This window comes from Pinus tabuliformis, chromosome 1_2 (genome assembly GCF_031772625.1).
Source record: "Pinus tabuliformis cultivar Carrire ecotype Pingquan chromosome 1_2, CPIR1, whole genome shotgun sequence".
Classification (NCBI taxonomy): Eukaryota; Viridiplantae; Streptophyta; class Pinopsida; order Pinales; family Pinaceae; genus Pinus; species Pinus tabuliformis.
This window is the reverse complement of record NC_142298.1, coordinates 1,308,777,719-1,309,817,056: the sequence shown is the minus strand read 5'-3', so window position 1 is coordinate 1,309,817,056 and position 1,039,338 is coordinate 1,308,777,719. Positions and strand designations below refer to the sequence as shown.

Sequence of the window (1,039,338 nt, the reverse complement as noted above, 5' to 3'; positions counted from 1 at the left end):
TCAACCCACTTTGGATCAACATTGGAAAAAACAATGCAAAGAAACTTCTCATCAATACATTGCTAGATGTGGTAATGATTCACATATCCCATTTAATGCTGCTCGCTCACCTTATTACCAAGCTATGTGGGACTTTGTTATAGCTGCAGAAAGGGCTTCAAAGGCCCTAGTATGCATGACTTGAGGGGAGCTCTTTTGTAAAAAGAGATATCTTCCATTGATGAGTATTTGGTTGAGTTTAAAGATTCATGGCTCAAAACAGGTGTTCCATCATGTCAGATGGATGGACCAATGGAAAGAACCGCACTATCATTAATTTCCTTTTTTCTTGCCCTCAAGGAACCATGTTTTTTTAGATCAGTTGATGCATCTAATAAGGTGAAGGATGTGCCCTTCTATTTGAGCTTTTGGATGACATTATTCAGGAAGTTGGGGAGCAGAATGTTGTGCGGGTCATCACCGATAATGCCTCAAACTATGTTCTTGCTGGAAAGATGCTTGAGTCCAAATATAGGACCATATTTTGGACTCCATGTGTTGCACATTGCATAGACCTCATGCTTGAGGACATAGGCAAAGTGGAGTGGGTAAAAAACATTTTAGAGCATGCCAAGTGCATGCCAAGTGCATTACAAAATACATTTACAACCACTCATGGGTATTTAACCTAATGAGGAAAAACATTGGGGACAAAGAGCTTGTTAGGCCTGCAATTACAAGATTTGAAAAACTTGAAGAAAATGTTTTCTTCTGAAGAATGGTCTAAACTCGGCGGGCTCGTAGACAAGATGGAAAAGATACCAAAAAGAAAGTGTTTGACAATTATTTTTGGAAGAGGTCTGTAGAGCTTTTGAAAATTACTGAGCCCCTTGTTAAGGTGCTAAGGATGGTGGATGTGGAAAAATTGGCCATGGGCTACATTTATGAGGCTATGGATCAGGCAAAGGAGCAGATACGAGCAACTTACAAGGACAGGTTAGCTAAATGTGGCCGTATATGGGAGATCATTGATAACAGATGGAACAATCAACTCCATCATCCTATACATGCAGCTGGGTTTTTTTTGAACCCAAAGTATCATTATAAAGATCGGCTAGGAGATCTGCATGATGGGGAGGTCAGCACTGGATTGATTGATTGCTTGGAGCGCATGGTCCCTACCCATGAAGACCCATTGGAAATACATAGAAAACTTATTGTTTTCACTATGGCAGGTGGTACCTTTGGCAAAAACTTGGCAAATATGGCAAGGGATGTGGATCAACTAGGTAAGCAATTCCAATTTCCAATTTGTTTTTTTTCTTTTCAAGTTAAAATTGTTTATGTTCTTTACAATTCAAATTATAAACTAAGTTACTAATTAATATATCTTTCTTTGCAGCACATTGGTGGGAGTCATTTGGTGGCCAGTGTCATCAATTGCAAAGGTTTGCAATTAGAGTCCTCAGCTAACTTGCAGTGCTTCAGGTTGTGAGCGCAATTGGTCTGTTTTTGAGCGCATACACGCGAAGAAGAGAAACCGTTTGGAACAAAAATAGTTAAATGATCTTGTTAACGTGCAATACAACCTTCGACTGAGGAGGAACCAAATGATGAACAAAACACCTGATCTAGATCCCATTGTGTTGGACGATATTGATCCAACATCAGAATGGGTGGAGGAGACTAAAGATCCTGTGTTTGAGGCTGATTTTGATATCGACATGGCTTTAGCAGGGGATGAAGCAGATTTTGTGGCGGCATCAGAACCAGGATCAGTAGCGGCATCAAGGAAGGGCAAAGAACCAATGGAAGGCACTAGTCGTGCAGGTCGACAAACTCGTGCTTCCATTAGGTCCACTTCTATTGTTATTGGTGGCATTGCTACTGAGGTTGCAGATTAGGCTGAGGCATCCTTAGACTCTGAACTAGATGATGTCTATGTAGCTCCTGATGATGATCCTGTGTCTAGTAGTGATGATGAACTTGATGATTGATCATGTGTACACTGTAGACTTGTAGTAGGCCGATGGCCTCATAGCTTGCAGCATTGTTTTTGGACTTTATAGGCCATTTAGAGCCTCATTGCTTATGTATTTTGCTATTTTGTCAATGATATGTATTGCACTCGATGCCATTTTGATATATTCACCTTTACATGGTATATAAATGAGCAAACTTTGCATATTTTGTCTCTATTGGTTTGGAATCATGGTTTTAAATCTTAAAAATAGTTTTGTTTCATTAAAAATTAATTATTTAATGTATTTTTCTAAAACTGGTTCATTTAGACCAAACCAGTTCCGGTTCGACCAGTTCCAGTCGGTAAATCGGTTCATTAGGTGGACCAGTCCGGTCACCAGTTCCAGTTTTAAAAACATTGATTTGGAATTGGCAACGAGTGAAGTTTTGGTTGTTTCGGCTTCTAAGAAAAGTTGTTTGACCATGGATCACTAAAATTTAGTATTTCAAGTGTATTTTTGTTGATCTAGATTGTCATTGATGTCAATATGGCAATATTCTGGGATACTAAATGATGATATGATGAGATAGGATTGAATACAGACATAATAGAAGCGGTGAACCCGAGGAGGAAAGATATCGGAAGCCATCGGAAGAGAAAGAGAAAGAGCAAAGAGGAACACATCAGCGGAGAAAGAGTTAAAGGGAAGAACAATGATATCGGAGGAGCTAAGAATCCAATTCGAGCAACAAACCGTGGAAACCTTTTAACAAAAGTCCACAATGCATCAGAGAAATTATATCTGCGGCTTTATTATGTGTCATGTTGAAATCCCCGATCCGATATGAGCATTACGGACCCGATAGGACTATCGACACATGTTTATTGTAATATCGTGTTCGCTGCGTCAGAATTTATGTACCACAAGTCTTGAAGGAATGTCACTCTAAAACTGCGATTGCAATATAAGGTGCGGACCCGATCACTCCAATAAAGCACTCCCTAATGTAATATCGCATCCACCTTAATATAACAGTGATATCGAGAAGTATTGTGGACCCAATGGTTCCATTACAATATGTCGTAATACAACATCACATCTGCCATATCACAAGTCTTGAAGGGATGTCACGATTAAAACTTTCGATTGGGATAATATTGTGGACCCGATGGATTCATTAAAAGCAGTTTATTGAATATCGCATCCACTCCATCGGAAGACAGAGCATGTGCACACTTGTAAAACCTTTGATTTTCATGAAGTTGCAATTGCGGGATTAAAGGAATGACTCTTATTCTCATGAAGTTGTTATTGCGGGATTAAAGGAATGACTTCGATTCTCATGAATTTACGATTGCAGGATTAAAGGTGATGGCGTGGCATGTGGGACCTCCATGTGGGTATTGCCTCACCTATGTGGTTTCTGTGAATAAACAAGTCTATGATATAATTGGATGAAAGGACCTCCGATATATATTTTAATATACAAGTGGCCTCCCTCTAATAAACATGTCTTTTGGGTATTGGTGAAACCTGTATAAATACAGGTCAAATGCTTCACCTCAAATAAGAATCTCAGGTATGAATTATAGAGAAGGAGGAACCATTCACAACTCGTGAACTTGAAGAAACCGAGGAAGTCGAAGGTCGAGCAATTTTGTTGATTGGGTTAATCTTTGAGAGGTTCGGACCTGTGATGAATTAATCTATGGAAGAAGTACATAATGCAACCTGAAGAACAATTTTGTGAAGCGAAATAAGGTTTCATCTATCATCACTTGAAGGCAGCAGTAGACAACACCAGCATTGAAGTATTTGTGAGTTTGTTTCTTGGAAGTAAGATATCGTGACAGTAAGAACAGTAAGAAGCAGCCACTCCTGAAACAGTGACCTTATATTTTGATTGCAATATAAGGTGCGGACCAGATCGCTCCAATAAAGCAGCACACCCTAACGTAATATCGCATCCACCTTAATATAACAGCGATATCAGAGAATTATTGTGGACCCGATGGTTCCATTACAATATGTCGTAATACAACACCACATCTGCCATATCGCAAGTCTTGAAGGGATGTCACGATTAAAACTTTCGATTGCGATAATATTGTGGACCCGATGGATTCATTAAAAACAGTTTATTGAATATCGCATCCGCTCCATCGGAAGACAGAGCATGTGCACACTTGTAAAACCTTTGATTTTCATGAAGTTGTGATTGCGGGATTAAAGGAATGACTTTGATTCTCATGAAGTTGTTGTTGCGGGATTAAAGGAATGACTTCGATTCTCATGAAGTTACGATTGCAGGATTAAAGGTGATGGTGTGGCATGTGGGACCTCCATGTGGGTATTGCCTCACCTATGTGGTTTCTGTGAATAAACAAGTCTATGATATAATTGGATGAAAGGACCTCCGATATATATTTTAATATACAAGTCGGCCTTCCTCCAATAAACGTGTCTTTTGGGTATTGGTGAAACCTATATAAATACAGGGCAAATGCTTCACCTCAAATAAGAATCTCGGGTATGAATTATAGAGAAGAAGGAACCGTTCACAACTCGTGAACTTGAAGAAACCGAGGAAGCTAAAGGTCGAGCAATTTTGTTGATTGGGTTAATCTTTGAAAGGCTCGGACTTGTGATGAATTAATCTACGGAAGAAGTACATAACGCAACCTGAAGAACAATTTTGTGAAGCAAAATAAGGTTTCATCTATCATCATTTGAAGGGAGTAGTAGACAATACCAGCATTGAAGTATTTGTGAGTTTGTTTCTTGGAAGTAAGATATCGTGACAGTAAGAACAGTAAGAAGCAGTCACTCCTGAAACAGTTACCGCAACAGTAAGAACAAAAGGTTGAAAACATAGAATTGTTTTTGTACTGACATTGAGGCTTAACGCAATCTATTAAAGATATCTTGTTGAAAAGCTTCAACAAATCTTGGAGACAGTATTGAAGATCATAATGCATTGTTGAAAACATCATGAGGTAACTTTGCAGACTTTGTTTGGGTAAATATGAAGAGCAATGGTGACACCTTCTATGAGACAAGGTTGTCATTGATGATGTAACATGGAGACTCCAGTGAAGCTGTAGATTGACAGAACACAGTCAAGAAGATTTTGAGAGCAGTCTATTACAATCAAAGCATTTCTTGACAAAGCAAAACTATAGGGTCGAAGCCCTTGGGGTTGGTGCCTCAGAATTGGAAGAATTGGTGTCCTTGGAGTTGGTGCTCCTAAATCCAAGGTTAGTGCCTTGACAAGATAGGGTCGGAGCCCTTGGGGTTGGTGCCTCAGAATTGGAAGGATTGGTGGGTGTCCTTGGAGTTGGTGCTCCTAAATCCAAGGTTGGTGTCTTGACAAGACAGGGTCGGAGCTCTAGCGATTGGAGCCTAACAAAAGACCAAGTTGGTGCTTGGCAACAGGTGGGAGCCTGGGGAATTGAAGACCAGTGGCTTCATCAAGGGTTGGAGCCTGGGGAATTGAAGACCAGTGTCTTCATCAAGGGTTGGAACCCTATATATTGTACTTGATTCATTATAAAGATTATATTAATAAAACATTTATTCCTATTGGTTATTTTGTGTTCTAAATGTAATTGATTTAACTGGTATAAGTAACAATTGAAAAGAAATATTGATTCACCCCCCTCTTAGTATTTCAAAAAATTGGTATCAAAGTCAGTACCTTCACACAAAGCCTAACAGCTTGAAGGTCGATCAATTAGAACACAAATGGTGAAGCCAAGGAAGAAAGTCTCCAATCCTCCTAAAGATGTGTCTCCCTCAACCACCGAAGTTGAAATCAATCAATTTGTGAAGGCTCCATTGTTCAATGGAAACTTTGATATATGGGAAGCAAGAATGAGGAATTTCTTAAAGACTCGAGGCATTGAAGTCTGGAAATTAGTAATTGTTGATAACATGATGGATGAAGAATCCAAGGAGTACAATGCAAAAGTAAGGTAATCTTGAATGGGCTACTAGATTCTATAAAGGACAATTTAGAAAAGTGTTCGTTAGCAAAGGGTATATGGGACAAACATCATGACCTTCACTCAAAAGGAGCATTGACCATGACCACTAGTCAAGAAGATGATGGAAAGCAAGAAGGAAATCTAGAACTCATCTTGGAAGCTGAAGATAAGAGTGATAACATCAAGGCTAAAGAACACCTAGAAGATGAAGAGAATGAAAAATATTTTGAAGAAGATCTCTTCACTAAACTTATGGCTGCGTTTGAAAAAGGAAAACAAGGAACTTAAGAAGAAAACACTAGCTGGTGACCAAGACCAAACAAGGAAGGAAGTTGACCTTGTCAAGCTTCAAGTACAAAAAGGGATGAAGAGCTTGCCAAACTATAGGAGGAATTTTATCAAAACAAAAGAAAGCATCATGAAGAAGTCATATCCATGACAAATCAATTGGATAAGGCAAAGAAACGGGAAGATAACTTGTCAAGCCACCTTGAACAAAGGCACAAGAGCTTGAAAAACTTGAAGCAGAGATTGGTCAATACAAGGAAGAGGTCTCGTCCCTTAGATCACAACTAGAAGAAGCAAGGAAACAAGTACAAGGAACTGAGAAGACAATGGAAGCATTGGTAATCATAGAAGGACAGGTTGATGAAGCAGAAAATGAGAGAAACACCATGATATGCCAACTAAAAGCAAGGGATGAAGATATATTTGAACTAAAATCTGACCTCAACCTTCTCAAGGCCGAAACATGTAAAGCTACAAGGATCATGGAAGAAATGGAGAGCAGTCTAGCTAAGGAAAATGGAGAAATCCTCAGAATGAAATCAGATATCATCTCCCTTAAAATAGAAGCAAATGAAGCAATATGTATCAAGGAAGAGTTGAAGAAACAACTTGCTAAGAAGAATAATGATTGCAAAAGATTGGAAGAAGAGATTGTCTCCCTCAGGAAAAAGGTAGAAGGGATGGACAAATTTTTTAAGAGCTCCCAAGCCTTGGATGACATGCCCAACCATCAAAGATCCCCATTTGATAAATCAGGTTTTGGCTATGAAGGAGAATCCTCAAACAAAAATGATAATGCTTCAAACAACAAGGATGTGAGGAAGCCAGAAAGAAATATTGATGCCAAAGGCAAGGATAAGAGTCAAGGCGACAATGAAGGAAGTCTTGTTCCAAGAAGAAATGTAGATGATATCAAGGATGCAATAAGAAATGGTTATAATCAAAGGATATCAAGGCAGAAAAACTTTAGAAGTACATCAAGGAAACCTTCTTCTCCCAGGTACAAAAGTATATTTCTTGATTATTGCTATTCTTGTACAAACTTTGGACACATGGTAAGAGATTGTAGGGCATATCACAAAGATAGACATTATGGTCCCTGACAATCTCTGAGAAGCAATTTTGCAAGAAATCATGAATTCTTATTCATGAACAACATAGAGTGCTTCAAGTGTCATAACATTGGGCATATGGCACATGATTGTAACTTGACTTGGGCACCTACTCAAGCTAGAACTATGCCAGAGAAGAAAGTTACACAAGTATGTAGAAGAAAGCAAATACAATCCGAAAGTCTCCTGAACTCTCCAGCCAACAACACATGTTGCTGACCTGATGAAGATGTCCTTGATATTCCGAGTGTTTGATGATGGGATTCTACCAAAAAGAAAGATCATGCATACAATTAGGGGGAGCTTGTTATTCTTGATCATTATTGCAGAAGCTATCTGTGAAAGGGTCCTTATGAAATCCTTGTTGAGCTATATTGACAATCATTATTTGATAGATCATTCCTCACACTCCATTGAAGAACATGATGTCTTATCTATCCAATGGACTGTTGTTGAATATGTCCTTCCACTTGATTACTAAGTAGAAATTGGAGCAATAGAGAAGGCCATCTAATACTAGAGAAAGAGGGAAAATAACTATGTTGTTGTTATTAAAGAAGTTGAATGTCTCAACTCAGGGATTTAATGTGGGAAGGGGTAAATTATGGATACAAATAGAGACAACCTTCAAACAAACAGATACATCTAGGAATGAAGCTTGAAGCAAGAGAAGTTGGCAGCATCAAATATAATTGAAGTTTTACAAAAATTTGTCAATCAGTAGGAAGAATTTAAAAGGTAGTCACAGATTGGATATCAAAATCTGCTAGTAGAGATAACTTGCAAAAATTTTTGCTAGAACACAAGGAAAAATGTCTCATCAAAAGGACTATAGAAAGAAGAATGTTGCACAGTCGAATATAAGCTCAGTTTGATGTTGGTCACTTTGAAAAATAGCAACAGTGAGGCACAACCTCTCACCATTTCATCCAAATGCAATGATGTTAAAATATTTGATGGCAGTGACTTAAGGAGAAGCACAGAAATACAAAGGAACTCAGATTTGAAGAAAGATAGCGAGAAAGACAATTTCGGTGGCATTTTCTCTTGTTTCAGACTATGAAGACCTCTTAAATATGACTATGGAGACAACAAAATACGGGAAACAATCCTTCTATCTTGAGCAAAAATAAGAGCACCATGACAGGGGGAGTAACATACCTATGAAATCTATTATTCACAAAGAAGAGAAGCACCTTGACAGGTGGAGCAGTTCGACAAGGGGAGTCCATGCACTCCTTTGCCATTGATGTCAAAGGGGGAGAGAAGAAGAATATTGTCATCAATGACAAAGGGGGAGATTGTTGATCTAGATTGTCATTGATATCAATATGGCAATATTCTGGGATACTAAATGATGATATGATGAGATAGGGTTGAATACAGACATAATAGAAGCATTGGACCCGAGGAGGAAAGATATTGGAAGCCATCAAAAGAGAAAGAGAAAGAGAAAAGAGGAACACATAAGTGGAGAAAGAGTTAAATGGAAGAACAACGATATTGGAGGAGCTAAGAATCCAATTCGAGAAACAAACCGTGGAAACCTTTTAACAAAAGTCCACAACACTTTGGAGAAATTATATCAGCGGTTTTATTATGTGTCACGTTGAAATCCCTGATGCAATATGAGCATTACGGACCTGATAGGACTATCAACACATGTTTATTGTAATATCGTGTCCACCGCATTGGAAGTTATGTACCGCAAGTCTTGAAGGAATGTCACACTAAAACTGCGATTGCAATATAAGGTGCGGAGCCGATTGCTCCAATAAAACACGCCCTAATGTAATATCATATCTGCCTTAATATAATATGCCTTAATATAACAACGATATCTGAGAAGTATTGTGGACCCGATGGTTCCATTACAATATGTCGTAATACAACATCGCATCCGCCATATCGCAAGCGTTAAAGGGATGTCACGATTAAAACCTCCAATTGTGGTAATATTGTGGACCCGATGGATTCAATAAAAATAGTTTATTGAATATCGTATCGCTCCATCGGAAGTCAGAGCATGTGCACACTTGTAAAACCTTTGATTTTCATGAAGTTGCAATTGCGGGATTAAAGGAATGACTCTGATTCTCATGAAGTTGTGGTTGCGGGATTAAAGGAATGACTCTGATTCTCATGAAGTTGCGATTGCGAGATTAAAGGTGATGATGTGGCATGTGGGACCTCCATGTGGGTATAGCCTCTCCTATGTGGTTTCCATGAATAAACAAGTCTATGATATAATTGGATGAAAGGACCTCCGATATATATTTTAATATACAAGTCGGCCTCCCTCCAATAAACGTGTCTTCTGGGTATTGGTGAAACTCGTATAATTACAAGTCAAATGCTTCACCTCAAGTAAGAATCTCGGGTATGAATTATAGAGAAGAAGGGACCATTCACAAATCATGAATTTGAAGAAACCGAGGATGCTGAAGATCGAGCGGGAAGGAAGGAAGCTGAAGGTCTAGAAGGAAAGAAGGAAGCTGAAGGTCGAGCAATTCTGTTGATTGGGTTAATCTTTGAAAGGCTTGGACCTGTGATGAACTAATCTATGGAAGAAGTACATAATGCAACCTGAAGAACAATTTTGTGAAGCGAAATAAGGTTTCATTTGTCATCGTTTGAAGGGAGCGGTAGACAACACCATCATTGAAGTATTTGTGAGTTTGTTTCTTGGAAGTAAGTTATCGCGGTAGTAAGAACAGTAAGAAGCAATCACATCTGAAACAGTTACCGCAACAGTAAGAACAGAGGGTTGAAAACAAAGAATTGATTTTGTACAAACATTGAGGCTTAGCGCAGTCTATTAAAGATGTCTTGTTGAAAAGCTTCAGCAGATCTTGGAGACAGTATTGAAGATCATGATGCATTGTTGAAATCATCACGAGGTAACTTTGCAGGCTTTGTTTGGGTAAATATTAAGAGCAATGGTGACACCTTCTATGAGACAAGGTTGTCATTGATGATGTAGCATGGAGACTACAGTGAAGCTGTAGATTGACAAAACACAATGAAGACAATTTTGAGAGCAGTGCAATACAATCAAAACATTTTTTGACAAAGCAAAACTATAGGGTCAGAGCCCTTGGGGTTGGTTCCTCAAAATTGGAAAGGTTTGTGTCCTTGGAGTTGGTGCTCCTAAATCCAAGGTTGGTGCCTTGACAAGATAAGGTCGGAGCCCTTGGGGTTGGTGCCTCAAAATTGGAAGGATTGGTGTCCTTGGAGTTGGTGCTCCTAAATCCATGGTTGGTGCCTTGACAAGATAGGGTCGGAGCCCTAGAGGTTGGAGCCTCACAAAAGACCAAGTTGGTGCTTGGCAACAAGTTGGAACCTGGGGAATTGAAGATTGTTGTGTTCATTAAGGGTTGGAGCCCTATATATTGTACTTGATTCATTATAAAGATTATATTAATAAAAGAATTTATTCCTATTTCTTATTTTGTGTTCTAAATATAATTGATTTAACTAGTATAAGTAACAATTGAAAAGGAATACTTGATTCACTTCCCCTCTCTGTATTTCCAACAATTGGTATCAGAGCCAGTACCTTCACACAAAGCCTAACAGCTTGAAGGTTGATCAATTAGAACACAAATGGTGAAGCCAAGGAAGAAAGTCTCCAATCCTCCTAAAGATGGGTCTCCCTCAACCACCGAAGTTGAAATCAATCAATTTGTGAAGGCTCCATTGTTCAATGGAAACTTTGATATATGGGAAGCAAGAATGAAGAATTGTTGAAAGACTCAAGGCATTGAAGTCTGGAAATCAGTAATTGTTGATAACATGATGGGTGAAGAATCCAAGGAGTACAATGCAAAAGCAAGGAAGGCAATCTTGAATGGGTTACCAGATCCTATAAAGGACAATTTAAAAAAGTGTTCGTCAGCAAAGGGTATATAGAACAAACTTCATGACCTTCACTCAAAAGGAGCATTGACCATGACCACTAGTCAAGAAGATGATGGAAAGCAAGAAGGAAATCCAGAACCCATCTTGGAAGCTGAAGATAAGAGTGATAACATCAAGGCTAAAGAAGACCTAGAAGATGAAGAGAATGAAAAAGACTTTGAAGAAGATCTCTTCACTAAACTTATGGCTGCATTTGAAAAAGGAAAACAAAGAACTTAAGAAGAAAACACTAGCTGGTGAGCAAGACCAAGCAAGGAAGGAAGTTGACCTTGTCAAGCTTCAAGTACAAGAAAGAGATGAAGAGTTTGTCGAGCTAAAGGAGGAATTTCATCGAAACAAAAGAAAGCATCATGAAGAAGTCATATCCATGACAAATCAATTGGATAAGGCAAATAAATGGGAAGATAACTTGTCAAGCCACCTTGAAAAAAGGCACAAGAGCTTGAAAAAACTTGAAGCAGAGGTTGGTCAATACAAGGAAGAGGTCTGGTCCCTTAGATCACAACTACTAGAAGCAAGGAAACAAGTACAAGGAACTGAGAAGACAATGGAAGCATTGGTAATCATAGAAGGACAGGTTGATGAAGCAAAAATGAGAGAAACACCATGATATGCCAACTAAAAGAAAAGGATGAAGATATATTCGAACTAAAATCTGACCTCAACCTTCTCAAGGCCGAAACATGTAAAGCTACAAGGATCATGGAAGAAATGGAGAGCTATCTAGCTAAGGAAAATGGAGAAATCCTAAGAATGAAATCAGATATCATCTCCCTTAAAATAAAAGCAAATGAAGCAATATGTATCAAGGAAGAGTTGGAGAAACAACTTGCTAAGAAGAATAATGATTGTGGAAGATTGGAAGAAGAGATTGTCTCCCTCAGGAAAAAGGTAGAAGGGATGGACATATTTTTTAAGAGCTCCCAAGCCTTGGATGACATGCCCAACCATCAAAGATCCCCATTTGATAAATCAGGTCTTGGCTATGAAGGAAAATGCTCAAGCAAAAATGATAATGCTTCAAAGAACAAGGATGTGAGGAAGCTAGAAAGAAATATTGAGGCCAAAGGCAAGGATAAGAGTCACGGCAACAATGAAGGAAGTCTCATTCCAAGAAGAAATGTAGATGATGTCAAGGATGCAAGAAGCAATGGTTATAATCAAAGGATCTCAAGGCAAAAAGACTTCAGAAGTACATCAAGGGAATCCTCTTCTCCCAGGTACAAAAGTATATTTCTTGCTTATTGATATTCTTGTACAAACTTTGGACACATGGCAAAAGATTGTAGGGCATATCACAAAGATAGACATTATGGTCCCCGACAATCTCCGAGAAGCAATTTTGCAAGAAATCATGAATTCTTATTCATGAACAACATAGAGTGCTTCAAGTGTCATAACATTGGGCATATGGCACGTGATTGTAACTTGACTTGGGCACCTACTCAATCTAGAACTATGCCAGAGAAGAAAGTTACACAAGTATGGAGAAGAAAGCAAATACAATCTAAAAATCTCCTGAACTCTCCTGCCAACAACACATGTTGTTGACCTGATGAAGATGTCCTTGATATTCCGAGTGTTTGATGATGGGATTCTACCAAAAAGAAAGATCATGCATACAATTACGGGGAGCTTGTTACTCTTGATCATTATTGCAGAAGCTATCCGTGAAAGGGTCCTTATGAAATGATTGTTGAGCTATATTGACAATCATTATTTGATAGATCATTCCTCACACTCCATTGAAGAACATGATCTCTTATCTATCCAATGGATTGTTGTTGAAGATGTCCTTCCACTTGATTACTAAGTAGAAATTGGAGCAGCAGAGAAGGCCATCTAATACTAGAGAAATAGGGCAAATAACTATGTTGTTGTTATTACAGAAGTTGAATGTCTCAACTCATGGATTTAGTGTGAGAACAGGTAAGTTATGGATACAAATAGAGACAACCTTCAAACAAACAAATACATTGGGAATGAATCTTGAAGCAAGAGCAATTGGCAGCATCAAACATAATTGAAGTTTTGCAAAAATTTGTCAATCAGTAGGAAGAATTTAAAAGGCAATCGATCTGCTAGTAGAGATAACTTGCAAAAACTTTTACTAGAACACAAGGAAAAATGACTCATCAAAAGGACTATAGAAAGAAGAATGTTGCACAGTCGAATATAAGCTCAGTTTGATGTTGGTCACTTCGAAAAATAGCAACAGTGAGGCACAACCTCTCACCATTTCATCCAAATGCAATGATGTTAAAATATTGGATGGCAATGACTTAAGAAGAAGCATAGAAATACAGAGGAACTCAGATTTGAAGAAAGATAGCGAGAAAGACAATTTCAGTGGCATTTTCTCTTGTTTCAGACTATGAAGACCTCTTAAATATGACTATGGAGACAACTGAATATGGGCAACAATCCTTCTATCTTGAGAAAAAAGAAGAGCACCATGACAGGGGGAGTAACATACCCATGAAATCTATTATTCATAAATAAGAGAAGAACCTTGATAGGGGGAGCAGTTCGACAGGGGGAGTCTGTGCACTCCTTTGCCATTGATGTCAAAGGGAGAGAGAAGAATAATATTGTCATCAATGAAAAAGGGGGAGATTTTTGATCTAGATTTTCATTAATGTCAATATAGCAATATTCTGGGATACTAAATGATGATATGATGAGATAGGGTTGAATATAGACATAATAGAAGCATTGCACCCGAGGAGGAAAGATATTGAAAGCCATCGAAAGAGAAAGAGAAAGAGAAAAGAGGAACACATAAGTGGAGAAAGAGTTAAAGGGAAGAACAACGATATCAGAGGAGCTAAGAATCTAATTCGAGAAACAAACCGTGGAAACCTTTTAACAAAAGTCCACAACGCATCGGAGAAATTATATCAGCAGCTTTATTATGTGTCATGTTGAAATCCCCAATGAAATATGAGCATTATGGACTTGATAGGACTATCGACACATGTTTATTGTAATATTGTGTCCACCGCATTGGAAGTTATGTACCGCAAGTCTTGAACGTGTGTCACACTAAAATTGCGATTGCAATATAAGGTGCAAACCTGATTGCTCCAATAAAACACGCCCTAATGTAATATCGCATCCGCCTTAATATAACAACGATATCTGAGAAGTATTGTGGACCCGATGGTTCCATTACAATATGTCATAATACAACATCGCATCCGCCATATCGCAAGTGTTGAAGGAATGTCACAATTAAAACCTCTAATTGCGATAATATTGTGGACCCGATGGATTCATTAAAAATACTTTATTGAATATCGTATCACTCCATCGGAAGTCAGAGCATGTGCACACATGTAAAAAGTTCAATTTTCATGAAGTTACGATTGCTGGATTAAACAAATGACTATGATTCTCATGAAGTTGTGGTTGCAGGATTAAAGGAATGACTTTGATTCTCATGAAGTTGCGATTGCGAGATTAAAGGTGATGATGTGGCATGTGGGACCTCCATCTGGGTATAGCCTCTCCTATGAGGTTTCCATGAATAAACAAGTCTATGATATAATTTGATCAAAGGACCTCCGATATATATTTTAATATACAAGTTGGCCTCCCTCTAATAAACGTGTCTTTTGGGTATTGGTGAAACTCGTATAAATACAAGTCAAATGCTTCACCTCAAGTAAGAATATCGGGTATGAATTATAGAGAAGAAGGGACCATTCACAAATTGTGAATTTGAAGAAACCGAGGAATCCAAAGATCGAGGGGGAAGGAAGGAAGCCGAAGGTCTAGAAGGAAAGAAGGAAGCCAAAGGTCGATAAATTCTGTTGATTGGGTTAATCTTTGAAAGGCTCGAACCTATGATGAATTAATCTATGGAAGAAGTACATAATGCAACCTGAAGAACATTTTTGTGAAGCAAAATAAGGTTTCATCTATCATTATTTGAAGGGAGCAGTAGACAACACCATCATTGAAGTATTTGTGAGTTTGTTTCTTGGAAGTAAGTTATCACGACAGTAAGAACAGTAAGAAGCAATCACTCCTAAAACAATTACTACAACAGTAAGAACAGAGGGTTGAAAACAAAGAATTGTTTTTGTACAGACATTGAGGCTTAGCGCAATCTATTAAACATGTCTTGCTGAAAAGCTTCATCAGATCTTGGAGACAGTGTTGAAGATCATGATGCATTGTTGAAATCATCATGAGGTAACTTTGCAAGCTTTGTTTGGGTAAATATTAAGAACAATGGTGACACCTTCTATGAGACAAGGTTGTCATTGATGATGTAGCATGGAGACTAAAGTGAAGTTGTAGATTGACATAACACATTGAAGAAGATTTTGAGAGCAGTTCAATACAATCAAAACATTTCTTGACAAAGAAAAACTATAGGGTCGGAGCCCTTGGCGTTAGTGCCTCAAAATTGGAAGGATTGGTGTCCTTGGAGTTGGTACTCCTAAATCCAATGTTGGTGCCTTGACAAGATAGGGTCGGATCCCTTGGGGTTGGTGCCTCAAAATTGGAAGGATTGGAGTCCTTGGAGTTGGTGCTCCTAAATCCATGGTTGGTTCCTTGACAAGATAGGGTTGGAGCCCTAGAGGTTGGAGCCTCACAAAATACCAAGTTAGTGCTTGGCAACAGGTTGGAGCCTGGGGAATTGAAGATTGTTGTGTTCATCAAGGGTTGGAGCCCTATATATTGTACTTGATTCATTATAAATATTATATTAATAAAAGCATTTATTCCTATTTCTTATTTTGTGTTCTAAATATAATTGATTTAACTGGTATAAGTAAAAATTAAAAAGGAATATTGATTCACCTCCCCTCTTTGCATTTCCAACCATTGGTATCAGAGCCAATAACTTCACACGAAGCCTAACAGCTTGAAGGTTGATCAATTAGAACACAAATTGTGAAGCCAAGGAAGAAAGTCTCCAATCCTCCTAAAGATGGGTCTCTCTCAACCACCGAAGTTGAAATCAATCAATTTGTGAAGGCTCCATTGTTCAATGGAAACTTTGATATATGGGAAGCATGAATGAGGAATTTTTGAAAGACTCAAGGCATTGAATTATGGAAATCAGTAATTGTTGATAACATGATGGGTGAAGAATCCAAGGAGTACAATGCAAAATCAAGGAAGGCAATCTTGAATGGGCTACCGGATTCTATAAAGGACAATTTAGAAAAGTGTTCGTCAGCAAAGGGTATATGGAACAAACTTCATGACCTTCACTCAAAAGGAGCATTGACCATGACCACTAGTCAAGAAGATGATGGAAAGCAAGAAGGAAATCTAGAACCCATCGTGGAAGCTGAAGATAAGAGTGATAACATCAAGGCTAAAGAAGACCCAGAAGCTGAAGAGAATGAAAAATATTTTGAAGAAGATCTCTTCCCTAAAATTATGGCTGCATTTGAAAAAGGAAAACAAAGAACTTAAGAAGAAAACACTAGCTGGTGAGCAAGACCAACCAAGGAAGGAAGTTGACCTTTTCAAGCTTCAAGTACAAGAAAGAGATGAAGAGATTGCCAAGCTAAAGGCGGAATTTCATCAAAACAAAAGAAAACATCATGAAGAATTCATATCCATGACAAGTCAATTGGATAAGGCAAAGAAATAGGAAGATAACTTGTCAAGCCACCTTGAACAAAGGCACAAGAGCTTGAACAAACTTGAAGTAGAGATTGGCCAATACAAGGAAGAGGTCTGGTCCCTTAGATCACAACTACTAGAAGCAAGGAAACAAGTACAAGGAACTGAGAAGACAATGGAAGCATTGGTAATCATAGAAGGATAGGTTGATGAAGCAGAAAATGGGAGAAACACCATGATATGCCAGCTAAAAGCAAAGGATGAAGATATATTCGAACTAAAATCTAACCTCAACCTTCTCAAGGCCGAAACATGCAAAGCTACAAGGATCCTGGAAGAAATGGAGAGCAGTCTAGCTAAGGAAAATGGAGAAATCCTCATAATGAAATCAGATATCATCTCCCTTAAAATAGAAGAAAATGAAGCAATACGTATCAAGGAAGAGTTGGAGAAACAACTTGCTAAGAAGAATAATGATTGCGAAAGATTGGAAGAAGAGATTGTCTCCCTCAGGAAAACGGTAGAAGGGATGGACAAATTTTTGAAGAGCTCCCAAGCCTTGGATGACATGCCCAGCCATCAAAGATCCCCACTTGATAAGCCAGGTCTTGGCTATGAAGGAAAATTCTCAAGAAAAAATGATAATGCTTCAAACAACAAGGATGTGAGGAAGCCAGAAAGAAATATTGATGCCAAAGGCAAGGATAAGAGTCAAGGCAACAATGAAGGAAGTCTTGTTCCAAGAAGAAATTGTAGATGATGTCAAGGATGCAAGAAGCAATGGTTATAATCAAAGGATCTCATTGCAGAGAGACGTTAGAAGTACATCAAGGGAACCTTCTTCTCCCAGGTACAAAATTATATTTCTTGCTTATTGCTATTATTGTACAAACTTTGGACACATGGCAAAATATTGTAGGGCATATCACAAAGATAGACATTATGGTCCCAACAATCTTCGAGAAGCAATTTTGCAAGAAATCATGAATTCTTATTCATGAACAACATAGAGTGCTTCAAGTGTCATAACATTGGGCATATGGCACGTGATTGTAAACTGACTTGGGCACCTACTTGAGACTTGGCCACCTACTCAAGCTATAACTATGCTAGAGAAGAAAGTTACACAAGTATGGAGAAGAAAGCAAATACAATCTAAAAATCTCTTGAACTCTCCAGCCAACAACACATGTTGTTGACCTAATGAAGATGTCCTTGATATTTCGAGTGTTTGATGATGGGATTCTACCAAAAAGAAAGATCATGCATATAGTTAGGGGGAGCTTGTTATTCTTGATCATTATTGCAGAAGCTATCCGTGAAAGGGTCCTTATGAAATCGTTGTTGAGCTATATTGACAATCATTATTTGATAGATCATTCCTCACACTCCATTGAAGAACATGATCTCTTATCTATCTAATGGATTGTTGTTGAAGATGTCCTTCCACTTGATTACTAAGTAGAAATTGGAGCAGCATAGAAGGCCATCTAATACTAGAGAAATAGGGCAAATAACTATGGTGTTGTTATTATAAAAGTTGAATGTCTCAACTGAGGGATTTAATGTGAGAATGGGTAAATTATGGATACAAATAGAGACAACCTTCAAACAAACAGATACATCTGGGAATGAAGATTGAAGCAAGAGCAGTTGGCAGCATCAAACATAATTGAAGTTTTACAAAAAGTTGTCAATCAGTAGGAAGAATTTAAAAGGCAGTCATGGATTGGATATCAAAATCTGCTAGTAGAGATAACTTGCAAAAGCTTTTACTAGAACACAAGGAAAAATGGCTCATCAAAAGGACTATAGAAAGAAGAATGTTGCACAGTCGAATATAAGCTCAGTTTGTTGTTGGTCAATTTGAAAAATAGCAACAGTGAGGCACAACCTCTCACCATTTCATCCAAATGCAATGATGTTAAAATATTGGATGGAAGTGACTTAAGGAGAAGCATAGAAATATAGAGGAACTCATATTTGAAGAAAGATAGCAAAGAAGACAATTTCAGTGGCATTTTCTCTTGTTTCAGACTATGAAGACCTCTTAAATCTAACTATGGAGACAATAGAATATGGGCAACAATCCTTCTATCTTGAGCAAAAAGAAGAGCACCATGACAGAGGGAGTGACATACCCATGAAATCTATTATTCATAAAGAAGAGAAGCACCTTGACAGGCGAAGCAGTTCGACAGGGGAAGTCCTTGTGCACTCCTCTGCCATTGATGTCAAAGGGGGAGAGAAGAAGAATATTGTTATGAATGACAAAGTGGGAGATTGTTGATCTAGATTTCCATTGATGAAAATATGGCAATATTCTGGGATACTAAATTATGATATGATGAGATAGGGTTGAATATAGACATAATAGAAGCATTGGACCCGAGGAGGAAAGATATCGAAAGCCACCGAAAGAGAAAGATAAAGAGAAAAGAGGAACATATCAGTGGAGAAAGAGTTAAAGGGAAGAACAATGATATCGAAGGAGCTAAGAATCCAATTCAAGAAACAAACCATGGAAACTTTTTAATAAGAGTCAAGGCAACAATGAAGGAAGTCTCGTTCCAAGAGTAAATGTAGATGATGTCAAGGATGCAAGAAGCAATGGTTATAATCAAAGGATCTCAAGGCAGAAACACTTTAGAAGTACATAAAGGAAACCTTCTTCTCCCAGGTACAAAAGTATATTTCTTGGTTATTGATATTCTTGTACAAACTTTGGACACATGGCAAAAGATTGTAGGGCATATCAAAAAGATAGACATTATGGTCCCTGACAATCTCTGAGAAGCAATTTTGCAAGAAATCCTGAATTCTTATTCATGAACAACATAGATTGCTTCAAGTGTCATAACATTGGGCATATGGCACGTGATTGTAACTTGACTTGGGCACCTACTCTAGCTAGAACTATGCCAAAGAATAAAGTTACACAAGTATGGAGAAGAAGGAAAATACAATTCGAAAATCTCCTGACTCTCCAGCCAACAACACATGTTGTTGACCTGATGAAGACGTCCCTGATATTCCAAATGTTTGATGATGGGATTCTACCAAAAAAAAAGATCATGCATACAATTAGGGGGAGCTTGTTATTCTTGATCATTATTGTAGAAGTTATTCGTGAAAGGATCCTTATGAAATCGTTGTTGAGCTATATTGACAATCATTCTTTGATAGATTATTCCTTAGGAACACTCCATTTAAGAACATGATCTCTTATCTATCCAATGGATTGTTGTTGAAGTTATCCTTCCACTTGATTACTAAGTATAAATTGGAGTAGCAAAGAAGGCCATCTAATACTAGAGAAATAGGGAAAATAACTATGTTATTTTTATTACAAAAGTTGAATGTCTTGACTCGAGGAATGAATCTGAGAACAGGTAAATTATGGACACAAAGAGAGACAACCTTCAAACAAACAGATACATCTGGGAATGAAGCTTAAAGTAAGAGTATCTAGCAGCATCAAACATAATTGAAGCTTTGCAAAAAGTTGTCAATCAGGAGGAAGAATTTAGAAGACAGTCACAGATTGGATATCAAAATCTACTGGTAAAGGTAACTTGCAGAAACTTTACTGGAACACAAGGAAAAATGGCTCATCAAAAGGACTGTAGAAAGAAGAATGTTTCATAGTCGAATATAAGCTCAGTTTGATGTTGGTCACTTTGAAAAATAGCAACAGTGAGGCACAACCTCTCACCATTTCATCTTAATGCAATGATGTTAAAATATTGGATGATAGTGACTTAAGGAGAAGCACATAAATACAAAGGAACTCAGATTTGAAGAAAGATAACGATAAATACAATTTCGGTGGCATTTTCTCTTGTTTCGGACAATGAAGACCTCTTAAATCTAACTATGGAGACAACAGAATACAGGCAACAATCCTTCTACCTTGAGAAAAAAGAAGAGCACCATGACAGGGGCAGTAACATACCCATGAAAATCTATTATTCATAATGAAGAGAACCACCTTGACAGGGGGAGCAGTTCTATAGGGGGAGTCCTTGTGCACTCTTTTTTTATTGATGTCAAAGGGGGAGAGAAGAATAATATTGTCATGAATGACAAAGGGGAAGATTGTTGATCTAGATTGTCATTGATGTCAATATGGCAATATTCTGGGATACTAAATGATGATATGATGAGATAAGATTGAATAAGGACATAATAGAAGCAGTGGATGCGAGGAGGAAAGATATCGGAAACCATCAGAAGAGAGAGAGAATGAGCAAAGAGGAACACACCAGCAAAGAAAGAGTTACAGGGAAGAACAACGATATTGGAGGAGCTAAAAATCCAATTCGAGAAACAAACTGTGGAAACCTTTTAACAAAAGTCCACAACACATCTGAGAAGTTATATTGGCTGCTTTACTATGTCACGTTGAAATCCCCAATTGCGATATGATCATTATGGACCCGATAGGACTATCGACATAGGTTTATTGTAATATCACGCCCGCTGCGTCAGTAGTTATGTACCACAAGTCTTGAAGGAATGTCACACTAAAACTGTGATTGCGATATAAGGTGTGGACCAGATCGCTCCAATAATGCACGCCCTAATGTAATATCACATCCGCCTTAATATAACAACAATATCAGAGAATTATTCTGAACCCGATGGTTCCATTACAATATGTCATAATACAACATCACATTCGCCATATCGCAAGTCTTGAAGGGATGTCATGATTAAAACCTTTGATTCTGATAATATTTTGGACTCGATGGATTCATTAAAAACAATTTATTAAATATTGCATCCACTCCATCAGAAGACAAAGCATGTGCACACTTGTAAAACCTCTGATTTTCATGAATTTGCGATTGTGGGATTAAAGGAATGACACTAATTCTCATGAAGTTGGGTTGCGGGATTAAAGGAATGACTCTTATTCTCATGAAGTTGTGATTGCGGGATTAAAGGTGATGACGTGGCATGTGGGACCTCCATGTGGGTATAGCCTCTCCTATGTGGTTTCCATGAATAAACAATTTTATGATATAATTGGATGAAAGGAACACCGATATATATTTTAATATACAAGTCGACCTCCCTCCAATAAACGTGTCTTTTGGGTATTGTTTGAACCCGTATAAATACAATTCAAATGCTTCACCTCAAGTAAGAATCTCGGGTATGAATTATAGAGAAGAAGGAACAGTTCACAACTTGTGAACTTGAAGAAACAGAGGAAGCTGAAGGTCAAGCGGGAAGGAAGGAAGCTGAAGGTCCAAAAGGAAAGAAGGAAGCCGAAGGTCGAGCAATTTTTTTGATTGTGTTAATATTTGAAAGGCTCAGACCTGTGATGAATTAATCTATGGAAGAAGTACATAACGCAACCTGAAGAACAGCTTTGTGAAGCGAAACAAGGTTTCATCTATCATCGTTTGAAGGGAGCAGTAGACAACGCCAACACTGAAGTATTTGTCAGTTTGTTTCTTGGAAGTAATATATCGCAACAGTAAGAACAATAAGAATCAGTCACTCCTAAAACAGCTACCGCAACAGTAAGAACAGAGGGTTGAAAATAGAGAATTGTTTTGTACAGACATTGAGGCTTAGTGCAATCCATTAAAAGATATCTTGTTGAAAAGCTTCAACAGATCATGGAGATAGTATTGAAGATCATGATGCATTGTCGAAATCTTCATGAGGTAACTTTACAAACTTTGTTTGGGTAAATATGAAGAGCAATGTTGACACCTTCTATGAGACAAGGTTGTCATTGATGATGTAGCATGGAGACTATAGTGAAGTTGTAGATTGACTGAACATAGTGAAGAAGATTTTGAGAGTAGTGTAATACAATCAAAACATTTCTTGACAAAGAAAAACTATAAGGTCGGATCCCTTGGGGTTGGTGCCTCAGAACTGGAAGGATTGTTGTCCTTTGAGTTGGTGCTCCTAAATCCACGGCTGGTGCCTTGACAAGATAGGGTTGGAGCCCTTAGGGTTGGTGCCTTAGAATTGGAAGGATTGGTGTCCTTGGAGTTGGTGCTCTTAGATCCAAGGTTGGTGCCTTGACAAGATAGGGTCGGAGCCCTAGAGGTTGGAGCCTCACAAAAGACCAAATTGGTGCTTGGAAATAGGTTGGAACCTGGGGAGTTGAAGATCGGTGTCTTCATCAAGGGTTGGAGCCCTATATATTGTACTTGACTCATTATAAAGATTATATTAATGAAAGCATTTATTCCTATTGCTTATTTTATGTTCTAAATATAATTGATTTAACTAGTATAAGTAACAATTGAAAAGGAATATTGATTCACCCCCCCCCTAGTAATGTCGACATTTTATTGTGTCGAAGTCTGTTTATGGGAGAAAGATGGTGACACCAATTGGACCTATTTTCTTTAAGATTGTTTAACTGTTTAGTTGCGATGGTGACACCAAATGGATTTTTTTTCTTTAACAATGTTTAACTGTTTAGTTGCATCTATATTTTTTTCATGGGTGCTCTACAATTTCAAGATAATGAAATGCCAAAAGATATTTAAGAAACTTTTCATAACTACCTTTGCTGTAAATATTTTAACAGTTTTCAAACAAGTTTGATCTGTGTATGCTATGGAAGTTTAAAGTGGCATGGTAGTAGAGGCCTAATTAAGTAAAGAAGCTATGTTTGGGGATGAGGGACCATGTTTGTGGAACTATTAGATATAAAATTGTAAGCAACAAGTTGTCTTATTTATATAATTTTAGGGATCATCCAGTTTGAACAAGGTCCAAAACCACTAATAACACACTATGTAAAGGGAATATTTGGCCTGTAAAAGTGTCATATGGCTTATATAATGAGCTTTTGTGCGCTAGAAATGGTTCTTGTCCTTAGACATGGTCTAGGGATAAAAGTCAATGTAGTAGGCACAATGCTTCCTTCTCAGGTTCATATACAATGCAAAATGTCAAAAAAGACCACACAAGCCCCATATAGGGAATATTTGGCTTATAGCTAGTATGTGTTTTTACAAGGTTTTATTACAGTGGATAGTCCTTAGGGCATTAGCCATGGTCTGACTTGTCTGGGGAGGAATGCCAATGTTATTGGGCCTAAAGATGCTTTAAATAGTTTTCAACCATGCACAATACTTAAAACCTCCACACAAGATTTGTAAAGGGAATATGTAGCTTTCTTGTATCAAATGGGTGTGATTATGACATTTTAGATGAGAAATATGGTTCATTGGGGGCTTGAATATGGCTTGAGGTGGAATATTAATGTATTAGGGTTTAAAGGTTGTTTTTGGGGTTGATGGACATGTTCAATAGTTAGTGGTTGGATTCTCTATTAGCATAGGTATATTGCCCTAGGTATTGGGCTAGAGTAAACACACTAAAGTTGGTAGATCTAGCAGGTATCTCTAGATCTCCATTCCATTTGTGTGAATCGAACCCCTATGTAACTAATAATTTATCTATTGTGTAGAGATCTTCGGGTATTCAGCCCTTGGGCATTACCCAACTACATGGACTTTGAGGTGATTACACCTTGTTTGGACTCTAAGCTTCTCTAACGATTTTTGGGTGCAGGGTTTTGGCCAATACATTGAAATAAAAAATTCTTCTACCAATTATTGTCATATCTACTTGGGTTATAAATGAATTTTTTTTCTAGTTAGAGCTTGTAAAAAAAATTCGTAAATAGTGTAAATAATTTGTAAATTAAATTGTGAATTAGTAAATTATTCCTACTAAGCCTTGTATTTTAACTTTTTCAATTTGTAAATAATTGTTTCGGGGTTTTTATTTTACAATTTTCTAGGTCGTGGGTTTGGCTATATATATTCATCTTGCAAGTTCCATTAGCTCAATAAGTTGAAGGCAATTTCAAATTTTGAGGGGTTATACCCCCACCTAGTCTAGACGACTAGGGTTTGACCATTCATTCACTCAAGGAAGAGTTTCCCAACCAATAAGGGAAGTGCGTTCAAGTTTTGAAGGTGGATTTAGGCCTTTGAAGCTAAGATTTGGCATACCCATATCTCTATTTTTACAACGCCAAGTCACCTTGTGGGAGTCGCAAGTCCGATGGCTAATTCACTACAAAGTATCAAGTATTCTCCAAGGGTTTCTCATTTGAAGTTTGGAAAGAAATCATTTGTGACTAAAATAATTTCTTTGTGGCTCATTGCTAGCATTTGAGCTGGATTTGAGGCAATTGAAGGCATAAGAAGGCCAAACTAGCATGGCTTCAAATCCTTATAAGTATTGATCTCATTGCATTCAAGGATTTTGTTGAGGAAACTTGCTTGCAAAATAGCCCTAGTATCAGTCTAACATATTTATGTTTACAAAGGTTAGATTTTGGGATTGTTTGAGTAGGCCGTAGAGGTTTGAGGGCTTCATGCCCTAGCAGCAAACCTTTCCTTGCCTAAATACCTTTGTTGCAATACATTGGAAGGGTCATAGTCTTGTTACACTCCAATTCCAAGCTAATTTGACTCTATTGCAAACATAAGATGCTCATAAATTTGTTTGAGGGCTAATGTTATTTTGGTTGCAGGAAGAGGTTGAAGCATTACTTTTCCAAAGGACAAACGTTGTTATATCATTTGTTGGAACAAGGTTGTAATGCCTTGAGGGTTTGTTCCTCTTGCCTAATCATCCATTGCTAATTTATTTCTCATTAGCTAAGTTGCAACTCATATAACTCATTGTATGATTGTCATAATCATATACAAATCTGAAGCATATTATTACAGTGGCTTAATAACACCATAAGACACCAATAAGAAGTCTAATAACTTAAAACACCACACATTTAAGCACTTTTCTCTTATGGTTTGGGCAATTTTCTTGATTGATATATAGTTGCAATAGTTTGGTCTGACATTGTAGTGGTATCTCCACTACTACATATTGTTCCTAGTGTCAATATTTGTATGTTGGGTATTGATTTTTGTCCCTTGCATTTTGATTTTGACCTTGATCTCATCATAATAAGTGGAAAAAGAAGTCCCAATACCTAATATGAACTGATATAACAATTACAAAAGGGCAACAAGCATCTAAGTTCTCACTACAACATCTTTTCTAAACGGATATCATTAATTGGCAGTGGACTAATCTCTCTTGACAATAATATATTTCAGGGTCTGGTGCATTTTTGGGGCATTTTCTTCAAGTCTAACTATTTTGTTTGCAGGCATTGGGTGGTAGACTTCATTGGTTTCTCTTGTTGTCTTTGCTTATTTGAGCATTACATGTTTGCATCTCTTATCATTGCAAAAAATTGCTTCAACATTTTGAGTTGCATTTTGCATATTGCATAACCTATTTTAGCTACTCTTTGAGCATACTAACTCTTGCATTTGCATCCTTGCGTTTGTCACCATATCTCTTTGCATTCTTGGCATCTCATTTTGGTAATAAAAATGTAAATTTTGAAACTGAAACTGATACTATTACCTGTTTTGTAGAGATAGTAAAAAAGTGACCCGATTTTGAAAAGGGGTGACGCAGAACAAATATTTTTTTAGAGCATAGTTTTTTGCACTTTAAATTTTTTATGTATGTTACGGTTTAGAATGTTAATGATTTGCACACTGATTTAAAAAAGTGGTGATTCTATATCAGGCCATTTTTTTAAAAGACCTATTTTTTGACTTTAAATTTTCTATGTATGAAATGTAAATAATTATTTTTTAAATTTAACAATTTTTGAAGTGTTTTTTTTTCATATTTTCTTGTTTTTATTTTTATTTATTTTTTGTAGTGAGGTTTTTATTGTTTTGCATATTTAAAGAAGAAGATCGATATTTTGAAGTTTTGATATTCTACATATTTATGCATTGTTAGTTAAATTTTCAATGCACATGAAATAATTGTGTCTAAAAAACAATAATTTTTAACAATTGACATAAAAATAACCATTTTCAACATAAATATAACTAAAAAATTACACATTTTGATAATTTTCTGTAATTTTTTGCTCGAAATAACATGTCAAAATCACAATTTTTATAGGAAAAATTTAACTAAAAATGGTTAAATAGTAGTTTTTTTATAAATTTCATGTCAAAAAAATAATAATAATCACAGTTCTTTTCAAAAAATAATGATTAACATAAAAATTAATGCGAAGATCACATAATACAAATATTGAACACATAACAACATGAATTGAATGTTTATTCTTCTCATAAAATGTCAAAGTCAAAACATTACAAGTATAACTAATTAATAGTTGCAAGAAATGAGCTTGATTTCCAAGCATAACTTAAATTTAATCAACAATATCACGTAATCCAAACTCTTCATCGTCTAGAGTTTCATCATTGTTTTCTTCCACAATATTTTCTGTTTCATTTTGCTCATTTTCCTCTTCTAATGGATCTTTATGTTTCAAAACTTCCCAATGTATGCCTTTCCAATCATACCATGTAATGGTGGCTAGGGTTCCTTTGCCTTTTTGTCACACGTGATTCACAAAAGTCCCATTTTTTCCACCCAATTTCTTGCATTGCACCTGGAAGAAATTGAAGAGCATTAATTCTTTGCTGAATAAAATTGCACTGTATTGGATCTTTTTCAATGACAATGCAATTTCTTCATTTTTTAAGGCGACATGGTAGTGTTGTACCTAATTATCAAGCACAAAAGAAATAATGAAGTAAATTAATACAATGACATATAAATTAAGAAATAAGATATTGAAATTCAATTCCATATAATAAAACTTACCTGAGCCAAAAAATAAATCCAGAACCCAATCTCCTTCATTTGAACATATGTCTATAAGATAGTTAATCAATAATTGTAGTTTTTGATAAATGTTAACTATCTCTCATTTTGTTTTTTTGTCTTCATATGTTATTTTTCTCACAACAAAATCATAAACTAGTACTTGGCTATGACTCTTTCCATCTACCCGATTAAAAATCATAGACATATAGCTATCATCTTTTGCCCAACTATCAATATGGATGAACTCACAATTATTTATAAATGGTTAATCTTCATGGTTAAGAAGATTTGACTTTTGCCTGTAACATGAAATAGTAAAAGTTCAATTAACTTGTACATAAATGAATTTTTTAACATTAATCAAATCTACATTTTCAACGTCTTACCATGTAAGCTACATCCTTGAATTTCTTTTCCCCTTGAAGCTTGACAATAACATTGCTAATTGTGTGTTTGAATGAAATGTCACAAATCTCCATGATGGTGATGATGTGACTTCTAGAAATCCCGCAACCAATTTACTAAGAGCTTGATAAGTATAAAGATCACTATCATAGTTAATGTTTGGAATATTGAAACCATGGGGAATATCTGCAATAACTAGGGCATAATCCTTTTTAGGTATGAGTTTAGCAATGTCTTCACAGTTGCCTGGTATTACTTGATATTGAATAGTGTCAAGCTCATTCCAAATGAAATGAGTAAGGGTTGGATCAAGTTCACCATTCTTAAGACGTTGCTTCTTTAATTTTTCGATTTTAATTTTTTCAATAAATGTTCTGAAACTATCTGGTGCTCCATTTGCATCCTTCCTCATCTTTAATAAAATAAACAAATATATGTGTAAGTTATAAAATAAAAATAGTATACAGATAAATAAAAAAGAATGTATAAATCAACATACCTTTTTAAATGCAAGACAAAAGAAAAGTTAATGTTGATGTAGAACTTGAATCTAGATAGTTGCGTACAACATCATCCCAACTATCTTCATTCAACAATTTAACCATTTGTTCTTGTATTTTCATGTAAACTTTGTGACTACATATATAAAGTAAAAAAAATTAATATAATGATATGTATAACAAATACTACCAAGAACAATATGTTATATTTAAAAGAAAATTATAATCTAGAAATAAGTAAAAATAATTGAACAAACTTACTTTTGAAATTCCTTAGACATGTCCTCCAATGATAATTCCCTTGACCTCACACAAGATAATATTGTTTTGACAAGTTTTTTATCCTTCACTCCTTGCAATGCTCTCCAAGGTGTGATAGTCATATTTTCTGGATGCTGCTTCATTTCAGGATCTGATTTACTGTTACTACATATCAATGGTTTAGACCTTTTGACCTTCTGGTTTTTAATGTCAATGTTCTCCCACATGCTAAAAATATCATTAACCAATTCCCATATCTCTCTGTTCTAAATGCCAACTGGAAAATGTTATCAATACCTCTGAATAAATCAGTATTTACTCTGCTGCATTTTGAATTGATTTTCTCCTCAATTTGATAGCCTATTTCCATACAACATTCCTTTCGGAAATCTACAGTAACATTTATCTTATCCCCACGACATTTTTCTTCAAATTCACTATGAATAAATCTAACCCTTTGGATGAAAGTCATAGACATCCTATATTCATTATCTGAATTATGATATCATGCCACTAACTTTGCTTTTGTATCTGATAAACCAGCGTAAATGATACATTTCATTGTTTCAAAACGTGGGTTATTGGGACATTCCTCCGTCAATTGTCTTTGAGCTTCTACAAAATGGTTCCCCGCAAGCACATAATAATTGTATTCAAAATATTTTGGCTTATCAAATGCCTCTTTGTTGGAAACTTGAACTGAATCAACAAGAAGCACATAATTAACCACATGAGCATATGGATTGTACCTCATCAATGTCTTCAAGTTGTGAACATGCAGGTGGTGTGGCTTTCTGATTTGATATTTACATTGTCCTTCACTTTGCTTATAGATTTGTCTCACATTAAGTTGAAATGTACGACCACCCTCAATTAAGTTTCTCTTTGTCAAGTTCTGTCGAATAACATTTTGTTTTGTTTTAATAATGCCATCTTCTAAATCAGCTCCTGGTGTAATGATTTCTTTGCTTTCTTTTGAAATTTCACTAGGATCTTGACTGTTGGTAATGACTACTTCAGAATGTTTAACTTTACTTTTCTTCCTCATAACATTCTCATCATTAACTATAATAGATTTATTCTTGGGCATTGTTAGTTTTGGTCTTTTACGGCTCTTCTCCTTTCTAACATCAATTCCAATTTCATCCTCAGTGACAACAACATATTCTTTAGCGTTAGTTTCAACTTCCTCATCTTCAAAGGTAACTTGTCTACCTTTTCTAAATTTATCCACTAGAGGCATTTTTTTCTTATCCCTTGGATGTAGTTTTGTAGCATCTTGAATTACTACATTTTTCTTGTTTGCCATATCTTCTTCTGACACTGAGTAGAAATTGCTGACAACTTTCATAATATCATGCTCTATGAAATGAATGCCTCTCAATGTAATTGAACAACTTTCAACAAAATTCTGCCAAACAAAATATCATATGTCAATAAAAACAAAGTTATAAAAATATAATGAGACAATTACAAGAACACAAAACACAAATATAAATAACAATACTTACAATATTTTGTGTCATCTCATTTACGATTTGTTTACACAATTTTGTAGATACCTCTCTCATGTCATACAATGAATATAATAACTGGTATTTAATCATTTTATGTGATTTAGGCGGTTTTCTAAGTATGTAAACAACTTCACTGTCCGGTACCGAACACATGTCTATGACCTTTCCCAGCACCTCATAGATTCCATTATCGTTGGGTATATCAACATATAGATACATCTGCACTTCTTGGTTTTTTCTTTCTTTCACATACCAGACATTTGTTGGAAGTTTCACCTTTTTTTATTTCTTCTAGTATGAAATCATCTTCTTATTGTTTGAGGCACTTGAAAGATTTGTAGCTATCAGCTCAGGTTTGGTTTGTTCAACAATGTTTTTTGAAGATCCACCTTTAACAATCTTTGGTCCATAAAGATTCACAGAAATCTTCTTTGATGCCATTTTCCTGGAAAAAACAAATATAAATCAGTAAATTACAAAAAAATAATAACTTAAATTAACAAATAAAACGATAAATGATAATTAATTTTGTAAAACATAACAATTTAAAAAAAAAAAATAAGAAATTTAAAAAATATAGCACCCGGCCGCCCCACCCCAGAAATCGGGCCGACAGTTGGGCCCATCCCCCCTACACCACCCTAGCGGCCCAACAACCGAACCCCCTCTCCACCCCCGGCCCCGGAGGCCCAACGACCTGCCACCCCCAGCCCCCGACGACCCAACGGCCCGCTGCCTGGGTCGGTCATTGGGCCCCTGGGTGGGGCGAGGTGTTGGGCAGCCAGGCTCCCCTGCCCCTCACCCACAGGCCCGTTGAGCCGTCGGGAGCATGATCAGGCCTACCACGCCCACTGCGGACGTAGTGGGTAAATCTGTCCCACAAAAAAAATTAATTTCTAAAAAAAAAAATCATTAAAATTATTTAATTTTAAAATTTGCACAGCAGAGAAATTAACTAACCTTTCAAATACAATAATCCTTCGTTGAATATGTTGTTGATCGTAATATCGCTGCTTCATAAATTCGCTCCAAGTCTTTAACGAACCTTGGAAAACCTTGATGTGATGTAAGGAATAGTGATAATGAAATTTACTATATAGGAAAAATTACGGAATTGTTTTACCGTACGGTTTTTTTTTTTTTTTTTCTCGGCAATACTAACTACTTTGTATTAATATGTACAGGTAAACTTTTACATCAAACAGACTAGCTGCCCAGGGCCAACTGTGGCTCCTTGGGTGGCGATATCAAACTTATATTTTTTGCCTCGTAGGGCACTAGTTCCAGATAGCTTGAAAAACATGACTCTGATATTTTCCAGAATGACTTCAAAACAGCCCATGCAGGGGCATTCCAAAAAGACGCATAGCCCAAACAAACTATAGAGACCGATAACATTACCGAGAACCGACAAGAAACAGGCAAATACATAAAGCTTAGACTAGACATTAGACTCCGGACCCAGTGCAACTGTGGAAGCCGCGAGCCAGACTTAAGGACATAAAGGAAATAGACTATGATGCAGAACGAAAACTTGAAATTAGCCAGCACCCTGACCCCAACCTGAGAGAAGGAAGCAAAAACGAAGGAGTGCCGCTGGGAACTACTCCTCTGGTTCTTCTTCCACGATTCTGCTCCAACCTTGTCCCTCTGGAACCCCTTCCCACATAGCCATGGGATTCTGCGCGGGAGCTGGCAGCTCGGGTTCTTGAAGTTGGGAGGGGGGTTGAGGCAACTCTCTTCCTGAATTGCTCGCTGCATTGGAGGGCTCCCCCATTGGGCGCTTTCCCCTCTCGCTTGCTGAACTATCCTCCGCAGGAACCAGTGACGAACTTTCTTCATTTTCCTCAGGGATTTTGGTAAAAAGCACAGAGATGTGGGCATTAACACCTGCATTGTCTCTGGAGCTACCCAGCGTAAAGGTGACTGAGCCAAATGCTGGGAGTATGGGCTCACCCTCAATAGAGCTACCCACTTCCAGAAATTGACCAGCTGAGAGTGGGGTGACTCCCGCCCTTCGATAATAGCAGCAACAGCAACAATGATGATGAACGTCAGCTGCAGGAGGACGAGAGGATTCTCCACGTCCCGGGCCTCTTCTGCTAGGCATCCTCTCACGCAGCCGCACCATGGTATCCTCCAATTCCTTTTCCTGAACCAGAGCAGTGGAGGGCCGACAGTGGCTATGGTCCCTTCCCGTAGCTTGCTGCATCCAAAATGGGTATGAACCGAATTTAACTGAGCGAAGACAGAGCCCAGAAAACACAAGAATGGCGCAGACCTCACCCAATCTTTCAATAACCAGATCGTGGTATTGGCACTCAGAATTCTGAGAATTCTTCCTGTCGCTCTGAGCTCTCTTACCCACCGATTCAGCATATTTAAGCTCCTGAACATTCCCTCTGAAATGCCCTTCATTAAATGCGTCTTGCAGGATTGCCATCACCTCTCGCAGCTCCATTAAGATCGCTCTTATGCCTCTCGCGTCTTGAAGGATCGGCGGATTGAGGCAATAAAGGCTCATGCTCATCACGTGTCAGCCCATGCCAGGCATGTGGCCTCCCGTGGACAGGCTCGATGACACCCGCATCCGGGGTGTTTTACTGTACAGTTAATGTGGGATTAATTTGTTTTTATAAATTTTAACATGTTAATTTTGTTATGGCGATATAGGAAACTATGATAAAATGAATATTACGGAATTGTTTTATAGCACGGTGAATGTGGGATTAATTTGTTTTAGAAGGTATAATAAAAAATAAAATAAAACATTCAATTGTCTAGTAAATATTATATAGTTTAAGTAATAAATTAATTTAGGTAAAAGATTTAGTTTACAATTTTAATTTTAAAGATTTATTTCATTTAAAAAAAAAGGTTAAAATTTTTCAATAAATTGTAGAAGAAAATAATGGAGGGAAATACATGAAACGAAATTTTTGGAAGGAAAGATTTTGGCGAAAAAAATTGGAGGGAAATTTTAATTATTTAAGTTATATATTATTATTAGGAGAGTCTGCATTTGTATCATTCAACTTCTTCTATTTGAAAGGCATGGATTCTTCTGATAGTGAAGTTTTGCTTTGTGAAGCATCAACATCTTCGTCGCATAACAACTATATTCATATTGATGAATATAACATAAATTCTTCCACTATGAATAGAGAATCAATTCTTCCACTTAGTCCTAATCCTAAGAACTATGAGAGTAGCACTGATGAAAAATGGGATGAAGAATTTCAAATAAATAAAGAGTCATGGTTTCCACTTAGTCCTAATCCAATGGATTATGAGAGTAACAGTGATGAAGAACATGATGAAAAATTTCAAAAGAATGGAGTGTCATGGTGTCCACTTAGTCATAATCCTATGGACTATGAGAGCAGCAGTGATGAAGAGCATGATGAAGCATTTCAAAAGAATGGAGTGTCGCGTTGTCCACTTAGTCCTAATCCTATGGACTATGAGAGCAACAATGATGAGGAGCGTGATGAAGAATTTCAACTGAATAGAGGGTCACAATGTCCACTTATTCCTAATCCTATGGATTATGAAAGCAGCAATGATGAAGAATTTCAAAAGAATGAAGTGTCACGGTGTCCACTTAGTCCTAGTCCTATGGAGTTTGAGAACAACAGTGATGAAGAGCATAATGAAGAATTTCAACTGAATAAAGTGTCACAGTGTCCACTTAGTCCTAATCCTATGGACTATGAAAGCAGCAGTGATGAAAAACATGATGAAGAATTTAAAAAGAATGAAGTGTCACGGTGTCCACTTAGTCCTAATCCTATGGACTATGAGAGCAGAAGTGATGAAGAGCATGATGAAGAATTTCAACTGAATAGGGTGTCAGAGTGTCCACTTAGTCATAATCCTATGGACTATGAAAGCAGCAGTGATGAAGAACATGATGAAAAATTTCAAAAGAATGAAGTGTCACGGTGTCCACTTAGTCCTAATCCTATGGACTATGAGAGCAGCAGTGATGAAGAGCATGATGAAGAATTTCAAATGAATAGAGTGTCACCATGTCCACTTAGTCCTATTCCTAAGGACTATGAGAGCAGTAGTGACAAAGGACAGGATGAAGCACTTAGTCCTAATCCTAAGGACTATGAGAGTAGTAGTGACAAAGGATAGGATGTAGAATTTTCAGTAAGTAAATAGTCACATTTTCGGCGTAGTCCTAATTCTATGGACTATGAGAGCAGCATTGACAATGCACATGAGGAAGAATATCCAATAAGCATCGAGTCAAATTTTCCATTTAGTTTTCATTCTAAGGACTATGATAGTATCACTGAAGAAGGGAAAGATGAAGAATATCCTCCAAGTCAGTATTTCAAAAGCATAGCTAATCATAGTGAGGATAACATTTCTCAGAATGATGATGAAAATTCTTATACGAATGATGATCCAATGATGGAGATGTTGCCAGGAAATATTGTATCGAGGAGTAGGAGCAGACCTTTTTGTATCAATCCAAGATGTTCTAGTTATACAAGGGGTAGAGCAGAATATCTGACGAGAAGAAGTTCTATCAGCACTCTCATTTCAAGTGAATGTTGTCAAAAATATTGCTTGAAACATATGGATTTCAAATTTGCACTAGAGAAAAGGAAGATATATTTGTCAATGAATAAAAGCATGCAAAATTCATATTTAGTTGGGTGCATGCAATCTACATTTTCAGGTTATGATTATCATATTGGGTCTTTATTATTTGTAGAAAGGGTTTCAAAATGTTTCATTCGATGGGTAATTTTCGTCTCTCAAGAATCCAAGAAAATTTGGAAAAGGATCCCACATTTTATTCAGAAGTGCGTCATAAACGACAGTTTGGTCCATTATCAAATATTGCAATGTCATGGATGAAAGATTTATTTTCAAAGCATGGAGAGTGTATGCCAAATAGAGAGACAATACATATTCTAGATAATTTTTCAAGACGAGAAATATACAACTTATACAAAGAATATGCAGAAGGTTCTGAGGGACATGGTCGTTTATTACATATCAATATTTTGTGAAGGTATGGAAGAAAGAATTCAACACTGTTTATATTCTTAAGAAGACAAAGATGGGGATTTGCAGTACATGTGCTTCTCTTAAATCAAAAAGGGATAAATGTGAAGGGTGAGAAAGAGGTAAGAATTCATAACTTTAACTTTTAAAATTGTAGTCATCAACTATGAAACCGTATTTTTTAATGACTTTCTTTTATGTTGCATAGATTCCATTGTTAAAGAACTTCAGGAGCATCACGAACAACAAACAAGTGAAAGGAAAAAGTTATATTAACATCGAAAGAAGTGTTATGATAATCCGAATAAATATTTGGGTTTGATAATTGATGGTATGGAACAGAAGAAAACACTTTTACCACATTTTATTCGCACACCCAAAAATTTACATGAGGAAAATTTTATTCAGTATCACTTGTGTTGGACACCTAATCCTAATGGGTTAGTGTGGAAGTCGAATGGACAAAAGCAGTCCAAGAGACCTTGGGATCTGAAACCCAAGAGTCACAACATTGTGTTATAAATGTACATCTCCTGTTAATAAAAATATACTCACTGATTTATCTTTCCTATTCTATGTTTCCCATGTGTGTCTAACATGGTATCAAATTCCTGCTCTGTTTTCCTGTTCTGCACGCTCAAATTCAAAAGAACGACAGAGAAAGATTAAAAAAAAAAATAGTAAAGCATTTGATTTTCAAGATACGGAGGGGAATCTCTTCTTTTATCCATTCCAAATCTGTCCAGAGATTGAAACGCGAAGCGACACTGATTTCTGAGGCCCACTTTCATAGAAAAAGCCCCTCCGGCTGCCGCTCACAGTGCACCGTCTTATTGTCCATCCACGTCAGGAAAATCTCAGAGAGCAGATTCTCCTGGACTTTAAATCATCACGCCTACGATACAGTACATGCTTTGCTTAACAAATTAAGAATCCGACGTATACAAAGCACAACAGGCAATCAATCAGATCCTCCATTCCACTTGCCCACTTGCAAATTTCTCAATTCATTGTACTTCCCAGAGCGCTCCTAAATCAAAGCTCCGTGCTAGAGTGTGCTGGCTTCTCATTTTTATTGATTATTGACTTGAGAACTATGCAGGCTGCTCATTACTGCAAGGCGGGCAGCTGACTAAATAAATTTTTAGATGCCTTATTCTGGGTAAAGTTAAAGAAGCTATCACTGTGCAGGATCGTGGAGAATATGAGATTTATGGTGCATCGTAGTATATCATGAAACTTTTCTTCGTGGCTTGATGCAATAATATGTAGTATATTGCTTGTGGTTGTTTCAGTTGAGCAGAAGCATAAAGAATGATCTAGCCCCAAGGCTACAAACTTGTATTTTCTGTGGTTGTTTCAGTTGAGCAGCATATCACTGTACCTGTGCTTGAAATCTTAATGAGTATAGACTATTGGAAGTGATGCTTGGTGATGTACCTCTGCTATAGAGGGTCTCAAACTTCCTCATCTCATTGGCTGTGAATATATTGAAGACACTCCATATTTATTTCTGTCTTGGAGCTGAATACGTTGCATATATTATCACTGTGGTGTTTTCTCTGTAATGACCGAGCTTCTTTGATGTTATAACACTTATCTACAGCCACTGTTCTTCCTAACATTTGCTGGTATATTCTACTTCAGATCTCTGTTATTATTAGAGTTGATATATCAGAGGTATATGTAATCCATTCATGTAGTTGAAGTTCGAATTTCAAAGAAGGAAGAAGTCATCCATACAAAGCGTATCTTGGTATACCTGAGCATTTTAAGGGTGAAACATATCTATTGTATCTGTGTTGGAAGGACTTTGAGCCTCTCATTCTTGCTGGACACAAATCTGTTAGTGATTGGTTAAATTCTTAGCTGGAATTAGTTGAGTGCCTTTTTCAAACTGATATTCTTAATTTTTTGAAATCTTCAATAGCTAGGGTTTGTCTAGACTTGCTGAGTGTTCATTTCTTTGTTGAGACAATGGCTAGATTTGATGATGTATTAGAATTACTGAATACACTAATACACTCCACTATTGGTGGGAAGGTAAATGTTAGCAAAGACACTCTTTGTGACATTCAGACCTGCCTGCATGATGCACAAGAAAAGATCGATTTTTTGCAGCTTGAATCACAGCTACAGCAAGAAGAGCTACATCAAAATAGACACCATTCTGAACCTGTTTCTGTTCAGAACATTGAGACAACTACCCATCAGAAGCATGTTAATAATGGTACAGTTCATTCAAATAAAGCAGCAGTTGTATATGCAGATGCAGAAACTCAGTCTGCACTTCCCAAGCCCATCATCAGACCTTGGGAACAGCTTGTCCACAACAAGCACAGAACTGGTCTTGGATATGACAAGGACTTGTCCTTTCATATTCCAGACTATGCCAAGCCCATTCAGTTTCAGAGTGCTGGATTCATTCATGACAGTTCACTTGCTCCTCATGATAGTTCACCTGCTCCTTATGATAGTTCAGTTTCAACTGTTCCAGATTCTACTCCTCTTCCATAGCAGCAGCAGCAACAACAACAACAACAGATCATGAAATGCCAACACTGTGACCGAGTTGGCCATCTGAAAGATCACTGTTTTGATCTTCATTCATGTAAGCACTGTCATAAAACCAGTCATTCTTCACACAGATGCTTCAGAAATAAACATCCTGCAAGAACAAAGATTCATCTTGGATGGATCGCTTCTTGGCAATGGGCATCAACAGCCACGAAGATATTCCAATCACATGTCAGAACTTGTTCCAGAGTATTGAACAGTCTTGCAGTTGAGTTTTCTCCATCTTCTCACCTTGTATCTGACAGGGGGGGAAATGATGGTCATCTACAAGCTTCAAGGCCACATCAAGCGAGCCTGAGCCACAACCTGCCACACTAGTTTCAGAGTTGTAGCCAGAGACAAAGATGCCCCTAAACATGCCTTCAGTTGGCAATCTGGGACACTTCCTCTAGCAGAAGACTCCAGCTTCTTGCCAGTTTTGGAAGAGTTCCAGGAATCGGAGAGTTGTTGGTCATCCTTAAACCATCACAGATTAAGAACACTTTGTTATGAAACCAGCTCACAAAAAGATAGAAAAGAGAGATCCACACCTTAGAATTCAGCCTCTTCGAGGGGGCAACCTCCTTTACATTACATAAATGAACAATTCTTGGATGATACAAATGAAAAGACCTCCTTTCTATATATAGGAGTCTAAGGGGTTATAACATAATCAGAGCCGACATAACAATAATAATGTAAGGGCATAATAATAACAATAGTGGGCTTCTATGGGGCACAATAGTAACAATATGGGCACTACATGGGTACATCAATATAATAAGTGGGTTATACTAATAACAATAAGGGGTTACACTAGTAGTATAGGGACCTAACATGCCCCTCTCCTTCAAAAAGCGTTGTCCTCAATGCTTGAGTAGTTCTTGATGCTTCTATATAAAATTCTTGTCCTCCCATGTGGAATATTCAGCGGGTAAGTTCTTCCACTTGATGAGATACTCTGAAATTGATCAATTTCGTAGCTGTCGGGTTCTTGTTTCTGTGACTGCTCCAGGTTCCAATATGATTTTTCCTTCCTCTTCAATTTCTGGCAATATTGCTTGAATTGGGATCTTTTGCAACTTTTGAATAAGTGGCCATACTTCTTCATTCTTCTTCCATTCATCCGTTGCTTCGTTTATCCAATTTGGTTGGATAATATAAATAGCACAAAACAATGCTTCCACATCCTCATCCTTGAAGCGTATTCCCATTCGGTAAGGTCGCCATCTTTTAAGTGCATGTAGTATATTGCCAACATTCCCTTCTCATTAATAGCTTGCTTGAGATGTAGCAGTAAAAATACCCAATCACTTACATCAAAACATTTTTCACTACGATGTTGATCTACCTATTGTTTCATTTGATTTTGCACCGAAGTGGCGTTATCCTTTAAAAGCTGGAGAACTTGTTGTTGATGCTAGATATGATCTTTCTCTGCTTGAACCTTTTTCTTCTTGATATGTCCTTCTATCTTTTGAGGAGTGGTAATTTCTTCCAGTCCTTTACAAGATATGGTCGGATTCATTTCTTGATGCTCGATGTGATCTTTCACTTCTTGAACATTTTTCTTCTTGATGTGTCCTTCTATCTTGATAGTTTGAGGAGTGGTAATTTCATCCATTGAATTACAATATATGGTTGGATTCATTTCTTCTTTCTCGATGTGATCTTTCACTTCTTGCACCTTTTTCTTCTTGATATGTCCTTCTATCTTGAGAGTTTGAGGAGTGGTAATTCTTGCCAATGCTTTACAAGATATGGTCTGATTCATTTCTTCTTTCTCTGGGGTGGTGTCCTGACGTATATCCTCTTCTTTTGATGTTTCTTGATCCTTTTCTTCCTCCTCTTCATATTCTATGTAAAATAATTTCTTCTCAGCACACCTATGACCTTTAGTGCATTTTCTATCACAATTGTAACAAAGCCCTTTTTCTCTTTTTTCTTCCAATTGTTGTGGTGTAACCCTTGTAGGTTGTGGAACGCTGGAAGAAACAACACTTCCATCTTTATAGTTGTGAGGGGTATGCTTCCTGGTTTCCATAATTTTGCTTTCCATTATGTCACAAAGCCCTTTTACTCTTTCCAATTGTTGTGGTGTTGCTCTAAAGAAGGTGTTGCTCTTTGTATCCTCATAATGTGCTATCATTTCCTCCGTGAAAATTGACCACGTAACAAGTTTTTTACGAGAACAAAGCCCTTTGTACCATAAAAATTGATCTGGTTCTAAATATAAAGATGAAATACATACCTTTTGTAACAGTTGTACACCATGTATATCAAAATATTGCTCCATCTGAAGCATCCAATTTACCGGATCCTTGCCATCAAACTTCCTCATCTTGCTTTTTCTTAATTTTAGGAGCTTTACCTTGAAACGATTGTAACTCTGTACTTTCGGATCTTTAAGTTCTAAAATTGTGACCTGTAGTAGCCCTCTGTGTCCTCTTTCCAATGCCACAAGTCTGATCCAAATTGGATTCTCCAAGAAAGAGTTATGCACAATCTCCCGCAGTGACCTGATTATAGACTAGTTCAGTAGAGCGAACTTGTATGAAGTGCCACGTGTCACTGTTTCAACCTTTGACTCTGAAAAATATATAAACATAAACTATAGTCCGTCCTCTTTCTGTACCTTCTTACGAAATTTCAATCTGATGCTCAGAAATAAAGTTATGACGATTTTCCCCAGGTCACCTGTTTTGAGTGTAATTCATGAGTCTGCAAAAAGACCAACTTCCTCAGATCATATCTCCGAAAATATTGCGTAAAAATCTCTGAAATTTGGACCCAAGATTCAGCGTCAATTCTTCTCAAATGGGTTTTTTTTTTTGACTTCTGAAACGTCACAGAAAAAACGTTATAGCGAAAATGCCACGATGACTTGTTTGGAGCAGCGAAACCCTAGAATCCAAAGCTCTGATACCAAATGTTATGAAACCAGCTCACAAAAAGATAGAAAAGAGAGATCCACGCCTTAGAATTCAGCCTCTTCGAGGGGGCAACCTCCTTTACATTACATAAATGAACAATTCTTGGATGATATAAATGAAAAGACCTCCTTTCTATATATAGGAGTCTAAGGGGTTATAACATAATCAGAGCCGACATAACAATAATAATGTAAGGGCATAATAATAACAATAGTGGGCTTCTATGGGGCACAATAGTAACAATATGGGAACTACATGGGTACATCAATATAATAAGTGGGTTATACTAATAACAATAAGGGGTTACACTAGTAGTATAGGGACCTAACACACTTCCTCTAGCAGAAGACTCCAGCTTCTTGCCAGTTTTGGAAGAGTTCCAGGAATTGCATTAAGCATTCCAGAGTTGTTGGTTATCCTTAAACCATCACAGGTTGAGACTTCTCTTTTCAGGTTGAAGTTTTACCTTTTATGTGGGGTGAGACCTCCCTTTTATGGTTGAAGGTTTCCCTCTTTAAAAGAATAGGATCACTTCCTCTAGCAGAAAACTTCAGTTTCTTGCCAGTTTTGGAAGAGTTCCGGGAACTGCACTAAGCGTTCCAGTGTTGGTGGTCATCCTTAAACCACCGCCCTTTATACCAACATTTCAGAGAGCACATTCAGCCTATTGCTTCCATGCATTTTTGCACATTTTGTATTACACCTCTCTTCTTGGACTCATACATAACCCTTCGGATTAAGGGGGGGAATGTTGGACACCTAATCCTAATGGGTTAGTGTGGAAGTCGAATGGACAAAAGCAGTCCAAGAGACCTTGGGATCTGAAACCCAAGAGTCACAACATTGTGTTATAAATGTACATCTCCTGTTAATAAAAATATACTCACTGATTTATCTTTCCTATTCTATGTTTCCCATGTGTGTCTAACAACTTGGTCGGTTGTATGGTCCTCAATGGGAAAATGTTGCCAATGGTGTACTTCACAGCTCCAAATATTCATAATGATGCAAATCTGACAATAACCATAATTCATGACATTCTTTCTCATTGGTTTGGTAATCTTCCTGAAGTTTTGTATCTACAATTGGAAAACACTTGTCGTGAAAACAAAAATTAGGTTGTTTTTGGATATCTAAACATGCTTGTTGAATTGAGAATTTTTCAGATGGTAAAGGTCGGTTTCCGTCTTTTTGGGCACACTCATGACCATACTGATCAGATGTTCAGTCGTTTTTCAGTCACATTGAGGAGGAAGGAAGTTGGGAGCTTGCCATCATTAATTGAATGTATTAAGAAATCATACATGCTAGAGCCTACTTTTGATGTGTTGGAAGAAACTATTGACATGTGAAGGTTTATTCTGGGATCGCATGGTGAGGAGAAATGCATTGAACAACTTAATGACATTAACTTCCAAAATCAATTTCGTATCAAAAGAATTGATGGGAAAACACTAATATGGGGCAAGAAGTATTCAACTACTACAGAATGGGCACCATCATCAGGTTTGGAATTTTGAAGTTCATTCCAAATCATCCAATATTTGCATCAAAAATATTGTTATTACAATCAGTTGGTGAAGTTCATAATGCATGCAGACAGAATAGAGATATAAATTAAAAAATTAAAAAATGTATTAGATATACATATGAGTACTTTGACATTGCTGATTCAGTTTGGTGGGAGTCATTTTTCAATAATCAAAGTGATATCATTTCAAGAATAACAAATAAACATATACCTTTTAAAAATCCATTTATTTGGCCACAAAATGTGTCAAATGAACATGAGGAAAGAAACATTGTTGAACAACAACAATCTCAAGGTATTATTAATTCTTCACAGGCAGAGGAAAGAGAGATGTATATTGGTTCTAGAAGGTCTCGTGCACAATGTGAAGCCATGGAAGAGTTTTACAGGGGTTCAATATAGAATATTAAGGAGGGATGCATGATCGTAGTGCTAGCAGATGGAGATCCCAATGGCTATCCATTATGAGTTGCTAAGGTTATAAAGGTCTTTACAGAAAATGAAGATGTTATAGGTGTTGAAGTACATTGGCATGCCACAAATACACACCCATTCAATGGTGTGTATAATCTAGAGATGACAGTTGATAAAAAAAATTGGCAGAAAGAGAAAAAGAAATGGTACAAATATAAATCGTCGCCGCACAGACCTCTTAAAATTGGAGGATGTTGACATACTTGTTTATGACTTCAATTTAACAAAGAGAGGAACTTTTAGCTTCAAGACGATAGAGATTTTGAAAATGTTGTTACTAGAAGGAACAATGTTGAGATGGGAGTCTACTGAAACCAGTCGTAGATCTAGAAAAAATTTGAAACCTGAAATGGTGGGCATGCATGTGGACTCAGATGGGGCACTAGTTGATGAAAGAGAAGAATATGGAACATCTTCGTCTGCATCTAGACATTCATCTGAAGATGTGGATTCTGATGGTGTGCAAGAAAATATGAGTGATTTTGAATAATTATCGAAGACAGTTGATATAATTGATGTTTGCATCGTATCTTGAAATAAAAATTTTGATTTCCATATGTTGTTAAATCAGAAGTTATGAGTCATTTTTATGTTGTTGGATTATATGTTTTAATTATGATGACTTTTATTGTTTAGAATATCTACAATGCAACAATAAATTGGAGATATAATGTATGTTTCACTCAATCTACAAATAATAACATTTTGATTAATTTAGTCATGTAATTTGTTCATAATGTCATGGTTTTTTAATTTTATGATTGAAAATTTTCCAAATTTTTTTGTATCTTTAATGTTATGGTTGAAAACAATTAGAATTTTAGTGATCTTTAGTGTGATGTTATTACATGTTTAACAACATGGATGAAAACTAATAGAATTTTAATGTGTTTCAGATCCCATTATTTTATCTTTATCGTCATTACTAAAATATGTTCAATTTATACTTAGGAAAGAAAAATGTTATTCTATCAAAAACATTAGTGTGTTTTTTCCTCAAAAACAGTGGTTTTTTACACAAAAATTCGGTTTTACTGGCATTTTTTAAAAAATGTTGAAAATTGACCCTAAAAAAAAACCATCATTCCAGTATCAACATTTTTCATTTTCAGAGTGTTTTTTGCACAATTTTTGCACAAAAAATTCGTTTTCACTACCATTTTTAAAACATGTTCAAAATTGACCCTAAAAAAACACCATTCCAGTATACACACTTTTCGTTTTTAGCACTGTTTTTGATGTTTTTTCGGGGTTTTTTGGCCAGAGTTCCAGTTTTGAGTTTTTAGTTCCCGTTTCAAAGTTTACATTGTTTAATTAGGTCATTGTTAGCAATCTCATATTTTCTTGAGATTATTTTTAATCATGCTTAAGTGAAATTGCATCTAGGTTCATCACATAGGTAATGAGAAGATATTATCTCTAATTGTTAAGCGACATAAGAATATATTGCTCTCATTATTGTGCTCTAATGCTTATCTTACAAGAATAATTTAATAAGTATCTTGGATAAGTGGAATTGCTAATTTTGCTTCATTGAGATAAAATTGCTCTCTAAGTGCTTCATTTACTTGTTCTTGTTATCTATTGTTGAATATCATTTTGGATCTCAAATAATATGTCTTGTTGAGGTACTTAATTCACTTAATAATCTCGTTGAAGCGTTCACTCATATCTTGCATCTTCAATCTAGGACTAGAAGTGCACTTGTAAAATCTACCTACGACCACCTTTTTCAAGCAATTTTAGGACTCTAGACCCTCATCTGCAATTAACATAGGTGGCTTTGTAGTTCTCTTACGGGCAATCTCTTATAGGAACAGAGGCACCTAGGTGGTTAGAACTCCATGGGAGGTATTGTTAATGAGGCCTTAGCCTCCTTCCTTTGGCCTTCTCTCTACAACTTGCGTTCGATACTAGTTCCAAAATAATTGAGAAAAAAAGATAAATTTAGACTAAGCATATAACTAAAAAGTAACCAAGAGTTTGGATCTCACATAGATATAGGTCATGCACTTCATATAAGATAGAATTTGCATACTACAGCGACTATTCGTCTGGTTACTTGGTAATCTAATTCAATTTGTGCAAGCAATTAATCTCACAGGCACTGGTCTCTAATTTGTATCCTTAATAAATCTTATCAGTGTTAGAAAATTATATATTACGGAGCAATGGAACACATAAAATATTGCAGAAATATAAACACAGAAAACGCATAAAACAAGAGAGACACAGATATACGTGGTTCACCCAGTTTGGGCTACGTCCACCCCGAACAGCCAGTCCTTCCTTTCTATTATCCAGAAAAATGAAGAGACATAGCCTACAGCAAATCCGTTGTAATATCCTCTATTTTCTCTCACAGTCTCACCTCTCTGTTTCTTGCTCACTGAATACACATCTATATCATAGCCTCAAATACAATACCCTCATACAAAGAGAGGGGTTGCCTTCTAGGGCAAAAAACCCTAAACTAAACATAAGTTCTATCGTTAGATCATCCGCCTAATGAACGGCCCAGATTGACTCGAAATTACTATACTTTTACAAGGCAATTTTACATTTGCTTTTAGCTTCGGGAGCGCTGCCCCCGAGCCCCCGCCGGGGGACCGCTGGCCCCCGGACCCCCCAGCCGGGGGGGATCAACCCCCCCGGACCCCCGCGGGGGGGACAAGTCCCCCCCGCACCCCCCCCCGCGTGGAGGGGTGTACAAAATTCCTGGGGTATACATCCGGCTGAAACAAAGACCTCTGAACAATCATGCTCCACACACAACAATCTCCCACTCGGAGAATGATTGTAGAAACTCCACCGCTGCTTCATTTGCTGGACAATGACTCCTCTTTGGACCTGGTTGTTTCTCATCTTCATCGTGATCCTTGAAGACCAATTGAAACTGAGCATATTCTCAGTTTCTCCCTGGTTACAACTTTTGTTAGCATATCTGCAGGATTCTGGTTAGTGTGTATCTTTTCCAGCTTCAACTCTCCATCTTCCAACACTGATCGTATGAAATGGTACTTGAGCTGTATGTGTTTAGTCCTGGAATGAAATGCTGAGTTCTTTGCAAGATGAATGGCACTTTGACTATCACTGTATAACGTGCCCATATCATGCTCCTTACCCAATTCACCCATAAACCTTTGTAACCAAATCATTTCTTTACTAGCCTCTGTAGCAGCAACATACTCTGCTTCTGTTGTTGAAAGTGCAACAACACTTTGGATTTTTGAAACCCAGCTGACAGCTGTTCCTCCAACAGTAAATACATATCCTGTAGTGCTCCCCTTGTTATCTCTGTCACCTGCCATATCTGCATCAACATATCCTTGTAGGGAGATGTTTGAACCACCAAAGCATAATGCTTTATTTGTGGTACCTTTCAAATATCTGAGAATCCATTTCACTGCCATCCAATGTTCCTTTCCTAGATTGTTCATGTACCTGCTTACAACTCCCACTACATGTGCAATATCAAGCCTTGTGCAAACCATTGCATACATCAAGCTTCCAACTGCTGATGCATATGGAACTTTAGACATATAATCCATGTCTTCTTGGGTCTTTGGGCACATTTCCTTGCAAGTTTGAAATGGCTAGCAAAAGGTGTACTAACTGGTTTTGCATTTTGCATATTAAATCTTTTCAACACCTTTTGTATGTACTCATTCTGAGACAATGTTAATTTGCGATTTTTCCTGTCTCTAGTTATTCTCATACCAAGGATTTGTTTTGCAGCTCCCAAATCCTTCATTGCAAATGAATTTGCCAATTTTCTTGTGAGTACATTTATTTCCTGCATGTTAGATCCTGCAACAAGCATGTCATCTACATACAATAACAATATAATATAGCTGCCATCATTTTGCTTTTTCAAATAAACACAATGATCAGAGTGACATCTAGTATAACCTTGTTCAGACATAAACTTGTCAAATTTTAGATACCACTGCCTTGGAGCCTATTTTAAGCCATACAAGCTCTTCTTCAACCTGCACACTAGTTTCTCCTTCCCTTTCACCTCATATCCTTGTGGCTGCAGCATATATATCTCTTCCTCCAAATCCCCATGGAGAAAGGTTGTCTTTACATCTAACTGCTCAAGATGCAAATCTTCAGCTGCTACAAGACTTAAAATGGTTCTGATTGAAGTCATTTTAACAACAGGAGAAAATATTTCATCAAAATCAATACCTTTCTTCTGTGCAAACCCCTTCACCACAAGTCTAGCTTTATACCTCTGTTTTCTTCCATCTTCTTCCTTCAGCCTGTAAACCCATTTATTCTTCAATGTAGTTTTTCCTACAGGCAACCTAACTAAATCCCAAGTCTGGTTATGCATTAAGGAGTCCATCTCTTCTTCCATGGCTACCTCCCACTTCTTCCTGCTTTCAACCTGCATTGCTTCTTCATAACATTCAGGTTCACCGGAATCAGTCAACAATAAATAATATAATGAAGGAGAGTATCATTCAGGGGGTCTACTTATCCTGGTAGATCTTCTAACACCACTTTCAGGTGTTTGGGGTGCCTGTTGCTGTTGTGGTGGTTGCTGTTGTTGATTATTATTATTTTCAGGCACCTTTACCTTTTCACTGATTTCATAAAGAAATGCGTATTCCTTGTTTTCTTTTTCCTGTTTCTTTTCCTGCAACTGATTCTTATACAAGACCTTTTCATTGAATATTACATCTCTGCTCCTAATGATTTTGTGATTTTCGTAATCATATAAGCGATAACCAAAATCATTAACACCATATCCAATAAAGGTACATTTCTTTGACTTTGCCTCAAGCTTTGTTCTATTTTCTTTATCAATATGGACAAAGGCCTCACAACCAAAAGGCTTTAAAAAAGAGTAGTTTACCTTTTTACCTGTCCATGCTTCCTCCAGAACACCACCATCCAAGGAACTTGAAGGCCCTCTGTTTATTGGATAAACAACAGTATCTACAGCATCTGCCAAAAACTGTAAAGGCAATCCTGCATGCAATCTCATGCACCTTGCACGCTCCATGATTGTTCTGTCCATCCTTTCTGACACACCATTTTCTTGTGGTGTTCTTGGAACTGTCTTCTCTCTACAAATTCCATGTTCTGAACAGTACCTATCAAACTCTTTGCTACAATATTCACCTCCATTGTCTGATCTAAGACACTTCAATTTCTTTTCTGTCTCAATCTCAACCAAAGCTTTCCGTTTCTTGAAAGTATCAAATACATCAGATTTATTCTTAATACAATAAATCCAAGTTTTTCTAGTTGCATCATCAATAAAAGTAACATAATAACGAGAGCCACCAAGAGATGATACCTGAGCAGGTCCCCATACATCTGTATGCACAAGCTCTAATTTTTCATTCTTCTTTTCTTTCCCAACTCTGAGAAATCTGACTCTCTTCTGTTTTCCATAAATGCAATTCTCACAGAAGTCCAAATCAACATTCTTCAAACCTGGCAACAAATTCCTTGAGTGAAGAATCTTCATCCCCTTTTCACTCATGTGTCCGAGCCTATGATGCCATAATGCTGCATCTGCTCCTTTGGAAGTTAAAGCATTAACAGAGTTAGAAATACCATTGCATAAATACAATGTACCAACCTTTTCACCTTTTGCTATTACCAGGGCTCCTTTGGTGACCTTCCAAGCTTTATCTGTGAAAGTTGTCACACACCCTTCACCGCCTAACTGCCCTGTTGAAATCAGATTTTTATTTAGATCTGGAACATGCCTTACCTCCTTTAATAGCCATTGGTTTCCATTCTGCTGTTTTACAAGAACCTTACCCATTCCAACGATTTTACAGGGTTTATCATCACCCAGACGAACTTGTCCAAAATCTCCTTGAACATAGTCATGAAAGTATTTCTTATCAGGTGTGGCATGGAATGAAGCCCCTGAATCTACCACCCAGGAATCAGTAATATTTTCGAAAGAAAGAATCAAAGCATCTTGTAACACCTCACCTGTCACATTTGCTTCATGATTGTTTTCTTGTTGTGCATCTCCTTCTTTTCCCTTTCGAGATCTACAGTCTTTCTTTAGGTGTCCTTTCTTTCCACATTTCTAGCACACTATCCCCGATTTGGAATTGGATCTGCCTTTCCTTGATTTACTGCGATATGCTGAGCTCTTTCCTCTTTCCATTTTTCTTCCTCTAGACTCTACACTCAAAGCATTTCCCGATGTCTCACCGGAGCTTTTCCGTCGCATTTCCTCGCTAAGGATAGCACCGACAACATCATCAAACTTTAAAGTACTAGATCCAGAAACGGAGTTACTAATGGCCATTACCAAACCATTCCAACTTTCTGGTAATGAGCACAAGATTAACAGAGGTCTAACTTCATCATCAAAGTTTACCCCTACAAAACTTAACTGACTTGTAACTGTATTAAAATCATTTAAATGGTTTGCAACAGATCCACCTTCTGACATATTCATATTAAATAACGGTTTCATAAGAAATACCTTGTTTGAGGCTGAGGGTTTTTCATATAGTTTCGACAACGTCTGCATCAAACCCTCTGTCGTGGTTTCCTTTGAAATGTTGAAGGCGACTGACACAGCAAGGCACAACCGTATTGTTCCAAGTGCCTTTCTATCGAGAAGGTTCCATTCTTCGTCTTTCATACCCGTCGGCATCTTTGTTTTTCCGCCCAATGGTAGGTATAGATCTTTCTGATACAGATAATCTTCCATCTACATCTTCCACAGCGAGAAGTTTTGGCCGTTAAATTTCTCAACCCTAAACTTACCATCTTCCGCCATTGCTCCCACTTGAACCAGGAACCCTTCTTTCCTGCGAGTTTATCAGCCAAATAGACCTTCGGCTCTGATACCAGTTGTTAGAAAATTATATATTACGGAGCAATGGAACACATAAAATATTGCAGAAATATAAACACAGAAAACGCATAAAACAAGAGAGACACAGATATACGTGGTTCACCCAGTTTGGGCTACGTCCACCCCGAATAGCCAGTCCTTCCTTTCTATTATCCAGCAAAATGAAGAGACACAACCTACAGCAAATCCACTGTAATATCCTCTATTTTCTCTCACAGTCTCACCTCTCTGTTTCTTGCTCACTGAATACACATCTATATCACAGCCTCAAATACAATACCCTCATACAAAGAGAGGGGTTTCCTTCTAGGGCAAAAAACCCTAAACTAAACATAAGTTCTACCGTCAGATCATCCGCCTAATGAACGGCTCAGATTGACTAGAAATTACTATACTTTTACAAGGCAATTTTACATTTGTTTTTAGCTTCAGGGGCACTGCCCCCGAGCCCCTGCCGGGGGACCGCTGGCCCCCAGACCCCCCAGCTGAGGGGGATCGGCCCCCCCGGATCCCCGCGGGGGGGGGGACAAGTCCCCCCCGCACCACCCCCCCCCACGCGTGGAGGGGTGTACAAACTTCCTGGGGTATACATCCGGCTGAAACAAAGACCTCTGAACAATCATGCTCCACACACAACAATCAGGTGGTGCTTAGTAATCACACTTGCCTAATAATTTCAACCAATTTTCTAGGCCATTCATTTGGTCTCCTTAACTTGTTGGTTCCCAACAAGTTGTTCATCATGTCATCCATAGGGAATACCCCCCTTAGTCTATAGTTAAGAGGCAACTAAAATAGAGAGGGCGAAGATCAAAGTGACAACCAGCACCCTAAGCATTGTTGCAATCTTGTCTGCAGTCTGAGCGAAAACATTTTTTGGTGCCATTATCGAGGATAGATTTTTTTGTTCCTGAGCTTTATGACATTCTGTCCTCACCTCTTCCTTTATCCCTTTGACCCGTCAAGCGACACACATTATGGCATCGTTGTCGAGGAGAAACTTTTTGGTCCTTGGCTTTCACAACATCTTTTTATCTCATCATTGTTTTTCCATTAAACTGGATGTTGTAACATAAATAGTTTTGATAAGTCAGATATTTATAAACTATGGTATAAAAAAATGAAAAACAGAAAATAGAATAAAAGAATGAAAATATGAAAATTTGTGAAAAAAATAAGAAAAGAAACCCCATCAAAAAAAAAACAAATGAACAAGTGTGCAAGCTCAAATGCCATTTGAAATAAACCTTGTTTGAATCATATAGTATAATCATGATCAAACATGTTTAAATTTATGTTTTAGGATTAGAAATTAATTCAACCAAATTGTTTAATCTTGGTTGAAATTATAAGATAAGATAGATTAGAGGAAAAAATTACCAAAGCATTTAATCTTGGTCAATTGTATTTTTGTACTAGAATAGGGTTAGGAGATACTTTAGGAAATAAAAAGGGTATGCTTGATCAAATGCGCCTTTAGAATTATAAATCATGCTTTGTTAGATTTATTTTATTTAATAATAAACTAATCATGTCATTTAAACATGATTAGCACCATGTAATAAGCTTTAAACTTGAGTTTTATTTTACGTTGGGAGATGATTTGATGTCTTGCCGTTTTGCAATATCCAAAGTGCACTTTTCAATGGCTATGATTTTCCCTGCCCAGATCAACAATGGGGAAACCATTTCACACCCCCTCGTCCCATTTCACGTTAACACCAGGGGGGGCGGAGGGGGTCCAAAAAGTGGTATTGTTTTTCTCAGGCCCTAGCACTCTCTTATCAATTCGCACCCCCCTTGTCCTAAAGCGCTTACCATCGCCCTTCCCCCCCCCCCCCCCCCCCCCCCTTCTGAAATCCACTATCGCTCCTCTGCTCTCGCCAACGGTTAGTACATCACCTCCCACGCATTTCCCTCCCCTAATTATCTTACACCACTTGTCCATCTATTATCTGTTACCACATTCCCATTATCATTTGCCTATTAATCTCGCTTATTGTTAATTTTAGGTATGTTCTATGCTAGAGAAATTTATTTCAATTTTCATAGTTAGCTCAATATCTTTTCCAGATTAGCAATCACATCAGCATTAAAGTAAACTGCAGATAGAACATAAATATAAATCGCAGAAGACAAGCCAAGACAAGAGGACACAAGATGTGGCGCCAGCCAGGGACAAACCCTAATGTGGGGAAACCCTTGATCAATTCTTCTTTTATGTTCTTCAATAATTCAACAGAGAGAGAGAGATAGTACATATACAACAGAATTCAACACTTTGACTTATCTAGATATGAGCATGGATCATCTCCTATCATGATGATACATGAGATCAGTTGAAGACATTCTGCTTCAACTGATTCTCTAAGGTGACGACTTCACCTAACTTAGTGTTGCAGCTTGTACTCATGATGTTGTGCTGCACCTAGTCACTGAGTTGCTCCCATCTGCTCCTATCATCATGCTACCCCTTACTAACATGCCCATCATGCTGCATCTTTCATCATCATGATCTCATTCATCATCATGCTGCCCTTTACTAACATGCCCATGATCTCATTCATCATCATGCTGCCCTTTACTATATAATTGTGGCTTATCAAAAAGTCCTTAAGGCATATGAAAAATACCTTCTTTTATCACAGCAAACTAGTTTTCCCAACACATACAAGATACACTTTAGAATGTGTGCATTAGCTCACTGTTGGAGGGTAATTAGGCCGCAGCAATTTTGGACTGGTTAGGGCACCCAACCATAGTCCCTAACAACCCTTAAACTAACCCAGAATTGCTTCTTCTTACTGTGGTTGTCCTCCAATAGAGTGTTGCCCTCCACGCTACTCTTTAAGGGTAGTTTCAAGCCCAATGCATAAACCTTTCACCCAAAAACCGATTGCGGCATTCTCTTAACAGAACTGTACACCCTTCAGCAATGCTCTGAGACAGTCCTTTCATTCTCGGCCTTCAAGATCAAGACTGCAACCCGCAAGGCAACACCTCAGCCTACCTGAAACAGCGTTCCATTCTTCATTGTCCTATCCTTTACTTGTTGTGTGTATTAGGGTCTATTTGTTGTGGAATTAGGGCCTCCCTCTGGCTATGGATGAGAGCCTCTGAGATCTGCGGTTAGGTCTTCTTTTGTTGTCTCCTTAGCTGTGTCTTTAGGGCTCTTCTAGAATTGCGGCTAGGGCTTCTTTTGCTGCGTATTAGGGTCTCCTCAATGTCTTTGGATCTAACCTTATCCAAGCCTTCCTTTGTTGCGGATAGGGCCTTCCCTTTAGCTATGTATGAGGCTTCCTTTACTACGGCCAGATCTCCTTCAACTACGACTAGAGCAACGTACTGCAGTTAGGGCATTATACACTTAGCCCAACATATCTTCTTAGTGTCTCTCCTTCACCAAAAACCCAAAGACGTGGAGAGGAGGAGATCACATGAAGAGTGTTTCAAAATGACTTCAAGTCCTCTTCTATTTATACTAAAATGTAGATGATGAATAGACATGACTATTGGGCTTCTGGGCCTACACAAGTTGTTGGCCGACTTGATAATTTGTCTTATAACACAAATAAATTCATAACTCCATGAATACTTATCAAAATTGGATGATTTTAGATCAATCCTACACCTCTCGATGAGAGGGATCCAATAAAAATATTAGCTGCCATAAATAAGATGACCCACATGGAGTTTGGCCCTAGTTTCCAATTTTAACACTCCCTCTCAACTAGGGAGAACTCCATCCGCTGATCCATATATCTGACTGTACTATCTCTGCCATTAGTGCCCTGCACTGCTCTACTCTACCTTATCCAGCTCTGCTCAGCTCTGCTACCTCTACTAAACTCTGCTCATCTCTGCTCAGTTATGCTAACTCTGCTCAGCTTTGCTCAGTTCTGCTATGCTCTTCTAGCTCTACTCAGCCATGAGGAAGAAGAATTAATCGATAATGTCTCATACCATTCTCCACTAACCCGAAGTCAATCTCAAAGTGTGTACCACTGGTCCCAGACCAGTCCTCTACCGACCCGAAGTCAGTGTCATAGTGGGTACCACTCTCACTGGTCCCAGACCAGTATCATTGATCCCAGATCAATAAAGGTCACCTAGCATAGGGAGTACGGTAGATACAACGATGCGTCCATCGGTACTACTATGGTCGCTATCCTCATTTCCCTACTCATTGATCATATGAGAGGTACTTCCCATGAGTCCCAGACTACATGGGTAGGATGCCTCGACAAGGGAACTAATCATCATGTCCATAGGAGAGCGAATCATCCTGTCCCACAAGAGAGTGAATCATCCTGTCCACAGGAGAGTGAATCATCCTGTCCCACAAGAGAGTGAATCATCTTGTCCACAAGAGAGCGAATCATCCTATCCACAGGAGAGTGAATCATCCTGTCCATAGGAGAACGAATCATCCTATCCACAATCGCCACGGAGAACACATCATCTAGGCTCACAGGAGAACTAATCATCCTGTTCCATAGTCGCCATGAAGAACGAATCATCCTAGCCCATAGGAGAACTAATCATCCTGTTCATAGTGCACCACCAGGGGAGGGTGAGTCACCCTTGTCGTCATATGTTGCTCCAGTAAGTACCCCCAAGCCCCCCAGAGCTCCCAGAGCTCAATGCATGCAACATGTAGGACCCCTATAAGAAGGTCTTTCAACAACTCCAAGTTGTTCGAGAAAGTCACAAATTTGACCTTTCCCTAGGGCTTTGAAAAAATGTCTGCGATCTGTACATCATCTCAGTGTGATAGAGCCTCCTTGTTCATCGACTTACCATATCCCAGATAAGTCAGTATCTGATGTTTATCTGTTGGAGCAACTATCAAATATGGAATTCCTCAATAATTGAATCCCACCTCTGGTTATCACAGTGGTATTCATCATGTGTAAAAACAACTCACTTAATAGCTTCTGCAATCATGCAACTGTGTATTCTGTCTTGGAGGTGCTTATAGCAACCGACTTCTGCTTCCTGCTCATCCATGATATTGACACAGAATCCAAAGAGAACCAACACTGAGAAGTGCTCTAGCGTTCCTCCACACTGCCTGCCCAGTCAGCATTCGAATAATCATGCAATTTCATATTTCTGACAATGTATCTCAATCCATGAGAGATTGTGCCCCAAAGATATCTCAAAAGATTCTTGGCACCAATCCAGTGAGGCTCAACCAAATACGAGCTCACCATGCTAACTGCAAAACATATGTCTGGACGGAAGTTCACCAAGAACATCAACGTGAATGAGTTTATGAAACTCAGAGGAATTTCCCAATCCGGTCCAACATTACTACCATATAACTTTTGAAAGTTAAGATCCTCGAGGTAGTCGCAGGCTTGCAGTTCATCATTCCACATCCGGAATCCAACTCCCTCTTACATTTGCAAATGAGAGGGCCTACTAGTGTCAGAAATAGATCGTCCTCATAAGGTGCTGGTATGAGAGGTCTATCATCCACAACCTTTGAGTAATGGTTTGTATCAGTTTCACTCCTAGTGAATCTCAGCTTCATTGGATAGATATCAATCCTCTCATACTATGCTCAAGGTGTTTTTCTTCAAGCCATAAAGTGCTATCTTCCACCTATATACATGAGATTCCCGATCATGAATCTCAAACCCCTCGGGTTGCTCCAAACCTATGGACCTTTCCATCGATGAGTGCCACCCTGAAACCTTTGACTTCCATTGCTGAAATGGACACCAGTTTCATCTTGCGATCAATTACATAAAAGAGATTATGTAAATGAATCGATTTACCCTTATTTAATTGAGAAATAACATTCCCTACACCCTTTTCGAGATATGTGGCATCAGCTCCAAGTATAATCCCACGATTGTTTCCATCTCTACCAAATTAGAAAGTGCACCCATCTATCCGATGAAGTGCCTTGAAGCACTACAATCAATAAGCCAGATTCTTAAAGAATCTGAAGGAGAGGGCCAATGCAAGATAACGTTTCTTTATCTTATCAGAAACAACATTTGATTCTTCATACCTGGGGTTCCTTTCTTTCTCTAAAGAGTCGGTCATTTCCTTGATGACATTCATTACTTGTCATTCATTTAATCATTGAATATGTCCCTGGAATGATTGTTATCATCATCAAGTGATGTGTCCCTAACTCAGACATTCCATCGCATAATGGCCAAACTTATTACAACCAAGGCATTTTCCTTTCCTTCCACCTTTAGATTCGGACTTCCCAATGAAGTGATCTTAAGGTAGGTCATCAGAAACTTCCACTGTGCCATTATGATAATATTCTCTGCTTCAGCTTCACCCTCGGCGAATTTGAAGGAGGATGAGGAATCAACTAATCCTTTTGTCCTTTCCCAACTGCCTTCGGTGATTTCTCTTTCGCTCTTGCTTGGGAATTGTCTTCACCTCAGCTCTGATACCATGTTAATTTTAGGTATGTTCTATGCTAGAGCAATTTATTTCAATTTTCATAGTTAGTGTTATTGCCTAGATTTGCCTCAGGCTGAAGGAAGGCCATTTCCAGGGTAACCACAAACCACTTAACCTTGTAGCTAGCCCTACAAGGTCAGGAGAGGGCTCTCTCCTTTAGGATCTCAGTCAAGGTGACTGGATCAGATAGGGATTTTAGGCTAGGTATACTAGCTCAGAATATTTTGATTGATTTTGTTGGTGTTTTTGGTGTTAGTGTCAGTCTTTCCAACCTTCCTCCAGTGATCAAATATGCTCTTACAAAGTGGTCTCAGAGTGTCCAGGTCAAATTTTGTCATTTCAAAGAGTTTTCAAGCAAAATTTGGTCACTAGGCATTAGGTCTAGGGTTTGCTTTCACTCCTTCTAAAGTTGTCCAAATGTCATTCCATGTCATCATTCAGTTGAGTCTATCATCATTCATAGGGTTGTCATTATCATCTCAGTGTCTAATGAGTCATTGTACACCTTGTTCATGCTTCAGTTGCGCCTAGGTAAGGTCATTTTGCTCTCCTAGGGTTTTGAAGGCAATTTCTCTTGGATGGTCAAATCATCGAAAAAACTTGTATCCAGATGTTCATACACCTTCCCCTATCCTTCAAGTACCTTATCAAATGCTTCCCATCACTGAGATCCCCCAAAATCCTCATTTTCCCACAAACCCTAGTTTCTAGCCACAACTTGGCAATTTTCTAGGTTGGACCTGTGTTTTGCCCTTTTGGACCCCTTCCCTTCACTCAATCTCTGAGATTCCACTTTCCCCTGCTTCCTAACATCCCTCCCTACTTCCAAAAATTTCCCCAAGAATTTAGAAGCCCCTTATCCCCTTCATTTCGCTTCATTTCGGCAAAATCCCTTGTTTCACACATCGGGACAAGTCGCACTCAAATGATGTTCCAGAGCAATAAAAGATGAATTTTGGAAAACTGAGAGAGGTTTTTGTCCACAACAGGCCAAGGAAGAAAAACATCCTTCACTTTTTGCACAGGTGTCATGGTTTTAGAGAAATGTCAAAATTACAATCGTCGGATCCAAGGAGGTTGGCCAAGGCACTAAACGACGGAAAAGGCCCGATCCTCTCCAAATTTTGGCCAAAGCATCTTTCACTGAGAATGGTACTTTATTGGGGACTCCCAGCCCAAATTTCAAGAAATTTGGAGAAAATTTTGTCAATTGTGAATTTTTTGTGCCAAACACAGGTTTTCTCCACCAATGGCGCGCGACCCTTTCGTTGGGCAACTCCATTTTGGGAAAACTCAGAATTTCTGGATTTTTCATGGAAAGTTACACTTGCTCAGCCATTTCCAAGAAATTTCACCAAGTTTTGGGCCTCCAGAAAGTCAAAAAACAAGCAAAAAATGACTTTCTGCCACATTTTTGACACACAGGAAGCAGTCTTGGGAGATTGAAATTTTTGAGGGGCAAATGACCACCAAATTCAGAAATTCCACTTGGGTTGGAAAGTAGACATCTAGACCTTTCCAACAAGCCCACTTTTGCCTCATTTGGACACCGGTAAGTACCTCAAAATCAGCTGCAAAGTAGCGCGACCCGTTCAGGAAGAGGGCGTGACCCGTTGGGCAGTTTTCACAGGATTTCATCTACAACTCAGGAATTCGCCCAGTTTTGACTTGTGAGGGGATTTTTCACCCTCTTTGATGTAATTAATGTATTTTCATGATTGACATGACACTTATTTACCTATTCTAGAAGATTCATTCATGAAATAGCAAACACTTAATGAATGAATTGGTTTCCTAGCTTATAGAGGCAAGTTGTTTTGACTGCCTAGATTTTAGTGCTCAATTTAGAATTGGTTGAAACAGGTCCTAGAAGGATGAGCTATACCCCTAGAGGCAAGGGAAGAGGTTGGCTTGCATATATTATGTATTTTCTCAATCATTTTCAGAGGTTGGAGAGGTTGGACTCTTGAGGGAGAAAGCTTCTATTGTATTACTCATTGTATCTCTACAATTTTGGCAAAGGAAGAAAGACCAGGGTTTTGCAGTCCTTTTTGGGATTCCTGTGGTTACATGTATTGATGGTGTGTTTCTCTTTGTACTTGTAAGTTTGTTATGTGAATCATCTTCTTACCTTTCCTTCTGCAAATTAGGCAAATGAAGTGTTAAAGTAGAATCCATGATTGTCATGCTCTGCTTTTAAGTTTGCTTAATATTTATGTTTTCATCTGTCTAAAGAGAACTCTTGAAGGTTTCTTGCTCTCTTTAGCTCCTCACCGGTCACTCCTATCCATCCATTTAATTTAAAGGCATCAGTATAGTCTCCTACCTTGCCCCAAAGAACCCCCTGCAAAAACTGTGTCCAATCCCCGCACCCAAAATTGCCTTTCCCCAACTTTCAACCGAAACCCTAAAAATCCCAAATTAAACCTTTTGATCAGTTTACTAGCCTAAAATCAGTGTTTCCTCATTAGCTATCTCGCCCGTTGAAGATCTTTACCGAGATAGACCGGAGAGAGCCCTCTCCTGCCCCGTAGGGCTAGCTACGAGGCTAAGTGGTTTGATGTTGCCTTGGAGTTTACCTTTTTCAGCCTGAGGAGAAATTTCAAGCGCTAACATGTGGATCAGATGGAGCTAAGCAGTTTTAGGTCTGGGAAATTAGGTCAGAATGCAGGGTGTTCTATGGGGCAAGGTAGGTATAGGCTTTAGCACTTTGAAATTTAGTGAGGTGAGATGTCTAAGACTGGTGAGGAGCTAATAAGGGCTTGAGCAAGTCAAGAATCCTTCCTAAACAGAAGAAAACATAGAATACTAAATGATTTCCCAAGGTAGAGCACTGCAAACAATGGATTCTACCTATCTATCATGATATCATTCAATTAGAAGCAGTGAAATAGATGATGACATACATAACACATGTAAACAACTGATAACAAAAGAAGAAACTATGCAAAAGCACCATACCACAGGTATCCCATAAAAATAGCTGCAATTCCTATTAATTTCCTTGCCAAACTGCTTACAATGGTGTACAATCAAGCTCAAAGCATCCAAGTGAGTCCAACCCTTGCAAATGAGAAATAAAATACATGATATAGACATTACAATCCCTCATCCTAACCATCAGGGGTCGAAACCATGAGAAGAGGAGTTGTTTCAACCATTTCCAAACATGGACCAGGAATATAGGCAATCAAACAATCTACCTCTAAAAGAAAGGAAACTGATTCATTTGCCTCCAAACCACCTCCAACTAATGAATCTACCCTCTAACACTATTTTACCATTACATTTACATGCCATGTCATCAATTACATCAATGAAATCATCCATGAGGAGAGAGAAATCAAATTCACAGTCAAAACAGGCGAATTTTAGTTTCCTGAGCAAAATTTTCCTAAGCGCAATGCCACTTTCCATCTGATTTTGGAGGCCTTCCCCTTATCCAAATTGAGCCCAGGATAGCTCATTGGGAAGGCCTTCAAGTCTATTTTCTGGAACACCTAGAAATTTTGAATTTGGAGGTCATTTGCCACCTCAAAACTTGAATCTCCCAAGACTACTTCTGTGTGTCCAAAAAGAGGCAGAGAAGTCATTTTTTGGTAGTTTTTGGACCTTTTGGTGACCCATATCTGCTCCAAAACTTCTAAAAATTTCTAGGGTGCATATCCTCATCATCCTAAATCCAAAAATGTCAACCTTTTCTCCAATGGATGCCCCAGGAAAAAGCGTAGCGCCAGTGGCGTTGTGCTTCTGGGCAAAATTTATGTGTTGTGCATTTCAAAATTTTCAAAAATGCAAAAACTTCTCAAAATTTGCCCAAATTTGGCATGGAAAACCACCATCAGCTTCTTTGATGGGCTAGGGAGGCTTCAGCCAACATCTTCAATCTATCTTGCTCCTTTTTGCCTTTCAAAGCTCTCCTTAGCCTAGCCTTTAACTTTCTAATTCTCATATTACAAATTGTGTTGCGGCTCATGTAATGGTAAGCCATGTGTCGGAGCATTTTCTTATCCCTATTGGCCTTCTCAATTAGTCCTTCAAGATGTATGTTGACCCTCTCAAGCCAAGTTTTCCTATCATTTTCAATCTCTTTCTCAATAGGAGTCAATGTGACATGAGCCTCTTTGGCCATTTGCATGTTTTCTTTGATCATTTCCAGCTCCATGAGGACTTGTTTGTCACTCAACTATTTGTTTTCTTGTTCCAAGTATTTGATGATGAACTTGGCTCTCTGTAAGTTGTCTGCCAAAACTTGTATTTGAGCCTCCCTTTCTTGAATGATGATGTCTTTGATGGTTTTTCCATCCTGAGCCTCCAAGTCGATGATATCAACTCCATGATAAGTATGATGTTGTTGCAAGTCCTCATGCTCAATCAAGTCAAAATCTCTTTCCTCCTCATCACCAAGATCTTCATCCTGCATTGTTTCCTTGCCTTTGCTCAACTGCTCAACCTGTACCTATTTTATCGATGTAGAAGGCAAAGCCCCTTCCACACCATGTGGAGATAACATTTGCCTGTGGACTAGTGAAGAAGTCAAGTTCCTTCCACACCTTGTGGAGCAAACACTTGCCTAGCAGCTACAAAAATTCTCCTTGTGCCTCTCTGATATGTCAAGTACACTCGCATCTCAGCAGTTTTGGTTTCCTTGACCTCTTTCCTTGTTTCCCCATTGCTAGAAGGCCCACCTTCTTCTTGATGCACTAGTGAAGGGATCTGTGGACCTTTGAACATTTCATGAGCAATAAAAGTCTCCCAAGGAATGTTAAGAAGACTGAGATGGTGAAGAACAATGATTTCGATCAAGGAGTAATAATAGATGTTGTTCAACTGCTAAGGGTATGGATTCTTCTGCACAAGGTAAGCTATTTTGTCAATATTTCTAACCAAGAAATATGGGAGATTCATCATCTTGACCCTGGTGAAGTGCATGAGGAGTCTAATATGGTAAGCATACAACCGGGAGAATTTGCCTTCATAAGTGAAATACTTGATGATAATCCTCATCAAAGGAACATACCTCCTCTCCAAAAATTTAAAAGGGAAAAGCCTCTTCACCTAGTTTTTGTATTGAGGCTTGATGTAAGGCTCGTAATAATCCTCATCAAGGTCCTGACCCTTGTACCATTTCTCACCAACATTAGGGATTCTAGTGGCCTCTGAAATGACATTTGGTGATATTGTGAAGGTTACTCCAGCAAGTGTCACCTCATTGTTATGTAAATGAGCCACAAAAAGTTTGGCCAACTCATGGTGAAACTGAACTCTTTCCACTAGTTCATAGAATTCAAAACATCCTTGGTGTCTGAAACAAGAAACTGCAAGTGGGCAAGCATGTAATTCTCTTAGACTGGTAGGCTCTTCCCTTATGATTTTTCCTCCCATGTGAGGCTTTCTCTGCCTATGTCTTTCTACATAACTGTAACTAGCTGTCTCCTCCTCATACTCAAAATCACTACCTCTGTCCATGATTTAGCTGACTCTCTTAGTTTGCACAGTTTTTACAATGGTAAGGGATGAGTGGTATGTGAAATGGCTTGGAGGAATGGATGTAAGAGAAACTATGGATAAAACATGAGAGGGAGAGGGTTTAGGGAGTAATAAATGGGTAGTAGGAGGTGATGATAGTGGAAGAGATAAGGGTTGAGTTTATGAGGTGAGTGATAGGAAGAATAAAAAACTAGGGTTTTATAGTGGAGATTAGGGTTTTATATTTGAGAAAGAAAAACCATGTAATTCTTCACATATGAAGACTAAAAAACAAGAGGAGAAATGCTACTTACTTGCCAAGTGTTAAATAGGAGGAAATTTGGCATAAATCAGAGGCTGGGATCGTTTTTGGGCTTGGCTGGCCTAAGTGCAGCGCCACCACCCAGGAGCGTAGCACCGCTCTATAAGCGCAGCGCCCATTGTAATTTGAACGGTGAGAAAATTCCAGGAGCACAACGTCAGGTTCTAAGCGCAGTGCCACTTCCCAGGAGCGCAGCGTCGGGCCAAATTTCTAGAAGCGCATCGCTTTTCTCCCTAAGTGCAGCGCCACCCCTGTTTTGCTCAAGAACCCTTAAAAAATGATTTTTCTTCTCTCCTTGGCTCCATTGATTTGAAAAATGACACAATGGCATGAAATTAGAAGAGAATGGGTTTATATATGAACTCCCTTTTAATTTTTGCTTTTGAAAAACCTATTTTTGTAATGTCTCTTTGTCCTTTTAAATACTCTATTTTTCAAGCTTATTCTTTTTTTTCTCTTGCAGGTAGATTGATGCTCAAGATGACTTGATTGTTTGTTTGCAGTGGCATGTACTTGGCAACATCATAAGATGCTTAGGAGCAGCGGGGAACAAATATTACATATGAGAAGATAAAATTACATAATAAATGAAGATGAAAACAAAATACTTTGTTTTCACCTCAAAACAAGTTTTGAGGTGAGAACTACATTAGACTTTCAAAATAATAGATTATGGCTTTACCAATCATTATTGGCCTCCTCATGTCCTTGCTGATCATTATTGGCATATAATTACTGAATTTGACCATGATGGGACCTTAAAACCTAATGAGACCAAACCTTAATACCTAATGAAATAAACTGCAGAGTGTGTTAGGTTCCTATACCAATAGGTTTCATTTTTCATGATTGACACTGGAAGTGCCAAATATGTTCATCTTTGATGCTGCAAAGGTTCCATATTTTGTGAAAAGAAAAAAGAAAGTTAAAAAATGTAAAGAGGGTATGCCCTAAAAGAATAATCAGAGGGCAAAAAGAGTAAATTGGTCAGGAAAAATAATAAAAATGAACCCCAAATCAGAAGACCAGGAAAGTGGCCAGCCAAAATGCCACTGCTATCTCATTGGCAGCCTCACAATGTGCAAATACTGCTGCTGATCATACTTGATGGGTGATCCAACAGTTCAATCTGGATCATTCCATGTTTAAATTGCTTGTTATAGAATAGAGAAAGAGTATATGTCCAAATAGTGCAAGCTTGGCAGATGAGTAGCTAGATAGAGAAAGTAAAGGAGCCCAACTGCTTAATCTGGGCCCTTGGAAGAGATAAGGGTAGATTTAGATAGGAGGGCAGTCAAAAGAAAAAGGGATAATCATGGTTTGCAAGTCTAAGTGCACCCATTCAAAAGGAAGAAAAAATGTTAGGTGTATTAGGCTGGGTAAGTAGTTTGAGGTTGCAGAAGCAGGGTTTTGAGCTCTTTTTGTATGGTTAAACAAAACTTGTCTCATCAATGACAGAAGTGTCAAAGCAGTTGTTTGGTTGTAGAACTATGGAAGCATGTCTAACTCCCTTTCCCCCCCCTTTAAAGTTTCTTACTAACACCCCCTTGAGGACCTTGGCTTCTGCCCAACAAGTCCTGCTTTCAGTTCATTTTTGCAAAATATCAAGTCAAGTTTTAACTTTCTTCAATGAAAAGAAGCCACATTTCTTGTGTAAAATCACTCCTCCACATTCCATTCACTTCTTATGTCTAAGTTTCAGTTCATAAACTTAGCCTCTCCCCTACTCTTTCACCTCACAAACTCATTGTTACACTAAAAAATGTCACCTTGACTACTTACAGTTAGTATGGCTCAAATCAACAGTCATGCTACCCTCTTAGGCAAGTCTCATGCCTCTGTTATCCATCTCAAACTCAAAGAAGAGAGAAAGTCTTGTAAAAACTATGTTTATCTCTGGGGTCGCAGGTTCTCTCTAGCCTTACCTGCGGGGACGCTGACCATGTTCACAAAATCTGCGTCCATGGACGCTCTGTATGTTAAGGGACAGGTGCGTCCCTCTGTAAAAGGCAAAATGCGCGAGTTTTATCTTAAAAAAGTTACTTGTGGTTACTTCTAGAACATTCTAGAGGTCGGTTTGATGAAATGGATGCGCCTCCAGTTGGTTCATGTATCTCTATTAAGGGGGAACTTATCCCATCAATAAGGGAGCTATCCCACCCATAGAGGGGGATGATCCCATTGATAGTGGACCTGAATAACCTCTTTACAGCACTATAAATAAAGACATTGAGCCAGAGGGAGAAGAGGTTGGAGCTATACATTTTCTTTGGGTAAATGCTGCAGGATTTAGGTCTTCCATTAGAGCCTTTGTGAGGAGAGATTGTCTTTACTTGATTCTATTTGGAAGAGGGTGAGCTTTGTCAAAGTAGAGGAAAACCCTTGATGGACCCTAGGAGGAACTTGCACAACACCAAGGCCAGGTTGTAAGAGTTTCTTTGTTTCGTTATTAATACAAACTGGTTTATTTTTCTCAATAGCTTGTGTTAATGAGTTATTTCATGTGTTCCTTGGTCTGCATGTTGAATATATGTTTTATTATATGAAATGCAAGTGCTTGGTAATTGTTTGATTGTTTGTGGTTGCAGGAATTGACTTGAAGGAGGAGCTCATCCGGATCGTCAAGAACGGACTTCAACAACAGCGTTCTGGAATAAGGTAAGCCTAAACACTTGTAGTTTTCATGTTGTAAAAGGTGTATTTAGAGAAAGATCACTCCATTTTGTCTTGTTTGTCATTAGAACGTCTTAGACTTCTAGGAAGGTCAGTCGTGTCCGCACCCTTGACAAATTCCGTGTGACAAATTGGCGACTCTACTGGGGATAGATTCCATTGATGAGAAAAGTCTTTTCCTTTATGTGAACTTTGCTTTGAGAAAATTGGTTTATTTTTCTGGTTTTGGCTCTGTGATTCTGTCTCTGGGTGGGTTAGCTTAGGATTAGTTTTATTTTGGTTTTTCTTGAGTTTTTCAGACAGACGCACCCTCTGAGTGCTGCACAGTGCGTCCCTGGACGCACTTTTGCTGTGTGCACAGAGCGGGCCCGCACCTGTGCTAACGGATTGCCTGCGTCCCCTGCCAAAATTTGAGAAAATTCCATTTTTTTGCCTTTTTTGCTCTTAGATTTTGTTTTTTCTTAGTTTTTTCTGCCCAGATTCATTAGTCCCTTGTCCAGAATCTTCACCTAAGCTTGTTCCTGCTCTTAGCTTTCATCAATTGGGTGTTTTGAGTCTCTTTCTTGAGAAATTCTTGATTTGATTTCCTTTGATCATTACTTGGAGGTTTGTCTCAGTCTTTTCACAATTTTGCATCTTTTTGCTTTTGTTTTTGCAAAAAAATTTCCCCCTCATTCGCCGGGGGGGGCTAAATTGTGTATGAGTGTTAATCGCCTTTGAGTGTTTTTATTTTTGATCTTTGGAACTCTCACCCAATTTTCTCGACTTGCACTAGATTGGTTCTTAGATCATATTAGAATCGTCTTGTGTTTGAGAATTCTTTTGCATAGATCACATTTGCACAATTAGAATTCTCATTTTCAGAATATTATTGAAAAATGTGCATAGATTACATTTGCATACTTTTCGAGTGAATTGTGCTTAGATTACAATTGCATAGTTTACATTCTGAAAAATCTATTGTAGATTTAGATCAGCTTTGATTTGAATTTACACAAAAAATAAAAATAAAAAAAATGGTTTGGAATTGATTTGCATTAGTTTTTCTTGATAAAATTAGTGCATCAATTTTTTGCATTGTCGGAAGTGAATGGAAACTCTCTCCTTACTTTAGTTAGGATTCATCGAATTGAAAAGATTACATTATCATATTCGATTGCATTCAGTTGAGTCGGGTCATAACACCATTGGTTTCATCTCCATTTACCCATTTGAGTAATAACAGCCTTAATAACACAGCGCTTAATTAAAATTCATCTAGTAATTTTTACATTTCTAGGGCTCTGAAACACCAACATAGCTTAGGCTAGGGTCTTGGAGTAGGTAAGTACTTAACTCTCCAAGACTACAAAACCAAACAGATAGTTTATCTTGAGTAGAATAAATCCAATTGTTTCAATTGCACTCTGGGAAAGCTCCTCTTAAAGGAGAAGCACGAGCTCGTGTCCGAACCAGTGAGGGGATCATTCCCCCCTCGTTGGGAACGACGCCAGACAGTACGTATTACAAACGGTAAACCTCGGATTAACCATTGTCGAGGAGCCAGGGGTCACTTATCGGTAAACCTTGGATTGTTGTCAAGGAGCCGGTAAAGGGATTGAGCTTGCTACTCTGCCCTTGCGTGCTGTCGGAGTTTAGACTGTTCCCCCAGGTGTATTTGTTACTGTTGGTGACCTTAGTGACCATAATCTTTAGGGTTCTACCGAGGTGACGGTGGAGGGAAGGTCCCACTGTACCTGGAGCAGACGTCGGTTATACTCACTTGGATTTTCCGGGGGGTTCACTTCACTTCGAGACGGTTAAAGTGGAGGAACTTGGTCCGGTCTATTCATTAAGCAGGTTGCCGGGGTAACTGTTCCACCCACCATTTCTGTACTGAATTCTGCGAGGTTGGGCTTCATCACCAACTAGTGTTTTCGGTCCGGAGAGCTTACTGTTTGTGTGTGGTTTGACTCCTAGATTTGATAGCGCATGTTAATTTGTTTGTTTTTACTTTTAGAGACCATAAGTGTGAATTGTGAATTTTAAGTTGTTAAGTGTGAATTGTTAATTTTAGTTTTAAATTGTTAATAAAATTCACTGAAGTTGAATATAATGGCAAATGTTCCGGAATTTATCAACCTAGGAACCCCTCCTAATGAGAATCCTAGTACTTTTCCTTACTTTGGAAATGTTGGTCCTCCTTATATGGCTACTTTTTCATTACCTGGATTTACAATAGGTTTACCGATATGGTTATTTTCAACTTCGTTGGCCCAAAATACTCCAATTGTTCCATCTCAACCGGATGCTTCACCTCAACAGAGTCCACCATCTCAACATCACCAACCTTCTGTTGACCCTTTACCTTCTTCGCCTAATTTTTCTTCCTCCATTTCTTCCTCTTCGCCTGGTAAAAGCCTTGATGTTAGTAACCAGGAGGCTAAGAAGAAGAAGAAAGGGAAGAAGAAGAAGAAGAAGAAGAAGCAAGATAAGAAAGAAGTCAACCAACCAACCATGGTTGTAAGTGTTAGTTGTGTTGAGGAAAATTCCGACATGCACCGTAAACCCAAATACCCTTGCAGGCTTTGTAAGGGTGACCACTTCCTTGTCAATTGTCCTGGTATTCCAAAGGTCTTGGAAGTATGGTCAAAAAAATCTCATCAACTTTCTGTTGATCCATCAACCAGTGATAGTCAGGTTCCTGGGGAAAAGGGTAAAGTTAGGTTTCCTTGTAAGTTATGCAAAGGGAGTCATCAAACTCACATTTGCCCTCACATGGATGAAGCCTCAACGTTGTTGGAAAACCTTACTGTTCCACAGCAAGAATTTCCGACTGGTTACCGTAAACTTTCTCCCAACCTACCGTCATCTAACGGAGTGATTGATTTAAATTCAAGTATAGTCGATCACACTCTCCCATTGGAGAGTGAAACTCATGTCACTCAAGTTGATGATCCATTAGTTGATCAAGTGGTCGATTCAATTTCACATTCGGTCGATCCCACTTTCCATTTAGAGAGTGAACTTCATACTGCTCAGGTTCTTCTTGTTACATCAGATTCTTCTATGCCGGGGGGCATTTCACCTGTTTCTATAGAACCCCCTCCAAGTAGTGAGGTCTTTTCCTTTGATTGGAATAGACTGACAGAACCTCGTCTTCCTTCCTCCATCCCTTTCCAAATCATTGTTAAGGCTGGTAGTAGGCACATACATCGTACTCAGGTAGATGAAGGTGCTTCTGTTAGTATTTTATCCTCAACTGTTTGGAAAGCTTTGGGTTCCCCTCAGCTTGCGCCTATTACGCAGAATCTGAAAGCTTTTAACAGAACCATTAGTGAACCTTTAGGGATCCTTCCTAAGTTTTCTCTTACCTTGGAAGGTAAAACTGTCTGTATTGATCTTATGGTAGTTCGAGGTCCCTTGGATTTCAATTTACTCCTTGGGCGAGACTATGTTTATGCAATGAAAGCTGTCGTATCGACACTCTTTCGCGTGATGTCTTTCCCTCACAATGGCAGTATTGTGACTGTAGACCAGCTTTCGTTCCCTAGTCTTTTTTCAACTACCAATAATATGACACCCCTAAATGTTCCTGATTCTAAAGTGGTATCTACCCTGCCACGGGTTAATTATGTGGCAATCGGTCCCATGATTTCAGTTACCGATGTAAGTGAACCTCTCACTGTTGATTTAGATCCGGTAATTGACATGGAAAACTCTATGGGATTACTTGAACATGATGTTCTTATCCCTTTTGAGTCCCTTGACATGTGTTCTTTCCAGAGAACTGTTCTTCCTTCTGATGAAGATCTCTTGGAAGCCATGATCAAGGTGTGTCCATTGACATGTCTTTCTTCCAGTTAGAAGCCATGCTCAGTGTGTACGAGGATAGTTTGTTCCTCTCTCAACCTCGTTAAAAAATGAAACTGGATGGTACGAGGAAAGTTCCTTTTACTGTGTCGACCTCGCTAAAAAATGAATCAGTGAGTTTGAGGATAGTTCCTGTTACTGAGTCAACCTCGTTAAAAAATGAATCAGGTATGAGGATAGTTCTTTTACTGAGTCAACCTCATTAAAAAATGAATCAGCTAGATTTTAGGATATGTAGGTAGATTGTAGAAAGTAGGGTTTTGAGGACAGTTCCTGTTACTGAGTCAACCTCATTAAAAAATGAATCAGGTTTGAGGACAGTTCCTGTTACTGAGTCAACCTCATTAAAAAATGAATCAGGATTGAGGACAGTTCCTGTTACTGAGTCAACCTCATTAAAAAATGAATCAGGTTTGAGGACAGTTCCTGTTACTGAGTCAACCTCATTAAAAAATGAATCAGGTTTGAGGATAGTTCCTGTTACTGAGTCAACCTCGTTAAAAAATGAATCAGGTTGGAGGATAGTTCTTTTCTTGTGTCAACCTCCTTAAAAATGAAACAACTCCCTTTTCAAGTTAAATATTGAAAGTGAACCTTCATTCCTTTCATCCATCTGGTTGAATGCAATGAAGCCTGGGGGGCATGTACCTCATTTTTCATCATTATACTGGGGGCATGCGAACTTTTTGAGCATAGTTCCTTGTCTTGTGTCAAGCTCGTTAAAAAATGAAACAAGGGTAGGTTAAGTAGGTAGATTGTAGAGCGTAGTCATGAGCATAGTTCCTTGTCTTGTGTCAAGCTCATTAAAAAATGAATCAAGGTTTTTAGAGCACAGTTCCTTGTCTTGTGTCAAGCTCGTTAAAAAATGAATCAAGGTTTTTTAGAATATAAGTTTTTGTTAGGTAGATTGTAGAATAGTTATGAGCATAGTTCCTTATCTTGTGTCAAGCTCGTTTAAAAAATGAAACAAGGGTTTGAGGATAGTTCTTTTCCTGTGTCAACCTCACTAAAAAATGAAACAACTCCTTCGAGTCTTTCCAAGATCTTGAAAGTAAAGCTTCATTCCATCCACCTCATTGAACGCAATGAAGCTTGGGGGGCATGTACCTCGTTTTGCGTCATTATGCTGGGGGCATGTGAACTTATAACAAGCATAGTTTTTCGTTTCAAGCTTGCGTAAACATGAAACCGAATCCGAGCATAGTTCTTTTCCTGTGTCAAGCTCGTTAAAAAATGAAACAAATCCTCCTCTACTTGAGTCGAGAGATTGACGAGATCTTATAAATGTTAAGTTTTTAGGTTAGTTATTTCTGTTTTTTGCATAATTTTCTTATAGTTTTAAGTCGAGTCTTTCAAACGATCTCGTTCATAAACCTTCATTCCATCCAGCTTGTATTTAGTTGAATGAAATGAAGCTGGGGGGCATGCACTCTAGCAATTATGCTTAGGGGGCATCAAGCATAGTTTTCTCTCTGTTTCAAGCTTGTGTAAAAATGAAACTACTTTGAAGCATAGTTTTTATCTGTTTCAAGCTTTTGTAAAAATGAAACCTATTTCGAGTCAATTTCAGTTATTTTCTAGACTCGTTAAACTCATGAAAATGCCGAGTTCTTTCCGTCTTGTCCTGCTCGTAAATTAAATTGAAAGTCGGCCATATGAGTACATTTTTATCCCTTTTTCGAACTCGTTAAAACTTACGAAAAAGTGAAACCTTGGAGTTCTCTTTTAAGCCCTTTTCAGACTCTTAAAACATGAAAAGATTGCCGAGCTTTTCTTTTTCACTCGTTAAAACGGAATTAAAAGACGGTCCCCTTTTAGCTCTTTTCTGACCGCAAAATCAGGAAAAGATTGCCGGGTTTTTGTCGTTTCAAACTCGATAAGGAAATAAAACGACGTGTCCTTGATCGCTTTTTACTTTTCAGGTCAACGACACTATTATGAAAGTACTCCTTGGTCGCAAGATCAAGCGGTTCCCCCAGGTATTATTTTATACTTTTTCGGGCTTGAGGGACACAAATATACGAAAAAGTTCAACGTGGAGTCTCCTTTAGTTTTTTTTCAGACTCTCTAAAATTGAAAAACGCCGAGTTTCTCCTATACTGGGCTCGTTAAACTTTTACAGTAGAGGACCTGTTCAATTACAAACAGGAACGAACCACTCCTTCCTAGGGTTCGAATTTAAACTAGGTTGGACTCGTCCGAAGGATGAGCTTATAATCAAGCATATGTTATCCTCCTCAAGCTTGTTAAAAATAAAGAGGTACTTGCCAGAAATGGTGGGGGAAAAAAGAGAAGAATGAACCTATTTGTCACCTTTTGTCTCAGAAGAAACTTTATTACCGCTCTTGAACACGACACTTTTTATTCACCTGGATTGGGAAATCTTTTACCTCACAGTTGACCAAACCACTTTGAAAGTCTTTAACCGGGTTCCGGGGATTAACTTTGAATTATTCGTCACCAAGCCATCTGTTGTGTCGTTATGTGTTCAAGAGGTCTGCAAGCAAAACTTTCATCTGCAAAATACTTGTCATCCATTTGACCATCCCTGAGTCAGTCCTTACAGCAACATTTCTTCAACTTGAACAATGATTTCGTGTTGTGGGCTTGCCTGCAATGGGTCGCTTTCTATCGACATCGACACATTATCTAGAAAGATGACTTAGGAATCGACAGTACCTTGAAGTCTGCATGCATCAATGGCAGGTTTCTCGCCTTTGACGTCAGTTTACATCATTGACTTTCGATCAAAGGATTCCGTGAAGTGTTCGACATCAAAACATCTATTCACATTTCACGGGTTGTGCTTGGTACTTTGAGAACCATTGACATTACTGGTGGTCTCTCTCATGCTTGTTAACAGTTTACATCATTGACTGGTAATCAAGTGGTTTCTAACATGTTCGACATCGAATCATTTAATCACATGGCTAGAATCGTACCAATTCGGGAAGTAGAAGTGAAGACCCTGGATCTAGTTTCTACCATCCAGGCTGCGAGGAGTTTTGTATTCATTATCTATGTAGACTAATCATAAACAGATGGCTGCGTCCATACTGTGTCTACAAAAGTCTATAAAAATGATGTACTGCAAGATCATTCCTGTATCAGAATAGTTAGTCCATTAGTTAAAGTTTTGAATCTGAGTATGGGAATGCCTACCTCAGTGATGATATAATCTTATCCATGTATTTTGTGTTGAAAATTGCAGGTTCCAACCAGGCCATCCACAAGACAATCCTTGAAATGATAAAGCGCTTCACCCTTCCTAGAATTACAAAACCCTACTCTATTCCAGGCTTCGCACTTTAGGGGGCAATCTGTTACACTAAAAAATGTCACCTTGACTACTTACAGTTAGTATGGCTCAAATCAACAGTCATGCTACCCTCTTAGGCAAGTCTCATGCCTCTGTTATCCATCTCAAACTCAAAGAAGAGAGAAAGTCTTGTAAAAACTATGTTTATCTCTGGGGTCGCAGGTTCTCTCTAGCCTTACCTGCGGGGACGCTGACCATGTTCACAAAATCTGCGTCCATGGACGCTCTGTATGTTAAGGGACAGGTGCGTCCCTCTGTAAAAGGCAAAATGCGCGAGTTTTATCTTAAAAAAGTTACTTGTGGTTACTTCTAGAACATTCTAGAGGTCGGTTTGATGAAATGGATGCGCCTCCAGTTGGTTCATGTATCTCTATTAAGGGGGAACTTATCCCATCAATAAGGGAGCTATCCCACCCATAGAGGGGGATGATCCCATTGATAGTGGACCTGAATAACCTCTTTACAGCACTATAAATAAAGACATTGAGCCAGAGGGAGAAGAGGTTGGAGCTATACATTTTCTTTGGGTAAATGCTGCAGGATTTAGGTCTTCCATTAGAGCCTTTGTGAGGAGAGATTGTCTTTACTTGATTCTATTTGGAAGAGGGTGAGCTTTGTCAAAGTAGAGGAAAACCCTTGATGGACCCTGGGAGGAACTTGCACAACACCAAGGCCAGGTTGTAAGAGTTTCTTTGTTTCGTTATTAATACAAACTGGTTTATTTTTCTCAATAGCTTGTGTTAATGAGTTATTTCATGTGTTCCTTGGTCTGCATGTTGAATATATGTTTTATTATATGAAATGCAAGTGCTTGGTAATTGTTTGATTGTTAGTGGTTGCAGGAATTGACTTGAAGGAGGAGCTCATCCGGATCGTCAAGAACGGACTTCAACAACAGCGTTCTGGAATAAGGTAAGCCTAAACACTTGTAGTTTTCATGTTGTAAAAGGTGTATTTAGAGAAAGATCACTCCATTTTGTCTTGTTTGTCATTAGAACGTCTTAGACTTCTAGGAAGGTCAGTCGTGTCCGCACCCTTGACAAATTCCGTGTGACACTCATATTAACTTCTAATTCTATTATTTAGCTCCCTAACTACTTTCCCATCCCTATTGCTACAAAAACTATATAAAATTCCAAAAAATATTACATATCCTACCCTATAGCATTATAGCTATGTAAATATAGTTTTGGGAAATAATAGTCCATCTGGGACTATTATGAACCCTTCCGCGTCCTAAACCCGGAGTTACTTTAACCTCTGGTTAAAGTAATAACCATGGTCCCCCTCCTTTGCATACAAACCTAACCCTTCTCCTATTCGCGCTCATTATTAAGGTTTGGGGGTTTAAATCTTTTTATTTAACATTAAACTACGTTTCCCCGCATTAACCCATAAACCCATAAACCCGCTTTAAACCAAAGTTTGCGCCCCACCATGGCATATTATTATTTAAATACTCGGGCGGGTCCCGCACCTAACCCCCTGCTGCCTCGCCTACCCCGTCCTCCGTCCAATCTCCCAAGCCATAGATCAATGGTGGGCGGTTATTTTCACGCCCCGATCCGCCGGAGGTTAGCGTCCGGGGGATGGGCGGTTTCCCTGCCATACCCCCGCCACGCGTCATCCTCCCGGCGTGTTCGGAGGCCCCTCCCCCAATACCACTCAGGCCGAAAGGTGGTGCGGGAGAAAACCAGAAACCACTCTCCACCCCTGACGTCAGCACCACGTCGCCGCTCACGTCACCTTCGCGTCGACCCGCTGCAGCCCCGTGTCATTGCCACCTCATCCGCATGCATCCCCACCCTGCCACCGTGTCCTGTGCCACGTCGTCGCTTAGTCAGCTGCCACATCACCCTGCCATACCTGGGACCCGCCAACGACGTCATGCTGACATCATTGCAGAAAAGTGCCAAAAGCGCTAAAATTCCAAATTTTTATAAAAAAGCACGTGTTTCAACTGTTTTTAGTCATTTTCATTGGTCGTGTTAGAGAGCTGCGTGTGCCGTTTTGCATCCGTTTGCTTCCAGAATTTGAATTCAACCAAGCGTGCCCCTGCCATCTCCAAATTCACCACCATTGTTCTCCATTGCGCCAGCTCAGTTACCCTTGACGCCATTATAACCAGGTATTTGCCCAATTTCACCTGTTTGCCTTGTTCTTGCCATTCTCTCCGTTTTACATACTTAAAAAACCTGCAAATTCCTAAATTGAAATCACTCACACGCCTAAATACTGCCTAAATTCACTCATTACTCTTCCCCGTCAAAAGAAAACCCTGCCAACCCCCGTCCATTCACAATTTCACCATGGAAAACCATTTTTAAGTTCGGGTCCCCGAGAAAATTCCACAACAGTTGGGCATTATCCTTTTCTACCACATTCCACTCAAAAACTACAGTAAATTGAGCTGTGATAATCCTCATTTATTTTTCAAGTTGCCCTTACAGTCTGTTAATCCAGAGAGTTTATCAGAAAGAGAAAAGCCCTTCCAAACTCTGCAAATTGTCCTCTTTCTGATATCCACAAATAGTGGAGGTTATTGTCTCATTTGAACTCATTGTGCAACCCCTTTGCAAAATCCTCAGAAAGAAGTTAGTCTCAGTCTGTTACGACTCTAGACTTCACTTCAAATATAAGCTCAGAAAATTTCAGAATGGCCACTCCAACAGCTCTAAACATCACTCCTATGAATCCACCGAACAAAGAGCTTGAAGCAATGCCCCTAGCTAATAAAGATTACCTCATTCAAGATTTGGTTGGGGATAGGAATCACTTGAAAACCTTCTGCCAATTGAGAAATAGTTTTTTAGGCAACTGTGACATGTATGGCATATGGGAGTCTAATTTTCCTTTTTACTTCCTTCCTTCTGTTAATATTTTTCCTGAGATTATCCATCTGTGTGCTGAGAACTATGAGCCAACTCAGAGAGCTGTCAAGTCTCCATCTGGGAGCATACTCTTTCATATTACTCCTGACTCTATCAACCAGATGTTAAACTTCAAACAGACTCAGCTACTGGTTCCTTTTTCTATGAAATATTTGCTGGATGAAGGCTCCAAGCTCTCCAGCTCTGAGATTGCAAGAATTTCCAAGACATTCATGAGGGCAGACCGCCAACCTACAGAGCCCCCTCCTTTCCTATATGTCAATTTCAATGAGGTGGGCAAGCTGCTTGTAGATATGATCTCCTATGTGTTAGGTTTTAAAACAAGTGAGCACATTGATGAAACAGTGTTGGTTTTATTGTCTGCATACAGCCCAGGACAGCCCCCTGCTGTCAAGTATAACTATGCCAAGTTCATAGCCAATAAAATGCATGACCAACTAGTGAAGCTGGATAGAGAGGGAGTCTTTAAATATTCATCATATATCTATCATTTATTCATGTATTTGTTGGAAATAATACTGAGAGGGGGGGGGGGGGGGGGGGGGGGGTGAATCAGTATTATCAGATCAATAAAACTTTTCCAATTTCATGCTCAAAAACATACACGCTACTTTCGTTAAGTGAACCCGCGTGTACACGCGACTGTATCTAATGCAACAAGCGTATACCCAGAGATCTTATAATTCAGTTAGCTTTAATCTTCTGTAAATGCATCAGAACATTATTAAGTATATTAACAGTAAACAGGTGCAGCATAACAGAACAGAACATCACACAAGAGCCACACACATGAACACCATGATATAAGGTGGAAACCCAATGTGGGTGAAAACCACCTGCTGCAATTCGTCTCTTTCTTCTTTAATGAGAAACTTCTTTTACAATGTACTGGTGCAGTCCTTTACCAGTACGCAGGCTACAACCTGCAGAGGGCTACAACCCTCTCTCGTTTTCCAACTACTTTTGGAAGGGAGCTACAACCCCCTCAGCTATTGTACTAGCTGATCCATTTACTAGTACATAGGTGCTGACCCTACAACCTTTAGGGACCACGTTTCATCAATTTTCAGACTGGATCCAAGAGTACAAAACAAACATTACTGTAATACAATCATCAACTTATACTTGCATCATAATTCATTAAACAACCCAATACTGAATCACTGAAACCCTGTCATCAAGAACACAGAACCCAAACCAGAGCCCAGAACTCTGCAACAACCACCAGAATCAGCAGCAACCTGAAATATCAAATCTTATTATGCATACGCTACTTCACTGTACCAAAACCGCGTGTATACGCGCTTTCACCAAAGGCAACCCGCGTGCAGATCTAGAAATAGATTCTTATGCCTTCGCTGTCAGATCCGACCCTTGCCAAAACGTCCCGAACAGATAAACAACAATACCAGATCCTCTCACTGTGTCAGACACACAATCCATATCTTTGCCTAATGATCTTATCCTTATATAGCCATAGGCCTTGTTCAATACCAAGAGCCAAAACCATAGTAACACAATACCATCAACTTCAAAACTAGGGATCGACATGCCCGTCGAGACACAATGGTCCGAAACCATAGGCACAACTTCCAAGGACTAACCGCCATGGACCAAAGGTACTTTTCCACATACACGCGCTTTTGCTGAAGCCAACCTGCGTGTACACGCGACTTGGGCTTAACGAACCTGCGTGTATGAACTTTCTTGCCATGTTGTACTAAGATCTGTCCTCTGATTAAGTTGCCATTACCTGTACCAACCTCTGAGCACCTGTACCAACCTCTGAGTGAGTTGCCATCAAGGACAACACTTGAAACATAATGCCAACAATCTCCCCCTTTGGACTTGATGGCAACCACCACACCAAGTCACTCTCCCCCTTTGACATCAAGGGCAAAGGGCGTACCAAGATATTCTCTTCTTTGGTATACCTTCTACTGTCCATACTGCTGTCCATACTCCCCCTAAGTACATGCTGAAGATTCTGATTTGGCTCCCCCTTTGTATATGCCAAAGTGTACCAATCTATCCATGCTCCCCCTGAGCAGATGCAGGATCTAAGACCAGCCATTCAGATCTGTACCATAAGCATCAACCTGCAATACTATTCCTTTGATCAACCAACAAGATGTATCATTTAGTTTCATCAGCAATCCATAATGCCAACAATGAATTATTTGAAGATATGCTCCCCCTGTGTGTGAGCCAACCATGACTGAACCATTTCTTGAGTCTGTTCTGCTGCCCCCTGAGCCTGAGCCAACCATGACTGAACCTGGGTTTGTTCTGCTGCCCTTTCTCCATATACGCGACTTTGCAGCCTGTAACTCGCGTATATACGCGACTTGTCTTCATTATATCAGCGTATGCAGGATGGAATACTGAATTTCATCACTTTCAGATTCCCCTATGTCTGTTATGTCAGCTGACTGAGTTATGCCACACCTTTCTGTCTCTGTCTTCTTCAATTCCTGCAACTGTGATGATGTATGGTCCTCTTGTCTTGAATTTTGAAATCTGCTCCTGCATTCCCTTGCTTTATGCCCATAGTTGTTGCATGTATAACACCTTATATTTTTCATGTTCCTTCTATTACAATCAATTGCTTTGTGTCCATATGCATTGCAGGCAAAGCAATACCCTCTGAAATACCTGGGATGCGATGATCTTTCTTGAACCATTCTAGTTCTACATCTGGCTGCAACATGTCCAAGATTATGACATACATAACATTCAACATTCTTCAGCGGAGGAAATAATCGTCTATCACGTCCATAGTTAGGAGTAAAGGATCTTCCTTGAGGAATTTCTCTCCTTGGTTGTTCCTTGAGCATTTCAGATTTCTCATTAGAGTTTCTTGCCTCACCTTGTGAACTAGATTCACCTTCAACATATTCATGAAAACCAAGACCAGTCTTGATAGCAGGAGATCTTTGACTATTAAGAATATCATCCAAGACTTTAGAACTATCTTGAAATCGTAAAAGCTTATCCTTTTCCTCTAGTTTACCTTTCAAGATATTTACCTCAACTTGATGTTGTTCTTCCTTTTTCAGATACTGCTTCCTTAGGTCTTCTTCAACTTTTCTCCCTTCTTCCACTTGTCGCTTTAGTTTGATCACTTCATGTTCTTGATCTTCAAGATCTTCTTTTAGAGAGAGGACCTTTGATTCAAGTCTCTGAATAGTTGTGCTCTGATCTTTTGCTATATCCTGCAATTTCTCCCTTACCCTGGTTTCTGTCTCCAATTGTTCTTTTAATTTGGCAACTTCTTCAGTTTCTGCATTCTTCTTTTCATGTGCCATGAAACTTTTAATATCTTCGCTATTATTGGATGAAGAATTCTTCTTTTCATGTGCCATGAGACTTCTAATATCTTCAATATCATTGAATGAACTTTTAATATGGGTATAATAGCTTCTACCATCTTCTTCAGATATCTTTCCTTTGTTATGAGGACATCTAGCAGCATAGTGACCAACTCTACCACATAGAAAACATTTGAAAGGTAGCTTACCTTTGAACCGTCCAGTTCCCCGTTCAAGATTCTTGACAAAATTTACCTCATCTTCTTCCTCTGACACTTCGAATGCAGCCTCTGGTGGTACCTCTTGTCGCATTTCAAAAGCAGTTAAGATCCCGTGAAGCTGTGACATGGTAATTTTCTGCACATTCTCCTTTTCTTCTATGGCAGATACTTTAGAATCAAATTTAGTAGACAGAGATCTCAAAACCTTTTCAACTAAGACAACTTCCTCAAATTCTTCACCCAGATCCCTCATACAATTCACAATCTCATCCATACGCAGGAAATAATTAGCTACGCTTTCATTACTTCGCATCTTAAGAGTTTCATACCGGATTCTGAGAGTTTGAAGCTTTGCTCTTTTTACCTGATCATCTCCTTCGTAGCTTGTAACGATTTTGTCCCATATTTCCTTAGCTGATTTGAAATGCATGATCTTCATAAATTCTGATTGAGTCAAAGTACTCAATAGGACAGTAACTGCTTTGGCATTGAGCTCATATTGCTTTTTCTCTGCTGGATCTGTAGGAGTTGCTGATGGGAATTTGTATCCTCCTTCTACGATTCCCCAAACTTCTGCTCCAAGAGACTGTAGATATGCAGTGGTTCTTATCTTCCAGTGAGTAAAATTGTTCCCGTCAAAGACTGGTGGCCTGATGTGTGCCTCTCTTTCTGGATTTGCCATTCTGATGGATCTTTTCCTTCAAGCGATCAAGCTTCCTCTGAAGGACCTGCTCTGATACCAATTGTTGGAAATAATACTGAGAGGGGGGGGGGTGAATCAGTATTATCAGATCAATAAAACTTTTCCAATTTCATGCTCAGAAACATACACGCTACTTTCGTTAAGTGAACTCGCGTGTACACGCGACTGTATCTAATGCAACAAGCGTATACCCAGAGATCTTATAATTCAGTTAGCTTTAATCTTCTGTAAATGCATCAGAACATTATTAAGTATATTAACAGTAAACAGGTGCAGTATAACAGAACAGAACATCACACAAGAGCCACACACATGAACACCATGATATAAGGTGGAAACCCAATGTGGCTGAAAACCACCTGCTGCAATTCGTCTCTTTCTTCTTTAATGAGAAACTTCTTTTACAATGTACTGGTGCAGTCCTTTACCAGTACGCAGGCTACAACCTGCAGAGGGCTACAACCCTCTCTCGTTTTCCAACTACTTTTGGAAGGGAGCTACAACCCCCTCAGCTCTTGTACTAGCTGATCCATTTACTAGTACGTAGGTGCTGACCCTACAACCTTCAGGGACCACGTTTCATCAATTTTCAGACTGGATCCAAGAGTACAAAACAAACATTACTGTAATACAATCATCAACTTATACTTGCATCATAATTCATTAAACAACCCAATACTGAATCACTGAAACCCTGTCATCAAGAACACAGAACCCAAACCAGAGCCCAGAACTCTGCAACAACCACCAGAATCAGCAGCAACCTGAAATATCAAATCTTATTATGCATACGCTACTTCACTGTACCAAAACCGCGTGTATACGCGCTTTCACCAAAGGCAACCCGCGTGCAGATCTAGAAATAGATTCTTATGCCTTCGCTGTCAGATCCGACCCTTGCCAAAACGTCCCGAACAGATAAACAACAATACCAGATCCTCTCACTGTGTCAGACACACAATCCATATCTTTGCCTAATGATCTTCTCCTTATATAGCCTTAGGCCTTATTCAATACCAAGAGCCAAAACCATAGTAACACAATACCATCAACTTCAAAACTAGGGATCGACACGCCCGTCGAGACACAATGGTCCGAAACCATAGGCACAACTTCCAAGGACTAACCGCCATGGACCAAAGGTACTTTTCCACATACACGCGCTTTTGCTGAAGCCAACCTGCGTGTACACGCGACTTGGGCTTAACGAACCTGCGTGTATGAACTTTCTTGCCATGCTGTACTAAGATCTGTCATCTGATTAAGTTGCCATTACCTGTACCAACCTCTGAGCACCTGTACCAACCTCTGAGTGAGTTTCCATCAAGGACAACACTTGAAACATAATGCCAACAGTATTACCAGTCTGAGTGCTTCCAATGCCCCATCAAAAAGTTGGATTCAAAGGGTGAAAGAAGGTCTGTTGTCTTTTGGTCATCAATTTTTCATGAGGTCCAAAACTCCCCATATTCTTACTATGAGTTCATAGACCAATTTGTTTATCCAGTCTCTTGTCTCCTAATGAGAACTCCTCCTCCTAGGTTGTCATATGACATGCAGAAGATCTTACAGCTGTCCAAGAATTACAAAATCGGTGATTGGTATCTCTACCAAAATCACACTGTCATTAGAATCTATGGCTGTGAGCTCTGTCCTTACAGGCTCCCAAGATATGTACCAATGAGACTTTTTGCCTTAGAATATTACAGGCAACTCATCAATTCAGATCTCACTCATTTTCATAGTGCCAAGAAGAAAGCTCGCCTGAAATTCAAAGACCATCTAGGCCCCTTTATTATGAACAAGAAAGAAGGTTGGCAAGATGCTGACCAAATATTGAAGGAAAAACTCAAGTTGAAAAGGAGTTTCTGGTGGGTTCCTTATGACCCAGAGGGCTTTATCAGTGCCAGAAGAGTTAAATATAGGTTGACAGCATATGAGCATTGTAAATTTCCACAAATTGAACAATATGCCAACCAAGATGAGTGGGTGGCAGGGACATTAGTTGAAGAACTCACTCAGGAAGAAATAATGGAACAAAATGTCAAAGATTTGGAAAAAACTCTTGACTTGGATTCTTTTGACCAGGTGACTTTCAAACTGCCACACCAAGTTGGAGAGGGCACATCCACCGCTGCAACTTCACAAGCTGCCCAAGAACCATCTACATCAGCAACAGGTACAACAAAAGGAAAAGAAGTGATGGAGGCAGAGCAAGAAGTGGTTACAGAACAGCCTACCACCTCAAGCGAGCAAACTCAAGGGCAGGTTCCTCCACAACAAACAGAGGCACTGCAAGTGCCAGCTTTACAAACTCCTGCCAATGAGGAAAGAGGAAAGAAACGAGACCGAGAAGACTCCACACCTGCTAGTGGGTCTACACAGCAGCCTGAAGCCAAGAGGCAAAGAGTTGATTCCCCAATTGAGGAAGAAATTAGTGAAGAGGTCCTAGAAAGTCCAAGGAGAGAGAGGGAAGCAAGCCAGCAAACACCTACTAGCTCTTTCCAGCAAGAGCAAGAGAGGCAGCAGGGCATGGAGATATCCTCTTCAACACAACAAAGCAAGCGACCACCTGGTATCAAAACTACTTTCATGGAAATCAAGGCTCAAAATGAGTTGTTAAGAGTACAGTTATATGATCAGTTTCTTAAGGCAACCCCTGTCAAACAGCAAATATTGATGGCAACATATGACTTCAAAGAAGAAAAAATGATTCCCAGCCATTTCAAGCCCAAGATACAGTAGCCACAGTCAACTGCAGATTATGTGAAGACAAATTTAGAGGTCCTTGCCAAGGACATTCACCCCATGGATCAAATAGAGTTGCACAAGCAAACAGGTGAGATGGTCTATGCCACTCTAGCAGATAAGGCCATGCTGGCCCATGAATTGAAGGAATCTTTGAAGAACACAAATACTCAGCTAGATTTGGAAAGAATGTCCTCCTCAGCCAAAGATAACAGAATAAAAACATTGGAGGACATTATTGTGGACCTAGGACATGATCCTAAGGATCCTAAGGGTGTCAGAGCCCTTATGAAGAAAAAAGAAGATGATATTGCTGCCCTTAGAAAACAATTGGGGTTGTCCTCTACTTTGCACCCTCAAACTGCAGAACTGGTACAAGAAAAAGATGTTGAGGATACAATGGATCTATTGATGAGAATGAATCAAAGAATTATTCAGATGGAGAAAGAATTGGAAAGAACAGTCCAAGGCAAGCAGGGAGAGTCGACCTCCCAGCCACCTCAAACAATTCCAACTGATGTCCCTGTTCCTCCTGCACAAGCAGCAGCAATCCCTCCGGTCATCCCAACAACTACAGCAGCAGCAACTACAACAACACCTGAATCTAGCATGAGCATGGAAGAAATGATGAAAGCTGTCAAGGAGCTAGAACTTCAGGCAACAGAGGTGAAAGAGGCCAAGGAAAAGTTGGCCAAACTAGAGGCAAACTATGACAAATCAAAAATGACAGTAGCTGAGAAACAAAGAGAAATAAAAGCTTTGGACAACAAGGTAAAGGCCTTAGAGAAAGAGCTGGCTCTAGACAAAACTCTAGCAGAAATAAAGAAGATTTTGTGGGCCAAAATCAATCAGTCAATCACTGACCAATGGCGGTCAATACAAGCTATATATGAGCAGATCGACTTAATAGGCCTGGCCCAATTTGAAAATCAAAGAGCTAGAGCAGCCTTAGGGAATATGCCTGAGCAGGCCAATAAGATGATCAACTTTTTGAACAAACATACCAAAGAGGAGCTTGCAGCCATGCAAATCATGAGTAGAACAGATACCATATTGACAGCAAAGAGGGTGCTGACTTTAAGAAGTTTTGTACAAACTCTGGAAAGGAGATGTCATGAAATGCAAGTAGATGTAGACAATTTCAAGCTGAAGCTTGCAGCATTACAGAGCAGAGGATTGCCCAGCTTGTTGACCAGCGCTGGAAGACTGCTGACCCGAGAACAATATGCCACCAGGGTGAACAATTATGTTACAAATCAGATTACTGCATCTTCAAGTTCCCCAACAGAAACAGGGCCTCCCTCTGGACAGGCTCTCTATGACAAATTAGAGAACTTATTTTACATTGAGCATGAAATCAATCATTTGTTTCAGACTCCACCCAATTTTTATAAGTATACAGAAGCTGATGAGACACTCATAAAGATACAAAAACATCAGCGACCTCCTGAGGATTGGTGGCAGGCAATGCTGGAAATTTTGCCTAGGTAATTTCGGTCTTTTTCCTCTTCTGTTCAGCTGCAGATTTTGGTTATCCACAGGTCATCTACAGGTCAGCATAATTGAGTATGTAGGCACCGGACAAAGCATAAAGACAACAGGCAGAGCAGGTCAACACAGTGACTCAGCAAAGCACTGAGACAGCAAGCCCAAAAAATGCAAATTTGAGAGCGCAGCCCCAGCCGACTCAGTTGGTCTCAAAAGTCAAAATTCTCTGACAGAATGGACAGCTAATACACTAATATTTACTGCAGCATTTACTTTCTTCATTTACTTCCTTGGAAGAGTTGGTGATGTAATTTATTACATGAAGACTCATCATCCAGATATTTTGTATCTTATTTTTGTATATATACCTCCCCAAAGAATGTATTTGGGGTTGGTTGGTGATTTTCTCTCAAGGAGCTGCGCTGTAAATTTTCAGACTTTATAATACAACTGGCTGGTGAAGTTCATGGTTCCTGTACTGTCTGGATGTGAAAGTAATACGCTGCGTTCTGCTACAGAATTCCTGTGATGTTTAATGGAACAATAAGTTTTCCTAAACCATGTTTTGTCTTTTCTGTGTTTGCAAAATTCACATATATGTTTCATGATCTTAGAAATAGAGAAGAAGAATAGCTCAGGACTTGTTTGAATGCACCCTCTGCTCAATCTCTGTTTCTAATTGTGTTTTCTTCAGAATTGGTCATAAATATGAATTCTTAGTTGCTCATGTTTTCACTGATTCTTTCATTATGAATGTTGTTTAGGAATTCTTAATTGCTCCTAGATAATATTCTTACACTTTCCCTCTATCAGCATAGTGAAAGATCCTTGACTGCCTTTCACTCCCTGATTACATGCCATCAGTTCCCAGATTCGAAGAATTGTTCCATAGATGCCTGTCTGGCTCTGTAGCATTACCTTTTCCCAAGAAATACTTTCAGCAATACACCATAATTGACTCCATTGCCCAATAGTCCAGACTGTTCTGAGACTGCATACCAGTTCTGCCTGAAATCATCACCCAACCAAATTTAAAACAAAATCCTGTACATCATAACTAGCCTAAAATTATTCCAAAACAAAGCTAAATCATAAAGAGAGAGCCCTCTCTGGTTGCGGGTAGGCTAGGACCTGCAGCTAAAAGATTGGTTAGTGGTTACCTCGGCCGTATTCCCTTAGGAGGCGGGAACAACCTGAGTGATAACAGAGTGAACATGAGCCATGACTGAGATATATGAAAGAGGACTAGCAAGTATAGATCATGAGGGAAAAATTGGAGTAAACCCCACCATCAGTGAATCCATGACCTAATGGAATGCAAACTCATCAGTATGGGACTCCTACTATGAAATGCAAAAGAGCAGATTTTGATCACTGATGGCAGTGTGAAGACACTGACACTAACATTGGCTCCAATGGGGATGGTAGCTCCTTGGAGGTTCCAAGAACACCGTAGACCTAGTAGCCTTATCCATTGGGAAACGGAGTCAAAACTCTTCAAAAACTGACAACTGGCACTATGGAAACTGAAGCTGACTCACGACTCAAACTGTGACTAGAACTAAACTAGAACCAGCAAACCTTACACATATCGTTCAAACTTTATAGCCTTCACCTAGGGCCCCAAGCTGAAATGACTGTGTACTGTGAAATCTTGCAATGAAAGGGAAAATGGTATGTACAATGATCATATCATGATTTCAGAAATCACCTCAGAAGTAGTAATGTTTCAGGAGCCTACCATTAACTGGCCCTCCTGAACAATCCTGACCATCCATCTCCTTGAGAAAAAAGGCATTCTGTCCTCTGTATGCTGCAATCTTATAGGGTCCTTTCCATAAGTTTTCAAACTTACCGTGCTTTCCTTTGTCCTCATTCTGAGCATCCCACTGCAACACTACATCCTCTAGCTGAAATTTGTCTGCTTTAGTTTTCTGATCATAGATTTTCTTGATCTTTTCCTGCAATTTGAAAGTGTTTTGGAAAACTTCATCCCTTGTTTGCTACAGATGAATCATCTAATTGATTCTTCATTGAAATTCATCCTCTTCACTGCCAACCTCCTGTAACAGTCTCATAACCGGAACTGCAAGAGATGTTGGAAAAATAGTGTCAATGCCATAAACTAATTCAAATGGAGACATACCTATGGATTTCTTGTGGCTCACTCGGTCAGCCCACAAGGCATTAAGCAACTTCCTGTGCCAAATTTTTTATTTGTTTCCAGCATCTTCTTGATGATGTTCATTTGACTTATTTGATTATTCAGCCAAACCATTTCCCTGCGGGTAATATGCTGTAGAATGACCCAAAGTAATGTTATACTTGCTGCTGGAATTTTTACTGTGTATTTCAGTTTCTCTGTAAAAGCATTTTCAGAAATAAAGAAGAACTCTCAAACTGGTTTTCCCCAAGATTTGTAAGGGGTTTTTCCAAGGTCACATTGACCAAAGAATCACTGTGTTATTTTTCTATGTGTGGCTGTCATAATTTTGCTGTGTTTTATTTCTGCAATTTCAGCAGTTGTGAAATCTCTAAGTTTGTGTTTTCAGAAAATTATTGTCATTTCCATATTTTAGAATTTTTATCATGCTTAGATTTAAAACTAAATGCATGGAGTGATAAGGAAAATTGATAACCGAAGTGGGGGTTGAAATTTCTTCATCAATCTCCTCCACAAAGACACCATTCGGCTTCACACAAGAAAGACATTTTTTGGGCATTCAAGCAAAGGAAAAGAAGGACGAAGATCTCTCTCTCTCTAACTCGCATTTCTCTCTCTCTAGACCTCACACGTGTGACTTTCTGGGCTGTAGTTTTTGGACAGGATGAAATTCTGGGCAGTTTCTAGATAGTTCGAAATTCTGGGCTGTTTTTTTGGGCAACATATTTTGGGTAATCCGAAATTTTGGGCAAATCTGAGAAGGTCGAAGTTTGACTTGACTTGACATGAATAGAGGGTTGCTTGACCATGTTTGACCATAGCTTGTTGGATGTCATAGTTGAATAGCTGCATTAGAAGTATCTCTTGTTGAACTGAAGAATTTCTTTAAGAAAAAAGGTTGTTGGGTTTTTCCCCCAAGTGGGTTTTCCTAGGGTAAATCTTGTGTTCTCTTTTTGTGTAGTGATCTCTACTATATTTATGATTTTATGGTTGAATATTTGAAGTGTAATTGGTTAAATATAAACTCGAATTGTTAAAAGAAGATCTATATCAAATTTCACCCATAAAATCTCTTGCCCTAGGTGTTGCTCTAAGAGGGAAACCCTAGTTTCTTCTCCCTCAACTTGAGGACTTTCTTGAGGGTTTATGAACCTTGGAATAACTTATTATCTTTGCAAGAAACCCTTTCTCTTTGGTTTTAACCTTGTGAATACCTATTAGTATCAAAAACCTTCAAACCTTAGGTCTTAAACCTTGATTTCTAGGGCTTTTCTTAGAGAGCGTTTTGCTTCCTTGAAGCTTTGAAATATTATGGAGCCTCTCTCTTGAATGAGCTCTACCTTGATCACTTTGTGCCTTATACCTAGCATATCTATTTTAAGTGATCTCCCTCCTACCGGGACTCCTCCCATCAGTGAAAATCAGTAAAGACTCAGGAGCAGGGAAGTTTGGTTGAGGTGACATTGGGCCTCTAGCCCATTGTTAGAACTTTGTCTAGCTCTTGTCTTGTAGGGTTTCCCTCTACAAGACCTGTTAGATTTTGTGGTAATAGACCTATCATAAAATTGGTCCTTGATTTGTTAGAGGAGGTAGCAGCCACTTGGGAGAGAAAGTTAGAGGAGGACGAGGAGCAATAGGAGGAGGAGCTGACACCACCTAGCATGGTCACCAATAGAGGGCATCAAAGGCTACCTCCTTTTTCGTCTTCTAGAGGATGTTACGAGTCCAAGTCTAGCCCTAGGGTCTTCTTTCTCTAGAGGAAAATCCATTACCTTTTTCCATAAAAGGGGCAGAGGAACTCACTAGTTCATGTACATGATTTGGTTGTAGACAACTCATGATTATGAGATACATTTATTATATTTTTTGTTGATATTTTGACTCTTAAGGTTGAGCCAGGACTCGGGATTAAGGACATGATTCATTGATGATATGTGGTGTATCACTAGATTTCTTATACATCTTTTCATATTTATGTGGGAATGCTTTATCTGATGTTGCAGATAATTTAGATGCTAAATTTTTTGAAAAAAAAAAATATTTTTGCTGATTTTTACCAATTTTATATTGACTTTTGCATTTTATGTTTTTTCAGACCCTTGCCTATTTATTCTCAATGCCAAATTTTTCAACATTGGTCCTCACATAAGGTCTCTTTGATCCTCTAGGAACTGTGATTAGTTTGAGGAGGGACCACAACTTCATTGATGGATGTAAAGCCTATCAACTTATTTTTTGAAGTAATGGTTTGAACTTAAATTTCATGAAGACTTAATGGAATTCTTCTGTTTTGCAAATAGATTTATCTTAATTCTGATTATTGAAATTGAATTTGGAGGTATTCTAGTAATGTAGGTTGAGAGCTCTCATTCTATTATTTTTGTAACATTAATGTAGGTACATCTTTGAGAGCTCTCATTCTATTATTTTTGTAACATTCTCCAATATTTAGGATTCTATTGAGAGAGTTAGAAACAAACATTAGTGAATTTCTTGTTATCACTATTACCTTTAAACCATTACTTCTTGAGATTAAGTCATAAAGCTTAAGTGAGGCCTGGGAGGAACTAAGAGGGATGCTAATGTGTAATGTTCCTAAGTGAAAAATAACAGTGAATACCAAAGACATGCACTAAGTACAACTATTAAAAATAAAAAATCACACACATAAATCAGCACACGAAGAAATTGGGCGAAAATACTGAGCCATTTTATTAATCATAGGTGCGTGAGTATATCAAATGATAGAAAGATGGAACCTAGGCTTCCTGAGCAAGCTATGCAACCCCAGGTGAAATTTTGCTGACCCAAGCACTGGAAAGTACTGAATTGGATTCCCAAATTACCTCACTAGCAAGACACTCAAAGTTCTCCGAAATGAGGGTGGAAATTCTGCTTGGAACTCCTGTGCTAAACAACACTGCTCTTCCTATGCTCAACAATTACAAGAGCTTTTGATTTTTGAGTTATATTTAAAAAAGATCCCAAATGAAGGCCTCCTTATCTTATTTATAATTGTTGGCTGTGTCGCTGTCTATCCCTCGTGGACCCCAACTTCCACTAACTCGCACCTCCTTTTTCTCTCTCCTTACCTCACAAGTGCGAGTTGCCTTTTGGGGCCGAATTTCCTCCTTGTGGCCCCCACATTCCACTAAGGTTACAATTTCTCCTTTTCTCCTAAGTCCAATGTCAAAATTGCCTCCAATGCCAAAATTGTCAAAATTGGGTAATTCCTAGCAAAATCTATTTAGTTGGGGATATGACACAATGTCACCACACAAACACACACACTATAGGCCAAGTTTCCTTTGGCTCAAGGGGTGGCTTCCCTAGATAACTAGAACTTATGCAATAAAGTCCAAGGTGAAATGAAGATAAAGTTCTAGCAAAACAGGTTCATAAAGTTTTAAGAAATAATATGGATGAATGAACCAAAAACTAGTGTTTTTCTGTTGGGCATATGGGGTCAAATCAAGGTTCATTGGAGGCTATCCTATTAAGGAAAATATGTCAATGGAAGCTAGAAGTATCAAGCTACAAAGGCCCTTTCTTCGCCATTCCAATTTACAGAAAAGTAGCTAGAGAGATTACAAAAGTAGATATACTCTGACACTTACGAAAATGAATATTACTTGGAATGAGAGGTATGCACATTTAGCCAAGCATAAAGAAATAATGCATTCAGTAAACATCATGAGGATAACATAAAAGAAGAGGAACTAGTGTTACCTAATTCTACATGAACATATGTCAAGATAATTCGAGCAAGAAGGAGATTGTTAAGATCTACAAGTCATTCTTATCCACAAAGCATTTCATTAATAGATATTCAACAAGGCTTCATGAGATTTCTCTCCAAATCCACCATATGTCAAATAGAAAGAGTAAACCCTTATTTAGGTTTCGACTCTATCTCCTCAACTATAAAGAAGTATTTGTTTTCTTAGATCCCTTAGTTCTCTTAAGGAACGATAAATTACCTTTCTCAACAACTTGTTTTCTAAGAGTAGCAATGAGTTGTTGATATTCACTTTATTGTCCGATAAGAAACCATAAAATATCCAAGGGAAGCATTGCAAAAATGATCTCATCTAACCAACTCCATGAGACAAGACAACAATATAAAAATAATGTTGGCTATGCTAAATTGCTTCTCCAAAATGGTTTCCCATGTCAACAAGATACAAGGTGTGCTTGCAAACTCCTCCAAGGTAGGTCGTGTTGTTAATTTTAGGGCAAGATTGTTCTTTGTTGTAGATAATTAGATTTATAAATTTTTTCATCATTTGCATATTACATTCACCCCATGGCATCATAGAATCATTAGCAATTATGTAGAAAGAACAATAACATCAACAATGCAGTGGAACAATAAAAAATAGTAGAAGAAAAGCATACACAAGAGAGACACCGAGATTTAGGCCAGAGACCAGGGCAAAACCCCACAAGGGGGAAAACCCAACCAAATTCTTCTTCTATCGGATATTCATCAATTGTTCAATTGAGATACAAAGTACATCCATAATGAGATACATTAATCACATCAGGCCTCCTAGGGCCAATCCAAGTTAGTTCACAACTTCGTTTGTCAAGGTTGCTATAATAAGGTCACTATCAATATCATCGTCATATAGGGTTATTGTCAAAGTCATCAATACTGGGTCACTGCCATGTTGAAGTCAAAGCCATCTCTCTAAGTCACTGTCACTGACAAACACTATTGTTCTTAGATTAGGTCGTTGCCTTTAGATCATCGTCTTACTGCCATATCATTGATATTAGAACACTGGCATATCATATCATATCTTGTTGTCATCCACATCATTGTATCCTGTCATAAATCCTTAGGTTATTCACATAAAACAAGATTACTCTAATACAGATTGCAGTCATGCCTTATGGGCACAATAACGAACCATAGATGGCAAGCCATGATCTACAAAGATTAACTAATGCAAAACCCAGAAATGTAAGAGTGAGCCACTGTATAATAGATGCGAATCAATCTGGATTACTGTGATGCATGAAAGTGCGGGTCCGAGCCAATGGTAGCGAGCCACAAGAAGGTACCTTGACTTGCGAGTTGCCTGAGAGTTATGCCATACAAACTAAAGAAGATCCCATACGTACCTCAGAAAAATACAATGCCATACGAACCTCTATGCGATACGAGCATCTGTGCCAGAGTATATACTATCCATTGTAGTGTGTAGAGTATATATGGTCCATTGTAGCTTGAAGAATATATACGATCCACTGTAGCTTACAAAATATATACGATCCACTGTAGTGTGCCAAATTATATTCGATTCACTGTATTATACGATGTCACGAATCGAGCCTTAGATCTTTCTAATGCGATGTTGCAGGTGTAATTTATCTGATCCACAGAGGATTGTGTATCACTGTAATAAAATTTGAGCCTTAGGAGATTAATGTTGACCCTCATAGACAAAGACAATAGCTAGCCCCTATTGTGAGTCATTATAATGATGTCCTAGAAATTTAACGATGTTATACAAAGAGATTCTCGATGCCATTGTTCATATAGATGTGCGTGTTGGTCATTGTGATACCACACTGTAATGTTGTCGCTACAAAGTCAAGCCACTAAGAATCCAATAGACCGATGTCGTGCCATAGAGCATTGCGATCCCACTTCTGAGAATTACGAGTCACTGCTAGACAATGTGATGCTTTGATGCGAGCCAATATTGGATGCGAGTCACCAAAATGTTATCTAAACAAAGCAAGTCAACATGCCACAGAGAAACATGAGGCACACAAATTTATATAAGACGGCCACAAAAAACATAAAGCGAACCATAACAATACGAACCACAAATTGTTGCGAGCTTTAGTAACCTTGTACGAACCACAAAGGTCTTTCCCAAATTGATCTGAGTTATACAAACGAATGGGAGTGCCAATACATAAATGATATGATATGTGAGAAGGTGCCTCCTTGAGGCAAGCCAACTTGTGAGATGGAGGGAAACCATAATTTAAATTTTGCTCATTTTAATACTTAAATATATTAAAATTCAAATTTTGCTTGTAAAAATATTAAATATATCGAGCAATTATTTGCCCTTGTTTGTGCCACATTAATAATAATTTCTCTATCAATTTTGGATTAAGCTTTGGGGCATGATGGGTTTTTGGGTTTTCTCTTTGGGGAAATTCATCTCAAAGCTGCCCAAATTTCAACACTCCCTCTTAGCTAGGGAGGAATTTCCATCCTTGATACGTTTCATCTCGGATGTCTCATCATGTTTCATTTCGACTCATCTCATCTCGTCTCATTGAAAAAGAATAATCCACAACCAATGGTAGGGGAGATCGATTAAATCCTCCAAACCCTACGGGTCTCTAGGTCAAGTTCTATGACCTTTATCTCAACTACATCAACAAGATATCCATCTCATCATATCTCGTCTCAACTTGTCTATCCTTTGATCACCAACTGAACAATGTTGTCTCTATCTAAAGAAGAAGAATCATCATAGGGGAGCTCCAACTACCACCCTATATCGAAGGGCAATAGGTGAGATCCACTTACCACAAGGGTAAGGATCTCACTCTATCCTATTGACTTGTGACAATATGCGAGATCTACTTACTATGAGAGGTAAGGGTTACACTCTATCCTATTTTCTGTTGATACTCCTCACCCGGACCTTCAAGAGTCAAGTGGTAGAACACCTGCATCCTTTCCAACTTGGGGGAGATACACACTTACCATAAATGGTAAGGATAACACACATGCCCAAGTCTCCTCACCCATTGGCCAAATGGGGAGGGGCAATCCCAACAAGCCCAACTTGTGGGTAAGATGCCAACTGGGGTATACTCTGCCAAGTTCCAGACTTGATGATAGGGGAGATGCCCACTTGTCATAAATGACAAGGATCACATACAAGCCCTACAATGACAATAGCTGAGATGAACTTACCGCAAGGGATAAGGATCACACCCTATCCTATTGTCCACGGTTCCCTCAACCCTAGGAGCTCTACGACTCAATTCCTCTCCTTGTGAGCTCAGACAAGGGGGAAGATCATAGCTTAGTATCCTTAATCAACCGGGACCCCTTCCTCTCATTAGTGCATTCACTACGCATACGACTGTTAGTCCTAGCCATAGTGCATGACACATAGAGAATATCGAGTCACCACAAATTCACATGCTGCAACTTAAGGATCCAATTGTGTTATAATTGGAAACTAGGGCCAAATTCCACCTTGGGACAACGCATTTGATGGAGATGATGATTGCATTAAATTCCTCTTTTCGAGTGGACCAAAATTGATATAAATATCATCCAATTTGGATAAGCAGAAGTGTGTTTTTAAATTTATGCCCACATGTGCAAATTGTTCAGGTCGGCCACATCATCATTTAGGTTCATGAAGCCCAATGGACATGACTCTTCACCCTCAACGACTTGTATAAATACAAGTGCCCTCTCACCTCATTTGGCATCATCATCACACACATTTCTTCTCTCTCCTTCTCTCATTGGTTCGTACAACTATTGGGCAGATCTCTCTCTCACACATGTGGTAGAAGGATAAATTTTCTGGGCAAATTGCAGGGCTGAATTTCAGGACTGTTGCAGGAGTTTGACCAACGTTGATTGAGCAATTTGACTCATCCTTTGAGTGCAATTTTCATGGGAAAAATTTGTTTTTTACACATTGTACAGTTTGGCATAGGAACCAAGAATTTTTGGGCACTTTGACTACAGACCTGACCGCAAAGTTGACCAAGTTTGACCGTAGTTTTTAGGACTGTTTTGGGCTGACTTTGACCAACAAGGAAGTTCGAATTTGGCTGGGTTTGACCGAGCTTTAAGTGGACTATTTGACTGCTGCGTTGACATTATGTGATTTTTGGTTAGGGCTGAAGTTTGACTGCAGATTTTGACAGGGCTATTTTGACATGAATTTGGCAAGTCAATTTTGACTATTGTACTCTCTCTCTCTGTTGAACATTTTGATATAATAATAAGAAGAATTGATGAAAGGGTTTTCCCCACATTGGGTTTCTTTCCTAGCATCTACCAAATCTGGTGTCCTCTTGTCTTGTCTTCTGCATTTTGTTTCATGTTCTATCTACTTTTATTGTTAATGTGATTAATAGTTTTTTGTGATTGCTACTGGAAATTTAAATTGGAAATTGTCATTGGGCTTCTAAAGGAACATTGAAGTAATTGTGCTAAGCATAGAACATACCATTGTTGACTAAAATTAACATGGTATCAGAGCCTGGGTGAAGAAAAAGCCCAAGCAAGAGAGAGAAAAACAATCACCAAGAAAGGTTTATTGGACAAGTTTCAATGGCTTCTTCATGTTACTTCAAGACTGAGGATAAGCTCAATGACAAATCTGACTACCATGCATGGAAAATGACTTTGGACCTAACTTTGGAGGAGCATGAAGAATTGGACTATGTGCAGGGAAAATGGAGCCTCCTTCAAATGCACATGCTCCTACAAAGACAAAGTACAAGAAAGGTGAGGTCAAAGCTAAAAGAATTATCATTGATTCCATTCAAAAGCATTTGGTTGCCTATATTTCTGATTTGGGAACATCTAAAGAGATGTATGATAAGTTGATTGGGATGTTCAAAGTAAACAGAGGAAATCAAATCCTTTATCTCAAGAACAAGTTGAAGGACATCAAGATGGATAGAGGGGAGTCTATCCAATCCTACTTCATGAGATTACAGAAATCAAGAATCATATACTATCTATTGGAGAAGTTGTTGCTGACAGGGAGCTCACTCTAATCGCTCTTTGGAGGTCTCACAAGAGCATGGGATGTGTTTAACACCACCATTCTTAACAATGATAGGATTCCTAGTTTCGATGAATTATTGGCTAGATGCACTCAAGAAAAGACGAGGATGATGAATAGAAACAAGACTTAAATGGAAATGAACCTACTACTTTCTCTGCTCATGCAAAAGAGGAAGAACAATGCTAGTTCAAAAAGACAAGGTCAAGGATTCAAGTTGGGATTCAAAGAAGGAAGAAAAGGAAGGTGCTACAATTGCAACAGGTTTGGCCACTATGGTAGAGAGTGTCCTCACAAGAACGATACTCCACGAGGTGACAACAACAACAACAACAACCACAAGAATTTCAAAGGCAATGGCAATCAAAGGAACAACAAGTTCAACAATAAAGGAAAGAGAAATGCTCTTGCTGCCCGATTTGGTAATGGTCGACCTCCCAAAAGGATGAGAAACTCCAGGTATGAGGGAAGTAATGTCGTAGAAAAACAAAAGGAACTTTATCTTATTTCTGCCCTCACTACTGCCTCTCTTCCAGTTACTTTGGATCTTTGGTTGATTGATATTGGTGCCTCAAGGCACTTCACTGGGTACAAGGAGGCCCTCTCAAATCTGATTGAAAAGAAGACTAATTTGCAGATCATACTTGTAGACAATGCCATCTACCCCGTGAAAGGGATAGGGACTGCCACTCTTCACTTAAATCAAGGTCAAACCCTTCATCTACAAGAAGTATTTTATGTACTCGATTTAAAGAAAAACCTGGTGTCTATTTCTGTGATGGAAGATAAAGGCTTCAAGGTAGCATTCATTGATGGAAAGGTACATATTTGGCAGAGAAACCCAAAAGATTCATTTGCACATGGATTTAGGGTTGACGGTCTCTATCAAGTTGGAGGAAGTCCTTTGGGAGCTTTGACTTGTGATACTTCTCTTCAATCTGAATTATGGTACCGAAGATTTGCCCACCTTCATTACAAAGCGTTACTCAAGGTAAGAAAGATGGTCACAGGTATGCCTGAGTTTAACATAAATCATGAAGGTGTTTGTTAGGGTTGTGCACTTGGAAAGCTTACAAGGGAATCATTCCCTTCAACTAAAATTCAAACTACCGACATTCTTCAATTGTCCATTCTAGTTAATCTGGTATGTTGCCCATAACATCACTAGGAGGATACTTATACTATGTAATTTTTGTGGATGACTTCTCTCGCAAAACGTGGATCTATTTCTTGAAGAAGAAGGACAAAGGGTTCATATGGTTCCGTTCTTTCAAAGCCTTGGTTGAAAATCAAACAGGGAAGAAGATCAAAATATTGAGGACTAATAATGGAGCCAAATATGAATCAAATGAATTCAATGACTATTGTAGAGAGGCTGGCATTAAGAGGGAGACCACCACTCCATATACCCTTGAGCAAAATGGAGTTGCTGAAAGGAAGAACCGAATAATCATGGAAGCCACCCGTCCCATGCTCCATGATCAAGGTCTACCAAAGTTCTTATGGGGCGAAGTTGCCAACACCGTCGTGTATGTTCAAAATAGAAGCCCACATCAAGCACTGGATTTCAAGACACCCGAAGAAGTTTTCACTGGTAAGAAACCTGATGTTTCTCATTTTAGAATATTTGGTTGTCCTTCTTGAGGCTCTGCGCTGCCTCTGCGCAACTTCTTGGAGAAAAATCTTGGCCTCCTCTTTTTGATTCTCTAGAACTGGAAAACTTCCTCCAAACTCACTCTCTGCCCCTCTCTGTCTTTGCTTCCCTTCTCTGGCTCGAACTCTTCCTACAAACTGTTGTTGCTCTTTGGAAAATAGAACTGTCCAAGGAAATCTATCTCAAATGTCACAAGTGTGTTCCTCCATCTACCCATCAACTTCTTATAATCTCACTGTGGGACTCCAATGGCCAAGATTAAATCTTATTCAATGGTTGAGATTTTTTCCTAGTTGATCCGTGTGAGTTTCTAGATAATTCTCACCTTTCTCAATTAGTACTGATTAATTAACCAATTTTCCTAAGTTTAGACTTAGGAAATATTTAAAAATTGGTTCATAATCTAATTGAGCCAATTCTAGGTGGAATTTCTAGAAACGATTTCCGGGTTATGGGAACTCATGTGTTTTTGCCTCTCCACAAAGTTTCGAGACTAAAACACCTCTGATCCTACAAAAACTAACTCTCCCTCTTAGCGAGGAAGTTGTTCTAGTGTTGAACTGCTCCAACACCCTGTTTCTGCATCACCCTTTGTACACGCTGCTGGTGTCTGGCCATTGTGATTGCTTGCCACTTCCCACCAACCACTACGCAACTCTGCATCTTTGTTGCTGCTGACACTGCTTTGTACATCCTGTACTGCTGCCAACTCTGCATCTGCATTGAAACTCCCTCCCATTTGTTGTTACTGCTACTGCAACTATTGTAATTGAGAAGAATTTGAAACATTGAATCAATAGTCTCTGTGTTGCATCTGTCTCCTGAGTATCTGACTATTATTAGCCTCTGCACTGTCCACTGAAGAATCTGCGTTGTTGCTGACTTTTCTACTGAACCTCATGCTCTATTGTCAACATTGTTCTGCGCTCCTTAGCAACTGACTACTACTAGTCTGCAATTGTCACTCGGGAATCTGTTTGCATCAACTGACACTAATCCATCTTGCTACTGAATACTGTGGGCCCCCGTAGCAAGGTAATGATCCATGAGGAGGACATCTTAGTGGACCTTTCCCATCTCCGCGCTGCCCTATGACTGTAGCTCCATATCGCCCCACCTCACTCTTGGAGGTATAGCTGCAAACATGGTGAAGTCTTCCTCCAACCTGGACGACAATTTGTCTCTCTCTACGGACGATGTTGCCTGATCCTGCTTCTCCCACTTGTCCTTCTTCTTGAGCATACTATTCAAAACCAGAACCGGTGACCGGAACGGTTCACCTATCAATCCGGGTTTCAAACCGACACTGGTCAGATCTCAATGAACCGGTCTTTAAAAAAATACATGGAATAATTAATTTTTAATGAAAAAACTATTTTTAAGATTTAAAACCATGTTTCCCAACCAATAGAGACAAAATATGCAAAGTTTGCTCATCTATATAACCATGTAAAGGTGAACATATCAAAATGGCACGGAGTGCAATACATATCAACAACAAAAATACATAATCAATGAGTCTCTAAATGGCCTCTAAAGTCCAAAACAATGCTACAAGTTATGGGGCCGCTAGCCTTCTACAAGTCTACATATCAGTATCAACATGATCACTCCTCATCATGATCAAACTCATCACCACTAGTAGACATTGGATGATCAACATGAGTTACATAAATAATTTGGCTTAGAGTTTGAGGACTCCTAAAACTCCTCTGCAACCTTAGTAGTAGTGGTAGTAGTAGCAACAAAACTAGACATCAAAACTACAAATCACTGATCAACATGATCACTCATGAAACTCATCATTGATTCAACACTACTAGAAATGGAATCATCAACAAGAGATACATAAACATCATATAGGTCAAAGTCTTCAAACTTGGATTGCTCAATCTTATAATATGATAGAAATTGAAATTTTTTAACATGCCTAACCAGTGATTTTGGTTTGAGTGAAGGGCTTATATCCTCAACCTTATAATGATGTAGAAAAGCTTAGCATGCCTAACTAATTATTTTCCTTTTAGTGAAAGGTTCATTTTGTTAAGGCCATGGTAGAGGAGTTCAACAATCAATACCACCAGCGTCAACAAAGTTCAACAATCAATGCCACGATGCCACCAACATCAAGGTTCTTAAAGGGCTTCATGCTCTTGATCAAATGCCAGTCTAATACCCTCACGAGTGATAGAATCAAATAGAAACGTTGCAAAATCCCAAACCTTGAAATCTTAAAAACCATCAGGTCCGCTGAATCTTGAGTGAAATCTAAAATTCTAGTTTCTATGACATCCAATGAGGTCGAAACCACTCTCAAACATCCTAAGTCATTTCATGGTAATGTTAAGAATTTAAGTAAAAGGATGTGTTGACCACTCCATGTCAACTACCCCATAGCTATGCATCTTTTCTTGTAGGGATTTACATCATGTCCAAGCACTCAGATGATCCATAGATTCATCATTATTATTTATATGTACACTGGAGTTTTGTAAACCCATTATGCATTTTGTAATGTAAATGATCCTAGTAAGACAAATGTATGTAACAATCTAGTAAATTTATTTTTCCAATGATGATTTCTATCCTAGGAGGTTTTTAGTCTCACCGATTCATGTGTGTTTCTAAACACGGATGATCGACAAAGTTTTTCCCTCCAGCCTCACTCCAAAGCTAGGGTGGATTTTGTCGTCAGGATTTTAAATGAGTCCTAGTGTTATTTATCGAGTCTCTGTAAAAGTGATTTGGGAATAATTCTAAGTATTTGGTTAGATTATTTTATGACAAGTCACTTAGTCTACTAGATCATATTTTGTGTCGTAGTAATGGGTAATTATTGAGGGTCTATAACGAATAGGTGTTTCCCCTTCATGGGTTAGAAATGTAGTATTTCATGTAAAAAATATTTAGTGCATGGTTCCACATAGTTAGACACCATGGCTAAATATTAGAGGGTTGGAAAAATTAAAAATCCCCTCATGAGTCAGTTAATTAAAATTTCTGGCTAAAATAAATTAAAATGCTAAAGCCAAAAATTTAGTTAATTAAGGTCCTAGGAAAAATTAAATTCTCCAGCATTTAAAATTCGTGGGTTTTAAAGTTCTTAATTTTTAGAGGTCCCTGACCAAGGGAATATTGAAAATTTCAAGATATTTTGAACCCTTGGGCCATAGTAGTTAAGTCAAAGTCAACTTTTTGCGCCAATTAACTCAAAATAATCATTTTTGAGTTAGTTAAAAGGAAATTAAAAGTGAAATTCGAATTTCCTCAAAAAGTAACTTTATTTCAACAATGATGATTGAAAGATTATTTGATCTTCATCAACGGTTGAGATTGTTTTAACGGGGATCAAACCAACTAGCCGTTGGAGAATTTTTCTATAAATGAGAGGCCTCTCTCCATTATTTGGATCCGATTTTTGAATCATGTACTTGCTCTAAGAAAACTCTTGTAACTTTTTTCTGGTTAATAAAACGCAAAGACTTTGGGGTTTCAAATCGTGGTGTTCCTTTTTCAGATTTATGTGGTAATATTGTTCTTTATACTTTGTTGCTTTTATTTGCATTTGTTGGTTAATAGCCTTTGAGGATTGATCTGTGTACATGTATCTTGCACAAATTTCTGGGTTTTCTAGAATATCATTTTAATTTGATAGAAGTAACAGGTATCTCTATTTCTTGATAATTTTATGATAATTTTTTAAATCTCTATTAATCTAACAAGCAGATTTAAGTGTGCAGAAGTTATCAATCAGAATTTGGGCATTTGGGGAAGTCCTCAGCTGGATCAATTGACTCTCAGTTTACAGAATCTAAAAGAGCCCACTATCTTTCTAATTTCTAAAGTCATTTTATAGAATATTTTACTTGCAGGGTTTTCTTGGGCTTGTGCCTCTTTAAAATTTCAAATTTATTTCTAAATATTGTGCAAAAATTTGTTTAAATCTGTCTAATAGAGGGCTTTGATCTGTAGATCTGTTAGATCTGTAGAATATTATTGTAGATTTGTAAATATCAAATTTTTTAATTCATTGGGGTTTTGGGTATTTCATATTTTTGTATATACATGCTTTGGGGTTTTTTCTATCTTTCGTTTGTGCAGGAACAGATCTGAAAATTGCAGGTGATTTTTGTGGATTTCGGAGAGAGATCTAAGCCTCGGAGGGCATCTCTATTTTGTTTGCAGGTTGAAGATAAATTTCAAGAAGATTGTGGGAAAAAAAAATTTAGGGCCTTGAGGCCCTGTGTTGGCCATCTCCAACCTCTTTATTGGCCTCCCTTTCAGCCTTACAACCTCCCCTCTTTCACTAAAATTCTCTCACTAATTTTTCCTAAAAATTTCCCAATTTTTTTTTAACAAAGTTTTTCACAAAAAAAATTTGAGTTGAGGATTTTCAGTGATTCAGGCAGCATATCTTCAGGTGTCTTCAAGCCCCTAAGGCTACAAAAGGCTACAACCTTCTCTCTTCCTCCAGGGACCACGTTTCATAAATTTTCAGACTGGATGCTCCTGGTACACAAAAATACACATGAAGGCCTCGTTTCATCCAATTTTCATACTGGACTCATCAACAACATTGAAGCTCAAAATCAATCACCACTGTAATAAATACATTTGCATCAAGCAATCACTGAAACTCAATCATCACTCTCTGAATCAACCACAGCTGAATCAATCACTGACAACCTCTGAACCTCTGACACAACTGAATCAACTATTCATACTTAATCAACTTCAACAAATCAACTGGAACAGAGAGATCACTATAACCAGTACACAGAACTGAACCTAGAACACTGCATCATTATTCAGAACCAACTGTGACCTCAAAACCATGCATCAGAGTGTATACGCAACTTGGAAGAGCCTAACCAGCGTGTATATGCAACTTCATCAAAGCGAACCAACGTTTAGATCTGCAAATACTTACTTACAACTTCGCTGCACTTCCCGACTTCAGACATAATCAAATCATCACATATAAAGGATAATACATGTGTTAGCAATCAGATCTAGCCCATCAGATCACATAATGATATGTAATTATGATCTTGATCCATTATTAGATCTCATCCATCAACGCTGAAACAAATCACAATCAATCAATCTAACCACTGTTACCAGAATGCAGTCACCAAAACATAAAGCAAAACCCAGAACTCTGCATCAACAATCAAAATCAACTGTAACTTCAAACATCATAGTTTATAAGGTATACGCTACTTCGATGTGTCGAACCAGCGTGTATACGCGCTTTTACCAAGGCCAACTAGCGTATTTGTCTGTAAATATTAATTCATAATTTTGCAGCTATTCCAGATTTCAGCCATACCCAGATCACAACATTTACATAACAACACATGCGTTAGTATTCAGATCTAGAATAAATATGATCAAACCATATAAAGATAATTCATTTCAAGCCTTAAGATCCTGATCCGTCATTAGATCTTATCTTCCATTAAACACTAAGGTTAATCCCTGGTTCAGATCAAGCACAACACCATAAGCCAATAACCTGCATACTAGATCACACACTTCATCAGATATTCAATACTTCCACACCTCGGCCTAATGGTCTTCTCCTCCTTTTATAGTCTTAGGCCTTACTCAATACCATGGACCAAAACCACTTAGGACCAATACCTTGGCCCAAATACCTAGGGTCAATACCTCGGACCAGATACCTTGGATCAATACCATGGATCACAATACCATGGACCAAATACTTCGGACCAAGAACCTAGTTTTCCAAGGTATACGCGCTTTTCCTTCTGTGAAAGTGCGTGTGTACGTATACGCGACTTGTATACAGTGAATCTGCGTGTATACGCAGCTTGGTCAATGGTGAACCTGCGTATACCTCTCTTTTCTTCATTCTGTGAAGATTGATCTGTAATTCTTTGTTGTTTACCTGCTATACTGTGATCTTTCATTTGAGTGAGTGATTCCTTGAAAACTTCCCTGCATTTCATCACATCTGTAAACACAACTGTGATGCATTCTGTCACATCTGATATCTCTTCTGTAGATTCATCTAGTTACCATATACAAGTGAGTTGTTCTGCTATAAGTGGGTTTCCATCAAGTACAACACATGCATCATAATGCCAACATTAACAACAGATTTAATTTACATTTTTATTGCTGTATAATTGCAGAAATATAAGTTAGCTTCAGTAACTTTTTGCAAACAAATTTCTGAAAATTGTTTTACTGTTGTTCAGTAGTTTATTTCTGAGTTTTTTAGATCAAATACATCAATAGATCATAAATAATTAAACTCAGAAATTTTCTGAATATAGCAGCAGTTTTATTTTACATTTTTACTATTGTATAATTGCAGAAATAGAAGTTAGCTTCAGTAACTTTTGCAAACAAATTTCTGAAAATTGTTTTACTATTGTTCGGTAGTTTATTTTTGAGTTTTTAGATCAAATACATCTATAGATCAGAAACAATTAATCTTGGAAATTTTTTGAATTGTAGTTACCAATTTGACATTTAAAATTTTCTACTATTATACATAGAAATTTCTGAATATTGCATGGTAGAGGACTGTTGTTTTAGAATATGTCGCTAGTTTTAACATTTGATGTAAGAGCATATTACTAGATTGATATTTCATTACTGTGATATGAGTTTAAAACATTTAGTTTAATTTCTAAAGTTTATTTGTTTTTTTACATGCTTATGCAAATAGGACTTATGCAAGATAGTTGACTCCACAAGGTACTGGTATCACTTTCTTCAAATCATTTTGAATCCTTAAAATCTTGTGCAATGTAAGACAAGTATTGGTTGCTTAGCTGTGTCTCCCAGGTTGGTTGGTTCCCAACTAATCTTTCATTTTTCCATTTCCATAAGGTCTACCCCCCTTAGTTTGCTATTGGGAGACAACTCAAACGAAGTGATTGGGGATCAATGTGACACCCCCCGATCTGAGCCATTGTCGCAGTGCCTAGACATTCTCTGCGACAACAGGATGAAAACGTAAGATAAAGGAAATGTCACTTTTACTTTAAGAATTCAACATTACCATGAATTGCTAGCATTGCTCGGGTTGAGATGTGTGAGGAAAATGAGATCGAAGACATGTTTTTCTTAGAGGGGTTGTTTTTGGAGGGAAAAATGCCCAAGTTTCCCTCAAAACCGTTTCAAAATTCACAAAACCACTTTTTGGTGGGTCCGCAACTGGCCTAGCAGTGAACCGACCAGTTTTTGGGTAAACTGACAGTTTATGGTTTGACAAAAAACTGGCGAGGAGGGCTGTCTAACTGGGTTTTTCTACCGTTCCGGTGGAGTTTGCTAATGAACTGACTGGATTGACTGGTTTCCGGTTTGAATTGATCGGTTTTGAATACCATGTTCTTCAGAAGACACTGAGTACTATAGTGGCCAAACCCGCCACACTTGAAGCTCTTCAGTTTTGACCTTAGATAGGTCCTTCTTTTTCTTCTTCTCCCCCTGTCCTTGACTGGAACCCTTTGATGCAAGGGCCACATTCTCTTCCTCTTCACCCTTCAAACCCTTACTGTTGCTTTCACTGATGGAGCTCTTTATTAAGGCTCGCCTCATCTCCTCTTGCTATAGGCCTGATGATCCGGATCTTGGGAGGAGGCCCCCAAGATCTAAAAGATTGAAATGGATCTTGGGGTAGAGAGACCCCCAAGATCTGAAAACTTGAAATTCTAGAAGAAAAAGAAGAGAATGCCCAATAAACAAAACCACAGAGAAACTTTTATTTAAAATAGTAATGAAAACAAACCAGCTAGGGCAATGGTAGCTTATCTCTGAGAAGAAATGTGGTGGCTACATGCCTCTGAACTGTAAAGGCTACATTGTGGAGGACAATCTGTCCTTTTACAATTTGTAACTTGTTACTTATAGTATTTTTTAGTTATAATACCACGGGTCAATTCCATGGGTGAATGAATACCATGGGTGGATTTTACAATACCATGGGCAGATGCCATTTACAATACCATGGGTAAATTCCATGGGTCGATGAATAATATGGGTGGATGAGTACCATGGTTTGATGCCATTTTCCATTCGGATCATTCCTCCCTCCTTAAGAAGCAATGGTCCCCATTGTGTAAATTTCCCTCCTGCGAAGCCTTTGTTGAATATGAAGAGCCACTGAAGATATGGGTTTTATGTGGTTAACCCAAAACCCTAATAAACGAAGATCCGAGGATAGAGATACCCTGTAACGCTTGTGACCAACTGTGATTCTGACAGTGTGTGGCCTAGCAAATGGACTTCGATGACAAGGATTTTATGCGGTTGACCCATAACCATGATGTTGGTTGCTGATGAAGTAGTAGGTGCCTACATAGCCTAGGGTGGGAGGGCATGTCTCCAAATAACCCAAGCCGAATGCTGCTATGCTGAAACTGATGAATGTGAAGTAGGTGCCTACTAAAGTGGGGTGGGAGGGCACGTGCAAGGCCTCCGAGCGATGGTGCAACGAGCGCCAAGCAAAGTCGTCGTGCACAAGGGCGCAGGTGGGCGCGCGGGCGCACGACGGGCGCGTGCTGAACGGGCGTGCGACGGTGCTGCGGAGAAAATGCGACGTTTGTACGAGTTTAGTGCGACGAAACCGTGAGCGACTTGTTAGTGTCAGTCTTCCCAGCCTTCCTCCAGTGATCAAATATGCTCTTGCAAAGTGGTCTCACAGTGTCAAGGTCAAATTTTGTCATTTCAGTGAGTCTTCAAGCAAAATTTGGTCACTAGGCATTAGGTCTAAGGTTTGCTTTAACTCCTTCTAAAGTTGTCCAAATGTTGGTCCATGTCACCATTCAGCTGAGTTTATCATCATTCATAGGGTTATCATTATCATGTCAGTGTCTAATGAGTCATTTTACACCTTGTCCATGCTTCAGTTGCGCCTAGGCAAGGTCATTCCCCTCTCCTAGGGTTTTGAAGGCAATATCTCTTGGACGGTCAAATCATCGGCAAAACTTGTATCCAGATGTTCATACACCTTCCCCTATCCTTCATATACCTTATCAAATGCTTCCCATCATTGAGATCCCCCAAAATCCTCATTTTCGCACAAACCCTAGTTTCTAGCTACAACCTGGCAATTTTCTAGGTTTGGCCTGTGTTTTGCCCTTTTGGACCCCTTCCCCTCACTCAATCTCTGAGATTCCACTTTCCCCTGCTTCCTAACATCCCTCCCTACTTCCAAAAATTTCCCCAAGAATTTAAAAGCCCCTTATCCCCTTCATTTCGCTTCATTTCGGCAAAATCCCTTGTTCCACACATCAGGATACATTGCACTCAAATGATGTTTCAGAGCAATAGAAGATGAATTTTGGAAAACTAAGAGATTTTTTTTGTCCACAACAAGCCAAGGAAGAAAAACCTCCTTCACTTTTTTCACAGGTGTCATGGTTTTAGAGAAATATCAAAATTACAATCGCTGGATCCAAGGCGGTTGGCCAAGGCACTAAAACGACGGAGAAGGCCCGATCCCCTCCACATCTTGGCTGAGGCTTCCTTGAAGGAGAACGATATTAAATGACCTCACTACAACACAAATTTCAAAAAAAATTGAGCATTTTTGGTCACTTATGAATTTTTGGGCAAAAAACAGGTTTTTCTCCTTGATAGGTCGCGCGCCGCGCGCGACCCATTCGATGGGCAACTTCATTTTGGGAAAACTCAGCATTTCTGGATTTTTCATGCAAAGATACACCTGCTCAGAAATTACCAAGAGATTTCATCAAGTTTTAAGCCTCCAGAAGGTCAAAAAACATGCAAAAATTGACTTTCTGCCACCTTTTTGACAAACAGGGAGCAGTCTTGGGCGATTGCAATTTTGGAGGGGAAAATGGCCACCAAATTCAGAAATTCTAGTTGGGTTGGAAAGTAGACATCCAAACCTTTCCAAAAAGCCCACTTTTCCCTCATTTGGACACCTGGACGTGCCTCAAATGGAGCTCCAAAGAAGCGCGACCTATCAGGATTAGGGCGCGACCTATCAGGCAATTTTCATAATTTTCATCTACAGCTCAGGAATTCGCCCAGCTTTGACCAGTTTTGACTTGTGATGGGATTTTTCACCCTATTTGATTTAATTAATGTATTTTCATGTTGACATGAAACTTATTTACCTATTCTAGAAGATTCATTCATGAAATAGCAAACACTTAATGAATGAATTGGTTTCCTAGCTTATAGAGGCAAGTTGTTTTGACTGCCTAGATTTTAGTGCTCAGTTTAGAATTGGTTGAAACAGCTCCTAGAAGGATGAGCTCGACCCCTAGAGGCAAATAAAGGTGTTAGCTTGCCTATATTATGTATTTTCTTAGTCATTTTCAGGGGTTGGAGATGTTGGACTCTTGAGGGAGAAGCTCTTATTGCATTACTCACTGTATCTCTGCAATTTTTGGCAAAGGAAGACCAGGGTTTTGCAGTCCTTTTTGGGATTCTTGTGGTCACATGTATTGATGGTGTGTTTCTCTTTGTACTTTTAAGTGTGTTATGTGAATCATTTCCTTTTTTTTCTTTCTGCAAATTAGGCAAATGAAGTGTTAAAGTAGAATTCATGACTGTCATGCTCTGCTTTTAAGTTTGCTTAATATCAATGTTTTCAACTGTTTAAGGGGAATTCAAGGTTATTGCTTGCTCGCATTAACTCCTCACCGGTCATTCTCATCCATCCACCTCTATAAAAGGCATCAATACTGTCTCCTACCTTGCCCCAAAGAACCCCCTGCAAAAACTGTGTCCAATCCCCGCACCCAAAATTGCCTTTCCCCAACTTTCCACCAAAATCTTAAAACTTCCAATTCAAACCTTTTTATCAGTTTACTAGCTTAAAATCAGTGTTTCCTTATTGGTTATCTCACCCGTTTGAAAATCCTTACCCAGATATACCGGAGAGAGCCCTCTCCTGCCCCATAGGGCTAGCTATGAAGCTAAGTGGTTTGATGTTACCTTGAAGTTTACCTTTCTCAGCGTGAGGTGAAATTTCAAGCGCTAACATATTGGCGACCATACTGGGGAGAACAAACTTGTTTGTGGGTTGATGTGTTTGTCTCATAAGTCTTAGACGGAGCCTGAAGTTATGCCAGGTAGCCTTCGAAACGCTTTTGCTTTGCATAAGCGTAAGTAGATAAACGCTGCTTCAGTCCATCTCCGTGAGCTTGTGAATACAACACTTCATTTGCATTTTACCCCAGTACATGTATCAAGTTCAGATCTGATTGTTGATAGTGGACAACGATCAGACACTTGAAAGGCTGAAATCATTCACTTGGCGACTCTAAATCAGTTTCGAGATCAGATCCAAAGACTCCACTGGAGGATGATCCCGACCAGCAAAAACATGAAAGGACAATATGGACATATCAGGTATTCAAGTTGGAATTTCATTCAAGACATTTTGTTCTTTGTTCTAAATTATTTCTTCTCTTTTCCCAAGAATGTCAAGACTGTGTTGCAAAGTATCCCATGCTTGAGAAAAGATCCCAGGCTTGCAGTTGATTCTTTCCCTTTGAAGATTGTGAATACCAAAGATTTGCATACCTTTGAGCTTGATCAAGACCTTTCTTCTAAATTTTGTGACGACCATCTTCAAATTGATGAGTCTCAAGCAACCAGGACTGATTCTATACCTGCTGTACATACCCATACACCTTGTAAAATTCCAGATCAGTATAAACCTCTTGTTTTACCTGTTGTTCTCCATGCTTTCCCCAAAAACTATGATCTATACTTGCCGAGGTTCGATGGTGAATGTAAGAATGTCAACGCTGAGCAACATGTACAGAGTTTTGAGAATTTTCTAGATCTTTTTGAAGTTGATAGCGAAGATGTTAGTATTAGGCTTTTTGCTCTTTCTTTGCAAGCCAAAGTGAAGAGTTGGTTCAAAGCCCTGCCTGATGCGAGCATCTCAGATTTCCAGCAGTTTGTCAAAGTTTTTCTCGACAGGTGGATGATCGGGCAGAACCTTTTCTTGATTGTAGAAGAATATAACCAGCTGAAAAGATTGCCAGGGGAGACAGTACAACAGTTCTCGGCCAGATTTAACCAAGTTTATTATTCGATGCCAGTTGATATAAGGCCTACTCCTAGATCTGCTCTCTTGCACTATCCGGGTGCCTTTGATCCGGAAATGGAGTTTCAGCTGAGAGAAAGGAATATTGCAACGCTTCATGAGATGCAAAACAGCGCAGTAAATGTAGAGGCGCATTTGCTGATCCGACGGGCAAGGTTGAAGGAAGAAGAGATGAAAAACATAGATCCGGAAAAATCAACATCTCTAGAGGTAAAGCTTGACATTTTGGTAAGTGCAGTAGAAAGGATGATGGAGAAGGTCACTGTAAGAAATGCTTATGATGCTCAAGCTCATGGCTCGCTGATTGAAGAAGAACAAGTTGCTGATCCCAAACATTTTGTTTCTTATCCCAATTGTCATAGATCTAATAATGATTGTCTTATAGATCATCTTGGAGAAGAGAGATCTGTTGATATGATGTGTATGTTTGATGATGATTTGCCTCAGTTTTATCAGTATGACGATAATTATGTTCTCCAAACAGAAGCTAATCTTGCAGACAAATCGGTAGCTAGTTTGTGGGAGGAAAAAGTTCATTTTCAGCAACTTGAATACAATGTTCAGCCATAACATATCAGTTATGACATTGATGAGGAAAGTACATCAAAGTTTGAAGTAAGTGAAGGATGTTTGCCTTTTTGTTTTGATTCGTTTCAGTTCATCAGAGATAACTACCATGCAATCAGAAATAAAATGTCAACAAGTCTTGATTTGAATCATCTTGAGAGCAATGAAAATTTTGTTCAAGACTTCTCATATTCAGATTTGCAACCCCCAAAAGCCATTGATTGTCAAGTTGCAACTGAAGACTTGGAAGTGGACACACATGATTTAATGATTCAAGGTGACTTCGTACCATTCTGTTTCGAATCATTTCAGTTTTTGAAGGGTAGATTGCATAGTAAATCTTCAAATGAACAGCCTATAAAAAATCAGCAATCTCTCAGTGTTAATGTTGAGGATGAGACAGATAACAAAATTCTTGAGCAACCTGTAGCATCAGATTTGCAGCCACCAAATGAAATTGAAGGGCAGATTACAGATGAAGCTGTGGAAGACGAAATACATGATTCGATGATGCAGGAAGATTCTATACCCTTTTGTTTCGAAGCAGTTCAGTTTATAAGGCAGAATCTTTGTAAAATCTCTCAAGAAAAAGATGAATAGCTAGAAGGATGTCATACATTTTCAATGGATACATTACAACAGTCTTTTCAAGTCTTTTATGATCCAATAGCTGATGTTTTGGATTAGGTTTGCAGTCAAAGTCTTTCTCCATTCACTACATGTGAGTTTGAAACCTGTGCTGATATGAACTTGATCCGGCAGCCGGTTTCTTTGTCATTTTCAGCAGAGGTCTCGCCACAAGGCTCAGATCAAAATTTGCATTCATGGTATGAGGAAACGAGAAGTAATCCATTGGATGAGTTAAGTTCTAGTGTGCTTGAATTTCAAGATCCTTATGCAGTGTTTTTGGAGGTGGATAGAGAAAACATATCATTCAACGGATCTGTTTCTAAGTTATCATGGGAGTTGCCTTTCAGTAGTTCTCTCTTGTTGTTCATAAGCGAGCACTTGTGGAGAATTCAACCAGTAGACGGGATACTTACTTGGTTGCATTGGTTGTTTCATTTCAGTTCATCAGGTGATGAATGAAACTGTTAGAGTAGGTTTTGATGAATAAGCTCCACTTTGAGCATCATTTCTAGTTTGTTGGTTGTGTTTAAGTATTGAGTTAGTTTTTAGTTAAGTGAGAGTCAATTTGTGTTGTCACGTCATCAGTTTTCAGTCATGCATTGCAGCTTGAGTTTTTGACTCCATTGCCCAATGGATGAAGGCACTGTCTAGCTCTTACAGAGATCTGTGGTTCTTGGCACCTCCAAGGAGCTACCATCCCCATTGGAGCCAATGTTAGTGTCAGTCTTCCCAGCCTTCCTCCAATGATCAAATATGCTCTTACAAAGTGGTCTCACAGTGTCAAGGTCAAATTTTGTCATTTCAGTGAGTCTTCAAGCAAAATTTGGTCACTAGGCATTAGGTCTAGGGTTTGCTTTAACTCCTTCTAAAGTTGTCCAAATGTTGGTCCATGTCACCATTCAGCTGAGTTTATCATCATTCATAGGGTTATCATTATCATGTCAGTGTCTAATGAGTCATTTTACACCTTGTCCATGCTTCAGTTGCACCCAGGCAAGGTCATTCCCCTCTCCTAGGGTTTTGAAGGCAATATCTCTTGGACGGTCAAATCATCGGCAAAACTTGTATCCAGATGTTCATACACCTTCCCCTATCCTTCATATACCTTATCAAATGCTTCCCATCACTGAAATCCCCCAAAATCTTCATTTTCGCACAAACCCTAGTTTCTAGCTACAACCTGGCAATTTTCTAGGTTTGGCCTGTGTTTTGCCCTTTTGGACCCCTTCCCCTCACTCAATCTCTAAGATTCCACATTCCCCTACTTCCTAACATCCCTCCCTACTTCCAAAAATTTCCCCAAGAATTTAGAAGCCCCTTATCCCCTTCATTTCGCTTCATTTCGGCAAAATCCCTTGTTCCACACATCGGGATACGTTGCACTCAAATGATGTTTCAGAGCAATAGAAGATGAATTTTGGAAAACTGAGAGAGGTTTTTTTCCACAACAGGCCAAGGAAGAAAAACCTCCTTCACTTTTTGCACAGGTGTCATGGTTTTAGAGAAATGTCAAAATTACAATCGCCGGATCCAAGGCGGTTGGCCAAGGCACTAAAACGACGGAGAAGGCCCGATCCCCTCCACATCTTGGCTGAGGCTTCCTTGAAGGAGCACGATATTAAATGACCTCACTACAGCACAAATTTCAAAAAAAATTGAGCATTTTTGGTCACTTATGAATTTTTGGGCAAAAAACAGGTTTTTCTCCTTGATAGGTCACGCGCCGCGCGCGACCTATTCGATGGGAAACTTCATTTTGGGAAAAATCAGCATTTCTGGATTTTTCATGCAAAGATACACCTGTTCAGCAATTACCAAGAGATTTCATCAAGCTTTGAGCCTCTAGAAGGTCAAAAAACATGCAAAAATTGACTTTCTGCCACCTTTTTGACAAACAGGGAGCAGTCTTGGGATATTGCACTTTTGGAGGGGCAAATGGCCACCAAATTCAGAAATTCCAGCTGGGTTGGAAAGTAGACATCCAGAACTTTCCAACAAGCCCTCTTTTGCCTCATTTGGACACCTGGAAGTGCCTCAAACGGAGCTCCAACGAAGCGCGACCTATCAGGCAATTTTCATAATTTTCATCTACAGCTCAGGAATTCGCCCAGCTTTGACCAGTTTTGACTTGTGATGGGATTTTTCACCCTCTTTGATGTAATTAATGTATTTTCATGTTGACATGACACTTATTTACCTATTCTAGAAAATTCATTCATGAAATAGAAAACATTTAATGAATGAATTGGTTTCCTAGCTTATAGAGGCAAGTTGTTTTGACTGCCTAGATTTTAGTGCTCAGTTTAGAATTGGTTGAAACATCTCCTAGAAGGATGAGCTCGACCCCTAGAGGCAAGGAAATGTGTTATCTTGCCTATATTATGTATTTTCTTAGTCATTTTCAGGGGTTGGAGATGTTGGACTCTTGAGGGAGAAGCTCTTATTGCATTACTCACTGTATCTCTGCAATTTTTGGCAAAGGAAGACCAGGGTTTTGCAGTCCTTTTTGGGATTCTTGTGGTCACATGTATTGATGGTGTGTTTCTCTTTGTACTTGTAAGTGTGTTATGTGAATCATTTCCTTACTTTTCTTTCTGCAAATTAGGCAAATGAAGTGTTAAAGTAGAATTCATGACTGTCATGCTCTGCTTTTAAGTTTGCTTAATATCAATGTTTTCAACTGTTTAAGGGGAATTCAAGGTTATTGCTTGCTCGCCTTAACTCCTCACCGGTCATTCTCATCCATCCACCTCTATCAAAGGCATCAATACTGTCTCCTACCTTGCCCCAAAGAACCCCCTGCAAAAACTGTGTCCAATCCCCGCACCCAAAATTGCCTTTCCCCAACTTTCCACCAAAATCTTAAAACTTCCAATTCAAACCTTTTTATCAGTTTACTAGCCTAAAATCAGTGTTTCCTTATTGGTTATCTCGCCCGTTTGAAAATCCTTACCGAGATATACCGGAGAGAGCCCTCTCCTGCCCCGTAGGGCTAGCTACGAGGCTAAGTGGTTTGATGTTGCCTTGAAGTTTACCTTTCTCAGCCTGAGGTGAAATTTCAAGCGCTAACATATTGGCGACCATACTGGGGAGAACAAACTTGTTTGTGGGTTGATGTGTTTGTCTCATAAGTCTTAGACAGAGCCTGAAGTTATGCCAGGTAGCCTTCGAAACGCTTTTGCTTTGCATAAGCGGAAGTAGATAAACGTTGCTTCAGTCCATCTCTGTGAGCTTGTGAATACAGCACTTCATTTGCATTTTACCCCAGTACATGTATCAAGTTCAGATCTGATTGTTGATAGTGGACAACGATCAGACACTTGAAAGGCTGAAATCATTCACTTGGCGACTCTAAATCAGTTTCGAGATCAAATCCAAAGACTCCACTGGAGGATGATCCCGACCAGCAAAAACATGAAAGGACAATATGGACATATCAGGTATTCAAGTTGGAATTTCATCCAAGACATTTTGTTCTTTGTTCTAAATTATTTCTTCTCTTTTCCCAAGAATGTCAAGACTGTGTTGCAAAGTTTACTATGCTTGAGAAAAGATCCCAGGCTTGCAGTTGATTCTTTCCCTTTGAAGATTGTGAATACCAAAGATTTGCATACCTTTGAGCTTGATCAAGACCTTTCTTCTAAATTTTGTGACGACCATCTTCAAATTGATGAGTCTCAAGCAACCAGGACTGATTCTATACCTGTTGTACATACCCATACACCTTGTAAAATTCCAGATCGGTATAAACCTCTTGTTTTACCTTCTGTTCTCCATGCTTTCCCCAAAAACTATGATCTATACTTGCCGAGGTTCGATGGTGAATGTAAGAATGTCAACGCTGAGCAACATGTACAGAGTTTTGAGAATTTTCTAGATCTTTTGAAGTTGATAGCGAAGATGTTAGTATTAGGCTTTTTGCTCTTTCTTTGCAAGCCAAAGTGAAGAGTTGGTTCAAAGCCCTGCCTGATGCGAGCATCTCAGATTTCCAGCAGTTTGTCAAAGTTTTTCTCGACAGGTGGATGATCGGGCAGAACCTTTTCTTGATTGTAGAAGAATATAACCAGCTGAAAAGATTGCCAGGGGAGACAGTACAACAGTTTTCGGCCAGATTTAACCAAGTTTATTATTCGATGCTAGTTGATATAAGGCCTACTCCTAGATCTGCTCTCTTGCACTATCCGGGTGCCTTTGATCCGGAAATGGAGTTTCAGCTGAGAGGAAGGAATATTGCAATGCTTCATGAGATGCAAAACAGTGCAGTAAATGTAGAGGCGCATCTGCTGATCCGACGGGCAAGGTTGAAGGAAGAAGAGATGAAAAACATAGATCCGGAAAAATCAACATCTCTAGAGGTAAAGCTTGACATTTTGGTAAGTGCAGTAGAAAGGATGATGGAGAAGGTCACTGTAAGAAATGCTTATGATGCTCAAGCTCATGGCTCGCTGATTGAAGAAGAACAAGTTGCTGATCCCAAACATTTTGTTTCTTATCCCAGTTGTCATAGATCTAATAATGATTGTCTTATAGATCATCTTGGAGAAGAGAGATCTGTTGATATGATGTGTATGTTTGATGATGATTTGCCTCAGTTTGATCAGTATGACGATAATTATGTTCTCCAAACAGAAGCTAATCTTGCAGACAAATCGGTAGCTAGTTTGTGGGAGGAAAAAGTTCATTTTCAGCAGCTTGAATATAATGTTCAGCCATCACATATCAGCTATGACATTGATGAGGAAAGTACATCAAAGTTTGAAGTAATTGAAGGATGTTTGCCTTTTTGTTTTGATTCGTTTCAGTTCATCAGAGATAACTACCATGCAATCAGAAATCAAATGTCAACAAGTCTTGATTTGAATCATCTTGAGAGCAATGAAAATTTTGTTCAAGACTTCTCATATTCAGATTTGTAACCCCCAAAAGCCATTGATTGTCAAGTTGCAGCTGAAGACTTGGAAGTGGACACACATGATTTAATGATTCAAGGTGACTCCGTACCATTCTGTTTCGAATCATTTCAGTTTTTGAAGGGTAGATTGCATAGTAAATCTTCAAATGAACAACCTATAATAAATCAGCAATCTCTCAGTGTTAATGTTGAGGATGAGACAGATAACAAAATTCTTGAGTAGCCTGTAGCATCAGATTTGAAGCCACCAAATGAAATTGAAGGGCAGATTACAGATGAAGTTGTGGAAGACGAAATACATGATTCGATGCTGCAGGAAGATTCTATACCCTTTTGTTTCGAAGCAGTTCAGTTTATAAGGCAGAATCTTTGTAAAAGCTCTCAAGAAAAAGATGAACAGCTAGAAGGATGTCATACATTTTCAATGGATACATTACAGCAGTCTTTTCAAGTTTTTTATGATCCAATAGCTGATGTTTTGGATGAGGTTTGCAGTCAAAGTCTTTCTCCATTAACTACATGTGAGTTTGAAACATGTGCTGATATGAACTTGATCCAGCAGCCGGTTTCTTTGTCATTTTCAGCAGAGGTCTTGTCACAAGGCTCAGATCAAAATTTGCATTCATGGTATGAGGAAACGAGAAGTAATCCATTGGATGAGTTAAGTTCTAGTGTGCTTGAATTTCAAGATCCTTATGCAGTATTTTTGGAGGTGGATAGAGAAAACATATCATTCAATGGATCTGTTTCTAAGTTATCATGGGAGTTGCCTTTCAGTAGTTCTCTCTTGTTGTTCATAAGCGAGCACTTGTGGAGAATTGAACCAGCAGACGGGATACTTACTTGGTTGCATTGGTTGTTTCATTTCACTTGATCAGATGATGAATGAAACTGTTAGAGTAGGTTTTGATGAATAAGCTCCACTTTGAGCATCATTTCTAGTTTTTCGGTTGTGTTTAAGTATTGAGTCAGTTTTTAGTTGAGTGAGAGTCAATTTGTGTTGTCACGTCATCAGTTTTCAGTCATGCACTGCAGCTTGAGTTTTTGACTCCATTGCCCAATGGATGAAGGCACTATCTAGCTCTTACAGAGATCTGCGGTTCTTGACACCTCCAAGGAGCTACCATCCCCATTGGAGCCAATGTTAGTGTCAGTCTTCCCAGTCTTCCTCCAATGATCAAATATTCTCTTACAAAGTGGTCTCACAGTGTCAAGGTCAAATTTTGTCATTTCAGTGAGTCTTCAAGCAAAATTTGGTCACTAGGCATTAGGTCTAGGGTTTGTTTTAACTCCTTCTAAAGTTGTCCAAATGTTGGTCCATATCACCATTCAGCTGAGTTTATCATCATTCATAGGGTTATCATTATCATGTCAATGTCTAATGAGTCATTTTACACCTTGTCCATGCTTCAGTTGTGCCCAGGCAAGGTCATTCCCCTCTCCTAGGGTTTTGAAGGCAATATCTCTTGGACGGTCAAATCATCGGCAAAACTTGTATCCAGATGTTCATACACCTTCCCCAATCCTTCATATACCTTATCAAATGCTTCCCATCACTGAGATCCCCCAAAATCCTCATTTTCGCACAAACCCTAGTTTCTAGCTACAACCTGGCAATTTTCTAGGTTTGGCCTGTGTTTTGCCCTTTTGGACCCCTTCCCCTCACTCAATCTCTGAGATTCCACTTTCCCCTGCTTCCTAACATCCCTCCCTACTTCCAAAAGTTTCCCCAAGAATTTAGAAGCCCCTTATCCCCTTCATTTCGCTTCATTTCGGCAAAATCCCTTGTTCCACACATCGGGATACGTTGCACTCAAATGATGTTTCAGAGCAATAGAAGATGAATTTTGGAAAACTGAGAGAGTTTTTTCTCCACAACAGGCCAAGGAAGAAAAACCTCCTTCACTTTTTGCACAGGTGTCATGGTTTTAGAGAAATGTCAAAATTACAATCGCTGGATCCAAGGTGGTTGGCCAAGGCACTAAAACGACGGAGAAGGCCCGATCCCCTCCACATCTTGGCTGAGGCTTCCTTGAAGGAGCATGATATTAAATGACCTCACTACAGCACAAATTTCAAAAAAAATTGAGCATTTTTTGTCAGTTATGAATTTTTGGGCAAAAAACAGGTTTTTCTCCTTGATAGGTCGCACGCCGCGCGCGAACTATTCGATGGGCAACTTCATTTTGGGAAAACTCAGCATTTCTGGATTTTTCATGCAACGATACACCTGCTCAGCAATTACCAAGAGATTTCATCAAGTTTTGAGCCTCCAGAAGGTCAAAAAACATGCAAAAATTGACTTTCTGCCACCTTTTTGACAAACAGGGAGCAGTCTTGGGAGATTGCAATTTTGGAGGGGCAAATGGCCACCAAATTCAGAAGTTCTAGTTGGGTTGGAAAGTAGACATTCAGACCTTTCCAACAAGCCCACTTTTTCCTAATTTGGCCTCAAACGGAGCTCCAAAGAAGCACGACCTATCAGGATTAGGGCGCGACCTATGAGGCAATTTTCATAATTTTCATCTACAGCTCAGGAATTCGCCCAGCTTTGACCAGTTTTTACTTGTCATGGGATTTTTCACCCTCTTTGATGTAATTAATGTATTTTCATGTTGAAATGACACTTATTTACCTATTCTAGAAGATTCATTCATGAAATAACAAACATTTAATGAATGAATTGGTTTCCTAGCTTATAGAGGCAAGTTGTTTTGACTGCCTAGATTTTAGTGCTCAGTTTAGAATTGGTTGAAACAGCTGCTAGAAGGATGAGCTCGACCCCTAGAGGCAAGGAAAGGTGTTAGCTTGCCTATATTATGTATTTTCTTAGTCATTTTCGGGGGTTGGAGATGTTGGACTCTTGAGGGAGAAGCTCTTATTGCATTACTCACTGTATCTCTGCAATTTTTGGCAAAGGAAGACCAGGGTTTTGCAGTCATTTTTGGGATTCTTGTGGTCACATGTATTGATGGTGTGTTTCTCTTTGTACTTGTAAGTGTGTTATGTGAATCATTTCCTTACTTTTCTTTCTGCAAATTAGGCAAATGAAGTGTTAAAGTAGAATTCATGACTGTCATGCTCTGCTTTTAAGTTTGCTTAATATCAATGTTTTCAACTGTTTAAGGGGAATTCAAGGTTATTGCTTGCTCGCCTTAACTCCTCACCGGTCATTCTCATCCATCCACCTCTATCAAAGGCATCAATACTGTCTCCTACCTTGCCCCAAAGAACCCCCTGCAAAAACTGTGTCCAATCCCCGCACCCAAAATTGCCTTTCCCCAACTTTCCACCAAAATCTTAAAACTTCCAATTCAAACCTTTTTATCAGTTTACTAGCCTAAAATCAGTGTTTCCTTATTGGTTATCTCGCCCGTTTGAAAATCCTTACCGAGATATACCGGAGAGAGCCCTCTCCTGCCCCGTAGGGCTAGCTACGAGGCTAAGTGGTTTGATGTTGCCTTGAAGTTTACCTTTCTCAGCCTGAGGTGAAATTTCAAGCGCTAACATATTGGCGACCATACTGGGGAGAACAAACTTGTTTGTGGGTTGATGTGTTTGTCTCATAAGTCTTAGACAGAGCCTGAAGTTATGCCAGGTAGCCTTCGAAACGCTTTTGCTTTGCATAAGCGGAAGTAGATAAATGCTGCTTCAGTCCATCTCCGTGAGCTTGTGAATACAGCACTTCATTTGCATTTTACCCCAGTACATGTATCAAGTTCAGATCTGATTGTTGATAGTGGACAACGATCAGACACTTGAAAGGCTGAAATCATTCACTTGGCGACTCTAAATCAGTTTCGAGATCAGATCCAAAGACTCCACTGGAGGATGATCCCGACCAGCAAAAACATGAAAGGACAATATGGACATATCAGGTATTCAAGTTGGAATTTCATCCAAGACTTTTTGTTCTTTGTTCTAAATTATTTCTTCTCTTTTCCCAAGAATGTCAAGACTGTGTTGCAAAGTATCCTATGCTTGAGAAAAGATCCCAGGCTTGCAGTTGATTCTTTCCCTTTGAAGATTGTGAATACCAAAGATTTACATACCTTTGAGCTTGATCAAGACCTTTCTTCTAAATTTTGTGACGACCATCTTCAAATTGATGAGTCTCAAGCAACCAGGACTGATTCTATACCTGATGTACATACCCATACACCTTGTAAAATTCCAGATCGGTATAAACCTCTTGTTTTACCTTTTGTTCTCCATGCTTTCCCAAAAAACTATGATCTATACTTGCCGAGGTTCGATGGTGAATGTAAGAATGTCAACGTTGAACAACATGTACAGAGTTTTGAGAATTTTCTAGATCTTTTTGAAGTTGATAGAGAAGATGTTAGTATTAGGCTTTTTGCTCTTTCTTTGCAAGCCAAAGTGAAGAGTTGGTTCAAAGCCCTACCTGATGCGAGCATCTCAGATTTCCAGCAGTTTGTCAAAGTTTTTCTCGACAGGTGGATGATCGGGCAGAACCTTTTCTTGATTGTAGAAGAATATAACCAGCTGAAAAGATTGCCAGGGGAGACAGTACAACAGTTCTCGGCTAGATTTAACCAAGTTTATTATTCGATGCCAGTTGATATAAGGCCTACTCCTAGATCTGCTCTCTTGCACTATCCGGGTGCCTTTGATCCGGAAATGGAGTTTCAGCTGAGAGAAAGGAATATTTCAATGCTTCATGAGATGCAAAACAGTGCAGTAAATGTAGAGGCGCATCTGCTGATCCGACGGGCAAGGTTGAAGGAAGAAGAGATGAAAAACATAGATCCGGAAAAATCAACATCTCTAGAGGTAAAGCTTACATTTTGGTAAGCGCAGTAGAAAGGATGATGGAGAAGGTCGCTGTAAGAAATGCTTATGATGCTCAAGCTCATGGCTCGCTGATTGAAGAAGAACAAGTTGCTGATCCCAAACATTTTGTTTCTTATCCCAGTTGTCATAGATCTAATAATGATTGTCTTATAGATCATCTTGGAGAAGAGAGATATGTTGATATGATGTGTATGTTTGATGATGATTTGCCTCAGTTTGATTAGTATGACGATAATTATGTTCTCCAAACAGAAGCTAATCTTGCAGACAAATCGGTAGCTAGTTTGTGGGAGGAAAAAGTTCATTTTCAGCAACATGAATACAATGTTCAGCCATCACATATCAGTTATGACATTGATGAGGAAAGTACATCAAAGTTTGAAGTAAGTGAAGGATCTTTGCCTTTTTGTTTTGATTCATTTTAGTTCATCAGAGATAACTACCATGCAATTAGAAATCAAATGTCAACAAGTCTTGATTTGAATCATCTTGAGAGCAATGAAAATTTTGTTCAAGACTTCTCATATTCAGATTTGCAACCCCCAAAAGCCATGGATTGTCAAGTTGCAGCTGAATACTTGGAAGTGGACACACATGATTTAATGATTCAAGGTGACTTCGTACCATTCTGTTTCGAATCATTTCAGTTTTTGAAGGGTAGATTGCATAGTAAATCTTCAAATGAACAGCCTATAATAAATCAGCAATCTCTCAGTGTTAATGTTGAGGATGAGACAGATAACAAAATTCTTGAGCAGCCTGTAGCATCAGATTTGCAGCCACCAAATGAAATTGAAGGGCAGATTACAGATGAAGCTGTGGAAGACGAAATACATGATTCGATGATGCAGGAAGATTCTATACCCTTTTGTTTCGAAGCAGTTCAGTTTATAAGGCAGAATCTTTGTAAAATCTCTCAAGAAAAAGATGAACAGCTAGAAGGATGTCATACATTTTCAATGGATACATTACAACAGTCTTTTCAAGTTTTTTATGATCCAATAGCTGATGTTTTGGATGAGGTTTGCAGTCAAAGTCTTTCTCCATTAACTACATGTGAGTTTGAAACATGTGCTGATATGAACTTGATCCGGCAGTCTGTTTCTTTGTCATTTTCAGCAGAGGTCTCACCACAAGGCTCAGATCAAAATTTGCATTCATGGTATGAGGAAACGAGAAGTAATCCATTGGATGAGTTAAGTTCTAGTGTGATTGAATTTTAGGATCCTTATGCAGTGTTTTTGGAGGTGGATAGAGAAAACATATCATTCAACGGATATGTTTCTAAGTTATCATGGGAGTTGCCTTTCAGTAGTTCTCTCTTGTTGTTCATAATCGAGCACTTGTGGAGAATTCAACCAGCAGATGGGATACTTACTTGGTTGCATTGGTTGTATCATTTCACTTCATCAGGTGATGAATGAAACTGTTAGAGTAGGTTTTGATGAATAAGCTCCACTTTGAGCATCATTTCTAGTTTGTCGGTTGTGTTTAAGTATTGAGTCAGTTTTTAGTTAAGTGAGAGTCAATTTGTGTTGTCACGTCATCAGTTTTCAGTCATGCATTGCAGCTTGAGTTTTTGACTCCATTGCCCAATGGATGAAGGCACTGTCTAGCTCTTACAGAGATCTGTGGTTCTTGGCACCTCCAAGGAGCTACCATCCCCATTGGAGCCAATGTTAGTGTCAGTCTTCCCAGCCTTCCTCCAATGATCAAATATGCTCTTACAAAGTGGTCTCACAGTGTCAAGGTCAAATTTTGTCATTTCAGTGAGTCTTCAAGCAAAATTTGGTCACTAGGCATTAGGTCTAGGGTTTGCTTTAACTCCTTCTAAAGTTGTCCAAATGTTGGTCCATGTCACCATTCAGCTAAGTTTATCATCATTCATAGGGTTATCATTATCATGTCAGTGTCTAATGAGTCATTTTACACCTTGTCCATGCTTCAGTTGTGCCCAGGCAAGGTCATTCCCCTCTCCTAGGGTTTTGAAGGCAATATCTCTTGGATGGTCAAATCATCGACAAAACTTGTATCCAGATGTTCATACACCTTCCCCTATCCTTCATATACCTTATCAAATGCTTCCCATCACTGAGATCCCCCAAAATCTTCATTTTCGCACAAACCCTAGTTTCTAGCTACAACCTGACAATTTTCTAGGTTTGGCCTGTGTTTTGCCCTTTTGGACCCCTTCCCCTCACTCAATCTCTAAGATTCCACATTCCCCTGCTTCCTAACATCCCTTCCTACTTCCAAAAATTTCCCCAAGAATTGAGAAGCCCCTTATCCCCTTCATTTCGCTTCATTTCGGCAAAATCCCTTGTTCCACACATCGGGATACGTTGCACTCAAATGATGTTTCAGAGCAATAGAAGATTAATTTTGGAAAACTGAGAGATTTTTTTGTCCACAACAGGCCAAGGAAGAAAAACCTCCTTCACTTTTTGCACAGGTGTCATGGTTTTAGAGAAGTGTCAAAATTACAATCGCCGGATCCAAGGCGGTTGGCCAAGGCACTAAAACGACGGAGAAGGCCCGATCCCCTGCACATCTTGGCTGAGGCTTCCTTGAAGGAGCACGATATTAAATGACCTCACTACAGCACAAATTTCAAAAAAAATTGAGCATTTTTGGTCACTTATGAATTTTTGGGCAAAAAACAGGTTTTTCTCCTTGATAGGTCGCACGCCGCGCGTGACCTATTCGATGGGCAACTTCATTTTGGGAAAACTCAGCATTTATGGATTTTTCATGCAAAGATACACCTTTTCAGCAATTACCAAGAGATTTCATCAAGTTTTGAGCCTCCAGAAGGTCGAAAAACATGCAAAAATTAACTTTCTGCCACCTTTTTGACAAACAGGGAGAAGTCTTGGGAGATTGCAATTTTGGAGGGGCAAATGGCCACCAAATTCAAAAATTCCAGCTGGGTTGGAAAGTAGACATCCAGAGATTTCCAACAAGCCCTCTTTTGCCTCATTTGGACACCTGGAAGTGCCTCAAACGGAGCTCCAAAGAACCGCGACCTATCAGGATTAGGGCGCGACCTATGAGGCAATTTTCATAATTTTCATCTACAGCTCAGGAATTCGCCCAGCTTTGACCAGTTTTGACTTGTGATGGGATTTTTCACCCTCTTTGATGTAATTAATGTATTTTCATGTTGACATGACACTTATTTACCTATTCTAGAAGATTCATTCATGAAATAGCAAACATTTAATGAATGAATTGGTTTCCTAGCTTATAGAGGCAAGTTGTTTTGACTGCCTAGATTTTAGTGCTCAGTTTAGAATTGGTTGAAACAACTCCTAGAAGGATGAGCTCGACCCCTAGAGGCAAGGAAATGTGTTATCTTGCCTATATTATGTATTTTCTTAGTCATTTTCAGGGGTTGGAGATGTTGGACTCTTGAGGGAGAAGCTCTTATTGCATTACTCACTGTATCTCTGCAATTTTTGGCAAAGGAAGAACAGGGTTTTGCAGTCCTTTTTGGGATTCTTGTGGTCACATGTATTGATGGTGTGTTTCTCTTTGTACTTGTAAGTGTGTTATGTGAATCATTTCCTTACTTTTCTTTCTGCAAATTAGGCAAATGAAGTGTTAAAGTAGAATTCATGACTGTCATGCTCTGCTTTTAAGTTTGCTTAATATCAATGTTTTCAACTGTTTAAGGGGAATTCAAGGTTATTGCTTGCTCGCCTTAACTCCTCACCGGTCATTCTCATCCATCCACCTCTATCAAAGGCATTAATACTGTCTCCTACCTTGCCCCAAAGAACCCCCTGCAAAAACTGTGTCCAATCCCCGCACCCAAAATTGCCTTTCCCCAACTTTCCACCAAAATCTTAAAACTTCCAATTCAAACCTTTTTATCAGTTTAATAGCCTAAAATCAGTGTTTCCTTATTGGTTATCTCGCCCGTTTGAAAATCCTTACCGAGATATACCGGAGAGAGCCCTCTCCTGCCCCGTAGGGCTAGCTACGAGGCTAAGTGGTTTGATGTTGCCTTGAAGTTTACCTTTCTCAGCCTGAGGTGAAATTTCAAGCGCTAACATATTGGCGACCATACTGGGGAGAACAAACTTGTTTTTGGGTTGATGTGTTTGTCTCATAAGTCTTAGACACAGCCTGATGTTATGCCAGGTAGCCTTCGAAACGCTTTTGCTTTGCATAAGCGGAAGTAGATAAACGCTGCTTCAGTCCATCTCCGTGAGCTTGTGAATACAGCATTTCATTTACATTTTACCACAGTACATGTATCAAGTTCAGATCTGATTGTTGATAGTGGACAACGATCAGACACTTGAAAGGTTGAAATCATTCACTTGGCGACTCTAAATCAGTTTCGAGATCAGATCCAAAGACTCCACTGGAGGATGATCCCGACCAGCAAAAACATGAAAGGACAATATGGACATATCAGGTATTCAAGTTGGAATTTCATCCAAGATATTTTGTTCTTTGTTCTAAATTATTTCTTCTCTTTTCCCAAGAATGTCAAGACTGTGTTGCAAAGTATACTATGCTTGAGAAAAGATCCCAGGCTTGCAGTTGATTCTTTCCCTTTGAAGATTGTGAATACCAAAGATTTGCATACCTTTGAGCTTGATCAAGACCTTTCTTCTAAATTTTGTGACGACCATCTTCAAATTGATGAGTCTCAAGCAACCAGGACTGATTCTATACCTGTTGTACATACCCATACACCTTGTAAAATTCCAGATCGGTATAAACCTCTTGTTTTACCTTCTGTTCTCCATGCTTTCCCCAAAAACTATGATCTATACTTGCCGAGGTTCGATGGTGAATGTAAGAATGTCAACGCTGAGCAACATGTACAGAGTTTTGAGAATTTTCTAGATCTTTTTGAAGTTGATAGGGAAGATGTTAGTATTAGGCTTTTTGCTCTTTCTTTGCAAGCCAAAGTGAAGAGTTGGTTCAAAGCTCTGCCTGATGCGAGCATCTCAGATTTCCAGCAGTTTGTCAAAGTTTTTCTCGATAGGTGGATGATCAGTTAAAACCTTTTCTTGATTGTAGAAGAATATAACCAGCTGAAAAGATTGCCAGGGGAGACAGTACAACAGTTTTCGGCCAGATTTAACCAAGTTTATTATTCGATGCCAGTTGATATAAGGCCTACTCCTAGATCTGCTCTCTTGCACTATCTGGGTGCCTTTGATCCGGAAATGGAGTTTCAGCTGAGAGAAAGGAATATTGCAATGCTTCATGAGATGCAAAACGGTGCAGTAAATGTAGAGGCGCATCTGCTGATCCGACGGGCAAGGTTGAAGGAAGAAGAGATGAAAAACATAGATCCGGAAAAATCAACATCTCTAGAGGTAAAGCTTGACATTTTGGTAAGTGCAGTAGAAAGGATGATGGAGAAGGTCACTGTAAGAAATGCTTATGATGCTCAAGCTCATGGCTCGCTGATTGAAGAAGAACAAGTTGCTGATCCCAAACATTTTGTTTCTTATCCCAGTTGTCATAGATCTAATAATGATTGTCTTATAGATCATCTTGGAGAATAGAGATCTGTTGATATGATGTGTATGTTTGATGATGATTTGCCTCAGTTTGATCAGTATGACGATAATTATGTTCTCCAAACAGAAGCTAATCTTGCAGACAAATCGGTAGCTAGTTTGTGGGAGGAAAATGTTCATTTTCAGCAGCTTGAATACAATGTTCAGCCATCACATTTCAGCTATGACATTGATGAGGAAAGTACATCAAAGTTTGAAGTAATTGAAGAATCTTTGCATTTTTGTTTTGATTCGTTTCAGTTCATCAGAGATAACTACCATGCAATCAGAAATCAAATGTCAACAAGTCTTGATTTGAATCATCTTGAGAGCAATGAAAATTTTGTTCAAGACTTCTCATATTCATATTTGCAACCCCCAAAAGCCATTGATTGTCAAGTTGCAGCTGAAGACTTGGAAGTGGACACACATGATTTAATGATTCAAGGTGACTTCGTACCATTCTGTTTCGAATCATTTCAGTTTTTGAAGAGTAGATTGCATAGTAAATCTTCAAATGAACAACCTATAATAAATCAACAATCTCTCAGTGTTAATGTTGAGGATGAGACAGATAACAAAATTTTTGAGTAGCCTGTAGCATCAGATTTGCAGCCACCAAATGAAATTGAAGGGCAGATTACAGATGGAGCTGTGGAAGATGAAATACATGATTCGATGCTGCAGGAAGATTCTATACCCTTTTGTTTCGAAGCAGTTCAGTTTATAAGGCAGAATCTTTGTAAAATCTCTCAAGAAAAAGATGAACAGCTAGAAGGATGTCATACATTTTCAATGGATACATTACAGCAGTCTTTTCAAGTTTTTTATGATCCAATAGCTGATGTTTTGGATGAGGTTTGCAGTCAAAGTCTTTCTCCATTAACTACATGTGAGTTTGAAACATGTGCTGATATGAACTTGATCCGGCAGCCGGTTTCTTTGTCATTTTCAGCAGAGGTCTCGTCACAAGGCTCAGATCAAAATTTTCATTCATGGTATGAGGAAATGAGAAGTAATCCATTGGATGAGTTAAGTTCTAGTGTGCTTGAATTTCAAGATCCTTATGCCGTGTTTTTGGAGGCAGATAGAGAAAACATATCATTAAATGGATCTGTTTCTAAGTTATCATGGGAGTTGCCTTTCAGTAGTTCTCTCTTGTTGTTCATAAGCGAGCACTTGTGGAGAATTCAACCAGCAGACGGGATACTTACTTGGTTGCATTGGTTGTTTCATTTCACTTCATCAGGTGATGAATGAAACTGTTAGAGTAGGTTTTGATGAATAAGCTCCACTTTGAGCATCATTTCTAGTTTTTCGGTAGTGTTTAAGTATTGAGTCAGTTTTTAGTTGAGTGAGAGTCAATTTGTGTTGTCACGTCATCAGTTTTCAGTCATGCATTGCAGCTTGAGTTTTTGACTCCATTGCCAAATGGATGAAGGCACTGTCTAGCTCTTACAGAGATCTGCGGTTCTTGGCACCTCCAAGGAGCTACCATCCCCATTGGAGCCAATGTTAGTGTCAGTCTTCCCAGTCTTCCTCCAGCGATCAAATATTCTCTTACAAAGTGGTCTCACAGTGTCAAGGTCAAATTTTGTCATTTCAGTGAGTCTTCAAGCAAAATTTGGTCACTGGGCATTAGGTCTAGGGTTTGTTTAACTCCTTCTAAAGTTGTCCAAATGTTGGTCCATGTCACCATTCAGCTGCGTTTATCATCATTCATAGGGTTATCATTATCACGTCAGTGTCTAATGAGTCATTTTACACCTTGTCCATGCTTCAGTTGTGCCCAGGCAAGGTCATTCCCCTCTCCTAGGGTTTTGAAGGCAATATCTCTTGGACGGTCAAATCATCGGCAAAACTTGTATCCAGATGTTCATACACCTTCCCCTATCCTTCATATACCTTATCAAATGCTTCCCATCACTGAGATCCCCCAAAATCCTCATTTTCGCACAAACCCTAGTTTCTAGCTACAACCTGGCAATTTTCTAGGTTTGGCCTGTGTTTTGCCCTTTTGGACCCCTTCCCCTCACTCAATCTCTGAGATTCCACTTTCCCCTGCTTCCTAACATCCCTCCCTACTTCCAAAAATTTCCCCAAGAATTTAGAAGCCCCTTATCCCCTTCATTTCGCTTCATTTCGGCAAAATCCCTTGTTCCACACATCGGGATACGTTGCACTCAAATGATGTTTCAGAGCAATAGAGGATGAATTTTGGAAAACTGAGAGAGGTTTTTGTCCACAACAGGCCAAGGAAGAAAAACCTCCTTCACTTTTTGCACAGGTGTCATGGTTTTAGAGAAATGTCAAAATTACAATCGCCGGATCCAAGGCAGTTGGCCAAGGCACTAAAACGACGGAGAAGGCCCGATCCCCTCCACATCTTGGCTGAGGCTTCCTTGAAGGAGCACGATATTAAATGACCTCACTAAAACACAAATTTCAAAAAAAATTGAGCAGTTTTGGTCACTTATGAATTTTTGGGCAAAAAACAGGTTTTTCTCCTTGATAGGTCGCGCGCCGCGCGCGACCTATTCGATGGGCAACTTCATTTTGGGAAAACTCAGCATTTCTGGATTTTTCATGCAAAGATACACCTGCTCAGCAATTACCAAGAGATTTCATCAAGTTTTGAGCCTCCAGAAGGTCAAAAAACATGCAAAAATTGACTTTCTGCCACCTTTTTGACAAACAGGGAGCAGTCTTGGTAGGTTGCAATTTTGGAGGGGCAAATGGCCACCAAATGCAGAAGTTCTAGTTGGGTTGGAAAGTAGACATCCAGCCCTTTCCAGCAAGCTCACTTTTGCCTCATTTGGACACCTCGAAGTGCCTCAAACGGAGCTCCAAAGAAGCGCGACCTATCAGGATTAGGGCGCGACCTATCAGACAATTTTCATAATTTTCATCTACAGCTCAGGAATTCGCCCAGCTTTGACCATTTTTTACTTGTCATGGGATTTTTCACCCTCTTTGATGTAATTAATGTATTTTCATGTTGAAATGACACTTATTTACCTATTCTAGAAGATTCAATCATGAAATAACAAACATTTAATGAATGAATTGGTTTCCTAGCTTATAGAGGCAAGTTGTTTTGACTACCTAGATTTTAGTGCTCAGTTTAGAATTGGTTGAAACAGCTCCTAGAAGGATGAGCTCGACCCCTAGAGGCAAGGAAAGGTGTTAGCTTGCCTATATTATGTATTTTCTTAGTCATTTTCAGGGGTTGGAGATGTTGGACTCTTGAGGGAGAAGCTCTTATTGCATTACTCACTGTATCTCTGCAATTTTTGGCAAAGGAAGACCAGGGTTTTGTAGTCCTTTTTGGGATTCTTGTGGTCACATGTATTGATGGTGTGTTTCTCTTTGTACTTGAATCATTTCCTTACTTTTCTTTCTGCAAATTAGGCAAATGAAGTGTTAAAGTAGAATTCATGACTGTCATGCTCTGCTTTTAAGTTTGCTTAATATCAATGTTTTCAACTGTTTAAGGGGAATTCAAGGTTATTGCTTGCTCGCCTTAACTCCTCACCGGTCATTCTCATCCATCCACCTCTATCAAAGGCATCAATACTGTCTCCTACCTTGCCCCAAAGAACCCCCCTGCAAAAACTGTGTCCAATCCCCGCACCCAAAATTGCCTTTCCCCAACTTTCCACCAAAATCTTAAAACTTCCAATTCAAAACTTTTTATCAGTTTACTAGCCTAAAATCAGTGTTTCCTTATAAGTTATCTCACCCGTTTGAAAATCCTTACCGAGATATACCGGAGAGAGCCCTCTCCTGCCCCGTAGGGCTAGCTACGAGGCTAAGTGGTTTGATGTTGCCTTGAAGTTTACCTTTCTCAGCCTGAGGTGAAATTTCAAGCGCTAACATATTGGCGACCATACTGGGGAGAACAAACTTGTTTGTGGGTTGATGTGTTTATCTCATAAGTCTTAGACAGAGCCTGAAGTTATGCCAGGTAGCCTCCGAAACGCTTTTGCTTTGCATAAGCGGAAGTAGATAAACGCTGCTTCAGTCCATCTCCGTGAGCTTGTGAATACAACACTTCATTTTCATTTTACCCCAATACATGTATCAAGTTCAGATCTGATTGTTGATAGTGGACAACGATCAGACACTTGAAAGGCTGAAATCATTCACTTGGTGACTCTAAATTAGTTTCAAGATCAGATCCAAAGACTCCACTGGAGGATGATCCCGACCAGCAAAAACATGAAAGGACAATATGGACATATCAGGTATTCAAGTTGGAATTTCATCCAAGACATTTTGTTCTTTGTTCTAAATTATTTCTTCTCTTTTCCCAAGAATGTCAAGACTGTGTTGCAAAGTATCCTATGCTTGAGAAAAGATCCCAGGCTTGCAGTTGATTCTTTCCCTTTGAAGATTGTGAATACCAAAGATTTGCATACCTTTGAGCTTGATCAAGACCTTTCTTCTAAATTTTGTGATGACCATCTTCAAATTGATGAGTCTCAAGCAACCAGGACTGATTCTATACCTGCTGTACATACCCATACACCTTGTAAAATTCTAGATCGGTATAAACCTTTTGTTTTACCTTCTGTTCTCCATGCTTTCCCCAAAAACTATGATCTATACTTGCCGAGGTTCGATGGTGAATGTAAGAATGTCAACGCTGAGCAACATGTACAGAGTTTTGAGAATTTTCTAGATCTTTTTGAAGTTGACAGCGAAGATGTTAGTATTAGGCTTTTTGCTCTTTCTTTGCAAGCCAAAGTGAAGAGTTGGTTCAAAGCCCTGCCTGATGCGAACATCTCAGATTTCCAGCAGTTTGTCAAATTTTTTGTCGACAGGGGGATGATACGGCAGAACCTTTTCTTGATTGTAGAAGAATATAACCAGCTGAAAAGATTGCTAGGGGAGACAATACAACAGTTCTCGGCCAGATTTAACCAAGTTTATTATTCGATGCTAGTTGATATAAGGCCTACTCCTAGATCTGCTCTCTTGCACTATCCGGGTGCCTTTGATCCGGAAATGGAGTTTCAGCTGAGAGAAAGGAATATTGCAACGCTTCATGAGATGCAAAACAGTGCAGTAAATGTAGAGGCGCATCTGCTGATCCGACGGGCAAGGTTGAAGGAAGAAGAGATGAAAAACATAGATCCGGAAAGATCAACATCTCTAGAGGTAAAGCTTGACATTTTGGTAAGTGCAGTAGAAAGGATGATGGAGAAGGTCACTGTAAGAAATGCTTATGATGCTCAAGCTCATGGCTCGCTGATTGAAGAAGAACAAGTTGTTGATCCCAAACATTTTGTTTCTTATGCCAGTTGTCATAGATCTAATAATGATTGTCTTATAGATCATTTTGGAGAAGAGAGATCTGTTGATATGATGTGTATGTTTGATGATGATTTGCCTCAATTTGATCAGTATGATGATAATTATGTTCTCCAAATAGAAGCTAATCTTGCAGACAAATCGGTAGCTAGTTTGAGGGAGGAAAAAGTTCATTTTCAGCAGCTTGAATACAATGTTCAGCCATCACATATCAGCTATGACATTGATGAGGAAAGTACATCAAAGTTTAAAGTAAGTGAAGGATCTTTGCCTTTTTGTTTTGATTCGTTTCAGTTCATCAGAGATAACTACCATGCAATCAGAAATCAAATGTCAACAAGTCTTGATTTGAATCATCTTGAGAGCAATGAAAATTTTGTTCAAGACTTCTCATATTCAGATTTGCAACCCCCAAAAGCCATTGATTGTCAAGTTGCAGATGAAGACTTGGAAGTGGACACACATGATTTAATGATTCAAGGTGACTCCGTACCATTCTGTTTCGAATCATTTCAGTTTTTGAAGGGTATATTGCATAGTAAATCTTCAAATGAACAACCTATAATAAATCAGCAATCTCTCTATGTTAATGTTGAGGATGAGACAGATAACAAAATTCTTGAGCAGCCTGTAGCATCAGATTTGCAGCCAGCAAATGAAATTGAAGGGCAGATTACAGATGAAGCTATGGAAGACGAAATACATGATTCGATGATGCAGGAAGATTCTATACCCTTTTGTTTCGAAGCAGTTCAGTTTATAAGGCAGAATCTTTGTAAAATCTCTCAAGAAAAAGATGAACAGCTAGAAGGATGTCATACATTTTCAATGGATACATTACAGTAGTCTTTTCAAGTTTTTTATGATCCAATAGCTGATGTTTTGGATGGGGTTTGCAGTCAAAGTCTTTCTCCATTAACTACATGTGAGTTTGAAACATGTGCTGATATGAACTTGATCCGGCAGCTGGTTTCTTTGTCATTTTCAGCAGAGGTATCGTCACAAGGCTCAGATCAAAATTTGCATTCATGGTATGAGGAAACGAGAAGTAATCCATTGGATGAGTTAAGTTCTAGTGTGCTTGAATCTCAAGATCCTTATGCAGTGTTTTTGGAGGCGGATAGAGAAAACATATCATTCAACGGATCTGTTTCTAAGTTATCATGGGAGTTGCCTTTCAGTAGTTCTCTCTTGTTGTTCATAAGCGAGCACTTGTGGAGAATTCAACCGGCAGACGGGATACTTACTTGGTTGCATTGGTTGTTTCATTTCACTTCATCAGGTGATGAATGAAACTGTTAGAGTAGGTTTTGATGAATAAGCTCCACTTTGAGCATCATTTCTAGTTTGTCGGTTGTGTTTAAGTATTGAGTCAGTTTTTAGTTGAGTGAGAGTCAATTTGTGTTGTCACGTCATCAGTTTTCAGTCATGCATTGCAGCTTGAGTTTTTGACTCCATTGCCCAATGGATGAAGGCATTGTCTAGCTCTTACAGAGATCTGCGGTTCTTGGCACCTCCAAGGAGCTACCATCCCCATTGGAGCCAATGTTAGTGTCAGTCTTCCCAGCCTTCCTCCAGTGATCAAATATGCTCTTACAAAGTGGTCTCACAGTGTCAAGGTCAAATTTTGTCATTTCAGTGAGTCTTCAAGCAAAATTTGGTCACTAGGCATTAGGTCTAGGGTTTGCTTTAACTCCTTCTAAAGTTGTCCAAATGTTGGTCCATGTCACCATTCAGCTGAGTTTATCATCATTCATAGCGTTATCATTATCATGTTAGTGTCTAATGAGTCATTTTACACCTTGTTCATGCTTCAGTTGCGCCCAGGCAAGGTCATTCCCCTCTCCTAGGGTTTTGAAGGCAATATCTCTTGGACGGTCAAATCATCGGCAAAACTTGTATCCAGATGTTCATACACCTTCCCCTATCCTTCATATACCTTATCAAATGCTTCCCATCACTGAGATCCCCCAAAATCCTCATTTTCGCACAAACCCTAGTTTCTAGCTACAACCTGGCAATTTTCTAGGTTTGGCCTGTGTTTTGCCCTTTTGGACCCCTTCCCGTCACTCAATCTCTGATATTCCACTTTCCCCTGCTTCCTAACATCCCTCCCTACTTCCAAAAATTTCCCCAAGAATTTAGAAGCCCCTTATCCCCTTCATTTCGCTTCATTTCGGCAAAATCCCTTGTTCCACACATCGGGATACGTTGCACTCAAATGATTTTTCAGAGCAATAGGAGATGAATTTTGGAAAATGGAGAGAGGTTTTTGTCCACAACCGGCCAAGGAAGAAAACCCTCCTTCACTTTTTGCACAGATGTCATGGTTTTAGAGAAATGTCAAAATTACAATCGCCGGATCCAAGGCGGTTGGCCAAGGCACTAAAACGACGGAGAAGGCCCGATCCCCTCCACATCTTGGCTGAGGCTTCCTTGAAGGAGCACGATATTAAATGACCTCACTACAACACAAATTTCAAAAAAATTTGAGCATTTTTTGTCACTTATGAATTTTTGGGCAAAAAACAGGTTTTTCTCCTTGATAGCGCGACCTATTCGATGGGCAACTTCATTTTGGGAAAACTCAGCATTTCTAGATTTTTCATGCAAAGATACACCTGCTCAGCAATTAACAAGAGATTTCATCAAGTTTTGAGCCTTCAGAAGGTCAAAAAACATGCAAAAATTGACTTTCTGCCACCTTTTTGACAAACAGGGAGCAGTCTTGGGAGATTGCAATTTTGGAGGGGCAAATGGCCACCAAATTCAGAAATTCCAGTTGAGTTGGAAAGTAGACATCCAGACCCTTCCAACAAGCCCACTTTGGCCTCATTTGGACACCTGGAAGTGCCTCCAACGGAGCTCCAAAGAAGTGCAACCTATCAGGATTAGGGCGCGACCTATCAAGCAATTTTCATAATTTTCATCTACAGCTCAGGAATTCGCCCAGCTTTAACCAGTTTTGACTTGTGATGGGATTTTTCACCCTCTTTGATGTAATTAATGTATTTTCATTTTGACATGACACTTATTTACCTATTCTAGAAGATTCATTCATGAAATAGCAAACATTTAATGAATGAATTGGTTTCCTAGCTTATAGAGGCAAGTTGTTTTGACTGCCTAGATTTTAGTGCTCAGTTTAGAATTGGTTGAAACAGCTCCTAGAAAGATGAGATCGACCCCTAGAGGCAAGGAAAGGTGTTAGCTTGCCTATATTATGTATTTTTTTAGTCATTTTCAGGGGTTGGAGATGTTGGACTCTTGAGGGAGAAGCTCTTATTGCATTACTCACTGTATCTCTGCAATTTTTGGCAAAGGAAGACCAGGGTTTTGCAGTCCTTTTTGGGATTCTTGTGGTCACATGTATTGATGGTGTGTTTCTCTTTGTACTTGTAAGTGTGTTATGTGAATCATTTCCTTACTTTTCTTTCTGAAAATTAGGCAAATGAAGTGTTAAAGTAGAATTCATGACTGTCATGCTCTGCTTTTAAGTTTGCTTAATATCAATGTTTTCAACTGTTTAAGGGGAATTCAAGGTTATTGCTTGCTCGCCTTAACTCCTCACCGGTCATTGTCATCCATCCACCTCTATCAAAGGCATCAATACTGTCTCCTACCTTGCCCCAAAGAACACCCCTGCAAAAACTGTGTCCAATCCCTGCACCCAAAATTGCCTTTCCCCAACTTTCCACCAAAATCTTAAAACTTCCAATTCAAACCTTTTTATCAGTTTACTAGCCTAAAATCAGTGTTTCCTTATTGGTTATCTCGCCCGTTTGAAAATCCTTACCGAGATATATCGGATAGAGCCCTCTCCTGCCCCGTAGGGCTAGCTACGAGGCTAAGTGGTTTGATGTTGCCTTGAAGTTTACCTTTCTCAGCCTGAGGTGAAATTTGAAGCGCTAACACGACTTACGACACTTGGGAAATGCGTGGAACAAGTGGAGCTTTTATACTACGATTTGGAGAGGACTTGCATGAGGGCAAGGCCGACACATGGAGGGCGTCTTAGGGGTGCGTTATGATTGTTTTGGGGGTCGGCCAAGGGGCTACCACCCACATGTAACCCACACTAAAATGCATATAAGTGTATGAGCGTTGGAGCTCATAAGACATCAAGGCATTCACTCACACATCTTCGCAAGGTACAAGAACAAGTGCGCATAAAAGGTAGGGAGATGCGCATAGCTCATGCGCTCTACCCTTAAGAGGTTGTACGCTTGGGTTATAGTCTTGGAATCAAGTCGAAGGTTGGGCAAGTGTGTCTGGGGTGGATTCTAAAGTACGGTTTTGGTGTAAGACTTGGCTTGGGATTTTAGGTGGCTCGGGTGAGCACCGTCCTTTGTGCAAGAGGTGCACAAGACTGTTGTAAAAGGCAGGTTTGCCTCTCTTTGTAATATTTGGTTAAGTGTGAGACTTGGTTTGGCCAAGACACACTTGTGTTGTAAACTGATATTCTTAATATATTATCGGGCAGACTCACATTACGGGGAGTTGCCCCTCCCCTTTATACTTGTTGCAATTGTTGATGTTCTTGTTATAATTGCTATGGATAATGAATGAGTATGGGCTTCATTAAGTATAAAGGATAATTGCATGTTTACTTGGTTGCGAAACACAAGCTAAGTAATGTTAATGTGAAAGTAGGCGTAGTCCACAAATGTTAGTATTGGTGAAAAGAAAGCGTTCGATGGTGCCGCACCTTGCTACAAGCGGTTGGAAGACTACCGCAGGTGTAGGGGCGTGACAGTTGGTATCAGAGCTCAGTTGGAGCTAGTGAGCATGTCTGAAGACTTGGAGAAGTCTTGCAGGAAGCTGGGTGAAGCAAGTGTGCATGCACTTGGAAACTTGACAGGTGATATTGAGACTTGAACAAGGTTCAGGTGTTGAAGCATTTGAAGGTAGTTTCAAGACTCGGTTTGAGCAGGGTTGCTCGTGACAGTGGAAGCAGGTTTAGCAGAGGTGAAGCCTAGTGCTTGGACCAAGTTGAACAGCAAGGCATGGAAAGTTTGGGAGAAGGTGAAAGGGAGCTCCTGCTTACCTTATACAGGTTGAAGAGGTTGAGGGAAGAGAAGCCCTGGATCCGAAAGGAACTTGAAGTCTTGGAAAAGAATGTTGAAGACAAACTTCTTCAACTTGGTTGGACAATGGAGCAAGACGAAGTTGCAGATTGTGCCATCAAGGAAGATGAAGCTGTGATGATTGAAGATGTTGCAGAGGTGACAACGATGGAGGATGAACTTGAGGATGATCAAGTTGGACCAGGATCATGTAGTTTGCAGACATGGATGAATGAGGAAGAGCCTCATGACGATGAAATAAGTATTGATACTTGTGTTTCATTTGGGCATTTGGTGGATGGACTGTATGCAAGGAAGGCGAAGCCAGTTTGCCAATGCTAGGGAGGATCTTACCATGGATGACTAGGATGAGACCTTGTATGGAGAAGCAAGGATTGTTGATTGTTGCAGGACTTGTTGGGGCTGCTTGTGACCTTATGGTAGAAGGTACAAAGGCCCTTGACAAGGGAGGAACATGATGATCGTTGTGGAGGATTGGGTCATGCTTTAGCCACATGGAGAATTGGCTAAGTGCCTGGCATGACTCATGGACAGATAGAAGGAGGGCACACTCTTGGGTTTGATGATGCTTGGGTGGACTTCTCATGGCCGAGACCAAGAGATAGTCTTGGTGGACACTTTGGTGGAGGAGCTATGATGAAGGGACTCATGACATGATGATATGGTTGGGTGACCGAGTTCACTAAACCAAAGATTGAAGACTTGGATGAGGATGACCGATGGTTGTGATGAGTCTACTTGGTTGGACTACATGGGCAACTTAGTCATGGACATCAGGTTGGAGGCATGGAGCATGGTAGTCTTATGCAGGGACATTATGTGGGAGCACTTGTAGAGGTGTCATGGACATCCAATGAGGAGTGCCAAGGCAAGGATGTTGTGCAGATGGATTTGCTAGTGTGACATGGAGACTTATTACTTATGAGCCTATGGAGAGGTTGTACACTCTTGTACAACAAGGCCATGGACTTGGATGGATTTGTGAGCAGATTATGGAGCTCATGATGACATGAGATTGTTGTGACTTTTAGGGACTTCATATATGGTGGACTTAGAGGATCTGATGCATTGGGGAGCTGAGGTCAAGAGACTTTGATGTAGTATGGGATGCATACTTTCAAAGTACATGTATGGGCATGGCTTGGAAGAGTGACTTGATGTGGAGGATCGATATGAGACACTTTGGAGTGATGGAGTTACAATGATGATGATGATGCCTTGGTGGCTACACTTGGGCATGAGTTGAGCCGAGACTCAACTACTTTTGGCACATGGGAACTGATTGATCTATGATCACGGGCAGCACATGGATAGATGAGATAGGTATATACTTATTTCTATGGTAGACTTTGAGGGATGGCACATTGTAGATATGGTGAAGGGTTGCTTCATGGACTTAGATGTGGCACATCGAGAGTCGGTTTGATGAGATGATCTCTTCACTTTGAAGAGGCACACACATATGGATGATGATGCAAGGATGGCTTGGCATCAAGCATCATGGCATGTTGCAGATGAGATGGATGGAGTTCCATGGACCTAAGCATGGATTGTGGAGATAGATTCTTGATGAGTCGAGAATGTGGCAGGATGTTTTGAGAAATGATTGATGATGGCATGAGGATGTGCATTCTCATGGTTTGAGCGTGACAGTTGGATTAGCTACCCAACTAGTTCAGACATGGGGACCAGCATGTACGGAGATGTGTTAGCATTATGTTGGAGTATCATGGCAGCAGTTCACATGAGGACACATGATGAAGACAGGAGGTCAGTAATCATGGATCGAGATGACATCTGATGGAGAGCATACCGTTGAGGTGCATACCTTGGTATGGTGAGCTTGGTGGCAGTTGGTCACTAAGTCGAAGCATGATGGAGATGAGGCTCTACATATGTTGCAAGGATGTTTTCTTTGTGTGGAGTCAACATCATGGATGATGATGATCTTGGTGGATGGCTACTGGGATGGTATGTTGTCGAGGACGACAACGATTTCAGGTGGAGGAGGATGTAAGGCCTCCGAGCGATGGTGCGACGGGCGAAGTCGCCATGCACGAGGGCGCGGGCGGGCGCGCGGGCGCACGACGGGCACGTGTTGAACGGGCGTGCGACGGTGCTGTAGAGAAAATGCGATGTTTGTACGAGTTTAGTGCGTCGAAACCATGAGCGACTTACGACACTTGGGAAATGCGTGGAACAAGTGGAGCTTTTATACTACGATTTTGGGGGTCGGCCAAGGGGCTACCACCCACATATAACCCACACTAAAATGCATATAAGTGTATGAGCGTTGGAGCTCATAAGACATCAAGGCATTCACTCACACATCTTCACAAGGGACAAGAACAAGTGCGCAGAAAAGGTAGGGAGATGCGCATAGCTCATGCGCTCTACCCTTAAGAGGTTGTACGCTTGGGTTATAGTCTTGGAATCAAGTTGAAGGTTGGGCAAGTGTGTCCGGGGTGGATTCTGAAGTACGGTTTTGGTGTAAGACTTGGATTGGGATTTTAGGTGGCTCAGGTGAGCACCATCCTTTGTGCAAGAGGTGCACAAGACTGTTGTAAAAGGCAGGTTTGCCTCTCTTTGTAATATTTGGTTAAGTGTGAGACTTGGTTTGGCAAGACACACTTGTATGTTGTAAACTGATATTCTTAATATATTATCAGGTAGAATCACATTACGGGGAGTTGCCCCTCCCCTTTATACTTGTTGCAATTGTTGACGTTCTTGTTATAATTGCTATGGATAATGAATGAGTATGGGCTTCATTAAGTATAAAGGATAATTGCATTTTTACTTGGTTGCGAAACACAAGCTAAGTAATGTTAATGTGAAAGTAAGCGTAGTCCACGAATGTTAGTATTGGTGAAAAGAAAGCGTTCGGTGGTGCTACACCTTGCTACAAGCGGTTGGAAGACTACCGCAGGTGTAGGGGCGTGACAGCACGTCTCCAATAGGAACCCACTCCGAATGCTGCTCCAGAATTAAAATGGGCATAAATCAGTCAATATAACTTAGAATATTTATTATACCCTGTTTTTGGAAGCAAAAGGATCATTTTGCATCTTCCCATGAGTTGGAAATCCATATCTGGACACTCTAAGATCTTAGATTTGTGCTGCAACAGTTCCGCCGTTACAAAAATTCTGATAAAATCGCTGATTCTAAATCAGCGATATCTCCCACATCCGAACTCCGATTCGACCCTTTTTTTTTTGAAATTGGGTGATTTTTCGAGAGGAATCCAGATCTGGTATTTTTTTTTTGTAAATTTTGAACCAAATGTTTCAGATCTGATCTGCAAAGTCACCGCCCAAAAAAAAATCCCTGCAAAAAAATGAAAAAATAAAAATTCTTCCTGCTTGACCCAAGAAAGTGCTCTATGGAGGTTGTAGCACATGCCTAAAGTTTGTTGATTATTGCTGCAAAATTTGAAACTGAAATATGCATCAAACCCTCATTCCCATGGAATCATAACCTGCTCTAATACCACTGATCCGGATCTTGGGAGGAGGCCCCCAAGATCTAAAAGATTGAAATGGATCTTGGGGTAGAGAGACCCCCAAGATTTGAAAACTTGAAATTATAGAAGAAAAAGAAGAGAATTCCCAATAAACAAAACCACAAAGAAACTTTTATTTAAAATAGTAATGAAAATAAACCAGCTAGGGCGATGGTAGCTTATCTCTGAGAAGAAATGTGGTGGCTACATGCCTCTGAACTGTAAAGGCTACATTGTGGCGGACAATCTGTCCTTTTACAAATTGTGACTTGTTACTTATAGTATTTTTCAGTTATAATACCACGGGTCAATTCCATGGGTGAATGAATACCATGGGTGGATTTTACAATACCACGGGCAGATGCCATTTACAATACCATGGGTAAATTCCATGGGTCGATGAATAATATGGGTGGATGAGTACCATGGTTTGATGCCATTTTCCATTCAGATCACCTAACCACATCTTATCCCCACCTTGGTAAGGTGTCTCGTCCAAAGATACTTTGGACAAAGACTTGCCATTCCTCTGAGACACTAATCAGGGCCAAACGCATGAGCTCTATAGCTTGAGGTGCTTCCCCAACCACTGCAAGTTGATCTTGGATCTCCTCAATTCTGGTGAGGAAGGGATATATGCCTTCACACTTCTACATCTTGATGTTTCTCAGGTTCTCCTGCAGGAAAATCTTCCGTTGCTCGGAAGGATTCTGATATAGCTGAGCGAGAGTATCCCCATCTCCTTAGTCGTTCCCTTGGCTCATATATGTGAGACTATATGGTCTTGGACACCATCCAAGATCATTCGCTTCACCTTCGCCATCTCTTTCCTGTACTCCTTCAACTGATCTGCATCATTCGGTATTGCCACAACATTTTCTGAATAGGTCTTCAAGCCAAATTCATCTCGCAGGAAGGACATCCTAGCCTTAAAGATGACATAGTTGGAGGCTCCCTCCAACCTATCTTGATCTCTAAGCCCAATTGTGGCCATCTCTGAAAATGAAATGGAAACTCCCTCTTTCACCTGCTCGGCTGTTGACTCTACTATTGTTAAAATTGGCAACTAGGGCCAAACTCCACATGGGTCATCTTATTTATAACAACTGCTATTTTTCTTGGATTCCTCTCTCTGGGAGGTGCATGATTGATCTAAAGATCATCCGATTTTGACATGTACAAACAAAGTTATGAATTTATTTTGATTATGGTCAAATTGTCAAGGTCAGCCAACAAACTTATGTAGGCTCAAAAGCCCAACAGTGACGTCTATTCATCCTCAACGTTGCATATAAATAGAAGGTGACTTAGCCTCATTTGGACACACTCATCTTCACACTTCTCTCTCTCTCTCCTCATTGATTGGGTACGGATTTTTGGGCTTCTCTCTCTCCACATGTCTGAAATTTCAGGAGAGTGAAATTTCAGGGGGCCAAAATTTCAGGAGACCGAAATTTCAGGAGGTCGAAATTTTAGGAGAGCGAAATTTCAAGAGGTCGAAATTTCAGGTGGCCGAAATTTCAGGAGACTGAATTTCTGGACAGTTTGACCAAGCGTTGTCCAGCATGTGTTGACCTCCTTTGACTGTGTTTTTGTGAGGGCTATCTCTGTTTGGGTAGATCACATTTATGGGCATAGAAATCAAGGCTAAATGTTGAGTTTGGACCAGCGTTGACTGCAGCTAGGGCTAATGGCAGGTGGGTTGTTTGAACAAACTTTGATTGGGCTGAATTTCACTGTTTTGAGGGCTATTTTATCTTGTTGTTTGGAGGCTGAAGTTGATTGAAGTTGATCGATTTGCTAAGGGTCAAATATGCCCTCTTGACCAATGTTGACTTTTCTCGTTAGGGCTCTTTGGCTACTATTATAAATTATCAGATTTGTGAATTGTGCTCTCAGATTTGTAAATTGTACTCTTCCACCCAACGCTGATTCTGCACTAGCAACTGCTGCAAAACCCTTCTGCGCCCAAACAAGGAATCTGCTCAGTGGAAATTACTGAGCTACTGCCGCCCCTACCTGCTAGAATCACTTAATCTAGCAAGCCAAGTCTTTCTGCCAACTTGCATTGAAAAAATGAACTGCCCAACAATTTTGCACTACTTGGCTTAGGCTTCTTCTTCTGAGCTCCCTCGTCTGATCAAAATCGCTCTGATACCATGTGAAAATTTCACTACAAAAATCCTATTCCAACAACTAGAATTAATTCTTCTAACTGTGATTTAAATTAGCAGTTTATTGCTATGACAACACCGAATTAATCACACTGCAACCTTCACAAATAAAAATACTGTGGAAGAGAAACTGGAAACTGAGAAAATACTAGCACACACACACATGAGATATGACACAGTTATTGTTGGACAAAAGTCCCTGGAAAAACCCAACTTGGGAAAACCAGTGCAACAACTGAGGGATCTTGATATTAAGCAACAATGAGAAAAATTCGAGTACAATAAATATTGCTAAACTGGCGAATCTATCCAAGAGAAATACTGGCAAAAATTATTTGAGGGAAATCACCCTCTCTTTGAGCAATCCTGACATTGTCTGATCTCTGAAAAGTTAGTTGTCCAACCAGCGTTGCGCAGGCCCCGCATCACCCTAGCATAGTCCACACGCTCTGCCTGAATCAACCGACAATCTAGCCGTCTTGCTTGTTGCTGACTGAGAAACTCTCTTCGGTACTCTGGGAAATATTTTCGACCTCTGGAATTGAGAATGAGCTCCTCATCAGCTGGATCGAATTTCCCTCTTGAGGCTCTGCGTTGCCTCTTGGAGAAAAATCTCGGCCTCCTCTTTCTGACTCTTCGAAATTGGAAAACTTCCTCCAGACTCACTGTCTTTGCCCCTCTTTGTCTCTGCTTCCCTTCTCTGGCTCAAACTCTTTAGGCAAACTGTTGCTACTCTCTGGAAAATCGAACTTCCCAAGGAAATCAATCTCAATTTTCACAAGTGTGTTCCTCCATCTACCCATCGACTTCTTCTTATAATCTCACTGTGGGACTCCAACAACCAAGATTAAATCTTGATCAATGGCTGAGATTGTTTCCTAGTTGACCTGTGTGAGTTTCTAGATAATTCTTACTTTTCTCAATTAATATTGATTACTTAACCTGTTTTCCTAAGTTAGACTTAGGAAATATTTAAAAATTGGTTAATAATCTAATTGATCCATTTCTAAGTGGAATTTCCATAAACGATTTATGAGTTATGGAGAACTCGTGTTTTAGCCTCCACAAAATTTTGAGACTAGAACACCTCCGATGCTACAAAAACTAAGAAAGATTTGGATCGAAAATACTCTTAGAGAAACCAAGTCTCATCAAATATCCATCAATTCTTGAATACCAAGCTCTTAGAGCTTGCTTGAGTCCATACAAGGTCTTCCTTAGTCTGCACACATGAGATTCTCTATCATGAACCTCAAAATCTTAAGGTTGCTCTAGGTACACTTCTTCCTCAACCACACCATTGAGGAAAGCGGTCTTCACATCTATCTGATGTAACTTCCATCCCATAAATGAAGCAAGAGAAATAAGAGATCTAATCATGGTGTACCTGACAACGGGGGTAAAGACTTCATCATAGTCTTCTCCCTCTTTCTAGAAGAACCCTCTAGCCAGGAATCTTGCCTTGTATTTGTCAATGCTCCCATCAACTACATGCTTGATCTTATATATCCAATTTGAGGTTACCACAAACTTTTCTTCAGGTCTTGAAACAATTCCCTAGACATCGTTCTTTATGATAGATTGGTATTCTTCCATCATCACATCTTTCTACAGTTGAGTAGCTGCTTCCTCAAAGTTGGAAAGTTCGACATCAATCAACTCAGTCATTAAAGCTACATAGTCAAAATTCCTCTTAGGTATCTTAGATTCCTTGAAGGCACTTCGTGGAGCTACATGTCGTTCTTCATCCTTCAAATTAGATTTGAGCCAAGCTGGTTATTTTTTGGAGCAATTCATAGGATCCATTGATTCACAAGGTCCTTCTAGCATTTCTTCATGGTCTTCAGAATGACTTGGTGATGATGGAGGACTTGTAACCTCTTCTTTGGAAGCCACATGCTTCTTTTCTTGATCTTCATTGTCTGAGTGCTTTTCTCTGGATTTCCAATAAGAAACATCTTCATCAAAAGTTACATCCCTGCTTCAACTTGTCACTCCTTGGAACATAGATTCTATAGGCTTTTGATGAATCACTATACCCAACAAATATCCCTTTCTTTTCGGAAGGCTCTAACTTATTTCTTTTATCCTTGGGTACATGTATAAACATTGGGCAACCAAACATTCTCATATGATCAACCTGTGGTTTTTGACTGGTGAACACTTCTTCAGGGGTTTTATCTTCCAGAGTTCGATGTGGACTTGTATTCAGAATGTAAACAACTATCCTGACTACTTCTCCCCACAAGAACATTGGTACGTCCTAATCATGTATCATTGCCTTCATAGACTCTTCAATAAATCTGCTCTTTCTTTCATCCACTCCATTTTGTTGAGGATTACAAGGAACTATCAACCCCCTCTTATTCGTAGCTTCCTAACAGAAAGTAACGAGTTCCTTGGAGGTGTACTCTCCTCCATTATCTGATCTTAGAATCTTGATTTTCTTCCTTGTTTGGTTCTCCACTTCAGCTTTGAATTCTTGGAACATTATGAAAATTTCATCCTTTGACTTCAAAATATAGATCCAAGTCTTATGAGAGAAGTCATTGATAAAGGATACATAGTCTAGAGCGTCTCCAAGAGATTTCATCAGCATAGGATCACACACATCATAGTGGACTAGATCCAAAATCTCTTTGGACCTATGTTCACTGCTTTGAAAGGGTTTCTTAACATTCTTTTCAAGAGCACATCCCTCACACACACCTTTATGATCCATTTTCAAATATGGTACACTTGAAACAATCTGCGTCAAGGCTGGCAAAGCTATATAATGGAGGTGTTCATATCTCCTATGCCATAGCTCACTAGGATTAATATCATTATGTACTAAAGCTTTAGAAGATTTCCCCAGGAGTTTATACAATCTTCACAAATCCCAGTAACCCTAGCAAAACTTATACTAGAGCCCTTGACCCATACAAGGAATTTCTCATCAATGAAGGCTGCTTTATCTCCTCTATCTTCTAAACATGAAATGGAAACCAAATTATTTTTCAATGCTGGAACATAGAGTATGTTGCTCAAGTGAATGCTTTCACCTATTTCTAGCTCAACGGATGTTGTGCCAATTTTTGTTGTCACCAAGCTCCACCTTTTGTGCCAATATTCTTTCCATCAAACTTGTAAGATGATCACGATCTCCCATCATGTCTTGTTACTCCACTGCCAATTTGCAAGAGATCCTGCAAGTGCTGAATAGTAGAAGTGGTCTTTATCTCATTCACCTTTGGGTCTCTTTGGGTCTCCTTCATCGCAATTTCCTCTTTTCTTCCTATCATTGAATCTTTCAGGACATTGGGCTTTGAAATGACCATACTTGTTGCAATGGAAACATTGAATTTGTGACATCTTTCTTCCTTTGAGGATTAGGTCTTCTATCAAAACCCTTTTTCTTCTTCTGAAAACCAGACTTCTTACTTCCTCCAACTTTCTTAGAACGAGTTGCATAGGCTTGAGAGTCCTCTTCTTCCTTTTTCTTTCTCTTTCTAGGAAAAAGTATTGATTCTTCTTGAGCACAAGATGCCCATAGTTCTTCCAAACCTGGAGCTTCCTTTCCACTGCTTAGGCATGTTGCAAACAAATCCCATGAACGTGGTAGTCCATTAAGTGTTGAAGTCACAAGTTATTTGTCAAAGACAATTTCATTAATAGCTTGTAGTTGATCTCTCAGTTAAGAAATCCTCGCAAAGTATGAAGCTACTATATCATTCTTTGTCAGTGTTCTATCACGAAGCTCATTTCTCAAACTCATGACTTGGCCAATATTATTGATAGTATACAAGTCATTTAGGGCATCATACATCATCTTTGAGGTGTAAAGTTTTGAGATGTATGGAAAATGATGATCCTTGATGGAGTCCACAATAATGCTCATGGTAGTGATTTCGTCTTTCTTGTACTTCTTCTTTCCTTCTTCATTTGTACGTTTAGTCACCTTGCCTTGCACAATTTCCAAAACATCTTCCCTAGCAAGAATTAGATCGATTCTTGTCTTCCAAACCCTAAAGTCAGGAGCCTCCTCTAGCTTGTTCTTTGATTTCATAGTAGAAGCCATAGATGCAACATGAATATAGATCTAGTGTTTCTTTAACTTGATCTCAAAGTAGGGTTTCTTGAAAAGTGATATTTGTGCTCTTTATTTTACCAAAGATCTAAAACCATGTTGATTTTTCAGTACAATAGATGCAGGTACTTATTTCTGAAACTTGATAATTACTTCCAATGATGCAAATGATTATTTACTCTATCAAGATATCATTAAGTATTACATATTAAAAAATTCAACCATAGACAACGCTAGAGAAATAGAGATCACAATGCACAAAGAGACAAGAAGATTTTACCCTGGGCCAACCCATAATGGGGAAAAGACCCAACCAACCTTTTCCTTAGAGAATCTGTTGATGGTGTTGGACTCGCCAACATGTCAAGGGATCTCCCCGGTAAGAAGTCCCAATTAGACCTCAGACCATTTAGCGTAGGAGTCCCAGCAGTGGGTTGTATGGTAATGCCTTGACCGCGATTTCGCATAGAGGCAAGTAAGATAACTCTGTTGGTAGCAAGGGTGTGATAGCTACAGTGAGTTAAGGAAGGTGCATGAGAGGTTCTAACACATGGGGGTTGAGATGAGTGCGCCCCTTGGAAACCTGTGATAGCACGCAATTAAGAAGGGAACACACGAGCGAAGGTGCATCACAACATGGAAGGCAAGTTGGCAAGTAATCCAAAGTGATGGTTAAACCAACAAGACATTTCAGAAAGATTCATACATACACACGCAGATAGCTATACATGCATGCGTAAGCAAACCAATACATATATCATTTAGAGTAAACCAGATAGCATAGAATACAATACAACATATGCATGAAACGTGCTGGCTCTTGTTATATTAAGAAGTGTAAGTTCCAGTCATACAATACATCCATGTCCAACCACTAGTTCCAATAGTGGAACATTACAGCCACAACTGCCTGCTCCTCCAAAGAGATATACTAGCTCTGTGCAGTGGAGAAGCCAAGGCTCATTGCAATATTGTCCAAGCTCTCTTGAAGATAGTCTTATTGGAAGCTTGGCTGACCAAAAGCTTATACAATGAGTTATGAGGGACTATTTATAGCAAAGTGTGGGGTGACCCTTGACATTTCCCTTTGTGACAGTTCAACTACCCTCATGGCTCTTCATCTACTCTATAACTGTTACATCCAACTATCGACACTTGACTTACACTTGACATGATGTTACATTACAATGCACATGTACCCATGTGAGACAAAATGGCTTGAGCAAGCCATGCTAGACATCACTCTGACTTAGACAACCATGGAAGTCCAACTCCTCAACATCCTTATGATGATCAAGAGTAACATACTAATGCCAAGATTGGTAGTCCTTGATGGTGTCCGTGTGCTCCAAGGTGACATCTTTCTGGAACCTGACTCTTGCCTCCATAGCATTCGGGTATACTGCTCAGGCTGCTCTGTCCAACTCGTTTGTAAGCATGCGCATCATTGTCTTCAATGCGGTCGGACCAACAACATACTTGTGCATGATGTCTGCACTGATGGGCAAGTCTGGGCTAGTGGTAATGCGCATTAACTCTTCGAAGTATGAGTCAAGCTCTAGTCGGACCTGTGCCTTTGTCTTCACCTAGGTGAGAGTCCCAATAGATCGGATCGCATGTGTATGCACCACAACATCCACACTCTTGAATACACGTGCATGGGAAGCCTGTATACTAGTGATGAGTTGCGGGAGCTCTTCATAGTTCCAGATTGGACTCCAGATACGTGCCTTCAGCTTGACCGCATTGACCTTCATCATCTTAGGCAAGTGAAGCGAGGCTCCCTTGTATCTCATCATCCATGTTTGCATGTAATCAACAATAGCATGCAAGTTTGTCAAGATATGTGCTCTTCTAGCACATCATTGCTGCCATCCATTGAGATGGACAACTTCCTTATGCACAGTGCCGAACTTGGAGTACAACGCTCCCATAACTGTGTCAAAGGACAATACTTCATCTAGTATTGCCTTCTTTAGTTCAGCTCGGGTGGACACTGTCACCAACTCTCCTCCTTGCTTGGCCATCTGTAGTTCCTTAGCCATTCGCTCATTCTCAGCTATCAGAAAGTGAACACTTGAGCTAGTGGCTTCGGCATACACTCTGGTTGCATCGGCCAAGGCTGCTGAATGTCTGCACACATCAGACACGATCACTCGTTCCTCAACTTGCAGGAGATGTATGATCATCTGAAGTCGACACTCTGTGAGACTGCACGACTCTATGTTGAGACTCGTCGAATGAGATGTTGTGCATCTCTCCTTCCAGCTGATCTCCAAGGATCTCAGTGCCTCCTTGGTCACTTGAGACTTGCACATCATCTAGATGCGGTGAAGCAGGTAAGTCGACCTCTTGGTGGTGAGGCATGAGGTCAATGTCCTATTCCAATTCCCGTTGATCCATATCTGTATCCAACTTTTGAAGTGCTTGCTCTATCTCATGAGCGAAGTCCTGCTCCTTCGTTGGTTCACCCTGTCTGCCTGATGCCAATTGTTCTGATGAATCTACTACCTGTATGGCGTTGTTTCATTCGATTGCACAAGTTGCGCCCCTTGCTATACCTGTTGCTGCTTCACTTCCCTCTCCTATTTGCGCAGCTCTTGTTCCTTTCGGAGTTGCTCCTTCAACTCATGCAACTCCTTCTTTGTTTCTTCCATCCTTCTCTTCTCCCTCTGCCTTTGCGCGATTCGCTTGTTGTGCTATTGCCTTTTTGCCTCTATAGCCAAAGCTGCTTTCTCCACAAGTGGATCTGCTCAGAACTTGTAGCTTTGCTCTTCCTCCATGCTGTCAACAATCTTCCTCTTGCCCTTGTCGCGCACTGGTATGCTTGCCTCTACTGTTGCTGGTGCTCTCTGGGATGCTGCTTCATGTTGCTTCACTAACCACTCCACAGCGAAGCCGACCTATTCATTGGGTTTGGAGGAACTATAGCAATATCTCCATGGGTCCTCCTCGGCCCAATGAAATGCCTTGTGGATCCAGTTGAACTGTACTCTCATGGATCTTTCACAATACAATGTGGGTCATACATATTGTAACTTTGGAGGTCGTATGGATACTTCTTCATCTATTCTGCTTCGACATCTACTTGCTTGAAACTCCAGATCTCATATAACCCAATCCACAATGGAAGAGCGGGCCAAGGTGCCTTCTTCTTCTGGTGCAATCTAGCTGTCAATCCTGCCGAGATGTGATATGCTACTTCCTGCATGACGAGTATGTCCAAGGAAAACTTCAGTAGAACATGCGGAGGCTTCTTCGCGCTGAACATTCATATGAAGGTGCCGGACGGTGAGGCATACCAATCAGCAATGTCTATTAGTGCCTCCATTGCTGCCTTCGACATGCCTTGTGGATCCTGTTCGAATATCATCTTGTAAACTGGGGTGAATAAATGGTCAGACAACTGTGTGATAACTCCTCTGAAGTTGCATTCGGACAACAACTTACAATATGTGTTCACAACAGTCTCTACCAGTGACCATGCCCACTCCAAGCTCGGGAACTCCTATCGGGCACATATTGCATCTAAAATGTAGGCGGACATGTAGATCTCTACTTGCATACCTCTGGGTGACTGTCGAGCCCTCATTGCTTGTTCTCTCTGTTGATGAGAAAACATGCCAGATCAATTGCATGGTTTACATGGTTTTCTTTCACTGGCCAGTTGGTCCAACACGATCACCCAACTTTGTGGGAAGGTTTTCGTGCTTTCTTGGCCATACAGTCGACATGCAAATATGACTAAGTATTGATACGCCTTTCGCAGTGTCTTCGTCTTGTAGATTTGGTTGGGTGTCATCCTGAATCTAGTCGGCTCCTTTACCTAGTTCTTAAGAATGTCTCTGGAGTTGGCACTGCTACTGGGTAAGCTAAAGGGAGTCTCCATGGTAGTCACGGGCTTTGACATTTGATACATCTCATCATAATCTTGTGCCTAGAAGGTGGCAAGCTTCATCCTGCTGACATTGCTCAGAGTCATCGTCTTAGGATCAGTGTGTGAGACGATCCATTGTATCATGTTTGCGCATGGGAACGCAAGGTATCTGCATGCAATCCGGTACAAGCCGGACTTGTGAATGTTCACATACACTTGGCGGTCTTCGAGGTCCTCCCCAAAAGTGCCTGCAAATGCTTCATTGACCTCTTGCCATTTCAACTTGATGTCCTTGTCTAGAAACAACTTGGTATCTTCATAGATCGGTAGACATGCGGACACCTGCTCAACTGCTGCTCCAGTTGCACTCCCATCAGTGCCCTTTGATCCTGCTCTCTTGGAGGCCATTGATCCTATACTGCTAAGAGGCAGATGAACACCTGAAAGATCTAGAGGCAAAGTGACATGCATGGCAAGCAATCTGTCAGCGAAAACCAAAGCAAATTCGGGGAATGACATAACACAAACCTGGGGAATGATAGGCAAAGATTGCGCAATTTCTTTGGGAGGCTAGTGACTAGCTGCCAGAACTGCGCAAAAGGTAGTCTGGGTTGTCTGGGAGGCAAGACTGGTTGCTAGATTTGCGCAATGCGCAATCCAGACTAGCTGCTGACTGCTAGGATTGCACAATGCGCAATTCCAGCTGGCAATGACTATAGGCTCAGGGACTGCATTGCGCAATTTTCTGGGCCAACAGTCACTATCCCTTAGAAATGTGCAAAGCAGTTGTGGAGGACAGTGCCTTGGCAAAAATGCGCATTTTTGGAGAGGAAGACAGAGCCTTCCTTCCCTGGATTGCGCAATGTTGTCTCAGTGAAAGCAGAGTCCGTGCCAAGGTTGGCCAGACTCGCCGACGGGCAACTTAAAGCAAATGTGAAAGTGAATGCATGGTGACAGTGAGTGAAAGAAGAAGTGATTGATCGTGCATGCAAACATTGAATGAAAGATTCAGTAAATAGATCAACATGCATGTGGGTGAAGCGAGTCGCTGAATCAACGGTTGTTCGTGAAAAACAGTTTCATGCATGCGACAATAGTGAGATAGCAACGAAAACTGAAATGGTGTTAGTACAAGCTAGTATGCATGTAAACGACAATAATTGTTCAAATAAATCAAGCAAACAACACTCACACAAGCGAAAACACAAAAAGTGACAGAAATGATGAAAAAGACAAGTTGAGATCACTTACCCGTGAATAACTGAGCCAGATGTGTCAAAGAGTCCTAGATGTGCTGTGGGATGTCATAGCTCCTGAATCATGGGATGCTTTTGCATGTTTCCTTTTACTATTACTGGAAAAGAAAGCCATGCATGCAATTTAAGTTTCCTTTTGCTATTACGGGAAAAGCAAGCTATGCACGCAAGTTAAGTTTCCTTGGTCCTGGGAGGAACTGGTCAACCCAACTGCTCATGCATGAGGCTGCTCAACCACTGGGAGAAAATGCGCATTTCTGGATGGGAGCTGGGTTGGCTGCCTAGAGGATTTGCGCAATTTCTGGGAAAAGTAGCTAACTGTTGCCCAAGATTGCGCAAATTATGGGCTGAGCAGCCTTGATGGGGAAAATTGCGCAATTTTCATTGTGAGGGTTGAATGGCAGAATTGTGCAATTCTAGAGCCCAACAAGCTGCCAGATAGAATTGCGCAATTTCTGGAGGGAAGGTTGGTTGCCCTCCAAAATTACGCAATTTCTGGAGGGAAGTGTTAGCACTCGAATTTGGCCTCAAGCTGAAAAAGACAAAATCCAAGGCAACATCAAACCACTTAGCCTCGTAGCTAGCCCTACGAGGACAGGAGAGGGCTCTCTCCAGGTATATCTCGGCAAAATGTTTTCAAAGGGCTGAGATAACCAATAAAGAAAACTGATTTTAGGATAGTAAACTGATAGGGAAAGTTTGATTTCAAATTTTTAGGGTTTTGTTGGAAAACTGAGCACGGCAATTTTGGGTGCGGGGATGAGACACAGTTTTTGCAGAGGTCTTTTGGGGCAAGGTAGGAGATTGTCTTGATGCCTTTGAAGGAAATTAATGGATAGATATGACTGGTGAGGAGCTAAGGAGAGCAAGAAACCATCAGGAGTTCTCCTTAAACAGATGAAAACATAGATATTAAGCAAACTTAAAGGCAGAGCATAGAAACCATGAATTCTACCTTAACACTTCATTTACTTAATTTGCAGAAGAGAAGAGTAGGAAAACAATACACATAACAAACTTACAAGTACATGAGAGAAACACACCATCAACACAAATCACCACAGGAATCCCAAATAGTGCTGCAAAACCCTGGTCTTTCCTTTGCCAAAATTGCAGAGATACAAAGAGTAATACAGTCTAAGATTATCCCTCAAGAGTCCAACCATGAAAATGACTAAGAAAGTACATAATATAGGCAAGCTAACACATTTCCTTGCCTCTAGGGGTCGAGCTCATCATCCTAGGAGCTGTTTCAACCAATTCTAAACTGAGCACTACAATCTAGGCAATCAAAACAACTTGCCTCTATAAGCTAGGAAACCAATTCATTCATTAATTTTTTGCTATTTTATGAATGAACCTTCTAGAATAGGTAAATAAGTGTCATGTAAACATAAAATTACATTAATTACATCAAGGAGGGTGAAAAATCCCACCAAAAGTCAAAACTGGTCAAATGCTGCGTTTTCCTGAGCTGAAGATGAAAAAATGAGAAAATGTCCTGATGCGTAGCGCACCATTTCTCAACGCGTAGCGCGCCTTTGAGCCCACTTTTGGGGCACTTCCCGGCATCCAAATGAGGCTCAAATGGGATTGTTGGAAAGGTATGGATGTCTACTTTCCAACACAAGTGGAATTTCTCAATTTGGTGCCCATTTGCCCCTCCAAAAATGAATTCTCCCAAGACTGCTTCCTGTGTGTCCAAAAAGGGGCAGAAGGTCATTTTTTGCATGTTTTTTGACCTTTTGGGGGCCCAAAACTTGATGAAATGTCTTGGAAGTGGCTGAGTAGGTGTATTTTATCATGAAAAATCCAAAAATGCAAACCTTTCTTGAATTTGGCCTCCCCATCTTCAGGGTAGCGCGCGGCGCGCTACGCGTTGAGGGAAAAAACCTGTTTTCAATACAAAAATTTCAAAATTGACCAAAACTTCTCCAAATTTTTTGAGATTTGATCTAGGGGTGTATCATCAAGTACCATGCTCCTTCAAGGAGGCTTTGGCCAAAATTTTGGAGTGGATCGGGCCTTTTTCGCCATTTTAATGCCTTGCTCAATCGCCTCTTAAGGATCTTCATTTTCGCTTTGCAAACATGCATGCGGGCCCAGTAATGATTCTTCATATGGCGGAGCATATCTTTGTTTCTGTTTGCCTTGGTTAACAATTTCTCTAAATGAGTGTTCACCCGGATGAGCATAGACCCTTGCTCAATAGGTGTCAAATCACCGGGTCTCTTGCGGGCCAAGTTTCGGTCTTCTCGGATTCGCCGCAACTCATCAAGAGTGTGTTCATCTTCTAGCTGCTTGTTACGCTGCTCCAAGTAGTTGATTGTCCAATTGGCCGTTTCCAATTTCTGTTGCAACAAGCAATTTTCAGCCCTCTGTTGCTGAATGATCTCCTTTAGCTCCGCGCTAGGAGAGCTGATATCAAGGTCGATAATATCTATGTCCGGATCTCCTGATGGTCCCTCATCAAACATGGGTTGCTTGCCTCTATCCTGTACCTGTACCTGTGCTGCTGTCGAAAGCGAGGCCCCTTCTACACGAAGTGGAGATAACACTCGCTGTGCTGATGAAGAAGGCGAGACCCCTTCCACCTGATGTGGAGATAATACTCGCCGTGCAGATGCAAATAAGGCCCTGTGGCTAATATGTAATACATGCTGGAGTGCTGACATGCTTGGGCTCTGGAATGTCAAACTGATGTGAAAGCCCTCCCTCATCATGGACAATCTCAGGAGGTGGCCTTGGTACCGTGAAAAAGTCGCGAGAAATGAAATCCTCCCAAGCAATACCCTGCTGTGCCAACTGATGCATCACTATGATTTGAATTAGTGCATAATGATAAATACTCTTGTGCTGCTGTATTGGGCTCTTCCTTTGTACCAAGGGCACCATCCTTTCTATATTGCGACACATGAAAAAAGGATTGTTCATCATTTGTACCCTTGTGAAATGCATCAACAAACGAATATGGTACGAATAGAGACATGAAAATCTGCCCTCACAAGTGAAATAGCAAATAATGAGTCTCATCAACGGTGCATACTCATCCCTTAGGAATCTAAAAGGAAAAATAGCAGTTAAGTGTCTCATACACCCGGGTTTGATATATGGCTAATAGTGAAATCTGTCTAACTGCTGGCATTTATTCCATTCCTCCCCTACATTTGGTATCCCGGTGGCTTGAGCAACAATCTCAGGTGATAGGGTGAAGTCCACTCCTGCAAGGTTCACATGACCATTCTGCAAATGTAGGACAAACAAGCGAGCTAGTTCTCTGTGATGTTGAATTTGTGAGATCCGCTCACAATATCCAAAACATGATTGGTACTGAAAACAGTTCATTGCAAGTGGACAAGCTTGCAAATGAGCCAAAGAAGTGGGCTCCTCCCTGACATGCCGACCACCTTTACCGCCCTTGTGATGCCTCCTTGGCACTTCTATCTCTGGTGTTGAATCACTGTCATAACTCTGCTCATAATTTGATTCGGTTTCTGACATAGTTTTGAAGACAGGATGGCTGAAATGTATATGCTGATTGTGCACACAATTGATTGATGTTTGACTTTTTCAAATGTTGTATTTTTCTTGAGTTAAGAGAGAATTTGAGAGCTTGCTGGCAAGTCACTGGGCGAAAAACCCAACGTGTAGCGCACCTTGCCCAACGCATAGCGCCCCTCTGACGCATAGCGCACGAGCAATTTTGTCCTGAGAAAGGCAGCCTGATGCGTAGCGCGCCCCTGACGGATAGTGCGCCCTCCCTGATGCGTAGCGTGCCTCTGAAACTACCCAATTTTCTCAATGACTCTTAAAATCGCCTTTGCAAGGATTCACTTAGCTTGTGAGAGGAAAATGAGTTGCTAATGAAGAGTGATGTGCTTTTATAGGCTCCCTTTAGATTTTTATTTGCCCAAAACCCACTTTATTAATGTTTGAGTGTTAACACTTTCTGAATTAATTGGCTCTGACTTCTGGTTTCCTTTCTTTGAAAAAAAAATGGTTGAAATGATGATTTCTTCTGAAAATTTTTGCAGGGATAGCTTCTAAGATGCTTTGGCAAAGGAGACCAAGGTTGCGCTTCAACATTTGGAGAATTTGAAATTTTTACAATTTTTACAAAAACGAGATAATGACCTTTGTTTTTCAAAAACAGAGTTTTGAAAACAAGGTGAAAATTAAGTTGTACAATAGTGAGAATTATTGAAATGATGTTTTATGAAGGACATCCCTCTGGCCTGCTGGTCCTTTATGACCTCTCAAGACAAAAATTGACTCAACCCTAGACCTAAGGCTTCGAAATTTAAAACAAGATGAATGACCTTTTGAAGATTTTATTTACTTAAACAAACCTGAACCAGCAATGCCAAACAAGAGGGGAATAAAAAACACAAACTCCCTCCACAGGGTTTGGCATTCCTAACGGAATGCAACATGATCACACTGATGGGGCACCTAATCATGAAATGCAAAGAGCTTTGATCTCTGGTGGAGGGCTACTAGACCGACTCTAACAGGAAGGATGGTTTCCCTCCAGAATTGCGCAATTTCTTGAGGGAGCTGCTCAGCCTGTAGTTGGACCAAGTCTGGGTGATTAGCCTGTGAGGGGAATGCATCAAGATTTAATCGACGAGCTATCTTTGGACAAGAAAAACACTGAAGCTTGTGTACTTGACGAAGCAAGACAAGGTGTTGTGAAAAGGTTGGTAGGGAGGCTCCAAAACGAAGTTAAGGCAAAATTTTGGAGGGTGGTTGTAGCCGCTACAATAGAATCAATGCAACAAGAGATACATCAAATTCAACTAACCAACAAGATGACCAACCACCAAGGACCAAGTCAACCATCCACAATTCTTTCCACAAAGATCTCTGCAACAAGGTCTCCAAGAGAGTCCAGAAACATCCTTCATGTCTACCTTAGAATTCCCACTATCCCATAGAGATATATCACAGAGATAAGGTCTCCAAGAGGGATGAAGTACGTCCTCTATCTCAACTTCAAAATTTGGGTGATGTCATAGAATTGGAGCCTTAGATCTGCACACAAAAACCACAAAACCTTTGCATTGTACCATAGAGAAAATATTTCGCAGATATACGTCCAAATCTCTGCCTCCTTTGTATGCTAGAGAGAGGGCAGATGGGATGTGTCTCTTCCTTCTGTTCTCGGCCTTATTCTCGTTATCTTCTTCGCTCAAAAACAAAGATATGTGATGTCATCGAAGTTTGTCCTTGGAGGAGGACACATAGGTTTATTTATAGTCTTTCTCTTATGCAAATGGGTGTCTCATGGGCAAGACGACTTGTCTCATGGAGGGCCGACTTGGTCTCTTGTGGGGGAAAATGTACAAAATTAAAAAATCAAAATTTTCTTTTGCAAGGGTCACAAAGAACATGCCCTTCATGATTTTTCTTTCGAATATAAAATCAAATAAATAATTTTCTTTTACAAATATAATATGTATTACATCATTACAAGCACAAATGATACATTATGAAGACCGACCATAGCTACAAAATTCAACATATATAACCTAACATGGGTTTCATGCTCAAGGAAAATTTATTCTTAGGTCAAGCATCCATTGAGTGCTTCTAGGGCTTGTCATTTAGTCTACAAGTCAATTAAGTCATTGTCATGTATGGAAGACCCATTTGGGCATGTTACATATTGTAAAGGAAAATTTATTTGAATAAAAAATAGAGTCAAAGACCCTCCAAAACCTTGTCAATGTACAAGCAACAAGTTAGCCTGGTGACAATGACCAGTCGGCCTACAAGATGTGACAAGAAGCCTATATAGAGGACTTGACCTCATTTGCAAGTACCATCCAAGCAACTCACATCAAGTTCGATCAAGCGAAGGAGAAGGAAACCTAAATCAATGAAGAAGGAGATTCTAATAAAGAAGAATTCTGTTTTTGGGATCTGTTTTGGGCCATCATTCTCACACATGCGAAGGAGAACTAGGGCACATTAAGGTGCAACAAGTTCAGATTGCAGTTGTCAAAGAGAGCCGAGTTTTGGGTCAAAAGGAAGTCTCCCTTGCAAGCCAAATTGATAAGGAGAAGAAGTCATCTCAAGTGAAGGAGAGAGCAGGAAAAATCACCATAATTCTCTCACATGTGCCACCTAGGGTTTCTGTTGCAGGGGCCAAAAACTGCAGGTCGAAATTGCAGTCTAAGATTTCAAGTCTGAAGTTGAGATCGAAGAAGGAATTACTTGGATTGACTTGACAAGAAGTAGAAAGGTTTGACTTGGTCCTGGAGGGGTTTTTGGTCAAGGGTCAAAGGTCTTGGAATTCATTAATTGAAGTTCTATAAGAAGAGAAGAGTTCTTGCGGGTTTTCCTCTCAAGTGGAAAGGTTTTGGCCCTGGTTGATCGCCTATATCTTGTGCCCTCTTGTCTCATTGTTCTTTATTTTTTGGTAGTTGTTTGATGATAAGAACACTAATTATAATCAAGTGAAAGAAGAAGCTAATTACGTTAGGTAAAATACATCACAAGCAGTTATCAAAGTAAGAGAAATCACCTAATCTAGTTGCCCCTAGATTTCTCAACACCTTTGTTGAAAGAGGGCTAATAGGATCAACAAAGTCCTAGTGCAGCTTCCAAATGCTATTGAGATTGTTTGACTATGAAACTTGAGCATTTGCTCCACAAACATCATTATTCCATAAGGAAGTCTTATCCATATGGATAGCATTTTGGATTGGATAACAGATAGGAACTTTCCACAAAGACTTCCTTGCTCTTAAAACACATTTGATCACCAACAATGTCACTTGAGTTTGCAAATCAATCAAACTAAATCCACCAACTTCTCTTTATTTTTTTTTCTTCCAGAAGAACTGTTGAAAGAGAGTTTCCAATTTCCAAAATCCCATTGTAGAAAGAAAATGATAGGAGGAATACTAAATATGATCTATTGCTAAGATTCTATGGTGGTCCTCTCTGCATGCAATATGTCATTGCTGAACCATCCTTAAGCTATTTTTCAAACCTGCTGTTACACTAAAATTTGTCACCATGACTATCTACAGTTAGTATGGCTCTATCAACTGTCATACTATCCTCCTTGGCAAGTCTCATACCTCTGCTCATCATGTCAAACTCCAAGAAAGAGAGAAAGTCCTTTAAAAGTCAATTAACTCTGGTTACACAGTTTCTCTTAGCCTTACCTGCGTGTACGCACCTCCAGTTCATAAAACCTGCGTACTTGTACGCTCTGTATGTAAAGGGTTGGGTGCGTACTCCTGTAAAGGTCAAAAGGCACAAGTTTCACTTCAAAAAAGTTACTTGTGGTCATTTCTAGAGAATTCTAGAAGATGGTTTGACGTGGATTGAGCGCCTCCAGATGGTTCATGCATCCCTATGTAAGAGGAACTTATCCCATGAAGAGGGGAGCTATCCCATTGAAAGAGGGGTTTATCCCATTCATGGTGGACCTGATTAACTTCCTCCAAAGCACTATAAATACAGGCATTGGGCCAGAGGGAGAGGAGGTTGAAAGCTGAACATTCCTAAGGGTAGATGCTACTGAGATTAGGACTCCCTTATAGAGCTTGAGAAGAGAGATTCCCATCCTTTCTTAGCTTCATTTGGAAGTGGGTGAGCTGATCAAAGTAAAGGAAAACTCTTGCTGGACCCTGGGAGGGACCTGCACAACACCAAGGCTCAGGTTGTAATGGTTTCTTTTGTTTCCACTTAATGCAAATAAACTCATTTTTCTCAACAAGTTGTTATACATGATTTCTTTCATATACTCCTTGGTCTGTATGATGAATATGTATTATTTTATAAGTTATTCAGGTGCTATGTAATCTTTTGGCTTGTTAGTGAATGCAGGTTTCGAAGAGAAGGAGGAGCTCATCCGGATCGGCGAGGCTGGACTACTACAAAACGTTGGATTAAAGGTATGTTATAAACACCTGATTACTTGTATTCTAAATGCATATTTAGAGAAAGGTAGTGTTTACTTGTCTTGTTTGTCACTAGAAAGCCTTAGCTTCTAGGGAGGTCGGTTTTGTCTGCAAAATTGACTCTTTCCGCATGACAAAATGGCGACTCTGCTGGGGACTCTTTGATGGGGACTCTTTGGGTAAACCCAGAAATGGACTTTACCTAAAGAGGTATTATGCTTAAATGATGGGTGTGGAGATTTTTAGTTAGGTTATTTAGGTTAATTTTTCTTTCTAGATGGTGTGTTTGTTAGTTTAGACAGTGTGCTTAGCTTAGAAAGTGTGTTTTTCGTTGTTATTCTGCTTATCTTGGTTTTACCCTTGATGTTTGTAGATGTCTTGGAATGTGAATTTGATTACATTGAATATCAACATATTCCAAGGTCTTTAAATACATTAGCAGATGCGATTGCTTCTCGAATGTTAGACAGTCATTTGCAATAATCATACATGTAAATTTAATGGAGACGTCGAAGGCGATTAGTGAAAGTTTTTATCCCGGACCAAATCTTAGCTGAATGGTTTGTTAAATCATTATTACCGAAGATTACTGAAGACGTAGCTAAGGCCGGAGTAGTTGCTGAGGAGAAAGTGATTGCTCAAGCGCAGTACCTTGACTTAGTTTATACTCAGTCGGGTACGTTACACGAAAAGATCCCAGATCTTCCAAATGAGCTGGTTGACTTTGATGGGGACTCTTTGGGTAAACCCAGAAATGAACTTTACCTAGAGAGGTATTATGCTTAAATGATGGGCGTGGAGATTTTTAGTTAGGTTAATTTTTCTTTCTAGCTGGTGTGTTTGTTAGTTTAGACAGTGTGCTTAGCTTAGAAAGTGTGTTTTTCGTCGTTATTCTGCTTATCTTGGTTTTACCCTTGATGTTTGCAGATGTCTTGGAACGTGAATTTGATTACATTGAATATCAACATATTCCAAGGTCTTTAAATACATTAGCAGATGCGATTGCTTCTCGAATGTTAGACAGACATTTGCAATAATCATACATGTAAATTTAATGGAGACGTCGAAGGCGATTATTGAAAGTTTTTATCCCGGACCAAATCTTAGCTGAATGGTTTGTTAAATCATTATTACCGAAGATTACTGAAGACGTAGCTAAGGCCGGAGTAGTTACTGAGGAGCAAGTGATTTCTCAAGCGCAGTACCTTGACTTAGTTTATACTCAGTCGGGTACATTGGTGGGCTCCAGTATTGTAGCAATAATGCTACAACTCCTGGGGCTTCCTATCTCTAATTTTATCAACCCGGTAGTTCGTACAAACTTGGAAGCGACGGTGCTGTATGCACAAGTACTAGCTCTTGTCGCAGCTGTCACTTGGTCAGCTGGCACAAGTCTGCTAGGGCTCAAGCCAACTTCTATATGCTCTCAGAAGAAGCTTGCTAAATGATGGACGAAGGCTATCTCAAAGGAAATTAATCTACTTTGCAAAAATGAACTGAAAGCCAACCAAAACATGGAAACCCTAGTAAACCCTAATCTGACTAGCTTAATCTCTATGATGCCATGGTGGGAGTGCAAATGTCTAAGAATGATGCCATTACCTCTAGTAATATGAAATGCATGAACTTAAACTACTTCTATTGAAAAGAACAATGTTTTTGTATTTTTGCTTAAGTGGTTGGAGTGATTATGATTTTGTTTCTTATTAGGGTTTGGCTGTGCAGAGGTGGTGCGAAGGGAAGGAAAGCTTGGGAAAGGTCAGGGGGGCTAGGAGAGGTCCCAGGGGATCCCTAGCATCAGTCCACAGAAGTCCACAACGTTCAGGTGCTCGGCAACCGAGTTTGCAGGCTTCTACAGGATGTCTGCAGGGGATCCTACAGGAAACTCAGGAATTCTACAGGGAGTCTACTAACTTCTACAGGATGTTCTACCGTGGGAGTTTTGGGTGATGGTGAAGTGATGGAGCGGTATGGGTGGATAGATAAGATGGAGATGGAGCTTGTGATGGCTCAGGGGCAGAGAAATAAGATGGAGAAAGAATGCATGAAGTTGGTTGGTGGATAGAAGGATGGAAGCAACGAAAGGTCAAAAAAGGGAGCTACGTGACAATGGAAGAGTTGGAAGGTAAACGAGCTGAACAGAGGTCCAGTAGGTGGCTTTAGGCGTGGTTAAGAAGAAGAAGAAGGAAATGGAAGGATGCTGAGCAGTGTAAATACAACAAATTGCTTATGTCTTGCACCAAAAACGAGAATTCATTAACCTGTGCTATTAAACAAATGAACAGCAATGTAAATCGTGAAGAGAAGTCGTGCATGGAGTTGGAATGAAGAAGTATGGTTCAAGATCAAAGTGCATGGATGGATCTACAATTAAAATGACTGTGTTGCAGCTTGCATGAAAGTAAAAAGACTGCGTTTTTTTTGGTGGTTGGTACAGACTGCACCCCAATCTCTAAACAGAGATGGCAATGAAGGCACTATCAACCTTTTCTTGGAGCTCCAATGAATTACAATCCTCATATTCTAATCTAAGCAACTAAAAGCGTTTTAACCATAAGCTAATCCTACTCAATCTCATTAAAGAAACCAAATCAGCAGACTGTAAATTCTAAATGCATGTCAAACAGAGGAAATAAAGTGCTGCAAAGAAAGGCAAATAACACTACAAAGAAGAGGAGGTCTATTGCTCTCAGGTTGGGCCCTAACCTGAGAGCTATATCTCCCTTAAAAACTCAGAATTAGATCCAAATCTGCTTTCCTTTATTCATAATCAAGAGTCTAATGTCATGCCAAAATTGGCTTACAAAAACAAACACCGAGCGGTAACTTGTGCTCAGAAATTACAATAGTAATCCAAAAGTTCAAAAAGCTCCTATCAAAGGCTACGGCCTTCATATTTATACACAATGGAGATCAAGCTGGCTTCCTCCATTCGTGGAGCTTGGCTGTCCAACTGAAATTTAAACTGTTGATCCTGTAGAATCTGTTGGCTGCCTTTATGCTCGGTGGGGAGAGCTGTTGGAGCTCGGAGTTAAGGTGAAAATCACGAGGGAAGTCATTTAAGGCTGTAGACAACCTCCCTATAAACCTACAATGCCACCTTTGCTGTCTCCTTCTGCATGGTCTTTTGCTCTCTTTAATGCCAAAAACCTGAAATCATCATGTATTAGCCACATAGATATAATGCCTGCCCTTCTTCCTACAAATAACACAAATATACTAAGAAATGAATGCATAAGTGATAAAAGATGAATGGTTGAGCAAGGTAAGTAGGCCCAATGAGCCCAAATTGTACCAAAAATTGGGGCTCATCATCACCCCCCAGCTAAAATATTTGCTCATCCTTGAGCAACTTTGCTCCAGCTCCTTGTCCTTGGCCGAGAACTAGGGCCCGGTACATGCTCTTCCTTTCCTGTTCTTGGTGGCCCTGCCTCTTCTACCCCTGGTGGTGACGAGGGTGGCGCTTCTTCCCTCTTTTCTGTTTCCTTGAGCCGGGCTTCGGAAGCCGATTGGCCTATCCTTCGTGTCCAGGTAGTTATTTTTGGGCTTCCGCTCTCGGGGGTGGCCGATGTTTTAGAGGGGGATCTCTCACTCGGTGAAGTAGGGATGCCCCCTGAAATGGTTTGGCTGCTGGGTGGAGGTTGCGGCTTGCCCGTTTTTATTCTCTTACTTCTCTTAGCTTCAAAAGGGAGAGGGATCTCCCTCTCTCTCTTCTCCTTTGGCTTTGGTGGTGTACTGAGGGCGGCCAGCGTAGCTGCTGCCTCCTTTTCGAGAATGCCAGCCTTCTCTTCCTTGCGTTTTTCTTTCCCAGGGCTCCCTGTAGAGGGCCCCTTCCTTTCTGATTTCGGGCTTCCTGTAGAAGACCTTGCTTTAACCACTTTCGGGCCTCCTGTAGAAGACCCTTCCTTTACCAATTTTGGGCTTCCTGTAGAAGACCCTGCTTTAACCACTTTCGGGCCTCCTGTAGAAGACCCTTCCTTTACCAATTTTGGGCTTCCTGTAGAAGACCCTGTTTTGACCAATTTCGAGCTTCCTGTAGGAGACCCTTTCTCTGTTTTCGGGCTTCCTGTAGAAGCCTGTTTCTGCTTTCCTGTAGACACAGGTGTGGCCACCTTGGCTTGCTTTGCTGCATGGGTTTTGCTTTTTGGTTTGGTTGCGGGTGCTGATGAGGTACTTGGGCTGATGTGGACCATCTCAGCTTTGTCCGTTCTGCTCTGCAACCTCTTCTCTCTTGCTGACAAGATGGGTGTGTCACCTTTTTCTTGGTCATCCTTTTTCTCATGCTTCTTCTTTTGTTCTTTCTTCTGGCCTGTTTCTCTCTTTCCCTCGGCCACTGATTCTTTTTCCTCACTGTTGGAGGAACCACTTTCTTCAGTCAGCATCCTTATGTCTCCATCTTTTGTTAAATTCCTGAATGATTCCCATGAGAGGGGAACCTTATATGAATGAAGTGCATCCTCCACAAGAATTTTGATCAACCCATGGTGGGCTACCTGATCTGGTATGCCTTCTTTTAGCTTTGTGGCACACTCAATTAAAGACTGTAGCAGGAAATAAGGAATGCTCAGTTTCTTTTCTACAGGAAGATCAATCCGGTGCCTCAATTCAGTGAGCAACCGAAAGTGATACCCGTACACGATGCTATAACGGCCTTCACAGGTTATATACTTCATGATTTGCAGGCTAACTTCGTTCCATGGTGGCAACAAACTTGTTCTTCGCACCCCATTTTTGTCCTCCGAGAATTCCTCCTCAGGTGGAAAGAATTCTTTCTTGGCCTGCTGGCTCAACTTCCTTTCTTCCTTATCCCACGGCAGACCCATTAGAAATTCAGTAATTCGACTAATATATTGCGGGGTGAGCTTGAGGCTTAGGCCCCTGAAGTTTACTGTGGCCAGTGTTTTGGATTTCGGCCTCAGAGCCTGCAAGAATTCTTCTGCCACTTCATCGTCGTAACCCTGCAGCTTTTCACAAAAGGATATCCATTGTGCTCGTGTGAAGAGCTCCACCACCTCCTGATTTTCCCTTAACTTGGTTGAATCAGTGGGTTCTCGTCTAATAAACCCACCCGGCATGATAAAATAGTTTCCTTAACCAGAGGTGGTGATTGTGGAAGAAATTTGGTCTACTGAGGCAGAGCGTAGAATTACGCTTCTGTCATGCACATAATCCACAAAACTTATCCCTGAGGAACTTAACACAGTTTAATTACCCTGACATCCTGTAGAATGACAGTATAGGCACAGCAGACAATAATTTCACCAATTTTCTATGACCAGACTGTGGACGACGATTCTGCCACCTTTAAAAACCAATTGCATGAGGAGTTCAGGGTTACCTTTTAATTTGCCACCTTTTTACGTGAGGCACCCGCCTTCCTGTAGAAACTGCGTTCCTGTAGGAGCAGCTTTCCTGTAGAAGCAGCGCGTGATTCCTGGGGAAGACTGCAGTTGGTCTGCGCTCTCGGTGGTGCTTCTCAGCCGTTCTGATAGCCAAAGGCTCGGAGTTTCGAACTGCAGAGGGATCTGAATGTTCACTCGAGGTTCAAACGGCGAATGATAAATGCATGCGGTCAATCTAGCCGATTAGATTTGAACCGGCGGAATCCGTGGCGCGGAGGTGAGCTGTCCCCGCCGGACCGTTGGATGACGTCGTCCCATCATTTGTCTGCGAGTTCACTTACTACCGCATCATCCCTTCAGCAGATCCGCCGCCGTTTCTTCTGCTAAATCCGTTTTTTCCGACGGGGATTGTTCTCACGTGTGTGCTGATCATTCCTTTTGTCACGGCCGCCACCCAAACATCTGACTGGACCATTAACCGGTCGACGTGGCCAGTCAACTGGCCATACAGCCGCTCAACCCATTCACCTTTACACTTTGCAATCAATTCAAAGTAAAATTCATGCGATCTGATGGAAGGAAGGGTCGAGACACTTACCTGCGCGGCTGCACACGATGTTTCGGTTTTTGGACGATGATGAGTGGATCTACCTGCTGCTGGCGAACTTACACAGGCCCGGAGGTTCACGGTTACAGGCTGCCGACGATGGATTTGATGCTTGGCTGCATGCGTCCGCGTTCACTGCATATGGCCAGCGCTGTGAAGAGTATACACTCTAGCGGGCTCAACTGTTACAGGACTCCCGCGGGATGTCTGGTAACAGTTCTTCCTCCTTGGGTGCATGCTGCACGACGAAGGATCTGGCCTCCCGATCACGCTCTCAGGGCTTCTGGATGACTGAGATGGATATGGTATGAGATCTCCAGCGTTTTTTCATTTAAAACTTGCTTTTTCTTGAGAACTCATCGATCTGCTTTGCTGGTGCAGGTAACTTCGTTGCATGTCGACAAGGATGGCAGGACGAGGTGACAACAATGTGCAAGGGAGATAACAATAGCTTGCATGCGTCCAAACCGATCCTTAGTCGTTAGATCTCCTCATAAAATGGATTCTGGGCCGTTCTGAGCTTCTACAGGAAGTTTCCTGTAGAAATACAGAGCTTCCTGTAGAAAGGTTGCGTTTCCTGTAGAGAGTCTGCACCTTCCTGTAGAAAATTTGCATCTTCCTGTAGAAAATCTGCGTCTTCCTGTAGAAAATCTGCGTCTTCCTGTAGAAGACTCAAGCTGTAATAAAATTGCACATACCTTGGAGAAAATGAGTATTCCTGGAGGAGGTGCTGGTGAGGTGTCTTGACAGCATGATGAGGACCTTTGGCTTTGAGTTGAGAGGCTTCCTCTCCTCCATAGACACCTGCAACCTGCATGCAATTTTACAATATGAACTTGCTAACCTTGTTTTTTCTTCTTTTCTCTTTTTCTTTTTTTTTTTTTTTTTTTTTTGAAAGATAACAGGGGCGCCTCAATGAGGTTTTCACCCTTGCCATCTGCCCTGAGCGCCTCAGAGAGGTTTTCACTCAAGGATCTTTTCAAATCTTTATCTTTTTTTTTTTTTTTTTTGAAAGACAATAGGGGCGCCTCAATGAGGTTTTCACCCCTACCACCTGCCTTGGGCGCCTCAGAAAGGTTTTCACCCAAGGATATTTATTATTTATTATTTTTTTTTCTTTTTTTTTTTTAGATTCTTCAGGGTATGCCCAAAGCAGAGGCAGAACCCTTCTCTATGACCAACACTGACTTCTCCATAGTTTTGATGAACTCTTGTCTTGAGAGAGGCTTCCTGTAGATCTTCAATCGATGCCCATTGACAAGCATTGGGATGGCTTCCTCATCAATGGTCCGAATAAGAATAGATCCATTGTCATGACATTTTTCCACTGCATATGGCCCTAGCCATCTGGTTCTCAGCTTCCCCTTGAAATATTTGTATCTGGAGTCATACAACAAGGCCCAATCTCCCGGCTGGAATTGCTTGTCATGGAGATGTTGGTCATGCCACACCTTTCTCTGAAGTTGAACCACTTCCGAGTGAAGGAGGGCCTACATCCGGTGCTCATCCAGTCCATTCAGCTGCAATAACCTCTCTTGTTGTGCATGGCTGAGATCTAGGTCCAGCTGAGCTGCCATCCTCAAAGTGTTGTATTCAAATTCAATGGACAGCAAAGCTTTCTTCCCATAGACCAGCTCATAAGGTGTGAAGCCGGTTGTGGTCTTCCAAGTGGTGTTGTAAGCCCATGTGGCTTCAACCAGGCGATCTGCCCAGTCCTTTCTGCTGCTGCTCACCACCTTAGTCAAGATCCCTTCTAATGCTCGATTGGTGACTTCCACCTGCCCATTTTCTTGAGGGTGATAGGGGGTGGAAGTCCTATGCTTGATCTTGTGATGAGCTAGTAGATCTTCAACCAGGTTGGATGTGAACTGGCTCCCTTGATCGGTGACCAGCTCTCTTGGATAGCCAAACTTATAGAAGATGTTTTCTCTTAGGAACTCGGCCACCTTTTCTTCTGTTACTACTTTGATTGCTTTAGTCTCTGCCTACTTTGTCAAGTAGTCAGTACACACAATGATGTAAGACCTTTGCCTCGAAGGAGGGTTGATTGGGCCCACAAAGTCCATACCCCACTTCTCAAATGGCTCAAGAGTCACCTGAGGTTGGAGAGGCATCTCATCCCTTTGGGTCTGTTTCCCCATTCTTTGGCATTGGTCACACTGGCTGACATATCTTCTGACATCTTGATGAAGTGTGGGCCAATAGTAGCCTGCCTGCAGGATTTTGAAGGCAGTTCTCTTTGCTGCAAAATGTCCTCCACAAGGCCCATCATGACAGGTGAGGAGGATATCAAAGACTTCCTCCTCCCTTACACAACGCCTTAAGATCTGATCGAGGCCAAGCTTGAACAGATTTCCCCCGATCCAAGTAAATGAGGCACTTTTTCTGATGATTCTGCTCTTCTCTCTTGAAGATAGGTGCGGAGGGAACTGTGCTGAAACAAGGTAGTTTGCTATATCAGCAAACCATGGAGAGAGTACTGAAATAGCAAACAGATGTTCATCGAGCATCTGGACATCCACTGTTCCATCCTCATCTGCAGACAAATCCAATCTAGATAAAAAGTCAGCAACAACATTTTCTCTACCTGGTTTGTCAACAATGGTCAAATCAAACTGTTGCAATAAAAGTAACCATCTAATAATACGAGCATTCGCATCTGGTTTATTCATTAAATATCTGATTGCAGCATGGTCAGTATGTACAAATGTTTGATAGCCAGTGATATAATGTCGGAACTTGTTCAGTGCATGGACCACAGCCAAGAATTTTTTCTCAGTTACAGTGTAATTCAGCTCAGCTTTGGACAAGTTTTTGCTGACAAAGTAAATGGCATACGGAAGTTTTTGCTCAACTTGTCCTAAAGCTGCACCTTGGCTTTGTTCGAGGCATCAGTGTGGATGTGGAAAGGTAGGGCCCAGTTTTGACCTCTCAGGATTGGGGCTGACACCAACTTGTCCTTTAATTCATTCAAACTCTTCTGACAATCATCAGTCCATTTAAACTCCACATCTTTTGCCAACAGGCCAAACAATGGCGAGGCTAGCTTGCTGAAGTCTTTAATGAATCTCCAGTAATATCCTGCTAATCCCAAGAAACTCCGAACATCCCTTACCTTTTGAGGAGGTGGAACCTTCTTGATGAGAGCAATTTTGTTAGGATCCACCTGTAACCCTTGGCAAGAAATGGTATGGCCTAGCACGGTCCCTTCAGTCATTAGGAATTCACATTTTTCAGGACTAAGGGACAAGTTCATCTCAATGCATTTGGTTAGGACTTTTCCTAGATTGGACAATGCTTCCTGGAAGTTGGCCCCATAAGGAGTAAAGTCATCCATATAGATTTCCACTGCATCATGGACCAGCTCTGAGAAGATGCTCAAGACAGCTCTCTGGAAGGTAGCAGGAGCATTGCATAGCCCAAAGGGAAGAACTCGATAGGAAAAGGTACCCCAAGGACAAGTGAAGGTGGTCTTATCTTGGTCTTCTAGGCTGATTTGGATCTGGTTGTACCCGCTAAACCCATCCAGGAAAGAGAAGAACTTCTTTCCTGCCAGTCCATCCAACACTTGATCTATGAAAGGTAGAGGGAAATGGTCTTTCTTGGTAGCTTTGTTCAGTTCTCGGTAGTCCACACAGATTCTCCATTTCCCATTTTTCTTGGGAACCAAGACTAGAGGGGACACCCACTCACTATCTGAGATGGGGTAGATGAATCCGGCATCCAACAGTTTTTGCAATTCTTCCTTGACAATGTCCTTAAGGGCTGGATTCATTCTCCTCTAAGGTTGCCTAACTGGTTTACAATCCTCTTTGATGTATATATGATGGGTACAGACCGAAGGATGGACTCCTTTCATCTCCTTATAGCTCCAAGCAAAAGCATCTAGATGGCTGGCCAACAGGCTACACAGCTCCTTTTCCTGGGAAGGAGATAGGGAGGAGCTGATCTTTAATGCTCTCTCAGGGCCGAACTCCACATTCTTGACTCTGGGAGTAACAGGGTTGGTTGTACAAAGATCCACTAAGGTGCTAGCTTGGGCATCCTCCACCAATTTCTCTAAGGATAGTGCACTGGAAGGTGGATTCTGGATCAAGGTCTCGATCAAGTCATCCTCGGTTGGGGGGTCTCTTCTAGTGGTATCTAGGGTGCACAGAGGTGCTGAGTACACCTCGTCTTCCTCTCCTTCCTCCAACCAGAGTGGTAAGTCATGCTCTAAGGAGGGTTGGGCAGGAGGGTATAGGACTAGCTGCTTGGACATGGGACCATTTTTGATGGTCATGTTTCCTGCACGACAACTTATGTAAGCATCTGCAGTAGCTAACCAAGGCCTTCCCAAAATGAGAGGATATCCAGTAAGCTTTGCCTTTGGTTGCAGAACCAGGAAATCTGCAGGGTATTCCCAAGAGTCAATAGAGACCAAGACATCCTCCACAATCCCTTCGGGAGTCACGGTGGAGCGATCTGGTAGTTGCAGTACTGTCGAGGTCTTCCTCAAGGAACCCTGAAGATTGAGTTTGAGCATGGTATCCCTGGTCATCACATTAATGGCAGCCCCCAGATCAATCAAGGTGTGAGGTATGATGGTGCCATTGATGTGGACATCTACTACAGGACTTCCAGGATCTAGGTACTTTGGGCAGATGACTTGTCCTAACATAAGGTCAGACAGTTGTCCAATGACATTGATGGTTGAAGCATCTTTCTTCCGCCTGCCTGGGTGTTTGAAACACTTTTCCTTAACCAGTTTGTTGTATATTGGCACATCCTTGATGGCTTGGAGAAGTGGTATTTTCACACACAACTGCTTGAGCTCACCCAGAAGCTCATCCTCCTCTGGGTTGGGTTGTGTGGTGGCTGTTAGTTTCTCAGGAAAGGGTGGAATAGCCTTTGGTTCACTTTCCTGTTTATCTTCCTCATCCTCTGGGGGAGGAGGTTGGAGATCTGGAAGAGTCTTTCCAGATCGAAGATTGATCTCCTGGATCTCCACAGCATAGGTAGGGCATGAGGTTTCCCCAGTGTATACCTGCTGGGCCTGTCCATTGTTGGGGTTCGGGTTCGGTTGAGCAGGCATTTGAGGTTGCCTTGGAGGAGCAGGAGGTAAAGGCTGAGGTTGAACTGGTGGTGGAGGCAAAATGGCAGGAGGAGTGTTGTATTGGGGCCTCCACCCCGACTGAGGTGCATTCCACTGAGGCTGTGGCTGGGCATGTGAATGATATGAATGAGAAGTAGGTTTAGTAGGGTACTGAGGTGGATAAGACCATGGAGGAGGCATGGACCAGGAAGGATGAGCAGGGGGACCCCAGGAAGGCATAGGAGTCCATTGGTTGGGGTTGTAATAAGCTTGAGGTGCCCCTTGCATTCCCTGCTGATAAGGTCTAGATCCTTGTGGCCTCCTTTTGGTTGATGAAATAGAGAGGTTCAGTGGGGGCTTCTGTCCCTTGGTACATGGCTTTAAACCCAGGTAAGGTTGGACACTGATTTGTGGGATGGTCCTCCTCACAAACGAAACACACTTCAACCGAATGCAATGGGCATTCGTTCCTAGGGTGTCTCCTTGTGCACCTAGGGCAGAAGACAGCCAAGGCTCTCTCAGCTTCTTCTTTCTTCTACTGGATCCTAAATGTGTCCAGCTGCATGGCAATGGTCTGTCTCACCTCACTCTTAAGATCTTCTAATTGATTTGCAAGCTCATGTTTGGAGAAAGGGACACTAGCTGAGAGGAGGTTTCCTCTACCTCGTTTCCGTGCTGCCCTGTAGTGGTTTCTAAACACAGTCTTAATGTCCTCATAGGGCAGTTGGTAAATGTCCCCCCCAGCTAACATGTGAAGGGTATCTAAGAGGTCTTCAGGGACTCCTCGGAGCAGAACCAACTTGAGGGATTCAGGGTCAAGTGTGCACCTGGCCCGCTTATAGCTAAGTTGGAACCTCTCCTCATAATCCTCTAAGGACTCATCATTTCCCATGGTCATCCGAAAGATTTCTCCCTTGGTTTCCTTGGACCTACAGTAATCCCGGTACTTGGTATTGAAATCTTGCTGCATCTGAGCCCAAGTAGTGATACTATTCCCAGGTAAGCCCATGAACCAGCATAATGCTGCATCCTTAAGAGTTGAAGGGAAGAGTTTAAGCTTTTGCTCATCTTCAATATAGTCATAGGTTCTACAAAGGACAAAAAACTCAAACAGGAAGGTATCAGGATCTTCAGTGGTCAGTCCATGGAAGTGAGGTAAAGCAGAGGGGCTAATGTTCTTCATTTTCATCTCTCCATTGGTCTCTCGGATGGGGAAGGCACCCTCTATTCTCTCATCTTCTCCTCTATTGTCAGCCATAGCTTCAGATGGAGTGGTCTCTAACTCTTCTTCTTCTATAGGATCTTTGTATATCTCAGGATGTTCACCTATAGGTTCTTCTGGGTCACTGTCACCAAAGAAGAGAGAAGGGTGACTCAGTGATGTGGTGGGGGTGTTGGGTAGGAATTTGCCTGATTTATCTCGGTTCCTACGAGGCATGAAATGGAAAAAACTTCTTTTTGATTGCTTTTGCTTTTTTCTTGGTACCTGCAAAACTGAAACAGATTGATCTACAACTAACTATCTTACTGAAATAAAGATGCAGAATTGAATTGAAAGCAGGAAAGAACTAGTCTACTTTTCTCAAATGAAATTGCAGGAATGGAAATGCTAATCTACGCTTGCAGAATTGAAATTACGGAATTGAAATGCTAATCTATGAAAGCAGGAAATGCTAATCTATGAAAGCAGGAAATGCTAATCTATGAAAGCAAGAAATGCTAATCTATGAAAGCAGGAAATGTCTATGCTACTTTTGCAGAATGGAAATGAAGTAAACTACTGAGCAGAAGGTAAGAGTAAGAAAATAGAAGAAAAGCAACAATTACTAATACTCTGACGCTTCCCCGGCAACGGCGCCAAAAATATGGTGGGCTCCAGTATTGTAGCAATAATGCTACAACTCCTGGGGCTTCCTATCTCTAATTTTATCAACCCGGTAATTCGTACAAACTTGGAAGCGATGGTGCTGTATGCACAAGTACTAGCTCTTGTCGCAGCTGTCACTTGGTCAGCTGGCACAAGTCCACTAGGGCTCAAGCCAACTTCTATATGCTCTCAGAAGAATCTTGCTAAATGATGGACGAAGGCTATCTCAAAGGAAATTAATCTACTTTGCAAAAATGAACTGAAAGCCAACCAAAACATGGAAACCCTAGTAAACCCTAATCTGACTAGCTTAATCTCTATGATGCCATGGTGGGAGTGCAAATGTCTAAGAATGATGCCATTACCTCTAGTAATATGAAATGCATGAACTTAAACTACTTCTATTGAAAAGAACATTGTTTTTGTATTTTTGCTTAAGTGGTTGGAGTGATTATGATTTTGTTTCTTATTAGGGTTTGGCTGTGCAGAGGTGGTGCGAAGGGAAGGAAAGCTTGGGAAAGGTCAGGGGGACTAGGAGAGGTCCCAGGGGATCCCTAGCATCAGTCCACAGAAGTCCACAATGTTCAGGTGCTCGGCAACCGAGTTTGCAGGCTTCTACAGGATGTCTACAGGGGATCCTACAGGAAACTCAGGAATTCTACAGGGAGTCTGCTAACTTCTACAGGATGTTCTACCGTGGGAGTTTTGGGTGATGGTGAAGTGATGGAGCGGTATGGGTGGATAGGTAAGATGGAGATGGAGCTTGTGATGGCTCAGGGGCAGAGAAATAAGATGGAGAAAGAATGCATGAAGTTGGTTGGTGGATAAAAGGATGGAAGCAACGAAAGGTCAAAAAAGGGAGCTACGTGACAATGGAAGAGTTGGAAGGTAAACGAGCTGAACAGAGGTCGAGTAGGTGGCTTTAGGCGTGGTTAAGAAGAAGAAGAAGGAAATGGAAGGATGCTGAGCAGTGTAAATACAACAAATTGCTTATGTCTTGCACCAAAAACGAGAATTCATTAACCTGTGCTATTAAACAAATGAACATCAATGTAAATCGTGAAGAGAAGTCGTGCATGGAGTTGGAATGAAGAAGTATGGTTCAGGATCAAAGTGCATGGATGGATCTACAATTAGAATGACTGTGTTGCAGCTTGCATGAAAGTAAAAAGACTGTGTTTTTTTTGGTGGTTGGTACAGACTGCACCCCAATCTCTAAACAGAGATGGCAGTGAAGGCACTATCAACCTTTTCTTGGAGCTCCAATGAATTACAATCCTCCTATTCTAATCTAAGCAACTGAAAGCGTTTTAACCATAAGCTAATCCTACTCAATCTCATTAAAGAAACCAAATCAGCAGACTGTAAATTCTAAATGCATGTCAAACAGAGGAAATAAAGTGCTGCAAAGAAAGGCAAATAACACTACAAAGAAGAGGAGGTCTATTGCTCTCAGGTTGGGCCCTAACCTGAGAGCTATAGCTCCCTTAAAAACTCAGAATTAGATCCAAATCTGCTTGCCTTTATTCATAATCAAGAGTCTAATGTCATGCCAAAACTGGCTTACAAAAACAAACACCGAGCTGTAACTCGTGCTCAGAAATTACAATAGTAATTCAAAAGTTCAAAAAGCTCCTATCAAAGGCTACGGCCTTCATATTTATACACAATGGAGATCAAGCTGGCTTCCTCCATTCGTGGAGCTTGGCTGTCCAACTGAAAGTTAAACTGCTGATCCTGTAGAATCTGTTGGCTGCCTTTAAGCTCGGTGGGGAGAGCTGTTGGAGCTCGGAGTTAAGGTGAAAATCACGAGGGAAGTCATTTAAGGCTGTAGACAACCTCCCTATAAACCTGCAATGCCACCTTTGCTGTCTCCTTGTCTCCTTCTGCGTGGTCTTTTGCTCTCTTTAATGCCAAAAACCTGAAATCATCATGTATTAGCCACATAGATATAATGCCTGCCCTTCTTCCTACAAATAACACAAATATACTAAGAAATGAATGCATAAGTGATAAAAGATGAATGGTTGAGCAAGGTAAGTAGGCCCAATGAGCCCAAATTGTACCAAAAATTGGGGCTCATCATACGTTACACGAAAAGATCCCAGATCTTCCAAAGTCAAATCAAATCGCTACTGCTCCTTCGGGATCTCATGCTGCTGATGGCATGATTGGTACGGTAAATACTAAAAGCAAGAAGAAGTCTTCAAAGAATTCTTCGCCCATTATCACCTTACCAGACTCTCCGACAAGAGATTCTTCTGCTGAAGTTTCCGCTGACATTCACGCTGTAGAGTCATCTACGGCTAAATCAAAAAACGGTGGGAAAAGAAAGGCAAGAAGAAGAGTAAAGCAGACAATCCAAAGGAGAAAACAGAAAAGTCAGAAGCCAATGACGAAAAGCGCAAGCCCCGTTATCCTTGTCTTATTTGTGAAGAAGATCATTTTACAAGAGATTGCCCTCATCGAGCCGAGGTTGTGAAAATCGTCAAGGGTTCCCAAATTCCTGCTGTCTTGAAGGACCCATTTCCGAAAGATATAAAAATGATAGGTTCTTCCTCGAGTGCCACTGAAGAACCCATATTGATGATGTCTCATGTAAGGATTGCGACTCGGTCACACGATTATGGTAGTAAAAGTCCTGTTGATGGATCGAAAGAAGCAGAAACTTCTCAGTCAAATCCATCAACCTCAGCTCCCAGTTCTGATCCACTACAGATCGAGAAGCCTAACCCTGACTTAGTGATTAAACCACCCGCCAAGGGTGTACTTCGAAGGTCTGCTTTCAATCCACATGCGAGAGCGGCCCAGAATTACAACATTGTTGAGGACTTAGATGTTTCACCCTCAGCAATGTCGGCTTTAGAAGTGCTGCAATCATGCCCAACACAACGAAAATTACTTTTGTCGGCTATAGGAGCTGTTGATGTTCAGGACCCAAACCTAATAATCTTTGATCTAGAAAATAGTACACCGCGTTTACCTCATCAGATGGCTTTCCAGATCCCAGTGATAGTAAAAAACAGGCCTATTCATCAGACTGTAATTGATGAGGGAGCTTCCACGTGTATTATGTCGATATAGTGCTGGAGATCGCTTGGTTCTCCTTCACTAAATCAATCCCCGACAATTCTTAAGGCCTTTGATGGCCGTGGGTTCCATCCGTTTGGCATTCTACAGGATTTGCCTATAGGGGTTGAAGGAAAAACCGTTAGTCTGGATGTGGAGGTGGTTGATGCCCCTCTAGACTACAACCTTCTCTTGGGTCGAAGTTGGTCTTACGCTATGACAACGGTCGTCTCATCGGTCTTCAGAGTAATAAAATTTCCACATAATGGCAAGATCGTGACCATAGACCAGCTAGCTTACTTTTCATCCGACCCAGCCTCTTCAGAGAGTATCCAGCATGTCGGTAAAATGACTATCCCTTATAAGGATGTTAGTGTAGGATTAGTTAAAGATGTCGGTTTACTGGGAACTTTTCCTTTTCCTCCAATCAACACTGTGTCTTCATTCGCATCCATTCATATGATTACATCAGATACCATTGTTTACGACGATCCTTGGATCGTTCCTTCTGAATCTGATATAGACTCATTTAGTGATGCTATGCCTTTGAGTCCATATGAAATTTCTTACGAAGCCATGTAGTCTTTTACCGACTCGCGTTCAACCAAAATCGACCAAATGAATGTGGTCCGTGAGGAATCACTTTTCATGTCAACCTCGGAGTTAATAACGTTTCCTGAAGTTGTGTCATCTGACGAACAACTTTGCGAAGTCCTGTGTGTAGACGATTTACCATGGGAAGATCTCCATCATAGATCTTCGTTTTTACCTGAGGATGATCATTTTGAAAACGATTTCTCATCAATCTTTACAGCTGAATATGTCAAGGAAGCTCAGAGTCCAATGAAACATCCTGATTCAGAGCTGAATTTGGGAAACATCTATCGCACTGTTCCCATTGACATTTCAGTCAAGCCCGGAATTGTTGAGCACATTCATATAGGTGCCTCGTGTTCAAATAACGAAATTCAGATATACAAGGCCCTATTTCAAGAATTCCGCGACGTGTTTGCCTGGTCCTATGAGGAAATGCTAGGAATTGATCCCGCAATTGTTGTCCATGAGATTAAGACTTACCCGGACGCTAAACCAGTCCGGCAACGTTTGCATCAGATTCACCCACGAAAAGCGGCTGCAATTAAAGCAGAAGTTGAGAAGCTGTTGAAAGCAGGTTTCATTTATCCGATCCCGTTAACGGATTGGGTATCAAATATTGTTCCGGTTAACAAAAAACAGGGAACAATAAGAATATGCATCGACTATAGGGATATCAATCGTGCTTGTCCCAAAGACAACTATCCAACACCCTATATCGATCAAATAATTGATGATTGTGCCGACAGTGAAATATTTTCCTTTATGGATGGTTTTTCCGGTTACAATCAAATCAATATTCTACCTGCCGATCAACCAAAAATGGCTTTCATTTGTCCATGGGGGACATTTGCTTATTGCAAACTACCTTTTGGGCTTAAGAATGCTGGAGCCACTTTTCAAAGGGTGATGTCTTATGCGTTTCATGACATCAAACACATTGTGCAACCGTATCTCGATGATTTGCCCGCTCATTCATTACACCGAGCTGATCACCTTGTCCATTTACGAGCAATCTTCATGAGGTGTAGGCATTATCGTATACGTTTGAACCCACACAAATGTGTCTTCTGTATAGAAGTGGGACGATTGCTGGGATTTGTAGTTTCAAAAGCTAACATTCGCGTTGATCCCTCGAAGGTAGAAGCTATCATCAAATTGCCTCCTCCTTCGAGTCTTCGCCAACTCCAAAGTTTGCAGGGGAAAGCAAACTTTTTATGCCGATTCATTCCTAACTACGCCGAGGTTACAAAAGGTTTTACACAGTTGTTGAAACAGAACGCTCAATTCTCTTGGGATGAGATAGCTCAGCAATCTTTTGATGCACTTAAACACGCGTTGACCCATGCACCGTTGTTGCATCCTCCCAACTACAACCAAGATTAATTTTTGTACCTCACCGCCTCTCATTCCACTATTGGAATGGTGTTAGTTCAGGAAGACGAATTCGCAACGGAACATGTGATATATTATCTTAGTAGGACGTTAAATCCCACTGAGCTAAAATATTCGCATGTGGAGAAATTGGCCCTGGCAGCCGTTCAGGCTATCCAACGTTTTCGTCATTACATTCTTCTCCGTAAAACTACAGTCATTTCGGATTGCAACCCTATGATCTACATTTTGACTAAACAATTGCTAGGGGGCAAGTACTCTAAATGGATCGTTATCCTGCAAGAGTTCGACTTGGAATTTGAAAAATCTAAGTCTAAGAAATCTTTAGTTTTTGCAGAGTTGATGTGTGATTTCCCGCGTGCTGACACGGAAACTGTGGCAGAGGAACCCATTGCGGACGAATCTTTGTTTCTCATCAGCACTTTAGATCTGTGGTATGGGGATATAATCGTCTATCTCCAAACCCAATCCTTTCGGCCCGAAGCTTCAAAGTCGGAACGTCGGAAAATTCGATTCCAGTCCCAACAGTACAAAATTATTGGAGATACTCTTTATCGCCGTGGGGCAGACTTGGTTTTCCGACGTTGCTTAACTCACGAAGAGGCGGAAAGGGTTTTGAATGACTGTCACTCTGGAGCGTGTGGCAGACATATGTCTGGGTATGCCACAGCTCAGAAGGTGTTGCGTGCTGGCAACTTCTGGCCGTCCATGTTTAAAGACTGTATTACTGCGGTCCGAAAATGCCACAACTGTCAAGTGTTTGATCGTAAGATGCGTGCACCACCTGCTCCTCTCCACCCTATAATTGTCGTTGGTCCTTTTGCCAAATGGGGTATCAATTTTATTACATGTAACCCTCACTCAGCCGGGGGGCATGCGTATATCATCCTTGCGGTTGATTATTTTACTAAGTGGGTCGAGGCGATGCCTACATTCGAGGCTGACGGCAAGACAGCTGCAATTTTCGTATTCAATCACATTATTGCTAGGTTTGGTGTCCCACAAGCGATAATCACTGACCATGGGCGCCATTTTCGAAACATTATGATGACAGAACTTACAGGCCAGCTTGGTTTGCGTCACGATAGCTCAACTCCTTATTATCCACAAGCCAACGGTCTGGTTGAGTCCATCAACAAAGTTTTAGTTATCATGATCCGACGAATCATTGGTATTCATCGGTCAAATTGGCACAACATGTTATTTTCCACGCTTTGGGCATACCGAACCTCAGTGAAAACATCAACAGGGTTCACTCCTTTCCAACTAGTCTATGGTTTGGAAGCTGTGCTGCCCATTGAATGCGAAATCCCGTCACTTCAAATGGTTGTCGAATTACTTCCAGCTACTTCCGAAGAGGAGAAGCGTTTATTATACTTAGCACAATTAGATGAGACTCGACGTGATGCTGCATTAGCAATCGAGACTCATGCAAAACAAATGAAAGCTCAGTATGATCGAAATGTGACCCCTCGAAATTTTTCGGAAGGAGACCTAGTACTGTTATATGATCAAGCTAACGATAAATTAGGTGCTGGAAAATTCATTCCTATGTGGCATGGGCCCTACATTGTTAAGCGAAAGCTAGCAAAAGGGGCCTATGAGCTGGTTGACTTTGATGGGGACTCTTTGGGTAAACCCAGAAATGGACTTTACCTAAAGAGGTATTATGCTTAAATGATGGGTGTGGAGATTTTTAGTTAGGTTAGTTAGATTAATTTTTCTTTCTAGCTGGTGTGTTTGTTAGTTTAGACAGTGTGCTTAGCTTAGAAAGTGTGTTTTTCGTCGTTATTCTGCTCATCTTGGTTTTACCCTTGATGTTTGCAGATATCTTGGAACGTGAATTTGATTACATTGAATATCAACATATTCCAAGGTCTTTAAATACATTAGCAGATGCGATTGCTTCTCGAATGTTAGACAGACATTTGCAATAATCATACATGTAAATTTAAAAACATCACACATGTTTAACAAGATAAGCCGGTAATAATGATATATATAAATAGGAGTGTGTCAAAAATACATCATCTTCGATCATAGGTTGCAAAACACCTTATGATCGGCAAAAATGATAAGTACAAAAAACCAAAATGTCACATGTGTCTACAAAAACGATCATCCAATCACTGGTGATGATCTCTATACGACACCACTGCACGGGCTACCCTACACAAGAACCTCCTAAAAGGTCCTGGAACTCCGACTACATAGCGCTGAAGCCTGATAGGAATATCATCTATAGTAGTCTCTGGTATATCTGCCGTCAGACGCTCTAGGTCTTGTTCCAACTCAGCTAAGGTCTCTGTAGCCTCGTTCTGTGGGACCGGTGCCGGTGCAACTGGTTGTCTCCTCTCGAAAGGCCGAAGATTGGCTGGACGCCGTGGGCCTACATCTGCATTTTGAAAATTGTCACTGTCAGTTTTGAGACGATATAAAAACAAAAAAAAAGTAGATAATTTAAAAAACTTGTGAAAAATAAAGTACCTGTGTCATCCCACTGTTCTCCCGGTGGAAGAATCATGTCCGGATCGCCACAAAAATCGACTCTGGCATAAGGAAAATCCTGTATCGAGAAGACCTAGTCCTCTAACCAGTGAAAGTACTCCGGTCTAAATCGGACAACCTCCATGCCCTCGTCAAGATGACGGGCCATCACCGCAACCCATCGCATCAACTTAGGCTCTCGAGGAAGCCCAGCCTCAACAGTGAGCTGCTGCGGGATCAACATCGGAACCCTCTCTAGAGCAAAACTCACAACTAAAGGCCCATAACCAAAAGTCTTCAGTTGCCCGTTTTTTGCCCTAGTCAGTTGGCCCTTTAAATTGGCCAACACAGCATCACACCAGTTGAAAATGATGCCCTGATAGCAGTCAATTGCCATCCGCATTTGGGACCCGGTGGCAATGTGCAAAGCGGCTGCGCCGCAAAGTCTGGTAACTATAAAGGCAATTACCATAAGTTCAGGTCAGGATATCTTTTTAATTTCTATCCCCCTCTCCTGGTTTTGATTATTGCACCACTCTAGACGGAGACTAGCGATGGACTGGCCACCCGGCCTAGTCCCGGACACAGTCAATTGTTCGCCCCTCTTGGGCAAACCAGTGAGAAAATAAATGTCTGAGGGCTCTATCTCGAGCTGGTGCCCTCCAATGTAAAAGCACTGATCCTGGACATTCCACCTTTCGACCAGCCACTCTAGAAATCTTACCTGGGCCCTCATGCCAGGTATGGCCCAGTATTTGTAAAGACTGCATGCCTTTAAAGCATCAATGGAAGGTTGGTGATTAATCGCAGCCAAATCAACATCTTCGTGTTCTCTTTCGTGCCAATCAAGCATGGTGGGAAATCTACACACCATAAAACATCTGTTAGAGTCCATTAAATTGAAAGTTTTTGGTTCATTTTGGAGAAATTGGAGTTTAAAAACCCACTCCGCGGTGTACGCAGCCCGCCTTTAGAGACAGAGCGTGTGTACGCAAGCTCTCTTAAGGCAAGCTACGTACGCCCGGCATTTTCCCAACTAAGAAAATGTCGGGGTACGCAGGTGACCTATGGAGCACCTGCGTACCCCAAAAAGCGGCCTTTGAAACCCCAAGGCCTCCAAAAAATGAAACTAAAGCTTAAAAACAAATTCTAAACAGATGGAAATGCAAGGGAGGATGTTGTAGAATACCTGATGAGACGGCATTCGGTTTCGACAGTCGGATTCTCTGCAACGACCACGGGAAGTTTCTTGCCAAAAGCCCTTTTTCTCTCCTCAAGAGTAAAATGGTAAAACCCCTTTTTATAGGTTTTTTGAGTAAATGAATGTTAAATTTGTTTATTTTCCACCATGAAAAGGTATTTTTCAAAGTATTTTTATCTATATTAAACAGGTATGAGTAATGTGTTGGTTTTTGTGCAGGATAAAGGATTTTCAGGGAAATTGTCATTTTTCACAAACAAAAACATCAGAGTCATCTTTTAAGCCCTTTTCTGACTCCTAAAACATGAAAAGATTGCCGAGCGTTTCTTTTACACTCGTTAAAACGGAATTAAAAGACGGTCCCCTTATAGCCCTTTTCTGACCGTAAAAACAGGAAAAGATTGCCGGGTTTTTGTCGTTTCAAACTCGATACTGGAAATAAAACGACGTGTCCTTGATCGCTTTTTACTTTTTAGGTCAAAGACACTAACTATGAAAGTACTCCTTGGTCGTAAAAAACCAAGCAGTTCTCTCAAGTATTATTTTATACTTTTTCGGGCTTGGGAGACACAAATTTACGAAAAAGTTCAACCCTGGAGTCTTCTTAAGTTTTTCAGACTCTCTAAAATTGAAAAACGTCGAGTTTCTCCTATACTGGACTCGTTAAAATTTTACAGTAAAGGACCTGTTCGATTACAAACAGGAACGGACCACTCCTTCTTAGGGTTCGAATCTAAACTAAGTTGGACTCGTCCGAAGGATGAGCTTATAATCAAGCATATGTTATCCTCCTCAAGCTTGTAAAAAATAAAGAGGTACTTGCCAGAAATGGTGGGGGAAAAGAGAGAAAAATGAACCTATTTGTTATCCTTTGTCTCAGAAGAAACCTTATCACCACTCTTGAACACGACACTTTTCATTCACTTGGGTTGGGAAATTCTTTGCCTCACAGTTGATTGAACCACATTGAAAGTCTTCAGCCGGGTATTAACTTTGGGTCAAATGTCACCAAGCCATCTGTTGTGTCGTTATGTGTTCAAGAGGTCACTACAAATAAACCATTCATCTACAAAATACCTGTCATCCATCTTGACCATCCCTGAGTCAGTCCTTACAGCTACATTTCTTCAACTTGATTTATGATTTCGTGTTGTGGGCTTGCCTACGACGGATCGCTTTCTATCGTCATCAGCACATTATCTAGAAAGATGATCTAGAAATCGTTAGTACCTTGATATCCGCATGCATCAATGGCGGATTTCTCGCCTTCGACGACAGTTTACATCATTGACTTTCGATCAAAGGACTCCGTGACATGTTCGACATCAACACATTCATTCACATCTCATGGGTTGTACTGGGTACTTTGAGAACCATTGACATCACTGGTGGTCTCTCTCACACTTGTTAACAGTTTACATCATTGACTGGTAATCAAGTGGTTTCTACCATGCTCGACATCAACTCATTTATTCGCATGGATAGAATCGTACTATTTCGGGAAGTAGAAATGAAGACCCTGGATCTAGTTTCCACCATCCAGGCTGCGAGGAGTTTTGTATTCATTGTATAGTAGACTAACTATAAACAGATGGCTGCGTCCATACTGTGTCTACATGAGTCTATGATTATGATGTACTGCGAAATCATTCCTGTATCAGAGCAGTAGTTAGTTTGCTAGTTAAAGTTTTTGATCTGAGTATGGGAATGCCTACCTCAGCGATGATATGATCTCATACATGTATTTTGTGTTGAATACTTGTAGGTTCCAACCAGGCTCTGCACAAGATAATCCTTGAAATGATAAAGTACTTCACCCTTCCTAGATGATATGAAACCCTAAATCTACTACAGGATTTGCACTTTAGGGGGCAATCTGTTACACTAAAATTTGTCACCATGACTATCTACAGTTAGTATGGCTCTATCAACTATCATACTATCCTCCTTGGCAAGTCTCATACCTCTGCTCATCATGTCAAACTCCAAGAAAGAGAGAAAGTCCTTTAAAAGTCAATTAACTCTGGTTACACAGTTTCTCTTAGCCTTACCTGCGTGTACGCACCTCCAGTTCATAAAACCTGCGTACTTGTACACTCTGTATGTAAAGGGCTGGGTGCGTACTCCTGTAAAGGTCAAAAGGCGCAAGTTTCACTTCAAAAAAGTTACTTGTGGTCATTTCTAGAGCATTCTAGAAGATGGTTTGATGTGGATTGAGCGCCTCCAGATGGTTCATGCATCCCTATGTAAGAGGAACTTATCCCATGAAGAGGGGAGCTATCCCATTGAAAGAGGGGCTTATCCCATTCATGGTGGACCTGATTAACTTCCTCCAAAGCACTATAAATATAGGCATTGGGCCAGAGGGAGAGGAGGTTGAAAGCTGAACATTCCTAAGGGTAGATGCTGCTAAGATTAGGACTCCCTTATAGAGCTTGAGAGGAGATATTCCCATCCTTTCTTAGCTTCATTTGGAAGTGGGTGAGCTGATCAAAGTAAAGGAAAACTCTTGTTGGACCCTGGGAGGGACCTGCACAACACCAAGGCTCAGGTTGTAATGGTTTCTTTTGTTTCCACTTAATGCAAATAAACTCATTTTTCTCAACAAGTTGTTATACAAGATTTGTTTCATATACTCCTTGGTCTGTATGATGAATATGTATTATTTTATAAGTTATTCAGGTGCTATGTAATCTTTTGGCTTGTTAGTGAATGCAGGTTTCGAAGAGAAGGAGGAGCTCATCCGGATCGGCGAGGCTGGACTACTACAAAGCATTGGATTAAAGGTATGTTATAAACACCTGATTACTTGTATTCTAAATGCATATTTAGAGAAAGGTAGTGTTTACTTGTCTTGTTTGTCACTAGAAAGCCTTAGCTTATAGGGAGGTCGGTTTTGTCCGCAAAATTGACTCTTTCCGCATGACACCTACTCCACATTTAGTTCCATAGGTCTATTAAATATAAACCAATTCAAAAGAAAATGCCCAAGTGCCTTTGATATGTCTTGGTGAAATAAGTTTCCATTTTTTAACAAGCTTGTTAAGAAAGTCACCTCACCCTAAAATAAGAGACCCTTTCATTTTCGCACTGCTCTAGCAATGATGTCCAGAGACTCTAGACATTCATTCCCTCTACAGAAAGTGGCTACCATCGACAAGGGAGGAGAATACATCGAAGCCATGCTTGCAATTAGGCTGCTTCAAGGAAGTATCCTAAAGCATCCATTGCAATACATACAAATAGAAGGCTATTGGACATCATTGACTAATAGTTTTTCGAAGTAGAATGACCTATGATAACTTCCTATTAGAACAAACTTCAATTGATGCATCAGACGAAAGTGTTCCTACCCCTTGAGTAAAAATCCTCTCAAGTCTGAGTCAAGATAACATATCCAAAATAAATTCCGTATCATAAGCTTTATCAATGTCAATCTTCAAGAAGGGATCCCTTATCAAACCTTGTTTGTTCATGTCAGACAATCAATCCAGCAATGGAATTATTCATGTTCCTAGCACTTTAGTTAACAACTTATAGGAAAAGTTAAGCAAAGAAACTAGTCTTTATTTTTGGAAAATGTAACTAGGTTCGGTCTTCATAATATCATTGTACTTATATTATTGCAAAAAGCAAAAGAAGAAAAAGAAAATTATTTTTTAAGCATGGATTTCATGCTCAAGTCAAATTGTTATTTAGGTCAAGCATGTTCTTCATGCTTGTAGGGTTCTTTGAGTCAAAAGAATATTTGTCATAAGTCAAATGATTGTACTCGAGTCTAGTCCTAATTGTACTTTTGAAAGAAAATGGAAAAATAATTTTGACTCAAAATTGTCAATTTTGAACCCACAAGACCAAGTCAACCCTGGAGGGGACCCATTTTACCTCCTAGATGTGTATAAATAGAGGATAGTTCGACCTCATTTGGAGACAAGCAAGCAAGTTCGATTCTTGTGCCAAAAAGAGAGAGAAAGCCAAGAAAGAAAGCCTAGAAGAAGAGCTAAAGTCAAAGGAGGAGGAATTTCTATCACATGTGTGAAAATATGCCCTAATTTCTGTCACACGTGTGAAGTTGTAAGGGCCAAAGTTCTGTTTCAGGGGCTGAAAATCAGAGATTTGACCAAATTTGGAAGGCTTTGACTTGAGTTGACTTTGACTTGTTGGAAGAGCTTGGAAGGAGGGTTGACTTGGGCCTTGTGGGAGGTCTTGGTCTTGGATTTCTCACTTTGATCTGATTCTATAAGAAGAGAAGATTTGACTGGGTTTTCCCCTTGGAGGGGTTTTGCCTTGGCTTGGAGCCTACATCTTGTGTTCATTATCTTTTGTGATCTTCATGGTTTGTGGTTTTGGTAATTGTTTGATGAAAATAACATAATAAAAGTAATAATAAGCCAACAGAGCCTCATAAGCAATTATCAAGTTAAAGAGAAATCACCTAATTGTTGCCCTACTGATTTCTCAACATGGTATCAGAGCCAAGGTGGGGAGAAGGCAGCTTGAAGATCACTCTTGTTGGCATTGTTACCGCTCAAACTAGTAGGGGTCCTAAAAGGGGATCCTTGAAGGGATACTACCAGGTTAAGGGCAACAATGGAGCAATAGTCCACTGTCACCTCGACTAAGGCTCCCTACTCTTTACGAACTTTCACCGATGGGAGGAGACTCATTATGATAAGGATCACGATATGGATGGATCAATGATAAGGTGAGGGGTGATCCCAGAAGCCTATTCACAAGAGAGGCTCAAATATGTGGCTTGCTTGCTTCAGAGTGCAAGTTTGAAAGGCTCTCAAGGAATGACTTAAGAAGAATTTCAAGGCTTAGGCTCAAGGTACGTATCTTATAATGGAGGTTCCTAAGCCCTAAATTTTCTATAAAGACTTGGATTCCAAGTGATTCTTAAAGGATTGTCCTTAATGGTATATGGGACCACACGGGACCAAGTGGACCCGGGGTCAGGTCAAGGCGATAGGTTTTAGCAACTAATGATATGCTTGACCTATTCCGAAGGGAGAAACAGACCAAAGAAAGTTGTTTTTTTTTTTTTTTTGGTGCAAGGCAATATGAGGGTCCCAATAATGTTTCTAGCCTAATGAAACTAAGGGCAAGATTCAATCTCGAGCTTAGGGTCTAAAATATCTCAAAATCCCACCATCGGAATTTCTTCAAAATTGGAGGGCACCTAGGAGACACACCAGTGCAGAGGATACCAAGAGATTGAATTTTTTGAGTGAATGGTTTGTGAGATAAAATGATGCCCTAGGAGACCTAATGGGATAGGCCTAGAAAAGGAGAGTGGGGGGAGGAAGAAATAAGGTTTAAGGTGATCACCTTTATGGTGGACCAATGCCTAATCCTTTGGGGATATTTGGAATCAAGAGTATTTATGACTATGGATATTGAATTTATGATGTCAAGGAGGCCTCAAAGTCAACTTCGCATGGCATTAGGGCAGCAACAAAAGCAGCTTCAAGAACTTTATACTTCATTTTGCAAATAGATGGCTTATCAAGATGAATTTCAATGAAGAAGCATCTCTAGGAACATTCATTCATAATACATGGCCCATACATGAAGCATCACTATCTAGAAACCAAATTTCCACAACTTTGCATAAATGGGTGCAGTAAATTAGCCCTAGTATAGCGAAATCCCAACAATAATGTATGTGACAAAAATAGAAAGAGAAAATAGTATTAAATTGCACTTACATGTATTAAGAGTATATCCAACCATTAAGACTTTGCCAATCAAGAAGCTCCAAGACAAACATCAAAATTCATTCCATGCTCCAAAATTTCGTCCTTCAAGAAGGATAGCGAAGTTGTCTAGAGAGATACAAGTCCAATCCAAGTGATGATGCTAAAATGAATTCACATCACTTGTATTTATACACTTCTAATGAGTTCGATTTAACTAATTAGGCCTACATTAGCCCCTAGAATAAAATAATGTGCAAAATAACTAACTTTTGGTGACAAGCCCACCAAACTAGCTCGTAAACAAAAGTATAAGCCTCTCAAGAGGTTGAATAATGAATAGTACATGTTGTTGGGCCTTCTAAGAAGCCTTATGAAGTCCATAAATGCCATAATGAGAAATAGGACTCCTAAAAGTAGTGGACAAGGGGTTGGTCCCTTGTTCACCAAATAATAAACCCGTGGTGCTCCCAATGCGTGTAGGAGCACACAAGTAACCTCATGAGTCTCCAAGTAGATCGAAGATGCCTGTAGATCATTTGCAATGGGCTTGGATGATGATGTAAGTGATGCGACATCATCATATAGGTCTTGGGTCATTTTCCAAGTGCATGGTACAACTGGGGGGCTGACTGGGCATGGTGAACCAGGTGCATCTTCCTCGTCCAATAGGTGGATCTCTAGCAATCTCTGGGCATCTCTAGGGATCCATGGAGTGTTGTCTACTATTGTGGAGGCCCATGGCTCTCTACACACACCCTACATGTGCCAATGTAGCCCTCTGGAGGGTTAGGACCCTGTATAGGGAGACCAAACCCAAAATGGAGACCATCTGCAATCTTGCATAAGATCTAATGCGCCCCCTAGCCTTCCAGTACAACAAGTAATTTAAAGAAATCAAGTTATAGAGCTTACAAACCATGGATAACAGGTGGGCACTTCATAATGGCATGCCCTTCCATTGTGGGCTCTGACATGTGCTAATGTCTCCAAGCTCCAAAGGGGTTAACCAAGTACCCTATTAGGTGGTTTTTAGAAGGGATAGTATGTCCAAGGTACATCCTTCATATGGTGGTGACATGTGATAAAGAGATGAATGGAGTAGGGAATGAAAGGGGAAATCCTAGGCAACATGTCGGGGTACAAGGGTAGCTAATAAAGGGAAGCCCACACTTGGGTATATAATGTATAGGAAGGAGCAATCGTCGTGCATGAGATACCCTGGCCTTGATTTTTCCACCCTTCTTTTTATGCCTTTTTCATTTTATGATTTTTTTTGGTTCACTGCTTGGGGCTCAAAAGAATGAGAGCATGATGTGTAAAGTATAGCAGTGGATACCCCCTTTAAGGTGGGGCAATTCATCGCCCACCAGGGGTTGGGACAATCATGGGTTCTTGCTTGATAAAGGAGGTTCATCTAGGGCCTATAGGAACCAGGGTGATGGCCATGGGAAAGGGGTAGAGCTCATGCATTGGCTTTTGCCCACATGCTAAATGTGTCTGTCCCGACCATCTTTTGCATTTTGTGGTGCATTTTCTTGTTGAATGTGGCCAATTATGCTTTTACTTTTCTATTTAGTTGCATCAACCTCCGGGGCATCGTTCCATGCCTGACCCAAGGTGTGGGCAAGGGGAAGGAGATGCTAACCCTATATGGACCCAGTAAAGGAATGTGGACCTAGGTGGGAAGAATGATGAAATGGGGTTATAATGAATGGAGGGGGAGTGATATATGTGGATGAGGGAGCGAGATCACGCAACCAAAATCAAGTTTTCCCATGAAGTACCATCCCTAGAACCCAAAGGTTAGTAAAAGAGGTCCCACATGACTAAGGTCCAAGGGTAACATCCAAAAGAGGTCTAGGGGGTAGGAGCACAAACCTAGCCCACTCTTTCTGTCGAATCCCCCCATCAATTCATGCCCAAAAGTTTCCATGATAAGTAAACTACAATACTCAATCACTAAATGACAAGGCATACCTTTAGGTTGGGGAGGCCCACCTTCAAACATATGATCATGACAGATGGGTGAGGGACCACATGGTTGGCTTAGGTGGCGGAGAAATGGCACAATGAGCTAGTTGGTGGCTGCAAGGGGCTGCTGGTTGCCGGTTGAGGACCGTCTTGGAGAAAATTTTCTCCTATGGATATCACCCACAAAATGGTGGGTAATAGGCATAAGGGGAAGACATTCATCCAAGCTACTTTGAAAGGACATATTTTGTATAGAAAAGAAAGGGCTTAAAGAAGAAGACTCAAAAGGAAGACTACTACATCAAGTATCTATCTCTCTCTATCAATGAAGGATATTGGTTACTCATGTAGGTTTTAACCCTGTACAGAAATTACCTGCATACGAATTCTAAAACACTGAAAATAAACAATGCGAGAGCATAACACATAAAACACATATACACAGAGATTTTTCCCCTGGATCTCAAAACCTGGACTACCAGCTTGATTTTTCATTATATTCCTTTCAATGTTACAATACATATTTTTACATGCCGAAGCATCCAATACCATGGACCGAAAACCATTACGGCCAAAACCATGGATCAAAAACCATCGCGTCCAAAAACATGTGGGAAAATCATGCACAAAACCATAGGTGGGTCCGCCCAACCTAACATAGGGTCCAAAACCAAAATTTTCTTGGGCGCTACCCCGGACCCCATAGAGTGGGGTTACCTGCACCCCTCAAACCCCCTGTGACTCCCCCCGCTACACAATCGGTGCAACAAGGGGGGGCTCCGCCGCCCTCCTAACCTCCCAGTTAACTACGTGGGCTAGTCGTGGAAAGAATATAACACAACCCAACATTCTCCCACTTGTTTTTTTCTTTCCACAAGGGGCCACAAGAGAGCTTAGTCATTTATCCAGCCTTGCAACACCCATTGTTTCTCTACACCAAGAGAACTTCTCAGAACTCACAAATTTTGTCAATGCATCTGCAGTATTCTTCAAAGTGTCCACCTTTACCAACAACACCTTTTTGTCTTCTATCATATCCCTCACAAAGTGATACTGAACATCGATTTTCTTTGTTTTTGAATGATATGCAGGGTTCTTTGCCAAGAAAATTGCACTTTGGCTGTCACAGTCTATCCTTATAGATTCCTGTACTAATCCCATACTTGAACACAATCTCTGCAACCAAATTGCTTCCTTGCTTGCATGAGTGGCTGCCATGTATTCTGCCTCTGTAGTTGATAGTGCCACTACAGATTGTTTCTTACTCATCCAACTGACTGTACCTCCAAATAGGTTAAACACATACCCACTTTTAGATCTTCTCTGATCCAGATCTCCAGCCCAGTCTACGTCAACAAAGCCACGAATATCCAACACTCTGTCCAATCTTGGTCTTCCTTGGTAGCACAAACCATAATCACTAGTGTTGCACAAATACCTGAAAACCCGCTTCACTGCTGTCCAATGCTCCTTTCCTAGTTTTGACATAAACCTGCTCAATACTCCCATTGCATGTGCAATGTCTAGTCTAGTACTGACCATTGCATACATCAGACTACCGACTGCACTTGCATATGGAACACGTGACATGTACTCTTCCTCTTCTTGTGTCTTGGGACACTATTTAACAGATAAATTTACACCAGGGAAAATTTTAAGAACCCCCCCTAAATTTATAAATATAATAAATGGGCGAATCTCCATGGTATATAGGAAAAATGGAAGGCGATTTTATCAATAATATAATATGTATATATAATTTTTTGGCGAATCTCTCACCAAGCATGGCGAATATTTTACTCAATTATAAAATCTTGTAAGATCTTGGCGAGTCTTTCACTAAATAATAAAACTTTGTAAAGTCCTAGTGAATCTTAGCATAGGCTACATGATGGTTTAATTCCCCCATTTAAATAGGCTACATTCCAGGTGAATACCATGGGTCAATACCATGTGCCATTTTGGTGAATACCATGGGTCAATACCATGTGCCATTTTTATTTTTATTAATTCTAATATTAGGGTTAATAATGGTTTTTTGCATGGTATTAATAACAATCTAGTCCATGGTATTTGTCCCATAGTATTTTGTCCATAGGTTTCACCTAAATATAACCCATTTTTTGAGTGTTCGTAAATATAAGGTGACTTATGGAGTAAATATAAAAAAAATGTTTTATTTGTTTACCATACCTCTCGTTTATTTATATTTTTATTAATTTACCATACCTCTTTTACAAATATGGTATTTGGCCCATAGGATTCACTTAAATAAAACCTCTTTCTTGAGCCTTCATAAATAGAACGAGGGTTATGGACTAAATATAAAAAGAGGTTTTATTTATTTACGATACGTCTAGTTTATTTATATTTTTATTTATTTACCATACCTTTTGAGTAAGTATAAAAAGACGTTTTATTTATTTACCATACCTCCACTTTACTTATATTTTTATTTGTTTACACCCTTACATGTATATAAGGTGACTTATAGAGTAAATATAAAAAATGTTTTATTTATTTACCATACCTCTCATTTATTTATATTTTTATTAATTTACCATACCTCTTTTATAAATATGGTATTTGGCCCATAAGATTCACTTAAATAAAACCTATTCTTGAAAATGGCGAATGGATTCACTTAAATAAAACCTATTCTTGAAAATGGGTGAATGGAAGGTTGTAAGTCCTAATTTCAAGGGCTAAATTTACCTTTTTTACCCTCTCCCTTAAAATAAGGTGGGCTATTTGAGGTGATTTGTAAAAATGTACTATGATACAAAATATTCGCCCACTAAAAATTTAAAACCCCTTAATTTCGCCAAAGGGCGAACATTCGCCCCTAAAATTATCCTTGATTTACACCTACAGGAATAGGAACCTTCACGGGTTTACTATCCTGCATATTAAATCTCTGCAATATTATCTCGACATACTTCCTCTGGTTTAACCAGAGCTTCCTCTTTGCCCGATCTCTTTTAATTTCCATGCCCAAAATATAGTTTGCAACACCAAGATCTTTCATGTTGAATTTGGAGGACAATTGGGTCTTCAAATCCTAGATAATTTCTTTGTCATTTCCAACTAGCAACATATCATCCACATACAAGACCAAATAAATAAAACGGTCACCAATTAATTTAAAATACAGACAGTGATCTGCTTTGGTTCTAGTGAAGCCAAGTCTTCGTATAAATGTATCAAATTTCTGATACCACATCCTTGGTGACTGTTTTAACCCATACAGAGACTTCTTTAACTTGCATACCAATTCTTTCTTACCCTTCTAGATCCCAGTGAAGAAATGTTGTCTTCACATCCATCTGTTCTATCTCAAATTCAAAAGCAGCAGCAACAGATAAAAGTAATCTAATAGAAGTTACCTTGGCAACAGGAGAAAAAATATCACCAAAATCAATTCTGGGCACCTGGGAATAACCTTTTGCTACCAACTGAGCTTTGTATTTCTCCACCTTTCGTTCTGTATTTGTCTTCTTCTTGAACACCCATTTGCTACCAATGGGTTTCCTTCTAGCCGGCAACTCCACCAGATCCTAAGCCTCATTTTTGTGCAAAGATTCCATTTCATCAACCATGGCCTATTTTTAGAGTTTTCCATCCTCTGAATCTACTGCTTCCTTCAGAGTTCTGGGATCATCATCAGTAATAGATAAAGAAAAATTTGAACAGAAAGCACATGGACTATACCTTTCTGGTTGCCTTCTTTCTCGAACTGATCTTCTCATACCCGGAGTTTGTGGCTCTTCATCTTTTGATTCCTCCTCTGCTGTAGAGTTTGATTCTTCCTCCTTTAGCTCAAACTCTATCTTCTCAGGTTCCTTTGGTTTGACTTCATGTTTAATAACATCTTTCATCTCTCTGAACACCACATCTTGGTTGTACACAACCTTCCTTGTTATTGGGTTCCAAAACTTATAACCCTTTAAACCATCCTTATACCCAATAAAGATGTACTTTTCAAATTTACTATCCAACTTGGTTCTTTTCTCCTTTGGAACATGTACATATGCATCACATCCAAATACCCTCAGATGTGAAAAAGAGGGTTTCTTACCAGTACATACCTCTTGTGGAGTCTTATCCTCCAATGTTGATGAAGGTGATTTGTTGACCAGGTAACATGTTGCCTCCACCACCTCTGCCCAGAATTCATGTCCTAACCTGACACCACTGAGCATGCTTCTTGCCCTTTCCATCAACATCTTGTTCGTTCTTTCTGCAACTCCATTTTGCTGAGGTGTATATGGAGTAGTCTTCTGCCGTGCTATACCACACTTCTTACAGAATTCTTCAAATTCCTTACTGCAAAACTCTCCACCGTTATCTGTCCTCAGCACCTTTATCTTCTTCTCTGTCTGGTTTTCCACCAAAGCCTTGAATTCTTTAAACCTGTCAAAGACTTCAGATTTCTTCTTAAGGAAATATATCCATGTATTCCTTGAGAAGTCATCTATAAATGATACATAGTACATAGACTTACCCAGTGATGGAACCTTCACAGGTCCAAACACATCACTATGCACAAGTTCTAATATATGTTTCGCCCTCTTACCACTAGAGGGGAAACTCACCCGATTCTACTTCCCATATACACAATTTTCACAGAAATAAAAATCTAGAGAGCTATTGCTCATACCTTCTACCATACCTTTACCATGAAGTATTCGAAAGCCCTTCTCTCCAATATGTCCAAACCTTTGATGCCATAACATGGTCTTCTCTCCAGAGACCACTAGATTTTCTGCTCCACTTTCAGGAACCACAGAACTGTTGCATCCATCAACAACCGTGCTACTTTGCAGCTTGTACAAAGTTCCAATCCGAACTCCCCACATCAATACCAATGCTTCCTGAACCATCTTACAGGTATCCTTCTCGAACACTGTTTTTACACCTGCATCATCCAACTTGCTTACAGAAATCAGATTTTTGTCCAATGTAGGAATATGCAGAACACCCGGAAGTGTTCTAACTCTTCCACCTTGCAACTTCAACTTTACTTTTCCGCGACCAATGATTCTAGCCTTCCTATCATCCCCTAAGAATACATCACCACCGTCGTACTTCTCATACTTGCAGAACCACTCTCTATGGGGAGTGAAGTGAAAGGATGCACTTGAGTCAATCAACCATGCCTCATGATCTACATGTGTACTTGAAGAAACCAAGTACACATCCCCACCTTCATCTAAGGTGGTTTTTGCCTCTGCAGAAGGAGCATCATCAAATCCCTTTCCTTTATCAAGAGCTTTAGATTTATAGTCTCTTTTGTAGTGCCCTTCCTTTCCGCATTTCCAGCACACCACCTTTATATGTTTTCCTGAAGATTTAGATCTCCCTCTAGATTTAGATCTCCCACTGGATGACTTATTTTTGTTTCTGTTCTCGGACCATCCTCGTACAAACAAGGCATCACCATTCTGACTCTCCATATTTTTCCATCTCATCTCCTCCGTCAGCAAGGATGAGACTATTTCATCAAATTGCAAGGCAGTTGCATTGCTACCTATTGCAATAACCAGACTATCCCACGAATCTGGTAGAGAACACAACAAACTGATGCACTTATCTTCATCTGAAATTTTAATATCAACAGATGCTAACTAACTTATCACAGTATTAAATGCGTTCAGATACTCTGTCACCAAGTCTCCATCTTTCATCCTCAGGCTATACAGCTTTTTCCGCAGGAACAGTTTATTCACCAGAGACTTAGATTGGTACAAAGTCCCTAACTTGTCCCACAAAGCCTTCGCCGTAGCTTCCCCTGATACATTCAACAATACTGAATCTGAGACACACAATAGTATTGTGCTCTTTCCCTTCTGATCCAACTTCTTCCATTCTTCATCGGACACTCCCGTTGGCTTAATACCCAGATCTACTGCGATCCACTGATCTTTATCCACCAATAGATCCTCCATCTTGAGTTTTGACAACTCAAAACTCTGACCATTAAATTTCTCGATCTCTATCTTTCCACTGCTTGCCATCTTCTTTCACCACCAGAATCGATCTCACAGATCTCCCACTGAACAGGGTCTACCACAAGCCTAAGCGAAACCTCTCAACAACAAAGGCGTCCCCTTGAAGCCAAAATTGCTCCGATACCAAATGTAGGTTTTAACCCCATATATAAATTACCTGCATACGAATTCTAAAATACAGAAAATAAACAATGCGAGAGCATAACACATAAAACACATATAAAAAGAGATTTCCCCCTGGATCCCAAAACCGGGACTACCAGCTTGATTTTTCATTATATTCCTTTCAATGTTACAATACATATTTATACATGCCAAAGCATCCAATACCATGGATCGAAAACCATCGCGTCCAAAACCATGGACCGAAAACCATCGCATCCAAAAACATGTGCGGAAATCATGCACAAAACCATAGGTGGGTCCGCCCAACCTAACATAGGGTCCAAAACCAAAATTTTCTGGGGCGCTGCTCCAGACCCCACAGAGTGGGGTTACTTGCACCCCTCAAACCCCCTGTGACTCCCCCTGCTACGCAATCGGTGCAATAAGGCGGGGCTCCGCCGCCCTCCTAACCCCCCAGTTAACTACGTGGGCTAGTCATGGAAAGAATATAACACAACCCAACAACTCATCATCATTTTGAGGAAGATCAATCTCTCTCTCTTGGAAGCTCTTTGATAATTATTGATTTTGGAAGGCATCTCTATAGAAGTCATTACTCAAGAAGCATCAAGAATCCTAGGAACATTGTCTACACTCTTGAATGCATCATTATTCATCTTTGAAGCAACTTGAAGATACCATTGTGACATCCATCCTAGAAGTCATCTTCAAGGACATCTTTAAAGTCTCTTGGAAATCTTGGGAGCATCAACATACTTGAAGACATTATCATCAAGCAGGTCACTCTTTTGACAAGTAAGTACTGCATTTCTCTCTATGTCTCGATCCTTAAATCAAATGACTTCATTTTGTAAGGAAGGAAATAAGCTCAATGGGTCAACAAACTTTCAAGCATGGAAAAAGAGAATATATTTGGTGCTCATAGAAAATGAAGTCATTGACTAGGTTTTAGGAAAAGGTGTAGAACCTGAGAAGGATAAGACTCAAGAATGGGCCAAGTACACTAAAGGAGAAGTTAGGGCCCAAAGGATTCTCATTGAATCCATCAAGGATCATCTCATTCCCTTTGTTGCAGATTTGGGCACATCTAAAGCAATCTATGACAAATTGGTGAAACAATATTTTGTTAGTACGATAGGTTTGAAAATATCTTGTAGGAATCGACTTTACAAAACAAGGTTATCAAGGGATGAAGACTTGGCATCATATCTTATAAAGGTTTCACAATTGAATTATCAACTACAAGGGCTTGGAGAAGTTGTTCATGATTCTGAATTAACTACTTGTATACTCAATGCTTTACCTTTAGAATGGAGTAGTTTTATGACAAACATCTACTCAAGAAAGGACAATCCAAACTTCGATGAGCTGTGGTCCTTGTGTATTCTAGAAGATGTTGTATGAATAACTGAAATAATGAAGAAAACAAGAAAGCTCAACAGAATAACCAAGACAAGAAACTGAATGGATTGGAATTTGTTATTCAATAATGATTCTCCGCACATTACATTTCATGGGCATTTGTTAGTTTTATATCATCGACCGTCGTTACATAACTAATATTTTGGTATAAAACTGTCTAGTTACATTTTACCCAGAGTTACTAATTCGTTTTCAAACTAACAAACTCCACCTTGACAACAATTTCCTAATCCCTTGCCCATGCCCATTCATCATCTTTTCTACAAGCCAAGAGAAGCTAAACACCACTGCAGCTTCTCTACTGTAACTGGCTTTGTGAACATGTCTGCACAATTCTCTCGCGTATGGACCTTTTGAAGAGCTACTTTTCTGCCATCGATCACATGTCTCAGAAAATGATACCTTACATCAATGTGCTTGGTTCTGCTGTGATAAGCAGGATTTGTAGCCAAGTGAATAGCACTTTGACTGTCACAAAGTACATTCACTTTCTCCTACGTCCTTCCAATCTCATCGAGCAAACCCTTTAACCAGATTGCTTCTTTACTGGCATCTGAAGCAGCTATATATTCAGCTTCGGTAGTGGACAACACAACTGTTTCTTGAAGCTTTGACATCCAACTAATTGCTCCACCTGCAAGAGTAAAGACATAACCTATAGTAGATCTTCTTTTGTCCAAATCACCTGCATAGTCAGCATCTACATATCCGCAGACTGATCCTTCACTACCATTAAAGACGATGCAATGGTCACTTGTGCCTCTTAGATATCGAAGCACCCATTTCACTGCTTGCCAATGTTCTTTACCTGGATTTGCCATGAACCTACTGACAACTCCAACTGCATGTGAAATGTCAGGTCTTGTAGATACCATCGCATACATTAAGTTGCCTACAACATTTGCATATGGTACATGAGACATATACTGCTTTTCTTCATCAGCTCTAGGACTCAAAACTGAAGAAAGCTTAAAATGGGAAGCTAGTGGAACATTAACAGGTTTCACATTGTTCATAGAGAACTTTTCAAGTACTTTCTCCACATACTTCTACTGTGATAACCAAAGCTTACCATTTTTCCTGTCTCTGTGTATCTCCATGCCCAAGATATGTTTTGCTGCTCCAAGATCCTTCATATCAAACGTCCTAGAGAGTTGAGCCTTTAACCTGTTGATCTCTTCCATGCTTTTGCTTGCAATAAGCATATCGTCAACATACAAAGCTAAGATAATGAATATGCCATTGAAAATGTTGAAGTACACACAATGATCATACTCACTTCTTATAAAGTTCTGGCTCACCATGAAGGAATCAAACTTCTTGTACCATTGTCTGGGAGACTGCCTCAGACCATACAATGATTTCCTGAGCTTGTAAACTAATCTTCTGTTGCGACCTCGTACAAAACCTTCTGGTTGTTCCATATATATCTCTTCGTTCAAATCACCATGTAGAAAAGTTGTTTTAACATCTAACTGTTCTAACTCAAGATTAAGCAACGCAGTTAGTGCCAACACAGTACGTATAGAAACAAGTTTTACAACTGGAGAAAAAATCTCATGAAAGTCTATACCTTCAACCTGAGAATACCCTTTTGCTACCAGTCGCGCCTTATACCTTTCGATACTTCCATCAATTTGCCGTTTCAGCTTGAAGAACTATTTACATCCAACAACACTTCTCCCTTCAGGAAGCTCTACAAGATCCCAGGTATTGTTCTTGGCTAAGGAGTCCATTTCTTCTTCCATAGCCATTTTCCATTTCTCGCTATCTGTATCATCTACTGCTTCCTGATAACAAGAAGGTTCCCCATCTTCAGTAATCAAAGAAAAAGATGAAGCAGAATCTTCATACCTTTTGGGAGTTTTCCTTTCCCTTGTAGACCTTCTTAGAGCGACTGGTCGCTGAACTGGTTCAGAAACTTGCACTGGTTCAAAAGCTTCAACGACTTCCTTTGTGTCGTCAACACCTTTTTCTCTAGAAGTCTCTCCTTCCTTTCAACTGTCACTGAAAGGTCTAGCCCCCAACTGAATTCGTTGATTCGGCGATACCTGTTCCTGTTCAATTCTTTCAACATTTGATTTTAATAGAGAGGATTCATCAAATGTTACATCTCTACTAATGACTATCTTCCGCAATGTAGGATCCCACAACCTATATCCTTTCACTGCATAGTCATACCCAACAAAGACATAACATTTCGACTCTGGATCTAATTTTGAACGCTGATTTTTGGAATGAGAGAATAAGCATCACAGCCAAATATCCTCAAATGTTAATAGTCACAAGATTAACCTGTCAAAACTTCTTCAGGAATTTTACAATCAATTGCTACTGAAGGTGATCTGTTAACTAAATAACAAGTAGTAGATATTGCTTCTGCCCACAACTCCTTTTGCAGGTTAGCATTGCTGATCATGCTCCTAGCTCTTTCCATAAGAGTCCGATTCATACGCTCAGCAACACCATTTTGCTGAGGAGTATAAACAACGGTTTTGTGTCTAATAATTCCCTCATCCTTACAGTATTGTTCAAATTCAACTGAAGTGAACTCACCACCATTGTCAGTTCTTAGACATTTAATAGATTTGCCTGTTCTTTTCTCTACCATTACTTTAAATTGTTTAAAGACATTTAATACATCAGCTTTCCTTTTTAGCATATAGACCCAAACTTTACGAGAGTAATCATCAATAAACGTTAAAAAATACAATGCACCTTCATATGACACAACAGGGGATGGACCCCACAGATCAGAGTGAATATAGTCTAAAACATCTTTACTATTATGAATTCCAACTTTAAATCTTTGTTTACACTGTTTTCCATACACACAATGTTTACAGAAATCTAACTTCAATGATTTCAAATCGGGAAGAGATTTACGTTTCATCAGTATTTGAAGACCTCTCTCGCTCATATGACCCAATTGCTGATGCCACAGACGAGTACCTGCTTCTTCCTTTTCTGACGCAACCACTGCTTCACTGACCTGAGTACTTCCTTTTAACCTGTAAAGATTTCCGACCTTTTCTGCCTTCATAACCACAAGGGCTCCTTTAAAGACTTTCAAGACGCCATCCTGACCTGTAAACTTATAACCATCTGAATCCAACACTCCCAAAGAAATCAAATTTTTCTTCAAATCAGGTACATGTCTAACACTAGTTAATGTCCTAACTGTGTTATCATACATCTTAATCTTGATATCTCCCATCCCAACAGTCTGACATGACACATTGTTACCCATAAACACAGAACTACCGTTTACATTTTTATATGAAGTAAACCAATTTCTATGTGGGCACATGTGATGCGAAGCACCAGAGTCTAACAGCCAGCTATCAAAACCCTGAGAGACATTACATTCAAGTGAAGTTTCATCTATCATACATAATTCTTCAGCAGATAAAACTTCGTCTATCATACCTGAATTGACCTGATTCGCTTCGTTCTTCGGGTTTTCGGATTCCTTTCGTTTCCAACAGTCCTTCTTCAAGTGTCCAACTTTACCGCAGTTCCAACATTTTTCCTTACACTTCTTTCCCTTCGATTTCGATCTGGAAGACCCCCTTGGTTTTTCTCCTCTTTCCTTTGAGCGTCCTCTAGCGACCATGGCTTCTGATGCAGCTGTTTCAGTGCTGGATTTCCTTCGTACTTCTTCAGACAGGAGAGCTCCCACGACTGATTCAAACTTCAAAGAATCAGCAGTGCTGAAGCTGATTGAAGTTACGAAGTGATCCCATGATTCAGGCAGAGAACACAACAAGGTTATGGCTTTATCTTCTTCCTGTATTTTGACTTCCATATCTGTTAATTGACATATTAGTGTATTAAAAACATTTAAATGTTCTACAATGTTTGAACCTTCTTTCATTCGAAGACTGTATAACTGCCTTTTCAGATAAATTATGTTGGTTAATGAATTTGTCATATAGAGATTTTCAATTTTTTCCCACAATCCTGACGCCGTAGTCTGTTCAACAATATTGAAGAGAACTTCATCCGCTAGGCATAACCGGATGGTACTGAGAGCTCGGGCATCCAAGTCCTCCCAGTCTGAAGTAGTCATGGTTGCAGGTTTCTTAGTTGCCCCATCCAATGCCTTGTGCAACCCTTGTTGCACAAGCAAATCCCTAACCTTCAGTTTCCAAAGAGAAAAATTTCTCTTTCCGGTGAATTTCTCCACCTCGAATTTTGCATTCGACATCTTGGCCATTTTTCCCTTTCCTAGGGTTTCAGTCTTTCTAGGGTTTATATATATATATATATATATATATATATATATATATATATATATATATATATATATATATATATATTTGTTTGTCTTTCTTAAAAAAAATAATTCCCCAATTCAATTATTTCAAACCCTTTGTTTGTTTTTCTTCAAACTACATGAAATCTTTCCTTCAATTCACATAAAAAACCACCTTTTACAAATTTCTGGAAAAATTTACCCGTAATACTTCAGCATCCTTGCAGCAGATGGCTAATGGCAGATAACTCTACACGCAGGCAACAGGTCCACGGCTTCTTCCTCGGGCTGCAGTCAATGCTTCACGCTCTGCTCATGCAGTGGCCTTCCTCCTGCAGTCAACACCCGACTCCGCCGGACTCTTCACGCTCTGACCTCTGCGTGCAGATGGCTCCTCCTCACGCAGTCACCGCATAGAAGAAAGAACAACAATCTGCGTGTTGTCCCTCTGTCATGCTCACGCTCTGACCCAGCCCTTTATTTTTTTTTCTCAGGCAGATTCACGCTCTGATCCAACACAGGTTACGCTCTGACCCAACGCAGGGATTCACGCTCAGGCAGAGGCAGATTCACGCTCTGATCAACACAGTTTACGCTCTGATCCAACGCAGGGATTCACGCTTAGGCAGAGGAAAATTCACGCTCTGATCAACGCAGGTTGCCTCCTTTTCACGCTCTGAGGGATTCACGCTCAGCTTGCAGGTCTCAACCTCACGCGCCTTACACCAATCACTGATACAAACAGCCTTTCACGCCTCGCTGGTCTTCACACAGCAAAGAAAAAATCTTGGACTCACGCCTTCAACGCACAACCGCCCTTTCACGCCTTGCTGGTCTTCACACAACAAAGAAAAAAAAACTTGGACTCACGCCTTCAATGCACAACCGCTTTCTTTCACGCCCAGGCTCACCGCCCTCGGAGCTCTGATACCACTTGTTGTATGAATAACTGAAATAATGAAGAAAACAAGAAAGCTCAACAGAATAACCAAGACAAGAAACTGAATGGATTGGAATTTGTTATTCAACAATGATTCTCCGCACATTACATTTCATGGGCATTTGTTAGTTTTATATGATCGACCATCGTTACATAACTAATATTTCGGTATAAAACTGTCTAGTTACATTTTACCCAAAGTTACTAATTCATTGTCAAACTAACAGAAGAGACAATAGTGAAGGCAAAAGATGACACGAATCCCAATGAAAAGTCTCAAGGTTTCGTTGCTATATCAAAGAAGAAGAATGGGAAGTTTGGAAAGTTTGAACCTCGTCAAAAGAACAACAATAACAACAAAAATCAACGTTGAGGAAGACAAGATATGTCCAAAGTACAATGCTTTGGATGCAATGAATATGGGAATTTTAAAAGAGATTGTCTTAAGGACCCTCAAAACAAGAAAAACAATAAAAAGAAGGAAAGGAGTGGAGCTCATATAGTTGAAGAAAATGAAGAACTTGGGAGGAAGCTGAAGAATGAAGATCCCAAGGATTTCTATTATTGAAGAATTCCACCACTACTAGGTATACTAGCAACTTGTTTTCTTTTGTTAGAAAATAGCAATTAGAGTAGCATAAGCAGTTGCATTTGTAAAATGTCTTTGGTTTTGCGAATAATGGCATCATGGAAAGAAAAAGCATTAAAGGATTAGAGTCTACACAGTCAGTTGCGTCTCATTGATAGTAGCCATTGAGCAAGGCAAAGATAGAGGGATTTGAACTATCTAGTACTCCATAGTTCATGCAAGCTATTTGGCATCATGTTGTTAGAGGGGTCGTCTTTTAACAAGAAAGGATCACAAGAATCCTCAACAATGATAGAACTATTATTATAAGAAGGTTCATTCATATATGGAAGAATCATTACAAGAGTATATTTCTACTAGAAGATTATGGAAGCAAGCATCGAAGAAGCTTGTAGGTATGAAGATAGTCGAGTTGCGACATAAAGATATAATTGAAGCTCATCTCATCTTAGACATCGTCTTAAAGGAAAGAAGCAATTCATTAGAAGGAAGTTGACTGGATGGATGCATGAAGGAAGAGGTATGCATGTCTTTAGAGCTCTTCATTAGAAAGTAGAATTCATGTCTTCAGAAATATTGTAGGAAGAGCTGGTTGCAAAAATGTGATTGGTAGCATGAGCATGATATGTCTTGGATAAAATTGGATAAGACAAAACTCTTCCATTTGGTTACTCGATACATAGAAGCATGATAGATGAACATGATATTGATCAACATTCGATATGTTCTCTTGAAGAATGAAAGACAGATAATTTTAGAGGAAGTTGTAAAGACTCTAATGGATATGATATTGAAGCTTGTTGATTGGTTCATTCCATGAACACATTGATTGTTAATTGAAAGGAAAATGACATGAAGGACTCTAGTATGAAGATAGACCATGCAAAGGGATGTTGTCCTCAGAAAGAACAAGTATCAAAACTTGACATCTTGACAAGAGGCTATCATGACTTGGTAACTCTAATATTGATGATTTGTTTGAGATATGATTTGGCTACCTATAAGAACATCTTGCAGATGTACAAACTGGAAAGATAACAATTGAGATAATATATCTACAACTGTTTGGCTTAAACTCAATTCAAGAACACATGGATTGAGTGGACAACACTAGTAGTGGCTTAGAAGTATATATGGCAGAAATGTGTACACCATGAAGGCAGAAAAGGTAGCATGTCACGAGATAACCTATTGGTCATATGTTGGATCTAATGATATTCACTTTCCTAGATGGACAAGAGGGAGCTATGATTAGCTCTACATTGATTGGTTTGACAAGATACCTTTGATGACAAAGATACTATAAATAATGGTTGATGGAAAGTGATATAAAAAGCTAATGGCAAGAACCCTGTTAGGAAGATAGATGGAGAAAGAGTTTGGCTCCATAACATCTAGGAAGGTTGAAGCTCAAGTAAGATGTGATGATGCGAGAAAAGGAGCCCTTGGAGCTACTACTAAGATCTCCATGGAAGAACAAGTAGTTGATGAATGGAACAAAGATGAAGCTTATGGTTGTGTCTCCCTAGTTGAGAGGGAGCTAGGATCTACTCCTTGTTTGAAAAGGAATGAGGATTACCTCCTTCATTGAGAGGGACTGATGTGGAACACCATATTCTCCATGTGTGATGCACTAGATCAGGACTAACCGCCATAAGTTTAATGAAGGCACTGGGAGGGAGAATGGAGGATTGGATAAGCATCTAGGACTGGTACTCCTTGAGGTGGGAATCCAAGATAGGAAGTAGTCCTGTGGATCGATACTCTTTGAGGATTCGACAGGGTATCCAAGATAAGAGTAGTCGAAGAGGACCAGTATTCTTTGAGGATTGGGAATGCAAGATAGGAATAGTCCTGGAAGGACATACCTGGTGAACATTCAGATGGGGTATGTGCCTTGAGAGGCTGTGGTGTGGGTGTCCATATGTATGCCTCCCAACATTGTGCTCTACTCTTGTGGAGAGTTAGAGCTTGTCAAATCAAGGCCTTTCTATATTGCAATTTGACAATGCTGGTTATGATATTGATGCTTAAAGATGGCTTATCAATCTGACTCTTCTTATGAGAATATTTCAATTTGAGAGTATCCTTGTACCGGTTGTGTAATTATGAGTACCTCCCTAGTTAAGAGGGAGTGTTGGAAAATGTAACTAGGTTCGGTCTTCATAGTTATCATTGTACTTATATTATTGTAAAAAGCAAAAGAAGAAAAATAAAATTATTTTTTAAGCATGGGTTTCATGCTCAAGTCAAATTGTTATTTAGGTCAAGCATGTTCTTCATGCTTCTAGGGTTCTTTGAGTCAAAATAATATTTGTCATAAGTCAAATTATTGTACTTAAGTCTAGTCCTAATTAGACATTTGAAAGAAAATAGAAAAATAATTTTATTTGAGTCAAAAATGTCAATTTTGTCCCCACAAGACCAAGTTGGCCCTGTCTTGGAAGAGACCCATTTGACCTCCTAGATGTATATAAATAGAGGATAGTTCAACCTCATTTGGAGACAAGCAAGCAAGTTCGATTCTTGAGCCAAGAAAGAGAAGGAAAACCAACAAAGAAAGCCTAGAAGAAGAGTTAAGGTCAAAAGAGAGAGAGAGAGAGAGAGTGAGAGTCAAAGGAAAAGGAATTTTTGTCAAATGTGCGAAGTTGTGGGAGTTACAGGGGCCAAAAGTTGTAGACCTAGTTGCAAGGGCCGAAAATCAGAGATTTAACCAGATTTGGAAGGCTTTGACTTGAGTTGACTTTGACTTGTTGGAAGAGATTGGAAGGAGGGCTGACTTGGGTCTTGTGGGAGGTCTTGGTCCTAGATTTTGGGTCTTGGATTTCTCACTTTGATCTGATTCTATAAGGAGAAGATTTGACTGGGTTTTCCCCTTGGAGGGTTTTTTCCCTGGCTTGGAGCCTACATCTTATGTTCATTGTCATTTGTGATCCTCATGGTTTATGGTTTTGGTAATTGTTTGATGAAAATAACATAATAAAAGTAATAATAAGCCAACATATCTTCACAAGCAATTACCAAGTTAAAGAGAAATCACCCTAATTGCTGCCCTACTGATTTCTCAACATTTATCTTCCCACCATGTCTCTTTTGTTCCTTTAGGAATAAGCTTGATCAAGCCTGCATTCACCTGCTCTCCCATATATTCTACTTCGAATGTTTCTTAACACATCATTGTGAACCATGGTTCTCGTAGAATTCACAAGGGGGCCTTTCGAAGCTTAGAAACTTATCCTCTAACATAGCCTATATCGGAAATAATTTATAGATAATCTCAAGTTTGGAACATTGGAAGGAGCATGCTTGATATCTTGCTTGGATTCATTTCTATCGACATCACATCCTTAGAGGTGAATATCCTTTTGAAGCGATTTTGAAGAAAATGGTTCATTCTTTTGCTATGTTACTAGAAACAAGAAACATTACTAAAGGAAGCTCATCGTTACCCTGAGAGTTGCCATAATTCATGTCCCAATTGGTCCAACAAGGTAGTTTGCGTATTGTTGTGAGATAAGAAGAAGATTTGAGTGAACACCTATATCAAGTCTGAAGTCTTTTGCAAGATTAGGTGTGTCATCTTCACAGAATGGATGAAGTAATTCTCATTCCAATTTTGCTCACACGCTGATGAGCTAGTTACACACATGGTGAAATGGAGGTGGTGTAATTAAAATTACCTGGTATATAGTAGAAAGAAACATTTCCATAATTCTCCTAACATTGATGAGATGAGAAACATATACATTAATAAGACATTTATTAATGTCCACTGTCTTTGATGTCCAACCTGTTACTGCTCAAACTAGCAAAGGGGCCAATGGGGGATCCCTAAACGACAAATGCTAGGCAAAGGGCAACAAATGGAGACTTGGCCCACTGTCACCTCAGCTAAGGCTCCCTTCTATTTACGGACTTTCATCGATGGGAGGAGACCCGATATATTATGGAGTCACCGATGAAGGATAAGTCAATGAAAGGATTTGGAGTGACCCAAATAATCCCTTTCCTTGAAGAGTTAGATGTATAGAGCTTGCTTGCTTTCTAAGCAAGGTACGATGTCTTCTTAGGGAAAGGAAGGGAAGATTTAAGGGTTAGGTTTATGGGATATGACTCATGAAAGAATTTCCCAATCCCTAAATACTTGTTAAAGTTGGTAACCCGGGTGGTTCTTGAAGAATGGTCCTTTGAAGGAGTGGGACCACACCGGGCCAAGTGGACCTGACCTAGGGTATGAGGAAGGTATGAAATAATCAATGATTACCCTAGAAAAGGTGGGAAGGATCAAAGAAAGCATTTCACTCAATGATGTTGCTTTGACCCTGGGAAGTACTAGCCTTGGGGATGGTTGGGCAAGATTTGGTCTCGGAGCTAGGGCTTGGCTTTTCTCCCAACTCCACTATCGGAATGTCTTCAAATTTGGAGGAGGGCTAGAAGAGAGGCAGTGCAAGAGACCCTTGGAGATCGAACTTTTTTAGTGGCTAATTCGTTGGGAAATTGATGCCCTAGGCACCCCAATGTGGCTAGACTTGGGAGAAGGTGAAAGAATAGGAGTTTTGGCGACCACCCTTGGTAGGTCACTGCCTTAGTACTTGGCAGAATGGAGTCTGTTGATTATGTGTAAGTTCTTGGTTTCCAGTCAAGGAGGCCTCAAAATTACTTCACAAACCCTCTAGGTGAAGTGAAAGTAATCTTGCAACTTTTATACTTCAAATGTACAAGATGAATGGCTTGTCGAGGTCGAATTTTACCTCTAGGAGATTTTTCTCATACTACAAGGGCTAATGCATGGAGAGAACGTTATAATAGAGACAATCCCACACTATTAAGCAATAATTTGCATGCAACAATTAGCCTTAAAACAACGAAAATCCCATCCAGCATATATGACAAAAGTAACAAAGAATATCATCAAAATTTCATACTTACATGCAGTAGATTATATCCAACCATTCACAAATGAAAATAAAGAAGCTCCAAGAGAAGATAAATCGATAACCATACATCAAAATTCATCCACAAATGCTCCAATTCATCCCCCAACAAAAAGTGCGAAATTCTCTAAAGTGTTGATTTGGGGTAGCATCGGATGTACTCTAGCCACGAAATTTGGTGGAGAGGCTAAGGCACATGAGATCTCCAATACTTAGAAAGGGTTTGGGCAGATTCTAAACAGTTTGGGAGATATTAAAATAATTAATATTTTTAATGGAGTCCCTAAGTCTAGACTTAAGGAAAATAAAATATTAATGTGAATTAATATAAAACTGTGTTAGAATGATCCAAAAGTCATGGATCAAGCCAAATCTAATCTTAGCCATTGATTAGGGACTTAATCTCGGTCGTTGATTTGTCAACGAGAAAAGTATAAGAGGAGGCTTGAGGGTCACTTGGAGAACACATTGAGTTGATCAAGATTTCGACTTTCTGGGGTAGGGTTTGCTAAGGAAGTTGAGAGAGTGATCAGAGTTGCAGTTGAGGGGCAGTGAATACAAAAGCAGAGAGGAAGAGATAGTGCCGAGAGGATCAGCGCAATAGCCGGGAAAGCTGACGCAGAGGGCAGAAGCCGGAACTACCAAGAACAATTGGAACTGTTGGGAACTGCCGAAACAGCAGGGAAAGTTGATGCGGAGGGCAGAAGCCAAAACTGTCAGGAACAACTGGAACTGCCGGGAAAGCTGACGCAGAGGGCAGAAGCCGGAACTACTGGGAACAACCGGAATTGCTAGGAACTACTGTAATAGCTAGGAAAGCCAATGCAGAGGATAGAAGTCGGAACTGACGGGAACAACCTGAACTGTCGGGAACTACTAGGAAAGCTGACGCAATGGGCAGAAGAGGCTGACGCAGTCCCTAGAGGCTGACGCTGGGGTTTTTCGTGGGGCAGATTGGAGCTGAGGAGCTGCCGAATTGTTTATCCGGGGTTTCAGCTAGAGCATATGTCTTCGAAGGAGAGGTACTACTGCAAAGATTATTTTATGTTGGGTGAACCAATTTTGGCACCCAGATTGTATTTAGAGACTACATAATAATAAAACCCTCGGATAGCTACACTAGTTTTCTCGCATTGGGTTTTTCTAGGGACATTGGTCCAAAAACAATGGTGTCACTTGTGTGCTTGTTTTGTTTCCTTCAGTTGATGATCTATAATGTGTTGAGCATGTACTTGTATTTATTTCCAGTATTTACATGGTAAATAACTTGTTAATTAATAGAGCAAGTAGGTAGGAATAAATCAGTAAGTACATGAAGGGTTTCTAATGGGTTAGACTTAGAAATTCCAACATAAAGAAGAGAGAGATCCAATCCAAAGTGATGATGAGAAATGATCTCACCTCACTTGTATTTATACACATCTAAGGAGTTCGAATTAGCCTCCTTGGCCTACATAAGCCCCAAAAATAAAATAATGTGCTAATAATACAACCTTTTGGTGACAAGCCCACCAAACTAGCTCACAAATGAAAAAGTAAGCCTCTCAAGAGGTCAAATAATAATCTATGCATGTCGTAGGGCCCTCTAAGAGGCCTAATGAGGTCCATGGGTGCCACAATGAAGAATAGGACCCTCAAAAGCAGTGGACAAGGGGTTGGCCCCTTGTAATAACCTGTGGTGCTCCAAATGACTGTGGGGGCACACAAGTGTCCTCATGGGTCTCCAAACAAATCGAAGATGCCTGTAGGTTGCCCTCAAGGGCTAGGATGATAATGTAGGAGATGCCACATCATCATAGAAGTCCTGGATCATTTGCCAAGTGTATGATGTAGATCTAGGCATGATGGATCAGGTGCATCCTCCTCGTCCAATAAGTGAACCACGAGCAATCTCTGAATAGATGTGGGGATCCATGGAGTGTACTTTGCTGCTGTGGAGGTCCATGGCTCTCAACGCTCACCCTACATGTGCCAATGTAGCCCTCTGGAGGGTTAGGACCCCGTATAGGGAGAACAAATCCCAAATGGAAACCATCTGCAATCCTACATAAGATCCAATGCGTCCCTTAGGCTTCCAGTACAACAAGTCATTAGAGATATCGAGCAAATGAGCTTACCTAATCATCAATCACAGGTGGGGACTTCAGAATGGCCTGCCCTTCTATAATGGGCTTCGAGATGTGCCAATGTCTCCTAAACTCTCAATGGGGTTAACGAAGTACCCTATTAGGTGGTTTCTGCTTCCAAAGGGGATAATATAGTCAAGGTACATCCGTGAAAAGGTTGTGGCATGTGGCAGATAGGTGAATGAGGTAGGGAATGAGAGGGGGCAACCCTGGGTCACACATTGGGGCACAAGGGTAGCTAATAAGAGGGAATCCCATCCTTGGGTTTATAAGGTGTAGGAGGGAGCAATCATGGTACATGAGGTGCCCCAGCCTTGATTTTCTACCCTTATTTATATGCCTCTTGCCTTTTTCTGATTTTCTTTGATTAACTGCTCAGGCTCAAGGGGTTAGAGCATGATGTATAAGATATAGTAGTGAATTCCCCCTTTTAAGGTGGGGCGGTTCATCGCCCACCAGGGGTTGGGACAATCATGGGTTCCTATATGATGAAGAGGCTCATAAAACCTGTTGGAAGCAGGGTGATGGCAATGATGCTGGGGTGGAGCTCATGTATTGGATTTTGCCCATGTGATAAATGTTTTTGTCCCGACCATCTTTTGCATTTTGTGGTACTTTTCATGTTGAATGTGGCCATATAGGCTTTTAACTTTCTTTTTAGCTGCATCAACCTCCAGGCTTCATTCCAGGCCATGACCCAAGGTGTGGGCAAGGGAAAGGGGTGAGCTGAACCTATGTGGACCCAGGTGGGAGAAATGATGGATGGAGTAATAATGAATGGAAAAGGGGGTAATATGAGCAGATAAGGGAGTGGGACCACAGAATCATAATCGGGGTTTCCTGTGAAATACCATTCTTTAAACCAAATGGTCAGTAAAAGAGATCCCATGGGGCTAGAATCGAAGGTTAATTCCTAAAAGGGGTCTGTTAGCACTCGAATTTGGCCTCAGGCTGAGGAAGGCAAAATCCAAGGCAACATCAAACCACTTAGCCTCGTAGCTAGCCCTACGAGGACAGGAGAGGGCTCTCTCCGGGTCTATCTCGGCAAAAGGTCTTCAAAGGGCTGAGATGACCAATAAAGAATGCTGATTTTAGGCTAGTAAATTGATAGAAAAAGGGGTTTTAATGGATGATGGGGTTTTCTGGGCTGCATGGGGCAAAGAAACAGCTTGAACAGAGAAATATAATCAAAAACACAGGTTATCTCCTGAGGCAAGGTAGGCAAGAAATTTTAACATCAAATTGAGATTAAATGGAACGGCAAGACTGCTGAGGAGTTGACAAGGGCATAGAAAATGAATCCTTGTCAAACAGAAGAAAACATTGAATATGAACAAACTTAAAGGCAGAGCATACAAAATATGAATTCTACCTTAACACTTCATTTGTTCAATTGGAAATGATCATGAAATGAAATGAACACATAACAGGCTATACATGAAACAAAGGAGGACACAAATGTCAAATCTCATACCACAGGAATCTCAGAAACCAGAGCTGTGTATTTTCATTAAAATCTCTGTCAAAAACTGTACAATGGAAGCTCTTTGTTCTCCACCAGCTCTCAGAATTCTCTCTCCCCCTCGATTTACAAAATATAACTCAGAGATGGGGAAAACAAATCGATGAAAGATAGGGGGCAGTTTCACTTAAAATCTTAAAAATAGGAAAAAGTCTGCTCTAAAGGAACAACGTTACAATTTGTTCGTTGATAACAAATGAATTGGCAGAACCTGTAGCTGAATTTTCTGAACTGCAACTGAAGACCCAAAATAGACCAACCAATTCGGTTTCTGTGCTGGGATAGTTATCTGTATTTAAATTTGGCTTTTGACTTTACTTTGCATTTGAATGAGAACTAAAACAAAAGTAGCGTAATATCTTCTCCAAAAACTTTTCCCTACAGGTCGATAAAAAATAATGAGTTGTTCAACTATAATTGCCAGAATAAAAAGAATCATCCATTTTTTCCTAAAACAGAGCATCGTTTCCCTTGAATTCCTCTGATGGCCGACAAACTGGAGCGCAGATCCCGTTGAATCGTTAACTGAAGTCATTAATAGGAGATCGTTTCCTATTTTTTCTGCTGTGATGGATATCTTCGTTTTGTTTTAGGCGTATTTTGACTTGGCCATGATCTTCCTCTTCAACATGGTCCTCATGAAATCAAATGTTTCCTTTCCCTCCTGTCTGCACTGTGAAGAATTGTTGATCCATATTTCTCACAGTTAATCCATGATTTTGCAATCATGTTAGCCACTGATTTATCCATGACGTGCCTCACCAACCATAAAACAACCCGTACAGGACTCACATCCATAAGGGAAACATCTTCGAAGTGGAGGTGTACAAGCGGTTCCAAGTATGTTACGCCTGCATCTGTCCACTCGATTTTTTTTTACCTTTTTTCCGAATTGGATCACCCCGGCCAGCAAAATGCTGGCCAAAGACTTCAACACAATCGAATACCCTTTAGCAATTGTAATATTCTCCCCTGGAAACTTCCGATATTCTTTCTCGGCTTCACAGTCGAAGTCCAACAATGAATCTGTGGACGTGTAAGTCCGTTCAATGCTTTCATGGATAGAAAACATGTCTTCTTCCGGAAGCTTCTGGTTAGCAGTGAATTCATTCCTATTGCTTGAATATGTAGGTTCAAGATCATTTTCTTGATCAACACAAAAATATTTCAATCCCCGACGCCACGAAAATCAGGCACTAAACAGAGCAGCCATTATTTAATTATAGGAGGGCAACAAACTAGACTCAAACACATTACATAACGCAACACATACAATTTTAAGATTGTGAATAACGAAACGAAATCCAACCACTTATTCTAAACACAGCATCTTCTAGGCCTTAATTCAACCAAAACCATGACATCTGGCACGGACCAACTTTCAATCATTATGAAGTGATATGCTGAATGAGCCATTTTCAAGAAGGACTAACAAGGTAAGCTCCAGATTCGGCTCTTTATAAACTAAAAAACAAGGTTAAAACCGCCTCTTCTTCTTCGTACTCGGCCTCATCATCAGCAGTTGCATCTTGATACTGCTGATACTCTGACACCAAATCATTCATGTTACTCTCTGCCTCTGTGAATTCCATCTCATCCATGCCCTCACCAGTGTACCAGTGCAAAAATGCTTTTCTCCTAAACACGGCAGTGAATTGTTCGCTGACTTGCCTGAACATTTCTTGAATTGAAGTAGAGTTTCCAATGAAGGTGGATGCCATCTTAAGACCTTTTGGAGGAATGTCACAAACACTGGACTTCACATTGTTTGGTATCCACTCCACAAAATAAGAGGAATTTTTGTTTTGAACATTCAACATTTGTTCATCTACTTCTTTTGTGCTCATACGTCCACGGAACATAGCAGAGGCTGTCAGGTAACGCCCATGTCGAGGGTCAACTGCACACATCATATTCTTGGCATCCCACATTTGCTGTGTAAATTCAGGCACGAGTCATCGTTTTGAAGCAAATACTTGAACAACATTTTGGAATTGTAGCTTGGTTTTTTCAAAAAATATTGTTAATATCCTGGGCTATTGTGTTAACAGCTCTATGTTTATTGAATATCTGCGCATTTTACTTTATATGGTGATCAAATTATGTCTTTCTGACAGCACATGAACCAGTGCTTACCAGTGTAAAATAATCTGAAAAGCCTATAATGGAAGAATTATAATGCTTATATGTTGCGTTCGTGATCACAGGTCCACCAGTGGAAGTAATTGATGCAACAAAACATAAAAGTTTTCATTTCCTGGATAGATATTTATCTATCGGCATTTTGTATTATGGTGTTTTTTAGCAATTCGAAATGAAAATGAACAATGTGATATATGGTGACATTTTTGAATTTAAGAAACTAAGCAATCATTATAATTTGTCGAGGCCAATATTTGTCATCCTTTATTTCAGATGTTGATTCTGTTTCCTCCGTTTTAGTTGTGTTTCTCGGGGGAGGTACCTAATATTGCCTCAACTGTTTGACAAAGTAGGTATGGACTAATAAGACACTGTATGATTTCGTTTTCAGAAAAAAAGAACTTTTATTTTTGGAATTTGCAACTTTGTATATGTGGTGAGTTTTTTTTGTTGTTTTTATTTTTGGAATTTGCAATTTTGTATATGTGATGATGTATGGACTAATAAGACACTGTGTGATTTGGTTTTCAGGAAAAAAAAACTTTTATTTTTGGAATTTGCAATTTTGTATATGTGGTGAGTTTTTTTTGTTGTTTTTACTTTTGGAATTTGCAATTTTGTATATGTGATGAGTTTTTGTTGTTGTTGTTGTTGTTGGCTTGACCCACACGGAATCCAATTGAGCTTCCTCTGTGGGCAATCCATTATGTCATTTGCAGAAATTGAACTTGGGTGTGGAGAATTCCATTTTTTCCTCTCAACCACCCTAGATAATCCCTATTGACTATTTACCATAAGCAGTATCTCTTGGAAGAAGTTGTTATTGATGTTAAAGAATGAATGATCATCATTGATATCATCTCTAGAATTGATATCATTTCTAGAAGAAGCCGCTCTCTTGTTAAGACAAATACATGTTTGTTAAGACAAATACATGTGAAGGACAGTGAATTTGTTAGCAACGCCGTCATCATTTGATTGTGCTCATCATGTTTTTCCAACTATAGGTGACCCTACACGCCATGTAGGTCTTCTTGGTTACAAAAATATTCATGTTTGAATTGTGCTACCCCAAATTTGAATGGGGTTCACCCCCCCTAAAATGCATGATGAAACAACCTTAATAACTCATTCATGAAATCTTAAAAATGGTGCAAATTCATGGCCTAAGCTGAAGTCTTTACCACAGCCACAGGTGGCTTTGATTTAAACTTAAAATGAATATTTTTATTGTGAAAAATCTCAAGTTGGCTCCACCAATTTTTTTTGAAGCAAGTTACTAAGGTTTTGTGGGCAGGTCGGCCCAACAATTAAAGCCCTTCTGATCTCCTATAAGTAGCTTCCCTAAATATGAATCCACGTAGATTGCATGAGTATTTTTGAGATCCAATTTCATTGTCAAGCTTGGTGACAAATTGTAAAATTGATTTGTTAGCTGGATCCATTTGGTAAAAGTTAAAAAATGAAACCCTTTGCAAAGGGGTTTTGAAAACAATAAACATGAGTATGATATTGTGATGTATGAATGTCATTTGCTTAATGAACCAACATTAATTACTAAATTTAAAATTAGTATTACTTATTAAGTTGGAACTTGGTACATGCAAAATGTCAAAGACTCAGGTAAATGCAGGGCCCTCTAAACACTCAGGTAGTTTCCTTGGGCACAGTCAAAAACTACTATGCATATAAATCAATTTCTTTGCTCTCTTAGAGGTAAGCCTATACCTCTTAACATAGTGAATGAAACTATAAGTGGACCAATTCCTTTCAGTTGTTGATGAACTAGAAACCTGAGATAGCAAGTGTGAGGCAAGATTTCAAAGCTCTTGGGCTTTCCACTCATACATTTTCCACCATCTAATGAGATTCTTTTGTGCATACATGTCGATGTCCACGCTTGCATATTGAGGAATCTAGAAGGGTTTAAGGCACCAAAATCAATAAACTGTTCCCGCATTACATTTGCTTCATTAGGTATATAGGTTTTGCTTATGGCATCAAGAAAGCCTTGTTTTACTTCTTCATCATCAATGGGCAGAGCTTTGTTTGGTCTATCCATATTCCACTTTGGATTAAGGGCATAAGCAGCAATATGAAGAGATGTATTGGGTTTGCTTCATCTCTTCTGTATTAACTTGTGATTTTCATTGAAGTACTCCAAAGAGGGGTTTCTGTCTCGAATTATGTGCCTTATCTTGCCTACCATGATATCATACATCCATAGATTTCCCCAAGGGTGGGTGAATCAAAATTTGCATACCTAATCAACTCCACAATTGGGGTTGTGAAAGAAACCATATATTTAAAATCAGACCACCGATCATCATTGAGAAGTTGCTCTCTTATCTTCTTCTCCCGCACTGATTTATATTCCAACCATGCATTCCACTTTTGAGAAACAACAGTGGCTTGTAAGGATGCATGCACCTCAACCACACGTTGAAGAATATTAAAGAATGTAACATATCTTGTTTATGCAAGTTTTAAAAACCTCTTCCTTGAATACATCTTATAGATTGCTAAAGAGACACGGTGGTTGCAAATGTACATTTGTGCATCTCTTGTATTTGAAATGAGTTTTGCAATCCAAGATTTTTTGCCAATGTCTTTGAGGACATTATTCAAGGCATTTACACAACAAGGAGTCTGTTGTAACTTACATTGTATTTTACATTTACTTGTTGAAAAAATGAAAGAAAGATAAAAAATATATATAAGATATAAAGAAAAAAAATTAAAAAAAATGAAAATGGATAAAAAAAGAGAAAATAGAAAAATGGAAAAAAGAAAAATATTGGAAAAAGTGAATAATCCCAAGAAATATTGGGTGCTAGTTTAAATGCCGCACATTATGGTTAATTTGTTGTTTAATTAGTTTAAGCTTAATTAAGAAATTAATCATATTTTGTAATAAAGTTGATTTGATTTGATATTTTGTCATATATGCAATAAGGGCGCATCAATCAATCGTCGAGATCCCACTCCTGCCCAGATCAATGGTAGGGAAGCACTTCAAAACCCCTCCACCCCTCTGACATTTAACCGGGGGGTCCGAAAAGTTGTTTTAAAAACTCCTCTAGCGCTACATGTCCACTCCCAATCCATTTCGGACCCCCCCTCCATATACCACTTACCATCCACCACCCCCCCCAAAAACCACCATCGCTCACTCCCGCTCTCGTCAAAAAGCTAACAACCATTCCGCCTCTGCCAACTGTCCATCGCTCATTCGACAATCATTTTACCTTTATCCACTCATTTGATTCATCGACCGTTGCCATAATAAATGCCCCCTCCCATAAACAGGTATTTTGAAATGGTAAATCCTCCCATTTTATAAATAAATACATATTTTGTTGTTGTTTCCTTTTACACATTCCGTTCTTGTAAAACTACATATCCAAGCTCAGTATACTCAGACAATCATACCAACATCAAAGCACTTCTTCAACACTACATCAACTTGCAAATTAGCTGGTAATCATTACTCTTAGCTTGTATACCTTTAGTATGTTTTCAAAGGGAAAAGCTAAGATGATAGAGGAAAACCCAATGATCCCCCCTGTCATAGATTTAGACAAACTAGCCCTTGTTGACCAGGGATATAAATTGCCAAAACCCAATGTGAGTTCGACTTATATTGGGATGAACAGAAATTCCTTGATGATAGCGACGAATTGAGCATGTGGGAGTCCTTGCCTCAATTCATCATTCCTCAGACTCATTTCTTCCCTGAATTTGTAACCTGGTGCCATCTTAGATACATCGTAAGCCAAAGAGCCATTATTGCTCAAAATAATGATGTATTGTTTACCATATCCCCAGAGTCGATTTACCAAATGCTTCAAGTAAAACCTTCAACCCCTCTGCACCCCTTCTCTGTGGATTCCCTCATGGAAATCTATAAGAAGCTCACCTTTCCTCAAGAGCTAATTTTTTTGAAATATTCCTGCCTGAAATGCAAAATTACCTAGGACAAATCCTCCATACCCCTCTTTCATGTTCCCAGAAATGACTAGACAGTTATCTCAATAGTTTCTTGTTTATTAGGTTATCCCACTGATCAATGGGTAGATGAGATTATTCTAAAATTTCTATCAGTGTTTTCAACAGGTGAAAAACATTTTATGATCTTCAATTATAATGAGTTTTTGTCCAAAGAAATACATGATCAGTTCTTAAAGTTTTCAACAAAAGGATCTTTCAAGTATCAGTCAGTTCTTGTATATCTGTTTTTATTCCATCAAGCAGATAAATTTTAGTTTCAATTACAAAAATTAGATGCACAGGGTAATACTCAATCTGTGATTCATTGAACTTCCTTGGTAAGGAAGAATACCAATGAATTTGCCTTTAGTGACTACACCAATTAGTTTTGATACATGGTCTCATGCCTATTTAACAATGATGTTGTTCCTAGGATTTCCCCTGAAATCAAGAGAATTAGCCATCTCAACGAGCAAACAAAGATTGGAGATTGGTACTTGTACAAAAACTACACAGAGATCAACGTATATGGATGTGAGATTTCTCCATATAAACTTCCTAAGTTTGTACCAATTAGGATTTTTTCACATGAATATATTAGGCAGATGATGAACATGGATGAGCTACACTTTGTGTCAGCTAAGAAGAAATATCAATTTAAATTAAAATCTCAGATTGGACCCTTTATTTGTAATACTAGAGCAACAACAAAAGAAGCAGACCTCCTTTTAAAACAAATGAAATTTAAACTAAGTTTTACATGCTCTTATGATCCCTTGGGGATTATTTCTAAGCTAAGGGTAGAACAAAAAATTACTCCTTATGCACACACTCCTAGACCAGAGATTGAACAACACATGAACCAAGAGGAATGGCAGGAGAACACATTGCAGGAAGTAGAGGAGTAGGTTTTTATTTCTACATCAACATAGACTCCAACACCATAGGAAAAACATGCTAAAAGGACAAGGGAAAGTATTTCCCCTTTTGTTTCAAAATTTCAACAGTCAGAATACATAATGTATAAAAAGAAGAAAAATAACCCTCTTGAAGAGCCATCTCAAGAAGAGAGTTCACAGGAACAAACCACATTAATTTTATTAGGTCCTTATGCTGCAACATTCCCAAGAGTTGAAGAAAGTTTCTCTAGCTCTCTTGTATCTTCAATCACTCATGATCCATTAGAATCACTTCAGACAGGAGAGCTAGCCCAGACCACTACAAAACAAAGTATCTTTGATAGGTATAGAGAAATTAAGAAGAAAAATGAGGCACTCAAGGGCACTACTTATTCATAATTCTGGAAGCAAACTTAAGCTTCCCAACACAGGCTTCTCTCAGCATTAGATACTCAAAAGGGATAGTTTAGATGGCACTTTTAGAGCCTAAAGTTCATTTTCTGAAAACTGCAACAGATTACAAAGAATCTGTTTTTTCCTTTGACACTAAACATATCCATCCTATTGACCAAATTTATCTGCAAAACAAGCTGGAGAAATGATTTACTCCACCTTAACCAGTTCAACCATGGTAACATCCAGGTTGCAGGTTTCAGTGAATAATGTTCAATCCCAATTAAAGCTAGAAAATATGTCATCACTTGCCAAATATACTAAAATAAAATCTTCAGAAGAACTGGTAATTAAACTAGGATATGATCCCAATAATGTAAAAGTTGTCGAGGAAATGATTAAGAGGGAAAATGTTGATATTCAAGCATTGAAAAAACAATTGAAACTCCCTACTACTGAAGATCCTCAGACCAACGAAGTTAGTGAGTTAGAAAAGGAAAAGGAAAACATGTTCAAAATTGTTGTTGAACAAAATTTGCAGATTTAGAGGATGGAGATTGCCTAGAAAGTCTTTTGAAGGAAAAAGAACAAGAAGAAGATGTGGCAACAACTATTCCTATAGAAACAACTTCTATTGCAGGTACTTCAACAACTCCTATTGCAGCAGCTATAACAGTGGAAGCACAGTCCACAAAGTCAACCACTGATTTAGCTAAAGCAATGGGATATTTGTCCATAAAAGATCAAGAGATTGAAAATCTGAAGGCTCAACTCAACAATCTCCAAGAGCATAAGTTAAAAATTGATAACGTTTACTTAGCAGAGCTTCAAAAAACTCATAGGCTAACTCAAAGAATAGTCTCTAGAAAATGAGTCTGCTATTTCTTAGACCATTGCACAGGCCAAGGAAAACATATGGGTAGATATTAATGAGTCTATGACCAAATTGTGGCCTTCTATTGAAATTATTTTTGAATAGGAGGAGCTATTGGAAAGATCGAAGGAAGTGATTGCAGAAGTAAAGAAAGTCATGGGTCAAAAACCAAGAGAGGCTACAACATTAATTAGAATTCTGAATTCAAAAACAAGGGAAGAACTGGAAGAATTTGAAATAGAGGACAGAACTGAAACAATCTTAGAAGTGAGAAGGATTCTCACTAAAAGAAATCTAATGCTACAATTGGAAAATAAATGTCATAATCTAGAAGCCAACATTCAGAAATTTCACAAGAAGTTCAACATTCTACATCAAAAAGGACTTCCAAGTTTAAGAGGAATGGCAGATAGACTCATTCCCCTTGAAGAATACCAACGCAGGCTGCATGCTATAGATACAGACAAATCCAAATTTTCCAAGATTAGAGGAACTATTACAGGAAAAACCTTTATTGAAGGTTTACATTTTGATTTATTGATTAAGCATGAGATCAATCATTTGTTTGTAACTAATCCTACTTTTCGGAAATACATTAAAGTGGATGGAACATACAAAAAGTTAATTAAATATTCCACTCCAGATGAAGAAAGATGGGACAAGATATGCCAACTTCTCGAGTAAACAGACACAAATTTCTAGCAATAGACAAGAAGTTTTTAGCAACATGATGCATATTTTTGGGGGCAACAAAACATCAGCCTTTTCAGCCCAGTCATCACCAGAAGCCTTGAATTCAGTGCGAAGAGGCCTAAGCAGTTTTATTTTCCTATATTATAGATCTATTTTTGTAAACAATTTTTAGATATTTCTAGATAAATCTTGATATTTAAATCAAGATACTTTTTTAGGAAAGTTGTATAAATACTTTGTACATCAATGTAGAAAGGGTTGAACCATTGTGATAGACTTTTGAGCAGACTTGTAATCATCTGAAATTATTTGCTGAAACTAATAGAAAGATTCTGGATTCATCTTGAAACAACTTGTGCCCCTATGAGTACCTCTATGTTATTATATTTTCACTTTGTTTAAATCTGCATATATTTGAGTTTAATGGGAATTCTGGGTATGATAACATTGACTTTCAATTTATCTGAAATTAGACTATCTGTTTTAATTAACTCCTCTACATCTTTAAATTGTTACTTCCCCTTAAGTTTTAAATATATTTTGTTAGCTGTAAAAGCATTTTACACGCATTATCTGTATATGACTAAGTTAAATAATCTATTTGAATATTTAATCAATCATGTAGTTTCTTAAAGTTCAACCTTACATATCTCTTCAAAAGCTAAATTCTATTAGAGCTTAAGAGTTAGCCCTTCTAATACATCATAAGTAATTAAGACACTGCACATGTTTAAACAATTTAGAACATTGGTCATCCAAAAAATCAAAACAAATAAATATTTTAGATACTCTAGCATAATTCCTTAACCTATAATTATCTACAAAGGTACAACATAGTCCAAAAGATATGCCTATATTGACTTTGAACCATTAAACCCACTGCTTTACAAATAAGTGTTGCATTTGTGATTATATGTACTACATTTGAAGGACCAATCTCATCAATTTCTTCTTTCAATACTTCAAACATGAAGGTAACATCTTTTAGTTTTCCACTACAATCAAATTCTCTTAAAAAATAGGGCCCAGTTGGAGATGTAACAATAATATTCAACAATGGTATTTGTTGAATGTCTGCCCAACCATCCATGACTATTGAACATAATGCATAAATCCGAGATTGTTTACGGGGGTCCATAAGTGTTGTAGAATGTAACTAGGTTCGGTCTTCATAATGAATTGTAATTATGAATTTATGAAGAAGACAAAGATAATAAAATGTTTTTGGTAATACTTGCATCATGGGTTTTGTTAGCGCTCGAATTTGCCTCAGGCTGGGAAGGCCAAACTCAAGGCAACATCAAACCAAGCTCAGCCTCATAGCTAGACCTACGAGGACAGGAGAGGGCTCTCTCCGGATCTATCTCGGAAAAAGGTCTTCAAAGGGGCTGAGATGACCGATATGAATTCTGATTTTAGGCTAGTAAATTGATAAAGATAGTTTGATTTAAGATTTTTAGGGTTTTGTTGGAAAACAGGGAAAGGCAATTTTGGGTGCGGGGATGTGACACAGTTTTTGCAGAGGTCTTTTTGGGGCAAGGTAGGAAATCGTCCTGATGTCTTTAAAGGAATTGAATGGATAGATATGACTGGTGAGGAGCTAAGGAGAGCGAGAAAATTTCAGGAGTTCTCCTTAAACAGATGAAAACATAGATATTAAACAAACTTAAAGGCAGAGCATACAAGATTATGAATTCTACCTCAACACTTCATTTGTTTAATTTGCAGAAGAGAATAGTAGGAAAATGATACACATAAAAAACTTACAAATACATGAGAGAAACACACCATCAACACAAATAACCACAAGAATCCCAAATAGTGCTGCAAAACCCTGGTCTTTCCTTTGCCAAAATTGTAGAGATACAATGTGTAATATAGTCTAAGCTTATCCTTCAAGAGTCCAACCATGAAAATGACTAAGAAGATACATAATATAGGCAATCTAACACATTTCCTTGCCTTTAGGAGTCGAGCTCATCATCCTAGGAGCTGTTTCAACCAATTCTAAACAAAGCACTACAATCTAGGCAATCAAAACAACTTGCCTCTATAAGCTAGGAAACCAATTCATTCATTAATTTTTTGCTATTTTATGAATGAATCTTCTAGAATAGGTAAATAAGTGTCATGTCAACATGAAAATACATTAATTACATCAAAGAGGGTGAAAAATCCCATCAAAAGTCAAAACTGGTCAAATAGCTGCGTTTTCTTGTGCTGAAGATGAAAAACTTAGAAAATACCCTGATGCGTAGCACGCCAAAACCCTACGCGTAGCGCGCCTTTCAGCTCACTTTTGGGGCACTTCCCGGCATCCAAATTGAGCTCAAGTGGGCTTGTTGGAAAGGTTTGGATGTCAAGTTTCCAACCCAAGTGGAATTTTTCAATTTGGTGCCCATTTGCACCTCCAAAAATACATTCTCCCAAGACTGCTTCCTGTGTGTCCAAAAAGGGGCAGTAAGGTCATTTTTTGCATGTTTTTTGACCTTTTGGGGGCCCAAAACTTGATGAAATGTCTTGGCAGTGGTTGAGAAGGTGTATTTCATCATGAAAAATCCAAAAATGCAGACCTTTTGTGAATTGGACCTCCCCATCTTCAGGGTAGCGCCCAGCGCGCTACGCATTGAGGGCAAAAACCTGTTTTTAACACACAAATTTCAAAATTGACCAAAAGTTCTCCAAATTTTCTGAATTTTGAGCTGGGGGTGTATCATCAAGTACCATGCTCCTTCAAGGAGGCTTCGGCCAAAATTTGGAGTGGATCGGGCCTTTTTCGCCGTTTTAATGCCTTGCTCAATCGCCCTTTAAGAACCTTCATTCTCGCTTTGCAAACATGCATGCGGGCCCAGTAATGATTCTTCATATGGTGGAGCATATCTTTGTCTCTGTTTGTCTTGGCTAACAATTTCTCTAAATGAGTGTTCACCCAAATAAGCATAGACTCTCGCTCAATAGGTGTCAAATCACCGGGTCTCTTGCGGACCAAGTTTCGGTCTTCTCGGATTCGCCGCAACTCATAAAGAGTGTGTTCATCTTCTAGCTACTTGTTGCGCTGCTCCAAGTAGTTGATTGTCCAATTGGTCATTTCCAACTTCTGTTGCAACAAGCGATTCTCAGCCTTTTGTTGTTGAATGGTCTCCTTTAGCTCCGAGCTAGGAGCACTGATATCAAGATCAATAATATCTGTGTCCGGATATCCTGAAGGTCCCTCATCAAATATGGGTTGCTTGCCTCTGTCCTGTACCTGTACCTGTGCTACAGAAGGCGAGACCCTTTCCACCTAATGTGGAGATAATACTTGCTGTGCCGATGAAGAAGGCGAGATCCCTTCCACCCTAGGTGGAGATAATACTCGCCGTGCAGATGCAAATAAGGCCCTGTGGCCTCTCTGATATGTAACATATGAAGGAGCGCTGACATGCTCGAGCTCAGGAATGTCAAACTGATGTGAAGGCCCTCCCTCATCATGGACAATCTCGGGAGGTGGCTGTGGCACCATGAAAAATTCACGAGAAATGAAATCCTCCCAAGCAATACTCTGTTGTGCCAATTGATGCATCACTATGATCTTAATCAGTGCATAATGATAGATGCTCTTATGCTGCTGTGCTGGGCTCTTCCTTTGTACTATAGGCACCATCCTCTCTATGTTGCGACACATGAAAAATGGAATGTTCATCATTCGTACCCTTGTGAAATGCATCAACAAACGGATATGGTACGAATATAGACGTGAAAATCTGCCCTCACAAGTGAAATACCGAATAATAAGTCTCATCAACGGTGCATATTCATCCCTTAGGAATCTGAAAGGAAAAACAGCAGTTAAGTGCCTCATACACCCGGGTTTGATATATGGCTCATAGTGAAATATGTCTAACTGTTGGTGCTTATTCCACTCCTCCCCTACATTTGGTATCCCGGTGGCCTGAGCAATAATCTTAGGTGACAAGGTGAAATCCACTCCAGCAAGGTTTACATGACCATTCTGCAAATGTAGGACAAATAAGCAAACTAGTTCTCGGTGATGTTGGATTTGTGAGATCCGCTCACAATATTCAAAACATGATTGGTACTGAAAACAGTTCATTGCAAGTGGACAAGCTTGCAAATGAGCCAAAGAAGTGGGCTCCTCCCTGACATGCCGACCACCTTTGCCACCCTTGTGATACCTCCTTGGCACCTCTATTTCTGGTGTTGAATCACTGTCATAACTCTGCTCATAAGCTGATTCGGTTTCTGACATAGTTTTGAAGACAAGATGGCTGAAATGTATATGCTGACTGTGCACACAATTGACTGTTGTTTGACTTTTTCCTTTTTCAAAATGTTGTTACCAAGGGGACATAAATACAAGGGAATTGTTAGGGAAAGGGAAACATGAGGGAATTAGGGGCAATGAAAATAAACAAGGAATTTAGGGAAGGGAAAGGGCATAGAAATTATGATATTGTAGGGTTTGGGGTAAAGTAGGGTTTGGGATTTTGTGGAGGGATAGTGTAGAATTTTATGGGGAATTTTAAGGGAAATGCTGGTGAATATGGGGGGAAAAAGAAGCACTAAAATGGGAAAACCTTGGGCAGCATATAACTTTGAAACCCTAGCAAACTAGGCCTTTAAATCCACACAGCAACTTAGGGTTTTTACATTTAATTTTCATGGCATACTTATCATAATTCTTTCACATTAATCTTGCAAAACCAAAACCAGCCATGGAAATGAAGCCTACCTGTAGTTTGCTTGAGTTAAGAAAGGATTTGAATGCTTGCTGGCAAGTTTCTGGGCGAAAAACCCAACGCGTAGCGCGCCTTGCCCAACGCGTAGTGTACCTCTGGTGCATAGCGCATGAACAAATTAACACAGGAAAAATCGTGTTGATGCGTAGCGCGCCCTGGATGCGTAGCGCGCCTCAGCTGATGCGTAGCGCGCCCTCAGCTACATAGTGCATTTTGCAAGAGGATTTTGGAGGCCTTCCCAGTGTCTAAATCGGGCACAGGATAGCTCGTTGGAAAGGTCTTTGAGTCTACTTTCCAACCCAACTAGAATTTTTTAATTTAGAGTTCATTTTCCCTATCAAAAATCAAATCTCCCAAGACTGGTCAAAATGTGCCAAATGAGGCTGCCTCAAGGAAGAGTGTTGTTGCAGTCAACTTTTGGATGCCTTCCTCAACTCCAAATTGAGCTCATGATAGCTCATTGGAAATATCTTTGTGTCTAGTTATCATTTGACTCATCACGAAAGTCATTTGACCAACCAAGATAGGAGAAAACCTGATTTTCCCAAGGTCACTTCAGAGGTGCATCAATTCTCCCGATGCGATTGTATTTTTGACATTTCTCTAAAACCATGACACCTGTGTAAAATGTGAAGGAGGTTTTTCTTCTTTGGTATGTTTTGGACACAAACCTCTCTCAGTTTTTCAAAATTCATCTTTTATTGCTCTAAAACATCTTTTGAGTGAAACTTATCCCGATGTGTGAAACAAGGGAATTGTCGAAATGAAGCGAAATGAAAGGGATAGGGGGATTATAAATTCTTGAGGAAATTTTGGGGAGTAGGAAGGGATGTTAGGAAGTAGGGGAAAGTGGAATCTCAGATATTGAGTGAGGAGAAGGGGTCCAAAAGGGCAAAACACAGGCCCAACCTAGAAAATTGCCAAGTTGTAGCAAGAAACTAGGGTTTGCGCGAAAATGAGGAATTTGGGGGATCTTAGTGATGGGAAGCATTTGATAAGGTACTTTAAGGATAGGGGAAGGTGTATGAACATCAGGATACAAGTTTTGCCGATGATTTGACCGTCCAAGAGAAATTGCCTTCAAAACCCTAGGAGAGGGAAATGACCTTACCTAGGCGCAACTGAAGCATGAACAAGGTGTAAAATGACTCATTAGACACTGACATGATAATGAAAACCCTATGAATGATGATAGACTCAGCTGAATAGTGACATAGATTGGCATTTGGGCAATTTTGAAAAGAGTGAAAGCAAACCCTAGACCTAATGCCTAGTGACCAAATTTTGCTTGAAGACTCACTGAAATGACAAAATTTTACCTTGACACTCTGAGACCACTTTGTAAGAGCATATTTGATCACTGGAGGAAGGCTGGAAAGACTGACACTAACAGGTTTCATGAGCAAGAAGTTTTTATTATAGGTCAAAGACTTCTTGATGTCTCTAAGGGTTTGTCATCTTATCATAAATGTATAATTTAGAGGCATGTATATGAAGTGTTGTTACACTTGTAAAGAAGTCAATGTAAAATCTCTCCTAGAAGACAAGCACAATCATCCATAAGTTGGCCTCAACATATGCAGAAAGAAGCTTCATGTCGGCTCCAATGAATATATATATATATATATATATATATATATATATATATATATATATATATATATATATATATATATATGTTTGAGACATGTTGGTTCATCTATGTTATGTCGGCTCAAATAAATAGACATGACTATTTGTTGGTACATGTCGGACCAAATATAGATACCTAACTACTATATATAGGCGTATACCCTCGTTGTCCAGAGATAGCTCACATAGCTCACATATCCTTTGAGATTTTCGGGTCAACTATAGGAAGGTTTTAGATTGTATCTCAAGTACAGGAGCTCAGGCGTCAACACAGAGATTCAGATCTCTCCTAAGTAGTTCGGATCTCTCCTCAACAACTCGGAAGTCCTCCACAGTAGCTCGATGATGACAATCATGCTCAGTTTACTCAGTGATGCTATTCGACGCCTGCTCTACATGATGTCAAGGTTGGTAATACATGGTGTTACACAATGATGATAGAAGAACCAATGAAGGATTGTGTCTTGATCTAGGAGAGGCTTTATAGGTCAAATGTAACTGTCAAAATTAGTGTACTCATCTAGTGAAGAATCTATAAGAAGAAGTGTTACACAGTAATTTGTCACCATTTGTCACCGTCCTTGTCACCCCTCTCCCGCACTTTGGAGGACTCATTCCGGGACCTGTGAGAAGTGACATAACTTGAAAACACTTTCATTATATTCCTCTAAGTATGGACTTCATATGCCCCGAAGACATCTCCTGCAGAATATCCTTAAAAAGTTCCCTTTTTCCATTAGCGCGGATCCACAGTGCACTACTCGTGCCAATAGGGGAAATCCTCCAAAGAGGACGTGCCAGTTGGCGCTCTGTCTCAGAGATATACTCGCGCCAACCGAGTTTGGGAAAGCTTTTTAACAAACGCACACGCAAAGGTTCTTTCCTTTCGACTCATGAAGCTTTTTAAGGATAATGCCAATCCCATGGATGTTGTGATTAATCTTATCTCCCTTTCCTCTATCCATAATAGCTTTTTGAGGATAAACCCAATCCCATAGATGGGGTGATTGATCTTATCTCCTTCTCCTCCATCTGTAAAAGCTTGTTCCGTTGCCTTTGACAAGCTAGTTCGAGCATAGGGAGAATTATACTTTCAGAAGTCTAAGAGATTGTTGTAAGAGTCTTCTTTGCATTCATAATCAAAGAGAGAGAGGCTTGTTCCCAATCCCAACAAGCTTTGCAAGGCATATGTAGCTGATCACCCAGCGAAAGGAGGATTTGACGTCAGAACTATGGTTGTATTCTTCTTTGTTGTTTATCAATAATAGATGACTATCATTATGGTTCCACTCTTGTTGTTCATTGTAATGATGTTTGAGTTATATATTTTCTGACCGATATATAATTGCATCTATTGGATTTTATGCTTGTATTTGTGTCATTCTTTGCATGTGCAGGTGTCCATTGACGAAGATCGTGAGGATCGTGACCGGCCGGAGCAAAGGAACGGGAGTGTCGACTCTTCTACAACGCTAGCATTGGAATCCAAGTAGGCTCTCATCATTTACCTTTAATTTGTAATTAGGAACCTGTGTGTTAGCATTGTTTGATTGTTGCTAGACCCATTATGGGCTAGTGGGGATCGCCTCTGTCCACAGAGGGGATTTACCTCGCCAACAATTTGGCGACTCCACTGTGGATACTATTTGTTGTTTGGTTTGTAAACTTTGGATGGAGCCTGAAGTACGGCCAGATAGCCTTTGAAACGTTATTGCTCTGCATTAGCGAAGTAGATCAACGCCACTTCAGTCAATCTCTGGTTTGGTTTACGAACCGAACAACTTGGAGTTTTTCTTTCCCTTTGGTTTTCTCTTGTTTTGCTTGCTTAGATAAGCTTTTTGGGTTGAATTTTTAGTTGTCTCTTGCTGCCTGGTCTGTCTGGATACTGTTGATCAAGCCTTGGACTACTTGTTTTTATTTTTAAGCTAGCAAACTTGATTAGCGCGATTTTTTGCCTGACAGTCGCGCCAGTGGGCGCATGTTGCACAAAAACAACTCGCACCAATCCCTTAAAAGTGCGAGTTACAGCCTGACAGTCGTGCCAGGCCTGTGAACTTTTCCAGTTTTCTTGTTTGGAAGCCTTCTGAGCTTCGATTTCTATCTTGTCACATCTTTTTCAACTACTAGAGTGTGTCAGAGCTTTGTTTGACTGGTTTTGACCTTCATCCTTCGGGTGTTTGCCTCTTTCCATCGATTTCACATTCCAGCCCTAGGGCATCTAGTGGCTTTGTGCATCGAGCCTTCCGTAGGAGTTTTTGGTTCTTTGATTGTCCAGTCGACTTCTTGGCTACTTTTTGCACTTGTCTAGTGGTTGTCAAAACTTTTTATTGTGTTCTTCGAGCAATTTACCTCTTTTTCATTTGGATTTCGCTTGGCTTCGTTTGGGCTTAGATTACATAGCTCATTGAGGTCTTTGTGATTTTTCTTGGTTTGAAAGATTGTCTTGGTGTTTCAGGGACTTGATTGTGTTTTCATTGAGTGAAATTTGTTTCTTTTACTCTTTGTTATTATCTCTCAAGATTTGTTTAGTGCATTTTGCCATCAAAAAGAAAACGAACAATCTCTTTTGCGTTGCAGTAGTTAATGGAAATTAGAGCTTTTCATTGTTATTAGCGATTAGTGACTTTAAAGAAAAGTTTCGTTTATTGCCATTAGCTGCATTAGAGTCATTGTTGATTGTTTTATGATCATTTTGTTTGATTAAAAGATCTCAACTCTCTTGTAGCTAGCGTTCATCAAATGAAATGATATATTTTGGCATATAGCTTGCATTTAGGAAATTGTGAGAGATTACATACGGTAGGACCTGGAAACTGAAACCTAATCAAAGATCAACCGTAAAATGAACTGAATGAATCTAAAAACGCATTGGAACTTAACACATACATCTAAAGGTCTAGGCTAGAGACGTGTTCCGGCGTCGTTAAACCTAGTCACTGTTGTTTCACATTAAGGTTGGGTGATTCCTCCTTTTGTGACTCAATAGTGTTCTAGCACGGATTTATGCTCCCACATACCGTTGAGTATATGGGGAGACCCCACTAGGTTATCATCCTTTATCCACAGGAAGCTGTGTCTGCCGCCTTACAAGCCGTAACGCACTGAACACAGCATTCGGGAAGATTGACTGCCGTACGGAAAGTCCTTGGTTTTCATATGATTGCCAAGGTGTATATGCAGTTTTACGGATTTGTTTGGTAAACCCTTTGCCTAGTTTCTCCAGAGTAGTCACTTTTGATCCTTTTCGGACTCCCTAAAAGAAAAGGCTCACCTGAGCATTTGTCACTTCGGGCTCACTAAACATTCGAAGGCGACTAGAGTCACCTTTTCGTCCTTTTCTCGACTCTTAAAACATGAAAAGGTCAAGTTCAGTTCCTTTGTCTTAAAATTTATTCGGCCGCGATTCACATTTACCCGGTTAGATCTTGTTTGCGTTAGTTTGAGTAGGGTCCTTTCTCGTTAGCTTCCCTAGGATTTTGTGAAGTTTTCATCCTGGCGGAATTACCAATTTCGTCCCCTATTCCAAGTGACCAAGGGTCTCCATCCTTTGCTGCTCCCGAGATACCAGTTGCGAGTGATACTCTTCCTGTTATTCCGAGTATCCAACCGATTAACTCTCGTGCTCCAGGCGACGAGACTTACGAATTTCATTGGAACCCCATTTGGGAACCTTCTGAAGATGGTATCCCTTTTTGGGAATACACTTCCCCTCGTGTTTTGGCCCCACTATTTTCTTCCGATATGGAGGAAGTATCCCCTATTCCGACTGAAGAATCCGTTGCGACGAGCGGTGAAATTCCCACCGCAACGGAACCTATACCTGTTAGTAGCACCCCTACTACTGGGAGACTACCTACAGGCTATAAAGCATTAAAGGATGTTACGTCTTCTAGGACTCCCTCCACGAGTTCTATTTGGTCACAACTCTTTACTCCCACCATGGAGCCTTTTACTCCACAAGGTCACAGTACGTCTGTTACCTCAATCCCAACCATTCCGACGGTATGTGTAGCTTCTTCGGCCCCCGTTTTCAGTGGCCCATCGGCCTCTATATTCGGAGTCGTTGATCCTACGTCAAACGTCCCACTTTCTTCTGGTTCTATTCCAGCAGAGGGGCCATACGACCAGTATTTACGACATCTTGGTAGGCCTTTGTCGTCTCAACCGACTGTTGAGATTTCGGTCCCGTTGTCAATTGATTGGGGCGCCACCTATTATCATGGTGGCCAAGTATTGCCTGTGCAACCCCAAGGGCCACCTAATCAAGACCAACAGTCTTACACAGGGCAACATGGGAGCCAACAAGGACAACACTTCCAGGGACAACCTTTGGCCTTTGGTGGTCCGTCTTTCACCTCTTATGCTCAACCTTCTGGTAACCCAGGTCAATCTTCTGTTCAACAAGGCCAGCCTGGTATCCAGCAAGGTTACCCTACTGGACAAATTGGTCAATCGTATGTTCACCCAAACCAACCTAATGTCCAGTATGGTTCAACATCTAGACAAGCTGGTCAACATTATGGTCAACCCACCATCCAGTATAGCCAAGCACCTGGGCAAGTTGGCCAGCCTCAAATCCAATCAGGCCAACCAACTGCCCAGCTCACTCGGCCATCCGGCCCATCAGGACAGCCCTCAGTTGTGCAAAGACAACTCCACCCCCAGCAAGTACAACCTTCTGGGCAGGTGGGCCAACCTCAATATCAACTAGGTCAACCTTCCGGCCAGATGGCCCAACCTACAGGACATCCTTCTAGCGCTGCTCAACCGGGCACTCAAATGGTTGTTGTCTCACAAGCTCAACTCGGTTTTAGGCCCCAGGCTGGACCCCAGGCCCCATCCGGTCTTCAAATGCAAGCTGGAATTCAATCCCAACCAGTCTATCAAACTCAGCCTGTTTCTCAAACTCAGTTTGGAGTCCAGCCGCCTTATGGTTACCAACAACCCCAAGGGAAACCTTCGTTTGCCCCATATCAAAATTATCAACAGCTGCAGGCAAATCCTTATCAGAATTACCCACAACCGTATGGTTCTCCTGAAGGACAGTTTGGTAATCAATGGAACGCTAGGGGGCAGAACCAAAATCCCTACAGACAAAACCCTATGGGGCCCAGTCCGTCCGAACAAAACCCATGGGGGCAACCACCAGTTGGTTGGAACCCTGGTGCTCCATCCTACCCGCAGCCCCAGATGTCCTTCAACCCTCAGTTACCCTTCTTAGAAACCTTAGAATTACCGGATGTGTCCAAACTGACCAATGATCCCATTCTCCATAATCCGTATTGGCCTCCGGTTCCGACAAAAATTCCCGGTGATTGTCCCAAATTCGATGGTAAAGCTAATGAATATCCTCAAGCTCACGTCATGACCTATCACTTGTGGTGTTCATTGAATTCGTGGCTTGATGATTCGATTCGGCTTCGCCTTTTTCAAAGGACTCTCACTGGCTCTGCAGCTAAGTGGTATATTGAGCTCACTCGCGGATCCTTTCAGGATTTTAACTCGTTGGCTATGGCATTTCTAACTCATTTTCAGTTGCCCATTCGATATGAAATGGGTACACACCTCCTGACATCCTTAAGACAGACAACGGCTACGCATATCTTTGATCATATCCATGAATGGAGACGGCGTCGACGTATGATCAAGTTTTGGATTCCCGACCAACTTCTTACCGACTGGTTTACGACTTTGTTCGTTGGTCCAATAGCACGGGACATTGCGATGGGGGCATGTGTCACTGAAGAGCAAGCTATCGTGCGCGCTCAGTACCTTGACTTGGTTTACTCCCAGTCTGGTACATTGTATGATTATTTGCTTGGTGCCCCGAGACCAGGAACATCCAAAGCCCCGCCAACACCATCTGTTGACGGTATTATTGGTTCTGTTAACTCATCCTCGAAGAAGAATTCCACGAACCCTAGGAAGCAAAAATCAAATGCTTCGAATGAACACACTTCTTAGGCTACACCCAATTCGAATATTACTTCCGAGGTCAATGTCGTCCAGTCCACCACGACAGACAAAGCCTCAAAAGGAAAGAAGAAAGGAAAAGGGAAGAATAAGCCAGATCAACCTAAACAGGACTCCCCTAAACCTCCACCCGAGGAAGGTTCCAAGCGCAAACCCAAGTATCCTTGTATTATCTGTGATGAAGATCACTATACCAAAGACTGCCCCAGATGGTCCGAAGTTAGTCGTTTGTTGAAAGGCGCTCCTGGGACTCCTGCGGTTCTCAAAGAACCCTTTCCCTCGCAACAAACTCAAATGGTGGCTGACCCCTCTCAACCTCCATCTTCCTTCGGTTCTCAAGTATTTATGGCTAGAACGATCCCTGTCCACATCAGTACTCAGACAAAAGAATATCTGTCATCTGTCGGGAAAGAGCCTGAGGTCCCCTCTAGTGCTCCTTCGTCCAGTTCAGGCTCGCTCCACATCGAGAGACCTAGCACTGAGACGCCTATTCGACCCCCTCCAAAAGGAGTACTCCGGAAATCTTCTTACAACCCAAATGCTCGTGTTGCACAACACTACAGTATTGTTGAGGACTTAGCTCAGGCTTCGTCGGCTATGTCCACTTTAGAAGTCCTCTAGAGATGCCCCTCTCAGAGGAAGTCCTTATTATCGGCCATCGGTGGCATAGACCCGGCCGACTCGGACCTTATTACTTTTGACTTAGAAAGCCATACGCCGAGACTGCCTCACCAAATCGCATTCCTCATACAGGTTATTATTAATTCCAAAATGATTCATCGTATAGTCATTGATGAAGGTGCTTCAACTTGCATCATGTCTGTTGCCTGTTGGAAAGCTATTGGTTCTCCGACATTGAGCCAGTCTCCCACAACCTTGGAAGCTTTTGATGGAAGAGCATCCCATCCCTATGGTATACTCCAACGTTTGCCCATCTCTTTGGAAGGGAAGACGGTCGAGATGGAAGTTGAAGTTGTTGATGCTAATCTTACCTACAACCTCCTTCTCGGACGTAGCTGGACATACGCGATGCGATCTGTAGCTTCGTCTTTGTTTCATATCATCTGTTTCCCTTATCAAGGGAAGATTGTTACCGTAGACCAGCTTTCATTCTTCGCTTCCTCTTCCGAAGGCAACATCCCTTTTGTGGAGCATACCTCCAAATCATATGGGAGTCTGGGAGCCGGGCTTTTTAAAGATCCCGTCCTCATGGGTGTTTTTCTGCTCCCACCTCCTAATGTCGCTTCCGTCAATATGATTATTGTTCATTCTGATCCGTGGATCCTCCCTCCCACTGATCAAGTAGAATCTTGGGGCGATGAGATGTCGTTGAGTCCTGCCGAGCTCAACTACGTTGAAATCATTGCTGCATCGGCTCCCTCTCCTGAACCTGCTCCTTCGAGCAAGGTTCCCAACTCGTTCGCTCCATCCTCATGGCTTGGAGATGACACTTCTTCAGACCATTTAAAAAAAATATTCCCTTATGACGAAGCCATTATTGAGACTATGTCTCCCAAGGAATCTCCTTGGCATGATTATCACCATCGTTCCTCGTTTCTCCCTGCCCATCAGGATATGCTTACTTATCTCGAACGGTTTGCTCCTTGTCTCCCATTTCAAACCCTTCAAACACCTATCCAAGTTTATCAAGTGTCCTCTGAAGGAAATATGGGGAACATCACGCAAACCCAGCCTATCGACATCTCTACGAAACCAGGGATTGTCGAACATCTTCACATTGGAGTCACTTGTACTCCGAAGGAGATTCGACTCTATACCAATCTTTTTCACGAATTTCGTGACGTCTTTGCATGGTCCTACGAAGAAATGCCCAGCATTGATCCTAGCATAGTGGTGCATGAGATACTCACGTATCCAGGTGCTAAGCCTGTTCGTCAACGTTTACGTCCCGTACACCCCCGCAAGGCTGCAGCTATTAAGGCGGAAGTGGAAAAGCTTCTTAAAGCTGGTTTTATTTACCCTATCCCACTCACAGATTGGGTCTCCAACATCGTTCTTGTGAATAAAAAATAGGGTACCATCCGTGTTTGTGTCAATTATCGTGATATCAATCGGGCCTGTCCTAAATATAATTTCCCCACACCATTCATTGATCAACTTATTGACGAGTGTGCCGGAAGTGAAATGTACTCCTTTATGGACGGTTTTTCTGGGTATAACCAGATCAATATTTCCCCCGCTGATCAACACAAGACCGATTTTATCTGTCCATGGGGCACTTTTGCTTATAAGAAGCCCCCTTTCGGTCTCAAAAATGCTGGTGCTACCTTCCAACGTGCAATGTCTTACGCTTTTCATGACATTCGCCACATTGTACAACCATACCTGGATGATCTACCAGCTCATTCAGCCAAACGCCAGGACCACCCTACTCACCTTCGCGATATATTTCTTCACTGCCGACACTACCGTATCAGACTCAATCCTCACAAATGTGTCTTCTGCGTTGAATCCGGCTGACTTCTCGGGTTCATCGTCTCCAGAGAAGGTATTTGTTTGGATCCCCTTAAAGTCGAGGCTATTTTGAATCTCCCTCCCCCTGCTTCTTTACAGCAATTGCAAAGCTTGCAGGGTAAAGCAAACTTTCTAAGACGATTCGTTCCAAACTATGCCGAGGTGGCTAAAGGTTTCACACGATTGCTAAAGCGAGACGTCCCTTTTGGTTGGGATACTGTCGCTCAAGAATCTTTTGAGCGTCTCAAGGGTCTCCTTGTTTCCACTCCATTGTTGCATCCTCTGAACTATCATCGCGACTATACTATGTATTTGGCCGCCGCCGACACCACTATCGGCATGGTTATCATTCAAAGTGACGATGATGACACTGAGCATGTTATATATTATCTCAGCCGCAACCTTTTAGACACGGAAACTCGATATTCTTATGTCGAGAAGTTGGCTTTGGCCGTTGTTTGTGCCGTCCAACGCTTCCGTCACTACATCCTGCTGCGCACTACCACCGTGGTTTCTAATTGCAACCCCATGACGTACATTTTGTCACACCAGTTGCTGGGGGGCAAGTACTCAAAGTGGATTGTCATCCTCCAAGAGTTCGACTTGGAATTTACCACTGCCAAGTCCAAGAAATCCCTTGTATTCGCTGAGTTACTTTGCTCTTTGCCATCTTCTTCCACGCCCTCTCACTCAGAGGATCATATTCCGGATGAGACCTTGTTTCTCATTAGCACCCTCGATCCCTGGTACGGGGATATCATCGTATATCTGCAAACGTCCTCCTTTCGCCCCGCCATGTCCAAAGATGCTCGGCGAAGGATCCGTCATCAGTCTCAACCATACCGTATCGTTGGGGATACACTATACCGCCTCGGCGCCGACTCTGTTCTCCGCCGATGTCTAACTCTCGAGGAAGCTGAGCGTGTTTTGAATGACTACCACTCTGGCGCCTGTGGTGGTCACATGTCCGGATATGCCACTGCCCAAAAAATCCTCCGTGCTGGCTACTTTTGGCCCTCTATCTTTAAGGATTGCATTCTTGTCGTCTGCTCTTGTCATGAGTGCCAGATATACCAGCAGAAGATGCGTGCGCCTCCCACTCCATTGCACCCTGTTGTCACCGTCGGCCCTTTTGCAAAATGGGGCATTGATTATACGACCTGTAACCCTCGCTGGGCCAGGGGGCATGGGTATATTATCGTTGCCATCGATTACTTCACTAGATGGGCTGAGGCGATGCCTACATTAACTGAAGACGGTCACACAGTGGCGCAATTCTTGTTCAACCATGTTATCTCGCGATTTGACATCCCTCAAGCCATCGTCACTGATCACGGGAAGCATTTTCGTAATCATATGATGACAGAACTAACAACCCAGCTGGGCTTACGGCACGATAGTTCGACTCCATACTATCCTCAGGCCAATGGCCAAGTTGAAGCTATCAACAAGATTTTGGTTACAATGCTTCAATGTACTGTTGGCATGCATAAGTATAACTGGCACTTGATGATGTTCCCTGCCTTGTGGGCCTACCGAACCTCCGTGAAGGATGCCACCGGTTTCACTCCATTTCAACTAGTTTATGGACTGGAGGCTACCCTTCCAATAAAGTGCGAAATCCCTTCATTGAAATTGGCCATCGAACTACTTCCCAACAGTACTCCGGTAGAATAACGTCTTCTTTACCTGGAACGGCTGGACGAGACCCGTCGCCTAGCCTCTCTAGCTATCGAAGCACAAAAGAAGAGAGTGAAAACTCACTTCGATCACACTGTCCATCCACGTTCTTTCGTTGAGGGAGATTTAGTCCTGCTATACAATTAGGCAAACGATAAGCTGGGGGCAGGAAAACTCGAGCCTATGTGGCTAGGTCCTTATATTGTCAAGAAAGTTTTGCAAAAAGGGGCCTATGAGCTAGTTGACTATGAAGGGAACCCCCTCGAGAAGCCCCGAAATGGGTTGTACTTGAAAAAGTACTATGCGTGATGCTTATACATTTTGTTTTTTACATACATGTACTTTAGCAGGTGTGTTGTGTGTGTGTGCATTTTTGTTTTGAAGGCGTGATTTCCGCTTATTGTGTCTTTCGCTTCTTGTGCAGATGTCTGATACACCTTATGTTGGTTTCGCTGATGGTGCCTGCCGCAGTACTTGCAACTTGTCCTCTGCGGCGTGGGTGATCTATGATCCTCATGGCGAGTTGATAGATCTTCAAGGTGTGTGTTTGGGCTGTACCACTAACAATGTCGCCGAATATTGTGCTATAATTGAACTACTTGCTGAAGCAATTAATCTCGGCATTCGTGCATTGGTAGTGAACCTAGACTCTCAACTTGTCGTCCACCAGCTCAACGGGCAATATTCCGTCAGAGACCATCGCATTCTAAGGTTGTATTTACGTGTGAGATTGTTAGAAAGGAACTTTGATTTCATTACATATCAGCATATTCCAAGACAATTGAACATATTAACTGACACATTGGCTAACCATGTATTAGATAGACATTTGCGTAATAGATAAAACATCATACAAGAAAGCATATAAAGCACAATAATAAAACAATAGAAATAGGCATATGTATATATATGTGTGTGTGTCGCAATGTTTGCACCACGTGCATCATATAGTTCAAAAAAAAATAATACATATTCATCTCAAATACATCCGGAGACGACATGTCTCTAAAAAAATATGCATGAAAAAGAAACCTAGGAGTCTAATCCCGGTGGTGCTCATGATAGCACAACACCGCACGCACCAAGCGTCTCAATAGACGATGGACACGGTTAGGCACCCCCATTGTGTGCCTCTGGTATGCTAGTGGCATATCTGCCAGTCTAACGTAATCAGGAATCCCTCAGGCGAGTCCCTCAAAATTCTGAATCAGTTCCTCCCCCTCGGCACCCTCTTCCTGAGGGTCGACAGCGAGCTGGTTCCTCCGAGCGATGGAAGACATGCCAACTGGTCGCTCTAGGCCAACATCTGCATATATATACAATTAAGACAAACATGTATTAACAAAAAAAACATATAAAACATCAAAAACAAAAAGAGATCTTACCCAGCTCCTCATCCCACTCCTCTCCCTCGGGCTGTGGGAGATCTGGGTCTCCGGTGAAGTCAGTCCCTGCATATGGCCAATCCTCCACCACAATCAGCTGACGGCGGAGCCATATAAAGAACTCGGGCCTCCAGGACATCTGTTGGCCCCCTCCTCCCCTGGGCATCAATGCTGCCCAGCGAGCCATCCTAGGCTCCCTTGGCAAAGGATCATCCACTATAGCTCCCTGTCCCTGAAAAATTGGTAATCGTTCCAAGAAAAACGATACCACGATTGAGCCGTACCCAAACTGCTTTACTCCTCCTCGCTTACACTTTGTAAGCTGCCTCTTGATGTTAGCGGTCACTACTGTCGCCCAATCAAAGATGGTAGGATTTAGGCATTCTGTGGCTAACAGAAGTTGGTTTTTGCTTGCCTCATGGGGCGCCTGCACCCCTGCAGCTCGAGTAATGGTGAACAATATCACCCTGAGAGTCAAGTCCGGAACGGTGGGAATATCCACCTTTGCACTGTTCCTTCCAAATTGTGCCCCTGGGCACACTCGGTCTTTCACTTCGGTCATCTTCTCCCCAGAAGGTCTACTCCCGGTCAAAATGGGCCTCACCCCTCTCCGTGACAACCCCGTGATGAAGTAGACATCGGACACATCAAGCTCCAGCACTTGGTCCCGTAAACGGAACACTTGGTCATTAACATCCCACAGATCAACTATGAATTGCAGTAGCTCAGGATGAGCACGCAAGTAAGGCGTAAGAAAGAATTTCTTAAGCCCGCAGTCCCTTAGGGAATTCATGCACCCTTCATCCTCAAGGGTCAAAGCATCCACGATATCATGTTCTCATTCCTTCCATTCTACTACCATTTTGCCTGCTTTCCTGCACCCACAAGAACACATAAATCACAATTAAGATCATTGGTAAGCTTGCAATCCAATTAGATTCAAAATGCATTGGGAAATTTTAAGCGGAAAATTGAGTTGCGCGGTTGGCGCGACTGTTTCTAAAACAGTCGCGCCAATGGGTGCAACCCTTTTGGAAAAATCACCCCATTAGCGTGGGTCCGTGCCGGATACCCGCGCCAATGGGCGAAGCCCTAAATTTTCCAATACCCTCTTGTTAAGGCTCAATCAGGAAGCAGATGGCATAAAAAATGTATGGAAATGAAGTACGAGAAGAGGCCTCTTACCTGTCATTAACGGTGCTCCGATTGGTCACCTGGATTTGTGGCAATCATCACCTAAAGATCGCACACCAAAAGCCCCAATGTCACTCTCAAGAGGTAAAAGTGAAACGTAATTTCTTGTTTTTACCATTTTCACCATATTTATAACTTTTTAACTTATACTCAGGTTTGAAAAGTTACTTTTTGAATATTTTAATATATCTTTGGTCGAAAATGGATTTTACACTTGCTCTTTGTGCAGCGACAGGTCTTTTACGTAACTTCGATGGTGAAACGAGTTGTATTTTATACTTTTTCGGACTCGGTAAATACATGAAAAAGTCACTGTGGAGTCATCTTTCAGCTCTTTTTTCACTCTCTAAAACATGAAAAGATCGCCGCGTTATCCCTCTTGACTCGTTAAACGTAAATAAGAGGTGGTCGTCTTTAAACTCTTTTCCAACCGTGTAAAAACGAAAAGATCATCGGACCCTTGTCGTTTCAGGTTCGTTAACAGTCACGAAGCGACGTGATTTCGATCGCTTTTTTACTTTTTTAGGTCGAAATCACTACTCATGAAAATTACTCCTCAATCGTAATGGTCGGGCGGTTCTTTCGAGCATTGTTTTATACTTTTTCGGGCTCGAGAGACACAACTTTACGAAAAATGACACACTTGGAGTTTTCTTTTCTGCTGTCTTTTCAAACTCTCTAAACATGAAAAGACGCCGAGTTCTTCCTCTGTCAAACTCATTAAAACCTGATGACATTGGATTTCGTCGAAATGACGCCTCACAAGCATATGCTATCCCCATCAAGCTTGTTAATAAAAATAACTGGGGTACTCGCCAGAAATGGTGGGGGAAAATGGAACCATAATTATTGTCATGTCGGCAGTATGTCACTCTTGAACATGGCACTTTATTTGCATTCGTGTCTGGGTGGGGACATCTCATCTCGTTTTTCACTTGCCTCCGTGGGTTTGGGTGATCCTGTTTGACCTCTCATCTGCTCATTGCCTCGTCACCATGACCTTTGATCCATTGCTGTCAAATACTACCAAGTCCACTGTCGTGCTGCCAATATGTTCAAGAGAAGTTGACCTCTGCAGAATAACAACCTCCCTCTGATAGCTCACATAATTCTGATTCACCACAACATTCTTCCTCTGTCTCGTGTCGATGATGTGGGAAACACTATGGCCCACCTTCGATCAAGGTCACTTCCTGTCGACTTCAGCTCATTATCCAGGAAGCTGATCTAGAGACTCCCTTCCGGTGCCTTGGAGCCTGCATGCCTCAATGGCAGGTTCTTCGTGTTCGATGTGAGGTTTTCATCATTGGCCTCCGATCGAATGATTCTACGAGTGTTCGACGCCAGCTCACTGATTTGTACGCCGTAGATTGTACCTATAGTACCTTGAGGGCCATTGTCATTATTGGTGGTACCTCTCGCGTCTGTTAACAGTTTTCACTTTGACTGGTAATCAGACGATGTTCATGCATGTTCGACTTCAACTCATGTATTCGCATGCTTGGACTTGTACTTTTGTTCGGGTCGAGATGGAGCGCAAGACCCTGGATTTTTTCTGTTGGAATCCAAGCTGCGATTTTGTGGATTATTGTGATTATTACATGACTCATTCACTGGATGGCTGCGACCATGCCTGAGTCTATTCATCGATCCTCACCGGATGGCTGCGCCCATACCTTGGATCTAGATTATTATGTACTCTGTTATGGATGGCTGCGCCCATACCACATATATCATGTACTTGAGATATCAGTTGTACCTCTCTATGCAGATTCTCCGACGGCAGCATTTTCAGTTGCATGTGTTCTTGTAAAGCATTTCACCCCTCTCTCTCTCGGGCCTCATGCTTTAGGGGGCATCTGTTACACAGTAATTTGTCACCATTTGTCACCGTCCCTGTCACCCCTCTCCTGCACTTTGGAGGACTCATTCCAGGACCTGTGAGAAGTGACATAACTTGAAAACACTTGCATTATATTCCTCTAAGTATGGACTTCATATGCCCTGAAGACAACTCCTGCAAAATATCCTTAAAAAGTTCCCTTTTTCCATTAGCGCTGATCCACAGTGCACTAATCGCGCCAATAGGGGAAATCCTCCAAAGAGGACGCGCCAGTTGGCGCTCTGTCTCAGAGATATACTCACGCCAACTGAGTTTGGGAAAGCTTTTTAACAAACGCATGCACGAAGGTTCTTTCCTTTCGATTCATGAAGCTTTTTAAGGATAATGCCAATCCCATGGATGTCGTGATTAATCTTATCTCCCTTTCCTCTATCCATAATAGCTTTTTGAGGATAAACCCAATCCCATAGATGGTGTGATTGATCTTATCTCCTTCTCCTCCATCTATAAAAGCTTGTTCCGTTGCCTTTGACAAGCTAGTTCGAGCATAGGGAGAATTATACTTTCAGAAGTCTAAGAGATTGCTGTAAGAGTCTTCTTTGCATTCATAATCAAAGAGAGAGAGGCTTGTTCCCAATCCCGACAAGCTTTGCAAGGCATATGTAGTTGATCACCCAGCGAAAGGAGGATTTGACGTCAGAACTCTGGTTGTATTCTTCTTTGTTGTTTATCAATAATAGATGACTATCATTATGGTTCCACTCTTGTTGTTCATTGTAATGATGTTTGAGTTATATCTTTTCTGACCGATATATAATTGCATCTATTGGATTTTATGCTTGTATTTGTGTCGTTCTTTGCATGTGCAGGTGTCCATTCATGAAGATCGTGAGGATCGTGACCGGCTGGAGCAAAGGAACAGGAGTGTCGACTCTTCTACAACACTAGCGTTGGAATCCAAGTAGGCTCTCATCATTTACCTTTAATTTGTAATTAGGAACCTGCGTGTTAGCATTGTTTGATTGTTGCTAGACCCATTTTGGGCTAGTGGGGATCGCCTCTGTCTGCAGAGGGGATTTACCTCGCCAACAAGAAGAGTTGCGGGTTTTCGCCTCAAGAGGAGGGGTTTTAGCCCTGGCTTGGAGCCTAATTATTGTGTCACTGTTTTATTGGTTTGATTTCTATTTGATGTATTGTACATGAACAATAATAAGGAACACAGATAATGTAAGAAGAAATACACAAGTAGTAATCAAGTAAAGAGAATTTGAATTCAAACTCTGCCCTACCTCATTTCTCAACAATAAGCCCCTGCATTCTTGTCACCCCCTTATCTAACAACGAAGTCCTCATTTTGTTGTAATTTGGGGGTGCACATCCTAACCCAACAACTATGATTTTTTGCACCATTTATTTGCAATGTGGAGAATGGGTAGCATTAGATGAAATTCCATTTGCCATAAAAAATCATTAATAACATTATCAACCTCATCCCTATGTAATGCATTGTAGATTTTATAAATTTGTTCATTAGCAAAATTAGCAGGCCTCTTACTCCTCCCAGAAGTAGACCCCCCCATAGACTCAAATTGGTTTGATGAATCTTGATTCACCGAATTTTCCATATCATGGGAAGAAGATCTAGGTATTTTAAAAGTACAATTATTGTCCAAGTTCATTACATTGGATCCTAGGAAAACCATGTGAATCTTTGTCAACTCCATCCTTTTCTCAATAGTACATGTACAACCCTTTACCCCATCACAAGATAGGGATAGAAGATGACGCCACAACCTAGTGTAGCTTCATTTAAACACCTAGTTACACAATGTGCACATCCATTCTTCACAACTACCACTATTCTTTTTCTTGTTTTTAGTAATTTTCTTCACAAACTTTAACAAGGGCTTCTTGGGGTTTGTATTTTTTTGCACTTGACCACTTAAAATTGGAGAAAGAGAAGTATTTTCATATCCACTAGTTGATATTGAACTACCACCATCCATGATTTCCCTGATTAATACAAGGGACAAATTAAAAACTTAAAAATAACATGTTAAAAAAAATTATTTCCCCGATTAATATGAGGGACAAATAAAAAACTTAAAAATTAAAAGTATTGAAAATGCACATTTAATATGTTATTTTTATGTTTTTGAATGCACATTTAATTTCATGTTCAAAATAAGGAAGAATTTTTAATAAGTGAAAATTTCATGTTGAAAATTATGAATTCTCAATTATTATGAAATTAAGTGAAATTATGAAATGTTCAAATTTTTTAACAATGCACATTTGACATGTTAAAAGTATGACAATTTCTATCCATCATAATATTACGTAAGTTACATCAAATTATGTAACTATGACATGGAAAGAACTGAGGTGTTCCATAACGTTACATACGTGAGACATGGAAAGAAGTTACATAAAATTACAGAATTGTGACAAAGAAAGAATTGAAGTGTTACATAAAATTATGTACGTGTGACAAGAAAATAATTCATATTGAAAATGAAAATGAAATCAATGTTACAAAAATATGACTGGGTAGTCCAACTGAAAATGAAAACATGACTATTATCCAATTTTCCTTGTAAATACATAACTAGCTCTTAAACCAAAAATGAGAATTTTGAACACCAAATTGTGTTTTAAATTTTGATTAGTATCGTTTGCAATCAAGGAATGAATTTTCTTTTTATTAGGGAAAAGTATGATGATAACTAATAAGTTTAAACAATTAACTCATAATTCAACAAACTACTATCAATCCAGTACATGGTTGGTGTATATATTATTTGTTAATATGTGAAAGATATATAGATATCTGATAAAGTCTAATTGGCAGTACTTCCCATTATTTTGCATCCAGGAACACAAGTAGTAGTGCAATCATGAAAAGAAACTTTAAAAAAAAAGTATAGTTAATATGTTCATATGACATCATTGTTTATTGAAGGCAAGCAATTAGGGGAACTAATTTTACACATAATCAAGAGTTCATCTATGCCTAATATCGTCAAATGCTAATATGGCAAAAGTATTTAGAAAATTCAGTCAATAAAGACATTGCTAAGTAAGGTAGCATGGGATTAGGTCCTGGCAGTAGCTAGGTCCTATAGACATCAACTCTCATGTGAGAGATTTCCAAATCAAAACAAAAGAAAATTTAGATACATCTATTTTACTTGTAAATCCCAATCCAAAAAACTAACAATATAGATAATCGTTGAAACACGACAATGACATACACAATGTATGAAGCATGTTAGGAAACTATTGAAGTGTCAAAGTTAAAATTTAAGCAAATAACACAATATTGCAAAGGATTTCCATGGGAATGATTGGTTCGAGAAACTAGCATTTCTTGAGTGGTTCTCAAATCAAAACTCACGAAAAATTTGATGCATTTGTTTTACCTATAAATCCCTATCCAAAAATGAAATAGATAATCATTGAAATAATACAATTACATACACAGTTTATGAAGTATGTTAGGAAATTGTTGAAGTACCAAAGTTAAAATTTAACCAAATATCACAATATTTCAAAGCATTCACCAGAAATGATTAGCTTGAGAAACTAGCTTTGTGTGAGGGGTTCTCCAATCAAAACTCGTGAAAAATTCAGATACACTATTTTACATATAAATCCCAATACACAAAATTTAATGATATAAATAATCATTGAAATACTACATTTACATACTCAGTTTATAAAGCATGTTAGGAAAACATTGAAGTGCCGAAGTTAAAATTTAACTAAATAGTACAATATTGCAAAGCATTGGCATGGAAATGATGCGTTTGAGAAACTAGCTTTTCCCAAGGGTTCCCAAATTAAAACTTAAGAAAATTTAAATACATTTGTTTTACCTTTAAATCCCATTCCAAAAACAAAGTAATGATACCGATAATCATTGATAAGGAATTTAGGAAGCTATTGAAGTGCCAAATAACGCCTCTCCTCCGTAGTTGTAGCTCGCCGCTCAACCTACTGTCCATTGTTCGACCATTCGCTAGGGTGAGCTCTCAACAATATACATATCACTCTCCTTTGATAAATACACAGTGCAAAGACAATCATAATGCTCTCATTCGCCTTACACCTCAGTGATTGAATGAATGATGAGGCCTGATCAAGCAAAATTTATGGAGGTTTGGGAGCAGAGGAAAGTCGATTTCGCACCAATTCAATTGCGTTGGGCCCTCAAATAACGCCTCTCCTCCGTAGTTGTAGATCGCTGCTCAAACCACTGTCCATTGTTCGACCATTCACTAGGTTGAGCTCTCAACAATACACAAATCACTCTCCTTTGATCAATACATAGTGCACAGACAGTCATAATTCTCTCACACGCCTCACACCCTCAGTGATTGAATGAGTGATGAGGCTCGATCAAGAAAAAATTATGGACATTTGGGAGCAGAGGAAAGTCGATTTCGCCCCCATTCAAGAGAATTGAGGGAAAATTTTGGCGCCAAAGAGGAGAATTCATGCCAACGCCATTTTCTGATATTTCAGAATTCCCAACTGTGGGAATGACAACGTGTTCCACACGCTTCTCAATAGGGAGGGAACACATGGCCAAATTCCGTGTGACCATGTTATGGGTTTAAAATATGAAATTGGAGTTTAAAGTCTAAATACCAATGAACATGGGTTTGACTATAGCAAAGTGATAGATAGGCCGAAGGGCTATTGTAATAATGACTAAGAATAATGGTAGATCTGAAGTGCCATTAACCCATTAACTGTGCATGAGTATTGAAAGATTTGAACGATGAATTAAGAACATATTTTAGGAGATTTTGAAGGTAGATGTGAAGATAGTTTTGAACAATATTTGGAGATAGAGTTAAGTGAAGATTTGAAGGAAGTTTGGGACAAGATTTGAAAGGAAAATCTCTAAGTGTTTATTATACTTTTGAAACAGACTACTTTGTACTTTTGAAGCAGACTACTTTGCACCAGACCTCGCACAAGTTGAAGCTTGTGTTATAGGGATTGTATCCTACCTCTTGTTGGCGCAAGAAAACCCAAGGGAGTTGGTGCTCCCCGTCAGTTGCAACTGAAAAAAGGGGTTGTAGCCTCCCTTGAGTTGGTGCTCTTAAATCTTGGAGATTGTCATCTCTTGTACATGTATGAAATTATGGTTTTATTAATATATTCTCGTTATTGAGTTTCCATTGATCTCTTATTGATGATCTCTTTCCTATTGGTTTGTTGACAAATGCATAATCTATAGATATCGTTTATGGAATGCTAGTGAACCGATTTTCTTTTAAAAGAGTTCAATATTGATTCACCTCTTCCATTTGCAGTATTTGTGATATTTCCAACAATTGGAATTAGAGCCGGCTACCCTCAAAACAATCTAGTCACTGGAGGGAAGATCATGAATAAATATGGATCAAATGGAAAGCGTCTCTTCAAGAACAATTTAGGTATCTGATGGAAATAACTATGCATTATGGAGCAATAACATGGAAATCTACTTGAAGGCTTTGGGAGTGGTTGTTTGGCTCACCATTGTTAATGGATACCAAAATCCAAAATATCCTCCAACTAACCCCGATGATAAGAAATTGTTTAGCTGTATTCCAAGGGCTCATCATGCCATCACAAGTGGATTTTCAAGAATTGTCAAGATGAAGGTGATGACATGCACCACAACTAAATATGTTTGGGATAAACTGAAAATTATTTATGAAGGTGATGATAAAGTCAAACAAGTTAAACTTCAAAGACGTAGAGCACAATTTGAAAATCTAAAAATGGATGAAACATAAGATATTGCAACCTATTTACTCAGAGTAGATGAAGTTGTCAATGCCATCAAAGGATTAGGAGTAGAAGTTGTTAATTTTTCTTAGGGCCATATTGTTCTTTGCTTTGACAATTGGATTTTATCATTTCCATATTAATTTCACCCCATGAAATCATAACATTATTCAGATTTAAATCATTATCCAACAACATATGAACCTATATAGAAAGAACAATATCATCATCAATGCAACGGAATATAAAGGAAAAATAGAAGAGAAGCATTCACACATAGAGACACTAGGATTGGTCGGAGACCAGGGCAAAACCCCCTATGGGGAAAACCCTTACAATTTATTCTTATTAGATTGTCATTGAATGATTCAGTAAAGAGAGAGTACAATGATCCATATCTTCAATCATAATCCTATTTAGTAAAATCAACTAAACAACATCCATGAAATGAACGCAACAACGCTCATACTTAAAACCGTGATTTAGAAGCTTGTAATGAACTGTCACTGTCTGCGATCAACTGCCGAACACTATGGTCAACAAGAAAACCTTTGGACAACTGGAAAACCAAACCCTAGTTTCCAGTCGTATAGAGGACATGTTTTGCATGTGACTAAAAGGCTTCAGTCGCCCTGATGAACTGGCCAGCGTGCGACTGTAGTCGATATTTTTTTGTGACATGCTTGCGCCTCAAGCCCAAAACCCTAAAACAAAGATGTGAGCTTTAGACCCTGTAATTTCACCTTCATGCGAACCCATTCCTTTGTGGACCTGCCTCAAACCTGTGCGAGCCAAAAACAATAAAGAGAAAATGATCCAAGATGATGTCCAAATGAGGTTGAGGTCACTTGTATTTATAGCCTTCCTAGGGTGTCCAATTTTCTTTAGGGTCGACTTGATCAAATATGCACATGTGAAATTTAATTCAAAAATACACTTTCCCTTGTCCAAATTGAGCGCTTCAATAGTCAAAATTGGTCCTCTTGAAAAGAGGAATCTCATCCCATGGTTGGAATTTTTCATTGATCTGCCAAATTAACACCCTCTCAGCTAGGGAGAAATTCCAACTGCATCATGTAATCATCGCAAATATCATGTCATCAAATTATATCCAATCTCAAGTATCAAATGTTGTCATTGCTCGTCTCTTGCTTATTTATGCGTATCTCTTGATTGTCCCTACTCTTATGTTGAACATTCTTGAATCTAAAAGAATAAGAATTTGATATCGAAAGGGAGCTCAATCTCCAACCCTCTATTCATTGGGAGCGACTGCTACCACCTGGAATCACTACCAGCAGGGAGCCCAATGCTACTACCTGAGAAACATCAGCGGGGAGCCAATTCTATGACCTACATCAACATCAGAGAGCTTATCGCCAGGAAGCATATCTCAACTTAGAACCACATTGAGGAGCTTAGTCTCAACCCAGAATCTCATGGGGGATCTAAACATCTACAACCCCATATCGAGCAATAGGTGATATAGGGGAGCACATCTCAACCCATACTATTCCCTACCGATCTTCCCAACAATGACCCTCAAGAGTCATGTGGTTGAACACTTGCATCATAATCCAAGCTTGTGCGAGATACCTGACTTGCTAAAAGGTAAGGATCACATGCCCCTAAGCCTCCTCAACCCATTGGCCATACGGAGAGGGACAATCCCAACAAGCCCAACTTATGGGTATGATGCCAACTGGGGTATACCATGCAAAGACCAAGATAGGGGAGAAACATATCCAACCATATGGGTAACTAATAGAGGTTATACCATATTTTCCAAAGATCCCTCAACCCCAGGAGATGCCCATCTCAATTCCACACCCTGGTAGCTCAGACAGGGGGGAAGAGATGGCTCAATGTCCTCGACTAGTGACGCTCTTTGTAGATCAAAAACATATCATCATGCTCACATCTGTTATCAGCTTAATCATCACTGTTGGCATTATGACTAATGTGTTTTCCTTGATGGAAACCTACTTGATGAGTTGTCTCTTGATAGAAACCTACTTAATAAACATGTCAACATGATGGTAGCAGTATGAGTCTTCAGGCCAATACAAATGTGAAAGAAAGATTAGACAAAGGAATATTAGTTCAGAGACAAATGAATGATAAAGATGAAGTTTGAAGAAGTATATGCAGGTTCTATGAAGCAAAGTCGTGTACATACACAGGTTTTGTGAAGCAAAGTCGTGTACATGCAGGTTCTATGAAGCAAATTCGTGTACATACATGGGTTTTGTGAAGCAAAGTTGTGTATACGCAGGTTCTATGAAGAAAAGCCACGTAAACACATGAGTATGAAGAAGAAAAGACACGTATAGTTTTTGCAACATGGTATTCTAAATACCAAGGGTATTTACCATGGTATTGACCCATAGTATTGAGCCCAACAACGAATATTTGATCCTGCCAAAGAATACCATCGACATTAGTGTGGTTTTGACCTATGGTATTGGATAAGGGCTAAGCTATATAAGCATATGAAGATCAAAGCATTTGTGCATGCAAGTGATGAATATTTCATGAATAGTTAGATTTGAAACAAGTATGCATGTAATGGCCTATTAATGATTTGCTTGATCTAAAGCTAAGTTTGCACTCAAGAATTTGATGATGGATCAAGATCCAATAGATTTGAAATGGCTATATTGATAATGGATTGGTTTGATCTATGATATTATGTTCGACGCATGATTATTCTGTGTATGCCGAGATATGGGTATGTCTGAAGTTTTGTTGTGCAACTAAGGTTTGCGTTAATAATTACAGGTTTGTCTGCGAGTTTTATAACTTGAAAGGAGCGTACATACGCGAGTGTAATTCTGGTAAGTCACGTATCTATTATGATCTGTATGCGGGTTTGATTCTTGAAAATAACATATACACACGAAAATGTTTTGTGGAAAGCACATATATAAGTTAGGGTTTTGCTGAAGATGTCTGATCAGTCTAATCAGTCTTATTGTGTTTCTGTCGTCTTTCAATGAAGTCTTACTTGATGATTTGGGCTTAATAGTGATGTTTGAAGATTAATTGATTGAGGATTGATATGTTGAAGAATGATGATGCTACTAGTTGTATGTGATTGAAGATCAAAGATGGTTCTGTGATTATTTCAGAATGATTCAGTGGTTCTATGTGTGACTCATATTTTATTTCAAAACGAAAGTGATTCAGTTTCAGGGTTCAGTGTTTTGAGATCTGTACGCGGGTATGCTTCAAGGAAGTCGCATATATACACAGATTTTCTAAAGTAAAGTAGCATATATATTCTGATATTTTATTGATCAAGGTTTTCAGTTGGTTCAGTGAGTTGATGCAGTGTTTTGGTACATATTGGTATTCTAGTTACAATGATCTAACTCCTTTGATTGTTTGAGAATAAGTTGATTGATTTGTGTCTTAGTTGCTTCAATGATTGGTTGATTGAGTTGGTTCAACGATTGAGTGATTTTTTGCAATGATCAGTTTCAGGTTTTGATATTTGGTATTAGGCTTAAATGATGGTAGTGGGTCTAGTCTGGAAATTTGATGAAACGTGGCCTACAAGTTGTGATGTTTTGATTTAGGTGGATCCAGTGTGAAAATTTATGAAACGTGGTCCAAGGTGGTGCTGAGGGTTAGAGCTTTCAGTGAGGAAGTCGAAGCTTCCTTCCAGTGGTAGCTCATAAATCAGATAAGGGGGTTAGAGCTCCCTTTCAGTGGGTGCTGGAGAATGAGAGAAGGTTGTAGCCTTCTATAGATGGGTGCCTACGTGTTGGTATGTGTCTGCTCCAGTACAAGATTGTAAGAAGTTTTTGTTAATAATAAAATAAGACAAAGATGACAACAACGGTGGTTTTTTCGCACATTGGGTTTTTATCTAAAAATCCTGGTGTTCATGTGTGTTTCTTATGTGTAATGGTTATTTTGTTCTTACTGCACATGGTTACTATTTTATTAATGCTTAATGAGGTACTAATACACTGGTTCAAGTTAAACAGATGTTGAGTTAATTGAAAAGTAAGTTTACTCGATATACGCTAGTTGTCTGCATGACAATCATGTACATACGCATGTTTCTTTCAATAAAGTTGTGTACATAAATATAAATAAGAAAATCAAAGTTTAAGTGAGTTTTAAAATACTAATTCACCCCGTCCCCTCTCAGATTTTTTTCCCAACAATTGGTATCAAAGCAGGTCCTTCAGAAGAAGCTTGATCGCTTGAAGGAGATCCGTCAAGATGATGAGAAAGAAGCAAAAGAAGAAAGAAACTCAAAGGAAGAAGACAACTCAAGGAAACTATGATAGTGAATATTTTATATAATATGCACTAATAGATGGAAGCAAATATTCAGATTCAGAAGTACCCTGCTTTGTACTGATAAAAAATGAAGATGATAAATAATTATCAGGTATTGGTTTTTGTTCCACTTGTGATCCATTTTCTTGTTCATGTATTATTGAAGATAGTGAATATGAAAGTGAATCGACTGAATTTTCTCTTATGGATAAAAGTGAAAGTAATCTATTAGCCCTAGAAGCAGAGGTTAAAAAGCTCATAGATAAAATTAGAGATCAACAAAGTCTATTTGATGAAAGGGAGTGTACCTACAAAGAAGAGATTACTAGGTTAAAGACTCAGTTGCAAGAGGGAAACAAAATAAGGAAGATGTACAAGGAAAAGGAAGATCAATGTCAAAGGCTATAGGATGAAGTAACATCATTAAGAAATAAAGTGAATGAAAAAGATACAACAACCAAGGAACTTAAAGAAAGAACTTATTACTGTGAAGGACTTGAAGCATAAATCATCTCTCTCAAATCCAATCTTGAAAAGTCAAATAAACGATATGAGGAGACTCTTCAAGTATTCAAAGAACAAGAAAACAGGTTCAAGAAGGAAATCATTGAGTTAAGAACTCAAATGGAAAAAACTAGAGGTGAAAAAGTGGTTGAAACAATGTAAACTTTGAAATGGGAACTATAAACTCAAAATGGGAACTCTGGCCAAAAACCCCGTAAAAACATCAAAAACAGTGCTAAAAACGAAAAGTGTTGGTGCTGGAATAACACCTCCTTCTTTTTTTTTAGGGTAAATTTTCAACATGTTTTATAAATGGCAGTGAAAACCAGTTTTTTGTGCAAAAATTGTCCAGAAAACACCCTCAAAATGAAGTGTTGATGTTCGAATAACATTTTTTTTTTCAATGGTAAATTTTGTGCAAAAAACACCATCAAAACAAAAAATGTTGACGTTGGGATAACAAAAAAAAATTCAAGGGTAAAATTTCAACATTTTGAAATAATGGCGTAAAATATTTTATCACAACCCGGAAAAACATTAAAATTTCAAAAAAATAATGAAAAAATAAAATTAAAATTAAAACAATGAAACAACACAAAAAAAATTAAAAAAAAAAATAGCAAAACATAAATTAAAATATATACTAAAAACAAAACATAAAATAAAAATAAAAAACAAAAAAAAATCATACATAAAATAAATAAATAAATCATAAAAATGTAAAAAAATAAAAAATAAAAAAAAATTACAAATTATAAACAAATAAATAGTAAAAAATACATATTTGAAAAAAAAAAAAATGTAAACCGTAAAAAAATTTGGAAAAAAATAAATAAATAGATAAAATAATATATATATATATATATATATATATAAAGTTAAGTAATTAAAAAAAAACAGAAAATTTAAAAAAATAGGAAAAAAATAAAATTTAAAAACAAACTAGATTAAACAAAAATAGAGAATTAACCCCAAAAAATTTAAAAACTAGTAAAATTAATAGTAAAAACATTTAAAAATAAATAAATAAAAGGAAAAATAAAATAAAAATATATGAAAATTTTAAAAATATATGTCTTTTTAAATTAAAAATAAACAAAAAAATAATAATTATAAAACATTATAAACGTATAAAAAATGTGTTTATGATTAAAAAATAAATAAATTGTTTTTTTAATAAAATTTTCATTGTTAATTTAAAAACAAACAAATAAAAACATTAAATTATTATTATTACTATTTTTTTTTTTAATGCACCCTCACTAGGCGGTGGGCGGGCAGCTGGTCGATTCGCGCTCGCCGCCTAGTGGGGGCGCGGCCATGGGCGGAGGGTTGCGTGGGTTGCACGCAGCCCCGCCGCCCACGGCCGTGCCCCCACCGGGCGGTGGGCGGGCGATTGGCCGATTCCGGGAAACGTCCAGCCGCCCGCCCGCCACCCTGTCAGGGCACGTTAATTTTATTTTTTATTTTTATTTTATTTGTTTATTTTTTTTCTCTCTAATATAAAAGCAAAATTTAAAAAAAAAATATTATTGGAAAAAAAAATAAAATAAAAAATAAATAAAAATTTGAAATTTTTTTAATATATACATATATATATATATACATATAAAAAAATTAAATTTTATGTTTTTATTTGTTTGTTTTTAAATTAATAATGAAAATTTTATAATAGATATATATATATATATATATATATATATATATATATATATTTATTTATTTATTTATTTTAAGTAATTTCAGTTTTTTTTTTGTTTTTTTAGTTTTTTTTTAATGTTTTTTTTAATTTTTAGTTACTTAACTTTATATATATATATATATATATATATATATTAGCTAATCAATATTAAACAAAAAAAAAAAAAAACAACTTGAAAATTCGTTAAGTAATCATAATTTAAAAAAAATTGGAGATAATAAATTTTAAAGTGTGAAAAATAAGTCCTTTAAAAAAAAAGTACACTGCATCAACATGTTGCATCTACACATTTCAAAATCAGCATGAAAATTACTAATATTTAAAAACAAATATTTATATTTGATACATAAGAAAATTTAAAATGTCAAAAATATGCTCCCAACAAAAAGAAGTGTATTCTGTGTAACCACTTTTGAAAATCGGGTCACGTTTTTACTACCCCTACGAAACGAGTAATCGTATCGGTTATTTAAAGTGCCAAAAACTATGCTCTAAAAAAATATGTGTGTTCTGCATCGCCCCTTTTCAAAATCGGGTCAATTTTTTGCTATCTCTACGAAACGAGTAACAGTATCATTTCCCGTTTCAAAGTTTACGTTGTTTTGAGGTAAGTATTCTAGAAGGTAAGTTATCAGAAAATAATAAGCAATTGAGATTTCAAGATAGCTCAAATATTTTGGATAATATCCTTAGCAATCAAAGGTCTCCCTCCATTAAATCGGGTCTTGGATTTCTTGAAAATGAAAAAGAAGAATCTAGCTCACATGCTTGTGCAAGCAATCATAAAGATATCAAAGCAAGAAAAGAAATGACTAGTCAACCAATCCAACAACCAAAGAAAGTAAATCTTCAAAAAAAATCATTTTCTCCTAACTATAGAAGTAACAATTAATTCTATTCTCTACACAAGAATTTTGAATGTTTTATCTGTCATAACTTTGGACATGTTGTAGCCAACTGAAAAAGCATATTGTTTCGATCTCAAGAAAATAGCCACTTCACAACACGATTATCTCCTAGGCATAAATGGTAGCTTTATGGATATTTCTTTTCTTGTAAATCATTTTGGCATAAGGCCACTGATTGCAGGTCTAGTATGTAGAACAAAACCAAGAGATGGGATAAGTTCCAACACGTGGGTAGAAAGTGCAATCAGATTTGGAGGAAGAAGGAACATCAGTCAGGAACGTAGGGAAGATTGACCCTACTGCAGTCCGTTGTTTTAAAAGCTTACTTCTCATAGTGATTGCAAAAGTGATGAGAGGTACATTGCCTCATAGGAGCATAAGATGATTATCAAGTCCTCAGGATTAGTGATGTATAATCTCAGGGGGAGAAATACATGTCTTGCCTTGATGATGATTCCCGTGATTGTTTTGATATTCATGTTGCTTATATTACTGACAATGCATGTGGTGCAGTAACAATGAACATGTACATACAATACAAGTTCAGGGGGAGTATTTGTTATGAAACCAGCTCAAGAAAAAGATAGAAAAGATAGATCAACACCTTAGAATTCAGCCTCTTCGAGGGGGCAACCTCCTTTACATTACATAAATGAACAATTCTTGGATGATTCAAATGACAAAACCTCCTTTCTATATATAGGAGTCTAAGGGGCACAGTAATAACAATATGGGGACAATAGGGGCACAACAATATTAATAAAGGATACAACTACAATAGTAATGGGGTAATCACTAGTATTATAGGGACCCAACATGCCCCTCTCCTTCAAAAAAGTGTTGTCCTCAACGCTTGAGTAGTTTTGGATGCTTCTGTATAAAATTCTCATCCTCCCATGTGGAATCTTCAATGGATAAGTTCTTCCACTTGATAAGATACTCCGAAATTGATCGATTTCGTAGCTGTCGAGTTCTTGTTTCTGTGACTGCTTCTGGTTCCAATATAATTTTTTCTTCCTCGTCAAGTTCTGGCAATATTGTTTGAACTGGGAGCTTGTCGCCTATAACCTTCTTTAAACATGAAACATGGAAAACTGGGTGTAATCGAGAAGCTGCAGGAAGCTCCAATTTGTATGCCATAGTACCAATCTTTTGCAACACCTTGTACGAACCATAATACTTTGGTGATAATTTATTATCCTTCTTAGCTTGCTTGAGGGACATTTGCTTATATGGTTGTAGCCGTAGGAATACCCAATCACCTACATCAAAACTTCTTTCGCTGCGATGTTGATCTGCCTGTTGTTTCATTCTATTTTGTGCCAACACGAGGTTATCCTTTAAGAGTTGGAGGACTTGTTGTTGATGTTCGATGTGATGTTCCACTGCTTGAACCTTAGAATTTTCTCTTAAATATGATGTGATGGATGGTGGTTGATATCCATAAAGTGTCATAAATGGGGTCATTTTTGTTGTTGTATGGAAGGAAGTGTTATACCACCATTCAGCCAGAGGCAACCATTTGACCCATTGTGTCTGTTTATCAGATACAAAGCAACGAAGATATCCTTCCAAACATTTGTTTACTATCTCAGTTTGCCCATCAGATTGAGGATGATAAGATGAGCTATGAGCTAACTGAGTACCAAGACAAGAAAATAATTCTGTCCAAAAATTTCCAGTGAAAATGGGATCTCTGTCACTTACAATAATCTTTGGGTTTCCATGTAGCTTTTGAATTGTTTCCATAAATGCAGAAGAAACTGTACTGGCTTTAAATGGATGTGATAATGCACAAAAGTGTGCATACTTGGTAAGTCTGTCAACTACCACCATGATGACACTCTTTCCCTCAGACTTGGGTAAACCTGTGATAAAATCCATTGAAACCTCCTCCCAACGTTGGCTTGGAATGGATAAAGGTTGTAATAGACCCGGTGTCTTAATTGTTTCAACTTTATTTTGTTGGCAAACCAAACATTCCGCCACAAACTTTTGAATATCTGATTTAAGGCCATCCCAAAAAAATTCCTTCTTAACCCTGTGGTAAGTTTTTAAAAATCCTGAGTGCCCTCCTAAGGGAGAAGTGTGCAATTCCATAAGAATCTTTTGTTTTAGCTGGGAATTCTTACAGAGGTATAAGCGATTTTTGTACCATAACGAATCATTTTGCTAGCTAAATGTATCAGACGTACTGGAATCTTGTTGTAACTTTCGAATAAGTGCCCACACTTCTTCGTCATTCTTCCATTCCTCCCTTGCTTCGTTTATCCAATCTGGTTGGATAATAGAAATGGCGCACAACAATGCTTCCACATCCTCATCCTTTCTTGAGAGTGCATCTGCCACCACATTTTGCTTCCCTTTTTTGTAGATGATTTCAAAGTCATAACCCAACATCTTTGTGACCCACTTTTGTTGCTCTTCAGAGGATAATCTTTGTTCTAAAAAGTATTTAAGGTTATCATGATCCGTTTTTACCTTGAAGTGTCTTCCCATTAGGTAGGGTCGCCATTTCTTAAGTGCATGGAGTATTGCCAACATTTCCTTCTCATAAATAGCTTTGTGTAAAAACTTTCCCTTGATTGGACGACTTTCAAAAGCAATGGGTCTTTCATCTTGCATTAAAATAGCACCAATTCCATTTCCTGAAGCATCACATTCCACAATAAAGGTTTTTGTGAAGTCCGGTGTAGCTAAGACCGGTGCTTGGCACATTGCCTCTTTAAGATGTTCGAAGGCCTTTGTTGTTGCTGGAGTCCATGAAAATGCATCTTTCTTCAATAATGTTGTTAGAGGTGCTGCTATTCTCCCATAATTCTTAACAAACTTGCGATAATACCCTGTCAACCTGAGAAATCCTCGCAGATGCTTTATGGATGTGGGGATTTTCCATTCCTTAATGGCTTTAATTTTGCTAGGGTCTACCTTAACTCCTTCATGAGATACAATATGACCCAGATATTCCACCTCTTGTACTCCAAAGAAACATTTGGATCTTTTTGCATATAATTGTTTCTCCTCCAATAGTTGTAGCACCCTGTCAACATGTTCAACATGATCCTTCCAAGACTTGTTGTAGATTAGTATATCATCAAAAAATACTAACACAAATTTTCTAAGGAATGGTTTGAAAATGGAATTCATCAAACCTTGAAATGTTGAAGGTGCATTGGTAAGGCCAAAAGGCATGACCAAAAATTCATAATGACCCTCATGAGTTCTAAATGTTGTTTTTGGAATGTCTTCAGTCTTCATTCTGATTTGATGATATCCTGAACGAAGATCCAACTTGGTGAAGTAAATTGATCCATGCAATTCATCCAGTAATTCATCAATGACAGGAATGGGAAACTTATCTTTAATAGTGAGCTTGTTGAGCTCCCTATAATCCGGACACATGCGCCATGATCCATCCTTCTTGTGCACCAATACTACTGGAGCAGAGAAAGAACTTTGACTCGGTTGAATTATACCAGCCTCTAGCATTTCTGCAACCATACGTTCAATTTCACTCTTTTGGGCATAGGGATATCTGTACGGCCTGATGTTTGGAGGAACACTTCCTGGAATCAGATGAATAGCATGATCATGATCACGAATAGGTGGGAGACCTTTGGGAGTCTCAAATACCTTGGAATGATTGTCCAAGACTTTTTGGAGATCTGGAGAAATAGATGATTCCAATGTGGAAACATCTAGCGAACATAATTGTGCAATTACACCTGTTTGTTCCTTTTTTAGAAGCTTTGTCATACCGTTAGAGCTGATTATCTTTCCCGGTTTCCCTGCAATACCCCTTAATTCAACTTCCTTTCCTTCCACAGAAAATTTCATGAAAAGTTCTTGAAAATTAAAAGCTATTGTACCCAAGGATTGTAGCCATTGGACTCCTAGTACAACATCAGCACCTCCCATTGGAATGGAAAGCATTGGGCTAGTCAATACATATTCTCCCATGGATAGCTTGATATTATGGCACTTTCCTGAGCAATTTATTGTTCCTCCATTTGCAACCATCACTTGACACTCTGGTGCTGGATATAAAAAGCAATTCAATTCTTTTGCTACCTTACAATGAATAAAATTGTGGGTACTTCCTGAATCAATCAACACTATTACCTTTTTCTTCTTGATTTGTCCTTCTATCTTGATGGTTTGAGGAGTGGTAATTCCCGCCAATGCATTACAAGATATGATCGGATTCATTTCTTCTTTATCTAGGCTTTGTTCCTGGAGTATATCCTCTTCTTTTGACCTTTCTTGCTCCTTTTCTTCTTCCTCTTCACAATCTATGTAGAATAATTTCTTCTCAGCACACTTATGACCTTTAGTGTATTTGCTATCACAACTGTAACAAAGCCCTTTTGCTCTTTTTTCTTCCAATTGTTGTGGTGTCAACCTTATAGGTTGTGGAAGACTAGGGGCAACAACACTTCCATCTTTATAGTTGTGAGTGGTATGCTTCCTGGTTGCCATAATTTTGCTTTCCATTTTTCTTGCTAACCTAAATGCCTTCTCTAATGAATCAGGTTCCAAAAGGCGAACATCATGTTGGATATTATCCTTTAAAGTCCCTATGAACACATCAATCCTATGCTCCTCTAAAATATTTTTTACCCTTATGTTCAATTTTTGGAACTCCTCAATGTGCTCCATTATTGAACCCTTTTGTTTGAGACTTATCAATTGGCTAAAAAAAGTGTTGCTTTTTGTATCCTCATAATGTGCTATCAATTCTTCCGTAAAAATTGCCCAAGTGATAATTTTTTACGAGAGCAAAGCCATTGATACCATACAAACTGATTTGGTTCCAAATATAAAGTTGCAATACGTACCTTTTGTGTGTTTTGCACATTATTGAGATCGAAAAATTGCTCCATCTGTAATATCCATGTTGCGCGGATCCTTGCCATCAAACTTCCTCATATCGATTTTTGGAATATGGTGAGTCTTCGATCCCACATTAGAGTCTATGAAATCATGATTAACATTTCTTTTGTTCGCATCATGAGTTTCCTTTACTACCTTTTCACCATTAGTAAGTATTTCTTGTAGAAAATTTGTCAAGTCTGTCTTCAAATCTGCCATGTCTCTCTTCAAATCTGTCTTCAAATCATCAATCTTAGCTTCCACGCCCTTTATCTTAGATTCTACGCCATTTATCTTAGCTTCTGTTAGCTTTTGTGAGAGTGAAATTTGTTGCACTTGGTCTTGTAATTTTGATATATCATGTAGCATTTCTTCCTCTTCTTCATGAGTCATGCTAGAGCTTTCAGGTTGCTTACTAGGTGTTTGCATTTTCTTTCCTCGGGGCATCAGTTACCGATAACAATGTTCTACTATGCCCTTTGAATTCCTTCAAAATAATTTTTCAAACCAGCTTAAGCAAAAATTTAAAAAAAAATCTACACACCTTTTTTCACTTTGTAGGAGCTCGATATTGCCTCTGATGTATCTCTGTAATTTCGGATCATCCAGTTCTGAAATTGTGACCTGTAGTAGCCCTCTGTGTCCTCTTTCCAATTCCACCAGTCTGATCCCAATTGGATTCTCCAAGGAAGAGTTATGTCAAATCTCCCACAGTGACCTGATTATAGACTAGTTCAGTAGAGCGAACTTGTACGACGTGCCACGTGTCCCTGTTTCAACCTTTGGCTCTGAAAAAGATATACAAGAAACTACAGTCCGTCCTCTTTCTATACCTTCTTACGAAATTTCAATCCGATGCTCAGAGAGAAAGTTATGACGATTTTCCCAGGTCACCTGTTTGGAATGTAATTCAGGAGTCTGCAAAAAGACCAACTTCCTCAGATCATATCTCCACAAATATAGCGTGAAAAGATCTGAAATTCAGATCTGAGATTCAGCACGATTTCTTCTCAAATGGGTTTTTTTTTGCTTCTGAAACATCGTAGAAAAAAAGTTATAGCAAAACTTCCACGATGACCTGTTTGGAGCAGCGAAACCCTAGAATCCAAAGCTCTGATACCAAATGTTATGAAACCAGCTCAAGAAAAAGATAGAAGAGATAGATCAACGCCTTAGAATTCAGCCTCTTCGAGGGGGCAACCTCCTTTACATTACATAAATGAACAATTCTTGGAAGATTCAAATGACAAAACCTCCTTTCTATATATAGGAGTCTAAGGAGTCACAATATAACCCAACCGACCTAACAATAATAATATAAAGCCACAAAAATAACAATAGAGGGATTCTATGGGGCACAGTAATAACAATATGGGGATAATAGGGGCACAACAATATTAATAAGGGATACAACTACAATAGTAATGGGGTAATCACTAGTATTATAGGGACCCAACAATATTTGCTATGCTTCAATAATGCATTGTTAGCATTATGTTTGCTTTAGAATTCTTTGGTACATAATAATGATTATTAATAGTGATGCTACTTATGTTGTTGATTTTTTTGAATGATGCATCATGCTATGCTATGGTTATGGGTTTCCTATGATGAAATCATGAATGATACTTATATATTGCTTGAGCCACATAGTTGTTATGATGCTACTGATCATACTTATGATGATGGAAGATTCTTTTGATGATGCATATGGTACATATGTTATGAGTTCAAGAAGATAAACAAAGCTTGAGTATACAACCTCATTATTTGATGATGATAAGTGTCACTCATTATTTTTATGTTGCTCTCATTATGCCTTCAAAGATGCATAAGTTGCATATGGTGCAGTTATGGATGTTGATTCCTATAGTGCTTGGCTCTCACATGGTATATTGTTTAAGGATTGTTTCTCTTGATGATATCAAGGAGATGAGTTACTAACAAAGGTTGATAAATGATGGTGAGCTTATGGTTCTTCTATTGATGACTTTTCTCATTGATAAGAAACTAGATACATATTACTATCTCTATGTCATGGGATATCATTGATGGGTGAATTATAGATAAGGATTTTATGGATGATTACTTAAGTTGTATGTTTATGAAGTGGCGTTGGTGTGATAGTTCTTCTTGCATGAAGAAAATGGGCCAAGATAATGATGTTACTGCAGGTCTCATGAAGACATGGTTATTAATTCTACTTCTACATCTGCTAAATGATACTTGGGGACATGGCATACTTAGTCACATATTGATGATGTTAAGAAATGATGCTACTTTGACCTATCTTACTTTATAATGATATGATTAGTTCTCACATATGTTGATTGATGAATATATTTCTATGCTACAAAAGATCCATATGCCCTTGATGGACATGGATTAAGGTTATTCTTACTAAGGGAAAGAGCAAGTTGACCTTGATGAGGTCAAACGGATGAGTTAATGATAGCGGATCTCTACGGAAAAATCTTATGATGTTGATGTTGCATACTTGGTCACAAGTTGATGATATTAAAGCTACATTCTCTTATCTTGCAAATTTATGATGAAAATGTGCATGTTGTTATTCATATTGCTGCTGACAGACGCTCATGATGTAGATCATATATGGCGTATGATAGTTTCTGATGACTATCATGGTCTTATTGAGGTATTTGGTCTTAGTTCTAAATGTCATATATGTAATTTGATGTAAAGGTCATGTACAGACCTAAGACATAATTATTGTAAAATTCAGTCATGTGTGGACTATTATGGTCAAGTCATGTAATCCCATCTTTTTGGGCATGTGATGTAATAATGAAGTCAAATATGTAGCCCCATTGTGATTGGGTGATTGATGCAAGTTTGAGGCCTTGGTGATAAGAAAATTCATATTCAGTTGAGTCATAGAGTCATCTACTTCACTTTAAATCTTTCAGAACATTCAACATGTGCTCAGGGGGAGCATGGTCATTACTCAGAATTCATTCTCAGCAAATCAGATCTACAACTCTCATGTAAACAAAGGGAGAGAAGCCTTCATTCAACGTTGGTCAACCACTTTCACTTGATGTCAAAGGGAGATAGTAACTTGGTGTTTGAAAAGCTTGGTGCTTAGCTTGATGTGTTTTACAGGTATTTACGGGTTATGGTGACCAAACACCAAAGTGGTTTCCATCAAGTCCAAAGGGGGAGATTGTTGGCATTATGAATAATGTGTTGTCCTTGATGGAAACCTACTTGATGAGTTTTCTATTTATGGAAACCTACTTAATAAACATGTCAACATGATGGTAGCAAGATGAGTCTTTAGGTCAGTACAAATGCGAAAGAAAGATTGGGCAAAGGAATATTAGTTCAGAGACAAAGGAATGATAAAGATGAAGTTTGAAGAAGTATACACAGGTTATATGAAGCAAATTTGTGTACATATGCAGGTTTTGTGAAGCAAAGGCGTGTATACTTAGGTTCTATGAAGCAAAGCCATGTACATACACAAGTTTTGTGAAGCAAAGTCGTGTATACGCAGGTTCTATGAAGCAAAGTCACGTACACATGCATGTATGAGGAAGAAAAGGCACAGTATAGTTCCCGTACCATGGTATTCTAAATACCAAGGGTCTTTACCATGGTATTGACCCATAGTATTGAGCCCAACAATGAATATTTGATCCCGTCAAAGAATATCATCGACATTAGTGTGGTTTTGACCTGTGGTATTGGATAAGGGCTAAGCTATATAAGGAGATGAAGATCAAAGTGTTTATGCATGCAAGTGATGAATATTTCATGAATAGTCAGATTTGAAGCAAGTATGCATGTAATAGGCTATTAATGATTTGCTTGATCTAAAACTACGTTTGCACCCGAGAATTTGATGATGGATCAAAGATCCAATAGATCTGAGATGACTATATTTAGAATGGATTGGTTTGATATGTGATATTATGTCTGATGCATGATTATTCTGTGTATGCAGAGATATGGGTATGTTTGAAGTTCTGTTGTGCGGTGAAGGTTTGTGTCAATAATTACGGATTTGTACGCGGGTTTTATAACCTGAAAGGCACGTACATATGCAGGTGTAATTATGGTAAGTCGCGTATCTATTTGATTTGTACACGGGTTTGATTCCTGAAAAGAGCGTATACACACATAAATGTTTTGTGGAAAGCGCATATGTAAGTTAGGGTTTTTCTTAAGAAGATGTCTGATCAATCTAATTAGTCTTACTGTGTTTCTGTTGCCTGTCAATGAAGTCTTACTTGATGATCTGGGCTTAATAGTGATGTTTAAAGATGAATTGATTGAGGATTGATATGTTGAAGAATGATGATGCTACTAGTTGTATGTGATTGAATATCAGTGATGGTTCTGTGATTATTTTAGAATTATTCAGTGGTTCTATGTGTGACTCATAGTTTATTTCAGAATGACAGTGATTTAGTTTCAGGGTTCAATGTTTTGATATCTGTATGTGGGTATGCTTTAAGGAAGTTGTGTATATACGCGTATTTTCTAAAGTAAAGTAACATATATATTTTGATATTTTATTGATCAAGGCTTTCTGTTGGTTCAATGAGTTGATCCAGTGTTTTGGTACAATATTGGTATTTTGGTTACAATGATCTAACTGCTTTGATTGTTTGAGAATAAGTTGATTGATTTGGGTCTCAGTTGGTTCAATGATTGGTTGATTGAGTTGGTTAAATAATAGAGTGATTTTCTACAGTGATCAGGTTCAATTTTGATATTTTGTATTGGGATTAAATGATGGTAGTGGGTCCAGTCTAAAAAATTAGATGAAACATGGCCTACAAGTTGTGATGTTTTGATTCAGGTGGATCCAGTGTGAAAATTTATGAAACATGGTTCGAGGTGGTGCTTAGGGTTGGAACCTTCAGTGAGGAAGTTGAAGCTTCCTTCCAGTGGTAGTTGGTAAATCAGATCAGAGGGTTGGAGCTCCCTTCCAGTTGGTGCTAGAGAACGAGAGAAGGTTGTATCCTTCTGCAGGTGGGTTCCTGCGTGCTGGTATGAGTCTGTGCCTGTTAGGTCCCTATAATACTAGTGTAACCCCTTATTGTTATTAGTAAAACCCCCTTATTATATTGTTGTGCCCATGTAGTCCCCATATTGTGTCCCATAGAAGCCCACTATTGTTATTGTTGTGCCCTTACATTATTATTGTTATGTCGGCTCTGATTATATTATGACCCCTTAGACTCCTATATATAGAAAGGAGGTCTTGTCATTTGTATCATTCAAGAATTGTTCATTTGTGTAATGTAAAGGAGGTTTCCCCCTCAAAGAGGATTATTTCTAAGGCGTTGATATTTCTTTTCTATCTTTTTGTGAGCTGGTTTCATAACATTTGGTATCAGAGCTTTGGATTCTAGGGTTTCGTTGCTCCAAACAGGTCATCGTGGAATTTTCACAATAACTATTTTGATATGAAGTTTCAGAAGCTAAAAAAAAACCCATTTGAGAAGAAATCCGTCTGAACCTCGGGTCCAAATTTCAGATCTTTTCTCGCTATATTTTTCGGAATATGATCTGAGGACGTTAGGGTTTTTGTAAGCTCCAGAATTTCATCTCAAACAGGTCATCGTGGAATTTTCGCTATAAATTTTTTTCTACAAATCTTTAGACTTTGAAATTAAAACCCATTTGAGCCACAATCTTGGTGAATCTCAGGACCAAATTCCAGATTTTTCTTCACTATATTTTTGAGGATACGGTGCAAGACATTTAGGGTTTCTGCAAGCCCCCTAATTACATCCCAAATAGGTGACCTTGGGAAAATCATCATAACTTTCTCTTTGAGAATCAGATTGAAAGTTCGTAAGAAGTTACAGAAAGAGGATGAATTTTAGTTTTCTGTGTATTGGTTTCAAGTCCTAAGGTTGAAACAATGACACATGACACTTCGTACAAGTTCGCTCTATTGAACTAGTCTATAATCAAGTCATCGTGGAAGATTTGACATAACTCTTCGTTGCAGAATACTATCTTGATCAGACTTGCAGGGTTAGAAAGAGGACTCAGAGGGCTATTGTAGGTCATAATTTCAGAATGTGGAGATATGAAATTACAGATTTATAGTCATTTCGAGATCGAGCTCCTAAAATCAAGAAAAAATGATATGAGGAAGTTTGATGGCAAGGATCCGATAAATTGGATACTACAGATGGAGCAATATTTTGATCTACATGAGGTGAAATTGTTACAAAAGGTACATATTGCATCTTCATATTTAGAACCAGATCAATTTTTATGGTATAAAGGGATTTGTTCTCATAAACCACTTGTTACATGGTCAATTTTAACGGAGGAAATGATATCACATTATGAGGATACAAAGAGAAACACCCTCTTTAGCCAATTGATAAATCTCAAACAAAAGTGGTCAATGGTAGAGCACATTGAGGACTTCCATAAGGGAAAATGATATTCTAAAGAAGCAGAGGATTGATGTCTCCATAGGGACTTTAAAGGATAACATTCAACATGAGGTTCGTCTTTGGGAACCTGATTCATTGGAGAAGGCATTCAGGTGGGAAAGAAAAGTGGAAAGCAAAATTATGGCAACAAGGATGTCTACCCATCACAAATATAAAGATGGAAGTGTTGTTTCTCCTAGCCTTCCATAACCTATAAGGTTGACACCACAAAAATTAGAAGAAAAAATAGCAAAAGGGCTTTGTTACAATTGTGATTAAAAAATATATTAAAGGTCATAAGTGTGCTGAGAAGAAATTATTTTACATTGATTGTGAAGAGGAGGGAGAAAAGGATCCAAAAACATCAAAAGAAGATGATATACACTAGGAACCAACTCTAGAGAAATAAGAAATGAATCCGACCATATCTTGTAAAGCATTGGCAAGAATTACCACTCCTCAAACTCTCAAGATAGAAGGACATATCAAGAAGACAAATGTTCAAGAAGTGAAAGATCACATCGAGCATCAAGAAATGAACCTGACCATATCTTGTAATGCATTTGTAGAAATTACCACTCCTCAAACTCTCAATATAGAAGGACATATCAAGAAGAAAAAGGTTAAAGAAATGAAATATCACATTGAGCATCAACAAGAAGTTCTCCAACTTTTAAAGGATAATGCCACTTTGGTACAGAATCGAATGAAACAACATGTAGATCAACATCACAGTGAAAGAAGTTTTGATGTAGGCGTTTGGGTATTTTTACGGCTACATCCATACAAACGAATGTCCCTCATGAAAGTTATTTATGAGAGGGAAATGTTGACAATGCTACACGCACTTAAGAAATGGCGACCTTACCTAATGAGAAGACACTTCAAGGTAAAAATGGATCATGATAGCCTTAAATACTTTTTAGAACAAAGATTATCTTCAGAAGAACAAAAAAAGGGGTTCACAAATATGTTGGGTTATGACTTTGAAATCATCTACAAAAAAGGGAAGCAAAATGTTGTTGCAGATGCACTCTCAAGAAAGGATGAGGATGTGGAAGCATTGTTTTGTGCTATTTCTATTATCCAACTAGATTAGATAAGTGAAGCAAGGGATGAATGGAAGAATGATGAATAAGTGTGGCCACTCATTCAAAAGTTGTAGAAGATTCAAGTTCAAATAATATTGCTAGAACTTGACGAGGAAGGAAAAATCATATTGGAACCTGAAGTAGTCACAGAAACAAGAAATCGACAGCTACGACATCGATCGATTTCAGAGTATCTCATCAAGTGGAAGAACTTACCCGCTAAAGATTCCACATGGGAGGATGAGAATTTTATACAGAATCATCTAGAACTACTCAAGCATTGAGGACAACACTTTTTGAAGGAGAGGGGCATGTTAGGTCCCTATACTACTAGTGTAACCCCTTATTGTTATTAGTAAAACCCCCTTATTATATTGTTGTGCCCATGTAGTCCCCATATTGTGCCCCATAGAAGCCCACTATTGTTATTGTTGTGCCCTTACATTATTATTGTTATGTCAGCTCTGATTATATTATGACCCCTTAGACTCATATATATAGAAAGGAGATCTTGTCATTTGTATCATCCAAGAATTGTTCATTTGTGTAATGTAAAGGAGGTTTCCCCCTCGAAGAGGCTTATTTCTAAGGCGTTGATATTTCTTTTCTATCTTTTTGTGAGCTGGTTTCATAATAGCGCCAGTACAATATTGTAAGAAGTTTTTATTAATAATAAAAGAAGACAAAGATGACAACAACGGTGGTTTTTTCCCACATTGGGTTTCCACCTAAAAATCCTAGTGTTCATGTGTGTTGCTTATGTGTAATTGTTTATTTTGTTCTTACTACACATGGTTATTGTTTTATTACTGCTTAATGAGGTACTGATACACTGGTTCAAGTTAAAAAAATGTTGAATTAATAGAACTGCATGATAGTCACGTACATACGCGGGTTTCTTTCAATAAAGTCGCATACAGAAATATAAATAAGAAAATAAAAGTTTAAGTGAGTTTTAAAATACTAATTCACCCCCCCTTTCATTGTTTTTTTCGCAAATGTCGCAATAGCAGCAGTCTCCTGTTCATGCAGGTCATCAAATCAAATGTCACATTAGAACAAAACTGTATATATCACAAAAAGGATACCATATTCATCCTCCCTCTCACGGAGGTGCCGACCACAAGCCTAAGCTTGTTTCATATAACAACATTGTTTCAATATATGAAGGCATCTCAGTTTCAGCAATAAACGATATTCTCTACAAATAAGATCCCACTCATTATTATCACAATGTATCTCTGTCATATCCAAAAAAAATCAAAATAACTTCAACCTGCCTCACAGTTAGCCATGCGAAAAACATCATACTCAACTTCTATTGTGATTACAACTACAAACTTCCCATTCAAAAATATCATGGAAAATATCATATTGACGTAGCACCCAGATGCACACATCAATATATCCATGCGATCACATATCATAGGAAGAATATCTCAGACCAAAAAATGATCATTTCATGCAAATATCTCGAAGGGTGCTTGGAACAAACTCAATGTGTATGAAGCGGCTCAATCATGAATTGACTCAAAATGTTCACTACATAGCATATGTCTGGATGAGTGTTCACTAAGAACATCAGAGCCCTAATTAGTTGTCGGTTTCCAAGTCAGGTTCAACTATATTTCTTCATAACTTCTTGAAATTCAATCGGAGTGTCTAAGGATTTGCATTTCCACTTCCCACAAACTCTTCAATAGCTTCATGACATATATTTTCTTTTCCAAACTTCAAAAAGTAATTCATCATGTTATGATTCTTCATTTCGAACTTCAAAGGCCATCTCCCTCTTACTTTGATCATCAGAGGCTCATTATCTGTCAATAATAGATCATCAACATATAAACCAAAAATCAAAGTCATAACTTGGACCAATTTTGAAGTAGAGGTTTAGATCAACACATCATCCTAGATTCACTAGATAACTGTCAATGCAGACATATCAGGCTCGTGGAGCTTGCCTCATACAATGCTTTATGCAAACATAACACTTGACCAAAGAAATATGATTAGCCTTACATAAATAAATATTGTGCAACCAAATCAACCAAGTCAACTTATCAAGCCTTAGATGCCAGATCAAAACTGATGTCAAAATCATCAATATCACTGTAACAAATTATTTGGACCAGGTGACAGGTAGAGCTCACATCCAAATATCAAGTTAAAACAACCTTGTATTTACCAAGCACTATCTAATCAAACTTTATCAAGCCATCCTCATGATTATATCATGAATCATTTATACTACTAAATATGAATGGATACATCAAGGACAAGTCACATAAGTTTCATGTGTATGCCAAGAATGAGTCATACAAGTTTCATCCATTCATAGTGAGATTGTTTTATGCTTCAACCAATGTGTCAAGGCTAATGATTCCAATACAGAATATCAATATAAGTCACTGAAAGTCACTATGCGCATATAGCATTGTCATCAAGGCAAATCATCAGTTATCAAATCAAATCATTAGTCATAATGTCAAAACCCAAATTTATTATCACAGTGAGTTCAATCAATCCATAACATATCTCAACATCAAGTCAAAGTTCTAAATCATTATCAAGCATGATGTCAAAACTCCAAACATTGCTTATCTATATCAATCAACCAAATCTAGTCAAACCCTTGTAATTGTTATCAAATGTTGTCATACACTAGCCTCAATGGTTAAATCATAATGACATATTGATATGCATATTTCGGTCACCTACAAACACAAGTTTAGCCAATATATTCACATTATAGTAAGTCAAACATTCAAACTTCCCTGGTCATAGGACATTCTATTTTCTGCTCCATGTTTATAAGACAATCATCCTTCAAGTGTACTTCTGGTGTCATCAAAGCTTCACTTTTGTGTCCTACAGGCATAACCGCACCCATAGGACTTCTTCCATGTTGTTAAGAGGCTACAATCACACCATAAATATTTCTTCTATGTAGTTAAGAGACTATAGTCACACCCTTAAGCTTGCTTCCGTGCAGCTAAGGCTTAGAGTAAGGAAAACTCTATCTTCTCAGGCCAGAACTTTGCTGCTGACTAACAATATCAGATATTTTTCTATTCATGTCCATAAGTCTTACTTCAACAACTAATAATCTTCTATATAAATGATAATTGATGTAGGGATCTTATGGATAGATTCTCCCTCTAAATGAGCTGCCCCTTCAACCATTATTATTCAAGCCATCAGCCTGTCTCTAATATTTTCATGCTTCAACATAACTGTTAGATTATAAAATAAAACTATATCATGTCTTAAAACATATATCCATCATGGTCATAATCATGTCAGCATCAACTACAATCTACTTCATCATCATATATGAACATGGAATCAAACTTTCATCAAGAGTTAGAGTCTTATGATTAGGGCAGTAGATAGGTGTAACATCATACTTCAAATATCATGAACAAAACATCACTTAGCTTAATCCATCAAGTCAGGTCATCCAGATTTACTATAAGACATAATTGCTAACTCACCAAGGTCAACAAGAATATCATGAATATCAATCTCATTTTTACATTTTTATCATTATGGTTGCCATGTTTATCATACTAATTAATAATTGAATCAAGCTACCACATGAAAAAAGTAATGAGATAGCCTTCTATATGAAATCCATCATGTCTATAATGAAAGATGCATGCCAAATATCAAGTATACCAATATATCAAAAAAATAAATGTAGCTTTACCATGACTATAATGTAAGATACTTGTTCAATACCAAGTGTACCATCTTATCATAAGTACAATGAATAAAACTTACTCTCATATGCATGCATGAGCCAGTTGTGAATGTGATATCCTCATCATCCTTAGGTCTTACCTTGCCGTCCAATATTACATTTGAAACAATATACCATACCTTGTAGTATCCATATACCTATGCACCATCTTATTCAACATTGATAGCGAGAGCACTTTGTCAACTTCCTTGTTATGGGAAACTATAGTTCTTCTCTTTATGCACCAACCATATTTTCCTAAATCTAAAATGATCCTCAAGAAGGATCCACTTATCTCATCTCATCAAGAAGTTATAGGTATTCAAATACTTACATATACACATAGGAGGTAAGAATAATAATCAATAAATAATTAGATCCATAAGTCTAAACAAAAGTAAAGACATGAAGGAGCACCATAAATCGATAAATACTTATCTTTAATGAGAGGTGATCATCTCCCTTTTGAACTAGTATTCAAGAGACATCATTGTCCATTGTCCATATGAAAATGTTTATTTCAATATTTCAACCAACTTCATCAACAACTAGGCCTAATAGAGACTTTCCCATCTAGGGCTTCATCAAATTCATCACAAGTGCTCGTATATATTCACTTCAATCATACTAGGGTTTCTATATTGCATATCTCAATTCTTTCTCATAAACGAGGGTTTCTTTCCAAACCCTAACCTCATAGTATCCATCAAAGCCATATTTCCTAGAGTTTCCTTCAAACCCTAGTATTATCTTAGGTCTCCTCCATAGGGGTTATCTCGATGACTTTCCTTCATCCCAACTCTGATACCAGGTTAATTTTTCTTAGGGCTATATTGTTCTCTGCTTTGATAATTGAATTTTGTCATTTCCATATTAATTTCACCCCATGACATCATAACATTATACATATTTACATCATTATCCAACAACAAATGCAACTATATAGAAAGAAAATTATCATCATCAATGCAATGAAACATAAAGGAACAATAGAAGAAATGCATAAATATAGAAAGACACCATGATTGGTTGGAGACCATGGCAAAACCCACTATGGAGAAAACCCTTTCAAATTCTTATTCTTGTTATATTGTCATAGAATGATTCAATAAAGAGAGAATACAATGATCCATATATTCAACCATAAATCTATTCAGTAAAATCAACTAAACAACATCCATGAATGAACACAACCATGCTCATACTCAAAACCATGATTCAGAAGCCTGTAATGAACTGTCACTATCTGCGGTGAACTACTGAACATTGCGGTCAATGAGCGAAAACTTTAGACATTGGAAAAGTAATCCCTAGTTTCTAGTCACATGGAGGACATGTTGTGCGTGCGACTGGAAGGCTTTAGTCGCACATATGAGCTGGTCAACGTGAAAATGTAGTCAATATTTCTCTGTGACATGCATGTGGATGAGGCCCAAAACCCTAAAATAGAGATGCAAACTTCAAACCTTGTAAATTCACCTTTGTGCAGACCCATTCCTCTGCGAACCTACCTCAGACCTGTGCAAGCCAAAAACAAGAAAGAGAAAATGATCCAAGATGATGTCCGAATGAGGTTGAGGTCACTTGTATTTATATCGTTCTAAGGGTGTCCAATTTTCTTTAGGGACGACTTGATCAAATATGCACACGTGGGTTTTAATTTAAAATCACACTTTCCCTTGTCCAAATTGAGCGCTTCAATAGTCAAAATTGGTTGTCTTGAAAAGAGGAATTTCATCCCATGGTTGGATTTTTTCACTCAACTGTCAAATTAACAGAAGTGAAAGAATCCTTGATTGTAAATAAAGTGCTAAGATCACTTCCTTTGGGATACGATGCCTAGGTATCTGCAATAGAAGATACTAGGTATTTGACCAAAATGATAATGGATGAATTACATGGGATCTTTGAAGCATACAAAATGAGAACATATACAAAATCTAGATAGTCAAACATAGAAGAAACTTTTAAATCCATAAAGAAGATAAGGAATAGTAGATGATGAATCAAATGAAAAAGAAGTGAATTTCATCAAGAAGCTCAAGAGGTGAACCAGAAAACGCAAAGGTAAGTTTTCCTTTAAATGTTTCAGTTGTGGCAGAATAGGTCATTATTCTAAGAGATGTCCTTCTGGGGAAAATAAAATATTCCACAAGGAAAATATTTATTATAAAGAAGACAACAATTCTTCAGATGAGAGTGATACATAAGAAAGGAATTAAGAGAAGTTCTCTTCATAATTCAAGAAACCCAAAATAATGATCATGATGTCAATTTTGACGAAGAGGTCATCGATTCAGATGATGAAATAGAAGAACAAAACACAAAAATATATTATTTTTGGGGACTCATAAATGATACATACACTAAACAAGAAGATGAATAGCTTAAAGAAAAATTGAAGAATAATAAAAACGAAAATGGCAAGCTTAGAAACAAAAATAGAGAATTGAATGTTAGGTTCTGTAGCATCATATGGTGTTCTAGTCTTGACAGTTGTCAGAGAGGATAAGAAAAACTAGGACTCCATAACCCAGAAAAGGTTTCAGGAAAATCCACCTAGAGATGCCTTAATTAAGTTAAATAATCAGTAATTAAAATTTTCCCATTTCTAACTTAGGGAAAATGATTAATTAATAGTAATTAATTAAGGAAGGTGAGATTTCTCTAGAAAATCACATGGATTGACTAGGAAATAATATCAGCCACTGATTAAGTTTAATCATGGTCGTTGGAGTCCCACGGTGAGATTATAAGAAGAATTCTATGGGTAGATGGAGAAACACACTTAAGATCGATTTCCTTGGGCACTTTGATTTTCCAGAGAGAAACAACATTCTACCGGAAGTGTTCGAGCCAGAGGAGGGAAGTAAAGACAGAGAGGGGCAAAGACAGTGAGTTCAGGGGAAGTCTTCTATTCCAGAGAATCAACAACAGAAAGGTCTTATTTCCCAGAGAATCTGCGCAGACAACTTTAGGGGGAGATAGATTTTGCTGAAGGGAAGTGTGATTCATTTGTAGTTTGTTTGTAAATGCTACAGGAGTCCAAGAAAATTTCTTCCAGAGGCAGAGACAACCAGGACATCATTTTTCTAGTAGTTCTAGGGCTTAGCAATTTAGAGCATGCGCATAGGCTCATGCAGAGGTTGTACAACTAGTTAGTTTTGTCAGTTTTCAGAGCTGGATTAGGTGTGGTGTTGAGATATTTGCCTCACAGATATTTTGGCTAGTTTATTTTTCTTATTGGATTGCCAATTGGGCCTCTATAGATTGTACTCATAATTTCTCACTACTTCTTAATAACAAAAACCCTCAACTACTACAATTTTTTTCCCAAGTTGGGTTTTTCTAGGGACTTTAGTCCAAAATAATGGTGTTATAATTTTGTGTGTGCCATTGTTTTCTTAGTTTCCAGTTTATCTTTCTTAGTATTTTTATCTTTGAAGATTGAAGTGTGATTAATTCATTGTTGTTATAGCAATAAATTGCTAAATTAATTTACAGGTAGAAGAATTAATTCCAGTTTCTACAATAGAATTTTAGTAGTGAAATTCTCATGTGGTATTAGAGAAAATTTGATCAGACGAGGAAGCTCAGAAGATGAAGAGAAAAATTCTCTATTCAGAGGGAGCAACAGGACAAATTTTCTGAGGGCTAGGTAGTGCCTAACCAGGTAGTGTGAATCACTAGAAAATTCAAATTTTCAGTGCAGGATTGCAAAAAAATTCGGCTTGCTAGATTGACTGATTCCATCAGGCAGAGGGAGCAGTAGTAGCTCAGATTTTCACTGAGCAGATTCCTTGTTTGGGAGTAGGAGGGTTTTCTAACATTTTCTATAGCAGAATCAATGCCAAATGGAAGAGGAGGTGCAGACATAGAGGGAATTTCTCTCATATGGTTTCTAGCTTCAGAAATCTGAATTCCTCGTTGCAGTCGACAATAGCTGTAAGCATATTTTCTCACTTCGGAAGGGAGTGCGAATAGCATATTCAACAACCGAGCAGGTGAAAGAGGGATTTTTTTTATTCCAGTTTCATAGATGGCCACAACTAGCCTTAGGGATCAATATTGGTTGGAGGAGCCTCCAACTATGTAATCTGGAAGGCCAGGATGTTCTTCCTGTTAGATGAACACGACTTGAAGACCTTTGCATAGAACATTGTGGAAATACCAACCAATGTAGATCAAATGAAAGAGTACAGGAAAGAGATGGCTAAGGCAACAAAGATGATCCTGGATGGAGTATGGGACCATATAATCTCACACATATCTGACAAGTATACTGCCAAGGAAATTCAAGATGCTCTCGCTCAACTATATCAAAATCCTTCCAAGCAGTGAAAGATGTTCATGAAGGAGAAGCTAAGAAACCTAAGGATGCATAATGGTGAAGGCATTGATCCCTTTCTCACTAGAATTAAAGAAATAAGGTGATATATACTTATGAAATAACACACAAAAATACAGATATACACATAAACATAGAGATGCAACAAAAATAAAAATTCATTTCATTAATATCAAAGAACTAAAATATGCTTACATACATAAATGTAAATAAATTAGCTCATGCGATGGTAGCTTATATCTGAGAAGAGATGTGGCGACTACATGCCTTTGAACTATGTTACAATGAGGCTCAAGGGAAATTTTATTATTAAGTAGCAAGGGAAAACCATAAACAACCAAAACCCTAACCCTAGGAGATGGAATGCCAAGAGTTTGTGGGCCCTGTTGGGGTTAGTTCGGAAACCAACTTCCCAGTGTCATAACTTGGTCACATTATCTCTGTTTGGCACGTAAAATACAACTTTGGAAATATCTCTCCGAGAACTAAAGTATTTTCTGCAAGCTCTTGCCTATGGCCATAGGCCTGCCACAAACCTCAAAAAAACATCTTTTAGGGGATCAAAACCTCTATGGAAGTTCAGAGGCCGAAAAGCTCCTAAAAATAGCAAATGATGCTATAAACAAGGAAACTGATGAAATAAACTAGAGTTCTAGGTGGAATAGGTGGGTGGCCACCAATATCCGCCTGGATCAGTCCTCCCTCCTGTTGTGGCCAGCAACAACCCCCCTTTTTATTCAGTATTAGTAATAACACTAAATAAATGGGGACCCTTCTAAAAAATAAAAAACTAGCACTTAGAATTCCCTTTTAATAAAACACACTATCATAAACTTAGGAAAAACATCTGCAAATGCAAAGTCTTAAGTATTATGAAAAGTCTCAAATAAATTCGTTCTCTTAATAATGAACATCGCATCGCAAAAGGGTAATGGAGGACATCATATATAAAGAAATTGTCGGAATTGCAAAAACACAATGATGCGAGATCGCGAGCCACACAAATTCATCGCATATCGCAGATCCCATATATTGCAGCATCACCTAAGATAAAATGTCCCAATATTGCGAAATGTGATAAAGCATCTCGCAATTGCATAATGAAGCAAAAGATTGTTAACGAAAAAGGATTAGCGATATTGCGATCTGTGATATTGCAAAGCAAATCACAAAATCGCTTTATCGCAGATCAAAAGGGCTCACAGTTCAATGAAATATTTCTCTTCATCCGATACTGAGTTATGGGCATTAATGTCAACTTAGTGGTTTATTGATGGTTATTTATGAGAAATGATTTAGATCTGAGTGAAAGGGTTATTTCATGCAAGGTGATATATTTGATGTGATTTTGAAATTAAGAGCTTTCCCGTCACCTTATTATTTACCATCATTCATTATCTTTCTTATTGTGTCTTAGTTCTCTACTTGTGAACTTACAGGAGCGGTACACAGAACAATACATAGAGCAGTGCACAAAACATGATGGGGAAGAAAGGAAAAGCTCTGGTATTTGAAAAACCAAAGATGAATCCATTATTTACGGACACCACCTATACCAGAGAAGTAGGGATATCCACTTGGGAAGGCATGTATAGTTTGCTGGAGGAAGAAAACCCGAGAGTCATGGAAATTACAGCTACGACAGATGGATGCGGGTCATCCGAAGCATCACTTACAGAGCTTGCATGCTCATTCTTGCACCGTATCGCAGCAAGGCCAAAAATACTTCCCTATACAGATATGGTCAAGTGGGTGATAGACCATGCTGAGATAACAGACAGGCAATTCAAGACGCAGAACCAGGAAGTTATAGGATCATTTACCCCACAGGATTTAAGACGCATGTATCATTTTCCAGAGCCACAGGCTAGCTATAACAAGCAGTTCGTGGAGAAATTCGCCAAGGAGAACGAAGATTTGGTGGAATGCTCCAAAAGTTGGTCAGCAAAGGAAGAGTTGTTAAAGAAGGAAAAATATGGTATGTACAACACTGGTTCCCTCTCTTCTCTGTATTGTTTCATTGTTGCAATGTTATGTAGGCTATTCGGAAAACCTGATATCAATAAGTTTTCATCCAAGTGGCTACCCCTACTGGATGTGGCCACCAACACCACTATAATGGACTGGGCCCAAATATTATCTGATAATATAGCCTCTACTATTTGGAATTATCGGACTAAAAGGAGTCCTTCTTAGAGGATTTATCCTCCCTTCTTTCTAGCTACCTATGTCATGGATGCTATCTGTTTTGTTTCTAAATTTCCTCTCATGGGTTGGAAATGGATGGTACAGAATCCCTTACCCATTCAAATCTACCATAAGGAACTATGGGATTCTAAGTTCACCCCATATTTTTATAAAATCTGCCATGGAGTTATAAATCCCTTTTGGTACGGCCATGGGAGAAGATACGGGGAAGCAGCCAGAGGAAGGTACATGGGTTCGCAAGGCTCTTGCAAAGCAACCCGAGTTTGACATAGAATGTGCAAAGGAGACATTCATGGAAGCTAAGAAGAGCTTCGCGGAGGCCTCCACTTCAAATCTAGATTTTGTTGTTGCTAGTTGTTGCCATCCCTCTGGCATGGTTAAGTACAGGCTAAGGCCTCAGTGTATGATATCCTTTTTTCATTAATAGAATTAGTATAACTTAGAAAAAAAAAATTACGATGAAGCAATTGTGATATCGGCATATTGGGACATTGGGAAATAGTCATGTCGGAAATACCAATATTATTCTGCGACTGTGGGGATGCGATGGATGACGTGGAAAATTGGTGGGACCGGTTTTGGATATCAAAAGAAATTGTTGATCAGCAGATTTACGTATATGATGTAACATTGTTGATACACCTACGTGCGATGAATAACAGACCCGATAAATTTATTATGTGAATTTAATATCGTATCAAATCCAGAACATCGGGACTTTTAAACCTATGCCCCTACCATTATTGTGATTGAATGGACGCGATATTTTTAATGAACTTGATTTAAATTTTATATCGGGTCTGGAATTGTGTGAACATAGCAATATTGGCAAGGTCAACTATCAGATATGCGAAATGCGATATACGATATGATAATTGTGGAATTTTGCGAGAGAGGCGTGTAAAAGAACATCATAGGTCTTGTATCAGCAATTTTTTATCAGTAAACACTAAGAGTCGCTTCCGATGGAATATTGTGATACAAATAGTTGTGATATGGATGATGTAATATTGAAAGGAAAGAATTGATGAAGATGAGCGGGAAGGGAATATCACAAATGTATATTCATCGTAGTATCAGTGATATAAAAGTCAAGTTGAAATATTCTGATATGAATTTTGTGATAATGTTTTAAAGGCCTATTTTTTTGTTTTTTTTTTTAATGAAGGAAAGCAAAATTAAAGAATGCTCAAATTCTAATGAACAACAAATAAAATTTCCCTGAACCTTTTGCGGATTTGAAATGGGTTTGCTACTTACTTCAAGTTTTTGAAAATGAATGAAAACCTGCAAATGAAACAAAACAAGAATAAGAAATAAACTAAGGAAAAGGAAAAACCAACAATATATGAGAATGAACTGATGAATGCGTACCTGGAAGAAAATTGTTTGTAAATTTTATCTAATGAATCTTTAATTTCTTCCATGGATTTCTCAAAATTCGAATTTTGTTCAAAATCATCTCTATATTAGAGTGTGCAATCAGCTTAAAGAAAATAAGTTATTCATATTCAGGAAATCTGAAATTCATAGAATTCACCAGAAATGTAAATGAAAATATGCTCCCCTTTGAATTGCAACAATAATTATTACCTTTGCTCATTTTGAATTAATTTAACCGAAGTCTGTATTGTTAAGGTGGTTGTTCAATAATTTCTTTACTAAATAAATATGGTGCATATTACAACATCAAATAATAAACTAAAGATCAGAATAGAATAAAGCCACTGGTTATGAAAGAATATCAACACAGATTCAAATGTGTGCTCACAGCGAAATGGACACCCATAAGGTCAATTTAACAAATTACGAGGAAGATAACATGAACTTCATGTGTTTACAACAAAAAGTAATACTGATTAATAATAATCGAATTGGCATTCAAAATGATGAGCTTCGGCATAATGGCATGGTATGAACCTTGGCTGAGATCGTGAATAACTACAGAATCCCTGTTATAATGATACTTTGTCATAATATCCCTGTTATGAAACTATCCATTGATCCTTGTTATGATGACACTTTGTCATATCATCCCTTAATACCCTTTTCAATCAAAACGTTTCATCATAACATATGCATTTCATAAAAAAAATTCGGTTAAAAACCATAAAAATAAATAAAATAAAATAAAATAAATAAATAAATAAAAATAAAAATAAAAAATAAAAAATTTGCATTGTTATTTAAATCTTTGAACCTATACCGCGTACCTCAAAAATGTCTTATTTGTGACTGTGTTTAACCAGATATGACTAGGTTTGTTTTAGTGGATCTGTTGGCAAATTTGACTGACGTATTGGAGTATAGGCTTATGTATCGAAGTGTTATGTACAGGATAAAGAAATAGGATATATAGGTTAGGATGGATAGTTTTTAAGAGTAGGAATAAATCCTACAAGAATAGAATACTGAGTATAGGTTTAGGGATCAGGCTATCCCGTTGATTGAAGGATAGGCTAATTGAATATGATATAGGATAAGTTGAATGATTGAGAAACTGAAATCAATAAATATCATGAACCATTATTTAAAAATTGAAATTAATAAAAGAAATTCAAGTATTTAAAATGAAAATTTCTTACAGCCTTCAGATGTTTCCTTGTTGAAATTTAACCCTGCTTGACTTATTTGATGTGTACAAGACATGACATAATCTGATGATGCAGTCTTCTTCTCCTTAACTGGTCCCTTCTAAAAGATTATCAAGCAACAGGTCCCTTTGCTGATGTGTTCTAAATTTAGATTGAACAAATCCTTCTTGAGAAACAATGAACACCAATCCTCTGTTGAAAAATCCACTAAAGAATGAAAATAAAACAAATTCCTTCCTCCGCTATAATGAAATTCTGAAAATAAGGAGATGAAAAAGTTCAAACTTTTCTCCTCCCTTGCTGATCATATGACTTGTCCTCAAGTCATCAATTTGAAATTCAAATAGGCAAAGGTTTTTTATTCTGAAATACAAATGAAAACGACTGAATTCTTACTGGCCAATTCCTTGGTTTTCTTGAAAGAATTCGAGTTTGAAGTGTGCCAGAGTCTGGTTTTCACATCTAAACTGTTATTTATTTTTATTTTTTTATTTTTTTAACTTTAAAGTAGAAAAATGACTAAGGCATAAATATCACAGTAGAGTGTTGTACTATCTAAACCTCATTTTGTTGTGTCACTGTTTTCATGAAATCTTCTTTGCTGACAGGCTTATGGTAGATCTTCAGCCTGTGTCCATTTACTATAAATGTTCGGTCTTCTTGGTCAATGGTTCTGAGTTTGACTGATCCATTCTGGAAAACTTCAAGTATTTCATATGGGCCCTTCCAGTGTGTTGTAAATTTGGCTTTATAATATTTAAATTTGGAGTCAAATAATAGAGCCCAATCACCAACTTTAAACTCCTTCTTCTTGATTTGTTTATCGTGCCACTGTCGTCTTTGTTGTTGGATCAGTGTTGTCCTTTCTACTTCTTGTTGTCTCATCTCATCCAACTGATTCAGTTGGATAATTCTTTCTTGTTGTGCTTCAGAGAGTTCAATGCCTAAGTCTGCTGCCAATTTGTAAGTATGTATTTGAAATTCTATTGACAACATGACTTCTTTGCCATATACCAGCTGATAAAGTGTAAACCCGGTTGTGTTTTTCCAAGTGATTCTATATGCCCAGAGTGCCTCATTGAGCTTATCTGCCCAATCTTTTATGTTTCTTACCACTGTTTTAGTCATGATCCCTTCCAGTGTCTTGTTTGTAGATTCCACTTGGCCATTGGCCTATGGATGGTAGGGTGTACTCCTTTTGTGTTTGATTTTGTACTTGTCAATGATGTCTTGAACCAATCTAGAAGTGAATTGAGTCCCCTGGTCTATTACTATCTCTTTGGGCATTCCATATTTAACAAATATTTCTTCAAAAAGGAAATTAACTATTGTTTTCTCAGTTGCCCTTACAAGTGCCTTTGCTTCTGCCCATTTAGTCACATAATTCGTACATACCAAGATGTACATTTTCCCTTTAGAAGGTGGATTAATGGGTCCAACAAAGTCCAAAGCCCATTTTTCAAATGGCTCTAGATGTACCTATGGCTGTAGTGGCATCTCATCTGAGGTAGTTGGTCTACCCATGCGCTGGTAGCTGTCACAACTTCTCACATACTTCTTTGAATCTTTGAAAATTGATGGCCAATAGTAGCCAAGGATAAGGATTTTGTGTGTTGTCCTCTTGGCTGCAAAATGGCCACCACAAGGTTCATCATGACAAGATTTTAGTATGTCAATAATTTCATCCTCTTTGATACATATTCTAATAATTAAATCATAACCAGTATAAAACAATTCTCCATTAACCCATGAATATATTGCACTTTGCTTAATCAGTCTTTTCTTCTCCTTTGAGCTGAATGATGGAGGTATCTTCCCTCTGGACAAGTAATTAGCTAAATCAACATACCATGGTGTTAATATTGAAATTGCAAATAAATGTTCATCGGGAAATGAATCTTCTATTGGAAGAGCTTCACCTGGATTTTGTAGTCTAGAAAAGTAATCTGCTACCTGGTTCTCTTTCCTTGGTCTGTCCAACACTATGAGATTAAATTCCTGCAGTAATAATAACCATCTTGTGATCTTGCCATTAGTTATAGGTTTTTTCATTAAGTATCTAATGGCAAAGTGGTCAGTGTGAACAAATACTTCATAACCAATTATGCAGTGACGAAATTTGTTCACAGCATGTATGATTGCAAGCATTTCCTTCTCAGTTACTGTGTAGTTGAGTTCAATAGGAGTCAAATTTTTACTAATGAAGTAAATGGCATAAGTTAAACCATCGTCAATCTGTCCTAATGAAGCCCCTACTATTGTATCGGATGCATCAGTGGAGATGTGAAAAGGTGAAGTCCAATTGGGTCCCCTCAAAACTGGAGATGTGGACAATTTCTCTTTAAGTTTCTCAAAAGCATTTTGACAGGCATCATTCCCATTGAAAGATACATCTTTTGCAATAAGCTTAAACAAAGGCAAAGCTCTTAGTAAAGTTTTCAATAAATCTCCTATAATAGCTTGCATAACCAAGAAAGATTCTTACATCTTTTTGATTTGTTGGAATTAGAAATTTGACAATAATTTGAATTTTGGTTTGATCTACCTTGATTCCCTTCGAAAAAACATGATGTCCTAAGACTATTCCCTCATTCAACATCATATAAAAATTTTCATTGCTTAAAGACTGGTGGGCTCCAGTATTGCAGCAATAATGCTGCAACTCCTGGGACTCCCTTCTTTACTTTTATCAACCCAGTAGTTCGTAACAAACTTGGAAGCGACGGTGCTATATGCACAAGTACTAGCTCTTGCCGCAGGCTGTCACTTGATCAGCTGGCACAAGTCCACTAGGAGCTTAAGCCAACTTCTATGAGCTCTTAGAAGAAGCTTTTAACTGTGATGGATGAAAGCTAACTCAACAAAGGCTAATCTACTTGCAGAAAGAAGCTGAAAGCTGAAAAGAAATGCAAACCCTAGTTTTACCGACTAACCCTACCGGTGCAAGAAAAGAGATGAAAGCAGTGGAAATGGATGCCATTGACTTTTAGAAAGGTAAAATGCATGTGACTAAGCTACTTCTGCAGTAAAATCTGGAAAAAACATCTTTTTGTATTTTTGAGTAAGTTGGCAGAATTGTTATGCATGTGCTTTAACTGTTTTTGACTGTGCAGAGGTTGATTGGCGAAAGGAAATGGAGTAGGCACTTGCAAGAGGTTGGGAAGGTGAGAAGAGGGCCTAAGGGGTCCCTATCACCCTTCCAGAGAGTTTCACAGCAATCAGATCTTGAAAAATTGCTCTCGTGGTCTTCTACAGGAAGTCTGCAGGGGTTCTACAAGATGTTCTACAGGAAGAGCCGAGAGAGGATTTTGGAGGGTTAATGGTGGAAAAACGGTGGGAAAGTGGAAATGGAGGATGGATGAGGATGTGAAGGGGTCTAAGACCTGGTAAATGAAGCTAAGAAGTGATGAAGGTGGTTGGATTTTGTTCAAGGATGGAGGGAGCAAGGTTGCACAAAGATATGGGAATTAGGTCAAGTTGGAAAAGGGTGGCGAATGAAGGGAAGGAATCTGGAATTAGGGGTTGGAGCAGGTGGTATGATGGAGGAAGGATAGATAGGGAGGTATTACAGATGCTCTGCACACTATTTCTCAAAACTGATCGAAGAAAGACTAGAAAAACCAGAGATCTAGCTATTTTGACCTACTTTGACCTACAAACCAGAAATATGATGAACAGAAGTTTATTGGCAGAAAATCATGCAAGATAACTATGGAAACTAAGCAAGAACAGATCCTAAACATGCAAGTACAACTGGTATCAACTTTTCCAACTAAAAATCTAACACTAGCAATTGCATGGAAAGGCAAAAACAGTGTTTTTGTGGCAGCAAGTATGCCTTGGTCTCAGCTCATGGTCCCAAGGAGGGAGAGATGAGATCAAGGATTGCTTGATGGCCTTTTTTCAGATCTTTTCCTTTACCAAACTGTCAAATCAACCTGAAGTATGAAAAGCTATTTTAATCATCAAAAACAACCTAAGTAACAAAGCAAGATTTTAACCTAAATAACAGAAATTATTCTATGAATGCAGCAAAGACACATAAAAGTACACAAAGGAGGTACTGGCACTTGGGTTGGGCCCAACCCCAAGAGCTACAGCCTCCTAAGAAATATTAGAGCTGGTGCAAAGCTGGATTCATCTTTATTGATCAAAAAAATAATAGTTACATCCCAAAAACTGTCTATAAGAAAAAGCTCGAAAATGTGTTGATACAGAGCTGCACTAAAGTGCGAAAATAGACTAACAAAATGACTAACCTACTGACTAAAATCTAACTACAATCTAACTAACATCTGACTAAAAACTGACTAACTGAACTGAGGCCCTAAGCCTTCTTATTTATACAAATTGAGGACCCCAACAGCCCTCCTAAACTTTAGGAACTCAGCTGCCAAAACTTGCAGTTAACAGCAGTCCTACTTGACTTGCTTGGCTGCCCCTTGTGCTCTGAGTTTTTGATGGAGAATTCGAGGTAAGGGCTCATAAATGAAGGGGACACCTTCCTACAAATCCTCTCCCTTGTTCTTCCACGAATTTGGCTGCCAAGTGCTCATTAAACCTTTGATTTTGTCTCAAAATTGACCAAAAATCTGCATAAAGCACACATTAGACTTTTTGGCATAATGACTAACCCAATTCACTCTATTAGCATAAATATAATCAAAAACATGCAATAAACTAATGAGAATGGTGGATTAAGTCGAATTAGGAGGTTGAATGAGCCCATATAATTACCCATTTCTGGGGCTCATCAAAGACAAGTTGGTTTCTATACATCGTTTTAAAACTTTCTCAACATTTTGCAAAGAATGGTCAAAGGAATCACCATATACTGAAAAATCATCCATATATACTTCAACACATTCATGAACCAGATCAGCAAATATTGCTAATACTGCTCTCTGAAATGTTGTTGGAGCATTGCACAAGCCAAATGGTAAAACTTTGTAGGCATATGTTCCCCAGGGACAGGTAAATGTTGTTTTGTCTTGGTATTCTAAGGCTATGTTGATCTTATTGTAACCGCTAAAACCATCCAAGAAGGAAAATGACATTTTTCTAGCCAATGTATCCAAAACTTGGTCAATAAATGGCAATGGAAAATAGTATTTAAGGGTGGCTTTATTCAGTTCTTTGTAGTCAACACAAACTCGCCACTTACCATTTTTCTTGGGGACTATCACTAGTGGAGATACCCATTGGCTGTCAAAGATGGGGTAAATGAAATTTACTTTCAGTAGCTTCTGCAATTCATCTCTTACAATCTCTTTAAGCATGGGGTTCATCCTTCTCTGTGGATGCCTCCCTGGTTGAATACTAGTGTCTGTATAGATATGGTGAGTGCAAGTTTCCGAGTGAATTCCCTGCATGTCAGTGTAGCCCCAAGCAAATGCCTTTTGGTATTTTGTCAGCAAATCAAGCAATTTCTATTCCTGAGATGAATCTAAAAATGCTTTGATGTTCAGTGTTTTTCCTGGGCTAATTTCTACAGCCTTGTTTTGTGTGTTTGTAATGGATTTGATTGTAGATATCTTCAAATAATGTTTTCAGTGAATATATGGTACAAGTTTCCTTAAATCTCTATGCCAATATTTGATCTGCAGCTATGTATTGTTCATTTATTAATTCTTTTGAAACATCAGGTTGAGAGACAAACATTTCCACCAAATCTTCATTATTGCCTTCCCTGAAATCATAAATTTGATTGATGCTTAAAACATATTCTATTTCTTCCCTATCATTGTATTTATCATCAAGCCATAGGTTATGTGTTACTGCTAGAGCTTGGGCTAATGGGTATAAGGTAAGTTTTTTTCTCTCTGTTCCTATGGAAATGATCATATTACCCAATCTACACCTAATAAATGCATCAGCAGTTGCCAACCATGGTCTTCCAAGTATGAGAGGGTGTCGTCCTAAATTGACTTTGGTTGGGGAACTAGGAAATCAACTGGATACTCCCAAGAGTCCAGTGAAACAGCTATATCTTCCAATATCCCTTCAGGAATGACTTTAGAGCGATCTGCTAATTCCAAAACAATTGGTGTTGACTGTAAATTTGTCAGTTGTAAGGTTTTCATTGTGTCCAATGTCATGACATTTATTGCAGCTCCCAAATCAATGAGAGTATTTGGAATGGAGATTTTGTTGATGATTGTTGTAACTCTAGGTATACCAAGGTCAACATATTTCTCCATAGAAATGACATTTGACACAAGGCTAGCTAAATTGCCAATAACGTGAATGATCTGTGGATTAAATCTTTTCTTTGCAGGCTTTTTAAGGAAGAGTTCTTTGATGGTTTTGGTATAGATTGGAATATCCTTAATTTCCTGTAGCAATGGCATTTTTACATACACATTTCTCAGCTCATCTAGAACATCGAATTGTGGCAGAGGTGTGGTTAATTTTGGTTGAAGTAACCACTCAGGATAAGGAGGTGACTGCACTGTCCTAATTTGTTTACCTTGTTCTAAATCATCTTGTTTACTGTGTATTGGCAATTCGTGTTCATCAGTTTTATTTGAACTCTCTTTCGTTGAAACAGGTGGAGGTGAAGGTTCTATGTGAAGAGTTCGACCGAATCTAAGTTCTATGTTTTGCAGAGGTGGAATTGGGTACAATGGTCCCTCATCCACACTGTACGCTAGTCTATCCAGTCGATTATCTAGATTAGCTATTGGTTGAGCAGGTAGCTTCGTAGGTTTAGGAGGTTGATTAGATGGTAATTGTAGCTGTGGTTGATTCATCGGTGGAGGAGCAGGTAAGGTTTGTTGAGGATTTTGTTGTCGATAAGCAATTGGTTGCTGAGGGTATTGATGTGTGTACTGTGGTGGATATGGCTAAGAGTATTGTTGCTGATATTGTTGAGGATATGGGTTTGGAAATGACTGTTGATATTGTTGAGGTGGTTGTTGAGGAAATTGTTGAGGATATGAATATCCTCTCCATCCCTGTTGTGGATAATATTGTTGCTACTGATTAAACCAATTTTTCCATGGCATAGGTACATTCCAAGAATTCTGAATAGACATTTGATAATTTGCTGGATTTGGATTTTGAAACATACCTTGAGGTCTTGGCCGCCATGGTTTCCAAGCTCCCACAAAATATAAGTTATCCATCTCTGCATTAGCTTCCAAATTATAACTCTGCAAAACTTTCATCTTAGAGTAGTCATTAGTGTCATGATTTTCTATACAAAACCCACAGATCTGAACATTATCTAATGGACATTCTTTCAAAGCATGGTTTTTTTCAGCATTTAGGACAAAATATAGACAACACTTGTTCTTGTCCATCTTGTCTTTTCTTTGCTTTCAGAGTATCTATTTGATTTCCCAAAGTGCTTAAGAGGTCTGTTTTAAAATCTTTAAATAGATTGCCTACTTCAGCTCTAGTAATATTTCCTGTGGCAGATTTAGTGATTCTAGATGTCGTAGTTCTTCTTCCATTTCTTGCTCTACTTCTGGAGTACTTCTGACACAAGTCAGCAATCTCATCAAAAGGTAAATTAGAAATTCCCCCTTTACCCATGAGATTGAGGTCATCTAAATATTCGTCCCAGATGCCCTTAAGAAATATTGTTCAAATAAGATCAGCAGACATGGCTCTATGTTTTGATTTTTGCAAATTGTGTGAAAATATTTCCAAGTATTTTTCTAAGGTCTCATCTTCTTGTTGATTCATTCTAAAGATGTCATATTTAAAGTCTTTTGATCGACAGTAAGGTTGATACTTTTTCAAAAATATTTTTCTCATGTTATCCCAATCAGTGACTGTGTGTTCACCTAATCCCATGAACCACCTAAGTGTTGTTGCTTTTAATGTGGCAGGAAAATGTCAAATTCTGTGTGCATCATCGATATATCCATAGGTTCGGCATACTATATCAAATTCAAACAAAAATGAATCAGGTCTTCAGATGCCATAACATAAAATTTTGGTAATACAAAAGGTGGGATATTTTTCATTTTAATTTCCTCATCCATGTATTCTCCTCTATCTTGAATTGGAACTTTAAATGTTGATTCCTCTTCTTCTGGTGGATTTTGATTCCCTCCAAATAGAGTATCATTTCCTTGTTTTTCTTCAAGCTCTCTTTATCTTCTCCTTTCTTCCACTTGTCTCTCATACTCTCTGAGTTTTTCTACAATAGGTCCTCTGGATCCTTCATCTTCAGCCATTGTGATATGTGACTTGTCTAAGGTTTCTATCTCTTCTTCCTGTTTTGATTCTTAAGGAATAATTTGTTCAAGGATAGGTTGTTGGATTCTTGTACTACTCTCTTTTAGTTTCCCTGTTGTAGAAGGCTCAAGTATATGTCTTTTCTTTGCCTCATAAGCTAGTAGGATTTGTCTTTCAATGAGAGTAAGTCTCTGGCCTGATCTTTTTTTTTCCTCAAGTTCTCCCACGGTAACTTTTCCAGTTGGTGTTGTGTACTCAATCCTCTCTAAAGTTTCTTCTCCCAATGGAGGGTTAGTTGTTAGGTGGGGGGGTTTGTGAATCTTCCTTTTTCATCCCTAGGTCTATACATAAAGAATCATGGCTTAAAGAATTAAAACTAAATCTGTGTTTTTGTTGTTTTGTTTATTTAAGATTTTTTTTATTTTTTTTAAATCTTCCTAGTTGCACCTCCCCGGCAACGGCGCCAAAATGTTAGGCCTTACTTACTGATGTAAATCAGGCTTCAATTTCTCTGTCAACCCGAGTAGGTACACTTAGAGGCACTATCTAATATATATAGATCTAGAAGGATTTAGTTTCTAAATTATAGCTTAATGTGGAAAAATCAATAATGCTCTTTTACAAGAGGTTTTCTCTTTGTCTTTTTAACACTTAAGCATTTACTTAAATGAAACAAATCTAATTGTCTATATGGAAAACAGAGTCCTAAATACTTATCACACAAAACAGTGAATGAAATATGTAGCTTTTGAGATCAACAATAGTGGAACCTCTTACAAGGTCCAGTCAACAAACTACCAATTGAGCTCTGCAACTACAAATCATAACCAATGAACAACAAACTATAGATCAAGCTATGAGATAAAAACCATGAAATAGAAAGCACAACTGTCAATTTCGAGATGAATATCAATTGAGGTTTTCTTACAAAACTCTTTCACAACAGATGTGGATCTTTTCAATTAACAATTTCCAATTTTATAAACTTGCAGCATATAAATTGAATGGAAATTCTAAGTATCAAATCTATCTATGTAATTGTAAAAGAGAATTCAAGGAAAAGTATACCAGCTCTATAGTGGGGGCCCTCCACACTTTGCAAGAACACCTTAAACTAATTCAAATGAAGACAACTACTGGATCTGAAACATAAATATGGACTCCAACACTGTATCTCTGTATTCAAGTCTGGAAATCAAAAATACATAAACTGTGTTCCCAAGTTTTTCATGTATCAACAACTACTAAACTACATAATTCTCCTTTTGCATTATTTATCATAAATCTTCACAACAAGAGGAAGCTATTTGTACTCCTCATAATCCTAACGAAATCCTAACAATTACATCAAAGGAGGTCGAATTAGTTCAGATCCTCAATTTGAGAAAAATCCCAAAAATAGCAAAATTTGTTCACAAAATCTGGAATTTCTGCTAAAATGGCTGGGTTTGACCAGCGTTGATTGACCACCTTGTTATCAGGAAAACTAGTGTCCATTCAGAGTTGCTAGTCCCACTAAGATGGGTATCTATCTTAGAAACAAACAAACGAAAGTTACTTGTGTTTTCCTTTATGAGAGATAGATGAGAAAGAAGCAGAGAGTACCAACCTCAGTCTTTCGCTTGGCTCCTTGCTAGTTTCCTTTCCCCTTTGACAGAACTTTGCCATTGCTTCCTCACTTGTCCTGGTTCAAAGAACACCTGTAGAGTCAAAGTAGCATGATACCATCAAAGCATAGAGATCTATAACCATAAACAATATAGGATCAGATGTATATTAACCATACAAATGCATATATCAATACAAGATTCAGAAATACACAAGAATATGGAAGAAAACTCAAATAGCTTTATTGATAGAAGTAGTAGAAGAGAGGATTACAACCCATTGGTCTGACCCAGAGCCATCCTCCCAGCATGAAAGCCCTCTTCACCTCATGAAAATCTTAGATCACCCAACAATACAATGTTGCACAAAGAAACCAACAGCACTTCCTTACAAAATACAAAATTCCAGCCCCTGGATCTCTAGGATGAGGGATCCATATATAGATGTTTGCAGGTGGGTGAGTCAACTTCTGGGATTTTGATTAGTGTCAATTCTCTGATAGTTCTTGGTTCCACTTGGATATTTCATGATCTCTTACTCATCCCTGGGCGAATTCAGAGAGGCAAGTGTCAAACGAGCAGCTTCTAGAAGATTCTCTGAGTTTCCACCTAGCCAACTGCCTCTGCCATTTGTCTGCTCTTGCTCATTGCACCCTACAGAAGGGCTTTCCAGTATGCATCACACTTTTTTCATGTGGCAGGTGAGATGCATCGCACCCTTAACACTGAGCAGTCTGTATGGTCCAGTTTTGACCAGTTCTGAGTAGTTTTTCATGGAGAACTTCTGGGAGATGATGTAATCAGCTGACCTTGCTCCTTTAGGGTATGAAACAACACTTTTAGGGACTTAGAAGCCCTTGGTTTTATGGACATATGTGATTGGGGTTGCAGTGCCTAAATATGTCTATAACAGTTGCCCCCTAAAGCATGAGGTCGTAAATCTTTTTGATGTCGAGTGAAATGCTTTATCATGAGGATCCGAGGTTTTTCGAACTGGAAGGTGACCTGTAATAAGATACAATACAATACATTATCTTCATAATATTTTCATGATCTAGCTGAGGCGGGCATTCCCATGCTCAGCTTTATAAATTCATTTTCATGTACATAGGACAGAAAACCATCCGTGTGGCAGAGTGATGATTCTGGTAGAGCCATCATCCTTTGGCTTGGATGATTATCTGTGCAGCAATGATATACATTTGATGTCTTTATTTTTCCTGAATATATCGCAACCCGGATGGATGAAAATAGATCCGGGGTCTTCAAAACTCGTTCAATTTTCGCCCGAAGTACAAGTCAGTCCATGTGAAAAGATGTTCTGGTGTCGAACATAAAAAGACATCGCCTAATTACCAGCCAATGATGTAAGCTATTAACAGGCGCGAGAGGAATCACCAATAATGATAATGACCCTCAAGGTACTGCAGTACAATTCACATGGTGTGAATACATGAGTCGATGTCGAACACCACGCAAAATATTTCAGTCGAAGGCCATTAATGTAAACCTGTTACCAAAAGTGAGAAACTTGCCATTGAGGCATGCAAACTTCAAAGTACTGAAAAGGTTGTTCCTAGGTCGACTTCTTGGATGATGAGCTGATGTCGACAAGAAGTGACCCGTCGTAGGAGGGCCTTAATGAATCCCACATCTACGACACGAAATGGAGCAAATGAATTTGTGGAGGTGAAAATGATCTGATGATACAAGGTTCAGGGTGGCGATCATGAAAGAATGAAGTGTGAAGGTATTGCAGCAGATGAGACACAAGCTAGGTTGGTGAATTCTCTGAGCGACTTCTCTTGAACATATCGGTGACACTGAAATGGATTGGTAGCATTAACCCCAAAAATGGATTGTACGGTGGACCAATGGCGATATGACCGGTGAACGAAATAACCCAACCCAACTCAATCATGGTGACGGAGTGAAAGTGTCATGTTCAAGAGCGACCTGCTACCAATAAAGTTTCTTCAAGTTTTCTTCCCAATTTTTCCCCAGTCATTGCTGACCAGTACCTCTTTATTTTTTGTCAAGCTTGAGGAGGATAACATATGCTTGTTCTATAATTTTCCCTTCGAGCAAACCCGTCGCTATGTTTTAACGAGCCTAGTGACAGTGAAACTCGCTCTTGTCTGCATGGACAAGTTTGTCGCTATTATTTTAACGAGTTTAATGACAAAGATAACTCGGTTCTTTTCAATTTTAGAGAGTCTGAAAAGAGACAGAAAGGAAACTCCACTGTTCCTTTTTCGTAATATAATCCCTTAAGTCCGAAAAAGTGTAAAATAATACAAAAGGGATGAATTTTTGATAGTTTTAACGAGCCGAACAAGACAAGCACTCAATATTTTTGTGTAATGATCCCTCAGGTTCAAAAAGATTAAAATCTAGAGGAGAGATAGCACTTTCGATTGCTTTAACGAGCTAGAGAGGCCAATTTCTCGGCAATCTTTTCATATTTTACGAGTCAGATGAAAAGAGCTTAAGGGAGACTCGTCTTTGAGGAACGAGTGATATTTTCAGGTAGCAGCTGGTTCCAAGTTAGGCTTGGAACTTTTCAATCACGAAAGTGTAAAGAGGATGGCTAACAAAATCACTCATCGCAGTTGTTCCTCAAAAGGGGTAAACAATCAAATGGAGGCATATGATCGGCTAAAAAAGAGTGGAGGTGATGGTAAGAACACGACCAAGGCTCAAAAGCTGATAATTATGCGAGCACAATGGTTATTTACCGAAGGTGGGTTCATTTTTTAATGAGCTTAAACTCTGGTGGAACATATGCTCATTGCTAGGTTTATTTTTTAACAAGCTTGAACTTCACGTAAAACTGCTCGTGCCAGTCATATAATAAGGATGTCTCATCGATAGGTTCATTTTTTAGGGAGCTTGCCCCATTCGAAACTTTGCTCCGGAGCCTTTTGTTATGCAAGCTAGGAATGACCAACCTATGAGTTTAAAGGGTTAAGAGCCTACAAACTAAGAAAATAAATGGTCTCTCTTCACTTGCATGCAAAAAGGTTTGCATGCCCCCAAGTATAGAGAAGTAGAGTTTCCAGGTTACCATACAAAAGTTCTTGCATCCACAAGATGGTTCCATCTGCGGAGTAGACGGAAACACTTCTTGGGCTTTTTCCATCGAAATGGACGAAGGTGATTCAAGTTCCAATCACCTAACCTTGAAGAGGGAATCTTATTCCAGTCTAATCCCATTTTCCTAAACGGATGGGTGTGTCAGACTAGTCATATATCCTCCGTGGAAACCTACCCTATACCTAAAGTTTTCCTGCCGAAGCAGACCAGGGCGCATGCCCCCTGGGTTTCAGTCACAATCACCGAATCACTCGCGCTCATCAGGTGGACGGACTGGAGATTGATGAGACATTCCTTGCGTAAAAAGACCAGTTAGGGATGGCATTTGACTAGTAGCTATGTGTGAACCGAGGAATGAAAGCTGGTCTACAAGCTGGACCACTCTGCCTTCATGCGGAAAACACATCACTCGAAAGAGTGAGGAAACAATAGCTCCCATGCTATAAATGTAGTCATGCCCAAGGAGTAGATTGTAATCTAAAGGTCCTTGGACTACCATCACGTTTAGATGAATGGTTTTCCTTCTCAAAGTTATAGGCAAATTTGGAAGGATCCCTAACGGTCGACTGGTTCCTTTGTTAAAGCTTGTCAGATTTCGAATCTCAGGCAGAAGCGATGGCGAACCAAGCGCTTTCAAAGTAGTTGAGGAAAGGATACTCATAGAAGCCCCTTCATCTATGATAGTACCAACCATGATCATTCTGTAATCTTGTACTATGATTCAGAATGGTACATTAGATGGTAAGCGGGGTCTGCCTAGTAGATTCCAGTCAAAGGAAATGACTAGGTTGCTTGGAGGTGGGACCGAATAAACGGCTGGATGAATCTCTGATGAACTTCCTTCCTGTGGTAAAGGAATGGGTAGATTGCCCCCATGTTCATCGATTCTGTGTTAATGAAGAGAATTTGAACGGTGTCGTCCTCATCCTCTTTGGTGACAGTATCAACTGAAGGTGGACCTTCTGAAGACAAGATCGGGTCGACTGCCATCTCGACCTATTGACTTTGGTCTGGGGTGGACTCAGAGGGTTTATCTTCAATGATAGGTGCTTCGACCGACAACAAAGGTGTGTCAGTCAGATTTTCAACTAGTGATGGACACGGCAAGAGTTTCTTGTATCCAGGAGGAAGTCGCTGCAGTGAAGCAGGACGGTTGTCCAAGACTCTTTTAGCTTCATCCAGGAAGGGACAACGGTGGAGGGCATGATCACCTTCACACAGTCTACAAGGAAATTTAGATCTTCCTTTCTATCCATTGACTTCGTTTTCACTAGTTGACGGTGTACTCTCAACATGATCGTCAGAGGTTGACGACACCAGATTGTGCAAGCGGGGAGACCAGTCCCTTAAGATCCATGGGATGCAAGGACAATCTCGATGATAGTGGTCCCCTTTGCAAATGACACATGGAGATTTAGGTTTGGACGGTGCAGTGTGTGGATTTTCGCTAGACGATGCTTGGTTGCCCCCTTTTGTCGTTGGCTTCTTCTTCTTCTTCTCCTTCCCTTTCTTCTTCTTCTCAGTTACTTGGTTTTTAGTTTTACTAGCTTCACCAAGCAAAGAGGAAGAAGGGGAGGGAGAAACAAATGAAGTATAAGGTTGGGGGGTAACTCTAGAATCATCTGGCTGCTGATTCGATTGCTCAGGAAACACGGTGTTTTGAACGACAGAGGTCGAGAAGAGCCATACTGACAGGCCAATTGTCAATCCTGGAAGGGACAATGCGGCGATATGAGGTGCACCAACATCTCCCCAAGAGGAGAAAGGACTAGGATTTCCCCCAAGGGGAAATCCTTGATTGGTGGACTCCATCTTCTCAACCTAAGACCAACGAGGGAACAGTGGCGTTATTCCAATTAAAATAAATTTTATGACGCTTTGACACAACTTGATTTTTCAATTTTTAAGAGTCGAGAAAAAGCTAAAGATGACTCTAGTTGCCTTCGATTTTTAATGAGCTTGAAGTGACAAGTGCTCAAATGGACCTTTTCTTTTAAGGAGTCTGAAAAGGAACGAAAGTGACTACTCTGGAAATCTAGACAGAGGAATTACCAAACCAACTGCAAAACTGCAGAATACTTTTTACGGTACGGCAGTCAATCTTCTCGAATGTTGTGTTCAGTGCATTGCGATCGATAGGGCGGCAGACATGGCTTCCTAAGGATAAAGGATATAGCCTATTGTGGTCTCCCAATATATACTCGACGGTACGTGGCAGCACAAGTCCGTACTGGCACTTGTTGTCTCAAAGAGGAGGAATCACCCAACCTACGATGAAAGTGACAGTTACCAGGCTTTATGACGCCAGAATACGTCTCTAGCCTAGACTTCTAAATGTTGTGCGTTAGGTTCCAAAGCGTTTTTATGTTCATTGAATTTATTTTACAGTTGATCTTTCTTAAGAAGTTTGCCTTTAAGGTTCACCACGTGATGTAGATATACAAATCCTAAATATGCAATCTAAGATGATAAACAGTTGTTTACTTTCTTTTTGCAATGAAAATCCTAGCTACTAAGGAAAGAGAAGCGAAATTCTTTCAACATAGAGCAGAGAGCACACACTAAGATGCACTGTCCTAAATCAATCTCCAAAGCAGTCTAAATGCAAATGCACATGCATGTATTTGCTTTTCCGCTTTCTTAATGTGTGAATGACAAAAATAATGCTAAGTACAGATCTGAACTATTTTTCTTTCAAAGCAACAGTACTAACAATTTTCTTTTCAAAAACGAAAGGAAGACGAATACGACACTTTGCGATTCCAAATCCAAAAAATGAAAGGAAGACTAAGACGACACTTTGTGATTTCGAATTCAAAAAATGAAAGGAAGACTACTTTGCGATTTCAAATTCAAAAAATGAAAGGAAGGCTAAGATGACACTTTGCAATTTCGAACTTGAAAAAAGAAAGGGAGACTAAGAGCTACACTTTCAATTTCAATTTGAAAACTGCTTTCAACACTTCAAAAAAATGATGATTCAAACCAAAAATAATGGAAAAAGTGTAATCAACTATCAGAAAGAGGAAGACTCTTTTCTTTGACTGAAAATGACACTTGCGACACTTTCAAATCGAAAGACGACAGTTCGATTAAGCTACTGTTTGCAAAAGAGAACTGTAAATGGCGAAAAATACATAAAAACATTCACAATTCTTTGTACAATGGAGGCTGAATAATGCAAAGGAAGGGGGTTTCAACAGTGGTATACTGATCACAGATAGCAAAACTCATTAATAAAGCTGAAGACAATGAAGAAAAACCAAAATCTGGAGGTAGAAACAGCCTTATCTGATCATTGCACCTGTAACACAGGGAAACAGGGATGCATCCCACCTATTGCACACGGGAGGTGCGATGCATCTAGACTGTCAAAAGGAGACAGTGCGATGGTCCAGGGACGAGACTTTAACTTGGTCTTTGGTCACAGTTTGCAGCTTAGTTCAGGGATTTAGGTTGAGCTAATGATAGTCAGTAAATACAAAGTACAGGGGCTGATCTAATGAGGTTACTTGAGCTACCACCAGGGCACTTAGGATGTTTGCAAGTCAGTTGTTCTGTTTATAAACAAAACCCGGAGATAGACTGAAGCAGCGTTGATCTACTTTGCACTTGCATAGAAAATGCAGTTCGAAGGCTAGCTGGCTTAACTTCAGGCTCCGTCTGTAGTTTATAAAGCAAACAAACATAAACAAGCAAACAAGCTATTCACTCCACAGCGAAGTCGCCATTTTGTTATCGGGAAAACTAGTGTCCATTCAGAGCTGCTAGTCCCACTAAGACGGGTAGCTATCTTAGAAAAAAACAAACTAAAGTTACTTGTGTTTTCCTTTATGAGAGATAGATGAGAAAGAAGCAGAGAGTACCAACCTCAGTCTTTCGCTTGGCTCCTTGCTTGTTTCCTTTCCCCTTTGACAGAACTTTGCCACTGCTTCCTCACTTGTCCTGCTTCAAAGAACACCTGTAGAGTCAAAGCAGCATGATACCATCAAAGCATAGAGATCTATAACCATAAACAATATAGGATCAGATGTATATTAACCATAAAAATGCATATATCAATACAAGATTCAGAAATACACAAGAATATGGAAGAAAACTCAAATAGCTTTATTGATAGAAGTAGTAGAAGAGAGGATTACAACCCATTGATCTGACCCAGTGCCATCCTCCCAGCATGAAAGCCCTCTTCACCTCATGAAAATCTTAGATCACCCAACAATACAATGTTGCACAGAGAAACCAACAACACTTCCTTACAAAATACAAAATTCCAGCCCCTAGATCTCTAGGATGAGGGAGCCATATATAGATGTTTGCAGGTGGGTGAGTCAACTTCTGGGATTTTGATTAGTGTCATTTCTCTGATAGTTCTTGGTTCCACTTGGATATTTCATGATCTCTTACTCATCCCTGGGCAAATTCAGAGAGGCAAGTGTCAAACGAGTAGCTTCTAGAAGATTCTATGGGTTTCCACCTAGCCAACTGCCTCTGCCATTTGTCTACTCTCGCTCATCGCACCGTACAAAAGGGCTTTCCAGTATGCATCACACTTTTTGCATGTGGCAAGTGAGATGCATCGCACCCTTAGCACTGAGCAGTCTATATGGTCCAATTCTGACAAGTTCTGAGTAGTTTTTCATGGAGAACTTCTGGGAGATGATGTAATCAGCTGACCTTGCTCCATTAGGGTATGAAACAACACTTTTAGGGACTTAGAAGCCCTTGTTTTTATGGATATATGTGATTGGGGTTGTAGTGCCCAAATATGTCTATAACACACCTATAATCTTCAAATTCGAGAGTGGATAGGTATTCCACCATCCTTGTACATTTAGGATCAAACCCCCGGTCTTTGAATTTTCCAACCTATCCTGCAACATGTCAAACCATGGAGCCATTACAGGAAGTTACAACAACTTGTAATTTTCTGGAAATTTTCAATTTTAACACAAAAATTCCTAAGATTAATTCCAAGATAAAAATAATGGAAATAACATTATATCAATCAGTTTCTAAGGAATATGGAGGAAATTTAAAGGTTAAATAAGGGAAAATGATGAATAAAAGAGGGTTTTTACATAAAATAATCAATCATAAATTGGTACCAACAAGTGTCATAAACACATTTATGATTGGAATCATGAACCAATGCTTGTAGTGGTCTTCCATTGACTCTACAAAGTCCTTCAATTCTAGATCCCAAGGTGAAATCATATCTCATACAAGATTCCATCGGCTAGGTGAGGACCTTTCCTTTTATGAAGGCAACTCTCATCCCTTTGTTTTCCAAGGTAGATATAGATACCAAGTTCTTCTTTAATCTTGGAACATACATTACTTCATGAAGAAGAACAAATTCACTAGAGTCCAAATGAAATTTAGTAGAATCAAAGCCCTTCACAGGATATGTAGAGTTGTCCCCAAGGACGATCTTTAGATTTGTCTCCCTCTCAACTAGATTTGAGAGGACTTCGTGATACCCAGATAAATGTCTAGAAGCCCCACTATCTACCAACTATTTATCGTAATAATTTGGAGGAGAGGAACTAGAAAGAGCATAAATAAGAGTATATTTAGGTCGTGAAGCAATAATATTTTTTTCATACCTAGAGTTCCTTTACCTCTTTTGAGGATGATGGCATTCTTCATAATTTTTAGGAGCATCTCTTCTTCTTCTACCATCTCTTCTTCTTCGTTCATCTCCTCTTATTTTAACATTGAACCTATTGTTGTTGGAGCCATGATTGTTGTTGTAATTGGACCTTGGAGCATCTTTTTTCTTCGGGCAGCCTTGGGGCATAGTGACCATACTTGTGGCAATTGAAGCTTTCAATATTCCTTAACCTTCTATTTCAGTCCTTTGATTCATGGTTTGGATTTCTTGAACCAGATGGTCTCCCTCTTCCTTTTCTCTTATTGTCTTGGATAGCAAATACAAATGGTTCTCCTTCTTCATGTTTTTGAATACTCCCTTTACATATCATCTTGGTTTCTTCTTGAGTACACTTGCCAAAAATCTCATCAAATGTTGGGAACTTGTCATTATTGCTAATAGTAGTAATGAAGGTTTCCCAAATAGGAGGGAGACCTTGAAGAGTGACCAACACTAACTCTCAATCAGATATAGGCTCACCAACAACTTTCACTTGATCCCTTAATTGGGATACTCTCATGACATAGGATTGCACAGATTCCCCCTTGTTCATCTTCAATTCCTTGAGTTTATCTTTCAAGGAGAGGATATGATTCAAGTTGTTGACCTCATACATCCCAAACAACTTGTAACGCCCTCCTCCACATTTACCCAAGTTAACCAGTCCATTGGGGTAAACATGTGACGAGAGGCTACTACAATCTAATTCGACTCCCCATGTAAAGTTAAGGAAGTGGAACCAAAACAACATAAACAATCTAACATTTTGCACATGTCACAGAACCTACAGGAGCCAACCAACCCTTCCCGGTGATCAACCCCTAAGATAACTTGACACTGCACTGCCCTGTAGCCTCAGTCGCTCCCATGACATGGGCATGAATGTGACTGGGACCCTCCAGTTTCTCTCACAGCATTGGCATGCAAGCAACTGGGGTCCTTTTCAAATAGTTCTAAGTCTACAACCCTAGATTTTGTGCCACCTTTTCAGGGCCAGGACTCAGATCACAGCCCAGAACTCCATGAAACCTTCAAGAATGCAAAATAACATTGAGACATTGATACAAATTCAAATATTTGAATAAAGACTTGACTAGACCCCTACTAGACATGATAGGCATTTTGTTAAACATGTCACGAATATGTAATCTACATGTCATAACAACATATCTGAGCATAGGGGTCTCATACTTATCTAAGAATCTCTTAGAAGCATCGATGCCTTATCACATTAGTTGCATTGTCATATATTATGTAATATAGTCATTGTTCATTAATTTACAAATCAAAACATGATGAGAGCCATACCTCATCATTGTCATAAAAATACTCATAACAAACATATAAACAACAAAAGTAATAAAGACACATCAGCCATAAATGCCACATATGAATCAATACATTTGCTCATAAAATACCAAGGAAATGAACTCTTATTAATGAATGCAAAAGTCAACCATGTATGGGACTTCCACGAACCACCCGACTGTAAATTGGCTAAACCAAATCTTTCTTTCAGCCAATCACCCCCGTGCCATATTCCAAGCATGAATGTGGGACTCATAACCAAAACTGTACCTAGGCTTCCTGAGGCTACATCACCTCACCCTCATCAATAGAATAAACTTTCCCGCAGTCCTCATCGGATCATTAGGCCAAAACAATAAACATACAATGTCGATATTTACCGTAATCCCCACCAGATCACTAGGCCATAAACAAGTATGGATGCCACCGGATTTCTACACCTACACCGTGAGGAATTTGCCTATCTCCTAGTCTCTAGGATTTACCATAATCCGCAGTCTAGTTCAGGGATCTCTAGGCCATAACCGAGACATCAATCTTTGGGCATTACTGCAATCCACATCAGATCACTAGGCCCTAACCGAGACTCCACTCTACAAGCTTTACCGTATATCCCATCCCGAGATTCCTAGGCTTGATGGAGAGCACCTACCTCTAGGATTTACCGTATTTCCCGAAATTCATCGGTAGAGGATTCCTAGGCCCACCGAGACAACACAAAATCCAAATTTATCGCAACCCACCATCCGGTTTAGGGGTTACTAGGCCATGTGTTCTTTCTTACATAGTTCCACCTCACTCAATTTCGAATCCATCCAGAAACCCAACTCAACCAAAACATGAGAACCCATCACACCATAGTTATCCGGAAATGGCAAGGCAAGGATGAAGAACATTGTCACGCCTGGAAGAACCCATGCCCATGACAACAAGAGAACCAAGAACACACATGCATAACCAAGCATGCCAAAACTAACAAGGAAATCACACATGCAAATCGATACTTGAAAGTAATCTCGATGTAATTGATTGATCCTACTCTTCCTTGCTTGATCCTTTCCTTCCTTTGCCTACTTTTCTTTTTGTTAATATGATGCTGAAGTGATCCAAGAAAACTCTAAGTGTCCAAGAGTGTGAGAGAGAGAATAGAGAGAGATCCAAAACTAAACCTACAAAAGGTACCACCGGATTTCTCCACCTACACCGTGAGGAATTTTCCTATCTCCTAGTCTCTAGGCTTTACCATAACCCGTAGTCTGGTTTAGGGATCTATAGGCCATAACTGAGACACCAGTCTTTGAGCTTTATCACATTCCACATCGGATCACTATGCCCTAAACGAGACTCCACTCTACAAGCTTTACCGTATATCCCATCTCGAGATTCCTAGGCTTGATGGAAAGCACCTACCTCTAGGATTTACCTTATTTCCAGAAATTCATTGGTAGAGGATTCCTAGGCCCACCGAGACAACACAAAATCTAGCTTTACCGCAACCCACTGTCCGGTTTAGGGATTACTGGACCATGTGTTCTTTCTTTCATAGATCCACCTCACTCAATTTCAAATCCATCTGGAAATCCAACTCAACCAAAACATGAGAACCCATCACACCATAGTTATCCGGAAATGGAAAGGCAAGGTTGAAGAACATTGTCACGCCTGGAAAAACCCAAACCCATGAGAACAAAAGAACCAAGAACACACATGCATAACCACACATGCCAAAAATAACAACGAAATCACACATGCAAATCGATACCTGAAAATAATCTCGATGTAATTGATTGATCCTACTCTTCCATGCTTGATCCTTTCTTTCCTTTGCCTACTTTAATTTTTATCAATCCAATTCTGAAGTGATCCAAGAAAACTCTATGTGTCCAAGAGTGAGAGAGAGAAAGAAAATAGAAAGCTCCAAAACTAAACCAACAAAAGGTACCAATTGATCCCCACCATATCACTAGGCCATAAACAAGTATGGATTTTGTTATCACTGTAAAACTTCCTTAAAAAATTTGGACAACTTACATGGTTTCTCAATTCTTGTATCAGTCATGGTCAAGTCATGGTGAAGTCATTTTTATGTTTTAGAGTCTAAGTCATAGGGTTAGAGTCTCATGTCCATCTTAAAATAAAGTTTGACAGCCTCATTCCATGTCCTAGAAGCCTCACCATGTGTTTAGAAGTCATATCTCACACCATTTTGGAGAAATTTTAAAACTAGCTATAAATCCACGTTTTCGTAGCGCGCTACGAAACCCCTGTAGCAGCCTGTTTTAGCAGAAAAACTGTTTTTACTAGTTAACTTCCAAAAGCTTTCCTGAGCAGCCGAGAACTTAATTTTTCAAACTGAAAGAGGCTTTTCTTCCTAACATGCTTCACTACATAAGCCTCTTTCAGTTTCTTCAATTCCATTCTGAGGTGGGAGAAATTTATGGTTAAACTTGCGCTACGAAACTGCTGAAAGTCAAGCTTTGTCTTCTGTTTTAGCAGTCTTTTTCAAGATCCGTTTCTGGTTACAAGAATATGTATTTTGGCATTCTGAGGGAGGTTTCTCTTCATAAACTCTCCAGATACAATAACCTATCTCACTTTATTCATAAGTGTTTTCAGTTGGGAGATATTAAGCTTTCATTGAGACCCTACTTTCAGAAAACGGATTTTTCCTGTTTGCCACGTGTTTTTCAAGGACAGTTTCTGGACAGCTGGAGAAATGTTTTAAAAACCAAGGAGAGGTTTTTGTTCTGGAAAACATGGGCTACAAAAACCTCCTTCAGTTTCGTAAAATGTGTCATGGATGAAGAGATAAAGGCTCTGTCCCACGTGCCAATTTTCAAGGATTTAAACCTAAAAACAGGGAAACATGTTCCCTAATTTCTAGGGTTTGTCATCAGCAATTGGGTGACCACGTGGGAGGCTTCATCAAATTAGACTTCATGAGGTTGCAGCTGTCAAAGAATGCTTTAAATTCTTAGATAAGGTTGTTGTAATCATAATAATGAGTTACACTCCTAGTTGTATTAGGTCACTAGCACTCCTAGTTAACAGCTAGTTCTAATTAATGGTTTGTTTTATGGTTAGAATAGGTGTCACTGATGGAAAATTCGAATTCTCTTGATGAGGGATGATGGAATCCTAATTTTAAATGCTTTATATAGAGCAAGAGGTCGAATTAGCAAAGGGTTGGAAAATGTTAGAGAAAAAGACTACTTTTGTAAATGATATGCAGGGATTGAAATATACAGAAGCAGTTGGACTTTTCTGAAGCTGAGATTCTTAGTGTACTTCAGTGAGCTTCATCTTTTATCTTTGAAATGCTTTACTTCCATAGTCTTAATGCTTACTTCTCAGGATTCATGAAGGATTTTTTATGTTCAGAACATGTGATGTTGTCCTTTCCTTAATTCTTACAGTGGTATGGATGTATAATCACTCAGAATTCACTGAATGTGCTCTGACTTCCTGTATACATTCATAAACTGTGTGGTCCCATATGAGTTTATGTTCTGAATGTTTAAATGCTGAATGCCCTGACTTCCATGTAGGTATTAAACTCTGATCTATCACTTTAAATTCTTTCCTTTTGAATACCTTGATGTATCATTACTCAGAATTCATGCCCACATGCTCTGACTCCTATGAACTTCAAGTTATTGAGACTTTCTTGAATGTGTCACTCTTTCATTGAAGTATATACAAGCCTCAGTTTTATAAGAAGAGCTATTTGTTATCCTTATCTCTGTCACTGACTCCATAGCCCAATGGTAGCAAGTCTCCATCTTCCAATCTACAAACATATAAAATCACAAACCATAGAGTTAGCCATCTATCCATATCTTTAATCAATATCATTAACCCTTTGAGAGAGCCCTCTCAGGCTAAGGAGGCTAAGCCTTAGCTAAAAGATTGGTTTGAAATAGTTACACTGAGATAGTCTGATCAGCAGCCTATCAGGGTCCTATTTTGGTGATAACAGATGCCACTGGATTTCTCCACCTACACCGTGAGGAATTTTCCTATCTCCTAGTCTCTAGGCTTTACCGTAATCCATAGTCTGGTTCAAGGATATCTAGGCCATAACCAAGACACCAGTCTTTAGGCTTTACCACAATCCACACCAGATCACTAGGCCCTAACCGAGACTCCACTCTATAAGCTTTACTGTATATCCCATCCCGAGATTTCTAGGCTTGATGGAGAGCACCTACCTCTAGGATTTACCGTATTTCCTTAAATTCATCAGCAGAGGATTCCTAGGCCCACCGAGACAACAGAAAATCCATCTTTACTGCAAATCACGTCTGTTTAGGGGTTACTGGGCCATGTGTTCTTTCTTTCATAGATCCACCTCACGCAATTTCAAATCCATCCGGAAATCCAACACAACCAAAACATGAGAACCCATCACACCATAGTTATCCAAAAATGGAAAGGCAAGGCTGAAGAACATTGTCACACCTGGAAAAACCCATGCCCATAACAATAAGAGAACCAAGAACACACATGCATAACCATGCATGCCAAAACTAACAAGGAAATCACACATGCAAATCGATACCTGAAAATAATCTCGATGTAACTGATTGATCCTAATCTTCCATGCTTGATCCTTTCTTTCCTTTGCCTACTTTTCTTTTGATTAATCCAATGCTGAAGTGATCCGAGAAAACTCTAAGTGTCCAAGAGTGTGAGAGAGAAAGAATAGAAAGAGAGCTCCAAAACTAAACCGACAAAAGGTACCAACTAATCCTCGAAAGCATTTTCATTAATAAGGCCTCTATTTTCTTCAAATTTCCATTATTTTCCTTCATTTTCCTCCTCACATGCAACCTGTGACCTTTCACCTTCCCTTTCTCCTAATTTCCATTATTTTCATAAATAATTGCCAAAAATGTCATTTGCCTTTCCAAAACCTTTGACATTGCCTTTGTCAATTTCCTAAGCCATAATAAACCAAATAAACACCCACACTAGGATGTTTTTCCCAACATTCAACTTGGAATTAGTGTCTTATAACCATAATTATTATTTTGCCTTTATTAACTTTATTTACATGGAATTTTCATGAGGGCTATTACAGAACCCTCCCCCTTGGGGGAACACCATCCTCAATGTTCAATGACACCTACAACCAGCAAAATGGATGTAAGCAAAACATACACTCATGGATCTTTATAACTTAGCTCGATGCAATATTTACATATTTCAACCTGTTGAAAAGCAAACCAACATGACAACATAACAACATGAAAACCATAATGACATGACACCCATACTACTTATTGGAGCTTTATAACACAACTCATGGCGGTATTTACATCCATATACATATATAGATAAACCAAAACATATATCAAAAGATCTACTCAACCAGTGAATAAGGAAGGATACATAACCCGCATTTGATCTCCCATCTCCCATGTAGCTTCATCGGGCCCAAAGTGCTTCCATTGCACTTTAACCTGCTCGATTGCTTGGTTTCGAAGCATGAGCATTTTTCTCTGCAATATACACCGAGGTTTTGTCTTGAATTCTCCATTTGGCTCCACTTGCAATACACACCAATCAATCACATGATCAACATCTTTAACATATTTCTTAAGCAATGACACATGGAAAACATCATGGAATTTCACTATTGGAGGCAGTCCAAGTCGATAGGCTACTGGCCCAATCCTTTCAAGAATATTGGAAGTTCCACAAAACCAAGGTGCCACCTTGGAACATGATCCAATCCACAAGGAGCTCTTCTTGTGCTTGATATGCAAGTACACCTATTCCCCAACTTGAAATTCCTTAAAAAACCTATTCTGATTTACATAAATTTTATGTCTACCCTGTGTTGTCTTCACACTCTTCTTTATTATGTGCATTTCCTATTCCATTTTCGCCAACATGTTTGGTCCAATAAACATGTTGGTAACTGGATCAGTCCAATTGATGGGAGTATTACAACTCCACCCATACAATGCCTCAAACAGACTCATCCTCAGAGACTCCTGATACTTGTTGTTGTAAGCGAACTGAACCAGTGGAAGATACTCTTCCCACTTGTGCTATTGATGCATCACATACATCCTCAACAAATCTTCCAATATCCTATTGACCCTCTCTGTATGTCCATTTGTTTGTGGATGATAAGCTATATTGGATGCAAACTTTGTCCCCAGACATGCAAATAAATCTTTCCAGAATCTAGAAGTAAACTTAGCATCCCTATCTGACATAATATTCTTCACAACACCATGCAGTCTCACTACATCTCTGATGAAAACATGTGCTACATCACTAGTTGAATAAGTAGACTTCACTACAATGAAGTGCGTTACCTTTGTCAACTTGTCCACCATAACCATGATGGAATCATGTTGTCTAGATGTCCTCAAAAAACCTGTGATGAAATCCATGGAAATGACCTCCCATTTCCACTCTACAATCGCAATCGAATGTAGTAGTAACCTAGATGCTTACATTTGGCCTTCACCTGCTGAAAGTCCAAGCATATAGTCACAAACTCAACCACGTCCTTCTTCAAATTTGGTCAATAATAAAACTTCTTCACTGTTGTCAATCCCTTTTGATATCTCGGTGACCTAAATATGGCTTAGCATGAAATTCCCTCAAGTTGAGCTTCTCACCCAGTTGCATAACTTCTCAGCAGTCAGAGTGAACCCAGGATTAGTACAGAAATTAAAAGGATTCTGCATCTCAGTGATCAAGTTAGAACAGGAGACTGGTATCTTTACCAGAAATACACAGAGATTAGAGTATATGGTTGCGAATTAGCTCCATATAAGTTGCCCAAATATGTTCTAATGATAATTTCCTCTCTGGAATATATTAGGCAAATGGTGAATACAGATGAGCTTCATTTTATTTCAAGGAAGAGGAGATCACAGTTCAAGATAAAGGCACAGGTAGGATCATTCATTTGTAATACTATATGGGCAGTTTTAGAAGCAGATGCCATACTAAAACAAATGGGTTTTCAACCAAGCTTCACCTGGTCTTATGATCCATTCAATATTATCTTAGACTTAAGGGTGGGACTCAAAATCACACCTTACAATCATACACCAAGACCAGAGATTGAGAAGTTCATAAATAAAGAACAATGGGAGGAGAATACTCTTCAAGAAGCAGAAGAACAGGTTTTACCTCCTTCTACTCTTCAGACTCCTACTTCTCAAACCAAGCATGACAAGAGGCCTAGAGAAGGATCTTCATCATCAACAGTTGGAGAAAAGGAATTCATTCATTATCACAAGAAATCGAGGAATGACCCCAAAGGCACTATTACTACTCAAGGTCAGAAGGAGCCTATCATCATCAATTTGGATGATTCACGGGTTTCCATAGGGACAGAAGAATCTGTAATCACTACTCCATGTTCTTCTTCTGCTTCACATATTTTTTTAGAGATCACTCAATATACAGGAGCAAGTGAAACAAAGGAGTCAAATGTCTTCATTAATTTCCTTGAAATCAAGCAGAAGAATGAAGATTTAAAGGCAAATGTTTATGCACAATTTTGGAAGCAGACTTCTATTTCACATCACAGGTTGTTGAAAACTTTCAACAGTGAAAGGGGAAGAATGCAAATGGCTTTTATGCAGGCTCAAGTGCCTTTTCCCAAGGCTTCTTTTGATTACAAGAAGATTGTACTTCCTTTTGATGCTAATCAGATACACCCAATTGATCAAATGGACACGCATAGGCAATCTAGTGAGATGATTTTCTCAACCATGACCAATACTGCTATGGCAGTGTCAAAACACAAAACTGCTCTGTCAAATGTGCAGTCACATTTGAAGATTGAGAAAATATCATCTTTAGCAAAGGATAACAGGGTCAAGTCATTAGAAGACTTAGTGATGAAAATTGGATATGACCCTACTAACGTTAAAGTTGCTGAAGATATTATCAAAAAGAAAAGCACAGATATTGCAGCATTGAGGAAGCAACTTAAATTTCCTTCTACAGAGGACCCTCAGACCAAGGAGATAGCAAAAAGTGAACAACACAAGGAAGAAATGCTCAAGCTGATCATTGAGCATAATGTACAGATAAAGACCATGGAGGAGAAATTGAGAATTTGCTTAAGGAAAAAGATAAATTTACTCAGTTACCCATAGCTCCCTTCACAGTTATTCCTATTACAGTGTCCATAACAACAGGGGAATCTACATTAGCCACAACATAATCTACATCGACAGCAGGGTATTTAAACAAACTCTTACAGGAGCTAACTCACCAGAAACAAGAAAATGAAAGGTGTCATAAGAAATTTAAGAATCTGGAAGCTCAGAAGATAAAAGAGAAGAATAAAAGAGTTTCACAATGAGTCATTAATGGCTCAAGCCTTGGCCCAAGCCAAGGAAATCATTCGGGTAGATATTAGTCAGGCCATAACTAAAGTATGGCCCTCCATTTAGATCATTTTTGAGCAAGAGGAACTTATAAACAAAAGTTAGGTATCCATTGATGAAGTGAAGCAACTTCTTAAAGACAAACCAAGTGAGGCTACTGACATGATTAGAGTTCTTAATTCAAAAACCAAGCCCAAATTGGAGCAGATTGAGATTCTAGACAGAACATAAACCATTTTGGAGATCAATAAGGTTTTGTAGAAAAATAACCTTATGATTCAATTAGAAACTAAGTGCCAAACCTTGAAGATTTATGTCCAAAGGTTTCATTTTAAGCTTAATTTACTTAATCAGAGAGGACTACCAAGATTAGTGGCCCCAAGTGATAGGTTAATCAGTTTGGAGGATTATTTTCAAAAGCTTTATACTATAGCAACAGATCAAGCAAGTTTTGCAGGCATAAAGGGTCGTATTACAGGGAAACAAATGTTAGAAGCTCTAGATTTTGACTTGACTCTTAAGCATGAGATTAAACATCTTTTTGTAAATAATCCCACTTTTGAGAAGTACACCAAGGTTGATGAAGTTTATAGGAAATTGGTAAATCTTTCTATACCAAGTGAAGACCGATGGGATCACTTGTGTGAAGTTACCGAGTAACTTTCATCAACAACTGACAGACAGCTAGGCAACACTTTTTGGGGACCACATCATCAACAAATTCCTAAAGAATAGTGCCAACACTTAGCAATTTTGAAATTCCTATAGTTTTGTACTATTTTTGTATTTTTGTTTTGAAAATATCTAGAAGATTTTGTATAAATAACTCCTCCTTCGAGTTACTAAGGGTTGAACCTTTGGATGAGATTTGAGAACAGAAATGTAACCAAGCTGGAGATTTGCCAAGTTAGTGAAAGGATTCGGAATTTGCCTTCTATAGTTTTGTCTCCTAGTAAGTTTTTCATATGTACTTATTTCATTATGTATTTCTTCATATATTTAAGTCTTTATGCATAGATCTGGGTAAGATGATATTGAGTATCAGTCAGTCTTAAATCCCCTGTGAAGTTATCAACAATAACTAGGGACTAGCTTATAAGACTATCTGTTATTATAAACTCCTCTATACTAATTAATTGTCACACAAATCAACATTCGTTTAAATATATTTTGTTCTACATGAAACGTTGTTTGCCTGTATTCTTTGCTTATAACCAATCAAATATTCTGTCTAAATATTTAGCAAGTTATATTTCATCAATATTCTACTATTCACACATTTTAAATCAATTAACTATAGCTAGACAAATAACAACCCTTTCATCTAATTTAGTAATTGTTAAGGCTTAAGCACCTGTTTTCAATAATTCATATCATTGGTCATCCAAAAACCTTAAAAACAAACAAAACATGTTAGATGCTCTGGAATGACTAACTGACTTAGAGTCATCTCAAAGGACAACAAAATCTTTGTTTTAAGATTGTACAAGATGATTATGTTTTTGTAGGCAAAGCCAATTACGTCATTGAATTTTTGCAGAAGTGTACTTTTGTGTACAATCTTAGTTTGAGGATGGTAAAACAAGTTTATTTTGCTTCTGATTTCCAAGATGGCGTCAAGTTTGTCTTCAACAATTGAACTTCAAGATGAAGTTGTTTTGAACCATGAAAAGATGAGATTAAAGAGAATGTTCATATTCCACTCATCATTGTTTTGTTCCTGCATCAGCGATAAGAATTTTTGGCTCAATTCTTAATAGGGCAACAGTTCTTCATGAAGAAGATAGGTGAAGTGCCTTGATTGGGGCTTGAAGGGCACTGATTGAAAAGTAAGCATTTTGGATTGAGTTTTTGGGTGATTTTGAGTTTCAATCTCATTTTATTTACTAGGAGAAGTAAACTTTTGGAGTCCAAAAGTTCCAAGTGGGGAGGTGTGATCAGGTGATCAAATTTTAGCTCAAAAATGAAAGTGCCCAGAAAGTATTGAAATCGGTGTCAAGTCGAAGTGCTCATCGTTCTGAATCAAAAGATGTTCGTTTCACCTTAATTCAACATCATATGATCAAGTTATCACATTATGATCGTTTGACCCAACAACTAAAAAATGAGCTGGTTGTTGATGGGGCAACTAACTGGGCTTTCGTACCACTAACATCAGCTAGGGTGACTGTGTAGGTACAGACCAATTGGGTGCTGACAAGTGTTAGTTTTTGATTCGTCAATTTTGGTCAATTTTGATTGGTTTTGTGTGGACCAATAGGATGGTGCCACATGGCAACCCCAAGGCGCAATAAAATTTGGTATGGTCAGCCAGAGGCTCAAGAGGATTCGAACCCTTGACCTCCTAGTTAACAATGCAACGAATTACCACTAGGCCTCACGGTGGTTCTTATATTACTATGGAAAAAACCTAAATTTAAGTTTTATTTGACGCAAGTTTGGGGGAAAGGAGATGGGCTGCCAGCCCCAGGCCCTGGTCGTATCCGACATCATATGACCACAACACGAAGGGATGGGGCCCGAGGACCAGGCCTATCCCATGGTCATAACCACCCACAATACAACAAGCGTTAACGTGGAAAGCACCAACGAAGAGGGTCTTAACCCCATCCCTAGCCCTGGCCATATGAATGTGCACATGACCATGGTGAAAGCGCTCGACGAAGGGCACTTGTAAGGGGGCTATCCCTAGGCCATATGGCCTTACACAGGACCATGACGGACCGTGATGGGAGCTTCGGTAGAAAGGACAGCCCGTTGGTCTGACCCTTGGACCTATGGGCACTACATGACCACAACCCCGAAAGTTAAGGTTCTAAGTGGCGGGTGCGAGCGTTAAGGCCCATCTCGCAGCCACATGGCCTGAATTTCTGTGCATAGAGGTTATTGGAAAATTTAATTGTCCAACAAATTGCACCGTCAAAGGGCGAAATTTTTCGCCTCCGTAGCGGAAAATAGGGCGGATTTGTAGGACAATTAGTCTATTAGTCCGATTTGTAGGAGAAATAACAACAAAACTACATGGAGAGTTGGTAGAGTTATATCTTTGGGAGTTTTTTCCCAATTTGAGCTCAAGAAGAGTTTAGATAGGGGTTTTTGGACATTTTGGATCTAATGGTGACCTCTATTTACTGATTTGAGCACATATAAAGAGACTTTTTACAGGTTCAAGTCCAAGGGTGTATGGATCAATAAGTGTTTTGGAGTAGTTCTTGAAGGTGTTTGAGCATGGAGGCACCAAATCTGGCAAAGAGAAGATGCTCTGGGCTTGATTTGAAGAAATACTATGAAGCCTATTTGAAGGGATGTCCACTGAGACTTTTTCGGAAGTTGAATGGATGAAGGAAAAAGCATTGTGAGAAGGCAAATGGAGTTGAAAGAAATGATGAAGATTTCAAGAAGAGGGAGACACACTGATAAAATGACTCAAAGGAATGGAGACACATGGCAGAATGCTATGTCGATTCAAGGGAGGGATACACCGGGAGTTATTGGGAGTGGTATGCTTGTTGGAGGAAATGAGAATGCTCTTGTTGTTACAGTGTTTGGAGATGGCTGAGAGAATAACGAAGAGCTCACAGAGGGACGACGGGTGACCCAAATATATGAAAATGCCTGACTGAGATATTGCTTTACTGATGGCTTGACATAGAAAACTGAAAACAAATAACTGAGAACTTTTGTTATTCACTGAAGAGTTACATAAGCTTGCATTGAGTTTACTAAGCTTGTTAATGAACGCAAGGATACATGTCCTGTTGCAGTGTTTGAATATGGTCATTCGATTGCAATTTATGAACACATTTGTTTCTTGAAACTTGACAATGATATGACAAATATCAGCTCGATTCAGGCAGAGAATATTTATGTCTTCCTTGGCCTGCGGGCTTTGGATAGCGTTAGATTTTATTTGGATTTGTTGATTATACTCCTGTAGGTACCAATTGAGTGCCTCTGTTAACAAATCTACCTTTTGATCTTCTGGTGTACTCTCACTGATGTTTTGAATTTCCTCATGCTTTTTTCCATTTTTTTGCTCTTTCATCATTAGGGATGTCGTAAACTATGGGATGGAAATGCAATAAATTTCGTTGTTTTCCTCGATGCTTCCTGCTTCTCTTTCTGTAGACTTATTGGCGAGGTTATCAGCCTCTTTATTATGTTCTCTCAGGACATGTTTGAAGCTGACCCTTCCTAATCCTTTTAGATTCAGTCTTATCCTCTTATATATTTTGTTCATTGCCGAATTATTGGGGTTTTTACTATTGATCATTGCTTCAATAACAATTGCAGAGTCTCTTATTATCATAGGATCTCGAATTGCTTTTTTAGTATCCTTGAGCCTAATAAAATACTATAGACTTCTGCTTTGTTATTTATGGTTTCTCCTAGGCCCCATTCGTAGGTGACAATCTCTTTCCCATCTAGATCACTTATCACTCTTCCTGCTCCTGCTTTCCCTAGATTGTTTTTCGATGCCCCATCGAAAAAAGACTGAATCTATTTTGTTTTTTCTCCACTCTTCAAGTTATTTTTCACTTATCCTTAGTTTCGAATTTCTTGTTGTAGGAGCTTTCTTTGGTCCTACTTTCCCTGTGTTTTCCAATATAGCTTTTCTAGTCCAATCTCTCTCCTCTTGCTGAAGATTGTTGTGATCCACTAATGACATCCCTTTAGTGTTTAAAATTTCTGAGACTAAACCCCATGTTTTTTATAAGATTTTACTTGTTCTTGGATTTTGATCTTTGAAGATACTTTTATTTCTAGTTAGCCAAATCTGCCAACACAGTATTGCTAGAAGGCATTTCTAGAGCCTGGTTATTGTAGCCTTGTTTTTTGTAGAGTAAGGGTAATTCTTCTCCCATGTTTTATAAAACTCTAAGAAAGTGTTTGTGAAGTTTAAATTGATTTCCATCGGGCTTGTAATCTACTTCCAACATTCTCTGTCTATCCTGCATTCCAAGAAGAGATGTTGGATGGAATCTTCCTCTATCAAGCACATGGAGCACCTAGATAGACCCTGAATTCCTTTTTTTTAAGTTTTCAGTAGTTAGTATTTTTCCTTTGAGAAGAGTCCATATAAATGCTTTGATTTTAGGGAGACATTCAGTTTTCCAAACCACTTTCCAAAGGCTCCACTCCTAATGGTTTTGTTGTTCTTGAAGTGCTTTGTACCCTGTTTTAACCGTGTATCCTCCTCCATTTGGATCCCAAACATAATCGTCCTCTTCCTCGATGCTTATGGGCGCTACCCCTTTGAGGTGATGCTTTAATTTCTCCCATTGTCCTTTTAAGTTTAAGGGGATTGTTTGGATTTTCCACTCATGCCAAGTTTGTTGATCCCATGCTGAAATTGAATGAAGAGTGTTCAGCCCTCTTTCTGCCATCCATTTTTGTATGCCAAGGAGGTCCCGTTGAAGATTTAGGGGCTCTTTTCCCATTATTCGGTCATCGCAGATTGACACCGATTTTTCATTTCCCGGAGTTTTAGATATATGATTCCTGACTAAGGGGATTATTTTCTTTACAAGTTTCCAAAATTGCATGCAAGGCCTCACAGGAATGATGTCTGTCAATAACTTTGTTCTGGTTTGATTCAAGTATTTTGTGGTGAGGGATTTTTTTCCACCAACTTTCCCTTCCGGTTATCATTCTCCATATTATTTTCATCCCTAGTGTAGTGTTCATAAAGCCTGGTAAACGTACGGATAGACCTCCCTGTTCATATGGTAGTGTGAATTGATCCCACTTTACCAGACTGAACTTTTTGTTCTCTTGCTTTCCTCCCTGCCAGAGAAAACTTCTTATGATTATTTCCATTTGCTTATGAGCACTTGCCGGAGCCAAAATAATCGCATACTGATATAATGGGAGAGTTGAAAGTAGTGCCTTAATCATAATCACCCTGCCTGCCATATTGAGCCACATCATACCCCATTTTTGTATTTTGTCCTTCATTTTTTCGACGTGTTTTCTCTTGTTGAAGCCTCGAAATTCGCTGCAACAACATGGGGGGTGACCACCCGGTCCAGACCTTAAAGCAACTCCTTTTCTGTTTGGAATGGTGGTTCCGACTCGTTCAACTAGGTCCAGTTACCTTCTCTCAAACTCCAATGGCTTTAAAATATGACTTTCATTCACCAATGGAGAAGAGACATCAGATCAACCATCTTGCTGATCAAGGAAGAAAGTGATCCTTAAGCTGATTTGGGGCTCAGCCAAGCGACTACTAAAGTTTTCCTCTTTGGGAAGAGGACTTAAAAGAATGTAGAAATTAATCTAAATGCAAACTTATTCTAAGATGCAAGCAAAAGGAACTATCTTAATCCTATCTCAATTATGCAGATATAGATCTAACCCAATTAAGAGAAAGATAATTTTGAATAATTGGGACTTAAATATGTCTGGTTTATAATTAATATCAAGATAATGAAGTAGTTCAATTAACTGACATTATGAATACCAAAACACATCCTATTGAGACCTCTTAACTGAAATAATCAATCAACAACACTCCAGAAGAAGTTCACAAAATGATATTGATCATTTAATCAGTGATTTGAATAATTAAATAATAATATGCTGAAGAAGTTCACAACATATCACCAATAAATCAGTTTTACAAGACAGATTTCTGAGTAAATAGTTACTCAGAAATCAGAATTTAATCCATAAGTGTAGAGATACATAATAACATAAAATTGAGACAAATTACCCATATCGACAAAAGTGCACAAATATGGAAGTAACTTGACACATTCTTGTCATCATAAAATGAAATAAGTATTTAAAATAATAGTATTCGAAATACCAATTTTATTGAATCCATTCTCTAGCTCCAGTCTCCAATAGTCTTTTACAGTGCCTGAGTTTCTGCTTTCAAAACCAAAGCTACAATAGTGCAAACTTTGTTCATTATACATAACTCGGAATGTAAAATAAAAACCTCAATAATATCCAGATCTGAAATTCCTCTCCTCCCACCTACAACTCTAAATCCCTATTATAAAAATGCTTTTAGAATTCCATAATTACAGAGGAGAGAAGTCATGATTACATTTTGCAATCCGCTATTTATAATATTTGCAAATGAATTCTTAACAAGAAAGTTTGTTGAAAAAGAGATTTTCTCAATCAATTTTCATTTGCTTAAAATTCCATTATTTAATTTCTAGAGCATTCTCATTGATTAAGATCTTGTTCTCCTCATATTTTCAACTGTTTTCCTGCAAAAACAAATCAAAACAAAATTAAAATGCTAAATCTGAAATTAAAACAAATCTAATTGATTTCAATTAAATAAGTGTGAAGATAAAATTATTTGAAAACAAAAAAAACCTTCATTGAAGGGCGGAACCGAAACCCTAGCTCGGGACCTGCAACTCCTGTGACGATGACGCGCTAACCGACACCGGATCCGACACTGGGGGCCCTCCTGGGTTACATAGATGGGGCCACTGCCATAGGGCAGGGCCGACTGTCAGGCTTTACACTACACGTTGAGCTCGGGGTTCGCGGCGACGGTTTTGGGGCTGCTACTTTCTCACCTGGGGTTTTCCCTCTATGCTTTGTTTTTACCCCTGCGGTCGCCATCCATTCGGTTGCTGCCAACCCGTTAACGCTCACCATCTGCCGTCTTCCGTTTTCCGCATCTGCCGGACTCGACCACGGGTCCTCAAAAGCTCCCACCGACAGACAAGATGCTAGAAGAGGACCTGTTAGACTATGGGGAGGACCCCATGCCCAACCAAGAAATATGGGCTCACACCTCTAGACCGTTGATGCTCCCGCGAAGTGTGGCACTTGGGGCAACGGCTGGCACTTCAACTCGACCTCAGCATCAGGCGCCTACTGGAAAAAACAAGGAAACGGTTTATCCCCCTCTGGAAGGCGCTCTCGACTGCCCTCCTCTTTCGCCGGCGACGCTACAGCTTTTGGGTCCTCATTTCCTCGCTTCGCCATCCCTCGATGCTCCTCTTCATCATCCCATTCAACCTCCCCTCCCTTCTCCCCTGACCCCCCCTCCTCCATCCAGCTCCCACTCCCTATCGGTTTCTTTTATGCCGCTGAATCAGCGTTTGCCTACTTCTTCTGGCCCGAATCCTCTGGGTATTGGCACCTCGGCTCCTCGATCCCCTATACGCTCTGGTTGCTTCACTACGCCCACCCCTGCACAATCGATTCACTCCGCCCAACAAAGTACCTCGGACCCATGCCGCAGGTTACTTCGAGAGACTCTTGCAGGAAAACGTTCGGAGAAGTTTACCAAAGGAAGATGCCTCAAAGCTAATAATTCTGGTTTTAAGGTAAACCTGGGACCTGAAGCTCCGCTCCCGGACATTATGGATGCTGCGCGAAAGGTACTTGTGGGACGTGTACGTGGTCGTAACTACACGGCGGAGAGGCTAAAATCGTGGGTGGAGGAGATTTGGGGTCCGCTGCTTAAAGAATTACCGGAGGTGATGGTCCTGTCAAAAGGTTGGTTTGCATTACATTTCTGCCACCAACAATTCGCCGAATGGATTCTGGGCAAATACTGGCACATTGAGCTTATGCCTGTTCTTCTGAAACGATGGGACCCCTTATTCGACCCTGATCGCGAACAACTTGGAGCTGGACCTGTCTGGGTACGCTTACCAGGTCTGCCTTGGCAATTTTGGAGCCCCTATGTCTTTAAAAGGATCGGTGACACCCTGGGCACTTACCTGGAACATGACCGCACATATGAGAAGTCGGGTAAGCGCTCCATGGCTCGTATTTTGGTTCACATGGACACCAGGCCGGGTCTGGAGGAGGTTATCGAAATCTATCATAATCATGTCACCAGGAAGCAGTTATTGGACTACGAAGGAGTCCCCTTTCGATGCCACAGATGTCACAAGACTGGACATCTCTATAAGGATTGCCCTTTGAACACAGGAGGGGGTAAGGAGAGTTCGCATGGTCCCAGGAATCAATCTTCTGCCATCCCAAAGGTAGATGCCAATGCAATGGAGAACGACCCGGTGCAAAAGGATCAGCATTCTAAGGGACAGGGCGACGGTGGGAAAAAGAGATCATCCAGGAAATTTGCGGTGCCTTCTACTGAACCGCCGCGTACTAGATCCAGGACAGCTGAAGCCGCAGCAAAGACGATGGAGCCGGCATCATCACATTCAGGTGCTAACTCCTCTCCTCTTTGTCATTCTTCTTATTTGAATGATTTGCATTCCAACATGCATTCGGCTCTCAGAACCTCCCTCTCTGATTGTGTTTCCTTACCCTCCATCCATTGTCCCATTGAACCTCCCCTCCACACTTTCTCCACTACCCCCCCATCCTTTATCCCGGAGAGTGGAGATCCGGCTACCCCGACCTCCTTGAAGGCATCTGGAGGACACCATTACCTCTTGAGGTCCAGAACCAAGCCTAAAATACTTGGGCTGGGCTCCTCCCCAGGTCGGCATCGTAAACATAAGAGAGGCCGGCCTTCCCAAATCTCTTCTGCGAAACTATCTGCGGTGGCAGATGTGGCATCGGGTCGACAGAAAACTATTGAGCGGGCACTTAGAGCGAATGAGCCCCGTTTCAGAGTGATACCATGATTTGTCTCTCTTTTAACTGTCGGGGACTTGCCAGCCCTAAAAAACGTCTGGCTCTCAAGAGACTGATCCTTGGGTCTAAATGTGATATAATTTTTCTTCAAGAGACCCTCTGTCCCTCCGATTATGCGATCAGATGTCTTCTCTCCTATCTCCCTGGATGGCTCCTACATGGGATGGACGCCTGTGGTCGATCTGGTGGACTTCTCATTGGTATTAATCCTAAAATGCACAGACCCCTCTCGGTTTGGGGAGGAAGAGGATTCCTCGGCATGGACATCACTATGGGTGAATTAGGCCTTCCCATCAGAATCCTCAACATCTATGGACCCAATCAGAACAGGATTGAATTTTGGCAAAAGCTCCTCGCCGCTGGACATATTACTCAGAACACTATTATTGGGGGTGATTTTAATTTCTCCTTGGGTGCTGGGGAGACCTGGGGGCCATCATCTCTTGGGGATCCTATCGCGGATCAAATGACTATGCTACTTGAAGGTCATCAGCTTGTGGACATTCCTATGAATAAAAAACTACCTACTTGGCACAACCAGCGGACTGGAGAGGCAGCTTTAGGTAGGAGGCTGGACAGATACATGATGCACGAGGCGCTCATCCAGAAATTCCCCTTATACAGACAGTGGGTTAGCAATGGGGGCTTGTCCGACCATCACCCCATCCTCCTACAAATCAGTGGCAACATACCGAAACCGCGATCCCCCTACAAATTTTTTGCCGGTCATCTACAGGACCCTGCATACATCAAGATGGCTACGGATTTCTGGACTACTCAGTCACAGTTGAGGGAAGGGAGGAAAGCTTCGGACTTCTGTGACAGACTTAAGAAGCTCAACAAATTGTCTGATACCTGGGCTAAACAGAAGCGGAATAGAGAGGAACAGAACCTGAAGGATCTGGAAGACAGAATAGGTCTATTAACTGATGAAAGGGGAATAGGTTATCAATCGGATGGATCTAAAGCAGAACTCTGTCATCTGATTGAGGAAAAATCGAAAATCCTTAAGGAAAGAGAAGAACTCTGGCGTCTAAAGAGTCGCGCCATATGGCTCTCAGCAGGGGACAACAACACCAAATTTTTTCACAATCTTGCCAACGGCAGAAAGGCAGCCAACACTATCTGGCAACTTCCAATGGAGCCTGAAGGTTGGGCAACCACCCATCAACAATTGGCCAGGCTGGGAATCGCTCACTTTAAAGGTCTCTTCTCGGCACCAAATACAGTAAATCTCCCAGAGATCATCAGGCTCGCTGGCAACTTTCCAAGATTTGTGTCACAGGAGGATGCAGAGGATCTTTGTCAACCGGTCAGCGAACAAGAGCTTGAAAGCACGCTTAAGTGGTTTAAAAAGGACAAGAGCCCAGGACCAGACGGATGGCCAGTGGAATTCTATCTGGCTTTCTATGAAATGATGAAGGCCGACCTATTGGCAGTGGTGGAGGAAAGCAGAATCTCGGGCCATATACATCCACCCCTAAACCAGACCTTCATAGCCTTGATCCCCAAATCAGACGAGCCTTCCTCTTTCAATGACTTCCGGCCTATTTCCCTCTGTAACTGTCTCTATAAAATTATAGCCAAAATCATCGCCAATCGAATTAAGCCAATCCTATCCACACATATATCTGCTGAACAATTTGCATTCCTTAAGAACCGCCATATATATGAGGCCATTGGCACCGCTCAAGAAGCCTTACACTCCATCAAGCACAAGAACCTGAAAGGCATCTCATTGAAAATTGACCTTGCCAAGGCCTTTGACAAAGTTAACTGGCTATACTTGAAGATGTTACTCACTCACTTAGGGTTTCCTCATAATCTCATTAATTGGATCATGGGCTGCGTTACTTCAGTATCCTTTGCTATACTTATCAATGGTGCGGCCACAGCACGCTTTCACACTTCCAGGGGGATCAGACAAGGATGTCCGCTCTCACCATTACTTTTCCTCATTGTAATGGAAGGGCTGAGCAGGCTCATTGCGGAAGCCAAAAGAACAGGAGACATAAGTGGCCTTAAAATCACAGAGCAGTTTGCCCTCACTCACCTATTGTTCGTGGATGACATCTTAATTTTTCTGAATGGTAGTATCAGGGACAGCACTGCCCTCAATGATATCCTACTTCTCTTTTGTAAAGCTACGGGTATGGAAATTAACGAACTGAAATCCACCAGGTCCATGATGAACTGCTCACAGCAGGAAGCCTTACTTGCTGGCCAATTCTTCCCATTCTCAGAATGCCAGATGATAGATGGCTTTAAATATCTGGGATTTAGATTGAAGCCGGATGGATACAAAAATTCTCACTGGTTATGGCTCATTAATAAAATTGAAAGAAGGATAATGGGCTGGCAACACCGTCTATTGTCAAAAGCTGGCAGACTTCTTCTGATCAAGACGGTCCTCGAGGCCACCCCTGTTTATTGGATGTCTCTGACCTGGATCCCTAAAGGCATTATGAACAGGATTCAACAAATTTGTACCCGTTTTCTCTGGAATGGAAACAAAAAAGGAAGGGTATTTGCCTGGACCAAATGGACCACTGTGGCATTGCCAAAGCAATGGGGCGGCTGGGGATTAAAATCTCTACAGGAATTTGCACTTGCCCTTACAGCCAAACAGGGCTGGTCACTCACCAAGATGGATAGTCTTTGGGCTAAAGTTATCCATCACAAATACATTTGGCCTTCCTGCTTCTCGGAATGGCTCCGCAGACCTACTTGGAATCAACAGGGCATATCTGTGGTCTGGCGTGCCACCCTCAAGGCGATGCCCCTCATCCGAGATAATCTACTCTGGAGGGTGGGAGATGGAGCACAGGTACGTATTGGACTCGACCCCTGGCCTGGCTCAGGCAATGCACACATATTACCCAGAGAGTTGATTCAACACCTAAATAACAGAGGCATCAAATTCTTAGCTCAGATTGGAGATCGTGAGCGCTCCACCATTTTGTCCCAAGCTTGGATTAATGACGGGTTTGGTCTGATCCCGGTGGAATGGACGGATCAGTGGAATGGATATATTCGTGCGCTAATTGAATCCCACATCAAACTGCGGGAGACGGATGATCAACTTATTTGGGCCCCTGCCAAATCAGGGATATACTCTCCCAAGCTGGGATATATCTGTCTAATGGAAGCCAGAAAACCTGCTAACTTGCTTGGCTGGTGGAAAATCGTGTGGTCGCTACAGGCGATGCCCAGGAACAGACTTCTCTTATGGAACATACTAGCAAACAAACTGCCTACAGGGGATACCCTCAAGAAACGGGCCATTGCAGGACCTTCATGGTGCATACTCTGTCACTCCAATGAAGAATCCTCGAACCATCTCTTCTTACACTGTGAGACTACTAAAGGTATCTGGCAACAAGTCACACAGATTCTGAACATCAGAATGATATGGCATGGCGAGGACACTCAGTCTGCTTGGGCAAATTGGTGGGCTGCGTTTGCCTCTGAAAAGGCCCAAAATCTCCCAGCTGTGATATCAAGTTTCATCTGGCAGAGCAGGAATGTCTGTATATTTGAGAACCGTAGAGTCGACCTTCAATTTCTCTCGACTTCTATATGTGCTGCATATAACGAAATTCCATTTGAAAGCTCACCCATCCGTACTAGAATTATTCAGCCTGAAATCATTAATATGGATATGCCTTGGGCATATTTTGACGGGGCAGCGCCGCCACATGGGTGTGGAGGAGGGATTGTTTTTTATCTTACTGGGACACATTATTTTCATTTGAGACTGGGTCTGGGACCGGGATCGAATAATTTTGCGGAGCTTATCACTTTGAGACACCTCCTATATTTTGCCCTTTCTAAACACTGCAGACAAATTCAAATTTTTGGGGATTCTAAGATAGTGATTGATTGGATAAACAATAAAACTATCTGTCATGCATATACTTTGGAACATATCTTGGAAGAAATTGTTTTTCTAAAAACACATTTTGACCAGATCACTGTTTCTCATATCTACAGGGAAAGAAATGCGACTGCTGACCAGCTTTCGAAAGAGGCGGCGGATCGGCCTATAGGTGACTGGCAGATTGATGAACATACAGCAGATGGGGTTCACAGGTTCTATCATCGTCCCTACATTGACGGTCTCTGGATAGGGGGTTTTCCCCCTCACTAGTTCCCTTATCTTCTTGGGAGCTACTTTTTGTATAGCAGAATATGTATTTTTGGTTTTTATTGTATGGACATATAGTTGTATATACTATATGGACTTGGACATACTATATTATATTTTGTATATTGGGGACTTAGTATAGGGAAATTCTACTTAAGCATTTCCCCGACACTTTTGGATGATATATCCAGTTTACTACATTGTAACGTGGCTCATGCCACCCTACAGCATATGCCTCGGCATCTACAACATGTAATTACTATTAACATCTTCTTAATAGAAATTACGAACTCTATTTTCCACGGAAAAAATTAAATAAATAATTGAAAATGAAATTTTAGTTTTTTATTGATGCCTGTAATGATTTAATTGGCCAAGGATATTATTGACGAATGGATCTGCATTCAGAAGAGGCTTGAGCAAATGAAAATGCAGAGAATGAAACTCAAAAAATTCATTTTGTTTAAAAATTCGGAGCTTGATATTCTATCTATTTTTAGACCCAATAAATGATCAAAACTATTAGTGAAACCTCTTCATAAATGTTATCCTTGATTTTATCTTTCCAATGAGCCGTCCTGGGCCTCATTTCGCCAAGTAAAACTCAATTTGTGAGTCTCCAAAGTTGATGAGTCAAAACTGCCAGAATTCTAGAATTTCTGTTGTTGGGCTAAAAAATCAAAAAAAATTAATTAAATTCTAATCTTAAATTAAATTTTAATTATCTAATAATTAATACTTAATATAATTAACATGCAATTAATTTTAATTTAATTAAATTATATATATATATATATATATATATATATATATATATATATATATATATATAGATATATGCTAACTTATGTTATAAAATGTGAATTAATTTTAATATATATAACTTATGTTATAAAATGTAAATTATTAAAATTAATTTACATTTTATAACATAAGAACATAGACCATTTACTAAAAACCAATTCAATTCAAAACAAATGAATGTGACAATGACTTTAAAATGAAAGTCATGGTTTAACTTTGATCGCATCGCATGAAACTTTCATATCGCAATCGCATGAAACTTTCGATCGGGGGTTTGTAAAATATTTTCTTTGTAAATTTGTGATGCGATGAACCTGATAGATTTTATAAAATTTTATATATTTTTTAATTGGGGTCCAGGATTGTTGTGAATTGGTGGAATTATGGAGATGAAACAAAGTGGGGTCTACTTAAAGTGGGATTCTCCTATTATAAACTAGAGTCACTTTGGTAATAAAAAGGAATGAACTTCAGTCATTTTGATATTTTGAGATTTCAAGATTGGTAATTTGTTTTAAAATAGGAAATTAGAATAAATTACCGAGATTCTGAAAAACGCGTTTTTAAGTATTCTACAATTTGGCTAGGTCATTTAGCAAGATCATTAGAAAAAAAATAAAAATTCAACTAAAGATTAATATTTGCAATAAATGTATTTTTGAATTAAATTAATTATAAAAATGTTATTTTGTACATTTGATGCTTTTTTTAACCCAGACGACACAAATGATCAAACTTCAAAGGTATACCATTTATAAACCAGTTGACCAAATGAGGCAAAATAATTATCAATTGAAAGCTTGCCAAATGTCGGATTCAATGATAAAATCAAAATAGAAATCTGATGCAAACTAAAAAAATAAAAATGTAAGACAATTAAAAATTAAAAAATGATAAAAAAATGCTTCGCCAAAAATTAATGGAAAGGGTCCCTATTATTTGAGACAATAAATAAAAAAAAGGGGGTTGTGTTTTACCACAACAATGGCGACACACGGGAGAAGAACCAGTGATCTCTATTTTATATGAATGATATTTTCCTAAAATTAAAGTAAAAATAATTAAAGAAGAGAGAATTATTTTTGAAATGTTTGACTAGGTTCATTAATCTGAATAAAAACAAGAATCATCTAACTGTAATTTTTCTTAAAATTCCTCATAAATCAAAATATCTCATAACTCTATATCAGTCTTTAATTAGCTGTAGAGATAAAGCATAGATCACTTTACAGCTTAGCTTTTAAAATATACTCATTTGTCACAGGTAGAGCCACTGTTGCCAGCAAACATCTATAGTCTCGACAGGGTTACCTTTTAAACATCAACGATCCAGAATCCCATCTATTTAAGAATTATTGACCTGGAGATAAATCCATTTATATATGTTTATTTTCTTTGTATTTGTTTTTATTTTTTAGTTCTCAAAAGCCATTGCCCTAGTTTGGTAGCCAGATAGTTGACAATGCCATTCACTGATTATAATTGGATTGAACAAGCTCGCTCGTGTGAGACCCTTTGTCTTATAATTGTTTGCAATCATAAGCCATTACCCTGGTTTGTTTCGCAGTGTTGGTAATGTCAACTTATTTTTCCTCTATGATCATGGTAAGCAGGCTCATGATGAGACCTCTTATATTTTAAGTTTAAATATATTTTTGGATTACACTCTAGAAAAACAAGACTTTTTGGACAAGGAGAATTATTGACTCCTTAAGATTTAAGAATGACAATTTCAGAGTTAAGGGTGTTTCGCTGTAAAGTGTCTTTACTTCGTTAAAAATAACTCTTCTTGACTAATAATAGAATTTTGAAAGATCTTAATAAAATATTGAAATCTCAAAATAACTATAATTTTGATGAAAAAGAAATTTCTCAGATTTTATGATACTTTGTCAACTTCTCCTGTTTTGTAATCTCTTTCCTAAGTATGTCTACCTTTATAATAAGAAAAACAAACCTCTTTTGAGAAAAAGCCAATAGTAGACTATTAACATTCTTTTTCTATGTATGTCGATCATTGTTAGGTAACAAAAAGGCCTTTCGTATAAATTATGGCAGAGTCACCAAAATCAAAAATGAAAAATAAAAGGAAAAGCATTCCTAACCTCAATTAATAAAAGAAATTAACAAACAAAAATAAAAATAAAAAGATGAGAACAGAAAGGAAAATCAAAGTTTTTAAAAGATAAACTCCAACAAGAATTTTTATACCAATCTCTCAACAAAATGAAGTAAAAGAAAATAATCATGTAACCATTCCTTCTTATGTCGAGATTCAGAAAAAATTTACCTTGCAAGGTTATAAGCATTTTAGGTTTCAGATAGCAGTGATGATAAAATTCAGCCACAATGAAAAAATTTATGTCTAGTGTCAATCTTCTTGTTTCAAAGCATCATCTTAATCATTTTCTAACAAAAGAAATGCTTAAATAAACAAACTAAAGGTTTAGAAACTTCCTAGTATAGTTGTTTTGACAAAGATTATCGCTGCTTCTTGAAAGAAAACTAGGAAAAAAGTATAGGGCTTCAAAATCTGATATGGTGGAGGATTGAAAGCTTTTATGAAGAGCGGCAAAACAGATTTTTATATTAGTAGAATTTAAAAACAAAAATTGAAACTAAAGTAAAGTAATGAAAATAATTGAAAGTGGGTATATGAAACTTACCATTGGAGAATTGCATTTAATCTTACATGTGAGGTATCATCTTCTCCAATGCTATCTAACTTCTTCTTTTAATTAAAATTAAAAGCATGAAGAAGTTGAACTAATCGTAATCTTATAACTCAAAAATATTATTTGTTTTATTTAAACCAAAGCAAACGGTAAACTATAAAGAGATAATGCTTTGTGTTCAGGGAATTGAAAGCAAAAAAAAATCCATCAGAAATGAGAAAGAAATTATGCTTCTTGCAATGATGAATGTTCTCATAACATTATAAGTTTCATATCAACTCCATTTCCATAAATTGTCCAGAATTAAGACCAAATACAAGATAATGAAATTTATATGTATAGATGGGAAGGTCTTAAATTTCATATTAAATATGGAGTGGTATATCTAAAACTGAAATATAAGAGAAATTGAAATGATCTAACTTTGTTGCAAATTTCCTATCAATTGCTTTAATACCATAGTGATTACCCAAGATTGCCAAAAAATATTTTATACAACACAATGCCTCAACGGATGTTTCGCATTGCAAGTTTCTTCGTCATACTTAAATTTCAATCCGTGATTTTTACCTTTGCCGATATGGGATATAACGATTGAATGTTAATGGAAAAGGGGCATGTATCAGATTCTATCTTATCAGAAAATCTTAAGATAAGGCTTCATTTGATTTTTGCGATGCGATATATTTTTTGCGGTGGCAACTTTGTGATATGGACATATGCTATGAAAATATGTGATGCGATGGGGCGATGGCAATATCGAATAATCATTATATCGGGGAATAGTCACATCGTACATCGCACTTCGTACATCACACATTGCAGATTCAGAATTGTGATATGAGCATATATAATAAAAATTACGATGAAGCAATTGCGATATCGGCATATTGGGAAATTGGGAAATAGTCATGTCAGAAATACCAATATTATTCTGCGACTGCAGGGATGCGATGGATGACGTGGTAAATTGGTGGGACCAGTTTTGGATATCAAAAGAAATCGGCGATTGGCAAGTTTACGTATATGATGTAACATTGTTGATATGCCTATGTGCGATGAATAACGGACCCGATAAATTTATTATGTTAATTTAATATCGTATCGGATCCAGAACATTGGGACTTTTAAACCTATGCCCCTACCATTATTGCGATTCAATGGATGCGATATTTTTAATGAACTTGATTTAAATTTTATATCGGGTCTGAAATTGTGTGAACATAGCAATATTGGCAAGGTCAACTATCGGATATGCGAAATGCGATATACGATATGATAATTGTGGAATTTTGCGAGAGAGACGTGTAAAAGAACATCATAGGTCTTGTATCAACAATTTTTTATCAGTAAACGCTAAGAGTCGCTTTCGATGGAATATTGTGATACAAATAGTTGTGATATGGATGATGTAATATTGAAAGGAAAGAATTGATGAAGATGAGCGGGAAGGGAATATCACAAATGTATATTCATCGTAGTATCAGTGATATAAAAGTCAAGTTGAAATATTCCGATATGAATTTTGTGATAATGTTTTAAAGGCCTATTTTTTTTTTAATGAATGAAAGCAAAATTAAAGAATGTTCAAATTCTAATGACCAACAAATAAAATTTCCCTGAACCTTTTGCGGATTTGAAATGGGTTTGCTACTTACTTCAAGTTTTTGAAAATGAATGAAAACCTGCAAATGAAACAGAACAAGAATAAGAAATAAACTAAGGAAAAGGAAAAACCAACAATATATGAGAATGAATTGATGAATGCGTACCTGGAAGAAAATTGTCTGTGAATTTTATCTAATGAATCTTTAATTTCTTCCATGGATTTCTCAAAATTCGGATTTTGTTCAAAATTATCTCTAAATTAGAGTGTGCAATCAGCTTAAAGAAAATAAGTTATTCATGTTCGGGAAATCTGAAATTCATGGAATTCACCCGAAATGTAAATGAAAATATGCTCCCCTTTGACTTACAACAATAATTATTACCTTTGCTCATTCCGAATTAACTTAACCGAAATCTGTATTGTTAAGGTGGTTGTTCAATAATGTCTTTAGTAAATAAATATGGTGCATATTACAACATCAAATAATAAACTAAAGATCAGAATAGAATAAAGCCATTGGTTATGAAAGAATATCAACACAAATTCAAATGTGTGCTCACAACAAAATAGACACCCATAAGGTCACTTTAACAAATTACGAGGAAGATAACATGAACTTCATGTGTTTACAACAAAAAGTAACACTGATTAATAATAATTGAATTGGCATTAAGCTTGCGAGCTTAGATAGTCATATATTTTATGGGACAATGATATCAAGAAGATTTTGCATCATCGAAATTTTCAACATAGCAATCTAAGAAAAAAACTTAGAAGGAAATGTTGAAACAGAGAAAAGTGGCTTTCAAGTGATGTGTGGCAAGTGCATACTCAATTAAGTTTAGCCAAAACATTATTCGAAATAAGCAGAGATGTAGTCATGGGTAGAGGTATTGTTGCAAGAAATTTTTTATTTAAAGATCGGAAGCAAAAATCAAAAAGTTTCCGATGAGAGGAAAATATTTCTCTGAACATGTATATGACATGAGAAGGGTTGATTGCTTGCTTTATTTTTATCTGTAGAATTGTTAAAAATAAATTAACTATATAAGCAAACTAACTACATTAATTCTACTCCTATCATGACTATATACTTGAAAATGACTAGGTATAGTCATATTTCCAATGTAACCACTCTCTCATTTTAATTCCTGCATATATGCACAGTTCAAACATTAGTAATAGAAATACAAATCTAGTTAAAGTAAGAAAGCTAAATATGAAAGCAGAATGTACAGTTATTGTTAGCAACTTAATTAAAATCTCCTTCTTTTGAAATTCCCTTTCCAACTGGATTTCAATTGGATCATAGAAATCTGAATGGATTTCCATTAATGATTGGAAAAGATTAAAAAGAGAAGATAACAAGCCAGATTGTGGATATGAGTTTTTAGATTCACAGGCCTGAAAAAAATTGTTAGTGTTATGTGTAAGTGTTAAACTATTAACAGTCTTCCATGAAGGAAAACTTTCCAAATATTTTTCAAATGAGTTAATAAAAAATGGATGGAAATCTGTTAGATACAATGGAAGATTATTAATTGAATTAGATTGTTGGTTAGATTGTAAAAATACATTGTCTTGTTGATACTGCCTTTGAGAAGATAGAAGCTTTTGATAAAAAATTAGCATCGATTGAAATTGAAATATTGATAGCTTTTGATGTTCAAGATTATAATATGAAACTTCAATTTCCCAATAGGGCAATGCATCAATGGAGTGTTTGATAGTGCAATGTTTAATATGCTAGCGTGAAGTAAAAATAAAATCATAAGTTAAATCTGATTTTAAACAAAATAAGTGAGAAAACAAAAATAAAATAAAATCACTATTGGTACAACTAATGTTACAACACAATTAGGATTGTTTTGAAGTAATTTGTTTCTCACAAGGATTGACCAGAATAATGGAATTTGAATTATTGCCAATTCCAACTTGTGCACTAGAAAGAAAATTATGACCATTAATAGGAATGAGAGCTTGATCATGATATGAATCATAAATTGGAATGATTTTTCGGATGTCGAAATCATGAAGATAATTTGCTGCTTGAGAATGAAGATTAGTTGGAATAATTTCTGAATCAAAGCGTTCTTCATCCTCATATGTGTTTTGAATTTTCTCATGAGAATTGATTTGAGAAGAGTACAAATCAACATCTTCATTCTCAGAGTAATTATCATAAATGACTTCACGATATTTTTAGAATTCCCTTCGATCTCATCCAATGTATCAAAACAAGAAGGAATATAAATTACATGTTTATTAATGCTAAAAGAATGATCAATTATTGTTTCTCTATCTTGATAAGAACTAATTGGCATTTCATTTAGATCAGCCTCTGTATTTTCTAAAATATCATTAATACCAAGAGGGGAAAAATCACCATCAGTAAAAATATCAAGATAAAGGGAAAAATGAGAATCAGAAATAATGAACCTAAAAGTTTCTCTGTTTGAGAACTCTTATGCATTATGTTCATTATAAATTTCAGATTCTAGATCATTCCTTTATGTACTCATTATTTCTTGAAGAAGATTGATTTGTTGCTCTGATTTTGGCATTTTCTCATCATGAAAGAATTCAGAAATTTGTACAACAGTTTGTGTGTTATTGGTTATTTTGATTGCTTCTTGTACTTGCTGATTTGCGATCTGATTTTCTGAATTCAATGAAGAGTCATTTTCAGATTTCAAAGCAGCGCTTTCTCCAAAATTGTTGTTGTTGTCTTTTTGCATTTGGATAGAAATATTTTCCAAGCTTTGTGAGACCACTTCATCATAATTGATTTGCACATCCATATTGGAATTCTCATTTATGTTGGAAGGGGATGGAACAAAGCTTGAACTAATTTTATATGAATTATGAATGGGAGGAAGAGAACAAATATGTTCAAACCAATCTAATGATTCTTCTTCTGGAGGTTTATCTTCGACTTTAAATTTTAAACAATTCAAACGAAATCGAATATTAAAATCAATAACGGACTCATTTTCAAACCTTCGTAGATATTCAATTTCATCACATACATGTTCATAATCATAGCTGTCAAATTTACAAATGAAAATTCTAACAATTGATCCCAGCTATGAATTGAGACAACTGGAAGAGTTCGACACCAGTTTTTGGATTTTGCTGAGAATGTGACAGTAAAAATTCTACATAAAATGTCTTCATCAATTCCTTGAAAATCAAAATTAGAAACATTTTAAATAAATTGAAAGGTATGATTAAAATCAGAAGAATTTCTCTTACCATTAAACTTTAACTGAGACAAGAGTCTTACCACTTCAGGTGGAGTATTGGAAGATGCACATCCATGGATACAACTCCAAATTGGAAGTCTAAGAGGATCCATCGTTATTAAATAAATGTTAAAATTCAAAAGACTCCAATAGACAAGAAGTTTCAAGCCCTCCTTCTAGCACCACAATGTTGAAGCCTCGAAATTCGCTGCAACAACATGGGGGATGACCACCTGGTCCGGACCTTAAAGCAACTCCTTTTCCATTTGGAATGGTGGTTCTGACTGGTTCAACTAGGTCCAATTACCTTCTCTCAATCTCCAATGACTTTAAATATGACTTTCATTCACCAATGGAGAAAAGACATCATATCAACCCTCTTGTTGATCAGGGAAGAAAGTGATCCTTAAACAGATTTGGTGCTCGGCCAAGCACTACTAAAGTTTGCCTCTTTGGGAAGAGGATTTAAAAGAATGTAGAAATTAATCTAAATGCAAACTTATTCTAAGATGCAAGCAAAAGGAACTATTCTAATCCTATCTCAATTAGATAGATATAGCTCTAACCCAATTAAGAGCAAGATAATTTTGAATAATTGAGACTTAAATATGTCTGATTTATAATGAATATCAAGTTAATTAAGTAGTTCAATTAACCGACATTATGAATACCGAAACACATCCTATTGAGACCTCTTAACTGAAATAATCAATCAACAACACTCAGGAAGAAGTTCACAAAATGATATTGATCATTTAATCAGTAACTTGAATAATTAAATAATAATATGTGGAAGAAGTTCACAACATATCACTATTCAATAAATCAGTTTTACAAGACAGATTTCTGAGTAAATAGTTACTCAGAAATCAGAATTTAATCCATAAGAGTAGAGATACATAATAATATAAAATTGAGACAAATTACCCATATCGACAAAAGTGCACAAATATGAAAGTAACTTGACACATTCTTGTCATCTTAAAATGAAACAAGTATTTAAAATAATAGTATTCGAAATACCAATTTTATTGAATCCATTCTCTAGCTCCGGTCTCCAACAGTCTTTTACAATGCCTGAGCTTCTGCTTACAAAACCAGAGCTACAATAGTGCAAACTTTGTTTATTATACATAACTCAAAATGTAAAAGAAAAACCTCAATAATCTCAAGATCTGAGATTCCTCTCCTCCCACCTACAACTCTAAATCTCTATTACAAAAGTGCTTTTAGAATTTCAGAATTATAGAGGAGAGAAGCCGTGATTACATTTTGCAATCTGCTATTTCTAATATTTGCAAATGAATTCTTAAAAAGAAAGTTTGTTGAAGAAGATATTTTCTCAATCAATTTTCATTTGCTGAAAATTCCATTCTTTAATTGCTAGAGCATTCTCATTGATTGAGATCTTGTTTTCCTCATCTTTTCAACTGTTTTCCTGCAAAAATAAATTAAAACAAAACTAAAATGCTAAATCTGAAATTAAAACAAATCTAATTGATTTCAATTAAATCAATAATTGAAAAAGAAATTTTAGCTTTTTATTGATGTCTGTAATGATTTAATTGGCCAAGGATATTATTGACGAATGGATCTGCATTCAGAAGAGGCTTGGAAAAATGAAGATGTAGAGAATAAAACTCGGAAAATTGATTTTGTTTAAAAATTCAGAGCTTGATATTATATCTATTTTTAGACCCAACAAATGATCAAATATGTTAGTGAAACCTCTTCAAAAATTTTCTCCTTGATTTTATCTTTTCAATGAACCATCCTAAGCCTCATTTGGCCAAGTAAAACTCAATTTGTGAGTCTCCAAAGTTGATGAGTCAAAATTGCCAGAATTCTGGAATTTTTGTTGTTAGGCAAAAAAATCAGAATTTTTTAATTAAATTCTAATCTTAAATTAAATTTTAATTATCTAATAATTAATACTTAATATAATTAACATGCAATTAATTTTAATTTAATTAAATTAATTATATATATTATATATTAATTTATTTATTTATATTAAAATTAATTTACATTTTATAACATAAGTTAACGTAACATTACATAGACCATTTACTAAAAACGAATTCAATTCACAACAAATGAATGTGAGAATGACTTTAAAATGAAAGTCATGGTTTAACTTTGATCGCATCGCATGAAACTTTCGTATCGCAATCGCATGAAACTTTTGATCGAGGGTTTGTAAAATATTTTCTTTGTAAATTTGCGATGCGATGGATCCGATAGATTTTATAAAATTTTATATATTTTTTAAGTGGCGTTGAGGATTGTCATGAATTGGTGGAATTATGGAGATGAAACAAAGTGGGGTCTACTTAAAGTGGGATTCTCCTATTATAAACTATAGCCACTTTGGTAATAAAAAAGAATGAACTTCAACCACTTTGATATTTTGAGATTTCGGGATTGGTAATTTGTTTTACAATAGGAAATTAGAATAAATTACCGAGATTCTGAAAAACATGTTTTTAAGTGTTCTACAATTTCGCTGGGTCATTTAGCAAGATCGTTAGAGAAAAATTAAAAATTAATAAAAATTCAACTAAAGATTAATATTTACAATAAATGTATTTTTGAACTAAATTAATTATAAAAACGTTATTTTGTACATTTGATGCATTTTTTAACCCAGGCGACACAAATGATCAAACTTCAAAATTATACCATTTATAAAACTGTTGACCAAATGAGGCAAAACAAGTATCGATGGAAAGCTTGCCAAATGTCGGATTCAATGATAAAATCAAAATAGAAATCCGATGCAAACTAAAAAATAAAAATGTAAGACAATTAAAAAATAAAAAATCATAAAATATGCTTAGCCAAAAATTAATGGAAAGGGTCCCCATTATTTGAGTCAATAAATAAAAAAATGGGGGGATTGTGTTTTACCACACAGCTCCATATTTCAGCTTTCACATTCTCCTTGGCTATTGGAAGCCCTAGGTAGGTGAAGTGCGTCCATCTTGCTTGTGTTGGAATCTCAAGGATTTGTGAGATATTCTGCATTATTCTTGGAGGAGTGTTCCAACCATATATTCTACATTTTGAATTATTTAATAGCCCTTTGGATACCTGAAGAAAGTCATCCAGGACTTTTTAAAATCTTCTTGTTATTATACTTGATGCCCCTCCCAATAAAAGAGTGTCATCAGCAAAAAGAGAATGATTGATATTTTTTACTCCTTTTGCAATTTGGATACTTGTGATTTTTTTTCTTTCCTTTGATTTTCCAAAGCTGCACTTAGCGTTTTAGCCATTATAATATATAGAAATGGAGATATAAGACATCCTTGTCTTAACCCTCTTGAGCTCTGAAAGAAGTTGTTGGGTCTTCCATTTATTAGAGGCGCTATCCAAGGGGTTGAGATGCAAGCCTGTATGGTCTCGATTATGTCTTGAGAGAACCCAAATTTTTTAAGAACTGTTGTTAGATATGTGTGGCTGACTCTATCAAAAACATTTGCCATGTCTAGCTTTATAATAATTCCTTTCTCTTTCCTTTGAATGCTAGTATGAATTACTTCCTCGACAATAATCACATTGTCAATTATTTGTTGGTTAGGAACAAAGCCGCCCTAATTTTCAGAGATTACTTCATGGAGAACTCTCTTGATTCTATTGGGTATAATTTTTGTGATAATTTTGTAGGAGGAGTTGCAGAGATATATTGGTCTATATCTGTTGAAAGTTGTTGGATTGGAGTCCTTGGGAATTAGAGCCAGATATGAGGATTTGGTATTTCCTCCCTTTTTTTTTTTAATACATTTTTTGTCATTCTCATGAAGTCTTTTTTTATGACATTCTAGTGTTGCCTATAAAAGGCAATTGTGAACCCATCTGGCCCCGGAGCCTTGTCTGGATGAAGACTCCATATTGCTGCGAGCACTTCTTCAGAGATTTCTTTGTTTATTTCTGAATTTTGTTCATCACTTTTTTTTGGATGTGTTGTAGAAAATCCTCATGATCTGTTGGCTGCTCATTTGTTGTTAATAGATACTTGAAGTGGTTACGGGCTGCTTTTTTTAATTCCTCCACTCCCTTTATTTCTTGTCCATCCACTTTAATTTGGTCTATCTGATTTTTGACTCTTCTAATTTTCATTGTGTTATGAAAGAAGGCAATATTTTTTTCCCCTGCTTTCAGCCAAAGGCATATGGATTTCAATCTGAGCTCTTCTTCTTCCTTTCTATTTTGCCTGTACATTTCCCAAAATAATTCATTTTCTTTCAAGTAATCTTGCTTATCCTCCTCTTTGTTTTCCTTTTCTTCTTGCATGCTGTCGATTTTTTTTTTGCAACTCTATTTTCCTTTCTTTTTTTTTATTTCATTCTCTCTTGCCCATATTTTTAGCTTTATTCTTAGATTTTTTTAATTTTGTTTCCCATACATAATGGGGAGATCCTGTAATGTTTTGTGCCCATCCCTCTTTGATTTGAGTTTTGAAATCTTCATTGTTGTCCCAGATTGAGTTGTATCTAAAAGGAAGAGGACCTTGATTGCTCGTTATGCCCAAAATAAGTGCTACAGGTTTATGATCCAAAGTTGTTGTATGAATAATTTTGGATTTGAAAGAGGTGTATTCAACTGTTATGTTTTCTTGAACTAAAATTCTGTCCAACCTCTCCTTTATATTATTCTTACCCACTCTCTTGTTGTTCCATGTGTATTTCTCATTACTTGGTGAGATATCAATTAGATTGTGTTGCTCCAATATTTCTTCCAAGGCTTCTCTTGACAGATCTGCATGATAAGTCCCTCCAAATTTTTCTTCTATCTTTCTAACCAAATTTAGATCACCTCCAAAAATTATTTTCCCATTTTAACTTTCTATTAGTACCTTTTTTTATCGAGTTCCAACTTTGTTCTTTTTCTTTATAATGATTTGGAGCATATATGTTAATGAGGTTGTAATTTTCCTTTGTTCTGAGATCCTTTAAATCTATTTTGATCCAATGCTTGCCGATTTTTTGATTTGTCATTTCCCATTTCCCTTTTTTCCAAAGGGTGCAAATTCCTCCTGAGGCTCCTGCTGCCTCAAGCGCTACTCCTTCATAATTTTTTAATTTTTGTATCATTTTTCCAGTTTCTTGACTGTTTGTTTTGGTCTCCTTGATCATGAAAATGTTTGGCACTTCTTTCGTTAGAATGTCTCTTGCTACATTTGCTTTGTAGGTTGTGCCCAGACCGTGACAATTCCAAGAGACCACTATCATTATTTATTGGTTTGTTGATGCACGATGCCCTTCCCTCTCTACTAATTTTTCTCACTGTTTCCTGTATTTTTCCCAAGGAAGGAGTCCATTGGTTGCTAAGTACCTAGAGCCATCTCTTTGGCAGCTCCTTCATCCCTTATTTCCTTGTTGGATTTTCTGCCTACTTTTTTTGGGTGTTCATTGATTTGTAGGGTCTCTTTGGATTGGTTTCTAGTTAAGATACGGTCCACTGATGGGGGTGGGAAGGGGGAACGAGGGTTTGAAGGGATGGTGGACAAAATAAGGGGATTATGGGAATGTGATGGGGATCTGGGTGAGGGAGGATCTGTATTGTCTTCCAGTGGCCCAAAGGGGTTCGAGTTTGTGAGGTGCGACAGTGGAAGGAGATGGTGAGGAGGTTTCATTTGATACCTGGGGCTGCGAAGATGGGGGGGGGATTGCTTTTTGGTGGGTTTGTTCCTTTTTACTTGCTCCCATTTATTTTCTTGTTCCTCAACATTTTCACTTTCCTTTTTTAGAACATCTATTTGCAAAATGACCATATTCGTGACATACCTTGCATTTGAATGGGATTTGTTCGTAGTCCAACTACTGTATATGCATCCATTGGTCGACCTTGATCTTTATCGCTTCTGGGAGTTCTTTTCCTAAATCCACTTCCACGCATATTCTGGCACATGCATGCATATTGTCCTTTGGTTCACATCTATCTATATATTTTCCTACTGCATTTCCTATGGCCTTTACTGACTCATCTCCCTAGCAATGTAGAGGGAGATGGGGTAACCTGACCCATACTGGCACTGCACTTGGCACATCCATTTCAGGATCGAAGTCTGGGGTCCATCGATTTAGGTATAGTCCTTTGGTATCCATGAAATATGGGCCATTTTTGAAGATTAGATCTCTATCTTCCTTTGTTTCAAAATGAAAGGTGTAGTATCCCCTTCCACATAATCTTATTGTGATTTTCCCATTGATGGTTGAGCTCCAGTTTCTTTCGACCCATCTTTGGACCGATTTGGGGGACGGCCATAGCCCAGTGAACTATCCAACTAGTCCATGTTCAGCGAGAGACAATGTTGCTCTGTGAGAAAGAGAAGGAGGAAGGGACATTTCTGGAATATCATCGAGCTTTTTAACAAACTTGTTTACTGTTGGATTGATTCTTGGAGGTCCTGTCACAGCTATAAGGGAGGAAAACGCATCAGCTACTTCTTCATTTCCTTGGAGTCGATCTGTTAGTGGGTCACCCTCCTCTGGGGGATCCATTGGCTCTGAGATCTCACCAGCAGGAGGCTACTGAGTGGCAACTGCATGCAGAGAGGGAACCCGCTAGGTCACAGCAGTAGGCTCGCATGCGCAGCCCAACAATCACACTTCTTATAAGTTGGTTATGTATAGACAACATTGTAGTAAGAATGATGTGGTGGAGTTTTAAAAGGACCTTAATTATAACCTATAAGAAAACACTAGATGAATAATGATTGCATTTATCAAAAAAAAATTGGCAAGGTCACATTGGAGAAACCTTTATTTAAGCAAGTATGATTTCAAAAGTTGACCTGAAACCCTAAAATCAATTTTTATATCATACTTTATTAGCTAAGAGCTAACGAAAATCCTTTAAAATTTAAAAGAGGTGCATGTCTTATAAGTTATGATATTCATAGACGACAAATTTTTATTATATAATTTGGAGATAGTTGGATTTTTTTAATAAACTAATTTATCTACCACAAGGATTATGGCTAATAAATCCATTAAAAATTGTTTTGGATATTGAGAATAAGATTAATATGCTAGCCATTTTTTTATTTTTATTGTTTTGAATCATAAATGGAGGATTTTCAATAACAAAAGTTGTAGCATATCTAACAACAAAACTATATCGAAAAGAGGTTTTGATCATCATTTCACAATCCAAAAATAAAAATATATCTAGTATATAATTAAATGCTTGAAAAATCCTTGGATACGTGATGTGTCTGTTTCTTCTTCTTTTTTGTAGTAGAACACCCCATCCCAATATGACTTCCACCTAAGAGTTAGAATTGGTTCACTATTCCATCAATTTCTCTTGAATTGTAAATTAAATTATCATGCTTGTCAATTGTCTCTTCATGAAATTTGAGAGCCTTCTAGGTCTCTGAAAGTTCCTCATGATCTATCATTGCATGCCTAATCATGAAATGGGTAGAGACAAATACTTATACAAATGATAGAAGAGCCTAATATGACCAAGGATAGAATTGAAATAGAAACAAGGCCATCAACCAAGAATAAAACCTATAAGCCAAATATCATAGACACTTCATAACCCACCAATTCATAATTCTAACCTTGATGCAAGAAACAAAGTGAAGCAAATCAATGATTTGGAATAGTAGGAACCAAAAAATAGAAATAACTAAGATTTCAATACTAGACTTAGCAAAATACTCTAAGAGTTATGAACATGTTATATTGGAGAGGAACTCTTGAATTGTAAGTATATTGAATTTCAATATCACATGGAAGTTAAGGCCAAGAGAAAGGGTTACCACCCAGAAAACCATATGTGTTGGTGCCCAGTATAGCCAGGGATCTTTGCACCTGAACCCATGAAATTTTAAGTCCTTATCTATTAAATTTCTATGAGGACTATACCAAGCTCAATCAAATGATTCAAATGCATGCACAAGGAAGGTTACTTGCATGTGGAAAGAGGTGGATAACCTTATTGAGCCCTCCCTTGCTTAAAATAAACCTCTATCCATAGGATTAAACACATGCCCAATCAAATGCATGATTAGTGACAAGAAATCTATAATCATTGAATGGGTTGGTACAACTCTTTTTTATTGAGGATTATGATCCCCTCCTTTTTTGGAGTAGATAAATTTGTATAATGATATACTACCATATTATTTCCTTGCAAAATGTGGAAATATCTTGTAATATTCCTAATGGAAATTTTACAATGATAACAAAGACATGCAAATACAATAACACAGAAATTTTCAGAAACAAATACACATGAACTAGAAATTTCTACAAATCCCCCAACTGGCCAAGATTTTACTAGTAATATCAACTTGTGCTACGAAGATATGGAGTAAGTGCACCTGGGCTTGCACAAGGCAAGATACAAGCACAAAGTGATGAGTACAAGTACGCCCAATGGCTGCAATATTCAGTTCCTCCAGAAAATTGTGCTACTGCTCCAAAACTACGTTGTTGCTTAACTTCGACCCCTGATTTTCCCACTCTAGAGTGCCTAGAAAATCTAATAATTTGGGAGTGCGGTCATTTCCAAAGACCCAGAAAAACCCAGAAAGGGTTTCCCTTGTTTCCAACCCTCAAAAATTGACCCTTCATAGCTTGACCCTCCTCCAATTTCGAATTTTGTTGTTGTGACTGATCATGTCAATCTCTTATCTCCCAACTCCAACAATCCTCCTCAAATGGACCTCCAAATGATCTCCTGACACCCCAGCTCCAAACTCCCTCGGATGGTGCTGCCCCAAAGAGTCTCACTCCAATCACTGCGCAGTCATGGAGGAGATGACGCAGTTCTGCGTGTGATGAAATGAGAACTATGTGTAGGATGGCCCTCTTATCTGTAGCTTCCCTCTATACCCTTGAAAATGATGAAAGGATGCTCCTAACTCCCCAACTTCCCAAAGTGCCTCACGTTATGATTGTGCAATCCATGTGTTGTTGTTACTCCCCCTATTGTTGGTACTCGACTTACAGTTGTTGTAACTTGACTCCTTACTGCTTCTACGAACTGATATGAAGTAGAATCCCTCCTAGGGTTGGCACTCAAAGTCCACCAAAGCAAGGGTGAGCTTCATTCCTTGGGAAGCTCTTATGCTAAACAACACAATATTGGCTCAACTGAATAGCTAAGGAAAATTTGATTTTCAAATAGACAAAAGACCATTATTTCTCCCTCATTCCTTCATTTTATAATTGTTGGCTATGCATCCCTTGTGGGTCCCTCCACCAATTCGATTTTCCTCAAGGAATTTGAATTCCTTCTTCCCCAAGTGCGTACTTCATGTGGGCCCCATATTCCACTACCAATTTAATTTTCTTTTTCTCTAATTTGGTGGCCTCCATTTCTCCCAAAAATTAAGTGGGGACTCCTTCAACCCACTTTTCCTAAGTTTTCATGCCAAAACATTCCCAACGCCCAAATTGCAAAAATGGGAATTCTTATGAACAAAATTAATTTAATTGGGGATATTACAGTCCTCCCCACAAAAAATTGCTTGTCCTCAAGCAATGCCAGAACAAGCACCCTCTCGATCAGCTAACACAAACAATCACTACACATTATACCGGGGTCCCAAATGTACCACCGGGTCACCCTAAATTCGTGCACCATCCTGTCATAAATGAATCCCTCGATACTAGGGTCCCATGCTAATCTCAAAAAGATGCCACCATGCTGACACTGCACTACTTTAATTACGACTGACTGCCCATCATGTCCATGTCGTATCCTCTTCTCTTGGAACCAGATGGGGAAATATGGATAAAGGAAAAATACATCTTGCTCGGGTATCTTCATGATGCCAAAGCCCACCCATCTAAAGCTAACCCTGAACCTTTGCAACAACAGGGAAATCCTGCCTCGCCATGTGATGAAGGCCTATGAGAACCCCCATGTGTTGGCCCAAGAGTGAACTAGATCACCCTCTATCATGACTCCGCTCATCATGAGACAAAGTGATCTATCAACCAACTGAACCCCTAGATCCCATAGCCAGACCTGTTGCAACATAGCTCTAACAACTGTTGGAATCAATTTGTGCCTCGTCTCTAGCCCCTGCATGCAATCAATATATAAGCTCCAAATATCATGAACTAATATGATGTGTGTTAAATGGACTTGTGCCTGCCACTGTGTAGTACGGGTGACCGTTGGAAACCACATGTGCTAAATAGCTACCCCCTGAATGCAACTAATAGACAGATGTTTGATGCTTGCGATCGTCTCAATGTATGTAGATTTTTTCTGCTCCATCCAATCATCACCACCAAGTATGCCATCTACACCCTCGGTAAAGTTCCAATACAGTGTATGAAGCCCGGATACCCACTGGAAAACTTCCTTAGCTATACACGATATCCCCTGCTCATGCATGGTCTCAACATGCCCTGAGAAAAGAGTGACATATGTCTCCCTCGTGACTAGCGCCCCAGACATAGGCTCAATGATGAACGATATGCCACCCCTGCAAATGATCACCTCATCCAGCAAACTGTGGTTGTCAACTGACAGACCAACCCAATGCCACTGCTGAGAAGTGTCTTCCCTAGTGCGTTGAGTGTCTTCCAAATATCTCCAATGAGGTCCTCGTCCCCCACTTCTCATGCCCCGAGTGCGAAAAGTCAACAGCAAAATCGATTGCACCAATGACGGATGTAGAAGAGGGTCAAGTGTGTGAGTCCCCATGGATATTATCAACTATCACTCATCAGTGTCCCCATCGATCCTGGGTGAACTACACCCCAAGGTATGCTCGATGTCTCTATTCACGAGCCTCGTTGTGCAGCGTCATACGCCCTTGTATACCACTGATCATCCCAGTACTCCTGGACATGCCACTGTACACCACGGCCTACCCTTGTACACCATTGGATACCCTCAACTAAGGCTATGCCATCCTGTATCGACCTGTGTCTCCCTTGTGTCAAGTGTACCTGTCACTCCCCCATGTAAACCAGAAAGTTGTGGTATACCCCCATGCATCTCCATGCTCCTCTGCATGCCACTGCTCCTCGTTGCATAGCCCTGCACACCACTGGGTGTTATGGTCTAGAATTGCATCTGTATGCATCAGGTCGCACCTCCTCATCCATCCTAGTAGATCTGAGCGCCCTAAGTCTGCTCCTACTAGAGGGGATGACTTTGTTGTGTCGATCCTCGGTGACCCCTGAGTCCTAAACCTCAAAGGGAGAACATTGTCCCCATACAATGCCTGGTCTGGTAGCCTACCCATGCCACCTCCTCCAACCATCCCCTGCCAGAGAGAGCTAATCATCCTGTGACCCCATGCGCAACCAACATGCCAATTCAACCCATGGACTATGCTCATAAATTGTCGAGCCACTAGTGTCGACTGAAACTCCCCTAAGGAACGCATGCACTCAGGCACTGGGTTGACTACAATTCCATAGCCATCTCGTATGGCTGATGTTGGATAGAAAGCCTCGCGTGGATCCCAGTGCTAATCTCGACCTCCAGTACCCTCCAATTCTTGTACCCATTTTCTGGTAGAACTCCTAGATGAACCATCAAAGTGGGTGAGGGTCATTTTTCCCTCAATGATACTCACTCTCCCTTGAGCCATGGGTTTGTCTATAGTTCACGCATCACAGTGCATACATGGCCAAATCTTCCATGATCTTGTTGGCTACTCCACAACTAGCCAAGATCATGCTCTGATACTACTATAATATTCCTAATGGAAATTTTACAATGATAATAAAGACATGCAAATACAATAACATAGAAATTTTCAGAAACAAATACACATGAGCCAGAAATTTCTGCAAATCCCCAAACTAGCCAAGATTTTATTAATAATATTAGCTTGTGTTACAAAGAGTTGGAGTAAGTGCACTTGGGCTTGCACAAGGCAAGCTACAAGCACCAGATGACGAGTACAAGTACGCCCAACAGCTGCAATATCCAGTTCCTCCATAATACTATGCTACTACTCCAAACCTATATTGTTGCCTGACTTCAACCCCTAATTTTCCAACTCTAGAGTGCCCAGAAAATTCTAAGAATTTGGGAGTGTGGTCCTTACCCAAAACCCAGAAAAAGCCAAAAAGGGTTTCCCTTGGTTCCAACATTCAAAAATTGACCCTTCACAGCTTGGCCCTCCTCTAATTTCGAATTTTGTTGTTGTGATTGATCTTGTCAATCTCTGCTCTCCCAACTCCAGCAATCCTCCTCAAATGGCCTTCCAAATTATCTCCTAGTACCCCAACTCCAAACTCCCATGGATGGTGTTGCCCCAAAGAGTCTCACTCCAATGACTACGCAGTCATGGAGGAGATGACACAGTCCTGTGTGTGATGAAATGAGAGCTACATGTAGGATGGCCCTCTTGTCTGTAGTTGCCCTCTATACTCCTGAAAATGATGAAAGGATGCTCCTGTCTCCCCAACTTCCTGGAGTGCCTCACGTTGTGACTGTAGAATCCTTGCACTGTTGTTACTCCCCCTGCTGCAGGTACTTGACTTATAGTTTTTGTAACTTGACTCCCTGTTGCTGCTACGAACTGAGATGAAGTAGAATCCCTCCTAGGGCTAGCACTCGATGTCCATCAAAGCAAGGGTGAGCTTCACTCCTTGGGAAGCTCTTGTGCTAAGCAACACAATATTGGCTCAATTGAACATCTAAGGGAAGTTTGTTTTTCAAATAGACTAAAGATCACTATTGCTCCCTCGTTCCTTCCTTTTATAATCGTTGGCCATTAATCCCTTGTGTATCCCTCCACGAATTTGATTTGCCTCAATGAATTTGAATTCCTTCTTCCCCAAGTGCATACTTCACGTGGGCCCCATATTCCACTACCAATTTAATTTTCTTTTTATCTAATGTTGGTGGCCTCCATTTCTCCCAAAAATTAAGTGGGGACTCCCTCAACCCACTTTTCCTGAGTTTTCATGCCAAAAAATTCCCAACGCCCAAATTGCAAAAATGGGAATTCTTCTTAACAAAATTAATTTAATTGGGGACATTACGTATCTCCCTCTTATAATTGAATATTGAACGTATGTAACCCTTCTAATCATCAATGTTAGTATAGCATCTTTGGAGTTAGATTCCAAGGCCATAAGTCTAATAATGATTGAAGAATTCCCTACCACAATCAATTCCTACATGCACAAAGTTTTGGTGAGATTCATGCCTTGCAAAATTTCATAGGCCTTGGCCAAATTGTTGGAGGTGATACCAAGACTCCATGCATACGTATAAATAGTTGCTCCTCCGGGATTGATGATAAACCCTTTTGCATCTACCACCCCTTAGCTCATTTTTCAATAGTTGCAATACATAATATAGTTTATTAAAGGTGATAATGATATGTTAACACACGTTTTATTAATAATATGAATTATATTTTAACCCTCTATAGAATTGAGGGATCGTGAAATCCTAGATTGGTTTTTACTTCTGCTCAACTTGCCACTCTAGATAGATTTAGCATTGTTATAGGCCATTGTACATCAGACTGTAACATTTCTTTGGTTGATGGGGTGTTTCGTGGAGCCTCTATTAGAGATGGAAATGCATGGATAGACAAGTAAAAAAGAAATATGATATTTTCATTCCTATAATATTTTTGATCTCTAAGACAATATGGCTCAACTTCAATTGCAACATTGTTAATTGGAAACCTAATGGTTCTCTACAATGGATATTTTAATAGGATAGAGGCATCAACTCTAAAATATAGATGATGAAATCAACCCTCTTAGGGATTAAATCGAGGAACTAAAGCTAACTAGTTTGCAAGGCACTCAAGTTCATTCATCTTCTACAAATTTTCTATGCTCTCCCTCTCTTTCGCTCCCTTCCCTAAATGAAGAAGCTCCTTTTTCAGAGCTTGTTTCTCTTACAAGTCTAGGAAAAATATTCTATTTTGGGCACATATTACAAGATATTCACCACTAAGACTTTTGTATATGTAATAATTTTCTTGTAATACTTCACAAAGGATTGGCTTTTTGTTTTGTCAGGTGACTTTAAATAGCAAGTAATCTTATATGTAATTATGGATCTTTGTTGTGCCTCTATACATACAATTAAATTAATATAAAATCCATAGTTATGGTTACCAATGTGTGTGTGTGTGAATTAGATGGAGCATTATTTTGAATTGTGGGTTTTCACTTACCACAATATTCACATGTGCTCACACTAGATTGATGTATATGGATTATTTTGTTTTTGGCACATTTTCATTTTTTTCAATCGAGATATTGCTATATAGATATTTAATTTTTGGGTGTCAAGTACATTGTTGTAAATCAGTTTAACTAGAACTTGAATACATCTTGATGAAGCTAGTTGGAACTAGAATCAAAATGGAAATATATTTAAAGGATTTTCAACTTAGATAAGGAAATATGGGAAGCATGTGAAATATCTATATATGCCTACTCAACTCTTAAGTTGTCATTGAACCAACAATGAGAAGTTCCTTCTAATCCAAGGGAAAGGTGAATGGTACTAGTCTTTTATCTTTTGGGATGAATTTTTTTCTCCCACTTCCCACCAACAAATATACAGACCTTCCATTTTAGTTATGTGGATAAGATAGTAGTTTTAACATAGTTATAATTTCTCTCAAAAAAAGGTGATATATTGTATATATTCCTCGTACCCTAATTAAGTTTAAATGATCAAGGCAATTTCCTCAAATTTTAGGGAGATATATTGTTAGGGTATGTGTTACCCAATGGCCCATTGCCTCCAACACACCAACTTCTCCCTATTTTTATCAACTTTATAAAGGGAATGATGAAAAAATAATATTAATCCATCAAACATTCAATAATTCATCATTTAGTCTCTCCCTCACTCATTAAACAAAATGAATGCCCAAAAATCTTCCGTCGTTAGTGAAATGTGATTTCCCTTTTTGAGTTGGTAGAAATTGGTGCCACTTTCATCTTATTCTCGCCCTCATTAGAAAATCAACAATTGTAGGTTCATATTCCTTAAAAAATTTGGTCCTTCTTATTCTGTGTAACAAATAAAAAAATTCCCTTTCCATAGAGATTATTCCTAGGGCGACGAACAAACAAATAAAATGTGTTGAAAACGTAGAAAGGTTCTAATAGCTCGTGTGTATGAGTGAAAATACATCCTCAAATAGTGTCTTTTGAAACAAGAAATTTTTCATCAAATTGGAATAAATTGTAAGAGTTTCTTTGTTAAGTCTTTATAATACTAGTGATTACCCCATTACTATTGTAGTTGTATCCCTTATTAATATTGTTGTGCCCCTATTGCCCCCATATTGTTATTGATGTGCCCCATTGAATCCCTCTATTGTTATTTTTGTGGCTTTATATTATTATTGTTAGGTCGGTTGGGTTATATTGTGACTCCTTAGACTCCTATATATAGAAAGGATGTTTTGTCATTTGAATCATCCAAGAATTGTTCATTTGTGTAATGTAAAGGAGGTTGCCCCCTCAAACAGGCTGAATCCTAAGGCGTTCAACTATCTTTTCTATCCATAGAAAATTTTAGGGGCGAATGTTCGCCCTTTGGCGAAATTAAGGGGTTTTAAATTTTTAGTGGGCGAATATTTTGTATCATAGTACATTTTTACAAATCACCTCAAATAGTCCACCTTATTTTAAGGGAGAGGGTAAAAAAGGTAAATTTAGCCTTTGAAATTAGGAGTTACAACCTTCCATTCGCCCATTTTCAAGAATAGGTTTTATTTAAGTGAATCCATTCGCCCATTTTCAAGAATAAGTTTTATTTAAGTGAATCCTATGGGCCAAAGGCCCAAATACCATATTTATAAAAGAGGTATGGTAAATTAATAAAAATATAAATAAATGAGAGGTATGGTAAATAAATTAAACAATTTTTATATTTACTCCATAAGTCACCTTATATACATGCAAGGGTGTAAACAAATAAAAATATAAGTAAAGTGGAGGTATGGTAAATAAATAAAACGTCTTTTTATACTTACTCAAAAGGTATGGTAAATAAATAAAAATATAAATAAACTAGACGCATAGTAAATAAATAAAACCTCTTTTTATATTTAGTCCATAACCCTCCTTCTATTTATGAAGGCTCAAGAAAGAGGTTTTATTTAAGTGAATCCTATGGGCCAAATACCATATTTGTAAAAGAGGTATGGTAAATTAATAAAAATATAAATAAACGAGAGGTATGGTAAACAAATAAAACATTTTTTTATATTTACTCCATAAGTCACCTTATATTTAAGGACACTCAAAAAATGTGTTATATTTAGGTGAAACCTATGGGCAAAATACTATGGGACAAATACCATGGACTAGATTGTTATTAATACCATGCAAAAAAAACATTATTAACCCTAATATTATTATTAATAAAAATAAAAATGGCACATGGTATTGACCCATGGTATTCACCATCTTTACTCTAGATCTACTAACCCGTATCAAATATCGTGATATGAAAACTAGCATAGAGTGAAAAAATATTTGATCCGATCAAGAGTAAAAATGGATGTTGTAATTTAATGTATGTTAAACATTTTAGTTTGGTTAAAATAAAAAATAAAATAAAAATCAACTATTAATTTTATTAATTTTTATAAATCACTAATAGTAATTTTTAAGTTCCAGGTTTATGATAACCCATGGTATTCATGTGAGCATAGACTATTTAAAGGGGAAATTCTATCATCTTAGATCCATCTTAATTCTGGGTCTACCAAGTGCTCAGAGGGATAAATAGATTTCATCCCCCTAAGAGTGGTAGATGTGGAGTTAAGATGGATATAGGTTGGTTTTTATGATAATGAAGATATTAAATAGACTTAGGAAATTATATTGTAAAAACATCTTAAGGTGAATGGTTAAAGCATAGACATTGGACAAGTATATTTGTATACTTCTGCTTTAAACTGAAACAAATCCAGGGCTAAAAGGAATGGATTGATTGCACTAGTCATCCTTCTATAACTTTCCAACATATGCTGGAGTAAACAGATTGTAATTTGGGTAATTTTTCTAATTGCAAACAGGAACATACTTGTGTATTCGTAGGGTGATTACGAGGTCCCCAGAATTGATGAATTTGAATTTTTTTGGTTTTATATATAGTATTAGGGTTTTTATCATGCTTTCTGTGAATGGCACGGGTGAATTTTATCCTACACCCACTAGGTTATCGATATGTAATTTCGGTAATTTTGATTTCAAAAGATATTTTAAAGAAATGCAATGATTTCATTTGTGTATTCAATAAACACAAGATGTTATAATTGAGTAAAATATTCGCCATGCCTGGTGAGAGATTCGCCAAAAAGTTATATATACATATCATATTATTGATAAAATCGTCTTCCATTTTTCCTATATACCATGAAGATTCGCCCATTTATTATACATGTAAATTTAGGGGGGTTCTTAAAATTTTCCCTGTTGCTATCTTTTTGTGAGCTGGTTTCATAACATTTGGTATCAGAGCATTAGATTCTAGGGTTTCGCTATTCCAAATAGGTCATTGTGGAATTTTCGCTATAACTTTTTTTCTGCGACGTTTCAGAAGCTAAAAAAAAAACCCATTTGATAAGACATCGCACTAAACCCTGGGTACAAATTTCAGAGCTTTTCGCACTATATTTGCGGAGATATGATCTGAGGAAGTTGGTGCTTTTGCAGACTCCTGAATTACATTCCAAACAGGTGACTTGGGGAAAATCGTCATAACTTTCTCTTTGAGCATTGGATTGAAATTTTGTAAGAAGGTATAGAAAGAGGACGAACTGTAGTTTCTTGTATATATTTTTCAGAGCCAAAGGTCAAAATAATGACTCGTGGCACGTCATACAAGTTCGCTCTACTGAACTAGTCCATAATCAGGTCACTGTGGGAGATTTGGCATAACTCTTCCCTGGAGAATCCAATTTGGATCAAACTGGTGGCATTGGAAATAGGACGCGGAGGGCTACCGCAGGTCACAATTTCAGAAATGGATGATCTGAAATTACAAAGATACATTAGATTCAATATCAAGCTCCTACAAAGTGAAAAAAGGTGTGTAGTTTTTTTTTAATTTTTGCATAAACTTGGTTTGAAAAATTAGTTTGAACGAATTTAAAGGGCATAGTAAAGCATTATTATCAATAATTGATGCCTCGAGGAAAGAAAATGCAAACACCTAGTAAGCAACCTGAAAGCTCTAGCATGACTCATGAAGAAGAGGAAGAAATGCAACATGATATATCAAAATTACGAGACCAAGTGCAAAAAGTGTCACTTGCACAAAAAGGAACAGAATCTAAGATGGATGGTTTAAAGAAAGATGTAGAAGCTAAGATGGATGGTTTAAAGAAAGGTCTAGAAGCTAAGATGGATTGTTTAAAGAAAAACTCGTAGAAGCTAAGATGAATGACATGGAAGCTAAGATGGACAATTTGAAGATAGATTTGAAGACAGATTTAACAAAGTTTCTACAAGAAATGCTTACTAATGGTGAAAGGGTAGTAAAGGAAACTCACGATGAGAACAAAAGAAATTTTAATCATGATTTCATAGACTCTAATGTTAGATCAAAGACCCACCATATTCCAAAAATCGATATGAGGAAGTTTGATGGCAAGGATCCCGCAACATAGATATTACAAATGGAGCAATTTTTCGATCTCAATAATGTGCAAAACACACAAAAGGTACGTATTGCAACTTTATATTTGGAACCAAATCAGTTTGTATGGTATCAATGGCTTTACTCTCGTAAACAAATTATCACTTGGGCAATTTTTACAGAAGAATTGACAGCACATTATGAGGATACAAAAAGCAACACTTTTTTTAGCCAATTGATAAGTCTCAAACAAAAGGGTTCAATAATGGAGCACATTGAGGAGTTCCAAAAATTGAACATAAGGGTAAAAAATATTCCAGAGGAGCATAGGATTGATGTGTTCATAGGGACTTTAAAGGATAATATCCAACATGATGTTCGCCTTTGGGAACCTGATTCATTAGAGAAGGCATTCAGGTTAGCAAGAAAAATGGAAAGCAAAATTATGGCAACCAGGAAGCATACCACTTACAACTATAAAGATGGAAGTGTAGTTGCCCCTAGTCTTCCACAACCTATAAAGTTGACACCACAACAATTGGAAGAAAAAAGAGCAAAAGGGCTTTGTTACAATTATGATAGCAAATACACTAAAGGTCATAAGTGTGCTGAGAAGAAATTATTCTACATAGATTGTGAAGAGGAAGAAGAAAAGGAGCAAAAAAGGTCAAAAGAAGAGGAGATACTCCAGGAACAAAGCCTAGATAAAGAAGAAATGAATCCGACCATATCTTGTAATGCATTGGCTGGAATTACCACTCCTCAAACCATCAAGATAGAAGGACAAATCAAGAACAAAAAGGTAATAGTGTTGATTGATTCAGGAAGTACCCACAATTTTATTCATTGTAAGATAGCAAAAGAATTGAATTGCTTCCTATATCCAGCACCAGAGTGTCAAGTGATGATTGCAAATGGAGGAACGATAAATTGCTCTGGAAAGTGCCATAATATCAAGCTATCCATGGGAAAATATGTATTGACTAGCCCAATGCTTTCCATTCCAATGGGAGGTGTTGATGTTGTACTAGGAGTCCAATGGCTACAATCCTTGGGTACAATAGCTTTTAATTTTCATGAAATTTTCATGAAATTTTCTGCAGAAGGAAAGGAAGTTGAATTAAGGGGTATTGCAGGGAAACCGGGAAAGATAATCAGCTCTAACGGTATGACAAAGCTTTTGAAAAGCAACAAAGAGGTGTAATTGCATGATTATGTTCGCTAGATGTTTCCAGATCGGAATCATCTATTTCTCTAGATCTCCAAAAAGTCTTGGAAAATCATTCCAAGGTATTTGAGACTCCCAAAAGTCTCCCACCTATTCGTGACCATGATCATTCTATTCATCTAATTCCAGGAAGTGTTCCTCCAAATATCAGGCCGTACAGATATCCCTATTCCCAAAAGAGTGAAATTGAACATATGGTTGTAGAAATGCTAGAGGCGAGTATAATTCAACCTAGTCAAAGTTCTTTCTCTGCTCCAGTAGTATTGGTGCACAAGAAGGATGGATCATGGCGCATGTGTCTGGATTATAGGGAGCTCAACAAGCTCACTATTAAAGATAAGTTTCCCATCCCTGTCATTGATGAATTACTAGATGAATTGCATGGATCAATTTACTTCACCAAGTTGGATCTTCATTCAGGATATCATCAAATCAAAATGAAGACTGAAGACATTCCGAAAATAGCATTTAGAACTAATGAGGGTCATTATGAATCTTTGGTCATGCCTTTTGGGCTTACCAATGCACCTTCTACATTTCAATGTTTGATGAATTCCATTTTCAAACCCTTCCTTAGAAAATTTGTGTTAGTATTTTTTGATGATATACTAATCTACAACAAGTCTTGGAAGGATCATGTTGAACATGTTGACAGGGTGCTACAACTATTGGAGGAGAAACAATTATATGCAAAAATATCCAAATGTATCTTTGAAGTACAAGAGGTGGAATATCTGGGTCATATTGTATCTCATGAAGGAGTTAAGGTAGACCCTAGCAAAATTAAAGCCATTAAGGAATGGAAAATCCCCACATCCATAAAGCATCTGCGAGGATTTCTCGGATTGACAGGGTATTATTGCAAGTTTGTTAAGAATTATGGGAGAATAGCAACACGTCTAACAACATTATTGAAGAAAGATGCATTTTCATGGACTCCAGAAGCAAAAAAGGCCTTCGAACATCTTAAAGAGGCAATGTGCTAAGCATCGGTCTTAGCTACACTAGACTTCACAAAAACCTTTATTGTGGAATGTGATGCTTCAGGAAATGGAATTGGTGTTGTTTTAATGCAAGATGAAAGACCCATTGCTTTTGTAAGTTGTCCAATCAAGGGAAATTTTTTACACAAAGCTATTTATGAGAAGGAAATGTTGGCAATACTACATGCACTTAAGAAATGGCGACCCTACCTAATGGGAAGACACTTCAAGGTAAAAACGGATCATGATAACCTTAAATACTTTTTAGAACAAATATTATCCTCTAAAGAGCAACAAAAGCAGGTCACAAAGATGTTGGGTTATGACTTTGAAATCATCTACAAAAAAGGGAAGCAAAATGTGGTGGCAGATGCACTCTCAAGAAAGGATGAGGATGTGGAAGCATTGTTGTGCGCCATTTCTATTATCCAACCAGATTGGATAAACGAAGTGAGGAATGGAAGAATGATGAAGAAGTGTGGGCACTTATTCGAAAGTTACAACAAGATTCCAGTACATCTGATACATTTAGTTGGCAAAATGATTTGTTATGGTACAAATATCGCTTATACCTTTGTAAGAATTCCCAACTCAAACAAAAGATTCTTATGGAATTGCACACTTCTCCCTTATGAGGGCACTCAGGATTTTTAAAAACTTACCACATGGTTAAGAAGGAATTTTTTTGGGATGGCCTTAAATAGGATATTCAAAATTTTGTGGCAGAATGTTTCGTTTTCCAACAAAATAAAGTGGAAACAATTAAGACCTCGGGTCTATTACAACCTTTATCCATTCCAAGCCAACGTTGGGAGGAGGTTTCAAATGGATTTTATCACAGGTTTACCCAAGTCTGAGGGAAAGAGTGTCACCATGGTGGTAGTTGACAGACTTACCAAGTATGCACACTTTTGTGCATTATCACATCCATTTAAAGCCAGTATAGTGTCTATTGCATTTATGGAAACAATTCAAAAGCTACATGGAAATCCAAAGATTATTGTAAGTGACAGAGATCCCATTTTCACTGGAAATTTTTGGACAATATTATTTTCTTGTCTTGGTACTCAGTTAGCTCATAGCTCATCTTATCATCCTCAATCTGATGGGAAAACTGAGATAGTAAACAAATGTTTGGAAGGATATCTTCGTTGCTTTGTATCTAATAAACAGACACAATGGGTCAAATGGTTGCCTCTGGCTGAATGGTGGTATAACACTTCCTTCCATACAACAACAAAAATGACCCCATTTATGGCACATTATGGATATCAGCCACCATCCATCACATCATATTTAAGAGAAAATTCTAAGGTTCAAGTAGTGGAACATCACATCGAACATCAACAACAAGTCCTCCAACTCTTAAAGGATAACCTCATGTTGGCACAGAATAGAATGAAACAACAGGCATATCAACATCATAGCAAAAGAAGTTTTGATGTAGGTGATTGGGTATTCCTATGGCTACAACCATATAAACAAATGTCTCTCAAGCAAGCTAAGAAGGATCATAAATTATCACCAAAGTATTATGGTCTGTACAAGGTGTTGCAAAAGATTGGTACGATGGCATACAAATTGGAGCTTCCTGCAGCTTCTCGAGTGCACCCAGTTTTCCATGTTTCATGTTTAAAGAAGGTTATAGGCGACAAGCTCCCAGTTCAAACAATATTGCCAGAACTTGACGAGGAAGGAAAAATTATATTGGAACCGGAAGCATCACAGAAACAAGAACTCGATAGCTACGAAATCGATCAATTTCGGAGTATCTCATCAAGTGGAAGAACTTATCCGCTAAAGATTCCACATGGGAGGATGAGACTTTTATACAGAAGCATCCAGAACTACTCAAGCGTTGAGGACAACATTTTTTGAAGGAGAGGGCATGTTAGGTCCCTATAATACTAGTGATTACCCCATTACTATTGTAGTTGTATCCCTTATTAATATTGTTGTGCCCCTATTGCCCCCATATTGTTATTACTGTGCCCCATAGAATCCCTCTATTGTTATTTTTGTGGCTTTATATTATTATTGTTAGGTCGGCTGGGTTATATTGTGACTCCTTAGACTCCTATATATAGAAAGGAGGTTTTGTCATTTGAATCATCCAAGAATTGTTCATTTGTGTAATGTAAAGGAGGTTGCCCCCTTGAAGAGGCTGAATTCTAAGGCATTCAACTATCTTTTCTATCTTTTTGTGAGTTGGTTTCATAACATTCTTAGTTGATAATCATTGAAGATTTTTTTCAAATATTGTATTTGAGTATTAAAATATGATTTCCTTACCTTAAATGGATGCTTAATTTATGGTTTATATTCTTTATGTGTAAGTTTCTAAATTTTATTTTTTTATTTTGAATACTAGAAGCTTTTGTGGAGTATTACAAGTATTTTACATATTTTCTATATTAAAAAATACGAGAGATATTTTGTGAATGAAAGAATCCCACATCATTAAAGGAACAAGGGGTTTAGTTTTATAAGTATGATCACTTTCTTCCGAGTCGCCAAAAGGGTTGGGCATATTAAATAAACCAACTTACCTACATTTCATGAAAATGGCTTACAAAATTGGAATCCAACATTGATTGATTGCATATGTTAAAAAATTAATTATTGAAATGACTAAAAGGAATATTTTTGCACAAACCCCTATGGCATGTTATAATGTAAGTTGTTTACTTTGGATGGCATACAAGATCACATCTTGTGGATGGAAAGAAATTAAAATGCACCTTGAGTGTGGAGACATTTCATTTTAGGTAATGTTATACAATTTTGATTTTTCTTGTTCTTTGATTTTCACAATGTTTGACATCATTTTTAATTAAATTTTCAATCCCATTACCTTGTAGATACTCAACACCAAGATTAAATTTCTATACTTCTTTTAAGTTTCGATGATTTAGGTGGATAAAGGATAGCATGGATTGTATTTGGATGCCAATAAAGCAAGGAAATAGTCGTTCATCTAACATTGATATTTTTAAGGATGGTGCACATTTCAAAACATTTTCCATGAAGAACACTAGATTTTTTTTGAAGTTAGAAGACACCTTGAATCTGAAGAGCAATCAAGCTGCAAGGAAGACTTCTATTTTATTTACAACTAAGGGGGTGAGAAAATTTTATAATTTATGTATATTTATTCCTTTTTTTTAACAAGAACGGGTAGTGTATTTATTGCCAAAAGTGGAGCATGCTCCTATTACAATCGACACTAACTTACAAAAAATGAGCAATGAGAATGAGCTGGGGGCGTAGTCCCTTCTTATGCTTATATTCAAAAATTTATTGAGTTATTTGGCTATTCTTGATTTCTATCTTACATATTGTCTCTGTTAACACCCAGGTTGTTCCCTATGACTCCCAAGGGAATACGGCCGGGGTAACCACTAACCAATCTTTGGATCACAGTTTCTAGCCAAACTGTAATCAGAGAGGGCTCTCTCTTTATGATTTGTCTCTGTTATGATGGTGTTTTAGGCTAGCTATTATGCTCAGGTTTTGGTTTATGTTTTGGTTGAAGGATTTCTTTCAGGTCTTATGATATAGTGTTTAGAGAGTAAAATACCATTGGGCAATGGAGTCTGGAGTTGTGAAATGCTTAGAAATGAAGGATTGGTGGTGCTCAAACTGCAGGGCCAATTTTGTATTTCAGACAAACAAATTTAGTTTAAATGATGATGTATTTCAACCAATAGAAAGCAATTAAGAATTTTCTATTAAGTTGGTGAGGTGAAAGTGTAGCACGTTGCACAGAAGCAAAACTTGAATTCCTGTGACAAAGGTCACTGTGAAAGATGTATTCTGAAAGTGCAGCAATTAAGAATTACACTTATCAAGATTGCATCTGAAGAAAACATTTATTAACAACACAGATTGAACTCAGGGTATTCATTGAATAAATCCTGAAAGTTATTCTTTTTCCTTGTTGCTAAATTTTTAAAATTAGATAACATATGGATTTTATCAAACGAAATACAGAACAGAGAGAGTTACAGAGACTTATTGTATGATGAAATACACAGGAATCCAGCAGTTTCCAACAGACACCAGGACGCATTTAGCACTTCAGAAATCCGAGAAATTCCATCACTTTCTTTATTAACTTCTGAAAGGATTACAGCATAAGAACTTCTTCAGGAGAAATCAACAACAACCCTTGCAAACTCATGCGAAGGGGACTTTATAGGAATGTTTATACAAAATATCTCAGGCATTGAGTCATCTGAGAGAGAAAATATCTTCATAAATTCATACAGAAAGTAGAAAAGAAGTTATTACAACTTTGAATGCAGCATAAATGCTCTTTATGTCTGTCAGAGGATAATTTGACCTTTGGAGGTCATTGAGTCGGTTGAGCCGCTTTGCTTTAATGCTGAATAATGTGTCTTTATTTCTTGCTGCGCTGTATTTTCTCGGCCCTGCCACCTGTAGTTTTCGATTTCTGCTTTGTTGGCCGATACATCTGCTGAGTTGGCTCAGCTTTAATCCACCATGCATGCTGATTTTGTTTAATTGTGCTCTGCATGACAACTGATATTTTTTAAGAAACAAAATTGGTGAGTGGCTCCCTGTCTACAAAATCTTCTGTATTGCATTTGTCCACCAGTCTTGCGTAGGGAGTTGATGCCTGAGAATGGCATCCATTGTCTCCTCTGCCTCTGTATACTTGAAGAAATTGGGAGCCACCCCAAACAGGTGATTGATCTCATTCATTATAAAAAATAGATTCTCTACTCTGTTATAGAGAGTCTGTCCTGTGGCTGGCCCTGTTTCCTCTGAGGTGTTGGGCTTCTCATTGATCTGACTAGTGGCAAATGTGTTGACCCTTTTGGCATACTGGTCATGTGTGAACAATCTCCCTGCGCTGTTCAGTAAGCCAGGGAGACCTCTGCTTTCTAACACCTGAAACTTTTCCAAAAACCTGTTCACCTCAGTCTGCATATCCTGGGTTCTTCTTTCCAATGTCTGCACTAAGTTTCTCAGTGTGAGAACCCTTTTGACCATTTGGATAGTCTCAGTTCTGTTTGTAATTCCCATGGTGGCTAACTGAGAACTTGTTTTATGGTTAAGTATATTGATCATTCTGGTGGCCACTTCAGGCATATTGCTTAATAAAGCTCTTGATCTGTGAACCTCCCTCTGTGCCTTTGGGATGAGCTCTAGTTGCTCATGGATAGTTTCAATATATTGCCATTGCTCATTGATAGATTTACCAATGTTAGCCCACAATACTATTTTAAGTTCAGCCACCACTTTATCTAACTTGAGCTCATTCTCTAGCTCTTTGATCTTGTCTTTAAGGGCTTTGATTTCCCTGCTCTTTTCTGCCACTTCTCTCTTTGATTTATCATGCCTGTCATTGATTTTGGCTAACTTTTCCCTGGTCTCATTTAACTCTGTCATTTGAGCTTCCAGGATTTGGATTTCATTCTTCAGCTTTTGCATATCCAGGCTTTGGGCCTGCTCTGTAGTTGTTGGCGCTGCTGAAGTAGATGTTGCTATCTGTTCAGTCTGTTGAGGAGGAGGAGCAGTGATAGGAGCAGTTTCCTCAAGATTTATGATCTGAGGAGGAGGCTGAGAGGTCTGACCCTCTTCTCTTTGTTTCAATGCTGCTTGCAGGGCCGCTTGTGTAGCCTCAGATTCTCCCAATTTCTCTTGTGCCTGAACAAGTTGTTTATAAATGGAGATCAACAAATCTGTGGTGTCCTGCTCATGCCTTTGTTGGGCTACCTCATCTGTCTGAGGGTGAATGGTAGCTGGGAGTTTGATTTTCTTCCTCAAGGCAGCCATGTCAGCATCCCTCAACTTCAAGATTTCCTGTATTCCTGAAATATCTTTGGGATCATGCCCAATTTCAATGATTATGTCCTCCAAGGACCTTATTCTGTTGTCCTTCGCCTGGGATGATGCCTTCTCCAATTCCAGTTGAGAGGCTGTGGCATTAAGGCTGCTCTTTAGTTTGTAATTTTCTAATGTTTCATCTGCCAAGGAGGCATACACCATCTCACCAGTCTGTTTGTGCAGTTCAATTTTGTCCATTGGGTGTATGTCTTTGGCCAGGACCTCCAGGTTGGTCCTGAGGTAATCTGAGGTAGATTGGGGATGCAGTGCTATGGGCATAAAGTGACTCATGATCATTTTGCCTTCACTTACATCAAAGGCAGACATGAGTCTTTGCTGATTGGTGGGAGCCATATTTAACAGATGATTGTACAGTTGTATTTTGATAGGATCACTCCTCCTTTTGATGTCTATAAATTGTTGTTTGATGCTTACTTGTCCTTCTTTTTGCTGGCTGGAGGAGCTGACCTCCCCTCCCATAGTCCTGTCCTGTTCCTGCTGGAAGGAACTTGCTGAAGCTTCTCTGCTGGGTGGGCCCATGCCCAATGCTTGTCTTATTGCTATGTCATCCTCTGAAAAGTCATTCAATCTTTGTCTTTTCTCTCCCTGGTTGATAGATGAAGTCAGAGGAGTCTCTCTATCCCTTTTTCTGCTTAAGTCCTCCTTCTGTGGAGTTTGGAGGACCGAGGCATCAGTGGTGACTTCTGGCCTAGGAGGTACTATGTTCTGAGCCTGTTGCTCAGTGGAAGTTGGAGTATCAATTACTCTTTCCTGCTGTAAGGGCTGTTGTCTGTCATGTTGCCCTTCTTCTTGCTGCAATCCTTGTTGCTGTTGTTGCTCTGCCTGCTGTTGCCTTTCTTTATCTGCCTGCTCTTGAGTTACTGGAGGTGACTGCTCCTTTTCTTGATGTGGTTGCTCTGTCTCCATTTCCTTTTCTTTGCCTTTGCTGGATATATTTTCAGTGGCCTTGGTAGTTTGCTGTTTGGCAGTTGAGGAGGATGCAGTTGCTCCCGTTTGTGTGCTTGGAAGTGTGAATACCTGTGAACAAAGTTCAAGGTCAGCCATCTTCCTTAGATTCCTTAGTGCCCTCTTGTTTAGCTCTTCTTGTGACATGGGCTCTTCTAAGGTCCCTCTCCTCCATTTGTCTTGGTTTGCATATTTTTCAATGTGAGGGATAGTATGGTGATCATAGGCAGATAACTTATATTTGAGCCTCCTCATAGATATGAAATGATTAGGGTCATAGGGTTCCCATAGGAAACTGGTTTGCAGGCCAAGGGCCTCAAGCATTCTCTCTGCTTCCCTCCATCCTTGCTCCCTCTCGTTATAGATAAAATGGCCAAGTTGGCTTTTCACCTTCAACTGTGCTTTTTTGCCTTTTCCTGAAAAGTGAAGCACATCAACTCTGCCAAATTGCCTAAAGTACTCTAGGGCAAATAGCCTCATAGGCACATACTTAGGTAATTTGAATGGAGGTAGATCACACCCATATATCCTGATGACAGTGTGGTTTTGGTAGAAGTACCAATCCCCAATGCTGTAAGCTTTGGACAGCTGAAGAATTCTCTGCATGTCATCAGTGAGTCTCGGAGGAGGTGAGCTCATTAGCATTGCCATAGCTGGATGGATGAACAAATCCATGAATTCACAGTAAGTGTATGGAGACTCAGGTCTAATGTGGAAGACAGAAGACCAATAGACCACTGATCTGGGATTGCCTTGGGCATCCATTCTTTTGATTGAAAAATAAAATTTCTCATGTTGATGGTACAAGATCAAATGGTAAATGTAGGAGGTGTATCTGAACATCCTATCTCTCCTCAAATTCATCAATTGCTCATGAATCTTGTCTGATATGTAGGTGGCATAGTCATAGCAGATTGGTGACTTGCCAGGAGCAAACATAAGCATCATTACCAGCACAGTTGCATCAATATGCTCAATTGAACTATATCCCAAGATGGGAGAAATCATATCTGCAAGGTCTCTGCCCAGCTCATTGAGATGTACATGAACAATTGGAGGGTACATCACAATGTCAGTTTTAATGTATAATTTATTAAATTTGATAATTTGAGCATCTGTCAGTTTATCCCCTTGTTTTATCAGGTTCACTAGTGACAGAGGGACCAACTTCTTCTGAGGGTTGAAGCAAAGCATGTCTCTGATAGCTTGATGGGTAACATAAAAAAGTACTGAACCAGATGGGTCAACAACAGCCCTCTGAGAAACATCATATTGTTCAGCACACAGGTGGATTAGTTCAGGGAACTGGTTGACCTGAGGGAGCTTGAAAATAGGGAGGAAAGAGTCCCATAAGCCCAATATATCTGTCCCATTTTCATGCTTGGCTTTCAACTCATTCAACAGATGAATGTGGAATTTGCTGCTCATAAGCTTTTCTTCTGTAATTTGGTAATCCATATCTGCCAAGGTTTGCCATTTCAAGTTCTTTTGAGGGGCATTCAGAGGCTGAACATTTAGTACTACAGGTGTCTCCATTGCACAAGAGGATTTTGAATTAAGTGCAAAGTGGTTTTAATTGAGCAGGACAGTACAGAGGAATGTCTCTTTTCCCGGGAGGTGAATTTATCAGGAACAGAGAGTGGTTCTAGTAAATAGCAATTGAAATACTATTTGCAATGCAAAATAGGACAAATGTTTGGCCTCACTCTGTCTCTCTCAGTAGTTAAATTCGGTTTGAATGAGTCTGCCGCGATTGCGCAGACAGAGCTTGGTTTTTCAATGAAAATGCAGGTAAACAAGGCTCGGCTAGTAGTGTTCGAGTTCACAACTGTCAAAGGGGCAGGTGCAGGGATTTCTGCCGGTGAATTCAAGAGTTTTCTCTGTTCTAAGCTCTTTCGAGGGACATAACAGATAAAGCAGGTACGTGAAGGATTTATAGCGGAAAATACCTGGTGAGGAGTAGGCAATGGTCACGGATGACTGTGGAAATGGCGCGCCTCCGGTCTCCTGGTCGGGTTCTGCAGGTTGGTGGACTTTGGACGTGAAAATCGCATGCAGGAGCAACAAAGTCTTTTGTGAGAAAAATGTGAAAAAACACGAAATTCCACCATATTATTGGTTTTTTGGACTTTTGGCGCGTTTTTCTGCTGACGTCAGCATGATGTCATAGGTGGGGTCAGGGCCGGCTGACGTCATAGGTGAGGTGGCGGGCTCTGATTGGTCCACGGGGATGGTGAAGTGGCAGGACAGGTCGGCAGACGGTCGGGCGCAAGGGTTGACGTGACGGCATGGTGGCAGTGACGTGGGATGATGTGGAGGTGACGTAGTATAAGCGGAATAACCGAAACCGGAAACAGCCAGCGGTTTCATATCGCACCGCTTATGGTACGGGGGGGAATCTGTCAGACGTACCTCCGACGAGCTGTGGCGAGGACGCGTGGCTGCCGAGTGACGTAACCTTTTTACGGACATCGGACGATATCCGTCGGATGTGAGACCCGCTCCGATATCAACGATGACCGTCGGATCTGGAGGGCTCGATCCAACGGCTGTCGGGGGAGTGATGTGATCGGTAGATATGGCGGGTAAACGGCGGACGTCGGAGCCACTCCGATGTGATAAGAGCCGTTGGATGCTCAAGATCCGATCGGACGGCTGTCGGGTCGATGACATGCACTGTGGATATGGCAAAAGGCGCGGCATTATTTAATAGTTATTTTTGGGATGCGCGCTTAGGCGGAGGGTCATCGGGGTATAGTGCTTTAGTAAGGTTTTCAATGTATTTCAAAAAAACAAATATATGCGCCGAGACTTTGGTTAAGCGGCAGAAGTGGGTTTTTTGGATCTTTTTATGATTTCAAAGGGGTTTATGGGTAAAAAGGGGCTTGTATAGGGTTTTTCTTTGCAAATAATGGTTTAATGAGTGGAATGACTTGAAGCAAGGGGGGAAGATGAGGTATAGGTTCATCCAAGTGGCCAGATGTCACTTTGATCCCTGACATAGGACTTATTGGCTATAATGCCAAGGGGAGGGGTATTTATACAAAATTTGGGGTTTATACACCATGGTGTTTAATATTAGTAGGGGAAAGGTGATATAGGGGATTTATATAGTAAAGTTAGAGTTAATATGGATGGGGGGGGAATGAAGGGGGAAAACACTAGGTTTGTTTGTGAAACACTTGGTTTAAAGAGTAGATCAAAATGAAAAGATTTTTACACAAGAAATGTGGCTTTAGAATGAACAAGAACCACCATGAAACCATAATCTTCTTCCATGTATCTCAGCTGATGAGGGGATGTTAGTAATGAAATGGAAGGGGGAAGGAGGGAGGTTAGTCATGCTTCCTGCTGCAACTTGATGAAGAAGAACCCCTTGTCAATTGATTGACTTTGCTTTGGTAAACACAGTTAACACATCTGCAATGGTAAAGATAATCTTTCTGCAACCCCAACTACTTACCCAGCTACTTGCCTAGCATTTTTTATTTCTTCTTGGAGGGTGCATTTGGACTTGCAGACCCTTACTTGCCTTTTCTTTTCTTTGGCTTTTTCTTTTGTTTTTTCTATCTACTTCTACCCTTATTTCTTCCAAGGTCCCAGATTAAGCTGTTGGGAGCCTTTTCTTCTCTACCTGGACTACTTGTCTGCCAAGATTAAACAGTTTGGACAGACTTTGTTCTCTAATCTACAACTGCAAATTTAAACCATGGAATGATCCAGATTAGACTGTTGGACCATCCATCAAAATTTTAAGCCCATAGCAAGCTATAAGCATAGATTGGATTCTCTTGGAAATATGTGATCTTTGAGTCATCAAAGCAGAGCATATTTGGTCCTTTCATAGCCAATCATGAAATATGAAACCTATTGGTATAGGTAGCTAACAGTCTCTCTGGAAGAGCAAAATCTGTGGCCTGTTCCTTGTGTTTTTCCTTTTGCTATTCCTTAAGTTTGTTGTTCCTTCTGTTGTTGTTCATTCTGCTTGTTGTTCCTTTTGCTTATTGTTCCTTCTGCTTGTCGTTCCTTCTACTTGTTGTTCCTTTTTCTTAATGTTCCTTATGCTTGTCGTTCCTTCTGCTTGTTGTTCCTTCTGCTGTTGTTCCTTCATCTGTTTGTTGTTCCTTTGGCCTGTTGTTCCTTCTGCTGATGTTCCTTCTACAGTTGTTCCTTCTACCATCTGTTGTTGTTCCTTCTTGTGTTGTTCCTTTTGCTTGATATTCCTTTTGCTTGTTGTTCCTTCTACTTGCTGCTTAGCGTTCCTGGATTTGACTTTCAAAGTTCCAAATACCACTCTCAATCTGAATTTTGGGGCCAGTGAGTGCAGATCTGCCTACTGTAGATTGGTTAGGGAAAAGGATGAATCGAGCAAGGTCCTCCATTAAGGCTAAGTTTTCCTTGAGGTAGCAGACAACCTTTATTTGCCAGCGAGTTTGCTTGCTTGTTTAAATCCCGTAGAATATGGTATGAGTCAACTGTGTCAAAGTATTTCAATGTGTTTCGAATTCTCTGCAAGGTTTTGTTTAAATCTGGGTTACAAAAATAATCTTCGGAGTTTAAGAGATTAATCAGAAGCTCCGAACTTCTGAATATTTTTATTATTTTATAACCTAGCTCCTTCGCAATCTAGCAAGCTTTTAAGAGACTGTAACTCTCTGCTTGATTGTTCGAACTTATGCCTAGGCCCCAACTGAAGTTGGTTTTATTCGATCTATCTGGGGAAAGAATCAATCCTCTTGCGCCTGCAGTTCCTGGATTCCCCTTGGATGCTCCATCAAAGAAGATAGTGGCTTTTGAGGTCCCCTGCCACCACGTAAGAAAGTCACCTTCAATGAGATGCAAGCGCCAAGTAGGATCTTTCATCGGTTTGCTGGTTGAATCTTTCCTTTCTCCTGTCACGCAGGGTCCTAGCCACGCAGAGGCTTCTGTAGATAAAGAAGAGGCAAAAACTGATTTATCTACGATTTCCAACAAGAGGGCTTTCACTTTGGCAGCCACTTCCACTGATTTCGGGAGCCTATTGTTGAAAACACCCTTGTTTCTAGCCAACCACACTTTCCACCAAAGGCATTTTGGAATAGCTTGCCAAATGTTTTTCCAGCCTGCGTTTTTAGTTTTTTTCTCAGGGTTTTGATCTGCCCAAGAGGTGTAGAGAGAAACGACTGATATCTGGGAGGGGGTGGGAACGCTAAGTCCGTGGAGGACCATCTTCCAGACTGCTTGTGTGAAATCGCAGTCAACCAGTAAGTGGTCAGAGGTTTCGATAGCAGAAGTGCATAGGCGGCATCTAAAGGGGCCATGGAACCCTCTTTTGTTCAGATTTTCTCCTGTTAGTTCCTTTTTATGCGTGAGTAACCAAGTGAAGAAATTCACCTTTGGAAGGTTAAAGGGGGACCACACGGATTTCCATAGCTTCGGTGTCAGCAATGGTGCGTGTGTAAGTTGTAAAGAGGAGAATCCTTGAGCTGTTGTATAAAATCTGGTTCTTCTCCACCCCCATTTATCTTTGGATGAGTGATGGACAAGGGCGAGGCCAGAGAGAGCTACACACAACAAGTTTTTTTGTGGTTCCAGAGGGTCAGGAACCCCTGGAAAAGTCCATCCTGCCCAATTCCCTTTGCTGTCCCAAGAACATATGTCTGCAAGTTGAAGGAGACCTTTGTTCACTCGCCAGATCTTTAAATCGTTACAGGAATTTAGGGTGGCCAATGGGGCATTCCCTTGAATGGTATCCTCCCACAGTAATGTTCTTTGTCCATTGCCTAGAATTCTATATAATTGCTGCTGTAAATGGTCGATGCTTCTTCTGACTAAATTCCATATTGTTGTTCCTATTGGAGTAGAAGTTGTTGTGAGGTTTCTCAGGGAGCCTCCCTTTAGGTATTTCTTCCAGAGGATCTTGCTGACAGGATGATTTTTATCTGCATACAGTTTCCATATGATTTTTCCACCGAAAGCCAAATTTGCCAGGCCTGGATCCCGAATCTGTAACCCACCTTGCTCGAGTGGTCTTTTAAGGATATCCCATCTTACGAGATGTAACTTGCTCTGGTTGCCCTTGCCCCCATTCCAAAGAAAGTCCCGAAGGAGTTTGGAAATTTGTTCCATGGTAGACTTAGGTGCTAGCAGGAGGGAAGATTGGAAGATGGGAAAGGCGGAGAGGACTGCCTTTATCAAAACCATCTTCCCATCCTTTGTTAGCCATTGGCCTCCCCAATATGCTATTTTTGCTTTTATCTTGATAATTACTTCAGTCCAAAGGGAGGGAGGGCTTGGTCCCAAGGTTAAGGGAAGGCCTAGGTATTTGATCTTTTCCCATTTATCATACCCAGGGAATCCTAATGTGCAGGCAATTCGAAGGATAGTAGGATGATCTACATTCTAGCCGTAGACAACGCTTTTTCTTTTATTGATCAAGGCTCCTGTGATTAAGCAAAAGTGTTGAATAATTTCTTTGAAAACCTTTGCTATCTTAATCAAGGCCCCTCCCAAGAGGAGAGATTCATCCGCAAAGAGTGCATGATTTATAGGATCCACTCCTCTTGCTGCCTTGATACCTGGGATAGAGCCTACTTCCATTTCTGTTGTAAGCTTTCTGCTTAGGATTCTACCAAGAAGATATAAAGAAAGGGTGACAATGGTAATCCTTGGTGGAGCCCTCTTGAAGCTTGGAAGAAGTCATAAGGTCTGCCATTGACCAGGGGCGCTATCTAAGGTCTGTGTGTGCAGGCTTTTATCAAGTTGACAAATTCAGCACTAAAACTGAAGGAGAGAAGGATTTTATAGAGAAATGAAAGTTTAACCCGGTCAAAAGCATTTGACATATCCAACTTGATGAGCATGCCTTTTTCCTTCCGAGTGTGGCTAGAGTGGAGGGCTTCTTGCACTTGGATCACATTGTCTATGAGGTGCCTTCCTTTGACGAAACTGCCCTACAAAGGGGAGATCAGGTTCCCTAACAGAGGCTTAAGTCTATTGGCTAAGAGTTTGGCAAGGATCTTGTTGGAGGCATTGCAAAGAGAGATAGGCCGGAACCTATCGAAAGTCTCAGGGTTAACTTCTTTCAGGATTAGGGTGAGGAAGGTGGAGGTGGTGCACCCTCCCACTTTGGCTTTCTTTTGGAAGGCTTTTACCATTCTGAGGAGATCGAGTTTTATTACATTCCAGCAAGCTCTGTAAAAATGGATGGTGAAGCCATCCGGCCCAGGAGCTTTATCCGGCTGCATTGACCATATGACTTCCACTATCTCTTTTTCATAAAAAAGGCTTCAATAACCCAGCGTTTACATCTGTAGTGACAAGAGAGGGGACTTTTGACAAAAATTTGGCAGCCAGGTCTTCATCAGAAGAACCATCTTCCTGGAACAGATGCTGAAAATGGGATGAGGCTGCCTGTTTTATGAGAGGTTGTCCTTTGATGACTTCTCCCTCACTGGTGGATATTTTGGAAATGTGATTCCAAGAGAGACGAGCTCTACATTGTCTATGAAAGAAAGCTATGTTTCTGTCTCCAGCTTGTAGCCAGAGGCTACGAGACTTAAGGCACCAATATTCCTCTTCCTGTTGAAATGAAAGAAAAGAGTTGAACTGAGCGTTCTGTTTGATGATCAGCTGAGCTTTGGTGATTTCAGATCCTTCCATGCCTAACTGAATCTCAGCTAGAGCCTGAACAGTCTTTTGTCGATGGAGTGGAAAGGGGTTTTTTTTTTCCCAAGATTTTAATGCAAACTTATTGTATTTGAGTTTCTGTTCCCACACAAAGCTGGAGGATCCTTCGACTAGTTGCGACCAAACGTGAGCCACTATGTCCATAAAGCCCTCTCTCGATACCTAAAGAGGGTTGAATCTAAAGGGAATAGGGCCCAAGTCCTCTTTTTTTTCAGCAGTGAGATGGGGTTATGATCAGATGTTATTTTGGGCAGTATTTTTGAAGAGATTAAATGCTTCCCCTCCATCAAAGTACTTTGAACTAGAAATTGGTCTAGACGGGCATCAATATTGGTATTACCAACTCTATTGTTGGTCCAAGTATAATGACCTTTCTTAGGTTTGAGTTCAAGAAGGTTCCATGCAAGAATCAGAGACTCCACCGAGGCATGGAAGGGATCTTTATCCCATACTCTGCCTTTTTTCTCATTTGGGTCTAGTGTGATGTTAAGATCCCCCGCCAGAATGATGTTTTGGGGGGAATAGATTTCTAGGAAGTCTGAGAGAGAATTCCAGTAGTCCTTCTTTTCCAGGAAGTTGACAGGAACATAAAGATTGAAGAGAGCTAAAGAAATCTTACTTGGGAGGTGTAGAAGATCTGTATATATCCAGTGTTGGGTTGCGAAGGAGCTTTTCAGCTGAAACATATCCTCTGACCATAAGGTTGCAAGGCCCCCTGAAGTACCTCAGGCGCTGACCGCTTTTCCTGAGTTCTTTTTCCACTTGGTTTGAATTAAAGACAGAAGAGCATCTTCTTCTATCTTTGTCTCTTGGAGCAGGAGAATATCTGAGGTTTCCATTCTTGATAGATCTTTTATTGCTTCAGATTTTAGAGGGTTCCCCAAACCCCTGCAATTCCAAGAGACAATCTGCATTATTTACTAGAGAGGGGAGGAGTAGGCCCTCCCTTTGGGGGTCGGGTCCTTATGTTTCTGCCTAGTGACATTTCGATTGTGGACTAATTGCCCTGCATCTTTAGTCACTCTGCCTCTTCTTCTCTGATCTCCTTACAAGACTTCCTTCCTACCTTTTTGTTGGATTGCTCAAAAGGTTCATCTTCAGAAGAACCAGGGCTGTCTATTAGCTTTTTCTTTTTGGTCATTTTTGCATAAGAGGGTGGGGATATGGCGCCTACTGGAGGGCCCTGATTTTCCTGCTGGATTGCTTCTACACAAGGGATTTCTAAAGTGGCTTCTCCAGTTTGTTCCTGAGATCCTGAGTTTATTTCTGTGTCTGCTATTTGTTCCATATATTGTTGCACCTCTCCCTCTTCAAGTTCTGGTTGGTCTTTTGGAGGGTTTAGAGTAGCAAAAGGATTTGTTGAGATGGTGGCATTCGTTGTGGCTTGATCTTCGGGTAAACTCTTCCCAACAGAGGGTCCTCCGGTCTCTGGATTCCCTCCTTTCCTTTTCACTTTGTTGGTCTGTTTGGAAGTGCCTGCTTTTCGGGCTTGTGTCCAATGTTCGCCCTTTTCTTTTTTAGATTCTTCCTCAGTTTTCTTCTTGCAGTTTCGAGCGAAATGACCATAGCTGTGACAAGGTTGGCACTTGAAGGGGAGTTTTTCATAATCAAGTTCTTGTATGTGAGACCAGCCAGCTATGGTAAGCTTGATCGCCTCAAGCAACCCTATCTCCAGATCGACTTCAACACATATTCTGGAACATGAATATTGTTCTCTCCTTTTAGCCCTATCAATGTATTTACCTAGTGTGTTCCCGATTGTTTCCATAGATTCTGAGTTCCAGCAATGAAGAGGTAGATGGGGTAACCTTACCCAAACAGGGACGGCTGAAGGAGTGTCCTGGGAAGGATCAAAGTCTGGCGTCCATTTATTCAGATAGAGCCCTCAGGGGCCCATGAAATATGGACCGTTTCGGAAAATAAGATCTTGATCTTCTGCTGATTCGAAAACAAAAACATAATAACCTCTGCCTACCAGGTGATTTCGGATTCCTTCAGAGACAAGGGGCCTCCAGTTTCACTGGACCCATCCATCAATAGCTTTGGGAGAGGGCCAGAAGCCCATAAATTGTCCAATGAGCCCTCGTTCTGCAAGGTTCAATGCAGTCTGGGGCAGTTCTACAGAGGGGATGGATTCGGCTTTCTTAACAAACTTCCGCTGGTTCAAGTTTGCTTTCCTCTTGCCACAGGAGGCTACCAATCGTTTGAAGGCATCGATCTCAAGAGGGGGGGGAGGGCGAGGGCCCCCTCCAGCATCCATGCTTGTTGAACTCGAATTTTTTATGAAGACGCTCACCACGCAGAGCTTTCTCCACTCTCTTTCTGGTTGGCCTCAGCAACAGGAGGCTGCTGAGAGAGAGATCAATAGGAGCAACGGTGGCTAGGTCAGAGGAGGGCTATTGAGCGTGCTCCAGAGCGTATTTTTTTTCCTTGAGGCTAGAATCTTAGTGGGTATTGCAATCTATGCTCTATCTCCACAGCCCTCAAGCCAGGAAGCCCTGGACAGTCCCCACACTGAGTGAACTGCGCCTAGATCAGTCCCCTGATGGTCATTGAAACATGTGTATATTTATTCTTTTATAAACACAACTCCATACATATTAATGATTTCCTCGTGGTAGATTGGTAAAAGAAAAGATAATATCATCACATGCAAAAGTTGCATTAATCTTCATCTATTAGAAATTTGGAAACATGACAAAAGATGAAACTTCTCTAACTATATGTTAAGAAACCCTTTTAAACTTAGATATGATCTCTATATTTTAGAATTAATTTTGAAATTTCCAAATAAAAATGCATGTGATGTTGTTCACTAAGCCTAAATCATTTGTATTATTTTTAATTTATTACGTATTCCCTTGGATATTTTACTAAAACTATACTCATATTAAACATTGATAGTTTTGATTTTCTATGCTAATATCAAACATTCACAGTTTTGATTTTCTAATGATGCTTTATGTTTTTTAATAATGTTTATGATTTAATTAGCTTAATCCTAAATGAAGATTATTTTAAATTGATATACATGGTAATATTATCCAATATTTGTTGACAACTCATCATTTGATTAATCAAACTTAAGAAATTTTAAGCATCGCGCAAATTTTTCTACACATGACAGTGAAGTAACATGTATTATGATATGCCAATAGTCGATTATATTCAGATGTTCAAAACAATTTTTAATCAATCTTTGTTCATCACATCAAGAGGGAAATAAATGGACCCAATGGAATTTTAAAGGTTGATGCGCAATAGGAGAATAGCCAAATGGCATATTCAAGAGCTCAAGTGTGGTCAATGCTTTGAATATTTTCATCCCTCTTTTTGCTAAGTTTATTCTATATCGAATATGTTATAGTTTTGTTGATTATGAAGAATATAGAAGGGTTACCTAGTTATTTGGATTATTTAGAAAATTGCCACACCTTTTTTACAAACTTATGTTTAGAAATCTAAGAGTTCTTCAAAAGAGATTTTTGCTCCTTTGCGGAACTCAACATTCGTAATATTCTACGTTGTATTTTTTTGTAATATATGATCATTGATTTCTATTAATATCCAAAATAAAATAAAATTATTTTTCTTGTTCTTTGGAGCACAATGTTGATATGGTCAAAAGTTCGATCACTTACTGACAATAGAACAAAAGAGAACCCACCCAATTGTGAACAGTTTGACGTGGTGGTTATCCGACCATGCAAAAAAACCATTGATGCTAACAAAGAGTGTTTTACCCACTAGCAACAAGTACCATATAAGGATAAAGATGACAAAACAGGGACATAAGAACAACCACTGATTATGAAACCATAACAACTTAAGAGCAGCTCCTAACAGAACATAATCAGAGATGGATTCACTCATCCAAAATTATCACCAGGGATGAATTTTCACTGACCATATTGATTGGTGGAGCATTTATAATTGCTTCCCCATTCTAAGGTGCAATTGAGTCAATGTCTGAATCTGAGATTAATAACGTTCCATTTTGTTCAAAGAAACCACAATGTCATCCATGTGATAACGGATATCCCTCAAAATCCTCTTTAATTCCTCCTGGCCAACGAAGAGTTTATGGTTATTTACATGTTTGTCTCGGAGCACTATATGAAGAAGTAATATTCTACAATGTCAATCAAATGCTATAAGGGAAGTTATATTTTCTCTCTCTTTTTTAAGATAATATAAATGCTTAAGTGCATACATGAAATGCAATTTTATCTTACTATGCATAAAATTATGTTTAAAAAAATATATATTCTACTGAAGTTATTTATATGTTTCCCTTAATTATATATTGTCATTCAAGTCAATTAGTAAGTCTATGTCTATAACATAATGAATTTATATTAAGCATTGTAATTAAAATAGTTTTTAGAATATTAGTAGGTACTTATTTGGACTAATAGTTTTTTGAAACTTTAAAATGATCTTTGCTCTTCACTACTCTTTCCATGTTCTCGGCGTAACTTTTTTCCCTCGAAGAAAGAAATCAGCCTCCTTCTTAGTGTGAGGGATAGAGTGAGGTTGTTGCTACCAGGCTAGGCCATCCCATAGGTATACTCATTTAAGAGTTCACAAGGCTTAAAGCCAATACAACACTATTTATCAATGCATTATACCTCATCATGTCACTAGCGGGTATTTGAACCTTGGTGGGGAAGATAATAACCATTTTTCCCAAATACCCAGGATAACCCCAACTGACCATTCTCGTCGTAATTATTAGAACATAGTTCTTTTTAGGGATACAATATAGTCCAATATGACAAACATATTCAGATAGTTTTCAAAAGTTAAAATTCTTTCATTTTCAATCTTGATCTTTGATCAACGGGGAGAAAAAATCTAAGACCTTCTCACTATAACATTTCATGTTATTATTAATATTTAGGTGACTTGTTGCACATTCCACATGCCATAACTTCCTCCTAGTACTTTTATGTATATGTAAGAGATTGAGAACACATTATTATTAAACTCATAACTTAATGATGGTAAATCTAGAATGTAATGCATGTGGTACGAAATATATTAATTGATGCAAAAGAGGTCAACATAGTAGAAAAATATCATGCACTATAATTTGCATAAGGAGGCCTAAAAGTAGATACTTGGGTGTTTGGTTGCAAAGGTATTTACCGCGCATCTCAACTAAGCTCCATGTATCCATTCTTAGGATATAAATGAAAGAAAAAAACACATGTTGATGTTGTTTAAACTACCACCTTAATATTTAACTTTTTTATTGATTTATACAAAGTGACTAACAACGATAAATTAGAAAATTGTAAGTTTCTTATAATGATTGCACATTGAATTTTTTTATGTAGGAGCTTTGTGTTCCATGCTCCTTATCATATACATCACTCAAATGATATATAATGACTTGAATTTAGATAAGTATAGTTTAAATCCCCTCCCCCATCCTAAAAAATGAGTCTAAGCCTTTGTACCATAACCCATAGTGTATATTTTACTTCTATCATCTATTCATCATTACCAACAAATTTGTTAGAAATGACTATTGTTAGAAAGTGTAGCAGGAAAGGCTCAATTTGACTTTAGCCTTAGTCAAATTAAGTAAATCGAATTTCCACATCAGCAAGACAATTTGGAGGCAGATAAATAATGTGGAATGGCTCTTTCACTCAGTTAGATCAACAAATTAGAGTTAGTGGGCTTGGAGTTCAATCATGCATGTGTTGATTGCTAATTTTTTGCAATCTAGTTTAGTTACTTTCAGTTATACTCAACTAACTGGCCTCTAACAATTAATAGAGTCAGTTGAAGGTTAGTTGAGCAGTGAGACAGGAGTATAACACAGAGATATGTCAGTTAACTGATCAATCAACAAAAATAGCTGATGCATGCATGGAATTCGAATTCCTTAGCTGGAGTGGAGGAATTAAGGCTAATGTAAGATTATTTGTATACTAGTGGAGTGTGTAGAAATTTGCATGCAGGAAATTGATCGATCCTTGGGAATTGTGCAAGGAAATAAGGATCTTTCCTATTGTTTAGGAGCTTGAATTAGCTCATATTTGCGCAAGGAAATAGGATGTTGGAGGAGGCAAATTTTAGCTAAGTGTTGGCCAGAGGTTCTCATTCAGCAGAGAGTACAATTTTGCTTTTGTAGGTTGTGCTCATAGCTGAAGCAAGCGATTGTAATAATTTATTTATTCAACTGATTAATGAAAAGAGGCTTGAGGGGCAGAAGTAGGAGTTAAAGAGGAGGTCATTACTAAACGGATAATTTGACCGCGCTGCGTTCTAGGGTTGGCGACTGCTGATCCACCGCCTCGGCCCTCTGCGCGCAGTCCCCTTCCTTCCTTTGGTGATCCGGATCCATCCTTGTCCGATCTGAGCTGCTCTGGGGGCTATGCCCGCTGCTCAAGGTTGAGCTCGGTTGGTTCGAGCAAAATTTTGATCCAATGGAGCCCCCTGCGGCCCCCTCTGAAGCCGAGGCTTTTTTCAACCTGCTGAGATCTCTTCCCAAAAAGAAAACGACTGAGGCAGCGAAATTTGTCAAACGCTTGGATGACATCACTGAGATCTCGCTTCCTCCCGAGAAACCGATCCAGGTTGCCCTCTATCTTGCTGAGCGTGCATTAGTTGGACAGTTCACTGGGCTCTGGCCCTCCCCCAAATCCACATAGAGTTGGGTCGCAAGGAACTGGGCACCACTCATCGAGAGTAGAGTTACCTCGTATTTCCTAGGGAAGGGTTTCTTCCTGTTTGAATTCGCTGAAAAAGAAGACAAGGAGTTGATATTCCGCAATGGCCCTTACTTCATGGGCCCTCAAGGGCTGTATCTGAACAAATGGACGCCTGATTTCGACCCAACAGTGGACGTTCCCTCAGCCTTCGCCGTGTGGGTTTGTTTGCCTAATCTGCCAATGCATTGCTGGAACTGGGAATCCCTCATGCACATCAGAAATACCCTAGGTAAATTCATTGACCGCGCCAACAGCAAAGATCAATTTGACTGCGCTAGAATCTGTGTTGAAGTTGATCTGGAGATCGGTCTGCCGGAGGCGATAAAGATTAAAGTGGGCAGTTGGTCGCATGTCCAAAAACTAGACTATGAGCAGCTCCCGTTTAAGTGCAGGAAATGCCATGTCTACGGCCACTTTGTTAGAGACTGTCTGAAGAACAGTGATGCAGAGAAGGGTAAGGAGGAAGGATGGACTCAGGTTAAAAGAGCCAAAAACAAAGCTCCAAGATCCGGCAATAACAATACCAAAGCCCCACAGGCCGGCTCAGGGCTTCAAACCCCTCACATGGAGGATCAAGGAAACAAATTTATTCAGTTAAGTTCAGCAATAGAAAACTCCCAAGGAACAGAGACACAAAATGAAGGACCATCTCACAATGAGCCCCAGCCGGAGTCAAAGCAAGCCGATAAAAACACAGTCATAACGGAAGAGATAACCTCAGAAAAGACTGAGGATGGGCAAAGCTCAGAGGATTCAGAAGAGGAAGGAGAAACAGCAAGTGCACAGGCTTCGCCCAGACGGTCAATGAGAGGCCGAAAATCCGCCTGAGAAAAGAGAGAGCAGGAGACATACAAAGACAAAGTGAAAGGAAGTCAGCCCACCCTTGAGAAACTCCTGGCTAAGACTCCGAAGATGACTACAAACCAGATCTAGAGCTCCAAAGGAGCTCTCCACTCCAAAAGCAAATAATGAAGATCATCTCTTGGAACTGCAGGGGTATGGGGAGCAAAATAAAAGAAGAAGCCATTAAAAGTCTGATAAGATCCGATTCTCCTGACATACTCCTCATCCAGGAGACTAAAGTGGAGGATAAGGCCTTCCTCCACATAGGCAAAAATCTATGGAAAAGAAGTGAAGGGCAAGCAGTCTCAGCCCGGGGTGTCTCAGGAGGCCTGGGAACTCTATGGAACACAAACAAATTCATGAAGGTTCAAGAAATCGCCAACTCTCACTGGTTGTTCACAAAGCTGAAGCATGTGGGCTCAGATGAGACCCTTTGCCTTATTAACGTGTATGCTCCAGTCAACGCTGGAGAGAAAAAGGTATGCTGGGAATCCATTAGAGGATTGGCAGATTCTGAAATTCTGGAAAACATCATCATTGCCGGAGATCTAAACCTCACCTTATCCTTGGCCGAAAAATGCGGAAGAATCATAGTAAGGGATCCGGCGCGCGAATGGGTGGAGGACTTGATTCAGGATTGGGACATGATCGACATCAAACCCTCATCAGGCAAATATACCTGGTCCAACAGAAGACTCGGCCCAGGTCACATTGCTGCAAGGTTAGATAGATTTTTTGTTCAAAGTTCTTTTCTTCTTCTTGGTTTAGAATCTAGAATGCACATTCTTCCATGCAATGTGTCTGATCACAGACCCATCAAGCTAGATCTCGTGGCCCATATGGACCAAGGCCCCATTCCTTTTAAATTCAGCCCCCTGTGGGTCAAGGAGCAGACCTTCATGCAGTTAGTAAAAAATACATGGAAGCAGCCTGTCAACGGCTCAACCTTCTACGTTTGGGAAGAAAAGCTCAGGAGAGTGAAGGCTGCTCTGAAAACATGGGCTAAACTCCTACCCAATCCAGCAATGGAAAGGAAAAAGATCCAAAAATTCCTAGAGATCCATCAGTTGAAGGCGGAAAATGAAGTGATCACAAAGGAAGTCTTGGATAAGGAAGCTGAGCTTCAACAAAAGCTTCCAAAAGCAAGCTTGGCCGAGGAAGAGTATTGGAGGGTCAACTCTCGTAGACTCTGGCTCAAGGCAGGAGATAGGAATTCTGCTTTCTTTCACAAGCAATCCCAGGCTCGGAAAAACTTTAACTCCATCTCTGAAATTAAGGAAGGGAATAACACCCATAGAGACATCCAAAGCATAAAAAATGCTACCTTCTGTCACTTCAAAAGCCTGTATAGTGAAAAAGAGGACCAGGGACAGATGTCATCCTTAGTGGATGAGGTTCCAGTTCTGATTTCGGCCAGAAAAAATCAATTATTGGAAGCAGATGTCACTAATGAGGAAATTAAAGCCGCCCTCTTCGCCATGGAGCCCGACAAGGCTCCGGGCCCAGATGGTTTCACCGCCAGATTCTTGCAAACTTGCTGGCAGATAGTGGAAAAAGATTTAGGCAGAATGGTTCGAAAATCTCAAGCTTGCCAGAAAATAGGAGGAGGTACCAACTCGGCTTTCTTAGCCCTTATCCCTAAGGAAAAAGGAGCCAACACTTTCTCCAGATTTCGCCCTATCTCCCTTTGTAACATAGGTTACAAGCTGATAACAAAAGTGATCGCCAATAGGTTGAAAGCTATCCTTCCATCCATCATTCCAGAGAACCAGGGAGGCTTCATCCAGGGAAGACAGATTGTGGACAACTTTATCCTGGTCCAGGAGGCGATACACTCAAGCTTGACCCGAAAAGAGAAAGGCATGGTGGTCAAATTAGACCTTGAAAGTGCATTTGATAGAGTAAGGCACAGGTTTCTGTTGGATGTCATGCACAAATTTGGGTTTAGTCCCAGGTTCATCAACTGGATCAAGGCTTGTATCAGTGAACCTTGGATCGCCCCTTTGGTGAATGGAAGGGCCACAGACTTTTTCAAGGCCTCCAGAGGGCTGAGGCAAGGGTGCCCTTTATCACCCTTGCTCTTCGTGATCCAAGCCTCCGTCCTTAGTTTCCTCTTGAACAAAAAGCAGGATGATCAAGAAATAATGGGAATAAACATTGCAAGAGGCGTCAAAAGTATAAATCATGCCCTGTTCGCAGATGATACTCTTCTCCTGGGCGCTGCCTCCCTTCCTTCAGCAAAAAATTTCAAGGAAGTGTTGGATGACTTTTGTGAGGACTCAGGAAGTAATCTCAACAAAGGAAAATGCCACATATACTGCTGGAATATAAAGGCCAGAACGATTCAAGCTATTTCTAACTGTTTTGGTTTTGCAGCCTCCTTTGCCTGGTCATCCTTCAAGTACCTGGGACTCCCTATCTTCCAAAAAAGAGCCCTCAGTAAAGACTGGTTGCCTTTGCTGGATAAAATCAAGTCAAAAATCTGTTCCTGGGGATACAACTGGCTCAACCTAGCAGGTAAAACAGTGCTAATAAAAGTTGTACTAAATAGTCTTCCTATCTATCAGGCTGCAGTGATGATGGCTCCTCTTGGCATCACAAGGAAAATTGAGGAGTATATCAGGAATTTTTTCTGGAAAGGAGGGAAAGCCAATGAGAAGAGAATACCCTTAATAAACTGGGATACAATCTCCCTGCCCAGAATGGAAGGGGGTCTGTAGTTCAAGAACATTAACAATCAAAATATTGCCTTGGGTGCAAAGCTGCTATGGAGGATAATCGCGTCAAAGCCGGGTTGGGCTCAACTTTTGTTGTGGAAAAAGTAATTCCGTGGGCAGAGAACCCGCTGTCTTGACAATCCTATCACCACCTCTGGAACTATGATCCATAAACTGTGTGACAGAGCCTCTGATTTAATCAAACAGCACTTGCATTGGATCCCTGGGAACGGGAAACGTATTAAAATATGGGAAGACCGCATTATGGGCAGCGACCCCATTGTGGATGACTGCTCTCTGTCCCTGCTAAAAGACTGGATGGACAGCACTGGAGTCAAAACACTGTGGGATTTATCACAGTGGGAAAATAACAATTGGCAGCGCTGGAGAAACATTGAGGTGCCTTCGCACCTGACTAAAGACTACTCCAATCTCCTTAATCATCTAAATGGCAAAGCTCCTCTAAATATCAGCAAGGCAGATACACGAGGTTGGTGATCGATTCCAGGCAAGTATACTGTCTCAAAGGGATATAAGCAGCTCATTCAGAAACCATACGCGCCGCCTGACCCGAGACCCTGGCAGGGGATTTGGTCTCATCCTACGATCCCCAAGATTGATGTTTTCTGTTGGCTTCTTGGTCACCATCGGATCCTGACGGAAGACAGATTGCACAAAAGAGGATTCAATGGCCCCTCGCGCTGCTCTCTATGTGGAAACTCTGAGGAATCAGCCGCCCATCTGATGCTGTCATGCAATTTCGCATTTGTTCTCTGGGAAGAGGCGCTAAGTCCACTGAACGCTGAATTCATCATGCCCAACCACTGCTCATATCTGTTTGCTAACTGGTTATACAGGTATCCTGGTGGCACTCAAAACCAGCAGATTAAAACGGCCTGGATCGCTCTGCCAAAAATCATCTGTTGGCACATTTGGTTGGAACGAAACAACAGGATATTTAAAGACAAAAAGAGTGACCCTGCAATGATCTGGATCAAAATCAAAAGTCATCTGAAGGACTGTATGGGAGATCAGTTGGACAGATAAGGCCTCAGTGATCAAGACGCAGCTTGGGGAAATTCTCAAGGCCTTCAATTCATTGACAAAATCAGGCCCCCCTCTCCCCTAAAGCAATGGCAAATCCGCCTCAATACTGAAGATCTAGATGAATTATGCAAAATAAAGGCAAGAAAAACTATGTTCTTTGACGGAGCCGCAAAGGGCAATCCCGGCAATTCTGGAGCTGGTGGGGTCATTAAAAATGCAGATGGCAGAATCGAATCTAGATATGCCTGGGGAGTGGGCTTCAACTCCAGCATTCAAGCTGAAGCCTTGGCTCTCCTTCAGGGACTCAAGATGCTCACCTATCTGGGCATCAAAGATGCAATCATCTTTGGAGACTCTCAGTCCATAATTAAGCTCATGGTGGATAAAACCACTCCATCAGATGTAAGACTAGCAAGACTCCTCAACAGAATTAGAGTTCTAATTAACACTTTCCAGAAACTGGAGTTCCTGCATGTTAAGAGAGAAAACAATAAAGAAGTCGATGCAGAAGCCAACAAAGCAGTGGTTCTCCCTCCTGGAACGCTCCTAAGAGATGGAGAGGAAAGTTGGGACCCCATACCTTAAATCAGTCTGTTTAAAATGTTTTATTGTCTTTTAATGAAGCAGTTTGTCTGTATTAGCAGTCTAGGAAAGACAGACAAAGTTGTATGAACTGCAGCTAGTAAAAAATGCAAGCTCAATGGAGGGGAAATCAAATGGATTCGGATAGAAGAGAAACCTGATCATTGTGCATCTCTATGTAAACCGAATTACGGCTTTCCAGCCAAGAATTAATACAACAACCTACTCGTTTCTGTCAAAAAAAAAGAAAAGAGGCTTGAGAGGTTTTTCCTAGTTGGTTTCCCCTAGAAATCAATTTGTACTTGTGGTTTTGCTTGTTGCATGTCTATGCATGTTGTTCTAAATTGTGATTTCCATTCCGTAGATTAGTAGATTAGAATTTTTGTCTCTTGTTTTATGTTCGAAATATTGAGCAGTGGAAACTTCTATCAAATTTATACATGGTATCAAAGCCCTGAAATCACGTTAGAACCAATATTTCAAATTTTTCCCTCATGAATTTCGAATTTGCAGCTTTAGTGTAGCAATTTTTCTTCAAATTCAAGAGAATGTCTTTCAAAGCACTGAGATTGGGGTATGCTCTAGAGGGTAGCTCAAATTTTATAGCCTCAAAGGATCAAATGGAAGCAGTTCTTGATGATAATGGTGTGTTGGAATATATTAAAAATGATATTGCAAAACCTCCAAAGTCAGATGCACAGCGGTTAACCCATTGGAAGAAGGATGTTGCAAGAGCCAGGAGGATCATCCTGGAGGGTCTGAGAGATCACATAGTATCGAAATTACATGGAAAGGATACTCCCTTTGCTATAACAAAGACCCTTACTGAGCTATTCGAAAATTTTAGTGTTATCAGAAAACTTGGTCTGATGAACAAATTGAGGATTGAAGACAAAGGGTATGAGGTAGTCCTAAACAATGGAAAGGCCTACCTCAATCATTTTGCTTCAGGTCAGGTCAAGCATATTGGGGTCAGGATTAAGAGCCTATAAAAATTGAAGGAAGATGCATGTGCAGCCTTGAGGAGCAAGGCATATATTTCTAAGAGTAGAGATGTGGTGGTTGAGAGGGAGCATGATAGAGCTCTCAAGATGGAGCCTCATCCAGTATCTTAGCTTCAGTCTAAGCTAGTTGGCAATTGGGTTGACCAGCAAAATGATGAGGATGAGGACCAGTCAAAGACCTCCAGTAGAAGGAGAGTTCGAGATAAGTGGGAAGAGGGATCAATTGTATATATACCTCCAAGAGTAAGGTGGGACGATGTAGAGCCTTAGTCTTGGAGTTGTAGATATTTGGGAAGAGTCCATTGAGGTGTCATCCTCATGGATCATTACCTTGCTACATGAGCCCACATTATTCAGTAGCATAAGGATCAATGTGAGTTGGTGCAGTCGGATGCTCAGGAGAACATAACAGTGTTGATAGCAGTGCAAGAGGCACAATGCAAAATCAACATCAGTGCAATTTTCCCAGTAGATAGTTGCAGAGATACAATTGATTCAGTATTTTTTTTTTGGATGCTTCTCAATTGTAGCTTGCTAAGAGGGAGTGTTAGAAAGTGTAGCAAGAAAGGATCAATTAGACTTTAGCCTTAGTCAAATTGAGTAAATTGAATTTCCACATCGGCAGGACAACTTGGAGGTTGTTAATTGGTGTGAAATGGCTCTTTTCACTTAGTTAGATCAAAAAATTTGAGTTAGCGGGCTTGGAGTTCAATCATGCATGTGTTGATTGCTAAATTTTATCAATCTAGTTCAGTTATTTTTAGTTGTACTCAGTTAATTGACCTCTAACAATTAATAGAGTCAATTAAAGGTCATTTGAGCAGTGAGACAATAGTCTAACTCGGAGATTTTTCAGTTAACTAATCAATCAGGCCAAAATAGCTCATCCATGCATGGGATTTTAACTCTTCAGCTAGAGTGGAGGAACTAAGGCTAATGTAAAATTATTTGTGTACTAGTAGAGTGTGCAGAATTTTGCATGCACGCAATTGATAAATCCTTTGGAATTGCGCAAGGAAATAGGGACCTTTCCTATTGTTTAGGAGCTTGAATTAGCTTAGATTTTTGCAAGGAAATAGGAGGTTGGAGGAGGCAGAAATTGGCTAAGTGTTGGCCAGAGGTTCTCATTCAGTAGAGATAACAGTTTTGCTTTTGCAGATTGTGCTCAGAGTTGAAGCAAGCAATTGTAGTAGTTTCTTTATTTTATTGATTAATGCAAAGAGGCTTGACGTTTTTTCCTAGTTGGGTTCCCCTAGAAATCAATGTTTACTTTTGGTTTTGCTTGTTTCATGTTTATGCATGTTGTTCTAAATTGTGATTTATGTTCCGCATATTAGTAGAGTAGAATTTGTATCTCTTGTTTTCAGTTTGAAATCTTGAGCAGTTGCAATTTCTATAAAATTTCTACAACTACATAGAGGTTTCTTGTAATACATAAGCCTAAATAATTATTTATACCTACTCGTAGTTTGAGCACAATTTTAGACCTTCTTATACATCAATTCACTAGATTTAAAAGTGTTGTAAATTTGATGTCAATTTCATAGTGCAACGTTCTTTTTCCATGAGAAATATATTTATATTTCAGATGAGGAATGCGCATTAGTAGTCCTCAAGGGACTATTTAGACAACAAATCTCAAATTCATTACAAGAAATACTCATTATGAGCACAACGTGTCATATGCAAGAATTGAAATCAGATGGGGAGGATAACAACATTTCTTCCAACCACCTGAACTAAACCCAATTTACTTCATAATGTAACATACCCAAATCGATAAGTGTCATTAAGGAGGCAGGGTATTCCAAAAAATTCCTTGAAACCATGATTTTAAAGCCACTCTTGAGTTTGCAAAGTATTCTACTCATCGAGAGCTTTCCAACAATTATACTCTTGTTAAATTCCTAAGCTCTAAGCACCAAGTTATTTCACTTTGAATTTTCTTGATGATATTTTTGTCTCTCTCCATATCATCATCCATACAAGTTATGTTGGAAACATACCTACATGGCACTCATATGGCACCACATCATGCCATATACATAAACCCCCTACTCTTCATGCTTACTGATCCAAAAGGCTCCTTTTTGGATTCTCATACCTTAGAAAACTTCCTTGATGCACAATATTGCATCCCCAAAAAACTTATTTTTCCACCTCAAAATTTTGTGACTTCTGATGTGTCGCATCTTGATAGTTTTATCTTGGTAGCAAAGGTATTTCTACTCTTTATCGCATTTTTGAAATGTTTCTCTGATGCATCATTTCACACTCAAATATTTTACCCATGTGACGTATCACATTAGGGAAATCCTTTTTCCATACGATGACTTGAAAATTTACTTCATCCCAACATGTTCTACCCCCATTAATCTTCCTAATTTACTCAAAAGTTGTAAAAATTATGACATGATGCACCTTGAATAACTTAATTCATTTGACAAGGCCTTAGTTCCTTCATATTTTCTCTACACCCATTTCCTTCTCTTTCTGTCTCCTTCCTTCTTCACTTTTACTCCTTCCCCTCTCCCTCTTTCCTTTCCTCCTATCATATGCCTCTTGCATTGAAAACCTCAATATTTGAGATTCACTACACGTCATGCCAGAGAAAATTTGGATGTGATGTATCATACTTGGGAAACTCTTTACACTTGTGGCATCGGCATCCTCCTCTTTGCTATCATGACCACAAAAAAATTGGGTTTGCAATGTATCATTACTAAGATCGGTAATTGGAGACATTTTTGCTTCCATCCCACCCCCTTTTGCCCCTTTAACCTTTCATTTTTCAATTTCACAACTCCTTTTTGCACACATCGTTGAGTTACTGGGTTGTTGTAGACAAATTTTCAAGGTTATGAGGTAAACTCTTAAATAACACCATTAATCTTATGTTTGATTGCATTAGTGAAGCCTAATTATTATGTCGAAAAGATATTAATGAAATTTTAAGTCTTGCATCCAAGACTAGTGAGTTGTACAACTATTTCGAATAGATATGTAGCAAATGGGCCCATGGAGCGCATTATTGGACACTCTCGTAATTTGTGAATATACTCGGGGTCAAATGATTGGCACGCTGCATGGTGCCTTCCATTTGGTTGTTAGATGATTGAGACCGAGATTCGTAGATGTATTCTTAGAGTATTTCTACCGAGTAATTCGAGCTTATTCCAGTTCTCAGAAACAGAATGTTACCAGATAAACTCAAATAGAAGACTATTTTGATCTCTATATTTTATGTTTTCTAACCATCATGGTTTGTTTTAGCCTCTTTATGTATCACGATCATTATATAAGTCTAGATCTGGCCTCAGGACAAGCTAGGGGTCTTTGTATATTACTATGCTAGCATTTTAAGCATGTGAACCACTCTAGAGGCCACTAGGTCATATTATATTGTTTTGCTTCATGTAAAAGTACCATAGATCTCTTAAGACAAAGTTGATGCGAGGTTATTTTACTTATTTTTTGTGACTTTGTTGGACACCCTTTCATTTATTCTTTTAGAGGCAAAGCGCTAGTTGGCATGGGCCCACCAATCCATATTGTTTCTCTCTTATTATCCTCTATTTAAATGCATAGATATAAGCATTAATATTTTAGATTTGAAGATGTGGCTTGTATATCAAGTGAAATTGTTGTTTATTTCTCAGATCTGAGGTCTGGCATATTATAATAGTATATGGGTTGTTATTTCATCTTGTTTAGAATGATTCCTTGAATGCAAGAATGAATGTGCACAAATACAGAAGCTTATGATGTTTGAGATTACAATTTGAGTCAATTTATGATACCTAGAGTTGTGATTCGAATTGGATTAACAGTTGTTATTTACCTCTTGAAGTTTCCTTCTTATACAAACGATATTCTATTTCTTATGCATAGGACTGTGGGGATATTTTATGTGTTGAGTATTTTCAATACAGTAAGAAGCTTTTTAATGTTCTGGAGTTACTGATCTTGATCAAATGACTGTGATATAAAAAATATGATTTGTAAATGAGATGATAACAAACGAAATCATTCTTTTACCCTAAGCAGGAATACCCAAACTATAATATCATTTCTTAGTAGGTTTGTAAGGGATTCTTTATTATTTGTGTTTGCACTTATGTATGAGTTTGTGGTACTAAAATATATGCATCGACCACATTCATAGCTTGTATATGAGTTTTATAACCACAGGTGTGAGTTTTTATTACAAGGTTTACATTCATATAAAATTTTAGAATAGAATAAGCTTTGGATCTCAGCCTTTGAATGTTGTATTTCTATATTCATTTATGTTATGTTTTGATTCTTATAAAAATACATCTTTATAATATTGTCTATTGAGTTGAAGTGGGTTATTTGTTGAAGCAAATAAATGATTACAAGTTGCATCTTCCAGTTTATATTCAAATCAGTAAGAATGAAAATAGTGAGGTAACCTTGAGGAGATTTAAGACTAGCCATTGCTATCTTTCAGCAGAAGTGTAGCACTACTTAGCGGTTGACTGTGATCAAGCCTGATTCTTTTCTTTTTATGCATGTAGAAGAGATCTCATGTCCCTTTGTTCATTGGATACCTTAGTAAGTCATTAGGTCTTCCAGCCTAGGAGGAGATAGGATCAAGAGCTTTGTTTCTACTGGTCTTGTATCCATGTAAACCACAAAGAGTTCTTGACTTCCCTTGTCCACTAGAAAATTGAGTAAGACCTTAAGTCTCTCAGCCTAGGAAGAGCCAAAATCAAAGAACTCAGTGATCCCTCTAGTTAGGATTTTCTTGTGTTTTGCTAGAATAATGCCACTAGGAGCCTTTTGGTGATGTGAGTATAGGAGACTGAACTTTAACAAAGATTTTGAAGTGTTAATAGGCTTTGGTACTAATTTTGTAAAGTTACCTTAGATAGACAAAGTTCGGTTAGCAGGTCCCTGAGGGTTTTTTCCTTGCATATATTGTGTTGTGCCTCAAATTTTATGATGCTCAGATTCAAAAATAAAGGGTTGAGACATTGTGTTGATGGTGCTGGAAATTTGTCAACCAAGGGGTCTCACCAATGTGAAGTCCCAATTAGACCTCACACCATTTGGAGTAGGAACCCCATCCGAAATATCGGCCTGGTTTCCATGTATTCTTATGAATATGCCTTGGCTCTAACTGTCAGCAAGGGAGAGGAGTGCGCATGCACCTTTGAAAAGCAAGGGGTGTGCCTAGTGAGTGTTCGATCATATGTGTATCAAAGTTCTTTCACTGTGGAGGGGACAAGAAGTGAGACTCTAAGAGAGAGGTAGTAGTACCACCCTAGTAGAGACACACATGAACAAGAAGGGTTTGTGCAACATCAAGCGGAATAGTCCACAGAGATGCAACGGTCATTGAAACCAATATGATGAGGAAGATTTTTCAAATATCCTGTGGAATAGCCCACGAGGATGTGATAACGATAATAGCAATTACAACACATTCTTAATATGATAAGTACCAAAATAACCAAAATAGTTCAACTACTTTAGCACAGATGAAAGCAAACATGAATTACAAACATTCACATAATAGTCCTACAAATATTCATAATCCCTGCATGAAGAATGTGTTGGCCATGAAGGCTTATGTTATTAAGTAAAATTTCCAAGACACGTGTATATAATGAACATCACTAGCTCCAATAATGAAGCATTGGAGCCACTCCTTGCTCCTTAAAAGAATTGATATGTCACTCTAATGCCTTGTAGGAGGAGCCAAGGTGAAAATCCCTTTGCTCATACAATGAGGGTGTATATATAACCAAGGGGTGATGATTCACCCTCCTTGTGACTCTTTGGCTACCCTCATGATTGTTTGACTTTCTATGACCTTTCAACTTACATGACTCTTCATATTCCATGTGTGTCCCTTGGACTTCCACTTTACAAAAACTTTTGAATACACATGATCCACAATGATGATGTGGCCTATGAAAACTAATGACATGACATGCCATGATGTTGCTGACATGGACTACTTGATGATGTGGCAGTGTCACACCACTACTATTATTATGTCTCTGATATATTCTTGAAAATGCTTTTGTCTTCCACTTCCTCATGCCTTAGTGATAAGGAGTCTTCAATGATCTCATGTCTTGGGTTGTGGTCACAAATTGGTGTCCCTTTTCTTTGCCTCGATTGATCAACTTGCATGTCTAGTTGCAAAGATGTATTCCAACAGGATTCCCTTTTGCATCTCCTTCTTCATCATCCTGTCATGGTGTGAGAGAGTACCTCCATCTGCAATTCACTCATGGCAAGATGACATCAGTCTGAAAATCCCCTAGTCTAATATAGTTCATTTGGATCCATTAACTGAGCTGGGACCAGGTGACAGGTCAGGAGGGAGGCCCCAATGACTACGCAATTGTGCAGTTCAAACAACCAGGGGTGAGGCTTGATCATTGAGATTGCGCAGTTCAGGTTAGACTGAGGGAAAAAACTACACAGTTTTGGGTGACAGTGAGGCAGGTTGAGGGGACGGACATTGGGAGGACACATTGCGTAGTTTCAGGAGGAAAAAAAGACTGAGCTACTATGCAAATGCACATTTTAGAGTCTCAGGGAAAGAGCTTGAGCCTTGTGCTTGTGTAGTGCGTAGTTAGGACCAGGTTGGGAGCAATGATTGTGCAATCCTAGAGGTCAATGCTCGGACTTGGGCACAGAAATTGTGCAGTGCAATAGTCCTGGGATGCAGGAATTGCGCATTACATAGTGCCAAGGGGGAAGGAGGTGTTAGCTACCTATACCAATAGGTTTCATATTTCATGATTGGCTATGAAAGGACCAAATATGCTCTGCTTTGATGACTCAAAGATCACATATTTCCAAGAGAATTCAATCTATGCTTATAGCTTGGTATGGGCTTAAAATTTTGATGGATGGTCCAACAGTCTAATCTGGATCATTCCATGGTTTAAATTTACAGTTGTAGATTAGAGAACAGAGTCTGTCCAAACTGTTTAATCTTGGCAGACAAGTAGTCCAGGTAGAGAAGAAAAGGCTCCCAACAGCTTAATCTGGGACCTTGGAAGAAATAAGGGCAGAAGTAGATAGAAAAAACAAAAGAAAAAGCCAAAGAAAAGAAAAGGCAAGTAAGGGTCTGCAAGTCCAAATGCACCCTCCAAGAAGAAATAAAAAATGCTAGGCAAGTAGCTGGGTAAGTAGTTGGGGTTGCAGAAAGATTATCTTTGCCATTGCATATGTGTTAACTATGTTTACCAAAGCAAAGTCAATCAATTGACAAGGGGTTCTTCTTCATCAAGTTGCAGTAGGAAGCATGACTAACCTCCCTCCTTCCCCCTTCCATTTCATTACTAACATCCCCTCATCAGCTGAGATACATGGAAGAAGATTATGGTTTCATGGTGGTTCTTGTTCATTCTAAAGCCTCATTTCTTGTCTAAAAATTCTTTTCATTTTGATCTACTCCCTAAACTAAGTTAGTCTCAAACTAACTTAGTGTTTTCTCCCTTCATTCACTCCCCTCATCCATATTAACTCTAACTTTACTATATAAATCCCCTATATCACTTTTCCCCTACTAGTATTAACACCATGGTGTATAAACCCCAAATTTTGTATAAATATCCCTCCCCTTGGTATTATAGCCAATAAAGTTCTGTGTCAGGGATCAAATGGCATCTGGTCATTTTGATGAACCTAAGTCCAACCCCATCCCCTCTTCTGAAATCACTTGGCCCCTTAGAAAGCTTCATTTGCTAAAAGAAGTCTCATAAATAACCTTGTTTTGCCTATACTCGCTTCATTTGCAAAAATAACCAAAAATACCCACTTTGTTCGCTTATCCAAAGTATCGGGCCTGCATTATTGCGCATTGAAAACCATATAAAAAAAAAAACCTTTTACCCATAAACCCCTTTGCAATTATCAAAAAATCCAAAAAACCCACCTTTTGGCACTTATCCAAGGTTTCAGCGCGCATATGTGATTTTTCAAAATACATTGAAAAACCTTGCAAACCACCATACCCCGATGGTCTTCCGCCTGGCGCACTTTTCAAAGAATATAATTTTATATTCTCCCGCCCATCCATATCCACCAAGCACCTCATCCGCCCGTCCACCGTCGGATCGGACCCATGAGATCCGACGGTCCTTATCGATATCGGGTTGGGCCCGACGTACACCCTTTACCACCCGAGAAAGTGACGAAGGGGTACGTCAGGCCTGTGCCACGCGTCCCCTTCTCACTCTCTCGGGTCAGACTCTGACACGAGCCGCTCCGTACCCTAACCGCCCCGAGAGACCGTAGCGGTTTACAGCACTTAACCGTAACCGCTACGGCTCTAGCCGCCCGGTCACTGACCCCACGTCATGACCACGTCACCTCCACCCTGTCGTCGCCTCAGTCCATTGTCCGCCCCTCCGCCAACGTGGCTGCCACCGCATCGTCCCCCATGGACCAATGGCAGCTCGCCACGTCACCCGATGACGTCAGCATGACGTCATCCGACCTTGACCCCACCAATGACGTCATGCTGACGTCATCACAAAAAGGCGCCAAATTGCCAAAAAGTCTATATTATGGCCAAAAATCACATTTTTACGTTCTTTTCGTTCATTTTCATTCTCTCTGCTGCATGCTGCTCACGTCCAAAATTACCGCCAACCTGCTAAAATCGACCAGGAGACCTCCAGAGCACCAGTCCCGCCTGCATATACGACCTCTGCTCGCTGTTTTACCAGGTATTCTTCATCATTTATCCTCCGTACGCCTGCAATTCTCTATAAATCACTCCGAAAGCTTAAAGGACACTTAAACTTACAATTTCGCCGGCAAACTCCCTCTGCAGAGCCTCTATTTTCAACTACCACTCCGAAAAACACTAGCAGAGCCTTAATTCCCGAGTTCCTATCAAAAAACTGTAAACTGCTCGCGCAATCGTGAGACAGTGAGGTAATCCATTAAAAACCTGCCACAGGAGTCATAGTGAGACTTGACAGTAGTCCTATTCCTAAATTCAAACAGTATTTCAATTGCTGTTGAATTAATTCCTCTCTGGCACCTGAAACTCACTTTCATTGTGATAAATCACCCCTGAATTGGTCTGCTTACTTTAAACAGTTCAATTACAGTTCAGAACACTTAAAAGATCATGGAGACACCTATTGCACTCAACATCAAGCCTCTCAATGCCCCTCAAAGAGAGATAGAATGGAAAGCTCTGGGAGATGTGGATTATCAGATGTTAGACTACTTCCCATTAGGCTCTAAATACAATATTCAGATGCTAAAGGAGTTGAAAGCCCAGCACCTTAGTGGAGCTGACATCCTAGGAATTTGGGACTCAAATTTGCCCATGTACAATCTTCCCCAGGCCATCCCTATGCCTGAGTTGATTTACAGATGCCAAGATTGCTATGATCCTTGCCAAAGAGCTGTTCTGAGCCCCACAGGCTCAATCCTGTTCCACATCACTCCTGAGAGCATAAATGAGATGCTACATTTCAACACTGCAAAGCCATTAACCCCTCTCTACATGGAGAACTTGATAAAGAAGGGGACTAAACTGTCTAGTGATCAGATTATCAAAATCAATCAGCTGTTCATCACACCAAGCTCTGAAGCCATCAGAACTCCTCCCATTGGCTATGTATATTTAAATGATTTGGGCAAAATGCTGGTAGATTTAATCAGCTATGTCCTAGGGTTCAGAGGAGTAGAGGATGTGGATGAGAGTATAATGGCAATGCTGTCCATATTTTCTCCTGGAAGGGCTCCAGCCATACATTATGACTATGCCACATATATTGCAGACAAGATCCATGAGCAGCTAATGAATCTGCAAAGGGAAAGATTATTCAGATACTCTTCATACATCTACCATCTATTTTTGTTCTATCAACCAGATAGCTTCCCTGTTCCCTTGAAGAAAGTCAATGCCCAGGGAAATCCAAGGTCAGTTGTATTCTGGACCCCAGTTTTTCACTGCAGCTCGGTGTCACCATACACATACTGTGAATTTGTAGACTTGTTCATACATCCAGCTATGACAATACTATATGGTGTTCCTCCTCCAAGGTTGACTGATGACATGAGGAGAGTTCTCCATCTCTCTAAAAAATACAGCATTGGTGATTGGTACTTCTACCAACACCACACAGTGATCAGGGTATATGGCTGTGAGTTGAAGCCATATAGATTGCCCAGGTACGTCCCAATGAGACTGTTTGCCTTAGAATATTTCAGGCAATTCGGAAATGCTGACTGCCACCACTTCCAAAGCAAGAACAAGAAAACGCAGCTAAAGGTAAGGAGCCAGCTGGGCCCTTTCCTTTATAACAAGAGAGAGGAGGGATGGATAGAGGCAGACAGAATCCTAGAGGGCCTCAGACTACAAACCAGTTTTCATTGGGCACCCTATGACCCCAATCATTTTATTTCACTCAGAAGAATAAAATATAAACTAGGAACATATGCACATATGAGACTGCCAGAGATTGAGCAGTATGCTAACACTTTGAGATGGGCAGAGGGCACCTTAGAAGAGGAATTTACTGAGGAAGAGCTGTTAGAAAAGGAAGCTAGAAATACTCAAAAGAATGCTGACTTGGAAACTTGTGCACAGGTTCCCCTATCATACAGAAGGCCCCTAGGAGCAGCTACTTCATCATCAACAAATCACCAGCAAGCTGCCGAGAATATTGCACACAGCAAGGGCAAAGAAAAGCAGGTGGAACAGCCACCTCCTTTGACAGAAGAGCAAGTAGAAACACTGCTGCAAGAACAACAAGAAGAGATGGAGCAGCAAGCAGAAGGGCTGCAGCAAGGGCAGCAAGAACAGTCAGAACAGCAAGAGCAGCAACATCAAGAAGAACAAAGGCAGGAGCAGCCTGCCCAGCAAAAAGAAACAGTGGAAACTCCTAAGACCACTGAACAAACGGTGCCTCCAAGGCAAGACACTACAGCTGAGGCATCAATCCTCCAGACTCCTCAGAAGGAGGATACATTTATTTTTAGAAAAAGGGACAGGGAGACTCCCCCCACAGCATCAACAACTTATGGGGAGAAAAGACAAAGAATAAACCCCTTCTCTGAAGAAGAAATGCCAATGGGGCAGCCCTTTGGCATGGTCCCACCCAGCAGGGAAGCATCAGCAAGCTCCTTTCAACAGGAACAAGACAGAGCATTGGGGGGAGAGGTCAGCTCCTCCAGCCAGCAAAGGGAAGGAGCAAAGAGCATCAAACAGCAGTTCATCGACATTAAAAGGAGAAATGAGCCCATCAGGATACAGCTGTACAACCATCTGTTGAGCATGGCTCCCACCAATCAACAAAGGCTCATGTCTGCCTATGATGTACAAGAAGGCAAAATGATCATGAGTCATCTTATGCCAACAGCATTGCAGCCATCCTCTGCTTCTGACTACCTAAGGACTAACCTGGAAGTCCTTGCCAAAGACATCCACCCGATGGACAAGATAGAACTGCACAAACAAACGGGTGAGATGGTCTATGCCTCCTTGGCAGACCAAACCTTGGACAACTACAGGCTACAGAACAGCCTTAGTAATACAGCTGCCCAGCTAGAATTGGAGAAGGCATCATCCCAGGCAAAAGACAACAGAATAAGGTCCTTAGAGGACATTATCATAGAGATTGGGCATGATCCCAAAGATATTAAAGGCATACAAGAAATACTAAAACTGAGGGATGCTGACTTGGCAGCTTTGAGGAGGAAGATCAAACTCCCAGCCACAATTCACCCTCAAACAGATGATGTTGCCCAGCAAAGACATGATCAACAGGTAACTACTTTGCTGGTATCCCTGTACAAGCAGCTGATCCAAACTCAGGAGAAACTGGGAGAAGCAGAGGCTGCGCAGGCAGCATTACAGGCAGCCTTGAAACAAAGAGAAGAAGGGCAGACTTCCCAACCTCCTCCTGAAGTAATCAATCTTGAGGAAACTGCCCCTACTACTGCTCCTCCTCCTCAACAAACAGAGACCACAGCACCAACTACATCAACAGCTGCACCAACAACAGATCAGACTCATAGTCTGGACATGCAGAAGCTGCAGAATGAAATTCAAGTCCTTGAAGCTCAAATGCTAGAGCTCAATCAAGCCAAAGAATCTTTGGCTAGTGTAAATGATAAATATGACAAGAGCAAAAGGAATGTAGCTGAGAAAGAAAGAGACATAAAGGCTCTAAAGAAAAGGATATCAGAGCTAGAAAAAGAGCTCACACTTGACAAAGTGACTGCAGAGCTGAAAACTGTGTTGTGGGCTAACATTGGCCAGTCTATTACTGACCAATGGCAGTACATAGAGACAATTCATGAGCAGTTAGAGCTCATTCCAAAAGCACGAGCTGAGATTCATAGGGCAAGGGCTACTCTAGGCAACATGCCTGAAATAGCAAACAGAATGATTAATGTGCTTAACTACAAAACAAGCAATCAGTTGGCTGCCATGGGTATTGCAAACAGAACTGAGCACATTCAGTTAATCAAGAGGGTTACCACACTGAAAAACCTAGTGCAGACATTGGACAGAAGAACCCAGGACATGCAGACCGAGGTAAACAGGTTTATGGAGAAATTTCAGGTATTGGAAAGTAGAGGGCTCCCTGGTTTACTGAACAACGCAGGGAGACTATACACCCATGACCAATATGCTAAAAGAGTCAACAAGCCAAATCAATGAAAGGCCCAGCAGCTCAGAGGAAACAGGGCCAGCCACGGGACAGACTCTCTACAACAAAGTAGAAAGTCTATTTTTTGTAATGAATGAGATCAAGCACCTTTTTGATACAGCTCCCAACTTTTTCAAGTATACAGAAGCAGAAGAGACTATGGGTGCAATCCTAAGGCATCAGCTACCTACTCAAGAATGGTGGACCCAGGCTATACAAACTATTTTATGAACAGGGTGCCACCCAGAAAATTTTGCTCGTTTGAAATATAAACTGCCGTGCACAGACAGCTTTAAAGGATCAGCTTACAGTCAAGATTGAAGCTGAGCCAACTCAGCAGGGCTATTCGGTCACTACAGCAGCAAGCGCAAGTCACAGGTGGCAAAACCGAAAGCTACAGCACAACAGTCGTTAAAGACAAATCTGCCAGTATTTAATCAAAGCATTCCAACCGACTCAGTGGCCTTCAAAGGCCAAAATATCTTCTGACAAAGCATAAAGATGCTTTTGCTTTGTATTCAATGTTGTAATAACTTTCTAATCCAAATATCTTAGAAGTTGGTGAGAGTATTAAATCTGAGATAACTTATAACTCAGATATTTTGTAAATGATCGAGAGGATATATTTGCCCCTCGCATAAGCTTGAGGGGTTGTTGTTGATTTCTCCTGAAGAAGTTCTTATGCTATAATCCTTTCAGAAGTTAATAAAGAAAGTGATGGAATTTCTCGGATTTCTGAAGTGCTAAATGCGTCCTGGTGTCTGTTGGAAACTGCTGGATTCCTGTGTATTTCATCATACAATAAGTCTCTGTAACTCTCTCTGTTATGTATTTCGTTTGTTAAAATCCATATGTTATCTAATTTTAAATATTTAGCAACAAGGAAAAAGAATAACTTTCAGGATTTATTCAATGAATACCCTGAGTTCAATCTGTGTTGTTAATAAATGTTTTCTTCAGATGCAATCTTGATAAGTGTAATTCTTAATTGCTGCACTTTCAGAATACATCTTTCACAGTGACCTTTGTCACAGGAATTCAAGTTTTGCTTCTGTGCAACGTGCTACACTTTCACCTCACCAACTTAATAGAAAATTCTTAATTGCTTTCTATTGGTTGAAATACATCATCATTTAAACTAAATTTGTTTGTCTGAAACACAAAATTGGCCCTGCAGTTTGAGCACCACCAATCCTTCATTTCTAAGCATTTCACAACTCCAGACTCCTTTGCCCAATGGTATTTTACTCTCTAAACACTATATCATAAGACCTGAAAGAAATCCTTCAACCAAAACATAAACCAAAACCTGAGCATAACAGCTAGCCTAAAACACCATCATAACAGAGACAAATCATAAAGAGAGAGCCCTCTCTGATTACAGTTTGGCTAGAAACTGTGATCCAAAGATTGGTTAGTGGTTACCCCGGCCGTATTCCCTTGGGAGTCATAGGGAACAACCTGGGTGTTAACAGGAGGCATGGAACTGCGCAATGCACGGTCCACACAAGAGGGGTGGAGCCAAGTTGCTTGGTCGGGAATCCTCTTTGGAAATGGTTGTGTGAGACCGGTGAGATGGATGTGAATAGTGATAAGACTTCAACTGTAATCTCACACTTAAAATACTTGATGACGCAATAACATAGATCACCCATGACACATTAACAACACATTTACCTCCATGTGACCACTTTATGACCAGTTACGACAAGTACGACACTTAAGATACACTTTGTGATGGCCGTGAGGACACGTGTGCGACAGTGCTCAAAACATTGTGAATGAGTGTGACTGGTATTTACATGGTTAGGACAACTCATATACACAAAGGTAGACCATTCAAACCATCATAATAGGATTTTACATGTTGTGCAACATCCAATATGCGAAAAGATGACACTTTTCCTATGTTGTAAACGGGATCAAGACACTTAAAGAAAATACATGAAATGAGTTTTAATGTTTGCGACAATACATGACATTGAAGACATAATGATGTGGCAATGATAAGTTGTCCTTATTACTTCAACTTCATGAGGGATGCGGTTTATTTTTCATATCTATTCTCCAAAATGTTGTAAATTAGATGGAGTCTTCATGCGGTCCTGATCATATTCCAGTTCCTTTGTACTCTTGCCTGATGATCATCCTTTATCCTCAACTCCTTAGGTGTCATCTAACATGTCTTCCTTCTCCATCTCCTTCTTTATCATCTTGCCATAGTAGAGTTCTTGTCTATGAAATCAACTCATGACAATACGACATCATTATGATAAACCCTATCTAAGATGTTGCATGATGATTAATTGATTGAGCTGGAACCAGTCGTGGGCCATGGGAAAGCCCCTGTGACTGTGAATTTTTGCAGTTTAGACAGTTAGGGGTGTAGCTTGGGCTCTAAGACTATGCAATGCGTAGTTCAGGCTGGGATGAGGAAGAAGATTATGCAGTTTGAGAGCTCAATGAGCTAGGCTGAGGGGTTGGGAATTGGCTCAGCCAACTGCATAGTTCTAGAAGATAGAGGGGACAGGGTGATTGTGTGGTTCTGGGAGTCAAGGCTTGGGCTTCATCACTGAGGTTGTGAAATGTGCAGTTCTGGGAGGTAGAGACTGCGCAGTGCTAAGAGACAAGATTGTTTCTTAAGGGCTGAGATTGTGCAATACCCAGTTCAGGAGGGTTGGATGAGGCTAGGTTTCTAGGAACTTTCCAAAATTTGGCTAAGTGCGGGATCAGTGAAACTAATGTGAACAGTGATAGAACTTGGATGTGATCACACACTTAAACACTTGGTAACACAACATATATCATCCAGAACATATGAACACATACTTCGCTTAGTGTTACAACCTTTGTGGTAACTTACGACAAGTTCTTGTGCGACAGTGCATGAAAATTTGGAAATGAGTGCGAAACATGCCTACATCACACGAACAACTCACTATAAACAAACCAAAACTCCACTTTGCATGATAAGCAGCAATTCCCATGCCAGAAGACGAAATTTTCTATATGAAGATAAAAATGTGAACGACACTTGCAATACATTAACGACATTGAAAACAACACATGCCAGAGCAAAGATAACATGAAAATGACACTAGTTAGAGTGTAAGAAAGTGAAAGCGACAACCGAAAACGTGAAAATGACACTCGCAGAAATAAAGATGCACAAAAGGGATAGTTTGCAAAACTCGCTGAAATGCAAGTACGAACGCAACTAGAATGTGAGAAACTATCATTGTCAGTTTGCACTGACTATCGACATGGATTGGACATCGCACATGCATAGTCCTGATGGAACGTGTTATGCTTGTTCGAGCTTGTGTAGGAGAATGTGCTCATGAACTTATTGTGGACTGAGCATGTGTGTGCAAGTGCCTTCAACACTTCCAATCCAAGAGGGAGCTCAAAAAGCATCAGCTAACCAAGAAGTGACTATGGAAATACCAATCACAAGATCCATGGTAGGCTCCTAAATTCGAGTATGATAAAAATTTTGGAGGTTGTTATCGCAACAACAACACATTGGTTTGTCAAAATATTACACTACACATTTTGGCATTGTTTTCCACGAGGTGCTAGACCATTAGACCCTGGTAACCTAAATTTTTTATTGGATTCCAAAGTATTTAAGACTTGAAGAAGGAGGGGAGGTAACACGAGAGGTAAGAACCTGCACTAACACCTCAGGTGTGCCCCACAGATCCTTGTCATGTTGGTTTCACATTAAGGCTTGTTTCTTTTACTCTTTTTTTTCAAGTAATTTTCTTTTTAAGTCTGGTGAGATTTCTAACTAAAAATGCAACATTGTTGACACTACTGTGTCAATATAGTCAGAAGACAATAGGTTGGTTTGCCTCTTTAGTTTAACTTTTTCTACGATATTTTTTTCTTTTAAATATGTACGAATGCGGGAAAGGGTAAAAACCTAAAAATAGGGGTAAGACTAAATCTGATATTTTTGAAATCCCTTTCTCTAACGTTAGGTTGGTTGCAAATATATTGTCCAAGTTGACTCAAACCAACGAGGACATGAATTTACACTTGGATTCTAAAGAGAGAATTTTTTAAGTCAACTTTTACAATTGAATCTCCCTCTATGATTGAGTTTGTAGGAAGAACAAATCCAAGAACGAGATAGCCTCAGTTGCCACCACTAGAGGATGAATATAGTATGCTTGTAAATAATGAAAAATTGGAAAATAATGAGGATCCTAATCATGGAACTAGTGAAGGGCATGGAGAGAACAATGTAGAAGAGGAAAACACTTTTAGGTTCCCATTTGTGGACCCTAACTCCATATTACAGAGGAAGAAAATTCCTCCATCGGTTCTCTCGCAGTTTCATGGTAAGACTCATGAGTACCCTTATGCATTTCTCTTTGAGTTTGATATTTTGTGCAAGAGTTATGGATATTCATTTGATTCCCAAAATCTTAATCTCTTCCTTTCTACCCTTAAGGATGTGGTTGTGCATTGGTTCATGGGGTTAGGAGGAAATACCATTCGGACATGGGATGGGATGAGGAGACTTAGAAAATATCAAGAATAGTACAAAGCCCGTGACCTAAGAGAGGAAGTTTTCAAAATGACACAATAAGAGGAAGGGAGCCTCGAGGATTACCATGAGAGGTTTTTATACAATCTCTAGTGGTCTAAATAGCATAAATTAGATCTTGAAACCATCAAAACTATCTATTTAAGAGGTATTTTAGATGGATCCATTAAAATACTAAATTTGTTAGGACATGGAGATGTTTCTCACATATTGTTTAATCAAATTTGTGAATTGTGTAGGAATTAATCTTGCAACTAGGTAAGGTATGGTAGAGGAGTTAAGGACATTCTCCTAAAAAATACCAAATTTGTAACTTGTGGTGTTACCAAGAATGAACTCGGACATCTATTTGACAACTTTAAAAGTGAATTTCTTGAAAATGGATTTTACAACTAGATGTATTACAGTTTAAAAATAAGTAAGAGGATGAGTGTGTTGCACTTTATATTTCTTGTCCTAGGTGTAGACAAAATCACCCTTTGTGTGAGTGTCCTGTAAATGTTGTTGACTGATCAGGTGCTTAGTATTTAGCTCAAAATCAAAGTTCTTAGATTGGCTCGAAACCTAAACGACTGCGTCCGTCTCGTCAATACGATCTCAATGCAATTCGTTTCACTAAAAACCGAGTTCAGATGAGGGAGAAAAGGCCTGTTGTTTGTTTTCCTAAACAACTAAAAAAATTGCAGAACATGACAGAATGATGACATGGTAGTACAGTCAGCATGATGGGAATCTTCTTCAGTTTTTGCCCAATGAGGTTGTGACAAGTGTCACTTCAGGATTCGCCAGTTTGGTTGTGTGAAGATGAAATTGTCCAATGTCCTCCAAGGTGGAATTATGGATTCATGATGAATATTATGTGGAAAATATATATATATATATATATATAGAGAGAGAGAGAGAGAGAGAGAGAGAGAGAGAGAGAGATAGATATATATATATATATATATATATATATATATATATATATATATATATATATATATATATCTCTCTCTCTCTCTCTCTCTCTATATATATATATATATATATATATATATATATATATATATATCCGAACTATACCAAAGGCATCGAAATATTTGAATGGCGCAAAGATTATTTGGGTGGAAAAATGTATGAAGGGACGGACGGAGGGTCGATCGAACCATGACCTCCCCCTCCCAACTTCGTTGCATAACCATTGAACCAAGCGGCGGACTTGTTAAATGGTGGCCACAATATGCTATTTAAGCCTACATTGAATGTCGACGGCGGAGCGGAGGGAGCCAACCCCGCGAGCCAGCTCCCTCACCATACGACCACAAAGTATAAACCATGGGAAAGCGTGCTTATAGTGCCACTAATACAGGTTTAAACTTAATTAATCGTCTTTGAAGTTGGAGGTAATTTTGGAGGCACGCCAATTTCGACAAAATTGCCAATTTTGGAGGTGCTAACTAGAGTCTTCTCTAGTTTTAGCGGGGTTTCCTAGGGAAACATTGAATGAAGCATATCTTGAGCAATTTTCAACCAAATGGAGCTCAGAAACAGGTGTTCTTGGCTAATTTGGACATTCTTAACACATTAGTGCAGGTATCAGGAGCCATATTTAAATAGCATTTTTTCCACATTGAGCTAATACAGAGGCCCAAGCCATGGAAGCTGGACCAAGGAGATGTGGCCTAGGAGGGGTGAACTCCTTCATCAAAACATTGTGTTAATGTGTCTCTTTGATGGTTGTTGCATTGTACATGTTTGTTGTTCAATATTTGTTTCTGAAGCTATTTTTCTCATGAATGTCTTCTTAAACTTAAGGAAATTTACTTGACTTTATTTACAAACAACAAATGAAACCTTAGCAAAAGAAGCAATAAGCATGCACATATTTATAAATCTGTAATTTTTATTAGCACAACAAAACTAATCATACAAAAATAGATCAAGTTGGTATGAGAGTAAAGGTTGAATTGCTTGATTGCTTGAGTTTGTGCAATTAGGGTTTTAATGGTTGCAAAATTGTGATGCTTACAAGGTTAAAGTTGCAGAAAGGAGAAGGGAATTTATTGGTTGCAATTCCTAAGGTAATGCCCAGAAAAAGGAGAGCCATAAGGCCACAATCTCCACCACCCAAAGTTACAATTCCAGCTGCACTTGAAACTCCTCAAGTTTTTCCTTCAATTGAGATTGAAGAGGTACAAGCAGTACCAATTTCTGAGCCTGAATCCACAGTCATTATGTCTGGAGAAAGAGAGCCTGAAGGTCCCTCTTCATAAGAGGCAGAATTCAAGAAATATTTATATACTTTGACTGAGATGGTTAAAGTTATCTATGAGTAGAGGAACACTAGAATGGTTAGAGAGAGTTCTAAACCTCCACATGGAGAAGGAAGCTCAGAGGACAAAAAAGATGAGAAGAAGGATTCCAAAGGGAATGGTGGAAAGCCACCTCCATCTCCACCATCCTCATCATATTCCTCATCATCTCCACCATCTCACACAACATCATCTTCCACTACCACCACTGAAACTACCCATACTCATTCAAAAACCCCAAAAGGAAATACTCCATTACTGAAATTGGACATAAAATTTGAACTTCCCATGTATAATGGAGAGGTGAATGCAGAAAAGTTGGACAATTGGATTCGATAGTTGGAGGTATGCTGCAGAATTAAGAACCTTCAAGAAGACGACATAAAGATCCAGTTGGCTTCATTGAGGCTAGAAAGAGCTGCATTAGTTTGGTGGGAAGCAAAGACTCAAGAAGAAATGAGAATCCAAGGTAAGATATCCATCACTTGGGTTGAATTTGTTTCTGCAGTTAAAAGACAGTTTTATCCCTTAGCCTACATGCAAAAGGCCATTATCAGTTGGCATAATTTTAGGCAGCTTAAAGGCCAAACAATCCAAGATTATACACAGGAGTTTAGGAAAAGGGCTTTGTTATTAGGAATGAATTTGAATTCCCAAGATACACTACTGAAATATATTGGGAGTTTACATTCCTGTCTGAAACATACTATCCTTACGTTTAATCCAAATAACTTAGACGAGGTATGTGTGCAAGCCACGCACCTTGAATCTAGAGGAAAGAACATTCAGGAAGAGGGTACTAAGAGGAATCCATTCAAGGGCAAGGAGAAAGAAGAGGGTGGAAAATGGAAGGGAAAGAAGAATGCAAGTATGAATAAAGAAGGGGAGAAAATCACATGAAAACATCATTCTAAAGAGGGGCATGATGAAGCCCGCTGCTGGAAATTGCATCCTGAATTAAGGCCTAAGAAACAAAACAATAAGGGAAAGCAAAAGACGATCGCTACCACACAACATGACCTTGGTTCATATTCTAGTGATGAGACCAAGATTTCAGCCATGGTTACAAAAGGAAAAGAAACTATTGCAAGCACTAGTTCATCACATAGTCAAAATAACACTCCAAATGAAGAGTCAAGAACAGATTTGTTTCATGTTAGAATGATTTCAAATCATACAAAGATTGATGCATTATTTAATAGTGGGTCACAATCAAACTTGATTTCAGAATACTTGGTTAAAAAACTAAACCTTGAAACTGTACCTCATCATAAGCCATATCCATTGGGTTGGATAGTAAACAATGCAAACTTATAGGTTACAATGAAGTGTTTATTCAAGTTCGCCATTACTGAAAAGTTCATTGATGAAGTTGAGTTAGATGTATTTCCACTTGACATATCAGGAATCATTTTGGGTAGTCCTTATTTGTATGATAATATAGCAGTATTTTATCACCATGAAAACAAATACATATTGCTCAAGAATGGGGTGGAGTACATAGTGAGAGCCCATCGCAAAAAGCTAAACATTTCTTTGGTTAATGCAGGGCAGGTGAAGAGACTAGTAAATGCAAGTAAAAATTTTGTGCTTCTCGTGATCAAGAAAAAAATGATATTAATTATGAATATTTTGAAGGTTTTGATGATAAATTGAAATCTGATTTGTTTGATGTGGTAAGCAAGCATGGCAAGATGTTTCAGGAACCAAAGGGGTTACCTCCCAAGAGGGGAATTCAACATGAGATTCAGTTGCAACAGGATGTTCCACTTCCGAACATTGGCATGTATCGCATGTCTATTATGGAGAGTTTGGAAATCAAAAACCAAATTCAAGAATTGATGAGAAAAGGTATAATACGCCCATCTAATTCACCATGTGGTTCGCCCATTGTCTTGGTGCCAAAGAAGGATGGAACTTGGTGCATGTGTGTGGATTTTCGTGCACTGAATAAAATCACGATAAAGAATTGTTATCCACTCCCAATAATTGATGATTTTCTTGATCAATTGAGGTATGCAAAGTATTTCATTAAGTTAGACTTACGAAGTGGTTATCATCAAGTTAGGATAGCTAAAGTAGACATTTGGAAAACTGCATTTAAAACTAGACAAGGATTGTTTGAGTGGCTTGTTATGCCTTTTGGTCTTACAAATGCTCCAGCTACTTTCATGAGGGTAATGAATGATGTATTTGTTGAAAATGCAACAAGATGATGGAGCTTAGTGGAAAGGAGTCGCCTTCACTAAGTGGGCCCGCAGGCTATTTTTGGCGCAAAGTCTATTTTTAGACATATGGATCATGGTCTATGAGTTGCAGGATGCTATTTATGGATGATTGGTCATGTTGGTAAAAATAGATGGACTTCTATTTTTAGACATATGGGCGGAGTCTATTTTTAGACTGCCAGGCAAAAAATAGAACAGTCGAATATTATTAGCTCTTAATAATATTTGGACTATAAACATTATCTTATCCTCTTGGAGCACTTCAGTTCGAGCTACGGATGTGGCACATGCAACTGCCAGAAGGAAATACGCTTTTCTTATGGGTCAATTGAGCTATTGCATGATGGACTTCAGTTAGAACTCAAGTGATTGAGTTTGGTGGAGTTGATTGAGGAGTTGATGGAGTTGTGTTCAGTTTGACTTAGTTGAACTAGTTGTATTTAGTCTAACTGCCTAATACACTAGTGATCAGTGATGTGAATTAATTATTAATTAATTCACTAATTATTAACTCATAAATCAACTAAAGAATACATCAGTTAACTCAGTGCATGGACATTTCAGTGGAGACAAGTGTTAGAGGTGGGTGAAAGAGTGAGATTGCTATCAGTTGTGACTATAGCTGTGCATGAGATTTGCACAATCATTGATGGAGATTGCCAATGAGGATTGCGTAGTACAACAAAAGGGAATTCGAACTTGGATCATTCCTATTCTCACATTGGATTGCGCAGTAGAGGCAGGCAGACAGCGGAGGAGATTTGAACCTATGACTTGATTCAGATCTGAGCTAGTTTGTGTGTAACAGGTGGAGATAGTACTGAGTACTTGTGAGGAGTATTGTACTATGTATTGTTACATGTTCTCTATCATTATAATATACAGATAGTTGGGGGTTTTCAGCTGTATGCTTTTCCCAGTACATACTGTGTTAATGTGCGCATGCGATTTATGTTTCATTGTTTTTAATTCCGCAAAATTGATGATCAACATAGAGGAGGTTCTGTATTATGCATGCATTCCGCAAATAGTGTATAATCAGGATAATCTCTGTGAATAAGTGTTATATTATTCAAAATTTCTACAGTATTGAGACCACTTCTAGATAATTTTGTCATTGTCTACTTATATTATATCCTCATATTCAGCAAATCAAGATATGAACATGTCATGCATATAAACAAAGTACTTGATGTCTTGAGAAAAGAACAGTTGTTTTTAAAGATGTCGAATGTGAATTTGGCAAGACTTCTTTGGTGTATTTGGGACACATTGTTGGAGTAAGTGAACTGAAGATAGACCCCTGTAAGGTTGAGGTCATTCTGAATTGGCCCTGTTATCACCCCAAGAAACTCTCCTAGGTTGTATCTCAGAGATGCTCGGGAACATTAAAAACTCAACAAATTGTTGGAGATGGATGAATGGCAGGATTGATGTATATTCAAGCCAGATAACCACTTCTACTATGCTTAACCCCGGACATGGGCGAACACCCCCAGACTACAAGGCTTTAGACCACCAATCACTCACAATTTAAGGAATAGGTGAACATGGAGAATACTGACCACACCAGCAGATGCACAGGACCCTATGATGGCCGGCTGCAACCAGTAAAAAGATCTGCAAATCTACTTTTTAATGCACAGACAAGATGACAGCTCTCTAGCATTAAAATAACAGAAACCTGTATAACACATTCAATAATACATACAAGATTCTAACATAGAGGTGGGATGACAGCCCCTCTAATGCTAAATATCAAGAGCACATGAAAAATGCATACAGGCACAGCCTAGAACAAAGAAGAAGTGGAAAAGTGAGCAATTAACAGCAAAAGAAGCTTGTATTAGCTGAAAATGAAGACCAGACGTTGCAGGTATCACAGTAGTTACAGTCTCTAGAAGTTGAATCTTACATCAAAAACCAAAACCATCAACATCAACCTCCTAACATCTTGCTTCTGGGTATAAATGGAGGTTGATTACAAAAATATCTACTAACCTATGCGTGGAGGGGTCATAATGGACCACCAACCACCTTAACTATCTGATATGGGTCTCTGATACAATCTGCTGGATTTTAATGAACAAATTGACTTTTTCCGATACTTTGTTGTCCTTCCTGAGCAGATAGAATGTCCTATGAAAGAATGATCCATAACTGATAATTGTTGTGCTCTGCTCCAGGAATGTCCTTTGTTCTTCGGCCATAATGCTCTTTGAATGCAGTCGTTGGAAAAATAACTGCGCCGGGTACAGGTAGTTGATCGCTTCATCCTTCGGGTGAATGATACAGGTTGGAGGCACGAAAACAACATGGAGGATGCATGGGCAGGACGAGAATAAACAATAGCTGTCGGATCCTGCAGATGGACGGCGGAGATTGAATCGGAGGGATCTATCGGGGCAAGCGGGCGGAGACAAATGTGGGCCGTCGGATCGCAGTCAGGTAGATCCGACGGTCCTTGAGAGCGGAAGCTGCATGAATATTAACGAGCGGGGGACGTATAGGTAGGCGGTTAGCGGTTTCCCCGCACCGCTTACGGGAGGCGAGTGGTTTTCGTACGCGAGGGCGCGACGCAATGGAACTGTGACGCGTGGTGGATGTGACAGCGGGGAACCCACTTTCCCCGCGGGCTAACGGGTGTGCAGGTCTCGGCAACGAGGAAAGCGAACAACGTCAGATCTTGTAGAAAATGATCAGACGGCTTAGGCAAAAGCATGTGCTTTTGATTGATATGACGGGGGAAAAGACCCCGCAGGTAGCGCTTTTTGCAAGGCACGCAACTATATGGGTTCAACACCATTAGCACCCGAGGCTAAACTGAAATGGGGCTCCGATGGATTGCTGGGGTTTATGGAGAAATTTAGAGGAAAACAGGGGTGGCGAGAGTTATAAGGGTATAAATCAAATGAAGCGGGAAGGGTAAAATGAACTGTTGCAAGCTCCTTTCTTGCAAAAAAACACAGCCACAGTAGTAATTTGGTTCTCCAAATGCATAATTGCATAGCAGAGCTAACACTAGCTCCTTCTGGGGATGAGATCCTCCCTGTGAGGTCTCAAGAACCTGCAGATCAATGCCTTTCCAGCTGAAAACAAATTAGCCAAAATTCCTAGTGTTCCATTGGGCATGGAGTCTATTGCACCTATACTAAAACTAATTAAAACATAATATTTACAACCTTTAAGGCCATAGACCTTAAACCACATAATTTTTTAGAAAGCACCCATTAACTAGGCCATCAAAAACTGCCTCTCCTCCCATACTTTTCAGTATGAAGGTGTTGTTCCCTTGAATCTATTAGATGATGAAAGGTCCTGTCTAGAAAGCATCAAACTTCCCATGATTGCCCTTCTTTTCTTTTAATGCATCCCACTTCAAAACCAAGTCACCAACCTGAAAATTATCTGCCTTTTTCTTCTTGTCAAAAGCTTCCTTGATCTTTCTCTGATGTGCTGCAGCCTTTTCAACCAGTTGTTCTCTAATCTGATGTACCTCTGCTAAATCAGTGATCCTCTTTGCCATTTCTTCTTCTTCATTCTGTTTTGTTTGAAGGAATTTTTCCACAGGGAGAGTTAACTGAATTGGAAACACTGCTTCTGTGCCATACACCAGCTTGAATGGAGAATTCCCTATGGATTTCTTAATGGTCACTCTGTCAGCCCACAGTGCATACTTGAGCTTGGAATCCCAATTCTTTTTGTTGTCCTCCAACAGTTTCTTAATTATCCTTATTAAACTCTTGTTGGACGATTCTGCTAGACCATTTCCTTGAGGGTAATATGAGGTGGAATGAACCAGTTTAATGCCCATTGAATTGCACATTTCCACCAATTATTTTGCTCTGAAGGCTGCTGCATTGTCTCTGACTAATTTATGTGGACAACCAAACCTGGTAAAGATGTTCTCTGTCAAAAACTTTATGATCACATTATGATCAGCCTTTCTGGTAGGGATTGCTTCAATCCACTTAGTGAAATAATCAGTGGCTACTAGTATCCATCTGTGCTGGCCACTAGAATGTGGATTGATTTCTCCAATGAAATCCAAGCCCCACTTCTAAAAAGGTCCTTTTGCACGTATTGGTTTTAAGGGCAGGGAATTCAACTGTTATTTTCCTTCAAATCTTTGGCACCTGTCACAAGATTTAACAAATGAAAATACATCAGAAAATAAGGAGGGCCAATAATATCCATCTCTGAGAATTTTACGGGCTATAGTCTTCCAATAATGGTTCCCTCCACACATGCTGGAATGAAATTGCTGCATGACTTCTATTGATTGTTCTTTGTCCAAACACCTCAACAACACACCAGATGGATCCCTCCAATAGAGTAGAATTTCATTGATGCAATATTTTGCTGCTCTAAGCTTAATAGTTCTAGCTTGACTTTGAGTAAAGCTGGGAGGGATTTCTAGCTTCAGCAAGAAATTAATTATTGCAGAATACCAATTACAAGAAGCTAGATTCTCGACCACTGACTGATTTCTGTCCGGTTCAACTGTTTTCTCTTCTTCTGTTTGACCATTTTCTGCATCTGTGCACATGAGATTTATATCCAGTGCTCTGCAATTTTCTTCAGCTAACAACCTGGCAAGACCCTGACCTCTGACAAGTTTAGTGGGTTTCAGTTCTATATTAAATTCAATTAATTTTGCAATCCATTTGGCCCTTCTCCCATCAGCATCAGGCTGGGTTAGGACATCTTTTATTGCAGCAGAGGGTACATATGCGATTATCTTCGAATGTAGAATGTAAACTCTGAATGCTTTCAATGACTTGATAAGAGAATATGCATGTTTTTCAACAATATCACACTTCAGCTCAGCATCCCTTAATGTTTTGCTGAAAAATGCCACCGGATGCTCTGAGCCTTCTTCATCTGCCTGCAATAAAACAGCTGCAAGGGTGTCATTAGAGGCAAAAGAAAATATGTGGAACTCCTTACTGTAATCTGGATTGATTAAAGTGGGAGCTTCCATAATAGCCTTGTTAATGGAATCAAAATATTTTCTTGTTGTTTCAGTCCATTTGATCTCTGCCCCTTTCTTCAACATGGAGGTAATATACTTGACCTGCTCTGCAAAATTCGGGATAAACCTCCTCACAAAGTTTATTTTGCCCAGAAATGACTGGATATCCTTCTTTGATCTTAGGACAGACAAAGTCTGTATTGCCCTGACTCTTTCTGGGTCAATTCGGACACCTGCAGCAGAAACAATATGTCCTAACAGCTTGCCTTCTTCTAAAGAAAATTGTGACTTTTTCGGATTGACTGAGATTCCAAACCTTCTGCACTTCAAAAACACTTTTTTCAAATGCTGCAAGTGGTCATGATGGCTGCTGGAGTAAATTGTTATGTCATCAAGGTAGATAAGGACAAATTTATCCTTCTCTCCTACAAATGCTATATCCATAGCTCTCTAAAAGGTTGCTCCAGCATTCATCAATCCAAAAGGAATATTGGAATACATAAAAGTGCCCCAAGGAGTGGTGAATGCAATCTTCTCTTGGTCATCTGGATGTACAGCAATCTGATTAAAGCCTGAAAATCCATCTATGAAATACATCATTTTGGCCCCTAAGACTTTCTGCAACAAATGCTCCATTTTTGGTATAGGATAGTTGTCTTTCTTTGAGAATTTGTTCAAGTTTCTGAAATCAACACAAAGTCTGATTTCTCCACTTTTCTTCCTCGCTACTACCAAATTGGCTACCCATTTTGAATATCTGAGAGGGACTATGATTTTGGTAGCCAGCAACTTTTTATTTCTTTTTCAATCAATGGAAGGAGCATAGGATTTATTGGTCTTAGCTTCTGTTTGAAGGGTATAGTGTCTTTCTCTAAAGGAATTCTATGCTAGATGATCTTCTTATCATACGTTTTCAGATCACTATATTCCCAGGCAAAAACATCAGCGAATTGCTTCATTAAATTGTAGTACTCAGCACTTTGGTTAGCAGACAAATGAGTAGACAAATTTATGTATCTAGGCTGACCTGGACTTCCTATATCATGCTTACAAACTACAGATTGGTCTTCTTTTTGGGCAACCTTATAAGGCACATCATTCTGGTCAAACAGCTTTTCTAAAGGAACTAAACCCTTAGGTATGTGATTGCTGGGAAGTTGGACAATGCTATCTTTGCCAATTTTATTTCTAAGCTCGGACTTTGGGCTTTCATGCAAGGCTTCAATCTCTTGGTCAATTTTCATTTCGGAAAACTCATCAATGACTTGTAGGAATCTATTTATTTCATCATCATCTTCAAAAAAATTCCAATGCTGGACATTATTAGGCAAGGATGGTCTATATTTCATCTGAACTTCATACACTAGTCTGGGAGGCATGGGAGGGATAAACATGCTGGTAGACACAGCAAGGGAATCAGCAAGCTGATTTTTGGCTCTAGGAATGTATGAGATACAAAAACTATCAAAAGAATCTTTGAGTCTCCATACCTCATCTCTGTATGCTTTCAGCCTTGGGTGCTTCGCTTGAAATGTTTTATTTACCTGTTGGATGATTAAATCAGCATCTCCAAATACCTTTATGTTCTTGATTCCTGTGTCTTTAGCTGCGTTCAGTCCCAATATCAGCGCTTCATATTCTACTATATTATTTGTGACTTGGAAGGCCAGCTTAAAAGACAGCTTCGTGCTTTCTTGCTTTGGAGATATCAGCACCACCCCTGCTCCTACAGTCTCCTTGGAACATGCTCCATCAAAGAACATCTCCCAAACCTAACTTCCTTGCTCTTCCACGGCCTGAATTGTCTGTTTCCTGAGTTGCATTGAGGCCTTCTGAGATTCTTCTATTTGGAGGATACATGCTCCAAAATCGGTGTCCACAGCATAAATGGGATGATTTGCTAGATTCCTCTCATCACTAATGATGTATGCCAGTTGTGCTTCTCTGTACAGTCTCCTGCTTTCTCCTCCAAAGACTGGGACAGTGGCATAAGATAGATCGTTTTGCAATGTCCCACCTAATCTCTTAATCCATCCTCTGGACAACAGCATGCCAAACTTAGGAGGGACATCTGCTACCACAATGTCCATCACCATGCTCTTCATGGGCAGCTGAGTTAGGGTAATGGCTAAATCTTTAATCAATCCTAGACACTTTACTTTCCTTGAATCAAAAGAGAATAAATCATGATATGATCTGGTGATATCAAGGCCTAACTCTTCCATGACAGCTTTAGGCATCAGATTGTGGCTAGCCCCTGTGTTTAGCAGGCAATTATGGAGGATTTTGTCATGAATGGTCAAGGAGACATAAAAGGATGGACAATTATTATCAGCAGGTTCAATCATTGGGCTCAGCACAACTGCGGGTTTATCATCTTGCAAATTGACGGAGTCGGTGTGGGATTGTTTGGCTTGCAGCTAAAGAGCTTCAAGGATAGGCTTTCTAAACACTTCACTCTTTACAAGTTCTAATAGAGGAATAGATATTTTTAACTTCTAGACTTCTACTTCAAAGATGAAAGGGGAAGGGGACTTGTCAGGACCTCTTACCTCTTGAGTTGGTGCTTTGAGGATGACTGGTTCAGCTGCTCGTCTCTTCTGTCTGGTATTTTGTGACTCTGTTTAGACAGCAGCTCTTTGGGCAGGATTCTCCTTGACACGGTTTGCTTGTGACCTCAAATGATATCTTTGTTGTTCACCAATCTACATAATAGCTTCTTTGTCCCACTCGTGACTAGTTTGGTCCTGCAGCAATGCTTCTTCGTATTCAGCCAATGTCAAAAAGGCAGCACTGCCTTTATCTTCCATGCAGTGAATTTCATCCTCACCTTCAACTTATTCCTCCTCGATGACTACATTTTGGAAATGAGCTTTAACTTTCTGTTCTTCTTTTGGTTCTTCATCCCTTTGAATGACTTGTAATTGCTCATTTGCTCTTCTAAAAGGATTTGAGTTTCTTGGAGCAAATGTGTTCTGTTGCCTTGTCTTTCCTGAGTTCTACTCAACCTTCAGCTTAGATACCTCTGCCACTAATGACTCTATCATTCTAGCCATTTTATGAAATTTAAGATCTGAAGATGATGCAGAGGAAGTAGAAGCCTGACCTCTCTGCCTCCTTCTGTCAGCTTGACTTTTGAGTTTTTTTGTAGCATTTATATTAGACTCTACTTCTAGAGTTGCGTCCTGCATGTCTGCCAAAGTAGCACATCTCCTTTCTCTAAACAATAAGCAAAATTCAGAGTCAAAAGCATTGGCATAAGTGAGTTTGGCTGATGTAGGGGTTGGCCTTACCTCAGCTGGTATCTTACTATACATATGGTTGAATCTTTTATTAAAATCTAGCAAAGATTCCCCATTTTCTTTCTTCAAGTTTCCAAACTCAGTATGATAGTATAGCAAATCCTTTTTATCTCCCCAGTGCTTCAAAAATGCATCATCTAAGGCTTCAATATTGGAAATAGATCTAGGGGCTAGTTCTCTGAACCATTTTCTAGCCTCTCCATCAAGGCTCTGGACAAAAACTCTCATCCACACATGATTTTCACTTCTGTCTAAATTATCAGCATAACTATAGAAAGCTTCAAGGTGTTCTTCAGTTGTAACTCCCTCTGTACCAGTAAACTTTGGCATATATTTATGATATTCTCCCACAAGCATGGGATTCAAAGGAACAGGCAAGACCAAAGGTCCGTATCTAGCAGCAACAATTCTTTCTATCCTTGTAGGTGCTTGTTACCCTACCATGACTGGGGTAGGAGGAAAGAGACTGGCATATTGAATAGTGGGAAACAACAAAATGGATGGCAGAGACAAAGGGATATTATGGATTGTATGGGAGGCTTTCTTTGGACTAAGATCCAAAGGGGAACTAACTGAGCAAGGAGCTGTATGAATCTCTGCAGCTGATTCTTCGTTAACAGTACTAGGTATTAGATCTTCAAACTGTATACTTTCAACAATATCCTTTTCTTGCAGAGACACGTGAGATTTCTTAGGCTTACCTGATCCTGATGCTCCTTTCTGTGAAGTTTTCTTCGGCTTGATAATCTTCTCAGGGGTAGGCACTGGGTCAACTGGTGATTTCTGAGGATTCCTTCGAGTATGCCTCACAAACTGCACCAGAACTTCAATGTGGAGTCGCCAAAGGTTGGTCTTCCTCCAATGGAGTTTCCAGATAGATGATTACAACCAGAATATGTGTCCAGACCTTGTCTATCATCAAAATCTGGAACTTTGTCATTTTCCCAGGGAAGCAAAGCTTCAAACTTTTGATCCCCGGCAACGGCGCCAATTAATGTTATCACCCCAAGAAACTCTCCTACGTTGTATCGCGGAGATGCTCGGGAACATTACAAACTCAACAAATTGTTGGAGATGGATGAATGGCAGGATTGATGTATATTCAAGCCAGATAACCACTTCTACTATGCTTAACCCCAGACATGGGTGAACACCCCCAGACTACAAGGCTTTAGACCACCAATCACTCACAGTTTAAGGAATAGGTGAACATGGAGAATACTGACCACACCAGCAGATGCACAGGACCCTGTGATGGCCGACTACAACCAGTAAAAAGGTCTGCAAATCTACTTTTTAATGCACAGACAGGATGACAGCGCTTTGGCATTAAAATAACAGAAACCTGTATAACACATTCAATAATACATACAAGATTCTAACACAGAGGTGGGATGACAACCCCTCTAATGCTAAATATCAAGAGCACATGAAAAATGCATACAGGCACAGCCTAGAACAAAGAAGAAGTGGAAAAGTGAGCAATTTTGTATTAGCTGAAAATGAAGACCAGACGCTGCAGGTATCACGGTAGTTACAGTCTCCAGAAGTTGAATCTTACATCAAAAACCAAAACCATCAACATCAACCTCCTAACATCTTGCTTCTAGGTATATATGGAGGTTGATTACAAAAATATCTGCTAACCTATGCATGGAGGGGTCATAATGGACCACCAACCACCTTAACTCTCTGATACGGTTCTTTGATACAATTTGTTGGCTTTTAATGAACAAATTGACTTTTTCCGATACTTTGTTGTCCTTCCTGAGCAGATAGAATGTCCTATGAAAGAATGATCCATAACTGATAAATGTTTTGCTCTGCTCTAGGAATGTTCTTTGTTCTTCGGCCATAATGCTCTTTGAATGCAGTCGTTAGAAAAATAACTGTTCCAGGTACAGGTAATTGATCGCTTCATCCTTCGGGTGAATGATACAGGTTGGAGGCACGAAAGCAACATGGAGGATGCATGGGCGGGATGAGAATAAACAATAGCCGTTGGATCCTACAGATGGACGGTGGAGATTGAATCGGAGGGATCTATTGGGGCAAGCGGGTGGAGACAAATGTGGGCCGTCGGATCGCGGTCGGGTAGATCTGACGGTCCTCGGGAGTGAGAGCTGTGCGAATATTAACGAGCGAGGGACGTACAGCTAGGCGGTTAGCGGTTTCCCCGCACCGCTTACGAGAGGCGAGTGGTTTTTGTACGCGAGGGCGCGACGCAATGGAACTTTGAAGTGTCGCGGATGTGATGGCGGGGAACCCACTTTCCCCGTGGGCTAACAGGTGTGCAGGTCTCGGCAGCGGGGAAAGCAAACAACGTCAAATCTTGTGGAAAATGATTGGACAGCTCAGGCAAAAGCATGTGCTTTTGATTGATATGACGAGGGAAAAGACCCCGCGGGTAGCGCTTTTTGCAAGGCACGTGGCTATATGGGTTCAACACCATTAGCACTCGAAGCTAAACTGAAATGGGGCTCCAATGGATTTCTGGGGTTTATGGAGAAATTTAGAGGAAAACAGAGGAAAACAGGGGTGGTGAGAGTTATAAGGGTATAAATCAAATGAAGGGGGAAGGGTAAAATGAACTGTTGCGAGCTCCTTTCTTGCAAAAACACACAGCCACAGTAGTAATTTGGTTCTCCAAATGCATAATTGCATAGCAAAGCTAACAGGCCCAAGCCCAATATAGTTACAGAGGTAAGAAGCTTTTTAAGGGCAGCACAATATTGGAGAAATTTTATTGCTAATTTTTCTTCCATTGCAACTCCATTACATGCATTGACAAGTGTCAAGAAAGTCTTCCATTGGGGAGATGTACAGCAGAAAGCATTTGATGCTTTGAAGCAAAAGATAAGTTCAACACTGGTATTAGCACTTCTATATCTTAGACAGACATTCGAGATTCAAACAGATGCAAGCGATTATGCCATGGGAGCAGTTCTATTGCAGCATGGTAAGCCCATTTCATTTCATTCTGAAATATTTAATGGAGTTGTAACTAACTATCCCACATATGACAAAGAACTTTATGCATTGGTACAAAGTGTTAAGAAATGGAAGCACTATTTTATGGGGAAGGAGACCATCATCCATACCGACCATCAACCATTGCAGTATTTATAGTCACAATCAAAGTTGCAGTAGTCACGACATTTCAGATGGATGGGTTTTCTACAACAATTTCATTTGGTTATCAGGTATAAAAATGGAATCTACAATAAGGTAGTTGATATGCTTTCAAGGCCTATTGTAAATTCATCTGTTATACTCGAGCATAATTATGTTTTGCATGAAAGTTACATAGAACAATATGCAAATGATGGTGACTTTCAAGAAGTATATGCAAGTTTGAGTTAAGGAAACCAAATTGAAGAGTTGGATTATCATGTACATAACAGTTTGTTGTATCGCTTGGGAAAGTTGTGTATTCCACAAGGAGAAAGAAACAGTATCATAAGGGAGGTGCACACTTCATTGATTTCGGACACTTTAGTGTAGGCAAGACAGTAGCGAATCTTCAAAGGTATTGTTATTGGCCACGCATGTTGGATAATTTTTCTCGTTTCATATGAGGATGTTATTTATGTGATACAAGTAAGCCTAGCAATAGGAAACTTGGTTTATACAGTCCACTTCCGGTACCTGCATGTCCATGGGAGTGTATCTTAATGGATTTTGTAGGAGATCTTCCATTCTCAAGGAAAGGTCATGATTACTCGTATGTAGTTGTAGACAGGCTCAGCAAAATGTGCATACTAACACCATGTAAAAAGAAAAATACAACTCAACAAATAGCTCATCTTTTCTTCCAAAACATTTGGGTTCAATTTGGTCTTCCTACTTCTATTGTACGCGATCGAGATTCTCGATTTGTTGGGAATTTTTGGTCAAATTTGTGGGACATTATGGACACAAAGTTGAAGAAGAGCAGAGCCTTTCATCAACAAATAGATGGACAAACCGAAGTGGTCAATAGAACAGTTATCATCTTCGTAGAGGATATTGTAACAAACATCCCAAGTTGTGGGATGAACAATTGGACTTCATCTTTCAGAAATATGTTACCATCGAAGGTCACAGTGACATCAATAAGGCAAGGAAGTTCATAGAGAAAATTTAGTTGATACATCATACAGTACAGGAACATCTTGAGAAAAGTCAAAGAAGCTACAAGGCAAGGCATGACAAACACCAGGTTGATCACAAATTTCAATTTGGTGACGAAGTTTGGTTATATATTAGCAAAGAGAGACTTCAAGGGGAAGGTAAAAAGCTTAAACCAATCCGTGATGGTCCTTTTAAAAGTCTGGAAAAGATTGGTAACAGTGCATTTAAGCTTGATTTGCCTCCTTATATGCAAATATACTCTGTTATTAATGTTGAGAATTTGAGATTGCTTGAGCCTCCTTTGACTGATGATCAAGGAGAGCATGTTCAGCTGCCATCAATAGATTATTTCTTTCCAGAATATCTAGATGAGCTTCAGCAAGATCTCATACTTGACAAAAGAACCAAAACTTCAAAGAGAGGGGATGTTGAATACCTTAGAGTGGGACTCAAGGGACAAAAGCCTTCTCAAGCCAAATGATTGCAGACCGAGAAGGTGAGGGAGATGTACCCTCACCTACTGAACAATTGATAGTATCTTTTGGGGTCCAAAAGGCTTCTAGTGGGGAGGAATGGTCAGGTGCTCAGTATTTAGCTCAAAACTCAAAGTTATCAGATTGTCTTGAAACATGAATGATTGTGTCTGTCTCGTCAAGACAATCTCAACGCAATTTGTTTCACTAAAAACCGAGTTCAAATGAGGGAGAAAAGGCCTATTGTTCGTTTTCCTAAACAGCTAAAAAAATTGCAGAACAGTACAGAATGATGACATGGCATTACAGTCAGCATGATGGGAATCTTCTTCAATTTTTGCCTAATGAGGTTGTGACAAGTGTCACTTCAAGATTCGCCAATTTGGTTGTGTGAAGGTGAAATTGCCCATTGTCCTCCAAGGTGGAATTATGGATTCATGATGAATATTATGTGGAAATTATTTTTTTAGAAATATATATATATTTATTATATTATTTTATATGACTGCAATATCATATATTATATTATTATTACTATTATTATTATTATGATTATTATATATAATTCCAAACTACACCAAAGGCATCGAAATATTTGAATGGCGCAAAGATTATATATTTTATTATTATTATTATTATATATAATTCCAAACTCTACCAAAGGCATCGAAATATTTGAATGGCGCAAAGATTATTTGGGTGGCAAAGTGTATGAAGGGACGGGCAGAGAGCAGGTCGAACCCGTGACCTCCCTCTCCCAACTCTGTTGCATAACTGTTGAACCAAGCAACGGACTTGTTAAATGGTGGCCACAATACGTTATTTAAGCCTACAGTGAATGTCGACGGTGGAGCGGAGGGAGCCAGCCCCACGGGCCAACTCCCTCACCATACGACCACACAGTATAAACCATGCGTCAACGCTAAAGGATAAGTGCACTTAGACGCCACTAATCTAGGTTTAAACTTAATTAATCCATCTTTTAAGTTGGCGGCAGTTTTGGAGGCATGCCAATTTTGACAGAATTGCCAATTTGGCAGTGCTAACTGGAGTCTTCTCCAGTTTTAGCAGGGTTTCCTAGGGAAACATTGAATGAAGCATATCTTAAGCAATTTTCGACCAAATGGAGCTTAGAAAGAGGTGTTCTTGGCTAATTTTGACATTATGAACATATTGGTGCAGGTATCAGGAGCCATAGAGCTTTGTAAATAGCATTTTTCCCACATTGAGCTAATACAAAGGCCCAAGCCGTGGAAGCTAGACCAAGGAGATATAGCCGAGGAGGGGTGAACTCCTTCATCAAAACACTTTGTTAATGTGTCTCTTTGATGGTTTGCTACACTGTACATGTTTGTTGTTAAGTATTTATTTCTGAAGCTATTTTTCTCATGAATGTTTTTTAAACTTAAGGAAATTTACCTGATTGTATGCACAAACAACTAATGAAACCTCAGCACAAGAAGCAATAAGCATGCACATATTTATAAATCTGTAATTTTTATTAGCACAGCAAAACTAATCATACAAAAACAAATCATTGACACATGTGTCATTTGTGTAGGGGACCATTCTATGGAGCATTTTCCATCGTTATGTAACTTAAAGAAAATTTACCAAGGGGGAAATCAAGCATCCAAATAATTGCATGCATTAGGAGAAAATAAACCTTGGCAATAAGTAAATTCTGGTATACAATTTGATCCCATATAGTAAGCTCCGAATTTTCATGGGAAACAATATTTTTTATAGAATTGGAATTAACTAGTGTCGTGGCAATGATATCCTCAACAATTTTTCCAAAATCATCCTTGGCAGCAAGGGTGGAGAGGACCTCCATATCGGAGCACGCCAACTTTACCTTACCCAATGCCACCATAATAGCCATGCCCTATGCCATATCAAATGTATCCTCAAACTTAGCCACGCCAACCTATTGTTTTGCCTCGGCAAATGCAGCCTCCGTTGTCTCAAGTGCCACATGCTCAACACCCTAGACCCACACAGTTACCTACTCAATGAGTGCCCAACTCCAACAATAAATAATTCAACATATTTTTAATGTTGAGTTTCCACCCTTTCCTACATATCAAATCATGTTGGTTGGGTTCTAAGACCTTCAACTGAGATTGGGAAAGGTTTTATAAAAACAAAAATAATCTTTTGTCATCAATGAAAAAAAATGAGAAGGAAACTCTTGATCGTTAAAACAATGATGTTGCAATAAGGCCTGCCCCAAAAATTCATTGCCCTTACAATCTTCACACTCACCTCTCTACCTGATAAATCAAACCCAAGCCCTAAACATGACTTGGTTTCTAAACTCAAGGACATTTGCATTAAGGTTCCTCTATTGAAGGCCATTAAAGATATTCTTATTTATGAAGACTATCCGGGAAATTTGTATAAAGAAACCAAGTAAGAAAAGAATAGAACCACACACCATCCAAATTCTTGGAAATACAACCGACTTGATGACAGGTTGAGCTTTAGTTTAAAAATCCATGGATCCTGGAAACCTAGTTGTCTTTGTCCATATTAATGGTGTTCTTGTCCCTAATGTCTTGATTTACCTTAGAGCTACAATCAACGTTATGACCAGGAAAACCATGGAGCAACTACGGTTATTTCACCTTCATCCCATGCTCATTGTCTTGGAGATTTTAGAAAAATCAAAAATAAAACCAAAGGTTGTACTAGATGATGTGATAGTCGCCCTGGACTCTTGGGAATACCCCGCAGACTTCGTAGTCTTACAACCTAAAATTCCTATAGGGGGCATCCCTTCATTCATAAATAACTATGGCTTTCCATTCTTGATGCTTATATTGTTTTCTAATTTGATGACATGTTTATTACACACGTGGAATTAAGAAAGAAAGTTACTTTATACCCTCCTGCTAGATCTACTTAGGAACACTTAAATACCCCATGGCTTGATGAAGGTGGTAGTGATGAACCTACTCAGTCCATTTCTGCCATTGATCATATTTTTCAATTTACAAAGTATACTGAAGATAGTGAAACCCGTGACTTTCTCATTAATCTAGATTCTTTACAAATTTTGATTTATTTGATCTTATTTTAAGTTAATATTTCCAAGAATGTTGTGATCCTCAAACCTCATAACCACTACAAAATTTAGTAACAACCAATGATACTCATGAATCTTATGTTACACTTGTTGAGGCGATTCTGCACAAATCATTATATATAAATTCCCAACTCGAACAATCCCATAAATATCAGCAAGTCAAAATGCTACAAAATCATATTGGTGTGTTTTCCTGGAGTTATAAGGACATGAGAGGAATTCCTCATGAATCTTGTACTCATCATATATATATATATATATATATATATATATATATATATGAGGGAGTCAAACTTGTTCAACAACCCTAGAGGTGAATGAACCCCATGCTCAAGGAAATTTTAAAAGAGGAACTTTAAAAGCTCCTGGATGTGGGATTCATCTACCCCATTTTGGATAGTCGATGGGTCTCTCCGCTTGTCGTAGTGCCAAAAAAGGAAAATGAGTGGTGGATTTATGTAGATTACCGAGAACTCAACAAACCCACCCTTAAATATTGCTTCCCCCTCTCGTTCATAGATCAGGTATTGCATGCTTTAGTTGGTAAAATGTACTTTTCCTTCCTTTATGGCTTCAATGGTAATAACCAAATACAAATCACACCTAAGGATCAAGATAAAACTACCATTACCTTCTCTTGGGGAACGTTCGGTTATAGGGTGCTTCCTTTTGGGCTGTGTAACGTCCCCATTACTTTTCAATGGGTGTTCTTAGCCATTTTTGTTGATCTTGAGTGTGTCAAAGTGTATATGGATGATTTTTCTATTTATGGTAACACTTTTCAAGAAGCCCTCGAGAATTTGGAAAAAGTGTTGGTAAGATTTTAGGAGGCTAATATTGCCTTTAGTAATGTGAAATGTCGAATTATGTTTAACGTAGGAATATTCCTCAATCACCTTGTCTTTAATGAAGGCATACAAGTTGACCCTGCCAAGGTTGAAGTTACTGTACACCTGCCAATACCCAATTCTCAAAAGGAGGTTAGGAGTTGTCTAGGTCACGTGGGCTAATATAATAGATTCATTGAGCACTTTTCTAGGATTGTTGATCCTCTATTTTGTTTACTTTTAAAGGATACTAGATTTTCTTGGACTAGTGCTTGCCAATGTGCTTTTGAGGAATTGAAGGAGAAATTGACTCAGGCACCTATCTTGAGGTGACCTAATTGGTCTATTCCATTTCAAATCTCCACAGATGTTTGAGAGACAACTATTGGTGCAACCTTGGGACAACACAAAGGGAAGTCTTCCTAGGCCATCTACTATGCTAGTAAAAACCTTACGCTTTCCGAATTAAACCACACAGTGACAAAGAAATAGTTTTTAGTTGTGATTTATGCCATGGATAAGTTTAGACACTACATAATAGGGTACGAGTTTTTTTGTACATATAGACCATTCTGTTGTAAACTATTTTATGAATAAATCATTGACTAACGGACGAGTTACGAAGTGGTTGTTATTGTTACAGGATTTTAATTTTATTGTTTTGGATAGGCCTCGTAAAGCTAATGTACTAGTTGATTTTGTTTCTATAATAGACAATCAAGGCCAAATAGTTCCTATTAATGATATTTTTCTTACTCAACATATGTTGGTTGCTTTCACTAACTCATCATTGTTTGCAGACATAGGCAATTACTTGGTCACATGAAAAACACCACTACATATTTCCATTAGAGAAAAGCATAAATCATTAAAGTTAATGCCTCATATTCCTAGGTTCAAGGAGAAATCTTATTCATCTAATTATTCGAATATGTTCGTGAGAGGAATTGTTTGACATATTAAAGGTTTCCCATGATGAGCCATGTAGGGGCCATATTGTTGATAAAAGGAATGCATACAAGGTCCTTCATTCGATTTATTATTGGCCTTACCTTTTCCGGGATGCCAAGGAATATGTCTGTCGGTACGACAACTACTAGAAAATAGGTCGCCTAGTGCAATTTTATGAAATGTCTTTGTGTCCTCAAGTAATGGTAGAGCCCTTTGAAAAATGGGTCCTTTATTTTATGGGCCCAAATACTTCAACATCACAAAAGCAAAGATATATTTTAGTTTGCATTGACTATGTGACCAAATGGGTAGAAGCTAAAGTGCTTTCTTTGCTATTAAAAAATATGTTGTAGACTTTTTATTTGAAGATATTTTTACAAGATTTGGTGTACCTCAAGAAATTATAACTGACAAGGGTATGCAGTTCACCTCAAGACTTGTGAAGGCCATCACTGCACAATATAAAATCATACACTTTAAGTCCTCATTGTATCATCCACAAGCCAATGGCTAGGTGGAGTCCACTAATAAGGTTCTTGAAGCCATTTTGATGAAGATTGTGCATATACATCACAATGATTAGGCAGCTCGACTTCTGGAGGCTTTGTGGGCATATCGAACTACTTGGGGGAACACTACCATACATACTCCTTATGAACTAATGCATGGAAAGAAGGCCCTTTTACCTATTGAATTCCAAATAAACAATTTTATAACTATTTACAATAACCATTTGAGGTCGAGACATATGCCTCTGACTATGCTATTGGGGCAGTCCTTACTCAACATGGGCATCCAGTGGCATATCACAGTGAAACACTTTCAGACACAGTCTGAAAGTATCCCACTTATGATAAAGAGATGTATTCCATTGTGCAGGCCTGCCGACAATGGAAGCATTACATTTTGGGGAAGGAAACGGTCATCCACAAAGACCACCGACCCCTGCAGTTCATACAGACCCAAGGGAAATTGCAGAATGATAGCCATCAGAAGTGGTCTACATACCTGCAATAGTTCCACTTGAATATCAAGTATAAGAAGGGCAGCACCAATAATGTTGCAAATTGCCTTAATCGACCACCGATCATGGCGTTAACCACCATGCTCAATTCTTGTGGGCACGAGACTTTTGATTGGCCACTTCTCTACAAAAGCGACCCAGAATTTAGCCACACATACCAGAAACTCTTGGACGGTCGGCATGTTCCAGATTTTCACCTCCAGGATGCCCTGTTATGCCACCTGGGTCACCTTTGTGTTCCTTCAAGTGAGCGTGCCAAGATGATTTGGGAAGAACACTACAGTTGGGCTGCTAGGCATTTCGGAGTCGAGAAAATGGTGGCAGTACTGCAAAAGTATTTCTATTGGCTGAATCTTTGACAGGATGTTGGGAAGTACATCAGATCATGTAATGCCTGTGCCATTGCCAAACCGACCATCAAGAAGCAAGGCCTCTATGCCCCGCTGCCTACCCCTAGTCAACCTTGGGAATCTATCTCCATGGATTACATGTCAGGCCTTCCTTCCACTAAGCATGGAAATGACTGTGTTTTTGTGGTCGTCGACAAGTTCTCGAAGATGGCCATTATGGTGACCTGCAAGAAGAATATCACAGCAGAAGCCGCTACTAAACTCTTCTTTTAATGAGTGTGGGTGCACTTTGGGATCCCACGGTCTATCATCTCAGATCAGGACAGTCGGTTCCTCAGTACATTTTGGTCCAGTCTCTGGTCAATGCTGGACACCAAACTCACTAAGTCCACAGCCTTCCATCCTCAAATTGATGGCCAGACAGAGGTTTTCAATAGGATGATTGTGCACATTCTGTGCATGTACAACTCAAAGCATCCACACACATGGGCCAAGAGCCTCCCCTATGTTCAGCATAGCGACAACCGAGCTCTTCACAGCTCGACTGGCCACAGCCCTTTTCAGGTGGGCTTGGGATTCCAGCCACTATGCCCCATTGATGTGGCCATGCCACTTGCAGCTACTCACATAGATTCGGCTCATGTCCAGTCCGAAACAGACAAGGCAACCAGCTTCATTGAGCACATCCAACATATTCGCCAGCAGGTCCATGACATTCTGGAGAAATCAAATGCCAAGTACAAGCATCGACATGATCAACATCGGGTGCCACACAAGTTTCAGGTGGGCGAAAAATTTTGGTTGCATTTGCAAAAGGAATGCCTTACAGGAGCCTATCGGAAATTGAGACCACTCTGATACGGTCCTTACACCATTACTAAGGCTATGGGAGACAATGCATTTGAGCTCAACATTCCCCCATTCCTTGGCCTGCACCCAGTGTTCAATGTGGACCGCCTTCAACCATACTTTCCACCATTACTAGACACATCTGACATTGCAGAAAAGCTCACACCCACATAATTAAATCCAGATTGCATGGAACAAGCTGCAACTAATCGGATCATGGACACACAGATCAAGAACATTCGCCAATAGAATATCCAACTGTATCGAGTTTTCAAAGCAGGCCAACTCCTTCACTAGGGCAAGTGGCTCACCAAGGACCAAGTTCAGCAAAAGTTTCCTCATTTCATGGAGGAACTCAACGCAATGGGGACCATTACTTCCTAAGGGGGGAGGAATGATCCAGGTGGATCTTGGTGGCCACCTGCCAAGTCCACCTGGACCCCCACCATTGTTTCTCTCAGCATTTTTAGTTTCCTTAATTGTAGCACAACTTACTATTTTTAGCAGTTTTTCGGGTCTTGAACTTTCGAAACTGTTTTGAGGCCCTAAACGACGTTTTTTACCGATGTTGCCCTTCCCAAAGTGGTAGTGCTCGAATAGGTCTTTCTAACAAGCTATTGTACACATCAAATGGAGATCGCATGCCAAAGTTACGACCCCGAGAAGTTGATGTACCAATTTACCCAAACGGGGCCCACAGTTTGGCGTTTCATCTTCTAGGGTTAGGTTTTGGAATGTTAAGGGTTTTCCATTGTTTCTCAAAAATAAATAGGCCTTCGAGCCTCATTGTAACACAGTTCAGAGGCATGTAGCCACCACATCTCTTCTTAGAGATAAGCTACCATCGCCCTAGTTGGTTTATTTCCATTACTGTTTGTAAGCATATTTTAGTACTTTACATTAATGAAATGAAGTATTATTTCTGCTACATATCTGTGTTTGTGGTTATCTCTGTAATTTGTTGCGTTCCTGTTTAAGTCTGGATCATTAGTCATGCCATTCGACCTGTGCAATGCACCAACTACATTTATGAGCTTAATGAATGATATACTACACCCTCTTATAGATTCATTTTTTATTGTCTATTTGGATGCTATGTTGGTATATAATGCTACATGGGAGGAGCACATCTCATATTTGACATAGGTGCTAGAAACATTAAAGAAGCACCAACTACTAGCAAATCTCAAAAAGTGTGAGTTTGCACAACAATATTTGGTGTATTTGGCATATGTGATAGGTGGAGAAGTGTTTAAGATAGATCCTGCCAAAATGGAGGCCATCTTGAAATGGGTGGTGCCTACTCATGTTTCTAAGGTTGAGTTTCATTGGGGAAACATAGTACCTGAGGAAATTCATAACCTTGTTTTTAGTGGTAGCAACACCACTCTGTGCCAAAACAACAAATGGCAAGATTTTCCAATGAGGAAAGGGTCAACAAAGGGTTTTTGAGGAGCTAAAGAAGAATATTAGTGAAGCACCATTTCTAGCATAACCAAACTTGCAGCCACCCTTTGAAGTGAAGATAGATCTGAGTGGGTATGTTATGGGAGAAATCTTGATGTGAGGTGGAAGGCCTGTGTACCATCATTCTAAAGTATTTCATGGGGAAGTTCTCAACTACCCCACCTACGACAAGGAGTTTTATGCCCTAGTGCAAGCTGTGAAGAAGTGGAAGCACTGTCTAATGGGAAAGGAGATACTAATCCACATATATCACTAACCACTATAATGCCTACATGCCTAGAGTAAGCTACGTCAAACCAGGCATTGCAAGTGGATGGGGTTTATATAATACTTACATTTAGTGATCAAGTACAAGAATGGAAACACAAACAAGTTGACTGGCATGCTTTCAAGGCCACCCACATCAAAAATCACAACGTTAGGAATGATGCATAAGGAGGCATTCACCCATGATGCATATAGACAAACATATTCAGAGGATGAGGACTTTAGGGAGGTTTTTCAACATTTGTAGAGTCAAAGTTATGTGCACCATGGCGATAGCACCATTGACTACCATCTCTAGGATGTGTTACTCTATAGGCTAGAGTAAGATATGTATTTCTAAAGGTAAGTGATTGCAGTTGATTACAGAGGCTCACATCTCCAAGGTTGTATTGCACTTTGTTGTAGGGAAGATAATGGCCAACTTGCATAGGTATATGTATTGGCCCAAGGTGCAAGAATAGGTAAGTAGGTTTATAAGAGGATGCATGCTTTGTTGTACCATCAATCCTAGTAACATGAAACAGGGTATGTCATCCCTTACCTGTACCCACTTGTCCTTGGGAAAGCATTTCCATGGACTATGTGGGAGGTTTACCAACAACCAGGAAGGGATTTGACTCCCTATTCATGGTAGTTGATAGGTTCAACAAGATGTTTGTTTTGATGCCATGTAAAAAAGACCATCAGTGGGAAAGAAGCAACAAAGTTGTTCTTTGGCTAGATCTGTGTGCACTTTGGGAATCCAAGGAGCATCATTTCAAATAGGAACAAGTGATTTTTGGAATATGCTATGGGAGAATATGGACATGAAGTTGAAGAGCTTTACAACATTCCATCCTCATACAAATGGACAAATAGAAGTATTCAATAGGACTTTGGTGCAACTTTTGAGGGGCTACAATCAAAAGCATCCAAAGACCTTTGATGAAAATCTGGTATACATACAACATTCTTATAACAGAGCAGACCACACTTCTATTGGTAAGTCCCCATTTGAAACTTGTTTTGGATATTTTCCACCTTCACCTTTGGATATTGCATATTGACAACACGAAGGAGTAAGGGAAGATCTTACAAGAGATGCCTTAAGGATTGAAAAAATCATTGGGAAGATTAGATAGATCCAATACAGGAAAAATACAAGGCCAAGCATGATCAACACAAAACAGAGAAGTGATTCAAGGTGGGAGACAAAGTATGACTACAATTGACAAGGAGAGGATACAAGGTCCTGGTAAGAAAATAAAGGCTTTGCGGTATGATCCATTTAAAATACTAGAAAAGGTGGGTGATAATGCCTATCGACTCAATCTACCACTATACATGCACATTTACTTAATTGTGACTGTAGATAATATGAAACTGTATGAGCCTTCAATGCTAGATCAGGAAGTGGAACATGTCCTACTTTCTATGGAGGATTTGGCACTAGATTCTCAAGTATAGTTAGCAGAAGATACAATTTTGTAGAAGAGGTTTAGAACTACGAGAAAGGGGCAACATGACCTTTAGCAGATTAGGTAGAAAGGACAATTTCCAGGCAAAGCTAAATGGCACACCTGTGAGAAGGTGGAAGAAAAATTTCCTCACCTCATTCAATAGAAGCTTTTGGGGACCAAATTCTTCCCAAAATGGGGAGGTGTGATTCAAATTGGATCATTATATTGTTTTTCATCCATATCAATTCTTTTAGAGTGGATAAAGTGGAGGAATCAACACACGGACCACTTTTACCAACAACACCTAGTTTGGCAAACTTGGGTCTGAAACCTTCCGGGAGCATTTTGAAGCATTAATTGATGTTTTTTGGGGGTGAAACTTTGTTGCTTTAGGGTTACACCTTTTAATCATATTATACACACAAAGACCTTTCTAATGATCCAATAATTGACTCAATTGGAGTATGTATGCAAAAGTTATGCCACTCAAAGGTTAACATTTCTATTTTCACCACCATAATTCAAGAGGATGCCAGGTCAGCCCCGATAACTCATGGAAAAGGGACTAGCCACATTATGATGAAGAAGAATCTATAAGAGTCTATATTGTAACTCTAGTTAAGAGTTGAGGTAGTCAAACCTAACCACTAATACACTATCGAGCGGTGTTATAACCAGACCACTAGGAGGAAAAAGGGTTCCATTCTTTCGAGTGCATTTTTTCCATAGATGAAGAAAAATAGCTGAGGGGGGTAGGGGATAGGGTACACAGAGAATATTTGTGCATTGTAGTAGCCCATGGGCCACATGCCATACTTCTTTGTACTCCCAACCATTTTCTATTCAGAGAAGGAGAGCATAACAACCCCACCTTCCACCTGGGTTTTCTCTTGAAAATGTTTTCCAAGTTATATCTTGTGTCAAATCTTGGTTTGTGAGTTTTTATTTCGTTGTTCTCTATTTTCTATATGATTTTAATTTGCATGCATACCTGATTAAATATAATCTACAAATCCATAAATATAAATATAAATAAAATCATAATATTGTAGATTTTGGAATATTTAAATACAATTTTATCATATCTGTTGTGATGAAATGTTCAATGGAATATCCACGGTATTTTACATATCATATTTCTTTATTTTCTTGAAGGAATTCTTGTTAATTTTCCATTGTTCTATGTTGTTACAATCACTCAAGCCCAAATCATTTCTTCAATTAGCAATCACTTTCAAATCAATTTTAATCTTCGAGTAACAAATAGAAATTATAGATAGAACAATAAATGCAATGAACAATAGAAGAAAATAAAGGGCAATAAGAGACACAAGATTTCGTCAAAGACCAAGGAAAAACCCCACAAGGGGGAAAAACCTTTCAAATTCTTCTTCTTATTAAATTGTCAATAAAATGTTCAACAAAGAGATACAATGATTCCATTCATCAATAAAAGAGTCAAAGTCAATTCTTTAACTATCCAAAAGATCAACCAACCAATATCCAATAGATGAGCTTCAAAGTCAAATATGGTCAATAGGTCACATTATGCAATTATGTCAAAGTCAAGAATAGTCAAAGATTCCCTGACAAGCCCACAAGTCAACGGTCAAACTCCTCCAAAAGAGATCGGTCAACACTCAAAATATTCGATTTTCCAAGTTGATCAAAACTCAGTCAAAATAGTCCTAAACAACTCAGTGAAACTTGGTCAAGGGGGAGAGAAAGGTCCACAGTCAAAATGCAAACAAAGCTTATGGTCAACAGAAGTCAAACTACCTAAAAAATCTCGATATTTGTGCCAAAGAATGTGGCCTCCAAAAACATATCCAAAATTGAAGTCAATTCAAGTCAAAGTATGCCCAAACACCAAAAAGTCAACACTGATCAAAGACAAATTTCGCCCTCCTAAAATTTTATCTCTCCTGCTCACACATGTCAAAGAAGACCTATAATTTTAGACTTGTATGAACCTCCAAGAGAAGATATGTGTGTGATGTGTGTCCAAATGAGGTTGAATTTACTTGTATTTATATGCTTCTTTAGAGACCCAATTTGTCCTTTAGGTCGACCTATACTTTTGTGCACATGTGGGTTTTCACATTAAAAATATATTTTTCCTTGACGAAAATAAATTCTTCCGAGGGAAAAAAGGGTATTCTTCGGATGAGGAAGGTTGTATAAAGAAGGGAATTTTCCCCTAAGCTGCAAAATTCACACTCCCTCTCAGCTCGGGAGAAATTTCCAACTGCAACATATGTCCCATCTCAAATGTCTCATCATCATTAAGTCAAATGTCTTCTCTATCCATCTCTACTCATCTAATGAACACTCTCGAATCTAAAAGAAGAAGAATTTGACATCATAGGGTAGCTCAAGCTACCACCCTCTATCCAAGGACAATAGCCATGATACCACTTATTGTGAGGTAAGGTGTTGTGTGTGGAGCATGATTGTTCAGAGGTCTTTGTTTCAGCCGGATCTATACCCCACGAAGTTTGTACACCCCTCCACGCGGGGGAGTGCGGGGGGGACGATCCCCCCTAGTTGGGGGGTTCGGGGGCCAGCGGTCCCCTAGCGGGGGCTCGGGGGCAACGCCCCCGAAGCTAAAAACAGATGTAAAATTGCCTTGTAAAAGTATAGTAATTTCTAGTCAATCTAGGCCGTTCATTAGGCAAATGATCTGACGGTAGAACTTATGTTTAGTTTAGGGTTTTTTGCCCTAGAAGGCAACCCCTCTCTTTGTATGAGGGCATTGTATTTGACGCTGTGTAATATATGTGTATTCTGTGAGCGAGAAACAGAGAGGTTAGACTGTGAGAGAAAACAGAGGATATTACTGCGGATCTGCTATAGGTTGTGTCTCTTCATTTTGCTGGATAATAGAAAGGAAGGACTGGCTGTTCGGGGTGGACGTAGCCCAAACTGGGTGAACCACGTATATCTGTGTCTCTCTTGTTTTATGTGTTTTATGTGTTTACATTTCTGCAATATTTTATGTGTTCCATTGCTCCGTAATATATAATTTTCTAACATAAGGGTCACACTCTATCCTATTAACCTATGACAATAGGTAGGATACCACTTACCGTGAGGCAAGGATCATAAACTATCCTATTTTTTACTGATTTTCCAAACTTGACCCTCAATGATCAGCGGTAGAACACTCGTATCTCATAACTTGAGCGAGATACTACTTACCATAAATGTTAAGGATCACGCCTAACTCAAGTAGTCAACACCCATTTTCCAAATGGGTGGGAAACAATACCAAGAAGCCCAACTTGTGGGTAGGATGCAAACTAGGTTATACTCTGTCAAGACCAAAGAGAGACAATAGGAAAGATATGACTTACCATAGAAGGTAAGGATCATAGACTTCTTATTGCTCGACAATAGGCAAGAAACAACTTACAGTGGAAGGTAAGGATCACAAACTATCTTATTGTCAAGAGTTCCCTCAACCCTAGGATCTCTTTGGCTCAATTCCTCTACCTGTGAGCTCAAACAGGGGAGGAGAGCGTAGCTCAGTGTCCTTGATTAGCCGAGACCCTTACCCAAAAGGGTCACATCCATCAGTCCATGTTGCTCTCTGAAGACCAAGAACTTCCCTTTCGGCAAAGCCTTAGTGAGCATATTCATTATCTAATCATGAGTCGAAAAGTGATGAAGTCTCACTTCTCCTCTTTGCACCATATATCGAATATAGTGATACTTGATCTCAATATCCTTGGACTTGTCATGGAACACAAGATTTTCTTCTAATCAGATCCCACTCTTATTGTCACAATATAGGACCTACTCAAACCACTCTCCAAAGAGCTTCCTCAACTAAACTGCCTCTTAGCTATCCGTGCTAGAAACAATATCCTCTACCTTTGTCATACTCAAGCTATGAACTTCTGCTCCTTTCTCATCGAAGATATCATGGAAAAACCCAAACTATAGCAGCACCCAAATGTGCTCTTCATGTCAATAACATTTTCAGCCCAGTTAGCATCAGTGTATCCATGTAGCCTCACATCTTCGATAATATATCTTAGACCAATATTGATTGCCACCCTATTTTGAACATAGCCCATTGTATTCATGGATTTTCTCTAAAGGAACTTTGACAACTTTTGATCATGAAACATGTCTCAGGCAACTTTCATGATGTACTTGTTCTTTCTTTCAGCCACGACATTCTACTCAAGATTGTATGGTACAATAGTCTCTTTCTTGATTCCAACCTCCTAGCAAAAGACAACAAACTCATTTGAGGTATATTCTCCACCATTGTTGGACCTGAAAACTTTTATTATCTTCCCTATTAGATTCTCTATTAGCGCCTTGAAGTCTTTGACCATATAAAATGCCTCATCTTTATGCTTCAAATAGAATATCCATGTTTTCTTGGAGAATTCATCAATAAAGATTATGTAGTAGAGATGGCCACCAAGAGAGTGCATTGGCATGGTCCACATAAGTCAGAATGGATGAGTTGTAGATTATCATTAGTCCTATTTTTTGTTGGAGGGGAATGGTCCTCTAATCTTCTTTCCACTAGCACATCCTGAACATACTCCACCATAACTAACTTGAACATCAGACATCCTAGAAACCAACTTTCTTACTTTAGGTAAGGCTTCATAATATAGGTGTGCCAGTCTTTAGTGTTGTTAGGCCTTACTTATTGATGTAAATCAGCTTCAATTTGTCTGTCAACCCCAGTAGGTACACTTAGAGGCACTATCTAATATATATATAGATCTAGAAGGATTCAGTTTCTAAATGATAGCTTAATGTGGAAAAATCAACAATGCTCTTTTACAAGAGTTTTTCTTTTTGTCTTTTTAACACTAAAGCATTTACTTAAATGAAACAAATCTAATTGTCTATATGGAAAATAGAGTCCTAATTACTTATCACACAAAACAGTGAATGAAATATGTAGCTTTGGAGATCAACAATAGTGGAAACTCTTACAAGGTTCAGTCAACAAACTACCAATTGAGCTCTGCAACTACAAATCATAACCAATGAATAGCAAACTATAGATCAAGCTATGAGATAAAAACCATGAAATAGCAAGCCACAATTGTCAATTTCGAGGCGAATATCAATAGAGGTTTTCTTACAAAACTCTTTCACAACAGATGTGGATCTCTTCAATTAAAAATTTCCAATTTTATAAACTTGCAGCATATAAATTGAATGACAATTCTAAGTATCAGATCTATCTATGTAATTGTAAAAGAGAATTCAAGGAAAAGTGTACCAGCTCTGTACTGGCGGCCCTCCACACTTTGCAAGCACACCTTAAACTAATTCAAATGAAGACAACTACTGGATCTGAAAAATAAATATGGACTCCAACACTGTATCTCTGTATTCAAGTATGGAAATCAAAAATTCATAAACTGCATTCCCAAGTTTTTCATGTATCGACAACCATTAAACTGCATAATTCTCCTTTTGAGTTATTCATCATAAATCTTCACAACAAGAGGAAGTTATTCGTACTCCTCATAATCCTAATGAAATCCTAACAATTACATCAAAGGAGGTCGAATTAGTTCAGATCCTTGTTCACAAAATCTAAAATTTCTACTAAAATGGTTGTGTTTGACCAGCGTTGACCGACCACCTATAATCTTCAAATCCAAAAGTGGATAGGTATTCCACCATCCTTGTACATTTAGGATCAAACTCCAGGTTTTCGAATTTGCCAACTTGTCCTGAAACATGTCAAACCATGGAGCCATTACAGGAAGTTACAACAACTTGTAATTTTTTGGAAATTTTCAATTTTAACACAAAAATTCCTAAGATTAATTCCAAGATAAAAATAATGGAAATAACATTATATCAATCAGTTTCTAAGGAATATGGAGGAAATTTAAAGGCTAAATAAGGGAAAATGATGAATAAAAGAGGGTTTTTACATAAAATAATCAGTCATAAATTGGTACCAACATCTCCCCCAAACACAAGACTTTGCATGTCCTCATGTAAATGAATTCTAACCTTTCAAACCCTTCCCTTTGATTCTACTTCTACCTCTGCCTCTACAGCCTAGAGTAAAGCATCGATGTTCATCTGGGCCTTGTATTCAGTTTTCAAAATTTGGTATTTAGTTTTGATGGCCTTCTTCTATTTGTATAATTTATAGGCCCTCTTACCAATCTGAACCTTATATGCTTGGAGTCTCCTGACCTTCTTCTTCAACTTCTCATTTTCATCCCGAAACTTTTTACTTTGTGTTCTAAGGGTTTCATTTTCTTTCTTCACAACTCTTTCCAGAATTTCAGACTCCATAAGTTGTTGCTACAATTTTTCAGTTTTCCTTTCCAATTTCCTTTTCTTTTTGCCTGAAAATTTTTGTTCCTGTGGTTCTGCCTCCTTGCCCTTTGTTTCCAATTCTTGTATATAATCATACTAAGCCTGTTGTAAGATGTTATCTTCTTCCAATGTTTTCCTTTTTTGTCCAAATTTAGTCTTCCTAGACCTCCTTTCATAGGTGGTAAAAAACTTATCCTTCTCAGCTTTCTTAGTTTCTTCCCTTACCATTTTTTTGGTTTTTACACTGCTACTAGATGGAGCAGAGGTATTAGGTATGTGCTCTGAAAATTCCTCTTCTACATCATCCACACCAACCAATAATTCTGGATCTTGCTGCTTTTTTTATTCTTCTTCATCTACTATAAATTCATTAGCAACTAGAAATCTTTTCCAGGATAATCCTATCTTCTGCAATTCAAACTCAATTAAAATTTTCACCAAGCCAAAATGATATAAGCTCCTATCCATGTTACTTCTCTGTTTTTGTATAGTTTTGGACATCTTAGTTAAACTCTGCAGAAGAAAATAAGGTAAACTTATAACACAATCTCCCCTCAGATGCATCAGCAATTTAATATGATAAAGAAATACTATATTGTATCTGCCCTCACATGTTATGAATTTTTGAATCACATAGACTATTTCATCCCAAGGATGAACAAGAAAACTCCTAGGAATTCATTTCTTCCAATTAACTGTTGATACTCTTGATTTAGATACAAAATGTGTCCAAGATTTCTCCTTAAACTGCTTAGTTTTGAAATATTTCTCTCCCTCTGGACTTATGCCTATAGCTTGGGCAATTGTATCCTCTGAAACTCTAAAGGATAGGTTCCCTACCGTGGCTCTCTCTCCAGTGAAAGAAGAAGCAAATTCCCTGGTTGTTAACTCATTGTGGCCGTTAATTTTTTCCAGAAAAACTAACCATTGTTTTGCTCTAAGGATGTCTACACAGTCTTGATGCAATTTAGAAATATCAATTTTTTCCGGTTCGGTTCTATTTTCCATGAGAATTATTTTACTTTTACCCTGCTCTGTAAGAAAATTTGACCAAGGTTTTTTGAAAAAAACTACCTGGTCCTACATTGACCTGAATGTCGTTCTTTTTCCTTAAATTTCTCGTCTCTGTTGGAGTGAAAACGGCTGTTGTCCTCAAATGGAATCTCCTTCTTAGTTCTTAGCTGGTCCTGTGTAATTTTTCCCTTAAGACTCGTATGTTGATATTTCCATTGTTAACATACTCGTAGCTCTCGTTATTATGCTTCACACATTCCCCAAGGAGGGTTTCTCAGGCGTTTGGGGTTCCAGAAATAGAGCAAATGCTTGTCTATGTGTTCAGCTTGCTCTCCTTATTACAATTCATGCATGCCTCAAGGAGGATTTCTCAGGCGTTCAGGGTTTCTAAAAACAAAGCAATGCTTTTCGACGCATTCGGGCTTTATCAAACATTAATGAACACATCGTTCAACACTAATGAACCTTTCCTACAGCACAATACTTAGTAATGATAAGTCTGATGGTTATGTGGAACAGTCACATTCAAAATGATGAGCTTTGGCATAATGGCATGGTATGAACCCTGGCTGAGATCGTGAATAACTACAGAATCCCTGTTATAATGATACTTTGTCATAATATCCCTGTTATGAAACTATCCATTGATCCTTGTTATGATGACACTTTGTCATATCATCCCTTAATACCCTTTTCAATCAAAACGTTTCATCATAACATATGCATTTCATAAAAAAAAATCGATTAAAAACCATAAAAAAAATTGCATTGCTATTTAAATCTTTGAACCTGTACCGCGTACCTCAGAAATGTCTGATTTGTGACTGTGTTTGACCAGATATGACTAGGTTTGTTTTAGTGGATCTCTTGGCAAATTTGACTGATGTATTGGAGTATAGGCTTATGTATCGAAGTGTTATGTACAGGATAAAGAAATAGGATATATAGGTTAGGATGGATAGTTTTTAATAGTAGGAATAAATCCTACAGGAATAGAATACTGAGTATAGGTTTAGGGATCAGGCTATTCCGCTGATTGAAGGATAGGCTAAGTGAATATGATATAGGATAGGCTAAATGATTGAGAAACTGAAATCAATACATATCATTAACCACTATTTAAAAATTGAAATTAATAAAAGAAATTCAAGTATTTAAAATGAAAATTTCTTACAGCCTTCAGATGTTTCCTTGTTGAAATTTAACACTGCTTGACTTATTTGATGTGTACAAGACATGACATAATCTGATGATGCAGTCTTCTTCTCCTTAACTGGTCCCTTCTGAAATATTATCAAGCAACAGGTCCCTTTGCTAATGTGTTCTAAATTTAGATTGAACAAATCCTTCTTGAGAAACAATGAACACCAATCCTCTGTTGAAAATTCCACTAAAGAATGAAAATAAAACAAATTCCTTCCTCCGCTGTAATGAAATTCTGAAAATAAGGAGATGAAAAAGCATGAAAAAGTTCAAACTTTTCTCCTCCCCTGTTGATCATATGACTTGTCCTCAAGTCATCAATTTGAAATTCAAATAGGCAAAGGTTTTTTATTTTGAAATACAAATGAAAACGACTGAATTCTTACTGGCCAATTCCTTGGTTTCCTTGGTAGAATTCGAGTTTAGAGTGTGTCAAAGTCTGGTTTTCACATCTAAACTGTAATTTTTTTTTTCATTTTTTTATTTTTTTTAAACTTTAAAGTAGAAAAATGACTAAGACATAGATATCACAGTAGAGTGTTGTACTATCTGAACCTCATTTTGTTGTGTCACTGTTTTCATGAAATCTTCTTTGCTGACAGGCTTATGGTAGATCTTCAACCTGTGTCCATTTACTATAAATGTTCAATCTTCTTGGTCAATGGTTCCAAGTTTGACTAATCCAATCTGGAAAACTTCAAGTATTTCATATGGGCTCTTCCAGTGTGTTGTAAATTTGGCTTTATAATATTTAAATTTGGAGTCAAATAATAGAGCCCAATCACCAACTTTAAACTCTTTCTTCTTGATTTGTTTATCGTGCCACTGTCGTCTTTGTTGTTGGATCAGTGTTGTCCTTTCTACTGCTTGTTGTCTCATCTCATCCAACTGATTCAATTGGATAATTCTTTCTTGTTGTGCTTCAGAGAGTTCAATGCCTAAGTCCGCTGCCAATTTGTAAGTATGTATTTGAAATTCTATTGGCAGCATGACTTCTTTGCCATACACCAGCTGATAAGGTGTAAACCCTGTTGTGTTTTTCCAGGTGATTCTATATGCCCAGAGTGCCTCATTGAGCTTATCTTCCCAATCTTTTATGTTTCTTGCCACTGTTTTAGTCATGATCCCTTCCAATGTCTTGTTTGTAGATTCCACTTGGCCATTGGCCTATGGATGGTAGGGTGTACTCCTTCTGTGTTTGATTTTGTACTTGTCAGTGATGTCTTGAACCAATCTAGAAGTGAATTGAGTCCCCTGGTCTGTTACTATCTCTTTGGGCTTTCCATATCTAAAAAATATTTCTTCAAAAAGGAAATTAACTACTGTTTGATCAGTTGCCCTTACAAGTGCCTTTGCTTCTGCCCATTTAGTCACATAATTCATACATACCAAGATGTACTTTTTCCCTTTATAAGGTGGATTAATGGGTCCAACAAAGTCCAAAGCCCATTTTTCAAATGGCTCTAGATGTACCTGTGGCTGTAGTGTCATCTCATCTGAGGTAGTTGGTCTACCCATGCGTTGACAACTTTCACAACTTCTCACATACTTCTTTGAATCTTTGAAAATTGATGGCCAATAGTAGCCAAGGTTAAGGATTTTGTGTGTTGTCCTCTTGGTTGCAAAATGGCCACCACAAGGTTCATCATGACAAGATTTTAGTATGTCAATAATTTCATCCTCTTTGATACGTCTTCTAATAATTAAATCATAACCAGTATAAAACAATTCTCCATTAACCCATGAATATATTTCACTTTTCTTAATCAATCTTTTCTTCTCCTTTGAGCTGAATGATGGAGGTATCTTCCCTTTGGACAAGTAATTAGCTAAATCAGCATACCATGGTGTTAATATTGAAATTTCAAATAAATGTTCATCGGGAAATGAATCTTCAATTGGAAGAGCTTCACTTGGATTTTGTAGTCTAGAAAAGTAATCTGCTACCTGGTTCTCTTTCCCTGGTCTGTCCAACACTGTGAGATTAAATTCCTGCAGTAATAATAACCATCTTGTGATCCTGCCATTAGTTATAGGTTTTTTCATTAAGTATCTAATGACGACTAGTCAGTGTCAACAAAGACTTCATAACCATGTATGTAGTGACGAAATTGGTTCACAGCATGTAAGGTTGCAAGCATTTCCTTCTCAGTCACTGTGTAGTTGAGTTCAACAGGAGTCAAACTTTTACTAATGAAGTAAATGGCATAAGTTAAACCATCGTCAATCTTCCCTAATGAAGCCCCTACTATTGTATCGGATGCATCAGTGGAGATGTGAAAAGGTGAAGTCCAATTGGGTCCCCTCAAAACTGGAGTTGTGGACAATTTCTCTTTAAGTTTCTCAAAAGCATTTTGACAAGCATCATTCATATTGAAAGATACATCTTTTGCTATAAGCTTAAACAAAGGCAAAGCTATCTTACTAAAGTTTTCAATAAATCTCCTATAATAGCTTGTATAACCAAGAAAGATTCTTACATCTTTTTGATTTGTTGGAATTGGCAATTTGACAATATTTTGAATTTTGGTTTGATCTACCTTGATTCCCTCCGAAGAAACATGATGTCCTAAGACTATTCCCTAATTCAATATCATATAGCAATTTTCATTGCTTAAAGACAAGTTGCTTTCTATACATCATTTTAAAACTTTCTCAACATTTTGCAAAGAATGGTCAAAGGAATCACCATATACTGAAAAATCATCCATATATACTTCAACCCATTCATGAACCAGATCAGCAAATATTACTAATACGATTCTCTGAAATGTTGCTGGAGCATTACACAAGCCAAATGGTAAGACTTTGTAGGTATATGTTCCCCAGGGATAGGTAAATGTTGTTTTGTCTTGGTATTCTAAGGCTATGTTGATCTGATTGTAACCGCTAAAACCATCCATGAAGGAAAATGACATTTTTCCAGCTAATGTATCCAAAACTTGGTCAATAAATGGCAATGGAAAATAGTCTTTAAGGGTGGCTTTATCTAGTTCTCTGTAGTCAACACAAACTCACCACTTACCATTTTTCCTGGGGACTATCACTAGTGGAGATACCAACTAGGTGTCAGAGATGAGGTAAATGAAATTTACTTTCAGTAGCTTCTGCAATTCATCTCTTACAATCTCTTTAAGCATGGGGTTCATCCTTCTCTGTGGTTTCCTCACTGGTTGAATACTAGTGTCTGTATAGATATGGTGAGTGCAAGTTTCCGGGTGAATTCCCTGCATGTCAGTGTAGTCCCAAGCAAATGCCTTTTGGTATTTTGTCAACAAATCAAGAAATTTCTGTTTCTGAGACGAATCTAAAAATGCTCTGATGTTCAGTGTTTTCCCTGGGCTGATTTATACAGCCTTGCTTTGTGTGTTTGTAATGGAGTTGATTGGAAAGATATCTTCAAATAATGTTTTCAGTGAATATATGGTACAAGTTTCCTTAAAGCTCTATGCCAATATTTGATCTACATCTATGTATTGTTCATTTCTTAATTCTTCTGAAACATCAGGTTGAGAGATAAACATTTCCACCAAATCTTCATTATTTCCTTCCCTGAAATCATAAATTTGATTGATGCTTAAAACAGATTCTATTTCTTCCCTATCATTGTATTTATCATCAAGCCATAGGTTATGTGTTACTGCTGGAGCTTGGGCTGATGGGTATAAGGTAAGTTATTTTCTCTTTGTTCCTATGGAAATGATCATATTACCCGATCTACACCCAATAAATGCATCAGCAGTTGCCAACCATGGTCTTCCAAGTATGAGAGGGTGTCGTCCTAAATTTGACTTTGGCTGGAGGACTAGGAAATCAACTGGATACTCCCAAGAGTCCAGTGAAACAGTTATATCTTCTAAAGTCCCTTCAGGAATTACTTTAGAGCGATCTGCTAATTCCAAAACAATTGGTGTTGACTGTAAATTTGTCAGTTTTAAGGTTTTCATTGTGTCCAATGTCATGACATTTATTGCAACTCCCAAATCAATGAGAGTATTTGGAATGGAGATTTTGTTGATGATTGTTGTAACTCTAGGTATACCAGGGTCAACATATTTCTCCATAGAAATGACATTTGACATAAGGCCAGCTAAATTGCCAATAACGTGAATGGTCTGTGGATTAAATCTTTTCTTTGCAGGCTTTTTAAGGCAGAGTTCTTTGATGGCTTTGGTATAGATTGGAATATCCTTAATTTCCTGTAGCAATGGCATTTTTACATACACATTTCTCAGCTCATCCAGAACATCGAATTGTGGCAGAGGTGTGGTTAATTTTGGTTGAAGTAACGGCTCAGGATAAGGAGGTGACTGCACTGTCCTAATTTGTTTATCTTGTTCTAAATCATCTTGTTTACTTTGTATTGGCAATTCGTGTTCATCAGTTTTATTTGAACTCTCTTTCGTTGAAACAGGTGGAGATGAAGGTTATGTGTGAAGAGTTCGACCGGATCTAAGTTCTATGTTTTATAGAGGTGGAATTGGGTACGATGGTCCCTCGTCCACACTGTACGCTGGTATGTCCAATCGATTATTTGGATTAGCTATTGGTTGAGCAGGAAACTTCATAGGTTTAGGAGGTTGATTAGATGGTAATTATAGTTGTGGTTGATTCATCGGTGGAGGAGCAGGTAAGGTTTGTTGAGGATTTTTTTGTTGATAAGCAATTGGTTGCTAAGGGTATTGATGTGTGTACTGTGGTCGATATGGCTGAGAGTATTGTTGTTGATATTGTTGAGGATATGGGTTTGGAAATGACTGCTGATATTGCTGAGGTGGTTGTTGAGGAAATTGCTGAGGATATGAATATCCTCTCCATCCCTGTTGTGGATAAGATTGCTACTACTGATTAAACCAATTTTTCCATGGCATAGGTACATTCCAAGAATTTTGAACAGGCATTTGATAATTCGTTGGATTTGGATTTTGAAACATACCTTGAGGTCTTGGCTGCCATGGTCTCTGAGCTCCCACAAAATATAAGTTATCCATCTCTGCATTAGCTTCCAAATTATAACTCTACAAAACTTTCATCTTAGAGCAGTCATTAGTGTCATGATTTTCTATACAAAACCCACAAATCTGAACATTATCTAATGGACATTCTTTCAAAGCATGGTTTTTTTCAGCATTTAGGACAAAATATAGACAACACTTGTTCTTGTTCATCTTGTCTTTTCTTTGCTTTCAGAGTATCTATTTGATTTTCCAAAGTGCTTAAGAGGTCTGTTTTAAAATCTTTCAATAGATTGCCTAGTTCAACTCTAGTAATATTTCGTGTGGCAGATTTAGTGATTCTATATGTCGTAGTTCTTCTTCCATTTCTTGCTCTACTTCTGGAGTACTTCTGACACAAGTCAACAATCTCATCAAAAGGTAAATTATAAATGTCCCCTTTACCCATGAGATTGAGGTCATCTAGATATTCGTCCCGGATGCCCTTAAGAAATATTGTTCAAATAAGATCAACAGACATGGCTCTATGTTTTGATTTTTGCAGATTGTATGAAAATATTTCCAAGTATTCTTCTAAGGTCTCATCTTCTTGTTGATTCATTCTAAAAATGTCGTCTTTAAAGTCTTTCGATCGACAGTAAGGTTGATACTTTTTCAAAAAGATTTTTCTCATGTTATCCCAATCAGTGACTGTGTGTTCACCTAATCCCATGAACCACCTAAGTGTTGCTACTTTTAATGTGGCAGGAAAATGTCGAAGTCTATGTGCATCATCGATATATCCATAGGTTCGGCATACTATATCAAATTCAAACAAAAATGAATTAGGGTCTTCAAATGCTATACCATAAAATTTTGGTAATACAGAAGGTGGGATATTTTTCATTTTAATTTCCTCATCCATGTATTCTCCTCTATCTTGAATTGGAACTTTAAATGTTGATTCCTCTTCTTCTGGTGGATTTTGATTCCCTCCAAATAGAGTATCATTTCCTTGTTTTTCTTCAAGCTCTCTTTGTCTTCTCCTTTCTTCCACTTGTCTCTCATACTCTCTGAGTTGTTCTGCAATAGGTCCTCTAGATCCTTCGTCTTTAGCCATTGTGATATGTGACTTGTCTAAGGTTTCTATCTCTTCTTCCTATTTTGATTCTTAAAGAATAAATTGTTCAAGGATAGGTTGTTGGATTCTTGTACTACTCTCTTTTAGTTTCCCTACTGTAGAAGGCTCAGGTATATGTCTTTTCTTTGCCTCATAAGCTAGTAGGATTTGTCTTTCAATGAGAGTAAGTCTCTGGCCTGATCTTTGTTTTTCCTCAAGTTCTCCCACAGTAACTTTTCTAGTTGGTGTTGTGTACTCAATCCTCTCTAAAGTTTCTTCTCCCAATGGAGGGTTAGTTGTTAGGTGGGGGGTTTTTGTGAATCTTCCTTTTTCATCCCTAGGTCTATACATAAAGAATCATGGCTTAAAGAATTAAAACTAAATCTATGTTTTTGTTGTTTTGTTTATTTAAGATTTTTTAGATTTTTTTTTTAAATCTTCCTAGTTGCACCTCCCCGGAAACAACGCCAAAATGTTAGGCCTTACTTACTGATGTAAATCAGACTTCAATTTCTCTGTCAACCCAAGTAGGTACACTTAGAGGTGTTATCTAATATATATAGATCTAGAAGGATTTAGTTTCTAAATTATAGCTTAATGTGGAAAAATCAACAATGCTCTTTTACAAGAGGTTTTCTCTTTGTCTTTTTAACACTTAAGCATTTACTTAAATGAAACAAATCTAATTGTCTATATGGAAAACAGAGTCCTAATTACTTATAACACAAAACAGTGAATGAAATATGTAGCTTTTGAGATCAACAATAGTGGAACATCTTACAAGTTTTAGTGAACAAACTACCAATTGAGCTCTGCAACTACAAATAACCAAAGAACAACAAACTATACGTCAAGCTATGAGATAAAAACCATGAAATATCAAGCACAATTGTCAATTTTGAGATGAATATCAATTGAGGTTTTCTTACAAAACTCTTTCACAACATATGTGGATCTCTTCAATTAACAATTTCCAATTTTATAAACTTGCAACATATAAATTGAATGGCAATTCTAAGTATCAGATCTATCTATGTAATTGTAAAAGAGAATTCAAGGAAAAGTATACCAGCTCTGTAGTGGGGGCCCTCCACACTTTGCAAGAACACCTTAAACTAATTCAAATGAAGACAACCACTGGATTTGAAACATAAATATGGACTCCAACACTGTATCTATGTATTCAAGTCTGGAAATCAAAAATACTTAAACTGTGTTCCCAAGTTTTTCATGTATCAACAACTACTAAACTACATAATTCTCCTTTTGAGTTATCTATCATAAATCTTCACAACAAGAGAAAGTTATTCATACTCCTCATAATCCTAATGAAATCCTAACAATTACATCAGAGTAGGTCGAATTAGTTTAGATCCTCAATTTGAGCAAAATCCCAAAAATAGCAAAATTTGTTCACAAAATCTAGAATTTCTACTAAAATTGTTGGGTTTGACCAGCTGAAGAGCCCCAAATTTGGTAACATTTTGGGCTCATTTGGCCTACTTACCCTTGCTCAACCCTTCATTTTTTATCACTTATGCATCATTTCTTAGTATATTCATGTTATTTGTAGGAAGGAGGGCAGTCACTATTCCTAGGTGGCTAATACATGTTTATTTCAGGTTTTTTTTTACATTAAATGGAGCAAAACCACGCAGATGGAGGCAAGGAGACAGCCAAGGTGGCATTGCGGTTTTGTAGGAAGGTTGTCCACAGCCTTGAATGGCCTTCCTCGTGATCTCCACCTCAACTCCGAGCTCCAACAGCTATCACCACCGAGCTAGAAGGCAGCCAACGGATTCTAAGGGAACAGCAGTTTACTTTTAGTTGGTCAGCCAAGCCCCACTAATTTAGGAGGCCATCTTGGCCCTCATAATGTATAAATATTGAGGCTGTAGCCTTCGATGGAAACTTTTGAAACTTTGTTGTTCATTCTAGCCCACGAGCTGATAGCTCTGTTTTGCTTTTTGTAAGCCATTTTTGGCATGTTATCAGACTTTTGACTATTATCTCTTAATGAATAAGCATACAGATTTGAGGCAGCTCTAAGTTCTTAAAGGAGCTTAAGCTCTCAGGGTTGGGCCCAACCTGAGAGCCTAAGGCTTCCTTCGTTGTATTGTTACTTGTCTTTCTTCCAGCATTTCATTTCTTTTCCTTTACATGCACTTGGAAACACAGTTTGCTGATTCGAATTTCTTGATGTGATTAAGTAGGTTAGTCTTATGGATAAAATGCTTTCAGTAGTTTAGATTAGAGTAAGGGGATTAGGGTTCATCAGAGTTCCAAGAAAAGGTTGATTGTACACTCACTTCCACCTCTGTTTAGAGATTGGGAGTGCAGACCGTGCCAACCACCAAAAAAACACAGTTTTACATGTTCATGCAAGCTCTAACGTAGTATTTCCATTTGTAGAAGTGTCCATGCATTTATAACTTGAGCAATAATTCGTTGTTTCAACACCTTGCACGATTTTCCCTTAAAAACGACATTGTTGTTCTATGGTTTTATAAAAACAGTTAGAATAGGGTGATGAATTCTCGGTTTTGTACAAGACACGGGTGATTTGTTTCATTTACACTGCGCAACACCACTCTATCATTTCCTTATCCTTCTGAGCCGAGCCTGAGCCATCTCCTTATCTCCCAGTTAGATCATTTGCCTCCCAACTCTTCTATCATCCACGTTCTTTATCTTTTCGGCCTTCCATTGCCTCTACCCTCCTCTAGATCCACCAGCTTTACACACCCCCTCTCCATCTCATCTCTCTGTCCATAAGCCATCACAAGCTCCCCTCCTACATCTCTATCCACCCACACAGCTCATTCACTCATCCATCACCCAAAAATCCTATTCCAGAACATCCTGTAGAAGTTAGCAGACTTCCTGTAGAAATCCTGAACTTCCTGTAGAATCCCCTGCAAACATCCTGTAGAAGCTTGCAAACACGGTTGCCAGGCATCTGAACTTTGTGAACTTCTGTGGAATGATGCTAGGGATCCCTTAGACCCTCTCTGAGCCTTCCTGACCTTTTCCAAGCCTTCCTCCCCTTTATCTACCCCTGCACAGTCAAGACCCAGTAAGAAGCACAGTCATAATAACTCCAACAACTTGAGCAAAAATACAAAAACATGTTCTCTTCAGATGAAAGTAGTTTAAACACATGCATCTCATCCCAATAGAAGTAATGGCATCACTTTTAGAAGTTGCATTCCCACCATTGCATCATAAGGATTAAGCTGGTAAAATTAGGGTTTACTAGGGTTTCCATGTTTTGTTGGCTTTCAGTTCATTCTTGCAAAGTAGGTTAATTCCCTCTGAGATAGTTTTCGTTCATCACTTAAAAAGCTTCTTCTGAGAACATATAGAAGTTGGCTTGAGCCCTAGCGGACTTGTGCCAGCTGACCAATTGACAGCTGCGACAAGAGCAAGTACTTGTGCATACACCACCGTCGCTTCCAAGTTTGTTACGAACTACCGGGTTGATAAAATTAGAGAAGGAAGCTCCAGGAGTTGTAGCATTATTGCTACAATACTGGAGCCCACCATCTTTTTGGCGTCGTTGCCGGGGAAGCGTCAGAGTATTAGTAATTGTTGCTTTTCTTCTATTTTCCTACTCTTGCCTTCTGCCAAGTAGTTTATTTCATTTCCATTCGGCAAAAGTAGCATAGACATTTCCTGCTTTCATAGATTAACATTTCAATTACGCAATTTCAATTTTGCAAGCATAGATTAGCATTTCAATTCTACAAGCGTAGACTAGCATTTCCATTCCTGCAATTTCATTTAAGCAAAGTAGATTAGTTCTTTCCTGCTTTCATTTCAATTCTGCATTTTCATTTCAGCAAGATAGTTAGTTGTAGATCAATCTGTTTCAGTTTTTGCAGGTACCAGAGAAAAGAAAAACAAAAGCAATCAAAAGTCTTTCCATTTCATGCCTCGTAGGAATTGAGATAAAACAGGCAAATTCTTACCCAACACCCCCACCACATCACTAAGTCACCCTTCTCTCTTCTTTGGTGATAGTGATCCAAAAGAACCTATAGGTGAACCTCCTGAGATATACGAAGATCCTATAGCAGAAGAAGAACTAGAGACCATTCCATCTGAAGCTATGGCTGACAATAGAGGAGAAGATGAGAGAATAGAAGGTGCCTTCCCCATCCGAGAGACCAATGGAGACATGAAAATGAAGAACATTAGCCCCTTCGCTTTACCTCACTTCCATGGACTGACTACTGAAGATCCTGATACCTTCCTGTTTGAGTTTGTTGTCCTTTGTCGAACCTATGACTACACTGAAGATGAGCAGAAGCTGAAACTCTTCCCTTCAACTCTTAAGGATGTAGCATTACGCTGGTTCATGGGCTTACCTGGGAACAGTATCACCACTTGGGCTCAGATGCAGCAAGATTTCAACACTAAATACCGGGACTATTGTAGGTCCAAGGAAACCAAGGGAGAAATCTTTCGGATGACTATGGGAAATGATGAGTCCTTAGAGGATTATGAGGAAAGGTTCCAACTTAGCTATAAACGGGCCAGGTGCACACTTGACCCTGAATCCCTCAAGTTGGTCCTGCTCCGAGGAGTCCCTGAAGACCTCTTAGATACCCTTCATATGTTAGCTGGGGGAGATATTTACCAACCGCCTTATGAGGACATAAAGACTGTGTTTAGAAACCACTCTAGGGCAGCCCGGAAACGAGGTAGAGGAAACCTCCTCTCAGCTGGTATTCCTTTCTCCAAACATGAGTTTGCAAATCAATTAGAGGATCTCAAAAGTGAGGTGAGACAGACCATTGCCATGCAACTGGATACATTAAGGATCCAGCAGAAGAAGGAAGAAGCTGAGAGGGCCTTGGCTATCTTCTGCCCTAGGTGTACAAGGAGACACCCTAAGAACGAATGCCCATTGCATTCGGTTGAAGTATGTTTCGTTTGTGAGGAGGACCACCCCACAAATCAATGTCCAACCTTACCTGGGCTTAAAGCCATGTATCAAGGGACAGAAGCCCCCACCGAACCTCTCCATTTACTCAACCAAAGGAGGCCACAAGGAGCTAGACCTTACCAACAGGGGATGCAAGGGGCACCCCAAGCTTATTACAGCCCCAACCAATCTACTCCTATGCCTTCCTGGGGTCCCCCTGCTCATCCTTCCTGGTCTGTGCCCCCTCCATGGTCTTATCCACCTCAGTACCATACTCAACCCACTACTCATTCATATCACTCACATGCCCAGCCACAGCCTCAGTGGAATGCACCTCAGTCGGGGTGGAGGCCCCAGTACAACACTCCTCCCGCCATTTTGCCTCCACCACCAGTTCAACCTCAACCATTACCTCCTGCTCCTCCAAGGCAACCTCAAATGCCTGCTCAACCGAACCCAAAGCCCAACAATAGACAGGCCCAGCAGGTATACACTGGGGAAACATCATGCCCTACCTATGCTGTGGAGATCCAGGAGATCAATCTGCGATCTGGAAAGACTCTTCCGGATCGCCAACCTCCTCCCCCAGAAGACGAGGAAGACAAACAGGAAAGTGAACCAAAGGCTATTCCACCCTTTCCTGAGAGACTAACAGCCACCACACAACCCAACCCAGAGGAGGATGAGCCTCTGGAAGAGCTCAAGCAGTTGTGTGTGAAAATACCACTTCTCCAAGCCATCAAAGATGTACCGATATACAACAAATTGGTTAAGGAAAAGTGTTTCAGACACCCAGGCAGGCGAAAGAGAGATGCTTCAACCATCAATGTCTTAGGACAGTTGTCTGACCTTATGTTAGGACAAGTCATCTGCCCAAAGTACCTAGATCCTGGGAGTCCTGTAGTAGATGTCCACATCAATGGCACCATCATACCTCACACCTTGATTGATCTGGGGGCTGCCATTAATGTAATGACCAGGGATACCATGCTCAAACTCAACCTTCAGGGTTCCTTGAGGAAGACCTCGACAGTACTACAACTAGCAGATCGCTCCACCGTGACTCCCGAAGGGATTGTGGAGGATGTCTTGGTCTCTGTTGACTCTTGGGAATATCCTGCAGATTTCTTGGTGCTGCAACCAAAGGCAAAGCTCACGGGATATCCTCTTATTTTGGGAAGGCCTTGGTTAGCCACTGCAGATGCTTACATAAGTTGCCGTGCAGGAAACATGACCATCAAAAATGGTCCTATGTCCAAGCAGCTAGTCCTATACCCTCCTGCCCAACCCTCATTAGAGCATGACTTACCACTTTGGTTAGAGGAAGGAGAAGAGGATGAGGTGTACTCAGCACCTTTGTGCACCCTAGACACCACTAGGGGGGACCCCCCAACCGAGGATGATTTGATTGAGACCTTGATCCAGAATCCACCTCCCAACGCACTGACCTTAGAGGAATTGGTGGAGGATGCCCAAGCCAGCACCTTAGTGGACCTTTGTGCAACCAACCCTGTCACTCCCAGAGTTAAGAATGTGGAGTTCGGCCCTGAGAGAACGTTAAAGATCAGCTCCTCCATGTCTCCTTCTCAGGAAAAGGAGCTGTGTAGTCTGTTGGCCAGTCATCTAGATGCTTTTGCTTGGAGCTATAAGGAGATGAAAGGAGTCCATCCTTCGGTCTGTACCCATCACATTTACATCAAGGAGGATTGTAAACCGGTTAGGCAACCCCAGAGGAGAATGAATCCAGCCCTTAAGGACATTGTCAAGGAAGAATTGCAAAAACTGTTGGATGCCGGATTCATTTACCCCATCTCATATAGCGAATGGGTGTCCCCTCTGGTGTTGGTTCCCAAGAAAAATGGGAAGTGGAGAATCTGTGTGGACTACCGAGAACTGAACAAAGCTACCAAGAAAGACCATTTTCCTCTACCTTTCATAGATCAAGTGTTGGATGGACTGGCAGGAAAGAAGTTTTTCTCTTTCCTGGATGGGTTTAGCGGGTACAACCAAATCCAAATCAGCCCGGAAGACCAAGATAAAACCACCTTCACTTGTCCTTGGGGTACCTTTGCCTACCGAGTTCTTCCCTTTGGGCTATGCAATGCTCCTGCTACCTTCCAGAGAGCCGTCTTGAGCATCTTTTCTGAGCTGGTCCATGATGCGGTGGAAATCTATATGGATGACTTCACTCCTTATGGGTCCAATTTCAAGGAAGCATTGTCCAATCTGGGAAAAGTCCTAACCAAATGCATTGAGATGAACCTGTCCCTTAGTCCTGAAAAATGTGAATTCCTGATGACTGAAGGGACCGTGCTAGGCCACACCATTTCTTGCCAAGGGTTACAGGTGGATCCTAACAAAATTGCTCTCATCAAGAAGGTTCCACCTCCCCAAAAGGTAAGGGATGTTCGGAGTTTCTTAGGATTAGCGGGGTATTACAGGAGATTCATTAAAGACTTCAGCAAGCTAGCCTCACCATTGTTTGGTTTGTTGGCAAAAGATGTGGAGTTTAAATGGACTGACGATTGTCAGAGGGCTTTGAATGAATTAAAGGACAAGTTGGTGTCTGCCCCAATCTTGAGAGGTCCAACTGGGCCCTACCTTTCCACATCCACACTGATGCCTCGAACAAAGCCATAGGGGCAGCCTTAGGACAAGTGGAACAAAAACTTCCGTATGCCATTTACTTTGTCAGCAAAAACTTGTCCAAAGCAGAACTGAATTACACTGTAACCGAGAAAGAATTCTTGGCTGTGGTCCATGCACTGAACAAGTTCCGACATTATATCACTGGCTATCAAACATTTGTACATACTGATCATGCTGCAATTAGATATTTAATGAATAAACCAGATGTGAATGCTCGTATTATTAGATGGTTACTTTTGTTGCAGCAGTTTGATTTGACCATTGTTGACAAACCAGGTAAAGAAAATGTTGTTGCTGACTTTTTATCTAGATTGGATCTATCTGCAGATGAGGATGGAACAGTGGATGACCAGATGCCCGATGAACATCTGTTTGCTATCTCAGTACTCTCTCCATGGTTTGCTGATATAGCAAACTACCTTGTTTCAGCACAGTTCCTTCCGCACCTATCTTCAAGAGAGAAGAGCAGAATCATCAGAAAAAGTGCCTCCTTCACTTGGATCGGGGGCAACCTGTTCAAGCTTGGCCCTGATCAGATCTTAAGGCGTTGTGTAAGGGAGGAGGAAGTCTTTGATATCCTCCTCACCTGTCATGATGGGCCTTGTGGAGGACATTTTGCAGCAAAGAGGACTGCCTTCAAAATCCTGCAGGCAGGCTACTATTGGCCCACACTTCATCAAGATGTCAGAAGGTATATCAGCCAATGTGACCGATGCCAAAGAATGGGGAAACCGACTCAAAGGGATGAGATGCCTCTCCAACCTCAAGTGACTCTTGAGCCATTTGAGAAGTGGGGTATGGACTTTGTGGGTCCAATCAACCCTCCTTCGAGGCAAAGGTCTTACATCATTGTGTGCACCGACTACCTGACAAAGTGGGCAGAAACCAAGGCAATCAAAGCAGCAACAGAAGAAAAGGTGGCCGAGTTCTTAAGAGAAAACATCTTCTACAAGTTTGGCTACCCAAGAGAGTTAGTCACCGATCAAGGAAGCCAGTTCACATCCAACTTAATTGAAGACCTACTAGCTCATCACAAAATCAAGCATAGGACTTCCACCCCCTATCATCCACAGGAAAATGGGCAAGTGGAAGTCACCAACAGAGCATTGGAAGGGATTTTGACTAAGGTGGTGAGCAGCAGTAGGAAAGATTGGGCAGATCGCCTGGTTGAGGCCACATGGGCTTACAACACCACCTGGAAGACCACAACCGGCTTCACACCTTATGAGCTGGTCTATGGGAAGAAAGCTTTACTGTCCATTGAATTTGAATACAACACTTTGAGGATGGCAACTCAGCTGGACCTAGATCTCAGCCATGCACAACAAGAAAGGTTATTGCAGCTGAATGGATTGGACGAGCACCGAATGCAGGTCCTCCTTCACTCAGAAGTGGTTCAACTTCAGAGAAAGGTGTGGCATGACCAACACCTCAATGACAAGCAATTCCAGCCAGGAGATTGGGCATTGTTGTATGACTCCAGGCACAAAGATTTCAAGGGGAAGCTGAGAACTAGATGGCTGGGACCATATGCAGTGGAAAAATGTCATGACAATGGATCTGTTCTTATTCGGACCATTGATGAGGAGTCCATACCCATGCTTGTCAATGGGCATCGACTGAAGATCTACAGGAAACCTCTCTCAAGACAAGAGTTCATCAAAACTATGGAGAAATCAGTGTTGGCCATAGAGAAGGGTTCTGCCTCTGCTTTGGGCATACCCTGAAAGATCTAAAATATATATATATATATAAAAAAATAAAAAAATAAAAATAAAAATAAAGATCCTTGGGTGAAAACCTTTCTGAGGCTCCCAAGGCAGGTGGTAGGGGTGAAAACCTCATTGAGGCACCCCTACTATCTTTCAAAAAAAAAAAAAGGAATTTGAAAAAGATCCTTGAGTGAAAACCTCTCTGAGGCGCTTAAGGCAGATGGCAAGGGTGAAAACCTCATTGAGGCGCCCCTGCCATCTTTCAAAAAAAAAAAAGAAGAAAAGAGAAAAAAAACAATAAGCAAAAAAGACAGAGACAGCAAGTTTATAATGTGGAAATGCATGCAAGTTGCAGGTATTCTATGAAGGAGAGGAGGTCTCTCAACTCAAAGTCAAGGATCCTTATCATGCTGCTGGGAGACCTCACCAGCACCTCCTCCAAGAATACTCCTCTTCTCCAAGGTATGGGCACGATTTCATCACTGCTTAAGTCTTCTACAGGAAGGTGCAGACTTTCTACAGGAAGGTGCAGACTTTCTACAGGAAGACGCAGACTTTCTACAGGAAGTTTTGTATTTCTACAGGAAACTTCCTGTAGAAGTTTGGGACGGCCCAGAATTCATTATGGGGGGAGTTCTAACGACCAAGGTTCGGTTTGGACGCATGCAAGCTACCATTTTCTCCCTCACACACTGTTGTCACCTCCTTCTACCACCCCTGTCGACATGCAATGAAGATACCTGCACAATCAAAGCAGATCATTGAGTTATCGAGAGAAAGCAATTTTTAAATAAAAAAGACACTGAGATGCCATGCCATACCCATCCCAGCTATCCAAGAGCCCTGCGAACGTGATCGTGAGGCCACCGTCTTCATCGTGCAGCATGCACCCGAGGAGGAAAAACTGCTACAAGACATCCTGCAGGAGTCCCGTAGCAGTTAAGCCAACTAGAGTGCACACCATTCCATCGCCTGCAACATGCAAGGATAACGCAGGCACATGCAGCCGAATCATAAGATTCATTGTCAGCGGCCTGTGAAGAGGAACCTCCGGACCTGTGCAATCAAGCAGCAGCAAACAAATCTACTCATCGTCGTCTAAAAGCCTGAAGAATCGTGTCGCGGCCGCACAGGTAAGTGCCTCGCCCTTTCTTCCGTCGAATTGCATGAATTTTACTTTGAAATGTTTGCGAAGTGTAAGGTGAATGGGTTGAGCGGTCGTATGGCCATTCGACTGGCCACGTCGACCAGTCAGTGGTCTAGTCGGATGTTTGAACGGTGGTCGTGGCAAAAGGAACGGGCAGTGCACACGTGAGAGCCATCCAGTCGGGGAAAAACAAGTTTTAACAGAAATGACGGCGGCGGATCTGCGGGGAATGATGCGGCAGTAAGGGAACTCGCAGACGAATGATGGAGTGACGTCGTCCAACGGTCCGGCAGGGACAACTCACCGCCGCGCCACGGATTCCGCCGGATTCAAATCTAATTGGCTAGATTGCCACCCCACGCATTTATCATTCACCGTTTGAAAGTCGAGTGAGCATCCGGATCCCTCTGCAGCTCGACAATCCAAGTCTTTGGCCGTTTGAACGCCTGTTAAGCAGCACAGAGAGCGCAGACCCACTGCAGTATCCTCCAGAATTCGTGCGCTGCTTCTACAGGAAATTGGGTTCCTCACGTCAAAAGGTGGCGGATTAAAAAGGTAAGCCTGAACCTTCCATGCAATTGGTTTCGAGGGTGGCAGAGTCGACGTTCTACAGTCTGGTCGTAAAAAATTTGCAAGTATTGTCTTCAGTTGCATGAATTGTCGTCCTACAGGATGTGAGTTATAATTAAGCCGTGTTAAGGTCGTCGGGATATAAGTTTTCGTGAATTGTATGCGTGGCAGAGGCGTAATTCTACGCTCTGTCCCAGTAGGCCAATTTTCTTCCGCACCCGCCACCTCCAGTTAACGCAGCAGTTTTTCACCATGCCGGGTGGGTTCATTAGAAGGGAACCAACTGACTCAACAAAGCTAAGAGAAAATCCTGAGGTGGTGGAGCTGTTCACGCAAGCGCAATGGATGTCATTCTGTGACAAATTGCAGGGCTATGACGATGAGGTGGCAGAGGAGTTTTTGCAAGCTCTGAAGCCGAAATCCAAAACATTGGCCACCGTCAACTTCAGGGGTTTGAGTCTCAGACTCACCCCACAATTTATCAGCCGAGTTACTGAGCTCCCAATGGGATTACCATGGGATAAAGAAGAAAGGAAATTGGGCCAACAGGCTAAGAAAGAATTCTTTCCACCAGAGGAGGAATTCTCAGAAGATAAAAACGGGGTTCGTAGAACCAGCTTACTGCCACCGTGGAGCGAAGTTAGCCTGCATATTATGAAGTACATCACCTGCGAAGGTCGGTTTAGCATTGTATATGGGTACCATTTTCTGTTACTCACGGAATTAAGGCATCAGATGGACCTACCTGTAGAAAACAAACTAAGTATCCCCTACTTTCTACTACAGTCTCTGATTGAATTTGCCACCAAGTTGAAAGAAGGCACACCAGACCAGGTAGTCCACCATGGACTCATTAAACTCCTTGTGGAGGATGTGCTCCACACATACAAGGTTCCTCTCTCATGGGAAGCTTTCAGAAATTTGACCAAGGATGGTGATATAAGGATGCTGACCGAAGAGCTCGGTTCATCTAGCAGTGAGGAAAAGGAGTCAGTGCCCGCAGGGAAGAAAGAAAAAGGCCAGAAGACCACGACCACGGAGCAGAAGAAAGAGAAAAAGAAGAAACAAGAGAAAAAGGGTGCCAAAGAGAAGGATGACACACCCATGTTGACGGCCAGAGAGAAAAGATTGCAAAGCAGAGTGGACAAGGCTGAGAAGGTCCACATCAGCAAAAGTGCCTCGACAGCAGCCGCAACCAAGTCAAAAAGTAAAACACATGCAGCAAAACAAACTAAAGCGGTGACACCTGTTTCTACAGGAAAACCGAAACCGGCTTCTACAGGAAGCCCGAAATCAACTGAAAAAGGGTCTTCTACAGGAAGCCCGAAATCAACTGAAAAAGGGTCTTCTACAGGAAGCCCTGAGAAAAGAAAACCCAAGGAGAAGAAAGCTGACATTCTTGAAAGGGAGGCAGCAGCTGTGCTGGCCGCCCTCAGTACACCTCCTAAGCCAAAGGAGAAGAGAAAGAGGGAGACCCCTCTATATTTTAAAGCTAGAAGAAGTGTGAGAATAAAGACGGGCAAGCCACAGCCTCCGTCTAGCAGCCCAATCATTATCGAAGATGCCCCTACTTCGCCCAAGGAGAGGTCCCCCTCGAAGATATCAGTCACCTATGAGAGGGGGAGCCCGAAGAAAACTACTTGGAAGGATAGGTTGGACCAATTGGCCTCGAAAGCCCGGCTACAGGATGCTGAAGATGCTCTACAGGAAACCTTAGCCTGGCTTAAGGAAATAGAGAGAATGGAAGGGGAAGCACCCTCATCACCACCGAGGGAGGGCGAAGTAGAGCCACCAAAAGAAGTGGAGAAAGAGCATATTCCAGAGCCTAGCCCTCAGCCAAGTCTGAGTTCATATTACAACTTTTTAGAGGCTGGCAAAATTATACCTCAGAAATTCACTGTGCCACTGTTTTTTGCATTGGAGGAAGAGAGAGTACGTACACACACGTGGATGAAAATAGCCAAGTCAAAGGGTGTGGCGGACATAGGTCCCTTGCAGGAGCAGCTCAAGGAGGCCAGAAGTGAATTGGCCATGGCTAAACACGTGGCAAATTGCCAACGAGTGTTCCTACAGGAAGAAAATGAAAAGCTTAGATTGCAGCTACAGGAGCTGAGGACAGGAACAGGTACATCCTCCAGGGACACCACAGCAGAACAACAAGACAAAAAGGAACTGCACACCGGTCTTGGGGAGCCAACCTCGCATCTACAGGAAGCAGAACAGCAAGCACAAATTGAGGTGCAAGCTCTTAGACAACAGTTGCAGCAGAAAGAGGCACAATTGGCCTGCATGGCCAGTTGGGCCATGGATGCTATCCAATGCAGACAGCCGGCCAAATCCTATGGCCTGTACCTGAAAGACCAATGGTTGCAATTTCAAATCAATACCTTGGCGGAAAGGGGTATCTCTCAGCTCCAAGACCCGCAACAATTCACTGAAGTATGCAGTACCAGCTCATCAGAGGATAAGGCCAAATTAGCGGAGTTCTACCTCCATAATTTGGCCCTGCCTAATGTAATTTCATGGGATCCCAACACGGCCTTGGGAGATATGCAATTAATGGCATTTGCCTCATGGTTAAACCATGAGGACAAAAGAGCAGCAGAAGCCAAAGCGGTCATGAACCGAGAGCTGAATGAGCCATTGCTAATCAGACCAGAACCAGGGGATCCAGTTGCACTAATCTCGGCACACCAACACTTGTCCACTGACCCTCAAGCTTCACTGAGATATATGGACCAGCAGGCCCAAGCCATAGCTCATTTTGAGGACATGGAGAGACTGTTAGGAGACAACGTTGTCCAAGCTTGCACCCGCAGATGGAATACATTGGCCCACAGTCTGAAAATCCGAGAGTATCATACCCCAACTCGGATGAGGGAAGCTCTAGTACGGGTGGCCCTCTATAAGAAATCCATGCAAAACCTCCAGGCCAGCTGGATTGGCCTCAAACTAAGCCCACCACTGTTGCTAGGATTGATGGAAGGCAGCACAGAGAAAGATGATAATGAACAGTGGGAAGAGGTGAACAGAAAGGCTGGGTTCCATATCAGCAAGGAGGACACTACTACAGAGGCTTGGGATGTAAGGGTGGCAGTAAAGGCAATGAAGGATGAGGAGCTGGACTAGTTGCTCAAGGATGAGCAAATATTTTAGCTGGGGGGTGATGATGAGCCCCAAATTTGGTAACATTTTGGGCTCATTTGGCCTACTTACCCTTTCTCAACCCTTCATTTTTTATCACTTATGCATCATTTCTTAGTATATTCATGTTATTTGTAGGAAGGAGGGCAGTCACTATTCCTAGGTGGCTAATACATGTTTATTTCAGGTTTTTTTTACACTAAATGGAGCAAAACCACGCAGATGGAGGCAAGGAGACAGCCAAGGTGGCATTGCGGTTTTGTAGGAAGGTTGTCCACAGCCTTGAATGGCCTTCCTCGTGATCTCCACCTCAACTCCGAGCTCCAACAGCTATCACCACCGAGCTAGAAGGCAGACAACGGATTCTAAGGGAACAATAGTTTACTTTTAGTTGGTCAGCCAAGCCCCACTAATTTAGGAGGCCAGCTTGGCCCTCATAATGTATAAATATTGAGGTTGTAGCCTTCGATGGAAACTTTTGAAACTTTGTTGTTCATTCTAGCCCACGAGCTGATAGCTCTGTTTTGCTTTTTTTAAGCCATTTTTGGCATGTTATCAGACTTTTGACTATTATCTCTTAATGAATAAGCAGACAGATTTGAGGCAGCTCTGAGTTCTTAAAGGAGCTTAAGCTCTCAGGGTTGGGCCCAACCTGAGAGCCTAAGGCTTCCTTCATTGTATTGTTACTTGTCTTTCTTCCAGCATTTCATTTCTTTTCCTTTACATGCACTTGGAAACACAGTTTGCTGATTCGAATTTCTTGATGTGATTAAGTAGGTTAGTCTTATGGATAAAATGCTTTCAGTAGTTTAGATTAGAGTAAGGGGATTAGATTTCATCAGAGTTCCAAGAAAAGGTTGATTGTACACTCACTTCCACCTCTGTTTAGAGATTGGGAGTGCAGACCGTGCCAACCACCAAAAAAACATAGTTTTACATGTTCATGCAAGCTCTAACGTAGTATCTCCATTTGTAGAAGTGTCCATGCATTTAGAACTTGAGCAATAATTCGTTGTTTCAGCACCTTGCACGATTTTCCCTTAAAAACGACATTGATGTTCTATGGTTTTATAAAAACAGTTAGAATAGGGTGATGAATTCTCGGTTTTGTGCAAGACACGGGTGATTTGTTTCATTTACATTGCGCAGCACCACTCTATCATTTCCTTATCCTTCTGAGCCGAGCCTGAGCCATCTCCTTATCTCCCAGTTAGATCATTTGCCTCCCAACTCTTCTATCATCCACGTTCTTTATCTTTTCGGCCTTCCATTGCCTCTACCCTCCTCTAGATCCACCAGCTTTACACACCCCCTCTCCATCTCATCTCTCTGTCCATAAGCCATCACAAGCTCCCCTCCTACATCTCTATCCACCCACATAGCTCATTCACTCATCCATCACCCAAAAATCCTATTGCAGAACATCCTGTAGAAGTTAGCAGACTTCCTGTAGAAATCCTGAACTTCCTGTAGAATCCCCTGCAGACATCCTGTAGAAGCTTGCAAACACGGTTGCCAGGCATCTGAACTTTGTGAACTTCTGTGGAATGATGCTAGGGATCCCTTAGACCCTCTCTGAGCCTTCCTGACCTTTTCCAAGCCTTCCTCCCCTTTATCTACCCCTGCACAGTCAAGACCCAGTAAGAAGCACAGTCATAATAACTCCAACAACTTGAGCAAAAATACAAAAGCATGTTCTCTTTAGATGAAAGTAGTTTAAACACATGCATATCATCCCAATAGAAGTAATGGCATCACTTTTAGAAGTTGCATTCCCACCATTGCATCATCAGGATTAAGCTGGTAAAATTAGGGTTTACTAGGGTTTCCATGTTTTGTTGGCTTTCAGTTCATTCTTGCAAAGTAGGTTAATTCCCTCTGAGATAGTTTTCGTTCATCACTTAAAAAGCTTCTTCTGAGAACATATAGAAGTTGGCTTGAGCCCTAGCGGACTTGTGCCAGCTGCGACAAGAGCTAGTACTTGTGCATACAGCACCGTCGCTTCCAAGTTTGTTACGAACTACCGGGTTGATAAAATTAGAGAAGGAAGCTCCAGGAGTTGTAGCATTATTGCTACAATACTGGAGCCCACCATCAGCATTGAATGACCACCTATAATCTTCAAATTCAAGAATGGATAGGTATTCCACCATCCTTGTACATTTAGGATCAAACCCCAGGTCTTCGAATTTGCAAACCTTTCCTGCAACATGTCAAACCATGGAGCCACTACAGGAAGTTACAACAACTTGTAATTTTCTGGAAATTTTGAATTTTAACACAAAAAGTCCTAAGATTAATTCCAAGATAAAAATAATGGAAATAACATTATATCAATTAGTTTCTAAGGAATATGGAAGAAATTTAAAGGTTAAATAAGGGAAACTGATGAATAAAATAGGGTTTTTACATCAAATAATCAATCATAAACTGGTACCAACAAGTGTCATAAACACATTTATGATTGGAATCATGAACCAATGCTTGTAGTGGTCTTCCATTGACTCTACAAAGTCCTTCAATTCTAGATCCCAAGGTGAAATCATCTCTCATACAAGATTCCATTGGCTAGGTGAGGACCTTTCCTTTTATGAAGGCAACTCTCATCCTTTTGTTTTCCAAGGCAGATATAGATACCAAGTTCTTCTTTATTCTCGGAACATACATTACTTCATGAAGAAGAACAAATTCCCCATAGTCCAAATGAAATTTAGTAGAATCAAAGCCCTTCACAGGATATGTAGAGTTGTCCCCAAGGACAATCTTTAGATTTGTCTCCCTCTCAACCAAATTTGAGAGGACTTCATGATACCCAGAGAAATGTCTAGAAGCACCACTATCTACCAACTATTTATCGTAATAATTTGGAGGAGAGAAACTAGAAAGAGCATAAATAAGAGTATATTTAGGTCATGAAGCAATAATATTTTTTTCATACCTGGAGTTCCTTTACCTCTTTTGAGGATGATGGTATTCTTCATAATTTTTAGGAGCATCTCTTCTTCTTCTACCATCTCTCCTTCTTCGTTCATCTCCTCTTCTTTTAACATTGAACCTATTGTTGTTGGAGCCATGATTGTTGTTGTAATTGGACCTTAGAGCATCTTTTTTCTTCGGGCAACCTTGGGGCATAGTGACCATACTTGTGGCAATTGAAGCATTCAATATTCCTTAACCTTCTATTTCAGCCCTTTGATTCATGGTTTTGATTTCTTGAACCAGATGGTCTCCCTCTTCCTTTTCTCTTATTGTCTTGAATAGAAAATACATATGGTTCTCCTGCTTCATGTTTTTTAATCCTCCCCTTATATATCATCTTGGTTTCTTCTTGAGTACACTTGCCAACAATCTCATCAAATGTTGGGAACTTGTCATTATTGCTAATAGTAGTAATGAAGGTTTCCCAAATAGGAGGGAGACCTTGAAGAGTGACCGACACTAACTCTCAATCAGATATAGGCTCACCAACAACTTTCATTTGATCCCTTAATTAGGATACTCTCATGACATAGGATTGCACAGATTCCCCCTTGTTCATCTTCAATTCCTTGAGTTTATCTTTCAAGGAGAGGATATGATTCAAGTTGTTGACCTCATACATCCCAAACAACTTGTAATGCCTTCCTCCACATTTACCCAAGTTAATCGGTCCATTGGGTAAACATGTGACGAGAGGCTACTACAATCTAATTCAACTCCCCATGTACAGTTAAGGAAGTGGAACCAAAACAACATAAACAATCTAACATTTTGCACATGTCATAGAACCTACAGGAGCCAACCAACCCTTCCAAGTGATCAACCCCTGAGATAACTTGACATTGCACTGCCTTATAGCCTCAGTCACTCCTATGACATGGGCATGCATGCAACTGGGACCCTCTAGTTTCTCTCACAGCATTGGCATGCAAGCAACTGGGGTCCTTTTCAAATAGTTCTGACTCTACAACCCTAGATTTTGTGCCACCTTTTCAGGGCCAGGACTCAGACCACTGTTCAGAACTCCATGAAACCTTCAAGAATGAAAAATAACATTGAGACATTGATACAAATTCAAATATTTCAATAAAGACTTGACTGGACCCCTATTAGACATGATAGGCATTTTGTTAAACATGTCACGAATATGTAATCTACAGGTCATAACAACATATCTAAGCATAGGGGTCTCATACTTATCTAAGAATCTCTTAGAAGCATCGATGCCTTATCACATTAGTTGCATTATCATATATTATGTAATATATTCATTGTTCATTCATTTACAAATCAAAACATGATGAGAGACATACCTCATCACTGTCATAAAAATACTCATAACCAACATATAAACAACAAAAATAATAAAGACCCATCAGCCATAAATGCCACATATGAACCAATACATTTGTTCATAAAATACCAGGGAAATGATCTCTTATTAATGAATGCAAAAGTCAACCAGGTATGGGATTTCTACGAACCACCCGACCGTAGATTGGCTAAACCAAATCTTTCTTTCAGCCAATCACCCCCGTGCCATATTCCAAGCATGAATGTGGGACTCATAACCAAAACCCTACCTAGGCTTCCTGAGGCAACATCACCTCACCCTCATCAATAGAATCAGGCTTTCCCGCAGTCCTCGTCGGATCATTAGGCCAAAACAATAAACATACAATGTCGAGATTTACCGTAATCCCCACCGGATCACTAGGCCATAAATAAGTATGGATGCCACCGATTTCTCCACCTACACCGTGAGGAATTTGCCTATCTCCTAGTCTCTAGGATTTACCGTAATCCGCAGTCTGGTTCACGGATCTCTAGGCCATAACCGAGACATCAATCTTTGGGCTTTACCGCAATCCACACCAGATCACTAGGCCCTAACCGAGACACCACTCTACAAGCTTTACCATATATCCCATCCTGAGATTCCTAGGCTTGATGGAGAGCACCTACCTCTAGGATTTATCGTACTTCCCGAAATTCATCGGTAGAGGATTCCTAGGCCCACCGAGACAACACAAAATCCAACTTTACCGCAACCCACCATCCAATTTAGGGGTTACTAGGCCATGTGTTCTTTCTTACATAGGTCCACCTCACTCAATTTCAAATCCATATAGAAACCCAACTCAACCAAAACATGAGAACCCATCACACCATAGTTATCCGAAAATGGCAAGGCAAGGATGAAGAACATTGTCACGCCTAGAAAAACCCATGCCCATGACAACAAGAGAACCAAGAACACACATGCATAACCATGCATGCCAAAACTAACAAGGAAATCACACATGCAAATCAATACCTGAAAATAATCTCGATGTAATTGATTAATCCTACTCTTCCTTGCTTGATCCTTTCTTTCCTTTGCCTACTTTTCTTTTTATTAATCCAATGCTGAAGTGATCCAAGAAAACTCTAAGTTTCCAAGAGTGTAAGAGAGAGAGAATAGAGAGAGAGATCCAAAACTAAACCGATAAAAGGTACCAACTTATCCCCCCCAGATCACTAGGCCATAAACAAGTATGGATACCACCGGATTTCTCCACCTACACCGTGAGGAATTTTCCTATCTCCTAGTCTCTAGGCTTTACCGTAATCCACAGTCTGGTTTAGGGATCTATAGGCCATAACTGAGACACCAGTCTTTGAGCTTTATCATAATCCACACTGGATCACTATGCCCTAAACGAGACTCCACTCTACAAGCTTTACCGTATATCCCATCCCGAGATTCCTAGGCTTGATGGAAAGCACCTACCTCTAGGATTTACCTTATTTCCCGAAATTCATTAGTAGAGGATTCCTAGGCCCACATAGACAACACAAAATCTAGCTTTACCACAACCCACCGTCCGGTTTAGGCGTTACTGGACCATGTGTTTTTCTTTCATAGATCCACCTCACTCAATTTCAAATCCATCTAGAAATCCAATTCAACCAAAACATGAGAACCCATCACACCATAGTTATCCGGAAATGGAAGGCTGAAGAACATTGTCACACCTGGAAAATCCCATGTCCATGAGAAAAAAAGAACTAAGAACACACATGCATAACCACACATGCCAAAAATAACAAGGAAATCACACATGCAAATCGATACCTGAAAATAATCTCAATGTAATTGATTGATCCTACTCTTCCATGCTTGATCCTTTCTTTCCTTTGCCTACTTTACTTTTTATCAATCCAATGCTGAAGTGATCCAAGAAAACTCTAAGTGTCCAAGAGTGAGAGAGAGAGAGAGAATAGAGAAAGCTCCAAAACTAAACCAACAAAAGGTACCAATTGATCCCCACCGGATCACTAGGCCATAAACAAGTATGGATGCCACTGGATTTCTCCACCTACACCGTGAGGAATTTTCCTATCTCCTAGTCTCTAGGCTTTACCGTAATCCATAGTCTGGTTCAAGGATCTCTAGGCCATAACCGAGACACCAGTCTTTGGGCTTTACCACAATCCACACCGGATCACTAGGCCCTAACAGAGACTCCACTCTACAAGCTTTACTGTACATCCCATCCCGAGATTCCTAGGCTTGATGGAGAGCACCTACCTCTAGGATTTACCGTATTTCCCGAAATTCATCAGTAGAGGATTCCTAGGCCCACCGAGAAAACAAAAAATCCATCTTTACCGCAACTCATGTCTATTTAGGGGTTTCTGGGCCATGTGTTCTTTCTTTCATAGATCCAACTCACTCAATTTCGAATCCATCCGAAAATCCAACACAATCAAAACATGAAAACCCATCACACCATAGTTATCTGGAAATGGCAAGACAAGGCTGAAGAACATTGTCACGCCTGGAAAAACCCATGCCCATAACAATAAGAGAACTAAAAACACACATGCATAACCATGCATGCCAAAACTAACAAGGAAATCACACATGCAAATCGATACCTGAAAATAATCTCGATGTAACTGATTGATCCTACTCTTCCATGCTTGATGATTTCTTTCCTTTGCCTACTTTGCTTTGTATTAATCCAATGCTGAAGTGATACGAGAAAACTCTAAGTGTCCAAGAGTGTGAGAGAGAGAGAATGGAGAGAGAGCTCCAAAACTAAACCGACAAAAGGTACCAACTATGTTGGGTCCCTATAATACTAGTGATTACCCCATTACTATTGTAGTTGTACCCCTTATTAATATTGTTGTGCCCCTATTGTCCCCATATTGTTATTACTGTGCCCCATAGAATCCCTCTATTGTTATTTTTGTGGCTTTATATTATTATTGTTAGGTCGGTTGGGTTATATAGTGACTCCTTAGACTCCTATATATAGAAAGGAAGTTTTTTCATTTGAATTGTTCATTTATGTAATGTAAAGGACGTTGCCCCCTCGAAGAGGCTGAATTTTAAGGCGTTGATCTATCTTTTATATATTTTTCTTGAGCTGGTTTTATAACATTTGGTTTTAGAGCTTTGGATTGTAGGGTTTCGCTGCTCCAAACAGGTCATCGTGGAATTTTCGCTATAACTTTTTTTCTGCGATGTTTCAGAAGCTAAAAAAGAAACCCATTTGAGAAGACATCGTGCTAAAGCTCGGGTCCGAATTTCAGAGTTTTTTGCACTATATTTGTGGAGATATGATCTGAGGAAGTTGGTCTTTTTGCAGATTCCTGAATTAAATTCCAAACAGATGACCTGGGGAAAATCATCATAACTTTCTCTCTGAGCATCGAATTGAAATTTTGTAAGAAGGGACAGAAAGAGGACGGACTATAGTTTCTTATATATATTTTTCAGAGCCAAAGGTCAAAACAAGGACACGTGGCAAGTCGTATAAGTTCGCTCTATTGAATTAGTCTATAATCAGGTCACTGTGGGAGATTTGGCATAACTCTTCATTGGAGAATCCAATTGGGGTCAGACTGGTGGCATTGGAAAGAGGACACAGAGGGCTGCCACCGGTCGCAATTTCAGAATTGGATGATCCGAAATTACAAAGAGCTCCTACAAAGTGAAAAAAGGTGTGTAGATTTTTTAAATTTTTGCTTAAGCTTGGTTTGAAAAATTATTTTGAAGGAATTCAAAGGGCATAGTAGAGCATTAGTATCAGTAACTGATGCCCCGAGGAAAGAAAATGCAAACACCTAGTAAGCAATTTGAAAGCTCTAGCATGACTCATGAAGAAGAGGAAGAAATGCTACAAGATATATCAAAATTACAAGACCAAGTGCAACAAATTTCACTCTCACAAAAGCTAAGATAAATGGAGTGGAATCTAAGATAAAGGGCGTGGAAGCCAAGATTGACGATTTGAAGATAGATTTGAAGGCAGATTTGAAAAATTTTCTACAAGAAATACTTACTAATGGTGAAAGGGGAGGAAAGGAAACTCATGATGCAAACAAAGGAAATGTTAATCATGATTTCATAGACTCTAATGTTGGATCGAACACGCACCATATTCCAAAAATCGATATGAGGAAGTTTGATGGCAAGGATCCCGCAACATGGATATTACAGATGGAGCAATTTTTTGATCTCAATAATGTGCAAAACACACAAAAGGTACGTATTGCAATTTTATATTTGGAACCAAATCAGTTTGTATGGTATCAATGGCTTTGCTCTCGTAAACAATTTATCACTTGGGCAATTTTAAGGAAGAATTGATAGCACATTATGAGGATACAAAAAGCAACAATTTTTTTAGCCAATTGATAAGTCTCAAACAAAAGGGTTCAATAATGGAGCACATTGAGGAGTTCCAAAAATTGAACATAAGGGTAAAAAATATTCCAGAGGAGCATAGGATTGATGTGTTCATAGGGTCTTTAAAGGATAATATCCAACATGATGTTTGCCTTTGGGAACCTGATTCATTAGAGAAGGCATTCAGGTTAGCAAGAAAAATGGAAAGCAAAATTATGGCAACCAGGAAGCATACCACTCACAACTATAAAGACGGAAGTGTTGTTATCGCTAGTCTTCCACAACCTATAAGGTTGACACCACAACAATTGGAAGAAAAAAGAGCAAAAGGGCTTTGTTACAGTTGTGATAGCAAATACACTAAAGGTCATAAGTGTGCTGAGAAGAAATTATTCTACATAGATTGTGAAGAGGAAGAAGAAAAGGAGCAAGAAAGGTCAAAAGAAGAGGATATACTCCAGGAACAAAGCCTAGATTAAGAACAAATTAATCCAACCATATCTTGTAATGCATTGGCGGGAATTACCACTCCTCAAACCATCAAGATAGAAGGACAAATCAAGAAGAAAAAGGTAATAGTGTTGATTGATTCAGGAAGTACCCACAATTTTATTCATTGTAAGGTAGCAAAAGAATTGAATTGCTTCTTATATCCAGCACTAGAGTGTCAAGTGATGGTTGCAAATGGAGGAACAATAAATTGCTCTGGAAAGTGCCATAATATCAAGCTATCCATGGGAGAATATGTATTGACTAGCCCAATGCTTTCCATTCCAATGGGAGGTGTTGATGTTGTATTAGGAGTCCAATGGCTACAATCCTTGGGTACAATAGCTTTTAATTTTCAAGAACTTTTCATGAAATTTTCTGTGGAAGGAAAGGAAGTTGAATTAAGGGGTATTGCAGGGAAACCGGGAAAGATAATAAGCTCTAAGGGTATGACAAAGCTTCTAAAAAAAGAACGAACAGGTGTAATTGCACAATTATGTTCGCTAGATGTTTCCACATTGGAATCATCTATTTCTCCAGATCTCCAAAAAGTCTTGGACAATCATTCCAAGGTATTTGAGACTCCCAAAGGTCTCCCACCTATTCGTGATCATGATCATTCTATTCATCTGATTCCAAGAAGTGTTCCTCCAAACATCAGGCCGTACAGATATCCCTATGCCCAAAAGAGTGAAATTGAACGTATGGTTGCAGAAATGCTAGAGGCTGGTATAATTCAACCGAGTCAAAGTTCTTTCTTTGCTCCAGTAGTATTGGTGCACAAGAAGGATGGATCATGGCGCATGTGTCCGGATTATAGGGAGCTCAACAAGCTCACTATTAAAGATAAGTTTCTCATTCCTGTCATTGATGAATTACTGGATGAATTGCATGGATCAATTTACTTCACCAAGTTGGATCTTCGTTTAGGATATCATCAAATCAGAATGAAGACTGAAGACATTCCGAAAACATCATTTAGAACTCATGAGGGTCATTATGAATTTTTGGTCATGCCTTTTGGCCTTACCAATGCACCTTCAACATTTCAAGGTTTGATGAATTCAATTTTCAAACCATTCCTTAGAAAATTTGTGTTAGTATTTTTTGATGATATACTAATCTACAGCAAGTCTTGGAAGGATCATGTCGAACATGTTGACAGGGTGCTACAACTATTAGAGGAGAAACAATTATATGCAAAAAGATCCAAATGTTTCTTTGGAGTACAAGAGGTGGAATATCTGGGTCATATTGTATCTCATGAAGGAGTTAAGGTAGACCCTAGCAAAATTAAAGCCATTAAGGAATGGAAAATCCCTACATCCATAAAGCATCTGCGAGGATTTCTCGGGTTGACAGGGTATTATCGCAAGTTTGTTAAGAATTATGGGAGAATAGCAGCACCTCTAACAACACTATTGAAAAAAGATGCATTTTCATGGACTCCAGAAGCAACAAAGGCCTTCGAACATCTTAAAGAGGCAATGTGCCAAGCACCTGTCTTAGCTACACCGGACTTCACAAAAACCTTTATTGTGGAATGTGATGCTTCAGGAAATGGAATTGGTGTTGTTTTAATGCAAGATGAAAGACCCATTGCTTTTGAAAGTCGTCCAATCAAGGGAAAGTTTTTACGCAAAGCTATTTATGAGAACAAAATGTTGGCAATACTCCATGCACTTAAGAAATGGTGACCCTACCTAATGGGAAGACATTTCAAGGTAAAAACAGATCATGATAGCCTTAAATACTTTTTAGAACAAAGATTATCCTTTGAAGAGCAACAAAAGTGGGTCACAAAGATGTTGGGTTATGACTTTGAAATCATCTACAAAAAAGGTAAGCAAAATGTGGTGGCAGATGCACTCTCAAGAAAGGATGAGGATGTGGAAGCATTGTTGTGCGCCATTTCTATTATCCAACCAGATTGGATAAACGAAGCAAGGGAGGAATGAAAGAATGACGAAGAAGTGTGGGCACTTATTCAAAAATTACAACAAGATTCCAGTACGTTGAATACATTTAGCTGGAAAAATGATTCGTTATGGTACAAAGATCGCTTATACCTCTGTAAGAATTCCCAGCTAAAACAAAAGATTCTTATGGAATTGCACACTTCTCCCTTAGGAGGGCACTCGAGATTTTTCAAAACTTACCACAGGGTTAAGAAGGATTTTTTTTGGGATGGCCTTAAATCAGATATTCAAAAGTTTGTGGCAGAATGTTTGGTTTTCCAACAAAATAAAGTTGAAACAATTAAGACACTGGGTCTATTACAACCTTTATCCATTCCAAGCCAACGTTGGGAGGAGGTTTCAATGGATTTTATCACAGGTTTACCCAAGTTTGAGGGAAAGAGTGTCATCATGGTGGTAGTTGACAGACTTACCAAGTATGCACACTTTTGTGCATTATCACATCCATTTAAAGCCAGTACAGTTTCTATTGCATTTATGGAAACAATTCAAAAGCTACATGGAAACCCAAAGATTATTGTAAGTGACAGAGATCCATTTTCACTGGAAATTTTTGGACAGAATTATTTTCTTGTCTTGGTACTCAGTTAGCTCATAGATCATCTTATCATCCTCAATCTGATGGGCAAACTGAGATAGTAAACAAATGTTTGGAAGGATATCTTCGTTGCTTTGTATCTGATAAACAGACACAATGGGTCAAATGGTTGCCTCTGGCTGAATGGTGGTATAACACTTCCTTCCATACAGCAACAAAAATGACCCCATTTATGGCACTTTATGGGTATCAGCCACCATCCATCACATCATATTTAAGAGAAAATTCTAAGGTTCAAGCAGTGGAACATCACATCGAACATCAACAACAAGTCCTCCAACTCTTAAAGGATAACCTCGTGTTGGCACAGAATAGAATGAAACAACAGGCAGATCAACATCGCAGCGAAAGAAGTTTTGATGTAGGTGATTGGGTATTCCTACAGCTACAACCATATAAGCAAATGTCCCTCAAGCAAGCTAAGAAGGATAATAAATTATCACCAAAGTATTATGGTCAGTACAAGGTGTTGCAAAAGATTGGTACTATGGCATACAAATTGGAGCTTCCTGCAGCTTCTCGATTGCACCCGGTTTTCCATGTTTCATGTTTAAAGAAGGTTATAGGCGATAAGCTCCCAGTTCAAACAATATTGCTAGAACTTGACGAGGAAGGAAAAATTATATTGGAACCAGAAGCAGTCACAGAAACAAGAACTCGACAGCTACGAAATCGATCAATTTCAGAGTATCTTATCAAGTGGAAGAACTTATCTGCTGAAGATTCCACATCGGAGGATGAGAATTTTATACAGAAGCATCCAGAACTACTCAAGCGTTGAGGATAACACTTTTTTGAAGGAGAGGGGCATGTTGGGTCCCTATAATACTAGTGATTGCCCCATTACTATTGTAGTTGTACCCCTTATTAATATTGTTGTGCCCATATTGTTATTACTATGCCCCATAGAATCGCTCTATTGTTCTTTTTGTGGCTTTATATTATTATTGTTAGGTCGACTGGGTTATATTGTGACTCCTTAGACTCCTATATATAGAAAGGAGGTTTTTTCATTTGAATCATCCAAGAATTGTTCATTTATGTAATGTAAAGGAGGTTGCCCCCTCGAAGAGGCTGAATTTTAAGGCATTGATCTGTCTTTTCTATCTTTTCCTTGAGCTGGTTTCATAACAAACTAATCCTCGAAAGCATTTTCATTAATGAGGCCTCTATTTTCTTCAAATTTCCATTATTTTCATTCATTTTCCTCCTCACATGAAACCTGTGACCTTTCACCTTCCCTTTCTCCTAATTTCCATTATTTTCATAAATAATTGCCAAAAATGTCATTTGCCTCTCCAAAGCCTTTGACATTGCCTTTGTCAATTTCCTAAGCCATAATAAACCAAATAAACACCCACACTAGGATCTTTTTCCCAACATTCAACTTGGAATTAGTGTCTTATATCTGTAATTATTATTTTTCTTTTATTAACTTTATTTACATGGAATTTTCACCAAGGCTATTATAGAACCCTCCCCCTTGGGGGAACGCCATCCTCAGTGTTCAATGACACCTACAACCAGCAAGATGGATGTAAGCAAAACATATGCTCATGGAGTTTTATAACTTAGCTCGATGTAATATTTACAATGTTCAACCTGTTGAAAAGCAAACCAACATGACAACATAACAACATGAAAACCATAATGACATGACACCCATACTGCTTATTGGAGCTTTATAACACAACTCATGGCGGTATTTACATCCATAAACATATATAGATAAACCAAAACATCACACCAAAACATATACCAAAGGATCTGCTCAACCAGTGAATAAGGAAGGATACATAACCCGCATTTGATCTCCCATCTCCCATGTAGCTTCATTGGGCCCAAAGTGCTTCCATTGCACTTTAACCTGCTCGATTGCTCGGTTCCGGAGCATGAGCATTTTTCTCTGCAATATACACCAAGGTTTCGTCTGGAATTCTCCATTTGTCTCCACTTGCAATACACATCAGTCAATCACATGATCAACATCTTTAACATATTTCTTAAGCAATGACACATGGAAAACATCATGGAATTTCACTATTGGAGGCATTGCAAGTCGATAGGCTACTGGCCCAATCCTTTCAAGAATATTGGAAGGTCCACAAAACCAAGGTGCCAACTTGGAACATGATCCAATCCACAAGGAGCTCTTCTTGTGCTTGATATGCAAGTACACCTATTCCCCAACTTGAAATTCCTTAAAAAACCTATTCCGATCTACATAAATTTTCTATCTACCCTGTGTTGTCTTCACACTCTTCTTTATTATGTGCATTTCCTATTCCATTTTCACCAACATGTTTGGTCCAATAAACATGTTGGTAATTGGATTAGTCCAATTAATGGGAGTATTACAACTCCACCCATACAATGCCTCAAGCAGACTCATCCTTAGAGACTCCTGATACCTGTTGTTGTAAGCGAACTCAACCAGTGGAAGATACTCTTCCCACTTGTGCTATTGATGCATCACATACATCCTCAACATATCTTCCAATATCCTATTGACCCTCTCCATATGTCCATCTGTTTGTGGATGATAAGCTATATTGGAGGCAAACCTCCAAATAACTCTTTCCAAAATCTAGAAGCAAACTTAGCATCCCTATCTGACATAATATTCTTCATAACACCATGCAGTCTCACTACATCTCTGATGAAAACATGTGCTACATCACTAGTTGAATAAGTAGACTTCACTACAATGAAGTGCGCTACCTTTGTCAACTTGTCCACCATAACCATGATGGAATCATGTTGTCTAGATCTCTTCGGAAAACCTGTGATGAAATCCATGGAAATGACCTCCCATTTCCACTCTGGAATCGTAATCGGATGTAGTAGTCACCTAGATGCTTACATTCGGCCTTCACCTGCTGAAAGTCCAAGCATATAGCCACAAACTCAACCACGTCCTTCTTCAAATTTGGTCAATAATAAAACTTCTTCACTGTTGTCAATTCCTTTTGATATCTCGATGACCTAAATATGGCTTGGCATGAAATTCCCTCAAGTTGAGCTTCTCACCCAGTTGCAAAACTTCTCAGTAGTCAGAGTGAACCCAGGATTAGTACAGAAATTAAAAGGATTCTGCATCTCAGTGATCAAGTTAGAACAGGAGACTGGTATCTTTACCAGAAATACACAGAGATTAGAGTATATGGTTGCGAATTAGCTCCATATAAGTTGCCCAAATATGTTCTAATGATAATTTTCTCTCTGGAATATATTAGGCAAATGGTGAATATGGATGAGCTTCATTTTATTTCAGGGAAGAGGAGATCACAGTTCAAGATAAAGGCACAGGTAGGATCATTCATTTGTAATACTATATGGGCAGGTTTAGAAGCAGATGCCATACTAAAATAGATGGGTTTTCAACCAAGCTTCACCTGGTCTTATGACCCATTCAATATTATCTTAGACTTAAGGGTGGGACTCAAAACCACACCTTACAATCATACACCAAGACCAGAGATTGAGAAGTTCATAAATAAAGAACAATGGGAAGAGAATACTCTTCAAGAAGCAGAAGAACAAGTTTTACCTCCTACTCTTTAGATTCCTACTTCTCAAACCAAGCATGACAAGAGGCCCAGAGAAGGATCTTCATCATCAGCAATTGGAGAAAAGGAATTCATTCATTATCACAAGAAATCAAGGAATGACCCCAAAGGCACTATTACTACTCAAGGTCAGAAGGAGCCTATCATCATCAATTTGGATGATTCACGGGTTTCCATAGGGACAGAAGAACCTGTAATCACTACTCCATGTTGTTCTTCTGCTTCACATAATTTTTTAGAGATCACTCAATCTGCAGGAGCAAGTGAAACAAAGGAGTCAAATGTCTTCATTAATTTCCTTGAGATCAAGCAGAAGAATGAAGATTTAAAGGCAAATGTTTATGCACAATTTTGGAAGTAGACTTCTATTTCACATCACAGGTTGTTGAAAACTTTCAACAATGAAAGGGGGAGAATGCAAATGGCTTTTCTGTAGGCTCAAGTGCCTTTTCCCAAGGATTATTTTGATTACAAGAAGACTGTACTTTCTTTTGATGCTAATCAGATACACCCAATTGATCAAATGGACATGCATAGGCAGTCTAGTGAGATGATTTTCTCAACCATGACCAATATTGCTATGGCATTGTCAAAACACAAAACTGTTCTGTCAAACGTGCAATCACATTTGAAGATTGAGAAAATATCATCTTGATCCGAATTGGATCCATGAAGATTATCAGTGTTCCATGACTCTATCAAATTAGGACAGATCTCAGAAAATTATGAACAAAGAGCGATCAGGAAGACCTCTGGACAGTGGCAGTTTGCAGCTAGCAAGGAACGACGAGGACCCCGGTCAAAGCGCGTTGACCGAGGCCCATGGAGACCGCACAGGAGGCAAAACTGGCACTTGGGAAGCCCGGATCGGGAAACAGAGGCCATTTCTGATGAGCAATTATCGTGCATCGCTGGGCAAAACCCCTCGAGAAGGAAAGGCCCTGAGCGCTCGGTCGCATGGGAAGCCGAGAAACCATGGGGAAGGCGCTAAGGCAAAAGGCCGGACCCATGCTCCAAAACCAGCAGTATATTGGGGGCATCCTTGGGCAGTAAACTGATTTGGCTGAAAGCGAGCGATTCCATTCAGCGTAGGACATGTGTCCAGCGGATGAGAGAGAAAACTACCTCTCATAATGCGCTAATGGTACAGCAAGTCAACCACGCGAAATGAGCGAACAACGTAGGACCTCGGAGCTCTAGATATGACGGTAGAGATTGTGCCTAATGGAGGAACTGAATTTGACGGGGGATTAAGCCATGGCATAGAGAAGTTTGACGTCTGATTTGACTGCTGAGTTGGCGGATGAGTCATACCACAGCGTAACTGGAAAACCGAACTGACGAGGAAGAGCTGGCGTAGTTCGTGAGAGGACAAGTGGCCACTTCCCTGTGGATGATGGCGATGACGCAGAGGCAAGGAACTCCAAGCGAACAACAGCAGGTGATCCAAAGGGGCGGAAGAGGAAGCGAACAGTCAGGGATAGATTGGCTTTAAGCCATGAACAAACACAGAATAGAACATGAAGGAAGAGAGGAGAACAAAGACAGAGAGAGAGCGAAAGTGAAGAAAAGACAGTGAAGCAAGAAGCAGAAAAATAGAGAGCCGAGCTGACCTAAGGCAGCATCGAGCAGACATAAAGCTTGAGAGGTTCAAGCAATCCTTGAGAGGATTTGTCGGGAATTGAGTACCACATTGGGCTCGTCCTATTAAAGACCAGAGAGGTCAAGATCTAGTAAGGAAAAGAGTCTGTGCACTCTAGTGGCTTGGGGGATCCAAGAACCACCCTACCAAGAATTATTTGTTTCAGGAGACTCAAATTGAGCTCCTCATTGTAAATCTCTGCTTTAAAGACACAATAAAAGAAGGCCACCACTGAAAGCTAGACCGGAGACGTAGCCCTGGAGAATAGGGTGAACTCCTTATTAATTGTTGTGTCCTTGCTTTTGCTTACTGTGTTTCTCTTACTGTTTTCCATTTTCCAGTGTCTGTGTATTTTGCAATCTGATCGATCCGTTGCCTAAAATAACATAGACACACACCAGCACATGAGTCTATAATACTTTCATTCATTAATAAATTAACTGAGGTCACTCAAGAGTGATTTTCAGATCAAGTGGTATCAGAGCTTTAGGCTGTAAGGTTAGACAAGCTTGTGTTGGTTTAGCTGTTGAATGCTAACTAGATCAAAGCTCAAATTAGGAGAAGGAGAGTTGGCCGAAACTAATCCTGAAATTGGGAGAGTCTATCCTCGGAAGACAATGTCAAAGGAAGGTTCTATGGGGCCAAACCCTCAATTCATAGATAGTTTCCTAGCCATAAAGTCCATGGTAGAAGAAATGTATAGGGACTTTAGAAAACATAAGGATGAAGATTCATCAGGCTCTAAACAAGACAAAGGAGAAGATGAGTCTCACTCCCATGACCACTTAAAAGGAAAAGGGAAAGAGGAAATCTTTCTCACACCTCCTAACAGCCCTGAACACAAAAAGAAAGCATCTTTGATCAAACTAGATGTTAAATTTGATCTACCTGTATATGATGGAGAGTTAAATGTAGAAAATCTAGACAATTGGATTAGACAAATTTATGTTTATTGCAGAGTGCAGAATATCGACTCAAACAAGAGCAAGATTCAGCTGGCAAGCCTGCGCCTTGGAGGCACTGCCTTGGTTTGGTGGGAAGGTAGGACCCAAGCTGACATGAAAAGACATGGTAAGACAATCTCTGTCTGGAGTGAATTTGTTTATGCAATAAAAAAGCAGTTCTATCCATTGGCCTACATGCAACAAGCCATGATGAGTTGGCAAACTCTTCGACAGTTGTAAGGGCAAAGTGTGCAAGGGTACACTCAAGAATTTAGAAAGAGAGCATTGATTCTAGGAATCTCATTAGACTCACCTAAGGCTCTGTTGAAGTACATCGGTGGTCTACATAGCTACATGAGGCACACCATCCTTATGTTTAATCCCACTAGTATAGATGAGGTATCTGTACAAGCTACTCATCTAGAAGCTAGAGGAAAGAATGGAAATCCAGAAGTTGGGGGACCATCCCAACCCATTGCAAGCAAGAATAAGGAGAAAAGAAAGAAGAAATGGAAAGCAAGGAAGGCTAACACTGCACAGAAAAGCAAAGCTTCATGCACTCACTGTAAAAAGGAAGGGCATGATGATGAGCACTGTTGGATTCTGCATACAGAGCTGAGACCTAAGAAGTTTGAGGGCAAGAAGAAGAAGACTGTTGCAGCTATTCAAAAAGATTTGCGGTCAGACTCAGGAGATGAAACAACCATTACAACCACAGGTATAAGAGGTAAGAATTCTGAAGCAGCTACTAGTAATTATGCACAATCTACTATTGATGAAGAAAATGAGAGAAAAAGACATGAGCTTTTCCATATTCGAGTTATTTCCAAACATTAAAAGATTGATACTTTGTTTGATAGTGGCTCACAAGTAAATTTAATTTCTGAAGCAATTGTAAAGAAGTTGGGATTAGTAACTACACCTCACAAGAAACCATACCCATTAGGATGGTTGAATGATAAAACACAACTACAAGTCACTAGACAGTGCAAACTCAAGTTTTCTTTTGGGTCAACATTTGTAGATGAGGTTGAGTTAGACATAATTCCTTTGGATATATGTGGAATTGTTTTAGGAAGTCATTACTTGTATGATAGAAAAGCTATTTTCTATAGAGCTGAGAACAAATATCTACTTTTTAAAGATGGAATCGAATACTTTGTAAGAGCTCATAAGATCAAGAATAATTATACTCTCATAAACTCAGGGCAGATGAAATGAATGATAAATTCATGCAAACAATTCTTACTAATGGTTGTAAAGGAAAAGAAACTTGATAAAACCAATGTATCTGAGGGTTGTAATGCTAAACAGCAAGCTGATTTAGAAAAGGTTGTTTCAGAGTATGATATCTTGTTTCAAGAACCTAAAGGTTTGCCACCCAAAAAGGAAATAGTACATGCTATTATTTTGCAGCAAGATGCTCCATTGCCTAACATTGGAATGTACAGGTTGTCTGCTTTAGAGAATGCTGAAATCAAGAAGCAGGTGCAGGGGTTGCTCGAGAAAGGGTTCATCAGACCTAGCACATCACCATGTGGGTCACCAATCGTTTTGGTGAGAAAGAAAGATGGCTCGTGGAGAATGTGCATTGATTACCGAGCACTGAATAAGATAACAATAAAAAATCGTTATCCCCTTCCTCGCATAGATGATCTTTTAGATCAATGGAAAGAAGTTGTTTATTTCTCCAAGCTAGACTTGCACAGTGGATACCATTAGGCCAGATTTGTAGAATAAGATGCATGGAAGACTGCTTTCAAAACAAAGCAGGGATTGTATGAGTCGCTGGTTATGCCTTTTGGCTTAATTAATGCTCCTACTACTTTCATGAGATTAATGAATGATGTACTCAGACCTTTTCTTGATGATTTTTTTATTGTGTATCTAGATGACATTCTGATTTTTAGCAAAACGTGGGAAGAACACTTAAAGCATGTTAAGCAGACACTAGATGTTTTGAAAAGAGAAAAAAATCATGTTAAACTTTCAAAACGTGAATTTGGCAAAACATCTCTGAATTATTTGAGTCATATAGTAGGGGGTGGTGAATTGAAGATAGATCCCTCTAAGGTGGTAGTAATTGTAAACTGGCCTAAACCCAAATCTGCTACAGAAGTTAGAAGCTTCTTAGGAGCAGCACAATATTGGAGGAAGTTCATTTCTAAATTTTCCTTAATTGAAGCTCCCTTACATGCTTTAACAAGATTGAACAAGGTGTTTCAGTGGGGAGGCAAACAGCAGAAAGCCTTCGACACCTTGAAAGAAAAGATTAGTACAACACCTGTACTAGCACTACTTGATCTTCAGAGACCATTTGAGATCCAAACAGATGCCAGTGACTATGCCATGGGAGCAGTGTTGACACAGCACGGTAAACCCATATGTTATCATTCTAAGACTTTTAATCATGCAGTAGTTAACTATCCTACATATGATAAAGAATTGTATGCATTAGTATAGAGTGTGAAAAAGTGGAAACATTACTTAATGGACAAAGAGACAGTAATACATATTGATCATCAATCACTTCAATATCTACACTCCCAAACTAAGTTGCAGCAATCAAGACACTATAGATGGATGGGTTTTCTACAACAGTTTCATTTAGTCATCAAATATAAAAAGGGCATACACAATAAAGTTGCAAATATGTTATCTAGACCCATTATAAATTCATCTACTATACTTAAGCATAATTATGTGCTACATGAAAGCTACATTGAACAATATGCTCAAGATATAGACTTTAAAGATGTATATGCAACTTTAAGTTAAGTCAAACGAGTAGAAGAATTGGATTATCATGTAAAGGACCGACTCTTATACTATTGTGGGAAGTTATGCCTTCCACAAACTGAAAGAGTAAAGATAATTTGAGAACCACACACTTCTCTAATATCAGGTCACTTTGGGGTAGGTAAAACAGTTGCACAGCTGCAAATATTTTGTTATTGGCAAAAAATGAATGAGACAGTTTCTAGATATGTAAGAGGGTGTACTATGTGTGCTAAAAGCAAGCCAAACAATAGAAAACTAGGCTTGTACACTCCATTACCAGTTCCTTCTCACCCTTGGGAAAGTGTTTCCATGGATTTTGTTGGAGGACTGCCTAAATCTAGGAAAGGTCATGATTATATGTATGTTGTTGTGGATAGGTTTAGCAAAATGTGTATTTTGATACTTTGTAATAAATAGATTACAGCTGAACAAACCGCAAAACTATTCTTTGAACATGTATGGGTTCATTTTGGATTACCGACTTCCATTGTATCTGATTGAGACACCTGATTTGTGGGGAAGTTTTGGTCAAGTCTGTGGGAATTGATGGACACCAAACTGAAGAAAAGTACAACTTTTCATCCACAAGTTGATGGCCAGATAGAAGTAGTCAAAAGGACAGTGATCCAGTTGCTCAGGGGATATTGCAGCAAACATCCTAAGCTTTGGGATGAACATTTGTGTTATGTGCAACATGCTTACAACAGAGCAAAACATTCTTCTACACAGAGATCTCCTTTTGAGACCTGTTTTGGTTTCACACCAAGGTCTCCTTTGGATTTTGTCTTTGGTAAAGACACCACAGTTGAGGGACACAGTGATGTGGATAGGGAAATTAGGTTCATTGAACAAATCCAAGAGATCCACCAGGCGGTACAGGAACAACTGGAAAAGAGCCAAGCCAAATACAAGGCAAGGTATGACAAGCATCGGATGGAGCATAGTTTCCAAGTTGGTGACCAAGTCTGGCTGTATATCAGCAATGATAGGATGCAAGGTGAAGGTAAAAAGCTAAAGCCTATTAGGTATGGACCCTTCAAGATACTTGAGAAGATTGGAGAGAATGATTTTCGCCTTGATCTTCCAGCTTACATGCACATCTACTCAGTCGCTTCCTTGTGACCACTTCCTTGTGGACGATGGTGATGACGCAAAGGCAGGCAACTCCAAGCGAACAGCAACAGGTGATCCAAAGGGGTGGAAGAGGAAGAGAATAGTTAGGGATAGATTGGCTTTAAGCCATGAACAAACACAGAATATAACATGAAGGAAGAGAGGAGAACGAAGACAGAGAGAGAGCAAAAGTGAAGAAAAGACAGTGAAGCAAGAAGCAGAGAAATAGAGAGCCGAGCTGACCTAAGGTAGCATCGAGCAAATAGAAAGCTTGAGAGGTTCAAGCAATCCCTGAGAGGATCTGTCGGGAATTGAGTACCACATTGGGCTCCTCCCATTAAAGACCAGAGAGGTCAAGATCTGGTAAGGAAAAGAGTCTGTGCACTCTAGCGGCTTGCGGGATCGAAGAACCACCCTACCAAGAATTATTTGTTTCAAGAGACTCAAATTGAGCTCCTCATTGTAAATCTCTACTTTAAAGACACAATAAAAGAAGGCCAACACTGAAAGTTGGACCGGAGACGTAGCCCTGGAGGATAGGGTGAACTCCTTATTAATTGTTGTGTCCTTGCATTTTCTTACTGTGTTTCTCTTACTATTTTCCATTTTCCAGTGTCTATGTATTTTGAAATCTGATCGATCCGTTGCCTAAAATAACATAGACACACACCAGCACATGAGTCTGTAATACCTTCATTCATTAATAAATTAACTGAGGTCACTCAAGAGTGATTTTCAGATCACATCTTTAGCAAAGGATAACAGGGTCAAGTCATTAGAAGACTTAGTGATAAAAATTGGATATGACCCCACTGATGTTAAAGCTGTTGAAGATATTATGAAAAAGAAAAGCACAGATATTGCAGCATTGAGGAAGCAACTTAAACTGCCTTCTACAGAGGACCCTCAGACCAAGGAGATAGCAAAAAGTGAACAACACAAGGAAGAAATGCTCAAGCTGATCATTGAGCATAATGTACAGATAAAGACCATGGAGGAGAAAATTGAGAATTTTCTTAAGGAAAAAGAGCAATTTACTCAATTACCCATAGCTCCCTTCACAGTTATTCCTATTACGGTGTCCATAACAACAGGGGAATCTACATCAACCACAACATAATCTACATCGACAGTAGGGTATTTGAACAAACTCTTATAGGAGCTGACTCACCAGAAACAAGAAAATGAAAGGCTTCATAAGAAATTTAAGAATCTGGAAGCTCAGAAGATAAAGAATGATACTTTGTATGTTGAAGAAATGCAGAAAACACACAGGTTGAACAGAAGAATAGAAGAGTTTCAGAGTGAGTCATTAATGGCTCAAACCTTGGCCCAAGCCAAGGAAATCATTCGGGCAGATATTAGTCAGGCCATAACTAAAGTATGGCCCTCCATTCAGATAATTTTTGAGCAGGAGGAACTTATAAACAGATGTCAGGTATCCATTGATGAAGTGAAGCAACTTCTTAAAGACAAACCAAGTGAAGCTACTGACATGATTAGAGTTCTTAATTCAAAAACCAAGCCCAAATTGGAGCAGATTGAGATTCTAGACAGAACATAAACCATTTTGGAGATCAATAAGGTTTTGTAGAAAAATAACCTTATGATTCAATTAGAAACTAAGTGCCAAACCTTGAAGATTTCTGTCCAAAGGTTTCATTTTAAGTTTAATTTACTTAATCAGAGACGACTACCAAGATTAGTGGCCCCACATGACAGGTTGATCATTTTGGAGGAGTATTTTCAAAAGCTTATACTATAGCAATAGATCAAGCAAGTTTTGCAGGCATAAAGGGCCATATTACAGGGAATCAAATGTTAGAAGCTCTAGATTTTGACTTGACTATTAAGCATGAGATTAAACATCTTTTTGTAAATAATCCCACTTTCTGAGAAGTACACCAAGGTTGATGAAGTTTATAGGAAATTGGTAAATCTTTCTATACCAAGTGAAAACCGATGGGATCACTTGTGTGAAGTTATCGAGTAACTTTCATCAACAACTGAAGGACAGCTGGGCAACACTTTTTGGGGACCACATCATCAACAGATTCCTAAAGAATAGTGCCAACACTTAGCAGTTTTGAAATTCCTATAGTTTTGTACTATTTTTGTATTTTTGTTTTGAAAATATCTAGAAGAATTTTTGTATAAATAACTCCTCCTTCGAGTTATTAAGGGTTGAACCCTTGGATGAGATTTGAGAACAGAATTGTAACTGAGCTGGAGATTTGCCAAGTTAATGAAAGGATTCTGAATTTGCCTTCTATAGTTTTGTCTCCTAGTAAGTTTTTCATATGTGCTTATTTCATTATGTCTTTCTTCATATATTTAAGTCTTTATGCATAGATCTGGGTAAGATGATATTGAGTATCAGTTAGTCTTAAATCCCCTGTGAAGTTATCAACAATAACTAGGGACTAGCTTATAAGACTATTTTTTATTATAAACTGCATTCGTTTATATATATATTGTTTTGCATGAAACATTGTTTGCCTATATTCTTTGCTTATAACCAATCAAATATTCTATCTAAATATTCAGCAAGTTATATTTCATCAATATTCTACTATTCACACATTTTAAATCAATTAACTATAGCTAGACAAATAACAACCCTTTCATCTAATTTAGTAATTGTTAAGGCTTAAGCACCTGTTTTCAATAATTCATATCATTGGTCATCCAAAAACCTTAAAAACAAACAAAACATTTTAGATGCTTTGGAATGACTAACTGACTTAGAGTCATCCCAGAGGACAATAAAATCTTTGTTTTAAGATTGTACAAGATGACTATGTTTTTGTAGGCAAAGCCAATTATGTCATTGAATTTTGGCAGAAGTGTACTTTTGTGTACAAGCTTAGTTTGAGGATGGTAAAACAAGTTTATTTTGCTTCTGATTTCCAAGATGGAGTCAAGTTTGTCTTCAACAATTGAACTTCAAGATGAAGTTGTTTTGAACCGTGCAAAGATGAGATTAAAGAGAATGTTCATATTCCACTCATCATTGTTTTGTTCCTGCATTAGCGATAAGAAATTTTGGCTCAATTCTTTATAGGGCAATAAATCTTCACGAAGAAGATAGGTGAAGTGCCTTGATTGGGGCTTGAAGGGCATTGATTGAAAAGTAAGCATTTTGGATTGAGTTTTTGGGTGATTTTGAGTTTCAATCTCATTTTATTTACTAGGAGAAGTAAACTTTTGGAGTCCAAAAGTTCCAAGTGGGGAGGTGTGATCAAGCGATCAAATTTTAGCTCAAAAATGAAAGTGCCCAGAAAGTATTGAAATCGGTATCAAGTCGAAGTGTTATCGTTCTGAATCCAAAGATGTTCGTTTCACCTTAATTCAACATCAAATGATTAAGTTATCGCATTATGATCGTTTGACCCAACAACTAAAAAATGAGCTGGTTGTTGACTGGGCAACTAACTGGGCTTTTGTACCGCTGACATCAGCTGGGGTGACTGTGTAGGTACGGACCAATTGGGTGCTGACAAGTGTCAGTTTTTGATTCGTCAATTTTGGTCGATTTTGATTGCTTTTGTGTGGACCAATAGGATGGTGCCACATGGCATCCCCAAGGCGCAATAAAATTTGGTATGGTCAGCCAGAGGCCTGAGAGGATTCAAACCCTTGACCTCCTAGTTAACAATGCAACGAATTACCACTAGGCCTCACGATGGTTCTTATATTACTATGGACAAAACCTAAATTTAAGTTTTATTTGACGCAAGTTTGGGGGAAAGGAGATGGGCTGCTAGCCCCGGGCCCTGGTCGTATCCGACATCATATGACCACAACACGAAGGGATGGGGCCCGAGGACCAGGCTTATCCCCTGGTCATAACCACCCACGATACCACAAGCGTTAACATGGAAAGCACCAACGAAGAGGGTCTTAACCCCATCCCTAGCCTTGGCCATATGAATGCGCACATGACCATGGTGAAGGCGCTCAACGAAGGGCACTTGTAAGGGGGCTAGCCCTAGGCCATATGGCCTTACACAGGACCATGACGGACCGTGATGGGAGCTCCGGTGGAAAGGGCAGCCCGTTGGTCCGACCCTTGGACCTATGGGCACTACATGATGACAACCCCGAAAGTTAAGGTTCTAAGTGGCGGGAGTGAGCGTTAAGGCCCATCACGCAGCCACATGGCCTGAATTTCTGCGCATAGAGGTTATTGGAAAATTTAATTGTCCAACAAATTGCACCGTCAAAGGGCGAAAATTTTCACCTCCGTAGCGGAAAATGGGGCGGATTTGTAGGAAAATTAGTCCGTTAGTCCGATTTGTAGGAGAAATAACAACAAAACTACATGGAGAGCTGGTAGAGCTATATCTTTGGGAGTTTTTTTCCCAATTTGAGCTCAAGAAGAGTTTAGATAGGGGTTTTTGGACATTCTGGATCTAATTCTGACATCTATTTGCTGATTTGAGCACATATAAAGAGACTTTTTACAGGTTCAAGTCCAAGGGTGTATGGATCAATCAATGTTTTGGAGAAGTTCTTGAAGGTGTTTGAGCATGGAGAAGGCCTTGTAGGGGCTTTTCTTACATTCAGAAGTTTACTGCAACATCTGTTACTTGCAGGGTTCAACTCATCTATACTTTTCTTAGTAGGTCTTGTTGATGAAAGCTTTGTTTTTTTCCTTCAATGTGCAATTGAAGTGCTTATATGCTCATTTTCAGTTGGAGTACAGGGTCTTTGTAGGAGACGCCTTGTGTTGTTGACGTTTTCATGATGACTGTAGGTTGTCATGTTGTTTAATGTGAGAGGTATTTGCTGGAGAACATTTCGTTGAAGGGGAAATAACCACATGTTTATCATTAAACTTTTATGTACTCCTTTTTCCACTGAATATATAGAGCAGTCTAGCTATGTTGGCAGGCCCAAAGATGTAGCCCAGGAGGGGTGAACTTCATCACCAAATCCTTTGTTCTGCTCTTCATGAATGCTTGTATGAGTTAGGTGATGTTCTGTTGCTTATGCTTTATTTTACATGTGAAAACTAACTCATAACTTGAAGAGACCTTTTGGAAAACCTATTTTGTGTTAAGACCCATTTTTCCTTGCAAAGCATCGGAAAATGGTCCTTGTTTTTGGAGAAGAGGAAATTGACCACCTCCTCCATTTTCAGATCAATTAGAAATCACTTTCAAATCAATTTTAATCTTCGAGTAACAAATAACAATTGTAGATAGAACAACAAATGCAATGAACAATAGAAGACAATCAAAAGTAATAAGAGGCATAAGATTTGGTCAAAGACCAGGGAAAAACCCCACAAGGTGGAAAACCCTTTCAAATTCTTCTTATTATTAGATTGTCATAAAATATTCATCAAAGAGATACAATGATTCCATTCATCAATAAAAGATTCATAGTCAATTCTTTGACTATCCAAAAAATCAACCAACCAATATACAACAGATGAGCTTCAAAGTCAAATCTGGTCAATAAGTCAAAGTCTGCAATTTTATCAAAGTCAACAACAATCAAAGATGCCATACTTCCCTTTATTTGGTACACCATACTCAATTAAACATATTTTTCCATCGTTGCCAAAAAGAAACTTAAACCTCAAGATCTAAGACCATTTAGAGGTGGCCAAAAGCATTAGTGGGTCATTTCACTCTTTAGACACCTAAAGTGTTACTTTATTAGGGAACGAACACCCTTGGATTTACCAATTTTACCCAGCCTCAAGGTATTATTGATATTCTTGGTTCATAACAAGCTAGAGGCTATGGAGAAGCCGTTTGAGTCTTTGTCAAATTAAAAACCATGTCCGATGATCAAGGGTTGTATTAATCCACTTTATAATGCCTATATGGTAGTGATTGCAAAGGTGAATTATTTAATTTTAGATTTTAAATGACTCGTAATATTGATTTTTTTATTATGGGTTAGGTGTCGTAACCGGATTGGTTGGGGACTACTTTTTCTACCCGTAAAACTTGAAAAGACCATCATCGCTTGGACTTTTCTACAAAAACTATCGATTCTCATTATATTCAAGCAAGATAAATCTATATATATCACTATATCTAACGAATTTACATTACCATTTAGATAAATTTAAAAGCACAAGTATTTTTTTTTTCCTTGTGACACACCCTGATGAAGCATTCTAGGGCTCGGCCTGCACTGCAGAATATATAGGGCTTTATAACGGCATCCGGGAAAAGACTGTTTACAGGTAAGGAACACGGACATACTATCATAAAGAGGCCGAGTGCTGAAATGTCTCCACAGCCATCACCATGGGCGGACAGGCCCACACGCCTTTCAGAGTATGTGATATCTCCATCAATTTATTTCATGTTTCATCTGTATCAATTTTTTTTTTTTCAGAGAAAAAAAAGCGAGAAATATAAAATGTCTGTGATACATCCTCAGATCCAGATGTTTACAAAAATCAAAAGACCTGTGATCTACTTAGAAAAGCATATAGTTTATGAAGCTAATCTGAAGCTATCTGATTCCAAATTTTCTATATATGGAGACTGTCTTGCAAATAGAGATTTAAAAGTCTGGTAGAACAAAATCACTGATCTGATATGTTGTATCATCTGATACTATCTCAAGATGCCAGTATCCAGGAGAGGAAGATAGACCCATTTTGGAGAGAGTGTCGGCTGTAGAGTTTTTGTCCCTGTTGATGTGCTGAATAGAGCACTGCTCCATGCAGCTCCAGTAGAAGTTGATTCTGTCTCGCCATCCTGACAGATGCTGAGCCAAAATGAAATTTTTCCTGTTAACCGAATCTACCAGTAGCTTTGAATCGCCATAGATGGCCACCTGTTGAATGCCAAGGAATATACAAAATTTTAAAAGACCTGTGAGTGCCATAGCTTCAGCCAGATTGTTGGAACCCTGTCCACCATGCCAGAAGGAAGAAAAATGAGATTTTTCAGATATCTTGATGTGGAATCCACATCCACAATGACCTCTTTGAGCAGCCCCGTCGAAATATGCTGTAGGCTGTGGAGGATAAGTAGGAGAAGACCTGGCTGAGGGATTGCATTTATTCTTAATTTTCTTCTGTGGGAGCGATTCTAAATATACAGAAATTGAGTCAAATGATTTAGCAAAAGAAAAATTTGAGTGGTTGAAGATACAGGTGTTTCGCCATTTCCATATAAACCACATGGATAAGATACAAATTCTACGCCATAGGACATTTCGCTTACTGCATTCTATGAACCATACCTGGATCGAAACATTCATATCTAGCTTGAATCCATAAACTCTTTCTAATTCCTGCCATATGAGATATGATTGCTTGCATTTCAGAAATAAATGTAAATTTGAATCCTCGTCTTCTCTGCATAAAGAACATATGTTAGGTCCGTTCCATCCCCTCTTCAATAAGTTCTCCCATGTCAGGTTTCGATTGTGAAAAGCGAGCCATGAGAAGAGGATCATCTTCATAGGGCAGCCATCTTTCCAGAAGATTGGAGGAAAAATCGGGGATCCAGAAGAATTCTGTTCTATCAACTTCAGGTAAATACCTTTGACTGATATTTTCTCTGCCTCCTTAGGGATATTCCAGGTTAAGAAATCCGAGTCTCTTGTCCTGAAGAGTCCGCCGATTTGAAGCCTCATCTTAACGCTAATCCATTGCTGCGCAAGCTCTTGGGGAATGTTTAACTCTTCTGAATCTTTCCATCGAGGTATGGGGCCGTGCCAATCTGCTATCAGTTTGTCCCAATAAAAGATGCCATTTCTGTGGAAGTGATGAAGAAGTGACTCCTGTATTTCAATATCCTCAGCTCCGCAAATGAATTGGTCTCTGCCTATAATGATATTATTCCCTGATTGAAAGCGCCAGATCAGATGCTGCAAGCAGAGCGCCTCTATCCTTTTAAAACTACGCCATATGGGGGATCCATTTGCTGCTCCAATAGAGCCTCTACGATACCAGAATTGAAAATTCTTATTTGCAAGATATTTCGATTTTATCAGATGACACCACGGGTGATCCAGGTGGATATTGGTGGCCACCTGCCAAGTCCACCTAGACCCCCACCATTGTCCCTCTTGACATTTTCAGTTTCCTTAATTATAGCACAATTTACTATTTTTAGCAGTTTTCGGGTCCTAAACTTCCGGAGCCGTTTTGAGGCCCTAAACGACGTTTTTTGGGAAATCCCGCTCCTGCGATTTTTTAGATAAAAAATCGTTGTTTGCGTTATAGTCCTCAGAAAGATCTTTTCAACGGGCTATCATGCGCGTAAAACGGAGATCGTATGCCAAAGTTACGACCCCGGGAAGTTGATGTACCAATTTACCCAAACGGGGCCCATAGTTTGGCGTTTTCATCTTCTAGGGTTAGGTTTTGGAATGTTAAGGGTTTTCCATTGTTTCTCAATAATAAATAGGCCTTCGAGCCTCATTGTAAAGACAGTTGGAAACAGTTCAAAGGCATGTAGCCGACACATCTCTTCTCAGAGATAAGCTACCATCGCCCTAGCTGGGTTATTTCTATTTGTAAGCATATTTCAGTATTCTCCATTAATTAAATGAAGTATTATTTCCGCGGCATCTCTGTTTTTATGGTTATCGCATATTATTATTTCTGTTGCATCTCTGTTTTTATGGTTATCGCATCTCTGTATTTATGGTTATCTTTGTAATCTATTGCGTTCCTGCTTAAATCCGGATCAACGGGCCATCATCTTGTATAGCTCTCCAGAAAGACTTGCACAGGAGGGCTCTACCAAAGATTCTTAAATTTGATAAACCCCAGCCGCCCATCGACTTTGGGAGGGAGATTCCAGACAGTTTTATAAGATGAAATTTATGCTTATCAGCATGACCCCCCCATATGAAATTTGCAGAAAGACTGTTCATCTTGTTGATAATACTCACCGGGAGATGGAAAAGGTGCGCCCAATAAACAGAGAGTTGATTGAGAATGGATTGTACTAAAATAATTCTCCCGGCCAAAGAAAGGCAACGATACTCCCATCCAGAGATTCTCCTATAGAATCTGTCCACCAGCCAGACCCAATCGGCTCTCGTATAACCAATCGCTTTATGCTAAGGTTCAACCAGGTCCATTTCATATTGCATTATCACTTGGGTTTATGGTTGTTTCTCATACATTTATATAAATGTATTGCTTCATCTGTTAAACCGTTGCTTATATATTATCTGACACATAGTTATCAAATTCTGTCTAACTGAGCAAAATTTCGAAAGTTCGGCTCTAGTAAAGTTTGGTCGATTAATTAAGCTATATACAGCCCAGTTAACATCAATGAATGGAACGTCAGCAATGAATATGAGATTGATTTTGCCATAATACGGTTCACATTACTGAATCAATCGCCCGAAATTAATATGAGGTAGGTGTTGAGCACGAGTCAACCAGGAGCAAACATGGCAGGGTGTGGGGAGATTGTAATCGATTTATATTTTATTGCGATTTCCAATATATCACACTTCACCACTTTACATCCGTTGCACAAAAAATCGTGCGGCCCTTATTTTTTGAAATGCCTGTTATTTTACAACAGAAAATTTTACAAGATAGCTGAAAGAACTAAAACCAGAAACGGAAGGCTATATGCAACGAATTTTCATATCATATTCCTAAAGCAACTAGGGCAGCAATAAACTCAATATAGGCTAAATTACTTAACTCGTTGGCATTCTTGATTAAGAAATTTAACAGACAATTGCATGCATATCTCTTCTCACCAAGAATGACAAACAGATTGGACTGAACCGAGTCCCGACATCATTAGAGAAGACATTGCATCTTCGCTTCCAAATTGTAAATAAAGTTGTAATCCGGAGATAGTCTCAAATGCTGGATAAATGGGACAATACCAAAGACCCAGAGTCACCAAGAAGAGCTGCATGTCAATGAAGTTGTCCCTGTAGTAGCATTGAATGTTGGTCCCACACCAACCATCAACATGGTCTAGCAATACAATAGTCCCATAAAATATGTTTCAAGGCCCCTGAGTGGCTACAATAGGGGCACAGGGCATCTGTTATCCTGCATTTGGCAATATTGGCTTTGGAGGGCATCTCCGAATAAACAACTAACCAAGCAAAGACCTGGAGCTTGTAGCTCAATTTAAGTGACCAAACACTCTGCAACCATAGCCTTAGGATTGAAAGACACCCAAATACTATTAATTATAGTAGATAAAGAGTGCTTCCAATTTAGAAGAAAGTAAAGCTTCTTTGAATCATACTGCTGAAATGGTTTCCCAAACCTGCATCCCTAATCTGTCCAAAAGAGGCCTTGCATGTCAATATTCATCTTGTATTGATCTCACGAGGGAGCAAACCCATAATGTCACTGACAACTAGCTTATTAGAGGGAAGAAGAGCCTCTAGCGGGCTAACTCTCTCCAATCCTTCCAACCCTTGGATCCTAAGTACCAAAGATCTCCTAAAGAAGACCCCCTTCTTGCTTAGTTGGGAAATACATTGCCCTTGATTTCGCTGGCTCCAAATAGGATGTCATGGCAAATTCCATGTTGCACGACTCCCAAAGAATTTCCATCTAATCAAAGGAGAAATAAACCTCTAAGCCTCCCATAAGGAAAAAAGAGCCTTTTGATGGGATAACTTTCTCAAATGCTTCCAATTCCTGGATGCAGATTCCCACAAATCCCTCCAAAAAAAGACCCTCTCCTTACTTAGTTGGCAAGCTTGAAATTTTGGCACTCATAAGTGCACTTCCCTTTATTTAGTCACTCCAAATAGAATGTCATGCCAAAGCCTACCTTGCACGACTTCTAGAGAAGATTCTTATGATCAAACGAGTGACAAACCTCTGGGCCTCCCAAATGCCCCATTAGATGATGGAACTAGACACCCTAAAGAGTTGAGAGGAAGAGATGATATCCCACAACCCAAGGGGCCTTGGATCAAAAGTAGATGCTAAGCAGTGTGAAATTGGTGATGCAAGAGAATTTTCCAAGTGGTGGATCACTCAAGGCACCTTACTATTGACTTTGTGGCCATTGTATGACCTTGAGTTGCCACTTTGATAAGTATATGATCACCTTTGTCTTTGGGCATATGACAAATTTCCCAAGGAATCAGAGGAAGTTTTTGCTCACCATCATACTTGGGCTAAAGAAAGGATCTAAGAATCTACTCAATTTTATTGCATTGAGCCCTTCTTAGGAGCCAACAAAATGTTGAATTTCCACGACCTTGGGTATAGGTTAGAGTCTTAAAATCACTGACGCTACCAAACCAAGAATCTCAATCATAAACTACTTTGTACAGCGAAAATATAAAGCAGTAAATCACATATGCACAAATATACACACTTTTTAACAAAATTGTACAATATTGTACACTCACCAATCTTCATTATAGTAAACCAAATCTGAATAATACAACAATCTATGGTATACAAGATACAATGACAAACTTCGCTGCAACTTTGATGTTGTATCTTGTCTTGTCGGTCCTTCGCTTCTGTACTGCTCACTAGCTGCCCTTTAGTCCTTCAAAGGACAACACATCGAGACTCCAGGAGGGCTGCCACCTAACACTGTTGCATGTCAGTTCTGTTGCGTGTACATGGGTTCATCAATCAGCTCTCTAGGTTGGCCAATTTGCGAGCTCCAATCTGCATTCTAGTAGCCTCTTTCGTCCATCAAAGAGCTACTCATAAGGCTGCAAATTTCACCCAATCTTAAACTATCTTCGTCATTTCAAGATTGCTAGTCTAGGGCTACTTTGGACATCCACGCACTGACCTCCAATAGTCCAAATAAGCCCAATACTACACTGTCGGTTCTGCTCCTAAGATGGACACTTGGACACCACGACAGGTCCTCCACACGGCACCAACAGGCTACAACAACTATTGATCCAAACTGGTCAACTTCTTTGACCCAACACATATCAATCCTGGCTTCAAGTCTACTGTCCCACGCTGCTCTTGACTGTCTCTGGTTAGGGCATCTTTTGCAGGCTGCAACAACCCTTAACCAATCCCTGAACAACCCTTAACAACCTCCAAAAATCTGCGACATACCACGCTGTTGTCATAGGCATACACCAACCCCTTAAACCTCCCTTCGCACACCTAGTTGTGGTGCTATGGCTTGCGGCCTAGCACACAACGATCTTGTAGCAAATGACCATCATCTTTGGTAGCTTTTGTCCCTAAACGGTGCCCCAATACAGACTTGCCCTTCTCCTTACCTAACTCGGCCTCCCTGCAAGTGAGAACAGACCCCAAAACAACCTCAAAAGGCTCCTACACTGCCTATTTTCCACGTTGTCCTGTCTCCTACCTGCGGCCCAATTAAGGTAAGAAATCTGAATTCTCTTCCTCCTCTAACGAGTACTTTTCTTCAAGTGTGCGTTGCAAAATGGATGAGTAAAATGAATCTCCTTCACCCTCTGTTTATACACAAATGAGGGGCTTCACGAATTCATTTGAAGGGACATGTCTCTTGGACGAATTCCTTAAGCCTACAGGACTTTAGCTGTCCATAATTAATTGTCAACTTCAAAAATTCATATGAGTGATCTTTGGAGCGTTGGAATCAGCTCACCAAGATCTATCACCTCATATTTTCTCAAGCTCAAATTCATCATGGTTTTGACCCAAATCTCGATGGGTGCAAAACCCCACGGTTGGGTTCCAAGCCCACAAGTGACCCTTGTGGCGCTTTGTCCTCCAAACCCTGAACCTTAGGGCTTGGAGTACCTCCCAAGCTACTCATAAATCAGCATTCCCTCTTAGCGAGGGAGGTACTCATCATCATCATCACTACTTGCAACACTTGCTGATCCAGGTGGATATTGGTGCCCACCCGCCTATTCCACTTGGATCCCCACCATTGTTTCTTTCAGTTTTTTAGTTTCCTTATTTGTAACACAATTTACTATTTTTGGCAGTTTTTCCGGTATTGAACTTCCGGAGCCATTTTGAGGCCCTAAACGATGTTTTTTGGGAAAATCGTGACCAACATTGGTCAACAACCATTGTTGGTCATTCAAAAGTTGTAGTCCTCGGATATATCTTTTTAACGAGGTATTGTGCGCGTCAAATGAAGATCGTATGCCAAAGTTACGACCATGGGAAGTTGATGTACCAATTTACCCAAATGGGGCCCATAGTTTGGCGCTTCATCTCCTATGGTTAGGTTTTTGGATGTTTATGGTTTTCCATTGTTTCTCAATAATAAATTGGCCTTTGAGCCTCATTGTAACACAATTCAGAGGCATGCAGTTGCCACATCTCTTCTCAGAGATAAGCTACCATCGCTTGAGCTAGCCTTATTTCCATTCTATTTGTAAGCATATTTCAGTATTTGATATTAATGAAATGAAGTGTTATTTCTATTGCATCTTTGTATTTATGGTTATATCTGTAATTTGTTGCGTTCTTGTTTAAATCCGGATCACTTGGCCAACTCTTGGTGCTGAAATTGCAGTAATCCTTGTTTTGTGAACTACGCCTCTCTTGGAAGTGTCACTGTCACTGTTGCAAGCACCCTGCTTCTTCTTCTTTTCTTGTAACGTCTTCCACACTCTCCATGATTCCTTCTTGGCAGTTGTAGGAGCACCCTTTCTCTCCACTGACCATGCGCTCTTCTTGGATTACAGAGTCTCCCTCTGAACCTGCAAGCTCCCTCTCAAGCTCGACTCCCTCTGAGTTTCGGGAATCTGGACCTTCTTCTCGGGAACTTGTACCTGCTCCTTTGAAGCCTGCACCTGCACCTGCTGCTGCTTCTCTGGAACCTGCACCTGCGCCACCTGCTTCTTTCCATGATCCACAGGCTTGCCTGTCAACTTGTAGAGACCATGATCTCTATCTTCGAGTACAATCCCATTGGACTTAGAGCCTCTGGGCCTAAGTCTTGCCTTCCCATCCTGGAACAAAACCTCAAACCCCTTCCTCTTGATCATCAGGACAAAAATCACGTATATCTGAGTCGTGGTACAAACAGTACATCATGGACCTGCATCACATGTCCTATCTCCATCTTGAATGGCACAACTCCCGATCCTCAGATCTCCAACTGACTCTTGTTGCCTAACACCATGTGCAACTTCAAGTCCCATTTAGCTAGAGTCTCAAAAATCTCATGTGACCCTGTCATATGCTTTGACGCACCACTGTCCACGTATCATCCATCCTCATTGACAGTACCCTGTGATAAATGAGAGATCATAGCAAAGTCCTCCTCCTCCAATCTCTTGGTGAGATCATCTATCTCAGCTGAAGTGACAACATCGATGACCTACTTTCTTTTCCTCTTCTCATCATCTCCCTTCTTCTTCCTCGGACATCTCGACGAATAATGACCCATCTCGCCACAGTTGAAACACTTGACTTTACTCAAGTCATTCTTTTGCTTACCCTTCATTCGCGCTATAAGTGCCACGTCATCATCGAAAGACTTCTTTTTTGGATGAAGATCCTCGTTTCGCAACTCTTCCTGAATGAAGTCATCCCACAACCTATCCCAGTCTGGCAACTTTTCCCTGGAAATGATCCCTTTGATGAAGGGCTTCCATTCCTCGTTGAACCCTTTCAAGGCAATCCTTACCATATCTCCATCTGAGATAGTCACACTGATGGTAGCAAGCTCATCTTTGACCTAAGACAATCTCGTCAGATACGAGGTCACGCTTTCACCCTTTATCATCGTGGTGGACTTCAACTTATCCTCCTATAGCAGTACTTGGTTCTCGTTCTTATTCTGGAAGAAATTCTAAAGAGCCATCCACATCTCATGTGCATTGTTCTTCCCGGACAAATAAGGTATTAGGGCATCCTTAACACCATATAGGATGATCAATCTTGCCCTCGCATCCAAATCTTCATATATTTCCAGCTCCTTAGGGTCGGTTGGCTTCTTGATCCCTTTCTCGGTGAACTCCCAGATCCTGTTGACTTGCAAGACCAACTTGATCCTTTCCTTCTAAGGACTATAGTTGGACAACCCCTCCAACCTGTCCTCATATCGGAGTCCTACCTGCAACTTCGACATTATAGCGAGCCCTTCACTTACAATGTGACCATAAGATGGACTAAAGCTTTTAGCCTCTCTAGGTACCATTGGGCTTACTTGCTAACCATCAACCCAAGGAACTAGGTGCGTAATGCAAGGTCAAAGCTCTATGACCAATGCTACCCTCCCTACTTCGGGAACTAGACATCAACACGTAGGCCGATCAGGTGTCCTCCTAGGCATTTTACACACACAATGCCTCAACACATCAAATCTCTCCCGATCAAACAGATCAATAACATCGAGCATGCTCCCAAAACTTTGAGAGATTTACCTGAACAACCCCAATCAGTAACAAACTTTCAAATATACATAAGTAAACACAGAACTTTGGGGTTTTCAATAATCTTCATGATGCTTCACAATTTATCATCGTAGGACTTAGAGGCTTCCCAACAAGTCTAGATAGAAGTTTCCTCAATCATATAACTTCCTTTCCTACTTCTCATGCTGCAATATTTTCTGCACGAGGATCCTTCTTTCCTTCTTTTAGCAACACCTCAATATACTTTATCCAATTTCTTCTTCAAGGTATTCATCATGACTATAATATGCCCTCCCTCTTAACTTGGGAGATATGCCCTTTCTTTTATCTAGGCTCCCTCTTAACATAGGGAGATCAAATTCTATCTATGAAATCGAAGAATCTTTCATGGCTTCCATCCTTTTTATTCGAGTCATCTTGATCATCATCATTTCATATAACTTCCTTCCTCATGTTTATCAATCAAATCAACTTTACTTACAAATATCTTCAACATCTTGAAGATTATGTACCTGCACAACTTAGCAAGTACAACCAAATACATATATAGAAGCATGAAGTTAACCATATCAGTTTCATACAATAATGGAAGCATTAGACTTTAGACATCAAATACCTAAACTTAGTGAGGTTCATAATCAACAAGAGACACATACTTTTATACTTCAACTTCTTGGTAGGGTATAAATCGTAGACTTCATCATCAAGACTTCGAGCAACTCAATCAAGATAACAGTCTCATTATATCTAGGGTCTCAATATTTCTTCTAGAGATATGACATACTCTAATATATTGCAAACCCTAGAAGCAGTTCAAACAAGTATAGTTCTACAATGCATCCAACAACTTTAGAATTCATATCCTAGATTTTAATGCAAACCCTAGATTCCATCTTCGAGATACTAAGCCTTAGATGTCAACAATCAAAACTAATCACAACACAATCTAAGGTTTCAACTAAATGACCAAATTTTACTAGGATTTGTTGTAAACCCTAGATTTTATCATCATAATGGAAACACTATCACCTAATCCTAGAATATCAAACTTCTACTAGGGCTTAGTTACAAACCCTAGAACTTATCAACAAATAGGTTAATACACACACACACATATATATATATCTAGGATAATCATGCATAAGTATATCATATATTGGACAAACCCAAGACACAAATATCAATACATTTAAAGTCAGACATATAATGATCTCGATTAGGCTAGGGTTTTGATTAGACAGACACACAAAAACCTAGGGTTTCATTCCTAGGAGCTTACTCTAGATATTATAAGGGTTTTGCTCACAAACCCTAATTTAGCAAAACCTCAATGTCTAGGAATACATTACCATCCAACCTTAAAGGACTAGGGTTTACATAACAATACTAAGACTCCAAACATGACATTACCATCAAAACCCCAATCATCAAAAGAATAGTATTTTCTAGATTTCATCACTGATCCTAAGTAGACTGGGTTTTTCACATTAGCATTGACATACCCTTAGGTTAGGGTTTCATAGGGAACCTTTTAGGGTTCCACAAATGTGATGATTTTAATGAGGGTAGATTCAATCTAAAGATTAATCACCCAAACAAGAATATTTAAGATTCAAAAGTCCTAGACATAATACTTTTTTTTAATGGTGGTTCACATACATTGAGTGACTGCTACATCCATGGGAAAATCTAGGTAGATCAACCCGAAGGGATCTACTTGTCGGCCAAACTAGCAAGGCATAACCCCACTGGCATCGAGGAGATTTGACCTCGTGACCTCCCAATAGGCGAGTTACTTAGCCACAAGAACTTGATCAACTGAGCTATCTCTTTGGGCTATCCTAGACATAACACTTGTTAGTAAGGTAAAGCATATTTATTTGAATGAATGAATATACCTTTATCACGACGAGAACAAAACTTATGATCTAAAACATACCTTTGAGTTGTTTTGTAGACAAACCTTGTAGGACATGATTTTCAATGCTTTGTCTTGTGAGATTTTCTCCATAGCCCTTGAGCATATCAACAAGCTTTTCCTAAACAACAAAAATATAAAAGGAAGTTTTATTAGCATCTAGTGTAAACACATCTAGATAAGAAAAGGAAAACCAAATATAAAAGATAATACAAGGAGTAAGATACTTATCTTTGGAAAAATGATGAGGGCTCCCTCTTAATCCAATTTCGAGGGATACCTATAACTTTAACAAAACATTTCAACAATGTTTTTCCAAAGCGTGTTAACCTATAAGTACTAAAAATCAAAATACAAAAAATTTAAAAACTAAGAATAGAGGGGCTTAGTAGTATAAGTCCTTTATTTCCGATTCTTCGGTCTTGTTCTTCTTTGGAGATCCTTCTTCGACAACATTTCCTTGAATCCTATTTCTCTTTCTATTTCTCAGATTATTAGGACAATCGCTTCTATAGTGACCCATCTTGTGACAATTGTAGCATTCGATTTTGGATAGGTCTACCTTCCTTCTAGGCCCTTTAGACTTCTTGAATGTTTCTTTGTTCTTGTGATGAGCGGAATAAACATTTGAAACTTTCTCCTCTTCATTCTCTTTGTTGCTCACTAATGAAATTCTGACTTCTTCTCGACTACATGCATTCAATAATTGTTCGAATGTCGGAGTTTCCTTCCAACTGTTGAGACCTGATGAAAAGGCACTCCAAGATGTTGGTAATCCTAGAAGTGCAGTGATTACAAGCTCCTTTTCAGGTACTATCTCATTGATTGCCTGGAGTTCATCTCTAATTCTAGCTATTCTTACAAAGAAGGATGCCATAATGTCTTCCTTTTTCATCTTTATAGTTCTCAGTTCATGCCTAAGACTTGCTATTTGACCAAGATTCTTGATTGTGAATAATTTGGATAAGGCCTCTTACATCTCTTGAGCATAATCTATGTTGGATATATATGGGATGAGGTTATCATTTATTCTATCCACCATTAGGGTCATGGCCAATATCTCTGTTTCTTTGAACTTTGCCTTTTCTGCATCACTTGACTCATTTGTAAGCTTCTTTACTTTTCCTTTGACTAGGTTCAAGACTTTATTCTTCTCGAGGATGAGATCTATCCTCTTTTTCCATGCCATGTAATTGGATGCTCCTTCTAATTTGTTTTCTCCCTTTATTGAGTTAGACATTGTTGTTGAAGATAGTAGGCTTGCCTTCTTATATGATCCTTTTCCTTGATGACCCTTGTTAAAACTTCTTAAACTCCTTATTCTCCTTTTAATAGATCTTCAGGCTGCCTTTTTCCTTCTTCTTCACCTTAGCTCTGACATCATGTTGGAAAATCAGAAAGGCAAAAAGATTTTCTTTATGCCGATAATTTGCTTGTGATATTCTTATGTTTTTATTAACTTTCTTGTGTTCTTTTAACTTAGTTCATCAAGCAATTACCAAAACCATAACACGAAGATCAAAGACACCAGATGTAGGCGGACAACCAGGGCAAAACCCCTATCTAGGGGAAAACCCAGTCAACAACTCTTCCTTTAATAGTTTCACGAGATGATCCAAGACTCAACCTAGACACAGACTTCCTCCAATCACCAAGTCATCCTTTCCTTTCTTTTGCAAATGATAACCTTCCAACAACAACTTTGACCTATTCACTTCGATTTTGCAGCTGTAGACTTTCAACTTCCCCAAGAACATAACTTCGACCCAACAGTAACTTCGATCCAACAGTAACTTTGACCTAGTAGTAACTTCGATGCAACAATAACTTTGACCCAACAGTGACTTCGATCTAGCAGTAAGTTCGACCTTCCAAGAAATAGCTTAATAAATCCACACGTGTGCGAGAAAGACTGTGAAAATTTCTAACACAAAATTCTACTGTAGTAACTGATTTATGTCTCCTACTTATCTTCCACAATAAGTTATTTACAAGACGCTTCAGTAAACATTAAAATAAATTCTACTGCAATTATCACATAATAGCATGGAGAAAATAATAGTTATATACAAGCATAAGAATCAATCACATTAACATAGTTATTTTTAGACAATTGTCCCCGGAAAAACCCAATGCGGGAAAACCGATGCAACAGATGAGGGTTTATTTATTATTCTTCAGCAACAATCTCTTTACAAGGAATGATTTTGTAGTACATAGAGAAACCTTCAAGAAAACACCTGAGATAATTTTCCTCCTCAACTAGGAGAAATTCTAACACCCTAGAGACCCTCTAGCATTCACTGCATCACCCCTCCATCATTTGTGTGAGGACTGCGTCATCCCTGCATCATCTACGTGAGGATTACGTGAGAACTGCGTCCTTGGCTGCGCTGTCTCTCTGAGGCACTGCGTCACCTCCTCCTTAGTCTCTGATTGATGCTTAAACCCTCCTCTTCCTTCACCCTGCAACTCTCCCTCTGAAATCGAACTTCTTCTCCTTGAGAATCGATTTCCCTCGGGTTACTGAGTACGGTGTGTCGCCAAATGACTCTCAAGTCTTCTCTTATACTTTTCCTGTTGATGAATCAACGATGGAGATTAAGTCCCTAATCAACGGCTAAGATTAAAACAGACTCGATCCTCGTCTCTTAGAAGCTTCTCATCCATATCTTTATTAATACCCATTAATATTTTTATTTTCCCAAGTTTAGACCTAGGAACCCCATTAAAAATATTAATTATTTTAATAACTCATCATCCGGGTGGAGTTTCTCCAAACGATTCCTAGGTCTTGGAGATCTCATGTATTCTAGCCTGTCCACAAAATTTTGGAGCTAGATCACATCCGATGCTACTCAAAATCAATAGAGACAATTATGTTCTCGACAGAAAGTGATTTATCAGATTTTCCATTTGGCTTTGCTTCATGTCTTTTTGCTTTCATGCCATATATCTCAGAAGGACATTTCATCCTTTTATATGGTATGTTTGGAAGTCATTTACATGTCTTCCCTTTGACAGTCCTACATAAGCCCATCTAGATGTTAGTTTAAAAATAATCATTGAACTCTTCAGAGTTACCTTTGTAATGATCTTTCACCTTGACATCTTTCTATAAGTGTTGGCATCTTGCATGCAGATTGACACATCTCGCAGAGATATTTAGTGTCAAGGATCTCTATCTTTTTCCGACTTCTTCTGGGAGATATTCTAGTCAAATATTCTTGGACTTTGAATGCTTTCTATCATCGTTATATATTATCACGATCTCTTTCTTTCTTTTCACACACTTCATTCCTAGGAGCTTCCAATCTTGTTTGTAGTCAGCTTCCTCATGTTGCATATATTATCTAGTGTGACTTATGCTCTTTTGCAATACTTCGGAGGAGGAGATCCTTTCTAGATCATATTTAACTATATGTCTTTCATGATAATCCATGTGAACATACATACCTCATTTTTTCTTTCGGTCATCCAGACTTCATGTAGTAGCTTCATCCGAAGGGACTTTATCCTTCAAACCTGCCTCCTTGGTGTGTCATCATATTATTCCTTGAATCTCACAAGTTGGAATTCCTATTGGAAAACTTTTGCTTTCTTTCTCTATCGGTGAGCCCTTTGATGAGAATTCTAGAGAAACTTGAGGATATTTTATGTCCTCATCCGTCAAATGTTTTCTTTTGCTTCTCATGAATACTCATGAGATTTCCGAAGAGCTTCCTTAATTAGTAGGATTTGGACTAGATATACTTTCTTCCCATGTCACGAGCTCTTACCTCTAATGTTTCTATGCTGTTTTCTAATGAGGTGCATCCTATCTAATTTTAAACTGCATCAAGACCATAATTTACAAGTGAAAAGTACCTTTTTGAGAAGAAGATCATCTCAGTCATAGTAGAGATCTTTTACTTCTTCATTCTTAGGCTTCTTGGACTCAGGTTCTTGCACTTCTTTAGTAATGTGTAGTCCTTCTCTATTCCCCTTGTCCTTACCATGGTTAGGAAAATCTCTTTTGTAATGTCCAAGTTCCTGACATCCGAAGAATCTTAGCTTATCCATGTTTCTTTTCTTTGAAGGACCAAACTTTTCAAAATTTCCCTTTCTTCTTGTCATTGTAGCATATTCTTGATTCTGTTCGCTTGGTCCGACATCAATCTTTGCTTGGTTTCTTCGGTCTTACATAGTGACCATAAATCTTGAAATGTAGTAGTCTCTTTCTTCCTATGTAAGCTTGAAGTGAAGTTACCCCATTCTTCTAGTAGTGCATTTAGTACTACTGTGGTCATTTCTCTGTCTCGTAGGGCATCCTTTTAGCCCTAGGACTCAAGTCAAGACAAGCGAAGTCAAGAGGAAGGCTATTAGAGGGAGATTCGAAGTCTCCTAGAGAAGCAACAACAATTGCAATAGTTACTAGGAGCAGTTTTTTGGATCTACTGGGAGGTTAAAGAGATTGCAATAGGAGGTCGTGGTAGACTTGATCTTGGAGGGTATTTGTCTGAGTCTAGGTCATGGTTTTCGTCAATTGAAAGATCTAAAAGATAAAGAAGAGATGTACGGGTTTTCCCCTCAAGAGGAGGGGTTTTGGCCCTGGTTTGCAGCCTATATACTGTGTCACTATTCTTACTGTTTTAGTAGCTGTTTGATGTATTACTCATTTTGGAATAATAAAGAACAAAACTACTAAGTAAAAGGTAACATAAGAAGTTATCAAGTTAAGAGAATTAACATATTCATTTCCCTATTGAATTCTCAACATGCTATCAGAGCTTTGGTTCTCTAAGGGCATCATGAATATCTCCTCTACAATGAGGAAGTTCATCAAGAAAATTGCAAACCATCTCAAGAAAGGTATCAAGGAAGCATGGAGTTTCTTATTATCTTCAAAGAAGGCATCAATCAATGAAAGGGATGAAGGTCTCTTCTCGGCTCTCTCTGGTACATTCCAAGACGAAGACAATTGGGTAATCGATAGTGGTGCATCAAGGCACATGACTGGTCACTCCAACCAATTGAAGACCCTATCAAAAGGAAAATCCGCTTATTCTGTGGAACTTGGAGACAATAAAAGCTATTCGGTGAAGGACATTGGATCAACTTCCATAAAACTGAAATATGGAAGCAACATTCACGTCAACAACATTCTCTTTGTTCTAGGTTTGCACAAAAAATTACTTTCTATTTCAAGTTTAGAAGATAATGGAGATAGAGTAGCCTTCATTGATGGAAAGGTAGTTGTTTGGGAAAAAGACTCAAGCATAGATCAAGCTAAATTTATGGAGAAGGAAGGCTTTACATATCAATATCTCCTGTAAACCAAGCCCTAGTTCACACTGAGATTGGTCCATGTGAACTTTGGCATCGAAGGTTTGGTATTTCAATATTCTTCCAACTTTAAGTTCCATAGTAGATGGAATCCCGAATTTAAAGGAAGATCATGAAGGTGTCTGCAAGGGATGTGCATTGGGCAAGACTACCAAGAGACCATTTGGAACCAGTGTTTCGCGGTCGAAAGAATCTTGGATCTCATTCACTCTGATGTGTGTGGCCCTATGACTCCAAAATCATTTGGAGGCCATTTATACTATGTCGCATTCGTAGATGATCATTCAAGGAAGACCTGGGTTTACTTAATGAAAACCAAGGATGAAGTATTTACAAGATTTCAAGAATTCAAGGCTGAAGTGGAAAACCTTACAGAAAAAGAATTAAGACACTAAGATTTGATAATGGAGGAGAATATACATCCAAAGAGATAATGGCATTCTGTAAGGAGTTTGGGATTAAGAGGTAGTTGATAGTCCCATAGAATCCCGAACAAAATGGATTCGAAGAAGGAAAGAACAGATCCATTGAAGAAAGTGTAAAAGCAATGTTACATGATCAAGATTCACCCAAGTTTCTATGGGGAGAAGCAACAAAGACATCGGTCTACATTCAGAATCAATCTCCTCACAGATCTGTAGATAACAAGACTCCAGAAGAAGTGTTCACTAGGAAGAAGCCATTTGTAGATCATCTCCGATCTTTGGGTGTCCTATGTATATTCATATACCAAAGGACAAAAGAAAGAAGTTGGATCCTTCTGGTATGAAGGGAATATTTGTTGGGTATAGTAACTCATCAAAAGCTTATAGAATCTATATGAAAGATGGACATCACATTGAAGTTAGTCGTGATGTCATATTTGATGAGAGTATAACATTCAAGAAGTCAAAAGAACTTTCTATAGATTCTGATGATGAAGAACATCCGATATTTGAGGAGGAAGTTGACAAGGAAGGAGAAGGATCACACCATGAAGAAGAAGGGCTAAGTGAACGTATTCAACCCATGGTCATTCTAGAAACAAGGAAAATACGTAATTGGTTGAAATCCACACTACTTGATGCAAAAGGTCATGGGGTAGCGCAAGGATCATTTAGAGAAAGTAAGAGACCCAAGAAATATTCTAGGCAATGTTGTTAAAAGCGCGAGCGGGATTAAATCGGCGCCGGGAATAAAGCGGAAAAAATCGGAAAAAGCGGGAAAAAAGCGGAAAAAAGCGGGAAAAAAGCGTTTGGTACAAAAATATTCATTTTTTTTTCATTTTTTTTCAATTTTTTTAATATCTAAACCATCTACAACATAAAATAAATACATTGACACATAAATATGATAAGAAAAGTAAAACTAATATATAAGATGTTTAATATCATTTCTAGCGCTAAAATCACACATAACATTGAATCATGTCCTGAATAGTAAGTCCTGACTCCTGAGTCCCAGCTCAACCTCAAAATAATAAAATATCAACGAAAAATATGACCAAAAAAAAATCCGAATTTTCATTATAAAACTCGCTGCCCCGCGCCCCCGAGCTTTTTTGTGAAAAAAGCGGGCTTTTTTCGAAAAAAGCGGCAAAAAAATTTTTAGGAGCTTTTTTCCCATAAAAAGCGCGATTAAATCGGCTTAGGGAAAAAAGCGCACTTTTTTGAAAAAAGCGCGATTTAATCGTGCTTTTAACAACACTGATTCTAGGTATGCTGCATACATGACAAAATTAATAAAAGTAGAACCATCCACCTTTGAAGAGGCTGTAGAACACCGAGAATGGAAGGATTCCATGAATGAAGAGTATCAATCTATAATGAAGAATGGACTCTGGGAGATTGTACCTAGGCCTGAAGACAAATCTGTGGTTACTTCCAAGTGGATCTATAAGATCAAGCATGCAGCTGATGGAAGTATAGATAAGTATAAAGTAAGATTTGTGGCTAGAGGGTTCTCTCAACTTGAAGGCATTGATTATGAAGAAACATTTGTTCCAACAGCAAGATATACAACGATTCGATCATTAGTCTGTTTGGCAGCATTGATGGGATTAAACATCCACCAAATGGATGTCAAGATTGCGTTTCTGAATGACACTATAGATGAAGAAGTCTATATAGAACAACCCTTGGGATTTGAAGTCAAGGATAGGAAGGCATATGTTTGCAGATTGAAGTAAGCATTATATGGCCTTAAACAAGCACTAAGGGCATGGTATGCTAGAATGGATGCATACCTACAAAGAATAGGCTTCACAAAAAGCTATGTTGACTCGAACCTTTATATTAAGGTTGTAAACAATGAACCTGTAATTATTCTTTTGTATGTAGATGATCCTCTCTTGACAGGTGTAGAAGGTCAAATTGAAGAATGTAAGAAGCAATTGGCAACAGAATTTGACCTGAAGGATCTTGGGCTGATGCATTACTATTTGGGACTAGAAGTCTGGAAAGGACCAAATGAAATCTATTTGGGTCAAGGAAAGTATGTGATCGAGATTCTAAAGAAGTTCGACATGATGGACTATAAACCTATGACCACTCCGATGATCACAAACTTGAAGAGACTGAGTTTCGAATCAAGCCTTGTGGATCCTTCCAGGTATAGACATCTTGTTGGCTCATTGATGTACTTGGTGAATACTCGACCATACATATATTTTGCAGTAAATATACTTAGTTAATTCCAGTGTTGTTAAAAGCGCGATTAAATCGCGCTTTTTTCAAAAAAGTGCGCTTTTTTCCCTAAGCCGATTTAATCGCGCTTTTTATGGGAAAAAAGCTCCTAAAATTTTTTTGCCGCTTTTTTTGAAAAAAGCGCGCTTTTTTGAAAAAAGCGCGCTTTTTTGAAAAAAGCGCGCTTTTTTCGAAAAAAGCCCGCTTTTTTCACAAAAAAGCTCGGGGGCGCGGGGCAGCGAGTTTTATAATGAAAATTTGGATTTTTTTTTGGTCATATTTTTTGTTGATATTTTATTATTTTGAGGCTGAGCTGGGACTCAGGAGTCAGGACTTACTATTCAGGACATGATTCAATGTTATGTGTGATTTTAGCGCTAGAAATGATATTAAACATCTTATATATTAGTTTTACTTTTCTTATCATATTTATGTGTCAATGTATTTATTTTATGTTGTAGATGGTTTAGATATTAAAAAAATTGAAAAAAAATGAAAAAAAAATGAATATTTTTGTACCAAATGCTTTTTTCCCGCTTTTTTCCGCTTTTTTCCCGCTTTTTCCGATTTTTTCCGCTTTATTCCCGGCGCCGATTTAATCCCGCTCGCGCTTTTAACAACATTGGTTAATTCCAAGTGGATCTGAAGCATGATCATTGGATAGTAGCAAAGCATATTCTGAGATATCTGCGAGGAACCATCAACTACTGTATGAAATATGATAGAAGGAATGATGTCCAACTGATTGGATATACAGATTCTGACTGGGAGGCAGGGAATAGGATGGAAGGAGGACTACGGGAGGATGTTTCAGTTTAGGATCCTCCATGGTCTCATGGATGAGCAGAAAGCAAGACATCGTTGCTTTGAGTAGTATTGAGGTTGAATATGTTGCAGCGTGTGAAGTAAGCAGAGAAGTGGTATGGTTAAGGACGCTGCTATCTGACTTGTTTGAAGGACCGATGAACCCTATAGTGATACTTTGTGATAACACTAGTTGTATTTGTTTGTCTAAGGATCCATTGTTCCATGGAAAGACAAAGCACATCAACAACAAGTATCACTATATTCGAGAGCTAGTACAAAATGGTGTGTTGCAGCTACGGTATATCTCCACTGATGAACATGTAGTTGACATATTGACGAAATCACTTCCGAACAAGAAGCTTGTATACTTAAGGGACAAGCTTGGTTTGGTGGATTTTTCCTCCCTAATTGAGAGGGAGAGATAGACACTACATTCTTGTCTTCACTTGGGAAGAAAGAATGGAGGATTGGGTAACCATCTGACATTCGATACTCTTTGAGAATGTGGTAGGGAATTCAAGACAAGAGTAGTCGTGGACCGATATTCTTTGAGGATTAGCTACCCAAGATAAGAATAGTCCAATGGGAGGTCATACTCTGTGAACACCTGGGTGGGGTATGTACCTTGGGAGACAATGATGATGGTGTCTATACATCATTGGTCTCGCCAACATTGTGCTATGATATTGTGGAGAGATAGAACCGTTAGTCAAGGCCCTGCTATGTGACAATGATGGTTGATGCTAGACAGATGGGTTACCAATCCGACTCTTCTTATGAGATCTCTTCAGATTGAGAATAACCATGTACCTCTTATGAATACCTCCCTAGTTAAGAGGGAGTGTTGAAAAATGTGTAACTAGGTTCGGTCTTCATAAGTATGAAATGTATTCTTGTAAATATAAAATGAAAAAGAAATTATTATTATTATTGGAGCATGGGTTTCATGCTCAAGTTCTTTTATTTTATAGGTCAAGCACCCATTGAGTGTGTATAAGAGTCATTTTCATATATTGAAGACCCTATGGGCACATTGTAAATTGTAAAGAAAAAAATATTTTGTCTTTAAAGTGTCAAAATACCTCCAAGATCAAGTCGGCCTACATGAAGAGCCACGTCCAACCTTGAAGAAGCCTATATATAAGAGGAACTCGTCCTCCATTTGGATCACTCACTCACTCATCTCTTATGCGAAGAAGCAGAAGAAGAAGAAAGTCAGAGAAGGAAGTACGAAGAAGAGGAAGTCAAAGAAGTTGAAGTGTTTTTCTGGGCCTTATATATTCTTCTGGGAGGATCGAAGTTAGGGTTTATGCGCTAGATCTTTTGGGGTTTGATTTTGGAAGCAGAAGAGAAGGGAAGGCAAGTGAAGGTCTCTTAGGGCATCCTTTTAGCCCTAGGACTCAAGTCAATACAAGCAAAGTCAAGAGGAAGGTTGTTAGAGGGAGATCGAAGTCTCCTAGAGAAGCAGCAACAGTTGTAGCAGTTATTGGGAGAAAAATTTCGGATCTACTGGGAGGTCGAAGAGATTGCAGTAGGAGGCTGTAGTAAACTTGATCTTGGAGGGTATTTGTTTGAGTCTAGGTCATGGTATTCGTGAATTGAAAGATCTGAAAGATAAAGAAGAGATTTACGGGTTTTCCCCTCAAGAGGAAGGGTGTTGGTCCTGGCTTGCAACCTATATACTGTCAATGTTCTTACTGTTTTGGTCGCTGTTTGATGTATTACTCATTGGAATAATAAAGAATTAACATATTCATTGCCCTATTGAGTTATCAACAGTGGAAACCCATGCAATAGATGAATTCAAGGGAAATTTGGACCATTCCAAGCCTCTTCAAGGTTGAATATTAGCCTCCTCAAGCGAATCATTGATAGTCCAACAACCACCACCTAGTTGTTTGGGTCAACTAGTCGTTGGGGTCCATTTCTAATTCTAGAGGCATGTAGGGGTTGGTTTGACCATAGAGCAATGTCTCAAATACAAATTAAGGCAAGTGCTCCATCCTCCAAGCAAGTTGTTGCTCATTGAAGGTGAACATTGACTTTCTCACGATGGATGTTGTGATTAACTAGCCGTTGGCACCTCTCACTTAGCTGTGCCTCCTAAGGAAACATTGACACATTTTCAAAGCAAATTAACTAGTCGTTGCTTTCCAAGAGCAAATTGAATCTCCTGCTGGGTCATTATCATTGCAAAAGAGTCATTTTTATGTAACCAACTTAAGCTCTATTCTTGTGGATGACAAGTCAAAAAAATATTATTTTTGGGAGAGGGATAAACTAGTTGTCACAAAGGAAATCTGTATAAGGCTAAATTCCTCCCAAAATGGGTTCTTGTTGAACTGTGAGATCATATGCCATAATATTTTTTTTTCCAATACAATTTTTGGGGATGACATTCAAAATTTTATTTTCTTAGTTAATGTTGTAAGAGAGCTAAAAGAATACTAATGATTTGCTAGGGTTACTACAAGGCGATTGTGTTAATCCATCGAGTGTCAACATTGTCACATGGAAGGAGAGTTTAGCATTCTAACTTCCATCTCTCCTTTGTAGGTGTAAGGTGTTTGTCAAACTTCATTGCTAGACAAATCTTTATTGGGGGTTCCTTTAGCATGGGTGCAATTTCACTTTTTACTGTAGTTGACCTAGTGGTTGGAGACTTCTCCATAGAAAGAGATTTCTTGGTAGGATTCGGGGATCATAATCCTATTTTTGACGAGATCAGGGGTTGATTGTCACCTAGTCGTCAATCCCCTTATCCAAGTCCAAATTGCATAATTGACAAAAGAGGGGGTTTTGATCTTGACTTCACGCCTTGGAAAGGGTAAAAACATGGCAACGGCGAGGACATCACAACAGCTATTTTTACTCAACTCATTTTATTTTCTGTAAATATAAAAATAAAATATAAAAAAATATTTTATAGCTTGTGCCTAAATTTTATGTTAAAATGCTAGTAAATCCTTGGAATTTGGTTTAAGATCTATTGCTTTACCCAAGAAAATTGTTGCCCTCTATTTTCTGTATTTAAAAACATACCTAAAAGGGTATTTTCAAGGTGTTTTTTCGCAGATTTGTAATTTGCCACAACATTTTTTCCAGATTTGGCAAAACCCTCACTCAAGGGTTTGATTAAAAAGGTAAATATTATTTTGTGACCCTTATTTATTCCATATATGAGTTTTATAGTTTATGATTTTTTTTGGGGTAAAAATATGCTTTCCAGCTTGCTATAAATTGCATATTTCTTGCTAATTTTTTTTTGGGCATTGACCATGGGGGGAATCAACCTCACTTTTCTGCAAGTAGTTTCCAGATTGCTGGAAAACTCATTTTACTTGCATATCTGAAACGCTGGGTGTGAAATTTTCACGATTGCAATAAACTGGAATTTGTTCTTCTATCTATTGGAGATTATTTGTCTTTTGAATTATTAATTTGGAAAATAATGATTAAATCACTATTGCAATCTTCACAAATAAAAACACTGCAGAATATAAAAACTGGAATTGAGAAAATATGCACACACACGCAAAAATATGAAACTGTTATTTTTGGATAAATGTCCCTGAAAAACCCCGAATGGAAAACCAATGCAGCAGATGAGGGTTTTATTATTATTCAGCAATTTAGGAGAAATTACGATTGGTTGCCTTTCACTGGCAAACCACTGGCAAAATAATCTGGAGACTAACGATCTCCCTTTGCTACTTGATCTAGCCCTCTCCAAGCAACTCACACTTCTCCAGGCTATTCGCATTGCCTCTAGGAAATGTGCACTGCTGCTCCCAGAAATTCATTCAGCCTCTGGAATCACCCTTCAGCGAGTTACCCTGCCTCCTGGATTGCTCTAGGCCCACTTGCTCTGGCTTTGGATGATATATCCAACCTCTAGCTCACTGAATAGATTCCTCTGCCACTTGCACTGTCAATCAGCTACTCTCATTGGCTGAATATGGCCTCCTCTGTAGATAATTCAGCCTCCTATTCCTGTCTCCCAGACACTGGAAAATACTGAGGAAATCTCTGCTGATCCCCTGCTTCTAATGCTTTCCCTAGCTTCAACTCCGCCCTTGCTGAATACTTGCAACTGGGTAGTTGAATTTTTCAAATGATAAACTGTGCCTTGATGTCTCTTTTCCAAACCCTTCGACCTGCTCTTATAATATCTCATTGGAGCCTCGATGACCACGATCACATTTCAACCGATGGCTAAGATCATCTTGACTCCGTCAATCAGCTACTCTCATTGGCTGAATATGGCCTCCTCTGTAGATAATTCAGCCTCCTATTCCTGTCTCCCAGACACTGGAAAATACTGAGGAAATCTCTGCTGATCCCCTGCTTCTAATGCTTTCCCTAGCTTCAACTCTGCCCTTGCTGAATATTTGCAACTGGGTAGTTGAATTTTTCAAATGATAAACTGTGCCTTGATGTCTCTTTTCCAAACCCTTCGACCTGCTCTTATAATATCTCATTGGAGCCTCGATGACCACGATCACATCTCAACCGATGGCTAAGATCATCTTGACTCCGTCAATAAACTTTTCTGGAAGTCTCTAGTGCAAAATCAAACTTCCCCAATTAATTCACTTTAATTTAACCAATTTTCTGGGTTTTGGAGATCTCATGTTCCTTGACCTCTTAGATACCATAGAGACTAGAAGACCTGTCTGCTGCTACCCGAAACAAAAACTAACACTGGGCTGTGTTTATCATTGCTTACTGGATGCCCAAGTTTCCCATCCACATATCTATTGATCTAGTTATTTTGATACTTGTGGGTGGCCTCAAAGGGCACTTTTGCATGCTAGTTTTCTGCATTTTTACTATTTTTTCAGGTCTGAAAGGTGCAGGATAACAGCACAATTATACATTTACGGTCACTTATCAAGAGGTAAATCAAGGATATCATCTTGCCTCTGTAAGGGCATTCATCACTGAACCTTCTATTCTAAGAGACAAATATTCTGAGGTTTAAGTGGTGTTCTGGTTTCTGGTCTGTGTTTGCTGCAGGTCTATTTCATATTCGAGATCAGTAAAGTAATTAATTAACTCATATCTTCACTGTGTATATAGTATCTACTATCTAGGAACTGGTATATTGACTTTGGGTGAAGTTTTGTGTGTTCAGATTAGGGAAGCCTCTTGGTTTAAAGTGCGGGGATACCGTGCCAAGGTGACAGTGGGTACATATTATGTGTGGTACCACCTTAGGGCCTTGAAGGACCTTATCAAGACTGCTAAATTGGGCGGTAAATTGGTAATAGATACCATGCCCTAGTAAGAGTGTAAAGAGATCTCTTTAGTTTCCTGATTCAAAATATTCCTTTTCTTGAAGCATCTTCATCTGACATTTGTTGCGTAAAAAACACAATAAGTTCACTATGTTCAAGATTTTAGTAACCCTATTCATATTCATTATTGCAGTTCATGAAGAAATTAAAATTCTCCTCTGGATTTGGTTGCTTTAGTTGAACAACACTAACGTTAGGAACATATTGTGTTTCTAGAACTTAATAAAAAAGACCTCTCAAATAGGATTTTCAAGCAGCTCTGCTACCTTGGTTGAAGGCAAGGGTTGCTGTACGCTAGCAGGCATCTCAACAACTTGAACTAACGGAGTAACTTAAGTTTGGGTAGAGTATCTAGAAACAGCGTGGATTTCCTTCCCCATTGCCTTAGAAGGCCCACGATCAATGAAATAGTTTCACAGGGTTCTCTAGTCAGCCACACTGGAGCCGAAAGGTGGGATCTGCTTGTATAGCAAGTCAGTCTTCAAGTGCCCTTCTTGTTGCACCTCCATATCCATCAAGAAAAGCCAAGCATGAAGTGTGAAGCTCCCATCGAGGGAGCAAACTACAGATCGCGTGGACTTTGGATTAACAAGCAAATAAAATCCTGGATGGGACTGCAATCCTAGGATTTGTTGCTTCTAGAATATACTTGCCACTCATAGAGAGGTTTAACTATGGATCTTCAAATTTGAGCCCTTTTGCTTGCGGTAATCTAGAAGAGGGATCTCTTAGTTTGCGTCTGCTCACAAATGCTTTAGAATCATCTGCAATAGAGATGGCTTCAATGGGGGTCGTACAACCCCCATCCATATGGCCATTGTCTGTATGACCCTTTTAGTTCATGGCTGCGATCATGTTATTACTGCCTCTCTTCATGGGGTTGCACTGGACATTATTCTCACCAGATGGTTTGAATCCTTTTTTCTCCCAGCAGCTGTCTTTCTCTGTCGACAAATTACAAAATAAGGTTCTCTCTCTCCTTCACCTGTCGGCTCTCGTGCTCTGTCATGTCATAAGTCACTTCGTCATCATGCATGCTGCACTTTCCTAATGCTTGTTGTAATGACTATCACACTAACACAGAGAAAAAATGGATTTTTTTTCTCATTTTAATTCTTGAAGCTCGATGTATAAATAGAAAAAATGTCTGATTTTTTCTTATCTGAATTTCTGCCAAATTATTTCAAACTGGATCTTCCCAATCTGTTTTTTTTTGTCAATCCAAATTATTAAATTTATCTTTTATTATATATATAGATTTTTTTTAATAACTTTAAATTTTTATTTCTTTAACATATTTAATTTGAATTCAAATTCTAACTTGACCTTGGTAAGTATGATCAGACTAGCTGTATTGCTGTTAAATTTCCATCACCGTAATAATCTTTTGGAAAGGTCCTTATTTTAGCACAATTAGCTTTAAGAACACTTCTTGATTCTGTTATTTTTGGAAGTCAAAGCATTGCAAATGAAAGATTATATCTTAGTTAACTGGACGCTATTTAAATAAAGGCAAATTTATAGGCTGCTTCCATAGATCTAATGGTTAATATCTAGAGAAGCTATCTTCTCACAAATTAAATCAAAGTTTCTAAATTTTGGGAAAAACATATAGCCGTAGTCTATCTCCTAGACGTTTTGGAGGGTTTTCCAGCGCCTTTTCTGGTCAAAATTGCTCAGAATCTGTCATGGATTTGCTGGAATCACAAGTTTGAGTTGTGAACTCTGCACAACCTGAGTGCCTCGGGGGTTTTTCAGGATGCTGAATTCATATATACAGTCAAAAATTCAGACTAAACAACAAAAATGTAGATTTGACCAGAAATTGTTTCGTCGGATTCCAGCCAAAAACTCCAAAACATCTAACAGTTAGACATTGCCAAACATATACAGCCAGGTTGCAAAATAAAAAATTTTGTAGGTTGAAATTGAAAAATGCAAATATAAAAGTTTTATGTTTAAAGTTTAAATTTTGAAAATTTGAACCCTGTGTCCCCCGGCAGGCTGGGGTGTGCTGTTGTGCACCTAGGTGCAGAATGGACCCAACTGGTCTCACACCCAGTGCTTTCATCCCAGGGGTTGGGTGCATGCACCCTGGCTAAGCCAAAATAATTTTGTCAGATTTATGAGTTTTGTGCATTAGATCAGGAATTACTATGGCTTTTGTATAATAGTTTGCAGTTCAGAAATTCTTGTGCTTGTAAGTTCTATTTAACTTCCTTACTTACCTGATGATTTTCAATTTTGATTTACACAGAAGCCCTTTAAAGTTGGACTTGCACTTGAAGAATGCTCGTGGGGTGTCATTTGATCCTGATCCTGATTGGACATTAGATGATCTTAAAACTGAACTAGAGGCCATTGAAGAGAAGTACAGTACTCCATTGCTGCCGGAAAACAAACTTTCTCTACGAAGTGGTTCAATGTATGATCTATGTACCCTAGTTATTGATACAGTTGAGAGCATGTAGCAAGCAGAGGAATGTTCGAGTGCTTTTTTAAAAGGGGCAAATTATTTAAGGTTAACAGACATTGCAGTTATAATTCCATTGAGCTGTTGACTAGCAGTGGATTTCAACATCTTTTTCTGTTAACAGAAGATTGATAATACTGTTGTGGATGAGTCCTCTGACACACATAAATTTGCAATTACTGTAACTGGCTTATGGATTGCACCTTAGAACAATGCTTTGGTGATGAATGTAAATTAATTCATATATAATAGAGACAGCTTTTACACTTCTGCTTTCATTTCTAAAGACATGTTTTTTCTAGATATATTTTTAGGTAGGGTGATGATTTCTTTCTCTTACCTGTTTGATAATTGTGCCTAAATTTCTGCAGCTTTTCATGTCGAGACTTGTCCAAAGTGGCAGACTTTGGGAGAAGTGGAAAACCGTTTGTGATGCGTGCATTTGATGATGACTTTGATAGTAGTGATGAAGATACTGATGTGGATGTTGAGGACCGTGATATTTCAAGAAGGGTCTATGACACTGCTCCACAAGATATTAACTCAACAAGGTGCTCTTTTTCAAATCGAATTTCTGTGTACCTCTGTAATCAGCACTGAAATAACAGAAAACAAAATGTGATGCTGCAGTTGTCATTAGTATTATGCTAGATAGCCTCATCTTTCTTACCTTCCAAACCAGGGCCAAGGTTTGACTGCCTTCTCATTTGTTTTAATTTCCATTTTGCCTTAGGAGGAAACGTAGTTTTTTATTTTTATTTTGAAACTGCTGCTGTTCTCTATCACATTAATCCAAGTACCACGCTAATCACGTAAGATGGTGATGTGATTGCAATTTTTTTTTTTTAATATAGAAGCAATTCCACCAACATTATGTTCCAGAAAACAATGATCATTTTGGTCCTGTGGCATCCCTGGCTGTTACTGTCAAACTGCATTCATGCTATGACAGATCAGAAGGCTGCATTGCGGTGGATTGGCTCTATGTTTATTCTGTGGTCATGGCTAGTTTGTAGCTAAGACTTTACTGTGAAAAAGTGTAGGAAGCTCTAGTTTTTTTCTAAGACTCTACTGTAAAAAAATGTAGGCAGCATTTTTTTTCTTGAACTGCTAGATATTATGAGTCATATCTATTGGATCATTTCAGTTAACCTTGTGGCAGTCTGAATTTGCAGTTTGAAGCACATGAATGACCTAGAGGGAAGGTGAAGTCCATCATATAGTTATTTATTCCAATACTTGTCGTGAACATGGGAGGCTGCACCACTTAACATATGGTCATGATTTTCAGTGTAAAAGAAATTGAAATTACATTAATGTCCTTGAAAGATGAATATATGTCAAATGGACTAGATATTACATCAAGCAAATATAGCCAAATAAAAGGAGGGTACAACCCACCCACACCCACAACAATCCCCTCTCCCCCCCAAAAAAAAGGAGATTTAGTACAAGAAGCTGCATGAATGCCATAAAGACATAAGTGAATTATACCATAAAGGTAGATAATATAGGATAATATAATTTTATTAATGTCCAAGAAACGATCACAAAGGTAGGTCAATGGTACCAAAAGTGGACATCCAATATAAGTACAAAAGTATGATTGTACCAAAAGAGGACATCCATTATAAGTACAAAAGTATGATTGTGGAAGTAACTCCTGGATCAATATTAAAAGCAAAGAAAGATGAAGTTTTAAAAATCTAGCTAAAGACAAAATATCTAGCTAAGAGAGAATATTTGGTAAGGTGGAAACACAATAAATATACAAGAAGTTCCAAAATCTTGGTGAAACAGATGAGAGCATGTAAAGGAATGTTGGATTTGGCTATGAAACACAAGTGAAGGGACTCCTTGCTTAAGTCCTTGATGACTATAAAGGGCCTGATGCCTTGTCTAGTAGGGTTATCTCCCATGAACTCCAGATAAAGTCAAATCACCACATACCACGATTTGATAGGATCTACCAGGTGTGTCACCTTTAAGAGCTGAAGATGGAGATGCCCCTGATTTTTTGATGTCCTCTATACTATGAGATCAGAGGACACTATCATTGCTTTTATAAGGACTCAAGAGGCTCGCTCTCCACTTTCTTCCAGTACCAAGATCAAAGATGCATAGCCTTCTTCATCGGGGGGATTTTCAACCATGAATCTTAGGTCTTGCATGCCATGCCCCACCCTAGGATGATCAAACTGATTATCCCATACTTGTTGATTCGTCAGATTGGAGCGACAAAGGACAAACAAAGTTGCAAAGTGTACCAGACAGTAGGATGGTGAGACCTTGGGTTCCACCTTAGCCTTTGCCTTGGGGAGGCCGGTTTAGAGGTGTCGATTTGTACGTCAAGCCACACGTCCTCAGTGTTGAGAAATCTAGGGGTAGCTAGATTAGGGTGATTTCCCTTACTTTGATAACTGCTTGTGATGTTCTTTTACTCAACTTGATTAGCTTCTTCTTTTACTTGATTATTATTATGTTTTTATCGTCAAACAACTACCAAACAATGAAGATCAATGAGACAAGAGGACATAAAATGTAGGTTGCAAGCCAGGGCCAAAACCTCTCCTCTTGAGAGGAAAATCCACAAGAATTCTTCTCTTCTTATAGAATCTTCAAATGATGAATTCCAAGACCTAAGACCCTTGACAAAGACCCCTCCAAGACCAACTCAACTTCTCCTTTTGATGAGCTTAACCTTCACAAAGTCAATCCAAGTCAACTTGCTCCAAACTTCAGATTTCAGCGTCTTCTTCAGAATTTCTGATGCTGCTTTAGGATTGTAATTTTCGGCCTTTCTTGTAGAAACCCTAGCTGGCACGTCTGAAAGAAATAATGGTGAATTTTCCTCCTTTCTCCTTCGCTTAGATAGCCTTCTCTTCCTTGTCTACTCGACTTGCAAACTTGATCTATATGATACAAAAACTTGGCTTCTTTAGAGGTTTGAAACATCGGATTTGTAGCTGCAATATGTGCCCTAAAACCTTCGTACATGTGGAATGTGTAGCCCAAAAACAAGCTTCCAAAACTTCGACTTTTTCTTCCTTATAATCTCTTTTTCTTCGCTCCTTCTAGGTCTCCTTTTCTTGTCCTTGATCGAACTTGGATGTCTCTTCAAATGAGGTCGAGTACCTCTTGTACATAGGCTTCCCTTGGAGTTCGAACTGTCATCATGAGGCCGACTTGATCTTGGAGGGTCTTTAGACATGACTTTGACTTACAAAAAGTTTCTTACAAGATACAAAGTGCCCAATGGGGTCTTTCATATATGGTAGTGACTCAATTGACTTCATGACTCTATGATATACCCTAGAAGCACTCAATGGGTGCTTGACCTACAAATAATTTGACCTTGAGAAAGAAACCCATGCTACAAAAATAATAATAATTTGTCTTTCTTTTTATAATATACAAGAATCAAGAGTACATTTCGTATTTATGAAGGCCGAACCTAGTTGCATAGTTTAACACTTAGATCATTAGAGAGATCATTTCCTGATGGATCGAGTGTAGAACATGCCCTGCCCATCAAACTACATCCTAGATACAGAGTAAGTAGAGATCCATTTGGAGTTTTCTTTTTTCGACCTTAGATGTTAGGAGTAACCCTCACTTGTACATCCCATCCAAATCATGTATCTAGGCTCCTTGATGGTTCTAGAAGACTTCGATAGTGAGCTAGTGCCTAGTTTTTCGCCCTTGGCCCTAGCCATTAGATTCGGTACACCTTGACATCAGTGGTCCCATTGCCCTCTCTTCGTGTCTCTTGCCAGGTTTTTGTGTTGGATTGCCCACCTTTCTAATATTGGATGAACTCACTTAAGTGTTTTATATCACTGTACAATATTACTTGTTGCTGAAATTTGTTTGACTTGATCAAGATGTTTTCTTCTTACTTCAAGAATGAAGAGAAGCTGAATGATGCTTCGAATTTTGGTCCATGGAAGACAAGATTGGATATTACTCTTGAAGAACATGATGCACTGGAATATGTGGAAGGTGAGGTAGCAAAACCGCCAGTAAATTCAAATGTCGCTGTCAAGGCCAAATTCAAGAAAGGAGAAGTCAAGGCTATGAAGATTATCCTTGGTTCTCTTGAGGACCATCTCATCACCTATGTCTCTAAGTTAAAGAAATCTAAGAAAATGTATGACAAGCTGATTGGAATGTATCAAGTGAACAACTTGAGTCAAATCTTTGCTTTGAAGAATCAATTCAAGGACATTAAGATGAACCAAGGAGAGAGCATTCAAGCATACTTCATGAGGATATCAAAAATCGAGGATCAATTGTCAATTGTTGGTGAAATTGTCTTTGATAAAGCGCTGGTACTGATTACACTTGGAGGTATTTCTCCAACTTGGGAAACTTTTAATGCGCCGAGTGATTCAAAATGGATCTTGGATAAACCTCTAAGTCAAAAAGACTTCATAGAAGAGGTAAAAGGTGCTAAATGGCACAAATCCTTTGTAAATTCGAGGAAAATGAAAGTCAAAGGATGCTCTTGGGAATAGTCTCATTGCGTAGATCTTTTCAATCTGAATCTACTGCAATTTGAATGGGCGAAAATGGACTCTGGATGAAGGAGTTATTGCAAAAAGAAGTTTGCCCATTATCCTTAGAAAATGAGGCATTTCTTATTAAATTTGGTCTAAGGGCTAATATTAGCCTTATGCGCTAAAAACCTTTGTTAAGCACTAAACCTTTATAAAGTGTGTTTTACATTGAAATTCGGATAAGGCACGTGGGCAGTAGCGGCCAAGTGGATCCGAAGAATTTATAGAAATCGAGCTAAAACCTTTTGAGTTCTGGGAGGAAGGCGGTAAATGGTATTTTGGGCAGGCTCCAGGCGGTAAATGGTATTGGAAGGGTTGAACCCGATTCCATACATTGGCCGACACGTAGCAGGAGAGAGAAAACCGCTTTTTCGGGCGAGTGATCTCCGCGCAAGTAGGCCATCCGAAAATGCTGTCAACCGTTGGATTGGAGATTGCGGGATCAATGATGGAGATTGAGCAGACTGTTTGCTGTTTCGGGTTTAGTGCGAACCGTCGGATTAAAAGGCAGATCAACGGTTGTGATTGAATCGATGATCGCTAATCGGGAAGGTTGAAGGACCAAGACTCGTGACCATGTGACTCGCCGATATGCGATAGCGTCGATGTACGATGCGTTGATAGCGGCAATCGACGATCGGTGAATCGGGGTGGCAAAATACAAAGGAGCAGGGCCGATGTGACATGCGATTGCGATGGGCGGACCCGACGACATTATAGTGGCGAGTTTATTGTTCTTTGAGATCCGGGTTAATCTGTTTCTCAATGTATTTCTTTGTATTTTCGTGTATTGGGTTTTTAAGCATTACGCAATGCGCTTGCGATATTGCGATAGGTGCGGACCTGATAGGATTATAAACACGATTGAATATAATTTGAAATCCGACAAAACGCTCCATGATGTGTTTTTCATTAGTTTGCCAATGTATTTCGTTATGTGGCTATTTTCGGGATTTCTGCACAGGAAGGCCAAACGATCGGGTTGCCCATGCCCGCTGGTTCATTTCAATTGGAAAACAGATTCTTTGGTAAAACGATTGGTCTTCCATGCTCGAAGAAGCGTAAATGATGTGTGTTAAATACACAAAGAACGCAGTTGACAGGGGAAGGCACAGAGGCCGAGCGAAAACAGAAACCACAGAGAGCAGTGGATTCTCGGAGGCTCAGGTAGAGTAATGCTTAGAGGAAGCTCGGAGAAGCTTAGAGAAGCCCCAGAGATGTTTAAATGCTGAGGAATCCATTGGGATGCTCAGTGAATACTCAAGAAGAGTAAGAGAATGCTGAATGATATGCAGAGTTAGAGCGCTTGACAGAAAGAGCCACCAGAGGTTGGAGGCTTGACAGAGGCATAGCCACCAGAGGTTGGAGGTAGAGCCTCAGAGCCAGAGAGCTCAAAGCAGACTTCTAAGAGCCATGATGCTGTAGTGAAGTTGCAGAACAACAAAGAGATCAAATGATCAAGCTATTGTTGATGTCCAAAGTGTGCTGAAGACAGAAGAAGTTCCAGAGACAGTTAAGAGAGTTCTGAGGGAGGTGGTGCAAGCTAGAGCTCAAGACAGCTCAGAGCACTAATTGAAGGAGTCTAGTCCAGAGAAGCCTAGATCTGTCTGCAGAGTATGGACAACCAGGGATAAGATGGTATTCTAAACCCATAGGTTCAGTTGTAAACCAATGGAGTTGAGTGTGGAACTTGTAAAAGAAGCATTACCATAATCCCAAAGAGCCTAATTGAGTTGATTAGAGCTCAAGGAGACGTAGCCTAAGATACCAGGGTGAACTCCATATTATATTGTTGTCTCATGTGTTTGCTTATTTGCTGCCTTGTATTTACTGTTATGTGTGTTTTACATCAGCATAAGCAAAAGTACATAAGCACTTGAACAGTCTAAAAACAAACACAAGCATACCTCTATTTCAAGTACTTAATTCCACAAAGTATCAATCATAAGCATAGATCTTGGGAATATATAAGCTTTGGAGTGGGAGAGGTTCTTGTAAGTTTGACAAGAAGCCTTTATGGTGCCCCATTTCAGATCACCGAGAGGTGCTCTATAACCTAATATAGGGGAGATATGTAGATGTAATGTAAGAAAGTTTGTCATCATTTTTCAATGTTGACTTAATATGTTGAATTTTAAGCAAGGATCTGTAAACATTTACTTGTCGACTCAATTAAATAATGATAAAAAGTTAAAAGTAATATAGAGGAGCCCCAGGGGGAGATGTTGTTCATAAAATGTAAAAAGTAATAAAAATAATAAAATTCAATTTGTTATATTGTAATTTTCTTTTTATTAATAAAATTACTAGTAATTTTTTAAATAAAAGAAAATCATAATATACATATCACATTAAAATATGTAAGTAGTAGCTGTAAGTTAAGATGCATTCTATCTTATAAATTAAAATAATGATTCCCTAACCATATTTAGATTTAATTAATAAGCACATAAAATACTGTATACTTACAATAAACTTACGATATAACAATATTTTAAATCATCGATATTCACGCCCACTTTAACATAGATATTATTAACTTGTAAATAGGCTTTGTTACAAGACCATGTGCCAATACCATGGCTTATTAATACAACATGCCCAAAAACCATCTCTCATTTCACAATCAAAATATTTTATAAATATTTTATTTGAATTTAATTTTATAACATTTTTACATTTAAATCTAAAAGCAAAAATATTATAATTACTTTTGAGATATATCTATACCTTTTATCACATTGAAATATATAAGATATAAATAATATCTATATATTAGGATCCATTTTACCATATAAATTAAAATAATAATTTTGTAACCATATTTAAATTTCATTATTAAACACAACTTAATACTTACAATATAATAAGATTTTTAACCATGGATATTCACCACATGCCCAAAAACTATCTCTTATTTCACAATAAAAATATTTTACAATTCTTATTTTTTAATTTAATTTTATTACATTTTTGTGCCAAGAGACACTCTCTAGCAAAAAGTGGAAGAGATATTGTAATGTTTATGTTATGTTATCTAGACATTTTGACTCGACAAAATTACATAAAAATAAAAGTAAAAGTAAAAAAAATAAAAAAATCATTAATTATAATTATTAATTCAAACATTTTAACTCAGTGAAATTACATAAAAATAATAGTTAAATTAAAAAAAAAACAAATTAAAGTAAAAAAAATTACAACAATTTTTTTTAATAATTATAATTATTAATTATTGATAATTAAACCAACCTAATTCCATCTTAAGTTTGGATCTATCAAGCTCTGAGAGGGATCAAATCTCTCGAGGTGCAAACCTTTCCTCATGTTTTGCACTCAAAAAAGAGGTTTGAACCTCGCGAGATGTAACCCCTCTCGACGCTTGATAGATCCGAAGTTAAGATGGATCTAGGTTGGTTACTACCATCAACAACAACGATAAGTTTCCCACATTTGATGAGCTCCTGTGAAAGTGCAGTCAAGAAGATGCCAGAGTGATTTCCAGAGAAAGAATTCCCAAGCATGAAGAGGGAAAACCTAGCCTTTGCTATCCAAGGCAAGAAGTAGAAAGGCAAAAGAGGTCATCACTTTTCAAGAAAGCCTGTCCCTAAATCCAACAGTTCCTATAAATGGAACAAGTACTTATCAAAAGTTCAATGCTACAATTGCCATAAGCATGGCCACTATGCCCGTTATTGTCCAGAAAATAGAAGTGCACCAAGATCCAACCACAACAATCGTAGCACCAATTTCAGATTTGATTATAGAAGAAGAAGAGAAGCTCCTACTGTTCGTAAAGAAAACTATTGTTCTTCCAAAAGTTCAAGGAACCCAAGGTGTGATAATAATGTAGCTGAAACATAATCACAATACTTTCTTGTTTTTGCTCTTTGTAGTTCCTCTCCTGCAGATTCGTGTGACAACTTGTTGGTTGATAGTGGTGCTTCAAGACACTTTATTGGCTATAAAGAAGTTCTCTCAAATCTGGTTGAGAGGGAGACAGATCCGAAAATCATTCTTGGAGATGACTCTACATATTCTATAAAGGGATATGGTTCTATTTCTTTTCATCTGGATCAAGGGAAAACTATATCTCTTCAAGAAGTTTTGTATGTACCTGGTTTGAAAAAGAATCTTGTATCTATATCTGCCTTACAAGACAAATGAATGAAAGTTTCTTTCATAAATGGAAAAGTTCTCACTTGACCAATGAGATTTAGCATGAGAGATGCCTTCACTCTGGGATCGAGATTTGAAGGTCTTTATAAAGTTAATGGAAGGCCTATCCATGCGCTGATTCATGACAACAATCGTCATTGTGAACTTTGGCATTGGAGGTTCACTCATCTGCATTATAAAGTATTTCCTCATGTCAGAAATATGGTTTCCGGAATGCTTGAGATTAGAGTGGAACATGATGGGGCCTGCCAAGGGTGTGCAAGTGGAAAGCATGTAAAGGGACCATTCCCTTAAAGCAAAAGCAAAACCAGTCAAGTACTTCATCCTATATATTCTGATTTATGTAGACCTATGCCTGTAACTTCTCTTGGTGGCTACTTGTATTATACAATCTTTGTGGATGATTTTTCTCGCAAGACATGGATTTTATTTTTGAAAAACAAAAGTCAAGCATTTAACATGTTCAAAGACTTCAAAGCTCTGGTAGAAAAACAAACTATAAAGTATATCAAAATATTCAGATTTGTCAATGGAGGAGAGTTCACCTCAAATGATTTCATTGACTTCTACAAAGAAGCTGGAATCAGGAAAGAGACCACTATACCAAATAATCGAGAACAAAATGGTGTGGTTGAATGAAAACAAAACTATGTTGCATGATCAAAAGCTACCAAAGTTTCTATGGGGAGAAGCTGCTAACACTGTTGTCTATGTCCAAAATAGATCTCCACACCGAGCCTTAAACAACAAGACTCCTGAAGAAGTCTTCACTTGTGAAAACCCTGAGGTTGGGCACTTGAGGATTTTTGGCAGCCCTGTCTACTTTGTTGGTTATTGTGAAAATTCTAAGGCTTAAATAATATACGTATATGGTCAAAGAACTATAGAGTTTAATAGGGATGTAACATTTGATGAAGATGTAGCTTTTGGAAAGGCAAGAGACACTCCTCTCCCTCCTGCTAATGTTGATAGTCAAGATGATGCCTTTGAAATTTAGGAAGATCCTGAGCTTGAGCCTGATCTTGTTGATGAACCCATGGAGCCCATGGACCCCTTGGATCCTCCTTTATGTGATCCTCCTGCTAGAAAGATACCATTATGGCTTCGTGACACTCTACAAGATGCTGATATGCATGCTACCCCAGAGGAACCTTCAAAGAAAGCAAGAAACCATGCCTGTTCTAGGGATAAGGTGTGGATGGCAATATTGAAAAATATAAAGCTAGATTTGTGGCTAGAGGCTTCTCTCAAAAAGAGGGAATAGACTATGATGAGATTTTTGCACCTGTTGCCTGATATACTACCATCCGATTTATTGTGGCTCTAGTTGCTAGCCAGGGATGGATTCTTCATCAAATGGATGTGAAAAATGCTTTTTTGCATGGTTTCCTCAAGGAAGAAGTATTTATGGAGCATTGAAGAACATGACTGGAAAACTCGTGTTTAGACTGAAGAAAGCTCTCTATGGATTGAAGCAAGCCCTAGGAGCTTGGTATGCCCACATTGATAGCTTGTTGATGAAGCTTGGTTTTACCAAAAGTAATGCTGATCCAAATCTCTACTTCAAAACGGTCCAAGGTATGCCTTTGATTTTGGTATTAAATGTTGATGACTTATTATTTACAGGTGGAGAACTTCTTATCCTCTAGTGTAAGTGGGAGTTAGCTTCTGAGTTTGAAATGAAACATCTTCATTTGATGCACTACTTTTTGGGCCCAGAGGTATGGCAAAGACCTGGTGAGATTTTCTTTTCTCAAGGAAATTAGGTTGTCAACTACTGGAAATATTTGGTATGACAAAATGTAAGTACATTGTTAATTTTAGTTAACAATGGTATGTTCTATGCTTAGCACAATTTACTTCAATGTTCCTTAGCAACCCAATAACAATTTCCAATAGCAATCATAATAATCACATTGACAGTAAAAGTAGATAGAACATAAAATAAACTGCAAAAGACAAGCCAAGACAAGAGGACACTAGATTTGGCAGATGCTAGGGAAAAACCCCAATGTGGGGAAAACCCTTTGATCAATTCTTCTTATTATTAAATCAAAAGTTCAGCAGAGAGAGAGTACAAAAGCCAAATTGACTTGCCCAATACAAAGTCAAAACATCCATGTAAATTTCTGTAGTCAACTACAACCAAACTTCAGCCCTAACCAGAAAGTCAACGTTGGTCAAAACAACAACAATTCTTCCTTGAGCAACTCGGTCTTCCTTGGTCAAACTCGGCCTAATCAGCTAGTTTTAGCCCAAAACAACTCAATCAAATTCGGTCAAAGGAGAGAGAAGGCTATTGTAATTTTCTGTGGTCAAACAACAGTCAACCCTGAAGTCAATGCAGGTCAACTAGCCTAGAAATCCTCGGTTTGTGTGCCCAACAATGCAGCTTGGAAAAATCGAATCTTTTGACCCAAAAATCGAAGTCAAACTCAGTAAAAAATGCCTTGGTGAACGCTGGTCAAACTTGTCCATGAAGTTTGAAATTCAACCTGTAATTTCTGCCCAGAAAATCTGTCCTCCTAGCCGCACGTGTGAGAGAGAGAGAGGCTTCCCAAGAGTTGTACGAAGAGACACATCCATTGGGCTTCTTGAGCCTACATCATGATGAAGTTAACCTGATCAATTTGCACATGTGTGGGCATAAATTCAAAATCACACTTTTGCTTGTCTGAATGAGATGATCTTTATATCAATCTTGGACCTCTCAAAAAGAGGAATCTGATGCAATCATCATCTCCATCAAATGAGCTGTCCCAAGATGGAATATGTCCCTAGTTGCCAATTTTAACACTCCCTCTCAACTAGGGAGAATCCACCTGCCAATCCATTTGTTGTCATCATGTCATCCTGTTGTCATGTACCATCTCTGCCATCTTATCTCTGCTCTACTGAACCATGAAGTAATAATGAAGAAGAATCGATCAAGAGTGAGTCACAAGACCTTACCACTCTCCACTAACAAAAGTCAGTCTAGAGTTTTAACCTCAAATGATCCCAGATCAAGTTGTTGAACACCATGCATCCTAGACATAGGGAGTACGATAGTACACGATACGTCCATCAGTAGTGCTATGGTCTCTATCCACGTTTCCCATCTCATTGGCCAGATGAGGGGTACTTCCCATGAGTCCCAGACTACATGGGTAGGATATATGCTGGGGCATCAACAGGAGAAGGTGAACCACTCATCCTGCTTATATGCCATAGGAGAAGGTGAACTACTTGCATATGTCAATTGTAGGGGAAGGTGAACCACTCACCCTACACACGTGTCTAGTAGGGGAAGGTGAACCACTCACCCTACACACATGTCATCAAGGGTATCACAAGGGAAGGTGAACCACTCACCCTGTACATAACGCACTAATAGGGGAAGGTGAATCACTCACCCTATGGTCGCTCATAGCTCCAAGAAGTACCCCAAGCCCCCAGGAGCTTCCAAAGCTCAATGTCCAACTCAAGCGGGACCCTCATGGGAGGGTCTTTCCACGACTCCAAGTCTCTCTCGGAGGGTTAAGAATTTGACCTTCTCCAAAGGCTTCGTGAGGATATCTGCGACCTGTTCATCAGTCCTGATGTGTTTGAGCCTTTATGCTCCCCGTTGTACCGTATCGAGGATAAAGTGGTACCTGATATCAATGTGCTTGGAGCGGTCGTGGAACACAAGATTCTCTAAAAGGCGAATCCCACTTTGGTTGTCACAGAAAATCACGATGGTATCCAACACGTGCTCAAATAGCTCACTAAAGAGCTTCCTCAACCAAACAACTTCACAACAGACCATACTAGCTGCAATGTATCCAGCCTCGGCGGTGCTTAGTGCAACCGATTTCTGCTTCCTGCTCATCCAAGAAATTGAAGCAAATCCTAATGAGAAGCAACATCCAGACGTGCTCTTATGATCCCCCATGCTTCCATCCTAGTCAACATCTGTATATCCATGCAACTTCAAATTTCCAGCAGTGTATCTGAGTCCATAATAGATTGTGCCCTAGAGATATCTCAAGAGATTCTTAGCAACAATCCAATGTATGTGATGAGGCTCGACCATAAATTGACTCAATGTGTTCACAACGAAGCATATGTCAAGATGAGAGTTTACCAAGAATATCGGGCCCCCCACAAGTTGTCTATATTCGAAAGGGTTCGCCAATTTGGGCCCAGTAACGCTTCCACATAGCTTCTTGAAGTTGAGTTCCATCGGAGTAGACATGGACTTGCAATCCACTATCCCACATCTCTCAAGCAACTTCACAATGTATTTTCCTTGAGAAAGGAAAATCTAACCTGGCTTTTGCCAGGCCTCCAGGCCTATGAAGTAGTGCATCAATCCTAGGTCCTTCATCTCGAACTTGGATTCCAACTCCCTATTGCATTGATAAATGAGAGGGTCTGCACCTGTCGGAAAGAGATCATCCACATAAAGGACTAGAATGAGAGGTCTGTCATTCTGAACCTTGAAATATAGGTTAGGTTCAGCATTGCTCCTTGTAAATCCCAACTTCATAAGATAGCTATCAATCCTCTCATACCAAGCCCTGGGGACTTGCTTCAACCCATAGAGGGCTTTCTTCAACCTACATACGTGTGTCCTTCAATCCTGTACTTCGAACCCTCATGTTGTTCCAAGTAGACTTCCTCCTTAATCGAGCCATGCAAGAAAGCAATCTTAACATCTGTTTGGTGTAGGCTCCATCCTTGAGAGGCAGCGAGAGCTATAATCGAACAGATAGTGGTATATTGGGCATCTGGTGCAAATATCTCATCATAGTCCACCCCTTTCTTATGATAAAAGCCTCGAGCAACGAACCTGGCCTTGTATTTTTCAGCACTCCCATCAGCTCCATGTTTGATTTTGTAAAGCCATTTAGAAGTGACCACAGACTTGTCCTTGGGTCTAGGAACCACATCCCATACATCATTCTTCATGATGGATTTGTACTCCTCATTCATCGCATCCTTCCATACTTGGTGTTTCACGGCTTCTTCGAACGTACAAGGTTCAGATTGAACAATGGTACTCATGGTAGCAAGGTATCTTTGATACCTGATGTGCTTCTTACTTTCACGAAATGTCCCTCTTGGAGCAATATGCTTTTCAACATCTTCGAGAGTGTCTTTAAGCCATGATGGCCTTTTCCTTGAGGTAGAGGGATCACTAGGAGGTGGATCAGTGGGATCCATCGGACCTTCAACATCGGGCATAGGCTCATTAGACGGAGGTTCTTCCTGCTTTCCTATAGCATCATCATTTTCTTTTCCTGGAATGGGGAGATCTCTGGCTTTCCCAAGGGCAGTGTCTTCATTGAATGTAACATCATGGCTTACTTCCACATCTCATTGACCAGGAACATAGATTCTATATGCCTTTGGGTTTTCATTGTAGCCCACAAAACTTAAAAGTTCCTTTCTTCTTGCATGCTCCCAACTTGTTTCTCTTCTCTTTAGGCACATGAAAATATACGGGACAACTAGATATTCTAAAATGAGAAACATTAGGTTTCTTACCAGTGAAAAATTCTTCGGGAGTCTTGAAATTCAATGCTTGATGTGGACATCTATTTTGAACATATACGACAGTATTTGTAGCTTCTCCCCATAAGAACTTTGGTAGACCTAGATCATGAAGCATGGCACGAGTGGCTTCCACAATCATTCGATTCTTTCCTTCAGCAACTCAATTTTGCTCAAGAGTGTATGCAACGGTTGTCTCCCTCTTAATGCCAACTTCTCTATAATAGTCATTGAATTCATTTGATTCATATTCGATCCCATTGTCGGTCCTCAATATTTTGATCTTCTTCCCTATTTTGATTCTACACCAAGGATTTGAAAGCACGAAACCATTTGAATACTTCATCCTTCTTCTTCAAGAAATAGATCCATGTTTTGCGAGAGAATTCATCCACAAAAATAGCATAATATAAGTATCCTCCTAATGATGTTATGGGCAACATACTAGATAGGTCAGAATGGACTAGTTGAAGAATATCAGAAGTTTGACTTTCGCTTGAGGGGAATGGTCCCCTTGTAAGTTTCCCAGTTGCACAACCCTGACAAACACCTTCATGATTCATGTTGAAATCGGGCATACCTGTGACCATCTTCCTTACCCCAAGTAAGGCTTTGTAATGAAGGTGGGCAAATCTCTGGTGCCACAATTTGGATTGAAGAGAAGTGTCGCAAGACATGGCCCCCAAAGGACTTCCTCCAACTTGATAAAGACCATCAACCCTAAATCCAAGTGTAAATGCATCTTTGGGGATTCTTTGCCAAAGACGTACCTTTCCATCAACAAACTTTATCTTCCATCGCAAAAATATCTTCCATCCACTTTTGGGATGATGGTGATATGCTTGGTACATTATGCTCGATAAGCCCCCATAGGAGCCCCACACTCTTGGTAGGTGTCCCAAGACTTGTACGATGTCATGGCAACATTCATTCCACCACTTGGACCCTTGCAGAGGATCTACAGGCATCTTTGATTCATATGGAAACCCATGGGGTCATTTATGTGCCCTTAGACTCACTGGGAGCACCATAGGTCCACTACTTGGAGAACAAGGGGCCACTTCCTTGTCCATCATATTTCGAGGCAATGGATTTGGTTTATGATGAAATGATGATCCTACATTAAGTCATGACCCCATTCCCTAATATGCATAAGGAATCAAAAGATAGGGGAATGATGATCAAAGTAGCCACAATAGCAGTTGAATGCACACATGAATGTACTGATCAATAGCTTGATGCACTTGAAGAATTTCCTAGAAAAGATTGGATCACAACGGAGAATGATAAAGTGGCCGTTTGCATCAAGATTCAGTCTCATGATAAATTAGCTAAAGATATCGATGAAGTGATGGCATCATACAGGCACTTGTTTGGAACACTGGAGTCTCTTGTCGAATTGCATAAAATTCCCTCTATTGGCACACTGGGTGAAACCACAACAAAGGAGGAAGTTAAACAAGAGTGTCAAGCATTCTTAGAACAGATCAAACTAGCATCTGCAAAGGATGACCTAGAAGCTACAAAAGAGACAATCACTCTGTACGTGGTTGAGCTCGTGGGGCTATACACTAAGTTGGTAACCCTATCAAACTAGATAAAAGACATGAAGCACACCCAAGTACCAGATGCACTGGAGTTCCTACAAAGACATGGGGACGAGCTACAACATTAGATTGACTCTTGCAACTTTGGCAGGCATATTTAGTTTAAGAATTACATTTGAATGTCCCAAACCTCTCTATCACTACATTAGTAGATTGAGAGTATTTTTTTTGTAGAAAATTGGCAGCTATGGGATGAATTTCCTTGAATAAAATTTCATTTATGACCTTTCTAGAGTGACTCTTTAAAAATAGAAATTCATGTCTATCTTTGTCACCATGAATTTCCAAAAATAGTAAATCACCTTCCATCAATTCGTAATCATATGTATATGATGGAAAATCACTTAACTTGTCCTTAATCAATCTCAATTGTTTAATTTTTAACTTAATCATCATCATTATTATTATTATTACTATTTTCCTCTATGATATTATTATATTATTATTAAAAAGAAATTCAAGTTTCTCAATCATGTCATATGTAACTCCCCTCAATTAATGCATATGTTACTCTCTCTCTTAATGGATTCATTCCTCTCTCTCTTTAATGCCCTTACACACCTCTTACACTCTCTTACACACTTTAATGACTCGTCATAAAACTATTCCTCTTACACCTCTTTAATGCATAAGTTACACTTCTCTCCTAAATGCATAAGTTACACTCCTATCCTTTTGGCATAAGGTACACTCCTATTTTGGCATATGTAACTCCTCCTCAAGGCATATGAGTTACTCTGTCATGAATTCGACCTCTTTGCTCTTCCTATATATTTGTGCATCTCATCCTCACTTGATACACTTACTTGTGCTTTTGAAAGGAGAATTCGAACTTGAGAGAGATAGAGTTGGAGAGTCTAGAGAGAGAGAGAGAGGGTCTTGAAGAGCAAGAGCAGATCTTGGAGAGCCAAAGTGATTCATTGTTTGCATCAGTTATTGCTATTAGATATCTTCTTCAGACTTGGGTGAACTTCTTCATTCTCGCATTGTACTTTGTAGCTCTGTTGAACAATTGATTTCTAATAGAAGAAGAATCTGGTTGTGTTTTCCCTTTGTGGGTTTTGCCCTGATCATTGACCTAACTTCTGTGTGTCTCATTGAGTTTTTGGCTATCTTCTATTGTGCATATCGTTTATATGGTTTATGTTCTATATACAATTACTTAACCTATATTGTAGCATACATAAGTTCTGGATTTAAGTGATTTTAACAACATAGAGCATATGATTTTTAACATTATTTCTTTCATGTAATGTGTTAGTAGTAGAGTGTGTTGAAGAATCTAGGGCAATCATAATTAAAGTGATTCTTCTTAGCATGATAACAATTTGTGAAGTTCTTTTGTAATTTTTCTTAGCTTGATATTCTTCTTATTATTAGTGTGTGTGATTACTTCATAAAACTGCTATCAAATACAAAGAGACAAGAACACAAGATATTGAACCCGCACAAAAATTCTTCTTATGGAGATCTTCAATTGACGAATAACAAGACCATGACCCTTTACCCATTCTGCCACTCCAAGACCAAGACATCAATCCTCTTCTTTGTCAATGCTGAGATCTTCATTATTGCTTGTTGATTTGGGGTAACATCAGATGTGCTGTAGCCACGAAATTTGGTGGAGAGGTTAGGGCATATGAGATCTCCAATACCTAGAAAGGGTTTGGGCATATTCTAAATAGTTTGGGAGATATTAAAATAATTAATATTTTTAATGGAGTCCCTAAGTCTAAACTTAGGGAATTTAAAATATTAATGTGAATTAATATAAAATTGTGTTAGAATGGTCCAAAAGACCTGGATCAAGCCAGATCTAATCTTAGCCGTTAATTAGGGACTTAATCTCAGTCGTTGATGTGTCAACGAGAAAAGTATAAGAGGAGGCTTGAGGGTCACTTGGAGAACATACCAATGTGATAAGTCATTCTATTCTCTAGAGCGGGGTTTGCTAAGAGAGATAGAATCAGTGATCTGAGTTGCAGCTGAGGGGCAGTGAATACAGAAGCAGAGAGGCAGAGATAGCACCGGGAGGAACAACGCAGTAGCCAGAGAGAGGGACGCAGAAGCAGCCAAGGGTTCACTCAGAGCTAGCCAGGCCCACGCAGAGGCAGCCAGGCGCTGCGCAATGCTTCAGAGGGCTAGCGTACCTGACGCAGAGCGTCAGAAGATTGACGCAGTGCCTCCAGAGGCTGACGCAGGCCAAGCCAGGGTAACGCTGGGCTAGAGAGGCTGACGCAGTCCAGAGAGGCTGATGCTGGGGTTCCGAGGGGCAGATTGGAGCTGTGGAGCTGCCGGAGTGTTTATCCAGGGTTTCAGCCGGAATATCCAGGGTTTCAGCGGGAATATCTGTCTCAGAAAGTACATGGAGGGTTTCTAACTGTTAGACTTAGAAACTTCAACACTGCTGCCATCATTGAGACCATCATGGTGCCTTATTGATGTCATCACAATTGCACCACTGTTGCACCTTCACTAAGGTCATCCTTATAACAACAAAGTCTTTATGAGAGCTAAACCTAGATGTAGATTAAGACCTTGCCTTCATCATAATCATGATTATGAACTTGACTTCATAAGATCATTACTTCACTGAGATCTTGATTGTGACAGTACACTCATGCTAAGACCATGACTGCAGCTAGATGTATACCGAGACTGTGTGTAGTTGTGGGATTATTGATATACATTGTTGGCATTATGATTCAAGTGTTGTCCTTGATGGCAACTCACTCAGAGGTTGGTACAGGTGATGGCAACTTAATCAGAGGACAGATCTTAGTACACCAGGCCAAGAAAGTTCATACACGCAGGTTCATTAAGCCCAAGTCGCGTATACACGCTGGTTCACTATATACCAAGTCGCGTGTACGCAGGTTCGCTATATACCAAGTAGGGTATACACGCAGTTTCATGAACGGAAAAGCGCGTACATGTGAAAACGTACCTTTGGTCCGTGGCGGTTAGTCCTTGGAAGTTGTGCCTATGGTTTTGGACCATGGAGTCTCGACAGACGTGTTGATTCCTAATATTGAGTTGATGGTATTGGGTTACTATGGTTTTGGACCGTGGTATTGTGAAGGGGCTAAAGCTATATAAGGAGAAAGATCATTAGGCCAAAGTATGAGTGTGGGTGAGTGATGGAGATCTGAGGAAGTGTGAGATCCAAATGCTGGTTATGGGTTGGTGATCTGAACCAAGGTTTCACTCATGTGGAGGATGATGAATGATGGAACGAGATCTCAAGGCTTGGAATGATTATCTTCTTATGGTTTGACTGTGGATAGACTAGATCTATTGGCGCAGGTTTATTGTTATGATCTGGGTAAGTTTTGATGTCTGATATAGCTGCGGAGTTTTAAGTCTGAATTTGCAGATCTGTACGCGGGTTGGTTTTGGTAAAAGAGCGTATACACGCAGGTTGGGTTCGTCGAAGTAGCGTATACAATGTGAAGTATGATATTTGAAGATGGAGTTGGATCTGGTTGTTGTTATGTTGTCTGGTTGTTGTTGACAGGGTTTCAGTGATTCAGTATTGGGTGATTCAGAGATTGATGATGCAGGCTGTACTTCAATGGTGATTGTTTTATGGATCCAGTATGAAAATGTATGAAACGTGGTCCCGGGAAGATCGTAGGCCGGCACCTACGTACTGGTAAACATATCAGCCAGTACAAGAGCCAGGGGGTTGTAGCCCCCTTCCAGGAGCAGCTGGAAAACGAGTAAAGGTTAGAGCATTCTGTAGGTAGGCACCTACGTACTAGTAAATGGATCGGCTAGTACAAGAGCTATGAGGGTTGTAGCCCTCTGCAGGTTGTAGCTTGCGCACTGGTAAAGGACTGCACCAGTACATTGTAAAAGAAGTTTCTTATTAAAGGAAGATAGAAACAAATTGCAGCAGGTGGTTTTCACCCACATTGGGTTTCCACCTTATATCATGGTGTTCATGTGTGTGGCTTTTGTGTGATGATCTGTTCTGTTATACTGCACCTGTTTACTGTTAATATGGTTAATAATGTTCTGATGCATTTACTGAAGATAAGCTAACTGAATCATAAGATCTCTGGATATACGCTAGTTGCATTAGATACAGTAGCGTGTACACGCGGGTTCACTTAACTGAAGTAGCGTATATGTTTCTGAGTATGAAATTGGAAAAGTTTTACTGATCTGATAATACTGATTCACCCCCCCCTCTCAGTATTATTTCCAACAATTGGTATCAGAGCCAGGTTCTTCAGAGAAGTTTGATCGCTTGAAGGAGATTCGTAGAACAATGGGGAAGAAAGCACGTCAGAAGAAGAAGACAGCTCAAAGGAACAATGACAACCTACCGTTGAGTGGAAGCAAGTATTCAGATCCTGAATCACCTCAGATTGAAGATGGACAAGCAAATGAAGCATCAGATCAAATCATAGATCAGCAAGATCTACCTAGCAAAAGGGAGAATGCCCTCAAAGAAGAAATCATCATATTAAAAGATCAGTTGGAATGTGCATCCAGAATTCGACAAATGCTGCTAGCACTGAATAAAGAGCAAGAAAACGAGATCCTCGAACTAAGGCATCAGTTGGATGAAGGAAGGAAAGCTGAAGAGACCTTGAAGAAGCAATGTCTGGAAAAAGAAGAACAACATCAAGTTGAGGTAAATATCTTGAAAAGTAAATTAGAAGAAAAAGATAAACTATTACGATTTCAAGATAGTACTAAGATCTTGGATGATATTCTTAGTAGTCAAAGGTCCCCTGCTATCAAAACTGGTCTTGGTTTTCATGAGTCTATTGAAGGTGAATCTGGTGAGACAAGAAACTCTAAATCTGAAAGGCTCAACAAGGAGATGAAAGGACAACCCCATCAACAATCAAGGAAAGAGACTCCTCAAAGAAAATCTTTTACTCCTCCCATGAATAATGTTGAATGCCATGTATGTCATAATCTTGGACATGTTGCAGCCATATGTAGAAGAAGAAGGTTTCAAGACCATCATGCAGAAAGATCATCACATTCAAGGTACTTTAATGGATATTGCTTTTCTTGCAATATGTTTGGCCACAAAGCTGCTGATTGCTATAAGAGGAATATGAAACATGTAAGATGCTATGCATGTAACAAGTTTGGACATAAAGCAAGAGATTGCAGGAACAAAGCTCATGATAAGAAGAAATCATCAACATGCTTGAAGATATGGAAGAAGAAGGAAGTTCAGTCAGAAAAATGTGGCACAGCACAGGGTACTCAGCACAGCACAGACATAACAGACTCAGGGGGAGCTGAAGGTGTAAAACTTCAGTGTTCTAATTCTCATACGCAAGTTTAATGAAGGGAAGCCGCGTATATACGCGATTTCTACACTGCAAAGTCGCGTATATGTCAGTTTGTGGAAAAGCAGTGGGAACAGACTCAGAAAAGGGGTCTGATATGTTTCAGTCCAGTATATGCTCTATTGGTTAACAGTTACAGTCTGCTGAGGAGGTCTGGAAATGTCTTAAGATGCTAGAAGTGTTTTAATCCTAACTTGATGATGATGATATCTTGATGCTTATTACTGATGTATGCATGATCAGATCTAACTGAAAACAGATGGCACAAGCTCAGGGGGAGCATATACTTCAAATAATGCATTGTTGGCATTATGGTTACAAGTTGTTGATAAAGTCTATGAAGCTAAATGATACATCTTGTTGTTTGATCAAAGGAATGGTATTGCAGGCTGATGGTACAGATCATATATGATGAATGATAGTCATGGTCTTGAATGAATTGCTGGTCTTAGAACTTGCATCTACTCAGGGGGAGCATGGATGGATTGATACAACTTGGAGCCCATTCAGAAACTTCAGCATGTATCTCTTTTGTGATATCTCTTTTATGGTGTCAAGGTCATGTAACGGCCTATGTTGGTTTCCCCACTATGCCTGGGATGAATGACGTAATGTAATTGGTAGTTATTTTCTGATGTATCCCCACTTGGTTGGGAGTATGGATGTATGTATTGAGTCTTTTGGTGATAGGAAGGTCCTTTATGATGTATAAGTCTTGGTTCTTTTTGAAGAACATCTTTTTGCAGATCTTGCCTACAGTCAGGGGGAGCATGTTCAGCACAGCAGAGCAGAGATATTCAGCATGTACTCAGGGGGAGTATGGACAGCAGAAGGTATACCAAAGAAGAGAATATCTTGGCCCGCCCTTTGCCCTTGATGTCAAAGGGGGAGAGTGACTTGGTGTGGTTGCCATCAAGTCCAAAGGGGGAGATTGTTGGCATTATGATTCAAGTGTTGTCCTTGATGGCAACTCACTCAGAGGTTGGTACAGGTGATGGCAACTTAATCAGAGGACAGATCTTAGTACAGCAGGCCAAGAAAGTTCATACACGCAGGTTCATTAAGCCCAAGTCGCGTATACACGCTGGTTCACTATATACCAAGTCGCGTGTACGCAGGTTCGCTATATACCAAGTAGGGTATACACGCAGTTTCATGAACGGAAAAACGCGTACATGTGAAAACGTACCTTTGGTCCGTGGCGGTTAGTCCTTGGAAGTTGTGCCTATGGTTTTGGACCATGGAGTCTCGACAGACGTGTTGATCCCTAGTATTGAGTTGATGGTATTGGGTTACTATGGTTTTGGACCGTGGTATTGTGAAGGGCCTAAAGCTATATAAGGAGAAAGATCATTAGGCCAAAGTATGAGTGTGGGTGAGTGATGGAGATCTGAGGAAGTGTGAGATCCAAATGTTGGTTATGGGTTGGTGATCTAAACCAAGGTTTCACTCATGTGGAGGATGATGAATGATGGAACGAGATCTCAAGGCTTGGAATGATTATCTTCTTATGGTTTGACTGTGGATAGACTAGATCTATTGGCGCAGGTTTATTGTTATGATCTGGGTAAGTTTTGATGTATGATATAGCTGCGGAGTTTTAAGTCTGAATTTGCAGATTTGTACGCGGGTTGGTTTTGGTAAAAGAGCGTATACACGCAGGTTGGGTTCGTCGAAGTAGCGTATACAATGTGAAGTATGATATTTGAAGATGGAGTTGGATCTGGTTGTTGTTATGTTGTCTGGTTGTTGTTGACAGGGTTTCAGTGATTCAGTATTGGGTGATTCAGAGATTGATGATGCAGGTTGTACTTCAATGGTGATTGTTTTATGGATCCAGTATGAAAATGTATGAAACGTGGTCCCGGGAAGATCGTAGGCCGGCACCTACGTACTGGTAAACATATCAGCCAGTACAAGAGCCAGGGGGTTGTAGCTCCCTTCCAGGAGCAGCTGGAAAACGAGTAAAGGTTGGAGCATTCTGTAGGTAGGCACCTACGTACTAGTAAATGGATCGGCTAGTACAAGAGCTATGAGGGTTGTAGCCCTCTGCAGGTTGTAGCCTGCGTACTGGTAAAGGACTGCACCAGTACATTGTAAAAGAAGTTTCTTATTAAAGGAAGATAGAAACAAATTGCAGCAGGTGGTTTTCACCCACATTGGGTTTCCACCTTATATCATGGTGTTCATGTGTGTGGCTTTTGTGTGATGATCTGTTCTGTTATACTGCACCTGTTTACTGTTAATATGGTTAATAATGTTCTGATGCATTTACTGAAGATAAGCTAACTGAATCATAAGATCTCTGGATATACGCTAGTTGCATTAGATACAGTAGCGTGTACACGCGGGTTCACTTAACTGAAGTAGCGTATATGTTTCTGAGTATGAAATTGGAAAAGTTTTACTGATCTGATAATACTGATTCACCCCCCCTCTCACTAGGAGATAGATCTGAATACTGTGATATCCATGGAGACTAAATATGCTGAGACTGTATGTCTCCATTCACAGGTATGCCGAGATTGTAATAGTCACTGTCATCACCGAAATTCTTTCCAACTATGTCGAGAATATATGTATGCCGAGACAGTGTTAGTGACTGTGTTAATAGTATGCTGCTGTAGGAGTACCGAGATACATATATATATGACGAGACTGCTTCTTGTAATGCGAGATCTTCTTTCTGCACTACAACCCATCCGAGATCTTCTTCATACCCATCCGAGTGCCTTAGAGAAGAATGCAAGTTTCTGAGAGTACTCATTGTAATCACCACTGAGACTTTTGAGATATACGATGTCTAGTCTGCCTGCACCATATACCTATACGACCTGCAGTCAAACCCTTGAACAATTGCCTTCCTGTAATGTGGATTTGCTCCTATATCATATGAAATTTCAGAGAGGAAAAATGCGAGTTCTGTACTTGTGATTTGCGTAGACCCTAGCCACCTATTTATAGTGGTTTGTCCTAAAAAATAAGCCGACTTGTCATGTGAAACATTGTGTCTATTTCCTTGAGCCGACATGACTTTCTTTTATATATTTAATTCTATTTTGAAGTCGACACGGTGATCTCCTTCGTGTTTTGCTTGCAGACTTCGATGTGCTTGCTTTTGGAGGATTGATCTTGGTCTTGGAGGGTTGCTTTAGCTTGAATACATTTTACATAGGCTCATGAAGAGCTCCTTCATACATGACTGGCCTCTTTGACATGTTAATAAATCCTGAAGACATCAAGAAGAAGTCTTTGACCTAATGACACTTCTTGCTCATGAAACCCATGTAGCAAGACATACAAAAAATAATTCGTTCTCTTTTATTACATCATTTACAAAGATCAAATCATTATGAAGACCGAACCTGGTTACACTTCTTTCAACACTCCCTCTTAACAAGGGAGGTATTCATAATGGTACTTGGTCATTCTCAATTTGAGGAATTTCTCATAAGAAGAATTATATTTGCAATCCATCTGTTATAGCATCATTTCAACCAACATTGTTTTCATTCAGCAAGGCCTTGAGTAACAACTCTATCTCTGACTTAGATCAGAGCACACAATGTTGGCGAGACCAATCACTGATAGACACGCATCGCCATTGTCTCTCTTAGGGTCATACCCACCCGGGTGTTCTCCGAGTATGCCCTACTAGGAATAGTCTCATCTTGGGTTCCCAGCCCTCAAGAATATCAGTCCTCTTGCCCACTTTTGTCTTGGATGCCCTACCACATCCTCAAAGAGGGTCGGATGCCAGATGATTACACAATCCTCCATTCTTTCTTCCAAACTGAAGACAAGAATGTCATGTCTAACTCTCCCTGTTAATCAGGGATGAGTTCCAAGTTTCTCTTTACTCAGAAACTTACTCATGTTCCTTTACTCATAGGAACCTTCCAGAGTTCCCTCTGAAATGGGGACTCTATCATCAATACTTTATAGGGTCTTCTAGTTCATTGATGATCCAAGACCTCGATGTCATCAATTTCTTCATATCTAGGGTTCAACCATTCGCCACTTTCCTTCATCATGTCATTCCTTCCTTCCCGGAAAGTACCCTCCTTGGCTTTACATCTGGGGCTTCCTTCATAGTGCCATCTGTCTTCACCTTTCCTTCAACGATGATTGCTCTAGATCACAAGGTACATAGTTGTGACATCCTTCACAACTCTTCCTACCATGACCCTGCACACATACCCAGACTTTCTCCAAGAGGTCAGAAACCAAAAACAAATCACATATTACCTTTTTGGTGATGGCCTTTTCCAGTGACATCTTCTTGTAGGTATCAACACCCTGCATACATGTTGATACATCTCCCAAAGATATCTGTTGTCAAGGGTCTTCATCTTTTCAGACTTCCATCAGAGTTTTCATATCTTTCCGGGAGATTTCCTAGTCAAATCTTCCTGATCCTTTGGATGCTGTTTGCCTTCATCGTGGTTGCATATTTCACGATCTCTTCCATCCTCACACCTTCTATCCCTAGGAGCCTTCAATCATAGTTTCGTTAATTGTAGTCAACCACCTCATACATCATATGAGGACATATTATGTTGATTTCATCTAGTGCGACTTATGCCTTTTGGCATCCTTTCAGAGGAGGAGATCCTTTTCCTCTTGATCATGCTTGATCCATTTTACCTGCAACCATATGACATGACATTACAATACTAAATACAAATACAAGCATACATACCTCATTTTACCTATAGGTCATCTAGGCTTCTTCCAGTAGCTTCTTTGATTGAAGAGATCTTCAATCCCTTGATCTGTTTCATTTCTTATGTCATCATCTCATGAATTCCATAAGTTGGATTTCTTGATGAAACACTTGCTGCCTCCCCAGATTAGTGGATCCTCTGCTGAAGTTTCCATCAGAGAATCTCGAGGATCTTGCATGACCCTATCTGGCAAATGTTTCCCTTTTGACTTCTTGTCCTGGATGGCTTCTTCATTTCCTTTACTATTCAATGAGGTTCCCAAGACTTCCATAGTGATATCACGAGTTCTTGTTCCTAATGCTTCCATGATGCCACGATGCATCTTATTACCATGATCATATCTGCAAGGGCTTATGATAGGACCTTTTGTGAGGGACACCATCCACTCATAGTAGAGGTCTGTTACTCCCTCTTTCCTTGGCCCCTTTTTTTCAGCTTCCTCAATCCTTCCGGCGATATGAGCTTCTTTCCATAATCTTCCCATAGCACTGAATCTTAGCTATATTATTCTTGTTTGAGGACCAAAATTTAGCCTTCAACACTTTTGTCCATAACTTGTCCTTTTTTCCATTTTGCATAGATACCACAAGTTGTTGATTGAGGTAACCTTCTTGTTCATGGACGTTTGTTACCTTGCTTATCAATATCAATATCAACGACGATTATCTTCTCACCATTTTTCCCAGATCTCCCAATTGAGATCTCATGAAGATATTCCTTCGCTCATTGATACCTTCAATCCGGTCTAAATGATATGACCTTATTCACTGCATTTCAGAGAGTATATCTTCTAGTATTATATTTATCTCTTTTATGTCTCCTTTCTTGCTATGTAGGAAAGAGAGGACCTTAAGAATTCCTCTGAAGAATTCAAAGGAGACCTCTGATATGTTCACTGAATTCTCTTCTTCATAAGGATCATGACAATCCTTCTTGTTTCATGCAAGAACCTTTGTTGACCTATCTAAACTATAGATCTTCTTGCAATCATGAAGTCATTTCACCAAAAATGATTAATGAAAATATTTACTTGAGATGTGAACATGGAATCTTCACCTTGATCATGTTGGCAGTAGTTGGAGCATATGTATTGATGCTTCCTCCGACTAAGATACTTGATAGGAGGATTGCCTTCTTTGCCTTCAAGCTATTTTGATTTATATATTCAACAAACTGTTGGTATAATTGGGCTACATAAGGAGCCTTGAAGTATGCAACATCGAATTGAAGTTGCTTGCCATGATGTATAGAGATTCATCAGTTAGTACAACTTCTATTTTGAGTACTGTCCATATAAACTCCTATACATGCCCTCGAATCAAGTTCTGAGAATCTGAGATTTTAAGACTGTGTTCTTTATAGAGAAGGATTCAATCTGAGATAGTGACTATCACTGGGATGTTGTAAACGAAACTGTGGGAGGCACCAAAACTGTTTTCATGTACCCTGTGATCTGCATGATTTATCTTTTGACTGTTGTCATCCAAAACCCTTGCTGTTGTAGACTGTTGTTGTAAACTACTTCCTTGATCTAGGGTTTGATGAAGATGATTCTTTAATGTAGATCTTGACATCCTTGAGCTTGCTTTGATGCTTTTCTTGAAACTTGATCCTTGCATGTCTCTTTTTTCTGCCCTTCCTTTGACTTCTAACCCTCGCTCTAATGCCATGTTGAAGAATCTAGGGCAATCAGAATTAAAGTGATTCTTCTTAGCATGATAACAATATGTGAAGTTCTTTTGCAATTTTTCTTAGCTTGATCTTCTTATTATTATTAGTGTGTGTGTGATTACTTCATCAAACTGCTATCAAATACAAAGAGACAAGAACACAAGATATTGGAATCCTATCAGGGCCAAAACCTCTCCCTCTTGGAGAGGAAAGGCTGCACAAAAATTCTTCTTATAGATATCTTCAATTGACGAATACCAAGACCATGACCCTTGACCCATTCTGCCACTCCAAGATCAAGACATCAATCCTCTTCTCTGTTACTGCTGAGATCTTCATTACTTCTGTCATCATTGAGACCATCATTAGTGCCTTGATGTCATCACAGCTGCACCTTCACCAAGGTCATCCTTAAGTCTTTATGAGAGCTAAACCTAGATGTAGATCAGGACCTTGCCTTCATCATAATCATGATTATGAACTTGAATTCATAAGATCATTACTTCACTGAGATCTTGCTTGTGACATTACACTCTTGCTGAGACCATGTTTGCAACTAGATGTATACCGAGACTGTGTGTAGTTGTGGGATTACTGATATACATATATACCAAGATCACTAGGAGACAGATCTGGATACTGTGATATCCACCGAGACTGTATGTCTCTGAATACTGCGATATCCACCGAGACTAAATATGCCGAGATTGTAATAGTCACTGTCATCACCAGAATTCTTTCCAACATAACTATGCAGAGAATATATGTATGCCGAGACAGTGTTAGTGATTGTGTTAATAGTATGCTGCTGTAGGAGTATCGAGATACATATATATATATATATATATATATATATATGACGAGACTGCTTCTTGTAATGCGAGATCTTCTTTCTGCACTACAAACCATCTGAGATGATCTTCATACCCATCTGAGTGCCTTAGAGAAGAAAGCGAGTTTCTGTGATTACTCACTGTAATCACCACTGAGACTTTTGAGATATACGATGTCTAGTCTGCCTGCACCTGATACCCATCCGAGGTGCAGTCAAACCCTTGAACAATTGCCTTCCTGTAATGCGGATCTGCTCCTATATCATATGAAATTTCAGAGAGGAAAAATGCGAGTTCTGTACTTGTGATTTGCGCAGACCCTAGTCACCTATTTATAGTGGTTTGTCCTAAAAAATAAGCCAACTTGTCATGGTTTTGAAGCTGACATGGTGATCTCCTTGTTTTTTTGCTTGCAAACTTTGATGTGCTTGCTTTTCGAGGATTGATCTTGGTCTTGGAGGGCTGCTTTAGCTTGAATACATTTTACATAGGCTCATGAAGAGCTCCTTCATACATGACTTGACTCTTCGACATATTAATAAATCCTAAAGACATCAAGAAGAAGTCTTTGACCTAAAGACACTTCTTGCTCATGAAACCCATGTAGCAAGACATACAAAAAATAATTTGTTCTCTTTTACTACATCATTTACAAAGATTAAATCATCATGAAGACCGAACCTAGTTACACTTTCTTCAACAGAGTGGAGAGTGACATGAGAATATGAAGATTCACGGGGTAACTTAAGAGTCATAGGGGTAGATGAAAGGTCACCCTATTTTCCATGAACACATCTTCAATGTTGAATGGTGTTGTCATTGATGTCAACCCAGGAGTTTGACGACTAAACACCTGTCATTGATGTCAAACTATTAATGAATGCTCTTATATTTGTTTGGATTACATCATGTTGGAAGCTCCATTAAAGGATGACTAGATACCCCATTTCTAGGGTTTGGGCTCCCTGCCTTAAGGACATACCCCACACCTGTTGAGGAATTTTGAAGAAGCAAACCATGGAATTTGTCATGGAGATCCTCGCCATTGGATTCACCATGTTGAGCCAATTTTGGTGGTATGTGGCACGCCCTAAAAGGCCTCCCGGTCTGAGAGGTATTCACGTTTGAAGTTGAAGACCCTAGTCAATGGGGCAAAATCTCATGAGGTGGCACCTCCTCCTTAAACAAGTCAAATGATCATGCCATATGACCCCTCACCAAGGTTTAAAATAATATTAGAATATTTAGTTTATAAATTAAGGGCTCATGAAGGCCTTGTAATTCAAAAATTAAAAACCCACTAAGGGGTTTCTCCTCCGAACCTTGAATCCTATGGCTTCAATGTTTCAAGGTCAAAAGTTGAAATAATGAAACTCCCGCATTAGAACCCTCCAATGACTACCCTCAAGAAGCCCTTCCTAACCTAAGTTTATGTCTATAAAAAGGGAAGATCTTTCTCCTCAAAATATTGCGAACTCAATGTTTATATCTTGCTCTAAAATTCGGCCTTGTGGATACCAAGATACATCAAACGAGTGGCTTAGTTTGGAAGGGTTATTTCATCCATTGCAGTACAACAAAATTCATTGGAAGCTTATCTTTGGGTTCAAGGTCTTTCTTTATGCTTTTGTTTGGGAGCTTGGGATTTGTTTGAAACTATTCTTTTGCAGGTGGATCTTAAAGGGAACCACAAAACAATGCGACTGATTTGTAGCTATCATCTAGGGCTTCGCTCTGTTTGGGTTGAAGGGGATTCATTGTCTCTACCTGTGCATCTCTTCATTCTTTACTCCGGTTCTAAAACAATGTTAGTTCGTTTCTCATTCTAGCTTTGTTCTGGCCCTTGTTCTGACCATCCTTCAACCTTTCTTTTCTGGTCTTAAATCCATTGCATTTCAGTCCTAACTCTGTCCGTAATTTGCTCTAAGTTTCAGTCTTTATCTTGTTTGGTTAAGGCCCTGAGTCTCACCCTAATTTGGCCAACAAGAAGTATAAAATTCACCTACAACCCATCTTTTATTACTCATTCTCATAATTAGGCCCTAAAAGGGATCTGGGGATTCGTTAAGGATTTTGCAAGGAGTCTCATCCATGCAGCCTCCCCTCAATTTGCAAACTTGCAGTAACTAAATGACATAACATCTCTACGTCTCCTCATTGTGCACTGTGTGGCCTGTCAAGCACCTAAGTTGCACGAAGTGCTGAAACATCTAGAAGTTTCCAAAATGGGGATGACCCAAAACGTGAACCCCAAAAAATGGAAATGCAGCCCAAACGTCATATATATATATCATAAATAGTCAATATTAAATAAATTATAACACATTATTTTGCAAGAAAAGAAAGAATGAGACATATAAATGACATTTTATAAGGAAATCCAAATTTATATTAACTCCAACAGATGATTACGTATGCAAATATCCAAAATTAGCCTTTATAGATGAGGCTTTACATCCAAGACTCCAAAATCAGCCTTTATATGTGAGGCTATATGTGCTAAAACTGAAATAAATCATGACCTAAAGACAATCATGGCTACATTAACATATCATTACTAATAAGACTCCTCATCCTCATTAGCAAAGATAGAACAAGATGCTTGTTTAGCAGAAGAGGCAACTCTACTAGTGCTTCCAGTTGCACTTGCATCACCACTAGCACAGATATCAAGAGCAGAAAGAGAGAGCTCTAAATTTGGACATTTTGCATCCACATCCCATTCTTTATGAGGTCCACTTGTATATTCTTCACCACTACGAGACACAAGGCGTAGGTTTGAATGCACATATACAAGATCCTCTGCCTTCTGCGATCCCAACCTATTGCGCTTCACACTATGAATGAAACTGTAGGTGTTCCAATTTTGTTCTTTTGATGAAGAGCTTGCCACTTGTGATAGAATACGAGTGGCAAGACTTTACCAATGAACACCACTTTCCCCATGACAAGTCCACGACTTAACTGGGTCCATGGTTCTTCTCTTATCCAAGGCTGATATGTTTGCAAAATCCTCTATTCCAGTAGCAAAACAGGCAAATTCTCGCCTTACATCAATTTTTTAAGAAGCTGGAAATATCCTCTGAAAGGCTTTCTTCACTCCATTGGCCACCTCCTTGTCCTTATGTGGAGCCTTCCTCTTCCCATGCTTTCAACAATGAATTTTTCATCATAAAATTTTGGATTCAAAGCATGTGCCAAAGTGTGCAATGGAGTGTTGAAGCTATTCCACCCTGTGACAATAATGGACCTCACTTGTTCAACAAAATCAAAATCCACAAAAAGAAGAGTGGGAGCCTCCTGTGTAATAATTTCCACAGTTTTTTCAACCATGGTATCCATACCATCATAAACCTCTCATAGGAAAGGTTTCTTTGTGTTTGTAGCTCAGAGAAGATCAAATGCAATTGATGTGAACTTGAGCAAGAAATCAATCTTGCTCCACCAATCTTCATCAACCGACACCCTCCTCACCATACTTCTGTTCTCTGAATCTGCCCATCTCCACTCAGCCCAAGTTGGACCCACCACCATACTCATTAATGCATTTTTAACATCAACAAGGCGACACAACATGATGAAGTTTGAGGCATACCGTGTCTCAGGAAGTTTCAACAACTCCAATTTGGACTATTCTCGATATATTGCTTGAGATTGGTGGTGGTTGGTGATGAATTTTATAATCTCCCTAGCCTGCCCTGTGACCTCCTTAATCCATTATGTTTTTGCCTCAATCTCTTCTAAAATCAGATTCAAATTGTGGACAATGTAAGGAGTCCAAAATATGTGATTGTATATACTCTCAAAAATCAAGCCTGCAGATTTGCAAACAGGTGCATTATCTGTGATAACTTGCACCACATTTTTTGACCCTACTTGCTCCATAGCATAAATTAAAATATTAGCAATGAACGTACTATCCTTTATCTCACCTGAACAATTCTCTGCTTTGATGAACATGGCTCATTTTGGTGATGATGTAATCACATTAATCAAAGGCTCGCGTCTTGTATCGGTCCAACCATCTGAGATAATAGAAAGCATTGTACTACCCCATGAGCTACGAATTGGTTTCAGAACATCATCAAGAAGTTGCCTGTCTTTCTTCAACAAAATTGTTCAGACTTTTTTATAGTTTGGGCCCTTGTAACCTTGAGGAGCTTTGTTCATCACTCTCACCATATCCTGCCAATATGGGGATCAAACCACATGAAAGGGGACGCCACAAGCAAAGATGGCCCTTGGCACTCTTGAGTCAGCTTCTTCTCTCCCTTGAATATCAAGCATTTTCAACAATCTATTGTCTTGAATTGGAGTTGATGGCTTTGATAACTCTGCTTCTACTTCTAGTGCCCTCCTTTTTCTTACTTCCTGAACAGTCCTTGTTTCATCACTATCAGACATGCGAGGATTGGTAGTGCCCATGCCGGTTTTGCTTCTTTGATCCTTTAATCTTTGAGCATCATCGTTCTCTTTCTTGAATTTAGCCCTCACCTCTGCATTTTTGGTATGTGAACACACATCAATACCATTTATCTCTTCATGCAAAATGTGAGCCTTCACTCTTGTGTAAGAGCCCTTGAAGGTCTTTTCATTTTTGCATAAATTGCACTTCCATTCCCATGTACCACCGGAATCCATCTGCTTCACTTTGGTAACATACTTCCATAGAGGATAATATTCTTGCTCCCTGCTTGCTTGAATGGATTTAGGGGCTCTTGAAACACAACTTTGAGAAGCCATGAATGCTTCAAAATTACAATAATACAAAATGAAAAACTCACCCAATTTAGGGGCACTTGAAACACTACTTTGAGAAGCCATGAATGATGCAATATTATGAAATGAAAAACTCACCCAACTAGTTGCTGCCCACGCTCTTCCTCTTGCTGCCCATGCCCTTCCTTTTGCTTCTCACACTCCAAAACACAAATAAACTCCTTGCTGCTGCTATAGGAAGCTCGTATTGCAAAACAATGTGTGAGAAATGAGTGAATGAAGTTCCTTTTTAAAGAAAAGAAGAGGCTCATAGGGTTTCTAGAGAATTCTATTCTTCTCATCTCTTAGAGAATTCCATTTGTAATTTTTTTTTTATTAAATTTAGTTAACAACATAAAAATTGGTTTATTAGTGTGTTTTGGTGTTAGATGGGGCCCACGCCCTCTTTCCACTCCTTGAGATGGCCGAAAAAGGCGCAAAAAAAATTGTACTTTTCTTTTTGGCCGCTGAAACTCAGCATGTTGTGACCAAAACTCTGCTGAAATGCCGTCGGCGGGTGTTTCGAAATTGCAAAATGCCGTACGATATGGCGATGATGTTTCAACGACGTTTCAAGCCCGTTTTGGCATTTTGGGCCGTCCCTGGTACTGGTACGCCACTAATTTTGGTGTTACCTGCAACATAGTCAAGCACAAAAGTTTGAAGGACCTATTCTAAAAAAATATCTACCTAGTTTTTGTTAATTTTAGGTAACAATAGTATGTTCTATGCTTTAGAGCAATTTAATTTCAATTTCTTTATTAGCCCAGTATCAATATTCAGATTAACAATCACATCAACATGATAGTAAAATGCAGATAGAACATAAACATAAACAGTAGAAGACAAGCCAACACAGGAGGAAACAAGATGTGGCACTAGCCAGGGACAAACCCCAATGTGGGAAACCCTTGATCAAATCTTCCTTTAGTCTTCAATACTTCAATAGAGAGAGAGTACAATTTACAAATCTGATAATTTATAACTGCAACAAAAGAGCCCTAACTAGAAAAGTCAACGCTGGTCAACATGGCAGATTTGACCCTCAGCAAATCGGTCAACTTCAGCCTCCAAACATCAAGATAAAATAACCCTCAAAACAGTGAAATTCAACCTAGTCAAAGTCTGGTCAAACAGCCCACCTGCGGTCAGCGCTAGCTACATCCAATGCTAGTCAACAATCAACATTTAGCCTCGATTTCTGTGCCCAGAAACGTGGCCTGCCCAAACAGAGATAGCCCTCACAAAAACGCAGTCAAAGGAGGTAAACACATGCTGGCCAATGCTTGGTCAAATTGTCCAAAAATTCGGTCTCCTGAAATTTCGGCCTCTTGAAATTTCGTTCTCATGAAATTTCGGCCTCCTGAAATTTCGGTCTCCTGAAATTTCGGCCTCTTGAAATTTCGTTCTCATGAAATTTTGGCCTCCTGAAATTTCGCTCTGCTGAAATTTTGGACGTGTGGAGAGAGAGAGACCTAGAAATCCGTACCCAATCAATGAGGAGAGAGAGAAGTGTGAAGATGAGTGTGTCCAAATGAGGCTAAGTCACCTTCTATTTATATGCAACGTTGAGGATGAATAGACATGACTGTTGGGCTTCTGAGCCTACATAAGTTTGCTGGCCGACCTTGACAATTTGACCATAATCAAAATAAATTCATAACTTCATTTGTACATGTCAGAATCGGATGATCTTTAGAGCAATACTACACCTCTTGGAGAGAGGAATCCAAGAAAAATATCAGCTGTCATAGATAAGATGACCCATGTGGAGTTTGGCCCTAGTTGCCAATTTTAACACTTCCTCTCAACTAGGGAGAACTCCATCTACCAATCTGTACTATCTCTGCCATCAATGCTCTGCTCTGCTCTGTTGACTATGAAGAAGAAGTGATCGAGAATGTATCATACCATTCTCCATCGACCCAAAGTCAGTCCCAATCAAAGGAGAGTGTGTCATACCATTCTTAGTGACTCGAAGTCAACTCTAATCAATAGAGAGTGTCTCATATCACTCTTACTGACCGAAAATCAGTTCCAATTGATCCCAGATTGGTCATCCTAGCATAGGGAGTACAGTAGTACACGATGCGTCTATCGGTAGTACTATGGTCCCTATCCTCATTTCCCTACTCATTGGCCAGATGAAAGGTACTTCCCATGAGTCCCAGACTGCATGGGTAGGATGTCTCAGCAGGAGAAGGATGAACTACTCATCCTGCCTACATGTCGCCAAGGGGTATCACAGGGGAAGGCAGAACCACTCATCCTGCCTACATATCGCCAAGGGGTATCGCAAGGGAAGGTAGAACCACTCACCCTATACACAACAAACCACTAGGGGAAGGTTGAACCACTCACCCTATGGTTTCTCATCGCTCCAAGAAGTATCCCAAGCCCCCTGAAGCTCCCAGAACTCAATGTCCATCTTGTACAGGACCCTCATAAGAGGGTCTCTCCACGAATCAAGTCGTTCTCGGAAGGCCAAGAATTTGACCTTCCCCAGGGGCTTTGTCAGAATATCAATGACCTGCTCATCAGTCCCAATGTGATGGAGCTTTATTGCTCCTTGTTGTACCATATCCCGGATAAAGTGGTACCCGATATCTATATGCTTGGAGCGATCATGAAACACGGGGTTCTATGATAATTGGATCCTGCTCTAGTTGTCGCAGAGGATCACGGTGGTATCCAACACATGTCCAAACAACTCACTAAAGAGCTTCCTCAACTAGACAACTTCACAAGAGGCTATATTAGCAGCTATGTATTCAACCTCGGCTGTGCTCAAGGCAATCGATTTCTGCTTCCTACTGATCCAGGATATTGAAGCAGAACTAAAAAAAACAACATCCAGAAGTGCTCTTGCGATCCACCACACTACTAGCCCAATCAGAGCATCAGAATAACCATGCAACCTCACATCTCCGATAGTGTATCTCAGTCCATGAGTGATTGTGCCCCAAAGATATCTCAGAAGATTCTTGGCACCAACCCAATGTATATGATGAGGCTCAACCATACGTTGGCTTAATGTGTTAACTATAAAACATATGTCTGGACGGGAGTTCACCAAGAACATCAATGCTCCAATGAGTTGACGATACTCATAAGCATTTCCCAATTTAGGTCCAGCAACCCTACCACATAACTTCTTAAAGTTCAGTTCCATCGAAGTAGTCACAGACTTGCTGTCCACCATTCCAAATCTTTCCAATATCTTCACAACAATTTTTTCTTGAGAGGGAAAAATTTCACTTGGCTTTTGCCAGAACTCCAACCCTAGGAAATAATGCATCGGTCCTAGGTTCTTCATCTCAAATTCAGAAGCCAACTCACTCTTACATTTGTGAATGAGAGGGTCTGCACTTCCATTAGCTCCATGCTTGATTTTGTAGAGCCACTTAGAGGTGACAACCGATTTGTCTTGGGGTCTAGGGACCACATCCCAGACATCATTTTTCATAATTGACTCGTATTCTTCATTCATAGCATCCTTCCATACTTGATGCTTCACAGCTTCTTCGAATGATGAACGCTCATTTTGAATGATAGTGCTCATGGCGGTCAAGTATCCTTGATACCTGTTCGGCTTCTTGTTTTCACAGAAAGTCCCCCTTGGTGCAATTTGTCTCTCAACATCTTTGAGAGTCTCCCTAAGCCATGAGGATCTCCTTTTGGAGGAGGAGGGTTCATGCAGAGTAGTATTAATAGGATTTGTTGTCGCACAGAATGTCTAGGCACCGCGACAACGGTTCAGATCGGGAGTTGTCACCTTGATCCCCAATCTCTCCGTTTAAGCTGTCTCCCTACAGCAGGCTCACGAGTGTAGACCCTATGGAAAAGTGGAATGAAGAAGAACTAGCTGGTAACCAGCCAGTTCGGGAGACACAGTGAAGCGATCAGGTACTTGATTAAGATTTAGCAAGACTTATAGGATTTGATTAGATTTTAAATGATTGATACCAGTGCCTTATGGAGTCGATGATCTTGCTAGGGAAATTATGATCAAGTAATCGATTAACAATTGCTGCTTAGATGAATGAGTATTTATATGAAATGTAATTCCTAAAACTAATGTGAGATGCAAAAATCTTAGTTAATTTTAGTTAAATGACTATTTAAATGTGAATCATTTAATCCTTTCTGTGTTGATCCTGATTTCGTAGTAATTGGCAGAGAGAAGATAAGGAGAAGCACACTAAGGTGTGATTAACGATACCTCTCCTAAAATTCTAACATACCTAGTGCCTCTCGCGTTGGAGAGAACTGTGGTTCCGACGATTGCAAGGTCACCGTTTTAAGTGTTATTTAAACAGGCTTGTCAAGAAAAGACGGATGGAGATCTATCTTTCTATCGACCAAGCTTTATCTATGCAAAGTTAACTTATATGCAAATGGTCCGGAAGATGAGATGAAGTTAGACTCGAGAATGGGAAAACACTTATGCCGCAAAAGCCCTCAATTACCCAAATGAAATGCTCGCCTTTTTTTAGATGAAGACTTAGAAAATAAACTCTTGAAGATACTATAGGTAAAACACCAACTTATTTCAAATATTCTTGATACAATTTAGCTCAAAGAGAATAAAAACAACTTTGCAATTCGATATCATTGTCAACAGATGCTCAAAAAAGTACTCAGTTTATGAAACAAAGGATGTGCATTTTATCACAATTCCATGACAGAGTACATAATTTTCAGAAATTAATTTTTAGAACAGCAGTAAGAAAAACTTTATGACAACAACAATATGACAATGAAAACAATAAGCTATCAATGATATCTTTATGCCAAAAATTTACCGAAATTTTTCCAAACTGGACCACATGAATTATAATTTTTTTTTTTAGCCTGTTATGATATGATTTCCAGAATTATATCAGATTTGATATAATTATTACAACCAATGTGGAAAAAGTCGAAGTCGGGATTAAATCGGCAAGGGTCCAAAAGTTGAAAAAGTCGTTAAAGTCGGGAGTTTTTCGAAAAAGTCGGCAAAAAGTCGGCAAAATTTAAAAAAATACAAAAATATTCATTTTTTAAAAAATCTGGACTTTTTCAATAAAATCCCGATTTTTTCAAACAAAAAATCAATCATTAAAAAAATACCACGATTTTTTGGAAAAAGTCCCGATTTAATCCCGACTTTTTCGATTTAATCCCGACTTTTTCGTCTGGGAAAAAATCGGCAAAAAATCGGCCGATTTAATCGGCCAGCCAAAAAAATCAAAAAATCGGGAATTAATCCCGATTTTTTCCCGACTTTTTCCACACTGATTACAACCATCAATTAAAACATGAAATAAGCCTAATGATGAATGCCCAACTCAAGAAATTAATTCCTTAATGTATTAGACAACTTAGGAATTGATTTTAGGCTAACCCACATGAAATTTTTCTGCTTCAGAAACATAATTATTCAGAGATAACAATGATCCAAAATGTAGATCTAGGCCAAATTTTTGATCCACATCAAACATAAATGACTTATTAATGTATTTAACAATTTTTTAGTTAATTTCAAACCGCTTAGATGTGTTTTTCACCACTATTAGAAATGTATATGACTGTTGTAACAAATAGTGAGGAAAAAGATGGTTTAGAGATCAAACCCTTAGGCCCTAGGCCTTGAAGATTACTTGTCCAAGTTGCCAAAAAAAATTCAATATCTGAAACACAAATTTTTACTAAATTTTCTGCAAAAACCCACCAATGATTAGCTTCAGAAAATCAAATATTCAAATCAGAATTGGAGCAAGGGAATCTAGGGCCAATGAGAGCTAGCACTAGGCCCAATAGAACTAGCATTGGGGTAGGAGAAGGCAGATCTGGGTTTAGGAGTCCCAAAACTTGAAACCTTTGTTCTAAAAAATATTATTTTGCTTCAGATTTTTAGATTTATTGCAAAATCTGTAATGGCTGGCCCTGTAAAAAGATTTGGGATAAGATATTGCCCTCCAGGGCTTAGATCTGTCTCAAAACCCCCAGATCTGCTTGAAAAATCTCAGATCTGTAGATTTACTTGGTTGATTTCTTAGATCTATTCTTGCAAACAATCTTTGAGCCCAGATCTTGTCCTCCAGGGTCTAGATCTAACTCAGATCTGAAGATTTACTTTGCTGATTTCTCAGATCTATTCTTGCAAACAATCTTTGAGCCCTGATCTTGCCTTCCAGGGTCTATATCTAGCTCAGATCTGAAGATTTTCTTGGTTGATTTCTTAGATCTATTTCTGCAAACAATCTTTGAGCCCAGATCTTGCCTTCCAGGGTTTAGATCTAGCTCAGATCTGAAATTTTTTTCGTTGATTTTTTAGATCTATTCCTGCACAAGTGAAAAGAGAAAAATCCAATAACCAATATGTACAAAAATAGAGAAAATCCCAAAACCCAAGTGTTAAAATTCAAATTATGTTATAAAATTTCAGATCTACACAAGTAAATAATAGATCTATAGAAATAATTTACAGATCTATTAGATCTGAGGAGTATGAGTCCAACTCCGCTTCTAGATCTGATAATGTAAGGCTCTTAATAGCCAAATCTATCAATTTTTCCACAAAATATTTAAAAGATTTTGAAATTTTAGAGAAGTACTAATCCAAAAACACCCTGTAGAATTTTTTTTTATGTTTAGATAAATCCTGAGGCTTATATGAAGTAGGCTCTTCAGAAAACATGTGTTGAGAGTTGGTTGGTCCAACCGAAGACTATCCCCAAACTCTCAATGAGAACCTGAGATATTTTTTGCAAACACTAGATCAACCATCAAATCAAGTAGAGAAATAGAACAACAATAAAATTCTGAAAAAATAGAGATACTTGCTACTTCAATTAAAATTAAAAATGTTACCCTAGATCCAACAAACTGAATAAGATACCTGCATTCAGATTATTCTAAGAGAGCTATTGATTGATAGTTTTCACATAATATTAAGCAGAAATTAAAACAATGTTACCATAAATTAATGAAGAAGAACACTACAACATGTTGAAACCCCAAAGACTTTTGTATTAATTCAAAAAAGTATATAAGAGAGCTTGAAATCTTAGTACACGATCTAGAGATCGGATGAACTGACTGACAAATGACCTCCTATTTAAAGATAAATACTCCAATGGCTAGCTCGAGTGATCCTCGTCAAAGCAATCTTGACCATTGATGGGGATTAAAATTTCTTTTAATCTATCCGTCGAAATTTTAAATTCTTGAGGAAATTCGAATTTTTCAGCTAAATGCATTATAACTAACTCAAAAATAAAAATTTTGAGTTAATTTCCTAAAAAATTTGACTTTGACTTAAACCCCATGGACCAAAGGCTTAAAATTTAGCAAAATAATTAATTTATCTCTGTCCTGGGACCTTTTAAAATTTGAATTTTAAGGACCCACGAATTTTGCCTAGGACCTATAATTAATTAAATTTATGGCTTAGGATTTTAATTAGTTTTGGCCAGAAAATTTAATTAATTAACCTATGAGGGGATAAATTATTTTTCTAACCCTCAAGACACTTTACATCATAATTTTTACATTTTTTACATCTCAAGGGAGAAAACCTATTTGCAAAAGACCCTCACAGACTACCCAGTTCTGCGACACAAATATAGTCTAGCAGATCAAGCAATTTGTAAAAAAATAACCTGACCAAATAGTTAGGATTATTCCCAAATCACTTTTACATAAACTCGATCTAGAACATTAGGACTCCCCTAAGATCCCAGTGACAAAATCCACTCCGGCTTTGGGGCAAGGCTGAAGGAAAACTCTTCCGACTATCCAAGAATGGATCGGTGAGACAAAAAACCTTCCGGAATGTAGATCGTCACCAGAAAAATAGGTTTACCTAGGCAATTACATACACGACACAGATCTGCTGAGATTATTTACAATTTACACATGCAGAAAGGGTTTACAATATAACATGATGATTAGGTTGATGATGATAGTTGAACGGCACGGGCACATTGATCATGCGCTATCCCTTTTGCAAAAAAATGGGGTGTACTGCTATGGGTCGTTGACACATAGTGGTCAACATCTGGCTCTACTTGGGGACACATTGCTTCACTAGAGGAATGTGAGAATCCAGAATCTGTATCCACGCAACACACAACATAACATAAGTAGTTTCCATCCAAAAATCATCATATAACATTAAGCACAGGAAAGATATAAGCTCTTCATTTATTAACTAGTCTAATAACATGAAAAACAAATCTAACTACAAAACGAAATACTGAAATAACAGGGTACAAGGTTACAAATACAATACAAAGATGCCCCATGGCATCAGATGTGTTCAATATAGTGCATGCTAAGCATTTGCCTGCTTTCAGGCAAATCTATCGGTTGTTTCTCGGATGTGCCATGTCCAATCCTGCATACGGTATGACTTTTTCCTATCCGAAAATCAAGCTGCTCACGGCCATCTGATGCATCAAATCGCTTTCTTATTCTCTTTCTCTTGTGTTTTTTCTTTGTGGCAGGCTGTATCACTGATGATGTGGAACATTCTATTTCAAAACTCTCAGATGAAGTATGTAAGATATGCATGACATGTCTTTCTTCATTTTGCATTTGATCTGTCAAGAATGATGGATCAGTTGCACAGGTGTCATGATTAATAACTTGATCTTTTATGACTGGTGGATTAACCATGTGAGCATCGACCTGATTATTAATTTCCATTTTATCCAGGTCACCTTCAATTAGCCACTTCTCAATGGAACAAAGGACCTCATAATAAGATGGAACTTGCTGCAACAGATAGGGAGACTTATGATCTGTTGACGTTTCCTTGTTTCTTTCATCCTCTGACTGATGCTGAAGTTTTTGTACCTGTATTGTTATGGCATCCATCTGGTTAGAGTGTTCAACCTTCATAACATTGACTTCCTTGGCATGGACTTCCTCCATGCTTAATAACTTATTTTGAAGACATATCTACCTAGCTTCCATATCTTTTATTACTTTGTAATTATTTGCTTTTATGGTCATCAAGCACTGTTGCATAGAGTTTCTCTTTCTCATGATTTTCTTGTATGATAACTTACTGATTATTATAATTGAATCTCATGATGGTCATTTCTTCATCCATAGTTGACAATTTGAACTCATTTCTTCTTGATAACTTGTTTCCATGGCAATCACGTGGTTTGAATGATTAAATTCCATGATTGTCATATTTTCCTCTAGGGCTAATAACTTGCTTTGCATAGAATTAATTTCTCTACCATGATTAGCTTTCATGGTTTCCATTTCCTTCTGCATGTTGGTCCTCATATCCTCCATATTCTGAGCACACTTTTCTACTACAGTGGTTATGTGATCAGAGTGTTTAATTTTCATGATTTCCATCTCTTCATCACGCTTTTCCAGTTGAGTGTATAAAGTTCTCATATCCTTGACGTAATCAGTTACAAATTTCTCTTGATCAAGCTCCATATTTTTTACTAGCTGTGTTTGACTGAACTACATGTCTTTAACCAATTGCTTTAGTTCTTCTATAATTTGCTTATCATTTTCCCTTTCATTGTCGACACTGATTTGACAACTTATCCCTGTTTTTCCACTATCATGGATTTGACTTGCAAAGGTACAAGTGGATGGCACATTCTGATATGGAGAATTGTCTTGAAATCTTTCATTGACCCCTGGATCCTTTATAAGATCACTTTCATTCTGTTGCATAATTTTAGGGGCACAAGGCTAGCTACCTTGATCACCATATCTATCTGTAAAAGCATTGACAATGTCTTGTAAAGAAGCGAATGAGTCTTCAGGACAATTATTAAACCAATTCAAAGCATCAACCTCTAAAGAAAAGGCAAATAGACACATTTTGGCATCTTCATGATTATATTGGCGAGAACTACAATATTTGATTATTGTATGAGAATTCTTGCGCAGATGCTTTATAACAGCGACTGAATCACCACCTGAGAACGAAGGCAATTTATGAATGGCCGCTTCTGGTATATCATGGAGAAAATCAGTAAAATGACACGGGGTAAACGAATCATCCATGATGACTTGCTTGAAGGGATAAGGAGGGACCAAATGGATGCTAGAGAGAGACCCCTGCTCAAGAAAATCAAGAGATCCACAAGAAGCGAGCTTCTAGTAGAAATTCTTGTAAGAAATGAAAGAAGTGGAGTCGCCACTTGAACATGAATCTAGCTCTAAGATCCAAAAGGCAAACAACTGGATATAAGGGAGGGTTTCTTGTTTGAGAAATAATGGATGAATAAGTGGAGTCGCCACCCAAACAAGAAACGAACCGATATGTCCAGGTGCTAAAGGTGCAGATGAAACGATTAATGAGATGACGAAAGGCAAGGTGATGAATCGATGAAAGGATGCCAGGAAATGTTGTGACGCTTGATAGGCTAATGAATAGATGAGAAAATATGAGATGATTAAAACGACGTCGAGAAACCAAGGACAAAAAAACTCTTTCCCCAGCAACAGCGCCAAAAAATGTTGGCATTGCCGGTAAAAATGATAAAGATGATATGAATGAAGATAAAATGTCGTTGAAGCGCCGAGAATAAAATATCCCCGGCAATGGCGCCAAAAATGTTGTCATTGTCGGCTCAAATGAAAAGATGAATGTTGTTGAAACGCCGAGAATAAAATATCCTCGACAGTGGCGCCAAAAATGTTGTCGTTGCCGGCCCAAATGAAAAGATGAGAAATGAAAAGTCGTTGAAACGCCGAAGACTTTGGTATTAATTAAAAAAAGTATACAAGAGAGCTTGAGAGCTTGGTATATGATCCAAAGATCGGATGAACTGACTGACAAATGACCTCCTATTTAAAGATAAATCTACCAACCGCTAATTCGAGTGATCCTCGTCAAAGCAATCTCGATTGTTGATGATGATTAAAATTTCTTTTAATCTCATCTGTCGAAATTTTAAATTCTTAAGGAAATTCGAATTTTTCAATTAAATGCATTTTAGTTAACTCAAAAATAAATTTTTTGAGTTAATTTCCTCAAAAATTTGACTTTGACTTAAACCCCATGGACCAAAGGCTTAAAATTTAGCAAAATAATTAATTTACCTCAGTTCTGGGACCTTTTAAAATTTGAATTTTAAGGACCCACGAATTTTGCCTTTGGAAAATTTAAATTTGCCTAGGACCTATAATTAATTAAATTTCTGGCTTAGGATTTTAATTAATTTTGGCCAGAAAATTTAGTTAATTAACCTATGAGGGGATAAATTATTTTTCTAACTCTCAGGACACTTCATATCATGATTTTTACATTTTTTATGTCTCAAGGGGGAAAACCCATTTGCAAAAGACCCTCACGGGCTATTCAGTTCTGCGACACAAATATAGTCTAGCAGATCAATCATTTGTAATAAAATAACCTAACCAAATAGTTAGGATTATTCCCAAATTACTTTTACATAAAATCGATCTAGAACACTAGGACTCCCCTAAGATCTCAGTGACCAAATCCACTTCGGCTTTGGGGTGAGGCTGAAGGAAAACTCTGCCGACCATCTAAGAATGGATCGATGAGACAAAAAACCTCCTGGAATGTAGATCGTCACCAAAAAAATAGGTTTACCAAGGCATTACATACACGACACGGATCTGCTGAGATTATTTAGAATTTACACATGTAGAAAGAGTTTACAATATAACATGATGATCATGTTGATGATGATAGTTGAATGGCACGGACACGTCGATCATGCGCTATCCCTTTTGCAATAAAAGGGGGTGTACTGCTATGGGTATGGCCTTATAATGAAGATAGGCAAACCTCGAGTGCCATAGTTTAGATTGTAGAAATGTGTTGCAAGACATGGCTCCCAATGGACTTCCTCCAACTTGATACAAAGTGTCAACCCTGAACCCAATAGTAAAAGCATATTTAAAAAATCTTTTCCAAACACGTACCTTTCCATCAATGAATGCCACCTTGAATCCTTTGTCCTCCATGCGTGAAATGGACACCAGGTTCTTCTTGAGATCAAGTACATATAGTACTTCTTGGAAATGAATAGTGTTACCCTTATTCAATTGAAGGATAACATTCCGTACTCGCTTCACAGGATAGGTGGCATCGTCTCCAAGTATGATCTCCAAGTTTGTCTCATTTTCCATCAGATTAGAGAGGGCTTCCTTGTATCCGGTGAAGTGCCTTGAGGCACCACTATCAATCAGCCAATTTCCCAAAGTGTCCGGAGGAGAGGCAGTGGAGAGTTATGATATAAGATAATACTCTTTTTGCTTATTGTTAACAACATTTGATTCTTCATACCTGGAGTCCCTTGATTTCTTGGAGGGTCGACCATTTCCTTGATGTCTCGAATTCCTTTTTCCTTTTCATTGGACCTGCCATTCCTTTGATCATTGTTGTTGAAGTTGCCCCTAGAATGATTGTGATCATCATCATGTGATGTGTCCCTTCTATTTGGACACTCCCTTGCATAGTGGCCAAACTTATTGCAAACAAAGCACCTGCCCTTCCTTCCTCCCTTAGTTCCAGCCTTTCCATGGAAATGACCTTTAGACCCTACATTATTTCTCCTTTTGGCATGAGCGGAGAATGCAATGGTGTTGCTTCTATGAGAAGGCATTTCTTGCTCCACCATTCTTGCTTCTTCTTGAATGCATCTCGACATCAATTCTTCAAACCCTGGAATTCGATCATTGTTGAGGACGATGGTTCTAAATACATACTACTCAGGTGGGAGTCCTCCAAGGGTGGTGAGAGTAAGTTCCCTATCATGAATGACTTCTCCAATCGAGAGTAGATCATTCTTGATCTCAGTAATGCTCAAGAAATAGGATTGAATATCCTCGTCCTTTCCCTTCTTAATATCCTTCAACTTATTCCTGAGAAATAGAATTTGATTAGCATTGCTAACCTTGAACATGCCGACCAACCTGTTGTAGATCTCCTTGGATGTCTTCAATTCGGAGATGTAGGCCACCAAATGCTTGTCAATGGAATCCTTGATAATCTTCTTTGCTTTGACTTCAGCCCTATTGTACTTGGTCTTCGCACCAGCCGGTGCATTTGAAGGAGGTTCAAGGATTTTACCCTGCACAGTCCATCACTTCTTTTTCTTCCAAGGTCAAATCAAGAGACATATTCCTTCCATGATAGATAGATTTATCATGGAGCTTGTTTTCAGCTGGGAAGTAGGATGAGGAACCCATTGAACCTTTTGTCCTTGTCCAACTCTTTGGTGATTGCTCTTTCACTCTTGCTTGGGCTTTGTTCTCACCTTAGCTCTGATCCCATGTTAATTTTAGGCAACAATGGTATGTTCTATGCTTTAGAGCAATTTTACTTCAATTTCTTTATTATCCCAGTATCAATATTCAAATTAGCAATCACATCAACATGATAGTAAAATGCAGATAGAACATAAACATAAATAGTAGAAGACAAGCCAAGACAAGAGGACACAAGATGTGGCACCAGCTAGGGACAAACCCAATGTGGGGAAACCCTTGATCAAATCTTCTTTTAGTCTTCAATAGTTCAGCAAAGAGAGATTGTATAATTTACAAATCTTAATTTATAACAGCAGCAAAAGAGCCCTAACCAGAAAAGTCAACACTAGTCAACATGGCAGATTTGACCCTCAGCAAATCGATCAACTTTAGCCTCCAAACAACAAGATAAAACAACTCTCAAAACAGTGAAATTCAGCCTAGTCAAAGTCTGGTCAAATAGCCCACCTGCAATCAGCGCTAGCTATTGTCAACGCTAGTCAACAGTCAATGTTTAGCCTCGATTTTTGTGCCCAAAAATGCGCCCTGCCCAAACAGAGATAGCCTTCACAAAAACACAGTCAAAGGAGGTCAACGCATGCCAGTCAATGCTTGGTCAAACTGTCCAGAAATTCGGTCTCCTGAAATTTCGCTGTCCTAAAATTTCGGACTCTTGAAATTTCGCTCTCCTGAAATTTCAGCATCCTGAAATTTCGCTCTCTTGAAATTTCAAACGTGTCGAGAGAGAGAGACTTAGAAATCTGTACCCAATCAATGAGGAGAGAGAGAGAGAGAAGTGTGAAGATGAGTGTGTCCAAATGAGGCTAAGCCACCTTCTATTTATATGCAACGTTGAGGATGAATAGACGTGATTGTTGGGCTTCTGAGCCTACATAAGTTTGTTAGTCGAGCTTGACAATTTGACCATAATCAAAATAAATTCATAACTTCATTTGTACATGACCATTATCTATGATGACTTGCACAACGTTTTGCTCCCCCACTATTGTAACCATCTCATCCAAATTTCAAATAATAGGTTGGCATCTTTCACCCTATCAATTGCATCAATTGCTCAAAAACATAGTTCCTTGAGGGCAAGAGACAAGGGTGGTTTTTTATTTTATTTTTATTTTTTATTTTCTCAGTCCATCCATTTGACACGAAATAACGACCTGTTTTGTTCCGTGACTCTTTAAACTTAGTCAAATATTCTCGAATGGATGAAACCTCTCTTTGCAAAGGAGCTCCCCTCAAGTCATGCATACTAGGGTATTTGAAGTCCTTTCCTGTAGTTGTAGCAGTGTCCCACATAGCTTGTTAATATGGTGAGTGGGAAACATTAAAGGGGATATTTGCATCATACCATCATCTCACAATGTATTTAAAAGAAACTTATTTGCTTTGCTTTTTCCAATGAGCATCCATGGTGGGTTGAGTTAGACTTGGTTGGGTGGTAGTGGCACTAGCAAAGGCAGAGGTGGAGGAAGGTGTGAAATAACTTGTAATGTTCATCATATTTTTACTTTTGGCTTGAGAGTGAGACCCAAGAAGGGGAGGAACATAATCGAAGGGGTCATGGAGATTGGTGGAAGGGATACAGGAGGAGTCTTCAAAGTCAAAATCAATAAACTGCTTGCTTCTCTCCTAGCCATAGATTTTGCAAGTTCCTTCTTCCTTGCAATTTCTGCTTATATAGCCTTTTCCCTAGCCTTTCCCTCCTAAAACTTCTCAAACATTTCAAGGTATTATGCCCTAATAGGCCTTATCACTTTATTTGGTGCATCAGAGGGGATTACTTGGCCTCTTACATCAGCCAAGTGTTGTTTCAACCTATAAATACCCCATCTTCCCTTTGGGTGTTTGCAATATTTGTACAACAATTTGCTGTCAACAACACCATAGTGAACCCATGCAACATCTTTGGCTTTTGGGGTCATGGTGAATGGTGAAAATTTAGATTTGAAAAGAAAAAGCTTTGCAAATGAAATAGAAAAATGCAAAACCTATGATATTTCAAAACAAAAGGAGAAACATATTTAGCCTACAAGCGGGGGTTGTTTTTTACTTGAAATAGGGGAAAAAACTAGAAACAGGAACACTAATAAATATGGAAATTTAAAAAAAAAATCATGCCAAAGATACCAACTGCACTAAACAACTCTAAACCAACTCCAAGATGATAGGCCGGTGAATCAGATTTCTTGCCTCAGTTTGATAGCACATGCAACTAACTAACTGGTTTGGTCGATATCTGGTTCAACTTGACCAGTTTTTAATACTACGGCGTAAAGTACCTGTTGAGTGTTAGCACACCTCCATTCCATAGGACTGTTGGATAGTGAGAGGTGCATGGCTAGTGCAGATGGTAGAGGAATGTGGCATATCATCATCATTGAGCAATGTGTAGGGTTGCTGGCTGGCTATCCAAGGTAGGATAAAATTTTTTCTCCTATGGGATTACCCATTTTGGCGGGTAACAAGGACCTCCTCTGAGGACTTAGGGTTTTAGGAAGGGCACTATTAGGGAGGCTCTAATTGATGTAGTGTGTTTGAGATATTCCATACTTGCCATTTTCCATCTTTCCCATCATTCATCTCCATTCTTTAGGCTAGTGGTCATTGAGATTAGCACCTTTTCATCCTCATCCTTGACTTTGGGCTTGGAAAACCTAGCCCTGGAGGGCTGATGTAGCTAAAAGAAAGATAAAAGCATAGGAAGGCCATGTAGGAATTGCAGGGTAAGTTCCTCAGACAGAACACCAAAGGACACTGCTCACAAACAGATCACAGATCAATACACCAGTACTTTTGACGTGGTTAAAACCCTCAAAGAGGGAAACAGTCCACGGCCTGAGCCAATGCGGCCACTTCAGGCAATTTATTAATAAAAGAATGAAATTTTACATAAGCTTCTCTCATGAACAGTTAACCTACAAATGACCCTCCATGCTCCTTAAATAGAGATCATGGACCAATCGGGTGTTAAGCCACGGATCAAGTGTTGGTAATACCGAGGAGAGAATGAACCGTCGGATCACTACATATCGTGACCGTCGCATTGTAAGTTACAAAATGTACATAGTAAAGAAACACACTTTACCTAACTCTATACTAGACCAAGTTATACTTAACTATTTCCTATGTGTCGGAATATCCTAACAGGCCATAACGAAAAAAAAATATAAAATGCCAAAGAGGGTTGGGTTATTTCATTATTGTGTGGGCAAAGGTCTAGCATGAGTTTGGAAATTCGTTGTCTCGAATTTTACTCTAACAACTGATATTATTTCTTCTATCTGTTAAATTGATTAAACAAATTATTTGTAGTCTTCTATGACAAATATCGAAACATATACACTGTAGCCTACACAAATAAAATTCTGCAGAAAATAATTGCGAGGAAAAATACTAGCACATATGTAACCACAATGACACAATTATTTTTGGACAATCGTCCCCGAAAAAACTCAATGTGGGAAAACCGATGCAGTAGATGAGGGTTTCTTTTATTAATCTTTAGCAATAATTTCTGTACAAGATACGGATAGCCAAAATTGAGGAAGTCATTGAGAGAAATGTAATGATGATAGCGTTTTTCTGACCGCGAAGAGGACCTTCTGCCCTTTTGCTCACCTTACTGCGTCATCCTATGCGTAGTGACTGCATCACTCCTTTGCGCTGATGAACTGCGTCCATCCTCTGTGCTGCCCCTTCCAGATTTGTCCTGCACTCTCAGACTATTGTTGATGCCCTCTCTCTCCCACTTGCAACTCACTCTTAGACTCGATTTTCTCTTGCCGAACTTCAGCCACTGAGAAAATTGATCTGCTTGAGCAATTGGGTATCTGCTCTGGTACATTTTTCCATATACCCATTGACTTCTTCTTATAATCTTCTGTTGGAGCACCAACGACCAAGATTAAATCATAATTGATGGCCCAGATTAATTCCCTGTCGATCCGTGTGAGTTTCTAGATGATTCTCACCACATCTTAATTAATATTGATTAATTAACCATATTCCCTAAGTTTAGACTTATGAAATAATTAAAAAATTGGTTAATAATCTAATTAAGACACTTCTGGGTGGAATTTCCAGAAACGATTTCTGGGTTTTGGAGAATACATGTATTCTAGTCTCTCCACCAAATTTCGTGGCTAGAGCACATCTGATGCTACAAAAACTATTGCTCCCTCTTAGCGAGGAATGTGTTTTAGCGCTGCAACCCACTAAAGCAACGCCTTGCCTTTGCACTATCTCCTGTCACGCTGTTGATGTCTGGCTACTGCTGCCCACCAACTACTGTGCAACTTTGATATGCGCTGCATCTGAGTTGCCGGTAGCCCTGCTGAATTGCTACCAACTACTGCATTTGCACTACAACTCCCTCTCAATTACTGCTGCTGAGAATCCATCAGTTTCTGCTACTGAAATGGGTTCTCCACCATACCCATCTGTTCTCTGAATTGGAGGAACTTAGCTCTCCCTAGAGTTTTTGTGAGTATGTCAGCTACCTGATTTCTTGTGGGGACATACTATAGCTAGATTACCCCACATTGAACACAATTTCTGATGCAATGACATCTGATATCAATCTGCTTCGACCTGTCATGAAATATTGGATTCTCAGAGAGTTTTATACAACTATGTTTATCACAGTAAACACTTGTCGCACCCATTTTCTTCTTGAACAAGCTCACTAGCAGTTTCCTAAGCCATATGGCTTCACTTGTAGATGTGCTGGTCACCATATATTTTGCCTCTACTGAGCTCAGTGCTACAGAATTCTGCTTCCTGCGGCACCAAGAGATGATCCCTAATCCAATGTTGAAGCAGTACCCGGATTTACTTTTCCTTTCGACTGAACTACTTGCCCAATCTGCATTTGTGAATGCGCTCAATCTGACGTCATCTCCTCGAGTATACTTCGACTTGAGTCAGATTGTTCCACGCACATATCTGAGAATGTGCCTAGCTGTTGCCCAATGTACCCTTTTCGGTTCCACCATGAACTGACTAAGGGTATTGACAACGAAGCAAATGTCTGGCCTGGTGTTGACCAAATACATGAGTGACCCAATTAGCTGTCTGTACAAGGTGGGGTCGACTTTCTTGTACCCTGATGCATCTATCTTTTCCAGTTGGTAATCATTGGTGTTGCCATGGGTCTGCAATCCTGCATTCTAAATCTCTTCAGAATTTCTGTAGCATATCTCCCTTGCCCAAGGAAGATCTCCCCATTCTTCTGCCATACTTTCAACCCTAGAAAATAGTGCATTAACCCCATATCCTTCATTTCAAATTCTGCTGGAAGGTTCCTTTTGCAGTCCTTTATGAGCCCTGATGATCCTGTCAAAAACAAATCATCTACATATAAAACCAGAATGAGAGGCTCATTCTCCACTATCGGATAGTAGAGATTGGGATCTGCATCACTCTTGATGAATCCCAACTGTTGCAAGTAACTGTCAATCTAACTGTACCATGCCCTGGGTGCCTGCTTGAGCCCGTATAAGGCTTTCTTTAACATGCATACATGAGTTCTCTTCTCATGAGTCTCAAAGCCTTTCGGCTGTTCTATATACACCTCTTCTTCTATCAACCCAATCAAGAATGTCGTCTTGAAATCCATCTTGTGAATCTCCCATCCCATATGTGCTGCTAGGGATATGAAAGATCTGATAAAGGTATATCTAGGGACTGGGGCGAAGGTCTCCTCTCAGTTTATCCCTTCTTTTTGTGCATACCCCTTTGCCACAAACCTAGCCTTGTACTTCTATACACTGGCATCTACAACATACTTGATTTGTAGATCCATTTGGAACCCACAACTGATTTATCTTTTGGTCTAGGCACCACCTCCCAAATATCATTTGTCATGATAGAATTGTACTCTTCTACCATGGAATCCATCCACACCTGATGTTGTGCAGCTTCCTAAAAAATGGAGGGTTTTGCAACCTAAGCCACTAAGGCCTGCTATCTATCAGGCTGCTTGCGCTGCCTCTTGTCAATTCTAGGAGCTCCGACAAATTCCTCTGTGTCCTTCAAGCTTTGACACACTTCCTTGCTCGTCCTACCACTGGTGGTGGGAGGTTCATTCTGTTCCTCCACCTGTTCCTGCTGCTCTGACTGCTGAGAACTTCCTGGATATCCTATTTTTGAGGAGATTATAGTACGAGTCACTGTACTCGAATCCTGTGACTGTCCCCCTGCTTGTTCTACCTGCGGTCCCTGCTGTTGTTGGACTAACAGAACATCTGATGATTGATCTCCTGCAGGCATCTCTCAAGATCTTCTGAAAGCTCTGTCTTCCATGAACTTTACATCTCGCCTCACTACAATCTTCTTGTTGCTAGGAATGTAGATTCTGTATGCCTTTGAGGTCTCGCTATATCCTACGAGATACCCCTTTTCTGCAGTCTGATCCAACTTATTGCGCTTCTCATCTGGAATGTGACAATAGGCCACACTCCCGAATATCCTCAAATGACTTACTTCAGGTTTCTTCCCAGTGAAGACTCCCTTTGGCATTTTCTTCCCCAATGCTCTATGAGGTGTCCGGTTGCAAATCTTGATCATACAACATGGCCTTTACTGCCCTGACTATAGTTCTGTTCTTCCGTTCCACTACTCCATTCTACTGTGGATTGTAGGGAGCTGTCCACTCTCTTTTGATACCTTCCCCTGCGCAGATATCTGTTAAGTCTTTATCTGTGTATTCTCCAGCATTATCTGATCGTAGTACCTTGATCTTTTTCCCTATCATGTTTTCTAAGAGAGCCTTGAACTCTCGAAACTGATCAAAGACCTCATCGTTGGTCTTTAAGAAGTAGATTCAGGTTTTTCTGGAATGGTCATCAATAAAGGTGATGAAATACTTGCCAGCGCTAAGAGCTCTAGTGGTCATACGACCACAAATATCTGAGTGTATCAATCCCAACAAGCCATTGGCTCTGCTGTCACTTCTAGGAAACACTGCTTTTGCATTCTTCCCAAGTACACATCCTCGACATACGTTATCATGCTCGGTGTTGAGAGCTAGAACTCCTGTTACAGTCTCTCTGAGCATCTTAAGTGCTCCATGGTGCAAGTGTCCCAACCTCCTGTGCCATAGTTTGTTCAACTCCTTCCCACTGCTGTTATCACTACCTGTCAGTGCCATTGGAGAATCAATCCGCAATCTATATAGCTTGTTGCTTTGAGCTCCAATCTGTCTCACCTTCTTCCAACTGAGATGCTTGACATATACTTTTTTTCCCACAAGTATACATCGTACCCCTTGTTCTGCAACCGGGATACTGAAATTAGGTTCATACCCAATCCTGGCACATGCAGTACATTAGTGGCGCTAGTGCTGGTTCTTGCTTCCGTCTGAAAATCTATGGTGCCTCTCCCTACTGGAGTACACTTAGTTTTGTTGCCCATAGTGATCTGGAAGTCCATTTGCTCCTCTTGATAGCTCGAGAAATATTCCCTTACTCTAGTCATGTGAGCTAAAGCTCTGCTATCAATCTACAAGACACAAGCGGATGCTGAACTCGACAAACATGCAAACTCATCTTCCAATCTGGGAGATAATTCTGAGGCTTCTGAGACTTCATAATTTCCTATGCTATTTTTACTTCCCAACACTGAATTTTTAGCTGCAAAATACGCGTCCTGCTTTGCGTGGAAATTGCTGTGTTGCTCCCTTTGCCTATGACAAATCTCGATCCAGAAAATTTTATTCTCTGTTGACTCATTTAGAGAATTAATTTTCCACGAAAAATTTGCTCGCCTAGCCAATGGACTGCGCAACCTCGCTGGGGTTTCGAATTGCTGCCTATGCAGTGCTTTCGAAATCCTTCTTCTGTCTGCAACCGAGCTCTTTCTGCTTCACCTGCTTTGATACCATGTGGAAATTCGTTGTCTCGAATTTTACTGCAGCAACTGATATTATTTCTTCTATTTGTTAAATTGATTAAACAAATTATTTGCAGTTTTCTACGACAAATATCGAAACATACATTGTATCCTACACAAATAAAATTCTTCGGAAAATAACCACAAGGAAAAATACTAGCACATATATAACCACAATGACACAATTATTTTTGGACAATCGTCCTCGGAAAAACCCAATGTGGGAAAACCGGTGCAGCAGATTCTTCAGCGATAATTTTTTTACAAGATACAAATAGCCAAAATTGAGGAAGAGTCACTGAGAGAAATTTAATGATGACAATGTTTTTTTGACCCCGAAGAGGACCTTCTACGCTTTCGCTGGCCTGCCTGCGTCATCCTCTGCGTAGTGACTGTGTCAATCCTTTGCTCTGATGAACTGCGTCCCTCCTCTGTGCTGCCCCTTCCAGATTTGTCTTGCACTCTCAGACTATTGTTGATGCACTCTCTCTCCCACCTGCAACTAACTCTTGGACTCTATTTTCTTTTGCTGAACTTCAGCCATTGAGAAAATAGATCTGCTTGAGCAACTAAGTATCTGCTCTAGTACATTTTTCCATCTACCCATCGACTTCTTATAATCTTCTATTGGAGCACCAACGACTAAGATTAAATCATAATCGATGGCCCAAATTAATTTCCTCTCGATCCATGTGAATTTCTAGATGATTCTCACCACATCTTAATTAATACTGATTAATTAACCATATTCCTTATGTTCAGACTTAGGAAAGAATTAAAAAATTGGATAATAATCTAATTAAGGCACTTATGGGTGGAATTTCCAGAAACGATTTCTGGGTTTTGGAGAATACATGTATTCTAGCCTCTTCACGAAATTTCGTGGCTAGAGCACATCTGATGGTACAAAAACTAACAATGAGCTCTAGCCCCCCTATGAGCCATCACCTAGTGTTAGAATTGCAAGTACAGTGTGGTAAAAGCAATATTTTCTGAACTTTAGATAATTATTTGTGAGGTTAGCAATACTTCTTGTAAATTTATTCTTCCAACATCAAATAAACTATAGAGAATGGACAATTCTATTCATTGTCCTTAATAGCATTGCAGGTCTAAGTATAACCTAACAAATTTTTGTTTTCCTCAATCGCTTTGTAGATGGCCTGCAGATTCCTGAACCCTTGATTTATCATTTAGTGTATCATTCTAGTTCCATCAACTGCTTTTGTTTGTTCATTGAACTTGATATCTATATAAAGTAAGTGTGCAACGCTCAGGTTGTCTGTTTATGTCCTTGAAAACTGTTTTGTTTCAAGTAACTTGTCCCTATTGATAGAAACTTGTTCTTTTACTATTTTAAGATTGTCTTGCTAGTACTGATATATTCCTGCTGCAGTGATTCGGAAGCTGAAAATGACCAATTGGATCCAGAGGTAGCTGAAGATCAGCTAATGCCTAGGACAGGGGTTGTGGAAGGTTCTCTATTTGAATTAGAACGTGAGAGAATACTCAAGGTTCAGGTTTGTTTTTCTTGATCGATCATAGTAGCTCTGGGTATGGAGTGGTACTAGGTGGCATATGACTGGTTTGTCAAGGACAGATGCAAATGGATTATATTCTGGATAAAATAGAGATGCTTGCATGTATTCAATGTTGAATTTTCTTATAATAGAAACTGATCTCCTAATCTGATAATTAATTCCAATGGTTTACACCTAAGTTATCTTATGTCACTTATATCATTAAGCAATCATACATAGAAAGTCTCAACAGTAGAGCACTGATAACAGTAAGATTATAAAGAGACAGCCAAACACAAGAGACACAGATTTACCCCGGGAAAACCTAGCGAACTTTTCTTCTTAGGATAATTTATTCTTTAGCAAGGTTTACAACAAAAATTGTCTAGAAATCTGTGCCAATTCTCAAGCCCAAATACCAGTCAAGCTTGGTAAAAAATTCTAGTTTGTAACTGCGGTCAAACCATCAAAAACAGAGAAGTCAGTGCTGGTCAACATTGGTCAATACTGGTCAACAGAAAGGTTTGGACCTGCGGTCAAGGTCCTGAGGTCAACTTGGCCTGCAGTCAACATACTGAGGTTAGATCTGAGATGCAGTTAATTTGATCAACAGTCAAACATGGTCCAACTTCACAGAAATCAAACTTCGGTCAACTCAGTCAGCTTCGGTCTTCTCTCTCTCCGTCCACATGAGTGACTGCTTCAGATAAGATCTTTGTTGTTTCTTAGACGGTGAAAATGAATGTTTTGATGTGTATTTATATTGGTCAAATGGGTGCCCTTTTAGTCAAGGGTCACCTCCTTCCACTGGTGTGGCCGACGTGGCTTTTTGAAGCCTACATGAACCTTTTAAAAATAAATTTTTATTTCAATCTTTATAATTCCTTTTGGCGGACTTGGGAAGTCTCTTGGCATGCAGGAATACCTCCCAGTGCTACAAAAAATCAACATTCAAATTGCTGAGTATCACATAAGTTGCAATTTCTTTAATGTCTTTGATTTTATTTGATACCATCACTATTGTGGAGTGCACAATTAGTGATTAAAAAGGGAAATGATACTTATTTTTGTTATTCCTTGTGAGAGTGTGTTTGACAAACTGTTAAAGGATGCTAAATTATATGACTAGGTTGGCAGATAAATACATTCCAGATTTGCTATTATTGTTTTGTTTCCTGCTAGTTTAGATAATTTGATGATCCAGGCATGTTGGATACAGCAATCTGAGCTCAGAATGGATTGAAATTTATGACTTTTATGTCAAGATTCAATTAATCCTTGTTAGTGTTAGAAAATGTATTAAATATGTCAAACACACTAACATACTGAGACTCTTGCACCCTCTCATCCTTAAGTAAGAATGATATGTTTCTGACAATTAAAGATGGCTCAGAGTATTCATTCATGTGACGAAACTTACATGCAATAGCTCAGTCAATATAAGCATAAGTATGCAAAAGGCTTCAATTTTGATAGAAAAGTCTACTCTCTTGCATCTATATTTTCTTAATTGGAATTCGTTTGTGTTTTTACGGCAGAAAATGATTATATTGTTGTGTGTTATCCTAATGAATTTAACATGAATTTCACAAGTAAGAGTATCTGTGTAGTTTTTTGTCATCAGTTAAATATTTTCAGTTCATTGATATGCATTTGGCAATGTCAATAGGAGGAAATTCGTGAAAGAATTATCTCATCACAAGCAGATCTAGAAGCAGAAACAGAAAGGTTGGCTACAGCACTTCAGCTTGTTGAGAAAGATAGGGAGGCAAAGCGGGATATGGCCCGACGTGTAGATAAGCAATATCAACGAAAAATGTAGGCACTTTGCTTTGTAAGACACTTTAACGTGTTGTATATAAATTTGTTGTTGTTCCAAAACACTTTTTTTAAGGGTGCAATATCCTTCACTTTATATTTGGTCTGAAATGTCATTTTGATTGACATGTGTCTCATTTTTTGGCTGTCAGCTCCTTGGGGATTGGATATGAGTGTCTTTTAACATTTTGTTATTGTTGTTGTTTATATCAAGTATTTCCTTTGGTTGTGATGCCAGGAGGGTCTTTACACACTCTTACCTTCCATGCTACCAGATAGCAGTTGATTCTGGCTGTAAACTCATGCATTGATTTCTCTAGTTATTCTGTTGTCCTGTTGTGAATGAAATGTGCATGAAACATATTTTATGATCAGCATCCATCAATTTATACTGATGAAAGGTAGACATTGATTGATTGTTGCTTTGATATTAAATTAATCTAACTTGAACTCCTCCTCTCCTCTGTTTTGATTATGAGGGATGAAAGAATGGAATATAAAAAATAAGGTGGAGATAGATTTAGGCAAAGAGATTAAGAGCTTTACATGAGCTAGACCAATTGGTAAGAAGTCTCAACCTGCAATTCCAGGCACTTCAAATTGGATTATGCCATCGACTTCATAGAAAAGACTGCAAAGATTTCTATAAATTTAGGTGTTTCAAAATGTATTCTAAATTAAATTTATGTAGAAGCCTGCAAATTCTGATATTTTTGTTTGGTTTGATGATAATAATTTCTATCATAAATTCCCATGATATATCAGCAACAACTTTCCCTGCATGAATATTAAGTTGTCTTATGATGTTTGAGAGAATCAAAGCTTAGACTGTTTACACTCATAAATTATGCCTGATTGTTTTATTCCCTTAGTTCTGTGTGCTATTTCAATTTTCAACTAGATATTACCGTATTGTATTCTATCTGCTACTGTAGGGCTTCTTGTTGACTATGAAAATTTTATCCACATTGTTGTTAGCAATCCTTTGTCTCCTGGAATTGAAAGTTGAAATAGCATACATGCACCTAAAATGCATGAAACTGGGAAATGGTAAATACTTTTACAATGGAAATGAAGACCAAGATTAGCTTTCCCGAGCTTTAGGAAGTGGAGAAACAACGGTTATATGTCTGTGTGTATGTCTTTTGGAAGGATACAGGTTTTGAAAACAACACTTGAAATATTTGGAAAATGGCGAAATGGCATATCTTTATAGGGCTATATGAGAGGGAAACTGTTTATAACAATTGTGCATAAAAATGTTTGGGAGACTACTTTTTATATATAATGTGCATATATTCTGACCATAGATGAAAAAAAAATCAGATGATCATGAAATAGAGGTCAGGTGATCATGACATCTCACATCTCCATGTAGTGTTTAGAGTAGAATCCCAACTTTGGGCTATGGCCCTATTACCCACCACCAGTGGGTGACCCCGTAGGAGAACATTTTTCTCGTAGATTTGTCTTCAACTGGCAGCTAGTAGCCCCTGACATCTACCAGTGTAGCCGATATTGTGCTAGATGATCTCCGCTCCTTGAGCCGGTCATATTTTCCCTCACCCATTGAAGGCTTTGATACCAAATGGAACGAACAAAGTTCGTTCTTCAAGTTAAATACTCCAGAAGATTTGGAATATGTAGATCTCCATTTACGATGCAAGAGTATATATTAAAATGTATGAATAAGAATGATGTTACAAATTAGAGTGAGGGGCCTATTTATATACTAGGCAATGCCTCTTCATGGAAGGTTATGTCCCATTTAGACATGCCTCTTCATGGAAGGTTATGTCCCATTTAGACATGCCTCTTCAGTACTAATTACTAATTAACTAATCATTATTACAATTATCCTCATTCTTTATATTTATATTATTTATATATATTTTATTTGTAACATAATCTTAAAGGTAGGTCTTTCATTGTGCAATCAGGTGCTTATGCTTGTTTTTCTTTGGGCACACTTGGGTATGGATTATTGGGAGACTTGGAAGGAGGAAGGGTTTTGACTGTAGTCTTGTTCCCTCACCTTAAATGGGGGGTTAATCCTCAACCCTAGTCTCGTGGGATATCCCCTATTCGCTTATAGCTTAAGAATGGGCACTACTTGGGAAACCCCGATTTTGGTAGCGCGGTCCTGTTTTTCTGTTTTATACTTTTCACTCCTCTCCACACATTACATGCCCTTTTTCATCATGTTCCCTCTCTGGGTCCATAATGCTCTGGTACTCCCCCTCCCATTGTCCACATGTCTCAGTCGGGTTTGGAACGTTGCCTCGAAGGTTAATGCAACTAAAAGAAAGATTAAAAGCATATCATGGCCACATACAAAAAGAAGTAATACCACAAAAAGAAAAAGATGGCCGGGACATTAAAAATAGCACATGGGAAAAAGCCAAACATGAGCTCTACCCCCTTATCGTTATGGTCATCACGCTGTTTCCTAGGGCCCCCATGAGTGCCCCCTACATCATTAATGAACCCATGGATGTCCCAACCCTTGGTGGGTGATGAACTGTTGATTTGGGGTAGCATCGGATGTGCTCTAGCCACGAAAATTGGTGGAAAGGCTAAGGCACATGAGATCTCCAATACCCATAAATGGTTTGGGAAGATTCTAAATAGTTTGGGAGATATTTAAATAATTAATATTTTTAGTGGAGTCCCTAAGTCTAAACTTAGGGAAAATAAAATATTAATGTGAATTAATATAAAACTGTGCTATAAGGGTCCAAAATTCATAGATCAAGCCAAAATTAATCTTAGCCGTTGATTAGGGACTTAATCTTGGCTGTTGAATTGTCAACGAGAAAAGTATAAGAGGAGGCTTGAGGGTCACTTGAAGAACACACCGAGTTGATCAAGATTTCAACTTTCTAGGGCAGGGTTTGCTGAGGAAGTTGAGAGAGTGACTAGAGTTGCAGCTGAGGGGTAGTGAATACAGAAGCAGAGAGGCAAAGATAGTACCGGGAGGATCAGCGCAGTAGCTGGGAGAGAGGGATGTAGAGCTAGCGAGAGGTTCACGCAGAGCCAGGCAGGGCTTACGCAGAGGCAGCCAAGAGCTGCGCAGTGCCTCAGAGAGCTAGCGTGGGTGACGTAGAGGCTCTAAGGGCTGACGCAGTGCCTCCAGAGGCTGACGCAGGCCAAGCCAGAGTGATGCTGGGCAGACGCTAGGCCAGAAAGGGTTGACGCAGTCCCTAGAGGCTGGTGCTAGGATTTTCGTGGGGCAAATTGAAGTTGAGGAGCTGCCGGGGTGTTTATCCGGGGTTTCAGCCGGAGCATCTGTCTTCGAAGGAGAGGTACTACTGCCGAGATTTTTCTCTGTTGGGTGAGCTGGTCTTGGCAACTAGATTGTATTCTGAAACTGCTGATGTAGAGCTAGCGAGAGGTTCACGCAGAGCCAGGCAGGGCTTACGCAGAGGCAGCCAAGAGCTGTGCAGTGCCTCAGAGAGCTAGCGTGGGTGACGTAGAGGCTCTAAGGGCTGACGCAGTGCCTCCAGAGGCTGACGCAGGCCAAGCCAGAGTGATGCTGGGCAGACGCTAGGCCAGAAAGGGTTGACGCAGTCCCTAGAGGCTGGTGCTAGGATTTTCGTGGGGCAAATTGAAGTTGAGGAGCTGCCGGGGTGTTTATCCGGGGTTTCAGCCGGAGCATCTGTCTCCGAAGGAGAGGTACTACTGCCGAGATTTTTCTCTGTTGGGTGAGCTGGTCTTGGCAACTAGATTGTATTCTGAAACTGCTTAATAATTAAAACCAAGGTTGCACGAAATGGGGAAACGGTGCGAGTTTCCGAAACGGGCACGGGTACGAAATGTGACCCCCCCAAATTTTGGAAACGGGGAAACGCGAATATATATAGATATATATATTAGGACATTTAAGAAATATGTGCAATCATAAAGCATATATGATACATTCTATGATCCGGATTTAAACAGGAACGCAACAAATTACAGAGATAACCATATACACAAAGATGCAGCGGAAATAATACTTCATTTCATTAATGGAAAATACTGAAATATGCTTACAACCAGAAATGGAAATAAACCAGCTAGGGCGATGGTAGCTTATCTCTGAGAAGAGATGTGGTGGCTACATGCCTCTGAACTGTAAAGGCTACATTGTGGCGGACAATCTGTCCTTTTACAAAATGTGACTTGTTACTTATAGTTTTTTTCAGTTACAATACCACGGGTCAATTCCATGGGTGAATGAATACCATGGGTGGATTTTACAATACCACGGGCAGATGCCATTTACAATACCATGGGTAAATTCCATGGGTGAATGAATACCATGGGTGGATTTTACAATACCACGGGCAGATTCCATTTACAATACCATGGGTAAATTCCATGGGTCGATGAATAATATGGGTGGATGAGTACCATGGGTTGATGTCGTTTTCCATTCGGATCATTCTAATTTATTACATTATGATAAAATTGTCAATTGTCAATGCATAAACTATAAGTCTCTAAATTTACATCACATTCACTCATGAATGATCACATAATGAAAATAGAAATATCCAAAATCAGCCACGAGAAATTTCTAATTTCTTGTCTCGTGCTTGATTGGGAGTCTCCTCCTACGTAGTCGAATGACCTTATTAGTGCTCTTGATTAAATACAAGTTTCATACCCTAGTACCCTACATGCTCTTGATTATTGGGAGTCTCCCCTGCATAGAGGGTTTGGTTCTCTTGATTAAATACAAGTTCCATACCCTAGTACATGATAAAATCCAATGGAAAGATTGCAATCCCCCCAATCCTAAAATCCTGAAAACAGATAAGTCTGCTGGATTTTGAGTGAGATCTAAAATTCTGCTTTCTCCATATGAAATCCAATGAGGGTGAAACCACTCTCAAACATCCTCAGTCATTTCATGGTAATGTTAAGAATTTAACGCATATGCCTCAAACTTCCTGAGGAACTGCATATCAACACTAGGGCAAAAGTTCACTTTTATAACTTTAGACAAACATCTAGAAGCAACTAGAAGGCATTAGAAAAACCTAATTAAAAATTAGAAGACAAATTAATAAAAAGAAAAATTAAAAAAAAGTCAAGTTGCATGTGGAAACGGCGTTGTACTGCCCAGAAACGCGTTTCCGGCCATACCGTACGCGTTTCCGCGTTTCGTTTCCGTTTCCGTATGGAAACTCCTCCCCTGCCAGCGTTTCCTGCAACTTAGATTAAAACCCTTAGATAGCTGCATCGGTTTTCCCGCATTGGGTTTTTCTGGGGACATTAGTCCAAAAACAATGGTGTCACTTGTGTGCTTGTTTTGTCTCCTGCAGTTGATGATCTGTAATGTGTTGAGCATGTACTTGTATTTATTTTCAGTGTTTACATGGTAAATAACTTGTTCATTAATCAAAACAAGTAGGTAGAAGTAAATCAGAAAGTACATGAAGGGTTTCTAACAGTTAGACTTAGAAATTCCAACATGAATTGCCCCACCTTAAAGGGGTAATCACTGCTTATATCATACACAACATGCTCTCGTCCCCTGGAGCCCCAAGCAATATAATAAAAGAAAAATCAAGAAAAGGCAAAAGACAAATGAAGAAGGGTGGAAAAACAAAGGCTTGGGTAACTCTTGTACCACAATTGCTCCCTCTTACATCTATACACCCAAATATGTGGACATCCCTCATCATTACCACTCTTGAACCCATGTGTTAAATTATGGTATGTTCTATGCTTAAAGCAGTTTACTTCCTTTCTTCTTATTAGCCACAGATTAGCAATGACATATACACTAAGTAAAGTGCAGATAGAACATTAAACGATCAACAGAAAACAAACCAAGACAATAGACACAAGATGTGGCGGCTAGCTAGAGGGACAAACCCCAATGCGGGGAAACCCTTTGATCAAATCTTCTTTTATCTTCAATAGTTCAGCGGAGAGAAATAGTACAAAATCAGAATTCTGTAATTTTATATCAGCAGCAGCAAACCCTAGATCAACAAAGTCAAACTTGGTCAAACGAGTTGAAATTGACCTCCAATATGCTTGGTCAATTTCCGGTCAACTAGCCCTCGAACAACTTGAAGAAACAACCCTTGAACAGCCTCAAAAACACAGTCAAACTGCTATTGACTGAAGTCAACATGCTGCCCAAAACTAGGGCAGTCAATGTTGGTCAAACTTGAGGACGGATTGCCTCGATTTTTGTGCCAAAATCTGCGGCCTGCCTAGGAGAGGCAGCCACACCAAAACTGCACCCTTGATGAATCAATGCTTGGTCAAAGAGATTTTCAACTGTTTCTGTGTCCTCCTTGCCCTAATGCGTCCTCCTTCTTCCCATGAGTGAGCTGCTCCTTGTATGACCCAAAGCTTAGGAGAGAGAGAAAAGAATGAGTGAGATGAGATGATGAGATAATGAATCAACCTCTCTTGTATTTATATGATTCATTGGGCATGTGTGCCACACATTTAACTACCGGCCGACCTTGACAATTTGTGAAGTAAATACATAAATTCATATCTCCATAAATACTTGTCGGAATCGGATGATCTTTAGATCAATCCTACACCTCTCGACAAGAGGAATCTAGGAAAAATATAAGCTGCAATAATGAGGTGACCCACATGGAGTTTGGCCCTAGTTGCCAATTTTAACACCATGGCATTTGGCCTTGAGACTACGGTGTCCCAATCCACCTCATCATTATCCACATGGCCCTTATCACTTGAAGGATGTATCTTGGACATGTCTTTCCCTATAAGGGATGGGAACACCTATTAGGGTTGTTTGTTAGCTACTACTACTTAGGCAGTGTTATGAATATAATTCATATAGAAATAATATTGTAAATATAAAATATAATAATAATAAATAATACTTAATTAACTAATAGTTATTTAGTTAGTAATGAAGAGGCATGTCTTAGAGACAACCATTTATGAAAGGGCACCTGCCTAAGGTATATAAGCAGGCCCTCACCCTCATTGTAATCATCTCATATCACATCAATTCTTTTATACAATATACAATTACTTGTTCTACTATGGATGTTTACATCTTTGAAGTATTATGAAGATTATTGCAGGTGTACGAACTTTGACCCAAAGCTAAGGAGAGAGAGAGAAGAATGAGTGAGATGAGACGATGAGAAAATGAATCAACCTCTTTTGTATTTATATGATTCACTGCGCATGCGTGCCACACATTTAACTACCAGCCGACCTTGACAATTTGTCAAGTAAATACAAATAAATTCATATCTCCATAAATACTTGTTAGAATCAGATGATCTTTAGATCAATCCTATACCTCTCGACAAGAGGAATTTAGGAAAAATATAAGCTGCCATAATGAGGTGACCCACATGGAGTTTGGCCTTAGTTGCCAGTTTTAACACCATGGCATTTGGCCTTGAGACTGCAGTGTCCCAATCCACCCATCATTATCCACATGGCCCTTATCACTTGAAGGATGTATCTTGGACATGTCTTTCCCTCAAAGGGATGGGAACACCTATTAGGGTTGTTTGTTAGCTACTCCTACCTAGGTAGTGTTATGAATATAATTCATATGAAAATAATAATGTAAATATAAAATATAACAATGATCCGAATGGAAAACGACATCAACCCATGGTACTCATCCACCCATATTATTCATCGACCCATGGAATTTACCCATGGTATTGTAAATGGAATCTGCCCGTGGTATTGTAAAATCCACCCATGGTATTCATTCACCCATGGAATTTACCCATGGTATTGTAAATGGCATCTGCCCGTGGTATTGTAAAATCCACCCATGGTATTCATTCACCCATGGAATTGACCCGTGGTATTGTAACTGAAAAAAACTATAAGTAACAAGTCACATTTTGTAAAATGACAGATTGTCCGCCACAATAACAAGTCACATTTTGTAAAAGGACAGATTGTCCGCCACAATAACAAGTCACATTTTGTAAAAGGACAGATTGTCCGCCACAATGTAGCCTTTACAGTTCAGAGGCATGTAGCCACCACATCTCTTCTCAGAGATAAGCTACCATCGCCCTAGCTGGTTTATTTTCATTACTATTTTAAATAAAAGTTTCTTTGTGGTTTTTGTTTATTGGACATTCTCCTTATTTTTCTTCTAGCAATGCAAGTTTTCAGATCTTAGGGGTCTCTCCTCCCAAGATCCATTTCAATCTTTTAGATCTTGGGGCCTTTCCCCCAAGATCCATTTCAAGTTTTCAGATCTTGGGGGTCTCTCCTCCCAAGATCCATTTCAATCTTTTAGATCTTGGGGGCCTCCTCCCAAGATCCGGATCAGTGGTATCAGAGCGGTCTGCTTTTTCTCTGTTTTTCTTTGCATGTCCCCAACAAGGTCGGGATATAAGGAGTTAGGGCTTGAACTGGTTGAACCTTTGCAAGACCAGCCTCGCAAATCCCGACAGCCTCCCATGGCGGACGAGAAGAAAGACGAGGGGGCAGGAGATCCCATCAAAATCTTGCTCGAAGAAGCCCTCGAGCGACAACGGAACGCGATGATGGACAACTTTGCCCAGATCTTTCAGCGGCTACCCAGAAGCAGCTACTCTGGAAACGCCACACCCATTATGAAGTCTCATTTGTGCCCTTGATTAACAAGCTTGGTTCTCTTAGATTCACTAATGAATTATTGTACCTGATGGTGAGGAGAGACATTGGATCTTATGCGTAATTGGTAGGTGGTCCAACGTGGGTTGGGCGCACTGCCTCGCAACCCTGGGGTCAATGCCGTTGGAAAACTCTATGCTAAACTCCTCTTGAATTGTTGAAATTTGGTATCAGAGGATAGGTGGTTCCCTAAGGCTTTGATCTTTGGCCTAGGGAAAAGTGTCCAAAAGAATTTAATTTTTCTCCTAAAGTGACTTTATAATTTTTATAAAGTCAAATCTAATTTAAAAGTGACTTTAAGTGATAAAGTTACTAAAGTCTAATTTTAAAGTGACTTTAATAAAGTCAATGTGAAATTAGAAAGGAAAAGTGACTTTGGAAATAAATGACTAAGTGGGTCTTTATTAAAGTGGGGTGAATTAAAAAATAGAAAGTGAGATTTAAATGAGCATTTAATCTCAACCCTAGATCTCAATCTATTTCAGCCATTGGATTTAGGGATTACCCAAAAGTCACTTAGGGTTAGATTAAAGGAGGAAAAGGAGGAAAAGATCATCAATTCTTTCCTGAGCAGATTGAGAGAAGGAGAGCAAGAGAGCAAGGGAGATTTTTGGACAGTGAGGAGGAGGCAGCAGCTTGGCACACATTCCAAGGCAGAGTTTCAGCAAGTCGGAGTTTCAGCAAGGCAGAGTTTTAGCAAAGCAAGTGGCTGTACCTTGGCATGCATTTCTAGGTAGAAATCCGTACGGCTCTACTGTAAGGCTGAGTTTGCAAATTTTTCCAGTGGCTTGTGAGGCACGGAAAATGAGATAAGTTGTAAAAGTTTGCTTGTTGATCTTTGCTGAATATTTCTCTCACTGTAAAAAGCATTTTCCAAAAATAAAAGAAACTTTCGAACTGGTTTTCCCCAAGAGTTGTAGGGGGTTTTTCCAGGGTCACCTTGACCAAAAATCACTGTGTTTAAATGTGTTGAATGGCTGTTTATATGTGCTGATTTTTATTTCTGCATTTTTCAGCATTCTGTAAAATTTCCAGAATTTGTGTTTTCAGCAAAATTTATTTTCCAGTTGTTGAATGTATGGATATGGGAAAGGGCATTTAACTATTTTGGAGAAATAAGGTGAAACTGAAAACCGGGGTGGGAAATGAGAATTTTTTACATGGTATTAGAGTTTGAGTGCTGAAGTACAGTTTGGGACAGCAAGGTGGAAAATTACAGCCTGCTGATTTTTCACTCGGAAAATTCCAGCAAGCTGATTTTTCACAAACAACAGTTTTATCTTTACTACAACAGTGCTATTTTTCAGTTTTAGGACAGCAGGATGTCATTGGGATTGAGGGTGGAGGATAGGTTGGATGGGCATAGCAACTACAACGTTTGGAAGGAGAGAATGCAGAGTATCTTTGAGGAGGCAGAAGTCTGGGACATCATGGTGCATACCACACAGAACCCTGTTGTTGTGCCTACTGATGCTACTCAGTTGGCTGCTTATAATAGAAAGAACAACAAGGGTAAGAGACTGATTCTAGACGGAGTCAAAGACCATTGCATTCCTCATGTGAGAGGAAAGAGAAATGCCCATGAGATGTGGACAACATTGTGCATTCTTTACCAGAGTACCAATGAGAACTGGAAAATGGTCCTGAAGGAGAAGCTGAAGACCATTAAGATGGGTAATGATAGTGCAGTTGGATATCTCACAAAGATTACTAATGTGAGAGATGAGTTGGCAGCAGTTGGAGAGGTCATTCCACCCACTGAGTTGGTGCGGATTGCAGTGAATGGCCTCCCCCGTTCATGGATGAACTTTGCTGATGGGGTTTGTGCACGTGAGACCCTTCCCACATGGGAGAGGTTTTGGGATGATTGCATTCAGACAGAGATCAGGAAAGGTCAGCTTGGGGCAGCTAAGCCAGTTGAGCAGGATGCGGATGTAGCACTGTCGGCAGGAGGCAAGAAAGGCAAAGGGAAGAAGCAGGCTTCCACAAGCAATGGTGGAGGCAAAGGCAAAGGTAAAGGTAAACAGGGTAACACACAGAAGGACTATTCCAGGGTGAAGTGTTGGAATTGTCAAAAGATGGGACACTATGCAGTTGTGTGTCTGGAGAAGAAGAAGAAGAAGAAGGGGAAGAACCAAAGCGTGGCAGCTTCAGCAGAGGTTGAGGACTTTGCAGATCGTTTTGTCCGGGAGTTTGGGTTCACTGCGTATGAGTCCCCTAGTGCAGGATCACCTGCCACACAGGTTCAAAGGGAGCATGCTTTTCCATCAATTAGCGGAGCATCTTCGGGTATCTGGTATGTGGACAGTGGGGCTTCACGTCACATGACAGGAGTCCGTGAGTACTTCTCAGAGCTCTTAGAGAGTGGCACTGATATAGAGGTAGTACTCGGTGATGACAGAGTTGTTAGAGCAGTCGGTGTGGGGACACTGACATTTTAGAGGGAATTCAAACCTCCCTTGAAGGTGTCAGATGTTCTTTATGTACCAGGGATGAGGAAGAACCTCATATCCGTCTCAGCTTTCGAGGACAGAGGATATGAGGTACTGTTCAGGGGAGGACAGGTGTTGATGTATCCCAGGGGCACTCCAGCTGATTCATCTAGAGTGATAGGTATACGCCATGCAAAGGTGTACAAGTTTGCATTCCAGTCCCTTTTGGCATTGAGCAGTAGTTCCGACAGTAGAGCTAGCAGTTCTGAGCTGTGTGAGATTTGGCACCGCAGGATGGGGCATATGTATCATGGAGCCTTGAGGACCTTGCAGGAGATCACTACAGGTGTGCCAGATTTCTGTACTGATCACTTTGATACTTGCAGAGGATGTGCGATGGGCAAGTTTGCCAATCCCCTTTTCCCAGCAGTGACAGCAGAGCGACTGGGATACTTGATTTGATTCATTCCGATGTGAGCGGTCGGATGTCTCATGTTTCCTTGAGTGGTTATGAGTACTATGTTTTATTCATTGATGATCACTCCAGGAGGACCTGGATTTATTTCTTGAAGACCAAGAGTGAGGTCTTCAAGCGGTTTCAGGAGTTTAGAGCTCTTGTGGAGACACAGACAGGTTGGAAGATCAAGTCCCTGAGGTCGGACAATGGGGGAGAGTACACCCTTGGAGAGTTTGTTGACTATTGTGCGGAGGCAGGTATTAGGAGGGAGTTCACTGTTCCTTACAACGCCCAGCAGAACGGGGTTGTGGAGAGGAAGAACAGATCCATCGTAGGGGCTGCCAAAGCCATGTTACATGATCAGGGGTTGCCATTGTTCTTGTGGGCAGAGGCCTGCAACACAGCTGTTTATTTGCAGAATAGGAGTCCACATCGTGCCTTGGAGCACATGACTCCAAAGGAGGCTTTTTCTGGGAAGAAGCCTGATATTGGTCATCTTCGTACCTTTGGGTGCATTGCATACTCCTACATACCCAAGGAGAAGAGGACCAAACTAGAGCCCACCGCAGAGAAGGGTATCTTTGTGGGCTATAGTGAGACCTCAAAGGCATTTCGGATTTACATTCCTGCACAGAGGAAAGTTGTTGTCAGGCGGGATGTGAAGTTCGAGGAGGACAAGGCCTTTAGGAGGTCACGGGAGTTGGAGTATCTGGATCAGCCAGACCCTTAGCAGCAGTTGAGTCAGTCGCATGGATCCAGTGGGCAGGGATCAGGAGGATCCGGAGGTACATCTATGAGGATGTCAGGTCCGTCAGTGAGAAGTGGCTCACCGAGCCAGAGGGGTGGTGCTTCGGGCAGCATGCAGAGCAGTTCACAGAGCAGTTCACTAGGGAGTCCACTGATGGACAGTTCACACGGTACCTTAGCTTCTACAGGTTCAGGTGTAGGTAGGAGGACAACAGACAGATAGTCAGGAGTTCAGGCTCCTGATGATGATGAGGAGGAGTTTCATTCTCCGATGGGAGAAGTACGCTCAAGGAAGAGGAAGCCCAAGTGGCTTCAGGACACCTTGAGAGATGCCACATCTGTTGCTGAGCCTAAGGGGCCCGTCAGAGAGAGTAGACCACCTGAGAGGTTTTGTAGTTGTATGGCAATGGCTACCAGCATCCTTGACTCTGAGCCTTCTAGCTATGAGGAGGCAGCTAGCCAGCAGGTCTGGAGAGAGGCCATGCGGGAGGAGTATTCTTCTATCATGAAGAATGATGTTTGGGAGGTGGTGCCGAGGCGTGAGGGCAAATCCGTGGTTACTTCCAGATGGCTTTACAAGGTAAAGCATGCTGCAGATGGCAGCATTGAGAAATTCAAAGCGAGGTTTATGGCTAGAGGGTTCTCCCAGGTAGAGGGAGTTGATTATGAGGAGACCTTCGCTCCCGTGGCTCGATATACTTCGATCCGCTCCATTATATCGATAGCAGCAGAGATGGGTTGGAAGATCCACCAGATGGATGTGAAGACTGCATTTCTTAATGGCTTTATATAGGAGGAGGTGTACATTGAGCAGCCACAGGGCTTTGAGGTGCATGGGAAGGAGTCCCATGTGTGCAGACTGAAGAAGGCCCTTTATGGCCTGAAGCAAGCTCCCAGAGCTTGGTACTCCAGGATAGATACATACTTGCAGGGGATGGGTTTCACAAAGAGTGAGGCAGATTCGAACCTTTACTATATTGTGATAGGTGAGGAGCCTCTCATTCTGGTGCTATATGTGGATGACTTGGTCATTACAGGTGCAGAGAGACTCATAGAGCACTGCAAGAGAGATCTTGCGGCGGAGTTTGAGATGAAGGACATCGGCTTGATGCATTACTTTTTGGGTTTGGAGGTGTGGTAGGAGGAGGGGCATTTCTTCCTGGGGCAGGGGAAGTATATTGTGGACATCCTTGGCAGATTCCACATGGAGGATTGTAAACCCATGTCGACACCGATGATCACCAATTGGAAGAAGCTTCATGCTTCGGATTCCGAGTTGGTGGATCCCACATTGTACAGGCAGCTGATTGGTTCCTTGATGTATTTGGTCAACACTAGACCAGATATTTGTTTTGCAGTCAACACGATGATTCAGTTTATGTGTGAGCCTAGGAAGGTTCACTGGGTGGCTGCAAAACACATTTTGCGGTACTTGCAGGGGAGAGTGGATTATGGTCTGGACTACAGGCAGGGGGATGGAGTGAGATTGGCAGGTTATACTGATTCTGATTGGGCAGGTTGTGCTTCTGATAGGAAGAGCACTTCAGGGTGCTGTTTTGGGTTGGGTTCGGCAGTAGTGTCATGGTTCAGTCGGAAGCAGTAGTCAGTAGCATTGAGTTCAGCGGAAACAGAGTATATGGTAGCCAGTCTGGCGAGTTGTGAGGCCATCTGGCTTCTCAAGATGTTGTTTGGCTTATTTGGTCAGCCGTTGAGACCTTCAGTGATTTACTGTGATAATCAGAGTTGCATTAAACTCACGGAGAATCCAGTGTTTCATGACAGGTCAAAGCATATCGGGATCAAATATCATTTCATCAGAGACTATGTTCAGAAGGGAGCTGTGAAGCTTGAGTATATTCCCACTGATGAGCAGGTTGCAAATATTCTTACCAAAGCCTTACCATGGGGCAAGCATGTCTACTTCAGAGAAAGGATGGGTGTGGTGAGGAACACCTTCCTCGCTAAGAGGGAGTGTTGAAATTTGGTACCGGAGGACAGGTGGTTCCCTAAGGCTTTGATCTTTGGCCTAGGGAAAAGTGTCCAAAAGAATTTAATTTTTCTCCTAAAGTGACTTTATAATTTTTATAAAGTCAAATCTAATTTAAAAGTGACTTTAAGTGATAAAGTTACTAAAGTCTAATTTTAAAGTGACTTTAATAAAGTCAATGTGAAATTAGAAAGGAAAAGTGACTTTGGAAATAAATGACTAAGTGGGTCTTTATTAAAGTGGGGTGAATTAAAAAATAGAAAGTGAGATTTAAATGAGCATTTAATCTCAGCCCTAGATCTCAATCTATTTCAGCCATTGGATTTAGGGATTACCCAAAAGTCACTTAGGGTTAGATTAAAGGAGGAAAAGGAGGAAAAGGTCATCAATTCTTTCATGAGCAGATTGAGAGAAGGAGAGCAAGAGAGCAAGGGAGATTTCTGGACAGTGAGGAGAAGGAGGCAGTAGCTTGGCACACATTCCAAGGTAGAGTTTCAACAAGTCGAAGTTTCAGCAAGGCGGAGTTTCAGCAAAGCAGAGTTTCAGCAAGGTGGAGTTTCAGCAAGTCTGAGTTTCAGCAAGTTTGAGTTTCAGCAAAGCGGAGTTTCAACAAGTCTGAGTTTCAGCACAGTTGAGTTTCAGCAAGTCAAGGAGCAGAAATCCATACAGCAAGTGGCTGTATCTTGGCTTGCATTTCTAGGCAGAAATCCGTACGGCTGTACTGTAAGGTTGAGTTTGCAAATTTTTTCTGTTCGCTGTGAGGCACGGAAAATGAGATAAGTTGTAAAAGTTTGCTTGCTGATTTTTGCTGAATATTTCTCACTGTAAAAAGCATTTTCCAGAAATAAAAGAAGCTTTCGAACTGGTTTTCCCCAAGAGTTGTAGGGGTTTTTCCAGGGTCACCTTGACCAAAAATCACTATGTTTAAATGTGTTGAATGGCTGTTTATATGTGCTGATTTTTATTTCTGCATTTTCCAGCATTCTGTAAAATTTCCAGAATTTGTGTTTTCAGCAAAATTTATTTTGCAGTTGTTGAATGTATGGATATGGGAAAAGGCATTTAACTATTTTGGAGAAATAAGGTGAAACTGAAAACCGGGGTGGGAAATGAGAAATTTTTAGATGAATATCTTCTTCATGAATGTAACTCAGCCTCGAAGAAACCCCTTCAAACTGTTTTTGCTCAAGACCAAGTAGCCCACTTGAAAATTGTCCAAAGTACAATTTGTTTGGAGAAAGGGAAAAATCTTGCTTATTGGGCAGAATTGAGCAATGTTGCATGAAGCAGGGATGTTTTTTGGAAGAGAAAAGTTGAATGCATGATTTTCCAAAAATCCTTAGAGGTATATATATATATATATATATATATATATATATATATATATATATATATATATATATATATCATTGCATTTATCCAAGCAGCGGAAGGACATGTGAACCAACCAAAAACTGTGATCGATATTTAGAAAGGCATTGAACTGGTGGAGATCAAAGCAACAAAGTAGCAGAAAGGGGAATCACTTAATGAAAAGGGCATGGGGTGCATCAAGAGAACCCATGTATTTGAGAGTTCAAATTCAAATAAAGAAGCTGTTAAAATATGCAACTAGGGCCAAATTCCACTTTGGGAAACTCATTGGCCTAAGATGATTATTGGATAAAACTCCTCTTTTCGAGAGGACCAAAATTGACCCTCGAAGCACTAAATTTGGACAAGGAGAAATATGTTTTTGATGTCAAGCCCATAGGTGTACAATTGGTCAAGGTTGACTTGGGGTCAAATTAGACAAATTGACCCTCCTCCATCTCATATAAATAAAGGAGACCCTCACCTCATTTGGCACATCAACAAATCACATCATTTCTTCTCTCTCCTTCATTAATTGGTTCATACAAATTTGAGGCAACCTATTCTCCTTCCCACGTGCGAGGGTTTGGAGGCATCTTTGAGTTTCTGCGTTGAATTTTTGCAGTAGGATAGTTTGACTTTGTGATGCAGCAAAGCCGCATCTTTTGGAACTTGATCTTCGGCTGGTGGGTTATGGGCCCACTGTATGGTTAATTTTTATCATGAGACGCTTTCGTTGTGGTGGCCCATGGTTTCCTTCACAAAAATCCTTCACAATATCGTAGTTCACACAATCGTGTGACTCCTCCCGCATGCAATATGCTTAAATACAGCCGGAATGAAACAATCATTTGACTTGTATGACCGGAATTCAAATAAAATTTAATATTCTTTGATAACATGTCGGGTCACCACAGGTCCGTTAACCCACACACATGTTCATGCGCGATTATCGTCTGATCAATCAACCAACGAACGGCCTTGATGGTCGGAACTCAACGAGGTTTTAATCCTGTTGTATAAAACCTTATTGCGTCCATTTCTAACATTAACCTGCGTGCACTTTCGGAAGCGATATGTGTCCGATCGTCCATTAAATGGATGGTCTGATCACTCTGAACCTTAAACTCTTTTTAATAACCACATCGCATCCGTTTAAAATGTTAACCTGCTTTCATGTACTGACGTGATATGCATAGATCTCCTTTGATCGAACGATCACCGCTTCCCTGCGATTTCCGTCAATTTTAGCAATCTGCCAAATTTCTTTCTCATCCGCCACTTTTACCTTGACTCCAGTTTGCACTCTGCACCCACAATACTCCTCCAAATTCACACAAATTCTGTCAATTATCTTCAATTTGCCAGATTTTAGACTGTCACGATTATTCCTTTGTGGCTAATCAATAACCAAACATGAGTTTACAGAACATCCAACTACCAAGCCAAGGGTAGTTACCGGCATAAACCTCCATCACCAAAAGGATTAATACATAATCAAAACATAATGAACATAGAATCGTGTGAGTTCCGAACATAAGGAACATAGGTTCAATCATTTCACAGGGAATCTAAAACCTCCAGAATTTGACCGTTCATGCATATAAATTACAAAGATGCAACAAGATACCAATTAGGAAATTAATTATCACAGACTCTCACTACCAGTGCACAAATTCAACTATTTAAGCGAAGAAACCCTGATTGTCACATAGATATATACAAATCCACACTGTTTTGGTATTTATAAAATATTTACAAAGGAAACTATCACATTCGATTGTTCCAGTTCTTTTCCATAAAATCCCTCTACTACTCTTTCTAACCTATAGCTAACCTCCAATTCTCTTCCCAAAAGGAAGAACTCCATTGAAAAAAACCTCTCGAATGTTTCTAAAGCTTACAATATATAAAAGAAAAGGATTCATGAACCATTTCAGTTCTGATCCCACAATTCTCTCACTTTCTCCTAAAGTATCTTTTCAGCTCCATTTTTCCCTCAACAAAATCCTAAATTAGATATTTCAAATCCCTAAAATCCTCACTCTTCCTAGGATTACTCATTCATTCCTAAGATCTCTACAACTCACAAGATATTCCCTATTAATCAAATTACATTCCAATCTCTTTAAAACTCAAAATAAACTTAGGAAAATAAATAAATAATTAAGGGAACCCACTCCCTTTAGTAAATGTGTGATAAGACTCCTAGGTCTTATAAACCTTGAAGAATGCTCTTGCATCAGACTCCCTCGGTTGAATAATTCATGGACTTCTGTTCATGAGTCTTCCCACTTCCTCTGTTGTAAACTTCATCAGATTTCATCTTCCAATTGGTTGTCTGACCTTTTCCAATTGTAGGTGTTTTTGTTGCATCCTCTCCTTCTCCTGGATGCCAAACTCTGTATTGTGGATGTCCTTGTGCTCTGCTGTCATGAGCATCTCCACTGCATAGTGTTTTGATGCTGATATCCTGCATAAACAACTCCTCAAACAACATAAATTTCTGCTCCTTTGTCTGCTGTTGTCTTGTCATCATCTCAATAGAATTGAGCTCCAACTTTATGTATTTTCCACTGTCTTGTCCCTGACTGTATATTCTGATTTCTGACTCAATCACCAGTGTCTTCTTTTGTCTATAAACCATTTCCTTTATGCTGTCCTGTATATCCTTCCATGTTTCCTTGACTTGCTGACTTTCACAGTTTCTCATGCTCATCACCTTTGTAGTTTTCATCATCCACCTATCCAATAGCTTGAGTAGAACCCTCTCAATTTCAAAAGAAGATTGGTTCTTGTTTGATACAAGAACATATAACCTTTCAACCACATATTGTCCACTAGCTGCAAAATTTTTAGTTATTGAACCTTGGTCAATTGTCTCCATATTCATATTAAATTTAACTGAACTGTTCACCCAATTTTCTAATTGCAAACTCAAGATAGACTCTTGACATTCAAATCTTCTTTGTATCAAAAACAAAATTTGTTCATGGATTGTAATTTCACGTCTTTTGCAATCTTCTTTCTCTTTTGCAATGACTTATTTAAGAGCTATGCCAACTCTCCTTCCTCTATTCCAAGCTTTTGAGCCAACTAGTTGCTTTCTCCCATATTTTTGTGTCCATAAGGAAAACTGTCTTTTTGCAATTCTGGAACTTACATACTCCTTCATGTTTGCACAAATAAACATATCTCCAAGAGAAATTTGTCCTTCATCCTGAAAACCACATTCAACAATTAATAATTCAAAATCAGAAAATACATTACATGTTCCATTAATTTTGCTCCATAATTTCTCTGATTTGTCATCCTCCTGATGCACATATGACATGTCAAACTTGTCATATCCTCCTCCATATTGTCTTATTTTGAAATAGTCTTCTTTGTTTTTACTTTGCCCTGAATGCTGTCTAATTTCCGAATTCTGTTCTCTGCTCTTCTCTTTGGCCTTCCTTCCTTTCACACTCCTTTTCATTCTTCGTGTTTCTTCCTTACAAATCTGTAAGCCACTAAGTTTCCTTTTCCATTCCTCTTTCTTTTCAATCAAAATCTGCCAATCTCTGATTTTAGAACCTAAAGTTCTCTTTGTTCCTATACAGGAAGCAAAATCACCATATACAACAAATTTTCCATTCCACTGTAAAGTCCCTTTTACAACAGTAAAAATTACTGTCAACACCATGAATATCACATTCCACTGAACTCCTTTGCTGCTTACTGCAAATGCATAGTTCACGAAAGCATCCTTGCCTTCATCCTCTGAGATTGCCTGTCTCTTTCCAAGTTGCTGATTACATTCACCCTTACTCTTTTTGCAATTTGTACAAATAACACTATCTTCAATTTTTTGCTGTGCATCAGTCTCTATCAACCTCTCTTTAAGTTCCTGATTGTCCTCTTTTCCTTTCTTCTTCACAGCCTTTAATGGATTAACTGTACCTCCTTGGACTGAATTCTCCTTATAAATTTCTGTTTTGTCATCTTCCATAGTGCAATCTTTAATAAGAGTCCTTTCCATTAATGCTTCATTATATCCTCCCAAGACAATTTCTTGCCCATTAACTATCAATACAGGTTCATAATTTTTGAATAAAAATTGAAGAGATAATCCCATTACCTCAAGTGTTTGTACTGCACATATACTCTTGTTTGCTCCTGTCATAAGGTTATCTTCATACCTCTTTTCTACTTCTCCTTTTGCAATCTGCAATTTTCTTTTGTCTTCAGATTGTCTGCCATCTTTTTTCCAAGTCTTACTGGACTCATCATCTTCAACTTCCATGTTAGTCTTCAACAATTGTCCATCTTCAGTGTCTTTGAACACATGTTCAATTAAAAACTGTTCTATTACGACCATCTCTTCTAACAACTTCATTTCTTCAGCAACCTGCATAAACATATCTTCTAAAGGTTGTTCACTACCTGCATACATACACAAATCATTAGTTACAAAAACACTAGGTGTTAAAATTGGCAACTAGGGCCAAACTCCATGTGGTTCACCTTATTCATGGCTGATAATGTTTTTCCTAGATTCCTCTCGTCAAGAGGTGTAGGATTGATCTAAAGATCATCCGATTCCGATAAGTATTTATGGAGATATGAATTTATTTTGATTATGGAATAATTATCAAGCCGACCAACAACTCATGTAGGCTCAGAAGCCCAACAGATGCATCTATTCATCATCAACATTTGTATATAAATACAGGAGGTCTTTTCCTCATTTGGACACTCACTCTCATCACATCTCTCTCTCTCTCTCCTGCGCAGAAAAGAGGCTCTTCTCCTACTGCGCAGAAAGGGACTCTTCTCTCACATGTGTGGAAGGAAGGACGCAAAATTTAGGGCTGCAACTGCAGATCGGAAGTTTGACTAGCGTTGACCATCAGACTCTCTCTCAAAACTGCGCTGTAGGTGGAACTGACTCTCCTTAGAAGGTCGTACATTTTGGTGAAGGAATCAAGGCAATCCGATGGTCGGTTTGCAAGATATTGTCTGCCCTAGTTTAGGGCTGATCTAGGGTTTGCTGCTGCTAATGCAAATCAGATTTTTGTACTATTTCTCTTTGCTAAATTATTGAAGATAAAAGAAGATTTGATCAAAGGGTTTCCCCATATTGGGGTTTGTCCCTGGCTAGCCGCCACATCTTGTGTCTCTTGTCTTGGCTTGTTTTTTGTCGATCGTTTAATGTTTTATCTGCACTTTACTTAATGTACATGTGATTGCTAATCTGTGGATAATAATAATAAAAAGAAGTAAACTGCTCTAAGCATAGAACATACCATAACTTAACATGGTTTCAGAGCTGAGGTGAAGACAAAGCCCAAGCAAGAGCCAGAGCAAGAGCAAGAGCAATCATCGAAGAGAAGATTGGCAAGCTATCCAAAAAAGAATTTATGGGGTCCTCAACACACTTCCCTGCTGAAGACAAGCTCCATGAGAAGTCTGACTACCACGGATGGAAGATGTCTCTCGATCTAACATTAGAAGAACAGGAAGTGTTGGACCATGTGAAAGACGAAATTGCTGAGCCTCCATCAAATGCATCTGCTGTTGCTAGGAACAAATGGACCAAGGGGGAAGTAAAAGCTAAGAAGATCATCTGGGACTCTATCGACAAACATTTGGTGGCCTACATATCCGATCTGAACACCTCCAAGGAAATCTACAATAGACTGGTGAGTTTATTTAAAGTTAATGATGCAAATCAAGTTTTGTTTCTTAGAAATAAGTTAAAGGAAATTAAGAAGGGCAAAGATGAGAGCATGCAAGCATACTTCGTAAGAATCACCGAGATCAAGAACGATCTCTTATTTATTGGAGAAATTATCACTGATAGGGAAATGGCACTCTCAACCCTTGGAGGATTACCATTCGAATGATACGTGTTTAGGACTACTCTTCTAAACAATAATGTAATTCTTGGTTTCAAGGAATTAATGGCAAGATGCATTCAAAAAGAAACAAGGATAGAAGAGCAAGAAATGCACATGCCTAAAGGTCCTCTTGCTGCCTTTTCTTCTCATTCTAAGAAAACAAATAATTCCGGGAGACAAGTTGCAGGAAATGTTGGAGAAGGGACCGTTTCTGACCGGAAACGAAACAGAAACGAGGAAACTCGTACCATACGGCCTGGAAACGCGTTTCCGGCGGTACTGGCCCGTTTCTCGAGGAGGAAACGTGGCCAGTACGGCCAGAAACGCGTTTCCAGGTCGTACAACGGAGTTTCCTCTTCTAAATTGACTTTTTCTTGTATTTTTATTTTTATTTTTTCGCTTCTAATTTTTTATTGGGCGACTAAAATATCTTCTAGATGCCTCTCAAGTTATAAAAAAGAGAATTTTTTTGAGTGGGGCAGCCTAATGTTCAAGCCTATGGCCCTAGTGTTGATATGTAGTTCATGGTAATGTTAAATTGTTAAAGTAAAAGTGACATTCTCCTTTATGATTGCACATATTTCTTAAATGTCCATATATATATATATATATATTGCATTTACCCGTTTCCAAAATTTGGGGGGTCACGTTTCGTACCCATGCCCGTTTCGAAAACTCGTACCCGTTTCCCCGTTTCGTGCAACTTAGTCCAAGACTAAATAGAAAAGAAAGGCTGGACCTAATGTTAATTTTAGGTATGTTCTATGCTAGTGCAGTTCAACATTAAAATAAACTGCAGATAGAACATAAATATAAATCGCAGAAGACAAGCCAAGACAAGAGGACACAAGATGTGGCGCCAGCTAGGGACAAACCCCACAATGTGGGGAAACCCTTGATCAATTTTTCTTTTATGTTCTTCAAAGTTCAGCAGAGAAAGTGAGAGAGATAGTACATTTACAATAGAAGTTCATTCTTGACTTTTGATATCCCAAGAGATCAGTTGAAGACATACTGCTTCAACTGATTCTTCAAGGTGACTCCTCCACCTATTTTAGTGCTGCATCTCGTCCATTTGCTGCACCTTACCGTGTAGCACCATCATGTTGCATCATGCATCATCATCCTACTCATGATCACTATGCTGCACATACATCATGCTGTCCATGATCTCATACATCATGCTGCCCTTGCATCATGTTGCCCATGATCTCATCTATCATGCTGCCCATGCATCATGTTCATTGCTGCTACAGGTATGCCACCAATCTATCATTGTTGTACTATTGCATCACTGATTTTTTCAGTACAACTACCATCATTGATAACATTATTGCTGCACCATGACTGTCCCTTGAAATTACCACGGAGGTAATCTCTGCATCTTCAACGAGATCATGATCTTACAAAAACTAGATCATGTCTTTGTCACAGATCATTCTTGACACAACTTCTTCCATTATGCTGAGAATGTAACTGTCACTGTCATGACATTGCTGAAACCTTCGTCACTGCTTTTCATTGTGCCCAAACTTCCAGCGATGAGACTAAGGTTGATTTTGCGGCTACCTTTCTTGACTGCAATTATGACTGCGGCTTCTTCCAGTAAGTCACTGCGATGATTGTGTGGCAAGTGTCTTTAGATGACAACGTATCTCCATGTTAATATATGGCTGCGTATGAAGTGTTTCCATGATTATAGCGAGTCTCCCATTACAACGTATGACTATATGGTTGCGTATGAAGTGTTTCAGGATTGCATTTGAATGACAACGTATCTCCATGCTATGTGTATATATATGGCTGCATAAACCTTCACGCCTTGGCAACTACAGGTCTCTTATTAATTGCGGCCAGATCTGCGTATATGTCTCCATCTATTAACTGTGTAAGATCTCCTTTCTGTGCATACATATATTGTTGGGCATTTCAGCGTATATCTTCATTACTGTTGAAATTTGGTACCGGAGGACAGGTGGTTCCCTAAAGATTTGATCTTTGGCTTAGGGAAAAGTGTCCAAAAGAATTTAATTTTTCTCCTAAAGTGACTGTATAATTTTTATAAAGTCAAATCTAATTTAAAAGTGACTTTAAGTGATAAAGTTACTAAAGTCTAATTTTAAAGTGACTTTAATAAAGTCAATGTAAAATTAGAAAGGAAAAGTGACTTTGGAAATAAATGACTAAGTGGGTCTTTATTAAAGTGGGGTGAATTAAAAAATAGAAAGTGAGATTTAAATGAGCATTTAATCTCAGCCCTAGATCTCAATCTATTTCAGCCATTGGATTTAGGGATTCCCCAAAAGTCACTTAGGGTTAGATTAAAGGAGGAAAAGGAGGAAAAGGTCATTCATTCTTTCATGAGCAGATTGAGAGAAGGAGAGCAAGAGAGCAAGGGAGATTTCTGGACAGGGAGGAGAAGGAGGCAGCAACTTGGCACACATTCCAAGGCAGCATTTTAGCAAATCCGTACAGCTGAGTTAGCACACAGTGAAAGGCAGATATTGGGCACGATTTTCTAGAAATCCGTACAACAAGTGCACAGAAATCGAGGAGCAGAAATCCGTACAGCAAGTGGCTGTACCTTGGCATGCAAATCGAGGCAAATCCGTACAGCTGTACTGCTGGTTTTCTGCATGCAAATCGAGGAAATCCGTATAGCGTATTTATGGCAGCTTGCATGCTTTTCTAGGCAGGCTGTACAGCAGCATTTAAGGCTGAAATTTGGGCACAAAAATCGAGGAGGCCGTACAACATTTATTGCTGTTTTGTTTTGTTGTTTGCAAGTTTTTCCAGTTGGCTGTGAGGCACGGAAAACGAGATAAGTTGTAAAAGTTTGCTTGCTGATTTTTTTGCTGAATATTTCTCACTGTAAAAAGCATTTTCCAGAAATAAGAAGGAGCTTTCGAACTGGTTTTCCCCAAGAGTTGTAGGGGGTTTTTCCAGGGTCACCTTGACCAAAAATCACTGTGTTTAAATGTGTTGAATGGTTGTTTGTATGCGCTGATTTTTATATTTTTGCATTTTCCAACATTCTGTAAAATTTCCAGAATTTGTGTTTTCAGCAAAATTTATTTTCCAATTGTTGAATGTATGGATATGGGAATGAACATTTAACTATTTTGGAGAAATAAGGTGAAACTGAAAACCGGGGTGGGAAATGAGAAATTTTTACAATTACCAGAGTATAATATATATTTCCACTACCTGCGTATATGAGCTTCTTTAGTCAATGTATAAGGCTTCTTGGACAACGTATTAGGGCATCACTTGACAGCAAGTTAGGGCATCACGTGGCTGTAGTTTACGGCTGCGTATAAGGCCTTCATCACTACGTTTTGGTTATTGTAAGATCTCCCTTCATCTGCATCTTAATGTCTCCTCTCTGACTGTGATTTAGGGCTTCACTTGTAAGCCAGCGTTTAACCCTTGGTGTCTCTCTCCTACATCAAAAACCCAAGACGTGGAGAGGAGGAGATCACACCAAGAATGTGTGTTCAAATGACTTCAAATCCTCACCAATTTATACTAAAATGTAGATGATGAATAGACACGTCTATTGGGCTTCTGAGCCTACTCAAGATGTTGGTTGGCTTGATAATAATTTCATAACATAAATAAATTCATAACTTCATAAATACTTATCGAAATCGAATGATCTTTAGATCAATCCTACACCTCACGATGACAGGGATCCAATAAAATTATCAGCTACCATAAATAAGATGACCCACATGGAGTTTGGCCCTAGTTGCCAATTTAACACTCCCTCTCAACTAGGGAGAACTCCATCCGCTGATCCATATGTCCGACTGTACTATCTCTGTCATCAGTTTCGTGCACTGCTTTGCTTAGCTCTGCTCAGCTCTGTTGGCTTTTGCTCAACTCTGTTGGCTTTGCTCAGCTCTGTTCAGCTCTGCTCAGCTTTGCTTAGCTATGTTGGCTCTGCTCAGCTCAACTCCACTCTGCTGAACCATGAAGAAGAAAAATTGATCGAGAATGTCTCATACCATTCTCCACTGACCCGAAGTCAGCCTTAGAGTGCGTACCACTAGTCCTAGACCAGTGTCAACTGACCCAAAGTCAGCGTCATAGTGGGTACCACTCCTACTACTGGTCCCAGACCAGTATCATCAGTCTCAGAGTGTGTACCACTGGTCCCAGACCAGTCTCAACCGACTCGAAGTTAGCGTCATAGTGGGTACCACTCCTACTACTGGTCCCAGACTAGTCTTCCATTGACCTGAAGTCAGTGTCATAGTAAGTACAACTCCTACCACTGGTCCCAGACCAGTATCATTGATCCTAGATCAATGAAGGTTATCCTAGCATAGGGAGTATAGTAGATACAACGATGCGTCCATTGGCAATACTATGGTCCCTATCCTCATTTCCCTGCTCATTGATCATATGAGAGGTACTTCCCATGAGTCCCAGACTGCATGGGTAGGATGACTTGACAGGAGAACTAGTCAATCTTGTCCTCACAGGAGAACTAATCATCATGCTACACAATTGTCATGGAGAACACTTCATCTAGACCTCACAGGAGAACTAATCATCCTGCTACACAATCGTCTTGGAACACATCATCCAGACCTCATAGGAGAACTAATCATCCTGCTACACAGGAGAGCGAATCATCCTGTCCCACAAGAGAGGGAATCATCTTGTCTCACAAGAGAGCGAATCATCTTGTCCACAGGAGAGCGAATCATCCTATCCCACAAGAGAGCGAATCATCCTGTCCCACAAGAGAGCGAATCATCTTGTCCCACAAGAGAGGGAATCATCTTGTCTCACAAGAGAGCGAATCATCTTGTCCACAGGAGAGCGAATCATCCTATCCCACAAGAGAGCGAATCATCTTGTCCGACAAAAGAGCGAATCATCCCATTCACAGGAGAGCGAATCATCTTGTCCACAGGAGAGCGAATCATCCAGTCCACAGTGGAGCGAATCATCCTGTCCCACAAGAGAGCGAATCATATTGTCCCAGTGCGCACCACCAGGGGAGGGTGAGTCACCCTGTGGTCGTATGTTGCTCCAGTAAGAATCGCAAGCCCCCAGAGCTCCCAGAGCTCAATGTATGCAACATGCAAGACCCTTTTACAAGGTTCTCTCGACGACTCCAAATCGTTCGGGAAAATCACAAATTTGATCTTTCCCTGGGGCTCTGACAAAGTGTAGCGACTTGTACATCATCTCAATGTGAAGGAGCCTCCTTGCTCATCGACTTACCATATCCTAGATAAGGCAGTATCTGATGTCTATCTGCTGGAGCAATCATTGAATATGGGATTCCTCAATAATCGAATCCCACCTCTGGTTGTCATAGAGAATCACAGTGGTATTCATCATGTGTACTCACTGAAGAGATTCCACAACCAGGCAACTTCATACGAGGTCATACTCGTAGTTATGTATCCGGTCTTGGCGGTACTTATAACAACCGACTTCTGCTTCCTATTCATCCATGATATCAAAGCAAAATCCAAAGAGAACTAGCACTGAAAAGTACTCTAGTGATCCTCCACACAGCTTGCCCAGTCAGCATTCAAATAATCATGCAGTTTTCATATTTCCGGCAGTGTATCTCAATCCATGAGAGATTGTGATCCGAAGATATCTCAGAAGATTCTTGGCACCAATCCAGTGAGACTCAACCAAATATGAGCTCACCATGCTAACTGCAAAACATATGTTCGGAATCCAACTCCCTCTTACTTCTGCAAATGAGAGGGTTTGCACCTGTTAGAAGTAGGTCGTCCTCATAAGGTGCTGGTATGAGAGGTCTATCATCCACAACCTTCGGATGGTTTGGATCCATTTCACTCCTAGTGAATCTCAACTTTATCAGACAGCTATTGATCCTCTCATACTATGCCCGGGGTGTTTTGCTTCAAGCCATCGAGGGCTTTCTTTCACCTGCATATGCGAGGTTCCTGATTATTAATCTCAAACCCCTCGGGTTGTTCGAGACCTGTGGACCTGCTACATGGGGGAATGGTCCCCTTGTAAGATTTCCTTCGGTACATCTCAGACATGTACTTTCATGCTCCTTTTGAATTCAGGCATCCCTGTCACCATCTGACTCACAGACCTTCGGTGCTACATGACAATGGACATGGTCCCCAGTGGACTCCCTGCAATTTGATACAACCCTGAACTCAAAAGAATTCTATTTCCAAACACTTACCTTTCCATCAATGAATGCCACCCTGAAACCTTTGACTTCCATTTCCGAGATGGACACTAGGTTCTTCTTGCGATCAGGTACATAAAAGTGATTCTGGGGTTCCTTGCTTTCTTTGCATTACCAGTCATTCCTTTGATCATTGAAGATGTCCCTGGAATGATTGTTATCTTCATCAAGAGATGTGTCTCTGCCATTTGGACACTCCTTTGCATAACGGCCGAACTTATTACAACCAAGGCATCCGCCTTTCCTTCCACCCTTAGATCTGAACTTCCCAATGAAGTGACCTTTAGATGGGCCATCAGAAAGTTCCGCTACGCCATTCTGATAATATGCTCTGCTTCGACTTCACCCTTTGTGAGCTTAGAAGAGAGATGTGGAACCCATTGATCCTTTTGTCTTGTCCCTATTGTCTTTGGTGATTGCACTTTCACTTTTCCTTGGGCATTGTCTTCACCTCAGCTCCGATACCATGTTAAATTTTGGTATGTTCTATGCTAGAGCAACTTATTTAAATTTTCATAGTTAGCAATCACATCAGCATTAAAGTAAACTGCAGATAGAACATAAATATAAATCGCAGAAGACAAGCCAAGACAAGAGGACACAAGATGTGGCGCGAGCCAGGGACAAACCCCACAATGTGGGCAAAACCCTTGATCAATTCTTCTTTTATGTTCTTCAAAGTTCAGCAGAGAAAGTGAGAGAGATAGTACATTTACAATAGAAGTTCATACTTGACTTTTGATATCGCAAGAGATCAGTTGAAGACATACTGCTTCAACTGATTCTTCAAGGTGACTCTTTCACCTATCTTAATGCTGCATCTCATCCATTTGCTGCACCTTACCGTGTAGCACCATCATGTTGCATCATGCATCATCATGTTGCTCATGATCACTATGCTGCCCATACATCATGTTGTCCATGATCTCATACATCATGCTGCCCATGCATCATGTTGCCCATGATCTCATCTATCATGCTGCCCATGCATCATGTTGTTCATTGCTGCTACAGGTATGCCACCAATGTATAATTGCTGTACTACTGCATCATTGATATTTTCAGTACAGCTACCATCATTGATAACATTATTGCTGCACCATGACTGTCCCTTGAAATTACCACGGAGGTAATCTCTGCATCTTCAACGAGATCATGATCTTACAAGAACTAGATCATGTCTTTGTCACAAATCATTCTTGACACAACTTCTTCCATTATGCTGAGAATGTAACTATCACTGTCATGATATTGCTGAAACCTTCATCACTGCTTCTCATTGTGCCCAGACTTCCGGCGCTGAGATTGAGGTTGATTCTGCGGCTACCTTACTTGACCGCAATTATGACTGTGGCTTCTTCCACTAAGTCACTGCGATGACTGCGTGGAAAGTGTCTTTAGATGACAGCGTATCTCCATGCTAATATATGGCTGCGTATGAAGTGTTTCCATAATTACAGCGAGTCTCCCATTACAACGTATGACTATATGGTTGCGTATGAAGTGTTTTAGGACTGCGTTTGAATGACAGCGTATCTCCATGCTATGTGTATATATATGGCTGCATAAACCTTCACACCTTGGCAGCTACATATCTCTTATTAACTGTGGCCAGATCTGCATATATGTCTCCATCTATTAACTGCGTAAGATCTCCCTGCTGTGCATACATATATTGCTGGGAATTTCAGCGTATATCTTCATTACCTGCATATATATATATATATTTCCACTGCCTGCGTATATGAGCTTCTTTAGTCAATGTATAAGGCTTCTTGGACAGCATGTTAGGGCATCACGTGGCTGTAGTTTAGGGCTGCGTATAAGGCCTTCATCACTGCATTTTGGTTATGGTAAGATTTCCCTTCATCTGCGTCTTAATGTCTCCTCTCTGATTGTAATTTAGGGCTACACTTGTAGGCCAATGTTTAACCCTTGGTGTCTCTCTCCTACACCAAAAACCCAAGACGTGGAGAGGAGGAGATCACACCAAGAATGTGTGTTCAAATGACTTCAAATCCTCACCAATTTATACTAAAACGTAGATGATGAATAGACACGTCTATTGGGCTTCTGAGCCTACTCAGGTTGCTGGTCGGCTTGATAATAATTTCATAACATAAATAAATTCATAACTTCATAAATACTTATCAGAATCGGATGATCTTTAGATCAATCCTACACCTCTTGATGAGAGGGATCCAATAAAATTATCAGCTACCATAAATAAGATGACCCACATGGAGTTTTGTCCTAGTTGCCAATTTAACACCTAAGGGTGGAAGAAAAGGAGGATGTTACATTTGCGATAAAGCAAGTCACTATGCAAGGGAGTGCCTTAATAGAAGGGAGCCACACAGGGACGATGATCAAAATCCATCTCATGGCAATCAAAGGAATGGAAAATCTAATAGCAGAGGTAAAAGGAGTGCTCGAAATCAAGGAAGAGCACAACCATTCAAGAAGGCTAGAAAGTCCAGGTATGAATCTAACACTGTTGACAATAAATAGGATGAATATTATCTACCAGTTGCTATATCTACCTCTGCTACTCCGGACTCGCTGGGAAATTGGCTTATTGATAGTGGTGCCTCAAAGCACTTCACTGGTTACAAAGAAGTTCTCCATAATCTGATAGAGAAAGAAACTAACCTGGAAATTGTCCTTGGAGATAATATGAAATATCCCGTGAAAGGTGTAGGTAATGTCTCTCTTAAATTGAATCAAGGTAATATGATCCACTTACAGGATGTATTATATGTACCTGACCTCAAAAAGAACTTGGTGTCCATCTCGGCAATAGAAGACAAAGGCTACAACGTGACCTTCAGTGATGGCAAGGTATGTGTATGGAAAAAAAATGTTAAAGATGTCTTCACTCTTGGGTTTCGAGTTGATTCATTATATCAGGTCGATGGAAGTCCGCTAGGTGTCATGTCTTGTGATACATTTCTTCAGTTTGAACTTTGGCATCGGAGGTTTGGCCAACTTCATTATAAAGCTCTACCCGATGTAAGACAAATGGTGACAGGGATGCCCAAATTCTGAGTAGATAAAGAAGGTGTATGTCCGGGATGTGCCGAAGGAAATCTCAAAAGGGGACCATTCCCCTCAAGCCAAAGCAAGACCTCCGATATATTACAGTTGTTTCACTCAAACATATCTGGTATGATGCCTGTGTGAACTCCTTGGGAGGATATTCATATTACCTCACTTTTACAGATGACTATTCTCGAAAGACTTGGATATACTTCTTGAAAAAGAAGGATGAAGTGTTCTCTTGGTTTCGACACTTCAAAGCCTTGATCGAGAATCAAACCGAAAAGAAGATCAAGATCTAAAGGACTGATAATGGGACTGAATATGAATCTAACGAGTTTCATGACTTTTGTAAAGAGGCTGGTATTAAGAGGGAGACTACTACACCATATACTCCTGAACAAAATGGTGTGGCGGAAAGGAAGAATCGTACAATTGTGGAAGCTGTCTGTGCGATGCTCCATGATCAAAGACTTCAGAAGTTTCTATGGGTCGAAGTTGCAAGCACCACTGTATATGTACAAAATCGATGCCCTCATCAAGCATTGGGTTCCAAGACTCCTGAAGAAATGTTCACCGGTAAGAAACCTGACGTATCTCATTTTAGAATTTTTGGAAGCCTTGTATATTTTTATGTGCCAAAAGAGAAAAGGAATAAATTGGGTGCATCTGGAAAGAAAGGAATCTTCGTGGGCTATGGTGAAAATACTAAGGGCTATAGAATCTATTTAACCGGTCAAAGGGAAGTCGTGATTAGTCATGATGTCACCTTTGACGAAGATATGGCTCTCAGCAAGGTGAACAATCTTCCTACTTTAAGGAGCTCTCAAGAAGCTGACACCAGGGAACCAAAAGGAAAAGATGATGTAACAATGTCCGATGTGGATGAACCCATGGATCCTATTGATCCAGCTGAGCCTTCCTCTTCTAGGAAGAGGCCCTCTTGGCTTAGGGGGATACTCGATGATGCTAAAGGACACATTGCACCCCGAGGAACCTTCCGTGAAAGTAAGAAAACTAACAGGTATCAGGGATACCTGACCATCATGAGCACGATCATACAAAATGAGCCTTCATCATTCTCAGATGCAGTCAAGCATCAAGTGTGGAAGGATGCTATGACCGAAGAATATGAGTCTATTATGAAGAACGATGTCTGGGAAGTAGTTCCCAGACCCCAGGACAAGATAGTTGTCACTTCTAAATGGCTTTACGAGATAAAGCATGCAGCAGATGGAACACGGAAAAGTATAAGGCTCGTTTTGTCGCTTGTGGTTTCTCCCAGAAGGAAGGTATAGACTATGATGAGATATTTGCACCTGTTGCCAGGTATACCACCATTCGCTCGATCATAGCCCTTGCGGCTTCACAAGGATGGAACCTACATCAGATGGATGTCAAGACTGCGTTCTTGCATGGTTCGATCAAAGAAGAGGTCTACGTGGAGCAACCTGAAGGATTTGAGATTTATGATCGAAAATCTCATGTATGTAGGGTGAAGAACTATGGACTGAAGTAAGCACCCCGAGCATGGTATGAGAGAATCGATAGCTACTTGATGAAGCTGGGATTCATTAGGAGTGAAGCCGATCCTAACCTTTACTTTAAGGTTGAAGATGACAAACGTCTCATACTGGTGTTGTATGTGGATGATCTCTTTCTAATAGGTGCAGACCCTCTCATTCACAAATGTAAGAGGGAGTTGGTTTCTGAATTTGAAATGAAGGACCTAGGATTGATGCACTATTTCCTAGGACTTGAAGTCTGGCAGAAGCCAAAGGAAATTTTCCTGTCTCAAGGAAAATATGTGGTGAAGATATTGGAAAGATTCGATATGGTGGACTGCAAGCCTGTTACTACCTTGATGGAGCTCGACTTTAAGAAGTTAAGCAATAGCGCTGCTGGACCTGTTTTACGAAATGCCACCGAGTATCGTCAACTCGTCGGAGCATTAATGTTCTTAGTGAACTCCCGTCCAGATATATGCTTCACAGTCAACACGTTGAGTCAACATATGGTTGAACCTCACCACATACATTGGATTGGTGCCAAGAATCTGTTGAGATATCTTCGTGGCACAATTACTTATGGGTTAAGATACACTGTCGGAGATGTAAGAATACTTGGATACACTTATGCTGATTGGGCAGGCAGTGTGGTGGACCGTAAGAGCACTTCTGGGTGCTGTTTTTCCTTGGGATCTGCTTCGATATCCTGGATGAGCAGGACGCAGAAGTCGGTGGCTTTGAGCACCGCCGAGGTAGAGTATATTGCTGCTAGCATGGCCACCTCTGAGGCAGTCTGGTTATGTTAAGTTATGGTATGTTCTATGCTTATAACAATTTACTTCTTTTTCTTATTATATTCCACAGATTAGCAATCACATATACATAAAGTACAGTGCAGATAGAACATTAAACGATCGACAGAGAACAAGCCAAGACAAGAGACATAAGATGTGGTAGCTAGCTAGGGACAAACCCCACAATGTGTGGGGAAACCCTTTGATCAAATCTTCTTTTATCTTCAATAATTCAGCTGAGAGAAATAGTACAATAAATCTGATTTATATCAGCAGTAGCAAACCCTAGATCAGCAGCGTCAGCATTAGTAGCTTCATCATCAAACTAGGGCAGACGATATCTCACAGACCGATCGCCGGATCGACTTGATTCCACCACCAAAAGTTGCGGCTTCTAGAGGAGGTTCAGATGAACTTACAATGCAGTTTAGATGAGGATATCTTCTGGTCCACGTAGGTCAAACTTCACTTTTGCAGTTGCAGCGTCAGTTTCAGCACCTTCCTTCAAACTAGGGCAGTCGATATCTTGCAAACCGTCTGTCGGATTGTCTTGATTCCACCACCAAAAGTTGCGGCTTTCAAAGGAGGTTTAGATGAACCTACAGTGCAGTTCAGATGAGGAGATCTTCTAGTCTACACAGGTCAAACTTCACTTCTGCAGTTGTAACTTCAGTTTTAGCAGCTTCCTTCAAACTAGGGCAGTTGATATCTTGCAAACTGTCCGTCGGATTGACTTGATTCCACCACCAAAATTTGTGGCTTTCAGAGGAGTTTCAAATGAACCTACAACGAAGTTGAAATGAGAAGATCTTCTAGTCCACGCAGGTCAAACTTTACTTCTGCAGTTGCATCGTTAGTTTCAGCGACTTCAGACTTCACATGTGTGAGGGAGAGACCCTTTTCTGCGCAGTAGAGAAGAGACTCTTTTCTGCACAGTAGAGAGAGAGATGTGATGAGATGAGTTAGTGCAAATGAGGAAAAGTCCTCTTGTATTTATACACAAATGATGATGTTTGAATAGATGCGACTATTGGGCTTCTGAGCCTACGTGAGTTGTAGGTTGGCTTGATAATAATTCCATAATCAAAATAAATTCATATCTCCATGAATACTTATCGGAATCGGATGACCTTTATATCCATCCTACACCTCTCGACGAGAGGAATTTAATAAAAATATTATCAGCCATGAATAAGATGACCCACATGAAGTTTTGCCCTAGTTGCCAATTTTAACACTCCCTCTCAACTAGGGAGAACTTCATCTACAATCTGTCTATCGGTCGTTACTATTCATCCATTAAATGCACTGTCCTGTATAGCCTGACCCTTGCTCTGCTCTGCGCTATTCTGTCTGTTTTGCTTTGTCTTGTTCTACCTTGTACTGATCTGTACTGTTCAGCTCTGTTCTGCTTTGCTCTTGCATTGTTCTGTTATGCTCTGCTTTTGTCCGAATTATGAAGAAGAAGAAATGATCGAGGATGTATCATACTGACTCAAAGTCAATCTCAGAGTATGTACCACTGGTCACAGACCAGTCTCAACCAACTCGAAGTCAGGATCATAGTGAGTACAACTTCACTGGTCCCAGACCAATATCATCCTCCACTGACTCAAAGTCAGTCTCAGAGTGCGTACCACTGGTCCCAGACCAATATCGAAGTCTCAGAGAGTGTACCATTGGTCCCAGACCAGTCTCAACCGACCCGAAGTCAGCGTCATAGTATGTACCACTCTCACTGGTTCTAGACCAGTACTGCATTGACACGAAGTCAGTCTTGGAGTATGTGCCACTGGTCCCAGACCAGTCTCAACTGACGCAAAGTCAGTGTCATAGTAAGGTACAACTCCTACCACTGGTCCCAGACCAGTATCATTGATCCCAGATCAATTGAGGTCATCCTAGCGTAGGGAGTACGGTAGATACAACGATGTGTCCATTGGTACTACTGTGGTCCCTAACTTCATTTCCCTGCTCATTGATCAAATGAGAGGTACTTCCCATGAGTCCAAGACTGCATGGGTAGGATGCCTCGACAGGAGAACTAATCAATCCTGTCCTCACAGGAGAACACATCAATCCTGCTAGAATCGCCATGGTGAACACATCAATCTAGGCCGCCATGGAGAACACATCAATCCAGGCCTCACAGGAGAACACATCAATCCTGCTACAATCACCATGGAGAACACATCAATCCAGGCCTCACAGGAGAACACATCAATCCTGCTACAATCGCCATGGAGAACACATCAACCCAGGCCTCACCGGAGAACACATCAATCCTGCTACAATTGCCATGGAGAACACATCAATCCATGCCTCACAGGAGAACACATCAATCCTGCTACAATCGCCGTGGAGAACACATCAATCTAGGCCGCCATGGAGAACACATCAATCCAGGCCTCACAGGAGAACTAATCATCCTACTACACATGAGAGCGAATCATCCTGTTCGACAAGAGAGCGAATCATATTGTCCCACAAGAGAGCGAATCATCTTGTTCCAGTGCACACCACCAGGGGAGGGTGAGTCACCCTGTGGTCGTATATTGCTCCAGTAATATCACAAGCCCTCAGAGCTCCCAGAGCTCAATGTATGCAACATGCAGGACCCTTGTACAGGGGTTTCTTGACAACTCCAAGTCATTTGAGAAAATCACAAATTAGATATTTCCTCGGGGCTTTGACAAGGTGTATTGACTTGTACATCATCTTAATGCGATCGAGCCTCCTTGCTCATCGACTTACCATATCCCAGATGATGTCTATCCGCTGGAGCAATCGACGAATACGGGATTCCTCAATAACCGAATCCCACCTCTGGTTGTTACAGAGAATCATAGTGGTATGTGTTCAAACAGCTCACTGAAGAGCTTTCCCAACCAGGCAGCTTCAAACGAGATCATACTCGTAGATACATATCCGGTCTCGGTGGTGCTTATGGCAACCGACTTCTGCTTCCTACTCATCCATTAGATTGAAGCAGAATCCAAAGAGAAACAACACTAAAAAGTGCTCCAGTGATCCTCCACACGACCTGCCTAATCAACATTCAAATAATCACGCAGTTTCATATTTTCGGTAGTGTATCTCAATCCATGAGAGATTGTGTCCTGAAGACATCTCAAAATATTCTTGACACCAATCTAGTGAGGCTCAACCAAATATGAGCTCACAATGCTAACTGCAAAACATATGTTCGGACGGAGGTTCACCAAGAACATCAACGCGAATGCGTTTTTGAAACTCTGAGGCATTTCCCAAATCTGGTCCGACATCACTGCCATATAACTTCTGAAAGTTAAGATTCTCGAGGTAGTCACAGGCTTGCAGTCCACCATACCAAATCTTTTCAGAATCTTCACCACATATTTTCCTTGAGATAGGAAAATTTCCCTTGGCTTTTGCCACACTTCAAGTCCTTGGTTCTTCATTTCAAATTTAGGAGCCAACTCCCTCTTACATTTGTGAATGAGAGGGTCTGCACCTGTTAGAAAGAGGTCATCCACATACAACACCAGTATGAGAGGCTTGTTATCTTCAACCTTAAAGTAAAGGTTAGGATCGGCTTCACTCGTAGTGAATCCGAGCTTCATCAAGTAGCTATCGATCCTCTCATACCATGCTCAGGGTGCTTGCTTCAACTCATAGAGAGCCTTCTTCAACTTGCATACATGAGATTTTCGATCATAAATCTCAAATCCTTCGGGTTGCTCCACGTAGACCTCTTCTTTGATCGAACCATGCAAGAACACGGTCTTGACATCCATCTGATGTAGGTTCCATCCTTGTGAAGCCGCAAGGGCTATGATCGAGCGGATGGTCGTATATCTGGCAACAGGTGCAAATATCTCATCATAGTCTATACCTTCCTTCTGGGAGAAACCACGAGCAACAAAATGAGCCTTATACTTTTCCGTACTTCCATCTGCTGCATGCTTTATCTTGTAAAGCCATTTTGAAGTAACAATTGTCTTGTCCGGGGTCTGGGAACTACTTCCCAGACATCATTCTCCATAATAGACTCATATTCTATGGTCATAGCATCCTTCCATATTTGATGCTTGACGACATCTGAGAATGATGAAGGCTCATTTTGTATAATCGTGCTGATGATGGTCAGGTATCCCTGATACCTGTTAGGTTTCTTACTTTGATGGAAGGTTCCTCAGGGTGTAGCATGTCTTTCAGCGTCATCAAGTATCCCCCTAAGCCATGAAGGCCTCTTCCTAGAAGAGGAAGGCTCATGTGGATGAGGATCAATCGAATCCATGGGTTCTTCTACATCAGGCATTGATTCATCATCCTTTTCTTTCGGTTCCCTGGTGTCGACTTCTTGAGAGCTCCTCAAAGTTGGAAGATTGTCCACCTTGCTGAGAGCCATATCTTCGTCAAAGGTGACATCATGACTAATCACGACTTCCCTTTGACCGGCGGTGAACATTTCTTCAGGAGTCTTGGAACCCAATGCTTGATAAGGGCATCGATTTTGTACATATATGGCGGTGTTTGTAGTTTCAGCCCATAGAAACTTCGGAAGTCTTTGATCATGTAGCATGGCCCGGACAGCTTCCACAATCATACGGTTCTTCCTTCCCGCCAGACCATTCTGCTTAGGAGTATGTGGTGTAGTAGTCTCCCTCTTAATGCCAGCCTTAGATATGCCTGAGTGAACCAACTGTAATATATCGGAGGTCTTGCTTTGGCTTGAGGGGAATGGTCCCCTTTTGAGCTTTCCTTCGACACATTCTGGACATACACCTTCTTTCTCTACTCGGAATTCGGGCATCCCTGTCACCATTTGTCTTACACCGAGTAAAGCTTTATAATGAGGGTGGGCAAACCTCCGATGCCAAAGTTTGGACTAAAGAGATGTGTCACAAGACATGACACCTAATGGACTTCCATCGACCTGATATAATGAATCAACATGAAACCCAAGAGTAAAGGCATCTTTAACATTATTTTTCGATACACGTACCTTGCCATCGCTGAAGGTTACCTTGTAGCCTTTGTCTTCCATTGCCGAGATGGACACCAAGTTCTTTCGGAGGTTAGGTGCATTTAATACATCCTGGAATTTCTAGCCTTCTTGAATGCTTGTCCTCTTCCTTGATTCCCAGCTCTCCTCTTACCTTTGCTATTGAATTTGTCATTCCTTTGATTGCCATCAGAGGGATTTTGATCATCGTCCCGGTGTGAGTCCTTTCTATCAGGGCACTCCCTTGCATAGTGACCTACTTTATCGCAGATGTAACATCGTCCTTTTCTTCCACCCTTAGGTCCAACCTTTCCTTTTGATTTAGTCTCAGAATTATTTCTTTTCTTAGCATGAGAAGAAAAGGCAGCAGGAGGACCTTTAGGCATAGGCATTTCTTGCTCTTCTACCCTTGTTTCTTCTTGAATGCATCTAGCCATTAATTCCTCGAAACTAGGAATTATATTATTGTTCAGAAGAGTAGTCTTGAACACGTACCATTCGGATGGTAATCCTCCAAGAGTCGTGAGTGCCATTTCTCTGTCAGTAATAGTCTCCCCAATAGATAGGAGATCGTTCTTGATCTCAGTGATTCTTAAGAAGTATGCTTGCATACTCTCATTTTTACCCTTCTTGATTTCCCTCAGCTTATTTCTAAGAAACAAAACTTGATCTGCATCATTAACTTTAAATAAACTCACCAGTCTATCGTAGATTTCCTAGGAGGTGTCCAGTGCAGAGATGTAGGCCACCAAGTGCTTGTCGATAGAGTCCCTGATGATCTTCTTCGCTTTAACTTCTCCGTTTTTTATTTGTTCCAGGTAGCAGCGGATGCATTTGATGGAGGCTCGACAATATTGCCTCTTACATGGTCCAACACTCTGATCTTCTAGGGTTAGATCGATAGAAATCTTCCATCCGTGATAGTCAGCTTTCTCACGGAGCTTGTCATTGGCAGGAAAGAGTGATGAGGACCTCATAGTTCTTTTTAGGATAGTCTTGCCAATCTTCTCTTCGGTGATTGCTTTTGCTCTTGCTCGGGCTTTGTCTTCACCTCAACTCCGATCCCATGTTAAGTTATGATATGTTCTATGCTTATAACAGTTTACTTCTTTTTCTTATTATATTCCATAGATTAGCAATCACATATACATAAAGTAATATGCAGATAGAACATTAAACGATTGACAGAAAACAAGCCAAGACAAGAGACACAAGATGTGGCTGCTAGCCAGGGACAAACCCCACAATGTGTGGGGAAACCCTTTGATCAAATCTTCTTTTATCTTCAATAATTTAGCAGAGAGAAATAGTACAATAAATCTGATTTATATCAGCAGTAGCAAACCCTAGATCAGCAGCATCAGCATTAGCGGCTTCATCGTCAAACTAGGGCAGGCGATATCTCACAAACCGATCGTCGGATTGGCTTGATTCCACCACCAAAAGTTGTGACTTCCAGAGGAGGTTCAGATGAACCTACAACGCAGTTCAGATGAGGAGATCTTCTGGTCCACGCAGGTCAAACTTCACTTCTGCAGTTGCAGCTTCAGTTTCAACAACTTCCTTCAAACTAGGGCAGTCGATATCTTGCAAACTGTCTGTCGGATTGACTTGATTCCACCACCAAAAGTTGTGGCTTTCAGAGGAGGTTCAGATGAACCTATAGCGCAATTCAGATGAGGAGATCTTCCAGTCCGCGCAGGTCAAACTTCACTTCTGCAGTTGCAGCTTCAGTTTTAGCAGCTTCCTTCAAACTAGGGCAGTTGATATCTTGCAAACTGTCCGTTGGATTGACTTGATTCCACCACCAAAATTTGCGGCTTTCAGAGGAGGTTCAAATGAACCTACAACGCAGTTCAGATGAGGAGATATTCTAGTCCACGTAGGTCAAACTTTACTTCTGCAGTTGCAGCGTCAGTTTCAGCAGCTTCCGGCTTCACATGTGTGAGGGAGAGACCCTTTTCTGCGTAGTAGAGAAGAGACTCTTTTCTGCGCAGTAGAGAGAGAGAGATGTGATGAGATGAGTGAGTGCAAATGAGGAAAAGTCCTCTTGTATTTATACACAAATGATGATGTTTGAATAGATGTGACTGTTGGGCTTCTGAGCCTACATGAGTTGTAGGTCGGCTTGATAATAATTCCATAATCAAAATAAATTCATATCTCCATGAATACTTATCGGAATCGGATGATCTTTATATCAATTCTACACCTCTCGACGAGAGAAATCTAATAAAAATATTATCAGCCATGAATAAGATGACCCACATGAAGTTTTGCCCTAGTTGCCAATTTTAACAGGTTACGAAATCTCTTCAGTGAGCTGTTTGGATTTACATTGGATACCACCGTGATCCTGTGTGATAACCAGAGTGGGATTTGTTTATCAAAGAATCCCGTATTTCATGATCGCTCCAAGCATATCGATATTAGGTACCACTATATTCAAGATATGGTGCAGCGGGGAGCTATAAGGCTCCAACATATCGGTACAGACGAACAGGTCACTGACATTCTGACAAAGCCCCTAGGAAAGGTCAAATTTTTTGACTTTCTGAGAATGACTTGGTGTTGTTCAAAAACCCTCTGATAAGGGTTCCTATATGATGTATTGAGCTCTTGGAGCTCCGGGAGGCGCGGGGTACTTCTTGGAGTGACATATGACCACAAGGTGACTCACCATCCCCTGGTGGTGCACGTGTACAGGGTAAAAGAATCAAAACTTTCCCAATGACACCCCGTGGCAACTATGTAATAAGATGATCAGTTCTCCTGTGAGGTCTGGATGATGTGTTCTCCATGACGATTGTGTAGCAGGATGATCAGTTCTCCTATGAGGTCTGGATTATGTGTTCTCCATGATGATTGTGTAGCAAGATGATTAGTTCTCCTGTGAGGTCTGGATGATGTGTTCTCCATGACGATTGTGTAGCAGGATGATTAGTTCTCCTGTGAGGCCTGGATGATGTGTTCCCCATGGCAATTGTGGAACAGGATGATTCGCTTTCCTGTGGGCCAGGATAATTAGTTCTCCGTGGCATCCACTGGACAGGATGATTCTCTCTCCTGTGGGCAGGATGATTAGTTCTCCTGTTGAGGCATCCTACCCATTCAGTCTGGGACTCATGGGAAGTACCTCTCATCTGATCAGTGAGCAGGGAAATGAGGATAGGGACCATAGTAGTACCGATGGACGCATTGCTGTATCTACCATACTCCCTATGCTAGGATGACCTTCATTGATTTGGGATCAATGATACTGGGCTGGGACCAGTGGTAGGAGTTGTACCCACTATGACACTGACTTTAGGTCAGTTGAGGATTGGTCTCGGACCAGTGGTACACACTCTGAGACTGACTTTGAGTCAGTGGAGGATAGCATGATACATCCTCGATCACTTCTTCTTCTTCATAATTCGAGCAGAGCAGAGAAAATTAGCACAACGCAGAACAAAGCAGATTAGAGCAGGGGTCAAGCTGTACAGGGCAGTGCATTTGATGGATGAATAGTAGCGACAGACAGACAAATTGCTGATGAAGTTCTCCCTAGTTGAGAGGGAGTGTTAAAATTGACAACTAGGGCCGAACTCCATGTGGGTCACCTTATTCATGGCTGATAATATTTTTCCTAGATTCCTCTTGTCAAGAGGTGTAGGATTGATCTAAAGATCATTCGATTCCGATAAGTATTTATGGAGATATGAATTTATTTTGATTATGGCATAATTTTCAAGCCGACCAGCAACTCATGTAGGCTTAGAAGCCCAACAAACGCATCTATTCATCATCAACATTTGTATATAAATACAGAAGGACTTTTCCTCATTTGGACACTCGTTCTCATCACATCTCTCTCTCTTGCGCAGAAAAGAGGTTCTTCTCCTACTGCGCAGAAAGGGACTCTTCTCTTAGACGTGTGGAAGGAAGGACGCAGAATTTAGGGCTGCAACTGCAGATCGGAAGTTTGACCAGCATTGACCATTAGACTCTCTCTCAGAACTGTGCTGTAGGTGGAACTGACTCTCCTCAGAAGGCCATACATTTTGGTGAAGGAATCAAGGCAATCCGACGGTCGGTTTGCAAGATATTGTCTGCCCTAGTTTAGGGCTGATCTAGGGTTTAGTGCTGCTAATGCAAAACAGATTTTTGTGCTATTTCTCTCTGCTAAATTATTGAAGATAAAAGAAGATTTGATCAAAGGGTTTCCCCATATTGGGGTTTGTCCCTGGCTAGCCGCCACATCTTATGTCTCTTGTCTTGGCTTGTTTTCTGTCGATCGTTTAGTGTTCTATCTGCACTTTACTTAATGTACATGTGATTGCTAATCTGTGGATAATAATAATAAAAAGAAGTAAACTGCTCTAAGCATATAACATACCATAACTTAACATTGGGCTCCTCTTTCTTTGATGTCTCAATCATTACATCTCTCTGCTGATTTGAACTTGTCCAATAGTTCAGAAAATCATCAATGATTCCTTCCTCAGCAAGGTAAACCTCTTGCTCAGGTCTACAATAGCTATCTTTCACCTCTAACTCAGCTGCTCTGAGTTCCTCACTTAATCTGATGTACATTCTCCTCTTTATCTATCTCTGCAACAACTTCCATTTTATTTTCTTTCTTTTCATAGTCCAACCATACCTTTGGTCTTTCTCATTCCTCTGTAACAGTTCCATCAGTACTTCAAGATGGACTATTATCTCAGCCTTCTCCCTCTCATATTCTTCATCAGTCAACTGCTTCCATATGCCATTTGCCTTGGCACCTTTCTTTCTTCTGTTGTGGCTTCTCTCTGAACCCCTGCTATGACTATCAGTAGTCATTTTCTCATCTCACTCTATGAGTTCCTCACTCACTATGAGCTGCACTAAGCCTCTTGCAACAACAAGTCCTCCCTGCTGTCATTTACCTCACCAATCCCCTCTCTGGAACCTCTTGAGCACTCTCTTCTGCTCTCTTTAGGCTTATATCCTCAACTCACGTCTTTGGAGAACACTTAAACTGTCCTCCTTGTCTAGCTTTCAGCTGGAATATTTAGGTTCACTGCTCTAACACAACTCCTCTCTTTCTTTACACAATGTGCTATGGTGTGTTGCTGCTATCACTCTCTTCCCTATGAAACAATTCAAATGAAATCGACATCAAAATATAACTCATACCTGAGATATATTAAAATAATCTATCTCTTTAACCTTTCAATCGCTTGGGCAATACACATGCTACTTTTCTTTTCACTGTCTGCACTTCAGTTCTTCTTTCAACTAAATTTCTTTTCTTGCTAAGTACATCCATATTCACTTCATTTGCTGCAATTTCTTCATTCGCTTCTTTGTCACAGCTACTTGCTGGAACATCTGTTGTTACTTTGCATTCTCATATATATCATTGAAATTTTAAAACCTGCACAACCTCTACCTGATTTTGTCTTTGATGAAATGTTGAAGTCCTCATTGTCTGCAACATCTCAGGTTTCCTCTATGCATGAATCATTGTGTCCTGTTCTCCCTCTATATCAGATCCATTATAATGCAAATTATATACCTGCTGGGAATAAAATTCAATCTCTGAACAAACTCCACAGAGCATTAGTCTAGCTCTGATACCAAAAATGATGCAGCAAAGCCGCATCTTTCGCAACCTGATCCTCGGCCGGTGGGTTATGGGCCCACTGTATGGTTAATTTTTATTGTGAGATGCTTTCATTGCGGTGGCCCATGGTTTCCTTCACAAAAATCCTTCACAATATCGCAGTTCACACAATCGTGTGACTCCTCTCGCATGCAATATGCTTAAACACAACCAGAATGAAACGATCGTTTGACTTGTATGACCAGAATTCAAATAAAATTTAATCCTCTTTGATAACATATTGGGTCACAACAGGTCCGTTAACCCACGCACATGTTCATGCGCGATTATCGTCCGATCAATCAACCAACGAACGATCTTGATGGCCGAAACTCAATGAGGTTTTAATCCTGTTGTATAAAACCTTATCACGTCCATTTCTAACATTAACCTGCGCGCACTTTTGGAAGCGATATGCGTCCGATCACCCATTAAACAGACGGTCCGATCACTCTGAACCTTAAACTCTTTTTAATAACCACATCGCATCCGTTTAAAATGTTAACCTGCTTGCATGTTTTGACGCGATATGCGTCGATCTCCTCTGATTGGACGATCACCGCTTCCCCGCGATTTCTGTCAATTTTAGCAGTCTGCCAAATTTCTTTCTCATCCACCACTTTTACCTTGACTCCAGTCTGCACTCTGCGGCCACAATACTCCTCTGAATTCACACAATTTCTGTCGATTATCTTCAATCCACCAGATTTTAGACTGTCACGATTATTCCTTTGCGGCTAATCAATAACCAGACATGAGTTTACAGAACATCCAACCACCAAGCCAAGGGTAGTTACCAGCATAAACCTCTATCACCAAAAGGATTATTACATAATCAAAACATAACGAACACAGAATCGTGTGAGTTCGAAACATAAGGAACACAGAATCGTGTGAGTTCGAAACATAAGGAACACAGGTTCGATCATTTCACAAGGAATCTAAAACCTCCGGAATTTGACCTTTCATGTGTATAAGTTACAAAGATGCAACAAGATACCAATTAGGAAATTAATAAATACAGACTCTTGCTACCAATGCACAAATTCAACTATTTAAGCGAAGAAACCCCGATTGTCACACATATATATATACAAATCCACACTATTTTGGTATTTATAAAATATTTATAAAAGAAATCGTCATATTCAACTGTTTTAGTTCTTTTCATAAAATCCCTCTACTACTCTTTCTAACCTACAACTAACCTCCAATTCTCTTCCCAAAAGGAAGAACTCTTTATTGAAAAAAACCTCTCGAATGTTTCTAAAGCTTACAATATATAAAAGAAAAGGATTCATGAACCATATCAGTTCTGATCCCACAATTCTCTCACTTTCTCCTAAAGTATCTTTTCAACTTCATTTTTCCCTCAACAAAATCCTAAATTAGATATTTCAAATCCCTAAAATCTCCACTCTTCCTAAGATTACTCATTTATTCCTAAGATCTCTACAACTCACGAGATATTCCCTATTAATCAAATTACATTCCAATCTCTTTAAAACTCAAAATAAACTTGGGAAAATAAATAAATAATTAAGGGAACCCACTCCCTTTAGTAAATGTGTGATAAGATTCCGAGGTCTTATAAAGTTTAAACCTTGAAGAATGCGCCTGCATCACTTTGGTTTGATCGAGTTTCTCTCCTTGGTTTGACTCACTTTGATTAACAAAAGTTCGATCTTGGAGGGCCGAGTTGCTTGGCACAAAAATTGAGGAAATTTGGGTACTTTGATCGCGTTGACTACTGTTTTGACGACACAAATTACAACAAACTTCCTCTCTTTTGACCAAGTTTGACTGGACTTTGGAGGACTATTTTGGGCTGACTTTGACTAGCATTGGAGCCTGAGTTTGATTGACTTTGACCGTGCTCAAGAAGTCCTATTTGATTACTGCATTGATCGTTGACTGCTGGCTGGTTAGGGAAAGTTGACTCTGTTGACTTTTCAAAATTGCAAATCACATTTGACTCCATTAGTTGACATTGGTTTGGATACTTTGCAAAAGTCATGTCACATTGACTTTGATTTTCATCTTTGTACTCTGTTGGATATTCTCTCGCTACTGAACATTTGATATTTGATAATTAGAAGGATTGATTGAGGGTTCCCCCCTTGGGGGTTTTTCCTTGGCTTGAGCCAAATTGCTGTGTTCGCTTGTCTTGACTTGTCTTCTGCATTTTATTGTTTATATTCTATCTACACTTACTGTCAATGTGAATTAATGGTTTATGTGATTGTTATTGAAATCTAAGTGGAAATTGTCACTGGGCTAACAAAAGGACATTGAAGTAATTGTTGCAAGCATAGAACATACTATTGTAATCTAAAATTAATAGAAGCTCCACTGCAGACAACTAAAAATCAATTGGTAGTAGTAACAACTGACCCCAATCATGGGGTTTGGCGAAAGTCCAAGAAAAGAAAGGAAAAAAGGGAAAGTTAAGTGATTATTATCACACTTAACCCTCACAAATTGTTGTAATGTTTTATAGTTTTCTTTTTATTGTTTATCAGTCAAACGATTGATATACTCGAATGCTTAAGGACATCTACAAAATGTAATATTGTTCCTTGTTTACAAGTTGAATAAATTACGAATTTTTATTCAGAAAAAATATCATTGCATTTATATCCAAAATTCCATCTAGAGTGCTAAAATAGTTGCAAAATATATCAAAGCATGCATATTGTACACAAATCAAGAATCAAGATAGAAATGGCGTGCAAGGTAGATTAATGATTAATTATTCGAGCATCAATTATTTGGATGCATCAACCATCTAGAATCTAGATTCCTCACCTCTTGTCTAGCCTTTTCCTATACTTCGATTCTCTAAGGATATTAATCACCATTGCCCAGTTTTGATCAAATTCCCTAATCCAAGCCTTATAATATGGTAGAAAAAGCTTAACATGCCTAATCAATGATTTTGACTTGAGTGAAGGTTACATTTTTGCTAAGGTCATGCAAAGGAGTTCAAAAATTGTTGAAAATTAGCAGCTCAGGGATGAATTTCCTTAAATAAAATCTCATTTTTGACAATTTTGGAGTGACTTTCTAAAAATAGAAATTCATGTCTAGCATCTCAAGTATGACTTTCCAAAAATAGTAAATCACCTTGTATCAATTGGTAATCAAGTATAGTTGAAGGAAAATCACTTAACTTATCGTTACTCAATCCTAATATTTCAATCTCAACTTTATCATCAATATTATTAATATTATTATTATTTTCCTTTATGATACTATGATATTATCAAAAGGAATTACAAGTCACCTTACTTTCATCACCTCAATCGCTTCACGCCTCTCTCCTTGATGACTCAGATGGCATTACATAACTCTCTCTCCCTCTTAATGATATGTTACACTCTCTCCTATGCACTCATTAATGACCTAGCATATTCCTCTTACACTCATTAAAGGCATGTCATAAAAGATTCCTCTTACCCTCTCTTAATGGCATAAGTTACTAAGACATGCATACCTCTCCTTAATGTTACTCTCCCCTAAATGGCATATGTTACTCTTCCTCAAGGCATTCATATTGCTCCTTCTTTATGATAAGAATTCGTTGCTCCTCTTATATATGTGTCTCACGTCTTCTCACCTGACTACTACTGCTTGTGCATTGTGAAAGAAGAATTCAAACTTGAGAGAGAGAGGGTTGGAGAGACTCGAAGTGTAAGAGTAGAACTTGATGAGCCAAGGTTCATTCAGTGATTTTGTGTTTCAGTATTGATTCAGTTGAAGGGAAGGTTGATTCAATGTTTGCATTTGCTGCTGCTACCAGTGATCTTCATTTTGCAACTTGTTCAAATTTTGGTGAACTTACTCATTCTCTTGATCTCTCATTGTACTCTGTATCTCTACTGAACAATTCATATCTAATAGAAGAAGAATCTGGTTGGGTTTTCCCTTGGTCATTGGATCTAAATTCTCTGTGTCTCATTTTGTTATTTGTGCATTTGGTCTATTGTTTTCTTCGTGGCTATTTTCTATTGTGCATTTTGTTTATGTTCTATCTATAATTGCTTAACTAATATTGTAGCAGAATGAAATTTTTGGAATAAGTTATTGTTACGACATAGAAAATTAGAATTGTTGGAAACACTGAGACGGGGGGGTTGTGGAATCAATATTTCTTTTCAATTGTTATTTTTGTTTGTTAAATCATTTACATTTAGAGCACAGAAATAAATAACAGGAATGAATGCTTTTATTAATATAATCTTTGCAATAAATCAAGTACAATGTGTATGTATATATATATATATATATATATATATATATATATATCTAGCTTCAGACAGTTGCCAAGCACCAACTTGGACCTTTTGTGAGGCTCCGACCTCCAGAGCACCAACCCTGTCTTGTCAAGGCACCAACCTTTGATTTAGGAGCACCAACTCCCAGGACACCAATTCTTCTAGTTCTGAGGTACCAACCCCAAGTGCTCCAGCCCTCTGCTGTAAATTTTCTATTTTTGTTTGGTAGTAATTCTCTGCTCTCAACCCCGCTGGACCTATGACTTACTTCTGTCCTCTTGCTTCTTCCACCTCTGCCAGACCTTCGGCTTCCTTTGTTTCTTACAGTTTCACCAACCCAAAACTTTCCTTGTTCTCTGTTATATATTCCTGATACCCTCGACCTTTAGCTTCCTTTTCGCTTGCTTGATCTTTCGGCTTCCTCTGTCTCTTCGAATTCACCAATACTCAAAAGACGCGTTCGTTCCATATTGAAGATCCTACATGCCACGTCCTTCCTTTAGTCGTAATGGTACCTTCCGGAGGTCTTTTACAAGTCGCGCCCATAACATACTCTATCCTCTGATATCAACATCATCGATCTTCATATATCAACATAGTTAAAAACATATAATGGGTGGTCCCACCTGCCACATCATCTCCACCGTTGATCTCATCTTTAATCCGACGGTTGTTGATCCACCCGATCAACAAACCCAATCGCCGATCCTCCACCGTTTGATCAAGGCACGCTGGATCCAATGGTTCATAACGATATCGACCGGGGAACTTGCGCGACGCTTAACCGCCTTTACGGAGCCGATAAGGATTATAGATCCTTGATCTATAAAAGTTCGGGTCCGTTCTTGAGATTAACGTTTGATCATTTTGTGACCCGATATCCATTGGATATACGAGGTCATCAAATCTACGGCCTACGGGTCTTCAACTAGCACACGGGTTAACAATAGGCTTAACCCCCGCCGTTGACTATGACGTAAGTGTTGAAAATGAGATCGACGGCTAGGATGGGCCTTCAGCCACGTACACTCCTACCCCCGCTCTTCCGATAGCTGTGCTCTTTGTTTTCTTCTTTACTTGCTCCGATGACTACGTACACTCTTCACTCTTCCTTCGATGATGTGTTCCTCATTTTGGCTCTTTCCTCGCTACGTGTTCCTCTTTGCTCCTTCTGATATTTCATGCGATATCTCTGATATGGTTCTTACTCTTGGCACATGCGATAGATCTGCTTTGTCTTGGCTTGTCGCTCCTATGGCTTCTCTTCACTCCTACGGCCTATAACTTCCGATACTGCTCCGATAGCTCTTCTCTGCTCTGATAGCTCATATGACTTCCGATCATCATTTAGTATCCTAGAATATTGCCATATTGACATTAATGACAATCTAGATCAACAATCTCCCCCTTTGTCATTGATGGCAATATTCTTCTTCTTCTCTCCCCCTTTGACATCAGTGGAAAAGGAGTGCACAAGGACTCTCCCTGTCGAACTGTTCCCCTTGTCATGTAACATCTTTATGAATCAACTTAATGTGATGCTAAAGAGATAACTCCTATCTTTTGACGAAGATGTTCAAATGCTTCTCGAGGAAGAGGTTTTGTGAAAATATCAACTATTTTCTCCTTAGTATTGATATATTCCAATATGATGTTTTGTTCAGCTACTTGTTCACGAAGGAAATGATGCTTGATTGGTATGTGTTTGGTTTTTGAGTGCATCATTGTATTTTTGCTGAGGTTGATAGCACTTGTGTTATCACAATAGATGGTGTTTGGTTGATTTGTACCTATGTTGACATCTTTCAGAGCCTCCTTGATCCATAATATTTGAGTACAACAATCTGTGGCAGAAATATACTCGACTTCAGCTGTAGATAGTGATATGGATGTTTGTGTTTTGCTGAGCCAAGATACTAGACAATCTCCCAGGAAGAATGCATTTCCACTATTACTTGTCCACTCATCGACACTTCCGGCCCAATCAACATCGGTGTATGCAGTCACAGTAAGAATTGAGCTCTTAGGGTACCAAAGACCGAAATCAGGGGTTCCTTTCAAGTATCTGAGAATTCTTTTTATAGCCAACAAATGGGATTGTTTAGGTGGTGATTGTAATCTTCCCACCATTCCTACTACTTGCATAATGTCAGGTCTCGTAGCAGTTAAGTATAGAAGGGCTCCAATTGTTGACCTGTAATGAGTTGCATCTACCGGAGGGGAGTCATCATCTTTGCTTAATTTGCAATTTGTGGTCATAGGTGTGCTCATGGGTGCACAGTTTTCCATTCCATATCTTTTAAGCATGTCTTTAAGATATTTGGCTTGAGATATGAACATGCTTGCCGTGGTTTGAGATACTTGTAGTCCAAGGAAGTAAGATAACTCTCCTATCATCGACATCTCGAACTCTTTTGACATATTTTGGGCAAATTCATGGCTCATCTCATCATTATTACTAGCAAAAATCAGATCATCAACATAGACAAGTGTGACTAGTAACTTATCTTCATCCATCTTTATGTAGAGATTACTTCCTGCCACCCCCTTCTTGAAGCCTTGTTGTTGTAGATAGTGATCCAATCTTGCGTACCAAGCTCTAGGAGCTTGTTTCAACCCATATAATGCCTTTTTCAACTTACAAACAAAGTCTTTTCCTTTTGCTAGATTAAACCCTTCTAGTTGCTCCATATAGACTTCTTCCTTGAGTTCCCCATTCAGAAATGCTGATTTTACGTCCATTTGATAGATTTTAAATCTTTTTGAGCAAGAAAATGCCAAGAACATCCTGATAGCTTCCACATGAGCTACTGGTGCAAAGGTTTCTTCAAAGTCAATTCCTTCAATTTGTGAATAGCCTTTACAAACAAGTCTTGCCTTATTTCTGATGATTTGTCCATCTTCATTCATTTTGTTTTTGAACACCCACTTGGTTCCAATTATATTTTTATCCTTTGGACGAGGTACCAGCTCCCATGTCTCATTCTTCTCGATTTGAGACATTTCTTCTTCCATGGCTTTTACCCAATGAGGATCCTTACTTGCTTGAGTAAATGTTTCTGGTTCTATCATGGATAGAAGAGCAACATCATTTTTCTTTGGTGTATTTGTCATCCTTCTTCAGGTTTGCATCCCTTCATCTATATTGCCAATAATCTGCTCTTCTAGGTGATGTTTTTGGAGAAACTTCATCTTTGAAGGGGTTTGAGATGGTTCTTTTTCCTTGTGTTTTTCTTGATCTTTTTCTTCTTTTTCAGGTTCTTCTTCAATGAGAGGGTCAACTTCATGTTCTTCAATTTCTTTTTTCGGAAGGTCTTCATCAATCTTCACATCAATGCTTTCCACTATTTTCCGTAGTCGATTATTGTAGCACTTGTAGGCTTTGCTCCTTGTAGAATATCCAAGGAATATCCCTTCGTCAACCCAAGAATCAAATTTTCCTGGTGAGCCATCATTGATTTTTATGAAGCACTTGCTTCCAAAAATCTTGAAGTATTTTACTGAAGCAGGTCTTCCTTTCCATAATTCATAAGGAGTCTTCTCATTATTTGGTCTTAGTTGAGTTCGATTCAAGGTATAGACAGCTGTTCCGACTGCTTCTCTCCAGAATTTTGGTTGCAAGTCAGCTGCTATTAACATTGTTCTTGCCATTTCTTGAACTTTTCGGTTCCTTCTTTCAACTACCCTATTTTGCTTGGGTGTTCTGGCAACAGAGAGTTCTCTTTCGATTCCATGTATTTTACAGAATTCATCAAATTCTTTTGATGTGAATTCTCCCCCTCTATCTGTTCTGAAACATTTAATCATAGAGTCATTTTCATTTTCTACAAGGGCTTTAAGATTCTTAAAACACTCAAATGCTTCGGATTTATATTTTATGAAATATACCCACATCATTCTAGTATAGTCATCAACTAATAAAGCAAAGTACCTTTCTCCTTGGAGTGCCGGAGTTCTAGTTGGTCCACATAAGTCAACATGGATGATATCCAAAGGCTTTCATGTAGAAAACTCCTTGGTCTTGTGACTGGTTCTAGTTTTCTTTCCATGTTGACATGGACCACATACTCCTTGATTTGGCTTGGAACTTTGGGATGTCTTGTACTGCATTAATCTTGCTGATATTGATCAAGTTTTCAAAGCTTGTATGTCCAAGTCGCTTGTGCCACATCCAACTTTCATCTGTTTGACTTAAGTAACATTTATCTTCTTGAATTTTGTTCAGAATGTAGATGTTGTCTGGTGTTCTAACGCCTTTCGCCACAAGTTCCCCTGAGGAAGAGTTCTTTATTTCACAATCTTTAGTGCTAAAGACAAAATTATGTCCTTGATCACAGATTTGGCTAACACTCGAGATTGTGTTTGAGCCCGTTTACTAGCAAAGCATTTTGAGCCTTTCCCTTTCCATTAAGAAGGGTAACAGTTCCTTTTCCAACAATTTTGGCAGATCCATTTCCAAAGGATACATTTCCTTCCTTTTTGTTCAGTGAGACAAACTTCCTTTTGACCCCTGTCATGTGTCTGGAGCACCCACTATCCACAAAGTAATGATTTTCATCACTGTGAACACATAGAGCTAGGCCACATTTATCTGTGTCGGGATTCTCATTTTTTGCTTTTCTTCTTTTGAGGGGGCAATTTTGTTCATTGTGTCCATTATCATTACATAATGAGCACATTGGATCAAATTTGGCCAAGGGATCAAAAGAGTTGTAGGTCTTTATTTGTCCTTGCCCTTTGGGACCATATGGTTTGTTTGTTTGATCCTTCAATTTTGGTGTTTCATTCTTACGGGCCATGCAATGTCTAGCTTGATGACCAAAATTTTTACAATAAAAACAATGCCCAAAAAAGATAGTTTTGTACCTGTTGTAATAGCCATGATTTGAATCAACATTCTTCCTTGGAGTTACTCTCTCTTCATTCTTTGGATTTGAGATGGGCCTTTGATGAAATAATGTTTTGTACCTGTTGTAATTTCAATGATTTGAATGAACATTCTTTCTTGGAGTTACTCTCTCTTCATTCTTTGGATTTGAGATGGGCCTTTGATGAAATAATCTTTCTTCTTGTGTTGCTGGAAAGCAGTGTTGATAATATCGGTATCGGGAAAATATCGGCGAGGGTCCAGAAAATATCTTATCGGCAATATCAGCAAATATCGGCAAGCATAAAAAATGCATAATAGATTCATTTTTTTCTTCTTCAGATTTTTAAACATATAAAGCAATAACATGAAATAAACACATTGGCACATAAATATTAAGAAACACTAATATATATGATGTCAAATAGAAATGATACATCAAGGGCGATACCAAATCCTGCTGATCCCTGATAATTGTCCATTCAAGGACTCAAATGTGGAGAACCAATACAAAATAACATCACATATATAAAAGTATCTCATCATCATGAGTTATATGTAGCATAACAAATAAAACTAGCAGCTATCTATCTGAAATCACTGCCCTCTCCCCCTTTTACGAGAAAACATGATGGGTTGTTTGCCAGGCCTGCCCCTAGTAGTAGAAGGCCCTGACCCTGTCTCTGCACCTAATGTCAAATAATGAGTGCTAGGTATGGGCTATGCTCTCCTATATCTATAGCAGATGGTGTTGATGCTGATGCTCCCGCAGTGTCCTCCTCCTCCTCCTCCTGCTCCTCCTCCTCTTGCTGCTACTCCTGCGACTCCGAGTCCTCCTCTTGCTGCCCCTATTCTAATGGATCATCTGCCACTGGCTCTAACCATGAAGGTGACTCCTCCAAGATGGGCTTCTCAGACTCCACCTTTCATGGAGACAATACATCAATATTGTCTAAGGAAATGGCATCTGGATCCATTGGTGATTCTATTTGCCTCACTTGAAGTCGGATGTTGTAATGCACATACACTAAATAGTTGAGGCGTGCGAACTCCAACCTGTAAGAGTGTCAAAAAAAGTAATGAGTCTTGACTCTTGACTCTTGACACTTGAAGGTCATAAATTAAAAATTAAAAATTACAATAAGTGTAATTGCTCAACTGAAGGCTTGAGCTCAAAGTTATACTTGTTGCGTTTTTTTGCGTGTATTTTCTCAAATACACTCCAATTGCGCTCACAACCTGAAGAGCTACATGTTTGACTCAAGATTTGTATGGCCAATTTCTGCAAATTTGGTACCCTTGCACCATAGCTTCGCCACCAAATATCTACAACAAAATAATGAAATAAAAAATTCAAAAACTTAAAACATAATTAAATTTTCAAATAAAAGTTACATAATTGAATTTAAAAAACATAGAATTATAAGTAAGGAAATTCTAAATTGAAAATTCTAATTTTTAATGAGTGATGACTTGTCACTTACGTGGCATGAAGAGAGTCCTTTCCCTAATAGCATCATCAAAGCCAAATAGGCCAACACAATCCCGATTAGACTGTATCTCGCGATTGATTTTGCTACGAAGCTCAGGATTAGGTACCATCCTCTGAATACAGGAATGGAGCCCTTCCATCACCTCGCCATCAAAATCAAAGTTGCATTTTTATGAAAATGCGGGGTTGAGGAAGAGTGCTGCTGCATGAATGGGTCGATAAAGCATCCCTGTCCACTGACTATCAATCACATCCCATAACTTCATCTGCCTATCAAGGCCAACAGAACGCTTGTCTGCATAATAAGAACGAATGGCCTCCTTGGCCCTATCCATGACCTCATACAAATAAGCCATTGCAGGCTTCTCTCCATCCACCAATCTGAGAACCTTTACTATAGGTTCTGTTAGCGCTTGGAATTCACCTAGGCTGAGATAGACAAACTCTCAAGGCTACATCAAACCATTTCACCTCGTAGCTAGCCCTACGAGGTATGAGAAGGCTCTCTCGGGTCAGATTCGATAGATCTTTCAATATGATTAGGCTGACCAATTAATAATAAAGATTTTAGGCTAGTAAATTGATAAGGGGGTTGATTTAATGATTTTTGGGGTTTTTGGTGGCAATTGGTGGAAGTGCAATTCAAGGTGCGGGGATTGAGCACAGTTTTCACAGGGGGATCTAAGGGGCAAGGTAGGAATGAGTGCTGATGCCTTAATCTGAGATGGATGATCAGAGATGATAGAGGAGAAGCTAAAGAGGGCAAACACACAATTCGAATCCTCTCTAGACAGTAGAAAACATTAAAATTGAACAAACTAAAAAGCTGAGCATGTCAAAACATGAATTCAAACTTTACCACTTCATCTGTCCAATTTAGAAGCATAAGAGAGATGTGAAACACATAAACAAACTTACAAGAACATGTAGAGAACACACCATCAACAATCAGATCCACAAGAATCCTCAAAGATGTCTGTAAAACCCTGGCATTCCTTGCCTTCAATTGCAGAAATAGATGCACAATATACAATAAAGCTTCCTTACACAAGAGTCCAACCATGAAAATGAGAAGGAGAGAGCATAATATAGACCATCTAGACCATCTAACTCCTTTCCCCACCTCTAGGGGTCGAGCTCAGCTTCCTAGGAGCAGTTTGAACTAATTCTAAACTAAGAACTAGAAAATAGGCAGCCCAACAACTTGCCTCTATTACTTAGCTAACTCATCCATGCATTAATTTTTCACTTTTTACATCATGGAAGCTTCTAGAAGGGTAAAGAAAGATAAAATCTACCAAAGTGCCATGAAAATATTACATTTATCCATCATCTACAAGTAAAAATAGTCAACCATAGTCAAAACAGTGTTTTTTGACCAAAAATGTGAATTTGGCAAATCTGGAAGTTCTGGTCGCGCCCCTGGAAGTTCTGGTCGCGCCCCTTCACAGCTGTTTTTGAGTGGTTTCCACTGGTCCAAATCAGGTGCAAGATGGCTCATTGGAAAGCTTGGCCTGTTTACTTTCCATCCCAAGTGGAATGTTCTGAATTTGGTGGGGATTTGACCCCTCAAAAACCATTTCCCCAAAAATCACATTTCTGCACTCAAAAAGTTGCAGAAAGTCATTTTTTTGACCTATTTCTTTATGGATTTTTGCACAAAATTCATGAAACCTTCCTTTCTCCCAAGCATTGGGTAATGAGGCATACCTTAATAACTTGAGAGAATTTGAGGGTGATTTCAGCGTTTGAGTGAGTTTTTGGGCAAACAGAAGTTCTGGTCGCGCGCACCTTCAGACTGGTCGCGCCCCTGTAACTGGTCGCGCCTGTGTTATTTAACACTGCGCGTTGGCCTCCGTTTGGTCGCGCGCACCCAGGTGGTCGCGCACACCTGTGGTTTGGTCGCGCACCCTGAAAAAGCCCGAAAACTGCTGAAACTTACCAAATTTGCCTTCTTGCCTCTCTCACTGGTGTTTGCTTGCTCTCAAATGCATAATGAGGCTCTTTAGAGAGGGAATTGGTCTTTATATGCCCAAATTTGAAAAAATTAACTAAAAAAAACCCACTTTATAATGTTCTAACTTTGGCATTATCTTTAACACTGTTTTTGAGTTCATTTTGTCCTGAAGTTAGCTTTTTGATGCGTTTGACTCTGTTCTTTTTGCAGGTTGACCGCCCGAGGGACTGTAGTGAAGGAACCAGGGTTATTGCCGGCACTTTTACAAATTTTTTGAGAATTTCTTTATTTTTTCAAATTCCACATGGCCTTGGACTTAAAAACAGGGTTTTTAAATCCAAGGCATAAAATGAGCTGTAGCTGAAGAAAATGATAATGAAACATATGTACAAAACTCCTTCCGGCTTGCAGGGCACTTACTGACCATGACTCATGACCTTGAAATGATTTTGACTCAAAACCCTAGACCTAAGACCATGGGACCTCAAGACAAAAACAAGAACAAGCATGACTCAATTACATTGTTGTATGACCTGATCCAGCAAAGCCAAGAAGGGAACAAAGACCGGCTCCTCCATTCAGTGTTATGGCATGCCTAATGAGATGCAAAATTGACACTGAATGAGACACCTAACTATGCATATGCAAAGAGCTATTGATCACTGATGGAGGGCTCAAGACCGACACTAACATTGGCTCCAATGGGGATGGTAGCTCCTTGGAGGTGCCAAGAACCTCAGACCTCTTGGGAGAGCAGACCAGTGCTTTATTCATTGGGCAATGGAGTCAACTAGTACAAAAATAACCATACTTGAAATGACTTTATTCGACTTGGAATATAATCGGAAAACCATCAAAGGACTATGACTCAGACCAACTCGACAGCAAACTGAAATAACTTGACAAAACTGACTCAATAGACCAAACACAAATGACTCATGACTGACTTAACTAAAACAAGAACTTACAAAGCTTATTGAAGGGCAGCAGTCCATCAAGATCTGGAATCATGATGACAACCACCTGCATACTAATGAAATATGTACAATCATGTATAATGAGCTTTCCAATGAAACCAATCCAGCAGATGGCTACATATCAAATTTCTGCTCTCACTTTTCTCGAGCAGGCGGAACGATGAACCTGTAGGCAACTCAAAATAACCACTGAAACCAAAGCTTATGATAATGAACCATGCAACATTTATCCTTTCTAATGCTTGCAGAAGAATGCCAAAGGGATCTTGATAATCTTGAAGCACTATCTTGTTTGGAGAAACAGCTGCAAAAATATAAGTACTCCCTTCATTCTGATCTGAAAATACAGTGGGTTGCTGATTGATAGGAAGGCACGGAGAGGTATAAACTTCTGCCATATGAGTGTTGACTGTAAATTCCTTGACCGTGAGAATTTCGGGCATATTTTCCTCTACTTCACAATCTAGGTCATTCTTAAATAACAAACAATCTTCAAGATCATCAAACATGACAGCCGTATCTTTTTGCTGATCTATAAAACTGATTACAAGACAATCATCTTTTTCAAGAGAGGAAGAAGTTTCATCAACATTTTCGTGACCATGTGTGCGCTGCAAAACTGTTGTAGCTTGGGTTGTAGCATGACCTTTCAAGATCTGATCTATCTCCTCTTCAGACAAAGGAGATAAGACTTTTTGTTTCCTTTTGCTCAAACAAGTCTTGGCTTCTTGAAAACATGAAAAATCTGAATGACAGTCCTGATCTTCTAAAACTTGAAAACATTGCTGATCATCTTCATATGACATGGCAACCAAACAATCCAAATTATGATTGAAAGAATATTTTTCACTTACTTGAACAAAGATCTCATCTTGTTGCTCATGAGCTGACTGAATGACCTCCTCATGAAGACTTGTTTCTAATGACAGACTGGCAGCATGACTGAGAACATTTGAATCCATACCGCTGTCTCTGATCTCAACAACAAAATTCTCCTTCATGGGATTCAGAACAAGGTTGTCTTCCTCATCACGATCTGAATCTAGATTTGAAATCACTGACTTGAATTTGTCACTTTCTGAACTTGAAACTTGACTTTCATGCATGCTGTCCTCTTCCGTGGGCAGATCTGAAACAAGCTCTTCTCTTTCATCCTCTTCCACCATATGACCATCTTTAGCCTGCTGATCTTGATTCTGCTGCAAAATGTCCTGATCATCCTGACAAGTATCCTTTAAGATCTCTATGTGCTGCTGAAACGGATTTTCATACAATGCTTCTATGATCTCTTCATCCATGAAATTATCATCTTCATAAAACTTCTCAAGGCTTTCGATAAAACTATATGCATGCTTGCAACAATCATGAACCAAATTTAATGATGGATAAGAGTCCTTATATCTTTCAATGAACATAGCATGAAAATCCTTTAAACAGTAAATACAAGCAGGCGGCGAACTTTCATACCATGATTGGGCTCTACCTTCCAGAGTGGCCAAGAATATCTTCATCAAGCAATCTTCCGGAAAATCCACCTTCAACTTGCGAATATGCATATGAAATCTGATTAGATGAAGAGCAGCATCTTTCTTACCATCATCATTAAATGTAGGCAAATTCCTTGACCAATCTACCTTGGGAATCTTATTCGGAAAACCTGGAATGTGATCTCGGCTCATGGGAGCATATCTTCTTGCAATTAGGTCCATCATGAAAATCTCAAAGCTACTGATCTTCCTGCAGTGAAGTCACCATGAAGCATAGGTTGCTGGATTCTTCAGTGAAAGGAGTCGCCAAGTGAATGATTTCAGCCTGTCAAGTGTTTGATCGTTGTTCACTATCAACAATCAGATCTGAACTTGATACATGTACTGGGGTAAAGTGTCAATGAAGTGAGGGTTTCAAAAGCTCACGGAGATTGACTGAAGCAGCGTTTATCTACTAACGCTGATGTAAAACAAGAGCGTTTTCGAAGGCTTCTGGCGTAACTTCAGGCTCCGTCTAAGACTTATGAAACAAACACATCAATGAGCAAAGATTTATATGTTCTCCCCAGTATGGTCGCCAATATGTTAGCGCTTGGAATTCACCTAGGCTGAGATAGACAAACTCTCAAGGCTACATCAAACCATTTCACCTCGTAGCTAGCCCTACGAGGTATGAGAAGGCTCTCTCGGGTCAGATTCGATAGATCTTTCAATATGATTAGGCTGACCAATTAATAATAAAGATTTTAGGCTAGTAAATTGATAAGGGGGTTGATTTAATGATTTTTGGGGTTTTTGGTGGCAATTGGTGGAAGTGCAATTCAAGGTGCGGGGATTGAGCACAGTTTTCACAGGGGGATCTAAGGGGCAAGGTAGGAATGAGTGCTGATGCCTTAATCTGAGATGGATGATCAGAGATGATAGAGGAGAAGCTAAAGAGGGCAAACACACAATTCGAATCCTCTCTAGACAGTAGAAAACATTAAAATTGAACAAACTAAAAAGCTGAGCATGTCAAAACATGAATTCAAACTTTACCACTTCATCTGTCCAATTTAGAAGCATAAGAGAGATGTGAAACACATAAACAAACTTACAAGAACATGTAGAGAACACACCATCAACAATCAGATCCACAAGAATCCTCAAAGATGTCTGTAAAACCCTGGCTTTCCTTGCCTTCAATTGCAGAAATAGATGCACAATATACAATAAAGCTTCCTTACACAAGAGTCCAACCATGAAAATGAGAAGGAGAGAGCATAATATAGGCCATCTAGACCATCTAACTCCTTTCCCCACCTCTAGGGGTCGAGCTCAGCTTCCTAGGAGCAGTTTGAACTAATTCTAAACTAAGAACTAGAAAATAGGCAGCCCAACAACTTGCCTCTATTACTTAGCTAACTCATCCATGCATTAATTTTTCACTTTTTACATCATGGAAGCTTCTAGAAGGGTAAAGAAAGATAAAATCTACCAAAGTGCCATGAAAATATTACATTTATCCATCATCTACAAGTAAAAATAGTCAACCATAGTCAAAACAGTGTTTTTTGACCAAAAATGTGAATTCTGGCAAATCTGGAAGTTCTGGTCGCGCCCCTGGAAGTTCTGGTCGCGCCCCTTCACAGCTGTTTTTGAGTGGTTTCCACTGGTCCAAATCAGGTGCAAGATGGCTCATTGGAAAGCTTGGCCTGTCTACTTTCCATCCCAAGTGGAATTTCTGAATTTGGTGTTGATTTGACCCCTCAAAAACCATTTCTCCCAAGGTCACTTTCTGCAACTCAAAAAGTGGGCAGAAAGTCATTTTTTTGATGTATTTTGAGCTTTTGGAGGCTCAAAACTCAAAACCAGGCTTCTCCCAAGCATTGGTAATTTTTATTTTTGCATGCCCTTTCCAAAAATGCCAAGTTTTCAAAATTCCGAGCAGCCCTTCAAACTGGTCTCACCCGGGGTGAGACCACTTCTTAGGAAAAACCTGTAATTTTACCAAAAATTTTCAAAATGCTCAAAAATCTTCAAAATTTTCACATTTTGGTGCTAGATCAAGGCTGATCAGTACCATGATGAGTGAGGGATGCCTCAGCCAAGATGCGGAGTGGGTTTTTCCTTTTCTTCTTCTTCTGGGCCTCTGACAGCTTCCTTTGGAGAATTTTCATTTTTGCCTTGCGAACATGTAACCTCTATGATGAACACCTTTGCCACCCTTACGAGGCCTCCACTGTGTCTCAATCTCAGTAGATGATGATCGGTCATCACCTTGCTCATTAGTCTCAGTAGTTGACATGGTGTTATTGAGCAAGGTGGAATAAACAAGTCAAAATGACCGCTGCCCTGCCTGCAAAATGCTGTGAAGTATGCTGTTTTCAAGGGAAAACATCATGAGGGACGTGTTAGGGGAGGGAATTTACATATAGGAAAGGGAAAAATATATATAAGCAGGGAATTTTGAAGGAAAACATCACATAATGCTAAACATGTCATTCCATCTCTCACCATTTGCAAATCAATACTTTATTTAGGGAAACTGTGTTTTTTAAGCACCAAGGGAAAGGACAATGAAAATCTTCATCATGGAGGGAATGATGTCATGGGTATAGGGGAATAGGGTAGCATCAATGATGTACAAGTAACAGGCAGCTCATTTCAATTTGTTTTGAATGTCATTGAGGAGCATACTCTGTTTTTCATAATTTCAAAATGACCATTTGATGCTTTGGGAAACAGGGATTTAGGGTTTCTGATTGTAAGAGGAAGGGAAGGGGTTGTTGTGATCATTTTACAGTGGAAGGGAGAGGGGATTGTATCTTGGGAATGAGGGAAAATAGAGGATATTAGGGACTAGGTTTAGGGGGACAACGGAACCCTCAACAAAGTCTGCTGCCAATCAATTTTTGTAACAGCAATTCATTTAAAACAGAGGCAGCCTTATTTTTTCATTTGCCATGAGTAATTAGGGTTTCACTGTGTGATTTGATCATAGGGAGGGATATTCAATTGCCTAGGGAGTTTAACTGAAGGGACAAGCAATTGAATTAGGGTTTACATAGGGAATTAGGTAGGGGAAAAAACAGAGTTTTGAGGAGGGGAAAAAGATACCATGTTACTGCAAACCCTAACCACAGCAAGTCTGATTTCTTTGATGTCTATGCAAATGAAATTTTGTCATGACCTTATTGAGCTTTGAAGTCTTTGACATATACACAAGATGACCCTTTTCCTTTGTTTTTTTCTGAGGCTATGCAAAATGGCAAATTTCACTGTTTTTACAATTTTTTGAGTGCATGCCTTGTCATCACTTTTTTATTTGTTTTTTATAATGTCTCTTTTCATTCTTTTGCTGTACATTTACATAGGCATTTTGCTGTGTTACTAGTGTTTAGGGTTTGATCATTATACATGGGGAAAAGGTAGGGTTTATAGGGTTTGAAAGGACTAGGGTTTGCAAATAATTTAGGGGTAGGATTTGTATAATTGACTTGCAAATGAGATCAATAAGTTTGACATGTTAACATATGCAATTTGTATGGGGAAAATAAAAGGAGGGACAAAGGGAAAAATTTCCTTGAAAAATAACAAACTGTCACACATATTGGTTGCAAAAACAACTATTCATTTAACCTATTTCTTTATGGATTTCTTGCACAAAATTCATGATCATTACCTTCCTTTCCAATCCCAACACCATCATCAAACATGTGAATGAGGCATACCTTAATAACTTGAGAGAATTTGAGGGTGATTTCAGCGTTTGAGTGAGTTTTTGGGCAAACAGAAGTTCTGGTCGCGCGCACCTTCAGACTGGTCGCGCCCCTGTAACTGGTCGCGCCTGTGTTATTTAACACTGCGCGTTGGCCTCCGTTTGGTCGCGCGCACCCAGGTGGTCGCGCACACCTGTGGTTTGGTCGCGCACCCTGAAAAAGCCCGAAAACTGCTGAAACTTACCAAATTTGCCTTCTTGCCTCTCTCACTGGTGTTTGCTTGCTCTCAAATGCATAATGAGGCTCTTTAGAGAGGGAATTGGTCTTTATATGCCCAAATTTGAAAAAATTAACTAAAAAAAACCCACTTTATAATGTTCTAACTTTGGCATTATCTTTAACACTGTTTTTGAGTTCATTTTGTCCTGAAGTTAGCTTTTTGATGCGTTTGACTCTGTTCTTTTTGCAGGTTGACCGCCCGAGGGACTGTAGTGAAGGAACCAGGGTTATTGCCGGCACTTTTACAAATTTTTTGAGAATTTCTTTATTTTTTCAAATTCCACATGGCCTTGGACTTAAAAACAGGGTTTTTAAATCCAAGGCATAAAATGAGCTGTAGCTGAAGAAAATGATAATGAAACATATGTACAAAACTCCTTCCGGCTTGCAGGGCACTTACTGACCATGACTCATGACCTTGAAATGATTTTGACTCAAAACCCTAGACCTAAGACCATGGGACCTCAAGACAAAAACAAGAACAAGCATGACTCAATTACATTGTTGTATGACCTGATCCAGCAAAGCCAAGAAGGGAACAAAGACCGGCTCCTCCATTCAGTGTTATGGCATGCCTAATGAGATGCAAAATTGACACTGAATGAGACACCTAACTATGCATATGCAAAGAGCTATTGATCACTGATGGAGGGCTCAAGACCGACACTAACATTGGCTCCAATGGGGATGGTAGCTCCTTGGAGGTGCCAAGAACCTCAGACCTCTTGGGAGAGCAGACCAGTGCTTTATTCATTGGGCAATGGAGTCAACTAGTACAAAAATAACCATACTTGAAATGACTTTATTCGACTATGACTCAGACCAACTCGACAGCAAACTGAAATAACTTGACAAAACTGACTCAATAGACCAAACACAAATGACTCATGACTGACTTAACTAAAACAAGAACTTACAAAGCTTATTGAAGGGCAGCAGTCCATCAAGATCTGGAATCATGATGACAACCACCTGCATACTAATGAAATATGTACAATCATGTATAATGAGCTTTCCAATGAAACCAATCCAGCAGATGGCTACATATCAAATTTCTGCTCTCACTTTTCTCGAGCAGGCGGAACGATGAACCTGTAGGCAACTCAAAATAACCACTGAAACCAAAGCTTATGATAATGAACCATGCAACATTTATCCTTTCTAATGCTTGCAGAAGAATGCCAAAGGGATCTTGATAATCTTGAAGCACTATCTTGTTTGGAGAAACAGCTGCAAAAATATAAGTACTCCCTTCATTCTGATCTGAAAATACAGTGGGTTGCTGATTGATAGGAAGGCACGGAGAGGTATAAACTTCTGCCATATGAGTGTTGACTGTAAATTCCTTGACCGTGAGAATTTCGGGCATATTTTCCTCTACTTCACAATCTAGGTCATTCTTAAATAACAAACAATCTTCAAGATCATCAAACATGACAGCCGTATCTTTTTGCTGATCTATAAAACTGATTACAAGACAATCATCTTTTTCAAGAGAGGAAGAAGTTTCATCAACATTTTCGTGACCATGTGTGCGCTGCAAAACTGTTGTAGCTTGGGTTGTAGCATGACCTTTCAAGATCTGATCTATCTCCTCTTCAGACAAAGGAGATAAGACTTTTTGTTTCCTTTTGCTCAAACAAGTCTTGGCTTCTTGAAAACATGAAAAATCTGAATGACAGTCCTGATCTTCTAAAACTTGAAAACATTGCTGATCATCTTCATATGACATGGCAACCAAACAATCCAAATTATGATTGAAAGAATATTTTTCACTTACTTGAACAAAGATCTCATCTTGTTGCTCATGAGCTGACTGAATGACCTCCTCATGAAGACTTGTTTCTAATGACAGACTGGCAGCATGACTGAGAACATTTGAATCCATACCGCTGTCTCTGATCTCAACAACAAAATTCTCCTTCATGGGATTCAGAACAAGGTTGTCTTCCTCATCACGATCTGAATCTAGATTTGAAATCACTGACTTGAATTTGTCACTTTCTGAACTTGAAACTTGACTTTCATGCATGCTGTCCTCTTCCGTGGGCAGATCTGAAACAAGCTCTTCTCTTTCATCCTCTTCCACCATATGACCATCTTTAGCCTGCTGATCTTGATTCTGCTGCAAAATGTCCTGATCATCCTGACAAGTATCCTTTAAGATCTCTATGTGCTGCTGAAACGGATTTTCATACAATGCTTCTATGATCTCTTCATCCATGAAATTATCATCTTCATAAAACTTCTCAAGGCTTTCGATAAAACTATATGCATGCTTGCAACAATCATGAACCAAATTTAATGATGGATAAGAGTCCTTATATCTTTCAATGAACATAGCATGAAAATCCTTTAAACAGTAAATACAAGCAGGCGGCGAACTTTCATACCATGATTGGGCTCTACCTTCCAGAGTGGCCAAGAATATCTTCATCAAGCAATCTTCCGGAAAATCCACCTTCAACTTGCGAATATGCATATGAAATCTGATTAGATGAAGAGCAGCATCTTTCTTACCATCATCATTAAATGTAGGCAAATTCCTTGACCAATCTACCTTGGGAATCTTATTCGGAAAACCTGGAATGTGATCTCGGCTCATGGGAGCATATCTTCTTGCAATTAGGTCCATCATGAAAATCTCAAAGCTACTGATCTTCCTGCAGTGAAGTCACCATGAAGCATAGGTTGCTGGATTCTTCAGTGAAAGGAGTCGCCAAGTGAATGATTTCAGCCTGTCAAGTGTTTGATCGTTGTTCACTATCAACAATCAGATCTGAACTTGATACATGTACTGGGGTAAAGTGTCAATGAAGTGAGGGTTTCAAAAGCTCACGGAGATTGACTGAAGCAGCGTTTATCTACTAACGCTGATGTAAAACAAGAGCGTTTTCGAAGGCTTCTGGCGTAACTTCAGGCTCCGTCTAAGACTTATGAAACAAACACATCAATGAGCAAAGATTTATATGTTCTCCCCAGTATGGTCGCCAATATGTTAGCGCTTGGAATTCACCTAGGCTGAGATAGACAAACTCTCAAGGCTACATCAAACCATTTCACCTCGTAGCTAGCCCTACGAGGTATGAGAAGGCTCTCTCGGGTCAGATTCGATAGATCTTTCAATATGATTAGGCTGACCAATTAATAATAAAGATTTTAGGCTAGTAAATTGATAAGGGGGTTGATTTAATGATTTTTGGGGTTTTTGGTGGCAATTGGTGGAAGTGCAATTCAAGGTGCGGGGATTGAGCACAGTTTTCACAGGGGGATCTAAGGGGCAAGGTAGGAATGAGTGCTGATGCCTTAATCTGAGATGGATGATCAGAGATGATAGAGGAGAAGCTAAAGAGGGCAAACACACAATTCGAATCCTCTCTAGACAGTAGAAAACATTAAAATTGAACAAACTAAAAAGCTGAGCATGTCAAAACATGAATTCAAACTTTACCACTTCATCTGTCCAATTTAGAAGCATAAGAGAGATGTGAAACACATAAACAAACTTACAAGAACATGTAGAGAACACACCATCAACAATCAGATCCACAAGAATCCTCAAAGATGTCTGTAAAACCCTGGCTTTCCTTGCCTTCAATTGCAGAAATAGATGCACAATATACAATAAAGCTTCCTTACACAAGAGTCCAACCATGAAAATGAGAAGGAGAGAGCATAATATAGGCCATCTAGACCATCTAACTCCTTTCCCCACCTCTAGGGGTCGAGCTCAGCTTCCTAGGAGCAGTTTGAACTAATTCTAAACTAAGAACTAGAAAATAGGCAGCCCAACAACTTGCCTCTATTACTTAGCTAACTCATCCATGCATTAATTTTTCACTTTTTACATCATGGAAGCTTCTAGAAGGGTAAAGAAAGATAAAATCTACCAAAGTGCCATGAAAATATTACATTTATCCATCATCTACAAGTAAAAATAGTCAACCATAGTCAAAACAGTGTTTTTTGACCAAAAATGTGAATTCTGGCAAATCTGGAAGTTCTGGTCGCGCCCCTGGAAGTTCTGGTCGCGCCCCTTCACAGCTGTTTTTGAGTGGTTTCCACTGGTCCAAATCAGGTGCAAGATGGCTCATTGGAAAGCTTGGCCTGTCTACTTTCCATCCCAAGTGGAATTTCTGAATTTGGTGTTGATTTGACCCCTCAAAAACCATTTCTCCCAAGGTCACTTTCTGCAACTCAAAAAGTGGGCAGAAAGTCATTTTTTTGATGTATTTTGAGCTTTTGGAGGCTCAAAACTCAAAACCAGGCTTCTCCCAAGCATTGGTAATTTTTATTTTTGCATGCCCTTTCCAAAAATGCCAAGTTTTCAAAATTCCGAGCAGCCCTTCAAACTGGTCTCACCCGGGGTGAGACCACTTCTTAGGAAAAACCTGTAATTTTACCAAAAATTTTCAAAATGCTCAAAAATCTTCAAAATTTTCACATTTTGGTGCTAGATCAAGGCTGATCAGTACCATGATGAGTGAGGGATGCCTCAGCCAAGATGCGGAGTGGGTTTTTCCTTTTCTTCTTCTTCTGGGCCTCTGACAGCTTCCTTTGGAGAATTTTCATTTTTGCCTTGCGAACATGTAACCTCTATGATGAACACCTTTGCCACCCTTACGAGGCCTCCACTGTGTCTCAATCTCAGTAGATGATGATCGGTCATCACCTTGCTCATTAGTCTCAGTAGTTGACATGGTGTTATTGAGCAAGGTGGAATAAACAAGTCAAAATGACCGCTGCCCTGCCTGCAAAATGCTGTGAAGTATGCTGTTTTCAAGGGGAAACATCATGAGGGACGTGTTAGGGGAGGGAATTTACATATAGGAAAGGGAAAAATATATATAAGCAGGGAATTTTGAAGGAAAACATCACATAATGCTAAACATGTCATTCCATCTCTCACCATTTGCAAATCAATACTTTATTTAGGGAAACTGTGTTTTTTAAGCACCAAGGGAAAGGACAATGAAAATCTTCATCATGGAGGGAATGATGTCATGGGTATAGGGGAATAGGGTAGCATCAATGATGTACAAGTAACAGGCAGCTCATTTCAATTTGTTTTGAATGTCATTGAGGAGCATACTCTGTTTTTCATAATTTCAAAATGACCATTTGATGCTTTGGGAAACAGGGATTTAGGGTTTCTGATTGTAAGAGGAAGGGAAGGGGTTGTTGTGATCATTTTACAGTGGAAGGGAGAGGGGATTGTATCTTGGGAATGAGGGAAAATAGAGGATATTAGGGACTAGGTTTAGGGGGACAACGGAACCCTCAACAAAGTCTGCTGCCAATCAATTTTTGTAACAGCAATTCATTTAAAACAGAGGCAGCCTTATTTTTTCATTTGCCATGAGTAATTAGGGTTTCACTGTGTGATTTGATCATAGGGAGGGATATTCAATTGCCTAGGGAGTTTAACTGAAGGGACAAGCAATTGAATTAGGGTTTACATAGGGAATTAGGTAGGGGAAAAAACAGAGTTTTGAGGAGGGGAAAAAGATACCATGTTACTGCAAACCCTAACCACAGCAAGTCTGATTTCTTTGATGTCTATGCAAATGAAATTTTGTCATGACCTTATTGAGCTTTGAAGTCTTTGACATATACACAAGATGACCCTTTTCCTTTGTTTTTTTCTGAGGCTATGCAAAATGGCAAATTTCACTGTTTTTACAATTTTTTGAGTGCATGCCTTGTCATCACTTTTTTATTTGTTTTTTATAATGTCTCTTTTCATTCTTTTGCTGTACATTTACATAGGCATTTTGCTGTGTTACTAGTGTTTAGGGTTTGATCATTATACATGGGGAAAAGGTAGGGTTTATAGGGTTTGAAAGGACTAGGGTTTGCAAATAATTTAGGGGTAGGATTTGTATAATTGACTTGCAAATGAGATCAATAAGTTTGACATGTTAACATATGCAATTTGTATGGGGAAAATAAAAGGAGGGACAAAGGGAAAAATTTCCTTGAAAAATAACAAACTGTCACACATATTGGTTGCAAAAACAACTATTCATTTAACCTATTTCTTTATGGATTTCTTGCACAAAATTCATGATCATTACCTTCCTTTCCAATCCCAACACCATCATCAAACATGTGAATGAGGCATACCTTAATAACTTGAGAGAATTTGAGGGTGATTTCAGCGTTTGAGTGAGTTTTTGGGCAAACAGAAGTTCTGGTCGCGCGCACCTTCAGACTGGTCGCGCCCCTGTAACTGGTCGCGCCTGTGTTATTTAACACTGCGCGTTGGCCTCCGTTTGGTCGCGCGCACCCAGGTGGTCGCGCACACCTGTGGTTTGGTCGCGCACCCTGAAAAAGCCCGAAAACTGCTGAAACTTACCAAATTTGCCTTCTTGCCTCTCTCACTGGTGTTTGCTTGCTCTCAAATGCATAATGAGGCTCTTTAGAGAGGGAATTGGTCTTTATATGCCCAAATTTGAAAAAATTAACTAAAAAAAACCCACTTTATAATGTTCTAACTTTGGCATTATCTTTAACACTGTTTTTGAGTTCATTTTGTCCTGAAGTTAGCTTTTTGATGCGTTTGACTCTGTTCTTTTTGCAGGTTGACCGCCCGAGGGACTGTAGTGAAGGAACCAGGGTTATTGCCGGCACTTTTACAAATTTTTTGAGAATTTCTTTATTTTTTCAAATTCCACATGGCCTTGGACTTAAAAACAGGGTTTTTAAATCCAAGGCATAAAATGAGCTGTAGCTGAAGAAAATGATAATGAAACATATGTACAAAACTCCTTCCGGCTTGCAGGGCACTTACTGACCATGACTCATGACCTTGAAATGATTTTGACTCAAAACCCTAGACCTAAGACCATGGGACCTCAAGACAAAAACAAGAACAAGCATGACTCAATTACATTGTTGTATGACCTGATCCAGCAAAGCCAAGAAGGGAACAAAGACCGGCTCCTCCATTCAGTGTTATGGCATGCCTAATGAGATGCAAAATTGACACTGAATGAGACACCTAACTATGCATATGCAAAGAGCTATTGATCACTGATGGAGGGCTCAAGACCGACACTAACATTGGCTCCAATGGGGATGGTAGCTCCTTGGAGGTGCCAAGAACCTCAGACCTCTTGGGAGAGCAGACCAGTGCTTTATTCATTGGGCAATGGAGTCAACTAGTACAAAAATAACCATACTTGAAATGACTTTATTCGACTTGGAATATAATCGGAAAACCATCAAAGGACTATGACTCAGACCAACTCGACAGCAAACTGAAATAACTTGACAAAACTGACTCAATAGACCAAACACAAATGACTCATGACTGACTTAACTAAAACAAGAACTTACAAAGCTTATTGAAGGGCAGCAGTCCATCAAGATCTGGAATCATGATGACAACCACCTGCATACTAATGAAATATGTACAATCATGTATAATGAGCTTTCCAATGAAACCAATCCAGCAGATGGCTACATATCAAATTTCTGCTCTCACTTTTCTCGAGCAGGCGGAACGATGAACCTGTAGGCAACTCAAAATAACCACTGAAACCAAAGCTTATGATAATGAACCATGCAACATTTATCCTTTCTAATGCTTGCAGAAGAATGCCAAAGGGATCTTGATAATCTTGAAGCACTATCTTGTTTGGAGAAACAGCTGCAAAAATATAAGTACTCCCTTCATTCTGATCTGAAAATACAGTGGGTTGCTGATTGATAGGAAGGCACGGAGAGGTATAAACTTCTGCCATATGAGTGTTGACTGTAAATTCCTTGACCGTGAGAATTTCGGGCATATTTTCCTCTACTTCACAATCTAGGTCATTCTTAAATAACAAACAATCTTCAAGATCATCAAACATGACAGCCGTATCTTTTTGCTGATCTATAAAACTGATTACAAGACAATCATCTTTTTCAAGAGAGGAAGAAGTTTCATCAACATTTTCGTGACCATGTGTGCGCTGCAAAACTGTTGTAGCTTGGGTTGTAGCATGACCTTTCAAGATCTGATCTATCTCCTCTTCAGACAAAGGAGATAAGACTTTTTGTTTCCTTTTGCTCAAACAAGTCTTGGCTTCTTGAAAACATGAAAAATCTGAATGACAGTCCTGATCTTCTAAAACTTGAAAACATTGCTGATCATCTTCATATGACATGGCAACCAAACAATCCAAATTATGATTGAAAGAATATTTTTCACTTACTTGAACAAAGATCTCATCTTGTTGCTCATGAGCTGACTGAATGACCTCCTCATGAAGACTTGTTTCTAATGACAGACTGGCAGCATGACTGAGAACATTTGAATCCATACCGCTGTCTCTGATCTCAACAACAAAATTCTCCTTCATGGGATTCAGAACAAGGTTGTCTTCCTCATCACGATCTGAATCTAGATTTGAAATCACTGACTTGAATTTGTCACTTTCTGAACTTGAAACTTGACTTTCATGCATGCTGTCCTCTTCCGTGGGCAGATCTGAAACAAGCTCTTCTCTTTCATCCTCTTCCACCATATGACCATCTTTAGCCTGCTGATCTTGATTCTGCTGCAAAATGTCCTGATCATCCTGACAAGTATCCTTTAAGATCTCTATGTGCTGCTGAAACGGATTTTCATACAATGCTTCTATGATCTCTTCATCCATGAAATTATCATCTTCATAAAACTTCTCAAGGCTTTCGATAAAACTATATGCATGCTTGCAACAATCATGAACCAAATTTAATGATGGATAAGAGTCCTTATATCTTTCAATGAACATAGCATGAAAATCCTTTAAACAGTAAATACAAGCAGGCGGCGAACTTTCATACCATGATTGGGCTCTACCTTCCAGAGTGGCCAAGAATATCTTCATCAAGCAATCTTCCGGAAAATCCACCTTCAACTTGCGAATATGCATATGAAATCTGATTAGATGAAGAGCAGCATCTTTCTTACCATCATCATTAAATGTAGGCAAATTCCTTGACCAATCTACCTTGGGAATCTTATTCGGAAAACCTGGAATGTGATCTCGGCTCATGGGAGCATATCTTCTTGCAATTAGGTCCATCATGAAAATCTCAAAGCTACTGATCTTCCTGCAGTGAAGTCACCATGAAGCATAGGTTGCTGGATTCTTCAGTGAAAGGAGTCGCCAAGTGAATGATTTCAGCCTGTCAAGTGTTTGATCGTTGTTCACTATCAACAATCAGATCTGAACTTGATACATGTACTGGGGTAAAGTGTCAATGAAGTGAGGGTTTCAAAAGCTCACGGAGATTGACTGAAGCAGCGTTTATCTACTAACGCTGATGTAAAACAAGAGCGTTTTCGAAGGCTTCTGGCGTAACTTCAGGCTCCGTCTAAGACTTATGAAACAAACACATCAATGAGCAAAGATTTATATGTTCTCCCCAGTATGGTCGCCAATATGTTAGCGCTTGGAATTCACCTAGGCTGAGATAGACAAACTCTCAAGGCTACATCAAACCATTTCACCTCGTAGCTAGCCCTACGAGGTATGAGAAGGCTCTCTCGGGTCAGATTCGATAGATCTTTCAATATGATTAGGCTGACCAATTAATAATAAAGATTTTAGGCTAGTAAATTGATAAGGGGGTTGATTTAATGATTTTTGGGGTTTTTGGTGGCAATTGGTGGAAGTGCAATTCAAGGTGCGGGGATTGAGCACAGTTTTCACAGGGGGATCTAAGGGGCAAGGTAGGAATGAGTGCTGATGCCTTAATCTGAGATGGATGATCAGAGATGATAGAGGAGAAGCTAAAGAGGGCAAACACACAATTCGAATCCTCTCTAGACAGTAGAAAACATTAAAATTGAACAAACTAAAAAGCTGAGCATGTCAAAACATGAATTCAAACTTTACCACTTCATCTGTCCAATTTAGAAGCATAAGAGAGATGTGAAACACATAAACAAACTTACAAGAACATGTAGAGAACACACCATCAACAATCAGATCCACAAGAATCCTCAAAGATGTCTGTAAAACCCTGGCTTTCCTTGCCTTCAATTGCAGAAATAGATGCACAATATACAATAAAGCTTCCTTACACAAGAGTCCAACCATGAAAATGAGAAGGAGAGAGCATAATATAGGCCATCTAGACCATCTAACTCCTTTCCCCACCTCTAGGGGTCGAGCTCAGCTTCCTAGGAGCAGTTTGAACTAATTCTAAACTAAGAACTAGAAAATAGGCAGCCCAACAACTTGCCTCTATTACTTAGCTAACTCATCCATGCATTAATTTTTCACTTTTTACATCATGGAAGCTTCTAGAAGGGTAAAGAAAGATAAAATCTACCAAAGTGCCATGAAAATATTACATTTATCCATCATCTACAAGTAAAAATAGTCAACCATAGTCAAAACAGTGTTTTTTGACCAAAAATGTGAATTCTGGCAAATCTGGAAGTTCTGGTCGCGCCCCTGGAAGTTCTGGTCGCGCCCCTTCACAGCTGTTTTTGAGTGGTTTCCACTGGTCCAAATCAGGTGCAAGATGGCTCATTGGAAAGCTTGGCCTGTCTACTTTCCATCCCAAGTGGAATTTCTGAATTTGGTGTTGATTTGACCCCTCAAAAACCATTTCTCCCAAGGTCACTTTCTGCAACTCAAAAAGTGGGCAGAAAGTCATTTTTTTGATGTATTTTGAGCTTTTGGAGGCTCAAAACTCAAAACCAGGCTTCTCCCAAGCATTGGTAATTTTTATTTTTGCATGCCCTTTCCAAAAATGCCAAGTTTTCAAAATTCCGAGCAGCCCTTCAAACTGGTCTCACCCGGGGTGAGACCACTTCTTAGGAAAAACCTGTAATTTTACCAAAAATTTTCAAAATGCTCAAAAATCTTCAAAATTTTCACATTTTGGTGCTAGATCAAGGCTGATCAGTACCATGATGAGTGAGGGATGCCTCAGCCAAGATGCGGAGTGGGTTTTTCCTTTTCTTCTTCTTCTGGGCCTCTGACAGCTTCCTTTGGAGAATTTTCATTTTTGCCTTGCGAACATGTAACCTCTATGATGAACACCTTTGCCACCCTTACGAGGCCTCCACTGTGTCTCAATCTCAGTAGATGATGATCGGTCATCACCTTGCTCATTAGTCTCAGTAGTTGACATGGTGTTATTGAGCAAGGTGGAATAAACAAGTCAAAATGACCGCTGCCCTGCCTGCAAAATGCTGTGAAGTATGCTGTTTTCAAGGGGAAACATCATGAGGGACGTGTTAGGGGAGGGAATTTACATATAGGAAAGGGAAAAATATATATAAGCAGGGAATTTTGAAGGAAAACATCACATAATGCTAAACATGTCATTCCATCTCTCACCATTTGCAAATCAATACTTTATTTAGGGAAACTGTGTTTTTTAAGCACCAAGGGAAAGGACAATGAAAATCTTCATCATGGAGGGAATGATGTCATGGGTATAGGGGAATAGGGTAGCATCAATGATGTACAAGTAACAGGCAGCTCATTTCAATTTGTTTTGAATGTCATTGAGGAGCATACTCTGTTTTTCATAATTTCAAAATGACCATTTGATGCTTTGGGAAACAGGGATTTAGGGTTTCTGATTGTAAGAGGAAGGGAAGGGGTTGTTGTGATCATTTTACAGTGGAAGGGAGAGGGGATTGTATCTTGGGAATGAGGGAAAATAGAGGATATTAGGGACTAGGTTTAGGGGGACAACGGAACCCTCAACAAAGTCTGCTGCCAATCAATTTTTGTAACAGCAATTCATTTAAAACAGAGGCAGCCTTATTTTTTCATTTGCCATGAGTAATTAGGGTTTCACTGTGTGATTTGATCATAGGGAGGGATATTCAATTGCCTAGGGAGTTTAACTGAAGGGACAAGCAATTGAATTAGGGTTTACATAGGGAATTAGGTAGGGGAAAAAACAGAGTTTTGAGGAGGGGAAAAAGATACCATGTTACTGCAAACCCTAACCACAGCAAGTCTGATTTCTTTGATGTCTATGCAAATGAAATTTTGTCATGACCTTATTGAGCTTTGAAGTCTTTGACATATACACAAGATGACCCTTTTCCTTTGTTTTTTTCTGAGGCTATGCAAAATGGCAAATTTCACTGTTTTTACAATTTTTTGAGTGCATGCCTTGTCATCACTTTTTTATTTGTTTTTTATAATGTCTCTTTTCATTCTTTTGCTGTACATTTACATAGGCATTTTGCTGTGTTACTAGTGTTTAGGGTTTGATCATTATACATGGGGAAAAGGTAGGGTTTATAGGGTTTGAAAGGACTAGGGTTTGCAAATAATTTAGGGGTAGGATTTGTATAATTGACTTGCAAATGAGATCAATAAGTTTGACATGTTAACATATGCAATTTGTATGGGGAAAATAAAAGGAGGGACAAAGGGAAAAATTTCCTTGAAAAATAACAAACTGTCACACATATTGGTTGCAAAAACAACTATTCATTTAACCTATTTCTTTATGGATTTCTTGCACAAAATTCATGATCATTACCTTCCTTTCCAATCCCAACACCATCATCAAACATGTGAATGAGGCATACCTTAATAACTTGAGAGAATTTGAGGGTGATTTCAGCGTTTGAGTGAGTTTTTGGGCAAACAGAAGTTCTGGTCGCGCGCACCTTCAGACTGGTCGCGCCCCTGTAACTGGTCGCGCCTGTGTTATTTAACACTGCGCGTTGGCCTCCGTTTGGTCGCGCGCACCCAGGTGGTCGCGCACACCTGTGGTTTGGTCGCGCACCCTGAAAAAGCCCGAAAACTGCTGAAACTTACCAAATTTGCCTTCTTGCCTCTCTCACTGGTGTTTGCTTGCTCTCAAATGCATAATGAGGCTCTTTAGAGAGGGAATTGGTCTTTATATGCCCAAATTTGAAAAAATTAACTAAAAAAAACCCACTTTATAATGTTCTAACTTTGGCATTATCTTTAACACTGTTTTTGAGTTCATTTTGTCCTGAAGTTAGCTTTTTGATGCGTTTGACTCTGTTCTTTTTGCAGGTTGACCGCCCGAGGGACTGTAGTGAAGGAACCAGGGTTATTGCCGGCACTTTTACAAATTTTTTGAGAATTTCTTTATTTTTTCAAATTCCACATGGCCTTGGACTTAAAAACAGGGTTTTTAAATCCAAGGCATAAAATGAGCTGTAGCTGAAGAAAATGATAATGAAACATATGTACAAAACTCCTTCCGGCTTGCAGGGCACTTACTGACCATGACTCATGACCTTGAAATGATTTTGACTCAAAACCCTAGACCTAAGACCATGGGACCTCAAGACAAAAACAAGAACAAGCATGACTCAATTACATTGTTGTATGACCTGATCCAGCAAAGCCAAGAAGGGAACAAAGACCGGCTCCTCCATTCAGTGTTATGGCATGCCTAATGAGATGCAAAATTGACACTGAATGAGACACCTAACTATGCATATGCAAAGAGCTATTGATCACTGATGGAGGGCTCAAGACCGACACTAACATTGGCTCCAATGGGGATGGTAGCTCCTTGGAGGTGCCAAGAACCTCAGACCTCTTGGGAGAGCAGACCAGTGCTTTATTCATTGGGCAATGGAGTCAACTAGTACAAAAATAACCATACTTGAAATGACTTTATTCGACTATGACTCAGACCAACTCGACAGCAAACTGAAATAACTTGACAAAACTGACTCAATAGACCAAACACAAATGACTCATGACTGACTTAACTAAAACAAGAACTTACAAAGCTTATTGAAGGGCAGCAGTCCATCAAGATCTGGAATCATGATGACAACCACCTGCATACTAATGAAATATGTACAATCATGTATAATGAGCTTTCCAATGAAACCAATCCAGCAGATGGCTACATATCAAATTTCTGCTCTCACTTTTCTCGAGCAGGCGGAACGATGAACCTGTAGGCAACTCAAAATAACCACTGAAACCAAAGCTTATGATAATGAACCATGCAACATTTATCCTTTCTAATGCTTGCAGAAGAATGCCAAAGGGATCTTGATAATCTTGAAGCACTATCTTGTTTGGAGAAACAGCTGCAAAAATATAAGTACTCCCTTCATTCTGATCTGAAAATACAGTGGGTTGCTGATTGATAGGAAGGCACGGAGAGGTATAAACTTCTGCCATATGAGTGTTGACTGTAAATTCCTTGACCGTGAGAATTTCGGGCATATTTTCCTCTACTTCACAATCTAGGTCATTCTTAAATAACAAACAATCTTCAAGATCATCAAACATGACAGCCGTATCTTTTTGCTGATCTATAAAACTGATTACAAGACAATCATCTTTTTCAAGAGAGGAAGAAGTTTCATCAACATTTTCGTGACCATGTGTGCGCTGCAAAACTGTTGTAGCTTGGGTTGTAGCATGACCTTTCAAGATCTGATCTATCTCCTCTTCAGACAAAGGAGATAAGACTTTTTGTTTCCTTTTGCTCAAACAAGTCTTGGCTTCTTGAAAACATGAAAAATCTGAATGACAGTCCTGATCTTCTAAAACTTGAAAACATTGCTGATCATCTTCATATGACATGGCAACCAAACAATCCAAATTATGATTGAAAGAATATTTTTCACTTACTTGAACAAAGATCTCATCTTGTTGCTCATGAGCTGACTGAATGACCTCCTCATGAAGACTTGTTTCTAATGACAGACTGGCAGCATGACTGAGAACATTTGAATCCATACCGCTGTCTCTGATCTCAACAACAAAATTCTCCTTCATGGGATTCAGAACAAGGTTGTCTTCCTCATCACGATCTGAATCTAGATTTGAAATCACTGACTTGAATTTGTCACTTTCTGAACTTGAAACTTGACTTTCATGCATGCTGTCCTCTTCCGTGGGCAGATCTGAAACAAGCTCTTCTCTTTCATCCTCTTCCACCATATGACCATCTTTAGCCTGCTGATCTTGATTCTGCTGCAAAATGTCCTGATCATCCTGACAAGTATCCTTTAAGATCTCTATGTGCTGCTGAAACGGATTTTCATACAATGCTTCTATGATCTCTTCATCCATGAAATTATCATCTTCATAAAACTTCTCAAGGCTTTCGATAAAACTATATGCATGCTTGCAACAATCATGAACCAAATTTAATGATGGATAAGAGTCCTTATATCTTTCAATGAACATAGCATGAAAATCCTTTAAACAGTAAATACAAGCAGGCGGCGAACTTTCATACCATGATTGGGCTCTACCTTCCAGAGTGGCCAAGAATATCTTCATCAAGCAATCTTCCGGAAAATCCACCTTCAACTTGCGAATATGCATATGAAATCTGATTAGATGAAGAGCAGCATCTTTCTTACCATCATCATTAAATGTAGGCAAATTCCTTGACCAATCTACCTTGGGAATCTTATTCGGAAAACCTGGAATGTGATCTCGGCTCATGGGAGCATATCTTCTTGCAATTAGGTCCATCATGAAAATCTCAAAGCTACTGATCTTCCTGCAGTGAAGTCACCATGAAGCCTAGGTTGCTGGATTCTTCAGTGAAAGGAGTCGCCAAGTGAATGATTTCAGCCTGTCAAGTGTTTGATCGTTGTTCACTATCAACAATCAGATCTGAACTTGATACATGTACTGGGGTAAAGTGTCAATGAAGTGAGGGTTTCAAAAGCTCACGGAGATTGACTGAAGCAGCGTTTATCTACTAACGCTGATGTAAAACAAGAGCGTTTTCGAAGGCTTCTGGCGTAACTTCAGGCTCCGTCTAAGACTTATGAAACAAACACATCAATGAGCAAAGATTTATATGTTCTCCCCAGTATGGTCGCCAATATGTTAGCGCTTGGAATTCACCTAGGCTGAGATAGACAAACTCTCAAGGCTACATCAAACCATTTCACCTCGTAGCTAGCCCTACGAGGTATGAGAAGGCTCTCTCGGGTCAGATTCGATAGATCTTTCAATATGATTAGGCTGACCAATTAATAATAAAGATTTTAGGCTAGTAAATTGATAAGGGGGTTGATTTAATGATTTTTGGGGTTTTTGGTGGCAATTGGTGGAAGTGCAATTCAAGGTGCGGGGATTGAGCACAGTTTTCACAGGGGGATCTAAGGGGCAAGGTAGGAATGAGTGCTGATGCCTTAATCTGAGATGGATGATCAGAGATGATAGAGGAGAAGCTAAAGAGGGCAAACACACAATTCGAATCCTCTCTAGACAGTAGAAAACATTAAAATTGAACAAACTAAAAAGCTGAGCATGTCAAAACATGAATTCAAACTTTACCACTTCATCTGTCCAATTTAGAAGCATAAGAGAGATGTGAAACACATAAACAAACTTACAAGAACATGTAGAGAACACACCATCAACAATCAGATCCACAAGAATCCTCAAAGATGTCTGTAAAACCCTGGCTTTCCTTGCCTTCAATTGCAGAAATAGATGCACAATATACAATAAAGCTTCCTTACACAAGAGTCCAACCATGAAAATGAGAAGGAGAGAGCATAATATAGGCCATCTAGACCATCTAACTCCTTTCCCCACCTCTAGGGGTCGAGCTCAGCTTCCTAGGAGCAGTTTGAACTAATTCTAAACTAAGAACTAGAAAATAGGCAGCCCAACAACTTGCCTCTATTACTTAGCTAACTCATCCATGCATTAATTTTTCACTTTTTACATCATGGAAGCTTCTAGAAGGGTAAAGAAAGATAAAATCTACCAAAGTGCCATGAAAATATTACATTTATCCATCATCTACAAGTAAAAATAGTCAACCATAGTCAAAACAGTGTTTTTTGACCAAAAATGTGAATTCTGGCAAATCTGGAAGTTCTGGTCGCGCCCCTGGAAGTTCTGGTCGCGCCCCTTCACAGCTGTTTTTGAGTGGTTTCCACTGGTCCAAATCAGGGGCAAGATGGCTCATTGGAAAGCTTGGCCTGTTTACTTTCCATCCCAAGTGGAATTTCTGAATTTGGTGTTGATTTGACCCCTCAAAAACCATTTCTCCCAAGGTCACTTTCTGCAACTCAAAAAGTGGGCAGAAAGTCATTTTTTTGATGTATTTTGAGCTTTTGGAGGCTCAAAACTCAAAACCAGGCTTCTCCCAAGCATTGGTAATTTTTATTTTTGCATGCCCTTTCCAAAAATGCCAAGTTTTCAAAATTCCGAGCAGCCCTTCAAACTGGTCTCACCCGGGGTGAGACCACTTCTTAGGAAAAACCTGTAATTTTACCAAAAATTTTCAAAATGCTCAAAAATCTTCAAAATTTTCACATTTTGGTGCTAGATCAAGGCTGATCAGTACCATGATGAGTGAGGGATGCCTCAGCCAAGATGCGGAGTGGGTTTTTCCTTTTCTTCTTCTTCTGGGCCTCTGACAGCTTCCTTTGGAGAATTTTCATTTTTGCCTTGCGAACATGTAACCTCTATGATGAACACCTTTGCCACCCTTACGAGGCCTCCACTGTGTCTCAATCTCAGTAGATGATGATCGGTCATCACCTTGCTCATTAGTCTCAGTAGTTGACATGGTGTTATTGAGCAAGGTGGAATAAACAAGTCAAAATGACCGATGCCCTGCCTGCAAAATGCTGTGAAGTATGCTGTTTTCAAGGGGAAACATCATGAGGGACGTGTTAGGGGAGGGAATTTACATATAGGAAAGGGAAAAATATATATAAGCAGGGAATTTTGAAGGAAAACATCACATAATGCTAAACATGTCATTCCATCTCTCACCATTTGCAAATCAATACTTTATTTAGGGAAACTGTGTTTTTTAAGCACCAAGGGAAAGGACAATGAAAATCTTCATCATGGAGGGAATGATGTCATGGGTATAGGGGAATAGGGTAGCATCAATGATGTACAAGTAACAGGCAGCTCATTTCAATTTGTTTTGAATGTCATTGAGGAGCATACTCTGTTTTTCATAATTTCAAAATGACCATTTGATGCTTTGGGAAACAGGGATTTAGGGTTTCTGATTGTAAGAGGAAGGGAAGGGGTTGTTGTGATCATTTTACAGTGGAAGGGAGAGGGGATTGTATCTTGGGAATGAGGGAAAATAGAGGATATTAGGGACTAGGTTTAGGGGGACAACGGAACCCTCAACAAAGTCTGCTGCCAATCAATTTTTGTAACAACAATTCATTTAAAACAGAGGCAGCCTTATTTTTTCATTTGCCATGAGTAATTAGGGTTTCACTGTGTGATTTGATCATAGGGAGGGATATTCAATTGCCTAGGGAGTTTAACTGAAGGGACAAGCAATTGAATTAGGGTTTACATAGGGATTAGGTAGGGGAAAAAACAGAGTTTTGAGGAGGGGAAAAAGATACCATGTTACTGCAAACCCTAACCACAGCAAGTCTGATTTCTTTGATGTCTATGCAAATGAAATTTTGTCATGACCTTATTGAGCTTTGAAGTCTTTGACATATACACAAGATGACCCTTTTCCTTTGTTTTTTTCTGAGGCTATGCAAAATGGCAAATTTCACTGTTTTTACAATTTTTTGAGTGCATGCCTTGTCATCACTTTTTTATTTGTTTTTTATAATGTCTCTTTTCATTCTTTTGCTGTACATTTACATAGGCATTTTGCTGTGTTACTAGTGTTTAGGGTTTGATCATTATACATGGGGAAAAGGTAGGGTTTATAGGGTTTGAAAGGACTAGGGTTTGCAAATAATTTAGGGGTAGGATTTGTATAATTGACTTGCAAATGAGATCAATAAGTTTGACATGTTAACATATGCAATTTGTATGGGGAAAATAAAAGGAGGGACAAAGGGAAAAATTTCCTTGAAAAATAACAAACTGTCACACATATTGGTTGCAAAAACAACTATTCATTTAACCTATTTCTTTATGGATTTCTTGCACAAAATTCATGATCATTACCTTCCTTTCCAATCCCAACACCATCATCAAACATGTGAATGAGGCATACCTTAATAACTTGAGAGAATTTGAGGGTGATTTCAGCGTTTGAGTGAGTTTTTGGGCAAACAGAAGTTCTGGTCGCGCGCACCTTCAGACTGGTCGCGCCCCTGTAACTGGTCGCGCCTGTGTTATTTAACACTGCGCGTTGGCCTCCGTTTGGTCGCGCGCACCCAGGTGGTCGCACACACCTGTGGTTTGGTCGCGCACCCTGAAAAAGCCCGAAAACTGCTGAAACTTACCAAATTTGCCTTCTTGCCTCTCTCACTGGTGTTTGCTTGCTCTCAAATGCATAATGAGGCTCTTTAGAGAGGGAATTGGTCTTTATATGCCCAAATTTGAAAAAATTAACTAAAAAAAACCCACTTTATAATGTTCTAACTTTGGCATTATCTTTAACACTGTTTTTGAGTTCATTTTGTCCTGAAGTTAGCTTTTTGATGCGTTTGACTCTGTTCTTTTTGCAGGTTGACCGCCCGAGGGACTGTAGTGAAGGAACCAGGGTTATTGCCGACACTTTTACAATTTTTTTGAGAATTTCTTTATTTTTTCAAATTCCACATGGCCTTGGACTTAAAAACAGGGTTTTTAAATCCAAGGCATAAAATGAGCTGTAGCTGAAGAAAATGATAATGAAACATATGTACAAAACTCCTTCCGGCTTGCAGGGCACTTACTGACCATGACTCATGACCTTGAAATGATTTTGACTCAAAACCCTAGACCTAAGACCATGGGACCTCAAGACAAAAACAAGAACAAGCATGACTCAATTACATTGTTGTATGACCTGATCTAGCAAAGCCAAGAAGGGAACAAAGACCGGCTCCTCCATTCAGTGTTATGGCATGCCTAATGAGATGCAAAATTGACACTGAATGAGACACCTAACTATGCATATGCAAAGAGCTATTGATCACTGATGGAGGGCTCAAGACCGACACTAACAGGTTCACTAACTGCACATGCTTCTTCTACTCCATGCCAAAATGTCTCAGAGTACACCAATTTTGCAATGGCTTTCCCGTCCTGTCTCCTGTTGTGTCTACAATTACGCCAATCATCAGACACAAACATTTGCTTCAACTCGAACTGACATTGAAGCAAAGATTGAAGAGTAATAAAGTTTGAGGCAAAGCGTGTGATGGCAAGACGCTGCAACTCCTTGTTTCTAGTGAACCTCCTCATGAGGCTAAGAACAAAAGCATGGTTATAAATAAACTTTGGGATGCTCCTAGCCATATCAACCGCCTCCTTGATGAAGGAGTGTTTCCCCATATCCTCAAGCAACAAATCGAGACAATGTGCTGCACATGGAGTCCAGAACAATGTGGGATGCCTCTCCATAAGCATTTTGCCAGCAGACACATGATTAGCTGCATTGTCTGTTATGACTTGCACCACATTCTACACACCAATCTCTCGAATGAACCCATCTAACAACTCACATATCGTTGCTGCATCTTTGATATGTTTTGATGCATCCAACGATTTAATAAACATGGTACTTTAAGGACAATGTACCAAGAAATTTCGAAGGGTCCTACCCATGAGGCAGGACGCCGCAACTCCTTGTTTCTAGTGAACCTCCTCATGAGGCTAAGAACAAAAGCATGGTTATAAATAAACTTGGGGATGCTCCTATCCATATCAACCGCCTCCTTGATGAAGGAGAGTTTCCCCATATCCTCAAGCAACAAATCGAGACAATGTGCTGCACATGGAGTCCAGAACAATGTGGGATGCCTCTCCATAAGCATTTTGCTGGCAGACACATAATTAGCTGCATTGTCTGTTATGACTTGCACCACATTCTGCACACCAATCTCCCGAATGAATCCATCTAACAACTCACATATCGTTGCTGCATCTTTGATATGTTTTGATGCATCCAACGATTTAATAAACATGGTACCTTTAGGACAATGTACCAAGAAATTTAGAAGGGTCTAATCTGTTGAATTTTTTGCATGGTAAACGACTGCTATCTATGTGTTCTCTTTGTCTAGTGGAGTTTCTCTAGCATTAGAAGAATGTTGTGCTTGTAATCGTTGCTGTTGTTGTTGTCGCTTTGAAGGATGTCGCCTTTTATGTAATTCAAATGACATAGTAAACTTATGATTATCCACCAAATGTCGATGTCTATCTCTATTAGTGTTGAATTTCATTCCACAGCCTTCCACGAGGCATTGATACATAGGATAGCCACGGGCAACTTTAGCCTGAAAAAAAGAATCATGTGATTCAACCATGTGTAGATTCAACAAACGTGTTGTTGGGTAAACTTTAGAGCATACAAAGTAGGTTAAAGTGTGCCGAGCGAGGTAGTGATCTTCAAAATTGTTCATGGCACTCAGTCGTGGACCACAACCAATGATTGGGCAAGGTAAATCCCCAAACTCTTCACGTTGTAAGACACTAATCTGAGCATTTTCATCCTTGGTTAGTTCCAGTGTAGCCTGTTTGGCTAGAAGTTCCCGCTCTGCGTTGTCGGGTGCGAAAAAGGGGCCATCTGGAGTGAATTTCCACTTGAACAACATCTCGATGGAAAATTTATAATCTCATGCACTTTCATTTTCATTTTCGTTTTTCTTCTTCTCCATCTCAATTTCTATGTTCTTCTCCATCTTGGTATCCATCTTTCATACAATCTTGCATAATGCTCCACCTTCCATACACTGTCATATGCATTTTTAATTTTCTAGGCCTGAACGCTGTTGGTTAACGCCTGGAGGTCCCACGAGGCCTGAACGTTGTTAGTTAACATATGGTTACCACACATAGTCCTTCACATACTCCATACACTGCCTCCTCCCAATGAATAATTACACTTTGAACGCTACTCTTGGCATACCATCCACGCAGTGTGGTTTTAATATAACTCCACTCCAGGTTTCATTTTTTATATTATTGTGTTTAATATATTACCATTGCCAGAGATTACCACTACCCCTAGCAGAACCCAATCCACCCTTGATTCTAGTGGAACGCATTGCGTTGGTTTGTTTTTTTATATATCGCTGGCTGTTAATACAATTCCACAACTCCCCATACCATATACCATACAACGCTTTAGTTCGACTACACACTGCCCTCCTCCATTCCACTAGTCCCGCGAAATCTTGTGGAGAAACGCTGGTTGATATATTGCAGAGAAAGGCTCGTCGATATATTGCTTTGAAATCTCTTTGTACCGAATGTGTGAATGTGTGCTGTTATATGTTGGATGGTGGATATATAATACGTGGCCATTGAGTTGTATACTCCATTGACAAGAATACTTCATGGAATGTTGCGTTCAAAACCTGGTATGTACACTGGTCGTTCCTGCTAGTGGCTTGTATGAGTTGGATTGGTGATTTGTTGGATAAATTTTTGTGATTTGTGGTCTTGGAGTTGTGAATCGTACGGTGATATACATCATATGGTTCATATATGCTCTGCTCTTTATATATGTGATGATTGGAGTTAAGGTCTCACAATCTGAATTGTACGTTGGGGTGGTCGCTCCAATACAATGACTGCATTGAAAAATGAATTAGAGTCATTTTTGAAACATTTATGTATGCACATTAAACCATTGAGGATTATTTGAGTTGGAGTATGGACTTTATGTTATATAAATATTGTTGTTTGAGATAAGGATTTTTAAGTCAAATTCCAGGAGCATTTATATTCATATATCTTGAGATCGAGAGCCAACATTGTTTTTTTGAGTTATTTTGAAGACAATTGCAGACTGTTATATGATTTCTCCCTTGAGCCAAGACTTGGTGCAGATTGGAACTGGAGCAACTTCTAATTTAAGTTAAATAGGTGCATTTACAGAGTTTGATTTGTTAATAAAATGGACAAACTTTATGGAGTATTAGAGTTACTAAATACTCTAATACATTCTAGTGTGGACAATACAATTATGATTGACAAATTCATTCTCACAGACATTCAAACTTGCTTGCAAAATGCAAAAGAAAATATAGAGTTTTTGTAGTTGAAGTCTCAACTTTAGCAAGAAGAATTACAACAGTGGAGTCATCATTCTGAACTTGTTTTTGTTCAGAACATTGAGATAGACTCCCATCAACAACAAGAATATAAAGTTGAGGTTGATTCACATTCAGTGCCTAGTTCAAGAGCATATTTGCATACAGATGCAGAAGTTCAGTCTGCACTTCCCAAGCCCATCATCAAACCTTGGGAAGAGCTTGTCCATAACAAGCACAAAACGGGTCTTGGATATGACAAGAATGTGTTCTTTCATATTCCAGATTTCTCAAACCCCATCCAGTTTGAGAGTGTTGGATTTCTTCATGACAATTCACCTTTCTGCTCCTCCACATTCGTAGCCAAAAGTTGTTAAATGCCAACACTGTGACCGAGTTGGCCATATGAAAAATCACTGTTTTGATCTTCATCCATGTGAGCACTGTCATTAAACCACTCATTCTTCAAACATATGCTTCAAAAACAAACCTCCTGCAAGAACAAAGATTCATCTTGGATGGATCGATTCTTGGCAATGGGCTTCAGCAACCAATAAGATATTTCAGTCTTATGTCAGAATCTCTTCTAGAATATTAAAAGGTCTCGCAATTGAGTTTTCTCCATCTTCTCACCTTGTATCTAACAGGGGGGGAGTGATGGTCATTTACAAGCTTCAAAGCCACATCAAGCGAGCTTGAGCCACAACCTGCCATACCAGATTTAGAGTTGTAGCCAAAGAAGGAGATTTAGAGTTGTAGTCGAGTACATTGCTGCTAGCATGGCTAGCAGTGAGACAATATGATTGAGGAAGCTCTTTGGAGCGCTGTTTGCGCATGTACTAGATATAACAATAATTTACTGTGACAATAAGAGTGGATTCGACTTGCATAAAATCTTGTGTTCTATGACAAGTCCAAGCACATTGAGATTAAATATCACTATATCTAGTATCTGGTGCAGAGAAGAGCAGTGAGACTCGATCGTATTGCAACTGATGATCAGATAGTTGACATACTTACCAAGCCTTTGATGAAGGGGAAGTTCTTGGTATTCAAAGAGTAGCTTGGAATGAAGGATGTGACCCTTCCTGGTGGGGGCGGTCATGGATGATTGAGAACACTAAGCTATGCTCTTCCCTCTTGTTTGAGCTCACAAGTTGGGAATGGAGCCAAGAGAGCTCCTGGGGTTGAGGGAACTCTTGACTGTAGGTTGTGTGCGATCCTTGTCATGTGTTGACAAGTGGTAATCCCCCCTACCATTAAGTCCGGGACTTGCCAAGAGTATACCCCAATATGCATCTTACCCACAAGCTGGGCTTGTTGGGATTTCCACCCATCTGGCCAATGGGTGTGGTAAATCTTGGTTGTGTGCGATCCTTGTCATGTGTTGACAAGTGGTAATCCCCCCAAACAAAATGAGACTTGGTTGTGCACGATCCTTGTCATGTGTTGACAAGTGGTAATCCCCCCAAAGTTTATGGATGTAGGTGTTCTACCACTTGACTCTTATGGTAAAGCTTGGTTGTGCGTGATCCTTGTCATGTGTTGACAAGTGGTAATCCCCCCAAGTCTGTGTCAAGGTGGGAAGATTAGTGGATATAGGGTGATAGATGAATCTCCCCTATGATGATTCTTCTTCATTAGATTGAGACATCATTGTTCCAGAGCAGAGATGAACAAAGATGAGCAGAGAAAGCAAAGATCTTTGTTGCAAAAAGAAATTCCTCCCTAGCTGAGAGGGAGTGTTGAAAATTGGCAGCTCAAGGATGAATTTCCTTAAATAAAATCTCATTTTTGACAATTCTGGAGTGACTTTCTAAAAATAGAAAGTCATGTCTAGCATCTCAAGTATGACTTTCCAAAAATAGTAAATCACCTTGCATCAATTGGTAATCAAGTATAGTTGAAGGAAAATCACTTAACTTATCATTAATCAATTCTGATAGTTCAATCTTAGTTTAATCATCAATATTATTATTATTATCCTTTATGATACTATTATTAAAAGGAATTACAACTCACCTTACCTTCCTCACCTCAATCACTTCGCACCTCTCTCCTTGATGACTCACATGGCATTATGTAACTCTCTCTCTCTCTCTTAATGATACATTACACTCTCTCTTGCGCGTTCATTAAAGACATGGCATATTCCTCTTACACTCATTAAAGGCATGTCATAAAAGATTCCTCTTACCCTCTCTTAATGGCGTAGTTTCTAAGGCATGCATACCTCTCCTTAATGGCATGAGTTACTAAGGCATGCCTTTCTCTCCTTAATGGCATGAATTACTCTCCCCTATATGGCATATGTTACTTTTTCTCAAGGCATGTGTATTGCTCCTCCTTCGTTACAAGAATTCGTTGCTCCTCCTATATGTGTCTCATGTTTTCTCACCTGACTGCTACTACTTGTGCATTATGAAAGAAGAACTTGAGAGAGAGAGAGTTGGTGAGGCTTGAAGAAGATTGTGAGAGAGAGAGACTTGGAGAGTAAGAGCAAAACTTGGTGAGCCAAGGTTGATTTAGTGCTTCTGTGTTTTAGTGTTGATTTAGTTGAAGGGAAAGTTGATTGAATTTTTGCATCTGCTGCTGCTACCAATGATCTTCATGCCACAACTTGTTCAAATTGGGGTGAACTTACTCATTCTCTTGATCTCTCATTGTACTCTGTATCTCTATTGAACAATTGATAACTAACAGAAGAAAAATCTGGTTGGGTTTTCCTATTGTGGGTTTTTCCCTGGTCATTGGACTTGAATTCTCTGTATCTCATTTTGTTCTTGGATGTCTTCTATCTATCTACAATTGCTTAACTAATATTGTAGCATAAATAAGTTTTTGGAATAAGTAGTTGTTACAACATAGAACATCAAAATTTCAACAAGAATCAACACCACCAAAACTGGGGTACATATAGGGCTTGGTGCTCTTGCTTAAATGTTAATTACAAATGAGGTCATGATATAATCTAATGAAATGCTAGAATGCCATTAATCCCAAAATCATGAAAACTGTTAAGTTTGCTGAATTTTGAATTTGATATGAACTTCTATTTTCTCGATATGAAGTTTGATGAGGTTGGAACTACTCTCAAATATCCAAAGTCATTTAACATTACCATGAGAGAGCATCTAAGAAGCATCTAGACTCTAGGGAACATAAAGGGAGCACCTTGGGAGCTTTTGAACTTTGGAAAGCATGGTCTCTCACATAGTAGTTTGAAAATTTAAAAAAGAAAAGAAAAAAGCCCACAAAACTATGTGATCTATTTCCAAAATCATGGCGGAATTGTAGTTCAAGCCTGCAAAACTATGCTAGAACCACATTTCGAAATCGTCACGGTTCCAAAAGTCTAAGAACCGTGAACTTCGAGTTGTGGTTCTGCTCGAGGTTCCCTCGCAGATCCATTTGAGACGCAAATAAGTCTCCTGAATCGTGGGGGGGGGCGAACGGTTCTTGCAACATTGGAATTGAGTCCAAGGTAGAAAACCTTGCCATATTAACCACGCCAAACACTAATGGAATCACCTGAGCCTGCTCAGATTGACACATGGGAGGAGGAACCATCGAGTCCTCTTCCAAATCCTTAGCCTGAAGCTGAGTCAAATCCCTGCCCCTTATTGAGGAGGTGCCAACTGTATCCCAAACTTCCACAGTGCGATGCTAAGATGGCACCTTAGACCATATTAAAGAAAATTCATGTGGGTTGAAAGAGTACTCAACTAGCTCATCCATCTGACCAGCTTGAAAAAAACAAGAGCTGAGTTCTGAGACTATGAAGAAATGAAAATCAATATAAAGTTAAAACCCTATTGCAGAAACTAAGCAGTAGGCTTTCTCGCTAAAAACAACAAAGTTCATAAGTCATAGTAAAACCACCTCATTGTAGACCCACTTTGCCCCTAGGGTGGCTTCCACCTGAAAGGTAACCATTGATTGCTAACATTCCTAGGGTTGAGTAACTGAGTTAGGTTTTTTGTTTAGGTTTAGGAGGAGGATGGTTGGTTTTATGGCCAAGGGAGGCTATTTTGCAAGGAAAACAACCTCGAGTTTCCTTGAAAACCTCCTGGAAAATGTAATATCCCAAGGGAATTTTAGATCCTCAAGGCTTTAATTTTCACTAGGGTTTCAATAAATCAATAGTAGAGGATACCCATTCATTCATACAACAATAGGTATCCTCATATGAAGTGCACCAATAATATAGAAGATTTCTCCAACAATAATATGATTAATCATAATAGATTAGGGCTAAATGATAGATTTATCCAACCAACGTTTCACCAATATAATTGGCCCTAACATTTTGCATAGTATTCTTTCTAAGCAAAGATATCACAATAGTAATCCGTACAACATATTAAACTGCCACCAGGGCTGATATACCAGTCAAATCGAGTATCCAAAGTGGTTGTTATGAATAAAAAATGTTCACAACGGTAGTTCAACAATAATGATTCCATACTACCAAGTCTACTTATAGGCTGACCTATTAGGAGGTTCTGTTTCCTAATGATGCCCTATTTGGGCTGCCATCTGCATTTCTAGCTTGGCTATTGCATATCCAACAGACCTTGGGGTAATGCCTTGTTGCCACAAATCCTGACTGATGCCCAAATTACCTTTGCTGACTTAGCTTTAGATTGAACCTTCGACCCTACTGTCCCTGTGGTTTCGGTTTGTGGTTGTGGTCTTCAAATCTCGCTATTTGTAGAGGGAGCATGTTGACCAGGTGAATAACCTTAGAGAGCTTTGAACTGCTACCGCTATCACAGATACACTTTTGGCATCCACTTCAAGGGAACTCGGGAGGGTTTCCTCAAGAATATACTTTTACTTTTTACGAAACTTGGTTAGTTAATGAAGTAACTAGAGGAGGCTTCTTAACCAAGACAAAACTGATTTTGTTCGAAGGAATGTGCTGTAACAGAACACGGAAAAAAGAAACTAGGTAGGGTGGGATCACCTCCATCGTAACTAGTTGAGAAAAGAAAGGGGTCTTAAAACCCTCAGAGCGTCATGCTCAAAGAAAATAGAGACAATTTAGTCGAAATCGATAATGCCAAAGTGATTCCAACTCTCTTTTTTTTATAAATTTCCTCATGGGGTTTTCTCCTTAATCAAATGTGAGGTTTTCATGTGCAACCCCCAATTTGGGCTTTTTGCCCCGACTACCCCAAAATTTACCCAATGTTGCACCAAAACATTGGATAATGGGTTTCCCCCTTTATCAAAGATTATAGCCTACATGGTTGGATAGGCTATTCTGTCCTCCCTTGGCAATTAATCCATAGGGGACATTACAGTCGCCCCTTCTCGACATTGCTTGTCCTTAAGCAATTGTATGTCTGGGTGCTGGATGGTTGTTTCTTCATTTTTTAAGAATAAAAGGTTGCCATTAATCCTTAGAGCTGCCATATCAGCACCCCCTTTTCCTTCTTGTAGCCTAATAACAACACTGCTTGTTGAAGATGTCATTTATGCAATAGTTGTTGCTTGCACCTTCCAAATTATAGGTGAATACTGCACAATTGTGTGCTATTGTTGAAGTAAATTTTACTTCAGACAAAGATTCTTCTCCTGATATAGTAGCAACCTTCAATGGCTTTAGCAATAAGACGTAGGGAGTCGATCCTCTTTCTAGTGCTAATAAGCTACAATAGTTTCCATCGGTTGTTTATCCTTTGTTTCTGTTTCCACATCATTTGAAGATGGCCCATAGCCATTTTTTGAAGTGCTATCTTCTATGCATGGCTGGTTATTAAATAACTTCATCCTTGTGCAAGTCAAAGACCGAGCTACCTAGGAGGGATCAATGAGAATACAACTCCATGCAACTTTGCAATCACTTGACCATGGTAAGAATGATTTGGCGTCCTGTAATACAATCATGACATCTTTCCAAATTTGAAATAAACTGAAAAGCACTTCCAACTCTTCCCTTTTTATAACTTCTGTTATTCAAAGATATTTTGTAGCATAATGGACTGTAGCAACATTGTAGGTATTGAGTGCAACAAAAATTTCATAACAAAATTTGGTACTTCAAATGCATGAGAATCTCTTGGAAAATTAGGAGGGTTAGCTTCATAAACCTGTGCTTTATCAACTTTTGTTACCAAACCTTGTAAACAATGACTTAAGATAGAAAAATTGTGCAGATAAAACTTCACATTTATGACAATTTCCATCGTCGCATACATCGTTCCATGCTCTTTATGGTGCTTCTCAATATGTCTTGTGCTCCCCTCTTTTATAACACTTCCATGAACTTCAAGAGACTTTGTTGCTACAGTCCGATTTTTTCTTTGTGAAATTTATGTTCCATATTTGTGCAATCCTTGTCTTGAGGGTAAGACTCCATTGTTACTTCAGCTAGTTTGCTTGGTGTGGTCCTAAGGAGCTTTTTTCTGAGTGTAGATTCGGGGAAAAAATATACCTGACCTTCAAAGATGTTGAGAATTGGCAGCGAAAGGATGAATTTGCTTGCATAGAATCTCATTTCCAACTATTCTAAAGCGTCTTTCTAAACATAGAAAGTCATGTGTATCATCTCAAGCACGACTTTCCAAAAATAGTAAATCACCTTGCTTCAATTGGTAATCAGGTATAGATGATGGAAAATCACCTAAATTATTCTTAATCAATCTTAATTGTTCAATTTTTACTTAATCATTATTATTATTATTTTATATTAAAAAGAAAATCAAGTCACTCAATCATGGGACTCAATCATGTCATATGTAACTCCCTTCAAGTAATGCATATGTTTCTCTCTCACGTAATTGATACGTTACACTCTTTCTTACGCACTCATTAAAGCATGTCATAAAAGATTCCTCTTATGCACTCTTTAATGCATATGTTACATTCTCTCCTTTATGGCATAAGTTACTAAGACATGCATTTCTCTCCTTAATGGCATGAGTTACACTCTCTAATTAGCATATGTAACTAACTCCTTGCTCCTCCTATATATATATGCCTTCATCATCTCTTCCTACTACTTCTGCATTGTGAAAGAAGGATTCAAACTTGAGAGAGAGAGTTGGAGAGACTTGAAGAAGATTGTAAGAGAGAGAGAGAGACTTGGAGAGTAAGAGCAGAACTTGAAGGTTGATTTAGTGTTTGCATCAGTGGCTGCTACCGGTGACTTTCATGCAACAACTTGTTCAGATTTGGGTGAACTTTCTCATTCTCTTGTTCTTTCATTATACTTTGTATTTCTGCTGAACAATTGATATCTAATAGAAGAAGAATCTGGTTGGGTTTTCCCCTTGTGGGTTTTGCCTAGTCATTGGACCTAAATTCTTTGTGTCTCACTCTGTTCTTGGCTATCTTCTTTTGTGCATTTGGTTTATGTGTTATTTGTTGACCACTGAAGTGGAACTTGAAGATTATTTGAAGACTCCATGCCTAAGGATGTACCAAAGGTTGCTTGTACCATCAGAGATCATCATACTTCCAAAGTTTTTCAACTCTACTTCTTCTTCTTATCATTTTCTGTTGTACTCAAATTCCACTATCTCTGCGAGGACAATGTAAAAGTGATGTTAAAGAGAGAATCCATACACGCTGGTAGAATTTTTTTTTTTGTTAATGGAAAAACCTGTGAGCAATGTAAAAGTGATGCTAGTATGAGGAGTCGAGTCATGTAACATGCTTGTGTAGCATGGGACCTTATCATCAAGTGAGTATTACTTTGGGAGATTTTTTTCACTTTGTTAATTATCATCTCTTTATGAGGACTTAATAATTAATTGAGTTTTTTTCTCCAAACATAACCCCAAAGCCGGAGTACGGTTTGATGGTGAGGCCTTGGGTGACTCTGGTCATTGTATATTACCATACTAGATTACACAAAAAATTTCGTGAAATTTGATTAGGTCTGGGGGGTCATTTTTTAATTTTTAAAATTTCCAGCAGGGTGGAAATTAGAATAAAATTTGTATATGAAATGTAATAATTGATGTCTAGAAAAATTGTATGAGGTATGAATAATAAAAATTGCACCTCTCACCCTCAACTTTCTACTATGACACACTTTGAGTGGTTAAAAATGTGTTCTAGACCCTCAAAACCCACTTTTCCTAAGTTTAGTGGAAAAAGTGGCAATAAATTAAGCCAACAATTAAATAAATGGAGAAAAATAAATATCCACACATGCTAAATGATGTGGAAATGAGGTGGAAAATCATGGAGGAGTTAAAGTGAAGTCCCAAGGTGATGTGGACTCCTAAAATCAAGGAAAAGACATGTGCTCCAAGAAAATTGAATTTTTGGAGGGGACCATGAGTTTCTCAAAGGGAAAACACATTTATTGAGGAAAGGAATTTGAATTGCCTTGGTGAGTCATCTTTTTGGTGGGCTTTGACTTGGAGTTTCACTGAAGATGAGTGGAGAGTGGTCTCCTACCACTCCACTCCCATATACACTTGTCCCTCTTCAACAACGAGTTAGCTCCTCTCAAGGATTGTGTGGGCCTCTCTGGGGAATTTGAATTGCATGAGGGAGCTTTGGGATTGTCATCATCACACTTGGCATTTGGTTCTTCATTGGGATCTCCACCCATTGTTCTATATAATTGAGCTTTGGGCTCTCATATTGTATTTTTGCAATGAGCTATTGTGCTTGGAGAAGCTCTGCTTCTATGTACTCTTGTTCTTCATTTGAATAAAAGGACTTTGGGGTTCATTCATGATTGTTATTCCATTGGAGCATGTGCTTGGTTCATTGATGGTATAATCCTCTCTACTTGTGCTTTTGAATTGTATTTCATTTTCTCATATGCTTTTATAGAATTGTAGATGTATAACTATCTTACATTTACAATTGGTTTATGAATATGCTATAGGTGTAGACTACCTCTAGTTGTTTTCATATAAATTTCTAGAGTTATCTCACCATTGTTTATTGATTTAATCCATATGAGCTAATGCGTGTTGGAAGTTTTGTAGAGGATCATTGTTGAATCAACTAACAAGCATGAGGGGAAGTCTTCAAGAGACCAACACACTCTTGGCATTGTTTTCAAAGAGCTTTCATCGTTATTTGAATTTCATAAGTCTAATCTTTAGAAGTACTTGTTCTTGCAAGGTTTTCTTTTTACATAGTTTATGCATAAGTCAAAATATCAAAAAATCCTTTATATCTTTTGATCTTGTGCTTTCATCTCTTTACCTAGCTAATCAAGAGCTTCTTATAAGCTAGACAAGTGATGGAGTCTTTTCCCATCACTTGATTTAGTTTTTGTATATTATTTTGTAGTATTATCACCCACTTACATGCTCTCTTTTTCACACTAACTTTTGTTTTAGTTTTGCAGCCCTAACTTTCTTACTTGTAAGTCCTCTCAAGCTTCAAGTCTCATTCCAAGGTGGCCGTGGGCATTACAAGAGTTTGTGAAAGAGGTTAGGCCATGTATCATATTGGAGCTTGTATTCTCTAAGTGTAGAATCTCTTCATCTCTTTCGAGACTCTCATACTCGAAAGGATTTCCTTGTTGTTTCAAGATCTCACATTGTATTTTCCCATCAATTTCTTGGGCATCCCTCTAAGAGGCTCTAACCACCATTGTAAACCATAATAATAAAATTTCTCTTTTGTGGGAGCGTGGGTCCTATCCATTGGCATCCCTATCTCTCCATTTTAGGGAGAGAACTTGTTGTTGGATTGACTTGTTGTCTTTAGCATTTCGATTTTCTTTCACATCACATTCATGCTTTATTTGGGAAGTAACACAAATCACATTTCCTTTTCTTCAAGTTTGCTACATGGTTTAAGCTTGCACCACTTATTATTGTTGCTACAAGTTTCAAGTTTACATTTCCATTTGCAAAACAATTTACTCTTACTTTATGTAAACATCTCTATTATTGATGAATTTACACTTCTGTGATCCATATCATGTTTTTGAAAAGAATTTTCAGCGTAAATCACATTCGAATTCCTTTGTCGACGCGTTTCGAACCAACTAGTGTGGTTTACTTTGATATATTTAGCTTGACACTTGTCTAAATAATTCATGCTTTATTGTTATGCCATATTTCCGTTTTTAGTATATTGAAGCATTGTGTATTGCACAAGTTTATTTTTCAAAGCAACTATTTGTTTTCATGTCAAACTAATCTTCTTTTCTCAAGTTTAAAGTTCTTTTTGCAAAGCTATTGTGGGCATCAATCTTATCTCAATTCATTTTCAAAGCATTGCAATTTACATTGAGAAAATTTACACATGTTTTATTGGCTCATTTAGTTTGTTATTGGTTCATCATTAATCTTTAACAACTCACAATTTTAATTGTTCATGAAGCTTATGCATCTTGTGTTTACTTGAGCAACTATATAAGTGATCTTGTGGAGCATATTTACTTGAAACAATTCTATTTTTTACATAAAACTTGCAAACTCACTTGCATATCATATTAGGCGTTCTAATTTAGTTGCATTTTAAACAAATTAACCTCCAAGCATAAGCTTGATTTATAGAAATCATAGTTAAAATACTTTCTTGGAAGGTTCTTCCAATTGGGACGAAATAAGGTAAAGGCGTGTGACTCTTCAGTTATGAAGGTGGTTTGTCCCCTTGTAGGAATGAAAGCACTCGCTGACTAGTAAGACTCAGGGTAAGGGTATCGTTAACAAAACCATCATGTCCTCAACCCCTCTTTCTTACAGTCACCCCAATTTTTACCCTTTTGCAAGAGCTTAATAGGAAGGTCTCTCACCTAGATTAGGCTTTTAGATTAAAAATAACCAAGATAATTGCATCCAAATTTAGTTTAGGGGCATTTTATATTAACACATCTTATTGTTTTACTTGCAAATAATCATTACACTTGTCATTTATGAATATGTGTTAATTTGGATACTTTGGGCAAGTATCATCTCATTGTGCAAGTAGTATTCTATTTGGTTTCCTTTGCAAGATATTCTTTCCTTGTATGCTTTGGATTAATAAGTGATCACATATCTTGAAAGCATTTTAATATCTTGCATTGATATTTTATTTTGCTAACATCTTTTGTTTCATTTTTAGGATTACTTGTGTTTCAGTGTGAAGCACCTTATTTTATTTTGAGCAATTATCATTCATTTTTGAGCAATATTTTGAAGGCACTGGTTTTACATATGCTTATTTTTTTTTTTTTTGTGTAAGTCAGGAGATTATATTATATAACAAAATATAGTACAAAAAATCCGCTGCTGCGGATCGACAGCAGGGAGTAACAGTGAACCATGCCTAAACACCTGCTCAGAGAAGACATCAAAACAGGACTGTAAACAGCACACCTCGCAGGGTGGCCCGACCTGGACTTGTTCCTATCAACCGAGACAGCTAAGACACTACTTAACATGACAATTACATAGACAAACTGAAACAGACACATATATAAAGCCGAAGAGAACTACACCAGGAGCAGAGCTAGATGAATTTTCCCATCTGGCTGATGGTGTCCAGATTCATCTGCCGGATAGGAGTGTCCAGCCTGGCTTGCATTGCTGCCAGGGATTCATTTTCCGCGACTTCAGTTGTTGCAGGCTTCGGGATTTCAGGAGCATTGTTGACCGTGTCCCTCAGAATCCTGATGAGCAGGGTTAACTTTCGATTGACAGTTTGAACGGCTTCATGCACCGTATTGATCCTTCCTTCCAGAGAGTTGTTATAGTTAATAACCTTTGCCATCTGATCCTCTGTGAGGTGCACCTCGGTGGTCCTGTGCTGCTTCTCGTTCTCCATTGTTTCCAGGGCCTTTGCGATGAGCATTTTAGTGCGCCAACTTTCGGCCTTCGTCCTGACAAACTGTGTGGCCCTCTTCGACGGTGTCCCCGGGTCCCTCAACCAATTAACCTCCTCTGCAATTTCTTCCTCCGTGCGCCCGTTCTCCGCCTGCTGAACCTTAGCTTCCAGCTCCTCTATTTTACGCTTGTTTCGCGCTGCCGCTCGGGTTTCATACCCCTGCTTCGCCTCCAGCAGGTCCTGGTTAGCTGCTGCACATCGACAACCACTCGAATCCATGCTGAACTCTCTGTGCTTCTTCCCCCCAATCTTCCTAGCGCGAACCGAGATTAGCTCGTCACGATTAAGAGGAACAGTTGAGAAAACAAGACGAACGCCCACTGCTTTATAGCTTTTTTGACTGTGGAACCTCCTGGAAACGGTCTTGAACCGGCTGAGGGTTGCAGTACTCTCGCCATTAATTCGATTGATGTCCACACCCGCGTGGCTGATGCAGGTTGATCTTGCCTGAATGTGGTTATTCATGAGCCGTTTATCAACTTGCCGTGTGTTCTGTACGTCGCCTGAGCGGTTGTTATGGAAGCGAGTGGAGTCGGACAGGCTCTGCTTGTCTTCCTTCTGCTTCACCATGCTTTGAACCATGAACCACCTCGCCTTGTTCACCGTGAGCCTTAATATGACTGAAGCCTGATGATACGGCTTCCTTCCATGTGTCCCATTATCAATTCTACGGATTCCTCGTATCTTGTTACGCGATCTGTAATGATCGTGGGTTTGGTAAGCCTGCCGTCGCTGGTAGAGCCACCTCCCAATTTGTCCTATCACACCATGATTGCAATGGCTGGTATGCCTTTCCCCGGAAATCACATTCTTCCGGTGCATATTACCTGAGCCTTTATCGGCTATGGTTTTACATATGCTTATTATTATCTCATGTGTTGATGGTTATTGAAGTTGATTTTAGCTCATATTGCTCATATTATATTTGCTTGTAATGTCAAAAAATAATCCATTTCACTCTAACATCTCCTAGAAACCTCATATTTTAACTTAGTTTTCCATTTAGGGACCACCCCCTTTAGCTAATCTAGGAGATAGCTTAAACAAAGAGAGTTGGGAATAGGTGACAACCCCTTCTCTTAGTTGTTCCACCAACCACACTTTGTGGGGTTAAAGGTTTTTCTCACTAACGGGTAGGTGTAGGTGGCAAGCAACAACATTTTTTGGCGCTGTTGCCAGGGACAAGTTTTCTTGCACCTGGAAAATCGAATAACCTTTGGTTTTGGCATATTGGACTATAGGATTAGATTCTTGCTAAAGTGGCGACTCCACTGAATTCAAATTTTGTAAGAGTTTCTACTAGGAGAAACCCAAGTGGTCTAGTTAGCTCCACTCTTGAACCTGAAAGGGTTTTTAGAGAGAGGTTAAATAGACTTTCTCATAGTAGAACCCTTGCTAATATTGGGAAAGAGGCTATTTCTGATATTCATTTGTTTTTTCAAGAACAAGTAAAGCCAAGCATCATGAATGATCTTTTTTCTCCTTGTAATTTTACTAACATAAATGGCTATCCTCACAATATCCCTGACAAGGCTATTGAAAAGTTGCCTTCTTTTCAAGGTAACAATGCCATTAGTGCTGCCTCACATGTAAAGAACTTCAATGTTTGCATTTTTAAATGGTGTAACACTACTAACAATGAGGATGTAAAGATGAGACTTTTTGTTTTCTCTTTAGAAGAGGATGCTCTTGATTGGCTCACTAAGCAACCTGCTAACTCTTATGACTCCTTACAAGCAATCATCAATGCTTTCATAGGAAAATTTGGAGAGAAGAAAGAAAATAGTCACTTGATCAATGCCATTAGCAACATGAAGAAAAATGAGAATGAAACCATGGAGGAGTTTAACAAGAGATTTAATGAGTTGGTGAAAAGCATGCCTGCTGTTGTTAAACCTCCTGATGAATTTCTTTTGTGCTCATATTTAGATGCTTTTGGTGCTGACACTGCTTATGAGTTGAGGAAGAAAAAACCTGAAAATTTGGGTGTAGCCCAAACTAAAGCCTTGAAGATGGAAAGGGCTAGAAAGCAATTAGAAAAATCTGAAATTCTTGGTTTTAATAGAAGGCCATCAAAATCTAATGATTCCAAAGGTAAGGCCAAGTAAGAGACTACACATGATCCTATCAAAGAATTAACCCAACTCATTAAGAGTATGGAGGCAAATCACACTAGTCAAATGAATGCCATCCAAAATAGATTGGTGGCCATGGAGAGGAATCAAGCTGGGGGATTCCAAAATCGAGGCAATGATAAATGGCAAAAGAGGGGACCTCCTAATGAGCATAGGCTACCAAATCCACTTGAGTCTATAAATTTAGTTGATGATCCAATCCCATATTGTAGACCTTGTGATGAAATGCATGATGAAGCCACTTGTCTTTATGCTATAAGGATTTTAGAAGGAGGAATCGCTGGGAGAAGTGAGCAAATAAATGCAATGTTCCACCAAGACTCTGGGATGGGGAGATGCGGGTGTGGGGAGATGCACAAGGGGGACGTGTGTGAGTACCCTCAAATTTTAGGGAAATTTAGTAGGGACGGTGGGACGTCGGGGTATATGATTTTTTTCCTTTTTAATATATATATATATATATATATATATATATATATATATATATATTTCAAATTCATATTCAATAATGAAAGCATAAATACAATGATACATACATAATTGAATTAAATAATGAAATACATTGATCCATACTCATCATCCTTACTAATACATACATGATTCATCCATAGACCACGAGATTCAATAACGAAATACTTTGATCCATATTCATCATTCATTAGTCACCATTCTAGAAGCTACATTTATTTAAAATTAAATTCATCATTCTTCATTCTAGGTTCTAAATTGAATTAAAATTAAAATTCATCATTCATCATTCTAGAATCTAATTAGTACTAAGCAAAATAGACTATAATAGATACTGAAATCTAAAGATTGGAATAGTAAATTGATATAACTAAAACTCAAAAACAGTGGAGTGATGAGTGTAAAAGTCACTCTAAAGTACACAGAGGGCTTGGTGCTCTTGATTAAATACTAATTTCATAGCCTTGTACATGACAAAATGCAATGGAAACATTGCAATCCATCGAATCCTGAATTCCTGAAAAACTGTTAAGTCGATTGGATTTTGAGTGAGATCTAAAATTTTACTTTCTCCATATGAAATCCAATGAGGTCAGAACCACTCTCAAACATCCTGAGTCATTTCATGGTAATGTTAAAAATTTAAGTAAAAAGATGAAAATGAATTGCGTAGCATTGCTAAGGGAAATTTTGTCAAATACTAGGTTTCCCATGTCATAAGTCATTGTTTACAAACAAATTTAAGGGGGGACACAACCCATCTTGAGGGGGGACGCCTAGGCGTCTCCCTTTTGGGGAGTCGCGCCCCCACATTGGGGAAATGTGCCCCCGTACTAGGTTTCCCCTGTCATAAATCATTGTTTACAAGAAAATTTAAGGGGGAACACATAGCCCATTTTGAGGGGGCATCCCCCTTTTGGGGAGCTACATCCCCCACACTGGGGAAATGTCCCCCCTGCGTTTCCCCATGCCTCCCCAAAAGGGGGACATGGGGAAACGTTTCCCCAGATGTCCCCCTGTCCCGGGTGCATGGGTTGCGAGGGGTGCGCGCACCTGAACCTGGGGGATGCGTCCTTGTGGAACACTGAATAAATGTGGTTGGCAAGGAACATCATTTGTCCATGGAGAATTGGATGGGAGTTATGGAGAATAGCTAAAAGATAAGTAAGAAGTCTCCATCCTCCCATAGTGAATAATTTTGAAGAGGTGGATAGGATCATTGAATTGTATGGAGAAATGGCTTCATCAAAGCAAATGTTAGAAATGTCCAAAGGGAGAGAAAGGGCAATAAATAGGGAAGGAAATCAAAATGCCCACAAAACTTTCACTCCACCTACATCTGGTTTAAATATTGACTCGTTGAATGCAATATTTATTTGTCCCTTTTCCCTATTGATCATCATCTTAAGTCTTCGTCAAGTGATTCCCTCACCCCTGGTCATATGATGTCAGGTAACTGTGAGCCCTTCCCCCTGCCCAAGTATAGTGTCAAGGAAAAGTCCTTCATCGATTATACTTTTCCTCCTTGGACGCGCCCTCAGGGTTTTGATCACTCCATAGTCTCCCCGCTCCAGTATAATCATCATGTGCAACCTACTTGTGTTCCTCCATGTTGTTGGCCTCCCTTTCCCACTAATCATAACCCAACGAAGGCTATAAGCCATGACGTAAATAATAAGGAGAATGGTGGAAGCGATATGCCAGAGGTTGCCATCCATCAAAAGTTTATGAGCTTGGTTGTTGATATCTCCATATTTTGGTTGCAAGAGAAGATCTCACAGACTAGATCACATCCCTTTCTCACCTCTTCTCACATAATCATCCATGTGTGGGCATCATATGTTCCCACCAATCACCCACAACATCCTCCATGTGTTTGCATTCGCTTTGGGATTTGTTGCATGAGTAATCATATAGGAAGACATATTTATATTGACTTGATGATATGTTGGTTGCATTGGCTTTATGATTACACTTAATAGCTTCGTCATATTTATGTTAGGGTAGGATGCATTGCATGATGATTTTTGCATTAGAACTAACCACATGTGATGTTTCTCATGATAGATTAGATTGCATTTATGTTTTAAAAAAAAGAGTTGCATATTTTATTTCTTGTTGGTTTATGGGCTAACATTAAGTATGGGTGATCATAAGACATCGTGAAAAACACGCTGCCTTGTGGCTTTGATCTTTGACATGTGCAGATAACAGGTCTACGGTGACCAAGAGATTGCTGGAATTCTTGTGACTTCCCGTTCGAGCAGCCTTGTCCACTTCTTCGAGAGATCACATCCCAGTTGGAGCCAGATGATACCCACCACTTTGTGGGTGATATACTCAGGAGAAATTTTTCTCCTGGATGAGCCTCAGTCGACAGTCAGTAGCCCCTGAAGCCTCCTACTAGCTTGTTGTGCCATTTCTCTGCCACTTGAGCTAGCCATATGGTCCCTCGCCCACCTGTATCGTATGTTTGAAGGTGGGCCTCTTGAATCTAAAAATATGTCTTGGCATTTAGTAATTGAGTATTGGGTTTACTTATCATGGATATTTCTTGGTATGGATTGATGGGGAGTTTTGGTGGAAATAGTGGGCTTAGTTTGTGCTCTTGTTCCCTTCACTTTTTTTTTTTTGCTACCCATGGATCTTAGTCCTGTGGGATCTCCTTTATTGACTATTTCATTCTAGGGTGGCACTACTTGGGAAACCTTGACTTTGGGTGCGTGGTCGCGCTCCTTTACCTACACATATTACTCCCTTTCCACTCACTATACCCCCATTCATCTTTTCTCCCATCCTCGGTCCACACTCCCATTTTGGGTCCACATAGGGCTAGCCTCCCTATCCCCTTGCCCTCACCTTGGGTCAGGCCTAGAATGATGCTCCGGAGGTTGAAGCAATTAAAAGAAAAAGTGAAAAGCATAATTGGCCACATTTAACAGGAAATTGTACCACAAAATGCAAAAGATGGTTGGGACAAAATAATTAGCACATGGGCAAAAGCCATTACGTGAGCTCTACCCCAATGCATGGCCATCACCCTGGTTCCATAGGCCTTAGATGAGCCTCCTCTATCATTTAGGAACCCATTATTGTCCCAACCCTTGGAGGGAAATGAATCGCCTACCTAAAAGGGGTAATCACTACCATATCTTACACATCATGCTCTTGTCCTTTGAGCCTCAAGCAGTTAATTAAAGAAAATTCATAAAAGGAAAAAGGTATATAAAGGAGGGTGAAAAAATCAAGGTTGGTTCGCCTCATGTACCATGATTTCTCCCTCCCATACATAACACATCTAGGTGTGGGCTTTCCCTTATCTAGCTACCCCTATGCGCCATTATGTGGCCCTAGACTGCCCCTCTCATTCCCTATTCCATCTTACTTATTTGTCACTTGCCACTCCCATTAGAAGGATGTAGCTTGGACATACTATCCCCTTTAAGGGCTGAAACCACCTAATAAGGTACTTGGTGGCTAACCCCATTTGGAGCTTGGAGACACTAGCACATGCCAAAGCCCACTACAGAAGGGCATGCCATTATGAAGTGCCCTCGTTGTTATCCATGATTTGCAAGCTCTTTTACCCAATTATTTTAATGAATGACTATATTGGAAGCCTAGGATTACAGGTGGTTTCCATTTGGGTTTGGTCTCCCTATATGGGATCCTAACCCCAAATGTCTCCATTGGCACATGTAGGGTGTGCATAGAGAGCCATGGGCCTCCACAATAGTAGACAACACTCCACAGATCTTCATTGATGCTCAGAGACTACTAGCAATCCACTTTTGGGATGATGGTGATATGCTTGGTACGTTATGCCTAGCAGGCCCCCACAGGAGCCCCACACTCCTGACAGGTGTCCCAAAACTTGTAAGATGTCATGGCATCATTCATTCCACAACTTGGACCCTTGCAGATCTAATCTTAGCCATTGATTAGGGACTTAATCTCGGCCGTCGATTTGTCAACGAGAAAGGTATAAGAGGAGGCTTGAGGGTCACTTGGAGAACACACTGAGGGAGATCGGTCAATTCAATTTCTAGAGCAAGTTTAGCTGAGAAATTGAACCAGTGGTCTGGTGAGTAGTCAGGAGACAGTGAGTACGGAATAGAGAGACGGGATCAACCACTAGAGATCAGCGCAGAGGCAGGAGAGGCAGACGTAGGGCATTTCAGGCAGACGCAGAGGCAGCAGAAGACTGCGCAGTCATTAACTGGGCCTGTGTGGGTGATGCAGAGAGGTCCAGGGCTGACGTAGTCAAGCAGGGGCTAACACAGTCAAGCAGGCACTGACGTAAAGGGTCGGAGAGCCACATAGAGGTCAGCCAGGCTAATGCTGGGATTGGGAGAAGTGCTGGAGAATTTTTCTCTCTGTGGGTAAGCTAGTTTGGCACCCTATTGTACTGAAGAATTGCTGAATAATAAAACCTCCCTTGCTGCACTAGTTTTCCCACATTGGGTTTTTCCGGGGACTGTTGTCCAAAATAATTGTGTCAATGTGTTGATTCTTGTGCATATGTTTGTTTCTGTATTACGGTGTGATATTTGCAGTAGTATTTATTTTAATGTTTATTGAAGTAATTTCATAAATAACTTATTGTGGAATAAGTAGGAAAAGTAAATTAGTTGCTGCAGTGATAGAATTTCACAGAATGTAGGGCTAGCATGGCAATGGAAGGAACTAGTTACTGGACTGTATTTGACCTGGATATCTCGACTCTATAAGGAAAGGATTGTGGGCTTTCCCTTGAGTGGGGTTTTGCTTTGGGTTCTAGCCTAACTTCTTGCGTCTCTTGTCTCTTGTACACTATGATCTTTAATGTACTGTATCTAATGATAATTGCTTGATGAATAAGATTAACTAACTAAAGGAAAGAACTATAATAATGCTTACACGTAATTGTCATGTTTAAGAATTCACCTTATTATGGAATTCTAACAATTGGCATCCTATTATGCTTTTTGATCTTATCCAAAGCTATTCATTGAAAGGAAGCAAAAAGCATATGAAAGTATCGAAAAGGAAAATGGCACTATGGCCTTAAGTAAATGCTCAATGATAACTTTAAGGTGGTTGGTCAGACATATTCACATTGGGCAATGTGCAATGGGACTGAAGAGTACAACTAGTATGAATACAATGTGGGAGTAGAAGCACAACTCCTTGAAATTGCTATAAATGATACACTGAAAAGAATCCTACATAAGAATATCATCAGAGCATATGTATAAAACCGTGACAAAGGAATTGTGATAAAAAACACTAAGTGAAAGGTCTAGGCAAATGCTGTTACGAATAAATATATATAAATAATATAAATATAAATAAGGAGGATAATTGTAATAACGATTAGTTAATTAGTAATTAATATTGAAGAGGCATGTCTAAATGGGACATGACCTTCCATGAAGAGGCACTTGCCTAATATATGAGTAGGCCCCTCACTCTCATTGTATCATCATTTTCATTCATACATTTTTTAATATATATTTGTATCGTCAATGGATATTTTCATATTCCAAGTCTTCTGGAGTAATTGAATCTGAAGAAGGAACTTTGTTCGCTTCATTTGGTATCAGAGTAGTTCGATCCTTTGGTCGCTCCACCGCTGCATAGAGACACTCTCCGATCCAGGCCCTTGGCCATCAAGGTTTCGTCAACATTGTTGCCGTCAAGATTGAAGCATTTCACTACACTTTTGGAGTTTCTCCATTGCTGAGTTCGTCAGAGGCCCTTGGCCATTTTTTAAAAGAAGAAAAAAAAAGAAAAAAAAGAAAAAGAGAACAAAAAAAATATCAAGGAAAAAAAATAGAAATATGAAATAAAAAAAGAAAATCATAAAAAAAATTCTATATAAAAAAATAGAAAAAATAGAATATTAGAAAAAATTACAAAAAAAAAAATCAAAGCGAAAAATCTTATATAAAAAAAATATCAAAAAAGAAAGTAGTATGTATATATATATATATATATATATATATATATATATATATATATATATATATATATAAGAGTATTTAAAAAAAATTAGGAAACAAAAAAAAAATTATTAGAAAAAACGATTCAAAATATATTAAAAGAAATAAATAAAAAATAAAAATAAAATAATATAGCAGTCGTACCTTGTTGACTCCCATCCACCCAACACATCACTCTAAGCACACCGCCATCAACTTGCCTAGTTGCTTGACCTCGCCATCACAACTAGGATCACCACTGCGCTGTTCCCATTCTGCAGACGTCGTTTCGATCACTACTACAGGGGTTGTTGTCTTCCCGAACGACTGTCTGTCCACCTACTACTCAGTGACACTCAACCATCCTCCACTGCCACCATTAAACTATCGCTACACGCCCACCCCACCATTACCACTAGACTCCTTGCACCATTCTGTATTCACACCTCATTTGTATGTTTCTATCTGTACAATCATAGATTTTGAGAATTAAGAAGTTTGAGAAAAAAAGGGGCATCGCTTCTGTATTGCTCGACCACAACATCATGTCCTTCCATCAAACATGGTTTTGTATAGTCGCCCATGCGTTCTTACAATACTATTGCTCGGTTTAATTAAAGGTTTATACAAATCATAAGCTAAGGTTCCAATAAGACCCTCCGTGACTTTTTATATAAAGGTATTAAAAATAAAAAGGGCACAGGGATAAAGTTAAAATTTTATTAAAGGTTTAAGAGCCAACCTTAGGTATTCATGAATTATTAAACCGTTAAAATTAAAAGGGATACTTTTCAAAGTTCAAGTTGATTAAAAGGTTCCTAAGTTTTAAAGTTACAAAAGAAAGGTATTATTACTTTTATAAAAAGTTTAGAAAAAATAAAGAGATATTATTATATCACCAAAAGGGAAATTATAAGTTGAATACAAGGTATATTTTATAAAGGAAAACATATATTTTTTTTCTTCATATTAAGATTAATTATATATGAAGTGAAGAATACAAAGTGTGTATATTGGGTAAGGTAGTTTGAAAAAATAAAAAAAATATTTATAAGGATAAAAGATTACCAAGGGAAAAATTGTTTATAAAGTCAAATTATTATAATCCTGAGATCATAAAGGGGTATTTGGGAAAGTATTAAGGAGGAATATATTATTTTTCAAGTCAATCATTTATTTACAAAGATTTGGAAGGAAGGAAAAAAAAGTAATAAGGATTTATCATTGAGATCCGAAGGAATAATTAACCCTAGAGCTCAATTCAAAAGTTTTGAAGGATTAAAGGGGCTACTTTTAAGACCCTAAGTTCACCTTGATAAACACAAATGGAGTCTAATTCGGAATTGAAGGAAGGAGATTTCCGAAAACTTCACGTAATTATGATTCAATGCTATTTAGAATTAAAGGGTCTATTGCGGGAAAAGATGTCACTATTGCTATTTCACCTGCCGAAGATAAAAATTATATAATGCTTAAAATCACAAATCAATTAGTGATCCCGGAGTCAAATATAATCAAAAAATTAGACTGTTTTGGCAACAAAAAATATGACATAACCAATTCACAGTTAAACATTGAGGATTATACATTCGTATCACAATTCTTAGTTCAAACCCTATGGAACGATCAAGGTGACATTATTTTAGGTTCATGCAGGATGGAAACTCTAGGGTCCTTTATTCTAAATAGAAAAAATAAGTTTTTGACATTTTCCCATAAAAAGAAAAAAATACTGCTCCAAGATGTTACTTTGAAGCCAAATTCAGTGACGCCATCAGACATACAAGAAATCTCAAAAGTAATTCTTCAAGAAAGTAAAAAAGCGATACAAAATATCCAAAAGGAATTTGATAGAATTGCTTCTGACAAGAATGAGGAAGTTTCTCGACTCAAAGACCATAGTGAAGAATTACTAATGCAAATTAAGAAGTTGTTGGGAAACAAAGGGCAACAACTTGTTGAAAAGGAAGCGTCGAAATCTTCAAATGTAGAAATTCAAGTTGAAAAAAAAACGAACATCGATCCAGTGAATATGACAACTCAAGAAGAAGACAAGTCAGTTGAAGAAAAGACACACTTAGATGTTGCAGTTCAGATGATAAACATCCCAAGTGAAGGTTGTGTAACCAACTCAACAACATCGTCATCTGAAGTAAATCAAAAAAATTCCACACACCTAATAAGGGAAAGTCAACCCAAAAAATTTCCCTATCGACATCCGAATCATAAGATTAGACAACTCAACCATGCTACGTGTCGGGACCATTCAGAACAGAAACAACAAACTGATGTTCCAAAGAATATTGTTGTAACCTCAATCCAGTCCTATGATGACGATTTGTTACAAAATTCTAGTGATCAGAATATTCCACAGAAGATTGATTTAGGATGGTTTGATCCCTTCTCAGTGCGACAATTTTGTTTGTCACTTAGAGGATCATATCAACATGTATCGACAAAGATGACAATTTTGAGACAGAAAGACATTTGAAACCAAAAAAAAGATCAAACCTTTTTCATTAACAAGCTTTGAGGACAAAGCTTTTTGAGGAGGAAGGCAATGTTACGAATAAATATATATAAATAATATAAATATAAATAAGGAGGATAATTGTAATAATGATTAGTTAATTAGTAATTAATACTGAAGAGGCATGTCTAAATGGGACATGACCTTCCATGAAGAGGCACCTGCCTAATATATAAGCAGGTCCCTCACTTTCATTGTATCATCATTCTCATTCATGCATTTTTAATATATATTTGTATCCTCAATGGATATCTTCATATTCCAAGTCTTCTGGAGTAATTAAATCTGAAGAAGGAACTTTGTTTGCTTCAGATGCTTCAAATGAAAGAAAAAATGACTACTAGGGGTGGGTGCTAGAATTTTATTCCTGTTTGTTTTCTATTGTTAAATATCAGAAGCACCGCAACAAGAATTGCAATATCAACACTGGCACATCAGTGTCTGACACATCTTAATGGAAAAGATAAATTTTAGAAAATTAGTTGCATAGATCTAGTTCATGCAGTCTTGAGGAAACAAGACTTATGCACACAGTTAGCATGAACTGCAATTTGTCAGGATAAGATTCAATGAGTTTGAAAGGTTTAGGAAGATGCTGCAAATGAAAGAGAGAAATGGCTGGGAGGGATGGGTGCTAGAAGTTTATTCCCATTTGTTTTCTATTGTTGAATGCCAGCAGTGCAACAACACGAATTGCATTATCAGCATATGATACATATTGATGCCAAAAGTAAATTTTAGAAAATTAGTTGAGTAGATCTAGTTCATGCAGTCTCGAGGAAACGAGACTTGTGTACACAGCTAGCATGAACTGCAATTTGTCAGGATGTGGTTCTACAAGCACAGACTAAACTGGAAACTATTTGATTATAAATATTTTTTTGTTATATATGTAATACCATAATGGAACAAGACAGTTCACTTTTTAAAGCATGGTGTGTGCACTTTCTTTCATCTATTGCTGCTTTGAAACTCAACACATCTATCCCTTTGTCTGTCTGTATGTCTTTGTAACTGTCTGTCTATCTCTTTATATATATAGCTGTCTATCTATGTAGAGTGCTGAAGCCTGAACATCAAGTGTCTCTATTGGATCTATAAAGGCAATAACGTGCATGCACATAGGTTGGATTGAACTGCTAGTTGCTGAATTTCAGTGTAACCTTTTTCATATTGTTGATTCTTTAATCTTCAACTATATTATTATACCGTATATTTCTTAGAAAATTTGTTATTGCAGTGCAGAAGATCGTGATAATCATCTCTCTGCAGTTCAGAGAGATCATCAACAACGTTCTCAGATAGAAGAGCGTAGAATAAGAAAAGAAGCTGCTGTCGAAGAAGCTAGAAAGAGAGAAAAAGAAGCACGTGAGAATAAGGAACGGCAAGAGAAAGCTAGGGCAGAAGCTGAGGTTAGTATATATTCTTGCATTAGGGTTATCTACATTCTAAAGAGGCCATTTGCCTCAACAGGTTTCTTTATCTATTGTAGTTTACATCATTATTTAATCATTTCAAGGTCTGATGTCTTCAGCATCCTTCAGTCATAATAGCTTTTGTTTTTTTAAATTCAAGTTGCGTTTTTTGATTGTTTATAATAATTGCAATATAGAAAAGAATTCCCAATACCTAGATTGATATTAAATCACAAGAATATTGAGTTCCCTTAGATATGAAGCAATCTAAGTTATTTGCATCAAAGCCATTGATACCATGCATGTTGGTTTGTTCTAAAAACATGGATGCAATATTTACCTTTTGAAGGATGCCACTTGGTGTAGATCAAAGTATTGCTCCATTATAGAATCGTTAACATCAAACTTTCTCATATTGATCTTTGGAATGTAGTAGTTCCTTGATGTTGACTTGAAGCCCTGATGATGTGGATCTTGGATTGAAAATTCATAATTTTGGTTATGTGAATCTGTTATAAACATAAATATGTATAAAATAATATAAATTGTACTAGTAATAATAATTAAGAAGTATAACTAATATAAAAGGACATGTCTCAAAGGACATGGCTATTCATGAAAGGACATCCATCAAGTATATATAGGGGGCCTTCTTATAGTGTTTCATGAGGGTGAACATTAGCCCTCAAGGGGTATCCTTTTAATCATAGCCGACATGCTTTTCTTGGTTAAAGCCCCAACTAACTAAGACAAGGGTTTCTTCCATTTGACCTTTTTATAACATTATTACCTTAGGTCACCCTTGGTAAATTAAGGTTGCCCACATGCAAGCAATGACTAAACAAATAATATCTCCTCTTGGTTTTGCGTCCACACCTTGGGTGCAAAACCCCAATGCTTGGGTACTTCGCCCACAAAACCCTTTTCTGGAGTAAATTCACACAAACCTAGTGCCCAGGGTTGTGGAGTACCTCCCAAGCTACACAAATCAACACTCCCTCTTAGTGAGGGAGGTACTTACATTACATGGAAGTAACCATCATCATCACCGGCGACACTAGCCCAATATTTGGTGTTCACCATTGCAGCATACCCTGTAGAATGAACCACACTATCTCAGTAGTGCCTTTGTCTCATCTCATAAGAACCTGAAGATCTCAAACTTCCATAACGCTGCTCCCTCTGAGTCTGCACGATGTCCTCTGACTCACATTGCTACTCATCTCGTGTCCTACAAGGTCAGTCCGAGCTGTAGTCAAACACGGGCCATCACCACCAAAACTCAGTCCTGCAAGCAATCTCATCCTCTAGGGTCAAACACAACACATGCACATACCTCCAATCTCAGATGTGCAACATCACGAACCAACAGAGATACTAGCCTGCCAACATGCCGTCCATGCCATGAAGCCAACTCGTCCATTGCCAAAGCAACTGAGCAGTCCCAATGATCTATGACAAGTCATAGGAAGTCCATGATCTGCAAACTGCTACACAACAAACTGTTGCTCACGAGGTTCACCACTGATCCACCAGAACTCCTTGACCATCTCACTATGTAGCCTATTGAGATCACATCTCCATGTCCTCAGCTAAATCATTTGCTCCTTGATCTAGACAATCTCAACTCCCTATGAGCCGCTTTGCTGTGCACACTCACTGGCCCTTCAAAGTAGCTTTGATGCCATGTTGATTTTTCCAAGGCACCTAAGAATCTAGTTTGAGTCTAAAATCACAATCACAAACACATTTAAATACACAACACTTCTACTTTGCACAGCGGAATAAAAAACATTAGTGAATCAACTAGCGCACATGACAATTTTAAACTTTTTAACCCACTACATGTTATTTTACAAACCTTTAAAACAATAGTCTTTGGACTCTTGTTTCAGGGATCATGGAACTTACATAAACCTTGATACAAGGACACAAATAGGGCTTGGTGTCAAAAGCTATGACCACCAATCTACCTTGAATAAAGTACACTTGACCTACTTGTTGATGGCACACACTACAACCCTTTCATTCCATGTACCTTGAACACCTTCGGTGGGTCCTCTTACCGCCCAATTGGTTGATCACTGCAACTGCATCTCCAGCTGTCCAACCTGCCACTATCGATGATCACAACTCCTTTCGTGTCACAAAACTTTGGCTCATTGATCAACCCACTAGTAGCCCTCTTGCTCCACTAAAATGTCTGCTCATTGGGTCTTCGAGATCTGCCCTTTCATCACTGAAGTTTGCTCATCTGCAACTCTTGAACAAGGGCTCCCGCACTTTGCCTCCTAATTGTCCATTGGCTCCTTTCATGAACACTGTACTTGAGGTATTCTAAACTACCCAATTGTCCACATCTTGGTTGCTCTAGACAACTGCTCCTAGGGCTCACAAATTTGCACTCACACTGTGACATATCAGTCCTCTTGTCTCTCCTCTTAGGGCATACAAATCTGCCCACACATAGTCAACACTTTCACTGATTTAGGGTTTGGAATTCTACCCTCATCAGTCTTCTAACTGCCACTTAGTAGACTGAACTAGGGCTTCTCCATGCTACCTCCTAACAGTGACTTGATTGCTCAAAATCACTGTTCTTGAGCTCCAATATTTTTGCTGTTCAAACCTATGAACAAACCTCCTCCATTGTTACTTCCAGCACACAACTTGTGCTAGAAAAATTCCTCACTATATTGTAACATACCCAACTCTTCTATCCCCTTGTTTACTGCTCTTGTTCAATGTTCACTATTCCTATTAACTGTAGTTTGAACAGGAGCATGGCATAATTGCGGTTGAGGTTTGAGGACCGGATGGATGGGGCTTCATTGGAGGGAGAGGATTGGTGTAGTGATGGAGGAGCAAGGCATTTGGGAGTTCGTGGATAGTCCACCAGCGCAACTAGCCGACCCTCAACAACTGGCTCAACACAACAAAAATGATGCTAAAGCCAAAAGAATTATCCTTGAGGGAATCTGTTATGAATAAATAATTCATAATACAATAATAATAATTTAATAATTAATTAATTAAATTAGTAATTCGCATTAATAAAATTAATTATGTAAGTGAAAGGTCAAAAGGCATGACCAATCAACCCTCATGACCAGTCAATGCATATTTAGGCACACCATCTGAGGGAATGTAAACCACCATTCATATTTTTTATAATACAATTACTACTTACTTACATATACATATATTATCTACACACAAATACTCTTATGACATGGTAAAATTATGTTTCAATGGTATCAGAGCCACCTTCAGTCTGCTCTCTGGAAGAAAAGGTTGTTGCACAGTAGTTCGACATTTCCCAGTTATTATTTTGTCCTTCGGCATTCATCTGCCTGTTCTGTTCTTTCTTTCCGCCCCTCACCTTGTCTGCTCCGTGTTTCAATGAACCACTGCCCACACCGTATTATGCTGCCTACTCCGGTTTTCTTTCTCACCCCTTACCCTATTTGCATCGTTTTCCCTATTTCGTTGCCCTCCCTGTATTTCGTTTCGTATTCCGTCAAAAGGCTACTCCTTTGTGACACATACCCGACAACTTTCGATACGTTCTATTCACCGACCATTCCCACGTTATTCGAAGGTGGTCAAACACCGTGACCATTCGTACCTGCACACTGTAACTCAACCACTGTAATTACATTACCGTTTACTACCGTAATTGTGTTTCTTCTCCACAGGTTAATTGTGAACTAAGACAATTTAATATAGTTAATCGTCAACATAGTTAACAAAATCATTTAATATAAACTATATTATATCACTTTAATATATATATATATAGATATATATTGCTATTATTATTTAAATAAAAAAGAATCGGGTCTACAAGGAAGAAAAAGAACAAAATGGGAAGCAGTAATAGTGACAATAATTCGAGGAATTTCAAGAAGAACTTGAAAGAATGCGCAAGCGCCTTGACGATGTCGAGAGGAAGAAAGATGAATTCGGGAGTCAAGACCAAATAATAGGGGATATCATAGCAATAAAGAACATGATGAGCCAGTTTATGGGAGGAGCCAACCCACCTTTTAATCCCTCAGAGACGCAAAGTCCAAAAACTCCGGAAGGTAGATTTTTTTCAAATCATGAAATTCCATCGATGCACGAAAAGCCGCAAATACCGCATATACAGTTTGAAGGGAGTCAGTACCATACAAAGTTCTCCGACAAAGATTACCTCAAAATTAAAAGAGAGTTACCAAAATACGATGGTAAGGACCATAAAGGCGCCATTGTATGGGTAAATAAGATGGACGCCATTTTTGGAGCAAATCCACCAATAGGTGAACAAGAGAAGGTCATGACCACATCCAACTACCTGGAAGCAGAAGCATATGATTGGTTCCTATGGTGGTCTAAAAAATGTGCAGCTCGCTCATTCAATTGGAAAAATTTTAAAAACACCTTGTTAAAAAGATTTCACGATGAAGAAGAAGATGATGTTTACGAAAGATTCGTTCACCTCAAACAAAAGGGATCAGTAAGTGAATACACACATGAATGGGAAGTGTTAGCGATAAGGCAAAGGGGATTCTCAGACAGAGAGCTATTAAAAATGTATTGTTGTGGCCTTAAGGATTACATTCAGGAAGAATTAAAATTATATAAACCCCAAACCATTGAAGATGCTTGACACGCAGCCATAATTATTGAGAGGAAATATAAGCTCATAATGTCATCATTAAGGGAAGACGAAGGCCAACAACAACACTCGGGAAGAAAGGAAACTAACAAATGTGTTAGGATATTCTGACACATAGGAAATAGTTAAGTATAACTTGGTCTAGTGTAGAGATAGGTAAAGTGTGTTTCTTTACTATGTACTTTTGTAACTTACAATCCGACGGTCACGATATGTTCTAGACATTAAGTGATCCGACGATTCATTCTCTCCTCGGTATTATCGACACTCGATCCGTGGTTTAACACCCGATTGGTCCATGATCTCTATTTAAAGAGCATGGAGGGTCATTTGTAGGGTGACCATTCATGAGAGAAGCTTATGTAAATTTTATTTATTTTATTAATAAATTGCCTGAAGTGGCCGCGTTGGCTTAGGCTGTGCACTATTTCCCTCTTTGAGGGTTTTAAACACGTCAAGAATACTGGTGTATTGATCTGTGATCTGTTTGTGAGCGGTGTCCTTTGGTGTTCTATCTGAGGAACTTACCCTGTAAATTCCTACATGGTATTAGAGCTATTTGAAGGCCGCATTCGTTGGTGATCCAAATCAGAAGCTGGTACAACTGCATCCGACTGTCTTTTCCTAGTTCTACTGTTTCTGAGTGCTTCGGGACGAGATCGTTTTTACCGATGGGATCCAGTTTGACAAAATGGGGTCTGAAATATTTCAAAGTCAGCCTCACAATTATTTCAAGTCGGCTAGGCCCCAGTGGAACACACGAATTTAGCTATTGATAGCCATGATAAATATTTTATTAATAAATGAATAGATGATGTTTACATTTTGTGGTTGGCCCAGACTATATATTGCCTTGGGTGCCTCTTGGTGAACGTGCATGATCTTTGATCATGCCCTTTGCCTAATAAACTATAAACTAACTAATTTATTATATAACATTGCCTTCCTCTCAAAAGAATGCTTTGTCCTCAAAGCATACGTAATGGCGGATGTTGCTGACGAAACACTTCAGTCTCCCAAGAAGCTTCTTCTTCTAGTAAGTCCTTCCACTTGATCAAGTATTCCTTGATTGCACGAGATTGAAGCTTCCTTTCTCTAGTAGATAAGATACCTTTTGGTTCTAAAAAGACCCTTCCTTCATCATCTAGGGATGGAAGCGTTGTTTTCGCTGATTGATGGTTGCCTAGTGCTCTTTTAAGGCAGGAGACATGGAAGACATTGTGAACACGACTTTTATCTGGAAGGCTTAAACTATATGCAACTTCGTTGATCTTTTTATTGATTTGAAATGGTCCATAGAACTTTGGTGCCAATTTATTTTTTCCTTTTTGTTTCAAGGACAACTATTTGTATGGCTGGAGCTTGACAAATACCCATTCTTCGACTTCAAATTCTCTTTCGGTTCTGTTTCGATCTGCTTGTTTTTTTTTTTGACAGAAACGGTTAGGATGATATATTGATTCTTGGCTGGAAAGCCTTAATTCAGATTACAATGAGATAAACAGAGATCAGATTTCTCCTCGGCCAGGAACCAAATGACTTCCCCTCTAATGAGCCTGCGATTTTTGCTAGCTGTAGTTCTTGTAGCTTTATCTATCTTTCCTAAATTGCAGATACAAACAAACTGCTCCAATAAAAGACAGTAAAACATTTTAAACAGACGGTTAAGGGATGGGATCCCAGCCTTCGTCTCCGTCTCTTAGGAGAACTCCGGGGGGGAGAAGAACCGCTTTGTTGGCTTCAGCATCGGCTTCTTTATTGTTGTCTCTCTTTACATGAAGGAACTCCAGATTCTGGAAGGTATTTGTCAGGGATCTAATTCTGCTCAGTAGTCTTGATAATCTTAAATCTGAAGGAGAGGAATTATCCACAATGGCCTTTATAATGGACTGGGAGTCCCCAAAAATAATTGCATCTTTGATACCCAGAGAAATGAGCAGCTTGAGCCCCTGGAGGAGAGCCAGTGCTTCAGCTTGAATGCTGGAGTTGAAGCCCACTCCCCAAGCATATCTAGATTCAATTCTGCCATCTGCGCTTTTAATAACACCACCTGCTCTGGAGCTACCAGGGTTGCCTTTTGCAACACCGTCAAAGAAGAGAGTTTTTCTTGCCTTCTTTTTGCAAAACTCAATGAGTTCTGCAGCCTTGAGACGGATTTGCCAATGCTTTAGGGGAGAGGGGAGCCTGACTTTATCAACGAAATGGAGACCCAGAGAGTCGCCCCAAACTGCTTCTTGATCGCTAAGATCTGCCCTGTCTAGCTGGTCTCCCAAACATTCTTTCAAGTGGCTTTTAATTTTTACCCAGGTTATCTTGGGATCACTCTTTTTGTCTTTGAAAATCCTTTGATTTCTTTCCAGCCATATGTGCCAGCAGATTAATTTAGGAAGAGCGAGCTAGGCTTCTTTGATATGAAGGTTCTGAGAAGTGCCACCAGGATACATGCGCTTCCAGTTTGAGAACAAATCTGAGCAGTGATTAGGAGGAGCGAAGTCAGAGTTCAAAGGGCTTAACGCCTCCTTCCATAGATCAGCTGCAAATTTACAGAAGAGCATCATGTGAGCGGCAGTTTCTTCATGTTCTCCACACAGCGAGCAGCGAGAGGGTCCAATAACGCCTCTTTTACGAAGCCTGTCCTCGGTCAAAATTCTGTGATGGCAAAGAAGCCAGCAAAAGGTGTCTATCTTGGGGATCGTTGTCTGAGACCAGATCCCCTGCCAGGGCTTCAGGTCAGGCGGAACATTCGGATGCTGAGAGAGCTGTTTGTAACCCTGCGAAACTGTGTAACTTCCTGGGATCGAACCCCATCCCCGAGTATCTGCTTTTCTGATATTCAATGGGGCTTTGCCTTTTAAGTGGGTGAGAAGGGTGGCATATTCTTTGGATAGGTGCGATGGCACCTCAAGATTTCCCCATCTCTGCCAGTTGTTATTCTCCCATTGTGATAAGTCCCACAACGTTTTAACGCCTGCTCTATCCATCCAGTCTTTTAACAGAACCAGAGAGCGATCATCAGCAAGGGGGTCGCTGCCCATAATGCGGTCCTCCCAGATATTGATGCGCTTTCTGTTTCCAGGAATCCAGTGCGCATGCAGTTTAATTAAGGCAGAGGCTTTTTCGCACAATTTATGTATCATAGTTCTAGAGATGGTGATAGGATTGTCCAGGCAGCGTGCTCTCTGCCCACGGAAGTATTTTTTCCATAACGCAAGCTGAGCCCAACCCGGGTTTGGAGCAATTATCCTCCATAACAGTTTTGCACCCAATGCGATATTTTGTTTGCTGATATTCTTAAAGTGCAGTCCGCCTTCCATTCTGGGCAAGGAGATTGTGTCCCAACTTATTAATGGAATTCTCTTCTCATTTGCTTTGCCACCTTTCCAAAAAAAGTTTCTTATGTACTCCTCCATTTTCCTCGTGATGCCAATAGGAGCCATCATAACTGCAGCCTGATAAATGGGAAGGCTATTCAAAACAGCTTTTATTAGCACTGTCTTACCTGCTAGGTTGAGCCAGTTGAATCCCCAGGATCGAATTTTAGACTTGAATTTTTCCAACAGAGGCAGCCAATCTCTGCTGAGGGCTCTTTTTTGGAAGACAGGGAGCCCCAGATACTTGAAGGATGACCAAGTAGAGGAGGCTGCAAAACCAAAACAGTTAGAAATGGCTTGAATCGTTCTGATCGTTGCATTCCAGCAGAAGATATGACATTTGCCTTTATTGAGGCTACTTCCTGAGTCTTCACAATAGGCATCCACCACTTCTTTGAATCTTTTAGCCAAGGGCAAGGAGGCAGCACCCAGCAGGAGAGAGTCATCCGCGAACAGTGCATGATTTATGCTTTTGACACCTCTTGTGATGTTTAGTCCCATTATTTCTTGGTCTGACTGCTTTTTATTCAAGAGGAAACTGAGGACAGAAGCTTGGAGGACAAAGAGCAAGGGGGATAGAGGACACCCTTGCCTCAGCCCTCTAGAGGCTTTGAAAAAGTCAGTGGCCCTCCCATTCACCAAAGGGGCGATCCATGGCTCACTGATACATGCCTTGATCCAGTTGATGAATTTGGGGCCAAACCCAAATTTGTGCAAGACATCCAACAGAAATCTGTGTCTCACCCTATCAAAGGCGCTTTCAAGGTCTAATTTGACAACCATTCCTTTCTCTTTCCGGGTCAAGCTTGAGTGAATCGCCTCTTGGACCAGGATAAAATTATCCACTATCTGTCTTCCCTGAATAAAACCTCCCTGATTCTCTGGAATAATGGAAGGAAGAATAGTTTTCAGTCTGTTGGCAATCACTTTTGTTATCAGTTTGTAACCTATGTTGCAAAGGGAGATAGGGCGAAATCTGGAGAAGGTGTTGGCTCCTTTTTCCTTAGGGATAAGGGCCAAGAAAGCCGAGTTGGTGCTTCCCCCTATTTTCTGACAAGCTTGAGATTTCCGGACCATTCTGCATAAATCTTTTTCCACAATCTGCCAACAGTTCTGCAAGAATCTGGCAGTGAAGCCATCTGGGCCCGGAGCCTTATCAGGCTCCATGGCAAAGAGAGCGGTTTTGATTTCATCATTAGTGACTTCTGCTTCCAAAGACTGATTCTTTCTGGCCGAAATCAGAGTGGGAACCTCATTTACTAAAGTTGAAGTCTGCCCCAGGCCCTCTTTTTCACTATACAGATTTTTGAAATGGAGGAAGGCAGCGTTTTTTATGCTTTGTATATCTCTGTGATTGATGTTCTCTTCCTTGATTTCGGAGATGGAGTTGAAGTTTTTCCGAGCTTGGGCTTGCTTGTGAAAGAAGGCAGAGTTCCTATCTCCTGCCTTGAGCCAAAGCCTACGAGATTTGACCCTCCAATACTCTTCCTCGGCCGAGCTTGCTTTGAGTAGCTTTTGCTGAAGTTCCGCCTCCTTGTCAAGAACTTCTTTTGTGATCACTTCATTTTCCGAGTTCAGGTGGTGATTCTCGAGGCATTCTTGAATCTTTTTCCTTTCCACTGCTGGGTTAGGAAGGGATTTTACCCAAGTTTTCAATGCAGCTTTCACTCTCCTAAGCTTTTCTTCCCAAACAAAGAAGGCAGAGCCGTTGACAGGTTGCTTCCAAGTGTTTTTTACTAATTGCATAAAGGACTGTTCCTTGACCCAAAGGGGACTGAATTTAAAAGGGATAGGGCCTTGATCCATATGGGCCAAAAGATCAAGTTTGATGGGTCTGTGATCAGATACACTGCAAGGGAGAATATGCATTCTAGATTCTAAACCAAGAAGAAGGAAAGTACTTTGAACAAGAAATCTGTCTAACCTTGCAGCAATGTGACCCGGACCGAGTCTTCTGTTGGACCAGGTGTACTTGCCCGATGAAGGTTTGATGTCGATCATATCCCAATCCTGAAGCAGGTCCTCCACCCATTCTCGCGCCGGATCCCTTACTATGCTTCCTCCACGTTTTTCAGCCAAAGTTAATGTGAGATTTAGATCCCCGGCAATGATGATGTTTGCTAAATCTTCAGAATCTGCCAATCCTCTAATGGAATCCCAGCAGATCTTTTTCTCTCCTGCGCTAACTGGAGCATACACGTTAAAGAGACAGAGGGTCTCATCTGAGTCAACATGTTTCAGCTTTGTGAACAGCCAATGTGAGTTGGCGACCTCTTTAACCTTTGAGAATTTGTTTGCCGGGCTGAGACAACTTGTCCTTCGCTTCTCTTCCATAAATTTTTGCCAATATGAAGGAAGGGCTTATGTTGACACCTAATCCTCAACGGATGGGTGAACTGGAATGTGAACAGTCATCAAGAAGATGAACTGTTCAGTCACACTCATGTATATAAACAATAGCTACCTAATGAAATATACGAATCAGTTTTTTTGAGTTTTTTACTGCCCTTGCAGAGTTACTGCCTGGCCTGACATGGTATCAGAGCCAACTCCATTTTTGGCATAATCTTGTAACTCCCTTCTGCTGTCTGTCCACTGCTGGGCTCTCTGTCCCTCTGTTCCCTCCACAGTGACTGCCACTGTCTAAACGCTGCACATAGACCAGTCCGCCCTCTAACAGTTCGCACAATTTTTGCATGATTGTAACGTTTCTCAGTCTTTCTGCTGAGTCACTGTATCGGCCAACCAACCTCCTATTATCGCCATTGTTTAGTTGATTAATTGGATCATATTTCTCTTCACCACATAGAATGTATATCCTTATATCTCTTGCGGCCACAAATTCTAAAACGACCGGGTTAGACCCCTGACGGCGCCTGAAACGCAATATGACGGTGTCTGCCATGTGCTTGAGCAGATGATCTAGAAGCCTCATTCCTTTGAACGACTGATCATTCCTTCCAGGTCTTCGATACCCATCACTGGAATACTCTCGGAGTAAGGGACGTCAAACATCCGAGGGCGTTTTCTTTTCCTCTGCGTGTTGAAGCTTACTGCCTGGTTACTATTCGAACTTCTTCTCTTAGCGCAGGCCGTAAGGAATCAGTATGTTACCATTGGTAAATTAGTGTCGTTGGAGTACCGGCTTACCATGGAGTTGTCATCAGTTTTAAGAGGGATCTTGTCATGCAGTATGCTATTTTCTGCTTCTTGTGCATCATCAAGTTCTGTCACTGTTTAATCGTAGTGCTTATCTTCTGCGAATGCATTTGCGCTGAACATGAGGTGCAGTAGGGATCCCAGAATTTCCGTGCTTATCGTTGGGGGGTTGATTTCTGACTTCACTATTCAGCTGTACGTGACCGAATTATTAGAGCATTTTTAGTCGAAGAATAGAAGATTGTCAAGAAGGTCTTGAAAGTCTAGAAGCTGTTCACATATTTACGCGTTTTTAATAAGGCTGTTGGTGTGGTATTTACGCTGATTATATTAATGCTATGTTGGAACGCCGATATGTTTTTAAACGCTGTCCCATTGGTATACATTATGTTTTAAACGCTGTCCGATATGTTGTTTAAACGCTGTGCTTAAACAATATGTATACATTAATGTGTGCATCTCTTAAGAGTGACTTTTATGAGTAGTCCTAGAGGCATGTTTAGTACACACTTGTGGCTAATGTTTTTAAAGCCTTAAAGCAGTAGAAAGATTCGGTCTCCATATTTTTAACACTGCCATATGTTTTAGCGCTGGAAGGAAGTCTGGTTATGGGCTCAGGTCTAGAGAATCAAAGGGATTTATGGTGATTTTTTAGTCTTTTCAGTGAATTTTGAAATTGTAATACCGTTGCTGCTCCAACTTTGTAGAGCTCGCGGTTAATACCGTTGCTGCTCCAACTTTGTAGAGCTCGCGGTGAATGACTGATTATTTTTAAACAACCAAAGTTATTTCCCACAGAAATCTTTTGAGTACAATTTCACTGTATATCAGCAGAATTTTTTTTTTTCTATCAGCAGAAGTATTTTTTTACACAATGCATTCAATCATCTCCATGGTAGGAATAGTTCTCATTGGAAAGGAGAACTATTCTGAATGGTCTCGGATGGTAAAACACACCCTCATCTACAATGAGTTGTGGAAAGGAGTGTGTGTCGGAGAAGAAGACAAAGACCCTGTGCAGCCTACATCAGATAAAGAACTTGTCATTTGGGAAAACAAGAACAGCAAAGCCTATGCATTGATCGCAGCATCTGGAAATGAAGAAGTAAGTCGTCATATTTCATCCTATTCCACTGCCTTTGAAGCTTTTCAAAAGCTGAAAGAACTCTATGATTCACATTCTACATTTGAAGTTGTTTAGCTCATGATTAAACTCTTCACTCTTGAACTGAAAAATAATGATCCTCTTGCTCTTGCATCTGAAATAAAGTCTATAATGCATGATATTAAATCCACTAAGGTTGAGCTGGATATCTCTCTTATTGCCTTTCTCAAAGCACTCTATCCTACCTACTCCAATTATCTTGAGTCATTACAAGCAAATGGAAATCTTAAAGATATAACCTTTGACTCTCTTGTGAAAAAGTTTGCTGAAAGAGAGAAAGCCTTTGGAAAGAAGACAGTCCCTGAATCTTCTGAAGAGACTGTTTGCCTTGCTCATAAAGAAAAACATCCTGCTCAAGATTCTACAAGAGGAAGAGGTGGACGAAGAGGAAGAGGAAGATACTTTAGAGGCAGGGGGGGCAGACATTCTTAAGGAGAAAAGGCAGATCTGCATTGCATTCGCTGCAAACGAAATGGATCACATGATGCTTCTACATGCAAGCTACCATGGGACAAAATTGAGCAGAGAAGAAACCAGCAGAAAGGTAAGACTGATGACACAGACAAAGGTAAAGCACCTGAATCCGCTCACTATATTGAGGCACAATGTAACATTGGAGTAAATGAAGATTTGTTTAATGCTTCACTTGCTTCTTCGAAAAATGATTAGTTGCTTGATTCAGGAGCAACCTGTCATATGACTCATAGGAAAGATTTTTTTGAAGATTTCACTGGCAATGTTGATGGAGCAGTATACTTTGCAGATCAGTAAAAAATCAAGCCATCAGGGCTTGGCACAATCAGGCTTAAACTGCCTGGTCTTCTAGACTTTCTTCTGGATCATGTTCTATATCTCCCACAGCTCAAAAGAAACTTGCTGTCCCTGGTCCACATCCACTAGCAAGGTCACTCCATTCATATGTTTGATGGCAAGCTTGAGGTAAGAAAGGCATCTGACCACTCACTTGTCATGAGGGGTATAGAAGAAGAAAGACTTCTTAAACTGCAAGGAACCTCTGCTCATGCACAACACTTCTCATATATTTCTCATCATGAAGAAGGTACACTTCCATCAAGTTTATTATGGCATGCTAGATTTGGACACTTAAACTATGATAGTCTCCGCTTGTTGAAGAAAAATGGTGTTGCTGGTTTGCCTACAATTCCTAGAAAACATAAGCAATGTGATGCTTGCATTCTAGGAAAGCATAGCAAACAGTCTTTCCATGATTCACATTCAAGAGCACATAGGAAGCTTGAACTCATTCATTCAGATTTATGTGGTCCAATGCCTGTTCCTTCTGCAAATGGAAATAAATATATCATGACATTTATTGATGATTACACCAGAATGTGTTGGGTTTATTTATTGAAGAACAAATCTGATGCTTTTCAAACATTCAAGAATTTTCATAAGTGGATTGAAAATGATGCACAAACTCATATTGGGTCTATTCGCACTGATAATGGAAAAGAATATACATCAAATGAATTTGAAAACTATCTTCGCCAACATGTGATCAAACATCAAACAACTGTACCTTATAATCCCCAACAGAATGGTGTAGCCTAAGAACCCTCTTAACTTGGGTACATTAACTGGTTTCGTCCATTCCTTTATAGCTTTGATTTTATTAGGGTCCACTTTTATGCCTTCATGGGATATAATGTGTCGGAGGTATCTGCTTCTTCCTTTCCAAAGGTGCATTTGGATTTTTTTGCATAGAACTGATGCTCTTTCAGTAGTGTAAGAACTTTATCAAGATGTTGTAAGTGCTCCTTCCAAGTTTTACTGTAAATTAAAATATCATCAAAGAATACTAATACAAACTTCCTAAGATATGGACGAAATAATTCATTCATAGTGGCTTGGAACGTTGCTGGTGCATTGGTTAACCCAAATGGCATTACTTTAAATTCATAGTGACCTTCGTGTGTTCGAAATGCCGTTTTTGGTATGTCTTCCAACTTGATTCTGATTTGGTAATAGCCTGACCTTAAGTCCAATTTTGAGAAGTATTTTGTGCCATGTAGTTCATCCAACATTTCATCGATAAAGGGAATTGGGAATTTGTTTTTAATCGTTATTTTGTTTAATCCTCTATAGTCAATGCATAGCCTGAATGAACCATCCTTCTTCCTTACCAATACCACTGGAGCAGCATACGGACTTTTACTTTTCGAGATGATCCCACACTTTAAAAGGTCTTGGATTAATCTCTCAATTTCCGTCTTTTGGTGATGTGGATATTGATACAGCTTGATGTTGATTGGGTCTGACCCTGCTTTGACTTCTATTGTATGCTCAATTTCCCTGTTAGGAGGCATTTTCATAGGCAGGTCTTGAAATACCTTTTCATGCTTCTGAATTAGATCTTGTACCTCTGGTTACTCTTCGCTGATCATATTTGCAGATAACATTTCTAATTGGTGACATTGTACTACATAAGCTGGTGCTCCTTTTCGGATCATCTTCATCATCTGAGATGACGATACAATTAGATTCTCTTGTGCTTGGAATCCGTATAATTTGTACCTCTGCCCTCCCCAATTAAATCTTATGAACTGTACTTGATGGTTGATAGTGTAAGTGCCTAGAGTTCGTAGCCATTGGATCCCTAAGACCACATCTACTCCTCCTAATGGTACAGTGAAGAACGAAGATTCTAAATTAAGGTCTTGTATCTACAATTTAACTGTAATGAATAATATATATATATATATATATATATATATATATATATATATAATATAAATATAAGTAACGCGGATAATTGTAATAATGATTAGTTAATAATAATTAGTAATTAGGTTGAAGAGGCATGTCTAAATGAGACATGACTCTTCATGAAGAGACACTTGCTTGATATATAAGCAAGCCTCTCGTTCTCGTTGTAAATCATTCATTCTTATTCACACATTTAATATATAATATTTGTATCCTTATGGATATCTTTATATTCCAAGTATTCTGGAGTAATTAATCTGAAGAAGGAACTTTGTTCGCTTCATTTGGTATCAGAGCAGTCGATCCTCTGGTTGCTTCATCGCTGCAGAGAACCACACTCTCCGGTCCAGGCCCTTGGCCATCAATTGTCATCAACATTGTTGCTGCCATAATTCCAACGTTTCACTATCAGTTTTGGAGTTTCTTCAGTTCGCTGTGAGGCCCTTGGCCATTAAAAAATAAAAAAAATATAAAGTATATATATCAATAAAAAAATAAGAAAAAAATAACAAAGATAAAAAAGAGAGAAAACAAAGGGGAAAAAAAGTAGTATAAAAAAATAGAATTAAAAAAAAATTATCAACATATAAAAAAATATATATAAAACTAATATTTAAAAAAACAAAAACACGTTGACACTGTGGTTTCGCACTTACCAAATTACTTGCCATTAGAACAACATAAAAACACACTCCACACAGTAAGTGTTACACTTCCGAAAAACGCGTAGCCACTATCCACGCACCGAAACTGCCACCAGAGCCATCGTTTTCGCCGCAACTGCATAAAACAACCATCAAGATAATTGTCACCCCCGATTTCTAGCCATTGTCCGAGCGTTTTGTTGACAGACATTGTCGGAAAACACACCAACCGATGACCTTTGTTGCCCTGTTTGTGGCATTGGTAGTTGCAGGCCACTGCAGAACAAGCTCCATTGCTCGACCACGCTCTCTTTTAAAAAAAATAAAAGAAGAAAAACACTCCAAGTCATAACCATCATCGAACGAACTTCGCATGAACGATTGCCCTGCCATGGAACTCCCGATCCGTGCAAACAAAATGGAAATCAGTGTTGCCATTCAATTCAGTTAAACCACCCTTGCCATATTCATCATATTCGCGTCCATGTTGGGAGCAATCGAACTATACAAGACAAAATTCTCCAAGTGACTGTTTGATTCGTCACGACTTTTCATCATTGATAGCTATTACATTAACTTCTAAAATAATTAGTACGTGTATGGAGCACTTGGTATAAGATAATCTAAGGAAAAAATATTTGATATTTATTAAAAAGAATATAAAAAACATAAAATCTCCAAGTTCTGACGAAAAGGGTTCGTAAATTTCAATTCAAATTATAAAGGGCCAATTAAAAAAAAGGGGGGGGGTCAACATTTATACAAGGAGAAATTAAAGAGACAGTTATAATATCTTTTATATATATTGAGGCAAAGTTTGAAAATTAAATAAAAAAAAAAAGGAAACAAGCAAGTTGAAGAAAAGATGCGCTTGGATGTTGTAGTTCAGACAATGAATATCCCAATTGAATGTTCCGTAACCACTCAACAACATCTTTGTCAAAAGAAAATATAAAAATTGCCACATGCCCAATAAGGGAATGTCAAACCAAAAAAGTTCCATATCGACATCTGAATCACGAGATTAGACAAATCAACCAAGCTACATATCGGGACCATTTAGACCAGAAACAACAAATTAATGTTTCAGAGAATAATGACGTAAAATCAATTCCGTCTTATACTGACAAGTCGTTACAAAATTCCACAGAAAATTAATCTAGGATGGTCTTATCCCTTCTCAGTGCAACAATTTTGTTTCACTTAAAAGATCATATCAGCTTGTATCGACAAAGATGTTTGTTCCGAGAGAGAAAGTCATTTGAAGCCGAAAAAGAGATCAAGCCTTTTCATTGACAAGCTTTGAGGACAAAGCTTTTTGAGGAAGAAGGCAATGTAACGAATAAAATATATATAAATAATATAAATATAAGTAAGGAGGATAATTGTAATAATGATTAGTTAATAATAATTAGTAATTAGGTTGAAGAGGCATGTTTAAATGAGACATGACCCTTCATGAAGAGACACTTGCTTGATATATAAGCAAGCCTCTCGTTCTCGTTGTAATTCATCATCATTCTTATTTATACATTTTAATATATAATATTTGTATCCTTATGGATATCTTTATATTCCAAGTATTCTAGAGTAATTAATCTAAAGAAGGAACTTTGTTTGCTTCATTAACCTTATGGCATTTCCCTACCTTTTCAATCTTTTTTATTGTCAGCTACCATCACCTTCATGTTCAGTAGGGGAAAGGGGAAATGAGAAATTGTTGAGTCTCTTTGGCACGATTGCATCTAAAAAATTGTGGGTGCTACCAGAGTCGATGAGAACCACTACGTTGTTCTTCTTTATATGTCCTTTCAATTTTAGAGTCTGAGGTTGTGATATACCTGTCATAGCTGATAGTGACACTTGTGGAATACTTCCGTCATCTAATTTTGGAGAGAATTCTAGGGCATATTTTGTTTCTTCTATGTCGGAATCATCACTGTTTGAATCATTAGTTACTTCACAGTTATATAGGTTCTTTGATTCTTTTCCTTGATGGTGCGTGGATGATTTTTTTGGAGATTCTGCTTTTTCATGAGAATCTGCTGAATTTGTTGAATCTGATGAATTGTGCGGTTGATTACCTCCATCATCTTGGAGTAGTTGTTCGGGTGTAACCTTCGGCCTTGCACACAAAGTGTTCAGCAACACTATTTTCTGATTATGATTCATTTTGGTTTGGATCTGGTTCTGCCCGAGCTGTAGTTCTATCTGATGTGACGTATCCTAAAGCTTCTTGATATCGTCAGAATACTCGATAACCTTACTCTTGAGATCGACTAATTTTTTGTTGAAATCATCAGAGTGACTAGTAATTCTATTCTCCAAGTCAATCAATTTTTTGTTGAAATCCGCCATTGACGTTGACGACATTGAACGAGTTTGTGGGGGTGTATATTTGTCCACCAGCGTTTTAATTAATTAATTTTTTTTTAATAATTAAATTAAATTAATTAATTTAAGTATATAACATATAGTTTTGTTTTTTTTTTCTTTGTTAAATTAATCAATTTAATTTAACTAAGTAATATCATATAACTATATTAAATTATAAACCTTTTATAGTTATACCCAACGTACCAACGTGACCTTATATGATTGTGTCCCTTGGGCAGCTTGAATAAGCCACGAGGTCAACGAACACCGTTAGCGCTGCCTGAGACCGATTCTTGACCAGAGAACAGATATACCGGGGTCCGGTGCAAATGGAGGCCACGTCTTCCATAGTCAACGATGTGGAGGACCGGAAAAAGCTGACTGGACAGCAGATGACGGGGATGGACACGGACGGCGGATGAAAGACGTACGCACAGATTGCAGGTGGTGGACGCTGTTGACTAGTGCAGAGGGCGGATGAAACAACGGATGCGAAAGGCTTCGATGGAAATAAGAATGATGGTGGGCGATGGGGCAGCGGACTTGTGACAGCGGCTGGTACGCAGATGCTGGATGCTGCAAATAGCGACTGAGGCAGCGTAGCACGGGACGACAGCGAAGGTAGCGATCTACTCGCTCTGATAGCAGATGGAACACACAAATTTAGCTATTGACAGGCATGATAAATATTTTATTAATAAATGAATAGATGATGTTTACATTTTGTGGGAGGCCCTGGCTATATACTGCCTTGGGTGCCTCTTGGTGAACTTTGCCTAATAAACTATAAACTAACTAATTTTTTATATAACGCCCAGAAGGCTCCCATTCGACCTCCTTCAAAAGGTTGTATAAAGGAGACCTCTCCTCATTTTACACACATCTAATTTGTCTTGTCTATCTTTGATCCAACGAATTTCAGAAGGAGAAAGGAGGGCCGCAATTTTAGGAGGGTTTTGGGATTTCATCTTGTTCTTGGGTATTGGTTTGGCTATTCTCTTGATTCTATTTTTGATGTATTATTGAACTATGAACTCTCTCTCTCTCTCCCCTAAGGAATAATTTTTGGGTTTTCGCCTTGTGGCTTTTTCCCCTCGCCTTAGGATTAATTTCTATGTCTCTTGTCTCATGGTTATTTTGTTTCTACTGTGATTTACTGCTACTCTTTCATGCTTGTGAATGAATTTTTCTTATAACTGCTTGATGATGTGCAATGTTAATGCTAATAATTATTGTTTGAAGCTGATTATATGTATAGGAAAATTGTTCTAGCATTGCCCTAGTAAAATCAACACAACGCAATTAAGCCTTATTATGACAATTCATGTTTGGAAGCCTATAAGCGCAAAGTTCACAGAAGATTGATTTGGGATGTTTAGATAATGTTACAATTCAACAATTTTGCTTAACGTAAAACTTCGTATCGTTTAGTATCATCAACCATAACAATATCAAGATGACACAAAGACATTAGAAGCGAAAATATAAAAGCCTTTTCATCAATATGGTTTGAGGATAAGCATTTCTGAAAGGGAAGACAATGTTATGAACATAAATAAGTATAAAATAAATATAAATAATAATGATAATAAGAAATAATACATTATAATTAATAATTATGAAAAGACATGACTCTTTATGAATGGGCATTCTCGCTTAGGTATATATATATGGGACCTCAATTGTACTATAATCACCATATATTTTACTATCGATTGCTTTATATATATATATATAGCTTTTATTAATATTAATAAAAGTTACATTTTGTAAACACATGGAAGTGTGTATGCAGATTGTTCAAATACAAACACAACATGATAATGCTGTAATGCATTATGTCTGGGGGTCAGTAAAGACAGAGATCCCCATATACTAAAAGACCAATATGATCACCATGGAATGGGCAGATTATAATAAGTTATATACAAAAATGGACAGAGATAAAGTCGAAGAAAAAAACTGTAACTGTTGCCTCAAAAAGAGACAAAAAAGAGCAGGTTCCGGAAGTTATCCTTGTGAAGGGGAGATGATCTGTCTGAAAAAATTATCAGAGTAGTGGCTGCAGGTATGTGTAGCAATGTTACCCTCATGATACTCATAAATCTTCCAGCAGTCCCGATCCAGATCTAAGGCCTCTTTGGAGAGGCCATCTTCCGTCTGATTATGTTCCCTGTATATATGTCATGAGAAACACGAGAACAATTTTTTTAACTGCAATACATAATCCATTATAGCAGATAATAGAAAACTTCTGCAACACTGAGCCATTCAACTAGTTAACCACATGTCTGGAATCACCATAAATCTGTAAATGCGAGACACCCCGCTCAAAGGCAAATGCAAGAAGGTTCTTATAGGCAAGGAGCTCGGCAAAGTTGTTCGAGCCAAGACCAAAACCCATGCGGACATGGAAATTTATGGAATTGATAGATGAAGAATGAAACACTCTAACATCTATCTCCCAAATTGATCGAAGTACCATCAAAGTATGTCCATGGTCTACTTATGTCAGGTTGTTCAACTTGGATTTCTTGAACTCTGCTTGCATCGTTTCCCTGTGGGAAATGACTGAGGAGCACCATAGACTGAACGGAAATCATCCTTGGAGAGGAGACTATATCCTGGAAGATAACTCAATTACGAGGGATCCAAATCCCCCAACAAATGATTAATTTAAGAGCTTTGTAAGTATGAGCAGATGAGAGAGAGAGCCATAACTGCCAAGCTGCTTCAACTGATTGACCATTCCAGGGAAAAAAAGGGAATAGGTGTGTGATAGTTTCATCTTCAGCCTGATAAAGAAAGAGCACACCAGCCAGGACCGTAGGAGAAGTGCCTTTAGGGACTTTTCTGTTTAATATGCACCACATGAAAATCTTGGCCTATGGTGGACACCTGGATTTCCATACAATCTTTCACCACCATTGAGAGACAATCGGAAGGTGCTCAGAAGAGATGAGACCACTCTTTCCAGACAAGGTCATTGTCTCTGTCAGATATACATACATGACCTTACTCTAAGTCACGAATGTAGTTATTCCAGGCCTCCATATATTGTTCTGGGATCTCCAACTCTACTACAGATTTCCAACCTTGATGCCAAATAGAAGTGGAAGTCAGGTTGGCAATATGGGCGAACTTTGAAAAGCCTCGATCCCAGAGAAATTCAATTAAAGGTGGAGGGAGCAGATGATCACGAACACTACCAGGCCATGGATCTTGACCAATACAGACACGAGAACCTGATCCAACTTTCCAGACAAGGTCAGTGCGAATGGTTTCAAATGTATTTAAGATGGCTCTCCATATAATTGAGATGTTGTACTGAGGTTTATCCATTATACGCACCCAATCTTCCACCGAAAGAGGTGAGATGTATAAATCAATAGCAATCAAAGTCCAAAGACTCTGAGTGGTAAGGAGACGCCATCCACATTTAGCAGCTAAAGCGTGAGAGAATAGGAAGGTATTCTTGAGACCCCAGCCACCCAAAGCCTTCAGTCTTGCAATTTTATCCCACCCCACCCAAGGGAGAGACACCTCCAAATTTGAGCCAGACCATAAAAATTTATAACATAATGCCTAATACGCTCCAAGACACCCTTTGGGATCCATGCAAGAGAGGAACAATATATAGAATAGCTTCAGAACTGATTTAATTAAGACTAGACGTCCCACTGGAGAAACCCACCTGTGACACCAAATTTTGAATGTGTTTCTCAACCTTGGAGCTCAACTAGTGCCAGTCCAAGATTCTATCTGTGTTAGGTTTCAAGTGAAAGCCCAAATATTTGAGGCCTCTGTCCATGTGAGATATTTCCATCAGGAGAAGTTTAGTGATTTGCTAAATCTCTTCAACCTCCAAATTTGAGATTAGGAGAGAAAATTTCTGGAAGTTTATAGGCATAGCAATGACCTTGCCAAATAATAAAGGAATGTTTAGGAGCTTTGTCCTGACGATGGGTCTTGTTGTAGACTCAAAATGTCGACAATAAAAAATGTCCACTATGGAGCAATTTTCGATATCTCAGAATCAAGATCAAGCCCACAGAAATCTACAAATAAAAGAATGTTCTTTAGCACCACCACCTCTCGGGGATCTCCATTGCAGAATATGAGGATATCATTCACATATAATAGGTAGGAAATAACCAACGATCTTTTTACCAAATATCTATAGAAATCCCCAGTTAGTTTAGCTTCCTCCAAGATCTTGCTAAGGCCCTCTGCAACCAACAAAATGAGTAAAGGAAAAAGAGGGCATCCCTGATGAAGGCGCCTCTGAGCATGGAAAAAAGGAGATGCAACACCATTGATTAAGACAACAAAGGAGACTGTTTGAATGTAGCTCATGACCCGGGTGATGAAATCGACGCTGAACCCCACATGAGTCATTAGAAGCTGGAGATAGATCTAGCTGACGCAATCAACCTTTAATAAGTCTAATTTGAAAATGGCCCCTTTAGGATTCATCGTCTATAGACTATGTAATCCCTCCTGAGCCACTCCAATAGCTTCGTGAATCTATCTACCTTCAAGGAAGCTAAATTGTTCCTTAGAAATAGAGGCAAAAAGAATAGGTTTAAGACGAAGAGAAATCACCTATGGCGTTGCGCAAAGAAATGGGTGTGAATTCTTGAAAATAAACAGGGAAGTCCACTTTTGGAATCAGGGTTATAAATGTAGAGTTAGTCCAGGAAGCACTCCACGATCCCTCCGAGACTCCACAACCACAACTAGGAGGTCATTCCCCAGGACATCATATAGACGCAGGAAGAATTCAACACCCCATCCTTCTCGGCCGGGGTTCTTGTCTTTTTGGAAACTATGAAGGACAATTTTAATTCATCTTCGAATACTTCTCAATGAGGGAAAGGAAGAGCAATGCGAATAATTTCAGAAATAGAGGCTTCCTCTTGTGCTTTATAGAGACCTTCAAAATGTCAGACACCCATATTGGCCAAATCTATGAAAGAAGAAGCTTCCCTGCCAGACTGATCTTTTAAGGACCATATGGTGTTCCTCATCTTACAACCTTTAGAAAATGCTTGGAAGAATTTTTTATTGTTATCCCCACATTCTAACCAGATAGCTCTACTCTTCAAATTCCATTCTACCTCACGGTTCTCCAGAATAGTTTTCTTCCTCTTTTCCAATCGGAAAAGGAGATCGCTAGATTCCACCGACTGAAATCCTTCAGCCTCTTGGGAAGCGTAAGCTTGAAGTTTGTTCTCAATCCGCCTGTTGCTTTTGTAATGCCCACTCTTTAGATTTTTATTGAATAGACTTCAGGTTTTGAACAAATTATTTTCTATACGATATCCCAAAATGTTGCAAATAAGGAGACCATAGCTCTTTGACCATCTCCACAAAGGGGACATCCTTCAACTAGATGGAGTTCGTTTTGAAGGGATAGGCTAGTTTACGAGTGGCTCCTTTAATTTCAAGAAAGATTGAAGAGTGATTGGACGCTCCCTACCCTGATCCACATGAACAAAAATTGGTCCATTATTGCTTCTAAAATGAGGAAATGATCCAACCTTTTGGTAATACGATTGGGACCCGATCACTTATTCCTCCAAGTGGGATAAAGTTTCATAGGCTCCACATCAATGAGAGACAGATTGATAAGACAATCATAGAAGAAATCAGCTATGGAATCATTCTTCGCTCTATCCCTCGAGGACTTGAAAGCACCCATGAAGACATTTAGATTGCATCTAATAATAAGTTAGGGCTTATTTAGAAAGGACTTGTTGAAAAAAGACTCCAAAAAGGGTTTTCTATTTTGAGTAGGACCATATATATTAAGCATGGTAAGAGTACTAGCCAGTTCTTCAGAGAAAATTTCAATGCATAACCTCGGAGCAATGCGACATGATTTTAGAAGTTTAAAACTGTCAGGCCAGGAGTAACTCCAGTTTGGCAGAAAACTCAGAAAACTGATTCGTGTATATTCCATAGGTAACCCATTGTTATATACAATAGGGAGTGATTGTTCAGTTCATCTGCCGAGACTGTTCACCTTCCCAATTTATTTATTTACATAAAATTCCCAATCATGAAGATTAGGTGTCAACATTCCCCCCCTTAATCTGAAGGGATGTTGGTGAGTCCAAGCATCATTCTGAATCGTTCAAGCTTTTCCCTTCCAAGTGCTTTGGTGAAGATGTCTGCAATTTGCTCATTTGTGGAACAATGACGGAGATGGATTGTTTTGGCCTCAACATGATGTCGAATCAGATGATATTTAGTATTGATATGCTTTGTTCGATCATGGAACTTTGGGTTCTTGGCCAACTTTATTGCAGAGGTGTTATCAATCATGAGTGGAGTTGATTGTACTTGTTTTATCTGCAAATCGTCAAGAATTTTCCTGAGCCACACAATTTCTTTCGTTGCTTCAGCTGCTGCCACGTATTCTGCTTCTGTTGTGGAATCTGCTGGAACTGATTGTTTGTGTGATCTCCAGGAGACAACTCCTGATCCAAGACTCATAGCATATCCTGAAGTAGATACCCCAGTTTCTTTGTCTCCATCGAAGTCTGAATCAGAGTATCCAATCAAGCTGAAGTCGTCCACCTGTGTATACTTGATTCCAAGGTCTTGAGTTCCCTTCAAGTACCTTAGAACTCTTTTTGCAGCAGACCAATGTCCCTCACAAGGCTTTTGCATGAACCTGGAGAGGATTCCAACAGTAAATGAAATGTCTGGTCGGGTAGTAGTGAGGTAGATGAGACTTCCTACAAGCTGTCTATACTTTGTTGCATCCTCAAATTCCTTTCCTTCAATAGATGTGAGCTTTAAGTTTTGTTCCATTGGAGTAGAATGAGGATTGCATTCTGTCATGCCAAATCTGTTTAACAAATCTCCAATGTATTTCTTTTGAGAAAGAAATATGGCTTTTGGATGTTGGGTTACTTCAATGCCAAGATAGTAATGAACATAGCCCAAATCAGTCATTTCAAAACTTTTCCCCAATTCCTTCTTTATGGATGCAATGTAGCTTTCATTGTTCCCTGTCATTAAAAGATCATCTACATATACCACAAGATACACCACTGTTGTGCCAACTTTCTTGACAAACAAAGTTGCATCATCAAGATCAAAATGATTGAAGTTGAGTTTCAGAAGATGCTCAGTTAGTTTTTCATACCAGGCTCGCGGTGCTTGTTTGAGGCCATACAAGGACTTCACAAGTTTGCATACTTTATGTTCATGTCCTTTCACAGCAAATCCTTCAGGCTGGGACATAAAAACATTCTCTTTTAGATCTCCATTCAAGAATGCAGTTTTTACATCCATTTGATGGACTTTCCAACCGTTCTGAGCTGCTAGTGCAAAGAGTGTCCAGATGGTGACCCATTTTGCTGTGGGGGCAAAAGTTTCCTCATAATCGACCCCTTCCTTCTGTGCAAAACCTTTTGCCACAAGCCTAGCTTTGTGCTTGCCAAGTGAGCCATCAGCTTTGTACTTGTTCTTGTAGACCCACTTGCAGCCAATTGGTTTGGTTCCAAATGGAGGATCAACCAGCTTCCAAGTGCCATTCTTTATGAGAGCATCATACTCCTTTTGCATCGCTTCTTTCCACTCATCATGAGAAGCAGCTTTGAAGGAAGTTGGTTCAAAATCTGTAGACAAGTTCAATTCACAATCATAAGTAACATCCATATCAACAGGTGAATTAGAGTCATCTACATCACCTCCATTTTGTCGGTTTGAATTTCTGGTTCCTGTTTTTCCAATTTCATCAGGATGAACACTTTCAAGTGTCTTTGTCAGCCATTTTGGGGGACCTTTCTGAGATGGTCCAGGCTGCTCTGTTGATTGAGTTGGGACTGAATCAAGATTGAGTCTCCCAATTCTATCAATTACATCACTTAAAGCATCATCCGTTGTTGGAGTTTCATGCAGGGGAGATTGTTCTTCAGAAGAAGATTCCACATGTTGATCTAGTATAGGAATCCCCCCTTCAAGATGTGGAATCTGATTATCAAATTCTTGAAATGATTTCGTTTTTGCGAATCTATCCAAGCGATCAAGTTGCCGCTCAACAACATTGTCAGATTTGGATGATTCAAGAAAAATGACATCTCTAGATACAACAAACTTTTTATTTACTTCATCATAAAGGCGGTATGCTTTAGAGGTGTTTGAATACCCCAGGAAGAAACCTTACGACTTCTAGCACCAAGTTTGTTTCTATGTACCTTTGGTATCAAAGCATAACAGGTGGAATCAAAGATCCTGAGATGTTTTACCGAAGGAACATGTCCATACCACAATTCATAAGGAGTCTTGTTTCTTATAGCATTTGATGGACATCTATTCTTTATATATGCAGCACATAGAACAGCATCAGCCCAAAACATTATCTTTACATTTTTGAAGAAAAGCATGGATCGTACCATATTTAAGATTGTTCTATTCATTCTTTCTGCTACACCATTCTGTTGGGGATTATAAGGCACAGTTGTTTGATGTTTGATCCCATGTTGGCGAAGATAGTTTTAAAATACTTTTGATGTATATTCTTTTCCATTATCAGTGCGAATAGACCCAATATGAGTTTGTGCATCATTTTCAATCCATTTATGAAAATTCTTGAATGTTTGAAAAGCATCATATTTGTTCTTCAATAAATAAACCCAACACATTCTGGTGTAATCATCAATAAAAGTCATGATATATTTATTTCCATTTGCAGAAGGAACAGGCATTGGACCACATAAATCTGAATGAATGAGTTCAAGCTTCCTATGTGCTCTTGAATGTGAATCATGAAAACACTGTTTGCTATGCTTTCCTAGAATGCAAGCATCACATTGCTTATGTTTCCTAGGAATTGTAGGCAAACCAACAACACCATTTTTCTTCAATAAGCGGAGACTGTCATAGTTTAAATGTCCAAATCTAGCATGCCATAATAAACTTGATGGAAGTGTACCTTCTTCATGATGAGAAATATATGAGAAATGTTGTGCATGAGCAGAGGTTCCTTGCAGTTTGAGAAGTCTTTCTTCTTCTATTCCCCTCATGACAAGTGAGTGGTCAGATGCTTTTCTTACCTCAAGCTTGCCATCAAACATATGAATGGAGTGACCTTGCTGGCGGATGTGAACCAAGGACAACAAGTTTCTCTTGAGCTGTGGGAGATATAGAACATGATCCAGAAGAAAGTTTGGAAGACCAGGCAGTTTAAGCATGATGGCTTGATTTTTGACTGATCTGCAAAGTATACTGCTCCATCAACATTGTCAGTGAAATCTTCAAAAAAATCTTTCCTATGAGTCATATGACAGGTTGCTCCTGAATCAAGCAACCAAACATTTTTCAAAGAAGCAAGTGAAGCATTAAACAAATCTTCATTTACTCCAATGTTACATTGTGCCTCAATATAGTGAGCGGATTCAGGTGCTTTACCTTTGTCTGTATCATCAGTTTTACCTTTCTGTTGGTTTCTTTTCTGCTCAATTTTGTCCCATGGTAGCTTGCATGTAGAAGCATCATGTGATCCATTTCGTTTGCAGCGAATGCAATGCAGATCTGCCTTTTCTCCTTGAGAATGTCTGCCCCCCCTGCCTCTGAAGTATCTTCCTCTTCCTCTTCATCCACCTCTTCCTCTTGTAGAATCTTGAGCAGGATGCTTTTCTTTATGAGCAAGGCACACAGTCTCTTCAGAAGATTCAGGGACTGTCTTCTTTCCAAAGGCTTTCTCTCTTTCAGCAAACTTTTTCTTAACAGAGTCAAAGGTTATATCTTTAAGATTTCCATTTGCTTGTAAAGACTCAAGATAATTGGAGTAAGTAGGATAGAGTGCCTTGAGAAAAGCAATAAGAGGGATATCCAGCTCAACCTTAGTGGATTTAATATCATGCATTATAGACTTTACTTCAGATGCAAGAGCAAGAGGATCATTATTTTTTAGTTCAAGAGTGAAGAGTTTAATCATGAGCTGAACAACTTCAAGTGCAGAATGTGAGTCATAGAGTTCTTTAAGCTTTTGTAAAGCTTCAAAGGCAGTGGAATATGATGAAATATGGCGACTTACTTCTTCATTTACAGATGCTGCGATTAATGCATAGGCTTTGCTGTTCTTGTTTTCCCAAATGACGAGCTCTTTGTCTGATGTAGGCTGCACTGGGTCATTGTCTCCTTCTCCGACACACACTCCCTTCCACAACTCATTGAAGATGAGGGTGTGTTTTATCATCCGGGACCATTCAGGGTAGTTCTCCTTGCCAGTGAGAACTATTCCTACCATAGAGATGATTGAATGCATTCTGTAAAAAAAATACTTCTGCTGATATACAGTGAAGTTGTACTCAAAAAATTTCTGTGGGAAACAATTTTGGTTGTTTAGAAATAATGAGTCATTCACTACGAGCTCTACAAAGTTGGAGTTGGATAATAAAAAGAACAAAACAACCAATAACTGCTTCGCATTCTTTCTGGATAGAATATTTGGTAATGGCAGGTAAGTATTTCCAAGAAAGAACAAGCTTTCTCCATTTTTCCTTGCATGCACGTGTCATTACAACACTTGAATACAGTTACAAAAACTAAGAATTGCCTTGGCCGATATTATCATTAACAAATCTGAATATATTGTGTAATAAATAGAACCGTGCGGAAAAACCAAAAAGCAACACCTCGGCACAATAAGAGTACAAGATCTGCAAGACATATGGAGGTTTTAAAAATAGGAAAAAAAGGCAGCTAGCAGTCCACTGTACAAAGGTGGAAGGCACTGCAGAAGCACGAGAAACAACTGAAAGCCCACTATTCTACCTCAAAATCCTCGTCTAGATCTGTCCTCAGCAATGTTCACTCTCAAGCATATAATACAACACAGTGAGCAGGATACCATGTTTATCCTCCTGGACCATACTACAATTCACCGAGCTGCTACACAAGGAGTTCTGATCAAGGTTCAAAGAATATACCCTCTGTCCAGGCTGTGGTGTACTTCTTGTCCCTGCGGTTTAGAGAGAAGACCCAACACTAGGCCTCTCGGTCCTCCAACGAGTTACTCCAACCTTGCTGTAGCTACAGCAAGCTCTGCGGCCCAGAACACTTGAAATGTTGACACCAAATCTTCATGATTGGGAATTTTATGTAAATAAATAAATTGGGAAGGTGAACAGTCATCGGGAGATGAACTGAGCAATCACTCCCTATTGTATATAACAATGGGTTACCTATGGAATATACACGAATCAGTTTTCTGAGTTTTCTGCCAAACTGGAGTTACTCCTGGCTTGACATGGTATCAGAGCCAGTGCTAAAAATAGTCGTAACTCCCTTCATCTCTGCCACTGCTTCTGTCCTGAAATAGTCTGCCACTGCCTCAGTGCTGAGCGCTGCTCTGCCTCTGTCGATGGCCTGACAAAAACATTGGTTGTTCCACCCCACTGCAAGACCCCCTAATCGACCAAAGGAATCTAATCTTTGAAAGTTTCAACCACTCAAGAGTCTTTCTAGACTTCACAACAGCTACACCATCTCCTATGGTCTCTTGAAGGAAAATAACCTCGAGGGAGTCTATCTTGATAATTTGTTTAAGAATGAGTTGTTTGGGGAGACTCGCCAGGCCCCAACAATTGTAAGATAAAATTTTCACAATGGCACATCCAGCGAGTAACAATTGCTCTAAGGGCCTCTTGAATAAAGGATTGTCTACCAACGGCCATATCAACCTTGACACGCTCTTTGGCTTTGGTAGTGTTGGATTTTCTTCCTTGACTCTTAATATCAGGGAAGGTGATTTGAATTTGCCCTAAACCCAAATTAGAGGGTTTATGGAAACAACCATTTGAGTGGGGATGAAGATTATATGAAGAAGATTTTGGAGAATGCAGTAGGGCAGCTATTAAAACTTTTTCTCCTTAACCTTAATAATTGCTTTTGAACTTTTAGTTGTCTTCTTATGTTCCTTTATTAGATCTTTTCATCAAACAATTATCAAGAGCAAAAAAAATAAGGACAATGGACATAAGAAGTAGGCTCCAAGCCAAAGAATCTCTTCTCTTCTTATAGAATTTGCTTCTAATGAGAAAATCAAGATCCAAACCTTAAGACCAAGCACCAAGTCAACCCTCCAAGCACCAAGTCACCCCTCCAACAAAGTCCTTGTAATAAGCGAAAGTCTTCCAAAGTCAACAAGAGTCAGCGTCCTTTAAACTAGACCTAATTCAACTCTCAGCTTTGCAACTGGGATATGCAACTCTTTGGCCCTTGCAGCAACACAAAAACCCTAATTCACTTTGTACATGTGAGCAGAAACTTCCAAAGTTTATCCTTTTTCCTTCACTAGGGGTTCCTCCTTGTCTTCTTGCTTCTTTGCTTTAGATTTCTTCTTGTTTCTATTGTGGATCGAACTTCTTGCTTGAGAGATTGAATTGGTTACTAATGAGGTCGAAGCTGCTTCTATTTATAGGCTTTCCATGAGGTCAAATATCTTTCTTTAGGCCGACTTATCACTAGAAGGGCTGACTTGTGCTAGGAGGCTAATTCTTACTTTCTAGACTCAAAATAAATTCTTTTACAAGTTACATATTGCCCAATAGGGTCTTGTACAAATGACGTTGAATCTCTCAACTCATGACAATAAATCTTATGACATGAAAAATCCTAGAAGCATGAAGAACATGTTTTACCTAGAAGACCATCAAAATGGAACATGAAACCCATGCTTGCAAATAATAAATTTTCTTTCTTCTTTTTCTTGTTACGTAAGATATACATAATGACATGATTGTAATTACAATTATGAAGACTGTAACTAGTTACTTTTTCGAACAGAAGAATCATCACCTGAGAAGTAAGAGAATGAATTTGTGGGGGCGGTAATAGGTGAGGATAAATCACAATGTTCCAGCGAGAATGTGCATGTGAGGGAGAGAAAAAGGAAACCGACAATGAAAAAGGAGGTCAAAATTGAGTTGCAGAAGATGAAAATTCATGTGCATAAGCAAAAGCAACTTCCATACAATGCTTGCTATTATGAGAAAAATAAAGGAAAGAGACAGGAATGGTACCTGGAAGCCACCATCCACATGCATAGGGTCTAGTTGAGGTGCAGTCACCAGTGGTAGTGGACACTAACTCCTCTAAGCACCTAGGAGGTGCACTTGTCTCCCCACTAGATGATGACATCCCGTTTTGAAGGCCAATGCCCTCCCAGAAAAGGTCCGCCTCACCCACCATCATCGATTGAATGATTGGGCAGTGTTTGACTAGGTGCCCATATTGATGACATTTATGACAACAAAAGGGAACACACTCATAACCGAGGGCTTGGATGAACCCCTCTCCACCCAAGTCTATTTCAGCAGGAAGGCCATTCCTGAGGTCCACCTTTACCAAGATTCTAGCCATGACCAATATCCTTGACGAGAGATAAGAAGAGTCATGAGGAAGGTAAGTTCCAATTTTGTTCCCAATGTCTTGGAAGATTTCATCTACCCAAAGTCTAATGGCAAGCTAGGAAGTTAGACCAAAAGAGGAACCAGGTCTAACCAGTCCCTACATGTGTTGAAAAACAACAACGAAAACCTAAATATGACTGGAGAAGAGTTGATATGCCAAACCCTTTTTTCAATAATTTTTGCATCCTCCGAATTAGAAAATTTGAGGTGAATCCATCCCTTTGTTAGAAGTTCAACCCTTGACTGAGCACAGACAAAAGGAATAATGTCACGGACCACCCACTCTCTAGGGGTTTGTTTCGAGAAACAACATGCTTGTAACTGCCCAACAAGTGACATTTCCACCATGGCCGAAATCCTCTCCATCTTAATGTCGCCCCCCATCACCAAGGCCACTTTGGGACAATTTATCTTATAGATATAATGGGGTTTTTTGTAACCAAACTTGATATATTTTGAGTTCTTACTTAAACGAATCTACGAATTGGGTTTTGAAGGGAAACCCTTGGACTAAGCCGACCCAACCTGAGTGGTTGGTCCCAAAGAGCATTGCTGATGATTGAAACCAGGGGCGATAGAGTTTGCGCACTGGAAGTGGTTGAAGTTCGACAACAGAACAGATGATTGCATAAAATCTTCAAACAATAAACCCCTTGAAGTACCCAAGCTAAACCCAAATCACAAATCCTCTTGAGATCCCAGGCCAACTAGTGGAGGATTATTCAATGGAAATTATGAGAGAGAGACTGGTCTAGACAGACTTGGACCCCATACTGGACCCAATGAGCCCAGGGTCCAACTCGCCGAAAGATGCTGAGTGTCCTCCTTAGATAAGGAATGTGACTAGATGGTGAGGCATTTTTCTCCACAACAGTAATCATATTACCACGAGCCATTCTTGAACCTAAGAAATGAGGTTTGGAGCCACTTGATGCAACTGGAGAGGAGCTCGCAGAAGCAGAGGATGTTCCAAAAGGGCCCAAAAAATCAACAAATATACGAGAGCAGGAAGAATCCTGAGGCTCATAATCCACGAGCTATTCCGATTCCATACAAGAAAACAAAAACTAAATAGTGAGCAGTATAAGACAACATGTGACCTAGGCCGTCAAAGCAAGAAGGCAACTTCCAGCTGGCCATGGAACCCGACAATGGTCAAACCACCATAAGGCGACAAACAAGAGCACTAAATCCCAGAATGATAGTTGATGAAACCTAGGAAAATCATAAAAAACTCCTTCGATCACTATATTATCCACCCAAAACCCTATAATACAACGCTTGCCATGGCTAGGGTTTCTCCTTCTCTATTTTGCTGCAAGAAAGGAAAAATTATGCACAAAGTATTTTCAATACTTTTCATCATATACAACTATATATAGTACACATGGATTTCTTTATATTCCAAACATTTTAAATATACTTGTATGCTAATGAACTTTGTTCATATTACAAAAGCTTCTAAATTTGGGCACACCACCCCGCATCATTCTGCGAAGGGGGCCAAGTGTGTAACATGCATATCTAGCCATACAAGTGAGTTCTAATATGCATGTCTAGCCCCTCAAAGCTTGCCTCCAATGATCCTTCAAGCAAGCATGTTGGAATTTCAAAAATGTCACCTTGCATCTAATGTAATGTCCAAGTATCAAGGGCCTGAAAGGGGGAAACTCAACCTCAAACAAACGAGGTTTTATCTTAAGACTTCCATAAAATCAACTGAACCATATTTAAGCATTCCACAACATCCCAATCGACTTCAATAGCATGAGGGCTTGGAAGGATGAAACCTCTCAAAGCAATCCCAAGATGCTTTGCTAATGTCAATCTCTCTGTATCCCTCTTAAACTTTATTCAAATCAGTTTAGAAGGGTCAACTGGTCAGTTCAGATTTCATCTAATTTGTTGAAAATAGTAGCAAGAATGGTCCTTCTTTGACTTGTGCCTTAGTCAAAGAGGCCAAGAAGCAGTTTTCCTTAGCATGCATGATTTCCTAAAAGTTAGGACGAGTTTCTAAAATTTAGGACAAATTCCTAAAAGTTAGGGTGAGTTCCTATAAGTTAGGAAAGTTCATGAAGCAGTTTCACTGATATGCAAGAGTGGAAGGCTCAATTTGTTGTCTTCTAGTGCGAGTTATCTTTGGAAAAAGACGAGGGAGTCTCAAGTTCTAAATTGAGATAGGACGAGTTGCATGAGTTAGTTAACTCATCAATCACTAGTTTGGGTTCCAAAAATAGAACTTGCCAGAATTAGCTAATTTGGATTGCTTCTAAGGAGAATTAGCTAATTTGGATTGCTTCTAAGGAGATCGAAAGGCACAATTGTATTCGTTGTTTTGTGAGCATGAGTTGGTGAGACAAGGCAATAGAGAGCACAAGTTTGTTAGTGTGTGTGAGAGCTTGTGAGAGGAAGAGTGTACAAGAGAAGCTTGTGCACAGATTGGTAGAGGCTATTTTTCCCTTAGGAATTGCACTAGCAATTAGGAGGTATTTCCTAGTTAATAGAAGCAACCTATGCGCATAGATTGTGGAGGAATGCACTAGGAAATAGGGCTCCAGGAGTGCACAAAGGAAAAGGGAAGCAGATGAGGGGTCTTGCAGGAGTTTTGTTAATTTTAGAGAACAATGGTATGTTCTATGCTTTAGAGCAATTTTACTTCAATTTCTTTATTAGCCCAGTATCAATATTCAGATTAGCAATCACATCAACATGATAGTAAAATGCAGATAGAACATAAACATAAACAGTAGAAGACGCCAAGACAAGAGGACATAAGATGTGGCACTAGCCAGGGACAAACCCTAATGTGGGGAAACCCTTGATCAAATCTTCTTTTAGTCTTCAATAGTTCAGCAACGAGAGATAGTACAATTTACAAATCTGATAATTTATAACAGCAGCACAAGAGCCCTAACCAGAAAAGTCAACTCGGTCAACAAGGTAGATTTGACCCTCAAGAATTCGGTCAACTTCAGTCAACTTCGACCTCCAAACAACAAGATGAATCAGCCCTCAAAACAGTTGAATTCAACCCAGTCAAAGTCTGGTCAAACAGTCCACTTGCGGTCAGCCCTAACCTCAGTCAACACTGGTCAAACAGTCTTGAAATTTCGGCCTCCTGAAATTTCTGTCTCTTGAAATTTCGGACGTGTGGAGAGAGAGAGGCCCAGAAATCTGTACCCAATCAATGGGGAGAGAGAGAGGCCCATAAATCTGTACCCAATCAATGGGGAGAGAGAGAGAGAAGTGTGAAGATGAGTGTGTCCAAATGAGGCTAAGTCACCTTCTATTTATATGCAACGTTGAGGATGAATAGATGTGACTGTTGGGCTTCGGAGCCTACATAAGTTTGCTGGTTGATCTTGACAATTTGATCATAATCAAAATAAATTCATAACTTCATTTGTACATGTCAGAATTAAATGTTTTTTAGATCAATCCTACACCTCTTGGAGAGAGGAATCCAAGAAAAATATCAGTTGTCATAAATAAGATGACCCATGTGGAGTTTGGCCCTAGTTGCCAATTTTAACAATTTTCAAGCTTAGTACATGCAGAGAAAATCAAATTGGTTTCTAGTGAAACAAAGTTGTATTGTAAGAGATTTGTTGCTCATTTTTCTATCAATAAAATTATCCAACAAGCAGAGGGTTTTCCTAATTGGGTTCCCTAGAAAGATTATTGTGTGACTATGTTTTATTTATGTTCTATTCCGTTGCAAATAAGTAGGGCAATTTTGTGTCTTTATGAATAGAAACTAGTTTTCAAAATTATTCATTTAAGCAGTTGCATAATTACAAGGATTTTCTACATGGTATCATAGCAAGGAACAAAATAGCGACTAACACCAAGATTGATTAATTGATCCACAAGTGCATTCATCATAGGAAAACAAGCCTAGGAGCTACAAACCTCAGAAGATCGAGCTAGATAGGAGAGGAGAACGTGTTATGTTCTAGTTTTGTCTCAAGTTCTAGTGCAGATCAAAGGAGGAGAGCTGGTTGAAGTTTTGCAGCTGTTTGGCATGTTGGTTTGGGGCTGGATATTCTGTGTTTTGGCATGAGGATCTCTTGGAGTTTAGTGAGGACAAGAGCCCTAAATTCTGTGGACAGAGGAGGTCACAAGGTCTGGTATCAGAACAAAATTTAGGGCTGAATTTTCTTGACCATCAGCGCAGGAAGATACCTAAGGCCGAGACCTTTTAGTGACCCCAAAACTGTGTTGGAAGGCCGAATTGTGGCAGTCGCAAGACATAAGGGTCCGAGCTGTAATGGAGCAGTAAGCTGGTACAAGGGTCGAGAATCTCAAGGGCTGCAATAAACAGATTAGAGGAGGATGCAAGGTATGCCTGTATTGTTTTATGTTGATGAATGCTAAGGTGGATAGGTTTGTCCAGAAGGATTTGGACAACAGTTTAATATGCCCTAGTTAGGGCTTCTTCCTATGATGCATGGAAACCCTAAGGACTGTCCAGATCTCTGTTGAATGCGGCCTAGTCCTGAGTATGGTGAAGGGGTTGTGACCCTAAGTAGAGATCTCTGTAGTGGGTAGAACTATGAGGAGAGTGACAGTGTGTAGGGTTGACTTGGAGCAGGAAGAGGAGGGTTGTTCATAGGTGATGAACAACAGTGCATGCCAACCCAAAGTTCAGTCACTTTACAGTGGGTTAAAGGATTGATGGAGGGTTGGTTGGATGCCCTAAGGATTGGCTTTTAAGCAGTCAAAAAATTAGTCAAGATGGTTGGGGTAACAAGCCTAAGTGTAGTGAGCAAATAGGCATACTTGTGGCTGTTAGCAGGCAGATTTTGTTGTGCCCTAGGAAGTAGTCTTTTAGAGCAGTTGAAAGGGTGTTTAGAGGGCTGATTGTGTAAGCCCTAAGTACAACATCTTGGTGAAGCAGGAGGTCTGTAAGTGGGCAGAGTTAAAAACCTCATGTACAATGCTCATTGGAGGAGCTAATGGGTTGTTAGGAGGCAAATTTGTGTGCCCTAGTTCAGTGGGTTGCAGGAGAGAAAACCAGTGATAAGAGGGCAGTTTGACAAAGACCCTAAGAACGTGATCCTTTGGACCAGCATAGGACATTGTTAATGGACAACTTGGAAGTCTACGGGTTAACAATCTTGAAGGAGAAATAGAGTAAGTAGTGGGAAATATGAGCAACCTATGTTCAATCTTCTTGGAGCAACCAAGAGAGATTGATAGTGACAGATTTCACGGCTAGAGATGCAAGCATTCTGAAGTAGCAAAAGTTGTGGTGATCAATAGAAAAGGAGGCAAAGTACCTGCCAAATGTGTTTAAGATCATCCTTCGACATGACCAGGAACAACAAGAGTTTCAACAACCAGAAGGAGAATGACATGCAGTTTCCGATTGAGCTAGGAGATGATGGTATGTATGCAGCTAAAGGAGTTGGTACTATTAGTTTTCAGAGGAAGGCAAGTAATCCTGTCCATCTCAGAGATGTCTTCTATGCTTTACGATTAAAGTAAAATCTTGTTTCATTAGCTACCCTTGAGGGCAAGAGTTATGATGTCATCTTCAACAGAGGTAAAGCTTACCTCTAGCACTTAGCATTTGGATGTAAGAAGCAGATAGGTGTGAGGGGGAAGAATCTCTAGAAGTTGCAGGGAGAGATAAGCACAACCTTGAGCAACAAAGTAGGAAGTTCTTGTTAAAATTTGGCAGCTCAGGGATGAATTTCTCCTAGAAGAAATCATATCTTTCAGTTTTGTTTGAACCACTTATAATAAAATCTCATTTCTGACAATTCTAATATGACTTTCCAAAAATATTAAGTCACATATCAATTTGGAAGTGACTTTCCAAAAAGAGAAAGTCATGTCTAAATGATCAAGGATGATCTCGACATATGGAATTCACTTTAAAATTAAATCAATCATGATTATACAGGTCAAGAATTAATAGTTTTATCCTTACTAGTATTATCATTATTATTATGATATTATTATTTATAAAATAGTCTAAAGTCATTCACCTTTAATGGATTAATAAAAATGAATTTTCTCATGGAATAAGTAAATTAAATTGAGAATCCCTTGGAAAATCAAACCTCTCTCTTGGAATAAAATAGTAACTCCACACTTAAGAGAATGTAATTCTCCCTCACTAATTCAATGTATGACAAAAATGTAACTGCTACTTGTTAAATGCACTTGTAACTCCCTCATTCAATTCTATTTGTAACTCTCACCAAATATTCTCTCATTTCTAAGTGTAACTCTCTCTCTCTCTCTCCCTAATTCGAATTGTAACTCCTGAAGACAAGTGTGTGTCTTTCTCAATTATTGGGATGAATTACACTTCTCCTCAAGTAACTCCTCCCTCATGGAATTTGATTCTCCTATTATTGGCTCAAGGCATGAATTCATTTTGTAACTCCTCTCCTTTCTCATCTATTTAAGCCTCTAGACAAGTTCTCGTACAAGGTAAAGGTAAAAGAAATCCCACTTTGTTACAGGTAAATGCACTTTATCGCATGTTACTCCCAATCAACGATTCCCTTATATGAGCTCTTATCCTACGTTTCTTTCTACATACCTTTGATGTTTCCTAACTGCACTGCGTAATTACATAGGTAATATTTAAGGATGAACGAACCAACCCACCATTCATGACGAAACCCATAATATACCATTCATGACGACACTCATATGGATGTTGGGGCTTTCTATAGCAAGTGAGAGTTGAGAGTAGCATGTTCATTGTGAAGAAGGAGAGCTAGTGTTGAGTGTGTGCAAGTGAAATGTGAGAGCAAGTGAAGAGTAAGAGCAAGCGAAGAGCTGAAGCATGTGTGAAGGACAAGATCTGATCAAGAGAAGGAGATTTTCAAGCAAAGAGCAAGGGAAGAGCTGAAGCAAGTGTGAATGACAAGATATGATCAAGAGAAGAAGATCTTCAAGCAAAGAGCAAGAACACTTCAACTGCAAGTTGATTAGACATTGGTGACTTTATTCATTCTCATTCTCTCTCTCTCTCTGTACTCCGCTAAACAATTGAAGAAATCTAATAGAAAAAGAATCAATCGGGTTTTCCCCTGGTCATTGGACATAACTCTCAGTGCCTCATATTTGTGTTTGACTATCTTCATATGATCCTTAAGTTTATGTTCCATCTACAATTGCTGATCTAAAAAGTTTTGAAGAAGAAATCTGCATTCTAAGTAATTGTAACAACATAGAACATTCAGTTTTCTGCAAAGAACATTTAATTTTCTGCAAAGTACATTAAGTTTTATGCATATAACTTTCAAGTTTCTACAAAGAATTTTTAAGTTTCTGCATAGAACTTTCAGATTTTTAATAGTGCTCAGAAGAAGGAAGTGGTAGTTGAGCGAGAGTAGGATAGAGCTCTCAAGATGGAGCTTCAAGCAGTTTCTTAGTTGGTAGTTGGGTTGACCAACAGGGTGATGAGGAGCATAGCCTAGGGGGAGTGGAGGTAGCCACTTAGTCAAAGACTCCCAGTATAGGGAGAGTTCCAGCCAAGTGAGTAGATGATTTGGTTAAGGAAGATCAAGAGAGAGTGGGATCCTCCAATATCACCTTCATGCAGAGGAAGCAGCGACAGAGGTACATAGGGTACATGGCACTTATGACTGAAGTGATGGACTCGCAGAGCATGGTATGAAAGAACATGATTACAGACCAGGTTTTGCAGAAGAAAACATGGAAGTCTTCTAGTTCAGAGGGAGAAACTACAGCAATAGAAAGTAGTGTTGGAGATAGATTTAGCAGGATGAGGTTCTTTTAGAAGCACCTTCCTCGCTAACAGGGAGTGTTGAAAATAGTAGCGAGAAAGGTCCTTCTTTGACTTGTGGCTTAGTCAAATTGACTGAGAAGCAATTTTCCTTAGCATGCACGAGTTCCTCAAATTTAGGACAAATTCCTAAAAGTTAGGGTGAGTTCTTATAAGTTAGGATAGTTCATGAAACAATTTGACTGATATGCAGGAGTGGAAGGCTCAATTTGTTGCCTTCTAGTGTGAGTTATCTTTGGAAAAAGACAAGCGGGTGAGTCTCAAGTTCTAAATTGAGACATGACGAGTTGCATGAGTTAGTTAAGTCATAAATCACTAGTTTGGGTTCCAAAAATAGAACTAGCCAGATTTAGCTAATTTGAATTACTTATAAGGAGATTGAAAGGCACAATTGTATTCGTTGTTTTGTGAGCATGAGTTGGTGAGACAAGGCAATAGAGAGCACAAGTTTTTATGTGCGTGTGAGCTTGTGAGAGGAAGAGTGTGCAAGAGAAGCTTGTGCACAGATTGGTAGAGGCTATTTTTCCCTTAGGAATTGCGCTAGCAATTAGGAGGTATTTCCTAGTTAATAGGAGCAGCCTATGCGCATAGATTGTGGAGGAATGCACTAGGAAATAAGGCTCTTGTAGTGCGCAAAGGATAAGGGAAGTAGATCAAGGGTCTTGCAGGTGTTTCAAGCTTAGGACAAGCAGAGAAAACCAGATTGGTTTCCAGTGAAACAAAGTTGTATTGTAAGAGATCTGTTGCTCTTTCTTCTATCAATAAAATTGTCAAACAAGCAGAGGGTTTTCCCAGTTTGGTTCCCTAGAAAGATTATCGTGTGACCGTGTTTTTTTTCTGTTCTATTCTGCTGTAAATAAGTAGGGAAATTCTGTGTCTTTATGGATAGAAACTAGTTTTCAGAATTATTCATTAAACAGCTGCAGAATTTCAAGGATTTTCTAAAAAAATGTTTCTGGTCACCAGTTCAGGTCATCTCCAATGTTGTACATGCCCAAGTCTAGTATATATGTTCATACAACATGATTTTAATTCTCTCTAGACCCCTTTTGATGCCACCATAACTTCTGCTTTGTGATTATAAGCTAAACTTTTGAGGCAAATGAAGTTGTCTGATCTCTTGAGGCAAATTTGCTCAGTGATTTTAGCCTGAGGTTGTTTGAGTTCGGTCTGAAGTTCTTTCACCACTCTGCTCCTTATACAACCTTAATCTGTCAGCAATGTATGCCAAATTAGTGGTGAAGATTATTACTGGTCGATGTAAGAGAGACATAGCTCCTTAAGAGGCTCAAAATCTGCTGTGCATAATTCGGTTTGCAATCGCTCTAAACTTTGTCACATTTGTTGGTCGAATGTACAGAACACTGGTAGGCAAGGCTTTCCAATTGTCTCTCTTCTAAGTACCATGAATGTTTGAGTATTTTTGGTTGACACACCCTTTAAAGGATTGCAAGGAGCACTGATTCAAGGGTGGCACTGGAATTTATGCCTCTTGGCTGCTACATGACTGCTGATAGTAACATTTCTTTAAACCTTTTAATCAAGCTTTTTAGCAGGACTTGAGGCTGAGTCCGAAATAGCCTTCTCAAGGTGATTTAAACATCTGTTTAGCTCTATATTTTCCTTTACACTCCAAGGACATGCTTCTACTGATTGCTGGTGTTCTTCCCCAAAAACAAAATGAAAGGATGATCCTTAACGTGATGCATCTGGAAACTCCTCAATCAAATAGTGGTTGCTGTAGCAGGCATAGCTTCAGTTCCCCTTCCTTGCCCCCCATATATGTAATGGGATTTGGCTAAAGCTGAATCAACTATTTCTGTGGGTTTTTCAAATTTACATCCTGACATACAAAAGGCAGATTCAAGGACCATTGTCTCTGATTTTGAAAATGAAACAAATAGGATTCTACATTGAATGGGTAGCTTCCCTGACTATTCCAATTTTGTCTGAGACAATTTTTGGTAACACTATCTACAATCTTCTAGGAGTTACAGAAAAAAAGAAACCAAACACCCTTAAGCTCAAAGGAATCCGAAAAGGAAAATAAATTACAATATTATTAGATTCTAGGAGCATCCACAATTTTGTGGACATTAATCTTGCATGACAACTAATTCTGTTTGTGTACACTATGAAAGATCTCATGGCTACAAATGTTGGTGGTTAACCAGTTGAAAGGGCAGGATGATGGCATAAAGTTTTGATACATATTCAAAATTTGAACTGCAAAATGAATATCATGCTCTATCTTGTTGTTTTTCCACGCCACTGGAGAATCTAGGTTAGGATCTTAGAATCTCTGACACAACCAACTCAAATGCTACAACAAACTACTTTGTAAAGAGGAATAAATGCAACAGTGAATCAACTTTGTGCACAATAGACAAGTTCTTACAAATTTTCAGCCCAATTTCATTATATTATCAATCTATAATACAACTGTCTAGGGCTCCTGTACTAGGGATCATGGCCCTCATACAATCACTGATACAAGAATACAAACTAGGTTTGGTGTCAACAACTATGACCACCAATCTACCCTGAACAAGATACCAACTGACCTACTAGCTGATGTAGTGCACTTCACAACTCCTCTTGGTCCTACCCTGAACACATCTGCTGGTCCTTCTGCTCCCAATCTGCAGCAACACAAATCTGCCTCTATCAATGAATCCTGCTCCTTTAGGTCACTGAACACGGCTCACCAATCAACCCTCTAGCAGATCACTAGTCTATCAACAAACCAACACATATGGTCTACTTGTGAGTTGTTCACAACTCTATTTGTTCACATCTCCTAGGCTACCCACTTGCTTCTCCTTAGTCTTTCAAAAACACAACACTTTGGGACTTCTTCCCACTATTGCCTTCCTATGCTACTCCAATGAAGACTAACTTAGGGCATGGAGGCTGCCCTCTATCACTGTCAAAAGCCCTTCTCCAGTAATCAACTTAGGGTTTGTTCATAAGCCTAATTGGCTACCCTTTTTCCTCCAAGAAAGAAACCCTTAGGCTTCACTTCCTCTACCCTTCACACAACTGTCAAAGTCCTTCTCAACAAGCTGATCTAGGGCTGTAAGGAGTCAGGACACCTTCTTGCTGCGATCCAAACAATCCTACAGATGCCCTTCAAAACTGTCCAAACTAGGACACTACACCAACCTAGCAATCATCAACTTAGGGAGAAAAACCACATACCTTTCCATACATTTCTGGGCTTGTGCCTGCTGCTGTAGGATCTCGGCCTGGTTAGGGCTTCTAGCTGTGAACGTTAGCCCTACCAATTTGCTCCAAAAACCCTTCCTCAAGCTGTGGTCTTCTTCCTTCTTCAAGCCTCTTCCCTTTGCTGGCTTTTAGGACTGGCATAACACTTGTTTAGGCCTTTCGGCCGCTCCAAATTAGAGGCTAGAGGACTCTCGACCCTCCTTCCAAATACACAAAAATATGAGACCTGATTTCAAAGATTTGTACGACTCACAAACTCGCACAAAAGGCTGCCCTTGATGCTCCTCCAAGACTCGGTGGAGAAAATAAACTCATTAATTTACAAAACATAAATATATATTTTATTAATACTTGAATGATGATTTTCAAATGTGGGAGGCCCTGGCTTAAATACAACTCCGAAGCCATTACATGAGGGGGCATGATCTTTGATTGTGCCCCTTAATCTAAAATGAAATTAATTAAGTTAATACAATAATTTACAATAATTTTATACATAACATTGCCTTCCTCTCGAAAAGATGCTTTGTCCTCAAAGCATACGTAACGACAGGTGTTGTTGACAAAACACTCCTATCTCCCAGGAAGCTTCTTCTTCTAGTAGTTCTTCCCAATTAATCAGGTATTCTTTGATTACTCATGATCACAACTTCTTTTCCCTGGTGGAGATGATACCTTTTAGTTCTAAAATGATCCTCCCTTTGTTGATTTGGGGTGGCATCGGTATTAGAATAATGCTATTTTAGTGTTTATTGCTCATCTATGATTGTAATTAGCAGTTTCTTGTTAGAAACTTGCTGTTTCTATATTCTTAGAAGAAACTTGCTGTTTCTACTTTCTTAGTAGAACTCGCTGTTTCTGTAAATAGTAAATACAGTTGTATTATTTATTGAGCTTTACTGCTCATTGTAAATCGATTCAATCCATTCATTGATTATGGTATCAGAGCACTGGTATTTTTCGAAATATTTTTTCACTGTTTGAAATTTTTTGTGTTTCATTTCGAAATTGCTCTCTAGGGGTCTGGATTTTTTATGTTATCGTGGCCATGTTCAGAATTTTTTTCCCCGAGGGTTAGCGTCTCCATTTGCAAAGAACCCTCTGTGTATGTCCTGCTTGGTTTGAGATCTAAAAGCTGTAAAGGCTTAGTTCAAAATTCTTCGAAATTCAATAGAAAGGAGAGGATTTTTTTTTGGCGACTGGTTTTATATTTACTGAATCAACAGAAAAATTGAGAACAATCCACGCAGAGATTCGAACCAGTAACCGGACAGAGATCTCGAAGAAAGATCATTTGGGCTATGATGTTTTGATTGGATGAGATAGTCCAATGCCCGCTCATCTGGTGGCTACAGCTCCTGTTGCGACTGCACCCCGAGACGTCGAGAGAAGATCGAAAAGCCTCCAGCGGACGGTTTTTCTCCACATAGCAAGCCCTGCCTCGAGTTCTGTACGCTTTAGCTCTGAGGTCACATGGGTGTGTCGATCACATACAGGTGTGTGTCATCTTAAGCTGCTGGTCATATCGGGCGGCTAGTTCCTTGCGGCTTCCTCACGCGAATAATATTTTTTCCCCCACCCTGTGACAGAGCACTGTGCCGTCAGCGTGGCCTGCATCATTTCGTCCTTCTCGAAGCTCAGTCGACCAGTGTATAGACGTGAAGATGTTGACGCGATCAAGCGCATATCCAATCGCCATGTATACCCTTGCCACTCCCCGACGCCATACTACTTCGCCTAGGCTGTAGCTTCTTGACAGTCTGGTTCTATTTCAGCTAGCCGAATACACGAGACCTCCATTAATCGACGTCGGGGCTCTGCAGCAATCCTAGTCAGAGTTGTAGGAGAGGAGGTAGCGATGCTTGAACTTTGATTCAGGTTATTGCGTGAGCTTCCACAAAGATTAGCCATTCGTTGGTGCATCTGTTGGCACCAATCGAGCTGGGGGTGCTGAGGCTTATCACAAAACGTGGCCATTTCTGCTTCGGAACAGTGTTGTTGAAACCGTGTGGTCGTTTTTGTGAAACCAAAGACACGGGTGCTTGGTTGAATGCGTGATTCGGAGAGACACTACATCTGAGCGCTGCTAGTTTGCATTTTGAAATTTGTGTCGTATTATTAGCCAGAGCAGGTGAAATCAGACACTTATCGTATCCTGGAAGCAAATCCCTCATTCTGTCCACGTATTGGCATTCCCATCGCTTAAACATCAGTTGAGGATTTCTACGACAGTTGGGGTTTCGTGAAAGAAAGGGTTTGGTCGATAAATCATGGATGTTGTTTTTTGACCGAGAAAGGCGTATTTAGTAAATTGACGGAGTTTTTTCTTTTGGTGGCTCGTTTTTCAACCAAGGTATTTTACTTTTTGCATTTATCGAAAAATTTTTCCGATTGCAAATTTGATGTGGGTTTTGTGATATCTCACTTGGGTAGTCGTCAGAATTTTCTGGGTGCATTGTTTTCCATGCCTTGATTTATTTTGAGTCAGCAGATATGAATTTTGTTTCAAGCACCTGTCAGAGTTTGTGTGGATTAGCTGACATCTGCATTAAAATCCGTGCCAAACTCCTTTTTGTTGTTGTTTTTGTGTCTTGGGAAACGTCCAGATGGCCTCTCTAACCAATCTGATGTTGGAAGGCAATCAATGCTTTAATGGCAACAATTATAACATCTAGGAACAAAGAATGTTGACCATTTTTTAATACAGGTGTCTTGACCAGCTCATTTTGGGAAAAGAGCTCAGACCTGGTACACCTGGTATAGATCAAGATAAGTTTGATGATCAAAATCGAGAGGCTGTTATGCTTCTCAAACTCTCTGTGACTGATGATCAGTTACCACAAATTCCTTCCGGCAAGACAGCTGCCGAAATCTGGCAACATTTGAAGGAATTGCACGAAAGATCTGATAAGAGCAGAGCTTTCTTTCTATAGAATCAGTTGTTCTCTATCATGATGGACGAACATATGTCTTTGCATGAACATCTTAACAAGATTAAAGACATTCGAGATCAGCTCGAAGCCATTGATCGGACCATGGAGGAAGAAGATATGGTAGTCATCACTCTGAAAAGTCTACCAAAACCTTATGAACACTTCATAGAAACACTCAACATTACCTCCACTAATGTTGATCTGAAGTTTCTAGAGCTATGCACCAAACTCATGCAACAAGATCGTTGGAAACAACAGTTTGGTAGTGGTACTTCATCAACCTCCTCAGAAAATGGTTTTGCTGCCAAATATCAGTCCTCTCAGTCCTTTCAGCAGAAAGGTTCTTCTCAGCCTTCTGATCCCGCTAAGAAGAAAAATGTGCAGTGTAATTACTGTCACAAGTTCGGCCACATGAAGAAAGATTGCCGACAGAGGATTGCTTCTGAATAGAAGAAGCAGGGAGGGTCTTATCAGCAAGCAAATGTTGTAGAACATTCTGAGTAGAAGGAATCTGCTTTTTACGCCTTTATGGCTAAGAGGTCCTCAGATCATGCCCCGTCTTCTGCCTGGTACATTGACTCTAGTGCATCACGTCATTTTTCTCACAGGCGTGACTGGTTTATTGACTTCTCACCTTTCAGTGATTCCGTGGTATTCGGCGGAGGTGAAGAGTACACAGTGGTTGGTAGAGGTACAGTTCAGATCCAGTCTGGTGGGCGCACACTCATCTTCCTGAATGTGTACTATGTTCCTGGTATGGAAATTAATCTGCTGTCTGTCAGCCAGATTATGAGGAACTCTCCTCAACTTGATGTAGTGTTCAGTGCGCACAAGTGCTCCATTATTGACAGGGAGACTCGTCTTACGGTTGCTGTTGGCCTAGAGGATCATGGTCTATACAGGCTTCTTGACATTGGTGATTCTCCAAAAGTGGCTCTAGCAGCTCGTGTTTCTCCCATCTTGATTAGCAATATGGGCATCTAAACATTCAGTATCTCTCTCAGCTCTCTTGGGAGGGACTTGTGTTAGGGTTACCTGATATTCAGACTTAGTAGTTGGGAGTGTGCGGCGCCTGTCAAGCTGGCAAGCAACATCGGTCTTGATTCAAGGATGGAGAATGTTGGCGCGCATCTAAGGTACTCCAGTTAATATATGCTGATATTTGTGGTCCTGTGAATACATCTTTAGTTACTGGTTGCAAATATTTTTTGCTTATTGTAGATGATTTCAGTAGAAAGATGTGGGTGTACTTTCTAAAATATAAATATGATGTATTTAGTATCTTTCAGGAGTTTAAGTCCTTACTTGAAAAAGAGTTTGGCTGTAATATCATAACTCTTAGGACAGATAATGGGGGGGGGGGAATTTTGTTCTTCTGCTTTCTCCAACTTCTGTGATACCCATGGCATCAAACGCCAGTTAACTATACCCTACACTCCTCAGCAGAACAGTGTTGTCGAACTTCGCAACCATACGGTTGTTGAAATGGTTCGTTCCATGTTACAACACAGGAGTGTTTCGAACAAATTTTGGGCCGAAGCAGTGTTTACTGCTGTCTATCTTCCTAATAGATCACCTATTCAGTCTGTTAAGGGGAAGACTTCAGAAGAGGCTTAGTCTGGCCGTAAGCCTCAGATCAGTCACCTCAAAGTGTTTGGCTCGATTGCATATGTTTGGATTCTAGCTGCTAAGCACTCTAAGTTGGATTCCAAAAGCTAGAAACTCATGATGACAGGGTACAGTGACCACCACAAGGCCTATAGGCTAATAGATATAGACACTGGTTGTCTTAGCTTTAGTCGAGACATAGTGTTTGATGAAGACAGAGGATTCTTTCAGTCTCCTACTTCTGAGAAGTGTTCTGAGAATCAACCTCACAGTATTCTTCTTTCGTTAGGTCCACCTAATGGAAGGGATGATGCAGCATTAGTATTTGATGATGCACTACCTGAGCTTCCTCCGGAAAATAATCCTCCTCTTGCTGCTCCTGTTGTTCCTGAGCCTCCTCCACCCACTCCTAATATTAGTTCTTCTACTCTTCGGCCTAAATGGTGGGCTAAAACTATTGGTGATCTTCGGGATAATGAGCTCCTTGAAGGTAGAACTTCCCGAAATAAGAGCAAACACCAGCCTACAGTAAATTTTGCTCTTATGGCTAACTTACACAGTGTTTTTGAGCCTCAAACCTATTCAGAGGCTAAGGGTATACCTGAGTGGGAATAGGCTATGGAAGCAGAATTCCAGAGTCTTCAGAAGAATCACACTTGGACCCTTTCTAATCTTCCTACAAGGAAGAAGCCCATTAGCTGCAAATGGGTGTATAAAGTAAAATACAAAGCTGATGGGACCCTCGACAAGTATAAGGCTTGCCTTGTTGCTTGAGGATTCTCATAGAAGGAAGGCATAGACTATGAGGAGACCTTTGCTCCTATAGCCAAGATGAGTACGATATGGCTTGTCCTTGCCTTAGCAGCTCAGTTTAGTTGGAGTGTCCATTAGATGGATGTAAAGAGTGCTTTTCTGAATGGTGACTTACAGGAAGAAGTCTACATGACGCAGCCTCCAGGATTCAAGGTTGCCGGTCAAGAACAGAAAGTTTGTAGATTAGTCAAAGCACTCTATGGTCCGAAACAAGCCCCTCGGGCTTGGTACATGAAAATTGATAATTACCTAATAGATCATGGTTTTCAGCGGAGTCCATCTTATGCAGATCTGTATATCAAACATACTGGTGATGATATTTTGTTTGTGGGTTTTCTATGTGGATGATCTTATCATTTCTGGCAGTTCAACACATTTGATCCATGGGATCAAATAGGATTTGTACAACACTATTGATATGAAAGATTTGGGACTTCATCATTACTGTTTACGGGTGGAAGTCTGGTAGACTGAGAACAACATCTTTCTCTCTTAGTCCAAGTATGCCAGAAAGCTTGTGGACAGTTTCAGAATGCAGGATTGCAAACCTCCCGCGACTCCTATGGAACCAGGGCTCAAACTTTCAGCTCAGTCATCCTCACCACTTGTGGATGAAACTTTATTCAGGCAGTCAGTGAGCAACCTCATCTACCTTACTGCCACTCGACCTGATATCAATTTTGCAGTGAGCTACATTTCACGCTTCATGTCAGCTCCTAAGGCTGATCATTGGATAGCAGCAAAGTGTGTGCTGTGTTATGTAAGAGGCACTCCTGATTATGGACTTCTGTACACTCAGAGTTCAGATCCTACACTCAGTGGTTACACAGATTCAGACTGGGCTGGTTCGGTTGATGACCGTAAATCTACAGCTGGGTATGTGTTTAGTCTGGGATCCGGCGCTATCACATGGGCTAGTAAGAAGCAGCAGGTAGTGGCTCTCTCCTCGACAGAAGCAAAATATCGGGGAGCAGTTAAGGCATCTTGCGAGGTAGTTTGGCTTCGACGTATGCTTGCGGATATGCATGTCTCCGAGGTAGGTCCTACTCCCTTGTTCTGTGATAATCAAGGAGTGCTCAAACTTGCTAAGAATCCAATCTTCCATGAACGAACAAAGCATGTGCAAACTCATTGTCACTACGTTCGACAACTTGTTGAAGACGTATCCATTTAGTTGCTATATGTTCCCACAATGGAGCAGCCAACAGACATCTTCACCAAGCCTCTTGGTCCTGATAAGTTTGTAAAATTCAGAGGGTCTATAGGTGTTGTATTAGAATAATGCTATTTTAGTGTTTACTGCTCATCTATGATTGTAATTAGTAGTTTCTTGTTAGAAACTTGCTGTTTCTACTTTCTTAGTAGAAACTTGCTGTTTCTGTAAATACAATTTTATTATTTATTGAGCTTTACTACTCATTGTAAATCAATTCAGTCCATTCATTGATTAATTAGATGCGCTCTAGCCATGAAAATTGGTGGAGAGGCTAAAGCACATGAGATCTCCAAGACTCAGAAATGGTTTGGGGAAATTTCACCCAGTTAGGGACATATTAAAATAATTAAAATTTTAAATGGGTTCTTAAGTCTAAACTTAGGAAAATAAAAATATTAATGGGTATTAATATAAAACTGGGTGAGAAGGTTCTAAATGACATGGATCAAGCCAAATCTAATCTTAGCCATTGATTAGAGATGTAATCTCGGTCGTTGAAGACTCAACAGAAAATGCATAAGAGGAGGCTTGAGGGTCAGTGTTGATTTGGGGTAGCATTGGATGTGCTCTAGCCACGAAAATTGGTGGAAAGGTTAAGACACATGAGATCTCTAATACCCAGAAATGGTTTGGGCAGATTCTAAATAGTTTGGGAGATTTTAAATTAATTAATATTTTTAATGGAGCCCCTAAGTCTAAACTTAGGGAAAATAAAATATGAATGTGAATTAACATAAAACTGTGTTAGAATGGTCCAAAAATCATGGATCAAGCCAGAGTTAATCTTAGTCATTGATTAGGGACTTAATCTCGGCCGTTGATTTGTCAACGAGAAAATTATAAGAGGAGGCTTGAGGGTCACTTGGAGAACACACTGAGTTGATCAAGATTTCAACTTTCTGGGGCAGGGTTTGCTGAGGAAGTTGAGAGAGTAATCAAAGTTGCAGCTGAGGGGCAGTGAATACAGAAGTAGATAGGCAGAGATAGTACCAGGAGGATCAACACAGTAGCCGGGAGAGGGAGTTAGAGCTAGTCGGAGGTTCATGCAGAGCCAGCCACGGCTCACGCAAAGGCAACCAGGAGATGTGCAATGGCTTCGAGGGCCATCGTGGGTGACACAGAGGCTCTAGGCGCTGATGTAGTGACGCTGGGCAGACGCTAGACCAGAAAGGGCTGGCGCAGGGCAAGCCAGAGTGACGCTGGGCAGATGCTAGGCCAGAAAGGGCTAACGCAGTCCCTAGAGGTTGATGCTGGGGTTTTCATGGGGCAGAATGAAGCTGAGGAGCTGCTGGAGAGTTTATCCGGAGTTTCAGTCAGAGCATCTACCTCCGAAGGAGAGGTACTACTATCGAGATTATTCTTTGTTGGGTGAGCCGGTTTTGGCACCCAAATTGTATTCTGAAACTGCTTAATAATTAAAACCCTTAGATCGCTGCATTGGTTTTCCCGCATTGGGTTTTTCCAGGGACATTGGTCCAAAAACAACGGTGTCGCTTGTGTGCTTGTTTTGTTTCCTTCAGTTGATGATCTGTAATGTGTCGAGCATGTACTTGAATTTATTTTCAGTATTTACATGATAAATAACTTCTTAATTAATTAGAACAAGTAGACAGAAATAAATCAGAAAGTTCATGAAGGGTTTCTAACAGTTAGACTTAGAAATTGCAACAGTTAGTTGGATATACACCAAGATTGATCATTCAGTTCAATTTTCTGGAGTGGGGTTTGCGAAATTGAACAAGTGATCTGAGTTGCAGCGAGGGGCAGTGAGTACATAGAAGACAGGCAAAGATAGTGCCGAAGGGTCAACGCTGAGGCAGAGGAGGCTACGTAGAGCTAGCAGGAGCCACGCATAGGGCTAGAGTGACTGCGCAGAGGCCAGCAGGGCCTTTCGTGGGTGACGCAGAAGGCCAGAGAGCCAGCGTAGTGCAGCAGAAGGCTGACGCAGGGGGTTTCATAGTGACGTAGAGGCCAAGAGGGCTGACGCAGAGCCTCAGAGAAGCGTCAGAGAGATTTTTGTGGAGTAGACTTGCTGAATATCTGCTTCCGAAGAGAGGTCTTATTGGCAGATAGATATCTATGTTGGGTGAGCCAGTTTGGCACCGTAGTAATCAAGAAAGATGCTTAATAATAAAACCCTCAAAACTGCTGCATCGGTTTTCCCAAATTGGGTTTTTCTGGGGACGATTGTCCAAAAGTAACAGTGTCCATTGTGTGTTTGTCTATTTCTTTCAGTCGCTGATTTGTAGATGGTTGAGACTGTACTTGTGTTCATTTTCAGTATTTATATGGTTAAATAAGTTGTTCAGAAATTAAATAAGTAGGTGAAATAAACCAGATAGTACAGGAAAATTTCTAACGGGTTAGACTTAGAAATTTCAACATGGTATCAGAGCGTTGGAGATCACAGGGGAGCTGAAGGCACCAACTAAATCAAATAATTTGAAGCAAAAACAACTGTCCCAAGAGACAAAAGTTGTTCATAAGCAGAAAGAAACAGAGGAGTGACACAGAGGGCCTACGACATCAGTTCGAGCCAAAAAGAGGGCCAGTGTAGAAGAGGCTCACGAAGAGCCACGTCATCCTGCTCAACCAGGTAGGAGTGACGCAGTTGGCCAGAGGAGTGATTTAGCCTTGCCGGGATTGTGCAGAGCTAAGTGGCTCAGTTTCTTCAGCTGCTAGGGCCTAGGAGCTCTGGGCAGATTGTGGATTGTAAAGCTGGTGGGGTGCTGTTGCTATCGAAGTAGAACAATACCTAACGGGACAGAACCAAGGTAGAGGGAGTCACTACCTAGGCGAATTTCTAGACAAGAAATCCATATCAGTGTTGCAGGAGCAAAGGGGATTGGAGAGGAGCAATTCGACTGTTGGAAGAAGGATTTCCAGGAGGGAAATCAAGACTCAGAGGGAATCTAACAGAGGATTTCGAGGAGGGAAATCGAGACCCAGAGGGAGTCGAGAAGAGAACTTCTAGGAGGGAAGTAGAGACTCAGAGGGAGTCGAAGAGAAGAGCAGAGATGGCAATGAATGGATTGAGCGATCAGGACAGGTTGGACAGGGCCTCCAACTTTGTCATCTATAAGGCCAGGATCCTGTCTGTTCTGGATAGACATCGCATCGAGGCCTTCGCCTTGAGAACCGTGGCTATCCCAGTTGACCCAGCTGATAACGAAAGGTATGAGGATGCAATGGCCAGGGCAAAGTGCAGAATCCTTGATGGGGTCAAGGATCATGTAGTTCAACATATTGCCAAGAAGAATATGACAAAGGAGATGTGGGATACCTTGACGACATTGTATCAAGGCAGTTCCGTGTAGAGGGGGATGCTACTGGAGAATCAGCTGCGGTTGTATCAGATGTAGAAGGAGGAGCATATAGACCACTTCCTCAGCAGGTTGCAGGAGATTCGAGACCAACTGACTTCCATAGGGGCCACATTGGATCAGGAGTTAATGGTGAGGACTGCCCTGAACTTAGTCTCCGAGGAATGGGAGACATTTGTCCAAAGTATTTTGGGGCAAAGCGACTCTCCCAGGATGGGAAGAATTGTGGGAAGCTCTTCACTAAGAAGAGATCAGACAGTTGACCAAGGCAAGAAGTAGTAGCAAAGTAGCCCAAATCAAGAAAGAGGAGGAAGAGGATGCAGCTCTGGCATCCATGGGGCAGCAAGGGAAGAGGAGAAGAAGGACATATCCAAGATTAAGTGCTTCAACTGTGGGGAGCTGGGCCATGATGCAACCTAGTGTCCAAGGAAGAAGAATAAGGGAGTAGCTTCTGACTCCGGCAGAGAAGGAGTTAGAGGATGATGACAATTGTGCCATGAGTGCTCATGCACTTCTAGAGAAGAGGTGGGGAGACATCGAGCTGTAGTCAGGAGGACTACAGGAGATGTGGGGCAGGATCCTTGAGGTGCCCAAACTCTTGGATCATATCTGGCTATAGGAGCCTCGAAATGACAGTAGCAGGATGGCGGATGTCGGTAGAAGCAAATGAAGATGGGGCGGCAAAGAGTGTTAGAGTGTAGGGATTTGTAGCAACGCAGTGGGGGTTGCAACAGTGCCAGTGGCACAAAGGAGGTTGCAGCAGTGCAGGAAGGCATAGAGGTGTTTGCAGCAGTGCGAGAGGCACAAAGTTGTTGCAACAGCACAAAGACAACACAAAGAGCATAGGATAGCAGCAAAGAGAGCTTCAGCATCAGGAGGGCTTCTAGCCTGACAAGGATGTCAGTAGTTGCATAGACCAGTTACCATAACAGTGGTAGTGCTATGGGTAGCACGATGCAGCATGATGAGAGAGGGCTGCAGTGTAGATGCAGTGTTGGGAGAGAGGACCAGCAACAACATGGGTGCAGAGGAGCCATGGGCAACAGTATAGGATGCAACAGTGCAAAGGATGTTGCGCAGGAAGGCCAAGCATCAGCATAGGTACGGGTGCTGGATGATCAAGGTGATGTTTAGTGGAGGAGCATTACTAGAGCACATTCCTCGCTAAGAGGGAGTGTTGATTTGGGGTAGCATCGGATGTGCTCTAGCCATGAAAATTGGTGGAGAGGCTAAAGCACATGAGATCTCCAAGACTCATAAATGGTTTGGGGAAATTCCACCTGGTTAGGAAGATATTAAAATAATTAATATTTTTAATGTATTAATGGGTATTAATATATAAAACTAGGTGATAAGGTCCTAAATGATATGGATCAAGCCAAATCTAATCTTAGCCGTTGATTAGAGATGTAATCTCAACCGTTGAAGACTCAACAGAAAAAGTATAAGAGGAGGCTTGAGGGTCAGTTGGAGATACACTAAGATTGATCAGTTAGTTCGATTTTTTGGAGTAGGGTTCGCTGAGAGAAATCGAACAAGTGATTTGAGTTGCAACAAGGGGCAATGAGTACATAGCAAAGAGGCAGAGATAGTGCCGAAGGATCAGTGCTGAGGCAGAGGAGGCTATGCAGAGTCAGCAGGAGCCACACAAAGGGCCAGAGTGACTGCGCAGAGGCAAGTAGGGCCTGCGTGGGTGACACAGAAGGCCAGAGAGCTAGCGTAGAGTAGTAGAAGGTTGACGCAGGGGGTTTCAGAGTGACACAGAGGCTAGGAGGGCTGACGCAGAGCCTCAGAGAAGCATTGAAGAGATTTTCGTGGAGTAGACTTATTGAATATCTATTTCCAAAGAGAGGAATTACTGCCAGATAGATCTCTGTTGGGTGAGCCAGTTTGGCAACCTAGTTGTACTCAAGAAAGCTTCTTAATAATAAAACCCTTAGAACTGCTGCATCGATTTTCGCAAGTTGGGTTTTTCCAGGGACGATTGTCCAAAAATAACGGTGTCCCTTGTGTGGTTGTCTATTTCTTTCAGTTGCTGAACTGTAGATGGTTGAGACTATACTTGTGTTTATTTTCAGTATTTATATGGTTAGATAAGTTGTTCAAAAATTAAACAAGTAGGTGAAATAAACCAGATAGTACAGGAAAATTTCTAACTGTTAGACTTAGAAATTTCAACACCCTTCGTCATCTAAAGTCGTAAGTGTTGTTTATGATGACTGGTGTTTGCCAAGTGCCTTTTTAAGGCGAGATACTGTTATGAATATAATTCATATAAAAATTATAAATATAAATAAAATGACAATAAATAATAATTAATTAACTAATGGTTAGTTAGTTAGTAATGAAGAGGCATGTCTTAGAGACATGATCATTCATGAAAGGGCACCTGCCTAGGGTATATAAGCAGGCCCTCATTCTCATTTGTAATCATCTCATATCTTACATCAATTCAATATACAATATTCAATATACAGTTACATGTCTTACAATGGACATTTACGTCTTTGAAGTATTTTAAATATTTCCGCTGCATATACGACTTTTGGTCGTTACATTGGTATCAGAGCCACGTTGGCTGATCACTGGGCCTTTGGCTATCAACCTCCTGTCAACCTTGCTATTGTGTAATCGAAGCGTTCCGCTCAGAGTTTGGAGATTCTCCATATTTCCATTTAGGACTTTGGCCCCAAAAAAATTAAATAAAAAAATAAAGTTAAATAAGGCCTTTGGCCATTGACATTTCAATTATACTAGTGAGAAAAAATATAGTTGGATGTAAATTTTGGAGGAGAACATTCATATATATAAAAATGTTCTACATTATTGATAAAAAATGCATGATAAAGTCAAAAGAGAATCTTTCCAAATATCTTTAAAACTATACGTAAGAGAAGGAAGAGTAGATAAGATTATCTTGATTCTTCATTAAGTAGTTTACAAGTTCGTGGTTTTAACAACCCATGGTAATTGCCCATGGTATTTTCAAGGTAAAGAAAGAACAAAAGGAATACAAAATCTCATGTGAATGGTAATTTTTACTTTTACATGGAGAAAATTAACCGAGTCAAAGACATATAAGTGGATATATATTTTATATTATACCTCGAAGAGGTGAATGGCCACGTTTCACTAGGGTTTTCACTTTTCAAAAAGAAAAAAATATTACAAATATATATACAAAAAAAGTTTATAAAAAAATAATAAAACAAAATAAAGTAAAAAAAAAGAAAAAAGTTAAAAAATAATTATAAAAAAAATAAAAAAAGAAGAGAGTTTAAGAAAAAAAGAACAATTGTTGAGAATATATATATATATATATATATATATATATATATATATATAAGTTGCACGAAACTTCTAAGAACTCAAAGTGTCGGGCCGTACTCGTATCCGAAACTTCGAAACTTGGCCGAAATGTCAAAACTTGGCCATCATGTAAAAAGAAAAATTCGCTCACTCATCGAAAGACCATCACGCCCTAGGCCTACATACGCACAGACCAAGCAAATCTCAATACTCCACAAGAGAAACTTATATGCGTAGTTGAAGTATACACATTCGTCCTACTGTCACGCCCCCAAGCCTACGGTGGTCTTTCAACCGTGCCGGCGAGGTGCGGCACCACCGTGCACTTTCTTTTTAACAATACTCGTACACATGGACTACGCCTACTTCACATTAACATACTTAGTTTGTGTTTGGCAACCAAGTAAAATGCATTAGCCTTTATACTTAATGAAGCCCATACTCATTCATTATCCAATATGCAATTAACCAAGACAATAACAATTGCACACAAGTATAAAGGGAGGGGCAACTCCCGAACAAGTCTGCCCGATAATAATATATTATGACAATTCTTCAATAATACATCATACAAGTGTGCTTGACAGAATTCAAGCCAACACTTAGAATTATTTACAATCAAGGCAAAGACAGCCTTTTACAACACATGTGCTAACTTCTGCGGTAGGAGGGTGCTCACCCGAGACACCAAGAACTCCACCACTAAGTTCTGCACAAATCTGCTCTCGGAATTCACCCATACACGACACTCCTTGCCAACCTTCAACCGAGACCAAACTGCGCACTCTCTAAGTCAAATGCGCATGAGATATGCGCATTAACTTTACCCCTTACTGCGCACTTCCTTGTTCTTGTACGAAGGATTGTGAGCGAATGTCCATGCCTAAATGAACTCCTTTCATGTCTTATTTATATGCTCCAACGTATGAGTTAAGGGGGGGTGTGCAGCCCCATGGCCGACCCCCCATACCAACGCACATACGCCCATATCATACTAAAACACATGTCGGCTTGCTCCATCGTGTAAGCCTCTCCAACGCTAAGGTATAAAGCTTTCGTCCTTCGCATTATTTTCGCACTAAGTGTCATCGCACTTAGTTCCAACGTCGCATTCTTACATTCTTTCGTCGCACTTATGTCGCATAAGTGTCGGAGGTCCGTCGTATGCCCGCTCGTTCGTCGTGCAACCGTCCACCCGCTCGTTCATCTTTGGCCTAATATGCCTTATACATTGAGGTCACGCCCCCCAGGCCTACGGTAGTCTTCCAACCGAGCCGGCGAGGTGCGGCACCACCGTGCACTTTCTTTTTAACAGTACTTATGCACATGGACTACGCCTACTTCCATTAACATACTTAGTTTGTGTTTCGCAACCAAGTAAAATGCATTAACCTTTATACTTAATGAAGCCCATACTCATTCATTATCCAATATGCAATTAACCAAGACAATAACAATTGCACACAAGTATAAAGGGAGGGGCAACTCCCGAACAAGTCTGCCCGATAACAATATATTATGACAATCTTCAATAATACATCATACAAGTGTGCTTGACAGAATTCAAGCCAACACTTAGAAATATTTACAATCAAGGCAAAGACAGCCTTTTACAACCATGTGCCAACCGCCCACGGTAGGAGGGTGCTCACCCGAGACACCAAGAACTCCTCCTCTCGGTTCTGCACAAAACTGCCTTACAACCGTGTTCTGTCGTCCTACAATCAGCTCCCGGTAAAACTGCGCACTCCACACTTTAGCGCATGAGGTATGCGCACTTGCTGCGCCTTCCTTTTACCCCTAGCTCGATGTAGAGAGATATGCGAAGTTGTGATCTCCGTTGGATGCAAATGAGCCTAAGTTTCCTTGCATATATACCCATTCTTGCATCACGGCTTCTTCTTCCTTTCAGAGCAAAGGTTGCTCGTGACAAAGATGATATGATGAAGCCTGATAGAGCAGGGTTGCTCATGACGGGTGAAGCTGATAAGGTTATGGAAAAATCATGGATGAACCGTCTAGGTTTCGTGGACTTGATGGTTCATGGCAAGACCATTCAAGCTCTGGTGGACACGGGTGCCACACATAACTTTATGACGACACGGTTAGCAAAAGAGGCTGGGCTGACGATCACCCCATCGAATATGGAGGTCAAGGCAGTGAACTCTAGAGCTAAGGTGGCGGGTTTGGTACACGATGTACCTGTGCAGATAAAAGACTGGAAAGGTCAGTTGGACTTCACGGTGATGGAGATGAATGACTTTGATATGATACTCGGACAGGATTTCTTGAAAGGCAACAAGGCTATTGTTGTCCCTTTCTGTGATGAGGTGGTGCTGGTTGGACAGTCACAAACTTGGACTTTGCCCACTCATGGGCAAAGGAAGGAAGTCAAGGTGCAGCATGTTTCGGCACTGAGTTTGGAGAAGGCTATGAAGGACTCAAATATGGAGACATATGCGGTGATGTTCAAGGATGTTGAAGGTGATGGAGTAGGGACACCTGTTCCAGCTGAAATATCTGAGGTGCTTACCAAGTATGCGGATTTGATGCCTGATGAGCTTCCGAAGAAACTTCCACCAAGGCGTGCAGTGGACCATAGCATTGAGCTTGAGCCAGGGAAGCAGCCCCCGGCCAAAGCACCTTATCGATTGTCGGGGCCTGAATTGGAGGAATTGAAACGCCAGTTAAAGGAGTTAACTGAGGCAGGTTTCATTAGACCTTCAAGGTCCCCTTATGGAGCTCCGGTATTGTTCCAGCGGAAGAAGGATTCGAATGAGCTACGGATGTGCTGTGATTACCGTGCATTGAACAAGCAGACGGTAAGGAACATGTATCCTTTGCCATTGGCTGCTGATTGTTTTGACAAGCTTGCGAAAGCCCGAGTGTTTTCCAAGCTGGACTTAAGACATGGATATTATCAGGTGCGGATAGCTGAAGGAGACGAGAAGAAGACCGCTATAGTAACAAGGTATGGTAGCTTTGAGTTCCTTGTTATGCCATTCGGTTTGTGCAATGCTCCTGCTACGTTTTGCACTTTGATGAATGATGTCCTACGACCATACTTGGATTCGTTCGTAGTAGTATACTTGGACGATACAGTGGTGTTCAGCGACAACATGGAGGATCATAAGAAACACTTAGCTATGGTATTCGAGGCACTGAGGACAAATCAGTTGTTCTTGAAGAAGTCTAAGTGTGTGTTCGCTCAGACTGAGATTCCGTTCCTTGGGCATATTGTTGGCAGGTGTGCAGTTTTACCGGGAGCTGATTGTAGGTCGACAGGACACGGTTATAAGGCAGTTTTGTGCAGAACCGAGAGAGGAGGAGTTCTTGGTGTCTCGGGTGAGCACCCTCCTACCGTGTGAGGTTTGCACTTGGTTGTAAAAGGCTGTCTTTGCCTTGTTGTAAATATTTCTAAGTGTTGGCTTGAATTCTGTCAAGCACACTTGTATGATGTATTATTGAAGATTATCATAATATATTATTATCGGGCAGACTTTCCGGGAGTTGCCCCTCCCTTTATACTTGTGTGCAATTGTTATTGTCTTGGTTAATTGCATATTGGATAATGAATGAGTATGGGCTTCATTAAGTACTCAACCGTTCTAATGACTACTGCTGCTGCTACTGCTAGATGCAACGGTTGAGTACTTAGAATGCACCTCGCTGTCACGCCCCCAATTCTTTTTTTGTTTAATTAGGCGGGTGCGGCACCGCCTAAGTTATTAAGAAGTTCCATCGTTAATAGACTTTGCGGACTACGCCTTAACAATTCATAACAATTATATTATTAACGTGCAGGGTACACAATAATAATTCAACACAATAATAATCAACACGACAACATAATAATAATCTTCTTTTATTATACTTGTAATGTTTACAAAGTCGGGAGGGCGCCCGCCCGTGCACGACCGCACGGCGGTCTTTTGCCAAATCTCCACCGAAACCAAGTTACAACATATGATACCCAACTCTTGTGTCGTCGGGCAGGCGGGCGCACCCTGCACAAGCCCACCGCCAACACACAACGAGCCAATACAATAAACAACCGCACGAACTCGGCATTGGGCGGGCAGGCGCACCCCGTGCACGACCTCGCCTTCGCCTCAACCCGAAACTAAGTGCGAGCCAATATAATATACAACCGTGTCGTTGGGCGGGCGGGCGTGCCCGTGCACGAACCCACCGCCAACACACCCGAGACAATCACCACACCAACTCGGCGTTGGGCGGGCGGGCACACCGTGCACGACCCTACCCGGCCACAACCCGGTCTAAGTGCGATACCAAACGCGGGCGCTGTGCGCACCACCGAAAACACCAACTCGTCCTTCGCCCGGCTCGGCGGGCTCATCCGCTGCGGCTAGCTGCGCCTGTCCAAGTGCGCACTACTCCTTAGTGCGATGAGAGCGAAGAGCTTGTTGATCGATTGACCGATGTCCAAATGAACCGCAGGTCGCCTGAACTTATATGCCTCCAAGCTGCGCGTATCTCCTCCTGGCCGACGCTACAAAGTGTAATAACTCGCCACCATTTGCTCCATCAACTGTCGGCTTGACTCGCTTTCATGGTCGGCTTTAAACATAAGGCAAGCTGTCTTATAAGTAGGCGAGATCCCCCATTACTACGCGCATATTTCACATATGTTCATCGCGTTTCATGGATCGCTCGCCCCCAAGCCTATGGTAGTCTTCCAATCGAGCCGGCGAGGTGCAGCACCACCGTGCACTTTCTTTTTAACAATACTTATGCACATGGACTACGCCTACTTCACATTAACATACTTAGTTTGTGTTTCGCAACCAAGTAAAATGCATTAGCCTTTATACTTAATGAAGCCCATACTCATTCATTATCCAATATGCAATTAACCAGAACAATAACAATTGCACACAAGTATAAAGGGAGGGGCAACTCTCGAACAAGTCTGCCTGATAACAATATATTATGACAATCTTCAATAATACATCATACAAGTGTGCTTGACAGAATTCAAGCCAACACTTAGAAATATTTACAGTCAAGGCAAAGACAGCCTTTTACAACCATGTGCCAACCGCCCACGGTAGGAGGGTGCTCACTCGAGACACCAAGAACTCCTCCTCTCGGTTCTGCACAAAACTGCCTTACAACCGTGTTCTGTCGTCCTACAATCAGCTCCCGGTTTTACTCCTCCACCTGAGTTATGCCTTATGGCCTTCTTCAATACCGCAATCTCATCTTTGGCTTCATCAAGAGATTTGCTTGTTTTGTCAAGAGATCCCTTCAAGTTCACGATCTCTGCAAGACCCTGATCCTTTGCTTCTTCAACCTCCTTGACCCTTACTTCAAGTTGTGTACACATAAGATCAGTGTACTCATACTGTGCTCGGAGTTCATCATGTTGTACTCGGAGTTCTTCAAGTGCTTCTTTGGTCTTCAAGTTGGCCTCTCGCTCTTCAGCAAGTGAGTCCATCTTCTTATCCCAAGAAGTCTCCAAAGCCTCCATCTTTTCAATCACCTTTTCAATGAACCCAAGAGTAGTATCCTTCATCGTGTGACTAGACCCAGCCTGAGAATCAGCTGCCATCCCTAACAACTTCTTGCTCTTCTGCAATCTAGTTTCAACCATTCAATGGCTTTTTCCAAGTCACCTGCAAATAGAACCAACCCTTGTTCCACTTCGTGTGAAACGGTTTCCTTCACCTGCAAGAACTTGTCAAGAGCAACCCTGCTCAACAGCTCTTAGACCACCTGTCAAATGCTTCAACACCTGAACCTGTTCACGAGCTCTGATACCACCTGTCGTGCCCCCAGGCCTACGGTAGTCTTCCAACTGAGCCGGCGAGGTGCGGCACCACCGTACACTTTCTTTTTAACAATACTTATGCACATGGACTACGCCTTCTTCACATTAACATACTTAGTTTGTGTTTCGCAACCAAGTAAAATGCGTTAGCCTTTATACTTAATGAAGCCCATACTCATTCATTATCCAATATGCAATTAACCAAGACAATAACAATTGCACACAAGTATAAAGGGAGGGGCAACTCCCGAACAAGTCTGCCCGATAATAATATATTATGACAATCTTCAATAATACATCATACAAGTGTGCTTGGCAGAATCCAAGCCAACACTTAGAATAATTTACAATATAGGCATAGACAGCCTTTACAACATTTGTGCACTCTTGCACGGTAGAAAGATGTCCACCCGGACCACCCACAACACTACCTCAAGCCCGGCACAAATCTGCAACCAAACCGCACCTTGAACACCTTAGAATCGACCTCCGGTAAAATCTGCGCCTTCCACAAGAGAAGCGCATGAGATATGCGCACTTCTCTTTCTGCGCACTTGTTTTACCCCTGTCCTAATACCCAAGAGAAGTGCGAGTTGATTCGATGATCAACGATGGTACAAATGAGCTCCAACCTTGTTGTATTTATACACATTCTGTGCGTAGTTTAGGAGGGGTGTCCAGCCTTAAGGCCGACCCCCATATCCTTTGCTTAACGCCCCAATCGTGCCTCTACACAAGTCGGCTCAACTCCATTTACATCGCATATAAACATGGTGAGCTTAACACTTAGTTTTATTTCCAAGTGCTGCTCGCTCGTCGCTGTCTTCAATCTATGAGAGTTAATATAGACTTGGTTTTCCTTCTAAATTATCATCTATGTGTCTTATTCCCTTTTTTCTTGCAAGATTATATATATATATATATATATATATATATATCTGTGTGTGTGTGTGATGTTTCAGCCGACATTTCCATTTTTGCGAGGTGGCGTTTCTAAACGTACCGGTTTCAGAAACTCTGAAATGTTTCGGCGTTTCATGCAACTTATATATATATATATATATATATACACATACCAAGGAAGGTTATCAAGTCAAGAAAAGGGGAGTCTAATTCGAAAATAGTGAAGATGAAGCATCAAAACTGATAGCTTGTTGACTTAAAATGTTAAAATACACAGAAGTATTTGTAATAAGAATTTATTATATATAAAATTGTACAAGTGATGAATGTTACAATGAGGACTTGCATATATATACCTAAGCAGGTGTCCTTTTGTGACTGGGCATGCCTTTTCACTTAACTTAATGACTATTTAACATAATCAATATTTTATTATTTAATAGTAACATCTATTTTATTTATTTACTTGTTATGAATTATATTCATAACATAGCCCCTTTCTTTAGAAGTTTTGTCCTCAAAGCTTATTGTTGGCAGTTTCCTTCAATTTGCATTTGTCATCTCGACATATGTAACTTGATGCCATTGGCACCTCTGCCTGTATAATTCACTTGGTAACACTGTCTTGAATCCAGGGTTATCGATTTTTTTTTTTTTTTTAATAACTCTATTTTTTTATTATCATTATTATTATTTTTTTTTAACTCTAATTTTTGTTTTTTGGTAACTCTAAATTTCTTTTTGTTTTTGTTTGTTTGTTTGTTTTCTTTTAACTCTAATATATATATATATATATATTATTTTTTTTAATAACTCTAATTTTTTTTGTTTTTGTTTGTTTTGTTTTAATAACCCTAATTTTTTGTTTTGTTTTTTATTTTTTTAAATAATAATTAAGTAAATTAAATAATTAAATAATTTTCTAGTAATTTTCCATCAGGGAAAAAGTGGCAACAAACAACTTTATTAGTGCTAGATCGAATGCAACTGAACTCTGAAAATGAAAACCCTTTGCTAACATTCATACACCGGCCTACTGTATCCCTAACATCTGTATCATCGTGAGATAGATGACTCCACATTATCATCCAAGGACCCCTCTTCCACAAAGCGATCTATATCAGCTAGAGGATTGGATGGTGAAGCAAGGGCCCCAAATCCGTCAGATCCATACATTATCAACATCTTAGATGAGTTGCCACTATTCTGCAATGCACCAGCCATGGACATTACTTCCCCAGAGGTATGAGTAGATGGAGTTGGAGGTGCAGAACTTGGGGATGGACCAGTAGTATTTGCAGTTCCTGAGCTATTAGTTGCACCAGAAGATGACCCAGGCTGCTTTCTTTTTCTTCCATTTTGACCCTTAGATGCAACTTGATCATTTCCATGAAAAGAGTTTGACATACTCCCCTCAACTGAAACACTAGCAACACCAAGCTTCCCTTGATGTTGCTGTTGGATTTGAGCTATTTTCATCGTAAATATGATTTCTGCTTCAGGTTGTGGCAGTGGAGACCCAACATTCTGGGTCATGTCATCAACAACATTAGTTTGGCCATCCTTACCTGCAACAACATTCCTGTTACTCAGAAGCATCCGAAGTCTTTTGCTTTCCATATCACCAAAATTAGAACATGGTGTAGACGTCAAATTTCCTTGGGCTTGTGCTTGGAGAAAAAGTTGTTGTTGCTGCGGAGTTAACATCTGAATATGATGATATTGCTGTGGAGATTGAATGAAAGATTTCTGTGTTGGTAGAAGTCCCGGTCGAAGTTGGTCAAGACCTGTCAGGGGCCAGCCTTTCAAAGGTAGATTATTTCCTCCTTGATTTGCACCTGGGCTTAATAAATTTGGTTTTGAATGGCCAGCTCCAGGTACTCCAAATAATGAAGCATCTGAAGTGCCAGATCTCTGACTTAGTACCGAGTTCATCTCGGTTTTGATGTCCTGTGTGGCTACAGGAAGTTGTTGGTTACGAGCTTGAACCTGCTGAAGAGCAGCTGCCATATTACCTGTTGTATTATGTAAAACTTGCCTCGAAGGCTGCCCAGGTGTGGTTGCTGACTTCAATATATTTGTCTGGTTTGCATCCAGTAGCTGACCAACATTGTCTCCAAACCTCTTCATCGATCCATCGTCCATGGAATCTCTCTGATGCAGTAACTTTAGACGTTCCTCATACATCTTTGTTGCCATGGCATTCGCTGTCCCCCGGTTTTGTCGAATAAGGGAATCATTACCGACTAATCCATTGGCAAAGCCATTTAAAAGATGCCCCCCATCTCTGCATTGTTGTTGTACTTTTTCTTGTCTCTCAAGATAGTCCTTATCCTCTTCATCTTTATCTGGATCATCATCTTGATCTACATAGTCTTCATCGGAATCATCATCTAGATCATTTTCCTTTCGACATGCTTTAACTTCTGCACATGATTATTCTAATTGCTGAAATACTTCTTGAATTTTATTAAATTGCTCAACGCAATCAGGACGTGAACGTAATGGCACATTGGAACCGCATGATTATATTGTGCGCCATGGCTCTGATACCACTGAAGCATCAAAATTGATAGCTTGTTGACTTAAAATGTTAAAATACACAGACATATTTGTAATAAGAATTTATTATATATAAAATTGTACAAAAGATGAATGTTACAATGAGGACCCGCATATATATACCTAAGCAGGTGTCCTTTCGTGACTGGGCATGCCTTTTAGACATGCCTTCTCAGTTAACTTAAAGTCTTAATGACTATTTAACATAATCAATATTTGATTATTTAATAGTTACATTTATTTTATTTATTTACTTGTTATGAATTATATTCATAACAAAAGAAAGTAGTCAAGATGAGTCCCACACAACAATCACTATTTTGGACTAAATGTCCAAGTTGTCTAGACGAAATTGGATATACATATATTAAAAAAAAGTGCAATTTACGTTATCCAAGGTGTGGAAGATTATTTAGTACAGAAGAACATCAAGACAATGAGCAAATGCAAATAAAACGATTAAAGGAGGAAATCAGAAAACTTCAACAAAAGAACGAAGCATTAGAAAAGAAATATAAAGATTTTGAAGATCAGTTTCAAGAAAAATAAATAGAAAGCAATGAAGAAATTTGGCGTCTAAGGGACCACAATGAGAAATTATTTTCATAGATAAAAATATCCAAGGTTAAGAAACAAAGACTAAAACAAGAAAATGAAAGTTTTGATAAGGAACTAAAGGAGAATCTATCAGAAAAAAGAAAAAGAAAATTTGTGTCTAAAATCCCTTGATAAAAAATTAATAGAGCAAATAAAAAATTTAAAAGACAAAGAGAAAGATACTAAGGACAAAGTGAACGATTCAAAAAACGATGAATTTTCACTTCTAAGGAATCATAACCAAGCCTTATGCAAATAAAAAATCTAAAAAATGACAAGTTAGAACAACTTCAAAACGAAGTATTGAAGTCATTTGTTGTTTCAGTCCAAGTTGAAGATAAAGGAATAAATACTAATCCAGTCAATATCACAAGTAAAGAAGAAGAGAAATCTAGAGAAGTTAAAACATATTCAGAAGTTGGCAAATGATAAGAAAGTCCAACCAGAAGAACTATTTATCGACATCCGAATCACAAGAGCAGACTTTCCAATCAATCTACATACCAATATCACTCAGAACATAAACGGCAAATTTATGTTCCCAAGAATACTGAAGTTTGCATAATCCAATCCTACGATAACTATTCATCACAATTTTTCAGAGCTCAAAAGATTCCACAGAAGATTAATCTAGGATGGTCTGATCCGTTCTCAGTACGACAATTTTGTCTATCATTCAAAGCATCATATCGTCTTGTAACAACGAGGATGGCAGTTCTGCAACGAGTAGAAAAAAGAGATCCAACCTTTCATCAGTAAGCTTTGAGGACAAAGCTATGTTGCAGGAAACGTGGTATAGAGGTCCGTTTCCGTACGGAAATGGGTACGAAACGCGGAAACACGTTTGGTACGGCCGTGAAATGTGTTTCTGGCCGTACTGCCACGTTTCCCGAAACGGAAACGTGGCCAGTACGGCGGGAAATGCGTTTCATGGCCGTACGACCCACGTTTCCTCATTAACTTGTGTTTTTTTTAATTTATCTTTTTTTAATTTGTTTTTTAATTTACTTTTAGGGTATGTTAGTGACTTCTTGTTGCTTTTAGATGCGTGTCTAAAGTTATAAAAGTGAATTTTTGCCCTCGTGTTGATATGCAGTTCATCAGGAAGTTTGAGGAATATGTAGTTCGTGGTAATGTTAAATTCTTAAAGTAAAAGTTATATTCTCCTTTATTTTTCATTTTCATCCTTTTATTTAAATTTTTAACATTACCATGAAATGACTCAGGATGTTTGAGAGTGGTTTCGCCCTCATTGGATTTCATATGGAGAAAGTAGAATTTTAGATCTCACTCAAAATCCAGCAGACTTATTTGTTTTTTAGGATTTCAGGATTGGAGGGATTGCAATGTTTCCATTGGATTTTATCATGTACTAGGGTATGGAACTTGTATTTAATCAAGAGAACCAAGCCCTCTATGCAGGTGAAACTCCCAATAATCAAGATCATGTAGGGTACTAGGGTATGAAACGTGTATTTAATCAAGAGCACTAAGGTCGTTCGACTACGTAGGAGGAGACTCCCAATACAACAGTGGTCCTTCTAAAGAATGGGATGTGGATGCAGAAAATCCTGATTTGGATCTCTCTCTTGCAGCCTTATAGTCTTTATTGTACTTGCAGCCTCATATATTAATACAAATAAACACTGATTTTGAGATTTGGATATATAATAAAGGTTGCTTTTGGATATTCCGATATTTTTGTTTTCATTATGTGATCATTCATGAGTAAATGTGATGTAAATTAAATCTTAATGTTTAAGTGTAATAAATTATAATGTATTATTTATGCTTTATGATTGCACACACACACACACACACACACATATATATATATTCGCGTTTCCCCGTTTCCAAAATTTGGGGAGGTCGCGTTTCGTATCGCTTCCCGTTTCGGAAACTCGTACCTGTTTCCCCGTTTCGTGCAACTTAGGGACAAAGTTTTTTGAAGAGGGAGACAATGTTGTGAATACAATTCATATAAAAATAATAAATATTAATATAAATGTAATAATAAAAAACAATAATTAATTAACTAATGGTTAGTTAGTTAGTAATGAAGAGGCATGTCTTAGAGACATGACCATTCATGAAAGCGCACCTGGTTAGGGTATATAAGCAGGCCCTCATTCTCATTTGTAATCACCTCATATCTTACATCAATTCAATATACAATTACATGTCTTACAATGGACATTTACGTCTTTGAAGTATTTTAAAGATTTTCGTGTATGGAAAACATTGTGAACACGACTTTTATTATGAAGGCTTATGCTGTATGCTACTTGGATGATCTTTTTGTTAATCTGGTATGGTCCATAGAATTTTGGTGCCAATTTGTTTTTTCCCTTCTGTTTTAATGATAACTACTTGTAAGGCTGAAGTTTAACAAATACCCATTCTCCAACTTCAAATTATCTCTGTTTAGTTTCAGTCAGCCTGCTGTGTCATACGATTTCTTACAATATTTGGATTTTCTTTTAGTGCTTGGACATCCTTTTGGGTTTCCTCTAACTGATCTTTAACCGCTGGAAGTTTTGTCTTGATAATGACAAGGTCCTTCCATTTAGGAGGTTCGTAACCATACAAAGCTTGAAATGGAGTCATTTTCGCTGAAGTGTTGTAAGTGGAATTGTATCACCATTCGCTGAGATGTAACCATTGAACCCACTTATTTTGTTTGTTTGTTGCATAACAACATAGGTAGGATTCTAAGCATTTATTGACAACTTTTGTTTGGCCATATGTTTAAGGATGGTAAGCTGAACTCATGTTGAGGCAGGTTCCTATATGATTGAAAAATTCCATTCAGAATTTGCCTTTGAATATGGCGTCTCTATCGCTAACAATGACCTTGGGAAACCCATGTAAATTGTAGACATTCTTGCAAAATATCTCGACGATTTGTTTTGCCGAGTCTGATTTCCTCATTCCAATGAAGTGTGCATACTTGGTGAGTCTGTCGACTACTACGAGAATTTTGTCCTTACCATCAGACACAGGTAACCCTTCGATAAAGTCCATTTATATTTCCTCCCACTTTTGATTTGGAATGTTTAAGGGGTGGAGCAATCTAGGTGTCATAATGTTCTCATTTTTATTTCTCTGGCATTTATCACATTCTGCTACATATTTTTAAATATCATTATTCATTCCCTTCCAGAAAAATGATTGGCGTGCATTATAGTAGGTTTTAAAGAAACCTACATGTCAAGCTGACAGTGAGTCATGGGACTCTTTGAGAATGTTGGCATTAAATTTAGAATTTGGACTTAGGTATATTCTCCCCTTGTACCACAAAATATCGTTTTTCCATTCAAATTTTGAATTTTGAGGAGGGTTATTGATTATAGCACTTGTTTCTGGATCTTTTGCATACTCACTTCGAATTTCATTAAGCCATTTTGAGACAACTAAAATTGCAAGTAATGATGATTCTTCATCTTTCCTAGACAAAGCATCTGCTATTACGTTAGCTTTTCCTTTCTTATGTAATATATCCATGTCAAAGGCAACAATTTTTTCGATCCATCTTTGTTGGTCTGTAGAGAGTGTTTTCTGCTAGAGGAGGTGCTGAACACTATTATGATCCGTTAGTATTAAGAATTTACTTACCAAAAGATATTGTCTCCACTTGGCTAATGCGTGCATAATGGTGAGCATTTCCTTGTTGTATGTAGACATGAGATGTTCGCGTTTGTTGAGCTTCTTGCTTTCAAACGCGATTGGGTGACCATCCTGCATTAACACTGCTCTTATGCCAAATCTTGAAGCGTCGCATTCAATTACAAATGGCTTTGAAAAGTCTAGAGTTGACAATACAGCTGCATTAGACATAATTTCCTTTAAGTTTTCAAAACACTTTTCAACTTCATTATCCCATCGAAATGAGTTCTTCTTTGGAAGGTTTGTTAGGGGTGCAGTTATATGGGCATAGTTTTTAATAAACCTTCGATAGTACCTAGTCAACCATAAGAATCCTCTTAATTTGGAGATGTTAATTGGTTTGGGTCATTCTTTTATAGCCTTGATCTTATTAGGATCTACTTTTACTCCTTGCTTGGATATTATGTGTCTGAGGTACTCTACCTCTTCTTTTCCAAAGGTGCACTTGGACATCTTTGCATAGAACTAATGTTCTTCTAATATAGTGAGAACTTGCTCTAGATGTTGTACATGCTCTTTCCATGTTTTACTATAGGTTAGAATATCGTCAAAGAACACTGGCACAAACTTCCTTAGATACAGACAAAATACCTCATTCATGGTGGCTTGGAAGGTTGTTGGGGCATTAGTTAATCTGAAGGGCATTACCTTAAATTCATAATGACCTTCATGTGTTCGAAAAGCTGTCTTTGCTATGTCTTCTAGACTTATTCCGATTTGGCAGTATCGCGATCTCAAGTTCAATTTTGAAAAATATTGGGCTCCATGAAGTTCATCTAGCATTTCATCTATAAAAGGGATTAAAAACTTGTTCTTAATCATTACCTTGTTCATTACTTGATAATCTACACACAGTCTAAAGGATCCATTGTTCTTTCGGACTTGAACCACTAGAGCAGCATAAGGGCTTCTACTCTTTGAGATGATTCCACACTTCAAAAAATCTTGGAATAATATTTTGATTTTAGTTTTTTGATGATGTAGATATCTATACAGCTTGATATTGACAGGGTTTGACCTTGATTTGACTTTGATTATGTGCTTTATTTCTCTTTAAGGTGGCATCTTCTTCGGAAGATCTTGGAACACCTTTTTCTGTTTTTGAATTTCATGTGGTAGTTCTTGAACTTTCGGTGTTTCTTTGCTAACCAATCTTGAAGCTAGCATCTCCATTTGATGACATTGCACTACATACGTTGGCACTCCCTTCTGGATCAACTTCATCTGGTATGACGATACAATTTGATTTTGAGGGGGTTGGAACCCAAATAACTCGTATTTCTTCCCCTCGCATGTAAACTTTATAAATTGCTTTTGATGGTTGGTAGAGTAAGTGCCTAAGGTTTGTAGCCATTGGATACATAGGACCACATCCACTCCTCCTAATGGTACAATGAGAACAAAGATTCTAGATTATAGTCCTGAATCTGTAAATTGACTTTATGGCATTTTCTTACTTCTTCAATTTTCTTTCCGTCAACTACCATCACATTCATGTTGGGCATGGGATATGCGAAAATGTTGAGCCTTTTCACCATATTTGAGTCCAAAAAGTTGTGGGTGCTTCTAGTATCTATTAATACCATTACATTGTTTTTTTTGATATGTACTTTTAACTTTAATGTCTGGGGCTGAGATATACTTGTCATCGCTGATAATGACACTAGTGGAATATTCTCGTTATCTGGTTCTAGAGAAAATTGTGGAGAATATTCAACTTCTTCTACCTCTGATTCTTCACTGTCTGAATCTGGTTGCTTCACATGTATACAAGTTCTTGGTCTCTTTCCCCTTAGCACATTTATGTTTAGAATCCTATTTTTTGCCACAATGTTTGCACTTACCTTCTCTCATTCTTTGCATTTCCAAATTAGTTTTTTCTTCTTCATGTAGATGTTGTGGAACATATTTTGTATTATCTGTGTTAGCAGTTTGGGAAAATCTTCGTCTCAAATATACTCTTTCAAATTTTGGCCACTATATCCTTTTGATCTTCTTTTTTGCAGCTTTTGCTTTTTGTTTTGCTTCTTCTATAGAAGTGATGTCATGCTTAAGCTAAACTTGGAGATGTAGTTGAAGTCCTGTGATGTATGATTCAATGAGACGAGTATTTGATAATCCACATACTCATGTAGCTAGAGTTTCCCATTCTCTAGTGTATTTGTCCACATCTCCTTTTTGTTGCAGCCTGGTGAATGCTGGTAAGAACTCTTCTTCCTTAACACCTTGGAACCTCTTATCACTCCTCCGGATCTCCAAGGTTGAGGAAGAGTCCAGCTGAGGCCACCACAAACCAATCTTTTGACTTGGTAGCTAGCCCTACCAAGCCAGAGAGGGCTCTCTCCAAAGGATCACAGCCAAGAGGGCTGGATGGATTAGGGTTTTAGGCTAGATATAGTAGCTCAGGGTTTGTTTGATTTGATTTGGTTGGGTAGTCACAAGGATGAGTGAATTAGGTCAGAGAATGAACTAAGTCAGGGCAAAAGAGAATTAGAATTGCAGACATCTGATCAGGCAAGGTACTTTAAACTTCGTAGTATAGTGATGAGATGGTTTAGGCTAGTGAGGAGCTAAAAAGAGCATGAGGATCATGAATTCTTTTTAAACTGAAGAAATGAAACAATCTATGATGATTTTCCCAAAACAGAACATACAAAGATGAATTCTGCTCATCACACCTTGAAAATAAAACATACTTAAAGTGAGATGGATCATGAGAGGTACAAAACATTCATACATATGAAACTGAAGAAGAAACAAGATCAAATTACCATGCCACAAGAATCCCACCAAAATAGCTGCAACTCATCCAATATATTCCATGCCAAAGTCTGAAACACTATTACAACATCCAAGAGAGTCCAACCCTTGTCTATGGTGAAGAAAGGGACTAAATAGACATGAAAACCACTTCCCCTCATCCTCAAGGGTCGAATCCATGAGGTGAGGAAGATATTACACAAAAATTTGAACTGATCGCTAAATTGTAGGATGGTCCAAGTGACTCATTCCTATCTTAAGTGAACTGATTCATTATACCTCATCTGCTTGATTTACCTAATGCATTTACCCTAGGTAATAGTAAAACATGATAATTACATTCAATTTGATCATTTACATAGGTAAAATCATCATTTGCCAAGGTGAAAATCAAAATAGGAGAGAAACTCAGAAAATTGGAGAAGACTGTCAAATGCGCCCTCCTAGTGTGAAACACGCCCTCCAAGTTCAGGATTGCTTTTGGGTGCCTTCCCGGTGTCCAAATTTGCTCCAAGATGGCTTGTTTGAAAGCCCTTCAAGTCTACTTTCTAGACATGTCTTCAATTTTCAAATTGGGGATCATTTGCCCTGTCAAAAACCAAGACTGGTAAATGCGCAGCGCCCAAGCCATAAATGAGGTAGAAACATGGTTTTTTGGTGGTTTTTGACCTTTTTGACTGACTTGTTTGTCTCCAAATGCCTAGCAAATGCATAGGGTGCATGCCCTCATCACTCTGAATTCAATGATGTTGACCTTTTGCTCATTAGATGCCCCAAAAAAGAGCGCAACACCCTAGGTGCTGTGTGTTTGACCTTTTTACTGTGCTAAAAATGCCTCAAAAAACACAAAAATTCACAACTTGCAAAATTTACTTAAAAATTGTCAAAATTGGTGGGATGATGGCTGATCATGTGTTTGAGTTATGGAGTGATGCCTCAGCAAGAATGTCTAGCCTCCTTTTCTCCTCTTGCTTAGTCAAGGCTTCAATCTTCTCCTTTGTAGCTTTAGTTTTGCCTTGGAAATCCTTTCTCTGTAGGCGTAATGTTTAGCCATCTTCTTGTGAATTTCATTATCCCTTTTGGCTTTGTTTAGGAGTTTCTCAAGATGACCATTTACCCTCTCGAGCCAATACTCCTGGCTCTCATTCATCATTTTGGCAAACTGTTCATTTAGGGTGAGCTGATTGGCTAGTTCAGCCTCTTTTTGTTCCTCTGACTTCAATGCTTTTTTTAGGCCTCTAGTCCGTGGCCTTTTTCTTGGCACCTGTTCATCAAGCTGTTCACCATATTCTCCATATGCTTCATCAAGTAAAATCTTAGTCTTTTCAGCCTCCCTCTTTGACTTGATGAGCTCAATCTCCATGAGCTCTTGTTTGGTCTCAAACTGCTTGTTTTCCTGCTTATAGTACGAAATGACATATTTTGCCCTCTGCAAGTTGACTTGGAGCTCTCCTATGAGTGTACCCATTTCTTTGATGACAATGCTTGTGCCTTCACTGTCATCATGTTCACTTAGGTCAACTAAGTCAAAATCCTGCTCTGTTTCATGGAGGTCGTCCTTGATCCAGGTGGATGTTGGTGGCCACCCACCAACCCATTCGGACCCCCACAACTATCTCTTTCAGTCTTTTCAGTTTCCTAAATTGTAGCACAGTTTACTATTTTTAGCAGTTTTTCGGGTCCGAACTTCCGGAGCCGTTTTGAGGCCCTAAACGACGTTTTTTTGGGATTCTGGGGCAACATGGGTCCATGGACCGATGTTGCCTCCCAAAGTGGTAGTACTCGGATAGATCTTTCTAACGAGCTATCGTACGCGTCAAACGAAGATCGTATGCCAAAGTTACGACCCCGGGAAATTGATGTACCAATTTACCCAAACGGGGCCCACAAGTTGGCGTTTCATCTTCTAGGGTTAGGTTTCGGGATGTGAAGGGTTTTTCATTGTTTCTCAACAATAAATAGGCCTTCGAGCCTCATTGTAACACAGTTCGGAACAGTTCAGAGGCATGTAGCCGCACATCTCTTCTCAGAGATAGCTACCATCGCCCTAGCTGGTTTATTTCCATTTCTGGTTGTAAGCATATTCAGTATTTTCCATTAATGAAATGAATCATTATTTCCGCTGCATCTATGTGTTTATGGTTATTGCATCTCTGTATTTATGGTTATCTCTGTAATTTGTTGCGTTCCTGTTTAAATCCGGATCAGTGGTATCAAAGCGGTCTGCTTTTTCTCTGTTTTTCTTTGCATGTCCCCAACGAGGTCGGGATATAAGGAGTTAGGGCTTGAACTGGTCGAACCTTTGCAAGACCAGCCTCGCAAATCCCGACGGCCTCCCATGGCGGATGAGAAGAAAGACGAGGGGGCAGGAGATCCTATCAAAATCTTGCTCGAAGAAGCGCTCGAGCGGCAAAGGAAAACGATGATGGATAGCTTTGCGCAAATCCTTCAGCGCCTACCCAGAGGCGACGCATCGGCTTCCAACAGCGACTCTGGAAACACCACACCGTTCAAGGTACAAGTTAATTTTGAAATCCCCATCTTCGAGGGTCAAATAGACGCAGATGCCGTAGATAAATGGTTAAATCTGCTAGATGGGTATTTTTCTGTTCATGAATTTTCAAGTCGGGAAAAGATTGTTTTCGCTCTTCTCAAAGCAGCCCCCCACGTCAAGGACTGGTGGGAAACCTACTGCGAGCAGAAGGATGAAAGTACAGGCTCACTATTTTCAGCCGCACCCACTTGGAATGACTTCTGGGATGCCATCAAAGAGCAGTACTACCCTGTCGGAAGCTATGAGGACAAATACATCAAATGGACCACATTGCGGCAGGGACGAGACCAAGATGTATCAGAGTTCACAAACATTTTTCATACCCTTCGCACACAGTTGGGTATCAAAGATTCTGAGCTGCATCTGGTACTCAAATACCGCGGCTGCCTACACAGATACATCCAGGAAGAGATGGGGTTCTTGAACATCCCCTCACTCGGCACAGCATACCGATACGCTGTCAAAATTGAGCAAAAGTTCAAACAGAAGAAGCGAGACTTTGGATCTGCAAATCTGAAGCCCAAAGGCGGGGTGACCCAAGATAACCCGTCGAAGCCACAAGAAAAGAACAACACCACGAAGCCGAAGAAGGACACAGGAAAGTGGTGTGAGTTCCACAAGAGTCCCACTCATAACACAAGTGAGTGTCGGACCAAGCAGTCGCTGGTGGCCGAGTTGAAGGCTTCCGAATTAGATGCATGTTCCGACCCTGAGCCAGAACTCGACAAGGGGACTGGCAAAGGGAAGCAGATCATTGATGCGGATCCCAGCGCCACTGTTGCCACCGCCAAGATCCAGAAAGATGAACCCGAAAATCCAGAGGAAGGGGAGCGTCTTTTCCACTCACAGATGTGGGTGAAGGGTTCGCCGCTGCAATTCATTGTCGACAGTGGCAGCCAAAAGAACCTCATTTCAGCAGAGGTCGTGAAGCGGTTGGGCCTACCGACTACACCTCACCCACAGCCATACAGTATCGGGTGGCTTCATGAAGGACGAGATCTCAAAGTTCGCCAGCAGTGCCGCCTTTCCTACAGCATCAAACCCTTCACAGACGAGGTATTGTGTGATGTTACACCTCTGGATGTTTGTGATGTATTGTTAGGCCAGCCATACTTGTGGAGGCGACATGCTGTGTATGAGTCAAGGCCTCGTGCTGTCATTATTTCTTTGAATAATTCATTATACAGGATACCGGAGGTAGCCCCACCTACCGCCACATCTTTGATCACTACCAAAAAAGGCAGCAAGCTCATATCACAGACCAGGAAATTCATCTACCTGGTTCACTCCCAAAGTAAGGGGAAGATCGTTGCTACATCCATGACCCCTGCAAAGGGTTCCTCCACGCAGCAGCAGCAGAAAAGGGATACGGTCATGATAAAACACAGGAACAACTTCTCCTCACCCACATGGGTACCACACAAGTTTCAGGTGGGCAACAAATTCTGGTTACATCTGCAGAAAGAACGCCTTACAAGAGCCCATCAGAAGCTCCGACCACTTCGACATGGTCCTCACAACAGTACCAAGGCTATGGGCAACAATGCTTTGAAGCACATCATTCCTCCATTCCTTCGCTTGCACCGAGTATTCAATGTGGACCATCATCGACCATGCTTCCCACCATCACTGGACACATCAGAGATTGCAGGACAAGTTCAGCAGATGGAGGAACTCAACGCAATGGGGACCATTGCTTCCTAAGGGGGGAGGAATGATCCAGGTAGATGTTGGTGGCCACCCACCAACCCATTCGGACCCCCACAACTATCTCTTCAGTCTTTTCAGTTTCCTAAATTGTAGCACAGTTTACTATTTTTAGCAGTTTTTCGGGTCCTGAACTTCCGGAACCGTTTTGAGGCCCTAAACGACGTTTTTTTGGGATTCTGGGGCAACATGGGTCCATGGACCCATGTTGCCTCCCAAAGTGGTAGTACTCGGATAGATCTTTCTAACGAGCTATCGTACGCGTCAAACGGAGATCGTATGCCAAAGTTACGACCCCGGGAAATTGATGTACCAATTTACCCAAACGGGGCCCACAAGTTGGCGTTTCATCTTCTAGGGTTAGGTTTCGGGATGTGAAGGGTTTTTCATTGTTTCTCAACAATAAATAGGCCTTCGAGCCTCATTGTAACACAGTTCGGAACAGTTCAGAGGCATGTAGCCGCACATCTCTTCTCAGAGATAGCTACCATCGCCCTAGCTGGTTTATTTCCATTTCTGGTTGTAATCATATTCAGTATTTTCCATTAATGAAATGAATCATTATTTCCGCTGCATCTATGTGTTTATGGTTATTGCATCTCTGTATTTATGGTTATCTCTGTAATTTGTTGCGTTCCTGTTTAAATCCGGATCAGTGGTATCAAAGCGGTCTGCTTTTTCTCTGTTTTTCTTTGCATGTCCCCAACGAGGTCGGGATATAAGGAGTTAGGGCTTGAACTGGTCGAACCTTTGCAAGACCAGCCTCGCAAATCCCGACGGCCTCCCATGGCGGATGAGAAGAAAGACGAGGGGGCAGGAGATCCTATCAAAATCTTGCTCGAAGAAGCGCTCGAGCGGCAAAGGAAAACGATGATGGATAGCTTTGCGCAAATCCTTCAGCGCCTACCCAGAGGCGACGCATCGGCTTCCAACAGCGACTCTGGAAACACCACACCGTTCAAGGTACAAGTTAATTTTGAAATCCCCATCTTCGAGGGTCAAATAGACGCAGATGCCGTAGATAAATGGTTAAATCTGCTAGATGGGTATTTTTCTGTTCATGAATTTTCAAGTCGGGAAAAGATTGTTTTCGCTCTTCTCAAAGCAGCCCCCCACGTCAAGGACTGGTGGGAAACCTACTGCGAGCAGAAGGATGAAAGTACAGGCTCACTATTTTCAGCCGCACCCACTTGGAATGACTTCTGGGATGCCATCAAAGAGCAGTACTACCCTGTCGGAAGCTATGAGGACAAATACATCAAATGGACCACATTGCGGCAGGGACGAGACCAAGATGTATCAGAGTTCACAAACATTTTTCATACCCTTCGCACACAGTTGGGTATCAAAGATTCTGAGCTGCATCTGGTACTCAAATACCGCGGCTGCCTACACAGATACATCCAGGAAGAGATGGGGTTCTTGAACATCCCCTCACTCGGCACAGCATACCGATACGCTGTCAAAATTGAGCAAAAGTTCAAACAGAAGAAGCGAGACTTTGGATCTGCAAATCTGAAGCCCAAAGGCGGGGTGACCCAAGATAACCCGTCGAAGCCACAAGAAAAGAACAACACCACGAAGCCGAAGAAGGACACAGGAAAGTGGTGTGAGTTCCACAAGAGTCCCACTCATAACACAAGTGAGTGTCGGACCAAGCAGTCGCTGGTGGCCGAGTTGAAGGCTTCCGAATTAGATGCATGTTCCGACCCTGAGCCAGAACTCGACAAGGGGACTGGCAAAGGGAAGCAGATCATTGATGCGGATCCCAGCGCCACTGTTGCCACCGCCAAGATCCAGAAAGATGAACCCGAAAATCCAGAGGAAGGGGAGCGTCTTTTCCACTCACAGATGTGGGTGAAGGGTTCGCCGCTGCAATTCATTGTCGACAGTGGCAGCCAAAAGAACCTCATTTCAGCAGAGGTCGTGAAGCGGTTGGGCCTACCGACTACACCTCACCCACATCCATACAGTATCGGGTGGCTTCATGAAGGACGAGATCTCAAAGTTCGCCAGCAGTGCCGCCTTTCCTACAGCATCAAACCCTTCACAGACGAGGTATTGTGTGATGTTACACCTCTGGATGTTTGTGATGTATTGTTAGGCCAGCCATACTTGTGGAGGCGACATGCTGTGTATGAGTCAAGGCCTCGTGCTGTCATTATTTCTTTGAATAATTCATTATACAGGATACCGGAGGTAGCCCCACCTACCGCCACATCTTTGATCACTACCAAAAAAGGCAGCAAGCTCATATCACAGACTAGGAAATTCATCTACCTGGTTCACTCCCAAAGTAAGGGGAAGATCGTTGCTACATCCATGACCCCTGCAAAGGGTTCCTCCACGCAGCAGCAGCAGAAAAGGGATACGGTCATGATAAAACACAGGAACAACTTCTCCTCACCCACATGGGTACCACACAAGTTTCAGGTGGGCAACAAATTCTGGTTACATCTGCAGAAAGAACGCCTTACAAGAGCCCATCAGAAGCTCCGACCACTTCGACATGGTCCTCACAACAGTACCAAGGCTATGGGCAACAATGCTTTGAAGCACATCATTCCTCCATTCCTTCGCTTGCACCGAGTATTCAATGTGGACCATCATCGACCATGCTTCCCACCATCACTGGACACATCAGAGATTGCAGGACAAGTTCAGCAGATGGAGGAACTCAACGCAATGGGGACCATTGCTTCCTAAGGGGGGAGGAATGATCCAGGTAGATGTTGGTGGCCACCCACCAACCCATTCGGACCCCCACAACTATCTCTTCAGTCTTTTCAGTTTCCTAAATTGTAGCACAGTTTACTATTTTTAGCAGTTTTTCGGGTCCTGAACTTCCGGAACCGTTTTGAGGCCCTAAACGACGTTTTTTTGGGATTCTGGGGCAACATGGGTCCATGGACCCATGTTGCCTCCCAAAGTGGTAGTACTCGGATAGATCTTTCTAACGAGCTATCGTACGCGTCAAACGGAGATCGTATGCCAAAGTTACGACCCCGGGAAATTGATGTACCAATTTACCCAAACGGGGCCCACAAGTTGGCGTTTCATCTTCTAGGGTTAGGTTTCGGGATGTGAAGGGTTTTTCATTGTTTCTCAACAATAAATAGGCCTTCGAGCCTCATTGTAACACAGTTCGGAACAGTTCAGAGGCATGTAGCCGCACATCTCTTCTCAGAGATAGCTACCATCGCCCTAGCTGGTTTATTTCCATTTCTGGTTGTAATCATATTCAGTATTTTCCATTAATGAAATGAATCATTATTTCCGCTGCATCTATGTGTTTATGGTTATTGCATCTCTGTATTTATGGTTATCTCTGTAATTTGTTGCGTTCCTGTTTAAATCCGGATCAGTCCTCCTGCGGCTGGATCTCTGTCTTTGTCATCTTCTTCTTGCCCTTCTTTACCTGCTTTGCTGATGAAGAAGGTAAGGTCCCTCCCACAATATGTGGGGCAAACACTTGCTTATGGCCTCCCTGATAAGTATGTACCATTATGCCCAAATCAACCCTCTTAGGCTTGCTGATTTCACCCTTGCTAGGTGACCCAATATCAATGTGAAATGGAGATAGTGGTGAGGTGGGTGAAAGAGATTGATTTGGTGATGATATATGAATTGTAGGCTGAGGTGGAGGAATGGATGTGGAAGGATGAGATGATGAAGGTGCTTCTTGGCCATGTTGAATAGGTGGGATAGTGAAAATCTCATTGGATATAAAGGTGTCCCATGCAATGTTAAGCTGATCAAGGTAATGGAGGATTATCATCTTGATGAGGGAGTGGTGTAAGTTACTTTGCATTTCATCATCATAATCTTTCTTTTGGGCAATGAATGACATCTTATCAATGTTTCGGTAAAGATAGTAGGGTATATTGAGCATTTTGACTCTTGTGAAATGCATGAGTAGCCGGATATGATAGGAATAAAGCCTAGAAAACCTACCCTCACAAGTGAAGTACTTCATGATGATTTTCATCATGGGAGCATATCTGTCTAGGAGGTAAGAGAAAGGAAAAATCCTCTTTCTCTCATTCTTGTACCTTGGTTTAAGATATGGCTCATAATAGAAATGATCCAATTCTCCTTGTTTAAACCATTTTTCCCCAACATTTGGGATCCCAGAGGTAGTTGATATGATAGCAGGAGATACAATGAAGGTGACACCAACAAGGGTTACCTGGTTGTCATGGAGGTTGGTGATGAATAATCTGGTCAACACATGATAATGTTGGATCCTTTGTACTTTCTTACAAAACTCAAAACAGCCCACATGCTTAAAGCATGTCATAGTGATGGGAGATGCCAAGAGTTCTCTGGTATTCGTTGGTTCATGTCTAATGATTCTCCCTCCTTTCTTAGATAGCCTCCTCTCTTGTATTTCTTCCTCACTATGACTTTTGTTCTCTTCTTCTGCCATGAGTTATTGGAGTCAAGCCCTAGGGAGATGATGAAATGGAATGTAGGTGTAGATAGTATGGAATGGTGTCAGGAAATTGAGGAGATGGAAGTGGGGATGTGTGATATGAGGGAGGTGACAGGGGGTAGTTTTGAAATGTAGGAATGGTAGTGGTATGCTAGGAAAGGAAATTTAGGAATGGGATTATGTTACTAGGGTTTTGAACTTAGTAGGACACCAAAACACAATGAAACACCATATAAATCAGCTGTCGAGGAGAGGAGTGATATGATTTCAACCTACTTGTTTGCTGGAGCATGTTGGTGACACATTTTGAAGCTTGGAGACGATGTAGTGCTCTTTGGGAAATCTCTGGACATTTTCGGGCAAACGCGCAACAATCTGGTCAAACGTGCAACACTCTTAATAGGCGCACAATGTCCTTAGGAAATGCGCAACATTTTAAGGCAAATGCGCAACACCAGTTCAAAAACGCGTCCTCTGCCCCCATTTTGCACAATTTCATTTAAAACTCGAAAATTCCCTTTTGCTGAGGATGTTTTGAGAGTGTAGGAGTGCAAATGAATGTTGAATTGATGTCTTTGAGGGCTTTTATACTTGAATGGGTTTGACTTATGCTTTGAAAACCCATTTTCGAATGTTTGATGTCACTTTTCAAATTTCCACACTAATGCTCTTTGACTTCTGACGTTTTTCTTTGCAGGTGGATGATGTTGGAGCTTTGGCAATCTTCACTTTGACTTGTGTTTGGATGATATTGACAATGGAATTGAGTAAACAACTTAGAATAGTGACTTATTACATATGACAAACATAAAATTACATAAATAAAATAAAAATTATTACATCTCTTTTGAAATAAAAATTACAAACTAGAATAAATTCCTTAAAAATCAAATTTGGAACTTGAGCAACCATGGTTACATGCTTGTAAACCCTTATTTAATTGAAAAAAGGGATATTATTTGCTTTTCTCTCATACTTTGCTGGCCTTATGCAGTGAAATGGAGTTTTATTGGACCTTGGAAAATGAATCCTAAGTGACCTAATGGGACCTTGAATGACTGAACTCCAGGTGGAATTGACTGACACAAAACATGATGAAATGAGCTGTTATAGTCAATGTATGCTCAGCAAGAGACATGAAGGTGGGCCAACAAATATCAATTTTTTGAGAGGGGAGTGTGATTTTTTATTTTGGGCTACCATCAGTGAGTAAATTTTTGAATGAGGGCCTAGGTGGAATGAAAAAATTTCTGGACGAGACCCTAATATGAATATGAAAAGAGAAGTTTTGACTATCGATGGCAGTATGCAAATACTGACTCTAACATTGGCCTTATTGGGGATGGCAGCTCCTTGGAGGTGTCAAGAACACCGTAGACCAAGTGCCTGACCATGTGGGCCAATACGGTCAAAAACTTAAACTGAGATGCATGACAACTCAAATAACACAAATTGACTCGAAATTGACTTGAAATTGACTGAAAACTGAATTGTACCATCAACTGCAAACCCTACTAGAAATTGACACTGAAAAAGATGCTCGGAATGTTGAGCTTATTCATCACACCTTACCTACTCTAACTGATCCATAAACGATCTGATCAAGTGAAGTCGGAGATCCAGTGTAACCAATCAAGTACATGACTACTTGATTGATGCTTGTATTCAGCTCCACTAGGCATAAAGAAAGATTGAGTAAATGGCAACTCAAAATGAAACCTGAGTTCAAAACCTGTGTTGGTGAACAAAACAATCTCCACCTTTTCTGATGCTTGCAAAAGACTGCCCAAGGGGTCTTGGAAATCATGAAGCATTACCTCTTGTGGATCAACAAAAGGAAGGAAGATGCTTTCAAATATAATGGCTGATTGTTCTTCTTCATTTGGGTTATCCTTCTTAAATGGAAATGCAGCAATGTCATCTTCCATACCATCTAGATCAGAGACAAGATTTGTATGTTCTTGTAGATCTTCGATTGAGGTAGCCAAATCAGCATCAACACAAATATCTACAAGTGGCTTTTCATGTATATCAGAAAAAGAATCATCTAGGCTTTGAAAAAATTCTATATCTTGATCATTTGAAGGCTGCTGAACATGTTCATCAAACTCAAGACAACAAACCTGTTGTACATTGTTTTTGACCTCAACGGATAAATCATGACTCTCTAGAGTTTCTATACAAGCAAACTCAAAATTCTGATCTGCACATATTTCTTCCTGAATTAAAAACTCAGAAGAGGAAAGGAATGAAGGGTAGCTGGAAAGAACATCTTTATATATATCTTGATTGCTTGAAGATTGGCAAGACTGCTGCAAATTATTATCAACTTCGTATGATGGAAGATCACTGTCATCTTTTGAAGAATTCTGCTCAAGTTCGCTATCATCCAGGGTAGAATCCATGATCTTCTCATGGTGGTGAAAAGGGTTTTCATTCAAAGCATCTAAGAGTTCATCATCCATAAACTCTTCATCGCCATAAGCACTTTCCAGCTCTTGAATAAAATTCTCAAAGTGATCACAACAATCCTCAATCAAAAGCAAAGAAGGATAGGCTTCTCTATACTTCTCAAAAAATACTGAGTGAAAATCCTTGAGAGAATAAATACAAGCAGGAGGCAAGCTTTCATACCAAAACCATGCTCTTTCTTCTAATGTGACCATGAACATCTTCATTAAACAATCTTCATGAAAATTAATCCTCAACTTACGCACATGCATATGAAATCTTATTAAATGAAGTGTAGCATCATCACCTTTTCCATCTCTGAATTTTGGCAAGTATGTTTGCCAATCTACCTGAGGCATACGATTTGGAAAGCCCAAAACATGTTCTCGATGGATAGGAGCATACCTTTTGGATTGAAAACTCATTTCGATTTCTGGATCCTGCTACTATTGGAGTTTTCTGATCAAGTGGGAGTCGCCAGGTGAATGGTTGAACCTTCATATGTGTCTGATCACTGTTCACCATCAATCAAATTTGATCTTTTTCGTTCTTTCCCAGGGAATATATGATCTTTTGCGTCCCCGACAATGTCGCTAGTATGTTATCACTCCTCCGGATCTCCAAGGTTGAGGAAGAGTCCAGTTGAGGTAACCACAGACCAACCTTTTGACTTGGTAGCTAGCCCTACCAAGCCGGAGAGGGCTCTCTCCAAAAGATCATAGCCAAGAGCGCTGGATGGATTAGGGTTTTAGGCTAGATATAGTAGCTCAAGGTTTGTTTGATTTGATTTGATTTGATTGGGGTAGTCACTGGATGAGTGAATTAGGTCACAGAGTGAACTAGGTCAAGGCAAAAGAGAATCAGAATTGCAGACATCTGATGGAGCAAAGTGGGCAAGTTACTTTAACACTTTGTAGTATAGTGGTGAAATAGTTTAGACTGGTGAGGTGCTAAAAAAGTACGAAAATCATGAATTCTTTTTAAATTGAAGAAATCAAACAAATTATGATGATTCTCCCAAAATAGAGCATAAAAGAGCATTCTGCTTATCACACCTTGAAAATCAAACATATTTAGAAGTGAAATGGATCAAGGAAGATACAAAACATTGATACACATGTAACTAAAGAAGAAACAATATCAAAATACCATGCCACAGGAATCCCACTAAAATAGATACAACTCATCCAATATATTCCATGCCAAAGTCTGAAACACTAATACAATATCCAATGGAGTCCAACCTGTAGAATGATTGAAAAATTACATGATATAGGCATCAAACCAACTCATCCTAGCCTCAGGGGTCGAATCCATGAGAGGAGGAGCAGTTACAACAAAAACTGAGCTGATAGCTAGAGTGTAGGGTGGTGAAAGTGACTCATCCATAACTTAAGTAAACTGAGTCATTACATCTTATGGAAGCCATTTACCTAATGTACATACCCTAGGTAATAGTAAAAACATGATAATTACATCAATCATATCAATTACATCAGTAAAATATTGATTTCCCATAGGTAAAAATCAAATTTGGAGAAGAACAGTGAAAAACTAGGCCAACTGTCAAACGCGTAGCGCCATCTTCAGACCCACTTTTGCCTGCCTTCCCGGTGTCCAAATTGAGCCTAGGATAGCTCATTGGAAAGCTTATCCTGTCTAGTTTCCAAAACTTCCTTTGGTTTTCAAAATGGGCTTGATTTTACCCCCCAAAACTCCATTCTCCCAATATTGGTCAAAAAGTGAAAAATGAGGGTGAAAAAATGAAGTGTGCTATTTCAGGGAACTTTTGGAGGTCTTCCTAAACTCCAAATTGAGCCCATGATAGCTCATTGGAAATGTCTTTCTGTCTAGTTATCATTTGACTCATCAAGAAAGTCATTTGGACAATCCAATTAGGAGAAAAATTGATTTTCCCAAGGTCGCTCTAGAAGTGCAACAACCCTCCTGTAGCAACTGAATTTTTGACATTTCTCCAAAACCATGACACCTGTGTTAAAAGTGAAGGAGATTTTTCATCCTTGGCCTATGATGGATAAAAAACTTTTTCACTTTTGTGAAATTCATCTCTGTTTGGTCTGAAACATAGTTTGAAGAAAAACTGGCCCTATGTATGGCAAATGATTTGTCCCTTGGAATGACTTCCTGAAAAATAATGGAGACATGAGGTTTATGAATTGGAATGGCCTCATTCTTGCTAAAATTACCTCCCTTTGGCCTCCTCTGCTCAGATGTCTTTGATTCCACAACCAACCCTAGCTCAATGGGAGAGGAACTTAGGGTTTAGTGTAGGCAAAACAGGGGATTTGGGAAATTTATAGGAATGGAGGGAAATAAAGGGGATAGGGGGCTTCTAAATTCTTAGGAAAATTTTGGGAGGTAGGGAGGGATGTTAGGAAGTAGGGGAAACTGGAATTTCAAGGATTCATTGAGGGGAAGGGGTCTAAAAGGGCAAAACACAGGCCTAGTGTAGAAAAGTGTCAAAAGCGTAGCAATAGACTAGGGTTTGTAGAAAAGTGATGATTTTGAGGGATAAGAGTGATGGGAAGTGTTTAGGAAGGCGTATTAAGGATGGGGGAAGGCATAAGAGCATCAAGATACAAGTTTTGTTGATGATTTAAATACCGTAAATCTCTAAATACTCTTCTTTGTTATTGAACCATGCAACATTGTATTTCTCGTTATCGTCAAATTTTGAGAGCTCAAGTTTTGCTCTTCGTTGATATGTAACTACTAGTGGGGTGAAGAAGGGGTATTGATTCAAGAGTTGCATATTTGAGTATTGATTCCATAGCTGCATATTTTGAAAATTCGTGTTACTATTCTGTTGATTGGCCATGTAAGATTCTTTTGGAGACTCAGGGATCTGATGTGAGTTTGATGTATGCAAAGAATTTGGATGTTGAATAGCTTCATTATTCTGGGGTATTTGATCAGGTGTAATTTTCAACTTGTCACAAATACAGTTCAACATTGCCATTGCTTGATCATGAGCTATTGATGCTGCATTATGATTTTGATCCACCTTATTTGAAAGGATTGCATGATCCTTTTTAAATTCGTTATGATTTTGCTTGAGCTGATTCTCTATTCTCTTTGTTGTATCCTGGAGCTCCTTGATTTCATTAGAATGTTCGGTAACCTTATTCTCAATATCTATCATTTTTTCACTAAAATCAGTCATCGTCATAGATGCAGACATTGGTAGGGTATGTGGTGGTGTATATTTATTCAGCTTAACCTTCTTTTTTAACTTGACCCTACTATATATATTTTTTTTAATTTTAATTTTAATTTTAATTTTATAATCTAGCAATATATATATATATATTAAGTAGTTTTGTTGTCTTTTTTAAAAATAATTATAAAATTATATAAGCGTAAACTATACAATATAATTATAAATTATATAATTAGTTTATATATAACTACTATATAAGGTGAGTTAAAAAGACACACACACACACACACACACACACACACACACACATATATATATATATATAGCAATGTGATGTTACGGTTCAAAGCAGTATGAATCACTGGCTCATTGTTTATGGTGGCTGCGACAAGGGTTAATCGATCGAGTCACATTGACGAGTAGCGGATTGGTGTCGAGGGTGCAACTTGGGTGGTGGCTATAAGAGGAAATCGCAATAGCCAGTGACGGAGGAATAGGTATAGTCGACAGTGGATGGATTGGTCGAAGGGTTTACGATGTGATAGGGAGCCATGTCAGCGGAAGGCAGACAAAACATGCTGACAATTGACTCTGTTGTGGCAACGTCTAGCCCTTAAGGGCACCTTCTAAGTCTAGGCCGACTTGTCTTTTGTGCCACAAGCCCACACAAAAACACATAAAAATTAATTTCTCCACAATGACAAGGGCTCTCTTGGTGTTCTAAGCAGCCCCTTGCTCCTTTAAGGGTGCTCTATCATCTCCAAGTGCCAAGTCATCAATATTCATCTTGGTTTCACACGCCCAAGCTTGGGTACTTAGACCACAAAGCCCTTTTGTGCTGCCAATTCCTCCACAACCCTGTACCCTAGGGTTTGGAGTACCTCCCAAGCTACCAATCTCAACATATCTTTTCATGGAATGGATTTGGTGTTAGGAGCACAATGGTTAATGCAATTAGTAACCTATGTCACAAATCTCTTGGGACAATTCATGGCTTTTAAATGGCAGGGAAGGTGTTGTCAGTCACTACAAAATGTGTTTGTAGCTGTCCAAAGAGTAAATGAGCAGAGGAGTTTGCAGTCATTTTCCAAGACTCAAAGAACCAAGGGTGCTGAGCACTTAATGAAGGAAAAATAACCCTGATAGGAACAAAAACGATTTAGCAACTCAAGGCTAAGTGGCGGTCACGACCCTCGGTCCTATGGTGATAAATGCATGAAGGGCTAAGCAGAAGGAGCTTGTCATATCGGAGTTTGACAATCGAAAGATTAGAATACTGCACCACTATGAAAATTGCGATATGGAATTTCTTCGATAAGCACGGTACAGAGAGTTAAAGGCGTATGGGTCGACAACTGCAAGATTGAATGCGAGAACAAAGGAGTTGGTCTCAGGAGTAATGGCGACTGTCAAAGATCGCTAGGTCAAGGCAGCAAGGACCATGATCCGCAGGAAAGAGTGTTGGGTCTGCCTTGAGGTGATACAAGCCATCTCTGTGCTTTGATGCACGTCTTCAGTGAGTAAATGGAGGTATGGGACTCAGGAAGCAGTGTGTAGGTCACCTAAGAATTAATTTCTCAGCATGGAGCTCCACGCAATCAGGCAATGAAAGATTGCCAGGTCGATCTCTGTTTCTGCTTTGTGACAAGCAACTGACAGTTGATCGCTCCCAACTCCAGAGAGTGGGGAATTCAAGTAGTTAAGGCAAAAACGACAGGTGAACTGGCCGAGCAACTAAAGAGGAACATCATGGCAAAGACGTGGCCTGATCAGAGGCCATCACAGGAATGGCAGGGAGATATTTCCTCAACCATCATTCAGTTTTCTTTATGTCTATTCTTTTGTATGTTTTGCATTTTCAAGAACAAAATCAAATCCGATTGTAATCATTTTGGGCAACAGAACTTTTGCACGCTGAAACAACTAGTCGATTAGACAACTAGAGCTCGGCTGAGATATTTTGTAACTGTTGTTCAAAGTTCCCCTTCTCCTTATAAATAGAGGGAAGAAACACTTAAGAGTGGTTCCCAATTTCTGCATTCTAGAGGCTCAAATTTTTCTTTTCCAAGTTCTGAGCTCTGTTTGCAGAGAGAGTGGTTCCACTTTTGTTCAATTTGCTTGTTCATAAGGTGCTTGGGCATATACAGTTGTTAAATGTAATGGACTGGTGATTTGGACTCCATCTTCAAAGATTAAGGAAGCAGTTTGGTTGATTCCAATTGGAGCAATATGCAATATGTTTTCCCCTTTGTATATCATTTGATATATGTCTTTCCTCTTCTGAAATTGTGTGATGACGCTGCCGGTTTCACTCTCTCATGGTTGTATGTATGCTGCTAAGTAATGAGAAGTACCTGTGTAAACACAAATTTACTCGTGTTATTTGATAGCCTGGAGTCCCTGTGTAATCACGGATTTACTTGTGTTATTTGATAGCCTACAATACGTGTATGCAAGTACAAATTTACGTATGCTAATTTGTGACAAATTTGTTTATGAGGCATAGTGCTCGAGATCTTAATTCGCGCTCCACTTTTACTGCATTTTCACCTCCTCACTCTTCCATATTTCTGTTAGAGATTGTTGCTTAGGATTCTGTGTTATGTCCAACTCTCTACATCGATTTCCCTCCTTTCCTTCTTCTTGTTCATTTATATTACAATAACAATGTTAAACTGTGTATTGTTGTGTGTCGGCCACCACAACCAACACATTTCTCTTTGAGATTAGCCATATCTACGAGTGTTTATTTCGATCTATGTGTTTGTTTGAGTCTACCTTGATGAAGGGATATTGAATCAATTACGTGACATATGAAGTGCAGCAAAAAGCCTTCAGATAATCTTCAAAAGCACTCCTCTCGGATGCCCTAGGCACTGGTCTCCTATCGACCCAGAGATTGCCTCTACGAGGCTTCGATATCATCTGGAAACAATTGTATGACAGGAAATAGTAAAAGCTACAACATCTTTCTGGCGCCGCTGCCGGGGAATGAATCTGAATATTTTTCGCGAGGTATGACAATTTTTACATTCCCTCTGTCAGGTGAGCAAGGGAAGTGTGGGTTGAAGATCTCTCACCTTGGCGACTCCACTGTTTGAATCTTATTGTAAACATCTTTCTTTGGCCCGCAACAATATATATCAATTCCAAGCCCAACTAGAAGGTTCATGGAGGAGATTAAAAGAGTTGAGCATCAAATATCAGTTTGGGGGCAATGGTGCATGCTTGTTTTAGTTGTTAACTTCCAAGAGAACAATGGCATAAGGTTTAGTACTCAGATGCTAAGCTGGTATCATTGGAAGGTTGACCTTAATTGGGTGAATTAAGCCCTATCCCTAAGGAGTTGTATATAAATAAGCTCACTATGTTCCATGGACTCCCAACAAATAAAGTTCCATGGAGATTTTTTGGTTTTATAGGTTCGATATATTTTTGACTCCATGCCCAATGGTGAAGGCTACTAGTCTGCAGGTTCTCAGCACCTTGCCAACAAGGCACTATCCCCAATTGGAGCTAATGTTGTCACTTACTGCAAAATGTGTTTCCATCTTTCCAAATAGTAAATGAGCAGAGGAGTTTGTAGTCATTTTCCAAGTAGCAGAAGGACTCAAAGCCTAAATTGGACCCTCTCCATTGGAAAGTGCTATGAACAAGCTTTCCAACGATATGTGGAAGTCCAAAAATGGACTCCTGGATCAAAAGATATGGTCTGCTGAAGTTCAAGGATTGAAGCCTTAGGAAGGAATATTAGAGGTCCAGAGATATCGACGATCGCAACATCAGAGCATCAACTATATTTACGATCGCAACATCAGAGCATCAGCCATATCGACGATCGTGACATCAGAGCATCAGGCATATTAGCGATTGCAACATCATAGCATCAGGCATATTGGCGATCGCAACATCAAAGCATCAGGCATATCAGCGCATCGCATATCAGCTAAGTCACTTGACACGGGGATTCGGGACACGTAGGGTTCGAGATTCGTGGTGTCGGATTCGGACACGCTGACCCCCCGAAACAGGACACGTTAGGACACGTTATATATTATTTTATTAAAATATATATATATATATATATATATATATTTAAAAAATATACATATATATTAAAAATTAGATATTATCATATTTCTTACACAAATTTTAGTTAATGATACAAATTTATTGATTTCAAACATAGATCTTCATCTATAGCTCTTAGCATGCATAGTACATACAAAATTCAAATAAATGTCAGTGGTATTGGTCACATAAATGATAAATCTATTAAAAATTTAAATCATGATTCATAATTCATAACTGAAAGACAACTTACAACTACAAGATAGTAAGATAAACACACTGACAACTGTAGTTTTCTCATTAAGTCATCAAATCAAAATGTGTTACATAGGTAGTGTTGGTGCAATGCCAATGGCAAATAGAAATAGAAAATATAAAACAACTACAGGTATACAAGCCTCAAGGCATCAATCAACATTAGAATCAGCATCACTATCCCCATCATCATGGTCCCCACTGCTCTCCTCTACATCCTCCTACTCCGCTGTATCCATAGTCGCCTCTGCATCTGCTGGTATGGAGGTTGACCCCTCTAAGGCATCAAATCTAACAGGCTCTAGCACTGCATCATTGAGATCCATGTTGGCCAATGCCAACTCAACAGTGGTGTCCAGACCCATATCATCAGGAACAGTGTTACTTGGGAGCGGGAGCGAAAACGGGAGCGGGAGCGACATATTCAGAAGCTCTTGGTTTGGTGCTCTTGATTAAATATGAGTTCCATACCCTAATACATGACAAAATGCAATGGAAACATCGCAATCCATCGAATCTTGAATTCCTGAAAAACTGTTAAGTCTGCTGGATTTTGAATGAAATCTAAAATTCTACTTTCTCCATATGAAATCCAATGAGGCCGGAACCACTCTCAAACATCCTGAGTCATTTCATGGTAATGTTAAAAATTTAAGTAAAAGGATGAAAATGAAGATTAAGGAGAATGCCACTTTTACTTTAAGAATTTAACATCACCATGAATAGCATATCAATACTAGGGCCTAGACTTGATCATGAAGCTGCCAAAATGCTTTACTCCTTGCTCCAACAGCACAAATCACTTGCCAAATGACAATTTTAATGAGCAAACATGCCCTTTTCATTCCCGCACTGAGCTTAGCGAGTCCTGGAAATCGGACACGTGTCCTAAAAACGCGACACGCTTTTGAAAATCGGGACACGCCCTCGGACACGACGTGTCCGAAACGGACACGATGTGTCCTGTGATTTGGACACGAATCCGGACCGAATCGTGTCGGATTTGCCGGATTCGGGATTCGCAGGGGGTTTAGGACGAATCTGGTGACTTAGCATATCAGAGGTCTTGAATATTAGAGCATCGACACATTGGAAGGTTGACAAGTCGGTGAATCAGAATTTCTTAAGGTTACAACCTTCAAAAAGTTGCGATATGCATAATGTGTTGATAGTGCTAAAACCACTGGGAACGCTGACAAAGGGTTAACAAAGGATTTCATCACAAAACCAAAGGCGGACGGGTCCTTTTCTCTCTCCTCTAGCAGGACATTGTTGATTTGGGGTAGCATCGGATGTGCTCTAGCCATGAAAATTGGTGGAGACGCTAAAGCACACGAGATGTCTAAGACCCATAAATGGTTTGGGGAAATTCTACTCGATGAAGGAGATATTTAAATAATTGATATTTTTAATGGGTTCCTAAGTCTAAACTTAGGAAAATAAAAATATTAATGGGTATTAATATAAAACTGGGTTAGAAGGTTCTAAATGACATGGATCAAGCCAAATCTAATCTTAGTCGTTGATTAGAGACGTAATCTCGGCCGTTGAAGACTTAACAGAAAAAGTATAAGAGAAGGCTTGAGGGTCAGTTGGAGATACACTAGAGTGATCAGTCAGTTCGATTTTATAGAGCGGGGTTTGCTAAGAGAAATTGAACTAGTGATCAAATTTGTAGCAAGGGGCAGTGAGTATGAGGCAGAGAGGCAGAGATAGTGCCGGAATACCAGCGCAGAGGTAGAGAGGCAGGTGCAGAGCTAGAGGGAGCCACGCAGAGGCCAGAAGGGCCGACGTCATCCACGCAGAGGCTGCAGAAGTGATGCAGAGGGCCAGAGAGGCTATGCAGAGCCTTAGAGGGTTGACACAGAGGGTTTCAGGCTGACGCAGAGGCCAAGAGGGTTGATGTAGTGCTTCAGATTATGCTGGAGAGGGTTTCGTGGGGTAGACTTTCAAAATATCTTCTTTCGAAGAGAGGTATTACTGCTAGATTATTTATCTTTGTTAGGTGAGCCAGTTTGGCACCTAGTGTACTCAAGAAAAGCTGCTTAATAATAAAACCCTCAGAACTACTGCACCGATTTTCCCAAGTTGGGTTTTTCCGGGGACGATTGTCCAAAAATAATGGTGTCCCTTGTGTGTTTGTTCATTTCTTTCAGCTACTGATCTGTAGATGGTTGAGACTGTATTGTGTTTATTTTAGTATTTATATGGTTAAATAACTTGTTAGTAATTAAACAAGTAGGCGAAATAAACCAGAGAATATAGATAAAATTTCTAATGGGTAATACTTAGAAATTTCAACAGACACATGGTGGCATATGATTGGTCCCGATAAGCTATAATGGCATCTGACATCAGTATGACGTGGCAGTACGGAAGGACACATGGCAGGCAGTTTTGGCGTTTTGAGGGGGCCTAAGGGGACAAATCTGGGTGACACGTGTCACCACTCATGAGGTGCCACATGGAGCGATGACATCATATCGGAGATTGACATATCGGAGGTTGAGGATGTCGGCACTTTGTAACACTTGATACTTGAAAAAGTTTTGATAAGGGGGTTCTGATATTGGGCTGGCACCACGATTGCAAAGACTCAAAGAACCAAAGGCGCTGAGCACTTAACGAAGGAAAAATAGCCTCGACAGGAACAAAAATGCTCTAGCAACTCAAGGCTAAGCGATAGGTCATGACCCTCAGTGCTATGGTGAGAAATGCAGGAAGGGCTAAGCGGAAGAAGCTCGTCATATTGGATCTTGGCAATCGGAAGATTAGAATACTGTACCACTGTTAAAATTGCGATATGGAATTTCTCCGGTTACAAAGAGTTAAAGGCGTATGGGTCGACAACTGCAACATTGAATGCAGGAACAAAGGAGTTGGTCTCAAGAGTAATGTCGACTACCAAAGATCGCTGGGTCAAGGAAACAAGGACGATGATCCGCATGAAAGAGTGTTTGGTCTGTCTTGAGGTGATACAAGCCATTTCTATGCTCTGATGCACGTCATCAGTGAGTAAATGGGGGTGTGGGACTTAGGAAGCAGTGTGCAGGTCACCTGAGAATTAATTTCTCATCATGGAGCTCCACGCAGTTAGGCAATGAAAGACTACTAGGTCTTTCTCCATTTCTACTCTGTGACAAGCAATCGACAGTTGATCGCTCCCAACTCTAGAGAGTGGGGAATTCAAGCAGTTAAGGTGAAAGCGATAGGTGAACTGACTGAGCAACTAAAGAGGAACATCATGGCAAAGACGTGGCCTGATCGAAGGCCATCACAGGAATGGCAGGGAGATATTTTCCTCAACCATCATTTAGTTTTCTTTATGTCTATTATTCTATAATTTTTGCATTTTCAAGAACGAAATCAAATCTGATTGTAATCATTTTGGGCAGAAGAACCTTCGCACGCCGAGACAACTAATCGATTAGACAGCTGGAGCTCATCATAGATATTTTGTAGCCCCTCTCTTTATAAATAAAGGGAAGAAACACATAAGAATGGTTCCCAATTTCTGCATTCTAGAGGCCCAAAATCTTGGTTTGCAAGTTTTGAGCTCTGTTTGCAGAGAGAGTAGTTCTAGTTTGTTTCAATTCACTTGTTCATAAGGTGCTCGGGCATATACAATTGTTAAATGTAATGGAATGGTGATTTGGATTCCATCTTCAAAGATTAATGAAGTAATTTGGTTGATTCTAATCGGAGCAATGTGCAATATGTTTTCCCCTTTGTATATCATTTCATGTATGTCTTTCCTCTTCTGAAATTGTGTTATGAAGCTGCCGGTTTCACTCTCTCATGGTTGTATGTATGCTGCTAAGTAGTGAGAAGTACCTATGTAAACACAAATTTACTTGTGTTATTTGATAGCTTGTAGTACCTGTGTAATCACAGATTTACTTGTGTTATTTGATAGCCTACAGTACTTGTATGTAAGCATAGATTTACTTATGCTAATTGGTGACAAATGTATTCATGAGGCATAGAGCTTGAGACTTTAATTCACGCTCCACTTTTTCTACATTTTCACCTCCTCACTCTTCCATATTTTTGTTGGAGATTGTTGCTTAGGATTCTGTGTTATGTCTAACCCTCTGCATCGATTTCCCTCCTTTCCTTCCTCTTGTTCATCTATACTACAATAACAATGTTAAACTATGTATTGTTGTGTGTTGGCCACCCGAAACAATGCATTTCTCTTTGAGATTAGCCATATCTACCAGTGTTTATTTCGATCTATGTGTTTGCTTGAGTTTACCTTGGCGAAGGGCTATTGAACCAATTACGTGACACATGGAGTGCAGCAGAAAGCCTTTAGATAATCTTCAAAAGCACTCCTCTCGAATGCCCTAGGCACTGGACTCCTATCAACCCAGAGGCTGTCTCTAGGAGGCTTCTATATCTTTTGAAAGCAATTGTGTGACGAGAGATAGAAAAACTACAATAGAAGGAACTACAAGTTATATGACTCCGTGTTACGAATAAAATATATAAATAATATAAATATAAATAACAAGGATAATTGTAATAATGATTAGTTAATAATAATTAGTAGTTAGGTTGAAGAGGCATGTCTAAATGAGACATGACTCTTCGTGAATAGACGCTTGCCTGATATAAAAGCAAGCCTCTTGTTCTCATTGTAAATCATTCAATTCATTATTCATTTATTAATAAGATATTTATATATATTTCTGTTTACCATTGAAGTCTGTTACTTCATCTGGTATCAGAGTTGTCAGATCCTTTGGTTGCTTAACCGTTGCAGAGAACCGCATTCTTGATCTAGGGCTTTGGCCATAAAGTTCGTGAACCTTGTTGTCATTGAAGCGTTTTGCTACTAGAATTTGGAGTTCTCCATATCGCCATTTAGGCCTTTGGCCATTAAAAAATAAAAATTAGAAAGGGATATTAAAAAAAATAAAAAATAGTAATTATATAAAAGAAATATTAGTTATATATATATTATATATATATATGTATATATATATATATATATATATATATATATATATATATATATATATATATATATATATATATATATATATATATAACCAAAAAAAAAATCATTATATATATAAAAAAATATTCACCGCAGCTTCCCTATCCTTAATAAATATAAGGAGCCTTGTTCACAGTTTTTACCGACATTGCCACCCCAGGATTCATCAGGAAACATAACAATCAAACGCATTATTTATAAGTAAATTAAATACATCCACTTACACATCGGTTTTCACGTAGACCACTAAGAAAACATTGCGAAAGGAAGTTCCTTGCGTTTCCGAAGAAATTCCAAGAACCATACGTTCTTCAGCTTTTGTGTTAACCTGAGTGGTACTAACCATAAAAATACAAAAACCCTTTTAAAAATTATTATATGAGTGAAATTTTTAACACCAAATTGAACTCTAACTTACAAAATAATTCTTACCAATTTAAAAAAAAAATAATATAAAAAACATTATTTAAAAAATATATGTCAAAAATATATCGGGAGCGCCTCTAGTGGCCGCTTTCCATAGCCACCATCCCAACCCCAATTGAGAATTTGCACCAACACTTTAACACCGCCACAATTTCCGCATACAACACAGCAAATGCCATAGGTTCCTTGCTCCACGCGATAGCCAAGCTCCACCACCATTGTCGTCTTTATTGCCGCTACAATCCAGTTCTATACATCTATTCTCCTGTGTAAATACTTTCCAAACCTTGTTTATTTTCACCGTAAGACTGAAACTCGCCAATTCCCATCTCTGTCTTGCGTTGTCCGTCCGACCTGCTTCCAAATAGAACCGTTCTCACCATTGCAAAAGTCACCACCAAATCAAAAGGACACGGCTATTTGTGAAGTCAAATATTTAATTAGGAAAAAAAAATATACGTGAAGCTAAAGATTTATTAGGTAGCAAGGTTTTAATTATAAAAACCTTATAAAGTTTTATATTATATCAAAATATATATAAGCATATATAGTGATTAAAAGGAAAAGTGGGTCTCAAAAAAGTATATATAAATTTTATATAATTATAATTTTATAGTATATATAAATTAAAATTATATAATATATATAATTTATAATTATATACTAAAAAAATTATTATTATATAAAACAATTAAGAATTTTTTTTATTAAAAGGGTGAACAAAAAAAAAGGGTTTTATTTAAAAAAAAAGTGATTTAAAAAATATTTAATATTCAAGAAGCAAAAATGGAGTCTAATACAAAAATGAAGGCCAAAAGATTCCTAGAAACCTTAGCCAGAGACGGTAAAGCGTTATTTAACATTAAAGGAAATCTTGTAGGTAAAGATGTTATTATTTCTATTTCTCCGGCAGAAAAAGCTAATTATATAACACCTAAAATCGCAAATCAATTAGTCATCCCGGAGTCAAATATAACTAAAAAATTAGACTTTTTTCACAATAAAATATATGACATAGCCAATTTATAGTTAAACATTGAAGATTATACATTTGTATCGCAATTCTCAGTTCAAACCTTATTGAACAATCAGGGTGACATTATTTCAGGATCACCCTGGATGGAAACGGTAGGATCTGTCATCTTAAATACGAAGAAAAAGTTTCAAACATTTTCTTACAAGAAGAAGAAAATAACACTTCAAGATGTTACACTGAAACCAAATTTAGTAATGCTAGAAGATATATCAGGTATTTCAAAAGTAATTTCTCAAGAAGGTAAAAAAGTATTACAAAATATGCAAAATGAAATTGACAAAATCATTGTTGACAAAAATGAAGAAGTTTCTTGACTTAACAACCATAATCAAAGTCTACTCACTCAAATTAAGAAACTTAAGGAGGTTAAGAAAGCATTAAAAGACAAGTTGGAACAATTCACTCAACAAGAAGTATCGAAATTTCCAGTTGTAGCAGTTCAAGTTGAAAATAAGGGAACGAATACCGATCCAATGAATATGACAACTCAAGAAGACAAGTTAGTTGAAGAAACGACACACGTAGATGTTGCAGTTCAGGCAATGAACATCCCCAGTGAATGTTTCATAACCAACTCAACTACATCTTCGCTAGAGGAAAACATAAAAATTGCCGCATGCCCAATAAGGGAAAATCAAGCCCAAAAAGATCCCTATCGACCAGTGTTGCAGGAATCGCCCCCCCCCCCCGGATCCAAAGGCAGAATCGCGGATCGGAGCGAATCGATCCGGAATCCCCACTGGAAGCGCGATTCCGTTTTGGAGGTGGCGCGAGTCCGGGCAAAAAAAACGATTCCTGCCATTTCATGTTGCGGCCCCCCGGAATCGCGGTTCGGCAGACGCTTCGGGCACGGGGTGGCGCCACGCAACCTGCCTGGAAGCGCACGCCACCCGCACGCCACCCAGGCGCAACCCGGACGCAACCCCGCGGGCAGCGAATTAAACATATTTTTTTTTTAATTTCTTTTAAAGTTTAACTTAACTAGCATGAGGGGGTGGGTTAGGTGAGTTTAGGGTGAGTTTAGGGTGACTTTAGAAAAGAATAAAGCCCCCATTCTCTTCTCATTTGCTCACTTTGAGTTTATGAGAGTTGGAGAAGAGAAGAGAGGAGAGGAGAAGAGAAGAGAGGAAAGGAGAGGAGAAGAGAGGAGAGCTTGGAGGAGTGAAGAAGGAGGAGCTAGGAGAAGGAGGAGGAGCTTGGAGCAAGAGCTTGGAGGACTTCATCTACAAGAGCTAAAGAGGTAGGTTCAAACCCCAAACTCCCTTGTTTTTTTGAAAAAAAAATTGTATTTTTCTCCTCTCTCTCCTACTCTTTCCCATTGTTTCTACTTGCTCCTTTATTTACAGGTTGTCCACCACCTATATCCATATTCCAAGATGGTGTTCTTTTGGCTTCTATGTATCATTCCACTCTTGGTTTTAATGATGGCAAGGGTGAGGAATAGAGGGGAAGAGGAAGGGGATGAACTTGGTCCTAATAGTAGTGACCCAATGTATGATGAGGAGGAAGGGTTTGAAGAGGAAGGGGATGAACTTGAAGAGGACACTGAAGCACAAGATGGGAAAGGTACATCAAATCCCTTGTGGAACTATGTGACCAAACTTGAAGGGGGAAAGGGTGGTGGATCTTACAAATGGATGTGCCCTCATGGTTGTCATGGAGGAAAACCATATACGGGTTCATATACCCGTCTGAGGAGGCATCTTTGTGGGGTGCTAGACAGTGATGAAAAAAAGGGTTCTGTGGGGGTAACCATTTGCCCAAACATTTCAAGTGAACAAAGACAAAAATACATCAAAATAGAGATGGCTGCACAACGAAAAAACAAGAAACAAAAAACTCATTCTGAATCAAGTGCAACCTCTAAATTTGGTAGTTGCCCATCTCCTCATGGTACTTTTGCAACCTCTGGAGGTAGAAAAACAATAGGGGATTTCCTTAATGTTGCTGGGAGGGATGATGTGGATGGAAAGATAGTCCGTTTTCTTTGTGCTTGCGGTGTACCATTCAATGTGCTTCGCTCTCCCTATTGGCATGAAATGGTAAAGGCCATCAATGAAGCCCCAAAAGGATACAAGGCCCCCAACTATGAGAAAGCTAGAACAGTGTTATTAGAAAGAGAAAAAGCTAAGGTTCAAAGAGCTTTGACACGTTTTACACATGAGTGGGTGGATTTTGGGGTATCCATTGTATCAGATGGGTGGACAAATATTAGAAACCAACATTTGATAAATGTTCTTGGTGTTTCTTCTAGTGGTGCAGTATTTATTGCATCTCATGACTCCTCCTCCATCAGTGCAACTGCACCAAACATTGCAGATCTCCTATTGAAATCAATCAAAGATGTTGGTCCGAATAATGTGGTTCAAGTGATCACAGATAATGCAGCAAATTGTAAGTTAGCAGGAAAAATTATTGAGCGTACTCATCCACACATCTTTTGGTCTGGGTGCCTGGTTCACACATTGAACCTTTTGATGCATGATATTGTGAAACACAAAGATTGTGGGTGGATTGCTGAGGTTTACAGGAAAGGGAAGCAGCTCATTAAATTCATCACAGGGCATACAAGGGTAAACTACTTCTATGGCACTTACTCCAAGTTGCAATTGCTTAAAATTGCAAAGACAAGATTTGCTAGTTATTACCTCACCTTTAGGCGGCTAGTGAGGGTGAGACAAGCTTTAACTAATCTGGTGTGTGCTGAAACATGGGATGAAATTAACGTCAGTACAGATGGTGCTAATGAAGTCAAGGACACTGTTCTTGACAGTTACTTTTGGTCACAGGTTAAATATGTTTTGCAATTCACCAAACCAATTTATTACATGATCAAGTTTGCAGATTCAGATCGACCAGTAATTGGGGAGGTGTATGAGCAAATGGATAGCATGTTGGGGCAGATTAAAGACATTGTTGAGCCTAGAGATACCACCTTGTACAATTATATTCGTGAAGAGGTGGAAAAACGATGGGATATGCTAAATGTTCCATTGCATGCATTAGCATATGTTTTGACACCTAAATACTATCATCCATCATGGCTTTCAAAACCAGCACCTGGGGGGGGAGTCAGGAGAAAACCACACCAAGATAAAGAGGTTCACGAAAAATATATGGCTGCATTGAGTAGATTAATCCCTGATGAGGAGGAGGCTGCATTGGTACGGAGACAGGTGAGCAACTATACGAGCAACACTGGTCCATTTTCGAGCATGCATGCAATTCAAGATCGAGAGCATTTTTCTGCTCTTGAGTGGTGGAACATGCATGGAGGGCCTACTCCACTTCTACAGAGTTTGGCATTGCGGGTGCTATCACAGGTGGTAAACACTTCTTCTGCAGAGAGGTGTTGGAGCTCTTATTCTTTCATCCACAGTGTTAAAAGGAACAGGTTGAATTTAGACTGGGCAGAGAGCTTGGTTTATGTTCATTACAACTTGCGATTGTTGTCCCATTACTGTGAAGATGCAAAGTCTAATAAAGACTTGTTGACTTGGGACAAGAATCCAGAGGAGCCCAATTTGGAGGATGGAGTGTTGCGACTAGAGCAATTAGAGGATTCTCTTATCCAGGTATGTCCATTGTGGTATGAATTTTCCAATTTTCCCTTATAAAGCATTTCTCTAATTCATGTTTTTAATTTTTTTGTTAACTAGTGTTTTTTTTTTTTGCATGAATTTTTTGAGCGATTCTAGGATGATGACACGGGTGTTGATATGCCACCACCCCCACCCCCATCTGGTCCCTTGGTTTCTAGGTTCCATGGTTCAACACCAACGGCAGGGGGTTCTTCTTCATCAGTTCCAGTGCCACGACTTACACAGGGACCATCTTCTTCATTGCCACCACGTGGAGGCCCGCCATCACGTTCTATTCGTGGTGGGAGGAGGAGAGATTAGTAGATATATTCACAATCTACTTCTTTTTGTCATAGATTACTCATTAGACTTGTAGACTTGTGAATTTGAATTTTGAACCTTTTTGGCTTGGCGGTGACCAAGTGACATATTTTGTAAACATTATTATTTGAATTTTGGACATGACAAATGTTGACAGTTGCTCACTTGCTAGATAAATCATAATATGCTCTATGTTTTATGTTTTATAATATGCTTAAATGTTTTATGTTTTATAATATGCTTAAAAATTTGATGTATGTTTGTAATAGCTAGAATATAGATGATTGTTGTACATACTAGTAACTACAATGGAATCATGGATGCCATATCTATCTTGATTTATGCAAAAATATGCATGTTTTCATGTCTTCTACAATTAATTTGGTATTTGGGATGTTTGTTTTGAGTATAAATGCAAAAAAATATATAAAAATATATATATATAGCAGACGCTTCCGCGGCGCTTCGCTCCCTAGATTTTTGGAAAATGACGCTTCCGCGCTCCGCGCTTCCGCTTCGCTCCCGCTTCGTGCAACATTGCTATCGACATCCAAATCATGAGAATAGACAAATCAATTATGCTACGTATCGGTACCATTCAGACCAGAAACAACAAATTGATGTTTTAGAGAATAATGACGTAAAATCAATCTCGTCTTATGCTGACAAGTCGTTACAAAATTCCAGTGATCACAATACTACATAGAAGATTAATCTAAGATGGTTTGATCCCTTCTTGGTGTGACAATTTTGTTTGTCACTTAGAAGATCATATTGGCTTGTATCGACGAAGATGATTGTTCCGAGAGAGAAAGTCATTTGAAGTCGAAAAAGAGATCAAGCCTTTTTCATCGACAAGCTTTGAGGACAAAGCTTTTTGAGGAAGGAGGCAATGTTACAAATAAGATATTTATATTATTTATGATGATGATGATGATGATCATCATAAATAATATATTTATATTATTTATGATGATGATGATCATCATCATCTTAAATAATATAAATATAAATAACGAGGATAATTGTAATAATGATTAGTTAATAATAATCAGTAGTTAGGTTGAAGAGGCATTTCTAAATGAGACATGACTCTTCGTGAAGAGACACTTGCCTGATATAAAACCAAGCCTCTCGTTCTCATTGTAAATCATTCAGTTCATTATTACAATTATCCTTGTTATTATATTTATATTATTTATAAATTTTATTCGTAAATCAAAATCTTCTTTAAAGAGAACTTGCAAATCCCTCGTTTTTGCGGCGAAGAAGCAACACAAATAATCTCAAACAAACCTAGAATCAAGATGAAACACCACAATGAAACACAAAACTCATTTGGGAATGCTTTGAGGACAAAGCATTCTTTATAGGGCTAGGCAATGTTATGTACAAAATAATAATAAAGATAAGCTATGTAATAATCAAAGAAAATAATAACAATATAATAATAAAAGAGAGTAATAACTACATGATTATGAAAAGACATTAATTAATTGAAGTCACAACCTTTCAGAAGAGGCACCCTTGTATGAATATTAATGGGGCCCTCCTTATAAACATTTCATAAATTCATTCATTCTTTCCTAGCCATTTACTACCTAGCAGATTTCCATGCTGTAACAATTTATTATTACGTAGATCTACTGAATAAAAGACACAACTGGGATTTTACCAATTATAACAGCAGAAGCAAAATTAAAGTACCAATCTCACAATCACATGCACACAAAGATTTCTGCTCTTCACATCAGTCCTTCATTCATTAAATGCAGAACTTACAAGGGCTTCTCTCTCGGGATAATGGCCCACCAAGGAAAATATATACAACAATAAACTTGGAACTGATCCAGCTGCTCAAACCCTATATCTGTGCTTTAATCTTGTTTGGTTGATCTGGATCTCCCTTGCTACCCCTTGCAGCTTCTTCGAACCCTGCACACTTACATGGAAGTCCTTTTCCACCCAATTACTAAGAGCTCATTCTCACCGTGTCTTGCACTCAAGATGTGTTTGTATGCTTTCTCCCTTAGCCTAGCCTTCCTTCTTTTATAAGTTGGAGTTATTGACTGAGTCCACAACCCTAGTCTCCAAAGTGGTTCCCAGTTGAGATTAGATCTCAACATCATTTGAGATCAATGGTTGAGATTCATCTAATAAACTAACACATTTCATTAGATTAACTCTCTTTATCTTATAAAAGTTAATTACTTTAATACAATTTAAGTAATTGCTAAGGTTAAGGGTCAATTGGGTGATTTTGACACTCCTAGACACTTGGGCTTGTGTGGAAGTACCTGCTCAAGCTATTCTCATCAATAGAAGGATACCATACACATGAATGTCAACTCCTGGCCAGCCATCTTGCCAGTGACAATCTAACATCTTGTATCATATATTTCTTAATAGAATCAAACTAACTTTCCTGCTTGTCACATTTTATAAATTTTTGTTGAGATGGTACTTACTGCTGGACTTGGGAAAGTGGGTTTCACTACATGTCTAACATAGAAGATTGTGTTTGTAACTTTGTAATAGGGAATTTAAAGTTATCCAATTTTGAAATGATGCATATGTTTGACCTATGCAGGCTAAACTGAAGGCAGAAATGAAAGCTGCTGCTGAAGCACGTAAAGCAGCTGCAGAAGCAGAGAAGAAGGCTGCTGCAGAAGCAGAAAAAAAGGAAGTTGAAGAATTAGAGAAAAAAGAAGCTGCAGAAGCAGAAAGAAGAGCAGCTTTAGAAGCGGAAAAAAGGACAGCTGCAGAAGCAGAGAGGAAAGCCAAGGGAGAAGAGAAATTCGCTCAGGAATTACAGCAAAAGTCTTCACCTGGGACATTACCCACAGGTCTGATGATTCCTTCGAAAATTGTTGGGTGTGAGGTTAATGTGTCATTTGCTTAGCCTACTTTGTAAGCCGGGTTTATGGTTTGCTCCTAGAATAGTTGAGCCTGTTGAAGTTGAATTCTGTTCTTTCTATTTCTCATCTTGTGAAATGGTTCAAGTTTGTGCTCATGTTATCCTTTTCTTTGTTCACATATTTGATTATATTGATCACTCTGAATTGACTCAAAATGTGGCTTGATTTTGACATTTTGGAGTGGGGCTGTAATTAGAGGGAGGTAAAATTTTAAGAGCAATTTTTGATCTATATTATTATCCTTCCTCCATATGTTCATCCTCTTGACATTTTTGAAATGAACATACATTACATTACATTAATGCTATGCTGCACTGATTTTTGAGATGGCTAAATATGGGGATGAGGGGATATATATATATATATATAGAGAGAGAGAGAGAGAGAGAGAGAGAGAGAGAGTTTAAAAAATATTTAAAATTTAGATTTCACCACAAACATTTCTATTTGCTTCAAGCTTCTAAGTATAATAGGCTATACTATATGGCTTTAAGCATAGCACTTATGCTGACCAATTCTGTAAAAGCTCAGGTAATTAAAAACAATGTTGCATGACTCATGCTAGACAAATACTTTGCTGGCATATCACTCGCCGACTCTGGAAAGCTTAGGAACAGACTTGGGAAAGACTCGGCAAATAGAAAAAAACTAAAAAATACCTCTTTTTTTGCATAAAAGATAAATTAATGGCATTTCCAACACATACAAGCTATAAAACCATCGTTTACACAAGAATTCATAACATCATCTCATAAAATATGATCATATAACATAACACAATTGAGATTTATATTCAAAATTTTTAAAAGCAAACTGAAAAATGATTTCATAAACAAAATCACATATGGTAGCAACTTGCAAGTTCTCCATGAATCATAACATAATTAGAAAACAAAAAATAGACAATGTCTCTCTGTGCAATGTCATGTCTCATGCATCAACACGAGGGCACCTACAATAAGCGCTTGAGGGGCTAGTGCCAACATCAGTGGGCTCAAACAACAACTATGAGGTAGGTGTGTTTCGAGTTTCCATTTGAGAAAATGGCAGACCAGAGGGATCTTAAGTCTCGTCATCAAGGCAACTCAAATCATCAATAGGCAACTCCTCCACAACCCATTCAGATTCCAGATCAATGTCATCCATTACAATTGGATTCAAATCTTTTGGGTGCATTTGTTTAATGAGCAATAAAAGGTTGTAACAGATGTAGACCAGCTTCTGCAACTGCTCATGCTCCAACCTTTTACGCTTTTTGCTATGGATGTGCTCAAACATTGACCAATTGCACTCACATCTTGAAGCGCTGCAAGGCTGGCTTAGAACTCTGATTGCAAATTCTTTCAATTTTGGTGCCTCAGTGCCACAATCTTTCCACCAATTAGCTGTAAAAAACAACAAAATAGTTTAGAGTGTTGCAAATTGCGATGCAAAACTTAAAGAATTTACAGAATTTAAAAATTGAATCTTACATGCCATTTTCTTGTCCCTGAGCCATATGGTTGAGCTAAATCCAAAAATGCCAGATGCTTCCTTGTACATGTGTCGTTGCACACTGATTTTGTCTTGAATTTCTTGGCTCGGGAACATTCTCTGAATGCATATATGACACCTCTCATCACTTCGGTTCTTTTTGAATATTATACCCCTCATTATAGAATATGCTTAGATTTAGATATGCTCGTGCTGCATGCAATGGCGAATGTAGTAGCTTGTCCCATCTAGAATCAATAATTTCTCATATAGGGAGATATTTAGATGAATCCCCCCTATAAAAAACCTTGATGGCCTCTTTTGCCCTATCCAACCCTCATGAATGTAGCCCATTGGAGGATTGTCTCCATCCATTCTCAAGACTTTCACAAGGGGCTTGGTTAAGCTCAGTGTTGTTAAAATCGCGATATTATCGCTTCATCGCGATTTTTTCCCGAAGCCGATATTATCACAAGTAATACTCACGTTTTTTTTTTATATGGGCAGCACGGTTTTATAAGGGATGCTAAATGTTTGAAATGCAATTTTTTTTGAAAGAAACAAATAATTTTTGAGTGGGGCAGCTGAATGATAAAGTCTAGGCCCTATTATTGATATGCTATTCATGGTAATGTTAAATTCTTAAAGTAAAAGTGACATTCTCCTTAATCTTCATTTTCATCAATGAAGATCAAGGAGAATGTCACTTTTACTTAAATTTTTAACATTACCATGAAATGACTCAGGATGTTTGAGAGTGGTTTCGGCCTCACTGGATTTCATATGGAGAAAGTAGAATTTTAGATTTCATTCAAAATCCAGCGAACTTATCAGTTTTTCAGGATTTCAGGATTGGGAGATTGTAATGTTTCCAGGTGACACCACCTGCTTGGGCTACCCCTGCCACCAGTAGAGGACATGGTCTACCTCCTATAGCTCCTACTTCTAGTTCTTCAGCTTCTAGAGCATAGCAGACTCCACTGCCAACTCCACCAGCACCAACATCTACATCTAGAGGGAAAGGGAAAGTTGTGGCATTTTCTCGCAAGAGGGGCAGAGGAAATCAATAGGATTAGACTTTAGTTATTTTCTTCATTTTATTGTATATGACATTATGACATGATGAGATAGATTATTATATTTTTTGTTGATATTTTGAGGCTGAGTTGGGACTCAAGAGTCATGACTTACTATTAAGGACATGATTCAATGTTATGTGTGATTTTAGCACTAGAAATGATATTAAACATCTTATATATTAGTTCTTTTATCATATTTATGTGTCAATGTATTTATTTTATGTTGTAGATGGTTTAGATATTAAAAAAATTGAAAAAAAAATGAATATTTTTGTACCAAACGATATTTTCCCGATTATTTCCGATTATTTCCCGATAATTACTATTTTTTCTGATTTTTTCCTCGCACCGATATTATCCCGATAACGATTAATGCAACATTGGTTAAGCTAACAATCTCAGTGACTTTCTCCCCCAAGTCCTCTTTGAAGAGATTAAATTTGTTTAAAAGTGATTGTTAATTGAAGAAAGAATTGGGCTAAGTGATTGTACTAGGCATAGAACAATGGAAAATTAACACTGCTGCTCTTTCTGACCTCGGCTTCAGTGCTCTTCTCTGCAATTCTTGGCCCTTTGTTAGGGTTTGACTGTAACTATAGTTACAGCCCCACAAACTCGGCCTTCAGCAACAGTCCTCCTTTATTAGCTGTCCTTGCCTTTGTACAGTCCACTGTTTGGCCTTTTTGGTACTCAAAGAGACCACCTATAGGAATGTACTGCACTAAGGCATACAAAGCAAATATTCTGACCTGTTTCTAGAGAAGCTCTCTGCCCAAAACATGCGGCTGCCCTTCCTCTACAACTCATCTTCTTCGCTGGCCTTTAGGACACTTCTGCCCACTGTCCTAGCCTTTCGTCCTCCCAAAAGGAAACCTACAACAGTGCAAATGTGATCCCAATGACACAAAAGTATACGGACCTGTTCTTGAGGATTTAGCCCTCTAATTTGGCACAGAACTGCCTCAAAAGATGTCTCCTCTATGCTGGTTGTAACTCCATAAACTCGACTTGCTGTCACAAGATTATTGGACCCAGAATAGTCCAATATCTCTCCTCTTGATCTGCGGCTGCCTTAGAGGTATCTTCTTTTGATGTTTTTGCTGCTTGGATGTGCTGGTCTTTATTCTGTTCTATAGCTCTGACACCATGTAGAAAATCCACGAAAATATGCAACTGCTAATATGAACAATCTGAAAACTAATTTCTTTTCATATAGACACATAATTTCTCTACTTATTTTGCGGCAGAATAGGAACAAAAATAAATACACAATCATGCAATTCAACAACACTATTTTTCTAGGGAACCCAATTGGGAAAATCCTCTGCTTAATTGAGACTCTTATTGAAGAAGAATGAGCAATAGGTCTCTTACAATAAAATATTGTTTCAATAAAGAATACAATGATCTTCTTGCTTGAACTAAGCTCTGAAATCTTTGCACAAATCCTAGGAAATAAGCTCCTATTTCCTAGCTCATTCTGAATGCAATTCTTCCTTCTTCAATACTTGCACAAGCTCCTCTTGTTTTTGTCATTGTTACAAGCTCACACACAATACTTGTGTTCAGGAAGAATGATAACAATTGTGCCTTCACTCTTCCTTTTAAGCAATTCAAATGGCTAAAATTGGCAAGTCAATATTTTAGGAATTAAACTAGTGATTGAGTTATCAACTGAGTTGAAGTGGCTCTTGCAACTCGTCCCAAGTCTCGATCTAGAATTAGATACTTGTCACTCGTCTTTTTCCAAGTTAACTCACACTAGAAGACAATGAACTGACCTTCGACTTTTGCACATTAGTTAACTACTTCATAACTCGTCCTAATTTGTAATGATTCATCCTAAATCATAGGAATTCGACCTAACTTATAGGAATTGGTTCCTAACTTATAGGAATTGATTCCTAACTTATAGGAACTTGAGCATGCTAAGGAAGAACTCATTGAGGTCCTTTTGATCAAGGCACAAATCAAGGAACCCTTTCTCGCTATCATTTTCAACAATAGGACTAATGCACTATTTTCTAGGATTGGAGGTTTGGCAGGAGGTTGGGCATATTTTCTTGGATAGGGAAAGTATGTGGTGGACATATTCAGGAGATTTCATTTAGAGGACTGTAGGTCCATGGCCATGCCCATGATTAGCATCTAGAAGAAGCTACATGCTTGTGATTCTGAGTTGGTAGATCGCACTATATATCGTCGGTTGATTGGTTCATTGACTTATTTGGTCAACTAGACTAGATATTTGTTTCACAGCCAATACATTGAGTCAGTGTTGTTGGAAGAATTTGTCATTGATGTCAAAGGGTGAATGGACCAATATTTGTTTGATGATTTGCATGCAATGAATTTGGATGCAAGGATACTCTAGATTGGTAGACCTTGTTAAGCCATTTCGTTTGGTAGGTGGCATGCCCTGTGGGTCCTATTGGTTGGAGAGATATTATTTTTTGAAGTTTGATGTCCGAAAGATGGGTTTAGCACCTTTGCCCCAAAAGCTTATGACCTTATCACTTCATTGTAGCCCCTAAAATAAGGTCAAATTTGTGACTTGAATTAGCCTAAACTCATCAACCTTGAAAGGAGATTATATGAAAGGCAAAATTTGATTTTTTAAGTGTCCTACACCTCCTCTAAAACAAGTTGGTTCATTTACATTAAGTCAGTTTCAATACAGTCATGTCTTTTCATAAAGAATATCATTATTTTGCTCAAGTCTACCCTAGTTAAGGGCTCCTCCAAAACACATATATATATAACCCTAGCTGTGGTCAAATGGAGGCAAGTAATTCGACCAATCTGAGGTAAAAAGAGTAGTAGTCCAACGCAATCCAAGGAAGAAATCTGTGGCTTGAGCTTCGTTCTAACGGCTGTTCTGTAGCAACCTTGATCCCTTTTGGGAAAGATTCTAAGGCCTAATTCAAGCTGTTTGAGGCATATTCGGCCCTGTCCTAGGGAAACCCTCTGAGGCAGTTCTTCTGAGGTTGTATTCGCACTATTTTAGGCCCTCCTGAGACCCATTAGGAGGTTAAATTTACACCTGCTCCTGAGGTCTATTTGCATTGTTTTGAGGCTTGCCTATTGGCATTCTTGAGGTCTGTTTGAAGTCTATCCTGGCCAGCATGCAAGTCCAAATTTGAGGTTGTTGAGGCAGACGTGAACTGTGGACAGATTTGAATCTTTGACAGTTGGAAGTTGGGGTCCGAATTTGATGATGAGGCTGATCTAGATTTCCTAAAGCAGATTGAGGAGTTGAGTTGAGGATATTTGAGGTGTATGTTAGGGCTGTCCTAACTATTGAATGAGGCATGTCCAAGCAGTCAATTCAGACCTTGACAACAAAAGTTGTGGCAGACCTTTGATGATCTGAAGCAAACTTTGATGTGTGATTTGTTGCAGACTTTTGAAGTGGTTCCGAAGCAGACTTTGACTACATCCTTGTGGAAGTTTGGAAAGTTGCCTTGAAGAAATATGAAGTGTATCTTGAAGTCATTCTTGGAATCATTCTTAAGTAGGCATTGAAGGCATTCTTGAGCAGACCTTGAAATCATTCTTGGAGCAACTGTTTGGAGGTATGAACTAGATTTAATTTGTTGCATTAGAGGACAAAATTACTGTGGAAAACTTATTGGAGCAATTCTGGAAGTTGAATATGTTCAGGCAGAGATAACAATGATTTTATCTTGTTGTATTTAGGTCATTGTCTCTGGTTTGGGACCCCAAGAGTTTTGATTTTTTTTTTATTATAAAGGGTGGTGGTAGGGACGGAAGTTGTAGCTTACTTCAGGAGGTTGTCGCCTCCTTCCAGTAGGAGCTGGTAAATCTTGGGGTTGTAGCCCCTCTAGTTGTAATTGGTAAATAGGGAAATTGTAGCTTCCCTTGTAATATATATATATTGTGTTCCTTTGATGTGATGTCATTGGTTAATGCTTTTGATACTAAATTGTAAAGAATAGAGAAATACTGGTTCATACCCCCTCTAAGTATTTCCAAGAAGTTCATGGTGGAGTGTAGGAGGGTGCATTGGGTGAATGCGAAACAAGTTTTGCGATACCTACAAGGCATAGTGGATTATGGATTGGACTATACCCAAATTCCAAGGGGATGGAGCTAGGTTGACTGGCTACACAGACTTGGATTGGGCAAGCAATGCTAGTGACATGAAGAGTACATCATAATGTTGTTTCATGTTGGGTTCGACAGTAATGTCGTGGTCCAAGAGGAGATAGATATCAATGGCATTGAGTTCTCAAAGGCGGAGTATATGGTAGCTAGTTAGGCTAGCTGTGAGGCCATTTGGATTCGAAATATGTTATATGGCCTATTTGGTAGCAACTGAGACCAACAATGATCTACTACGATAATCAGAGTTGTATTAAACTCTCGCAGAATCCAATATTTTATGATAGGTCAAAGCATATTGACATCAACTACCACTTCATTTGGGGTTATGTTAAGAGAGGAGCAATGAAACTAGAGTACATAACCACCACTGATGAGCAAGTTGTAGACATCCCATAAAGTCCTTGTCAAGGGGCAAGCATGTCTACTGTAGGGACAAGATGGGAATGGGGAGAAACACCATTCTCAGTAAGAGAGAGTGTTGAGAAATGGTTCTAAGGAGGTGTTTCCTAGTGCTTTGTGCCTAGCCTAGGAAAAGTGGAAAAGTGAACCCCTTGAGAAAAAATGACATTATGAGTTTATTAAAGTCTTGTGATTTATTAGTTACTTTATGAGATTACAAAAGTACATTTTACTTTTTATTATTAAAGTTACTTTATGAGAAAAGTTACTTTGTGTTATAATGTACATGGTACACTTTTAAGTTAATAAAGTGACTAGGAGGGTCAATTAATGAAAAGGGGGACTTGAGGGGGTCAATGTGAGATTAGATCTCCACCCTTGATCAAAAGAGGGTAAGATCTAATCTCAACCCTCGATCTCAGGGATAGGTATTTCTCTTCATTAAGAGAATAAAAAGGGGGAAAAGACACTTTGCATGTGATGCGAACAAAGTTCGTTCTAAAGGTTAAATACTCCAAAAGTCTTGGAATATGTAGATCTCCATGGAAGATACAAGGATATATATTAAAATGTATGAGTAATAATGATGATACAAATGAGAGTGAGAGGCCTACTTATATACTAGGCAGGTGCCACTTCATGGAGAGTCATGTCCCATTTAGACATGCCTCTTCAACCTAATTACTAATTAACTAATCATTATTACAATTATCATCATCATTTACATTTAGTATATTTTATTCATAACATTGCCTTCCTCTTCAAAAAGCTTTGTCCTCAAAGCTTGTTGATGAAAAGGCTTGATCTCTTTTTCTATTTTAAATGTCTTCTTGTCTCGGAACTGTCATCTTTGGGATCAGACCATCCTAGATTAATCTTTTGTGGAATTTTTCGGTGACTGGAAACTTGTGATTAATTGTTATCACATGAGTGGATTGCACCGACATTAGTATCCTTCGGAACATTAGTTTGTTGTTTCTATTCTAAATACGTAGCTTGATTGAGTTGTCTATTCTCATGATTCGAATGTCGATAAGGAATTCTAGTGATTTGATTTTCCCTTATCTTGTTTGTGCCATTTTCTTGATTTTTTTGAAGTACTTGATTTCCTTTAGCTATGGAAATTGAATGGTTAATTTTTGGATATTCACTTGAATCTTTTGTTGCTGGAACTGCAACTTCTAAGTACATCTTTACTTCAACTAGTTTGTCCGCTTCTTGAGTTGTGTTATTGATTGGATCGGTATTTGTTATCTTTTCGTCAACTTGAATTTCTACCTTTGATGCTTCCTTCTCGATAAGTTGTTGTACCTTGTTTTTTAATGACTTCTTGTCCTTCTTAAGCTTCCTAATTTGCGTCAGTAATTTTTCACTATGGTCTTTAAGTCGAGAAACTTCTTCATTTTTGTCAATGGTGATCTTGTCAATTTCTCTTTGCATAATTTGTAGTACTTTTTTACCTTCTTTCAAAAATATCTTGTATGTCTTCTGGTATTACTGAATTCGGCTTCACTATAAGATCTTGTAGCGTTATTTTCTTTTCTTTTTGTAGCGAACCCAGAATAATGTCACCTTGATCATTCCATAGGGATTGAACAAAGAATTGCAATATAAATTTATATTCTCCAATTTTTAACTGTAAATCAGTTATTTCATATTTTTTTTGTCCAAGAAGTCTAATTTTTTTATTTTATTTAATTCAAGAATCACCAATTGGTTTGCAACTTTAGGGTTATATAATTTTTACTTTCAGCAGGAGAGATAGAAATAGTAAGATCTTTTCTTGCGAGAGTTCCCTTAATTTTAAAAAGCACTTTAGCATAATTGGGTAAGGTTTCTAAAAATCTTCCTTCCGCCATTTTCAAGTTTTTCCCTCTTTATTTTGCATTGTACTTGTTATTTTTTTATTGTCCTTTTTTTATAACTTATAAATAGCCTTTTCAAAACTTTTAATTATTATTATATTTTTTAAATAATAATATATCTCTTTTGTAGTTATTTAATAATATATCTCAAACTTTTTAATCAACTTGAACCTTTAAAAACTCTCCCTTATATATAACCTTGACATATATATATATATATATATATATATATATTTTAAAGAACTTTTATAACTTCTCAAATTTTTATGAAAATTTCCTTTTTCTTTTTTTTTTTCTACTGCATCCACTTGTAATTCTTATGAATATGACCCTTTTTTTTTCCCATTGTTGATTTTTATTTTTATTTTAATATATGTATGTATTAATTATATCATAAACTATGATATAATTTATAAATTATATAATAAGTATTTGACTTCTGGAATTCGCAGGATCAGACGTTAGTGAAGGGCGTGATGGTTGGATGGGACAACACGGTTGGCGATAAGAGAACAAGACGACATCGACGTTGAAAGCAGGTGGATGGTTGCAGAGACGAATGTGGTGGTTTGCGGTGAAGGCAATGTGACTGGTACAACGGAGCGGAAATAGCCTGGGGTTCCTATCGGGCACTGGTGTATGTGCGGGTGGGGTTCCAGGAGCATACGACGACTGTGCTAACGATGGTCACCAGAATAGATAATGGAGTGATGGCTAAGCGTATGAGGGGACAATTGTTGTTGGATGGTTGCGCGATTGGCAGCGGAGACTGTCGAATGAATTGGATTGTAGAGTTATCGGGTGCTGGACGACGCTGGTGCTGCCGCTGTGGAGGTAAGTTTATATATATATATATATATATATATATATATATATATATATATATTATAAATGATGAGCAATGGTGTTCTATCACATTCCGCATAATCTATCATCAGTTCTCTTCTGCTATGAACAATGGAATTGACTTTGAAGGAAGCTTTTAGAGGCCTTCGAATGAAGGAAGCTTTCAGAGGCCCGAACTTCTCATCGCGAAAACCAGCAGCCTAACAGTAGCATGCGTGTAAAGAGTGGCTGGTTGGTGGTTGGATCAATCGTGGCGATTGCACGAGTCCATGTAGATGAAAAAACTCAGTCGTAAAACATCTAGTCAATGGTTTTGATTGTGAATTTATTGCTTATATTTTTTTCGTTTTATTGCTTATGTCCTTTTCCTTTTATTTTTCTGTATAATCGTTTTTTTTAACTTTAATTTTTTAATTTTAATTTTATTTTGTTTTTAAATTTTGATTTTGTTTTTAAATTTTGATTTTCAACGACAACAAAGCTAGCGAATTTCGACGGTCAAAGACCTGGATCGGAGAGCATGGCTCTGTGCAGCAGTGGAGCGGCTAGAGGATCGAATTGCTCTGATACCAAATGAAGCGAACAAAGTTCGTTCTTCAGGTTAAATACTCTTGAGACTTGGAATATGTAGATCTCCATTGAAGATACAAGAATGTATATTAAAATTAATGAGTAAGAATGATGATACAAATGAGAGTGAGAGGCCTGCTTATATACTAGACAGGTGCCTCTTCATGGAGAGTCATGTCCCATTTAGAGATGCCTCTTCAACCTAATTACTAATTAACTAATCATTATTACAATTATCATCATTATTTATATTTAGTATATTTTATTCATAACAGCATTCATTCATTCTTCATGCATGAGATTGGAGAAGAGAAGGAGAAGCAGAAGGAGAGGAGAGGAGACCAGGTTAATTTGTAGAGGAGGCTGAAGGCAAATCGAGTGGCTGAGAGGGTAAATTGTATAGCCTGTGGAGAGTACAAATTCCCAGGAAGATTATACAGCTGAGAGGGCACGAATTATTGCTGTATGAGCAGCATGATTTTCAAGGAATATCAATGCTGAAATCGAAGTCTGTTAGAGCAGCTAGTAGGGCATGAAAATTGGGACAGGTTGAGCGAGATTTTTGGGCTGGCCCTTGGGCACAAAAATCGAGGATACTGTATGGTGTTTAATGTTGTTACAAACCATTGATTTCTGAGCTGAGTGGCACACAAATTGAGGCTATCAAGGCACACCTTTTAAGACTGGTAGCACAGAAATCAAGGACAGCTACAACACTGTTTTCAAGGCAGCGTGGCACAGATTTGATATAAGTTTGTGTTGTATTAATTGCTGATTGTATTGTTGTACCAAATATCTTTAAGGAAAAATAAATATCTCTTCACTAGTTTTAACTTTGGGGTTTTTCCAGGGTCAGTTTGACCAAAAATTTATTGTGTTCAAATTTCATGCATGGTTGTGTGATTACTCAGCAAAAGTGAAAAGTGGACTAGATCTCAAGGGTTTCTTGTTTTGAGATTTAAATTCAATATATCATTTTTTAATAATTATGGGAAGACTATTAAACTTGATTTGAAAACCAAACTTGAAACCATGGAGGGATTTACAGTCAAAATTTCTACACTAGGGGGCCATCTCAGACCAAGTTGTTGATGTATTTTTGGTTCAGAGATGCATTTCACTCGGTTCTATTTTGGTTATGTGCACCTTTACATGCTATATAAATGAGAACTTTTGCTTATTTGTGTAAAATGGTTTGGATTCATATGGAAGCACATGAAAATGCATCTTTTTCTTTAGAACTTGAATATTTTGTGTGTTTTTGGTTGACTGGTTTTTTGGTTTGTTATTTTTTTTACCAGTTCCTGGTTTAGTCAACAGTTCGGTTCTGATAACATTGATTGCACTTAGTGCTATTTTGGTTATATGCAGTGTGTACTCTTGCTATGTGCAGGAGAAATTTTGCATATTTGTTTGTAATGGTTTGGATACATATGGATGTACTTGAGATTCGAGAATATGCGTTTTCTTTTAAATTTGAGTATTTAAATTTTAAAGTAATTTTTGGCCAACTGATTTTATGGTCCCGTTCTTTTCCGGTTCTGGTCTGGTTTAGATTTTTGGGGTTGATTTGTCTGATGATTAGTATGGTTCTGATAACACTGGTTCATGTATAATGATATGCAAAGCTTACTGGTATTGTGATTTGCGAATGTTGAATATATTACCTTTTGATGTGAAGATGTAATATTACTTGTGATAACCTCAGTGCCTTTGTTTCTCAATTATAAGAGATTAAGATACTGGCAGATGAGGAAACTTTAATGCTTCATAAATGCCTCAGAATCTGTTTTCCAGATAAAGAGCAGTTTGTAACTTGTGTGTTTTTGATAAAACTTTTTAGAAAAGGATAAAGGGTGTCATTCTTTTGGATTTATCATTCTTTTTCTTTACTACTGTGTACCTTGGTTCCTAAAGCAAAGCGAGGGGTAGTCTTTCCATCTAGACTCTATTTCAGTTTTCTTTCCATGTTTTTGCCAGAGTATTTTGTTGATTCTTTTTGTGTTCTGATCATAATTTCATGTTGGGAATAATATTTTACTATTTGTATGGTGAAATTTCTGCTAGTTAACTCGAGGGAACGAGAGTAAGAATATTTTCAGATCTCATTCTCAGATGAACTGGTGAAACTTGTTAGTTTTCTCATGTAATTGCTATTGTTTTTCTTTGCTAATTTTCCTTGACTCAATAAGTTTTGTGGATCATGGTTTAATCTCTTGTAAATGTACTTTGCTTTCATCCATCTATTCAAATAATTTCTTTTATCAGATAAAGTTGTTCAATTTACAAGTTCTGGCTGCATTTGATCTCTGAAGTAGTCGCCCCCCTCGTTCTCTCTTTTTCTCTCTCGTTGAATTGCTTGCTTTACACATGACCATTTGACATGTGTAATGCAATTAAAGTGTGGTGTTTTATGTCTTCCCGAGTATGGTTTACTAGTAGATCTTAACATCATCTAAAGTTTAAACCAAATGTTGTGCCACAAACTATAGTTTCATATTGTGATTACTGTTTTGCACCAGGAAAATATGTTTCCATTCATTTGTAGTAATTTTCTTTTCTAATTTTTTCTTTATATTTTTTGTATGATAGGTATTAATGTCAAAGTTGCAGAGACTGCAGCAAAACTGGAGGCACAAAGAATTGGAAAATTAAAGGCTCTAGAGGACCAGTGCCAATCTTTGAGATCCAATGCAAATTTAAGTAAGGTATTACTCACAGCATACTTGTAGTTTATGGAGAAAACAAAACTGACTGTAAAGAATGACACGGAACAAGGCAGATATGTACATCTAATATTTTATTACATCTAAAAAGAACGTCTAATGTAATTTTGTACTAGGATGAGTACTGGGGATACCGAAGGAATATAAACAATAAGTGCTCATTGAGGAATCACTTTTGTGGATGCCATTTTCTTCCCCATTAGAATTTTTAATTAAAACAATTTCACATGTACTTGATTTCATTTGCTTTCCCTTCAATATATTGTTTACATGCCTGCACCGAAGTGTTGATGGTTTTGAATTTCTTTAGCTATTCCTTACTTAAAGTTGCAAATTTCATCTCTGTTGTTAATTCTTCTCAAATTCCTCTGTATGATGGTATGACACTTTGTGTTGTATCAACTTAATAGATCTGGACTTGGAGGAGTTTCACAGGGCATGCTATTCAAAAGGAACTGCCTCTTGGACATAGATCAGATAAGTATATTAATGTCCAACAAATGACCACAATGTAGGTCAAGGGGACTAAAGAGTTCTCTGAAAATCTGGTGCCAGGAAAATTAGTATGGTCTTGGCTTCCACACAATATTCCTTTTCTGGATTTTTATCCTCTGCTGCAACAATTCCTTTCTCTTTAGCCCTAAGTATCACACTCTCTCTTTGTCTTTATCATCTCCTTAGCCTTGCTTTTATAATTTCTCATTGAGCTAATCCCTAACACGTATCTCCAAAGTGATGGATGGTTAGGATTAAATCTTAATCCATGTGATATCAATCATTGAGATTAAACAAAATCACCAAGTAAATAATTTACTTTTCCCTAGTTTCTTTAGTTCAATAGCTGACATAATTAATTTTGTGCTTTTCTTAAGTTAGGCTTAGGATAAATTACAAAATCAATTTACTCAATAAATTGAGCAATATGTTAAGGAGACTTGAATGACTCCTGCATGCTTGACATCTAGCCAATGTAGAAGTACTTGTTCGCTGCTACAATCATCAACAAACCTCGGCCCCTAGAGCAAGTGAGGCCGAAGGAGACCTTAAGGAGATGTCAAATTGCTTTAGAGCACCTGCCCATGGGTGTGGGGAGGGTCATGGCATGATCTTGTCGGAATCGTCAATGCTAGAGAAATTGTCAATGCTTATGTGGATGATGTCCTTTGACACTATGCTGTGTGGGAGCACCCGCCACCCCCAACACTTTGCACTTAAAGGGCATTCCTAGAGGCAGTGTATAGAAAGCACCCTAGTGAGTGTGTTTCCTAAGCTCCCTTATGGGAGAGGTTTTGGCAAGCGAGAGCTCCCTTCTTATGAAAGGTGCTCCTTGCTTGCTTAGGGAGTGTTTAAAGAATGCTTATGGAGAAACACTACTTGAGTGCTCCAAGGACGCTCTTGGTAGTTAAAAAATGCCGCGTGAGTGCTCTTGTGCAAGAGGGCGACTCTGGTTTATCTTGTTTCTTGTGAGAACCAAGACAAGGTGAGAAAATCGTGGCATGGCTAGGCTACCTTGTTGGATTAAAACACTCATTCACTCCATTTGCTCTCATTGTATTTTTCATTTCACTCATTTCACTAATTTTTGCTAGGGTTCAAAGTGGGTTATTTTCTAGTTCTCAAGTAGTAGATTTATGAGAGCTTGGAGGGAATCTTGAAGGTTTCCATAAGTGAAAGCTTGAAAGGGAAATTGAATGGTTCCATAGTTACAGTCAACCACCATTGGAGAGCTGAAGAGTTCGGCTTTGAAACCAACTCTTTCCCATTTCTCCTTCTTGATCATTGTATTGTACACATGAAGTTATTCTTACGCATGATGGGTATGTCAATGTGGTATATCCTTTCGGTTACCATTGACCACTGAAAATCATTTGAAGACTCCATGCCCAAATATGTGTGAGAGGCTTCATGTACCATCAGAGTTCACTATATCATCAAGAGTTTTTTAACTCTATCTTCTTCTTCTCATCTTGTTTTGTGTTGTACTCAGGTTCCACAAGCCCTATGAGGATGATGTAAAGTGATGCTAGTTTCATGAATTGAGTCATGTAACAAACCTAGGTAACTTAGGACATTGTCATCAAGTGAGTTTACTTTGGGAGGTATTTGTTACTGTTGATTTGGGGTAGCATTGGATGTGCTCTAAGCCTCAAATTTTGCAGGGAGGCTTGGGCACAGGGATTCCAAAGAACCGAGAAAGCGATTTGGGAAATTCCACCCAGAAGTGATTTTATTAAAATAATTAATATTTTTAATGGGGTTCGTAAGTCTAAACTTAGGAAAATTAAAATATTAATGGGTATTAATCTAATCAGGGGTGAAACTTCTAGAAAAAGCCACAGATCAAGCCAAAACGATCTAAGCCTTTGATTATGAGTTAATCTAGGCCGTTGGTTGTCCAACAAGAAGATGTAAGAAGGGGCTTGAGGGTCATTTGGAAAATACACAAAGAGATTGAGAAAATTGATTTTCTGAGGTGAGAAGTTCTTAGGAGGAAAATCAATTGAGGAGATCTTGCAGCAGAGGGGCAGTGAGAATCTAGGAGAAGGAATTTTCAAAGAGTACCAAGCAGAGAGAACATAAAGACATCTAGAGGAAGGATGACGTTGGCATATGCAGTGTTGACGTAGAGGCGATGCAGTCCTTGAGTGGAAGTTGAGTTGTTGCTGAGGGAAGTCGAAGTTCAGTTGCCGGAAGCTAGGGTGTGAGTCTGGGAGGCAAAAAGTCGATTTCTCAGCCATAAGAGGACCCAGAGGATAGGCAACATAATACCCAGGATGGGTGACACAGAAGCTACCTAGGGTGAAACAGTTTTGTGTGAAAATTTCTAACACGAAATTCTACTACAGTAACTGATTTATTTCACCTACTTATTTCTCACAATAATTTATTTACAAAACCCTTCAGTAAACAATAAAATAAATTCTATTGCAGTTATCACATAATTACATAGAGAAAATAACAGTGATATGCAAGCACAAGAATCAATCACATCAAGACAGTTGTTTTTGCATAATTATCCCCGGAAAAACCCAATGTGGGAAAACAGGTGCAACAGATGAGGGTTTTATTAATCTTCAACAACAATCGCTGTACAAGGAATGATTACACAGAAAAAATGAGACACTTTTGAGAGAAAAGACCTGATACAAAGTTTCTCCTCCTTCTGGAGAAGTTTTGACACCCTGGAGACCCTTCACCCACCTCTGCGTCACTTCTACGCCAGTCTTCGTCAGCCTGTGTGAGGACTGCGTCTCCAATGGTGCTGTTCCCTGCTCTTCCTCTGCTGTCTCTCGAATGCCCTGCGTCACCTCCTCCTCAGTCACTGACTACTGCTGGTGCTCTCCTCTTCCTTCACCCTAAAACTCTCCCTCTGAAATCAAACTCCTTCTCCTTGAGAATCAATTCCCTTTGGGGTACTGAGTATTTCCCCAGTGTGTCTCCAAATGACTCTCAAGTCTTCTCTTATACTCTTCGTGATGATTAATCAATGGCCGAGATTAAGTCTCTAATCAGTGGCTAAGATTAAAACAGACTTGATCCTCGTCTCTTAGAAGCTTCTCACACATATCTTTTTTAATACCCATTAATATATTTATTTTCCTAAGTTTAGACTTAGGAACCCATTAAAAATATTATTTATTTTATTAACTCCTCATTCGGGTGGAATTTCTCTAAACGATTTCTGGGTCTTGGAGATCTCATGTGTTCTAGCCCCTACACAAAATTTTGGAGCTAAAGCACATTCGATGCTACCCAAAATCAACACTCCCTCTTAGCGAGGAATGTGCTCTAGCAATACTTCCCAATAGAAGCATCACACTGATCCACGACATCGATCCTCTGTGTTGTTGATGCGTGGTCTACTGCCCCTCATCCACTGCACTGCTATGACCTGTACTATTGCCCATGACACTATAACTGTCACTGGTACATCTGTACCGCAACTTCCTCTGATTATGCTGCATCATGCAGCCCATAGCACTGTCACTGCTAACTGCTGCACTACAACTCCTTATACTATTTGCTTCTGCTATTGAAACAGATTCTTCAACATCCCCATCTCTTGCTTGAAGTAAACAAACTTTGTTCGTCCTAGGGCCTTGGTGAGAATGTTTGCCACCTGTTGTCCTGTTGGGGTGTACCTTAACTGTACTGCCCCTCGTTGGACACAGTCTCTGACAAAGTGACACCTGATATCAATGTGCTTCGACCGATCATGAAAGACTGGATTCTTAGAGAGCTTGATGCAACTTTGATTATCACACAAAACACTGGTTGCTTCCATCTTTCCCCTAAATAGATTCACAAGAAATTTCCTAAGCCATATGGCTTTGCACGAAGCTGTGCTAGCTGCCATATATTTAGCTTCAGCTGAGGTCAGAGCCACGAATTTCTGTTTCCTACTACACTAGGAGGTCATTCCTGATCTAATGTTGAAACAGTATCCAGTGGTACTTTTCCGATCTACTGAACTTCCAGCGCAATCTGCGTCAGTGAACCCACTTAACCTGATGTCATTGCCTTGGGTGTACATTAGTCCATGCTTGACTTTTCCTTGTATATATCTGAGAACATGCTTAGCTGTTGCCTAGTGCGCCCTCTTTGGTTTTACCATGAACTGACTAAGGGTGTTAACAACATAACAATTGTTCGACCTCTTATTGACCAGATACATCAGGGACCCTATTAGTTGCCTGTACAAGGTGGGATCGACTTCTTTATCTTCGGATGCATCAATCTTTTTCCAGTTGGTGATCATTGGAGTAGCCATAGGTCTACAGTCCTGCATTATAAAACTTTTCAAAGTCTCTGTAGCGTATCTACCTTGCCCAAGGAAAATTTCACCCTTCTGTTTCCAAACTTCCAAACCCAGGAAATAATGCATCCGTCCAAAATCCTTCATGTCGAACTCTATAGCTAGGTTCTCTTGGCAATCTTTGATGAGCTTGGATGATCCTGTCAGAAAGAGACCATCCACATATAAAATTAGGATTAAAGGCTCATTCTCTACAACCAGATAGTAGAGGTTAGAATTTGTGTCACTCTTGACTAATCCTATCTTTTGCAAGTAGCCATCAATTCGACCGTACCATGCTCTAGGTGCCTGTTTAAGTCCATACAGAGCTTTCTTCAATGTGCATACATGAGATTCCTTCTCATGTGTCTCAAAACCCTTTGGTTGTTTAATGTATACTTCTTCTATCACCCCGTTCAAGAATGCCGTCTTGACATCCATTTGGTGAATCTCCAACCCATTTGAGCTGCAAGGGATATCACGGATTTAATAGAAGTATACCTGGCTACTGGGGCGAAGGTTTCTTCGTAGTCTATCCCTTCCTTCTGAACAAACCCCTTAGCCACAAACTTGGCTTTGTTTTTTTCTACACTACCATCTGTAGCATATTTGACTTTGTAGAGCCATCTCGACCCTACAACTGACCTGTCCTGAGGTCAAGGTACCACTTCCCAGACATCATTGACCATTATGGAACTGTATTCCTCCACCATAGCATCTACCCATACTTGATGCTGAACGGCCTGCTAAAAACTTGAGGGTTCTCTAACCTGAGCTACGAAGGCTTGGTATCTGTTTGGCTGTCTACGCTCCCTTTTCTTGTTCTTGGGCGCCCTGACAAAATTATCTGCATCTCGAAGTATCTGTCGAAGTTCCTGGCTCGCTCTTCCACTCGTAGTGGGTATATCTATCTGCTCCTCTTCCTGAGGCTCCTCCTTTGGAGTTCTATCTTTAGAAGAAAATAGTTTCTGCTAGTCGAAGTGGCTAGACCAATGGATAATCCTTTGACTACTTTTCGAAAGGCATTTCTCGGGATTTTCTGAAGGCCCTGTCCTCCATGAACTTTACATCCCGTCGAATTATGATCTTCCTATTCCCCAGAAGATAGACTCTATATGCCTTAGCATTCTCGCTATATTCTACAAGATATCCTTTCTTCGTAGTCTGATCCAATATCTTCCTCTTCTTTTCGGGTACATGGCAGTATGCCAAACTCCCAAATATCCTGAAATGACTCACCTCAGGCTTCTTACCGGTAAAGACACTCTCAAGAGTAATCTTACCTAAAGCCTTGTGAGGAGTCCTATTCTGGATATACACTGCCATGTTGCATGCCTTTGCCCATAGAAACTTGGGCATATCCTGATCATACAACATTTCGTTGGCTGCTTCAACAATAGTCCGATTCTTCATTTCTGCTACTCCATTCTGCTCTGGATTATAGGGGGCTGTCCACTCTTTTCTGATGCCTTCCCTTTCGTAAAACTCAGTGAAGTCCTTGTCAATGTATTCCCCATGATTGTTTGAGGCAATATCTTTATCTTCTTTCTTGTCAGATTCTCAACTAGAGCCTTGAACTCTTTGAATCGACCAAAAACCTCATCCTTGGTTTTTAGAAAGTAGATCCAAGTCTTTCTGGAACAGTCATCAATGAAGGTGACAAAATATTTGGCACCACTAAGAGCTTTTGTGGACATGGGTCTGCAGATATCTGAGTGTATCAATCCCAAAACACTCTTAGCCCTATTGTTGCTTCTGGAAAATGTTGCCTTGGCGTACTTGCCTAGTGCGCATCCTCTGCATACATGATCTCATTCGGTACTTAATTATGGAACTCTTGATACCGTTTTCCCAATAATTCTCAGAGCCCCATGGTTTAAGTGTCCCATCCTCCTGTGCCATAGTTCATTCAAATCTTTATCCCCACTGCTACCTATCAGTGCCATTGGAGATTCTAGTTGTAATCTATACAACCTGTTATTTCTAATTCCAATATGGGCCTTCTTTTTCCAACTCGGGTGTTTGACATATACTTTCTTTTTGATGAAGAAAACATCATAGCCCTTGTTTTGAAGCTGAGATACAGAGAGTAATTTCATCCCCAATCCTGGCACACGTAGCACATTGGTTGCTCGAAGCCGATCCGCTGCTTTATTTTGAAAGACCACAATAGCTCTTCCTACGGGTGTACACTTTGCATTATTTCCCATGGCGATCTGAAAATTCATCCTTTCTTCCTAATAAGTTGAAAAACATTCTCGTATTCCTGCCACATGCCAGGAAGCTCCACTATCTATATACCAAACCTCAAAGGAGGCAGAACTCGCTATTCAAGCGACTTCTTCCAATTTGGAAGCTAACATAGAATAGTCGTGATCCATGTTCTTCGTGCTCTCTTCTTTCTCTGGAGATCTGTGTGAGTCCCTCTGAGTTGATGCCTTGACATCATGCTCCTGTCTCATAGCATATTCTTCTATCCTGTTGCCCGATCTCTCCTCTGATACCATGTGAAAATTTCTAACATGAAATTCTACTGCGGTAACTTATTTATTTCACCTACTTATTTCTCACAATAAGTTATTTATGAAACCCTTCAGTAAACATTAAAATAAATTCTACTGCAGTTATCACATAATTACATAGAGAAAATAACAATGATATGCAAGTACAAGAATCAATCACATTAACATTGTTGTTTTTGGACAATTGTCCCCGGAAAAACTCAATGTGGGAAAACTGGTGCAAAAAATGAGAGAATTGATCTGGAGTTTGATTTCTGGGGCTAGGAAGTTGAGAAATTTGAACTAAGTGATCATTTAGTAGCAGAGGGGCAGTGAGAATCCGGGAGAAGGACTTTCCGGAGAATACTGACAGAGAGGCAGAGAGAGCTTGTAGAGAGCAAGCACAATAGCTGGGAGAGCTGACGCTAGGCCAGTCTGGGCCCATGTAGTCTTGACGTAGGGGCATAAAGGCCCACGCAGAGCAAAAAAACTGTCTGTCATGCATAATCTAGAACTGCCAGGAACAACCGGGATTGCTAACGTAGAGGGCAAAAGAGGTGACGTAGTGCTGATGCAGGGCCTACGTAGGGCCAATGCAGAAGTAGCCAGGGTTAGCCAGTCTTGTGCCAAATCAACGAGAATTCTATCGGGTGAAGTGAGGTAAAACTCGCTTAGATTTTCCGCTAGTGTTTTTCTCTGTAAAAGGATTGCTGGATGAACATCCTAGATTTGTATTCAAATATTTCCCCTGCATAATAATAAACCCTCAGAACTGTTGCATTGGTTTTCCCACATTGGGATTTTCCGGGGACTATTGTGTCCAAAAATAAGTTTGTCCTATGTATTTGTTTCTTTGCTCTGTTTTTTGTTTCATGAGATGAACTATTTAATTAGTGTAGGCTGCAAAAGTAATTTTCTTCAGGATTCAAAAGAATAACTTGATGAATGTAAATTTAAAAGTCAAGTAGGTGAAGTAGAATAAGATTTTCTATAGTAGGGCTTCCTTCAGAGTGTAGGAATTTTCACAAGTCTCTCTCCGAGTGAGTTGATTGAGAGAAGGAGCTTCCAGTTCGAATTTTCCCATGGTAGAGGGAGCAACGCTGAGGCTCGGTGTGAGGAGTAGTTGGTGGACACAGATTTTTCAGTGGGCAGTTTTGTCAGGCTGAAAGACGTCAGAAGAAAGAAGAAGAGCATAGTGAGGGAATACTTCCTCAGTGATTTCTTACCGAGGATATCAACATTTCTCAATTGCTAAGCAGTAGAGGAGAAACAGCTTACCGACTCCATCAGGGGGTGTGTAAGTCAGCCTAGGAGCTACGCAGTAGGGAGAAAGAGGGAGTTGTTGGACAATTTTCGGAGGATATGGCAACCAGTGGCTTGAGGGATCAGGACAGGTTGGACGAGGCTTCCAATTATGCCATCTGAAAGGCTAGGATGACTTTCCTTTTAGATGAGCATGCCCTGAAGGCATATGTTGATAGTGTGGTAGTTGTCCCAACAAATGTAGATCAGCTGAAGAAGTACAGAGCTAAGATGTCTAAGGAAAAGAGGATGATCCTGGATGGAGTCAAGGATCATGTGGTGTGCCACATTGCAAGAAAAGGAATTGCTAAGGAGATGTGGGATGCCTTGGCCACATTGTATCAGGGATCTTTCGAGTAGCGGAAGATGTACCTAGAGTAGAAGATAAGATCTGCTCAGACGCAGAAGGGAGAACGTGTGGATCCGTTCCTCACAAAACTGAAGGAGACCCGTGATGAACTGTCAACTGCGGAACATACACCTTAGGATTCAGAGTTAGTGAGACTGGCTCTAAATTCTGTCTCAGATGATTGGAAAATTTTTGTCTAGAGTATCTTGGCAACGCAGTATTACCAAATTGGGACGAGATGTGGGCAGCTCTGAAACAAGAAGAGCTGAGGAGAGACCTGCTCAAGGTCAATCTTGATGGGAGTAGTAGCAAAAGTGGGTCGAAGCCTAAAGTGGAGGAAGAGGGTAACACAACCCTTGCATCAGGGGCAACAAAGATGAAAGAAGGACTTCTCTAAGGTGAAGTGCTTCAGATGTGGTGAGATGGGCCACTATGCATCCAGTGTCTTTTGAAGAAAAAGGACAAGGATGAGAAGCATGATCCCAAGGTTGCAACCCCGAAGATCGATGAGGAGGAGTTCGCCATGATAGTCGAGATACCTCTAGGAGGGAGGTGGGCTGATATAGAGTTGTAGTTAGGAGGATTGCAGATGGGCAGGATCCTTGAGGATCCCACCTCTTGGATCGTCACCTTGCTACGGGAGCCCATGATCAGTAGTAGCGGGATGGTGGAGTTTTAGTTGGTGCCATGGAGTGTTGATTCCACAGATGTAGTGGCTAGAAGAGCCAGAGACAGAGCAGCGCAAAGCAGTGAGGCAACAATGCAAGGAGGCACAATGTAGAGCTTCAACAACGCAGTGGCTTCAGAGGCAGAATGGGACTAGCAGTAGTCAGGATATCAGCACCAAGGAGTATCCACTGGATACTTGTCCAGTCTTGGGTGTTTTTTCAGTTGCCTTTCTCAGCAATTGAGTTGCAGTGCTAGCAGCGGCAGTCGTAGCAGCATAGGAAATGCAACATTTGAGAGGGGGCTGCAATACAGATGTAGCACTGGCAGTGGAAATGTCGAAGGCAACAATACAGTGGTGGAAACAACGCAGTGGTTGGTGGACAATGCGTCAGATATCAACAGCGCAAAGACGATGCTTTAGAGTCAGAGTAGTATGCAAAGAGGCAGTGTATTGCTAGAGCGCATTACTCGCTAAGAGGGAGTGTTGATTTGGGGTAGCATCGGATGTGCTCTAAGCCTCAAATTTTGTAGGGAGGCTTGGGCACAAGTATTCCAAAGAACCCATAAAGAGTTTTGGGAAATTCCACCCAGAAGTGATTTTATTAAAATTATTAATATTTTTAATTGGGTTCCTAAGTCTAAACTTAGGAAAATTAAAATATTAATGGGTACTAAACTAATCAGGGGTGAAACTTCTAGAAGAAGCCACAGATCAAGCCAAAACGATCTGAGCCTTTAATTATGAGTTAATCTAGGCCATTGGTTGTCCAACAGGAAGATATAAGAAGGGGCTTAAGGGTCATTTGGAAAATACATAGAGAGATTGAGAAAATCGATTTTCTGAGGTGAGAAGTTCTCAGGAGGAAAATTGATTGAGGAGATCTTGCAGCAAAGGGGCAGTGAGAATCCGGGAGAAGGAAATTCCGGAGAGTACCAAGCAGAGGGAGAACAAAAAGACGTCCAGAGGAAGGCTAACGCTGGCCTATGCAGTGCTGACGCAGAGGCAGCGTAGTCCTTGAGGGGAAGTCGAGTTGCTGCTGAGGGAAGTCAAAGTTCAGTTGCCGGAAGCCAGGGTGTGAGTCTGGGAGGCAGAAAGTCTATTTCTCAACCAACAAAAGATCTAGAGGAGAGGCAGCGTAATACCCAGGAGGGGTGACGCAAAAGCTACCTTGGGTGATAGTTCTGTGTAGAGACCACGTAGAGGGTGACGCAGAGCCTCCAGAGTAGCAGGATCAGTCACCGATTCTCCAGTTACAGGGTGAGATCATTTCACCAGTGTTTTGTTCAGTATTTTCTTTGTATCGGGTGCTAGTTGAGCATCCTAGAATTGTACTTAGAATTTCTCCTGCATAATAATAAACCCTGAGAGTTGCTGCACTGGTTTTCTTGCATTGGGTTTTCACGGGGACTATTTTTCCACAAATAACTGTGTTCTATGTGTTGTATTTTTCTTTCTTGCTCAATATTTTGTTTCCACATATATGTAAATTAAGTGAAGGCTGCAAATGTGCTTAGATATTTATCGTAGAATACAATAAATAACTTGCATGATTTAATGAAGTAGGAGAAGTAACATCAGTTTGCTACAGTGGGGATTTTGGTGTAGGAATTCTCACAATTACTTGGTTAATTATTAGGAACTTTCTAGCATTTAATAATTAATTGAGTTTTTTCCTCAAACCATAATCCCAAAGCTGGATTGTAGCTTGATGGCAAGGCCTTGGGTGAATGATAGTGTCTAGCATCGTTGTGTATTACCATACTATCACTCATAAAGTTTTGCGGAATTTGATTAGGTCTAGGGGTTAGTTTTTTTATTTTTTAAATTTCTCGTATGATGAAATTTTTAATAAAATCTAAATGTAAATTGTTATAAGTATAGTCTAGAGAAGTTGTATGGGGTGTGTGCACTCAAAAAAACACCTTTCCTCCCCAAATTTCTATTAAGACATAGTTTGAGGGTTAAAAAATAAGTTATGGACCCTCAAAACCCACTTTTCCTAAGTTTAGTGGAAAATGTGGCAATAAATTAGCACAAAAATATATTAAATGGATAAAAATAAATAACTCCACATGACAGAATGACATGGAAATAATCTCAAGTCAAGAGTTGAGTCAAAGGACAAGTGGAAGATGATTTGGCACATGACATCACTTGAGATTATGAGCACATGGGGAAATCAAATTTCTCAGCTACAAATGAGGAAATCGATTTGGTGACGTGGCACATCGATTTGGTTGGAGTATCTTTTATGGATGGTCAACAAATTTGATAGAGAAATTAGTGGAGATTTGTCTCCACTCCCATTTCACTTAGCTCTTACACATGGCAAGGAGCTCCACTCCAAGCCCCACATATTCCAAGGAAGGCCCACATAATTCATGATGGGGGCTCAACGCATGGCACATTGGGAACATCAATGAGAGGTGTCACTTCTTGGCTTGATGGTTGGGAGTTAACTCCCTCTTGTTGCACATTTGACATTTCTTTGTTTCACACATGGATATTCGACTTGCTTGATGAAGAATTCGATGGCCACCTCAAGGAGTTTGATTTGGTTGAAGCTGCACACATGTCATCTCATCTCTCCACTTGGAATTTGACTTCTGTGCTTGGGATCTTCTCCAACACCACTTGTCACATGGGTGTCTCATTGGGATTTGATCCCATATCTCTATGTAATGGAGCTTTGTGCTGTTATTTTGTATTCATGTTATGAGCTATTGGGGTTGAGGAAACTCTGCCAATTTGTACACTTGCATTTTTCTAATAAAACAAAGACTTTGGGGTATCATTGGTGTTGTCTTGGCTATCTTGAGGTGATCCCTTTCCATGTTATATTGTTGTGCTTCCATTTCCTATGCATTTGGTTTGTATTAGCTTCTATTGCCATTTGTTGTGGATCTATTTCCATTTGATTTAGAGTAGTATTCTAGGAATGAAATTGCTAATTGATTTTTGGAGGAATCGTTAGTTTATTTTATCCATTGTGTTGCTCTAACTCCTTTTGTAAGCTAATATTTGTGTCCAAGTGTGTAGAAAATCTTTGAATTTGTGTGTAGGATCCTTTTAGTCATGGGAGAAGTCTCACATAGATTGATTCACTCTCGGATTCAAGATTGCTTAGACCCATCGATTTTAACTTCATGACTTTCATCTAAAGAGAAGCAAGAGGGGAGTTTTCTTTTCCATATTCTACTTGAATCACTTATAAATTTAAATTTCTTACTTCCTTTGATTTAAATCTAGAGCTTACAAAAATTACATAAGCTAATTAGAACAATGTTCTAGACTAGGCAAGTATGGGGTTTTACTCCCATCACTTGGTTTAGTTTCTTTTATATTAGTGTGTATTATAATTTGTCTTCTTTGCATGCTCTCTCCACTAACAATCCTCTTGTATTGCAGCCCATAGTTGAAAGTATTTGCTAACTCATTTTGTGATAGGTTTTGAGGAGTGTTTTCTTCAAACTTCTAACAAGTGTTTGCAAGGCCTTTGATATACATTGGGATCAAATTTCAAGGAGGCCGTGAGCACTTAAGATCTCCTATTTGCTGCAGGGCTAAGTTTGCTTGAGGGCTGCACCAAAAGTGGCTAGGCCGTGGGCTCTTGAGGCTGATTTCTCTTTGTAATTTTCAGATTTGAGGAAGTTCTATTGGCCATTGTGGTTGCCAAGTTTCACATTGTCGAAGGAGGGGATTCTAGCTTATATAGTCCTTGCTTTGTAAATCTTGTCCTTCATTTCTTTTGGGCAGCCTTTTAAAGACCTTCTCCTCATTGTAACACTAATAAAATAAATTTCTTTGGCTTGAGGGAGCTTGAGATTCATCCCATGGTATCCTGCCTCCTCATTTAGAAGGAGGACTCTAGTGGGTGGATTGATTTGCATGTTCTTATTCTTGACTTTCACAATCTAGTTTACTTACATGCATGATTAATTTATTAATTTAATTCACATGTGGTAACTCTTGAGAATTAACACTACACCATTTTTCATTTCAAGTTTGCTATTCCATCACTTGAGCTCTTGCATTTGTTTAATTGTTGCTTTCAGTTACAAAATTTCAATTTACCTTTTTGAGCAACTCATTTTACATTCTTGGCAAGCTTTGATTTGGTTCACTAATCCATCTTTACATTCATCTTTGTGAATTGTTTCATGATTATTTGAGTACATGCTTCATTTTTTGGTCAACTTATGCTACATGTTATCTTGATTATTGTTGATATTCTTTGAAGCATTACATTGTTGTCATTTTGGAGGAAGTTACTTTTAAGCAACTTACATGTATCATTTCACTTAACTTGCTCACAACATTAAGCTACTATTTTTCCATTTTGAAGTCATTGGCGCAAATTAATTTTGGGCATTTCACTTATTTCTATCAACACTTCTATTTGGATAAGTAACCTCATGCATCTCATTTAGGCATTCTAAGCACTAATTTGCATTTTTAATTAATTCACCTCCAAGCATAAGCTTGGCTGAAAGACATCTTTTAGGGACCCCAGGGGAGGGATTGTTAATGCAACCCTAACTGTCTTTCCCTGGGTGGCCTTCCACAACTTACATAAAATACTTGTTTCAAAACAGTCGAAAGAAAGGTCACACCTAGAATAGGCATATAGATTAAAATCCACCAAGATAATCGCATCTCACCTTAGCTAGTTTTCACATCATACTAATATACTATCTTAGATCACTTTCCAATTTACTTGCAAGTTTTATTTGTCTTATGTGCTTGTCATGATGAATGGTTTCATTATCTATAAAGGTTATGATCTTTTGTTGATCATTTCATTTAGCAAGTACAACATCTACTTTTGCAAGTAATACTTTGCTCCATTGAATCTCATTTGCAAGTTATTTTTTCTCAAGTAGCATATTGCAAGTGGTGTAAACTTTCATCTTGCTATCTTTAATTTACTTGTCAATATTGCTATTATATGTGCTTGATGTTTATTGCTTATGATCATTGAATGATATCATCTTTTACTTGAGCATTTAATTACAAGTACAGTTTGTATCCTGCAAGGGATATTCTACCCTTCATCTAACATTGCTTTATTTTGCAGGACTAGTTGTATTTTACATTGAATATCTATTGAGCAAGTATTTATTTCATTTGAGTAATTTACATGGCATTGGTTTACATGCTTATCTCTTGAATGTTGTATTGATTATCATTGAACATACATCTTTATATTGCTCAAGCTTGCTCATATTTTGAAGTAGTCCCACTAACCTTAAATCTCCTAGAAAACTTACACTTCACTCACATTTCATCAAACATTCATTTATGGACCACCCCCCTTAGCTTTAACTAGGAGAGAGCTTTAACGCGAAAAGAGTTGGGAATAGGTGACAACCCCATCTCTTAGTTTGCCACCAAGTCAGACCTTGTGGGGTTGAGGATTTTTCCCACATTAACTAGGTGTGCAAGCGATGCGACAACAACTCCGATTTTTTTGTTTTGTTTGTGATATTGGTGTTGTGATGTCAAAATATTGGTGATGAAGAACTAGAAATAGGTACCTCATACCATTGAGAGGGGGAGAAATGGAAGAGGATGTTGATAATGAAAATAAAAGTGATGATGGACAAAACCCAAAGAGAGATAAAAAACCTTTTGGAATTATGTGCTTGGGGGAGGGAAAGGGGGTTGATCCATTGTCATACGTCTTACATAGGTTCATATATCCATGTGGGAAAGCATCTTTGTGGGATTATGCCATGAGATGAAGGTAAGACTATAGGAGTCTACTTGTAAGCATGTTCCAATCAAAGATTGAAACAAGTACAAGAAGGAAGAGGAGGAAAACAAAAAGGATCCAAAAATTTAAGGTTTCAATATGGGAGTCGAACCACAATCTCACAAAGAATATTCGTTGGTTGATCACCATCCCCCCATGCTAGTGGATTCTCGCTTGCGCATGCAAGACATAGAACAACATTAGATTTCCTTCACCAAAGTTATGGATGACATGTACGTAGAAATTTTTAGGTTTCTGTACCCATGTTGTGTACCATTCAATGTTCTTTGCTCACTCCATTGGATGAAATCTTGAAATGGTATGAGCCACCAGTGATTCCCCTAAAAGATACAAGAGCCTTCAGGTATGATAAAGCTAGAACCATGGGAGTTGATAGGGAAAGAGCCAATATCCATCTTGCTCTTGTTAAACTTTCTAATACTAGCCAAATTTATTTTCTCACGACAATTTAATTTATCCTTGGTAAATTATTTATTTACCCAAAAAATTACCGAATCACCGAAAAATAAAATCACTAGTATTTTTAACTTCTAGAATTAAATATATGTAGCGGAAATAAACTAGAGAGATCAATCACACATTGCAAAAATAATTCACCCACAACAACTTTCCATTCTTTCATTATATGGAAAATATGGGTTTTTTGACCCACAAAGACACAAAGAAAAATACAAATTTGGAACCTGTAACTTGGCTCTCTTAGAATGAATTTAGCCCAAGATTACTTGGCCTCAAAGAAATTAGTTTCTGGATGAAACCACCTTGAAGTACTCAACCCAACAATTATGCTAGAAACTTAACCTGCACCCTCCTTGCGTGCCGTTGATGCGCAATGAGGAAAACTGGGCCCTCTAGCAACCCAACCTCCTCTTGAATAAATCGATCTCCCTCTGACAACTTGGCCTTGCAATCTCCTTCTACGCAACCCTCCTGGATTCACACAAACCCACTCGAACTTCTCCTCTGCGCATTGATCAACTGAGCTAGTCATACTTGGAAAAAATCACTTTATCTGATTGATGACTCGTCCACACAACTTGTGCTCTACATGTTGTTGTCTTCACCTCCTCGCTAGGCTTCCTTTGTAATCTTAACTAAGTCCAAATCCCTAACCCCAATCTCCCTTCTAGAACCATCTTGGAGATCAACGTTTGAGATTATTTCTAAATCACTTAAATAATAAACTTATTTATCCTTAGAAAATAACTCAATAGTCCACAATAATTAATTTACTTTAATTATTTTACTTTTCCTAAGTTAGACTTAGGAAAGAAGACATAAATCACTAGAAGAGGCAAATAATGTCTTCTACATGCTAAGACACCAAGTCTATGTAGAAGACCTTTCGATGCTACCACTCACATCAACAATCCTTCCTTGCTAGGAAGGGATTCTCCACCACCCCCTTCTTATCTTAGTACCTGTTTCTCTGTAGAAATGTACTACAATCTCACAACTCCCATCTGAACCTTGTCTCTGATGAAGTGATATCTGATCTCAATATGTTGGACCGATCATGAAACATAGGATTTTTAGAGAGCTTAATGCAACTCTGATTATCACAGTGGATCACTGTTGGCCCCATCTGTAGATCAGATTATCCCACAAGCATCTTGCAAAGCCATATTGCCTCATATTTTGCCATACTTGCTGCCATGTACTCTATCACTGCTGAACTGAGTGCCATTTACTGTTGCTTTCTGTTGAAGCATGGGATCATGGTTGATCCCAAACTGAAACAACATGGACTTTCTGTCCACAACACTCCCTACCCAATTAGAATTTGTGTAGCCTTGCAGCTACACTCCTCCAACTCTGTGTTACGAACATAAATTGTGTAAAATAAAATAAATATAAATAAATGTAATTACCAAATAATCAAGTAATGATTATGTTAAGTAGTCATTAGTTAAGTGAAAAGGCATGTCTAAAAGACATACCTAGTCACGAAAGGACACCTGCTTAGGTATATATGTAGGTCCTCATTGTAACATTCGACATCACTTATACATTTTTATATATAATAAATTATTATTACAAAATATCTCGTGTATTTTTACATTCAAGCCAACAAGCTACATGTTTTGTTGCTTTAGTGGTATCAGAGCCATGGCACAAAATATAGTCATGCGAGTCTTTGAACGTTGTTCGCTGCACAATATGCCATCATGTTCACGTCCTGAATTCATGGAGCAATTTAGTAAAATTCAAGAAACATTTTATCATTTATAAAAATCATTTACAAAAGTTAAAGCATGTAGAAAGGAAATCGATAATAAGGAAGATAATAGCGACAATGAAAAAATGAAACAAGTTGAAACAGAAGAAGAAGATTTTGATCAGAATGATGATAATGGAAATGAAGATGTTGCAGAAAATGATCAAGATAATGATTCCAATGAAGTTGATATAGTTTAGGATGAGGATAATCTTGAGAAACAAGGAGATGTACAATATCATAACAATGAAGAAGATGTTGTCAATGAAAAACTACCATCTGTGGCTTCGGAGAAAGAGCAGGCTGCTGTAGATATTGACAATGAAATGATATCAGATTTATCCTTGTTGAAAGAAGCTGTTAATGAGGAACTGCCATCAGTAGCTCTTGTGAAAAAACGGGCTCTTGAAGATGCGGAGAATGTAAATACCTTCGAGAAAATAGGGATGGTGGGTAAAGGCAGTTCAATTATTACTGCAACCAGTGTGACTGCTGGTGTGACATTCAGAGTCGTCCACATTTAGATATTGATCTTAATGTGCCTGATGAAGGAGTAGTGGAAGATGGTTTGATGACTTGTTTATCCTCTCAAATTTCTTCACGTGTGACAAGTTCAGAGCTTGCTACTGTAAGTGGTCATAGTTTTGTGCTTTCATCAAGGGAACAGTCTGCTTGCAAGTATGTGTGGATGGGCAACACTCCACTGCAAGTTCATTTGCACGATTCCGAAGTTACAACAATTCCTATCTCCCCACCTCTTCAAGTCTTGGCTCCTCGTAATGGATACCTTCCTCTTCTTATTCCTGTCATAAAACCTCATTTTCAAAGTTCCTTGCCTCCTGGAACAGATACAGTATGGTTTGACTACAAAGGCTTACCTTTGAAATGGTACATTCCAACTGGAGTCTTGTTTGATCTTCTTTGTGCAGAGCCGAAAAGGCCATGGAATATAGTAGTTCACTTTAGAGGGTATCCAACAGATATATTAAGCCCATGTGAGGGTGAAGACAACGTGAAATGGAGTTTTATTAATTCTCTAAAAGAGGCATCCTTCATAATGAACGGAAGCACAAGGAATGTAATGAACATGTCAAAACCAAATCAAATAGAGCTATGGCAATGTGTTGCAAAAGGTGACATGGATGGGTATAATCGAATTTCTGCACGACTTAGGTCAGGACCTGTTGTTGAGGATGGTGCTTCTGGAACAAATTTTGGTAAAGGGTTATCAAATCGGCGGAACCATGGTGAAAGTGATAGTCTTGAAACAAGTAGAACTGGAAAGATCCCACTTCGGTTGTATTTACGTCATCTAAAAGAAGTTCGAGATGATCTTGCTGTTGCATTTCCAGTGGAATGTTGGGATGAGGTAACTTATATCAACAAGGCTGTAGAAATTCCAAACGATGAAGGTTCAACTTTTACTCTGAGTGCTGCACTGGAAAGTGTGCTCCCTGAACTTTTTCCAAAACATTTTTCAGGTGAAGAGAGCAAGAGAATATTATTCAAGTTAGAAAAAGAGGAAATGGACTTCCACATAGGAATTGGAGAAAGAGAATACAGTTCAGTGACAAACACTAAAAGTGGAACCATGGAAAATGACAATAGGAAAGATTTAGATTATACTGTCACGAATTGTTATTGTCTCCTTGTTGATCTGGTTGGGTTAAAAAAATGGAAATTGAATCAACGACTCTGGTATTTGCCGCAGGGTGGAACGGATTGCCGTAGGACCTGTTGACCACTACGTGTCAACGACCTATAGCAGTACACCCCTTTTTCCGCAAAAGGGATAGCGCTTGATCGATGTGTTCGTGCCGTACAACTATCATCATCAATTTCACTTCCAAGATGTTATGTAAACCCTTTCTGCATATGTATAATGTAAATAATCTCAGTAGATCTCTGTCGTGTATGTAATTACCTAGGTAAACCTACTTTTCTGGTGACGATTTACATTCCGAGAGGTTTTTTGTCTCACTGATCCATTCTCAGATGGTTGACAGAGTTTTCCTTTAGCCTTACCCCAAAGCCAGAATGGACTTTGTCACTGGGATCTTAGGCGAGTCAATGTAAAAGTGATTTGGGATTAATCCTAACTATTTGGTTAGGTTATTTTATTACAAATTGTTTGGTTTGCTGGACTATATTTGCATTGTAGAAATGGGTAGTCTGTGAGGGTCTTTTACAAATGGGTTTTCCCCGTTATGACGTAAAAAATATGAAAATTATGATGTAAAGTGTCATGAGGGTTGGAAATTTTTTTTTATCCCCTCATAGGTTAATTAATTAAATTTTCTGGAAAAAAATTAATTGAAATCCTAAGCCAGAAATTTAATTAATTTTAGGTCCTGGTTAAATTTAAATATTCCAAAGGAAAAATTCGTCGGTCCTTAAAAATCAAAATTAAAAGGTCCTCGGACAAAGGTAAATTTATTATTTTGCTAAATTTTAAGCCTTTGGTCCCTGGGGTTAGTCAAAGTCAAAATTTTGAGGAAAATAATTCAAAATTTTAATTTTTGAATTAATTAAAATGTATTTAATTGAAAAATTCAAATTTCCTCAAGAATTTAAAATTTCGACAGATGAGATTAAAAGAAATTTTGATCCTCATCAACGGTCAAGATTGCTTTGACGAGGATCACTCGAACTAACCGTTGGAAGATTTATCTTTAAATAGGAAGATATTTGTGAGTCAATTCCGATTTTTAAGTCGTGTGCTTAACTTAAAAGCTCTTGTATAATCTTTTCTTGAATAATAAAGAAAGTCTTTGGGGTTAATATTTGCCGGTGTTACTCATCATGGAATTACTATAAGATGTGTCGTTTTTCATGTACAAAATATTTTTTTAGCCATTGATAATAACTTCTGAAGAGTGATTTGAGTACAGGTATTTTGTTTAGTCGCTGAGGTTTAAATGATAATTTAAATTTTGAATGTAATAGCAGGTATCTCTATTTATTTGAATTTTATTATCATTTCTCGCTCTATTTTGATAGCTGGATTAAGTTTTGCAAGAGAATCTTGATCTTTTAGATCATCGGGCATTCGGGGAAGTTTTCAGTTGGACCAACCAACTCTCGATCCGTGTTTTCTGAAGAGCCCAACTTAATTTAATCCCATGCTTATAATACGATTTTTATTGGTGATGCATGAAGGGTTTTGAGCTATAAGAACCTCCTTTAAAATTTTAAAATTTAATTTTTTATGTGAAAAATTGATAAATCTGGTTGTTGAGAGCCTTAGATTATCAGATCTGGAAGCGGAGTTGGACTCACACTCCCCAGATCTGATAGATCTGCCATTCCTGTGCATAGATCTGTAATTATTTTTGGTTTTCTGACTTGGGTTTTGTTGGGTTCTAGTTTTATCATTGTATATATTGTTTGGGTGTTTTTTTATTTCCTTGTAGCTACAGATTTGAGGAAAAAATCCGTGTAGAGTCCTGATCTATGCCCTAGAGGGTAAGATTTGGACCTTTGGGATTTGTTTGCATAATTTTGTAGTCCAAGGTTTTCAAAAGATTTTTTTTGGAAATAATTTAATTTTTTAAGGGTTTCACTGATAAATCTTAAGCGGAAATATAACATTTTAATCAAGGTTTTCTGGAAAGATTTTGATTTCTTCATTCAACTAATTGCCTAAGGAATAATTAAAATGCTAATTTAAAGTTCCTTGGTGTTATTTTGTGATTAAATGAAATTTTCATGATTTTTCTATGGTCAAGGTGCGATAAATGTTTTAAATCATATTCTCTATTGGAGAAAGATAATTTTGCTAGATTATCCTGCATGTCAAACTTTTGAGCACTTTTACATTTAATTGTTCATGATCGTCACTTTGCCACAATATAAATTTCTCTGGTTGACTTGTCATTTATTTAGTGTTTGGTTAATTCAAATTAAGGGCACTGGTCTATAGTTATTGTTATCTTGTGATTGTGTCTATCTATCTTGATTGACTAAGACCTATTCTAAATTCATCAAGTTGTTCATCCTGAAAATCTCCTAGAGCCTATGTTCCACAGTGGGCTACCCTCATCCATTCACCTTAGGGACCACCCCCCTTGACTTATCTAGGAGAGAGTCTAAATGGAGTGAGTAATGATTAGAGTGATAGCCCTTACTATGAGCGTTGTCACGGTGCCTAGACACTTTGTGCAACAACAGGACCTTCATATGGATATATTCTATTGGCTTCCTATGCAATTTGTGTATAGGTATCGAACTGTGTGCAAGCAAGGGAATGACCTACTTTCCTCAAACTATTTCATAACTTGGTTTTGTGAGGCATCTATCAAGAAGCAGCCATATTTGGCAATCCTTGCTTTCAATCCATAAAAGCCTTATGTGTTTTTCTACTTCTGCTGGCGTACCCGTATAAAGTCCTCCTTCACCGTTTCTTTCCTAGACGATTGGTCAATTGATCCAAGTGGGTCATTCTATTGTTACCACTAGATGGAAGAGGGTACACCGCACCATTTCGGCATTGGGGGTTTCACCGTATCATTTGAGGGAAAAGACTCAAGTGCAACGCCCATGCCCATTGATGTCGTGCTTCTTGCACCATTCACTGAAACAGTTCGCAATTTGGAGGACGACCACGACATCCTGTGTTGCCCACGAATGGTTGCCTGCGGGCCACATATATTATTAATTGCTTGCAAAAGAATGGTCGTCGACGTTGGACAAGTGGGTGGGGAACGGGAGCGCGAAGCCGAGAAGGAGGTGGTGATTATTGTTTGGAAGTTTAAGGTTAAGGATGGTAGCCCCGAATTTGTCACAATTTATCAGCAGATACACCGACCGACGTGTCATCGTGTCGTGGGTACTGAGATTAGTCTAATCTCCGTTGAAATTTGCCACCGAGGAAAAACGTTACGCTGTGCAGTTGTGGCGATGACAGAAGAAGGTCCATGTTTCTTTCCAATATATATGCATAGAGGGTGTGTGAGCAACCACGTTAGTAACCTTTCTTCCGTGGAGCAAAGACACATAGGAATAGATTTGGGTGTCTTCCACCGTGACAGGCATTACTCCCGTGTCTTCTGGTCCAGTCGTTCAAAAAAACAATCAACCATCGCCTTATTTCATTTAGACGTATCCTCTTATTAACTAGGCATTGTGAACTAAAATATTAATAATTATAATTAAATTATTATATTAATTAAAAAATAAATAAATTATCTATATATATATATATATATATATATAGATATATAATTAATAAAAAATCGATGGATAACCCTTGATTCAAGACAGTGTGACTAGCGAATTACACAGACAAAGGTAGTAGTGACCAATTATTAAGAATGATGTGAGCCAAATGAAGACAATTATTTGAGGTTAAAGTGAAGGAAATTGGCAGCAATAAGCTTTGATGACAAAGCTTTTGAAGGAAGAGGCAATGCTACAAACATAAATTATATAAAATAAAATAAACATAAATAAATATAGATAAATAAATATAAATAAATGTAAATACTAAATAAGCAAGTAATGATTATCTTAAGTAGTCATTAGTTAAGTGAAAAAGCATGTCTAAAAGACATGTCCAGTCACGAAAGGACACCTGCTTAGGTATATATGTGGGTCCTTATTGTAACATTCGACATCACTTATACATTTTTATATATAATAAATTATTATTACAAAATACCTCTTGTATAATATTTAACTTGCAGAATGGGATGACTATGACACATAGACTGTTGATATGTGATCCGATCCTTGTTGAGAAAAGTTGGCACTTCTGCTTCCCTGGAACTTTGATAATTTGAGTGTAACATCGGGCTCTATATAGGGACATGTTGCTTCCAAGAAGTAATGTGAGAATCACAGAATCTTGCATCCAAGGAAACAAAACTCCATCAAATAGATATCCATTCAACATCGAAATTATCATGCATATATAGAAAATACCACTGGAATAGGAAATCTACTCTAACAAACTGAAATATAAAAGACATAATATAAATGCCTGAAATAAACTATATAACGACTTAAAGTAAAAAGGGAATTGGGTTAGAGATACTATACAAAACGATGCCCATGGTTTTGAAAAGCAAGGCCCTACCTCATGTCCAGGAAGTTATGCAAGGTGATACTTCAATCTGTATACCCCCCTTGTCATATGATGCCAATATAACTTGCAAGTCAAATTTGATCTGTCAAACTCTCCATTAGGCTCACCAAATTCCCACACCGGGTCCAATTTCCTTGGCATGTTTGTAACTTTGTTTATTTGAGTTTTAATGTAAGATTGAAGTTTGAACCTAGGGCACATGAATAATTGCAAGTTAAACAAATGAAATTTAAATTTACAGACAACATTTGGAATTTTTGACCAAAAAAACCCTTAAATCAATGCAACAATAATGACAAAAAATACACATTCAAACCCAAGAAAAAATGATGGAAAAAAACTAGGGCACAAGAAGAAATTAAACAAATAAAGCTAACACTCAAAATTTTGCATTTTTGACCCCAAAAAAAGACACTCTCCATTAATTGCAACAAAAATGACAAAAACACACACTCAAATCCAAACAAAAATCATGGAAAATAAATGGGTGATATAAATCCAAGGAAAAACAAGAAAAAAACAAAAAAAGGGCCAAATTTGATGTCCATACCTGAAAACCACGCTCTACTGAAGAAACTTGGTCCAAACTTGATTTTTTTTTTGCTTGTGATGCTAAATGCCTTCACTTTTCTCCTCTCTTGCCCTTGTAGATAAGTTCTCCTCCTCCTTAGCTCTCACTCTTGTCCTCTATTTGCAAAATGAGCAAGAAAAAACTGAATTTGGCTGTAAAAGTTCATTGTTTTCCGCTTGTGATTTTTTGGTAAAAATTTCGATTTTTTCGTGATTTTTTGAATTTGAAAAAGTAGTTGATAACATCGACCGATAAAATCGTTGGCATGAAAAACTCACGATTTTTTCAAAACATCGCAATAAAATCACAATGTTCGCAACACTAATTTCAACAACTAAAACCCTAATCATGGATGAAAAGAAAAGAGAGATGGCAAACCTCACTTCGAACTTGTTCCATAACTTCTTCCTTTGAAGGACATTCAACTAAGCTTGGAGGGGAGCTCCCACAACTCTAACCATGGCTTTGGCAAATAAATCTTCTCCTCAATTTATATTTTTCAAATCAATTATTAATTCATAAAATAATATTTCTTTTAGAGGGTATTGGAATACTCCTCAAGCGGAGCACTCCCTTTTTCCTTTTGAGTGAATAAAATAGGTCGACAATACCACTTGTCACCTCTATAAGCAAAACTGTTGAAAAAGGTACCAAGGAGGTGTTTCCTAGTGCTTGGCCAAGGAAAACACATGAGACCCACTTTTCAGTATGACTTCATGAGTTCTTAAAAGTCATGTGACATTTTATTCATTTTACGAGGTACAAAAAGTACATGGTACTTTATTATATTAAAGTTATTTTATGTTTTTAAAGTGACTTTATGAGAAAAAGGTATAAGGTACAGAAAGACATTAAAGTGACTTGTTAGGCTCATTAATGAGGGGGGGATATACGAGGGGGTCAATCGAAGATTAGATCTCCACCTTTGATCAAGGAGAGTTGAGATCTAATCTCAACCCTTGATGCTAGGGATAGGGCTTCTCATCATTATAAGACTAAAAAGGAGGAAAAAAGGCAAAGAGTTCATTTCTTTAGGTGCAAGTGTTGGAGAAGAGGAGAAAAGGAGGAGAGGAGGAGGGAGGCTATGATAACTAAAGTTTGCTGAAGGAGATACCAAGTTACAACATGGAGTAAGCAAGATAGTGGGTTGATTTGCTAAGCTAGGACAATGGCATGCAATCCAAGGAAAAGGGCAGAGGCTCCAATGTTGAGTTCGAGGCACCTACAATGCATTTAATGAGGGGGTGATAGGCTGCAAATCAAGGAGACACGATGTGCATTTCGAGGCAAAGAAGTTGAGTTTGACAACATGGTTTTCTAGGAAGTATCAACTCGAATTTCAAGGTTGTTCCAATGCATATTTCGGGGGGTGAAAATTATCAGTTAGAGGCATGAAATCCGAGGAGGGACTTGCTACACTGATAATCACAAAATTTGAGGTTTGTATACTAATTGTGACATGACTTCCAAGAGCTAGAAAGTTTGATAGTGGCACATGCCACAAACTCCAATGTAGAGATTACTGGACCTATGGCACATGTTTCTAGACATTGGCATGAAATTCTAGAAAGTTGGTCCTGCTACTCACCACTTTGTGGGTGATATCAATAGGGAATTTTTTTCCTAGATGGTCCTTAGTCGACAACCAGTAGCTGCTTGTAGCCACTAGATAGCTTGATGTGCCATTTTCTCCACCACCTGAACTAGCCATGTGGTCCCTTGCCCATCTGTTATGATCATATGTTTGAAGGTGGGCCCTTCAACCCCAAAGGTATGGCTCTTCATTGTGTAGTTGGGTATTTTAGTTTACTTATCATGGATACTTTTGAAGATGGATTAGTGGGGGGATTCAGCGGAAAGAGTTGACTTGGTCTATATTGTGGCATGTTGCTTGTAGCCTTCCCTTGATCCCCACTCCATTGCACCTTTGTATCACATGCTGCCTACCACTTGGCGGGTGTACCATGGACATATTGTTAGGTCCCTATAATACTAATGTATCCCCCTTATTGTTATTGTTGTGCCCATGTAGCCCCCATATTGTTATTGTTGCGCCCCATAGAAGCCCACTATTGTTATTGTTGTGCACTTACATTATTATTGTTATGTAGGCTTTATTTATATTGTGACCCCTTAGACTCTTATATATACAAAGGAGGTTTTGTCATTTGTATCATCCAAGAATTGTTCATTTATGTAATGTAAAGGAGGTTTTCCCCTCGGAGAGGATAATTTTTATGTCATTGATCTATCTTTTATGTGAGTTGGTTGCATAACAATTAGTATCAAAGCTTTGGATTCTAGGGTTTCACTTCTTCAAACAGACCATCTTGGCATTTTTGCTATAACATTTTTCTACGAGGCTTCAAAAGCTGGAATTTTTACCACGTGGAGCCAAAATTGTGGTTAACTTCGTGTAAAATTTTTCAAATTTTGGTTCGCTATATTTTTAGAGATATGATCTGAGGAAGTTAGGGTTTTTTGCAAGCTCCAGAATTCAATCTCAAACATGTGACATAGGGAAAATCGTCATAACTTTCTCTCTAAGCATCAGATTTGAATTTCGTAAGAAGTGATTGAAAGAGAACATACTCTAGTTTCTTGTTTATCGTTTTTAGGGTCGAAGGTCGAAACAGTGACACGTGGCACACCATACAAGTCCGCTCTATTGAACCAATCTATAATCAGGTCATCGTGGGAGATCCATAATAACTCTTTCTTGAAGAATCCAATCTTGGACTGACTTGTGGAGTTGGAAAGAAGACTCAAAGGGCTACCACAAGACGAAATTATAGACCTTGGAGATCCTAAATTATAGAGATACAACACTTTTAACATCGAACATCTAAAAAGAAAGAAAAAGGTGTGTATTTTTTAATTTTGCATAACTCTTGTTTCAAAAATCAGTTTGAAGTGATTCAAAGGGCATATTGAATTATAAATATCAGTGTTTGGTTCTAAAATGCCTCTCAAACAAAAGAATTCTACACCCATTAAGCCCTCAGAAAGCTCTACTATGACACATGAAGAGGAAGAATTGCAACATGATATATCAAAATTACGGGACCAAGTGCAACAAATTTCACTCTGGCAAAGAGCAACCAATGATGAACTAAAAGGGGAAATCGATGGCTTAAAAGGGGATATGGATGGGATAAAAGGCAACATGGAGGTTTTTAAAGTAGACATGGATGTAATGAATGTCAAATTGGAAGGGTTGACAAAGTTGTTGCAAGAAAGGCTTCTTAGTGGTGACAAGGTAATCAATGAAAATCATGATGAAGACAAAAGGAATATGAATTATGATTTTAGAGACTCCAATGTGGGGTTTAAGAACCACCACATTCCAAAGATAGATATGAGGAAGTTTGATGGGAAGGATCCGGTAACGTGGATACTACAAATGGAGCAATATTTTGATCTACATGATGTGAAACCCTCACAAAAGGTACGTATTGTATCTTTATATTTAGAACCCAATCAATTTGTATGGTATAGATGGCTTTGTTCTTGTAAACCACTTGTCACTTGGTCAATTTTTACGGAAGAAATGATAGCACATTATGAAGATACAAAGAGAAACACCTTCTTTAGCCAATTGATAAATCTCAAACAAAAGGGTTCAATGTTGGAGCACATTGAAGACTTCCAAAATTGAATATTAGGGTAACTGATATTCCAGAGGAGCATAGGGTTGATGTCTTCATAGGGACTTTAAAAGATAACATCCAACATGAGGTTCACCTTTGGGAACCTGATTCATTATAGAAGGCATTTAGGGTGGCAAGAAAAGTTGAAAGAAAAATTATGGCAACAAGGAAGTCTACCACTCACAACTATAAAGATGGAAGTGTTGTTACTCCTAGTCTTTCACAACCTACCAAGTTGACACCACAACAATTGGAGGGAAAAAGAGAAAAAGGGTTTTGTTAGAGTTGTGATAGAAAATACACTAAAGGTCATAATTGTGTTGAGAAAAAATTATTCTACATAGATTGTGAAGAGGAGGAAGAAAAGGAACAAGAAACATCAGAAGAGGAGGATGTACACTAGGAACCAACCCTAGAAAAAGAAGAAATGAATTTGACCATATCTTGTAATGCATTGGCAGGAATTACCACTCCGTAAACTCTCAAGATAGAAGGATATATCAAGACTAAAAAGGTAATAGTGCTAATTGATTCAGGTAGTACCCATAATTTTATTCATTGTAAGATAGCGAAGGAATTGAATTGCTTCTTATATCTAGCACCAGAGTGTCAAGAGATGGTTGCAAATGTAGGAACTATAAATTGCTCGGGAAAGTGCCATAATATCAAGCTAACGATGGGGGAATATGTATTGAATAATCCAATGCTTTCCATTCCAATGGGTGGTGTGTTGGTCAAAATTGTCATTGATGTCAATATGAGCATTGATGAAGATAATGATGCATGGATGAATGTTGGTTGAACTTTTGAAGCCCTAATCCTAATGAAGATCACACTTGAAGAAGAAGCCCTAACATATGATGAGACTCTAAAAGCCACGATGAATAAAATAATGATGACAGTTGACAAATGTAATTTTATTAATGGAAAATTGACCTCATTTAAGGATGAAATTGGCATAGGCTTGTAGAGGAGTCAGGACATTTTTCCCTTTCCAACAAGCCCTTACTCGCTTTCTAACTCCTCCTAGATTGAAAGAAAATGATTTTTCAAGTTGAAATACAATAATTTTGAATGCTGGCCAACATAAGCCTACTTGTGCAAGTCAGCCTCACCTCCAATGGACATGTCCCCTCGTTAAAGGTCAAAATGTGTATAAATACAAGGTTAAACATCTCATTCCAATCATCCAAATTTAGTGAAGGTCATCATAACAACACAAAACAGTTCACATCTCGTGAACTAAGGAGGTCGAGAGGACATTGTTTCGGTTAATTCGGTGTTGGGTCATCACTACAACTCGGACAAGAAGAATACTTACACCTCAGACCTGTGTTTCGGATTGCAGCCTAGTGAAAGGCTCGAACTTGTGGAAGTATACCTTGAAGTTGTGAAAGAGCTATACCTTGGACCTGTCGAATTAAACCTGAAAACTGTGGACTTATACCTTGAATCTATGATAGTAATACACTCGAGACTTGTAATTACCTGTGGAGGCTTGGACATACATTTGTGGAGGATTGGCAATACATAGAATCTGTGGAATTCTTGGTGGTAATACATTTGTGTAAGGCTCGTGGTAAGACATCTGTGAGATATATTTGTGGAGATACAATTGTGACTCGGGTATACATATGTGGTGATACATCTGTGTGACTCGGTTATGCATCAGTGGAGGTTTGAAGGCTCAGTTTTCTTGAGGCTCAGACTTGTGACCTGTGAGGGGCTCGAAACAATGAACACATAACATTGCAGAAACCTGTGGACAACTATCATTGAAGGAGCTCGGTCCTGGTATTTCAGTGATGTTAAGGAGAAGAATTGGAGTCACAATTACATCATCATTTGTAGCAGATTTTGAAGTGAAGAACTCAGAAGCTTTGGACAATGGAGCATTTGGAGATTTGGACAGTGGAGCATTTAGAGGTTTGGACAATGAAGTATTGGACAATGAAGAATACTCTCATTCAATGGACAAATTGGAAGTCTGGAACAGACTTGTGGAGCAATTGAAGTAAGTCATTTATACATTCTGTTTATTAAAAGTTTAAGGGTTGGAGCCTCGTGAAGCCCAAGTTGGAACTTGGCAACAGGTTGGAGCCTGGTGGATTGAAGGGTTAGAGCCCTCAACATTATTGTACTCAATCTATTGTAAAAAGAGGATTGGTGTCCTCATCTGTTCTTAATAAAATTCTTATTATTTACTTTTTGGTTGTAATTGTGAAAAATATTAACTGGCATTAACTATAACAATTGCATGAAATATTGATTCACCCCCCTCTTAGTATTTCAACAATTGGTTTCAGACCCAGCTTCTTCATAATCAGCCTAACAACTGGAAGAAAGATTCTTAGTCACAATGATCAATAAGGATTCAAGAAAAATCCCTCAATTTGATGGAACAAATTTTGCCTTTTGGAAATGTAGGATGACATTTTATTTAATGTCTCTTGGACCAGAAGTATGGCAATCAGTTCTAGATGGGTATAAAGTTCCATCTTCTCCACCAACAAATCAGGATGGAAGAAAAATTTATATAGCAAATGCCAAAGCACTAAATTCCATAACAAGTGGAATTTTTGATTCAGAATTTACAAAAGTTATGAACTGTGAATCTGCCAAGGAAATGTGGGACAAGCTTATTGCTATCTATGATGGAGACTCCAAGGTCAAGAAGGAAAAACTCCAAACTCATAGAAGACAATTTGAGAGTCTTAAAATGGATGATGAAGAAGACATTGCAGCCTTTTTCCTCTGAGTGGATGAAGTTGTCAACTCACTCAAGGGTCTAGGTGAAACCATTGAAGAAAGCACAATTGACCAAAACGTTTTGAGATCACTTCTAGAATGGTTTGATTCCAAAGTCAATGCCATAGAAGAAATGAAGGACTTGGATGACCTAAAAATGGACGAACTTCATGGGATTCTCATTGCATATGAAATGAGAAAAGGGATCCCAAACTCTAAGGAAGTTGCATTCAAGGCTTCAAAAACATTGAAAAAAGGGAATTTTTTTTGCAATGATGATGATTCCGATGCTGAAATAGAACTAGCACAATTCGTGAAGAAACTAAGGAAAGGGTCCAAGCTCAAAGGTAAGTATCCTCTCATTTGTTTCAAGTGTGGTAGAATGACATTATGCTGCAACATGTCCTCATAAACATGATAGCGATGATGAATATGAATACAAAAAGAAGATGTTCAAGAAGAAAGGGTCATTAAAAATAATTTCTTCTCCAAACAAGATGACTTTGATGAAGAAGAATTCATGATTACAAAGAAAAAATCAACTAAAAATACCTTTTTACTCAAAAGGGATAATGATGAGTTTGATGAAGAGGATGACTATGTTGGAAGCAGTGAAGTGTTACTCATGGCATTCACAAATGATGATGATTCCAAAAAAGAAGAAGAAGGAAATGTAGATGAATTACTAATGAGTGCTATTGAAGAAAATGAGAAATTAAGGAAGAAGGTCATTTCCCTCAAAATAGAAAAGGAAGAAGCAAAAAGGAAGGAAGAATTCTTGAACAACAAACTAAAAGAAAGAGAAGAAATATGCCAAAAACGTGAAGCTGAAATCGTCTCTCTAATGAAAGAGTTGAATCGAGCTAATAAGAGCTGGAAAAGCTCTCAAACTCTTGATGCCATCCTTAATGCTCAAAGACCTCAACATGATAAGATTGGAATTGGTTTCTAAGGTGAATCATCAAGTTTAAAGAAAAAAACAAATGAAGAAATCCAAAGAAGTTATGCTGACATCCTTTGCAATCCTTCAAATGAATAGAAGTCGTTCCACCTAGAATAAAGATCCACTACAACAAGCCAAGGAATGAAAGAAAGCTCTCTCTAGGAAAGAATATTGCATCTAGTCAAGGCTATCCAAACATGTATCAAACTGTCTTTCTTGGTTATTGTTTATACTACAAAAATTTTGGTCATCAAGCTAAGCATTGCAAGGCTTATAAAGATAATAGCTCAAGGAGATATAAGACCAATTATCAAAATACGCTGCTTGGCTCAAAAGAACAAGGTCAAATCAAGACCTATAACTCATCTGACCCTTTGGCTAAGTATGATCTAGTATGTTCAAAATGCAATGGTTTAGATCATGATGCACAAAATTGTCCACTTATGTCAAAAAGGGAAGAGTTGAAGAAGGAGGAACCCACTACAGATAAATGTGGTCTAACTTTATGTGCAGAAAGTGATGAAAATCAATGGTTTGTAGATAGTGGATGTTCAAGACACATGACAGGTGACCATAAGAAGTTTATCTAATTAAACAAAAATGATGGAAATGTATCCTTTGGAAGTGGATCTGCCAAAATTGCCGGAAAACGGATAGTTGCTCTTGTTAATGGAAAGGGAAAAGAACAAAACACACTACTGGTAGAAGGGCTCAAACAAAATCTTCTAAGAGTTAGCCAGATTTATGACCAAGGACATAATGTTATCTTCAGTACTAAAGATTGTGAGATAAGAAAATCCTCTTCAGGAGAACTTGTGGGAAAACGAGTAAGAACGCCAGATAACGTATACATTTTGAGTAAACTTCAAGAAGAAAAATGCTATATGAGTCAAACAGATGAAAGCTAGTTATAGCACAAGCGATTGGGACATCCAAACTTTGACAACTTGGTTAAAATCAGCAAAACAAGTCCAGTAAGAGACATTCCAAAAATTCTAAAGCCGGAACAGGTTGTGTGTGGCCCATGTCAACATGGAAAGCAAACTAGGACTTGCTTCGAAACTAAGGAATTGTCAACATCAAAGCCTTTGGAGATCATACATGCAAATTTATGTGGACCAACTAGAACTCCAGCGCTACAAGGAGAAAGGTACTTTGCTCTATTTTTTGATGACTATACTAGAATGATATGGGTATTCTTTATAAAGTTTAAATCTGAAGCTCTTGAATGTTTTAAGAATTTCAAAGCTCTTGTGGAAAATGAAAAAGAATAAAAATCCAAATGTCTTAGAACAGATAGAGGAGGAGAATTTACTTCAAAGGAATTCAATGATTTCTATAAAATAGATGGAATCAAATGAGAACTTTCCGTAGCTAGAACTCCTAAACAAAATGGAGCAGTGGAAAGAAGAAACAAGTTTGTGTAAGAAATGGCAAGAACAATGTTACTGGCAGTTGATTTGCAAGCCAAGTTTTGGAGAGAAGCAGTTGGGGCAGCAGTGTATACCTTGAATAGAGCCCAACTAAGACCAAATAATGACAAAACTCTATATGAATTATGGAAAGGAAGACCTGCTTCAGTAAAATATTTTAGAATTTTTGGAAGTAAATGCTTTATGAAGATCAATGATGACTCACCAGGCAAGTTTGATTCTCGTGTTGATGAAGGAATATTTCTTGGATATTCTACAAGGAGAAAAGCATACAAATGCTACAATAATCGACTACGAAAGATAGTAGAAAGCATTGATGTGAAGATTGACAAGGTGCTTCCAGAAAAGGAAATTGAAGTTCGTGAAGAAGATTCTATTCTTGAAGAATCTGAAGAAGATACAACAAAGGAAGAAAAGGATCAAGAAAGTCAAAAGGAACCATCTCAAACTCCATCAAAAGTGAAATTTGTTCAAAAACACCATCTGGAAGAACATATTATTGGGAATGCAGATGATGGAATACAAACTCGAAGAAGGATGACAAATACGCTAAGAAAACATGATGTTGCCTTACTATCCATGGTGGAACCAAAAACTTTGCTCAAGGCAGTAAGGATCCTCATTGGGTAAAAGCTATGGAAGAAGAAATGTTTCAAATTGAAAAAAATGAAACATGGGAACTCATACCTCGTCCAAAAGAAAAAAAATATTATTAGAGCCAAGTGGGTATTCAAAAAAAAATGAATGTAGATGGACAGATCATTAGAAATAAAGCAAGGCTTGTTTGCAAAGGATACTCACAAATTGAACGAATTGACTTTGAAGAAAATTTTGCCCTGGTAGCTCGATTGGAAGCTGTAAGAATGTTCTTGGCATTTGCTTGTTCAAAAGGTTTCAAAGTTTACCAAATGGACGTGAAATCAACATTTTGTTAACGGTGATCTAAAGGAAGAAGTTTACATGGAGCAACCAGAAGGGTTTGATCTAGCAGAAGGAAAATATTTCGTTTCTAAATTAAAAAAAGCATTATATGGATTAAAACGAGCTCCTTGAGCTTGGTATGCAAGATTGATCATTATCTAGAACAACAAGGGTTCAAAAAGGGGGTGGTTGGAAGTAATCTCTACATGAAGATAAACAAGGATAAATTACTAATCACCCTTGTATACGTTGATGATCTGATTTTTGCCAACAACAATGATGAGATGAGTCATGAATTTGCTCAAAACATGTCTAAGGAATTTGAAATGTCCATGATTGGTGCACTATCTTACTTCCTTGGACTACAAGTAATTCAAACTAAAGCAGGTATGTTCATATCAATGTTTTAAAACTCTGACTCTGACTCGAAAATGGTCAAGGGTTGACTCCGACTCGGTATCAACTCGGCCGGTTTGATTTCAATGACTCGGTCGTTGTAAAAAATACATTAAATATTTATTTTTTTATAAAAAGATAATTTTAAAGATTTTCGTTCACATTTCCAAACACAAAGCTTTAGAATATAGAGAGAAGACAACATATGATCAAAGTAGGCTCGTGAATATATCCATTATATCAAAATGGTACCCAATGCATTGTCCAATACAAAGTTCATACTTAGCCACCAATGCCAGGATTCTTTTCTGCCTTAGCCTAAGGACAATCACTAGACTACAACAACAATCGTACCAATTCTCCGCCCCTAATGAAGTTTGAAAACCCTTGATTTAATTCTGGTCAAGCTCTAGAACAATTAGAGGTAAAGGGATATAAATATGCAATAAACAACAACCCAACCATTGATATGTAGGAGGTGGAACAACTTTCGACAAATGTGCTTTAGGATTTTTGTCAAAGAGCCCAGTCGACTGAGTTGTTACCGAGTCGGCTGAGTCATTACCGAGTCGGTCGAGTTGTTACTGAGTCGACCGAGTCAATGACTGGTTTGGTAACGACCCAGCTAGTTGTTCCATTTTGGCCACCGATTCGACCCGACTAGGCATTGGCTCGGTCTGACTCGACTGTTTTTTAAAACAATGGTTGATATCCCAAACAAAATATCTTAAAGACATGCTTAAAAGATATTGGATGGAAGAAAGTGTTGTTATGAGCACACCGATGACTACAGATTGCAAATTAAGCAAAGATGATGAATCCCCTTCGGTAGACACAACTCTCTATAGATCAATAATTAGAGCTCTTCTATACTTCACTGCGTCACGACCCGGCATTATGAAAGAAGTTGGAATGGTGGCAAGATTTCAATATGCTCCTAAGGAATCCCATTTGATGATTGTTAAAAGAATTCTGAGGTATTTGAAAGGTACTCCTAATTTTGGCCAATGGTATCCCAAAAGCACAACTCTTAACTTGACAACTTACACCGATGCTAATTGCCCTGGAAGCATAGATGATCGAAATAATACTAGCGGAAATGCATTCTTCATGGGAGATTGTCTTGTATCTTGGCTCAACAAAAAACAATCATCTATATCTCTCTCCACAACTGAAGCCGAATACATAGCTGCTGCTTATTGTTGTACTCAAATATTGTGGATGAAGGAAGCTTTGAAAGATGTCAACATAGAAACTAATCAACCAGTCACTATCTATTGTGATGACACCATTGCCATCAGTCTTTCAAAAAATTCGGTAATGCACTCAAAGACGAAACATATTCTAATCAAATACTGTTTTCTCCGAGAACAAGTTGTAGAACAAAATGTTAGATTGGAATACATTAATTCAAAGGAACAAATTGCAGATATTTAAAAAAACCCCTATCACGAGAAGCATTTGAATATCTTCGCCAAAAGATGGGGGTCATTGCTCTTGCATCACATTAAGACAACACATTGACAGGGGTAGGAGCAACATGACAAGAAGCCACTTGATAGGGGGAGTACTTGGACACCTCATTTGCCATTGATGTCAAAGGGGGAGAAAATGTTGGAAGAAGAGAGAATATTGCCATCAATGACAAAGGGGGAGATTGTTGGTCAAAATTGTCATTGATGTCAATATGAGCATTGATGAAGATAATGATGCATGGATGAATGTTGGTTGAATCCCTAATCCTAATGGAGATCACACTTGAAGAAGAAGCCCTAACATATGATGGGACCCTAAAAGCCACCATGAATAATATATTGATGATAGTCGGCAAATGTAATTTTATTAATGGAAAAATGATCTCATTTAACGATGAAATTGGCATAGGCTTGTAGAGGAAATTCCATGCTCAGTTTGTCTAGGTCATTAAATGTTATAAACAAGGTTAAGCTAGGTTTATTTTGCAAGAAAAATGTGTAGATGTTTAGCTAGATGATTTCATGGCACTTTATAGCACCTTCCAATTTAGTCTTTCATTTCCTAGAGTAGGCAACATTCCCTTTTTGCATTAAGGATAATTTCCCTTTTCCATTTGGTAGTCAGACTCCTATTAAATAGAAGACTGGTTTGAAAAACCCTAGTGGTCTACCACCCCAGTTGAAAAGTGACAAGAGTAGACCATTGCATCTATTGTGTATACAACACTGTCACCTCCAAGTTTGTATGAACCCCGGGTTGATGAAGTAAAGTTGGTAGCCCCAGGAGTTGCAACATTCTTGCTGCAATACTGGTGCTCATTAGTAATACACCCTGAACCTGTAATTACCTGTGTAGGCTCGGCCATACATCTGTGGAGGATTGGTAATACACATAATTTGTGGAAGGCTCGTGGTAATACATCTGCGAGATATATTTGTGGAGATATAATTGTGACTTGTGTATACATCTTGTGGTGATACAATTGTGGAGTTGTCATACAACTATGGAGTTGTCATACAACTGTGGAGATATATTTGTGACTTGATTATACATCAGTGGAGGCTCGAAGGCTCAGTCTTCTTTAGGCTGAGTCTTGTGACCTGTGTGTTGATTTTTGTAGCATCGGGTGTGCTCTTGCCTTGAGATTTTGCAGAGTGGCTAAGACACATGCATTCTCCAAAACCTAGAAATAGTTTCCGAAAATTCCACCTAGAGATGATTTAATCAAAATAATTAACTTTTTTAAATTGTTCCATAAGTCTAAACTTAGGAAATCTGGTTAATTAAAGGGTATTAATTAAATTAGGCGAGAATCTTCTAAAAGAAGGTATGGATCGATTTCCAGTTAATCTTAGCCATCGATTATGTTTTAATCTTGGCCATTGGTGCTCCGACAGAAGATTATAAGAAGTCGATAGGTAGATGGAGAAAACACAACAGAGCATATACTCAGTTGCTCAAGCAGATCGATTTTCTCATTGACTGAAGTTCGGCAAGAGAAAATTGAATTAGAGAGTGAGTTGTAGGTGGGAGAGAGAGGGCATCAACATAGTCAGAGAGTGCAGGACAAATATGGAGGAGGCAATGCAGAGGATAGACGCAGAGCTGGGATGTAGAAGGGTTGATGCAGGGCCTACGTTGTCACTGCGCAGAGGGTGACGCAAAAAGGGCAGTGAAAGTGGCAGGAGGTCCTCTTCAGAGTCAGAAAATGCTGTGGATTGTGAGAAAATCACCAGTAAAATTCCTTCAGTGATTCTTCCTCTATTTTGTCTTGTACAAAAATTATTGCTAAAGATAAATAAAAAAACCCTCATTTGCTGCACTAGTTTTCCCACATTGGGTTTTCTAGGGACAATTTCCAAAAATAATTGTCACTGTGGTTATATATTTGATACTATTTTCCTTGCATTTACTTTTCGTAGAATTTTATTTGTGAAGACTGCAGTGTATGGGCGGGAATGCATTAATAAAAACACCAATATTATATATCGTCGATATGATATGATTTGGTTCTTTATTGGATATTTCGCCGATATCATTGTTGGGTTCTAACTTCTTAACTCCTCCGATATCACTGTTTTCTTCCTTCCGACCCTTACTATTGGGTCCTCGCTTCTGTGGCTTCTCTTCACTTCTATAACTTCCGATAGCACTGTTGGGTTCTTAGATCATGTGACTTCTCTTCACTCTTTCGTTCTTCTGATAGCTCTTCTTTGACTTCCTTGATGGCTTTCCTCCTTGGCTTCTTGCTCCTGTTGCTTCACGAATCTACTTCTCCTTGGCTTCACATCATCATATGGTATCCTAGAATATCACTATATTGACATCAATGAAAATCTAGTTCAACATAACTCGCCAAACCTAGGTCTAAGTGTCCTCATAGCCCTTCTAAGAGAGCCATCTATCTTGCTTTCATAGCAAGCAAGCCCATTATATGTGCCTCTCATGTGAATAGGCTTTAGGAATCACTCCTCATCCCATCATTGATCTATCCATCTTTATGATTCCTCTTATAACGGGTCTCCTCCCATCGGTGAAAGTCTGTAAAGACTAGGGAGCTTTAGCTGGGGTGACAGTGGGCTATTGCTCCAATGTTGTCACTCGATCTAGTAGTTTCTCTATAGGATTACCTCCTAAGACCCCTGCTAGTTTGAGCTGTAACATGTCCGATTTTCAAGGGAGAGATAAGTACCCTTAATGTGAAATTAATGTTGTAAATTATCGGAGATTAAAAGCAAATAAAATGCTCTCTTCAAACTAGTTTTTCCTTCGGGTTTTTTTCCAGGGTTTGTGATTAACGAAAAATATCGGTGTTCATGATTGTGTGTGTGCTTGCTAAATTTCTTATTAGCTAAAAGTGAAAGTGTAAAAGAGTAGTAGCAGCCTAGCAGTTTTTTCTTTTGAATTTAATATTCATGTTTAAATGTGTGATGAACTTGGGGTTTGGGCATTAAACATGATGAGAAAAACAAACTAAATTAGGAGCGGCTACAAGTTGTTGAAGAAAAGGGTAACTAGGTTTGGTATTTGTCAATGTAATTTTGATCTTTGTACTTGTCAAGAAAAAGAATTATTATTTTTATAAATAATATGAATGAGTTTCTAGCTCATTCCATAGGTCTAGGAAAGTCAAAGAGTCAAAATTATATTGAAGAGCTCTACTTGAGCATCTATGCTATGAAAATGGGTCAACCTATTTTCTAGCAGCCCTCCAAATGACAAGCAGCATCCTCTCTGTCACGTCCGCTTGGAAATCGAATTGAAAGGCAGTCAAGTCTGCTCAAATAATAGACACATCGGTTCAGCAATACAAGTCGACTTATTTATGAAAAAACCACTATATATACCCCATTAGAGTCTGTGCAGAAGGAGGGACAGAATTTAGATACATCTGAGATTTTCGGACAAGATTACAGGGTTTCAGAACTTCGTATAAACCTCTGCTACTTCGGATACATCTGAAATTTCGCTAATAATCTTAGTGATATCTCAAAAAAGTAATGGAGAAAGAATCTTAGATGAAGATTATGTTGCAGTGTTACAGTTGAAAGAGGAGTCTATAAGTTTTCGAATGGATATTACAGTCTCGACATAATGTGAAGGAGCAGTGATGACAGTGACAAAGATAATTGCAGTCTCAACTATTACAGTCTCGCCATAATGAGGAGTAGTGATGACAGTGACAAGGATGATCACAGTCTCAACCTAATGATGATGGAAGGATCTCATAGTGACATTTTATCTCGACTTACATTAAGGTGCAGTCATGATCCTATCATAGTCATGATCTCGTTCTTGAAGGTTATGATCTCGATGAAGGTGCAGAGATAATCTCAGTGGTGATCTCAACGAGCAATCATGGTGCAACAATGATGATCCCAATGAAGCAGTAATGATGATAATGATCTCAACGTTGAAGTTTCTAAGTTTACTTAGTTTAGAAACCCTTCATGCACTTTTTCTGATTTATTCCTACCTACTTCTTATTTTTCTTTAACAAGTTATTTACAAAGTAAATACTGAAAATAAACATCAGTGCATGCTCAACATATTACAGATCAATAACTAAAAGAGACAAGAACAAACACACCACATGACACCTTTATTTTTGGACCAATGTCCTCGGAAAAACCCGATGCGGGAAAATTAGTGCAGCTATCTGATGGTTTTCTTATTAAGGAGTATCAGAGTACAATTTGGGTGCCGAAACTGGCCTACCCAACAGAGAATTTCCTTAGCAGCTATACCTCACAGTGTGAGAGAAATCTCTTGGTTGAAACCCCAGAAAATCGTTCCGGCAGCTCCTTAGCACAAAACTGCTTTGCAACCCCAGCGTCTGCCCAATTTGGACTGCATCAGCCCCTCTCTGTCTCATGCTGGCCCTACGTCAACCCTAGGAGACCCTGCGTTAGCTTTCTGGGCCTCTGCGTCAGACACGCTGGCCTCTCTGTTACTTTGCGCAGCACTTGGCTGCCCCTCTGTGGCCCTGCGTGAGCCCTTGCTGGCTCTGCGTCACTCTCCTTGGTCGCTGCGCTACTCCCCTAGCACAATCTCTGCCTTCTTTGTTTCTCTATACTTAATGCCCCTCAGTTGCTCTCCCGATCACTGATTCTATCTCTCTTAGCAAACCCTGCTTTAGAGAATAGAATGACTTATTACTCTGGTGTGTTCTCTAAGTGACCCTCAAGCTTCCTCTTATACTTTTCCTCTTGACATCTCAACAGCCAAGATTAAGTCTCTAATCAACGACTAAGATTAGATATGGCTTGATCCATGTCTTTAGGACCATTCTAACATAGATTCATATTAATACACTTTAATATTTTATTTTCCCTTAGTTTAGACTTAAGGACTTCATTAAAAATATTAATTATTTTAATATCTCCTGATCTGTTTAGAATCTGCCCAAACCCTTTCTGGGTATTGGAAAACTCATGTGCCCCAATCTCTCCACCAAATCTTGTGGGTAGAGCACATCCGATGCTACCCCAAATTAACACTCCCTCTTAGCAAGGGTTGTGCTCTAGCAATACTCCTCACTGAGTATTACTCTGATCATCTGACATCGGTACCTGTGCTGATGCTAGGCCTTCCTGCCCAACATTCTCTGCACTGCTGCCTCCTGTATTGCTGCCCATGGTTCTGCCACTGCCATTACTGGATTTGTACGATAGCTCCCTCTGCATCCGTGCTGCTGTTGGTCCTTTCTCCCAACACTACATCCGCACTGCACCTCCTCTCATCATGCTGCATCGTTCTGCCCACTGTTGCACTAAAACTCAGTTACTGAGAAGTAAGTAACTAATCTCCCAACTAATCTCCCTGTTGGGCTAGAAACACACTCTGACGTTGAAGCTCCCTTTGCCGCTGACAAGTGCTCCCTCTCTGACTTCTGCGATGCTGCAACAACTCCTTGCAGCTCACACCGTTGCACACCTCTCTGTGCCATCCTGCACTGGTGCAACACTACTGTGCCTCTCGCACTGCTAGGTCTGCGTTGTCTCGGGACTCCTGCACTGTAGCGTTCTCTGCCGCTCCATCCGCATCCGTCTCTACCCACTCAGCTAGTCCTGCTACTCCTTGTCGGGGCTCTCGTAGCAAGGTCTAATCCAAGAGGCTGGGTACCTCAAGGATCCTAGCCCTCATCGCCTGTAGTCCGCCTGACTACAACTCGATGTCTCCCCACTTCCGCTCTAGTGGTGTGTGGGCACTCATGGCACAATCATCATCTGTCAAAACTTCCTTCTTTGCCCATGTTGGTTCTGCCTTAGTCTGGGAAGACTCTTCCTTACTCTTCTTCTTTGGGCACTGGGTCGCATAATGACCCATCTCTGCACTGTGGAAGCACTTGATCTTGGAGAGATCTTTCTTCTTCTGCCTCTCCTCCTTTCCATCAGATGCTAGGGCCACATCCTCTTGCTACTGCTTGATCTTGATCCCTTTGCTGTTGTTACCTGTCTTCGACTGCTGTCTGATCTCTTCTTGGCGAAGAGCTGCCCACATCTCGTCCCAAGGTGGGAGATCCCCTCTGCCTAGGATACTCTAGACAAACACTTCCCAATCTTTTGAGACAACATTCAGGGCTGTCCTCACCATAAGATCATGATCTGGTGTCGCTCCTATAGCAGTCAACTGGTCTCGGATCTCATTCAATCTTCCGAGGAAAGTGTCAATCGATTGACCCTTCTTCATCTGATACGACCTCATCTGGTTCTCGAGCAGCATTCTTCTCTGCACAGAAGTATGTTAGTACAGGTTCTTGAGAGCCTCCCACATCTCAACTGCCGTTTTCTTCTCGGATGTATGTGGTACCACATGATCCTTGACCCCGTCAAGGATAACGCACTTGGCCCTCGCCATCGCCTCTTTGTACTTGTCATTATTATTGGGGTCGACTGGGATAGCTATAACCTTCAAGGTGAAGTTCTTGATACGATTCCTGTCAAGCACTGATAAGATTTTGGCCTTCCAGACTGCGAAGTTTGATGCTCTGTCCAGTCTATCCTCGTCTCTTACCCCATGTAGTGCCATGACGCTCCTCTACTTCCCTCCTGTAAGCTCTCTGTTTAACTCCTCTGAGTCTCGACTTCCCGTTTGGAAGTTCTCTTCTGGACTCCCTCTGAGTCCTGATTTCTCTCCTGCAAATCCTTCTGCCTCTTGTCGAGATGCCCCGTACTCTGATTGTCTTGTGCAACTGCACTACTGATCCAAGTTCCTCGGCTAGAAACCCTCGGTAACAACTCCTCTGGCCCTACTTTGTCAGGTACTGTTTTGAGTACAGTACCTCACCAGCTCCACTCTGCAATATTTTTGCAGCCTTCTAGACTCCAGCAATTGCCTCTCTGTGAACTGCATCAGCCCCTCTCTGCCTGACACTGGCTCTGTGTCACCCTAGATGGGTTTGCGTCAGCCGTGGGATGCTTTGCGTCAGTACTCTAGCTCTCTACGTTAGCAATGCTAGCCTCTCCGAGGCTATGCGCAGCTCCCGGCTTCTTCTGCGTTGCTCTGATTGGCTCTGCGTCACACTTCTTGGTTTTTGCGCTGCTAGAAACAACTTCTGTCACCTTGGGAGAACTGTTTTTTGCTACTATTGCTCCGCTCAGCTGATGTCTTTTAGTCCTCCCGTGATTTGCAATCATGTTCTGATACCATGTTGAAGTTTCTAAGTTTACTTAGTTTAGAAACCCTTCATGCACTTTTTCTAATTTATTCCTACCTACTTGTTATTTTTCTTTAACAAGTTATTTAAAAAGTAGATACCGAAAATAAACATCAGTGCATGCTCAACATATTATAGATCAGCAACTAAAAGAAACAAGAACAAACACACCACATGAAACCATTATTTTTGGACCAATGTCCCTGGAAAAATTCAATGCGAGAAAACCGGTGCAACTATTTGAGGGTTTTCTTATTAGGCAATATCAAAGTACAATCTAGGTGCTAAAATTGGCTTACCCAATAGGGAATTTCCGTAGCAGCTATACCTCACAGTTTGAGAGAAATATCCTGGTTGAAACCCCGAAAAATCCTTCTGGTAGCTCCTCAGCACAAAACTGCTCTGCAACCCTAGTGTCTGCCGAATCTGGACTGCGTCAGTCCCTTTCTGTTGTTGGAAATACTGGGGGGGGTGAATCAGTATTTCTTTTTCCGACTATTGTTTTACCAGTTAAAACATATATATTCAGAACACTAGATGAACAACAAGAATAAATGCTTTTATTAATATAAACTGTGTAGTAAAATAGATACAATATATAGATGGTTGCAATCAGTTGCCAAGCACCAACTTGGACTTTTGTGAGGCTCCAACCTCTAGAGCTCCAACTCTATTTCGCCAAGGCACCAGTCTTGGACTTAGGAGCACCAACTCCCAAGGACTTCAATCCTTCCAGTTCCTAAGACACCAGTCCCAAAGACTCCAATCCCTCTTACTTCTGAGGCATCAACCCCAAGGACTCCTATCCTTCTTACTTCTGAGGCACCAGCCCCAAGGACTCCAATCCTACTTACTTCTGAGGCACCAGCCCCAAGGGTTCTGACCCAATCTTGTCAAAGCACATTTGATAGTAATGTTCTGCTCCCAGAACTCTTCTCTACTGAGTTCTGTCTGTTTATAGCTTCACTGTAGTCTCCATGCTACAACATCAATGACAACCAGTGTTCTTATGAAGAAGTCTTTACAACTCTGCACACTGCCCACACAGTCTCCAATAGCTTTCATGCTCTCTGATAATGTCTTCACACAACTTTAGTCAGTCTACTGTTAGCTGCACTAAGCTCTGCATAAAGAACAACTTCCTGTTCAAGCTTATGTTCTCTGCTGGCTACTTCTCCCCTTCGACTGTCTGCTGTCCTGTTGGCCCTTCGGCCCTCTTTCTGTTCTGCTGGATCCTCTCGTTGCCTCTGTCTCCTCTAGCTTATTTTCCATTGCGTTCAACAGCCTTCAACATCATTCCACTGTGTTCTCTTCTTTTCCTGTCTTTTATTTATTCCTCATGCCTCTGTCTGTCGGTTTCCTCTCTTCGCTGGCCCTTTGGCTTCCTCCTCGGTCTCTGTGGTTTCCTCTGTCTCTTCGTGCTCGCCAACACTCCTGAGACACATTACTTCTTAAGAGAGGTCCACAAATGCACAGAGAAATCATGTCTTATGTTAAACTGTAACAATGCTCCTTTTTACAATAATTACAGGCATACACAGAGACGACATTGTTTAATGGACAACCACGTCCCAATCGCAATCGCAATCGGCTTGATTCAGCCTCCTGAACTATAGTTCAGGCCTCCTGAACTATCGGGAGTGTTATTGTATTGCATTTCTGCCTCAAAGGCCCGCGCATGGCAAATATCAGAGAGATTCTTTTTTTTCTTTTCAAATTCACGAGTCGTGAACTGTTATTTCTTCGTAATATAGATGCCTGAGATCAATCCACTAAATGAAGCGTCTTAGCTCATATATATATATATATATATATATATATATATATATATATATATATATATAGATATATATATATGACTTTTGCAAATCACCAAAGGACACATTCCCTGGGAGGAGGGGCCGACTTATGAGTTTCTCTCATTTAAAATATATAACTCAGAGGGTCTTCCATTATAGATTTATTGCTCACGGAACCCATATAAACGTGGTATACCCATATGGCGGTCCCACATGCCACGTCATCCTTTTATCACAATCACCACTTTCGAAGGTTCTTCTACAAGTCGAGCCTAAAGCATTGCTGATGGCTGATGGCCGATACCAGATGCGATATTATATTAAACTGTTTATAATAGGTCTGTTAGGTCCGCAATTCTATCGCAATCGGCGGGTTAACACATAACATGGCCAATTCCCCTTCTGCTGATGGGACGAACGTGACTTTACATTAAATCGTAATTAATATACCCGTCAGGTCCGCAACCTTATTGCAGTTGGCGCTTTCATGTGGCAAGGCTTTACGGCTTGTGATATAGCAACGGACGCGATATTACAATAGGCATGATATAATAGGACCATCGGGTCCACAATTGTATATCGCAATTGACTGTTTCAACGTGGCATTCTGTTAAGACTTATGATATTGCGGATGCGATATTTCAATAGGTGGTTTATAATGAAGTTGCAGGTCCGCATGTATTATCGCAATCAGAGGTTTCGGGGATGACAACCCTTCATAACTTGCGATGCAGTATTCCTTAGCAATCCTCCACCGTTGATCTCTTTAGATCTAACGGTCTCGACTTAACCTGGTTAACATTGAACGCGGATACACAGAGTCATGACTCTCCGCCTTTTGCTTCTCGCTCCTATGGCTTAGGATATGTTAACTCCTCTTATATTTCTTCGATATTTCATGTGATATTACTGTTAACTCCTCCGTTAACACTGTTTATGCTCCTTCGATGTTTTCCTCCTTACACCTTTGATATCGCTATTTATGCTCCTCCATTGCGTGTTCCTCTTTGTTTCTCGTGGCTCTGTTTGCTTCCTCCCATGGCTCTGTTTTGCTTTGTTTGCCCCGTTTGCTCCTCTTCTTTGGCATATATGTATGGTCTATAAGTATGGCTCCGATAGCTCTGTTTTGGCATATATTACAAGTAGCGCTCCTGTAGGTTCTTCTTGGGTATGTATTACAAGCAGCGCTCCTCCGATATGGCTCCTCTTGCTCTGATATGCCTCCTTGATCTGATATGCCTATTTTGGCATATATATATATATATATATATATATATATATATATATATATATATATGGCTCCTCCTACAGCTCCTCTTGGTCCAATGTGGCTCGTCTAGCTTGGCAGTGTCTTTCAAAGACCTCCTTGGATATATGAATGCCTCTCTTGCTCTGATCTCCTATAATATGCTTTGACATGCCTCCTTTGGTAACTCCTCTTGCTTATGGCTTGGCTATCCTGATGGCCTTGCTCCTGCCTCTTCATGGATCCGCTCGGCTTCCCCTTGGCTTCATGTCATCCTCTAGTATCTACAATATTGCCATATTGACATCAATGACAACCTAGGTCAACAATCTCCCCCTTTGTTATTGATGGCAATATTTTTCCTCTGTCCCCCTTTGACATCAATGGCAAAGGAGTGCTCTGGGACTCCCCCTATCAAACTGCTTCTGTTCTTCATGAATGGTAGATCTTCATGGGTCTGTGACTCCCCCTGTCATAGTGCTCTTCTTCTTTTTACTCAAGATAGAAGGATTCATGCTTTATCATCAATTTGCATATTATTCCCTCTTCATGTCTCAGAACTACCTTATCATGGCTTCTACAATACTTAAAGGTGCTCTATTTCAATGCTTTCAATCAAATTACAAATAGCCATACACCAAGTGTCTAAATCCAGGTTTTTATGCTTCAATCCATATGTTGTCTCCACAGGCAGAATTGAGAGGTCTTCATAGTCTGAATCTAGAGAAAATGCCACTGAGATTGGCTTTCTTGCCATCTTTCTTCAGATCTGAGTTTCTTTGTGTCTCTGTGCTTCTCCTTAAATCACTGCCATCCAGTGTTCAACATCATTTCATTTGGATGAAATGGTGAGGTGTTGTGCCTTACTGTTGCTATATTTTCTAAGTGGCCAGTATCAACATAAGTTATTTTTGACTGCACAACATTCTCCTTTCTATGAGCCATCTTTTCCTTGTGTTCTTGTACATATCTTAGCATGTTATTTCCGTAGCAGATTCAGATATTCAATCTGTGACTGTCTTTTAAATTTATTCTGCTGATTTGCATCTTCTTGCAATGCTTTAGCTTTGTTATATGCTGCCAGCTACTCTTATATCCATACTCCATTCCAGTTGTCTCTTGTTTGGTTAAAGATTGCCTCCATTAGTGTCTAGAATCAGCACCATAGTTGTTTGCCCTATTTCTTTAACAATAGTCCAAAGAATGGTTTCAGGATCATGTTCTTCAGTGGAGTACTCTTGAGAAATGATATTAATCAAAGAATGATTGTTAGTATAGCTCAACAAGGATTTCATATGGACCCTTTCACTAATAGCTTCAGCAATAATGATCAAGAATCACAGGTTCCCCCTAACTGTATGCATCATCTCTTTTGGCAGAGTTTTCTCATAAAATGCTTAGATTGTTAAAATTTAGGCCAATGACATACACTATTGGCTGGAGAGCTCAAGGGAATTTCGGATTGTATTTCCTTCCTTCTCCATACTTGTGTAACTTTCCTCTTTTGCATGGTTCTAGCTTGTGTAAGAGGCCATGTTAAGTTATAGTCTCGTGCCATATGACCAATGTTATGACACTTGAAGCATTCTACATTGTTCATGAATAAGAATTCATGTTTTCTTCCTGCAAAATTGTTTCTTGGAGATTGTTGGGGACTATAATATCTATCTCTATGAGATGATTTACATTGTTTTGCCATGTGACCAAATTTTGTACAAGAATAACAATAACCAAAAAATGAACTTTGGTACCTGGGAGATAGAGGTTTCCTTGATGTAGTTCTGAAGCCTTTCTGCCTTGAGATCCTTTGATGATAACCATTGCCTCTTGCATCTTTGACATCATCTACATTTATTCATGGCGCTGGATTTCTTCTTGGAGCAGGATTTCTCCTATTGTAGCCTTGATTTTTCTCCTTGCCTTTGTTGGAGTTGGGAGCATCACCATTTCTTTCTGGCTTCTTCACATCTCTTTTGTTTAAAGCATTTTCATTATTGTTTGAGATTTCATCTGCATACCTGAGACCTGATTTATCAGATGGACATCTGTGATAGTTAAGCATGTCATCCAAGGCTTGAGAGCTCTTCAAGATTTTGTTCATCCCTTCAACCTTTGTTCTGAGGAAGACAATCTCTTCTTGCAATCTTTCAAACTCATTATTCTTCTTGGCAAGTTGTTCCTCCGTTTCTTCCTTGCTACGTGTAGCTTCATCTGCTACTATTTTAAGGGAGATGATATCTGACTTCATTTTGAAGATTTCTTCATTCTTTGCTTGACTGCTCTTCATTTCTTCCTTGATCCTTGTAGCTTTACATGTTTTAGCCTTGAGAAGCTTGATGTTAGATTTCAATTTGAAGATTTCTTCATCCTTTGCTTTTAGTTGACAGATCATGGTGTTTCTTTCCTTTCTTGCTTCATCAGCCTGTCCTTCGATGACTTCCAATGCTTCCTTTGTCTTCTCAGCGCTTTGTACTTGTTTCCTGGCTTCTTGTAGTTGAGTTGTGAGAGACGAGACCTCTACCTTGTGTTGACCAATCTCTTCTTCAAGTTTGTTCAAGCTCTTGTGCCTTTGTTCAAGTTGACTTGACAAGGTATCTTCCTGCTTCTTTGCTTTATTCAATTGATTCTTAAGCTTGACAAGCTCTTCATTCCTTGTTTGATCTTGGTCACCAGATAGTGCTATCTTCTTAAGTTCCTTATTTTCCTTTTTCAGATTGTTAATCTCTTCCATGGCAGCCCTAAGCTGAGCGAAGAACTCTTCTACAATTTTTTTTTCATTCTCTTCATCTTCTAGGTGTACTTTAGCCGTGATGTCGTCATTCTCATGTTCAACTTCTATGATGGGATTTGGGTTTCCTTCTAGATTTCCATCATCTTCTTGGCTGATGGTAATGGTAAATGCTCCTTTTGAGTGAAGGTCATGAAGTTTGTCCCATATACCCTTTGCTGATGAATATTTTCCTAGATTGTTCTTTATAGAATCAGGTAACCCATTCAAGTTTCCCTTCATTGCTTTTGCATTGTACTCCTTGGATTCTCTATCCATCCTGCTATCATCAATCACTGATTTCCAGATTTCAATGCCTAGAGTCTGTAAGAAATTCCTCATTCTTGCTTCCCATATATTAAAGTTCCCATTGAGCCTTGGAGCCTCCTCAAATTGATTGTCTGCTATTTTCTTAGTAGAGGGAGACACATCCTTAGGAGGATTGGAGACTTGTTTCTCTGTACTCAATGCTCCTCAGCTGCTCTCTCTATTACTGATTCTATCTATCTTAGCAAATCCCGCTTTAGAGAATAGAATGACTGATCACTCTAGTGTGTTCTCCAAGTGACCCTCAAGCCTCCTCTTATACTTTTCCTGTTGACATGTGAACAACCGAGATTAAGTCCTTAATCAACGACTAAGATTAGATCTGGCTTGATCCATGTCTTTTGGACCATTCTAACACAGATTCATATTAATACACATTAATATTTTATTTTCCCTAAGTTTAGACTTAGGGACTCCATTAAAAATATTAATTATTTTAATATCTCCTGATCTGTTTAGAATCTGCCCAAACCCTTTCTGGGTATTGGAGATCTCATGTGCCCCAACCTGTCCACCAAATTTCATGGCTAGAGCACATCTGATGCTACCCCAAATCAACACTCCCTCTTAGCGAGGATTGTGCTCTAGCAATACTCCTCACTGAGTATTACTCTGATCATCCGACATCGGTACCTGTGCTGATGCTAGGCCTTCCTGCCCAACATCCTCTGCACTGCTGCCTCCTGTATTGCTGCCCATGGTTCTGCCACTGCCACTGCTGCATCTGTACGACAGCTCCCTCTGCATCTGTGCTGCTGCTGGTCCTTTCTCCCAGCACTGCATCCGCACTGCACCTCCTCTCATCATGCTGCATCGTGCTGCCCACTGCTGCACTACAACTCAGTTATTGAGAAGCAAGTAACTGATCTCCCAATTGACCTCCTTGTTGGGCTAGAAACACCCTCTGATGCTGAATCTCCCTCTGCCATTGACAAGTGCTCCCTCTTTGACTTCTGCACTGCTGCAACAAGTCCCTGCATCTCACACCGTCGCACAGCTCTTTGTGCCTTCCTGCATTAGTGCAACACTAATGTGCCTCTCGCACTGTTGTAGGTTGCAACCGGCTAGGTCTGCGCTGTCTCGGGGCTTCTGCACTGTAGCGCTCTCTGCCGCTCCATCCGCATCCGTCTCTACCCACTCAGCCAATCCTTCTACTCATCGTCGGGGCTCCCGTAGCAAGGTCTAATCCAAGAGGCTGGGTACCTCTAGCATCCTGCCCCTCATCGCCTATAGTCCGCTTGACTACAGCTCGATGTCTCCCTACTTCCGCTCAAGTGGCATGTGTGCACTCATGTCATAGTCTTCATCTGTCAAAACATCTTTCTTTGCCCATGCTGGTGCTGCCTTAGTCTGAGAAGACTCTCCCTTACTCTTCTTCTTTGGGCACTGGGTCGCATAATGACCCATCTCTGCACTGTGGAAGCAGTGGATCTTGGGGAGATCTTTCTTCTTCCGCTTCTCCTGCTTTCCATCAAATGCTAGGGCCACATCTTGCTGCTACCACTTGACGTTGATCCCTTTGCTGCTGCTACCTGTCTTCGATTGCCGTCTGATCTCTTCTTGGTGAAGAGCTGCCCACATCTTGTCCCAAGGTGGGAGAGTCCCTCTGCCTAGGATACTCTAGACAAACACTTCCCAATCTTCTGAGACAACATTCAGGGCTGTCCTCACCATAATATCCTGATTCGGAGTCACTCCTATAGCAGTCAACTGGTCTCGAATCTCATTCAGTCCTCCGAGGGAAGTGTCAATCGATTGACCCTTCTTCATCTGATACAACCTCATCTGGTTCTCGAGCAACATTCTTCTCTGCACAGAAGTATGCTGGTATAGGTTCTTGAGAGCCTCCCACATCTCAGCTGCGGTTTCCTTCTCTGCTATATCTGGTACCACATGATCACTTGGCCCTCGCCATCGCCTCTTCGTACATGTCATTATCATTGGGGTCGACTGGGATAGCTATAACCTTCAAAGCAAAGTTCTTGACACGATTCTTGTCAAGCACTGATAAGATTCTGGCCTTCCAGACTGCGAAGTTTGATGCTCTGTCCAGTCTATCCTCGTCTCGTACCCCGTATAGTGCCATGACGCCCCTCTACTTCCCTCCTGGAAGTTCTCTGTTTGACTCCTCTGAGTCTCTACTTCCCGTCTGGAAGTTTTCTTTTGGACTCCCTCTGAGTCCTGATTTCTCTCCTGGAAATCCTTCTGCCTCTTGTTGAGATTCCCCCTACTCTGATCGTCTTGTGCAACTGCATTGCTGATCCAGGTTCCTCGGCTAGAAACCATCGGTAACAACTCCTCTGGACCTGCTCTGTCAAGTACTATTTTGACTACAGTACCCCACCAACTCCACTCTGCAATATTTCTGCAGGCTTCTAGACTCGAACTTCCTCTTAGTGAACTGCGTTTGCCCCTCTGACTCACGCTGGCTTTGCGTCACCCCAGATGGGTCTGCGTTAGCCCTGGGATGCTCTGCGTCAGCAACGCTGGCCTCTCTGAGGCTCTGTGTAGCTCCCAACTTCTTCTCCGTGGCTCTGACTGGCTCTGCATCACACTTCTTGGTTTTTGCGCTGCTAGAAACAACTTCTGCCACCTTGGGACAACTGTTTTCTGTTGCTATTGCTCCGCTCGGCTGATGTCTTTTATTCCTCTTGTGATCTGGAATCACGCTCTGATACCATGTTGAAGTTTCCAAGTTTACTTAGTTTAGAAACCCTTCATGCACTTTTTCTGATTTATTCCTACCTACTTTTTATTTTTCTTTAACAAGTTATTTACAAAGTAAAGACGAAAAATAAACACCAGTGCATGCTCAACATATTATAGATCAGCGACTAAAAGAAACAAGAACAAACACACCACATGACACCATTATTTTTGGACCAATGTCCTTGGAAAAACCCAATGCAGGAAAACTGGTGCAACTGTTTGAGGGTTTTCTTATTAAGCAATATCATAGTACAATCTAGGTGCCGAAATTGGCCTACCCAACAGAGAATTTCCTTAGTAGCGATACCTCACAATTTGAGAGAAATCTCCTGGTTGAAACCCCAAAAAATCGTTCCAGCAACTTCTTAGCACAAAACTGCTCTGCGACCCCAGTGTTTGCCCAATCTGGGCTGCGTCAGTGCCTCTCTGTCTCACGCTAGCCCTGCGCCAGCCCTAGGAGACCCTGCGTCAGCTTTCTCGGCCTCTGCGTCAGACACACTGGTCTCTCTGTTGCTTTGCGCAGCACTTGGCTACCTCTGCGTGGCTCTGCATGAGCCCTTGCTGGCTCTGCGTCAGTCTCCTTGGCTGCTGCATTGCTCTCCTGTCACAAACTATCCCTTCTCTGTTTCTCTGTACTCAATGCCCCTCAGCTGCTCTCCCGATCACTGATTTTATCTCTACTAGCAAATCCCGCTCTAGAGAATAGAATGAATGATCACTCTGGTCTGTTCTCCAAGTGACCCTCAAGCCTCCTCTTATACCTTTCCTGTTGACATTTCAACGACTGAGATTAAGTCCCTAATCAACGATTAAGATTAGATCTGGTTTGATTGATGTCTTTTCGACCATTCTAACACAGATTCATATTAATACACATTAATATTTTATTTTCCCTAAGTTTAGACTTAGGGACTCCATTGATCTCAACTCATGTACCCCAACCTCTCCACTAAATTTCATGGATAGAGCTCATCCGATGCTACCTCAAGTCAAAACTCAACAGTAAGAAGAGGATTGGTGTCTTGGTGTTGGAGTGGCTTGATAGGTCAAGGGTCATGGTCTTGGTGTTCGTCAATTAGAATCTCTATAAGAAGAATTATGTGCGGGTTTTCCTCTCTAAGAGGGAGAGGTTTTGTCCCCGACAGAATGCCAACTTCTTGTGTTCTTGTCTCTTTGTTTGGTAGCAGTTTGATGAAGTAAACACACATACTCATAATAAGAAGAAGATCAAGATAAGATAAATAGTAAAAGCATTTCACAAATTGTTATAAAGTATAGAAGAATCTATCTAATGCTAACTACCCTAGATTCTTCAACATGGAATCAGAGCTAAGGTGTTGAAGTCAAATGAAGGGAAGCAAAAGAGACATACAAGGATTTATCTTCAAGGTCATCAAAGCAAGTTGAAAGGATTAAAGGAGCATGTATACAACAAGCAAGTCTACAACAACCATGGAGTATCAACTTCAGTAATTACAGTCATGCACTCAACTCATGCTCATTTTGATGGAGTATATTAGTGATCCTCACTTCTTGATCACTAAACTTTCTCCATGCCATAAAAGAGTCTCAATTATATATATATATATATATATATATATATATATATATATATATATATATATATATATATTGCAGAAGTAATCCAAGGAATACATCTCAGAATCCATGATTACATCACTGTCTCAGTATAGTTATTACATTGAGGCAGTTTTAGTGATGAGACCGTCTCTTTATACAGTGCCACCCACAATTTAGTTATGTTATTCAGTTACAAGTTTGGGATCTCTATACATTGCATCTCTACACAACTCTATGCACATAGACATCATTGTCTCAATATACTTTTCACAGTCTCAAATTCTGTCTATGAATATGATCTTAATAGCATGATGCTCGGATCATAACATAGTCTCATTGGCATGTCAACAATATGTTGAAGTCAAAAATACCCTAAAGATGAATTGGGAAGGTCGTGAAGCAGTTTCGGTGATGTCAAGACCACTATTGTCATGGTGCTAGAAGGTCTCCAAGGAAGTCGTGATGAAAGGATACTAATGATGGGCAGCTCAAGCAAAAGAAGCATCAAGGAGAAGATCTCCTCTTCACATACCAAGTAAGTATCTTTCAATTTTATAATTAGATTTGGTTAAATGATTTCATGATTGCAGGGGGATTTATAAATCGGTTAGTTAATCGAAAGTCCTTGCATAGAATAAGGAGGATTGTCATAATCCTCATAGAAAAGAGAAATCATTGATATCTATGGAAAGGTCTATAAAGGTCAAGCATTGTTTGAATCCATCAAGAGATTCATAGGATTCATATGACATCACGCAAAATTCCTCTCATACCTAAATAGCCGAAGAGGAGACATAAAGAGAGGTATATGAAATGCTATTTATACTCTCGGAAATTAGAGTAAAGAAGGTTACTTAGATCTACACAATAGTAAAGGTATCAAAGAATGAAGGAATAACTTCATGAAGATCTAGGAAAGGTGATAAGAAGGTAGTCGTCATTGATGAGCAAGGTAACAAATATCAATGAACAAAGAAGGTTACCTCACCTGACAATTTGTGGTCTCTATGCTAGATAAAGAAAGACAAGTTGCAATCTATAGTATTAAAGGATGAGAGAATTCAACCATGTGCAGAAAAGTAGACAAGGTTGGTCCTCACGCAAAGACAAAAATAAATATATTTAAGATTCAATGCTATAGAAAGATTTTGGAAGTTCATATCACTGAAAGATGGCAGAAGCTAAAGAAAAGGGTCAAGGATAGAGGGAGTATCAAATCTCTCCTATGAGTAAGATAGTATCCCTCACAAAAGGATCCTATCATAAGCTCCTATATCTTGTGTTATCAGATATGACAACGATAATAAGATGCATCATGGCATCATGAAAGCATTAGAAACAAGAGCTTGTGACATCACCATGGATATCATGAAGGGCAAAAGGGACAAAATCCATGGCAGTGAAACATGAAGGATATAGCTCTTGGGAAATGGAATGTGTGAGGAAGGAAGAGATTGTGAGATATGCAACCATGATGAAGGCAATCAATGTCCAAATGACCAAGACTAGGAAATCTCCCAGAAAGATATAAATACTCTGATGAAAGTCTGAAAAAGATGAAGACCCTTAACAATGGATATCTTTGGGAGATATGTCAATAAGTGTGCAGGACGCTGATACCTACAACAAGATGTCATGATGAAGAGCCATCTTGTAATGTATGATTTAATTTAATATGATGTTTTGATTTCTTGAATAATATCTAGATGAGTTCATGTAGGGCTACTTGAACAAGACTTGCAAGTACAAGTACAACCAGCATTCATGCGATGGATGGAAACTGCTGAAAGAAGCATGAAGAGAAAAGAAGTAGCGATATGAAGAAAGTTCTAGATGTATACCGAGAATGCCACTTTCCATGAAGAAATGAATGACATGATGAAATAAGAAGGAAAGTGATCGATGGTTGTTGCCCTACAAGGAAGAACGTCAACTAAATTTCATGACATCAAGAAGAGAAGTTGATCAAGCAGTTGAAGAACCCATGAAGAAGAAGCTGCTGATGTATAAAGGAGTCCCTAGCTAAGAGGGAGCTCTGACACGTCCCTGATCAAAAGGGAGTTTGAATTAGATCACCTTTGATTACAAAGGAGTGACAATTGTGTTTTTCCATTTCATGTGTCATGCACTAGACCAGGACTATCAACCGTAAGTCTAGATGAAGGCCATGAATGGAAATGTAGACACATGATAGACACAACATTCTTGTGTTCACTTGGGAAGAAAGAATGGGAGGATTGGGTAATCATCTGGCATTCGATACTCTTCGAGGATGTGTAGGGCATCCAAGATAAGAGTAGGCAAGAGGACTGATATTCTTTGAGGGATAGGAACCCAAGATAAGAATAGTCCTAGTAGGTCATACTCAGTGAACAGCTGGGTGGATATGTACCTTGAGAGACAATGATGAAGGTGTCTATAAATCATTGGTCTCATGGAGAGATGGAGCTGTTAGTAAAGGCCTTGCACTATGACAATGCTGATTGATATGATGCTATACAGATGGGATTACCAATCTGATTCTTCTTACGAGAAATTCTTCAGATTGAGAATAACGAAGTACCATTGTAAATACCTCTCTAGTTAAGAGGGAGTGTTGAAGAAAAGGTCAACTAGGTTCTGTATTTGTCAATGTAATTTTGATCTTTGTACTTGTCAAGTAAGATAATTATTATTTTTATAAATAATATGAATGAGTTTCTTGCTCATTCCATAGGTCTAGGAAAGTCAAAGAGTCAAAATTATATTGAAGAGCTCTACTTGAGCATCTATGCTATGAAAATGGGTCAACCTAGTTTCTAGCAACACTCCAAATGACAAGCACTATCCTCTCTGTCACGTTTTGGAAATCGAATTAAAAGGCAGTCAAGTCAGCTCAAATAATAGACACATCGGTTCAACAATAAAAGTCGGCTTATTTATGACAAAACCACTATATATACCCCATTAGGGTCTGTGCAGAAGGAGCGACAGAACTCAGATACATCTGAGATTTTCGGACAAGATTACAGGGTTTCAGAACTTCGCATAAACCTTTGCTACTTCGCATACATCTGAAATTTCGCTAATAATCTTAGTGATAGCTCGGACAAGTAATGGAACAGGAACATCAGATGAAGACTATATTGCAGTGTTACAGTTGAAAAAGGAGTCTATAAGTTTTCGAATGGATATTACAGTCTCGACATAATGAGAAGGCGCAGTGATGACAATGACAAAGATAATCACAATCTCAACTATTACAGTGTCAGCATAATGAGAAGGAGCGGTGATGACAGTGACAAGGATTGTCACAGTCTCAACCTAATGATGATGGAAGGATCTCACAGTGACACTTTATCTCAACTTACATTAAGGTGCAGTCATGATCCTATCACAATCATGATCTTGTTCTTGAAGGTTATGATCTCGATGAAGGTGCAGAGATAATCTTAGTGGTGATCTCAATGAGCAGTCATGGTGCAACAATGATGATCTCGGTGAAGCAATAATGATAATGATGATCTCAACAGTAATAAGAGGTTTGGTGTCTTGGTCTGGGAGTGGCTTGATAGGTCAAGGGTCATGGTCTTGGTGTTTGTCAATTAGAATCTCTATAAGAAGATTTATGTGTGGGTTTTCCTCTCCAAGAGGGAGAGGTTTTGGCCTTGGCAGAATGCCAACTTCTTGTGTTCTTGTTTCTTTGTTTTGGTAGCAGTTCGATGAAGTAAACACACACACTCATAATAAGAAGAAGATCAAGATAAGATAAATAGTGAAAGCATTTCACAAATCATTATCAAGTATAGAAGAATCTATCTAATGCTAACTGGCCTAGATTCTTCAACACAAGATAGTTAAAATTTCTGCAAAAACAACTTTCCTTTGAAGGTTTGTTCATATCCATGATGTCACAAGGCACCTCCTTATGCAAAGAGTTTGCCTCTAGATATGTAGAGAAGGCAATGTTCCTTATCCCTAAATACCTCAAAGGGTGAAATCCAACACCAAATATGTGAAAATGGATTAACTAATAGTGTCCTTACCTGCAAAAGCTTTCATGAATGAGGAAACATGCCTCAAGATATGTGGAATATGTCTTGAATGATGTATAATGCCCCCAAGGAACCTCTTTTAGCCTTATAGATGCTTCTAGCACCACATAGCAGCTTTATAAGAGGGGCATTTCTCCTTTAGCTTCCCTTTTTACCACATGTCATGCTTTAGACCCCAAGTAAGGTAGTTTATTTTATTCTCGAGCTATGTTTGTCCCTTACTTGCCATATGTTAGCGTTCGAATTTGCCTCAGGCTGAGGAAGGCAAAACTCGAGGCCACATCAAACCACGCTCAGCCTCGTAGCTAGCCCTACGAGGACAGGAGAGGGCTCTCTCCGGTCAATCTCGGCAAAAGGTAATCAAAGAGGCTTGAGATGACTGAATTGATGACTAATTTTAGGCTAGGTATGAAGTACAAGGACTATGGAATTTATTTTTTGAAGTTTTGTTGAATTAAAGGGAAAGGCAATTTTGGGTGCGGGGATGAGGCACAGCTTTTGCAGAAGTCTACTTGGGGCAAGATAGGCGATTGTTTTGATGCCTTTAAAGTGAGTGAATGAATAGTCCTGACAGGTGAGGAGCTAAGGAGAGCAAGGAAGTCTCAAGGATTCTCCTTAAACTGAAGAAGACATGGAAAATTAAACAATCTTAAAGGCAGAGCATAGCAAATTTATGGATTCTACTTTAACACTTCATTTGTTTAATTGCAGAAGATTAAATAAGGAAAATGGTACACATACACAACTTACAAGTACTGAGAGAAACACACCATCAACACATAAGGCCACATGAATCCCAAATAGTGCTGCAAAACCTTGGTCTATCCTTTGCCAAAATTGCAGAGAAAATATGTACAATAGTGTATCAAGCTATTCCCAAGAGTCCAACCATGAAAATGAATAAGAAGATACATAATATAGGCAAGCTAACACATTTCCTTGCCTTTAGGGGTCGAGCTCATCATCCTAGGAGCTGTTTCAACCAATTCTAAACAAAGCACTACAATCTAGGCAATCAAAACAACTTGCCTCTATAAGCTAGGAAACCAATTCATTCATTAATTTTTTGCTATTTTATGAATGAATCTTCTAGAATAGGTAAATAAGTGTCATGTCAACATGAAAATACATTAATTACATCAAAGAGGGTGAAAAATCCCATCAAAAGTCAAAACTGGTCAAATAGCTGCGTTTTCCTGTGCTGAAGATGAAAAACTTAGAAAATACCCTGATGCGTAGCGCGCCTTTCAGCTCACTTTTGGGGCACTTCCCGACATCCAAATTGAGCTCAGGTGGGCTTGTTGGAAAGGTCTGGATGTCTACTTTCCAACCCAAGTGGAATTTTTCAATTTGGTGCCCATTTGCCCCTCCAAAAGTGCATTCTCCCAAGACTGCTTCCTGTGTGTCCAAAAAGGGGCAGTAAGGTCATTTTTTGCATGTTTTTTGACCTTTTGGGGGCCCAAAACTTGATGAAATGTCTTGGCAGTGGCTGAGCAGGTGTATTTCATCATGACAAATCCAAAAATGCAGACCTTTTGTGAATTGGACCTCCCCATCTTCAGGGTAGCGCGCGGCGCGCTGTGCGTTGAGGGCAAAAACCTGTTTTTAACACAAAAATTTCAAAATTGACCAAAAGTTCTCCAATTTTTTTGAAATTTGCGCTGGGGGTCCCCAATCAAGTACTATGCTCAGTCAAAGAGGCTTCGGCCAAAATCCCAAGACGATCAAGCTCCTTTTGTCGTTTTTGCTTCTTGACCCTTTTCCTCAATCTTGCCTTAAGACTCCTAATTCGCGCCTTGCAAACCAGGTTCCGGACCTTGTAATGCATAACCATGTGTTTCAATAATGCATGATCTCTATCGGCCCTTTTCAGCCGTTCCTCCCCTACATTTGGTATCCCAGTGGCCTGAGCAATAGTCTCGGGTGACAAGGTGAAATTCACTCTGGCAAGGTTTACATGATCATCCTGTAAATGTAGAACAAACAAGCGAGCTAATTCACGATGATGATGAATTTGTGAAATCCGCTCACAGTATTCAAAACATGATTGATACCGAAAACAGTCCATTGCAAGTGGACAAGCTTGCAGTTGAGCCAAAGAAGTAGGCTCCTCCCTGACATGTCGACCACCTTTGCCACCATTTGTGATACCTCCTTGGCACACTTACCTCTGGTGTAGAATCACTATTATAATCCTGCTCATAATCTAACTCGGTCTCTGACATGTTCTTTAAAAACAAGGTGGCTTGAATATATATATGCTGATATACAACTGTGTGCAAAATTGACTGTAGGCTTTTTCTTTTTCTCAAAATGCTGTGACCAAGGGGACACAAATATACAAGGGAACTGTTAGGAAAGGGGAAACATTAGGGAAATGGGGACAATGGAAATAAAACAAGGAATTTAGGGAAGGGAAGGAACATGAAAATTTTCAAATTTTAGGGTTTAGGATGAGGTAGGGTAGGAAAAATATGTTTGTAGTAGAAGGGAGGGGTTTAGGATTGGAGGGAGAATAATATAGGGTTTTAGGAGGAATTATTGGGGAAAATGTTGGTGAATATGGGAGGGGTAGGAAACACAAAAGTGGGAAAACCTTGGCAGCATGTAATTTTGAAACCCTAGCAAACTAGGCCTTTGAATCCACACAGCAACTTTAGGGTTTTTACATTTAATTTTCATGGCACATCTATCATAATTTTTTCTCATTAATCTTGCAAAACCCATACCTGCCATGGAAATGAAGCCTACCTGTGGTTTGCTTGAGTTAGGAGAGGAGTTGAATACTTGCTGGCGAATTTCTGGGCAGAATTCCCAACGCGTAGCGCGCCTCACCCAACGCGTAGCACGCCCCTGGTGCGTAGCGCATGAGTAAATTTACACTGAGAAAAGTGTGCTGATGCGTAGCGCGCCCACCCTGATGCGTAGCGCGCACCCAGCTACATAGTGCATTTTGCAGGAGGCTTTTGGAGGCCTTCCCGGTGTCGAAATCGGGCGCAGGATAGCTCGTTGGAAAGGTATTTGAGTCTACTTTCCAACACAACTGGAATTTTTCAATTTGGAGTTAATTTTCCTTGTCAAAAATCAAATCTCCCAAGACTGGTCAAAATGTGCCAAATGAGGCTGCCTCAAGGCAGAGTGCTGTTGCCGTCAACTTTTGAATGTCTTCCTCAACTCCAAATTGAGCTCCTGATAGCTCATTGGAAAGATCTTTGTGTCTAGTTATCATTTGACTCATCAAAAAAGTCATTTGGCTAACCAAGCTAGGAGAAAACTTGATTTTCCCAAGGTCACTTCAGAGGTGCATTCGATTCTCCTGAGGCAACGGTATTTTTGACATTTCTCTAAAACCATGACACCTGTGTAAAAAGTGAAGGAGGTTTTTCTTCCTTGGCATGTTGTGGACAAAAACCTCTCTCAGTTTTCCCAAATTCATTTTTGATTGCTCAGAAACATCATGTGAGTAAAACCTATCCCGATGTGTGAAACAAGGGATTTTGTCGAAATGAAGCGAAATGAAGGGGATAAGAGGCTTCTAAATTCTTGGGGAAATTTTTGGAAGTAGGGAGGGATGTTAGGGAGCAGGGGAAAGTGGAATCGCGGAGATCGAGTGAGGGGAAGGGGTCCAAAAGGGCAAAACACAAACCCAACCTAGAAAATTGCCAAGTTGTAGCAAGAAACTAGGGTTTGCGCAAAAATGAGGAATTTGGGGGATCTCAGTGATGGGAAGCATTTGATAAGGTACTTTAAGGATAGGGGAAGGTGTATGAACATCAGGATACAAGTTTTGCCGATGATTTGACCGTCCAAGAGAAATTAGTTTCAAAACCCTAGGAGAGGGAAATGACCTTGCCTAGGTGCAACTGAAGCATGAACAAGGTGTAGAATGACCCATTGGAACTTGACATGATGATGACAACCCTATGAATGATGATAGACTCAGCTGAATGATGACATGGACTGACATTTGGACAACTTTAGAAGGAGTGAAAGCAAACCCTAGACCTAATGCCTAGTGACCAAATTTTGCTTGAAGACTCTTTGAAATGACAAAATTTGACCTTGACACTCTGAGACCACTTTGTAAGAGCATATTTGATCACTAGAGGAAGGCTAGAAAGACTGACACTAACATTGGCTCCAATGGGGATGGTAGCTCCTTGGAGGTGCCAAGAACGGCAGATCTTTGGGAGAGCAGACCAGCGCCTTCGTCCATTGGGCAATCGAGTCAAAAACTCAAACTAAAATGCATGACTGAAAACTGATGACTCGGATGACACAAATTGACTCTCAGTCAACTAAAAACTGACTCAATACTTAAACACAACTGACAAACTGGAAATGATGCTCAAAGTGGAGCTTTTTCATCAAAATCTACTCTAACAGTTTCATTCATTACCTGATCAAGTGAAATGAAACAACCAATGCAACCAAGTAAGTATTCCATCTGCTGTTCGAATTTTCTGCAAGTGCTCACTTATGAACAACAAGAGAGAACTACTGAAAGGAAATTCCCATGACAACTTGGAAACAGATCCGTTGAATGATATGAATTCTCTATCCGCCTCCAAAAACACTGCATAAGGATCTTGAAATTCAAGCACACTGGAACTTAGCTCATCCAATGGATTACTTCTCTTTTCCTCATACCATGAATGCAAACTTTGATCTGAGCCTTGTGATGAGACCTCTGCTGAAAATGAGAAAGAAACCGGCTGCCGGATCAAATTCATATCAGCACATGTTTCAAGCTCACATGTAGTCAATGGAGAAAGACTTTGGCTGCAAACCTCATCCAAAACATCAGCTATTGGATCATGAAAAACTTGAAAAGACTGCTGTAATGTATCCATTGAAAATGTATGACATCCTTCTAGCTGTTCATCTTTTTCTTGAGAGATTTTACGAAGATTCTGCCGTATAAACTGAAATGCTTCGAAACAAAAGGGTATAGAATCTTCCTGCATCATCAAATCATGTATTTCGTCCTCCACAACTTCATCTGTAATCTGCCTTTCAATTTCATTTGGTGGCTGTAAATCTGATGCTACAGGCTGCTCAAGAATTTTGTTATCTGTCTCATCTTCAACATTAACACTGAGAGATTGCTGATTTGTTATAGGCTGTTCATTTGAAAATTTACTATGCAATCTACCCTTCAAAAACTGAAATGATTCAAAACAGAATGGTATGGAGTCACCTTGAATCATTAAATCATGTGTGTGCACTTCCAAGACTTCAGCTGCAACTTGACAATCAATGGCTTTCAGGGGTTGCAAATCTGAATATGAGAAGTCTTGAACAAAATTTTCATTGCTCTCAAGATGATTCAAATCAAGACTTGTTGACATTTGATTTCTGATTGCATGGTAGTTATCTCTGATGAACTGAAACGAATCAAAACAAAAAGGCAAAGATCCTTCACTTACTTCAAAATTTGCTGCACTTTCCTTGTCAATGTCATAGATCTGATAATGACTGTTTTGTAGATCACCTTGGCGAAGAAAGAACTGTTGATATGACATGTATGCTTGATGATGTCTTTTATTCTGATGATTTGCCTCAGTTTGATCAATATGATGATGATTATGTTCTCCAAACAAAAGCTAATCTTACAGACAAATCAGCAGCTAGTTTGTGGGCGGAGGAATGTTAGCGTTCGAATTTGCCTCAGGCTGAGGAAGGCAAAACTCGAGGCCACATCAAACCACGCTCAGCCTCGTAGCTAGCCCTACGAGGACAGGAGAGGGCTCTCTCCGGTCAATCTCGGCAAAAGGTAATCAAAGAGGCTTGAGATGACTGAATTGATGACTAATTTTAGGCTAGGTATGAAATACAAGGACTATGGAATTTATTTTTTGAAGTTTTGTTGAATTAAAGGGAAAGGCAATTTTGGGTGCGGGGATGAGGCACAGCTTTTGCAGAAGTCTACTTGGGGCAAGATAGGCGATTGTTTTGATGCCTTTAAAGTGAGTGAATGAATAGTCCTGACAGGTGAGGAGCTAAGGAGAGCAAGGAAGTCTCAAGGATTCTCCTTAAACTGAAGAAGACATGGAAAATTAAACAAACTTAAAGGCAGAGCATAGCAAATTTATGGATTCTACTTTAACACTTCATTTGTTTAATTGCAGAAGATTAAATAAGGAAAATGGTACACATACACAACTTACAAGTACTGAGAGAAACACACCATCAACAAATAAGGCCACATGAATCCCAAATAGTGCTGCAAAACCCTGGTCTATCCTTTGCCAAAATTGCAGAGAAAATATGTACAATAGTGTATCAAGCTATTCCCAAGAGTCCAACCATGAAAATGAGTAAGAAGATACATAATATAGGCAAGCTAACACATTTCCTTGCCTTTAGGGGTCGAGCTCATCATCCTAGGAGCTGTTTCAACCAATTCTAAACAAAGCACTACAATCTAGGCAATCAAAACAACTTGCCTCTATAAGCTAGGAAACCAATTCATTCATTAATTTTTTGCTATTTTATGAATGAATCTTCTAGAATAGGTAAATAAGTGTCATGTCAACATGAAAATACATTAATTACATCAAAGAGGGTGAAAAATCCCATCAAAAGTCAAAACTGGTCAAATAGCTGCGTTTTCCTGTGCTGAAGATGAAAAACTTAGAAAATACCCTGATGCGTAGCGTGCCAAAACCCTACGCGTAGCGCGCCTTTCAGCTCACTTTTGGGGCACTTCCCGGCATCCAAATTGAGCTTAGGTGGGCTTGTTGGAAAGGTCTGGATTTCTACTTTCCAACCCAAGTGGAATTTTTCAATTTGGTGCCCATTTGCCTCTCCAAAAGTGCATTCTCCCAAGACTGCTTCCTGTGTGTCCAAAAAGGGGCAGTATGGTCATTTTTTGCATGTTTTTTGACCTTTTGGGGGCCCAAAACTTGATGAAATGTCTTGGCAGTGGCTGAGCAGGTGTATTTCATCATGACAAATCCAAAAATGTAGACCTTTTGTGAATTGGACCTCCCCATCTTCAGGGTAGCGCGCTGCGCGCTACGCGTTGAGGGCAAAAACCTGTTTTTAACACAAAAATTTCAAAATTGACCAAAAGTTCTCCAAATTTTTTGAAATTTGCGCTGGGGGTCCCCAATCAAGTACTATGCTCAGTCAAAGAGGCTTCAGCCAAAATCCCAAGACGATCAAGCTCCTTTTGTCGTTTTTGCTTCTTGACCCTTTTCCTCAATTTTGCCTTAAGACTCCTAATTCGCGCCTTGCAAACCAGGTTCCGGACCTTGTAATGCATAACCATGTGTTTCAATAATGCATGATCTCTATCGGCCCTTTTCAGCCGTTCCTCCCCTACATTTGGTATCCCAGTGGCCTGAGCAATAGTCTCGGGTGACAAGGTGAAATTCACTCTGGCAAGGTTTACATGACCATCCTGTAAATGTAGAACAAACAAGCGAGCTAATTCACGATGATGATGAATTTGTGAAATCCGCTCACAGTATTCAAAACATGATTGATACCGAAAACAGTCCATTGCAAGTGGACAAGCTTGCAATTGAGCCAAAGAAGTAGGCTCCTCCCTGACATGCCGACCACCTTTGCCACCTTTGTGATACCTCCTTGGCACACTTACCTCTGGTGTAGAATCACTATCATAATCCTGCTCATAATCTGACTCAGTCTCTGACATTTTCTTGAAAAACAAGGTGGCTCGAATATATATATGCTGATATACAACTGTGTGCAAAATTGACTATAGGCTTTTTCTTTTCTTCAAAATGCTGTGACCAAGGGGACACAAATATACAAGGGAACTGTTAGGAAAGGGGAAACATTAGGGAAATGGGGACAATGGAAATAAAACAAGGAATTGAGGGAAGGGAAGGGACATGAAAATTTTCAAATTTTAGGGTTTAGGATGAGGTAGGGTAGGAAAAATATGTTTGTAGTAGAAGGGAGGGGTTTAGGATTGGAGGGAGAATAATATAGGGTTTTAGGAGGAATTATTGGGGAAAATGTTGGTGAATATGGGAGGGGTAGGAAACACAAAAGTGGGAAAACCTTGGCAGCATGTAATTTTGAAACCCTAGCAAACTAGGCCTTTGAATCCACACAGCAACTTTAGGGTTTTTACATTTAATTTTCATGGCACATCTATCATAATTTTTTCTCATTAATCTTGCAAAACCAAGAACCAGCCATGGAAATGAAGCCTACCTGTGGTTTGCTTGAGTTAGGAGAGGAGTTGAATACTTGCTGGCGAATTTTTGGGCAGAATTCCCAACGCGTAGCACGCCTCACCCAACGCGTAGCGCACGAGTAAATTTACACTGAGAAAAGTGTGCTGATGCGTAGCGCGCCCCTGGTGCGTAGCGCGCCCACCCTGATGCGTAGCGCGCACCCAGCTACATAGTGCATTTTGCAGGAGGCTTTTGGAGGCCTTCCCGGTGTCGAAATCGGGCGCAGGATAGCTCGTTGGAAAGGTATTTGAGTCTACTTTCCAACACAACTGGAATTTTTCAATTTGGAGTTAATTTACCTTGTCAAAAATCAAATCTCCCAAGACTGGTCAAAATGTGCCAAATGAGGCTGCCTCAAGGCAGAGTGCTGTTGCCGTCAACTTTTGAATGTCTTCCTCAACTCCAAATTGAGCCCATGATAGCTCATTGGAAAGCTCTTTGTGTCTAGTTATCATTTGACTCATCAAGAAAGTCATTTGGCCAACCAAGCTAGGAGAAAACTTGATTTTCCCAAGGTCACTTCAGAGGTGCATTCGATTCTCCTGAGGCAATGATATTTTTGACATTTCTCTAAAACCATGACACCTGTGTAAAAAGTGAAGGAGGTTTTTCTTCCTTGGCATGTTGTGGACAAAAACCTCTCTCAGTTTTCCCAAATTCATTTTTGATTGCTCAGAAACATCATGTGAGTAAAACCTATCCCGATGTGTGAAACAAGGGATTTTGTCGAAATGAAGCGAAATGAAGGGGATAAGAGGCTTCTAAATTCTTGGGGAAATTTTTGGAAGTAGGGAGGGATGTTAGGGAGCAGGGGAAAGTGGAATCGCGGAGATCGAGTGAGGGGAAGGGGTCCAAAAGGGCAAAACACAGGCCCAACCTAGAAAATTGCCAAGTTGTAGCAAGAAACTAGGGTTTGCGCGAAAATGAGGAATTTGGGGGATCTCAGTGATGGGAAGCATTTGATAAGGTACTTTAAGGATAGGGGAAGGTGTATGAACATCAGGATACAAGTTTTGCCGATGATTTGACCGTCCAAGAGAAATTAGTTTCAAAACCCTAGTAGAGGGAAATGATCTTTCTTAGGTGCAACTGAAGCATGAACAAGGTGTAGAATGATCCATTGGAACTTTACATGATGATGACAACCCTATGAATGATGATAGACTCAGCTGAATGATGACATGGACCGACATTTGGACAACTTTAGAAGGAGTGAAAGCAAACCCTAGACCTAATGCCTAGTGACCAAATTTTGCTTGAAGACTCTTTGAAATGACAAAATTTGACCTTGACACTCTGAGACCACTTTGTAAGAGCATATTTGATCACTGGAGGAAGGCTGGAAAGACTGACACTAACACCATACATCCTTGGACACCTCTTGAAGTAGGATGTTCATCTTCTAGGGATTAATTCATGTTCACTTCCTCCATCCACATGGTTTGATTCCCTAGGTTCAAACAAGGAGCAAGGCTCCTCATTATTGATGCAACAAAATATAATGTAAGCCATATAACCATGTCTCCAAATAGGTGTCAAGTGTGCCCAAATGGAATCTCCTGGTGAAATGTGCTTATGAAAAAGCCTTCATCAAGCCAACCATGCTCCTACATCTTTGTTCTTCCTTAGATGAGGAACAGTGCTCAAGCAAAATAGAACAAAGTACACAGTCTCTAAGTCTCATCCTGCAACCTACGATTGTTACCAAACTCTGAAAATTTTCTATCATGCGGGGAGATAGAAAATTTTCTATGATGCCCATGAAAATGTGGATTTTGACATGCATTTTCAAGTGGTAACAACGACCAAGAAATCTCACCCATATGGAATGTCATTACATGTGTTGCAAATGTTGACTCTTGCAAGTATAAAACTATAGTGGTTGTGTATGTGGGATTTTTATGTGACCTCCACTAAGAGGCTCAAATGTCAGTATTTTGTAGAGAGAGTTATTTTTATCTTCCCAATTTTGGAAATCCTTCCTTTATAAGAGGTAGCCTCTCGAACATCCCGGTTGTTCCATGAACCTTTGGATCATTATATGGTGTCTTTTTTGTTATATCATATACATAAGAAATTGTCTTGATTTACTATCCGTAACTTCAAAGTCTCAACTTGTGTAGATTGTTGAGTCTAATTGTTCTACACGAGATGCGAATTTCTAGCATTTCTCCTTATTAAATACAAGCTTTAAGCTTGACATAAACCCTGTTATTCATTATAGTCTAACTAGCTCCTATCAAATGACATTGGTTAACCAATATATTCTGTGGTTGACATTGAATTTGCCTTCTTGTTGGATGGTGGATCTTGTACAATTTGCTTTCATTGAAGTTGAATGCTATGCTGATATTATGGCTAAACATATATGAGCAGGAATTGAAAAATTGTGAAAGGAAGATTGGTGTACGACTAAGCCAAATAACTGGAACTCAAGAACAAGTAAGGTAAATAAATAATCTCTTATTTTATAAAAAATGGGTTGGTTTACGTCACTTTATGATAATTCTTAGAAAATGTGTGTATAGTTATAGAGTTCAGATGGTTATGGAGAGAGCAAAAAGGAGATGTGACTGTTATAAACAGGCCTTGTTTATAGTTGAATATAGATATATCAGTAGATAGATAATATGTATTGATTGTTAAATTATAAGAATGATGATATTACAATGGATCTCGTGATGATCTACTTATAGCGTTGATTGGTCATGAGGTGAAGGGTTATGTACCTTTGACTTTTCATTAAACAATTAATTTATTATTATTATGTTTAGATTCTAGAACATTGCTGTCCTCAAAGCATAGCAAATGAGTACGTTTTTTTGGTGGAATGAAGTTTATCTATTTTCAAGGTTTTGAGTTTCTTTGTGTTTTAGTGTTGGTAAGGTTTGTTTTATATTGTTTGCATCTTAGTCTGAAGCCTTGACCTGATTATTTAACATGAAAGATTTTATGCTTCTTGATGATATTTTTCTCTTGGTTCTGTTGTTGTATGTTTGATTGTGTTTCTTGCCCCTTTTGTTAATTGTAATTCATTCTTCTTGAGAGTGGAACCTTCAACAACATATAAGTGTGGACCTTGCCAATTAAACTCCATGAATTGTTTTTCAATGTTTTTGGTATAACTTCCCAAAAGCATGAACCATTCTGCACCTAGCACGATATCCATTTCTTCAAGCAGTAGAGCATAGAGTCTTATTTGTAAGTAAATTGGAAGTAAATTGTCATAGTTTTGAAATGTCTAACATTTCAAGTGGACACTCCACCCATTGTTAGGGACAAGAGAAGCTATAATAATCAAAATGACTGATGAGATAGGAATATATAGGAGAGGTGAAAAAATAAGAAAGGTAGGATCAACAACTCATTTCTTCATTCTAATTCAAAGCTTCTTTGTATGTTTGTGTCTCCTTGAGACAATCCTCTCTATAGAGGTTGACAATTTGAAGGTGTAGATTTTCATTTTGCTGGAGGCATTTATGCTAGAAAGGAGATTCCTACTTTTGAAGAGTAATGGGCTGCTTGCACTTTAGAGGAATCAAGACTGAAGGCTAAAAGCAATACTAAACGTCACAATGAAGATTCTCAAGCTTTTGTAGCTGAATCAAGGGGGGAGTTTGGAAAGAAGAAATTTGGATCTTAAAACAAAAATGCTGGTAACAAATCTGAAGGGGATAAAGAAATGTCCAAAGTCCAATGTTATGGATGTCATGAATATGGGCATTGTTGCTGCCCGACTTGCAAACCTAAGTTAATGTGGGATGTTGTATCTATGAGATAATGATGGTCAATTATTATGCCAGAGCTTCTAAGATAATTGTTTTGTGGGTTTTGTTTTAATTTGGGAGACCAATGGATGAAACAGATATAGAACTGATGTACCTAACCTCTTGAATAATATCAATATCTCAGCAGAGGGCTGCTATAAATATTTACACAGTGAAATAGGTTTTATGATGATGAGCAGAAACATAAATATGATTGCCACCATTTTCAAATTGAAAGCTAAATAATCATAAGTATGAAAACCTTTAAACTATGTTTAAAGGTTTGAGAAAATACACATGAGCTTACAAAATATGTTGATGATTTATTGATTTTGAGGGAATTAATTAAACAAACAATCCATTAATTCATTCTCTTTATAGGTTATCACTTCAGAAGCTTATAGGAATAGATTGAAATACAATTATTCCTACCTAGTTATCTCTGCAAGATACAAGTATATGAAGAAAAAACATAACGAATGACACTGGAAAAACTTACAGGAAACACAAACTGTATAAATTTATAAAACAGAATTCAGAATCCTTTGCTTCGTATTAGTGATCCAGAAAGATTTATTACTCGTGAAGGGAGTTATTTATACAACAATAGGACGAAAAATATTCGGAACTGCTTTTACAAAAATAGATTATTAACAATCAAAAAATAAAACTGTCTAATGATTTGGCACTATTTTGGTGCTGCGCGGTTTGATGACTATTACTAAAAACGCTGAAAAATTGTTGAAGCTGGTTGACTGTTCCCTCAAAAACTAAATGCTATTCAATTATCCTTAATCAAGTAAATCTGTTAATTCTTCCCAGTGTTTCTTATATGGGATAGAAATATTTGTTACCCGCATCCATCTCAGTGTATTTAGTAAAAGTGGGTTTCATCAAAAATATATGCTTGATTTCTTCCAGGATGAAGAAAGAATCCCCGAGTGTTTTTACTATGAGAGCTGGTGTTGTTGATCCTTTGATATTGGAAACTGAAGCTGCATGGTGCCCACCTCTGTTAACTTCTTGACATAATCCTCAATTGACATTAATTTATCATTAATAACCATCATAGAAGGTAAACCCTTGCTGACCAAAGGTTCAATCTTGTTGAAAAATCTCTGAACTATGTTGTTAACATTGCTGCACTTTTCTTATAGCTGAAGGGTGAGATTTTTCTTAGTGATAATCTTCTTTACCTCTAATATCGTTGCAGTTTTGTCGTTTATTCTTAATTCGTCAAGCTAATAGTCATCCTTGGAATTTGAAAATTTGATTATATCAGAGGCAGTCTCTGGGATATCCTCCAGTTCCCTAGTTATAGTTTCCACTGCTTCCCGAGCTTTTTCCAAGAGATCTTTCTGATTGAATATTATCTTAATGGAGGGACACATCTCCTTGATTGCTTCTGTGATTTCTTCCCACAGAATTTCTTTTGCTAAACCCAACTTGTTTCCTATGAAGTTATCTGTGAGTTCTCTCTGCAACATTTCCATTTGGCCTTTGAGTTTGTTTGTTTCAGTTGTATGTGAACTGTTTGATTTAGACTTCATAAGCCATAATTCTTTGAGTTCATCCTTTAGTTTATTTATTTCTCCTATCTGGATAGACAGGTTCTGAACAACTGCGGTAAGTTGTTCAGCTCCTTCTGCTGTACCTGTTGTTGAGGTAGTGGCTGAAGTAGAAACTATGGTGATGGGAACTGCTGCAAGAGAGACTACATCCATTGAAGTTTGAATGTTCTTTATAGCTTCCTCCTTCTCCTTAACCAATTTCTCCATCTGCTCCTCCATTTGTTTTATTTGCAAATTTTGTTCTATGATGAGCTTCATCATATCTGACTTTTGAGTCTCTGTCTTCTCGATTTCTTTGGCCATTGGATCCTTAGATGCTGGTAGTTTCAGTTGTTTCTTTAATGCTGCAACCTCAGTGTTCTTTTTCTTAATGAGCTCCTCTGCAACATTTATGTTTGAGGGTTCATATCCCATCCTTAGCACTAGGTTTTGCAAGGATTGAATCTTGGTTTCCTTTGCTAACAAGGAGACCTTCTCCAACTTTAATTGTGACTGAATGTTTGCCAATGTAACCTGCATTTTTGACAAAATCATAGCAGTGTTTGTCAAGGTTGAAGCAATCATCTGTCCAGTTTGTTTGTGTATTTCAATTTGATCATTTGGATGCACATCCTTGACATTAAACTCAAAAGAAGTGTGTTTCTGGTATTGTGCTGCAGTCCTGGGCTGAGGAACTTGGGCCTGCAAGAAATCCATTTGCATCTTCCCCTTCTCAGAGTCAAAGATTGAAAGAAGCCTGACTTGAGAGCTAGAAGAATGCTTCCAGAACTGGGTGTAAGTTTTTAACTTCAATTCTTCATTCTTTCTTTTAATTTCACTAAAGACATAGAAGATGTCTTCCTCTTTATTCTTTGGAATGCCTCCAACAATTTGGACTATCTGCTGTTCATGATTAGTGGTAGATTGAGTTGCAGATTGTATAGATTGTTCACTAGACTGTGAATCAATATTCATAGAGACCCTTTGTTTCTTTTTCCTGTGAAAGACTTTGAGGCCTTGGCTTGTTGCCTTTGTTGCAGGTGAAGATTGTTATTCCCTCCCTCTCTTGGAAGTGTTTTCTTGTGCAATGGGAGTTTGCATATTTGATGTGGAGAGTGCCTGTTCCTCAGCCTCTTAGAGGGTATTATCTGTCCATTCCAACAGATTCTTGAACTGTTCTATTTTAGGCCTAACTGTATGATGATATGGTGTGAACTTATTTTCCACCCTGAGTTTGGAGAGGACTCCCAATGGGTCATATGACCAAGAGAAACTGAGAGCAAATTTCATTTCTTTTAACAGCTTATCAGCTTCCTCCCTTGCTGCCCTGGTATTACAAATGAAGGGACCAACTTGAGGTTTAAGCTTAAATTGTGATTTCTTTTTGCCAGCTACAAAATGTACTTCATCTGTATTCAATCTTTGCCTCAAGTTCTCCTGTGCAAAGATTCTAACAGGGAGGTACTTTGGCAGTTTGTAGGGTGGAAGTTCACAGCCAAAAACCTTGATTTCTGTCTAGTTTTGGTAGCAATACCAATATCTTGTTGTGGCTTGATCTATGAACTGAAGTTCTTTGACAATCTCCTCACTGATCCTTGGTAATGGAGTGCTACTCATAAGGCTGAGGACTGGATGAATAAATAGTTCTATGGACTGCTTGTATGTGAATTCTTCTTTCTCCTTCATCCCCATTGAAGTCCAGATTATCACTGACTGTTGTTGTCCTTCTTCATCAAGTTTCTGCAAAGGAAATGGGAATTTGCCTCCCTTAAAATACATAAAAAGATACACAAGTACTTAAGCATACTTGAATACTTCTTCAGTGTTAAATTTGACAAATTCCTCATGTATGGTTTCAGCTATGAAATGACTGAAATCATAAATAACAATAGGTTTAGAATCAGAAGAAAACATGGATAAGAAACCAAGGATGGCTTCATTGACAGACTGATCAGAGTGATAACCAAGCAAATAGGACATGATAGTAGTAATATGCCTGGTTCTATTAGGAAACATAGATGAATCATAAGGGGGATTTCTCTTTGGTAGAGGACTACCAATTGCTAAAAACAGTTCCAGGGTCTAGGATCTCTTGGTAAAGTCCAGTTTGTTATAAGCTTCTATCAATTTTTCATGAGAAAAAGGATGAGTTGGTGTAGTGGCAGGGGCCTGCAACATTTTCACAATTGAATTGGCATTAATGGGACAAGGGATTTCTCCAGTAGGTGAGATAATTGCTCTCTGGCTGGGATCATAAGATTCATGGCATTTTCTCACAAACTCTGGAGCTCTGTGTATTTGTGGAAAAATATAGTGGGGTAATTTGGATTCCCAGAGCACAATTTCATCACTCTGGTCAATTAGTTGCTCTTCCCACTAGCAATAAATTTGAAATAAATCAAATTGAGAAGAAGTCTCAATGATTTTGCAATCCTTGTCAACTAATGGAGTATGGTGGAAATCAACCTGTGGGTGAATTAGAGGATTTGAAACTTCTGCAATTGTTTTTCCCTTGGGAGGCATTTTGTCAAATGAAACTACGGACTGTAAATGACAAAATGGTAAAAGGAGTTACCAGAGTGGAGACAGGCAACTGACAAGTGGACCTGGAAGATGTGCTTGCGAACAGGACAAGTGGTTGAGCTGTATGAGCAGGCGGGCTTGAAGAATAATCTTGGTCGCAGAAGTTAACTGTGTAACCTTTGAAATGCATGACACAATGTTTATAAAGAGAAAAATGGAGTGGGAGGGTGGCGCCGAACGTTTGAAAATGCATTAATTATCCAACAGGTTAATTAACGGACATTTGGTTATAAATGCGCGGGAGCGGAAATGAATGGGCAACGGATAGGTGGCAGATGATTGGATGGGAGATATGAAGTGAAACGTGATGTGGGGCGGTTGTAAAAGGCTATGAAGGATACTGCGTTCGGGGGTAAGACAAAGTGGGTTGTGGTTTTGGGATTTCTAGTCTTGAAAGACTAAAAGGTAATTTTTGTGGTTTATGTAGGCATTATTAGAGACTGCCCATTTCGCCCCCTCGTCGATACACTTCTGACGACGAATGAGGGCCGAAAGGGAGTGTGGGCTATATGATTACGGAGGAGTGCGCGGGATGAGAGGTAAGGTGGAGGGAGTTTAATGTGTGAGTGGGGAATGAACGATGGGGTCGCGATATGATAGGCGGACGCAACGACTGTGGGTCCGGGTGATTTAACGAATGGATTGATAACATATGAATGAAATAAAATAAGGTCAAAACTTTGGTTATTCGAACTCCCGTCATCAATATGTTTCCTAATGTTTTGATCTTTAGGAAATAACAATTTCAACATCTCAAACTTTCACATTTCTTCCTACCCTTCTATCCCTAAACTTCAAAGTGCATTTAAACTACCAACCCAATATTTTCTTTTTATGAACAATCTATCTCTATATCTTATTCCCTCCATTGGCTCAGATTAAACTGTTGAGCCAATTTATTTTCTACCTATGAGAAATAATTTAAAACAAATCCAATTATGATGCAACTGTATAATTGGATAAAATAACCTAGTGTGGCATCTAAACAAACTGCACACAACTTATTATTTTCAAAGTGAATTTAGAACAAAGTAGTGGCATTTAGATTTGCAACACCTTCAGAGTTGATTTCTTTTTCTTTTCTGTCTAACCTAACATTTTATTTTTGCCTTCATTTTTTTAGGGCATGTACCCTAACATTTTCTTTGATATGGACATATTTATCAAAATATTTTCCTAACATTTTTTATTCAATATTCTTTTTGTCCACATCCTATCTTAACATTTTGTAAATATATTTTCATTTTTTGTCTAACTTATCAAAACTAAAAAATGCTACAATATGAGAAAAATCCTCAACCCCACTAGGTGTGGCCTTCATGGCAAAGCTCAAAGAAGGGGCTATCACCTAATCCCAACTCTCTCTGTCTAGGCTCTCTCCTAGCTAAAGCCAAGAGGGATGGACCCTAAGGAAGGTTTCTAAAGGAAAGATTTGTTAAAAACAACAAGTTCTAGGAGACTAAGGACAAGACAATCACTTCTAAATGCAACTTGATTTAAAGTTATCAAGTATAATAGTTTATTTGCAATCTAAAATACAAATTTGATCTAGATCAATATGGCATTCAACAAAAGTAAAAGTGAGAAACCAATGCCTTATAAACAATGCTCAAGTAAAGATTATATACTTGCGAAACAGAAATAACACTTCAAGTTACAAGGATAACAATGCTGCAATACGAGTGTTAATACAAGATGATAGCATAAATTGAAATGTAAGCAACAAAATGGACCTTGCAAGATGAATGGAACTTGTACTTGTACTTCAAAGAGATGCTCAAATGAAATGGGACAATGTTAAAGGACAATGAGCAAGTAAGTTAAGTAGCAAGTACAAGATAGGCACTGCGAAAATTTCTTAATCTAACACATCAGAAATCCCTACTGTTATTTATGGTTTATTATCTCCTACTTGTTCTTTACATTAGCAAGTTATTTAATTATATGAACATCGAAATAAACACAATAGTAGCCTTCATAAATATACAGATCAACAACTAAACTAAACTGAGACAACACAAGGTACATTGTCATTTTTGCACAATTGTCCCGGAAAAACCCAATGCAGGAAAACCAATGAAGCAGATATGAGGGTTTTATTATCATGCAGTTTTCTGAATACAACTAGGGTGCTAGAAATGGCTCACCCTTCAGAAATTATCCTCAACAAAAGTACCTTTCTCCAGAGACAGATGTTCTGGGTAATCAACAACCAGATGATTGGCCCCACAACAACTTCTATTGTTCCTTAGCTAGACAAAAAAAGTTGCTCCAAGCTATCTTCTGGAACTGTGTCGCCCTCCAGGGACTGCATCACCATCCTATGGCTCTGCATCAGTTGATCAACTCCTAGTCTGGCCCATGAAATCACCTCAGCGTAGCCTCTTCAACTCAGCGTCAGCTTTGCAGCTCTTTGCACTACCTGCGTTAGCTTCTTGGCCCTCTGCGTTCTCTGTGTTGGCCTCTTCAGTCTCTCCGTCAGCCCTTGCTGCCTTTGCATCAGCCTTTGCTGCCTCTGTGTCAGCCTTCCTAGGCTCTGCGTTGTCTCTTTGGTACTTTCTTTGCCTCTCTGATGTGTATTCTCGGCCTCCTGCATAACTACCCCTCGCTGCAAGAGATCACTAACTCGATTTCTCAGCAAACCTTGCCCCAGAAAATCGAATTAACTAATCAACTTGGTGTATTTCCAACTGACCTTCAAGCCTCCTCTTATACTTTTCCTGTTGACGATTCAAAGACCGAAATTAAGTTCCTAATCAACGATTAGATCTGACTTGTTCCTCGTTATTTAGAACTTTCTCACCCATATTATATTAATACACATTAATATTTTAATTTTCCTAAGTTTAGACTTAGGGTCTCATTAAAAATACTAATTATTTTAATATCTCTTTATCCGGGTGGAATTTCTCCAAACAAATTCTGGGTCTTGGAGATCTCATGTGCCTTAGCCTTTACACCAATTCTCATGGCTAGAGCGCATCAGATGCTACCAAAAATCAACACTCTCTCTTAACGAGGAATATGCTCTAGTAATGCCTCACCATAGAAGCATCACACTGATCTTCAACATCGGTACTTGTGCTAATGCTTGGCCTGCTGCCTCACATCTCCTGCATTGCTGCTTCTTGTATTGTTGCCCATAACATTGCCACTCCCACTGCTACATATGTACTACAACTCCTTCACATATGCTGCCCATGCTGCCCATAACACTGCCACTGCTAACTGTTGTATTGCAACTCAGTTACCGGGAAGTAAGTAATTGACTTCTCCCGACCACTGACATCTTGGTTAGTTTGGAAGCCTCGTGATGCTGAAGTTGCCTCTGCTGCTAATCCGTGCTCCCTCTGCTGCCACTGTGCTGCTGCAATCTTTTCTGTGCCTCTCGCACTGCTGCAATCTTTTCTGTGCCTCTCGCACTGCTGCAACATCTACTGCGCTGCTACAAAACTCTGCACTCTAGCCCTACCTTGCTGTTTCACCACACTTTGTTCCACTCGACACCTGTCATCATGCTACTGTCGTTAAGGGCTCCCATAGCCGGATGTGATCCATGAGTTTGGGCACCTCAAGGATCCTGCCCCTACTATCTAGTCCTCCTAACTACAACTTGATGTCTCCCCATCTCTTCTCTAGAGGCGTATGAGCACTCATGGCACAATCGTTATTAGTCTCGACATCCTTCTCTGCCTTAGCTGGAGCTACCTTTGAATCGGAAGCTTCTCCCTTGCCTTTCTTCCTGGGGCACTAAGATACATAATGTCCTAGCTCCCCACAACTAAAGCACTTGACCTTGGAGATGTGCTTCTTCTTCCTCTTCCCTTGCTGTCCCGCAAATGCTAGAGCCGCATCCTCCTCCTCCTCTTTCTTGACTCGAACTCCCTTTACCACTACTCCCCCCCTTGGTCAACCTCCCGATTTCTTCCTGTCGAAGAGCTGCCCACATCTCTTCCCAATTGGGGAGAGTCGCTCTGCCCAAGATGCTTTGGACAAACGTTTCCCAGTCCTCGGAGACTACATTCAGAGCAGTCTTGACCATAAACTCTGGATCTAGTGTAGACCCCACGGAAGTGAGCTGGTCGTGAATTCCTTGCAACCTGAGGAGGAAGAGATCTATCCCCTCTCCTTTCTGCATCTGATATGACCTTAATTGATTCTCCAACAGCATCTTCCGCTGTACAGAAGAGCCCCTGGTATAAGGTGGTCAAGGCCTCCCACATCTCTCTTGCTGTGTTTTTCTCAGCAATATGTGGTATGACATGATCTTTGACCTCGTCTAGGATCATGCATTTTGCCTTCGCCTCGGCCTCCTCATATTTCTCATTAGCATTCGGGTCAGCTGGGATAGCTACAATTTTCAAGGTATAGTCCTTGATGTGATGCTTATCCAGGATTGCCAGGATCCTGGCTTTCCAGATGACAAAATTGGAAGCTCCGTCCAATCTGTCCTGATCCCTCTTTTCATTCACTGCCATCTCTACTCCTCTTCTAGACTCCCTCTGAGTCTTGACTTCCCTCCTAGAAATCGGCCAACTGTCGAATCACTCCTCTCTAATCCCCCTTTGCTACTGCAACTCGGATCTCGATTTCTTCGCTAGAAATCCGTCGAGGTAGTGCTTCCCTCTACTTTGGTTTTGTCTCCTTAGACATTGTTTTGTACTGACAGAACCAGCATCCCATGGTCCCACCAGCTCCTCAAATCACAATCTGCAGAACTCACTTAGCCTCGACAACTGAAGAATTTGAGCCCTTCAGGCTCTGCGTAATCACGACGAAGGCTGAAATTTGCTCCTTTGGCCAACTGTATCAATCCTACCTGGTTGAGTAGGATGATGTGGCTTTGCGTGATCTTTTCTTGCCTCTCTCTGCCTCTGTGTTGGCCCTTCCCTTAGCTCGAAATGTTGACGCAGGCTCTATGTGAGCTTTTGCATCACCCTCTAAGCAATGCATCACCTCTTCTCTTGCCGCTTTAGCTCTGGAACAACGCTGTCTCTCAGGACAACTGCTTTTGCTGCAAATTTTTCAGATTTCTTTTGCCGGTGTCTTCAGTCCTCCTATGATTTGCAATCCTTCTAATACCATGTGAAAATTTCTAAATGTAACACATCAGAAATCCGTACTACTATTTCTGGTTTATTATCTTCTTCTTGTTCTTTAGATTAACAAGTTATATAATCATATAAACATCAAAATAAACACGATAGCAATGTTCACAAATATATAGATCAACAACTGAAATACACTGAGACAACACAAAGGACACCGTTATTTTTGGACAATCGTCCTCGGAAAAACCGAATGCGGGAAAACCGATGTAGTAGATATGAGGGTTTTATTATTATGCAATTTTCTGAATACAACTAGGGCGCCAAAAATGGCTCACCCTTTAGAGATTATCCTCGATAGAAGTACCTTTCTCCGAAGACAGATATTCTGGCTAATAAAAAAACAGATGATTGGCCCCACAACAACTTCTACTGTTCCTTAGTTGGACAACGAAAGCTGCTCCAAGCTATCTTCTGGAACTGCGTCACCCTCCAGGGACTGCATCACCCTCCTACGACTTTGCATCAGGTGATTAGCTGCCAGTCTAACACACGAAATCACCTCAACGCAACCTCTTCAACTCAGCGTTAGCTCTGCAGCTCTCTGCGCTACTTGCGTCAGCCTCTGTGGCTTCTGTGTCAACCTCTTGGCCCTCTGCGTCCTCTGCGCTGGCCTCTTCAATCTCTGTGTCAACCCTTGTTGCCTTTGCATCAGCCTTCCTAGGCTCTGCGCTGTCTCTTTGGCACTTTCTTTGCCTCTCTGATATGTATTCTTGGCCTCTTGTTGAACTGCCCCTTGCTGCAACAGATCACTAACTCGATTTCTCACAAACCTCGCCCCAGAAAATCAAATTGATTGAGCAACTTGGTGTATTTCCAATTGACCCTCAAGCCTCCCCTTATACTTTTTTTGTTGACGATTCAACGATCGAGTTTAAGTCCCTAATCAATGGCTAAGATTAGATATGGCTTGATCCTCGTTATTTAGAACTTTCTCACCCATATTATATTAATACATTTTAATATTTTAATTTTTCTAAGTTTAGACTTAGGGTCTCATTAAAAATATTAATTATTTTAATATCTCTTCATCCGGGTGGAATTTCTCCAAACGATTTCTAGGTCTTGGAGATCTCATGTGCCTTAGCCTCTCCACCAATTTTCATGGCTAGAGCACATCCGATGCTACCAAAAATCAACAGGTACAATGTAATGTGTAGCAAGATGTAATACTCACAAATCAACAATATGCCAAATGAGATGATGTTTAGATAAATGAATGCAAAATTTAAACTATCTGAAATACAAATATTTTGGTTGATTTTGTTTAAATGCCTAAACTATGATGAAAAATCTCCCTTCAATTTCTTAAAACTTGGTAAAGATTGGGGTGAGTTGCAGGAAAGATAGGCTGAGGAGGTGCAAGTCCGTCATTAACGTTTCCCTTCCTAGCCTACTTGCAATCCACGTGCCTTCATTCCTACAAGAACTCGGCCACAAGAGAACTGCGAAGTCACGTGTTTTAACCTTACTCTGTACTCAAGTGAAAGAAATTTAAGGAGACTTATCCTAAAGTTTCTATTCAACCAAGTTTATGCTTGGCGGTAGATTTTAGAAGTGCAAGTCAAATTAATATGCAAATGAAATGTCAAAATGTTAATGCAATGTTTCAAAAGAGATACGGTGATAACAAGATGCTTCAAAGAAATGAGATAGCAATCTACTTGTGATTAAAAGTTACTTGCAGCACAATTGAGTTGAGACAATAATCAATGAAACATGTAATAACTTCTCAATGAAACAAAACTCATGAAAGAAAATTAGATCACAAGTTCAAAAAATAACTCAAGTGGCTGGACTTTGAAAGTGCTCTACAACATGTATTTTCACTTACAATATGATATGTCATGACAATGAACCAAGTGAGAGATGCATTACAAAGCGCAAGTAAATGTAAGCAAATGAGATTGTTAAAACCAGATTGCAAGTAAATGAAGTAACAAACTAAATGAAACTTGCAAATTTGATCCAAGTTTAGAGATTTGCTCAAATTAAACTTTCCAATTGAAACAACTTGTAAATGAATTGAATCAGTTTGAGCATGAAACTTGAGCTAAGTAAATGTTACAATGTAAATGAAAACTATGAAATTTGCATGAAATTGAAACTAATTTAAATAGCGATTTAGAACCACAATAGTAATTGGAAGGTGGATGCAATGAGGAGAAAGAGCAATTAAGAAATTAGATCTAAGCTAATTAACGAGGTAGTCACTACAAGGGGATCCTCCTTTTAAATAAGGAGGTGGGATACCGTGGGAAATTCCCAAGCTCCCTCAAGAAATTAGATTTTTATTATTAGATGTTACAAAGGAAAAAACCCTTTTGATAGGGTTTAAATCCTTCAGGAGGGATTTACAATAATATGGAACTTTTGAAATAGAGAAACCCTTTTTAAGAAAACAGTGAGGATACTTTTGCAATCTTATGGCAATGACGGACAAGGAACTCCTCAATACAACTCTCAAATTTTCAAAGGGAATTTATTCAAAATGGGCAGCCGCTTAGCATGAAGAAAGCTGCCCTAGAGAGAGAGGATAAATCTCCTTGCTCGCTGTTTTTGATGCAGAGAGACAACAATTTTCTCACTTGTTTGACAGAGAATGACAGTAGCCTTTTATGGTCATGGATAGGGAGAAAGAACAGTCCTCAAGGGCTCACGGCCAGGATGGAAATGAGGCCTCCAAAAGGTTACAGAAGGAGAGTTTTCTTGCTCCAATAAACAATTGCCAGCCTGCAAAAAAATTGAAGATAGTTTCCCTGCCAAAAATTTGTGAGAGAGAAACCCCTTAGATAAGCTGTTATATTTCTGCAAAACAAATCCCAAGGATTAGTGGATGACAACAAGAGAAAAACACAAAACTATATACAACTGATTTACAAGAACTAAATCAAACAGTAGGAGTATAACTCATCACTTTGATTAGCCAATAAAATGTCTTATTTTATCAGATTTGTTCAATAGAAGCACACAAATTTGAGGAAAATAATTTGAAATAGATTTTATTCCAAGCCAAGGGGAAGGAAACCCCTGCACAACAAATCCAATGATAAGACTTTGGAAATCAGTATGTAGATTCTTCCACTTCTATGCTCAAGAGTGGGCTAGTTCAACCGAAAACATACCCACGCTTGAGATCTGATTCAAAAGATTTCTACACAACTTCAAGGTAAATTATTAGATCCATAGGGGTTAAATGATACAACGAAGAGGAAGTTCTTGAAATTTAACCAAAAGTTTACTAAAACATCCCAATCTAGAATACTTCTCTAACCCAAATACTAGTACACTAGCAGATCTATGAAAGCTTATGTAAATAACGATAGATTTATCTCCAATTGAATAATAAACACATAACTAGAAAGATCAGACCATATCCATAGAAGAATAACACCACATATGAACCAGTCATTTTACATTACATACTTAAACTATATAATAGTTTACAAAAATTATTACGTTATTCATTATATAATTATATTATATAGTTTGACAATCATATAATTATATTATATAGTTTAAATTATATAAAAATAATAATAAATAAGTAAATAAATAGAATTGGTTCTACCAAGAAAAAGAAAAATCAAATGGGGAATAAAGATGAAGTTGACACAAAAAAATATGAAGAACTTGATAAGGTATGATGCCGCCTCGACAATGTTGAAAAGAAACATGCAGAGTTAGGAGAAGGGCAAAATAAGATAATTGAAATTCAAGAGGAATTAGAAAGTGATATTAAAAAGATAGATAACATTGAGAAAATGTTGCAAGGAATGCAAAACCAAGATAAAGGGATTTTGATTACCGTTGGCAAGCCTTTTTAAAATTGAGGGATGAAGACAAGCGTGAATCAACCCATAAGTTCAAAGAACAAGAAGAAAGAATGGATCAGTTAATAGAAAGCGTGAATCCGTTTTTTGTTAATCCCTTAGACGCTCAAGAACCAACACAAAGCCCCAAAAATCAAAATAGCGAAGATCCTCCAAATCATGAAATTCTGTAAATGCCGCAAATACATTTCTCAGGTTGTCAGTACTATACAAAATTTCCAGAAAAAGACTATCAGCGAATTAAGGAGCTACCGAAGTATGATGGTAAAGATCGTAAAAACGCTATTGTTTGGGTTAATAAAATGGAAGCCATTTTTGAATCAAACCCACCATTAGGTGAATGTGAGAAAATCATGACAACTTCCAACAATTTAGAAGTAGAGGCATATGATTGGTTCCTGTGGTGGTCTGGAAGACGTTCATGGATGCTTTACCTAAAAGATTCTTCGACGAAGAAGAAGATGATACCTACGAAAAATTTGTTAATCTCAAGCAAAATGGGTCTGTAAGCAAATATACCCACGAATGGGAAGTATTAGCTACAAGACAAAGAGGGTTTACTGATGAAAAACTACTTAAAATGTAGAGATTTGGACTTAAGGAATATATTTGTGTAGAATTAAAATTATAGAAACCCCAAATTATTAAAGAAGGTAGACATGCAACCAAGCTTATTGAATAAAGGCATAAATTCAATAAGGCATCATACACCATTTCCAAAAAATCAAGCAATTATTCAAAGGGAAAATCAAGCAAGAATTCTCTAGACAAGCCTAACTAATATATTCCACCTCAATTGCGAGAAGAAAAGAACCAATATTCAAGCTCTGAAAAGAAAAAATAGGGCAAATGCTGGAAGTGTGGGGACAAATACTCACTAGGACACAAATGCAACACATAAAAACTCTACAATTGTGAAGTAGAACAAGAAGAGGATACCTTGATTAGTGACTCAAAAGAAGATACTAATAAGGAAAATGAAGCTCCGAGCTCGGAACCAGAGGAAGAAGCTATGCCAAGAATTTCCATAGCTGCAATTTGTTACGAATATAAATTATATAAAATAACAATAAATATAAATAAATGTAAAAATAAATGTATATGTTAAGTAGTCATTAGTTAAGTGAAAAGGCATGTCTAAAAGACTTGCCCAATCGTGAAAGGACACTTTCCTAGTATATAAGCAGAGCATCATTGTAACATTCAATATCACTTGTACATTTTATATATAATAAATTATTATTACAAATAACTTTGTGTATTTTAACATTTAAGTCAACAAGCTATATAGCCTTGTTGCTTCAGTGGTATCAGAGCCATGCGAGACATTGAACATTATCCAGCGCACAATATAACCATGCGAGTCTTTGAACGTTGTTTGCCGCATAATATGCCAATGTTTACGTCTTGGATTCATTGAGTAGTTTAGTAAATTTCAAGAAAAGCTTCAACAATGGGAAAAATCATATGTAGAAGTTAAAGCACGTCTAAAGGAAATTGATAATAAGGAAGATGATAGCGACAATGAAGAAACGGAAGAAGGTGAAGCAAGAGAAGGTTTTGATAAGAATGATGATAATGACGATGAAGCTGATATAAATCAAGATAAGGATCTAGATAAAGATGATGTAGATGAGGACTATCTTGAGAAACAAGAAGATGAACAATATCATAACAAAGAGGAAAATGCTAAAGAAGACATTGATGATTCTGAAGATGGAAAAAATTTAAGTCATGAGGTATCTATTTTACCAAAAGGAGCTATAGAAAACACATTGGCCAGAGATTCAAAAAAAGTTGCAATTTGCTGCCTACCAGCAAATCTATTCAACCTAGAGAATCTATGCAAACAAAATCTGCAAAGTCTGAGAATGATTCAGATGATGATGTTCCCTTGCGTATGAGGTTTCAGGTAAAAAAATCGACAAAACCACCCAATAAACGTTTCCCTATGCGTGATGTTGACTCTAAGGATGAGAAGCCTTTAGCATTAAGACATAAACCAGAATCTCCCAGTGAAAGTTCCCCCATGGATAGTGACGACTCTGAAGATGAGAAACCTTTATCAACAAGAGACAACCTAAAACAAGCCAATAAAGGTTCCCTTATGGACAATGATGTAAATAATATAGTAGTAAAGAACAAACCAAATGGATTGGTTAAGATATACAAAAATGGAAAAACTCAATCTGTTAAAATTGAAATTAATTCCAAGAAGAAACCTTCAGATCAGGGGGATAACAGTTTAAGCTCTTCCCACCATCTCCCATCTCTCTCCCATCTCTTTGTAAACAGGGTTGTCTGAAGGAGGTGCTCCACATCTTGTATATCACAGACATCCCTCTACAATATTACGCATTTGTTTCTCCCTTGCAGGCTTGCATTCAAGCCAAAGCCCTCGCAGAGGGAAAGCTTATTCATTCTCACATCAATCAAAGAGAAATTACAACAAACACGATGATACTTAACACACTTATCAACTTGTATGTTTAGTGTGGGAGTGTGGTGGATGCTTGTAGAGTTTTCAACCAAATGAGTGAACGAGATGAATGTTCATGGACTGTCATGATTGTTGCTTACTCCCGGCTCAGACCACTTGAGGAAGTGTTGACACTCTTTCAACAAATGCAACAAACATGTGTCCAACCTAATCAATTTACCTTTTTCAGTGTCCTGCCAGCATGTGCCAGCTCGGGATCTTTAGAAAAGGGTATGGAGATTCATGAACAAATAATAAACATTTTTTTTCAGTTTCAAGTCTGTGCGTCACTTTGTGTCTGTGGCAATATTCTACTCCCTTAAGCAGCTGTTGGATCATATTCTTGATGACAATTGGTGGTACTTGCGTATTGAGGTTGGCACGTCTATCGTAGAAATCAAAAAGATCACAATCCATATATTCAAACGCCAGGTAGAGCGAAAGCTTTTGACCTTCAATCCGTTCAGTCTCCACAACCAGTAGTTTGACAATGTGTTTACAACGAGAGAGCATCTCGAGATTTGCGATTTCTCTGGTCTCCACAACCAACAATTTGACAATGTGTTTACAACGAGAGAGCATCCTGATATTTGTGATTTCTCTAAAAGAACCGATAGGGAATCCTTCCTCCCATTGCACGACAAATTCTGTTTGGTCCAACCATGGTCCTATGCTGCTCTGCACAACAGTCGAGACCACACCCTCCAATATAAAATCCCTCTAGTCCTTGCTAGGAAAAATAAATTTCCTTAGAAGATTTATTTCGAGTTACACAGAATTAGCAAAGCCTATTCAAATTATTTTGAAAAAAGGCAAAATTTCTGTGGAAAGAAGATGGTAGAAAGGCCTTTCAAGAAATAAAGAATGCTATAGCCAAAGCTCCCGTTTTAATCAATCTTGATTATTCCAAGGATTTCATTATTTTCTCTTTTTCTTTTGAGGATACCATTGCTGGTGACTTACTTCAGAAAAATAGGGAGGGGCAAGAGAAACCTATTGCTTTCATGAGTAGAGCACTTCAGAATTCTGAGTTCAATTACACTACCATGGAAAAGCAAGCTTATGCCTTGGTTAAATCTCTTAAGCATTTCAGGACATATGTGGGATATTCCAAAGTCATAGTTTACGTCCCACATTCCACTGTCAAAGATATATTAACTCAAACTGATTTCTTAGGGACCTGTGCTAGGTGGGTAACGAAAATTCAAGAATATGATTTGGAAATTAAACCCACAAAGTTGGTCAAGGGTCAAGGTTTAGCAAAGATGTTAATTGAAAATAACGAGAAAGCTCTTGGTTTGATTTGTCTTAACGATTCATCTTCACTTGAGCTGTAAAGGTTAGGAGAGCATGAATGGTACAAGGATATTATATATTACCTATTGTCCTAGCCATTTAGTTGCTCATAAAAGAAGGGCTCTTAGATTAAAGGCTTCTAAGTATTGCCTCATGAAGGATGGCCTTGGGTGGCGAAATCTAGAGGGCATTATACTTAGATGTGTTGATGAAATTGAGTCTAAAAAGTTGATTTCCGAGTTTCACTTTGGATTTTGTGGAGGGCATTATGCTGCTAGAACTACCGCCCACAAAATCCTTAGAATTGGATATTATTGGCCTTCAATTTTTATTGATGTGCATAAATTTATTAGAAGTTGCTAGTCCTATCAACTATTCATTGGGAAGCAGAAGCTAGCTGCCCTGCCCCTTCAACCTATGGTTGTTGAGGCTCCTTTTCAGCATTGGGGTCTGGATTTCATAGGGAAATTCCATGAAAATTCTAGCAATGGCTACTCATGGATTTTGACCGCTACTGATTATTTTACAAAATGGGTAGAAGCCATTCCAACTAAGAATGCCACTGAAAAGGTTATTATAGATTTTCTTGAAAATCAAATAATTACTAGATTTGGTGTCCCTGCCAAGATCACTATTGACAATGCTAATGCTTTCGGTTGTATGGAACTTTCATCTTTTTGTTTTAAGTACGACATTGTGTTATCTCATTCATCTAACTATTATCCTTAGGGTAATGGCCTGGCTGAATCAAGTTATCAAGTAATAAAAATCTTATAACCATTATCAAGAAAATAGTGGAAGATAACAAATGACCTTGGGACACAAAAATCAAGTATGCTTTGTGGGCAGATATGATAACAAAAAGGAAAGATACTGGTAAAAGTCCTTTTGAATTAGTCTATGGTCTGGATGTAACTTTGCCAGTGCACCTTAAATTGCCAGCTTACCAACTCCTTCAGCACTTTACTAATGATAAAATTGCTATACAGAATAGAATTGATCAGCTTGTAGAGTTGGATGAAACTCGTAGGAAAACTTTTGATAATATGTATAAGAATCAATCTAACGTCAAGAAAAGATTCGACAAAAAATCTCGTCCTAAATCTTTGCAGGTTGGAGATATGGTCTTGTTGTGGGATCGAAAGAATGAAAAACCAGGAAAGCATAACAAATTTGACAATTTGTGGCTGGGACCATACATCATTCGAGGCATTGCTGGACCCAACTCATTCCATTTGAGCACATTGGAAGGCGAACCACTGGATTTACTTGCGAATGGCCAAATGCTCAAATTGTACTTCAGAGAGGATATTTGATGCCATTGGGCATCCTTTGTGTTGTATTCCTAACCCTACACCCTTTCATTTCAACATTTCATTTTGTAGTTATGTCAAATTTATGTTTTTCGTGTTATTAAGATAGTTAATAAATGAAGAGCTTATATATTTCTTGTGCTTAATATTATATGATGATTTTTGGATGGACGCTACTTATGTTATCTTTTGTGTTGCGTGGATGTAGATTTTGGATTCTCACATTTCTCTGGTTAATTAAAACGCATTTAATTAAAAATTTTGATTTTCCCCAAATATTTAAATATTTCGACGAATGAGATTAAAAGAAATTTTAATCTTCATCAACGGTCAAGATTGCTTTGACGAGGATCACAAGAATTAGTCGTTGGAGGATTTATGTTTACAGAAGAGGTCATTCTTCAGTTGAATCATCCGATCTCTGAGTTGTGTGCTAAACAAAAAGCTCTTCTGTAATTAGTTTATGGATAATAAAGAAAGTCTTTGGGGTTAATTTCTGCTGGTGTTTCTCTTCATGGGAATATTGTAAGATGTTTTATTTTCATGCATAAATTTTTTAAAGCCATTGATGATAGCTTCTGAAGAGTGATTTGAGTACAAGTATCTTGCTCAATCGTTGGGATTTAAATAATAATTTAAATTTTGAATGTAATAGCATGTATCTCTATTTGTCTAAATTTTATTATTATTTTCTCGCTCTATTTTGATGGCTGGATTGAGTTTTGCAGGGAAATCTTGATTTTTAGATCCTCGGGCGTTAGGGGAAGTTTTCAATTGGATCAACCAACTCCCGATCCTTGTTTTCTGAAGAGCCCAGCTAAATTAGCTCCAGGCTTATCATAAGATTTTAGTGGTGATATAAGAAGGGTTTTGAGTTAAGAACTTCCTTTGAAATTTAAGAATTTAATTTTTGTGTGGGAAATTGATAGATTTGGCTGTTGAGAGCCTTAGATTATCAAATCTGGGAGCGGAGTTGGATTCATACTCCTTAGATTTGATAGATCTACCATTCTTATGTATAGATCTATAACTTTTTTTTGGTTTTCTGATTTGGGTTTTATTTATTTTGTATATCTGGGTTCTGGGTGTTTTTTTGTTTCCGTTTTTTGCAGGTACAGGGTGCAGATCTGAAAGAGAAGTTTAATTTGAAGCCAGATCTAGGCCCTAGAGGGTAAGATCTGGCCTCAAAATCATTTTGCAGGGATATTATTCAACTTTTTTGCAGTCCAAGGGTTTTAAAATTTTAAATCTGGAAATTTTACAAGGGTTTCAAGACCAAATCTGAAACATAAAAAATATATTGATGTGATATTCGTTTTTCTGGGTTTATTTTGGGGTTTTAAAGCTACCATTGGCTGCCTCGAACTGCTGTCGAGGTTTTTCTTTTTTATTCTTCTTGCTGTAGAAAATTTCGATTTTTTTTAAGAATATTTCTACTACAATTTGTCTTTGCTGCACTCTCTCCATGACTGTATGCGTTTTCACAGCTTGAAGCCCCCTCTTTTTCGACCCCAACTCACTGCGCCTGCTCGGGCTCGATTTCTGTTCGCCGCCGTAAAAAACTGCGTCCAGAAACTACGGCCCTCAAATACCCTCGTCCCTCTCTACCGATTTCCCACATCGTCTTTTCGACCTGCATCTGTCACCGCTGCTGCCCTCTGCATGCTGCCAAGATCTCCCTCGACCTGCTGTCCCTCCCGAGCTCCCTTCCGCCTACTGTCGCTCCAACCTCTTGTGTTTTCCTCTTCCTCGCGAATTCTATTCCTCCGCCACCAGACCTGCAAAACAAAGAACAAATGCCCTCTTTTTTTTTATTTGATTTCTTATGCTTTAATTTTTTAGGGTTAGTTCTTTTCCAACATTCGACCCATTTTTTTAAATTTGTATATGCATTAGGTTAATGCGTTTTTCATTTTCTTTTAAAAATTCGATTTTTGTCTTGTTTGTTATTTTTCAATTTGTTTTAATTTGATTTTTGATTTTCATTTTTTGTCTTGTTTTGATTTCTTATTTTCTTGTTTTATTTTTACTTATGATATATATATATATATATTTTTTAAATTAATTTTGATTTCCTTTCCTTTTTTTTTTAAACATTCAAAAAAAAATCTAAAAAGTTAAAAAAGACTTTCATTAAAAAATATATTTAAAATAAAATCTGTTTGGTGACTTTAAACTGGTAATTAAATAAATCTAATGAGGTACTATGAAAATTTTAATGTGGCCTATGGCCCATTAAAAATTTAATTTATTAACCTTTTGATTTGTTTTACTTTCATCACATTAAAAATTTTATTTCTTCATTTTCCACATTAAGTAATTGCTTAAGGAATAATTAAAATTCTAATTTAAAGTTCCTTGTTGTCTTTGGTGTTAAGTGTAAAATTTTAATTTTTGTGAGTTCTCTATTGTCAAGTGCGATTAATGTTTTAAACATCATATTGACTATAGGAGAAAGATAAATTCTTTTAGATTTGGGATTTAATTGATAAAGTTTTGGGCATTGGCATTTAATTATTCATGATCGTTGTTTTGGATAACTTGTTTCTGTTTAGTCTATGGTTAATTCAATATAAAGGCATTGGTCTATAATCATTTTTATGTTATGGTTGTGCCTTATTTCAATCTCAATTAACGAAGACTTGTTCTAAATTCATCAAGTTGTTCATCCTTAAAATCTCCTAGAGCCCGTGTTCCACAGGCTATCTTCATCCATTCACCTTAGAGACTACCCCCCTTGACTTGTCTAGGAGAGAGTCTAAATGGAGTGAATAAGGATTAGAGCGACAACCCTTACTCTGAGCGTTGTCGCGGTGCCTAGACACTTTGTGCGACAACACAACGCAACACCAGGGGAAGTTGAGCAACTCACCCTATCGTCGCTCATAGCTAGTTCCAAGAAGTAGCCCATGTCCCCAGGAGCTCCCAGAGCCTTGTGTTCAACTTATACAAGACCCTCATAAGAGGGTCATTCCACGACTCCAAGTCTCTCTCAGAAGGTTAGGACTTTGACCTTCCCCAAAGGCTTCGTGAGAATGTCTACAACCTGCTCATTTGTTGTAATATGTTGGAGCCTAAATGCTCCCCATTGTACCATATCCCAGATAAAGTGGTACCTGATATCAATGTGTTTGTAGCAGTCGTGGAACACGAGATTCTTTGATTGAAGAATCCCACTCTGGTTGTCACAGAAGATCACGATGGTATCTAGCACGTGCTCAAATAGCTCACTGAAGAGCTTCCTCAACCGGACCGTTTCACAAAAGTCCATATTCGCAGTAATGTATTCGGCCTCGGCGGTGCTTAATGCAATCGATTTTTGCGTCTTGCTCATCCAAGATATAGAAGCAAACCCCAAAGAGAATCAACATCCAGACGTGCTCTTATGATCCACTACATTGCCAACCCAATCAGCATCTGTATATCCATGTAGCCTCAAACTCTCAGAAGTCTATCTTAGTCCATAGTGGATTGTGCCCCAGAGATATCTCAAGAGATTCTTTCCAACAATCTAATGAATGTGATGAGGCTCGACCATATATTGACTCAATGTGTTCACAATGATGCATTTGTCAGGATGAGAGTTGACCAAGAACATCAGGGCTCCCATAAGTTGACGATACTCGGTAGGGTTTGCCAATTTGGGCCCAATAAGACTTCCACATAACTTCTTAAAGTTGATTTCCATCAGAGTATTCACGAACTTGCAGTCCACCATCCCGCATCTCTCATGTAGCTTCACATCGTATTTTCCTTGAGAAAGGAAAAACTCACATGGCTTTTGCCAGACCTCCAATCCTAGAAAATAATGCATCAGCCCTAGGTCCTTTATCTCAAACTCGGAAGCCAACTCCCTCTTCCATTGCTGAATGAGAGGGTCATCACCTGTCAGAAAGAGATCATCCACATAAAGGACCAGAATGAGAGGTCTGTCATTTTCAACCTTGAAGTATAGGTTTGGGTCAACATCACTTCTTGTAAATCCCAACTTCATAAGATAGCTATCGATCCTCTCATACCAAGCCCTAGAGGCTTGCTTCAACCCATAGAGGGCTTTCTTTAACCTGCATGCATGTGTCTCACGATTTTGAACCTTGAACCCCTCGGGTTGTTCCGCATACACTTCCTCTTTAAGCAGGCCATGCAAGAAGGCAGTTTTTGATATCCATTTGATGTAGGTTCCATCCTTGCGAGGCAAGAAGGGCTATGATCAAATGGATGGTGATATATCGGGCAACTAGTGCAAATATCTCATCGTAGTCTACTCCTTCCTTTTGAGAGAAGCCTCGAGCTAGAAATCTGGCCTTGAATTTCTTAGCAATCCCATCAACTCCATGTTTGATCTTGTAGAGCCATTTCGAAGTGACCACAGACTTATCCTTGGGGTCTAGGAACCACATCCTAGACGTCATTCTTCATGATCGACTCATACTCTTTGTTCATTGCATCGTTCCAAACCTGTTGTTTCACGACTTCTTCGAATGTACAAGGCTTAGATTGTACAATGGTACTCATGGTAGGTAAGTACCCTTAGTACCTGTTCGACTTCATGCTTTCACAAAATGTCCCCCCTTGGTGCAATGTGTTTCTCGGCATCTTCAAGAGTATCTTTGAGCCATAAAGGCCTTTTTCTTGAAGTAGTGGGCTCACTAGGGGGTGGATCAATGGGATCCATCGGACCTTCAACATTGGGCATTGGTTCATCGACGGAGGTTCATCCTTCTTTTCTACATCAACATCTTCATTGACCTTCCTCGGAATAGGAAGACCTTGAATCTTTCCAATAGAAGAATCTTCATTGAAAGTGACATCATGACTTATTTTCCTTTGGCCAAGCACATAGATTCTATATGCCTTCGAAGTTTCACTATAGCCCACAAATGTTCCTTTCTTCACAGATGCATCTAGATTGTTTCTTTTCTCTTTTGACACATGAAAGTATACGGGACAACCAAAAATTCTAAAATGAGAAACATCAGGTTTCTTACCGGTGAATACTTCTTCGGGTGTCTTGAAGTCCAAAACTTGATGTGAGCTTTAATTTTGGACATACACAACGGTGTTGGCAGATTCTCCCCATAAGGACTTCGGAAGACCTTGATCATGAAGCATAGCTCGGGTGTCTTCAATGATAGTACAATTCTTCCTTTCGACAACACCATTTTGTTCAGAAGTATATGTGGTGGTAGTCTCCCTGTTAATGCTTGCTTCTCTACTATAGTTTTTGAATTTATTAGACTCATATTCAGTCCCATTATCGGTCCTTAGTATTTTGATCTTCTTCCCTGTTTCATTCTCGATCAAGGCTTTAAAAGAACAAAACCATTTGAATACTTCATTCTTCTTCTTTAAGAAGTAGATCGATGTCTTGCGAGAGAAGTCATCAACAAAAATAGCATAATACAAATATCCACCCAAAGATGTCATGGGAAACATACATGATATATCAGAATGGACCAATTGAAGAATATCAATGGTTTTAGTCCCTGACAAACACCTTCATGATTTAAGTTGAATTCGGGCATCCCTGTGACCATCTTCCTTACATCGGGTAAGGCTTTGAATTGAAGGTGAGCAAACCTTCCATGCCATAATTCAGGCTGAAAAGAGGTGTCACAAATCATTGATCTCAATGGACTTCCTCCAACCTGATAGAGACCTTCAACCCTGAATCCAATAGTGAATGCATTTCTTGGGTTCCTTTGCCAAAGACGAACCTCCCCATCAATGAATGTCACCTTGAAACCTTTATCTTCCATCGCAAAAATAGAAACCAAGTTCTTTTTCAGGTCAGGTACATATAGCACTTCTTGTAGGTGAAGGGTTTGACCTTGATTTATGTTCACACCTAATCTTCAACAGTTGGGTAACCTGGAACGTGAACAGTCATCAAGAAGATGAACTGATCCGTTCATTTTATGTATATAAACAATAGCTGTCTAATGAAATAATCAATCAATTTCTTCTGCCCATTCTGGAGTTACCCTGGCCTGACATGGTATCAGAGCACAGGTCCCAGGTTCTAAAAATAGTTGTAACTCCTGCCTCTGTCCTGAGCGCTCCTCTGTCCTGAGCGCTGCTCAGTCCTGAGCGCTGCTCTCTCCTGAGCGCTGCTCTGCCCTGAGTGTCATTAATTCTCTGCGCATCAGTTTAAAAAAAAAAAATTGTCCTGCGATTCGCTGCCTCTCCACATCAGATGCACTGGCTCTGCAACAGATCATTGAGAACGTTGTAGATCCTTCCGTTGAGGAGATTTCAAAGGAAACCGACGCCGACTTGCAGCTCGTTGTTCTCAGGAACATTCAGATCAGAGCCATTGTGGTATCAATCAAGGTAATTGTTCCATTTTCCTTGTCTGCCTTGATACGAATCTCTAATTCACCTCCATTACCAAGAAGACTTGAATCTGTCACGCTTAAGAAGCGCAATTTATCCAGTGCATCACTAGCATTACTGACTAACTCACGGAGGAATACTTCCTTGTGACTGTACAAGCTGTGTACTATCAAATCCAAAAGACGACTAACCTCTGCTTGATACTCATGTTTTTCAACCGATTCGTCTGCCGTTTCCTGCTGTGCTACTGTGGTTTCATACCTAGCAATGCCAGGTATTGTTTGCTTTATCTTCAAGTTTGAAGCAGCAGAAAAACCAGCTGTCTGTTCAAGCTTTGATAATCCTGATTTCGCAGTGCGACATAACTCCAAAGAAGTAAATGGCCGTGAAGGGCAGTGAGTTGAACTGGCCCCTTCAGAAGGGGGATATTGTATGTGGCTCTTTACTTGAAGCGGAAATAATCAAGACGTTTTTTTTTACCATGCATTTGTTTGGACACGAAGCTGCGGGGAGTGTTGAAGCTTACTGCTTGGTTACTATTCGAACTTCTTCTCTTAGCTTGGCTTGCCCGGAACTGCTTCCTTTTCATAACCAGTGCTTTATTGATTGTGACAAGATTTTTCCATTGTTAATAGAGCCTATGGAGGCATTTCATCTGGTTCAGCTGTACGTGACCGAATTATTAGAGCATTTTTAGTCGAAGAATAAAAGATTGTCAAGAAGGTTTTGAAAGTCTAGAAGCTGTTCAGATATTTACGCGTTTTTAATAAGGCTGTTGGTGTGGTGTTTACGCTGATTATATTAATACTATGTTGGAACGCCGATATGTTTTTAAACGCTGTCCCATTGGTATACATTATGTTTTAAACGCTGTCCGATATGTTGTTTAAACACTGTGCTTAAACAATATGTATACATTACTGTGTGCATCTCTTAAGAGTGACTTTTATGAGCAGTCCTAGACGCATGTTTAGTACACACTTGTGGCTAATGTTTTTAAAGCCTTAAAGCAGTAGAAAGATTCGGCCTCCATATTTTTAACACTGTCATATGTTTTAGCGCTGGAAGCAAGTCTGGTTATGAGCTCAGGTCTAGAGAATCAAAGGGATTTATGGTGATTTTTTAGTCTTTTCAGTGAACTTTGAAATTGTAATACCGTTGCTGCTCCAACTTTGTAGAGCTCGCGGTTAATACCGTTGCTGCTCCAACTTTGTAGAGCTCGCGGTGAATGACTGATTATTTTTAAACAACCAAAGTTATTTCCCACAGAAATATTTTGAGTACAATTTCGCTGTATATCAGCAGAAGTATTTTTCTATCAACAGAAGTATTTTTTTTTTTACAGAATGCATTCAATCATCTCTATGGTCGGGATAGTTCTCACTGGCAAGGAGAACTATGCTGAATGGTCTCGGATGGTAAAACACACCCTCATCTACAATGAGTTGTGGAAAGGAGTGTGTGTCGGAGAAGAAGACAAAGACCCTGTGCAGCCTACATCAGATAAAGAACTTGTCATTTGGGAGAACAAGAACAGCAAAGCCTATGCATTGATCGCAGCATCTGTAAATGAAGAAGTAAGTCGTCATATTTCATCCTATTCCACTGCCTTTGAAGCTTTACAAAAGCTGAAAGAACTCTATGATTCACATTCTGCACTTGAAGTTGTTCAGCTCATGATTAAACTCTTCACTCTTGAACTGAAAAATAATGATCTTCTTGCTCTTGCATCTGAAATAAAGTCTATAATGCATGATATTAAATCCACTAAGGTTGAGCTGGATATCTCTCTTATTGTCTTTCTCAAAGCACTCTATCCTACCTACTCCAATTATCTTGAGTCATTACAAGCAAATGGAAATCTTAAAGATATAACCTTTGACTCTCTTGTGAAAAAGTTTGCTGAAAGAGAGAAAGCCTTTGGAAAAAAGACAGTCCCTGAATCTTCTGAAGAAACTGTTTGCCTTGCTCATAAAGAAAAGCATCCTGCTCAAGATTCTACAAGAGGAAGAGGTGGACGAAGAGGAAGAGGAAGATACTTTAGAGGCAGGGGGGGCAGACATTCTCAAGCAGAAAAGGCAGATCTGCATTGCATCGCTGCAAACGAAATGGATCACATGATGCTTCTACATGCAAGCTACCATGGGACAAAATTGAGCAGAGAAGAAATCAGCAGAAAGGTAAAACTGATGACACAGACAAAGGTAAAGCACCTGAATCCGCTCACTATATTGAGGCACAATGTAACATTGGAGTAAATGAAGATTTGTTTAATGCTTCACTTGCTTCTTCGAAAAATGATTGGTTGCTTGATTCAGGAGCAACCTGTCATATGACTCATAGGAAAGATTTTTTTGAAGATTTCACTGACGATGTTGATGGAGCAGTATAATTTGCAGATCAGTCAAAAATCAAGCCATCAGGGCTTGGCACAATCAGGCTTAAACTGCCTGGTCTTCCAGACTTTCTTCTGGATCATGTTCTATATCTCCCTCAGCTCAAGAGAAACTTGCTGTCCTTGGTCCACATCCGCCAGCAAGGTCACTCCATTCATATGTTTGATGGCAAGCTTGAGGTAAGAAAAGCATCTGACCACTCACTTGTCATGAGGGGAATAGAAGAAGAAAGACTTCTTAAACTGCAAGGAACCTCTGCTCATGCACAACATTTCTCATATATTTCTCATCATGAAGAAGGTACACTTCCGTCAAGTTTATTATGGCATGCTAGATTTGGACATTTAAACTATGATAGTCTCCGCTTGTTGAAGAAAAATGGTGTTGCTGGTTTGCCTACCATTCCTAGAAAACATAAGCAATGTGATGCTTGCATTCTAGGAAAGCATAGCAAACAGTCTTTTCATGATTCACATTCAAGAGCACATAGGAAGCTTGAACTCATTCATTCAGATTTATGTGGTCCAATGCCTGTTCCTTCTGCAAATGGAAATAAATATATCATGACATTTATTGATGATTACACCAGAATGTGTTGGGTTTATTTATTGAAGAACAAATCTGATGCTTTTCAAACATTCAAGAATTTTCATAAATGGATTGAAAATGATGCACAATCTCATATTGGGTCTATACGCACTGATAATGGAAAAGAATATACATCAAATGAATTTGAACACTATCTTCGCCAACATGGGATCAAACATCAAACAACTGTGCCTTATAATCCCCAACAGAATGGTGTAGCAGAAAGAATGAATAGAACAATCTTGAATATGGTACGATCCATGCTTTTCTTCAAAAATGTAAAGATAATGTTTTGGGCTGATGCTGTTCTATGTGCTGCATATATAAAGAATAGATGTCCATCTAGTGCTATAAGAAACAAGACTCCTTATGAATTGTGGTATGGACATGTTCTTTCGGTAAAACATCTCAGGATCTTTGGTTCCACCTGTTATGCTTTAATACCAAAGGTACATAGAAACAAACTTGGTGCTAGAAGTCGTAAGTGTATCTTCCTGGGGTATTCAAACACATCTAAAGCATACCGCCTCTATGATGAAGTAAATAAAAAGTTTGTTTTATCTAGAGATGTCATTTTTCTCGAATCATCCAAATCTGACAATGTTGTTGAGCGGCAACTTGATCGCTTGGATAGATTCGCAAAAACAAAATCATTTCAAGAATTTGATAATCAGATTCCACATCTTGAAGGGGGGATTCCTATACTAGAACAACATGTGGAATCTTCTTCTGAAGAACAATCTCCCCTGCATGAAACTCCAACAACGAATGATGCTTTAAGTGATGTAATTGATAGAATGGGGAGACTCAATCTTGATTCAGTCCCAACTCAATCAACAGAGCAGCCTGGACCATCTCAGAAAGGTCCCCCAAAGTGGCTGACAAAGACACTTGAAAGTGTTCATCCTGATGAAATTGGAAAAACAGGAACCAGAAATACAAACCGACAAGATGGAGGTGATGTAGATAACTCTAATTCACCTGTTGATATGGATGTTACTTATGATTGTGAATTGAACTTGTCTACAGATTTTGAACCAACTGCCTTCAAAGAAGCTGCTTCTCATGATGAATGGAAAGAAGCGATGCAGAAGGAGTATGATGCCCTCATAAAGAATGGCACTTGGAAGCTGGTTGATCCTCCATTTGGAACCAAACCAATTGGCTGCAAGTGGGTCTACAAGAACAAGTACAAAGCTGATGGCTCACTTGACAAGCACAAAGCTAGGCTTGTGGCAAAAGGTTTTGCACAGAAGGAAGGGGTCGATTATGAGAAAACTTTTGCCCCCACATCAAAATGGGCCGCCTTCCGGACACTCTTTGCACTAGCTGCTCAGAACGGTTGGAAAGTCCATCAAATGGATGTAAAAACTGCATTCTTGAATGGAGATCTAAAAGAGAATGTTTTTATGTCCCAACCTGAAGGATTTGCTGTGAAAGGACATGAACACAAAGTATGCAAACTTGTGAAGTCCTTGTATGGCCTCAAACAAGCACCACGAGCCTGGTATGAAAAACTAACTGAGCATCTTCTGAAATTCAACTTCAAACATTTTGATCTTGATGATGCAACTTTATTTGTCAAGAAAGTTGGCAAAACAGTTGTATATCTTGTGGTATATGTAGATGATCTTTTAATGACAGGGAACAATGAAAGCTATATTGCATCCATAAAGAAAGAATTAGGAAAAAGTTTTGAAATGACTGATTTGGGCTATGTTCATTACTATCTTGGCATTGAAGTAACCCAACATCCAAAATCCATATTTCTTTCTCAAAAGAAATACATTGGAGATTTGTTAAACAGATTTGGCATGACAGAGTGCAATCCTCTTTCTACTCCAATGGAACAAAACTTGAAGCTCACATCTATTGAAGGAAATGAATTTGAGGATGCAACAAAGTATAGACAGCTTGTAGGAAGTCTCATCTACCTCACTACTACCAGACCAGACATTTCATTCGCTGTTGGAATCCTCTCCAGGTTTATGCAAAAACCTTGTGAGGGACACTGGTCTGCTGCAAAAAGAGTTCTAAGGTACTTGAAGGGAACTCAAGACCTTGGAATCAAGTATACACAGGTGGACGACTTTAGCGTGATTGGATACTCTGATTCAGACTTCGATGGAGACAAAGAAACTGGGGTATCTACTTCAGGATATGCTATGAGTCTTGGATCAGGAGCTGTCTCCTGGAGATCACGCAAACAATCAGTTCCAGCAGATTCCACAACAGAAGCAGAATACGTGGCAGCAGCTGAAGCAACGAAAGAAATTGTGTGGCTCAGGAAAATTCTTGAAGATTTGCAGGTAAAACAAGTACAATCAACTCCACTCATGATTGATAACACCTCTGCAATAAAGTTGGCCAAGAACCCAAAGTTCCATGATCGTACTAAGCACATCAATACTAAATATCATCTGATCCGACATCATGTTGAGGCCAAAACAATCCATCTCCGTCATTGTTCCACAAATGAGCAAATTGCAGACATCTTCACCAAAGCGCTTGGAAAAAGCTTGAAAGATTCAGAACGATGCTTGGACTCACCAACATCCCTTCAGATTAAGGGGCGGAATGTTCACACCTAATCTTTAACGGTTGGGTAACCTGGAACGTGAACAGTCATCAAGAAGATGAACTGATCCGTCCATTTTATGTATATAAACAATAGCTGTCTAATGAAATAATCAATCAATTTCTTCTGCCCATTTTGGAGTTACCCTGGCCTGACAATTTAAGTGAAGAGTAACGGTCCCAATTCGTTTCATGGGATAAGTGGCATTATCCCCAAGTATATTCTCCGTATGCGTCTTCTTTTCAACCAAGTTTGAGAGAGCTTCTTTGTACCCAATGAAGTTCCTTGAGGCACCACTATCAATCAAACAATGGTCCCATGTATCTGGTGAAGAGGCGATGGAGAGGGCCAAAATAAGAATAAATTCTTTATGCTTTGCTATATTAACTTCATCATACCTAAAGTTTCTCGACTTCTTGGAAGGATGACTGCCTTCATTTCGAGTCGCAGGAGCACTCCTCTTTCCTCTGTTATTGAACCTGTTGTTCCTTTGATGGCCATTGCCTTTGAAGTTGTTGATATTATTGTCATCATCTCTTGGAGTATCCTTCTTGTGAGGATATTCTCTAGCGAAGTGGCCAAACCTATTACAATTGAAGCACCTTCCTTTCCTTCCTTCTTTGAATTTTGGCTTGAACCCTTGTCCTTGATTCCTTGGACCAACATTGTTCCTTCTCTTAGAATGAGCGATGAAGGCAGTAGGATTGTTTCCATTTGAGGGCTTGTCTCTTTCCATCATCCTTATTTCTTGTTGAGTGCTTTTGGCCAATAGTTCAAATCCTGGAATCTTGTCATTGTTGAGGATGGTAGTCTTAAACACATCCCAATCTCTTGTAAGGCCACCAAGAGTAGTAAGAGTAAGCTCCCTATCACCAATGACTTCTTCAATAGATAGGAGATCATTCTTGATCTCGATAATCCTCATGAAGTAGGATTGGCTGGATTCTCCTCTATCCATCTTGATGTCTTTCAACTTGTTCTTGAGAAAGAGAACTTGATTTGCATTATTTACTTTGAACATCCCAACCAACTTGTCATACATCTCCTATGATGTGTCCAAATCAGAAATATCGACAACCAAATGCTTATGAATGGAATAAACAATAATCTTCTTAGCTTTTACCTCACCTTTCTTCTACTTGGTTTGTGCAATGCATTTGAAGGAGGCTCTGCTATTCTTCTTTTGACATAGTCCATGGCATCATTCTCTTCCAAAGTCATATCCAAAGTCATCTTCCATGCATGATAGTCGGATTTGTCCTTGAGCTTGTCCTCGGATTTGAAGAAAGATATAGTCGTCATTGGGACTAGATCCAAGTCCTTGTCCAACAACTTCCCTTAGTGATTTCTTTGCTTCACTCTTGCTTGGGCTTTGTCTTCACTTGAGTTGTGGTACCATGTTAATTTTAGTTAACAATGGTATGTTCTATGGTTAAACACAATTTACTTTGATGTTCCTTTAGCAACCCAATGACAATTTCCAATTATATCCAGTAGCAATCACATTAACTTATAAATATTTACAGTAAATGCAGATAGAACATAAAATCTTGTGTAGAAGACAAGCCAAGACAAGAGGACATAAGATGTGGCGGATGCCAGGGACAAACCCCAATGTGGGGAACCCTTTGATCAAATCTTCTTATTATTCTTCAATAGTTCAGCAAAGAGAGAGATTACAAATATCATAAATACAAGCCCAAAACAGAGCTACCAGATCAACAGTCAAACCAGCAGTTAATGCAACCCTAACTAGAAAGTCAGCGGTGGTCAAAGCTGTCTTGAAACGTCCTCGAAGTAGCTCGGTCAAAAACAGTCCAATTCGGCCTTCGAGGAGAGTCAAAGTCAATCCAAAACAATTCAGTCAAACACTGTCAAAGGAGAGAGAAAAACCATTGTAAGTTTTTGGCATTCTAGTCTAGAAATCGAGTTAACGCTGGTCAAATTCCCCTTGGTCAATGCTGGTCAACGCTCTGAAACTTCAGCTTGTTTTGATTTAAAAAAACTCGGCATCCTGCCACACGTGCGAAGAAGAGAAGCTGCCTCCAAGAAGTACGAACCAAACAAGAGAAGAGAGAGATGATGTGATGTGTGATGAGTGAGTGTCCAAATGAGGGAAGGGTCACTCCTATTTATATAATTCGTTGAGGGTGAGGAGACCCATCTATTGGGCTTCATGAGCCTACATTTAACTGAGGTCGACCTTGACAATTTTCCATAAGAAAAATAAATTCATAAATCCATTTCTGCTTGTCAGAATGAGATGATCTTTATATCAAAATTGTACCTCTCCGAAAGAGGAATCCAATGCAATACTCATCTCCATCATATGAGTTGTCCCAAGGTGTAAATTGCCCCTAGTTGCCAATTTTGACAAAAATAGTTGGAGAAGGGAAATATCATTGGTCCAAATTGCAATTAAGTGTTGAAATTTCTAAGTCTAACCCGTTAGAAATTTTCTTGTACTATCTGGTTTATTTCACCTACTTGTTTAATTTCTTAACAAGTTATTTAACCATATAAATACTGAAAATAAACACAAGTACAGTCTCAACCATCTATAGATCAGCAACTGAAAGAAATAGACAAACACACAAGGGACACTATTATTTTTGGACAATCATCCCCGGAAAAACCCAACATGGGAAAACTGGTGCAATAGTTTTGAGGGTTTTATTATTAAGTAGCTTTCTGAGTACAATTGGGTGCCAAACTGGCTCACCTGACAATGAAATCAATCTGGCGGTAATACCTCCTTTCGGAAGTAGATATTGGGCAAGTCTACTCCACGAAAATCTCTCCAACACCTCTTTGGGGCTTTGCGTCAGCCCTCCTGTCCTCTGCGTCAGCCTAGAACCCTCTGCCTTAGCCCTCTGATGCTCTGCGAAGGCTCTTTGGCTCTCTGCATCACTTATGTAGGCCCTGGTAGCCTCTACGCAATCTCTCTGGCCCTCTGCGTGGTTTCTGTTGGCTCTGCATAGCCTTCTCTGCCTCTGCGCTTGTCCTTTGGCACTCTCTACCTCTCTTTCTTGCACTCTCTGCCCCTCACTGCAACTCTGGTCAGTGGTTCGATTTCTCTCACCAAACCCCGCTCGAGAAAATCAAACTGATTGGTCAACTTGGTGTATCTCCAACTGACCCTCAAGCCTCCTCTCATACTTTTTTTGTTGAGTCTTCAATGACTGAGATTAAATCTGTAATCAACAACTAATATTAGATTTGGCTTGATCCATGTCATTTAGAACATTCCCACCTGGTTTTATATTAATACCCATTATATTTTTATTTTCCTAAGTTTAGACTTAGGAACCCAATAAAAATATTAATTATTTTAATATCTCTATAATCGGGTGGAATTTCCCCAAACCCATTCTGGGTCTTGGAGATCTCATGTGCTTTAGCCTCTCCACCAATTTTAATGGCTAGAGCACATCCGATGCTACCCAAATCAACACTCCCTCTTAGCGAGGAATGTGCTCTAGTAATGCTCCACCACTTAACATCACCCTGATCATTTAGCACCGATACATGTGCTGATGCTTGGCCTGTTGCCCAATATCCTCTACACTATTGCCTCCTATACTGCTGCCCATGGCTCTGCCACTGCCGCTGCTATATCTGTATTGCATCTCCCTCTACAGCTGTGCTGCTACTGGTCCTTCCTCCCAACACTGCATCTGCACTGCATCTCTCTCTCATCATGTTCCATCATGCTGCCCATAGGACTACCACTGCTACTGCTGCACTGCAACTTAGTTACTGAGAAGTAAGTAACTGATCTACCCAACTATTGACATCCTTGTCAGGCTAGAAGCCCCCCTGATGTTGAAGCTCCCTCTGTTGCTATCATGTGCTCCCTCTGTTGCCTCTATGCTACTGCAACAACTCTGTGCCTCTCGCACTGCTGCAAACACCCATGTGCCTTTCTGCATTGCTGCAACATCCTTTGTACCTCTCGCACTATTGCAGCCCTCACTGTGCTGCTACAAATCCCTGTACTCTAGCACTGTTCTACCGCCCCATCCACATCTTGCTTCTATTGACATCCATCATCTTGCTACTGTCTTTCTTGGGCTCCCGTAGCCGGATATGATCCAAGAGTTTGGGTGCCTCAAGGATCCTACCCCACATCTCCTGTAGTCCTCCTGACTACAACTCGTTGTCTCCCCATCTCTTCTCCAGAGGTGCATGAGCACTCATGGCACAGTCATCATCCGTCTCGACTTCTTTCTCCGCCTTAACCAGAGTTGCCTTGGAGTCAGAAGCCTCTCCCTTATTCTTCTTCCTGGGACACTGGGTTGCATAATGACCCAACTCCCCACAATGGAAGCACTTCACTTTGGAGATGTCCTTCTTCCTCTTCCCTTGCTGTCACGCAGATGCCAAAGCCGCATCCTCTTCCTCCTCTTTCTTGATTCGACCTCCTTTGCTGCTACTTCCCGCCTTGGTCAATCGTCTGATCTCTTCTTGGTGAAGAGCTGCCCACATCTCTTCCCATCCTGGAAGATCAACTTTGCCCAAAATGCTTTGGACAAATGTCTCCCAATCCTCGGAGACTACATTCAGGGTGGTCCTCACCATGAACTCCTGATCCGGTGTGGCCCCTATGGAAGTAAGTTGGTCCCAAATTTCTTGCAACCTGTTGAGGTATAGATCTATCTGCTTCCCCTTTTGCATCTGATACGACCACAACTGATTCTCTAGTAGCATCTTCCTCTGCACGGAAGTGCCTTGATACAATGTCGTCAGGGTATCCCACATCTCCTTTGCCATATTCTTCTCGGCAATATGCTAAACTACATGATCCTTGAACCCATCAAAGATTATGCACTTCACCTTGGCCATTGCATCCTCATACCTTTTGTTATCAGTTGGGTCGATTGGGATAGCAATGGCTCTCAAAGCGAAGGCCTTGATGCCATGCCTATCCAGAACAAACAGGATCTTGGCCTTCCAGATGACAAAGTTGGATGCTCGATCCAACTTGTTCTGATCCCTCAGTCCGTTCATTGCCACCTCTTCTCTTCTCTTCAACTCCCTCTGAGTCTCGATTTCCCTCCTAGAAACCCGTCTGCCAACAGTCGAATCGGTCCTCTCCGATCCCCTTTGCTCTTGCAACACTGATCTGGATTTCTTGGCAAGAAATTTGCCTGGTTAGCGACTCCCTCTACCTTGGTTCTATCTCGTGAGATACTATTCTGCTTGTACAACAACAACACCCCACCAACTTCACAATCCACAATCTGCCCACATCTCCTAGGCCCTAGTAGCTGAAGAAACTGAGCCACTTAGCTCTATGCAATCTTGGCAAGCCTGAATCGCTCCTCTGGCCAACTGCGTCACTCCTACCTGACTGAGCAGGATAATGTGGCTCCTCGTGAGCCTCTTCTGCCTACCTCTACCTACCTCTGCCTCTGCGCTGGCGATCTTTCTGGCTCGAAATGATGACGCAGGACCTCTGCGTCACTCCTTCTCTGCTGCTTTCTGCTTAGGAACAACTTCTGTCACTCGGGAGAGTTGTTTCTACTGCAAATTCTATGATTTAGCTGGTGCCTTCAACTCTCCTATGATCTGTAATGCTGTGATACCATGTTGAAATTTCTTATTCTAAGTTGTTAGAAATTCTTCCTGTACTATCTCGTTTATTTCACCTACTTGTTTAAGTACTGAACAAGTTATTTAACCATATAAATACTGAAAATAAACACAAGTACAGTCTCAACCATCTACAAATCAGTAACTAAAAGAAATAGACAAACACACAAGGGACACCGTTATTTTTGGACAATCGTCCCTGGAAAAACCCAACTTGGGAAAATCGGTATAGCAGTTCGGAGGGTTTTATTATTAAGCAGCTTTTTGAGTACAACTGGGTGCCAAACTAGCTTTCTCGACAAAGAGATCAATTTGGCAGTAATACCTCTTTTAGGAAGTAGATATTCAGCAAGTCTGCTCCACGAAAAACTCTCCAACGCCTCTCTGAGGCTCTGCGTCAGCCCTCCTAGCCTCTGCGTCAGTCCTTTGATGCTTTGCATAGGCTCTCTGGCCCTCTGCATCACTCACGTAGGCCCTGGTAGCCTTTGTGCAAACGCTCTGGCCCTTTGCGTGGCTTCTGCTGGCTCTATGTAGCCTTCTCTGCCTCTGCACTGGTCCTTCGACACTATCTTTGCCTCTCTGCCTTGCACTCTCTACCCCTCGCTGCAACTCGGATCACTAGTTCGATTTCTCTCAGCAAACCCAGATCCAGAAAATCGAATTGACTGATCAACTTGGTGTATCTCCAACTGACCCTCAAGCCTCCTCTTATACTTTTTTTGTTGAGTCTTCAATGACCGAGATTAAATCTCTAATCAACGACTAAGATTAGATTTGGCTTGATCCATGTCATTAAAACATTTTCACCCAATTTTATATTAATACCCATTAATATTTTTATTTTCCTAAGTTTAGACTTAGAAACCCATTAAAAATATTAATTATTTTAATATCTCTCTAACCGGGTGGAATTTCCCCAAACCATTTCTGGGTCTTGGAGATTTCATGTGCTTTAGTCTCTCCACCAATTTTCATGGCTAGAGCACATCCGATGCTACCCCAAATCAACGTTAAGTGATTATAAAATGGAATCTAACTTCCGCACAATACCCTTGGGAGGTGTAGATCTTGTGTTGGGAATATAATAGTTACAAACATTAGGAACATATATACTGCAAACCACCAGAAGCAATCCATAAAGTTTAAATGATCTGGAAGGAAATATAAATTGTCTGGTTCTCAAGCTCCTCCTACTCAATTCATCTCCGCACAACAAATGAAAAAACTTGTTTGAAAGGGAGCACCCGCATTCGTCACACAATACCAACAATTAGAATTGCCATCTATGGAAGGAATTCACCAACAACGTAAGGTTACAACCTTGATGTAGAAATATAACAAGGTATTTGAAGAGTTGCCTATGAAATTGCCTGCAAAAAGTAAAATAGAACATATCATTGAAGTCAAATCATATGCGTTGCGTGTGAATGTCAAACCATATCACTATCCTCATCATTGCAAAACCGAGATAGAAAGGCTAATCCAAGACTTGCTAGAAATGTGGAGTTATTACAAAGAGTAGAAGCCCATATGCTGCTTCAGTAGTGCTAGTTCGAAAAAAGGATGGGTCTTTCAGACTTTGCATAAACTACCATGAATTTAAACAAATAACTATTAAGAAAAAAAATTCTAATTCCATTGATAGATGAATTGTTAGATGAGCTCCATGGCGCAGAGTATTTCTCAAAATTAGATCTAAGATCAAGTTATTACCAGATTCGAGTAAGGTTGGAAGATATCGAAAAAACTTTATTCAGAACTCATGAATGACATTATGAGTCCATGGTAATGCCATTCGAGTTAACCAATGCACCAACCACCTTCCAAGCAACAATGAATGAGCTTTTTTGCTCGTACCTTTGGAAATTTGTACTGGTTTTCTTTGATGACATCCTTATCTACAACAAAACTTGGAAGGAGCATCTCAAGGATCTGGAAGAGGTACTTTCCTTACTAGAAGAAAATCAATTTTATGCCAAGTTGTCAAAGTGCACCTTTGGTAAAAAGGAAGTTGAATACCTCAGACACATCATATCCAAGGAGGGAGTTAGAGTAGACCAATAAGATTTTGGAAATCAGGAAATGGCCAAAGCCAAAAAAGATATTGAAATTATGGGTTTCTTGGATTAACAGGATATTACTGAAAGTTCAAAAAAAATTACACACATGTGACTGCTCCTCTAACAAATCTATTAAAGAAAAACTTCTTTCAGTGGGACAACAAGGCAAATGAATGTTTTGAATCATTAAAAGAGATAATGTCATCTACCTCAATGCTAGCAACCCCAGATTTCTCCAAACCCTTTGTGGTAGAATGCGACGCTTCAGGATTGGGAATTAGAGCAATAATAATGCAAGACAATCACCCCATAGCTTACGAAAGTCGAAAGCTCAATAAAAGGGGAATCTTGAAATCTAGCTACCACAAGGAGACGCTGGCCATCATTCATGCATTAAACAAGTGGCATCAATACTTATTAGGAAGTATGTTTTCGATTCGTATAGATCACAACAGTCTACAATCCTTATTACAAGAAAAGACCTTATCAACAGAAAAACAAAAGTGGATAGAGAAACTCTCCTCACTGGACATGGAGATTTTACACAAAAAGGGGAAAGATAATGTAGTTGCTAATGCTCTCTCATGAAAAGATGAACGTCCTCCGCATTGGTAGTAGTTCCAGATTGGTTGGATGAGAGTTAGATTGAATGTGCCAAGGATCCAAACTCTTTTTCAATAATCAAAAACATCTATCAACACCCCAACTTTGAATGGAAAAATGACATACTATGGTATAAAGGTAGAATTTATTTAAGTCCGTCATCCAAATTTAAAATAAAGGCTCTAAAAGAATCACACAATTCCCCTACAGTTGGGCATGTTGGGTTCTTCAAGACATACTACAACACACGTCTATCGTTCTACTGGAAGGGAATGAGTAAGGAAATTCAGAAATACGTCGCTAAATGCAACATCTGTCAGAGAAATAAAAACGAAAACGTTCCAACTCCTGGTTTGCTACATCCTTTACATGTCCCAGATCAGAAATGGGAGGAAATCCCAATGGATTTCATTGACGGTTTATCTATGTTTGGAAGTAAGGACAAGATATTTGTTGTAGTGGATAGACTCACTAAATATCAGTGTTGCACTAATCCCGATTTTATCGCGATAAAATCGTAAAATCGCGATTTTTTAAAAATCACGATATAATCGCCCGATAAAAACGTAATTTTTTTTGGCCGATTTTTATGGAAAAAATCGTAGCTATGGTGGAGAACGCGATTTATAACTAAAAAACACGATTTTTTTTTTCTCATTTGGATAGCAAACAGGCGCATGATGGGGGTTTGGAGTCTTGGAGTGAGCTATTAGTCATTTGGGAGCTGAATCTGCTAACTGGAGGAAAAAAACGAAGTGTGAACTAAAGAGGAGACGAATTTTCTCCATAAAACCGGTATGGGCACCAAGGTTTTGTGTTTTGTAACTTTGTTTTGGTCTTTTTCTATGTTTTTGGTTGGGTTTGGAATCTGGATAACCCATTGTTTATCAAAAGAATTCAATGGGTTATCAAATATTTTTGAATTGATTTGAATCTTGATGGGGTTTTTGACATTTGTCCAATGTCATTTGATTTTTCATTTTGTTTGTTAAAACTTAAAATTTCTTAAATTGTATAAAGTTTTTTTTTAGTTTTTGTACAATGTTAATCGTAAGTTTGTAACTTGTAAATTGTAATCCTTATTTTGCCATAGGTTGCCCGAATCACTATTCAAGTTTTCAACTTCAAAGTTCAAAGTTCAAAACTTCAAAGTTCAAAGTCAAACATGCCATGGAAATTGGACCCTCTGTGGGAATTTGGTGAACTTAATGGAGGGAATGATAGAATAAACTTGTCTTGCAAGTTGTGTGGGCACCATATGTCCGGGGGGTGTACAAATTGAAGTATCACCTTGCACAAATCCTTGGATTTGATGTAGGGCCTTGCACAAATACAAATCCTGAAATCATCTGAAAGGCCATGAGATCATTGGAAAATTTAGACCACACTAGAGAGGCCAAAGCAGAAATGATGAGGCAACTAACAAAGTTAGCTGAACAAGGAAGTGGCATTGGTTCTACTGCAGCATCAACCAACCTGGTAGCTGCTTCATCATTTTTTGTTCCTCGAACCACACCTGGTTCACAGCCATCTATCACTTCAATGCTTAAAAATACTGAGAAAGAACAAGCGGACAAGTTGCTAGCCAAATTTTTGCTTTGGAGTGATATTCCTTTTAGCATTGTAAGGAATAATCCATTTTTCCAGCTTGCTGTTGATGCTATTGCAACTGTTCGCCCATGGTACAAAATCCCTTCTTATCATGACATTAGAGGCCAGATTCTTCAAAATGAAAAGCTTGACTGCACCAAAAGATTGGAGGATTTTAGGGAATCATGGGCACAAACAGGATGCACTGTGATGTCAGATGGTTGGACTGACCAAAAGGGGAGAACCCTTATAAACTTTTTGGTTAGTTGTCCCAAGGGGACTATGTTTATCAAATCTATTGATGCATCTGCACAAATCAAAGATGCAAAAACTTTATGTGATTTGCTGGATGTGTTTATTTTGGAGGTGGGTGCAGAAAATGTTGTCCAAGTCATAATGGACAATGCTGCAAATTATGTTGCTGTTGGCAGGATGCTTATGGACAGGCATCCTACTTTATTTTGGACACCTTGTGCTGCACATTGTATTGATTTGATGTTGGAGGACATTGGGAAAATTTCCTTTGTCAAAGATATTGTTGAGTCATCAAAAAACATTACAAAATTTATATATAATCATACAACTGTGCTTAGCTTGATGAGAAAATTCACCAACAATAAAGAGTTGGTGCACCCCACCATTACACGGTTTGCCACCAGTTTCATATTTTTTCAATCCCTCTTGAATTCTGTGGGATGTGAAGAGAATGTTTCTTTCAGAGGAGTGGCGTGCTTTGACAATGAGCCACAAACCAGAGGGAGAGGCCATATGAAGACTAGTTTCATGCCAGGAAGACTTCTGGGCTGGAGTGCAGGAGGTGTGCGCCATTACTGAACCTTTGGTAAAGGTTCTTCAATTAGTTGATGGTGATAAGCCCGCAATGGGCTATTTGTATGAGGCCATGGACAGGGCGAAAGAATCCATTCGGGCCTACTATGATGATAAGGGAGATGAGGGGTTTCAGAGACAACTCCTTCTATGGGGAGTGATTGATGAACGATGGAACAACACACTCCATCGTCCCATTCATGCTGCAGGGATCTACCTGAACCCCACATTTTCTTACGCATGTGGGTTTGTATTTGATGCTGAGATCATGGATGGATTCTTAACCTGTGTCCAGAGGATGGTGTGATCTCCAGCAGAACATACAGAAATCTCTAAAGAAATTGAGACATATAGGATGGCAGGTGGCACATTTGGCTTTGACATGGCTGTGACTGATAGGATGATTAAAATGCCAGGTATTTTTTAGTTTGTTTCAAATTTCATTGTCTCTTTAAATTCCATTTTTTTTCTTATGTTTATTTAAAATTTTATTTGTAATTTTATTGTAGATGCATGGTGGAGAATGTATGGTGCCAGGGTTCTCCTTCTGCAAAAGCTTGCCATTCGAATCCTCATCCAAACATGTAGCTCCTCAGGATGTGAGCACAACTGGAGTGTATTTGAAAAAATACACAACAAGAAGCACAAGAGGTTAACACTTAAAAATTTAAAATATTGCAAATTTCCAAATAATTTTTTGAATTCATTAAACAATATTTTTTTTATAATTATTATTTCATGATCTTTGTACAGGTTGGAGTCCCAGCGACTTAATGACATGGTCTGCATCTACTACAATCTTCGATTGTGGGTGAGGCAACTTGAGAGGACACCTGATATGGAGGCCATCTCATTGGATGGGATTGACACCACTGCTGCATGGAGGGTTGAGGCCAAGAGGCCTCTCATGGAGTTTGCTGATGATTGGTTAGTGCAGGAGGTAGTGGAGGGGGAGGAGGAGGAGGAGGAGGTGACACCACCTGCCTGGGCTACCCCTGCCACCAGTAGAGGACATGGTCTACCTCCTATAGCTCCTACTCCTAGTTCTTCAGCTTCTAGAGCACAACAAAGTCCACTGCCAACTCCACCAACATCTACATCTAGAGGGAAAGGGATAGCTATGGCATTTTCTCGCAAGAGGGGCAGAGGAAATGAATAGTATTAGCCTTTAGTGATTTTGTTCATTTCATTGTATATGACATTATGACTCATGAGATACATTATTATATTTTTTGTTGATATTTTGAGGCTGAGTTGGGATTCAGGAGTCAGGACTTACTATTTAGGACATGATTCACTGTTATGTGTGATGTAGCACTAGAAATGATATTAAACATCTTATATATTAGTTCTTTTATCATATTTATGCGTCAATGTATTTATTTTATGTTGTAGATGGTTTATATATTAAAAAAATTGAAAAAAATGAATATTTTTGTATGTTACGATTTTTTTCTGATTATTGCCGATTTTTTCCCGACTTTTACGATTTTTTCCAATATTTTCCCCGCGCTGAAATTATCTCGATAACGATTAGTGCAACATTGCTAAATATGCACATTTCATGGCAATCAAGAAAACAAACTCAACCAAGAAAATTGCAAAAGTATTTTATAAAAACATCTACAAGCTACATGGTCTACTGAAATTCATCGTTAGTGATAGAAATGTAAGATTTAAGGGAAATTTCTGGAAATATTTTTGCAATTAGGTTGGAATAACCCTTAACATGAGTTCATCCTACCATCCGCAAACAAATGGCCAAACAAAAATAGTAAATAAGTGTTTGGAAACATATCTTTGATGCTTCATAACTGATAAGCAAAACAAATGGTCTCAATGGTTGCACCTAGCAGAATGGTGGTACAATACTACCTATCACACCACAGCCAAAATGACACAATTCCAGGCTCTATATGGCTATGAACCTCCAAAATGGAAGGATTTTGCATTAAATGACTCAAAGGTTCAAGCAGTAAAGAACCCTTTGGAAGAAAATCAAAAGATTATTGGAATATTAAAGGAAAGTTTAACAACCGCGAGCAATCGAATGAAACAACAAACCGACAAGCACCGAACAAAAAGAGAATTCCAGCATGGCGATTCGGTCTTTGTAAGACTACAACCCTACAAGCAATTATCTTTGTAACAAGGGAAGAACAAGTTGGCTCCGAAATTTTATGGCCCTTTCCAAATAATCAGGAAGATCAATGACGTTGTTTATGGATTGAAACTACCAAATAATTGCCGAATCCACAATGTATTTCATGTTTCATCTTAAAAACGAAAACGTTCCAACTCCTGGCTTACTGGACCCTTTACATGTCCCAAATCAGAGATGGGAGGAAATCTCAATGGATTTCATTGACAGTTTACCTCAGTAAGGACAAGATATTTGTTGTAGTGGATAGACTCACTAAATATGCACATTTCATGGCAATCAAGAAAACAAACTCAACCAAGCAAATTGCAAAAGTATTTTATAAAAGCATCTACAAGCTACATGGTCTACCAAAGTTCATTGTTAGTGATAGAAATGTAATATTTAAGGGAAATTTCTGGAACGATTTTTGCAATCAGGTTGGAATAACCCTTAACATGAGTTCATCTTACCATCTGCAAACAAATGGCCATACAGAAATAGTATATAAGTGTTTGGAAAGATATCTTCGATTCTTCGTAACTGATAAGCAAAACAAATGGTCTTAATGGCTGCACCTAGCATAATGGTGGTACAATATTTCCTATCACACCTCAGCCAAAATGACACCATTCCTAGCTCTATATGGTTATGAACCTCCAAAATGGAAGGATTTTGTATTAAATGACTCAAAGGTTCAAGCAGTAAATAGCCATTTGGAAGAAAATCAAAATATTATTGGAATATTAAAGGAAGGCTTAACAAATGCGAGCAATCGAATGAAACAACAAACCGACAAGCACTGAACAAAAAGAGAATTTGAGGATGGTGATTTAGTTTTCGTAAGACTACAACCCTACAATCAATTATCTTTGTAACAACCAGGGAAGAACAAGTTGGCTCCGAAATTTTATGGCCCTTTCCAAATTATCAGGAAGATCAATGACGTTGCTTATGGATTGAAACTACCAAATAATTGCCGAATCCACAATGTATTTCATGTTTCATGTCTCAAAAAAATGCTAGGACAAAACCAATTTTCTCAGACTGGGATACTTGAAGTGGATGAAGAAGGAAGGATTGCTCTGGAACCTGAAGACAACCTTGCAACTCGAGAAAAGGTATTACATTCCAAAACTATTAGAGAATACTTGATCAAGTGGAAGAAGCTTCCAGAAGAAGATTCCTCATGGGAAACAGAGAAGTTCCGACAACAATACCCCTCGTTACCTCTACTTTGAGGACAAAGCAATTTTTAAGGGAGGGGCAATGTTATAAATAAATAATTAAAAAAAAATTAATTAAAAATAATATATATATATATATATATATATATATATATATATATATATATATATATATATATATATATATATATATATATATATATATATATATAGATATATATATATATATATAAAATAAGTGAATAATTAAATAAATCAATTAATTAATTATTTAATCAATTAATAATTGTTAATTAATTATGGAAGGGTTATGATCAAAAGTGGTGTTCGCTCACCTGCATGGCCAGTCAATGCCTATATAGGTACACTGCTACAAAGGATTGTAACCATCATTCAAGTATTCATTTAGTAATAGAAATATTTATTACACAGTTTCATGTATTCTGCACCTAGTTTGCATGCAACAAAGACCAATGCAACAAATGAAGAAATTTTTATTCTTCTTTGGCAAAATATGTGATTTAAATTTTACAATTGTTTGTTGTAAATTGGCAAAGCTCCGGTAATTAATTTTTTCCAGCTACTAGCCCAAAAATACCAGGAAGGAAATCGACCTCTCTCTGCAAGATAACTCGACCCTCCTAAGATAATCCAGCTTCCCTTTACAAGTGCGTACAACCTCACACATGCGGCCTTGGTTAAAGGAAATTCGGCCTCATGGCCTCTGGAAAACTCTGCCTCCTCCGACAACTAAACTCTGTTTGACCTTCCCTGGAAAAAATTAGGCTCAAAAACTACCTATCTCTCCCATACATGCGAATACAAACTCGGCCTTCCCTGGAAGAAATTAGGCTCAAAAACTACCTCTCTCTCCCACAAGTGTGAATACAGACTCGTCCTCCAGAAATCCTTGCACACCAAAAAAATCTTGGGCTCATACAAACAAATTGAATTGGTAATTTTTCTCCCTCTGAATCTAAAAAATTAGAAGAAATTAATGAAGAAATTTTCTCCAGAGATCTTCTACTCAATCACCGCTGATTCGTCATTGGTTGGTGTCCTCCATGTTATCATTGTGCACTTGTATCTCAAATATGTTCTCCAAACGCCCGTTGATTTTCTCTTATAATCTCTCGTTGGACAGGAACACCTATTTGAGCTACATAAATTAACACAGAGAAGCCCTTCAAAGTAGTCCTCACTAACTCTAACTCTGGAACGTTATCACCAATGACAACTAGCTCTTCATGAACTTGAGAAAGTTTTGTCAGATATAAAGCTACACCTTCGCCATCCAACATCTTGGTGCTCTTGAGCTTCTCTCTCAATACCAACAACCAGTTCTCGTTCTTATTTTGGAATGAGTCTTGAAGAGTCTTCCACATCATTCGTCTGGTGTTCTTTCCGGTTAGATGAGGTATTGAGTGATCTTTGACACCATCTAGGATGATGAGTTTAGCCTTTGCATCCAACTCTTCATATTCTTCCAACTCCTTATAGTCTATTAGCTTTTGAATGTCCTTGTCGGTAAACTCCCATATCTTGTTCACCAACAAGACCAGCTTGATCCTTTCTTTCCAAGGACTATAGTTGGACAATCCATCCAACCTATCCTCATATCTCAGGCTAGTAACCAGCTTTGCCATTGCTGTTGGTCCTTCAACAACAATCCGCTAACTCCCTCTTGAGCTGTTCACTATGGACACTTTGATTTAGATTTCCCTTTAAAGTAATTCTGATACCATGTTGATTTTTTTTAGTACTTCAGAATCGGGTCTATGTTTAATCATGATCATAAACACACTGAAATACACACAACTCCAAGCACTTAGCAAAGTGGAAATGTAACAACAGTGAACCAATTAAGTACACACGAATTTGCAAACCCAAAACTTGTTTATATTACAACTTTAATACAACAAACATAGGCTTCCCATACCAGGGATCAGGACCCTTACAAAGCCATGATACAATGAATAACTAGGGCTTGAGGTTAACAACGTTTGACTCTCAATTTTCCCACACAACAAAAACAAATACAATGACTTGCTAAAGATGCACTTCACTTACATCACTTTGGTCTCTTATCCTTGATGTACCTGGCAGGTGCTTTGCAGCGAATCTCACAGAGAATATTGCTGCTCCAAACTCCTCTGCACACCCAGCTGCTCCCAAGAGATTTGCCTCATCAAATGTACTTGCGCAGTCAGCCCTAATCAATCTTCCTTTTCACAATGAATATGTTGCTTCAAGATTACTGTATATATGCTCAAATATCAGCTCTCTCTTAGTGATGTTTACCTCCTCAAAATCACTGTATATAGGCCCAAAATGTCAGCAACTCATCGTCCCCTTTTGTTCATCAAGGTGACTGCATGTGAGCTTTAAAATACACTCTGTCCTATCCAGTAGTCAAGGACAAATCTCCATCAACCTTCGTGCAATCATCCACAACAAAACACAGCCCAATACCTTCTTTACTAAACTCTGCTCAGGTCTGAAGAAGTTTGGACCTGTGGCACTAGATCTCTGAGGCCTCTCGGCCTCTCAATCCTGTCATATCATGCGGCCTCTCTGTGTCTGGGTCTTAGAGAACTCGGCCCTAATTACAGCCCACAAACAGACTTTTCAGCCCTCTCATTCACAGAGAATCGGGGCTTCTGTGTCCTCCAAAGATATGCACAGAAATCACGTCCAATAGCCTCTTATAATCCACAATGGATATCTCTTTGGCACAGACTTTCCTCGAGCGATCATACCACACAAGAGGCTTGTCCTTTTTCCAAGATCAAATCCTCCTTCGAAACTCATCCTTCTTTCCAGATCTGCATGTTCTTCTTCGCTAATGTTTTTACATAAGGTGAATTGCCATGGATGTGTTGAGACCTCACTTGGTCTCCTATATTTATAGTTCTCTCCAACCATTTACTTAGGGCTTCTTAACTCCATTAAAGTGCCCTCACACAATAATTAGACTAAACATTTGTTTCTTTTAGGTCTTTCGCCCACCACTTGGGTACATTGCCCACAAAACCACATTATTGTGGGTCAAACTCTTCACAACCTAACACCCCAAGAGTTGCGGAAGTACCTCCCAAGCTACACTTCTCAACATGGTAAAGTTAGCAAATCACTTACTTCCAAGCGAGAGAAATCAAGCGAGGTGACAGTGGCTTGATTTCTGACATTGAGTTCAGGAATTTCTGGGAGATAACAGTGCCAATTGATTGAAAATTGAAACCCATCGGTTGTCTAGGGATGCCAACTAATTTAAAACATGAAATGAAAATAGCTATTGGAGCCATTCACCAAGAGAAAGAAAACATCAAATACTTGGAATCAACCTTGGTGTTCTAATGAGCTAGAGTTAAGATAGTCTATCTACTCATTTGATTGTAGGATGGCAGATTTTGAACTGTTGGGGCCATTTAAAGCTTGAATCTTTAAGTGTACTCCTTTAGAACGTTAATTTAATGTATCTTAGAACTTATACCATGATGTATTTTTACTATTTGTACCTTTACATGCAATATAAATGAGCAATTTTTTTGTATTTGGTGTCTAATGATTTTGGTATATATATATATTGTATAAAATAAATTTTGAATATTTTTTTTGTTTATTGTTTAACTATTTCTGGTCTAGTTCTTAATTTTGGTGCAAATTAGTTTTGTTCTGGTTTCAGTTCTGAGTCTTGACTACTTTGAGAAGAAGTTTATGACCACAAGAATAAAAAAGCCCTATTATGAATAAATATATAAGAAATAATGTAAAATAATGTAAATGATAATAATCATAAATAATGATTAGTTAATTAGTAATTAGGTTGAAGAGTTATGTCTAAATGAGACATGACTCTCCATGAAGAGACACCTGTCTGGTATATAAGTAAGGCTCTCACTCTCATTGTATCATTTCTTATTCATACATTTAATATATAATATTTGTATCTTCATGGATATCTTTATATCCAAGTCTTCTGGAATAATTAATCTGAAGAAGGAACATTGTTTGCTTCATTTGGTATGAGAGCCACGTTGGCTAATCATCAGGCCCTTGGCCAACAATTTTTCATCAACATTGTTGTTGTCAAGTTTGAAGCATTTTGCTACAAAAAGTAGGAGTTTCTCCATATTGCCAATCAGGGCTTTGGCTATTATTTAAAAAAATGATTAATTAATCAAAAATCATATTAAAAAAATAAAAATAAAAAGGTGTACAAAAGGAAAAAAATTATAATAATAAAAATAAAATAAATTTATACTTAATAAAAAAAACAAAACGAATTATATAAAAAAACTATATATATATATATATTTTTTACATTAATAAAAAAATATATAGCTGCTGACTGACCATCACCAAAGAGTGCTGTTGATTGACCATCACGACTACTCCATGTAGCCGCAACACCGGAAGCCCGCACTCTACCGCCGTCTGGTCATTACATTTTGGCTCACCAATGTAGATAACGGACAAACCATGCCGCCGTTGATAGTTGAGGGACAACCACCAGATACGACCAACTGATCGCCACTCAACCACTTTCCATACTTCAGTTTCCCCGGACCGATAGCATCCGCCTCATCCACACCATCTGACGCTATCTTTCAGCCAACAGAGCCACCATCACTCTCAGAAGTTGCCGCCACCGAATTTGGTTAATTCCTCCCACGCTGTCACCAAATCCCATCAATTGGCTCATGTCCATCCGCTGACCACCAATCAACGTGCCAACAACGCTGTAGCATACACCTGTAGTTGAACCCATCCATACGAAAGTGACTTAAAAAGAACACAATAAAAAAATTATATAAATTACCGGTAGTCGAAGTCCCCTGGACGAGGTCCCAACCATACAATCCAATCCGTATGCATTATAACACCCACTTATTAGCCGTTAGTGTGATAAATTTGGTCTATACCCAAGCCAACCATTTTACAAGCTATTGTGTGCATTTCAATATCTGTTTATCCAGCGGCTAGTGTTGTAGGGAATGTGTCATTATTAATTCCAAGCTTAAAGAAAAGATTTTGAGTTACCATTAGCTAATTCTAATTACATAACACTTGGAACATGAATGCTACTTAGCACAGGGTGTAGAAAGATTCGATTAAGGTGGACATCATGGTATAAGGTGGTGTAAACTGACCTTGAAGGCACCGCAAAAATTTAGAAACGTTGCAACCATTTAGGGAATATCATGGCTTTCCAACCCAATTAACTTACAAATTTATATATATTCATCTAGTTGTTACAATATGTGAAAATATATTCAAAAGGAAAAATCAATCCAAAGTAAAGAAGGGGAGATTTCACGAAGAAATTTCTTTTCTAGGCTATTTTGTTAAAAAAAAGAGATTCTAGGCTATTTTGTTAAAGAAAAAAGAGATTCTAGGCTATTTTGTTGAAAAAAAAGGGTATAAGGTATTAAAAAAGGAAAGGAGAAGATTCATAGGAATTTCTTGAAATTGAAAAGGAGTAATAATAAAAAAAAGATTTTTATTCGTAAGAAGATACATTATAAAAAGGAAAAATATATAGTAAAGAGGATTATTGAATGAAGAAGTTTTGAAGCAAAAAGAAAGTTGAAGTAAGAAAAGCGAAGGGAAATTCCAAGTCAAATAACATAAAAGGGGAATTCATTAAGGATTAATACTAGAGTCTGAAGGAATAATAAAGTTTTGAAGGTTTTGAAGAAGAAATATGGGTTACTTTTCAAAATTTCCTTTTTGTTCAGAAAGATATCCTAATTGTGAAGAGTCATTTAGAAATCAAAACGTTGTTTGCATAAAATGTTACAAAACTTTTACCTTAGTTGAATGTCTAAGTGATATAGAAAAACAATCATTAGCAAGAGATATGAAACAATTAATGGCAATATATAGCAACAACAAGCTGATTTTAATAAGAAAATGAAGAAAACAGAATCCACATTACAAGTTGAAAGCCCATCATCACTCCTACAAAACGATGTAACCCAGTGTACCAAGAAATTGCAGCTAGAAGATCAAGAGAAAGGCGAAATAGCCAAGCTTCGACAAAACAATGAAGCGTTACAACAGGAACATAAAAATCTTATGGATATGCATTACAAGGAAGTAATGGAAAAGGATGAAGAAATCTCTTGCTTCAAGGACCATGTCGAAAAATTACTTGCACAAGTGAATAAGACTAAGTTCACAAAGAAAGAACTCAAGAAGCACTTATCAGAACAAGAAGATGAAAATTTACGTTTAAGGAACCTTAATAAAAAATTATTAGAATAAATCAGAGATCTAAAAGATGAAAAACTCAAGAGTCAAAACATTGAAAATAAGGTTGATGAATCAGAACCAAAGAACTTTATGTCTAAGAAACCATAATCAAAGTCTACTCACTCAAATTAAGAAACTTAAGGATGATAAGAAAGCATTAAAAGACAAGTTAGAACAATTTACTCAAGAAGAAGTATCGAAATTTCCAGTCGTAACAATCCAAGTTGAAGATAAGGGAACGCATATCGATCGAATGAACTATCATAACTCAAGAAGAATGCAAACTAGTTGAAGAAAAGACGCACATAGATGTTGCAATTAAGATGATAAACACCCCAAGTGAAGGTTCTGTAACCAACTCAACAATGTCGTCACCTGAAGTAAATAAAAAAACCTCGACACACTTAATAAGGGAAAGTCAAACCAAAAAAGCTCCCTATCGACATCCGAATCATGAGAGTAGACAACTCAACAATGCTATGTATCGGGACCATTCAGATCAGAAACAACAAACTGATGTTCCAGAGAATAGTGATGTAACCTCAATTCAGTGCTATGATGACAAGTCGTTACAAAATTCTAGTGATCAAAATATTTCACAGAAGATTAATCTAGGATGGTCTGATCCCTTCTCAGTGCGACAATTTTGTTTGTCACTTAGAAGATCATATCAACTTGTATTGACGAAGATGATTGTTCCGAGACGAGAAGACATTCGAAACCAAAAAAGAGATCAAGCCTTTTTCATTGACAAGCTTTGAGGACAAAGCTTTTTGAGGAGGAAGGCAATGTTATGAATAAACATATAGGAAATAATGTAAAATATTGTAAATGATAATAATCATAAATAATGATTAGTTAATTAGTAATTAGGTTGAAGAGTCATGTCTAAATGAGACATGACTCTCCATGAAGAGACACCTGCTTGGTATATAAGAAAGCCTCTCACTCTCATTGTATCATTTCTTACTCATACATTTAATATATAATATTTATATCCTCATGGATATCTTTATATTCCAGGTCTTCTGGAATAGTTAATCTGAAGAAGGAACATTGTTCGCTTCAAGCCCCCACTTATCGGTCACATTCCCTGAGACATGACATGCTGGAGTTTGCCATTCCAATTTCCTACAGTGCTTTGGATCATATCTTAGTTAAAGTAATTCCAGTGTTCCACGGGGACTCGCCCCCCCCCCCCCCCGCCCCCCCTAGGGGTCTAGTTTCCTCGCACCCCCGCGCTCCGGGGACTTGGGGACGAGTAGGGGACGTTTCCCCACGCTCCCAAAATGGAGGAAACTCGGGGGGACGTGCCAGGGAAACGTTTCCCTTCCCTGAGGGGGCGTTTCCAAAAAGGGGGACGTGGGGGGACGTGAGGGGGCGTTTCCAAAAAGGGGGACGTGGGGGGACGTGAGGGGGCGTGGGGGGACGAGAGGGGACGTGGGGGGGCGTGGGGGGACGAGAGGGGACGTGGGGGGACGTGGCACACCTTTAATGCATTAAAAACCATTTTAATTAACTAAATGCTGAACTTAATCTTTAATTAAGAGTTAATTAACATTTAGGGTATTGGAAAATCATTGTTTCGTGTTATAAAAACGGCACCTTGAACCATGAACAACACACTCACAGCCTTTGCAAGTTCGCTGAGCGCTCCATTCACAGCGTTGGATTTCACTGTTCAGATTTTAATAAACAGTGTCTGTATCATTATTGATTGTATTAGGAATTGTATACAAAAGGTAAATTACCTAAAAAAAGTCAGTGAATTAATATAATTTGTTGAAAGTGCAAGCTAGGAGAACCAAGACCTTGAATCGGTTCAATATGGGCCCCGTTCATGGTGATAGTAGGTTTAGGAAAAGAGCCTATTGTCACATGTTTTGAAAAGTGGATCTGACTATTTTGTTTCTAGGAACCAATTAACCACTAGTATGGGTGAAAAATCCGACTTGTAAAAACTTAAAAGACTGCCTCCTTGACTACCATGCGTTGTGTTGATGAGACCTAACTGAAATATAATATTGTTGATATAATAAGACCTGATTAAAATACAGAATGTTAATATTCCACCAGCCACCCAACTACTTTCCTATATGATTTCTCAAAATTCTTCCTTGACATCTAATTTTGATCCCATGAGAACTTAAAGGGTTCAAAATAAACATTCGCTCAAAGAAAGAAACCAGCAGGATCTGTAAAATGGAAACTAACTAAGCAGTCTAACAACATGAAAAGAAGAAAGTAACTTCCACTTACGTGTCTATCATTTTTATTGCCGATGGAAAAATCTATGGCACAAGGTTATGGCTGTCGCAATGGTTACCTAGGAACTGAATAAACAATAGACAGTCAGCCTATTACCATATTAGGCCTATGGTCTTTACTTGTGGAAAAAGCATCCAAGTTCCGTTTAGTCCAAGTTCCAAAAATGATTTCTTTTAGACTTTTTCTCTAGGTTAGCAATATCTAAAACAGAATTGTGAAGGTATATCAGACCTATGGGCTAGTCCTATGGAAGCATTGCCAAATAGGCTATTCATATATTAATATTATCAGTTGCAAATCTACTTCCTGCCTAACTAATATGTCAAGAACTTAGAAGTCCAGTTTCTCAAAATCATTATACATAATCCACTATAGTTCTGAGTTCTCTCTTTGTTTAAGTTTTCTTCTAAGAAGGATTGTGTAAATTTTCAAATTCATTGCTTTCTTGCTCCAGGAATTCATATCAATCATCATGCTTTGCAGCTTTTCAATTCAACCCAAATTGTCATAGTGGACTCAATTAATAAACTATATTTTATATTTATAAATTTTTAAGACCCTGACGCTCCCCCACGTTTCCTAAAAAATGGTAGGGAGCTTTTGCATAGGCCGCTCCCGCGCCCCCTCACTCCCTCGCCCCCTCGTCCCGGAACCTTGGTGGAACATTGAGTAATTCAGCCAAATTAAATCAGCAGCCTTTCACTTGGCAAATCCACCCTTCATAGGCATATAAAATCATTCAGACTCTCATAGGTCCTTATGTCTTTTTAGGTATGGATCACTCTATTACGGTATTTCCTTTTCAAGAATAAACATGGTAGAAGTGTAGATTGGGATTAGAGATGCAACATATCTGAATGTGGGATCAAATACTGTTGCTGAAAATCAAAACCAGCAAGCTCAAAAATCTGTAGTGGCAGGAAATAATTTTCTCATTAACAATGAAAGAATGATTACATTCATATAGTACAAGAGTGATGCCCTAGGAAGGTAGTGCTCCACTTGCTTGTGTTCTCTCAGGTAAACTTGCCCTCTCATTTCAACCATCCAAGCGGCCAAGCTTAACTCTCCTACACTGACACATGGGCTATACCAATATGGTCAACCTAAATGGAAGATTTTCTCATTGAAGTTTCACTAATGTTCATGATGCAGACTCGAGTAGATTGACTTTTCCTCTCTAGATAAGGCACACTGTTCATGAGGAGTGAGGTGCACCAGGAGAGAGAGTATTCTCTCAAATTTGAAATCATTATTAAATGCAAACAACTCATTGGTGACGAATAAGTAATCGCTAGTCAATTAATCAACTACACAAATAAAACTGAAATTTTTGGGGATGAAAGAAATGATGGCTAATCTTTAGTCCATCAACAATCTAAAATAGAAGCTCCCAGAATATAGCAAAGCTTAATTTTCTGGGAGATGAAGGAAATCTTCTTGAGAACATGCTCGAAGCAACAAGAACTAACACCCTTGAAACTGGTGTAGCTATGATGTCCATTGTCAAGATATACACAATAGACTTGTACCTACACAATCAGAGTTGTGCTGCAGGTTTGTCTGCCTTTTTCTGTCCTTTGGATTTTTGTCAGGCCTGTTGCACACCTTGAAATATGTGATGTCTGTCTACAGCCTTGAAATTCATGCAAACAATGAAAGCCCTTTTCTTCTTCTTTCGCCTCAAAAAAAGAACTTTTATAAATATTGATTTTGAACTATAAATTTAATACCTTCAAGTTTACTCGCCCTCGCTCTCATTTGCACCATCTTCTGCCTAATTATTTGTGTGTAACACAGGGCCCTCTGTAGCTCTCTCTCTGCTGCAGTTCCTTGGCTCCTTCAATTCCTTCCCAGCTTGTCTTGATCCGTCAATCTGACAGCATGTCAGATAAAACACACACATACACAGCTAAAATATACAAGACAAGAGCAGAGAGAAGATATACTTGGATATTCATTCAAGTGTAATGTCTTAATGCATAGTAAAATGGGGGAGACCCTTGTTAGGTACATTATGTAACTCCCATGTGCCTAATTTTTTGATAACTTCAATAATGAAGCCATTATTATGACATGATTACTTTACAATATTAGAAAAATGCACTAAGTAATTATATAACAATTATAGCATGTATCTAACAACGTAGACAACTAATAATAAAACCTTTGTCTGCCACATTAATCCTGCTGCATTCCTAGGCACTTGTGCTGTTAAAATCATATGAATCCTTTTTCTTATAGCTTTATATCCCTTGTGAATATTCATTTTTTCGTTTACATAAATATATCTTCTCTATCTGTTTGTCTGTACAGGGCTAAATCAACTGAATTGTTCAAAATGATCACTGATCCTCGTGTTCCTCAGTGTATACTGCTTACAGGCTTTGCTGTGAAGGTATTAGTCTTTGTATCACTTTTCTACGATTGCTATGCTGCATGGTGTTTATTTGATTGCATACCATTTATATTTTTGGTGGTTGGAATCTTCCTTTCGTTGTAGATGGAGTTATCATTAATCGCCCTGTTTTTCTCAAAAGTTGATATTTAATTAAACATAAAAGTCATTTTGGGGAACCTCTGTGATCTGAATCATATAATCTTTATTTGTATTCAAGTATTATAACTTTATAAGTTATTGTTTGACTGTTGATCTTCTAAATTTCAATCCGGGGAACTTTATGTTCATCTCTGCTGAACCTGGGTGGACACCTCCTAGTCTATCCATATCAATCCTGTTGAAGTTTCTAAGTTTACTTAGTTTAGAAACTCTTTATGCACTTTTTCTGATTTATTCCTACCTACTTGTTATTTTTCTTAAACAAGTTATTTACAAAGTAAACACTGAAAAATAAACACCAGTGCATGCTTAACATATAACAGATCAACAACTAAAAGAAGCAAGAACAAACACACCACATGACACCATTATTTTTGGACCAATGTCCCCGTAAAAACCCAATGCAGAAGAATTGGTGCAGTTATCTAAGGGGTTTCTTATTAAGAAATATAAGAATACAATTTAGGTGCCGAAATTGGCCTACCCAACAGAGAATTTCCTTTCCAGTAATACTTCACAGTTTGAGGGAAATCTCTTGGCTGAAACCCCGGAAAATCCTTCCGGCAGTTCCTCAGCACAAAACTGCTTCTGCAACCTTAGCGTCTGGCCAATTTGGACTGCGTTAGCCCCTCTCTGTACCACACTGGCCCCGTGTCGGCCTTTCTAGGCCTGTGTCAGCCCCAGGAGGCCCTGTGTTAGCTCTGGGAGCCTCTGCATCAGTGACGCTGGCCCTTTTGGTGCTCTGCGCAACACTTGGCTGCCTCTGCGTGGCCTTGCATGAGCCCTTGCTGGCTCTGCATCACCCTCCTTGGCTGCTGCGCTGCTCTCTCGACACAATCTCTGCCGTCTCTGTTTCTTTGTACTCAATGCCCCTCAACTTCTCTCCCGATCACTAATTCTATATCTCTTAGCAAACCCCACTCTAAAGAATAGAATGATTGATCATCTGGTGTATTCTCCAAGTGACCCTCAAGCCTCCTCTTATACTTTTTCTGTTGACATCTCAACGGTTGAGATTAAGTCCCTAATCAACAGATAAGATTAGATCTGGCTTGATCCATGTCTTTTGGACCATTCTAACACAGATTCATATTAATACACAACAATATTTTATTTTCCCTAAGTTTAGACTTAAGGACTCCATTAAAAATATTAATTATTTTAATATCTCCCGATCTGTTTAGAATTTGTCCAAACCCTTTTTGGGTATTGGAGATTTCATGTGCCCCAACCTCTCCACCAAATTTCATGGCTGGAGCACATTCGATGCTACCCCACATCAACACTCCCTCTTAGTGAGGACTGTGCTCTAGCAATACTCCTCACTGAGTATTACTCTGGTCATCCGGCATCGGTACCTGTGTTGATGCTAGGCCTTCCTACCCAACATCCTCTGCATTGCTGCCTCCTGTACTGCTTCCCATGGTTTTGCCACTACCACTATTGCATCTGCACGATAGCTCCCTCTGCATCTATGCTGTTGTTGGTCTTTTCTCCTAGCACTGCATCCGCACTGCATCTCCTCTCATCATGCTGCATCGTGCTGCCCATTGCTGCACTGCAACTCAGTTACTGAGAAGTAAGTAAGTGATCTCCCAACTGACCTCCCTGTTGGGCTAGAAACACCCACTGATGCTAAAGCTCCCTCTACCGCTAACAAGTGCTCCCTCTCTGACTTCTGCATTGGTGCAACAACTCCTTGCATCTCGCACCATTGCACACCTCTCTGTGCCTTCCTGCACTAGTGCAACACTACTGTGCCTCTCGCACTGCTGCAGCCTAGTAGCTCTGCGCTGTCTCGGGACTCCTGCACTGTAGCTCTCTCTACCACTCTATTTGCATCTGTCTCTAAGACTCTACCCACTCGACCAATCTTGCTACTCCTCGTCGGGGCTCCCGTAGCAAGGTCTAATCCAAGAGGCTGGGTACCTCAAGGATCTTTCCCCTCATCGCTTGTAGTCTACTTGACTACAGCTCGATGTCTCCCCACTTCTGCTCAAGTGGTGCGTGTGAACTCATGGCATAATCATCATCTGTGAAAACTTCCTTCTCTGCACATGCTGGCGCTGCCTTAGTCTCGAAAGACTCTCCCTTACTGTTCTTCCTTGGGCAATGGGTTGCATAATGAACCATCTCCCCACAATGGAAGCACTTGATCTTGAAGAGATCTTTTTTCTTCCGCTTCTCCTGCTTTCCCTCAAATGCTAGGGCCACATCTTCCTCCTACTGCTTGACCTTGATCCCTTTGCTGCTGCTACCTGTCTTCAACTGCCGTCTGATCTCTTCCTGGCGAAGAGCTGCCCACATCTCGTCCCGAGGTTAGAGAGTCCCTCTGCCCAAGATACTCTGGAGTCTGGACAAACACTTCCCAATTTTCTGAGACAACATTTAGGGTTGTCCTCACCATAAGTTCCTGATCCGGTGCCGCTCCGATAGCATTCAATTGGTCTCGGATCTCATTCAGTCCTTCGAGAAAGGTGTCAATCGATTGACCCTTCTTCTTCTGATACGACCTCATCTGTTTATTTGGGGTAGCATCGGATGTGCTCTAGCCACGAAATTTGGTGGAAAGGTTGGGGCACATGAGATCTCCAATACCCAAAAAAGTTTTGGGCAGATTCTAAACAGATCAGGAGATATTAAAATAATTAATATTTTTTTATGAAGTCCCCAAGTCTAAACTTAGGAAAAGTAAAATATTAATGTGTATTAATATAAATTTGTGATAGAATGGTCCAAAAGACAAGGATCAAGCCAGATCTAATCTTAGTCGTTGATTGGGGACTTGATCTCGGTCGTTGATATGTCAACAAGAAAAGTATAAGAGGAGGCTTGAGGGTCACTTGGCGAACAGACCAGAGTGATTAGTGATTCTATTCTCTAGAGCAGCGTTTGCTAAGAGAGATAGAATTAATGATCGAGAGATGCTGCTAAGGGGCATTTGAGTACAGAGAGACAGTGAGGCAGAGATAGTGCCAGGAGAGTAGCATAGTAGCCAAGGAGAGTGACGTAGAGCCAACCAGGGCTCACGCAGGGCCACACAGAGGCAGCTGGGAGTTGTGTAGAACCTCAAAGAGGCTAGCGTTGCTAACGCAGAGGGCTAGAGGGCTGACACAGGGCTTCCCAGGGCTGATGCATACCCAACCGGGGTGACGCAGGGCTGGCGTGAGGCAGAGAGGGGCTGACGCAATCCAGAGAGAGGCTGACGCTAGGGTTTTTGGGGCAAATTTGTGCTGAGTAGCTTCCAGAAGGATTATCCAGGTTTTGAGCTAGAAGATTTGTCAGAAACTGAGAGGTATTACTGCCAAGGAAATTCTCTGTTGGGTAGGCCAGTTTCGGCACCCAGATTGTACTTTGATATTGCTTAATAAGAAAACCCTCAGATAGCTGCACCAGTTTTCCCACAATGGCTTTTTCCGGGTACATTAGACAAAAAATAATGGTGTCATATGGTGTGTTTGTTTCTGTTTCTGTAGTTGCTGATCTGTAATATGTTGAGCATGCATTAGTGTTTATTTTCAGTATTTACATTGTAAATAACTTGTTAAGGAAAATAACAAGTAGGTAGGAACAAATCAAATAAAGTGCATGCATGGTTTGTAACTAAGTAAACTTAGAAACTTCAACATGGTATCAGAGCATGATTGCAAATCACAGGAGGACTAAGGACATCAGCCAAGCAGAGCAATAGCAGCAGAAAACAGTGGTTCTGAGGTGACATAAGTTGTTTCTAGCAGAGCAACAACAAGGGAAGGGTGATGTAGTTCCTGTGTCATCAAGTGTGAGCTGAGAAGAGGCAACGCAAAAGCTAAGAAGGCAAAGGGAGCCTCACGTAGTAGCTAGGAGGGCTGACGCAGTTGGCTGAGGAGGTCGAGTTGCCGATTCCGGGATTGTGCAGAGCCTAGGAACTCTCACGTTCAGGTTGCTGGAGTTTAGAAGGCTACGGGAATATTGCAAATTGAAGCTGGCGAGGTACTGTAGTCTGAACAATACCTGACAGAGCAAGGCCAGAGGAGTTGCCACCGAGGGTTTCTAGCCGAGGAACTCAGATCAGTGGTGCAATTTCACAAGACGATCAGAGTAGGGGGGCATCTCGACAGCGACAGAAGGATTTCTAGGAGGGAAATCAGGACTTAGAGGGAGTCCAAAAGAGAACTTTCAGACGGGAAGTAGAGACTTGGAGGAGTTGAACAGAGAACTTCCAGGAGGGAAGTAGAGGAGCGTCATGGCACTACACGGAGTAAGAGACTAGGATAGACTGGACGGAGCATCGAACTTCGCTGTCTGGAAGGCCAAAATCTTATTCTTACATGACATTAATCGTGTCAAGAACTTTGCCTTGAAGGTAATAGCTATCCCACTCGACCCCGATGATAATGACAAGTACGAGGAAGCAATGGCAAGGGCCAAGAGCATTATCCTTGATGGGGTCAAGGATCATGTAGTACCACACATAGCTGAGAAGGAAAAGACATTTGAGATGTGGGAGGCTCTCAAGAAGTTGTACCAGCGTACTTCTGTGCAGAGAAGAATGTTGCTTGAGAATCAGTTGAGGTCGTATCAGATGAAGAAAGGAGAACTGATTAACACCTTCCTTGGAGGACTGAATGAGATCGGAGATCAGTTGACTGCTATAGGGGTGACACCAGATTAGGAACTGATGGTGAGGACAACCCTGAATGCTCTCTTAGAAGACTAGGAGGTATTTGTCCAGAGTATACTGGGTAGAGGGACACTTCCACCTTGGGACGAGATGTGGGCAGCTCTTCACCAGGAAGAGATCAGACGGCAGTTGAAGACGGGTAGCAATAGCAAGGGTATCAAAGTCAAGCAGGAGGAGGAAGACGTGGCCCTAACATCTGAGGGAAAGCAGGAAAAGCGGAAGAAGAAGGATTTCTCCAAGATCAAGTGCTTCCATTGTGGGGAGCTGAGTCATTATGTGACCTAGTGTCCAAGGAAGAAGAGTAAGGGAGAGTCTTCTGAGACTAACGCAGTGCTAGCACGGGCAGAGAAGGAAGTTTTGACAAACGATGATTGTGCCATGAGTGCACACACACCACTTGAGCGAAAGTGTGGAGACATTGAGCTGTAGTCAGGCAGATTACAGGCGATGAGGGGCAGGATCCTCGAGGTACCCAGCGTCTTGTATTAGACCTTGCTATGGGAGCACCGAAGAGGAGTAGCAGGACTAGCTGATGCGGGTAGAGACAAATGCGGATGGAGCGATAGAGAGACATTAGTGCAGGAGTCTCGAGAGAGTGCGAGGCTAGGAGGCTGCAGCCGTGTGAGAGGCGCAAGAGTGTTGCACCAGTGCAGGATGGCCCAGAGAGGTGTGCAATGGTGCGAGATTCTAGGAGTTGTTGCAGTAGCATAGAGGTCAAAGAGGGAGCACTTGTTAGTGGCAGAGGGAGCTTCAGCATCAGTGGGTGTCTCTAGCCCAATAGGGAGGTCAGATTGGGAGATCAGTTACTTACTTCTCAGTAACTGAGTCGCAATGCAACAATGGGCAGCACGATGCAACATGATGAGAGGAGGTGTAGTGCAGATGTAGTGTTGGGAGAAAGGACTAGCAACAACACGAATGCAGAGGGAGCTATTGTACAAATGCAGCAGTGGCAGTGGCAGAACCATGGGCAGTGCAACAATATAGGATATAGTAGTGCAGAGGATGTTGGGTAGGAAGGCCTAGCATCAGCACAGGTACCGATGCCGGATGATCAAAGTAATACTCAGTGAGGAGTATTGCTAGAGCACGGTCTTCGCTAAGAGGGACTGTTGATTTGGGGTCGCATCGGATGCGTTCTAACCACGAAATTTGGTGGAGAGGTTGGGGCACATGAGATCTCCAATACCCAGAAAAGGTTTGGGCAGATTCTAAATAGATCATGAGATATTAAAATAATTAATATTTTTTATGGAGTCCCTAAGTCTAAACTTAGGGAAAGTAAAATATTAATGTGTATTAATATGAATCTGTGTTAGAATGGTCGAAAAGACATGGATCAAGCCAGATCTAATCCTAGTCGTTGATTGGGGACTTAATCTCGGCTGTTGATATGTCAACAGGAAAAGTATAAGAGGAGGCTTGAGGGTCACTTGGAGAACACACCAGAGTGATCAGTGATTCTGTTCTCTAGAGTGGGATTTGCTAAGAGGGATAGAATTAGTGATTGGGAGATGTTGCACAAGGGGCATTTGAGTATAGAGAGGCAGAGATAGTGCTGGGAGAGCAACGCAGTAGCAAAAGAGGGTGACACAGAGCCAGCGAGGGCTCACGTAGGGCCACATAGAGGCAGTCGGGAGCTACGCAGAGCCTCAGAGAGGCCAGCGTTGCTAACGTAGAGGGCCAGAGGGCTGACCCAAGGCTTCCCAGGGCTGACGCAGACCCATCCGGGGTGATGCGAGGCTAGCGTGAGGCAGAGAGGGGCTGACGCAGTCCGGAGAGAGGCTGATGCTGGGGTTTCTGGGGCAGATTTGTGCTAAGTAGATGTTGGAAGGATTATCTAGGGTTTCAGCCAGAAGATTTGTCAGAAACTGAGACGTATTACAGGCAAGGAAATTCTCTATTGGGTAGGCTAGTTTTGGCACCCAGATTGTACTTTGATATTGCTTAATAAGAAAACCCTCAGATAGCTGCACCGATTTTCCCACATTGGGTTTTTCCAGGGACATTAGTCCAAAAATAATGGTGTCATATGGTGTGTTTATTTTTGTTTCTTTTAGTTGTTGATCTGTAATATGTTGAGCATGCACTAGGGTTTATTTTCAGTATTTACACTATAAATAACTTGTTAAGGAAAATAATGAGTAGGTAGGAATAAATCAGATAAAGTGCATGGAGGGTTTCTAGCTAAGTAAACTTAGAAACTTCAACATCATCTGGTTCTCGAGCAAGATTCTTCTCTTCACAGAAGTATGCTGGTACAGGTTCTTGAGAGCTTCCCACATCTCAACTACTGTTTCCTTCTCGGCTATATGTGGTACCACATGATCCTTGACCCCGTCAAGGATAATGCACTTGTTCCTCTCCATCGCCTCTTTGTACTTGTCGTTATCATTGGGGTCGACTAGGATAGCTATTACCTTTAAGGCGAAGTTCTTGACACGATTCCTGTCAAGCACTGATAAGATTCTGCCAAGTTTGATCCTCCGTCCAGTCTATCCTAGTCTCTTGCCTCGTGTAGTGCCATGATGCTCCTCTACTTCCCTCCTGGAAATTCTTTGTTCGACTCCTATGAGTCTCTACTTCCTGTCTGGAAGTTCTCTTCTGGACTCCCTCTGAATCCTGATTTCCCTCCTCGAAATCCTTCTGCCGCTTGTCGAGATGCCCCCTACTCTGATCGTCTTGTGCAACTAAACTGCGTCAGCCCCTCTCTCCCTCACATTGGCTTTGCGTCACCCCAGATGGATCTGCGCCAGCCCTGGGATGCCCTTCGTTGGCCCTCTGTGTCAACCCTCTGGCTCTCTGTGTCAGCAACACTGGCCTCTCTGAGGCTCTGCGTAGCTCCCGACCTTTTCTTCGTGGCTTTCGCTGGCTCTGCATCACACTTCTTGGCTTCTGCGTTGCTAGAAATAGCTTCTATCACCTCGGGACAACTGTTTTCCGCTGCTATTGCTCCGCTCGGCTGATGTCTTTTAGTCCTCTTGTGATCTGCAATCACGCTCTAATACCATGTTGAAGTTTCTAAGTTTACTTACGTTCTTCTTTGAAGGAAACATTCTTGAAGAAGTAAATGAGTACAAGTACCTTGGGATTGATTTGAATAACAAACTTAATTGGGAGGACTGCAGAAAGAAGAGAATTTTAGGAGGGTGAAAAGCATTATATGCTCTTCAAAATGACTAAAGCAGTTTTTGGACTCCTAGTTTGTCCAGTGATGCTATATGGGTGTGAATTGTGGGCTAACAACACCCTCGTCTCAAAATGGAAACAAATTGAGAAAATCCAAAAATGCTTGATCATGAACAAGTTCAAAATAAAAAGTTCAGTACCTTATGAGATAGTGTTGAGTGAAACAGGAGCAACTCCCATTGAAGCAATTGGTATGGCGCGGCTCATAAGATATCGAAAAAGAATTGAGCAAATGGGAGTAGGTAGATGGCCTAATGTTATCTTCGATGAAGGCATGAGTGAAAGAAAGAAAATATGGAAGAAACAAAACTACACATGGATGCAAAAATGGAATATCTACCTCAATGCCTGCCCCACAAATAACAAGGAGCTAAGGAATTTTGTTATGGAGAAGTTTCGTAAACGGGTGTGGGGGAAAGAGTTGAGTAGAAAGAGAAAGTACTACATTGAGGAATTCAACCCTACGTGTGATCTACAACAAAAGGAGTTCATTGGAGCTAGCATTCCGTGGAGGGAAAAGGTTCTTATTGCTCAATTAAGAACCAACTCACATCAACTTCAGTGTGAAACAGGATGGTGGAAAAGGCCTAAAGAAGCTTGGGAAGAATGGGTATGTACATTTTGCACCTTTGGGGAAGTGGAATTGGAAAAACATTTCATTTTGGAATGTGATGCTTTCAAAGACGCCAGAGAAAGTAATGGGAATATGATAGTATCGGTTTCTTGACATTGTCTTTTCAGCGAGGGGATTGTTGGAAGGTTGGGCCAGCACATCATCTATTTGAATAAGAAAAGGATTGAATTGCAAAAAGCAGGGAACTAATGGTCCCATAGACTATTTGTAGTCTCGTGGACATTAAAATATCATTTTATTTCATTTTCCGCCCATCTTTTGTCCGTGGGTAGAAAACCGTCAACGTACTTTAACAGGAAATTCCAAAACAGAAAATTCAATGTAAGTCAATCGAATGATAAGAAATGGATTAATGAATCCATCCGCGAAAATAAACTAGGGAGTTGTTTGGTGGCATAAAATTTATTCATTTTATGTTAAACATATTATAAACTTTAATACAACACATTATAAACTTAATGCAAGTCAATGAAGCGAATGATGAGAGACAGATTAAGTTGGCGGGCCACAATTTATTATTTCTATGTTGACCATATTATAAACTTTAATACAGAGGCATATTACAAACTTTAATAACCTTTAATACATGTGACGTGAAGATTATAATCTACTCATATTTATTTAGAAGATATTTTAAAGTTGAAAAGGTAAGTTTATATTTTAATCAATTTAAAAGTTTATTTTCAAGTTTAAAAAGTATTTTTTCTAAAATAAGTTTAATAATTTGCTTAATATAAATAATGATAACTAATAATTAGTGTTAAATATTTATAAATGATGCATTAATTATATTATAATTAACTTAATAACTATTTTTAAAGTATTATAATGAAGTTATATATTTAAAAATTCAGATAAGTTTATTTATTTTTATGTAAATTTAATTAATGTTTAATTCATATTTATAAATGATACAATAAGAATTATTTATTGTATGTCAAAATTATATATTTTAAAATTAGCATACGTTTTTATTTTTATATTTATATAAATTTAAATTTTAAAAATTATAAAATATTTTATATTTGCTTGTACTTGCCGTTTCCGGATCCTGGCTTTTCATAAAACTGGCAGATCCATATCCGGGTCCAGATCTGGATCCGAATCCTGGTAACTTAGGTTGAATCTTATCAAATTTTGAGGAATATGGATAGGAGCCAGTATCTATGGGCCTTTGTGATGTATCCTTTAAGCATAGAACATAAATTTGTTGATATGTTAGGTGTTGTCTATAACTTATTTTTCACATGTCCTATAAAATTCTTAGTTGCGTGTCTTGCAATCTGAAATGCAGGCTGTTTCTCAGTGTGAAACACAAATTCTTAGCTTGAATTCTCTTGCATTTTCCTTGGCACGTGTGATTGTTCTTGTTACTTCACAGGTATTTATAATTCTCTTGAATGCATTTTTTACAGTTGTTTATAGTACTGTAGGTTTATAGTTCAGTTATTCCAGTTAATTTCAATTCACAATTTGCTTTGCTTAAAATGAAAAAGCTTAATGCATGGTGTCAAAAAATATGAGGTGCCGTTGTAACGTTCCTATTGTTAAATGCTATTGCTATGAATAATGACCATTTTCTTATTTCCTACATAAATCGTATTGAATCAACACAAAATGTGTTCTCTACACGAAATAGCTGAACATTAATGAAGGGAATGTTAAACTTATGGGTTTAATATTCACTAGTTTTGGGAAAGTTACTATATATTTCAGATGACACATCAGATTTAGTTCACAGCTATGGAATTGCAAAAATTACATATCAGAATATTACAAAATAAATTTTCGAATCCAGAAGGCCTAAAAACTCAAAGATATATCAATAAAGCTTCAACCATTCTGATATTCTCCAAATTAAGGTTATGTAACTTACTAGTGACCTAACTGTTCATTAGAGGATCTTTTTTTTTGGTTGTACTAAAGATGTGGACTATTATTATTTTCCAACATGCCTCCAAAGAAATCTACTACACCAAGTAAATCTACTGAAGGTCCATCCTGGACTCATGAAGAAAGTGAGGAATAGAATTTAGGTTATCTCAATTAGAGAAGAAATTTGATCAAATGGATGGTAGTATGTTGAAAAGGGTGGATTCCTCTCAAGAAAATCTTAAAAGAAAGATGAATAAAAATAAGGAATAGAAATAAAGATGAATGAAAATAAGGAAGAACTATAAAAATCCATGATTGCCATGGAAAATCCTCTCTTGGAGAAGGCTTTGTAAAAGGGATGTGGAGATCCAAGGACATCGTGAACTTAAGGAGAAGCATGTTGTTGAGAGTCAATCTCATATGAAGAGTATGCTATCACAATTGGAGAGCACAAATTTTAAATCATAGAGCCATAATCATGAATTTTCAATCCAAGATCCACATCAATAGGGCTTCAAGTTAGCACCAAGGAACTGCTACAATCCTTAGATTGATATGAGGAAATTTGATGATAATGATCATGTAACATGGATATTTCAGATTAAGCAATACTTTGATCTACAACAAGTGGCATCCTTATAAAAGATAAATATTGTATCCATATTTTTTTTTAATTATTTATTTATCTTGGTCCTTTTAATAGAAGAATTGATAACACATTATGGGGATATTAAGAGCAACATGCTCTTTACTCAACTTGTAAATCTTTGACAAAAAGGTCTAGTTGTAGAGCACATACAACAATTCCAAAAGCTCAGTCTCAGAGTAAAAAATATTTCAAAGAATAACTTGTTAGACATATTTATGGGAAATTTAAAGGAAAGCATCCAACATGAGGTGCATCTCTTTGAACCTAAATGTAATATCCCCAATTTTGTGAGCATGAGTCACTAAGGAATTTTGCCGAATTTTAGTAATATTAATTGAAATGGGGCAAATATTATTGGAAAAAGGTGGCTAGTATTAGTTTATTGGAGAATAGCAGCAAATTATTATTTTATTAAAATGATGACAAAAGTAAGTTAGTGGAAAATGGCCCCCACCAATAAAATAATATTAAAAATGAGTCTAGAAGCATGAGGAAAAATTGTAAAAGGAGGATGGACTCATTTTGTGGATTATCCTTGGTCATTTGATAATTCAACAATTAGTTCCCTTGCGCTGCTTGGCCAAGACAACTTGTCTTGTTCAGCACAAGGAATTTCCGAGCCAGAATTCCACCCTCATTTCAGAGAACTTCGAGTGTCTCCCTTGTGAGGCAATTTGGGGAGTCCAATTCAGGATTTCCATAGAGCTTTATTGTGGGTATTCACTTAGTTGCACACTCCCGGGGCGTAGAGGTAGTTCGAGTTGTTCATTGGAGGGTCAACTATTGTAGGTTGGAGTTCCAACTATTTTGTAGGTGGTTTTCTCTATTGATGTCGGTGATTCTGTAGTGGATTTGCAGGGCTGAGATCAATATTATTTTGTGGATTTGCAGGGCTGAGATCAACATTATTTTGCGGGACGAATTTGTCAATTCTAGTAGTATGTAGAGTCACCTGGACATAGCCTGTGCAGGCACTGAGAGAGTTGATTCTTGGAGCAAGGGGTTGGGAAAAGGCTAGGCTTCCAAAGATAAATTTGTAGAAGAGTGTGAGGAAATTTTTAATGGTGGATTTGACACTAATTGAGTAGTATCAAAATTGTGGGGCGTTTTCTGGCCAAATTGAGCATTTCGCACTTGTTGGGGGTCACTAGGGGTCGGTGGATTCAACCCAACCCTTTCAGGGTTTTTGTGGGTTTGGTGAGAGGAGGCTAGGATTAATTTTGCAGAATTTTCTGAACACTTTTGGGGGTAGAATTTCTAGTGTTGAAATTTCTAAGTCTGACACGTTAGAAATCCCTACTGCATTATCTGGTTTATTTTCTCCTACTTGTTCTTTTCATTAACAAGTTATTTATAAATATAAATACCGAAAATGAACACAAATGCAGCCTTAACACATACAGATCAACAACTGAAATAATTGAGACAAACACACAAGGGACACTGTCATTTTTGGACAATCTTCCCGGAAAAACCCAATGCGGGAAAACCAGTGCAACAGATATGAGGTTTTTATTATTATGTAGTTTCTGAATACAACTAGGGTGCTAGAAATGGCTCACCAAATAGAGAATGTCCTCAACAATAATACCTCTCCTCAGAGACAGATATTTTGACTGATCAATCATCAGATGAATGATCCTACAGCAACTGTGGCAGCTCCTTAACTGGACAACGAAAGCTGCTCGAAGCTTCTCCACTACTATGCATCACTCTGATAGGGATTGTGTCACCCTCTCAGCTCACCAGCACTTAGTCTGCCCACAAAATCACCCAGCGCTACCTCTTGGCCCTACGTTAGCGCTGCTAGCCTCTGTGCAGCTATTGATGCCACTGCGTCAACCTCTTGGCTCTGAACCTCTATGTCACCCACGTTGGCCTCTTCAACCTTTGCGTAAGTCCCAGCTGCCTTTGCGTCAGCCTTCCTAGGCTCTGCGCTGTCTCTCTAGCACTATATCTGCCTCTCTACTATTTATTCTTGGCCTCGTGCCGAATTGCCCCTTGCTACAATAGATCATTGGTTCCCATGACACTGCCACTGCCACTGCCACTGCCACTGCCACTGCTACATATGTACTTCAAGTCCCTCTAAATACTCTGCCCATGCTGCCCCTAGCACTACGACTACTAACTACTGCACGACAACTCAGTTACCAAGAAGTAGGTAACTGACTTCTCCCAAATACTGACATCCCAGTTAGTCGGCAGACTTGTGAAACTAAAGTTGCCTCTATTGTTATCCTATGCTCCCTCTGCAGCTACTGTGCTGCTGCATACACCTCTGTGCCTCTCGCACTGCTGCAACCTCCACTGCGCTGCCTCAGATTTCTGCAGTCAAGCATTGTCTTGCTGCTCAACTACACTTTGCTCCACTCGACCCCTGTCATTCTGCTACTATCGTTAAGGGCTCTCGTAGTCGGATATGATCCAAGAGTTTGGGCACCTCAAGGATCTTGCCCCTAGTATGTAATGCTCTTGAATACAACTTGATGTCTCCCCATCTCTTCTCTAGAGGTGCATGAGCACTCATGGCACGTCATCAGTCTCGACCTCTTTCTCTGCCTTAGCTGGAGCTGCCTTAGAATCGAAAGCCTCTCCCTTGTTTTTCTTCCTAGGACGCTGGGATGCATAATGCCCTAGTTCCCCTCAATGGAAGCATTTGATCTTGGAGATATCATTCTTCTTCCTCTTCCCTTGTTGTTTCACAGATGCTAGAGTCGCATCCTCCTCCTCCTCTTTCTTGATTCGACCTCCCTTGCCACTACTCCTTGCCTTGGTCTTCCGCCTGATCTCTTCTTGGCAAAGAGCTGCCCACATCTCCTCCCATCTTGGAAGAGTTGCCTTGCCCAAAATACTTTGAGCAAATGTCTCCCACTCCTCAAAGACTGCATTCAGGGCAGTCCTAACCATAAATTCTGGATTTGGTGTAGACCCAATAGAAGTAAGCTGGTTGTGAATCTCCTGCAACCTGTGAAGGAATGGATCTATTTGCTCTCCCTTCTACATCTGATACGACTGTAGCGAGTTCTCCAATAGCATCTTCCGCTGCACGAAAATGCCCTAATACAAGTTCTTCAAAGTATCTGACATTTGCTTTGTTGTGTTCTTTTCAGCAATATGTGGTATGACATGATCTTTGACCCCTCTAGGATCATGCACTTCGCCCTCGCCATTGCATCCTCATACTTCTCATTCTCAGTTGGGTCGACTGGGATAGCCATGGTTCTCAAGGCAAACTCCTTGATGCGATGTTGATCCAAGATTGCCAGGATCCTGGCCTCCTAGATGATAAAGTTGGAAGCCCCGTCCAACTTGTCCTAATCCCTTAGTTCGTTCACTGCCATTTCAACTTCTCTTTTGGACTTTCTCTGAGTTTTGACTTCCCTCCTAGAAATATCCCTCTAAGATGTCATTGGCCAATTGTCGAGCCGCTCCTCTCCAATCCTCCTTGCAACTGCAACTCTGATCTGAATTTCTTGGCTAGAAATCCGTGAAGGTAGCGACTCCTTCTACCTTGGTTCCGTCTCGTTAGGTACTGTTCTATTCTGACAGAACCAACACCCCACTAGCTTCTCAATCATAATCTACCCACAGCTCCCCAAGCCTCGACAACTGAGGAAACTGAGCCTTTCAGGCTCTGCACAATCCCGGCAACAGTAGAATATGCTCCTCTTGGCCACAGCGTTGATCCTTCCCGACTGAGAAAGATGACCGAGCACTATGTAGGTCCGATCTGCCCCTCTCTGCCTTTGTGCTGACCTTCCTCCTGGCTTGAAATGATGATGCAGGACCTCTGCGTCACTTCTTCTCCGCTGCTTCTGCTCTGGAACAATGTTGTCTCTTGGGACAAATGCTACTGTTGCAAATTCTTTAGATTACTGCTGGTGCCTTCAATCCTCTTATGATCTGCAATGCTCTGATACCATGTTGAAATTTCTAAGTCTGACACGTCAGAAATCCCTACTGCATTATCTGGTTTATTTTCTCCTACTTGTTCTTTTCATTAACAAGCTATTTATAAATATAAATATCAAAAATAAACCCAAATGCAACCTTAACACATATATAGATCAACAACTGAAATAACTAAGACAAACACACAAGGGACACCGTTATTTTTGGACAATTGTCCTCGCAAAAACCCAATGCGGGAAAATTGGTGCAACAGCTATGAGGGTTTTATTATTATGCAGTTTCTGACTACAACTAGGGTGCGAGAAATGGTTCACCCAACAGAGAATGTCCTCGGTAGTAATACCTCTCCTCGAAGACAAATATTCCGACTGATCAATCACCAGATGAACAATCCCACAACAACTGCGACAACTCCTTAGCTAGACAACGAAAGCTGCTCCAAGCTTTTCCACTGCTATGCGTCACTCTGATAGGGATTGCGTCACCCTCTCAGCGCACCAACACTTAGTTTGCCCCACGAAAATCACCCAACACTGCCTCTTGGCTTTGCGCTAGCTCTTTTAACCTCTGCGCAGCTACTGATGCCTCTGCATCAGCCTCTTGGCTCTCTACGTCAACCCTCTGACCCTCTGTGTCACCCACACTAGCCTCTTCGGCCTCTGCATAAGTCCCAACTGCCTCTGCGTCACCCACACTGGCCTCTTCGGCCTCTGCATAAGTCCCAGTTGCCTCTGCGTCAGCCTTCCCAGGCTTTGCGCTGTCTCTCTGGCACCATCTCTGCTTCTCTACTATGTATTTTTGGCCTCGTGCCGAATTGCCCCTTGCTGCAACAGATCACTGGTTCGATTCTCTCAGCAAAACCCCGCTCCAGAAAATCGAACTGACTGATCAATATGGTGTATCTCCAACTGACCCTCAAGCCTCCTCTTAGACTTTTCTTGTTGAGTCTTCAACGGTCGAGATTAAGTCCCTAATCAATGGCTAAGATTACATTTGGCTTGATCCATGTCATTTAGAACATTCTCACACAATTTTATATTGATATCTATTAATATTTTAATTTTCCTAAGTTTAGACTTACGAACCGCATTAAAAATATTAATTATTTTAATATCTCTCCAACCGGATGGAATTTCCCCAAACGATTTCTAGACCTTGGAGATCTTATGTACCTTAGCCTCTCCACCAATTTGCATGGCTACAACACATTTGATGCTACCACAAATCAACACCTAGTTCCATCTAGGAACTAGCAACAACAATTATTGGAGGAGGGCGCAGTTCACTCTGGGATCATTTCCACCACTTGATTTCGTGAGATATTTCTGGGTTTTTCTGGGGTTATTGCGAGGTGGTCGCTCACCTAGTTTCATCGCATTCCGAGCACTTTATAGAGCAGTTTCTCTTGTCTTCTTCCAACAACAACTAGAAGTTCTTCCTGGGCATGGACAGTCTTTGTGGGGAATCTTCCCAACATTTGAGCATTGTATTCACGCTTGGTTTCTTGTCATAGCTTGCAATAACAAGCCCAGGTTCCTCTAGTCTCATTTGTTGTACTTAGATTTACCCATATTAATATAATGGCTCAATATTTATCTCATATTTCAGTGTTTAATGTGTATGGTTGTGTATTTCTGAATTCTATAATTGTAGCTAGTTCTTTGCTTCTATTATATATCGAATTTTTCCATTTGGAACATTAGAATGGTATTAGAGCATGATCTTGGCTAGCTGTGGGGAAGCAAGCAAGATCATGGAGGTTTTAGCCATGCATGCATGGTGACTGGTGAATTTATGGGCACTCTAATGACACAAAAAGAAAGAGTACACAAGGGACTGTGGAGGAGTTGATCAGGAAGAACCAACAGTTGGTTAGGAAAAACCATCAGATTCTAAAGAGTATACAACAAATGATACACAACCAACAGAGAAGCCATGCACATGCACACACAACCCAACATAACAACATCCATCCGTATGGCCAGTATAGTCAACCTACCATGCCTCATTTCCTGGATGAACCTGAGAGGAAGGGAAAGACGAACACCTTTGTAGACTTGATGAGGTATTTCACAAAGGGGATTGATGAGTATGATGCATTGGACCCTAGGGTGAAGAGGGGTCTATCATTTGGGGAGTTTTGTCATTTGAAGGAGAAGCATATATCAGGAGCTAGATCTTCATGTAGAGGGGGATAGTCAAAGGATGAGATCTGGAGAGAGCTTGGGAGGAGGAACTTTGGCTTTACAGATTAGGAATCATGGACCCCAGGGTGTAGGTACACTAAGGGCAACTCCCACTTCATGGAGGTGATTCCTGACATCGAGCATGAGGAGGAAACGGTGCATGAGACAGATAATATCAGTAGTTGTGAGGACTTAGGTCGGCCTAATATGACTTAGGAGTCACCATTGCTGGAGAGCACATTGATGGCTCAGGTTGAGACATTTGCAGAGAGGGTAGAGCATACTCCTATGGGGTCATCCACTGATGAGGCGATAGTAGGCACAAAGATACCCAGAGTCATGACAGAGTTTCCAGACAACAACCACATATAGTAGTTTGGAGAGCACCTTGAGGAGCATGAGCTAGATGAGGGTGTTATGCATGACGAGCTATTTATGGAGGGACAACTAGTGATTCTTGTTGAACCCATGGTAGAGGAGGATGGGCAATCCTCTTTTGGGTCTGCCATCGACCAAGAGCAGATAGATGCGCATGAAACTAGCAGGGCGACAATACTTCTTGATAGTGGCTCTCTTCAGGCTTACATAGATAGGGCTTGCTGCACTGTTAGGTTACCCCTACACATTGGAGAGAGGGAGGCAGGGTTATTTAGATGAATTTTATGCATTGATTAGAACTGTGGGATGAGGCAACACGAGTTGCGCAGGGTGCAACATTCGCATGATGGAGTTGTTAGGTGTACATGTGTTCTTGCATGTGGTCCCTCTCACGGGATTGGATGGCAAGAGGTACTAAGACGGTACCCTATGGGGTGGGCTAGGAGGCTGGACACATCCATGGCCACAGGTTGGCAAACGCTGGGGATTACTAGAGGAGTACGAGGGCCAGATTGTTATTGGGATCCATGTGGGATTCCCCATCACATCATGGACTTAGTTAGTGATGGTGTTAGCAAGGTGGTGGATCCAACGACTGATCACATTCGCACTTTCATGTCTTCATCAAATGCTCGGTAAGTAGTACTGATAAGATGGATTGACAAGACAATGGACTTAGTTAGTGATGGTGTTAGCAAGGTGGTGGATCCAACGACTGATCACATTCGCACTTTCATGTCTTCATCAAATGCTCGGTAAGTAGTACTGATAAGATGGATTGACAAGACAATGGGTAGGCACCATGAGTTGTCATGAGTGGCTGGTCGTACATGGGGTCGTAGGAGGATCTACATACTCGGGTTGATCGAAGGAGGTGGTATTAGTAGGGTACAAGAAAAAATGTTCTATGGCGCTGAGGGTTTCCTATGGATATGTGGGGTGCATAGGTCACAGAGCGACAACACCTTAGTGACACCACCACTGGCATTTAGGGAGGTTTTCCTGTCAGATCTCTTGGAGAGGATGAGGAGGGGAGGACCACTCATTCGATGTTATGGAGGTGTGGTAGTGGAGATGGAAACCTTGATAGGATGCAGGATGATGCCTATGGATTCAGCCGTAGACCTTGATATCTAGGGGTGTATAGGGGCATGCAGTGGTGCACAACAATATGCAGAGGAACGTGGAGGTGTGTTGTGGTGTATAATGGTATCCAGGGTTGCACCATTGTGCAGGAGGAGTGGATCACTTTATAGTACATTTCCTCATAGAGTGATGGACACATCGATACAAGAGGGATACCATCTGATTCAGGATGGTGTGGCATCATGTAGCAGGGCTTGACAGTGCACAAAGATGTGTGACTAGGTGCATGCTAGAGGACACGAGGATACATGGTTATGTGTAGTAGTGCGCATGGCTGCATTGCAGACTGATGGAGTGCTAATAGCAGGGAGATTTCTTGACGAGGATGTTAGGCATGCCATTGGGGTGGACATTCCCAAGTTAGGAGAGAAAATCGGTCACGTGATAGGTTGGGAGTGTCCACACGAGTTCTTGATCATACCCATCAGAACCCATGCATCTTCCACTCATTGGCACAACATTTAGTTGAGGGGAGCCTTGTGTCCTATCCAAACCCATAGTGTGGATAACAGGACTTGGGGGATTTGCCTAAGACAACACTATGAGATTCAGTGCCTCAGAAGCATGATAGATATTCTCTAGCGAAGGAGTAGGGTTGGTGCGCGAGTTCAGAGCCACAGGTTGGGGGATGAAGTGATCTTCTGTAGGGGTGGCATACCATTCATCGTTGAGCCTACACCTAGGGAGCTGGTCATGAGGAAGACATGTGGCACTCTTTCATTAGGGCATGTTGGGATCTCGTGTGAGTAAAGGATACCCATCTATTGGATGCATTCAGGGGGTAGCTATTTGGCACATGTGGTTTCTAGCGGTCATCGATACTACGCAATGGCAGGAACATGACAATTTAGCATGCATTAGATTAGTCCATGATATGTCGAGCCTATATATTGATTGCATGCAGAGACTAGAGATGAGGCACAAATGGATTCCAACAGTTGTTAGAGCTATGCCACAACAGGTCTAGCTATGGGATCTAAGGATTCAGTTGGTTGATAGATCACTTTGTCTCATGATGAGTAGAGTCATGTCAAAGAGTGATCTAGTTCACTCTTGGGTTGACACATGGGGGTTTATGTAGGTCTTCATCGTATGGCGACGTGAGCTTTCCTTGTTGATGCACAGGTCCAGGGTTAGCCTTGGATGGGTAGGCTCTGGCATTATGCAGATGCCTAGGCAGAATGTATTTGGCCTTTATTGGTATTTCACCACCAGGTTCCAGGAGAGAAGGATACGATATGGTTACAATGGGTAGTCAGTTATAATCAGAGTGGTGTAGTGTCAACATGGTGGCATCTTTTTGAGATTAGCATGGGACCATGTTATTGACGGATTCATTTATGACAAGATGGTGCACATATTTAGGGTGACTCAGTGGTACATTTGGGACCCCAGTATTGTTGCAGCGACAATTTGGGCCAGTAGAGAGAGGGAGCGCTTGCTCGATCGTTGCTTGAGGACAAGCAACTTCTGGCGGGGAGGACTGTAATATCCCCAGTTTTGTAAGCATGGGAGTCACTAAGGAATTTTGCTGAATTTTAGTAATATTAATTAAAAAGGGGCAAATATTATTGGAGAAAGGTGGCTAGTATTATTTTATGGGAGAATAGCGGCAAATTATTATTTTTTTTAAATGGAGGCAAAAGTAAGTTAGTGGAAAATGGCCCCCACCAATTAAATAATATTAAAAGGGAGTCTAAAAGCATGAGGAAAAATTATAAAAGGAGGATGGACTCATTTTGTGGATTATCTTTGGTCATTTGATAATTCAACAATTAGTTCTCGAGCTGCTTAGCCAAGACAACTTGTGTTGTTCAGCACAAGGAATTTTAGAGCGAGAATCCCACCCTCATTTCGGGGAACTTTGAGTGTCTCCCTAGTGAAGAAATTTGGGTTGTCCAATTCAAGATTTCCATAGAGATTTATTGTAGGTATTCACTCAATTGCACACTCCTAGGGCGTAGAGGCAGTTTGAGTTGCTCATTGGAGGATCAATTATTGTGGGTTGGAGTTCCAACTATTTTGTAGGTGGTTTTCTCTATTGATATCAGTGATTTTGTAGTGGATTTCCAGGGTTGAGGTCAAAATTATTTTGTGGGCCAAATTTGTCAATTATGGCAGTGCGCAGAGTCACCTGGACATAGCTTGTGCAGTTATTGAGAGAGTTGATTCTTGGAGCAAGGGGTTGGGAAAAGGCTGGGCTTCCGAAGATAAATTTGTAGAAGAGCATAAGGAAATTTTCAACGATGGATTTGGCCCCAATTCAATAGTATCAGAATTTGGCGCATTTTCTAGCCAAATTGAACATTTCACACTTGTTGGGGATCACCAGGGGTTGGTGGATTCAACCCAAACCCTTTCTAGGTTCTTGTGGGTTTAGTAAAAGGAGGCTAGGATTTATTTTGCAGAAATTTTTGAGCACTGTTGGGGGTAGAATTCCTAGTTCCATCCAGCAACCAGCATAAAAAATTATTGGAGGAGGGCGCAGTTCACTTTAGGACCATTTCCACCACTTGGGTTCGTGAGATATTTCTGGGTTTTTCTGTGGTTCTTGCGAGGAGGCCGTTCACCTAGTTTCATTTCATTCTGAGCACTTCACATAATAGTTTCTACAATATTCATTTAACAACAGCTAATAATTCTTCCTGGGCATGCAAAATCTTCCTAGTGAATCTTCCCAACATTTGAGCATTGTATTCACACCTGGGTTCTTGTCATAAGTTGCAGTAACAAGCCCAGGTTCCTCTACTCTCATTTATTGTACTTAGATTTACCCATTAATGGCTCAATATTTTTGCTCATCTTTCAATGTTTAATGTGTATGGTTGTGTATTTCTGAATTCTATAGCTGTAGCTAGTTCTTTGCTTCTATTATCAACTGTATCTTTCCGTTTGGAACATTACACTAAATCTCTAAAGCACGCTTTCAGTCTGGCAAGGGAAGTTGAAAATAAAAATATGGTCACTAATAACTATAGAGAAAATTATACTCCCTTTCCTAAATTGTCGAAGTTAACTCCTTAGCAAATGGATGAAAGAAGAGCAAAGGGACTATGTTTCAACTGTGACAAGAAGTATAGTAAATGGCATAAATGCACTAAGAATAAATTATTCTATATAGACTGTGAAGATGAAGAATGAGAAATGGAAACTTCATAAGATCTAGAGCTAGAAGAGACTACTCCAACAATCTCTTGTCATACATTGGCCATCGTCAGTACTCCACAAACTTTCAATATTGAAGGATATTTCAAAAAGCAAGGGGTAACAATATTGATTGATTCAAGTAGTACCCATAATTTCATCAATTACAAATTGACAATAATTCTTAATTGCCTTGCATATGCAGCACCAACATTTCAAGTGATGATTGTAGATGGAGGTACCATAAATTGTTCAGAGAAGTGCAATAACATTAAGTTGAATATGGGGGAGTATTTATTGGTTAGTCCCATAATTGCAAACCAAATGGGTGCTGTTGACATTGTATTAGGGGTCCAATGGTTATAATTATTGGGAATAGTGGCCCTTAATTTCCAAAATCTTTTCATAATATTTTTCTCAAAAGGGAAAGAAATTGAGCTCGGAAATATCCAAGGAAAACCCAGTAAAGTGATAAGCTATAATAACATGTCAAAATTGATAATAAAATGGACACCAAGGTGTAGTTGTACAATTGTGTTCATTAGATGTTCAAACATCTATATCTTGTGCTCTAGTGGATCTTCAAAATTTTATCAACAATCATGCTAAGGTATTTGGAGAAATGCCCAAGGGTCTTCAACTTGTTCGAGATCATGACCATGCTATTCATTTGCAACCTAGAAGTGTACCACCTAAGATTAGTTCTTACATGGATCCACATGCAAAAAAGAGTGAGATTGAGCATATGGCTAAAGAAATGTTAAAATCAAGCATCATTCATGGCATATGTGTCCAGAGTAGGGACAACTCAACAAAATATAATCAAAGATAAGTTTCCAATTCCTGTTATTGATGAATTGTTAGATGAATTGTATGGTGCAATTTTCTTTATTAAGCTGAATCTTTTTTCTAGATATCATCAAATCATAATGACGCAAGAATACATTCCCAAAACAACATTTGGAACACATGAATGTCAGTATGAGTTTTGGTTATGCCATTTGGACTTACAAATGTACATCCAACATTTCAAAGCTTGATGAATTCTATTTTCGAACCCTAACTTAGAAAATTTTGTTGACCTAGGTTATCATTGATGTCAATATGGCAATATTCTATATATTAGATGATGATATGAAGCCAAGGGGAAGCAGAACAGATCCATGAAGAGACAAGAGCAAGGCCATCAGGATATCTAAGCCATAAGCTAGAGGAGTTAAGAAGAGGCAGAAGCCATCAAGGCATCAAGGTATAAGAGGAGGTCTTTGAAAGACATTGCCAAGCCAGAGGAGCCACATTAGAGCAAGAGGAGCAAACAGAACAAACAGAGGAGCAAACAGAGCTATCAGAGCTATAGGAGGAGTCATATATATCTGTCATATATATATGCCAAAGAACATATTGGAGGAGCAAACAGAGCTATCAGAGGAGCAAAGAACAAAATAGAACTATTCGAACAACATATATGGATGCATTTATACTATCGGGAGCTATCGGGAGCCATCTATGCCACAAAACACATATATATAAGAAAATACACTATCGGAGGCCAAAACTCATGTATATATGCACTTATACTATCGGAGGCAAAAACTCATATATATATATATATATATATATATATATATATATATATATATATATATATATATATATATATATATCTAGATATATGCACTTACACTATCGGAGGCGGAAGACTTGGTTGTATTGCAAATACACTATCAGAGACGGACAACTTAGTTATATTGCAAATGCACTATCTGAGGTGGAAGACGAGTTATAGTGGAATACACTATCGAAGCGGAGAAGCACATATATATTGAGTATAGAGGCAGCGTGTATATAAATCGGCGAAATGATAATCGGTGGTCTAGTTATGTGCCATCACCCCAAACCCCCGACAGTGACATATATACGCGGACCCGCTGCAACATTATGCTATGGTTTAATGACACATTGCATCCACCCATCGCAATGATACACAAAGGGGCCATCACCCCAAACCCCCGATAGCGACATATATACGCGGACCCACTGCAACATTGTGCTATGGTTTAATGCCATATCGCAAGAGCTTAAAGCCTTACCGTCTCGAAAGTGCCGATTGCGATATTTGCCACGGACCCGATGGTCCGATTGTAACACAGTTAATATATATATATATATATTGCGTCCATTGGCCATCGGCCATTGGCGACTGCCGATTGCGATTACAAGGCGGACCCGAAGCAGTTGTAGATGCGAGAATAATATTTTTGAAGTCTGCCCTTAGCACTTTGTTCGTGGTTTTTCTCATATTTCCTGTGTATTTGAATATTGGCCTTGCGCGAGGTGTGAAGGAAAAAATGCATGTGATAATGGTTTCGATAGTTGAGGAGGCTGAACTAAAGATGATTGCGATTGCAATTGGGACGTGGCATGTCCGTTAAACTGTAAAGTCTTGTGTATGTCCATGATGATTGAAAAAAGGAGCGTTGTTACAGTTTTAACTGGGAATATGTGTTCTCCGTGTATCATTCGGTCCTCGCCATTGAATCAATGTGTCTCAGGAGTGTTGGTGAGCACGAAGAGGCAGAGGAAGCCACAACGACCAAGGAGGGAAGCCGAAGGATCAAGTGATGCAGAGGAAACTACAAAGACCGAGGAAGAAGCCAAAGAGCCAGCGAAAAGAGGAAACTGAATGACAGAGGCATGAGGAATGCATAAAAACAGGAAAAACAGAGAACAGTGGTGTGGTTGTGTTGTTGAAACAACTAGAGGAAACAGAGGCAGTAGTAGGGTCCAGCAGAACAAGAAAGGGCCGAAGGACCAATAGGACAGGAGGGACTCAAAGGATGAGCAGCTCTGCTGATCGTATCACCCTGTGAAAGACTCAAACCTATGATGAATTAATCAGGGATACAATGGAATGTGAAGAATAACTCTGTGGTGTAGTGAATAAAGTTTTTGTCTAACATTGTATGAAGGGAGAAGTAGCCAGCAGAGAAGGAGTCTTGCTGAAGCATTCACTGTGACATTAGAACAGATGCTTGAACAGAAAGTTGTTCTTTATGCAGAGCTTAGTGTAGCTAACAGTAGACTAACTAAAGCTGTGCGAAGACATTATCAGAGAGCACGAAGGCTATTGGAGACTTTGTGTGGGCAGTATGAAGAGTTGTAAAGACTCCTTAATAAGAAGATTGGTTGTCATTGATGTTGTAGCATGGAGACTACAGTGAAGCTATAAACAGACAGAACTCAGTAGAGAAGAGTTCTGAGAGTAGAACATTACTATGAAACATGCCTTGACAAGTTTGGGTTGGAACCCATAGGGTTGGTGCCTCAGAAGTGAGAAGGATTGGAGTCCTTGGGGCTAATGCCTCAGAAGTAAGAAGGATTGGAGTCCTTTGGGATTGGTGCCTCAGAAGTAGGAAGGATAGGTGTCCTTGGGATTGATGTCTCAGGAAATGGAAGGATTGAAGTCCTTGGGAGTTAGTGCTCCTAAGTCCAAGATTGGTGCCTTGGTGAAATAGAGTTGGAGTTCTGGAGGTTGGAGCCTCTCAAAAGTCCAAGTTGGTGCTTGGCAGCTGATTGCAATCATTTATATATTGTATCTATTTTACTGCAAAGATTATATTAATAAAAGCATTTTTTCTTGTTGTTCATCTTGTGTTCTGAATATAAATGTTTTAACTAGTAAAAAACTAGTCGGAAAAAGAAATACTGATTCACCCCCCCTCTTAGTATTTCCAACAAATTTGTGCTAGTGTTTTTTGTGGACATACTAATTTATAGCAAATCTTGGGAAGAGCATATACAACATGTTGATAAGGGAATGGCCAATCTCCAATACCTTGAAGAAACTTAGAGGATTCTTAGTATTAACAAGTTATTATTGCAAATTTGTCAAGAATTATGGTCAAGTAGCAACGCTTTTAACAAAATTATTAAGGAACCATTTTTTGGACTAAAGAAGCAACGAAAGCATTTGAAGAACTTCAAGAGGTTATGTGTACAACTCGCCTTGGAAACAACTAACTTCACAAAAATATTCATTGTGGAGTGTGATGCCTCGGGACATGGCATTGTTACAGTTTTAATGCAAGAAGGAATGCCCCTTGCCTTTGGAAGTAGTGAACTTAGAAGAAATAACTCACTTAGACTCGTCTATGAAAAAGAAGTTTTGGCCATGTTACCGCAAAATCTAGCAGGCCTTGGAGAGGGAAACCCTACAAGACAGAAAGCTAGAGCAAGTGCTATCAATGGAGAAATGGCCCACAATTATCACAGCTAAGGACCCCTACTCTTTATCGATTTTCATTGATGAGAGGAGTCTAGGTAGGATAGGATCACATATGAAAGGTATTCTAGGGTTAAGGTATAAGGTGATAGGATAGAATCTCTCAAGAAAGTCTCAAATTTATGGCATTAAGGCTTCAAGAAGCAATATGTTGGAATTTCTAAGTCTAACTGTTAGAAACCCTTCATGTACTTTTTGATTTATTTTTGCCTACTTGTTCTAATTAATTAACAAGTTATTTACCATGTAAATATTGAAAATAAATACAAGTACATGCTCAACACATTGCAGATCGTCAACTAAAGGAAACAAAACAAGCACACAAGTGACACCGTTGTTTTTGGACTAATGTCCTCGGAAAAACCCAATGCGGGAAAACCGGTGCAGCTATATGAGGGTTTTAATTATTAAGCAGTTTCAGAATACAATTTGGGTGCCAAAACTGGCTCACCCAACAGAGAAAAATCTCGACAGTAGTACCTCTCCTTCGGAGACAGATGCTCCGATTGAAACCCTGGACAAACACTCCGACAACTCCTCAGCTTCCTTATGCCCCACGACAACCCCAGTGTCAGCCTCTAGGGACTCCGTCAACCCTTTCTGGCCCAACGTCTACCCAGAGTCACTCTGGCTTAGCCTGCGTTAGCCTCTAGAGGCATTACATCAGCCCTTAGAGCCTTTGCGTCACCCATGCTGGCTCTCTAAGGCACTGCGCAGCTCCTAGCTGCCTCTGCGTGAGCCCTGGCAGGCTCTGCGTGAACCACTAGCTGGCTCTGCGTCCCTCTCTCCCAACTATTTTGTGAATGCTCTCAATACTATCTTTGCCTCTCTGGTTCTGTATTCACAGCCTTTCAGTTGCAACTCTGATCAGTCTCTCAACATTCTCAGCAAACCCTACCCCAGAAAGTCGAAATCTTGATCAATTCGGTGTGTTCTCCAAGAGACCCTCAAGCCTCCTCTTATACTTTTCTCATTGACAAATCAACGACCGAGATTAAGTCCCTAATCAATGGCTAATATTAGTTCTGGCTTGATCCATGACTTTTGGACCATTCTAACACAGTGTTATATTAATTCACATTAATATTTTATTTTCCCTAAGTTTAGACTTAGGGACTCCATTAAAAATATTAATTATTTTAATATTTCCCAAACTGTTTAGAATTTGCCCAAACCCTTTTTGGGTATTGGAGATCTCATGTGCTTTAGCCTCTCCACTAGTTTTTGTGGCTAGAGCACATTCGATGCTACCCGAAATCAACACTCCCTCTTAGCGAGGACTGTGCTCTAATAATACTCCTCACTGAGTATCACCCTAATCATCCGGTATAGGTCCCTGTGCTGATGCTAGGCCTGTTGCCTATCATCAGCACTGCTGCATCTCGTACTGCTACGCATGGCCCTGCCACTGCCACTGTTGCATCTGTACGGTAGCTCCCTCTTATCTTGCTGCATCGTGTTGCCCATAGTACTACCACTGCTAACTGTTGCACTACAACTCAGTTACTAAGAAGTAAGTAATCGATCTCCCAACTCTGACATCTCTGTCATGCTAGAGACACCCACGATACTGAAACTCCCTCTGTCACTGACAAGTGCTCCCTCTCCAACCTCTGTGCCACTACAACTACTCCATGCATCTTGCACTATTGCACACCTTTTTGTGCCATCCTGCATTGGTGCAACACTCTCGTACTTCTCGCACTACTGCCTCACACTGTCCTGGGAATCCTGCACTATAGCTCCCTCTGTTGCTCGAGCCGCATCTGTCTCTATTGACATCCGCCAGTGCTGCTAATCCTCATCGAGGCTCCCGTAGCAAGGTTTAATCCAAGAGGCTGAGTACCTTGAGGATCCTGCCCCTCATCGCCTGTAGTTCGTCTGACTACAGCTCGATGTCTCCCACTTCTGCTCAAGTGGTGTGTGTGCACTCATGGCACAGTCATTGTCTGTCTCCACTTCCTTCTCTTCCCTTGCTGGGGAAGCCTTGGTCTCGGGGGCCTCTCCCTTGCTCTTCTTCCTTGGACACTGGGTTGCATAATGACCCAATTCCCCACCGTGGAAACATTTGACCATGGAGAGGTCCTTCTTCTTCCGTTTCTCATGCTTTTTCTTAGATGCTAGGGCAACATCCACCTCCTCCTCCTTGATTTTGATCCCCTTGCCGCTGCTTCCCGCCTTCTAATCTCTTCTTGGTGAAGAGCCGCCCACATTTCTTCCCAATCTGGAAGGGTCGCCCTGCACAGTATGCTCTGGACAAACACCTCCCAGTCTTCTGAGACTGCGTTCAGGGCTGTTCTCACCATCAATTCATGATCCGGCGTCACCCCTATGGAAGTCAGATAATCCCAGATCTCCTTCAATCGACCGAGGAAGGTGTCTATTTGTTCTCCCTTCTGCATTTGGTATGACCGCAGCTGATTTTCTAGTAACCTCTGCATAGAAGTATGCTGGTACAATTTCTTTAGGGCCTCCCACATCTCATTTGTCGTGTCCTTTTTGGCAATATGTGGTACTAGATGGTCCTTGACCCCGTCAAGGATGATGCTCTTGGCCCTTGCCATTAGCTCCTCGTACTTGTCGTTATCAACTGGGATCGCTATCGTCCTCAAGGCGATGTGCTTGACACGATTCCTGTCTAGAACGGATAAGATTTTGGCCTTCCAGACTACGAAGTTTGAGGTTTCATCCAGCCTGTCTTGGTCTCTTACCCCGTTCACTGCCACCTTGTTGCTCCCCTACTTCCCTCATAGAAGCTCTTGGTATGATTCCCCCTGAGCCTCGTTTTCCCTCATGGTAACCCTTCTGCCAATGTCGAGATGCACCCACTCTCATCGTCTATGCAGCTGCACCATTGATATGGATTTCTCAGCTAGAAACCCTCAGTAGCAACTCCCTCCTCCTTGGCCTTGCCCTGTTAGGTATTGTTCTGACTACAATACCCCACCAACTCGACTCTGCAACTTACCCACGGGCCACAACCTCTTAAACCCTAGCAAATGAAGGTTAGAGCTCCTAGGTTCTGCGCAATCCCGACACCAGCAAATCAGCTTCCTCAGCCAACTGCGTCAGCCCTCCTGGCCTTTGCGTGACTCTGTGTGAGCCTGTCTTTGCCTCCCTTAGCCTTTGCGCAACCTCTTCTTGGCTTGAACTTGATGATGTAGGCACTACGTCACCCCTTCCTTGCTACTTCTTTGTTAGTATAAACTTCTGTCACTCGGGACAACTGTTTTCTGCAGCTACTGCTCTGCTCAGCTGATGCCCTCAGTTCTCTTGTGATCTGCAAACACGCTTTGATACCATGTTGGAATTTCTAAGTCTAACTGTCATAAACCCTTCATGTACTTTCTGATTTATTTCTGCCTACTTGTTTTGATTAATTAACAAGTTATTTACCATGTAAATACTGAAAATAAATACAAGTACATGCTCAACACATTACAGATCATCAACTGAAGGAAACAAAACAAACACACAAGTGACACCGTTGTTTTTGGACTAATGTTCCTTGAAAAACGCTAAAGTGTGAGTTCTAGCAGGTAAAGAGTAACAAAAAAAGGGTTCTATCTATATAAAACCAGTTGTTGGCACGGGTCGAGGCGCCCATGTTCCACCTCGATCTGTAACAGGCGATTCTCAATAGGCAAGTCGATTCCTGATAGCATTTAAGGTGCGAAGCCGCTTGTCCCTCCGGGGGCAAGGTGCAGCTATTTGAAGGTTTTAATTATTAAGCAATTTCATAATACAATCTCGGTGCCAAAATCGGCTCACCCAACAGAGAAAAATCTCGATAGTAGTACCTCTCCTTTGGAGACAAATGCTCCGGCTAAAACCCTAGACAAATACTCCGACAACTCTTGAGCTTCAGTTTGCCCCACGAAAACCCCAACGTCAGCCTTTAGGGACTGTGTCAGCAATTTCTAGCCTAACGTCTGCCCAACGTGACTCTGGCTTGGCCTACGTCAACGCTTAGAGCCTCTGCGTCACCCGCGCTGGGTCTTTGAGGCACTGCGTGCTCTTGGTTGCCTCTGCGTGAGCTCGAGTTGGCTTTGCGTGAACCTCTGGCTGGCTCTGCGTCCCTTTCTCACGGCTACTGTGCTGATCCTCACGTACTATCTCTGCCTCTCTGCTTCTGTATTCACTGCCCCTTAGCTGCAACTCTGATCACTCTCTCAACTTCCTCAGCAAACCCTGCCCCAGAAAGTCGAAATTTTGATCAACTCGGTGTGTTCTCCAAGTGACTCTCAAGCCTCCTCTTATAATTTTCTAGTTGACATATCAACGACCGAGATTAAGTCCCTAATCAACGACTAAGATTAGATCTGGCTTGATCCATGACTTTTGGACCATTCTAACACAGTTTTATATTAATTCACATTAATATTTTATAAGTTTAGACTTAGGGACTCCATTAAAAATATTAATTATTTTAATATTTCCCAAACTATTTAGAATCTGCTCAAACCCTTTCTAGGTATTGGAGATCTCATGTGCCTTAGGCTCTCCACTCTGGCTTGGCCTGCGTCAGCGCTTAGAGCCTCTGCGTCACCCACGCTGGGTCTCTGAGGCACTGCGCACTCTTGGTTGCCTCTGCGTGAGCTCGAGCTGGCTTTGTGTGAACCTCTGGCTGGCTCTGCGTCCCTTTCTCATGGCTACTGTGCTGATCCTCACGTACTATCTCTGCCTCTCTGCTTCTGTATTCACTGCCCCTTAGCTGCAACTCTGATCACTCTCTCAACTTCCTCAGCGAACCTTGCCCCAGAAAGTCGAAATTTTGATCAACTCGGTGTGTTCTCCAAGTGACCCTCAAGCCTCCTCTTATACTTTTCTAGTTGACATATCAACGGCCGAGATTAAGTCCCTAATCAACGGTTAAGAGTAGATCTGGCTTGATCCATGACTTTTGGACCATTCTAACACAGTTTTATATTAATTCACATTAATATTTTATTTTCCCTAAGTTTAGACTTAGGGACTCCATTAAAAATATTAATTATTTTAATATTTCCCAAACTATTTAGAATCTCAAACCCTTTCTGGGTATTGGAGATCTCATGTGCCTTAGGCTCTCCACCAATTTTCGTGGCTAGAGCACATCCGATGCTACCCCAAATCAACACAATACACTTTCTATAAGATACCAAGGAATAAAATGCACAAGGCTTGTGGTTTCGTGAATTTGCGTGGTTCTAGCTATTCCTAGGATGAAGGAAATAAGGAGAAAAGGCTTCTTGTGATATAATTCAACAAGTACTAAGCTCATACAACCTTCAAAAAAGTCCCCAAGTTGAGGAAGCATAGCTAGTGTTTCCCTCCTAAGGCAATACCTAGGGCAAAAGATTTTATGGAGAAATCTTAAGTGGATGCTCACTAAACTTGAAGGTCAAATAACCAAAACCCTTAGCTTGATCTTTAGGCTCTCAAGTTCTCACAAAACCTCTCCCAAGATAAGCTAAATTGCTTCGAAGGATGCTAAAAATTGATGCCCTATGTATCAACTTTTAACATTTACCCACTTTTAATGAGAATGTTACAAAGGATTCCTCCACTAGGAACATTCATTACATGTTATACAATGAATAACATATGCAATTCTCAACTAGATAGCCTTTCAAAAATTAATTTTCAACAATGAGGGCACAAATTAGCATAATCTAGAAGCAACAGTTCCATATATTAGACAATTTCAAGATAAAAGTTCATCAACAATAAGCCCTTACAAGATAACATGTAGTATATCCATCCATTATCCAAAGAAATAGCTCCAAAGACGATCCAAAATAGCTTTCAAACTTCAAAATGCATCCAAACGATCTCCAATAGCCAAGAAGGAACAAGTGTGAAATTCTCTAAAGAGGTTAAATTCTCCAAGTGATGATGACAAGAGATTAGAATGATCTCTCTCCAATTTATACATGTCTAATGATGTCTAATTTAGCCTAAAATCCCCTTCAAGTTGTAAAATAATGGGGAAAACTAGGTGAGGTTACAAGGCAACCTCATAGCTAATGTATTGTTGGAAATGTTGAGAGGGGGCTTGTTGTCGCTAAGATTGTATAGGCACTGTGACAACGGCTCTGGGTGAGGGTTGTCACTCTGATCCCGTCCACTTCATTCTAGTTGTCTCCCAACAACAAGCTATGGGGGGTAGACCTTATGGAAATGAGATGATGGAAGACAAGTTGGAAACCAACTTATCTGGGAGACACAGTTGAGTGGCCTAGCTACTCGGTTTAATTTAGCAAGACTTAAGGATTCAATTTGATTTAGAAACGAGACTAGTGCTTGATGGAGTCAAATTTCTTGCTTATTACGAATCAAGCCCAAGTAACCGGATGGGCAATTGCTGCTTAAATCATCAACTAACCTATATGAAATGCAAGTCCTAAAATCTATGTTTGATGCAAGGATCTTTGTTAATTTTAAATTATATGCCTAGTCTAAGTCGAACCTGCCTCTTAATTGTTTGGAGATCAGTCTTTAGAGTAGGTTGTGGGATGGACGCCAACGGGAACCAACGAGAGGCTTGATTAATGATACCTCCCCCTATGTTCCAACCACCTAGTGCCTCCGACGCTACAGAGACCGTGGCTCTGAGGACTGCAAGGTCATTGTGTTAACCACTAGAAAGTTGTTGAATCCCTCAAGCCAAGTGAGAGAGGGTTTTCCTAGGAGTCTATCAACCAAGCTTATGCTTGGAGGTAAATTATTAATGCAAATTAAGCCTATAATGCTTATGTAGAGATGATGAGTGAAATTCTTAGTTAAGATTGCTTAAGGTTTAAGTACTTAAGTTATGATATTTCTTTATGACAAGAGTACTTGTAAATCAAATGCAATCTTACAACCAAGAAAGTGCCAATTAACTTACTGTCAATGTCAAATCCACAAGATGCCATTTGCTTAAGGTATTCAATCAACAATCTTATGCTACGATTATGAGATGCTCTCTTAGAATCAATGTTTTAAAAGCGGAACCGGTGACCAGACCGGTCCACCTAATGAACCGGGTTTCGAACCAGAACCGGTCAAACTGGGATTAGTCAGGTCTAAACAAACTGGTTTAAAAAAATACATTAAATAATTAAATTTTAATGAAAAAAACTGTTTTTAAGATTTAAAACCATGATTCGAAGCCAATAGAAACAAAATATGCAAGGTTTGCTCATCTATATACCATGTAAAGGTGAATATATCAAAATGGCATGGAGTGCAATACATATCCACAACAAGATACATAATCAATGAGGCTCTAAATGGTCTCTAGAGTCCGAAAACAATGCTCTAAGCTATGGGGTCATTGAACTACTACAAGTCTACATATCAGTGATCAGCAACATGATCACTCCTCATCATGATCAAACTCATCACCACTACTAGACAAGAGATCATCAACATGAGCTACATAAATAATATGCCTCCGAGTTTGAGGACTCCTAAAACTCCTCTACAACTTTAGTAGTAGTAGCAAAAATAGACATCAAAACTACAAATCACTGATCAACATGGTCACTCATGAAACTCATCATTGATTCAATGCTACTAGAAATACATAAACATCATCAACAAGAGATACATGAACATCATCTAGCTCAAAGTCTTCAAACTTGGATTGCTCAACCTTATAACATGATATAAATTGAAAAGGTTTAACATGCCTAACCAATGATTTTGGTTTGAGTGAAGGGTTCATCTCCTCAACCATATAATATGGTAGAAAAAGATTAGCATGCCTAACCAGTTGTTTTCCTTTGAGTGAAGGGTGCATTCTTGTTAAGGCCATGGTAGAGGAGTTCAACAATCAATACCACCAACATCAACAAAGTTCAACAATCAATACCACCACGATCAAGGTTCTTAAAGGGATTCATGCTCTTGATTAAATGCCAATCTCATACCCTCATGCATGATAGAATCAAATGGAAACATTGCAAACCCCCAAATCATGAAATCTTGAAAACCATTAAGTCTGCTGAATTTTGAGCGAAATCTAAAATTCTAGTTTCTCCATATGAAATCCAATGAGGTCGAAACCACTCTCAAACATCCTGAGTCATTTCATGTTAATGTTAAAAATTTAAGTAAAAAGATGAAATTGAAAATCAAAGGAAATGTCACTTTTGTGGGGGTTATATTAGCCCCGGCAATAAACTGGCCGGTTTAGGACAAAACCGACCGGTTTGACCACAAACCGGCTTGTTTCGTCCTAAACCAGCCAGTTAGGGAAGAAAAAGGCGAAATCAGGAGGTAAATCGGGTTTTTAAGCCATTTTGACCCGGTGGGCTTGCTAACCGGCTGGTTTGACCAGTTACCCGTTTAGACCAGCCGGTTTCTAAAACATTGCTTAGAATAGAAGCCTTCAAGTAAAGAATACTTAGGTGCCACAGGATCACAATTTGTTCAATGATACTTGATTAGAACAAGTTATGCCAATAAGATCACAAAATCTCTTAACCAATATTCTTTAATGATCAACCAACAATAGAATGGCTATAATTCACAAATTCCCTCAAGAGATAAAATTATGGATTAAGTGCTTGAGTGAGTGAATTCATTAGATGTGAGAGTATGTTAACCTTGAAAAACTCACAATGAAACCACGAGTGTTAGATACTTCCACAATATCAATGGTAGCAAGAGTGTAAACCATGAAAGCACTTATATAATTTATATTCCAATGTTCTCTTAACGAGCAAAAAATGAATGACGTGACAGTGGTATATAAGTCTTATGACAGCAGTATTTATCTATGAAATCAGTGAGCCAATTAATGCCAAATGTAAGGAATAGAAACCCAAATGCCAAAATAAATTTTCCAACCAAGATTTTAAGTAATTTGGTCTTCTTATGATGCAATAACCAGTGTTATATCAGACCTTTAATATGCATAAATATCAGAGATAACAGTCACCCAGATTGTGCAATTTAATTTAAAACAAAATGCCCAATATGTTCAATTAATTCTTCAATAAGTTAAGCCAATTATAAGTTAATTTTAGAGCACTTAAACAAGAAATTTTACAACTGTTATGAGTTAGTTTACTTGCTGAAGTAAAACAGTGAGGAAACAAGGGTTAGAAGATCAAACCCTTAGGCCTTAGGCCTTGAAGATCACTTGCCAACTTTGCCCAAAATTTTCCAATGATGATGCCACATGAAAACACAAATTTCTGAGCCAATTTCTCTGCAAAACACACCGCATATTCAGTCCCAAAAAATGAATTTACCCACAAAGATGGAAGAGAGGTCAAACTAGGGCCAAGGAGGGCCAAAGGACAGGGAAGATAAGCCTGAATAGGCCCACGACAAGCCTATAAGGATGCCGTCTAGCTTAAGGAAGGGGCTGAAAGGTCCTATAGAGCTGCAGCCTAGGGCTTTAGAGCCCTCAGGGCCTGCGATTGCCCTAAAAACGGGAGGTTGAGGCCTAAATTAGGCCTGGGGCTATGCCGCTAAGCCACAAGGAGGGAGCCAAAGGGAAGGAGGATGCAGGACGAAGGGCGGAAGAGGGAGACAGAGGGTTGGACGGAGAGGAAAAGGAGGGCCAAGGGCAAGGGTCGGCCAATGTCTGCGACCAAGGGAAAGAGGGCAAGCTGAGGCCCTTAAGGGCTATGGCCAACCTCTAAGATGCTGAAAAAGATGATGCAGGCCCTTAAAAGGTTGACGCTGACCAAGAGGAGGATGATGCTGGCCTAAGAGAGGCTAGATCCGGGCCAAGGAGGAGTGAAACTTGAAACCCTGGCTCTAAAAATTTTTATTTGCTTCATATATGAATTCTACTGCAAATTCTTCAATGGCTGGCCCTGCAAAAACTTTTAGAGGCTAGATCTTACACCTAAGGGCCTATATCTAGCTCTATTCCAACTCTTCTTGCTTGATCACACCTACAAAAATAAATTCACAAATTCACAAATGCCCAAAACCCCAATATATGCAAAAATTTTGAAATAACCCCAAAACCCCAATTATAAAAAATTATTTACAAAATTATTATACAAAATTATTTACAAATGTACAAATATACAAGGCCTTTGAAAGAAATTTTGAGAAATATCTTTTTTAGAATTTTTTTATAAATGGTTAAGTGTATTTCTAAGAATTAATGCAAGCTACAACCTTAGCGAAATTAAATAAACCATATAAATATTTGGAGTCCAAACAAGGTCAGCCTATGTCCACAATTTGTGAACTTGGAGCCCAAGGACTGGGGAACTTGCAAACACTATATATTTTCTTCAAGAAAACTTGTTAGACATATGACAAATGAAATCACCTAAGATAAGCCCAAAATTTACCAATAGAATGATCTTATCCTCATCTAATGAAAGATATACTTTAAAAAATATTGAAGCACAATATAGGAATGCCCATACCCAACACGTACCACAAATTAGTAGACAATAAACACCATGAACTGCACCCCAAAGTCTGTATTATAATTCAAATAATGTTCCCAGCAGGACAGTGGTGTTACTTCAATTTTTCTTTAAAGTTTCCTTAGCCAAACATTTGATGGCTTGATAAACAAATGACTCTTTATGTATAGATAAACACTCTAAGTGGAAAAATAAAGGTTAGTTGGCTTAATCCTCATCAAAATAATCTTGTCTGTCGAAAAATATTTGATCAACTTTTAATCTCTGTCATTGAAATAATTATTTTTGAAGAATTTTCGAATTTCTCATTTAATCTATTTTTTATTAGTTCAAAATTAATTATTTTGAGCTAATTTCCTCAAAATATTGACTTTGACTTAACCACCAAGGTCCAAGGGTCCAATTTTTCTTGAAATTTCCAATATTCCCTTGGTGGGGGACCTCCAAAAATTAATTCCTTTGAGACCCACGAATTTTTCCACTTGGAGAATTTAATTTCTCTAGACATTTAATTTTGACTCTAATTAAATAAATTTCCGGCTTAGGATTTTATTTATTTTTGTCAGAAAATTTAATTAATTGACATTTGGGGGGATTAATATTTTTTTCCACCCTCTAATATTTTAGCCATGGTGTCTAAGTATGAGGGACCATGCATTAAAATATCTTTTACATTATTTTTACAATTGAACCCTCAAAAGGGGAACAACCATTTGGTATAGACCCTCAAATTACATACCCAATTCTACAATACAACATGATCTAGTAGACCAAGTGATTTGTAATAAAATAATTTAACTAATTAGCTTAAATTATTCCAAAATCACTTTTACATAAGACTCGACTAAAACACTAGGACTCACCTAAGACTTTGACGAAAAATTCCATCCTGGGTTTGGGGTGAGGTTGGAGGGAAAAGCTCTGACAACCATTCATGTTTATAAACACAAATGAGTTAGTGAGAGGAAAATCCTCTCAGGATGAAATTTTTGCCAAAATAATAGGCTTACCTAGGTTGTTACATACACACATGGTCTTATTAGCATCATTTATATTATAAATTTGCAGAATGGGTTTACAATGATTCAGTAAAATTTATGACTGATGATCCAATCTTTTGAAAAATTTTGGCATGTCTACTTCCTTGGAACTTTGACAAAAAGTGTGCAACAGGGTTGAATCATGTTTCCCTTCAATTAGTTAATTTTTAATCTTCAGAGCATTAAATTCACATTAGCATTAGATCAAACGTAAATCAACATCACATCACATGAACAGTAAACAACGCCATTCAACAATGCATGAAATCAAGACAATACACGATATTTTTGGGTGGAAACCCTTCTAGGAGAAAAACCACCAAACACTTCTTAATATATGTCTTCAAATTTTACATCAATTAGGAAGCTCCAACTTCCAACATTTATTAGCTCCAACTGAAGAAGGCTCCAACCCCCTGGTTTACAGGCTCCAACCCCTTGGTTTATAGGCTCCAACCTAAAGGACGCTCCAACACTTTGATTTACCAGCTCCCACTAGAAGGATGCTCCAATGCCTTGGCTTACAGGCTCCAACCTGAAGGACACTCCAATGCCCTAATTTACCAACTTCAACTAGAAGGACATTCTAATACCCTGCGTAGGCTCCAATCTGCCCTAGCACCACCTTGCCACCCTGAAGTGTTCTCAGGCTCGAACCTGCTCTAGCACCACCTTGCCACCTTGAAGTGTTCTCAAGCTCCAACCTGAAGGAGTCTCCACTCTCTTGCCTTGCACCACCTTGCAACCCTACTCAACAAGCTGCCACTTGCCTTGAAGGATCCAACCTTCAACTCACCACAACGGACCACAATTCACAATTTTCAGATTGGATCCACCTGTGTTAAATATCAAAATAACACCAAAACAATATGTTGTCTCTGTTGATTTACAACACTGTCATAAGGTCATCAACATTTGCTCAAACCCTAGCAGCATAAGTTACTCCGTTAGGTCCACTAGCAACATTAACAGCATTAGCTCTCCTCAATAATATCAAACCTAGTGTCATGATTCCTTCCATATACATTCAAACACATCAACCATACCAACCTCAAATCCAACCTCTGTCAAACCTTGGTAGTAACAAGCTACCAATCAACATATACTTGCAACCCTAGCTCAATAACAAACCCTAGCGCAATAGCAACATTCTGTGATCAATAATACACTAGAGGATATTTTTGCAACTTTGGTCACCGCCCTTGTACTCTTTCTAACTCTGCTTCTGATGTCAACACTTTAAATTATGGAGCATGAATGCAAAACTACACCTTTTGCAAACCTTAGACAATCTTCGAAACTATGAATGCTCCTCAAATAATATGTGACACCAAAAGTTTGGACAATCCAATAAAATTGCCCTAATGAACGACTAATATGCCAACAATTTCAGCTTAGAATGATTTCATTGATTTGTAACAAACTAGCAGCAAGTTATCTCTAAAAATAACAACATGCAGTGGTCTACAAGGTATCTCCTGAATAGGTCAATTATATTTAGCCAACATATGTTGAACTTCCAATGATTGGAATAAAAAACTGCTCCCTCAGATATCCAGGAAACTGATGAATGCTCACTGATTAGGGCTTGAAGATATACATCAAATTAGTCGTAAAGGTGATGAGTAGACATCTGTAAATACGTCTTGGATCAACCTCCAAAACCTTCACATATACCACTGGTCATCTTTGTCACTGGCTTGAAGAAGTGTATCATGGATGTTCAATTCCCATGCAACAAATATGCCACAAATTCATGTTCTGAGAGGGCCCAAACCTTGGTGGAAAGAGGGTAGCTTTTGAGCATAAAAACTTTCTTTAAACCCTCAAATTTGTCCCTAGAAATGTCACTAATTTGTAGCCAACAAAAGGTAGAACAAATTCAAGAGGGCTAATGAACCCACACAATACTTCAGAGAATAAATCATGCTTCTGTCATAAAATTGCATCAAATGCACATATGATTTTCCCCACCACAGGGTCAAATTTCCTCCACAGGATAGCCTCAGGTTAGGTATGAAAATGCTCAACAAAAAAAATTTAGATTGGTCTTGATGTGAGGCTGAATGCTCTTAGAGACCAGCGAAGCCCTTATTCCAAAAGGAGAGTTCAAAACAAACCCGAAATATTGCACAGATTTCCAAGGAATTAACACAGAACTAGGTTCAAATCAGTCCTATTACAGAGGATGAAAATACCACATCTGGGTTAGATTGCCACTGAATAGGTCATGAATTTGCTCCTTTTAAGTTGCAGAGATAAGGATCCGAGTTAGTCCCTTGGAGAAAGTAAATTAAGACCTCAGAAATTAAAAGAACTGTCCATGGATTTAGCTCATGTTCAACCCAGAAAAATGAGCAAGGGTTTGTCAAACCGGGCCGGGTAGGCCTCATAGACGTAGCAAAAAATTGTAGAGCCCAAAGAAAACAAAAACACGAAGAAAACCTTCAATATTCGACCTCCTTTATGTTAAAATTGGCAACTAGGGCCAAACTCCATGTGGGTCATCTTATTTATGACAGCTGATATTTTTATTGGATCCCTCTCATCGAGAGGTGTAGGATTGATCTAAGGATCATCCGATTCCGATAAGTATTTATGAAGTTATGAATTTATTTATGTTATAAAATAAATTGTCAAGTCGGCCAGCAACTTGAGTAGGCTCAAAAACCCAATAGACATGTCTATTCATCATCTTCGTTTTAGTATAAATAGAAGAGAATTTGAAGTCATGTGTCACACACACACTCGCTCTTGTGATCTCACTTCATCCTGTTTTGGGTTTGATGAAGATGAGAGCTAGAGCGAGTGCCCTAGGGTATATGTTGCCCTAGATGACATGCCCTAGATCTAAATGCAGTCATGGGAGAATAAGCTCTACGTTGCTCAAAAAGCCGGAAAAGCCGGAATTGCCGGAAAAGCCGGAATTGACAGAAAAGCCGGAAAAGCCAGAACTGCAGAAAATGCCGGAAGTTGGCACTGCCAATAAAGCCGGAAATGCCGGAAATTCCAGAAAAGCCGGAACTGCTGGAAATGCCGAAAAAGCCAAAAACGCTGGAACTGTTGGAAAAGCCGGAAATGCCAGAAAAGCTGGGAAAGCCGGAAAAGCCAAAAATGCCGGAACTGTCGGAATTGCTGAAAAAGCCAAAACTGTCGGAAAAGTCGGAACTACCGGAACTGTTGGAAAAGCTGGAATTGTCGGAAGCGCTGGAAAATCTGGAAAAGCCAGAACTACCGTAAAAGTCAGAATTGCCGGAAAAGCCAGAACTGCTGGAAGAGCCAGAATAGTCGGAAAAGCCGAAACTGTTGGAAAAGCCGGAACTGTTGGAAAAGCCGGAACAGCCAGAACTGCCGGAACCACCAGAACAACAGGAGCATATATTTCCGAAGGAGAGCAACATGCAAGGGACAACTAACTAACATTGGGACAATTGTATGGTACTTAGCAGCAAGCTAAGGACAACAAGCATGCTAGGGACAACAAGCAAGTAAGGTGCAGCCAACACATAGGTCAGGATGGCAACATGGTGCAACAATGGCACATAATGTAGTATAGTGATGGGTATATTCATGATTAATGAAGCGTGATGAGATGCAGCATAGTGATGATGGGTGCAGCATGGTGCAGCGCGGTGAGGTGCAGCATGATGACGAAATGCAGCACAACGATAGGTGAAGCAGTCACCTTGGAGAATCAATTGAAGCAATATGTCTTCAACTGATCTCATGTAGATATCATAAAGTCAAAATGTTGACTTCTATTGTAAATGTACTATCTCTCTCTCTCTCTTTCTCTGTTGAACTTTGAAGAACATAAAGGAAGAATTGATCAAGGGTTTCCCCACATTGGGGTTTGTCCCTGGCTGGCGCCACATCTTGTGTCCTCTTGTCTTGGCTTGTCTTCTACGATTTATATTTATGTTCTATCTATAGTTTACTTTAATGCTAATGTGATTGCTAATCTGGAAAATATACTGTGAAAATTAAATAAATTGCTCTAGCATAGAACATACCCAAAATTAACATTGTATCAGAGCTGAGGTGAAGACAATGCCCAAGCAGGAGTGAAAGAGCAATCACCAAAGACAGTTGGGACAGGACAAAAGGATCAATGGGATTATCATTCGTCTTCTCATTCACTAAGGGTGAAGTTGAAGCAGAGAATATTATCAGAATGGTGAAGCGGAAATTTCTGATGGCCTACCTAAAGATCACTTTATTGGGAAGTTTGGATCCAAGGGTGGAAGGAAAGGCGGATGCCTTGGTTGCAATAAGTTCGGCCATTATGCAAAGGAGTGTCTAAATGGCAGAGACACATCTCTTGATGAAGATAACAATCATTCCAGGGACATCTTCAAAGAAATGACTGGTAATGCAGGTCATCAAGGAAATGGTTGACTCTTCAAAGAAAGCAAGGAACCCCGACACTTCATCGGATAGAAGGGTGCACTCTCTAATTTGATAGAGATGGAAACAATCGTGGGATTATACTTGGAGTCGATGCCACCTATCCCGGAAAGGGTGTAGGGAATGTTACCCCTCAATTGAATGAGGGTAACTCAATTCATTTATAGAATCTGTTTTATGTCCCTGATCGCAAGAAGAACCTGGTGTCCATCTCGAAAATGGAAGTGAAAGGTTTCAGGGTAATCAATGAATGAATTGAATTGATTTACATGAGCAAAATGAAGCTCAATAAGTAATACAGAGATATTTACAGTAATAGAAACATCAAGTTTCTATTAGGAAATAGAAACAACCAGTTTCATCTAAGAAACTGCTAAAAAGATAAAAATAGCAACAGCTAATAAGAATGAGCATTAAACACTAAATAGTATTATTCTAATACCCTCCCTTAATGCTCAATCTATTTACAACACCAATAGACCCTCTGAATTTTACAAACTTATCAGGACCAAGAGGCTTGGTGAAGATGTCTGCGGGCTGCTCCGTTGTGGGAACATATCGCAACTGAACGGATCCGTCTTCAACAAGCTGGCGAATGTAGTGGCAATGGGTTTCCACATGCTTTGTTCGTTCATGAAAGACTGGATTCTTGGCAAGTTTGAGCACTCCCTGATTATCACAAAACAAGGGACTAGGATCTGTCTAGGAAACATGCATATCCGCAAGCGTACGTCAAAGCCAAACTCCCTCACAAGATGCCTTAACTGTTCCCCGATACTCTGCTTCTGTTGAGGAGAGAACCACTGCATGCTTCTTCTTACTAGTCCAGGTGACAGCACCGGCTCCTAGACTAAACACATACCTAGCTATAGATTTTCGGTCATCAACCGAACCGGCCGAATCAGAATCTGTGTAACCACTGAGTATAGGATCAGAACTTCGAGTGTATAGGAGTCCATAATCAGGAGTTCCACGCACATATCGTAGTACACGCTTTGCTGCTATCCAATGATCAGCCTTGGGAGATGACATGAAGTGGGAAATGTAGCTCACTGCAAAACTGATGTCAGGTCTAGTGACAATAAGGTAGATGAGGCTGCCCACTAATTGCCTGAATAAAGTTTCATCCACAAGGGGGGAGGATGACTGAGTTGAAAGTTTGAGCCCTAGTTCCATAGGAGTTGTGGCTGGTTTGCAATCTTGCATTCTAAACCTATCCACAAGATTTTTGGCATACTTGGACTGAGAGAGAAAGATGTTGTTCTCAGTCTGCTAGACTTCAACCCCCAGACAGTAATGAAGAAGTCCCAAGTCTGTCATATCAAAGGTGCTGCATAAGTCTTGTTTGATCCCATGGATCAAATGTGCAGAGCTGCCAGTAATGATAAGGTCATCCACATAGACAACCACAAACAAAATATCATCACCAGTATGCTTGATATACAGGTTTGCATCAGATGGGCTCTGCTGAAAGCCATGATCTGTCAGATATTGATCAATTTTCATGTACCAAGCCTGAGGAGCTTGATTCAATCCATAGAGTGCTTTAACTAATCTACACACCTTCTGTTCTTGACCGGCAACCTTGAATCCTGGAGGTTACGTCATGTAGACTTCTTCCTGTAAGTCACCATTTAGGAAAGCACTCTTTACATCCATCTAATGTACTTTCCAATTGAATTGAGCTGCTAGGGCAAGGACAAGCCGTATGTTACTCATCTTGGCTGTAGGAGCAAAGGTCTCCTCATAGTCGATGCCTTCTGTGAGAACCCTCGAGCAACAAGACGAGCTTTTTACTTGTCTAGGGTTCCGTCAACTTTGTATTTCACTTTATACACCCATTTGCAGCTGATGGGCTTTTTCCCTGTAGGAAGATCAAAAAGGGTCCATGTGTGATTCTTCTGAAGACTCTGGAATCCAGCTTCCATAGCTTGTTCCCACTCAGATGTACCCTTAGCCTCTGAATAGGTTTGAGGCTCAAAAATACTATGTAGGTTAGCCATAAGAGCAAAATTTACTGTAGACTGTTGTTTGCTCTTATGTCTAGAAGTTCTACCTTCAAGGAGCTCATTATCCCGAAGATCACCAATGGTTTTAGCCCACCATTTAGGCCGAAGAGTAGAGGAACCAATATCAGGAGGAGGTGGAGAAGGCTCAAGAACAATAGGAGCAGCAAGAGGAGGGTTATTTTCCGGAGGAAGCTCAAGTAATGTATTATCAAATATTGATGCTGCATCATCCCTCCCATCAGGTGGACCTACCGGAAGAAGAACACTGTGACGCTGATCCTCAGAACACTGCTCAAAAGGAGAAGACTGAAAGAATCCTCTGTCTTCATGAAATACTACATCCTGACTGAAGCTAAGATGACCAGTGGCTATATCTATCAACCTATAGGCCTTGTGATGATCACTGTACCCTGTCATCATGAGTTTCTGGCTTTTGGAATCCAACTTAGAGCGCTTAGCAGCTAGAATCCAAACATATGCAACTGAGCCAAATACTTTGAGGTGACTGATCTTAGGCTTACGGCCAGACCAAACCTCTTCGGGAGTCTTCCTCTTAATAGCTTGAGTAGGTGATCAGTTAAGAAGATAGATAACAATGAATATAGATAGCTGTGAATACTGCTTCAGCCCAGAATTTGTTCGGAACACTCCTTTGTTGTAACATGGAACGAGCCATTTCAACAACCATATGGTTGCGGCGTTCGACGACACTGTTCTGCTGAGGAGTGTAGGGTGTAGTTAACTAGCGTTTGATGCCATGAGTATCATAGAAGTTGGAAAAAGCAGAAGAACAAAATTCCCCCTCGTTATCTGTGCTAAGAGTCATGATATTACAACCAGACTCTTTTTCAACTAAGGTTTTAAACTTCTGAAAGGTACTAAATGCATCAGATTTATATTTTAGAAAATACACCCACATCTTTCTACTGAAATCATCTACAATAAGCAAAAAATATTTGCAACCAGTAATAGAAGATGTATTCATAGGACCACAAATATTAGCATGAATTAACTAGAATACCTTAGATGCGCGCCAAGATTCTCCATCCTTGAATGAAGACCAATGTTGCTTGCTAGCTTGACAAGTGCCGCATACTCCCAACTGTTGAGTCTGAATGTCAAGTAACCCTGACACAAGTCCCTCCTGAGAGAGTTGAGAGAGATACTGCATGTTTAGATGCCCATATCGCTGATGCCACAGAGTGCTAATGGGAGAAACACGAGCTGCTAGAGCCACTTCTGGAGAATCACCAGTGTCAAGAAGCCTGTATAGACCATTATCCTCTAGGCCAACAGCAACTGTAAGACTAGTGTCCCTGTCGATAATGGAGCACTTGTGCGCACTGAACACTACATCAAGCTGAGGAGAGTTCCTCATAATCTGGCTGATAGACAACAGATTAATTTCCACTAGACTGGATCCGAACTGTACCTTTGCCAACCACTGTGTACTCTTCACCTCCGCCGAATACCACTGAATCACTAAAAGGTGAGAAGTCAATAAACCAGTCACACCTGTGAGAGAAATGGCGTGATGCACTAGAGTCAATGTACCAGGCCGAAGACAGGACATGATCTGAAGACCTTTTAGCCATAAAGGCATAAAAGGTAGATTTTGTCTGCTTGGAATGTTCTACAACATTCGCTGTGTGATGGGGCCCTCCCTGTTTCCTCTGTTCGGAAGCAATCCTCTGTCGGCAATCTTTCTTCATGTGGCCGAATTTGTGACAGTAATTACACTGCACATTTTTCTTCCTAGCAGGATCAAAAAACTGAGAAGAACCTTTCTGCTGAAAGGACTGAGAGGACTGATATTTGGCAGCAAAAGCATTTTCTGAGGACGCTGATGAGGCACCACTACCAAACTGTTGTTTCCAACGATCCTGCTGCATGAGTTTGGTGCATAACTCCGGAAACTTCAGATCAACATTAGTGGAGGTAATGTTGAGTGTTTCTATGAAGTGCTCATAAGATTTTGGTAGACTTTTCAGAGTGATGACTACCATATTTTCTTCCTCCATGGTGTGACCAATGGCTTCGAGCTGATCTCGAATGTCTTTAATCTTGTTGAAATGTTCCTGTAAAGACATATGTTCATCCATCATGATGGAGAACCATTGATTCTTGAGAAAGAAAGCTCTGCTCTTGTTGGATGTCTTGTGTAGTTCCTTCAAATGTTGCCAGATCTCGGCAGCTGTCTTGCTAGAAGGAATCTGCGGTAACTGATCATTAGTCACAGAGAGCTTGAGGAGCATAACGGGCTCTCGATTTCGATCATCAAACTTATCTTGATCGGTGCTAGCTGTACCAGGACGGAGCTCTTTGTTCAGAATGAGCTGATCAAGACGCCTATATTCAAAAATGGTCAACATTCTCTGTTTCCAGATGTTATAATTGGTGCCATTAAAGCGCTGACTGCCTTCCAACATCAGATTGGTTAGTGAGGCCATCTACATGTTTCCCAAGACACAGAAAACAACAAAGGAATCCGGCACGGATTTCAATGTAGATGCCAGCTGATCCAAACATAATCTGACAGGACCAAAAAAAAAACTTGGAGAATATTTATATGCAAAAAAAATATATATTTTCTGAAGAGTCAATGAAAATATATATGCTGAAAAATTTATACGGGCAAGTTGCCAGCAATTCGTGGTCTCCACAATTACTTCTCTATGCAAAAAAAACTATATAATATACTAGAGTTGACTGTCCCAAAAATATGTAACCCACCAGGATAGTGAATATGGACCCACGTGTTATCACGTCTGGTTTTGGGATCTTCCTTCAGTGATCGACGGATACGGATTCAAACGCGGACGTCCATGGAAGAGAAATCGATTCCTTGATTCATCACCGGTGCTCAGTGATCAGTGATCATCTGTTTCTGTGATTGACGACGTTGTGAGACCCTGCGATTCGATCCAGGGGCGCCTTCGATCCTCTCGCTCCTTCCACATGCTGTCGGCGGGATTCGAAATGACGACGTGAAAGCAGCCTGTGTCACAAAAGAAAACGCCAGACGCGAGAAAATCACTTCGATGGCATTCCTGACGATTTGCTCCTCTCCATTCTTTCCAAGCTCAGTTCCACTGCAAGACGGCCTCTTGATTTTCTCAGCGGACGGTGCAACGAAATGCTACCAATCTCGGTCTTTGCCGCGAAAGGCCGTCGATCTCGTGGTGGTGGCGTTTGTGGTGTTTTTAACCAACAACCGACGCAGAGAGGAAATGATGATGATGCCACTGGTCTCTGAAAACGAGATCCAGTGCCCCCACTATAGTGGCGGCTTCGTGGAACAGATCCAGATTTAGACATGGCGACAAAGGGCGGCTTCTCCGATTACAAAGGAAGATTCACAACCTCCGTGTGCAGGAAGACTCACGCAGCATCATTCTCTGCGTTTTTCTTTAGACGACGACTTCAGCGGCTGCAACAGCAGCTCGGATAGACAACAAAGATATATAAAAATTATAACTGCGTTGTGAACCCAGATAAGGGTTCGGGCTCAAATGACCATATAAAAATTATTACATGAGTATCTCTAGAGCCACGAGCTCTTATGTTCTCCAACCAATGACCTAGACTTCGACAAGAACTTGATACTGAAGAGACGTGCAATGAATTCTCGATTCTAGAAATCAGAAAGAAGAGATAGATTTTCCAACCATGATGCCCAAAAAAAATTTTTAGACTCCAAGAGAGCAGTTTCGAAATGAAGCATAGAATTTTCCAAGCAATGAAAAATTATTTCAAAAAGAATACTCGAGCTCTGATACCATAATCAATGACTGAATTGAATTGATTTACATGAGCAAAATGAAGCTCAATAAGTAATACAGAGATATTTACAGTGATAGAAACATCAAGTTTCTATTAGGAAATAGAAACAACTAGTTTCATCTAAGAAATTGCTAAAAAGATAAAAATAGCAACGACTAATAAGAATGATCATTAAACACTAAATAGTATTATTCTAATACAGGGGCAGTCATCGATGGAAAGGTACATGTTTGAAAATAGACTTTTCAAAGATGTTTTTGAGTTCAGGATTGTATCAAGTTGCAGGAAGTCCACTGGGGACCATGTCCATTGAAAAAGCATCGAAGGTCTGTGAGTCAGATGGTGACAAAGATCCCTGATTTCAAAAAGAGCATGAAAGTACATATCTGAGATGTACCGAAGGAAAATCTGACAAGAGGGACCATTCCCCTCATGTAGCAGGTTCACTGATATGAAACAACCCAAGGGGTTTGAGATTGATGATCAGGAATCTCGCGTATGCAGGTGGAAGAAACCCCTCTATGGCTTGAAGAAAAACTCCCCGGGCGTAGTATGAGAGGATTGACAACTGTCAGATGAAGCTGAAGTGAAATCGATCCAAACCATTACTCGAAGGTTGTGGATGATAGACCTCTCATACCAAGCACCCTCTGAGGACAACCTATTTCAAACAGGTGCAGACCCTCTCACTTGTAGAAGTAGGAGGGAGTTGGATTCCAGATGTGGAATGATAAACTGCAAGCCTGTGACTACCTCGAGTATCTCAACTTTCAGAAGTTATATGGTAGTGATGTCGGACCAGATTTGGGAAGTGCCTCTAAGTCTCATAAACTCATCTGCGTTGATGTTCTTGGTGAACTTCCATCGGGACATATGTTTTGCAGTTAGCATGGTGAAATCATATTTGGTTGAGCCTCACTGGATTGGTGCCAAGAATCTTCTGAGATATCTTCGGGGTGAAATCTCTCATGAATTGAGATACACTGCCGGAAATATGAAACTACATGATTATTCGAATGCTGACTGGGTAGGCAGTGTGGAGGAACACTAAAGCACTTCTCAGTGATGGTTCTCTTTGGATTCTGCTTTGATATCATGGATGAACAGGAAGCAGAAGTCAGTTGTTATAAGCACCGCCGAGACCGGATACATAACTACGAGTATGATCTCGTATGAAGCTGCCTGGTTGTGGAAGCTCTTCAGTGAGTTGTTTGTACACATGATGAATACCACAGTGATTCTTTGTGACAACCAGAGGTGGGATTTGATTATTGAGGAATCCCGTATTCGATGATTGATCTCGCAGATAGATACTACCTTATCTGGGATATGGTAAGTCGATGAGCAAGGAGGCTCCATCACACTGAGATGATGTATAGGTCGCCACACTTTTTCAAAGCCCCAAGGAAAGATCAAATTTGTGATTTTCCCGAATGACTTGGAGTCGTTGAGAGACCCTTGGAAAAGGGTCTTGCATGTTGTATACATTGAGCTCTGGGGGCTTGCGATTCTCACTGGAGCAACATACGACCACAGGGTGACTCACCCTCCCCTGGTGGTGCGCACTGGACAGGATGATTCTCTCTCCTGTGAACAAGATGATTCGCTCTCTTATGTAGCAGGATGATTAGTTCTCCTGTGGGGTCTGAATGATGTGTTCTCCATGACGACTATGTAGTAGGATGATTAGTTCTCCTGTGAGGTCTGGATGATGTGTTCTCCATGACGACTATGTAGTAGGATGATTAGTTCTCTTGTGAGATCTGGATGATGTGTTCTCCATGAAGATTGTGTAGCAGGATGATTAATTCTCCTGTGAGGCTTAGATGATGTGTTCTCCATGGCAATTGTGGAACAAGATGATTCACTCTCCTATGGACAGGATGATTCACTCTCCTAGGACAAGATGATTCGCTATCTTGTGGGAGAAGATGATTCACTCTCTTGTGGACAGGATTGATTAGTTCTCCTATTGAGGCATCCTACCCATGCAGTCTAGGACTCATGGGAAGTACCTCTCATATGATCAATGAGCAGGGAAATGAGGATAGGGACCATAGTAGTACCGATGGACGCATCACTGTATCTACCGTACTCCCTATGCTAGGATGACCTTCATTGATCTGGGATCAATGATACTGGTCTGGGACCAGTGGTAGGAGTTGTACCCACTATGACACTAACTTCGGGTTGGTTGAGACCACTGTTTTACAAAACGGCCGAATCGACTCCGACTCGGCCGAGTCGAACTGAGTCAATTGCCTGGGAGTGACTCGGCGAGCTAACCGGTCCGGTTGACCGAGTCATCCAATGACTCGGCCGAGTCATATGTGACTCGGTCAACCCGGCCGGGTCCGTTATGACTCGGCCGAGTCACTGTTGGGACGGCTGGGCAGCGTAAATGATAAAAAAATTTCACTTTTTTGGTAATTTTTGACAAAGTTAAATGCAGTTTATGGATTCCAAAGGGTAATAGTAATTTGTTAAATGCTTTTGGGGTCCATTTCCCCCTCCCAAACCCTATTTAAGACACCCAAATGCTCTCATTCACTCACAGCAGTCTTATGCATTTGAGTGAGTCTTCTTTGAGAATTAGTGAGCAGTTCTTGAGCTTGTTTTGGAGCAGCAGTGAGGAGTCTTGGAGGAGCATTGTAACTGGAGTGAGGAGCTTCTTGGGCAGCCATTTGGAGCAGCATTGAGGAGCTGATTCTTGGAGCAAGCTTGAGGAGGCAGTTTGTGCTTGGAGGTATTTTTTTCCACCTCTATAAATCTGTTTTTGCTTAGTAAATTTTAGGTGCATATCAAGAAAGCTTAGAGAGTTTTTTTTGTCAAATAAATGAACATTGAATCAATTTTTATTTTTTTTTCATTTTCAGATTGTTTTCCTAGTCAAAAAATGGCACCTAGAGCAAAAGATCCTGTTTGGGCATATGTTGAAATGGTTGATAGTCAGATGCATTGCAAATTTTGCCATAGGAAAATTAAGGAAGGTCCTGGGGGCATTAATAGGCTGAAACAACACGTGGCAGGGATTATAGGCCAAATTACCCCATGTACCTCATCAGAAATTGGGGAGATTAGAAAGAATTTGTTGGCCAGCTTTGAGAAATTTAAAGAAGATAAGGCTAGGCAAAAAGAGATACAGGCTGAAATTGGGAGGAAGAGGAAGATACAAAAAATGATGGCTACCAACCCCCACTATGATTTTGAGGGTTCTTCCTCTATCCCTCAAACTGAGGCATCCAACCCTTTCCGTTATGTTCCTCCCTCTTTTGGTTCTGTTCAAGATAAGGGAAAGGGTAGAATGAATTTGACAAAGGGTGATGTGACTATCAAAAGTTATTTCACTCCCTCCTCTCCATCAGATGCACATGGTCCTGAAGTTAGTAAAGGTCAAATTCAGCCCATTTTAGATGACCATTGGAAGAAAGAATTGAGGGAGACTGCTTGTGACTACATAGCTAGATGGTGGTATGATGCTGATATCCCCTTTAATGCTGCTCGTTCACCATATTATGAGCCTATGTTTGATGCCATACATGCTGCTGGAAAAGGCTTCAAAGGCCCTACTATGCAAGAGCTAAGGGGGTTTCGTTTGCAGAAAGAAATTCAATCCATTAATGAGTATTTGCAAGAGTTCAGGGACTCATGGGCAAGAACAGGGTGTACCATCATGTCAGATGGATGGACTGATCAAAGAAACCGTACCATCATAAACTTTCTTGTCTTCTGCCCACAGGGAACCATGTTTTTAAAATCAGTTGATGCATCTGATAAGGTAAAAGATGGCCACTTGTTGTTTCAGCTATTGGATTAGGTTATTGAGGAGGTGGGGGTGGCTAATGTTGTTCAAATCATCACAGATAATGCCTCTAACTATGTTCTTGCTGGTAAACTGTTAGAGGAAAAACACAAGACCATCTTTTGGACCCCATGCGCTGCACATTGCATAGACCTCATGCTTGAGGATATTGGAAAATTAGATTGGGTCAGAAACACTGTAGATCATGCCAAAAGCATAACAAAATTTATCTACAATCATACACTGGTTTTGAGTCTCATGAGGAAACACACTGGGGGCAAGGATATTATTAGGCCTGCCATCACTAGATTTGCTACACATTTTTTGACATTGCAATCTATGCTTTCCCAACATAGAAACTTGCAAAAGATGTTTTCCAGTGATGAATGGAATCAAAGCAATTGGTCTAACAAACCAGAAGGCAAAGAATTGAAAAGGAAAGTCCATGAAGAAACTTTTTGGAGAAAGGCAGCAGAGATTGTGAGGCTTGCTGAGCCACTAGTTAAGGTGTTGCGGTTGGTGGATGGGGAAAGGTTGGCTATGGGCTTCATTTATGAGGCTATGGATCAAGCAAAGGAGCAAATAAAGACAACATACAAGGATAGAGTGGCAAAGTATGGGCCCATTTGGGCAATCATTGATGAAAGATGGAACAATCAACTCCATCGCCCTATACATGCAGCTGGGTATTTTTTGAACCCACGGTATCATTATAAAGCTAAGGAGTTAGGAGCTTTGAGGGGGGAGGTCAGAGATGGACTGGTTGATTGCATTGAACGCATGATCCCATCGGAGTTTGATCAGCTGGAGATACATCAACAGGTCACATCCTTCAGCAATGCAACAGGTACCTTTGGGAAGAACCTAGCAAAGATTGCAAGAGAAGCAGATGAGCCAGGTAAACAAAAATTTCAATTTTCAATTTCTTAATGGTTTTACAGTTTTACTTTTTTTATTAAAGTTTGTTAAATCATTTATAATTTGAAAGTTAGATATAATTTGTAATTTTGTTGAGCTTCAGTCTTCATCTAACTCATAATTCATTACACTCCTATGTTTTTTGCAGCACAATGGTGGGAGGCCTTTGGTGGCCAGTGCCCTCAATTGCAAAGGTTTGCAATTCGTATTTTGAGTCAAACTTGCAGTGCATCTAGGTGTGAGCGCAATTGGTCTGTCTTTGAGAGGATTCACACAAAGAAGAGAAATCGTTTGGATCAAAAACGGTTGAATGATCTAGTTTTTGTCCAATACAACCTTCGGCTCAGACGAAACCAATTGCTGAACAAAAGACCTGATTCAGATCCCATTGTGTTGGAAGACATTGATCCAACATCAGATTGGGTAGTGGAGAGTCGTCCACCAGAGTTTGATCCTGATGAGGATCTTGATGAACTTGAACATGTTGTTCAACTTCAGCCTGTTCAGTTGAATGCAGATCCCAATCCACCAGCCTCAGTCTCACAGCCAGCAAGGACTCCAGTTGTAGGTGCTTCCTCTGCTTAGCCATGACAGAAGCGCAGCCGCATATCTACTCTATCTCAGCTTGCATCTGCTGCACAGCCTGCTAGTGGTACTGGTACCACTTCTACAATTGCAGTTGGAGATGATGATGATGATGATGAGGAGCCATGGGGCCCCTTGTCTGACTCTGATGATGATGATCCAGAGATTGGTTGAGATGATCTTGGCTCCTCTGGCAGTAGCTACTAGCCAGTAGAACTAGTATTGCAGTCTGGTCACCATCACAGTTTACTTTTGTTGTAGAGGCCATTTCTAGCCTCCTTGGTTATTTGTATTTTGTTTTGAGTCTTTGATCATGTATGACAGTTGACTATGTATTGCCATTGGGTACCATTTTGATATAGTGGATTGGTTCATGAGCCTACTTTGATAATATGTTGTCTTCCATCTATATTATAATGCTGTGTGTTTGGAAACATGAACAAAAATCTTTAAAATTATGTTTAAAATATTTAAAATTATGTTTTTTAATAAAATAAATAAATATTTAATGTATTTTTTACAACGACCGAGTCATTGAAATCGAGCCGGCCGAGTCATTACCGTTTCGGAGTCGGAGTCGGAGTCGATCCTCGGCCGAGTCAGAGTCGGAGTCGGAGTCTTAAAACATTGGGTAGGAGTGGTACTTACTATGAAGCTGACTTCGGGTCAGTTGAGACTGGTCTGGGACTAGTGGTACGCACTTTGAGACTGAATTTGAGTCAGTGCAGGATGATACTGGTCTAGGACCAGTGGAGTTGTACTCACTATGACGCTAACTTTGGGTTGGTTGAGACTGGTCTGCGACCAGTGGTACATACTATGAGACTGACTTTGATTCAGTATGATACATCCTTGATCATCTCTTCTTCTTCATAATTCGGACAAAAGCAGAGCAGAACAGAACAATGCAAGAGCAGAGCAGAACAGAGCAAAACAGTACAGATCAGTACAAGGCAAAGCAGAACAGGCAGAATAGAGCAGAGCAGGGCAAGGGTTAGGCTGTACAGGGCAGTGCATTTGATGGATGAATAGCTAAGTCACCTGACATGGGGATTCGGGATTCGTGGTGTCGGATTCGGACACGTTGACCCCCCGGAACAGGACACGTAGGATTCGTTATATATATATATATATATATATATATATATATATATATATATATGTATATATATATTAAAAATTAGATATTTCTTACACAAATTTTAATTAATGATACAAATTTATTGATTTCAAACATAGATATTCATCTATAGTTATTAGCATGCATAGTACATACAAAATTCAAATACATGTCAATGGTACTGGTCACATAAATCATGATTCATAATTCATAACTGAAAGACATTTACAACTACAAGATAGTAAGATAAACACACTGACAACTATAGTTCTCTCATTAAGTCATCAAATCAAAATGTGTTACATAGGTAGTGCTAGTGCAATGCCAATGGCAAATAGAAATAGAAAATATAAAACAACTACAGGTATACAAGCTTCAAGGCATCCATCAGCATCAGAATCAGCATCAATATCCTCATCATCATGGTCCCCACTGCTCTTCTCTGCGTCCTTCTCCTCCCCTGTATCCATAGTCGCCTCTGCATCTGTTGATGTGGAGGATGACCCCTCTAAGTCATCAAATCTAACAAGCTCTAGCACTGGATAATTGAGATCCATGTTGGCCAATGCCAACTCAACACTGGTGTCTAGACCCATATCATTAGGAACAGTGTTACTTGGGAGCAGGAGTGAAAGCGGGGAGCGGGAGCGACATTTTCAGAATCTCTTGGTTTGGTGCTCTTGATTAAATACGAGTTCCATACCCTAATACATGACAAAATTCAATGGAAACATTGCAATCCCCCAATCCTAAAATCCTGAAAAACTGATAAGTCTGCTGGATTTTGAATGAAATCTAAAATTCTACTTTCTCCATATGAAATCCAATGAGGCCGGAACCACTCTCAAACATCCTGAGTCATTTCATGGTAATGTTAAAAATTTAAGTAAAAGGATGAAAATGAAGATTAAGGAGAATGTCACTTTTACTTTAAGAATTTAACATTACCATGAATAGCATATCAATACTAGGGCCTAGACTTGATCATGAAGCTGCCAAAACGCTTGCCAAATGAAAATATGCGTGGCTGTAATGACCAAATGCGGCCTTTTCATACCCGCGCAGGTCACTTTTTGAGCCTAGCGAGTTCTCGAAAACAGGACACGATTCCCAAAATCGTGACACGTTGAGAAAATCGCGACACAAAGTTGGATTCGACGTGTCAAAAAAGGATGCGACGTGTCATGGGTTTTGGACACGAATCTAGAGAGAATTGCGTCAGACACGATGGATTCGGGATTCGTGGGGCCTATAGGACGAATCCGGTTTCATAAATGAATAGTAACCACCGATAGACAGATTGCAGATGAAGTTCTCCCTAGTTGAGAGGGAGTGTTAAAATTGGCAACTAGGGAAAATCTTCATGTGGGTCATCTTATGCATGGCTGATAATATTTTTATTAGATTCCTCTCCTCGAGAGGTGTAGGATTGATATAAAGATCATCCAATTCCGATAAGTATTCATGGAGATATGAATTTATTTTGATTATGGAATTATTATCAAGCCGACCTACAACTCATGTAGGCTCAGAAGCCCAACAGTCGCATCTATTCAAACACTAACGTTGTGTATAATTTTCCTCATTTGTACTCACTCATCTCATCACATCTCTCTCTCTCTACTGCGTAAAAACAAGTCTCTTTTCTACTACGCAGAAAAGGGTCTCTCTCTCACACGTGAAGCAGGAAGCTATTGAACCTGAAGCTGCAATCGCAGAAGTAAAGTTTGCCCTGCGTGGACTAGAAGATCTCCTCATCTGAACTACGTTGTAGGTCCATGTGGATCTCCTCTGAAAGCCGCAACTTTTGGTGGTGGAATCAAGTCAATCCGACAGATGGTTTGCAAGATATCGACTGCCCTAGTTTGAAGGAAGCTACTGAAACTGAAGCTGCAACTGCAGAAGTAAAGTTTGACCTGCATGGACTAGAAGATCTCATCTGAACTGCGTTGTAGGTCCATCTGGATCTCCTCTGAAAGCCGCAACTTTTGGTGGTGGAATCAAGTCAATCTGACGGACGGTTTGCAAGATATCGATTGCCCTAGTTTGAAGGAAGTTGCTGAAATTGAAGCTGCAACTGCAGAAGTAAAGTTTGACCTGCGTGGACTAGAAGATCTCCTCATTTGAACTGCTCTGTAGGTTCATCTGAACCTTCTCTGGAAGCCGCAAGTTTTGGTGGTGGAATCATGCCAATTCGGCAGTCGGTTTGTGAGATATCATCTGCCCTAGTTTGACAATGAAGTCGCTAATGCTGATGTTGCTGATCTAGGGTTTGCTACTATTGATATAAATCAGATTTATTGTACTATTTCTCTCTGCTGAATTATTGAAGATAAAAGAAGATTTGATCAAAGGGTTTCCCCACACATTGTGGGGTTTGACCTTGGCTAGCAGCCACATCTTGTATCTCTTGTCTTGGCTTGTTTTCTGTCGATCATTTAATGTTCTATCTGCACTTTACTTTATGTACATGTGATTGCTAATCTGTGGATAATAATAAGAAAAAAAAAGTAAACTGCTATAAGCATAGAACATACCATAACTTAACATCATGACATTGCGTCGATAGAGGTAGCAAAACAAAAAGCAAAAGCCGCTGAAAAGAAATTTGAAAAGATGTTGTGGTCAAAGGCTAAAAGAGTATATTCGAGACAAAGATTTCCCCAGTCTACGAACATGGATAACACAAATTCCTTTCCACTGACATATTGATTTTCCTTTCCACTCATATCTCGACTATCCACTCACACACAAATTCGTATTTAAATTCTTTCCACTCATATATTGACTATCCACTTCATAATGTGTTTTGGTCAAACAAATTCACATAACAAATTACACGTTGTACGTACGTTGGACGTATTATTTATTTAATACTAGTCGGCTCCTATCAAAAAATGTGATTGTTCAACTTGAAAATGCGTATATATACATGACCTGGGATCATTTTATAAAGCACACATTTCCGGGTTAATCAAGCAATCATTGGAGTTACAGTGCGAAGGGAATTTTAGTAATAGAATGAAGACCATCCGAACAACAATTCATAACTCGTAAACTCAAGAGGATATGTTGGTTTGATTATACTTCTATTCTGGTTAGCTTTTAACTAAAGTCAACAATACAAATCCTTGGTCCTGTTGAAGAAGCCTTTGATTTGTTAAATAAATAAATCTCAGACATATTGAAGAAGTCTCGGACATATCTCGAATCTGTTGAAGATCTCTCAGAGCTGATGTTTTCAGATTTGTTGCTACACCCCTAGAAATATCAACCTATGGAATTGCAGACTTTGAAGTAGTGTTTGTTGGGTATACATCTATGGTGGTTCCACACCTCCTATAGCGACAGTATTCTATAGTATTTCAGACCAGTAATAAGGAGCAGACTGGGAGGACTGAACAAAGAATTTAAAGCTCGATTTTAAGGCTTGAACTTGTAACCTCACATTGTTTGCATAGTGGATGGATATATCACTTGGAAGCTCGGATACCTTGTGGAGGATTTGACAGTGACAAATAAAAGCTCAGATTTGGTGCAGACAAAGAATAAGTTTAAGAGCTCAGACCCTTGGATTGGTCACCCATGTAGCTTAGTTTGCTGACCTATAAGAGCTTAACACTTGTGCACCGAACCTATAACAAAGAACCTATGGCACAACTCTCTATTGCAGGAATTCAGGAGCACCCATTGAAGGTGTTAGAGTCGGTCTAGTAGCCCTCCATCAGCGATCAAAGCTCTTTGCATTTGCATAAGTAGGTGTCTCATCAGTGTCATCTCATTGCATTCCATTAGGCATGCCATAACCCTGATGGAGGAGCTGGTGTCTTTATTCCCCTCTTGGCACTACTGGATCAAGTTGTTTCAGTCAATAAACTCTTTCAAGGTTTCTTGTCTTGTCTTGAGGTCAAAAGTCCTAGGTCTAGGGTTTAGGTCCAATTTGTCTTTGAGGTCATGTCTTTAAAAGTCAATAAATGCCCAGCAAGCCAGAGGGATGACTATCAAAGTTTTTCTTCAAAAGATTTCATCTTGTATAGCTAATTTTTACCTTGGATTTAAAAACCCTGTTTTTAAAGACAAGGTCATTTTCTCATTTTTGTAAAAAATTGTAAAAATTCAAAATTCTTCGAAAGTCAGCATGCAGCCCTGGTCCCCTTTGCCAAGATTCCTCAGAAGCTATCCCTACAAAAATTTTCAAGAAAAAGCATCAGTTCAACCAATTTCAGGACAAAAAGAAACCATAAAGTCAGCAGCATTTAAATTTTGAAAAAGTGTCAAGTTAAAAACATTAGAAAGAGGGTTTGAGGGGAAATTAATTTAAATCAAGCCGATAAAGCCCCTCTCTCCCTCCATTTGATCATCATTTGCCTCTAAGCGATAGTGAAGAGCGATTTGGAGAGAAATTGAGTGAAATTGTAGACAGAGCCCGCGCGCGACTTGTCAAGACCTGCGCGCGACGTGTCAGGGGGGTCTTACCAGTTGAGAAAATACACTGGCGCGACGTGTTGGGTGCGCGCGACCTGTCAAGACCTGCGCGCGACCTGTTGGGAATTCATCCACAAAAAATCGCCTGTAAACTCCCAAACGACCCCAAAATTCTTCAAGATTGCAGGTAGGCCTCTGATCATCAAAGTATTTTGCTTGATAAAGAAAAATGAGCATGGGAAATGTGTTTTAATGCCATCAAGTTGAAATGAGAGGTTCATGTATATTTGCTTTAAAAATGTCAAAATGCAAGTAGAGATAGGGTTTTGTTTTGCTGCTCTCAAGGTCATCCCTTTCACTCCCATTTTTTCCCCCACATCCCAACCATCTCCCTTATCATTTTTACCTAATCTCCCTACCAAAAAATATCAAAGGCCCAACACCCTACCCATATCCCTAAAATCCAATAATATAACCTTAAACCCTACTTCCCATAAAATCTTTGCAAATGATAATGGTATGATGTTGTATATGTCATGATTCCTTCCCTTAATTCCCTTTTTCATGTATTTTCCCTAATTCCCCTTAGAAGTCTCCCTTCCCTAACATCTCCCTTGTGTTATTTGTCCCCTTGAAGCAGCATTTCAAATAGGGAAAAACAGCAGGTCATTTGAGCAGAAGCAGCAGTACATTTCAGCCACTTTGCTCTTGAAACCATGTCAGAAACCGAAACCGACTATGAGCAAAGTGATCACCATGAGTCAACACCAGAGGTTGAGGTACAAAGGAGGCCTCACAGGGGTGGTAAGAGTGGTCACCATGTGAGAGAGGAGCCCACCTCTTTGACCTATTTGCAGGCTTGTCCACTTGCAGTCACATGTTTCCGCTACCTCTCATGTTATGAATTTTGCAAGAGGATTTCTCAAATTCAGCACCATAGGGAATTGGCCCGCTTGTTTGTTTTGCATCTGCATGATGGGCATGTAAATCTTGCAGGGGTGGATTTTATATTGTCATCTGAAATTATTGCTCAAGCAACAGGGATACCCAATGTGGGAGAAGAGTGGAACAAGCGCAAACTGTTGGACAGATTTCAGTATGAGCCCTACATTAAACCTGCCTACATGAGGTACATGACTGGTATGTTTCCCTTAAGATTTTTGAGGGATGAGTATGCTCCCTTGATGAGGCTCATCATGCGCTATTTCACCTGTGAGGGCAGATTTTCATATTTGTATTCGTACCATATTCGCTTGTTGATGCATTTCACACGGGTACGGATGATGAACATACCATTTTTCATGTGCCGGAATATTGAGAAGATGGTGCCCTTGGTGCAGAGAAGGAGCCCAGCACAGCAACGTAGGAGCATCTATCATTATGGTTTGATCCAGCTTGTGGTCATACATCAGTTGGCTCAGCAGGGTATCCCATGGGAGGATTTTATCTCTTGAGATTTTTTCACAGCATCAGCATCAGCATCATCACCCCCTGAGGTTGTTCATGAGGAGGGAGGGCCTTCACAACAGCATGATATTCCTGAGACCAGACATGTAAGCTCCCCTCCATTGGTCACATATCAAAGAGGCCACAGGGCCTTATTTGCATCAGCTAGGCGAGTATTATCTCCACACCAGGTGGAAGGGGTCTCGCCTTCTTCATCAGCACCACGAGTGTTATCTCCACACCAGGTGGAAGGGGCCTCGTCTCTGACAGCAGCATAGGTACCAGAGAGAGGCAAGCAGCCCAAGATTGATGAGGGGCCATCAGGTGTTCCAGGCATAGAGGTTGTTGACCTTGATATCAGTTCTCCTAGCCTAGAGTCAAAGGAGATCATTCAGCACCTAAGGGCTGAAAATGATTCATTGCAGCAAAGATTGGAAATGGCAAATTGGACGATCACCTACTTAGAGCAGCGCAACAAGCAACTTGAAGAGGAGCATACTCTTGATGAGTTGCGGAGGATCCATGAAGACCGCAACTTGGCGCGCAAGAGACCCGATGATTTGGTACCCGTTGAGCGAGAGGCTATGCTTCTCCCGGTCAATGCTCATTTGGAGGGGCTGCTGGCTAAGGCCAACAAAGATAAGGACCTGCTCCGGAACATGAAAAACCACTATTGGGCCAGAATGGACGTATGCAAGGCGAAAATGAAGGTGATCCAAGGGCGGTTGGCCAAGGCACTAAAACGACGGAAAAGGCCCGATCCCCTCCACATCTTGGCTGAGGCTTCCTTGAAGGAGCATGATACTAAATGACTTAACTTCAGCACAAATTTCAAAAAAATTTGAGCATTTTTGGTCACTTGTGAATTTTTGGGCAAAAAACAGGTTTTCCTCCCCAACACGTCGCGCGCCGCGCGCGACCTGTTCGATGGGCAACTCCATTTCGGGAAAACTCAGCATTTTTGGATTTGTCATGCAAAGATACACCTGCTCAGCAATTACCAAGAGATTTCATCAAGTTTTGAGCCTCCAGAAGGTCAAAAAACATGCAAAAAATGACTTTCTGCCACCTTTTTGACACACAGGAAGCAGTCTTGGGAGATTGCAATTTTGGAGGGGCAAATGGCCACCAAATTTAGAAATTCCACTTGGGTTGGAAAGTAGACATCCAGACCTTTCCAACAAGCCCACTTTTGCCTCATTTGGACACCTGGAAGTGCCTCAAAAGCAGCTCCAAAGGCGCGCGACCTGTTCAGGATCAGGGCGCGACGTGTTGGGCAGTTTTCACAGAAATTCACCTACAGCTCAGCAAAACGCAGTTTTGACTGGATTTGACTTTTTGGAGTGAATTTTGATCCTCCTTGTTGTAAATGATGTAACTTTATGATATTTTGACACTTATTTATCTCTTCTAGAAGATTCATTCATGTGATAGGCAAAAATTTAATGAATGAATTGGTTTCCTAGTTTATAGAGGCAAGTTGTTTTGACTACCTAGTTTTTAGTGCTCAGTTTAGAATTGGTTGAAACAACTCCTAGGATAGTGAGCTCGACCCCTAGAGGCAAGGAAAGATGTTAGATTGCCTATATTATGTACTTTCTTGGTCATTTTCATGGTTGGATTCTTGAGGGAGAAAGCTCTATTGTATTACTCATTGTATCTCTGCAATTTTGGCAAAGGAAGATAGACCAGGGTTTTGCAATACTTTTTGGGATTCCTGTGGTTACATGTATTGATGGTGTGTTTCTCTTTGTACTTGTAAGTTTGTTATGTGAATCATCTTCTTACTTTTCCTTCTGCAAATTAGGCAAATGAAGTGTTAAAGTAAAATTCATGATTGCCATGCTCTGCTTTTAAGTTTGCTTAATATTTATGTTTTCATCTGTCTAAAGAGAACTCTTGAAGGTTTCTTGCTCTCTTTATCTCCTCATCGGTCATTCCTATCCATTCACTTAATTCAAAGGCATCAGTACAGTCTCCTACCTTGCCCCAAAGAACACCCTGCAAAAACTGTGTCCAATCCCTGCACCCAAGATTGCCTTTCCCCAACTTTCCACCAAAACCCTAAAAATCGCAAACCAAACCTTTTTATCAGTTTACTAGCCTAAAATCAGTATTCCTTATTGGTTATCTCTGCCCGTTGAAGATCTTTGCCGAGATAGACCGGAGAGAGCCCTCTCCTGCCCTATAGGGCTAGCTACGAGGCTAAGTTGTTTGATGTTGCCTTGAAGTTTACCTTTCTCAGCCTGAGGTGAAATTTCAAGCGCTAACAGAAGGATTATTGAATTACTATTTGCAGGCAGCCTTGAAAATCACTATTGGAGTCAATTTTGGAAAGCATCTTGAAGTACTATTGAAGGGTGTCTTGAAAATATCTTGTAAAGAAAATCTATAGACACCTCCAAGAAAGCATCCTTGAAGAAAATCCTTGGAGCCTTGCCAACCTATTTGGAGTCAAACCTTGAAGTTGTTGTTGAAGAATAAGTGCAGAACTTGGGACAGCCATTTGAAGACATTTTGTTAAAAAGCCTTGACTAATCTTGGAGATAGCATTGAATACCATGATGCATCATTGATGTCATCATGAGGTGACTTGGAGAAATTGATTGGGTAATATAGTGGAAACACCTTCATGTGAAGACAAGGTTGTCATTGATGAAGTAATTTTGAGGATACATTGCTGAAGATTGACAAGGCTCATTGAAGAAGACATAGGGAGCCATGAAGTATAATCAAACACATCTAGACAAAGTACGAGAGTGGGTTGGAGCCCAGAGGGTTTGTGCCCAAAGGTTGGAGCCTCGAACAACAAGGTTGGTGCCTTGGAGAATAGGGTTGGAGCCCTAGAGGATCGGAGTCCTCAAGAAACCAGGTCGGTGCCTGAAGCATATATAGGATTAGAGTCCTTGAGGTTGGTGCCTTAAAAATGACAAGGTTGGATCCATGGAAGTCCAAGTCGATGCTTGGCAAATATAGGTTGGAGCCTGGAAGATTAAGGATTGGTGTCCTTGGAGTTAGTGCTCCTAAACTCAAGGTTGGTGCCTTGGATAAGATAGGGTCGAAGCCCTAGAGGTCGGAGCCTCACTAAATTCCAAGTAGGTGCTTGGCACATCCTAGGTTGGAGCTTGGGTCTCTTCATCAAAGGTTGGAGCACTATCCATATTGTTCTTGATTCTTTATAAAGATTGTATTAATAAAAGTGTTTACTTCTATTGTTTTTTTTTGTGTTCTAAATATAAGTGATCTAACTGGTAAAAGTAACAATTGAAAAGAAATATTGATTAATCCCCCTCTCAGTATTTCGAGCACATAGTAGAGAGGAAGAGATAGTGCTAGAGAGACTGCGCCAAGCCTGGAGAGGATGACGTAGAGGTGGCTGGGGGCTATGCAGAGGTTGAAGAGGCCAGCGTGGGTGATGCAGAGGATTTGAGGGCTAACGCAGAGGCTTCAGTAGCTGCGCAGAAGCTAACAGAGCTGACGTAGGGGCAAGAGGCAGCGCTGAAAGAATTTTCGTGGGGCAGACTGAGTGCTGGTGAGTCGGGAAGGGTGACGCAGAGTAGCAAAGAAGCTTGGAGTAGCTTTTGTTGTCCAACTAAGGAGCTGCCATTGTTGTTGTGGGATCGTTCATCCGGTGATTGATCAGCCGGAATATCTGTCTCCGAGGAGAGGTACTACTGCCGAGGGAATTCTCTGTTGGTTGAGCCATTTCTGGTACCCTAGATGTTTCAAAAACTGCATAATAATAAAACCCTCATATCTGCTGCATCGGTTTTCCCACATTGGGTTTTTCCAGGGACGATTGTCCTAAAATAACAGTGTCCCTTGTGTGTTTGTCTCAGTTATTTCAGTTGCTAATCTGTATATGAGTTAAGGCTGCATTTGTGTTTATTTTCAGTATTTATATTTATAAATAACTTGTTAATGAAGAGAACAATTAGGAGAAAATAAACCAGATAATGCAGTAGGGATTTCTGACGTGTCAGATTCAGAAATTTCAACAGGTTTCCAATGGTTACAAACCCTCGGTACTTACTCTGCCAACCATCAAAAGCAATTTATAAAATTTAAATGGGAAGGACAAAAATACAAATTATATGGGTTCCAGCCACCTGAGAACCAAATTGTGTTATCATCCCAGATGATGAAAATGATTCAGAAGGGAGTGCCAGCCTATGTAGTACAGTGTCATCAATTAGAAATGTTAAGTTCGAATTTAGTCAACGAAGAAGCACCAGAAGTCCAAGAGCTAATTCAAAAGTATGAAAAAGTATTCCAAGACCTTCCGATGAAGATCCTGCCTAAAAGAGATATCGAGCATACAATAGAAATCAAAGTAAGATCAAATCCCATCAACATCAAACCATATCGATACCCACATCATCAAAAAATTGAAATTGAGAGATTAGTCCAAGATCTTTTAAAGTGTGGCATCATCTCAAAAAGTAAAAGTTCGTATGTTGCTCTAGTTGTATTAGTTTGAAAGAAAGATGGATCGTTCAGATTATGCATCGATTATCGAGGATTAAACAAAATAACAATTAAAAACAAGTTTCCCATTCCTTTTATCGATGAAATGTTAGATGAACTACATGGTGCTAAATACTTCTCCAAATTGGACCTAAGGTCAGGATATTACCAAATCAAAATAAGATTGGAAGATTTATCAAAAATTGCGTTCCGAACACATGAAGGTCATTACGAGTTTAAAGTAGTGCCTTTTAGTTTAACCAATGCACCGACAACATTGCAAGCTACTATGAACGAGTTATTCCGTCCATATCTAATGAAGTTTGTGTTAGTGTTCTTTGATGACATTTTGATTTACAATAAAACTTGGAAGGAACACCTACAACATTTGGAGAAAGTTCTTACGGTGTTGGAAGAGCATCCGTTCTATGCCAAGAAGTCCAAAAGCACTTTTGGGAAGGAAGAAGTAGAATATCTCAGACATATAATATCTAAGGAAGGAGCTTAACTAGATTCTAACAAGATCAAGGCTATAAGGGAATGGCCCAAACCAGTTAATATATCCAAGCTAAGATGATTCTTAGGGTTGATTGGGTATTAACGAAGATTTATTAAAAACTATGCCCATATAACTGCACCCCTATCAAACCTTCTAAAGAAGAACTCATTTTGATGGATTGATGAAGCAGAAAAGTGTTTTGAAGACTTAAAGGAAGTTATGTCTAATGCTCCTGTATTGGCAACTGCAGACTTCTCAAAACCATTTGTAATTGAATGTGATGCTTTTGGTTTTGGCATAGGAGCAGTGCTAATGTAGGATGGTCACCCAATCGCGTTTGACAATAGGAAGCTCAATAAGAAAGAACGTCTCAAGTCTACATACAACAAGGAAATGCTTGTTATTATGCATGCATTAGGCAAATGGAGACAATATCTCTTGAAAAGTAAGTTCTTAATACGAATAGATCATAATATTCTTCAGTATCTCCTCCAACAGAAAATGCTATCTACAGAACAACAAAAATGGATAGAAAAAATCGCTACCTCTGACATGGATATATTACACAAGAAAGGGAAAGATACATAGTAGTTGATGCCTTGTCGAGGAAATATGAAGAATCATTATTACTTGCAATGTCAGTGGTTGTTCCCAAATGGCTTAATGAGATTGGAAGTGAATACGCAAAAGATCTAACAACAAGTTCTATAATCAATAATCTTCCTCAGAATTCAAAATTTGAATGGAAGAACGATATTCTATGGTACAAGAGAAGAATTTATCTGAATGCAGATTCCAAATTTAAAGCCAAGGTTCTTAAAGAGTCACATGATTCACTGTCAACCAAACATGTAGGATACTATAAAACCTACAACACACGCCAGTCATTCTTTTGGAAGGGAACGAGCAATGATATTCAAAAATATGTAGCCGAATTGGATAAATGCCAGAGGAATAAAAATGAAAATATTATGACACTCGGACTACTTAATCCTTTAATCATTCTGAATTAGAAATGGGAGGAAATATCAATGGACTTTATTGAAGGTTTACCTATGTTTGATGGTAAGGATAAAATTCTTGTAGTAGTCGACAAACTCCCCAAGTATGCTCACTTTATTGCAATGAGGAAATCAAACTCAACAAAACAAATCTCCTTGAACATTTTGTAAAAATGTTTACAAATTACATGGATTTCCCAAGGTTATTGTGAGCGATAAAGATGCCAAATTTAAGGGTAATTTTTGGAAGGAATTCTTCAAACATATAGGAACCTATCTCAACATGAGTTCAACTTACCATCCTCAAACAGACGGCCAAACAGAGGTTGCCAATAAGTGTTTAGAAGCCTACTTACGTTATTATGCCATAGACAAACAAAATAAGTGGGTTCAGTGGTTACATCTCGTTGAATGGTGGTACAATTCCACGTACCACACATCAATGAAAATGACTCATTTTCAAGCTTTGTACGGTTATGAAATGCCGAAATGGAAGGAATTTGCTATCATCGAGACGAAGCTGCCAGTTGTTCAAAAACCAGTTAGAAGAAACCCAGAAAGTCATCCAAACTCTAAAAAAAAATCTAAATAATGCAAGGAATCATATGAAGCAGCAAGTTGACCGAAATAGAACCAAGAGAGAATTTGAAGTTAGAGATTGGGTATTTGTCAAACTTCAACCATACAAGCAGTTGTCCTTAAAACAAAAAGGAAAAAACAAATTGGCACAAAGGTTTTATGGACCATATCAGATCAACAAAAAGATTAGCCAAGTCGCATACAGTTTAAGCCTTCTTGATAAAAGTCATGTTCATAATGTCTTCCATGTATCCTGCCTCAAAAGGGCACTTGGTGTTGAAATTTCTAAGTTTACTTAGTTAAAAACCCTCTGTGCACTTTATCTGATTTATTCCTACCTACTTGTTATTTTACTTAACAAGTGATTTACAATGTAAATACTGAAAATCAACACGAGTGCATGCTCAACATATTGCAGATCAACAACTAAAGGAAACAGAAACAATCACACCATATGACACCATTATTTTTGTACAAATGTCCTTGGAAAAACCCAATGTGGGAAAACCAGTGCAACTATCTGAGGGTTTTCTTATTAAGAAATGTCATAGTATTATTTTTTATCCCCTTGCTGCTACTACCCATCTTCGACTGTCGTCTGATCTCTTCTTGGCGAAGAGTTGCCCACATCTCATCGCAAGGTGGGAGAGTTCCTCTGCCTAATATACTCTGGACAAATACCTCCCAATCTTCTGAGACAGCGTTCATGGATGTCCTCACCATCAACTCCTGATCTAGTGTCGCTTCTATAGCAGTCAACTGATCTCGAATCTCATTCAGCCGTCCGAGGAAGGTGTCAATCGGCTCTCCCTTCTTCATCTGATACGACCTCAACTGATTCTCAAGTAGCATTCTTCTCTGCACAGAAGTATACTGGTACAATTTCTTGAGAGCCTCCCACATCTCAAATGTCGTGTCCATCTCAGCTATGTGTGGTACTACATGATCCTTGATCCCATCAAGGATGATGCTCTTGGCCCTCGCCATTGCCTCCTCGTACTTGTCGTTATCATTGGGATCGATTGGGATAGCTATTACCTTCAAGGCGAAGTTCTTGACACAATTTCTGTCAAGTACGGATAAGATTCTGGCCTTCCAGATTGTGAAGTTCGATGCTCTGTCCAGTTTATCCTGGTCTCTTACTCCGTGTAGTGCCATAATGCTCGTCTACTTCCCTCCTGGAAGTTCTCTGTTTGACTCGTTTGAGTCTCTACTTCCCGTCTGGAAGTTCACTTCTGGACTCCCTCTGAGTCCTGATTTCCCTCCTGGAAATCCTTTTGCCGCTATCGAGATGCCCCCTACTCTGATCGTCTTGTGCAACCACACCACTGATCCGGGTTCCTCGGCTAGAAGCCCTCGGTAGCAGCTCCTCTTGGCCTTGCTCTGTCAGGTACTGTTCTGACTACAGTACCCCGACAACCTGAAGGTGAGAGCTCCTAAGCTCTGCGCAATCCCAGCACCAGCAACCTGACCTCCTTGACCAACTGTGTCAACCCTCCCAGCGACTGCATGACTCTACCTGAGGCTCCCTTTGCCTTACTTAACCTCTATGCTACCTCTTCTTGGCTCACCCTTAATGATGCAAGCACTGCATCACCCTTCCCTTGTTGCTGCTCTGCTAGAAACAACTTTTGTCACCTCGGGACAATTGTTTTCTGCTGCTATTGCTCTGCTCGGTTGATGTCCTTAATCCTCCTATGATCTGCAATCATGCTCTGATACCATGTTGAAATTTGTAAATTTACTTAGTTAGAAACCCTCCATGCACTTTATCTGATTTATTCCTACCTACTTGTTATTTTACTTAACAAGTTATTTACAATGTAAATACTGAAAATAAACACTAGTGCATGCTCAACATATTACAGATCAACAACTAAAGGAAACAAAAACAATCACACCATATGAAACCATTATTTTTGGACCATTGTTTGCGGAAAAACCTAATGTGGGAAAACCAGTGCAGCTATCTGAGGGTTTTCTTATTAAGCAATATCAGAGTACAATTTGGGTGCCGAAACCGACCTACCCAACAGAGAATTTCCTAGGCAGTAATACCTCTCAGTTTCTAACAAATCCCTTGGCTGAAACCCTGGATAATCCTTCCGGCAGCTACTCAGCACCAATCTGCCCTAGAAACCCCAGCGTCAGCCTCTCTCTGAACTGCGTCAGCCCCTCTATGCCTAGCGCTGGCCCTGTGTCACCCCAACTGGGTCTGCGTCAACCCTCTGGCCCTCTGCGTCAACAATGCTAGCCTCTCTGAGGCTTTGCGCAGCTCTCGACTGCCTCTGTGTGGCCTTGCATGAGCCCTAGTTGGCTCTGTGTTACTCTCCCTAGCTACTGCCTTGCTCTCCTGGCACTATCTCTGCCTCTTTGTCTCTCAGTACTCAATGCCCCTCAGCTACAACTCCCAATCACTGATTCTATCTCTCTTAGCAAACCCTGCTCTAGAGAATAGAATGACTGATCACTCTGGTGTACTCTCCAAGTGACCCTCAAGCCTCCTCTTATACTTTTGCAGTTGACATATCAACGGACAAGATTAAGTCCCTAATCAACGGCTAAGATTAGATCTGGCTTGATCCATGTATTTTGAACCATTCTAACACAATTTCATATTAATACACATTAATATTCTATTTTCCCTAAGTTTAGACTTAAGGACTCCATTAAAAATATTAATTATTTTAATATCTCCTGAATTGTCTAGAATCTACCCAAACCCATTCTAGGTATTGGAGATCTCATGTGCACCAGCCTCTCCACCACATTTCGTGGCTAGAGCACATCCGATCCTACCCCAAATCAACACTTGGTGAACATCAATCAACACAGACAACACTTTGACTTTAGATGACGAAGGAAGGGTTATTCTAGAGCCAAAAGGTATCATATCCAGCAGGGAAAGGAAGTTGCAATCACAAGTAATCAAAGAATACTTGATCAAGTGGAAGGACTTACCAGAAGAAGAAGCTTCTTGGGAGACTGAAGTGTTTCATCAACAACATCCGTCGTTACGTATGCTTAAGGACAAATCATATTTTTGGGAGGAGGGCAATGTTATATAAAAATTAATTATTTTGTCAACTATTAGTTTAATTAGGGCATCACCAAGAGGTATGTAGGGTTGTATTTAAGCCTGGGCCTCTTACTCTATAAAGCATCAATTCATTCATTATTAATAAAATATATATCTTTGATGTTTAATGTTGAGTTTTGTGTTCCAGATGAGCTGCCACATGTTGAAGTTTCTAAGTCTAACAGTTAGAAACCCTTCATGTACTTTCTGATTTATTTCTTCCTACTTGTTCTGATTAATTAACAAGTTATTTACCATGTAAATACTGAAAATAAATACAAGTACATGCTCAACACATTGCAGATCATCAACTGAAGGAAACAAAACCAAGCACGCAAGTGACATCGTTGTTTTTGGACTAATGTCCCCGAAAAAACCCAATGCGGGAAAACCGGTGCAGCTATCTGAGGGTTTGATTTATTAAGCAGTTTTAGAATACAAACTGGGTGCCAAATCTGGCTCAGCCAACAGAGAAAAATCTCGGTAGTAGTACCTCTCAGTCGGAGACAAATATTCCGACTGAAACCCCGTATAAACACTTCGGCAGCTCCACAGCTCCAATCTGCCCCATGAAACCCTAGCGTCAGCCTCTAGGGACTGTGTCAGCTCTTTTTGGGCCAGCGTTAGCCCAACGTCACTCTAGCTTGGTCTGCGTCAGCCTCTAGAGGCACTGTGTCAATCCTCTGGCCCTCTACGTCACCCACACTGGCCCTCTGAGGAATTGCGCAGCTCTTGGTTTCCTCTGCATGAGCCCTAGTTGGCTCTGCATGAACCTTTGCTGATTTTGTGTCCGTCTCTCCGGCTACTACGCTGATCCTCCCAGTGTTATCTCTACCTTTTTGCTTCTGTATTCACTGCCGCTCAGTTGCAACTCTGATCACTCTCTCAACAAACCCAGCCCCATAAAGTCGAAATCTTGATCAACTCGGTGTGTTCTCCAAGTGACCCTCAAGCCTCCTCTTATACTTTTCTCGTTGACAAATCAACAATCGAGATTAAGTCCCTAATCAACGGCTAAGATTAGATCTGTCTTGTTCCATGACTTTTGGACCCTTCTAACACAGTTTTATATTAATTCACATTAATATTTTATTTTCCCTAAGTTTAGACTTAGGGACTCCATTAAAAATATTAATTATTTTAATATCTTCCAAATTGTTTAAAATCCGCCCAAACTATTTATGGGTATTGGAGATCTCATGTGCCTTAGCCTCTCCACCAATTTTCGTGGCTAGAGCACATCTGATGCTACCCCGAATCAACACGACATCATCTCATTTTGTGGACTTCGACCAACAAAAATGGTGATTATATCTTTGATCGAGCATATCACTTAGGCTAGGATGAACCACAAGCTATGCCATATATCGTTTAAATCGACACGATGAGGAGAAACATCTTATGATAGTCTCATTTGCAACTTTACTGATTTTCTTAGCCAAAGACTTCATCAAATATAGGTTACACCACAAGATCTAGCTATCTTTTGGGACTTCTTGCCAAGTGGAGCTTCCCACTAATGCAATCTAGACAGATATTAAGAGCGTTCAAGAACCGATGTTGGCATCAATAACAACACCATTCAACAAAATCTCCCTTTGTCATTGATGGCAACACATACTCCCCCTATCATCACTAGTCCCCCTAACTCTAATCTTCTTTTTCTGATTTCTCTCCCCCTTTTGACATGTATGGCAAAGGGTTACTCCCCTTGACGAAATATCGTCCTTTGTCTTCCTGCAAAATTGTCTAGCTCACTTTGATTGATTTTCTCCCCTTGGCATGGTATGCTTCTTGTGACTTTCCATGAAAATTCTGCCTATGCATATGCATTAACGATAACGAGTCCTTTTGCAATTTTGTCAATGACTTTGCCTACCAAAATTACTACTCCACTGAAGCGACTACTTCCATCTACCAACCTATCAAAGGATAAATCTTCAAATGTGCACCTATTGCTTCATAGACTCCCCCTCTTCAAAATAGGGATTCGTCAAGCTCGGTCGTTTAGAATGATAGATGAGAATCTTGATTTCTTCTCCACCTATAGATTCATCATGGTCTTGTGTCTTTTCAATTTCTGAAAGCATGGCCTCTAGGATTTCTTCATTTATCTCTTCTTTTTGTTCTTGTTTTCTTCTCCAGACATTCTTGTTCTTGAAATTGGTCTTTTGTCTCATGGAAGGCTTCATCATGCTTTTGCAATCACGAGCCATATGTCCATAGTTGTGGCATTTGAAGCATTCTACATGCTTCCTGAATGATAGTGCACCTAGGTATCTGCCTTGTGTTCCTGCAAACTTGCTTCTGGGATAATGACTTTGATAGTCATTCCTGTCATAAGCTCTGCAATCCCTAGCCATGTGCCCAAAGTCAGCTATGAATAACAATAACAAAGAAATATGATAGAATACCTGGATGGGGGCAATCTTCTCAGTGGTGCAGTTCTTTTGTAAGCTTCATCTTGGGTCGTCCTTACTGCAGGTTGCTGATTTCGCTTTTTTTTTATTTTCTTTTGAAGGCATGTAGTTTTCCTTCTTGATGGAACCCTTGGTGACACTTCCACAACTTTTCTGCTTTGCTTCTTTTCCTGTTGTCATGGAGCTTGAGCCCTATTAAACATGAGAGGGTTTGTAACCTAATCCAAATTTATCATTGCATGGCCTTTGACTGCTAGGTTTCATCCGACACTTCGGAGGTGTTCGCAAAGTTCTGCTGGACATTACTTTTTTGTGCTTCTTTTTGCAGAGAGACTATCTCTACTTCTAAGTCTTCCTTTGTCTTGGTACTTTCTTCTAATTCCCTTTTGAGTGGTTCTTCAATTTTTTTGGCCTCTTCTATCTGTACTTTAAGATTGATGATGATTTTCTCCGACTCTTCAGTCTTCTTGTTGAGACTTTTGGCATGTTCCTTTAATTCTCTTAGCCCAACTTCCAATGCTTTGACATTTCCTCTTTCCACCTTGAGGTATTTTAGGGCACTCCTCACAGGGATTTAGGAAAGAAGACGCCAGAGGGTGTTTTCATGGAAAAGAAGCCAAAAGTGAGTCACCTCAGGATATTCGGAAGTGTGGCCTATTGTCATAATCTAGAAGAGAAGCAGAGCAAGTTAGAGCAGTCTGTCGAAGTTGGATATGTCGTGGGTTATAGCGAGACTTCAAAGGCATACCAAATCTACATTCCAAGCAGTAGGAAGATTGTAGTGAGGCGAGATGTAAAGTTCATGGAAGATAGAGCTTTCAGGAAATCTCGAGAGATGTCTGTTGAAGAACAAGCTGAGGATGTTCCTCTGGTTCAACAACAAGGGTCAGATCTAGCAGGAAGACAGGTATTTGGTTCAAGCACTGTAACCAGTACTAACATCTCCTCAAGAGAAGAGGAGCCAAGAGTGTCGCAACAGGTGCAACAACAAGAAGAGGAGCAAATGGAACCTCCCACCACTAGTGGAAGAACTAGTCGAGAGGTATGACAGACTTTGAGGGACGGAGAGGAATTCATTGAAGCTCCTAGAGCCGAGAAAAGGCAGCGTAGACAACTTGATAGGTACCAAGCATTGGTAGCTCAAGTCAAAGAACCTTCTAGTTTTCGTGAAGTTGTACAGCACTAGGTATGGGTGGATGCCATGGTAGAAGAGTACAGTTGCATTATGACAAATGATGTCTGGGAAATCTTACCAAGACCAAAGAATAGATTAGTTGTGGGTTCAAGATGGATGTGCAAGATCAAGTGTGTTGCAGATGGCAGCAGAGACATGTATAAGGCTAGGTTCGTGGCAAAAGGATATGTTCAAAAGGAAGGAATAGGCTATGAAGAGACCTTTGCCCCAGTAGCTTGGTATAACTCTATCAAATCTATTATATCCCTTGCAGCACATATGGGATTGAAGATTCACCAAATGGATGTCAAGACAACATTCTTGAATGGGGTGATAGAAGAAGAGGTATATATCAAACAGCCAGAAGGTTTCAAAACACATGATAAGAGAACTCATGTGTGTAGATTGAAGAAAGCCTTGTATGGGCTGAAACAAGAACCCAGAGCTTGGTATGGTCGAATTGACAGCCTCTTGCAGCAGTTGAGATTCATCAAGAGCGATTTCGATCCCAATCTTTATTGTCTGTTGGTAGAAGGTGAACTGTTAATTCTGGTGTTATATGTGGATGATCTATTTTTGACAGGATCATCCAGACTCATAGAGGATTGCAAGAAGAACCTGGAAACATAATTTGACATGAAGGATTTGGTGCTAATGCACTACTTTTTGGGATTGGAAGTTTGGCAGCAGGATGGTGAGATCTTCCTTGGCCAAGGTAGATATGTGTCAGAAATTCTGAAAAGATTCAGAATGCCGGATTGTCGACCTATGGCTATGCCATAGATGCTTCCAGAAAAGGAAGTGGACCCCACCTTATACATATAGCTCATCGGGTCGCTTATGTGTCTAGTCAACACCAGGCCAAACATATGCTATGCTATCAACACCCTTAATCAGTTCTAGGTGGAATAAAAAAGGGTGCACTAGGCAGCAGCAAAGCACATGCTCAAGTATGTGCGAGGAATAGTCAATTTTGGATTAAGATACACCAAGGTTGATGATATCAAATTGAGTGGATTCACTGTTGCAGATTGGGTAGGAAGTTCAGTAGATAGGAAAAGTACCACTGGGTATTTGCTTCAGTATTGGATCTTGGAGAACCTCCTGGTGTAGTAAGAAGCATAAATCTGTAGCACTGAGCTCAGCTGAAGCTAAGTATATGGCAGCTATCAAGGCAACATGTGAAGCTATATGGCTCAGGAAACTGCTTGTAAATCTATTTGGGAAAAGGATGGAAGCAACAATTTTTTTTTTGTGATAATTAGAGTTGTATCAAGCTCTCTGAAAATCCAGTGTTTCATGATCGCTCCAAACACATTGATATTCAGTGTCATTTTATCAGGGACGGTGTTCAGCGGGGGGTGGTACAGTTGGAGTATACTCCCATAGGAAATTAGGTAGCCCTGTAACCAGATTCATTATATAGGGTCCACGAATCTGAATTCGGCGTGTCGGACACGATTCACCCAAAAATCGTGTCCAAAAAACATGACACGTCGAATCCTATTATGACACGTCAAATCCCAAGTGCGTCACGAAATTCACCAGCGTGTCATGATTTTTGACATCGTGTCAGGCGGAATTGGGCGGCAGTTGTGTCACCAAACCTACTGCCATTGCAACGATGAAGGAAAGTCGTGCAAATTAGAAATCAAGTTTTGCACAGACGGAAGTCGGTTGTGGAAAAAGCATTTGCGAGAGGCCTCAGGGCCGAATTTGTTGACGGCGAGTATATTGTTGAGTTTCATTTTGGTCAGCGCACATTGTCATGAGACAAAATTTACACCAATCGACTTAACCACAAAGGGATTCGATTGGAAATGCATGTGGGGAAACGTGCAAGCCAATTTGAGCTTCTATCAAAAGAAAAAATAAACCCAAAATTTGTCTACAGCAACACTGAATTCATTGTTCAAAAGCATTGATATGTGTGTTGGTGTGCGCAGTAAGGTTAGCCGAGGCATTTTCCAAGTCTGCGGGATCATATTAGTGGTTGGACAAGATTAACACTGTCATGGACATGAAGTATTTACTATCAACCATAAAAGAACGGTGAAGGGGTCGACTATTATTTGCAGAGGACCACATTAACATTTTGAAGTGCCCAAATTAAAGATTGCAAGGAACATGAAATTTGTCTCTTGTGACAGATTGCCATACGACTCTTTGCGGGCCAAATCTGAGACTGGTGCTAAGCGTATTCACTGTCAAGTCAAAGAAGAAACACATCACATACAAATCCGGCAAAGGTTCAAGCTTGACGTTATTATTCCTGGAAGGCATCATGATTTGAGTGTATTAATGTTGTAGCAAGACTCTTTTGATCAAAGTACACAGTGCGCTGAAGTGGGTCGATCCTTGCCACCTTTTGCTGAGTTCAGAATGCTGAAGAAGGATGGGTTTTCACATCATCAACGATAGAAACTGATATATATTTCATGCCACAAATCAAGTTCCACTGTTCCTTCATTTATAAACCCAACTGAAATGTAATTCTCACAATTGTGAAAGTTCCAGAATTCTAGTTATTATTGTTCTTGCTTAATCGTGCTTATATCATTCTACAAACTTTAACACAAACCCAAAAATTGTTGAAATTTATGAAAACTGAAGGAAAGGGAATTTTACAATCAGCAATATATATATTATATACATATATATATAATTTTTAATTTTTAATATATATATATATATAGATATATATAGATATATATATATATATATATATATATAACTATTACGAATCCTATGTGTCCTGTTCCGAGGGGTCAACGTGTCCGAATCCAACACCATGAATCCCGAATCCCTGTGTCAGGTGACTTATTTAGGTAGTAGATGTACTCACCAAGGCTCAGGAAGAACAAAGTTTGTTCAATTTTGGGAGCAAATGGGTATGATGGAAAATCCCTTTCAATAGTGTGATGCAGCGTTTGAGAGGGAGTTTTAGTACAGATGCAGCAGTGGCAGTGGCAGTGTCATGGGTAGCAGAAGCAACAACACAATGTTGGTGGCATCAATAGTGCGGAAAAGGAGATGCTTCAGAAACAAAGCAACATGCAGTTGGACATTGTTGCTAGAGCACTTTCCTCGCTAAGAGGGAGCATTAGTTTTTGGTAGCATCGGATATGCTCTGGCCATGAAAATTGATAGAGAGGCTAAGGCACATGACTTCTAAAGAACCCAGAAACCGTTTGGTGAAATTCCACCAGGATTGTATTTTATTAAAATAATTAATATTCTTAATGAGGTTCCTAAGTCTAAACTTAGGAAAATTAAAGTATTAATGGGTATTAATCAAAATATGGGTGAGAGTGATCTAGAAGGCGGATCAAGTCAAGATTTAATCTTAGCTGTTTATTAGAGACTTCATCTCGGTCGTTGAAGTCTCAACGAGAAAAGTATAAGAAGGAAGCTTGGCGTTTATTTGTAGACACACAGAGGGTTGATGAGTTAGTTCGATTTTCTTAGGGCAGGGTTTGCTAAGGAATTCGAACAAGTGATCAAGTAGTGAGGATCAAAGGCAGAACTGGAAGGAAGTGATTTCCAGTTCCAGTGAATATACTTCAGAGAAGACAGTGAAGGATCAAAGAGCCAGCGCAGTGCCAAGGAGGGACAGCGCAACAACTGGAGAAGGTTGACGCAGAATTGTTGGGGGATAACAATGATTAGTGCTAGGAATCACTGTGGGTGATTGGCAAGAGGAATCTCGATTTCTCAGCAGCAACTAGGGTGACGCAGTAAGAGGGAGTCTCCACGCAGAAGCCACACAGTGACTGTGTAGGCTCACGCAGAGACTGCGCAGTGGGTCATCCAGGAGCTGGGGCCAATGTAGAATCTCTAGATTTAGTGTGAGAAAATTCTCACTATGTATCTATTAGTTATCTTATCTGAGTGGATTGCCATTATTTCTCTGGGGCATCGAGATTGTATTCAGAAATTTACTCTCAAATCTGTTGCATCGATTTTCTACATTGGGTTTTTCCATGAATGATTGTCCAAAAACAAGTGTGTCAATGTGATTGTTTATATGCTAGTGTTTCCCTTGTCTGTTTAATTTTCATTTCTTAATTTGTGAAGTCTACCGCTGAATTTATTTTGATATTTACTGAAGCATTGGTGAATAACTTATTATTGTAAATAAGTAGGAGAAATAAATCAATCACTACAGCGAAATTCTCACAGTGCCCTCCCTATCACCCCATATTGGGCTTTTAATGTTTTATCTAATTATCTCATTAATTCCATCTTATCTCATAATTTATGTGCTCCCAACCACCTAAGCTAATTTATATAATTAATAAACAGATTTATTAAAATGCCACGAAAAAGTTCATTTCCTAAAAGTATGCTATATTTCATGTTTCTGTTACGATTGTTTAGAACAATGTAAAGCTTGATGGTTATGGGAGTTGCCATAGGTTAAAGTTATGATTCATGGACACTATTGTTTTGCAGTTTACTTTTATACAACTGTAATTCATCAGATATAACAAGGGTGTACATAGAATGAATTAGTGTTCTCTAGAAATAATTTTTCTTTTAGATTTTATGATAATGATAAGTTTATCATGATGATCTTATGGTGCTTTGTTTCTTATAGGTTCCAATTGCAATGGATCTTGTGCTTGCCAAGTTGCATAAGTCTTGCATCTTTATTGTTCCAAAATATATTCCATATTCAAAGGTATGGCAAACCTGACATAATTCTTATCTTAGTGATTAGACCCAATCTAGCTTTCAATGTTGCTTTACATCAAACATATTTTATAGTACCATAATTTAGCTAATTACGTCGATTCGTTACCCCTTCTTTGGATTTAAAAATTCCATTAGCCGATTAACATGGTCTAGACTTTAGCTTTGTTGTTAGTCTTTTTTATGGAAAGGTACTTACAGTTGAATAGTCATAGATTGGTTACAGTTACATGCCTGCTATTGTCTTTTTTGTGGTGAGTTTCCATAATTGTCTGTGTATATGGGAAGGAAGTGTGCATAATGACTGTGGAGTGTATGGAGCAAGGTGTGTGGAATGGTGAACTATGGAGTGGCTACTAGAGCAAGGTGCGTGGAAGCTTGCTGGCAACAAATTTGGCTACAGGTCAGCATGTCTCAAACTAGCTCTGATACCACCTGTAATGGACTTGACTATTGTTACAAGGAGCCATCAGGAATTATAAGAAAATGGAAAAAACGTGTAGTCCATAAAGGATAAAAATATTATCTAACTAGTATAGATCCATCTTAAGCCTGGATCTATTAAGCACAATGAGGCATTAAAATGTGAAAATTCTATCATTGCAACAACTGATTTATTTTACCTACTTATTTTCCAATAAGTTATTTACGAAAACCTTTCAATAATCATTAACATAAATTCTGCTGCAGATATCACACCATAATACAAAAACAAATACATGCACAAGAATCAAACACATCAACACAGATATTTTTGGACAAATGTCCCCGAAAAAACCCAATGTGGGAAAACCGGTGCAGCAGAGGAATATTTTCTAATCAGCTATTCTTCAGTACAACTAGGTGTGATTTGGGGTAGCATCGGATGTGCTCTAGCCACGAAAATTGGTGGAGAGGCTAAGGCACATGAGATCACCAATACTCAGAAAGAGTTTGGGTAGATTCTAAACAGTTTGGGAGATATTAAAATAATTAATATTTTTAATGGAGTCCCTAAGTCATACTTAGGGAAATTAAAATATTAATGTGAATTAGTATAAAACTGTGTTAGAATGCTCCAAAAGTTATGGATCAAGCCAGATCTAATCTTAGCCATTGATTAGGGACTTAATCTCGGCCGTTGAATTGTCAACGAGAAAAGTATAAGAGGAGGCTTGAGGGTCACTTGGAGAACACACCAAGAGATCAAGATTTTGACTTTCTAGGGTTGGGTTTGTTGAGAAAGTTGAGAGAGTGATCAGAGTTGCAGTTGAGGGGCAGTGAATACAGAAGCAGAGAGGCAGAGATAGCACCGGGAGAATTAGCGTAGTAGCCGAGAGAGAGACACAGAACTAGCCAGGGGTTCACATAGAGCCAGCCAGGGCTCACGCAGAGGCAGCCAGGGGCTACGCACTGACGCAGTGCCTCAGAGGGCCAGCGTGGGTGACGTAGAGGGCCAGAGGGTTGATGCAATGTCTCCAGAGGCTAACGCAGGCCAAGCTAGAGTGACGCTGGGCAAACGCTGGGCCAGAGAGACGCTGACGCAGTCCCTAGAGGCTGAGGTTGGGGTTTCGTCAAAGTGATGATTACAATTGACAGTGGGATTCCTTTGTATAACATTGAATGGATAGATCAATAAATAGTTGTGAGTTTCGGAAGAGTTGTCTACTTATTGATTCATATAAAATTAACTAAGGCTTTAATTATGTATTTGATTGTATATACTTGGGTATTTTACGAACTACCTTGAACCTGCAATTGGTAAATTGAAGAGCAACTGCAAAAGTAATTTAATCAATTGATTGACATGATGATGGTATGCTATCTTCATCAAATAGGGGCACTTGCTTTAACCTAGATCAAAAGTATTGTGGTACCCGTCAGTTACAGAAGTTACAGTTAAAAATGTTAATTTTCATTAAAATAGACCAATGTACGTTCAATGGGTGTTCTTCTTGGTCAGAATGGATATAGGCAGACGTATATATGAACTTAAGAAAGCTAGCAAGGTAATATTGAAATCAGAGTATTTAATACTTTTTGTATAAATTTGTTATGAATAAATATATAGGAAATAATGTAAAATAATGTAAATGATAATAACCATATATAATTATTAGTTAATTAGTAATTAGGTTGAAGAGTCATGTCTAAATGAGACATGAATCTCCATGAAGATACACCTGCTTGGTATATAAGCAAGCCTCTCACTCTCATTGTATAATGATTCTTTTTCACATATTTAATATATAATATTTGTATCCTCATGGATATGTTTATATTCCAAGTCTTCTAAAGTAATTAATCTGTAGTAAGAACTTTATTCACTTCATTTGGTATCAGAGCCACGTTGGTTGATCACTAGGCCTTTGGCCATCAACCTCCCAACAACCTTGTTGTCGTCAATCAAGCATTCGCTACAAGGAGCTTCTCCATTCTGCAGTTGTAAAAAATAAAAAATAAAAAAATTATTAAAAAAATGTTATATAAAAAAATACATATACATACATACATGTAAAAATAAGGCAAAAAAAAAAATCAAAATCAAAATCGTAGGTACCAACAGCAGTGGAAGTCGCAGTATATAGCGTAACCTTGATGTTGTTTCCACTTGGATGATTCCATCAACTCGCAAACCACCATGGATGATTCCATCAACTCGCAAACCACCATTGCAGCCACCACTATTGGACGCCTGTCCACATTCTGCCACAGGTCACCGTGAGTCGCTTCCCGCCTCAATGTAGTGCTACAAATAAGCCTCCACTTCAAAATTATTATTCGGTCGTTGTTGCAAACCTCACTTCCATCGTTTCGTTCCTAGTCACCTTCTTCGTTGTGGTTGCTCTCGTCCCACATGCATCAACCGTTTCCCTTGCCGCTGCTCGACGCCACCATCCCGCTTGTTAACCTACATCCCAACCGTGCTCCTTGTCCATTTCGACAACTCTGTTGTCCGTTGTTTGAACTTTGTTGTCCGTTGTTTGAACCATCGACTGCTATCACAACAACACAACACACCTCGTTGTTGTCTCTTGGCCCCCGACCTATAGCATCCACCCTACTCCACCACTTGTCACTACTACCTCGGTTGCACTGCTGCAACAGAAGAAAATAAAATAAAAACAAAACCCATCACTGCCGACAATGCTGTTGACAACCGTCGTCACTGTCGAAAGACCTGAGTCGCAGGTTTTGTCCATCGCTGGTCATCTGACGCCTTCCTCACAACTGTCCACCACTCCTCGCTGCCCCGCCATCACTCTTCGCTGACTAACCTCCCAACCACATCCACTCGGTCAACCTCATCTGCATTCAAAAACCATCGCCACCGCCACCTTCTCATTGATTTCCTGCCTCCAACCGACACATTTTTTCCAGTCTGTCGTTCTTCCCCACTGTTCCCCCATTGTCGATTTTTTTTCGACGCACTCTGCCACCATATCTAATCGCGTGTTTTGTCGGTTGCCTCTTCCACAAACCGTCATGCCCGTCCAACATTCATTCCACTGTTTTTTTAATTGACTCACGACTTAGTTTTTTTCATTGCTATATATAAGTTATATTATGTTCATTATATGATTAAAATTATTATATAGTTTTAACCATATAAGCTATATATTATAATTATATAGTTTTATAATCATATAATTAATTCAATTATGTAATTAAATAAATAAGGTTATATAAAAAAATACATATACATACATACAAGTTAAAAAAAAAGGCAGAATAAAAAAGAGTAATTAAAAAAAAAAAAAATCAAAATCAAAATCGTAGGTACCAACAGCAGTGGAAGTCATAGTATGTAGCGTAACCTTGATGTTGTTACCGCTTGGATGATTCCATGAAACCGCAAACCGTCATTGTAGCCACCGCTACTGGTCACTTGTCCGCATTCTGCCACAGGTTGTCGTGAGTCCCTTCTCGCCTTAGTGTAGTGCTACAAATAAGCCTCCACTTCAAAATTATTATTCGGTCATTGTTGCAAACCTCACTTCCATCTTTTCATTCCCAACCGCCTTCTTCGTTGTGGCCGCTCTCGTCACACACGCATCAACTGTTTCCCTTGCCACTGCTTGATGCCGACATCCCACTTGTTGACCTACGTCCCTACCGTGCTTCCTATCCATTTCGACAACTTCGTTTTCCGTCGTTTGTACCACCAACTGCTGTCACAACAGTGCAACACACCTTGTTGTTGTCTCTTGGCCCCCAACCCATAGCATCCTTCTTGTTCCACCACTTGTCGCCACTACCCCGATTGCACTACTGCAACAAAAGAAAATAAAATAAAAAAAACTCATGGCCACCGACAACGCTGTTAACAATTGCCGTCGCTATCAAAAGACCTGAGCCACGGGTTCCATCCATCACTGGTCATCTGTCACCTTCCTCACAGTCGTCCACCACTCCTCGCTGCCCCCGCCACCGCTCTTTGTTGACTAACCTCCCAACCACATCCACTCGATCAACCTCATCTGCGTTCAAAAACCATCGCCACCGCCACATTCTCATTGATTTCCCACCTCCAACTGACACATTTTTTCCAGTCTATCGTTCTTCCCCACTGTTCCCCTACTGTTGATTTTTTTTTACACACTCTGCCACCATATCTAATCGCATGTACTGTTAGTTGCCTCTTCCACAAACCATCACACCCGTCCAACATTCGTTCCTCTATTTTTTTAGTTGATTCACGACTTCATTTTTTTTCACTGCTATATATAAGTTATATATAGTTCATTATATGATTAAAATTATTATATAGTTTTAACCTTATAAGTTATATATTATAATTATATAGTTTTATAATCATATAATTAATTCAATTATATAATTAAATTATAAAAAATAAAAATAAAAAGTTATATAAAAAAATACATATACATACATACAATTTTTAAAAAAAGGCAAAAAAAAAGAGTAATTTAAAAAAAAAAAATCAAAATCAAAATCATAGGTACCAACAACAGTGGAAGTTGCAGTAGGTAGTGTAACCTTGATGTTGTTGCCGCTTGGATGATTCCATCAAACCGCAAACCGCCATTGCAGACACCGCTACTGGTTGCATGTCTGCATTCTGCCACAAGTCGTCGTGAGTCCCCTCCCACCTCAATGTAGTGCTACAAATAAGCCTCCACTTCAAAATTATTATTTGGTCGTTGTTGCAAACCTCACTTCCATCATTTCATTCCTAGTTGCCTTCTTTGTTGTGGCCGCTCTCGTCCCACACGCATCAACTGTTTCCCTTGCCGCTGCTCGACGCCACCATCCCGCTTGTTGACCTACATCCCTATTGTGCTCTCTATCCATTTCGACAACTTTGTTGTCCGTCGTTTGTACCACCGATTGCTGTCACAACAATGCAACACACCTCGTTGTTGTCTCTTGGCCCCTGACCTATTACATCCACCCTGCTCCACCACTTGTTGCCACTACCCCGGTTGCACTACTGCAACAAAAGAAAATAAAATAAAAACAAAACCCATAGCTACCGACAACGCTATTGACAACCGCCATCACTGTCGAAAGACCTAAGCCGCAGGTTCCGTCCATTGTTGGTCATCTGCCACCTTCCTCACAGTCGTCCAACACTCCTCGCTGTCCCCGCCACCGCTCTTCGCTGACTAACCTCCCAACCAGATCCACTCGATCAACCTCATCTGCATTCAAAAACCATCGCCACCACCACCTTCTCATTGATTTCCCGCCTCCAACCGACACATTTTTTCCAGTCTGTCGTTCTTCCCCACTGCTCCCCCGCTGTCGATTTTTTTTTGACACACTCTACCACCATATGTAATCACGTGTTCTGTCGGTTGTCTCTTCCACAAATCGTCACGCCCGTCCAACATTCGTTCTACTGTTGTTTTAGTTGACTCACGACTTCATTTTTTTTCACTGCTATATATAAGCTATATAGTTCATTATATGACTAAAATTATTATATAATTTTAAGTTTTTAACCATATAAGTTATATATTATAATTATATAGTTTTATAATCATATAACTAATTCAATTATATATATATATATATATATATATATATATATATTCCATACAAAGTTAAAAGAAGTGAAGAAAAAGAAAAAGAAAAAGAATATGAAATCTCTAAGTAATGAACAAAAACAATCATTCGCAAGCGATATAGAACAATTAATGACAATACTTGAGTGACAACATGCTGATTTTAATGAGGAGAGAAAGAAAATGGAATCCCTATTCCAAGTTGAACGTCCATCATCATTCCCACAAAACGATGTAATCTAGTGTACTGAGAAAGTGCAGCTAAAATATCAAGAGAATGACAAAATAGCCAAACTTCATCGAAACAAGAAAGCGTTAGAACATGAACATAAAAATCTTGTGGATATGCATTACAAAGAAATAATGGAAAAAGACAATGCAATTTCTCGTCTCAAGGACCACATCAAAAAATCACTGACACAAGCGAAGTAGACTAATGTCACAAAGAAAGAACTCAAGAAGCACTTATCAAAACAAGAAGAGAAAACCTTGTGTTTAAAGAACTTTAATAAAAATTTATTAGAACAAATCAAAGATCTAAAAGATGAAAAACTTAAAATTCAAAACACTGAAAGTAAGGTTGATGAATCAGAAATCAAAGAACTTTTACATCTGAGATACCATAATCAAAGTCTACTCACTCAAATTAAGAAACTGAAGGATGATAAGAAAGCATTAAAAGACAAGTTAGAACAATTCACTCAAGAAGTAGTGTCGAAATCTCTAGTCATAACAGTCCAGGTTGAAAATAAGGGAAGGGATACCCAGTGAGTATGACAACTCAAGAAGACAAGTCAGTTGAAGAAACAACACACTTAGATGTTGCAGTTCAGATGATTAACATCCCAAGTGAAGGTTGTGTAACCAACTCAACAACATCGTCCCCTGAAGTAAATAAAAAAAATTCCAAACTCTTAATAAGGGAATGTCAAACCAAAAAAGTTCCCTATCGACATCCGAATCATGAGAGTAGACAACTCAACCATGCTACGTATCAGGACCATTCAGACCAGAAACAACAAACTGATGTTCCAGAGAATAGTGATGTAATCTCAATCCAGTCCTATGATGACAAGTAATTACAAAATTCCAGTGATCAGAATATTACACAGAAGATTAATCTAGGATGGTTCGATCCCTTCTCAGTGCGACAGTTTTTTTTGTCACTTAGAAGATCATATCAACATGTATCGACAAAGATGACAGTTCCGAGACAGAAAGACATTCAAAGCCGAAAAAGAGATCAAGCTTTTTTCATTAACAAGCTTTGAGGACAAAGCTTTTTGAGGAGGAAGGCAATGTTATGAATAAATATATAGAAAATAATGTAAAATAATGTACATGATAGTAACCATATATAATTATTAGTTAATTAATAATTAAGTTGAAGAGTCATGTCTAAATGAGACATGACTCTCCATGAAGAGACACCTGCTTGGTATATAAGCAAGCCTCTCACTCTCATTGTACAATGATTCTTATTCACATATTTAATATATAATATTTGTATCCTCACGGATATCTTTATATTCCAAGTCTTCTGGAGTAATTAATCTGTAGAAGGAACTTTGTTCGCTTCAAAATATGATTTTTCCTATTAGACAACTGTGGTTGAGGGAACTAAATCTCTATAACATCATAGAGTCCATATGAGTATGCATTTTTCCTTTGCTTTTCTGCAAATCACTCTGTCACACTCCGCTGGTTGATATAAGTGGAGAATTTGTGCATGGACACATGCACGTACCCTAAACTAGGCATTGATTCATCTTAGTGAAGCACAACCCTTCAAGGCTCGCGGGTCTTGACGAATCATATGCCAAAGCGAGTCACTCTCATAGAACCTACACATAAGACTCTTACCCGCACTGACTTGCACAAGACTCGTGTTGACCCATTCAGGGTTGTGTGGGAGTGTTCCCCCGCACCCCCCACCCCCGAAATCCACTCCTGAAGCGCGCTTCCGCAAAAAAAAATCGCTCCCTAGCATTTTCTCAAAAATTGTATCACAAAGATGTTCCAAACGCAAAAAAAATTCAAAGAAACAAGAGGTTTTGAGTAGGGAAGCCTAATATTCAATCCTATGGTCCTAGTATTGATATACAATTCATGGTAATGTTCAATTCTTAAAGGAAAAGTGGCATTCTCCTTTATCTTTCATTTTTAGTAAAAGTAAAAGGATGAAAATAAAAGATAAAGGAGAATGTCACTTTCACTGAAAATGAAAGATAAAGGAGAATTTCACTTTTATGAAGCGAACAAAGTTCCTTCTTTGGATTAATTACTCCAAAAGACTTGGAATATCAAATTATCCATTAAGGATATAAATATTATATTAAATATGTGAATAAGAATAAGAATGATGATTTACAAATGAGAACGAGAGACTTGCTTATATACCAAGCAAGTGTCTCTTCATGAAGAGTCATGTCCTATTAGACATGCCTCTTCAACCTAATTACTAGCTTAACTAATTATTATTTATGATTATTATCTTTTACATTATATTTATATTATTTATATATTTTATTTGTTACATTGCCTCCTTCCTCAAAAAGCTTTGTCCTCAAAGCTTGTTGATGAAAAAAAGCTTGATCTCTTTTTCGGCTTTGAAAGTCTTTCTCTCTTGGAACAGTCATCTTCGTCGATACAAGCTGATATGATCTTCTTAGTGACAAACAAAATTGTCGCACTGAGAAGGGATCAGACCATCCGAGATTAATCTTCTGTATAGCATTCTGATCACTGGAATTTTGTAATGACTTGTTAGCATAAGACTGGACTGATTTTACGTCATTATTCTCTGAAACGTCAATTTGTTGTTTCTGGTCTGAAGGGTACCGATACGTAGCATGGTTGATTGGTCTACTCTCGTGATTCGGATGTCGATATGGAGTTTTTAGATTTTCTTCTGGCGAAGATGTTGTTGAATTGGTTATGGAACATTCACCTGGGATGTCCATTGTCTGAACTGCAACATCTACGTGTGTCGTTTCTTCAACTAGCTTGTCTTCTTGAGTTGTCATATTCACTGGATCGGTATTCGTTCCCTTACTTTCAACTTGGACTGCTACGACTGGAGATTCCGATGCTTCTTCTTGAGTGAATTGTTCCAACTTATCTTTTAATGCTTTCTTATCATCCTTAAGCTTCTTAATTTGAGTGAGTAGACTTTGATTATGGTTTTTCAGTCGTAAAAGTTCTTTGATTTCTGATTTATCAACCTTATTTTCAGTGTTTTGAATTTTAAAATTTTCATCTTTTAGATCTTTGATTTGTTCTAATAAATTTTTACTAAGGTTCTTTAAACGCAAAGTTTCCTCTTCTTGTTCTGATAAGTGCTCCTTGAGTTCCTTCTTTGAGACTTTAGTCTTCTTGACTTGTTCGAGTAGCTTTTCCTGGTGACCTCTTAGGCTCGAAATTTCTGTGTCTCTGCTGCAGATGACTTCTTCAAGCTCTTTTTGCTTCTTTGATATAGTTTTTTCGTTATCTTGAAACATCAAATCTGAGATATCCTTAAGGTCTTCTAATGAAGATTTTATTGATTTTGATTTACTTGTTATGTCTCGAAACATGACCATCTTCCCTTTATAAGGAAACGTCAAAACTTGTTTCTTTATGTTTAACATGAATGTACCCAGATCCTTAAACCAGGGTTGACCGAGTATGATGTCAGTGTTTATATCTGTCCTTACAACATGAAATTGAGATATGTAGTTATAATGACCTATTGTCACTTGTAGATCACTAATTTTATACTTGTTTTGGTCAAAAATATTTTTCTTTACACTAATGCTTAGCTCTGGAATTAATAGTTGATTTGCCAAGTTGATGTTGATATAATTTTTATCATTGCTTGGGTTGATGGCGACATTAACTTCTCTTCCTTGGATATTTCCTTTTAGTGTAATTACTCTATGATCTGTAATTGAAAGACCATTATAGGAAAACCTTTCTTCCTTCATCATTTTAACTTTGTATGGAAATATTTTTTATTTTATTTTTTTATTTTTTATTTTTTTATTTTTTAAACTTATTTTATCTCCCTTTATATATATATATTTCCAATATTCTCTACTTCTTCTTCTTCTTTTGTTCACTCTTTTAATAAAATTTTTATATAATAATAATTTTTTTTTAATATATATAATTATAAATTATATATATTATATACTTTTAATTTATATATATTATAAAATTATAATTATATAAAATTTATATATACTTTTTTGGCACCCACTTTTCCTTTCATATGTAACTATATAAGGCTTATATAGTATTTTTTTTATAATTATAATAATATTTTTTTTTTCGAAAATTTGGATGAGTCGTGACTAATTTGGATGAGACGTGACTCTTAGTACGGTCACAATCTTTAGATTTGAACGATTAAAATTATTTAGATCACACCTTTTTTCTCCAATGCTTATCAAAATATCTTTCACTTTTAAAATACCATGGGCAATTACCATGGGTTGTTTCTAAAACCTCGGTTAATGTTCTCCACGTAAAATGTAAAATGTAAAACTTACTACTGGTTTCTAAAACCACGGGCAATTACCATTGGTTTCTAAAATACCATGGGCAATTGTTTCTAAAACCTCGGTTAATGTTCTCAACGTAAAATGTAAAATTTACTGCTGGTTTCTAAAACCACAGGCAATTACCATTGGTTTCTAAAACCACGGGCTTCTCCACGTAAATTTTTTTAAATATACTTCAAAAGATTCCCGCGTATATTTATTATGCACTTTTATCAATAATGTAAAACCCTTTATATATATATATATTTTTTTTTTTTCAATTTTTTTGTTTGTTTGTTCAGAATATATTATTTCCTTTCCTCTTTTCTTTTTATATACCCTTCTTATTTATTCTTTATTATTTTTTTTAAATAATGGCCAAAGACCTAAAAAATGGAGAATCTCCCAATATGTAGCGAAACACTTCAATTATGACAGCAACGAAGTTGATGATAGGTTGATAGCCAAAGGCCTGGTGATCAGCCAACGTGGCTCTGATACCACATGAAGCGAACAAAGTTCCTTCTTTGGATTAATTACTCCAAAAGACTTGGAATATCAAATTATCCATTAAGGATATAAATATTATATTAAATATGTGAATAAGAATAAGAATGATGATTTACAAATGAGAACGAGAGACTTGCTTATATACCAAGCAAGTGTCTCTTCATGAAGAGTCATGTCCTATTAGACATGCCTCTTCAACCTAATTACTAGCTTAACTAATTATTATTTATGATTATTATCTTTTACATTATATTTATATTATTTATATATTTTATTCGTTACATTTTACCTAAATTTTTAACATTACTATGAAATGACTCGGGACATTTGAGAATGGTTCCGACCTCAATGGATTTCATATGGAGAAAGTAGAATTTTAGATCTCACTCAAAATCCAACAGACTTATCAGTTTTTTAAGATTTCAAGATTGGGAGGATTGCAATGTTTCCATTGGATTTTTTCATGTACTAGGGTATGGAACTTGTATTTAATCAAGCCCTCTATGTACCTTGATGTTAGTGACATTGGTTGTCGAACTCCTGTATCATGACCCTACTAAAATGTACCCATCACTCAAACAAAATCTTGTCTTGACATGTTACATTTTTTTTATCTTATGTTAGTTGCTTAGAGGGTGATATTAATGACAAATATCCCAAGATAGGCAATGGTTTTGATGATATGTAGGTATTTGTTGTAGCATGATTTTTTTGGATGCTAGAGACCATATAGAACCTATTTGTTGATGTATTTTCGGTTCAAAGATAGATTTGCACTCGATACTTTTTTATTATGTGCACCCTTACATGCTATAGAAATGAGAACTTGTAAGTTGTGGACATGTGGTTGATGAAGATTATAACTTCTAGATGATTGGTGTTATATCCTTTAATCCATTTTTTATGCTTTTTATATCTAATTTATCATTCTACATGCTTTTGTTGACATATATGCATCAAAATATATAAAAATATATATTATATAAAAATTCGCTCTCAATTTGCTCCCGATGCGGGAGCTTTTGAAAATGTCGCTCCCTGCTCCTGCTCCCAAGCAGCCTTGGACCCATTGACTCGCATACGACTCATATCAAACTCGTACGGCCCTATATACGACCCGTCCCTGGCAGCAAATTTCATTTTTTTTCTTCTTTTTTTTTGACACCAGGTGGAGGGAAAGGGAAAGGGAAAATGGAGGGATTTTGTATTTTGCTGAGCCTTATAAGGGTCATTCTCAACTCCTATACGATTCGTGAAGTCAATACCCAAACGAGTCATATGAGTATGTGGCATGCACCATTGATTCATATTTTGTTGGATGAATCACAACAGTTAGTTGGACTACATCAATTGAAGCAATTGCTATGGTGCGAGTCATAAGGTATTTAAAAAAAATTGAGCAAATGGAAGAGGGTAGATGGCCTAAGGTTGTCTTTAATGATAGATTGTGCAAGAGCAAAAAAACTTGGATGCAGCAAAATAACAAATGGTTTAGTAAATGGGGTATTGGCTGGAATCCGTATCCCATAAACAACAAAGACATAAAATATTTTGTTATGGAAAAGTTCCACAAGCGTACTTGGGATAAGGAGCTAGGAAGAAAGAAAAATTAATATAATGAAGTGTTTAATCCCACTCATAGTCATCAACCAAAAGCATACATAGAGGCCAATATCTCTTGGAGAGCCAAAATTCTTATTGCTCAATTAAGGACTAATTCTCATTGACTCCATTGTGAAATAGGGTGCTAGAAAGGGCAAAGGAAGTGTGGGAGGAAAGAGTATGCATTTTTTGTTCTTCCGGAAAAGTGGAAACAGAAAAACATTTCATTTTAGAATGTGAGGCCTTCAAAGACAACAAGAAAAGTCATGCAGATATTCTGGCAGGTAGCTCTTGGGATAATCTATTTAGCGAGGGGTTTGTCGAGAAGCTGGGAGCATTTATTTTGAAGCTTCATAGAAAAATGGTCGAATACATCAAGCAGATGAAAAAGCAATCTGTCCCATAGGCTATCTTTAGCCTCGTGGACGTTAAAATAATTTCTTTCTTTCTTTCAATATGTACTGTCGAAACATAATGACAACATGCAATGAATGTCATTGGTCTTCTTGCCAAATATAAATAACTACATAAAGACAAGTAGATAGTCTTAACACATGAACTGTTGGTCTTGGAATGGACCTACAATAATGGCTTGGAACTTAGCTCCTCAATAGTAGTCGCAGCACAACTTCTACATGCTGCTACATGAAGATAATTTATTTGCATCACATCTGTCTTATCATTTTCCTTTTAGATGAATTTTTTTAGCTTTTGAAAAGAAGCATTCTTTTGTCTTTCTTTAATAAATGGATTATTAGTTTTCAATTTTTAGAGATTGTTACATATGGTCAATCTCAATTCTTATACAATTTGTCAAGTCAATACCCACACAAATCATACGAGTACGAGTCATGCAACATTGATTCATCTTTTGTTGGATGAATCACAGCAGTTAGTTGGACTACATCAATATGTACTGTCGAAACATAATGACAACATGCAATGAATGTGGTTGGTCTTCTTGCCAAATATAAATAACTACATAAAGACAAGTAGATAGTTTTCACACATAACCGTTGGTCTTGGAATGGACCTACTGTAATGGCTTGGAACTTAGCTCCTCAATAGTAGTTGCAGCACAACTTCTACATGCTGCTACATGAAGATAATTTATTTGCATCACATCTGTCTTTTCATTTTCCTTTTAGATGAATATTTTTAGCTTTTGAAAAGAAGCATTCTTTTGTCTTTTGTTAATAAATGGATTATTAGTTTTCAATTTTTAGAGATTGTTACATATTTTAATTTATCTAATTCTCACTAGAATTTTCACATGTCGCGGGAAAGATTCTTGAGAAATTTCTGGTGGAACATAATTTTAACAAATTTGAAATATGTCAGATTGCTTTTGAGTCAGAAAATGCATACTACAAGACAGTTGGATACCGAGAAGATAATGGAAAGATCGAAAGTACAGATAAGTATCTAGCTCGCATGAAGGCATATGTAACTCTATATGCAGCGATCATTCAGGTAGAACATTAACAATGAATCCAAATTTCCATTTGTCATTTCCTTTTATTATGTTACCAAGGCAGTTGAGTGTTATACTTTAAAGACGTATTTTTATGTGTGTTTATCTTATGTGCAACTGTGCATGTATATGGTTATGCTTAAATATATCTTCCTGACTGCAACTGTCAGGAGACAGGTCAAATATAGGGATTTATTTGTCAATCGTGCAAAACACATTTTATTCTGAAGTATATGTTGGTGTATAAATGGATATGATAAATGGGCTATCTTACATGTTCCGAACCCTTCATATGCCATATTCACTGCAAGACAACTCATCTTTCTATTAAAGAATCTTGAACAAGCCTCCTTATTACACCAAAGTGTTGAGTATCCTCCACTACCTATTAAAAGGTGGGACATCGTTCTTATACTTATGACGTGTGTGACCACCCGGCTCAACTTAAGGGCCATGGTGGCTCAACTGCTAATAAGCAGCCCCCTTGTGGGAGTGTGCAGGTTAGTTTTTGAGGAACTTAACTGTGGTGGGGGGCTATAATATCACCCTGCTTTCACCAAACCGATTAACCTCTAGTGGCTATCTTTTTATCAAAGACAATGAGAAATTGATTTATAAATTATCATAGTGAAATGTTTTAGCTTTTAATATAATTTACTTTGAATCACTATTGGATATTTTATATTGACCTATGCGGACAGTCATCATGATTTAACTGTAAGACAAGTTTAATTCAGCGTTAAACTGTTGATCAGCTTCGAACTAGAAGAAAATTGTGTCAGGTGGTTCAGGAACATGCCAGATATGCTTCCATGTTTCCAAGCTTCTACATATTCATTGAAACAGAGCTGTCAGGCTTTTTGCCTTTCGTGGTTGTTCATTGTGTTCAGAGTTTCTTGGCTTGCATGAAGGATAATTTGGTTGAATTATTTGTTATCCTATTTTCTGCTAAAGGCATAATTTGCTTAATGTATTTGCAGTGTTTTGCGAGGCTAAATTGCAAACTTGTTAGTGAGTAAGATAAATCATGTCTGTCTGTAATTAGTGCTTAATATTATCATTTGGTTGTAGCTATGTTAGAATAAAGCATTGGTATTCAGATTTGCATGAAAAGTTCTTCGCATTGATGTCTTATTTATGCAATGAAGGCACAGAGCTAGAACTGCTTCTTAAGAAACATTTGTTTGTTAATGGTCGGAGCGTTCACCAAATTCATTGAGAAGGGTCTGGAATTCCAAAAATATCATAAACTGGTGAATAAATTTGTTCCTGCTTGGCAAATAAATTTGATCAAACCAAATTAAATTTTGTTTAAATCGATTAAAAAATAAAACAAAATGAAATAAAAAGTACTAGTTATAAACTTGCAAAACATAAAAAAAAAATGAATTCTAGGTAACTAAAAGTTAATCCTAGACAACTTATATTGTCCAAGTGTCATGTTGCCACCAATGACATTAAGCTGCTTCCCAAAAATTGCAGGTTGAAATCAACCATTTAAATCTATTGATGTGCTGCCCAAAATTGATTGACCTGCTACCCAGAACTTGATGCTAATAGATTTAGGTATAAGTTGGTGTTGCAGAGTCATTATATGAGTTACAAGGATGCTACAGTTATCTACAATATTTTATGAAGTTTGTCGAGATCTTTTTTTAATTATTAAAGCTGCTAGATGTGTTTGATCATAGGGAGTCCTTGTATGACATCAAGGAAAGTGTCACAAATGTCATTTGTTCTCAATTATTAGGAAATATAACACAAGTGTTAGGCCATACACTTTTACCTTGAGCAAACTAAGTTCTTGACTAAAAGAAATCGCCCTTCTCCTTGATGGCTTAGGTCACTTTTACCTATTCAATTCTCATTTTCTGGCACAGTTCTACATAATCCATGATTGCATAACTGTGGTGAGTACCTTGCTTGCTTACTTAACCATGTTATGTTAAGGTGTTATGAACATAAATATATCAATGAATAATAATAACAATAAGAATAATTAACAATTATAATTTATAATTATGAAAGAATGTCTGTTAGTTGGGAAAATTCATGAAAGGGCATCCCACCTGGGGCCCTCATTTGTAACCGAACCATATCATTCATTCATACGTTGTTCAATATATTATATTCCATCCTCAATGAATTACTTTAAAGGTTATATTCAAAGTTTTCTGGATTATTTAACTGTGAGCTAGGTTTGGCTGTCATACATGGAAATTTTTTTCTAGTGGCAAGTTTCTTAACATTGTTTTTGCGCTGTTTTTCCTTCTATGACTGTGACATATGTAAGATAGAAGGCAATCGATATAGTTGAGTGTAAAGCATGCTTTTCATTCACTTTACCAAGCACTGCAAATTACCCAGCTATAACTGTTACAACATTATAGAGAATGCCAATCTTTTTTGTTGCCTATGGTCGAGCCTCTTTGCCTTAAAAGTAACTGAATTACGCAATTAATATATTTTCACAGTAGCAAGATTGTCTTCACCTCCACTTTGCTGATTGCAGACAGACATACCAGGCGTTAACAATCTTCATGGTGTGAAGGATGGATGGTCTTGGATGGCTCGATTTCTCAATGCACTCCCTCCCAACAGGTTTACAGCAGCTGCTTTAGAAATATTTTTGAAGGTAATATGCTAAAAAGCCAATATTTGGGTATCACATCATTTATGTTCTTATAGCATACAATAAGTTCTGTCCCTGTTTGATTCTGCAGATAGCTGGTTTCCGTCTCTATCAAGCATATCCTAGACCTTTCACAAAACTTTTAAATGCTATATCAAGAGAGTTTATAGAGAGGCTGAAATCACAAAATGATCCAGACTCAGATCCAGTGATTGACCACTTGGAGACATACTTGACATCTCAGCAATTCAGAAAAGAGCCTGAAGGACGAGCCTTGGCTATCACAGATAAGTCAAAAAGCATACGGGCTTGAGAAAGATGGTGCTTTTCGTTTGATAAAAAAGCACTACTAGAATTTGTGGCACTTTTACTTGTGAGGACAGTTATTTATTTCCCAATCGAGTGTTGGATGAAATTTTTTGGTATTTATAGTTTTCCATTGTATTCAAAATACTGGCAAGCTTCAGTTATTGAAATTGAAATTGAAGATATCCTTGGGAGGCACATACATTTGAGTAGAGATATAACAAATACTACTTTATGGAGGACTGTAGAACCTCAGTATTTGGTGTCATTTTCATTGCTGCAACTGAACTGAAATTAGGCATGGGTTTTGTGACCTTTATCAGTCAATTGTCCTTATTTTGAGAATGAATTTGATATTGTTAAGAATATCAACGGAAAACAAGAAAACTGTGACATGAATACAGTAAGTAATTTGCAATGTTAAGGTATACACCGAGACTAATAATGTTACATTTGGATTTACAGTGTTTTTAAAACCGGCCTAGCTAACTGGTTACCGGTCTAACTGGCCAGTCAGCAGGGCCACCGTTGGAACCAGCTGAAAAACCCAGTTAAGGAGGAAGTTTGGCGAGATTTTGGCCCTAACCGGCTGGTTTTGGACGGAACCGGCCAGTTTGTAGCAAACCGGCCGGTTCCATCCTAAACCGGCCGGTTACCTGCCATGCTCGCCAAGGACCCACAGAGTGGTTTTTCCAAGGTAGTTTAGGGGTTTTGGAGGGAAATTAAGGGTCCATTCCCTCCAAAAATACCCTCTCCAAGCCTTTAAGAGGCTCTTCTCTCTCTCATTTGTCTCACGCATCTCATTTGGAGTGTTTATGAGTATTTGTGAGTTTGCTTGGGAGCTTGGAGGGTGTTGAGTTTTTGCTAGAGTAGTCGTCTTGGAGTTGGAGTTGGAGCTATTTTGGAGATATTTTATAGCTGTCAGTGGAGTTGGCATCTTCAAGAGGAGACTAAGGAAGCTAGTTTGCATTTCCAGGTAAGGATTTTCACTTGAAAATTCCTCATTTGACCGCTGTCCATGAATTAAATTTTTTTATGTTATAAAATTATAAACTTCTCACTTCTACCGTCTATGCTATCAAATCTCTAGTTCTATGCTATCAAATTTTGTAGCCTACATGTGCATTTGTTTTCCTAAATTTAGCTTTGGTTTTCCATGTTGCTTAGCAGCAATTTTTTTTTAAATGGCAGATTTCTTTGCAAATTGTAATTATTTTAAGCAAACATGTCTCCAAAAGCAAAGGACAGTGCATGGGCTCATTGTGATAAAATTGATGGAAAAATGATATGCAAATTATGCCATAAACCTATTGGAGGTGGGGGTATGCTTAGATTGAATCAACACTTGGCTGAGATAAGAGGCCAAGTAACGACATGTGGTGCACCAAATGCAATGTTAGGTCCTATTAGGGCAGAATACATTTCCAAGTTTGAAAAGTTTTATGAGGATAAGGCTAGGGAGCAATGTTGCACAAAGCGGGAGCGAAGCGGAAGCGTTTTTTGGAAGCGGGGATGCCGAAGCGTCATTTTCCAAAAATCTAGGAAGCGAACCGTCCGCGGAAGCGTCTGCTATATATATATATTATATTTTTTTGCATTTATACTCAAAACAAACATCCCAAATACCAAATTAATTGTAGAAGACATGAAAACATGCATATTTTTGCATAAATCAAGATAGATATAACATCCATTGTACATTAATGATCTAGAATCTAGATTCTTCTCCTCTTGTCTAGCCTTTGCCTCTACCTCGATTGTCTAGGGATATTAGTCAACATTGCCCAATTTTGATCAAACTACCTAATTCAAGACTTAAAATATGGTAGAAAAAGCTTAACATGTTTGATCGATGATTTTGACTTGATTGAAAGGTAATTTTTTGCTAAGGGCGTGCCGCTTGACAAAGGAGTTCAACAATTAACACCACCAACACCAGGGTACATATAGGGCTTGGTGCTCTTGATTAAATGCTAATTGCATACCTTCATACTTGATATAATCTAATGAAATGCCACAATCCCATTGATCCTGAATACCTGAAAACTGTTAAGTCTGCTGAATTTTGAATAGGATATGAAATTCTATTTTCTCCATATGAAGTCCAATGAGGTTGGAACCACTCTCAAACATTCTGAGTCATTTCATGGTAATGTTAAAAATTTAAGTAAAAGGATGAAAATGAAAAATAAAGGAGAATGTCACTTTTACTTTAAGAATTTAACATTACCATGAGGGAGCATCTGCTATATTTATATTTTTTTTTGCTTTCATTTGTCACCCTAACCCAAGGTGGACCCACCCCCAACAAGCAAACTCACCTAAAATTTAAAAAAAAATTGAAAAAAAAAACGATTTTCTAAATGCTTTTCCGGAAGCTTTTCTGGAAGCGTACGGAAGCGTCTGGGAAGCGCCGTACGAAGCGCGCTTCGGAGCTTCGGAAGCGCCAGCGCTTCCAAATTTCCAGGAAGCGTCTAAAAAAGCCGGAAGCGCGCTTCCGGCCAAGCTTCCTAGGCGCTTCCGTACGGGACGCGCTTCGGGGCTTGGAACCGGGGGGGGGGGGGGGGGGGGGCGCTTCGTGCAACACTGCTAGGGAGAATGCCATCCAAGATGACATTGCAAGGAAGAGGGAATTATTAGAAGCCATGAAAGAGAGTGGGTATGATGATTATGAGATTCAAGACTCAACTTCTATCCCTTCCACCAATGACCCCTTTCACTATGTTCATCCTTCTAATGGCACTGGCCAACCATCAAAAGGAACAAAGAGAACAAAAATCCAAAGTTTTTCCTCATCTTCTGCCAACATTGCCTCTTCTAATCCCACTTCCTCCCAGCCAAGTCATCAACCCACTTTGGATCAACATTGGAAAAAATAATGCAAAGAAACTTCTCATCAATACATTGCTAGATGGTGGTATGATTCACATATCCCATTTAATGTTGCTCGCTCACCTTATTACCAAGCTATGTGGGACTTTGTTATAGCTGCAGGAAAGGGCTTCAAAGGCCCTAGTATGCATGACTTGAGGGGAGCTCTTTTGTAAAAAGAGATATCTTCCATTGATGAGTATTTGGTTGAGTTTAAAGATTCATGGCTCAAAACAAGGTGTTCCATCATGTCAGATGGATGGACTAATGGAAAGAACCGCACTATCATTAATTTCCTTGTTTCTTGCCCTCAAGGAACCATGTTTTTGAGATCAGTTGATGCATCTAATAAGGTGAAGGATGTGGCCCTTCTATTTGAGCTTTTGGATGACATTATTCAAGAAGTTGGGGAGCAGAATGTTGTGCAGGTCATCATCGATAATGCCTCAAACTATGTTCTTGCTGGAAAGATGCTTGAGTCCAAATATAGGACCATATTTTGGACTCCATGTGCTGCACATTGCATAGACCTCATGCTTGAGGACATAGGCAAAGTGGAGTGGGTAAAAAACATTGTAGAGCATGCCAAGTGCATTACAAAATACATTTACAACCACTCATGGGTATTGAACCTAATGAGGAAAAACATTGGGGGCAAAGAGCTTGTTAGGCCTGCAATTACAAGATTTGAAACTCACTTCTTCACGTTGCAATGTCTCAATGGTCAACATAAAAACTTGCAGAAAATGTTTTCTTCTGAAGAATGGTCTGAACTCGGCGGGCTCATAGACAAGATGGAAAAGACACCAAAAAGAAAGTGTTTGACAATTATTTTTGGAAGAGGTCTGTAGAGCTTTTGAAAATTACCGAGCCCCTTGTTAAGGTGCTAAGGATGGTGGATGTGGAAAAATTGGCCATGGGCTACATTTATGAGGCTATGGATCAGGCAAAGGAGCAGATACGAGCAACTTACAAGGACAGGTTAGCTAAATGTGGTCGTATATGGGAGATCATTGATAACAGATGGAACAATCAACTCCATCATCCTATACATGCAGCTGGGTTTTTTTTGAACCCAAAGTATCATTATAAAGATCGGCTAGGAGATCTGCATGATGGGGAGGTCAGCACTGGATTGATTGATTGCTTGGAGCGCATGGTCCCTACCCATGAAGACCCATTGGAAATACATAGAAAAGTTATTGTTTTCACTATGGCAGGTGGTACCTTTGGCAAAAACTTGGCAAATATGGCAAGGGATGTGGATCAACTAGGTAAGCAATTCCAATTTCCAATTTGTTTTCTTTTCAAGTTAAAATTGTTTATGTTCTTTACAATTCAAATTATAAACTAAGTTACTAATTAATATATCTCTCTTTGCAACACATTGGTGGGAGTCATTTGGTGGCCAGTGTCGTCAATTGCAAAGGTTTGCAATTAGAGTCCTCAGCTAACTTGCAGTGCTTCAGGTTGTGAGCGCAATTGGTCTGTTTTTGAGCGCATACACACGAAGAAGAGAAACCGTTTGGAACAAAAATAGTTAAATGATCTTGTTAACGTGCAATACAACCTTCGACTGAGGAGGAACCAAATGATGAACAAAACACCTGATCTAGATCCCATTGTGTTGGACAATATTGATCCAACATCAGAATGGGTGGAGGAGACTAAAGATCCCGTGTTTGAGGCTGATTTTGATATCGACATGGCTTTAGCGGGGGATGAAGCAGATTTTGTGGCGGCATCAGAACCAGGATCAGTAGCGGCATCAAGGAAGGGCAAAGAACCAATGGAAGGCACTAGTCGTGCAGGTCGACAAACTCGTGCTTCCATTAGGTCCACTTCTATTTTTATTGGTGGCATTGCTACTGAGGTTGCAGATCAGGCTGAGGAATCCTTAGACTCTGAACTGGATGATGTCTATGTAGCTCCTGATGATGATCCTGTGTCTAGTAGTGATGATGAACTTGATGATTGATCATGTGTACACTGTAGATTTGTAGTAGGCCGATGGCCTCATAGCTTGCAGCATTGTTTTTGAACTTTATAGGCCATTTAGAGCCTCATTGCTTATGTATTTTGCTATTTTTTCAATGATATGTATTGCACTCGATGCCATTTTGATATATTCAACTTTACATGGTATATAAATGAGCAAACTTTGCATATTTTGTCTCTATTGGTTTGGAATCATGGTTTTAAATCTTAAAAATAGTTTTGTTTCATTAAAAATTAATTATTTAATGTATTTTTCTAAAACCGGTTCATTTAGACCAAACCAGTTCCGGTTCGACCAGTTCCAGTCGGTAAATCGGTTCATTAGGTGGACCAATCCGATCAGCGGTTCCAGTTTTAAAAACATTGATTTGGAATTGGCAACGAGTGAATTTTTGGTTGTTTTGGCTTCTAAGAAAAGTTGTTTGACCATGGATCACTAAAATTTAGTATTTCAAGTGTATTTTTGTTGATCTAGATTGTCATTGATGTCAATATGGCAATATTTTGGGATACTAAATGATGATATGATGAGATAGGATTGAATACAGACATAATAGAAGCGGTGAACCCGAGGAGGAAAGATATCGGAAGCCATCAGAAGAGAAAGAGAAAGAGCAAAGAGGAACACATCAGCGGAGAAAGAGTTAAAGGGAAGAACAACGATATCGGAGGAGCTAAGAATCCAATTCGAGCAACAAACCGTGGAAACCTTTTAACAAAAGTCCACAATGCATCGAAGAAATTATATCTGCGGCTTTATTATGTGTCATGTTGAAATCCCCGATCCGATATGAGCATTACGGACCCGATAGGACTATCGACACATGTTTATTGTAATATCGTGTTCGCCGCATCGGAATTTATGTACCGCAAGTCTTGAAGGAATGTCACTCTAAAACTGCGATTGCAATATAAGGTGTGACCCGATCACTCCAATAAAGCACTCCCTAATGTAATATCGCATCCACCTTAATATAACAGCGATATCGGAGAAGTATTGTGGACCCGATGGTTCCATTACAATATGCCGTAATACAACATCACATCTGCCATATCACAAGTCTTGAAGGGATGTCACGATTAAAACTTTCGATTGGGATAATATTGTGGACCCGATGGATTCATTAAAAGCAGTTTATTGAATATCGCATCCACTCCATCGGAAGACAGAGCATGTGCACACTTGTAAAACCTTTGATTTTCATGAAGTTGCAATTGCGGGATTAAAGGAATGACTCTTATTCTCATGAAGTTGTTATTGCGGGATTAAAGGAATGACTTCGATTCTCATGAATTTACGATTGCAGGATTAAAGGTGATGGCGTGGCATGTGGGACCTCCATGTGGGTATTGCCTCACCTATGTGGTTTCTGTGAATAAACAAGTCTATGATATAATTGGATGAAAGGACCTCCTATATATATTTTAATATACAAGTCGGCCTCCCTCTAATAAACATGTCTTTTGGGTATTGGTGAAACCTGTATAAATACAAGTCAAATGCTTCACCTCAAATAAGAATCTCGGGTATGAATTATAGAGAAGAAGGAACCATTCACAACTCGTGAACTTGAAGAAACCGAGGAAGTCGAAGGTCGAGCAATTTTGTTGATTGGGTTAATCTTTGAGAGGTTCGGACCTGTGATGAATTAATCTATGGAAGAAGTACATAATGCAACCTGAAGAACAATTTTGTGAAGCGAAATAAGGTTTCATCTATCATCATTTGAAGGCAGCAGTAGACAACACCAGCATTGAAGTATTTGTGAGTTTGTTTCTTGGAAGTAAGATATCGTGACAGTAAGAACAGTAAGAAGCAGTCACTCCTGAAACAGTGACCTTATATTTCGATTGCAATATAAGGTGCGGACCCAATCGCTCCAATAAAGCACACCCTAACGTAATATCACATCCACCTTAATATAACAACGATATCAGAGAATTATTGTGGACCCGATGGTTCCATTACAATATGTCGTAATACAACACCACATTTGCCATATCGCAAGTCTTGAAGGGATGTCACGATTAAAACTTTCGATTGCGATAATATTGTGGACCCGATGGATTCATTAAAAACAGTTTATTGAATATCGCATCCGCTCCATCGGAAGACAGAGCATGTGCACACTTGTAAAACCTTTGATTTTCATGAAGTTTTGATTGCGGGATTAAAGGAATGACTTTGATTCTCATGAAGTTGTTGTTGAGGGATTAAAGGAATGACTTTGATTCTCATGAAGTTACGATTGCATGATTAAAGGTGATGGTGTGGCATATGGGACCTCCATGTGGGTATTGCCTCACCTATGTGGTTTCTGTGAATAAACAAGTCTATGATATAATTGGATGAAAGGACCTCCAATATATATTTTAATATACAAGTCGGCCTTCCTCCAATAAACGTGTCTTTTGGGTATTGGTGAAACCTATATAAATACAGGGCAAATGCTTCACCTCAAATAAGAATCTCGGGTATGAATTATAGAGAAGAAGGAACCGTTCACAACTCGTGAACTTGAAGAAACCGAGGAAGCTAAAGGTCGAGCAATTTTGTTGATTGGGTTAATCTTTGAAAGGCTCGGACTTGTGATGAATTAATCTACGGAAGAAGTACATAACGCAACCTGAAGAACAATTTTGTGAAGCAAAATAAGGTTTCATCTATCATCATTTGAAGGGAGCAGTAGACAATACCAGCATTGAAGTATTTGTGAGTTTGTTTCTTGGAAGTAAGATATCGTGACAGTAAGAACAGTAAGAAGCAGTCACTCCTGAAACAGTTACCGCAACAGTAAGAACAAAAGGTTGAAAACATAGAATTGTTTTTGTACTGACATTGAGGCTTAACGCAATCTATTAAAGATATCTTGTTGAAAAGCTTCAACAAATCTTGGAGACAGTATTGAAGATCATAATGCATTGTTGAAAACATCATGAGGTAACTTTGCAGACTTTGTTTGGGTAAATATGAAGAGCAATGGTGACACCTTCTATGAGACAAGGTTGTCATTGATGATGTAACATGGAGACTCCAGTGAAGCTGTAGATTGACAGAACACAGTCAAGAAGATTTTGAGAGCAGTCTATTACAATCAAAGCATTTCTTGACAAAGCAAAACTATAGGGTCGAAGCCCTTGGGGTTGGTGCCTCAGAATTGGAAGAATTGGTGTCCTTGGAGTTGGTGCTCTTAAATCCAAGGTTAGTGCCTTGACAAGATAGGGTCGGAGCCCTTGGGGTTGGTGCCTCAGAATTGGAAGGATTGGTGGGTGTCCTTGGAGTTGGTGCTCCTAAATCCAAGGTTGGTGTCTTGACAAGACAGGGTCGGAGCTCTAGCGATTGTAGCCTAACAAAAGACCAAGTTGGTGCTTGGCAACAGGTGGGAGCCTAGGGAATTGAAGACTAGTGGCTTCATCAAGGGTTGGAGCCTGGGGAATTGAAGACCAGTGTCTTCATCAAGGGTTGGAACCCTATATATTGTACTTGATTCATTATAAAGATTATATTAATAAAACATTTATTCCTATTGGTTATTTTGTGTTCTAAATGTAATTGATTTAACTGGTATAAGTAACAATTGAAAAGAAATATTGATTCACCCCCCTCTCAGTATTTCAAAAAATTGGTATCAAAGTCAGTACCTTCACACAAAGCCTAACAGCTTGAAGGTCGATCAATTAGAACACAAATGGTGAAGCCAAGGAAGAAAGTCTCCAATCCTCCTAAAGATGTGTCTCCCTCAACCACCGAAGTTGAAATCAATCAATTTGTGAAGGCTCCATTGTTCAATGGAAACTTTGATATATGGGAAGCAAGAATGAGGAATTTCTTAAAGACTCGAGGCATTGAAGTCTGGAAATTAGTAATTGTTGATAACATGATGGATGAAGAATCCAAGGAGTACAATGCAAAAGTAAGGTAATCTTGAATGGGCTACTAGATTCTATAAAGGACAATTTAGAAAAGTGTTCGTTAGCAAAGGGTATATGGGACAAACATCATGACCTTCACTCAAAAGGAGCATTGACCATGACCACTAGTCAAGAAGATGATGGAAAGCAAGAAGGAAATCCAGAACTCATCTTGGAAGCTGAAGATAAGAGTGATAACATCAAGGCTAAAGAACACCTAGAAGATGAAGAGAATGAAAAATATTTTGAAGAAGATCTCTTCACTAAACTTATGGCTGCGTTTGAAAAAGGAAAACAAGGAACTTAAGAAGAAAACACTAGCTGGTGACCAAGACCAAACAAGGAAGGAAGTTGACCTTGTCAAGCTTCAAGTACAAAAAGGGATGAAGAGCTTGCCAAGCTATAGGAGGAATTTTATCAAAACAAAAGAAAGCATCATGAAGAAGTCATATCCATGACAAATCAATTGGATAAGGCAAAGAAACGGGAAGATAACTTGTCAAGCCACCTTGAACAAAGGCACAAGAGCTTGAACAAACTTGAAGCAGAGATTGGTCAATACAAGGAAGAGGTCTCGTCCCTTAGATCACAACTAGAAGAAGCAAGGAAACAAGTACAAGGAACTGAGAAGACAATGGAAGCATTGGTAATCATAGAAGGACAGGTTGATGAAGCAGAAAATGAGAGAAACACCATGATATGCCAACTAAAAGCAAGGGATGAAGATATATTTGAACTAAAATCTGACCTCAACCTTCTCAAGGCCGAAACATGTAAAGCTACAAGGATCATGGAAGAAATGGAGAGCAGTCTAGCTAAGGAAAATGGAGAAATCCTCAGAATGAAATCAGATATCATCTCCCTTAAAATAGAAGCAAATGAAGCAATATGTATCAAGGAAGAGTTGAAGAAACAACTTGCTAAGAAGAATAATGATTGCGAAAGATTGGAAGAAGAGATTGTCTCCCTCAGGAAAAAGGTAGAAGGGATGGACAAATTTTTTAAGAGCTCCCAAGCCTTGGATGACATGCCCAACCATCAAAGATCCCCATTTGATAAATCAGGTTTTGGCTATGAAGGAGAATCCTCAAACAAAAATGATAATGCTTCAAACAACAAGGATGTGAGGAAGCCAGAAAGAAATATTGATGCCAAAGGCAAGGATAAGAGTCAAGGCGACAATGAAGGAAGTCTTGTTCCAAGAAGAAATGTAGATGATATCAAGGATGCATGAAGAAATGGTTATAATCAAAGGATATCAAGGCAGAAAAACTTTAGAAGTACATCAAGGAAACCTTCTTCTCCCAGGTACAAAAGTATATTTCTTGATTATTGCTATTCTTGTACAAACTTTGGACACATGGTAAAAGATTGTAGGGCATATCACAAAGATAGACATTATGGTCCCTGACAATCTCTGAGAAGCAATTTTGCAAGAAATCATGAATTCTTATTCGTGAACAACATAGAGTGCTTCAAGTGTCATAACATTGGGCATATGGCACATGATTGTAACTTGACTTGGGCACCTACTCAAGCTAGAATTATGCTAGAGAAGAAAGTTACACATGTAGAAGAAAGCAATTGCAATCCGAAAGTCTCCTGAACTCTCCAGCCAACAACACATGTTGCTGACTTGATGAAGATGTCCTTGATATTCCGAGTGTTTGATGATGGGATTCTACCAAAAAGAAAGATCATGCATACAATTAGGGGGAGCTTGTTATTCTTGATCATTATTGCAAAAGCTATCTGTGAAAGGGTCCTTATGAAATCCTTGTTGAGCTATATTGACAATCATTATTTGATGGATCATTCCTCACACTCCATTGAAGAACATGATGTCTTATCTATCCAATGGACTGTTGTTGAAGATGTCCTTCCACTTGATTACTAAGTAGAAATTGGAGCAACGGAGAAGGCCATCTAATACTAGAGAAAGAGGGAAAATAACTATGTTGTTGTTATTAAAGAAGTTGAATGTCTCAACTCAGGGATTTAATGTGGGAAGGGGTAAATTATGGATACAAATAGAGACAACCTTCAAACAAACAGATACATCTAGGAATGAAGCTTGAAGCAAGAGAAGTTGGCAGCATCAAATATAATTGAAGTTTTACAAAAAGTTGTCAATCAGTAGGAAGAATTTAAAAGGTAGTCACAGATTGGATATCAAAATCTGCTAGTAGAGATAACTTGCAAAAACTTTTGCTAGAACACAAGGAAAAATGTCTCATCAAAAGGACTATAGAAAGAAGAATGTTGCACAGTCGAATATAAGCTCAGTTTGATGTTGGTCACTTTGAAAAATAGCAACAGTGAGGCACAACCTCTCACCATTTCATCCAAATGCAATGATGTTAAAATATTTGATGGCAGTGACTTAAGGAGAAGCACAGAAATACAAAGGAACTCAGATTTGAAGAAAGATAGCGAGAAAGACAATTTCGGTGGCATTTTCTCTTGTTTCGAACTATGAAGACCTCTTAAATATGACTATGGAGACAACAAAATACGGGAAACAATCCTTCTATCTTGAGCAAAAAGAAGAGCACCATGACAGGGGGAGTAACATACCTATGAAATCTATTATTCACAAAGAAGAGAAGCACCTTGACAGGCGGAGCAGTTCGACAAGGGGAGTCCATGCACTCCTTTGCCATTGATGTCAAAGGGGGAGAGAAGAAGAATATTGTCATCAATGACAAAGGGGGAGATTGTTGATCTAGATTGTCATTGATATCAATATGGCAATATTCTGGGATACTAAATGATGATATGATGAGATAGGGTTGAATACAGACATAATAGAAGCATTGGACCCGAGGAGGAAAGATATTGGAAGCCATCGAAAGAGAAAGAGAAAGAGAAAAGAGGAACACATAAGTGGAGAAAGAGTTAAATGGAAGAACAACGATATTGGAGGAGCTAAGAATCCAATTCGAGAAACAAACCGTGGAAACCTTTTAACAAAAGTCCACAACACTTTGGAGAAATTATATCAACGGTTTTATTATGTGTCACGTTGAAATCCCTGATGCAATATGAGCATTACGGACCTGATAGGACTATCAACACATGTTTATTGTAATATCGTGTCCACCGCATTGGAAGTTATGTACCGCAAGTCTTGAAGGAATGTCACACTAAAACTTCGATTGCAATATAAGGTGTGGAGCCGATTGCTCCAATAAAACACGCCCTAATGTAATATCATATCTGCCTTAATATAACAACGATATCTGAGAAGTATTGTGGACCCGATGGTTCCATTACAATATGTCGTAATACAACATCGCATTTGCCATATCGCAAGCGTTAAAGGGATGTCACGATTAAAACCTCCAATTGTGGTAATATTGTGGACCCGATGGATTCATTAAAAATAGTTTATTGAATATCGTATCGCTCCATCGGAAGTCAGAGCATGTGCACACTTGTAAAACCTTTGATTTTCATGAAGTTGCGATTGCGGGATTAAAGGAATGACTCTGATTCTCATGAAGTTGTGGTTGCGGGATTAAAGGAATGACTCTGATTCTCATGAAGTTGCGATTGCGAGATTAAAGGTGATGATGTGGCATGTGGGACCTCCATGTGGGTATAGCCTCTCCTATGTGGTTTCCGTGAATAAACAAGTCTATGATATAATTGGATGAAAGGACCTCCGATATATATTTTAATATACAAGTCGGCCTCCCTCCAATAAACGTGTCTTCTGGGTATTGGTGAAACTCGTATAATTACAAGTCAAATGCTTCACCTCAAGTAAGAATCTCGGGTATGAATTATAGAGAAGAAGGGACCATTCACAAATCATGAATTTGAAGTAACCGAGGATGCTGAAGATCGAGCGGGAAGGAAAGAAGCTGAAGGTCTAGAAGGAAAGAAGGAAGCCGAAGGTCGAGCAATTCTGTTGATTGGGTTAATCTTTGAAAGGCTTGGACCTGTGATGAACTAATCTATGGAAGAAGTACATAATGCAACCTGAAGAACAATTTTGTGAAGCGAAATAAGGTTTCATTTGTCATCGTTTGAAGGGAGCGGTAGACAACACCATCATTGAAGTATTTGTGAGTTTGTTTCTTGGAAGTAAGTTATCGCGGTAGTAAGAACAGTAAGAAGCAATCACATCTGAAACAGTTACCGCAACAGTAAGAACAGAGGGTTGAAAACAAAGAATTATTTTTGTACAAACATTGAGGCTTAGCACAGTCTATTAAAGATGTCTTGTTGAAAAGCTTCAGCAGATCTTGGAGACAGTATTGAAGATCATGATGCATTGTTGAAATCATCACGAGGTAACTTTGCAGGCTTTGTTTGGGTAAATATTAAGAGCAATGGTGACACCTTCTATGAGACAAGGTTGTCATTGATGATGTAGCATGGAGACTACAGTGAAGCTGTAGATTGACAAAACACAATGAAGACGATTTTGAGAGCAGTGCAATACAATCAAAACATTTTTTGACAAAGCAAAACTATAGGGTCAGAGCCCTTGGGGTTGGTTCCTCAAAATTGGAAGGATTGGTGTCCTTGGAGTTGGTGCTCCTAAATCCAAGGTTGGTGCCTTGACAAGATAAGGTCGGAGCCCTTGGGGTTGGTGCCTCAAAATTGGAAGGATTGGTGTCCTTGGAGTTGGTGCTCCTAAATCCATGGTTGGTGCCTTGACAAGATAGGGTCGGAGCCCTAGAGGTTGGAGCCTCACAAAAGACCAAGTTGGTGCTTGGCAACAAGTTGGAACCTGGGGAATTGAAGATTGTTGTGTTCATTAAGGGTTGGAGCCCTATATATTGTACTTGATTCATTATAAAGATTATATTAATAAAAGAATTTATTCCTATTTCTTATTTTGTGTTCTAAATATAATTGATTTAACTAGTATAAGTAACAATTGAAAAGGAATATTGATTCACTTCCCCTCTCTATATTTCCAACAATTGGTATCAGAGCCAGTATCTTCACACAAAGCCTAACAGCTTGAAGGTTGATCAATTAGAACACAAATGGTGAAGCCAAGGAAGAAAGTCTCCAATCCTCCTAAAGATGGGTCTCCCTCAACCACCGAAGTTGAAATCAATCAATTTGTGAAGGCTCCATTGTTCAATGGAAACTTTGATATATGGGAAGCAAGAATGAAGAATTGTTGAAAGACTCAAGGCATTGAAGTCTGGAAATCAGTAATTGTTGATAACATGATGGGTGAAGAATCCAAGGAGTACAATGCAAAAGCAAGGAAGGCAATCTTGAATGGGTTACCAGATCCTATAAAGGACAATTTAGAAAAGTGTTCGTCAGCAAAGGGTATATGGAACAAACTTCATGACCTTCACTCAAAAGGAGCATTGACCATGACCACTAGTCAAGAAGATGATGGAAAGCAAGAAGGAAATCCAGAACCCATCTTGGAAGCTGAAGATAAGAGTGATAACATCAAGGCTAAAGAAGACCTAGAAGATGAAGAGAATGAAAAAGACTTTGAAGAAGATCTCTTCACTAAACTTATGGCTGCATTTGAAAAAGGAAAACAAAGAACTTAAGAAGAAAACACTAGCTGGTGAGCAAGACCAAGCAAGGAAGGAAGTTGACCTTGTCAAGCTTCAAGTACAAGAAAGAGATGAAGAGTTTGTCGAGCTAAAGGAGGAATTTCATCGAAACAAAAGAAAGCATCATGAAGAAGTCATATCCATGACAAATCAATTGGATAAGGCAAAGAAATGGGAAGATAACTTGTCAAGCCACCTTGAACAAAGGCACAAGAGCTTGAACAAACTTGAAGCAGAGGTTGGTCAATACAAGGAAGAGGTCTGGTCCCTTAGATCACAACTACTAGAAGCAAGGAAACAAGTACAAGGAACTGAGAAGACAATGGAAGCATTGGTAATCATAGAAGGACAGGTTGATGAAGCAGAAAATGAGAGAAACACCATGATATGCCAACTAAAAGAAAAGGATGAAGATATATTCGAACTAAAATCTGACCTCAACCTTCTCAAGGCCGAAACATGTAAAGCTACAAGGATCATGGAAGAAATGGAGAGCCATCTAGCTAAGGAAAATGGAGAAATCCTCAGAATGAAATCAGATATCATCTCCCTTAAAATAAAAGCAAATGAAGCAATACGTATCAAGGAAGAGTTGGAGAAACAACTTGCTAAGAAGAATAATGATTGTGGAAGATTGGAAGAAGAGATTGTCTCCCTCAGGAAAAAGGTAGAAGGGATGGACATATTTTTTAAGAGCTCCCAAGCCTTGGATGACATGCCCAACCATCAAAGATCCCCATTTGATAAATCAGGTCTTGGCTATGAAGGAAAATCCTCAAGCAAAAATGATAATGCTTCAAAGAACAAGGATGTGAGGAAGCTAGAAAGAAATATTGATGCCAAAGGCAAGGATAAGAGTCAAGGCAACAATGAAAGTCTCATTCCAAGAAGAAATGTAGATGATGTCAAGGATGCAAGAAGCAATGGTTATAATCAAAGGATCTCAAGGCAAAAAGACTTCAGAAGTACATCAAGGGAATCCTCTTCTCCCAGGTACAAAAGTATATTTCTTGCTTATTGCTATTCTTGTACAAACTTTGGACACATGGCAAAAGATTGTAGGGCATATCACAAAGATAGACATTATGGTCCCCGACAATCTCCGAGAAGCAATTTTGCAAGAAATCATGAATTCTTATTCATGAACAACATAGAGTGCTTCAAGTGTCATAACATTGGGCATATGGCACGTGATTGTAACTTGACTTGGGCACCTACTCAATCTAGAACTATGCCAGAGAAGAAAGTTACACAAGTATGGAGAAGAAAGCAAATACAATCTAAAAATCTCCTGAACTCTCCTGCCAACAACACATGTTGTTGACCTGATGAAGATGTCCTTGATATTCCGAGTGTTTGATGATGGGATTCTACCAAAAAGAAAGATCATGCATACAATTAGGGGGAGCTTGTTATTCTTGATCATTATTGCAGAAGCTATCCGTGAAAGGGTCCTTATGAAATCGTTGTTGAGCTATATTGACAATCATTATTTGATAGATCATTCCTCACACTCCATTGAAGAACATGATCTCTTATCTATCCAATGGATTGTTGTTGAAGATGTCCTTCCACTTGATTACTAAGTAGAAATTGGAGCAGCAGAGAAGGCCATCTAATACTAGAGAAATAGGGCAAATAACTATGTTGTTGTTATTACAGAAGTTGAATGTCTCAACTCATGGATTTAGTGTGAGAACGGGTAAGTTATGGATACAAATAGAGACAACCTTCAAACAAACAAATACATCTGGGAATGAAGCTTGAAGCAAGAGCAATTGGCAGCATCAAACATAATTGAAGTTTTGCAAAAATTTGTCAATCAGTAGGAAGAATTTAAAAGGCAATCGATCTGCTAGTAGAGATAACTTGCAAAAACTTTTACTAGAACACAAGGAAAAATGACTCATCAAAAGGACTATAGAAAGAAGAATGTTGCACAGTCGAATATAAGCTCAGTTTGATGTTGGTCACTTCGAAAAATAGCAACAGTGAGGCACAACCTCTCACCATTTCATCCAAATGCAATGATGTTAAAATATTGGATGGCAGTGACTTAAGGAGAAGCATAGAAATACAGAGGAACTCAGATTTGAAGAAAGATAGCGAGAAAGACAATTTCAGTGGCATTTTCTCTTGTTTCGGACTATGAAGACCTCTTAAATATGACTATGGAGACAACTGAATACGGGCAACAATCCTTCTATCTTGAGAAAAAAGAAGAGCACCATGACAGGGGGAGTAACATACCCATGAAATCTATTATTCATAAAGAAGAGAAGCACCTTGATAGGGGGAGCAGTTCGACAGGGGGAGTCTGTGCACTCCTTTGCCATTGATGTCAAAGGGAGAGAGAAGAAGAATATTGTCATCAATGAAAAAGGGGGAGATTGTTGATCTAGATTGTCATTAATGTCAATATAGCAATATTCTGGGATACTAAATGATGATATGATGAGATAGGGTTGAATATAGACATAATAGAAGCATTGGACCCGAGGAGGAAAGATATTGAAAGCCATCGAAAGAGAAAGAGAAAGAGAAAAGAGGAACACATAAGTGGAGAAAGAGTTAAAGGGAAGAACAACGATATCAGAGGAGCTAAGAATCCAATTCGAGAAACAAACCGTGGAAACCTTTTAACAAAAGTCCACAACGCATCGGAGAAATTATATCAGCAGCTTTATTATGTGTCACGTTGAAATCCCCGATGCAATATGAGCATTATGGACTTGATAGGACTATCGACACATGTTTATTGTAATATTGTGTCCACCGCATTGGAAGTTATGTACCGCAAGTCTTGAACGCATGTCACACTAAAATTGCGATTGCAATATAAGGTGCGGACCCGATTGCTCCAATAAAACACGCCCTAATGTAATATCGCATCCGCCTTAATATAACAACGATATCTGAGAAGTATTGTGGACCCGATGGTTCCATTACAATATGTCATAATACAACATCGCATCCGCCATATCGCAAGCGTTGAAGGGATGTCACGATTAAAACCTCCAATTGCGATAATATTGTGGACCCGATGGATTCATTAAAAATAGTTTATTGAATATTGTATCGCTCCATCGGAAGTCAGAGCATGTGCACACATGTAAAACGTTCGATTTTCATGAAGTTACGATTGCGGATTAAACGAATGACTCTGATTCTCATGAAGTTGTGGTTGCAGGATTAAAGGAATGACTTTGATTCTCATGAAGTTGCGATTGCGAGATTAAAGGTGATGATGTGGCATGTGGGACCTCCATCTGGGTATAGCCTCTCCTATGTGGTTTCCATGAATAAACAAGTCTATGATATAATTTGATCAAAGGACCTCCGATATATATTTTAATATACAAGTCGGCCTCCCTCTAATAAACGTGTCTTTTGGGTATTGGTGAAACTCGTATAAATACAAGTCAAATGCTTCACCTCAAGTAAGAATATCGGGTATGAATTATAGAGAAGAAGGGACCATTCACAAATTGTGAATTTGAAGAAACCGAGGAAGCCGAAGATCGAGGGGGAAGGAAGGAAGCCGAAGGTCCAGAAGGAAAGAAGGAAGCCAAAGGTCGAGCAATTCTGTTGATTGGGTTAATCTTTGAAAGGCTCGGACCTATGATGAATTAATCTATGGAAGAAGTACATAACGCAACCTGAAGAACAGTTTTGTGAAGCGAAATAAGGTTTCATCTGTCATCATTTGAAGGGAGCAGTAGACAACACCATCATTGAAGTATTTGTGAGTTTGTTTCTTGGAAGTAAGTTATCACGACAGTAAGAACAGTAAGAAGCAATCACTCCTGAAACAATTACTGCAACAGTAAGAACAGAGGGTTGAAAACAAAGAATTGTTTTTGTACAGACATTGAGGCTTAGCGCAGTCTATTAAACATGTCTTGCTGAAAAGCTTCAGCAGATCTTGGAGACAGTGTTGAAGATCATGATGCATTGTTGAAATCATCATGAGGTAACTTTGCAAGCTTTGTTTGGGTAAATATTAAGAGCAATGGTGACACCTTCTATGAGACAAGGTTGTCATTGATGATGTAGCATGGAGACTAAAGTGAAGTTGTAGATTGACATAACACATTGAAGAAGATTTTGAGAGCAGTGCAATACAATCAAAACATTTCTTGACAAAGCAAAACTATAGGGTCGGAGCCCTTGGCGTTAGTGCCTCAAAATTGGAAGGATTGGTGTCCTTGGAGTTGGTACTCCTAAATCCAACGTTGGTGCCTTGACAAGATAGGGTCGGAGCCCTTGGGGTTGGTGCCTCAAAATTGGAAGGATTGGTGTCCTTGGAGTTGGTGCTCCTAAATCCATGGTTGGTGCCTTGACAAGATAGGGTTGGAGCCCTAGAGGTTGGAGCCTCACAAAATACCAAGTTGGTGCTTGGCAACAGGTTGGAGCCTGGGGAATTGAAGATTGTTGTGTTCATCAAGGGTTGGAGCCCTATATATTGTACTTGATTCATTATAAATATTATATTAATAAAAGCATTTATTCCTATTTCTTATTTTGTGTTCTAAATATAATTGATTTAACTGGTATAAGTAACAATTAAAAAGGAATATTGATTCACCTCCCCTCTCTGTATTTCCAACCATTGGTATCAGAGCCAGTACCTTCACATGAAGCCTAACAGCTTGAAGGTTGATCAATTAGAACACAAATGGTGAAGCCAAGGAAGAAAGTCTCCAATCCTCCTAAAGATGGGTCTCTCTCAACCACCGAAGTTGAAATCAATCAATTTGTGAAGGCTCCATTGTTCAATGGAAACTTTGATATATGGAAAGCATGAATGAGGAATTTTTGAAAGACTCAAGGCATTGAATTAATTGTTGATAACATGATGGGTGAAGAATCCAAGGAGTACAATGCAAAAGCAAGGAAGGCAATCTTGAATGGGCTACCGGATTCTATAAAGGACAATTTAGAAAAGTGTTCGTCAGCAAAGGGTATATGGAACAAACTTCATGACCTTCACTCAAAAGGAGCATTGACCATGACCACTAGTCAAGAAGATGATGGAAAGCAAGAAGGAAATCCAGAACCCATCGTGGAAGCTGAAGATAAGAGTGATAACATCAAGGCTAAAGAAGACCCAGAAGATGAAGAGAATGAAAAATATTTTGAAGAAGATCTCTTCCCTAAACTTATGGCTGCATTTGAAAAAGGAAAACAAAGAACTTAAGAAGAAAACACTAGCTGGTGACCAAGACCAAGCAAGGAAGGAAGTTGACCTTGTCAAGCTTCAAGTACAAGAAAGAGATGAAGAGCTTGCCAAGCTAAAGGAGGAATTTCATCAAAACAAAAGAAAACATCATGAAGAAGTCATATCCATGACAAATCAATTGGATAAGGCAAAGAAATAGGAAGATAACTTGTCAAGCCACCTTGAACAAAGGCACAAGAGCTTGAACAAACTTGAAGTAGAGATTGGTCAATACAAGGAAGAGGTCTTGTCCCTTAGATCACAACTAGAAAAGGCAAGGAAACAAGTACAAGGAATTGAGAAGACAATGGAAGCATTGGTAATCATAGAAGGACAGGTTGATGAAGCAGAAAATGGGAGAAACACCATGATATGCCAGCTAAAAGCAAAGGATGAAGATATATTCGAACTAAAATCTGACCTCAACCTTCTCAAGGCCGAAACATGTAAAGCTACAAGGACCCTGGAAGAAATGGAGAGCAGTCTAGCTAAGGAAAATGGAGAAATCCTCATAATGAAATCAGATATCATCTCCCTTAAAATAGAAGCAAATGAAGCAATATGTATCAAGGAAGAGTTGGAGAAACAACTTGCTAAGAAGAATAATGATTGCGAAAGATTGGAAGAAGAGATTGTCTCCCTCAGGAAAACGGTAGAAGGGATGGACAAATTTTTGAAGAGCTCCCAAGCCTTGGATGACATGCCCAGCCATCAAAGATCCCCATTTGATAAACCAGGTCTTGGCTATGAAGGAAAATTCTCAAGAAAAAATGATAATGCTTCAAACAACAAGGATGTGAGGAAGCCAGAAAGAAATATTGATGCCAAAGGCAAGGATAAGAGTCAAGGCAACAATGAAGGAAGTCTTGTTCCAAGAAGAAATTGTAGATGATGTCAAGGATGCAAGAAGCAATGGTTATAATCAAAGGATCTCAATGCAGAGAGACGTCAGAAGTACATCAAGGGAACCTTCTTCTCCCAGGTACAAAAGTATATTTCTTGGTTATTGCTATTATTGTACAAACTTTGGACACATGGCAAAATATTGTAGGGCATATCACAAAGATAGACATTATGGTCCCAACAATCTTCGAGAAGCAATTTTGCAAGAAATCATGAATTCTTATTCATGAACAACATAGAGTGCTTCAAGTGTCATAACATTGGGCATATGGCACGTGATTGTAAATTGACTTGGGCACCTGCTTGAGACTTGGCCACCTACTCAAGCTAGAACTATGCCAGAGAAGAAAGTTACACAAGTATGGAGAAGAAAGCAAATACAATCTGAAAATCTCTTGAACTCTCCAGCCAACAACACATGTTGTTGACCTAATGAAGATGTCCTTGATATTTCGAGTGTTTGATGATGGGATTCTACCAAAAAGAAAGATCATGCATATAGTTAGGGGGAGCTTGTTATTCTTGATCATTATTGCAGAAGCTATCCGTGAAAGGGTCCTTATGAAATCGTTGTTGAGCTATATTGACAATCATTATTTGATAGATCATTCCTCACACTCCATTGAAGAACATGATCTCTTATCTATCTAATGGATTGTTGTTGAAGATGTCCTTCCACTTGATTACTAAGTAGAAATTGGAGCAGCATAGAAGGCCATCTAATACTAGAGAAATAGGGCAAATAGCTATGGTGTTGTTATTATAGAAGTTGAATGTCTCAATTGAGGGATTTAATGTGAGAACGGGTAAATTATGGATACAAATAGAGACAACCTTCAAACAAACAGATACATCTGGGAATGAAACTTGAAGCAAGAGCAGTTGGCAGCATCAAACATAATTGAAGTTTTGCAAAAAGTTGTCAATCAGTAGGAAGAATTTAAAAGGCAGTCATGGATTGGATATCAAAATCTGCTAGTAGAGATAACTTGCAAAAGCTTTTACTAGAACACAAGGAAAAATGGCTCATCGAAAGGACTATAGAAAGAAGAATGTTGCACAGTCGAATATAAGCTCAGTTTGGTGTTGGTCACTTTGAAAAATAGCAACAGTGAGGCACAACCTCTCACCATTTCATCCAAATGCAATGATGTTAAAATATTGGATGGAAGTGACTTAAGGAGAAGCATAGAAATATAGAGGAACTCAGATTTGAAGAAAGATAGCAAAGAAGACAATTTCAGTGGCATTTTCTCTTGTTTCAGACTATGAAGACCTCTTAAATCTAACTATGGAGACAATAGAATACGGGCAACAATCCTTCTATCTTGAGCAAAAAGAAGAGCACCATGACAGAGGGAGTGACATACCCATGAAATCTATTATTCATAAAGAAGAGAAGCACCTTGACAGGCGAAGCAGTTCAACAGGGGAAGTCCTTGTGCACTCCTTTGCCATTGATGTCAAAGGGGGAGAGAAGAAGAATATTGTTATGAATGACAAAGGGGGAGATTGTTGATCTAGATTTCCATTGATGTCAATATGGCAATATTCTGGGATACTAAATTATGATATGATGAGATAGGGTTGAATATAGACATAATAGAAGCATTGGACCTGAGGAGGAAAGATATCGAAAGCCACCGAAAGAGAAAGATAAAGAGAAAAGAGGAACACATCAGTGGAGAAAGAGTTAAAGGGAAGAACAACGATATCGAAGGAGCTAAGAATCCAATTCGAGAAACAAACCATGGAAACCTTTTAATAAGAGTCAAGGCAACAATGAAGGAAGTCTCGTTCCAAGAGTAAATGTAGATGATGTCAAGGATGCAAGAAGCAATGGTTATAATCAAAGGATCTCAAGGCAGAAAGACTTCAGAAGTACATCAAGGAAACCTTCTTCTCCCAGGTACAAAAGTATATTTCTTGGTTATTGCTATTCTTGTACAAACTTTGGACACATGGCAAAAGATTGTAGGGCATATCACAAAGATAGACATTATGGTCCCTGACAATCTCTGAGAAGCAATTTTGCAAGAAATCCTGAATTCTTATTCATGAACAACATAGAGTGCTTCAAGTGTCATAACATTGGGCATATGGCACGTGATTGTAACTTGACTTGGGCACCTACTCTAGCTAGAACTATGCCAAAGAATAAAGTTACACAACTATGGAGAAGAAGGAAAATACAATTCGAAAATCTCCTGACTCTCCAGCCAACAACACATGTTGTTGACCTGATGAAGATGTCCTTGATATTCCGAGTGTTTGATGATGGGATTCTACCAAAAAGAAAGATCATGCATACAATTAGGGGGAGCTTGTTATTCTTGATCATTATTGCAGAAGTTATCCGTGAAAGGATCCTTATGAAATCGTTGTTGAGCTATATTGACAATCATTCTTTGATAGATTTCCTTAGGAACACTCCATTTAAGAACATGATCTCTTATCTATCCAATGGATTGTTGTTGAAGATATCCTTCCACTTGATTACTAAGTAGAAATTGGAGTAGCAGAGAAGGCCATCTAATACTAGAGAAATAGGGAAAATAACTATGTTATTTTTATTACAAAAGTTGAATGTCTTGACTCGAGGAATGAATCTGAGAACAGGTAAATTATGGACACAAAGAGAGGCAACCTTCAAACAAACAGATACATCTGGGAATGAAGCTTGAAGCAAGAGTAGCTGGCAGCATCAAACATAATCGAAGCTTTGCAAAAAGTTGTCAATCAGTAGGAAGAATTTAGAAGACAGTCACAGATTGGATATCAAAATCTGCTAGTAGAGGTAACTTGCAGAAACTTTACTAGAACACAAGGAAGATGGCTCATCAAAAGGATTGTAGAAAGAAGAATGTTGCACAGTCGAATATAAGCTCAGTTTGATGTTGGTCACTTTGAAAAATAGCAACAGTGAGGCACAACCTCTCACCATTTCATCTTAATGCAATGATGTTAAAATATTGGATGACAGTGACTTAAGGAGAAGCACAGAAATACAAAGGAACTCGATTTGAAGAAAGATAACGATAAATACAATTTCAGTGGCATTTTCTCTTGTTTCGGACTATGAAGACCTCTTAAATCTAACTATGGAGACAACAGAATACAGGCAACAATCCTTCTACCTTGAGAAAAAAGAAGAGCACCATGACAGGGGCAATAACATACCCATGAAAATCTATTATTCATAATGAAGAGAACCACCTTGACAGGGGGAGCAGTTCTATAGGGGGAGTCCTTGTGCACTCTTTTTTTATTGATGTCAAAGGGGGAGAGAAGAAGAATATTGTCATGAATGACAAAGGGGAAGATTGTTGATCTAGATTGTCATTGATGTCAATATGGCAATATTCTGGGATACTAAATGATGATATGATGAGATAAGATTGAATAAGGACATAATAGAAGCAGTGGACGCGAGGAGGAAAGATATCGGAAACCATCAGAAGAGAGAGAGAAAGAGCAAAGAGGAACACATCAGCGAAGAAAGAGTTAAAGGGAAGAACAACGATATCGGAGGAGCTAAAAATCCACTTCGAGAAACAAACTGTGGAAACCTTTTAACAAAAGTCCACAACACATCTGAGAAGTTATATCGGCTGCTTTATTATGTGTCACGTTGAAATCCCCAATTGCGATATGATCATTATGGACCCGATAGGACTATCGACACAGGTTTATTGTAATATCACGTCCGCTGCGTCAGTAGTTATGTACCACAAGTCTTGAAGGAATGTCACACTAAAACTGCGATTGCGATATAAGGTGTGGACCAGATCGCTCCAATAATGCACGCCCTAATGTAATATCGCATCCGCCTTAACATAACAACGATATCGGAGAATTATTCTGAACCCGATGGTTCCATTACAATATGTCGTAATACAACATCACATTCGCCATATCGCAAGTCTTGAAGGGATGTCATGATTAAAACCTTTGATTGTGATAATATTTTGGACCCGATGGATTCATTAAAAACAGTTTATTAAATATTGCATCCACTCCATCGGAAGACAAAGCATGTGCACACTTGTAAAACCTCTGATTTTCATGAAGTTGCGATTGTGGGATTAAAGGAATGACACTAATTCTCATGAAGTTGTGGTTGCGGGATTAAAGGAATGACTCTTATTCTCATGAAGTTGTGATTGCGGGATTAAAGGTGATGACGTGGCATGTGGGACCTCCATGTGGGTATAGCCTCTCCTATGTGGTTTCCATGAATAAACAATTTTATGATATAATTGGATGAAAGGACCACCGATATATATTTTAATATACAAGTCGACCTCCCTCCAATAAACGTGTTTTTTGGGTATTGTTTGAACCCGTATAAATACAAGTCAAATGCTTCACCTCAAGTAAGAATCTCGGGTATGAATTATAGAGAAGAAGGAACAGTTCACAACTTGTGAACTTGAAGAAACAGAGGAAGCTGAAGGTCGAGCAGGAAGGAAGGAAGCTGAAGGTCCAAAAGGAAAGAAGGAAGCCGAAGGTCGAGCAATTTTTTTGATTGTGTTAATATTTGAAAGGCTCAGACCTGTGATGAATTAATCTATGGAAGAAGTACATAACGCAACCTGAAGAACAGCTTTGTGAAGCGAAACAAGGTTTCATCTGTCATCGTTTGAAGGGAGCAGTAGACAACACCAACACTGAAGTATTTGTCAGTTTGTTTCTTGGAAGTAAGATATCGTGACAGTAAGAACAATAAGAACAGAGGGTTGAAAATAGAGAATTGTTTTTGTACAGACATTGAGGCTTAGTGCAATCTATTAAAGATATCTTGTTGAAAAGCTTCAGCAGATCATGGAGATAGTATTGAAGATCATGATGCATTGTTGAAATCTTCATGAGGTAACTTTGCAGACTTTGTTTGGGTAAATATGAAGAGCAATGTTGAAACCTTCTATGAGACAAGGTTGTCATTGATGATGTAGCATGGAGACTATAGTGAAGTTGTAGATTGACTGAACATAGTGAAGAAGATTTTGAGAGCAGTGTAATACAAACAAAACATTTCTTGACAAAGAAAAACTATAAGGTCGGATCCCTTGGGGTTGGTGCCTCAGAATTGGAAGGATTGTTGTCCTTTGAGTTGGTGCTCCTAAATCCACGGCTGGTGCCTTGACAAGATAGGGTCGGAGCCCTTAGGGTTGGTGCCTTAGAATTGGAAGGATTGGTGTCCTTGGAGTTGGTGCTCTTAAATCCAAGGTTGGTGCCTTGACAAGATAGGGTCGGAGCCCTAGAGGTTGGAGCCTCACAAAAGACCAAATTGGTGCTTGGAAACAGGTTGGAACCTGGGGAGTTGAAGATCGGTGTCTTCATCAAGGGTTGGAGCCCTATATATTGTACTTGACTCATTATAAAGATTATATTAATGAAAGCATTTATTCCTATTGCTTATTTTATGTTCTAAATATAATTGATTTAACTGGTATAAGTAACAATTGAAAAGGAATATTGATTCACCCCCCCAGTAATGTCGACATTTTATTGTGTCGAAGTCTATTTATGGGAGAAAGATGGTGACACCAATTGGACCTATTTTCTTTAAGATTGTTTAACTGTTTAGTTGCGATGGTGACACCAAATGGATTTTTTTTCTTTAACAATGTTTAACTGTTTAGTTGCATCTATATTTTTTTCATGGGCGCTCTACAATTTCAGGATAATGAAATGCCAAAACATATTTAAGAAACTTTTCATAACTACCTTTGCTGTAAATATTTTAACAGTTTTCAAACAAGTTTGATCTGTGTATGCTATGGAAGTTTAAAGTGGCATGGTAGTAGAGGCCTAATTAAGTAAAGAAGCTATGTTTGGGGACGAGGGACCATGTTTGTGGAACTATTAGATATAAAATTGTAAGCAACAAGTTGTCTTATTTATATAATTTTAGGGATCATCAAGTTTGAACAAGGTCCAAAACCACTAATAACACACTATGTAAAGGGAATATTTGGCCTGTAAAAGTGTCATATGGCTTATATAATGAGCTTTTGTGCGCTAGAAATGGTTCTTGTCCTTAGACATGGTCTAGGGATAAAAGTTAATGCAGTAGGCACAATGCTTCCTTCTCAGGTTCATATACAATGCAAAATGTCAAAAAAGACCACACAAGCCCCATATAGGGAATATTTGGCTTATAGCTAGTGTGTGTTTTTACAAGGTTTTATTACAGTGGATAGTCCTTAGGGCATTAGCCATGGTCTGACTTGTCTGGGGAGGAATGCCAATGTTATTGGGCCTAAAGATGCTTTAAATGGTTTTCAACCGTGCACAATACTTAAAACCTCCACACAAGCTTTGTAAAGGGAATATGTAGCTTGCTTGTATCAAATGGGTGTGATTATGACATTTTAGATGAGAAATATGGTTCATTGGGGGCTTGAATATGGCTTGAGGTGGAATATTAATGTATTAGGGTTTAAAGGTTGTTTTTGGGGTTGATGGACATGTTCAATAGTCAGTGGTTGGATTCTCTATTAGCATAGGTATATTGCCTTAGGTATTGGGCTAGAGTAAACACACTAAAGTTGGTAGATCTAGCAGGTATCTCTAGATCTCCATTCCATTTGTGTGAATCGAACCCCTATGTAACTAATAATTTATCTGTTGTGTAGAGATCTTCGGGTATTCAGCCCTTGGGCATTACCCAACTACATGGACTTTGAGGTGATTACACCTTGTTTGGACTCTAAGCTTCTCTAACGATTTTTGGGTGCAGGGTTTTGGCCAATACATTGAAATAAAAAATTCTTCTACCAATTATTGTCATATCTACTTGGGTTATAAATGAATTTGTTTGCTAGTTAGAGCTTGTAAAAAAAATTCGTAAATAGTGTAAATAATTTGTAAATTAAATTGTGAATTAGTAAATTATTCCTACTAAGCCTTGTATTTTAACTTTTTCAATTTGTAAATAATTGTTTCGGGTTTTTATTTTACAATTTTCTAGGTCGTGGGTTTGGCTATATATATTTATCTTGCAAGTTCCATTAGCTCAATAAGTTGAAGGCAATTTCAAAGTTTGAGGGGTTAGACCCCCACCTAGTCTAGACGACTAGGGTTTGACCATTCATTCACTCAAGGAAGAGTTTCCCAACCAATAAGGGAAGTGCGTTCAAGTTTTGAAGGTGGATTTAGGCCTTTGAATCTAAGATTTGGCATACCCATATCTCTATTTTTACAACGCCAAGTCACCTTGTGGGAGTCGCAAGTCCGAGGGCTAATTCACTACAAAGTATCAAGTATTCTCCAAGGGTTTCTCATTTGAAGTTTGGAAAGAAATCATTTGTGACTAAAATAATTTCTTTGTGGCTCATTGCTAGCATTTGAGCTGGATTTGAGGCAATTGAAGGCATAAGAAGGCCAAACTAGCATGGCTTCAAATCCTTATAAGTATTGATCTCATTGCATTCGAGGATTTTGTTGAGGAAACTTGCTTGCAAAATAGCCCTAGTATCAATCTAACATATTTATGTTTACAAAGGTTAGATTTTGGGATTGTTTGAGTAGGCCGAAGAGGTTTGAGGGCTTCAAGCCCTAGCAGCAAACCTTCCCTTGCCTAAATACCTTTGTTGCAATACATTGGAAGGGTCATAGTCTTGTTACATTCCAATTCCACGCTAATTTGACTCTATTGCAAACATAAGATGCTCATAAATTTGTTTGAGGGCTAATGTTCTTTTGGTTGTAGGAAGAGGTTGAAGCATTACTTTTCCAAAGGACAAACATTGTTATATCATTTGTTGGAACAAGGTTGTAATGCCTTGAGGGTTTGTTCCTCTTCCCTAATCATCCATTGCTAATTTATTTCTCATTAGCTAAGTTGCAACTCATATAACTCATTGTATGATTGTCATAATCATATACAAATCTGAAGCATATTATTACAGTGGCTTAATAACACCATAAGACAACAATAAGAAGCCTAATAACTTAAAACAACACACATTTAAGCACTTTTCTCTTATGGTTTGGGCAATTTTCTTGATTGATATATAGTTGCAACAGTTTGGTCTGACATTGTAGTGGTATCTCCACTGCCACATATTGTTCCTACTGTCAATATTTGTATGTTGGGTATTGATTTTTGTCCCTTGCATTTTGATTTTGACCTTGATCTCATCATAATAAGTGGAAAAAGAAGTCCCAATACATAATATGAACTGATATAACAATTACAAAAGGCCAACAAGCATCTAAGTTCTCACTACAACATCTTTTCTAAACGGATATCATTAATTGGCAGTGGACTAATCTCTATTGACAATAATATATTTCAGGGTCTGGTGCATTTTTGGGGCATTTTCTTCAAGTCTAACTATTTTGTTTGCAGGCATTGGGTGGCAGACTTCATTGGTTTCTCTTGTTGTCTTTGCTTATTTGAGCATTACATGTTTGCATCTCTTATCATTGCAAAAAATTGCTTCGACATTTTGAGTTGCATTTTGCATATTGCATAACATATTTTAGCTACTCTTTGAGCATACTAACTCTTGCATTTGCATCCTTGCGTTTGTCACCATATCTCTTTGCATTCTTGGCATCTCATTTTGGTAATAAAAATGTAAATTTTGAAACTGAAACTGATACTATTACCTGTTTTATAGAGATAGTAAAAAAGTGACCCGATTTTGAAAAGGGGTGACGCAGAACACATTTTTTTTTAGAGCATAGTTTTTGGCACTTTAAATTTTTTATGTATGTGACGGTTTAGAATGTTAATGATTTGCACACTGATTTAAAAAAGTGGTGATTCTATATCGGGCCATTTTTTTAAAAGACCTATTTTTTGACTTTAAATTTTCTAATGTATGAAATGTAAATAATTATTTTTTAAATTTAAAAATTTTTGAAGTGTTTTTTTTCATATTTTCTTGTTTTTATTTTTTGTAGTGAGGTTTTTATTGTTTTGCATATTTAAAGAAGAAATTGATATTTTGAAGTTTGATATTCTACATATTTATACATTGTTAGTTAATTTTTCAATGCACATGAAATAATTGTCTCTAAAAAAACAATAATTTTTAACAATTGACATAAAAATAACCATTTTCAACATAAATACAAACTAAAAAAATTACAATTTTGTAATTTTTTGCTCGAAATAAATGTTAAAAATCACAATTTTTATAGGAAATTTTTAACTAAAAATGGTTAAATAGTAGTTTTTTATAAATTTCATGTCAAAAAAATAATAATAATCACAGTTCTTTTCAAAAAATAATGATTAACATAAAAATTAATGCGAAGATCACATAATACAAATATTGAACACATAACAACATTAATTGAATGTTTATTCTTCTCATAAAATGTCAAAGTCAAAACATTACAAGTATACTAATTAATAGTTGTAGAAATGAGCTTGATTCCAAGCATAACTTAAATTTAATCAAAAATATCACGTAATCCAAACTCTTCATGTCTAGAGTTTCATCATTGTTTTCTTCCACAATATTTTATGTTTCATTTTGCTCATTTTCCTCTTCTAGTGGATCTTTATGTTTGCAAATCTCCTAATGTATGCATTTTCAATCATCCCATGTAATGGTGGCTGGGCTTCCTTTGCCTTCTTGTCACACGTGATTCACAAAAGTCCCATTTTTTCAACCCAATTTCTTGCATTGCACCTAGAAGAAATTGAAGAGCATTAATTCTTTGCTAATAAAATTGCACTGTATTGGATCTTTTTCAATGACAATGCAATTTCTTCATTTTTTAAAGCACATGCTAGTGTTGTACCTAATTATCAAGCACAAAAGAATAATGAAGAAGTAAATTAGTACAATGACATATAAATTAAGAAATAAGATATTTAAATTCAATTCCATATAATAAAACTTACCTCAGCCAAAAAATAAATCAAAAACCAATCTCCTTCATTTGAACATATGTCTATAAGATAGTTAATCAATAATTGTAGTTTTTGATAAATGTTAACTATCTCCTTTTGTTTTTTTGTCTTCATATGTTATTTTT

The 1,039,338-nt window shown here is 39.4% G+C and overlaps 2 protein-coding genes, 1 long non-coding RNA gene and 4 pseudogenes across 7 annotated transcripts; 3 read left to right on the top strand and 4 right to left on the bottom strand.

The window, feature by feature from the left end:
* The first annotated feature begins 210,192 nt into the window (after positions 1–210,192).
* Positions 210,193–210,510, top strand: LOC149211025 (uncharacterized; annotated as a pseudogene).
* A 72,432-nt stretch (positions 210,511–282,942) lies between these two features.
* On the bottom strand, positions 282,943–283,374 carry LOC149211024 (uncharacterized). Its single transcript, XM_089399168.1, has one exon. It carries the CDS (start codon positions 283,372–283,374, stop codon positions 282,943–282,945), a length of 432 nt encoding a protein of 143 aa, XP_089255294.1.
* Positions 283,375–477,011: 193,637 nt separating this feature from the next.
* Positions 477,012–1,009,156, top strand: LOC149211019 (mRNA export factor GLE1-like). 5 transcript variants are annotated; one of them, XM_089396865.1, is made up of 17 exons: positions 477,012–477,239; positions 500,017–500,084; positions 504,499–504,666; positions 505,086–505,265; positions 560,448–560,571; positions 562,241–562,389; positions 672,128–672,299; positions 775,940–776,195; positions 789,220–789,335; positions 857,402–857,472; positions 913,698–913,779; positions 923,722–923,808; positions 991,730–991,813; positions 992,150–992,227; positions 1,005,812–1,005,943; positions 1,008,457–1,008,579; positions 1,008,668–1,009,156. In XM_089396865.1, exons 4-17 carry the CDS (start codon positions 505,147–505,149, stop codon positions 1,008,887–1,008,889), a joined length of 1,815 nt encoding a protein of 604 aa, XP_089252991.1. In that variant the 5' UTR covers positions 477,012–477,239; positions 500,017–500,084; positions 504,499–504,666; positions 505,086–505,146; the 3' UTR covers positions 1,008,890–1,009,156. The 5 variants fall into 5 exon arrangements, with proteins under 5 accessions (XP_089252991.1, XP_089252988.1, XP_089252989.1 ...); XM_089396862.1 differs by lacking the exon at positions 500,017–500,084; XM_089396866.1 differs by lacking the exons at positions 477,012–477,239; positions 500,017–500,084 and adding an exon at positions 502,677–503,208.
* LOC149211023 (uncharacterized) lies at positions 645,995–646,645 on the bottom strand (annotated as a pseudogene).
* On the bottom strand, positions 700,895–701,248 carry LOC149211022 (uncharacterized). Its single transcript, XR_016252329.1, has 2 exons — positions 701,202–701,248; positions 700,895–701,086 (listed from the first exon to the last, which is right to left on the bottom strand). It is a non-coding gene; the product is annotated as an uncharacterized LOC149211022 (long non-coding RNA).
* Positions 735,644–740,507, bottom strand: LOC149211021 (transcriptional corepressor LEUNIG pseudogene; annotated as a pseudogene).
* On the top strand, positions 798,084–808,705 carry LOC149211020 (autophagy protein 5 pseudogene; annotated as a pseudogene).
* Positions 1,009,157–1,039,338: the final 30,182 nt, after the last annotated feature.

Coding starts and splice junctions, on each gene's coding strand:
- LOC149211024 (XM_089399168.1), bottom strand. CDS start 283,374: ATGCCATTGCTACAGGAAATTAAGGATATTCCAATCTATACCAAAACC.
- LOC149211019 (XM_089396862.1), top strand. CDS start 477,190: ATGTCTCCACAGCCATCACCATGGGCGGACAGGCCCACACGCCTTTCA. Junction 672,300..775,939: donor AAGCTAGGGCAGAAGCTGAG/GTTAGTATATAT, acceptor TGACCTATGCAG/GCTAAACTGAAGGCAGAAAT. Junction 992,228..1,005,811: donor GGCAACAAATTTGGCTACAG/GTCAGCATGTCT, acceptor GAAATATGTCAG/ATTGCTTTTGAGTCAGAAAA.